The following is a 1153433-nucleotide window of genomic DNA, read 5'->3' as shown; positions in this document are numbered from 1 at the left end:
TCATTATATATTGACTCTTTTTTATTTCTTCTAAGTCCTTGTTAAACCTTTCTTGCATCTTCTCAATCCTTGCCTCCAGGCTATTTATCTGTGATTCCATTTTAATTTCAAGATTTTGGATCAATTTCACTATCATTATTCGGAATTCTTTATCAGGTAGATTCCCTATCTCTTCCTCTTTGGTTTGGTTTGGTGGGCATTTATCCTGTTCCTTTATCTGCTGGCTATTCCTCTGTCTCTTCATCTTGTTTAAATTGCTGAGTTTGGGGTGTCCTTTCTGTATTCTGGCAGTTTGTGGAGTTCTCTTTATTGTGGCGTTTCCTCGCTGTGTGTGGGTTTGTACAGGTGGCTTGTCAAGGTTTCCTGGTTAGGGAAGCTTGTGTCGATGTTCTGGTGGATGGAGCTGTATTTCTTCTCTCTGGAGTGTAATGAAATGTCCAGTAATGAGTTATGAGATGTCTATGGTTTTGGGGTGACTTTGGGCAGCCTGTATCTTGAAGCTCAGGGCTGTGTTCCTTTGTTGATGGAGAATTTGCTTGTTATGTCTTTCCCTGGAACTTGTTGGCCCTTGTGTGGTGCTTGGTTTCAGTGTCGGTATGGAGGCGTTTGATGAGCTCCTGTCAATTAATGTTCCTTGGAGTCAGGAGTTCCCTGGAGTCAGGGATTGGACTTAAGCCTCCTACTTCCAGTTATCGGTCTTAATTTTACAGTAGTTTCAAAACTTCTCCTTCTATACAGCACCACTGATAAAACATCTACGTTAAAGATGAAAAGTTTCTCTACTGTGAGGGTCACTCAGAGAGGTTCACAGCATTACATGGAGAAGAGAAGAGGGAGGAGGGAGTTAGAGGTGACCCAAATGAGATGAGGTGGAATCAATAGTGGAGAGAGTGGGCTAGCCAGTAGTCACTTCCTTATGTGCACTCCACAACTGGACCACTCAGAGATGTTCACGGAGTTATACAGGGAAGAGAAGAAGGAGGCAGGAGACAGAGGTGGCCAGAAGGATAAAAGGGGGAAATGAAAAGGCGGGAGACAGATCCAGCCAGTAATCAGTTCCTTAAGTGTTCTCCACCGTCTGGAACACACAGAAATTCACAGAGTTGGGTAGAGTAGAGAGGGGTTAGGGAGGAGATACAGGTGACCCGGTGGAGAAAATGGAGAGTCCAAAGGGAGAGAGAGCAGTCAAGCCAGTAATCTCGTACACTAGTGAAATATGGGTCCTGAAGATTGGGTTCTTAAAGGTACAAAATTGGTAACAAATACATAAAAACAAAAATTAGAAATTAGAGTAGAGTTTGGAATTTCAAAAATGCGATGTTAATGAAAAGGAGAAGGAAAAGAAAGAGAGAAAAAACGAACAAAGAAAAACAAACAAGGTCGTGGAAGTAATAAAGAAACTACAGGTACAAAATTGATAACTAATACCAAACAGCAAAAATTAAAAATCCAGAGTAGAGTTTGGAATTTCAAAAATACAACGTTAAAAAAAAAAAAAAAGAAGAAGAAGAAAAATAAAGAGAGAAAACAAACAAACCAACAAAAACAATGTCGCAAAAATTATAAAGAAAATACAGGTACAAAATTGATATCAAATACCAAAAAGCATAAATTAAAAATCTTGAGTAGAGTTTGGAATTGCAGATATACGATGTTATATAAAAGAAGAAGAGAAAGAAACAGAGGAAAAAAAAAAAAAAAAAGTCACAGCAATTATGAAAAAAACTATAGGTACAAAATTGATAACATATATCAAAAGGCTAAAATTAAACATCTAGAGTAGAGTTTGGAATTTCAAAAATGCAATGTTAAAGAAAAGAAAAAAAAAAAAAAAAAACCCACGGTCAAAAAATTATAAAATATATATATGAAGTTTGCTGAAGAAGAAAAAAAAAAAAAAAAAAATAGGGTCTTTTTTTTTTTTTTTTGCAAAGTAATAGTTATAAAAGTGAAAATTAAAGGACAATAGAGGACTTAAAAAATTTTTTTTTTAATTAAAAAAAAAAGAAAGAAAGAAAGATTGATCGTAAAAATAGTAAAAATATATCTAGGTCTTTCTCTGGTTTTGTTGTGAGTATTGTGGGTTCAGTTCATTTTTGGCAGTTCCTTAGTCCGACTTATATTTCTCAAGATCTATAGGCCCCTTCCTATGTAATCCGTAGTAACCACAGGGTTTTAATCTATGGCCTGTAGCTTCCAAGGCGTTTCCCTCTGTTAGAGCTTCTTCTGTTTGCTGGTCTCTTCAGTGTCTGGTTCCCGCCCTGACACAAAGGGGACGGTGGAGGACCCTATTTTTTTTTTTTTTTTTTTTAATTTAGGCTCACTTGTTCAGCCGCGCTGTGGGGAGGGAGGGAGGGATGCTGCAAACAGATAACACTGGCGTGCGCTCGAAGTGCCTCGGCCACACTGGGTCTGCCCCCGCTCACGGCGCGTGTAACCTCCCTGCCCACACTGCTTGGGCTCTAGGTTGTTCCGCCGGGAACAATCAGAGGCCGGCTCTGGACTGAGCTCCCAGGTCCAAGCCGCTCAGGTTCAGGCACTCGGGTAGTCCTCAGAGGCACAGACTCGGTTGGGCCTGCGTTTTGTGTTCTTCCCAGGTCGAGCAGCTCAGGCGATGAGGTGCTTGGCGGGCGCCAATGCTGCGACTTATCGCCTCCCCGCCACTCGGTTATCTGGGTGTAAAACCGGCGCACCTTCTCAGGCAGATGTTGACCGTCCAGACCCCCAAGAAGTTTTAGTTAGCAAAGAAGCCTGCTTACAGTTTTATAGATAGTGTCTCTCTGGGGCTGCGATTGCCCCCTTCTGGCTCTGGTTGCCTGTCACCGGAGGGGGAGGTCTGCAGCCGGCTATCTCTGTTCAGTCCTTTGTTCTGTGCGCGGGCCTGGCGGTGTCTTAGGTTAGGGCTGGCTTTTCGCGTGGTAGATATCCCACAGTCTGGTTTGCTAGCCCAAATTATTTCGCTCAGATAGCGCTCAGGACATTCGGCCCGATTCTTACTCTAAGGGACACAGCCCGTGCCGCACTTCCCTGCCCAGCCCCCGCTTGCTAATGCCGTGTGCAGGCGTCTGCGCTGCTTCTCCGCTGGGGGAGTTCCCGTAGGGCTCACAATCCGCGATTTTTAATTGTTTATTTTTTTTTTTTTCCCTCCCTTTTATGTTGCCCTCTGTGCTTCCAAAGCTCGGCACAGATTCGGCAGTGAGAGGGTTTCCTGGTGTTTGGAAACTTCTCTCTTTTTAAGACTCCCTTCCCGGGACGGAACTCCGTCCCTCCCTCTTTTGTCTCTTTTTTTGTCTTTTATATTTTTTCCTACCTCCTTTCGAAGAGTTGGGCTGCTTTTCTGGGTGCCTGATGTCCTCTGCCGGCATTCGGAAGTTGTTTTGTGGAATTTACTCGATGTTTAAATGCTCTTTTGATGAATTTGTGGGGGAGAAAGTGTTCTCCCCGTCCTACTCCTCCGCCATCTTGGCTCCTCCCCCCCATAACTGCAGTTTTGAATACCAGATAATTCAACCTATTCTAGCTTCATGAGTCAGAAACCAGCACGCAGGTTACAGATAGATAAAAAGTTGACCCATCCCCTTGAGCCTGAGAAAAAACTGGGTAAATTCTCAGTTGCACAGAGAAACACAATACAAAAGGGCCACCAGTTTTGAGTGTTCCAACACCCCAGCAGCATGAATTGAAGAAATGTTCCGCTAAGAATGTCTCCTTCTGGAAGAACGTGTATGGGGTAAATGCTTCTTGATTTGATAGTTAATTCTCTCATAGCAGGTCCTTAATGTAAAACTTAACACTCTTGAAATAAAAGCTTTATTATAAGAGATTTGAGAAGGCTTCCCTGGTGGTTCAGTGGTAAAGATTCTGCCTGCAGTGCAGGAGCTACAGAAGACTCGGGTTCAATCCCTGGGTTGGGAAGATCCCCTGGAGGAGGCATGGCAGCCCACTCCAGTATTCTTGCCTGGAGAATCCCATGGACAGAGAGGCCTGGTGGGTTCCAGTCCATAGGGTCCCAAAGAATTGGATATAACTAAAGTGACTTAGCATGTTTTGCACGCATGCACATACACTTGAAAATATTTTAAGTAGATTCTAAATGTTCTCACTCAGTTCAGTTCAGTCGCTCAGTCGTGTCCGACTCTTTGCGACCCCATGAATTTCAGCACGCCAGGCCTCCCTGTCCATCACCAACTCCCAGAGTTCACTCAAACTCATGTCCATGGAGTCGGTGATGCCATCTAGCCATCTCATCCTCTGTCGTCCCCTTTGTCTCCTGCCCCCAATCCCTCCCAGCATCAGAGTCTTTTCCAATGAGTCAACTCTTCGCATGAGGTGGCCAAAGTACTGGAGTTTCAGCTTTAGCATCATTCCTTCCAAAGAACACCCGGGACTGATCTTTAGAATGGACTGATTGGGTCTCCTTGCAGTCCAAGGGACTCTCAAGAGTCTTCTCCAACACCACAGTTCAAAAGCATTAATTCTTCGGCACTCAGCTTTCTTCACAGTCCAGCTCTCACATCCATACATGACTACTGGAAAAACCATAGCCTTGACTAGATGGACCTTTGTTGGCAAAGTAATGTCTCTGCTTTTGAATATGCTGTCTAGGTTGGTCATAACTTTCCTTCCAAGGAGTAAGCGTCTTTTAATTTCATGGCTGCAGTCACCATCTGCAGTGATTTTGGAGCCCCCAAAATAAAGTCTGACACTGTTTCCACTGTTTCCCCATCTATTTCCCATGAAGTGATGGGACCAGATGCCATGATCTTCGTTTTCTGAATGTTGAGCTTTAAGCCCACTTTTTCACTCTCCTCTTTCACTTTCATCAAGAGGCTTTTTAGTTCCTCTTCACTTTTTGCCATAAGGGTGGTGTCATCTGCATATCTGAGGTTATTGATATTTCTCCTGGCAATCTTGATTCTAGCTTGTGCTTCTTCCAGCCCAGCGTTTCTCATGGTGTACTCTGCATATAAGTTAAATAAACAGAGTGACAATATACAGCCTTGACGTACTCCTTTTCCTATTTGGAGCCAGTCTGCTCTTCCATGTCCAGTTCTAACTGTTGCTACCTGACCTGCATATAGGTTTTCAAGAGGCAGGTCAGGTGGTCTGGTATTCCCATCTCTTTCAGAATTGTCCACAGTTTATTGCGATCCCCACAGTCAAAGGCTTTGGCATAGTCAATAAAGCAGAAATAGATTTTTTTTCTGGAACTCTCTTGCTTTTTCGATGATGCATCGGATGTTGGCAATTTGATCTCTGGTTCCTCTGCCTTTTCTAAAACCAGCTTGAACATCTGGAAGTTCACGGTTCATGTATTGCTGAAGCCTGGCTTGGAGAATTTTGAGCATTACTTTACTAGCGTTTGAGAGGGGTGCAATTGTGTGATAGTTTGAGCATTCTTTGGCATTGCCTTTCTTTGGGATTGGAATGAAACCTGACCTTTTCCAGTCCTGTGGCCACTGCTGAGTTTTCCAAATTTGCTGGCATATTGAGTGCAAATTTGGAAAACTCATATAGAGTGCATACATATTGAGTGCGGGCATATTGAGTGTATATATATATATATATATATATATATATATATGGGTGACCTTAAAGTCTGGACACAGGCAGTATACATGAACATTTATCAATAATATATTCAAGTACATATAAAATAATATCTGTTTCCATACTGGATGGCCATGCTTTATGTTAAAATATTTACTGCATTCTGTTGTACTTGTTATATTGTTTTTCCACACCGTGGTCCTTTTGAGGGAGTTACATTTGCCTTTCTCATCTCTATTCTGGAGGCTACCTTTTACAGTATCTAAGATGAAGTGGGTCCTCAGTAAATGTTTATTGAATAAATGAATTTTCTCATTGGCCTAAAATATATTTTCTAAACAAAATGGTCTTTAATGTTTATGTTGTTTATCAGTATTTTAGAACTAGACTTTGAAATATTTTAGCCATCTCTTTTTACCTGACGGTGTCTAATCTTTTTGATGTTTCTCATTAGTTTTGACTATGTTGGTTGAAATTTCATCTCTTTTTGTTCTCTTATATCTGTCTCAACATGTGAACAACAAACAGAACTGAATGATTTATTTCAGCTTTGGGTGTGCTGCTCTTCTATATAAAGGTTTTGCTTCTAAACTTTTGTAATGATGCTCAACATATGTGAATTTAAGCATCCTAGGGTCCTACTCCTTGTATTCAAAGAACATTCCAAATCATATTTATTTATCATGGTATTTATGAAACTAGGTTGGGGCTTCCCTGGTAACTCAGCTGGTGAAAAATCTGCCTGAATTGCAGGAGAACCTGGTTTGATTCCTGGGTCTGGAAGATCCCCTGGAGAAGGGATAGGCTACGCACTCCAGTATTCATGGGTTTCTCTGGTGGTTCAGATGGCAAAGAATCCACCTGCAATGTAGGAGACCTTGGTTCAATCCCTGGGTGGAAGATCCCCTGGAGGAGGGCATGGCAACCCAATCCAGTATTCTTGCCTGGAGAATCCCCATGGACAGAGGAGCCTGATGGGCTACAGTCCATGGGGTGTCAAAGAGTTGGACATGAATGCGTGACTAAGCACAGGACAGCATGAAACTAGATTATACATTCTGGACAACATTTTTTAGTTTTTATGCTAACTTTCCTTTCAAACCTTGTGGTAGTTGCCATCTACTGCCATGTAGTTTTCCATTTAGTCTAGAACTTAGTATTATCCTAAAAATGATGTTTGTTCAGTCGCTAAGTCTTGTCTGACTCTTTGTGACCCCATAGACCGCAGCACCCCAGATTTCCCTGTCCTTCACTATTTCCCAGGTTTGCTCAAACTCATGTCCATCGTGTGGATGATGCCATCCAACAAACTCATTCTCTGTCTCCCCCTTCTCCTGCCCTCAGTCTTTCCCAGCATCAAGGTCTTTTCAGTGAGTAGGCTCATCACATCAGGTGGCCAAACTACTGGGGCTTCAGCATCAGTCCTTCCAGTGAATATTTAAGACTGATTTCATTTAGGATTGACTGGTTTGATCTCCTTCCTGTCTGAGTAGTTCTCAAGCGTCTTCTCGAGCACCACAATTTGAAAGCACCAATTCTTCGGTACTCAGCCTTCTTCGTGGTCCATCTCTCACATCTGTATATGACTGCTGATTAGTTTTGAGGAATATTTAAAGTGGGATCTTAAAAAATATTTGTTTTGAATATGTATCCTTTGATGTATAACATCAAGTGGATATTTTCTCACTCATTCTCAAACAATATCCTTAACTCAAGTCCTGGTAATGTGTTTTAAGATTTGGGGTAATAGTGTGTTTGACTACTATTATGACATGGCTCGCTGCATCTTGAACTCATGTCCAATATAATTATGTGACTTATTAATATGACTTAATAATATTAAAAACCCTGTTAATTTCTTGATATTTTGATTTTTATTCTGATAACTAATCCAAGATAATATAACCGCTAGTTTCTTTTAAGACATTTTCTTGTTTATCTGCAGTTTTCTTATTTTTTTAGGGGAAATTTTTGTTCAGTTGGTATTTAATTATTGTGGTTTTAGTTATTTCTGAATCTAAGGTAGTACTTAGTAGGATGTACCATGCCTGAGAAAACTGTTATTTATTTACTTGTCTTTGAAGTTTTTGCAACTAACTAACAACTGGGTGAATTAGCACACTTTCATTCGAGCACTAAATTTTCACCAGAAAAACACTGGATATTTATTTAGATTTATTTAGAGTTTAAAAAGTAAATTCACACAACTAAGTTGTTCCAAATATATATAAAAGTTTTCTAATAACTGTATTGAAGACTGTTTTTTTTTAAAATTCAAAATTAGATCTAATTTAACAATTAAAATTAAATAAAATTAAACATTCAGTTCCTTTTTTAAATAATAGGAAGTGCTATCTTTATTGAAAAATTTAAAAGATTTACTTTTTTGGTTGTGCCACACAGTATGTGGGATCAATCCCTACCAGGGATTGAACCCATGCCCCGTGCAGTGATAGGGTGGACACTTAAGCACTGGACTGCCAGGCAGGGAAGTCTGCAACATTCAGTTCTCAGTTGCACAACCATATTTCAATATCCACAATGTAACTGGTAACTACAGTATTGGACACTGAAGATTTGGACAATTTGCGCAATTCTGTACAGTTTCACCTATTGTTTTCCTAGCAAGACTTCAACTTCTATAGTACTCTGCTTTTTAACTTATTTGGTATATAGTATAACTTTTCCTTTCAAGTTATTTCAAGTCAGAATGAGCACACTCTGGTTCAAGCAACGTTTTGTTCTTTGCCTTTATAGTTTCAGGGTCCTTCAAGTCACCAACTGAAAATGCATTCATAGAGCCAGCGTACACTATCAGTTGCCCATGAAACTGTACTCATGCTATGGAATGGCATTTTTATCTACTGGCTAGATGACTGGTTATGCTCCCAATTTGGATGCATACATGCTTGCATTGTTTGCTTATGTATTCTGGTGTCAATGGCATACTCAGAATTTGCCAGAAGACTTTAAAAGGCCAGTGTTTGTTAGATAACTCTTTTTAGATGGTATTTCTCAAGCCTTCAGGCTTCTTGATACATTTGCTTATAATGAATGCACATGTACTGATGGAGATTTAGTGTGAAATTTACTTTGTATGGTTTATATCATTATTCTGAAATGAGTCCAATCTATCTGTCATGTTGATTGTTGATTGAGGGAATTTGTGTGTGTGTGTGTGTGTGTGTGTTTTAAACTCTGCACTTTCTTTAAATTAAAACAATTTCCTTTGATCCAGGGGATTCTGGGTACCTATATGCTTGAAATTTGTGTGTGATTTTTTTCCTAGCAGAATAATTTTAAAGCCTTGAAGACTGTAAAAATGCCAAGCTTAAATTGATCATCCATTTATTTATTCTTTCATTTATCATACATTTATGGGGTGTTCAAAGTAATGCATTCTCTAAGAGGGAATCCATGACCTCTCTGCAAGTAACTGATATTTTTACCTTCATATTCAGTTTTTCTGTTAAAGTATTAGCCATAGGAGTCATAGCACTATGCTAGTTGTCCATATTGGCCAGGGAAATCTGTCTGCTCTTGTCAGAATATAAAGTGAAAACACAAGAAAAGAAAACAGTGTAATTGAGCTTTGTTTATCACCCTGTCACAAAATTATTGACTGTCCATGGACAAATCACTTCCCCTTTCTGTTTCTCAGTTTCTCTGTCCACAGTGATTATGATAAATGTCCTGTTCATCACAATAACCAATTTTAAGGGTCAATTGTAAGGATCAAATGAACCTTGCCTGTGACTGAATGGTTTATTTTAGGATGAAGATAAACATAGTGCCTGAACTTGGGGTTGAATAGAGGGATCTATCATAGGTTGAGTGATTAAGTTTGCAGCAGCTGCAACATGCCAACCAAAAGGTAGGAAAAGAGGAAGCCAATAGAAGCATAAGCTGTGTGCGGCATTAGAGGGAGGACAATGAATTTTGCATGTTCTGTACCCCTGTGTTTCCCCCAACTTTAGTGAATTGCAAAGACTATCTTGACTTTTGTTTTCATTTTCTGGGCTTCCCAGAAAGCAAATCTTCAGGCCAAAGCTAAAGTTTGAGTGCTTTATTAGGGAGCATTACCCTAGGCAGTAGAGGTAGCAGGTGCAGGGTGAGCAAAGAAGGAGGATGCATTGTAAAATGAGCCATGGCTATGGGTGGCTATTGCTCCATCCCAGGGGACCACTGGAAAAGATGTATGACCTGTTTCAGGACCCTGTCTATCAGTTCTCATCTTTGAGTAGCTGAAGTTCACCCCATGAGGTGTTCAGTTGCCAAATTTCATGGATGGATGCTGAGCAAGTTCTGGGCAGTCCTATGCCTCAGTGCAGCACTACTCATATGTGATCTCTGGATAGCAAACTGTTATTACCCATGATAGGATAAGTACAGAAATTGAAAGTAAGTGGTTAGAAATTTTATAGCATTTTGATTAATTTTATGTCTGTTGAATTTAATAGTAAAAAGTTGGGCATTTTTTTTGTATGCTTTTTATTTTTTTAAGTTAATTTTTACAGTAATTCTCTTTACTTGTATTTTATAACATGTCAGTTGGCAATGGATTGCATTAAAAAATGACCCTTCACCAAACATAGCTTGAAAATGATTGCCTTAGTTTAAACAGAGAAGGCTTGTGTGGGAGGTGAGAGGCGCACCAGGCAGGCAAAAGGCTGAGTAGTACCAGGTTTCACCGGTGACATGAGTGAGACCCCACCCAGAACCGGTCACTGCAGAGGTGGTTGGAACAAATGACCCAAAGCCCCAGAGAAGTGAGACTGGGAAGATTTAGAGAGACACTGAAGGGTGTTGGGACTAATAGTATATCCAAATGATTTAGAACAGGAGTTCTCAAACTTTCCAGTCTTAAGATGCTTTCAGAGTCTTCGAAGTTATTAAGGACACCAAAGAGCTTTTATTTATGTGGGTTATTATTTACTGATTTTCATCATATCAGAAATAAAACTGAGACAAAATTATGGGTAAATTTATATAATATAAAGATAATCCACAACATTGACATACATAAAATAGTTTTAATGATTATATTATAATCTAAAATATAATATTTAGTGATTCTATTTTCTAAAACAAAAGTTAGTGAGAAGGGTGGCATTGTTTTACCTTTTATCAAATTTCTTTATGTTTGGCTTAGTTGAAGACATCCGGATTCCCATACCTGCTTCTGAATTCATGCATTGTGAAAAGTGGATCCTATATCTACTTTTATTGTTGTTCAGTCTCTAAGTTGTGTGCAACTCTTTGCAACCCCATGGATTGCAGCATGCTAGTCTTCCCTGTCCTTCAGTATCACCCAGAGTTTGCTCAAATTCATGTCTATTGAGTCAGTGATGCTATCCAACCATCTCATCCTTTGTTGCTTCCTTCTCTCCTGCCCTAAATCTTTCCCAGCATCAGGGTCTTTTCTAATGAGTCAGCTCTTTGCATCTAACAGATAATTATTCAGCAGCTGTCATGTGCTGGTTGCTGTGATAAATACCAGTGTTATAAGCATTAACAGAACCTATTCTCCATTTGGATTTCAAAGTTTACAGGGAAACGTAGATGGAAAAAACCAAGCAATGACAATATGGTGTGTTCCAATCAAGACAACATCCTGAGGGAATTGGTAGGAATGGACTTTTATTCCTTATAGGAACTGGGTGTGATGCATGGCAGGTTCTGTCATAGCCTAGTATATTTATCTTTACATTTTTAATAGGTAGAGGGTCACAGTTTTGGTAAATTAGAAGCACTCACATTTTAGTAGCCTAAGGCTGGTAGAGTGAGCTACAAAGAAGAAGAATTTAAGAAACAAAAAAGGCATTAAAAAAAAAAAAAAAAAAACTACTGGAAAGAAATACTGAGGAAAGTACTGGAGTAGGGTATAAAGGCAAAGATTAAAGAAAAGATAATCAGAAAATGATCACATAAAGGAAATAGCAGAGATGGTCTGGACTGGAGAATAAGGACATTAAAAAAGAATTTTAAGAGGCTACAGGGATTTTAAAAACTAGGACAAGACAGATGTCATGTATAATTTATTACCTAGAAAACTGTTAGTTAGAATGGATGTAAAATTGCAGGGTAGGAGAGTCAGGTGTGGAAAAAGGGTGCCCCAGCAAAAGTTAATGTGCTAAAGCAATATGCTTTCAAAGTCAGTTAGTCAAGATTATTGAGAATAATAGGAGGCGGACTGGACAGTTGTGGTTAGAATTTATGGGCTTGTAATAAAAAAGAAGAGAAAAAGGAAAGTCAGAACTTTTTCTTTCAGAAAAAATATTGAGGTTTATAAATGTTAGAAAATAAAGAATAGAGGCAATCTGGCCTGCAGGTTAAAACACATTTTCAGAAAAGAAGAAAGGAAATAAGGTTAAAAAGAAAAAATGACCACTGGAGACTCTTCACGTAACCAAGCAGGAACCTATGGGGGTCCCCCTCCCAGAGCCATGTCCTCTACCTGCCTCTTGTTTGTAGAAAGGCTTTGGTCTCCAACTAGGAGAGTGAGTTGAGGCAGAAACAAAGGAAAAGCAAGCACAACACAATCTTTTTTCATGATTATTAAATAGAGTAAACTGATGCCCTGGTTTATGACCCCAAACTGTTGAGATAAGGTTCTATGGCTTCAACCAGCTGGCCCCAAGTGGACTTAAAATTTATGATACTAGGAGGATCATTTAAAAATGGAAACCCCTGAACCATCACAAAGGCTCTAAGTAAATAACAAAATGCCTCAACCCTTGCTTTTGCTCTCTCTTAGAAAGAAGGAGGGATCACAAGACCATGATTTACTAGCTTGCTTTGCAGGAACACATAGATCAGTCACAATCCCCAATGATGCATCGAAGCACAAGATGGAGATTTGAAGCTGATGCCTTATCAGGAAGCTGAAACCACAAAAACACACTGCCTCCCTTTACCATTTTTTGTTTTTAAAACCCTTGCACCCTGTCAGCCGGCAAGATGGATTTCAAATGAGTCTAGGTCTCCCATCTTTGGGGTTGGTACCTCCTCAACTAATAAATCTTTCTTTGGTGCAAACTCCAACATTTCGGTTGGTTCATCCTCACTGTGCCTCAGATTAACTTCTGTTTGACGCGGTAATTTGGAGATTTATTTTTACTTTAAAAATTCTATTGTCATAAACTCCCTAAGAAATTAATTTTAAATGTTTTCTTTATAAAGTAATATACTCTGTTTTAAATATCCAGGAAATGTAGGAAAATCAACCATAGTTCCACCATTAATTTTAAAACAATGTACTTTTTCCATTTTTCTTCAGTGCATGCTTTTCTTTATTTTGACTTTGGCAAATCTTGATAAAATCATCTAATTAGGTTTAATTTGATCATAGGACAAAGCTTATAAATACAAATACTTTGTAAAATCTTTTTATAGACAAAAGTTGTGAAGGTCAAATGGAGCTTAAATACTTTTAAATTGTTTCTCATATCATAGCCATTTTGCATATAGCTTTATAGAAACTCATGTGCTCAGTCCTGAGCAAGTTTAACTTATACCAAGCAAGGAGTTAGTTCTGGTAATGTCTTAGTTCTTTGGGCTGCTGTAACAAAATGCCACAGACTGGGTACTTATAAACAACAGGAATTTATTTCTCACAGTTCTGGGGTTTGGAAAGTCCAAGATCGACCTCTTCTTGGCTTGATCGTAGCAGGAGGCAAGGGCACTGTCTGGTATCTCTTTTATATGGGTATTAATTTCATTTGTGAGGGCTCTACCCTCTTGACCTAATCACGTCTCACAGGCCCTGTCTGTTTATACCATCACAATCATCATTACAGTCTCACCGTATGGATCTGGGGGACATAAATGCTCAGACCATAGCAGGGGGTATGTGTGCAGCAGTTTTAATGTCTGGAGTCTGTTTCAGCTGAGTTCATGGATACTTCACGGAAAAATCAATTATGATTTATACATCATCCTTTTATCCTTTCTTCATAATCTTGTTTGAAAACAGCTTTTAGATCTCTGCTTCCAAAGAAAGAAAGGACAGATCAAAAGTTCATCAGCTCTCTGATTCTAGTATAAAGAACTGACTCCAGTTGGGATGGGAATCATGTCTAAGCTCTGATCTCTTATTTTAAGAGATCTTTTTATTCTTAAAATGGTCATGTACTTGTCTCTCCACTCTCCACCCTGTTCTTTTCCCTGAAGAGAACTAGATTCATGTAATCATATCCTATACACACTTTGTAATGTTTGTCTTTATTAGGATAGTTCCACTTCAGCAGAAGTGTAATTTTTTCTGAATTCTCATTTTAATTCCTAGTGATATGCATATTGCAAGATCTGAATTTGCTGTGGAAGGAGTTATACTGTATGACACTACTAGACCCATTCTTTTAATCTTCTATGCATTATATTTTGAATGTACTGTATTTAACACAGGGTCTGGATGTGGAAGGAACATGATAAGATATTTGTTGAATGAATAAGTTGTAGTTTTCTCTTGTGAAAAATACGGTTTCCAAATAAAGGTCAAATGAATTTTGTCAAATTTTTCTTTTGAGCTTGATCTCCAGATCATGACTCTGACCTTGTTCCAGTATAATGGTGTAACAGGAGTTCTCAAATCCTCGTGTGCACTAGAATCACCTGGTGAACTTTTGACCATGTGGACTCTTAGTCTCATTCACTAAATGGCGTCTAGCCATGCACATTTTTAGCAAGTGCTTGGAGTGTTTGCATGGTCACAGGACCAGACTTCATAAAGAAAAGAAAGTGAAGTCGCTCAGTCATGTCCGACTGTTTGTGACCCTGTGGACTGAAGCCTACCAGGCTCCTCCGTCCATGGGATTTTCCAGGCAAGAGTACTGGAGTGGGGTGCCATTGCCTTCTCCAGGGGATCTTCCTGACCCAGGGATCGAGCCCGGGCCCCCTGCATTATAGGCAGACGCTTTTACCGTCTGAGCCACCAGGGAAGTCCGACTTTATAAAACCCTGTTAAAGGTGTAGGTTCAGGAAGACTCAGATGAACAGAGATCTGTGTTTTTCTTAGCTTGCTTAGGTTTTATTTCAGGCAGATACCCCAGGAAATGGTCATTTTAAGAAATGGTCTTAGGGTAGTCTTTACATCATCGGTCTAGATAAGTTCTAAAAGACTGCTTTGTCTCAGTTGCATAAGCAGAAATGAACAAGCTGTCATATGATCTGGTTATGAGTAAATCTCCATGATATCAAATTTACTTCATTAAACAGGTGACCATTGTTTTATAAATAAAATTCCTTAGCAACATTTTCATGTTTCCATAAAGGAAGGATTAGTCAATTACTTAAATGAAACTGACTGGCTGGGAAAAGACTGACACTCCTTGAAAAGTCAACGCTCCTTCCATAAAAATCTGTGATTTGCATATTGTGGTCACTGCTGGAGTCACCCAAAACATTTCACGGAGGAATTGGAGTCTCCATGGTTACATTTGCTTCTTATGCTCTCTGGGTCTTACTGTAACTCCTTGGTCTGAGTTCCTAGGTGCTTTCTGTCCTAAGTGGCTGACAAAGCAGCCTCCCTTCTGTGGTAGAATGCTATTATTATTATAGTGTCAAGAGGTACGCACCTGAAAGGGGAATGAGGGGAATCAGTCTGGTTGCTGAATTGCCACTTGCAATGTATATTTCTTTGCAACTGAGTGATTAAAATCCCCTCTGTGACTTTTGCATTAAGACAGAAAAGAATTCAGAAAATCTAAAAAAAAAAAAAAATTCGTTATTTAGGATTTGGTAAATAAATCTATTTCTTTACATGCAATTGCAACAAGAATAAAAATTCAAACTCCAGTTCCTCAACCAACCACCAAACAAACCAACTCCCTGGTCCCCAACCTTTCAAATGGAATAATATTTATAACTATGGATAAAAATGATTGCTGTATACCTGAGAGTTTTGATTTATGATTATTATCTGGAGACCTAAAAATGATAATAAGCTAGCTATGGCATCACCGACTAGATGCACATGAGTTTGGGTGAACTCTGGGAGTTGGTGATGGACAGGGAGGCCTGGCGTGCTGCGATTCATGGGGTCTCAAAGAGTTGGACACGACTGAGTGACTGAACTGAACTGACTGATACTGCCTTTAACTGACTGTCAAGTTCTCTGACTATGTTGGTGGAGGACAGGGGGCACCACTCACCTCCGTTCATGTGGAGGGTCACCCTTACTAACACATCACCCCTGGTCTGTGTGTATATCTCTTTTCTCAATTGTCTCTTTTTTGGCGAATGTGGGAGCAGAAATTGGCATTCGTATCTCAATCTCTTCCTTTATTTCTTTTTTAGAGTCCAGCTGCTAGTGAAAACCATCTCTATACTATGAGTTTTCAGTTTTCATTCTGTAAACGAGGTGTGAGGTCTGTGATTACTTAGTGTCCTATCGGGAAGTCTATTGTTGCCAAGCATCTTACCATGCTCTCCAGCTTGGACTGGGGTAGACATGAAGATGTGCTCCCAGAGCCTCTGAGAGGAAGGACTTGCTGTCCTGCTGGGAAGGGGGTGATGGGCAGGGAGCCTCCAGCTTCCTGTTCTTTTAGGGTCTGCCTCAGCCGTGTGGAGCCAGATGCCTGCTCACAGCTGTGCTCTTCCAGGGGCAGCCCACATGTGGTGAATGAGCTAGGAGGGGGTTTGAAGGCTCAGATCTTTCAATCCTTTCTGGGATGACTCTCATGGGCAGTGTTTCTTTACTCTGCAGCTTCTTGCCAGGTTGGCCAGATTTTCTTTGGGTCTGCATCACAGTGTGACTTTTTCTTCTGCTCAATCCTGCTTCCTCGCCCTTCCTTTAGTCTCTTCTTACATCTTGAACTCAAACTGTGTCTCAGTATCTGCTCTTGGAGAATCCAACCTGTGATGTGGCATCTTTTGGTTCCAAAGTTTTAAAAAATATCTTTTTGCCTAAATTTTTGGTTTTCTGAACTGGTTCAGAGTTCAAGTAGGGAAACAGGGGTACCATTTCCAGACTCCCTTAGGATCGAACTGTGGAAATAACTCAGTTTAGGTGAGGAAAACTTTTGTCTCTTCTCTGTGGAGCTTTGAGGAGTAGATAATATGGATGATATTGGGCCCTGGAGTGGAGTTTCCTGTGAGTAATTGGCACTCTAGATCATCAGAGGTTAATGTATTTCTGACTCTTATAAACCAACAAATAAATAAATAACGTGACTTTCTCTACTGACACTTGTGAAACAGTGAAAGAGCCTTATTTTTAGGGAGACATGAAGTAGGGTTATGATTACATGGATATTCTAGGAGAGCAAACATATACTCCATATTACCAAAGAAGAGTTGTGCTCAGTCACTCAGTTGTGTCAGACTCTTTGTGATTCCATGGACTGTAGCCCACAAGACTTTTCTGTCCATGGAATTTTCCAGGAGAGAATACTGAATTTAAATAACCCCAATTTCTATTGAATACATGTATTCATTCATAAAGTGTAAGAGGTTGACACTATCCTGATTTCTTATAGAACAGAGCGTTAGGTGAATCATCAAAATAGTGTCAAAAACACTTCTGTAAAGAATCCCTGTCCTTCATGTATGGTGCCATATCAAGGTAGCTCTGAGTTAGTAATTGTGAAAAGTTAACAGTAGCTTGGGCTCCCCTGGTGGCTCATATGGTGAAGAATCTGCCTGTAATGCAGGAGACTCGGATTCGATCCCTGGGTTGGGAAGATCCCCTGGAGAAGGGAATGGCAACCCACTCCAGTATTCTTGCCTGGAAAATCCCATGGACGTAGGAGCCTGGCAGGCTATAGTCTACAAGGCTGCAAAGAGTTGGACACGACTAAGTGACTAACATTTCACTTTTCACTTTCATTTCCATTGAGAACAGAATAAATAGAATATGATTATAATACAGGAGAACTAATGTTTTACTGGTGATGCTATCAAAAGGGGCTATTATATGTAAGATGTTTATTTAAAATGTAGCATGCATTCTTTGGCAGTTTAAACTTGTAGTCATAACAATATTTTATCAAGGAAATAGGAACAGAGTTTTTATCTGGAAGGTCCAACTTTGGGAAGGTTTCACTTGCATGTTTAATAAACTAGATCAGCTAATTTTAACCCTGGAACTCAAAAAAGTGACAGATATTACAACCAGATAGCACTTATATGCAGCTGTGCTTTTAAGTTTGTTTTGATCAGTGGCTTTCAACCTTATGAGAATGTAAAAACAGGTTCTGGTAAACAAATAGAGAAAGAGAAATTGGCATTACTGAAAAACCAGACTGCAGTCTTTGCCAAAAACCATAAATACACCACATTTAGAACAGGGCAATGACGAGGCCACATCTTAACTATGAAAATGATTGCTTCTTGGCACATTGCTAACAACTTGCCTTCTGAGTGATCTCCATTCTTTAACAGTGATAGCACTGCTCTGGAGAAGGCAATGGCACCCCACTCCAGTGCTCTTGCCTGGAAAATCCCATGGATGGAGGAGCCTTGTGGGCTGCAGTCCATGGGGTCGCGAAGAGTCGGACACGACTGAACGACTTCACTTTCACTTTTCACTTTCATGCATTGGAGAAGGAAATGGCAACCCAGTCCAGTGTTCTTGCCTGGAGAATCCCAGGGACGGTGGAGCCTGACGGGCTGCCGTCTATGGGGTCGCAAAGAGTCGGACACGACTGAAGCGACTTAGCAGCAGCAGCAGCAGCAGCAGCAGCACTACTCTAACCTTTCTGCTTCTTGTATGAGGATAATTGAGATACCCAGTCACTGAATTTCCTCCTTTTCTTGATGTCATCCAATCCAGAATGGTCTCATGCTTCCCTTGGCTTTCTTAAAAAATCACCCAGTTTGAAGTTCTTCCAAACTTCCTGAGATTCTCATAAGGGTCTCCCTATGCTGCAGCAAGCTAAGTAAATCTGACTTTTCTTGATTGACTACAGGTGTTTTCCTGGTGGTCTTCGATGGGCTTTGACACTCAGCTGCACATTACAATCACCTGGAGAGATTTTAGGCCACTTGACATTCACGCTGTACTCTAGACCAATTAAATTAGAATTTCTGGGGTTTAAGCCTGGGCAGCAGAATTTTAAAAAGCCTCTCAGATGATTTCCATGTGCAGCCAAAGTTGAGAACCACTGGTTTAAATGATTATATCAGAGGAGGAGGATGCACCGTATAATAGCTGAAAGTCACTTGCAGCCCTGTGATTTCAACCCTGATATTATTTTACATTGGCTCTGCTTGTTGATGCTTGTGAAGTTGTCTTCATCTATCGAAGAGAGGGAGCTTGATGAGCTGGAAGAAATGCTTTCTAGATGATATTCATGATTAGCCTGGAAGAAGGCAAAGAGTGATATTGACAGCACTCATATTTGGTTCTTGGAGTGAAAGTAAATGAGGTTATTTGAAAAGCTCTTTCAGTCTGACTGAAATGGCAAGAGGTATATATGGTGTTCTCTTTTCACATCACCTCACTGGACCATCTACATCTTAATGTTTTGTTTTAACTGTTGATTCCTTGAATCTGTTCTTTTAGAACTGATGGTTAACCATTTAAATATGTTTGTTTCTAAGTATTTCTGTTAAAAATGTAAATTCATTTCTTCATCAGGGCAATAGTAATTATGTAATAGAGGTTTAGGTGCATGAAACATTTATATTAATACTCTGTAATATAATGCTTAATTAATTTGTGTTACCATGTGTAGGATTTAATATAGTAGGGAAGAATTGGTGACAGAGGCAGAAAACCAACACAATCAGTTGCATAAGATATGCCTCCAGCTAGAACACTGAGATAAAACCAGATGACTTTAACTTTTTAAGGCTTTAACTGATTAAGGCTTAAAGAACATGTTTGTTTCTGGAGTACTGGGCTCTTTTGAGTCAAGCAGCTTCATACACATGGCCTTTCTTGATCATTCATACATGGGCTTTCAGATATAGAATACTTAATATTTGGTATTAAATATGATCTTAGTTGGGTTACCCTGATGGCTCAGATAGTGAAGAATCTGCCTGTACTGCAAGAGATCTGGGTTATATTCCTGGGTTTGGAAGATCTGCTAGAGAAGGGAATGGCAATCCAAACCAGTATTCTTGCCTGGAAAATACCATGGAGAGAGGAGCCTTGTGGGCTACAGTCCATGGGGCTGCAAAGATTTGGACACCACTGAGTGACTAACACTTTCACTTTTCATAATTTTAGTCAATATTTGACTCAAGTCAGTTCTGATTGTGCAAGGAGGCAGACAAGCCTGTGGCACTACTGCTGGCTGAGCTTTGTTCATGCTTCCCCTGGAAGTGTAAATGTCCTGCAGGCTCAGTCCACAGAATTATCAATTTTTCCACCATGGCTGCAAGAGTTGAGGAAGAATTGTGAGAGATGAGGAAGCTATCCTTGTTGATCATCTTATCCCAACAAGTAAATTTTATCTTTCTCACCTCTGAGGTTCAAAACAACCCAGATTCAGCTTTGTTCCTTGAGGATTGGGTTGAAATTGAGGAAAGTTATGTCCAACCTAGATAGCATATTCAAAAGCAGAGACATTACTTTGCCAACAAAGGTCCGTCTAGTCAAGGCTATGGTTTTTCCTGTGGTCATGTATGGATGTGAGAGTTGGACTGTGAAGAAGGCTGAGTGCCAAGAATTGATGCTTTTGAACTGTGGTGTTGGAGAAGACTCTTGAGAGTCCCTTGGACTGCAAGGAGATCCAACCAGTCCATTCTGAAGGAGATTAGCCCTGGGATTTCTTTGGAAGGAATGATGCTAAAGCTGAAACTCCAGTATTTTGGCCACCTCATGCGAAGAGTTGACTCATTGGAAAGGACTCTGATGCTGGGAGGGATTGGGGGCAAGAGGAGAAGGGGACGACAGAGGATGAGATGGCTGGATGGCATCACTGACTTGATGGACGTGAGTCTGAGTGAACTCCGGGAGTTGGTGATGGGCAGGGAGGCCTGGCGTGCTGCGATTCATGGGGTCACAAAGAGTCGGACACGACTGAGCGACTGAACTGAACTGAACTGATTAAGTTCACCTTTCGGTTGTTAAAGTTGTTGTGGGATGGTTAAACTGGCTTCTGACTGATTTAGAACTTTCTTTAGTATGAAAATTTCTGACTCTGTTTCTCTCCCTTGCCATAATGTCTAAGAATCTACTTAAACTATGCTGCTTCTAATTTCATGAGCTGGTGAACAGATGACCATACTTTGTATAAGAGTGATTGAGTGATATAATGAAAGAAACCAATCAACAATCTGATACATATTCTTGCAAATTTGATTAGCTATTTATGCATGCTCAGTCACGTCCAACTCTTGAACTCTTCAGGGTCCTCTATCCATGGGATTTTCCTGGCAATAATACTGGAACAGGTTGCCATTTCCTCCTCCAGGGGATCTTCCCAACCTAGGGATCAAACCCGAGTCTCCTCTGGCTCCTGCATTACAGATAGATTCTTTACCTCTGAGCCACCAGAGAAACCCTTAGTTGTTTATACTAGTGCCTATAGGAAATTCTACCTTGATATAGCTAAGTTAATTCTATTTTTATGGTTTTCTAGTTCTTATGTATCCATAAGGTGTTTCACTGACAATACATGTTGCCAAGACCATGTACTTTCATATTCTCTATCTTCCCTGTTTTATTTCTCCCTTTTCAAGAATCTGGGCTCTCAGAATTAGGTTCTTGATGTCTAGGGTATCAAAGGACCAAAGAGAGTCAGAAACACTGGGAAATGAGGCTGGGACCGCCAGCCTGGTAACCTAAGCCATTTAAGGAATTGAGAGTGAGAAACCACTCCAGTAGTTCTCAGCCTGGCTGCATATCAGAACCCCCTGGGAAACTTTTAAACATTGCTTGCTACTGCACTGCTCATTCCCAGAGACTCTGAAGGGAATTCTTGGGTGGTCCAGTGGATTAGAACTCCATGCTTTCACTGCTGAGGGCCCTGGTTGGGGAACTAAGATTCTGCAAGCAGAGCTGCACAGGTAGAAAAAAGGTTAGGGATAGGGATGAGGCTGAAAGATAATTGAAGTTCTGTGCTTAGATGTGGTAGCTCCTGGATTCAGGACTGGGAGAAGCCAGGTTCTCCCATCCACATTGGACCCAAAGTCCTGTGTGAGTCCACATGGTAAAGTGGGGAGCTCACAGGCCTGAGGGTCCAGAAAACCTGATTCTTTCCTAGCATCACCACTAATAAAATCTGCTGTTTTCAGCCATATTATTTCAGCTCTCTGACCTTTAGTTTTCTCATATATAGCATTAAGAAGTTTAACTATGGTCCCTTTTTAGAACTGAGTCTATGCTTTTAGTTTTTCATTAAAAAAAACTTTGCATATGGCTAGTATGTATACTAAGGAAAAAAATCCCTTAAATAACGTTATATATTTGAACAGAGGTGCTACCAGGGCTAATTTAGCCTAGAAGGTTTAAAATAATTTAATTTTAATTTATAATCAATATTTAAATAAGTTCTAACTTTGGTAGAATTAGTGATCCTGAGAGATTTCTGGATATATAAATTCTTGAATTGTATCTATTTCAAGAAGAGTAGGACTTAAAATAAATGATCACATAATCCAAATGACTATTCCATGAGGTATATGATATTACAGTGACAGTTTTTGTAATTATATATATTAAATTATAGATATATATATATTCAATTATAGATTTTTTAAAGTTCATTTCTTTAGCATCTGAATATACTTTATTTTAAGAAGTTTTAGATCTTTTGGTTTTCATTATAGAGAAGGAGTGGAGGAGGATGCCATTTAGGCCATTATATTAACAGTCTTTATGCATTTACATCAGGATTTTTTTAAGCAATGTCTTTAAAAATAGAGAAGAAGCAATTTGACCTTTTATTTTGGAGAAGGATGAGGGTGGGGCTGGTGAGTATAATTCTGCCTTTCTATCTCAAACAGAAGGGAAAAAAAAAACCTTTAAAAACAATCCACCAATTTCAAACCATTGTATTTTAAGCCACAGGAGCTTGTGAGTTATCTTTCATCTTGCTCCTATCACATAACCAGAGAAATTACACAGCATCTCCCAAAGGAGAGGTCTAGCTGGGAAGCAATTCAAACAAAAATATATTATAGAAATGTGATTGTTCAAGTGTCATTATAACACTTATTCATCTTTGTCCCTTAATCTAGAATTTTCACACTTCTCACTTTATCTTTTATGTGTCTGTGCTTTTATATGGATGCGTGTGGCAGGACGAATGGCCATGAAACAATGCTCAAGAAATTTGTTGGACTTAAATGTCACTGAGTAGTATCTACAACACCCCTCAGATAGAAGACATTTAAATTTGAATATTCTCCTTCTCCTTTTGATTTGCATCCCTGGAAGCAAAGCTAGCCTTATTCAGGATTGCTGCTGCTAAGTTGCTTCAGTCGTGTCCGACTCTGTGCGACCCCATAGATGGCAGCCCACCAGGCTCCCCCGTCCCTGGGATTCTCCAGGCAAGAACACTGGAGTGGGTTTCCATTTCCTTCTCCAGTGCATGAAAGTGAAAAGTGAAAGTGAAGTCGCTCAGTCATGTCGGACTCTTCGAGACCCCATGGACTGCAGCCTACCAGACTCCTCCGTCCATGGGATTTTCCAGGCAAGAGTACTGGAGTGGGGTGCCATTGCCTTCTCCGAACCGTATTCAGGATTAAAAAGACTTTATTTTAATACTAGACTACAGTGGCAGTTGCCCTTTCTAAAAGGTGAGTAATGTTCGTTCTGGTCAACCATCATGGTAATACACCTTTTAGTACTTGCTTTCTTATAGGACCATATTTCCAACAATAACAACAAAAGACATCTACTTGACATACCATGTAATAACAGCACATAATATTTACAACATGGATTGTATTAGAAAATTAGGAAGTGTGGTGTTCACTGCATCATTTATTACTGTATAAAAAACCACCTGAAACAATAGGCATTTTTCCCTTGTGGGTAAACAAATTTGGGCTGGGCTCTGCTGGTGGGTTCTTCTGCTGATCTCTCCTTTGGTTCACTCATATGGCTACATTATATATTTCTAGAGGCACTAGATAGTACAAGATGGCTTCACTGATATGTTTGGGCATTTACCACTGGCTACTGGCTGGTTGGCTAGATGTCTTAACTGAGATGATTCATTTCTACTCCTTGTGGTCTTTTATCCTCTAATTGACTAGACTGGGTTTCTCTGTGGCAATCTCAGGGCAGCATTCCAGAGGGAGGAAAAGAAGCTGAAATGTCTTTTGATGCTTAGGATCTGGAGCTTCCACTAGGCTTGCCCAGCATCATGGGGTGGGAAAATAAATTCCATCTTTATCTGGGGGATCACAAAGTCACATTACAAAGGTACATGAATACAGAGGCTTGACAAATTTTTTCTGTAACCGTCTTTGTTACAACCTACCATAATCTGGCAAAGACTAATAGAGTTTTGCTAAGAGAGAGCATCAGTCATAGGAAACACCCTCTTCCAACACAACAGGAGACAACTCTACACATGGACATCACTAGATGGTTAATACTAAAATCAGATTATTATATTCTTTACAGCTGAAGATGGAGAAGCTCTATATAGTCAGCAAAAACAAGACCATGAGCTGACAGTGGCTTAGATCATGAACTCTGTATTGCAAAATTCAGACTTAAATTGAAGAAAGTTGGGAAAACCGCTAGACCATTCAAATCCCTTATGATTATACAGTGGAAGTGATAAATAGATTCAAGGGATTAGATCTGATAGATAGAGTGCCTGAAGAAATATGGACAGAGGTTCATAACACTGTACCGGAGGCAGTAATCAAAACCATCCCCAAGAAGAAATGCAAAAGGCAAAATGGTTGTCTGAGGAGGCCTTACAAATGGCTGAGCAAAGAGAAGTGAAAGGCAAAGGAGAAAAGGAAAGATATTCATGAAAAGTTCCAAAGAATAGTGAGGAGAGATAACAAAACCTTCCTAAGTGATCAATTCAAAGAAATAGTGGAAAATAATAGAATGGGAAAGACTAGAGGTCTCTTAAAAAGAGAGATACCAAGGGAACATTTCATGCAGATGGGCACAATAAAGGACAGAAATGGTATGAACCTAACAGAAACAAAAGATATTAAGAAGAGGTGGCAAGAATACACAGAAGAACTACACAAAAAAGATCTTAATGATCCAGATAACCATGACGGTGTGATCACTCACCTAGAGCCAGACATCCTGGAGTGCGAAGTCAAGTGGACCTTAGGAAGCATCACTATGAACAAAGCTAGTGGAGGTCATGGAATTCTAGCTGAGCTATTTCAAATCCTAAAAGATGATGCTGTTAAAGTGCTGTGCTCAGTTCAGTTCAGTCACTCAGTTGAGTCTGACTCTTTGTGACCCCGTGTACTGTAGCACTCCAGGCTTCCCTGTCCATCACCAACTCCCGGAGCTTGCTCAAACTCATGTCCATCGACTCGGTGATGCCATCCAACCATCTCATCCTCTATTGTCTCCCTCTCCTCCTGCCTTCAATCTTCCCCAGCATCAGGGTCTTTCCAGTGAGTCACTTCTTTGCATCAGGTGGCCAAATTATTGGAGTTTCAGCTTCAGCCCTTCCAGTGAATATTCAGGACTGATTTCCTTTAGGATTGACTGGTTTGATCTCCTTGCAGTCCAAGGGACTCTCAAGAGTCTTTTTAAACCCCATAGTTCAAAAGCATCAATTCTTTGGCACTCACCTTTCTTTATGGTCCAGCACACACATCCATGTGTGACTACTGGAAAAACCATAGCTTTGACTACCTGAACCTTTGTCAGTAAAGTAACGTCTCTGCTTTTAATATGCTGTCTAGGTTTGTCATAGCTTTTCTAATATGTCAGCAAATGAGGAAAATTCAGCAGTGGCCAGAGGACTGGAAAAGGTCAGTTTTCATTCTAATCCCAAAGAAAGGCAATGCCAAAGATTGTACAAACTACTCCACAGTTGTACACTCATCTCACACGCTAGTAAAGTAATGCTCAAAATTCTCCAAGCTAGGCTTCAATGGTATGTGAACTCTGAACTTCCAGATGTTCAAGCTGGATTTAGAAAAGGCAGAGGAACCAGAGATCAAATTGCCAACATCCACTGGATCATAGGAAAAACAAGAGAGTTCCAGAAAACCATCTACTTCTGCTTTATTGATTATGCCAAAGTCTTTAACCGTGTGGATCATAACAAACTGTGGAAAATTCTTAAAGAGATGGGAATACCAGACCACCATACTTGCCTCCTGAGAAATCTGTATGCAGGTCAAGAAGCAACAGTTTGAACCAACGGACTGGTTCCAAATTGGGAAAGGAGCATGTCAAGGCTGTATATTGTCACCTTCTTATTTAACTTATATTCAGAGTATATCATGTGAAATGCCAGGCTGGATGAAGCACAAGCTGGAATCAAGATTGCTGGGAGAGACATCAATAACCTTAGGTATGCGGATGACACCACCCTTATGGGAGAAAGTTTAGAGGAACTAAACAGTCTCTTGATGAAAGTGAAAGAGAAGAATGAAAAAGCTTGCTTAAAACTCAACAGTGAAAAACTAAGATCATGGTTTCTGGTCCCATCACTTCATGGCAAGTAGATGGGAAAACAATGAGAACAGTGACAGACATTATTTTTGGGGGGCTCCAAAATTACTGAAGATGGTGACTGCAGCCGTGAATTTAAAAGACACTTGCTCCTTGGAAGAAAAGCTATGGCAAACTTTGACAGCATATTAAAAAGCAGAGACTTGACTTTACTGACAAAGATTCATATAGTCAAAGCTATGGTTTTTCTAGTAGTCATGTATGGATATGAGTGTTGGGCCATAAAGAAAGGTGAGTGCCAAAGAATTGATGCTTTTGAACTATGGTGTTGGAGAAGACTCTTGAGAGTCCCTTGGACTGCAAGGGGACCCAACCAGTCAATCCTACAGGAAATCAGTCCTGAATATTCATTGGAAGGACTGAAGCTGAAGCTCCAATACTTTGGCTACCTGATGCAAAGAAGCAATTTACTAGAAAAGACCCTGATGCTGGGGAAGATTGAAAGCAGGAAGAGAGGGAGATGACAGAGGATGAGATGGTTGGATGGCATCACCGAGTCGATGGACATGAGTTTGAGCAAGCTCCAGGAGTTGGTGATGGACAGGGAAGCCTTGCATACTACAGCCCATGGGGTCACAAAGAGTTGGACATGACTGAGCGACTGAACTGACCAGAAGCTGAACAATAGCCATAAGGTACCCTCTGGGAATAATAATTCATATGTAACTTTACATTTATTTCATCCTTGAAGTCGAGGATTTCATCATCTAAAACAAGTCCAGACATGGATGAGGTTTGTTCAGAGCAACTCCTTGGTTATGACTCTTCTTGATCCAGAAACCTGTGAAAGAAGAGGCTAAGTATTTTTTTTTTTTGACGGTATAATGAAAATGCACCAATGCAGTTTATTTTAATTCTAATTTATGAGAATAACTTCTTAAGTGCAACATCAGAAGTCAATTCATCAATACTGAATTTGGAAAGCGCAATCAAGAAAAGAGCCACATTTTTTTTATTGGAACTACACAATTTCCATAGTATTGGGTACCACGATTCTAGAACAAAATCAAAAACAAAAATCTGAAATAAGCATGACAAAAGTTCTTAAACTCCAGGAGATCCACATGAACTGCCCCAAACTGGATACAGAAGGTTGTGTAGTGTACGCACAGGTTTTTCTGGGAAAAAAGGTCCTGTAACTTGAATCAACTTCTAGAGGTGTCCAAACAGTAAATGGTAGAATTCTAATCTCCTCCATATTTTCAATAATGGAAGCTGTGGACTTTGGGAAGTTCACCTTTGCACATTTAAGAGTGAATTTTCATGAGAAGAGGGTAGAAAAAAGTAACTTGTGAGGACTGGGGAGCAAAAAACTCTGAAGAGTTCTTTACCTCATAAGTTTTAGTAACGTTCTGGTTTAGAGAGGGGAAATGGGGATATCAGTGGTAACATCATAAAGTGGAAGCAAGGAGACACCTACAGGGATTTTTCAAGTCCTTAAAAAAAAACAAACGTTAGTATGAATAAAGCAATAGCAAGAATTAAAAATGCAATTTAGCTCAAGTACAATTTTCCGCTTCTGCATATCAACAACTTTCTTTATTTCTGAATGTCACAAACTTCAATCAGAATACCTTAAAAAATATTATTTTGCATGCACTTAAGAAATCTGACAAAGGACAAGGAGCAAGTTAACTTGCATTATGCTATGGAGTTTGAACTGAACAGCCAATGAACACATATTTAAAATGATTAGGTACAAGTAACCATGAACACTTCACTGCATTAATCAGATGGCATCCTACCTCTATGCACACGTTCATGTAACACTACGAGTAATTACCCTGCAGCAGAGGCAAAATGGAGATGGAATCTCCCTAAAAAGCAAGTTTAAGGGATTAAATAGTGTCGTCATCATCATCATCATCACTACTGAGAACAAAGCTGCTGCCTGTGGACAAGGGCCCTTCTTCCTTAACATTCCCTAAACCGCCCACAGTCCCTCTCTCATCAGAATCTTCAAACAATTTGTCACTGGAATCATCATCAAACAACTTCTCGTTGGAATCCTCATCTTCAAACACCTTTTCATCTATGTCTTCATCTTCCTTTACATCTCCATCTTCCTCATCTTCTTTTCCATCCGAATCTTCAAATACCTTTTCATCTGCATCATCTTCTTCGTCCTTTTCATCAGCATCTTCAAGTTCCTTTTCTTCTGCATCTTCTTCGTCTTCTTTCTCATCTGATTCATCATCAAATACCTTTTCATATGCATCTTCCTCTTCTTCCTTTTCATCTGACTCTTCGTCAAACTCTTTCTCAGAGCCTTCTTCATCAAACACTTTTTCAGAGTTGTCATCTTCGAATTCTGATTTTTCAGACTCATTTTCGTCTAACTCTTTTTCCGGAATGTTTTCATTAAATTCCTTGTCAGAGGCATCTTCTTCAAAACCTTTCTCAAGGCCATTTTCTTCTAACTCTTTTTCAGAGCCATCGTCAAACTGCTTTTCTGAGCAGTCTTCAGACTCTTGTTCTGAGTCGTCATCTTCAGAAGCCACCTTTTGGGGGCTGGCCTCCCCCTCAGACTCCTTGCTGGGGCCTTCTTCTTCAGACTCCTTCTCACGGCCGTTCTTGTCAGGATCCGTTTTGAGTTTCTTCTTTTTGGATTCTCTTTCAGGGACAGTCTCTTTTGACTCTTTGTTAGGATTACCCTCTTCACGCTCTTTCTCAGGGCTGCCTTCTCCAGACTCTCTCTCGGGGAAGTCTTCTTCACGCTCTCTTTTGGGACAGCCTTCCTTAGACTCTCTTTCAAGGCAGCTCTCTTCAGATTCTTCTTGGGCACCTTCAGCTTCTTTTTCAGGGCCACTTTCTTTAGCATCTTTTTCAGAAGCAGCTTCTTCAACTTCTCCCCCATCTTCCATTTTTTCAAACTTCTTTTCATCTATAGGTTCTTCAAATGCCATTTCAGTTGCGGCTGCTTGAACATTTGCTTGAGATGTGCCAGGGTGCTCAGAAAAATGCCTAACTCTAGAAGGCCCTGCCCTTTCTGGAGCACGGATGGAATTTGAACGCTGCAGGCCTCTGTTGGCCTCAGGAGCATTGAGGAAAGCCTCCCATCCTCTCAGCCTTTCCTCCCTTTCTCTTGTGGTCTCCTCCACCTGATAATCCGTAGTTCCATCCCACGCTTGGGCAGTGATTTGACGCCCACCAAACCACCTTCCATTGAGGGTTTGAATACAATAATCAGCTTCCTCTGGATCCCTAAAGGACACAGAGGCCACACCATCGGGGTGTCTATCAAAGAGAAGGAGCTTCCTAATTTGTCCAAACTTTGAACACTCTACTCGAAGGTCTTCTCTGATTTAATTCAACACCAGTGGATCATCCTCAAAATCCATTGGATGAAACATGTTTTTGATGATGACAACTCGCTCATGGCGCATTCGGGATGGGCCAGCCCGTCTCTCAGGTCTCCAATCCAACTGCTTTTGTTGCATAGACAGCTTTTTCTTGTAGTCTTTGCACTTCTTCTTCTTCTTTGAGGCGTCATATTCTCCCTTCAACTGAAATTTTGCCACCTCCACATGTAATTTGTAGCCTCTAATTTCATCTTCATCCAAAAGTTTTAATGCCAGATCCACAGATTCTCTCTTCAAATAACAGCAAAGTCCATCTCCTTTAAGATTTCCTTGATTATCTTTGTAAAGCTTGACCTTAAATTCTTCTGTTTGAGGATCTCTCATAATAATGCCAAACTTCGACATAAGCTGTATAAATTCATCCACTGTAATGTCTGGAGGCAAACCAGACACATAAACATTTGTATTTCTGCCTTCTTCAACATGAAACCATCCTGATTCAGCCTTTCTCTTTTCTCCCTTCTTTTTCAGATCACTGGGTTCAGGGGGTTGTCTTTGCGGAGGTTCTTCTGCAGCCCTAGCGCTGACATCTTGGACACTTGCAGTAGAACTAGATGCACCATCATCAGAAAAGCCATAATTGGCCTGATATGTAGCAATGAAATCTTCAGTGATCTTGGGGAACCAAGCCTTCTTGTCTAGGTCCCACTCGTACGGGGTGTCAGTCGGCTGCTGCCCGAAAGAATCGGTTTCTCCACCGGGATCTTTCTCGGTGTCGTCGTCCTTGGTGTCTCCGTACAATTCTTGCATTCGCAACTGCTCATCAAACTCGTCATTCGCATCCAAGTTGTTGCCGCTCATGTTGCCCACTTAGCCTAGAGCCAAGGTCCGGTCGAGCGAAGAGGCCGAGCTGATGCTGGAGGGGAACAGAGAAAAGGAGGTTGACCACACTCAGCCCGCTCCCCACCGCCCCCCGGCCCGCCTCCCTGCCGAGGCTAAGTATTTTTAACACAACATGTAGTGGTGAAATTGGACAAAGTAGTAGACTTTGACATTCAAAAAGGGATAGAATACACAGCAGTCATCTGCCCATGAAATTCTGAAATCTAGGTACATGTTGCCAGGTTTATCTATTCTAAGAGCCAAGAATGTTTCCTGATGAGAGACTCTTAACCCCAGTGAATTGATTCTCTGTCCATTGTTCTCAACTCTTGGTTCAATCCTATGAGATCTTTCCTTTTTTTTACAAAAATAGTCTGTCTTTGTAGCTGAGTTATTTTCCCACTCTGCTTCTTGCCACTGTAAAACTCGCAGCCCATTAATCTTTTTTTTTTTCATTTGAATTACTTAGTCCTTTTTAGTACAAACAGGGGGCTTTTACTGTACTTTTACTGGTACAGCTGTTTTGCTGCTGCTGCTAAGTCGCTTCAGTTGTGTCCGAGTCTTCGTGACCCCATGGACTGCAGCCTGCCAGGCCCCTCCGTCCATGGGAGTTTCCAGGCAAGAGTACTGGAGTGGGGTGCCATTGCCTTCTTTGACAGCTATCTTAACGACTGTGTATTTTCTTCATATCTTATCGGGGTTTACCACACACCGCCAAAGTCAAACTGTAATTTTTTTTCAGACCTGTGTTTCTGTGCATAGAGGAGGAAATGGTAACCCACTCCAGTATTCTTGCCTGAAGAATCTCATACATAGAGGAGCCTGGCAGGCTACAGTTCATGGGATCATAAGAGTTGGACACGACTTAGCAACTAAACTACCACCACCATTTCTGTGCATCAGTATGTTGCAGCCATGAAATTAAAAGATGCTTGCTCCTTGGAAGAAAAGTTATGACCAACTTAGCATATTCATAGGAAGGACTGATGTTGAAGCTGAGACTCCAATATTTTGGCCACCTGATGCAAAGAGCTGACTCATTTGAAAAGACCCTGATGCTGGGAAAGATTGAGGGCAGGAGGAGAAGGGGATGACAGAGGATGAGATGGTTGATGGCATCACCAATTCAATGGACATGAATTTGGATGAACTCCGGCAGTTGGTGATGGACAGGGAGGCCTGGCATGCTGTGGTTCATGGGGTCACAAAGAGTTGGACACAACTGAGTGACTGAACTGAGACAGTATATTAAAAAGCAGAGACATTACTTTGCCAGAAAAAGTCTGTCTAGTCAAAGCTATGGTTTTTCCAGTAGTCATGTATAGATGTGAGAGTTTGACTATAAAGAAAGCTGAGCGCCAAATAATTGATGCTTTTGAACTGTGGTGTTGTAGATGACTCTTGAGAGTCCCTTGGACTGAAGGGAGATCCAGCCAGTCCATTCTAAAGGAAATCAGTCCTGAATATTCATTGGAAGGACTGATGTTGATGCTGAAACTCCAATACTTTGGCCACTTGATACAAAGAACCCACTCCTTGGAAAAGACCCTGATGCTGGAAAAGATTGAGGGCAGGAGGAGAAGGGGATGACAGAGGATGAGATGGTTGGAAGGCATCACCAACTCGATGGGCATGAGTTTAAGTAAGCTCCCGGAGTTGGTGATGGACAGGGAAGCCTGGCGTGCTGCAGTCCATGGGGTCACAAAGAGACAGACACGACAGAGTGACTGAGCTGAACTGAATGGTATGTTGTAGGGTGGTGCCCTTAATATTATTAGTTCTTTATCTGTCTGAGAGAATCTTACCAGGTTCCACCTTCCTGAGGTCAAATACCCACAGCTTTGATTTGCTTGAGGCCTTTTTCTGAATTTTGGAATCTTGCTCACTGGATAGGTTTGTTTTCTAATCCAGTAACTTTCTTTAAATTCTGCTTCCAAATGGTAAGTTCCCTTTTATATTATTTTTTTCCCCTTTGACTTTGTCATGTGCTGTTAGAAACACTCAGTGTTCTGACTTTCAAGATAATGACTAGCCATCTCTTCTTCCAGATCAATTAGTTCACTAGGCACAGTTTCTAACATTCAAGTTATTGTATTTTTTTGTCATGCAGTGGTATGGTATTACTGCTATGATTTATCATATTATACATTTATTATGATTTATACAGTCTGCCACTGTATAAATGACATACACTGTATAAATAATAAGAGAAGATGGTGCAAGTATATACACATAAAAGTATATTCTGTTCCTTTGGGAGATGAAATATAGAGGGAGAGAAATGATTCAAGATAGTATTAAAACTGGACTAGAAATAAATGAATGTGTATCTGTTTTTAGACAAAGTTATGAAAAAGTATCTCTCCATTTTTATTAAAGCTAAGATTTTCCATCTAGTCTCTGTCTACATGCTTTTGAAATAGTAGTTTCTGATTTTCCCAATCATTCTAATTCTTCTCAGTAGCTTAACATAATACAGTTCTTCATTAGCTCATTATCTCTTGGTCTAGTTTTCCATGAAGCTAGAAAACTGTTTTGTAGAGTTTCCAAATAAGTTTTTCACTTACTTTTAATAATTGAACATTAAAATTATCTTCCATGAGACTTTGAAATGTCTTTTTTGGCACTTTATCACATAAGGTATTTTTGTTAGTTACTCTTGGGAAATACCAATTGATCTAGTGATCAATTTGAAATTTGATTTAGTGTTTTATTTGAAAACAAATACCAATTTGTTTATTGAGGTTCCTTTTGGTAATAAATTTACTTATTTGATGAGAGCACTATGTTTTCATAGCTGTTGTCTTTTTATTTTGGATATCGTGTACACTTACATGCCCTCAGCATGAGACTTCTAAAAGGTTATGCTTTCAAAACGGTTTCAAAGAGATTAGAAATGAGGAAAACCTGCAAATAGGGAAGAGGCTGAAATGAGAAAGAAAGAAAAGGACAAGGCACAGTGAAAACTCTGTGATAACAGGAAGTGGGAAAGATTCTGAATAGAATGATGCTGATTTCATTTAAGTGCAAGGGAGGCAGTAAGTAAGTTTTATTTATGCTTTGGCAATAATATATAGCCTTTAAAAATGCTCTTAGTTTTGAAGATGTTTAAAGCAATGATTGTTCAACTCCTGTTACATCTTAGCCTTATCTCTGTGTTAGTCTCTATAATAAAAAGCCTTCACTTTTGTGTCAGAGTGCTGTCAGATTATGTTGAGTTGAGAAACTGAGAAGTCAGCTGCTGTCTTGGAATATAAGACACTTAATCCTTCATTTTATAACCTTGCAGCTTAAAAAAAGTATTTAAGAAAGGTGAGAGATTGGAAAACTATAAATTTTAACTTTCTAGTACAAGTAACATTGTCATTGTTGCAGTCCTGGAAATGGTTTATTTGGAATCATTTATTATGTTTGATGAACTCAATGAAAATCATGAGAAAAGCACTCTTTTTCTTTCCTTGCCCTTCCGTAATGATATTTACTGTTTGCACAGCGATCATTCAATTTTCAGAGATGCTCACCACCTTCTCCAGCTGATTAAATTCCTGTTTGGTTTCACTGCCAAGTCTGTTGGATTAAATTAACAAGTTCTGTTTGCTTTTGTGAGAATGACCTGCACCAACCTTCAGTTTGTACAAAATAATAATCTCTTCAATGATATATTGATTCAGTGCTCTTTATCGTCTAAAGAAATGTGCAGTGAAAATGTTATCTTCCATTTCCTAGAACTTGTAGTCCTTCATTGCTAATTTTAATATGTTGGAGACCTTGATCTTGCACATCTAATACCTCCTTTCTCTTTGCTGTTTTTAATGATTTCTGTTCTAAAGGATCACTGAATCTTGATTAGTCTAAGGAAAGATTTTAACATGATCTTTTTAGTCTATAAAATGTCCCACTCTTGGAAATTATCTACATCAAAGGGCCAATTAAGAAGATTAAAACCTTTCTTTTTAAAAAGTAAATCCAATTTTTATTGAATTTCTTTGTTCTCTCCCACTTTTATTTGCTTTATAGTTAATAGCTAAGAGGTTTTGAGAAGTTTTTGGAAAAAATGAATTAAAATTTTTGATATAAAAAGGTTTGAAAGTATAACAAGATTTCATAAATTTTACATGGTGCCTAAGCCATTGCAAACATTGTAGAAAGCATTAGAAAATTAAAATGACATTCTCTGAAATTTCAGTAAAGAAAGAACAGCACTGGAATAGGAGCTGAGGGGAGAGTAATGTGGAAAACAATAGTTGATATTTTTAGGGATTAAGCTATGGTATATATTTTGTGTATTTTCTAATGTGTTACTGATCTGTATCCCCCTGCCCACCCCCTGCCCCCAATATTTCACTGGCACAGATAAGGCAAGTGGAGAACAAGGAAATTATGTAACTTGCCTAAAATCTCTCATGGAACACAGGGAGTCTGAGATCTACTATTTAACCTTAAGTCAATTTAGCTCTAAAGCTCATTCTCTTCTTAACATATTCTGTCTCTGAGATGTAATCACGTCCAAATTCTCAACCCTCTATTCTATTTTCTGTACAAAAATATGACCCATGATTTTATATACCCCGTAATAACCACACAATGACATAGGTTATTGGGGACATTTTCTCCCTATAGAGGTGCTTGCTTGTTGCATTTATCTTCTAATCCAGTTGGAGTCTTTTCATGTAGTTTAGTAAAATTCAACTCTGTTGTCAGAGAAAATTTAAGAAAAATCCTTGTCCTCACCTCTGGGAGGAAGATGACACTGATGGTGAGAATGAAGTGGAGGGTGTATTTCTGCTGCTCCGTCATTCAGCTTTAGCTTCCAAAGTGTGAGCATCTAGATGAGCTGAGTGTGCGTTGCGTAGATGTTTTTGTATAACATCACCCCTTACTGCAGTCCAGGACCTTAATCTGGGGCTCAATGGAAGAAACCATGATCTGTTCCAGTGTTGGAAGAAAACTGTCTGATTTGGATTTACTGAGAGATTATGTTTGCAGACTGGACATAATGGGCATTTATTTGAAGGCTTTGTGAAGGAAAATGGTGACTACAGAGATACTGCTGTCTCCATCTGCCTGATCCTCCCTGCCTTCCCCCACTTCTTTCTTGCTTCCGTGCTTGCGTTGGTGTACGATGTTCTCAGTTATGGTGCTTTACCCCACAACCTGTACCAACTTGCCTTTCCATCTGAGGTCCTGCCATAATTTTTTTTTAACTGAGTGAGAAATATGTTTACTGAACTTATACAGAAAATAAAGAAACCAACCTCGTTTAATACTGGTAGTCAAAGCAATGTGTTTATTTGCAAAACCAAAGTAGTTATCATGGGCTTGACAGGGATACCTTAACCAGCAGAACTATTTGTACGCACAAACCACACTGATTCATAGATCAGATCAGATAAATAAATTGCTGCTACTACTTTACCTACAATATAATTAATCCTCTGTTTCTTGTCCTTGAGCAAATTGTTTGTCCAATCTGAATATCCAACTTGACTTGCAGTGCTTGTTCTTGGATATTATGAAAAAATACTGTGTTTTTCTCAGTCGTGATTTGCTGGCTCCACAAAAACCAGTCCCCACTTTTCTTGTTTGCCATCCCTCCCTATCATCCTGATTGTCTGTGGGCCAACCTGATGTTCTTGATTTTCTATTGCCCCTTTTCCTGCTTCTGTGTTCAGAATTTGCCAGCCATGATATTTTGCTTAATTGTAATGTTTCCCCATCCTGGCTGTAGAGTTTCTTGGACTCAGTACTGCTCTGTTTTTTGTTTGATGTCACACAGAATAAATAAAAGCATGTTTTCTACTTTTTTTGGTTTGTTTTCTACTTTTAACCCAAGTGGAATAATGTTCTTCAATGATATCAATCTGCAGGAATTTCCCACTTAAATTTTGTTGACTCATAATTAATCCTAAGAATATAATGGTGACGCTAGCCTACAAGGACCCTCATATTGTGGCCTACGCTGCAGTAGGAGGTGAGGGAGGGATTTAGAGGGAGTGGCAGTTGGACAATGGATATCCCTTTGTGGTGCACCTCTGACATGGTGCATCACTAGAACTTAGTGATGACTTCTTAACTCATTGATGATTATTGCCTGGAATGGATTTCAAGTCTTGGATTTGCCTTTGGTTAGTTAAATTCTTGAGTATGAATGTTGCATCTCATTGGCATTAATAACCTCTCAGTACTTTTATTTTTCCTTTGAAAAGTTAGAGTTTGATACTCATGTACTGTGAGAGAGTGATGGGGTTATTAGCACTTTTCTAAGGCCCCATTTATAAATATTCTTCTGTCAGTTCAGTTCAGTTCAATTCAGTCACTCAGTCATATCTGACTCTTGGCAGCCCCATGGACTGCAGCATGCCAGGCTTCCCTGTTCTTCACCATCTCCCGGAGTTTGCTCAAACTCATGTCCATCAAGTTGGTGACACCATCCAACCATCTCATCTTCTGTCGTTAACTTCTCCTCCTGTCTTCAATCTTTCCCAGCATCAGGAAAGAACTGTCTTTTCTAATGAGTCAGTTCTTTGCATCAGGTGGCCAAAGTATTGGAGCTTCAGCTTCAGCATTAGTCCTTCCAAGGAATATTCAGTGTTGATTTCCTTAAGGATTCACTGGTTTGATCTCCTTGCAGTCCAAGTGACTCTCAAGAGTCTTCTCCAACACCACAGTTCAAAAGCATCAATTCTGAGGCTCTCAGATTTCTTTATGGTCCAGCACTCACATCCATACATTGACTACTGGAAAAGCCATAGCTTTGATTATATGGACCTTTGTTGGCAAAGTAATGTTCTGCTTTTTAATATGCTGTCTAGGTTTGTCTAATTTTCAGGTTATCTACAAAAGGATTTCAATTCTTTCTATTCCACCTTTCTATTGTACTTGAACATAGCTCATGAGAGTATTTCTTTTTTCCCCACCAAAGTGAGCATAGGTTTTTTTTTTTCTTAAACCATCATTTTCACTGACACTACATTAGCATCAAAGAAATGATTTCCAAGTGGTTGTGTATAAGTTGAGGTTTCTAACTGATTTTTGCCATTCTATCCTGTAAATCGAGGTGGAGGAGGAGACAAGAAAATAGTGTGTAACACATTGAAGAATGTTTTTAACACATTGAAGCAGAAAGCAAAAGGGTTATAACTGGGGCTGTGTCCTAACCAATTGATTTGGGATTAACACTGATGAAGGACAACATTCTGCAGTAAAGAGTGATGCGCTGACTAGCTATTACTCAGATAGCGGTGTTTTTGAACTTTATTGCTGTCTGTGAGCAATGATAAGGATTGAGGTGGCTTTCCCAACTATGCCATAGCAACTGTAGCTATACTTCGCCTTGACCAAGCCTTATTATGGGCTGGCTGTTTTATCCTTTCAGAGAGAATTAAAATATATCTGGCAAGGTCCTATGATTAATTTTTGGTTCAACACCTTGACGTGAAAACAAAACAAAGTAAAGTAAAATAAAAATGACCCATTGTTTGAGATCATCAGAAGCAGTTGTGATGCATTTTGTTTTTCTTTCTTAAATGGAGAGATTTTTAGAATTTGGGGATGGTGGCATAAACTGTCATGGGTTTGATTTGTGTAAAAATTATTTATCTGTTTTGGGATAAGAACTTTCTATGGATAATTCAATAAAAGGTTAAAAGTAAAATGGCAAAAAACTGTTAAACCTTCTACTCTGGAAATGCTAGCTGGGATTTATTAACACTAGACCCTTTTCCTCTTCATTATTCCTAGGTGTCTTGGCATTCAACATTTTAGTTTCAGCTCTTTCTCTTTTCTTGCTGTAATAATTTCTCTCCCATCTTCCTTGGTTATTTGACATGTTCATTTCTCTTGGAAATGATATTGCTTATTTTGCCTCAACTGCTATGAATTTTATTCTTTCTACCATTCTTTATGTTCCATATAGTTTTGCCTTATATTTCAAGCAAAAAACCAGTGACTACTTAATGTATGTGTACTCTGTTTCTCATTTTGTATATATTTTAGGTACTTCATATATGTGATTTAGTGAAAGGTGGAAGAGGCAATTTTTTCCTTTTTTAGTCTTTGTGAAGCTGAGCACAAATACTGCTTCCCACAAATTATCATGAATTTGTTGACAAAAAATGAACTATAACTCTGTCTCCTGATTCTTAAGTCTGTGAATTTGAGTGAATATGACTGACACCATGCTGAGTGAGAAGTGAGTAAACAGCAATATCTTCCATGATTTACTGCTGGAGAAGACGGCAGAAGATGTTACAGTGGTACTTGGAGGTGTCATAGAGACACACAAATGAAAGCTACCACTCTAAATGGATGTAACTTTCTTTGCAAAAATAAGTTCAGAATCCCCATTCTGTCTTATTAGTGCTAGAAAAATGTTGCTTCGGCAGAGAGGCTATCACTGTTATAAGAGATAGCTGCATTTGGAGCCCTCAATCTACAGAGGCAAAGAACTTTAGCACCATGCACCCTCCACAGGGTTAACAAGAACAGAAGGCTGTAAGTCATCTGGTGTAATTTCCTTGAATTTCTCCTTGCCGTTCACTTCAAATATATTCTGACTTGATTTGCTCCATTTCTTCCCCTTCTAGGATTTCCAAAGTGGGTTATGTTGGACCGTCAATATTTGAGGTTTTGTGCGGGAGAATTAGAAAAGTGAAACTGGTGAGAAACTTTTAGAAGTTTTTGTTGTTGTGGGGTAGGACTAGGTTGGAGCACAATCATTACGTGAGAGCAACAGTAGAAAAGGAAAATGGTGATGAAAACGATGTTGCTGTATCTTTTTCTTTTCCACCATGTTTGACAAATACAAATAAAAGATTTAAAATCTTTTAGTTTGAAATCACTTTTGGTTGTGTGACCTGTGTTCTGTAAAGATGACCCCAGTGTTCTCTTGCACTATGCGGGTCAAAGCATAAGCTTGTGTTATGTTAGATCTGGAGCTGACAGATAAGAGCTTTATATTAGCACAATACAAACAATCTTTTAAAGGTATTTTAAGGTATTTATTTTAAAGGTGTTTCTGATTTTAGAGTTTTTAACTTTAGATCATAGCTTAGATCTGAGAGCAGTCCTTATAAGTGGTCAAAAACTTGACAGAAGTTAGACATGGCGAGGAAACCAATTTAAGTGGACTATAGCCTTTACTAGTTACACAAAATTATTTTTTTCCAGAAAATGATGGATCCATTACCTTCAAGTATTAATTTGATTAATGGTGAGGATTTTTCCACTTCCTAGATTTAGTTTATAAAAATGACTTGGAAGATATTACTTCTTATTATTAACTCCAATGCCAAGATTTAGAACAATTTTAAACACATTATATACAGAAAATACCACAGTAATATGTAGTGGGGTTTGTGTTCTCATGAACCTAGAATCCCATTTCTATATCTGTCATCCAGTGCTCTGAACAAAGACATCTGGCCCGGGTTTTCCTGGGTGGCTAAATCACACTGTGGTGGCCTTGCTGCAACATTCTTATGCATGTGTAATCAGTGTAACATTAATTTTATCTGTATTATTTTATCTAAATGTCTATATCATGAGTAGCCCTAAGTGAGACATGTCAGAGGAACAAAGTACATGTTTGGCATTTTCCTTAACAGCGGTGTGTAAGAATTTTAGTACTTTGCACCTGCTTTTCCTGTGCTGTTTCCTAGGCCTTCAGCTTTTTGGTGACTGTATGATATCTGTGTATAGGTGAGAGCAGGAACGGAGAAGGATCTTGGTTGGCTTGCCGATTGTATTAGTCTGCTAAGCTGCCATAACAGAATATCGTAGACTGGCCATTTTAAACAACAGAAATATATTCTGTCACAGTTCTGGAGGCTGGACATCTGAGATCATGGTGCCTGCTTTGTTGGTTTTGAAGAGGGCTGTCTTTCTAGCTTGCAGATGGCTGCCTTCTCACTATGTCTTCATATGGCTGTTCTGTGATGCAGGAAGAGAGAGATGGAGCTCTCTGGTGTCTCTTCGTATAAGGACACTAATCCAATCAAATCAACTTCCACCTTCTCCTAAACCAGTGCCCCCATGACCTCCTTTAACCTTAACTACTTCCATACAGGTCCTATCTCCAAATTCAGCTACAGTGGGGGTTAAGGTTTCAATATATGAATTTTGGGAGGACACAAACATTTAGATCATAATACTGATGAATTCTGCTTCTTTGATATTCTCTGCACAAGCTCTCAGTACCTCATTTTCTTCATTTGTAAAGGTCAGGGGAAGTACTTAAAATTACCTGAGAGCCAATGATGAAAGTTATAGCCTCTGCAGTTAATTTCTCTACTGATAACTGCAATGTCTGCTCTTAATTTTTCTCTAGAGTAGTCTCATTTTACTTTTGATTCTTATTACTGAATTTAAGTGAAACTAAAAGGTAAATTCATCTTTGGCCATTTAATATTCTCTGTGACATAATTTTACACAAAACATTTCTAGCTTGGTATTTAAAAAGGTGTTGCTAGTTTTATTACATCTTAGTTTCCCCCTTAATCACACCTCCAGTGGACAACTGGGTATTTGTATGGAATCCAAAGGAGTATCATATGTCGCTAGGATTTTTTTTGTTGTTTAACCTATGATTTGGTGGTTAAGAATCACTGGACTGTACTTAAGCATGTTGTAGAAGTTGATCTGTCCTACTCCAGAGATATAAGAAGCTAGACACAGACATTCTTCCTTACTCTCCACACTCTAATAAAGAAATTATTGTGAGTGGAATATAAAGATATATTCTGAATCTTATTTGAATATTCTTTTGATACTTAATCTATATTAGAACATAAATTCAAATTGCTCACTGTGTTTTTACTAGTGAGGCTTATAAGCATGCCCAGAGGTTGTTTAACCCAATGCATAAATGAAATATAATTTAAATAAGTGCAATAAAATGCCTGATTTTCTATCCTCTGTTGGGAAGAGAAAATTGATCACTGGAGAGTACAATGAGTAGAATATCTACTAGAACCAAAGAATCCTCAAATTTGCATTTTAATTGAATAACATCCTAAGATATTATTCTTCTGTGGAAAAGAGAATTTGCAGAAATCTCAAGAGAGTTCAATGTCACTGCTTTCCAACTCTGTCTTCTTTGAATCTATTGAAGAGGAGATTGAAACTGAAAATCTTGAAACTGAAAATCTCACTTTCCTAAGTTAATATTTTTTGTAAATTAAAGTGCTACTTAATAATATTTGAAATAAAATATGGAGATATATTATGTGTCAGAGACTATGCTAGGCACTAAGGATTTAAGAAAGATGAATAAAATAATGATTGGGTATTTATAATATATGAACTATATGTGTGTCCACAAATTTTGAAATATGGTAAGACTACTAAGATAATAAAATAGTATGCTTAGTAAAGAACAGAGGGAATATGGTGGAGGAAACGATCACCCAAGACTTTTAGGGGTGGAGGGTCCAAAGAAGGGCTTGACAGAGGATACGATTCCTAATATTATTTACTGCTGTGTGCTCAGTTATGTTTGGCTCTTTGAGACCCCATGGGCTGTAGCCTGCCAAGCTCCTCTGTCTGTGGAATTTTTCAGGCAAGAACACAGGAGTGGGTTGCCTTTCCTTCTCCAGGGGATCTTCCCCATCCAGGGATCAAACCCATGTCTCCTGCATCACCTGCATTGCCCAGTGGATTCTTTACCACTACGCCACCTGGGAAGCCCGTATTATCTACTGATCCTTGCACCTGTTTCCTCCTCATCCATGTCCCTATACTCTATAGGGATTGGAAGGCTAAAAAGTGTAATGAAATGCTCTAGTGAAAAATTTGCAGAGCAGGAGAGAATAGAGTCATTTTTCCTTTTGCTGTGATGGCATCTGACATACAAGGATCCAGCAAACATTATTTTTTATAGCATTCAGACTCCTTGTTTCACCACCCGGTCATCACCCTTGACTGTGTGGGTAGGTGTGATATAGATGGTAGTTCTTGTAGCTTTCCGACCCATAACTGTTAGCAGCAGCTCCCAAACTCTGGATCAAACCTGCAGTGTTGTGACCTGAAAGCTTATTGGTGGCCCGTGACTTGTGTTCCTTTAATCCTTTCAACAGTTTCGTTGGCACTTCATTCCTTGCGTTAGATGCCTTCCTGTCTGATATGCAGAGTAGTTTCTGTTTCATTTCAACTCTGACTGACACAAAGGGTTTGGAAGATGAACAGGAGCACACCAAATGTTCAGTCCACTCATTGCAAACAGAATGAATGAATAAATGGTGAGCATGAAATGCTATGGTAGATTAATATGAATCAAAATAAGTCATTATTGCTGGAGTGTAAGGAGGTGAGAGAGAAGAAATGAGGTTGGCATATTAAGAGATAATATAGTGAGTTGTGTGCTTTCCTAAAACTGGCGTTAGGTACTGTTGATTTAATTTAACCAGGGAGTGATGCTTTAAAAGCTGTATTTTTATGTGGCCTGTTCTTGTGACTCCATGGAGGATGAACTGGGGAAGGTGGTTTGGATAGGAGAGAAGGCTCAGGGAAGCATATGAAGTAAGAGAGCATCAAGAAAAAAGTCTGATTCAGGCTTAGGTTTTTGAATTAAGTTATTATCTTTTCAAGGAAAATGTTCTTAAGAATATGCTCTGTGCTAATTTGTTTTTCAGCTGTTTTCCAGTGTAGAAAGAAGGTAGGTTTAAGACAAATTTTCTCTTACAAGCACAGAGTATGTCTCCTTTCTTTGCTATCTCCAAAAGAATCTCCAGCCTCATGTATTTTAGATTTTCTGAAAAAATGTTTTAAAGTGGAAAAAGAGATACTCATTTGTGTAGAAGGGGGATGTTTTTGTCATCCTTTGATGTTTGCATCAGTTTAAATGAAAATTTCCTTTTTTTTATGGTTTTTTTTTTAAATTTTATTTTATTTTTAAACTTTACATAACTGTATTAGTTTTGCCAAATATCAAAATGAATCCGCCACAGGTATACATGTGTTCCCCATCCTGAACCCTCCTCCCTCCTCCCTCCCCATTCCATCCCTCTGGGTCGTCCCAGTGCACCAGCCCCAAGCATCCAGTATCATGCATCGAACCTGGACTGGCAAAAGAGACACTGATGTATAGAACAGTCTTATGGACTCTGTGGGAGAGGGAGATGGTGGGAAGATTTGGGAGAAAATTTCCTTTTAAAGCATAAATACATTTATCCAAAACTTCTCTTGTGAATTATTGCAGCACAGGCTGGGAAGAAGAGGATAATGAGAAAAGAAGGGGAGACAGTGAGGAGGAAGGAGTCACTTGGCAATGAAAATCGGTATTGGCATGGTTAGTCCTGGGCACACAGAGCTGCTACTAAGCTGTTGAAGGAAGCTGTTAAGTTTGATTCATTTGCTTGCCCCGCACCTTTTCTTCACAGTTTTCTCTCTCTCTCTTTTTTTTTTCACACAGTGCTGTCTTGGAAATGAGACTTCTATTCTCTAGCCCAAGAGAAGCTAAACAGACAACGCAAGACACTAAGACACCTAAAAAATTTTGAAAACTATTCATGTCTTTAAACAGGCAAGAAAAAGCAAGGAAATATATTTCTTTTCCTAGAGTCAGGCTCTGTAATTCAAACTTCCAAATAGGAGACAGTAGGAACTGGTTTAAATTTGTATAGGTATCTTAGTTTGGGCTGCTATAACAAAATACCAAAGACTGAATGGCTTATAAACAGCAGACATTTGTTTTTTACAGTTCTGGAGGCTGCAAGTCCATGATCATGGTGTGGTATGGTTGAGTTCTGGTGAGAACCCTCTTCCAGGTTGCAGACTGCTAACTTCTCAGAGTGTCCACACATTGAAGAGAACAGAGGTTGTAGGGAAGCTCTTTCCTGACTCTTAAAAGGACACTAATCCCATTTATGGAGACTTCCCCCTCAAGAGTTCCTCTGTTTCAAATTACCTCCCAAAAGCCTTACTTACTAACACTATCACATGAGACGTAGGGTTTCAACATATGAATTTTGGGGAGACATTCAGTCCATAATAGTGGGTTTCTTCTGCACCCTTGCCAAATTGGACCATGAAGAAAGGAGAAAATTCTCTTTTTGTGGACAAGACCTATCTAGGCTTTTGTAGAGAACTGGAGTAATTTGCCAATGGACATTTGTCTGTAATGGGCAGTTCTACCCGTAAACTAAAATGTAGTGTTTTCTAGGTAAGTGTCATTTGCTGAATAGTCCTTCATTTGTCAATTAAAAAATTCCTAAAAGAATGAGTGTGTTTATACCATGGAATGAAAATTATTCATAGTTTTCTATATCAACTCAAGCATAGAACAGCATTGAAGAGTAAGTGTTTTATAGTAGGATTCTGATCTTAACTTTCAATCCCTTCAAAATAAGGCTGGGGGATTCCTTAGCCATAAGTATTCCCTTTTCTAACTCATCTTGGTTTTCTTTTTTTTTTTTCAATTTTATTGTATTTTTAAACTTTACATAATTGTATTAGTTTTGCCAAATATCAAAATGAATCCGCCACAGGTATACATGTGTTCCCCATCCTGAACCCTTCTCCCTCCTCCCTCCCCATTCCATCCCTCTGGGTTGTCCCAGTGCACCAGCCCCAAGCATCCAGTATCGTGCATCGAACCTGGACTGGCAACTCGTTTCATACATGATATTTTACATGTTTCAATGCCATTCTCCCAAATCTTCCCACCCTCTCCCTCTCTCACAGAGTCCATAAGACTGTTCTATACATCAGTGTCTCTTTTGCTGTCTCGTACACAGGGTTATTGTTACCATCTTTCTAAATTCCATATATATGCGTTAGTATACTGTATTGGTGTTTTTCTTTCTGGCTTACTTCACTCTGTATAATAGGCTCCAGTTTCATCCACCTCATTAGAACTGATTCAAATGTATTCTTTTTAATGGCTGAGTAATACTCCATTGTGTATATGTAACTGCCTTATGATCCAGCAATCCCACTGCTGGGCATACACACTGAGGAAACCAGAAGGGAAAGAGACATGTATACCCCAATGTTCATCTTGGTTTTCTAGTCACTCTTTGTGATCTATCAGTCTCTGAAGAATACTTATTTATCAGATCTTTGAATTTTAAGATCAGAGTTTTAAATTTTATTCATAAAGCTGAAGAAAGCTCTGTAATAGGTGTAGCAGTATTTGCCCAATTATTGCTGACAAGTCCACAGATGCATGCATTTTGGGGATTGGAGGATTTCTGTCTCTTTCATCATGCTTCTTGAGAAATGTTAATTTCTAGAGGAAGCATTTCCATTTTGACACTGGCACTCAGTGGGTATGTGCTTTGTGTCTCTCTCTGTCTGTGACCTCTCAGATCTTTGAAATTCTTGTATCACTCTCTCATTATCTACAATGGTAATAGAGACATTCTAGTACCTGGATTTTTGGAAAGAAGAGAAAAACTTTTAAGTTGAGGTAACCCTCCCCAGTACATGTTGTCCCCTCCACAATGCCAAAGCCGTGGCTTTATAATGTACATGTTAGGTTATCGGTAAGTGCTGAACTATAGCAACCTGGGAGGTTCTGATTAACCATTTCACAGTTGCTTTTGGGCAGGCTATAATTCTTTATGCAGATACTGGCTTTTCCTACATCATTACACTTTATTTCCTCCCTCTTGATCACACAGTTCCCTCAGCCTGAAATGCCTTCAGCTTCATTTCTTACTTGTCATACTGCTATCCATCCTTTGAAATCAAGTTAAAAGGCATTTTCTCCATGAGGCCTTTTCCAATAGCTCTAGATTTAACTGATCCTACTCTTCTTTGAAACCCAGATCCTTTTCTCACTATGTTGATGATATTCTAAAGTATAATTTGGGGTTACTTGCCTTATTGCTGCTGCTGCTGCTAAGTCACTTCAGTCGTGTCTGACTCTGTGCGACCCCACAGATGGCAGCCCACCAGGCTCCTCTGTCCCTGGGATTCTCCAGGCAAGAATATTGGAGTGGGTTGCCATTTCCTTCTCCAATGCATTCATGTATTCTAAGTCGCTTCAGTCGTATCCGACTTGCCTTATTACCTTGTATAAATATGTCTCATTTTTTTCTCAAAAATGATTTGAAGTAACTCAACATTCAAAAAACTAAGATCATGGCATCTGGTCCCATCACTTCATGGCAAATAGATGGGTAAACAATGGAAACAGTGACAGACTTTATTTTCTTGGGTTCCAAAATCACTGTGGACAGTGACTACAGCCATGAAATTGAAGGACATTTGCTCCTTGGAAGAAAAGCTATGAGAGACCTAGAGCAGAGACATCACTTTGCTGGAAAAGGACTGTATAGTCAAAGCTGTGGTTTTTCCAGTAGTCATGTATGGATATGACAGCCAGACCATGAAGAGGGTTGAGTGCCAAAGAACTTATGCTTTCGAACTGTGATGCTGGAGAAGACTCTTGAGAGTTCTTTGGATAGCAAGTAGATCAAACCAGTCAATCCCAAGGAAAATCAACCCTGAATATTCATTGCAAGGACTAGTGCTAAAGCTGAAACTCCAGTACTGTGGCCACCTGATGTGAAGAGCTGACTCATTGGAAAAGGCCCTGATGCTGGGAAAGATTGAGGGCAGGAGGAGAAGGGGTGACAGAGGATGAGGTGATTGGATGGCATCACTGACTCAAAGGACATGAGTCCGAGCAAACTCCAGGGGATGGTGAAGGACAGGGAAGCCTGGTGTGCTGCAGTCCATGGGGTCACAAAGAGTTGGAGTTATTGAATAACAACTGAGTTATTGAACAGCATCAATAATAAATCATCTCTTTTATTAAAGGTAAGCTCCTGAGAATAAGATTCCTATATATGATAGTGTTAATTATCATAACACATAAGTCCTTAAATAAAAATATTGGGTTGGCAAGAAGTTCATTCAGTTAGTGAATACATTATTCAATAAAGTTCTTGGTGAATCTGAAAAATACACCTTTTAGTTTTACTTAAAGCTGAATGAACTTTTTGGCTAACCCTATAGTTTAACACAACTGAAGTTTACTTTCACTCTTACAATACTTAAGTGTGGTCTCTGGCAGGCAGTCTTCTGTATGGTGATGTAGCAACCAGCCTCTTTCCAACTTTAGGCAAATTTCCTTCTTCAGTATATAATTTCCAAGGACACCAAGTAAGGCCAAGAGAGAGTAGAAAGAAAGCATTTACTTCTTAACCAGGGGCCCCAAAGAGTTTATGCACTCTGTAGTCATCTGTCCATGGCCAGATGCAAAGAAAGCCCAGGAAATATAATATAACAGGCTTCCCTGGTGATTCAGATGGAGAAGAATCTGCCTGCAATGTAGGAGACTTTGGTTCAATCCCTGGGTCGGGAAGATTCCCTGGAGAAGGGAATGGCTACCCACTCCAGTATTCCTGCCTGCAGAATCTCATAAACAGAGGAGCCTGGTAGGCTACAGTCCAGGGGGTTACAAAGAGTTGGACATGACTGAGCCAACTTTCATGCATACACAGAAGATGCTTCCCTAGACCCTATGGGACAGGAACCCAGATTTTGTTGAACAGGTAGCTCTGCCACAACAGTGCAGGAAGTCATAGGTCTCTGCAGCTCCTTCACCCATTGGATGTGCTTTGATATATGCTGGAGAAAAAAAAATGGATGAATAAATATTGTGTACCAGTTCAAGGGTAAAGGAGATTAGGTGAGAGCCACAGGTTAGCATGTATTTTGTGGCTACTACTACTACTAAGTCGCTTCAGTCGTGTCCGACTCTGTGCGACCCCATAGACGGCAGCCCACCAGGCTCCCCCGTCCCTGGGATTCTCCAAGCAAGAACATGGAGTGGGTTGCCATTTCCTTCTCCAATGCATGAAAGTGAAAACTGAAAGTGAAGTCGCTCAGTCATATCCGACTCCCAGCGACCCCATGGACTGCAGCCTACCAGGCTCCTCCATTCATGGCATTTTCCAGGCAAAATTACTGGAGTGGGGTGCCATTGCCTTCTCCAATTTTGTGGCTACTGAGTGTAATAGTTCACAGACTTAATGTCAGTGGGAGAGTAGCTGTTTATTCTAAGGGAAAAATAATCAGTTTGGGATTTATCTCTGTTCTCTAACTGTGCCTTGATCCAAAGGCCATAGAGTATTTTATAGAGATTGTGATGAATAGTTATGAAAATATTGAGTCATCTTTTTTTCCACTGAGTACATTTTATCATTTATGTACTTTCAACATCATTTATTTGCCCCAAGAACATTCTAGAAGGAATGTTTCTATTTTAGAAAATAACTGTTCTCGTTGGACAAACATCCATTTATTCAAATGACTAAAGAAGTGTTCTATTACCTTGGGAAAGACTCAGATTTTTAAGAGGCAGGGACAGGATAACATAATTTTTTAAGGAAATGAATTTTTTTTTTCTATGAGAAAGATTCATTGGTACTGCTTTTGCTATTATTTTTTTCTTATCAAGCAGCAGTATAGATAGGATATCTATGCAAAAGTATGTAATGTTACAAAGTGACAAGATGTCAAATGTCCAGGCTGAGGGAGAATATCTCTTAATGCAACATGTTTCTTGGAAGCCTCTAGCATCCATTACATTGTACAAGTGAGTAAAATTGATAGCTGTTAAAAAAATTAAGGCATCACCCATGGTATGTTTAGCATCTGCAAGTAAAACGAAACACTTTAGATCTGAGCTTTCACTTCATTTTATATGTGTGTTTACTCAGGAATTGTTATGCCTTATCACTTTTATCGTTCTTTTATCACAGCTGTGTGAAAAATTACAGTTGGAGCAGTGTTCATGTTTTTACTGAAATACATTTTATTTCATGCTATGAAGCAGATTGCTAACGTTTGCTACTTTTATTATTATGGCTGCACAACTCCCTCCATTCCAGTTAAGGTTGTGTCAGTATTTCTATGAAAAAAAGTCCTTTTTATTTATATATTTGTTTTTATTCTATGATTACCTTAGCCAAACAGAGGTGAATCTCAGAAGAACTCATGCTAAGTTAAAAAATTGGACAAATAAAACCTAAGCACCAAACACTGACTATAAATTTTGCACAACAAATACTGCATCTAAAATCAAGATAAAGTTCAAAGAAGATTATTTCCACAGGATTTGGTAAGAAGGGACCTTTCCTTGTGAATTAACTACTCATGTTCTTGAAACAGAGTGATATTATGATACTTCAGATATCAAGAAATCAGGTGAACTGTTGGCAGGCACACTCTGGGTGGAAATTGGGTGCATAGATCTTTACCTAGAAGCTTATTTAAAACTTGAGATGATAGGACTTCTATCTGTGCAATAGACTTTGGATGGGGGACTGAGTTTTCTTTCTCACTACTGTAGTTTAAAAGGTGTGTTGCTCATTCAGGTTTTCTGGAGTCAGAACCACCATTGGTGCCTGCGAGCATGATTTTAGCTTTTTTTCTATCTTTGGCATAGAATGGGCCCATGCTGTTGTACTTTTCAGTCACTCTGCTTGCCATCCCCCTCCCCCTGCTAATAAAACAACAGGGAAATGTAATCCAACAGACAGACATTTTATAGTTTCAGATTTAAAGAGCATTTGTCTTGGCCTAGTGATAATCCACTCATCCATAAATGTGGACAGGCATGTGGCAGGGAAAGTGACAAGTTGTGCCTGAGAGAATGGGCTAGCAAGCTTGCCAAGTGTAAAGTCCTGGTCACTTTGCAGTTGTTTTTGTTCTTGTCTTTCTTTGCAATCAAGATCCTGAATTTTTTAGGCATGGAGATATGGATAAAAGTATGGAGTAGGCAAGTCTTAGCCTGATATTCCAGTTCTTTTAACTTCCTTTGGTCTTTCTGAGAGCCTGGTAAAGAATAAGCATAAGGAAAAAGGTAGAGCCTACATCTTGGGGTTAGGGCTCAGATGCCCTCTGCACTCTGTAATCCTGAAGTCCTGCAGACTTTGGTTACTGCTGCCTCCACCCAGCATTCCAGATATCCACCATCGATTGTGTTGATGCCTGTTTACTGCCTTGGCTAGTTCAGTAGCACCACATCCTGTGTGTTTCTTTACAGTATGGGATACTGTATTGCTATTCTAACACAGTTAGAGCACCCTTTTAAACCATAGCCCTGAAGGTATCTTAGCAGCACCATCCCCAAAACTAAGACAGGGCTGTGTGATGAGAGATGGTGGCTTTATTCAATAAGCAAACATTTCTTAGGCACCAACACAAATAAGACTGGTCAGTGAGAATGTATATCACACGTGAGAAATTTTGTTATTTATAACTATTGTGGTTCAAAGTCTAAAACAATAACCATTTCAGTGCATTAGAGGATAGTCTAATAACTGTGATCAAAGAGAACAGTCAGGCTGGGACACTTGCAACACAAATTTGATTGTTTTCTAAGGCCAAGGGAAGTAATACAGCCTAAGGCCATTTAGGAAATCATTGTAGCAAATGTAGATAGATAACTAAAGAAATCATCACAGAGGCATGAAATGCCTTAATTTTTATAGGAGGAAGGGGAAAATAATTCTGTTTGCATTTCCAGCCTAACTCTCCATGACTTCCTTGCATCTACACAGAAAACGGTTTGCATCTGAGATTTGCTCTGTAGATTAGGGAGGGAAATTATGTACTCTGCCTCGAGGCTGCAAACCGAACATTACAAATAGACGCATCTGGGTTGTGTTGGAAGAAGATACACTCAAAACTGTCCAAGGAGATAGAGAGAAGCCCATCTGTGTATAAAAGCCAGAATTGGGCTGCTATTGCTTTTGTTGTAAAAATCCATTCTGTTCAAATCCCAGCTAATGAAAATGTGCATCTGTAAATAAAAAATAAATCAAGGGAATGTATTAATCCTGCAGCTGCTGTCTACTTAACTTTACTTATAAAAAATAACTCAATTTTGTGGTCTGAATGTTATTGCTCTTTAGCAGTGCGATGGCAATTTGATGGGGACAAAATATGTATTGAAATCTATTTATGTATAACAACCTTTGCGATAAAAGCAGCTATGCCATAACCATACAGTTATTTGCTTTTGTAACTGTGTAGATATTTGAGTTCCAGAGTCGGACCCTAGAAATCCTTTACCTGGCTGTTTAAATTGCTGTTTTATTTGCTGAGGCTTTTAATTAAGTTGTTTTTCCACCATAGGACTGGCACTGTGTGTAGGTCAGATGGGTAACTGTACTACATGTTTTAAAATTTGGAGAATAGAAAGGGCCACTGATAAAAAAATTCCTTCTACCTGAATTTCATAGTGATGAAAATATTTGTCTTTTAATTTGTTAGACAATTAGTTTCTCTAGGATGGATAATATATTAGTTAGAATTCAGTTCAGTTCAGTTCACTCAGTCGTGTCTGACTCTTTGCAATTACATGGACTGCAGCACGCCAGGCTTCCCTGTCCATCACCAACTCCTGAAGCCTACACAAACTCATGTCCATGCGTTGGTGATGCCATCTAACCATTTCATCCTCCATAGTCCCCTTCTCCTCCAGCCTTCAGTCTTTCCCAGCATCACGGTCTTTTCCAATGAGTCAGTTCTTTGCAACAGGTGGCCAAAATATTGGAGTTTCAGCTTCAGCATCAGTCCCTCCAGTGAACACCCAGGACTGATCTCCTTTAGGATGGACTGGTTGGATCTCCTTGAAGTCCAAGGGACTCTCAAGAATCTTTTCCAACACCACAGTTCAAAAGCATCAATTCTTTGGTGCTCAGCTTTCTTTATAGTCCATCTCTCACATTCATACATGACTACTGGAAAACCATAGCTTTGACTATCCGGATCTTTGTCAGCAAAGTAATGTCTCTGCTTTGTAGTATGCTGTCTAGGTTGGTCATAACTTTTATTCCAAGGAGCAAGTGTTTTTTAATTTCATGACTGCAGTCACCATCTGCAGTGATTTTGGAGCCCAAGAAAATAAAGTCTGTCACTCTTTCCATTGTTTCTGCATCTATTTGCCATGAGGTGATGGGCATGATCTTAGTTTTTGAATGTTGAGTTTTAAGCCAGCTTTTTCCCCTCTCCTCTTTCACCTTCATCAAGAGGCTCTTCAGTTCCTCTTTGCTTTCTGCCATAAGGGTGGTGTCATCTGCATATCTGAGGTTATTGATATTTCTCCTGGTAATCTTGATTCCAGCTTGTGCTTCATCCAGTGCAGCATTTCACATGATGTACTCTGTGTATAAGTTAAATAAGCAGGGTGACAATATACAGCCTTAATGTACTCCTTTCCCAATTTGGAACCAGTCCGTTGTTCCATGTCTGGTTCTAACTGTTGCTTCTTGACCTGGAAACAGATTTCTCAGGAGGCAGGTCAAGTGGTCTGGTATTCCCATCTCTTTACGAATTTTCCACAGTTTGTTGTGATCCACACAGTCAAAGTCTTTGGTGTAATCAATAAAGCAGAAGTAGATGTTTTTCTGGAATTCTCTTGCTTTTTCTGTGATCCAACACTGGTTGGCAATTTGATCTCTGGTTCCTCTGCCTTTTCTAAATCCAGCGTGAACATCTGGAAGTTCACCGTTCATGTACTGTTGAAGTTAGAATTATTAATAGATAAAAAATGAATTCATCTCATCTGTAATAACCCATTGTAACTAGAAATGAGGCAAGACCTCAAAATGAAAGGAAACAAAATATTTCGGTTCTGATGAAGCAAGATAAAGATCTGGGAATGGTGCTGTCTTTAAAAGATCATCTCTCTTTGATGGTTGGAAATCTTTACAGATCCTGGCATACATCCCATTGCTCATACTACCATGGGAAGAGGGTAGGAATAGGTGCAGCTTATCAAGAATAATTTTATCCTAAGAGAGAATATGAATGCAGATAGGCTGTCTGGCTAGAGCACAGTATACGTGACATTGAAGGAAAAGCCTTAAAGAATCTTCCAAATCAAGAATGGAATGTATGATATAGAACTAAATGTATGATATATAATGTACATCTATATATCTATATCTATATATAGAATGTATGATATAGAACTAAAGTGACTGCATGGATAACAACAAACTATGAAAAATTCTTAAAGAGATGGGAATACCAGACCACCTCACCTGCCTCCTGAGAAATCTGTATGCAGGTCAAGAAGCAACAGTTAAAACTGGACATGGAACAATGGACTGGTTCCAAATAGGGAAAGGAATATGTCAAGGCTCTATATTGTCACCCTGCTTACTTAACTTATATGCAGAGGATGTCATGCGAAATGCCAGGCTGGATGAAGCACAAGCTGGAATCAAGATGGCTGGGAGAAAGATCAATAATCTCATATATGCAGATGATACCACCCTTATGGGAGAAAGGGAAGATAAATTAACAAGCCTCCTGATGACGGTGAAAGAGGAGAGGGAAACAGCTGCCTTAAAACTCAACATTCAAAAAACTAAGATCATACCATCCAGTCCCATCACTTCATGGCAAATAGATAAACAGTGGAAAGAGTGACAGACTTTATTTTCTTGGGCTCCAAAATCACTACAAATGGTGACTGCAGCCATGAAATTAAAAAAAAAAAACAAACACTTGCTCCTTGGAAGAAAAGTTATGACCAACCTAGACAGCATATTAAAAAGCAGAGACACTACTTTGTCAACAAAGGTCCGTCTAGTCACAGCTATGGTTTTTCCAGTAGTCATGTATGGATGTGAGAGTTGGACTGTGAAGAAAGCTGAGTGCTGATGAATTCATGCTTTTGAACTGTGGTGTTGGAGAAGACTCTTGAGAGTCCCTTGGACTGCAAGAAGATCAAACCAGTCAATCCTAAAGAAAATCGGTCATAAATATTCACTGGAAGCTGAAGCTCCAATACTTTGGCCACCTGATGTGAAAAACTGACTCAATGGAAAAGACCCTGATGCTGGGAAAGATTAAAGGTGAGAGGAGAAGTGATCGACAGAGGATAAATGGTTGGGTGGCATCACTGACTCAATGGACATGAGTCTGAGCAAGCTGCAGGAGTTGGTGAAGGACAGGAAAGCCTGATGTGCTGCAGTCCATGGGGTTGCAAAGAGTTAGACACGACCAAGTGATTAAACTGAACTGAAAGAGACTAGCTTTTGAATACTGACAAAGTAAATGAAATTAAATAGTTACTGAGCTTCTTTTCTTGGTTGTTTGTTTTTGCATTTTGATTATTTGTTTATATATGTCTTACCTTGTATTAATAATGCTAAGACTCTCTTAAGAGCAAGGATCCTACATTTTAGCTCTCTGAGACAAATTCAGAGAGCTGTATCTTCTAACTTTTCAGGACATATGTCTCTTGTGCTATTAAGCTACATTTGGTTTTAATTGATATTGGTCAAAATGCATCAGTGAGGAAGACTTCAAAGTTCAACAAATAGTTCTTGCCATAGGAACAACTGTTTTCATTTTCTTATCTTTAAAAATCTTTAGATCATCAGCAATCCTCTTATTGAAATGGCTCTTTTATCTGGCATTCCTCATGGTTTGAAAAGTTTGTGCTGGTGAAATTTCATGGTGGTTAGAGAAAAGTCAAGGATTTCTTTTAGTGTCTCGTCTCTTCATCTCTTTGCTTATAATTTCTAATTTTTCTCTGGAGATTTTTATCAATGTACATTCAATGTACATTATCAAATGTACATATCAGTGTACGTTATCAATTGTATATTCACTTGTGCAAAGTTTCTGCTCATTCCTGGTGTTGCCTGTTTCCTGGTGGCCATGGCTGAAATAATTTTTCTTCTCTGTTAGGCCTGATTGTGCCCACCATACCCATTGCCTCCTGACACAATGAGATTAGACAGCATTATGTTGTATTCCCCTGACTGCTCCTACCAGCTCTACCAATCCATTTTCATTTTTATATCCTTTCATGAGAGGCAAGCAGAGGAAATCAAACTTGCATAATTCAATTTTGAAATTCAGCTGATTACTCACAATTTAGAAGTTGGTAACTAGACAACAGGATGCATTTGAATGAAGTCCAGGTTTCACTGGGTACTGGTGGATTTTAAGGTATGCTTAATAGTTTCTAATGCTGTTTTTCTAGATTTTACTTGATAATGGTAATTAAATTTTAGATAGGTACCTTGGATAATTTATTACTTTGTTTTTCCTATAAGGGGAAAAAAGTACTGTCAGTGTGCATTGAACTTGTAATTGTGTTATTTTTTTTTCAAAGATAGGAAAAAAAGCCTCATGTAAACATACCTTGCCCCACCATACTACACTAATAAAAATGCTAACATTTATACTTCCTTTCAGGTTACAAATCAGTTTACTACAATCACCTATAGCTTCACTGAACTGTTAAAAACTTAAATTATGCATTTATATTAAATAATGTCTCTCAGCCTGATACTTTCTAAGAGATAGACAAATAGATGTGGAAACAATGGAAACAGTGACAGACTTTATTTTTTTGGGCTCCAAAATCACTGCAGATGGTGACTGCACCCATGAAATTAAAAGACACTTGCTCCTTGGAAGAAAAGCTATGAACAACCTAGATAGCATATTAAAAAGCAGAGACATGACTTTACCAACAAAGGTCCATCTAGTCAAAGCTATGGTTTTTCCAGTAGTCATGTATGGATGTGGGAGTTGGACTATAAAGAAATCTGAGCACCAAAGAATTAATGCTTTTGAACTGTGGTGTTGTAGAAGACTCTTGAGAGTCCCTTGGACTGCAAGGAGATCAAACCCATCAATCCTAAAGGTAATCAGTTCTGAATATTCCTTGGAAGGACTGACGCTCAAGCTGAAACTCCAATACTTTTGGCCACCTGATGCGAAGAACCGACTCAATGGAAAAAACCCTGATGCTGGGAATGATCGAAGGCAGCAGGAGAAGCAGGGATGGAGGGTGGGGTGGGGTGGATCAGAGGATAAGGTGATTGGATGGCATCATTGACTCAATGGACATGAGTTTGAGCAAACTTCAAGAGAGTGAAGGACAGGGAAGCCAGCCGTGGTGCAGTCCATGGGGTCTCAAAGAGTCAGACACGACTTAGTGACTGAACATCAACATGGACCTTTCAGTATTTAAAGCATAAGTGACTTTCAGATTCTTTCTGTATAAAACTTTAAAAACTCCCCAGCACCTTTCCCCCATTCCACTTTTTCTATTCTACTAAGAACTTCAATTTTCAAATGATAACTGTGTTCAAATTTCTCTTTGAACTGTGTCTTACTTTATTTATCATATAGCTTGCAGCCCACTATCTGTGAAAAGTTGATTTTCTTTCTTTCTTTGGATGGGATTCTAACTCTTCTATCAATCTCTTTGAGTCCATGATTTCTGTGTTAAGAAATATGCTAGTGAATATTTTAGTCATTGATTGACAAGGATTTATTGAGTGACTGCTACATGTTAGTTATGATTTAAAGCATTAGACATTCAGCAGTGAAAAAGACAGTTTCTTATCCCTAGATGAGACAGATGAATACATAGAGAATACATAAAGTAATGCAAAGAAGAGGATCATTTTTAGTACTGATACCAATGGACGTGGTAGCAGTGAGAAACCTGGGTGAGGCAGAAAACCTTTGGAAGGAGGACCAAGCCCATTGTGGAAGGTGCTGACTTACCAGTGTGCTCAGCTATTGAAGGAAGAGCTTGGATGGTTGTGCTTGTTCCTTGAAGCGGAATATTTCTCTGCATTAAAAAAAAAACTTACCCCAGCATCTTTGACATTATGCCTGCCAAAGTGATTTTTTATAATATTATTGTCTTTCTTTCAATTCTAAGCGGTAATAAATGTGTAAAATTCAACCACTAAGTCAGATTATTCCATTGTCAAGTATGTCTTTATTGTAGGCTGACATGTTTCACGAGGCCGACTTTTGTTATTTAGAGGTATTTAGGTAATGGTTTCTCTAATGACTTTCTGAAAAGCCTCTAAGACTTAATGTTAAATGAGACAGTACATATTTAAAATTCCTACCTCCCTTCTAAGCAAAAAGACTACAATTTGTTTAACGTGTTGATAAATCATTTGAGTTGCCTATTGATACATGATTTGATTTACCTTGGAAATGTATCCTTTGATTATTGTAGCATGTAACTGGACAATATTTCTAGTTATTAAGATTTTCTTCTAATATTTTCTACTTTCCCATCCTCATATTTAAGGAATTAGCTGGTACTGGGCTTTTTACCCAAGAGCAGGTATAAGGCAGTTCAGAAAGTGAAGTGTTTCACAAGCCTTTGTAGCCATTTATTTATTCAGCAATTGTTTATGAATCCTTCTAAGTGCCAAGAACTGATCTGGGTGCTGCAGTATAGCACTGAACGGAAGAGATGAAAACAGACAAACCCAGCTCTGGTAGACTTGATGGGGCTACTATTTTTAAGAAGCCCTGAAAGCATTGGAAAAATGTAGGGGGCTACTGCAGAGGAGGCAGAAAGAAGGAAATTCATGGCATAAAGCATTTTAATAAGAGACATGAAGGGACATGGTGTTTTTGAGACTGAAAATCGAAACCTTTCCCAGATTGAGTAGTGTTATTGGTTGAATTGTGTACTCCAAAAAGGTACATTGAAATCCTCAACTTTGGTGTATATGTGAACGTGATCTTATTTGGAAACAGGGTCTTTGCAAATATAATCAAGTTAAAATGAGATTATTGGGAGTGGGTCCTAAATCCAATATAATTGGTGTCCTAATAAGAAGACAGCACTGTGAGGAGACAGAGAATGATGGGAGAGCTCCATGTGACAACAGAAGCAAAGACTGGAGTGATGCAGCTGCAAGACAAAAAGTGCCAAGGATTGCCAGCTTAAAAAATTAACAGAAACTTCAATTAAATAGAATTGGGAGACCAGCAGAGGGAGGGAGCTCTGTTACCCTGTGATGGTAGCAGAGTCCTACAGGAAGAAAATATTCCTCTTTCCTGGCAAGGACTTGGCCAATGAAATAGCATAATCTGGGTGGCTTGAATAACAGAAATTGACAGAAATTCTGGAGGCTCAAAGTCCAAAGTCAAGGTGTTGACAGGTTTAGTTTCTTCTGAGGTCTCTCTTGGCTTGCAGGTGGCTGCCTTCTTACTAATGCTTTCACATGATCCTTGTACATATATGTGTCTATGTCCAAAGCTTCTCTTTTTATAAGGACCCCAGTCAGTTTGTATTAGGGCCCACCCATATTACCTCATTTCACCTTACTTCTTTAAAGACCCCTTCTCTAAGTACAGTCACATTCTGAGATCTTAGGGGTACCTCATAATTCCAACTTATGAACTTCAACAACAGAATTCAGCCCATAACATGCGGGAGGGGCATGTCTGCACATTCAGGATCTATGTGGGAACTGAGTCACTGGCTTCCCAGCTTACTTCAGAGGCAGCCCACCTTCACCTACATGCATGAATGACAATTCTTTTAAATAGCAGATGGTGAAGCTTTCACTTTTCTGGAAGCCAGTACTTTATTTAGTGCCCCCTCAACAGGAGCAAGCTCTGTCATTGTCTAAGACTTGCTCAGTTTCCATGAAATTTATAATTTATCTCATGTAAACATTTCCTGTTAGTCTTAGGGCCCATGTAAACATAAGAAAAAATACCCATAGGGAATGTCCTGAGTGAAAGACCTTTACGTGTATATTGAGGAGGTCTAATAGATGAGCTTGGAATCCATAATATAGGACAATCATTCATGATATCCCAACCATAAGTATTCCAGTATATTTTATTTGTGAAAAATTTTACCAGTAAGTGGACAGATACTCTGAACCAGGTGCTGCAAGACAATTTAAGTTTTTAGAATATGCTTGATTAAATAAGAAAAGAACCAATTGTAGTCAATGAGAAATGTAAGATACTAGAAGCATAGTTAAAGATATAGAAAGCATGGAGTACTTACTTTTCTGTTTATCAAAAGTGCAATGTATTAATACCAGACCTTGTTTATTCCCTGAAAATAGTACCTTGGTGTGTTTTTGCAAGAGATGGTTAGAAAAGCTTGCTTCTTAGGAGTTTTGGGGGTGTGGAGATGAGTACTTAACCTGACCTTGAAACGCAAAGCTGGGAGCCATGGCCTAGGTCAGTGCTGGGACTACTTGGATGGCATTGGTGCCAGGTGGAGGTTAACGGAGTCTTACAGCATATATTGTGTTTGGCCACGACCTTTAAGTCTGTGTATGGTAGAAATAAGAGTACAAAGCCTGAGCAGCCCTGCTGCTGTGAACTGTGGGAAATCTCAGTAGTTACCAGGATGGTGCCAGGCTGCCCCACTGGTGGAACGGGGAGGGAAATGAAATTGCAGAAGCAGTAAGTGTTCCTCACTCTGTATTCAGTGAGATTTGCCACTTTTCTACATTGCTTCTTTATGCTTTCTAATCAGTTTAAACTGAAACCTAAGATACTCATGGTTGGATGAGGTATAACTAGGCAGGAGTGAGGTGCAAAGATTTAGATTTAGTTAGCTCTTGACATTCACCAGGATATTGTATTTGAACATTTGAAAAGTTCAAATTCCCACTAATAATATAGTCATGGAATTTTTTTGATGAGAAAAAGATTATATACCTATGTTGAGAGGCATTTACCTCTGGGCTCACTGGCTTTTTATTACTTTTTTAAAAAATGTACACAATCACCTGAAGGCTGGTGAAAAATATAGTTTCCTTGACCCCACATCAGATCTACTGAATCAGAATCTGCATTTTCTCCAAACACTTCGAGATATTCTTATGCACACTGTAATTTGAGAAGTACTATACATATACATATTACTTACATTTACATCTGAGCAAAATTATGCAAAATTATGACAACTTGTGAACCTTCTCTAGCTTGTTCTCAAATAGATGTGGTTATGAGTGCAATATATTAAAATGCCTAGGTTCCAGGGACTGCTTTATTTCTTTCAGCAACAGAAGCAACAGGGAAGACTTAGATATGTATTTTTATTTGCCCATTCACTTTCTGTTCTCTTTCTTCTTCCCCTCACCAAAATAACAACATGCAATCTAAAATAAATAGGAAAAAAGCAAAAGACTCTCTTAAAGAAATTCATCTTGAATAGGGAGAAACAGAGCACCCTGGATGTTGTGAGACCTTTCAGTTCAGTCGCTCAGTCGTGTCCGACTCTTTGCGACCCCATGAATCACAGCACGCCAGGCCTCCCTGTCCATCACCAACTCTCGGAGTTCACTCAAACTCATGTCTATCGAGTCGGTGATGCCATCCAGCCATCTCATCCTCTGTCGTCCCCTTCTCCTCCTGCCCCCAATCCCTCCCAGCATCAGGGTCTTTTCCAATGAGTCAGTCTTCGCATGAGGTGGCCAAAGTATTGGAGTTTCAGCTTTGGCATCAGTCCTTCCAATGAACATGCAGGACCGATCTCCTTTAGGATGGACTAGTTGGATCTCCTTGCAGTCCAAGGGACTCTCAAGAGTCTTCTCCAACACCACAGTTCAAAAGCATCAATTCTTCGGCATTCAGCTTTCTTCACAGTCCAACTCTCACATCCATACATGACCACTGGAAAAACCATAGCCTTGACTAGACGAACCTTTGTTGGCAAAGTAATGTCTCTGCTTTTGAATATGCTATCTAGGTTGGTCATAACTTTCCTTCCAAAGAGTAAGCGTCTTTTAATTTCATGGCTGCAGTCACCATCTGCAGTGATTTTGGAGCCCCAAAAAATAAAGTCTGACACTGTTTCCCCATCTATTTCCCATGAAGTGATGGGACCAGAAGCCATGATCTTAGTTTTCTGAATGTTGAGCTTTAAGCCAAATTTTGAGTCTCCACTTTCACTTTCATCAAGAGGCTTTTTAGTTCCTCTTCACTTTCTGCCATAAGGGTGGTGTCATCTGCATATCTGAGGTTATTGATATTTCTCCCGGCATTCTTGATTCCAGCTTGTGCTTCTTCCAGCCCAGCATGTCTCATGATGTACTCTGCATATAAGTTAAATAAGCAGGGTGACAATATACAGTCTTGACATACTCCTTTCCTATTTGGAACCAGCCTGTTGTTCCATGTCCAGTTCAAACTGTTGCTTCTTGACCTGCATGTAGGTTTCTCAAGAGGCAGGTCAGGTGGTCTGGTATTCCCATCTCTTTCAGAATTTTCCACAGTTTGTTGTGATCCACACAGTCAAAGGCTTTGGCATAGTCAATAAGGCAGAAATAGATGTTTTTCTGGAACTCTCTTGCTTTTTTGATGATCCAACGGATGTTGGCAGTTTGATCTCTGGTTCCTCTGCATTTCTAAAACCAGCTTGAACATCTGGAAGTTCACAGTTCACATATTGGTGAAGCCTGGCTTGTAGAATTTTGAGTATTACTTTACTAACATGTGAAATGAGTGCAATTGTGTGGTAGTTTGAGCATTCTTTGGCATTGACCTTCTTTGGGATTGGAACGAAAACTGACTGTTTCCACTCCTGTGGCCACTGCTGAGTTTTCCAAATTTGAGACCTTTATAGGACTTAAAAAAATAAATCTCTGGTGAAAAAATTTTTATTAATTATAGCAATCCTTGGTGACATATTATCGCCATTAATCTATGTATGACAGTGTCTTGCCCCCTTTCCTGAAAATCACTGCTAATGAAGAACTAGAAATCAATAACTTACATTTATTTCTGTGTGCCTCTTCAGTTGTCTTTCCACAGACATATATGCTATCCTAAATTTTGTTATCCTTTACTTTTCATGAAATGTATTTATCCCATGTATTTATATGCCTTAAAAACATATTGTTCATTTATATGAACAATATATATGTATAACTGATTACCTTTGCTGTACAGCAGAAGTTAAACAACATTGTAAATCAACTATACTCCAATAAAAATTAATAAGAAGTAAAGTGGAAAACAAAACAAAAACCAAAAAAAACAAACAATGTTCATGTACTTTACTTTTAACCTAATAAAAGAGTAATAATAAAAACTGTAATAACTTTACCACTCTATATTGCTTTCTGGGAAATGCCATTTTGTCCCTGTATTTTGTCATTCATTCCTGTTGTTACCTGTTGTTCAGTTGTTAAGTACTGTCTGGCTCTTTGAGATTCTGTGGACTGTAGCACGCCAGGCTCCTCTGTCCTTCACTATCTCCCAGAGTTTGCTCAAATTCCATGTCCATTGAGTCGGATACCATCTAACCATCACATCCTCTGCCACCCCCTTCTCCTCCTGCTTTCAGTCTTTACCAGCATCAGGGTCTTTTCCAGTGAGTTCCCTCTTTGCATCAGGTGGCCAAAATATTGGAGCTTAAGCTTCAACATCAGTCCTTCCAGTAAATATTCAGGGTTGATTTCCTTTAAGATTGACTGGTTTGCTTTCCTTGCTGTCCAAGGGACTCTGAAGAATCTTCTCCAGCACCACAGTTCAAAAGTGTCAACTGTTTGGTGCTTAGTCTTCTTTATAGTCCCACCCTCACATCCGTACATGACTACTGGAAAAACCAGAGGTTTGACTATGTGGACCTTTGTCGGCAAAGTGCCTGTAGGTGTGTTTTTTCATTCTTATTTTGTATGACATTATATTGTTATATGTACCACAGTTTATTTATCTATTTGTTTATAGATGCATATTTAACTTGTTTTTCCAGTATTTTAACATTATGAACACTATGTCTATACATATTAGCCCAAGTTTCTCTTGTGCAAATTACTGGGTCATAGAATATCATTATATGTGACTTTATGTGCTGTGTCCTAAGTTGCTTCAGTCACATCTGTGTGACCCTATGGATTGTAGCCTGTCAGGTTCCTCTGTCCATGGGATTCTCCAGGCAAGTCTACTGGAGTAAGTTGCCATGCCCTTCTCCAGGAGATCCTCCCAACCCAGAGATCGAACCCACACCTCTTATGTCTCCTGCATTGGCAGGCAGGGTCTTTACCACTCGCACCAGCTGGGAAGCCATGTGTGACTTTTAAGATAATGCAAATCGTTTTCTAAGTGTTGTCATCACACTAATCTCCATTGTTTCCAGTATTTCAAATTGTCAGATTTCTTGTTTTTTTCCTCCAGTCAAATGGATTTAAAATGATGTTTCATTATGCCTGTGTTTATCCTTCAATGGGTGTTTCTTGTTCTATAAACATGTTTGTATCTTGCTTATTTGTATGTTTTGTGTTTTTTCTTATTGGTTTCTAGAGATTCTGTATATATTTTTATTATTAATCCTTTGTCAGTTTTATATCCAGGTTTTAGTTTGTTTTTTCTTTTATTAATGTATCTTTTATGAATGGAAGTTCTAATATTAATATAATCAAATATATCAGCATTTTTTTTTTTTACCATTTGGAAATTTTCTGTCTTTCTGAAGCTGTCTTTTCATACCTCAAGGGCAGAAAGATATTAACTTATATTATCTCCTAGTTTTAAAGTTTTGCTTTCCACATTAATGTTTTATGCCTTTTATGATTATATAAATGGCATGAAATATAAAGGATGAAATAGAAATCTTTTAAATTTTGTATATGATTAATCATGTTTTAGCTTCTTTTGTTACATAGTTTTTCTTTCTCCACTGATTGGAAATATTACCTCTACTGTCCATCAAAATTTCTTATATGGTGTGGACTTATTTTTGGTTTCTGTTCTTTTCTATTGGTTAGTTTTTCTTTCTTATGATAATGCCACACTGCCTTTTTGGTATAGCATTATAATGCGTCTATACATATAGTGGGGGCAAGTCTCCTTCCTTTTCTTCTGAAGTTCTTCTGAAGTCTTCAATCTTCCTTAGAAATTTTGCAACCAATATTTTTAATTCTATGAAAAGCCTCATTGGAATTCTTATTGGAGATACATCAAGTTTATAAATCAATTTGAGGAAAACTGACACTTTTATGATATGAAACCAGACATTTTTATGATATAAAAACTGACATTTATTTGCTACATCTACAAGTGTGAGATAGATTTCCATTTATTTAGGTCTACTTCAATGTTTTCATTGAAGGTTTATTACTTATCATTTGTAATATATTTTATAGCTTTGTGGTGCTATTTTAAATACTGCCTTAGACACACTTTCTAATTCTTTGCTATGATCCTGGATCAGTGATACATCTTTCTCAGGATATCACATACAGTAAGTTACACATATCCCCTGTTAGTTACAGCTGATGATAATTTTGATCACTTGATTTATTCAGAGTATAATTACATTCTATCCAACCCCTGCAACCAGTAGACAGTCTGTGAGGAGACATTAAGACCATGCAAATATCCTATTGCTCATTAAGTGTTTGGTATTGGAATAAGTCTCAGGTTCATCTTACTCTGTTCAGGGATTAGTGTGCACCTGTACTGTGGGGCTTGTGGTTACCCTGGGTGACTTCACCCTTTCCTGGTCTGCTGGTCTGATCTGACTGTGTGCCATGTTGTTGTTATTCAGTTACTCAGTTGTGTCTGACTTTTTGTGACTCCATGGACTGCAGCATGCCAGGCTTCACTGTCCTTCACCATCTCCCTGAATTTGCTCGGACTCATGTCCATTGAGTTGAAGATGCCATCCAACCATCTCATCTTCTTCGTCCCCCTTCTCTTCCTGCCTTCAATCTTTCCCAGCATCAGGGTCTCTTCTAATGAGTTGGCTCTTTGTATCAGGTGGCCAAAGTATTGGAGCTTCAGCTTCAGCTTCAGCATTAGTTCTTCCAATGAGTATTGAGGGTTGATTTCCTTTAGGATTGACTGGTTTGCTCTTCTTGCAGTCCAAGTCAAGAGTCTTCTCTAGCACTGCAGCATTAATTCTTTGGCTCTCAGCCTTCTTTGTGATGTGACTCTCACATCCATACAATGACTACTGGAAAAACCATAGCTTTAACTATATGGACCTTTGTAGGCAAAGTAATATCTGCTTTTTAATATGCTGTCTAGATTTGTCATTGCTTTTCTTCCAAGGAGCAAGCGTCTTTTAATTTCATGGTTGTATTCACAGTCCACAGTGATTTTGAAGCCCAAGATAATAAAGTTTGTCACTGCTTCCATTGTTTCCCCATAAAGTGATTTCTATTTGCCATAAAGTGATTAGACTGGATGCCATGGTCTTTGTTCTTTTGAATGCTGAGTTTTAAACCAGCTTTTTCACTCTCCTCTTTCACCTTCTTCAAGAGGCTTGTTAATTTCTCTTTGCTTTCTTCCATAAGGGTGATGTCATCTGTGTATCTGAGGATATTGATATTTCTCCCAGCCAACTTGATTCCAGCTTGTGCTTCATCCAGCCTGGTATTTCTCATGATGTGCTCTGCATGTAAGTTAAATAAGCAGGGTGACAATATACAGCCTTGACATATTCCTTTCCCAATTTGGAACCAATCCGTTGGTCCATGTCTGGTTCTAACTGTTGCTTCTTGATCTGCATACAGGTTTTGCAGGAGGCAGGTAAGGTGGTTTGGTAGTCCCATCTGTTTAAGAATTTTCCACAGTTTTTTGTGATCCATACAGTTAAAGGTTTTAGCGTAGTCAATGAAGCAGAAGTAGATATTTTTCTGGAATTCTCTAGCTTTTTCTATAATCCAATGTATGTTGGCAATTTGATCTCTGGTTCCTCTGCCTTTTCTAAATCCAGCTTGTACATCTGGAAGTTCTTGGTTCACTCATTGTTGAAGCCTAGCTTGAAGAATTTTGAGCATTACTTTACTAGCATGTTTGTGCAGTAGTTTGAACAACTACCACGCAGTTGCACTCAAGTTTGGCCTTGGAGTACAAAATGAAGCAGGACAAAGGCTAACAGAGTTTTGCCAAGAGAACATGCCCTGCTTGGTCTCTATTTACTGACACACGCAGAAGCTCAGGTACTAACTCCTCACTTCTGCCAGCTGCTCCCAGGTATTTCTATTCTTGGCCCTCGGCAGTTTTGCTTAGAGCTCTAGGCTCTTAACTATCCCCATTTCCATTATCTGAACCTCAAGTCTGGTAGTCTGTTTGTTTATGTGTTGGTAGGGGAGGGCACCTTGAAAGCTTTTCTACTTCCTGTAGGACCAGAGTGCCATATGCCTGAGGTGGGTGGTAGCAAAACAGAAAGGTCTCTCAGAGCTTCTAGTTAGCCTTGACCTTGCAAGTCAGTGAGCTCTGGTACTCTTAGAGTATAATTTGTTATTTCATGAAAATATTTTTCTCAATATTAAATTAACTCTTTAATATCCAATACCATATTTGAAGCACTCCACATTTAAGAAAAATGAAAAGCAAAATTAGGCTATTTGCTTCTCCAGTGGACAGGTCTAATGAGTTATGGAAACCAAGATATATCTGAAATGTTATAATGCTTTAAAGTTGAGGTTAGCAAGCACATTCCCTGAAACCTATGAAAGGCAGAAAATGATTGTTAGATGATCTCCAGATCAAACCTAGTGTAATAAAATTTAGATCTATTTAAAAGTTTTGAAACACAGATATAAGTTGAAAGAGGCTGTAACGTGAATTGTTATTTCTTTCACAATTTTTCTTGACTTTTAAGAAAATTTCCTTTTTTGTGAGCTTGATGAATAAAAGTGAAATGGGTTTAGAGGATTTTAAATTGTTGAACACATTAAGACAAATACTAGAATTTTCCCTCCTCTCTTTTATTAAGGAGACAGCCACATTACAGTTTCTCTCACTTATTTTGTGATAGCACTATCTTATTGGAAAGATTTTATGTTGAAAATCTATAGCAGTGAACAGAAAATACCATTGGGATGATTTGAATTGCTGGAGTCTGGCATTCTATAATGTTAGAAGCACAGCACTCAGGTGAATATCAATGTAGCCGCAGGTTGTCTTTTGGGTAAAAAACTGAGTCATTATTAGGAGAAATTGATTAGCTATGGAAATTTAATGATGTAGTAATTTTTAAAGCATTTTTTGATTCTTGAAACTCTCATATAACTTCGACAATTAGAAACAAACTCCAACTAAATAGCAATAATTTTTTGTACTTAAAAACCTGTTTGAACTAGGACAAATGAGTCTGTACCTATGTTCCCCCCTCTCCTTCTTGGAGGCAGAAATACAAATCCTTTGGCTATTAATTTTCTTCCCTCCAAATCTGGATTTATTTTAACAGGGTTACCAGAGCACTTCGTGCACTGTGTTACTTTGTTATATTTTGGGAACTGTAGTATTTCCCAGAGCTGCTCTAACTAATTACCACAAACTTAATGTCCAGAAAAACAGAAATGTATTCTGTCACAGTTTTGGAGACTAGAACTCTGAAAACAAGTTGTTGGTAGGGCTGTTCCTTTCTGAACACTCTAGGGGAGCATCCATTTCTTGCCTCTTTCAGCTTTTGGTGACTTTTGCCTGATATTCCTTGCTTGTAGCTGCATCAGTCCAGTCTCTGCCTCCATGATCATATTGCTCCTCTCTTCGTGTGGCTTCTCCTCTATGTGTCTTAGTCAAAACCTCTGCCTTTTGCTTAAGAGTGTATATGATTGCATGTAGGATCTACTTGGATAATAATCTGGAATAAACTCCTCTCAAGATCATTAATCACATCTTCTGCCACTTAAGGCACTATTCATGAGTTCTTAGGGTTAGACAAATCTTTGGAGACCAATTTAGCTGATTGTATTCTGTCCACTTATTTGCCCCCAAATCATGTTCGTCCTGTAGGCAAAATGCATTCACCACATCCCAACATCCCCAAAAGTCTCAACTCATTTTAGCATCAATTCCAAGTCCAAAAATCTTACCTAAACATTGTTGCTAAAAAAAGCTTCAAATTTAATAATCTACATAATCTAAATAGCGTACAGGTGAGATTCTGGGTATGGTCCATCCTGGAGCAATGTTTCTTTCCATAAGAGGACCTGTGAAACTAGAAAACAAGTTTTTGTTATTGTTCAGTTGCTAAGTCCTATCTAGCTCTTCATGACCACATGGACTGCAGCACGCCAGGCTTCCCTGTCCTACACTGTTTTCCAGAGTTTGCTCAAATTCATGTCCATTGAGTCGGTGATTCCATCCAACCATCTCATTGTCTGTTGTGCCCTTCTCCTGCCCTCAATCTTTCCCAACATCAGGGTCTTTTCCAATGAGTTGGCTCTTCACATTAGGTGACCAAAGCACTGGGGTTTCAGCTTCAGCATTAGTCCTTCCAATGAATATTCAAGATTGATTTCCTTTAGGATTGACTGGCTTGATCTCTCTGGTGTCCAAGGGGTTTTCAGGAGTCTTCTCCAGCACCCAAATTTGAAAGCATCAATTCTTTGGCACTCAGCCTTCTTTATGGTCCAACTCTCACATCCATACATGACTACTGGAAAAATCATAGCCTTAAGTATACAGACTTTGTTGGCAAAGCAGTGCCTCTGCTTTTACTTTGCTGTCTAGATTTGTCATAATTTTTCTTCCAAGGAGAAAGTATCTTTTAATTTCATGGCTTCAGTCACCATTCACAGTGACTTTGGAGCCCAAGAAAATAAAATCTGTCACTGTTTCCACTTTTTCACCTTCTATTTGCCATGAAGTGATGGGACGCCATGATCTTAGTTTTTTGAATGTTGAGTTTTCAGCCATCTTTTTCACTCTCCTCTTTAACTTTCCTCAAGAGGCTCTTTAGTTCCTCTTCTCTTTCTGCCATTAGAGTGGTATCATCTGCATATCTGAAGTTATTGATATTTTTCCCGTCAATCTTGATTCCAGTTTGTGATTCATCCAGCCCAACATCTCACATGATGTACTCTGCATATTAGTTAAATAAAAGTCACTCAGTCATGTCTGACTTTTTGTGACCCCATAGACTAAACAGTCCATAGAATTCTCCAGGCCAGAATACTGGAATGGGTAGCTATTCCCTTCCCCAGGGAATCTTCCCAACCCAGGGATCAAACCCAGGTCTCCTGCATTGCAGACAGATTCTTTACCAACTGAGCCACTAAGGAAGCCCAAGAATACTGGAGTCAGTAGCCTATCCCTTCTCTAGTGGATCTTCCCGACCCAGAAATTAAACTGGAGTCTCCTGCATTGCGGCCATATTCTTTACCAGCTGAGCTACCATAAGCAGGGTCCAATATACAGCCTTGATGTACTTCTTTTCCAATTTTGAACCAGTCTGTTGTTCCATGTACAGTTCTAACTGTTGCTTCTTGACTCACATACAGGTTTCTCAGGAGGCAGATAAATTCTGTTCAAGAATTTTCCACAGTTAAACTGTTTCCAAAATACAGTGATGGGATGATGAAATAACTATAGATATTTCTGTTTCAAGAGTAAGACTATAAAAGGAATTCAGGTGTCATTTGAGGGTTGACTAGAGTGGGTTACATGGTAACCCCTCAAAAGATATGTCCATGTTATAACTCCCAGTTTTTTTCAATTCCTCCTTATATGGTAAAAGAACTTATTAAATTCAGGAACTTGAAAGAAGGCATCATCTGGATTATTTTGGTGGATGTGAAATGTAATCCTGAATATCCTTATAAGAGACAGGTGGAGGAATTTTGAGACAGACACACAGAACAGACACAAAGATATGGAAACAACATGACCTCAGAGGAAGAAACCGACGTGATGAGGGCCCAAGGCAAGCAAAGCCAAGGATGACGGTAGCCAGCAGAAGCTGGGAGAGGCAAAGAGCAGATTCTCCCATAGAGACCTCAGAGGCTACACATCCCCATTCACACCTTTTTTTCAGACCTCTAGCATCCGGGTCTGTGAGAGAACACACTTATAATGTGTTAAATGCCTAAGTTTGTTGTAATTTGTTACAGCAGCTGCAGGAGATGAATACAGGAACATTTGAAGTTTTCATAGCTCTGTTTTCTTGCTCAACATTGCATTACTTTTCTTTTATGGGAAATAAATAATTTTGACTAATAAAATTTTTAGCATTAGAGTTTAACTCCAAAACATTCACCATTAACAGCCAACAACAAAGAAAAAAGCAATTGAAATGTAAGTCCTGGTATCAGTTGTGTGTTTTCTGTCACTGTCAATAAGAGCGAGAGAGTATTTGTTAGTTTGTTGAAAAATGGCACTGTCACCTACTATTGAAAATCCAATAAATATCAAATTTTGCTTTCTTTCCTTTTTTGGTGTTTAGACAAATTACAGGACAAAAAAATTAGCTCACATGTTATATCTGATAGGGTTTGGTGAGGAGAATAGTCACTAGTTATTAAGCTGGCTTATGGCCTTGGACTGCAAGAAGATCCAACCAGTCCATCCTAAAGGAGATCAGTCCTGGGTGTTCATTGGAGGGACTGATGTAGAAGCTAAAGCTCCAATCCTTTGACCCCCTGATGCCAAGAGCTGACTCATTGGAAAAGATTCTGATGCTGGAAAACATTGAAGGCGGGAGGAGAAGAGGGCAGCAGAGCATGAGATGGTTGGATGGCATTACTGACTCAATGGACATGAATTTAAGCAAACTCTGGGAGATAGTGAAGTACAGGGAAACCTGGCATGCTGCAGTTCAGGGGGTCTCGAACAGTTGGGCATGACTTATCGACTGGACAACAATGACAAGGAGGTGATACAAGGTATTGTGAGTGTAAAGCACTGAGTTTTATTTTCTGAGTTCTGCAGCATCATTTAATTCATTTGCAGTGAGTGAAAGCCAGGCTGCTTAGGAATGGATGCTGCTTGTTTCTTGAGAGTAGAGCAGACAGTCAATCTAACTGCTCATGTGACCCAGCTGCTGGACCACTGAGGTAAAGAAGTAACATTTCCAGAATGAGCTAGCAGCTTTCCCGGGGCCTTCAGGACCTATTGGTAGGGGGTGAGGTTGGATGGAGGGATACAATAAAGTTATAAGGATACAGTGCTGGCTGCATTAAAGGAAGATGCTTTTGCACAGAAGGAGCAGCCACTGTGCTTAGTCCTGGGAATCACTTAGAACTGCTGCCAAGTGCCCTACTTAGTCATGAAAATGGATGCAATTTGAGAAAATTATGCTCCTGGCAAGCTATTATACTAGAATCAGAGGGCAGTTTGCTATTTTTCAGTTATGTTTCATCTTGAATGGAGTCTTCTTTTAGTAAAAAAAGGCTTTCTGTTGACATGTCTGAGGACAGATGCTTTCTTGCCCTCCCACACTGCCTTTCCTTTGCACAAGAGGTCCTGCATGCTATAACTTTTCACCATTTAGTCTCAGAAGCTCTGTTTTTGGGTTAATGGAATATCTTGACCTGGACCATTGGCCTCCTGCTCTAAGTACATTTATTTAGTTGCAAAGGTGCAGGCTGCAGTACCACTGAAATTGCCTGGCCTCTCTCCAAGTGGGTGGAAAACCACCCAGGGTACAACCTCTGGCTCCTTTGGGATCTTTCAAGGTGCTTGGAGAGCTTGGCTTTGCAATACCTGCTGGGGTGTCCTAGAAGGTATGGATTAATGGCTATAGGTGAGCAAGTCTTAGAATCATTTTTTCCCAAAGGTTCTCTCTGTCATCATGACATTTAGGATCTCTTAGAATTTGTTTTCCACCATGATTTTATCCTTCTCTATCCTTTCACATTCACCCCACTGTATCTGAAAATTTTAAATGTATTCAAAACATAAATTACCCCAAAAATGTGTTCCTATGACCCCACACATGAATGCTTAGGCTTTGCCACTCTTTTCTCAGCCACCATGACTACCTCTCCTCTCAATGTCTACTGTTTCATTAACTTCCTTGCTCTGTGCTACCTGATTATTTTGTTGTTGAATTTTTAGGACAGGAAAGTAGTAGCAATGGAAGGGAAAGGAAAGGAAGAATAGCAAGGAGTAGAAAAATTGAATCAGAAAAATTTTTATGTGTTCACTAAGGGTGGTTTGTTATCTTCTTTCAAAGAGTTTAAAATGCAAGTCTGCGTTAGTATACTGTATTGGTGTTTTTCTTTCTGGCTTACTTCACTCTGTATAATAGGCTCCAGTTTCATCCACCTCATTAGAACTGATTCAAATGTATTCTTTTTAATGGCTGAGAGATGGTAACAATAACCCTGTGTATGAGACAGCAAAAGAGACACTGATGTATAGAACAGTCTTATGGACTCTGTGGGAGAGGGAGAGGGTGGGAAGATTTGGGAGAATGGCATTGAAACATGTAAAATATCATGTATGAAACGAGTTGCCAATCCAGGTTCAATGCACGATACTTGATGCTTGGGGCTGGTGCACTGGGACGACCCAAGGGGATGGTGTGGGGAGGGAGGAGGGAGGAGGGTTCAGGATGGGGAACACATGTATACCTGTGGTGGATTCATTTTGATATTTGGCAAAACTAATATAATTATGTAAAGTTTAAAAATAAAATAAAATTAAAAAAAATAAAATGCAAGGCTGGCGGTAGGAGAGGGGAGACAAAAGAGTTCAGAGGGAAAAGAGGAAATAGAGGAACAGGAGGCAACAAAGGTCTCCATTCTAATCAGCAGGGAAGGGATTACAAAGCCTTCATAATGAAAGCCTTCATACACTGCCAAGCCTTCATAAATTGAGGACCATCCAGTGACATATGTCTATGGACAAGCCCCTCTGAACAGAGCGGAAGATCAAGTCTCAAATGGTTACTCAGTGCTGCCTAATCCTCCACATTCCCCCTGTACGTTTGCTCTCAACCTCTTCCTTTTTCATTCTGTGCTGATGCAGTTGCCTCTGGTGCTTCAGTAAAAGATGGAGTAAATAGAATGGAACTTTCTTATAATGCCATTACCACCTCTATCCACTCTTATGCATTACTGGCATATTGTTTTTAGCTTTGCTGTTGCCTAAAGCATCCTCACTTCTACCACACCTGTGCCCTGGAGGATCTCATTTCTTTTCATCTTCTATAAACTTCACTTCTCTGGTTTTTCCTCCTTACTTTTTTGTCATCAGTTCTTTTTATTCTACTGGGTCATACCCATCATCACCCTACCTTAAAAGTAACACGAAATACTCCTGCCAAATGCCTCCCAGAGGCATTCTTATATTCTGCTTAAGTCTAAGGCATGTTCAGTCCTGGGTAATTCTCTGTCTTCTGCACTTCTCATCCATGGTGTCTTGATGCAGTGTGTTTTGGCAAGATGAAAGTTGTGTTGCAAATAATTGTTACTGTTTGTTGTTGTGTTAAAATTTGTAATGGATTTAGTTAAATATTAATAATTATAGCACTCACTAGGGTTCTGATATACTTTCTTTAGTATGAAATAAAGAGATGAAGTGAAAGCTATCACAGTAAAGAATAGAATGTGTGTCCTGTGTGGGAGTAATTCTTATGACTGAAGAAAAGTATTTATACTTACTTTGCCAAGCCATTTTGATGCTTTCCCCAACTTCTCATTTGACATAGAAAGTTCCTTCTTTTCACAGGGCGAGTAGTTTCAGAATTTTATTTTCTTCTAAAGTATTTATAGACATTCCAAGAAGACTAATTTGCTTTAAACAAGTGATGTCACTAAGTGTATATTGCAAAAAAGTTTTTTTTTTTGGTGTGTGTGAATTTTGTACCTTGAAATTTAAAGCAATGTAGTGATTAAGAAGGACTAAGAGCCAAGCTGTGAATCCTAAACTAGAAAATAATAGTTGAAACTTAAACTCATTAAATTATCATTGTTTTTTTACTCAGCTACAAATCATAGTAATTAAAAAGTAAACAAACCAAGAAATGAAAATTAACCAGAAACTGGCTTTCTGTTTTCTAAAACAATTATGGTAGACTATCAAAATATTCTATGCACTAAACCAAGATCCAAGACTCAGGTTCAAACAGTGTTTTAACACTGACACAAACTCATGATATTTGAAGTACAAGATAAGCACAAAACAAGTGAAGGTCCTGGATGACACAGCTTGTTTGTAAACTCCTTGAGGGTCAAAGATATGACAGTGTTTATTACATGCTCAAAAAATGGCCAACTGACTCAAAAAAAGAATCCAGACTGCTATGGTTGGCCAAATACATGACCACCCCTCAACTATAAATAGTATGTGGCATTCAATCAGGTAATCATTGGGGTGGCATTTATGGATGCCTTTAATTATTATTTTTTCTCAGCTTTAACCTCTTTCTTCTGAACTCCCCACTTATCCCTGGGGTAGAGAATGGGACATATAATTCTCCTCACTAATGCAGCATTATTATTATTAATAGGATTTACAGCTTTTTTAAAAAGTTGAAGTATAGTTAAATGTGTCATATTAGTTTCAGGTATACAGCAAAGGGATTCAGTTATATACATATGTTATGTATACATAATATATATACATATCCTTTTTCAGATTGTCTCTTGTAGGTTATTGTAAAATATTACATACAGTTCCCTGGGCTATACAGTAGATCCTTGTTGGTTATTTTATATTTAGTAGGGTATATACTCTTCCCAGGTAAGTAGGTTCATCTTTAAGTGTCCTACATTTTTGCCTTTTCATACTGTTCATGGGGTTCTCAAGGCAAGAATACTGAAGTGGTTTGCCATTCCCTTCTCCAGTGGACCACATTCTGTCAGACCTCTCCACCATGACCCGTGCCCCACACGGCATGGCTTAGTTTCATTGAGTTAGGCAATGTTTAGTTTCATTGAGTTAGAACTATCAACCCCAAAAGATGTCCTTTTCATTATAGGGGACTGGAATGCAAAAGTAGCAAATCAAGAAACACCTGGAGTAACAGGCAAATTTGGCCTTGGAGTACAGAATAAAGCAGGGCAGAGGCTAATAGAGTTAGCCAAGAGAACGCACTGGTCATAGCAAACACCCTCTTCCAACAACACAAGAGAGGACTCTACACATGGACATCACCAGATGGTCAACACTGAATTCAGATTGATTATATTCTTTGCAGCCAAAGATGGAGAAGCTCTATACAGTCAGCAAAAACAAGATCAGGAGCTGACTGTGGCTCACATCATGAACTCCTTATTGGCAAATTCAGACTGAAATTGAAGAAAGTGGAGAAAACCACTAGACCATTCAGGTGTGACCTAAATCAAATCTCTTATGACTATACAGTGAAAGTGAGAAATAGATTTAAGGGGCTAGATTTGACAGACAGAGTGCCTGATGAACTATGGACAGAAGTTTGAGACATTGTACAGGAGACAGGGATCAAGACCATCCCCAAGAAAAAGAAATGCAAAAAAGCAAAATGGCTGTCTGAGGAGGCCTTACAAATAGCTGTGAAAAGAAGAGAAGTGAAAGGCAAATGAGAAAAGGAAAGATATACCCGTTTGAATGCAGAGTTCCAAAGAATAGCAAGAAGAGATAAGAAAGCCTTCCTCAGTGATCAGTGCAAAGAAATAGAGGAAAACAACAGAATGGGAAAGACTAGAGATCTCTTCCAGAAAATTAGAGATACCAAGGGAACATTTCATGCAAGGATAGGCTCAATAAAGGACAGAAATAATATGGACCTAACAGAAGCAGAAGATATTAAGAAGAGGTGACAAGAATACACAGAAGAACTGTACAGAAAAGATCTTCACGACCCAGATAATCACGATGGTGTGATCACTCACCTAGAGCCAGACATCCTGGAATGTGAAGTCAAGTGGGCCTTAGGAAGCATCACTACAAACAAAGCTAGTGGAGGTGATGGAATTCCAGCTGAGCTATTTCAAATCCTGAAAGATGATGCTGTGTAAGTGCTGCAGTCAATATGTCAGCAAATTTGTAAAACTCAGCAGTGGCCACAGGACTTGGAAAGGTCAGTTTTCATTCCAATCCAAAAGAAAGTCAGTGCCAAAGAATGCTCAAACTATCAAACAAATGCGCTCATCTCACACGCTAGTAAAGTAATGCTCAAAATTCTCCAAGTCATGCTTCAGGAATACATGAACTGTGAACTTCCACATGTTCATGCTGGTTTTAGAAAAGGCAGAGGAACTAGAGATCAAATTGCCAATATCCGCTGGATCATTGAAAAAGCAAGAGAGTTCCAGAAAAACAACTATTTCTGCTTTATTGACTATGCCAAAGGCTTTAACTGCGTGGATCACAACAAACTGTGGAAAATTCTGGAAGAGATGGGAATACCAGACCACCTGACCAGCCTCTTGAGAAACCTGCATGCAAGTCAGGAAGCAACAGCTAGAACTGGGCATGGAGCAACACACTGGTTCCATATAGGAAAAGGAGTACGTCAAGGCTGTGTATTGTCACCCTGCTTATTTAACTTGTATGCAGAGTACATCATGAGAAATGCTAGGCTGGAGAAAGCACAAGTTGGAATCAAGATTGCCAGGAGAAATATCAGTAAACTCAGATATGCAGATGACACCACCCTTATGGCAGAAAGTGAAGAGCTAAAGAGCCTCTTGATGAAAGTGAATGAGGAGAGTGAAAAAGTTTGCTTAAAGCTAAACATTCAGAAAACTAAGGTCATGGCACATGTCCCATCACTTCGTGGCAAATAGATGGGGAAAGAGTGAAAACAGTGGCTGACTTTATTTTTTTGGCTCCAAAATCACTGCAGATAGTGATTGCAGCCATGAAATTAAAAGACGCTTAGTCCCTGGAAGGAAAGTTATGACCAACCTAGATAGCATGAAAAGCAGAGACATTACTTTATCAACAAAGGTCTGTCTAGTTAAGGCTATGGTTTTTCCATTGGTCATGTATGGATGTAAATGTTGGACTATAAACAAAGCTGAGCACAGAAGAATTGATGCTTTTGAACTGTAGTGTTGGAGAGGACTCTTGAGAGTCCCTTGGACCGCAAGGAGATCCAACCAGTCTATCCTAAAGGAGATCAGTCCCAAGTGTTCATTGGAAGGACTGATGTTGAAGCTGAAACTCCAATACTTTTGCCACCTGATGTGAAGAGCTGACTCATTTGAAAAGACCCTGATGCTGGGAAGGATTGAGGGCAGGAGGAGAAGGGGATGACAGAGGATGAGATGGTTTGATGGCATCACCGACTCAGTGGACATGGGTTTGGGTATACTCCGGGAGCTGGTGATGGACTGGGAGGCCTGGTGTGCTGCAGTTCATGGGGTCACAAGGAGTTGGACACGACTGAGTGACTGAACTAAACTAATGTGTGATACCGGGCTTCCCTGGTGGCTCAGACGGTAAAAAATCCACCTGCAATGCAGGAGACCTGGGTTCAATGCCTGTGTTGGGAAGATCCTCTGGAGGAGTGCATGGCAACCTACTCCAGTATTCTTGCTGTAGAATTCCCATGAACAGAGGAGCCTTGTAGGCCACAAAGAGTCGGACGCAACTGAATGATTAAGCATAGCACAGTGTGTATATGTTTAGGATTGCAACTTTAAATTTGAGCTTCAGTTTATGGAGGAAGGAAAAATTGAGAGATAGCAGGGTCAGAGTTTTGAGTGGGCCTTAATTGTTCTTATGTTCAGTAGCTAGTATTTGAAGCAAATAATGAGCTTTTTAGAGAATTCTTGTTGCATTCTGGGTTAAAAGATCTCCTGTAAAGTGCTTCTGTGCTTCACTGATGTGCTAAGAATGATTTTTCTTAAAGGGAAGACTGAAGTTAAATGTTGATAAAATAGAGTTTGGTTCTCCCTTCTTGTTTTTAATTATTCTTGAGATCACTAAGTACAGAGGAGTCTGGCCTACGGGCAAGATTTTTTTCATAACAATTGTGCATAAATTTCATTTACAACAATTTATTTTCAGTTTCATTCAGAGTGGATGGTATCTGCTAAAGCACATGCCAACAGTGTCTATAAAGGAAGATACTCTTTAGAGTGCGGAAGCCTAAGCAATAACAAAGTATAAAAAGAAAAGCAAAATCACTCCATTGGTCAACTCACTTGATTTATTCTTCAACAAAGAAACTGCTTGTATTGTGAAGGCTAAATCGGTAAGTCTGGAGTTAGCCTGAGGTAGCCTACTGAAATATGAAATGTTTCTGTACTACATTGGCTCCTGGTCAAGGCATGAAACACAGTGATGTTATTTTGTGAACATGGGCCAGTGAGTTTTGGAGTGGTTTATATAAGCTTGTGAGTATTATTTATTAATAACAGTGAGACTGATGATTTGCACCTGGCTTCAGTGAGACCCAGGGAGGGCTCTACAGTTGAGGCTGATTGCATATTAGGATTATACCCACATGACCAGCAAAATTGAACAAACAAGCAAAACAAACAAACAAACAAACAACAAAAAACCAAAAATACCCCAAACACCCAGCTGAGACTCTGTTTTAAGCTTTTTGGCTTTCTGGTTCCAAAGTGTCCCATGCAGATATTGGTGGTTCCTGATCCAAGAGAGAAGGTGCACCCTCAGAGAAGGAGGCTAAAGGAGCCCATACCTAACTCCCTGGGTTCCTTGCTGTGAGGCAGTCTTTGCTGAGAGGCATATCCCTACTTAATTTCTTTTTCTATATTGTGCTTAAAAAAATTTCTGGCGTTGTACCTTTATTCAAAGAATATCAGAATCTTGTAGGACATTTAGATGGGCTCTACTTGAGTTTTTTAAAAAACTTTTGACTCCCAATTGTTAAAAAATGACATTTTTAAGAGTAGTTTTAGCACCACTGAAAAATTGAAGGAGCAATTATGTGCCATATACTCTAGCCACACATACATAGCCTCACCATTATCAACATCACCCACCAGAGTGGTATATCTGTTATAGTTGATGAACCTGCATCGACACATCGTGATCACCCAAGGTCCGTGGTTTACCCTAGCGCTCCTTCCTGGTGTTGAACACTCTAGTGGTTTGACAAATGTATAATGACATGCAACCACCATTATCGTTTCATGCCGCGTATTTTCACTGCCCTAAAAATCCTCTGTGCGATGCTGTTCCTTCCTTCCCTTCCAATCCCTGGCAACGTCTGATCTTTTTACTGTCTCCATACTTTTGCTTTTCCTAGAGTGTCATGTCACTGGAGTCATATAGTATGTAACCTTTGGAGAGTGGCTTTTTTCACTTAGTAATACGTATTTAAGTTTCCTCCATGCCTTTTCATTTCTTTTTAATGCTGGATAATATCTCATTGTTTAAATGTACTACAGTTTATCCATTCCCCTAAAGGCACCTTGGTTGCTTCCAAATTTTGGCAGTTATAAACACAGCTGGTATAAATATGCATGTGCAGGTTTCTGTGCCGATGGAAGTTTTTTTATTCCATTAGGTAAATGCTGAGGAGCATAATAGTATGGTAAGAGTATGTTTGGTCTTGTAAGAAACCACCAAACTGTCTTCCCAAGTGGCTGTACCATTTGGCATTCCCGCCAGCAATAAATGAGAGTTTCTGCTTCACCACATCCTCACCTGCCTTTGGTATTGTTAGTGTTCTGGATTTTGGTCATTATAGTATATGTGTTGCTGTTGTTGTTTAGTCACTAAGTTGTGTCCAACACTTTGCGACCCTATGGACTGTAGCCCACCAGGCTCCTCTGTCCATGGGATTTCCCAGGTAAGAACACTGAAGTGGATTGCCATTTCCTTCTTCAGGGGATCTTCCCGATATGGGGATTAAACCCATGTCTCCTGCATTGGTAGGCACTGGCAGGTGGATTCTTCACTGCTGAGCCACTAAGGAAGCCCAGAAGATGTGTACTGGTATCTTATTGAAAGTTGCATTTCCTTGATGACATATGATGTGACGCCTCTATTGTATCCTTTTCCTGTAAAAAAAAAAAAAAAAAACCCATAGATTTTTAAGTCATTTTGGGTCCTCTGTGTCTTCTTGATTAAGTAAATCCAGCCTAATGGTCACTATTAGAGCAGTATTATTGGTGGCCTCTTTTGTATCCTTGCAGAACATATTATTTGTATATTATTTAAAAGTTCTTACAAATTAAAATTATATCACTGAGAACATTTGATACTTAAAAAAATCATGTGAGTATGTATATTATTTTTAGTTTTAAGAGAAACAATTAATGAAAGAAACAGCAAACTAAAGCAAATATACTTGGTGTAAATTTAAAAATTTTTACAATTTTATGTTAAAAAATATACTCTTTTCTGAGAGTTTCAAAATTTACAACAAGGAAAAGTTAAATATTGTGTATGGTAATTTCCCAGGTGCTTCTAATGAAAAAATGGCTTTAATTAGCAATGTCTGTAGAACACATGAAAACCCAGATGGCAGTAATATTTAGGGCCCTTTTAATCTGCTATATATTATTCATGGTATTTCATGTGTTTTCCCCCATTTTCCTTTAGAATTCTCACAGAATTTTTCTCTAAAAGTACCTGTTCTCCTAAAGTCCATTCTCTGAAATTGTATTTGCCTTCAGCTATTCCTCATGGCTTTGCTTAGGTGAGGCTCTGAGCAGTTGCCCATTTGTTCAGTGTCTAACAGACTGCATATGTGCTTGTGTGGTTGGCTGCATTTCATGACCCCCCACAAGGATACATATCTTTAAGTGGTTGTTTTGTTTTGTCAAGAGCCAGCGGTATTTGTCTGTGGTCAGTGGGAACTGAGAGTAGGTGCAGGATTTGAGTGGCAGCATGATGGACAAGTGGTAGATAAGGAATCTGAAAATCATCATCCAAAAGGCATAAGCAGATACATTCTAGCCTGCATTACTACATGATGTGGTGGTGTAATAGAAGCTCAAATGGCTAGGCTCTTTTCACTATTCTGATACACAATAAAAAATCAAATCTTCCTTCTAATATTTTCACAAGTCTCTCACATGGTGTTGTTACTTTGACCTAACACACAAGGGATATTTTGGTGAATTGCTTTTAAGTATCTAATTTGTTGAAAGTAGAGGAACATGAGGGGGTGTGTGTGTGTGTGTGTGTTCACCCTTTATATTGTGTCATCTGGCTCACACATGTACTATTGTCTATGAAAGCAGGCTCATTCAATTTTCCCATGACATTTTCTCATTTTTAAAATTTTGCATGGGATTAGCTTTTGATTTTAAATGTTAGAATGCATTCATGGTTCAGCTGGCTTCCTTTAGGACTTCTGTCCTGTGGATCAATGGAATTCTCTCTTATGTGTAATATAATCTCTCTTACCTTTAACAGTCCTTTTAAAATCTCTCTCTGATATGTCATCTGAGCTATTTAATAGCGCCTATTGTACTGTCATATGCATGAATGTGGTTTTATGAAAAGGGTCAGTCTGACAGAAGCATGGAGTCGAGATCCCCTAAAGAGATCCACAGTACCATTAGAAATGGAAAGGGCAGTGAGGGTATTAGGGCAAATTTGGGAGTCAGGCAGCATTCATCAATATAGTATAGTGAGGAACATCAAAGACTGTTGGAGGCAATGATGATCTTGTTCCTTTGAGTCCTTGTTCACTAAAACTGCACTGAACTTCCAGTTGAACACCAACCATCACAGTTACTTCCCACTCTGCTCAGGAGATGACTGGCGAAACACAAGTGAGTGTGAATTTCTGTTCTCTCCTTCAGTTCCTGTCAGTCCAAATTCTTCAAGGAAGATAACACAGATAGGGGATCGAAGAAAGAAAACAGAGAGAAAATGGAAACAATGCATACTTAGGCAACTAGCAAATGCCAACACCATTCAATAAAATCATGCTTTTCCTTTGGGTCAGGAGAACCTCGTTGGTAAAAAGTTTAAACAGTTCTCGTTCCATAATCATTAACCCAGACTTTGAGTTAGCAGAAAAATTTTGAAAAAATTTAAATAAGATTTATCTAAAATCAAGAGAACTTTTAAAATGGTATGAAAAATGGATACAGAATATATCAGCTTTATGTTCATCCATCTGTATTAAAACAAAATGCATAAGACAAATAGGCAATTCGTAATTTGGAAATTTATTAATTGGTCAGGAACAAAACAAGGGTGCCCACTCACATAGTATTGGAAATCCTGTCTGCAGCAATCAGACAAGATGAGAAGATTTGTTTACTGGACTGTAAGACTTTATTAAGCAACAGTAATTAAGACAATGTGGCAATGCCTCAGGAAAGACAAAGATAAATGAAATAAATCAATTGAATAGATAGTCCAAAAACAGACCCACACATATGTAAATACATGTGTTATAACAAAGGTTATATCTTTGTTGTAAAGGTGAGTAAAGAACAATCTTTTAGATTAATGATGTCTATACAATTTACATACAAATAGAAAAATTAGTATTACACCCCTGTGTTAAACATAAGGCAAACAAATGAAAAAAGAAACTTTAAGTAAATTGTATGTCTACTGTGAAAAGTAACACTGTAACTCCTACCTAATAACATAAGAGAATGTATCATGACCTGGCAGTAGGGAAGGGCTTCTTTAAAGACACAGAAAGCATTAACAATGGAGGAAAAGGCTGATAAATTGAAGTACACTAAAATTTAAAATTCTATCCATCAAAAGATACCATTATTGTAGTAAAAAAGCAAGCTTAAAGCAAAAAATATTTGCAACATGTAGATCCAATAGAGGACCCATATCCAGAATATATAAAGAACTCTTAAAAGTCAGTTTTTCAAGACTGTCAGCCAAATGAAAAAGGTAAAGAGATTTGAACAAGCACATCACAAGAATTGGCCAAAAACTTACTAGTCACTGCTGCTGCTGCTGCTAAGTTGCTTCTGTCGTGTCCGACTCTATGTGACCCCATAGACAGCAGCCCACCTGGCTCCCTCGTCCCTGGGATTCTCCAGGAAGAACACTGGAGTGGGTTGCCATTTCCTTCTGCAGTGCATGAAAGTGAAAAGTGAAAGTGAAGTTGTTCAGTCGTGTCCGACTCTTAGCGACCCCATGGACTGCAGCCTACCAGGCTCCTCCGCCCATGGGATTTTCCATTAGGGAGATCCAAATTAAAGCACAATGATATGCAACTATCCATTCATCAGAATAGGCAAAATTAAAAGATTGCAAAGATATTAAACAATATGCATTCTCACATGTTCTTGATGACAATATAAACTGATAAACTTCTTTGAAAACAGCTTGTCATTGAATGTAAAAAGTGAAAGATATAACCTATAACCAAGACAATCCAGTCCTAAATAAATAACCAGTGTTCTGCTGATAAATGTTTAACTTTGAGTTTTGTTTTTATCGAATCTGCCCTGAAAGTCTATGTTTTTTAATAGGAACAGTCATCCCATTGACATTTAATGTAATTGCTGACAATTTTGTTGAAATCTATTGACTTACTAGATGTTTTACGGGACATGCTGTTTAACATTCTTTGCTCTATTCTTTCATCTTTTAAATTGATTAAATGCTTTTATTTCTTAATTATTTCCTTCTGCTGTTTGGAAATTAAACCCTCATTTGCTATTCTTTTATTTTCGTGAGAAACTGCACAGGCACCATCCACTTACCAATGTCTGGTATTAATTGGCATTTTTTTCCTCTTCTGAGAAAACGCAAGGGCTGTAAAATACTTTAAATCTACTTGCATATTTCCAAATTATGTTTTTATATATTTTGTTGTTGTTGTTTAGTTGTAAATCATGTCTAACTCTTTTATGATCCCATGGACTGTAGCCTGCTAGGCTCCTCTGTCCATGGGATTTTATGGGCAAAAGTACTGAAGTAGGTTGTCATTTCCTTCTCCAGGCGATCTTCCCAGACCAGGGATTGAACTTGCAGCTCCTTCATTGGAAGGTGGGTTCTCTTTACCCTTGAGCTACCAGGGAAGCTCTGTCGCATATTTTATTTCTGTTCAACTATATATTAATTTTATAGTTACTGTACTATATCTTCATATTTATATAGACAGACTGATACTAGAGATGAACCAATATGTATACAGTGGATACATATAAAATACAAATATACAAAATGAAGATACATATCATATGTAGGTATACATACAGTATATACTTTTTATTTCCTCCTGCATCTCTGAGTTTCATCTGGAATTATTTTTTGAAGACTTCATTTGTTATTTTCTTTTGTGCAAGTCTTCTAATGAAGAATTTCAGTTTTTCCCTCAAAAATGTCTCTTTTTCTCTTTTGTTTGAATAATATCATCTGTGGGTACAAAATTCTAAGTTAAAAAAGAGAGAAATACTAGCACTTTTAAAAGTAATAAATCTATAATATTAAATATTGTTAAACAGGATGTAATTTCATTGTCTCCTTACTGTAGTTGTTGCTGTGTAAAAGTCTGCCATTATTAATATTTGGTTTTTTGGGGGTAGTGTATTCTTTGTTCTCAGGTTGGTTTTTAACATTTGTCTCTGTTTTTGATTTCCTCAGTTTCCTTTTGTGTACCTAGATGTGGATTTATTTTCTTAACCTACTATGATTTATAGTGGTTTTGACTTTGTGACTTGATTTTTTTAAAGTATCTGTTACAGAAAATCCTTAGCTATTTCCTCTCAAATATCATTTCACCCTCTTCTGTCTTTTCTGGAACTTCTAGTGCATTTATGGTAGCCTTCTTCATTAAGTGCTCTTTGTCTTTCATCATGTTATTTTTATTTTCTGAATTTTCTTCTATATGAAACATTAATCAAAGCCTATACATTTATGAAAGTTATTGTATTGAATGTGAATTCATACTTGATTGTTTTTGTTTTTTATTAAGTGGAATGGATATTTTATAAAAATAAGGAAAGTGACAAATGGTTCACAAACATTTTACTTTACAGTTGTATGATGTTTACTTCAGAGCATTTTGTTTTCCCAAGAAAGTATAGATACTGGTGAACTTCCTTTTATTACAGGCCAACTCCATGTTCTCTTTCTACCATAATTAAGTACATTTACTGCTTTGTGTTCTAATGTTTGTGTGTCTTAAAATATATATAAATGCTACTGTATTATATGTAAGAGTTTACATATAAGACAATCACTTTGACAATCACATGTATTTAAGACTGCCAAAAATACATATAGATCTAGTTTCTTCATTTTTCTGGTATATAATATTATATTGTTTGAGTCAAACACAATTGTTTTATTGATTTAATCCCTATTCACAGATTTCTGTTTTTTTATGCTTATAAAAATATATAAGTGAATAATTTTTAATTCCCTCCTCATGCACCTGTATTCGGTATCTTTGGGGAAAACATTTCAAAGAGAAATAACTGAGTTAGAGGGCATGAATATTTTCAACATTTGCTAGCTATTGCTGGAAAATTGTCTGATTAATCTACAAAGTGGTGGTCCTAATTTACTTTCTGTATAGAAGTTCTTGTGTTAGCACATCCCTACCAAGACATACCTTGTCAAAATTTTTGTTTTTCCCAATCAGACAAATATGGAAATGTTATAGGGATATACTCTCACAGATTAGTAATGCTAGTAAGCATCCTTATTTGCCATTGTGAATTATCCTGTAAATTGCCTCTTTGTAGCTTTGGCCTCTTTTCTTTTTTTAAATATTGCCTTATAGTTATTGATTTTATATCTTGAGTACTAAGCTTTTACATATTGCAAATTTTCTCTGTCTTTAGCTTATTAGTGAATTTTATTTATGATGTATTTTGCTGGAAAAACGATTTGACTTTGATATGGCCAATTTTTTATTATCTATACTCTTTGAGTAGCTTTTTAAAGAAAATTTTACCATCTCCATATCATATAGAAATTTCCTTAGTACTCCCATCATTTTTTCAAAGCATGATAAACTTACAAAATTACATTTAGATATTTATATATGGTTGAAATACATTTTGTTTATTGTTCTTAAAACTTTTGAGTATCTACTTGGAGTTTAGCTTTCCATATGGATAGCCAGTTGTCCCAGCACCTTTTATTAAGTAGTTCAGCTTTTCTTTTGTGATTCTGAATGCTAATTTTTCTGATATTAAGTTTCTCTGTATATATGTGTGCCCATGTGGTTGTATATCTCTTGGCTTTCTGTTCTGTTCAGTGTTATTGCCTTACAGTATTAAAATCACCATATTTTTTAATGATTGTTAGTAGCTGGTAGGTTATATCCATTTTCTTTATTATTCAAGGAAATTTTCTTAGCTACTCTATATACTTCTTAAAATCTCAGCATCTGAGGCATTTTTATTATAGAAATAAAGATTCAGAAAACCACACACAACAAATTATAGCTTAATGAGTTATTGAAAGGCCTTATAACTGTATTAGGGTCAAGAAATAGAAATTTCCAGACTTCCCTACAAGCCTCTTTGTGTCCTTGCCTAATTACAGTCCTCTTCTTCCCCCTCAGAATAACAACTGTCCTGATTTTCATAGTAATCATTTTGGGGGGAGGTTTCTTTTTGGTTTTATTACCCAATTGTGGCTCCTACACAGATTAGTCTTACCTGTTTTTATAAAAATTTAAGATTTCTTTAAGTTTCCCATTAAGTTACAGATTTCCCTTCATCCTTTTTATCCTTACAATTTATAGTGGACCTTTGAACAACATGGGATTAAGAGTGCCAACCCTCTGCATAGGTGAAAACCCACTATAATTTTATCTACCATTGGTTATCTTGTATTTGCACTTTGGATTAAACCAACCACAGATTATGTAGTACTGTAGTAGTAGTTAGTGGGAGATGTCTGTGTGTAAGTGGACCTGTGCCCTTCAAACCCATGCTGTTCAAAGGGCAACTCTATTCAAGGAATCTTGGTGTTGGACATATAGTATTTCTCATGGATTGGGTTTTTAAAGTTGCATGCTCATGTAAAGGCTCAACATGTTTCCATGTCCTCTGAACTTTTCAAAATATTCAGCTTGATCCAGAGGCTGGATCAGACTATGTTTTAGTCTTTCTGCAGAACTACAAGTTACTGTGTTAGTTCATCAGGAAGCACATAATGCTTGGTTGTGTCTCTTTTTAAGATATAAATAGCTGTAGGTGCTCAGAGCCTAGATACATTTATTTTTTAGGGAATACAAAATGATGATATTCTGTGTCTATTATTTCTTTTCTACTTATAGTTGAAACAGTTTTATGACATTTATCTTCATCTACTATTTAGTTATCCAATCTTCCCTGATAGCTTAATTGGTAAAGAATCAGCCTACAATGCAGGAGACCTCAGTTCGATTCCTGGGTCAGGAAGATCTGCTGGAGAAGGGATAGGCTACCCACTCCAGTATTCTTGGGCTTCCCCTTGTGGCTCAGCTGGTAAAGAAACCTCCTGCAATGTGGGAGACCTGGGTTTGACCCCTGGGTTGGGAAGACCCCCTGGAGAAGGGATAGGCTACCCACTCCAGAATTCTGGCCTGGAGAGCTCCTGGACTGTATAGTTCATGGGGTCAGAGAGAGTCTGATACGACTGAGTGACTTTCACTTTCAGCAAAGGGAGAATATATTTGATTCTTTCCCTTTACTTACTAGTTTTCAAAATATTGAATTGCTTTCCTATCATTATCCGAATAGAATCAATTAGTTTTACTTTTTAAAAATCATAATGAATTCCTAGACTTGGACATAATTAATAGATTTTAACTCATTGCAAGTATTAGTCTTTTAAAAGTTGAAATTGTCCCATTTTTGGCCAGTAGAAACTGCCTAAATTGAAGTTCTGACTGCATCAACATGACCTTCTATGTTTCTGGTGGCTATTTTTGGTCTTTGGTATGCAAAAATTCTTACAAATTCATCTCTTACATTTTCTGGTTTCTTTTAAATGGAAATGATATTTCAAGAACACACTCTGGATTTAAGAGATGTCTCTGCTTTTAGGCTGACCGTTGTTTCTGAAGCTCTTTTGTGGACAGAATTAGGAATCTATTAATATATAATATTTTTTTAGGAAATTTGAGTAATTCTTTATGAATAAATCATCAACTCTTAAAAACTTATGGCTAATATTATTATGGCAAGAGAATATTCAGAGGTAAAATACACTGTATTTTTACATTACAAAAAATGTATTAAAGATACAATAATTTCAAATGATAATTAAACAAGAACAACTTTATGCTAACATATTAAAAATATACCTGAAACTAATGACTCATTCAAGAAAAATTATATAATCTAATTAGATTAATACTTAAATAAAAGAATTAATGTCTAAATATGCTCTAATTTTTGGTGATTTTGCTTTTAATTTTTAAAGGAACAAGTAATTTCTGTGCCATTTAATCTGTTATACAGAAGAGAAAAATATTAAAACCTTCTTATTTCTAAAGATGAAATATTTATGAGTTCCTACTGATATTTCCAAGTCAAAATCAAAACTACAGGATTATTTATTGACTCTGTTTTGTATTGTATTTGTATCTACTTTCGTTTACACTGGGAATCTTGAATTGCAAGGACCAAAGAGGGTGATAACATATATCATCATTTACTTTTTTTTTTATTTTTTTAAATTTTATTTTATTTTTAAACTTTACATAACTGTATTAGTTTTGCCAAATATCAAAGTGAATCCGCCACAGGTATACATGTGTTCCCCATCCTGAACCCTCCTCCCTCCTCCCTCCCCATTCCATCCCTCTGGGTCGTCCCAGTGCACCAGCCCCAAGCAGCCAGTATCGTGCATCGAACCTGGACTGGCGACTCGTTTCATACATGATATTTTACATGTTTCAATGCCATTCTCCCAAATCTTCCCACCCTCTCCCTCTCCCACAGAGTCCATAAGACTGTTCTATACATCAGTGTCTCTTTTGCTGTCTCGTACACAGGGTTATTGTTACCATCTTTCTAAATTCCATATATATGCGTTAGTATACTGTATTGGTGTTTTTCTTTCTGGCTTACTTCACTCTGTATAATAGGCTCCAGTTTCATCCACATCATTTACTTTTATCTGCAACAAGTATACCACTGTCTCAAAATAACAATGATAACATATCCAAAAAATTATTGATAATTTTTAATATGTTTTCCCATTTTCCCCCTCATATTTTTTAATGGTTATACCATGTCTACCTTCTGTGAGCATGTAGCCATTTCATACTGTACTCTCTTCTGTTTGGCACTCACTTAGTCTTAGTTGTACAATTAATTATATTTTAATGCTCACTCTCTGGTATTACTTCATGGGAAATAGATGGGGAAACAGTGGAAACAGAGTCAGACTTTATTTTTTGGGGCTCCAAAATCACTGCAGATAGTGACTGCAGCCATGAAATTGAAAGACGCTTTCTCCTTGGAAGAAAAGTTATGACCAACCTAGACAGCATATTGAAAAGCAGAGACATTACTTTGCCAACAAAGGTCTGTCTAGTCAAAGCTATGGTTTTTCCACTAGTCATGTATGGATGTGAGAGTTGGACTGTGAAGAAAACTGAGTGAAGAATTGATGCTTTTGAACTGTGGTGTTGGAGAAGACTCTTGAGAGTCCCTTGGACTGCAAGGAGATCCAACCAGTCCATTCTGAAGGAGATCAGCCCTGGGATTTCTTTGGAGGGAATGATGCTGAAGCCGAAACTCCAGTACTTTGGCCACCTCCCATGAAGAGTTGAGTCATTGGAAAAGACTCTGATGCTGGGAGGGATTGGGGGCAGGAGGAGAAGGGGACGACAGAGGATGAGATGGCTGGATGGCATCACTGACTCTATGGACATGAGTCTGAGTGAACTCTGGGAGTTGGTGATGGACAGGGAGGCCTGGCCTGCTGCTATTCATGGGGTCGCAAAGAGTCGGACATGACTGAATGACTGAACTGAACTGAACTGAACTCTGGTATTACATTGATGCTTCTCTAGATAGCGTTTCTCTAGTAGATTCCTCAGGAAGAGTTCATGAGAACTAATACAGTTCTTGCATCCTGATAAGTGGTTGTCTGTTTATACTTAAGTCAATTTTTCAGGATGTAAAATCTTTGGCTCACTTTTTCTTTCCTTGAGTATCTTAAATATTATTCCAGTTTCTCTTAAGTATGATTACCTTAAAGTCTAATACAATTTTATTTCCCTTATAAGGCAAGTGCCTAAAATATTTTTTTCTGTTTCTTACAAATCCGGTGATGTTACCAGACTACTTCTTAATTTGTAGGGCAATATTTTCATATATGCTATATGCTATGTCATATATAATTTAAATTTTTTTTTCAAGTGAGCTTTCCAAGTTACAGTTTTAGTATTTGTTTTGCTCCTCATTATCTATATGTAGGATTTTTCCTTGCCTGCTTTCAACTTTTTATTGAATTATCTTTTCCCTGTTGATTTTTGATTTATAAAACTTTTCCGTCCTGTTTTTCTTAGGCATTATCTATTGTATTTTATGCTATTGTTTCTTCTAGTTTGGTATTCATTTCTTAAATTTACATTTGTTCTTTATTGTTTTCTCTAGGTTCTGTCACTTCACTCCTGAATTATTGCACTTCTAGTTTTTGTTGCTTTTCTGTATCATGTAATATTAATACTATAATTTACTCTGAAATAGAAGATTACAGTGTTTATCTGTTCTTTGGGGATCTCTTCCCAGTACCTTTTCATTTTTGGTTGAGATTTTACTCTGGTTTTTAATTTTCTTTCATCTTATATCAACTTTGTATGAACTTCAATCTTAATACTTATCTGTTGATTGTTATATGAATTTAGTTTTCATATACTTTTAAAAGGAGGCATGGTTAAGAGTGACTTTTCCTGGCACAGAGATCTTTGAACTCTGGCTTTCTTAAGTAATATTCATATTTTTCAAACTGTGCTTGCAGCTTTTTTTTTCTCTTGATGTTCTTCAGATTTTGACATTGTCTATGCCTTTGAACGGGCTTCCCAGGTGGCACTAGTGGTAAATAACTAACCTGCTAATGCAGGAGACATAAGAGACTCGATCTCTGGGTCGGGAAGATCCCCGGGAGAAGGGAATGGCTACCCACTCCGATATTCTTGCTTGGAGAATTCCATGGACAGAGGAACCTGACCAGCTACAGCCCATAGTGTTACAAAGAGTTGGACATGATTGAGTGACGAGCACTTTCACTTTTCCAGGACGCTAGTGCGGCTGCTGAGAGAGAGTGAGGACGAGGAACATCAGAGAGGGAGTGGGAAGAGAGAAGGTAGGGCTTTGTAGGCTATTGTCCAGTTTTTATCTTTTACCTGAATGAGATGGGAAAGTTTTAAGCAGTACAGTGACATGATTCAAGATTTTATTGTAGCAGGATCACTTTGGTTGCTTGTTGAAAAGAAGACTGGGAGTGGACAAGCATAGAAGCAGATAGATTTCTTTGAGGAAGGTATACATATATGAAATAAATACATGTTCAATTTAAATTAGCCTTGATTATAACAAAACATTTCATTCATAACATTTTATGGCTTGTATTCATTAATCACAATAGTCTTGATCTTCTGTGGGATAGTACATAGATACTACTGGGTTTATCAAGGGATATATTATAGTGAATTGTTAACGTTATTTTTATTGTATTTTTGAATATTTTTGCAGTTCAGAATTGGAATTTTTTGTCTCTGAATTATGATGCAAATTGGTCAGAATATAATTAGGTAAACAAATTACATTTTACACATAGTTGGACCTAATTACAGTTTTTAAAGCTTTCCATCTTCCTGCCTAAATCCTGGTTCTTCCTAGTTGTATTTACTCTTTGGATCTCTGCCTTTTGCAGTAGAGGCTTTCTGCAGGTGTTTGTACTGACTGCAAGTTCTGTATACTTGGGAAAGATTCGGTGGTTGTGGGTGAACCCAATTTTTTGTGGGCTAGTTAATTGAGGAGCCTCAAGGTCCAGAGGTCTTGTCTGTTGATCTGGTCAATTCAGTAGGAAGAACCTCCCATTTGCCTTCTCAGAGTATATAAGCTTGACTGCTAGTGTTTACGTAGCTGAATCAGAGGTTAGAGCAGGAACTCCCAATATTTTTATGAAATGTTTCCTGAATCCCTCTGATTTTATATGGTAACCTCACCCTTGATAATATCTGGCATGTCTCAAATCTGAGGTGCTCTTTTTGGCTCTCTGCAGAGAATAGAACTCCATTCTTCTGCTGAAGGCTTCCCAGGTGGTGCTAGTGGTAAAGAACTCACCTGCCAGTGCAGGAGACACAAGTTCAATCCCTGGGTCAGGAAGATTCCCCTGGAGAAGGGCATGGCAACCCACTCCAGTATTCTTGCCTGGAGAATCCCATGGACAGAGGAGCCTGGTGGGCTACAGTCCATGTGGTTGTTGCAAAGAGTCAGACTCAATTGAATAGACTGAGCATGCAGCACTTCTGCTGGAGGAGGAGAGTGGTGGTCTTCCAGTTAAGGGAATCCGAGGACCTAATTACATCCTAAACAAACTTTCAACTACTCCCTCATTTTTTAAAAATATTGTCAGTTTCACCTCCGCTCCCCCTCCCCTCAAGGTTGAACCATTTGAAGCTTCTGCCGTACAAATTGAGTTACGTATCAACTTTCCGTAATGCTCATTGAAGATTCAGCTTTCCCTTGTGTTGAAAAATCACTTGCACTTATCCTTCTGCATAAATTTTGTGAGTATTGTCTTCTTTCCCTTTCCCTTTGTTTTTATGACATAATTCCTTTAGATATACCCTTAAGGTCATTACTGTCATAGGAGAAAGTGGAGTTAAATCTGTACATCCAGTTTGCTGTATTTACCCTGTTGTTCTCCTTTACTTTCCTTGAGGCATGTGGCTACACACCCAAACTGTGAGATAGGCAGCAGTCATGCTCATCACTTAACAGATGGGAAAACAGAAACATACAAGATCAGCAGAATTGCCCAGTATTGCAGAGTTTGACAGTAACAAAACTGAAGAAGAATGAGGAATTCTGAACTTTCAAACTTTCGGTAAGATTTGTCATTCAGTTACTAAGTTGTGTCCAACTCTTTGTGACCCCATGGACCCCATGGAAGCATGTCAGGCTTCCCTGCCCATCACCATCTCCCAGAGTTTGCTCAAACTCATGTCCATTGATTGTGTCAGTGATGCTGTCCAGCCATCTCCTCTGTCGTCCCCTTCTCCTCTTGCCCTCAATCTTTCCCAGCCTCAGGGTCTTTTCCAATGAGTCAGTTCCTCAAATAAGGTGGCCAGAGTATTGGAGTTTCAGCTTCAGCATTAGTCCTTCCAATCAATATTCAGAATTGATTTCCTTTAGGATTGACTGGTTTGATTTCCTTGCAGTTCAAGGGAGTCTCAAGAGTCTTTTCCAACACACAATTCAAAAGCATCAATTCTTTGGCTCTCAGCCTTCTTTGTGGTCCAACTCTTACATCCATACATGATTACTGGAAAAACCATAGCTTTGACTATACGCACCATTGTTGGCAAAGTGATGATTTACCCCCTTTCCACACTGATTGCAAAAAAGCTATTTGTGAAAGAATAACAACAAAAAATAGATCTAGATTGTCATTCCTTTCTTACATTGCATTGATACCAATGGTATCAATTCCTAAACATCTGTTCATGTATCCACTGCAGGAAAAAACATGAGGTGTTTATTAAAAGTATATAATTTCAGATACCACAACAAACCTACTGAATCAGAATCTTACAGGGAGGGCACACAATATTAGTTTTATTTTGTAATGTTTCCCAGCTGCTGATGTTCAGGAAGGTTGGAAACCCATGGAACTATATACTTCCTTAAATAATGACTTTTACAAATTTTTGTGAATTTGGACTTACTTCTTTGTGTTTCATTTCTTCTCTAATTTTGTCATCAAATAGAAGGTAGGCTTTATTTACAGTGTGTGACTTTAGCTTGTCTTCTTTAGCTACCTATTAAGTTTCACAATAGCATTGGGTTCTAGTTTAGAATATCCTTTCAATTGAAATTTGGAAGATAATCCAGAGATTTTCATTCCCATACATGGAGTCAGCCAGTGCTTAGCACATAAAGGATTTCATAATTGAGAAGGCTTTACCAGTTAGGATATAATCATTTTACCAATACCAGTTACGATTCCTACACATAGGGGCTTGTAGAATTCTATAAAGTAATAGATTTTGACCATAAATGATTTTACGAAGTTTTAAATCCAAAAGTGTTAGATGTTGAGTAATTTGACCTACCCCCCAGCCTTTGAAGGGGTCAAATTAATTAACTTTTCATTTATTTGGTACTGATGACTGCAAATTTTAGGAAGTACAAAATAATTTGAATGAAAATAAGGATAGGTATGAGATACTGTCAGTGAAAAGGGTGTATATTTTAATCAAAATGTGAATCAGGCATGAGCAGTACGGTGCACTACAGGGCTAAGATGAGAACTCAAAGTATCTGGGTCAGGAAAAGGGACAGTGAAATGCCAAACGTAGAGGTGATTTATTTTTTATTTTTCCTAATTTTAATGCAGTTGATTTAATCTGGAGACCATATGTTTTAGCTGTTTTAAAATTTTTTCTCTTTTCCTGGAGGAAAGAAAGAAAGTGTTAGTCCCTCAGTCGTGTCCAACTCTTTGCAATCCCATGGCATGTAGCCCACCAGGCTCCTCTGTCCATGGAATTCTTCAGGCAAGAATACTGGAGTGGGTAGCCATTACCTTTTCCAGGGGATCTTTCCAACCCAGGGATTGATGCTGGGTCTCCTGCATTGCAGGCAGATTCTTTACCATCTGAGCCACCAGGGAAGCCCCTCTCCTCCTGGAAGAACATATGAAAAAACTTTATGGAATGAAGGTGAGAGATGGCTGAAACTTTTCATTTAAACCAGGAGCTGGACTTTTTCTTAAAAAGACCAGATAGTAAATATTTTAGCTTTGAAGGCTCTTAGGTCTCTGTAGCAACTACTCAACTTCACCACTATGAGAAGTCTGTTGGGTACAATATGTAAACAAATGGGAATGGCTGTGTTCTGATAAAACTTTATTTACAAAAATAGACCATTGTCCATGTGTTCTGGTTTGCTAACTCTTGCTTAGACCCTTTTTCATTTACATGCATTTTCTTTTAGTCAAATTTAATTAACTTTAAATATGAAAATTAATTAAATTAGACTAAAATACACTGGTAAATCAAAATGCAGAGAAGATTTAAAAAATCTGCATCATTAATAACCAAGGTTGCCTTAAATTACTACCAAGTGCTATGACTATTACAGAAACCCCCAATTTTGTGATAGAGTTTTGTGTAGGTGATGCTGATTAATTTTGCCTATTTACTTGGCTTTGGGATGATACGTTTTGAATTTTATCTTAAAGAATAAAACACAAAAAGTTCATACCTATTTAATGTTTTTCAATATTCATAGTTTTAGCTAATGTTATTCAAATGATTTAATGATAAAACAGCTTTAAAATAGTTAATAGTGAAGGTGTATTTTTCATTCCTGACTTGCAATGTCATTTCAGTCCATTTTAAAAATCTGTGGGGAGAAAATATTGTCAGGAGAAAGCTCATCATCAATTTGCCACAGCTGAAACTGGCACAGCTGGTGAATGAGTGTTTTAATGTATTTCTAGATTAAGCAAGGCAGTTTAAAGAAAACATCATGCAAAAATTCAATCTGCTATGGGTTTAAAATAAAGTCTTCATCTGTGTTGCTGCAGAAAGAATAGCTACCTTATGTTTTGTCATATTGTAGTGGATTATCTTTAATGAAGCGTATATCCCCCACAGCATTATTGTGATATTTTCTGTTTGTCTTGGTCTGCACTAATGCAATGGTTTAATTTTAGTGAACAAAAGAATGGATTTTACTCTTAGTAATGCCATGGCAGGTTTTTTTCTGGAAGTTGTAAATGAAGGCAATTCACACACATTTAGAAGGAGACTTTTGTTCATAATTTCAGTGGGATATCATAGCAATGATAATGTAGATATCTTGATCTCTGAAAAATTCTAAGAGGTCTTCACAAAGGAAACCATTCATAGTGAACTTTTTTTTTTAAAGCAGAAATTAGTATGACTCAATTTGAAAAGGACAAAGAAAATCCATCCATCCATCATCTTTCTTCTACTTACATATCATTCAGTTCAGTTCAGTTCATTTCAGTCACTCAGTCATGTCCCACTCTTTGCGACCCCATGAATCACAGCACTCCAGGCCTCCCTGTCCATCACCAACTCCCGGAGTTCACTCAAACTCATGTCCATCGAGTCGGTGATGCCATCCAGCCATCTCATCCTCTGTTGTCCCCTTCTCCTCCTGCCCCCAATCCCTCCCAGCATCAGAGTCTTTTCCAATGAGTCAACTCTTCGCATGAGGTGGCCAAAGTACTGGAGTTTTCCGCTTTAGCATCAGTCAGTCCTTCCAATGAACACCCAGGACTGATCTCCTTTAGGATGGACTGGTTGGATCTCCTTGCAGTCCAAGGGACTCTCAAGAGTCTTCTCCCACACCACAGTTCAAAAGCATCAATTCTTTGGCGCTCAGCTTTCTTCACAGTCCAACTCTCACATCCATACGTGATCACTGGAAAAACCATAGCCTTGACTAGATGGACCTTTGTCGGCAAAGTAATGTCTCTGCTTTTTAATATGCTGTCTAGGTTGGTCATAACTTTTCTTCCAAGAAGTAAGCGTCTTTTCATTTCATGGCTGCAGTCACCATCTGAAGTGATTTAGGAGCCCAAGAAAATAAAGTCTGACACTGTTTCCCCATCTATTTCCCATGAAGTGATGGGACCAGATGCCATGATCTTTGTTTTCTGAATGTTGAGCTTTAAGCCAACTTTTTGACTCTCCTCTTTTCACTTTCATCAAGAGGCTTTTGAGTTCCTCTTCACTTTCTGCCATAAGGGTGGTGTCATCTGCATATCTGAGGTTATTGATATTTCTCCCGGCAATCTTGATTCCAGCTTGTGCTTCTTCCAGTCCAGCGTTTCTCATGATGTACTCTCTCATTCTCATGCTGTACATTCTCATTATGTAAGAAGAGGTGGCAAGAATACACAGAAGAACTGTACAAAAAAGAGCTTCACGACACAGATAATCATGATTGTGTGATCATTCACCTAGAGCCAGACATCGTGGAATGTAAAGTCAAGTGGGCCCTAGAAAGCATCACTACAAACAAAGCTAGTAGAGGTGATGGAATTCCAGTTGAGCTATTTAAAATCCTAAAAGATGATGCTGTGAAAGTGCTGCACTCAATATGCAAGCAAATTTGGAAAACTCAGCAGTGTCCACAGGACTGGAAAACGTCAGTTTTCATTCCAATCTCAAAGAAAGGCAATGCCAAAGAATGCTCAAACTACCACACAATTGCACTCTTCTCACACACTAGCAAAGTAATGCTCAAAATTCTCCAAGCCAGGCTTCAGCAATACATGAACCATGAACTTCCAGATGTTCAAGCTGGTTTTAGAAAAGGCAGAGGAACCAGAGATCAAATTGCCAACATTCAAAAAAGCAAGAGAATTCCAGAAAAAAATCTACTTCTGCTTTATTGACTATGCTAAACCTTTGACTATGTGGATCACAGTAAACTGTGGGAAATTCTGAAAGAGATGGGCATACCAGACCCTGACCTGCCTCTTGAGAAACCCATATGCAGGTCAGGAAGCAACAGTTAGAACTGGACATGGAACAACAGACTGGTTCCAAATAGGAAAAGGAGTACGTCAAGGCTGTATATTGTCACCCTGCTTATTTAACTTATATGCAGAGTACATATCATTACCATCTATTATCTCTTATTCATATTTCCATCTACCTGCCTACTTAATAACATACCTACCTACCTATAAACTTTCTGAACAATGGATATTGTCTTTTCTCTTAATTTTCACCCTACAGTTTTTGTTCCTGGGGATTTCTCTCTTTTCTCTCTCTCTTTCATCCTTTGGAATGCCTTCCAAGGATTTTACTTAGCTCTCCTACCCTTATTAACAGCCTGCTGCCTTACAGGAAAAGCTCTTGTGCATCTCAAACTAGATCTTTCTCAGCTCTGCCTTTCCCATAGGATTTAGCATTTTATCCTGTGTCCTGGGTAAAGATCTAGGGGAAGAGGGACAGACTTACTCTGTGTATGGTGTTCCTACGGATCCTAACTTGTTATACCTGCCCATACTTAGCCATTAAAAGATGGTAGAAGTTTGGCTTTTTTTTTTTTCTTATTCTATTGTGTTGGCCAAAAGTTTAATTTTGTTCATAAGATGGCTCTAGTAGTGCTTAGCTGTCTTTAACTTCACTTGAAACAAGTTTTTTAGACTGTACTCTGCCAGCTGTCATATCAGTGTGCATTTAAAAAAATAAAAATTGGTGAATTTCTGTGTAGCCATTTTAATATTGACAATGGAAGATAAAAGCGACATTTTTGGTATGCTATCGTTTATTATTTCAAGTAAGGTAAAAATACAATAACATTTACTGTGTGAGGTAACTTCCTTCTCTACCTAATTTGAAAGTTTTATCATGAAAGGAAGTTGAATTCTGTCAAATATCTTTCTGCATCTATAGTGATAGTGAAGTCACTCAGTCGTGTCCAACTCTTCGCGACCCCATGGACAGTAGCCAACCAAGCTCCTTCGTTCATGGGATTTTCCAGGCAAGAATACTGGAGTGGGCTGCCATTTCCTTCTCCAGGGGATCTTCCCGACCCAGGGATCGAAGCCGGGTCTCCCGCATTGTAGGCAGACGCTTTACTGTCTGAGCCACCAGGGAAGGCCTTCTGCATCTATAGAGGTGATTATTTGGTTTTTATTTTTTCATTATGTTAATGTATCACATATATTATTTTGTGTATTTTGAGCCATTCTTGCATCCCAGGAATATATTCCACTGTGGATATTTGAGGGTCATGTTATAGTGGGTCATGTTATGTTTTTAATGTGCTAGTGAATCTTATTTGAAGAACTTATACCTATTCTGCTCAAACTATTTCAAATGATTAAAAAAAAAGAAACATTCCCAAATTTTTTCTGTGAAGCCTCATCTCCATATTACTAAGATTTGGCAAAGACACTACAAGAAAAGAAAATTACAGACCATTATCCTTGATGAATATAGGTGCAAAAATCCTCAACAAAATATTAACAAGCTGAATCCAACAATACACAATAGGATCATACAGCATGACCAAGCTGGATTCATCCCAGGGTTACAAGGTGGTTCAACATGTGCAAATCAACCACTGTGATACACCATAGTAACAGAATAAAGGACAAAAAACCTGATTATCTCAGTCCTTGCCGAAAAAGCATTTGGTAAAATTCAACCTTAATTCATAATAAAAACTCTCACCCAAGTGGGTGTAAAGGAAACATATCTCAACATAATGAAAGTGATTTACAACAAACCCACAATGTAATAGTCAATAGTGAAAAGTTGAAAGCCTTTTTGCTAAATTCAGGAACAAGATAAGGATGCCCAGTCTTACCAATTGTATTCAACATAATATTGGAAGAACTCACTACAGCAATCAGACAATAAAAAGAATACAAAGTATCCAAATTGGAAGAGAAGAGGTAAAACTGTGCTATTTGTAGATAACATATGTTGTTCAGTTGCTCAGTAGCGGTCAGAATCTTTGTGACCTATGGACTGCAGCATGCTTCCCTGGCCTTCACCATCTCCCTGAGTTTGCTGAAACTCATGTCCATTGACTCGGTATGCCATCCATCACCTCTGTCCTCTGTTGCCCCTTCTCTTCCTGCCTTCAGTCTTTCCCCAAATCAGGGTCTTTTCCAGTGAGTTGGTTCTTCACTTCAGGTGGCCAAAGTATTAGAGATTCAGCTTCAGCATTAGTCCTTCCAGTGAATATTCAGGGTTGATTTCCTTTAGGATTGACTGGTTTGATTTCCTTCCAGTCTAAGAGACTCTCAGAAGTCTTCTCCAGTACCACAGTTCAAAAGCATCAATTCTTCAGCATTCAGTCTTCTTTATGGTCCAGCTCTTACATCCATACATGACTACTGGCAAAACTATAGCTTAGACTACATGGATTTTTATAAGCAAAGTGACGTCTCTGCTTTTTAAAATGCTGTCTAGGTTTGTCATAGCTTTTCTTCCAAGGAGCAAGCATCTTTTAATTTCATGGCTGCAATCACTGCCTGCAGTGATTTTGGAACCCAAGAAAATAAAGTCTGTCACTGTTTCCATTGTTTTCCCATCTTTATGTCATGAAGTAATGGGACTGGATGCCATGATCTTAGTTTTTTGAATGTTGAGTTTTAAGCCAGCTATTTATGATAGTATATGATACACTATATAGAGAACTCTAAAATCTCTACCCCAAAACTATTAGAACTATAAAATGAATTCAGCAAGATTGTGGGATACAAGACTAATATACACTAATATTGAAATATGAAAAAGAGGATGCTTAAAAAACTCCCTTTTAAAATGGCGTCAAAAAATAAAATCAGTTCAGTTCAGTTCAGTCACTCAGTCATGTTCTACTATCTGCAACCCCATGGACTGCAGCACGCCATGCTTCCCTGTCTGTCACCAACTCCCAGAGCTTGCTTAAACTCATGTCTGTTAAGTTGGTAATGCTATCCAACCATCTCATCCTCTGTCATCCCTTTCTTCTCCTGCCTTCAATCTTTCCCAGCATCAGGGTCTTTTCCAATGAGTCAGTTCTTTGCATCAGGTGGCCAAAGTATTGGAGCTTCAGCTTCAGCATTATTCCTTCCAATGAGTATTCAGGACTGATTTCCTTTAGGATTGACCAGTTTGATGCAAGTCAATCCTAAAAAAATAAAATACCTAGGAAAAAACTTAGCCAAGGAGGTGAAAAATCTATTTGCTGAAAACAATGAAAGATTGATAGAAGGAAGCTTTTTGTTTTCTGCATGGTTTGTAGTTCTTTTGTTTCTCATTCCTTTACTGTTATCCTTTCTTGTGACTTGATGATTTGATTTTTTTCCCCTTACCTTTTTTTGTCTACGATAGATTTTTCAATGTGGCTACCATGAGGCTTTCATAAAACTTTTTATCATTATAATAGTCTAAACTGATAACTTAATTTCAATTTTATACAAAATTTCTAAACATTCTCTAATAGCAAAATCAGTTTTTAGTCAATGATTAGCCTTTTTTTATTCAGTAATAACTTATATAATAAAATTTTAAAAATTAAATCCCACATCTTCCTCTTGTAAGGCAACAGAATTGAAGGTTAAGAAATATAAAGAGAAGTTTGTAAAAGATATATGCACTAATGTCATCTGATATGTAGAATAAAGGTGAGCTTTTTGTTAGTTTTTAAGTCTACACATTTACTCCTCTCTATACTTTATGTTTTTATTGTTAGAATTTATTTTTTTATATCATGGATCTATTAACCAATTTTTGTGGTCATAGTTTTTCCTAATATTTTGGTCTTTTAACTTTTGTATTGGTGTTATAAATGACTGACTCACCATTCTTACAGTATTACATTATTCTCTTCTATGTCTATCTGTTTCTCTCCAAATTTTTCTTTTTTTTCAATATCACTTTTATTTTATTCACCTTTAACTTTTAATGAAATACTCTGTTACTGATCCTTCTGTATATCTACTTTCTACTGTAGCTCTTAAAACTTTGTCTAATTTTTTAAATTGCCCTTCTTTCAGTTTCTTTCTTACATTCTGCACATTCTTCTCTTTTCTGGTTCTTTCTCCTATGAATTCCCGCATTTCTGTTTTATGTTCTTTAATAACTGCTATTGCTTCCTAAGGAGTGTTTTTCAAAATGTTCATTCGGCAGTGTTATGTTAAAATTTTCATCAGCTTCAAAAATTTTTTTTTGATGACTTTTCATCAGTTGTTGAAAAATTTAGTTACTCGTTTTCATCCTCTGCTTGTATGGAACCAGACCAAATTATTTTATGTTATGCATTTTGAAGCATAGTGGTAGGAGATTATTTTAGGTTGGTTGGGGCTTTCTTGGTGGCTCAGAGGTTAAAGCATCTGGCTGGAATGCAGGAGACCCGGGTTTGATCCCTAGGTCGGGAAGATCCCCTGGAGAAGGTAATGGGAGGGAGGAGCCTGGTAGGCTACAGTCCATGGGGTTGCAAAGACTTGGACATGACTGAGCAACTTCACTTTCACTTTGAATCGGAAAAGGACTCAAGTTTCATAATTCAAATCTTTCCTTCTCTGTAGCCTGAGTCAGGTATTAAAAATATAGCCCGTCTTTCTGGGTGTCACATCTCTGACCCTCAGAACCCAATATGATTTAACAAGGCACCTGCCTCCAATTCTGTTTCCCACATCTCCTCAGAGCCCTTGACTTACACGATGAGGGATTTACTTTACCAGATGCTTGGTGGCACCCATCAAGATTTTCTCTCTTCACTGCTCTCACTGCCTCAGGAATTCTGCTTGTTTATTCAGGGGCTATTCTAGAAGTTTCCTTTCAGTGTAAGGCCCTCTCCTTCTGGAAACAGTTGTTTCTGGAAAATTTCTGAAATCTTTCTATTTTATACTGAAGCCCTTTTGCCTCTTCCTCTGGTTATATTCTGCTTAGTTGTATCTTCAGTAGTATTTACCTAGAATCTGGAGTTCATTGGTTTTCTATGTTTCCTAGTTAGCTTTTGACCATCTTACAGAATTTCCTATTCATGTGGGGTTCTATCTATCTAGGGTTAAATATTTGCTGATGATTTTTTTAATCTTTAATCACCTTTTATAACACTAACTTTTCATTAATCCCTCTACATATGTTAACTCGATACTTCCTTTTCTACTCTTATGTATTCTGATTACTCTGTCTAGGGTTCCCTGGTCAATTTTGCTATTTTGAGGAGTTTTGGATCATGCTTATAGATGTCTAGTAAATTTTGAATTTTCTCTGTCCATTCAGTTCAGTCGCTCAGTCATGTCTGACTCTTTGCAACCCCATGGACCACAGCACACCAGCCCTCCCTGTCCATCACCACTTTCTGCAGTTTACTCAAACTCATGTCCATTGAGTTGGTGATGCCATCCAACCATATCATCCACTGTCATCCCCTTCTCCTCCAGCCTTCAATCTTTCACAGCATCAGGGTCTTTTCAAATGAGTCAGTTTTTTGCATCAGGTGGCCAAAGTATTGGAGTTTCAGCTTCAGCATCAGTCCTTCCAATGAATATTCAGGACTGATTTCCTTTAGGATGGACTAGTTGGATCTCCTTGCAGTCCAAGTGACTCTCAAGAGTCTTCTCTAACACCACAGTTCAAAAGCATCAATTCTTTGGCTCTCAGTTTTCTTTATAGTCCAACTCTCACATCCATACATGACTACTGGAAAGACCATAGCCTTGACTAGACAGACCTTTGTTGGCAAAGTAATGTCTCTGCTTTTTTAATATGCTGTCCAGGTTGGTCATAACTTTCCTTCCAAGGAATAAGCATCATTTAATTTCATGGCTGCAGTCACCATGTGCAGTGATTTTGGAGCCCCACCCCCCAAAAAAATCTGTCACTGTTTCCACAGTTTCCCCATCTATTTGCCATGAAGTGATGGGACCAGATGCCATGATCTTCGTTTTCTGAATGTTGAGTTTTAAGCCAACTTTTTGACTCTCCTCTTTCACTTTCATCAAGAGGCTCTTTAGTTCTTCTTCACTTTCTGCCATAAGGGTGGTGTCACCTGCGTATATGAGGTTATTGATATTTCTCCCGGCAATCTTGATTCCAGCTTGTGCTTCATCCAGCCCAGTGTTTCTCATGATGTATTCTACATATAAGGTAAATAAGCAGGTGACAATATACAGCCTTGACATACTCCTTTCCTGATTTGGATCCAGTCTGTTGTTCCATGTCCAGTTCTAACTGTTGTTTCCTGACCTGCATACAGATTTCTCAGGAGGTAGGTCAGCTGCTCTGGTATTCCCATCTCTTTCAGAATTTTCCACAGTTTGTTGTGATCCACACAGTCAAAGGCTTTGGCATAGTCAATAAAGCAGAAGTAGATGTTTTTCGGGACTCTCTTGCTTTTTTGATGATCCAACAGATGTTGGCAATTTGATCTCTGCTTCCTCTGCCTTTTCTCAATGCAGCTTGAACATCTGAAGTTCATGGTTCATGTACTGTTGAAGACTGACTTGAAGAATTTTGAGCATTACTTTACTAGCGTGTGAGATGAGTTCAATTGTGCGGTAGCTTGAGCATCCTTTGGCATTGCCTTTCTTTGTGATTGGAATGAAAACTGACCTTTTCCAGTTCCGTGGCCTCTGCCGAGTTTTCAAAATTTGCTGGCATATTGAGTGCAGCACTTTCACAGCATCATCTTTCAGGATTTGAAATAGCTCAACTGGAATTCCATTACCTCCACTAACTTTGTTCATAGTGATGCTTCCTTAGGTCCACTTGACTTCACATTCCAGGATGTCTGGCTCTAGGTGATCACACCATTGTGATTATCTGGGTCGTGAAGATCTTTTTTGTATAGTACTGTGTATTCTTGCCACCTCTTCTTAATACTTTCTGCTTCTGTTAGACCCATACTTTTCCTGTCCTTTATTGAGCCCACATTTGCATAAATGTTCCCTTGGTATCTCTAATTTTCTTCAAGAGATCTCTCGTCTTTCCCATTCTATTGTTTTCTTCTATTTCTTTGCACTGATCACTGAGGAAGGCTTTCTTATCTCTCCTTGCTATTCTTTGAAACTCTGCATTCAAATGGGTATATCTTTCCTTTTCTGATTTGCTCTTCATCTCTCTTCTTTTCACAGCTATTTGTAAGTCCTCCTCAGACAGCCATTTTGCTTTTTAGCATTTCTTTTTCATGGGGATGGTCTTGATCACTGTCTCCAATACAAGCCCCTACTTTTGCTAAAAAGTAATTTTTTCAGTGTCATGATTCCCTTTGCTTCATGTGATTTTTAAGAGGAGAACTTGTCAGTTCTCTTGTCAGATCTGATTCTAAAAACCTATCATACAACTTTTGCAACCAAAGCACTTGACCTCAACTTCATAGTAAGAAACTGTGAATGATAACAGATTGTACAGAATCACATTCAAAATCACCAAATCCCCTCTAAACATTCATACATTTCAGTGTAGTCCTATGAAAGAGGTACTGGCTAGTGATTAGCAGACTTTTTAAAACTTTTACGTGATGTCCTAAATTTAATCTTCCATTCATGGTCAAGAACATTCTTTGTATGTAATTTACCTTTTAGTGTATTCTTTCATTTTAGTACTTAGAAAATAGCTTAACATATGTATGATCCAGAGGACTTGTTATGAACTGAATGTTTATATCTCCTTAAAATTTATATGTTGAAATCATAACATTCAATATGATGGTGTTAGGTTTGGGGAACTTTGGGAGCCCTTGTGAATGGGACTAGTACCCCTGTATGAAGAGACACCAGAGCTTGCTTTCTTTCTCATACTATCTCTCCCCTCTTCTGTGTGAGGATACAACAACAACAAAAAAATGGCTACCAGTAAAATGGGTAGGGCTTCCCAGGTGGCACTGGTGAAAGAACCTGCCTGCCACTGCAAGAGATGTAAGAGACATGAGTTCGACCCCTGGGTTGGGAAGATCCCCTGGAGAAGGGCATGGCAATCTACTCCAGTATTCTTGCCTGGAGAATCCCATGGACAGAGGAACCTGGTGGGCTACAGTCCACAGGTTGCAAAGATTCAGACCCGATCTGCCAACACCTTAATCATGGACTTACCAGCCTCCAGAACTGTGAGAACACATGTTTGCTATTTAATCTCTTCACTCTGTAGTATTCTGTTATAGCAGCTGAAATTGATTAAGAGTGTTAAATAGCAAATGATGATTCTTGTAATCTATTTACAGCCCTTTTATTCTTGCTGCTTGATTTGGTACAAGTTGTTTGACTTTTAGGTCTATGAAATTTTTATTTAAAAATAAAATGTTAAAAAAATAAAAATAAATTACAATAAAATGTTGGCTAAAGTTGCTCTGTTGTGTCAAATGACTAATGACATTTATAAAAATATTCTTAAAATAAAATAGTATAGTGTTATAATTAAAGGGACACATAGAGACATAGTCAGACAGAATACCTGGATTCAATTCAATTCAGTTCCATCATTTATTGTATGATCTTGGTAAATTAATTAACCTCTCTGAGTTCAATTTCCTCATTTGGGACATGAGGATAATAATAACTATCTCTTGTGTTGTTAAGATGTGTAAGATAAGAAATATCAGTACATGATAGCTCTTTTGGGCTTTGTGATTTACATCAGTGACAGAGATCTTGGCTTGCCATTCTTTACCCTTTTTAACCATGGTGACATAGACCCCATGGACACTGGATCCATTATTTTCCAGGTTTTTTGAATGCCTTTCTAGATATTAAGGTATCATTGTAGATGCTGGTGATGTAGCAGTGAAGCAAAATATCAGCATTTATAGACTTCTAGTACTATATCTATTGGAGCTTTTCTTGTAAAATGTTCTTAAATAAAAAAAGATATATTTATTGACCCATGTAATTGAAAATCTGAAATTCAGGCACAAGTGGCTGTGGACCCTCAAGGTATATGATTAGATTTCTCATTCCCCATTTTTCAGTTTTTCTTTCTATTAAACTGACTTCATTCATAGTCTAGCTCGATATGATTGAAAAGATGATGCCAGCAGCGTAAAGCTTCTGAGTTCTTATATGTAGTGGCCTTAGAGGTGCCTCATGCGTGGCCTCTGATTGGCCCTCCTCAGCCCTGTAGTTTCTTTGAAACCATTTCTGGGAAAGGTAGTATTTTGGATGATTTGTTCTGGGTGTGGCCCCTTCCCTGTACCCAGAAATGCAAAAAAGATAGAAGTTTAGGGACTGTTTCCACTTCAGCCTCATGGAATGAATTTCCAGTAAGAAAGCAGGCTTATTGTTGGAGAAAACTTAAGATAGACTGTCAGGCTATTACAGTTTAGTTTAAGTTCTAAACTATGTGTATCAAAGTTAGGCAGTGTGGGTTGATAGAATAATTTATTTATATTAGGACTCAGACTCCTCATGCTAATTTGCAGTTGTCAGTGGAGTTCTAATTATACTTTTGTTCTAAAATACCAAGGCTATCTTTTTAAATTCAAGATTGAAGAAAGTAGTCAGATGGACATTAAATTTGTGGAGGAAGGAAGATGATGAAAAATGAATGATGGTCTTAGACTAATTCATCAGTGAAATTGCCCTTTGTTGGGATCATTATTTTCATAAATCAACATGGTTTTTATAAATGTTTATTGAATGTATCTTTTATATGTGTGGTTTCTTGGAAGATATTTGAGCTTGGCTATCTGTGTTGAATAATTAAAATTGTGTGACTTTAAATAACTCAGTGTCTCTGGGACTTTGATTTATCATCTGTAAAACATACTGCACTATTCTTTAATTCATTTAGCACATGTCTTGGTTGCCTATTTGCTACCTGGATCTGGATGTGCAGAGCATAAAACAATAAAAAAGTCAAGATAGTGTTCCCAGCGTGTTGATAGTATTTTTGTGGGGTTAAACTAATACGTAAGTAGATATAAAGTATAACATTGAGTGGTAATAAGTACTCTAAACAACATAAATATAAAGCTCATGATGGAAAAGATTGTGTCTCGCTTCTACATTTCTATATCCCTAGTGCCTAGAACAGTGCCAGGACATAGGAATGCTCAATAAACATTTGCTGAGTAAATGAATCAGCTACACAAATAACATGCAAATCACCTACACTTATTATCAAGGATGAGTGCATTGAAGAGATTAAGAGACTTTAGAACAAAGAAATCCAGTGAAGACTCCTACTTGTCTAAAAACAAAGAACCCACTTGGGATGGTTCAGTTTTAATGCATCCTCTTAGCTAGATTATGTACCCAGCTGTTTAGTCAAGTGCTAGTCTAGATTTTTCAGTGAAAGTATTTTGTAGATGTAGTTAGCACCTAAAATCTGTTAAATTTAAATGAAGGAGACAACTTTTGATAACATGAGTGGGACTCATCTGTTCAGTTAAAGTCCTTGTGAATGAAAACTAAGATTTCCTGAAGAAAAAACTGTGCCTCAAGACTGTAACACAGATATGTTGCCTGAATTTCCTGCCAGTGAGCCTGCCCTACAAATTTGCGACTCAAGACTGCACCCATCAACTCCTGTCTGAGTCACCAGCCAGTTGACCTGCTCTGCCATTTGCCAGCCAATACAATCTTGTGACCTTGTGATTCAGGTATGACCTAAATCAAGTCCTTTATGATTATACATTGAAAGTGACAAATAGATTCAACGGATTAGATCTGATATACAGAGTGCCTAAAGAACTAAGGATGGAGGTTCGTGACATTGTACAGGAGACAGGAATCAAGACCATCACCAAGAAAAATAGGTGCAAAAAAGCAAAATGGCTGTCTGAGGAGGCCTTACAAATAACTGTGAAAAGAAGAGAAGCGAAAAGCAAAGGAGAAAAGGAAAGGTATATCCATTTGAATGCAGAGTTCCAAAGAATAGCAAGGAGAGATAAGAAAGCCTTCCTCAGTGATCAAAACAAAGAAATAGAGAAAAACAACAGAATGGGGAAAACTAGAGATCTTTTCAAGAAAATCAGAGATACCAACGGAACATTTCATGCAAAGATGGGCAAAATAAAGGACATAAATGGTATGGACCTAACAGAAGCAGAAGATATTAAGAAGAGGTGGCAAGAATACATGGAAGAACTACACAAAAAAGATCATCATGACACAGATAATCACAGTGTGATCACTCACCTAGAGCCAACATCCTGTAATGCGAGTCAAGTGGACCTAAGGAAGCATCACTACGAACAAAGCTAGTAGAGGTGATGGAATTCCAGTTGAGCTATTTCAAACCCTGAAAGATGATGCTGTGAAAGTGCTACACTCAATATGCCAGCAAATTTGGAAAACTCAGCAGTGGCCCTAAGGTCAGTTTTCATTCTAATCGCAAAGAAAGGCAATGCCAAAGGATGCTCAAGCTACCGCACAATTGAACTCAAGTCACACACTAGTAAAGTAATGCTCAAAATTCTCCAAGTCAGTCTTCAACAGTACATGTGCCATGAACTTCCAGATGTTCAAGCTGCATTGAGAAAAGGCAGAGGAAGCAGAGATCAAATTGCCAACATCTGTTGGATCATCAAAAAAGCAAGAGAGTCCCGAAAAACATCTACTTCTGCTTTATTGACTATGCCAAAGCCTTTGACTGTGTGGATCACAACAAACTGTGGAAAATTCTGAAAGAGATGGGAATACCAGAGCAGCTGACCTACCTACCTCCTGAGAAATCTGTATGCAGGTCAGGAAACAACAGTTAGAACTGGACATGGAACAACAGACTGGATCCAAATCAGGAAAGGAGTATGTCAAGGCTGTATATTGTCACCTGCTTATTTACCTTATATGCAGAGTACATCATGAGAAACACTGGGCTGGATGAAACATAAGCTGGAATCAAGATTGTCAGGAGAAATACCAATAACCTCACATATACAGATGACACCACCTTTATGGCAGAAAGTGAAGAAGAACTAAAGAGCCTCTTGATGAAAGTGAAAGAGGAGAGTCAAAAAGTTGGCTTAAAACTCAACATTCAGAAAGCTAAGATCCTGGCATCTGGTCCCATCACTTCATGACAAATAGATGGGGAAACAGTGACAGACTTCTTTTGGAGGGGGGGCTCCAAAATCACTGCAGATGGTGACTGCAGGCATGAAATTATACGATGCTTGCTCCTTGGAAGGAAAGTTATGACCCACCTAGACAACATATTAAAAAGCAGAGACATAACTGTGCCAACAAAGGTCCTTCTAGTAAAACTGATTTTTCCAGTAGTCATGTATGGATGTGAGTGTTGGACCATAAAGAAAGGTTAGTGCCAAAGAATTTAGGCTTTTGAACTGTGGTGTTGGAGAAGACTCTTGAGAGTCCCTTGGACAGCAAGGAAATCCAAGCAGTCCATCCTAAAGGAAATCAGTTCAGTTCAGTTCAGTCGCTCAGTCGTGTCTGACTCTTTGCAACCCCATGAACTGCAGCATGCTAGGACTCCCTGTCCATCACTAACTGCCGGAGTCTACCCAAATCCATGTCCATTGAGTTGGTGATGCCATCCAACCATCTAATCCTCTGTTGTCCACTTCTCCTCCTGCCCTCAATCTTTCCCAGCATCAGGGTCTTTTCTTATGAGTCAGCTCTTTGCATCAGGTGGCTAAAGTATTGGAGTTTCAGCTTCAACATCAGTACTTCCAATGATCACCCAGGAAGGATCTCCTTTAGGATGGACTGGTTGGATCTCCTTGCACTCCAAGGGACTCTCAAGAGTCTTCTCCAACACCACAGTTCAAAAGCATCAATTCTTCGGTGCTCAGCTTTCTTTATAATCCAACTCTCACATCCATACATGACTACTGGAAAGACCATAGCCTTGACTAGATGGACCTTTGTTAACAAAGTAATGTCTCTGCTTTTTAATATGCTGTCTAGGTTGGTCATAACTTTCCTTCCAAGGAGTAAGTGTCTTTTAATTTCATGGCTGCAATCACCATCTGCAGTGATTTTGGAGCCCAAAAAGTAAAGTCTGTCACTCTTTGCTCTGTTTCCCTATCTATTTGCCACGAAGTGATGGGACCGGATGCCATGATCTTCATTTTCTGAATGTTGATCTTTAAGCCAACTTTTTGACTCTCCTCTTTCACTTTCATCAAGAGGCTCTTTAGTTCTTCTTCACTTTCTGCCATAAGGGTTATGTCACCTGCATATGTGAGGTTATTGATATTTCTCCTGACAATCTTGATTCCAGCTTGTGCTTCATCCAGCCCAGTGTTTCTCATGAGGTACTCTGCATATAAGTTAAATAAACAGCGTGACAATATACAGCCTTGACGTACCCCTTTTCCTATTTGGAACCAGTCTGTTGTTCCATGTCCAGTTGTAACTGTTTCTTCCTGACCTGCATATGGGTTTCTCAAGAGGCAGGTCAGGTGGCCTGGTATTCCCATGTTCTTCAGAATTTTCCAGAGTTTGTTGTGATCCACACAATCAAAGGGTTTGGCATAGTCAATAAAGCAGAAATAAATGTTTTTCTGGTACTCAGTGCTAAATATTTATTGGAAGGACTGATGCTCAAGCTGAAACTCCAGTACTTTGGCCACCTGACGCAAAGCACTGACTCATTTGAAAAGACCCTGATGCTGGGAAACATTGAAGGTGGGAGGAGAAGGGGATGACAGAGGATGAGAGAGTTGGATGGCATCACCTACTCAATAGACATGAGTTTGAGTAAACTCATTGAATTGGTGATGGACAGGGAGGCCTGGGGTGCAGCAGTGCATGGGGTGGCAAAGAGTCAGACATGACTGAGCGACTGAACTGAACTGACAATCTTGTGAGCTGATTCCTTAAGTATTTTAGGAAAAAATTGAGTTTTCTTTAAATTTTGAGACTTTCATCATATTTGATTATTTGCCTCTGCTAAAATGGAGGTGAATGTTAAAGTGTTAGTTGTTCAGTCATGCAACCCCATGAACTGTAGGCCCCCAGGATCCTCTATCCATGGAATTCTCCAGGCAAACATGGAGGTAGTTGAAAAAAGTTAGAAATGTTAATGTAATAAATAACATGGTTATCCTTGAGGCTCTTTGTGTCATGGCTATCACGACACTATTTTTCATCTCTTTTATTTATTTTTTTGGTCTTTATGAGTGTTACAACCAACCCAGTGGGAAGTAACAGCAGAGGCAGAAGAGATTCTGTGATTCAAATATAAACCGGTTTTGGGGTATTGGAGAAGGTAGAGTTATGGATGTAGAGGAGGCAGGTTTGCTAGAACCTTCTTGGGTATGAAGTGGGTGAGCAAGAACATATATAATATAAATTGTCATATATTATAATTAGCTCTTTTATCAAGAATATATGTTGTTCTTTTATCAAGTTCAGTATATAGTTGTTTTATCCAGAACTATAATATAGAAGCTAACTACAGTATATTTCAAAATTTACATTGCATTTGTTCTTGCTCACCTTCTCCCAATGTTTAACACTCAAATAGATGCCAGAAAGTAATCGTTAAAATGGCAGAACTTTAAGATGAATGTGGGATAAAATTGGAATATAACCAAGTCCTAAAATTATTCTTTCAATACAGCGTTTCATAGGCAAAACAGGGAATCTTAAAAAACAGTAAAATTTTCTAAAAGGGAAATAAATTTAAAACTTCTGACTCCAGACATTGGAAAAGACTATGAAAGGTTATCTCATGCCTTCTTTTACCTCTAGGTAGGATGTGTGTTTTGAGCCACATTTTAAAGCCATCTCACAGGGAGCAAGAGTTCAGAACTCTCCTTAGCGCTCCACTTTCCTATTAAATGATTTTACTATCGAGAATTCTTCATTTTAGATAACATAATTTTTCTCTTGTTCTGGCCCAAATTGGAATTGAAGAGTAGCTGGTAATTATTCCCTGTGTGAGAGCCCTTCATGTATTTATAGATTGTTGTTAAATTGTCCCAAATCAATCTTTAATCTTCAAACTGGATAATATCCATTTTCTTGACCTCCTTTAATAGATCATTTTCCAAACCTTCAATCATCATTTATAGCTTTCTGCTAAACCAGCTCTATTTTTTTGTTTTGTTTTGTTTTTTGCTGCCTATTTGTAGATCTCAGAGCCAGAGAGGGTATTTTTGGAAGAGTAGGAGTTTGATGAAAGAATTTTATCCTTTGTATTTATGTATATGTGTACCTTTCTTTATACAATAGTTATTTAAAATAACATATTTTTGCAAGTCAAATTATATTTTAATACTCCAAGCAAGTTTACCTTTTAAAGGTTAGAAGTAAATCTTTTTTAAACTGCACACTTATGTTAGGTAAATGTTTAAAGAGAGAGAGTTTCTTAAATTCAGATTTTTATATTACATCAAGCTTTCTTAAAGTAGAGAACATTTCTATTATTATATCATCCTTGTCTTTTTGTTCCATAGCAGTTCGGTAATCAGCTTCATTTTGTGAACTATTATGTATTAGGTCTGTTTTTGAATGCTACATTTGCAATGTCAGTTCTGCATTTATTTGACACCTGTGTTAAAGGTATTTGTAAAGACATGAAAAATAAATCATATTCTGTTCTTAAAGGGATTGCAATCTAAAGAGAGAGAGATAGAGTGCATGCAAATAATTAAAATATAAATTGGAAGAATGTGTTTTAAGTTGAGATCAGAGAGAGATTATCTGGGAACAAGGAAGATTTTTGAGAGAGGTTGAATTTGATTGCAGAGGTCTTGAAAGTGGTGTAACTTTTGTACAGGTAGAATAAAGAAGGGTCACTACTAGCAGGAAGAAGTATCTGAGAGGCTAATGGGACTGAACAATGGTCAGTGAAGAATCAATTAAAAGGCTGGAAAGGGATTTGGGGGATGAAGTGATTACTGCTTTGATTTTTTAAACTATGAAAATATATTATTACTGTATGAAGAGGAGGATAGGAGGTGGGGGAGGGAAAAGAATACATGGATAGGTAGCATGCAGAATGAACTAACACCAGGAGCAAATGAGCTAAATAATGGCCAATAATCATTCATCTTCCTTCTACCAGTCCCTCTGATGAGGAATGTGAATTCAAAGGTAAAAGTTTCCTTTAAATAAGATGGTAGGAATGTGGATTCAAAGGGGAGGATTTCGTTTAAAGGTGGTCGTTAACATTACTCTATGCTTTTGGCCATCCAGAATCCAGTCACCATTCCTGTTTTGGGAGAAGTCCCTATTATGAGATACTAGTTGGAAGCTGAGGTCTGTCTTCCACTATGAAAACCAAAGAGGAGGCAGACATTTCTTCTCCCTCCTTGAAGCCAGAGACACATGGCCTTGACTCAGCCATATGCCAATTATAAACTCCCATGAAAGTTTTTACCTGGAGGGATTAGCAGAGTGATGTAGTAACCTACAGCAAACTATCATACTAATAATGTATCCAACTGGGGCAATGAGGAGTGTCCAGTGGCATAATATCAATGGCTGTGCCCTTCCCTGACTCTTCTTGAAACTTGACCTTGACTGTATTCCCCTCTTTCTGGCCTTCTTTGTTTCTGCCCAGTTTCCTAAAACTTGTTTCTTTAGGCTTCCAACTGATTTTTGAGGACTTCCTTACATTCTGCATATAATTTTATTCCTGCTTCATTTAGCCCAAGTCAGTTTTGGTGGCTTACAGTCTATAGTCATGACTGAAACAAATATTCATCTAGAATCTTCACACATAATAAAGTGCTGTGGGTAGAGGTGAGATGTCAGAGTAGTTAATAGGCATCTACCATTGTCCAGGTAAGAAGGTACACCATCCACATCATAGCAGTTGAATGAGAACAGTGGCAGTAAGAAGAGGAGGGGTTGCACATTGGATATATGATGTTGGATTTGGATATGAAGTTGAACAGCCTGCATTATCTGTTACTATTCTGTTGCCAAGGTTGATTATGCCTCATCTAACTGGTTAGGTGAACATCTTATCTGTTTTTCTGTAGCACATATACTTTCCTTCTGAGGCTCCAGGGTGAAGAGGATGCCTGTTTTTTTTTTTTTAGAAGAAAGAGGGTTTTTATTTTCAATCAGGGTTGATACATCAGGACATTGCAAGTAATTGAAGTGAAAGAGAATGTAGGCTTGAAGAATGAAAAATAATGGTGAAGTTTACAATGAAGTGCTTGGTTATGAAGCAGTATTATACTGAAATGGGGACATTGAAAGCGGAACTGGTAGAGGGAAGATGAATGATTACTGGACATTATGTAGCTAGTTTTGCTCCTAGTTCTAGTTCATGATAGTTCTAATTCTATCCATGTATTCTTTTCCTCCCCACTCCTTCCCTTCCTCCTTCCCTTCTCTTCCTACAGTAGTGATACGTTTTCATAGCTAAGAAAATTAACCCATCTGAAAGCACATACAACACAGATGTCGACTGGGCTCCCTGAATCATTGAGAGCTGGGCAAATGATTTAAACCTTCATACTATGCAATCTTTCCACAGCTTTCAGTGAGATTTCTCTAAATGCCTGAGGGCTTCTTACTGTCTGACTGTTCTTATTGTCGCTTTCTTGTCAAGGGTGTTCTTTGACACAACTGTTTTATGTTGTATTCCTCAGAGGTTACATAAGACCCATTCACTGTTTTTGTTTGTCTGCTTTTATGATAACTTTGCCCACATAGAATATTTGTGCTATATCAGATTTTTTTGGGATGATGTATGTCATCAGTAAGAATTCCTTTGAGCAATGCTGCATATATCTCAAAATCTCATTTTAAAGATTCTCTCTTCTCTAAAGTATTTCTTTTTTTATAAAATTTTTAAAAACTATTTTAATTGGAGGCTAATTACTTTATAATATTATGGAGGTTTTTGCCATACATTCACATGAATCAGTCATGGGTGTACATGTAAAGTAATCTTTGTAATCACTTCATCACTTAAGTTTGGTCACCTTCCTATCCCTCTCATCTTCCTTGGGTTCTTCTCATTCTACATTCTTTCTCATCCATTCGGCCACTTCCTGCCTCCCCTATAAATTTATTCTCCTGGGTCATGCTCAGTGATACTGCCCCGTTCTTTAAAACCTTGCTATAAACCAACACCCATCCTGTGGGTTTTGCTATTTATTGCAAGTGCTTATCAGGTTTTTTTTTTTTTTGAAAATAATTTCTTTCTTTGTAAAATAAATCCTTTCGCCACGTATTAGTTATTTCTCTTCTTGTCAGATATAGTACACAGAGATGCTATCTATTAATATCAAAACCCTATATATATATGGGCTTCCCTGGTAGCTCAGTGGTAAAGAGTCCATCTCTAATGCAGGAGGTATGGGTTTGATCTCTGGCAGAGCTCCCCTGGAGAAGGTAATGACTTCCCACTCCAGTATTCTTGCCTGGAAAATCCCATGGACAGAGGAGCCTGGTAGGCTACAATCCATGGGATCACAAAGAGTCAGACATGACTTAGCAACTAAACAACAATATATACATATACTACATATTGCAAAAATATGAAAATACACTATATATATGCATACATATACTGTATATGTATATATACACTCTATACATATATATGTTATATAATAATGTAGTATAGTATTTGCAGATTTTTGTGACGAAGGGGCTTGTGCAACTCAGTGAAGCTATTAGTCATGCTGTGCAGGGCCATCCAAGAAGGATGGGTCGTAGGGAACAGTTCTGACAAAATGTGATCTACTGGACCAGGAAATGACAGCCCTCTCCAGTACTCTTGCTATGAAAGCCCCCTGAACACTATGAAAAAGCAAAAAGATATGACAATGGAAGATAAGCCCCTAAGTCAGAAGGTGTCCAGTCTACTACTGGGGAAGAGCAGAGGACAATTGCTAGTAGCTCCAGAAAGAATGAAGCAGTTGGGCCAAAGCAGAAATGACATTCAGTTGTGGATGTGTCTAGTGGTGAAAGTAAAGTTAAATGCTGTAAAGAACAATATTGCATAGGAACCTGGAATGTTAAGTCCATGGTGTATCACAACAAACTGGAAAATTCTTAAAGAGATGGGAGTACCAGACCACCTTACCTGTTTCCAGAGAAACCTGTATGTGGGTCAAGAAGCTGCAGTTAGAACCGGACATGGAACAACTGACTGGTTCCAAATTGGGAAAGGAGTATGTCAAGGCTGTCTATTGTCACCCTGCATATTTAACTTCCAGACAGAGAACAACATGTGAAATGCTGAGCTGGATGAAGCACAAGCTGGAATAAAGATTGCTGAGAGAAAAATCAACAATCTCAGATGTGCAGATGATATCACTTTAATGGCAGAAAGCGAAGAGGAACTAAAGAGCCTCTTGATGAAAGTTAAAGAGGAGAGTAAAAAAGCTGGCTTAAAATTCAGCATTCAAAAAATGAAGATCATGGCATTTAGTCGCATCACTTTATGGCAAATAGAAGGGGAAAAAGTGGAAACAGTGACAGATTTTTTTATTCCTGGTCTCAAAAACATTGTGGACAGTGACTGCAGCCATGAAATCAATACACTTGCTCCTTGGAAGGAAGGCTATGACAAACCTAGACAGCATAGTAAAAAGTAGATATCACTTTGGTGACAAAAGTCCATATAGTCAAAGCTGTGGTTTTTCCAGTAGTCATGTCAAGATGTGCGAGTTGTACCACAACTCAGAAAGCTAAGCACCAAAGAATTGATGCTTTTGAATTGTAGTCCTGGAGAAAACTGTTTGAGAGTGCCTTGGACTGCAAGGAGATCAATTCTAAAGGAAATCAACCCTGAATAGTCATTGGAAGGACTGATGCTGAAGGAAGATCTAATATTTTTGCCTCCTGATGCAAAGAGCTGACTCATTGGAAAAGATCCTGATGCTGGGAAAGATTGAAGGAAAAAAGAGGATGGGGAGGCAGAGAATGAGATGTTTAGATAGCACTGACCCATTGGACATGAATTTGAGCAAATTCTGGGATATAGTGGAGGACAGAGGAGCTTGACATGCTGCAGTCCATGGGGTTGCAGAGAGTTGGACACGACTTAGCAACTGAACAACAACAATAAAAATACATATTGTATGCTGAAAATAGCTCATTAAATCAGTATACCTATATCTTTTTATTATAAATGTATAACACAGTTTAAACCATTTACATATCAGTAGATAATGAAGCTGTTTAAAAGTTTTCATTGCAATAAGGAATACTTTAATGCCTGTTACTGTATATGTCATGTTGCTGCTATGTATTTCTCACTGACTAGATAGCTAGAAATGAAACTACTGTGACATAAAGATTCAACATTTTGATTGATTAACATACTGCCCTTCAAAAAAGCTGTACCAATTTACACTTCCTCCATAACTCTTTCAGAATGTTTATTTCCTGCATCCTTGCTAACATTGAATCATTTTAATTTTTGTCAATATGTTTGCCAAATATGATCTGTTGCTTTTATTTTAATGTGTTTTTCCTTCAGTATCAGTGAGGCAGAGCATCTTTTCAGATATTTATGTATATTTATTTTTTTTAGAAAATTACACATATTCACATATTTATTTCCATTTTAAATTCAAGTTCTGTGTTTAATAAATTAATTTGTAGGAATTCTTTCTTATTATATAATTGCATAATATATTTGAAAATATTTTCTAACAGTGTCCTCTATTCTATAGTTTTGTGTCACATATTTAATCTTTTCCTTTTTTGAATCCGGGTTTTACATCTTGTTCAGAAAGGTATTCCTTTCTTTCAGGTTGAGTGTTTTTAAATATATTGTATTATTATAGTTTGGACTTTCCCTGTGGCTCAGTGATAAGGAACCCACCTGCCAATGCAGGAGACATGAATTTGATCCTTGGGTTGGGAAGAGCGCCCGGAGAAGGAAATGGCAACCCAAGGCAATGGCACCCCACTCCAGGGCTCTTGCCTGGAAAATCCCATGGACGGAGGAGCCTGGTAGGCTGCAGTCCATGGGGTCACGAAGAGTCGGACACGACTGAGCGACTTCACTTCACTTTCACTTTCAGTTTTTTACCTGGGAAATCCCATGAACAGAGGAGCCTGACAGGGCTATAATTCAATGGGTCATAGAGTCTGACATGACTTAGTGACTAAATAACAGCAACAATTATTATACTTTAGCTTTTTTTGCATTTAGCTTTTGAATCCAGGTGAAATTTGTTCTTGTGTATATTTGACAGAATAACATATTTTTTTCTGAATGTGTGACTAACTGTATGCATGCCATTTATTGGTGTTCTCACATTCAGCATTTGCTGTAAACTGAATGCTTGTGTCCCCTGGAAAAATTCCTGTGTTGCCATCTTAAGCACCAAGATTATGGTAAATGGTTAGATCATGAAGGCAGAGTCCTCTCAGAGGCCCCAGAGAGCTCCCTTAGTGAGAAGGTGACCATTTATGACCCAGGAAGCAGATCCTAACCAGACACTGAATTACCCACACCTAGATCTTGATCTTCTAAACTCCAGAATTATGAGAAATAAATTTCTATCACTTAAAAGGTACATAATCAATGGTATTCTATTATAGCACCCTAAATGGACTAAAATACTCATGATTTGAAATATCATTTTTATCTTTCTGAAATCTTAAATTTTCTTTCATTGATCTACATTTAATAATTCTGGACAAAAACTATGTTTTGTTTTTTTTTTTTCCGCTCAGTGTATTCGTTTTTACTTAGTTGCTTTGATTTTAATAGCAGTGTTACTTAATTTTATATGTAGGCAAAAAGAAATCAGTATAAAATAAAACAATCTGAATAAAAATGTAACGTTCAATGTATATTGGAAATAACCATTTGAATTCATGATTTTTTTCCTAATAACAAATTATATTTTCTAGCTCTGTTCAGGAAATGAAAAAGAAACTACTCCTAGCAGTGAACCATTTTAGTGTTTTGATATGAGTCGCTCAATATATTAATAATTCACCACAAATAACAAGTTTGCTTAAAGGCTATGGCAGTTTTCAAGTGTGAAACAGGTTATGTAAAAGGTGAACCAAGGATATCTTGTACCAAAAGCAGAGAGGCTTTCAAGAACTGATGGAGTCTTGTCAAAACAGCATAGAAACCAAGGGCTGCTTGGCTGAAGGCAGGGTGGTTTTATCATTGAAAGAAAAGTTGCTATAATTGATTTTAAACACATGCATATAGTCCATAATGATACATAAAACAAAATGTCTTATTTTTATCAGCAGAGATGACCATTATACCAACTTTTTAAATATATACATTGGTAATTAAAAAGAAAGAAACATTTATTCTTCCATTCTAGTTGGAAACAAATTTTGGAGACATCAACTTGTCTCAGTTGAAAAGAGATTCTTTTGAAAGTCTTATTAGCAAATTTAAGAAGACTGAAATATCTAACATTTTTTTTCTGACCAGAATGATGTCAGACTAAAAATTAATAACAAAAAGAAGGACAAATGCTGTATAATATCACTTATATGTAGAACCAAAAAAAGTCAGACTCATAGAAACAGAATAGAGTGATGGTTACCAGGGGCCTGGGGGAGTGGGGCCAATGGGGACATGCTGGTCAAACAATTCAAACCTATGATGCATTTAAATTAGGAAGATCTAATGTAAAAGTGGTGATTGCAGTTAATAATACTGTATTGTATGCTTGAAAGTTGCTAAGAGAATAGACTTTAAACATTTACAACAACATAAAAAAGAAATCATAATTATGTGATGTGATGGAGGTGTTCAGTTCAGTTCAGTCACTCAGTCGTTACAGACTCTTTGCGACCCCATGGACTGCAGCAGGCCAGACCTCCCTGTCCATCACCAACTCCCAGAGTTCACTCAAACTCATGTCCGGGTGGGTGATGCCATCCAACCATCTCATCCTCTGTCGTCCCCTTATCCTCCCACCTTCAATCTTTCCCAGCATCAGGGTCTTTTCAAATGAGTAGGTTCTTCACATCAGGTGGCCAAAGTATTGGAGTTTCAGCTTCAACATCAGTCCTACCAATGAACACCCAGGACTGATCTCCTTTAGGATGGACTATTTGGATCTCCTTTCAGTCCAAGGAACTCTCAAGAGTCTTCTCCAACACCACAGTTCAAAAGCATCAATTCTTCGGCGCTCAGCTTTCTTTATAGTCCAACTATCACATCCATACATGACCACTGGAAAAACTATAGCTTTGACTAAATGGACCTTTATTGGCAAAGTAATGTCTCTGCTTTTGAATATGCTGTCTAGGTTGGTCATAACTTTTCTTCCAAGGAGCAAGCATCTTTTAATAGAATGCAATAGAGATCTCTTCAAGAAAATTAGAGATACAAAGGGAACTTTTCATGCAAAGATGGGCACAATAAAGGACAGAAATGGTATGGACCTAACAGAAGCAGAAGATATTAAGAAGAGGTGGCAAGAATACACAGAAGAACTATACAAAAAAGATCTTCACGACCCAGATAATCACAGTGATATGATCACTCACCTAGAGCCAGACATCCTGGAATGCGAAGTCAAGTGTGCCTCAGGAAGCATCACTACGAACAGCTAGTGGAGGTAATGGAAGTGTTAGCTAATGCTATACTGGTACTTATTTTGCAGTATACATGTGTAAATTAATAATTTATATACATCTTAAACTTTCAAAATATAGGTGAGGATGCAGGTGAAGAATTAGAAGGGGAAATTGTCTTCTGAATTTGAACAGTGTCAGCAGTTTAATTGCGAAAGCAGGATGCTTTTTTTGTTTTTTAGATTTACTGAAGGAAGAGAAGAATGTTAAAGAAATAAAATGAAACTAAAGCCGTACTTTCTTACCATATTTGCACACTCAAAAATCCGTAAAGTGAAATAACAAAAAAGTGTGTGCAATCTAAACTGCAGTTACTGACAGGTGCTTAAAGTATCTACAGCAGGTATAAACCCCCCAAATCCCAGCATTGTTTTCATAGGAACTGAAGAAAGCAAGCTGCTGTCTCTCTCCAGGAAACATTTTCTGCATAAAGTAATAAGCACATTTAAAATAGATTTGACACTAGATCTTGAAACTGTCCAGTCTGATCTTATATCTGAAGACAAAATGTCACTTGCAGAAAATCAGATGTTCCTTACAATGCTTACTTTCCACCTACCCATCTTGAGTGCTGAAGGGTTTGAGGTTGGCAAGCACTACTGGCAGGTAGAAGTGAAACACAGATGACTGGCTCTAAGTGGGTGGAAGGAGTCTTTCCCCAGTGATGCTCTTACATGAGCTTCCTCCAGGGATGGCTGCTGGCAGATCAAGCACTGGACTCATCCCTGTGGATAGGGAATACAGGAAAATCCCTCTGGGTTGGCATTCTTCTGGATTATGAGTTCGGAGAATTTTCTCTTTACAATGTGAATAGATCTCAACATTAATACCTTCAGTGATATGTTTATAGAAAAAACTTAGGCCTTACTTCTCCACTGGACTTCAAACATCCTTACAATCTGTAAAATCACAAATGAATGGTGAGGGTTCTGGAAGACTGTTCACATCTGTTTTATTTTCTTTCTGTATTCATGACTTTTTTTTTAAGGATTCTGTATAATTTTAGGGCTTCCTTTGTAGCTTAGTGGTAAAGAGCCTGCCTGTAATGCAAGAGACCTGGGTTCGATCCCTGAGTCGGGAAGATACCCTGGAGGAGGAAATGGCTACCCACTAGCAGTGTTCTTGCCTGGAAACTTCCCTAGGCAGAGGAACCTGGCAGGACTAAAGTCCATGGGATCACAAAAAATTTTAGCTTAATTTTGGGCTAACGTGCTTTCCATAGATAGGGAGATATTTTTCTTCAATGAGCTACACAGTTTTTTGGTATTTCTGCTTCCACAACTAATTATAATGTATGTAACACCTATTCTACAGGGACAACATATGAATCAATTACAAAATACTTTAGCAATTCCAAAAGTTAGGACATCAAAATCACCACTTCTTCATACTCATTTTGTTTCTCAATGCCAATAAATGCATTTTTATCATATTAAAAAGATAGAAAATATGAGACATTTACTATCTTGCTTTAGCTTATTTATTAGTTTCATCTTTTGGGGATATATTACATTAATCTATAGTTTTTTTCATTAAATTTCACGGCTTTCTCTGTCTCTCTCTCTCTCTATATATAATACATGTATATAGAATACAATTAGATAAACGTATATAGTACTAATGGGCTTCCCTACTTAGCTCAGTTGCTAAAGAATACGCCTGCAATACAGGAGACCCTTATTTGATTCCTGGGTCAGGAAGATCTGCTGGAGGAGGGATAGGCTACCTACTCCAGTATTCTTAGGCTTCCCTTGTGGCTCAGCTGGTAAAGAATCCACGTGCAAAGTGGGAGGCCTGGGTTTGATTCCTGGGTTGGGAAGATCCCCTGGAGAAGGGAAAGGCTACGGATTCCAGTATTCTGGCCTGGAGAATTGGAGTCAGACATGACTGATCAACTTTCACTTTCACTTTCAATGTAACTTTCATATAGTACTAATAAGTTAATTTGAAAAAAATTTTTTGGAGAAGGAAATGGCAACCCACTCCAGTGTTCTTGCCTGGAGAATCCCAGGGATGGGGGAGCCTGGTGGGCTGCCATCTATGGGGTCGCACAGAGTCGGACATGACTGAAGTGACTTAGCAGCAGCAGTAACTTCTCCCCTGGAAAAGGAAATGGCAACTCACTCCAGTATCCTTACCTGGAGAATCCAATGGACGGAGGAGCCTGATAGGCTATAGTCCATGGGGTCGCAAAGAGTCGGATACGACTGAACGCCTTTTTACTTTTACTTTTTACTTAGTAGCTACATAACATCCAGCTAAAGACTGGTAGGCAGGTATTCTTTCTGCCCCCTTCTGATGTCTATGTCAGAAGCTTTCTCTATCTCCTTTATACTTTAATAAAACCTTATTACACACACACACACACACACACACACAAAAAGAAAAAAATTTTTTTTCCTAGAATACATATTCAGGGTTTGGTATTAATTAGGTGCACTTAGTGCTAAAGTCTTCCTATAAGAGATAGATATTAAAAAAATTTTCAACTCAGTGTAGAATGCTGTAAATAGACCAGCTTTGAACTGAGTATCATTCTCAGATATTTAGCCTCCATAAAAGTTATGTTTCACTTTCCTAGGGTATAAGTATTTTGAGGTTAAAATTTTCTTTTTCATTAGTAATTTCCAAAAATAAATCACAGTAAACCAATCACAGTTGAACAAGGTCAACTGGATTCAGTTCAGTTCAGTCACTCAGTCATGTCTGACCCTTTGCGACCCCATGAATCACAGCACACCAGGCCTCCCTGTCCATCACCAACTCCCGGAATTCACTCAAACTCCTGTCCATCGAGTTGGTGATGCCATCCAGCCATCTCATCCTCTGTCGTCCCCTTCTCCTCCTGCCCCCAATCCCTCCCAGCATCAGAGTCTTTTCCAATGAGTCAACTCTTCGCATGAGGTGGCCAAAGTACTGGAGTTTCAGCTTTAGCATCATTCCTTCCAAAGAAATCCCAGGGCTGATCTCCTTCAGAATGGACTGGTTGGATCTCCTTGCAGTCCAAGGGACTCTCAAGAGTCTTCTCCCACACCACAGTTCAAAAGCATCAATTCTTCGGCGCTCAGCTTTCTTCACAGTCCAACTCTCACATCCATATATGACCACTGGAAAAACCATAGCCTTGACCAGACAGACCTTTGTTGGCAAAGTAATGTCTCTGCTTTTGAATATGCTGTCTAGGTTGGTCATAACTTTCCTTCCAAGGAGTAAGCATCTTTTAATTTCATGGGGGCAGTTACCCCATCTGCAGTGATTTTGGAGCCCAAAAATATAAAGTCTGACATTGTTTCCACTGTTTCCCCATCTATTTCCCATGAAATGATGGGACCAGATCAGATCAATCAGATCAGTCGCTCAGTCGTGTCTGACTCTTTGCGACCCCATGAATCGCAGCACACCAGGCCTCCCTGTTCATCACCAACTCCCGGAGTTCACTCAGACTCACGTCCATCGAGTCAGTGATGCCATCCAGCCATCTCATCCTCTGTCGTCCCCTTCTCCTCTTGCCCCCAATCCCTCCCAGCATCAGAATCTTTTCCAATGAGTCAACTCTTCGCATGAGGTGGCCAAAGTACTGGAGTTTCAGCTTTAGCATTATTCCTTCCAAAGAAATCCCAGGGCTGATCTCCTTCAGAATGGACTGGTTGGATCTCCTTGCAGTCCAAGGGACTCTCAAGAGTCTTCTCCCACACCACAGTTCAAAAGCATCAATTCTTCGGTGCTCAGCTTTCTTCACAGTCTCTCTCACATCCATATATGACCACAGGAAAAACCATAGCCTTGACTAGACGGACCTTTGTTGGCAAAGTAATGTCTCTGCTTTTGAATATGCTATCTAGGTTGGTCATAACTTTCCTTCCAAGGAGTAAGCGTCTTTTAATTTCATGGCTGCAGTCACCATGATCTTAGTTTTCTGAATGTTGAGCTTTAAGCCAACTTTTTCACTCTCCTCTTTCACTTTCATCAAGAGGCTTTTTAGTTCCTCTTCACTTTCTGCCATAAGGGTGGTGTCATCTGCATATCTGAGGTTATTGATATTTCTCATGGCAATCTTGATTCTAGCTTGTGCTTCTTCCAGCCCAGCATTTCTCATGATGTACTCTGCATATAAGTTAAATAAGCAGGGTGACAATATACAGCCTTGACGTACTTCTTTTCCTATTTGGAACCAGTCTGTTGTTCCATGTCCAATTCTAACTGTTGCTTCCTGACCTGCATATAGGTTTCTCAAGAGGCAGGTCAGGTGGTCTTGTATTCCTATCTCTTTCAGAGTTTTCCACAGTTTATTGTGATCCACACAATTAACCAACTGGATTAATCAGATTTAAATGGGAGCAGAGTTGAGGGACATCTTATAAATTGTGAGGAGGCTTTGTAATTGAGATGTAAATGTTAAATTCTATAGAACTTCTTAAGAATAGGGTAAATCATTACTTTGATTTCCTCCTTTCCAATATTCTCATCAAGATGCAAATATATGTTACTTGGTATTTCTTAATTATAATTTATTAATCAAGTATTAAAAAACAACTGCATTTTATGAATTTGAAGTTAGATATTAGTCAGCCCTGGTTTGCAGTGCTCAAAATAAAAGGGGGAACAATTGTAGACATGAGGATTAGCTCAGGTGTGTGCCTACAAATCCAGGGTATAAAGTCTTTCTGAGGAGGCGGACAGCAAGGAAAAATGTTGGCCCATGAAAATGTAGATAGAGCAAAGTGTTAAGAGTTCACTCTTCATCTACATGGAAAGTGAGGTAGACATGTGCCATTTGTTTATCTATAGGCACAAAGACATTACTTCATAAGGCAGTGCTTGTCAAAGTTTTTTTTTTTTTTCCCCCACCAAAATGCTCTTAAGAGAAAGAGACCAAGCTGGATCTGTGACTGTAGCCTAAAGCTCTCCTCCATGAATGAGAAAACTTCTAAAAATCTATCTTATTGTTTAAAGAATTCATTGGAATGCTATATTCAGCTGTATAGTATGTCCATGTTTATATCTTAACAAAAAAATCTTTATTTGCTTTCTTTGCTTCCAGGTGAAATAGCTTTCTGTTAAACAGATATGGGTTTGTCTCAAAAACCCACCCTAATGTATCATTCTCTTTTCTGATTTGTAATGCTACAACTCTCAGTGCCCAAAAGAGCAATAACCAACAATTATTGAATGCTTAATAAGTTCTAGATACTGTTCTGATCCTATTAAATATACTAATTTGTCCCATGCTATGAGTGATGGATAAGGTACTTAAATTTTGATTTAGTTGTGCATATACAGAATTATCATGTGATGGAAATTTGCACAAAGAAACAGTAAAGATGAGATATCTTGATGGCTTTGGTAATTATATTTTTTTCAGCTCTGGTCTTGGCACTATCCTAGAAAGAGAGGGTTTGTACTATTTAGAGCAATTCAAATTGTTCTATACTAGCAACAAGTCTGGAATAGATATCCATATAGATTAAATCTTACATAGCAATTTTGATTTAAGATTTCTTATTACTTTTATATCTTCTCATCTTTACTAAACATTTAATTTCTGTTATATATAAAATATTTGATTAAGTATAAACTTAATAATGAAATACTGACATTTGGTGAATTTGTGCCTCTTCATTGCTTTGTTATGGTGATGTTTTATCTTTACTTTTTTAGATTTGGGAATCAAATGGATTAGATAGGAAATGTTGGATATAAGTTAAACTTAATGTGATTGAACTGTTATTCAATAACTGAGGTCTACCATTTCAAGAAGTGTACATCTAATGAAACCAAACAGTTTAACCAAATGAATTTTACGTGCATGACAAAAGCTTTGCTGCATAAAAACACTAAGTCGCTTGCATACTGCAGGTTTAGTCCAGTTTGCACAGAGCTCTTTATTCAGGATCAGTGGCTATATATGCCATGCTGGTAGTAAAGTGGCTTTCTTGCTAACTGAGCTTTTAAAAAGCATCCTCAGAGAAATGCAAATCAAAACCACTATGAGGTACCATTTCACACCAGTCAGAATGGCTGCGATCCAAAAGTCTACAAGTAATAAATGCTGGAGAGGGTGTGGAGAAAAGGGAACCCTCTTACACTGTTGGTGGGAATGCAAACTAGTACAGCCACTATGGAGAACAGTGTGGAGATTCCTTAAAAAACTGGAAATAGACATGCCTTATGATCCAGCAATCCCACTGCTGGGCATACACACTGAGAAAACCAGAAGGGAAAGAGACACGAGTACCCCAATGTTCATCGCAGCACTGTTTATAATAGCCAGGACATGGAAGCAACCTAGATGTCCATCAGCAGATGAATGGATAAGCAAGCTGTGGTACATATACACAATGGAGTATTATTCAGCCATTAAAAAGAATACATTTGAATCAGTTCTAATGAGGTGGATGAAACTGGAGCCTATTATACAGAGTGAAGTAAGCCAGAAAGAAAAACACCAATACAGTATACTAACGCATATATATGGAATTTAGAAAGATGGTAACAATAACCCTGTGTACGAGACAGCAAAAGAGACACTGATGTATAGAACAGTCTTATGGACTCTGTGGGAGAGGGAGAGGGTGGGAAGATTTGGGAGAATGGCATTGAAACATGTAAAATATCATGTATGAGATGAGTTGCCAGTCCAGGTTCGATGCACGATACTGGATGCTTGGGGCTGGTGCACTGGGACGACCCAGAGGGATGGAATGGGGAGGGAGGAGGGAGGAGGGTTCAGGATGGGGAACACATGTATACCTGTGGCGGATTCATTTTGATATTTGGCAAATCTAATACAGTTATGTAAAGTTTAAAAATAAAATAAAATAAAAAAAAAATAAAAAAAAATAAAAGACTATCCTTTCTCCATAAAAAAAAAAAAAAAAATAAAAAGCATCCTCAAGAGATAGTAGAGTGGGGGAGCAGTTTAAATAAGGACTTATATAGGTAATTGTTTTTTTTAAGACCGATTTATATACAGTGGAAACCTGAGTTGAGATTTTAGATTACAGCAGAGAAAGTATGCCAAAGAAAGTAATAGTTTGTAACCTAAATGAACACTTTAATCCCCTTAAAGTCATTAAAATGCATCTTATACTTTAATTTGGGCTTAAAATTTGTTTAAATACATAAAAGCAAGTATTTTTAATGCCTCTGATATCTAAACACCTTTTTAGAAGGCCTTAAGAATTTAATACTGGTGTTCATGGCAAAGTCTGTACTGGAGTACAGTCCAATATACGTTTTTGATAGGGTTATGCCAAATTTGAGTATATTGTTCCTTGCTTTTAATGGGTGTCTTATAATGATAAATTTTGAAGGGGATCCAGCCTTAGAGATGTTAAATAAGGATTTGCCATTGGAGATTCAGTCATAGAATATGGCACAAAGCACATAATCAACAAATTTATCAGGTTCTAGGCACTGTTCGAGGTACTGTAGATTCTGCAATGAACAAATAAGGCACAATTTCCTGACCTCTTGCAGCTTGGATTCTGGGGGAGAGATAGATGATAAACTCCAAAGCACAACATATTGTATGTCAAATAATAGAAGTGTGATGGGGAAAATGAAATAGGAAAGAGGATGTGAATGTTTTGAGGTGGTAGAGTTTGAAATTTTAGAGTGTTATAAATGGCCTCTGAAAATTTGCCATTTCAGCACAGACCTGAAGCAGAGGAGTGATCTTTGCAAATATCTGTAGGAAGAGCATTTTGGGTACAAGGAACAGCAAATGAGAATGTCCTAAGGTGGGAACTGATCAACATGTCCCAGGAATAGCCAGGCAACTCTGTGGCAGGAGAGTGGTGAGTGGAGATTTTTATATTAAGAGGGGATTTTTCGTGCATCGAATCTGGACTGGCGGCTCATTTCATATATGATATTATACATGTTTCAATGCCATTCTCCAAAACGATACTGGATGCTTGGGGCTGGTGCACTGGGACGACTCAGAGGGAAGGTATGGGGAGGGAGGAGGGAGGAGGGTTCAGGATGGGGAACACGTGTATACCTGTGGCGGATTCATTTTGATATATGGCAAAACCAATACAATATTGTAAAGTTAAAAAATAAAATTAAAAAAAGAGGGGATTTTTTTTTCTTTTTATGTCATGTAGGGATTTTACAATGCAGATGGTGATTGCAGCTCTGAAATTAAAAGACACTTATTCCTTGGAAGGAAAGTTATGACCAACCTAGATAGCATATTAAAAAAGCAGAGACATTACTTTGTTAACAAAGGTCTGTCTAGTCAAGGCTATGGTTTTTCCAGTAGTCATGTATGGATATAAGAGTTGGACTATAAAGAAAGCTGATCGCTGAAGAATTGATGCTTTTGAACTGTGGTGTTGGAGAAGACTCTTGAGAGTCCCTTGGACTGAAAGGAGACCAAACGGTCCATCCTAAAGGAGATCAGTCCTGGGTGATCATTGGTAGGACTGATGTTGAAGCTGAAGCTCCAATACTTTGGCCACCTGATGTGAAGAACTGACTCATTTGAAAAAAGTCCCTGATGCTGGGAAAGATTGAGGGCAGGAGGAGAAGGGGATGACAGAGGATGAGATGGTTGGATGGCATCACCAACTCAATGGACATGGGTTTGGGCAAACTCTGGGAGTTGGTGATGGACAGGGAGGCCTGGCGTGCTGTGGTTCATGGGGTCGCAGAGAGTTGAACATGACTGAGTGACTGACCTGACTGAGGGATTTTAGGCTTTGTGGGAGCATTGCTTTTACTTTGAGGGGAATAGGAGATCATTGCAGGGTTTTGTTGTTCAGTCACTAAGTCGTGTTCAACTCTGCAACCCCATGAATTGCAGCATGCCAGGCTTCCCTGTTCTTCACCATATTCTGGAGCTTGCTCAAACTTGTGTCCATTGAGTCGGAGATGCCATCCAACCCTCTCATCCTCTGTTGTCCCTTTCTCCTCCTCCTGCCTTCAATCTTTCCCAGCATCAGGGTCCTTTCCAATGAATCGACTTTTAGCATGAGGTGACCAAAGTACTTCAGCTTCAGCATCAGTTCTTCCAGTGAATATTTAGGGCTGATTTCCTTTAGGATTGACTGATTTGTTCTCTTTGATGTTCAAGGGATGGTTAAGAGTCCAGCACCACAGTTCAAAAGCATCATTTCTTCAGTGCTCAGCTTTCTTTATGGTCCAACTCTCACATCCTGCAGAAGAATAATATAACCTGATTTGTATTTTTATAGTATCATTCTGACTTCTGTGTTGAATACTACCATGGGTTCTCTTCTCCCTTCTCTGGGAAAGGGGTTCAGATAGAGCAGATAAGAGATGATGATGTCACAGACTATCACAAAGAGAAGTGTAGGTTTAGGGACATGTTTTTGAATACAGTACTAGAAAGATTCTCTCATGGATTGGATGTGAAATGTGAGAGAAGGAGTCAAGCATGAGTTCAGTGGCTTCAGTCAGTAAATGGTTGAAGCTGCCATTTATCAATTTGGGAAGACTGTGGGAGAAGATTTGGGAAAGGATACAAAGCTTGTCAGGAAGCCTTGATGGACCTGTAGAAATTCTCTATGATGGAATAAGTTGTGGAAGTAGAGCTTCTCTAGACAAAGAGATCATTATGTTCAATGGCACTGAACCTTGGAAAGATTTTAGTTGTTGGTAAGTGGCGAGGTTCTCAGTGTGGTATAAGCAGTATGCATTAGGAGTAATAAACTATAACTCATGGTCCAAATCCAGTACACTTTTATTTTTTTAAGTATGGCCCATGAGCTGTACAAGTGGTTGAGAAAAAGTTAAAAGAAGAATAATATTTTGTGGTATGTGAAACTTAGGTAAAGTTTGATCAGTATGTAACCCCATACATTCATTTATGAATTGTCTGTGGCTGTTTTTACCTTAAAATGGCAGAATTAAGTTGTTACAGAGACTATATGACATGCAAAAATGAAAATAATATCTTTCACTTTACAGAAAAATTTGCTGGAGTCAAAATGGAGCATTATTTGGGAGCACGTTGTGAAGTACCTTGTGCCCCTTTCTAAGGACTTGACACTTGGTTCTGTAGGCAGCAGAAAGTCATCAAGAATGACTTCCTAAAGTATTACTAATAATACAGGAAAAATCCTGGCCCAAGTTTATTTCCAGTTGGAGAAACAAGCATGGAGACAGCAAGTGAATTTGCCCAGAGGTTCGAGGTTCCCAGCACTACAGTGCAAAGACTGGGCAAACACCACACTGTCCCAACTCTCAGAATCATAATTTTACTCCTATTCCTTATGGTCTAATGTGGAGCTTCTGCACAGAGGGAAATTCCTCCAGAAACCTCATAGAATGTGTATGTCTGCTATAAAATGTCAAGAGAGATAATTACTTAGGGTTTAAGGTTTTATCCTAACCTACTTACATATTTATTTCATAATCAATAAAATTTATTTGAGAAAATAAATTTCATAAACTTGGAATGAAATTATAATGAAAATTGAGCCATTATTTTAATAAAGATTGATCCAGGGCAAAGTTGAATTAGGCTAACATTTGTCATGCCTTCCTTTTCTTGTTGGAATATTATCATCTGCCTGTTTCCCCCTTAATCCCATCCCGTTTCCTTCATGTTTTTAACAGCGTCTCTCATTATGGTCATGAATTCCTAAAATTAATCATTGGAGGCATATCACTAAATTTTAGATACAGTTAAAGGGAGCAGATTTTATTTACAAATTATTTCAGGGAGTGAACCAAGAATCATTAGGAAGCATTCTTTTATTGCCAGATGTACCAAGGTTGAATAGTATCTCTGAGCTGGAAAACCTAACTACAGGGAAAAGGATAGGGGTGTGTGAATAGGTAATAAATGGAAATGGAGAAATGTCATAGCAAACAGGTGGAACATATCCTAGGGAAGAATGCAGTAGGAACAAGAGAATTATACTCTAAAGCTCTCTCTCTCAGCTCTAAGGCTGACTAATGGTGGATGCTGTGAGAAACTTCTTCATCTCTTTTTTCTAAAGAAGGAGAACTGGACTCTATGTGAATAATTTGAGAGGAGAATTGGTGCAGCATCCTCCCATGAATCAACTTGCTGGTGGTGGTTTAGTCACTAAGTCGTGTCCAACTCTTGGCGATCCCATGGACTGTAGCGCCCTCCCCTCAACCTGCTCCAGCCCCTCTGTCCCAGGATTTTCCACACAAGACTACTGGATTTACAGGGGATATTCCCATCCCAGGGATTGATCCTTGGTCTCCTGGATTGCAGGCAGATTTTTTTTTTTTTTTTAACCAGCTGAGCCATCAGGGATGCCCCTGTGAATCAACCTATTGCAGCTAACTATGGCTCTCACTCAGTTCATTGTTTACAGGCTGTGTTTACCATTCTGGTTATTTCTGGGTTGACCTGAGAGAAATTCTACCACAGAATCTTATTGAGTAGATATGCCAAACAGCAGAACATCAGTATTCTGTGTGGGCATAAGTCATGAGGATGTATTGCTGCAGCAGCTGCCTGGATATGATGGAAAGCAGATTGCTGCCTTCTGCCAAGTATGTTAGAACTTTATTTGTCCCTTTAAATATTTCAAATGTAAATGTGCATGGAACACATGTAAAGAAAGCTGGAATGGAACCCATGATCCAATATTACCAGCAAGTCTCTTTTGGAGGTACACAAAGGATGGTTATGGGAAGCATTATGGTGCACTAAGTGGAGCTCAATGGAGCTATATTTGAGAGTAGAATATATCCAATTGACAGCCTCATGTGGCACATAGTATTTTTAATTGTAGACTGTATTTCCATTTGCACAGATCCCATACATGTTAAATGCCAATAACATATGTGGTAGCTTGACAAGCAATGACATTGTCACTCTAGATGTTCTGTGGAGGTTTTGGGAGATGCCTTTGGGTATTGAGTCTGTTTGAAATGTTTCTGGATGATCATAATGATATTGAGCAAGACTTGTTAACTCAAATTTTCATTCCAATCGCAAAGAAAGGCAATGCCAAAGAATGCTCAATCAGATCAGATCAGATCAGATCAGTCGCTCAGTCATGTCCGACTCTTTGTGACCCCATGAATCACAGCACGTCAGGCCTCCCTGTCCATCACCAACTCCCGGAGTTCACTCAGACTCATGTCCATCGAGTCAGTGATGCCATCCAGCCATCTCATCCTCTGTCGTCCCCTTCTCCACCTGCCCCCAATCCCTCCCAGCATCAGAGTCTTTTCCAATGAGTCAACACTTCACATGAGGTGGCCAAAGTACTGGAGTTTCAGCTTTAGCATCATTCCTTCCAAAGAAATCCCAGGGCTGATCTCCTTCAGAATGGACTGGTTGGATCTCCTTGCAGTCCAAGGGAGTCTCAAGAGTCTTCTCCAACACCACAGTTCAAAAGCATCAATTCTTCGGCGCTCAGCCTTCTTCACAGTCCAACTCTCACATCCATACATGACCACAGGAAAAACCATAGCCTTGAGTAGACGGACCTTTGTTGACAAAGTAATGTCTCTGCTTTTGAATATGCTATCTAGGTTAGTCATAACTTTCCTTCCAAGGAGTAAGCATCTTTTAATTTCATGGCTGCAGTCACCATCTGCAGTGATTTTGGAGCCCCGAAAAATAAAGTCTGACACTGTTTCCACTGTTTCCCCATCTATTTCCCATGAAGTGGTGGGACCGGATGCCATGATCTTCGTTTTCTGAATGTTGAGCTTTAAGCCAACTTTTTCGCTCTCCACTTTCAGTTTCATCAAGAGGCTTTTGATTTCCTCTTCACTTTCTGCCATAAGGGTGGTGTCATCTGCATGTCTGAGGTTATTGATATTTCTCCCGGCAATCTTGATTCCATCTTGTGTTTCTTCTAGTCCAGCGTTTCTCATGATGTACTCTGCATATAAGTTAAATAAACAGGGTGACAATATACAGACTTTACGAACTCCTTTTCCTATTTGGAACCAGTCTGTTGTTCCATGTCCACTTCTAACTGTTGCTTCCTGACCTGCATACAAATTTCTCAAGAGGCAGATTACAATTCTACTCATGTCACATGCTAGCAAAGTAATGCTCAAAATTCTCCAAGCCAGGCTTCAACAGTATGTGAACCATGAACTTCCAGCTGTTCATGCTGGATTTAGAAAAGGCAGAGGAACCAGAGATCAAATTGCCAACATCTGTTGGATCATTGAAAAAAGAAAGAGAGTTCCAGAAAAACATACACTTCTGCTTTATTGACTATGCCAAAGCCTTTGACTGTGTGGATCACAAGAAACTGTGGAAAATTCTGAAAGAGATGGGAATACCAGACCACCTGACCTGCCTTCTGAGAAATCTATATGGAGATCAAGAAGCAACACTTAGAACTGGACATGGAACAACAGAGTGGTTCCAAATCAGGAAAGGAGTACATCAAGGCTGTATATTGTCACCCTGCTTATTTAACTTATATGTAGAGTACATCATGAGAAATTCTGGGCTGGATGAAGCACAAGCTGGAATCAAGATCACTGGGAGAAATATCAATCACCTCAGATATGCAGATGACACCACACTCATGGCAGAAAGAAAAGAACTAAAGAGCCTCTTGATGAAAGTAAAAGATGCTGCTGCTGCTAAGTTGATTCAGTCATGTCTGACTCTGTGCGACCCCATATACGACAGCCCACCAATCTCCTCTGTCCCTGGGATTCTCCAGGCAGTAACACTGGAGTGGGTTGCCATTTCCTTCTCCAGTGCATGAAAGTGAAAAGTGAAAGTGAAGTCACTCAGTCGTGTCCGACTCTTAGCCACCCCGTGGACTGTAGCCTACCAGGCTCCTCCATCCATGGGATTCTCCAGGCAAGAATACTGGAGTGGGTTGCCATTTCCTTCTCTGAAAGTGAAAGAGGAGAGTGAAAAAGTTGGCTTAAAACTCAACATTCAGAAAACTAAGATCATGGCATGTGATCCCATCACTTCATGGCCAATAGATGGGGAAACAATGGAAATAGTGACCGACTTAATTTTTTTTGGCTCCAAAATCACTGCAGATGGCAAATGAAGCCATGAAATTAAAAGATGCTTGCTCCTTGGAAGAAAAGTTATGACCAACCTAGACAGCATATTAAAAAGCAGAGACATTACTTTGTAAAGAAATGTCCTTCTAGTCAAAGCTATGGATTTTCCAGTAGTCATGTATGAAAGTGAGAGCTGGACTATAAAGAAAGTTGAGTGCTGAAGAATTGATGCTTTTGAACTGTGGTGTTGGAGAAGACTCCTGAGAGTCCCTTGGACTACAAGGAGATCCAACAGTCCATACTAAAGGAAAGCAGTCCTGAATATTAGTTGGAAGGACTGATTTTGAAGCTGAAACTCCAATACTTTGGCCACCTGATGGGAAGAGCTGACTCATTTGAAAAGACCCTGATGCTGGGAAAGATTGAAGGCAGGAGGAGAAGGAGACAACAGGATGAGATGGTTGGATGGCATCACCGACTCAATGGACATGCATTTGAGTAAACTCCGGGAGTTGGTGATGGACAGGGATGCCTAGCGTGCTGTAGTCCATGGGGTTGCAAAGAGTCAGACACGACTGAGCAACTGAACTTACTCTCTGACTGTTAACCCATACAGGGACACTAGAGGAAGCTCTCTTTCAAAAATCATTCTAGACAAGATAGTAAAGCTATATGTAAATGAAGGAATTGAGTAATTACTCAAGTGGAGCACACTAATCATCAACAACATAAAGAGAGGGTTTGTATCCTCACTAAGAAAGAACTATCAGATAGTCTAGTCACTTTCAAATATGAAGTTGTTAAAAAGACCAATGGCCAAGACTGTTGCCAGGCTAGGTAGTGTGGAAAACTTATGGAAACAGTATGATAAACCTAAATTATGTCATTGAACAGTGAAGCTTTTATCATTGTCTTCTAATGACCCAAGTGTCATGGATAGAAAATGAATTTGTCTTCCCTTTGTAATTGGTTTGAATGGGACAGATAATGAACACACCATGGGAGTTAGAGGAGTGTACCTATGAGAGTTAGAGGAGTGATATTAGAGGAAACCTAACCTGTAAATGATGATATTGTGAAAGTGCTGCACTCAGTATGCCAGCAAATTTGGAAAACTCAGCAACGGCCACAGGACTGGAAAAGGTCAGTTTTCATTCCAATCCCAAAGGTAATGCCAAAGAATGCTCAAACTACCACACAATTGCACTCATCTTACACGCTAGGAAAGTAATGCTCAAAATTCTCCAAGCCAGGCTTCAACAGTACTTGAACCATGAACTTCCAGCTGTTCATGCTGGATTTAGAAAAGGCAGAGGAACCAGAGATCAAATTGCCAACATCTGTTGGATCATCAAAAAAGCGAGAGAGTTCCAGAAAAACATCTACTTCTTTCTTATTGACTGAACATCAAAAGTTTTTATAAATTGAAAACCAGATATCCCATGTTATGGAATTTAGAGCTCTTCTATATATGGGAAGATGCAAGAGTCTGGGCTCACTGAAATCATTTCTTTGATATGCACATCACCTATCTGGAGTCAGTATTCTGTTTTCACATCCTGAGTTCCTCAGGGCTCACCATACGGAGTGGTTGCAGTCTGATGGCCTATATTAATAGATAGCAGGTACTCTTCTCCTTCCTGAGCACCCTCAGGGCTCACCAGATCACATTGAGGGATGTAATCTCTGATGACTGTAACATCCTTGTTTACTGATATGGCAGGAAATATTTCTTTTCTCAGTAAGAAAAAAAAAAACAAAAAATAATCAAGCCTGTAAGGAAATATCAAAAAGTCCATGAAGGGCTGTGGCCACAATTGAGTCCATTGAGTGGGTTCAATTTATGGTTGTTGTGAGGATGTTGGTGGACTTTTTGTATAAAGTATTGTAAGGCAATTGATGAACAGAAACTCAAGAAATGTGTTGAGGAAGTATTGACTAACATCAGAGTGTGGATTGGAAAGGAAAATGCTAGTCATAGATCTGCAGTTGTCTTCTCCCTTTGCTGTGGGATGCTTCTGGAGAGAAAAATATACTAAAATCCCTTGTGAAAACTTAAAATATAGAAATGGCAAGCACAGCAGTGGTATTTTCTAGCAACAGGATTCTAATACATGGAATATTTTGAGTACATGTGTATAATCTGTCTAGGACTGCTTATATTAAACCTGTGTGAATTTATGGGTCATGGCTACCTGGAAAATTCATATAAGCTATTTAACTGTCTGTGTATAAAATGGAGTTGTTTCATGACAGAAATACTTCTCTTTTATTAAAGTAATGCTTTTGCAAACTTGAAACTTCTCATGTTCAGTCATGTCCAACTCTTTGCAACCCCATGAACTGTAGCCCACCATGGAAAGCCCTCTGTCCATGGGATTCTCCAGGGAAGAATACTGGAGTGGGTTGCCATTTCTTCCTCCAGGGGATCTTCTCAACCCAGAGATTGAACCCATGTCTCCTGCATCTCCTGCATTGGCAGGTGGATTCTTTACCACTGAGCCACCTGGGCTTCCCAGTGCTTTTGCATGCTACACTTAAAAGTTGTGTATTAAATCCAGATCAGAGAAGGCACTAACACAACATTAAAGAACCTGGGGAGAGGTGTTGACTATCCCAGACATTTTCGTAGTTTTCTTTTCTTGTGATGTCCTATCTCCTTGCAATTATTTATATGGCTTAATTCTAGATAACATCTCTGATCCTTTGAATCTGATTTGACCATTCACTCCTTTAGATCATTCAAGCTATAGCCCTCAATGCCCAAGATTGACCACTATGACCCTTTAAATGGGCTTCCTAGGTTTTTCCAGATCCAAGCCTTTCCTTTCTAGAGCCACATCAAAACTTTTCCATTCCTTGATCCAGGTTCTCTAGATTTTGCTCTCAGTTAATAAATTGAACATTATAATTAATATGCACTTATTATCATCAGTATTATTATTGTTAGTGTTCCCTTATTAAAGAAATGGATTTGGAGTCACATGTCTTCACACAGAACTACGGTGACAGGATATGTTATTTTATTTTATTTTTTTGGTTTTCTTCAAGTGGAGGTGACTTCTTTTGCCTTTATAATCCTCCATGTGACTTTATTTTTTACTGCCTCTCTTGACATATTCAGCCTTGAAATAATTTTTTGTAAACATGTCTTATTTCTACAATTAGGACAGAAATGTTTGTCACTATTTTCTAAATCTCCCACAGTGTTTGGCAGAATGTATTTTCTCTAAAGGCACTTCATGAATATTTGACAAATTAAATTGAGTGGACAGATAAGCCTTTTGGCTTTCTTCAAAACAGGGGAGATTGTAATGATAACCTTATTAACATAAATAAGCAAATTACACTCCAGTTTATTTTCTAATATCATACCCTTAGATAAAAGAAGTGAAACCTCTTTCTTTCTTTATATTTTCTTTATTGTGAGGAAAAAGACAAAGATTTATTTTTCTTTTTGGTGTGGGTGGGGACTATCTTAAAGGAATTTTATTCTATCTATTGAGCAGATTTCAGAAAATTCCTGAATTTTCAGGCAGTCAAAAATATGGGAAAAAGGAAGAATCAGAGAATCAGGAAAATTAGGAAACCTATTATGTATTACTGACCCGAGGAATCAGGACCTGAGGTTTAATGAAAAGTCACCGAGAAGGCAACAATGGGGAAAATTGGCATTTAGAGAAACTTGTAATTTGTTTGTTCCTAAGAAACATTCACTTCAAAGTCCAATTAAGATCAAAATAGTTTTTACTGGTAATTCATTAAACCCAACAGATGGCCAGTGATTTCTGCTGAGGGAGTTATAGTTTACAAATGAGGATTTTAAGGAGTATTTAGATGCTTGAATGTTTTGAGGGCACTTCCTTTTAATGGCACCTCCTACCTTTCTCCATCCGCTGATGGGCAAAGAGCCTGATTTGTTACTCAGAGGAGCAAGGGCTGTGGGAAGTTCAGAGGCTGGACCTTTGCAGGTTAGGGTTGCCACATAAAACTCTCAAAAAACAGTCAATATTTAGTACTTTCATGCTTTAGTCACTTTTTCCCTACAATTAGGCCAAGGTCGGGATCTTGTGGTATTTTATCTACATGTAATAAATAGCTGAGTGAGGGAAAAAAAAGAAAACAGTTCTGTGAAGAAGGTTGTCTTTAATCCTTTTATCTGAAACTGTCTTTGCTAGGAAAATAGCTTATTATATGTAGCCTTATGCACTTGAAGTAAAAGCCTTCTTTGTTTTCCTAAGAACTTTAGAGTATCTTTGTGAAATAGTTGTATATCAATAATTGTACATTTCATCAACAGGGACTTTGATGTGGGCTCTGCTTTTATTGGATCATCTTCCCTCTAGCTGTTTTACTGGCCATAGACAAAGGAAGTCGTCAGTATGTTTATGTTCTGTATGTGGGTACAATAAGAATTTGTTCAGTCACTAAGTCATGTCCGACTCTTTGTGACCCCATGGACTGCCACATGCCAGGCTTCCCTGTCCTTCATTATCTCCTGGAGCTTGCTCAAACTCATGTCCATTGAGTTGGTGATGCCATCCAACCATGTCATCCTCTGTTGCCCCTTCTTGTCCTGCCCTCAATCTTTCCCAGCATCAGAGTCTTTGCTGATGAGTTGACTTCTTGCATCAGGTGGCCAAAGTATTGGAGTTTCAGCTTCAGCATCAGTCTTTCCAATGAATATTGATGGTTAATTTCCTTTAGGACTGACTGGTTTGATCTCCTTGAAAGTCCAAGGGACTCTCAAGAGTCTTCTCCAACACCACAGTTCCAAAGCACCACTTCTTCTGTGCTCAGCCTTCTTTATAGTCCAACTCTCATGTCCACACATGACTACTGGAAAAACCATAGCCTTGACTATACAGATCTTTGTTGGCAAAGTAATGTCTCTGCTTTTAAATATGCTGTCTAGGATTGTCATAGCTTTTCTTCCAAAGATCAAGCATCTTTTAATTTCAGAGCTTCTGTCACCATCTGCGGTAATTTTGGAGTCCAAGAAAATAGTATCAGTCATCGTTCCCATTGTTTTCCCATCAATTTGCCATGAAGTGATGGGATCAGATGCCATGATCTTAGTTTTTTGAATGTTGAGTTTTAAGACAACTTTTTCACTCTCCTATTTCACCTTCATCAAGAGGCTCTTTAGTTCCTCTTCACTTTCTGCCATAAGGGTGGTGTCTTCTGCATATCTGAGGTTATCGATATTTTTCCTGGAAATCTTGATTTCAGTTTGTGCTTCATCCAGCCCAGAATTTCTCCTGATGTACTCTGTATGTAAGTTAAATAAGCAGGGTGAAAATATAGAGCATTGATGTACTCCTTTCCCAATTGGGAGCCAGTTCATTTTTCCATGTCCAGTTCTAACTATTGCTTCTTGACCTGCATACAGATTTCTCAGGAGGCACATAAGTTGGTCTGGTATTCCCTTCTCTTGAAGAATTTTCCAGAGTTTGTTGTGGTCCACACAGTCAAAGTCTTTAGCATAGTCATTGAAGCAGAAGTAGGTGTTTTTCTGGAATTCTCCTTATTCTATGATCCATCGAATGTTGGCAATTTGATCTCTGGTTCCTCTGCATTTTTCAAAATCCAGCTTGAACATCTGAAAGTTTTGATTCATGTACTGTTGAAGCCTAGCTTGGAGAATTTTGAACATTACTTTGCTAGCATGTGAAATGAGTGCAATTGTGTGGTAGTTGAGCAATCTTTGCCATTGCCCTTCTTTGGGATTGGAATGAAAACTGACCTTTTCCAGTCCTGTGGCCACTGTTAAGTTTTCCAAATTTGCTGGCATATTGACCATAGCACTTTCATGGCATCATATTTTAGGATTTGAAATAGCTCAGCTAGAATTCCATCACCTTCACTAGCTTTGTAGTGATGCTTCCTAAGGTCCACTTGTCTTCCTTCTCCCAGATGTCTGGCTCTAGGTGAGTGATCAGACCTTCATGGTTATCTGGGTCATTAAAATCTTTTTTTGTATCGTTCTTCTGTGTATTCTTGCCACCTCTTCTTAATATCTTCTGCTTCTGTTAGGTCCATACCGTTTCCATCCTTTATCGTGCCCATCTTTGCTTGAAATGTTCCCTTGGTATCTCTAAGTTTCTTGAAGAGATCTCTAGCTTTCCCATTACATTGTTTTTCTCTATATCTTTGCATTGATGAATTAGTGAGGCTTTATTATCTCTCCTTGCTATTCTTTGGAACTCTGCATTCAAATGGGTATATCTTTCATTTTCTACGTTGCCTTTCACTTCTCTTCTTTTTTTCTCAGTTGTTCCTTAGATAACCACTTTCCCTTTTTGCATTTCTCTTCTTGGGGATGGTTTTGATCACTGCCCCCTGTACAATGTTACTCTGTCCATAGTTCATCAGGCACTCTGTCTATCAGATCTAATCCCTTGAATTTATTTGTCACCTCCACTGTATAATTGTAAGGGATTTGAGTTAGGTTATACCTGTATGGCCTAGTGGTTTTCCCTACTTTTTTCAATTTAAGTCTGAATTTTGCAATAAGGAACTGATGATTTGAATCATAGTCAGCTATGGATCTTTTTTTCACCTGACTGTACAGAGCTTCTCCATCTTCAGCTGCAGAGAATATGATCAATCTGAGATTGGTATTGACCATCTGGTGATGTCCTAGTGTAAAGTTGTGTCTTGTGTTGTTAGAGGAGGCTGTTTGCTATGACCAGTGTGTTCTCTTAAAAACACTCTGTTAGCTTTTGCCTCACTTCATTTTGTATTCCAAGGCCAAACTTGCCTGTTACTCGAGGCATCTCTTGACTTCCTACTTTTGCATCCCAGTCCCCTGTGAAAGGACATCTTTTTTTTGGTGTTAGTTCTAGAAGATCTTGCAGGTCTCCATAGAACCATTCAATTTCAGGTTCTTCAAATTAGTGGTTAGGGCATAGACTTGGATTTCTGTGATAGTGAATGATTTGCCTTGGAAACAAACAGAGATCGTTCTGTCGTTTTTGAGATTGCACCCAAGTGCTGCATTTCTCCTTTGTTGACAATGAGGGCTACGCCATTTCCTCTAAGGGATTCTTGCTCACAATAGTAGATATAATGGTCATGTGAGTTGAATTCGCCCATTATGGTCAATTTTAGTTTATTGATTCCTAAAATGTCAGTGTTCACTCTTGCCATCTCTTGTTTGACCACTTACAGTTTATCTTGATTCATGGACCTAACATTCCAGGTATCTATACAATACTGTTCATTACAGCATTGGACTTTACTTTCACCACCAGTCACATCCACAACTGGGCAATTTTTCTGCTTTGGCTCAGCCTCTTCATTCCTTCTGGAGCTATTTCTCTTCTCAAGTAGCATATTGGCACCTTCCAACCTGGGGAGCTCTTCTTTTAGTGTCATATCTTTTTGCCTTTTCATACCGTTAATATTGATGAATGATAGTTGATCAATACTGTTTATTAAATTTTGCTTTCTTGACCTACAGATAAAACATATCTTTGTCATTATATCTTAGATAAAGATATTTTCCTTTCTTTATAGAATGATTGTCTGTGAGGATTATTTCTAGGAGGCTTATCAACGTTTAATGTGATATGCTATTCTTAATTCTGGAAGTTGGTATTTAAGTGCTGCTGCTTCTGCTAAGTCGCTTCAGTCGTGTCCGACTCTGTGCGACCCCATAGATGGCAGCCCACCAGGATCCCCCATCCCTGGGATTCTCCAGGCAAGAACACTGGAGTGGGTTGCCATTTCCTTCTCCAATGCATGAAAGTGAAAAGTGAAAGTGAAGTTGCCCAGTCGTGTCTGACTCTTTGCGACCCCATGGACTGCAGCCCATCAGGCTCCTCCATCCATGGGATTTTCCAGGCAAGAGTACTGGAGTGGGGTGCCATCGCCTTCTCCTTGGTATTTAAGTACTATTATATAATACTCAAAAAGTATTAAAATTTATTCTCAGAGCAGTGTTATGATGAAAAACTATATATAACCAATAAATAATTTCATAGAAACTCAAATTTCTCCTTGCATTTCTCAAATATTAAGAAGCAATAATTTTGCTCATGCTAATAATAACTCAAATTTTTTTCTTAATAATAAACTTATGTTAATAATAAAATTATGCATGTCTAGGTGATACAACTCTTTATATAAGGTTGTTTCAGGGATTGGCTGACATCAAAAGGAAGGAAGAAAAAATCATTTTCCAGTCATGTCTTAGAACTTGAAGGTTGAATGGCACCAAGAACTTATATAGTTTCCCTGTGGCCTATCTTACACAGAAGAACTATACAAAAAAGAGCTTCATGACCCAGATAATCACGATGGTGTGATCACTCACCTATAGCCAGACACCCTGGAATGTGAAGTCAAATGGGGCTTAGGAAGCATCACTCTGAACAAAGCTAGTGGTGGTGATGGAATTCCAGTTGAGCTATTTCAAATCCTAACAGATGATGCTGGGAAAGTGCTGCACTCAATATGCCAGCAAATTTGGAGAACTTGGTAGTGGCCACAGGACTGGAAAAACTCAGTCTTCATTCCAATCCCCCAAAAAGGCAATGCCAAGGAATGCTCAAACTACCACACAATTGCACTCATCTCACATGCTAGGAAAATAATGCTCAAAATTCTCCAAGCCAGGCTTCAACAGCACATGAATCAAAACTTTCAGATGTTCAAGCTGGATTTAGAAAAAGGCAGAGGAACCAGAGATCAAATTGCCAACATCCGTTGGATCACTGAAAGAGCAAGAAAGTTCCAGAAAAACATCTACTTCTGCTTTATTGACTATGCCAAAGCCTTTGACTGTGTAGACCACAACTCTGGAAAATTCTTCAAGAGTTGGGAATACCAAACCACCAATCTGCCTCTTGAGAAATACGTATGCAGATCAGGAAGCAATAGTTAGAACTGAACATGGAACAACAGACTGTTTCCAAATCAGGGAAGGAGTATGTCAAGGCTGTATATTGTCACCCTGCTTATTTAACTTATATGCAGAGTACATCATGAGAAATGCTGAGCTGGATGAAACACAAACTGGAATCAAGATTGCCAGGAGAAATATCAATAACCTCAGATACACAGATGATACTATCCTTATGGCAGAAAGTGAAGAAGAACTAAAGAGCTTCTTGATGAAAGTGAAAGAGGAGAGTGAAAAAGTTGGCTTAAAACTCAACATTCAGAAAACTAAAATCATGGCATCTGATCCCATCACTTCATGGCAAATAGATGGGGAAACAATGGAAACAGTGACAGACTATATTTTTGGGGGGCTCCAAAATCACTGCAGATGGTGACTGTAGCCATGAAATTAAAAGACACTTCTTCCTTAGAAGGAAAGTTATGTCCAACCTAGACAGCATATAAAAAAACAGAAACATTACTTTGCCAACAAAGGTCATCCAGTCAAGCTATCGTTTTTCCAGTAGTCATGTATGGATATGAGAGTTGGACTATAAAGAAAGCTGAGTGCCGAAGAATTGATTTGAACTGTGGTGTTGAAGAAGACTTGAAAGTCCCTTGGATTGCAAGGAGATCCAACCAGACCATCCTAAAGGAAATCAGTCCTGAATATTCATTGGGAGGACTGGTGTTGAAGCTGGAACTCCAATACTTTGCCACCTGATGCAAAGAACTGACTCATTGGAAAAGTCCCTGTTGCTGGAAAAGATTGAAAGCAGAGGATGAGATGGTTGGATGGCATCACTGATTCAATGGGCATGAGTTTGAGTAGACTCTGGGAGTTGGTGATGGACAGGGAACCTGGCCTGCTGCAGTCCATGGGGTCACAGAGAGTCAGACATGACTGAACTGAACTATCTTACAAATTCACTATTTCCTTAAAAATAAGTGATGAAACAAAAAAGCAATCAATAAGCAAAGAAAAACAAGCTTGCTTAAATAATGCTTTTGTCAGATTTTTTCTAGCTTAGAAACTTTCAATGGCCCTATTTCATGTTCTGTTAGAACCAAATTTCTCTGCATGGGCTTTTAAGTTTCTTTTTACATTCTGGCTACATTGTTAGCTCTCAAATTCAGTTTCTCTAGCCTAGTCTCTTTATGATTTCATGAACATGGCATAAATGTTCATTCTTATACATCTTTAATAATGGTATTTCTTTGTCCTGGAATTTCATCTCCTCATGTGCTTATTCCAAACTAGTCCAGGAAAAATGTAGGCATTACCAGCTTTTTGAAATCTTCCCTGACAACCCCAACAGTTTTTGAACCATTTCTGCAGTACATTTACATTGTGTTACATAAAATGCTTTATATAATTAGTACAACATTTCATTTATCTGTTACTGTTGCAAATGATTGCTTTCACAAGTGTGAGTTTTATAGAATATGAAAACACAGAAATCTCTTCATTTTTATATTGCTTTGTATGAAATATTTCTGTCAAGTATTACAAGCATCTTTGCATAAACAAAGGATACAAAACATACTTAAAACTATTGATGGTTCAGGATCATTACTATGAACATTAGATTCAGTTCAGTCAGTTGTGTCTGACTCTCTGCAACCTCATTGACAGCAGCACTCCAGGCTTCCCTGTCCATCACCAATTCCTGGAGCTTTTCAAACTCATGTCCATTGACTCAGTGATGCCATCCAACCATCTCATCCTCTGTCGTTCCCTTCTTCTCCTGCCTTCAATCTTTCCCAGCATCAGGGTCTTTTCCAATGGGTTGGCTCCTTGCATTAGGAGGCCAAATTATTAGAGTTTCAGCTTCAACATCAGTCCTCCCAGTGAATATTCAGGACTGATCTCCTTTATGACTGACTGTTTGATCTCCATGCAGTCCAAGAGACTCTCAAGAGTCTTTTCCAACACCACAGTTCAAAAGCAGCAATTCTTTGGTGCTCAGCTTTCTTTATAGTCCAACTCTCACATCCACACATGACTACTGGAAAAACCACAGCTTTGACTAGATGGACCTTTGTTGGCAAAGTAATGTCTCTGCTTTTTAATATGCTCTCTAGGTTTGTCATACTTTTTCTTCCAAGGAGCAAGTGTCTTTTAATTTCATGGCTGCAGTCACCATCTGCAGTGATTTTGGAGCCCAGGAAAATAAAATCTGTCACTGGTTCTATTGTTTCCACATCTATTTGCCATGAAGTGAATGGGACCGGATGCCATGATCTTAGTTTTTTGAATGTTGAGTTTAAGCCAGCTTTTTCACTTTCCTGTTTCACATTCATCAGGAGGCTGTTTAGTTCCTCTTCACTTTCTGCCATAAGGATAGTATCATCTGTGTATCTGAGGTTATTGATATTTCTCCCAGCAATCTTGATCCCAGCATGTGCTTCATCCAGCCAGGCATTTCACATGATGTATTCTGATCAGGGTGACAATGTACAGCCTTGACCTACTCCTTTCCTAATTTGGAGCCAATCTGTTGTTCCATGTCTGGTTCTAACTGTTGCTTCTTGCCCTGCATATATATTTCTTAAGAGGCCGATCAGGTGGTTTGGTATTCCCATCTCTTGAAGAATTTTCCACAGTTTTATTGTGATCTACACAGTCAAAGGCTTTGGTGTAATCAATAAAGTAGAAGTAGATGTTTTTCTGGAACTCTCTTGCTTTTTTGATGATCCAATGGATGTTAGCAATTTGATCTCTGGTTTCTTTGCCTTTTCTAAATCCAGCTTGAACATCTTGAAGTTTACAGTTAATGTACTATTGAAGCCTAGCCTGGAGAATTTTGAGCATTACTTTGCTAGTGTGTGAGATGAATGCAATTGTGCAGTAGTTTGAATATTCTTTGGCATTGTTCTTGGGATTGGAAAGAAAACTGACCATTTTCAGTCTGGTGGCCACTGCTAAGTTTTGCAAATTTGCTGGCATATTGAGTGCAGCACTTCATCAGCAACATCTTTTAGGACCTGAAATAGCTCAACTGTCATTCCATCACTTCCACTAGCTATATTTGTAGTGATGCTCCTAAGGCCCACTTGACTTTGCATTCCATGATGTCTGGCTCTAGGTGAGTGATCACATCATTGTGAGCATTAATTATTATGAACAATGAACATTAATTATTATATTATACTATTTAGTGTTAGTTGGTCCGTCGTGTCCAACTCTTGCGACCCCATTTACTGGAGCCTGCCAGGCTCCTCTGTCCATAAGATTTTGTAGACAAGGCTGTAAATGGAACTTCCCTGGTGGCTCAGTAGTAAAGAATCCTCCTGCAATGCAGGAGATGCAGTAGGAGCTGCAGGTTTAATCCCTGGGTCACGAATATCCCCTGGCGAAGGAAATGGCAGCCCACTCCAGTATTCTTGCCTGGGAAATCCCATGGTCAGAGAAGCCTGGTGAACTACAGTGCGTGGTGGTCTCAAAAAAGTCAGATACGACTTAGTGACTAAACAACAACAACAAATAGTAAATATCAAGGCATTTGTTCTGTGTAAACATTCTTCTGAGTTCATGTTTTATTCAGTTTCTTTTCTTGGTAATAGACTTTCAAGCATCATCTCCTCTGTAACTCATATTTCCAACTTTATAATTACACTGCATTTTCCATCTATCTATTCTACCCATTTCAGGTAGACTGGACCTTCCTTGTTGATGACAAGTAAACTGCAGAGCAATGAAGGCAGCCCACTGTCTCAATTTCTAGGGGCTGGAGCTAATTTAGCTGAACTCCACCCTGTTAGGAGAATGATTTCTAACCTTTCCAACCCTGGCATGTCCTTTTATGCCATTCTGACAACCAAACAGAATGGGCAAATGGATATAGGAGCATTTTGTTGATTGACATCAGTCAACTTATGTATCTTGGAGGTCTTTGTTCTACTTGCCTGATCTTCAGTTGGATGTGGACTTGCTAGACATTTATTGTTGTTTTATAATATTTCAGGTCTTACTTTCCTAAGTTTGATAAGATTATAAAATGGCTTTTGGACATTTACCATAAAATAAGTACATTCTAGATGATAAGAAATATAATTATATTTATATCTGCATTACAAATAGCTGTGAAAACAAGAGAAGTGAAAAGCAAAGGAGAAAAGGAAAGATATAAACATCTGAATGCAAAGTTCCAAAGAGTAGCAAGAAGAGATAAGAAAGCCTTCCTCAGTGATCAATGCAAAGAAATAGAGGAAAACAACAGAATGGGAAAGACTAGGGATCTCTTCAAGAAAATCAGAGATACCAAAGGAACATTTCATGCAAAGATGAGCTCGATAAAGGACAGAAATGATATGGACCTAACAGAAGCAGAAGATATTAAGAAGAGGTGTCAAGAATACACAGAAGAACTGTACAAAAAAGATCTTCACAACCCAGATAATCACGATGGTGTGATCACTCACCTAGAGCCAGACATCCTGGAATATGAAGTCAAGTGGGCCTTAGAAAGCATCACTACGAACAAAGCTGGTGGAGGTGATGGAATTCCAGTGGAGCTATTTCAAATCCTGAAAGATGATGCTGTGAAAGTGCTACACTCAATATGCCAGCACATTTGGAAAACTCAGCAGTGTCCACAGGACTGGAAAAGGTCAGTTTTCATTCCAATCCCAAAGAAAGGCAATGCCAAAGAATGCTCAAACTACCGCACAATTGCACTCATCTCACACGCTAGTAAAATAATGCTCAAAATTCTCCAAGCTAGGCTTCAGCAATACGTGAACTGTGAACTTCCTGATGTTCAAGCTGGTTTTAGAAAAGGCAGAGGAACCAGAGACCAAATTGCCAACATCCGCCGGATCATAGAAAAAGCAAGAGAGTTCCAGAAAAGCATCTATTTCTGCTTTATTGACTATGCCAAAGCCTTTGACTGTGTGGATCACAATAAACTGTGGAAAATTCTGAAAGAGATGGGAATACCAGACCACCTGATCTGCCTCTTGAGAAATCTGTATGCAGGTCAGGAAGCAACAGTTAGAACTGGACATGGAACAACAGACTGGTTCCAAATAGGAAAAGGAGTTCGTCAAGGCTGTATATTGTCACCCTGCTTATTTAACTTCTATGCAGAGTACATCATGAGAAACGCTGGACTGGAAGAAACACAAGATGGAATCAAGATTGCCGGGAGAAATATCAATAACCTCAGATATGCAGATGACACCACCCTTATGGCAGAAAGTGAAGAGGAACTCAAAAGCCTCTTGATGAAAGTGAAAGTGGAGAGTGAAAAAGTTGGCTTCAAGCTCAACATTCAGAAAACAAAGATCATGGCATCCGGTCCCATCACTTTATGGGAAATAGATGGGGAAACAGTGGAGACAGTGACAGACTTAATTTTGGGGACTCCAAAATCACTGCAGATGGTGATTGCAGCCATGAAATTAAAAGACGCTTACTCCTTGGAAGGAAGGTTATGACCAACCTAGATAGCATATTCAAAATCAGAGACATTACTTTGCCAACAAAGGTTCGTCTATTCAAGGCTATGGTTTTTCCAGTGACCATGTATGGATGTGAGAGTTGGACTGTGAAGAAGGCTGAGCACCGAAGAATTGATGCTTTTGAACTGTGGTGTTGGAGAAGACTCTTGAGAGTCCCTTGGACTGCAAGGAGATCCAACCAGTCCATTCTGAAGGAGATCAGCCCTGGGATTTCTTTGGAAGGAATGATGCTAAAGCTCAAACTCCAGTACTTTGGCCACTCATGCGAAGAGTTGAGTCATTGGAAAAGACTCTGATGCTGGGAGGGATTGGGGGCAGGAGGAGAAGGGGACGACAGAGGATGAGATGGCTGGATGGCATCACTGACTCGATGGACGTGAGTCTGAGTGAACTCCGGGAGTTGGTGATAGACAGGGAAGCCTGGCGTGCTGCAATTCATGGGGTTGCAGAGTCGGACACGACTGAGCGACTGATCGGATCTGATCTGATCTATGCTGTAGAAGATTTCTCATAATCACCAATTTAAACCTCATAATCATATGGCATTGTAATTTATGACAGATTCATTTTACAGACAAATAAAGGGAAATTTAGAGAAAGAGGTTATGCTGCTGGCACATGAGTTTCAAAGGCAAGTCTTCTGACCTCTGTTCCAGTGTATCCTCAACTATTACTTCACCTTCTGAGTAAGGCATTGAGCTAGGCTTCAAGAAACTTCTTGCTTCCTCAGAATCGATAGAATAAACACAGAATAACTATCTGATTGGGATGTGGTTAGTGCTCTGCAGAAGTGAGACAGTGTAGTGGAAATTCAAAGGTGTGGTGTATAATTGTGTGTCTGAGTCCTTGCTCAAAGTAAAACATATAAGAAAGTCATTGATATTTATAAGGAAGAAGTATCCTAAGAAATAGGCCTTGGTATGTGTAATATTTGGAAGATAGATGCTGAATGGAATTTGATGGCAGACAAAGGCATAGACTGTGAAAACAAAGACTTGTACAGTTTGATGCAAAATACACATAGGGGATCTGTGAGGGATTAGTGGAGATTTATGGTGTATTTCTAGGGGAGTTGTGATGACTATGCTGAGGATAATGTTCTTAAAACTGTTTCCTGTTTATAGTGTATTTGATTTAATGGTGAGAGATGGCTTTAGGTATCATGTTATAATGAATTCATTTTTTTCCTTGGTTGGAGAAATGGTGAGAGCCACATGTAAGCTTTTTGACTGAGAGGCGGACACTAATCAATTTGCTCTTGACTGTGATGTTCCAGGCAGCATTTGTTTATATGCTGGTGCATGGGGAGTTTGGAAGTTGTTTATGTAATCCAATATTCTTGTTTCCACTCCAGATATGATTCTTTAACAGTCACTAGAAAAGAGATCAGTAGTGCTGTAAAGACCCCCCAACTGGGATTTTAATTAAAGATAATATATTTATGCACCAAGAAGAAGGTTATTAGAAATTATTAATAGCACAATTTAAACTCCATAGGAAGAAGTTCATATTTATCAATATCTTGTTTTTAATATGGGTAAAATTTACAACATTTTCACTTTCATTTTGCCTAAAACTTTGGTAATGCTCTTGTTTTCCTAAACAATGATTGTATTGACCAGCTTCTTACTTTAAAATTTTGTCTCTTTAAGACAAATCATTAAGATCAGTTACTTGACTAGCTTCTTGGTTGATCTGTTAACTCAGGTAAAAGAAACTCTTTAGTCTTTGTAGAAAAAAGTCTACAATACCTGAAATATAGTAAGCTGTCTGTCTTCCTCTCCATTTTAGTGGGTGCACTAAATGTGCAAAGATTTTTGCTTTGCCTTATCTTCCCATGAGACTTTAAGGATTAAACAATTCCTAGGAAAGAAACAAAGGCAAAGTCATACTATTTCTCAAATAATTCAAGTGAAACCTGGAAATAAGATGAAGTATAAGTCCAGAACACTGGGAAAAAACCAATGAAATTGCCAAAATAGCCCAAAAGTTGGGGAACATTTTTGTGTTGTATTGAATTTAAGCTAGAGAATAAGCTAGAGAATAAGCTAGAGAATGAAAATATTTTGATGCTTTTGTTTTTTTAAGAAAAATATCAGGTACTAAAGATTAACTTTTATTCATGCATTCAATGAAAAAATTAGAAATATATATGTGGACTGTGGGTTGTTTTGACCTAAGAATAAAATCTGACACATTTTATTTGATGGAGCACTTTTATAATCAAGTTTCCAAATTAGAATAAATGTTTTGAAGCTCAAATAATCCTTTGACTATGATTAGATTTAGTTCTATTGGTACCTAATATTTTTAGGCTTTAGTGGACAATATAAAATAAACTTGATTTTCTCTATGAATCACTTAAAATTTTGAGCCATGGGTTTTAGTTTTTCTCAGAGCTAAAATCAGAAAATACATCATGTGCCCAAAGAGTGCCATCTATCCGTATTTAAGAAGATTTACAGAAAAACTTTTTGGGTGTTAGTTCTAAAAGGCCTTGTAGGTCTTCAAAGAACCATTCAACTTCAGCTTCTTCAGCGTTACTGATTGGGGTATAGACTTGGATTACTGTGATATTGAATGGTTTGCCTTGGAAATGAACATAGATCATTCTGTCGTTTTTGAGATTGCATCCAAGTACTGCATTTCAGATCCTTTTGATGACCATGATGGCTACTCCATTTCTTCTAAGGGATTCCTGCCCGCAGTGGTAGATATAATGGTCATCTGAGTTAAATTCACCCATTCCAGACCATTTTTGTTCGCTGATTCCTAGAATGTTGACGTTCACTCTTGCCATCTCCTGTTTGACCACTTCCAATTTCCCTTGATTCATGGACCTGACATTCCAGGTTCCTATGCAATATTGCTCTTTACAGCATCGGACCTTGCATCTATCACCAGTCACATCCACAGCTGGGTATTGTTTTTGCTTTGGCTCCATCCCTTCATTCTTTCTGGAGTTATTTCTCCACTGATCTCCAGTAGCATATTGGGCACCTACTGACCTGGGGAGTTCCTCTTTCAGTATCCTATCATTTTGCCTTTTGATACTGTTCATGGGGTTCTCAAGGCAAGAATACTGCAGTGGTTTGCCATTCCCTTCTCCAGTGGACCACATTCTGTCAGATCTCTCCACCATGACCCGCCTGTCTTGGGTTGCCCCACGGGCATGGCTTAGTTTCATTGAGTTAGACAAGGCTGTGGTCCTTGTGTGATTAGACTGACTAGTTTTCTGTGAGTATGGTTTCAGTGTGTCTGCCCTCTGATGCCCTCTTGCAACACCTACCATCTTACTTGGGTTTCTCTTACCTTGGACGTGGGGTATCTCTTCACGGCTGCTCCAGCAAAGTGCAGCCGCTGCTCCTCACCTTGGACGAGGGGTATCTCCTCACTGCTGCCTCTCCTGACCTTGAACGTGAAGTAGCTCCTCTCGGCCCTCCTACGCCCATGCAGCCATGGCTCCTTGGACGTGGGGGAGCTCCTTCTGGCTGCTGCCCCTGACCTCGGACGTGGTGTAGCTCCTCTTGGCCATGGTTCTGCCAGGTCCGTCACAGCCAGCGCTTCTGCCACATGGTCCGTCACAGCCGGTGCGCTTCCTTTTAGAACTAACACCCAAAAAAGATGTCATTTTCATTATAGGGGACTGGAATGCAAAAGTAGGAAGTCAAGAAACACCTGGAGTAACAGGCAAATTTGGCCTTGGAATACAGAATGAAGCAGGGCAAAGGCTAATAGAGTTTTGCCAAGAGAACGCACTGGTCATAGCAAACACCCTCTAAAAACAACACAAGAGAGGACTCTACACATGGACATCACCAGATGGTCAACACGGAAATCAGATTGATTGTATTCTTTGCAGCCAAAGATGGAGAAGCTCTATACAGTCAGCAAAAACAAGACTGGGAGCTGACTGTGGCTCAGATCATGAACTCCTTATTGCCAAATTCAGACTTAAATTGAAGAAAGTAGGGAAAGCCACTAGACCATTCAGGTATGACCTAAATCAAATCCCTTATGATTATACAGTGGAAGTGAGAAATAGATTTAAGGGACTAGATCTGATAGATAGAGTGCCTGATGAACTATGGACATTGTACAGGAGACAGGGATCAAGACCATCCCCATGGAAAAGAAATGCAAAAAAGCAAAATGGCTGTCTGGGGAGGCCTTACAAATAACTGTGAAAAGAAGAGAAGCTAAAAGCAAAGGAGAAAAGGAAGGATATAAGCATCTGAATGCAGAGTTCCAAAGAGTAGCAAGAAGAGATAAGAAAGCCTTCCTCAGTGATCAATGCAAAGAAATAGAGGAAAATAACAGAATGGGAAAGACTAGGGATCTCTTCAAGAAAATTAGAGATACCAAGGGAACATTTCATGCAAAGATGGGCTCGATAAAGGACAGAAATGGTATGGACCTAACAGAAACAGAAGATGTTAAGAAGAGGTGGCAAGAATACACAGAAGAACTGTACAAAAAAGAGCTTCATGACCCAGATAATCATGATGGTGTGATCACTGACCTAGAGCCAGACATCCTGGAATGTGAAGTCAAGTGGGCCTTAGAAAGCATCACTACAAAGAAAGCTAGTGGAGGTGATGGAATTCCAGTTGAGTTATTTCAAATCCTGAAAGATGATGCTATGAAAGTGCTACACTCGATATGCCAGCACATTTGGAAAACTCAGCAGTGTCCACAGGACTGAAAAAGGTCAGTTTTCATTCCAATCCCAAAGAAAGGCAATGCCAAAGAATGCTCAAACTACCGCACAATTGCACTCATCTCACACGCTAGTAAAGTAATGCTCAAAATTCTCCAAGCCAGGCTTCAGCAATACGTGAACCGCAAACTTCCTGATGTTCAAGCTGGATTTAGAAAAGGCAGAGAAACCAGAGATCAAATTGCCAATATCCGCTGGATCATGGAAAAAGCAAGAGAGTTCCAGAAAGACATCTATTTCTGCTTTATTGACCATGCCAAAGCCTTTGACCTGTGGATCACAATAAACTGTGGAAAATTCTGAAAGAGATGGGAATACCAGAGCACCTTACCTGCCTCTTGAGAAACCTATATGCAGGTCAGGAAGCAACAGTTAGAACTGGACAGGGAACAGACTGGTTCCAAATAGGAAAAGGAGTACGTCAAGGCTGTATATTGTAACCCTGCTTATTTAACTTATATGCAGAGTACATCATGAGAAAGGCTGGGCTGGAAGAAGCACAAGCTGGAATCAAGATTGCTGGGAGAAATATCAATAACCTCAGACATGCAGATGACACCACCCTTATGGCATAAAGTGAAGAAGAACTAAAGAGCTTCGTGATGAAAGTGAAGAGGAGAGTCAAAAAGTTGGCTTAAAGCTCAACATTCAGAAAACGAAGATCATGTCATCTGGTCCCATCACTTCATGGGAAATAGATGGGGAAACAGTGGAAACAGTGTCCGACTTTATTTTTGGGGGCTCCAAAATCACTGCAGATGGTGACTGCAGCCATCAAATTAAAAGACGCTTACTCCTTGGAAGGAAAGTTATGACCAGCCTAGACAGCATATTCAAAAGCAGAGACATTACTTTGCCAACAAAGGTCAGTTCTGTCAAGGCTATGGTTTTTCCAGTGATCATGTATGGATGTGAGAGTTGGACTGTGAAGAAGGCTGAGTGCCGAAGAATTGATGCTTTTGAACTGTGGTGTTGGAGAAGACTCTTGAGAGTCCCATGGACTGCAAGGAGATCCAACCAGTCCATTCTAAAGGAGCTCAGTCCTGGGTGTTCTTTGGAAGGAATGATGCTAAAGCTGAAACTCCAGTACTTTGCCCACTCATGTGAAGTGTTGACTCATTGGAAAAGACTCTGATGCTGGGAGGGATTGGGGTCAGGAGGAGAAGGGGATGACAGAGGATGAGATGGCTGGATGGCATCACCGACTTGATGAACATGAGTTTGAGTGAACTCCGGGAGTTGGTGATGGACAGGGAGGCCTGGCGTGCTGCAATTCATGGGGTTGCAAAGAGTTGGACACGACTGAGTGACTGAACTGAACTGAACTGACAGTAAATCTATTGTATCTTACTATTATCGCCAGAAGCACCATGTTTGCATTATTTGAGAACAAAAAGTTATATCCATATCCTGATATAATTGAGTTATGATTCTATTGGGCTTCCCAGGTGGCACTAGTGGTAAAGAACCTGCCTGCCAGTTTAGGAGATAAAAAATGCGGGTTTGCATCACAAGCACGGAAATTGAAACTGTAATCAAAAATCTTCCAGCAAACAAAAGCCCAGGTCCAGACGGCTTCACAGCTGAATTCTACCAAAAATTTAGAGACGAGCTAACACCTATCCTGCTCAAACTCTTCCAGAAAATTGCAGAGGATGGTAAACTTCCAAACTCATTCTATGAGGCCACCATCACCCTAATACCAAAACCTGACAAAGATCCCACACAAAAAGAAAACTACAGGCCAATATCACTGATGAACATAGATGCAAAAATTCTTAACAAAATTCTAGCAATCAGAATCCAACAACACATTAAAAAGATCATACACCATGACCAAGTGGGCTTTATCCCAGGGATGCAAGGATTCTTCAATATCCACAAATCAATCAATGTAATACACCACATTAACAAATTGAAAAATAAAAACCATAGGATTATCTCAATAGATGCAGAGAAAGCCTTTGACAAAATTCAACATCCATTTATGATAAAAACCCTCCAGAAAGCAGGAATAGAAGGAACATACCTCAACAGAATAAAAGCTATATCACAAACCCACAGCAAACATTATCCTCAATGGTGAAAAATTGAAAGTATTTCCTCTAAAGTCAGGAACAAGACAAGGGTGCCCACTTTCACCATTACTATTCAACATAGTTTTGGAAATTTTGGCCACAGCAATCAGAGTAGAAAAAGAAATAAAAGGAATCCAAACTGGAAAAGAAGAAGTAAAACTCTCACTATTTGCAGATGACATGATCCTCTACATAGAAAACCCTAAAGACTCCACCAGAAAATTACTAGAACTAATCAATGACTATAGTAAAGTTGCAGGATATAAAATCAACACCCAGAAATCCCTTGCATTTCTATACACTAATAATGAGAAAACAGAAAGAGAAATTAAGGAAACAATTCCATTCACCATTGCAACGGAAAGAATAAAATACTTAGGAATATATCTACCTAAAGAAACTAAAGACCTATATATAGAAAACTATAAAACACTGGTGAAAGAAATCAAAGAGGACACTAACAGATGGAGAAATATACCATGTTCATGGATTGGAAGAATCAATATAGTGAAAATGAGTATACTACCCAAAGCAATTTATAGATTCAATGCAATCCCTATCAAGCTACCAACAGTATTCTTCACAGAGCTAGAACAAATAATTTCACAATTTGTATGGAAATACAAAAAACCTCGAATAGCCAAAGCTATCTTGAGAAAGAAGAATGGAGCTGGAGGAATCAACCTACCTGACTTCAGGCTCTACTACAAAGCCACAGTTATCAAGACAGTATGGTAGTGGCACAAAGACAGAAATATAGATCAATGGAACAAAATAGAAAGCCCAGAGATAAATCCACGCACATATGGACACCTTATCTTTGACAAAGGAGGCAAGAATATACAATGGATTAAAGGCAATCTCTTTAACAAGTGGTGCTGGGAAATCTGGTCAACCACTTGTAAAAGAATGAAACTAGAACACTTTCTAACACCATACACAAAAATAAACTCAGAATGGATTAAAGATCTAAACGTAAGACCAGAAACTATAAAACTCCTAGAGGAGAACATAGGCAAAACACTCTCTGACATACATCACAGCAGGATCCTCTATGACCCACCTCCCAGAATATTGGAAATAAAAGCAAGAATAAACAAATGGGACCTAATTAACCTTAAAAGCTTCTGCACATCAAAGGAAACTATTAGCAAGGTGAAAAGGCAGCCTTCAGAATGGGAGAAAATAATAGCAAATGAAGCAACTGAGAAACAACTAATCTCAAAAATATACAAGCAACTCCTACAGCTCAACTCCAGAAAAATAAATGACCCAATCAAAAAATGGGCCAAAGAACTAGATAGCCATTTTCCCAAAGAAGACATACAGATGGCTAACAAACACATGAAAAGATGCTCAACATCACTCATTATCAGAGAAATGCAAATCAAAACCACCATGAGGTACCATTTCACACCAGTCAGAATGGCTGCGATCCAAAAGTCTACAAGCAATAAATGCTGGAGAGGGTGTGGAGAAAAGGGAACCCTCTTACACTGTTGGTGGTAATGCAAGCTAGTACAGCCACTATGGAGAACAGTGTGGAGATTCCTTAAAAAACTGGAAATAGACCTGCCTTATGATCCAGCAATCCCACTGCTGGGCATACACACTGAGGAAACCAGAAGGGAAAGAGACACGTGTACCCCAATGTTCATCGCAGCACTGTTTATAATAGCCAGGACATGGAAGCAACCTAGATGTCCATCAGCAGATGAATGGATAAGAAAGCAGGGGTACATATACACAATGGAGTATTACTCAGCCATTAAAAAGAATACATTTGAATCAGTTCTAATGAGGTGGATGAAACTGGAGCCTATTATACAGAGTGAAGTAAGCCAGAAAGAAAAACACCAATATAGTATACTAACGCATATATATGGAATTTAGAAAGATGGTAACAATAACCCTGTGTACGAGACAGCAAAAGAGACACTGATGTATAGAACAGTCTTATGGACTCTGTTGCAGAGGGAGAGGGTGGGAAGATTTAGGAGAATGGCACTGAAACATGTATAATATCATGTATGAAACGAGTTGCCAGTCCAGGTTCGATGCACGATACTGGATGCTTGGGGCTGGTGCACTGGGACGACCCAGAGGGATGGTATGGGGAGGGAGGAGGGAGGAGGGTTCAGGATGGGGAACACATGTATACCTGTGGCGGATTCATTTTGATATTTGGCAAAACTAATACAATTTGTTAAGTTTAAAAATAAAATAAAATTAAAAAAAAAAAGAGGAAAAAAAAATGCGTGTTTGATCCCTGGGTTCAGAAGATCCTCTGGAGCAGGGCATTCAACCTACTCCAGTATTCTTGCCTGGAGAATCCCCATAGACAGAGGAGCCTAGTGAACTACAGTCCATAGGGTTGCAAAGAGTTGGACATGACTGAAGCGACTTAGCATGCATGTATGCAGACACACATGATTCTATTGTTGCTTTCCAAAATACAGCTCTCTGTAAAAGTAAAAGAAAATGATGTAAAATTTTTCATCTTTTATACATAGTCACTATAAGATACATTTGTGTTCAAACATTGTCTCTCTAGTTCCTTGCAAGTGTCAGACAATGATATTTCTGAATTTTGGATTCCATCTTTTCACTGATAATCTCAAATCTGTATCTCTACACTGAGTTACTCTCCTGAGTCCACAGCTACACATCCAGCATCTTATCTGACATCCTCATTTGGAGATCTAATAGGTATTTCAAACTTAATGTATCTAAATAAAAGTAGAGACACTCTCATCTCTCACCTCAATCCCAAGTCTAGTTCCTTACAAGCCATTTTATATCAGATTATACAAATTGCTCAATCAAAAGAAAAAAGAAAGAAAATGAAGAAATCATTCCTGGCTCTTTTTGTTCTTTTATATTTGCATCCAGTGTGTTGTTAATAAGCTATTCCCCCCATTCTCTAAAATAAGTATATTCAAAATCTGACCTCTTCTCTTTTTTAACCTTGCCACAGCCAGTCTGAAAAGCCATAAATTTTGCACTGACTTCTGCAATAGCCTCCTGTAACCATTCTGCTGAAAACCTTCCAAAGACTTCACATTGTATGTGGAAAAAAAGCCAGTGCCAAAGAATCCTAGCACTCACCAATCTCCTAGTTTCTTTTTCAAAAATAATGAACAGAAATTTCTCACAGTTCTTTTTAAAATTTGAAGTATAGTTGATTTACAATCTTGTGTTTGTTTCAGGTGTATAGCAAAGTGATTTGGTGCTATACATATTTTTTACCATGTCTTGGCTATTGTAAATAGTCCTTCTGTGAACATTGAGTGAATATAGTTTCTTTTCCATTGTGTGTGTATGTACATATACACATACACACTTTTCTTATCCATTCAAAATGCAACACTTAGGTTGCTTCCATATCTTCACAATATACATATTCTTTTTATAATATATATATTATTTTTCAGATTCTTTTCCCTTATAGATTGTTACAAAATATTGAGTATAGATAGTTCCCTGTACTGTTATCTATTTTATATATAGGTATTGTGAATATGTTAACCCACACTCCTCATTTATCAACGCAACCACCACCCCCCTGCCACGTTTCCCCTTTGGTAACTATTAGTTCATTTTCTATATCTGTTTGGATTTATTTCTGTTTTGTACATAAGTTCATCTGTATCCTTTTTTGTTTTGAAGATTTCACATGTAAGTGATATTATATGATATTTGTCTTCTCTCTCTGGCTCACTTTACCTTGTGTGATAATCTCTAGGTCTAATCATACTGCTATGAATGCCCTTATTTCATTCTTTTTTATGGTTGAGTTACATAGCTCAGTTGGTAAAGAATCAGCCTGCAATACAGGAGACCCTGGTTTGACTCCTGGATCGGAAAGATGGGCTGGAGAAGGGATAGGCTACCCACTCCATGATTTTGAGACTTCTCTTGTGCTCAGTTGGTAAAGAATCTGCCCATGGTGTGGGAGACCTGGGTTCCATCCCTGGGTTGGGAAGATCCCCTGGAGAATGGAAAGGCTATGCACTCCAGTATTCTGGCCTAGAGAATTCCATGGACTGTATAGTCTATGGGGTCGCAAAAAGTCAGACATAATGAGCGACTTTCACTTCTACTGTATTTCCTTGTATATACGAACCATTTTGTCTTTATCAAGTCATCTGGGACATTTAGGTTGTTTCCGTGTCTTACCTATTATAATAGTGTTGCTGTGAACATTGAGGTGCATATAGTTTCTTCTCTTCCAATCTGTGCCTAAACACACACACACACACACACACACACACACATCGTCCCTATCCATTCAGTAAGCAATGTTTAGGTTGCTTCCATGTCTTGGCGGATATAAATAATGCTGCTATGAACATTCATGTTCATGTCTTTTAAAATTAGTGTTTTTTGTTTTCTTTGGGTAGGTATCAGGAAGTGGAATTGGTAGATCAAATCATAATTCTATTTTTTATTTTTTAAGACAACTCCATACTGTTTTCCGTAGTGACCGCACCAACTTGTAATGCCAGCAAATGCATAAAAGCATTTCCTTTTAGCCACGTTTTTGTCCACACTAGTTGTTTGCTGTTTTTTTGATTATAGCCATTTTGACAGGTGTGAGGTGATATCTCATTGTGGTTTTGATTGAGCATATTTTCATGTCTCTGTTGGTCACCTGTATGTCTTTTTAAAAAAATGTCTATTTAGGCTTTTTGCCTGTTATAAAATTGAATTGTTTTTGATGTTAAGGTTTATGAGTTCTTTGTATATTTTGGGTCTTAATCCCTTATTGGGTATATTGTTTGCAAATAACTTCTCCTATATTTAGTAGGCTGCTTTTTTGTTTAGTTGATGGTTTCTTTCACTGTGCAAAAGCTTTTTGGTTTGTTGTAGTCCACTTAAACATTTTTTGCTTTTTTTTTCCTTTGTCTTAGGAGACAAATTAAATATCATTAAGACCAATGCTCAGAGAAGGCAATGGCACCCCACTCCAGTACTCTTGCCTGGAAAATCCCATGGACGGAGGAGCCTGGTAGGCTGCAGTCCATGGGGTTGCGAAGAGTCGGACACAACTGAGCGAGTTTCCTTTCACGTTTCACTTTCATGCATTGGAGAAGGAAATGGCAACCCACTCCAGTATTCTTGCCTGGAGAATCCCAGGGACGGGGGAACCTGGTGGGCTGCTGTCTATGGGGTCACACAGAGTCGGACACAACTGAAGTGACTTAGCAGCAGCCGTAGCAGCAGCAAGACCAATGCTAGAGATGATACTGGGTGTATTTTCCTGTAGGAATTTTATGATTTTGGGTCTTATATTTAAGTCTTTATGTTGAATTTATTTTTGTATATGGTGTTAGAAAGTAGTCCAGTTTGATTCTTGTGCATGTAGCTGTCCAGTTTTCCCAACACTATATATTAAAGAAGCTATCTTTTCCGTATTGTATGTTCTTGTCTCCTTTGTCATAGACTGATTATATATGCATATGGGTTTATCTCTGGCTTTCTATTCTGTTCCATTGATCTATTTGTCTGTTTTTATGCCAGTATTATAAAATTTGTCTGTTTTGGTTATCGAAGCTTTGTGGTATAATTTAAAATCAGATAGCATAATACCTAAGAAAAGGGATTCTAAATGTTCATTATTATGGTCTAAAATATTGCCTGGCATGCAGTATGTACTCAGTATTTTTTAACTGTTTGACTACTGTATGTGCATGCGTGCTCAGTCATACCCAGCCCTATGGACTGTACCTGCCAGGCTTCTTTGTCCATGGGATATTACAGGCAAGAATATTGGAGTGGGTTGCCATTTCCTCTGCCAGTGGAACTTCTTGATCCAGTCATCAAACCCATATCTCCTGTGTCTCCTGCACTGCAGGCAAATTCTTTACCACCTGGGTCACCTGGGAACAAGATGTATGATACTTGAAAACAGAAATTGTATCCTGTAGCTCAAATGTATATAAAGCATATATCTCATATAAATCATAATATTTCTAGTATCATGTCTCATTTAATTGCATGTAAATAAGGTAATAATAGAAGGGCATAAGATTTGGACACAGAAATATCCATTTCAGGTTTTGAACCTACATGTGATCCTAAGAAATTCTTTCTTAGGCTCTATATCTACTATGTACACAATGGCATACTATGTACACAACAGTATATACTTCATTCTGATAGCAATTTTATGAGATATAAAATTTTTGAATGAATAGCATAAACTGTTTAGAGTTTTTACAGTGTAAAAGATAAAGCCACGAAACTATTTTAAAGCACTTAAAAGAAATACTTTGTGTGTTGGATAGAGTTGGGTAGGCACCTTATGTCTATATATACTTTGTGTGTAGACAATGCTGTAAGTGTTATGTATTTTAATTAGAAATATTATCCCATATTACTGTAATACAGGGTTCACTAATATGTTTAGCAGTTTCTCTCAGTCGTCACAGTTTCCTGGGACTTCAAAATAAAGAAATTGCTTTCCATTCAACATGTATTCCTGTAGTTCAAAATTTTCTTTAATGTGCTATTATTCCTATGTGGTGAGGGTGAATTAAGTATCAATGTCTGGGTTAAAACTTGCTTTTTTTCTGGTACAATGAGTTTCCCTTCAGTGGTTCATTTTACCATCATTCTTAGGGGCCTGTCCTCAATTGTCCCTAGATCTTCCTAGATTCATCAAAGTAGGACAAAGCAGCATCATGGGACCAAATATTTATTTTCCATAAGCAAGATGCACTGTCAAGCTTTTATCTGTGTGTACTTTTCGTAGAAAACAACATATATTATAGAAAATAGAATATGTAATGCTTGTTAAATTCCTACGGGAAAGTTGTTTGGAACATTACGCATAGTTGCTGTTAAACATTACTATTGAAAAGAATGGGGACTTTTTCCCTGAAACTGCCTCAGTGAGTAAGTGGATTATGATTGGTTATTATCACTGTTCCTAATTCTGCTTCAGAGTATGTAATAAAATGATCAGAATAGTCCTGCCTTTTAAGAAGTCCCTATTTGATCCTCAAATGTAGTTGTAGCTTGTAGGCAGTTCTTTCTGTATCTGCTTTGTAAGACTGAAAGGCCATGCCAACTCAGATTTGGGTCTGGAAAAAGCGTTGTATATTACTCAGAATTTTTCCTCTTCAACAAGAGGACTGAAATGCAATGCGAGATATATTGTAATTGAATTTTTTAAAAGCATTGCCTTAGGGGAAGGAGTAAAGGGAAGAGTAGAATATTCCTTTGACTGGTTTCTGTCTCCAAGTGTGCTGAAATATCCATCTTATTGCTTATTAAAAAGACAATAGGCCTAGTCCTGAAAAGAGATCATTTCTGCTTTTGACAAGGCTCCTAGATAAAGTTGTTTTTAAATGCCATTATGCAGATTTTCGCAAAGCAGAAGTTAACAGCTTTGTCCTATTTGGTAACACTAGCTAAAATTTTTTTCTTGATTTTGTTAATGAAATCTACAAATCAAGGAACATTTGAATAGAGACCTAGAAGGGCACTCCTATTAATGTTTTATGATACTTATTTAAGAGAACAAAAAGGAACCCAAGAGATTTTGTGTCAGGATGGAATTGAAATGCATTATTGCATATCAGTATGTACAATAGTGAGAATATACAGGAGGTTTTTTCATAAATTGGATTCTAGCTAACCTAATACTCTACTATAAAAGGGCTGTTACCTCATGGATATGTATTATGAACAAACTTTATGGTGCTAAGTATATTGCATTTATAAGTCTAGTACGGCCTGATCCAGCTTTTAAAAATTGTGCTTAATTAAACACTAGTGCTTCATTGAGCATTCTTACTCTGTAGGTGGGGACAGAATGGGATCCCGTGAGCCAGTACTGTGGATATATTGAGTTAGGTATGAGTTTTGCTTATGCTTCATTTTGAGTCAAGAAACTCTGTCATGGCTAAACCTGATCTTTCTCTTTCATACTTGACAGTTATTGATGCAGTAAAAAATTAAGTTTTATCAGGAAAATAACAAAAACAAAATTCAAAGTGGTCTCAAATCCCAGCTGCTAGGATAAATCCCATAGGCATTTTGAAAACGTTTGTAAATGCACATGGCCAAAAAATTTAGATGCTATAGTGTGTTCTAGGGAACAGCAAGGCAGACTTAAATGTGTCTTCAGGTAGTCAGAAGAAATTTTTCTTGATATCTGCCATGATTTTTGAATTGTTTTCTAGCCAATTCATTTTTTTATTTATTATTATTCTTAACCTTTTGCTTCAAAGGAAATTGGATATTATAGCTACTGCTGCTGCTGCTAAGTCGCTTCAGTCGTGTCTGACTCTTAGCGACCCCATGGGCTGCAGCCTACCAGGCTCCTCCGTCCATGGTATTTTCCAGTTAAGAGTACTGGAATGGCTTGCCATTGCCTTCTCCCATTATAGCTACTGCTGCTGCTGCTGCTGCTAAGTCACTGCAGTCGTGTCCGACTCTATATGACCCCACAGACGGCAGCCCACCAGTCTCCCCCATCCCTGGGATTCTCCAGGCAAGAACACTAGAGTGGGTTACCATTTCCTTCTCCAATGCAGGAAAGTGATATACTTTCTAGTCTTTTCTTGATAAAGGTCCAGCAAAATAAGAATAAATCTCTTTATACCAACAGCTATAAAATGAAGAACTTTACAAAAATTTGTTTTATTCCATGGTTTTATTTTAATTTCAAAGTGGGCATACAATCTTTCCTTCAAAATTGACTGGTCTTTGAGTTGTTCCCTTGTTGTTGCTAAGTCGTGTCTGACTCTTTGCGACCCCATGGACTGTAGCCCACCAGGCTCCTCTGTCCATGGGATTTCCCAGGTAAGAACACTGAAGTGGATTGCCATTTCCTTCTTCAGGGGATCTTCCCAAGCCAGGGGTCAAACCCTTGTCTTCTGCATTGACGGGTTGATTCTTTACCACCGAGTCACCACAGAAACCCATATTGTTTCATTATCCACACAGGCTCGTTCCAAATAGGAAAAGGAGTACGTCAAGGCTGTATATTGTCACCCTGCTTATTTAACTTATATGCAGAGTACATCATGAGAAACGCTGGGCTGGAAGAAACACAAGCTAGAATCAAGATTGCCGGGAGAAATATCAATAACCTCAGATATACAGATGACACCACCCTTATAAGAGAAAGCGAAGTGGAACTCAAAAGTCTCTTGATGAAAGTGAAAGAGGAGAGTGAAAAAGTTGGCTTAAAGCTCAACATTCAGAAAACAAAGATCATGGCATCTGGTCCCATCACTTCATGGGAAATAGATGGGGAAACAGTGGAAACAGTGTCAGACTTTATTTTTTTGGGCTCCAAAATCACTGCAGATGGTGACTGCAGCCATGAAATTAAAAGATGCTTACTCCTTGGAAGAAAAGTTATGACCAACCTAGATAGCATGTTGAAAAGCAGAGACATTACTTTGCCAACAAAGGTCAGTTCTGTCAAGGCTATGGTTTTTCCAGTGGTCATGTATGGATGTGAGAGTTGGACTGTGAAGAAAGCTGAGTGCTGAAGAATTGATGCTTTTGAACTGTGATGTTGGAGAAGACTCTTGAGAATCCCTTGGACTGCAAGGAGATCCAACCAGTCCATTCTAAAGGAGATCGGTCCTGGGTGTTCTTTGGAAGGAATGATGGTAAAGCTGAAACTCCAATACTTTGGCCACCTCATGTGAAGAGTTGACTCATTGGAAAAGACTCTGATGCTGGAAGGGATTGGGGGCAGGAGGAGAAGGGGACGACAGAAGATGAGATGGCTGGATGGCATCACTGACTCAATGGATGTGAGTCTGAGTGAACTCCAGGAGTTGGTGAGGGACAGGGAGGCCTGGCGTGCTTTGATTCATGGGGTCGCAAAGAGTCGGACATGACTGAGCGACTGAACTGAACTGAACTTCAGTGAGGAGTCTGGCTCTGGATAATTGTATAGTTGTAACGTGGTTGTTCATCCCAGGAAGGGTTTCTTTGTTATTATTATTATTATTATTGCTTGTATTTGTTCATATTTTATTATTAGAAAAAGAGCATTAACTCTCCTTGTGACTTTTTCTTTTCAAATGTTTCCACTAAATCTAGGGAACTAGTGAGGTTTTAAGAAATTTCTCCTTAAGCTGAAATGAGTTTCAGGGTTACTTTCATCTCTAAAAATGGTGATATTATGAAGAAAGTTTCATTTTGGATTTGTTTTGGAAAAACAAATGTTTGGAAAAAACTGCATTCATAGGAAGCATTTGCATTTTAATCACTTGGAGGGTTGGCCTGTGAGAACCACCTTTTGTTCATAGTTAATTTTAGTGGGTTCTTTCATTTACTGTTATCTAGACAGGCATTTCCACTTGGCTGGCTCTGTCTCTTCGTTCATCTGGCCTTTGATGAAGCCTCGTTGACCTGAATGGGCTCAGTTCTCTGTCTTTTATTTCGTAAGTGCTCCCATGACTCGCTGTGACAGTTGGTCTTGGTGGTGAGCGTTTATTTTGTTTTTTAGCAGAATTCCTTGAGTGCAGTTGTGGTGTGGCGCTCATATCTTCTGATGACAATGTTGAATCTCCTCCTGAATCTATTCAGCTCCCCTTCAGCCAACCTTCACATCAGGCCGAAAAAACTTTTATTCAGTGGCAACTGGGTCATTTTATAGCAGGAACTGCTTTAAAAAATTTTTAGCTCGGAAAGTTAACTCTAGTGTTGAAATAAAATAAGATAAAGACTCAACTAGTAAAATTCCATATGTTTTGACTTTTGGGCATGCATAAAATTTAGTATTAGACCTAGTTTTGATGAAATAAAATGAAACTAGAAAATAACTCGTCTGGTGATAATATGTCTTCTAAATATCAGATATCAGTTTTTCCCCCCCCAGTTTTATTACTGAGATATAATTGACAAATAGAAACTGTACATATTAAAAGATTACAACTTGATTTTTTAAAGAAACTTTTTATTTTGTATCGGGGTATAGCCAGTTAACAATGTACAATTGATGTTTGATATATGTATGCATTGGGAAATTACCACCACAATTGAGCTAGTCACATATCCATCAACTCACATAGTATTTTGTTTCCTTCTTGCTTCATTCCTTTCTTTTACATGTTTTTTTGGTGGTGACAACACGTAAGAGCTACCCTCTTAGCAAATTTCAAGTATCCAATACTGTATTGTTAACTATAGTCCCCACTCTTCAGGAATTATCTAATTATATAGATTTGTACAAGATATGAAAGATGAGGTATGCTAAAATATGATAGAATTTTTAAGCTATAATATTATTTGATTTTCCTGTTATTACATGGTATAGAGTTGACACTAGACCAACATGGGATTGAAGACCACAGGTCCACTTATATGCAGATTTTTTTCAACAAATATATTGGGAAATATTTTGAAGATTTGTGGCAATTTGAAAAAAACTTGCAGGTGAAACATATAGCTTAGAAATTAAAAATATTAAGAAAATGTATGTTGAGAATGTATAAAATGCATGTATATAGTAGTCTAACCTTATATAGGTTTAAGGCAAGTGATATTGAGTATAAAACTAATAATGTGTTAGTTTTTATTACTGTTTTGTAATTTTGCTTTCGAAGAATTACATTACCAAACAATATGCCTCTTTCACACTCTCAGTATGGTTTAAGAAACTATTTATCAGCCTATTATCACAGGGAAGTTTTTTATTAATGTAACAAGTTTTCAGTACTGTATTATGACTAGGGCTGTGTATTGTATGTCATAAAAATTCTATGACAATGTGTACATTCTAGGCTACTATGAAGCAGTTGTATCAGTTATACTAGGTAACCATAAAGCGATCATATGGCTACTTCTTTGAGAAATAAAAGCTATATATATTAAAGGGTTACAACAAATGCATTAATCATTATACCTGTAAATAGATACAAATGTTTTTCATATCAAATTTTCATATTTGATGTCTAGTGTTAGTAATGGGAATAGCATCTATAGCATTTTGTATCATATAAGACAAATTGACATAGGTACTGACAAGTAATCTTGTAGATAGACAACATTAACTTATGGTGTCAATAATTATAGTATGGACTGTAAGTGTATTTTCTCTTCCTTATTATTTTCTTAATATACAGAAACCAAATGTTTGTATGAATATTTATACCAAGCTGTGTGAGAAGTTCTGCAGAAAATAAAACACCTTAATTTATATAAGCTGGAATTTTGCACACATTGGGCTATGACATCTTCTAAAATGGAAACAGTGATCCATATGAGATGCTTTGTGAAGCAGTACATTAATGAATTGACTGTAAAACTCTGATAAATATGTTCTTTAGTAATTCTGAAGGAATTCCATATTCTTAAGTATCAGTTATGATATGGCCTCTGACCACCTCAAATCAAAATAATCTCTCTGGGTATTATTACTGTAAACCAGCAAATAATTTCTGCTCAGGGCCTTTGCATAAACCTTCCCAATCTTCTCAGACTGTTCTTTACTAAACACATCATATGTCTAATAAGCACTCATTTTTCATTTCTCTATTGAAATTTCATTTCCCCTCAAAATTCGTTATTCTATTTTATAGAACCCTGTTAGTTTCCTTTATATAATTTATTATAGTTGGTGCCTTTGTTTAATGTTTGTCTTCCTCAGTAGACTCTATGCCAATATTGGTCATAAATATTTTGCTCACCATTTTCACCCAGCTCCTAGTCAAAACATGAGTTTAAGAAATACTTATTGAATGAGGATAAATATATTTATTTTTTAAAATGATAAATGTTTGTCTCCCCCTTTAGATAATAAAGTGCAGGAGTTTAGGGATTGTGATTGCCAAAATCACAATAGGGATATTAGGGATATTATTGCCAAAAATATGAGTGCAGTAAGTAGTGTTTGCTAAATACGTGTTAAATAAACTAGTTGTTTATTCTACCAGTTTGAATAAACTATTTAATAAATTGAATGATGAACTTTTTCTCCAGCTTTACTGCAGAATAATTGACAGAATTGTAAGTTTTTTTTAAAAGTACATGACATGAATCGATATATGTATATATTGTGAGATAATTCCCCCTTCCCCATCAAGTTGATTAACACATGCCATATACCTCACACATTTATTTCCCTTTTTATTTGTGGTCAGGACATTCAAGTTCAGTCTTAGCAAATTTCAATTATACAATAGAGTGTTAAAACTATAGTTACCATGTTATATGTTAGAGTTTATTCATCTTATAACAGAGTTATTCATTGTATAACAGAAAGTTTGTACTCCTTTACCGATCTCCTCTCATTTCCCCCACCACATGCTGCCTGGAAATAACTTTTTTACTCTGTTTCTATGATTTCAACTTTTTTTTTTAGATTCCTCATATTAGTGATGCCATGTGGTATTTGCCTTTCTCTGTCTGGCTCACATCACTTAGCATAACGCCCTCCAGGTTCATCCATGTTGTTGCAAATGACAGAATTTCTTTCTTTCTTTTTCTTTTTTGAGAAAGATGAATAATATTCCATTGTGTGCAACTTTCTGTAGCCATTCGCCCATTAATGGACTGTTAGGTTATTTCCATACCTTGGCTATTGTGAATAATGCTGCTGTGAATATGAATATGGGAGCACAGATATCTCTTTATGATAATGATTTCATTTCCTTGGGATATATACTCAGAAGTGGAATTGCTGGATCCTATGATAGTTCTATTTGTAATTTTTGAGGAACCTCTATATTGCTTTCCCCAGTGGCTGTACCAGTTTACATTCCTACCAACAGTGTAGGGGTTTTCTCTATATCTTCAACAGCATTTGTTATCTCTAATGATGAACTTTAAATGGTGAATTTTGGGTGATTTTTTTATTCTTTAAAATATTTATTTAGAATTCTAACTGATAGAGCAGAAAATAGGATTTTCATGGAGTATGAGAATAGAAAAATGAAGCAAACAAGTTGTCTGGTTTATAGCTTAATAGAATGGAATTTTTTCATTAGAACAGAATTTAAATAGAACCCCACAATTTAGAAGACTCTATGTTATTTCTATACTAAGAAATGCCTATGTGAAATTGAATGTGCAGGAAATAGAGAATTCAGAACTGTGAGAGCTTTATTATTTTATCAAATATTTGTTGAGACTACAAGGAATTTTACAGTGTGTTCAGATAGATTGGGTAGAGGGTGAGTATCCAGACTACAAAGGATCACAGTTTATTTTTCATTATTAACAATGATACTATAAACACCAAAGTATCAAGAGACTGTAACAATTTTCTCAAATATAAGTGTCAGGAATTTCATTGTTTCTAAGGCAGGTCGGGATGAACAACAGGTTAGCCCCTTTGAGGAAGAGGAAAGCTTGGGCCCAGAGGAACTGTGACTTCATTCTTATCAGCAGTGGTTACGGGTACAGTTGGAAATAGCCCTGTATTTGCTGATCTGTTCTTTTTCTGCTCTACTGATGAGTTTCTCTCATTCTCCAGCCTTCCCGTGCCTAACCTTTCTTATCTGCTTGGTACTTCAGAAAATATTTTAGCCCAATATTTTAGTCAGGGTGGAAAGTTCAGGAGCTCTTATTTCAAGATTTATTTCCTGGGGAGAATAATGGAATTATTGTAGGAAAGTTCTCTTGAGACAGCAGACAGTTGGGAATGGGCTGGATGCCATTCCGAGTGCTTTAAAGCAATTGTTGCAAATGAGAGCACTTCCATAATCATATGTTAAGCAGCTTCTAATACCCAAGATGAGGAATTTGCAAAGAAAATATTAAAAAAGTATTTATGCAAGAGAGAGGTTAAAGTCAGTTTATTTCTAATTTCTGGGGAATTTTACACACACACACACACACACACACACACACACACACACTTTCTGGAGGTTTCTAGATGTCTGGCAGTCCCGAAAGCCCTGAATGCCCCATGAAAGAAAATATGAGCTTTTCTCCAGGGGTTTCTTTTGTCTAAAGTGTGAGGTGCAGAGAGCATATCACTATTTTGCTGTGAATCACACCTTATCTGGGTTGTTTTCATTTAACCAGTTTTGGTTTAGAATGTACTTAATGATGATGATCATGACTGAAGTCTCATTATTGGTTCTTCAATGCTGACTCAAAGCTCTTTAGCAGGGTTTTTATTACTTGAAAACATCATTTGTTTATTTAGTAAACATTTCTTGAGCTCTGGCTCTGTGACAGGCACTCACTGTTTCATAAATGGGGGCCCTGCACTTAATGAACAGGCAGAAAGCCCTGTCCATGTGGAGCCTGAGAAAGAAAAAAAGAAAGTATACTCTCTGTTGGATATCAACTGTTGCTGAGAGTCTAAATCAGAGAATGGAGCTATAAAATGTCAGGGGTGGCCGGTATAGGGGTCACTGAGGAGTAGACTTTTATGTAAAGACCTAGAGAAGTAAAAAAAAAACTAACTTTCTTGGAGAAAGCAACCCAGGAAGATGGAAGAGCCAATGTACTGGCCAGTATGGGAGTTTGTCCTTTGGCTTCAAGGAACAGAGAGACGTGGCTGGTGTGTCTGGAATGGTGTGAGTCGGGAAGCACAGCCAAGAGATGAAATCAGAGGGAATGTGGACCTCACACTGGGACTTAAGATCTGATCGGGGAACTCAGGGCACATCCTGGACCAATTAAATTAGATATGTGGGGGCATGAACCCAGGCATTTAACTGAATTTGAAGTTACTCAATGCGCAAACAAGACTAAGAAACATCACTATTAGGGGTGAAATGACATGATCTGAATGGCATGAAGGGATGTCCATTTAAAAATGTTCATAGTAGCTGCTAGAAACTAGAAACTAGTTGCTAGAAACTCGCAGCTAATACATACATTTTAAAATTGACATCCCATCATGCCGTTCATATCATAGATATGATGGTTTAACATAGGGAGAAATTGCCATCAAAGGTTCTGACCACATTCTGATTCCTGATCTGGATAATGATCACAGGTGTATTAGCTTGTGAGAATCCATCAAATCATACATTTATAATTTCAGCACCTTTCTGTATGTATTTTATAATTTTACATTTCACAAAGTAGAAGATCCTATCCTAGATAAAAGAGGCTGCTGCTGCTGCTGCTAAGTCGCTTCAGTCATGTCTGACTCTGTGCAACCCCATAGACGGCAGCCCACCAGGCTCCGCTGTCCCTGGGATTCTCCAGGCAAGAACACTGGAGTGGGTTGCCATATCCTTCTCCAATGCATGAAAGTGAAAAGTGAAAGTGAAGTCGCTCAGTCGTGTCTGACTCTGCGACCCCATGGACTGCAGCCTACCAGGCTCCTCTATCCATGGGATTTTCCAGGCAGGAGCACTGGAGTGGGTTGCCATTGCCTTCTCCAGATAAAAGAGACTAAAGATGTTTAAAAATACACAGGTTTGCAGCAACATGGATGGGCTTAGAGATTGTCATTCTGAGTGAAGGAGGTCAGGCAGAGAAAGACAAATGTCATACGATATCAGTTATATGTGTAATTAAAAAAATGGTACAAATGAACTTATTTACCAAACAGAAATAGAGTCACAGATATAGAAAAAAATTTAAGGTTACAGGGGATAAGGGTAGGACAAATTGGGAGACTGGGATTGATATATATACACACTACTATATATAAAATACAAAGTAGGGAAAACCTCTAGATCATTCAGGTATGCCTTAAATCAAGTCCCTTATGATGACACAGTGGAAATGAGAAATAGATTCAGGGATTAGATCTGATAGACAGAGTATCTGAAGAACTATGGACAGAGGTTTGTGACATTGTGCAGGAGGCAGTGATCAAGACCATCCCCAAGAAAAAGAAATGCAAAAAGGGAAAATGGTTGTTTGAGGAAGCCTTACAAATAGCTGATAAAAGAAGAGAAGCTAAGGCAAAGGAGAAAAGGAAAGATATATCCATTTGAACGCAGAGTTCCAAAGAATAGCAAGGAGAGATAAGAAAGCCTTCCTCAGTGATCAATGCAAAGAAATAGAGGAAAACAAGAGAATGGGAAAGACTAGAGATCTCTTCAAGAAAATTAGAGATACCAAGGGAACATTTCAAGTAAATATGGGAACAATAAAGGACAGAAATGGTATGGACCTAACAGAAGCAGAAGATATTAAGAAGAGGTGGCAAGAATACACAGAAGAACTGTACAGAAAAGATCTTAATGACCCAGATAACCACGAAGGTGTGATCAGTCACCCAGAGCCAGACATCCTGGAATGTGAAGTCAAGTGGGCCTTAGGAAGCATAACTACAAACAAAGCTAGTGGAGGTGATGGAATTCCAGTTGAGGTACTTCAAATCCTAATAGATGATGTTGTTAAAATGCTGCACTCAATATGCCACAAATTTGTAAAACTCAGCAGTGGCCACAGGACTGGAAAAGGTCAGTTTTCTTACCAGTCTCAAAGAAGGGCAATGCCAAAAAATGTTCAAACTACCACATAATTGCACTCATTTCACATGCTGGCAAAGTAATGTTCAAAATTCCCCAAACCAGGCTTCAATAGTACGTGAACTGTGAACTTCCAGCTGTTTAAGCTGGATTTAGAAAAGACAGAGAAATCAGAGATCAAATTGCCAACATCTGTTGGATCATTGAAAAAGCAAGAGAGTTCCAGGAAAAGCATCTACTTCTGCTTTATTGACTATGCCAAAGCATTTGACTGTGTGGATCACAGCAAACTGTGGAAAATCCTTAAAGAGATGGAAATACCAGACCACCTTATGCACCTTCTGAGAAATCTGCATGCAGGTCAAGAAGCAACAGTTTTTTAGGATTGGACATGGAAGAATGGACTGGTTCCAAATTGGGAAAGGATTACATCAAGGCTTATATTTCACCCCACTTATTTAGCTTATATGCAGAGTATATCATGTGAAATGCTGGGCTAGATGAAGCACAAGCTGGAATTAAGATTGCCGAAAGAAATATCAATAACCTCACGTATGCAGGTGACACTACCCTTATGGCAGAAAGCAAAGAAGAACTAAAGAGCCTTTTGATGAAAGTGAAAGAGGAGAGTGAAAAAGTTGGCTTAAAACTCAACATTCAAAAAACTAAGATCTTGGCATCTGGTCCCATCACTTTATGGCAAATAGATGGGGAAACAATGGAAACAGTGAAATATTTAATTTTTGGGAGCTCCAAAATCACTGCAGATGGTGACTACAGCCATGAAATTAAAAGATATTTGCTCCTTGAAAGAAAAGCTATGACCAACCCAGACAGCATATTAAAACACAGAGGCATCACTTTGCTGACAAAGGTTCATCTAGTCAAAGCTATGGTGTTTCCAGTAGTCATGTATGGATATGAGAGTTGGACTATAACGAAAGCTGAGCATTGAAAAAATGATGCTTTTGAACTGTGGTGTTGGAGAAGACTCTTGAGAGTCACTTGCACTGCAAGGAGATCAAACAATCAAGAGTAAAGGAAATCAGTCCTGAATATTCATTGGAAGGACTGATCCTGAAGCTGAGACTCCAATACTTTGGCCACCTGATGCAAAGAACTGACTCTTTGGAAAAGACCCTGATGCAGGGAAAAATTGAAGGCAGGAGGAGAAGGGGACGACAGAGCACGAGATGGTTGCATGGCATCACCGACTTGATAGACAGGAGTTTGGGCAAGCTCTGGGAATTGGTGATGGACAGGGAAGCGTGGTGTGCTGCAGTCCATGGGGTCACAAAGAGTCGGACTGAAATTGAACTGAATAGGAACCTTCTTTATAGCACAGAGAACTCTATTCAATACTCTGTAATGACTTATATGGGAAAAGAATCTAAAAAAGAGTGGAGAGAGATATATATATATATAAATGATTCGCCGGGACGGGAGTCCGGGGAGGCCAAGGTTGGAGGATGCCTGTGAGCAGAGGGCTCTCCGGCCTTACTACCTCCACTGTCTGTCCTGGGGCATTTCTGCCGCCCACGTGGCCCAATGCTACGGGAGCTCTGACTCCCGCCTTTCCTGCCGCTGACTCCTATGGGATATTGTCCAGGCCTGGGGAGACTGCCCCCTGCTGAGGGGGATGGCGCACAGTGCTTCCTAGGCTCCTGCCCTGCCACAGTAGGTACTTGGGGCGCTAGTCATTACCCTGCCCCTGCCACCACCATCATCTCTGTGAATCAACTTCCCATGCATTGCCACCTCCTCAGCTCCTGTCATGTTATCCCACTGTCACCATCATCCTTCCAACTTTCCCAAAGGGAAAGATATACCCAACTGAATGCAGAGTTCCAGAGAATAGTAAGGACAGATAAGAAAGTCTTCTTAAGTGAATAGTGCAAAGAAATAGAGGGAAACAATAGAATGAGAAAGACTAAAGATCTCTTCCTGAAAATTGGAGATACCAAGGAGACATTTCTTGCAAAGATGGATATAATAAAGGACAGAAATGGTATGGACCTAACAGAAGCAGAAGATATTAAGAAGGGGTGGCAGGAATACACAGAAGAACTGTACAACAAAGATCTTCATGACCCAGATAATCACTATGGTGTGATTGCTCACCTAGAGCCAGACAACCTGGAGTGTGAAGTCAAGTGTGCCTTAGGAAATATCACTATGAACAAAGCTAGTGGAATTGATGGAATTCCAGCCTGCTGCTGCTGCTGCTAAGTCGCTTTAGTCGTGTCCCACTCTGTGTGACCCCATAGACGGCAGCCCACGAGGCTCCCCCGTCCCTTGGATTCTCCAGGCAAGAACACTGGAGTGGGTTGCCATTTCCTTCTCCAATGCATGAAAGTGAAACGTGAAAGTGAAGTCACTCAGTTGTGTCCATCTCTTAGCGACCTTATGGACTGCAGCCCACCAGGCTCCTCTGTCCACAGGATTCTCCAGGCAAGAGTACTGGAGTGGGGTGCCATTGCCTTCTCCGATTCCAGCCTAGCTATTTCTAATCCTGAAAGATTAGGATGCTGTTAAACTGCTGCACTCGATACGTCAACAAATTTGGAAAACTCAGCAGTGGCCACAGGGCTAGAAATGGTCAATTTTCATTCCAATCCCAAAGAAGGGCAATGCCAAAGAATGTGCAGGCTACCGTACAGTTGTGCTCATTTCACACAGTAGCAAGATTATGCTTGGAATCCTTCAAGCTAGGCTTCAGCAGTATGTGAATCAAGAACTTCCAGATGTACAAGCTGGATTTAGAAAAAGGCAGAGGAACCAGTAGCAAATTGCCAACATCTGCTAGGATATAGAAAAAGCAAAGGAATTTTGAAAAAATATACCTCTGCTTCATTGACTGTGCTAAAGTCTTTGACTGTGTGGATCACAACAAACTGTGGAGAATTCTTCAAGAGGTGGGAATAGCATACAACCTTACTCATCTCCCGAGAAGCCTGTATGCAGGACAGGAAGCAACAGTTAGAGCCAGACATGGAACTACAGACTGGTTCAAAATTGGGAAAGGAGTACACCAAGGCTGTATATTGTCACCCTGCCTATTTAACTTCCATGCAATGTACATACATCATGTGAAATGCCAGGCTGGATAAAGGACAAGCTGGAATCAAGATTGCTGGGAGAAATATCAACAACAACAGATATGTAGATGATACCACTTTAATTGCAGAAAGCTAAGAGGAACTTTCATGCATTGGAGAAGGAAATGGCAACCCACTTCAGTGTTCTTGCCTGGAGAATGAATCCCAGGGATGGGGGAGCCTGGTGGGCTGCTGTCTATGAGGTCCCACCGAGTCGGACATGACTGAAGTGACTTAGCAGCAGCAGCAGCAGCAGCAGCAGCAGCAGCAGCAGCAAGAGGAACTAAAGAGCCTCTTAACGAGTGTGAAAGAGGAGAGTGAAAAATCTGGCTTAAACTCAACATTCAAAAAAGTAAGATCATAGCATCCAGTCCCATCAGTTCAGTTCAGTTCAGTTCAGTCACTCAGTTGTGTCCGACTCTTTGCAACCCCATCAATCGCAGCACGCCAGGCCTCCCTGTCTATCACTAACTCCCGGAGTTCATCCAGACTCACGTCCATCAAGTCAGTGATGCCAGTCCCATCAGTTCATGGCAAATAGATGGGGAACAATGGAAACAGTGACAGGTATTATTTTCTTGGGCTCCAAAATCACTATGAATGGTGACTGCAACCTCAAAATTAAAAGATGCTTGCTCCTTGGAAGATACACTATGCCAACCTATACAGCATATTAAAAAGCAGAGACATCACTTTGCTGACAAAGGTCTGTACAGTCAAAACTATGGTTTTTCTAGTAGTCAGGTATGGATGTGAGGGTTGGACTATGAAGAAGGCTGAGCACCAAAGAATTGATGCTTTTGAACTGTGGTGCTGGAGAAGACTCTTGAGAACCTTTGAACAGCAAGGAGATCAAACCAGTCTATCCATAAAGGAAATTTACCTTGAATATTCTTTGGAAGGACTGATGCTGAAGCTGAAGCTCCAATACTTTGGCCACCTGATATGAAGAGTGGACTTACTGGAAAAGGCCTCAATGCTGGGAAAGACTGAGGGTAGGAGGAGAAGGGGATGACAGAGGATGAGATGGTTGGATGGCATCACTGAATTAATAGAGATGAGAAACTCTGGGAGACAGTGAAGGTCGGGAAGGCCTGATGTGCTGCAGTTCATGGGGTTGCAAAGGGTTGGACATGACTTAGTGACTGAGCAACAACAAATAACTGATTCACTTTGCTTTTACACCTGAAACTAACACACTGTAAATCGACCATACTCCAATGAAAATGTAAAAAAATGTACTGTTGATGCTTCTCTTGTTCAGTTATGAACATTTGGACAGCCTTGTTTTACACCCCCCTGAATAGCAACACCTTTCTTTGTGACAGTTTTCCACAAAAACTTTTGCCATAATAATAAATGTGTAAGATGTCTGCTCTTTTGTAATATGGTTACTGAAGGGAAGGTATCTCTCTCCGTGTTAGTGTTGGACCTGGTGGGATTGAGATCCTTGTCGAAGTGAGATGAGTCTTGTTGGGAGGGAAAAAGGGGAATGTCAAAGGTCACCAGAAGAGCAGAGAAATCAGTTCATTTGAGAATGTTGCTGTCTTGACTGCTGACTTTGCTATACCTAGAGTGACCTTGAGTTTTCCTAATATTGCAGTCTTAAAAAGTGACTCTGTATTTTGAGGGAGTTCAGCAAAAGTTAATGTTTAGAAACAAGCAGTGGACCCCAAAGACTTAACTAGTGCAACTGATACACCTTCTGGAATGTACTAATGTGCATTAAAAAAAAATAGCTTTATGCAGAGTTTGCATTTATAAGCAAAAATGAATAGACTGAAATTCTTCTTTTATAGAAAGAAATTGACATGCAAGACATAATTCATGGGACATTCATTTGTTGGTGACTACAATGAATTAAAAGAGGCTGCTTGCAAGGAGCCAAGTCACAGCAAATACCTTGGCACAATTTCATGGCTTTATTACCTAGAAAGAGTAAGCTTGGAGGGACCTGCCAGCATTTGCTTGGCACTGTGAGTAGGGCCCTTGAAGGGGCAAGTTGGATGTTAGTGCTTTGTTTGATATTAAGGAGAGCATCATTTGGATAATGGCACTCAATTCTGTGGTGTTCTCTATTCAAGTACCTTAATGCTTGATTTTGAAGGTAGAGTTCTTTAGGGCCTGAAAGGAATGCCTGCTGCTGCTGCTGCTGCTAAGTCGCTTCAGTCGTGTCCGACTCTGTATGACCCCATAGACGGCCTCCCACCAGCCTCCCCCGGCCCTGGGATTCTCCAGGCAAGAACACTGGAGTGGGTTGCCATTTCCTTCTCCAATGCATGAAAGTGAAACGTGAAAGTGAAGTCGCTCAGTCGTGTCCGACTCTTAGCTACCTCATGGACTGCAGCCTACCAGGCTCCTCCATCCATGGGATTTGAAAGGAATGCCTACATGTGTGTAATTATCTTTCACTGTAATATTGATAATCATTACATGTCAGCTAATCACCTTAAGAACAATCTCAAAGAGGATTTTTCTGCTGTTTTTTTAACCTTGCCTTTAAAACCTTCAGAGGAAGCAGAAAGGAGATCTTTTCTATATTGAAAGAGATACAAAGGTACCAATCATTGGCCTTTGCTGGGCTGACAGTGCACTAAACTTCTACTGCAAATGCATTTTATTATAATAGGATGATGTGAAAAAAAGATGTTTTGCCACACACATGCAGGCAGATATTACACCACAGGGCTTGTATTAATTGCCATCCAGACCATGTGCTCTGCTTGATCAAATGCAGTGCCTTGTGAAAATTGCTTTCCCTGGTAAACCTGCTATAGCCATCTTTCATTTATTTCCTTTTTAGGATTTCGTCTAGGCACTCAAGCTAATCGGTAATACTAACATTTAATATATTGAAAACATTGTCATTTTCTAGACCTTTGTAGACTTGAAACATATGATAAAGAAAACATTTGAAGTTTTGAACATGGTTTATATTTTGCTTAATTACTTAATTGAGTGGGATTTTGTAAATAACTTTGAAATTTAAATTAATTTCCTATCTGTTTTTAACCCTCTACCTACTGAGTAAACTTTAGATCTTTCTGAACAAAATTCAAAATAGAAGCAGCATTTTTTTCCCTTCAGTTCTCACTCAAGGATACCAAATGTGGTCTGTGTTTTTGGATCTTCTGTAGTAACAGAAACTTGAAGATACGGTATTTGCACTGGTTCTGGATTATCTGAAAGTATTTTTCTGATCTGATAAAATTCAACAGCATTAATGGCAGCGTTGCCAGTGACAAAGGGGATACTCGTGGTCTGTGACATGCTATGGCAAGATGTTCATGCTTGGTGTTGGGAAAGGCAGTTTGGTGCCTAAGTCTTTTGACTCCCACTCAACCTCTGCACGGAGAAGGCAATGGCACCCCACTCCAATACTCTTGCCTAGAAAATCCCATGGACGGAGGAGCCTGGTGGGCTGCAGTCCATGGGGTTGCTAAGGGTCGGACACGACTGAATGACTTCACTTTCACTTTTCACTTTCATGCAGTAGAGAAGGAAATGACAACCAACTCCAGCGTTCTTGCCTGGAGAATCCCAGGGATGGGGGAGCCTGGTGGGCTGCTGTCTATGGGGTCACACAGAGTCAGACATGACTGAAGTGACTTAGTAGCAGCAGCAGCAACCTCTGCAAGATGGGCCTGGGCCAGGGACACTTTCATGCCAGAACGAGCTCACATAGCCTGTTCCCAGCTTATCATTTTGTATGGGAATATCTTTCTCTGCTTTTAGCCCAATCAATATATGCACTTTCGTTCTGCTTGAGTGCAAGCATCTTATAAAACCTGGCTGACCCCAGTGCTATGTCTGTTCTCTGAGAGTATTGGGATAGAACCCATTCTCAGAGGCATGAAAGGGTGCATGTAAGTCCAATGCCTTCGTCAGCTGACAGGAGAAACCCTTTGGCCATGTGTGACTGATGTGCACTGTTGAAGCTTATCTTGTTCTGTCTCTTCTCTGTATGAATAAAACATTGTTCTGTCCAGTGCCTGACCCTGCTGTTTTCTCCCTAGTCACTTTGATACCAAGATGTAATGAGCAGAGTGTTTGGAGTCCTCCCGGGGACTGGTAACTGTGTTCTGCTAGACTCTAGGCTATTTCTATGTGTAGGAGAGAACTTGAAGAAAGAAAATGGTGCTCTCAAGATTCAGAGAACAGACTAAAATGTGTCTATTACTGCCCTAAAATAAACTTTTATTTTCTGCAAGGATAGGGGTGAGATTTCTGAAAATCAAACGTGAAGTCGAGTCTTGAAGTTGCCTGAATTTCAATGCAAACTGAATTCACAAACTTGCAGAATTTCTGTTTTTTTTTTTTAATTTATTGGAGTATTGTTATTCAGTCACTTAGTAATATCTGACTCTTTATGATCCCATAAACTGCAGCACACCAGGCCTCCCTGTTCTTCACTATCTCCCAGAGTTTGTTCAAACTCATGTTCATTGAGTCGATGATGCCATCCAGCCATCTCTTCCTCTGTTGCTCCCTTCTCCTCTTGCTCTCAGTCTTTCCCAGCAACAGGATCTTTTAAAGTGTGTCAGCTATTCGAATCAGGTGGCCAAATTATTGGCGCTTCAGCTTTAGCCTCAGTCCTTCCAATGAATATTCAGGGTTGATTTCCTTTAGGATGGACTAATTTGATCTCCTTGCTGTCCAAGGGACTCTCAAGAGTCTTCTTAGCACCACGGTTCCAAAGCATCAAGTCTTCAGTGCTCAGCCTTTTTTATGGTCCAACTCTCACATCTGTATGTGACTACTGGAAAAACCACAGCTTTGACTATATGGACCTTTGTTGGCAAAGTGATGTATCTGCTTTTCAATATGCTGTCTAGGTTTGTCATGGCTTTTCTTCCAAGGAGCAAATGTCTTTTAATATCATGGCTGCAGTCACCATCCATAGTGATTTTGGAGCGCCCCCCCCCCAAATTAAAGGCTATCACTCTTTCCATTTTTTCCCCATCTATTTGCCATGAAGTGATGGGACCAAATGGCATGATCTTAGTTTCTTGAATGTTGAGTTTTAAGCTAGCTTTCTCACTCTCCTCTTTTACACTCATTAAGAGGCTCTTCAGTTCCTCTTCACATTCTGCAATTAAAGTGGTATAATCTGTATATCTGAGGTTGTTTATATTTCTCCTGGCAATCTTAATTCCAACTTGAACTTCATCCAACCCAGCATTGTGTATGATATACTCTGCGTATAAATTAAATAAGCAGGGTGACGATATACAGCCTTGATGTACTCCTTTCCCAATTTGGGACCAGTCTGTTATTCCATGTCCGGTTCTGTTGTTTTTTGACATGCATACAGATTTCTCAGGAGGCAGACAAGGTGGTTTGGTATTCCATTCTCTTTCAGAATTTTCCACATTTTTTTTTTTTTTTGTGATCCACACATTCAAAGGCTTTTAGTGTAATCAATAATTATAGTTGATTCACAATATTGTGTTAGTTTCTGCTGTATAGCAAAATGAATCAGTTATACACATATCCATTCTTTTTTTATTGCTTTCCCATATAAGTCATTATAGAGTATTGGGTAGAGTTCCCTGTGCTATACAGTAGGTCCTTGTTAGTTTTTCATTTTATATATAGTTGTGTGTGTATGTCAGTCCCAGTCTCCCAATTTATCCCTTCACCCTTCACCCCTGGTAACCATAAGTTTGTTTGTTTGTTTTGGTTTTCTATGTCTGTGACTCTATTTCTGTTTTGTGAATAAGTTCATTTATTTTTAGATTCTGCATATAAGCGATATCATATGATAGTTGTCTTTGATCTTCTTCATTTAGAACAACAATGTCTAGGTTCATTCATCTTGTATAATTTTTTTTATGTTGATTATATTGAATTGGAAGAAGTGAAAACCAAAAAAATTGAAATGAAGGCACATGGACAGATCCTAATAAAGTGGAAGACATTGGGCTCAAAATTCTGCTGAGCCTCCTTTGCTAAAAGAAAATCTTTTTCCGTTGTCTGTAGAGGATAGTCTCTATTTGTCTGAAGAAGCTGACGTCTCCTTGGAGGTAAAAGCTTTACAAAGCTCTGTTGATTCTTCTTAGGACCTACCTCCATCCAATACCTTCTAGATCTGTGTTGGGGATTTTCTCCCCAGGACTTGGAAGCAATGAACCTGAAAGAATGACACTCGGACAGTCTCTTGCAAGGACTGACAAGTTTATTTCTGCAGTCAAGCCTTTTTATAGAAGCAGGAACAAAGAGCTTAGAGTATACAGCCAGCAGAGCGCATATGGGGTTAACATATAATCAGTAAAAATATTTCAAGGACAACTTGCTCTAAGTGACCCATATGCTTAACCCACAACCCATTTTCTCAAGCAACATCCTTAATATTTATTATTAAATCTTGGCACTGGGCATAACCAAAGGCAGGAGATGTTTTTCTGCCTGCAGCACCAAGCCGAGGGTACTTCTGGCCCTTCGCCATTTTCCCAAGGACTTCCTCCAACTGGCTGGTTTGTACTGGGCTTCCCAACATATCCTCCTTTTGTTTTTAATTTAAGCACAGCAGCTGCTAGTTAGACTCCGTTGTGGGAGGCATGGAGTCCTAAGTAGGGACATCTATATTCTATAAGCAATGACAGAGAAAGCAGGGTATTTAATACATATATAAAAATGTTGCTTCCTGAAAACCAAGTTCTAGGGTCTAGAGACGATAGGGTTTTAGTTAAAGTATCATAAAATTGAGTGCTGTACAATTCCTTAGGTACCTTAACTTGAAAATTAGCAACTTGTTGTTTCAACAAATTGATGTCTAAACTTGAGTTATTTGTGAGATCCTGCAAATGTGCTTTAACTTTATCCCAAGGATATTCAGTGCTATTATAGGGCATGTTAGTCAGACAAAAAGAAGTAAAATTCCAGTGACAATGTATACATGCTTGGAAAGTCAGTTGCTGCAGTTGATCTCCTAAGTGGATAACCACAGTTTGTAACTCATTAATTCATGTTTGTAATTGCTGATCTATTTGAGCTTGTTGAGTCCAAAGATCATGAGAGTCTTTGTGCCAAGCAGTGATAAAATCATGATTTTGTATAGAATTATGTAAAGCCATACCGGACAAAGTTTCTACAGTCACAATGGAGATAAGGCTTAAGATGCCTGCAACAATCCACCCAATGATGCGTTTAGATCACCTAAGTCCAGTTTTCAATAATACAGAAAGAAATACAGAATCAGTCCAAGGCTCAGTTAAGTTTGCAGGAAGCCATAACTCAGATCTTTGTTTAACTAGTGCAATGCTAGCATTGTGATATGAAATGGTGTGATTAAGGCAGGTATACAATGCACATGCAGTACAATTGACAATCTTGGTCGATAAGTCAATATCAAAATGCCCTACAATAAACAAATACAGAAGGTGAACAAGTGATTGAATATAGCCAGTACTATTGTATAGGAAGGATAATTAGAAGGACGAAACAGTCCCATAAACACTAGCGAAGTGCTGTAAGGCTGCTGGAATTTTCCAAATGTGCCATTGCTCTGGCCCCACAATGGGGACGACAATCCTGGGTCATGGGGGTGATAAGCCCCCGTTATACCAATTCAGCAATATGTCCTCATTAGTCCAGAAACTTGTCTTAGATTTATGAAAACCTCCAATGCTTGATCTATTAAACCAGGAGCAGTTATGATGTTCCTCCTGCTCTTCAGAACAGTTTACAAACAACCCGTGAGGTCCCCAGTCAACAAATTTAAATGTATGATTAGTATGATTTTGCTGTACTAGAGAAACTTTCTCAAATTGGCCTCGACAATCAGACCAATGTAACAGTTGTATCTCCTGTTTTCTTCTCCAAGATACAGTATGACATGAAGGTTCCTCTGGTTGAAAAAGTGAGTTCGAATAGTTGGCTATCTGGCCTGGATAATGTCGCTGAGGGCCATTAAGTAAGAAAGATGCCGTAGCAAACATTCCCAGATGCAAAGCAGTCCCATTGTTGGCAGAGTATGCCCACCACTGTGGAAAGATAGTCATGCAAAGGGGGTGAGATCCGAAACATAGGCAAGGTTTTGAATTCCATGGAAATGTTAATTGGCTTTCCCTCATCTTCTTTATGAATTGGTTGCTTTAAGGACCAGGGACTTGGAAAATGTATGCTATCATTAGTAAAGATCATAGGGGCTTTATCTACCTAATCCACTATGGAGAGAAGTGGTGGGTTGGGTATGTATGCCCAATAAACATATTCTGCACTTACCCCAGAGGAACAGGAAAGAACAGCTAACATTGTCAGAAACAGCTTATCTGGAGTAATAGGAGTTCCAGTACTCTTCAGTGTCTGCTCAGCCTGACGAGTCATGTTTTTCACTTGAGCCCATGTCGTGTAAGGATTCAGACGATGGCGTTTCCTCATTGGCTCCTCCAGGGTCATTGACGAGACCCTTCGCGTCAATTTCATCACTTCCTGAGGGAGTCCTGTCTTGGGGTCCCTCTCGGTAACGGACATGGCAAAGGGGAACCCAGATTTCTTCTCCATCTGCAATGACAAGACCATAACCCTTGCCTAGGAGTCATAAGATTCCTGGCAGCCACTGATTAAATTGCTTATACCATATTGGTGTATTGATTTCTAATTTGCTGTTTTTGTCTTCTGCAAAATGTCTATCTGCCCAAGTGTCAGAATTATTTTTTGTTAAGTTTAACAAATTTAGGGAATAAAGGGTTAAAGATAATAATAATTGAGGGTTCATAGGATAAGAAATGTATCTCCTCTTCCATATTCCCCCTTTCTGTTTTAATAAATGAGTTTTTAGGGTGCAGTGGGCTCTTTCAATAATGGCTTGACCCTGAGGATTATAGGGTATTCCTGTAATGTGTGTTATTTTCCATTCTGATAAAAATGAATGAAATGAGTGCGAGGTAAATGCAGGTCCATTGTCTGTTTTCAGGACTGAAGGAATCCCCATAACGGGGAAGGTGAGTAAGAGTGTGGAAATGGTGTTTTTGCTGGATTCTGAAGAGATAGGTATTGTCCAGATAAAGTTGGAAAATGTATCAACTGAGACAAAAAGCAAAGAAAACTTTCCTAAGGAGCAGTGAGTGAAGTCAGATTGCTAAAGGAAATTAGGTTGTTGCCCCCAGGGATTAATTCTTGAAATCATAGTCTGTAAATGCAGAGGGGTGCAGACATCACGTTTTAATAATATGCCATGCTTCAGTGAGAGGAATATGGTATTTAGAGTGCAATCTGTTAGCATTGGTATGAAGATTAGCATGTTCAGCATTGGTATGAAGATTAGCATGTTCGTCATTGGCAGACGTAAAAATGGGAGCTATGAGCCTGTCAACAGCATCATTTCCTGTAACCAGAGGGCCAGGTAAACTTGAATGAGCACGTATATGTGCAATAAAGAAAGGTTCCGTATGAGAGCGAATTAAAGCTTGAGTCTGTGAAAAGAGAGTATATAATTCTTCATCTAGGTTGTATAAAAAGGCGGTAACAAAATCAGGAAAAAGGGAAACAAGGTATTTGGAATCAGTATATACGTTGAAGGATAATGGTTGAAGCGACAAAAGAGCATATAAAGCATATAACTCCACTCTTTGTACTGAAGAATAGGTAGTGGGTAATTTCTCTTTGGTATCAGGGCCGACAATCCCTGCTATGCCTTTCTTGTTGCCATCAATGAAATAGGTGGGTGCATTGGAAATAGGCTGGGATGCAATGATATTAGTTACAATGAATTTAGTACATTGTAGAAAGTCCCATAATTTTCCTTTCGGCAAATGAAATGAGATAACATTTTGAAAATCATTTAATGCCATTTGCATGGTCAAGTTCTATTGTAAGGCAATTTGCAATTCCTTTTTTGTCGAGGGAACGTGTATTGCATATGGATCAAATCCAGTCAAAGTTTGTATATGGCTTCTTCCTGACACAATTAAGTGCCCTATTTTCTCAATATATGATACAATTTTTTTAGACTGTTTAGTGTGTAAATATACCCATTCTATTTGGCTATGTTGAGCTATAATTGCAGTGGGCAAATGTTCAGTGGGGAATATATATAAAGAAACTAGTTTTCAACTAGCCGAGTTGAAAAAGATTGTTGAATGCGTTTCTTCACTAAGGCCAGTTCTTCTTTGGCCTCTTTTGTTAGTTTCCTAGGGCTATTAGGGTCAGGGGATCCCTCTAAAATTTTAAATAGATTTTGTAAGGCATAGGTGGGGATGCCAATAGATGGCCGCAGCCAATTAATATCTCCTAGCAATTTTTGAAAATCATTCAGCGTGCGTAGAGCCTGCATAGAAATTTGAGTTTTTTGAGGTTTGATATTAGATTCTTCCATAACATGTCCTAAATAATTAAAGGGTGCTTTCCACTGAATTTTATCTGGCACAACAAGCAGGCCATGATTTTGAAGAGTAGTAGTAACCTCATTGTGTAACTGTTGCAAACAGAGTTCAGATTCCATAGAAAGAAGTATATCATCCATGTAATGAATTATAAATGCAGTAGGACATTTATCTCTAATAGGTTGTAATAAAACAGATATGAGATATTGGCAAATGGTAGGAGAGTTCATCATTCCCTGAGGTAACACCTTCCATTGAAATCTTTTAACAGGAGCCATGTGATTTATAGAAGGAACTGAAAAGGCAAAACGTTTTCTATCTTTAGGGTGCAGAGGTATAGTAAAAAAGCAGTCTTGTAATTCAATAATAACTACAGACCATCCTTTTGGTACCTTAGAAGGGGAGGGCAATCCGGGTTGTAAGGGCCCCATAGGTAACATGGTATTATTAACATTTTTTAAATCTATCAACATTCGTCATTTTCCTGATTTCTTTTTTATTACAAAAATAGGGGAATTCCATGGGGAAAATGAAGGTTCTATATCAGCTTTTTGTACTTGTTCATTTACTAATTGCATAAGAGCTGCCAATTTTTCTTTAGTTAGGGGCCATTGAGGTATCCATACTGGGGTATCAGATTCCCAATCGAGAGGCAGTGGTGTTAACTCAATGGCCCCCATTAAAAGGTTCATTTAAAGAAATTGTGGCTTTCGTTTGTTCAAGAAAATCCCATCCCCATAAATTGATAGGGATATTAGTAATATATGGTTTAAGATAAACTACAATTTGATCAGGGCCATACACTTGTAAATAGGATGCACTGACAAAAGTTTGTGTGGCATCAGCTTCACCCACTCCTAATAGTCTAGAAGGAGCCATAACCTTACCCCAATCAAGGGGCCATTCTGCAGCTCTAATGATTGAAATGTCAGCTCCGGTATCTAACATGCCTGTGAAATTTTTTCCCCGTATGCATAAAGTAAGCATGGGTTTCTGATGTTCCTTTAATAAGGTGGATAGTGCAGCAGTAAGGTTGGTACTGCCAAAGCCTCCCTGCCGAACTTTATCAGATGCCTTCATTGGTTTGACATATGGCAAAAGTAATAATTGTGCAAAATGTTCCCCTTTTTGAAGTATACATTTCCCATTTTCACAACATTTACCATAACATGTATTTCCCCTTCATAATCTTCATCCACAACACCAGTCAATACCACTAAACCTCTCATTGTGCAGCTACTACGTCCCCAAAACAGTCCCACTGTCTTGGGTGGAATCGAGCCATAATATCCAGTGGGAATTTTGTGGGGGTTGTATAATTCTATTAGTTCCATATCATAAGGACTAGGTATATCAATGCAAGCACTCTTAGATGTAGCTGCTTGTAGTTTCATAACGCTAGGTCCTCTTGTAGTGGGGCTAGAGGACGGCCCCTTTATCAGTTTCCCTGTTGTTTTTGTTGTGCACCAGGGTTCAAAGTGTTTCCATCCTTATCAAATTTAGAATGACATTCATTCAGCCAATGGAACCCCTTTTTACATCTTGGACATACTCCTGGGGGTCTCTTCTTATTAGAAGTAGTAGTACTTTTTCCGGCCTGTGTTGGCATGCGACATTGTTTTTTCATATGGCCGGGCTTCCCACAATTAAAACATTTGGCATTAGCAGCTTTCTGTACATTAAAGGTTTCCAATGTTGCCAATTTTGCTCTATGGGACATAGATCCAATATCCCTACATGCTTTCAAATATTCCATAAGAGAGCCAGTCTCTCGAATTGGTCTGAGCATGGATTGACATTCCTCATTAGCATTTTCAAAAGCAAGTTGTTTTAAAATAATATTTTGTAAAGTCACATCCTTAATAGATTTCTCAGTGGCATCCTTTAATTTTCCTTTAAATTGAGAATATTCTTCCTCTTGTCCTTGAATAATCTTAACAAATGAACCATTAGAGTTAGCACTATCAACCTTTGCCCATGCCCTGCAGGCAGTTTCTTTAATGAAATGTAACATCTGAGGGGTAATATTAGCTAATTGCGCAATCATATAGGCTATGGCTCTTGTTCCAGTGAGTATATCATAGGTTAAATTGGTAGGGTTACCATGAGATTGCTGGTCAATCAGCATTTGTTGGGCCTCATCATTAACTCATATTTGCCATTTAAGTAATTGTTGAGGATTTTGAATTATCTTTGCTATTTGAAAAAAATCATATGGCATCCAATGGTCAGCCCATCCTCTGAGAAATTCTATACAGTAAGGAGAAGTAGGTCCATACAGAGTGCATGCTTTCTTAAAGCTAGACAACATGCCAAAATCTAGATTAGCCCAAGTATTTTGGCCTTGGGCAGGTTGATTAAATTGCATTGGGAAAGCGAAAGCGCAAGCAGGCATGTCCAAGGAGGAGTGAAATGATTAGTACGAGCAAAGTTAGCAATTGCTGTTATAGGCGGAGCAGAAGGAAAAACCTCAGATTTGGGCTGTCCGTTGAATGAAATGACCTCCGTTCTAAGTGGCTTAAGTTTTGACACATCCTGTATGTATGTCTCTAAGTTGTTTTTCTAAGGATTGTGTCTGATTGAGCATAACATTCTTATATTTCAAAGCACCTTGCATATCTTGTTCTTTATGCTCATATTCATGTAAAGATTGAATAGTTTTTACTTCCAAATCAAAGTTATGCCCTTCAATTTGTTCTATGATAGCCCATATGAGTGACCATGTAACCCTTGCTGATATGCTCGCAAAACATTATTTTTAACCCTTTTCTATATGTCTAGATTGAGTGTCCCCTCTTCTGGGAACCATGAATTGTTCCAGTAAAATATGATAGCAGTTGTTCAACTGATCTCTTGAAACATTAACACCGTTTTGTTTCAAAAAATGATGCATTATAGAAATGAAAGAAATTTTACTGCTATGTTGTCCCATCCTGCTTACCTCTTTCTGCAGGGCTCGTCACTTTGTTCAACCTTCCTTTCAAGTCCCTGTTCAGGCGCCACTTGTTGGGGATTTTTCTCTCTGGGACTTGGAAGTGACAAACCTGAAAGAATGACAATCGGACAGTCTCTTGCAAGGACTGACAAGTTTATTTCTGCAGTCAAGCCTTTTAATAGAAGCAGAAACAAAGAGCTTAGAGTATACAGCCAGCAGAGCGCATACGGGGTTAACACCTAATCAGTAAAAATATTTCAAGGACAGCTTGCTGTAAGTGACCCATATGCTTAACCCATAACCCGTTTTCTCAAGCAACATCCTTAATATTTATTATTAAATCTTGGCGCTGAGCATAACCAAAGGCAGGAGATGTTTTTCTGCCCAGAGCACCAAGCCGGGGGTACTTCTGGCCCTTCGCCATTTTCCCAAGGACTTCCTCCAACCGGCTATTTTGTACTGGGCTTCCCAACAATCTGTAATCAGACTAAAATTCCTGGTGCCAGCTGAGAGGGTTAGGTGCAAGATATAACACATGAAATATTGCCATACACACCAAGATAGTTGCAATTTTATTATTATATTGACAGAATCCTGGAGCACACATATGGGAATTAATTCTAAGGTAGTTGGAATAGCATGGGAGAAATATAATCTTGTTTTGGCTAATTTTTTTGATATGGAGGATCTAAGCAAGATTCTGGGTTTAATATTTTAGCCTAAATAGCTGCTGCTGCTGCTGCTGCTAAGTCGCTTCAGTCGTGTCTGACTCTGTGCGACCCCATAGACAGCAGCCCACCAGGCTCCCCGTTCCCTGGGATTCTCCAGGCAAGAACACTGGAGTGGGTTGCCATTTCCTTCTCCAATGCATGAAAGTGAAAAGTGAAAGTGAAGTCGCTCAGTCGTGTCTGACTCCTAGTGACCCCATGGTCTTCAGCCTATCAGGCTCCTCCATCCATGGGATTTGCCAGGCAAGAGTACTGGAGTGGGGGTGCCATTGCCTTCTCCGAGCCTAAATAGCTAGGATGGTTCTAAGAGTTTGCCTGATTTGTTTATTTGGTTATTTTTGTCTGTGCTGGGTCTCTGTTGCTGCACATGGACTTTCTCTCGTTGCAAAGCATGGGGGCTACCCTCTAGTTGTGGCACATGGGCTTCCCACTGAGGTGGCTTCTCTTGTTGTGAAGCACAGGCTCTAGGTGCATGGGATTCAGTAGTTGTGACTTGCTGGCTCTAGAGTACACACACGGGCTTCAGTAGTTGTGGCGTGTGGACTCAGTAATTGTGGGGCATGGGCTTAGTTCCTCTGCAGCATGTGGAATCTTCCCAGACAAGGGATCGACCCTGTGTCCCCTGAATTAGCAGGCAGATTCTTATCCACTGCACCACCAGGGAAGTCCTGCTTGGTTTGTTTACTGAAATATGGTCCCAAAGATGACCTTCACTAAATTGGAGTTCGCATTTCAGTAATTCCTTGATGTACTATAGAGAAAGATAGTCAAAGGCTTAGAAAGATTATAATGCAAGAGTGGATCTGTTATGTAAGACCTGTAAACCTAACCTTGAACTATGTTCACAGGAGGGTCCGGGGGACACTCCCTTCATCTAAGCTCTAAGAAATATATTTGTAAAGGTTTGTAAAGGTGTTCAGTGTCTCTGGAGAGCTCTCTAGTGGCAATTCTTTATAGGTTAGGACTGACAGTGCGATGCTGTCATCAAACTGGACTCCCTGAATTCAAAGAGAATATTGAACTTCTTGGGGGCAGGGACCAAAAGGTGGCACTAATTGCCAGAAATAAGGTGGGTATAGTTACCATATTGGACAGCAGAACGAAAGCAGTAATTGGAATTTGACCTGTAAAAAGAGAGAAAGATCTTTGGTGATCATGGTGTCTGTGAAACTGAAAAGCTGTGGAATATTTTTACAGTCTCCTGTACTCTTACTTGAATTGTTTAAGTGGCAAACTCATACCTAGAAACAAAGGTCTGTCTTGAATAGCAGCAAGAGACTCATTCCTCTCGATCAACTCCCAAACATGAGCTGGTTTCTAGACACAGAGTACCTTGAATGAGGGAAGGGCAGGTCTCCTTGATAAAGGATCCTTGGACATTGCTAACATTGTATACTGGAAATCTCAATGTTCCTCAGAAGGACCTATTGCTACTTATTAGGACAATTAGTTGAAGAAAGAGAAATAACCAGTGTTTTGGGGAATTACTGGATAGTGGTTTTATGACAGACCCTTATTCCTACAAATCCAAAATGCCATTGTGGTCCACTAGTCAGGGAAGGGGCTTATGGATGCAAGGTAATCAGTGAAGTTTTGATTTGGATATTAGTGGGACAATGGGTCCTTGAATTCATCCTGTAATTATTTCCCCAGTTTGGGAATGCATAGTCAAAATAGGCATACTCAACATTGGCAGAATCCCCACACTGGTTCCTGACCAATCTGGTAAGGTAGCTATTTTGATAAGAAAAGTCAGGTGGTAGCCCCTAGAACTTATTCTGTCTACCAGAGTCATAAACCAAAGACAGTAGTACACATTAGAAGTGATCGTAGAGAATATGGCCACCATGATGTGCTTGAAAAATGGTGACTCACTTCCCTACAACTTGCATACTGGCACAGCAGACAAATGGATCTTAGAGAATGGTAGTGGATAAGCAGCCACTTAAATGGGTGTTAACTCCAATTCTAGCTGCTGTCCCACATGTGGTTTGTTTTTGGAACAGTCTGACATACCTTCATAACTTGGTAAGTAGCTTTTATCTGAAAATGCTTTTTTTTTTTTTAACCCTCTATAACAGCTAGTAGAGTGGCAAACTGGCCTTTTGAAGAATTTATTACAGCACCAGCTAGATCAGCAGTGCCCAACATTTTTGGCACTAGGGATTGGTTTTAAGGAAGACAATTTTTCCATGGACCAGGGTGGGGGAGATGGTTTCAGGATGATTCAAGTACATTACATTTATTGTGCATTTCATTTCTATTATTGTGACATCAGCTCCACTTCAGATCATCAGGCATTAGAATCCAGAGTTTGGGGATCCCTAAGCTAGATAATAACACATGACATGGCTGAGACAGTATCCTCCAGCATGTGGTATCACATCCAATACATGGTCCTGTTCCTCCCAAAGCCAGGATTGTGGGTCTTGGGATCAAAGAGTGAAAATGAGACTGGTCCTCTCACAGTTCTCCTGGTGATCTATTAGCAAAGTCCCGGTTCCCTGTCCCACTGACTTTAGGCTCTGGTTGTTTAGAGCTCTGAAGGCACTCCCAAGGGAGGAATATTTTCACCAGGGTACATGTACTTGTTCTCTTAATCTGGGAGTTGATACTGGCCATTTGAAGTTTTGCATGCTAGTGAATCAATGGGCAAATAAGGGGCTGCTGTCCTGGTTGGGGCTGTTTATTGCAATTATCAAGTGAACAAAGATATTGCTCTTATGCCGTGGGGGGTTGGGAAGAGTAGGTCTGGAATACAGACATCCTTGGGGTTGCTTCTTAGTACCTCTATCACATACGATAGACTTAATGGAAGAATTATTAATAATCTAATGCAAGTGGCCCAAATACTTCAGAAATGAAGATTTGGGTCATCTCTCCATGTGAGGAAACTTGAGCAACCAGATTGCTCCAGAGGCAAAGGGAATATATAATGGGTAGTGAAAGAAGGAAGATATAATACCAGCTACAACTACATGAGTGCTTCTCAGGTGGCTCAGTGGTAAAGAACCTACCTGCCAATGCAGGAGACGCAGGTTTGATTTCTGGGTCAGGAATATCCCCTGGAGAAGGAAATGGCAGCCGACTCCAGTATTCTTGCCTGGAAAATCTCATGGACAGAGGAGCCTTGTGGGCTACAGTCCATGCATGCCAAATTACTTCAGTTGTGTTCAACTCTGTGGAACCTATGGACTGTAGCCCACCAAGTTCCTCTGTCCATGGGATTCTCCAGGCAAAACTACTGGGGTGGGTTGCCATTTCCTCCTCCAGGGGATCTTCCCAACCCAGGGATCAAACTCGTGTCTCTTATGTCTCCTGCATTAGCGGGCACATTCTTTACCAAGTGCCATTTGGGGGCTATAGTCCTTGGGGTCGCAAAATAGTTGGACAGGACTTAGCAACTAAACAATATGACCAATAAGAAATGAGAACTGCAATAGTTATGATAATTCCTCCTTATCTTGGTATGAATTTACTTGCGTATTTTCTTATCAATTTTAATCTGCATATTAATCCATTTTTTCCCATTGCTTCCTTTTCCATTCCTTTACTATCTAACATAAGACACATTCACAAGAGGTTAACCCTTATTCCTGAGCATCAAACAGGGAGTATGATGCTGACCTCTTGGCTAATCTTGTTGGAGCTGTGCTTGCAGATTCTCCAGATCTCCTCTTTCACTGTCTCTGAGTCCTAGGCCAGACCTGTGTGTCGCTCTTTGGTGAAGGGTGCCAGCTTCATATGTAGGTCACCAGTGCAATTGAGGTTAGAAACATTAAGAGACAGACATGCATTACAATGGCTTCATTGATCTAAATTTGTTTTTGCATATTTTAGTCTCTCTTTTTCTTATTTTTGGATCTAGTGTTTATTCCGCACTGTGGGCCTTGCTGACCTACAGTGACTTTGGGCTCACCAACAAATGCAGCATCAACAGTCATCAGTAGATTTCTTCATTAGGTCCCCTTATTTCCTTGGGCTCCAAAATCACTTGGATGGTGATTGTAACCATGAAATTAAAAGATGCTTTCTCCTTGGAAGAAAAACTATGACAAACCTAGATTGCATATTAAAAAGCTATCTCTTCCTTCAGAGAGATCACTTTGCTGACAGAGGACCATATAGTCAAAATTATGGTTTTTCCAGTAGTCATGTATGGATGTGAAGATTGGACCATAAAGAAAGTTAAGTGATGAATTGATGGTTTCAAACTGTTGTGATAAAGACCCTTGAGTCCCTTGAACAGCAAGGAGATCAAACTAGTCAATCTTTAAGTAAATCAGCCCTGAATATTCTTTGGAAGGACTGACACTGAAGCTGAAACTCCAATCCTTTGGCCATCTGATGTGAAGAGCCAACTCATTGGAAAAGACTCTGATGTTGGGAAAGATTGAGACAAGAGGAGAAGGGGTTGACAGAGGGTTATATGGTTGGATGGTATCACTGACTCAATGGACACGAGTTTAAGCAAACTCCGGAAGGTAGTGAAGGGCAGGGAAGCCTGGTGTGCTGCAGTCCATGGGGTTGCAAAGAGTTGGACACAACTTAATGACTGACCAACAACAACTGTTTGTGGAGCTCATCCCAGCCTTTTCCTTCTGGACTTATATGCCCCTATCTTCTCCCAAAGTTGGGTAAAGTCCCATATCTATAACCCCCTAATTGATAACACTCAGATTGCTGGAACCCTAACAGAGCAGTCATTCTGATCGTTAATATTAACATTTATCATGTTATCAGTGTTGCTGCAGTTTTACTCTTTCTAGTGCTGAAATTTAAACTATAAAAAAATAGATGTTTTGAGTACTGTATTCAGATTTGGGTTTAATTAAAATATTGTTAGCTTTAAGAAAATGCTCTGCATTTATAACTGTGAGTCTCACATTGGGTTTTATTAATTCTTCATCCCTCACCTGCTAAATCAAACACAACTGAACACAATTCAAAGTAGAAACAGGATTTTTTTCTTTAATTCTCACTCCCTGGAACCAACACTGGATTGTGATTTTCTCTTTTAGTTATGTTGTTGACTTTTGGGTGAACCTGTATGTTTTTTTTAAGGTTGACATTGAGTCCAGTATTACAGGATCATCGGGAGAAAGTGTCAGCTTTGCTGTGGGGGCTTTTTGTACCTAAATTGTTAGAGCATATTTAAATGTTAGTAGTTCTCCTAAGTACATGCATTTCATTGTGCATGGAGCATAGTATTTTTGCTAGGCCATGGACCACACATTATAAAAAGAGATGAAGAGAATTTCTTTATGCTTTCATCCACTATAGATTTAACATGTTACATTACATGCTTTAAAATGTAATAGAGTGTAATACTTCCCTCCTCTGTATCTTTCAACTAGGAAGAAATCTAAAAAAATAGGCTTATTTGGGTACTGGAGAAAGAATCTCAGGTAGCTTCATCACAGCAGAATCTACTTTTGACTCAAAACTGGTATATTCACATTACATTGTAATAAAAGAATTGGGCTATGTGGAAGTTGTTAAATAAATGTTATAATGTAGGGATCCTAATAGTGATCAGAGTTATATCAGATAAGCTTATTATAATGATTTATTTGCACAAAACTTCATATAGTTTATTTGCACAAAACTTCAATAGCCTCTGTATATCATTGTGAATCATACTTAATCATATGAGAAATTAAAAAAATTACATTCTATTGCATGGAGCTTTATGTAACATTTTATCTTGGACTACAAAAAAAAAAGATAAAAGATTATTTTTCTAAAAGGTAAAGTTTGAGACAGTTTTTAATAGGTCAGGGAATGTATTATTTTTGCCATGCATATAGGAAAGAAAAATGTCTGCTTTGCACATTCAGAATGGAAGTCCTTCAAATGTCAGAAAAAGCATTTCTTGAGCTTTGGCCTGATTAGATGCAATGCTCATTTGAAGTAGCATTCAACCATTTACTGTGAGAACCTGGCTGGATGGAATTCATATAAAAAACAATAAAAGTATTAAAAAAAACCCCATAATAATAGTTGTCTGTAATGTTTATTAAATTGGTCAAGGACTTGAAAGTAATATCTTTGATAGGTCAGGTCATAAATTCTCTAAATTTGACAGTCCACTCAAAAGAAAAATGCAGGCTTTCAGACAGCTGCCTACTGTTCAAGAATTTTTATCAGTGACTAATCTTACCTTGTGATTTAGGAGATGCTAGGGATTACATGAGGCTTAAGTCAGGCCAGCTTCCATTACTTTATCTCCTGTATCCTCTTTTCAGTATGCTGCCATCAAGAAGTTACAGAAATATTCCCAGGGTATAATCAGTCAGGCAGCCCATCTTGTCCTTTCAGCTGGCTGTGAGGTCATTCTGGGGAAAATGAAGGCTTTAGAGGATAAGGCTATGCATTGCAGAAAGCATTAAAAAAAGGTGTCTCCTCATGTGCTAAAATATATTTTACTAAAATGATAAAATTAATTTCCCAAATTGCAGATGTTGGACTTTATCCTCTCTGGGCTTACACAGATTGTGAAAACATGATTGCTTTTCTGGGCAGATTCTTGCTTCCTGTTCATCTTTTCAAGCTCTGAGATGAGAGGAAAATGAAAATCTTATTCCATTTTCTTCCCATTTCAATACTAACAGTATATGAATCAGTTTCTGTTATGATAGATCAACTTACTTTTATAACAACCATTTTATACCTGAATTCTCTCTGTTTTGCACATATACATCCTGCTCTTTCTTTCTTTCTTTTTTTCTCAAAAGGAAGCACTGGAAAATCATGTGTATTATCTTCTTGCAGATAAATCAAGTATACATGTGCTGAAAGATAGTCCTAGTGTTTACTTCATCCACTTTAAGACATGGGTTGCTTCATAGGTAGGGTCTTGTTTATCCCTTTTATATATAGTAGTGTGTCTCTGCTAATCTCAAACTCTTAATTTACCCCTCGCCCATCCCCATTTCCCTTTTTACAAGCAGAAGTTTGTTTTCTATGTCTGTGTGTCTTTTTCTGTTTTGTAAATAAGTTCATTGGTATGATACTTTTGATTCCACATTTAAGCCATATCATATAATATTTGTCTTTCTCTGACTTACTTCATTTAGTATGATAATCTCTAGATCATCCACATTGCTGCAAATGGCATTATTTCGTTTTTTTTTTTTATGGCTGAGTAGTAAGGAATTTCGGAGAAGGCAATGGCACCCCACTCCAGTACTCTCGCCTGGAAAATCCCATGGACAGGGGAGCCTGGTAGGCTCCAGTCCATGGGGTCGATAGAGTCGGACATGACTGCGCGACTTCACTTTCACTTTTCACTTCCATGCATTGGAGAAGGAAATGGCAACCCACTCCAGTGTTCTTGCCTGGAAAATCCCAGGGACGGGGAAGCCTGTGGGCTGCCATCTATGGGGTCGCACTGAGTCGGACACGACTGAAGCGACTTAGCAGCAGCAGCAGCAGCAATAAGGAATTTGCTCCTTTTTATTGTTGAATAGTATCCTGGGGTATGGATTTGTCAGTTTGTTTACTCATTCTACAGTTGAGGAATGTTTGGGTTGCTTCTGTGTTTTGATGATTATGAATAAAGCCACATAAAGTATTTGTGCAAGCGTCAGTGTGAACACAGGTTTTCATTTCTCTTGATCTACAGTCTGTCATAGATAATACTTGTGATTTTAATAATATCACACAACTTTACATGTAATGCAAAGATCCTCCAGTAATGTATCACTAATCCTCCCTTCCATCTTTCATGCTAGTTTTACCACACATAATACTTTTATCTCAGCTTCCCAAGTGGCTCAGTGGGAAAGAATCCCCTGCAGTGTAGGAGACATAGCTTCGATCCCTGATTTGGGAAGATCTCCTGGAAAAGGAAATGGCATACTGCTCCAGTATTTTTGCCTGGGAAATCCCATGGGTAGAAGAGTCTGGCGAGCTACAGTCCATGGGGTTGCAAAGAGTCAGACACAACTTAGCGACTGAGCACACATGATACTTTTATTGTCTATGCTGGGATTCCACAAGACATGGCTATCATTTTGCTTTAGACAATCATTAGACTTTGGAACATGTGAAATTTCATTTTTAGATAAACTTTGTTTATACCGATTTTATGGACCTCCCTGGCAGCTCACATGATAAAGATCTGCCTGCAATGTGGGAGCGGAGAAGGCAATGGCACCCCACTCCAGTACTCTTGTCTGGAAAATCCCATGGATGGAGGAGCCTGGTAGGCTGCAGTCCATGGGGTCGCTAAGATTCGGACACGACTGAGCGACTTTACTTTCACTTTTCACTTTCATGCATTGGAGGAGGAAATGGCAACCCACTCCAGTGTTCTTGCCTGGAGAATCCCAGGGATGGCGGAGCCTGGTGGGCTGCCGTCTATGGGGTTGCACAGAGTTGGACACAAGTGAAGCGACTTAGCAGCAGCAGCAGCAGCAGCAATGTGGCAGACTGGGGTTCAAGCCATGGGTTGGGAAGATCTCCTGGAGAACAGAATGGCAACCCCCTCCAGTATTCTTGGCTGGAGAATTCCATAGGCAGAGGAGCCTGGCTATCTACAGTCCATGAGGTCGCAAATGGACATGACTGAGCGACCGATATGCACACACATGCCAGTTTTAGTGCTTTTTATTTATTGTGTAGATCAAAGTTTCTTTCTGGCATTGTTACTTTTACCTGAAGAACTTTAATCTTTATTATAGTGTAGGTCTGCTGGTAACAGACTTTGCTTACATTTATTTGAGAAGTATTTCTCCTTCATTTTGTAAGATATTGGATTGGTCAAAAGGTTCCTTTTTTGTAATGTCTGGCTTCCCAGGTGGCTCAGTGGTGAAGGATCTACCTGTCAATTCAAGAGACTTAAGAGATATGGGTTCAATCCCTGGATCGGGAAGATCCCCCGGAGTAGGAAACGGCAACCCAATCCAGTATTCCTGCCTGGAAAATCCCATGGACAGAGGAGCCTGGCCGGCTACAGTCCATGGGGTCACAGAGTCAGACATGACTTAGCAACTCAATAGCAGCAGCAGCCGTAACATCCTGTGGAAAAACCTGAACGAACTTTTCAGCCAACCCAATATATTCACACAGATATGATTCAGTGCTGAGTTTCTTTTCCCCTTGAGCACTTTAAAGATGTCATTCCATTAGCAGATATATTTGATATAAAATTTGACTTGTAATAGTGTTTAATAGCTAAAATGAGTAGAAAAGGGAGTACAGGACTTGCTACAACTGTAGAGCCCAGGGAGCAAAGTCAAAGAAGGAACAAGGGACGGAAGCCATTACTTCCCACACAAGATATGCAGACATCATGGGAAAGGTGTGGCTGTAGATCACTAGATAGTAGAGACGTTCTCTCTGGCGATGAAGGATGAAGCAATCTTCAGAAAGCTGCTCTCTGAGGTGTCAGAGAAACTGGCTGGAGAGTGAGCTCCCTTGGGGCCTGCTGCCATATCAGAGAAAGGGAAAAGATCACCCTAGAACTGGAAAAAGAAGCCCGTTTCTGTGCTGTTTCTTCCAAGGTCTCTCTAACCCTCTTGGTTGACAGAGCCTAACATTGTGCCAGCTAGCGGAGGAGAGAGGTTCAGAGGGGTTTGCATGCTAAGTTGCTTCAGTCGGGTCTGACTCTTTGTGACCCTATGGACTGTAGCCTGCCAGGCTCCTCTGTCTATGGAATTCTCCAGGCAAGAATACTGGAGCGGGTTGTCATTTCCTTCTCCAGGGGATCTTCCTGACCCAGGGATAAAAACAGGATATTTCCTGCATCACAGGTGGGTTCTTTACCACTAGCGTGACCTGGGAAGCCCATAGGGGTTTTGCTTTACTATAAAAATGAAAGTGAGGAAAAATACTTTCAACTCCTTAGTAGAGTATGGCTGGAGGTATATAGGATTCCAGTTCGGGTGATGCTGCAACCCCTTTCGGTCTGCTGCGAAAGCCCATCCTGAGTACACAGCACTGTGTGTTATGTTCTGTCTTTCCAGAATCTCTTTACACATCACCTTGTAATTGTTTACATCTGTGTCCCTAATAGGCTGTAAAGAACTCTTTCATTTATCTCATATTGTAGGCACCTGAAATGGTTGGCCCTCGTTCAACATCTGTGAGTGAATTAGTTCACAGTCCAGAAAGATCAGAGCTGAACATAGAATTCAAAATTAGCTTATGCAGCATATTGTGTAGCATGCATTGTATTTGTAGTGTGTAATAAAAATAAAAAAGAAAATCAGAAAAAGAAAAAAAAGAATTCAAAATTAACAACTGCAGGACCTACTGGCTGTCATACCACTGTGTTCTCATAATAGGGCTTCTGGCAGAACATTCAGGTCAAATTGAAATAAGAAAGAATCAGAGTAACAAAGGGTAGAGTAAAGTGGTTTAAATCTCAAACTGAGTTATTTTCAGTTCAGTTTAGAGCTCTAGGAGATGATGTTTAATAGTCCTTCGATATAATCTAAACTGGCCAATTCCATTTTGGGGAAAAATTGGCTTTTAAGTTGCCAATTTTGCTGCAGTCAGCTTCACCTCTGATACCTCTTGATCAGAATATAGTGACGGGTTGCACCTAAGCTGGCAAACTGGTTGGAAGTAGAAGCTGCTAATATGCATTTGTTCTGTTGAGCTGTATTTCCCCTATAACTCTGTGTTCTAGACTCTGCAGTGATTGCATATGCCCTCTGGGGAAGCTCAGAGTACTGACTTGAATCTGTGGAGTTTCGCTTGACTGGGGGTCTAGCCACCTTGGAAAGCACACAAGCATCTATTTCCAAGTGCTTTATTATGCCGGCAGGGAGGTCATCGAGGAGGCTGCTGCTTACAATTGTAAAGTTGAAATTCTGCATTACTTTGGGAAAAAAAGAGCAATTACTTTCCTTGAAACATCCAATTGAGCCAAACGTTTTGACCTCCAGTATAAAAAGTATAGTTGTGGCAGACACTTTTCGTTGTCTGAAAGCATTCTCCCTTTTCCTTTGTTAACAATGCCCTGATTCTGTTCAGGCCTCAGTGAACCAGTGTCAGGTGAAGCTGGTTTGTCCGGCCCAACGTGATAATCTCACGTTCTTTGCCAGTGATTGGTCGCAGGGTGAGCATATGATTTACTTCTAACCAATGAGGAATAACAGGGTCATCTGCTAGGGGTAGTATTTAAGGAAAATGCTTTTCTCCTTGATAAGAGAGATGGCTGCACGAGGGGGTGGTGCTCCCTCCTTCTTTCTTCTTCCTTTGGACACTGGTGCCTGAAATGCATTCCCTGCCCCTGTGCTGCCCTGGGAAGACTGTGTACTCATACCTCATCTCTCAGTGGGATATCCTGCTTGAAGATAGAGGCCAGCACCTTGAGGCTGTAAGGAGAAGGGTAAGCAAATCAGTCTCTTGGACCCAGGGGCTTGGTGTCTTTGTGCTATTCAAACAGTCCTAGAATTGTGACTTCAAGCTTCTTGTTACATGACTTTATCATTTAAGCTTAAGATGATCAAGTATTTTGTTACTTGTGGTGGAAAGCATTCTGACCATGGGATCATTGCTTCATATAGATGTTTGGTTTCCTTCTGTCCTTCTGTTTGCTTGAATAGAATGGCAACCTCACCGTATAGCTTACAATTGAGTTTCAGTAAAAAGTTAAAGTTGCTACATCTTTTGAAATTTTTAAAATTCTTGACCATCTTCAGAAGATGGAGTCAGTACAAAGTAATTATCTAATTAAGCATTTCTGGACTGTTTATCATTCAGTGAAGATGTATTCAAATGATGAGCCCATAAGCCATTATTTATTTTCCATGGTTACATTTAAACATTGCTATTCGTGTCCTTAGAGTCTAAAGTGACAAGAAAGAAATAGAGAAATGAATAACTAGAATCTAGTATTTCACTTGCTGTTAGCAAGAATGTGTGCGTGTGCATGCTTGCCAATTGAGGCAACTTTAATACTTTGAATATACCTTCACTTTGGCCCTATTTCATGTAATACTTGTTCCAAGATTTCCTTTTATTTTTAAGGGAATGCACTAGTTTTCCAAAGCCTTTGGAGACCACTGTAAATAACTTACACCCTGACAAATGCCTGGCTGGTGTGCAGATAGCAGAGTGAGGTGGGCGCGTGGGGGGGGGTCACACACTCATTACTGTCACCTGCTGGTGGCCCAGCTGCACCCGGAGGTCCAGGAGAAAGATCCTTTCCCTCCATTATGTATGCTTAAAACAGGACAAGTACCTTTTGAATATTTGGAAGATTTATTATTCTGCTAGATATAGATGGCCCCCATTGATATCTTAAACCCTGGCTAGAAAGCTGCATGGTCCTTGGTATTGATATTAAGGCAGAGTTATTTACGTTGAAATGCATTCTGTTTTATATCTCCCCTCCCCCCTTTGGTATGCATGCTCTTTCTTCAAGTAGCTGGAGTATTCTGCAATATGCAGTGTGTCTATAAATACTTCATTTTTGGAAACAAAAATATTCAGTGCCCTTTTTGTTTTTGTGGGTCTAGGTTACCAGTGGCTCTGTATGGCTCTCCAAACCTTCTAAGGATGGTTGCTTAATTAGAGAGTTGAAGTTGAGTTCACAGTGATGTTAGTTTGACACATCTTTGCTCAGGTTTCATTTGGGGAAAACTCTCAGAATTACTTAACACGTACTTTCATTCTAGTCTCTGACCACATGAACTTCCTTATTAATTATGACTTTGAGGTATATGCTTATAGATTTTACACAGATTTAAAATACACAGTATTTTTTTAACAAGAGAAAATTTATATTTTATAATAATCCTGTGTATATCTAGCACTTAACATAGGAAGTAGGAAATGCTAGAGGCCATTCATTCCACTTCATTTCCATTGCCTCTAACTTCAGTGACACCTGATGGAGTGAGGTGCACTTTTAAATTTTTATTGAAGTATAGTTGATTGCTAATGTTTTAGTTTCAGGTAAAAATATACAATAATTTTTAAGAAAATTTTTTATTACTTAGTAAAATATGCAGAGGAATATCTCAGATATAGTTGATACTTCAAGTCCATTATCTCTAAGGGGTAATTAACTATTGAGTGTTAGCAATTTGAATATCATACTAAGTTTTTAAAGCTTTCATTGAGTTTTAACCTGAATCTTACTACTTCAGGCTAAAATAGAGTGATAGTCTTTATTTCTGATGTCTAAGCATGTCTAATGATCTCTTTTCTCTTAAAAGGGGGCTGTGAGTTTCCAAATAAAGTAGTAGTTAAGGTTGAGAGAATGGGTAAGCATCTCCAGTATCCTAAACATGATAAATAATGTAAATACATAAAGTAGGAGAGGCTGCACCAGTGCTTTTGGAAGGAAAATGGAGAGTTGGGTTTTACTAGGAAGAATGAAAAAATGTGGTAAAGTGAGAAAGAAATTCAAAGAGATGATATGATGACTTAAGAATTTTCATTTTTAACATTATTTTTCCATTTGTTGTTAGTTGCTAAGTTGTGTCCTGTTCTTTTGTGACCTCATGGACTGTAGCTCATCATGCTTCTCTGTCCATGGGATTTCCCAGGCAAGAATACTAGAATGAGTTGCCATTTCATTCTCCAGGGGATCTTCCCGATTGATCCAAGGATTGAAACTGCATCTTCTTCATTGCAGGTGGATTCTTTACTGCTGAGCCACTGGGGAAGCCATTTTTGTATATAATTTGATGCTTACCACAGACCCTTTTTGGGGCTTGAGATAGAGGCTGTTTACTTAGTGTTATGGGCGTATTTCAGAAGTGGATATAGTTACTCCAATGAACGCCAACTAGATAGTTCCACTGCCTTCTTGTAGGAAGTGTCTCTCAGTGCCGAGAGCTCAGAACTTGGGGTATAACACAATAGAGGCTGTGAATGTATCTGCTACTTCTGTCCTTTTGATTCTTGAGCCAATAAATGCATTGTTTTAGTTTTCATTATTATTTTTGTTGGCCCCCTAGTTTATGCAATATTCTATCCTTTTTTGTCATGATTATAATTATCAAGGCAGGGTTGAGTAAGTGCTTAAAGTATAAATTCAAAAATGCCAAACTAGATGGAAATCTCTTGACTCTATTTCTTATAAAATACTTTCTTTCCTGTTAGTGCTGTGTGTTTGGGGCAAAATCATTTCCAAACTCAGTCATCAACCTGACTTCTCATTCTCTCCTCAGACCACCCCTATTTTATGTCCCTTCCTACTCCTTCACCAAAATAATAGATGACCAATGCTCCTGTTTTTAAAGCCAGGAGACAATTGTAAGTCATGTTCCTTGTACTCCTGGATGCTTTTAACCAGTTGACCTTCCACTCATCCTCAAGATGCTCTCTTAGCTTTGAACACCATGATCACACTTTCTCCTATTCTTGACCTTTATATTTTGGAAGATTTCATGACTACCCTTTTGCTCTTCACTCTGCAGTCCCCACCCCCCACCCCCCGCAGGTGATTCTGACTACTTCCTCAGGTTTCAACACTATATTTTCATTCCTCCCAAATTCATATAGAAGTCTTCTGAGCTTCACATTTTTATACTTAACGTGTGACATCTCTGTTTGCTGCTACTGCTAAGTCACTTCAGTTGTGTCCTACTCTGTGTGATCCCATAGACAGCAGCCCACCAGGCTCCCTGTCCCTGGGATTCTCCAGGCAAGAACGCTGGAGTGGGTTGCCATTTCCTTCTCCAGTGCATGAAAGTGAAAAGTGAAAGGGAAGTCGCTCAGTCGTATCCGATTCTTAGCGACCCCGTGGACTGCAGCCTACCAGGCTCCTCCATCCATGGGATTTTCCAGGCAAGAGTACTGGAGTGGGGTGCCATTGCCTTATCTGGACATCTCTGTTTCAGTTCAGTTCAGTCGCTCAGCCGTGTCCGACTCTTTGTGACCCCATGAATCACAGCACGCCAGGCCTCCCTGTCCATCACCAACAAATAACTTTCCTCTTAACTGAAACTGAATTTTTAATTTTGTAGTTTTGGATTTATTCTTCTTTCAATTTTCTGTATCTCAGCAAATTCTGCTAATACTTTGTATTTTCTCTTGTTGGAAATGAAGGATCCAACCTTGACACCAATTTCCCCCATGCTCTTCCTATAAGTGCATCACCAAATTCCATAGATTTTACTGCCAAAGTGTGTCTGGAATCCAACCATTGTATCCACTGCCACCACCAGGGTACTGAAAACTACAAATGTGTCCCCTTTAGCTGCTTCATTAGCTTCCTGTTGGTCTTTTTTACCTCTAATCTTGCTCAGTGATAAAGAATCTGCCTGCCAGTGCAGGAGATCCCCAGGTTAGGAAGATCACATGGAGAAGGAAATGGCAACCCACTCCAGTATTCTTGTCTGGAAAATCCCATGGACAGAGGAGTCTGGTGGGCTACTGTCCATGGGGTCGCAAAAGAGTTGGACATGACTTGGTGACTAAACAACAACCTCTGATGCTGCTGCTAAGTCACTTCAGTCGTGTCCGACTCTGTGCAACCCCATAAACGGCAGTCCATCAGGCTCCCCTGTCCCTGGCGTTCTCCAGGCAAGAACACTGGAGTGGGTTGCCATTTCCTTCTCCAATGCATGAAAGGGAAAGTGAAGTCGCTCAGTTGTGTCTGACTCTACACGACCCCATGGACTGCCGCCTACCAGGCTCCTCTGTCCATGGGATTTTGCAGGCAAGAGGACTGGAGTGGGGTGCCATGGCTACAACAACCTCTATTCTTGTCCATTTGGAAACAATCTCCAGAAACCCAGGCAAAGTAATCTATCTTGTAGTCAAATTTTGTAACCTGCTTTTGGGTTATTCTGGGTTCTCCAATGAATATGCACCTTTATTAGGAAAACTCTTAAGAGAAAAATTGGGAATGGAGCTGGGGAAGGTTAAAGGGTCATCAGACTATGGTACAGGCTGATCCCAAGAGAAGGAGAGAGGGGGAAAATGTTTGGTGTCAGAGTCTAAGGGCTGTAGTCAGTTTAATATGTCAAGGCTGTGGAAGTGTCTTTAAGTCAAAATTGCATATCAAGTGTCTATGACTCCCCAAATTGATCTGCTTTGTATGTCTGCTGCACTCTTGTGGTTTTGAAGCAGTCTGTGGAAACGTGTTCAGGGTGTATACTGCTGTGGTTAATAGAACGTCACAGGGTCTTTGGGCAATGACCCCAAGTCATTAGTCTCGCCACCTATAGTTGGAGAGCTGTGAGCTACATTCTCATGGCTGCCTGCATTAGTTTCTTAGTGCTGCTGTTAACAAATTACCACAAACAGATTTAAAACAACAGGAATTATTCTCTCATGGTTCTAGAGGCAAGAAGGACAAGATCAAGATGTCAGCAGAAGTTGGTTCCTTCTTGAGGCTCTGAGGGAGAAACCATCTCATGCCTCCCTCCTAGCTTCTGGTGGTTGCTGGCAATCTGAATTCTTTGGCTTGTAGATATGTGATTCTAATGCTTGGTACTATCGTCACACTTCTCTCCCTGTTTTTCGAGTCTGTGTCATCTGGTATTCTTATAAGGACAAAAGTCATTGGATTTAGGGCCCACCCTGGTCCATTATGATCTCATCTTAACTAGGGATCTACAAAAACCCTATTTCCTAACAGGTCACATTCTGAGTTTTGAGATGGACATGAATTTATGGGGAAACTTAGTCAATCTGTTATATTGACATACCTCCTTAAACCTTAAGTACGAGCACAAATAAATGAAAATCAGTGAGTTTTAATGAAAATGAGTCATATAAAAGATGCAGTTAAGATGATGTAGGAAGGAAAGAGAATGCCTTGAGTCAGTGGGAACACCAGCAAAAAAGACTCTGGAAGTCCTTAAGATAGAATATGAAAATTCTGAATGGAGTGGGATAGGTTATTTAAAATGAAAATATGCAGAACCTGATAACTGACTAAGTGGAGTAAAAGGTGTAAATGACTAATCTGATTGACACACAGGTTCGGAGGAAAAGATATTGTTGAGTAAGACAGCATACACAGGGGTTCTCAGCAAACAGATTGAGTATGGGATGTTTTGAATTTGTGGAGGTGAAAGATATCTGGAGGAAATAGCTAAGAACAGATGAGTAACATGGGTTTAGATTAAAGATGTTTGAAATAATGAAGAAGGAGCTCCCAAAAGAAAGAAAGATTGAGGTTTATTAATTTACCAGTCTTGGATTAGAGACTAGTTAGTATCCCCCTTCCCTAGTCATGTAGGCACATGGTTGAAAGGTGAAAAGTCATCTTTGCCCTTCTGTTTATAGCTTATCTATAAAACAAGGCAAGACAGCAAACAAACCAGTTACTAAACTGGAGATGAGGATTCAGGGTTCCTATAAAGCAATTTAATGGTTCTTGAAGAGGAAAGGATCCCTGGGCAGTGATCAGAGGCATCTTTAATTCCCTATATTTCTGCACTGTAGAATTAAGCAGACTCTGATGTCCAGTGCAAAAATCCTAACACAGATATGCACAGTGGATTTCAAGTGAAGCAAAGCTCTGTTGCCCTGTGTATGTATATTTTGCACAACAGGGAGGCCTGGCATGCTGCGATTCATGGGGTCACGAAGAGTCAGACACGACTGAGCGACTGAACTGAGCTGTTTTGTAGTATTTTCTTCCATACTACTTCTTTTTATATGTTCTCAATCAGAGCAAGGTCTACATCATTTTTCAGCCTTGGCCTGATTGATTCTTTGAGTGTGGGGGGAACCATCTACTGTGCAGTAGAATGTTTGGCAGCTTCTCTGCCCAGTGAGGCCATTAACACACCCCCTCCCCCAGATGTGACAACACTTATCTCCAGATGTTGTCAAGTGTTCCATGGGATGAAAGTTATCCCTGGTTGAGAACCTTGGGTTTAAATCATAACTGTCACACTCCAGATGTACTTGGTCTCTGTGTTGGCCCTGCAGTCATCAGGGCCAATGGTGTGGATGTGCTTAAGGGACAGAGTCCTATGCTATGTTCTGATAATGGACTCCTGGATGCTGCTGGTAAGTCGCTTCAGTCGTGTCCGACTCTGTGCAACCCCATAGACACCAGCCCACCAGGATACCCTGTCTCTGGTATTCTCCAGGCAAGAACACTGGAGTGGCTTGCCATTTTCTTCTCCAATGCATGAAAGTGAAAAGTGAAAGTGAAGACACTCAGTCGTGTCCGACTCTTAGCGACCCCATGGACTGCAGCCTGCCAGGCTCCTCCATCCCCGGGATTTTCCAGGCAAGAGTACTGGAGTGGGTTGCCATTGCCTTCTCTGCCTGGATGCAAAGGTGGTAAAAAAGACAAGCTGATCCTGAAATACAGTTCACCTGAAGTTTTTTTTGGATGCTTAAAGATTTAAAAAATGCTTAGGATTGCTATGGGCTTTCCCTGTGGTTCAGCTGGTAAAGAATTCGCCAGCAATGTGGGAGACCTGGGTTCGATCTCTGGGTTGGGAAGATCCCCTGGAGAAGGGAAAGGCTACACACTCTAGTATTATGGCCTAGAGAATCCCATGGACTGTATAGTCCATGGGGTTGCAAAGAGTAGTACACAACTGAGCGACTTTCACTTATGGGCTTCCCTGGTGGCTCAGACGGTAAAGCATCTGTCCACAATGCGGGAGACCCAGGTTTGATCCCTGGGTTGGGAAGATCCCGTGGTGAAGGAAATGGCAGCCCACTCCAGTACTCTTCCCTGGAGAAGCTCATGGATGGAGAAGCCTGGTAGGCTACAGTACCTGGGGTCACAGAGTCAGACATCACTGAGTGACTTCACTTTCACTTTAGGATTGTTATAAATCAGTATTTATGAACAAGTAAAAGTGCATTTAGAATAGTTTTGTGTACCTGATTAAATACCTTGTTTTTGTTTTGTATAAAAATCAAACACTCTAACATAATGAAGGAAATGGGTTAAATTACGTATCAGTTAAAGAGGATTTGATTTATAAGCTCTGAACACTGAGAGCTTTGCTGAGGACAGCTATATGGCAGCCCGGGTGTGGTGGTTATACCTGAAATCTTTTGATCACTAGCAAGTTTTGCAAGAAGGAGATGACAAGAAATGGCCAATCTGTTCTCATCTTCTAGACTTTAGCTAAACAATGCCTGCCAACTGTCAAATTAGCCTATTTCATGTGTCATCTTGTTTGCAGTTTGCTAAATGTCTTGGATAAAATCTCCAAAGGTTGGAAGAGGCCAGGAAGGCTCTTTGATTTACTCAGCACTCTTAATGCTCAGTCTCATTAACGGAAATGTAATTGACATCCACTTCTTACCAGAATCAAATGCTGAGTTTTCGAAAGCTTTTCTGAGCTGCAGTTGGGATTTCTTGGTGAGATTTGTTGATATTTCTTTTCTCTCACTTAAAAGTCTCATCACAGCAGGTTTTATGTCCCCCCATTGTGAGTTCAGTGGAGCTAGCACCCCAGCAAAGCATGCTTTCTCCTTCCTAATTCTCTTTTAGCTTTTATTTGTAGCTTTGTTCTGTGGGGATGCTGAACCCACAGCGAATAAAATGTGGCAGATATCAAAACTGCTGACACTCTTTCAAAGCAGATTGAGCGAGCAGCCAAATTTCAGGGCTGTGCTTAATTTGAAAAATTGGTGAGGAAGTCTTGCATGCAGTGAAGCATCTGGGAGGTTTGAAAAATGGCCTTGGTGTTCCTGGTTGGAAAGAGGAGGTTGTTGACCAGTGTGGGATGAAGTGTGCATGCTGCTTTGCCTTCAAGCATTTTTTTTCATTCTCTTCCTTTTTAAGTGTGTATCTTCTGATCCTTATATCATTGAGGGACTTTAAAATATCATCATGTGTCTTTTTGCCTTTCTGGACTTGACGGAAGGAGAGTGACTAGAGTGGATCAGATGCAAAGGTACCTGGCACATGTCCCCGTCGTCCATCACACTCATTCCCCACTGCTGTTACAAATGCTAAATGGCAGCCTCAGAAGAACATTCCCTGTGGTGTCTCCAGCAGGAGTTTCCTTGACTGTATGATAATCAGATCTGACCAGATGGTGATGAGTCCGGGAATGCTTTCTGAATGGATGCTTTTTAATCATTCCTGCTAGGCTTCCTCATTCTAAGTGGACCAATCCTCTCTAAGCTGTGCAAGTAATAAGAAATCTCATGATTTGGACTAAAAGACTGCTACCAATTGTGATTTACCATAGTTCAGTGGGAGCGCAGTTTCCCTGTCTGCAGTAATTGTGGCTGATGTGACAGATTGTGACAGGTTGACAGCCACTGTCTAGGGACCTACCTGAAAACATAGTGTAAGACCCTCTTGGTGCCTTCATATACATCTAGCCCCTATCAGAAGGATCATTGCTAGGCTCTCGGGTCTGTGTATGATTCCTGTATACTGAGCTTCTGTGTGAGTGAACTTCACAGTTGTGGGTGCTGTGGGGCATCACCTGGAACCCCTCTTTAGAGTCATTCTGCTTGTTAGCAGAACTGTTGGCTGCCCATGGCTCATAACTGGGTCCTCTCCAGTAGGGGTCACCCTCAGCAAAGGGGACTGCTTCTACCAAGATCATGTTACCCCCATCATCTCTCTGAGACACCCATCTTTAAGGACTGGGCTAGGCAGGGTGCACACACAAGTAGGTCCTTTGTCTCAAATCCTGGACCTCCCTAAAGGACCAGTCTTACTCCAGAGTTCTGTCAGAGGGCATCTGAGATTTTTGTGACAACTGTCCCGCAGTTCAGCCCTTCCCCCTGCTGTCCTTACTCCAGTGCAGCTTTACCCTTAGGACTCTCCTCAACTATCTGCACACACATCTCCATCTCAGACTCTGCTTCTAGAGCCCAAGCTAAGGCAGCTGCTTAGGAAAAAACAGCAGTACATGCTGCCTCCTCTGTTCATTTCAGGGACATTTCTCTGTTGCAGCCCAGGAATGATTTATCAGAACATTGACAGTATTTTTGTTTTAATGTTAGAGGTAAGGATTTTCCTCCATTAAGTAAAAGGTTATGATAATCATGCTGCAAACATGAATTTAGCATCTTATTCATGCTAGGTATCAGGCTGGACATAAAGATGACAGGGTCTCTATTCCTCAGGAGCTCACAGTCTAGGGAGAAGACAGTAAAAACCTTTCCCCCTAAGCCTACAATCAACTGTGGAAAAGGCAGTGGTGAGGGGAGGACAGTGGAGGAATACACCCAGGGCCAAATCACATAATCACAGCCTGTAGCTGTCCCTCCCTCTTCCCAGCCCTCTCCCCATCCCTCTCCTCTCTCTGTCACACCCCACCCCATCTCCAGTGTGCTTTGAGTTGTTAAGGATATTCCCATATTCTTATAATAATTGTTTTATTACTTAGAAATTAACTAACTTTGTGCTGGCTGGTCTTCACTTACTCTAGATTACAAAAATGCCATTATGTGTTCTACAGCTTTTTTTTTTTTTTTTAGAGATTCTGCTCTATACTGGAATGAGCATAGCGTTTCATTTCAATGCAAATGTTCCCTCTACTCTGGTCCTTTATTACAGTTTGCTTGAACAAAAATTCTTATTCCTTGTTGATTATGCACAATGCTGATGTCTTTATGAAAATAGTTGTCTAAATTTGTGTTTAAGTTTTAAATTGAAGTTTGGACGTTTTGAAGATACAATGTTCGGCAGAATTCTCCTTGCTCTACTCACATATGTTTATCATCTATTTTATATCATTAACTTCAGAATGTTTTCAGTGGGAGTGAGACTTAAAAATACTAAAGGCTATTTAGAATGAAAACTGAGTTTAGGAAGTTATAACTCCCCTCAGATTCTACTACAATTCTCTTCTAAACTAGTTACATGAACACATTTGAAAGCAAATTGTGTATATTTAGGATCTTTAATGTAGGTAATACATACAGTCTAATGAATTTGGCAGTAAAGAAAAGTAGAAAGTATAAGTTTGTCAGAGATTAGTGAGAAACAATGCAAATGATGTCCTTTTAGGTTTTTTTTGGAGGGACAGTATAACTTGTTGACCACACATTTTAAGTAAGACTCATTTTTGACTCCATATTGGAAGACGTCAGGTGTGCAGAACTGATGGGGTAGAAGATGATCAATCACCTTTTGAAATAGCAAAGGAAGAGAACATTTTTCATGCAAGTGCATACTCATAGCAGACTCGGCATAATGATCTAAGGCACTCAGTTTTTATTTCAAAGTAAGCACAGCAGTGTGGATTCACAGTAAGTTAAGGCTTCTGTATTTTTTATTATCTCCCCCATGATTTTTCATCATGCTGTCACATTTTATGCCCCCTGCCTTGCTTCTGGCTTGTGACGACTAGGAGCTGGTGAGAGCACGTTGCCCTTTATGGCAGAAGACATTCTGCTGATAGGGATAGTATGGTCAATTGTGAACAGCCCTCACAGGTAAGTGATCTGACGCCACACTTGTGATGTATTCCTTTACTACAGAGCATTAGGCACAGCAGGAGGATGGTGGGCTTGGGGTTGGGGACAGGGAAGAGAGGACAAAATGTTGGAGGAGAGAGAATGCTAGTTCCAGGCTCAAATTAATCAATCACTCGATGTGTGTGTGTTAGTTGCTCAGTTGTGTCTGACTCTTTGTGACTCAGTGGGATGTAGTCCGCTAGGCTCCTCTGTCCATGGAATTCTTCAGGCAGGAATACTGGAGTGGGTTGCCATGGCCTTCTTCAGGGGATGGGATTGAACCCAGGTCTCCTGCATTATGGGCAGATTCTTTACTGTTCAAGCTACCTAGGAAGCCCAATCACTTGATAGGCAGCAGCAACTCTAAGCAACTTAGCTTCACTCAATTCCTTTAGGGCTTCCCTGGTGGCTCAGAAAGGTAAAGAATCTGCCTGTAGTGTAGGAGACCCAGGTTCGATCTGTGGATTGGGAAAATCCTTCGGAGAAGGGAATGGATACCCACTTCAGTATTCTTGCCTGGAGAATTCCACAGACAGAAGAACCTGGTGGGCTGCAGTCCATGGAGTAGACTTTTCTTTACAGTCTTGTTAAAAAAGTATTTCCACAAAGAACAGCTCTCAGGAGCTGAAGCACGTGCTGAAGCTTCATGGGTTAATAGTGAACATTTAATTGGATTAAATATAACCATTTAAAATTGTATTTAATTAGCAAATTTCCCAGCTGGTGCTAGTGGGAAGGCAGGAGACATAAGAAATACAGGTTTGATCCCTGGGTTGGGAAGATTCCCTGAAGGAGGGCCTGGCAACCCATTCCAGTATTCTTGCCTGGAGAACCCCATGGAGAGAGGAACGTGGTGGGCTACAGTCCATGGATTCACATAGAGTCAGACATGACTGAATGACTTAGCATGCAAGAATCCTGCACAGAGAAACAAAAACAAAACAAAACAAAAAACTTCAGTTATTTCAAGGACTTCAGGACTTCCGGCATGTTAGTATACCACCTGTATTATTGATTATTTAATAGTTCTTTTTGAACTGGCATGTTTTTTCACTTATTTTGAGACAAAACTTTATATTACTACTCTAAAAAGAAAATTATATTATTCAGGATAATAAATGGAAAAAGACCATAAAATTAAATTGTAATGATGTGTCAATATAGGTTCATCAGTTGTAACAAGCTCACCACTGTGGTGGGGGATGTTGATTGTGGCTGAGGTCATGCCTGCTGGGGAACAGAAGGCATGTGAAAAATCTCTGTACATTCCTCTCAAATTTGCTGTGAAGCAAAAACTAAAAACTGAAGTCTATGCATGTGCTAAGTTGCTTCAGTTGTGTCTGAAAACTCTTTGTGACCCTGTTGTAGGCTGGCAGGCTCCTCTGTCTGTGGGATTCTCCAGGCAAGAATACATGGCAAGTGGGTTGCCATGCCCTCCTCCAGGAGATCTTCCCGACCAAGGGATTGAACCTGTGTTTCTTATGTCTCCTGCATTGGCAGGTGGTTCTTTCCCACTTGCACCACCTGGGAAGCCCAGGCATTCTTGAGTGACTCTCATTTGTCTCCATGGCTTTAAATGCTGCCATTGTATTGAATTCTCTCAAATACACGTTTGTCTTCTGAGATTCAGGGTCATTATTATAGGACAGTGCTCATAGGCTCACCTGATAAAATGCGAAGACATTTTCTTAATTCTAAAACTCAGCCTCCCCTGGTTTTCCCAGTCACTGTTGGCATCCCTCCTCCTTCCCCCACAAGTCAGCAACCTGGGAGACTTCTTAACTCCCTTTCTACCACTCCCATGCTGCCCACATGGAATCATTTTCCAAATTCTATGGCTTCCTCCTCTTGAATCTCTTTTGAATCCATTCTCTTTCATTTGTATCTATCAGCAGTGCCATAGCTCTGGCCCCTAAAATCTGTTTCTTGGACCAAAACACTTGCTTCTTAACTGAATTCTCTGCCTCCTTTTATTGATTTCCCTCCCGTCCACTCTGCTTACCGCTTCCTAAGTTATTTTTGTACTGTATAAATCAATACATATCACTCCATTGTTTAAAACCCTTTGTTGGTTTGTACCTTCTTTCCTGAAAGTGGTATGAACTCCATTTCCTGGTATGTGAAGCCTTCATGGTTTGCCTTTTGACTACCCATCCATCTTCTCTCATTTCCTGACACGTCTTTCTGACTTTCCACCTCAGACCATATATTATAGTAACATAGGGCTTTCTTACTGAGAAGGCAATGGCAACCCACTCCAGTACTCTTGCCTGGAAACTCCCATGGACGGAGGAGCCGTAGGCTGCAGTCTATGGGGTCGCTAAGAGTCGGACACGACTGAGCGACTTCACTTTCACTTTTCACTTTCATGCATTGGAGAAGGAAATGGCAACCCACTCCAGTGTTCTTGCCTGGAGAATCCCAGGGACGGGAGGAGCCTGGTGGGCTGCCATCTATGGGGTTGCACAGAGTCGGACATGACTGAAGCAACTTAGCAGTAGCAGGGCTTCCTTATGTCCTGTTGTAGGTGATGCCTCTTTGCTCCTGTTACACATTACTTCGTCTACTGAAGTGAATCCATAGTGTTTGAGAACAAACTATTTGGGTTGGATGCACAGTGCTGTCATTTATACTTAGGCAGTCATGGTTAGATTACTTAACTGCTATAATTGCTTTATCTACAAAGTGAGGATTTGTGCTAAGAATAATAGACATCTCATAGGTTTGAGGATGTAATGATTTGAAAGTCTGAACTGCCTAAAACAGTGCTTGAAACAGGAAGTGATATGTATATAAATAGAACTTATTACTGTCACTCTGAATGATTTTCCCTCATGTCACCTGAGTGAACTGCTATAAATTCTTAAAGACAGATCTGTTATCACCTCCTCTGTGAATTCTTTACTCGTGCCTCCTGGGGTATGTTCTTCCCCTTGCGCCGTGCCCTCACTGTGACTGCAATGTGCTTACTTGTGCAAATATCGTATTTCATTGCAATTTCCCCCCCTATTTCTCTCAATACTAGATTGTGAGCTTCTTGGGAGAAAGATTGTTATACTTATTTTGGTCTGCAAAGTGTATGTGTTCAGTTTGTCAAATGAAGAAATAGTTACATGATTCTTTTAAAAAAAATTTTAACTTGGAAAATTTCAATCACATTCAACAGTAGAGATGCTCATACAACGAGCCATCATATATCCTAAACCTAGCTCCGGCACACTGCCATTTTTGTAGAGTTTTATAAAGCAAATCCCAAATATGTTTTATACTCATAAATATGTCAGTAGGTATCATGAATAGATAAGTAATTAGTTTAAACATAACTATTTTCTTAGGAGTGGCAAAATGTTGATTGTCTAATTCTATTATGTCTTCTGGGCTTCTCTGGTCACTTAATCGATAAAGAATTTGCCTGCAATGCAGGGGACCAGGGTTTGATCCCTGGATTGGGAAGATCCTCTGGAGAAGAAAATGGCTACCCACTCAGGTATTCTTGCCTGGGAAATGTGGACAGAGGAACCTGGCGGGTTATACTCCAAGGCATCGCAAGAATTGTACCCGGCTTATCAACTAAACCACCACCACCCCATGTCTTTTGCACTTACTAGCTGTGACACTTCTATAACCTTTCCTTTATTTGTTACTATTCCATTCCTTTAAAACGGTTCATAAAGGCAAGGAAGAGTAAATGCATAAACTTTCCTTTTGTAAATTTTCACAGTGATGGGATGGTGCTCTGATGATACCAGTGACGGTGTCTAAAGGTGATCAGTATAATTTTTAGACCATGGTTTTGATTTCAAGGAATTTTATATATTAGATATAGTTTGTTCAATTGTGGTTGGTTTTATTAATGATGCTAAAGTTGTTCCACCTTTGGCCTATGGGAGCTGTTCAAGGTATTCCTGAGTCCTTTGACATGTCTTCAGAAGTCTTTCTTAGCATACTTTTTTCAGGTACAGCAAGATAACATCTGTTCATTTCTTGCCCCAGACCCAAAATGATTCATTTTTCTAAAAAGCTCTACTTTCCATAAGCAAGCTCCCATATTACTCTTAGGTAAATTCTATTTGCTTTTTATAGTTGAGTTTTAAGTATTCTGTGTAGTATAGATACTAGTCCTTTATGAGATGTGTTTTGTAGATGTCAATATTTTATCCCACTTTGTAGCTTGTCTTTTCATCCTCTTAAAGAGTATTTTGCAGAGTAAAAGTTAATTTTTATGAAGTCAAATTTATCAGTTTTTTCTTATGAATTATACATTTGATAACACATTCATGAACACATTGCCTAGCCCTTAACACCCAACTTTTCTCCTGTGTCTTTCTACATATATCTATAGTTTTACATATTAGATTTAAGTCTATGGCCCATTTGGGGTTAATTTTTTTTTTTATAAGTTGTGAGACTTAAGCAAAACATTTTTGTCTTTGATGCTTTTTTTTTTTTTGCTAACTATGTTTTGGAAAAGACTGTCTTTATTCTACTGAATTACTTTTGCATTTCTGTCAATCAGTTGTGCATATTTTTATGTACCTGTTTCTGGGTTCTTTATTCTGTTCTACTGGTCTGTGTGTTTATGCTTTGGTTAATACCACATCATTTCAGTTCTTATAAGTCTTAAACCTGGGTAGACTGACTCATCACTTTATTTCCTATCAAAATTGTTTTAGCTATTCTAGTTCTTTTATCTTTCTGTATAACATTTAAGGTAATCTTGTCTGTATTTACAAAAATCTTATAGAGATTTTGATGCAAATTGCATTAGACCTGTATATAAATCTGAAGGAGAATTCACATCAATGATATTTGTCTTCTAATCCATAAACACATAGACTCCATTTATTTAGCTCTTCTTAGATTTCTTTCATTAGTGTGTTGTAGTTTTCAGCATGTAAGTTCCAGATATGTTTTATATTTAAATCATTCTTAGGGGGAGCAGTTATAAATGCTGTCTTTTATTTCAGTGTTTACATGTTTGTTGTTTATAGAAATACAATTGATTTTTGTATGTTTATCTTGTATTCTTTGACCATGTTGAACTCTTATTAGTTCTAGAAGGCTTTTCTGTCTGTGCTGATCTTTTGAGATTTTCTACATAGACCATCATATATATAAAAAAATTTTTTTTTCCTCTTTATTTCCACAATAGTTCATTCTGTGGTGTCTTTCTTGTAATTCATTCTACTTAAATCTTTTTTTCTCTTTCTACATTTGTTTCTGACTGTCCTTAAATGACTCAACGTTTATGATGTTTTAAAATTCAGATTTATGTTTTATTTGGTAGCTTCTATAATTTTCCTTGGATTTTTTGGGATAATATTAGGTTCTGCCTTTTGTTCTATACCCATATCTTTCTATTGTGAGTTCATTTTCATAAGTATATAATTTAGATGTTATTTATCCTTGTTTATCTTATATCTTAAAATGAGTTTCATTGCAATTCTCTTAATTGTTTATTTTAAGTGAGAAGGACTTTCATGTTTTTAGGAGGAAGTGCTTGTGTAGCAGAGGTAAAGATTGAGATTGGTTTTTCCGGCTTCTTAACTAAGATTCCTCTTTTGTTTCACTGTGATATGTTAAAGATTTATCTGCATATCTATATCACTAATATTTTGAGACTCCACTATTTTGCTTTTTTTTAATCCCCTCTAGAATCTCTATATCTTCTCTTTTACACCCAAGATTGTTACCCCAAATGTGATATTTTGTTCAGACCAGTTTCTCTTCTTTGTATGGTTTTGACTATTTTTGAGATTCCAGAAGGCCGATACCCCCAGTAAGTCTCCCAGTCATTACAACTGTCCTGAGTTTGGCCACTTGAGTCCCCAGCTTTGAATGGAGACCTCTTTTTGAAATGAATTCCCAAGTTTCCTGGCTTTCCGAATCCACTGGAATTCCCTTTGCTTATTCCTGCATAGCTGCTACTCTTCTAGGATCTTGCTGCTGTCTGCGTTTTAAATATACTTGCTTTTATACTAGGATTTACGGAATAATTTATCACCTTGTTTTGCAGTCTATTCTGTTTATTGCTACATAACAAATCTTCCCAGAGCCTATTGCCTTAGAACAACAATTTATTATTATATTTCATATTTTGGGGTCATGGATTCAAGCCTGACACAGTATGGGTGTCTTGTCTCTGTTTCACAGTGTATAACCTCAGGTGAGATAACTTAAATGGTTCAGAGTTGGAATATTTGGGGGCTTGCCAAGCATCTTTTTTTTTATCTCTCCCTGTATTGCTAACATAGGCTTTCTCAGACTAGAGTAGCCCCGGAGTATTTAAAGTTCTTACAAAGCAGCTAAAGTCTCCAAGAGACCACCATGGAGCATCCTGTTCTCTTAAAGGCTAGGCCTGGAAGTGACATAGTATCACTTTCACCTACTGTATTATTTAAAACCTCACAGGTAAACCCAGACTCAAGGGCAAGGGAAACAGACCCGGCCTCTTGATGGCAGAACTAAGAACTGTGGCCTCTTTCAACTTATCATGATATGAAAGTTACACTATTAGTTTTTTTGATAAGAGCTTTATTGATGTACAGTTCATATCACATACAATTCATCCACTTAAAGTGTACAATTAAATGACTTTTAGTATATGAACAGAGTTGTGTGATTTTTGTGAAATCAATTTCAGAGTATTTGTCACCCCCCAAATAAATCCTGAACCATTTAGCAGTAGTGCCCCATTTCTACTGCTTTTTAAACAAGAGTTAAAAAAATGTAACATTTTTTTACATTTTTGTAAAAATGTATTGAAATTGAAAAAAAAAGAAAAAAATGTAACATCAAGTCTCTCCATTTTGCTCAAACTTGTATAAAGATTTTTTGAAAAGGGAATATTATTGGTTTCTGAGATATGTATTATTGAAACTAAGGCAAAGATACCATTAAGAAATGCAAAAAAGCAAAATTGCTGTCTGGGGAGGCCTTACAAATAGCTGTGAAAAGAAAGAGAAGTGAAAAGCAAAGGAGAAAAGGAAAGATATAAGCATCTGAATGCAGACTTCCAAAGAATAGCAAGAACAGATAAGAAAGCCTTCCTCAGCGATCAATACAAAGAAATAGAGGGAAACAACAGAATGGGAAAGACTAGGGATCTCTTCAAGAAAATTAAGAGATACCAACGGAACATTTCATGCAAAGATGGGCTCGATAAAGGACAGAAATGGTATGGACCTAACAGAAGCAGAAGAGATTAAGAAGAGGTGGCAAGAATACACAGAAGAACTGTACAAAAAAGATCTTCATGACCCAAATAATCACGATGGTGTGATCACTGACCTAGAGCCAGACATCCTGGAATGTGAAGTCAAGTGGGCCTTAGAAAGCATCACTACGAACAAAGCTAGAGGAGGTGATGGAATTCCAGTTGAGCTATTTCAAATCCTGAAAGATGATGCTGTGAAAGTGCTACACTCAATATGCCAGCAGATTTGGAAAATTCAGCAGTGTCCACAGGACTGGAAAAGGTCAGTTTTCATTCCAATCCTAAAGAAAGGCAATGCCAAAGAATGCTCAAACTACCGCACAATTGTACTCATCTCACATGCTAGTAAAGTAATGCTCAAAATTCTCCAAGCCAGGCTTCAGCAATACGTGAACTGTGAACTTCCTGATGTTCAAGCTGGTTTTAGAAAAGGCAGAGGAACCTGAGATCAAATTGCCAACATCTGCTGGATCATGGAAAAAGCAAGAGTTCCAGAACAACATCTGTTTCTGCTTTATTGACTATGCCAAAGCCTTTGACTGTGTGGATCACAATAAACTGTGGAAAATTCTTCAAGAGATGGGAATACCAGACCACCTCCCCTGCCTCTTGAGAAATCTATATGCAGGTCAGGAAGCAACAGTTAGAACTGGACATGGAACAACAGACTGGTTCCAAATAGGAAAAGGAGTACGTCAAGGCTGTATATTGTCGCCCTGCTTATTTAACTTATATGCAGAGTACATCATGAGAAATGCTAGACTGGAAGAAACACAAGCTGGAATCAAGATTGCCAGGAGAAATATCAATAAACTCAGATATGCAGATGACACCACCCTTAATGGCAGAAAGTGAAGAGGAACTCAAAAGCCTCTTGATGAAAGTGAAAGTGGAGAGTGAAAAAGTTGGCTTAAAGCTCAACATTCAGAGAACGAAGATCATGGCATCCAGTCCCATCACTTCATGGGAAATAGATGGGGAAACAGTGTCAAACTTTATTTTTCTGGGCTCCAAAATCACTGCAGATGGTGACTGCAGCCATGAAATTAAAAGATGCTTACTCCTTGGAAGGAAAGTTATGACCAACCTAGATAGCATATTCAAAAGCAGAGACATTACTTTGCCAACAAAGGTCCGTCTAGTCAAGACTATGGTTTTTCCTGTGGTCATGTATAGATGTGAGAGTTGGACTGTGAAGAAGGCTGAGTGCTGAAGAATTGATGCTTTTGAACTGTGGTGTTGGAGAAGACTCTTGAGAGTCCCTTGGACTGCAAGGAGATCAGCCCTGGGATTTCTTTGGAGGGAATGATGCTGAAGCTGAAACATCAGTACCTTGGCCACCTCATGCGAAGAGTTGACTCATTGGAAAAGACTCTGATGCTGGGAGGGATTGGGGGCAAGAGGAGAAGGGGATGACAGAGGATGAGATGGCTCGATGGCATCACTGACTCGATGGACTTGAATCTGAGTGAACTCCGGGAGTTTGTGATGGACAGGGAGGCCTGGCATGCTGCGATTCATGGGGTCGCAAAGAGTCGGACATGACTGAGTGACTGAACTGAACTGAATATGAGCTTTAATCTTCTCTATTACCTATCACCTGTTATAGGGAACAAATGAAATGATAAATAGTTTTAAAAAGTAAAATCCATTCTGCATGTATTATTTATTGTAACTTAAATATTAAACATAAGAGGAAAATGAAATGTTTTGAGAACATTACCACAGATTTTATGTATTTCTCAGCAGTTATAGTGTCAATCTTCCTGTATTAAATTATGAATAAAGATATTGCATATATACATGCTCAGTTGTGTCCAACTTTGCGACCCCAGGGGCTGTAGCCCACCAGGCCCCTTGGTCCATGGGATTTTCCAGGTGAGAATACTGGAGCGGGTTGCCTTTTCCTCCTCCAGGGGATCTTCCCGACCCAGGGATCATACCTGCATCTCCTGCATTGGCAGGCGGTACCACAGCCCCCTGGGAATCCTGAATATATGTATTTCTCACATTTAAACCAGTGAGTTCTAAAATTTTTCCAGTATGATCAAGCTTCACCCATACAGTTTTGTCTTTTGAACCAGTTTGAAAACCTATACACTTAAAAATCTAGAGAATAGGGAAGTAGATTTAGAAAGCATGAGTTTTGCAGCAATGCCTTGGTAAGCAGAGCTTGGTCCTCTAGTGCTGCTGTTCCTGCCCTGCCTCTCGCCTCTGCACACTCGCCCTCATCCTGGTCTGGATCGCTGCAGCATGGCCACCTGGCTCACACAGGTTTAGATGAGGCTCTGACTGACAACTCTCCTAAATGGGGGCCCATCAGGGGAAAGATGTGTTTCCCTCACTTATGATTGGGGTGATCATACAATACATCCTATCAAGTGTGATGCTTTTATCTTAGAGAAAACTCTGAACAGGACCTACCACAGGAGTAGCAGTTATACACTGGGCCTCTCGTGAGCCATCAGGACATGTGGTTCCTGCTTTAATGTGTCAAGATTTTCCTTACTTTTAAGCTGCCTCTGAGTTGCTTGCTAAATGAAAAATTGGGTGTTTTTCTCTCTGGGTATATTCTTTCAACATAGAGATGTGTCAAGTTCATCAGTGGCAGCTGGGGAAGAAAATGGATTTAAGGAAAGTTATACCTCCATCAATATGTAATGTGAATACAGCATATATCCAGATATATTCATAGTCATTTGTAGCTAAAGGGCCAGCAATGCAGTCATTAGATAAATTATTTAGCTAAGTTTGGAAGATGCATTTTTCTTATTGGATTAACATATAAGTTATTTAGTGTTCTTTAAAATTACACGTAAAAAAATCTCCAATAAAACATGACTGAGTGTCCACTGTAAACAGTCAGCTCAAATTCTCCCTCCTAAACTTATTCTCTGTTTCTCTCTTGTTGGAGATGATCTTGGGCTCAGTGTCTCTCTTCAGTTTTCTTTAAAAATGAGAATAATACTCATCCTTGATTCATAGGGTTAAGTCATACAGGGGAGGTATAAGACACCTTCTATTAATATAAACCTTCTATTAATATAATTAAAGTCTTACATAAAGGCTAGCCACATGGAAGGTGTTATTCTTTACTAGTGAAGCATTAGAGCCCTAAAATGAAGAGTCTTGGTCCTAAATTCCTGTTCCATAACCTATTCAGTGAGTATCATACACATGACTTCATCTCTCTAAACCTCAGTTTTATCTGTAAGATGTATCTGTAAGATGATAAAACCAGTAACTTCCTCACAGGATTGTTGTATGAATTGAAGGAGATAGTGTTGTAAATACTGTAGCCCAGTGCCTGAAAAACACTCAGCACTCATAGATGTTAGCTGTGGTTACTAACAGGGTCATTAGTCCTATTAACAAAGACAGTGGGAAATAGGATAAGAACACTTATTAATTTCAATGAGGTTTAATTGGGATTGTTCTTATCAATTTTTCATTTTACTCTAGAAAAGTCTCACAAATAATTAAATCCCCCCTCCACCCTCTTCCTCCCCCCCAGCCCCCACAACCCTGGGCTTTATTTCTGTCCTTATCATGTGTGAATATGGTTTTCTTTGCCACATTATGGGCTTAAATTCCAGAGTAGAAAGACCAGTAGGTGAGAAAAGGATTCTGTTTGTTCTTCTGTCAACCTGTGCTGCATTAAACCCCACCGTCAGGGAAACTGGGCTTGTTGGATGCATCAGACAGAGGACACTGTATTTGTTCTATCTCCACCCCTGGCCCCAGCACATTTTTGGTCACTGAACCTGCAAGAGCCTGGACCCTTGACCCAGGTAGGATTCAATTCCCAGAAGGAAGAGGTGGCCTCCTGCCACTGACCTAGAATTGCGGCATTGTAATGTTCTACCATTTGATCTTCTGATTTTTCTCAACCACATCGTGATCACTTCACATCTGACACTCATTACCGCAGTGTGGTTTCATCTGTTCCATACCACTGACCTAAATCTTCTTCAAAACAGACCATAGTGTCAGAACTCAGTTTTTAATTCAAGTGAATTAAAAACTGTTGAAAGACTGATTTTATAGCTGGGTTGAAGCTAATTTGAACTCCTCTAGCTAGAAAAGAATCTGTACATAACTGGAAAAATAGTTCTTTAGTTTATTTTACTTTTGTTTAAGCACTCAATGTATATGTTACAAAAGGTCTCTACATTCAGATATATAAAGAAACAGCTTGTTCATTTCTTATAAATGATCTGATCTTTGTCACATGCTACTGACTAGGTTAAAACAGTCCCTTTCAAGTATATATTCAGTTTTTCAGAATTCTGCTTTCTTCTCATATTTCACCCTAAGAGTGTGAGTATACAACGGAGTTCACTGTCTCCACTGGCTTCAGAGAAAGGGCCTACTTCTGTGTGTCCTTGTGCTGCTCTCTGGATCTTGATTGAATTCTCCAGCAATGATGGCTCTTATCAGCCTGCCTATCATACCTCAATTTGTTGGCATCCTCGGCTGAAGTTTGAGGATGGACATGAGACTCTTCTGTCGTGGCTTGGATGGGACCTGCCTTAACACTTGAAAATACAGTGGCTGCCAATAAGGTCTGGCTATGATATCCTTTTCTCTCCAGCCGGTGTGATCTGCAGCTTTCAGATACAGGTGATGGCTCCATTTATCATCCTATCAATCAATTACTAGACAGTCCTTCAGTTACCTTCCACAGCCCTCCTTAGGTCATATGAGAATTTCTGGATTCCTTCCATGCCACTAGAGCCAAGCTACAGAACTAAACTTAGGCCCTTTCTCTTCTTCACAGTACTAAGCCACTGACTTCACTCTGAAAGAGCTTCCCTAGGTTGGCTAGTCTCTTCCCCAAAGTGGCAAAGCCAAAGTGGGGGAGAAGCCCTCTTAAGCTACTGAAGATGGAGGAGTGGGATTTTTCTTTTCTTTTAATTGAATGAAAGTGAAAGTGAAGTCGCTCAGTTGTGTCCGACTCTTTGCAACCCCATGGACTGTAGCCTACCAGGCTTCTCAGTCCATGGGATTTTCCAGGCAAGAGTACTGGAGTGGGTTGGCATTTCCTTCTCCAGGGGATCTTCCCGACCCGGTGATCGAACCTGGGTCTCCTGCATTGTAGACAGATGCTTTACCCTCTGAGCCACCAGAGAAGCCATGGATATGGACTACTTTATTTCCCTCCTAAAGAAAGAAGGAAAGGAACCTCAAGTTTTGAATCTGTTAGCACACTCTATCACTCATTATTTCTTCTTTTTGAAGTCATCTACTCTGTGTATTTCACTTCCCTTCATTTCCTGAAAAATTGAGCTCCTGTGTCAGTTTCTTCCTCCTGTACAAGTACTATCATATTCATGGTGATGTTATTCATCCAATATTCTAACCTCTCTTGTCTTGGCCTTATATCTTCCACTGATACTGGCTCTATTCTACCACTCTTTTTTATAGCCTGGATTTTGTTGTTATTAACTACCTCCAGTCTAGCAGTTCAATTTCTAGCTTCCTATTCTCTGACCACCACTTCCTGCTTTTCCAGCTGACTCCCTTTACTAGTCCAACTCAACAATCCTTTTAAACTCAAGGACCTCTAATTAACCTATCACCTTTCCATATCCTTAACTCAGCAAATGCCCTCATCCCCTTATTTCCCTGGTGGCTCAGAGGGTAAAGTGTCTGCCTGCAATGTGGGAGACCTGGGTTCGATCCCTGGGTTGGGAAGATCCCCTGGAGAAGGAAATGGCAACCCACTCCAGTAATCTTGCCTGGAAAATTCCATGGACAGAGGAGCCTGGTAGGCTACAGGTCATGGGGTAGCAAAGAGTCGGACACGACTGAGTGACTTCACTTTCACTTTCTAGCAAAATCACAACTATAGTCAGCAGATCCAACTGTCTGCCTAATGTATGTTCATACCTAAAAAGTCAAACGTGACTGAAAAAAAACTTACCATCATGCTCATTGGTCTCATTCTAAATCTATGACCAATAATCTCAAGTGGGTCAACACTGTGTAAATTTAAGGTGTACAGCATGATGATTACCTTAAGTATGTCATAAAATGATCACAATAAGTTTAGTGAACATTCTTCATCTCTATAGATAAAAAATGAAAGAAATAGGGAAAAAGGTATTTTTATTTTTTTATATGAGAGTGCTTTAGATTTATTCTCTTAACAGCTTTCATATATAACATTCAGCATTGTTAATTATCTTTGTCATGCTGGTCCTTTGATCTCTAGGTCTTATTCATCTTGTAACTGGAAGTTGATAATTATTGACTGCCTTCATCCAATTCTCCCCCTGTGTCACTCACTCCTGTCCAACTCTTTGCAACCCCATGGACTGTAGCCCGCCAGGCTTCTCTGTCCATGAGGATTTTTCAGGCAAGAATCCTGGAGTGGGTTGCCATGCCCTCTTCTAGGGGATCTTCCCAATCCAGGGATCGAACCCTGATCTCCCGTTCTGCAGGTGGATTCTTTACCATCTGAGCCACCAGATGTCTTCCCCTGCCTTCTGTCCAATTCTCCCCCTGCCTTCCTCCAGTGCCCCACCCCCGCACCCCCCACCTTCATCCACCCCCACTTTTGGTAACCACAATCTAATCTCTCTTCAATAAGTCTGTTTCTGAAGTGTAATTGACCTACAACACTGTTAGTTCCAGTATACAACATAGTGATTCGGTATGTATTTCTATGCATATCAAACTGATTACCATGATGTCTCAGTCAGTTCAATTGCTCAGTTGTGTCCAACTCTTTGCGACCCCATGGACTGCAGCATGCCAGGCTCCCCTGTCCATCACCAGCTCCCGAAGCTTACTCAGACTCGTGTCCATCGAGTCGGTGATGCCATCCAACCATCTCATCCTCTGTTGTCCCCTTCTCTTCATGCCTTCAATCTTTCCTAGCATCAAGGTCTTTTCCAATGAGTCAGTTCTTTGCATCTGGTGGCCAAAGTCTAGTTAGCATCTTAACTCCTTTGTATGAATGGACTATGTAAATTCCTAGCAAAGGAAAGCCATCTATTCATACACAAGGTCTCATTCCCTTATCCTCTTCAGAACTTCACTGTAACAATTCACCTATCTATTCTTACATCATCAGATTTCTCTCTTCATTGAACTTTTTCATGAACATATAGTGGTTTATTTTAATGAAACAAACCGGCCACTACTTCTTCCAGCTACTATCCCTGTTTCCTTTCATTTATATAAAAACTTCTAAAAATGTCTAGCTCTATGCATTGACTGCAATTCATTTTTTTTTTCCTCTGTTAGACTGAACCTATTCCAGTCAGATTTTACTTTATACACAAAACTATTTTAAGAGTGTTTGTGCAGGTCACCAATGATCTCCAAGTTGCTAAATCCAATGACAGTTCTCAGTCCTCACTTTTCAAACAGGATTTGAAACAGTTTATTACTCCTTCATCCTTGCAGTACTTCCTTTCTTTTCTTCCCTAGATATTACACCTTTTGTTTGCCTCATATCTCAATGGCTGTTCCGTTTTTCTCTTTTGCTGTGTCTCTCAAGCTTCTCCAACCTCCTAGGCTGAGTCATTTGACCTTTTTTTCCATCTCTATAGAGTCCCTTGGTGATAATATCCTACATAGTGGCTTTAAATGTCATCTATATGCTGACAGCTTTCAAATTTATATATCTTAGGCCAAGACCTTCTTCTTTTCTTCATAGTCATACATTCAAATGCTGGCTCATTATTTGGATGTCTTATAGACAATTCGAAATTAACATTTATATCTTATCCTGAACTACTCCTCCTGTCATTCCCATCTCAAATCAGCATCCTCCTTTTATTTCTTTAAAGTAACTTAGACTCCTCTTTTACTCCTCTCTTTCCCTTGTAATGTGTGTCCACTCTGGCAATACATCAAGCAAGCTTATCCTTAAAATTACCTATGGAATTACCTATGGAATTCAGAAAACTTAAACCACTTCCATGCCACCATTGTGGTCCATGCCACATATCACCCATGGTTTTTTTCCAGCAACCACCTAACTGGTTTCCCTGTTCATATCCTTGACTCGGCAATCCTATTTGTGGTGAAGCTACCAGACCGAGCTTATAAACCACATAGATCACTCTTCTGTATGGTGCTCTTATGTGTTTATTAAAATCCTTACAAAATATGTTTCACACTATGCAAATTTTAAAAAATCAGCAAAAATTAGTACAGATTTTTTACTTCTGTCTCAAATGTGAGCTGAAGTCCTTCTAATGGCCCCCAGGTTTACTCTGCTTCAGTCATACTGAACACTTCATGTTTTCAAACACACAAGATATTCTCTAGCTTCAGGATCTTTACACCATAGTCAAAGAATGTAGATCCTAATATTGTTAACTTTAAAGATTTATGTTTTTATGTTTAGTTTAATATGCGACCTGATTTTATATATGGTCAAGGGACATTTAAAAATGAATATTAATATTATTTCTTTGCAGGTATGTGCATAAATCTCTAAAACCAAATTTATTAGTTATATTTGTTACCAGTCATTATCTCCATAGGGTCATTTTACTTTTGACAGATCTATCAAATACTGAGAAAGGAGTATTAAAATATTGTGGAACAGTAAATGTTTATCTAACATGAGGACTGGAGCAAATCAGTTAATCCAAAATGCCTGTTATGACAGGGGATAAACAAGGAAAACATAGAAGATGTATTATTTTGGTTTAAAACACAGATAGATATTTAGTTGCAAATCTTTTGATGAAGAGTCAAAGTCTTTCCTAGGGTATGGGCTCTGTATTGGAGTTCTATTTGTCTGGCTTAAACCACATCCATTTGAAAGGTCTGTCATTTTTAAATGCAGATTTTTTAAAGTGGAAAGAGATTTTAAAGACATTTTTTGTAAGTGATTTGGATATAGAATAATATCTAGGTTTTTCCAGTTAATGTCTGATTTCCCAATAACTTACCTTTGTGTCCCCACATATAATTTGAGAGGAGTTTTTAGAGTCACATTGATAGAAGCTTTACAAACTCTTTAAGTTGTAATGAAGTATAAACCCTATTTTCACATTTAATATATGCTGTTTAATATACAATATCAGATCCAATGTCAATATCAAGTACAACAGACATAAGCATGTTTGGAAACAAATATGATCGACCCTTGGTAAACATCCAACTCAATTTATGGGGGTAGAAAGGTATGAGCATGCAGAGAGGGCAATGCAGTGGTGGTCAGTATTTAGACTGCTAAGGATATGTCAGCATATTTTGCAGAAGAATATAAATTGTCAGTTAATTTATAGAGACGGTTAAGAGAGCTCTTACTGTATTACTATGTCAATTTCTCTTTCCAACTCTTTTTTGCTTTATGTTTTAGTCTTTATCTGATACATAAAACTGATGACAGTTATAGCCTTTGAGCATTGTTCTTTTGTTCATAAAAGTAACATTCTTTGTTCCTTTGAAGCTTTTAGCTTGAACTTGCCTCTTAGTGCTATTGCAACCTTTTTTTTATTTCTTTGATGCTTCTTACCTCTTTGCTTTGTTTTCTTTTATGGCGGGAGTTCCTTTGATATTTTTCTCTTCTGTAATGTGGAAAGCCTCCAAATTGATAGAGATCGATATTAAGACTTGAAAAAACTTTTTGGATTCTGTATTACTCAAGATACCAACTTCAGTAACTGTTCAGCTTCCTAAGATGAAGTGTTGGCAAACTTTCAGTTTCTTCAATCTCTTATTTAACTTGCTATATGTTTTCCATAATCATCATGATTTTGCACACATACACACATGTGTGGGTTTGTATATTTAATGCCCACCACCAAATTCCTCATTTATGGGCTGTTTGTTTTTATTCATTTTTAGTTTATTGGTATATATCTTCAAATAGCTGCCTTCCACACTCACCCACTGCAATGGCACATAAATGATGTACTTTTCATATCATGTTTTTATCTGAAAGTTTTTGCCTTTGCTTGTTTTCCAGAATGACAATTTATCAGACTATAGATCTCATTAGTCAGAACCCTTCTACTTTGATATTTACAAATGTTGATAGAAGTTATATAACATTTAATGTGGTCAGTGAGAAAAAACTATGTGATCAAATTGCTTTCCTTTTTTTTTATAGATGAAAAATTTTTTCCCTTTAGATGCTTGCAGGCCTTTTTCTTTGCTCTTAAAATTGAATATTTTCACCAGGTTGAAATAAGGTGACAGTCCTCATTTAATAATTTCACCTAGAGCAGGGTAAATACTTTTTGGCTATAGATTTGATCAGATATAGGTTCTTTTAATACTCTTGTGGTTATTATTTCCATCCCATCTGTTCTGTTTTCTTCTGCAGGAAATCGTATTCCTAAATGTTGGATTTCTTCTGTCTATTCTCAATGTCTCTCATATTTTTCCCTTACCCCATATTCTGGGTGAATTTTAAAGCCTCTCATCCAAAGCAGTGATTGGATTTTTAAAATGCTGATTCTACTTTTCTTTTCAATAGCTTCTAAGCTTATATAGCTTCTAATACCACTTAAAACTCCTTGGAGATTAAAAAAAAAATTTTTTTTTGGCTTAACTCTCATATTCTTTTTTTGACTTAACCCTGTCATATTCCATTTTATGTGAGTTTATCTCTCATTGAGCCTATTTAATTTTCTTGGGAGAGCAAAGCAGTTTTTACTTAGTTTTCTTTTTTTTTTTTTTTAATTTTATGTTATTGAAGTATAGTTGGTTTACAATGTTGTATTAGTTTTTTCTATACACTAAAGTGACTCAGTTATAGAGAAAACTGACTCAGTTATACATATAGATACTTTTTCATATTCTTTTCCATTATAGTTTATTTTAGGGTATTGAATATAGTTCCCTGTGCTATGCAGTAGGATCTTTTTGCTTATCCATTATATATATGCTTAAAAGCTTTCTTTTGCTTCCTGTAATGTAGCTTCAAAGGCATACCTTTACATCTTACTTTGCATGTTATGCTTACTTTCACTTTTTATGTTGCAGTTTTTCTTCATAAGTTTTTGTCTGACTGACATTCTCCTGGGTAAATTTTTAATTAGATCTGCTATTTGCTTCAGAATAGTAGAAGTGAGGTGGGTTCTCATTTTTCTTTACCAAGGTCTTCAAAATTTAATGTAATTACTGTAACTTTGTAGTATAGTCTGAAGTCAGGGAGCCTCATTCCTTCAGCTCTGTTTTTCTTTCTCAAGATTGCTTTGGTTATTTGTGGTCTTTTGTTTTTCCATACAAATTGTCAACTTCTTTAATTCTAATTCTGTGAAAAATGCCTTTGGTAATTTGATAGGGATGGCAATGAATCTGTAAACTGCTTTGAGTAGTATAGTCATTTTCACAATATTGATTCTTCCAATCCAAGAACATGGTATATTTTTCCATCTGTGTCATCTTTGATTTCTTTCATCAGCATCTAATAGTTTTCAGAGTACAGGTCTTTTGCCTCCTTAGGTAGTTTTATTCCTAGGTATTTTATTCTTTTTGAAAGGAGCTTCCCAGGTGGCTCAGATGGTAAAGAATCTGCCTGCATTTCAGAAGACCTGGGTTTGATCCCTGGGTCAGGAAGTTGTCCCCTAGAGAAGGAAATGGCAACCTACTCCAGTATTTTGATGCCATGGTAAATGTGATTATTTCCTTGATCAATCTTGTGATTGTTTTCTTGATTGATTTCTTAGTGTATAGGAATGCAAGAGATTTCTGTGTATTAATTTTGCATCTTGCAACTTTACAAAATTCATTGAGCTCTAATAGTTTTCTGGTAGCATCTTTTGTGTTTTCTATGTATGGTATTGAAAGGTTGTTGCTGAACCATGAAAAACGCCGGGATTCTTGGCCTCTGGGGGAGAAGAATTCAATCCGGGGCCAGAGACAAGGCTTAATCACTCGGAACTTTTGTGTAGTAGAGTTTTATTAAAGTATAAAAGGGATAGAGAAAGCTTCTGACATTGACAACAGAAGGGGGCAGAAAGAGTACCCCATCACTAGTGTTAGCAATGGAATTATATACTTTTAAATTACTTATTACAGTGAATCAAAAGAATGTGTGGAGGTTGTAAAGAGCTCACTAGACCCACTCCCATAATTTACATTTTAAGATAACAGGGTTAGCCAGAAGGTTTTTTTTTTCCAGAGACTGTCCTCAAGCAGGATACATTATTGTTATATAATCCTAAGGAATGTAGAGAGAAAATAAACATTTGTTCTTTCTTCTTCTTTGAGAATTCCAGACCCCCCTCTCCTCGGGGACCCCTGGACTTCTTATCAACCTGCCTAAGAATGGATTCTCTCAGTATCATGTCATATGCAAGTAATGGCAATTTTACTTTTCCAATTCAGATTTCTTTTTTTTTTTCTTCTCTGATTGTCATGACTAAGACTTTGAAAAATATATTGAATAATAGTGGTGGCGGTGGACATCCTTGTCTTGTTCCTGATCTTAAAGCGATTGCTTTCAGCTTTTCACCATTGAGAATGAGGTTTGTTGTGGGTTTGTGATATATGGATTTTATTATGTTGAGGTAGTGGGAATGTAAACTGGTGTAGATGTTATGGAGAACAACATGAGAGTTCCTTAAAAACTAATAATAAAGCTCTCATATGACCAAGGTATCACACTCCTGGGCATATATCCAGAGAAAACCCAAATATTCATTGCAGCACTATTTATAATAGCCAGTACATGGAAGCGACCTAAATGTCCATCAACAGAGGAATGGGTAATGAAAATATGGTATCTATATACAATGGACTATTACTCAGCCTATCATAAAAAGAATGAATTAATGCCATTTGCAGCAACATGGATGGACCTAGAGACTGTCATACTGTGTGAAGTAATTCAGACAGAGAATGACAAATATCATGATATTCCTTACCTGTGGAATCTAAAAAAAAAATGAACAGAAGAACTTATATATAAAACAAATAGTTAAAGATGTAGAAAATAAACTTATGGTTGCATGGGTAGAGATGGGGAGGGATAAATTGGGAGATTGAGACTGACACATAGACATTACTATATATAAAATACATAGTTAATAACTACTGTTTAGCATAGGGAACTCTATTCAGTACTCTGTGATGATCTATAGGGGAAAAGAATCTTAAAAGAGAGTGGCTATGTATACGTGTAACAGATTCATTTTGCTGTACACCTGAAACTAACACAACATTGTAAATAACTATATTCCAATAAAAAATTCAAAGTAGCTAACATAACAGACATAATTAACTGAAATGCCAGATTTTATAGGTAAATGCCACGGGTTTAGTTATTAACTAGCTGAGGAAGGGTGGGAATATCAGCTTTTGTGGTAACTTTGTTTCTGTAAGTTTTAATCTCAGTATCTGTTGAAATGACTTCAACTAAAGGCCAATGTTCCTTACTTGTTTTCTCTTTAATCTGTCCAAAATTGCAGAATTTGGCTCTGGGGTTTAGCTCTTCACAATCCTTCTACATGGTTTTTCAACTTGCTCAGATGAGGGCTGGTCCATCCCTCATCCCTGTAGGGATGTGTCAGTCACTGTAAATTCTCCTCCATGTCCTTAGAGTTCTGTGAGGAAGGGAACCATTGGTATGTCTTGTGTCTTTGCCATGGCAGTGCAATTCCTCCAGCCTTTACTGCTTCAAATTAAAGCAGCTTGACAAAATTGCTTACTTCTTGCAGCATTACTCTGTTTTGGTTTGTTTTAAAAGAATTGTGCATCAGCCTATACTTTCTTTTATTCAGTTCGGATTATATCTTATAGGTATTCCTATGTTAGGGTTGGTTACCATCCCTTGTTATTAGTGTTCTTGTATCTCTTTGGTACAAGATACAGCTTTGGTACAATCACAGCTGGTTTCTGGTTTGGGGAACTGGAATAGACTCATGGGTTTCTAATGCATCATCTTTCCCAGAAGACACCCTCAGTAGGAATTTTGTTGCTCTCCATACATCATTTTTATTCACCATCCTCCTTCACCCATTTCAGAAACTAATTAGTCTAAATTCAATTTTCTCATTAACACCCAACTCCTCTAGATTTCTTGCAGAGAGTCACCTGAAGCTGGTGACATTTTTTTATCTAGTTTTGAACATAATCATGATCGCCAAACCCACTGAATAACCACTACTGAGGGAAATTGTTTTACAATGAAAGCATGAAGCACAGTGCTTTCACATGGGATTTTCTCAATAAATGTGAGTTCCAGTCTTTTCCCTCCCCAGGTCCTTTCATTATCTAGTTTCTCCCTGGTTCTCTACATCCTGAAAATAATTTGCTGAATAATTCTCCCTAAACATAGCTCTCTTGGTACAAAACCACTAACAAACTATGTAGTCAATCATTTCTGCTTCTTCATCCTTTACTTGTTTGCTTTGTACATTTCTAGATGATATAGCCAGACCAGTTGTAAGAATGCAATAGATACTCAGGGATAGAATTCATTAATAAAGTAAGAATGATCTTTGCCTTTTTGATTATTATTTTGTATCACTACTTAATCCTCTATGGCATTTGTCTTTCTTCCACTCTTCATCATGTCTTGGGAGGGAGCAGTTGAGAATACCTAAGAATCAGTGAAACTATGTTTTTGAGAAGAAAATCCCATGGAATATGAAAAGTAATATTTGCCTGACATGTTGGGGTTTCATCTGAGCTTTGTTCGAGTCTGAGTAAAATATTTTCTGCCATTTTTGAATTGTGTGGAAAGAAAAATATATTTCTTTAAAAAGTATACTGAGTCTTAAAAATATTATGCAGAAGACAGTTAACATATTTCATATTTCAAAATTGCTTTAGAAAAGAAAATTAATCCGGAATTAAAGAGAATTGTTGCATTATCTTTTAAAAGATTAAGTAATGATGTCTATATTAGCAAAAAAGTATATCTTAACACAATCTCTGTGCCCTTGTTAATGTTGAAACTGTTGAAAGAATTCCTACATCTCAACTTAAAACAAATTAAATAATCAGAAAAGGGATCTTGTTTTGCTGGTGAGAAATGTATGTGCTCTGAAGTATTCTTCCTTTCAAAAGTTATTCTTTATCAGTTGAAGGATTATTTTTACAATGATTTCTTTGTGATCTAAGCTAAACTCTTACTGCAATTTAAAACTTTTTCCTACACTATTGTACTTCTGTGGAATTGGAAAGTCATTTGACTCAATTAGTTGCTGTCTTCCCAATCAACGGATGCATTTAAAGGAATGTGAGAATACCTCACACAATGCCTTGCCCTACGACTTCTATTCTTCTCTCTGGTTACAACTGCAAATTATTTTTTCTTCCTTCCTCTACTCTCTCTTATTTTAGGATATTCTTTCTTATGAAATTTAATATAGATAACCACATAAATCACAGAGAAGAGTTCAAATTAACTGCAGAAAAATTTTTGTTGGCATATGTACTTCATAAAGTCATTACTGCCTATTGATCATGATTTTCATTTATTTTGAGGTGTGCCTTTAACTTTTTTCCAAAAAAAGCATCTGTATAGACATGCCAGTAAATTCTACATATTAATATTCTGTATTTTCAAAAAACACAAGAAATACAGAATTCAAATATTTGAAGCAAAACAGCTGAAGTTTTCAATAATGGGTACTATTGCCTCTGATTTTGGAAATTTCAAGCAGAAGATTTTGTACTAACAGGGTCTGGTGGTAATAGAAGCAAATCTAATTTTCTATTCATTGTAGTTAAATGATCATAGTGAAATTTAAGAATTGAAATCTCTGGGTTTTGTGTAAAATACTTTTGAAAGTGGAATCAATGTGTTTAGAAAATAATTGTATTTATATATTCTGTTGTATTTTTAAAAGTATTATTGTAACGATAGGATAACTTAAAATAGCTTGTATGTTTGAATATCGGTTGAAATCCTTTTAATGAATGAAACCTTTTACTCATGTCATGCAGTTTCTTCCTGCTCACCATCTTTTTCTATTCTTGTAGTAATAGAACCTATGGTGGGAGGAAATTCCTTAAGATTCAGATTGAGGTCATTGACTCTCAGTAACCACAGCTGGTATATATGCCTTAGGTCTGGGTAACCAGAGCATTGTACTCTGTCCTCCTTACCGGCTATGGCAATTCAATTAGAGGTTGTAACGTGGTCCAAGCATGAGCTCTTCTGAGGACTTTTTGGAATTATAGATGAAGGGGGGCACTTCTTGCCTGAGATTGCTAGTATAAAAAAACAGTAATTATGGAATTTGGGGGCCATTCTTAAACCACCCATTGGAAAAGAGTGTGGTTGTTCCAGTGGCTTTGTGTGAAACCTGGATCAAGTCCACCAAAAATCCATGGACTTAATGGTTATATATAACAAGATCTTTTCTACTACTATTTTAAATTTCTTGAATTAGTTGTTCTTTCACTTTTATTAATAAAGTCCTGAGAAATGCAAAAAATGGTCAGCATTGATAGCAGTTAAAGAATTCAGACTCTGGAGCAGTTGGTCTTAGTATGAATTCTAGCTCTGCACTCAAAGTCTGGCATGCTGTATTCTATGTGGTGCAAAGAGTTGGACACAACTTAGTGACTGAACAACAACTCAGAGCTGTGTGACCTTGACCAAGTCACTTAACCTCTCTTCCTTTGTTTCCTTACCTATGACCTAGTTATAGTATCAACCTCAGAGGATTGTTATGATTTTGATAGTTTCTATTTATAAAGTGCTTACAAGAACTTCTGGCACATATGTACTGTATGCTGCTAAGTCACTTCAGTCGTGTCTGAATCTGTTTGACCCCATAGATGGCAGCCCACCAGGCTTCCCCGTCCCTGGGATTCTCCATGCAAGAACACTGGAGTGGGTTACCATTTCCTTCTCCAATGCGTGAAAGTGAAAGTGAAAGTGAAGTCGCTCAGTCGTATCCGACCCTCAGCGACCCCATGGACTGCGGCCCACTAGGCTCCTCCATCCATGGGATTTTCCAGGCAAGGTTACTGGAGTGGGGTGCCATTGCCTTCTCTGGTGTACTGTATAATAATTGTTAAATAAATATGAACAGTAATTGAGTAAGTAGATTCTTCATATTATAGAAAACGAGTTGACATTAAACGCTTTGATTTTGTGATCCCTTTGAAAAGGGCAGAGAATATGCACAGAATGCTGCATTTTTTTTTTCTGTTGTTGTTGGTAGCCAGATTACTCTTTACCATTATAAATTTAGGCTTTGTTGTTGTTTAGTTGCTAAGTCATGTCTGACTCTTTGCGACCCCATCGACTGCAGCACACCAGGCTTCCCTGTCCTTCACTATCTCCCGGAGTTTGCTCAAACTCATGTCAGTTGAGTTGGTAATGCCATTCAACCATATAGTTCTCTGTCACCCCTTTCACCTCCTGCTCTCAATCTTTCCTAGCATCGGGGTCTTTTCAGATGAGTTGGCTCTTCAAATCAGATGGCCAAAGTGTTGGAGCTTCAGTATCAGTCTTTCCAATGAATATTCTGGGTTGATTTCTTTTAGGATTGACTGGTTTGATCTCCTTGCTGTCCAAGGGATTTTCAAGAGTCTTCTCCAGCACCACAATTTGAAAGCATCAATTCTTTGGCACTCAGCCTTCTTTATGGTCCAACTCTCACATCCATACACAGCTACTAGAAAAAACCATAGCTTTGACTAGATGGACCTATGTTGGCAGAGTGATGTCTCTGCTTTTGAATACACTGTTTAGTTTTGTCATAGCTTTCCTTCCAAGGAGCAAGTGTCTTTTAATTTCATGGCTGCAGGCACCATCCGCAGTGATTTTGGAGCCCAAGAAAATAAAATCTGTCACTGCTTCCATTTTCCCCCCTTTTATTTGCCGTGAAGTGATGGGACCAGATACTATGATCTTAGTTTTTTAAATTTAGGCTCAGCTAAGTGATTCTTTTGAATCATTAAATATTTCATTTTTAAAGTATCATTTGTATATTACTTTAGTGGACCATTTGGGTGTAAGACTTTGGGCACCAGCTAAAAAGACTGTTTCACTTCATGAACATTAGTTTTCTCAATCCTTTCAATTAAAGCAAATTTCTTATAGTTCTAAAATCAGGCACAGATACGTTTAAAAATTAAAAGTCAGGTCCTCGACACATACCACATGTTAATACAAATAGTCTCTGCCACTTTTGTTGGTCCACTGTGGTCCATTTGATCCACTGTTCTGTAAAGAATTCATGCAAACATTTTGAAGAGAAGCAAATTGTGGCAAAAACACTTTGAATGGCAAAATCCCTCTTTCAGTGTTTGAACTTTCTCAAGTTATACCTGTGTGTTCTTTGTATCTACATATCCTTTGATTTAACAATTTTAATAAATAAGAAAAATGTGATTGTAAATATATATATTTTGAAACTGAGAGAACACAATTCAGTTCATTTTTTAGTCTGCTGTTCTTTTTTCATGGCTTCTGTTGAAGTTATTAGATTTTAGTTAATATAGCTTGTGGAGTCACATTCTATACTTTAAAAAAAAGTAATCATTTTATGTCCACAGGTAAGAAGCAATGTAGCTTTGCAGGTTATTAATCATTGCATTTCATGTCATGAATAATACATTTATGCTCTTTACTGTTCTTTATCAGATAATATATGTATGCAGCCTGTTTACCCTTTGCATGCATATTGTGGCTTTTATGATGTATTATGTACACGTAGTTAGTTCTATTTATTCTTTTAGAGCTTATGATAAAAATGATGCTACAGTGAAATGGAAAACTGGTAATCATGCTCAGGGATATTGGAGTCTTTATTAAAAGACAAGTCTGTTCCTAGTCTTAACTTTTGCTAGGCTAGAGGTGCAATTAAAAATAAAGATTGATATACCATATATCTAAAAATTTGAAAGTTACAGATGAAGTGAACAGAATTATAAAAAAAAAATGTGCTATCTTCCTACTTTGAATATGCCTTCACAATAAATTGTAAGATCAGTTAGAACTTGAAATTCTTGCAATGCTTGGAGCTTCTCAGGGAGAGCTAGACATGTGGCCCATGGGTGCTTACTCATCCACCAAGTTCTCTCCCTTGGTGAGAACTCACAAGGTGCTGGGTGCCTTGTCCAGACCCTGAAGGCAAGCTTCATCTATAGCTGCTTTCTTGCACATCTTCTGGCCACTTTCTGGCTTTGCAGTGGTGGCTTTGCTTACCTTCTGGAGGAGGTAGCAAGTAAGAGGCCTGTTCAAGTCCTGGAAACATGCTAAGAAGATTGTTTCAGTAGCTGTTTTCAGCTACTGGCCCCAGAGTCGTGCCCAGTAGGGCCCTTATCTGTTTGGAGGGATGAAGGGGTATTAGAGCAAATCGCAAATGCAGTGGCTCAGGCCAGTGGCTGTCTTGTCTAAGTGGTGCTTCTGAGAGTCCAACCTAGAAACTCAGTCTTCATTTATTTGATGTGCATTATTATGAAGGCTGAATTCCTGCAATCCAAATAGAAAAGAGAGCTTTGTTCCTTTACTCACATAAAGATATTTTATAACTAGTAAAAGTGGGTTACCAAAGAAAATGAGTGGTGCTCATACATATAATAAATCATGATATTTAAGGGAACTTTCATCATGACAATAAATACGTCTATGTTTTTTATGCAGTGTGGGTTTAAAATTGAAATAGCAAAATTCAGCGTGATTTTCTGTCCCCTGTAAGTCATTTAACGTTTGTAATCCTCACAATGTGCAAGCTTGTATACATAAGCATATATATTTTTTTCACTTAGAAAATTTTGTCTAGAGGTTTACATACTAATCTGCTGAGAAAGTTCCTTTTGATATGTAATACAAAAGTCAATTCCATTGATGTGAATAAGTAACCAAAATAATTCAGTAACTACATTTAATAAGGTACTTGATTCACTTGTCTTCAAACCTAAACATGTAATTAACTAAAAATAATAAACCAATTTTTAATAGAAATAATTTTGCAGTGGAAAGAATAACAATACCCCTTCTCAGATTACACCATGGGAAGAAACCACATCCTTTTTTAACTTTGCTAGAATAGTCTATCATCACTGTTGCCCAATTAGTCTAAGAGAAATATTTGCCCAGATCAACTCTAAAGATTAATGTATTCCTTCTCAAACTGAAAATTTTATTTCAAGTAGATACTCAGAGTGAAGGAAGATTAATCCTTGATTATTTTATGAAACAATGTTTAATATGCTTATGTGAAAGCATCAGATCAGACCAAATCAGTCGCTCAGTTGTGTCTGACTCTTTGCGACCCCATGAATCCAGCATGCCAGGCCTCCCTGTCCATCACAAACTCCCGGAGTTCACTCAGACTCACGTCCATCGAGTCAGTGATGCCATCCAGCCATCTCATCTTCTGTTGTCCCCTTCTCCTCTTGCCCCCAGTCCCTCCCAGCATCAGAGTCTTTTCCATATGAGTCAACTCTTCACATGAGGTAGCCAAAGTACTGGAGTTTCAGCTTTAGCATCATTCCTTCCAAAGAACACCCAGGGCTGATCTCCTTCAGAATGGACTGGTTGGATCTCCTTGCAGTCCAAGGGACTCTCAAGAGTCTTCTCTTGTTAAATCACAAAGATGCTTCTTGCTTTATGCTTTACAAATGATAGAGAAAAAACGTCAACTTTCTATCAGGTCAGTCAAAGACTCTTCATATAGCTGTGCTTAGTAAGAAGGCAGAAAGGCAAGTTCATCAAGCAAAGGCAGGTTGTGGTTTCACCCGTGCAAGATACATAGGCAAATGTAAGAAGTGAGATCCTAAGGCACAGAACCCTTCACAAAAATTATTTTGGTGAGATGCTGGCTCATTATTCCTGTGTCAGTTTTGCTGTCTTTCGGTGCCTACCAACTTCAAGTCATAGAAGCATCTGCTCTTCGTTTGCAAAAATTGCTTCCAAAAAGGGCACCATGTGCTACTGCAGTCTTGATTTTAAAAGAACCACTTGTATCATTTGTGAAAATATTCCAGAAATCCTGTTAAAGCAATAACTTGGCCCCAGTGAAGTCCTAGCCTCATCTCTGTGGTCAAAGAATCACGCGGGGGAATTTCTTACTAATAATATACACTAATCGGTGCTTCAGTCCACATGTGTGTAGGAAGGGAGAAATTTTATTATATTTGGAAGGTAAAATCCCCACTGACGAGAAACCCTCAAAGGATATACGCAGCTGCCATTAAGTGCAGTTGACAATGCAGTGACATTTATGTGCACGCATTTCCATCACGGAAAGTAAAATAAATTACATGAAGTAATTTCATTTACTCTATCAAACACATGTGCAGGATTTCATGACATTTAAATGATTACACGTGGGCTATAGTAAGGAACATGGGTCTGAAATGAGATTCAGCATGAAGGGAGTAGCACAATTTTTTCTCTGAAGAGTTTTTGTATTGAGAATGAAGATAAGTGTTTGGTCTTTGGGAATCTTGTTAGGTGCCATTACTTTTCAGCAATAGGCCAGAAATCATGGATTATCAGTCTTTTCATAGGGCCTACCATAATTTGAGCATTAGCAGATCAAATGACAGTCACTCTGAGTGCAAGTTCTTATTAAGGAATTTTTCATCTTCCATTAAAATGATTTAAGAAATAACTATGGAAACTATGCATCAAGATTTTTGATTTACAGGACCAGAATTGGACAAATTTTTTGGGTGGTTGTGGTGGGATGAATCTAAGAGTCAACCTTGAGTTTTTCTCTGTTGAATCTAAGTTGCAGTAGATGCAGAAGGTATTTTGGAGTGGGTAAAGTCGGAGAGCAGTTTGGAGAGAAATGGTAATAGTGGTGACGTAGCATCATTGAGCAACTTTGACCTTTTTGAGCCTCAGCAGAGAGATGCTGTATTATTTCTCTTAACTCCAGGAGCTGGAATCAGAGTCCAACTCCAGGCCTCACACTACCGCCTGCATCTGAAAGACCGCTTGGTTGACGACTTTCACTCTTTTCTCATTGATTATTTCCTCAGGATGTTCTTTTATCTAGATTTCAATTTTTATAATAGCCTCTGAAAGAGACCCCTGTAGACATTAACAGAGCTCTTAACTTCAAACAAGTGCTTTTAGAATATCAGAAAGAAAAAAATGAAGTAGTGATATTGTACAGAGGAGTAGTATGTCAATAAATAGCCGATTAGAAGAAGTAATAGTGAGCAAAGTGGTTTCAAAGGCAACTTTAGGAGAAGACTTGGATAATTTATTCATGAAAGGTTGCGTTATGGGCTTTGGATTAAAAAAAGGTCAAATTCGTGATTAGTCTTCATCATGATTGCATGGACTCTTGGGTGCTATTTAATACTTTTCTTTTTTTGCTCTTTCAGGCATAGTAATAAGGAAAGTTGTTCTAAAGGTATGAAAAAATTCACCAAAAGTTTTTCTAGTTTGAACGTAAAAAGTTGTGACAGAACTTCAGTCTCAAATTAACAACCAAATTACAAACCAGTTAAACTATAAACATCATAGTTAAAAAATATCATGTCATAAAGCTGAAGCACATAAAGAAATCCAAACAAATAAAACATCAGAGTGTAAGGATCCCTTTACAGGATAAGAGAGTATTACCACTGTTCTTATCACTGGAAAAAATGTCTACTAAATAAAGGAGAGGGGAAAACCCAGCTGAACTGCTAACATGTTTAATAGGCATGGATGGCCTCTTGTAATAGGTTAGAACTACAAGGGATCCCCGCTGTAGAGCATGTCTCCACTCACCACCAATTGGGAAATAACACTTTAAAAATGTATGGCAAAACCAATACAATATTGTAAAGTAATTAGCCTCCAATTAAAATAAATAAATTTATATTAAAAAACAAAAACAAAAAATGTACTATAGCATATGAAAATAAGAAAAATCAGTCTAATGAAAAATATTTAAGATCTCTATACTAAAGTATTACTGAGAAGTTAAATAAGACCTAAGAAAATGTAGAGATAGTCCATGTTTCTAGATTGGAAAGTAAAATCTTGCTGTCAGATATCTTTACTTTCTAAATAGATACATACATTCAATGCAATCTTTATCAAGAAGTCAACAAGCTATTCTGAAGAAGTAGATGAGATGGTTCTAAATATATACAGAAATGCAAAGAAATGCAAAGAAAATAGGATAGATAAAACCGCCTTGAAAAAGAACAAAAGTTGGAAAACTTTACCTGGTTTCAAAATTTATTATAAATACACAGCAACCAAGGCAGTGGTATTGATCTAGGCATAGACAAATAGAATAATGGAACAGACTAAAGTCTAGAAATAGACCCATATATATTCCGTTTACTGATTTTTTTTTTTTTTTGCCAAAGCTATTTTGGGGGAAAGTCGTTTCACAGACATTGCAGGAACAACTTGGTATCTTCATGGAATAAAATGTATTTTGACTCTCGTCTCATGCCATACACAAAGTTAATTTTGGATTGGTCATAGATCTAAGCATAAAACCAGATTCAAAAAGTTCTAGAAAAAAAAAGAGAAAAAATACTTTCATGACCACAATTTAGATAGAGATTTCCTGTACAGGACACAGAAATCATAAAACATAAGTTGATTATTAGACTTAGGAAAAATTTTAAAATTCTGCCCATCAAAAGAACTCCACTAAAAATTAATACATACAATGTAAACTGAAAAGATTAAGAGTATCTTACAAAGAATTTGTATACAGAATACATAAAGAATTCCTACGAATTAACTATAAAAGCACAAATAACCAAATAGAAATGTGTGTGATAGAGTTGAATAGATACTTCACAGAAGTAGTATGTTTTAAAAGTGTTCAATGTCTTTAGTTAGAGGCTTCCCTGATGACTCAGCAGGTAAAGAACCTACCTACAGAGGAGACACAGGAGACACAGGTTCTATCCCTGGGTCAGGAAAATCCCCTCAGTGAAATGGCAAACCACTCCAGTATTCTTGCCTGAAAAATCCCATGGACAGAGGAATCTGGTGGGTTACAGTCCAAAAGGTCTCAGAGTTGGATATGACTGAGTGACAAAGCACACACATCAGGCTATAAAAACTAAAATAAAAATGAGATACTACTAAACATGCCTTGGAATGGCTAAAATAGACTGAAAACATCAAATTTTGGTGGCAATGTGGAGTGGTAGACCCTCTCATACAATGGTGATGGCAGTGTAAGTGGTAAAACTGCTTAGCAAAACTTGAAGTTTGTTAAAAAGTTAAACATACATCTCCCCTGTGACCTAGGAATAAGTAGTACTCAGAGGTATTCACCTTGACTTGTAGAAAAATGTTTATAGCAGCTGTGTTTATAATGGCCTTATACTAGGATCATCCCAAATGTCTAACAATATAAAAATTGATAGACAAGTTGTAGTATATCCATAGAATTGAATGTTGCTTAGTAATGAAAAACTATTGATACACTGAACAATGTGCATACACATCAACATTATACTTAACAAAAGGAGCTATGCACAGAAGAGCACATGCTATAGGCTTTCATATATATGAAAACCAAACAGAGACCAAAGTAATCTATGGTGGTAGAAATCCCATATTAAGATGTAGGAGGAGGGAAAGAAGTGACTGGAAAGGAGTATAGGGGAACATTTGTTCTACTATATGTATTTTGAATGGTGGTTGCTTGGCTGTATATAACTGTCACTGCTCATCAAACTGAACTTTTAAAGTTCATGCATTTTATTGACTGTTAATTACATCTCAGTAAAGTGAAAACCTGCCAAGAAAAGTATCAGATCATTGGTTTAAAAAAAAAAAATCACAAGACTGTCAAACGATTTTCATCTCTGAATGATGAAAAGTTTTCCAAGAATAACATATAAAGATCACAAAAATAATCCTTTGTTTTGTTTGTTGGAATAGAGTCAACCCTTAGTACAAATCCTTTCGTTCTGAAATATCTCACTACCTAAGTGCAACCTTCTGGAGTTGTGTCTCTAATCCCCAGTGTATTATAACCTTCAGTGCAGACTCTTCATATATCTGAATTATTAACATTTCTACTCTTTTTTGTAAATAAAACAAGTGTTGCAGCAACTTAATGTTTTATGCATCTTAGCTTTTTGTCAGAAAGCAAGTCCTTGCAATGCAACCTGTCATGTTTTTATTATTTGGTAACCTTATTTTGCTAAATATGTGGTAATGACATGTGTGTCTGTGTGTGTGTATGTGTGTATATATGTGTTGTGGGGCGGGAGTTAGGTGGTAGAAACTGAGAGCATATTGGACTTCAGTGAGGTTGGATGAAGGATGTTTTCATCCCTGAATAAGGAAAAGACTAATGGAAGGAATTTCTCTACTTAATGGAACACAGTAAATTCTGAGTCTATAGATGTTCCATAATGGATTGATAAATAATTTTATATACTTCTCTAACTGAGAAACACAGTTTCTTACTACAGTTTTAAAGTACTCTCAGATCTACTACTCTCAAAACATGTCATCCTTCATTTTCAGCCTGTTTTAAGAGCATATAATTGTTCAAGTGCTTTGGAATAATTTTTGTTACTATCTTATAATTATGTGGAGTGCTGAAGTCAGGACTCACAGCTATGGAGGCACTTCGATAAGAATTTTTATGTAACTGTCACTCCAATTCAACCTTGAGCCTGATGAAAAAATATTCTCTCTTTCCTAGTTTAGCTAAAAAGCACCTAAATATATAATTTGTGGTTCTGTGCTCATTTAAATCAGATCACCTTGAAATTCAAGTTACGTATAGATCTTAGCAAGTGTTCTCACACTAGAACTTTAGAGAAAAAGGCATAATGAGTTCTGATGCACTGTTGGATTGAGTTCCTACAGTGACTTAGGATGTATCCATTAGGTATTGTGGAGTCATGTATATTCTGAGGGAGAATTTCTTGTCTGGGAGAGTATCCTGCCTTGGCATCATGTTATATCAGTAAACAACAGATTTTTTTTTCTCTATTACCTTTTGTTCATTACACCCCAAAGTGGGTCTCTTTTCTTGTTTGAGTCCCTGATGCTCAGTGATAGATGAGTTAGGAAGGATATGAGCATAAGAAAACTCTTCCCTAATTTATCTAACTAAAACTGAGTGGCCTTCCATATACCTGAATAGTATAAAAATGATGTGTGTGTAATATATATATTTCAATATACTTGTTACACATCTAACTTATATGTATGTGTATACATACAAATATGTACACATACGTATATATAGATAGTTAATTGATCAGGTAAGAATTATCTTTCAGCCTCAGTTGGCCAGTTTGTAGAACACTTTTTGGAGAGGAAATTCGCAGGCTCAATAAAATTGGAAATGTGCATAATCTTTGACCAAGTAACATTACATCTAAAAATCCATCTTATAGAGATTTCTGTACATTCTTAAAGACATTATCAATGCAAGATTTTTTTGACACCAGACATTTGAAAGCAACTTATATGTTCACTAATAAATTATGCCACATTCCTTCTGTCAAATATTGTGTGGTTAGAAAAATAATGGTATAGATTTCTAAGTTGGAAAGAAATATCTTCCAAACATTGATAAAAGGAAAATGTAATTCACTGAGTGCTGTGTATAGCATGATTCCATTTATGATAAAAAAAATTATGTAACTACCCTTTATGTGTGCACAAAATATTCTGAAAGGAATTTTAAACTGTTATTTGTTGGGGAAGAGAGAAATTAGGCAAGGTGTACCCAAGGAGAATAATTCTTTCTTTTCTGTATTGAATTTTAAGAATGTATATATGTATTAGTTGTTTAAACAGGAAAAAAATGAATCATTTGCAAGGTTTCTATTAAAGAAGTAGTGAATTCCCAAAATAGAACATGGTTAACAATAATGAATATTACATGACAAAGTAGGAGATACTGATTGAAAAGATTCTTATTTAAACTTGTAACTCCAAAAGATTTTAAAACATCTTAAAGTTTTCATTGAAATGCTATTTTTTTGTAAATAGTTGAGAAAGTTGGTATTTGACTATTTCCTTTTCAGAATGTGAAGTATCTATACTACCTGTATTTTATAAGTGAGTGTTTATGAAGCATTCTGTAGTGGGTTCAACAATGAAACTCCAGAAGTTACATCCAAGTGTACATCTAGAACCTATGAATGTGATTTTGTTTGGAAGTAATTACAGAGAATCTTTGGACATGTAACTAAAGAATCTTGGGATGAGATTATCCTGGACTGTCTACTGCTACTGCTGTTAAGTCGCTTCATTGTGTCCGACTCTGTGCGACCCCATAGATGGCGGCCCACCAGGCTCCCCCGTCCCTGGGATTCTCCAGGCAAGAACACTGGAGTGGGTTGCCATTTCCTTCTCCAGTACATAAAAGTGAAAAGCAAAAGTGAAGTCGCTCAGTCGTGTCCGACTCCTAGCGACCCCCATGGACTGCAGCCTACCAGGTTCCTCCATCCATGGGATTTTCCAGGCAAGAGTACTGGAGTGGGTTTCCATTGCCTGGATTGTCTAGGTGGGCCCTAAATCCAATGACAAGTATCCTTATAGAGGTTAGGCAGAGGCAGATGTTATAGACAGAAGAGAAAACACATGGAGGAGAGGGCCATGTGAATATGGAGGCAGTGACTGGAGTGATGCATGCTAAGCTGTATCAGTCATGTCTGACTTTTTGTGACCCTATGAACTGTAGCCCACCAGACTCCTCTGCCCATGGAATTTCCCAGGCAAGAATGCTGGAGTGGGTAGCTGTTTCCTTCTCCAAGGGGTCTTCTTGACCCATGGATCAAACCCAGGCCTGCTGCATTGCAGGCAGATTCTTTACAATCTGAGCCACCAGGGAAGTCCTAGAGTGATGTAGCCACTAGCTATATAATGCCTAAAGTGGCCTGAAGCTAGAAGAAGCAAGGAATGATTGCCCCTAGAGACTTCACCAGAAACCTGTATACAGGACAAGAAGAAACATGTAGAACTGGATGTGGAACAACTGACTGGTTCAAAATTGAGGAAGGAGTATGTCAAGGCTATATATTGTCACCCTGCTTATTTACCTTATATACAGAGTACATCATACTAAACGGATGACTCACAAGCTGGAATCAAGATTGCCGGGAGAAATATCAACAGTCTCAGATATGCAGATGACACCACTTTAATGGCAGAAAGTGAAGAGGGACTAAAGAACCTCTTGATGAAGGTGAAAGAGAATTTTTAATTAGCTTAAAACTCAACATTCAAAAAATGAAGATCATGGCATCTGATCCCATCACTTTATGGCAAATAGATGGGGAATATGTGAGAACAGTGTCAGACTTCATTTTATTGGGCTCCAAAATCAATGCAGATGGTGACTGCAGCCATAAAATTAAAAGATGTTTGCTCTTTGGAAGAAAAGTTATGACAGACCTACAAAGTGTCTTAAAAAGCAGATATCATTTTGCCAGCAAAGGTCCATATATTTAAAGCTATGGTTTTTACAGTAGTCATGTATGGATGTGAAAGTTGGACCATAAAGAAGGCTGAGCACCAAAGAATAGATGCTTTCAAACTGTGGTGCTGGAGAAGACTCTTGAGAGTCCCTTGGAGAGCAAGGAGATCAAACCAGTCAATCCCAAAGAAAATCAACCCTGAATATTTATTGGAAGGACTGATGCTGAAGCTGAAGGTCTGGTACTTTGGTCACGTGATGCAAAGAGCTTACTCACTGGAAAAGACCCTGATGCTGGAAAAGAAGGAGGGCAAAAGGAGATGGGGCCACAGAGGATGAGATGGTTGGATGGCATCACTGACTCAATGCACGTGAGTTTGAGCAAACTCAGGGAGATAGTGAGGACAGGCAAACCTGGCATGCTGCAGTTCATGGGGTCACAGAGTCAGACACAAGTTAGTGACTGAACAACAAGAGCCTTCCCAGGGAGTGTAGCCCTGAAGACACCTTGACTTTTGGCCTTCAAAGCTGTAAAATAATAAATTTCTGTTATTTTAGCTAGTAATTTATTACAACAGCCACAGGACGCCAATATACCATACGTCTCCCAACTAAAAACATGCAAAAGAGATGTGATGATTTTAAAACTTAGATTATTTCAAGTTTTCTCTTAAAAAAACAAAAAACAAAAACCACCAATTCATTATGATTACCAGAGAAGTGAACATTATTCCATGTGTTTCCTCAGACCTACAGAATATTGGAAGATTCCTTAGGGACCTTCTGGTCTGGTGGCTATGCACAGAAGAATCCATAGCTGTCAGGAAGGAGTCATGGGTATTGGACTGGCTTAGGGCAGAAGTGTGTAGTGAGTGATAAGTAAGTGTCTAGTCTACCCAAAGGCTCTGCAAGTCACATGATTAAAAACCCTGTGAAGGATTAAGAAATAGTATTCTCTGGCTCCTGTGTGCCAATTAAACATCAGGGGGGTGGGGCATCTACTGCCAAAAGGAAGAATAGGAAAATGAAAACTGGAAGACTGTTCCTGCCACAACTTAATGAGCAACTGAGCTGGATAATAATTCCTGGTTCCTCCCTCCTACTCCAGGGCTAGTCCACCTCCTATTCTTTTTATCTCTGCAAAGCAGAATGGAAGGAAATGAAGACACATTGACCAGCATGTGTCAGACACCACGCCAGGTTCTTTCAGATATGTAATCTCATTTAATTCTCACACAGCCCACTGAGGTTGGTTGCCTAAGATCCTTCAACTAGTAACCCAGGTCCCTCTGGCTGTGGTAACTCATACTGTTTCCAAGACATAACACTGCTTCCAAAAGAGGGCACAACCAGCCATGAGACTTTGGGGTAAATACAGATATGTTCTCTTTCCAAAGATATGTCATAGTTATTTTTTAATAACATAAATTTTTAATGTTTTAAATAGGAAAGTATAATATTTTTGCTGTGATATAGTTAGCATCACTATTTTTTTCTGTAACAGATCATGTAGGCTTTCTCTTATCTTTTTGGCTTTATAAGAATTTCCTTTCCCTTAATAAATCTAAGACAGCAAACTTACTGCTTGATTTTTTCCTTGACTGTTCTCCAACTGCTGACATCATCATATTCCTTTTGGAATGTGATCTGATTTTCTCCATACTTGCTAAATGAAGCAATTATCTTGTGTATATGCCTTTTTATTTAAACAGTTGTACCTTTAACAATTGTGTCTTGTGGATTTTATACATGTTTTTAAAGAGCTAATGCTTGGCTCTCCTAGGAGACAGTGTTTTGTTTTTGTTGTTGACACATGGGAAAAATATACTCTAAGATATTCTATTTTGAGAAGGAGTCTTTTGCCTGTAGTCATCCTGCCAAATGATGTAGGAATTTTCTAGTTATTGTCCTCATTTAGTTAACCAATAAATATTTATTCATGGCCTATTATGTGCTCAGCATGTTACTTGTAGACTATTTTAGATGTTTTAAAGGAAATAATTGTAAAATATGATTGCAGTCTTTATACACTTGCACAAGTTAGCTATGAAAATAAGGCTAACAAAGAATCAAAGATATGGATGCCTAATTGAGCATTAGGAAGTCAAAAATCAAGCTGCCCAGTATGAGCTAAAATAGAGAATATTTCATGTGGATTGTGGAATTTGAGCTAGACATTCAAAAATGAGTAGGATGAATTGGTAGGAAATGAATGTTTTTGTTTTTTATTTTTAATTTACTTTTGTGGGAAAAAACAGAATAAAAAGGTAAATGTGGAGATTTATATATTTGGAACATAGTGAATGGATGGTTAATCACCAAAGTGAAATAAGGAAAATAAATAAGAGGAATAAGAAATTAGGTATGGTAGCCAAATGGGAAGATAATATTAATTTATGCATTAACAGCTAGACTAAGGAATTAAGATTTGAAAGCAGTAGATGATAATCTTATTATGTTGGAAAATGAAAAAAATAAAAGGAATTTATAAAGGAGATTTAGCATTAAAACATATGACAAATGGATTATAGTAGAAGCAAGGTCAATGTTATGGGCTTCCCTGGTGGCTATGACAGTAAGGAATCCGCCTGCAATGCAGGAGACCTGGGCTCAATCCCTGTGTCGGGAAGATCCCCTGGAGGATCTTCAGTATTCCTGACACTCCACTCCACTCCAGTATTCTTGCCTGGAGAATCCCCATGGACAGAGGAGCCTGGCAGGCTATAGTCCATGGGGTTGTAAAGAGTCTGACATGGCTGAGCGACAAAGCACACAAGGTCAGTGTTAGGGCTTCCCCGGCGGCTCAGTGGTAAAGAAGCCACTTGCAATGCAAGAGACGTGGGTGCAGTCCCTGGGTTGAGAAGGTTCCCTGGAAAAGGAAATGGCAACCCACTCCAGTATTCTTGCCTGGGAAATCCCATGTACAGAGGACCCTGGTGGATACAGTTCATGAGGCTGCAAAGAGTTGGATACAACTGAGTGACTGAGCACCCAAGTACAGAGTCTGTGTTAGACAAGTTTAGCAGCTAAAATACTGCTGCTCTGCTCATCTGCTATGGTTTTTCCTGTGGTCGTGTATGGTTGTGAGAGTTGGACTGTGAAGAAGGCTGAGCGCCGAAGAATTGATGTTTTTGAACTGTGGTGTTGGAGAAGACTCTTGAGAGTCCCTTGGACTGCAAGGAGATCCAACCAGTCCATTCTGAAGGAGATCAGCCCCGGGATTTCTTTGGAAGGAATGATGCTAAAGCTGAACCTCCAGTACTTTGGCCACCTCATGCGAAGAGTTGACTCATTGGAAAAGACTCTGATGCTGGGAGGGATTGGGGGCAAGAGGAGAAGGGGACGACAGAGGATGAGATGGCTGGTTGGCATCACTGACTGGATGGACGTGAGTCTGAGTGAACTCCGGGAGTTGGTGATGGACAGGGAGGCCTGGCTGCTGCGATTCATGGAGTTGCCAAGAGTGACTTAGCGGCTTATCTGATCTGGTGATAGTGAGATGATGGGATAAACCAAATTGTTCCAGGAAGCACTGAAGGAAGAAAAAATGAGCCTGTCTACAGATGAGACTTCCCTGGTGGCTCAGATGGTAAAGCGTCTGTCTACAATGCGGGAGACCTGGGTTCGATCCCTGGGTCAGGAAGTTCTCTGGAGAAGGAAAAGGCAACCGACTCCAGTACTCTTGCCTAGAAAATCCCATGGACGGAGGAGCCTGGTGTCCATGGGGTCACAAAGAGTTGGACACGACTGAGCGACTTCACTTTCACTTTCACAGAGAATGGAGTTCCTTGAAGGCAGGTGTAAAGGACCTCTGATTGACTAGGGAAGGAAATGTAGGCCTGATAATAGATGGCGTAGCTAAAGTAGTAAAGGGGTAATCAGTTCAGTCTTACTATAGTAAGAAAATCAGAGGGATAAACTTAATACTCTGCACTTAGGAATCTCATAGAGAGAGGGAGAGGAGAAGTGGCATCAGAGAGATGGGAGAAGCCTTTAGGTAATGTACCAAATATGTCAAAGGATGAGAGAATTTCAGGAGTGGGTGGTTTGTAACATCAAACATTACAAGATATTGAATATGTCTCAGGAAAAGTCTAAGGGCATCAGTTAAGCACAAAGATATCATTGGTAATCTCTAAGGAAGTAGTTTCTGTGGAGTGGTGTGCACTGAAGTAGATTATAAAGGGAGCAAGAAAGAATTAGAATCATTAAAAATGAAACAGGAGGACTTCCCTGGCATCCAGTGGTTAAGACTGCACTTCCACTGCAGAGGGCACAGGTTTGATCACTGATTGGGAAGTAAGATCCTGCAAGTCTCAAGGAGTAGTAAAAAAAAATTCTTTTAATTAAAAAATATTAAAAATGGGAGAGGAAAGGTCAAATATTTGAGTAGCCTGGCAGCAGAACCAGAGTGGGGCATTGGTTACCAAGTAAATATATATAGGCAGGAATAACAGAAGGGTATTTACGATAGCTGGCACCCAAGGTGATACCCAGTGATCTTCACTTCCTGCTATTCGTACCTGTGTGTAGTTCCCTCTTGCATGAAATGATGCCTATTTGAAGAGCCAATAGCATATTGCAAAAATAATGGCGTGTGACTTCTCAGGTTGGATCATAAAAGATGTGGTTCTGCTATATTCTCTCATAGATTACTCATGCCGGGGGAATCCAGCAACCATGTGCTGATGATGCTGATGCAGCTTGTGGTGAGGAACCTGAGGACTCCTCCCAACAACTGGCACAAGGTTAGTGAGCTTTCTTAGAAACAGGTCTTCCAGGTCCAATCAAGCCTTCAGATGTCTGCAGACATGGCTGACATCTTGACTGCAACCTCGCGTAGAGACCTGAAGTCAAAACCACCCAGGTAAGCCACAGCTGAGTTCTTGTCCCTTAGAAACTATGAGATGACATATGTTTATTGTTCTAAGCCACTACATTTTGGAATGATTTGTGGTATTAGACAACAAATATAGATTTCTTTGGATACTTTCTTTTGTGTGCTTATCTTGTTTTGTTTTGTTTTTGTTTTTGGTTGGTGGAAACTCAAAAATGTTTTAAGGTCCTTAAGCATATTGGAATGATTCACGATGAGAATATCAGGAAGAGAACTGGAAGGACAAGTTCTGAGTGGCTAAAAAAATTCAGGGGGACTAAAATATGGGGAGATGATTTTCAAAAAAGCAAAATGGTCTATTATCTGAAAGTAATGGGAAGTTTAAAATAGATGTAAATTCCACTCCATCCTGAGCTGAGGACAAGAGTGCCTGAAATAATTCACAGATTAGTTCAATTTATTAAGTTGTCTACATGTATATAACGCTGTGCATTTATGTTTTTACCTAAATAGGCTAGTAGATGATCTACTTACCCATAATAAGACATTTTCTATGATGGTGTGCTTTTAAGGTAAATGGTGAAAATGTTAATCATTCCTCATAAAGGTTAGCAATTTGCTAAGTGATCTACTAAGTGCATATGTAACACTTTATAATCAAACAAGTAGTTTTACTTTTGGTTATCTCCATATTTTTTCTACAGAGGTTGCTTATAGTTTTTTTAACCCATTAACTTGGCATCAGGGAACTACATGCTTTGTAGGTTCTCTGCCATCTAAAGGTCAAAAGGACTTTTGAACTTGGATCTGTGCTCTAAAAGGTTTACTTGCTCTAAAAGGTTTACTGTGCTCTAAAAGGTTTACTTCTAAATAGAAGGGGTTGAAGAGCAAGTACAGATGAGATTACATACATGTGGTTTGTGAATTGATTTTGGCCCTGAACAAATTGTCAGATTCTGCTCTATGTTCTTTAATATGTATCTTTAGGATGGGAAAATTCATTTGTCAATATTGTTTGAACATAATCTATTTGTAGAGTACTGTATGAACACTTCAAAGGTGAAAAAAATCAATCACAACAGAATCTTTCCCCAAGTAGTTTATAGTCAAATACGGTTGCTATTGGAAGGGATGGTATGGGTGTCAGAGAAAAGATAAAGAGTGCACATGTGCCCTGAATGTCTCATGTGATGACTACATATGTGGTCCTTAGACAGGAGTGCTCTTTAGGATGGGTGAAGAAATGTGGGAGTGTGTCATCATTCCAGTGTGTGTTCATAGGCAGCACTTTATCATGTGAAATAATGTTATTGATGATCCGATGGCCTCAACAGTCCCCTCAGCTTGATTAAACTTTAGACATATTGCTTCCTTATTACTGGTCCTAATCTACCTTTTCTTCAAGCATTTAATTTAGAAAAATTGAAATTGTATAGTCTTTCTCTGCCTCCTTTGAAACGTATATAAATCTCTTTCTAGCCTTTTGCCATATTTATAACCTAGGAAATGTCTTAAAGACCAGGGTACTGTCTCTTAGAGATACAGGCAACAAAAGATCACCTCTGTCTCGCAGTAGGAGAGGTAGGAGCCTAACTTTGATGGGTACCAATGAATAAACCCAGAGGGCCTAATCACAGCAACTGAAAATCTTGCTCCACACATTTCTTTGGTCAATTTACCCCGAATATCCTCCAGCACTTTCCCACTAGTTCACCCCATTACTTAAAAACCCTCCTGCCTTTTGTCTCAGCATAAGGGAGCCTTTCTGTCCTATTGCAATAGCATAAATAGTCTTTCCCTGCTTAGCTTTGGTACAGGTTTTGCTTTGGCACTGGAAATCTTCACGCCCTCTGGCCTTGCATACTAATCTTAGTAAAAATGACATTTAGAAGAAATCTCTATCTAACTTCTTTGATGTGATGAGAGACACAAATAGATGCTCAATTAAGTACTGAGATGTAGATTGGTGTAAGGATTTCCAGGGAATCTGGAAATTGAATATTGGACATTATTTCACATTAATAATGTAATAATTTGGGGGAAAAAAGAAAAAAAACAAACTTCATAAAAAGGTATACAATGAAGAATGAATGCGTCCCCTATGCCTCTTCTCTAGTCCACTTCTCAGGTATAGCACTTTCAACTGTTTTAACTTTGTTATTGTAATGTAAATAATACATTTCTATCGATGTTCTTTCTTTTATCAACTCTTGGTATTTTATGGTGTTCTATAAAACATGAAATTAATGTATTTCAATACCTTCTTCTCCTTCACTTGTTTCACTCTTGGTTTTCTTATATGTATCTTCTTAGAGAAACTCTTATATGGTTATTCTAGTGGTTACTTTTTTTCATATGCAATAATTTTTAGACCTATTTCTTGATCTGACAAATAACAGTGATTGGTTCTCAAACTTTAGCATGCATCAAAATCACCTAGAGGGCTTGCTAGAACTCAAGTCGCTGGACCCCACCCCTAGGATGTGATGTAGCAAGTGTTGTGACTTTGTTAAATTAACATTTGTTAAGTAGGACCCAGGGCTGAAATGTTGGGCTATTGGATGGTGAGCCAAGATTCAATAAGAGACTAGAAGGGAATTGAAATAGAGAAGTTTATTACTCACAAGTCCTGAAGGAAGTACACGGGCTGCCTCACAGGACCGCAGGGGGAGGTCAAGGCAGGGTGCAGGCAGAGAGTCTGGCAGGACCTGGGAACCTGCCTTCTTTAGATTTGGTGGGTAGAATGCTTGGAGATTCTTGGGCTAAGGCCAGAGTGGTCAATTCAGACCAGAAGAGCAGAGTTTTGGAAAGCTTGAAAGTGTTCTTATGTAAGGAGTGCATAAGAGGAATACCCTGGGAGGCTGAGGAGGAAACCTATCACAAGTGCAGTGGAGGGGCTCCTGTCAGTTCAAGGCTGCTTGGCCTCACAAAAGGAATGCTGAGCAGCAATGCCACAGAGTAGTCCAGCTAAACCTTCAACGACAGGTGTGGGGTGAGGCCTGAGAAGTGGTTTTCTAACACTGCTTTAGATAGTATTTATTGAGTCACTCACTGTAGGATGAAGACATCATCCTACACTTCTTTTTACTTTGGGTTCCTTTTTGACATCAACTTCTGTCAGATCTGCCATCACTTCCACATTGTCAATAGTGAAAGTGAGTGAAAGTTACTTAGTGTCCACCTCTTTGTGACCCCATGGACTATAGAGTCCATGGAATTCTCTAGGCAAGAATACTGGAGTGGGCAGGCTTTCCCTTCTCCAGGGATCTTCCTAACCCAGGGATCAGTTTTACATTCTCAATATGTGTGAAATTAATTATTATTATTTTGTGTTCTGTTTTTGATGTATAATTACAAAAATTTGAGAACTAATCAACAGGATTTATAATATAGTAATAAAAAGTGATCTTTCTTCCATGAAGAAGAAGATATTAATATAAGCCTATATATACAGAACCAAATCTATGAATGTTCTGAGTCTCTATTTCACTCTCATCTTCACCTTCAAGTTTGGTCTGGCTTTGAATCTTGAGTAACTTTTCCTTCTCTACTTACTAGGCATGTTCCAGGTAGCACATCAGGTCTGGGGCCTTTGTGATACAGACACTAGAGGAAAGGAGAAGGGTCATAGGTCAAAGGGCATGTTAAGGCTAGGAAAGAGTTTTGGAGACGTTTGAAGAGAAGGAATAGACATTCTGTGTGTGAATGAATTATCTGGAAGATTTACAGGAATTTGAAGAAGTATTATTGTCTGTATAATCCTTTCACAGGGTACAAGAAGGAGCCCAAAAGATTCTTACTGTGACTCTTGAATAGTTTTTTCCCTCCAAGTTCTGTATTTCTCTTTCTGTCTATATCTTTTGTGAATTGAGAGGTCAAAGGATTTTTAGTACTTGGAATTTTTAGGAATACATTGTATATGAAATTTAGCTTCTTCCTAAAGATGCTTGACCTCTCAATTCCTTTTCTCATATTTTATTCAAGAATAAGGAAGTCTTTTGAATTCATAGAGATGTAGGTTTCTTCCTCAGATGTTGTTCTTATGAATGTATAAAGCAGGAAATTATAAGTGTAGTAAATGGATTAATATAATTTAATATAATTCTTCTTGGTTTTAGGGCCATGGTATATTCCTAAAAATTATTGAGGAACCCTCAGAAATTTTGTTTAAATGAGCTATATCTATTAGTATTTATTATATTAAAATCACAACTGAGAAAACTTAAGAATGTTTCCATACTAATTCATTTAAAAATAATACAACTATTTATTAACATAAACACTGTTATGAAAGTTAACTACACTTTTCCAAAATAGAAAATAGTTATTAGACTAGCATTTTTTTATGTTTGTGTAAACTGCTTTGATACCTGCTTGATAGAAGACAGCTGTATTGTCATATCTGATTCTGTATCATTCTGCTTCCATGTATTATTTTGATAAAAATACACAGAGAAAATCTGTTTTCACACTTCTATAGCTGGAAAAGGGAGGAGTATCTTAAAAGATTTTTCAGATAATTGTGAATATTTTTCAATACTATGCTGAAGTTTAATAAGTGGTAGTTTCTTAAAGTTTAGGTGAAGTGTGGAAACTGAAACGATACTGTATTCGTTTTCTATTGCTCCCTCTACAAATTGCCACAAACGAAGTAGTTGGCAACAGAATTTACTCTCTCACAGTTGCAGAGGCCCAAAGTCTGGAATCAAGGTGCCTGTTGGGTGGCCCTCTTTCTACGGCTCTTGGAGAGATTCTGTTCTTGCCTCTTTGATCCCCTGGTGACTGTTGGTGTTCCCTGATTTGTGATCTCATCACTGCAATCTCTACCTGTGTAGTCACATTGCTCTATCCTCTTTGTTGTTGTTCAGTCACTAAGTCATGTCTGACTCCTTGTGACCCCATGGACTGCAGCACAACAGGCTTCCTTATCTTTTATTATCTCCTGGAGTTTGCACAGATTCCTGTCTGTTGAGTCAGTGATATTACCTCACCATCTCCTCCTCTGCCACCCCTTTCTCCTCTTGCCTTGTCTTTCCCAGCATCAGGATCTTTTCCAATGAATAGGCTCTTGGCATCAGGTGGCCAAAGTATTGGAGTTTCAGCTTCAGCATCAGTCCTTCCAATGAATATTCAGGGTTGATTTCCTTTAGGATTGACTGGTTTGATCTCCCTGCAATCCAAGGGACTCTCAAGAGTCTTACTCAGCACCACACTTTGAAAGCATCAATTTTTCAGTGTTCAGTCTTCTTTATGGTCCAATTTTCACATCTATAGCTACTGCCTATAAAATCTTCTCTATTTTCTTATTAAGATAGTTTCACTGGATGTGGGGCCACCCAGATAATCCAGAATAAGCTTCTTGTCTCAAAAAATCATAATGTAATTGTATCTTTTGACAAGTAATTCATTCTTTTATCATTAAGTCCATGTTCTTGCGATTAAGACATGAACATATTTTTTTGGGAACCACCATTCAACCTGCTACCTATATCAGTGACCTTGTCCTGCTCTATTGCATTAAAATTCATTGGTTTATCTTTCAATCTGAATTGTCTTTTATCATACATATTAATTTAACATCCAGCATTAGTCATTTGGAAAGGATCATTTGTGAGGATCTTCCAAATATTGGCACATTTTATTATGCAGTATCCAAAACTTATGCTTATTAATATCAACATGGAACTTGTCAGAAAAGTCTTTGAAGACTGGGAACATGTGTAGTGGCAGATACAAGTTTTTCAATTCTAATTTTCTTTTGGAGGTGCCAATTTTATCATTGGCAACGAATCTAGTCAGTTCTTTTTCTTGAGGTGACAGGCTTACTTTGCTCATTTAAAAAATTTTCTACCTAATATCCCCAGTTGGAATAACTATCATTTATTTGTCTGTCATTCTTTCAAGCAAAAATATTACTTCATGAAAAACTAGCTAGTTCACCCCACAACTCACAATTGCATGTGTGCTTTTCCCAAAAACATCTTACTTGGATCCAGCAAAGTATCACTGGTTTATGTATATTTCCCCCTTTCAAACAGAATATTTAAAAGATGCATACCAAAGAGTTGAGATTTAATACCAATAATAATTTCTATTGCTTCTTCAAGGTTATTTTTAACTGAAATTGCCTTTTCTCTCTGATTATTATCAAATATTTTTGTTACTCTGAGTGTATGGGGGTGAAAAATATCACTATGGGTACAGCTTAATAACCAGTCTTCCCTTATAGCTCAGTTGTTAAAGAATCAGCCTGCAATGCAGGAGACCAGGGTTCAATCCCCAGGTCGGGAAGATCCCCTGGAGAAGGAAATGACAACCCACTCCAGTATTCTTGCCTGGAAAATCCCATGGTCAGAGGAGCCTGTGGGCTACAGTCTATGGGGTTGCAAGAGTCTGACACGACTTAGCTACCTAGACTAGACTAGACTGCTAGATACCACTCGATTCATGTAATGGTGCCAGCAGTTTTACTCATGATTGCTTGGTGCATGTCAACATAGTGAAATAAGTCATATAGTACGTTTAAATAATGTTCTAACTTTGCAGAACCCTGAAGGTCTCAGGGCCCCCCTGAGGATTTCTAAGTTGAGGTGTTCTCAAATTTCTTTGCGTTTAGAATCTGGCTTTTCTAGAGTTAAGGTTTTTGATGCCCCTTTCCATGTAGAATTATGCTCCGTATCATCAGTAGCATTAATAGTGTAGCATTTCTCGACAGGATGTTCTACTGTGTGTGTTGTTGTTCAGTCGCGAGGTCGTGCCTGACTCTCTGCGACTGCATCAACTGTAGTCTGCCAGGCTCCTCTGCCCACGGGGTTTTACTGGCAAAAATACTGGAGTGGGTTGCCATTTCATTCTCCAGGGGATCTTCCTGGACCAGGGACCGAACTCGCGTCTCCTGGATTGGCAGGTGTGTTCCTTACCACTGAGCTGTCAGGGAAGCCTGTTCTACCATATACCTTGCAATTCTTTTCCAAACTAATGCTATTCATCCAGTATATTTTGATACTGAACTCCTTCTGTTGATACTTTCTGTAAATAACATGAAAAGTTCAGATAATAGGCAGGATGTATATTCCTTCCTCAAATAGTTCCAAGATTGTTTACGAATGGACAGTTAAGGGGTTGCAGTTGTCTAGTTTTGCCACTGGGGAAAACTGAAGTCATAGTTATGAAGGAAGTGATTAACACTCATGTGATATTGAATTGTATTTGCAGAAATACAGTATGTTGTCCCTTTTGTTCTAGCTGCTTCTGTACCTTTCAGGAGAATTTTATTGGCTTTTCTTAATGCAGGTTTGAAACATTTTTAAGCTTGAAAATGAATATAATCCTATTGGGGTCCTCTCTTTCATTATATCCTCTAATTGGTTTTGGGTTGTGTTTATATACTCTATTGCTTCATAGAAAGTTTTAACATCATATAAATACTAATATTTTATAAATTAATGCATTAATGCAGTCTCAGTAGAATGATCATTTACTGTTTTGCTCTCTGGGGATATATATGTTCATTAGCCATTTCATTTGGAAAAACAAATAAGCAAGTAAAGCCATGAATGTCCTGATACAGAATCATGATATGTGGAGTGAAGTGTCTCTATCTGATATTAAAACACATAAAGATCAAAATAGTGTATTATGACTTTTAGACAAAGAGAAGGAAATAAAATCTACAAATAGATCCTAATCCTTATGAAAATTTATTATAAAGTCAGCATATCAATCATTGGTGAAAAGATATTTTTGCATAAATGATATTGAGATAACTGACTAGACTTATAAAAAGTAAATAAAAAGTAAATATTCATTCTTACACCATACTTATAGGAAAATTTCAAATGGATGACAAATGCAAATTTAAAAACAGATTATACAAGTACTAGAAGGAAACCTGAGTATGTTCCTCTGTAGCCTAAGAGTAGAGACATTTCTTAACTTGATTAAAAGAAAGAGGTACCAAAGACTGGTATATTTGACCACTTAAAAAAATTGAGTGACTTGAATACTTTAAAAAGGAACTGCAAACAAAACAAAGATAAATGAGAAATGAGATAAGTACTTACAATTTATTTAAAAAATACTAGTTATGATGCAGAGGTTTTAAAAATAGAGAAATTACAACTATAGAGAAAAGATAGTAGTTCATAAAGAAGACAGGTGAAATGATCCTCAAACATAGGAAAAGTTTCTCAACTTTGTTCCCAACAAGTAAAAGGCAAATTGAAACTAGGAGATTCCATTTTATTAGACTGACAAAAGTTCCAACTTGACAGCATGTTCTTTGATCAACAAGCTTGTGGGGAAATAGGTGTTCTCACATGCTGTTAGTGGGAACACAAAATGATGCAGCTATTATGAAGAAAATCTTGGCAAGATTTAGTAAAGTTGTGTGTCCTTAATTTTTGACTCAGCAATTCCTCTGATTGAAATCTATTGCAAAGATACTCAATCAAAAATGCAAAAAGATAACTTGTGTAAGACCCTGCACTGAAGGAGTCTTAAAATTTCCAATCCCCTTTGAAATATATTTGGGTTTGATACTATGCGAAAAAGCCACACAATAAAGTTTTATTCAGTTGTAAAAGAATGAAAAATACTGCTATGGAGTAAAATAATGTAGAACAATGTGTTATACATATTACTGCTTATATCTATAAATTTAGATATATAAATATGCATACATATATTGACATGCACACATGTATATTTATACACATATGCAATGTATCTATAAATATGTAATTTTTATATATTGTATAAAGTTGTATATTATATAAAATAGGTATAAATGTTTGTGTATATATATGTATATATAAATTTGGCTGTAAAGAATCTGCCTGCAATGCAGGAGACCTGGGTTTGATCCCTGGGTCAGGAAGAACACCTGGAGAGGAGAATGGCAACCCACTCCAGTGTTCTTGCCTGGAGAATTCCATTGATGGAGGAGCCTGGCAGGCTACAGTCCATGGGGTCACAAAGAGTTGGACACGAGTGACTAATACATACATTAAAACAGTTGTTAAGTAAGTAAGAATACTTTTTAAAAGGTGAACAATATATGGAGGGCACATAAATCGAGTTAAACTGCTTTAAATATAGCACATTATATGGATTTGACTTTGAAACCAGGTAAATGTGTTTATTTTTATGTAAGTTAGAAAATTTATACAAAGAAGTACGTGAAAATATCTCCTGCCATAACAATAAATAAGAAATGTCACAGCCATCAGTGATTTCTGGCCTCCGAATATGAATAAGGTCTCCCAAAACTGTGATCCAGCAGATGCCAGCCCCCCTCATGGTGATTGCCGAGGAGACGGGGGAACGTAAGAAGCAGGCATCTGCCACTCCTTTAGGTGAACAAGCAAACAGGGTTGGCTCCAGATAGCTGAGGTTCACATGAAGGAATGAATTCGATAAGCCCAGAGGCTTGCATCTTCCCATCCAGAGAATGCTAAATTCGTTAACTTGATAGCTGATCTTTGATGTTCAGACTGCCTGCTCCCTTTGTTGCAAACTTGTTTGTAGCTTGACTTCCCCTCCTGCCTCCTTGGAGCAGTTTTCTCAGAGCTACTGAGGTACTGTCTCCCAGGCTCAGAGTTCTAACCATTCCCACCAAATAAAATAACTTCCTACTTTCAGATTGTGACTATATTTTTTAGCTGACATGTAATAGCTCAGTTGGTAAAGAATCCACCTGCAGTGCAGGAGATCCCTGTTCGATTCCTGGGTCGGGAAGATTCCCTGGAGAAGGGATAGGCTACCCACGCCAGTATTCTTGGGCTTCCTTTGTGGCTCAGCTGGTAAAGAATCCGCCTGCAATGCGGGAGACCTGGGTTCGATCCTTGGGTTGGGAAGATCCTCTGGAGAAGGGAAAGGCTACTCACTCCAGTATTCTGTCCTGGAGAATTCTAGGGACTATTCAGTCCATGGGGTCACAAAGAGTTGGACATGACTGAGTGACTTTAACTTTCAAAGTTAAAAAAAAAAAAAGAATGGATGAACCTGTTGCATTATGATTATATAAGTCATATTATCAGTGGTTTTAAATTCTGGATCTGTAATGGATTATATTCTAAGCTTTTAAACATGTCAGGTTGGGGCACCATCACTTAAGCTGTGGAAATTTCAGTTTAAATTTAGTTGGTCCTCCATGTCCTCAGTTCTGTATCCTCAGATTCAACCAACTTTGGATCCTGTAGTATGTATTTACTATTAAAAAAAATTCTGCAGGTAGGTAGACCCCAGTACAGTTTAAACTCATGTTGTTCAAAGGTCAATTGTACTTAAAACCTGTGTTTTTTTAAGTAGTTGTGCTATTTGTTATAGTACTCAGATTGTTATTCTCTTACTGGTAGACTGAAAGAACTAAGGAATATGTTAATACTACCAAGAACCAAAGTTTTTCTGAATGAGGGAAAAGAGATAAAGATAATTTAAATTCGAAAAGAAATAACATGAACTTGCTTTTCATGCTGCATTTTCTCCTTTAAGAAATGCTCATTTCCTTGTTTTTTTCTACTGAAAGGCCTAGATGTAATGAGCTCTGTAGCAATAAACACACATAGTACTCGGATTACTCTTTCTAAATGCCATTCTCTATCTTTTTAGGAACTTAGACAGTTGGGGAAAATGAGAGACTTGAGTACAGAACAAAGAGAGCTATCAAAGACTTCTGTTTCAGTTTTCTGCTTAGGATACTCTGTGCTCCTTTGATGTCTTGATTTATATTTTTCTTCCATTCTAGAATAGACTCAGGCTTTATTTAACTCTTAAATACCATCTCTTCTCCATTTACATTTTGCGATTCCAGCATTCTGGAACATTTGATTCCTCATTCTGTCCTCCATCTCTTTCACATTTTTCATCTCTTTCTCTTGTTTCATTCTGAATAAAGTATTTGTGTATGTCTTTTAGTTGACAAATTCTGTTTTGTACTACATCTTTCCTGCAGTTTTAGACATTTATGGCATTATTTATTTCAAATTCACTGCTTCAAATTCTATTTTTTAAATTTTATGTATTTATCTCTGAGAATTTCTTGATTCATGCTTATCTTTGCCATTGCCCAGATGTTCATTTAAACATTTCATGCATGGTTCTTTTGAATGCTGGGAACGACAATTTCAAAATCTTCAAGGATTACAAGTATGAAATCTTTATTAATCTGGCTTCTTGTTTTTGCTGGATTTGACTTTTAGTGGCTTGCTTTCTTACATGTATGCAATCATTGTATAGTTAGGAATGTTTTATCGCTGGAAACTTTGCAAGCCTACTCAATAGGATTTTTGTGCTTCTTAAGAGTTTTGGATTCAGAGGAGATGAGCGCAGACTCAGCTTCTCTTCCAACATCCCAAAACTGTGTTGCTGGAAGGCTTGTCCTCAGGGCATCTACGCCAGCTCGCTCTTGCTCTCTGGCTCTCAAGTATTGACTCCACTTGTCCCACATGATCCTCTGGGGGCATAACTGCTCTAGTTCCCAGCCCTCTAAAGCCTTTGCTTTAGCATTTTAGGACATTAGAGCACTTGCATCTTTGTCTCATTATTTACATACTGGTGTTAGCCAGTGCTCATAATTTTCTTTTTAATTTCATAAATGAGACAGTATAATCGTTATTATCTTATCTAGACTCTTTAACACTTTTTACATTCATTATTTCTTCTTGTGTTGGTCCTGATGGGAAGACTGGCTAATTTGGGATGTGTATAGCATCTAAAAGGTTTTAAAAGACTTTGAGTCCTCATGGAAATCATTGCTGCCTTAAATATTAACAGGCATTTGTGTATTTCAATAAATAAACAGTAAAAATCTTCTTGTGGTGGGTCTGCAGGGGATAGAAAAATTGTACACTAGATAGAGGATTTTGCTTCATGCCAGGGGCCTCTTCCGTAGACTATATTTTAATGAGAAAATCTTGGCCTGTAGCTTGAGCCAGCAATTTACAGATTAGTAGACAAGATTTATTGAACTAACCAATAAAAAGGAAAAGCCGTTTTATATTTGTGATACAGAACAGTCTAATCAAAAAAATTGTTTTCTCCACTAGTTTACACATAAATCAGTGCCTTATCATACTTGTGCAGTCATGCTTAACATTTTCTACTCTGGAATTATGAGCAAAATCTTTGTAATACAGACTCTAGAATACATTTTTTAAAATATCATACCTAATAAGCATTTTAAAAATCCCATTCTCCAATTTTTTTCTCATTTTCATTCTGACTCTTGTAAGGTGGGTGCAGAGAAAAAGAGAGCGAGTCAGGCCAAAGGGAAACTTACTAGAGGGAAACAAGAGAGTGACTGGCCCTTAAGGAGAACCGGTGTCCTCCCTTTCTGACAAGGTCTTTCTTATACCCCACCAATGAAAAATTTCCTGAAGGGATGGTTAATTTTAGCCTATAGTTGAGTTCTGTGGTCATGTAGCTGAAGGTCTGGAATCTGGTGGTCTTGTAGCTTTGAGAGGGTAGGTGCCAGTGAGAAAATATAATGTCATTTGAGCAATTTGGTCAGTCTCAAAGATCACTGTGATTTTATTCTTTGTGAGGTCAACATAATGAACCATCTTAACAATGAGTGCTCATGTAGACCCTGTCAACTCTCTCTGTCAGAAACTTTCAATTCAGGAACTTACTCTGTGTATTATGAACAGAACCTAAGCAGCCTTGTGTGGGTGGCTCATCTTCAAATGTGACACATGACTCTACATGGAAAAAATAGGAAATTCAGAACCAGTACTCCCGCCTTAATGTTACCAGAGTCTTGTTTTCTGTTGCAAGAAGTACAATTTTAGTGATGGTTCTTATTGAGGATGGGTAAGATCTGTTTGAGGCTGGTTTGGTTTTGTTCTCAAATTGACCCTTCAGGGGTGAATCTTTTTCTATTGTTCCTAATTCCATTCTTCATTTCCATCTTCTTCCTTTCTCTGTTTCTCATGCTGCTGCAGCCTCATTTCAGAAATTGCTGTTGACAGGAAACTATGTGTGTAATGTGAATTATCTGTCTGTGTCAGATTGCATCCCCATCAACAGTAAGATGGCTTAGAATCAGTTTTAATGTTGCTTTAAAATTGGGAAAAACAGTGGAAACTGGAGTCAGAAGCTATGCAGCACTCTAATATATTAGTTTCTGGATGTGGAAAAAATTCTGTGTTTGGGACAGTATTTCTAAAGAATGGAATGAGAGAGGAAGTAATTTTCTTTTCAGTAAAGCAAGTGGTAAGTATAGCAACTAATATAAAAGCAAAGAAGACATATTTATACCCCAACTTTGTGATGTATTTCATATAAAAAAAAACTTTTGTAAATGTAGAAGATATAAAATAGTAAGAGATATATGTACAACTTGAAGCCTAAATGGATCTCTATTTTCTCATGATCCAGGTTAAGAAATAGAACATTATTAGCATCATAGAAATAACCTGGATGACTTTCCTTGCTTCCCTCTTCCTCTTAGCTTCCAGGAAGGTATCACCATCCTGAGATTCTGAATTTGTGATAATTAATCTCACATTTCTTTCTAATTTTATAAAAAAGATATGTCTCCTTCAACAATGTACCATCTTAACCTTAAGAAACTTGCATGTATGGAATCATATTGTATGTATTTTGTGAGTTACTTTGTTTTTTTTCTGTTAATGAGACAGTCCATTTAATTTTACTATCATAAAGTGGTGTATTATGTTTATATAGAGTATAATTGGGAATATACATGTTTGTATACGTATATATTCATGCATATATTTGCCATGATTTATTTATTTATTCCATTAGTATACAAATTTGCTTTCTTCCCAATTTTTTTGGTTATGATTAATAATCCTGCTGTGAATAATAACAGCTTTAAGCTATAATGCTTCTTATGTGCCAGGTATTTTTCCACTTTATTTATTATTAATATATATCAACTCATTTAAATAGCAGCAGCAGCCTGTAGGCTGGGCTCTATTATCATCTTATAAATGAGGAGGTTGAAACATTAAAATGCTAATAAATTAACTAAGATACAATAGGTAGCAGAGATGAGATTTCAGTGTCTAGAGCCTGGCTACATAGTCCATGATCTTAACTACCATGCTTTGTAGCTTGATTCTTACAATGCTTCTGAAACATATGTACAAACATGTCACCAGGCCTCAACAGTATGTGAGCTGTGAAATTCCAGGAGTTCAAACTGGATTTAGAAAAGGCAAAGGAACCAGAGATCAAATTGCCAACATCCATTGAATCATCAGAAAAGCAAGAGAGTTCCAGAAAAACATCTACTTCTGCTTTATTGACTATACCAAAGCCTTTTGACTGTATGGATCACAAAAAACTGTGAAAAATTCTTCAAGAGATGGGAATACTAGACCATCTGACCTGCCTCCTGAGAAATCTGCATGCAGGTCAGGAAGCAACAGTTAGAACTGGACATGAACAACAGACTGGTTCCGAATAAGAAAAGGAGTATGTCAAGGCTGTATATTGTCACTCTGCTTATTTAACTTATATGCAGACTACATCATGAGAAACACTGGGCTGGAAGAAGCACAAGCTGGAATCAAGATTCCAGGGAGAAATATCAATAACCTCAGATATGCAGATGACACCACCCTTATGACAGAAAGTGATGAAGAACTCAAGAGCCTCTTGATGAAAGTGAAAGAGGAAAGTGAAAAAGTTGGCTTAAAGCTCAACAAATAGATGGGAAACAGTGGAAACAGTGACAGACTTTTGGGTCTCTAAAATCACTGCAGATGGTGACTGCAGCCATGAAATTAAAAGAAGCTTGCTCCTTGGAAGAAAAGTTATGACCAACCTAGACAGCATATTAAAAAGCAGAGACATTACTTTGCCAACAAAGGTCTGTCTAGCCAAAGCTATGGTTTTTCCAGTAGTCATGTATGGATGAGAGAGTTGGACCATAAAGAAAGCTGAGCACTGAAGAACCGATGCTTTTGAACAGTGGTGTTGGAGAAGACTCTTGAGAGTACCTTGGATAGCAAGGAGATCCAACCAGTCCATCAAGGAAATCAGTCCTGAATATTCTTTGGAAGGACTGATACTGAAGCTGAAACTCCAATATTTTGGCCATCTGTTGCAAAGAAATGTTTCATTGGAAAGGACCCTAATGCTGGGAAAGATTGAAGGTGGGAGGAGACGGGGATGACCAAGGTTAAGATGGTTGGATGGCATCACTGACTCAATGGACATGAGTTGGAGTAAACTCTGGGAGTTGGTGATGAGAGGCCTGGTGTGTTGCAGTCCATGGGGTCCCAAAGAGTTGGACAGAACTGAGCAACTGAACTGAACTGATACATGACACACAGCCATGAAACTGCTTGATCATGGAGTTTGCACATGTGCTGTTTTTCGAGGTAATGCCACACTTTCCCACAAGGTTGTTCTAAATTACCCTTCTACCAGTGGTGGATGAGAATTTTTGTCAGTGCACATCCTAGCCAAACTTGGTATTGTCTGGCTTCTTAAATTTTGCAACTCTTGGGATATTTGGTTTTTATTTTCATTTTCTTTTTTAATGAGACTGAATATTTTTCATATGTATGTGTAGGAATTTTGTTTGTTTTTTACTCTGGAAAAATTTTTAATCAATATTTTTCTAAATATTTGTCCTTATTGATTCATAGGGTTTTTCTTTCTTTCTTTCTTTCTTTTTTTTTTAATAATATGCCTTTGTAGTGTATGTATTGGGCTTCCCAGGTGGCACAGTGGTAAAGAATCTGCCTGCCAGTGCAGGAGACACTAGAGACATGGGTTCAATCTCTGGGTCGGGAAGATTGCCTGGAGTAGAAATGGCAATCCACTCCAATATTTTTGCCTGGGAGATCCCATGGACAGAGGAACCTGGCGGGCTACAGTCCATGGGTTCACAGAGTTGGATGGACATGACTGAGCATGTGCGCACACACGTGGTAGTTCTCTTTTTTAAGTTTCAAGGAACTTTTGTATTCTTTTCCATATGACTACACCAATTTACATTCTTAGTAGTAGTAGTAGACAAGGGTTCTTTTTTCTTCAAATCCTCACCAATACTAATTATCTTTTGTTTTTGGTAAATAGTCATCCCAGTTGGTATGAGGTGATATCTCATTGTGGTTTTGATTTGCATTTCCCTAATGACTAGTGATTTGAACACCTTTTTGTAAATTTGTTGGCTATTTGTATCTTTGAAGAAAGGTCTGTTTGGTTCCTCCGTTGTTGTTTAGTTGCTAATCACCTCCAACTCTGCAACCCCGTGGACTGTAGCCTGCCAGGCTCCTTGTCCATGGGATTTCCCAGACAAGAATACTGGAGTGGGATGCCATTTTCTTCTCCAGGGAGATCTTCCTGACCCAGAGATCAAACCTGCATGTCCTGTATTGGCAGGTGGATTCTTTAGCACTGAGCCACCAGAGAAACTCATTCAGTTCCTTTACCGAGTTTTAAAATAGGTTATTTGGTTTTGCTATTGAGGCCCCTGTATGGTTTGGATATTAACCCTTTAGCAAGTGTATAGTTTGTCAATATTTTCCTCCCATTCTGTAGATTGCTTTTTCATGTTTTGATTGCTTTGTAGAAGTTTTTAGTTTGATGCAGTCCCACATGCCTACTTTTGCTTTTGTTGCCTGTATCATAACAAAGAAATCATTGCCAAAGTCAGTGTTTAGAAGAATTTCTTTAAGCTTTCTTTTATGATTTTTAGGTCTTATATCTAAATCTTTAATCCCTTTTGAGTTAATGTTTGTGCAGAATGTAAGAGAAGGGTCAAATTTTGTTATTTTGCATGTGGGTATGCAGTTTTCCTCGCAGCATTTATTGAAGAGATTATGCTTTCCCTATTGTATAATACATGGGACCTTTGGGGAAGATCTGTTGACTGAATATGCATGAGTTTATTTCTGTGGTGTCTATTTTGTTTCATTGACCTTTATGTCTTTTTTATGCCAGTACTCTACTGTTTTGATGGGAAAGGAAATGGTGACCCTCTCCAGTGTTCTTGCCTGGGAAATCCCACGGACAGAGGAGCCTCACAGGCTGCAGTCCATGGAGTTGCAAAGAGTTGGACAGTACTTTGCAACTGAACAACGGTTTTGAAAATTGTAATTTTGTAATATATTTTGAGTCAGGAAATGAGATGTTTCCAGCTTTTTTTATTCTTGCTCAAAATTTCTTTGGTAACTCAAGGTCTTTTGTGCTTTCATATGAATTTTTCAGTTTTAGAGAATTATAACTGAAAACTATATACAACTTGATATTTTCAGATACATATATAAAAATGATTATGGAATCAATCTAATTAACATATCAATCTCACATATTTAATATTTTTCTTTCTCCCTTTTTTGTGTTTAAAATTACTCTTAAGTATAAAATAGAGTACTGTTTATGGTTGACAGTCATCCTACTGGTACATTAGAACTCCTGAATTTATTCACCTTGCATAACTGAAAACTTTGTACCCTTTGACCAACATCTTTCATTTTCCTGTACTTGCTTCTGGTTTCTTACACAGTTGTCCCTTGGTACCTGAGGGTGATTGGTTCCAGGACCCCTGCAGATCCCCAGTCCCTGGTTGGATCTGCAGATTGAGGGCTGACTGAATAATCTGGATAGTGGCTCTTAGTTGTATTGTTTGCAAATATTTTTTCCCATAGGTTGCCTTTTAAAAAACTTATTTTATTTTTGGCTGTCCCAGGTCATTGTTGCTGCACAGTTTTTCTCCAGTTGTGAGCAGGGGCTACTCATTGTGGTGGCTTCTCTTGTTGGAGAATGCAGGCTCTAGGGCACCTGGGCCAGTCGCTGCAGCACGTGGACTCATGAGTTGTGGCTTGTGGGCTCTGGAGCATGGGCTCAATAGTTGTGGTGCACATGTTTAGTTGCTCCGAGATAGATGGAGTCTTACCAGATCAGAGATTGAACTCATGTCTCCTGCACTGGAAGGCAGATTCTTCACCTCTGAACCACCAGTGAAACCTCTGCCTTTTCATTTTGTTTGTTTCCTTTGCATGGCTGAAACTGTTTAGTTTGATGTAGTTACACTTGTTTATTTTTTATTTTTTTGCTCTGTGCTTTTGATTTCATATCCAAAAAAAAATCACAGCTAAGACTACCAAGAAACTTTTTTCTATTTCTGATTTCAGGTCTAATCTTTAAATCTTTAATGTATTTCTTTGAAGTGTAATTGTGCTTTTTCCTTGGCTTTATTGAAATATTATTGACATGTAATGTTGTGTGACTTTAATGTGTACAGTGGCTTCCCTGGTGACTCAGTGGTAAAGAATCTGCCTACCAATGCAGGAGACCTGGGTTTGATCTCTGATCTGAAAGGATCCCCTGGAGAAGGAAATGGCAACCCACTCCACTATTCCTGCCTGGGAAATCCCAAGGACAGAGGACCCTGGTGGGCTACAGTCCATGGGGTCACAAAGAGTTGGACATGACTTAGTTACTGAAAAACAACAACAGGGTATACAATGTGTTGATTTGATATATTTATATATCACAAAAAGATTATTACATGAGCAGCAGCTTACACCTTCATCATATTACATAATTATTATTTCTTATTTTGTGTGATAAGCACCTTTAAGATCTACTGTATTAGCAACTTTCAAGTATCTGATACTATATTATTAACTATGTGCTCAGTTGTTAAGTTGTGTCTGATTCTTTATGACGCCATGGACTGTAGTCCACCAGGCTCCTCTGTCCATGGGATTTTTCAGGCAAAATTACTGGAGTGTGTTGCCATTTCCTTCTCCATTTATAAACTATAATCACATGGTGTTTGTTGATGAGTTGCTCTGTTTTTACCCCATGGAAGAACTCATGCTCTGAGGACAGCTCTCATGTTCCAAGGGGATCTCTCTTTGAACTGTACAGGGCAGGGTTGGGGAAGGGGTGATATAAAGTGAAACTTTGCTTCTTAACCTTGGTAGTACATTTTTTTTTTTTCTCATGTCTATGTTCAACTGGGATATTGTAACCTCTTATTTGGATTCTGGAGCTCTTGTAAAGGTTTTTTCATCCATGGATGATTGTTAAATTTGTGTTTCTATTGGAGGGAAGAGTGCTGGGACCTCCTATTCCACCACATGGCTGATATCACTGCCCTGTTTAATATTAATTACAATTATAATAGCTAACATTTGTGGACTATTTACTATGTGCAGACACTAGGCGTTATGTAATGTAATTTTTGCAGCAGACATATTAGATGCTATTTTTATCCCAATTATCACTGATAGTATTGAGACTCAAGGTCACATAGCCTTGTATGGTGGAGAAGTAAGTCTGACCCTGTATGACTTTAAAGCCAATAGCTGTCATCTATGATATATCAACTCTACTACTTCTGCAGTATCTCCAGAACTCTGTGGCAAAATGGAAGTGTTGCACATTGCTCTTAGATAGGGAAATATTTCAAACCAAGTATCCTGGAAAAGCTAATAGATTAAACCTACAGCCTTTACAGTTAAAATATATGTGCTCCTGAATAGTTACTTATTGTCAAAATGATTTTTTCTTTGCTGGTTTTATATATATATTTTTAAATTATACAACACAACTAAAAAAAGGTTGGTATTTCCCTCTAAAATGATTTTAGAGGTCACACAGTATGTGTGTTGGGGGAGAGATTCTGAAATAAGATACCTTTCTTTTTCATTATGAAAATGAATTTTAATTGATAAATATAATGTAAAAAGCACAAAATACTGTTCAAGAAAACCATTAAGGCAATAAAAGATGCAAGGAGGGGTGCTAATCATTTTGCTTTCATCTAAGACTGAAATGAAGCCAAATAAAGAGGGGTGGGTCAAAAAGGAAAATACAAAGTAAATGATAATCTTGGAAGACTACCTCACAAATACCAGGGAGAAAAAAGGGTCAATTTCTTATCATTGTATTTTGAGAGTTTTTAAAAACATATTCTAAAGATAAATCTTTATCACATATATAATTTTAAAATATTTTATCCTCCTCTTTGATTTGTCTTTTCATTCTATTAGTAAGTTTTAAAGTTTATAAATTCCAACTTATCAATTCTTTTATGCATGATACTTCTAGCAACATATCTAAGAAATTTTTGCCTAATTAAAATATACAAATATTTACTATTGTGTTTTTGTATAGAAGCTTTATAGGTTTTTACTCTATACTTAGGTTTATGATCCATCTTCAGTTAAATTTTGTATAGTATAATGTGTATATTGGAGCTCAGAAATGAAATACTTTAAATTTGAATAGGAAATTAGTTTATATTTCCATAATATTTCTTTAAGAGAAGCTTCCTGTTCTAAAACAGTTGTTTTAGGTACACTGTACAATGATTTCATTCTCTAATTCTTTAAGTAAATTTCTTTTATTTTGGATTACTATCTTGATAGAACATGAAATGATATTAACTCTTGGGAGGAAACTTCCGGGCTGATGTGAGATATTTCTCATTTTTAAAGTATTTGTTATTAAGTATTTAACTGAGAATAATGTCCTAAACATAGTAAGTTTCTTAACTGATTATCCTAAATAAAGTTGGGAAAGATTGGTGGTTCATAATTTCAGAGAACACAGAGGATGTGAGTGACTAGTTATTCTTTCTTGGTGAACTCCTTCTTACATAGAGAATCAATGAACAGCTTATTAAAAGTTTCAATTATAGCTTTTCCTCCTGCTTAAAGAAATCCTGATATACTAAGAATATCATGGTGTTTTGTTTTTTTTTTCCTTTAGACACTAACTTTTTGTCTTGAAAGAAACAGGTGGTTGGATTCTCGTTTATTTTCTAGCATCAATCTAGGTAATTGAGGTGGGGAGAAATACTGTGGTCTTGTCAGTTCTGGATTAACCAACTAGCATCTGATACCTGGAGTGAAAACACTAGTTAACATGCTCAGGCTTCAAATAACTTTCTCACTCCCATAATCAGACACAGCTAAAGAATCAGCCATCCAGAGATGATTTTCCATTGCTGTTTTGGCCTGGTTTGAATCCAAATGGCCACCTTGGAAGAACATTGCTGGGCATTATGTATTGCTCCATTTCCTCTCATTCATGTGTTTTCCATGCCATCATGCCTTTGCTGGCTGCAGTGTCTATCTCTTGGAATCTCCTAAATAAATAGTTATGCTTGCTCTTAGGCTGCCTTACATTAATGCTTCTAAAATGTTTCGCTACCATCATTTCAAGGTTTAGCTTTTAACAGTAATAAGAAATATTTTCACCTGTGAAGCTTCAATTGACTTCAGTACTTGCTCATTTAGAAGGTGTTAGTATAGCTTTTTAAAAAATTGTAGAGCCATTTAGCAGTTCAGTTCAGTTCCGTTGAGTCACTCAGTCGTGTCCGACTGTTTGCGACCTCATGAACTGCAGCACGCCAGGCCTCCCTGGCCATCACCAACTCCCAGAATCTACCCAAACCCATGTCCATTAGTTGGTGATACCATCCAGCCATCTCGTGCTCTGTCGTCCTCTTCTCCTCCTGCCCCAATCACTCCCAGCATCAGGGTCTTTTCCAATGAGTCAGCTCTTCGCATCAGGTGATGAAAGTATTGGAGTTTCAGCTTCAACATCAGTCCTTCCAGTGAACACCCAGGTCTGATCTCCTTTAGGATGGACTGGTTGGATCTCCTCACAGTCCAAGGGACTCTCAAGAGTCTTCTCCAACACCACAATTCAAAGCACCAATTCTTTGGTGCTCAGCTTTCTTTATAGTTCAACTCACACATCCATACATGACTACTGGAAAAATCATAGCCTTGACTAGATGGACCTTTGGTGACAAAGTAATGTCTGTGCTTTTTAATATGCTGTCTAGGTTGGTCATAACTTTTCTTCCAAGGAGTAAGCGTCTTTTAATTTCATGGCTACAATCACCATCTGCAGTGATTTTGGAGCCCAGAAAAATAAAGTCAGCCACTGTTTCACTGTTTCCCCATCTATTTGGCAGGAAGTGATGGGACCAGATGCCTTGATCTTCGTTTTTTGAATATTGAGCTTTAAGCCACCTCTTTCACTTTCGTCAAGAGGCTCTTTAGTTCTTCTTCACTTTCTGCCATAAGGGTGGTGTCATCTGCATATCTGAGGTTATTGATATTTCTCCCAGCAATCTTGACTCCAGCTTGTGCTTCCTCCAACCCAGCGTTTTTCATGATGTACTCTGCATATAAGTTAAATAAGCAGGGTGACAATATACAGCCTTGATGTACTCCTTTTCCTATTTGGAACCAGTCTGTTGTTCCATGTCCAGTTCTAACTGTTGCTTCCTGACCTGTGCATATAGGTTTCTCAGGAGGCAGATCAGGTGGTCTGGTATTCCCATCTCTTGAAGAATTTTCCATAGTTTATTGTGATCCACACAGTCAAAGGTAAGAGAAACCCACGTAAGATGGTAGGTGTTGCAAGAGGGCATCAGAGGGCAGACACATAAACCATAATCACAGAAAACTAGTTAATCTAATCACAAGGACCACAGCCTTGTCTGACTCAATGAAACTAAACTATGCCCTGTGGTGCCACCCAAGATGGGCGGGTCATGGTGGAGAGGTCTGACAGAATGTGGTCCACTGGAGAAGGGAATGGCAAACCACTTCAGTATTCTTGCCTTGAGAACCCCATGAACAGTATCGAAAGGCAAAATGATAGGATACTGAAAGAGGAACTCCCCAGGTCGGTAGGTGCCCAATATGCTACTGGAGATCAGTGGAGAAATAACTGCAGAAAGAATGAAGGGATGAAGCCAAAGCAAAAACAATACCCAGTTGTGTATGTGACTGGTGATAGAAGCAAGGTCCGATGCTATAAAGAGCAATATTGCATAGGAACCTGGATTAGGTCCATGAATCAAGGCAAATTGGAAGTAGTCAAACAGGAGATGGCAAGAATGAATGTCGACATTCTAGGAATCAGAACTAAAATGGACTCAAATGGATGAATTTAACTCAGATGACCATTATATCTACTACTGTGGGCTGACATCCCTTAGAAGAAATGGAGTAGCCATCATGGTCAACAAAAGAGTCTGCAATGTAGTACTTGGATGCAATCTCAAAAACGACAGAATGATCTCTGTTCATTTCCAAGGCAAACCATTCAATATCACACTAATCCAAGTCTATACCCCAACTGGTAACGCTGAAGAAACTGAAGTTGAATGGTTCTATGAAGACCTACAAGACCTTTTAGAATTAACACCCCAAAAAGAGGTCCTTTTCATTATAGGGCACTGGAAAGCAAAAGTAGGAAGTCAAGAAACACCTGGGATAACAGGCAAATGTGGCCTTGGAATATGGAATGAAGCAGGGCAAAGGCTAATAGAGTTTTGCCAAGAGAATGCACTGGTCATAGCAAACACCCTCTTCCAACAACACAAGAAACAACTCTACACATGGACATCACCAGATGGTCAACACCAAAATCAGATTGATTATATTCTTTGCAGCCAAAGATGGAGAAGCTCTATACAGTCAGCAAAAACAAGACTGGGAGCTGACTGTGGCTCAGATCATGAACTCCTTATTGGCAAATTCAGACTTAAATTGAAGAAAGTAGGGTAAACCACCAGACCATTCAGGTATGACCTAAGTCAAATTCCTTAAGATTATACAGTGGAAGTTAGAAATAGATTTAAGGGCCTAGATCTGATAGAGTGCCTGATGAACTATGGATGGAGGTTCATGACATTGTATAGGAGACAGGGATCAAGACCATCCCCATGGAAAATAAATGCAAAAAAGCAAAATGGCTGTCTGGGGAGGCCTTACAAATAGCTGTGAAGAGAAGAAAGGTGAAAAGCAAAGGAGAAAAGAAAGATATAAGCATCTGAATGTAGAGTTCCAAAGAATAGCAAGGAGATAAAGAAAGCCTTCCAGAGCAATCAATACAAAGAAATAGAGGAAAATAACAGACTGGGAAAGACTAGAGATCTCTTGAAGAAAATTAGAGATGCCAAGGGAACATTTCATGCAAAGATGGGCTCGATAAAGGACAGAAATGGTATGGACCTAACAGAAGCAGAAGACATTAAGAAGAGGTGGCAAGAGTACATATATCAGCTCAGATCATATCGGTCACTCAGTCGTGTCCAACTCTTTGTGGCCCCATGAATTGCAGCACGCCAGGCCTCCCTGTCCATCACCAACTCCCAGAGTTCATTGAGACTCACGTCCATCGAGTCAGTGATGCCATCCAGCTATCTCATCCTCACCCTTTTCCTCCTGCCCCTAATCCCTCCCAGCATCAGAGTCTTTTCCAATGAGTCAACTCTTCGCATGAGGTGGCCAAAGTACTGGAGTTTCAGCCTTAGCATCATTCCTTCCAAAGAAATCCCAGGGCTGATCTCCTTCAGAATGGACTTGTTGGATCTCTTTGCAGTCCAAGGGACTCTCAAGAGTCTTCTCCAACCCCATAGTTCAAAAGCATCAATTCTTCGGTGCTCAGCCTTTTTCACAGTCCAACTCTCACATCCGTATATGACCACAGGAAAAACCATAGCCTTGAGTAGATGAACCTTTGTTGGCAAAGTAATGTCTCTGCTTTTGAATATGCTATCTAGATTGGTCATAACTTTCCTTCCAAGGAGTCTTTTAATTTCATGGCTGCAGTCACCATCTGTAGTGATTTTGGAGCCCAGAAAAGAAAAGTCTGACACTGTTTCCACTGTTTCCCCATCTATTTTCCATGAAGTGATGGGACCGGATGCCATGATCTTCGTTTTCTGAATGTTGAGCTTTAAGCCAACTTTTTCACTCTCCTCTTTCACTTTCATCAAGAGGCTTTTTAGTTCCTCTTCACTTTCTGCCATAAGGGTGGTGTCATCTGCATATCTGAGGTTATTGATATTTCTCCCGGCAATCTTGATTCCAGCTTGTGTTTCTTCCAGTCCAGCGTTTCTCATGATGTATTCTGCATAGAAGTTAAATAAAGAGGGTGACAATATACAGCCTTGACATACTCCTTTTCCTATTTGGAACCAGTCTGTTGTTCCATGTCCAGTTCTAACTGTTGCTTCCTGACCTGCATACAAATTTCTCAAGAGGCAGATCAGGTGGTCTCGTATTCCCATCTCTGGAAGAATTTTCCACAGTTTATTGTGATCCACACAGTCAAAGGCTTTGGCATAGTCAATAAAGCAGAAATAGATGTTTTTCTGGAACTCTCTTGCTTTTTCCATGATCCAGCCGGTGTTGAAGAACTGTACAAAAAAGATCTTCATGACCAAGATAATCACGAAGGTGTGATCACTCACCTAGAGCCAGACATCCTGGAATGTGAAGTCAAGTAGGCCTTAGAAAGCATAACTCTGAACAAAGCTAGTGGAGGTGATGGAATTCCAGTTGAGCTATTTCAAATCCTGAAAGATGATGCTGTGAAAGAGCTGCACTCAATATGCCAGCAAATTTGGAAAATGCAGCAGTGGCCACAGGACTGGAAAAGGTCAGTTTTCATTCCAATTCCAAAGAAAGGCAATGCCAAAGGATGCTCAAAGTACCACACAATTGCACTCATCTCACACGCTAGTAAAGTAATGCTCAAAATTCTCCAAGCCAGGCTTCAGCAATACATGAACCGTGAACTTCCAAATGTTCAAGCTGGTTTTAGAAAAGGCAGAGGAACCAGAGATCAAATTGCCAACATCCACTGGATCATGGAAAAAGCACGAGAATTCCAGAAAAACATCTATTTCTGCTTTATTGACTATGCCAAAGCCTTTGACTGTGTGGATCACAATAAACTGTGGACAATTCTGAAAGAGATGGGAATACCAGACCACCTGACCTGCCTCTTGAGAAACCTATATGCACAGGTCAGGAAGCAACAGTTAGAACTGGACATGGAACAACAGACTGGTTCCAAACAGGAAAAGGAATACGTCAAGGCTGTATATTGTCACCCTGATTATTTAACTTATATGCAGAGTACATCATGAGAAACGCTGAGCTGGAAGAAACACAGCTGGAATCAAGATTTCCAGGAGAAAGATTAATAACCTCAGATATGCAGATGACACCACCCTTATGGCAGAAAGTGAAGAGGAACTAAAAAGCCTCTTGATGATAGTGAAAGAGGTGAATGAAAAAGTTGGCTTAAAGCTCAACATTCAGAAAACAAAGATCATGGCATCTGGTCCCATCACTTCATGGGAAATAGATGGGGAAGCAGTGTCAGACTTCATTTTTTTGGGCTCCAAAATCACTTCAGATTGTGATTGCAGCCATGAAATTAAAAGACGGTTACTCCTTGGAAGAAAAGTTATGACCAACCTAGATAGCATATTCAAAAGCAGTGACATTACTTTGTCAACAAAGGTCCATCTAGTCAAGGCTATGGTTTTTCCTGTGGTCATGTATGGATGTGAAAGTTGGACTGTGAAGAAAGCTGAGTGCCAAAGGGTTGATGCTTTGAACTGTTGTGTTGGAGAAGACTCTTGAGAGTCCCTTGGACTGCAAGGAGACCAACCAGTCCATTCTAAAGGAGATCAGTCCTGGGTGTTCTTTGGAAGTACTGAAGCTAAAGCTGAAACTCCAGTACTTTGGCCACCTCATGCGAAGAGTTGACTCATTGGAAAAGAGTCTGATGCTAGGAGGGATTGGGGGCAGGAGGAAAAGGGGACGACAGAGGATGAGATGGCTGGATGGCATCACTGACTCGATGGAAATGAGTTTGAGTGAACTCCGGGAGTTGGTGATGGATAGGGAGGCCTGGTATGCTGCATTTAATGGGGTCACAAAGAGTCAGACACGACTGAGTGAGTGAACTGAACACAAAGGGTTTGGCATAGTCAATAAAGCAGATCTTTTATTGAAATATATGTTTTTCTGGAATTCTCTTGCTTTTTCGATCATCTAGTAGATGTTGACAGTTTGATATCTGGTTCCTCTGCCTTTTCTAAAACCAGCTTGAACATCTGGAAGTTCACGGTTCACGTATTGCTGAAGCCTGGCTTGGAGAACTTTGATCATTACTTTACTAGAGTGTGAGATGAGTGCAATTGTGCAGTGGTTTTAGCATTCTTTGGCATTGCCTTACTTGGGGATTGGAATGTAAACTGACCTTTTCTAGTCCTGTGGCCACTGCTAGGTTTTCCAAATTTGCTGACATTCAATGTAGCAATTTCGCAGCATTTAGCATTTAGTCAAATCATTAGTAATCTCTGGAATTGAGAGTAAAATTCGGATTTTAAAGACTCCCTCCAAGGTTTGTTTTGAAGGATAAATGAAGACATTTATCCAACACATTTTATTAAATATTTATACTTTTGCCTTGAAATAAATAACCATTGGCATTGTCACACTGTTGTAAGGAGAAACTAGTGGTGCTTTTACATGTTTTTTTCCTAAGAAGAACAGATGAATATAATTATTTATAGGAAATAAATTTATAGGATTGGAGAAAATAGAGATCTGAGGCAGAAATGCTTTAGCCTTTTTAAACCCTTGGTCTAAATATTTATGCATGCTTTATGTGTTGTACCTATGGTGTGGGGTCTGTTTTATAATTATAGAGGAAAATTAAGTTCTGGAAAGAGAGAAAAGCCAATGTAGGATTTCTTTATGGGCCCCTTTATTGGCGTTGCCATGAATTTTCTCTTAGTATTGGAGAGGAAGGAGGAAGTAAGTATAGATTTTTGGATTTAGTAAAATCTTTTTAATCAAAGAGGAATACTTCCCTTGACAGATTGTTCTCTTTTCCCTGAACTTAAAAAGAGAATAGTATTTATTATATTAGGTAAATTGAGGCACAAAAGACAACATTGCTATTTGAAAATAAGAACTATAAACAGTAACTATGTAATGTGATTTCTTTTTTCTTCATTTGTTGGAGAATAATTGCTTTACAGTGTTGTTTCTGCTGTATGGTGAAGAGAATCAGCTATATGTACACAGATATCTCCTCCCTCTTGGACCTCCTTACACGTCTGCCTCCCCTGTCCCACACATCTAGGTCATCACAGAGCACGAGTGAGCTCCCTGTGCTACACAGCAGATTTCTATTAGTCATCTCTTTTACATATGGTAGTGCATATGTGTCAATCCTCATCTCCCATTTCTTTGTGACTTTCACAACTAACCATGTTTTTCATGTATATAATTATGTTATCACGATATTAATTCATTTGTACTACCAAAGATTCTACCTTCTGTTACAGAGTTGACAGGTTCTTTATATGTGGTGGGGGTGAAGTGTGTGCCATTTGCTACATTTTCTCATTTTACTTCCTTGAGTTGGTGAGCAGCACTATCTGGTTTTATCTAGGAAAAATGGATTCTTAATACAATAAGGAAAAGAAAATATCTTACAACTGTTATATTGAAGGGGAAATAGAGTCTGGAAGAAATCCCAACCCCTCTCTACTGCTGACAGAAAGAAAGTTATCACTGATATTTTTTCCTTTGAGAAAGAAATGGGAAACAAGGTGCTTTAAAAATATGACATAACATAAATATGGCTCTGCTTTGTCTTATCATATTATTCTGGGCAAACATTTTACTACATCACAAGAATTGTCAGCAGAGCCTCTAGACTAGACAGACAGAGAGCAGGAATAACTAAGAGGGAGAAATAAACAGTAAAAATCCTGCAGAGTGAATGTATTAAATTTATTACTAATTTTTTTCCATCAAACTTCTTAAGATGAATGATCTTGTGTGTTTAGTTGGCTCTACAATAAATCTAGTTTAGATTTTGGAAGAAAACCAAACTAAAGACTGAATTAGACTCAGGAGTCAAAAGAAGTTAGCGGGGAGAAAATGTTCTAGAAAGAAGTGGCAAAATGTAGAATTTTTTTAAAGGCATCAAAATGGCGATGTGTGACTTTGGCTAGTTGCTTGTATTGTCTGATTCTGCAATATTTTTATCTGTTTAAAGAGCAGTGGTGATCAGAAAGTTCAGTGAGGCTATAAGGGGGTGTATCAACTGTAGAGAATTTAAACTAAAATGCATTTTTTTTTTAATCACCATGCCGAGGTAATTCTAAATGATATTACTGATAAAATACCCCTTAACACAGGGAAGGGCCACTCTTGCTGGCTGCCCCTCATTTTGCTGTGCCATTTCCCTCTCTGCATCTCATTTATATTGGTTTTGGTAGTGGAAGCAGTATTGAATATTCATAATTTTATTGCTAAATCTAAAGACATGGGAGCCAATGCCTTTCTATATTAATGGTAAAGCCACAACGTGACAGAAACAACAGGGAGTGTTGATTGAACAATTTTGACATCTTAGGCATTATACACAAATAATTTCATTTCTCTTTACTATAATCATAAAATGATTATTTTTACATTTTTTAAGTTGAGAAATTTTGGAACTGAAAAAAACTGCCCAATATACTTTATTGGTATAGGAGCTGATATTCATAATCTAGGTCTGTCTGATTTGAAATCTTCCACAGTTTTCCATTATAAATACATGATTTCCTACTAACTCAGTCATCTTTGGAGAATGCTTTTTTAAAAAAAGAATTTTACTTTAATATACTGGAGTGTAGTTTACTAACAATGTTATGTACATTTCATGTGTAAAACAGTGTTTCAGTTCTGCATATATGTATTATTTTTCAAATTCTTTTCCCATTTAGATTATTATAGAATATTAAGCAGCGTTTCCTGTGCTATATGATAGGTTCTTGTTCCTTATCTATTTTAAGTATAGCAGTGTGTACATATCAACCCAACCTAATTTATTCTCCCCCTTTCACCTTTGGTAACCATAAGTCTCAAAGTCTGTTTTTGTTTTATAAGTAAGTTCATTTGTATCATTTTTTGAAGATTCTACATGTAAGTGATATAATATGTTATTTGTCTTTCTCTGTCTGACTGACTTTACTTGGTATGATGATCTCTGTGTCCGTCCATGTTGCTGCAAATGTCATTATTTCTTTTTAATGACTGAGTAATATTCCATTATATACATGTACCACTGTTTTTTTATCCATTCATCTATCAATGAACATTGAGATTGCTTTTATCTCTTGGCTAAACAGTGCTGCAATGATCATTGGGGTGCATGTATCCTTTCTGACCATCTTTTTCTGTAGATATATGCCTAGGAGTGGAATTGCTGGATCATATGTTGGTTCTATTAGTTTCTTAAGGACCCACCATACTATTTTCCATAGTGGCTGTACCAATTTACGTTCCCACCCACAATGTATGAGGGTTCCCTTTTTTGGAGAATACATTTTAATGAGACTTTAATAATAACTTTGTTCTTTTTCTTCTAGCTCCTATTCCCCATTCATTTTTTCCATTCTCTTAAGAAGGGCTTTAATACTCGAACTATCTCTTCTTGACTTCTTTAGCAAGTTCCTAAGCTTGATCTAAATCAGATGTGGCTTTCTTAACAAATCTTGTAAAGCACTTGTGGCAGTTTGGGAAATAGACATGCAATGCACAACTTTCAAACCTGTGTACCTGAGTGAGAAGCCATTGATGAAAATGGGTCTATGGGTAGGATATAACCTACTTTCTTCTTGTTCAATGTGTTTGGTCTGGTGTTACTTGTCATCAAGAGAATCTTCTTGCTGAATCCCAATGCCAGTTGTATGGACTGCATTGTTTGTGTTCTCCCCAAATTCATATGTTGAAAACCCAATTTCCTATGTTATAGTATTTGGAGATGGGACCTATTGGGAGGTAACAGGCATGAAGGTGGAGCTCTTGCTGTGAGATCTGTGACTGTATAAGAAGAGAAATGTGAGATCTGGCTTCTCTCTCTGCTATCTGAGGACTTACTGAGAAGATCACCATCTGCAAACCAGGAAGAGGGCTCTCATCAGAACTTGACCACACTGGCACCCTGACTACAGTCTTTCCAGTCTCTAGAACTGTGGGAAATAAATTGCTGTAAGCCAGTTCATCTATATTCTGTTATGGCAGCCTGAACTTACCAGTGCATCACCCAAAGGAATTCTACCTGAATGGAGAATAAGCATCAAGGAGGATGGAGGAAGGCTGTCATTACTCTTTTTTAAGACTACATTTTTTAGAGAAGTTTTAGGTTACAACAGAATTGAGAGGTAGGCACAGAGATTTCCCATATCACCTCCTGTTCCTAAACATGCATAGCCTCTTCCAGTATTAATATCACTCTCCAGAATGGTACTTTTTTTTTTTTTTAACCAAGAATGAACCTTCATGTCATAATCACCTAAAGTTCATAGATTTCCTTAGGGTTCACTCTTGGTGTTGTACATTCTACGGGTTTGGACAAATGTAATGACATGTTCCTCATAATATACAGAGTATTTTCACTGCCCTAAAAATCCTTTGTGGTCTGCCTACTCATTACCCCAGCCCCATCCCAACTCTTGATAACCACTGACCCTTATACTGTTTCCACAGTTTTATCTTTTCTAGCATGTCATAAAGTTGGGATCATACAGTAGTGTAGCCTTCCCAGATTGGCTTTTTACCCTTAGTAACATGCATCTACAGTTCCTCTCTGTCTTTTCATGGCAAGATAGCTCATTTATTTTTAGCTCTGAATAATATTCCATTGTCTGGATGTATCACAATTTATGTATCTGTTCACCTATTGGAGAATATCTTGGTTACTTACTTCCAAGTTCTGGCAATTCTGAATAAAGCCACTATAAACATCCATATGCAGGTTTTTGTGTGGACATAAGTTTTCACAGTTGCACTCATCTCACATGCTAGTAGGTAATGCTCAAAATTCTCAAAGCCAGGCTTCAGCAATATATGAACTGTGAACTTTTAGATGTTCAAGCTGGTTTTAGAAAAGGCAGAGGAACCAGAGATCAAATTGCCAACATCCGCTGGATCATGGAAAAAGCAAGAGAGTTCCAGAAAAACATCTATTTCTGCTTTATTGACTATGCCAAAGCCTTTGACTGTGTCAGATCAGATCAGATCAGTCACTCAGTCGTGCCCGACTCTTTGCGATCCCATGAATCGCAGCACGCCAGGCCTCCCTGTCCATCACCAACTCCCGGAGTTCACTGAGACTCATGTCCATCGAGTCAGTGATGCCTTCCAGCCGTCTCATCCTCTGTCGTCCCCTTCTCCTCTTGCCCCCAATCCCTCCCAGCATCAGAGTCTTTTCCAATGAGTCAACTCTTCGCATGAGGTGGCCAAAATACTGGAGTTTCAGCTTTAGCATCATTCCTTCCAAAGAAATCCCAGGGCTGATCTCCTTCAGAATGGACTGTGTGGATCACAATAAATTGTGGAAAATTCTGAAAGAGATGGGAATACCAGACCACCTCCCCTGCCTCTTGAGAAACCTATATGCAGGTCAGGAAGCAACAGTTAGAACTGGACATGGAACAACAGACTGGTTCCAAATAGGAAAAGGAGTACGTCAAGGCTGTATATCATCACCCTGCTTATTTAACTTCTATGCAGAGTACATCATGAGAAACGCTGAGCTGGAAGAAACACAAGCTAGAATCAAGATTGCCGGGAGAAATACCAATAACCTCAGATATGCAGATGACACCACACTTATGGCAGAAAGTGAAGAGGAACTAAAAAGCCTCTTGATGAAAGTGAAAGTGGAGAGTGAAAAAGTTGGCTTAAAGCTCAACATTCAGAAAACGAAGATCATGGCATCCGGTCCCATCACTTCATGGGAAATAGATGGTAAAACAGTGGAAACAGTGTCAGACTTTATGTTTTGGGGCTCCAAAATCACTGCAGATGGTGATTGCAGCCATGAAATTAAAAGACGCTTACTCCTTGGAAGGAAAGTTATGACCAACCTAGACAGCATATTCAAAAGCAGAGACATTACTTTGCCAACAAAGTTTCATCTAGTCAAGGCTATGGTTTTTCCTGTGGTCATGTATGGATGTGAGAGTTGGACTGTGAAGAAGGCTGAGCACTGAAGAATTGATGCTTTTGAACTGTGGTGTTGGAGGAGACTCTTGAGAGTCCCTTGGACTGCAAGGAGATCTACCCAGTCCATTCTGAAGGAGATCAGCCCTGGGATTTCTTTGGAAGGAATGATGCTAAAGCTGAAACTCCAGTACTTTGGCCACCTCATGCGAAGAGTTGACTCATTGGAAAAGACTCTGATGCTGGGAGGGATTGGGGGCAGGAGGAGAAGGGGACGACAGAGGATGAGATGGCTGGATGGCATCACCAACTTGATGCACGTGAGTCTGAGTGAACTCCGGGAGTTGGTGATGGACAGGGAGGCCTGGCGTGCTGCGATTCATGGGGTCGCAAAGAGTCAGACACGACTGAGCGACTGAACTGAACTGAACTGAAGTTTTCAACTCCTTTGGGTAAATATCAAGCAGTAGGATTGCTGTGTAGTAGAAAACTGCCAAACTGTTTTCCTTAGTGTCTCTACCATTGCATTGATACCAGCAATGAATGAGAATTCCTATTGCTTCACATGTTCATCAGCATTTGGTGTTGCCAGTATTCTAGCTTTTGGCCTTTCTAATGTATGTGTAGTGGTTTTAGTTTGCACTTCCCTCATAACGTGTGATGTGGAGCATCTTCTCATATAGATATTTGCCATCTGTAAATCTTCTTTGGTGTAATGTTTGTCAAGGTCTTTGGTTCCTTTTTTAATTGGGTTGTTTTCTTATTTCAAGAACTCTTTGTATATTTTGGATAACAATTCTTTATGTAATTGCCTTTTTTAAAAATAGGGAAACAGGAAAATTACAGTTTTGATTTTATTCCTTCTGACAATTTTTTGGGCTGCAATATGATCTGTTGTCCCTGAAGAATGTATTAGGCTGAACTGCAAGTGTAGGCCTTTCTTTTAACTTTGATTTGAATTGCAATGGATTAGCAACTATGAACAATGATTAAATAGTGATTATATAATGAATAACCAATGTTCCTGAATAACCATTTAAAATTAAATTCTGAATATTTTATAATATCCCTTACATAATTAAAGAGATAACTTCTTTGCCTTCCCATTGAAGGTACTAAAGGACCCCTCACCTCATCACAATAATGGTTATTTACACTTAGTTTTAGTTCTTCCAAATATTGAATTGTTCCTATTTTAGATCTTTACAAATGCAAAAATCCCAAATCCCTGTGTTAGCCTCCTGTGAGTCCTGTTATTCACAATGATGGCACAATCAAAATGCATGACCAGATAAAATGGGCTTGGAACTAGTCGTTCCCAGAGTGTATAGAAAATTGTGTTCTGTATCCAAGGCTACATGTTGCAATACATAAAACAACCTAAAAAAGGGCAAATAACCAGTATAATTTAGATGAACAATTAACTTCATAACTAATTTTGTTAGTATGTATTATTTGAAATATCACCCTGTTTTGCTGTTTTATAATTCAAAAGATGATTAGATCAAAAGCAGTATTTTCTCAAGCTATGTTTTTCTATATTTGTATCCATCTGTCTATCTTATCTGTCCATCCTTAGAATTGAAATTAAAATACATCATAGAGAAAACACACCTATATGCCTTTATTATCCATGGGCTACAGAACACTAAAATGAGAAAAAGAGGTTGATATCTTGTACAAGTGGAATGCAAATTATTTATATGCACTATTTGCAAGAAAAGACACAAATGTAGTTAATAAGTGAAGGAGAATGAATACAGACTATTAACCTGTAAGCCACATACACTCTTTTTTTTTGCCCATACTGGACAGTTGGTAGGATCTTAGTACTCTAACCAGGGATTCCAACCCTGACACCCTGCAGTGAAAGTTCAGAGTCCTAACCACTGGACAGCCAGGGAATTCCAGCCACATTGGAATTCCACAATTCCACAATTCCACCCTCATTGATTACTTATTTTATGTGACTCTGGGGAGCAGGGAGTATTATTTTCTAGTCAAGACAGAGAGTCTCTACTAGCTTAGGACTGCTGTCTCCTTTGGGGACACATCACTCACTCCGCCTCACTGACTGCAGGTTGGAGAGAAAGAATAGAAAAACCTGCCCAGCCCTTTTCTTTCTTTCTTTAGGAATAGCTTCCTACACTTGTGTTATTTTCTCTCCTGCACTCAGGTGAACTCCCAGGGATAGAAAAGCCTGCAGTCCAGCCTGTCACTTGGTATGTGAGCCTGTCTACTTCAGGGAGGGAGTACTGGGAAATCCTTTGGGTGCAGGTTTAAAGCCACATTTTCTAATCTGCTTTTTCAGTGACAAAGCTGTCATTTAAATCCCCATCTGTCTATCTTCTGTGCTTTATTTTTAATTGGTTCTGAATTTAATACGGAAAGAAAGGGTATTATATATTGACCCCTTAAGAGCCCAAAGGTGACCTATAGAAATCCCTGGAGCATACGTTTCTCTGAAATGTTGAAAATAAGGCCATTCTGTTGGAAATTCAGATGAAAAGATGACTGAATTACATTTAACTTAATACCATTGTATTTTTTAAAAATCCATTTAAAATTTCTAAAATATGAACTAATTGAATATAAAATCCAAAATCCAAAGTACACTCATTTTGACATTCTTCATCCAGATCAGATACAGAGAAATTAATTCCAGCATATAAATCCCATGACTTACTGCTTAAAAGATAGTGATTTAGGCTTTAGCCTATGTTGTTTTTAATTACATAGCTTGATCATTCAAAGGAAACATTTCTTTCCTATTGGTTCAGTCTTACTGCTTTTCTCTAATACCAAGTTAATCTAAGAACTAATGTATGATATTTATGTATGAAAAAATCCAAATAAAAAGAGACATATTTTTGTTAGTGCATTAGAAAGTTTTTACACTTATTAAAACAAGGAGCATTTAAACTCTTGGGGAGGACATTGTTCAATATGTTTTAAATTTTACAGTACTTGTGTGTGTGTGTGTGTGTGTGTGTATGAAAGTTGCTCAGTGGTGTCCAACTCTTTGCAAACCCATGGGCTATACAGTCCATGGAGTTCTCCAGGCCAGAATACTGGAGTGGGTAGCCACTCTCTTCTCCAGGGGATCTTCCCAACCCAGGGATCGAACCCAAGTCTCCTGCATTGTAGGCGGATTCTTTTCCAGCTGAGCCACCTGGAAAGCCCTTAGGGAGCATAAGACAACCTTATTAGTATTCCTCATCTCATTAAATTTCTTCTTCATTTTTTTGTTACCTATGTTAACATGCTGGCAACAAATTGAAGTTTTCAGTTTTATTGTCAAAGAATCGAAGAAGTTGAGGAATAGGATTGCCTTACCTTTAATTTTTTTGCATATTTGATATTTCTCCTTCTAAAAGAATATTATTAGGATGCTAGACTTTCTGGTCCTGGTTGCCAAATTACATATATATTATTGGAAATGAGTTCTACCACAAAGAAATCCACAATGAAAATATCAGAGGGAATTATAGTGCTGTTTATAATGTGTGAACTTGCTCCATTAATCTGAGGACAAAGGGATTGAACCAGTATGTTACCAGATGGAATCAGGAAAAGAAAAAACAGTCCTTGCTAAACTGTTAAGTATCTCCCTCTACCCAAGTTTAGGTCTAGGAACAACAAATTGATACTAGTTAATTGAAGTCCCTGAGAAGCAGTTTAACTCATTTAACTCCTTATGCCCCAAGTCATTAGGTCCCTGATAACTAGCAAAAAATGTTTAAAATTTTAAAGAGATACAGTCTAAACTGTCTTTGAGGGTAAAAGCAAGAGTTCAACTAAATCTAAATATGCATTTGTTCTGCAGATTTGTAGGCAGAGTTCATTTTTCTTGAAATTTTAGCTCTAAAATGGATATTTTGTAAGATGAGTGTGCAATTGTGATTGTCAAAAATACCAAATTATTGAAAGATGTTTCCTGCCCCCATACCCTAAAATTGATAATTATGATCATGCAATAGGAACTTTCTTTTGTTCATCCCTCTGAATTCTCTTAGCATTTATTTTGTTATAGTGATTATTTGACCCTCAGAAAATACTGCCTTACCACACTCATTATGTAGCAGAAAGAGCAAAGCTTTGGAATCAGACATACCTGTGGTATGTCTAGCACTCATGAGCTACCAGACTTGGACTGTTTTCTCTTAACCAATGTGAATCTCACTTTTCTTAGCTGTAAAATAGAACTACAAGTACATCACAGAAAAGTTACAAGGACTGAATAAATTAATGATGTCTCTACCAAGAACTTCCCTCATAGCTCAGTCAGTAAAGAAGCTGTCTGCAATGCAGGAGACCCTGGTTTGATTCTTGGGTTGGGAAGATTTCCTGGAGAAGGAAATGGCAACCCACTCCAGTATTCTTGCCTGGAGAATCCCATGGGCAGAGGAGCCTGGCAGGCTACAGTCCATGAGGTTGCAAGAATCAGACATGACTTAGTGACTAAACCACCACCCTACCAAAGTTCCTGGCATGAAATAGGTGCTCAACACATTAAAAAAATAATAGTATTTGCCACTAAAGCATTGTGTGCTTGGGAAAAGGAACTGTGTTGCTTTTCTTTTTAAAATTTATTTATTTTAAATGAAAGTGAAAGTTGCTTAGTTGTCTCCAACTCTCTGTGACCCCATGAACTACATATTCTCCAGGCCAGAATACTGGAGTGGGTGGCCTTCCCCTTCTCCAGGGGATCTTCCCAACCCAGGAATCAAACTGGGGTCTTCTGTATTGCAGGTGGATTCTTTACCAACTGAGCTCTCATTGAAGCCCTTATTTATTTTAATTGGAATGTAATTGCTCTACAATATTGTGGTAGTTTCTGCTATACAACAATGTGAATCAGCTACATGACAAAAACAAATATTGTATATTAATTCCTGGTGGCTCAGATGGTAAAGAATCTGCCTTCAGTGCAGGAAACTCAGGTTCAGTCCCTGGGTTGGAAAGATCCCCTGGAGAAGAAGATGGCAACCCACTCCAGTATTCTTACCTGGAGAATTCCATGGACAGAGGAGGCTGGCGGGCTACATTCCATAGGGTCTCAAAGAGTCTGACACTACTGAGCGAGTAACACTTTCACTTTCAATGCACATACACGAAATCTAGAACAATGGTACTGATGAATCTATTTGCAGGGCAGGAGTAGAGATGCACCCTGCTTATTTAACTTATATGCAGAGTACATCATGAGAAACGCTGGACTGGAAGAAGCACAAGCTGGAATCAAGATTGCTGGGAAAAATATCAATAACCTCAGATACACAGATGACACCACACTTATGGCAGAAAGTGAAGAGGAACTAAAAAGCCTCTTGATGAAAGTGAAAGTGGAGAGTGAAAAAGTTGGCTTAAAGCTCAACATTCAGAAAACAAAGATCATGGCATCTGGTCCCATCACTTCACGGGAAAGAAATGGGGAAACAGTGGAAACAGTGTCAGACTTTATTTTTTGGGGCTCCAAAATCACTGCAGATGGTGAGTGCAGCCATGAAATTAAAAGACGCTTACTCCTTGGAAGGAAAGTTATGACTAACCTAGATAGCATATTCAAAAGCAGAGACATTACTTTGCCAACAAAGGTTCGTCTAGTTAAGGCTATGGTTTTTCCAGTCGTCATGTATGGATGTAAGAGTTGGACTGTGAAGAAGGCTGAGCGCTGAAGAAGTGATGCTTTTAAACTGTGGTGTTGGAGAAGACTCTTGAGAGTCCCTTGGACTATAAGGAGATCAGCCCTGGGATTTCTTTGGAAGGAATGATGCTAAGGCTGAAACTCCAGTACTTTGGCCACCTCATGCGAAGGGTTGACTCATTGGAAAAGACTCTGATGCTGGGAGGGAGTGGGGGAAGGAGGAGAAGGGGACGACAGAGGATGAGATGGCTGGATGGCATCACTGACTCAATGGACGTGAGTCTGGGTGAACTCCGGGAGTTGGTGATGGACAGGGAGGCCTGGCCTGCTGCAATTCATGGGGTCGCAAAGAGTCGGACATGACTGAGCAACTGAACTGAACTGAACTGAGTAGAGATGCAGATATAGAGAACAGACTTGTACTGCTTTTTATTTTTATTTTTTTTTTAGTGTTGGAATAAGTATCTGTTGCTGTGGCTGCATTCCTTTCAGCCACATGAAAGGATTCCTTTCCTGGCATGAGCAGAGCTCTCATAAGGTTTTTCAGTGATTGAGAAGACAGTACACATCAGGCTTCACTGCTTTGTGTTCTTTCATTTGCCTCCATTGTCTCTAGCTGGAGAAAAGGGATGGGATGATGTTAGAGAGGTTTCCTGGTTTATAGGCACCCTGTGCAGCCTGGAGATTGTAGTTCCAAGACTCCATTGCCTGCAGGTTCTGGTTACATCCTGGCAATTAGAGGGTTTTGTGAATAATCGAAATAGGGTAGGGGAGAAATTGGTCTCCAGGTATATCGGGTCTGGAATGTGGCATATATTCAGATGGCTGAGATGGGTTTTGCCTACAATTTGGGGCATCTTTCTCTAAATCTCTCATTTGATGATGCAGGCAGATGAGATTATTTCCTTCTAACCTTGAAACTCTGAATTTCCTGAGAGAGCTCACAATGTCTAAAGTAGCTTTTTTCCTCCTCGTCAAACTTGACTAGATACCTAGTACCAACTTCTTTCAGTTTAACAGCTACCATGGAAAATTGTTATCCATTTTTATGAGCCAACAAACTAAACCTAAGCCTCATGTGTACACAAATTCATTTGAAAGAAAAGGAAAACTGACAACCTGTTACCTACCATTTTGAACAGGTTGTAATATGTTTTGATGATAATCTGTTCAAAAAGGAAGGTAATCAATTGTTTATGATAAAACTAAAGTGAAATTCTGAATAAATTGTTGTAAGTAATCACTTTTAGGTCAATAAGGCATTTGACTTCAGTATCCTCTGCCTTCCCACGAACTGATTCTTAGTGAAAAGGAGAAAGGGAAAAGAGTTAATAATTAATTTGAGAATCTTATTTTGGTAAAAAGAAAAGAGGTGATTCAGACTACTATTTTCTTTTATGGATTGGGAGATAGTTCAATGCATTTTGCGATGCTGTAGCTTGTAAATACTTATTTGTATAAAACATGCTAGAATGTTTTCTGGGAAATACAGACACATGCAGTTACAAAGTGATTTCAATATTTATGTTTCTCAGACTAGCATATACAATTTGAAATTGGTTAATGCTGGAAAATTCATATGTATTATACTTTTGAATTGGATATCCATATCTGATATCTGTGCCATTTCAGGCTGACTTCCTATTAGAGTTAAGGGTAGAGCCATGACTTGGTCAAAATCTTTGATTCTGGAAACTACAATCTTCTGGGGAGAAAAGCTTTAATGTCGGTGCTAACATACATACATATGAGTATTTTTGGAACTATTACTCGGGAATGGTAATGATTTATGAGGGTAGCACAAAGTTAGGAAACTTTTTCAATACTATCTTTCCTAAACATTTCCTAAAATTGTTGCTGTTATGCGGTAATTAAATATTTTAAATTTTATTTTTAAAAAACCTTTTTATTTTATATTGGAATATAGCTGATTAACAATGTTGTGATAGTTTCAGGTGCACAGTAATTTTTAGATCAATCCAAGATTTAAGCAAATTTTTATAGGATTATGGAATTAACAACTCCAAAATGTGCTGCTGAGCTGGTAAATGTGAGGTGGTCAGAGGGTCTCCATCTGTGATGCTACTATCCTCCAATCTTAACTCAAGTCTCACAATGGCCATCAGAGGGGTAAGAATACGTATCCATGTAAACCTATGCTCATTTGAGGGTTCATACTTGCTTGTAGGGGCTTCCAGGTGGCTTATTTGTAAAGGATCTGCCTGTAATGCAGGAGACACAGTTGACATGGGTTCTATCCCTGGATCAGGAAGATCCCCTGGAGAAGGAAATGGCAACCCACTCAAGTATTCTTGCCTGGGAAATCCCATGAACAGAGGAGCCTGGCAAGATATAGTCCATGGGGTCGCAAAGAGTCGGATACAACAGAGTAATTAAACAACAACAGCAGCAAACACAAACCTGCTTGTGGGGGGTCAGTATGATATTCTCTATAACATATAACTTTACAGCATTTTTATCACACTTTACATAACAGCTATATATTCATTAGTATATGTGTTTCTCAATAACCTTGCAAAATAAGGAAGGTATTTTCACCCTTCTTTTAAAAGATGCAGAATCTAAAGATCAAAGCACATCAATATCTTGGCTAAGTTTACCTAGGAAGTTTAAAGTGAGAATAGAGGGTAGAATCTGAGTGCACTGACCTTTAGACCTTTATTTTTTCTACTATCATCTGAGCAGTAGTAATGGGTTTATTTTAACTTCAGGCACTAAGATCTCAAGTGAGAGAATGACATAGCTCTAACATATAATGTTAATAAAATCTTATGACTAATAGAAAGTTATTGCAGGCATTGTGAAAGATATGAAGCCAAATATTCCAAAATTTCTCTCAAACTTTAGTATCTTATTTTTTGTTCAGCCAAGGATGTGCTATTAGTCATTCATTGTTGCCAGAATGAGCAACTTCAAAGAAACTGTCAGCCATCTGGCAAGGCTTTCCTCCCAACATGGATCCAGTGAATCTATGCCAGGCTATTTGCACCATCTGTTGGGTATGAGTCAGTGGAAGGATGAAGGTTGGACAGCTGGAGCTCTCAGCTTTGAAATGCCACGTACTAGGGAAATACCAGAATTCACTGCAAAAAGCACCAAAGCAAAGTCCCTTACTAATCCAAAAAGAAGACTAGTTAAATATGGTGGCATTTCTGAAGAAGGTCTTCTCTTTCCAGACACTCACGTCCCTTTTTTTTGTTTGTTTTATCTTTCCTAGCCTCTTTTGGCAGAGAAGGCAATGGGACCCCACTCCAGTACTCTTGTCTGGAAAATCCCATGGACGGAGGAGCCTGGTTGGCTGCAGCCCATGGGGTCGTGAAGAGTCGGACATGACTGAGTGACTTCCCTTTACTTTTTCACTTTCATGCATTGGAGAAGGAAATGGCAACCCACTCCAGTGTTCTTGCCTAGAGAATCCCAGGGATGGGGGAGCCTGGTGGGCTGCCATCTATGGTGTCACATAGAGTTGGACATGACAGAAGTGACTTAGCAGCAGCAGCAGCAGCCTCTTTTGGAGAGAAGATTTTGTTGTGCCATATGAAAGAGATGCGAGCACAGACTTTTCAGGGAGTGTAGTAGGAAATGGAGAAGCAGAACATCTTGAGAATTTTGTTTGATTTTGAATTAGAGGAAGAGTTATCCATTCATGCTGCTAAGTCACTTCAGTCGTGTCCGACTCTGTGCGACCCCATAGATGGCAGCCCACCAGGCTCCCCCGTCCCTGGGATTCTCCAGGCAAGAACACTGGAGTGGGTTGCCATTTCCTTCTTCAATGCATGAAAATGAAAAGTGAAAGTGAAGTCGCTCAGTTATGTCCGACTCTTAGTGACCCCATGGACTGCAGCCTACCAGGCTCCTCCATCCATGGGATTTTCCAGGCAAGAGTGCTGGAGTGGGGTGCCATTGCCTTCTCCATATCCATTCATACCTGTGTTCATTTAGCTGTTCAGTTTCACTGAATGCTTACCGTATTCCAAGTGCCAATGGATGAAAGAGTGAGTAATTCTACATTTACTGTGTACCTACCAGGTGCATTGTGCTTTAAATATGATATTTACTTTCGGCAAGAATACAATGGTATGAGAAGTATTATCTCATTTTTCTGTGACCAGTAGCCAATTTGTGACTAACCAATTTTTAAAATATCCCAGGATTTTGATTCCTGATCAGTCTCTTTCATTGGGTTGATGATTTGGCACAAATTTACTTAGAGAATTCCAAAAATTAAGAATTGAAAGATCTATACCTCTCAAACTTCACTCTTCAGAAGTCCTTACCATTAATAACACAATATCATACAAGAAATTGTTTTAATTAAAATGGAATATTGCCAAATGTAATGGGTTGGAGGTTGATTTTATTAAAAAATAATGTATTATGGGTATCTTTCTAGGTCAATAGATTATATTTGCTCTTTTTTTAATATTGCATACTTAATATTCCGTAGTAAGTTTGGATCATAATTTATATTAGCTTGGTACAAATGTAATTTTGGTTTTGGACTGTGAATTTTATCATTATCAGTACAGTTCAGTTGCTCAGTTGTATCTGACTCTTCGTGGCCCCATGGATTGCAGCACACCAGGTTTCCCTATCCATCACTAACTTCCAGACTTGTTCAAACTCACGTCCATTGAATCGGCGATGCCATCCAACCATCTCATCCTCTCAACTTCATCAAGAGGCTCTTTAGTTCCTCTTTGCTTTCTGCCATAAGGGTGGTATGATCTGCATATCTGAGGTTATTGATATTTCTCCCAGCGATCTTGATTCCAGCTTGTGCTCCATCTGGCCCAGCATTTCATATGATGTACTCTGCAAAGAAGTTAAATAAGCAGGGTGATAATGTCATTATATGGAGAAAGAAATGGCAGCCCACTCCAGTATTCTTGCCTGGAGAATCCTGTGGATGGAGGAGCCTGGTGGCCTGCTGTCCATAGCGTCGCACAGAGTCGGACAAGACTGAGGCGACTTAGCGTGCATGCATGCATTGGAGAAGGAAATGGTAACCCACTCCAATATTCTTGCCTGGAGAATCCAAGGGACGGAGGAGCCTGGTGGGCTGCCATCTATGGGGTCGTACGGAGTCAGACACGACTGAAGCGACTTAGCAGCAGCAGCAATATCATTATAACTAGGCTCAAACATGTCTTTATTAATCAAAATAGGAGCCATTACAATCAACACGCATTTGCTAACAAGACAGAAGTTTGTCTATTCCCGTAGTATAAACATCCATGCTTCAGGATTCGATGAACTCTTAGAAAGCATTTTCTGCTTCCTACTGGTTGTGGTAGCATTTTCCCTGCAAAAAGTTGTGGAGATGCTTGAAGTGGTACTCGGTTGGTAGAGAGGTCAGCTGAATGTGGTGGATAAGGCAAAACTTTGTAGCCCAATTCATACAACTTTTGAAATGTTGGTTGTGTGATGTGTAGTCAGACATTGTTGTGGAGAAGAACTGGGCCCTTTCTGTTGACCAGTGCCAACTGTAGGCATTGCAGTTTTTGGTAAATCTCATCAACTTGCTGAGCAGACTTCTCAGATGTAATGGTTTTGCTGGGATTCATAAAGCTGTAATAGATCAGACCAACAGCAGACCACCAAACAGTGACCATGACCTTTTTTTTTGGTGCACGCTTGGCTTTGGGAAGTGCTTTGGAGCTTCTTCTCAGTCCAGCCACTGAGCTGGTTGTCACCAGTTTTCATATAAAATTCACTTTTCATCATATGTCACAGTGCCATCAAGAAATGGTCCATTGTTGTTGCATAGAATAAGAGAAGACAATACTTTAAAACAATATTTTTTAAAAATTTTCGTTCAGCTTGTGAGGAACTCACTTATCGAACTTTTCCACCTTTCCAGTTTGCTTCAAATGCTGAATGACCATAGAATGATCGATATTGTGTTCTTGGGAAACTTCTCATGCAGTTTTAAGAGGATCAACTTGGATGATCCTCTCAATTGGTCATTGTCAAGTTCCATGCTCCTCATCTTCAAGGCTCTTGTCTTCTTTGCAAAACTTCAAGCACCATTGCATTGTACATTCATTGCCAGTTCCTGGACCAAATGTGTTGTTGATATTGTGAGTTGTCTCCACTGCTTTATGACCCATTTTATACTTGAATAAGAAAATCACTTGATTTTGCTTTTTGTCTAACATCATTTCCCTAGTCTGAATGTATTTGAAATAAACAGTAATAAGTCACTAGCAAAAAAAAAAAAAAAAGAAAAATAAACATAAAGGGAGGAATGTGCATTAAATGATGTATAACATACCACATTTATTTAAGAATATATTCTAATATAAAATGGCAGAGCCACAATTATTTTACTACTATTTCATTTTGAGGGCCATTTAAACTATTGTCAATTACTACTTTTACAAAATAAAGCTATAATGAAAATCATGTTTTTATGGCATTCATAGTAATAGATTGAAACAATTGGTGAAAAATACCAAATATTCTAATTAATGAAATTATTCATTCAAATCTTTATTCATTACTGTGAAAGTTTGGCCCCACTCCTCTTCCTTTCATAGAGTTTGCCAATGACTTAAGGAGGAAAAAAATGTGTTGATTTGCATTTACAAAGGGCTCTGTCCTATAATGGGACTCTCTTATATGAAAGAAACTTGTATTTCAAGAATTAAGTTACAAGAATAACTCACCCAATTTTGTTAATTCTACTTGCCATACTTGCATTAAAATGAAAGCTAGTCATAAGGGAGGAGCAAACACAAAGGCTATGTAGTCCTGTTAGCATTCTTGTATTTGTTAATATCTTTGAGATGAAAATTGATGAGTTTAATCATACAAGAAAATCAAATCCTCAACAAAAAGCTCTTTACAATTGCTTGTAAAAAGATAATTTCACTGGAAGGATTTATATCCTAAGAAATATTGTAATTTTAATGGAAGACATTCTGTCAGAAATTCAAAATACATACTGTTTGTTGATGCTGTTTAGTTGCTAATTCATGTTCGACTACTGTGACCCCATGAACTGTAGGGGTTCTACCAGACTCCTCTGCCCATGGGATTTCCCAGGCAAGATTACTAGTGGGTTCCCATTTCCTCCTCCAGGGAATCTTCCTGACGCAAGGATTGAACCCACATCTCCTGCATTAGCAGGTGGATTCTTTACCACCAAGCTACCGAGAAAGCCCATACTATTTCAGCTGGAATATTTTAAAACTTATTATAAATATCTAGTAGATCTAATGAATGTCTAAACTACCTTGTAATAATCTAATGATAATCTTATCCAACAGCTGTTTTTTCCATGACATTCAATTAATGACAGTGTTGCTTGTTAAGTATGAAAAGTCCATGCAATGTATTTAATATACTTTATAATATCTTATGATTTATAGGCTATTCTGTGTGACATCACTAATCATAATACCGTTGCAAAAACTGGTACAGGTATACTTGTCATTTTAAAATCCTTTAAGCCAAATCCTCTAATAAAATTTCATTTGGTATAGTTAAAATAGCTATTAAAATATTTAAGCTGCATTTATCAGTCATTTCAAAAGGTATTTAGTAAGATTGTAGGTTAAACAAATAGTACCTTGATCTTTTGGACAGACTGAAATAAAAGCTACTTCTTTAGATCATAAAAGCCAAAAAAAGTTGACAATGCAAAAAAATTCATTCTCCTACTATTATGAATCTTTATCTTTTTCATACACATCTTTCTTTTAGTCTTACTGTATGAAAAATTTGGATTTGGATCCTAGTTTTCCTTTGTGTTTATGGAATAATTTGCCTTGCCTATTGATTTCTGGTATTCTTAAGCATAATTTTTAATTATTGCAACTATTTCATTATGCATTAAAGCATCTGCCTGCAATGCAGGAGACCCAGGTTCAGTCCTTGGTGGGGAAGATCCCCTGGAGAAGGGAATGGCAACCCACTCCAGTATTCTTGCCTGGAGAATTCCATGGAAGGAAGAGCCTGGTGGGCTACAGTCTTTGGAGTCGCAAACAGTCGGACGTGACTGAGAGACTAACACTTTATCCACCGCTAAGTCATCCCACTCCAGTGCTCTTGCCTGGAGAATCCCATGGGCAGAGGAGCCTGGTGGGCTGCAGTCTATGGGTTCGTACAGAGTCGGACACGACTGAAACAACTTAGTAGTAGTAGTAAGTCATATCTTTATTGCTGGACATTCATTTTGTATTGATTTTCACTCATGATGTTGACAGGGTGAATACTCATGTACATATTATTTAACCTGTTATGAGTCGTTTTCTTAGCACATGTTCCTTGAAGTTAATTGTCTAGATTAGATGGAATAGATGTAAGTAAAAAGTTCCACCTGTTTTATTTTAGCAGCATAATATCAACAAAATTTAAAACTAAAAAATTCCACTGTTACAAATCAAATTGCCTTAAATATATATATGTGTGTGTTTATGTGTACATATATACCTCTGTGTTATATGTGTGTATATGCAAATATCCAATATTGACTATATAGCTTAATATTGCATCTTGAATATATGAAATAATAAAGCCTAAATTGAGGTGCAAGATACTGAGTTGGATGTTATAGAATCAGTCAATCTTTCATGAATAAGTATTTCACCATAAATAAGCATTCCAAAGAGCAAAGAGATTTCCATTAAGTGGCCTGTGGCCCAAATCACCAATGTATTCTTGTTACTATGAATTCTTCTCTACAAGAAGTGATTCTGTTGGCTAATTTTGTGCTTGTTCACTAGCCATGTCCAAAATATTTTGCTTTAAAGTAAGGAAGGTGAAACAAAAGAGTTGAAAGGTTTCTAAAAATTCTTTTATATTGACAAGATTAAGTAACAGTTGATATTCATTTTCTTCCTCTTTCTTAACACTGTATGTCTCTTAATTACTCACCACCCCCCACCAAATCTCCAAACTGAAAAACTCCAAATCAAGCACATCTATACACTCATCCACTCAGGACCTGAAACACCATCTGAGGCCAAACCTAGATTCAAGCAGTAATTGGAAAAGAGAAGTTTACAGGATAGTGAGCTCATTATACTTCTCTCCTTTCCCAGTTGGGTTCAAAACATATCTTTTCACTTATTAATTCAAGCAGGAATGGCCACCCATCAGCAGGGATACAGCTAGAGCTCTTCAGACTAGGGGTAGGATTTCTAGCAATATATTCACAATAACAAATTTCATTAAAGCCAAAGCAGATTATGGGTCCGGTGGAGTTCATTAGAATGGGATCTTACCCATATGTGTATTTTATCAAGAATATAAATCAACCTGGTAGAGGTTTCTTTTACCCTTCCTTTCTGGAAGCCACCTGCCAATTTAATTTATATATTTGCTCTCATGAGAGGTTACTTAGGAAAGCCAGTCTTGTCTGTGTATATCAGATTTCATGACAGATATGAAGTGTGTGCTACTCATTTGATAAGAAAGATATTCACAAATGAGAGGAGATAGAATGGTGTGATTTTTCTGTTAATATTCTGTAACACACTTTACACTAACAAAATACTTTCAAAAAGTATTTGAAAGTATTGTCTTTAGCATGGAAATCAGAATTTAGCTTGCATGAGACATTCAGCATGGGCTTATTTTCCAGAGAAATGATGGTAGGCAAAATAATCATTCCTTGGATAGATTAAGAGGCTTTATGAGTTCAATCTGCCTTAAGTAATAATAAACAAATATAGCCTTTATTTACATACCACATATCTTTCTAAGCTCTTGTATATGTATTAACTCATTGAACTCTTTCAACATCTGTATGAGGTGAGATTACTCTTATCTTTTTTGATGAAGAAACTTAAGCACAGAGAGGTTAAATAAGTTACCTGAGGTCACACAACTTTTATGAATGAAGACATTGAGGCCCAGAGAGGATAAATACGATACCTGAGGTCACACAGCTGCCAAATGGTAGAGCTGAAAAGCAGATCCTGGCAATCCTAATCCAGAATGAATCCTCTTAATAACTGCTCCTACTGGGACATTGGAGAGATGGTGTATAGTAAGAAATGGTACGGTCACAGCCAAATAACCAGGGAGTCTTACAATAAAGTCTTACAATAAAGGGATGAAGATTTGATATTACAGAGTTGAAAAGGAACTTCTGAGTCCTTTCAAGAGTTAAGGCAGGCTGAAGATTCCTAAGTCTTATGCTCTTTCTCAGGAAGTACTTAAGTATCAGTTGTTATGGTTTGAGCTGAATGTTTGCTGAGAGTTTCAAAAAGCTTCTGTATTAATCTAGCTACTGCATGTTTGTTAGTCTCCTATGCTAATTATACTTAGTGTTTTATGGCCAGAAGTATCTTTATTCTCTTTCACCCCTTTCTCACTTCCTTGTTTTCAGAAACATGTACAGAACACCTATGATGTGCTGGACTTTGCAAGTAGGTAGTGGGGCTCATGGAGTCTGTGGTCAAGCAAGGGGAACAGACACGAAACACACAATGAAGCATGTACTCCATAAATTACTTGTAGTAGTGATCAGTTCTGGGAAGGAGATGCTGGAGTCGGGGGTAGAAAGTTGTGGTGGTGTGTCTGTGAAAGATTGGATATCACTGCTCACGATACTCCATTTACCAGAGAGAGATCTCCATATTAGACATGGTTAGGTGCCTTCCTCTTTAGTATCTGTCACATGGTTATGTTGTAAAGTGACAATTTGTCATGACTTGGGTTTGGGCTATTTCCCTCTTGAACAATAAAGAAAGGCCATATTTCAATGGACTTGTGGATGCTTACCCAAATTTCCCCCCTTTAAAACACATGAGAATGTCTAAATTCCTTGATGATTACTGTTTATTACTTTTCTGGTGGCCAGATGACCTATATACATATGGCTCTGTTCCATTGTCTGCTTCAGATTATAAAACTACTAGAGGTCAGGGGCCCAGAGCCATGCAATTAATTTTCTCAGTACTGGAAGTTTCATGCATGATTAGGTACTTAAATGCTTTTTCATCCTAGGGATGATGCTCTTTCAAGTTTTTCTGTGAGTTTGATTGATGGCCTAAATGATGCTTGGTTTTACACAGATAATATTAATGACTGTGTTTAATACAGTGTTCAGATGATTGTGCTTATAAGCCAAAGCTTCAGAATGAGTTAAGAAACCCATAGATAGCACACATTGTCCTTTTGTTATGTTATAGGGCTATATGCTTACGAGTTAGTTATTTTAGATTAAATTTCTGGGTTTTTCTGGAGAGTGAAAGATAAAGGTGGAGTATGGAAAGATGTCACAATAGGTTTGTTAAATACACATTAACATTAAACTTTATTCAGTATCACAAAGATAAGTAAAATCATGTTCTAAAGTGGCATGATTATCTGTATAGACATTGAATCTTTTCTCTATATAACTGATAGGGAAGTTGCAATCATTTTTATGGCCCCTAGTCCTCTGATAAATACTATGTATTGATATATGTTAATTTGTAACATAAAAACTATGTTATTTATTAACATCAGTGGAAACTTTTTTCTCTAGGAAGATAAGCAAGAATCCTTTTTTGAGAAAGAATTAGATAAATACAAATATTTTGAAGGCACTGAAGGTGTTCTATAAACTTTAACCTTTCTTAACTACTGCATTTATATTATATTTTGTGATGCATATTAAAATGTCATAGTAAGTTTTCTGGGACTTGCGAAACAAAGCTGAGTCTTTGCATCACAACTATAAGCTGCTAGCATCCTGGCAATAGTGGGCATCAAGCTACTTTAGCCAATAGAGGGCTGGGAGATTCTGTATTTCCAGGATTGCTGTTTTTGCGACAAGGAACTGTCTTATCTGGCCATCCAGAAGGTGTGAAATCTGATCCATTCAACATTTCTCTTTTTCCTTCCAGCACTGAATTTTTCCTTACTTCCTTCTTCTACTTCTTAGCTAACACCCATATCTTGGAAAATTTGCTGTCAAACTTGGAAAGCACTATAGCTACCTTATTTAGAGTAAAGCCTAAAATATACATTTGTTCAGCTTTTCCTCAAGGATGAATCTAGCTCAACTAAACCTAGACATTGTGGATAAATGTTTTCCTTTTTTTTATGATTCTCTCCTAAAACTATCAAGAAAAATGAATCTGTCCCATTTTTGCTGCTCATTTACTTTATTTCCTTTTGCATACCTAGAGCATGTAAACTTGAATTTGGTCTTGATTTTTCCAGCTCTGTAGTTTTTAGATTTTCTCAAGCTGAGTACTTTTGTTGACATTTATTTTGTACAGTAAGCCTTTGTGACTCTCAGTTCTCTTATTGGTAAAACAACAACAATAAAACACTTTCTTAGAGGTTGTTATAAGGATTAAAGGAAATTAATGTGCTTATCATAACGGTTGACTCAAAGCATGAGTATTTGGGAACTTTTTGTAAAGGACTTTTATAATTTTAGTTTATTTTTTGACTCTACTGGGTCTTTGTTGCTGCATAGGCTATTCTCTAGTTGCGGTGCATGGGCATCTGATTGTGATAGCTTCTCTTGTTGCTGAGCATGGGCTCTAGGGCACACAGGCTTCAGTAGTTGCTGTGCAAGGGCTCAGTAGCTGAGGTTTCTGGACTCTGGAGCACAAGCTGTTTTTATACGGCATGTGGGATCTTCTCGGACCAGGGATTGAACCTGTGTCTCCTGCATTGGCAGAGGGATTTTTTACCACTGAGTCACCAGGGAAGCCCAGGAATTTTTTATTTAAATAAAATATGGATATTTTATGTGAAAATAATTAAGGGAACATTCAGGTAAACACTAAAGCCCATAACTGATTGAGTAAAAAAAAAAAAAGAATCAAATTTGTAGATGTATCCAAACTTCAAGAAATAGTGAAATATGGAATGTCAAGTAGAAAGAAAAAAGCATGTAACAACTTGAAGGGTAATATATTAAAGATTTAACATCTAACATCACACTCAGTGGTGAAAAACTTGGAAGGTTTTCTTCCAACATCACGAAGATATAAATGTCCACTTTTATTCAACATGGTATTAGAAGTTCTGACAAGAGCACTTACACCAGAAAAAGAAAAGGCATCCAAATTGGAAAGGAAGAGATAAACTCTCACTATTTGTGAATAAAAAAGGTTATATATATATAAAATCCTAAAGATTCTACCAAAAAACTATTAGGACTAGTAATGAATTCGGAAAAGTTGCAGGATACAAAATGAATATGCATAATATACATTTTGTTATATATTCAGTTGCATTTCTGTACACAATCAGAGGAGTTAAAACTACAATTCCATTTGAAATTGCATCAAAAAGAATAAAATACCAAGGAATAAATTTAACCAAGGAGGTGAAAGACCTATACACTGAAAACTGTAAGGTATTGATAAAAGAAATTGAGGAGGTCACAAGCATATGCCATGTTCATGAATTAGAAATTTTAATACTGTTAATGTCCATACTATCAAAGCAATCTACAGATTCAATGCAACCATTATAAAAATTCCACTGGTATTTTTCACAAAAATAGGAAAAACAATCCTAAAATTTGTATGGAACCACAAAAGACTCGAACTAGTCAAGGCAGTCTTGAGAAAGAAGAACAAACTTGGAAGCATCACACTCCTTGATTTCAAACCATGTTACAAGCTATAGTAATCAAAATAGTATTGTACTGACTGGCAGATAAGTAGATCAATGCAAAAGAGTTAGAGAGCCCAGAAATAAACCCACTCATATACAGTTCATTAATTTACAACTTAAGAGGCAAGAATATACAATGGGAGAGGACAGTCTCAATAGATGGTGTTGGGAAAATTGGACAGCAAAATACAAAAGAATGAAAATAGACTACTGTCTTATACCATATATATTAATAAAAATTAATTAAAATAGATTAAAGACTTAAAAGAACTGAAGCCACAAAATTCCTAGAAGAAAACATAGGCAGTAAATGCCTTGACATTAATTTTGATGACAAATATTTGGATCTGAATCCAAAAGTAAAGGTAACAAATGTAATAATTAAGTTGCTGCTCAGTCACTAAGTAGAGTCCCACTCGGCAACCTCATGAACTATAGCATGCCAGGCTCCTCTGCCCTTTACCAACTCCCAAAGCCTGCTCAGATTCATGTCCAATGAGTCAGTGATGCTATCTAACCATCTTATCCTCTGTCGCCAACTTTTCCCTTTGCCTTCAATCTTTCCCATCATCAGGGTGGAAAAGTTCAATAAGTTGGCTCTTAGCATCAGATAGCCAAAGTATTGGGGCTTCAGCATCATTTTTTTTTCAATTAACATTCAGGGTTGATTTCCTTTACGATTGACTAGCTGGATGTTCTTGCTATCCAAGGGACTCTTAAGAATCTTCTCCAGCAGCATAATTTGAAAGTGTTCATTTGTTGGCACTCAGCATTTTTTATGGTCCACATGACTACTGGAAAAACCATAGCTTTGACTATACAGACTTTTTTTGGCAAAGAGATATTTCTGCTTTTTAATACATTATCTAGGTTTCTCATAGCTTTTCTTCCAAGGACCAAGCATCTTTTAATTTTATGGATACAGTCATAGTTGCAGTGATTTTGGAGCCCCCAAAATAAAATTGGCCACTGTCTCCACTTTTTCCCCTTCTATTTGCCATGAAGTGATGGGACTGGATGCCATGATCTTAGTTTTCTGAATGTTGAGTTTTAAGCGTTTTTTCACTCTCCTCTTGCACTTTCAGCAAGAGGCTCTTTAGTTCCTCTTCACTTTCTGCCATTAGCGTGGTATCATCTGCATATCTGAGGTTGTTGATATTTCTCCTGGCAATCTTGATTGCAGTCTATGATTCACCCAGCCTGTCATTTTTTGCATGATGTACTCTGCATATACGGTAAACAAACAGGGTGACAATATGCAGCCTTGGCCTACTCCTTTCCCAATTTTGAATCAGTCAGTAGTTCAACATTTGGTTTGAATGTTACTTCTTGACCTGCATACAGGTTTCTCAGGAGACAAGTAAGGTGGGCTGGTACTCCTGTCTCTTTAAGAATTTTCCACAGTTTGTTGTGGTCTACAGAGTGAAAGGGTTTGTAGTGCTTTTTGTGTGATCCAACAAATGTTGACAGTTTAATCTCTGGTTCCTCTTCCTCTTTGAAACCCAGGTTATACACCTGTAAATTGTCAGTTCATGTACTGCTGAGGCAGAAGTAAAATAAAACCAAAAAGCTTCTATGCAGCAAAGAAAACCATCAACAAAGTGAAAAAGCAACCCGCTGAATGGGGGCAGTTTGCAAATCATCTATCTGATAAGAACTTAATATCCAAAATTTATATAGAACTCATATAAGTCAGTAAAAAAATAGGATTAATAAATGGGCATTTGGATTTTAAAAATGGATCTGAATAGAAATTTTTCAAAGAAGACACAGGGCTGGTCAAAAGCTACATGAAAATGTCTTCAACATCACTAAACATCAGGGAAATGAAAATTAAAACCATAATGGGATATCACCTCATACCTGTTAAATGAATGGCTCTTATCAGAAAGATAAGGAAATAACAAGTGTTGGTGAGGATTTGAAAAATCAGGACCCATTTGCACTGTTGGAGGGAATGTAAATTGGTGCAACAACTATGAAAAATAGTGTAGAGTTTCCTGAAAATATTAAAAATAGAACTAGTATGTGATCCAGCAATTCTACTTCTGGAATTTATTTATTTATCCTAAGAAAATGAAAACACCAGCTCCAAAAGATAATACGCATGCCTATATTCATTGCAGGATTAGTAACAGTAGGCAAGAAATAACCTAAGTGTCCAACTATGGATGTGTGGCTGGACATGTTTATGCATATCTTATGCAATACTATTCAACCATAAAAAAGAACAAAATCTTGTCATTTGTAATAACTCAGATGGACCTTGAGGGCATTATTCTACATGAAATATATCAGAGAAAGACAGATACCATGTGATCTCACATATGGAATCTGAAAAATAAAGAAATAAAACAAAAGCAAGGTAGTAATTATAGAGAAAAGATTCTTGTTGCCAGAAGGGAGGGAAGTAGAATGAGGGTGAAATGATTGACAGAGATCAAAGGGTACAAACTTCTAAAATGTCATGGGTATATAATGTACAGCATAGTGACTGTAGCTTATAGTACTCTATTGCATATTTCAAAATTGCTAAGAGTAAATCAGAAGTCCTCATCACAAAAAGAAAAAAAAAACATGTTTTTGACTATATTTGGTAACAGATTGTAGTGAGATTTATTGTGATGATCATTTCACAATGTATACACATATTGAAAAATTATGGTGAACACCTAAAACTATTATAGTCTATGTTAATTATCTCAATTTAAAAATTAAATCACATCATATTTGCATGATTTAACATTCATACAGTCAGACTTGTAAATCAAGTTTTCCCAACACATTTCATTTTGAAGGGAAATTTTCAAATTTTAATTATTTCAGTAAATAATTAAATCATTCTTTTTATGATAAGCTAAATATTGTAGGTGGGTTTAAAATTCTTTATTCAAAATCAATTTTTACTTCCCTCCCTAGGGTTTTAATAACTTTTATTTCATATGCATCCCTCCTTTTATTGTTTATATGTAGAACAAATGGAAGCATTTGATTAAAAATGTCTATAAGTGGTATTGTGCATATATTTTGGAACTTTAATTTTTTACCCAACAAAATGCCTTGATGAGTTTTTCTATCAGTCACTACCTATAGATACAGCTTTTAAACTGTTGTTTACCATGGGTATACTGCTGAATTACCTGTTCTCTAGTAACCCAGGGAAACAAGAGGCTCCTGACCTTGGCCTCACATATTACATACTCAAAAGATACACTTATTTCAGAACTAAAGGACACTTGACATTTTGGATCTGGTACTCTAGCCCTGGTGCTCAGGGCTAGAAATAACAATGGTAGCCCTAAGAATGGATTTTGTGACTAACCCAATTCAGGCCCCAGCAAAGTACCTTCCCACAGCTCTTCACCTATGTCCACAAACAAAAGGTAATATGTCTGAAGGATATAACACCAGGGTGGGTGATTCCTTAATAATGTTAGAGATGAATACTGTTTCAGAGAGGGGTGGATTTTGCCAATAAAATCCCCATAGGTAAGAGAAAAGACAAATTAACATGTCCAATTCTTCTTCTTAGCATATGAAATAGATTTTTGCAAATACTGTTTCAAAGAGTTGAGAGTGCATATTTTACGCTGTTACTATTCATCCTGTTCCAGTTCAAAGTACTATAAATTAGCCTAGCTTTCACAAAGCTGCTACATGTTGCCTCAGTAATATTTTATAGGAATAAGCAATTCAAATTCAAAATAAAAATCCAAATGTAGCATGAGTGAAGTAAGAGACTAAGTTTTTACATTGACAAATATATGGAAGCTAAATTATGTTATTGAAAATCATTTTATTTTTTCTAATAGTATTTATTAAGAATTATATTTTCAGAACACCAAATTTATTGTTGGTTTTATTTAATTTTGATTTAAAAATTAGTTAAGTTACAATTTATCTTTGAATTAGTATTTAATTTGAAATACTTTAAAAGTAAAATAACTTTGAGAATAGAAATTCAATTTATGATTTTTGAATGAATTTGTTATATTTCTGACTATAAATATTTTGGAGGAAAATGTACTAATTTTTTTACTAAGTACAAGGAGATCCAACCAGTCCATTCTGAAGGAGATCAGCCCTGGGATTTCTTTGGAAGGAATGATGCTAAAGCTGAAACTCCAGTACTTTGGCCACCTCATGTGAAGAGTTGACTCATTGGAAAAGACTCTGATGCTGGGAGGGATTGGGGGCAGGAGGAGAAGGGGACGACAGAGGATGAGATGGCTGATGGCATCACTGACTCAATGGACGTGAGTCTGAGTGAACTCCAAGAGTTGGTGATGGACAGGGAGGCCTGGCGTGCTGCAATTCATGGGGTCGCAAAGGGTCAGACAAGACTGAGCGACTGATCTGATCTGATTTGACAATTATATTTCATTTTTAACTCTTTCAAAAGAATAAATAAGGTCAACTAGAGGAGTGAGATGGGAGGTGGGAAGGAGGCTCAAGGGGAAGGGTATATGTTGGGGGAGTGTGTAATTTCCTTCGTTATGTCTTTTTGCAGCAAAAATTTGAAGCAATGGATGGACCAGTGTTATAGCTCAGTTTTATTGACAGGCAAAGGAAAATACATCCTTGAGGCATGAGGGCAGGCTGACCCAAAGAGGAGAAGAAAAGAGAAGCCCCCAGCTCAATATTGGCTCCTCTTTTTATGTTTTATCTCCTCCCTCTGAGCCTGCCTTATGTAAACTGGCCTAGCCAGGAGGGATCTTTGTTTTACCTGAGGCTCTCACTCCAGCCCTTGGACCTCCTTTGTTCTATTTTCATGGACTTTTCTCTTCTTTGTCTTTTAGCCTCCACCATTCTGGACTCCTTTTTCCTATTCTCCCTACCTAACAGATATATGTATGCATATAGCTGATTCATTTTGTACAGCAGAAACTAACACAACATTGTAAAGCAATTAATACTCCAATTTAAAAAAAATTTAAAGAATAAGGTCAAGATAATAGTGGAAAAAATGAATTGGAGTTTAGAAAAGAAATGAAGCTGAAAAGAAAAATCTTCAAAGAGGCCATTTGATTAATAAAACTTGGAAACACTGAAGTAAGCATTTAATGCTATTAAGCCCAAACTACAAAAAAAATTTGCTAATAGGACAATACATATTTGTGATTTGTTGAAGGTAATCTTGTGTGTGTGTGTGTGTGTGTGTGTGTGTGCTCAGTTGTGCCCAACTCTTTGAGATCCCATGGACTGTAGCCCATCAGGCTTCTCTGTCCATGGGATTTCCTAGGCAAGAATACTGGAGTTGGTTGCCATTTCGTTTTCCAGTGGATCTTTCTGATCCAGAGATCAAACTCCAGTCTCTTGCCTCTCCTGCATTGGCAGGTGGTTCTTTACCACTAGCACCACCTGGGAAACCTATTGAAGGTAATTACTGATAAAATAATGACTGTGATTAAGAAAATTAATCGCATCAAATTCAAACCTACAACTAGAATAGATCAGATAAAATACATGCAGCTTATATCTGTGTTACTAAGTGAAGATTTAAATTGTCGATCAGAATCATGAGTGTAAAAATAAGAGAAAATTATTCATATTTAATTCACAAATTAAAATTTTAAAAATGCAACTCTCCCCAGCAGAGTTTCTTCTTTTAGAAGAAAACCACTGTCATAAAATTAGCAAATTAGAGAAGAAAGATTGGGCCATTCTACTCTGCTTACTGGAAGCTAATCCTGGAAAAGGGGTATGACATTTTTCTGACAGCATGAAAATATTTATTGCAAAATATAGTCTGAAAAAAGTTAGTATTTACAATTTTCTATTGGTTGAACATAGCAGGAAATATTTAATTATAGACATATTTTGTAAATGGAGAAATAAATTAGAAACTGGCTTTTCTGTTTCAGCACAAAAATGATGTTTTTTTTCTGGTGTTACTTGTTTCAAATTAATCTTAAGGATCAGCTTTGTTCAATGATGCAGAGGTGATTGAAAACAATTACTTTCTCAATTAAACGAACATAAAATATCATTTGCACATAAAAAGCACATACACATTTAGAGCTTAGAAAGCTAAATAAAGAGCAGATCATTGATAGTATTCAACCACTGAACACTGATAAAGAACATTGAAATAATAGTCCCAAAAGGGTAATGTATATCTGATATTTAGCTAAGAACAATGATCCTTTTTGTAGCACTAACAGATTGGAAAATGTCTGGATGCAGTAGAAATGATTTCAAAACTTGCTGGAATAGCTGAACGTAAAGGATGGATCTAAGAAAAAACTAAATCAAATGGTGACTATTTAGAATGGAGATATGAAAGTGAGATGGTTAATTTAGTGGGAAATCAAGTGAGACAATAAATTAAAGATACAATATTTGTATAGCAAATATACAATCAGTGAGTGTACCATTAACAAAAGTATGCCCGATAATAAGCTTTTATCATGCATGGGCTTTAACTCCCAAGACAGGAAGACAAGGGAGTCAAAATTAATGACTCTTCATTGACTGTACATCTTTTGTAGAAAGTGCTGAGAGGAAAATTGCAAAAGTGATTTTGAATATTAACTATTAACTTAAGACATGATTACCCACTCCAGTACTCTTGCCTGGAAAATCCCATGGACGGAGGAACCTGGAAGGCTGCAGTCCATGGGGTCGCTGAGGGTCGGACACGACTGAGCGACTTCACTTTCTCTTTTCACTTTCATGCATTGGAGAAGGAAATGGCAACCCACTCCAGTGTTCTTGCCTGGAGAATCCCAGGGACGGCAGAGCTTGGTGGGCTGCTGTCTATGGGGTCACACAGAGTCGGACACGACTGAAGTGACTTAGCATAGCAAGACATTATGAAGGGTAATTATATGATGCTAACAAGATTGGTAAGTAAAAGGTGTATGAGCTAGAATCCTGGTCAAAATATTTGTGAATAATTCTACCACATAACTGGCAACATAGTGTAAATTTATGCCCATAAGATGTGGGCTCTACTGTCCCAGGAACAAGTCAAAAATCATACCTGATCTCTGTGTCCCAAAATTGAATGTTTTCATGAATCACATGAGAGATATGACATTAAATCTTAGATGCATGGTGAGAATATCATCATCATAGTGAAAGCTGAGTAAGCAATTATATTAATGTAGATAAAATGGGAATGAAATGCAGTAGAATAGTTATATGAAACAACAGCATATCTTCAAATAAATGCCAAGAAATTTTGGGTGAGAAACTATTTTTTTTTAATTTGTACTACCTATAGTCATTTGACTATGAACTATTACATATTATTTAAAATGTTTGCAAATGTATACAGACATCTAAGTGTGGATATTTCAACCTTTTAAAGATTAGAACTTTTTGTTCATTTTAGAAAAAAAACACTTTTAATAGAATCAAACTAATGCAGGCATGAAATTAAAAGATGCTTGCTCCTTGGCAGGAAAGTTATGACCAACCTAGATAGCGTATTCAAAAGCAGAGACATTACTTTGCCAACAAAGTCCATCTAGTCAAGGCTATGGTTTTTCCAGTGGTCATGTATGGATGTGAGAGTTGGACTGTGAAGGCTGAGCGCCGAAGAATTGATGTTTTTTGAACTGTGGTATTGGAGAAGACTCTTGAGAGTCCCGTGGACTGCAAGGAGATCCACCCAGTCCATTCTGAAGGAGATCAGCCCTGGGATTACTTTGGAAGGAATGATGCTAAAGCTGAAACTCCAGTACTTTGGCCACCTCATGCAAAGAATTGACTCACTGGAAAAGACTCTGATGCTGGGAGGGATTGGGGGCAGGAGGAGAAGGGGACGACAGAGGATGAGATGGCTGGATGGCATCACTGACTCGATGGACATGAGTCTGAGTGAACTCCGGGAGTTGGTGATGGACAGGGAGGCCTGGTGTGCTGTGATTCATGGGGTCGCAAAGAGTCGGACACAACTGAGTAACTGAACTGAATATATACAAAATCAGCATTTGAATTAAATATAATAAATATATATATACACCTATAAAGGAGGAGGTTTAAGAGCATATAAAGCTGAAGCTAATTTCTACCAAGACCATTTCTACTGTTCTAGATCAAGGTATAGTCTCTAAAAGATACTTGAACAAACTGAGCAACATGCTGCTGTTTTTTCATTTTAAAAAATAATGTCCTAATGTTAAAAACCTTGAAGAAAGAACTTAACATTTTATGGGCCTAAATAATTGATGTAAGTGAGGTTAAAAGTAATGCTGTAGTAATCATTTACACAACTAAATTAAAAGTTTTTATAATATATTCTATAGCAATGATAATTTATCATACATAGTTCATTACAGTGTTTGGATGCCATATAATGTACTAGCTATAATCTACATATAATGTATCAACTCTATTAATAATTCCAGATTGTATCTACTCTCAGCAGTGAGTAATGGCTCCAATTTACAATGAGAAAAAACTACGTATACACTAGCTTCAGAAGCCTACTTTGAAGTTAATGTCAATAAAGTACATGTTTTGTGAAAAATCTGGATTATGACATAGTCTGATGATTTTGTTGAAAAAAGATCAATTTTATGGAATAAATATATCATATTTATGAATTTACATGCCTTTGTTTTATTCAAATATTGCTAGTCCATTAAAATGCCATTTAGACAATGGCAGTAATAACTACACTAGTACTTGTTGATAACCATGCTGACTTTCAGTAATATAAAAATGTGTGTGTATTAGTCGCTTAATTGTGTCTGACTCTTTATGACCCCACAGACTGTATCTCACCAGGCTCCTCTGTCCATGGGTTTCTTCAGGCAAGAATACTGAAGTGGGTTGCCATTCCCTTCTCCAGGTTGTCTTCCTGATCCAGGGATCAAACCCAGGTCTCCTGCATTGCAGGCAGATTCTTTACCATCTGAGCCACCAGGGAAACATTTATATATATATTTTAAAAAAACGTAGCTCTGCACATGCTTTTCAATTTTGAGATTATGATGGTCTCTTTATCAAGGACATATTTTATTAAAAGTTACATGTTTTATGAAAAGATACATGTTTTATGAAACATATTGTATGAAAAGAGTCTTCAGGCAAGAATACTGGAGTGGGTTGCCATGCCTTCCTCCAGGGGATCTTCCCAACCCAGGGATCGAACCCAGGTCTTTGGCATTACAGGCAGATTTCTTTACCAACTGAGACACCAGGGAAGCCCATTAAAATTTACAGCTTTGGTTTAAAACTTTTTCTGTGATGTAAAATAAAATCTTGGCCGATTGCATAGATATTGCTGAACTGCCCTGATTTTAGTCTTCTCCCTCCCCTTCCTTGCTCACAGTGCACAGGAGTACTGCTTTCCCTGTACCTTTGACAGTCTCAGACAGTCATGTCCTTTGCATCTCTTTCTTGCTAAATTTTAACATCTTTTAACAGTAGGTTAGAATCTACAGAAAGTTTCATAATTCTAGTCTGCCTTTAACTATATTGGGAATGTTTTCAGCATTACACTTTATATGTAAGGTTCTGGTAGATATTCCGTATCTACTGAGAGGCATTTCCTTATTTTTTCTTAAATTTTTATTTGGTGATATTTGCTTATATGTTTGGGCTTCCCATGTGGCACTAGTGGTAAAGTGCCCGCCTGCCAGTGCAGGAGACATAAGAGACATGGGTTCTATTGCTGGGTTGAGAAGATCCCCTGGAGAAAGGCATGACAATCCACTCCAGTGTTCCTGCCTGGTGAATTGCATCGACAGAGAAGCCGGGTGGGCTATAGTCCTTGGGGTTGCAAAGAGTTTGACAGGACTGAAGCGAATTAGCACTCATGCACACATTTATATGTGTATCTTCTTATTTGAGGTTCATGCTTTGGAGAAGATGTGAGATGAGTTGAAGGAATCTTTCTCCAACCTCTACTTCCTGAGATTCAGAGAGGAAGGGAGGAAACCCAGACAGTGCTGGCATTGCATAGTTTGCCTTCTTCACATTTCCCCCAACCCCCCCCTTTTTTTTTTAACTGACATACATACATAAATGTATTGAAAGCTTGATTAAGAATGAGATATTTACATAGTTTCACAGTATTGCCCTTTCCTTCAATATTTATTAACTGCAAAGGGAGAAAATGTAACTTTTTAGTGGAGGGGCCTAGTAGATATCACTTAATAAACTGATCAAAGTTACCCATACCTCTAAGGCCAATCAAAATGGAAAACACAGTGTCACTTCTGTGATATTCCTCATATAAAGATTTGTAACCTGAATCTGACTGTGGGAAAATGTCAGATCAAGCTAAGTTGAGGAACTTTTTCCAAAACAATTGAACTTTATGTTCAAAAGTGTCCAGGTCATGAAAGTCAGGAAAAGATGGAGCATCTCTTCTGATTAAAAAAGAATAAAAACTAACACACATGTGATTCTAAACTCACTGCTTTGCTATAAAGAACGTTATTGAGATGAATGCTGACCCTTATCTGAGGTCTGTGGATTAGATGGTAGCAGCATATCACTATTATTTTTCTGATCTTGATAGTTATTTTCTGGTTATTGAGGAGAATGTCCCCAAGAAAACACTACAGATATTTAAAGCTTTAAAAATGACAATACAGAAAATAATATACTAAAATATTTAGGAAATCAGGATGACAACTTATTCTCATATGATTCAGGAAAATTCATTATTTGATCTTGCAACTTTTCTATAATTTTATTGTTTCAAAGTGTGAAAATATATTTTTAATTCCATTGTATCCATGTGTTTTATAATTAAAGCAAATATTTATCAAATATTCCTCTAAGGGATTACCACATACTAAGTTACAAATTAGTAACTTAATTAGTAGTAAGTTACTACTGAATAGTCTTTGTAACACTGTGGGGAAAGTACAATAATCACCTCTGTACAGAATAGGAAACCAAAGCATGGAGGAGTCGGATGACTTCCTCATATTTATATGGCGATAAGTGATGGACTTGTGTTATAAATCAAGGGTTTTCTTGTAACTACTAACCTTCCCTGCCCCCTGGCCATTCAAACTTTGTTTCTATAATTGTACCAGTAACCTGAAATTTTTCTGTAATTTTGAGCTAGGGAAATTTCCCTTAATCTGTAATTTTAAAAACGTTTTGTTTCCATTTATGAATCCCAGTGTTTCCTAAGCCAGAGCACCCTAATTCGTGTACCATGAATGGGTAACACATGCGTTGAGGTAGTGACTTCTCAGCCCTGGATGGGGGGTCTGGTAGGACCAGGGGCAGCCATACCCAGATGGCCAGTGTCTTGTGGCCCCTGAGAACTAGTGCAGACATATCATGTGCTATGCTCTGAGATAGGAGAGCAATTTTAGGATAGTTTTCCTCTCTCCATCTGCCTGTTGCTATATTGGATGATGAAAATATATTCACCTCTCTGCAGCAAATTTACTTCACTTGTCTATAGACAAACATTCTTCAGGAAACCTACACCAAGTAGAATAGAAAATTAAAGGCAGAATTGATTTTTATTCCCCCTTAGATGTTCTTCTTTCTTCTCATTGAAGACACTATTTTATTTCGGTGTTAAGGATTTAAAATTATTATTTTCATCCTTGATGTTGCTGTCTACACATAGATATGCACAACCCATAAACTTGTGGTGTCTTTTGTTTAATCAAGTCAGGATTCAGCTTTATAGTTGCAGCAGGTTGAATTATGGAACAATTGCAAGTTGACAAGCAGTAATGTAGTACTCTGTAGAACTGAAAGTATTGTAAGATACCTTTTCTATGTAGTATTTATTTTTTGTGTAGACTGGAAAATGTATTACTACACTGTAGTGAAGAAATGATTGCCTTTCCAAAATATTGTTGGTTGATAATCATAATTTCTATTAAACACATATTCAGACAATCCTGCATCCATCACCTTAAATCCATTTAAAAAGCTTTCTGCAGTTCCAGATTGTATAAATAACTTTTGTGTTTAATACAGAAACTAATGTTGATGTCTCCCCTGATATGAAAATGAGAAGTCTAATTTTAACTAATAATTCTGTCAGTGTTATAAAGTGACTAAAAGAAGCCTAGTGCTGCTGGTTTGTAGTTAATGTATTACTTAGGACTGCTTCTAAGTGGAAAAGTGATAAAGTAAGGAATTTTTTCCCGCTAACTTAAATGTTAAATGTCATCTTTTTATTCCCTGAATTTTCTGGTAAAGCACTGTATCTGAGAAGGGCAAGCCAATTTTAAAAGGGTTATATTACAGAGCTAGGAGACAAATACACTAGCAATTTAATGCAAATATTGAGTAAAGTATTTTATTGATGACTTGTATGGTCATTGATCTGCTAATTGTGATGGGTAACTGAAAAAGGATAAGGAATCACTTGCTTCAATTTCTCGCCAAAAAAAAATTCTTTTCAAGCAGATAGGAAGTGGGGGTTAAACTCAAACAGATGGAGTCAATATTTCTGTTCAAAGACAACAGCTAACTCCTCAAAAATAATAAATTGTGGAGAACTTAGTAAATAATGTAAATGAATAGAGACTAAGAAGGTTAGAGATCATGCTGAATTTGTTTCCGAAGTGCTCCAAGTTAAAGAAATATGCCATTTTGGAGTTTCTTTCCTCTACAGAGGCTGTGTCTTTGTGACCTCAAGTGTGAAAAGAAAGAAATCAATTGCCTGATTCATTTGTGAAATACTGTCTTAGCCCCATATATGAGCGAGATGCTAGGAAGGAATCGTAAACAGGACAGCCACAGTCCCTGTGCCCTTATATGCTCAGATAAGCTGAAGATTGGTAGAAGATAGAGACATATTATCAGACAACTGATAACAGGGAGATAAATGCTAGGCCAGAAAGAGCACAAGGACCCCTGGGGAGCCGTGTGATAGAGGTATTCATCATTGAACGGCAGTGCTGCAGGTGTCTGGTTAGGAGGTCACAGAAGGCCTTCCTTGGAAGATGATGGCTGAGTTGAGTCTTAATGTATAAACAGGAATTAGGTGAAAAGAGAAAGCAGCATACATAGTGGCCTGCAGGCAAGGAGGACAGCATTTTTAGGAAATTAAACTAGTTTTGTCCAACTAATTTTCCATGTCTTAAACACTCTCTACCTTTCTATATGTCTTTATGCCATAGGTTTGTTTTTTTAATTGGATTTATGCTCTAGACCTTTTCTTCCCATGGAGGATATTTGGAAAGATTTCATGGCTTTGAAATGTAGCTCTGGTGTCCAGAGATCAGGTTGACCTTCATTTGGATGAAAGTTTTGCATTTTTGATTGGCCGGTATGGATCAGGATCCTTGAAATGGCCACAGGATACACAGAACTCATACCTCGATGCTGGATGACGGAATACTCTGTTGTCAGGCTCATGCTTTCTCTTCCTCTGTCCCCATGATAACCATGCTGTTCATTACAGGGTATGTGTTATTAAGATGATGGGAGGAAGATGAACTGCAAAGGAGATTGGAAAGATACTGTAATATGAAACAAAACATGTGTATGATGGTGGGGCTCTTTTCATCCCATGGACTGTAGCCCACTAGACTCCTCTCCCATGGATTTTCCAGGCAAGGATACCAGAGTAGGTTGCCATTTCCTTCTCCAGGGGAATCTTCCTGACCCAGAGATTTAACTCACATCTCCAGAAATTTATATAAACTTCAAATAAAGTGTGATTCTTTGACCTGAACGTGAGCTGAGATACTGTCTTTTTCTAGTGTTCAGTGAGGAGGCTTTCAGCACGGTTCTTGAAGAGACTGTGGCTTTCAAGACTGGTGGCAGTTGCATTTCTGCTGCTGCTGCTGCTAAGTCACTTCAGTCATGTCCGACTCTGTGCGACCCCATAGACGGCAGCCCACCAGGCTCCTCTGTCCCTGGGATTCTCCAAGCATTTGCCCAGACAAATCTGGGGATCTTCGGAGATGAGAAGGGCCTCAACTTCCTCAGAGTCCTATTGGTTTCCACACATATTAGGCACCTTCCTGTGTTCTGTTCCATTTCTTAGTTTCAGTATTGCTTGAGTCTGTTTTGATTATGTCAACGATACCATAAATGTTAGCTGGAGACATCATTCTTGCTTCCAGTGTCCACTGATGTCCAGGCCAAAGATGCAGATATCCAGTTATGCTGTTACTTATTAGAGTCAAACTTGCAAGAAAGTTCTGTCATTACATTAGGTTTTTGAGTTTGCCTACATCTAATTCTTGACTTAGGGTTGACAGTTTGTTTAAAATTTACTTTCTGTCATTGAGGTGTTGCTAATCAATACCTCTATGATCTTTTGTGGTAATGCTTTATCTATAGATGCAGGGCTTTCTATTTAGTCTGTTATCTTATTCTACTTGGGTCAATATTCCAAGCTATACTGATCTTGAATTCTGAAAGTGAACAATCAGGGTCTTTGGTATTCTTCCATTTTGTATAACCTGAAAATTTGGACATACATTCTTTGCCTTTATCAAATTTACTACCTAATAAATTGAGGAGTCCAGGGCCATAGATGAAGCCCTGACCATAGCACCAGCCCAGCTACATTGGTCTGCTGCTGCTGCTAAGTCGCTTCAGTCGTGTCTGATTCTGTGCAACCCCATAGACGGCAGCCCACCAGGCTCCACCGTCCCTGGGATTCTCCAGGCACGAACACTGGAGTGGGTTGCCATTTCCTTCTCCAATGCATGAAAGTGAAAGTGAAGTCACTCAGTTGTGTCCGACTCTTAGCGACTCCATGGACTGCAGCCTACCAGGCTTCTCCATCCATGGGATTTTCCAGGCAAGAGTACTGGAGTGGGGTGCCACTGCCTTCTCTGACATTGGTCTAGTACAGCTATATTTGACACCTTGAATCCAATGCCCACTTGTAGTGAAACAGCTGAGGGATGTAATGAAGTTGGAGTTGGGTTTCTGACTTTGGGCAGTACTTATTGAGCAATGATTTGTTCTGTATCTACCACTCTGAATATCTCAAAGCACTATCCCTCCTAGTCCTTCCCTTGACTTTATTATTATTTATCACTATTGTTAATGTTATTAATATAATGATTCTCATTCTGCTTCTGTAAACGTTTTATGTGTTGGATTGTTGCATAATCCTATCTCAGACCCTGGCCTGTTCTAAGCAGAGGTAGAGTCAGTAAGGAGATTGTTACAGGAAAGAGAAGTCAATCATTAAATTTATTGTCACTTGAGCAGGATATAAATACAGATCTCCACAGGTGAAAGGATTGTTTCTACTGAGTTATCAATCCCCTTTTATTGTGCCAGTTAATAAAACTCAAAATAATTTCATTCTCAAGCTTATGATTTTAGATACCTATCTCCAGTGGGCACCTTTTGGAACACTCATTTTCCAGAGCTTGGGAAAGGTATTTACTGGAAGATGCAGGATAGATTTCTGACTTTTCAGTAGCTCTGTTACCTATGCATTTTATCTTCTCCATTTAAAAGTCATGCAATGTCATACCATAGGCCCCAAATTCATCTTAAAATCAGATTGGCTTTCTTAAAGCCTAAATTGCTAGACATGCTGACAGATTTTAGTTTTTCAGTATTGGTGGTGAATAAAATCTTTATGGTGGTTGGAACACAGAATGTTTTGGAACTTTATGATGTCTTTGATCAAAAGAAAACTCCACATAAAATTATTACTCTTTCCTTTTTAAGAAGAACACCATAATTATAAAATACTCTATTTGGTTCCCTTTACACACAAGTAGAAAGTATTCTCATATTAAAATATAGACTAGCTTAATATCAGATAATCAGCAGATAGAAGTAATAGTGCAGCAGATGATGCCTAATAGCCCAGAAATTAATACAAAATGATAAAACAGCACTACTTCTGTTAAGAAATTCAGTCAACATTTATGTCATATTACCCCTATGGTTAAATGTAATTGTCTTTGGGCTAGTAGAGAAAGAATTTCATAACAGCTTTGAAAAGTAATATATAATTGCCCCAAACAGTTTTAGCAACAGATTTTCTATCCCATGATGACATTTAGTACATTTTGAACTGTCCTTGCGAGATCAGTACAAAGCTTCCTAGAAACGATGTTCTTTCATTCTCTTTGTACTGTCTTTAGGGGCATATAATACTATTCCTGTGTTCAACAGTCAACTGTATTTTTTAAGTTTGAAGAAATAATATTTTCCTGTTCCCACCCATCAAGTTAGTCTGTGGCAAGCCCCCTTTAAGTAGTCTTTGAACATATTGCCTATAACATTTGAATATTTCTAGTTTCTATAAATATACTAGGACAAGAAAACAAATTTAACTACTGAGACAAATATTATAATGTAAAGGGAGAGATGCAACCTTATAATATGGACCAGTGACACTGACTACTTCAAATTATCTCCCTATTATATTTAGCCAGATTACCTTCCTATAGTTTGTATAGTAAACTAGATTGGATATGTCTTAAAATTTTGTACAGTACACAGAAAGTAGCGAATCCAAACAGATAATTTTGTATTTGGCACTTTTTTCATTTGTTTGACACTTAGAAAGACTAAAGTACCCTCGTACCTCATTAACTCAAAAATGACAAAATTGACTTCTAATCATCTTTGCTTCTGTGGGCTCAATGATAGTAGTAAATAAATGCTGTACTGTTATTTACACTGCATTGACTTCCAAATTAGAGTGGAAGGGATGAAACATGCTGTTATCCAAGTGGAAAAATTGATCTAGTAGTATAATGTAATTTTCTATTAAAAATTATAATCTTTGCATCACCATAAATGGATTTATAAAAGTCCATTTCAAAGGTGCCATTATCTTTGAATCACCTGCCCAGTGCCATCAGAGATGATAACAGAGCCAGCCTAATTGTCATGTTTTCTGAGCAGTGAGTTTATAAAACAGTAGACCATAGCTCTTTCCATTGCTCTTGCTGCAGGAGGCTCTGGCGTTGGGCAGTAAAGCTTTCACGCTGAGAGAGTTGGTAAGTTGATGTACTGCATCCACCAGATGTAATGCTCATTGTGTTTGACTTTTCAGCCAAATCTGGATGATTGCTCATAGGAAATTAGATTTTAAATGCAGATAGGCTTTTTGATATTCCTGCTGTCCACATTTTTCCAATTGCATAACGGGATGATAACTAAGCTTGGGAAGGCTGAGACTTTACTCATCATCATACAGACAATCTTGAAAATAAGAGCAGAAGAAATCATTTCTGCCCTGTGTGCATCCCTGAGGAGAGGAAGGCGAGTGCAAATGGATCTGCAAAATGGCTCCCACTACCCCATGCTGGTTGCGTAATTGCTTTGGTTATACTCTGGCAGAACTGTGTGTTGGCCGCAAGTATGCCCTTTAGGAATTGTGCCCTATCTTCTCTGATTCCTACTGTAATTTTGAACTGTGTCACAGTCCAGGGAGAAGTAATGCAAAAGGATGATGGTGGTTGCAGGATTGACCTCCATCTTTATTTTACGTTCTGCCAATCCTTTCCAGCTCCAATCCTGTGTTAGCCCCCCCATCATACCTTAGCTCTCTTAGCACTTGTGGCATCCTAACATATTTTATGAAATAAATGGTTAATTAAAATTTTTATTTGGAATAATTCTGTTTATTCCATTTTTCTTGATGACATTCTTCTTGAAATGACCTCTGCCATTTTAATTGCTTTTTAGATTGGCTGCACAACTGTAATCTGATATATTTTTTGAATGTACTACTAAATTTTCACTGTTTTTATTTTTCTAGTATCCCAGGTCATTTCCCCCTCATTTTTTCTTGTTTTGTTGGGGTACTTTCTTGAATAATATAATTTTTTATGTTTTTTTTTTGATGTCTGAAGATATCTTCATTTTCTCTTTATACTAGATTCATAGTTTGACTAAATATAGAATGTTTAATTATCAGTATATGTTCAAAATAATTTTTCCTCAAAATTCTGGTACTAACTCAGCCTTTTGTAGTGTTCAATAAAGTTGAAAAGAAGGTTGTGCTATTCTCATCATTTTTTTACAAATCATCTCTGTTCCCTTCCCTTTCTGTAGAAGTTTTATTATCTTCTTATCCTGACTATCCTTACATTTTATGTTGAACTCGTATTTGGATTCATTCTTCATTTATTATACTCAGTACTCGGTGTAATAGTTTTTATTGCTTTATTATGTATTTATTTTGAATTCTTTTATTCATTGAAGTATAGCTGATTTATAATAAAAGTTTCTGATGTAAAGCATAGTGATTCAGGATTTTTGTAGTTTATCTTCCATTAAAAGTTCTTACAAGGTAATGGCTGTAATTTCCTGTGTTACACAATATATCCTTGTTGTTTATCTACTGTATAATAATGCTTTGTATCTCTTAATCCCCTACCCCTAAAGAGCCCCTCTTTCTCCTCCTCCCTGCTGGCAAACACTAATTTGTTTCCTATGTCTGTGAGTTCATTTCTGTTTTTCTATGTGTATTCATTTTTCTATCTGTATTATTTTTCAGATTCCACAGATAAGTGGTATCATACAGTATTTGTCTTTGACTTATTTCACCAAGCATACTATTCTCTAGATTCATCCACTTTGATGCAAATGGCAGAATTTCACTCTTTTTTTATGGCGAAGCAGTATTCCACTGTGTGTGGGTGAATGGGTGGGTGTGTGGGTGGTAGTGGTGATGGAGAGAACACTATTTTCTTATGATTTTCTGCCTGAATTATCTATCCATTGATGTAAATAGTTTGTTAAAATCCCCTATTATTATGGTATTCTAAATTTCTCTTTTTTATGTCTATTAGCATTTGCTTTATTTATTTAGGTGCTCCATTTTTGGGTGCATATATATTAATGAGTGTAAAAAACCTCCTCTTGTATTGATGCCCTTATTATTATATAATGCCCTTCCTAGTCTCTTCTTGTAGCCTTTGGCTTAAAGTCTGATATGAATAGTGTTGCCTTCATCTTCTTATTTTCATTTCCATGAAATAGCCTTTTCTATTCCCTCCCTTTCAGTCTGTGTGTGTCTTCATCTATAAACTGAGTGTCTTGTGCTTGTGTGTTGTTTCTCAGTTGTGTCTGACTCTTTGCAACCCCATGGACTGTAGCCCAGCAGGCTCCTCTGTCCATGGGATTTCCCAGGCAAGAATACTGGAATGGGTGGCTATTTCCTCCTCCAGGGGATCTTCCTGACCCAGAGGTTGAACTTGCATCTCCTGCATTGGCAAGTGGGTTCTTTACTACTGAGCCACCTGAGAAGCCCCAAGTCTCTTGTAGGAAGTGTGTATAAGTGTCTGTTTTTTTTAATCCAGTCAGCCTTAGTAGTAGTTTTTAATCAAAAACTTCTTGTTACATGTCACCACTTTTCTTGTGTTTTTTCCCTTGTTTCTTTTTAAAAAATTAATAAATTTATTTTAATTGGAGGATAATTACTTTATAATATTGTTGTGGCTTTTGCCATACATTGACCTGAATCAGCCACGGGGGTACATGTGTCCCCCATCCCGAACCCCACCCCCACCTCCCTCCCTATACCCTCCCTCTGGGTCGTCCCGGTGCACTGGCTTGGAGTGCCCTGTTTCATGCATCGAACTTGGACTGGTGATCTATTACACATACATGTTTCAATGCTATTCTCTCAAATCATCCCACCCTTGCCTTCTCCCACAGAGTCCAAAAGTTTGTTCTTTATGTGTGTTTCTTTTGCTGTCTCATATATAGGGTCATCATTACCATCTTTCTAAATTCCATATATATGTGTTAATATACTGTATTGGTGTTTTTCTTTCTGATTTACTTCACTTTGTATAATAGGCTCCAGTTTCATCCACCTCATTAGAACTGATTCAAATGTGTTCTTTATAATAGCTGAGTAATATTCCATTGAGTATATGTACCACAATTTTCTTATCCATTTGTCTGCCAATGGACATCTAGGTTGCTTCCACATCCTAGCTATTGTAAACAGTGCTGAGATGAACATTGGTTTCCCCTTGATTTTTATACCTCCATTGTTATAACACTCCTATAGATCTCCTGGATTTATCTCTCATAAAAATGTATCTCATTTTTATTATCTCTGGTCAGTGTTCTGATTAAATTTCTGAAATTTTGTTATCCAGGTCAATACTATTTTTCTCTATAGCCTTATACACTTTTAGGAATTTATTTTAAAGTGATTTTCTGTGGATGGATTGATTCCAGTTTCCTCTAGTGTGAATTTAAAAATTTTCTATTTATTCTGGTCTGCTGCTGCTGCTGCTGCTAAGTTGCTTCAGTTGTGTCCGACTCTGTGTGACCCTGTTTGCAAAGAGTCAGACACAACTTAGTGACTGAACAACAGCAGCAACCTCCCCCATTATGCTGTTTTTCTTCATTTATTCTGTGATTACACATAATTTGTATTTTAGAATAAAGGGATTTATTCTTTCATGTAGGAATAGGTTATGATGTCAAACACCAGGTTTTTGTGGGTGAGTATAAAGACAGTTATTAATCTGGGAACCCCCTAAGTGACCCAAAAGACCTTTGCTTCTGTATGCCGTGGGCCAGGCTAACCTGCAGAGAAGGCAATGGCACCCACTCCAGTACTCTTGCCTGGAAAATCCTATGGACGGAGGAACCCGGTAGGCTGCAGTCCATGGGGTCGCTAAGAGTCGAATAAGACTCAGCGACTTCCCTTTCACTTTACACTTTCATGCATTAGAGAAGGAAATAGCAACCCACTCCAGTGTTCTTGCTTGGAGAATCCTAGGGACGGGGGAGCCTGGTGGGCTGCTGTCTATGGGGGTCGCACAGAGTCGGACACGACTGAAGTGACTTAGCAGCAGCAGGCTAACCTGGGGCTTCCCTAATAGCTCAGTTGGTAAAGAATCCATCTGCAATGCAGGAGACCCTGGTTCGATACCTGTGTTGGGAAGATCCCCTGGAGAAGGGAAATGCTTCCCACTCCAGTATCCTGGTCTAGAGAATTCCATAGACTGTATAGTCCATGGGGTCACAAAGAGTTGGACACAACTGAAACAACTTTCACTTTCAGGCTAGCCTAGTTATCGAGACAGTTCAGTTTCTTAAAAGATGAGCCCTATGTTTTCAGACTTGGAATTAAATACTTGTTGCCCTTAGTTTATGTCTGGGGATAGAAGAGAGGTAAGGAAATTTTGGCTTCTGATTTCTGCCTGCCTTCAAAGAATGCCTCAACTCACACATTCTATTGACCCCTAAAATCATCGACTTCTTTGAATTATACTGCTATTACCTTAAAATATCTTAAATTATCTACTCTTATTTTGATAATTCAACAGCCAACTAGTGTCATTGACTAGTGTTTCCTCCTGTTTCAAGTATTGCAATATGATATTTCTAAAAGAAAAATTTTATAATTAATTCTTCCATTCTGAAAATATTTATTGTGTTTATAATGTGAAAGCATTATTCTAGGCATGTGTTCTTGCCCTCCAGGGACTTACAGTCTAATGATAATGTTGTGTAATGGTAAGATAATAAACAAGAAAATATTTGATCTTACATGAGCTGACTCAATGTCGTATGTACGTCAGTTTTTATTATTTATTTTTAGTTGTGCTGGGGTCTTTGTTGCTGTGTGTGAACTTTCTCTAGCTGCAGCAAGCAGAGGCCACTCTCCAGTTGCTATGCAGTGGCTCCTCTGATTTCAGAGCATAGGCTCTAGGCATGCTGGCTTCAGTACTTGCAGCATGGGGGCTCAGAATTTGCAGCTCAAGGGCTCTAGAGCACAGGCTCAGTAGTTTCGGCAATCAGGCTTAGTTGCATCTGGAATCTTCCCAGACCAAGGATCAAAGCTGTATCTTCTGTGTTAGCAGACTTCTTATCCATTGTACCACTGGGGAAGTACAATTACTTTTTATATATACTTATATAGTTCATGAAATTCTAAACAAAATCTTGATGGTGTTTTCCTACCTTAATTTTAAAAATTTATATGTGATTCTACAACTTCTACCATTATCAACATACTGATCAATGAAAAAATAGAAAGGGCATAAACATAATAAACATCCTTGGTTATTATAAGATAAATATTTTAGATCAGTGACACAAAGATAATTTTTTCTCTGTACTACCATTTGCACCATCATATAAATTGGATAGCCTTGGAACAGTTCTTAAATACTTAAGTCCAGTGCTCACATGGCACTCGTGCATTGTATTTTGTAAGCATTCTAAATCTTTGCTGATACCCTTACGACTGAATTCGCTCGTCTGGATGTACTTCCTCCTTGTGTTTCACAGCATTTTCACTTACGTTCCTAACGGACATTTTTTACATTGCATGGCAGCTTATTATAGGCTTCTAGAGGTAGCTAAGTGCTTTACTTACCATTAAATGATAAGCCTATATGGGAAGAAGCCCACTGGCATGAACTGTAGAGAGTCAGCAGTTTTGCTGGTAAGTCAGGCTGTGTTTGAGAGCTCTGAGGAGGCTAAATATTTTATTCACAGAGTAATTCAGTGTATGTCTGAGGTTTATTCCAAAAGTATGCCTATCAGGAAAATGCTGAATATATGGTATTAGCAAGAGGAAAGTAATTTTAGCTGCATGTATCTCTGCCAAAGTGACTTGGCCAGCACCTTGTAAGATACACTTTTAAAAAGGGAACAATATAACTGTTCACCTAAAGCTAAAGTCTGTGAATTCTGTATCTTGAAGTATCCACTTTTTTTTTCCAAATTACTAGATGAGGAATGTTTCATCATCTCAGAGATTGGATAGACTAGTTATCTAAGATAATTTTGTGTGCTTTGCAATCACTGTGACTTCCAGGGAAAATAATATTGATGTGGAAGTTTAAAATCTCTCTCTCTGCACCCACGTGAAAACTTTGGGTTGAACAGTTAAATAGTCTTATCTCTGTTATTAGCTAAACTGCTAAAAAAAAAATGCCTGTAATTTCTAAGTGTATATTAAATAAGAAAATAATTATTCTGTTCTCAAGTTCATGTTATACATTTGGAGAGAAGTATTCAATACCTGTACTTTACAGAGGAGGAAAAAAAGACATAAAAAACTTTCCTAAAATAAATATTAACTCTTAGGTTTTATGCATGGATAGTTAAGTTTTTATCTGTAGGTTAAAAACAAAGCTCAGTCTTTACTTGGTTATAATTTGGAATCCCTTCGGGAGCTTTAAAATGTCCTGCCATCTGGATCCTAGACCCAGAGTTTCTAAATTAATTATTCTGAGGTATGTTCTTGCCATTCAGTGAGTGCTTAGAAAAGGAAGCTAAGTTGCAGATTCTAGATGACCCCTTCAATCTCATGATATGCTCCTACCATTTGTCATGACATGCACAGTTCTAAGTTGTCAATAGAGAAGGGAATCCAAGAAAAAAGTTAACTGTTAAAATGGGAAGGAGATATGTTACTCATGAGCTTTTTTCCAAATAGCTTATATAAGCTGTGCTACAGAATCATTGCCTTATATCCATGACTAAACAGGAAGCATGACATCAGTAAAATCTCTGAGGAGTTTGTGTGCCAAAAAAAGATTGATTGGCAGTATACAAATTAATGTAATATTGGGACATAATTCTCTATGGATCTTTCACTGTCTGCTTTTAAGCAGAGGCATTGTCTTTTTTCCCCTAGACCATATTTTCCAGGACTTTTTATAATGAAAAGCCTTGGAAGTTAGAATATCTCCCTCTGGAGCAAAGGGCAGTCATGCTTACCATTCACTGTAGAAGATATAGGTTCCCCAAGCTCAAGATTTCTTTTCTATAATACAGTAAACAATATAATACTATGTACAGTATAATACAATAAGATATAATACACAAGCCACTTTGTGCTCACTCATTTCTTTGGGGCCTATCTGCATCATCCTTTGTAGGACTTGGAACAGAAGGAAGTGATACAGATATGCTGATGCTCATGTTTCTTGCTGTGCCATGAGTAATAAAGTCCTTTGTCTCTGGCCAAGGAGTTTCATGTCTTCTTAAAACATCCATGAAAGGTAGCTATCTAGCTTATTAATTTCTGAGTGTGTAAAATCCCAGACCCTTCACAGTTCTTGATAGATAACACTGGTGCAATATTTTTTACTAACTTATTTGAGTCAGGAATTATCCAGTCATTTTGTCCTTAACACAGCAAGGCTTTTTAAAATGTTAACAATGTAAAATCAGGGAATACTGTACATCCTGAGCCCTTTTTGAGTCATCTAGAGGCAAAGAGCTTCATTTAACTAAGATATGACTGGGGAACTTGGTGGGAAGCATTGTTTATTTAGGTGGAGTTCTAAGAATAAAAGTAAGATAAGCTGCTGCTGCCCCTAAGTTACTTCAGTCGTGTCCAACTCTGTGCGACCCCATGGACGGCAGCCCACCAGGCTCCCCCGTCCCTGGGATTCTCCAGGCAAGAACACTGGAGTGGGTTGCCATTTCCTTCTCCAATGCATGAAAGTAAAAAGTGAAAGTGAAGTCGCTCAGTCGTGTCCAACTCTTAGTGACCCCATGGACTCCAGCCTACCAGGCTCCTCCATCCATGGGATTTTCCAGGCAAGAGTGCTAGAGTGGGGTGCCATTGCCTTCTCTGAGTAAGATAAGGGTAAGTGTTAAAGACCAGTACCTCGATGCTATAGTTGTAATCAGTTGAAACACAGAAGTTAAATTTTTGAGGTAAATAAAAGAAAAAGGGACATCCAGAAAGGGCTTATTGATTATTACATAGTTAATAGTTGATATTTTTCAGTCGCTGAGTCATGTCTGACTCGCTGCAACCCCCTGGAATGCAGCATGCTAGGCTCTTCTGTCCTTTGATATATCCTGGAGTTTGCTTAAATTCATGTCCACTGAGTTGGTGATGCTATCTAACCATCTCATCCTCTGCTGCCCCCTTCTTCTTTTGCTTTCAATCTTTCCCAGCATCAGGGAAAGTTTTCCAGTGAGTTGACTCTTCACATCAAGTGGCCAAAATATTGGAACTTCAGCTTCAGCAATAGTCCTTCCAATGAATATTCAGGGCTGATTTCCTTTAGGATCGACTGGTTTGATTTCCTTGTTGTCCAAGGGACTCTCCAGAGTCTTCTCCAGCAGCATAATTTGAAAACATTTTTGTTTCTTCGGCACTCAGCCTTCTTTATGGTCCAGCTCTCATATCCGTACACAACTACTGGAAAAGCTATAGCTTTAAGTATACACATGTTTGTGGGCAAAGTGATATTTCTGCTTTTGAGTATACTATTTAGGTTTGTCATAGTTTTCCTTCCAAGAAGCAAGTGTCTTTACATTTCATGGCTAGTGGCACCATCTGCAGTGATTTGTGAGTCCAAGAAAATTTCAGTCATTGCTTCCACTTTTTCCCCTTCTATTTGCCATGAAGTAGTGGGAACAGATGCCATGATCTTGGTTTTTTGAATGTTGAGTTTCAAGCCAGCTTTTTCACTCTCCCCTTTCACCTTCATCAAGAGACTCTTTGGTGCCTCTTCACTTCAGCTATTAAAGTGGTATCCTCTACATATCGGAGGTTGTTGATATTTCTGAGCAAGCTTGACAGTAAATAGTAGTAAAAGGGTATTACTTAAAGTGAACTCCAGCATTAAATGCCTAATTAGAAGAAATGAGGACCTCAGGCATTATAAAATGTACAAGTATAGAGAGGGTGATATTAGAGCAGTAGCACAAACTTTACTGTTTCTGTTTTGTAAATAAATTCATTTGTATCATTTTTTAGGTTCCACATGTGTGATATCTTATGATATTTTTCTTTGTCTGACTGACCTCACTTTGTATGATAAGCTCTAAGTCCATCCTTTTTGCTGCAAATGGCATTATTTCATTCTTTATTATGGCTGAGTAATATTCCATTGAATATAGGTACCACATCTTCTTAATCCATTCCTCTGCTGATGGACATTTAGGTTGCCTCCATGTCTTGGCTATTGTAGATACTGTGGCTATGAACACTGGGGTGCATGTGTCTTTTCAATGTATGGTTTTCTCTGGATGTGTGTCCAGGAGTGGGATTGCTGGACCATATGGTAGCTCTATTTTTAGTTTTTAAAGGAACCTCCATACTGTTCTCCATAGTTACTGTACTGTTTACATTCCCACCAACATTTTAGTATGGTTCCCTAAAAGAGAAGAATTTTTATATTGACTCACAAATCACAATTAAACTAAAAGTGATACAGGGTGACTAAAAAGTAATGGGCCAGGCTTGGGAAATAAGAAACAATAAGGAAGCAGGGATTGTGATATTGATATAAATAGAATGGAAAGCAGGCCAAGAGTTGTAAATGGGAAATAGAAGGACACTTTATAAAGTGAGGGCTAAAAATCACACTGATGATCAAAGTGTATGGATCTCTTTGCACCCAATAGAGAGCAAAAACTTTATAAAACAGGGAAAACTAGACTAGTATAAAACAATAGTAAACAATAAGGAAGCAGGGATTGTGATATTGATATCAATAGAATGGAAAGCAGGCTAAGGGTTGCAAGTGGGAAATAGAAGGACACTGTATAAAGTGAGGGCTAAAAATCACACTGATGATCAAAGTGTATGGATCTCTTTACACCAAATAGACAGCAAAAAGTTTATAATACAGGGAAAATTAGACTAGTATAAAACAATAGTAAGTAGATTTTAATGTTTTTGTTTAAACACATTTCAAGTAGATAAAAATGGGTAAATATATAGAGGATTAAAACAAGGTAAATGGTAGACATATTTGCATCAAATATCTTATGAGTACATAGAAGTTTTAAAAAAATCAACCATAGTAAACTGTATTACAGAAAGAATATAAATAACATTTTCATATCATACTACAATAACTAGAAATTAATAACAAAACCAAAGACAAAAGTACTTTAACTTGAAAATTTAAAAATTTTCTGTTAGTCTCTCAGTCATGTCCAACTCTTTGAAACCTCGTGGCTTGTAGCCAACCAGCTCCTCTGTCCATGGAATTCTGCAGACAAGAATACTGCAGTGGGTTGCCATTCCCTTCTCCAGGGGATCTTCCCAACCCAGGGATTGAACTCAGGTCTCTTGTGTTGCAGGCAGATTTGTTACCATCTGAGCCACTAGGGAAGCCTAAGTGGCTAAGCCAACCTAAGCCTAAGACAACCTAAGTGGCTTCCCTAGTGTAGATAGAAGGAGATAAAAGTGTAGATAAAAAGAAAGAAACTTTCTCTAAGTGAAAATAAAAGGAAATAAAAGCTGAATTTTCAGAATTTCTAGATGACGGATGCTGAAGCTCCAATACTTTGGCCACCTGATTCGAAGAGCTGATTCATTGGAAAAGACGTTGATGCTGGGAAAGACCGAGGCAGGAAGAGAAGTGGGTGACAGAAGATGAGATGGTTGGGTGGCATCACTGACTCAATGGACATGAGTTTGAGCAAACTTCGGGAGATAGTAAAGGACAGGGCATGCTGCAGTCCATGGGGTCCCAAAGTCAGACACAACTTAGCAATTGAACAAAACAACAAAATGAAAGAATGGCATATGTAAGGTGTGAAAGTAAGTCACTCAGTCATGTCAGACTCTTTGCAATTCCATGGACCAGTTCAGAATACTAGCCTGGGCAGCCTTTCCATTTTCCAGAGGATCTTCCCAACCCTGGGATCAAATCCAGGTCTCCCACATTGCAGGTGGATTCTTTACCAACTGAGCTATCAGGAAAGCCCCTTACATAAGGTATATTGCCAACTAAAACAGCTTGAAAACAAAAAAAGTAAAGAACAGAATAAATATAAAAATACAATGAGATATAAAACAGAAACATTAGAACAATAAAATACTGACTTTTCAAAATAAAGTCCATAATACAGACAAAACCCGAACTAGTCTAATAAAAATTGGGGGAGGGTAAGGAGGTAATCCAAATATGCAAAAACAAAGTATGAGAGGAAACATCTCCGAAAAAGAGGAAATTTCAAACACCTCTTTCAAAATATATTTGAGATTTTATATAAATAGTACCATTTATTAGGAAAACATAATCTCCAAAATTGACTTCAATTGAGACTGCAAGTTTAAACAAACCAAATTTCTATGGAATAAAGAAAATAATAAACTATCATATTTAGAACTGGACATGGAACTGGACTGGTTCAAAATTGGGAAAGTAGTATATCAAAGCTGTATATTAACATCCTGCTTATTTCACTTATATGTAGAGTACATCATGTGAAATGTCAAGTTGGATGAAGCTAAAGCTGAAATCAAGATCATTGGGAGAAATGTCAATAACCTCAGATATGCAAATGACACCACCCTAAATGGCAGAAAATGAAGAGGAACTAAAGAGCCTCTTGAAGGTGAAAGAGGAGAGTGAAAAAGCTGGCTTAAAACTCAACATTCAAAAAACTAAGATTGTGGCATCTGGTGCCATCACTTCATGACAAATAGATGGAGAAAAAATGGAAACAGTGACAGACTTTTCTTGGGCTCCAAAATCACTGCAGACAGTGACTGCAGCCATCAAATTAAAAGATGCTTACTCCTGAGAAGAAAAGCTATGACAAACCTAGACAGCATAGTAAAAAGCAGAAACAACACTTTGCCAACAGAGGTCTGTGTAGTGAAAGCTATGATTTTTCCAGTAGTCATGTACAGATATGAGAGTTGGACCATAATGAAGGCTGAGCGCCAAAGAATTGATGCTTTAGAACTGTGGTTCTGGATAAGACTCTTGAGAGTCCCCTGGACTACAAGGAGATCAAACTAGCCAATCTTAGAGGAAATCAACCCTGAATATTCATTGGAAGGAATGATGATGAAGCTCCAATATTTTGGCTTCCTGATACAAAAAGCCAACTCATTTGAAAATAACCTGATGCTGAGAAAGACCAGGGCAGGAGGAGAAAGGGATGACTGAAGATGATATGGTTGGATGGCATCATTGACTCAATGGACATGAGTTGGAGCAAACTCTGGGAGATAGTGAAGGACAGGGAAGCCTGGTGTGCTGCAGTCCAAACAGTGTTAAAACACGGCTGAGCAACTGAACAACAAATCTATCCCACAAAAAGTTTTATACTAAAATGTTTTCATGGGAGAATTAAAGAAACCATAAAAAAATACATGCAATTCTATTACATTATTTCAGTAAATAGAAAAAAGAAAACTTTCACACTATATTTGAGACAAGTATAATACTGTTCCTAAAAACTGAGCAACTAGACAGTCTAATGATACATCTTGATTTTTTAAAATACTATTCACTACTAAAAGAAATTTGGACTCCTCGGAAAAATAAAGGATTTACTATCTGGGCAAAAGAAACTACAAGTTGTAATGACATAGAATCCAACTTAAAGTAGCTTGTGAAGTGAAGTGAAATTCCCTCAGTTGTGTCTGATTCTTTGTGACCCCATAGACTGTCCATGGAATTCTCCAGGCCAGAACACTGGAGTGGGTAGCCTGTCCCTTCTCCAGGGGATCTTGCCAACCCAGGTCTCCCACGTTGCAAGCAGATTCTTTACCAGCTGAGTCACAAGGGAAGCCCAAATTTGGCAATATTGAGCAGCTTCAAGAAGAATAATAATGATTATGGGTTATAACATATTGAGTACATAAAAAAGAAACATGGGTCCATAGAGTTACTGAAGACAAAATAAAACAGGATATATAATCTGAGAGAAGAGAGAAGTTGGAAAACTTTTCTTATAGGAGAATGTCAGCTAATATAAAAATAGGGATGACAAAATTAGGTCACTATTGTTTGTAACTCCCAATTTGTTTCAAATGTAGGTAATCAATTCACTCTACCCACAAATTACTCCTTGATCACAAATGGTAAGTTTGTCTTTATGATAGAAACCCTAAGTAATCAAGCTCTCCATTGCCTGTGGTGGGACAGCTTGATAGGGGTCTTCTGATCTGTTAAGTGGTCACCATAAGGTGTTCTGCCTGGAAAACTTTTTTTTTTTTTTTTTTTTAGTGTTTTCTTTTTTTTTTTTTAATTTTATTTTATTTTTAAACTTTACATAATTGTATTAGTTTTGCCAAATATCAAAATGATTAAAAATTTTAACCCGAATCTTAATACAAGATGAATCAATAATGTGAACTCCTCTGCAGGATAATTGGCCTGAATTCTTAAAAGTATTCAGTAGTGTAGAGAATAAAGAGAGGAAGGGTAATTGCTCTAGATTCAAGAAGTCAAAGGTGAGTCAATAACCCAATCCAAAGTGTAAATGTTGATTGGGTCCCAGATTGGAAAAGATAAAGTATATTTTGAAACAACGGGAAAATTTTCATATAGTTTTTTCTTAGATGTTATTATATTCATTGATTTTCTTAGGTGTGATATTAGTATTATGATTACACAGGTGAATGTCATTATTCTTGAATTTATGCTAAAGTATTTTGAGAGAACAATGTCATGATGCCTAAAACCTACTTTAAAATAGTTTGGAAAAATGGAGGAATGTTACTTTCTCTCTCTCTGTTCATGTGCATCTGTGTCCGTAGGTTTATATGTGCATGTGGGTGTGTACATCCATGTGTAGGTGCGTGTGTGTGTGTGTAGATAGGAGAGTGAAGTGAGACAGGAATTGTGGTGTGAGGTTAACCGTTCGTCAAAAGTATAATATATAGGAATTCATCATGCTGTCTTTGAACTTGTAAGTTTGAAATCTTTCAAAATAAAGTAGCAAATTTAAATAACAAAAAAGAGATTCTCTAACCAACTTCCATATCTTATTTTCTATTTTATTGAAGTTTGCACTGAAAGACCATAAACCTTGCCTTTGATCATTTCGAATCTTATGCTCATGGAAACCTTTGCCCTGTTAATAGCTCTTATAATGTTAGCTTGTAGTGAATTTTTCATTTTATCCTTGAAAGGAAATAAGGTAATTGCCAGATGGGAACCCATTGAAATAGTCCCTCACTGCAATATTTAACATACTCTGTAAAGTGATAACAGATCAGTAAAGTATGGTTTGTCATTCTCTGCATTTCTTCCAATCTGGATGTTACCTGGGAACACTGGAGAATTCGTACAATTACTTATGGTAGTTAGGGTTAGGATTAGAGTTAGATCAGAGTAGTATCAGAGTCATACTCTGATAGGGTAGCATCAGAGTCTAGAGTTGACATGTCTGCTATGTCTTCATTTTATCTCCTAATATACACTGAGTAGTTTTTCAAATACTCTTAAGTCAGAGCCTGGGATATTTTAATTTGTAATGTCATGTTCCTGTGAAATCAGAATATTCTCAATACCCCAAAGTAGTATTAAATTTTAAAATGGAGAATTTATTATGGATAACACTTTTTCTTATTTCCTCAATTGTATAAAGCTATATTTAGGTAAATTTAAGGAACTTTAATTTCTTAAAACGATAAAAATAGGCAAGATTTTTGGTATTATATAAAAGCACATGTATACAAACTACTAGATGAGGTCAGTGTGTGTTTTAAAGAATTCATAACAGATAATGTAATGATAGTTGATCTCAGCTAGTCCTAAGACTTTAGAGTCACTTAAATAGAAAAGAATAAAATCCTCAATATTTTGCTTCTTGAGATCTGTGAAATGATTCACTTTTGTTGGCATTTTTCCTGATTTATATCCTTAATACTTCTTGATGCCATACTCTGCTCTCTGAGAGGCAGAAATGTAGCTTTTGAAAACAATCTGGAAGATGGTAACCATTGATTCAGTGGTCACAACGCCTGTTTCATTTCTTCGGGGACTTGCCTCCAGTCCCGAGTATGGGAACATACTTGGCCTTTCAGAGAAGCCTCTAAGGAGCTCGCTCCTAAGGATGAGACAGATGAACTTGTTCTCTGAGAGTTGTGTGATGATTCTAATAACTCATGATAGAAATGTCTGAAATTTATGTCACTGTTTTTTTGTGACAGATATTCCATGATTTGGTATGCCTGTGAAACATTAGCCGCCTTATCAAAAAATACGCTTGAGATCATGCAGTTGTAATAAGATAGACTTAAGCAAAAATGCTTTAAGTTAATCACTCAGTCTCTTTCTTTTGAAGTTTGGAAGACACCATGCAAAGTTAGACTTTAGTAGAAGAGGTGTACAACCTACTGCTGAGGAAGCTTTTTATGATCAAATCTTCTGCATGTCCATTGCATGTTTAACAAAACTAGTGAAATTTCAGTAACAAACTATCCTGCTAATTAAATAAATATCATGTACTTGATGGATCCACTATACATCACAACCAGATACAGGAAAGGATAGAGAAAGTGTACTAAATTAAAAGCCAGAACTCTCTTTTCCAGTGTAGCATCCTTGGAAGTGTGAAGATGATGTAACTTTGGGCTATTATGTACTTTGTGAGTGCAAAATCCATAATTTATTTGCTACCGAGCACAGTAGCAAAATGTTTTCCTTGCACATTGCCGGTCCCCTGAGGCACATTCATATTGGGTTTCAGATCATCTTGTCCTTGACCACAGCTTTCATATCAAATTGTGGTTTTAGAAAAAGGCTAAAAATAGAGTTGTTATGTTGTGATCATCTTCTTACATTAAACTAATAAAAATAATTATGTTGCATGGCATTCTATTCTAGCCAGTGAAAATAGGATATAATCAGAATCACAAAGATTTAATTTCTTAAAAGGCTGAATTTCATCAGACAGTGAAATTTTATGGTATCCAGTGTACCAGGCACTATTCCAAAGGGGAATAGAAGAATTTTTCTGTGATATTAAATGGGCTTTTACTATACTGAAGTATGTATTTGTTTTATTTATATTTCCTCTCATATACTTTATTATTTTTTATTGAGTATAATTACATTGTTTTAGTTTCTGCTGCACAGTGAATACGTATAGCCTCTTGAGCCTCCTTCTCACCATCTCATCCTCCTTCTCATCATCCCCATCCCACCCGTCTAGGTGATCATAGAGAACTGAACTGATGAGCTTCCTATGCTTTATAGCAGGTTCCCACTAGCTAGCTATTTTACACATGGTAGTATATATATGTCAATACCAATCTTCCAATTCATCCCACCCTGAACTGTATTTTTAAAGTGTGTGTGTTTTCATTATGAATTAAGCCACATTTTTTGACAAGTTAGGATCAAAATAATCACTGCTGTTTGTGTGTGTGTGTGTGTGTGTGTGTGTGTATATATATATAGCACATCACGAAAAACTTGGAGCTTATAGAGTTGCTTTGTTGACTTCAGTTTAATTTAAAATCTAGCACCTTGAACTCGGTGCCTTCAGGATCTATTTGGTTTGTGCTCTAGACTACTGGCTTTAAATTTGATGTCTTTGTCTAACACAAATACTAATAATTTAAATAATATTGTGGGTTCTCTAGGAATGATTAGTTTTTGTTTCTTAAGGTATGTTCGATTTTCTGGTTTCACTGATGCCATCCCGGCATGAAGGACATTATAGAATTAAATGTACAACTTCTTAATCTTTGGAGAAATATAATGATTACAGTCTTATTAGAGAGGTGCCACACAGCAACTATTGAACAATTTAATTTTTGCTAAATTAATTTTCACATGCCATTGTATAGGTGGAAACGGCATTCTTTTTAAAAATAGGATGAAACTTGTATATTTTATCTACTCATATGAAAATTTCTCAATGTAGAAATTGGGAAAGTTGATAATTTAAAAAATATGAGTGAAATAATTAAATGTTTTTAAACTGTAACATTAGAATGTTTTAAATAATTTTTCTCAGATTTAGAAGATTACTTGAATTTTAGCTATATTTTACATATTCCAAATTTGCAGTAGGCTGAAGACCTGATATTACCCCCACTCTGTTGCCTGACTGGCACTGATTTCTAGGGGGTGTTTATAAATAAATATTTAAGTCTTTTTATCAATCTCAATAGAATCTAGATTGGTATGTAAACATGATTTAGGAGTGTCCTCCATCTTCCTAGTTAGCCAATTTGGAAATGAAAGAACTTTTATAAATTTATAAAACTAGCAAGAGAAATGTTTTGAAGTTTAATAAAGCTTTTTGAAGTAAACATCCCTGAAGATGAAACAGAATATCTCAAAGCATTTAGCTTCACAGCTAAAAGCAACATTATTTACAAAATTATAGGATCTGAGTTGTTTTGCCAGCACCATGATCTATTTGGCTATCTAGAGAAAGGTTAACAGCTTTTTAATGGTTCTGCTAGCTGGGCAAATCATACACATTAAAGGTAAATGAAAAAAAAAAGCAACTTTTTTTCTATCAGTCATGTCTTTAAGAAACTTCTTTCACAGATATTTTGTATATTTAAATTTCAAATGTTAGCTGGGAATTGGAAAATAATTTTGCTCTCAAGAAAATTGCCTAAAAATTTTTTGCCTTCTGTGTGGGCAACTGAGTAATGGAAAAATAAGAATGGGAGAGATTTCCCGCCCCCTCCCTACTCGCTTTGAGCTTTCTATGAGAAAGTTCTTTAAATTTGTGTGTGTGTGTGTGTGTGTGGTGTCTGTGTACTAGTAAGGAATGGGTAAATAATTTGGCTGTGGTGACTCATCCACCAAAAGTATATTAAGCTAGGTAGTTCTGTTAAAAAGATAGAAGTAAGATGTTTTCATGGCCAAAAATATAATTAAAGAATTGATCACAATTTTGTGCTTCTAGAATTCCATTTACTTCTTTTTAATATTTGCACTACTACTGAAATCAATATCCAATAAGATTTTAGATTTTAAGAAAAATGATTCTCTTTAAGGCAGATAAAGAATAGTTTCCTGACTGAACAGAAATCTGAATCAAAAAGAAAAAATGGCCTTCTTGAAGGACAGGCACAAAAGTGTGTTCCACTGTAGCTTCCTGTTCAAAGGAGTAGAGGGTGCTCCCAATTTAGAGAGTTAATCCTCCCTTCTCATGCTAGTGGTTCCTGAGGCCCCTGGGATCCATCATTGCTCTGCATGTACTATATATTCTCCTTACCAGCCTTCTTAGGAAAAATGATTTCCTCTGAAGTTTTCATGAGGCCCACAAAAGTGCTCAACAAACTTAAAACATAGTCATCTAATTAGTTTCTCTAATTACTTATATCTATATGGATGTGAGAGCTGGACTATAAAGAAAGTTGAGTGCCGAAGAATTGATGCTTTTGAACTGTGGTGTTGGAGAAAACTCTTGAGAGTCCCTTGGACTGCAAGGAAATCAAACCAGTCAATCCTAAAGGAAATCAGTCCTGAATATTCATTGGAAGGACTGATGCTGAAGCTGAAGCTCCAATATTTTGGTTACCTGATGTGAAGAACTGACTCCTTGGAAGAAATCCTAATGCTGGGAAAGATTGAAGGCAGGAGGAGAAGGGGACGACAGAGGATTAGATTGTTGGATGGCATCACCAACTTGACGGACATGAGTTTGAGCAAGCTCTGGGAGTTGGTGATGGACAGGGAGGCCTGGTATGCTGCAGTCCATGGGGTTGCAAAGAGTTGGACATGACTGAGCAACTGAACTGACATGCAACTCTAGTAAGTTACATCTGCGTGCATGCATGTTCAGTCGTGTCTGACTCTTGCAGCCCCATGGACTATAGTCCTCCAGGCTCCTCTGCCCAGGGGGTTTCCCCAGCAAGAATACTGGAGTGGGTTGCCATTTCCTCCTAGGTGGGATCTTCTCCTGCATCCCAGGCAGATTGTTTATCACTGAGCCACTGGGGAAGTTACATCTAATGTTACTCTAATTTAGCCTTCCTAGGTCCTAAGTGACAGTATGTTGTGGAGGTTAAAGCTTATTTTTAATTATTTAATTTTATTAGTTTATATTTTGATGTGTGAAGTTCAAGGACTTTTAGTATATTCATGTAACCGTTGTCACAATCTAATTCTAGAGTATTTTCATCACCCCAAAAAGGAACCCCATACCCATTAACAGTTGCTCCCCATTCCTCCCTTGCTCTAGTCTCTAGTAACCACTAATTTTCTTGTTCTTTTTCCCTATTCTGGGATTTCATTAAATGAAATAATATACTATGGACTCTGTGTCTGGCTCTTTTCACTTTGCATAATGTTTTCAAGGTTCCCCTACTTTTTTAGTGTGTACCAGTACCTCATTGCTTGTTATGGCCAAATGATACTCCATTCTATAGATATGTTGCATTTTGCATTCTTCAATTGATGGACAAAAGAATCTGCCTGCCTATGTAGGAGATGCAAGAGATGCGAATTAGAGCCTTGGGTCGGGAAGATCCCCTGGAGAAGGGAATGGCAACCTATTCCAGTATTCTTGCCTAGAGAATTTTTTGGATAGAGGAGACTGGCTGGCTATGGTCCATGGGGTCGCAACAAGTTGGACAGGACTGAGTGACTAACTTTCATTTTTATTTTCACACATTAATTACTGTAACTTATAACTTTATAGTAAATTTTGAAACTGGGAGATGTGGGTCCTCCAAATTTGTTCTTTAAAAAAAAAAACACCTTATTTTTCTTATGATGAGTGTCCTCATACTCCATATGAATCTTAGGATATGCTTTTGATTTCTGCAAAAAAGGCAGGTAAAATTTTCATAGAGGAATTAAATTGAATCTGTAGCTCAATATGGGGAGCACTGCCATCTTAACAAAATTAAGTCTTCTAATCCATCAATACTAACTAGATGTCTTTACATTACTTTGATTGTTTCCAATGATATTTTGAAATTTTTATTGTAGAAGTTTTGTACTTCCTTAGTTAAATTTATTCCGAAATATTTTAGTCTTTTGTAAAAGGAGTTGTTTCTTGACTTTAGATAGTTCGTTACTAGTATATCAAAATAAGAGTGATTTACATGTGTTGAGCTTGTGTCCTTCAACCTTGCTGAACTTGTTTATTCTAAGAAGTTTTTGTGGGAGTCTAAGGCTTTGAATGTTATAATAGTACCACCTTTTTCTTATTCCTGCATCTGTGTGTGTGTGTGTGTGTGTGTGTGTGTGTGTGTGTGTGTGTATTTGTGTAAACTCAATCTACTTGATTCAGTTTTAGCTTTTTACATGTAAGGGTTAGGTTGAAAAACTTCTTATATTCCATATTGTCCTCTTCTGACTTACGATCTCATTTCCACAGACAAGAGGAACAACTATCTATGGCATGCCCTTTCTCAAGGGCACTTCTGGAAGTATTGTAGGGCCCTGGTAGTGGGTAGGTAGTTGCAGCTTCAGTTATACAGCATGCTGGCTGGTGGTGGTTTCCAGACAAGATGTCTTAATAGAGTTGTTAAGTCAATCATGACTAGAATGATCATATAATTTATCATCACCCTGGGACACTTTTGTGACTTAGTGGTGGGGCAGGGATGAAACATGTGCTATTAATTACTATGCAGTGAAACAGCACAAAATTTGAATATCCTGAACAAAAAAGGAGGTGTGATCATCTTGTCATAACAGATTGTCAACAGATGGGTTTTAAAGTGTAAATTAGACAAAATGAAAAGGTAAGCCAGGAACAGAAGATTTGGTGCCAGAAGATGCCTGTGGGTTCAGTGGTAGGGAATAAGGATTAGAGAGGCCAGATGAGGAAGCAGGCTCTACACTGATAAGAGCATGGGCCTTGAAGCCATTGCCTAGGTTAAAATCCTTCCTCTGCTACCTACTGCTGCTGCTGCTAAGTCGCTTCAGTCGTGTCCGACTCTGTGCGACCCCATAGACGGCAGCCCACCAGGCTCCCCCGTCCCTGGGATTCTCCAGGCAAGAACACTGGAGTGGGTTGCCATTTCCTTCTCCAATGCATGAAAGTGAAGTCGCTCAGTCGTGTCTGACACTCAGCGACCCCATGGACTGCAGTCTTCCAGGCTCCTCCGTCCATGGGATTTTCCAGGCAAGAGTACTGGAGTGGGGTGCCATTGCCTTCTCTGCTGCTACCTACTAGCTGTGTGAATTTGAGTAAGTTGCTTAATCTCTTAGTGCTTTGTGCATGTGTGTGTGTGCTAAGTCTCTTCAGCAGCGTCCGATTCTTTGCAACCCTATGGACTGTAGCCTGCCAGGCTTTTTCATCCATGGGCTTCTCCAGGCAAAAATACTGAAGTGGATTGCCATGCCCTTCTTCAGGGGGTCTTCCTGACCCAAGGATCAAACCCCCGTCTCTTATAAGTCTCCTGCATTTCACAGGCGAGTTCTTTACCACTAGCGCCACCTGGGAAGCCCAGGTAGTGCTTTAGTCCACTCAAATACAGAATGGGTTTAAGAGTAACCTTACTATGTAAAGTTTAAAAATAAAAAAAATTAAAAAAAAAAAAAAAGAGTAACCTTACTTCATAGAGTTGTTATGAGGATCATATGAATAAATATATGTGCTTGTCATATAGTGTGTGCTCTGAAAATATTATCCGTAAATATTAGCTAAATACTGTAGTGATCAGTTTTGTTTCTTGGGTAGGGATATGGGCTGAGCCATAGTCCGGGAGCCCACTGGTTATTGGGACTTTGACAAATCCACATTGTCAACTGTATTACCATTGAGATGGACCTGTAGTGGCTTTGCTATAAACCTGCCTCTTTAGTCCTGATGTGCACGGATCCTCTGCATTCTTTTATTTTTTAAAATATTTTAGAAGCTACTTCCCATTTCCCTTTCAAAATACAGCTTTGAGACAGAGGATCTGAAAATGCTTGAAAGAGATATGAGTTTAGTAGGATTCAGCATGGATTTTGTAGTGTGAAGTTATCAACTACCCACAAACCAGTGCCAGGGAATGACACTTTATTTGATATTCTGAGGTCTAATTTCTAACTATTAAACTCTGAGAAACACTAGGTAATTTTTCTCCTTTTCCAATAGTGTGTAAATGAAACAAATTCTTTTTCAGGTAGGATAACTCTTAGGTAATAATCTGGAAAATTCAAATATAGTATTTTCTATTTTGAATACTTTCTTCTCTTCCTTATATAAGGAATATTAAAGGTTTTAGGTAAATATTTGTCTACTTTTAGCTTATCTTTTGAAGGTATAGAAAATTAAATACTTATATCTAGAAGCTATCAATTTAATAAAATTTTCTTCAGAATATTAAGGCCAAAAAATAAAACTCCAAACAAAAAAAGGATATTAGGGGTGTTAACCACAGGAAAAACTTCATTTAAAATGTATCTTTAGTTTACACTCAAATAAAATTCACTTTTCATTTTTATCAGTTTATTTAAGGTAACAATCAGAAGTTTGTTATTATTAATTTTTTTTAGACGTGATGTGCTATAAACCTGTTTGAAGTTGTTGAGTGTTAGAGTAGATAGGGATTCAAAATTTAATATGGAATATTCATCATATTCCAGTTGGTGGTATATCTGACTTTGCAGGCTTGTGTATTGATCTAGAAAACAGACTAATTACTATGCCTCTATTCAGTTCAGTTCAGTCGCTCAGTTGTGTCCGACTCTTTGAGACCCCATGAATTGCAGTACGCCAGGCCTCTCTGTCCATCACCAGCTCCTGGCGTCTACTCAAACTCATGTCCATCGAGTTGGTGATGCCATCCAGCCATCTCATCCTCTGTCGTCCCCTTTTCCTCCTGCCCTCAATCCCTCCCAGCATCAGGGTCTTTTCCAATGAGTCATCTCTTCGCAGAGGTGGCCAAAGTATTGGAGTTTCAGCTTTAGCATCAGTCTTTCCAATGAACACCCAGGACTGATCTCCTTTAGGATGGACTGATTGGACCTCCTTGCAGTCCAAGGGACTCTCAAGAGTCCTCTCCAACACCACAGTTCAAAAGCAGTAATTCTTCAGTGCTCACCTTTCTTCAGAGTCCAACTCTCACATCCATACATGACCACTGGAAAAACCATAGCCAAGACTAGACGGACCTTAGTTGGCAAAGTAATGTCTCTGCTTTTGAATATGCTATCTAGGTTGGTCATAACTTTCCTTCCAAGGAGTAAGCGTCTTTTAATTTCATGGCTACAGTCACCATCTGCAGTGATTTTGGAGCCCAAAAAAATAAAGTCAGCCACTGTTTCCCCATCTATTTCCCATGAAGTGATGGGACCAGATGCCATGATCTTCGTTTTCTGAATATTGAGCTTTAAGCCACCTCTTTCTCTCCTCTCTTTCACTTTCATAAAGAGGCTTTTTAGTTCTTCTTCACTTTCTGCCATAAATGTGGTATCATCTGCATATCTGAGGTTATTGCTATTTCTCCCGGCAATCTTGATTCCAGCTTGTGCTTCCTCTAGCTTAGTGTTTCTCATGATGTACTCTGCATAGAAGTTAAATAAGCAGGGTGACAAATATATGCCTCTATAATAGAAGGTAATTTTATTTATTTGATAAGATTTTGCATTTAGTTCTTTGCTTTTAGATGGCTACTGGTATGTATTACTTTATTTTAAAAAGAGCACTTTATTGAGTTTGAAACTTGGTAAGTGGTTGTTCCATTTAAGATGAGCTTTCCTATAAAGGAATGATCACAGGGCTCCTTTGAGCCTTGCTTCTACACTCAATATAAGATTTGTTTTTATAAAATATAAACTAGTTTAAAGGAGTATTGCCACTTCCACCTTAGAGCATAGGGTCTTTGTCCTTTGAAAGGCCCTCAGTGTGATTTTATTGGTTGTGAACATTTGCAGCTGAGTCACCATCCTTGGTCATGAGGAGAAGGAAGAATTGAACATTCTCCTTTGTGTGGTTTGATAAGAGTTTATCTCTTACGTATGCTGAACTCTGGGACGAGGGATCTCAAATAAGACAGCTTTGGGATCTTCTGAGTGGGAAGGGACAAGTATTCCAACTTTGTTTTCCCAGGACTTGTGGCCAGGAAGATGAGTCAGGGCAAATCCAGTGTCTCAGATAGGCCCGAGAATTAGAGGTGCAATGAGTTCCCAGAAATAAAATCTCTCTGAGGAAAGAATATCTATGCGTGCAGCTTGGAATCAGCCTAAGAGTTCATTGGGAGGCCTGATTTCAGTCACTGCTTGTGCATAAGATTTACAATTTATCTTTAAAATATTTAAAGAACAGCAATTAAAATTTTAAATTAATTCTAAATAAACACTGAGCTAGGTTTACCATGTTGAAAATAATGAACAGAGTGCTCAAGCATAGGTAATGTATTAAATTTTTTAAAGGTGTTCGTATGTTTGAGTTGGTTTGCCATAGATTATCCGGATATGAGTCTGTCATTGTTCTTACAATAAATGTTCTGTTCACTGATTCTCTGTGTAGGGAAAAAGCTTGGTTAAATGAAATTTGACCTGACTTAAAAAGAGTGTGAAGAAAGTTCCCTATGCCTATCTTCTTTTGGATGGTATTATTTTGACTCATCGTGCCTTGCTTGTTGAAAAGTGGTTTTTATTTTTTTCAATTCTTATTTCATTATATAAATTAATAAAGATAAATTACAGAATTTATGGAAACTATGAAAAGGAAAGCTCTGCTCTTGTTACAGCCAGTTGTCTTAGATTAGGTGAGCAGAATTCAGGTAGCAAAGATTCCTTGACCAAACTTCAGTCAGGCGTCTGTGAACTCTTCCCAATTAGACTGCGCCTTTTGGGCTTATGTTTTCATCTTTGCATTGCACAGTTTTAGCAAGAGTTCTGCTAAGTCACTTTAGCATGACACCCCCACCCTTGATAACTGATGCCTAATTCCTCATCTCCTAACCCTGTTATCTGATCACTCTGCCCTGCCTGCAGCAAGAATCCTGTTAAGGTGGTTTAGCTGGATGGAATTCCTCCTCACCTCAGGGGTTTTCTCTTAGGAAATTTATACCCACTGACCCTTGCCCTGCTCCTTGTCTGTAAATCCCCACTTGTCTATGCTGTATTTGGAATAAAGCCTAGTTCTATTCAGAAGTCTTTCCCCCCTTACTGCACCAGTTCCTGAATAAAACTTTTATTTATTTTTTTACAACTTTCACTACTGTCCAACTACTCTGATTTTCTTTGATGTAGCTAAGGCTGGGAATAACTCAGTACATATTTGTCAAACACTGTTCATTGTGTCCTTAATCCATGGAATTAAGTATTATTAGTAAACCAGTCCCACTCCTGCTGTTGTCACGTTGCACTTACAGGGCTGTATTTGCCTTTGATGCTGATCATGACCATGTGTTAAGTGTAAGAGAAGGAAGGGACATGAAAATGAGAAAGAAGGTCATCTTCTTATTATAATAAACGCCATTTGGAAATGGGTAAATAAGCCAATTGGCATTGCACAGATCAGCAGATGTCAATGCAGAATAGTTAGGATGTGTTCTCTGTCCACCTGCTTCTGTCCGCTGGGCTTGACTCACAGCAAAGGCCTGGCTCACTCCAGAGCTGTCTTGGCCTTAAGGGAGAACAGAAAAGCTGAGAGAGGCCAGTAAGGGTCAAGAATTTTCCCAGCTCAAAGCTCTGGGTGAAGAGATGGTTAAGAGCCCTTCTGTTTTCATGGCTGAATACAGATCAGGGTCTACACTAAAAGAACAATGGGAATTCTTAACTCAAAATAGTGATTGGCAAGTCAGGAGAGTTCAGAATCTGACTGCAGGAATTTCCTGCCAAACCATCTTTTCCTGGGTTGTCACTTTAAGCCCTGCTTGCTTGGAGGTACTCTGGTAGAGTCAGAGGAATGAGGGTTTGGAGGCAAAGAGACCTGTAGCCCCCTCCATATCAGCTCTGCTGCCCATAAAATACCAGGCTAGGCACACATCCTGTGTGGCTCTGTGCCTCAGTTTTCTCATTTGCAGACAGGCTGCTGGGTGAAAGGTGCCCAGGATGGTGCCCTTTATTACTCATTCAGCAGATGTGGCTGAGCACCTGTATGTGCAACACATAAAGCTAGGCACTGGGATATGGCAGCAGAGCTTACAGCCTGGCTGGAAACCAACAAATAAAAAAGCAAGTCGTGTAATTTTGAATTGTTTAAATAGCTAGGAAGAAAAAACAGTAACATAGGGCATGGATATAGGCAATGGCTATGGTGCCTTAGGTGGCATCATCAGTCTGATCAACCTTTCAATTGAAACCTAAAAGCTTTTCACTCTTAACCTCTTTTCCTCAGCCTTTTAGGGAAAAAGAGACCTTGACCAGGTGTGTTATAACATGAGGATGTCAGGTCAGATGAGGTGTGGCCTTGCTTTGCTTGCTTGCTCATTGCTCAGTCAGTCATATCTGATTCTTTCCAAACCGGGGAATGTAGCCCGCCAGGCTCCTCTGTCCATGGAACTTTCCAGGCAAGAACACTGGAATGGGTTGCCATTTCCTACTTAAGAGGATCTTCCCGACCCAAGGATCAAACCTGCGTCTCCTGCATTGGCGGGAGGATTTTTTTTTTTTTAACCACTGTGCCTCCTGGGAAGCCCAGGTGTGACCTTATTGGTTATGAAAAAGAATTTGGATTCATATGTAAAGTAGGAGAAGAATGGATTGGCATATGGTTAACATCAAACCTGTAAAGGTGGTGGTGGTGATTATTGTAAGCAAATAGGAAAGATTTCTATTTCACCTGTGGGATCAAGATAGTAAGGGACAGGTTACCTGTGACCTGGACAAAGGTAGGAATGATCCAGGCATGGAGATGGGAAAAGAGGTTTCTGTGTAGGAAATCTAAACAGGATTACTACTACTGCTACTATTATTCCAATCTGACTTTTATGGGGTGTCATTCATGTCGTACAAATGTAAAAAGTGAAAACTGTACATTGTGGGTAAAAACAAAACAAAAAAACACCTGAATGAAATTTCACTAAAGAGTAATAACCCAATTAATGTATTTGGTAAGAATTTAGTTTGTCAGCTATTTTATTCAATTAAAACATAAACTGGGATGTAACAGAATAATGCTCCACAGAGATTATTTAACTTTTATTACACAGCTACCAGCTCTTCTTCTACTTCTTTAAGACAAAGGGGACCCTTTTGAAGTGTTGCTTATATCTACTTGGGGAAATGTCATGTTTGTTGAAGTTGAAGTGCAATTGGGTTAATCCTCTTTAGATAATACATGTAACTGTTTCTGGGCAGAGCACAAAAACTACAGACATATTCGCTCATAATGAATATTCATAATGTGACAAAAACCACCATCAGGTCCAAAGATTAAGATACAAATACATAAAGCATTCTATGGATGTTTGGGACACGAGAGGAAGTAGGTTATACACACACACAAACACACACACAAATAGAGCCTGAAGAGCTTGCCAAGCTGTAATTTTCCATGTCCAAATTTTATTGGCTACAGGTGCATCTGTGGCTCTCAATCTTCAGTATAGATGTAGAAGAAACATTTGTGATTCAAAGATTTAAGGGTAGTTCCATTTCTTTGCTCCACTAATTTGAAGTGCAATATGATAGATTTGATTTCAAGCTCTGGTGGTTCTGTGTAGAAATGGTTTGTTTGATGTGACTGTGAATGTATGTGAGTGCATCAGTAGGGAAGGGGAGGGGCAGAATAGTGTACAAAGACAGAATCACAACATAAATATAGGTAGCAAGTCTCATTAATTCCACATGTCCATACATATCAAACATGTGCATGTTCCCTAAGTCATTAGATCTTCCTGGCACCTGTCTGCAGGAGGATTGTAGACCTAATTAACAAGTTTGCATTATTCATTGGAAGAGCTGAAGCTGAAGCTCCAATACTTTGGCCCCCTGATGTAAAGAGCTGACTCATTGGAAAGGACCCTGAGAAAGATTGAGGGCAGGAAGAGAAGGGGGTGACAGAGGATGAGATGGTTGGGTGGCATCATCAACTTGATGGACATGAGTTTGCACAAACTCTGGGAGATAGTGAAGGACTGGGAAGCCTGGCATGCTGTAGTTCATGATATCACAGAGACAGACACGATTGAGCAACTGAATAACAGCATAATGAAGAAAAATTCCAGCAAGTAGTTGTGTTTTGTGAAAGCCTGTGAGCCATCTTTACTGATTTCCATACTTGACTGATCCATACTTGAAATGGTTAATATGAAAAAAAAAAAAAAAATAGAACATGGAGGATTGCACAGATAAGATAGCAGCAAACTACATCCAAGGATCTCTACCAGTGTCCCAAAATGAGAAAATTTCTGAAGACCTAAACTCAGAAAGAGTATTGTTATTTTTGTTTTAAGATCCATTTAAGGTGAATACATTTAAACATTCTGGCTTTTATATATTGTTTTATTCTCAAGGACCTGACTTTAAGATCAGGTTCATATAGGAAATTTGCAAAACTTGGCATCATGCTGCTGTGAGAGTGTGGAAAAAAGTACAGTAGCAATCTCCCAGGAAAATTTATTCACATTTTACCCTTCAGTAGTGTGCAGGGACCTTGGGCTTTAATTGTGACTCTCTTGTTAATCACTAGTGTCTCCTTGGCTTTGTTCCTTTGCTTTTCAACAACGCTCTTCAAGGATGGATGATGGGGAATTACTAACAAAATACACACTAAACCAAGACATATTTCTGACATGCAGAACTTTCAAATAAAGGATCACTTTCAACTAAGGTTTCTAATTAGAAAACCTCAGTGATGAAGCTGCTGACAGTGACCTTTCTAAACCCCAATTCTGATTATATTACTTCTCTATTTAAAACTCGTAGAGAGCTTCCGATTACTCTTTGAATGACATCCACACTCCTTAACATAGCTTACAAGGCCTCACATGGCCCTGCTTGCTTTTCCAGCTCACCTCTCTTCATCAAGCTTGTAGCTCTTCCTCCCAGTCACACTGGCTGCCTTTCTTTTCTAGTACACCTTGGTCTCCCCTGTCTAAGCCACTGCAGATTTTCTGCACAGAATCCTCTTTTCCCACCTCCTTGCCTGGATCACGCCTACCTTTGTCCAGGTCACTGGTGACCTGTCCCTTCCTATCTTATAAGGTGCTCTCCTTGGTCCCACGGATGAAACAGGAATCTTTCCTATTCGCTTCGAGCTTGGTATTTCCAGCATCCCTCTACCTTTCACACTCATTGCACCTGCCTCTTTATTGCCTGTGACTTGTTAACACCACAGGGCTGGGGGTTCTGTCTCTTCACTCTGGTGTCACTGTGTCTATCCTAATACCTTACACAGATTAGTGGCCTGTGAACACTGTTTGAATGAGAGAATATATAAGTGAAGTAATCTATCCTTGTGCAATTCTAAGTTTATAGAACATACACGTAAAGGTAAGAGGTAATTCAATAATTATTTATTTCCTTTATTTTCTTTTCCTGATATTTTTAATCTTGCCCTCCTTATCAACAACTTGCAGCTTGTTACCCACAGACATAGGGTAGTGTTTGCATGTGCATGTGTGCACATGAGTGTACTTTGTCCCATCCAACTCTTTGGGACCCAGTGGATTGTAATCTGCCAGGCTCCTCTGTCCATGGAATTTTATAGGCAGGAATACTGGACTGGGTTGCCATTTCCTACTCGAGGGAATCTTCCAGACCCAGGGATCAAATCCACATCTCCTGCATTGGCAGGCAGATTTTTTAACCCCTGCACCTCTTGGGAAGCCCCGCTAGACATAAGTAAGTCTTCCTAATTTAAATTTGTAAAAATTCTTCTCTGAGTGTGAATTTCTATAAGCCAGTAGATTTCTTCTTTGGGGTCTTTGCTAAACTTCTTGAAATAATATCATTTGTTAGCTCCATTTTCTCAGCCGTCCAACTTTTTACAGCCTGAACTAACAATCCCTGGATAGAATTTCCCCAATATTTAACAAGCGAGGATCAGTCTAAAGGCCTGTTCTCAGACCTGATGTAACTTCATCACATACTAGGGACATCCTCCTCTGTGTATTCCAGATGTACCAGGTGCTGTATTTACTTGAAAGGCCAGACTATGGTCGTACAAACTCCCACTAGCCTGGTTGTCAGAAAACCAACTTCAGAATATTCTGTTATTTATCCACAAAGGTTTGTCTGACTAGAGATGAATTCAGAAAGCCAGAATTGATCACTTTGCCCCTCACCTGGCCTTTCAATCTTGTTCTGTTTCTCATTTGTCAGAGCAAAGCCTCAGTGAAATCTCTCCATTCTCCCTGTCTACCTTGAGAATACTAATGTTCATTCCAGGGGCCAGTCCCAGATGCTCCCAAACATCTGGTCCTCAGAGAGCAGAAGTACTGGTCATTTTAGTAGGAGTAAGCAGAACAGGGCACAACAGCCTCCGTTCCAGTGCTACCCCTGTGTCTTCTGGCTCTATACCCAAAGCCTCACAAAATCTCTCTGGGAAACTTCTCTCTGCTTCTGGCCATGACTCGGCCCACTATGTCATCTTGCACAGTCTTTCCCAGAAAATGCTATTGCCATCCTTCCCAGAAATCTCACTCTTGTATATGTACAAAGCCAAAGTCAAACATATTCCCTATGGAAAAATCTGTTGAACCCCTGCCTACTCTCTCCTGATCTTTCATCCAACTGAATTTCCTTCTTTTCCAAGGGATGTCACAAACACCATTATGCATCGATCAGTATTGGTAACCACATGCTATGTGAAGGCGAGAGGGAGGTGTGGTTTTCAGAAACAATATCTAGTCTTCTTTCAGTCACACAGGATGTTGAAACATGACTGTTTCACTAACTGTAGTGCGGAAGTTTTAAAAATGCAGTCCAACTGTATCAGGCATAAAAAATTCAATATGGTATGGGGAGGGAGGTGAGGGGGGGTTCAGGATGGGGAACACGTGTACACCCGTGGTAGATTCTTGTTGATGTATGGCAAAACCAATACAATATTGTAAAGTAATTAACCTCCAATTAAAATAAATAAATTTTAAAAAATTCAGTATATATACAGTTGATCCTCATTGTTTATGATTCTATATTTAAGAATTAGTTTACTGGTAAAAATTTCTTTATAACTCTGAAATCAATACATTCATGGTGTTTCCATGGTCACTGTCAGGCATGCACAGAGGAGAAATTTGAGTTTCCCAAGGTGCTCAGTTCCCAGATGAGGCCAAACAAGGTGATGTCTGCTTTTGTTTCAGTTCTCATACTGTAAGAAAGTGGTTTTTTTTTTTTTTTTTGTGGTCTCATTTAGTACCATGTTTTCCACATTTTTCACTGGCAATTTCACTGTTTAGAAGGACCTCCAAGCACAGTTATAAAGTACCATGTACTATTCCTAAGCATAAGGAAGTTATGATGTATGTTATGGAGAAAATAAAATGTTATATAAGCTTCATTCAGGCCTGAATTATTGTGCTGGTGGCCATGAGGTAAATGTCAGTGAATTAATATGTATAAGAGTCATTAAACAGAAACATAGAGTAAGTTTGTGTGATGACTGGTTGATGAGAAGGTTGTGATCAGAGTCTTGCAGAAACCAGTCCAGTGTTTCCACTGGGATGAGTGACGAGTAACTTAGTACTTGCTAACTCAGTGTTCAAGGTGACTTTATAGGACATAACTACGTGAATACTTATAATCAGCTGTTTACATACAAAAGAATGTTAATTTTCAAATATGTACTGAAACTGCCTCTTTTCCCTTGGTCTGTATGGTCAGCAGTCGGTGGTTGGCAGGGATGCCCATGTCAGCCAGCCAGCATTTGGTGACAAACTGAAGCACATGTGTGTTTGATTAAATGGACCGATACATCACATTATATCACTTTAGTGACATGAACACTCACAGATGTGGGCAAATAGCTTAACAGATATTCCCACGTAGAAGTGAAGGATGGAATGTAAATACAAGAAATGAAAGTGAAAAAAAAAACAAAACTCATGAACTCAGCTATAGTATTAGTTTTGGTCAACTCCTATTAAGAGGTAAATGAATAACAATCTTGTAAGATTTGACACACTTGCTGTAACATAAAACTAGTAAGTAATATTATTTTATACATATATTAATAAATGTATGTACACATATATATACATTTATTTAAAAACACTACCATATATTTGATGGCTCTCACCCTAAATTGATATTTTCATCTTTGATATTTGCAAATGATTGTGTATGTTATCTTCATAAATTATAAATGATTTTTTTTATTGCACATCCACTTTATTGTGCTTTGCAGATACTCTGTTGTTTTTACAATTTGAAGGTTTGTGGCAATCCTGCATTGACCAAGTCTATCAGTGCCATTTTTCAATAGCATCTATTCATTCCATGTCTCTGTGTCACAGTTTGGTAATTCTCACAATATTTCAAATGTTTTCCTATGATTATATATAAATGATCTTTGATATTGCTTCTATGACTTGCTGAAGGCTCAGAGGATGGGTAGCATTTCTTAACAATCAAGGATTTTTTAAAATTATAAATGATTTAAAAGCCTTTTACTGATGGGGTAAGAGACCATTGGAGTAATATAGTAGGAATACTGTTTGACTATAATATCTGACACAAACATACACACACATGTATATGTTGTTGTTGTTCAATTGCTAGGTCATGTCCGATTCATTGTGACCCAATGGACTGCAGCACGCCAGACTTCCCTGTCCTTCAGTATCTCCTGGAGTTTGCTCAAACTCATGTCCATTGAGTTGGTGATGCCATCCAACCATCTCATTCTCTGTGTCCTTTTCTTCTCCTGCCCTCAGTCTTTCCCAGCATCAAGGTCTTTTTCAATGAATCAGCTTTCACACCAGGTGGCCAAATGTGTGTGTGTGTGTATATATATATAAAACAGTACATAATATCCAGAGTATACCAGTATTTAATATGCTAGTATTGACTATACGATGTATTGGAGTATTAGAGTTGGAGAGAAGAGGCCACAAAAATCATGCATAAATGGACACATGTTCTACAATTTTGTTTGTAATTGTATATGTGGACATGAGTTCTTATAATTGTTGAAGGTCAATAATTCTTAAAATTCTGGGGAGTTGAGTCTTGGTATTGATGACAGCCCTTGGAAAATTTATCTTTTTTTCTCCTACTAGTTCCTGATGTGGAATTTAGCATTTCAATTACAAATGCCAAATTCCACTTAAGATCATATCTCTCACCTCTGTATTTACTTCTATGGAGAAAAGAGAAGGAAAAGGAGAAACCTTTAAAATTCCCTGGATGGGAGTTTGATAATTTTCAAAATAGTGGCCAAAACGAATTAACTGGAAGGTAAAACATAAAATGGTCAATTGTTATGAACTCTGCAGGAAAATGTGAGGACTTCAAGTGAGTCAACCAGCAAATCTCTTGATGTATTTGAGAGTGTTATGAAGTGGGTTATTATATTCTAACTTCAGGAAGCTTGTGGAGAATGTGTGCCATGCGGTCACTTCTGTGCGTGTTTCTTTACATTATGCTATATGAGTTGCTCAGCTCATGTGTAGGCTCAGCTGTCTACCTCTGTGTAAATAGGGACTCTGCAAATCCTCTCTGGCAGAGCAATTTTAGCATACCAAGAGGTGTCAATTTGTCTTATTCTTACTTCTGTGGAGAAAAAAGTTAAATTTATATCTCAATCCCGTGCAAACACACTCACATTTATATACTCACTAAGATGCAAGACAAAGTATTTCTGTTCTGCCATTCCTTGTACCGTGGGGAGCTAACAGCTTATTGGCTTTAGGAGCCATCAAGGAGATAGCCCTCAGGGAGATACAGAACCTGAAGGGAGAGACTAGCTTTGCCCTGTGAGGGAGAAGGATGGAATCTGAAGCTTGGTGTTGAAGACTATATAGGATGAGGATATTTTCTCTCAGATGAGAAGGACAGAATTCAGGTTGAAGGGATTCTAATAAGCAATTCATTTTGGTAGCATTCTGAGAATGGCAGGACCTGAAAAGGGAGTCAGGCTGGTTACCCTTTGTCAGCTGCTTTGCTAATAATACATTTGGTACTTTCCCTGGTCCCACTGCAGCTGGCTTCTAGTTCAGCTCATGGGAGGCAGTAAGAGGACTGGAAGGGAGAGAAATCAAAATATTCTTTCCTGCCTCCTTCCTTTTGGGGTGCTGTGTCTGGGACTGTGGCTGTGTATTTCCACCACTGGCTGTATAGCCGTAGGAGCTCTCATTGGGCTCCTATGGCTCCTATAAAACTATTTCCTTCTCTTGCACTTTTAGGGCTAGTGGAGATATTAGCTTTCTTCTGCTAGTCTCTGAGAGTTTCAACCTCTTTTGAGGATTCCTTTCATTTTGGCCATACCTCTATAAATAATATTCCTTTCATTAAACTATTTTTAATTGTCATTTATCTGGGGTTCTGCCTCTCCTGAAGAGGTAAGGCCCTAGCAGCTTGGATATGAGGCATCTTCTTTAGAAGCTTGACTGCTTTTTGGAAGCATAGCACCCTCCTGAAACTACTGCCCAGTCCATGAACAAGGAGCAGTGGAAGAGGCTGGTGGACTTAATGTCAGCATGTCCAGAATTATGGCACCCTTTATAATCACCAAGATTAGAAAAACCATAAAATGACCAATAATGAATTTATCACTTGACCTTGATTTGTAACATATTTTGCTACGCAAGTGTTAAGGAGCAAGTGCATGCCTGCTGCTGCTGCTGTCACTTCAGTCGTGTCCGACTCTGTGCAACCCCATAGATGGCAGCACACCAGGCTCCCCGTCCCTGGGATTACAGGCAAGAGCACTGGAGTGGGTTGCCGTTTCCTTCTCCAATGCATGAAAATGAAAAGTGAAAGTGAAGTCGCTCAGTCATGTCTGACTCGTCGCGACCCCATGGACTGCAGCCCACCAGGCTCCTCCATCCATGGGACCTTCCAGGCAAGAGTACTGGAGTGGGTTGCCATTTCCTTCTCCAGCGCATGAAAGTGAAAAGTGAAAGTTAAGTCTCTCAGTCGTGTCCGACTCTTAGCAACCTCATGGACTGCAGCCCACCAGGCTCCTCCATCCATGGGATTCTCCAGGCAAGAGCACTGGAGTGGGGTGCCATTGCCTTCTCTGCATGCCTACTTGACTCATTTCTAAAACATGCTTTTAGCTTTGGTGTAGAAGTGCAATTTGAACAATATGACCGGTCCTTTTGGTGTGGGTGACTGAAATTTTGTCATTAGAGTTCTCTTTACATAATTTTTATTGCTACTCAAGGGTTTTGAGAGATACCATGTTGTAGTACAAAGGGCCTCATTGTTAGATTGACCTAGGTTTCTCTGAATCTCAGCTCCTTTATTTGTAAAATAGGAAAAATGAGATCAAATATGAAGGATTGTTCTATCTATGCTCTCAATAGGCACTCATAAGTTACTCCCCTTTCTCTTGATTGATATGTTTCTTATACTCCATGAGAGTCATGACGATGAATTGTAGATGGTGGCTGGATTCACTTGAGGATGCGGTTGTACATTGAGAGGGGTAACTGGCACTCTGAAGTTGAGTGTATGCTCTATTCCCAGAGTGGGTTTAAATCCTTTCAACCCATTCTATGATGTGACACTTGGTGAGGTATGCATCTGCCCTTTGTTTTTCTCATCTGTAGGGAGGATAATAAGTGAGAATAATAATAGTATCTACTTTATGAGATTATTACAAATATTGAAAAAGTTCATGCATATCAAGAGCTTATAACAGTACTTAGCTTGACAGATGCTCAATGCATATTAGCCCTGATTATTCTTTCACAGGTGCTTCCCTGATGGCTCAAGCAGTAAAGAATCTGCCTGTAATGCAGGAGATGAGATGCAGATTCCATCCCTGGGTTGGGAAGATCCCCTTGAGAAGGAAATGGCAACCCACTCCAGTATTCTTGCCTGGAGAATCCCATGGATAGAGGAACCTGGCAGGCTATAGCCCATGGGGTCACAAAGAGTTGGACATGACTGAGTGACTAAACCACATTATTTCCCAGTATCATAGCCTGGCTAGTTGTGCTGTTTAAGGTGTATGCCATGTTATATCTTTCTTCTCAAGTTTAATACAGTGTTTTGTATCTGATAGACAGTGAACACATGTGAAAAGCATAAATTTCCAGAAGAAATTCTGAGAGCTGTTATATGAACAAGGAAATAGTTGATATAGCTCTACAGAATCATATTCACTGAAAGAAGCATTGTAATTTGCTGCTTCCTAGATGCTTGAGTGGGCTTCCCTGGTATCTCAGTAGGCAAAGAATCTGCCTGCAACGCAGGAGACCCCAGTTCAATTCCTGGGCTGGGAAAATCCGCTGGAGAAGGGATAGGCTGCCCACTCCAGTATTCCATGGACAGAGGAGCTTGGCAGGCTACAGTCCATGGCGTCACTTGAGTAGAGACCAGAATGTATAGAGAACATAGAATGATGGGTGCTATATAATGAAGTCAACAAAAACAGCTCTCTGACTCCTCTTTTCCCCTGGCATTCTAGCAGTACACTGTAGACAAATATTTTGTCCAGAGTTACAATTTATTTTAACTTGTTGGCACTCTTCTTCCTATACTTCAAAGGATATGAATACAAATAGGGTAAACAACAGAAATGTATGTATCCTAGACTCCAGTTGCCATACTAAGTTATATGTAGACCATTCCTACATAGAATTATAAATCAAGCTTCTGGATGCTACAGTGTCTTAGGGTACAGTGAGAGAGCTTGTATAATCTCTACTGACTAAAAAAAAGAGAGAAGGAGAGGAAAAGGTGTTCCCAGTCAGTCATAAAGTAGTCTGCCTAATAATAGATCTCTGATTGTGACAAGTCACATTTGTTCTCATTCTGGGAACAGATGAAGATTTATACTCTTATCCAATTGTCACTGTACTTTTAGGTTACAAGGTCCTGTACTATATATGATGTCTCTTACATGTTTCACACAACAGCCCCAGGGGACAGACAAGGCAGGTATTAACTTCACTTTACAGAATACGAAATGAGGTCTATGGGAAGCTAAGTGGCTTAACTGAGGATCTATAGAAATTGGAAAAGGGCATGAAGGCCCAGGTTTTTAGACCCCAACCAGTGTTCTTTCCTGTCCCACACCACACATCACCTCACTGTGGCCTTGATGTGATTTTGTAGAGAAACAGATAACTTCCTTGTTTACCTGATCAATAATGAGCTGTGTCTTCAGTTGCATACATAAAAGAAAAAAAAAAAGCCTCACAAAAACAAAACAAACCAAATTTTCACACTATTTAATCAATAAATATTGAGCCCTCTTCTACTTATAACACATTACAAACAGAAGGCATTATGCTAGAACCCTGAGCAGTACAGCGATACATAAGATAGATAATATTGCCCTCAGTTAGCTCCCAGTCATTAGAAGATGAGAACTTAAACCAAAACAACATAACTGAGGTTGAGAATATTTATTTCTGTTATTTTCTGATTACTCTTCAGGTTCTTTGAGTTTGGAGGAATTTCTGGTAGCTCAAAGATTGAGCTTTAATTTATTATACAATGTATGTTAGGGCTTAAAAAAAGTAGATGGTCAAAACATTGTTCTAGGAAAGCATTTTATTTCTATTATAGAAGCATTTACTGTAATAATATTTAATACAGTGTGATAAAATAATTCTCAACTATTGATGATATGCCATTTATTTTTATCTATGTTTTCCTTTATAAAACTATTAAACATATAGCTCTAAAATATTCATTTTATTACTTCAGAAGAGAATAAAAGGCACTTAAAAAGTGATAATACCCCAATCCAAATAAAAATGAAGTATACAGAAAACAGCAAATATACACACACATTCAAAATTTAATCTAGTATATTCTCATCTATTCCCAAAGATGATTATCAGTGATGATATGGGAGACCTTGACGAGTGGATTTCCTGAGAGAAAACATGGCTTATGGAGTGAGATGCATAAAACCTAACAGCTTTGGGGCTATCCTCCTCTAGAGACGGCTTCTTCTCTCTTCTATCTGCATAATAAAAGAAACAGTCACTACTGTTTGTATCTATGAACCAGATAATGTGTCAGTGCCTCACACATATAAATTACATAGTGTTCTAAGTATTTTCATATATAAACATTCTCAACTTGATTTCCTCAGCAACTTTGTGTGTTTGCCTGGATTAAACATTATTGTCTCACTTTACAGTAAAGCCATTATAGGCTCTGAGACTTCTAAATTCTCTAAAGTCAAAAAACTTGTAAGTAGAGAAAACATAACTTTTAACCAAGTGATTAATTCCCAGGTTAGTTTTTTCATTTTACCACTTGCTTGTTTTTGAAAAATGAAACAGACAATCTCGGTAAGAAAAGGTCTGCTTAACCATAATCATGATCATACTGTAAAATAAGGCATATTGCCCATGGAAACTAATGTCCTGAAACTCCCAAATCCTCGGATGTTGATGATTCTGTTAACAATTACTGCATATGTCTCTTGATTTGAGTTGTAACTCTGGTTTAACGGGAGAGTGTGCTATGGAATGCACAGAGTATCAACTGCCAGACTAAGAAGCACTGACAATAGCCTGACTGATTACATCTGTCATGATCTTAGCAGAGATGTGGATTATGAGAATATATGTCAGTTGTCATAAAACTGTAGACAACTGAGTTGAATTTGTAATAATCTAAAATAATCCTTGGGAGCTTTTTTTAAAATAAAAGATGACAGAATATTCTCTAATTTACACATATATATGAGGCAGAGTTAATGGTGCAGATGAAGTCTGAAATATTAATTTGTACAGTTTATATTCATGGTAATTTAATATACATATATATGCATTAATCATCATACATATACATAATGTATATGTATCAAATTAATATCTTTTAAAAACATAGTTGTGTAATAGAGAAATCTGAATTGCATTTAATAAAAGGATATAGATTCTTTTCTAGCATTTAGTGACTTGATGTTATTATTTTATAAGGTCTAGGCCAATTATTGTGATGACTTTATCAATATTTTCCTTTCTCTGAATTTGGTAAAAATATATACAGTGCTTTACTTTCTGCATAGGTAATCTCTGAATTTCAGGTGGTAGGATGAGATTTCAGTGTACATTTTGCCATAAGACTCCAAGTATACTTCAAAGATCTATTTTCTGTCTCTGGGTATAGTTTCTTTAGCATCAATGCAACATAAAATCAGTGCATCACAGTATAATGTGTATTAAATGGATTGTTTATTCATCAAAACTCTGCACATGGGAATTGCTATTAAAAATCCACACTAGTGCTTTGGATTGAATATTGCATTAATAGTTTTAAAGCTCCAGTTTGAATGGAGAAAATGTTACTAAAATTTGTTGCCATTCCTCCTTCATAGATATTTAAAAAATATCACATATTATCAGTTAAATTTTTCAAGTTTTTTCTGCAGAGATCACTCTCTTAGGTCAAGGTGTGACTGATTCTTATCATACGAACACCACTTACATGTATCAGTGCTGACATCACCTCCTACTCAGCATGTCCAAAATTGAATCCATCATCTTCCTCACTAAATTGCTTTTCCTTCTTTTAGTGATCAGACTCTTCTGTATCTTTTGGACATTACATCAGTTTCTAGGGCTAAAAATCTTGAAGCTATTTTTGACATCTTTTCCTCCTTCATTGTGTCTATTTGATCAATAGTCAAGACCTACCATTTGAAGAAAATATTTTGAAATGTCTCCTGGATTCTCCTTTTCCTTTCTTCAGTCACAGCTGTCACTCAAATTCAGATCTTTATCTGCTTCATGTGTGTACTACTACAGGACTGTACATCTCTATCTCAAGCCCACGCCCACTAAACATACACACTCCAGCCCCATTATGCATCTTACTCCTAGACCAGACTTAAAACACCAGATTTGTAATAGTGCTCTTCTGCTATTACTATTGCCAACTACATATTAATTTTAAGATCCTCATATTATTCATCACCATTTTAAGCTATTTCTTAACATATGTTTATATTTCCAGATGAGACTACCTTTCCATTAAGTTTCTGATAACTTTCTCATAAGCAGCTAATACTTGAGCCACATACATCTGTGTTCCTGCCATTTTCTGAATGGTCCATGTAGTCTTAGCTTTTCACTTATTTGCATATGCTACTACCTAGAGTGCTCTTCCCTACCTCCAATTGTTAAGTTTATAGCCATAAGAAGCCTTCCATTATCATCTATTCACTCTCCAAAATCTGATTTTCATTTTTCTATGCTCTTCTATATGCAGTGAGGGCATTTGTATAAAGATTGTATCTCTCAGTTTTGGGACCCCCACCCCCTGCCAACAGGGCCTACATTCAGAAACCTTGGGATCATGCATGAGCCCCAAGTCCTGGCTTCATGCATTAGTGGGACATGACTCCGCTCACCAGTGGGCAGACACCAACCCCAGGACCACCATGGTGCCACAGACTGCTTTGACAGGACCCAGGAAATACTCCAGACAGGTATTACCAGCCCCAACTCTGCCCACCATCAGGCAAGCACCAGCTGTGCAACACTTTGGGTGCCTCAGTTAAGCAGCTGCAGGATCCAGCCCCACCAACTAGTGGGCCAACACCAGCTTCAAGAGACCTAGGACCCAGCAGCCAGAGACCTTGAGACCTGGCTCCACCTACCAGTAAGTAAGCACAAGCCCCCTGGACTCACTGATCCCTGGCCCTATCTACCAGCAAGCTAATACCAACTCTGAGAGAACATGACCTCCTCAGGCAGCCACCCCAGATCTAGCCCCACTCACCAGTGGGTTGAAACTAGCTTTGAAACACCATGCAACTGGCAACCAAATGTGTCAGGAACTTGTCCTATCTGCCAGCAAGCCAATACTAGATTGGGGAACTCCAGCCCCACAGCTATTGATCCTAGAATCAGGCTCTGCCCATTGGTGAGTCAGCATGAGTTCTGGGACCCCCAAGCATTCAGCAGCCAGATGATTTGCAGCCTGACCCTGCCAGTCAGCAGCTGGTAGCCATATCTTTGTGGGCTATGTATACCTAGAGCCCGGTCCCCATCCAGGGGAGGAGTTTGCTGTGCATGAGCCTTGTTCTGGGCATAGAAGAAATAGCTACAATGATGTGGCAGGGTTCCAGTTCTCAGTGGGGCTGTGAGCAGTTAGGGTCTGTCATTATGGTGATGTGGGAGCATATAAGAAGCAGGGAAAGACGAAGGTGCAATCTTCTGAGGATCTTTATCACTTGCTACATTTTTGAGCCCCTTCATGGATCACAACCTTGTTGTGGCAGAGGAGCTTGCATAATTCAGTGAAGCTATGAGCCATGCCATACAGGGCTACCCAAGATAGATGGGTCATAGTGGAGAGTTTTGACAAAACAAAGTCTGCTGGGGGAGGGAATGGCAAACCACTACAGTGTTCTTGCCGTAAGAACCCCATGAATGATAAAAAAAGGCAAAAAGATATGACACTGGAAGGTGAGCCCCCCAGGTCGGAAAGGGTCCAATATGTTACTGGGGAAGAGCAGAGGGCAATTACTAATAGCTCCAGAAAGAATGAAGTGGCTGAGCCAAACTGGAAATGTCACTCTGTTATGGATGTGTCTGGTGGTAAAAGTAAAATCCAATGCTATAAGAAAAATATTGCATAGAAACCTTGGATGTTAGGTCCATGAATCAAGGTAAATTGGATGTGATCAAGCCTACAGTTAGAACATAGGTAGGTAAGTAGGGGATGGTTGAGGAAATTCCTTGATAGCTCTGGCTGCTGCTGCTAAGTCGCTTCAGTGTCCGACTCTGTGCGACCCCATAGATGGAAGCCCACCAGGCTCCCCTGTCCCTGGGATTCTCCAGGCAAGAACACTGGAGTCGGTTGCCATTTCCTTCTCCAATGCACGAAAGTGAAAAGTGAAACGGAAGTCTCTCAGTCGTGTCCAACTCTTAGCGACCCCATGGACTACAGCCTACAAGACTCCTCCATCCATGGGATTTTCCAGGCAAGAGTACTAGAGTGGGGTGCCATTGCCTTCTCCGGATAGCTCTGGCTGCAACGTCCCAAAGAGAGCCCTGTTTAAAAAGTGTTGTATCAAATACCCAATTTTGGATTTATTTCTTTGGCTAGTCAGTATTGGATCACATGCTTACCCCAAAGTAGACATTTTACTTGAACTGCAGTTTATGTCTAATAGAACAAGGAATATGTGATTTGTGAACATATCATGTAGGTTAAATCAAAGTGATACTCCAATAATCACATTCTATACTTATGACACTAATTCCTTAGTAGAGTGAGTTGATTCTGCAGTAGCTTTGTGAAATACATTGAAATTTCCTTTGCTTGCTTTTTAAAATTGGACATTTGATCTCTAAAGGATGGTTTAAATGTAAATTACATGAGATTTAGACTGATGAGTTCTCTGAAAATACACAGGGTAAACTTCTACCTTTTGTGATATCAGTCCCTATAGCTGCTTTCTTTATATTGAGTGACACCAAGTGTTCACCCTATAAGGTGGAGTCTTAGATCAGGGACAAGGGGTAGAAGTGTCCATGTAGATCTTGAAGCTAGTGAGTATGGATGTTTAATCAAGTAAGAATGTATATAGAATACTTAAAATGTGTCATGCTCTATTCTAAGTGCTTCAGTTCAGTCGCTCAGTTGTGTCCGACTGTTTGCGACCCCATGGACTGCAGCACGCCAGGTCTCCCTGTCCATCACCAACTCCCAGAATCGACTCAAATACATGTCCATTGAGTCAGTGATGCCATCCAACCGTCTCATCCTCTGTCATCCCCTTTTCCTCCTGCCTTCAATCTTTCCCAGCATCAGGATCTTTTCAAATAAGTCAGTTCTTCACATCAGGTGGCCAAAGTATTGGAGTTTCAGCTTCCGCATCAGTCCTTCCAATAAATATTAGGACTGATTTCCTTTAGTTTGGACTGGTTGGATCTCCTTGTTGTCCAAGGGACTCTCAAAAGTCTTCTCCAACACCACAGTTCAAAAGCAGCAATTCTTCAGTACTCAGCTTTCTTTATAATCCAACTCTCACATCCATACATGACTACTGGAAAAACCATAACTTTGACTAGATGGACCTTTGTTGGCAAAGTAACGTCTCTGCTTTTTAATATGCTGTCTACGTTGGTCATAACTTTTCTTCCAAAGGAGCAAGTGTCTTAATTTCATGGCTGCAGTCTCCATCTGCAGTGATTTTGGAGCCCAAGAAAATAAAGTCTGTCACTGTTTCCATTGTTTCCCATCTATTTGCCCTGAAGTGATGGGACCAGATGCCATGATCTTAATTTCCTGAATGTTGAGCTTTAAGCCAACTTTTTCACTCTCCTCTTTCACTTTCATCTAAGTACTTGATGTGTGTTAATTCACTGAAGCCTTACAACACCCCTGTAAGTACCGTTTCCCCAGCCCCCATTTTATAGATGGGGAAACTAAAGCACTGAGAAGTTGAGAAACCTGCCAAAGATCATATTTATTAAAAGACAAAAGTGAGACTTACACCAAAGGATTTATCTTCAGAAACCATGCTTTTAACCACTAGAGTCTTTGATTTCTGCAGATCAAAGAGAAAGGGAGGCGGTATATCCCCTACTATTTCACACTGTCCCTATCACCTAGAAAAGTTTTTTTCAAATTCTGGAACTCTGGGAAACTCTGGAGTTTTCATTTTCAAATGCAATTCATTTGTCTCAAAAATTGGTTTAAAAATAGGAAGACTTAAAATTGATAAATCAAATGTTAAGTATATAGCCAGTTCTGGCGGATTATCTTGACATTGCCCAGACATTGAAATGAATTTTCTGCCATTTCTGTGCATATAATTGAGCTTCTTACAAATCTGGTATGAATTATTAAAACTTGTCACATTGCATTAGTCTTTTAAAAACATTTGGTCTGTGTACATTTGAATACCTTAGTAAATGTCCATAATACTCAATTAAATGCAAGGCAATCCTCAGACATATTTGCATCTGTTTTATATTCATTGGTCATTTATAACCATTTTATTTTAATAAAAATCAAGATTTCCCTTTGCACATAAAACCTGAACATCAGTGACTACCACATCCGACTCTGTGATACCACAAGAGAAGCCAATATGATATTGAGTAAGCCATGTGGAATTTCCTGATGAAGATTTGGTAAAGGATAGGACTTATCCCACATACCACACAGGAAATGGCTTGGAATTCCTCTTCAACAGCTTGCTTTTCAAAATCTCTTTTTGCCGCATCCCATTATATATAAGGTCTGGAGGAAGGAAGAGGAGATGAGGTGGCCTACATGCATGCGATGGGGGTGTCCCAGGACCGTGGGCTTCAGTATCTTTGCCTCTTGGATTTTCCTTGTGCTTTACTAGGGCCTACTCCAGTACTATTGCCTGGAAAATCCCATGGACAGAGGAGCCTGGTAGGCTACAGTCCATGGGGTCGCAAAGGGTCAGACACGACTGAGCAGCTTCACTTTCACTTTACTTTCACTCTCCCTAGAAAGTTGCATGTGTTGATAAAACAAAACAAAATCAAGACTTTCTCACCTGAATATTTTTCTCTTGTGTCCAGTGTTCTTTTCATACTAGAAAATAATTTGGTCATGATTGCACCTTAAACTTTTAGTTCTGATTCTCTTTCCAAAAATATTATACTTCATAGCAGAACTTAAGAAAAGTGTAAAAAATGAAAAACAATCCTTTAAAAATAAGCATTACATTAATTCCATTAATCCTGAAAATACATTATAACTATATCAAAAAGCATGCAAAGGAACACACGTTACTTAAATTTTCTTTTGGATAAGGAAGGAAGCCCAGGCCCTTTTTGTTTCAACTGTAGAAGATGGACACACTTATTGGATAGCACTTGCCTGCATGCCAGAATACCAATTTGTTGCTGAGCAAACATACACCAAACCACCAAAAAACAGACAGTGAATATTTAAGCTAGGTAACAATCAAAATATTCAATCCGGGTAAAATGGGTGAGGTGTGGGGTCAGTTGCATGGTGATGGATAGCTTCTGGACTTGTGCTGATGATCACTTTGTAGTGTATCTGGATGTTGAATTATAATGCTGTAGACCTTAAACTAATATAATTTTTTTTAATTTTATTTTATTTTTAAACTTTACATAATTGTATTAGTTTTGCCAAATATCAAACTAATATAATTTTTAAAAGCCTTTAAGTATCCTAAAAAAGAATATCAGGTCCTTAGTTAATACCAATTACATTTATTTATGCCAACTAATATTCTAATATTTCATTAATATTTTACTATATTTGCTAGAGAATAAGATATGAAAAAAAGCAGGAGATGTGAGATGCGGGTTCAGTCTCTGGGTCAGGAAGATCCCCTGGAGTAGAAAATAGCAACTCACTCCAGTATTATTCCATGGAAAATTCCAGGGACAGAGGAGACTGGCCAGCTACAGTCCATGGGGCCACAGAATTGGACAGCACTGAGCGACTGAGTATATGCATACAAAGATACAAAACAAATCTAGACTGCTTATCTCTATAAATATTTGGAGCTATTTTATTCAAATATTCATAGCAGTAAGTAGCTAAATAAATAAATAATTCTTAGATATACCAGTTGAGAAAATTAGTTGGGGCAAACCCAACAGAATACTACTTACTGTTTTTGCTACTTCTTCATAATCATAAAAACATGAGTCTAGAATTGTTTTTAATAACAAGCTACAGTGAACACTGATAATGCTTTTTATTATAGGTAATTCAACTATTTAGGCCTGTTTTGGTTTTGAATTATTCTATAAACCCTATAGCTAACATACCTTTTAGTTATTATCATTATTATAATAAAACTTATACTTTATAGTAATGGTAACTTTCCTTCTGATGAGCCATAATTTTTTTTTTTGGCTCTCAATACCAGTTTTTGGTTTCTCTCTATTCATTTACCCTTTGATGTTCATCTTTTTCCCTCAAATGTGTGTGTGGTGTGGTGTGTGTGTGCGCACACATAGACATCTGATTTTTAAAGGGAAGTGAATTTGGCAAACCCAACCTGGATACTTAAAAGATATTTTTGGGTTAAAGATACTGGGGTAAAAAATTCATTTTAAGACAATTCCACAGAAATGTCTGGTATTGGAGAATACTTCCAAGGAATTAAAAAAAAAAAATTCTTGTTACCTTACAATTACAAATAAATTCTTACTTACCTTTTTCTTCTCTCTGGTATATGATGACAGTTAATGGGGTCTCAGATTGATTGTTGAAAGAGTAAAAATCAGAAACTAGAGAATTTATCCTATCTCTCAGTGTTCTAGAACTTATATTTTAAACCATTCTGTTTCTAGAATTTGTCCATTTTATTTTATATACACAGGTTACTTTTCTTATTCCAGTTTATTCAGTATTTTATGTGTCTATTCCATCATGTTTTAAATAGCTACTAATGACCATTTCTGTGCCAGGTAGTTCTTGGTCCTTTAGATAGATGAATAAAATACAGTCCCAACCTCCAAGACAACGTGAGTCTGTTGGGGAAGCTCAGAGTTTCCTGTGTTTACAGTTTAATTGCTAGTTTGAAAGGACTTTGTAAACCATGTAATCTTAGCAGGCAGTGTTGAAAATGACCACTGAGGTGTACTAGTTTAGTTCTCAAGAGAGAATTTTGCAGGTAAAACGAACAACCTCCCTCCAAGCCTGATTTATCTCTGATATGAGTTAAAACCTGAGACATCTGTGTAGATCAAACTAGTTGAATAATCACTAATTCCTGCTCTGTTGCCTTTTTGCTCTATATTATAGCCAAAGACAGTTTGTAAGCTGATCAGAGACTTTTGCTAAAGGCTTGTGCTAAGATAGTTGTGCTGCACTGCATTTCAAAGTTGGGTCAGAGCATTCAATAAATTGATTTTTCTGTCCCTTCTATTTCTCATTCTAGAACTCTGCCATAACCAGTTACACGTGGCTTCCGTTCTATAGTGGGGAAAGCCTGTACCTTGAGTGACAGAGGCAGGCTTTTGAAGTTTTCATGAAATGGTGTGTTGACTTCCTCTTTGTTCATTGGAGAGGGTAGAATGTGTCTGGCTCATCTACTTTAGACACGTGAAAGTCAGATCCCAGTTCTACTTTTGAAAACCATCTGGGCTGCTTTTTATTCTCCAAACCCAGGAGCCCTCAGTGAAATCAATGGGTTTGGCAGGCTATATCTGTGAAGAGATGAGGTTACCTTGTTGTGTGCAAGACATTTTTTTCTGAGGCCTGGACACAAGAAAAACAACTTCCTCGGGTGATAATTTTTTACAGGAAAAGAGACATTTTGAGGGCTTCTGTGGAGTGGTTGGGATTTATTAGAAGACAGGACATGTTAAATATGCTTTTAAAAATGATGTAAAAGCAAGTATGTGTTCAACTATTTTTTAGTTTTAATTGACCTCTAGAATGAAAAGCTTAGTGACTTAAGACACCATTTCTATTTTTTTTTTTTTTTTGCTTCTTATGTAAGAAAGATGGGTCGGGGGCAACATGTTATAAACTTTTATTCATCTTTCAATTTCAGAAAATGGGGAAATGTTAGAGACTCATACTGTTAAATTGCAAGTTCAAAAGCTCTTTGATTAATGCTGTTATTCTAAAATAGGATTTGAGCCTAGTTATAGTGAAAAGAAATACAGTTTCATACAGGGTCATTATATTGGTCAAGGTGATACTATGAATAAAGTTCAAGTGCCCTCAATTGAGCCACTAGCTGTTACTTCTTCTGTGGCAGTGTAACAATTTTCCAGTCAATAGTGTATAAATATTTTTAGACACTGCAGAGTCAGGTAAATTCCATTGACCAAAGGTAAAGAGCTATCTGTCATTAGTTCACTAAAGAGCAAGGTGATTTTCGTTAATCACTTTTTAAAATTCTCTAACTTGGTAAGTGGTTATTTTATCCATGTTATTATTTAATACTTATGATGCCAAACTGAACCTCATGTATATCTATACAATTGATGTGAAGTACAGAACTATCAATTCTCTATCAGTGTGGTCACCATCATTCATTTAGTGTGAAGTTATGATGCAAAGAGTCGGACACGACTGTGCACATATACACGATGACATCCAGACCCATTCCAGTCCCTACATCAATCATTCATTTATAGAAACTAGGGACGGGGGAGCCTGGTGGGCTGCCGTCTATGGGGTTGCACAGAGTCGGATACGACTGAAGCGACGCAGCAGCAGCAGGGCTCTTAAGTGGGAAACTAGTAATCTGAGTGTTAGCAACACTGTGGGTTGAATTCTAATACCCACTAGGAGTAGAAAATGATGGGGAAATGAACCCTGCCTGGATTTCTCAGCACTGCTGAAAAATATCCTTCTTAGACATGGAAATTTATGTTATGTAATGGTAGGGAGTATTTGTTTTCACTTTCCCTAGAAATATTTCACTCTTTACCTACCATGAGAATTCGATCTGTAGCCATTTGTTAAAACGCTCTGATCTAAAAGGAAATAAAACTTCTCATATCCTCCCCAAGGCTACAATGGTGACAACCTAAACCAGGTCCCTACGGTAAACCCTAGGGTGCTGAGGAGGCGGGAACACTGTTTTCCTAGGTATTTACAATTCAGAAGGAATGTAGCCCTGGACCTTGGAGACATCTGGAGGTCACAAAAGCTGAGAAACATGAGAGTGTCTGACTCTTGGAGATATTTTCTTTGCATTATTTATTTGCATGAAATTGAGACACAAGTAAGTTAAGTAACTTTCCAAAGATTCCATGAGTAATGACTACACAGTTAGGTCTATTCCTTAGGCAGATTTTGTTTGCAAGAGGGTCCATGTTGGAGTGGAAGGGCAACAAACCTCTTTCCCCTTTGTATGCAGAGAAAAGTCACTTTTTCCTCATCCTTCACCTAAGGAGTGTCTGCCTATCCACGTAGGAAAATTGATCTGGTTCTCATGTTGCCCTGGGAGTGAGGACTAGGTGAAGGTGGGGAAGGTATACTTATTATTTACTGAGAAGTATTTAGGAAAAAAAAATCTGTGTAATCAGGAATACTTTGTGGTATATTCATGATAAAATTAATAAAGAGGAATAATAATACATGATTCACTTAAGAATTTTTCTAGATTTTTTAGGCCCCATTCCATATAAATGCTTACTCATCAAAAGCAGGATATCTGCATGTACACAGCTTGCATTACTAGACAGCACAGATCTAAAATCTCACTGAAGCATCTTCAGTTGGTTACTTCACTGGTTTAAATTTCCTTTAAAAATTGGCTAAGGACTTCTTTACATATGCATGACCAGAAATGTCCAAATGACCAGTCCTTCTCAAGGCCAGTTTTCAAAAGTGATTTAATTTTACCTTTAGAATGTGGGGATTGTTTAGGAATATTTTTCTACATCCCACAGCAGTTTACCTACTAGCAAATTTTAAGATCAAGTCTTTATCTCTTGCATGAAGAAAACGTTGCCACCTGCAACGCTTAACATAATGGTAGGTTTATTACAAGTACGATTAATGTTTTCTGAAATATACTGCATTTATGTAGACATTCCCTCCAGGATTTCATAATCACATAGAGACCTCTAGAGATGCAGGGACTTCATCAGATGTGTAATTTAATTCCATCATTTTTACAGATGAAGAAAATTGAGACACATGGAAATTAAGTAATTTTCCAAAGACCTTGTGGGTAGTAACTACAGACTTAGTTTTAGTCATAGTTGACTCTTTCTCATCTGTTTTTCAGTATAATATTCTGCCTATGTGAATGGAAAAACCTCCTGTGAATTCTGTCTATTCAGAGATCCTTCTGCCTATTTGATTTTCTCTGGACTGGGGATGTTAAGCAAAGGATCTTCCTTAAAGGTGCTTTGGACTAACAGTGACAGAATCTGGAAGGCCTAGCAGTGGTGGAAAAGCTCTCTGCTTATTTATATCTCAGATACCTCTACTCACATCTCCTTTTGGAGGCTTATCCTAGAATTTCTCATTTCAGGTGCCACTGTTGCTTAAGCTTTCTATTTCTCAAAATATAGGGATACAATTTTTTTAGGGTTTGGTAAATATTTACAAGGGAATGCATGTCAAGACAAAAAGGAGTTTAACAAATTGGAATTCTCCAAGCCTTCTAAGAAGAGATTGTAGAGCTCTGAACACAGGAGCAGATAAACATGATTTTATGATTGTCTTAAATGGCATACTGTTGATACGCAAAGTACACAGAGACAAAAAAAGAAAAGATTGAATAACAGACACAATTAAATGACTGAATAAGAATAACAGATGTGTGAATGAAAATAAGACCATTTAGCACTTTTTTTTTTTCCTATCCTTTCACATACTGTAAGTCTTTTAGATAGTTTTCCATGTTTTAAAATAACTTTAGTTCTCAGTGTATTGGTAATTCAAACTAGCAGGGAAAATAGCAAGGCTTCAAGATCCCCAAAATAGTCCAAACATAAAAATAAGATATAAAAATGAGAAGGTTGCATGCAGTTGAAATCTCATGCTATAGCACACCTAGAAAATAGTGTTCCTTTTACTTGAGTTTCGAAAGTAAACAATGACAGGCTTTTAAACCAAGTGGTATAAATTTAATATGACTCAAGAACTCTACTGTACATGAAATCAGAGATAAAGGCAGAAGAAGGAGCCACTCATTTTTCTCTATTCTAATTATCTTCGTTTCAGTGGATTAGAAAATGGTAAATGTAGAAGTCAAGTTGGAGATGGTCCTGAGCTCAATCGCCTGCCAAGTTAAGTCTGATAAATGGCAAGTGTGTATAATTAATACTGTCATTTTTCCCTAGACCAAAGGGCGACTGCAGTAACTATAGATTGTAATTGTCATCGTTGTCACATAAAATGTGCTATTATTAAGTTCAGGCCGAATTTTATTGCTGGGAATGCTCATAAATTGAGCGGTCAGTCATTTAAATTACCAAGCAGAGAGCTTTGTGGCTTGCTCTAAAACTACTTTCTAAGACAATGTATTTGACTTTGGACCTCTAGAAACTAATTGCATTTTTTGAACAGATGGTAGACAGGCTGTAACCTATAAATGAGAATATTCTGACACATATGCCATGTACACTTACGCATGTTCCTAAGAATCTTACATTTTTATTTCCAAAATTTTTGGTTGTAGGGGCAGGAGAGGAATGAGGAGTCAAAGTGAAATGACATATGAGTGGGAAAGATCATTTTGAAAGCACACTTATTGCTCTCTTGCAAGATGCCTACTTTCCAGAAGATGATGTTGATAAAAAATTAAAGCATGCAGCATGAATATTATTATGGATTTGTTAGTGTCTCAGAGAAGGATTGTGGGACAGAAAATTGATTGGAATAGCAAGGGATGAGGAACCAGCTAGCAATATGCTAAAAAGATTAATAGTGACTAATAGGATATTTGGTGATTCCATTTAGTATTCTATTTCTTTGTATATTTAAAATGAATGTAATTAAAACATGTATTAAACATATGTTTCCCTAAAATACTGTGCTAGGTATTTTGATATGAAAATTACTGATGAGATACATGACCTTATCTTTGGAATGTTTAATTCTATTTACATTTTTCCATTTTAAGTCTAAAAATAGAATTGTGTATTTATATAAAATATAAACATATAATTCTAAAAATATAATTTAAAGAAATACAATTAGAGGAAAAAATACCCATACCTCCTTTTACTGGAAGCAGAATAGTTGCTATATTATTGCATTTCATATATATATATGAATTTTTATAATTGTAATTAGTATATGCAACTTTTAGTTCTGTGTTTTATATTCTGTGTATCTTTTCTCTGATTTTCTAGATCTTCACATAGCTGTTGATTTCACCCTTATCATTCAAGTCTCAAACTGAATATCATCTCCCTAGGTCATTCCTACCGTAATAGCCTACTTTCTGCCCATCTTTCTGTCATACTACCCTTCAGAAAATTTTTATATTCATAGTAGTTCTGTAGTAAATAACTTTGCTTAATCATTTGTTCATTTACCTTTTGTCTTTGCTCTCTTAAAATATAAGTTCTGTGCAGCAGGAACTTGTCTGTCTTGTTCATTACTATATGCCTGGCCATGAAAACAAGGCCTGATATCTATAAATAAACATAAGTTATTAATTAAAAATTTACTGCACCATTCTTCTGTTGTTGGACATAATTTATTTCAAATTCTGCATCATTACTATTTATACATTTAGGGATATCTTCCATGAATGTAGTGATTTTCAAATTTTATAAATAAAATGTTAGAAAAAGCACAGAAAATAATTCCAAGTGTTAGATAATAGGTCTAGGAGTCTGAAGTTGTTTATATTGTGATGTATATATTATATATAATATAGTACATATATAATGTAATAAAATGTAATATATACATATATTCAACTTATTATTATTATTATTATTATTTTTGCTGGGCTTCTCTGGTGGCTCAGAGGTTAAAGCGTCTGCCTGCAATGCAGGAGACCTAAGTTTGATCCCTGGGTTGGGAAGATCCCCTGGAGAAGGAAATGGCAACCCACTCCAGTATTCTTGCCTGGAGAATCCCATGGACGGAGGAGCCTGGTGGGCTACAGTCCACGGGGTCGCAAAAAGTTGGACACGACTGAGCGACTTCACTTCACTCACTTTGACCAAGTGACAAAAATCTTATGTTTGTGTTAACTTTTGTCAGTTTTACCTCTTCTGTATATTATAATTTTAGAAAATTTGCTATTAGAGATTAATGGTCAAAAACAATATGACCAAAGTTGCTTATTTTCTTTTCTTGATTTTTAGCAAGTTTGTACCTTTATTTTTAATACTTTTAGTATTATTGGTAAGTAGGATTTTCTCTTTTGTAAATTTTGTTGTCATTTTTCTTTTAACATTTTTCTCAGTGTGAGCTCTTTTATACTTTAACTCTTTGAGCTGACAAGCTTAGTTGTAGTCAATTAAACTGTTACTTAGAGAGGTCACATGCTATGAGTTTAACTGGTACAATAAGGAATGAGGAAGCTTCTGTTAATATCCCTCTCATGGGAAAGTGAAGGAGATAATAGGTGCTCAGTAGTGGGGGCTATAATTGTTACTTAGGTTACATCAGACTCTGTGGTCAGTGGTTTTATATCAATTAATCCTCACAAATCTTATTAGCTTTAATCTTGTTATTTTATCCCTATATAAAGATGTGAAATTAAGTCTCAGTTGATGGGAGTACAGGACTCAGCGACTGAACTGAGATTAAAATACTCCACATTGAGCGTTGGAGCCCTGATTTAAACTCTAATCTGTGTGTGTGTGTGTGTGTTTTTTTTCCTGCACAATCTGCACACTTTCTGCTATTCCAGGAAATTACCTTTGAGGTAGACTTGTAGGTATCTGACTGGCAAGGCAGAGTAACACAAATGTTCCAGAAAAACATACCAGAAATGAGACAACCTGGGAACACTGACTGTTGATATTAAAATGTGCATTAAAAAGAAAAAAAAGTTGAAATAAGTCACATGTTCTATAAATGAACAAATACATTAACCTCTTCATTTGTTTAATATGTGTTAAATTAGTAGTAATGTCTTACTAAAATAATTTAGTCTTGTTTATTATCTAAAATATTGAATGGTTTAAAGATCTGAGAATATATTTTCTGGTTTGATTGTATAGTATTTATTTTCACCAAAGGTTACATAGAATTTTAAAAGATGATGTGAAAACTGTTGTTTCTAGGACATATTAACAGTTAAGGTCTCACCTTTAGAACTCCCAGTGGGCTTTACTTCCTCATGTTCTGTTCCTGGATGAATCCATTTAGAGAATATATGGTTTCCTATGCTTACATTGGCAGAATGGGGTTTTTGAACTTTGCTGGCTTGGGTATTATTAGCATTACTATGACAAACATATATGAATCAAAGACTCATATGACATAATCCCTACTTTTAAGATATAAAATAATATACTTGCACAGAAGTTCTGATGTAGAGAACAGAGAAAGTTGGCGGGGGGGCAACCTTTTAAAAAAAATTATTGATCTCATACTGTGAAAGAAAATATGTTTCCAATAAGACACTCTTTCTGTAAGTTGCTCTGAGTATCTTTCTGTTGCTAAAGAGAAAGAGTAGCATTTTGTGTGTTATTTACTGTGGGCGAGAGAGGAGGATCTCTCAGAAGAGCTGAACTGGGAAGCTCTCACTATGTTCTTTGTTCCTCCCTTTGTATGTGTGGAGGGTTGTGAATATCTGGATAGAGACTTACAGAATTAAGATGATGGCCTTCTTCACATCCTTTAGGTGTCTCTATTTTTAATAAACTTGCATTGATAAATTTTTATCATGACCAGAAAAGGTATGAAGAAAGGAAGGCTGACAAACCATCTGTTGGCCATAACTTAGAAACCTTTCTTTGAACTGAACCTTTTTTTTTTTGCTCTGTTTCTGAAAAACAATGCAATATGGACTGTATTTTGATGAACTTCTACACTGCCCTTTTCATGTCTTTTTATTTGTGCCTAAACTCTATAGTTTCTTTTAATTTGCCTATGTAGTTGACTTTATCCCTGTCAAACTAACGTTATGTGTTGAAGTGGAAAAAGTCATTTATTTTTATATAAAAAAAACTGTTAGTATTCCGTAAAGAAACAAAATGTGTAGGAATGAGAGGCTAAGATGAGTCATCTTAACCAAGTATTGAGCTGGATATCAGATGATGTGACTTTTAGTACCAATTACACCATTGGATCTTGGATAAAGGATTTAATCTCCGAGTCTGTGTCTTTATCTATGAAAGAAGTATGTTAAACTAAGTAATATTAAAGTTATCACAATTATGACATCATCACTTCCTTTGGAGAGGTATATGTGGAAACTAGACCTTTGTATTCTGTAAAGAACAATTGTCTTACATAGTATAACCTAACACCTCTGACCCTTCCCAACAGTTTTACCTGCATTAACTCACTGCATCAATATCACTGTGCTATAGTAAGATAGGGGGATATTATTATCCATAGAAAAATATGCAGAATCTGAGATTCAGATCCATAATAACCAATCCAGGTCCACACAGTGAATTCCAACCAGAGCTGTAATCCCTGGGTTTACTAAGGTTTGATAAGTAATAATATATTGCTGTATTAGAATACTTACTGGCTTCCCACTGAACTTGCTTCTACCTGAGGCAAAAAAAAAAAAAAGTTCTCAATCTGGTTTGCATCCAGAATTCACTAATTAGCACTTACTAACTCCATATAGTTTGTGGGTTGCCCACCTGGCAGGTATGAAGGCAAAAAGATATGACGCTGAAAGTTGAGGCCCTCCAGGTCAGTAGGTATCCAATACGCTACTGGGGAAGAGTGGAGAAATAGCTCGAGAAAGAATGTAGAGGCTGGGCCAAAGCAGTAACAACATCCTGTTGTGGATGTACCTAGTGGTGAAAGTGAAGTCTGATGCTGTAAAGAACAATATTGCATTGGAACCTGGGATGTTAGGTCTATGAATCAAGGTAAATCCAATGTGGTCAAGCAGGATATGGCAATTATAGGAATCAGTGAAATAAAACGGATAGGAATGGGTATATTTAATTCAGATGACCATTATATCTACTACTGGGGCCGAAGATGGAGACATTCTATACAGTCAGCAAAAAAGAAAAAAAAAAAGACCCGAAGCTGACTATGGCTCAAATCATCAGTTTCTTATTGCAAAATTCAGACTTAAATTGAAGAAAGTAAGGAAAATCACTAGGCCATTCAGGATGACCTAAAACAAATCCCGTATGATTATACAGTGGAGGGGGATGAACAGATTGAAAGGATTAGATCTGGTAGACAGTGTGCCTGAAGAACTATGGTTGGAGGTTCACAAGATTGTACAAGAGGTGGTGACCAAAACTATCCCCAAGAAAAATAAATGCAAAAAGGCAAAATGGTTGTCTGAGGAGGCCTTTTAAATAGCTGAGAAAAGAAGAGACATGAAAAGCAAGGGAGAAAGGGAAAGATATACCTAACAATGCTAAGTTCCAAAGAATAGCAAGGAGAGATAAGAAAGCCTTCCTCAGTGATCAGTGCAAAGACATAGAGGAAAACAATAGAATGGGAAAGACTAGAGATCTCTTCAAAAAAAATTAGAGATACCAAGGGAATATTTCATGCAAAGGATGGGCACAGTAAAGGACAGAATTGGTAAAAACCTAACAGAAACAGAAGAGATTAAGAAGAGGTAGCAAGAATACACAGAAGAACTGTACAAAAAAGGTTTTAATGACTCAGGTAACCATGATAGTGTGGTCAGTCACCTAGAGTAGACATTCTGGAGTGTGAAGTCAAGTGGAACTTAGGAAACATTACTATGAACAAAGCTAGTGGAGGTGATGGAATTCCAGCGAAGCTATTTGAAATCTTGAGTACTCTTAAAGTGCTGCACTGAACATGCTAACAAATTTGGAAGATTCAGCAGTGGCTGAAAAGGTTAATTTTCATTACAATCCCAAAGAAATGTAATGCCAAAGAATGTTCAAACGAGTGCACAATTGTGCTCATTTCACATGCTAGCAAGATAATTCTCAAAACCCTTAGTTTAGTATTACATGAAATGAGAACTTCCTGAGATAAAAGCTGGCTTTAGAGAAGGCAGATGAACCAGTGATCTAATTACCAGAATTCACTGGATCATAAAAAAAAAAAAAGGAAAAAGGAATTCCAGAAAACATCTGCCTCATTGACTACACTAAAACCTTTGACTGTGTGGATCACAACAAACTGGAAAATTCTTAAGAGATGGAAATACCAGACCACCTTTTCTGCTTCCTGAGAAATCTGTATGCAGGTCAAAAAGCAACAATTAGAACTGGATTTGGAAGAACATACTGGTTCAAAATTGGGAAAGGAGTGCATCAAGGCTGTACAATGTCACCCTGCTTATTTAACTTATATCCAAAGTACATCACGAGAAATGCTGGGGTGGATAAATGACAAGCTGGGTTCAAAATTTCCGGGAGAAATACTGACAACCTCAGACATGCAGATGATACCACTCTAATGGCAGAAAGTGAAAAGGAACTAAAGAGCATGTTGATGAGGGTGAAAGAGGAGAATGAAAAGGCTGGCTTAAAACAACATTTAAAAAACCTAAGATTGTGGCATCTGGTCCCATCACTTCATGGCAAATATATGGAGAAAAAGTGGAAGCAGTAATAGATTTTATTTTCTTGGGATCCAAAATCACTGTGAACAGTAACTATAGCCAAGAAATTAAAAGATGCTTGCTCCTCAGCATATTAAAAAGCAGGGACATCAGTTTGCTGACAAATGTCTGTATAGTGAAAGCTGTGGTTTTTCCAGTGTTCATGTAAGGATGTGAGAACTGGACCATAGATAAGTCTGAGTGCCAAATAATTGATGCTTTTGAATTGCGGGGTGGGAGAAGACTCTTGAGAGTCCCTCAAGAAGGGAGACTGTCCCAGGAGATAAAACCAGTCAATCATAAAGGAAATCAATGCTGTATATTCACTGGAAGGATGTATGTTGAAGCTGAAGCTCTAATACTTTGGCCACCTGATTAGAAGAGCCAACTCACTGGAAAAGATCCTGATGCTGGGAAAGATTGAGTGCTGGAGGAGAAGCGGGTGACAGAAAATAAAATTGTTAGATGGCATCACCAAATCAGTGGACATGAGTTTGAGAAAGCTCTGGGAGATAGTAAAGGACAGGGAAGCCTGACATGCTGTAGTCCATGGGGTTGGAAAGAGTGGGATATTACTTAGCGACTGAACAATGAGAAGCACAACTAAATATAGAGGGGATAGTAAACAGTTAGTGCCTAGAAAGCAGTAAGAATCAGTGTCTCTGTAAATTGGATCTGCCTATATTCAGGTGATAAAGGACAGAAATGGTATGGACCTAACAGAAGCACAAGATATTAAGAAGAGGTGGCAAGAATACACAGAAGAACTGTACAAAAAAGAGCTTCATGACCCAGATAATCATGATGGTGTGATCACTTATCTAGAGCCAGACATCCTGGAATGTGAAGTCAAGTGGGCCTTAGAAAACATCACTACGAACAAAGCTAGTGGAGGTGATGGAATTCCAGTTGAGCTATTTCAAATCCTGAAAGATGATGCTGGGAAAGGGCTGCACTCAATATGCCAGCAAATTTGGAAAACTCAGCAGTGGCCACAGGACTGGAAAAGGTCTGTTTTCATTCCAATCCCAAAGAGAGGCAATGCCAAAGAATGCTCAAACTACCACACAATTGTACTCATCTCACACGCTAGTAAAGTAATGCTCAAAATTCTCCAAGCCAGGCTTCAGCAATACGTGAACCATGAACTTCCTGATGTTCAAGCTGGTTTTAGAGAAGGCAGAGGAACCAGAGATCAAATTGCCAACATCCGCTGGATCATCAAAAAAGCAAGAGAGTTCCAGAACAACATCTATTTCTGCTTTATTGACTATGCCAAAGCCTTTGACTGTGTGGATCACAATAAACTGTGGAACATTCTGAAAGAGATGGGAATACCAGACCACCTGACCTGCCTCTTGAGAAACCTATATGCAGGTCAGGAAGCAACAGTTAGAACTGGACATGGAACAACAGACTGGTTCCAAATAGGAAAAGGAGTACGTCAAGGCTGTATATTGTCACCCTACTTATTTAACTTATATGCAGAGCACATCATGAGAAATGCTGGGCTGGAAGAAGCACAAGCTGGAATCAAGATTGCCTGGAGAAATATCAATAACCTCAGATATGCAGATGACACCACCCTTATGGCAGAAAGTGAAGAGGAACTCAAAAGCCTCTTGATGAAGGTGAAAGAGGAGAGTGACAAAGTTGGCTCAAAGCTCAACATTCAGAAAACTAAGATCTGGTCCCATCACTTCATGGGAAATAGATGGGGAAACAGCAGAAACTGTGGCTGACTTTAATTTTTTGGGCTCCAAAATCAATGCAGATGGTGATTGCAGCCATGAAACTAAGATGCTTGCTCCTTTGAAGGAAAGTTATGACCAACCTAGATAGCATATTCAAAAGCAGAGACATTACTTTGCCAACAAAGGTCCATCTAGTCAAGGCTATGGTTTTTCCAGTGGTCATGTTTGGATGTGAGAGTTGGACTGTGAAGAAAGCTGAGTGCTGAAGAATTGATGCTTTTGAACTGTGGTGTTGGAGAAGACTCTTGAGAGTCCCTTGGACTGCAAGGAGATCCAACCAGTCAATTCTAAAGGAGATAAGTTCTGGGTGTTCATTGGAAGGACTGATGCTGAAGCTGAAACTCCAAAACTTTGGCCACCTCATGTGAAGAGTTAACTTATTGGAAAAGACTCTGATGCTGGGAGGGATTGGGGGCAGGAGGAGAAGGGAATGACAGAGGATGAGATGGCTGGATGGCATCACTGACTCGATGGACATGAGTTTGAGTGAACTCCGGGAACTGGTGATGGACTGGAGGCCTGGCATGCTGCAATTCATGGGGTCGCAAAGAGTTGGACATGACTGAACAACTGAACTGAACTGATATTCAGGTGATTGGTTCATGGTTGGGCTCCAGTGTTTCAGGGCATCAGCTTCTGAGGTCATTAATGCTTGGTAGCCCATATACTGTTCTTTCTGATTAAGACTTAATACTTACTGAATATTAATGAGTTTGAAATGCATATTTATGGTTAGAATTCCTTTAGAGTCTTTAACTGAAAAGAAAGATAAAGTAAGGGAGAATACGAAGAGGTTATCTCCAAGTCTGCATAGCAGAAACAGAATATATTCCTAGAAATAGGTATATTGCAAGTAGTAAGCTACTGTGTGAGGGTTAACAGACCCCCATAATGCTTGTAAACTGTCTTTTGGTGAATAGAGCATTTATAAGACAATGAACTGTTAATGCATAAATTGCATTTTTAGTATGCAGTTTCTGAAAACATGTCAATATACCATTTTTAACATGTCATTTTGCTTTCCTAAAACAAGAGTAAGTAAGTTCTGTGAATAAACTTGGGTATTTGTCAAATCTGGATTATGTCAGAAAAAGACATGGCTCAAGATAGTGTTTTGGTTTATCTCCTTTGTCACGTGTGTTCTGCTGACAGGAATTTAATTATATGTGCATGATTCTCTTTGCCATGGTGACTATAACCTTACATTTAGTAATTTTATTTATAAAAACTAAAGCTCTATGCAGAATTAAAATGTTAGTATTAGTTAACTATTAGGAGTTTTTTTTTTTTTTCCCCTAGGGAGGGTCATATAACCTCTTGATTAAAAGAGAGAATCTTCTTACCGCAGATAATAGTTGGTGTAAACTGAATGTTATACCCTGTGATTTTTACATATCAAAAACAAAAGGAGAATAATCTCAATTTTTTAAATATTGAGATACCCAAATTAATTTTAAGAGTTGAAAGACTCCATGTGTAACAGTTTCCCAGTTTGTATAAATGCAATTGCACAAAAACAACTTTTATCCTGGACATTTCTGATTCTAGAAAAATCAGAAAAAAAGACTTCTCCGATTGTTTTTTAAAAGTAGGTAGATGCAGTGAACTAAAAGTCAGGGAACTCCAGGTCTCATGCCATCTGTTTGTCCTTGGGCAAATTTCATTCCATCCTATGATACAGAGCATTTTGTTCTGTAGCAGGGAAACCCAAAACCAATAAAGTAAAGCCTACGGTATATTTGAGGAACTTGGAAGAAAAATGAAATAGAAAGTAGATACTCTTTTACAGGCATGAAAATAAGCACCTTTATTATGCCTGTAAGACATTTTAATGATCTAATTTTTTTAATATTCTCTTTATTAACTTTGTAGGGATGCTAAGGAATATGAATTTAAGGGAGACAGACACAAGTGTTGGACAGGATGTAGATGGGCAGGAAACTAATTGGAATGTCATGAATCTTTATCTGAACATGCACACCAGATCCAAACAGTCTGTCTGGCTTGATTAGCGAAAAAATCAATCAGGTCAGTTAGGCAGTTCAGTCAAGTCATGAATTAGTTAACTAGTTCTTATTTGTCTGAATAGATTAGCTAATATGTTTATTTATTCAGCCAGCAAGTATTTTTGGAACATCAATTATATGTCAGGCAATGTGCTATGAACACACGGATGAAAGAGACATTCTTACCTTTAAGGCTTTCACTGATTCAACTGTAGTCCAAGGCATTGAGTTAAATGCCATCTTAATGGAACCTGCTGTAGGCAGATGCTTGGTTAATTCAACAGGGTGAGTTGAGGAGCAGTGGAGAAGTGTCTATAGGATGAGACACTTCTGGTGAAAATAATGTTAATTCAGGAAAAAAGGGAAAAAAAAACTTGGCAGAGGGCTTTGGGATTAGGAAAGTTTCTTGGCTCAGTTATTGCTTCCATTCTTTGATCTCAACTAGATGGCATTCAGTAAGGACTGAGATTAACAGACTTTGTTTCTAATCTTTTTTTACATTTACCACTAGCCCAAATTGATGAGCTTCTTTGTTGCCTAGTATCATCTAGAGACTTTTCCTTTCTTTCATCTTTGATAGACAGAAGGACCGAAAAGCATGTGAGTAGGGAAAATATTTCACAGATAAGTAACGTGGCCAGGGAGAGGGAATAAAGAGCCACTGCTTCATATGCTAAGATGGGATGCATAATGGAGAAATCACATACTACCTTAGAATGTCAGTGATAATGCTGAAAGTCCATCACTCTTGTTAATGAATATATGAATATAAGTAAATGAAGTCCCAACATGAGAAGGAACAGAGATTTGAATTTAGGCCTTGTGTGTGCAGCTCACTGATAGTTAGACCACAGCACGAAAAACTATGGGAAAATGTTTAAATGTCTTTTTTTCAGTGCTCTTCTTGGTAGTCTTCAATTCCTATTGGATAGAAATGTGAAGAAGACGGCACTTGGGTATCTATGATCATTCTGCACTGAGGCTTTAGTATTCAGTATGATTGCCATTTAAAAACTATGCAATTAAAGCTGTGTCTAATGAGAAAGGAAGAGGCCATGCTAAATATTCAGTGCTAACAAAACCCAGCTACTCCGAAGGTGTAAAATCATCTTGGCGTCTGGTGTTAGGATGGTGGCACTGGGGATTTGAAGGGATGGTGCTGTAATTAAAAGACTTAAGTCATGGATTGTAACGGCCCTAGTGAACAGCACAGCTCCCAAGAAGGCAAGGAATTCTTTCAGATCATTCATGGGAGAGTGAAGATTTTGTCTTTGTTCTAAAATAATATGAAATCCTGAGATTCAGTTTAAAAATTCTGTCTAGTTCAGAAGTTTATTTTTTAAATGGGTGTCATATCTGATGTAAGATTTTGCTGCCGTGTTTTGCCACAATATTAATGTTAATAACCTACATTCAACATTAACTTAGTTACTTCAGTATTATAACTATCAACATATTTGTTTAAATAGATTAAAAATAGCTGAATGCTGCTCTAGAAACCATCTGTAAAGTTAATGTTTTATTGCTCTTTCCAGATTTCAGTGTGGATCATATAGTAGAATTGAATTCATTTGTCAAATTTTTATTCAGTTATACTTGCGTGACCACTAAGGATTGCCAGCAGATTCTGCTTAGAATTTAATGAAAGGAGCTCTGAAAGGTGTGAGCCAATTGTATAATCAATAAGCCTGAATTCAAGCATATCTGAAGTTTGAGTGGGCTATGCAGATTTAGTCTCTAAAGCATTTTTTTAAATTTTATTTTATTTTTAAACTTTACATAATTGTATTAGTTTTGCCAAATATCAAAATGAATCCGCCACAGGTATACATGTGTTCCCCATCCTGAACCCTCCTCCCTCCTCCCTCCCCATACCATCCCTCTGGGTCGTCCCAGTGCACCAGCCCCAAGCATCCAGTATCGTGCATCGAACCTGGACTGGCAACTCGTTTCATACATGATATTTTACATGTTTCAATGCCATTCTCCAAGCATTTTTTTAAAGTGACATTTTGATTTAATTGAAGGGGAGAGCTAAATAAGGAAGAGGAAATGAGTGACAAGGTGACGTAGTTATTATGATACACAGTAATTTCAACTTTGGATCTGGGTTTTAGTGTAGCAGGGAAAGAATCTGGAGGTGGGAAGAGAATAGGATGAATTTGAGAAGAGGGGATTAATGAATTAAAGGTTCAGATAGAATAAGTGGCTTCAAAGGACACAAAACCAAGGAGTGATAAGGGATTCCCATTTTACTTAATTTCTTCTTAAACAAGCATTAAGATATTGAAGCAGAAACCTTAGAAATTATGTTGCATTAACCGATTAAATACTTACTAAGTAGCTTTTGCACTCAAAGTTCAGTTAGACAGCTGTAGTGTGTCTAAAGCTTAGACAGGTGATGGCTACAGGCAGCAGTCCACAAACTATAGAGTCCCCCAGCCAAATTAGGCCACTACCTGTTTTCGTGCTACCTGGGGGCTAAGAAAGGCTTTTTCATTTTTTAATGGTTGAAATAAAATCAGGAGTATTTAATGACATATGAAAATTATATGAAATTCAAATATGAAGTTTTATTGAAATGCATCTACACTTTTTTAAAAAAAACATTTGGTTAATGGATGCATTCCTACTATAAGAGCAGAACTGAGTAATTGAAGCAGACCATGTAATCTGTAAGCTCTTACATATTTACTCTCTGACCCTCTGTAGAAAAATATTTCTGAGTTCTGGTCTAAAATGTAGGCTTCAAGTGACTTCACAGTCAAGATTTATTGAGGACTTTTGTGTGCTGGGCGTTTTTCTCTGAGCTCTATTCATCTCATTTAATCCTCACAGCACTTCCATAAGATAGCTGCTGTCTGCCTACAATGCGGGAGACCCAGGTTCGATCCCTGGGTTAGAAAGATCCTCTGGAGAAGGAAATGGCAACCCACTCCAGTACTCTTGCTTGGAAAATCCCATGGACGGAGGAGCATGGTAGGCTGCAGTCCATGGGGTTGCAAAGAGTCGGACATGACTGAGTGACTTGACTCACTTTAAAATAAGAAATTGACACAGAAATGTTAAAACCTTGCCCTTAAATCACATAGGTATTAAGTGATGGAATTGAGATTTGAACCCTGGTGATATGACTCCAAAGAGTATGCTATACACTTTCTAGATCTCAATTTCCCATATTTAAAATATGGATTGTATACTTTTCAAGATACTTATTATTAGATAGAGTTTGGTAAACATGTATAAAGCCCTTGGTATAAACAATTGATTTATAATATAGTCTTCATTTCTTTTTATCTTGTATGTCAATTTTTTGTAAGACTCTGCTAGTTTACTTGTTAACATAAAAATTTGAGATCCTGGACCTAGAGATTGTGGAATGAAGACTAAATTTATACTTTGTGAAGAATACCCCTGAGTTAGTTCAGTGCACATGGTTAGGGTGGGACTTGGAGAAATCTTGGGTCATTGTGGCTATGAAGAGGAAAGGAAGAGTAGCTTCTGCCCTCCAAAAAGATCAAACTTGTGTATGTAAATGTGTAACTGTCATAATGAACATCAAATCCAAATTTATGAACAGGTGCTATAGAAATTCAGATGAAGGAGAGCTTATTGTAGGAATCAGAATTAAAATTATGGAATAAGAGATAAGAAAGGTCACAAAAACACATTAAGATAGAGTACTGGCCAACTAGATAAGCTATCCTAAATGAATGAATAAACTAATGTGGAAACTAACTTGAGAGGGCATTCATGAGACTTTTATGAAAACTCAGGCTGTCCAGATGTCTGTCAGAAGTAGACTCAGGGGCCCTGCACAAGAATGAATCTTGGTGTGCACTCTCAGGGAGTTTACAGATAAATCTGGGAAGCAGTAATGGAAACAATGGTTATGCTACAGTGTTGAATGTTTAGTAACAAATATGTTATCAACCTTGAATATCACGAAGATACACTGATGAGTCAACAGTACTGGTAAGAAGGTAGATGAAACATGAAAACTATTATGTGCAAAAGAACAAGAATAACCAAAGGATATCAATGGAGCAATTCAGTTCAGTTCAGTCGCTCAGTCGTGTCTGATGCTTTGCGACCCCATGGACTACAGCATGCCAGGCCTCCCTGTCTGTCACCAACTCCCGGAGTTTACTCAAACTTATGTCCATGAATCGGCGATGCCATCCAACCATCTCATCCTCTGTTGTCCCCTTCTCCTCCCGCCTTCAATCTTTCCCAGCATCAGGGTCTTTTCAAATGAGTCAGTTCTTCACGTCGGGTGGCCAAAGTATTAGAGCTTCAGCTCAGTCCTTTCAATGAATATTAAGGACTGATTTCCTTTAGGATGGACTGGTCAGATCTCCTTGCAGTTCAAGGAGCAATTAATGATGATGCCAAAGAATAACATACAGTTTTTCTACCAAAATGTGACCTAAATGCAGAAGGCTTAGGTCAAAATTGTTGTTTAGTGGCCAGGTCATGTCTGGCTGTTTTGTGACCCCATGGACTGTAGCCCTCCAGGCTCTTCTGTCCATGGAATTTCCCAGGCAAGAATACTGGAGTGGGTTGCCATTTCTTTCTCCAGGGGATCTTCCTGACCCAGGGATCGAACTGGTGACTCCTGAAATGGCAGGCAGATTCTTTACCACTGAAAGAAAGAAAGAGAAGTTGTTTAGTTATGTCTGACTCTTGGTGACCCCATGGACTGTAGCCTACCAGGCTCCTCTGTCCATGAGATTTTCCAGGCAAGAGTACTGGAGTGGGTTGCCATTCTTCACCACTGAACCACCAGGGAAACCCTAGGTCAAAATACCTATGAGCAAACAATTTTAATGTTAACAGATATATTAATTGCAGAAGGCACACACACACACACACACACACACACCCTCACACTCTCCCCTTCTCCCTCCTCCTCCTTCTCTCTGAATTTAACACTCATAGGTAGTTCATAGTTACCATAGTTTTTAGAAAACCATGGTTTTAGAAAACTTGGTGATATGGGATATAAAGATCTACAAAAGATCAGCTCTCAGGATTTTTGGTTCAAAGCCTTACTATGTTTCTCAGGATAAGCTCAAAATCAAATATGAACTTTTAAAAGAATACAGATAACTAAAGTTAAACTGACTTTATGTCTAAATTTTCTGATATAAATACCCTTTATCTTTGGTTTAACTTCCTAAGATTAGCTTCCTTCAGTGTCTCCCTCTATCTTCCCTCCCTTCCCCTTTCTGTCTTTGGAAATATTTCAGATATGAAATAAAACATGACTACCCAGTTTCACCAACTCTAAATATTTTGTCACATTTTCATTCTATTGTTTTTTGAGTGAAAATAATATGTTAAAGATACAGTAGACTGAAAAACCTCTCTTCATGCCTCTCCAGTCTTCTCCCCTTGACTCTTTCATTAGGATGAATCACTCTTACTATATGACCTTGGCATTGATCATTCCCAAAAAGTTTTTGAAAATTTGCTGTGTTAGATAGTGATAAAAATATAAAGTACTGATATCATATTAAAATTTTTTCTAGCATTATTACAGATACAATTCTGAAGAATGCATTTTAATTTAAAACTGTGGGGATTTAATCATACTGAACTTTGCAACTCTAGCGTATTTATTTTAACTGTTAACATTCCATATGTGACTGTGCCAGAAGTTATTAATACATTTTCTTGGTAAAGAATATTTGGCTTGTTTACAGCTTTTAGCTATGACAGGTGATACTGCAGTGAGTATTATTATAGGTATCTTCTTGTATGCATGCTCAGTCTTTTAGTCATGTCCGACTCTTTGCAACCCCATGGACTTCAGCCAGCCAGGCTCCTCTGTCCATGGAATTTTCCAGGCAAGAATACTGGAATGGGATGCCATGCCCTCCTCCAGATCTTCCTGACCCAGAGATCGAACCCGTGTCTCTTTTGTCTCCTGCTTTGGCTGGCGAGTTCTTTACCACCAGTGCCACCTGGAAGATCATCTTCTTGTATAGTGAAATGAAAGTGAAAGTCTCTGTTGTGTCCAACTCTTTGTGACCCCATTGACTGTAGCCCACGAAGCTCTTCTGTTCATAGGATTCTCCAGGCAAGAATACTGGAGTGGGTAGTCATTCCCTTCTCCAGGGGATTTTCCCAACACAGATATCAAAATCAGTTCTCGTATATTGCAATTATATTATGAGCTCTTTTAGCTTAATTCTTTTCTTATTTTATCTAAAATGTCCTAAAATATTAGAGAAATACAGCAAAGAAATACTGTTAAAGATTCTTGCTCATATAAAATTTTACAAATGTATGAAATATTATCTATTTTTCCCCTCCGAGTCATATCTGTGTGAAATTTCACCTGAGGCAGTGGCCTCAACAATGTCTGGAGATTGCAGTGTCCCTATTCTTGAGCCTGTAGCAGTAATTGAGAATCTGTCTCCAAACCAAGAGTGTAGTTGCTGTTTCACAGGATATGCATATTTTCAAATTTGTTGAATTTATTGACAACTTGTTTTCTCTTTAACAGTGTATGTGTGTCTCAGTTAAATCTTCATCAATATTTGAATGTGTCTTTTTATTTTTGTTTTTTAAACTATGAATCAAATTAATTGAAATGATATACAATGTGGTCTGGGCTTCCCCCGTAGCTCAGGGCTAAAGAAGCTTCCTGCAGTGCAGGAGATGCAGGTTTGATCCCTGGGTCAGGAAGATCTTCTGGAGGAGGACATGGCAACTCACTCCAGTATTCTTGCCGGGAGAATCCCACAGAGAGTGGAGAATAGCAGGCTGCAGTCCATAGGGTCACCAAGAGTCGGACATGACTGAAGTGACTTAGCATGAACCGTGTGGGTCTACATTTTTTATTTCCTAGATTACATGTGAGATGAGTTTTTGTTTTATTTTATTATATACTTAAATTGCCATTACTGTGGACTTTCCTATTTATTTGTTTTTCTCATTTTTCAGTTGGATTTTAAATTTTATTACTTATTTTTATGAGTTTTTAATATTATCCAGGGCTTCCCTCCTAGCTCAGTTGGTAAAGAATCTGCCTGCAATTCAGAAGACATGGGTTCGATTCCTGGATTGGGAAGATCCCCTGGAGAAGGAAATGGCAAACCACTCTAGTATTCTTGCCTGGAGAATTCCATGGACAGAGGAATCTTTCGGGCTACAGTCCCTGGTGTCGCAAGAGTCGGACACGACGGAGTGACTTTCAAGTATTGTTCATATATCAGTTATATGTACTACTGATACTTTTCCCTTTTGTTTATGGTAAGATTTTTCTTACTGAAATATTTTATTCTGGTGTAGTCAATTTTATTCATGATTTTCATTATGATTTCTGTTATTTTAAAAATTCTTCCCTATATTGAAATGGTAAAACATGTCTCCTGTATTTCTTTTAAATGCTTAAAATTCTAGTGTTTCAATTTGGATTGTTAATCTGTCTGGAATTTATATTTGTGTATGTTATAAGTGCATTATAGTGGCTAGAGTTTAAGTGGAGAATGGATAGTAGTTAAGTGGGCAGGTGTCCTGTGTGCCAGGAGTGTACAGTATTGGAGGAGAAGTAGATTGCAAATAAGTTGTGCTGTTTAGGACTCGTTGGCAAGGTTTGGGATGTATATTAGTTCAAGGGCTGCTGTGACCACAGCAGACTGGGTGCCTTAAGTCACAGAATTGTATTTCTCACAGTACTGCATCCTGGAAGCCCAAGATCAGGTGTCAGCAGGCTTGGACTGTTTTGAGGCCTCTATTGGCTTGAAACTATCTTTTTCCTGTGTCCTCACACGGTCCTTTCTCTATCTGTACACATCCTTTGTGTCTCTGTGTGTGTCCAAACGTCCTCCTCTTAAAAGGACAGTGTATTTTTCAAGTCTCTTGTAAATGTGTTATCATACTTTCATAATTAAAAATATATATATATATATATATATATAAAAGAAAGAGGAAAAAAATAAAATAGGAGTCAGGATCTGCTTCATAAGGTGGAAGTTCCCCAAACACATATAGGTGTTCAATAAACATAATGTGTGTGTGTGCTAGTCACTTAGTCCTGTCTGACTCTTTGTGACCCCATGGACTTTAACCCACCAGGAAATAGTAGATATCTATTATAAGTGCTTCGAGTAAAGAAAATATATCTAAATATATCTATGGAGATGTTCTTGGTTACTAGAAGCACAATTTACAATTTTCCTTCTATTTTTTTGTGTTAACCATATTTTCCTTAATAAGCATGTGAAGTGAAGTGAAATTGCTCAGTCATGTCCGATTCTTTGTGACCCCATGGACCATAGCCTACCAGGCTCCTCTGTCCATGGGATTTTCCAGGCAAGAATACTGGAGTGGGTTGCCATTTCCTTCTCCAGGGGCTCTTCCTGACCCAGGGATTGAACCCAGGTCTCTCACATCGTAGGCAGATGCTTTACCATCTGAGCCACCAGGGAAGTTAATAAGCATGTACTGCATGAGTAATAAAAATTTTAAGAGTATTATTCTGAGAAAACAATAAGTAAAAGGATGCTAGTCATACTGGATCAGAGTCTACCCCAGCAGCCTCACTTAACCTAATCACCCATTTAAGGTCCTATTTTCAAATATAATCACACTCTGAAGTACTGGGCCTCAACATAGGAATTTGGTGAGACAGAGAGACACATTTTAGCCCATAACAGGATATATTGGTTTGCTAAATTTTTAGGACAATTTAACATGTAAATATCTCCTGGAAAGCAGTCATGGTAGCTCTGGGCTTTCAGAGATGAAAGTGGAAACTGCCAGGCCTCTGAAGGTCTAGGCCTGGCACTGACATGGTGCCTTTTCTGCTTTGTTCCATTGGTCAGCATAAATCACAGGGCCAGCACAAATTCTCAGGGAGGGGAGACAGATTCCAAGAACAGAGAGAATTTTTGGTGGCCATGATTGCAGACTAAGAATGTGGTCACTGAGGTGAGAACAGAAAGTGAGAGTTCACTTTCAGATTCCAAGGAAGGAGAGTAATTTGAGAAGCATTTATTTCAGAGTTTTAAACTTGGCAGAGTAATCAAATAGGATACGAAACAGAGGAAGTCCCTGGTTTTGGCAGTCAGTAAGGACTTGGCAAGCAATGAGATTTGGGGGATACAAAAGATCATGGATTTGAATTTGATTTAAATTCAATGTAAGGGGGCAGGGACAGTGAGAAAAGAGCTACAACTGCACACACACAAGTATGTGGCTCAAAGAGACGAAATGAGAGATACAAAGACACTGGCTTCCTTGAGTCATGCGGAGGAAATGGAAACCAGAAGGGAGGTAATTATAGATGGTATCTTCATCTCAGAAGCACATACAATTTCTGCTGCAAGACCCAGGTTCTACCTTTCATTTAGATTGTCATCTATCAGACCCCTCTCCTCTGATGACATGATCAGAAGTGAGATAAAATCTAGCTTTATTTTGGGAGATACTGAGGGGAGATTTTGTTTGTTTATTTGTTTTGCTGAACAGCAGATAACTTGCAGAGAGCTTATGTTCTTGTGGTGCCTTTGGTTGGGTTGATTGTTTTCAGATGGCGCATGAATCAGTCAGTTCAGTCACTCAGTTGTGTCTGACTCCTTGTGACCCCATGAATCTCAGCACGCCAGGCCTCCCTGTCCATCACCAACTCCCGGAGTCTACTCAAACTCATATCCATCGAGTGGGTGATGCCATCTAGCCATCTCATCGTCTGTTGTCTCCTTCTCCTCCTGCCCTCAATCCCTCCCAGCATCAGAGTCTTTTCCAATGACTCAACTCTTCGCATGAGGTGGCCAAAGTATGGGAGTTTCAGCCTCAGCATCAGTCCTTCCAATGAACACCTAGGACCGATATCCTTTAGAATGGACTGGTTGTATCTCCTTGCAGTCCACGGGACTATAGTGCATACACCTCACCAAGTCTGCCAGAAGAGCCTGTGGCAGGGATCAGTAAATGAGTGTTCCTGGCCTGCTGCCTGTTTTTGTAAATAAAGTTTTATTGGAACATAGCCACACTCATCTGTTTTTTGTATTATCTGTGGTTTTCCTGCCACCCTGGCAGAGTTGAAATGTTGAGAAAGAGACTATATGACCCACAATAAAACATTTATTTTCTAGCCCTTTTCAGGAAGAGTTTCCCAACTCCTGAAGTATAATATTGAATTATATATATATTATACAATTTATATATATTACAGAAAGTATAATAACTTTCTGAAAACCGCTGGCATTTAGCAGGCAGGTAAATGGTAACCTAGGGTGATGGAGAAAGTCTTGGTAATTGACAAGCCACTGCTGAGGGTCACAGAGACCATGCTTGAGAAGGATTATTCAGAAAAGTCAGGCAGTGACAGTCCCCAAGACAGTTGCCAGATTCAGCAAATGAAAATAACAGAATATTCAGTTACATTTGAATATCAGATTAAAACACAGGTCTTTTTTAAAAGTATATGTATATGATTTTAAGAACATACTTATACTAAAAGAGCCTTGTTGTTTGTCTGATATTCAGTGTTAGCTGTGGGGGTCCTGGATTTTCTCTGTCTATGCTAGTCTCCAAGCATCAGAGTGTTGTGAAGGAGTCTGAACACAGACTGCCTAAATTCAAATATTGCCTTCATCTCTCCCTGACTGAGTGACTTTTGGTATCATATTTAGTCCTCAGTGGCCCAGTTTCCTCATCTGAACAATGAGAATAATAACAGTTTAAGAATTAAGTGGGGGAGAATATGAGAATAGTATAGGATTAAGTGAATTCATGTATACATCCATCACAACTCTTGATTATGTGTTTACTTTTATTAATCACGCAAAATAAATCAGGATGAGGGAAACTTTGAATCCTCCTAAATACAAATCATCCAGGGGAAGATCCCCTGGAAAAGAAAATGGCAACCCACTCCAGTATTCTTGCCTGGAAAATTCCATGGACAGAGGATTCTGGTGGGCTGTAACCCATGGGGTTGCAAAGAGTCAAACATGACTGAGCAACTAAAGCTTACTTCCTTAGTGTATATATGTTAATCCCAACCTCTGCCCACTCCCCATTTCCCCTTTTGTAAGGATAAATTTGTTTTCTATGTCTTTGAGTCTATTTCTGGAAATGTTTATCCGTATTTTTTTTAAGGTTCCATAATAAGTGACATCATATGATATTTGTCTTTCTCTGACTGGCTTACTCTATTTAGTCTGATAATCTCTAGGTCTACCCATGTTGCTACAAATGGCATTATTTCAACAGTTTATTTAAATTCATTTCAAAAATTACTGTTTCCTTATTTACAAGTTCTCTACCTTTAACCCCTGTTCATCTTTCTAACAATGTTGTTCACATAAGCAGAGCTCCTTGTGTAATGTTATTTGTATCCAAGACTTTTCAGTGTTTAGTCTTAAATAGTTCTGTCTAGTGGTTGTGTGTTGGAAATAGCGGCACCAGCTTTCTCTTGGCATGGATTCCTTGTATATCTGCAGTATAAGGCTTTTGTTTGTGTCCTGACAATAACAAATGACTTATGGAAATTCTGGGTGGTTGAGTAATAGATGTCCTGAATGAATTGTCCAAGAATAATGCAGCACACACTGAATTACAAAATATTTCAGTAATTATGATGATGTCGGGAAATAATTTACAGTTATTTTTCGGAATTCATTAAGAATTTTAAGTGATTAGGAGTTTAGATATATGTGTTACTGAGTCAGAACCAACAAATTATCTATCTTATCTGTCTGAGGAGGAGAAATGTTATGGGAGGAGAAGTTAAAGTAAATGAATAAATATGAAAAATATTCTAAGGAATGCAAAACTGTGCACAGATGTAATATGTCTCTAAGCCAACACAATTTGGTTTGATACATGATCCTTTTATTTCACAGTTTTAAAATGCATCCCACAGCCCAAACCATTCTTCACTCTTCTCCGTGGGGAAATATGTGAAGACAGGCAGTTCCACACAGGTCTGCCCCACTGGAAGGTTTTTATTTCAATGCTATCAACTTCTATTCTCTGCAATCATTTTTCTTTTATTCTCAGTATCCATTGTTTTCAGTAATTCACTTGAGTGATCTGAAAACCGCTGAGAGCAACTGTGAGAAATCTGCCTGCTGACTTTGTTGAGAGTGAATTTTGAGAAGGAGGTTATTTCTGAGTCTATAGACAATAAATAAATGGACTGAAATTAAATTATCATTATCTCACACAATCACCTTGATAAGAAAATACAATTTTATTTTATTTTTTTTGCTGTATAAAAGTGCCCTTAAGTCATATCTGGTAACCTTGATTCCCTAGTACTATGTATTATAATGTTTACTGTTTTCCTAAAGGGAGGAAGCAGAGGAGGCATCAGGGCTAGCTCTCACCTTCCCTTACTCATGGCCTGCTTTCTCCTTGATCATTTATCCTGTGATTGTGCAGCAGTGGGTATTCTATTGTACAAGGTAATACATTCAATATAACCAGTGAATAAGTTCACAGGAAAAAAAAAAATGAGTTATGAGGTTAATTTGATTGTCTAAGCAGTTACACCTGAAGTCTACTCAGGACATCTCTCTGATTGTTATTGTCATTATTCTGATCATCAGCCTCCAAGTCCTCATCATTTTCACTGATGATATTTTAGTAATTTTAAAGCCCTACCTGTATGATATCACAGTAACAGATTTACCTAGTTCAATCACCTTAAATAAGTAAAATCTTTTTTTTTTAATTAATAAAGGTTATCAGCTCAGTTTGATTGTTCATAAATAGTGTGACTGATACCTTACCATTCCCGTGATGATTGGAATACTGGTCAGCTGCTCTCAGCTGACTAACTTCCAAATAACTGTGGAACCTCCTCATCTGCATTTTTTTTTTTTTGCATCAAATATGTGTGTACGTAGAATGAGTCACAGGTCTATGTACTCTTGAGACTGGAAGGGATTCTCTGTGTTATGTAGTCTGCTGTTGTAGTGAGGGTGGCTTTGTCCCACGGAAGTCACCAGTGTACCCACTAGTCGAGGATTGTTTCATTTGTTCATCTATTGAAGGGGCAGTTCTTTGGTCACAAATACTTCATTTCATCAAGTTCTTATATTTGGATAAATTAAAAATAAATTCTTGCCATGCAAGATTTTTGGATACAATTATTGATTTCCAATCTATTTGATTTCCTTAATTGGTTCAAATAGAAAAAAAAAGTGCCCAATTAGACCAGTGTGATTTAAAGGAATCAAGTATTATAATAGACATGTTTATTAGCATTTCCTCTATGACAGTAAGTTATTTATAGATACTAACTCATCTAATCTTTTAGAAACTCTCTATCACTAGTTTCTCTATTTTTATATAAGATTTTGCTGAGAACAAAGAGTCCCAAGGTACCAAGTTAAAAAGTAGTAAAGTCAAAAATTAAATTCGACTTATTCCAAAGTTTAAAACACTCATACATAACAAAACCCTGCTCAAAAGCAATGGAAGTTTTGCCTCATTGTAGGAAGAAATTTCGGAGAAGGCAATGGCACCCCACTCCAGTACTCTTGCCTAGAAAATCCCATGGATGGAGGAGCCTGGTAGGCTGTAGTTTATGGGATCGCTAAGAGTGGGACACGACTGAGCGACTTCACTTTCACTTTCCACTTTCATGCATTGGAGAAAGAAATGGCAACCCACTCCACTGTTCTTGCCTGGAGAATCCCAGGGACGGGGGAGCCTGGTGGGCTGCCGTCTATGGGATCGCACAGAGTCGGACACAACTGAAGTGACTTAACAGCAGCAGGAAGAAATTTACATTTGTGTCTTGCTTATAACTAAAGCATTAAAAGTCCTGGGATTTGCATGAGGAGGAGGATGCAAAGGGAAATCTTGACAGATGAGAATTTACTGCCTCTCCTTTACTTTGTAGAGTCTGTCCTAAAGGAAACTGGAAAAGAAAGTATTTAAGCTAGAGTTTTCTTTTTGGAAGAAAATAATGATACATATGTAACAAGCATTGGGGGTGGGGGGGGGGGTCAGTCAACAGGAGACTCTAGAGGCAGCTGAGGTACCTGAGACAAAGGAAAGGGGAAGGAGGATTTTTTTTCCCCTTTTTTTCCATTATGAATGTGATCTTATTTTTAGCACTTTCTTGAGAGTAATCTCGAGAAAAGTTTTACGTGATTTAACTGATTTTTAATTATTTCTAGGGACCAGACTGTTTCTTGGGATGTAATTGACTTTAAAGTTATAAAAGGAAGGCCAAACTAATATAGTTTATAATTTTTTGTACTATTACTATAAATGCTAATAATCAATATAATCACTGCAGCTTCCTTTTTTGTCTAGAATTTTGTTTAACTCATATTTTAACTTGACTCTATCTAGTCTTCACAGCACCCACAAAAGTATTGTTGTTGTTATTCTCTTTCACCAGTTTCTTTTTTCACAGGTACATCCAGTAACTGCTTTAGTTAGTTGTAACATTATTAATTATTGATGTCAAAATGGAAAACATGGAAACTATCACTGGTGTAATAATAATAATAGTTGTTTTTTCTCTTAAAATTTTTTTTGTACTTAGGTATGCTCAAGGCAAACTTTTTTTTTTAATACTATAGTATTTATGTGTGTAACTAGCACTCTTAGAAATATTTTCTATGAATATTTCTCTGTAGAGAGTGTATAATGCAGCCCAGAGAGGTGAGCATAGTATTTCCCAGAAATAACACTACTCTGATTGATTTCTACAACTAGCACTCTTTTTAGATGCGTTTTTTACACAGTTGTCCTTGGAGAATATATAACATACCAAGCTAACTTAAAGAAATATATTATCTATAATTTTTAAACTACTCTCTAAGCCCAACATAATTACTGCAGTATGTCCATGAAGAAATTGAGACAGAGGAAGGTTAAATGTTTGATGTAAAACAAATGCTTCATCCTGCTAAGAACAACTGAAAAGCCTGGATATTATGCATGGAACATTGTAAGAAGACTGTAGCAGAGCAGAACAACCATGCTGGCTAGGTTTCTGGGTTTCTTGTTGGCTCATACATCTCAGAATTTCAGTGAACACATAGGTAACTTCTAAGTGCCAACAGGCACAGACAAAAATGGCTGAATAAAAGTCTATGCTTTCAAATCTGAGGACCAAGAAAGGGGTAGCCTGCAAGGCAGAAAAATGTTAGCCAATAGCCACCCCCAAACATCCAAACACCACAGGAAACACACACACGCACATAGTTGTCCCATCCCCACCCATGCAAGCAAAGGCCAAGTGAGAAGTCTAGGTGTCAGCCCTTGTCCTGCTGTAATGGCGTGTTTCCATTTCCCCATTAGTGTGTTCTTAGAGAATGCTCAGTGAAACAGACTTGCATCCCCATCTGGGAAGAATGAGGCACCTTTCTCGCTCACTACTAGGGTGTTGTCAGGGGAGGCCAAGTGAAAAATCAGGACTCTGACCACCACACAGCCATAACAAGGCTATCCTCTTATCTCCACAGTGTCAAGGAAGGCTATGTGGGGAGCAATAACAAGGCACCTCAAACTATCCCTGCCAGGGATGTCGGCGGATACCTTGTGGGGAGTCAGAACAGCCACGCCTGCCCAATAGTAATGAAAAATCCACCCCCCCTACCCTGAATATCAACAGAGGCCAAACAGGGAACCTGGATGTCTATTCCACTAGGTAGTAATGAAGAGGTGTCCCATTTATCCTAGCATGATTTCTGAGTTGCATCTTCAACTCTTTCTGACTTTTAAATTTAGGAACTGCACTATAGTGCCTGCATGCTCAGTCACTCATGCGTGTCCAACTCTTTATGACCCTATGCACTGTAGTCCACGAGGCTCCGCTGTCCATGGAATTTTCCAGGCAAGAATACCGGAGTGGATTGCCATTTCCTATACCAGGGATCTTTCTGACCCAGGGACTAAAACTGGGTTTCCTACATTTCCTGCATTGGCAGGGGGATTCTTTACCACTGAGTCACCTGGGAAGCCCTAGTATGTGCTATCAATCTTCAGCAGTGTTCTTTAAATCAGGGTATATTCTCCCTGAGATATGTACAAAGTGATTTAGTGGGATGTAAAAGTAAAATGTTATACTTTGCATTAATATTTGGTTATCTCATCCTTTCAAACACCTGTTCATATTTTAATTAAATAACAGTATATGCAATAGTCTGGCAGGCTGTAGTCCATAGAGTCGCAAACATGACTGAGCATTCACACATGCAGATATCCAATAGTACCTGCATAGCATTAATGTATAAAAACACATATATTGGGGAGATATGCTCAGTTTTTTGTTTTTAATGACTGGATGCATCATGCTAATACTTGGAGACAACTGCTTTAAATCATTAATGTATAAAACATTTTCTGTCCTAAGGATTAAGCCCTGTAAAATGAGTTGGTCTCTGGGATTAGAACAGATACTTAGAAAAGTGAGAAGGGCATGGCCAAAAAGATTTGGAAGGTTCAGGAGACAAGTATGGTTTTTACTATGATTAGTCTGATTGGACACAGGGACATACCTAGGCAACCACTTACTCTATTACCTAATAACATAGTTCTGCCAATGACTTTAAAATGTAATTATTTAAAGCCTTCAGGTAAAGGAAGAAGAGCAGGGCAGCATGTTAAGTGGCATATGAGAAAAGTGCTGAAATTGCCTATCGCATGTGAAGTCCTCTGGGCTAAGGTGGCAATGCAGCCGGGCATGGATAGGGTTTCCTATACCCTCGAACTCAGCATCTGACAGGATATGATGTAGCTGTAACAGTGCTTCTGAAACTCTGATAAATGAATTAATTTCATCAATATATAATGTCTCTAAACCCCAAGGGGATCATGCTTGAATGGCATTTAATCAGTGATATCACCACATCTAAAAAAGGAATGATTCCAATGAAGTGTAGAATAGAGATTCAGAAAGTGAAGATCTACTTGATGTTTGAGTGAATACTGCTATACCAAGGAAGACTCTAAATTTGCGAGATAAAAACAAACTTGCTGATTTAACTTTACTAGAAATTAAATTTAATACTATTGCTATCAACACCTCGTTGCCCTGGATCTTTTATTTCATGCTTACCTAACAAGCTTCTGCTGAAAACACATGTGCTCCCAATAATCTTGCTAATAACAACTCCAAGTGGTTGATCATTTCTATGTGCCAGACAGTGTTCTGGGTGCTTTATATGTATCTGTTCATTGAATTCTTTTAACAGCACTCTGAAGTAGAAGTCATTATTAACCTCATTGTACAAACGAAAGGACCCAATTCCACAGAGACTAAGAAACTTGCTCAAGACCTAATTGTTAGTAAGTGGCAGAGCTGGGATTCACAGTGGGCCAGTCACAACTCAAAGTCTGAGCTCTTAATCATTGTGAAACATGGCCTTGTTGAATCTGGACTAAAGGAAGTCTTGGAAGCAGGGATCACTGAAATAATGTGACTACTGTTCTATAATAATGAAAGTCATTGAGGTATAATGCTTGGAAGTACATTGATCAGTCTTGTGCATAGTTAGTTAGCAGGATGTACACAGAAAGATTAATCTCTCTAAGTTACTAAGAACTTTTGGTCTTTGGACTTGAAATTCTGACTGCTGGCTCTAGATCTATGGGGACTATAAGGGTATTACATTTATAAGCCCCTATTGAATAAAATCACCATCAGGATCATCCCATCAGAAATCTAGTGTAATACTACAAGAAGCTTTATTAGAAATAGTGATGCACGTATGTACTATAAATGTGATTTTTATAATGATTTGAGATTTTTAAGACTGAGTATAAAGTCATGTGAAGTCATGTGTCTGTTAATTTTAACTTTTGTGCTAATCTCATTTGCAGCATCTGAGAACTGTTATTTCTTAAAATAATCAGGTTATTAATAGAACAATATTATAAAGATCAATTGAGGGTTTCTGTTTTGTCCCATTAATTGAAAACAATGAGCCAGTTATTTTACCAGCAAAATGGGTTTGTTCAGAAGCAGCAAAAACTGCAATATGAGACATGTAGTTATGGTGAACATCATACAAGACTATTAAGAAAAAAAGAGAGAAATGCTTTTATGTAGGAAAAGGGGAAATTGGGAGGGGCTGTTATAATCAAGAAGTCCATAGGTGGAAACTGGGAGTTTGAAGTATGGTACCTGTTCTTTGACTGAGTTGTGACAGCTTCTCATTGGCTGAGTTGTTGCCAGGCAAGGGGATCTTTCTTTCCCTGCTTGTGTTAGTAAAGTAGTATCACTCCCTGCCACAGATGCTAGGTATGTATGTCTCTTTCAGTTGGCGTCTATATTAACTCAGGATGGTAGATGATGAGAGATTTCCTTTCTGGGCTCCTAAAAACCAGTCCATCCTAAAGGAGATCAGTCCTGGGTATTCATTGGAAGGACTGATGCTAAAAGAAACTCCAATACTTTGGCCACCTCATGTGAAGAGCTGACTCATTGGAAAAGACCTTAATGCTGGGAGGAACTGGGGGGCAGGAGGAGAAGGGAACGACAGAGGATGAGATGGCTGGATGGCATCACCAACTCGATGAATGTGAGTTTGTGTGAACTCCGGGAGTTGGTGATGGACAGGGAGGCCTGGCATGCTGCAGTTGCAGAGTCGGACACAACTGAGCGACTGGACTGAACTGAACTCCATTGAGGTGAGGTTTCCCTTTAGCATCTTTCAAGTTCATTTGTAGGACTCAAAAATGTTTCAAAAAATAAAGTTGATCATTTGGTAAACTCCTATTGTGTAGGGCAAGTTCTCCCTGAGAAATTACTCCTGAGAGTTGGTTTGTGTCATCTCCTACAGGCAGGAACAGCTGTTAAGCTATTTTTCTCTTGACATTTACAAAAATAACTTTCAAGTTGTTGCTGTAGTTTTGAAAGTAATATATTTTATTTCTATTCTCTTTTCTCTCCAAACTTGTCTCAGGTGATCCTATCACCGTCGGCCATGGTGATGTCCTCTTATAGCCCTTTAGCTTCCTTCTGGCTGAGATGAACATCTGCAGACCTGGGGTCACCCATAAGTTCAGTTCAGTCACTCAGCCATGTCCGACTCTTTGGGACCTCATGGACTGCAGGACGCCAGGCTTCCCTGTCCAACACCAAGTCCCGGAGCTTGCTCAGACTCATGTTCCTCATGTTGGTGATGCCATCCAACCATCTCATCCTCTGCCATCCCCTTTTTGTCCTACCTTCAAACTTTCCCAGAATCAGGGTCTTTTCCAAGGAGTCAGTTCTTCGCATCAGGTGGCCAAAGTATTGGAGCTTCAGCATCAGTCCTTCCAATGAATATTCAGGACTGATTTCCTTTAGGATGGACTGGTTGGATCTCCTTGTAGTCCAAGGGACTCTCAAGAGTCTTCTCCAACACCACAGTTCGAAAGCATCAATTCTTCGGTGCTCAGCCTTCTTCACAGTCCAACTCTCACATCCACACATGACCACAGGAAAAACCATAGCCTTGACTAGACGGACCTTTGTTGGCAAAGTAATGTCTCTGCTTTTTAAGGTGCTTCTAGGTTGGTCAGAGCTTTTCTCCCAAGGAGCAATTGTCTTTTAATTTCATGGCTGCAGCCACCATCTGCAGTGATTTTGGAGCCCAAGAAAATAAAGTTTGTCTCTCTTTCCATTGTTTCCCCATCTATTTGCCGTGAAGTGATGGGACTGAATGCCATGATCTTCATTTTTTGAATGTTGAGTCTTAAGCCAGCTTTTTCAGTCTCCTCTTTCAGTTTCATTAAGAGGCTCCTTAGTTCTTCACTTTCTGCCATAAGGGTGTTATCATCTGCATATCTGAGATTATTGATATTTCTCGAGTAATCTTGATTCCAGCTTGTTCTTCACCCAGCCTGGCATTTCGCATGGTGTACTCTGCATATAAGTTAAATAAACAAGGTCACAATATCCAGGCTTGACGTACTCCTTTCCCTATTTGGAACCAGTCTGTTGTTCCATGTCCCATTCTAACTGTTGCTTCTTGAATTGTATACATGGAAATGAAGCAGGGCAAAGGCCAACAGTTTTGCCAAGAGAACACACTGGTCATAGCAAACACCTTCTTCCAACAGAAGAAATGACTCTACACATGGACATCACCAGATGATCAATACTGAAATCAGATTGATTATATTCTTTGCAGCTGAAGAAGGAGAAGCTCTATACAGTCAGTAAAAACAAGATTGGGAGCTGACTGTAGCTCAGATCATGAAGTCTTTAATGCAAAAGTCAGACTTAAATTGAAAAAAGTAGGGAAAACCACTAGACCATTCAGGTATGGCCTAAATCAAATACCTTAAGAGATACAGTGGAAGTGACAAATAGATTCAAAGGGTCATCCATAGGCACATACTTTAAATAACTAAATCCAGCTAGTCATGGTCAAAACCTCACTAGCTCCTCTCACTTCCCCATCTACCCCTCTGTCTCCCGTTTGACACTTACCTAGAAAATTCTCACAGTGAGCAAAGCTCAGTCAAATCAACTTTCCTTGATACGTTCTCTGGCCGACCTATTTGTAATCATTTCTTTCCTGTCTGCTCTGGTAATTGTCCTTTGCCTTCATATATTGCCCTTTCTCATTAGTCACACCAAGCCAGCCCGCTTTCCTAATTCTGTGGTTACTTCCACTAATTGCTTTCTGGGCACCAAAATGCTTCTTCTCTAAAAGAAGAATTTCTTTCTTACAAAAGAATTTCCTATTACCTTCCTTCATTCAACTCAGTAAACATGGCAGGATTTTCTGAAAGGATGAAGGAAGACAGATGGAAGGAAAGAAGATGGACAAAATGGAGTGAGGAAGGGAGGGAGGGAGAGACATCACTCATTTGACACCTTATAAAAAATCAGCTGCTTCTCAAATATTGCTTCCTGTCTCTTCTCTACAGAATATCATGAAAGGCCATTTACTAATGCCTATCAAAGAGAATAGAAATAGTTAAATGAATGATTCTTAATTTAGTTTTCTAATTGATTTTTATTGATGATAATTATAAGATTTAATGTATTGATTTTTAGATACGAACAGTCTTTGGAAGTATTGATCATAGCTGTTACATGTTAACACTGAGAAAATAAAATATAATCATGGAAGCAAAACATACAGAGAGTAGGAGTTTAACAATAGAATTTTAGTTAAAGTAAATGGTAATCATCAGTGTTCAGAGGGTAGCTTGACTCTAGTTGATTAATTAGCTATTTGGTTTCTTTTGTTGGGTCATGATTTTATATTAAAATTGAGAAATAAAGGTAGAATAACTTGGTTATACAATATCATTTTTCTTCAGAAGCTTGAGACAGTTTAGGATAAGCTTAATCCTCACACCTTTTACGTGAGAATGGGTAGAACTAATTTTATTCTCTTTTTTCTAGAAATGAAGAAATTAAAATATGAATATTCTGTGAACTCACAAAGTCTGGATGCCAATTTTAGAAATTGCTCTTCTTTAGAATATATTTCTCATATTTAATGTCATTATGATTTGAAAGTCCAAATATGGCAAAAAGTATTAGTAGCATGCTTGGTAGAGAAAAATTACTAAGGTATATATGATGGCAAATGCAAAGGAGTCAAGTTTTTAGTAAATGAGTGAATAAAAAGTAAGGTTGCTGAAAGACTTCCTACATTCAAATGTCAGCTCTAGGATTCACTGAAATATAAATAAGTCTTCAAAATGTGTACCCTTCCCTTGTACCTTATTGATTTTCCAAGGACTTCTAAAGTGATGTTGAACCCAAATCTACCTTCTCAGCAGCAATCTTATACAGAAAATGATTATTCCCCATTCCTTCCATTAAATAGGCAAAAATCCTTATTTATTTCAAATGTCACTACTAAGGTAGTGGTCCCATTGGAAATTTTCTGATAAATCTATGTGGAGGCTATTTCATAGTGATATATATCTTATAAGGAACAAATTCATAACAGAACTTAAGTTCTTCACTATCTTGTGCTGAAATGGCAGATGTCTGTAGCAGATTGATAGGGGGAAATTAGGGATGTGAGAGCTTTGGGAGATTTTAGGTCAAATAACCTCATTGGACTTACTATGTATGCTTCCTAAAACTTGAACCAATTGAAATTTCATGCACTTATTCTAGAAAGTGATGCTCTGCTGAATCATATTGAGGGCTGTAGTAAATTATTATAGTAATAATTATAAATGAGAAACACCTCCTCTTATCTGTCTCTGTCTAGTCCAGTTATTTCCACAGTCATTATGGACTTGGTCATGTGACTTGATTTGACCAATGGGTCATCAGCAAATATGACCACAAGCTTGTTCTTACACATTGTGGTTTCACTCTTGAACCACGGGATGCCCAAGATAGCCTGCTTTATAGGGGAGGTAGAGGAAAACCAAGGCATTGTGACCAACAGAACTAGCCAACTCCTAGCTGTTAGATTGTGGCTACTGGGGTCAACCAGCTTCCAGATAACATGGTAATTAACTATGTCTGCATAAATGAGTCCAGTCAGCTGCACACAGAGCAAAGACAGTTTCCCCCAGTGAAGCTCTGCTAAGTTGCTAAACCAAACAATTGTAAGCAGATGGGTTGTTTTTGTTTTAAGCCACTATAGTTTGGAGTGGTTTGCTTCTCAGCTCTAGATATCCAAGTATTGTCTGTTGAAAAGTGTTTTCAAGTTACCAAAAACTAGATAAGTTTTTGTCATTATCCACTGGATGATGTTGAGTAAATTATACACTCTGAGACTCAATTATGAGACACAGATATGCAGATGACACCACCCTTATGGAAGAAAGTAAAGAGGAACTAAAGAGCCTCTTGATGAAAGCGAAAGAGGAGAGTGAAAAAGCTGGGTTAAAACTCAACATTCAAAAACAAAGATCATCGCATCTGGTCCCATCACTTCATAGCAAATAGATGGGGAAACAATGGAAACAGTGGCAGACTATTTTCTCGGGCTCCAAAATCACTGCAGATGGCGGCTGCAGCCTTGAAATTAAAAGATGCTCCTTGGAAGAAAAGCTATGACAAACCTAGACAGCATATTAAAATGCAGATACACTACTTTACCGATAAAAGTCTGTCTAGTTAAAGCTATGTGCTTTTTTTTTTTCCCAGTAGTCATGTATGGGTATGAGAGTTGGACCATGAAGAAAGCTGAGCACCTAAGAATTGATGCTTTTGAACTGTGGAGTTGGAGAAGACTCTTTAGAGTTCTTTGGGCAGCAAAGAGATCCAACCAGTCCATCCTAAAGGAAATCAGTTCTGAATATTCATTGGAAGGACTGATGCTGAAGCTGAAGCTCCAATACTTTGGCCATCAGATGCAAAGAACTGACTCACTGGAAAAGACCCTGATGCTGGGAAAGATTGAAGGTAGGACAAGAAGGGGATGACAGAGGATGAGATGGTTGGATGGCATCATTGACTCAATGGATATGAGTTTGAGCAAGCTCTGGGAGTTGGTGATGGACAGGGAAGCCTGGTGCTGCAGTCCATGGGGTTGCAAAGAGTCAGTTACGACTGAGCAGCTGAACTGAACTGAGACTCAGTTAGGTAGTAAGTTAAATAGGAATAATATTAGTGTCTTTCTGTTTAGATTTCTTAAAATTACAGAGGTCATTTAGTTTATTTATTCTTTTCCCAGATGCAGAGACAGAGATTGCCCAAAGTCACAAAAAAATGCTAGTTTGCTGAAATTGTTAGCTCTCCTTTATATAAGTGATAAACATTTTAGTTTAAATGCTATAGGATGAGATAAGAGGAGGAGAATTCACATTAAAAAAAAAAAAGCAAAACCATAAAATACCCAGGATTTAACTCGACAACAAAGGAATAAGACTAATAGGGTTTATCAAAGGATGTAAAATGAAGCTAGAATAAATGGAGAGCCCTGACAGTTTTCTGGAAAGATATGATATTGTTAAGATGTCAATTATGTACAAATTCATATATTTAATTCCAATCGACACTGTTTTGTTGTTAGAAACTTAAAAGCTGATAGTACAGGTCCTCTTAAAGAATAATGTATGAATATGGCCAAAAACTGTAGTTAGAAAACAGAACAAGAAATTTGTGGAAAAGATAAAAAATATTGGGGAAATAGACTGTGAAGCAATTGTAATTGAAATAGTATGGTTCTGGCATCCTCACTTTTAGGTAATGTTCTTGCATCCTATTTCACTGAGAAAAATAGAAGCAATTAGAAGAGGATTTCCATATATTCTTACTGCTACATATGTCAACATGTCTGCACGTGTATCCAGATTCTTTGCCTCTTCCAGTACATTATTGAGAAATGTTTTATGTTCTTGTCTGTTACCAACCTGTTTATTTCACAGTGGACTATATCTCCTTTTGCTTGTTAGACTTTTGCTTTAATATTTCTTCTGTCTCTTGCATGATCAACTTCTACTGCGCCCTTGCATTTTCTAATGGTATACAATTATGCTGTTATTTTTCTTGGCTTGAAAAAGAGAAGAAAAAGTCTCGCTTGACCCCTTACTTTCCTCCAGTTTCTGCCACATTTTTTTTCTAGCCAAACACCTTTAAGGGAATTTCTATAATCCTTCATTCCACTTCTCATGCTCTGGACATCACTGCAGTGTTTGGTACATACCCCTCCATCAAAATAGCTCTTGTCCACCACATGAAGGACTTCTCTGCTGGGAAAGACAATGTTTAACTCTAAGCTTTTAATTGACTTAGCACAATGCAATCTTTAACACAGTTGATCACTCCTACTTTTTGAAACACTTTTTTTCATCTGGATTTTAGGAAATCACTTTATCTTCACAACCACCATTCAGTCTCAAGGCTTTAAATGACGTATTTACATGATGAATCTCAAAGCATATCTCCAGCTGAGACATTTCATTAAAACTCCAAACTTACCTATCCATCCATGTGTTCAGTATTCTTAGTTGAATGTCTAATAGGTATCTCAAACTTAAAAAGCTCAAACCTAAGCTCTTGGATTTTGACACTCGAAAATATTCCTCCCCCACCCCCTTTCCATCTAAAAAAAAAATGGCAACAACATTCTTCTAGCTGCTTAAAGCCAACATTGTGATGTTTTCCTGTGTTCATGCCTTGTAACAGCAAATCCTGTTGACTATAGTTTGCAAATATTTTTAGAAAGTCCTCCATCACTATCAGTGTCAATCAAATATCATCTTTTTCTTTCCTGAATTATTGCAATAACCTCTTAACTTGCCTTCCTTCATAACCCTTCTATATAGGTAAACTATAACTAAAATATCCGCATTGAAGAGGTCCTCTAATAATCAATATGGCTAATATCATCTTTCAACCATATACTGTTAGTATGACTATAGGTAAATCATGAAAAATTTTAGCCCTTACTCCTTTTCAATGAAATATATACGTCATTTGCTCTCTCTATCCCACAGATTTTGAGAGGATTGAACAAATAAAAGGTGCACATCTGTGTATGTGAAATTTGTAAAGTGCTACCAAAATATAAAGTGATAATAACAAAATGACAGAATGATTACTGTGATGACTGGATGAATGGTTGTTCACTATATAATGTTTCTTCAAGTGTCATAAAATATTAACAATAATTTTAGGTTAATAGAAACCATAATATAATAACCACTTCATAGACTCTGCTGTGCAAAATGAATGGGGGGATGGGCTGAAGTGTGTAGCACAGCCACTTTTGATGGGTTTGTAAAGATTTATTATGCCCACAGAGCAATCTGCAGTAGAGTAAATTGGCATTTGAGGGGTGTCACAAATAATAATGTAATACATCTTGCACTACAACGCACAGGTGTCCAAAGGCTATTACAATCCAAGCGCTGCACTAAAATTGTATGAAGTTAATAGCATGGCTACTATGAGAAGGGTACTCAGAAAAGAGCTTTTTAAAAAATCTATTTAGTGCAATCACCCCTACCTTTAGCCCAATAAAACCACAGCAACTCAAGAAATTAAATTCTCTGATTCCAATTCGGCCACTACTTGTTTAAGTAATAATTGCAGGATAAAATAGTTGCTTATCAGAAGGGCATCTGAAACTTCAGGCTTATTAGATTGAACCCATGTATAACGGATTGTTGAAACTTGACTGAGGATCTCAAAGATACTGGGCCTCTCCATATCAGGATACTTCCAGAAGAAATTAAATGAGTCCTTTCTAGTAAGAACTTTGGTATGAGATATTTTGTGGAATATTTGGTTTGGAAAATCTTTAACAACTATTGCAAAAGCATAAGGTATTTGATGCATCCTTTTTGTATCTTTATATCAGTTCTTGAGTGAAATTTCTCTTTATTAGGTTCCACTGATTGATTATTAAAACTCCCCACAAACACAGGTTCAGTTCTGAATACAAAGGAAATAATAAAGCTCTACTTTTTCTGTGCTATACTCAGTTAAACCCAATGTGATATCTTCTACCTAATGAAAAAAATATAAGTTTAAAGATGTTACTCAGATACTGGGATAGAAAAATTTCTTTTATGGGCAGAAGTTAAGGGAGCCAGACTACATTAAAGATGATAAAAGAGTATCATAACTCCCATTCTTAGAAACCATTTACTTTTTATACCAGTTTCTATATCTACCAGGAATTATGCTAAGGGATGGAGCCACAGGGATGAGCAGGAACAATATTGTCCCTGATGTGTTATTTTGGTATAATGTTCAGATATATGGCCTCTTATTTTCTGAGATCTCCAGACTCTGTTTTCCTCCCCTACTTACTTTGGACCTTCTCTTTTCTTCACTCATACTGTTGAGGTCATGCTCCATTTGAATTTATTTCAGGCTGACTCTTTTTAACGTGAGGATTTAGCTAAGAAGGGATTTTCAGTTTGTCAGTCTGGAGAGCTCATGGCATCATTATGGCTTCAGCTACTTTAGACATCTCAGTGGACCCCTGCAATTATTCCATGACTGGAGTTTCAGCTGGAGTGCTCAACCAACTCATCCTTTCCTCTGAGTACTACTGACTGTTTGAGGTCCCCTTGCACCTCCTTGCTTCTTTCCACATTGTTGCTGATGATACACAGGTCTTTTATTTGTCGTGATTTGTCCATACTTTCTCACATGTGGGGCTACAAATGAGTAGTTGTTCTTCAGTTGTTCAGTTATGTCCAACTCTTTGTGACCCAGTAGACTGCAGCACACCAGGCTTCCTTGTCCTTCACTATTATCTGGAGTTTGCTCAAACTCATATCCATTGAGTCGGTGGTGCCATCCAACCATCTCCTCCTCTGTTGTCCTCTTCTCATCCTGCCTTCAGTGTTTCCCAGTATCAGGGTCTTTTCCAATGAGCTGGCTCCTCACATCAGGTGGTCAAAGTATTGGAGCTTCAACATCAGTCCTTCCAAAGAATATTTAGGGTTGATTTCCTCTAGGATTGACTAGTTTGATCTCCTTGCTGTCCAAGAACTCTGAACAGTCTTCTCCAACACCACAGTTCAAAGGCATCAATTCTTCAGTGCTCAACCTTTTTTATTATCCAGCTCTTACATCCATATATGACTACTGGAAAAATCATAGCTTTGACTATATGGACCTTTGTTGGCAAGATAATGCCTCTGCTTTTTAATATGCTGTCTAGATTTGTGATAGCTTTTCTTCCAAGGAGCAAATGTCTTCTAATTTCATGGCTGCAGTCACCATCTGCAGAGATTTTGGAGCCCAAGAAAATAAACTCTATCACTGTTTCCATTGTTTCCCCATCTATTTACCATGAAGTGATAGGACCATGCCATGATCTTCTACATATATATTCCACCTATTTTTCTTGTTGGTATTTTCTGTGGGGTTTGATTTCTCTATTTTAGTTGCTTTTTTTTTTCCTTTAATGGAGAATGCAAGGAGATTCAAAAACTCTGTCACCATCGCCATCTTCCCAGAACTCAAAACATGTGTTTTTAAACTTGGTTGGACAAGTAGAGAATCTCTGGAAATGGAATAAAGCTAAGAGTTGTTATACACATGCCAAAAGTGATAACTAACAGCACAGCTGGTCTGTACACAAGACTGGGAACTGTGAATCAGGCAGTTGTTTATCAATATCAGAATGTTTTTATTCTTGGAAAGCTTTATTTCAGGCTGTTAAATCTATACTCACTAGCATTCTATGAATATGTATATATACATGTAGACTGAAGACAAAAACGCATAATATTTTGGAACTGGGAACCAAAATGGGATGCTGTATTACCACCTGTGTCTAATTAAATATTTGTGGTAATTGAATGTAATTAAAAATTAAACAACCATTTGGTAGAGGATAATACATCATATTTCCTACATCACTTATGTGCTTCAATATGCTCTCTAGCTGATTGTTTTAACTTGGATTTAATGTTTACAGCTCCCACTATTGTTGGTTCACGTTTGTTGAATTTTACATTTAAAACACCCTCTGCTTGCATCTCTTTCCTCCCACTCTTCACCCAGTTAAGTTCCTCATCATTCTCAGGTCTTAGCTTGAATGTCGCTTTCTAAAAAAGGTGTTTTTAAAACTACCCGTCCAGCTCCTGGTGACTCAGATAGTAAAGAATCTGCCAGCAATGTGGGAAACATAGGTTTGAGCCCTGGGTCAGGAAGATCCCCTGGAGAAGGAAATGGCAACCCACTCCAGTATTCTTGCCTGGAAAATTCCATGGACTGAGGAACCTGGTGGGCAACAGTCCATGGGGTCACAAAGAGTTGGACATGACTTAGCAACTAACACACGCAAACGCCCAGCTCCAGCTGAAATCCGGTTTTCTTCTTATTACTTAAAAAATTTTTTTCTTTATTTGGCTGTGCTGGGTCCTAGTTGCGGCACATGGAATCATTTACTTGTGGCATACAGCAAGTTTAGTGGCGGCATGTGAGATCTACTTCCCTGACCAGGGATCACATCTGGGCCCCTGCATTGGGAGCTCAGAGTCTTAGCCACTGGACTACCAGGGAAGTACCTCCTCTTATTCTTTGTAATAATATTAAGTTCTTTTGGGGTTCCCAGCAAGTATCAATGTTCTTTGAATAAACAAATGAACAACAAAGCATCATCTCCTTACGATTTTCATACAGTTTTTTTAAGTCTGATTTTGAGGAATAAGGTAAACAACACCATTTCTAAAGAAAATAGAGCCATAAAACTTCAACTAATTCAGTGTCTGAAGCTCTGCCACAGGACTAAATTGACGGGTTTGTTTTTGGAGTGTGAATCACAGCCCTTGTCTTTCCTTTTAAAGGCCCAGCAAGAGCAGTGTCATGTAACTTTTAGTGCTATTATGATGTTCTTAATTTTTAAATTTTTATTTATTTTACTCTTTTGGCTGCTCTTGGTCTTTGTTGCTGTATGTGGACTTTCTCTCATTGCGGTGAGTAGGGCCTGCTCTCTAGTTGCAGTGTGCAGGCTTCCCGTTGTGGTGGCTTCGGGCTCTAGGATGCTTAGGCTCTGTAGTTGTGGCATATGGGCTTGCTTGCCCCAAGGCACATGGGATCTTCCTGGACCAGGAATCAAACCCTGCAGTGTCTCCTGCATTGGCAGGTGAATTCTTAACCACTGGACTACCAGGGAAGTCCCTATCATTATTATTTGTCTGCACAGTTCCTCTACTATCATATTAGGAACAATTTCCCCCAAGGCAGGGGTGTATATTTATATAACTTGACTCTACTGCATGCTTAGAAGTGGGCAACTAAACCAAGTGGGCCCAACTGGGATTTCCTGATAGGGATGCAAAATCAGGATTTAAGCCTAGCTGGTCTTTTCAATAGAAGATCTATAAACCTCAGAGATATTGTTACCTATGTCCTACCACGTGAACTTTTAAAAAAGGAAAGGTGGTATTTTATGAGTTAGAATTATAGTGCACTCTGGCAGAGAGGTAGAAATGAGAGATGAGCCATGTTCTGTTGGTATTTGCATCCCTGGTTACAGGTTTATTCTGAGGCCTGATTGAATCTGTATCCTTTAGTCTCCATAAGACATTTTTATACACCTAAAATTCTTTCTTTTAGTATAATTTAATGGCTTTTTACCAGTTGTAGTCTACAGAGACATAATAACAATTAATAGCTATTGAATGAACCCATGACATGACCTTTAACAGATATAACTTTATACAGGTTTCAGTTGAGGAAAGAAGCAGTCACTATCACTAAGATAAGATATGCTCATTCTTCATACAACACTTAGTTATGTTATATAGGATGTGCAGAACTATTCAGAATTTCTATTCCCTTGGCAGTTAATATCAAAATTGAACTTGAGGTTCATCTAAGCCATTTGAGCATATCTCTGGCATCTTCCATGTGTGTCATGCTCCTTAAAGAGAGCTCAGCTAAGTTCCTCAATAAGAGCTGCAGAGCTCATATAAAGCAGTGGTACTAATGTAACTTACACTATCCAGGGCCCATCTTTGAATAACAAATGCAGTTGTTTAATTTCCTCCCAGCATATCAGGGCACCACTAAGAGGTGGGGTGTGTGGAAAGCCCTGGACCTAAACATGGAATATTTATCTCTGACTCTGGCATAGAAACCAGCTGGGGCCAGAGATAAACCAAACTATATGCAACTTCAAGGAGTTCTTTTGCTCCTGCTGTCATCACAGAAGCTTCCGTGAAGACTTTCTTAAGCCAAGGCCTCTATCGAGTGATTGAACCAGACTCTCTTATTGATTCTGTGATCCAATACTTTCAGAGGTTGATTTTCATACCATGTGCCTGGAGCAAGCTAAATTCAAGTCCAAGACAGGATAAATTGTTGAACAAACTGTAGTTTGTGAAACTAAGGAAGAATTGTTTAGCCATAACTTCTAGTTGTCATCAGAGTCAGGGAGAAACACAAAGATTAGGGTTTTGGTAAATAGTACCTACTTGGGTAAATCATAGCCAGGCCAACAGTCTGGTAGATCATTCTCCATGACTAACAAAGAAAATATTGAGGAAGAGATGCTAAATGAATATTTTCCATGTAATTTGTACCTGTCTCTTTCTACTGATCCAGAACAATTCTTAACTTCTCAAGATGAGCTACTGCTTTTTATTTGAGTTGTTTATAAAGGTGATACTTTCTTTTACTCTTTTTTGCATGTTTATAGTATTTAATGGGGAGTAGATGGGGAAACAGTGGAAACAGTGTCAGACTTTATTTTTCTGGGCTCCAAAATCACTACAGATGGTGAATGCAACCATGAAATTAAAAGATGCTTACTCCTTGGAAGGAAAGTTATGATCAACCAGGTAGCATATTCAAAAGCAGAGACATTACTTTGCCAACAAAGGTCCGTCTAGTCAAGGCTATGGATTTTCCTGTGGTCATGTATGGATGTGAGAGTTGGACTGTGAAGAGGGCTGAGTGCCAAAGAATTGATGCTTTTGAACTGTGGTGTTAGAGAAGACTCTTGAGAGTCCCTTGGACTGCAAGGAGATCCAACCAGTCCATTCTGAAGGACATCAGCCCTGGGATTTCTTTGGAAGGAATGATGCTAAAGCTGAAACTCCAGTACTTTGACCACCTCATGCAAAGAGTTGACTCATTGGAAAAGACTCTGATGCTGGGAGGGATTGGGGGCAAGAGGAGAAGGGGACGACAGAAGATGAGATGGCTGGATGGCATCACTGACTCGATGGACGTGAGTCTGGGTGAACTCTGGGAGTTGGTGATGGACAGGGAGGCCTGGCGTGCTGCAATTCATGGGGTCACAAAGAGTCAGACATGACTGAGTGACTGATCTGATCTGATAGTATTATGACATCAATACTAAATGAAAGTAAGGAAAATACTTCAATTTTTAAGCTTATTAATGGACTAATTGCAAACAGCTAATTAGTATTTAAATCAGGATCTTGAGGAACATGCTATTGGCAATCTGCATTAGAGCATTTGGGGTTTAGTGACTAAAACATTCCAAGTTAACCTATTTCAGTAATTCCCAATGTTTCATGTATTTGTGTTTGTATATCCATATGTGTGAAAAGTCAAATGTCTTTATCCTATTATGCTGATTATTGGTTTTATTCATTTTCACATTTGATATTGCATACCTTCCTTGTTATGTTTAGAACCATTAAGCCTCCATGGTTAAAACTGGAATTGCTATGAGTTTTCAAGCCCTGTCCCTAATTGCTATTACCATGGCTAATGACAGCATAGAAATGATTATAATCAAACACAAAAAGAGCAAATTGGATATTTTAATCAGAATAGTGTAGATTAAAACAGGAGTAACAGTCCTCATGTGGAAAATCGATATTTAAACAAGAAATGTCTCCTTTCTCTAGAAATGAGATTTCCCTTTAAAGGCGCTATTTGTTTGTAATCCTCCATAAGCACTCAGTGTCTATATATCATGGCATTCAGCATATTGTTGGAGCAAAGGGAAACTTTGTTGTAATGAAATGTCATTTCTTCCCAAAAGTCTTGCACATTTAAATCTGTGGAAGTAATGAAGCTGATATCATCATAATATCCCGTGTTCCTGAAAATTAAATGTTTTTTATTGATTTTTCAAGTATGCCAGAGTCAGCATTTTATCATAATTTCTTATGGATTTTCCTCTATCTGTAGAAATAAAACTATTAACTCTTAAGTATGAGCTTTAGCTTTTTTTTTTATTATTTTGATGGAATTTGTTTTGCAATGTTGTTGCATTTCTTGCCAGTTACTAACTTGAAGCCTTTTAAAGTGCTTCTTTACTTTTTTAACTTAGGTGCCAGCTGTTAGGGCAAGACAAGAATTACCACAGTGTGAGCAGGGTAATAAACTGTGGAAAATTCTGAAAGAGATGGGAATACCAGAGCACCTGACCTGCCTCTTGAGAAAGCTATATGCAGGTCAGGAAGCAACAGTTAGAACTGGACATGGAACAAGAGACTGGTTCCAAATAGGAAAAGGAGTACATCAAGGCTGTATATTGTCACCCCACTTATTTAACTTCTATGCATAGTACATTATGAGAAACACTGGGCTGGAAGAAGCACAAGCTGGAATCAAGATTGCTGGGAGAAATATCAATAACCTCAGATATGCAGATGACAACACCCTTATGGCAGAAAGTGAAGAGGAACTAAAAAGCCTCCTGATGAAGGTGAAAGTGGAGAGTGAAAAAGTTGGCTTAAAGCTCAACATTCAGAAAATGAAGATCATGGCATCTGGTCCCATCACTTCATGGGAAATAGATGGGGAAACAGTGGAAACAGTGTCAGACTTTATTTTTTTTTTAGCTCCAAAATTACTGCAGATGGTGACTGCAGCCATGAAATTAAAAGACGCTTACTCCTTGGAAGAAAATTATGACCAACCTAGATAGCATATTCAAAAGCAGAGACATTACTTTGCCAACAAAGGTCCGTCTAGTCAAGGCTATGGTTTTTCCTGTGGTCATGTATGGATGTGAGAGTTGGACTGTGAAGAAAGCTGAGCGCTGAAGAATTGATGCTTTTGAACTGTGGTGCTGGAGAAGACTCTTGAGAGTCCCTTGGACTGCAAGGAGATCCAACCAGTCCATTCTGAAGGAGATCAGCCCTGGGATTTCTTTGGAAGGAATGATGCTAAAGCTGAAACTCTATTACTTTGGCCACCTCGTGAGAAGAGTTGACTCATTGGAAAAGACTCTGATGCTGGGAGGGATTGGGGGCAAGAGGAGAAGGGGACGACAGAAGATGAGATGGCTGGATGGCATCACTGACTCGATGGACATGAGTTTGAGTGAGCTCCGGGAGATGCTGATGGACAGGGAGGCCTGGCGTGCTGCGATTCATGGGGTCGCAAAGAGTCGGACATGGCTGAGGGACTGAACTGAACTGAACTGAGCAGGGCAAGAATTATTACCACAGTGTGAGCAGAATTGGAAAACCTTATTTTGAGGGATCTCTGTTTCAATGACTGAGGCAAAGGTCAATGTGGTGGCCATGTTGTTTTACATGTAGAATAGTTGCATAATGTCAAATCTGTTCATCGGCTCTCCTGACTACAAACCATGTAACTATGAGACAGTAACTCTTCTGAGCTTCTGTTTGTCCATGTAGAAAATGTGGAAAGTAAGGAGCCCTGGGAAATGTGTCACTCAAGGAATGTAAGGGTAAAAGACCATAGTGCATACAAAATAGCTTTGTAAATTGAATACAAGTAAAAAATGGTCAAAAGCTCTTGGCATTTCCAAAGCCAACATAGAAAATTAAAATTTCTTGAGAAACTGGTAAATGTTTTTATTTTTTTTTGAGATAGAGCAGGACCTGGCTTGTGCAGGAATGTTCTAAAGCTTTACTTGTGGATTTCTATCTCAGATGGAAAGGAGAACTATTAAGCATTGTATACTGAATGTCTTTTGGGCACTCATTAAAAAAAAAATACCTTGTAGATGTATAAACCTTTTAGATGCAACAATTCCTTTTCCTTACTATTGTTTTTAGTAACTAATGACCTTTTTGAGTTATTGGAGTTATTTATAGATATAATCTTAATTTTCAAGTTTTCTGATTATAGATAGGATAATGATAAGGAATCAGTATTTCTCATAAATGATGGTGAGTTATGAGAGAGAAAGTCATTGTACTTTCCTTCCTATTGTTCATGTTTCTGAATTTCATGCAGAAATTCTGAAAACGAAACAAAGTGTTAGTAATGTAGAAGTTAATATATATAAGTTGAATTGCAAAGTTTAAGCACTAAATATATTGATATTTTATACACACACACACATATATATATGGCATTTCAGTACCATGTTTATGCATTAAGTATTTTAGATATTGTTGTTGTTCAGTCAGTAAGTCATGTCCAACTCTTTGTCACCCCTTGGATTTCAGGACAACAGGCTTCCCTGTTCTTCACTCTCCTGGACTTTGCTCAGATTCATGTCCATTGTGTTGGTAATGCTATCTAACCATCTCATCCTCTGTTGCCCTCTTTTCTTTTTGCCTTCAATCTTTCCCAGTATCAGGATCTTTTGCAATGAGTTGGCTTTTCACATCAGGTGAACTTCAGCATCAGTTCTTCCAATGAATATTCAGGGTTGTATCCCTTTGGGATTGATTGGTTTGATCTTCTTGCTCTCCAAGGGACTATCAAGAGTCTTCTCCAGCATCAGTTTGAAAGCATCAATTCTTCAGTGCTCAGCCTTCTTTATGGTCCAACTCTCACGTCCATACATGACTACTGGAAAAACCATAGCCTTGACTATATGGACCTTGTTGACAGAATAATATCTCTGCTTTTCAACACACTGTCTAGGTGTGTCATAGTTTTTCTTCAAAGGAGCAAGTGTCTTTTAATTTCATGGCTGCAGTCACCATCTGCAGAGATTTTGGAGCCCAAGATAATAAACTCTATCACTGTTTCCATTCTTTCCCCATCTATTTGCTAAGAAATAACATGACCAGATGCTATGATCTTAGTTTTTTGAATGTTGAGTTTTAAGCCATATTTTCATTCTCCTCTTTCACCCTCAAGATGCTCTTTAGTCATGATATCATTTCCATATCTGATGTTGTTGGTATTTTGCCTGGCAGTCTTGTTTCTAGCTTGTGATTCATCCATCATGGCATTTCACCTGATGTACTCTGCGTATAAGTTAAATCAACAGGGTGATAATATATATCCTTGTTGTATTCCTTTCCCAAGCTAATTGAGTGAACTCTGCACATGAAATTTAATAGCAGAAAAGAACATCTGATGTCATTCTAGGGAGTTGTTTGGAGAAGGCAATGGTACCCCACTCCAGTACTCTTGCCTGGAAAATCCCATGGACAGAGGAGCCTGGTAGGCTGCAGTCCATGGTGTCGTGAAGAGTCGAATACGACTGAGCGACTTCACTTTCACTTTTCACTTTCATGCATTGGAGAAGGAAATGGCAACCCACTCCAGTGTTCTTGCCTGGAGAATCCCAGGGATGGGGTAGCCTGGTGGGCTGCCATCCATTGGGTCGCACAGAGTCGGACATGACTGAAGCGACTTAGCAGCAGCAGCAGGGAGTTGTTATTTGATTTGCAATGCCATTGATATAGAATAACAGGTTTTTTCTTGGTTTATAATGATAATTTCTCTATATATTTCAAAGTTATTTTTACTTTTTTTTTTCTTTTAGTCCAGTTGCTTTTTGATGACCTTCCTGCCCTTGGGGCTATAATCAGATGAAAGGTGTTTATGCTGAGTTGTGTCCAACTCTGTGACCCCATGGACTGTAGCCTGGCAGGCTTCTATGTCCATGGGATTTTCCAGACAGAAACAATGGAGTGGGTTGCCATTTCCTCCTCCAGAGGATCTTCCTGACCCTAGGATTGAACCCACACCTCTTTGCAGTGGAAGTGTAAAATCTTAACTACTAAAATAAAGTTAAAAATGACATATTATACTGTGAAATCATAAACAGAATTTATTAACCAGTACTTCAGTTCTAAGTGTCTATTTTAGCTCATTAATTCTCTTAGGGCACCATAGGAAAACTTGTAAGAGCCCACCATTCATGTGCAGTTTTTCCTGGTCACTCTCATGGTACCCTTTCCAATGTATATGTTTTAACTTGCTCCCCTGTCCCGAGACTGGCAACCTTCTTTCTCTGGCATTTTCAGATTAGACTTCAGGGTACAGTTGAAGATGAGAAATAGCCTGGACCTACCTCAGGAAGCAGCTTATACTACCTCTTCTGTCTCAAAGGTTCAGTTCCATTTCTTGCCAGAATTATGGTGTTCAAAGTCCTAACAAAGGATTTGCTATCAGAGATGTTTTCTTGGTGAATTTGAAGTTGAATCAGACTCCTGGCATTTACTTGCAAAACTCTCTTGATGCCAGAAGCTTCTAGTCTGTGGGAAAGGGATAATGTGGTCTCAGCCTCACAAACTCTGATATTTAAATTTAATACAATATAAACTCAGCAAGTGATATTAGCCATATTTAAACTGACAGATACAAATAGAACTTGTAGACAAATACTGAAAAATAAAAAGCAGTTACCCAGCAGGACAACAAAACAGTGATTTTGGTTTTGTAAACACTACTAGAAAAGACAAGCCTGTTAAACCACATAACTCATAGATTTTTCTGTAGAACACCTCTTTCCTTCAAGAGGGGATGCCCTGATGAATATTGGGAATGCGCTGAGACAGGAGGAGTTAAGATGAAAGATTCCATGCATGTTATTGTGTTTGCATGATATGACTCTTGTAAAGGAAGTGAGTAGAATAATACAAACAGGTATATCATTGTGATATTCTAAGTCTCCCTGCTATCCAAAAGTCCACTTCCACACTTATGCTGCTGCTGCAGCTGCTGCTAAGTCGCTTCAGTCGTGTCCGACTCTGTGCGACCCCAGAGATGGCAGCCCACCAGGCTCCCCGGTCCCTGGGATTCTCCAGGCAAGAACACTGGAGTGGTCTGCCATTTCCTTCTCCAATGCATGAAAGTGAAAAGTGAAAGTGAAGTCACTCAGTCATGTCTGACTCTTAGCGACCCCATGGACTGCAGCCTCCCGGGCTCCTCCGTCCCTGGGATTTTCCAGGCAAGAGTACTAGAGTGGGGTGCCATTGCCTTCTCTGCCACAGTAAGTGCAGGTATATAATCCTAAAGTGTTTTAAAATTACATATTTTGAACTCAATGCTTTGAATATATTTTTGTGCAAGGAGCAGCTCCTGTCTGTGGAAAGTAGGATCCGTTATTTTTCATTCATCAGGGGTCATGTTTTAATTCTAGCCTGGCTATCCCTTCACATCTCTAGCACATGCAGGTTATTGCTTTACATCTTTCTTGCTTTCTATTCTGAGTGTGAAGTAGAAAATCGTGTTCTAGTATTGATGAGATGCCAGCATTTCCACCTAGATCCAGATCAGAAAAATAACACATTCCATAGGGCTTTACCATAAACTTTAGATTTTCTGTGTTTCTAAATTATCTTTGGTAGCACACCCAGCAGATCTTTCCTATATTGCTGACTTCCTAGGTAGCTTTTTTTTTTCCCGCCTTCATTTCTGGGAGTAGAGAAACACTAACAGCAACAAATTTAAAAACTGCTCTTGCCTTCTAAGGCCTTTTAACCCAAAGCTGACTTAAAAGTCCATTTCTGAACTTTACTCAGCAGAGTCTGTTTGTAACTCAGATCCAATCATTGGTTGAATTTACATGTGTGTGCTGCAGAGCTAAACAGAAATAATTCTTTCTTTCATGCTCAGCAGAAGCAGGAATATCTTGAGAGTATAAAAAGGAGAACTTCTCTTCATTTCTACTCCTGCTGTCCCACCTAATTTGAAAGAATTAGTTCTGCAACTACTCCCAGGATATGGGCTGACCTGTATATTATATATACTTTTATAGAAAAAATAACTGTACAGCAATTCTTAAAAATATCTGGTGTTATCATCACTTATATTTTGGATACCTGATGTCAACAAAAGTTTTCCCCTCTTGCCTGCTGCTTGACAGTACTATCTACATGCACACATATTTTTTAACAAATACATATTTTTGCACCATTTGCTCTTTTCCTTTTTGTTTTTAGCTTAACCTTAGAGCATACGCATTTTCCTGATTGCTATCTGAATTTCATGCAGTTTTCAGTGGCTGTGTAGTGAATTGTCCATTTTACTGATATACAAGTAAATGATTTCTGGCCGATTTAACCTTAAGATTAAATCTAATTTGCTGTTACAGAGGATGCCAGAATGAAGGTACATGCCTGCCTAAAATACTTGTGATATATTCATTTTTATATAGTAACAGGATGAGCTTCTATGTATTGTTTTAGTATCTCTGGTGTCCTGACCCACTATTCCTGTATGAAAAATCACTCTACCTTTAGTGATATAAAGCTGCAACAAATTTATGATCCTTATGGATTTGGTGGTCAGGAATTTGGAAAGGACCCTGTGGAGATAGAATTCTATTGGGAGCCTCTGCTGGGAAGACTAGCTGGGGGTTACTTAACTGATGCTTCTCTCTAGAAGTTTTGCCACTCATATCTCTGGCTGTGGGCCTGTGATAATTCAAATGCTGGGCTCAGCGAAGAACTAACTGCTGGAATGCTCTCACACAGGCTATCCACATGGCTTGGACATCTTACAATGTGGCATCTCTGCTCTGAAAGGGAACATCTTGCACGGAAACCACTGGCGCATGGTGTTCCATGTGTCCAAGCAGACCAAGATGCTATATGGGAAACTAAACCATGTCAGGCTTTGTAGGGCACAGACTTCTTTGGATCCAACCTCAGGAGTCATATGAGTTGCTTCCATCCCATTCTATTGGAGAATCAATAGAGATAGTGAATCAATAGAGATAGTTGAGAGTCAAGGAAATTAGACTCTCTCTTCCAATGGGGAACTGGTAAGATCATATTATAGAAGAGCTCATAGGGTTGAAGATATTTTTCCAGGCATCTTTGGCATACATGTGTTACTAGAGTGCTGTTTCTGGTGGGAACATGTATTAATTGCTTAGGGGAACCATGGAAATGAGGCCCCTTTTGTGTCAGAGGGTTTCTACAAACCACTTTTCCATCCCAGAGAAATGTATAAGTGTAACTCTGCATGGCTTCCCTTGTGGCTCAGATGGTAAAGAATCTGCCTGCAATGTGGGAGACCTGGGTTCAATCCCTGGGTTGGGAAGATCCCCTGGAGGAGGGCATGGCAACTTACTCTAGTATTCTTGCCTGGAGAATCCCCATAGACCGAGGTGCCTGGAAGGGTGCAGTCCATAGGGTTGCAGAGTTGGACATGATTGAGTGACTAAGCACAGCAAGCCATTGACAGAATGCAGATTCCTTTAGCACTTGTCACTCAGACCTCAGAAACAACTTTGGAGCAGGGCCATGGTGTTTTGGATTCACCTCCCGTGTCCTCCCTTAGAGTCAGATCTCTTCTCAAAGCTGACTTCTTTTCTTCTAATCATAAAAGTAAACATGCCCTGAGACATGCTTATCATCTCCTTTTTCTAGCTGAGACCTGATGGCTAGGATTCTGCAAAATGCCTGGTTAAGTTGATTAAGTAATCCATTTAGTCTTTCATTCTTGCATGAATGCCTGGATGCATAGATTTATTCCTTTAGCAAAAATTTATTGAGTAGTTTTTTGCTAAGTTATCTACATTATGAATAATGTTATGATTCCCACTATCGTGGATTTTAGGGCAGCATGAGAAAGACATGGATAATGTACATTATAGCACACATACAATAGCACATTGTGATAAATGCTGTGAAAGATGAGAGTGATGTGTGAAGAATGAGGAGCCAAGCTGGTGAAGAGGTGGAAGTAAAGCATTTGACACATAGCATTTATTTGAAAGTGAAATTTGTAGTTGAAGAATGGAAGGAAGGCCAGTTTGACTACTGTATTGAGGGAAGCCAAGGGTAGTGCAAGAGCTCTGGGAGATGGGCAGTGCTCTGGTGCAGTAGGATCCAGCAAGTGAGCTGAATTCTCTTCTCGTAAGAGAAATCATTCAACTGTCTGAACACAGAAGTGACATGATTTGATATATAATTTAAGAATAGTTTCGGTGAAGAATGGTTTGAGGGAGGCCAGAGGGAACAGTGAGGCAAAAAACTCAGCATTTCAGTTAAGAGATAATCAAGGTTGGTAGGGGAGATAAAGAGAATTGGAAAGCTTTCAGATGTATCTTGAAGTTCAAATTAAGATACATGCACCCCAGTGTTCATAGCAGCACTATTAACAATAGTCAAGACACAGAGACAACCTAAATATTCATTAATAGATGCATGGATAAATAAGATGTGGTACATATGTAAAATGGAATATTACTCAGCCATTGAAAAGAATGAAATAATGCCATTTGCAGCAACATAATGCATCTAGAAAGTATGATACTAGATCATAATATCTAAGTATGTCAGAGAAAAATATGATATCACTTATGTGAAATCTGAATAAAATGATACAAATGAACTTATAAAACAGAAACAGACTCACAGACATAGAAAACAAACATTGTTACCAAAGGGGAATGTAGTGGGAGGGAGTGATAAATTAGGAGTTTGGGACTAACAGATACACACTATTATATATAAAACAAGTAAACAAGAGGTCCTACTGTATAACACAGGGAACTCTATTCAATATCTTGTAATGACCTATAATGGAAAATAATCTGATAAAGAATATATGTATATATGTATGTGTATACACACACAGACTAACACATATATATGACTGAATCACTTTGCTGTACACCTGAAACTAATACAACATTGTAAATAAAATATACTTCAATAAAAAATAAAGAGAATACCCGTGATAAATGAGTTGTAGGGAATATGGAGAAACCTGCCCAAGAGGCTCCTTTGGTGTAGCTGTCAATCCTTAATGACAGACAAAGACGGAGATGGCGAATCACACTCGGCACGAGGAGGTGACAGCTCTGGTTTGGGAAGCGAGACGCCTGCTGTGGCTGAAGCTTAAGAAAATACTGCCGAGTCCTTAAATGTTCCATAATGCCCTAAGGCTATTGTGGCTGTAGCAAATGAAGTGTAAATGAGTAGTAGGTGTGAGGGCAGAGACGTAGTTCAGTTCAGTTCAGTCACTCAGTTGTGTCCGACTCTTTGCGACCCCACGTATCACAGCACCAGGCCTCCCTGTCCATCACCAACTCCCCGAGTTCACTCAAACTCACGTCCATCGAGTCAGTGATGCCATCCAGCCATCTCATCCTCTGTTGTCCCCTTCTCCTCCTGGCCCCAATCACTACCAGCATCAGGGTCTTTTCCAGTGAGTCAACTCTTCGCATGAGGTGGCCAAAGTATTGGAGTTTCAGCTTCAGCATCAGTCCTTCCAAAGAACACCCAGGACTGATTTCCTTCAGAATGGGCTGGTTGGATCTCCTTGCAGTCCAAGGGACTCTCAAGAGTCTTCTCCAACACCACAGTTCAAAAGCATCAATTCTTCAGCACTCAGCTTTCTTCACAGTCCAACTCTAGCATCCATACATGACCACAGGAAAAACCATAGCCAACAAAGACAGACCTTTGTTGGCAAAGTAATGTCTCTGCTTTTGAATATGCTATCTAGGTTGGTCATAACTTTCCTTCCAAGGAGTAAGCGTCTTTTAATTTCATGGCTGCAGTCACCATCTGCACTGATTTTGGAGCCCCAAAAATAAAGACTGACACTGTTTCCCCATCTATTTCCCATGAAGTGATGGGACCAGATGCTATGATCTTCATTTTCTGAATGTTGAGCTTTAAGCCAACTTTTTCACTCTCCACTTTCACTTTCATCAAGAGGCTTTTGAGTTCCTCTTCACTTTCTGCCATAAGGGTGTTGTCATCTGCATATCTGAGGTTATTGATATTTCTCCAGGCAATCTATATTCAAGCTTGTGCTTCCTCCAGCCCAGCGTTTCTCATGATGTACTCTGTATAGAAGTTAAATAAGCAGGGTGACAATATACAGCCTTGACGTACTCCTTTTCCTATTTGGAACCAGTCTGTTGTTCCATGTCCAGGTCTAACTGTTGCTTCCTGACCTGCATATAGGTTTCTCAAGAGGCAGATCAGGTGGTCTGGTATCCCTATCTCTTTCAGAATTTTCTGCAGTTTATTGTGATCCACACTCAAAGGCTTTGGCATAGTCAATAAAGCAGAAATAGATGTTTTTCTGGAATTCCTTTGCTTTTTTGATGATCCAGCGGATGTTGGCAATTTCATCTCTGGTTCCGCTGACTTTTCTAAAACCAGCTTGAACATCTGGAAGTTCACAGTTCATGTATTGCTGAAGCCTGGCTTGGAGAATTTTGAGCATTATTTTCCTAGCGTGTGAGATGACTGCAATTGTGTGGTAGTTTGTGCATTCTTTGGCATTGCCTTTCTTTGGGATTGGAATGAAAACTGACCTTTTCCAGTCCTGTGGCCACTGCTGAGTTTTCCAAATTTGATGACATATTGAGTGTAGCACTCTCACAGCATCATCTTTCAGGATTTGAAATAGCTCAACTGGAATTCCATCACCTCCACTAGCTTTGTTTGTGGTGATGCTTTCTAAGGCCCGCTTGACTTCACATTCCAGGATGTCTGGCTCTAGGTGAGTGATCACACAATTGTGATTATCTGGGTCGTGAAGCTCTTTTTTGTATAGTTCTTCTGTGTATTCTTGCCACCTCTTCTTAAGATCTTCTGCTTCTTTTAAGTCCATACCATTTCTGTCCTTTATCGAGCCCATCTTTGCATGAAATATTCCCTTGGTATCTCTAATTTTCTTGAAGAGGTCTCTAGTCTTTCCCATTCTGTTGTTTTCCTCTCTTTCTTTGCATTGATTGCTGAGGAAGGCTTTCTTATCTCTTCTTGCTATTCTTTGGAACTCTGCATTCAGATGTTTATATCTTTCCTTTTCTCCTTTGCTTTTCGCTTCTCTTCTTTTCACAGTTATTTGTAAGGCCTCCTCAGACAGCCATTTTGCTTTTTTGCATTTCTTTTCCATGTGGATGGTCTTGATCCCTGTCTCCTGTATAGCGTCATGAACCTCTGTCCATAGTTCATCAGGCACTCTAGCTATCAGATCTAGGCCCTTAAATCTATTTCTCACTTCCACTGTATAATCATAAGAGATTTGATTTAGGTCATACCTGTATGGTCTAGTGGTTTTCCCCACTTTGTTCAATTTAAGTCTGAATTTGGCAATAAGGAGTTCATGATCTGAGCCACAGTCAGCTCCTCATGTTTTTTTTTGCTGACTGTAATGAGCTTCTCCATCTTTGGCTGCAAAGAATATAATCAATATGAATTCAGTGTTGACCATCCGGTGATGTCCATGTGTAGAGTCTTCTCTTGTGCTGTTGGAAGAGAATGTTTGTTATGACCAGTGCATTCTCCTGGCAAAATTCTATTAGCCTTTGCCCTGCTTCATTCCATACTCCAAGGCCAAATTTGCCTGTTACTCCAGGTATTTCTTGCCTTCCTACTTTTGCATTCCAGTCCCCTATAATGAAAAGGACATCTTTTTTGGGTGTTAGTTCTAAAAGGTCTTGTAGGTCTTCATAGAACCGTTCAGCTTATTCAGCATTACTGGTTGGGGCATAGGCTTGGATTACCGTGATATTGAATGGTTTGCCTTGGAAATGAACAGAGATCATTCTGTCATTTTTGAGATTGCATCCAAGTACTGCAATTTGGACTCTTTTGTTGACCATGATGGCTACTCCATTTCTTCTAAGGGATTCCTTAGAAGATATGATGGTAGTAGTAGATATAATGGTAGTAGTAGATATAATGGTCATCTGATTTAAATTCACCCATTCCAGTCCATTTCAGTTCACTGATTCCTAGAATGTTGATGTTCACTCTTGCCATCTCCTGTTTGACCACTTCCAATTTGCCTTGATTCATGGACCTGACATTCCAGGTTCCTATGCAATATTGCTCTTTATAGCATCAGACCTTGTTTCTATCACCAGTCACATCCAGAACAGGATATTGTTTTTGCTTTGATTCCATTGCTTCATTCTTTCTGGAGTTATTTTTCCACTGATCTCCAGTAGCATATTGGGCACCTACCTACCCAGGGAGTTCCCCTTTCAGTATCGTATCATTTTGCCTTTTGATACTGTTCATGGGGTTCTCAAGGCAAGAATACTGAAGTGATTTGCCATTCCATTCTCCAGTGGATCACATTCTGTCAGACCTCTCCACCATGACCCTCCCCTCTTGGGTGGCCCCACACGGCATGGCTTAGTTTCATTGAGTTAGACAAGACTGTGGTCCTTGTGATCAGATTGGCTAGTTTTCTGTGAATATGGTTTCAGTGTGTCTGCTCTCTGATGCCCTCTTGCAACACCTACTGTCTTACTTGGGTTTCTCTTACCTTTGATGTGGGGTATCTCTTTACGGCTGCTCCAGCAAAGCACAGCTGCTGCTCTTTACCTTGGACGAGGGTTATCTCCTCAAGGCCACCCCTCCTGACCTTGGACGTGGAGTAGCTCCTTTCGGCCCTCTTGTGCCCATGCAGCCACTGCTCCTTGGACATGGGGTTGCTCCTCTCGGCCACCTCCCCTGACCTCAGGCGTGTGGTAAGAAGGAGTCAAATTGTTTCAGAGTTTTATAAGTCACGATAACAACTACAAATTTCACTAGGAGTATTCCTGTGGTCATGTATGGATGTGAGAGTTGGACTGTGAAGAAGGCTGAGCACCGAAGAATTGATGCTTTTGAACTGTGGTGTTGGAAAAGACTCTTGAGAGTCCCTTGGACTGCAAGGAGATCCAACCAGTCCATTCTGAAGGAGATCAGCCCTGGGATTTCTTTGGAAGGAATGATGCTGAAGCTGAAACTCCAGTACTTTGGCCACCTCATGCGAAGAGTTGACTCATTGGAAAAGACTCTGATGCTGGGAGGGATTGGGGGCAAGAGGAGAAGGGGACGACAGAGGATGAGATGGCTGGATGGCATCACTGACTCGATGGACATGAGTCTGAGTGAACTCCGGGAGTTGGTGATGGACAGGGAGGCCTGGCGTGCTGTGATTCATAGGGTCGCAAAGAGTTGGACACGACTGAGTGATTGATCTGATCTGATCTGATGCAGTGTCATGGAAACAGGTGATGGTAAGTTGGACCAAGATGTCAGCCTTGGAGATGGAAAGTTGTGGTCTAATTCTAGAAAATCTTTGAAAGATACTGGCTTCAGAAATAAAAAATAAACAATTTGATAATCATAGTTCCTTGAACTCTTTCAGAAAGCTTAGATCAAAATGGCATTCTTTATTTTACTGAAACAGGGCTTACCTAGCTGAAAAAGTGTACTGTATTTTATATTTACACAATGAAGAATGATACTACCACATCCATTTTGGGTGTGCAAGTTAACTTTTTTCATGAAAGCACTGAAAGCAAGTTGCAAGTAACTTCTGCTCATTTTGTAGTGCAAATTTTCTGTATATATCTGTTTCAAAGTAGGATGACTAGATTATTGGAGATATGCTGTGAAATGACTGTCTTCCTTTAGGGGATATGTACACCTCATGGTGTTCTTACCTGAGATGCTTAGAAGTTCTATATGTGTAGTTTGTATCTTGCTGAATCCAGATTCAAACAAACAACTTGAAAAAGACTGAGAAATATGAGCATCAAATGAATATTTCATCATTTTAAGAAATTACATTCTTTTAGGCATGATAGTGATATCATGGTCATGTTTTTAAAATGCCCTTATCTTTTAGAGGTGTATGCTGAAAATTTAATGACATCTAATAAATCTATTCATGGGGTCACAAAGAGTCGGACATGACCTAGCAACTGAACTGAATAAATCTATATTGAAAAAATTGTAGTAAAACTATAGAATGTCTAAGATTTGGCTCAACACAAGCCTCCCAATGTATGTGTGTGTGTATGTATGTATGTGTATGTGTGTGTGTGTGCGTACTAATGAAGATAATGGGAGATAATGAAGTGGGTGGAGTATATATAAAACAAGGCCATATGTATATATATAAACATGTATACATATAAATATGAGTTAATAGTCAACAATACTGGAAAATATGTTCATAAGATTTCGTCACGCTATTTGAGCTACTTGTGGTCCATGTGGTCCATACTATTTGTATTACTTGCACATTAAAAACATTTATAACACAGGCAATGTGATTAAGAATTCATATGAGAGCCTGCCTGGCTGACCAGTAGCATCTTGTAGTGTGATAATAATCAAAGATTGTTTCAGGCCAGGGTACAGTTCATAGGTTGAGAAATTCTCTAAGGCACCCAAAATTGGTTGAACTTGTGTGACTGATTCATATTAATCGAGTTCAGAATATTAATGTAAAATTGGGGATACTTTCTCCTAGTGGTGAGAATCCTTGGCCCTTTCATTATATACCCCCCTACACATATCAAACTGGAAAGTTACAGATGTGCAAAAATGAGAGGAAAGGGCATGCAGCATTTTGAAGGATATGTTCTCTATACCATGGTGAGACCTCCCTGATCTTCAGTTTAAGGGAAATTCTCCAGGGATTGGAGGCCCAGTTTTATTCCTCCAAATCCATTTGGTTTGTGCTTGGTATATATGCATTGTCAAAGTCTATATTCTTATATCCCATACTTTCTTATCATATTCTATGGCAAAGTTACTTGAGTAACTTTTAGATAGGTCTAATTCACTCACTGACACTGGGTCAGAGAGCACTAACCCAAGGATTTTTTCTTAAGTCTCATTCATTAATTTCTGGATTTTCCTAATATCATCTGAGGATAGTTTCCATGACCTTTGGTCTAATCTTGCTCTTGCCCTATCAGACAGGGATCCTGTATCTAGATGCTCTTTGCCTTGAAAACTATTTAATGATATAATTGGTAGAGAGGGCAAGTCAGTACAAGGTAGTGGTGGGTACATTTTATGTGACACTTGACAGTTTTTTTCAATGTGTTTGTGGGGATCATTTAGGTAGTTAGTAATTATACTGACTTTCTATTGCTGCATAATAAATTAACACAAATTTAATTGTGTTAAACAATCAGCTTGAAACAACATTCGTTTATTATCTCCAGTTTTATGAATCAGAAGTCTTGGATAGTATGGCTATATTTTTGACTCAGGACCTCACAAGTCTGAAATTAAGTTAGCCAGTTATGTTACTGTCTAGAGTTTTTAGTTCTTTTCAAGGTCATTACTGTTAGTGGATGGAGAAGGCAATGGCACCCCACTCCAGTACTTTTGCCTGGAAAATCTCATGGACGGAGGAGCCTGGTGGGCTGCCATCTATGGGGTCGCTAGAGTCGGACACGACTGAGCGACTTCACTTTCACTTTTCACTTTCATGCGTTGGAGAAAGAAATGGCAACCCACTCCAGTGTTCTTGCCTGGAGAATCCTAGGGATGGGGGAGCCTGGTAGGCTGCCGTCTATGGGGTCGCACAGAGTCGGATACGACTGAAGCGACTTAGCAGCAGCGACCGTTAGTGGAAGAATTTAGTTCCTTGTGTTTTGTAATTAGGTTCCCATTTCCTTTGTAAGTGGTTGAACTGAGGTTGTTTCTCAGGCTCTTGATTCATTATTCATTCCTTGTTTGGGGCCCTCTCCATCTTTAAAGTTAACAATGGCATGCCACATCCTTCTTGTGCTTTGAACTCTGACATCTGCTTCTGTTGCTCCCTGGAGAAAATCTTTGCTTTTAAAAGGCCTCGTAAGATTAGATCAGAGAAGGCAATGGCACCCCACTCCAGTACTCTTGCCTGGAAAATCCCATGGACAGAGGAGCCTGGTGGGCTGCAGTCCATGGGGTCACTAAGAGTTGGACATGACTGAGTGACTTCACTCTCACTTTTCACTTTCATGCATTAGAGAAGGAAATGGCAACCCACTCCAGTGTTATCACCCGGAGAATCCCAGGAATGGGGGAGCCTGGTGGGCTGCCTTCTATGGGGTCACACAGAGTCGGACATGACTGAAGTGACTTAGCAGCAGCAGCATAAGATTAGATAAGACCCTGCAGGTAATCTCCATACTTAAGATCAACTATGCTGTAGAATATAACATAATCATGGAAGTAATATCTCATCATCTTCAGTCTTCATAGATGTAAACAGGACATTATTGGGAAACCATCTGCCTACTATAATAATCCTACTCCGCAGACCAGCATCTGAATCTAAAATGCTGTTCTTGAATTAAGTATGAAGTTGTCCTGAAATTATAAAATATCTGTTTCTTTATGGGGGGGCGAGGAATCTTCCCCAGGGAAAGAGTTGATATAGTCCTGTTTCTAAATTTGGGTCTTTGGCTCTAGAACTCAAGAGTATACTATTATTATTTTCAAGGTTACACATGACCAACTATATATACATTTTCTTATAAAATTTACTGTATGTATAATTTTTTTGGTATAATTAGAAGGAAAGTGCATACAAATTCTATCTGATATAGAAGTGTTTTAGAGATAACTTTTGTACTCATTTCCAGCTCTCCTTCCTAGTTCACTCTTGTTATAGAGTCAGTCTAAGACTACATATATTACTTTCAACAGCCTCAAATAAAATGCACATTTAAGGAATATTAACAGTTGGTCTACAAACTATATCTCTCAGTACAATGCATGTATCATTATTATATATAAGATTTCTGAGGTGACAGTATTTCCCCTTTGTAAAATTATAGAAATAATAATTCAAAAAGAGAAAAAAAAAACCCATAATTCCAAATCTCGGGAAACCATTTAAAAAATTTTACATGTATTTCTCTGGATTTTCTTCCTCTGTACATATTAACATATAGATTTACAGATAGCTATATTTATATTATTTTTAAACAAGAGTGACCTTTTAATTTGTTGAGGTGAACTTCACATAAAATTTACCATTTAAGGTGAGCATTTATTTAGTACATTCACAATGTTATACAAAACCCACTCCCATCTAGTTGTAAAACTCTGCAGTCTCTGTCCCTCCAAAATAAAACCGTATGCGCACTAAGCACATTATCTCCAGTCCTATCTCTTGTCAGTCCCTGGCAGCCACTAATATGCCTTCTATCTCTATGGTTTTATTTATTTTAGAGATGTCAAATCAGTGGGATCATACAATACTTAATATATGTCTGGTTTCTTTCACTTATCATAGTGTCTTCAGGGTTCATCCTCAGGATAACATATATCAGTGTTTCATTTCTTTTCAAGGCTAAATAATATTTCATTGTGTGTGTTTACTACAGTTAGTTAATTCATTCATCAGTTGATGAACATTTGAGCTGTTGTGCAATATGCTTAATCAACTTAACATAAATGTCTTTTGGTTTAATTCTGGCTTACTTTAAAACAAGTTCTTAAACTTTGGTCATAACTGGTGTGTAGTTTTATTATTATTATAATAGGGGAAATTTTTGTTCTATAGTTTTTTGTAAGCCTGTGTTGCAGAGTAGCTTAACTGAAATCTGTTGTAGAAAAAAAGATGAACACAAACATTAAAAAAAATACCACTCTTACTGGTTTGGTTAGGTAAAAGAGGTGTTCGGTGCCATTTTATAAACTTATGGATAGTCATGTATTGAAGTGAAAGAATGAATATCAAGGTTTTTTGACAGCTAAAGCATTTTCTTCTGTTTAAAAAAAGAAAATGGGTGCAAAGTTATAACATTGTATAAAAATACATTTTTCAAACAGATTAAAAAGTCAATTGAAAAAATTCCAACTGTCTGCTCAATTATCATATTCATACAGTACTAGAAACCAACTCAAGGAGCTAGAGCTCTGTGTATGTTTGTATATGAGAAAGCACTTACAAAATGCATTTATTTAAACCATCCAAACATTGTTTATTGTTTCAACTCTATGCTAGATACATTTCTAGGCAGTTGAGGTATATCAGTGATTGAGAGACAATTGTGGTTCCCCCAGAGACTACATTTAATATTTTTCTATAAATATTTTATAGAAAATTTCTATGAATATTCTATAAATATTTTATATTTTTCAGTATGCTTTTTATATATGTATATTGTTATAATTATGAATACTGATATATGCTGAAGATATGGAGTTGGAGTTTTCTTGGATAAATACCTTGATTAATGTAAAAATTTGACCTAATAACAAATGTGTAACCTGAGAATCATCTAATGTTTTACATCATTTGAGATAGATATCAGTAGCAAATCTGAATAATTCATTAAAAGGACAATTGTATAAGATGACTTGTATCTATTCTATCCATTATTTTTTTTTTAACCCTTTGGTCTTTGTCTTTTAATATCAGAAAAGGACTGACTGTTTTTCAAGTCGGTTTCACTGTTCTTTGGCATAAACCTGGACTACATTACTTTTCCTCCCTTGTGAGTATTTGTGGTCCTGTGAGTAAGTGGGTGAGTGGAATGCTAGCAAATGTGATGTGCACCAGTTTGAGCCATAGTGAATGTAATTCTTCAGGGGAGGCCTTCCATGCTGTCTCCCAGCATGTTGGCTTGACACAGATGTTCACGGTAACCTTGGAAAACATACATTGACTATGGTGGAACCAAAACACAGAAAGAGAATAGATGCTGATTTTCCACTTGGAACTTGGCCATCTGCTTAATAAGAACAACTATTTTGGACTTTGGTTTGAGGCGTTTTTTGTGTTATAGCAGCTAGAGTCACCTTAATTATACTTCTCTCCATAAACAGCAAAGGAAAGCAGAAGTGTCAGTGTATTGGAAAGAAAAGAGGTAGGACTGAATATTAACAAAAAAAAGAATTGATTTTTCTAAAACTCTTTTTTTCATGAGTGTGTGTGTGTGTGTGTGTGTGTGTGTACTTCTTTCATTTAGAATGAAAGCTTACAGACAGCCAGAGGAATTTAGGAATTTACTTTTTAAATTTTACTTCTAAAATTAAAAAGAAATTTACTGAACTCTAACACATAAGAATGAGGACACAATGAACAGAAAGCAAACACATTTTCTGTGCTATTTCCTCCAGTTTCCTAGAGGAAAGCAACACTTGTAGTCAGTTTAACCAAGAATTAGACTGTGGGCTTCCCTTGTGGCTCAGGGGGTAAAGAATCCACCTGCAATACGGAAGACCTGGGTTTGATCCCTAGGTTGGGAAGATCTCCTAGAGAAGGGAAAGGCTACCCACTCCAGTATTCTGGCCTGGAGAATTCCATAGACCATATAGACCATGGGGTCGCAAAGAGTCGGACACGACTGAGCGACTTTCACTTTCACTTTGATCAACAAAAAATATCCAGAATGATGTTTGTTATTTTTTGATTTTTGATTAAATAAACATTGTATTTATTATTGGAAATATCTAAAAAGGTTACCATAAACATGGAGATAGGCCCCATCAAAAGATTTTCCAATTGAGAGTAAATTAGATTTCAGAAGTTGAGAACTAAAGAGCTTGGTATTGAGTTATATTAATTTTAAAATGAATTATTAAGCATATAGTTTGAGTGTACTTAGAAACGAAAATGCAATTAGCTAATATCTTTAGTAACTTCAACTCTTGCCAAACTAACCTGCTATTCCTTTTCAAAGGGCAATTAGGCTGACAGTTGAGGAAATTGGCAGTTTTTATAGATCCTAATGTAAGTCACGGAGAAGGCAATGGCACCCCACTCCAGTACTCTTGCCTGGAAAATCCCATGGGTGAAAGAGCCTGGTAGGCTGCAGTCCATGGGATCGCTAAGGGTCGGACATGACTGAGTGACTTCACTTTCACTTTTCACTTTCACGTATTGGAGAAGGAAATGGCAACCCACTCAAGTGTTCTTGCCTGGAGAATCCCAGGGACGGGGGAGCCTGGTGGGCTGCCGTCTATGGGGTCGCACAGAGTCAGACACTACTGAAGTGACTTAGCAGTAGCAGCAGCATTGTAAGTCAGGCATGTCACAAAGATTGCTTATGCAAAAAGAATTGTTTGCTCTATAATACCACTCATAAGTGAAATTCTGGTCAGTTTATAGTGTACAAGTGGATATAGAGGCAGCTAGTGTAAAACTGGTAAAACTTTTTTTTTTTTTTTTAACTTAAGGGTCCTGAGTTATAAAAAAAAATTATCCCATGATTATCTCTCATTCAGTGGAAAAATAGTTTTTATTTAGCTTGTAAGAGAAGAACATGACTGAATAACCTTATTTTCATATTACAATATTGTCTAATAAAATTAGTAATTACACAGTAAGTTGTTTTAATATTATGTTGCTGTTTACTTAAATGACAAAATTTGCAAGCAGCACACCACAAATAAATTGCCATTGTGGAAATTCTATCAAAATTATATACATATATATGTATTAATATGTATATATATTTACACACATTTATATACCATCTTTAACAATAAAAAATCGTAGATTCACAAATAAGCTATGATACATATGTATATGTCTTATAGTCTATTTGGAAAATCATAGGATAAAATCTGCAAAAGATTCTACTGCACATTCTAGGGATACCAAACAATCTCACCCAGTAATCTAGTAATAATAAAACACAATTCACACTGATTTAAAGTGAGAAAGGGAGAACAACAGCTTATGAAAATTTTGATGATGAACAACTCAGGACAGTAATAATGCATAGTTAACGGTGTTCTTTTGAACATATCAGGATTTCCAAATATATACACACGAACAGATCTATTTATCTGTTGTTGTTATTCAGTGGCTAAGTTATATGTGACTCTTTGCTACCTCATGGACGGCAGCATGTCAGGCTTCCCTGTCCTTTACTATCTCCCGGAGTTTGCTCAAACTTATGTCCATTGGGTCAGTGATGCCATCTAACCATCTCATTATCTGTCATCCGCTTCTCCTCTTGCCCTCAATCTTTCCTAGCATCAGAGTCTTTTTCAGAGAGTTGGCTCTTTGCATCAGGTAGCCAAAGTATTGGAGTTTTAGCTTCGGTATCTATCACTGCATAACAAATCATCTCAAACTTACTAGCATAAAACAACAATCATTTTACTGTGCTCATAGAGTCCGTATCAGGAATTTGGAGAGGGCCTAGTTTCTAAAGGCTGCCGTAATCAGTTATTACAAATGTGGTCATTTAAAACAACAGTTATTCTTTGGAAGTTTCAGAGGCCAAGGGTTCCAAATCGAGAGATCTGTAAGGACAGTGGTTGCTCAGAAGACTCTAGAAGAGAATCTGTTCCTTGCCTCAACATCCAAATGAAAAGCCTAGAGTTAAAAATTATGTTCAGTTCAGTCATTTAGTCGTGTCCAACTCTTTGTGACCCCATGTGACTGCAGTACATCAGGCCTCCCTGTCCATCAGCAACTCCCAGAGTTCACTCAAACTCATGTCCATTGAGTTGGTGATGCCATCCAACCATCTCATCCTCTGTGATTTCACTAGGTGGACTCAACAGTATGTGTGAATTGGCAAAAGGAAAAATCAGTCACCTTGAAGATAAATAAATAGACATTTTCTAAATGGAAGAACAGAGAGAAAGAAGACAAAAGAAAAATGATCAGAACCTTAGATGTTCAGATGACACATGGGGCAGTGTCAAGATTCATCCTATGTTAATAAGAGTTCCAGAAAGAGGAGAAACAGAAATATATATGCAAAGAAATAATGTTACCAAGTTCCCAAATTTAATTAAGGGATGTTAAATTATAGGTAAAAGATACTAAATTAACCCCAGGTAGAAAAACTGTTAATATAACACTGTATCATTTTCTAGACATTAACTCATTCCCTGTATTGGAAATGCTTTACTGGCTGCTGTGGCATAAGATCGTCGGAGTTTGATTCGCTTCTGCTATCAAGTATCTCGGTGACCCAATTTTCCTATTAGTGTCTTCTGTTTAAGCCTCAGTTCATGATGATATCTTGGGTCATCACTTGCAATAAACTTACTCCTTGTCCATTGAGTCTATTTCTCATTCTCATTTGCATAGGGCAACGATTGGGCTTCCCTGGGGGCTCAGGTGGTAAAGAATCCACCTGCAATGCAGGAGACCTGGGTCCAATCCCTGGGTCAAGAAAATCCCCTGAAGGAAGGCATGGCAACCCACTCTAGTATTCTTGCCTGGAGAATCCCCATGGAGAGAGGAGCCTGGTGGGCTCCAGTCCGTGGGGTCACAAAGAGCTGGACATGACTGAGCTACTGACCACAGCACAGTAAAGTGCCCGAAAGCAAGTATTTTCAGCTGTGTAGGCTGTGCAGTCTCTGTCATACTACTCCCTTTTGTTATTTTAGTGTGAGAACCACCATAGAGAATACATGAACTAGTGTGTGGCTTCTCCCAATATGGCACTTACAAAACACAGGATATGTGTTAGGTTTGGGGTGCAGGATGTGGTTTGTTCAGTCCTGTTTGGGATAATGTAAGATGGACTTCTTGGGCCAAAAAAAGTAGGAAATTTTAGCCCTGAAATGACATGCCCTTCTTAAAAAAAAAAAAAAGATCGTGATTCACATACTTCTGAATTTGGTTATATTATGGTTTCATATGATGAGAAAAAAACCACTTTTCTCTTTAAAAGAAAAACAATCAAATTCAAGAAACAATTACCTAGAAGATTGCTACTGGTGAACTATAAGCTCAACTACTTCTTTTTCAGTACTTTTTTATCAATAATTTGGATGAAGTTAGAAAAACCTATATTTCAAAATGGCATAAGGAACAGAAGCAGTAAAGATATCTAATATTTTGGAGAAGAGAATAATGAAGCTATTCTAATGACCTCTTAGAAAACAATTTAAGGTGATAGGATACCTGCATAATATATTATGTGAAAAAAATAGGATAAGTTTAAATACAGTAAAATCTCAATTTTGTATAAAACATAGACAAACACCAGATAATAAACACCATAATAGTATACCTGTTTAATAATATTTAACTTTCTGGAACATTTATTATATTTGCCCTTTAAGAAATTTATAACTTTTTTACATTTAATGCTTACAGCTAACCTATGAGAGGATTTTATCACTTCTTCTTAAAATGAGAGACTTATACAAATTATTTGCTTAAAGTCCATATATATTAATTTTTGGATTTAGATTTAAATTCATTTTTTTTTCTGATTGCAAAGGCAATGGCCTAATTTGCTAGTTTTAAAGGATGGGATTATGGCTTTACTTTATTCTCTATATACTACATATTTTTGCATCTTTTCACATTGAAAAGATATTATTTAATTATGATAAAAATAAAGATAGGAATTGTTGACATAGTAAATTGATATCTTACAGTGATAATAATATGTTAAGATTACTGAATTTATATTTTGAAAAGAAATTCAATAATACAGACCTGGATGGATTTATTTGTTTATTTTACCACATTCAAAAATAAACAAAAACATTTTTTATTGAAGTAGAGTTGATATACAATATTGTGTTAGTTTCAGGTGTACACAAAAATGATTTAGTTATGTGTGTGTATATATTTATATATATTATGTATATATAAATATATTTTTCAGAATCTTTTCTCTTATAGGTTACTATAAAATATTGAGTAGAGTTTTCTCTGCTACACAATAGGTCTGGATGAAATAGTCTAGATTAATAGATGTTCATGTGAATTTGGTTGATAGAGTCTTAATGAAGGCATTTACTTTCAATACTCATACAAGCATGAGATACACATATTTAAGCACAGCATCTATTACTGGGACAGCGCTGCCCAAACATGGCCCTAATTGCTTGCCAACCATAACTGTTACTAGTTTATGATGAGATAAGAAAATAAATTGAGAGGAAACAATCAACTCAGTAATTTCATGTTAGATGAATCTAATAATAACAAACAGGGCTTAAAGTTTGTCTTTTCACTATTTTACTTTGTTTTTTAAAACAAAACTTTGGTCCTTGAGAGAGAGGAATAAAAGCTCAGTGGTACTTCACTATAGACAGTAAGAGAATAGCTGACCTGGGAGGTCATGTGTGCCAGTGGATACTCATCTGTGGTACTTATACATACTCACGTGTGAAATTTAAGTGGAACTTTCAGAGAAAGGGAGTTAGGATAATTACAAATCTGGAAATGTCGTCACACGATGAATGAGAAACTGGAGAGTTAGCAACAGGTTTTAGCAATGATTTTGAAATTTGAATAGTCAGCAGAGGAAAAGGACCAATTGCTCATTATATATGGATAGAACTAGAACAAAAATATGTTAATAGAAATGAATATAAGATTTTGACTCAATCATTAAGAAGCTTAACTATCAAAGTACTAAAAATGCGTGTATTCTAAGATGGGAAATTTCACCACAGTAGAGCTATTCAAATAATTCTGAGTGAAAACTTGGGAGACATTTGGTGTAAGACTGATTCTTGAAAGTCCTTGATCTCAAAATCAGATAAATAATCTGCTTTGGTAATGTTGTCCTAAGTTAACACTGGACAGAGCGCTCAGTGGGCTCTGAAACCGATAGTGCAGCTGTCCATGTAAATTCAAGACGATACTAATTAAATGGGTTGACCTTCTTTATGTTACATGTTTTGACTCCCTTAGGTATAGAGTTCTGGCTACTTTATTTTTTAAATATCACTTATTCTGAAATGGCATTGAGAAATCTACATACATTTTCTTCCTGAGTCTTCATTTTTGTTCAGTGAGATGCTTTTGGCTATCTAAATATTTTTCTCCACATTATATAACTTACTTTTGGTGTATTCTAACAGGACAAGCCAGTCCTGATATATACTCAGGAACAAACAGTGAATTTGACAGCCATAGGTGTAACAAAGATAAAATGAATTCATATTATATATCCTAAAATAACCTCCTCTCATCCTGACTCTCATAGGAACTTATTTATACCTTATTTCCTTCACTGCACTATATTTATCATTCTTTTATAATAAATATTTGTCATAGCTTAGTTAGGCAGTTCTCTTCTTCAGTTCAGTTCAGTTCAGTTGCTCAGTCGTGTCCGACTCTTTGTGACCCCATGAATCACAAAGCCAGGCCTCTCTGTCCATCACCATCTCCCGGAGTTCACTCAAACTCACATCCATTAAGTCGGTGATGCCATCCAGCCATCTCATCCTCTGTCATCCCCTTTTCCTCCTGCCCCCAATCCCTCCCAGCATCAGAGTCTTTTCCAATGAGTCAATTCTTCGCATGAGGTGGCCAAAGTACTGGAGTTTCAGCTTTAGCATCATTCCCTTCAAAGACCACCCAGAAGTGATCTCCCCCAGAATGGATTGGTTGGATCTCCTTGCAGTCCAGTTCAGTTCAGTTGCTCAGTTGAGTCCGACTCTTTGTGACCCCATGAATCACAAAGCCAGGCCTCTCTGTCCATCACCAACTCCCGGAGTTCACCCAGACTCACGTCCATCGAGTCAGTGATCCCATCCAGCCATCTCATCCTCTGTCATCCCCTTCTCCTCCTTCCCCCAATCACTCCCAGCATCAGAGTCTTTTCCAATGAGTCAACTCTTCTCATGAGGTGGCCAAAGTACTGGAGTTTCAGCTTTAGCATCATTCCGTCCAAAGAAATCCCAGGGCTGATCTCCTTCAGAATGGACTGGTTGGATCTCCTTGCAGTCCAAGGGACTCTCAAGAGTCTTTTCCAACCCCACAGTTCAAAAGCATCAATTCTTTGGCACATAGCTTTCTTCACAGTCCAACTCTCACATCCATACATGACCACTGGAAAAACCATAGCCTTGACTAGAAGGACCTTTGTTGGCAGAATGATGTCTCTGCTTTTCAGTACGCTATCTATGTTGGTCATAACTTTTTTTCCAAGGAGTAAGCATCTTTTAATCTCATGGCTGCAGTCACCATCTGCACTGATTTTGGAGCCCAGAAAAATAAAGTCTGACACTGTTTCCACTGTTTCCCCATCTATTTCCCATGAAGTGATGGGACCGGATGCCATGATCTTCGTTTTCTGAATGTTGAGCTTTAAGCCAACTTTTTCACTCTCCTCTTTCATTTTCATCAAGAGGCTTTTGAGTTCCTCTTCACTTTCTGCCATAAGGGTGGTGTCATCTGCATATCTGAGGTTATTGATATTTCTCCCGGCAATCTTGATTCCAGCTTGTGCTTCTTCCAGCCCAGTGTTTCTCATGATGTACTCTGCATAGAAGTTAAATAAGCAGGGTGACAATATACAGTCTTGACGTACTCCTTTTCTTATTTGGAACCAGTCTGTTGTTCCATGTCCAGTTCTAACTGTTGCTTCCTGACCTGCATACAAATTTCTCAAGAGGCAGATCAGGTGGTCTGGTATTCCCATCTGTTTCAGAATTTTCCAGTTTATTGTGATCCACACAGTCAAAGGCTTTGTCCTAGTCAATAAAGCAGAAATAGATGTTTTTCTGGAACTCTCTTGCTTTTTTGATGATCCAGTGGATGTTGGCAATTTGATCTCTGGTTCCTCTGCCTTTTCTAAAACCAGCTTGAACATCAGGAAGTTCATGGTTCACATATTGCTGAAGCCTGGCTTGGAGAATTTTGAGCATTACTTTACTAGCGTGTGAGATGAGTGCAATTGTGCAGTAGTTTGAGCATTCTTTGGTATTGCCCTTCTTTGGGATTGGAATGAAAACTGACCTTTTCCAGTCCTGTGACCACTGCTGAGTTTTCCAAATTTGCTGGCATATTGAGTGCAGCACTTTTACATCATTATCTTCAGGATTTGAAATAGCTCAACTGGAATTCCATCACCTCCTCTAGCTTTGTTTGTAGTGATCCTTTCTAAGGCCCATTTGACTTCACATTCCAGGATGTCTGGCTCTAGGTGAATGATCACACCATCGTGATTATCTTGGTCATGAGCTCCTTATTGCCAAATTAGGACTTAAATTGATGAAAGTAGGGAAAACCACTAGACCATTCAGGTATGACCTAAATCAAATCTCTTATGATTATACAGTGGAAGTGAGAAATAGATTTAAGGGACTAGATCTGAAAGATAGAGTGCCTGATGAACTATGGATGGAGGTTTGTAACATTGTACAGGAGACAGGGATCAAGACCATCCCCATGGAAAAGAAATGCAAAAAAGCAAAATGGCTGTCTGAGGAGGCCTTACAAATAGCTGTGAAAAGAAGAGAAGTGAAAGGCAAATGAGAAAAGGAAAGATATAAGCGATTGAATGCAGAGTTCCAAAGAATAGCAAGAAGAGATGAGAAAGCCTTCCTCAGCAATCAATGCAAAGAAACAGAGGAAAACAACAGAATGGGAAAGACTAGAGATCTCTTCAAGAAAAGGGACCCTCAAGAGTCTTCTCCAACACCACAGTTCAAAAGCATCAATTCTTCGGCGCTCAGCCTTCTTCACAGTCCAACTCTTACATCCATACATGACCACTGGAAAAACCATAGCCTTGGCTAGATGGACCTCTGTTGGCAAAGTAATGTCTCTGCTTTTCAATATGCTATCTAGGTTGGTCATAACTTTTCTTCCAAGAAGTAAGCGTCTTTTAATTTCATGGCTGCAGTCAACATATGCAGGGATTTTGGAGCCCCCAAAAATAAAGTCTGATACTGTTTCCACTCTTTCCCCATCTATTTTCCATGAAGTGATGGAACCGGATGCCATGATCTTCATTTTCTGAATGTTGAGCTTTAAGCCAAAGCACAAGGCATGCATGTTTTCCTTCCACAAAGAAGTGAAAGAGAATGGGAAATATTTATTCCTATACAATTTTTACTATTTTGCTACTCAATGTAACATTAAAACTGTGAATGTTTATTGAGCTACTGCTATGTTGAAGGTTTGTGCTAAGTGTGCTAGTTTCTTCTCACCATGTGTATTTAGTCATGGCTTAACTCTGCCTGTAACATGGTATACCTGGTGATTAACTAGTCTTGCTATTTCTAATATGAAATTTCTTTTGGTTTCTATGTGCCAGGCTAGGGAATTGGGGATATTTTGATTTTCCTTTGGAAAGCCATGCATATACAAGCTATTTGTATATGGCTTTAACCTCGTATAAGGCAGTGGTTGTATCATATTGTTACATTTTGTTACAAGAATAAAAACCTCTTATATAAGGATAGCTCATTTTATAACAAGCTAATTTCCCAGTATTCATTATGGATGTAAGAGTTGGATCATAAAGATGGCTGAGTGCTGAGGAATTGATGCTTTCTAATTGTGGTGTTGGAGAAGACTCTTGAGAGTCCCTTGGATTGCAAGATCAAACCAGTTATTCTCAAAGGAAATCAACCATAAATATTCATTGGAAGGATTGGTGCTGAAACTGAAGTTCCAGTACATTGGCCACCTGATGCAAAGAGCCAACACATTGGAAAAGACCGTGATGCCGGGAAAGATTAAGGGCAGGAGGAGAAGCGGGGGAGAGATAATGAGATAGTTGGATGGCCTCATCAACTCAATGGACATGAGTTTGAGCAAACTCTGGGAGATAGTGGAGGGGACAGGGAAACCTGGTGTGCTGCAGTCCATGTCGCAGAGTCGGACGTGACTTAGTGACTGAACAACAACAAATTTTAGTCTGATGTATAGATGAGTTGAGGAGAAGGCAATGGCACCCCACTCCAGTACTTTTGCCTAGAAAATCCCATGGACGGAGGAGCCTGGTAGGCTGCAGTCCATGGGGTCGCGAAGAGTCGGACACGACTGAACGACTTCACTTTCACTTTTCACTTTCATGCATTGGAGAAGGAAATGGCAACCCACTCCAATGTTCTTGCCTGAAGAATCCCAGGGATGGGGGAGCCTGGTGGGCTGCCGTCTATGGGGTCACACAGAGTTGGACACGACTGAAGCGACTTAGCATAGATGAGTTGAATAAAAGCATCCAAGCCTACTAGAGTTACATATGACAGAGAAACCACCACTCCACGGACAACTTACAAACCATGGTGAGAATATGGAGTGGTAGTAACCATTTTTAAGAATGGATTGTTAGTAAACTGAGTGTATGAGACTGGAAATGCTAGTAAAAGAGTCCTGAGGCTGAGACAGAAACTTAAGTCCTCAATCATTCTTCTCTTGTCTTGCCGTCGATGCCAGATTTAGAGGACAGGCTTTATATTTGTACCCCAGCATGCTTGGGTTTCTACTCTATTTAAGTTACTTAAATGAGTAAACACAGGCAAGTCATGTAATTTATCTGTGCCCCAATTCCATATTGATAAAATGGAAACAATAATACCTCCATCTGAAGTTTGTGGTGAGGAATAAACAAAATAATCTAGGCCAAACATGAACATAATATCCAGTACTTAGTAGACTCTCAGCAAATGGTTGTTTTTTTCTTCCTTCATAGCTGATTTTTGAATGTTTGTCTGGCTTTGTCTTTTTATTCCCCATGTTATTACTGCTTATTATTAACACTAATTCTAATTCTAACATACATGCTTTTGATAGTTGACCATATTCTAGCTTCTCAGATTCATCTACACTCTTGTCTTGGCTCTATTTTTTTTTTTTTTTCTTTTCCTTTGGACACTCAGCTTCATAGCTATCCTTTTCTCACAACTTCACCTCATATAATCCTCTCAAGAACAGAGAAAGCATAAAGAAATATTAGTACAAGCATAAGAAAACAAAGAAGATCTGACTTTTTCATAGAAAGATATTTTTAATCACAAATATCTGATGAAATTTGCCTTCCGTGGGTATAAATAATATTCTAACAAGCCTTATGCCAGCTTCATTAAAGTTTTTTTTTGTTGTTGTTGTTAAAATGGTTTTACTCATCAGGAGAGGATAGTAATAGAGTATGCTGCAATATCTTTATATTTACACTTTTATCTCACTATTTTTCTGTGGCAGAAGAGCAGTGATAACTTAGCCAGGTAAAATTTGCCAGTATGTGAACCTTGAATTAATATAAGTAAATGCCCTAGTTTATATAGCTATGTAATCATTATAATATAGAGTTATGATTTTGTTGACTTAAATTCTACCTTAGACAAATATTATATTTTTAAAAATGTGTAACATTCAGGAAAGTATCAAATTAAAGAAACTAAATATTAACTAGGTTTTCTTTAAGGAAGAAGGGATTTACAAAGTACAGTTTAAACTGATTAGATAAGCCCATAAATCATTCTAGGTTTTCATTGATTTCTTGCATATCCTAAGATTATCTGGATTGAGAAACTGTAATTTCTGTCATTAGTTTGTTTATCCTTACCACAAACATGGCATATAGCCTCAGATATTAAAGAATATTAAGTCTTTAAAATGTAGTGTGCATTTAAAATCAGAAGGAAAAAGTAGGTGAATTAAATAATCAGTGCTAGATTACTATATGTTAAATATTCCTATAAGAGACTATAGTACATAAAATACATATCTGTATTTTTAAGTAAGAAGTATTTTCTTAAGAGCATCATAACGCAGTTTATTTTTAAGAGTTTATTTAGAACTTCAACATTATTGAACTTCTAGGATAAAATGAGCATGTTACAAGTACTTGTACCTTATTGAATTTAGCCCTTCGTTGCTTTACTTAAGTATTTATAGTTCATCTATTACTGCTAAAATTTATATTCACTACAAGCTCATTAGTACAACTAATTCATCTAATACAATTATCATGGGATAAAAATACCAGACTAAATTATTCAATTATTGGTTAGCAATTTGAGCTGGACTTACAGTCTCAACACAGTTACTCACTCTGGCTGACCAGCCTAGGCTTGTTCACATGGAGACCTATTTCAAAAGAAGCAAGAACATAACCACCAAAGTACCAGCATTTTTTGAATCTCTGCTTGTATTATGTTATATCCCATTGGCTCAGATGGTAAAGAATGTGCCTGCAATTCAGGAGACCTGGGTTCAATCCCTGTGTCTGGAAGATCCCTGGAGAAGGGAATGGCTACCCACTCCAGTATTCTTGCCTGGAGAATTCCATGAACAAAGAAGTCCATGGGATCACAAAGAGTCAGACACGACTGAGAGACTAAAACACCCACACACAGACACACACACACACACAACAAAGCCCATCAGTCAGTGTGGTACAGTACAGCATCAGTCAAAGATGAGGACACAGGATGCCATGTATTGGTTCGGTACTATGCCATAATAATCTACCATAGTAAAAACTTACGGGGTTATTCACATTAGGCATTCTCTTACTTCATAATAAAATAGTCAAAACACAAAATGGAAACATTGCCTATTCATCTAGAATTGTATTCGTTGGTGCTGATAGCGTACGGTGAATGAAGTCAGATTCATGATATCTAAAGATTTAACTTCAGGACCATGGAGCAGGCTTGATTCAGTTCAGTTCAGTTCAGTCACTCAGTTGTGTCAGACTCTTTGCCACCCCATGAATCGCAGCATGCCAGGCCTCCCTGTCCATCACCATCTCCCAGAGTTCACTGAGACTCAAGTTCATTGAGTCAGTGATGCCATCCAGCCATCTCATCCTCTGTTGTCCCCTTCACCTCCTGCCCCCAATCCCTTCCAGCATCAGAGTCTTTTCCAATAAGTCAACTCTTCACATGAGGTGGCCAAAGTACTGGAGTTTCAGCTTTAGCATCATTCCTTCCAAAGAAATCCCAGGGCTGATCTCCTTCAGAATGGACTGGTTGGATCTCCTTGAAGTCCAAGGGAAGGAGTCTTCTCCATCACCACAGTTCAAAAGCATCAATTCTTCGGCGCTCAGCCTTCTTCACAGTCCAACTCTCACATCCATACATGACCACTGGAAAAACCATAGCCTTGACTAGATGGACCTTAGTTGGCAAAGTAATGTCTCTGCTTTTGAATATGCTATCTAGGTTGGTCATAACTTTTCTTCCAAGAAGTAAGCGTCTTTTAATTTCATGGCTGCAGTCCCCATCTGTAGTGATTTTGGAGCCCAGAAAAATAAAGTCTGACACTGTTTCCATTGTTTCCCCATCTCTTTCCCATGAAGTGATGGGACCAGATACCATGATCTTCGTTTTCTGAATGTTGAGTTTTAAGTCAACTTTTTCACTCTCCTCTTTCACCTTCATCAAGAGGCTTTTTAGTTCCTCTTCACGGTCTGCCATAAGGGTGGTGTCATCTGCACATCTGAGGTTATTGATATTTCTCCCTGCAATCTTGATTCCAGCTGTGCTTCTTCCAGCTCAGTGTTTCTCATGATGTAGTCTGCACAGAAGTTAAATAAGCAGGGTGACAATATACAGCCTTGACATACTCCTTTTCCTATTTGGAACCAGTCTGTTGTTCCATGTCCAGTTCTAACTGTTGCTTCCTGACCTGCATACAGGTTTCTCAGGAGGCAAGGGGAGGTGGTCTGGTATTCCCATTTCTTTCAGAATTTTCTACAATTTATTGTGATCCATACAGTCATACTGATTCTTACTGATCACATATTGATTCTTTACCAACTGAACTATCAGGGTAGCTTGATTACTCAAGAGCTTTTGTGTAGCAGAGTTTTATTAAGGTATGAAAACGGACAGAGAATGCTTCTGACACAGACATCAGAAGGGGGACAGAGAGTGCCCCCACTCACTAGTCTTATCGAGGCCTTCACATACTTTTTTACCAGACCCACTCCCACAACATACATCTTAAATTAACAAGATTAGAACTAACAATAGAAAGGTCTTACCAGACCCACTCCAACATGTACTTCTTACGATAACAAGATTAGTCAGAAGGTTCATGTTAAGGAGAAACATGTCCTTGAGAAAGATACATTGCTTTATTAACTAAGCAAAGCAATGTAGGAAAAAAAAGCATTTTTTCTTTTCCCCTTGAGAGCCCCAGACCCCTTTCTCCTTCTCAAGGGCTCCAGACCCCTTTCTCCTCCTCGGGGGCCCTGGACTTCTTATCAACCTATCTAGTAAGTGACTCTTTTCTTTTAGGAGAACCTTTTCTCTTTCTTTTAGGAGAACCCACCACCCTTTTCTTTTAGGAGAATTATGTTGCCAAGGGAAAGGAGCGCCATTTTCATTCCATAACTATTTCCTGATGAGGGGCATCATCCCTAAATTGTTGAGGCAACATATTCTCCTAGCCCTCATATTGAGGGTCTCTGATCCAGGGGCCCCAAGTAATAATTGGAAGAGGTTGTGTCACTTGTAGGAGCTTAAACAACCATTTGTAACTTAAAAGTTTTCAGACAGTTAGAAACCCCATTTTACAGTTACAGATGTAAGGCAAAATAGTCATTAAACCAAGTTAAAACAAAATCAAAATTAAAAGTTACATTATGTCCATAGTTACATCAGTCCATCTTAGGATTGTTAGATGTCATCAGATCAAGAGGTGTCACATGATTGTTTTTGGTGAAGGTATTCGCAGAGCTGAAGAAAGTCCTTTCCTTGAAGTGGAGAAATACATCATTTGAAGCCTTCAATTGATGAGAAGGTTGAAAAGCTGAAAGCTGAGTCACATAGTTAATTCTAAGGCTTCAGGATCTATGACAATATCTGTGCACAAAAACAGTCTGTCATAGAGACAGTCCCTTCTTCTTAGGAACAGTTTGAGCCCTCATTAAAGCTATGGGTGAAACTTGAAACCAGCTGTCTTGTGTTTCCTGAGCTGGTTTATGCAGATGCCTCTTAATAACATCATTAGCCTTTTCAACTTTTTCTGAATATTAGGTTCTCCAAGAACAGTGTAAGTGATATTCTATTCTATTATAGCTTTTGACACCCCTTGAGTTACAGCAGCTTTAAAGATGGAGCACTGTTGCTCTGAACTTTGAAGCTTAAGATCCCACTTATCATGAGTATAGTAAGATTTTGCCCATTAGTAAACTTACGAGCTTTAAGCATTAGCAAAACAATAGTAGCAATTACCCTTAAGCAATGCAGCCATAGCTTTTTTTCAGTAACAAACGGAACTCTGATCCTGTGCGCAAACTCAAAGTGGGAGCCTGCAAGAGAGCAGTTTGAAAAGCTTTAAAAGCCTTTTGAGTCTCTGGCCCAGCTTTTTGGTCTGGGCCTGCTGAGTCTCAGTAATAAGTTTATATAAAGGCCGGGCAAGTTCCCTATAACCCAGAATCCAAATGTGGCAATAGCTGTAATACTTAAGAATCCTCTCAATTGTCTTAAAGTCATAGGTAGAGGATGATTTAGTATACATTTAACTCTATAAAGTATCCTTCAAATCAGTGACTGAACAATATTTGGCTTGTTTAGAAATTTCAAACAATAAAGTATAAGAATTAGACACTATTTTTATGTCTTGAACAAGTCTCTATTTATCATTTGACTTTTTTACACCCAAAATAGGACTGTTGCATGGACTTTTATAGGGAATTAATAGCCCTTGTTCCTTTAAATTTTCAATGGTGGGTCTTAACTCTTCCTTAACCTCAGGCTTTAATGGATACTGCTTTTGAAATGGAAATAAGTGAGGGTCATTGAGCGTGATAAAAATTGGAACAGCATTTTATGTTCAACCCAGTTTTTCTGTCAGCCCATACTATAGGATTTGCATATTCTTCAATTAAAAGAACAGGTTCCATATTTATGAAAACAGGCATGGACCTTTCTCAGTATATCCCTCCCCAGAAAGGGTGAGGGAGACTCTGGCATGATCAGAATCTCTTGTGAAAATAGCACAGAGTCTCAGTTGCAGCTTAGAGGATGACTGAAATAACAATGTTTGGCTTGTCCAGACAGTCCCATTACAGCAGTGGATTGGGAGGAAAGCAGACTAGGGGCTTCAATGAGCGCAGAGAAAGTTGCCTGAGTGTGCAAAAGAAAATTGACTGATTGGCCCCCTACAGTTATTTATATCTGGGGTTCCTTAGGTGTAATTAGGATGGGAGCTTGTGCGGGGGCCCCTGGGCACCTTCAGTCCCAATTGTCTTGAGAATCTGACCCCTGTGCTCTATGCCTCTGAGGGCAGTCTCTTCCAGTATGGTCCTTTGCAGACTGGACATGGATCCGGGGGTGGCTTAGATCCTAAGGGCAATCCTGCCTGAGATGCCTCTCCTTCCCATGATAATAACAAGCCCATCCCTTTTCACCTGGGTTCTTCTGGGTCTTTTTCTCAAGCTGTTTCTGAGCAGGTCTAACAGACATTGTTGGGGCTTCAGTCTTTTGCCTGGTTCTTATTTTATTTTATTTTTGCCTCCTATTTTCCTCCTCGTATTCTCTACCATAATATACCATCTGAACCAGCTGTAACAGCTTTTTAAACACTAATTTGTTCCAAAAGCCTGTTTTCATAACTTACGGCATCTGGAGCCAACTGAGTGACAAATCTGTCTTTTAAGATTACTCCTCCTTCTGAATTTTTGGGATCAATGTCAGTAAACTTGTGGAGAGCTTCCTATAGTCTATCTAGAAATTTACCAGGAGTTTCCTTCTCTCCTTGTTCTATGTCAGCTCACTTAGCATAGTCTAAAGTCCGAGCATGTGCTCGCTTGAGTCCTTCAAGAATACATCCAGCAAAGTGGCTCTGTTATTGGAAACCCTTGGCTTCCAGTAGTTCAGTTCAGTTCAATTGCTCAGTCATGTCCAACTCTTTGTGACCCCATGTACTGTAGCACGCCAGGCTTCCCTGTCCAAACCAACTTCCAGAGCTTGCTTAAACTCATGTCCATTGAGTGAGTGATGTCATCCAACCATCTCATCCTCTGTTGTCCCCTTCTCCTCCCGCCTTCAATCTTTCCCAGTATCAGGATGTTTTCCTAGGAGTCAGTTCTTCATATCAGGTGACCAAAGTATTGGAGTTTCAGCTTTAGCATCAGTCCTTCCAATGAATATTCAGAACTGATTTCCTTTAGGATGGACTGGTTGGATCTCCTTGCAGTCCAAGTGACTTTCAAGAATCTTCTCCAACACCACAGTTCAAAAGCATCAATTCTTCAGTGCTCAGCTTTCTTTATAGTCCAACTCTCACATCCATATGTGGCTACTGGAAAAACCATAGCTTTGACTAGATGGACCTTTGTTGGCAAAGTAATAGCTCTGCTTTTTAATATGCTGTCTAGGTTGGTCATAGCTTTCCTTCCAAGGAGCAAGCATCTTTTAATTTCATGGCTGCAGTCACCATCTGCAGTGAATTTGGAGCCCCCCAAAATAAAGTCTGTCACTGTTTCCACTGTTTCCCCATCTATTTGCCATGGAGTGAGTGGACCAGATGCCATGATCTTAGTTTTCTGAATGTTGAGCTTTAAGCCAACTTTTTCACTCTCCTCTTTCACTTTCATCAAGAGGCTCTTTATTTCTTCGCTTTCTGTCATAAGTGTGGTGTCATCTGCATAAATGAGGTTATTGATATTTCTCCTGTAATTCTTGATTCCAGCTTGTGCTTCATCCAGTCCAGAATTTTGCATGGTGTACTCTGCATAGAAGTTAAACAAGCAGGGTGACAATATACAGCCTTGACGTATTCCTTTCCCGACTTGGAACCAGTCTATTGTTCCATGTCCATTTCTAACTGTTGCTTCTTGACCTCCATACAGATTTCTCAGGAGGCATGTCAGGTGGTCTGGTATTCCTTTCTCTTTCAGAATTTTCCACAGTTTATTGTGATCCACACAGTCAAAGGCTTTGGTGTAGTCAATAAAGCAGATGTAGATGTTTTTCTGGAATGCTTTTGCTTTTTCAATGATCCAACAGATGTTGGCAATTTGGTCTCTGGTTCTTCTTCCTTTTCTAAATCCAGCTTGAACATCTGGAAGTTCGTGGTTCATGTACTGTTGAACCCTGGCTTGGAGAATTTTTGAGCATTCTTTTGCTAGCATGTGAGATGAGTGTGCCTTATGCAGTAGTTTGAACATTCTTTGGCATTGCCCTTCTTTGGGACTGGAATGAAAACTGACCTTTTCCAGTCCTGTGGCTACTGCTGAATTTTCCAAATTTTCTGGCGTATTGAGTGCAGCACTTTAAAATAGCTCAACTGGTATTCCATCGCCTCCATGCCGGGAGCCTGCGAGAGACATTCCACTCGTGACAAAGGTCATGAGGAAGGAGGCTCGGCATACGCAAAGGCGGGATCGAGCCTCGGGAGTGCCCCCGGATATTCTCGAGCATCTACCCCCAAAAACCAGAGTCTGCCTACTTTATTGCTTTGTGCTCTCACCTCTGACTTTACTGGGGGCTGTCCCCCACCACCATCTCGCTCTCTCTGTCAAAGAGTTAACTTACAGCTCCAGTTAATAAAGTTCCTGGGCAATTAGGAGTGTTTAAATCCAAACCCCTCACATGGCTCTCTAACTCCCCTGACAAGTTTACCTGGACACCTACAGCTATGCATACAATTGTTTACAGTCTCCCAGCCTCGAGAGGCACGGGAAGCTTAAGATATTCAAATAGCTTAGAGCCTTTCAGAGAGTTAGAAACTGTCAGAATAAAACTAGTAAAAGATTTCATTGATGAGCCAATGTTTGTTGCCAAGTTTTCACATCCCCTGAATTGTATCCTTGAATGTTAATTAATGTATTAATTAATATAGTTGGTATGTAGAAAAAATAAGTAGTGGCCTTGGTGTTAGTAACTTTAGACCCTTAAGGTAATAAATTCTTTCCTTTGTAAACCCATTACACATCCGCCCTATAGGAATGCAATTTTATCTTCGGAAGATGGCGCCAAACCTTAAAATAATTACTCTTAGAGAAAATAAATCTTTGTTGATAAGTCCTTGTCAAGAGTCATAAAATGTTAATAGGCCTTCTGGCCAGAAGATGATGTAAATCACCTAAACCATTTGTATACGATAAATTTGCAGGAAAGAAACCCTGGTTTTTGATAAGCATGAAAGACTGCTGACTTTGCATCCCCTATTATCCTCTATGTGTAACTTAGGGTATAAAAGCCCCTGTTAAAAATAAAGCTATGGGCCTTGCTCACCACCGCTTGGTCTCCCCATGTCATTCTTCCCTTTAACTTCCAGCCGAGTGTCCATCTGGAGCGCGGATATCCTCTGCGACCATTTATTTGCCTGGGCTTCTAAGACCTACTCTAAAAGGTGTCTAAGGTGGGGCACCTTCCGCTATTCAAGAGGGCGCCTGCGGCCTCCGTGGTCAGAGCTAACCTGGTGTCACGGGTTATATTGATTTTCCGCGTAAACCAAGCCACTCAGCTTCTTTTCTCCACTGAATTTCCCTACTGAGCTATCCTCATTCTATTACTCTTTATTATCTCTAATTAACATATAAATAGTCGCCTAGGCCGTCTCTCCTTCGAATACCCTGGATCAGCCGGGGCTGGACCTCGGCACCTCCACAACTGGTATTCCATCGCTTTGTTCATGGTGATGTTTCCTAAAGCTGACTTGACTTCACATTCCAGGATGTCTTACTCTAGGTGAGTGATTGCACCATCATGGTTATCTGGGTCATAAAGATCATTTTTGTATAGTTCTTCTGTGTATTCTTGCCACCTCATGTTCCTTCCTTCCCCTTATCTCACTTTCAATGCATTCATCTCCAAAAGTAGTAGCTTCCCACAAAATTCAAGTTTTCAAGTCAGGAGTCAGCATCTGTCCCAAGACATATATTACATCTCTCCAAGTAAGGTCATAAAGTACAATTAGTCCCATAAAGGCTTCTATGTACCTTTTTGGATCCTCTCGACAGTCTCAACCACAATTGGGACTGTTTGAATTTCTACAGAGACAGAAGCAACCCCACCTTGAAGGGTGCCCCAGTTCTCAGCCTGTTCAGTTGGGAGCCCCGGATACAGGGGCAAAGTAGAGGATGGAGGGAGCTGAAGGTTTCACAGCCAAATCTGTATTCTTGGGATTTAAGTCTGGCAAGTCTTACAGAGAGATAAAGAGCAACGTATATGACACTTCTACTCATTTCTCTTGTTTTCCACAGAACCAGTCTAATTATAAAACAGTATTATAGTTGAGGCCCTTTAACTGGTCTGTTTTCCCCATCTTCCAAAATATACTGTGGCCATTCAATATCACAGAAGAAGATCAGGCATGTCTTTTTAAACTCTGGGGATCAAACTTGTCCCAGTTTTTAAAATACATTTTAAAATAGTGGTTCTGGAACTATCAGCTTCCATCTGTAAGAGAGAAAAAAGCAGCATACACAGCTGTGGCTTCTTCCCACTGGAGGCGTCCCTCCCTGCCCTAGATGGGGGTGTAGAAAGACTCTCCACCGAAGCTTTCCTTCCCTGGTCAGACTTAGTCTGTCCCTTACTGACACAGACACCTTACTCATCCCTCCTGGTTCTACCACCAAGGCAGGGTGGAGATGCACTGGGTTAGACCTGATGGCATCCCAAATTGATTTCTAGTTCCAAAGCACCATGACCTTCATCTGACTTGTCCTTTTCCTCTGATGCCATCCGGGGTGGAGCAGAGTAGTTTCCTGGAATGTTTCCCAAGCCAGGACTACTAGGGGAAGCATCCGTCTTACGTGTGCCTGTGCACACTGACTGCAGTAAAAGCAGTGAGTTATAAAGGGACGAACAAAAACCCAAGATGTCCCTTTTGAGTGTCACCACGCCAGTATCTGTGATAGCAAAAGAGGTGGTAGAGGATCGGCCACCGAGGAAAAAGTGATTTTTGTTCTCAAGCTATTAGGGCCAATCCTTCCAGTTCATTCCCACAGTTTCCACAGAAAGAAATATCTAAGGAGTTGAGATAAAAGCCACCAGAGAGCCTCCTCTGGTCCACTAATAGCTAACGCTACCAAAGGAAGAAGCTTACTGCATTTCCAATCTGACCAGATCCTGCAGTTCCCCATCTGTGTCCTCAAAAAACTCAAGGTCACAAACAGTACTTCTATTTACATAGCTAGGAGGCATAGCCATGACAAAGACTCACTTTCAGGTCGCTGGCCCCTGAGGCGGGCAGTCAAGAGAGTGACCTCTAGCTTGAGAGACGTTCCTGGAGCTAGAGCTCCGCCTTGCTCCCAAACATGCTCTTGTAACTCTTGGCTCTTAACAAGGCTAGGTGCTTCCATACATGGAGTCTAAGTAAAAGTACATAGTAACAACATGAATCAGAAGTCCACTGAAAGTCTGTGATCTGACAGATTAGTTTAGTAGTTCTAATTCCCCGCGCAATTATGAAATGGTCAAAGAAACCAGGAAAAGGTGACCAAGAAAGGAAAGTTGGGTCCACACACTTTGTCCATCTCTGGCTGCTCCCCTCGCAGGGACATTGGGTGTCTTTTGGCATTGGCAGGCCAGTATAAATCCTGACAAGGCCCTCCTTTTGGGGCTGCCTTCAGTCATTATGAGGGACTTCAAAACCCTAGAGCAGGGCTCATCACTTGCTTCACACAGTTTGTGTCTTTCATTCACACAAGCACACCGAAGGGTTAGTAAAATAAAGCAGAAAACATGCATACTGAGAAAGCAGAAAGGCTAGGTCTCTGAGTGTTCTTACCTTGTTCTGAAGATCCCGGATGAGCCCCCAAGATGACAGCTTACAGTGAAGGATGTCAGATTCATGATCTCTGAAGAAGAAGTTTTAGCTTCAAGACCAGGGACCAGGTTTGATCACTCAAGAGTTTTTGTGTGGCAGAGTTTTATTAAGGTATGAAAAAGGACAGAGAATGCTTCTGACACAGACATCAGAAGGGGGACAGAGAGTGCCCCCACTCGCTAGTCTTGCTAAGGCCTTATATATGTTTACCAGACCCACTCCCACAACATATTTCTTAAGACAACAAGATTAGTCAGAAGTTTTTATGAAGAAGAAACATGTCCTCAAGCAAGATAAATTATTATATTGACTAAGACAAAGCAATATAGAAAAAAAAAAATGTTTCTCCTTTTCTCCTTGAGAGCTGCAGACCTGTTTCTCCTTCTCAAGGGCTCCGGACCCCTATCTCCTCCTCAGGGGCCCTAGACTTCTTATCAGCTTACCTAGTAATTGACTCTCTCAGTGCCACAATAATTTATTTGCTTGATAACTTCCCCTATAGAAGATAATTTCCTAGTGACACCTGTGTCTCCATATTGTTTCTGTGTAGGGAACTTGAATCTTCTTCTCTCCCTCCATCCCACCATCCTCCTTCATTAACCCCTCAAAAAATTAAATCATGACCGATATGTTTCTTTTGACATAAAATAGACTCTATACAACAAACAAATCCAATAAAGACTTAAAGCTCTCAAACATTTGCAAAAAGCAGATAAAGTATTTTTTTAGAGGAAGTTTATATGTAACACTCATTTTGCATACCCATACTTCAAAATTAAGATATCTAACATGAAATTAAAGTATATACCAAACAAATTTCAGAGTTTAAAAGTTTGAGGTGAATGCTCATATATGGTAAGTGACTGAGTTGCAACAACTCTATTAATGTATAGCATTTGGTGAGCAAGTAGAATTTATTAAGTACTATGTTAGTCTCTATATAAGCAGTATATTTGTTGCTTCCCTCTAGCCCACTCCTTCTCTAATAGTTGCAAATCAGCTTCTCAATATCTTCCCCTCTTTCTCTTCCTCATTTATGTACACATAATTTTGATCTTTTTTTTTTTTTTTTTAATACTGACCTGCAGATTTGTTTGGGAAAATCTGTGAGTGGGGAGTGAATTATAGTTTAAGAGGCTAATAAGACCTCTTAAGAAAGTTTCAGACTAAGTAAACTGAACATGTTTGTAAGCAAAAGAAATGAATCAGGAGAAGAGTGGGGCTTTGCAAGACAAAGGGTATAATGGTGGGATGTGTGCACAGGAGCATAGGTATTATTCTTGGAAAGTAGAATTCTCTTGTTCCTCTCAGAGAGCAAGAGGGTGGTGATAAGTGTAGGCTGAAGAAAAGGCTATATGCAAGAGCAGGTGTGATGTAAAAGAGGCACAGTACATTGGAAGAAAATACTTTCTCATGCTTCTGAGTAAGAGCAGTGATAGGATCGCTTACTTAGATTGAAAGTCCAGTTCATTTCAGTTCATCTCACATTATTTAAGTGTCTCTTACGTGACAAGAATTGTGATAGGTATCTATGATCCAAACAGAAATAATGCACAATCTCTGTATTGAAGGACTTTAAAATCTAGGTGGGAGACAGCTGCATAAATCCAGTCTAATGTTCATGGGAAGGCTTTCAGAGGAAATGCCACCTAAACTTGATTTTAAAGGATGTATAGACATTGACCATGAGCAGACAGAGAAGGAAATTATAAGCAGAAGGATAGCAATTGCCAAATCAGTCAGGATGGACAGATAAATGTTCAATGTTGATAGAACACTTTCTCAATTGGTTTTTAACCTATTGCCCCTTTGATGAACATGAAAAATATTCACATCCTTCTTTCAGAGATGCCAAATTGCCTCCCACCAATAAAGACCCAGTTTTCTAGTATAAAACCTGAAGTTTTTTAGTACTGAAAAGACTCTGCCTGAGCACATTGAACTGGCAGGGGGAATTATATGTAGGTCTTTTCATTAGCCATTATGCAAGAGGTGAATACTGAGAAGACTAGAGGTAGTAGAATATAGATGGAAAGGGAGTGAAAGCTAAGATTAGCAAGACTCCTGCTTTTCACCCAGAGGAGCCATAGATGCCTAGAAATTTTTTCCAAGACAATCAAACAAGCTGCTTAAATTTTTCTACCAATTGAATTGCAATATAACTCTTGATTGGAATATAATATACAATATAACAATTGATTAGAATAACTAACACTGCATTTCTCACTTCTACATGTTTCAGAAAATTGTACCAGTGTTCTTTTTATCTGCAGTTAAGTAAAGTTCAACAATTGGATTGAGTTGATCCTCTGGCTGTCAAAGAAATAAATGAGCAAACCAAAAAACTGATTTCCAAGTTCATGTTAATTAAGTGATCTTAGAAGCCCTTATGATTATACAGTGGAAGTGAGAAATAGATTTAAGGGCCTAGATCTGATAGATAGAGTGCCTGATGAACTATGGAATGACGTTCGTGACATTGTACGGGAGACAGGGATCAAGACCATCCCCATGGAAAAGAAATGCAAAAAAGCAAATGGCTGTCTGGGGAGGCCTTACAAATAGCTGTGAAAAGAAGAGAAGCGAAAAGCAAAGGAGAAAAGGAAAGATATAAACATCTGAATGCAGAGTTCCAAAGAATAGCAAGAAGAGATAAGAAAGCCTTCTCAGCGATCAATGCAAAGAAATAGAGGAAAACAACAGAATGGGAAAGACTAGAGATCTCTTCAAGAAAATCAGAGATACCAAAGGAATATTTCATGCAAAGATGGGCTCGATAAAGGACAGAAATGGTATGGACCTAACAGAAGCAGAAGATATTAAGAAGAGATGGCAAGAATACACAGGAGAACTGTACAAAAAAGATCTTCACAACCCAGATAATCACGATGGTGTGATCACTGACCTAGAGCCAGACATCCTGGAATGTGAAGTCAAGTGGGCCTTAGAAAGCATCATTACGAACAAAGCTAGTGGAGGTGATGGAATTCCAGTGGAGCTATTTCAAATCCTGAAAGATGATGCTGTGAAAGTGCTTCACTCACTATGCCAGCAAATTTGGAAAACTCAGCAGTGGCCACAGGACTGGAAAAGGTCAGTTTTCATTCCAATCCCAAAGAAAGGCAATGCCAAAGAATGCTCAAACTACCACACAATTGCACTCATCTCACATGCTAGTAAAGTAATACTCAAAATTCTCCAAGCCAGGGTTCAGCAATATGTGAACCGTGAACTTCCTGATGTTCAAGCTAGTTTTAGAAAAGGCAGAGGAACCAGAGATCAAATTGCCAACATCCGCTGGATTATGGAAAAAGCAAGAGAGTTCCAGAAAAACATCTATTTCTGCTTTATTGACTATGCCATAGTCTTTGAGTGTGTGGATTATAATAAACTGTGGAACATTCTGAAAGAGATGGGAATGCCAGACCACCTGATCTGCCTCTTGAGAAATTTGTATGCAGGTCAGGAAGCAACAGTTAGAACTGGACATGGAACAACAGACTGGTTCCAAATAGGAAAAGGAGTTCGTCAAGGCCGTATATTGTCACCCTGCTTATTTAACTTCTATACAGAGTACATCATGAGAAACGCTGGACTGAAAGAAGCACAAGCTGGAATCAAGATTGCAGGGAGAAATATCAATAACCTCAGATATACAGATGACACCACCTTTATGGCAGAAAGTGAAGAGGAACTAAAAAGCCTCTTGATGAAAGTGAAAGTGGAGAGTGAAAAAGTTGACTTAAAGCTCAACATTCAGAAAACGAAGATCATGGTATCTGGTCCCATCACTTCATGGGAAATAGATGGGGAAACAGTGGAAACGGTGTCAGACTTTATTTTTCTGGGCTCCAAAATCACTGCAGATGGTGACTGCAGCCATGAAATTAAAAGACGCTTACTCCTTGGAAGGAAAGTTATGACCAACCTAGATAGCATATTCAAAAGCAGAGACATTACTTTGCCAACAAAGGTTCGTCTAGTCAAGGCTATGGTTTTTCCTGTGGTCATGTATGGATGTGAGAGTTGGACTGTGAAGAAGGCTGAGCACCGAAGAATTGATGCTTTTGAACTGTGGTGTTGGAGAAGACTCTTGAGAGTCCCTTGGACTGCAAGGAGATCCAACCAGTCCATTCTGAAGGAGATCAGCCCTGGGATTTCTTTGGAAGGAATGATGCTAAGGCTGAAACTCCAGTACTTTGGCCACCTCATGTGAAGAGCTGACTCATTGGAAAAGACTCTGATGCTGGGAGGGATTGGGGGCAAGAGGAGAAGGGGATGACAGAAGTTGAAATGGCTGAATGGCATCACTGACTCGATGGACATGAGTCTCAGTGAACTCCGGGATTTGGTGATGGACAGGAAGGCCTGGTGTACTGCGATTCATGGGGTCACAAAGAGTTGGACTCAACTGAGCGACTGATCTGATCTGATCTGATCTGAGAAGCTATTTGGATAATCCATTTAGACTTCTCTAAATTTTTAATTACCATGTCCATAGGGGAATAATGTCATTAAGCTAGTTTTGCTTAAAGATATTTATTCATGATATCATAGGTTAAATTCACTGTTGCATTATGATTTAAATACTCCATGGTTTTATAATTTTACATTCAGTAATCCATTCCTAATGTCTTTGGATACATTTTATGGAAGGAATGGATAACTGGATTAAATGGTACATGTGTATGAGAAGTCAGATTTTAACATTAAAATTAGTAAGAGAATAAAGTTATGGTAAATAAAATGGATATTATGATAAATATATTCACATAATTGGTATCAATGTATTCTGTTTCATAAAACATTAATTGCATAGGACAGCATGATCATGACAAAAAGAATCACACACACACACACACATGAAAGTCGCTCAGTTGTGTCTGACTTTTTGCAACACCCTGGGCTATAGTCCGTGGAATTCTCCAGGGCAGAATAATGGAGTGGGTAGCCTTTCCTTTCTCCAGGGGATCTTCCCAACCCAGAAATCAAACTGGGGTCTCCTGCATTGCAGGCAGATTCTTTATCAACTGAGCTATCAGAGAAGCCCATATATATATTTATATGTATTCATATTCTTTCCCATTATGTTTGCTGTTATCCTGGTTTTCCACATGGTCAGGGATTGCTGCAGCACCCTGGTGAGAGGGGTCACATTCATGTATGCCTGGGCCAAACCCAGCTGTAACTACCCTGGTAGGGTCACCCTCACCAGGGGGCTGGTTCGAGCTCCCTATCTAGAATCCTGAATGGCAGTCCTCTCTTTCCTGTCCCTTACCTAGAGGCCATTGAGGGCTCTAGAGGATGGGGAATTATGCTCCATCTCATACTAATTATTTGTAAACCACCCTCCCCCACTATTTCTCATACTTTCTATACACAATTTTAGAAGTCTCACAGAGACACATTATAGTCTACTCTTTTGAACTTGCCTCTGGCTGTCTCTTCTCATTAGGGTCCCTCCTCCACGCTAGCCTCTGGAGTTAGGTAGTTCCTCCTATATGTTTATCCAAGTTGCAGGCCCCATCATTCCTCCCTGTGCACTGAGTTTTCTTGATTTCCTTTCATGCTACCTTTAGAAAATGGCTATATACATATATATAATGTATGTATGTATTGCATAATCATGATGGATTATGAGGTATTATTATCAAAGAAGTTTTCTCTCTTCTCTCATCTTTCCTCTTTTAATATTATCTTTAATTGTGGTAGAATATATTTGACATGAAGTTTGCCATTTGTAACCATTTTAAGTGTACAATTCAGTGGCATCAAGTGTATTCATAACATTAAATAGTCATCGTTAATATCTATTTCCAAAATTTTTCATCACCCCAAACAGAAAGTCTATTCCCATTAGACAATTATTAACTCCCCATTTCTCCCAGCCTCTTGTTGTTGTTCAGTCACTCAGTCATTTCTGACTCTTTGAGACCCCATGGACTACAGATTGCCAGGCTTTCCTGTCCTTCATCATCACTCGGAGTGTACTTAACTTCATGTCCATTGAGTCGGTGATGCCATCCAACCATCTCATCCTCTGTCATCCCCTTTTCCTCCCGCCTTCAATCTTTCCCAGCAACGGGGTCTTTTCAAATGAGTCAGTTCTTCGCATCAGGTGGCAAAAGTATTGGAGTTTCAGATTCAACATCAGTCCTTCCAATGATTATTCAGGACTGATTTCCTTTAGGATGGACTGGTTGGATCAGAATGATCCAGTGGTTTCCCTGACTTTCTTCCATTTAAGTCTGAATTTGGCAATCAGGAGCCAGTCAGCTCCAGGTCTTGTTTTTGCTGACTGCATAGAGCTTCTCCATCTTTGGCTGCAAAGAATATAATCAATCTGATTTCAGTATTGACTGTCTGGTGATATCCATGTGTAAAGTCTTCTCTTGTTTTGTTGGAAGAGGGTGTTTGCTATGACCAGTTTGTTCTCTTGGCAAAACTCTGTTAGCCTTTGCCCTGCTTCATTCTGTATTCAAAGGCCAAATTTGCCTGTTACTCCAGGTGTTTCTTGACTTCCTACTTTTGCATTCCAGTGCCCTAAAATGAAAAGGACATCATTTTTGGGTATTAGTTCTAAAAGGTCTTGTAGGTCTTCATAGAACTGTTCAACTTCAGCTTCTTCAGCGTTACTGGTTGGGGCATAGACTTGGATTACTGTGATATTGAATGGTTTGCCTTGGAAATGAACAGAGATCTTTCTGTCGTTTTTAGGATTGCATCCAAGTTCTGCATTTCAGACTCTTTTGTTCACCATGATGGCTACTCCAGTTCTTCTAAAGGATTTTTGCCCACAGTAGTAGATACAATGGTCATCTGAGTTAAATTCACCCATTCTAGTCCATTTTAGTTCACTGATTCCTAAAATGTTGATGTTACTCTTGCCATCTCCTGTTTGACCACTTCCAATTTGCCTTGATTCATGGACCTAACATTCCAGGTTCCTATGCAATATTGCTCTTTACAGCATCGGACCTTGCTTCTATCACCAGTCACATCCTCAACTGCGTGTTGTTTTTGCTTTGGCTCCATCTCTTCATTCTTTCTGGAGTTATTTCTCCACTGATCTCCAGCAGCGTATTGGGCACCTATTGACCTGGGGAGTTCATCTTTCAGTATTCTACCTTTTTGCCTTTTCATACTGTTCATGGGGTTCTCAAGGCAAGGATACTGAAGTGGTTTGCCTTCCTTTCTCCAGTGGACCACATTTTGTCAGAACTCTCCACCATGATCTGTCTGCCTTGGGTGGCCCTATATGGCATGGCTTAGTTTCATTGAGTTAGACAAGGCTGTGGTCCATGTGATTAGATTGGTTAGTTTTCTATGATTGTGGTTTCAGTCAGTTTGCCCTCTGATGCCCAAGGGACTCCCAAGAATCTTCTCCAATACCACAATTCAAAAACATCAATTCTTCAGTGCTGAGCCTTCTTTATGGTCCAACTCTCACATCCATACATGTCTATTGGAAAAACCATAGCTTTGACTAGACAGACCTTTGGTGGCAAAGTAATGTCTAGCCCCTGGTCACCTGTAATTTACTTTCTATCCCTATGAACTTGCCTAGTCTAGATATTTCATATAAGTGGAATCATAGAATATTTGTCCTTTGGTGTCTGGCTTAGCATAATGCTTGTCATTGAGCATAATGTTTTCAAGGCTCATCTATTGTGTGTCAGAATTCAATTCCTTTGCATAGCTGAATAACATTCCATTTTATATATATATACCATATTTGTTTCTCCCATTTCCTTAAAAGTTTTTTTCAGCTGGAACAGTTATTCTTCTCCTTCGATCAAAAGTCAGGCAAGATCTCTGACTTTTAGTCACTTGTAAGCAATAGAAAATCTTAATATCACTTTTTGTTGTACATTCATAATCTAATCCATTAAAAATGCCTTGTGCCAAAAAATAAACTTGATATAACATTAAATCTTCTCCCCTGATCCTTGAGGTCCAGACCTGTGTGCCATACCTGAGTGCATTTGGCGTAGAAGCTCAAATGGGCTGATGCAACTCACTGGTCACTTTGAGGGTTCATCTGGTCCTACCTAAGCCATGACTCTACTCATCTCAGATTAAGGTTGACAGGAAACACTAATCAGTGATTATCCACTTTATTCCCTTGAGAAGTATCTCTTCAGATCCAGTTTTTTTAATTCTAGTACTTAAAATTAGTTTATCTTGAATAAAAATAACTTAACTCTATGTTAGTGCCTATAGTGTTTCAGCCTCATTATAGGATCATCCCTGCAGACCAGAGTCCCCTGTCCTTACGGTGGTAGCAAAATCCTAACCCTGTTCCTGTAGATATAACAGATACATGTTCCTGCCTAAAATATGCTCACAGACATAATTACAAAGACTTGTCAAGATATGTGTGGAGGATTAGAGGCAGACGCTTTAACCTCTGAGCCACCAGGGAAGCCCCTTGTAGTGGATAAGAACTTGGAAATGATCAAATTTTCAATAATATCATACTGGTTAAATACATTTTTGAGATGTCTGTATAATAAAGTACAATAAAATATAATATCTTGTTTAAAAAAATTGGCAATCTGGTTAGACTGAGAAATTTTCTTCTGTTGGTTTTAATAATTTCTTTCACTCTTTTACTTAAAACAGCTATCTTTTTCAGTATTCATATTGAATGGGATCACCAAATCAAATTTGAATTCTGATAATTTATCTTAATTTTACATGCCCTGTATTGTTCTCCTGTCTTCTAGTATTCATAGTGGGAATGCAAAAGTATAATTAAGAACTTGAACTTGCAAATCAGGCATACCTAGATTTTGGTTGTGTGAATTTAGGCAAATTTTAAATGTCTTAAGCTTAGTATTAGTTATTTCTTTTTATATTTCTGTCTATCCATCTATCCTTATCTATAAAATTGACATAATAGTACCCACTTCAGAGGCTTGCCATCATGATTAACTAGATCAGGTACAAAAGGTGCCTTTTTCTTTTCTCTCTCTCTTTTTTTTTTTTCTTGGAATAGACTTCAATGAAGTACTACTAAAAAATAAAAATGAACTTTCTTTTTGAGGCAAGCATCACTTTGTCTTGAACACACAAGCTCTTTGGATCCCCATTGCCTTGTGGATAGTTGCTGTTACTATCTATGTAACTTATTTTCCCTTAGACGAAACCCAGGCTAAATCCCACATGTTCCATGAGGTCTTGTTCCATGAATACAGAACATAGAAGTTTCTGAATCTAGATCTAAATTTTGTTTGTGCTCTTTGGTCCTTAACTGGAGTCATGGCCCACTATTGTTTGTTGATTTGCTTATGTAGGTATTCTTTCCTAAAGAAAGTTAACATTCTTATATCATAAATTACCTTAACAAGAAACAACAGACAAAATAAAAATACTATCAACCAAAACAAACTCTCCTGCCCCCCGGCCCAGACCCTTCCAGAATGCATTTCAAGCTGACACATAGTTACTGAGTGAGTATTTGAATGGCTGCCCTAGAATGTTAGAAATGACTCTCGAGTTCAAAGTGACATTGACTATACCCAAAATGGAATATTTTTTTTCCTTAGAGAAGTTCATGCCAGCTAAGCCTTTTATTGTTGTAGAAAGGTTGGCATTAAATCACAGGGTAAAGTCAACTTTACCTCCTCCAATTTTGGTGCTTCATTTTTATTTTGGACCTCCTGCATACTTAATGGTGGTAGTAGAGCTAATATTAAAGATGGGCTGGGGCTGGATTTCATTTGCTGGCTTGCTTCAGATCTCCTTTTATTATCTCTGGTTACCTAGCAACAGATGAACTAAGGCCAGATGATGCCATCTAGGCTCATCCTTCTGCTATGATTCTGAGTGTTTATTCATTAACCATATTTCTTTAATGTTCATGCAAAGGTCCATATTAGTGTGAAAAATGGGAAAGAGTGATTTGGTTAATGAAATAGCCACACATTATTTGAATCTCTAATATAGTGCAAGCTTGCTTTAAAAATATGCTGAGTAAACTTCTTTGTGTGTGTGTGTGTGTGTGTGTGTGTGTGTATAATTTGCAGAAAAAATAATTTGGTGGTGACTTACTATAATTTAGAAAGAAGTGAAAGTGATTTCTCTATAGGTGGTTTCTTTCAAATGGCAGGTTTAAAGGTGGCTGATCACAGTAAGGAACTAATTGCCTGGTTTTAACTAGGCTCACTGCTGTAAGAGATCTTGAAAATATTTCTTCTCCTGGTGTTTGTATCACCTTGAGCTTCAATATAATGATACCATACTCTTTTTGTATTGAGCCTTATTTCAACAGAAAATGTGAGCTATTTTCACTTTTTGAAAATTAGAATTAGTGTAAAAAGTTTAAAGCAGCTAAAAAAAGCTTTTCATCTTTTAAAAATTCTTCTCAGAGAAGTCAGCTTGTTTTATTTTTTAAAGTTAATAATACTGTGACTTTAGCTTCTCTCAACTATTTCTGTGATATTTGTCACTTTTACTTCATAAATATGATTACCAGTGCAAGTGGAGTATAATTGCATGAATGGATTTATGGAGAACCATGAGGATCTCAAAATTATGTAATCTAAATTCTAAAATTAAGATTATCTAGTTTTATCACTGACTCTTCAATCTAACCAAAATTTAAATTTAGAATGAACACATGTATACCTGTGGCAGATTCATTTTGATATTTGGCAAATCTAATACAGTTATGTAAAGTTTAAAAATAAAATAAAATTAAAAAAAAAAAAAAGAATGAATAAAATCAATGTAAAATAAAATGTTCATTTTAAAAATGACTTCTAATTTAATCCAACAACCTCTATGTTTATTATGTTTATATGACTGATCAAGACATTTTAGGTCTTTAGGTCTTGCAAATATGAGAAAGCAAAGTCCTTGTTTTCAGGTAACTTATGATTTATGAAAGAGACAATGGACCTCTAAGAGACTAGAACCAAGATAGAATGGAACAGAAATCTATGCAGATATAAATACATGTACATACTAGATCTGTTCAAGAGAAATAAGGGCTTAAATTTGTCAGGTCAGTGGTTCTCAAATGTGCACTGTAGACTAACATATTTTGAGACCTTTTCAGAAATGCAAATTCTTGAGCTTCATCGCAGACTACAAACTCAAAAACTGGAATAGAGTCCAATAATCTGTTTTCATAAGCCCTCCAGGTACCTCTGAGGCATGATGAAATTTGAGAGCCATTAGAGATGAGCTGTCGCATATAGTAGCCACTGGAAACACATTGCTCCACAATCTAAATCTAAATTAATTAAAATCAGGATTTGACTTTTAGTTGCATTAGTTACATTTCAAGTGGTCAGTAGGCATAGACAGTCAGTAGCCACCATATTGGACAGGACAGGTGTGTAACATTCCCATCATAGCAGAAAGCTTTATGGAACAGCATTGCTCTGGAGCATGGAGACCTCAAGGGAAAATTGAGAAATGAAAGAAAGTAGATTTCACTCAAATCACACAGATTCTTAAATGCATAAGTAAGGAATTTGAACTATAATCTCAGAGAAGAATGATTTTAATTTTTTTAAAGACATGATAAGCTTGGACTTTGTTTATGGAAAATCACCCTTACAGTCAAGTGCTTGATGCCTCCCACTGATGAGACAGTAGGAAAGCAAACATCAGGTTTATTGGTACTGAGACTGAAATAGTGGGAAGGAAAAGAAGAATGTGTGTTTATAAAACCTTGAGAATATAGACCCAATGGGAACTGCTTACTCTGAATGATAGGTAGTCAGAGAGATAGGAAACTTTAAATAAGACTGGAATTTGAGTGAATGATTGGGACAAGGTTAATGCTGTTGGCAGTGAGAAAGAAACAGCAGTAGTTTATCACATTACATGAAAAAAAAAAAAGATCATGGGTTTGCCATGCAATTTTATCAATCCCAAGAGCTTTTATATTCATCCATAAATTTTCTTCATTACTCTTATAACATAGTTTTATCCTGTTATTGTCCTTTCCTGTCTGGTAATTTTTTAGATTACTGGTTTTCATGAAGAAAATGAATATTTTCCCAATAATTACTGTGAATGTTTTTCAAAGATGTAAGCAGTTTTATTTATCAATGGATCAGGTGGAATATGTCCAGACAATTTCTTCTTTTTTGGCTAGAAAATAAATTTTTCTGGATGAAAGAGTTGCAAAAAAAGAAACCAGGTTGTAATGTATCCTGTGAAAATTCTGGCTTCCTCAAGTATCTGAACATTATAGTTTTAGTTTGTGGAAAAATTGAAATGATTTTCAGTTTCATGTGAAATAGAATACAGTTGACCCTTGAACAACATGGGTTTGAACTACATGGGTCACTTATACATGAATTTTTAAAAGTAGTAAATACTACAGTTCTATATGATCCTGGCTTGGTTGAATCCACAGATGCTGAACCATGGATTCAGAGGAACCATGTATGTGGAGTGCCAACTATAAATTATATGAGGATTTTTGACTGTGCAGAAGGTCAGCATGCATAACCCTCAAGTTATTCAAGGGTAAACTGTATACAGAGTGCTAAGAGTGTCAAGTATTGTTCCAGTCCTTTATTTTCTTACAAATTTCACAGTAGTGTATACTTTTATACATAAATATATCTCTGTGGATTAACTTTATTTTATTTTTGAACATTAAAAAATAATACTGGTTAACATATAATAATTTTTGCATGTTAATCAGTTTTTTATAGAGATAGCATAATTGGTATGGTTTGAGATATTATACTAAAGTAGAAAAATAATCACCCTGTTCTATGTCCAAAATTCCATGTTTTAGTTCTACTACTTTAAAGATATTAGATAGAGTAAAATTCTGTGGGCTAAAATTTCCCCATTTATGTAATGAAGAGCTTCAACTAGATTACCTTGATCTTTCTGACTCTATAGCATGAAAACATAATGGCTTGCAAATTGTTTTTTAGCTGCTATTGATCAAAGAGCATACCTTGTGGGTGAGGAGGCGGCACAGGGCAGGCAACTTGTTAAGAAGGCGAAGAAAATAAGATGTGGGGTAGAGGATGGAGTTGTTTGTATCACATTGAACAGTAGCAACTGGAAACTTAACTTGAAGACTCGGATACCTGGGGTAATGTTCCAATAGGGAAATTGCTATCCTCATGTACATGTGATTGTAACTGGTAACAGTGTGATGGAAAATGAAGAAGAAGACTACTTAAGGTAGTCAGGAAGTGGAATGAGAAGGTTTTTTACACAGACTCACTCTGTTCATGTAACTGTTGTACTTGATCTGTCTCTAGCTTCTGTTTATATTGTTAAACACATATATTCAGAATTTGTACAGGGTAGAAGTGAATTTGGAAGATACATTCATGGGCAAATATCTGATGGGATAGAAAGAACACTGGGTAGGGAAACATGAACACTTGTTTAGGTGCTAGCTCCTGTAACTAGTGCCATCAGTTCAGTTCAGTTCAGTTCAGTCACTCAGTCGTGTCTGACTCTTTGCGACCCCATGAATCACAGCACGCCAGGCCTTCCTGTCCATCACCAACTCCCGGAGTTCACTCAAACTCATGTCCATCAAGTCAATGATGCCATACAGCCATCTCATGCTCTGTCGTCCCCTTTTCCTCCTGTCCCCAATCCCTCCCAGCATCAGAGTCTTTTCCAATGAGTCAACTCGTTGCATGAGGTGGCCAAAGTATTGGAGTTTCAGCTTTAGCATCAGTCCTTCCAATGAACACCCAGGACTGATCTCCTTTAGAATGGACTAGTTGGATCTCCTTGCAGTCCAAGGGACTAGTGCCATAGTGTTTCACAATTTATTACGTTGACCCCTGCTTCTATGCCAACAACCTTCAGAGTAGACTTGACAGTCTTAGACAGCAGCAGGGAGAGCGATCTACAGAGCAAGTGGCTAACTTGCTGTAATTTCCAGCCAGTCTACCTAGCTTACCAATTCATTGAAACTGGCAGCACTCCAGATCAAAACTCTTTCTGGTAACCATGCCAACAAGTAGTTCTAGGTAGACCAGATGGATTTGTGAACATTCAAAATGTTGATATTGACGATGTCCGAACTAGAGAAAGAAATAATGGATATGTACAGCAGTAAGGAGTAATTGATTATGTAGATGAGTTTAACGCCTCATAAAACACTTATAATTTTTTCCTCCCATAGTCTCGTCCTTTATCTGCAGCACCAACAGTTACTAAGTTTCTCTCCAGGCCTTTACCAGTAGGGCTTGCTAATTGCACAGCCTCCTGATTATCATTAACTTCATTTTTATAGTCATTTCTTATTGACTCAAGGAGGCATATCTATTATCAGGGAAACCAGAGTGATGGGGCACAAAAACAGTTAAATTTATGCTTAAACCTAGTTAGATTCCATCTTTGTTTTCTGCTTTTCCCACTCCACTGACCACAAATTGTTTTGTGACAATACATTTATTCTTGTCCTCTGTATTTCTAGACCAGAGATTTCTCAGTGACCAGAAGAGAGTTTTGAGTTTTTGTTATCTCACCAGAGAACTGAAAACAATTTTTCAGTTCAGAAAATCCTTTACAAGATTTTCTGTAAAGTAGATGGTTTATCGGAGAAGGCAATGGCAACCCACTCCAGTCCTCTTGCCTGGAAAATCCCATGGACGGAGGAGCCTGGTAGGCTGCAGTCCATGGGGTCGCTAAGAGTCAGACACGACTCAGTGACTTCACTCTCACTTTTCACTTTCATGCATTGGAGGAGGAAATGGCAACCCACTCCAATGTTCTTGCCTGGAAAATCCCAGGGATGGTGGGGCCTGGTGGGCTGCTGTCTATGAGGTCGCACAGAGTCGGGCACGACTGAAGCAACTTAGCAGCAGCAGCAGATGGTTTATAATTCTTAAAATTAATTACTGCACTGGTACATTTGTCTTAATGTAATCATTATTCTCATTTTAATATAAGTCCTTTCTTAGTCCTCTTTTCTTCCAGAAGCATAAGCTCTGGGCTATATATATATTTGCCCTGCAAATGGAGGAGTTTGGATTTGGTGATCTCTGTCCCTTCAAGCTCTGACACTAAGTCTGAAAGCTAGGGGTGATTATAAAAGGATTTTCCTGGTTTCTTGAGATTGAAGTTATAAGGAGTGGCCGCTGTACTACTTTCTAAAACATGCTTTAGATTCACTGAAGGGAGTAAACCACTGCAGTGGTCTGACTCTGAATGCTGTGCATCTTCTGATTTTCCTCAAATGGTTGCCTTTCACTCTTCCATGCAGTAATTTTGCAGGCATTCAGTCTTTGCAGCCAGTGACATTTTTCTAATTTTAACTCAGGTTAATCAGCTGGGTGAGTATTGATGAACAAGCATTTGTTAAAACCATGTCTCAAGTAATGTCAATTTGGATTGAACACGTGCCGTGCTGAAGAGATTTCTTCACTAACCTGCTGACACTGCCAGTGAGAGTTCAATGTTGTTTCAAGAAAGAGTCCTATTGGAAGAATCAATATAGTGAAAATGAGTATACTACCCAAAGCAATCTATAGATTCAATGCAATCCCTATCAAGCTACCAACAGCATTCTTCACAGAGCTAGAACAAATAATTTCACAATTTGTATGGAAATACAAAAAACCTCGAATAGCCAAAGCGATCTTGAGAAAGAAGAATGGAACTGGAGGAATCAACCTGCCTGACTTCAGGCTCTACTACAAAGCCACACTTATCAAGACAGTATGGTACTGGCACAAAGACAGAAATATAGATCAATGGAACAAAATAGAAAGCCCAGAGATAAATCCACGCACATATGGACACCTTATCTTTGACAAAGGAGGCAAGAATATACAATGGATTAAAGACAATCTCTTTAACAAGTGGTACTGGGAAATCTGGTCAACCACTTGTAAAAGAATGAAACTAGAACACTTTCTAACACCATACACAAAAATAAACTCAAAATGGATTAAAGATCTAAACGTAAGACCAGAAACTATAAAACTCCTAGAGGAGAACATAGGCAAAACACTCTCCGACATACATCACAGCAGGATCCTCTATGACCCACCTCCCAGAATATTGGAAATAAAAGCAAAAATAAACAAATGGGACCTAATTAACCTTAAAAGCTTCTGCACATCAAAGGAAACTATTAGCAAGGTGAAAAGACAGCCTTCAGAATGGGAGAAGATAATAGCAAATGAAGCAACTGACAAACAACTAATCTCGAGAATATACAAGCACCTCCTACAGCTCAACTCCAGAAAAATAAATGACCCAATCAAAAAATGGGCCAAAGAACTAAATAGACATTTCTCCAAAGAAGACATCCAGATGGCTAACAAACACATGAAAAGATGCTCAACATCACTCATTATCAGAGAAATGCAAATCAAAACCACTATGAGGTACCATTTCACACCAGTCAGAATGGCTGCGATCCAAAAGTCTACAAGTAATAAATGCTGGAGAGGGTGTGGAGAAAAGGGAACCCTCTTCCACTGTTGGTGGGAATGCAAACTAGTACAGCCACTATGGAGAACAGTGTGGAGATTCCTTAAAAAACTGGAAATAGAACTGCCTTATGACCCAGCAATCCCACTGCTGGGCATACACACTGAGGAAACCAGAAGGGAAAGAGACACGTGTACCCCAATGTTCATCGCAGCACTGTTTATAATAGCCAGGACATGGAAGCAACCTAGATGTCCATCAGCAGATGAATGGATAAGAAAGCAGTGGTACATATACACAATGGAGTATTACTCAGCCATTAAAAAGAATACATTTGAATCAGTTCTAATGAGGTGGATGAAACTGGAGCCTATTATACAGAGTGAAGTAAGCCAGAAAGAAAAACACCAATACAGTATACTAACGCATATATATGGAATTTAGAAAGAAGGTAACAATAACCCTGTGTATGAGACAGCAAAAGAGACACTGATGTATATAACAGTCTTTTGGACTCTGTGAGAGAGGGAGAGGGTGGGAAGATTTGGGAGAATGGCATTGAAACACGTAAAATATCATGTATGAAACGAGTTGCCAGTCCAGGTTCAATGCATGATACTGGATGCTTGGGGCTGGTGCACTGGGACGACCCAGAGGGATGGAATGGGGAGGGAGGAGGGAGGAGGGTTCAGGATGGGGAACACATGTATACCTGTGGCGGATTCATTTTGATATTTGGCAAAACTAATACAGTTATGTAAAGTTTAAAAATAAAATAAAATTAAAAAAAAAAAAAAAACAAACAACAACAAAAAAAAGAAAGAGTCCTAGAAGCCCATGGCCCATTGCTACTTTTACTGTTGGCCTCAGTGTTCTGTGAATATTATGTCTTTTGTTTTCCTAATGAAAGCTAAATAATTTATGAAGACCATTTAAATACATAATTTTAATTTTTAAACATGCTGGTGACACTGTAATAATTTATCGAGCTCTGGAGGTGCTAGAAATATCTAGGCACAAGATAGGACTGAATGAGCTACTTCTATGATCTTGATTTACTTATTTCTTTATTCATTTATAGAAAACAGAAAGGTCTATTTTGAAGCCACTTATCACTGAAGTTTTCCCTGACAAGCCTGAGACCCTGTCTCAGGGACAGGATATTAAATATCCATCTTGCCATGTTTGACCGTGTAGTATAGCGGCTGCCATGGCTTTCACCCTGGAAAACCTAGTGTGTGTCCATTTCATTTTCTGTCAAATTTGCTTAAGTAATAAAAATTATATATTCCACTAAAAATAATACTATGTTCATCATGGATTAATGAGTTCAACATCATCATCAAAAATTGGATAATTTAGGATTTCCTTGGCAGTCCAGTTGTTATGACTTTGCTTTCCAATGCAGAGGGTATGAGTTTGATCCCTGGTTGGGGAGCTAGGATCCCACATGCCTCACAGCCAAAACAAAACAAAACAAAACATAAAACAGAAACAATATTGTAATAAATTAAATAAAGACTTTAAAAAATGGTCCACATCAAAAAAAACTTTTTTAAAAATGTGGATAATTTACGTACAAAAAAATCTATGAAGTGCACAAATATTAAGGGCCCACCTTGAAGAATATTGCACATATACTCCCCAGGTTAAGATACAAGTGTCCCTTCCCAGTCTGATCTTCTCCTTTGCCCTGTTGAGGAAACCACTATTCTGATTTCTATCATCATCACTAATTTTGCAAGAATTTTTTATTCAGATCCAGAGATACATAAGATAGTAGCTCTGTCTTTCAGTAGTTCACAATGTAATGAGGGGAGATAAGAGCCATGAAGAAATTGCCAGAATACAAAAGTAATCCTTAAGCATTGTATGTTTGTGAGATTAATAATGCCATCCTAGATTTCAGAGTGTTTGGTATTTATAAACATGTATTTATAAACACTTATAATCATAATTGGCCCTCACAACACTGCTGACAAATGAATGCTATTGTCTCCTTTTATCCTTGAGGCAGCTTAAGATAATAAAGCTTAACTATTGATAACATGCCTGTATTAGTTTTCTATTGCAATGTAATAAATTAACACATATTTAGCTGTTTAAACTGACAGAATTCATCATCTTATTTCTTGTGGGTCAGAAACCCAGACACAGGCTAGAAGGTGTACACCAGTGGGCAGGAATCTCTGGGGCATTTGACTAACCTAAGGTGAGTAGTGTCACATAGGTGATAGGAAACAAACGAAACATGGCTGCGTATCTTATGCATCTTTATATCATGCTTCTGTGTGAACACGAAGAGGGAAATGACATTTAAAAAGGCTCTTCTAACCAGCTACAGTTATTATTTATGGAGTTCTTATGTTCCATGATTAGATTTAAAGCTATTAGCAATCTTAGTGCGATAGAATTTTAGTTCCATTTCAAAGCTATGGAAGCAGATGCTTGGAGAATTTAAGTAACTTGCCTCGGTTCACACAGCTTTTACATAAATGAGCCAGGATTCTAACCTGGTTCTTTCTGACTCCAAATCCTTTGCTCTTGTCCTCTCTATTACATGCCTGAACATAATATATGAACTAGCCTTTGACAGATCTGTAGATTTTTGAAAGTTAGAGATATGATCAGAAATTATCAGTAATAATCAGAAATGACAGTGAAAACAGAGGTAGAGATTTGGAAAGTGTCAGAAATATTATTTGGACTGTGGGTTTCCTGATAGCACAGCTGAACTGAATGAATGAAATTTTCACCTTCCCTTAGACTAGTGTTTTATTGACAAATACTTTATTTTGATACCTGGGACTTCTATTTATGAATATTGTAAATGGCCCTGTGGAAGTTTGCAGTACACATGTAAGGAAAGTGTTCATTTCCTGAGCAGTATCTTTTTCTTAAGGACCTTTGGGAGGAATTTCTTTCTACTTTTCAGATGAAGAAGAGCTGAGTTCACTGAACTGAGTTATAATTTTGCCTGCTCAGAAAGCTTGGTGCCGAATTTGCAGCCCACCTTCACATGTATATGACATTATGATCAATGTGCTTCCCCTTTTTTGGTTTTACCCTCTTTTAATATATCTTATCTCAGTAAGATACCTTAAATTCTTTTTTGGAATTAGGGTATAAATAAGGAAATATATGAATAAAATTCAGGTAGGTTGTTTCCAGGAACCGCCTATAAATTTGCAGGTAGGCAGAGTTCCAAAGCTTAGCTGTCAGTCCTCTCAAACTAGGTGAACTGAACACTAAATCATTAACTTGGCTGTTAACGCTTTTGTCAGTAGATCGCAGTGACAAGGCCCAGGCATTGCATTATAAAGATCAGGGTTTGGACCTACTGATAAAGATTCCACTCTGGTGTCCCCTTTCTTTAATTGAGAGAGTAACTAGATTTAAGGACGTGAAAGGGGCATTATAAGAAATTAAGGTCCTTCAACAATTACTTCAAAATCTGTGTCAGCTCAATTTAGATAAAATTATGCTGGCACAGACTCAGAATGTGGTACAGCTCAGCAAAGTGATGGTTGTTACAAATCAAAGCATCACAGCCCTTTCACATTTTCAGAAATGTAAAACTGTATTAGAAAAAAAGGATGCTGTACAACTCTGTTGCAAAAGCGATATAGGAATTTGTTGTTGTCACTGAGCTATTCTTAAGAGTTCATAACAATAACTTAAAAAAAAAAACTGAGCAGTAAACATTAGCAAAGCAAGTAGATTTAAAAATTTCATAGAAATACCAGGAAACCAGAAGAGGGAAGTGAATAAAGAAGTAGTTAAAAATCAAACAGAAAAATAAGGGAAGATGGGAATCACATAGTATGAGAGTATAGAAGAAGAAGAGGGGAATGTCCTAGAAAACTTTGAGGACAGAAACTCAGTGAGAGAGGTAAATGGTTGGGTGACACACGAATCATGGGAAAGGAGAAGGCAAACCAGAGAGTCAAGAAGACACTAATCTAGAGACAAAAGAATTTCATGGACAATAATTGCTGAAAGGTGGCAATTATTTATGCATTTGATGTATGTCGTAAGATGAATATTGATGCAGCAGGAAAACAGGGTTGAAGCAATAGCAACCAGTTGCCTATTGTTGATATTCTTTCTTGTGAAATTGGGGAAATTAAGAGACTGTTCTCTATTGAATGCAAAGAAATTGTGATTTACTAGATTCCTCTGGGGGTTTCCCTGGTAGCTCAGTCAGTAAAGAATCCACCTGCAATGCAGGAAACCCAGGTTCGATCCCTGGGTTCGGAAGATCCCCTGGTGAAGGAAAAGGCAATTTGGACCTTACATACTGAGTAACTAAGGGGCACCTATGCTTATTTAATCACTAATCAGTTCAGAACTAAAATACGTTTCAGTTCATGCTTGTATTATTTTACTGTGGCTGCTGAATAAATTATCACAATCACTGCAGCTTAAAATAGCAGAAACTTATTTTCTTATAGCGCTAGAAGCCAAAACGTCCAAAATCTGTTTTTCTGGGCCAAAATCAAGGTGTTGGCTGAGCCATACACTTTATTAAGGCTCTAGGTGAACATCTGCTTCTTCCTCTTCCAGCTTCTGTAGATTGCCGGCATTCCTTGGCTTGTGGCTGCATATAATTCTAGATTTCAAGGCCAGTGCCTTCAAATCTCTGTCTGCTCCTTCTTCCATCGCTTCTCCTCTCTATACAGTCTCTCACAATCTCTCTTGTAAGGATATGGCATTAAGGGCCCACCTGTGTAATTCAAGATCATCTCCCCATCTCAAATTCCTAACTTAATCATATTCTTTCAGAGATTAGAATTTGTCATCAATGAACCATTATTTAACTTACAACAATGACCTGTTTAAACATAAAATGGTATCTTGGCATAAAATAAGCACTTTGGTATAAATCTGCTCTGTTTTAATCTCGCTAGGCCTCAGTTTGATTCATCCTTCACATTACCATGTCACTGCAAAAACTAAATGAGATCATGTTTATAAAAGTGTTTTCTAAGTGATAAAGCACTATACAACTATAAGGCAATGTTAAAACTTTAATATCAGACATTTACTCTAATAAAATATTGGGGGCTTCCCGGGTGGCTCATTGGTAAAGAATATGCCTGCCAATGCAGGAGATGGAAGTTTGATTCCTGGGTTGGGAAGATGCCCTGGAGAAGGAAATGGCAGCACACTCCAGTACTCTTACGTGGGAAATCTCATGGACAGAGGAGCTTGGTGGGTTATAGTCTGTGGGGTCGCAAAAGAGTTGGACTGGCTTAGCGACTAAAAAACAACAACAACCATTTTATTGTGACCAATAAAAATAGTACTTTGATACTATAATGATATAATTTAAGGGAACCAGGGAAGATTTACAGAGTCAAAGATATTTCTTCTTTTTTTCTCTGCTTCCTTACTTATTAAATGCGAATAATAATAGCACCCACATCCTAGGGGTTGTTTTCAGGATTCAATTAAATGAGTTAATGTATCTAAAGTTCTCAGAAAGTGTTAGACACATTGAGTTAGGAATAATAACAATGAAAAACCAAACTAATGAGCTCAGAGCTCTGGGTAATTGGTCTGGAATTTGAGAAAAGGATGTACCACCTGGAAATAGGAGGAGACTCTGAAAGGTCTGAGCTGAGATTGCCAAAGAAATGTTTTGATAAAACCCTCAAATGGAAAATGTTACTTTGGGTTAGCCCTGCCTTCACATTTTTTGTCCAATTAGTATTATTTAAAATGTATGCAAGATATTTTTTGTATTCAATGTTTATATTAGTTAATTACTAAATGACAAAAATATAGCTCTGAGGAGTGTTATAAGCAGAACACATTGCCCAACACTAGGGCTCCATGCAGTCTGTAAAACAGGCCATTGGGATGGGAAAAGTATTGATATTTTTAATCCCTATAAAATAGGCCTTATACTTTCTACATGTGGTGGAAAATTGAGTCACATAGAACAAATCCACATAAATAAATCAGACTATCAAATAAGTCCAATAATAAAGGCGTTGTGGAAGTCCAAATAGGGTAGAAGTGGCTAGAAAAGGCTTCATAAAATAGATATTTGAACTGAGTCTAGAAAGATGAGCAGGAATATATTTCTTATGCAGAAGTGTAGGATCATGTTTCAGGCTTAATAAGCAACATAAGAGGGCCTGAAAGAACATAATAGATTCAGGGAACTGTGACTATTAAAAAATAAAGTTTAGTGAGCATTTGTAGTATCCTGGGAAATGTCTTTGAAAAGATTGAGACCATGCTATCAAGGAACTTGCAATTCTAATGAGTTTGCCCTTTTATATAGGTGGCATGGGCTAAGTTAACACACAAAAAATTATCTTAGTAAATTTCCAGTTTAGAAAGTATAGCCTAGGATTTGAATACACATATTGAGATGGTATACTGAAGCTATGGATATTTTATATTATATTTCTCTTTATTTCCCAGAATGTATCATTGAATGTGTTAAGGGTTAAGGCATTCTATAATAGATAGAAAATAGAAATGTTCCAATCATGTATGTGATATTTAAAGCCTATGCCAGTCCGCACTACATTGAGAAAGCTCATTAGATGGAATAGAGTCTTCAGTGGAGGGTAAAGAGATTCCTTAACCTTCCCTATTCCAACTTTTCTAGAATCCCAATAACATCTTTTAATTCAAAGTAAACTTTGCGGACTTCCCTGATGGTCCAATGGCTAAGACTCCAAACTCCCAATGCATAGGGCCCAGGTTTGATCTCTGCTCCAGGAACAAGATCCCACATGCTGCAATTAAGACCCAGTGCAGCCACATAGATGAATAAATAAATATTAAAGAAAAAGGAAACTTTGAACCAAAAGATGGACTTTGGAGTCATGGCAAGGGGATGGAGAGATGAATCCCAGGCTTTTAGCTAAGTGCCTGCAGCTTCAAAGTAAAATATCTCACAGAAGTCACATGAACTTTGAACATAGGCATCGAGGAGCCTGGACCACCTACTGAAGATAGCTAAAAAGCATTGTAGCATCTGGCATCTAATTCACAGGAATAAATTTTTGTGAAATTATGGTTTTCTTTGCTTAAAACTCTATCCCTCCTCCCATGGCAGCCACACTGAATTTTGAAGCTTCAAAAATAATAAAGTAAGTTTTCTAAATTTTATATTTTTGTTTTTCATATTTTATTTTCATCTATTTTACTTGGCATTGATAAAACTGAGATGTGACTACCATTTCTGACAAGAGGTAATAATTACCAACATTAAATAAGTTAGAATGGAAATCCCTTGCATTCCTATACACTAATAATGAGAAAACAGAAAGAGAAATTAAGGAAACAATTCCATTCACCATTGCAACGGAAAGAATAAAATACTTAGGAATATATCTACCTAAAGAAACTAAAGACCTATATATAGAAAACTATAAAACACTGGTGAAAGAAATCAAAGAGGACACTAACAGATGGAGAAATATACCATGTTCATGGATTGGAAGAATCAATGTAGTGAAAATGAGTATACTATCCAAAGCAATCTATAGATTCAATGCAATCCCTATCAAGCTACCAACAGCATTCTTCACAGAGCTAGAACAAATAATTTCACAATTTGTATGGAAAAACAAAAAACCTCGAATAGCCAAAGCGATCTTGAGAAAGAAGAATGGAACGGGAGGAATCAACCTACCTGACTTCAGGCTCTACTACAAAGCCACAGTTATCAAGACAGTATGGTACTGGCACAAAGACAGAAATATAGATCAATGGAACAAAATAGAAAGCCCAGAGATAAATCCACGCACATATGGACAGCTTATCTTCGACAAAGGAGGCAAGAATATACAATGGATTAAAGACAATCTCTTTAACAAGTGGTGCTGGGAACTCTGGTCAACCACTTGTAAAAGAATGAAACTAGAACACTTTCTAACACCATACACAAAAATAAACTCAAAATGGATTAAAGATCTAAACGTAAGACCAGAAACTATAAAACTCCTAGAGGAGAACATAGGCAAAACACTCTCTGACATACATCACAGCAGGATCCTCTATGACCCACCTCCCAGAATATTGGAAATAAAAGCAAAAATAAACAAATGGGACCTAATTAACCTTAAAAGCTTCTGCACATCAAAGGAAACTATTAGCAAGGTGAAAAGACAGCCTTCAGAATGGGAGAAGATAATAGCAAATGAAGCAACTGACAAACAACTAATCTCGAGAATATACAAGCAACTCCTACAGCTCAACTCCAGAAAAATAAATGACCCAATCAAAAAATGGGCCAAAGAACTAAATAGACATTTCTCCAAAGAAGACATCCAGATGGCTAACAAACACATGAAAAGATGCTCAGCATCACTCATTATCAGAGAAATGCAAATCAAAACCACTATGAGGTACCATTTCACGCCAGTCAGAATGGCTGCGATCCAAAAGTCTACAAGCAATAAATGCTGGAGAGGGTGTGGAGAAAAGGGAACCCTCTTACACTGTTGGTGGGAATGCAAACTAGTACAGCCACTATGGAGAACAGTGTGGAGATTCCTTAAAAAACTGGAAATAGACATGCCTTATGATCCAGCAATCCCACTGCTGGGCATACACACTGAGAAAACCAGAAGGGAAAGAGACACGAGTACCCCAATGTTCATCGCAGCACTGTTTATAATAGCCAGGACATGGAAGCAACCTAGATGTCCATCAGCAGATGAATGGATAAGAAAGCTGTGGTACATATACACAATGGAGTATTATTCAGCCATTAAAAAGAATACATTTGAATCAGTTCTAATGAGGTGGATGAAACTGGAGCCTATTATACAGAGTGAAGTAAGCCAGAAAGAAAAACACCAATACAGTATACTAACGCATATATATGGAATTTAGAAAGATGGTAACAATAACCCTGTGTACGAGACAGCAAAAGAGACACTGATGTATAGAACAGTCTTATGGACTCTGTGGGAGAGGGAGAGGGTGGGAAGATTTGGGAGAATGGCATTGAAACATGTAAAATATCATGTATGAAATGAGTTGCCAGTCCAGGTTCGATGCACGATACTGGATGCTTGGGGCTGGTGTACTGGGACGACCCAGAGGGATGGAATGGGGAGGGAGGAGGGAGGAGGGTTCAGGATGGGGAACACATGTATACCTGTGGCGGATTCATTTTGATATTTGGCAAATCTAATACAGTTATGTAAAGTTTAAAAATAAAATAAAATTAAAAAAAAAAAAAGAAAAAAAAATTAAAAAAAAAAACAAAAAACTAAAAAAAAAAAAAAAAATAAGTTAGAATGAATTAAATCCACCCTGAAGTTCAACAGTGTGGGCCTCTGAGCAGTCAAATCAAATAATTTTAAATACTCAGGTTTTAAAATATTCTATTTAATAATGAGAGTGACATTTAGAGAGTGTAACACAACACTAAAATGTTCCAGATAAGAGAACTGAAGTTCTTAGAAATTAAAACAATTATTAAAATTAAAAAGGTTTATTCTGTGTAAAATATAGTACGCAGTGACAGGTATTATTGTATTAAACTTGGTTAGAAGATGAGCTTGAAGTATGCTAACAGAATTTAGAATAATAAAGACTTTGAACTTATAAGGGAGGACTAAACTGTTTTCTAAAAAACAGGATTTTCTTTATTTATTGATCTTTAAGAACTAATATTAGTAACTATGGAAGCAGTATGTATCTAGCAAGGTATACCATATTACAATTCCTATTGCTTTCATTTGTATTATAAAATCTCTGTGAAATAGAGTTAAATCTTATTGTAGAAGAGATCATAGATTTGCTGAAAATGAGGACTGTTAGTTCCTTAAGTGTTAAAGAACAGCAATATTCAAAGCAAGAGAGTGAGGAGAAACAAAAAAATAACTGCAGAAGAAAACATTTTTACTTAGGAAATGGCAAGGTATTCCAAATTGAAGAGGCTCTGAAAGGAAAGATAAAAGAAAGATCTACAATTAGGCATATTTCAGTAAATTAATTTCAGTGAATAAGAGAATCATCCTAGCATCTAAAGAGAAAAAGTACATACATAAAACAAAAGCAAGAATCTATTTTTCATTGGATATGTCATCTCCTCCCCTTCCCTTCCTTTCCTTTCTCCCAGTGCTGGGAGATAATAAGAGTCTGATCCTATAATTGGACCTCGCCAAAATTTCCCTCTAGGCTTTTTCCGTAGTGCTGAACTGCATCCTCACTCCTTTCCTCAAATAACCAGAAGGAACATTGGTCTGAGAATTAGATTTGGTTTCTGATTCCTGCTCTGTCCCATCCAAACTTTTTCATTTTCAAGGTAGTATATTCTGTCAGTTGGGACTTTGATTTCCTTGCATGTTAATCAATTTGAATTAGTTAATCTATAATGTCTGTTCTAGCTGTAACATTCTTTGATAGTGAGGTGATCCAAAACATGCTTTATGATTGTTAGAGTTTGAGAACTAACTTTGTACGATTGTTACAGAATTTGAGAACTATATAATTTAGAAGCAGAAATCAAATGCCATGGGCATGTGAGATTTTTTATTATTTTCAATGATATTGGCAGTTTCATTCAAAAGTGTATCCCAATAACCTTCTAATTAGTTCTAGACTGACCAGTAAATATGGAAGCACATATCATGCTTGCCCAGAGTTTGGCATTATTGGCATAATTTTTTTTTAATTTTTGGCATAATTTTAATGTCAGTAGAAATTTATTGAAAGTAATCACCATCTACAATTTGAAGACTAATGACTGCTAGACCAATTAATTAGCAAGTTTCTAATTAGTAATGTTCTAAGTCAACAGAAAAATTGAATAAATTTTTAAAAAGCCAAGAAACCAAAAATATTTTAAATAAAGTTATGTTTATATACTACAAACACATTTGTAGTCTACCTCTTTCAGTACGATATTCAGAATCCCTTTGTGAAATCAGGAATTTGATATCAACTTCATATAGAACATAAAGAATAAAGTTCTTTCAATAACTTTCATAAATTTTTTTAAAAATGAAAAATTTAAAAGCATTCATAGTCTATCTTGATATATTACAGAGTTTTAATACTTCCCTTCAAGATGAGTATATTTAACAATGAATCAATGTCAATTCTAAGAATGTACAGCAGTCAAGTTTGGAATATAGCAGTCTTCCAACAGTGACTAAACCTGAAATGAAGGCTTTGATCATTAAGTTTACAGATTATTTCAGATAAGGTAAATAGTAAGACCTAATGGACTTCCCTGGTGACTCAGCTGGTGAAGAATCTGTCTGCAATGCAGGAGACCCTGGGTTGGGAAGATTTCCTGGAAAAGGGATAGGCTACCCACACCAATATTCTTGGGCTTCCCTGGTGGTTCAAATGGTGAAGAATCTGCCTGCAATGCAGGAGACCCTGGGTTGGGAAGATTTCCTGGAAAAGGGATAGGCTACCCACTCCAGTATTCTTGGGCTTCCCTGGTGGTTCAGATGGTGAAGAATCTGCCTGCAATGCAGGAGACCCTGGGTTGGGAAGATTTCCTGGAAAAGGGATAGGCTACCCACTCCAGTATTCTTGGGCTTCCCTGGTGGTTCAGATGGTGAAGAATCTGCCGGTAATGTGGGAGACCAGAGATCCCCTGGAGGAGGGCAGGGCAACTCACTCCAGTATTCTTGTCTGGAGAATCCCATGGACAGAGGGTCCTGGCAGGGTACAGTCCATGGGGTCACAAAGAGTTGGATACAACTGAGTGACTAAGCATAGCACAGCACAGTTATAAAGTAATCTTTATAAATTGAAAAGATAACCAGGACCAGGCAGAATGAAGTTCATTGAAGTTAAGTGCTCTACACATATGTGCAATTGGAGAGTTGGTGGTTAAGTATAATGTTTTATCCTGCATGGTCGATACCACACATATGCCACTTGGACTACGAGATAAGAGTATAAAGGACAATTCAGTCATTATAGCAGGCTTCATTGTGATGCTGTGGGAGGCAATGTAGAGGAAGGACTGTCTCAGGATCACTGATTTCAAGGTTTTTCAAATGACCTCAGAGTTCATGTTTTCTAAGGCCTTAAAGGCTTTTAGGCTATAATTCCAAAGGAAAACATGGAGTAAGAATATGACATCTATAAAAACATACCTAGAATTTGAATCTTCCCCCAAATGATTTTGGACTCCCAAAATACAAAGCAATACTCTAGACTAGATAGCCTCATTTTGTCAATAGCCACAGCTGCTAAACAAAGAATTCTCTGTGCCTCACAGTAGTAGAAGTAAAGTCACTATTTTAATTCTGAATTATTCCTTAGCCAGTTTAATTGTAGAAGGAAGTGAAATATATGACATTATATAGGTACTAGATATCACAGTATTTTATTAGGTTATAGAAGATTATTAATTTGTACACCTATATCCTCAAAGCAGAGTTTTTAATTAAGTGTTTGTCATAATATTTATGTATTTTAAAATACAATTTTGGTGATAAATCCATGAAGAATTTAGAGAGTCTTTTATGATGTGTTTACTGATTTTTTAGAGCTCTTCAAATATAATAATAAAGTATTCTGAATTTGTAATAGAAAGCATATAATGAGAATGTCACCCAGTAGCACTTACATATTTTAAGTTATCATTAAAATGACTTAACATTAGGGCGATATACAATATGAAAAGAGAAAAACACAATTCTTAAAATCAGACCATCCACCAAACGTGTTAGTTTTTATAGGAGGAACTTGAACACAGGCATAAAAAATATAGATTCAATTAAAAACAAATACACTGAAGAGCTTAGGAAAAGACCTGCTAAACTCATAAAATAGAACTCACTTGAATTAGTAATAATTTTATAAAAGGAGATTTTCTTACATGTTAATATTAGGTTCTGTATTGAGTTGAGACTGAAAAAAGTCTTAGGTGCAATTACACATTGCTTTCCGTTGGTTGGCTTATTTGGGGACAATTCAACTCAGTTTCTTGAAGCCATTGTTAAACATGAAATCTTATTGATTTTAAACACCCTGTAACTGTAGAAAAAACAAAATTAGCCATATTTTCTTCTTCTGAATTCTGTACTCCAAGTTCTCACGTATATATGTTTAGGTGTGTCACCATATTTCGATAGCAAGTTGGGCTTGTATGTTCTTTGATTTTATTTACTCTGAAAATTGCTAGCAAATGAGGATTTTAAGTAGATCAAACAGACACTAAAAGGAACACTGAAAGAGGAGTGGAGAAACACGTGGGAGAATAATGTGGAGAAAGTTAGACGTATACTTGTACTGTTCCTTGTAAGAAATTATGAACGTTCAAACCAATGTAGTAGCATTGAGGATGAGGAGAAAAAAATAATCAACAACATTTTTTTTTGTTTCTATTTTTCCTTGTTTCATGAAAAAATTAAGGTAGCTTTTAGGGATATATAAAATGCTACAGAAAAACATCGTAGCTTATAGGATTATCTTACTCTCAAGGGGATTCATGATTGACTAATCAACAACTAGTCTAGGAAGAAGGAGAGAGGATAGTGCTTTGGCTTTTATGCTTGGAGAGTAGACATATGCAATTCTTCTTTACTGAAATAGGAAATAACATGGAGAAATTAGCTTACCTTGAGAGAAGGTAAATTCATTTTTGTATATATTAAATTTGAGATACCTATGAATCATCCAGGGCTTCCCTGGGGGCTCAGATGGTAAAGAATCTACCTACCTGCAGTGGAGGAGACCTGGGTTCGATCCCAGGGTCGGAAAGATCCCCTAGAGAAGGGAATTGCTACTCACTCCAGTATTCTTGCCTGGAACATCCCATGGACAAAGGAGCCTGGCTGGCTACAGTCCATGGGGTCACAGAGTTGAACACAACTGAGCGACTAACACTTTCACTTTCACAAAGCATCCTGGTGAGGACATTAAAATGAGAGTTTGAAATTTTTGTTTAAGCTTCAGGAGAATGATTTGAGAGACATTAACAAAGAAGTGGCAAGTGGCATAGTAGCAAATACTTGTATCAAAAATTCCAAATAGAAACTGTCCCAAGGCTCAGTGGTTTACTGACAAGTACTTTTTTTTTTAATTTTGGGTCTGTGGATTAGCTGTGGCCCTGCTGAACTACAGGGTTGGCCAAAAAGTTTGCTCAAAGATTTATATAAGATATTATAGAAAAAACAGAATGAACTTCTTGGCCAGCCCAATAGATTGCATTGTCTTCAGGCTGCAATTCATCTCATCACTGCTTCATGGGTCTCCTTATCCTGTGGTTAGAAATTTCTTAAGGGGTTTAAAAAAAATTTTTATAGTGGATGATGGCAAAATGCTAAAAGAGCTAGCAAAAGCTCATGATGTCTCTTGAGACCTTGGGGTACATCAAGTAAGTTGCCTTATGCTCATTGTCCAGTGACCAAAACAAATCACATGGCTAGGTCCACCATCAGAAGGACCAAGAAGTATAATCTGCCCTCCATAGAGGGAATGATGGAAATCATAGGAAACATTCTAAAGAAAAATGCTGTCTCCCACAGAGAGTATATGCATTATTAAAGTGGGATGACATCACTAAGAGTAGGTAAAAGGAGGATGATGATAGCACCCTCAAAAAACACTGATATTTAAAGAATAACCCCAAGAATGAAAATGATGGAAGGATTATCGAGGGTCCATACAATCAAATAAAGGAAGCTTCAATAAGTAGGAGGAGGAAAAAACATTATCTTATTCAATGCAAACTTCAAGTCAGGATTGAAAGTGTCTGTTGTGTAGCAGTTTCAAGGTCATTAATTAGACTTGTTTCTGAATAATGGAGGCAGAGACTAATAAATTGAGAAAGTGAAAGCTTTAGTCACTGAGTCGTGTCTGATTGTTTGTGACCGCCATGGACTGTAGCCCACCCGGCTCCGCTGTCCATGAAATTCTCCAAGAAAGTATACTGTAGTGGGTAGCCATACCCTTCTCCAGGGATCTTCCCAACCTAGGGATTGAACCCAGGTCTCCTACATTGCCGGCAGATTCTTTACCATCTGAGATACCAGGGAAGCCCAATAAATTGAGAAATGGAAGGGAAATGAGGAAGTAGAGGTCACTAGAAAACTACCCCTTCAAAAACCTCTGTTATGCAGTCTGAAATTGGTAAACGTCCTATGATTGAGAATATGATATTCCTCTAAAACCTCTCAGTTGAAAGTTAGAACAGTTGAAAATGATCTATTATTTGTAAAAGATAAATCAAGAAAACCTACACTTTGATGACTATACTTTGAAATATACTTAAAATGTTAGCTTTATATGAACCAATTGATTTATTGTGATTATTATAAAATTCAGTCAATAAAAATTTTATTCCTCTATGCCAGACATTATGAAAATATAGATGTAAAAGTAAGAATAAAACATAACTCTGAAATTCAAGAAAATTGCCAGATGAAAGACCTCTGTGTCTAGAGTGATGGTTGCAAAAGCTGTGTGTGCCCATCAATTCACCTGAGAAATTCTTAAACTATATGAGGCCTAAAAAATCATGATTTACTCCAAGTACTCATTTTACAGATTTATTCTAAAGAATGAAAATTTGATTTAATGGATCAATTTTGTGGATTTCCATTGCTGTAAGTTTATTATTTCACATCTGATATTTGCAGCTTTAAAATGTAGAAGTATCAATGAAGATTGCTGCTCTCTTTGGTGGAAATTCATAAACATAAGCAGAGAAATGTGTGGAAAGGACAGAGAAAAAAGTTCTTGAATTTCATATAAGGTCAAAAAGGATGCATTGAGAAAAATTATGCATATGTATATTTAAAAGTCAAGGCATTTGAAATCATTGCTTAGATAGAAAGACTACTCGGTAATGGTATTTACAGGAATTACTCAGTTTTCATATCTCTTGAACTGCCATTCATCACTCTTCTGCTAGTGCTGCATTGGCTAAGTCGCTTCAGTCATGTCCAACTCTGCGACACGATAGACGGCAGCGCACCAGGCTCCTATGTCCCTGGGATTCTCCAGGCAAGAATACTGGAGTGGGTTGCCATTTCCTTCTCCATATCAGTCCTCAGTTCAGTTCAGTTCAGTTGCTCAGTCGTGTCTGACTCTTTGTGACCCCATGAATCACAGCATGCCAGGCCTCTCTGTCCATCACCAACTCCCAGAGTTCACTCAAACTCATGTCCGTGGAGTCGGTGATGCCATCGAGCCATCTTATCCTCTGTCATCCCCTTCTCCTCCTGCCCCCAATCCTTCCCAGCATCAGGGTTTTTTCCAATGAATCAACTCTTCGCATGAGGTGGCCAAAGTATTGGAGTTTCAGCTTTAGCATCAGTCCTTCCAATGAACACCCAGGACTGATCTGCTTTAGGATGGACTGGTTGGATCTCCTTGCAGTCCAACGGATTCTCAAGAGTCTTCTCCAACACCACAATTCAAAATCATCTTTTCTTCGTGTTCAGCTTTCTTCATAGTCCAACTCTCACATCCATACATGACCACTGGAAAAACCATAGCCTTGACTAGACGGATCTTTGTTGGCAAAATAATATCTCTGCTTTTGAATATGCTATCTAGGTTGGTCATAAATTTCCTTCCAAGGAGTAAGCGTCTTTTAATTTCATGGCTGCAGTCACCATCTGCGGTGATTTTGGAGCCCCCCAAAACAAAGTCTGACACTGTTTCCACTCTTTCCCCATTTCTTTCCCATGAAGTGATGGGACCAGATGCCATGATCTTCGTTTTCTGAATTTTGAGCTTTAAGCCAACTTTTTCACTCTCCTCTTTCACTTTCATCAAGAGGCTTTTGAATTCCTCTTCACTTTCTTCCATAAGGGTGGTGTCATCTGCATGTCTGAGGTTATTGATATTTCTCCTGGCAATCTTGATTCCAGCTTGTGCTTCTTCCAGCCCAGCGTTTCTCATGATGCACTCTGCATATAAGTTAAATAAGCAGGGTGACAATATAGAGCCTTGATGTACTCCTTTTCCTATTTGGAACCAGTCTGTTGTTCCATGTTCAGTTCTAACTGTTGCTTCCTGACCTGCATACAGATTTCTCAAGAGGCAGGTCAGGTGGTCTGGTATTCCTTTCTCTTTCAGACTTTCCCACAGTTTATTGTGATCCACACAGTCAAAGGCTTTGGCATAGTCAATAAAGCAGAAATAGATGTTTTTCTGGAACTCTCTTGCTTTTTCCATGATCCAGCAGATGTTGGCAATTTGATCTCTGGTTCCTCTGCCTTTTCTAAAACCAGCTTGAACATCAGGAAGTTCACGGTTCACATATTGCTGAAGCCTGGCTTGGAGAATTTTGAGCATTACTTTACTAGCGTGTGAGATGAGTGCAATTGTGCGGTAGTTTGAGCATTCTATGGCATTGCCTTTCTTTAGGACTGAAATGAAAACTGACTTTTTGCAGTCCTGTGGCCACTGCTGAGTTTTCCAAATTTGCTGGCATATTGAGTGCAGCACTTTCACAGTGTCATCTTTCAGGATTTGAAATAGCTCCACTGGAATTCCATCACCTCCACTAGCTTTGTTTATATTGATGCTTTCTAAGGCCCACTTGACTTCACATTCCAGGATGTCTGGCTCTAGGTCAGTGATCAAACCATCATGATTATCTGGGTCGTGAAGATCTATTTTGTACAGTTCTCCTGTGTATTCTTGACACCTTTTCTTAATATCTTCTGCTTCTGTTAGGTCCATACCATTTCTGTCCTTTATCGAGCCCATCTTTGCTTTAAATGTTCCCTTGGTATCTCTAATTTTCATGAAGAGATCTCTAGTCTTTCCCATTCTGTTGTTTTCCTCTATTTCTTTGCATTGATTGCTGAGGAAGGCTTTCTTATCTCTCCTTGCTATTCTTTGGAACTCTGCATTCAGATGTTTATATCTTTCCTTTTCTCCTTTGCTTTTTGCTTCTCTTCTTTTCTCAGCTATTTGTAAGCCCTTCTCAGACAGCCATTTTGCTTTTTTGCATTTCTTTTCCATGAGGATGGTCTTGATCCCTGTCTCCTATACAATATCACAAACCTCCATCCATAGTTCATCAGACACTCTGTCTATCAGATCTAGTCCCATAAATCTATTTCTCACTTCCACTGTATAATCGTGAGGGATTTGATTTAGGTCATACCTGAATGGTCTAGTGGTTTTCCCTATTTTCTTCAATTTCAGTCTGAATTTGGCAATAAGGAGTTCATGATCTGAGCCACAGTCAGCTCTGGGTCTTGTTTTTGCTGACTGTATAGAGCTTCTCCATCTTTGGCTGCAAATATCATCAGTCTGATTTTGGTGTTGACCATCTGGTGATGTCCATGTGTAGAGTCATCTCTTGTGTTGTTGGAAGAGGGTGATTGCTATGACCAGTGTATTCTCTTGGCAAAACTCTATTAGCCTTTGCCCTGCTACATCAGTCCTCAGAAGCATCTAAATAGGCCTTTCCCCCTCTATTCCTCTGATACTGTGTTTGATCCAAAATGTTACCTACATTTGCCTATTCTTCAGATTCTTACAGAGTGATAGGTATTTGTAGATTAAATGTCCTTAGGGTAGCTTCAGTTCACCTTCTATCATTTTCTGCTATTTACCAAAGGACATCAGACCATCAGCAAACAATTTTTTATTAATGAAATAGTTAACAACTTTTCCTGATTTTTAATGCTGTAGTTTGATAATTTATCTACAATTTGACACAGAATAAATCCACCTGAAATGCAGGAGACTGCAGTTTGATTCCTGGGTCAAGAAGCTCCTCTGGAGAAGGGAAAGTCTACCCACTCCAGTATTCTTGGGCTTGCTTTTTGGCTCACCTGGTAAGGAATTCACCTACAATGTGGGAGACCTGGGTTTGATCCCTGGGTGGGGAAGATCCCCTGGAGAACAGAAAGGCTACTCGCTCCAGTATTCTGGCCTGGAGAGTTCCATGGACTGTATAGACCATGGGGTCGCAAAGAGTCGGACATGACTGAGTGACTTTCACTTCACTTCAAAAGCTTTGGTTTAAGGCTTCTCTTCTTTGTACCCCCCATAGGATCTTTATATGCATACTTATTTTAAAATTTATTGAATTACACTAATTTCATGCCTGTTTCACTCTATATTAACCTAAATGGGAAAAGAATTTGAAAAAGAATAGATATGTATAACTGGGTCTTCCAAGTTGGCTTCTCAGGTGGCACCAGTAGCAAAGAACCCTCCTGCCAATGCAAGAGACATGCGAGATGTGAGATTGATCCCTATGAGATGTGAGTTTGATCCCTGGTCAGGGAGATCCCCTGGAGGAGGGCATGGCAAACCACTCCAGGATTCTTACCTGGAGAATCCCCATGGACAGAAGAGCCTGGTGAGCTATGGTCTATGGGGTCACAAAGAGTCAGACATGACTGAAGTGACTTAGAATGTACAACTAGGTCACTTGAAAACAATCAGCAATAGGGTATAAGTATATTTAAATGTATAAGGGGGGCACTAAGAAGTCTAAAGAAAAATAAGAAAAGTAGATAAAATCCAGTGGTAGAAGGGAAGAAAATCTTGTGAGAGAAGAGTGGAAATATGTATGAGGGTAATCATGAGAAAACTCCTGGGCCAGTCATCTGTTTGATGCTTTCATATCTTCTTCTATCCTGTTCTTCTTTGTATCATAGGAACTAACCCCTGAAAAATATGTTTTCTAGGGCTCTGCCTTGACAATGTATTCTCTAGCTTCTACCATTGCCAACTTTCCAGTTTGCCAATAACAGAATCCAAAACATTGTTGTGAGAGATGAGGGGCATCTCTTCTACTTTCTACCATCTTCTGCCTTGTAGAAGATGGGATACTTTCGAACTCTTTCTTCATTGAGATGAAGTATTCTCATCAGAGTACATACCTATTCTATATACACCGATTTGTATTGATCATCACCACTACTGGGTTACAGAATGTCTTAGAGGTGATCAGTCTCTCACATGCTTCTGCCCATGTAAGTCATTGATCTTATCACAGACCTCACATCTAAAAGCATCTGCCTTACAGAAATGTGGAATTGCTGACTGAAACTTACATTACAGTTCCGGTTGGGAGACAACTTCCTGAAGAGTTGGGTGCTATCCTATAGAGAAAATATGAACTTTAACCTATTGACCAAAATACACATGTCCAGGAACTTAGCAGTAGAAATGGAGGTGGCCTTCTCTTATGTCACTTAACTACTCAGTTACAGAATTTTTGTCTTCTGTACTCATAGTTGGAGAAGGCAATGGCACCCCACTCCATTACTCTTGCCTGGAAAATCCCATGGAGGAGGAGCCTGGTAGGCTGCAGTCCATTTTCGCTAGGAGTCGGACACGACTGAGCGACTTCCCTTTCACTTTTCATTTTCATGCATTGGAGAAGGAAATGGCAACCCACTCCAGTGTTCTTGCCTGGAGAATCCCAGGGATGGGGGAGCCTGGTAGGCTGCCATCTATGGGGTCACACAGAGTTGGACACGACTGAAGTGACTTAGCAGCAGCAGCAGTACTCATAATTCTGCTCTTTGCTACTTTCCCAATCATGATTTCCAAAAGGATGGTTATTATCAGAGGATGCATCAATGGCTTCATTGAATTTGGAAGCTGAAAATGCCAGATGGACTATATTTTGACCTCAAGAAATTTGGTGGTTTACATGTTGTTTACATGTTGAATAGTTGAAGGTAGACTTCAGCAACCTAATAAAGGCTGTGTCATTAAGGAATCAGACCCTTCAGGAAGTTGCAATAGGAGATTCTTATTTACCAAAAAAATTGTTTTAAAGATAAAAGAAGTAAGAATAAAGCTAACAATAAACTGACAAGCTCTCTCTGAAGGATTCTGAAATGCTATTGAAGAACACAATGATGACTTGAAAAAATGCTTTGGATAGGATAGACTCATTAATCATCACAATAAATATTATCTAAATTAACATATAAATTATTGAAACTGCAACATCCCAATAAAAACAATAGAATTTCTGAAGAGCTAGAAAATCTGATTATAAAATTCATATATTAAAAAGAGAAGTAACAATACCAGAATATTGGGATCAGGCAGGGGAAGTAATTAGTTAGTTGTAACAGTCTTTAAAATGTAAAATAAAGCCAAAGTAACCAACATGAGGTAATTGTACACAAATAGAAAGTAGAAACCAATGTCAAGTACAAAAATATGTGTACATACCATACATACTCAAATCTAGATTTCATATTTTAGCAGAGGAATATAGTTTTATTTAAGTTAATAAAATAAATTATCAAAAACCTAGAGTTAAATTACATTTAATGTTGAAAGAGTAGATACTTGACTTCCAAAATCAAGAAAAATGTATAAGTATTACCTCCTACTATTGCTACTCAATAATATGTGTCATTCAAAGGAATAAAAGTCATATATATTAGAAATAAGTAAAACTGTATTTATTTGGAAACTATCTGTACAAGTATTTAGGGAACTTGTAGGAATGCACAGTGAACTATGAAAACTAAGGTAACTTTTGCAACTCTTTCTATATGCTATCAGCATACAACTAGAAAAGAAAAATTTTAAATACCAGTTGTAATAGTATACAAATACAAGAAACACTTGAGATAAATGCAACAAAGATATATAAGACTTGTTAATGGAAAATTTTAAAATATAGAAGACATTAACATAATAGACAACCCAACAGAAAATTTTGAGCAACATCCCCATAAAATATATTACTGGAAAGTAAACATATTTAAAGATATCCAACATATTTATTTATTGTGCATTTCAAAGTAAAAGCACAGAGAGATACCACTATACATTAACTTGAATAGCTAAACGTGAAAGACTGACATAACATCAGGCAACCGGACTTCTCATATATTGCTGGATGGGGAGTAAGGTTTTCCAAACACTTTGGAAATCAGTTTGAATTTTTTTAAAGGTTAAACATTGTCATATAAAAAATGAAAATACAAAAACAATAGTCACATGAAGGCTTGTAAATAAATTGATTTGTATTAGCCCCAAGCTGGAAACAAGCCAAATCAAGTGTCTGTCAGTTGATGAAATGATGAACAAATTTTGTATATTCAAACAATATAATACTGCTCAGGAATGAAGACGACTACGCTACAGACATAATATGGACAAATTTAAAACATGATGCTAAGCAGAAGAAGCCAGGTAGTAAGAGTATATACTATGCATTTATATACAGGGTTTCAGAATAAGAAAACTAATATATAGTTGTAAAACCCAGATCATGGTAACTTGGAAAGAGAAGAGGAGAGAAATGATGAAAGAGGGAGTGAGAATACTATTTAGGTATTTATGTTATGGAAACATTCTATATCACATGGTACAATACAACTATACACTTAAAATGGGTGAATTTTATTGCATGTAAATTATGCTTCAATGCAGCTGAAATAAACAGTCAAAGGCAAATGACAGCATGGAAAATTTGTTTTGTGTGTTTCAAATCTAATTCTTAAGTATTTATATGAAAATTAATAATATAACTAAAAAATGTTAATAACCTATAAAAATATACATAGAATAGACATAAAAACAAACGTAACATACAAAGACATTTTCAATACACTCTTCAGGAAACTGTAAATTAAAATAATAAGGAGACAACATTTTAATCTAAATACTTAATATTAAAATGTGATTATACTGCTGGTGAAGTTTAGGGAACTGTCTTTTCATGCATTTTTTGCTGGATGACATTTTGATGAATTCTGTTAAACGAGGGTGACCTTAGAGTTAGAAATTCTGTGTCTATGTTGTTACTAATACATTCACATATATCCAAGTTGATTTACATACAGGGATATTCATTGCAGTGTTGTTTGTAATGTCATAATAATGAGAATAACAATGTCTACAATACATAGCAGGGGAAATAAATTATGTAAAATCAGTTCTGTGGATTGCTCCAGAGCCATTACACAGGATGAAACGGCTCTTCATGAATAGTGGGAAGAAGCTCCCAGATCTTGAATAAATGGTTAAGGGACAAAAACAAGGCACAAGACCACACACACACACACCCACCCCCCCACCCCCCCACCCCAGCCCCGCTCTCACACATGCACACATACCTGTAGATGCTAGGGGGCAATTCTAGATAACACGGCTGAACACTGCTTTTATCTTGGCATTCTTGGCTCGGATCATGGTGCCAAACTGACTTTTTCAGAGTGTTTTGTGATTGGGGGAAAATCCCATTTTCTAGAAGAATTAGACTTGCAACCTTAATTAACTTTTAACATTTAATAATTGATCCTGTTCACCCTTCAGGATACATGGCTATCAGAATAAGACATAAATGAATACTGTATCATTAGCCAGCACACATCACTATTGTACCATATTCAGAGTTGTTTTTCCTGGATTCAGTAAGCCTTTCGATCCTTTGAGAATCCAATCTTGTTAAATCCCTGCTGCTGCTTGCAGTGACTTTCAATTAATAAGGTCATTTTGTGGCCTGACATGGTAGTCCAGTCAAACTGATGTCTGTTGTGTGAGCCAAGCATTATAATTTATCTCTGAAAAGAGCTTTTGATTGTGCCAAAGGAGGAAATGCACTGATGAATTATGACTTTTCAGAATATTGTCCCTAATTTTAGGTGTTGGATTTTCTTAAATGATTTGCTGAAAGTATAAATGTGCAAAATGCTTGAATGACTTTTTAGTGCATGCTGTTTGAAGTCATGTGTTTGTATTAAGCACAAAGGGAAAGTCATATTAGTGGAAAAAGGAAAATAAATCTGAGAGGTGTAAGACAATATCAGTTATAGCTATTTTTCCTACCTAAATTATTGCTGTGACTCCAAAGATTAAATCAAAATTCCATAGATAAATTATACAGAAATGTATTTAAAGCAGGGAGAGTTTCTAGGTCCTCTTTTTTTAAAATCAATTTTTATTAGAATATAGTTGCTTTGCAAAGTTGTGTTAGTTTCTGCTGTACAGCAAAGTGAATCAGTTATTCGTATATATATTTTCCCTCTTTTATGGATTTCCTTCCTATTTGGGTCACCACAGAACACTTAGTAGAGTTCCCTGAGCTATACAGTAGGTTCTTACTGTATTTTATACATAGTATCAAAAGTAAGTCTATGTCAATTCCAGCCTCTCAATTCATTCTACCCCCTTTGATTTTGTCATAAGATTTAGTTATGCCAAAATATATTTTGGTAAGGATACATCATACTCGTGTAAGTTTTTTCATTACAGTTCACTGAGTTATATAATGGTAGTTGAATAAAAGTGAAAGGCAAATTACATAGAAATTTTAAAAAAGAAACAAGAGGTGATATTTTATTCACCTGAGTTTTACAATAAAAAGAAAATGAGGTGCTATTCTAAAAAGTACAATCAATATTTAATATTCTAATTTAATAGAGTTTCACAATGCAGTTCCTTAAGGAGGTTATAAGCATAGTAAGGAAGAGAGAAAAGGAAAGAAAATATAAATGTGGCATTAATATGTGTGTGTGTGTGTGGAGGAGGTGCTCAAATTGTAGAGATTGACTCAGACAAATTAAGAAGTCAGGGAACAAAACTGTGGAAGCACATTCTTAAAATTAAAGACAATGCATGAAGAAGGGGTGAATAAATGAAGAGACGGCAAGACAGGGAGATAATTAGGAGACAGAGACTCCAGAGGTTCCAAAGTGTTAGGTAAATTACTCTTGTCAACCGTCTCCCTGAGGCTGGGACTTCAGGGTGTCATTACTTCTTATCAACACTGCTATTAAACACTCTCAGATTTCATTTGCTCTTCAGCTCAAGGAGTTCCCCAGGTGAAAGGTTTTTGTATGACCTTGAGGGGTGTGACCACATCAATTTTCACAGAATGACAGCCTGGTCTGAACTTCAGATCGGAAATTCCTACTCTTGCTCTCATTTTGCATGCTTCTTTTCCACTTTCTGAAAATTAGAGGGTTTTTTTTTTTTTTTTCCTTCTCTTTGCATTGCAAAAGGAGTCCTGTAGAAAGGGTGGTACGGGTTGCAATAGGAAAAATCTCAACTTGTTACTGCCCTAAATCTCTGAAGCACAGTAAAAACATTTTTTTCTCTCTTTTATTTAAAATCACTTTCATGGAGAATACATTTTAAGTGAAAAAATTAAGCTGTCTGTTAAAAGGCAGGTGTAACATTGTCTTATTGTATTTTAAACTTTGAAAATTATTTCTATTATTTCTTTTATGAATACAACATAGGTATAGCTAAAAATGAATGATTCAATAATTGGAGGATGGTGACATTGTGAGTTGAATAGGAAAGGTTTATTTTACAAATATACTATCTACTTTTTTATTAAAATTTTTTTGGAAAATGCTTTGCTTGTACTTAGTATATTTCACAATAATATTGTAGTCTAGACTCTAGACAAATCAGACTTCCAGACCAATTTACTCCTCCTGTTGAACTACTTTCTGAAAAACTAAAAAAAACCTTTCTCTTTAAACATTCATTCTGATGTAATCATTCCTATGAAAAGAGTATTTCTTCAGAGAGCTTCAGTCCAGTCTGCCACTTGTTGGTGTAATTTAATTTTATGGTTTGCATTTAGAAGGATTTTTTGTTTTAAAAAAGATTGGATCATATGAAATTCACATTTCTGAAAAATAAATTTAAAAAATGTCAATATCATATGGACCATCTGTCTATACAATTATGTTTTGTGCTGCATTCAGCCATTCTAGAGACAACTGTTATCCTTAGATACATACAGTCTTAAAAATCACAATATGTTTTCTGTTGACTAATATTTGTATTTATGTAATTTCATACATTACCCAACCACCTGCAAACATTTTGATTCCATCTAGTTGTGAAATATTTGATTTTAGAAAAATTCTCCAGGGTAGCTTTAAAATTTGGAGAAAGGCAAGGAAATTTTGTATCTGGAAACTATTTTTATATTCTTGCTCTTTTCCTTATAACATTGTCTATTACTTGATATATTCAGTAATTACTTCAAAATCAGATCATTAGAACTTACGTAATTTACAGGTTTATTTTAGGATTCTATTATATACCTTCCCTTACACCATTAGTGTTTGTATAGGCAGGCAGATTGGTAATGCTGTGCTAAGATAAATCCAAATGATTTATTATTTTACAGAATATTCTTTATGACTTCTTAAATCTTGCTAATATATACCTGAGAGACATCAGGATTTATCTGAGATGTGATTCAAACAAAATCAAATGGAAACAAGTTGTTTATTAAATGTCTGTTAAAATGGTGCTTTATTTTTTTTTTTAATTTTATTTTTAAACTTTACAAAATTGTATTAGTTTTGCTAAATATCGAAATGAATCCGCCACAGGTATACATGTGTTCCCCATCCTGAACCCTCCTCCCTCCTCCCTCCCCATACCATCCCTCTGGGTCGTCCCAGTGCACCAGCCCCAAGCGTCCAGTATCGTGCATCGAACCTGGACTGGCAACTCGTTTCATACATGATATTATACATGTTTCAATGCCATTCTCCCAAATCTTCCCACCCTCTCCCTCTCCAACAGAGTCCATAATTTAGAAAGATGGTAACAATAACCCTGTGTACGAGACAGCAAAAGAGACACTGATGTATATAAAATGGTGCTTTAGATATTGGCTATAAAGTTGGGACAGATGAATCAAATGCTTTTGAAACTACATTTAGAGACAATCATAAACAAGCATCACAGTCACTAAAACATTTTTGTAATGTCAGCAAAAGCCAGAATTGAAAGGTGGATGATTTAATTTTTCATAATTTTCCCTATCCAAATACTAGATGCTAATGCTAATGCTATGTCACTTCAGTCGTGTCCAACTCTGTGCGACCCCCATAGACGGAAGCCCACCAACTCCCCCATCCCTGGGATTCTCCAGGCAAGAACACTGGAGTGGGTTGCCATTTCCTTCTCCAATGCATGAAAGTGAAAAGTGAAAGTGAGGTCGCTCAGTTGTGTCCGACTCTTAGCGACCCCATGGACTGCAGCCTACCAGGCTCCTCTGTCCATGGGATTTTCCAGGCAAGAGTACTGGAGTGGGGTGCCATCGCCTTCTCCGTCAGTCTTTCCCATTCTGTTGTTTTCCTCTATTTCTTTCCATTGATCGCTGAAGAAGGCTTTCTTACCTCTTCTTGCTATTCTTTGGAACTTTGCATTCAGATGTTTATATCTTTCCTTTTCTCCTTTGCTTTTCACTTCTCTTCTTTTCACAGCTATTTGTAAGGCCTCCCCAGACAGCCATTTTGCTTATTGAAATCTATAAGTCCCCACAAACATTGAACTCATTACATAATTTGTATGCTTTATATCATACTTTAGAAACTTATAGTCTTTAATTCATTCTTTGATTCATTCATTTTCTAAGTGCCAACCTGAAATATCAAGAGTCAAAGAATTCATAAGATAAATCTCTCCTTATCCTGATTTCATAAACAAATGGTGATAGGCAGGTTTCTAGAAAGACAAAGTATATCATACTATAAATTATATTAGTAATAAAACTGAAAGTATAATAACATCTTGTTAAACAAAGGATTTGCCAGGCAAGAGTACTGGAGTGGGGTGCCATCACTTTCTCCAGTACTCTTTCCTGGCAAATCCCATGGACGGAGGAGCCTGGTAGGCTGCAGTCCATGGGGTCGCTAAGAGTCAGACATGACTGAGCGAATTCCCTTTCACTTTTCACTTTCATGCATTGGAGAAGGAAATGGCAACCCACTCCAGTGTTCTTGCCTGGAGAATCCCAGGGATGGGGGAGCCTGGTGGGCTGCTGTCTATGGTGTCGCACAGAATCGGACATGACTGAAGTGACTTAGCAGCAGCAGCAAACAAAGGATTTAGGCCTTCGGTGATGGAATCCAGAGAGTTAGGAAAGGCTTTTGAGAAAATAAGTTGTATACCTGGATACTCTGAAGAACTAGTAGACATATACTGAGTAAGTCAGGCATTCTAATCAGAGGGTCCAGGACCAGGAAGTTTGTCCAGGGATGCATCTGTCATGTGCTAGGCAGGGAGGAGATAAGGCCCAAGAGATAAACTGGAAAAAAATTACTAACATGTTTTAATACCATGCTCAATGTTTTAACAAGTAATCTATTAGACCAAAGTCATTTCAAGTGGGAATGTGACTCAATAAGGAGGTGGATTTCAGATGACATTTTTAGGTTTTCAGAATAATTGCTCTAGCCTCTATCCTAGAACACCATTTAGCTCCTATCAGTCTCTATACTGTTCTCTTGTGTCTTTGGAAATTTTAGTAGTGCTCATTTTTTATCATGACTATCATCCTTATGATATCTCTAAGCAGTTAGAAACCTACATTCATTATGAACATTTGATATATGCTAATCGGTTCTTGTATTTGTTCCTTATGCTACTGTGACAAGTTACCACAAACTTAGTGACATTAAAAAATCATATTCTGACAGTTCCAAAGTTCAGAAGTCTAAAATCAAGGAGTTGGCAGGGATGTGTTCTTTCTGGAAGCTTCAGGGGAGAATCACTTTCCTTGCCTTTATCAGTTTCTAGGGGCCACCTGCATGCACTCACTTGTGGCCCCTTCCTCTGTCTTCAGAACTCAGCACTCCAGCAGTTGGTTCTGTGGTCACATCTCCTTTTTCTGACTTTGATCACTTTTAATTACTTTGGCCCTCTTAAATATTCCAGGGTAACCTTTCTATCTCAAGGTGCTTAACTTAAGTACATCTACAAAGTCACCTTTCCCAAGTAAGGCAGTATATCTACAGGTTCCAGAAATCAGAATGTGGATATCTTTGGGGGCATTATTTAGCTGACTAGAGTTCTGCAAATGTCATTGCCAAATTGTGAGTTCTGAACTCTTTGAGTCCCCAAAACTTGACTGAACATTTTTATCTTCACAGCAAAGCAGGGGATGACAGAACTTTAGAGGTGCTGAGTAGGCGACAAAAAGCTGCGTGATTTCGCTTTACCTTTTTACCTGGTCGCGTTTTACTAAAGTGACATTGTCGCACTAAAGCAAATAAGGGAGACTTTGAAATTCTGCCATGTGCAGGACCCTGTGATGCTGAGATCCAGTAGAGCTTTCATTCCCATCTTTCTTCCTCAGAAGGGAGTCTGTCACTCTGCAGGAAGCCTCTTTGAAGCTGCCACAGCTTTGGGATTGCTGAGTGCAGGGACTTCTCAAAGAAAACAGTGTTCTTTTCATTTCCTATCAACAAGGAGTTCAAGTTCAAAAGAATACGCTCTCTTTTCTTGCTTTCTCATATATCTATTAATAGGACAGTGCCAAAGTTCTGACCAGGAGTTTATAGTAGGTTCATGGGACTAATGAGAAAGGAATTAGGTTACTAGATTTTTCATCTCTTTGTGCAGTTATGAAACAACACAATGGAGACATTAATGACCCCTTGCCTATTCGTGAGATCTTACTCTTGAGGACACCAAAAAGTTTTTAAAGACATGAAGTTACTGATCTTCACACTCTAATTAGCAAGAATATAAAAAAAACTATGGCCTATTTCAAAAAATGAAGGCTACATCTGTACAAGTAACCAAATCAAGCAGCCTGAGGATTTAGTCCCTTTTTCATGTTCATATGAGTGATCATATAGTATCATGTCTGGAAAATATTTGCAACATAGGGAGTCATTGAGGAGGTTCAGTCTAGTTATCAAGTCATTATGGCATGACCTGTGGGAGCCCAGGTACCTGAGCAAAGCAGTTGATATGTTTGAAATATATAAAGACTGCCAAACTTGCTGAGATTTTAAAGAGTTAAGGTCCGGAATCTAGGTAAGTGAATAAACAGCAAATATTCACAAACAGTGACGTGCTCTGGAGCATAGACATTTACCTCTTTATAAATATACTTGTTAAATACAGGTGGTTCTGAATATATATACATATATATATATATATATATATATATATATATATATATATATATATATATAAGTTGGTTCTGGATTTACTAGTTAATGATTGAGCAAGGGCCAGAAGCTGAAGTGAATTTCTCAGGGTTTACTGGGAGGTAAATCAACTGATTTCCAAGTCTATAGTCATCTTGACTCACTGCCTTTTCCTAGTTAGCTTAATTTAAAATTTTACTACCAGCTTGTTAAAATTTGACCCATTGTCTTTATAATTTAGTGGGCTATTATTATCAATTTAAAGTGATGTCTATTGATTTAAACCAGATCAGTGTTTAGAAATTTCAGATTTTGAGTGTCCATGGCAAATGTCCTTCAATTCTCAGAATTTAATCATGCTCCTCACTGAGGAAATAAAGTCTAATAGTTCATTAGTTACAAAAATGTTTTTTCTGTTTTTATTTTTACACTGTAATATGTTTGGAAATCAGAAGGCTTTTTTCCAAGAAAACAGTAAATCATGGTTAAAGTGACTGATTACCTTTTTAAACTCACACTTGGCTTATCTATAAACCTTCTGAGTTTCTTTGAGGTTTTTAATGAGTGTACAGATGAGGTAAGAGGTTTTGGTTTCTGGTGGAAGTGACAGTGGAGGGGGCCCGGGATGTGGAGGGTTTACAAGTCAAGAGGGGCCTAGAAATAATTTTCCATTTAATACTACTTTTATTTCTTTAAGTATAACCCCTGGGAGTCCAACACAAGCTGTGATAAGTGGGTTTACTCACCTTTGGTAGAAGTTTTGTAGGCTATGGGGATGCTCTTGGGCACTCTCAGTGCGTTTCTTTTTCCATAAACCATGCACATTATAAGGTAATGGGACTTGGGCATTCTACACTTTCCTAGAAGTATACTTTTATTACATCCTTTCTGGAAGGTATTTTGGACAGAATATCAAGGTCTCAAAAATGTATATAACTTTTGAAATAGAAATTCTTCTCCTAGGAATTTTGTTTAAGGAAATAATCATAGACACATGCAAAGATTTATGATTAAAGATGTTGGGCTTCTCTGGTGGCTCAGACAGTAAAGTGTCTGTCTGCAATGCGGGAGACCCAGGTTTGATCCCTGGGTCAGGAAGATCCCCTGGAGAAGGAAATGGCAACCCACTCCAGTACTCTTGCCTGGAAAATTCCATGGACAGAGGAGCCTTGTAGGTTATAGTCCATGGGGTTGCAAAGAGTCAGACATAACTGAGTGACTTCACTTCACTTCGGGTTGTTTTATTTATGATAGTGAAATTATGAACAGTAAAGAGGTTCAATTTGAACTGGTCAATTGTATTGAAACCATCTGGATCCCATCAGGAGATAGAAACATACAGGGGAGGTTTGCAATAGTATCATTTAACTCTGATAAAGAAAGTAACTGATACACACACACACCCCTACACACCTGACTAACATAACAAATACATTTGAAGAAGGGATGATTGAGCTTACTGGATAGTAGAAACAAGCTGGGCCATCACTGGGCAAGTAGGAAGCAACCCTCCAGAACGCAGGCAAGGAATGGTAGAATTCAGCAAGTGGTAGTTGAAGTGTACAGAGACGTGAGAATACTTTGGGCTGAAGGAGAGCTGTAAGAGTTAGTAGAGGCTCAGTGAGAATCCCCTGGGGTGTGGGTGGTCTGCATAGGGAACTGCAGAGAGGACAGCAAGGACACAGGATCCTCAGGTTGCAGGAATGCTGCTCAGGGAACTGTAGAGGACATCGGGGTGCTGATGTGGGTGAGACACCTTTAGGACAACAGTTGTCTAGGTCAGGTGAGCCACAGAAAGTTTATTTCTAGGCCAGGGCTGTAAGGCTGCCAAAGACTCTTGCGTTCTGGGGCAGTGGCTACAGCAGAGCTCTACCCATTGTCTTCACAGCCATAATGCTGACACTTCTAGCTTGTGCTACAGCTCGAAGATAGCAAAGGGCCCCTTCTACCTGACTATTTCCCTCCAGCACTCTGTACTAAGAGAGCTTAAAGTCCTGCTTAATAGTCCTGTTCTATTATCACAGAACATATATCAAATGGTGAATTCCAAGGTAAAGTGAAAGTGAAGTCGCTCAGTTGTGTCCGACTCTTAGCGACCCCATGGACTGGAGCCTACCAGGCTCCTCCATCCATGGGATTTTCCAGGCAAGAGTACTGGAGTGGGGTGCCATTGCCTTCTCCAAGGTAAGAGGTGATAAATTAATAAGTAGCATATACATGATGGTGAAACATAAGACAGCATTCTGTAAAGTGAACAATCCTGCAAACATATATATATATATATATATATATATATATATATATATATATATAGTATATTCCTTTGAAGCAGCTGCTGCTGCTGCCGCTGCTAAGTCTCTTCAGTCGTGTCCGACTCTGTGCGACCCCATAGATGGCAGCCCACCAGGCTCCCCCGTCCCTGGGATTCTCCAGGCAAGAACACTGGAGTGGGTTGCCATTTTCTTCTCCACCTTTGAAGCAGAGGTTTGCTTAAATCCAGTATAAGAATTTTGAGTTTCTTAGGGTTAGAATTTCTCACTTATAACACAACTCATTCTATGTTCACATTTCTGATTCTTTGAGTCACACTAAGGTAACTGGACTTTGAGTAGACAAATGCTACTGCTGTGAGTACTAACAGAAGTTGCCTTTGATCCAGGAGTCTCTTGTCTTTTGCAAGCAACCATAAATATATGACAGACTCATGTATTAAGTTGCAAGTAAAGTAAACTTTCAGATCCACTTCTATTCTTGACTCACCTGAACTAACCAGCTAACTAAACTGACCAGGAAATTTTCTAGACCTGTCAGGTGCTTTTAAATAGATAAAATGAGAGACTAGATTTAGGGGCACTGCTTTAGTAATCTGAGTAAAGAAGGCTACTTTGAAGAACCAACTCAAAGTTGGGACATGAATAATAATAAAGAAAATGTCATAATAAAATTTCAGTGAAAAGAGTTATGTAACGGAAGGAGCAAATGCAAAGTTCCTGAGGTAGTATCAGGGTTGGCCTGTTTGAGGGACAGCTAGAAGGCCACCGTGACAGCAGTGAATGAGGGAGCCACAGGGGCGAAAGAGGGAAGGAAACAGCAGAACAAAATCCTTTAGTATCTATAGGCTTTAGCAACAAAACAGAAGCCAGGGGAAGGATGATCTGATTGTTTTACAAAGATTATTCTGCCTCTATAAACAGGTGGCTCACATGGTAAAAATCTGCCTGAAATGTAGGAGACCCGGGTTTGATCCTGGGTCTGAAAGAGCCCCTGGAGAAGGGAATGGCTACCCATTCCAGTATTCTTGCCTGGAAAATCCCACGGACAGAGGATCCTGGCAGGCTACAGTTCATGGGGTCACAAAGAGTTTCGGACATGACTGAGTGACTAAGCACTCAGTCACTCATAAACAGGTTGGAACAGAAGGATTAATGGTAGAGGAAACCATTAGGAGAGGACCAACATAAGTTTGATGATTGTGGCTTGGATCAGCATTCTAACTAAGAAAACAAACAAACAAAAAATCTAGTTTAAAAAAATCAGCATTTAAACATAATAATGAATAACTTTCTAATATAAGCTCTGACATGTGATGTCCAAAGAGACACAAAAGCTTTTATCATGGAATGTTAAAAGGTGTTTGAATACATGCTTAGAGATCAGAAGTGCTTTGTAAAAGATAATGAATCAGAAATTTCAGTCAAGTGTTATTATGTTCATCTGGCATGGAAAATAGGTATGAAATATCTTTAAGAGCCTACACGTTTGTAGAATATCTCAACGGGACTTGCTATGTTAGGACCAGATAAAGAAAAATTGTTACAACTGATAGTACAGAAATACAAAAGATCAGAAGAAATCTTTGGGGGTGATCAAAACCATCTCAAGAAAAAGAAATACGAAAAGGCAAATGGTTGTCTTAGGAGGCCTTACAAATAGTTGAGAAAAAAGAGAAGCCAAAGGCAACAGAGAAAAGGAAAAATATTCACATCTGAATGCAGAGTTCCAGAGAATAGCAAGGAGAGATAAGAAAGCCTTTTTAAGTGAACAATGCAAAGAAACAGAGGAACACAATAGAATGGGGAACACTAGAGATCTCTTCAAGAAAATTAGTGATATCAAGGGAATATTTCTTGCAAAGATGGGCACAATAAAGGCAGAAATGGTGTGGACCTAACAGAAGAAGATATTAAGAAGAAGTGGCAAGAATACACAGAAAAATTATACAAAAAATATTTTATTAACACAGATAACCATGATAGTGTGATCACTCACCTAGAGCCAGGCATCCTGGAGTGTAAAGTCAAGTGAGCCTTAGGAAGCATCACTATGAACAAAGCTAGTGGAGGTGACAGAATTCCAATGAACTATTTCAAATCCTAAAAGATGATACTCTTAAAGTGTGGCACTCAATATGCCAGCAAATTTGGAAAACTCAGCAGTGGCCACAGAATTGGAAAGGATCAGTTTTCATTCCAATCCCAAAAAAGGCAATGCCAAAGAATGTTCAGACTACCGCACAATTGCACTCATCTCACACGCTGGCAAAGTAATACTCAAAATCCTTCAAGCTAGGAGTCTTCAACAGTATGTGAACCAAGAACTTCCAGGTATACAAGCTGGATTTAGAAAAGGCAGAGGAACCAGAGATCAAATAGCCAACTGCTGGGTCATAGAAAAAGCAAGAGAATTCCATAAAAACATCCTACTTCTGCTTCACTGACTATACTAAAGCCTTTGACTGTATGGATCACAATAAATTCTGGAAAATGCTTAAAGCAATGGGAATACCAGACCACCTGACTTGCCTCCTGAGAAATCTATATGCAGGTCAGGAAGCAACAGTTAGAACTGGACATGAAACAAGACTGGTTTCAAATTGGGGAAGGAGTATATCAAGGCTATATTTTGTCACCCTGCTTATTTAACTTCTATGCAGAATTCATCATGTGAAATTCTGGGCTGGAAGAAGCACAGGCTGGAATCAAGATTGCTGCGAGAAATATCAATAGCCTCAGATATGCAGATGACACCACCCGTATGGCAGAAAGTGGAGAAGAACTAAAGAGCCTCTTGTTGAAAGTGAAAGAGGAGAGTGAAAAAGGTGGCTTAATATTCAACATTCAGAAAACTAAGATCATGGCATCTGATCCCATCACTTCATGGCAAATAGGTGGGGAAAAAATGGAAACGGTGAGAGAATTTATTTTTCTGGGGTCCAAAATCACAGCAGATGGTGACTGCAGTCATGAATTCAAAGACTCTTGACCCTTGGAAGAAAAGCTATGACCAACCTAGACAGCATATTAAAATGCAGAGACATTACTTTGCTGACAAAGGACCATCTAGTCAAAGATATGGTTTTTCCAGTATCATGTATGGATGTGAGAGTTGGACTATAAAGAAAGCTGAGTGCCAAAGAACTGATGCTTTTGAACTGTGGTGTTGGAGAAGACTCTTGAGAGTCCCTTGGACTGCAAGGAGATCCAACCAGTCCTTCCTAAAGGAAATCAATCCTGAATATTCATTGGTGGGACTGATGCTGAAGCTGAAGCTCCAATACTTTGGCCACCTGATTTGAAGAACTGACTCATTTGAAAAGACCCTCAGGCTGGGAAAGATTGAAGGCAGGAGAAGGGGGTGACAGAAAATGAGATGGTTGGATGGCATCACCGACTCAATGGACATGAGTTTGAGTAGGCTCCAGGGGTTGGTGATGGACTAGGAAGCCTGGTGTGCTGCAATCCATGGGGTCGCAGAGTCCGACATGACTGACTGACTGAACTGAACTGAAAATTCAGTCCTAGGCCTGATATTCCCCTTACAAGATGGAGAACCAAACATTTTTAATAGCTTTTGCATTTTTGTTGCAACTCTTAATTATGATCATATAGATAGATGCCAGATATGCACTTCAGGGTGTGTAGTTATTTGAAGACCATGCTAATCAGAGGTGCATATTTTCTGTTCTTTTCTCTGTGGCTTTAGGTGCTAGGGTGAATTGTTTAGGCATCAATATAAGAAAATAAAATGACTCCTGTCTGAAGGATTCATTGTCATGCCATAAAAGCATTTTTAATATATAATTGTTCTCTCTCATCACAAATGTTTTCACCACAGAGATAATCACCTTGACTTATAAGGAAGGTATGATCATAAGAATGAGAATTTGTCATTTAAACATTCCATAGTCACTGTGTGTAGCACTGCTTGTTTTTTGAAAGAATAAAGCAAAATAACAGGTTTTACATTCATTAAAAATAACATGTTTTTAATAAAGGGAGATGAAATAAAATGTTGCACTTGTTTTAACTTTTAAAACTTACTTTAACAATGATACTTCTAAAGTTGGTATCTTACCTAGCATACATTTTAGTTTTTTTTTCACATTAATCTTTCCTCCAACTATCTGGTACCCTTTGATTTATAAACTTAAAAAAAAGATTATAAATCAGGAAAGGGTCAAATCACAAGGGCTATGAAAGAAAGTACAGATCTGAAATACATTCATGAACATCAAAAAAAAAAGTTAAAAACAACTTTGTAATTTACAGCTGCCTTGAGGCAGCGATAACTAATACACTGAAAATTTACCCATTTTATGCATCTATTTTGCTTGTTTTACTACTTTGCTTTTCATAAAAAACACATTTATTTCAGCAACCTTCACTTCTTTTGGCATTTATGTGATCTCTGAGCTATGTGTGAAAATACACATATTTCTACTTTACAATTTTTATTGAAAAATTATTTCTCTTACAAATTTATATCAATGCTTTTTTGTTCTATGCTAGAATTATTTTCATCATTCCTTTTTTCTTTCAGTTACTTCAGAAGTCAGTGTTACAGCTTATTTACTTTAACATCTGCTTTAAATCTTTTTTTAAATTGCCATTTGAATAATGTTTTATCATTAACTATAAAAAGGAAGAAGTGGAAATTTTCAGAATCTCGGGTCATACCAATTATTTAATAAGAATAACACTGTAGATTACACTTAAATGACACTGCCTTCATAAATACTCGATGCGATTCACAGCTGTAACCTAATGAGTTTTCATATTGTTCCTGGGAGTCAGTGGAATAGTGTGAACAAATGATTATTTTCATATATATGATAGTAGTATACGCTTGAGCAGAGTAAACAGAAGCAGGTGGCATCTCAGTACTTGCTTCCAAAAAGAATAGCCATGGAAACACTGAGGCTTGGATTTCATATTTTATTGAATAAAACTTTAGATAATAAGGCAAGGGCCTATAGCCGGTATCTCCTGCTTCTGCCTGCTTAGTGTTCATTCTAACATCTTCTGGTAAGAGCATCCATATTTTTTCAGTCTTGCATGTGTATTTAAAATGTGGCTGTCTGAATCCTGCTTTGATGATGGTGCCTTGATGCAGGCCTGGTCCTTTAGGACCTTACTTGCTCTTGAGTGCAGTAATTGATTCAATAATTTACAAGTAACTGATTCAGTAATTTACAAGCAACCACTCAATTTACTGTTCTGTCTACCAGATACCTCTCAGTCTTCCTTTGTGGCATAGTCCTTGTTGTCACAATTTGAGAACTGCAGAGGTAACTAGGAGTCTCTGAAGAGATCTAGGTTTAGGGTAAGGGAGAGAACCTAACTACACATCCTAGGCTACTATGCTTTAAACTTCCTTAGAAACCAAGACTGAAGACATTAAGATGAGTTCTTGATTGGGGAGACAGGTAGGATGGTCAGTTGGCAAGAACACCAAAGCCTGTTGCTAACAGTAACAGTATCAGAGTAAGCTATAGATTAAAAATTCCTGATTCAATAAGGAATCAATGGTGGACCAAATGCAACCACCCCAAGTTCTACTCAACTCTGAAGGGAGTGGTATTGATGAGAAATTAACATAAAAAGCTTTATTATTGTTCATGCCCTATAACAATACCTGTAAAGTAATCTTCTATCCTTATCCCACATGAGTCAAGGAATTATCTGTTAACTACAATGAGTGATTTGATTTCAGAAACTGTGTTTTTAAAACACTTTTTAGATAGTGTCCTCACCCAGACTAGGAAGCTCTGATTCATCCAAAGTTTGCCACACACACACAAAGAAGTTGGCTCTAAAATCCTTCCATTCAGTTCAGTACCCTAGTCATGTCCAACTCTTTGCTACCCCTTGGACTGCAGCATGCCAGGCTTCCCTGTCCATTACCAACTCCCAGAGCTTGCTCAGACTCAAGTCCATCGAGTCAGTGATCCTTATGTATTATAATTGTGGTGTAACATTTGATTGTCTGTCTTTAGAAGTAAGAACATACATTTTTAGTTAAATGTAAAACTGAAATAGGAGGGAAGTGGGCAGGTGGGCACAACCTTTAAAAGAAAGACTTGGCCATAGGACATGACAAAAACTAGTTACAGCCAATGAGGTCCAAGATGGCAGATGTGACATCCAATAGACCTTGAGCTTCATCATATGCTCATTGTAATATGTTAGCATGCTAAATGAAATACTCATCAGCACTATGACAGTTCTGAGGCTAACCATAAAAGGTCAAAAAGTGGGTGGTAGCTCAATTCCTGGAAACCATGCCCCTTCCCCCCAAATAATTGGAATAATCCCCCCATTCATTAGCCTATGAAATTACTCAGCCCATAAAAACTAACTGTGCTGTATTTTAAGACTCTCTATCACCTTCTGAGATGCCTCACACTCTGTCTGTGGAGTTTATGTTTACATAAATCTTCTTACCTATTCGTCTCTGAATTGTTTCACAAAAAGAAAGAACCTTAAATCCACCAGCAACAGAACCATTGTAAAAGTTTGACAAACATGTGCTTTTTGATCCATACAACAAACGTATTTCAGAATAGGTGTGGATTTATAAAAAAAGTTGTGAAGGTAATAGAGTCCAGATAAACACATGGCCAGTTTCTCTTCTCATTAAAATGTTACAACACATTTTCCCAATTAATGAAACAGTAGCTTTACATTATCCTAAAGTCCATATCTTATTCAGATTTCCTTAGCTATTACCTAGTTCGGTTCCAATATAATCCCATCCAGGATATTGGATTACATTTAATTGTGTCTCCTTAGGCCCCACTTGACTTTGACAGTTTCTCCAACATTCCTCAATTTTGATGCCCTTGATAGTTTTGGTGAGTACTGGTCAGATATTTTGTAGAATGTCTCTTAATTGGGATTTGTCTGATGTGTTTCTCATGGTTAGACTTGGGTTATGGGTTTTTGGGAGTAGGAACCACAGAGGTTAAATACCATTCTTGTCACATCACATCAAAGATAAATACTACCAACATGATTTATGACTGTTGATGTTGGTCCTTTATCACCAAGGCTGAAGTAGTGCTTGTCAGGTTTTACTACTGTAAAGTTACACTTTTTTTGCTCCTTGTACTCTTCGGAAGGGTTTTACTATTGTGCAACACAACTTACATACTGGAGAGTTATGCTCTACCTCCTTGAAAATGGATTATTTACATTAATTATGTAGTATTCTTCTGCAAGGCAGATTTGTTTGCTCTCTGTTTATGTAGTCAATCTCCTATCTGTATCAGGATAGACTCTAATTATTTTATACTTCAAGTTGAGTTATAATCCAATGCCACTTTTTTGATTATCACATTGTTCCAGCTTTGACAGTAGTAAGCTTTTTAAAGTGGTCCTGTGTCTCTTGACATACCCCCAGTCACTGTGGGTTTTTTCCAGAGTACTTTCTGGCATTGTAAGGTGCACCATGCTCATCTTGTATGTTTCCTGCCCCAGCAGAAAAATAAGCCATTTTTCCAAGAAGCCTTAGTTCCTTTATCAGAGGATAATATTAGAAATAAAGATGAGTGCTAGGTATGATTGTTACTAGTAGTGTTAGCTGCTCAGTCGTGTCTGACTGTTTGCAACCCCATGGACTGTAGCCCACCTGGCTCCTCTGTCCATGGAATTCTCCAGGCAAGAATACTGGAGTGGGTTGCCATTTCCTTCTCTAGGTGATCTTCCCGACTCAGGGATCAAACCTGTGTCTCCTGCAATGCAGGCAGATTCTTCACTGTCTGAGGCACCAGGGAAGCCCAAATATAATGTAAGTGCTATGTAAATAGTTGAGTGGCAATTCAAGTTTTGATTGTTACCACTGGGGTGCCATTATTTCTAGGCCCTCTCAGCTGACAGATCAAATAAATATATTTGCATATATTAATTGGTATATATACACATACCTTTAAATATTAAGGTATTTATTAGATATTAAGGTACACACATACCTATAGCTATTAAGCTAAACTTGATTCTGTATTGGTGTTTCCTTTACCACAAAGATCATTCTGGCCTTCTTCTCTAGCTTTGCTGTAATCGTGAATGTCAACAGTGTGAAACTCAGCTCCCATCATGCATTATTCCTTTGCTTAATTATTTAATTATAGTATACATGTGTAGTGATTTCAGAATTGTTTACTCATACCCCTTTGGTAAACAACTTTATCAGTTATAGCAAATTGTTTATGTGTAGTTCCTTTTGCCTTTAGTCTTACAGAAACCACACATTTCTGAAGCCTGCTTGCCTCTTTAGATTGTTTCATGTATTTGCACTATAGTTAGGTTTTTGTGTCACAGCCTATATTTCATCCTGGGGTCCTCAGCTTCCTAAATATTTTCATCTTTAAGGCTCATTCTTAAATGAGGGTGTAAAGTTTTAATTGTTTTGACAAAAACATAGTTTATATATCTACCATTTAAGTATCACATAAAAATAACCACCCTAAAAAAATTCCTTGTACCTTGTCTGTCTCACCCTCCAGATCTCTCCTGCCCCTAAACCTTTGGCAAACAGATCTCTTTACTGGGTTTCCCTGGTGGCTCAGTCAATAAAGAATCCGCCTGCAATGCAGGATACCTGGGTTCTATCCCTGGGTTGGGAAGAACCCCTGGAGGAGGGCATGGCAACCCACTCCAGTATTCTTGCCTGGAGAATCCTCATGGACAGAGGAGCCTGGCTACAATCTATTTACTGTCTCTGTAATTACTTTTTGCAAATACCATATAAATGAAATCATGTAGTATGTAGCCTTACTTCACTTTTCAGTAAGGAATGAAGATTCATCTGTCTTTATATGGCTTGAGAGCTCATGCCTTCTTATTGCTGAATAGTATTACATTTTATAAATATGCAACATTTCATATATCTAATTACTTCATTGTTTCCTACTTTTGGTGATTATGAGTAAAGGTGCTGTAAGTGTTCATGTGCAGGTTTTTGACTGAACTTAAGTTTTCAAGTCATATGGGTATATACCTTTGAATGTGTATGCTAGATCATATTGCTAGATCATATGGTAAGACTACATTTACTTTTGTAAGAACTGCCAAACTGTCTTCCTAAGTGACAGAACATTTTGCATTTTCACCTAGCACTGAAAGTTAACATCCATTGTTATTGTTAGGTTTGGGAATTTTGGATATTCTAATAGGTATGTTGTAGTATTTCATGGTATTTTTATGCAGCCTTTTCCTAATGACAAATGATCAGTTCAGTCACTGAGTTGTGTCCAGCTCTTTGTGACTGCAGCACGCCAGGCTTCCCCGTCCATCACCAACACTCAGAGCTTGCTCAAACCCATGTCCATCGAGTCAGTGATGCCATTCAGCTATCTCATCCTCTGTCGTCCCCTACTCCTCCTGCCTTCAATCTTTCCCAGCATCGGGGTCTTTTCCAATGAGTCAGTTCTTCGCATCAGGTGGCCAAAGTATTGGAGCTTCAGCTTTAGCATCAGTCCTTCCAATGGATATTTAGGACTGATTTTCTTTAGGATTTATTGCTTTGATCTCCTTACAGTCCAAGGGACTCTCAAGAGTCTTCTCCAACACCACAGTTCAAAAGCATCAATACTTTGGCACTTAGGTTTGACAAATGATATTATGTATATTTTCATATGTTTATTATTTCTATATATTCTTTGGTGACATGTCTGTGTTCTTATCTTTGCCTATTTTTTTAAATGGGCTGCTTTAAGTGTTCTTGGTGTATTTTAGATACAAATTCATTATCACACATGTATTGTGCAAAATTTTCTCCCAGTCTGTGGCTTATCTTTACATTCTCTTATCAATGATTTTCACAGAGATTTTAAATTTTAAAAAGTCCAAACTATCAATATTTTCATTTGGGATTGTGTTTGTGGTGCTGTATCTAAAAACACTTTTACCTAGGTCACATAGATTTCTCCTGTTTTCTTCTAAAATTTTGATACTTTTGCATTTTATATTTGTATATAATAAGTTCAGAAACATTCCCCCCTCTTCTGTGCTTTGGAAGATTTTGAGAAGGACTGGTGTTAATTCTTTTTCACATGTCTGAAGACATTGTGTCCTGGGCTTTTGTTGGAGTTTTTTTAAATTACTGATTCAATTCCTTACTGGGAATCACTATATTTGGATTTTTTATTTCTTCATGATTCAGTCTTGGTAGGTTGTATATTTCTAGGAATTTATCCATTCCTTCTAGGTTGTTCAATTTGTTGGTGTATAATTGTCTCATGATTCTTTGTATTTCTGTGGTATCCGTTGTAACTTCTCTTTCATTCCTGATTTATTCGAGTCTTATTTTTTTCTTGATTTCCTTTAGGATTTACAGGTTTGATCTCCTTGCTCCCCAAGAGACTCTGAAGAGCCTTTTCCAGCATCACAATTCAAAAGCATTGATTCTTTGGCATTCAGCCTTCTTTATGGTCCAACTATCACATCTGTACATGACTAATGGGAAAACCATAGCTTTGACTATGTGGATCTTTGTTGGCAAAGGGATGTCTCTGCTTTTTCCATATGCTATCTAGGTTTGTCATAGCTTTTCTTCCAAGGAACAGTTGTGTCTGACTCTGCAACCCCATGGTCTGTCCATGGAATTCTCCAGGCAAGAATACTGGAGTGGGTTGCCATTCCTTCTCTAGGGGATCTTCCCAACCCAGGGATTGAACCCAGGTCTCTTGTATTGCAGGCAGATTCTTTACCATCTGATCTACCAAGGAATTCTGCCTGCAGTCTCTGTCTGCTGTGATTTTGGAGCACAAGAAAATAAAATCTGCCACTATTTGCCATGAGGTGAAGGGACCAGATGGCATTATCTTAGTTTTTTGAATGTTGTTGTAAGCAAGATTTTCACTCTCCTCTTTCACCCTCATCAAGAGGTTCTTTTGTTACTCTCGGCTTTGTGCCATTAGAGTGGAATCATCTGCATATGTACTCTGCACAGACATTAATAAGCCGGGTGACCCCACATACAGCCTTGAAGCACTCCTTTCCCAATTTTGAATCACTCTCTTGTCCCATGTCCATTTCTAACTGTTGCTTCTTGTCTTGCATACAGGTTTCTCAGAAGATAGGTAAGCTGGTCTGGTATTCCTATCTCTTTAATGAATTTTCCACAGTTTGTTGTGATCCACACAGTCAAAGGCTTTATCATAGTCAATGAAGCAGAAGTAGATTTATTTTTTTTTAATTCCCTTGCTTTCCCTATGATCCAACAGATATTGGTAATTTGATCTCTGGTTACTCTGCCTGTTCTAAATCCAGCCTGTATGTTTGGAAATTCTTGGTTCATGTACTGTTGAAACCTAGCTTGAAAGATTTTCAGCATTACCTTGCTTGCATGTGAAATGAGTGTGATTGTATGGTAGTCTGAACATTCTTTGTCATTGCCTTTCTTTGGGATTGGAATGAAACCTGACCTTTTCCAGTCCTGTGGCCACTGCCGAGTTTTCCAAATATGCTGGCACATTGAGTGAAGCACTTTAACAGCATCATCTTTTACGATCTGAAATAACGCAATGGAATTCCATCACTTCTACTAGCTTTGTTCATACTAATGCTTCCTAAGGCCCATGTGGCTTCCCATTTTAGGATGTCTGGCTCTAAGTGAGTGACCACACCACTGTGGTTATCCGGGTCATTAAGAGCTTTTTTGTATAGTTCTTCTGTATATTCTTACCACCCCTTCTTAATCTCTTCTGCTTCTGGTTAGATGTTTATGAATATATTCTCCCCTTCACTTCTCCAGGAACCATCTTTTTGTTTAGTTATTATTCTCTATTGTTTTCATTGGTTTCTATTCTAATTTTTGTCTTTTGCTTCACGTTTATTTTCTGTTTTCTAGTTTTATATGGTAAAAGCTTGTGTTATTACTTTTAAAGCTGTGTTATTAGTTTTTCTAGTTTTATATCGTAAAAACTTGTGTTATTAGTTCTTTCAATATGTGTATTTAGAGCTATTAAACTTCTCTAAGCATTGCTTAAGTTACAGCTCACAAATTATGAAAATAATTTTTATTTTTACTGAGTTAAAAATATTTTCTATCCATAACTTGCCTCAGTTTTGTGTTCATTTTGCTAGTAAAAGTGAAGTGTAAAAAAAGTTCTTCACATTAACTTTTTTTATCCTCCTACATTTATAATAAATTGTCGTAGCCTTTTATCTACATTTAGAAGTGGTACATTTAGAGCCACTTCAGAGTGTGTTATAATTTTGCTTCAATTGTAAAACAATTTAGAAAATAGAGGAGAGTCTATTGTATTTACCATATTTTTACTTGCCACCTTGTTTCTCTGTGATGTTCTAAATTTCCTTCTTTTATCATTTTCTTTTTGTTTATGAAATGTTCTTTAGCTGTTCTTTTAGGGTAAGTCTGCTGGTGAAAAATCTCTTAGTGATCTTTAATTCTAGAATGCCTTAATTTCTCTTCTATAGGGTATTTTATTGGAGCTAAGATTTTTGGTTAATGGATCTTTTCTTGGATTATTTGCAAAACACGGTGCCATTTCCTTTTTATTTCCATAGTTTTTGATGTTAAATCCACTGCTGTTTGAGTTTTCTTTTCCATGTAGATATGGTTTCTTTTCTCTCTGGCGCCTTGTAACATTTTATATTTAGCTGGCAGAATTTTAATTTTTTGTGTCTTTGCATTGATTTATCTCATGTATGCCTTGTTAGCTCCTTTAAGCTGTAGTTTTATATTTCCTGCCATATTTGAACGGAGAAGGCAATTGCACCCCACTCCAGTACTCTTGCTTGGAAAATCCCATGGACGGAGGAGCCTGTTAGGCTGCAATCCATGGGGTCGCTAAGAGTCAGACACGACTGAGTGATTTCACTTTCACTTTTCACTTTCATGCATTGGAGAAGGAAAAGGCAGCCCACTCCAGTGTTCTTGCCTGGAGAATCCCAGGGATGGGGGAGCCTGGTGGGCTGCCATCTATGGGGTCACACAGAGTTGGACACGACTGAAGTGACTTAGCATAGCACATAGTCATATTTGAAAAGTTTTTAGTCATTTCTTCAGTACATCTTCATTCCTCCCCTCTGTCTTCTTCTTCAATGACATAAATCTTAGGACTTTTATTATAAATCTCCATGTCTCTGTACTTTTTTTTTTTTTTAGTCTAATTCTCTGTTTAAATTAAATAACTTCTATTTTTTAATCTTTCAATTTCAAATTTTTTCCTCTATATCCTCCACTCTGCTTCAGAGTCTATCCACTGAGTGTCTTATGTAGTATTACACTTTAATCTTCTAAAATTTCCATTTGTCTACTTCTTTTTCTTTCCTAAAGCTTTCTATTTCTATGCTGAGGCTTTTAATTCTTTCATCATTCTCAAGCATGTGAGTAATTGATTTTGGAGCTTCTTTATGACAGCTGCTTTAAAACCTTTGTGACATAATTCTAACAAATTGTTGTGTTCATATTGAAATCTTTATTTTCCTTATGGCTGTTATAGCAAATTACCACAACTGTAGTGGCCTAAAGCAATATAACTTTGTTATCTTATATTTTTATTGGTCTCTCTAGTTGAATGTCACTGTATTGGCAAGGCTGTATTCCTTTCTAAAGGCTCTAGGGGAAACTTTTTTTCCTTATCTTTTCAAGCTTATAGACATTTCCATTCTTGAATTGTAGCTCCCTTCCATTTTCAAAGCCAATAATGTCTGGTCAAATCTTCGGTTGTATCTCTCTGTCAATGATGCTCATGCATTTGTCTTATATATTTAAAGAAACCTGTGATTACATTGAGCCCATCTAGCTTAAAGCCAGGTAATTAGCAATCCTAATTCTTTCTGTTATGTTGATTTTTTTTTCCATTTAATCAAACATATCCACAAGTTCTGGATGTAGACATCTTTGGCAAGGGGCATTATTCTATTACATTAATGCCCCCAAAGATTTACCACCCTATCACACACATCCCATTGAAATATTCTCCTAAATCTCAACTTACTACAGCATCAACTCAATTTCAAAATCTTTATCATCTAAATCATAGAATCTGAAGAGTCCCAAATCTCATTATCTAAATAATAAATATAAGGATATAGTGAGTCTCTGAGTATAATCTGTCCTGCAAATTAAAGTTGCTCAGTTGTGTTTGACTCTTTGCAACCCCATGTACTATATAGTTCATGGAATTCTCCAGGTCAAAATACTGGAGTGGGTAGCCATTCCCTTCTCCAGGGGATCTTCCCAACCCAGGGATTGAACCCAGGTCTCCCTCTTTGCAGGCAGATTCTTTACCATCTGAACCACCAGAGAAGCATAATTCATCTTCATTTGTGAATCTTTGAAACTCAAAAATCAAATTCTCTGTTCAAGAATATAGTGAGAGAGGCATAGGATAGTAGTTATAGATATTCACATTCAAAAAGAGGAAAAATAAAGGGAAAACACAGTTACAGGCCCCAAGCCATTTTCAGATGTAGTTGGGTAAACACTTTTTGTCATCAGTTCAGTTCAGTCACTCAGTTGTGTCCGACTCTTTGTGACCCCATGAATCGCAGCATGCCAGGCCTCCCTGTCCATCACCAACTCCCGGAGTTCACTCAGACTCACGTCCATCGAGTCCGTGATGCCATCCAGCCATCTCATCCTTTGCTGTCCCCTTCTCCTGCCCCCAATCCCTCCCAGCATCAGAGTCTTTTCCAATGAGTCAACTCTTTGCATGAGGTGGCCGAAGTACTGGAGTTTCAACTTTAGCATCATTCCTTCCAAAGAAATCCCAGGGCTGATCTCCTTCAGAATGGACTGGTTGGATCTCCTTGCAGTCCAGGGGACTCTCAAGAGTCACCTGGGAATAATCTTATGAGGTTCACAGAATCACTCTTGGAAATCACAACTCTGTCATGGGATTTTGACTACATCTTCTGAGTCATTTGTCCCTTTTCATGGATAGTAGAATATGTCTATAGCTGAATAGTGTTATCAACCTATTATCCTGCTTATAAAATATTGCAGGTTCAATAGCCAACTATCATTTTCCTTCATTCTCTTTCAAGCCAAACTGGTAGAGTTTCTACTCTTAAAACATTCTGAGGCACCTTGTAGATCTCCCACATATGCCCAAGAGATTTACTATATTATCATGAGATTTGTGCACAGGTTTTTCTTGAAACAATCTTCTCTATTTTTTTTTTTTTTTACTGACATAGTAGAGGGAATTAAGTCAACCTTTAATTTCTTTTTTTTATTGAAATATAGTTGATTTTACAATATTGTATTAGTTTCTTGTAAAAAGTGAAATGATAGTTATACATACATATTTTTCCAATTCTTTTCCATTATAGATTAGTATAAGATACTGAATATAGTTCTATGAGCTATTTAGTAAACCCTTATTTAATCCCTAATTTCTTTAAAAAGACTTCTCTAATGGCATACTGTGAACTTTTGATCCTTTGAAAGTATTAAAAAAAAAACTAAAAAGCCCAAATCTCGGATTTTTCTCTGTAGGATACTTTGACAGTAAATCTCTTAATTTCAGCATCTTTTGCCATTTGTGAAAGATGAGGGTTTCCAAAATCATCATGCCTTGGTTCCTTTATCTTTAAAAATCTGTCTCTTAATTTATCTATTTCTTATTGCATTTTACTAAAAGCTCAAGAAGAAATAAGGCCAATATTATGCTTCAACACTGTTTGGAAATCTGCTTAAATATCTACTTTTTTTAAATCCTAAAATTTTTTGCTTCTTCTTTACATTTTTTGGGGGGGGGGTTATAGTTTCTGTATTTTTGCTGAGTCATTATATTTTGCTGTTTGATTTAAGCATGTTAACAGGTATTTGTTGAACATTTACTCAAATGGTGTCAGCTTAATGTCTTTGTCAGATAATTCTAACATGTCTGTCACCTTTGTTGTCTTCTCCTGAGATATTTGTGGTTCTTTGAGATCTTTGTGGTTCTTGTTATGATGAGTGATAGATTTTTTTAAATTGGAACTTGGACATTTGGCGTACATTTTTATGAGACTCTGAATCTTATTTAATCCAATGTAGTTGTTTTTCTCTGGTGCTGTTCCTGCCAGGGATGAGGGGTGTTATCTCATCACTGACACGTGAATATAGAATATGCTTTCTCCATTTGGCTCTTACTGAGCCAAGGGAAACAAGGGAACATTCTCATTACTGCTGGATAGGAGTGGGAGTTCCAGCTATTTACATAGTCATCACTGACACCACAAATTGGGACACCTTATTATTGGATGAAAAAAGGAAAGGTCTGGTTTTCTACTTGGCCCTGATCAAAGTTTGTTCCTAGTGTCTATTAACTGGAGGCATAGGAAGAGGTGATCAGAGAGAGATAGCACAATAATTTTGATGAGCTCAAATATTTCCTTATGACCAAAGATGACTGAGATGTTGATGTAGGCTGTAAGGATGTCATGCTCCAGTTTCTTTATGTTTAAAAATTTGTCCCCTTGGAGAAGGGAATGGCTACCCACTCTAGTATTCCTGCCTGGAAAATCCCATGGACAGAGGAGCCTGGCGGGCTATAGTCCATGGGGATACACATAGTCGGACATGACTGAGTGAATATTACTTTCAAATTCTTTAACCATATCTTTCCTATCCAACTTTGAAACTGGAGAAGAGTAATATTCTTTCTTTCTTTTTTCTCTTAGCTATCTAAATTCTGAAAGTGTTTATACCTACTTTGAATTTCAACTTTACAAATAAAAAATACATGTTATGATTTAAAAAATTGTCCCTTAATTTATCTCTTTAAAATTGCAGTTTACTAAAAGTGCAAGAAGAAATTAGGCCATACTATATTTCAACACTTTGCTTGGAAATCTCCTTAGCTAAATATCTAAGTTTAAAAAAGTGAAGGCAGAGGTACTATAAAATAACATATGTAGGTGTTGATATTTCCATGAAATTTTGGTGCATTCATGGAGAGGAAGGCTAAAATATTCAACAAATAAATACAGATGATGGCACAATCTAAAAGAGCTTCAGTAGAATAGTATTTTTGAGGAAATATACAAGAAACAGAGATCTGTCAAGAATAGAGAAGAATGAACAATGCTTTTTTTCCTTTAAATCAGAGAATAATTTCTTTACAATGTTGTGCTGGTTTCTGCCATACAGCAAAGCAAATGAATCATAATTATATATATATGTATGTATATAATACACACACACATATATATATAAATATATATATTTATATATATAAATATATATATATAAATCCCCTCCTCCTTAAGGCTCCCTCCCCCATCCCATCCCACCCCTCCAGGATGTCACAAAACACCAGGCTGTGCTCCCTGTATCATATTAAAGCAGCTTCCCACTAGTTATCTATTTTACACATGATAGACTATATATGTCAACGCTGCTTTCACAGATTGTCCTTTCCTTTCCTTCCCCCACTGTGTCCACAATCCTTAAGAAGAATGCTTCTGTTTAAACTGTTTTAGCAATGTCTTTGGGTTACAGCAAGGTTTTCAGTTCAGTTCAGTCACTCAGTCGTGTCCGACTCTTTGCGACCCCATTGACTGCAGCATACCAGGCTTCCCTGTCCATCACCGACTCCTGGAGCTTGCTCAAACTCATGTCCATTGAGTTGGTGACACCATCCAACTATCTCATCCTCTGTCATCCCCTTCTCCTCCTGCCTTCAATCTTTCCCCAAATCAGGGTCTTTTCCAATGAGTCAGTTCTTTGCATAAGGTGACCAAAGTATTGGAGTTCCAGCTTCAGCATCCGTCCTTCCAATGAATATTCAGGATTGATTTCCTTTACAATGGACTGGTTTAATCTCCTTATAGACTAAGGGACTCTCAAGAGTCTTCTCCAACACCACAGTTCAAAACTATAAATTATTCGTTGCTCAGTTTTCTTTATTGTCCAATTCTCACATCCATACATGACTACTGGAAAAACCATAGCATTGACTAGACAGACTTTTGTTGGCAAAGTAATGTCTCTGCTTTTTAATATGCTGTCTAGGTTTGTCATAGCTTTTCTTCAAAGGAGCAAGTGTCTTTTAATTTCATGGTTGCAGTCACCATCTGCAGTGACTTTGGAGCCAAAAAAATAAATTATCTCACTGTTTCCATTGTTTCCTCACCTATTTTCCATGAAGTGATGGGACCAGATGCCATGATCTTAGTTTTTCTGAATGTTGAGTTTTAAACCACGTTTTTCACTCTCCTCTTTCATTTTCATCAAGAGGCTCTTCAGTTCTTCTTCGTTTTCTGCCATAAGGGTGGTGTCATCTGCATATCTGAGATTATTGATATTTCTCCTGGAAATCTTGATTCCAGCTTGTGCTTCATCCAGTCCTCATTTGCATGATGTACTCTTCATATAAGTTAAATAAGCAGGGTGACAATATACAGCCTTGACATACTCCTTTTCCTATTTGGAACCAGTCTGTTGTTCCATGTCCAGTTCTAACTGTTGCTTCTTGACCTGCATACAGAATACTCAGGAGGCACATAAGGTGGTCTGGTATTCCCATCTCTTTAAGAATTTTCCACTGTTTGTTGTGATCCACATAGTCAAAGGCTTTGGCATAGTCAGTAAAGCAGATGTAGATGTAGAAGTAGATGTTTTTCTGGAACTCTTGTGCTTTTTCAGCAATGCAACAAATGTTGGCAAGTTGATCTCTGGTTCCTCCACCTTTTCTAAACCCAGTTTGAGCATCTGGAAGTTCATGGTTCACAGACTATTGAAGCCTAGCTTGGAGAATTTTGAGCATTAATTAGCTAGCGTGTGAGAGGAGTGCAATTGTGCAGTAGTTTGAATATTCTTTGGCATTTCCTTTCTTTGGGATTGGAATGAAACCTGACCTTTTCCAGTCCTGTGGCCACTGCTGAGTTTTCCAAATTTGTTGGCATGTTGAGTGCAGCACTTTCACAGCATCATCTTTTAGGATTTGAAATAGCTGAACTGGAATTCCATTACCTCCACTAGCTTTGCTTGTAGTGATGCTTCCTAAGGCCCACTTGATTTCACATTCTAGGATGTCTGGCACAAGATTACACCATTGTGATTATCTGGATCTTGAAAATCTTTTTTTGTATAGTTCTTCTGTGTATTCTTGCTGTGTCTTAATATCTTCTGCTTCTGTTAGGTGCATACTATTTCTGTTCCTTTATTGTCCCATCTTTGCATGAAATGTTCCCTTGGTATCTCTAATTTTCTTGAAGAGATCTCTAATCTTTCACATTCCATTGTTTTTCTCTATTTCTTTGCATTGATCACTGAGGAAGGCTTTCTTATCTCTCCTTTCTGTTCTTTGAAGCTCTGCATTCAAATGAGTATATCTTTCCTTTTCTCCTTTGCCTTTAGCTTCTCTTCTTTTCTCAGCTATTTGTAAGGCTTCCTCAGACAACCATTTAGCCTTTTTGCATTTCTTTTTCTTGGGGATGGTCTTGATCATTGCTTCCTGCACAATGTCATGAACCTCCATCCATAGTTCTTCAGGCACTCTGTTTATCAGATCTAGGTCCTTGAAACTATTTGTCACTTCCACTGTATAATCATAAGGGATTTATGTCATACTGAATGGTCTAGTGGTTTCCCCTACTTTCTTCAATTTCAGTCTGAATTTGGCAATAAGGAGTTCACAGTCTGAGCCACAATCAGCTCCCAGTTTTGTTTTTGCTAACTGTATAGAGCTTCTCCTTCTTTGGCTGCAAAGAATATAATCAATCTGATTTCAGTATTGATCGTCTGGTGATGTCCATGTGTACAGTCTTCTCCTGTGTTGTTGGAAGAGGGTATTTTCTATGAGCAGAGCTTTCTCTTGGTAAAACTTGGTTAGCCTTTGCCCTGCTTCATTTTGTACTCCAAGGCCACATTTGCCTGTTACTCCAGGTATCTCTTGATTTCCACTTTTGCATTCCAGTCCCCTGTAATGAAAAGGACCTCTTTTTGGGGTGTTGGTTCTGGAAAGTCTTGTAGGTCTTCATGCAACCGTTCAACTTCAGCTTCCTCAGCATTACTGGTCAGGGCATAGACTTGGATTACTGTGATACTGAATGGTTTGCCTTGGATATGAACAGAGATCATTCTATCGTTTTTGAGATTGCACCCAAGTACTGCATTTTGGACTGTTTTGTTGACTATGAGGGCTACTCCATTTTTTTCTAAGGGATTCTTGGCCACAGTGGTAGAATAATGGTCATATGGGTTAAATTCACCCATTTCATTTTAGTTCACTGATTCCTAAAATATTGACGTTCACTCTTGTCATCTCCTGTTTGACCACTTCCAATTTACCTCGATTCATGGGCCTAACATTCTGGGTTGCTACACAATATTGTTCTTTACAGCATCAGTAACTACATCCATCACCAGTCACATCCACAACTGGGTGTTGTTTTTGCTTTGGCTCCATCTCTTCATTCTTTCTGAAGTTATTTCTTCACTCGTCTCCAGTAACATTTTGGGCACTTACTGACCTGGGAAGTTCATCTTTCACTGTCCTTCTTTTTGCCTTTTCATACTGTTCATGGGATTCTCAAGGCAAAAATACTGAAGTGGTTTGCCCTTCCCTTCTCCAGTGGACCATGTTTTGTCAGAGCTCTCCACCATGACCCATCTGTCTTGGGTGGCCCTACATGGCATGGCTCATAGTTTCATTGAGTTAGACAAGGCTGTGGTCTGTGTGATCAGTTTTCTGTGACTGTGGTTTTCATTCTGTCTGCCCTCTGATGGATAAGAGGCTTATGGAAACTTCCTGATGGGAGAGACTGACTGTGGGGGAAACTGGGTCTTGTTCTGATGAGCAGGGCCATGCTCAGTAAATCCTTAATCCAATTTTCTGTTGATAGGCAGGGCTGGGTTTCCTCCCTGTTGTTTAACCTGGAGGCCTCACTCAATGCCTCCAGCCCTGCAATAGCCTACCACTGACCCACACCTCTGCCAGAGACTCCTGGACACTCATGGGCAAGTCTGGGTTAGTTTCTTGTGTGGTCACTGCTCCTTTCTCCTGGGTCCTGGTGTGCACAAGGTTTTGTTTGTGCCCTCCAAGAGTCTGTTTCCTCAGTCCTGTGTAAGTTCTGGCAGCTCTATGGTGGGGTTAATGGTGACTTCTTCCAAGAAGGCTTATGCCACACATAGGTCTGCTGCACCCAGAGCCCTCGCCCCTATGGCAGGCCACTGCTGACCCATACCTCTGCAGGAGACACTCAAACACTCAAAGGCAAGTCTGACTCAGTCTCTGTGGGGTCTCCTGGTGCGCAGAAGGTTTTGTTTGAGCCCTCTCAGCATCTCTGGCAGGTATGGGGTTTGATTCTAAATGCAATTTTGCCCCTCCTACCATCTTGCTGGGGCTTTTCCTTTGCCCTTGGATGTGGGGTATCTTTTTTTGGTATGATCCAACATTCTTCTGTCCATGGTTGTTCAGCAGCAAGTTGTAATTTTGGAGTTCTTGCAGGAGAAGATGAGCACGTATCTTTTTACTCTGCCATCTTGTTTTAGCAAGGTCTTCGGGTTACAGCAAGGTTTGGATTAGAGCAAATAATATGAGTAGCTTTCACAGAACAGATAGATGACTAAATTGTACTCATATCAGAACGTGAATTATAAATAAAATGGTGGTTAGGGAATCACAGCCAGGTGGAAAATGGTGCTGATGATAGATGAACAGACATATGCTCTGCTTTATATCTAGATTGTGATCACCTTTCTGGGAGTTTTTGGCAGTGACTGATATGTGCAGTAATGTAATATAATGAGGTTAGTTTGGTTGGTCTTTCAGAAGACAGAAAAACAATATCCTCTGGAGATTTCACTTAGGCAGTTAGTCAGATATTTGATGTCATGGCTAGGGAAGGGCCACTTTGCATAGACTGTGGAAGTGAACAGGCTTTCTTTAAAAACTTCAGCAGGTGATGTCTCATTTGGAGTAAGCCAGGACAGCTCACCAGCTTCCTTTGAAACCTGTTAAAGGGTGTGTTTCAGTTAAGACTTGGGTAGGATTTACTAAGAGCATGTTGACCTTTAGGAACTTCATTTAAATCCCTTGAATAATTTAAAATCTAATAAGAAAAAATGTAGCAATGCGAGATTTGTGGTAACTCTGATATGAGAGTTGCAAAAGTGACTTATCAATGACTTCATTGAGAAAGGGTCATTGAGATGATAACTTTTTTATTTAGCTCTAATACCAACACATAAAGCAGAAGGCCATTCTTGACAGGAGTTTCATGAGTGAAGTTGGGAAAGCAGTATTAGAGACTTAATGAAGAAATATCATCTCGAGATGTAATGGAAAGAAAGCAAAAGCACATAAAGAATGTGATAAAGATATTCAAGAGAAATAGAGGTGAGAAGGGAGAAATATAAAATAATGGAGAAAAGGTTTAAATTTATAAATAAAATTTGAGAAGGAATTTTATGATTTATCTGGGGAATTTTGTAAAACTGCAGAATTTAGTATCTGAGGAGAGACTAAAGATTTTGAATTTCTAACAAGCTCCCAAGGTGAGGTCAGAGCTGCTGGGTTTTGGAAAAAAAAGTTTGAGTAAAATGGGAAAAGTGAGATAGAAAACAGAAGAAAGGAGAATAATGGGGCGAGACAAAAATAATAGAGTTCATTTGAGGTCATTGCTCTATATCTATTCTGCTGTATCTTGGTTAGTTCTTAAATGGCATAAAATTTCTGATTCACTTACAGTCTTTTTAGTGATGATTTTTTAGAGGGAGCTTGAAGTTGCTATTTGTAGGAAAAAATGAAAGTAGGAAAAATCAGACATGTACAACATTTTGAAGGACCCAATGTTCTTTTTCTATTTGCATCCCCAGGAGGCTTCCAGAATCCCAGCTGTTTCCCCAGTGTGGTTCTCCAGCCTGGCACATACTTCCTCCTCGTTAGCTAAGTCTAAGTTCCTTGCATTTTTGATGGAAACTTTGGCCTTATAGAAAGCATTTAATTCAGTGAATTCACATGAATTTTTAATAACTATCATGCATTTAATCCTGTTGGGGAACTTGCATTTTAAAGAAAAGTTTGCTTACTCAAGAGTAATAAATCTTAAATAGCACATCATATTTGGGTGAGGCTAACTTTCCTCATCCTCATAAATAATCTCATGGACCACTATTCTTCTAGGAATAGGAGATGTAACACTCTCCTGGTGCTCTTACATAGTTTTCTCAAAGGATTTTCAAACATTCTGAATTTTTACTTTTTTATAGTAGTACAAAGAAGTTAAGATTTTGTTTACTCTTACTTTTAATATATATTATGAATAGATTCAACTCAACCTAGGTTTAAAAAAAAACATGGCTATTTCTTTCTGAAAAATTTATATATTATGCTGTTTTATTACAAGTCTCTTCCAGAATTTGTTTTGGTAACAGAATGAGGTCTACCATCACCCACTACTTCTGATAATAATAGTGACTTCCATGCTGCACATATTTCAGTTTTTGTTGTACTTCTGCCACTGCTCCATAGTGAGAAGAGCAGATGATTTCTAGCTATTGTGTGGCTTTTTCTTCCCTTGGACTTTCTGGTGTGCTCAGTTACAGCTCTGTGTCAGATGTTTTCCAACTAAACAACAATTACATTGCTTTTTTTCTTCAGTTCTGTGGTGGATGTCTTAGTCACTGGCATGCAACCAAGCTGGAATGAAGTCTCAGAGATATATTTCAACTTGCAAGGTGATCATGAAGGTTGGCCTTGTATTTGCATAAGGCAGTTTGTATTTTCATATCCTTTGTCTATATGGCTTTACTTGCCTGATGGAAATCAGCTGCCTCTTAATGTGTGTGATTTCACCCAACTATTATTTTCAATTTTGGTATTTTCCAGGCAAAAATTATATTTGGGCATAGAAAGTATATTAGCCTGCTTTTGAGCCACCTATCAGGGACCTTGTTTTAAAAAAAGTGATAAGGGAAGAAAATGAAGCTGAAATCCATTCAGTAGAGATAGTAAGCAGTCTAGATATCCTGGTTCATTTTTTTTTTCATTCTTCAAAATTATTTATCATCTTTCTTTTATGACTTCCTTCTTTTTGTTTTCTTTTTCTTTTTAATTTTAAACATATCATGGGTATACAGTGCCTGCTTTAAATTAGAAGAAGTTAGAAATAGCTTTTAAAATCACCATACCCATATAATCCCCACCAATATTGTTATATCATTGGGCTATGTTGTCTGAGAGAATTTAGACTATTCTTTCAATTATTTCTTTTAAAGCTTATATCTTTTCTCATTAGTTTTCCCAGGATTATGCAATATAATTGAAAGTCATCACCAGATCTTATTTACTTGACAGTTACTCTCAAAACATATATAATGCACAAAAATCCTAGAAACATGGACTACCTTTATAAAAAATCTTTGTGAATTCACTTTAAAGTTTGCCAACTTATGCTATGAAGCTCTGGTCCAAAGCAAAGCAGCTTAGCTGATATATTTATTCTTGCCTCAACTGTTGCGTTTTATGACTAGGTGAAGTGTTTTCAATTTTTGCTTTCTTTCTCTTCCTGTTTGCATAATTGCTTACTTTCTCTGTTTTGTAATTTCATCTCTTTCATCTGTACATAGTTGAGAGAAATAGCTGTAAGAAAAGGGTTATTTCCTATTTTCCCCAACAATCTACTTTTCAATTATTCAGGTTTCCAAAAAGAAGAGCACGAAGTAAGACATATGTACTAATTTTATTCAATGAGTGTGTGGGGTGCCATTTTACAGAAACAAATGTGAGGATAAAAGGCAAACAGGGCAGAGTGCACTGCAGAGTTGACAGTTTTACTGGAAAGTACAGCTGGTTACAAGGGTGAGGAATCTTCTAGGGGAGAAGAAGAGTTTATCTGCATTCTTTCCATTTCCTATCCATTGTTGGTAAAAATTCATTCTACAGGGCATTAACATTTTCACGTGATGTCATCTGGCTCTTCCAAACAGTCATTGCAGAAGTCAGGTTCCCTATGGTTATAACAACCATGGCAGGCTAGCAAACAGGTATGAACGAGCAGCTCTGTTGGCTTGTAGGTCAGGTGTGAAGAGGGTTCTGCACATCTCATCATCAGAGACAATAGGAAAGCTCCAGAGTGGCAAGCTGGCAGTGTGCACAATTAATATTGAGGAAAGGCTGTGTTTTGCTTGGCTTGAGAGGAATGGATGGGGAGAAGCCAACTGAGCTGCAGAATGGTCCCCCATCATTTGTGATGAAGAACTCAGAGTTCTACATGCTTTTATCCATTGAAGACTGAACCAATCTTCCTCTCTATGTGGGGTCTAAGAGTGTCTTCCATTTTTTATTGGAAGAGTGTATTCCATTTTTATTTATCTATTTAAAACACTTTCCTGAGGGTTAGTTTTATATTCTGGATTAGTTCAAAGCATTGTGATACTGCTTCTCACTCCTTTCTAGAGGTGCCTCACATTCAGATTTTCCTGTCTAATCATTTATCTAAATTCTTCAATGGAACTTTCTCTCCTCATGTGTTCATTAACACCTTCTCACTTTGCAGAGTCCAAGCAAAGAGTTTCTGTATAGGGTCAAATAGTATCTTAATCAGTTCTGGCTGCTTTAACAAAATACCATAGACTTATGTGTGAGGGGGTGTCTTATATACAGAAATTACTTCTTAAAGTTCAGGGACTGGAATTCAGGACAGGTTGTCAGCATGGCTGGGTTATGGTAAGGGCCCTCTTCATTGTTGCAGACTGTTGAGGTCTTGTGTTCATGTGGCAGAAAGTGATCGAGCTATATGTGTGGCCTCTTCTTGTAAGATCACCTGATCACCGAAAAATAACATCATAATGAGCACTAGGTTTCAACATATGAATTTTAGGGAGACACAAGGATTCAGTCTGTAACAAACACACTCAATTTGACCTAATTGATCTTTTCAGTTACCCCCACATCGGAAAGTCTAAAAATGGAAATGGTATACTGCATTTTTACATAGTGCTTACCAAATATATAAAAGGCTTATGATTTGAAACTCAGTAGAATTTCAAAATATATATTTCCAGTTAAAATCACTTCTGCCTTAATTGAAGGACTGACTAGAAAGAGTGCATTATTATTATAGAAAATTTGAAAAAGAATAATAAGGTATTTCCTTATCCTTCTATTACCTTCCTCCCTCCCCTCAACCTAGGGTCAAAGTAAATCTTATGCTTCCTTGTTTTAAGGAAAAAGGAATTTATTTCCAGTTTTACCTGTAGCAGACTGTGGAATTTATTCATATGCTAAGCCATGGTTCTTTTGGACTTTCAAACCACACAATGTATAAATCAAATCATATCTTTTTGAGATGTCTTTTTGTAGATAGTTAGGTTAGCTTGTGCTTTAACTGACTCCCACATGTTGCATGCACAGTTTGGCTTCCTTGGCGTGTTCTGACGATAGGAGGAAAGTTGATAGGAGTGGCGATCACAGACTCACTCAACCTGTCCCTTTCAGAAAATGCTGTTAGACCTTTTCCTTTTACTGAGCAAATCCTCTTATGTCTTTGAAGAAAGAAGGTGGTTCTCCCTGCCTGTTGAGCAAGTTCAATTTAAAACCTTGTGGGGAGAATTTCACAGCATGCAAGCAGAAACAGTTTTATTGCCTCTATTTTCAGAATCTCTTTTCAAATTACAATAATATGCCCAAGAAGAATATGAGAAAAGACAATCTTTGGGGGGGCTAAAACAGAGCTTTTATCTTTTAAACCAAAAATATAACTAAAGAAATCACTTGGCTTATAGGAGTTTATTTTCCAATTTTAAATTCTATATTTCAGGAAATTTTACAGTCTTGTGGATGTGAAGAAAGAAATGCTTGTATAAAGAAACTGTTTTGTATAAAAATTGAAACTCTTTATAATCTTTTATTCAGATTGACAATCCTCTCAATTTACCACCTTTGGAAATAGATAAATTTTCATTTCCACAAGAAAGATTTTTAAAAGCTATTGTATTAATGTGCACTTAAATTTCCTTCATTTCAAATGTATTATATAGTACTCATTTTTATTATTCATTATGCTTAAGAAAAGCTTCGTTTAGCTCTTGTGTTTCATAATCCCCTAAGAGGTTTTCATTCATATTCTTAGGGGAAATTAAAGCATTTATATTTGTATCAGCATGATTGAGGATTATTATAACTCAAATAAGGATATGATGCCAAATATTGGTTTACATAGAATAGCTTACTTTTAGTTTCTTACTGTTTCTTACTGTAAAATTAAAATTAAATTAAAATGTTTCTTACTGTAAAATTAAAATTTGTTGCTTCTAATATTTAGCATGAGAGCTGGGCCTAGCAATTGAAGTTAGATCAATCTCTGTAGAACTCAAAAATTGTTATGAAAAACTCACAGTGAATTAAGCAACATGGAAGATAACTACTTTTGCATGTTTGGGAATTGATGCGTTGATTAATGCATCAACTAATTTCATGCATAATCTACTTCCTAACTGGAATTCTTTGAGGATTCTGGATAATGTTTACATATACACAATTAATGATGAATTTATGCAGGGGAAATCAGGTACTAATGTATTTGGCTATGAGAGCAATTTCTAAGTAGATAGTCACTTCCTTTGTTGGTACATTCTATAGTACTTGATAGGCTTGCAAAACTGTAGCATAAAAATGAAAATCTGTATTTAGAACTCTGCCCAGTTCTCTGCTATTTTACTGCTAACACTTTAATAACTCGCTCTGAAATGATTTCTCTTTCGTGTTTAGGATAGATGAAACAAACTGATTTTCTGTTTAAGTACTTGCCCATTTAAAAAAATGAAAACAGACATATTACAAATGCTAAAAGAAAGCTCACTGATACCTTAGCAAAAAATGTAATATTAAATAGTTTTTGGCTTTTTGAAGAAAAAGGAGCACTTAAGATATAATCAAAATAGTATTTTTAAATTAGTCATGAAAAAGTTTTTTTTTTAATGCTTTAATTTTTTTAAGCAATTCTCCCTAAGTTGATTCACTAATAACTAAGATCTATAGGATATATTTTAAAGTCTGAAATAAGATGAGATAAACATCTCTAGGCAACTAAAATAGTTATCTTAGAGTGTAAGAGAACTGACACTCACCCATAAACAGAAATCCAGGAACTTAATAATTAGAAGGGGGAGGCATCATAACTACAAGGCAAATATCTACATCCATCTATCCATATTTTAAAGTGAGATTGGTTATTTCGCTCCTCAGTTGCTTGCCTATTAGAAACCACCACTAAGAGGGCGCTGGCACCACTGGGGGAAAGTGATATGATACAAAGAGAGGGAAAAAGCTGAATAGATGCTATAAAGAGAGGAGTAAAAAGTGTTTCAGGTAGCTGGAGACTGGGTAGTATAAGGATAAACAATCTATGGATGGGCCCAAAAGTTCTATGGGGTTTTCCCATCACATCCTATGGAAAAACAACAATGAACTTTCTGGTAAGCCCAGTAATAGCCCCAGGCACCCCTGAGAACATCACTGAATTATGTTGCAGTAATACTTTGTCCACCTCATGCGAAGAGTTGACTCATTGGAAAAGACTCTGATGCTGGGAGGGATTGGAGACAGGAGGAGAAGGGGATGACAGAGGATGAGATGGCTGGATGGCATCACCCACTCGATGGACATGAGTTTGAGTGAACTCTGGGAGATGGTGATGGACAGGGAGGCCTGGCATGCTGCAATTCATGGGGTCGCAAAGAGTCAGACAGAACTAAGCAACTGAACTGAACTGAACTGAAATGAACAGGAAAGTGAAGGTGTTAGCTGCTCAGTCGTGTCCAACTCTGCGACCCCATGGACTGGGGCCCACCAAGCTTCTCTGCTGGAATTCTCCAGGCATGAATACTGGAGTGGATTGCCATTACCTTCAGAGGATCTTCCCTACCCAGGGATTAAACCTAGGTCTCCTGCATCGCAGGCAAAGTCTTTACCATCTGAGCTAATAGGCAAGTGTATAATAGTAAAAACTTTGTTTTAAACAAAAAAAAAAAGTTTATTTATTTTGGTAAATTCACTTTTAAATACAGTATTCTCTGACCGTGCCAACTATTTTTTCCAGTATTAGATAATGCCTTTTAATTTTTTTAGCAAATAAGAAGCTTGATTAGATAGATATCATCACTCAATGAGATCTTATTTCAAATCCTCCAGGTTAGCAAAACTTAAAGTCTGAAAATACTAAGTGCTTAGGCAATATAGTGTAATGCAAACTCATAACATGCTAATTGGAGTCCTGAAAAACAAGAAAAAGCTAGTAAACTGGAATGTGTATGTGCAGAATTATAACCACCCATAGAGAAAGATCATTCATGTATTAATGCATATGGAAAAGAGTGTTCTTAGCAGCACTTCTGTAATTGAAAAGAAAAGAAAGTGGAGGAAAAAAATAGTCATCAAAAATAAGGCTGATTTTTAATAAATTATAGTACAATTACTCAATTGTATACTTTAAAGCACTGAAAATAAGAGCTATATGTAAAAAATATATGTATCTTAAATAATATTGAACAGAAAAATAAGCTTATAGAAGATTAATTGCATTCTGATTTCATTTTTATAAAGTTCACTGCAAGCTGAACTAAATAATATGATGAGGTTAGTGTTGTGGCAAGGTACAGCCACTTCTCCCTTGAACGATGTGACGTGGCTTTGAACCATATGGGTTCACTTACATGCAGCTTTTTTCAATAGTAAGTAGTACAGTACTACATAATTAGCAAATATAGAGCCACAGTTACAGAGGGTGGTCATCCCTAACACCTGGGTTGTTCAAGGGTCAACTATTGTTGAAACATACTCTGTGAGAAGAGACCTAATTTCTGTGTATAGGAAGTTTACTCCAAGTGAAATCTCAGATATGGTTTGCAGGTGAGTTTTTATTTTTATATGAAAACATTGTTTCACTCCACCATCTTCAGTGATGAGAGCTTCTCTGTTCTACAATTAGTTGATAATGTGTGCCTGAGTTCATGTTTGGTTGCTGACTAATATTTGACTCTTTGCAACCCCATAGACTGTAGTTCACCAGGCTCCTCTGTCCATGGGATTTCCCAGGCAAGAATACTGGAGTTGGTTGCCATTTCCTTCCCAATGGGATCTTCCCAACCTAGGGGTCGAACCACATGTCTAACATCTCCTGCATTACCACTGATGCCACCTGGGAAGCCCATAGGGTTGCATGGACCAGTGCAATTAGTAGACACTAAGAGTTATTAGAAAGAGAGATTAATATTATTTGTATTTATTTTAAAAATAAAGTTAAAAATTAAAATCTTTTGTGTAGATTAACAAGGGTATCTGCCTTTATTCCACAGATGAGATTTTCCTATGCCTAATGTAGCTCCTGATCTGTTGTAAGGAAAAACTGGGTTTCTCATTATACAGAAGAGCAACTTTCACTACAGTGCTTTGTAGTTTCTATCATCTCATCCATGATTTCATTAACCACTAAATTCACCCTCATATTACATGTGATATGAATAATGTAAACATCAGTGATGTACCAAACCTTGACTGAAATGTCAGTTCATTTCTACATGTAAACTGTAATAGTTTGCATGTAGAAATGAACTGACATTTCAGTTTACATGTAAACTGTAGTAGTACAATATTACATAATTAGCAAATATAGAGCCACAGTTACAGAGGGTGGTCATCCCTAACACCTGTGTTGTTCAAGGGTCAACTATAGTTGAAGCATACTCTGTGAGAAGAGACCTAATTTCTGTGAATAGGAAGTTTACTCCAAGTGAAATCTCAGATACGGTTTGCAGGTGACAGTTGACATGTAAACTGTAATAGTTTACATGTTTACAGAATAGACTATTCTACGTGTAGAATAGTCTCTTTCTTGGGTATATGATGAGGTTAAAATAGTACATGTAACAAGAAATCTGTTTAAATTTTAAATTAACAAGATTCTTTAGCAGTCTACTCCCAGGTGGCTCAGTGGTAAAGAATCTGGTGCCAAGCAGGAGATGTGGGTTTAATGCCTGGGTCGGGAAGATCTTCTGGGAAAGGAAGTGGCAACTTACCCCAATATTCCCATCTGGGAAATCTCATGGACAGAGGAGACTGGCAGGCTACAGTCCATGGGGTCACAAAGAGTCAGACATGACTTAGTGACTAAAAACAAACAAAATTAATGATGAAACTTGTCTACGTATGTACAGTATTGAGCTAAAGACAACATGAAGCCCTCATGATTAGGAAAATTTTCAAAATCTTAGCACCAAAAATATAAATAAAAACTATTATTTATTTCAGTTGGAATATCTGAAATTCAGTACAAAAATGTATGTTTTAGAATGTTTTCACTAAACTTGATAAATGTTCAGCAGGTGATTTTGAAGTTTCTACTTAGTAGTAAAAGTTAAAACATCAAATACCATTGTAGAAAGAACAGCATAATATTTACTAGTCACATACCTTGGTCAGGATCTCATGTTGGAAAACAATTCCTTAAATTTAAAAAACAAAGTGTATTTAATGTATTTGAGAACACTGTATTGAGTTTAGAAGTTTTGCTATATGGTAGGTATAAAATAGATTTCGAAAACCAGTCTCAGATTGCTTGACACAGACTTCCTAGTAATGAAACTTATAATTTCTGGTACATTAGCATTCTATGAAAAAACAGTAAGTTATTTAAAATACAGGTTTTCTTTCATAACAAAATATTTTAAGGTAAAAAATTGCAAATGTCATTATCAGTGTTAGAACTAGTTTATCTGAGATTGTAAAAATAATTTAATGTAGGTTTCCAGCTATAACTACATACCTATAATGCATTCCTTACATCATTCAGAGAAACAGTTCAGAAACAAAGACATGGAAACCCAAAGTGAACAAAATACTATGGGGTATCATCAGTATGGTTATTTTTATAAAAACAGGACCTTTACTAGCAAAATCCCTGAATATTAAGTAATGACATGGGTATGGCTTTTATATTTCTATATTAAAAAGGTTACCTGGATATTAGGGTAAAGAACAAAAATAAATAACAGAGTTAGACATAAATTGAACATTTTATTTTCTCCAAGCCAGCAGTTTTATATTACTTAACACTTTCTGTGATATAGTTGTCAGCCATGTGCTATCTACCAGATTGTTCTAAACTTAAAACAATTTGTCCCTTAAAAATGTATCTGTCTAACATAACTTCTGAAGAGGAAATACATTTATGTATTTCAAAATGTGAGAATAAAAAGTACTATATAGTGAATAGTCTACTCTCTCTGGCAGTCTCTTAGATATTCTTGCAGACTTTATGCCTTTCTCTTTTCACACAGAATTTAGCATATTATACAAGCTATTCAAAACTTAAATTTCTTTTAAAAAACACTAATCTTGGAGGTCTTTCCATATCTATACATATAATAAGTCATCATTCTTATTTTTAAAACAACAGCTTGTGATTCTTTATATGGATTTCACACAGTCAATTTACAACCCCCCAACTGGTGAATATTTGTAGTAGGCTGTGTCATTGTTCACACCAGTATCCATTTCCTGACTTCTGAGATCACATTTGTCTATTCCTTTCCAGCCACATGTCTTGTTTTGACCAGTGAAATATGAGTGACAATGATGTATCACTTACGGTAAAAACTTTAAGGGACAGTGAATATTCTTTGTCGTATTCTGTCTCCTTCCCCTTCTCTCTCAATCAGACAAGAGAACCAGTACAATTCCTTTTCAACCTGGAAAAAGGTACTCCTTCCGTGTGAGTATAATTAGGACCTGTGCTAAACGCTATGTGTGAATGAGAAACACAATTGCTAAAATGCACAAAGCATATATTTTTTCATTTGTTGCCATAGCATTACTAGATGATCATAATTGATATGAAAAACGATACCAGAGTTTGTGCACTACCATAACATAGACCTGTGTGTCGTTGTCATCCTGGTTAGGAAATAAATGGCAAGGATTTTTTTAAGTTGGAAGGATAGAGGTCTACATTAAGTTTTGGAGAAACAGTGATAAAATGGTAGTCTGCAGTAATTTGACAAGTCACTAACAACCTTCATAGTTTGGCGAAAAGGTTGGGAAACAGCCTATGAGTAGTGTGGGTTGTCTGTTAACTAGAAGAAGAAAAAAAAAGCCCAGAGCAGAAACTGCCAGTTTGAAAGGGAAAATGGAAAGGAAGATAGTCCTGAAAGTTAGGACTTGTGGTTTGTAAGTGGAAATTGTGTCTTGATTTCTAACAATAAAAGGCAAAATTAAGAGAAAAAGCCTGTGAAATCAGCCTTGTAGCAAAGATCATATAAAACCTATGGACCATAAAACAAGAGCTGGGAACAGATTAAGTGGCTAGCAGTAGATTCAGCGTGTTAGAAAGACAGTTTATTTTAAAAAAAGAAAGAAAGAAAAGATAGAAAAGAAAAAGACTAAGTGTACTTTTCTTTAAAACTCTGATAGCTCAAGGTAGGCACAGTTACATATACATAGAGCAGGATGTCTTAGGAAGAGTTGTGAGTTTGGCTATTTGTATTTACATAGTGCTAGTTGAAATCAAATCAAATCAGAGGTCAACAAATTATTTCAGAGAGTTATCCTATCAAGACAAATGCTAACCTGAACTGAAGTAGACTATTGTGTTTCTAACACTCTGTGGGCAGAAAATGGGCTGAGAAAGCTTTTCACCACTTAAAAAGTTGTCACATATCTTCTTCCATTATAGCCTAGGAAGATAATGGAAAAAGAATTGCCTCCCAGAGGGGGTACTTAAGGATCATGGATAACTGTGGCATGGGGACTGCTCTTAGGAAGACAAATCAAAGGCTTATTCCCCAGTTTCAGGACAAATGCTCTTTTCTGTGTATGACCAGCGTTAATTGGCCTTGCTAAATATGAGTAATTGTTGTATGTTTCTCGCTATTTCTCCATCTAAATGGAGGTGTTCATAGCAGAGTTGTCCTTATTTCACTAGTGTGTTTCTGGTAGAGAGTGTCCATCTGCACGTGGTAAATTGGAATGACTGAGACCTAGGGCTTCAATAGCAAAGAAGTAAATTGATGATGTGTTCTGGTAGTTGCCATTGGAGGGAGAGCAGTGAGTATCTGAGAAAGGAAACCAAAGGTTTGTCATCTGAAAAGAAGACTGGTCAGTGTAGTTATAGTTCATCAATATTTAACTTCCTACCATGGAAGAGAATCGTAATCAAATTCCTTCTCTCATTGGCCAAGTGCCTTGCTTCCCACCCCCCACCAAAAAAAAAAAAAAAAAAACAAAAAACCTAGAACTTATGTGGTCAGAATTTTTATAGCATGGGGTATATTTTGTCCTTTTCTTTTCCATCACTGCAGCCCTCACCATTTCCAGACAGTTCCTGTTTCATAAGTAGATGGATAAATTATTTAAGCAGAATCCATGTAAAACTTTACTGCTTTAAACGATTAAAATCCTCATGTTGTCTGTTACTTCAGCCTAATGTAGCCTACTCTGATATATAAGCTCTCTCCAGTTTTTTGCTCTAACAAATAAAACTACAATGACTTAACATACCTCATTCCGAAAATGTGTCAAGGGACCTGAAGTTTAAATTCTCAAAAGTGGAATTATCACTTTTTGTTTACTAGGTGTTTATGAGATGCTTATTTATTAACGCTTGACAGGAAAGTTTTGGTAGTACGTTTAAGATGGTGAATCTGGAAAGCAAACATTTTGAAAATGAGCAAAAATATTAATGTTTGTGAAAAAAACTCATACCTTGGAGAAAGCATTGTGTAAACTGTTGTTTAAAACAGTTCTATGTGATTCTGAAGCATATATAAATATGTATTATAAAAAATTTTATCTTCTATAAAGTTATAGATTCATAGAAATAGAATTTTCCAGCAAAGATTAAAATCTTCCATACAAAGAGTTTCAGTTTCAGTGGGTTTTGCACCTAATTAAAATATCTGTAACATCTGATTGTTTGAAAAGAACTATGTAAGAAAAGTATATATGCATTCACTAAGGAAATTAAGGTACTAAAGGGGGAAAATCATATGATAACATTTCTACATGTGTAAATCATATTTGATAAAGTTCAGCACTCTGTAGTAGAAGAAACTCAACTAGGAATATAAGTAATTTCCTTTACCTAATAGATGGTATCTAAGAAAATATTTGGTAGACATTATTATTAATGAAATACTGAAAACTTTCTGCTTGAAATTAGGAATAAGAGGATGATGTGAGCTTATGACATTTCTATTAAACATTGTATTAAAGATCTTAACAGTGTTGTAAGTCGTGAAAAGAAATGAGAGACAGATCTGCCATCATTAAGACGACAGGACTGTGATTAGAGAAAATCCAAAGAATGAACAAATAACTTAATTAAATTTAGCATGGTCACTGACTATAAGATCAGTATATAAAATCAACTGCCCACCTATATCAGCAATACACAACTAGAAATGACATTTCTAAAAGTTATCAGCTAAGTGGGGAAAATATTACCACTTTATAATAGATAAAAGCCAGGAAATTTCTAGGAATAAATCTAATAAAATGTATACGATATCTCCACATCATAATTTTTCAACAGCAGCATTACAGAACTGCAAGTGCTACCAGTCTATATAAAAAGAAGTGGCATACCATCAAAAAGAAAAATTAAAGTAGGCCTAAATATAGGGATTTATGATGTTTACTGATTACAGTGTTCAGTACTATAAAGATGTCAGTCCTATATAAATTGATATGTAGCTTTACAGTCATCTCAATAAAATGTCTACCTATTTTGCCTTTTTGGAAATTAACTAGTTGGTTTTAAAATTTATATGAAATGCAAAGGAGAATCATTTAGGTAACAGAAGATGAATTTGGTCTGTGCTGTAATTCTCACACTCCCAAGGAAGTGCTTTTCCTCCTCTGACAAAATGAGGGAAAATCCAATTTTCTTTGTCATCACAATTTGTCAAATTTTACCTCCCCTTCTCTGTTGACAGTCTCTGCAGTCCCCTTACTGTAATGCTAGGAAATCTTTCTTTTCTTGGCCTGGGGACTTTTAATTGCTTCAAAATGTAGTGTAGAAGGCATGGGTAGCTGAATTAAAGCTTGCTTAATGTTTTCTCACATCATTAAAGCCTGTATGAATTAAATAAAGACCTCCTTTGATCCAGTAGACAAAAGAACCTTCTTAGAGTTATACCTTTAACAAAATAACCTTTAATAGAACTAATATCAATACATCTCAGTAAGACCAACTAATTGATATCTCTGCTTCCAAGAATCCAAATGGCAACAAACAAAATTTACAAAGTCTGGACTTTAATCTTCTATTCATATATGACTCTTTCTTACTCTCAGTATGCCTTTCCCAATAATTTTCGATCTCATCAAACTCCTGGTCTCAAGATAAATTTCTGCAAAGCTTTCTCAGCCTTCTCATTCTGAATCAGGTGCTTCTCCTCTGTGTAATCTAGGGATGCTGCTTATTTCTCTCTCATGGATCATTGTAGTGTAAATGTTGTGTTACAGAAATTTCAAATGCAATACATTTGTATTCAGTTCAGCTAAGCTTCGGAATAAAACAGACCCCAGTGTCTCAAAACCAATACAATGTCTCAAAAACAACAGCGGTTTACTGATCACTCAAGTTAACAGTTTAAGGAAAATGTGTCTAGTTCTTAGGTATCTCATCCATGAACTGAGGCATCATCTACTTTTTCTAGGACAGGACAGTCACTTGCATTCAGTGGCAGGAGGCAATAAAACAAGAAATATGTACAGAGGAATTTCTTGTCTAGGTGTGGAAGTGCTACACATCACTCTGGCTATATTCCCTTGTGCAGAACTCAGTTAAGTGGTTCATTTAACTACGGTGTATCTGGGAAATATAGATTGGCTATGTGGCTAGCCAGGTGGTTTATGTTCAGTTCAGTTAATCAGTCGTTCCGACTCTCTGTGACCCCATGGACTGCAGCACTCCAGGCTTCAAGATCTGTCAAGAATAGAGAAGAATGCTTTTTTTTTTCTTTAATTGCAGAATAATTTCTTTACAATGTTGTGCTGGTTTCAGCCACATAACAAAGCAAATGAGTCATTATATATATAATCCCCTCATTCTTGAGTCCCATCCCACCCCTCCAGAATGTCACAAAACACTAGGCTGGGCTCCCTGTATTATATTATAGCAGCTTCCCACTAGTTATCTATTTTACACATGATAGACTATATACACACAGTACTTTCTCAGCTTGTCCTATCCTTGCTTTCCCCCACTGTGTCCACATGTCTTGAGAGAAGAATGCTTCTATTTGAGACTACTTTGGAAATGTCTTTGGGTTACAGCAAAGTGTTCAGTTCAGCTGGTCACTCAGTCATGTCCAACTCTTTGCAAACCCATGGACTGCACAATGCTAGGCTTCCCTGTACATCACCGACTCCCAGAGCTTGCTCAAACTCATGTCCATTGAGTCAATGATGCCATCCAACCATCTCATCCTCTGTAGTCCCCATCTCCTCCTACCTACAATCTTTCCCAAAATCAGGGTCTTTTCCATTGAGTCAATTCTTTACATCAGGTAGCCAAAGTATTGGAGTTTCAGCTTCAACATCAGTCCTTCCAATGAATATTCAGGACTGATTTCCTTTAGGATGGACTGGTTGGATCTCAATGCAGTCCAAGGGACTCTCAAGTCTTCTCCAACACCACAGATCAAAAGCATCAATTCTTCTGAGTTCAGCTTTCTTTATAGTCCAAATTTCACATTCATACATGACTAATGGAAAAAACCATAGCTTTGACTAGATGGACCTTTGTTGGCAAAGTAATGTCTCTGCTTTTGAATATGCTGTCTAGGTTGGTCACAGCTTTTCTTTCAAGGAACAAGCATCTTTTAATTCCATGGCTGCAGTTACTAGCTGCAGTGATTTGGAGTCCCCCAAAATAAATTCTCTCACTGTTTCTATTGCTTCCCAATAGTTTTAAGCCAACTTTTTCATTCTCCTCTTTCACTTTCATCAAAAGGCTCTTTAGTTCTTCTTTGTTTTCTGCCATAAGGTGGTGTCATCTGCATGTCTGAGGTTATTGATATTTCTCCTGGAAATCTTGATTCCAGCTTGATGTATTCTGCATATAAGTTAAATAAACAGGGTGACAATATACAGCCTTGACAGACTCCTTTCCCAATTTGGAACCAGGCTGTTGTTCCATGTACAGTTCTAACTGTTACTTCTTGACCTGCATACAGCTTTCTCAGGAGGTAGGTCGGGTGGTCTGATAGTCCCATCTCTTTAAGAATTTTCCAGTTTGTTGTGATCCACACAAAAGCTTTGGCATAGTCAGTAAAACAGAAAGCAGATGTTTTTCTGGAACTCTCTTGCTTTTTCGATGATCCCATGGACATTGGCAATTTGATCTCTGGTTCTTCTGCCTTTTCTAAAACCAGCTTGTGCATCTGGAAGTTCACAATTCACGTACTGTTGAAGCCTGGCTTGGAAAATTTTGAGCATTACTTTGCTAGCATGTGAGATGAGAGCAATTGTGTGGTAGTTTGAGCATTCTTTGGCATTGCCTTTCTTTGGGATTGGAGTGAAAACTGACCATTTCAAGTCTTGTGGCTACTGCTGAGTTTTCCAAATTGGCTGGCATCACCTCCATTAGCCTTGTTTGTAGTGATGCTTCCTAAGGCCCACTTGATTTCGCATTCCAGGATATCTGGCTCTAGATGAGTGATCACACCATCGTGGATATCTGGTTCATGAAAATCTTGTTTGTATAGTTCTTCTGTGTATTCTTGCCATCTCTTCTTATTTTCATACCATTTCTGTCCTTTATTGTTTCCATCTTTGTTTGAAATGTTCCCTTGGTATTTCTAATTTTCTTGAATAGATCTCTAGTTTTTCCCATTCTACTGTTTTCCTCTATTTCTTTGCATTGATTACGGAGGATGGCTTTCTTATTTCTCTTTGCTATTCTTTGGAACTCTGCATTCAAATGAGTATATCTTTCCTTGTCTCCTTTGCCTTTAGCTTCTCTTCTTTTCTCAGCTATTTGTAAGGCCTCCTTAGACAACCATTTTGCCTTTTGTCATTTATTTTTCTTGGGGATGGTCTTGATCATTGCCTCCTGTACAATGTCACGAACCTGCATTCATAGTTCTTCAGGCACTCTATCAGATCTAATCCCTTGAATCTATTTGTCACTTCCATTGTATAATCTAGTCATAAGGGATTTGATTTAGGTCATACCTGAATGGTCTAGTGGTTTTCCCTACTTTCTTCAACTTCAGTCTGAATTTGCCAATAAGGAGTTCATGATGTGAGCCACAGTCAGCTCCTGGTCTTGTTTTTTTCTGACTGTATAGAGTTTCTCCATCTTTGGCTTCAGAGAATATAGTCAGTGTGATTTCAGTATTGACTGTCTGGTGATATCCGTGTGTAGAGTCTTCTCTTGTGTTGTTGGATGAGGGTGTTTTTATGCCCAGTGTGCTCTCTTGGCAAAACTCTGTTAGCCTTTGCCCTGCTTCATTTTGTACTCCAAGGCCAAAATTACCTGTTACTCCAGGTATCTCTTGACTTCCTACTTTTACACTCCAGTCCCCTATAATGAAAAGGACCTCTTTTTTGGGTGTTAGTTCCAGAAGGTCTTGTAGGTCGTCACAGAACCATTCAACTTTAGCTTCTTCAGTATTATTGGTTGGGGCATAGACTTGGATAACTGTTTACTGAATGGTTTGCCTTGGGAAAAAGCAGATCATTCTGTCATTTTTGAGACTGCAACCAAGTATTGAGTTTTGGGCTCTCTTGTTTACTATGAGGGCTAGTCCATTTCTTCTTAGGGATTCTTGCCCACAGTAGTAGGTATAATGGTCATGTGAGTTAAATTCATCCATTCTAGTCCATTTTATTTCACTGGTTCCTAAAATGTTGATGTTCACTCTTGCCATCTTCTGTTTGATCACGTGCAATCTACCTTGATTCATGGACCTAACATTCCAGGTTCCTATGCAATATTGTTCTTTGTAGCATTGCACACTGCTTCCATCACCAGTCACATCCACAACTGGACATTTGCTTTGGCTCCATCTCTTCCTTCTTTCTGAAGTTATTTCTCCACTCTTCTCCAGTAGCATTTTGGGCACTTACTGACCTGGGGAGTTCATCTTTCATGTCCTATCTTTTTGCCTTTTCATACTGTTCATGAAATTCTCATGGCAAGAATACTGAAATGGTTTGCCCTTCCCTTCTCCAGTGGACCACATTTTGTCAGAGCTCTCCACCATGACCCATCCGTCTTGGGTAGCCCTACATGGCATGGCTTATAGTTTCATTGAATTAGATAAGGCTGTGGTCCATGTGATCAGATTGGTTAGTTTTCTGTGATTGTGGTTTTCATTCCATCTGCCCTCTGATTGAGAAGGATAAGAGGCTAATGGAAACTTCCTGATGGGAGAGACTGACTGAGAGGGAAACTGAGTCTTGTTCTGACAGGTGACCATGCTCAGGAAATCTTTAATCCAATCTTCTGTTGATGGTTAGGGCTGTGTTTCCTCCCTGTTGTTTAACCTGGAGGCCTCACTCAGTGCTCCCAACCCTGCAGCAGGCCACCACTGACCCATACCTCTGCTAGAGACTCCTGGACACTCATGAGCAAGTCTGGGTCAGTCTCTTGTGGGGTCACTGCCCCTTTCTCCTGGGTCCTGGTGTACACAAAGTTTTGTTTGTGTCCTCCAAGAGTCTGTTTCCCCAGTCCTGTGTAAGTTCTGGTGGCTCTACAGTGGGGTTAATGGTGATCTCCTCCAAGAGGCTTATGCCATACCCAGGCATATAATAGCCTCTAATATAAAGTTCAAGCAAATTCATTGTTTCTTGATGACAGTGAATAATCCAAAATGTGCTTAATTATATTTCATTATAGACCTAATGGGTGTCATTATATTTCATTTCATTCATTCTCTGAATCTGTAACATGTAGAATCTTCATTTTACTCATTTGATTATGGAGTCAAAGGAAGATCATTCAGCTCTTTGAGGGTACTAGCTCAGCAATATGCAAATGGACCTTTCTCCACTCCACTCAACTGCATTGTTTTTAAATCATTGCCCTCGTCTAGATAACAGTATCTTTTACATAATTGATTTTGAAAGTCACACTTACCACCACCACATTATGCTTCTTTATTAAAACACTTTCTAAAATCTAAGCAATGAGTTTTCAAAATTTATAAATATGCTATTGATATTCTCTTAATTTAGTCTCCAATATGAGTCTTTTTTTAGAGGCTCCCATTTCCTAGGGGTTGAAAATGAAATCCCAATATGGTGTTCAATGCCTTTCATAATCAGGATTGCTATCTCCAACAGCCTTCCCTCTTCTCTTTACCCCTCTCCTCTGTACTTCAGACACAGGATACTGTTCCCTGCCCTTGAATAAAATAGGCAATTTTCAGGGTCATTCTTTCCTTCCTCTGCCAAAAAATAGCCTTTTCCCTTACCCCTTCTCTGTCTTCTTGATATAGCTGTTCTTAAAGGTATAACTCAAATGTTATACATTTTGCAAGGCTTCCCTTTCTTAATACCAATAATCTCAATCAATCACCATTTCCTTTTTGCTCCCACAGGAAATGTTTATATTTGTTTTATACCATTTATCACTGCAGACTTGCATTGTAGTTACTTGTGAATGTATCTCTTTCCCTTCAGATAGCTGAAATTCTTGATAGTAGTTAGAACATCTTATCCACCTTTTTATCTCCAGTGTATGTACACAAATAAAATAGTTGTGGTATTGAATTCTAACAATCTGGGTACTTGTTTTATTAATGTTTTAAGAAAAAGCAAAAACCCAAAAATCTCTTATGTGTTTTTCTTTGATTCTTACAGAGAGACCTTAGAAATAGTTCTTAGGAAGTTTGAGAACATTTTGTAAACAAATATAAAAATCCACGTGTGAAAAGGGAAAAGAAAATATATGTTAATGTTAACAACCTAAATGAATCTTTTAGAATAGCATTAATCAAGTGTTGTAAATGGATATTGCTTATATACTGCTATAAAACCATATAACCTAAGCCACATGGGCTCCACTAAGAATATGCAATGAGTATTTTAAAATTCTATGTAGATATACTTCAGGATGTGAGTGATCTATATACCAAGAATATATTTTCTATGGTTATGAAGGAGGGCGAAAGAACTTACTAGAAAATATATGGATGAATACAAATTTGCCTTTGACGGGCTTATGCAAGAAAGACAGCTGAGGTAGTTTATCAGTTACTGACAAGTACTTTGCAAGTCAGAAGACTGCTTTTTTGACTCTAGAATTAGAGGTCAGAACAACCTTTGTTCAATGGAGAAGGCCAACTTTTGCCTTTTTCCAGACCCTTTCATTTCCTATATAGACTAATCTCTGCTTTAATCAAAGAGTATTTTACAAAGAGCTCCAGGTCTACCAGATGGTGAGTATAAAATACATCTTCCTGCCAAAGATGTATTATATATTGTCTGTTATATAACAGTGTGAGCTGTGAATAGCCCCTTGTCCCCTGAGAATCAAACTTGTACCACCCACTGCCTTGGCCTGGGGTTCTTCCTCTGTGACTCTGCCTGGTACTACAGTTTTCTGCTGTAGCTGAAGTTTTACCTAGAACTTCAGCTCTATTGTTTGCAGCTCGGATACTTTAACACTGTGTGAAGCCCTGTCCTCTGGGTGATGAATCCTTTTCTGCATCTTCAGTACTAACTAAAAGCTTACAGAGATAAGCTTTCAACCTCAGACCTGTTTTCTCCTATTACCTACTTTCTGGGCTCTGTGTCTATGATATAGGTTTTGGTTTGGACTTCAACTTCTGACTTGATCAAATTAGGGAAGGCTTTGTCTCTTAAGTCACTAAGCATTGAATAGCAGGACTCTCCCTTCCCATCTTATTTTCCAAAGAGCTAATCCTACAAATTGGGTCCATTTTCCCAGCTTGCTCTTATCTGCCTGTTTCTGCCCAAGTGGAAAAGATCTTAAAGTTTTTTGATCCAGTTTTGGCCTACATAAATGGTTACTTCAAAACGTTCCAATTTTTGTTTGCAGCAGCCACTCTTTTATTTGCAATTGAACATAATTTGTCCCTTGATTCCTCTTATGTGAGTGACCTAAGCCATATGACCTAAGTAATAATCATATGTGTTTTTGTGCATAATCACACTGCATGTTGCAAGTCTCCACACAGCATATGTAGACATATTTAGAAGCTTTCATTCCTGTTTCTGTAGCAGATGTGAGCTTGTCTGTTATTCTGACATATTTAATGCCTATTAAACTTGTAGCTACTTTCTTTTCTCCTCCTCCCTTCTCCACACAGTCAGGGTAAGGGTATTAAGGCAGCTGGCACAAAGGAAATATCACAGTATGTCAGATTATGATATTTTATCATTGAATTTTGAAAAAACTAGCTGTGTTTCCTTAGGCAAATCATTTACCCTTTCACTGCAGTCATTTCCCTTATCTGTAAAGTGGAATAATTATATATTTTATTCTGAGAATTTAGAATTGGACTCAATGTAAAGGACTTGTTACAAAAGCATATTAAAGGCTTAGTGGATGTTAGCTATGATTATGGTAAACATTTTAAATGTTTATTAAATAAATGAGACCAAATAAGAGATCATTAGAGTAGGAAAACAAAGGGAAATTATTGTTTATGGAATACAAACTAACACTACCTGTGCACATAAAATCCAGGAGGATATTTTGATGTAATGATACTTGAAGATTGAAAAGGAAAAAAATTGTATTGTTTATGTTAGAAAGACATTAGAAAAATAACTAAAAAAACATGTATAGAAGAAAGTTTCAGTAGTATAATATGTTGTCAAGTTGGAAAATTAAAGGTAATAATTACAGAATGGTGATATTTACATGGTTCCTCTTTTTAGTTCCTCATTTTCAACAAAAAATAAGGCATTTATTCATGAACAAAAGTACTTGTGTGGAAGTTGTGGGATCCAGCACTATATGCCAAGGGACCTATGAGGAGTCATATGAGGAGTCTTGCCCATCTGAGCATCTAGCAATAAGTAGACCTTAGGTGTGGACTGTGGAACCAAAAGAGAAGCAAACTTATAACCTCTTTTTCTACAGTTGGGAAAAAAAAAAAAGCCTGAACTGCTGATTTGGGCAAATTCCCACAGATGACAGATTTATGAAGTCCAGCCTTCCTGAAGGGAGATTCCAGCATGCAACTGGTGCTATGGAGAGAGTAAGAACAACTTCAACAGTGCTGTCCCTCCCAAAGAAAGACTATACAATGATGACCTACCAGGGGGTGGTGCCCTCTCTCAGAGGAGAAAAGGAGAGCAGTGAATGATTGCCCAACTACCCTGTTTCTCTCTAGCAGCACTCAGAGTCCTAGGGAGTCCAGTCCCTGACTGGAGGACAGAGGAGATCAGGAAAGAGAAAATTTTAAATAACATTAAAGGGAAACAGACCCTGATGCCTGTGCTCAGCAGTAAATCCACTCATGAGCATGGGGAGTACCACACCTGTCACATAGGAGGAGTACTTCCTATTGGGGTCAGTAGTCATCCTGGGTACCCTGAGCACTCTGCACACCTCCTACCACTCTGCAGTCAGCTCCTGGTATAGTAATGAGACCAAGCTCCAGTAGACAGAATATATTCAGATAAACTAAGAAAAAAGAGAAGTCCCAAATATCACAAAGGAACGAGGAGACATTATGACTGACACCACAGAAATATAAAATATAATGAGACTACTGTAAACAGCATTATGTCAATAAATTGAATAACTTAAAAGAAATAGAATCCTAGAAACAGAAAATGTGAGTACACATGTAATGAGTAAAGGGATTGAATCAATAATCAAAAAGCTACCCGCACAGAGGAGCCCTAGATCAGAGGTTTCACTGGCAAATTCTATCAAACTTTTAAAGCAGAATTTTTTCTTATCCTTCTCAAAGTCCTCTATACTTGCAAACTTAAGGCTAGCGTTACTCTTTTACCAAATCCAGGAAGGGACACTACAAAAAAGAAAACTAGAAATTATCCCTGATGAACACAGATGTAAAATTCTCAACAAACTATTAGCAAAGCAAATTCAACAGCACAGTAAAAAGGGTCCTTCACTAGAAACAAGTGGGATTGATCCCAAAACCATCTCAAGGATGATTCATCAAAAACAAATCAATAAATGTGGCACATCACAATAATAGAACTCAAGATAAAAATGATCATCTCAACTGATGCAGAAAAAAATGTTTGACAATATACAATATCTTTTCCTAATAAAACTGAGTATAAGGATAATATAATATAAAAGGACATATATGGCAAACCCACAGCTTAAAATAATATTCAATGGTGAAAAACTGAAACCTTTTTATTTAAGATGAGAAATAAGACAGGGTGCCCACTCTCACACTCTTATTCATCACAATACTGATAGTCCTAGCTATAGAGATTAGCTAGAAAAGACAATAAAAGGCATTCAAACTGAAATGAAAGAAGTAACATTGTCACTTGCAGATAATGATTTGAACTCTTAAAGACACAACCAAATAACTGCTGAAACTAGTCAGTTCAGCAAACTAAAAAGCAAAATAAACAGCCAAAAAAGGCAAATTATGTGATGGAAGAAAATATTTGATTACACACACACACACACACACATATATAGGATGGGGGCTAATAGCTAAAATATACAATGACCCTATACAGTTGGATAGGGGGGAAAAAAACTAATACAATAAAAAGGGCAGGGGAATTAGACATTTATTTCAGCAACAACATCCAAGTGATTAACAGCTACATGAAGAGATACTCAAGATTACAAATAATTGGGGAAATAGAAATCAAACCCACAGTGAGCTATAACCAAACACCTCTTAGAATGGCTATCAAGGAGACAAGAGATAACTAATATTGGCGAGGATGTGGAGAGACAGGAACCCTTCTACACTCTTTGTGGGAATGTAAATTGGTTCAAACACTATGGAAAATGTGGAGGTTCCTCAAAAAATTGAAAATAGAATTACTATATGATCCAGCAATTGTATTTCAGAGTATATACTGAAAGGAAGTGAAAATAGATATTGAAGAGATATATGCACTCCCATGTTTATTGCAGCATTATTCTCAATAGCTAAGATATGAAAACAACATGAGTGTTCATCAATACATGAAAGGATAAAGAAAATGTGGAATACAAACATACAGATATTATTCAGCCATGAGAAAGAACATCCTGCCATTTGCAACAGGAATGGACCTTGAGCACATTATGCTAAGTGAGATAAGTGAGACACAGAAAATCAAACACTTTGTGATCTCAATTCTGTATGGAATCTGAAAAAGCCAAACTCATAAAAACAGAGTAGAAATGTGACTGCTAGGTGCTGGGAGGTGATACTGTTTAAGGTGAAAGATTTGCCACCAATAGATAAAGTCCTGGATATCTAATGCACAACATAGTGATTATAGAAATAATACTGTCTTCCAGTTGCTAAGAGACTAGATCTTAATTATTCCCAACACACACAAAAAATGATAATTATGTGATCTGATAGAGGTGTTAATCAACTCGCAATATATAAATGTATCAATAAACACACTGTATACCTTAAACTTACAGGCTGTAGTACTTCAGTTTTGTCTCAATTAAAAAAAAATTTAAAGTAATAAATGATTAAAGCACTGTGTATTCTAGACCAGCCTGCTTAACATAAATTTCTATGTGGACAGAAATGTTCTTGATCTGCAAGACCTGCAATGGTGGCCAAGAAGTACACCCCAATACTCACAGCAGCACTATTTACAATAGCCAAGATATGGAAGCAATCTAAATGTTCATCAATACTTGATTGGATAAAGAAGATGTTATGTGCATATATAATGAAATTTTAGCCATAAAAAAGCAATCAAATTCTTCCATTTGCAACAACATGGATGGATCTGGAGATTATTATGCTTAATGAAATATGTCAGGCAGTCATAAAAAGTATATGTACTTAGTTTTTCAGTCATGTCCGACTCTATACCGCTATGGACTGTAAACTGCTAGGCACTTCTGTCCATGGGGATTCTCCAGGCAAGAATACTGGAGTGTATTGCCATGCCCTCCTCCAGGGGATCTTCCCAATCCAGGGATCAAACCCAGGTCTACCACATTGCAGGTGGATTCTTTACTGTATGAGCCACCAGGGAAGTCCTAAAAAGTGTATATTATCACTTATATGTGAAATTTAAACAATAAAACAAAGGAATAAAGCAAAATGGACTCATAGTTATAGAGAACAAACTAGGGGTTACCACTGGGGAGGGGGCAAAGGGGAAGGTCAAGATAGGGGACAGAGGATGAAGAGATGCAAAATACTATGTATAAAATAAACTATAAAAACATACATCACAGGGAAACACCTCTAATTTTGAATTGAGTATAAGCTATAAAAGTATTGAATCACTATGTTGTACATCTGAAACACATAAAATGTAAATCAACTATACTTCAACTTAAAAAGTGAATTCACTAGTGAATTTTGGCTAATGAAACTAAGGATAATATTTTAATTTTAGATTTTAGGTATTTAGTAAGGAGAAGTAGAGAGCAATAAATAGTGAATTTCTCTCATTTCCACAATTTAGGTACTTGACAGATATAAAAATACACAGAATCTCTTAATATAAAATATGGATGAAAACAGCATGGTTTCTGAAGGAGAAAACATAACATGAGTAACTTTTGCAGTTTTAGAATAGGATCAATACATATGATAAGAGACAGGTTAATTTATATTTTGCTTTCATTTTTGTCACACATGCTAACATTTTTGATATCCAAAGACCCAATAATTTTGTATTATCATGCAGTTATTAATTAATAATTATTAATCAATGATTAATGATCTAAGAAAAATGATATTCTGAATAGCCACTAATTTTTTTTACCCCAGGCATTGGTATACATTTCATTGATATGTGTATGCTGTTTGTTTTCACAAGATTTTTAAAAATTAACTTTATCCATGAGCTTCACTATTAATAATTACAAATTCTGTCCTGTCTATAAAACCTGAATTATTTATGTTTCCACCAGCCAGCCTTAAACCTATTTCTTGTTTCCTCTTCTACTACTTTCTATTGTGAATTTTAGAACTACTTAATAAGCTCTTCACTTACATAATTTGGTATCTATATTCTGCTAATCTGTAGGAATTTAAGCTGTTCTTTGAGTTATATTCTTAGAATGATCTGTTAATACATAATTGTTGTATTACATTCTTAATAATAAGAGTTAATAAAAACAATTCTTAATTATATTAGTGGGCTTCCCCAGTGGCTTAGATGGTAAAGAATCTGCCTGAAATGCAGGAGACCTGGGTTCGTTCCCTGGGTTAAGAAGATCCCCTGAACAAGAGAATGGCTATCCACATCAGTTTTCTTGTCTGGAGAATTTTATGGACAGAGGAGCCTGGTGTGCTACAGTCCATGGACTCACAAAGAGTTGGACATGACTGAGGTGACTGACAGTAACAATCATATTATTGTAGTGAAAGAGCTTTATATCTCCAAAGATTTTATTTCTTTAGTGCATCAATAGTTTATAAAACAGATTCTAACAGAAGGATTTTCTTAAATTTGTCAAAATTGGGAGTTAACAAAGTACTTCAATTCTCTGTTGACATTGTAGCACAGAACCCTTAAACTTGTCATTGAAAATTCCATTTGATTTCTCACAAAAGCATTGTGTTGATATTTAGATTGTATCAACAGACTTGAAAATGTTAGATCTATAATACATATTTGGTTTATGGCATTTCTCTAATTCATTTATTTTTCCATTAAATCATTTTTCTTTAGGCTTCTTTTATTTTTCAAAGGAATATGTTCTTTTGACTTTTCAATCATAATTTATAAACTTTTCATATCTCATGCTTCAGAATGTGAGAGTTCATTTTTATTTCACAAGTCTGTATAGTTCTAATTATTCTGAAAATAACTAATTAAGAGTGAAATCTAATTAGATGAAAATAATATTGGCAGTTACAATTAAGTGTCTGTTCAGATTTGCCATAAATATGATTATTTTTAATATCAAGTTTACCAACTGAGTTTTCTGTGAGTTCATCATAAATATAAAAATTTTAGTCTGACTTTTTGTTTAAAAAAAATCAAACTATATGCCTGTCTATGTCTTTTCAATTTTTTAAAAGACTGAGAATGATTTTCTTAAAACTTGTATTGTTTCTGAGGAGCTGCATATATTTTCTTTTTTCTTCCAGTTTTATTGAAATATAATTGACATACAGTACTGTGTAAGTTTAAGATATACAGCATAATTATTTGACTTACTATATCATGAAATATTTACCACAATATGTTCAGCAAATATCCATCATCTCATATAGATTCAAAATTCAAGAAATAGAAAAAATATTTTCACTTGTGAGAACTCATGATTTACTCTCAATAACTTTCATATATAACTCATACCAGTGTTAATTATATTTATCATATTGTACATTACATCCCTAGTACTTACTTATAATTGAGAGTTTTTACCTTTTGACTACCTTCACCCAATTCCCAAACCCCTGCTTCTGCTAGTCATAAATCTAATCTCTTTTTCTATGACTTTATTCTTAAAGTATAATTGACCTTCAGCACTATGTCAGTTACCACTACATTACATGGTACTTCAATATTTCTATGCATTTCAAAATGGTCATCATGTTAAGTCTAGTCACCGTGGCATATCATTTCTCTAAAGAACCTAAATACTGACCCAATCTAGAGAGACACAGATTTATTCAGTCTGTACTGCATAACCTCATCTATTTATTCTGATCTATTGTTATACAAAAAGTATTTTTACAAAACATATTAGCAGATCACATTTTTTCACATTCATTATTTTCTTGATATCTCTGAAATGATTGGTTGCTTCAAGTTTACTGACTGGTTAGTGTACACACGTGACTCTGTAGACATCCACCCTTACTCCACTCCAGATTCACATGCACTTGGATAATAGTGTATCCAGGCAATCCTGTCTTTCTGGGAAGTTATCATGTTCATCTAATTATACAGAAATTTATCCATGAACTTTCATTTTAGTGAAATAAGTGAGAACATATGGAAACACAGGTGTTTGATTCTTCATGACTGAATTAAACCTACATCATGTATTAATTGTACAAGGAAACTTCTATATCATACTAGAAAAGATGTATAAAGCTTGTATGAGATCAGATGATTCTACTTTTTAATCTACAAGAATTATTTTCACTGTAAAAATAGGAAGATAATTTGTACGGTGGACATTGTAACAAATATGCAAAATTTCCATGAAACATGAATGAATGTGTAAGTGTTCAAGTCATGATTCTTTTTATTACAGGGTAGTATATAATAGTTTCATCAAGACACTAAAGAAATTGGTTGCACACACACACACAAATAGCAATATACAAGAACCCAGCTTCCCCATCCTCCCACAAAGATCAATGACTGGACAGCTATTCACAGAAAAGACTCTGGTAGATCACTTAGGAAATTTTAGCAATACCATGGAACAAAAAGTCAGAATAATCACACAAGAGAAGAAGCTTCCTTTCACCTGTATCATCACATCTGGCAAGTCCGCATTATTCTGTGGCAAGAAGGAATTTCCCAGCTAGAGAGTTTCTCTCACCAGGGAAAGAAGCATAGTGTGAGAAACCAGCCTCTCCAAACACTGTGCAAAGGTCCTACCAGAGTTTTACTCTACCCAGACTGTCAAAGCTGAGAAATGTAGAGTTGGCAGGAATGAGGAAAAGAAGCAGAGACTACTATTAGCAGTCACACATGGGGCATGATTGTGGTTCAGAGAGACGTTCTAGCCAAACCCAGCAGCTTCTCTATGATAGCACAACCACTGCAAACCCCCTGCAGGTTATCACCACAGAAATGTTTGCATTCACTAATGCCAACCACCTCACTCCCTCTCTGCCCTGCCAGCTGTACACTATAACCAGCCTCCATAGCAGTGTGCACATCACAGAAGAACACACCAACATCAGGGCCTTCTCATGGGTGCAGATCACACTCAGTGCTTGCTGGCCACCACCATGTCTACAGTGCGACAGCCTCTCCAGCAGTGCACCTGCGTGTTCCCAGCTAAACCCCTATCACTGGCCTCAAGTGCAGTGTAGAGGCTCAGGGGGAGACTGTGGGGCTACATGTGACTGCACTGATCCCAGGGGCCATACAATTGCTTGCAGGCCCAGCCTTCTGTCACAGCTGACACCACTGTTCCAACTTGTAACTATCCCTTCCACATGTGTACCTGCATGTCCACCCCCCTGATCCCTGTCACCGGTCTCCACTGCATTGTCACCAGTCTCCACTGCATTGTGCACACATAGACATAGAATGTGCAGCCACAGGAGAGCACTCTTGCAGCCAAGGCCTTGACAGCTGCAAGTAAGCCTATAGTTGGTTCTGGCCTTGCTACCTGCCTCAACCCCAATCACTACCAGTGTGTCTGACCCTGCTTCTGCCACTATATAGGCAACTGCAGTTGACCCACAGAGCCAAGTGTGTGAAAACCACTATCTTTAGCCATCACTGCTTCCTGGTTCTTAGCTACTGAAATGAGAAGAGCCACTTAAAGACCCTGTGGACCCACCACAATGCTCACCAAGGACAACACAGTTGTTGACACTGTGGACACTAGTGACCTCAGAGACATAAGACTCTGCCCAGACTGGATGTTTCCATGTGCTCCTGAGCTTGATACCCTACACTAACAGACCCAAGGTCACAGCATGATGTAGTGAGCTCCTATTCACAGGTAAAAGTTTTCCCTTTTTGAAATCAATCCATTAACTCTCGAAGAGGTGGCTTCTGCTTCATATGTGCAGACATCTACACAAGGCTACAGGGATCACAAAGCATCAGAAAAATATATCTACAAAAGAAATATAGCAAAACTCTAGTAACTGACCACAAAGAAATGGAGATTAAAGAAATCAACTGTTCATATGCTTGAAGAGCTGCAAGAGAACACAGATAAACAACGTAACATCAGAATACAATACAGGAATAAAACAGCAGTTCATAGAGAAAACATAAAAGAACCCAATAGAAACTTTGGAGATGAAGAATACAATGACTGATCTGAAGAAATCAATAGAAAGCTTCAGTAGCAGTCTTGAACAGGCAGAAGAGAGAAATCAGCAAACAAGAAGAGTCTGAAATGATCCAACCTGAGGAGAGAAAAGAATGAAGAACCCTATGAGAGTTAAGGACAGGACATCAAATTGATAGTGTATGAACTACTGGAATCTCAAAGGAAAGGAGAAGGGGAAAAAATGAAGAAAACTTTTTAAAGAAATAATGGCTGAGAACTTCTCAAACCTGGGGAGAGATTTGGACATCTGAGTTTATGAACTGAGACGTCACCTTAAAATTTCAATCCAAAAGGTTCTTCTCCAAGACATATAATAAAACTGTCTAAAGACAAAGAGAGAATTTTAAAATCTTCAAGAGAAACAAATGATTTTTCTCATACAAGGGCACTGCAATAACGCTGGTCAGCAGGTTTCTCAGACACTACAGGCCTGGAGAGAATGGGGTGATATATTCAAAGTGGTAGAAAAAAGAAATTGCCAACCAAAAATATTTAAACCATGAAAGCTGTCCTTCAGAAATAAAGGAGGAATAAAGACTTCCCCTAATTTAAAAAAAGCTGAGGAAACTCATCACTACTAAATATGACTTACCAAAAAAAAAAAAAAAAGTTGAAAGGAGTTTTTCAAGCTGAAGCAACAGATCTCTGGTTAATTGGTGAAAACATACAATACTAGCTGAACTTTATTGTATGTTAACACAAACTGAGATGCTACCTTAATTCTACAATAAAGAATAAAAGACAAAAGTATTAAAAGTAGCTTTAGTATAAACAATATGCGAATGAATACAAAATAAAATAAAGATATAAATGGTGACAGCAAAAAAAAGGTGGAGTAAAAGAATACTCATATATGTGATTAAAATTAATATTTTATGAGTGTAAAATACACCTTTTTGTGTATGTATGTGTATATGTGTATAGTTTTTATCTAAGTCTCATGAAAACCACAAAGCAAAATCTACAATAGATAAGCAAAAGGTAAATAGAAGTGGATCAAAGCACATGACTGATGAAAATTAGTACTTTACAAAGACAGGCAGCAAGAAAAAAGAAAAAAATGAAGTACAAATAGCCAGAAAACAGAATAAGGTGTCATTTGTAAGTCCTTAAATAACATTTATACTCTAAATGTAAATTGAACTGAATTCTACAGTCAAAAGGTATAGACTGTCTGGAAATAAAACAATCAAATAATACCCAAATATATGCTGCCGAGTAAACTCATGTCAGCTTTAAGGACATGTATAGGGGTAGCCCTTATGGTAAACAAAAGATCCAAAATGCAGTACTTCCGGGCAACTTAAAAAATGACAAAATAACACCAATTTGTTTCCACAACAAATCATTCAATATCACAGTAATCCAAGCACAGATGCCAAAGAAGCTGAAGTTGACTGGTTCTATGAAGACCTACAACACCTAGTACTAACACCAAAAAGAGATGTCCTTTTCATCATAGGAGACTGGAATGCAAAAGTAGAAGGTAAGTTAGGCCTTGAAGTACGAAATGAAGCAAGGCAAAGGCTAATAGAGTTTGGTCAAGAGAACACACTGGTCATAGCAGACACCCCTTTCCAACAACACAAGAGACAACTCTAGACATGGACATCACCTGATGGTCAATACTGAAGTCAGATTGATTATAATATTTGCAGCACAGATGGACAAGCTCTATACAATGAGCAAAATTAAGACCTGGAGCTGACTGTGGCTGCACTCCTTATTGCAAAATTCAGACTTAAATTGAAGAAAGCAGGGAAGAACACTAGGGCATTCAGATACGACCTAAATCAAATCCCTAAGATTATACAGTGGAGGTGATGAATAGATTCAAGGGATTAGACATGGTAGAACAGGGTTCCCTGAAGACCAATGGACAGAATTTCATAACACTGTACAGGAGGCAATGACCAAAATAATTCCAAAGAAAAAGTAATGCAAAAAGGCAAAGTGATTATCTGATGAGGCTTTACAAATAGCTGAGGGAAAGAAAAGAGCAAGGCAAAGGAGTAAGGGGCAGATATAGTCAACCGAGTGCAGAGTTACGCAGAATAGGAAGAAGAGATAAGGCTTTCTTCAATGAACAATGAAAAAATAAAGGAAAACAATAGAATGAGAAAGACTTAGATATCTCTTCAAGAAAATTGGAGATATCAAGGGAATATTTCATGCAAGGATGGGCACAATAAAGGACAGAAATGGTAAGGACCTAACAGATGCATAAGAGATAAAGAGATGTCAAGAAAACACAGAACTGTACAAAAAAATCTTAATGGTCCAGATAACCATGATGGTGTGGTGACCCTCCTAGAGCCAGACTTCCTGGAATGTGAAGTCAGGTGGGCCTTCAGAAGCATTGTTAAGAACAAAGGTAGTGGAGGTGATAGAATTCCAGCTGAGCTATTTAAAATCCTAAAAATGATGATTCTGTTAAAATTCTGTACTCGATATGCCAGCAAATTTGGAAAACTCAGCAATTGCCACAGTACTGGAAAAGGTCAGTTTTCATTCCAATTCCAAAGAAGGGCAATGCCAAAAAAATGTTCAAACTACCATACAAATGCACTCATTTTATAAGCTAGCAACATAATTCTCAAAATCCTTCAAGCTGGGCTACAGCAGTACATGAACCAAGAACTTCCAGATATACAAGCTGGATTTATAAAAGACAGAGGAGCCAGAGATCAAAGTGCCAGCATCCACTGAATCATAAGAAAAGCAGGAGAATTCCAGAAAAACATCTACTTCTGCTTTATTGACTATACCAAAGCCTTTGACTGTGTGGATCACAACAAACTGTGGAAATTTCTTAAGGAGATAGGAATACCAAACCATCTAAACTGCCTCCTGAGAAACCTATGTGCAGGTCAAGGAGTGACGGTTAGAACCAGACATGGAACAGGGACTAGATCAAAACTGGGAAAGGAGTATGACAAGGCTGTACATTGTTATCCTTGTTTAACTTATATGTAGAGTACATCACACAAAATGTTGGGCTGAATGAATCATAAGCTGGAATCAAGATTTCTGGAAGAAAAACCAACAACCTCAGATGTGTGGATGATACCACTCTAATGACAGAAAGCGAAGAGGAAATAAAGAGCCTCTTGATGAAGGTGAAAGGAGAGAGTGAAAAAGATGGCTTAAAATTCCACATTCACAGAACTAAAATCATGGCATCCACTCCCATCCCTTCATGGCAAATAGATGGGGAAAAAGTAGAAACAGTGATGACTTTATTTCCTTAAACTCCAAACTCACTGTGGATGGTGTCTGCAGCCATGAAATTAAAAGTTACTTACTACTTGGAAGGAAAGCTATGACAAATCTAAACAGTTTATTAAAAAACAGTACTCAGAAACAGTACTTGGACGAATGTCCATGTATTCAAAATTATGGTTGTTCTAGTAGTCTTGTGTGGATGTGAGAGTTGGACCATAAAGAAGGCTGAGTGCTGAAGAATTGATGCTTTTGAACTATAGTGTTGGAGAAGACTCTTGAGAGTCCCTTGGACTTCAAGGAGATCAAATCAGTCAATCCTAAAGGAAATCAACCCTGAAAATTCATTGGAAGGACTGATGTTGAAGCTGAAACTCCAATACTTTGGCCACCTGATGTAAGAGCTGACTCATTGGTAAAGACCCTGATGTTGTGAAAGATTGAGGGCAGGAGAAGATGGCGACAGAGGATAAGATGGTTAGATGGCATCAATGACTTGATGGACATGAGTTTGAGTAAGCTCAGGGAGATAGTGAAGGACAGTGAAGCCTGGCACGCTGCAGTCCATGGGGTCCCAAAGAGTCTGACATGACTTAGCCACTGAATAACAACTATAGTGATAGTCTATAAAAGAAGGGGTGAATCTATTTCTGTGTGTAAATATTATGTAACTCAGTTTCCACTTTTAAACACAGTGTCCAGAATTTATTCCAAAATTTGGGACATAAAAATGCATGGGAAAAAAGAAAGATCCATTGTCAAGAGACACTCAATCCACAAAACCGGGCCCAGAGATTATCCTGAAACTTGAAATATCAGACACTAAAATAATGTACCTTGGCTCAGTGGTAAAGAATCTGCCTGCAACGCAGGAGAGTCAGGTTTGATCCTTGGGTCAGGAAGATCCATTAGAGAAGCAAATGGCAACCCACTCCAGTATTCTAGCCTGGAAAATCCCATGGACAAAGGAGCCTGGCAGGCTACAGTCCAAGGGGTACAAGAGTCAGACAGGACTAAGCAACTAAATCACCATCACCACATGATTCGTATATAAAAAGTCATAGTAAAATGAAAATATAGAGAACATGTATGAAGAGATGAGGAATTTTATCAGAGAAATGAAAACTATATAAAACTACAGGAAACTCAATAAATCAAAGGGTTATCAGAGAAGAGGTGTCCTACTAGTAGGCTTTTAGCAATAAAATGAACATGTTCCAGGAAGAATCAGTGATCTTTAAGATAGTTTAATATAAATTATCCAAACTGAAAGACACAATGAAAAACATAATTTAATAGAACATCCAAAACATTGGGATACTGTCAAACCATCTACCACATGTAGAATTGGTATCTTAGTAATGAGAGAACAAGACGCAACTATTTTAATACAATATTGACTAGAGACATTATAGCCATATACATTAGTGTCTTCAAAAATCCCCCGGGCAATAATGTGTTAAGAGATAATAGTCCAGAAATTTTCAAATTAATGAATTTTAACAAACCAAAAGTTAAATACCCTTTCCCAAATATAAAGAAAAATTCTGCTTAGGCATATCATAGTCAAATTGTGGAAAACAGAATGATAAAGAGAAATCTTGAGGGTATACTGTGAATAAAAAACAAATGTAACAATTTCAACAGAAGCACTATGAGAAAATTTGAACCAAAGGCAAAAGAAGTAAAAACATGGAGTGCTAACCACTGGCCTATCAAGGAATTCCTCTTTTTTTTCCCCGTTATTAAAGACAAAGGTATGGCATCCTTAAAAATGGGGGAAAAAAAGAGGAATTCCTTGGTATTCCAGTGGTTAGGACTCCATGTTTTTACTTCCAGGAACCAAGTTTGATGCCTGGTTGAGGAACTAAGATCCCACAAGTTGTGTAGCATATGCACACACACATGAAAACAAAACAAAACCCTGTCAATCCAAGATTATATACAACAGGAAAATATCTTTCAAAAGTGAAGGAGAAATAAACGTATTTTCAGATGAATGACTGCAGAGACCTGAATTATAAGGATCATTTCAATAGATGCACAAGAAGCACCTGATAAAATTCTACATCTATTCATGATAAAAACTCTCACCAGTGTGAGTATAGAGGGGACATATCTTAACACAATAAAAACTATTTATAACAAACCTACCTAATACTCAAAGGTTAAAAACGGAAAGCCTTTCCACTAAAATCTTAAGCTAGAAAAGGATATCCACTTTCACCACTTCTATTCAACATAGTGGTGTAAGTCTTAGCCACAGCAATCAGAAAATAAAAAGAAATAAAAGTATGAAAATGATAAGAGGGTAAAATTGTTATTTTATGCAGATTATATGATACATATATAGAAACCCTAAAGCCTCCTCACAAACACTATTAGAACTGATGAAAACATTCAGCAAGGTAGCAGGATACCAGATCAACATATAGAAATTGGCTGCATTTTTTTTTTACCCTAAAATGAAATATCAGCAAGTTAAAAAAAAAAAAAAATCCCTTTCAAATTTGTGTCAAAAAAAAAAAAATCTAGGAATAAACCTGATTAAGGAAGTGAAAGACTTATATGCTGGGAAATATAAAACATTGACAAATGAAATTGAAGATGATTCAAAGAAATGGAAAGATACCCTGTACTCTTAAATGGAAAGAATTAATATAGTTAAAATGGCCATACTACATAAAGCAATTGACAGTTTTAATGCAATCCTTATCAAATTACCCATGATATTTTTCACAGAACTGGAACAAATCCTAAATTTTTTTTTGGAACCACAAAAGACCCACAATTGCCAAAGCAATCCTGAGGAAAAAGAACAAAGCTGAAGGCATAACCCTACCAACTTCAGAAACGACTACAAAGCAAGTCTGAATAGTATAAAATGAGAGGAATACACAGGCAAAACACTCTATGACATAAATTGCAGTAGTAGTTATTTAGATCTGTCTTCCAGAGTACTGGAAATAAAAATGAATATAAATGAATGGGACCCAAAAAAAGTTAAATGCTTTTGTACAGCAAAGGAAACTATAAACAAAATGAAAAAACATTTCTCCCTTATGGAATGGGAGAAAATATTTGCAAACAATGTGACCAACAAAGCATTAATTTTCAAAATATATAAACAGCTCACATAGCTCAATATCTCACACACATAAAAATCTAACTATTAAGACACCTAAATAGACATTTCTCCAAAGAAGACACACAGATGGCCAATGAGCATGTGAAAAGATGCTCAAATCACTAATTATTAGAGAAGGGAAAACCAAACTACAATGAAGTATTACCTCATACTGGTCAGAATGGCTATCATGAAAAAGTCTACCACGGATAAACACTAAAAAGGGTGTGGAGATAAGGGAACCCTCCTACACTCTTGATGGGCATGCAAATTTGTGCAGCCACTATGCAGAACAATATGAAGGTTCCTTAAAAGAAAAAAACAAGAAAAAAAAATATAGTTACCATATGATCCCATAATCCCACTCCTGGACATATATCTAAAGAAAACCATAATTTGAAAAAATACATGCACCCCAGTGTTCATAGCTGTACTATTTACAATAGCCAAGACATGGAGCCAACCTAAATGCCCATCAACAGATGAATGGATAATGAAGATGTGGTGTGTGTGTGTATATATGTATATATACATATATATAATGAAATGGAATATTAGTTGTGAAAAAAGAGTGAAATAATACCATCTGCAGCAACATGCATAGACCCAGAGATTATCATACTAAATGAAGTAAATCAGGGAATAAGGGATATCATATGATATGTCTATGAGTAAAAAAAAAATGATATAAATTAACTTATTTACAAGACAGAAATAGACTCACAGACATAGAAAACAAACTTACAGTTACCAAAGGGGAATGGAGGAGATAGAGATAATTTAGAAGTTTGGGATTAACAGATACACAGTACTGTAAGTAAAATAGATAAACAACAGAGTCCTACCATATGGCATCAGATACTTTATTCAATATCTTATAATAACCTACAATGGAAAATAACATAAAAAATATGTATGTATTCTTTTGTACTCAGTTGTGTCCAACTCTGTGACCCTGTGGACTTTAGCCCACCAGGCTCCTCTGTCCATGGAATTTTTCAGACAAGACTACTAGAGCAGATTGCCATTTCCTACTCCAGGGAATCTTCCCAACCCAGAATTTAAAGTACATCTCTTGCATCTCCTGAATTGGCAGGTGGATTCTTTACCACTGTGCCACCTGGGAAGCCCACGGATGTGAATCAGTTTGCTATATATGTGAAAAACTAACACAACATTATAAATCAATTTTACTTCAATAGAAAATAAAGATAAGAAAAAACTAGAAATGTTAAAGTTCATCAAGTGGAAGCCATATCAGACAGAAATGTGAATGCACACAAAATATAAGAGAGAATGGAAAATGGGTATATTTAAAATGCACTGTGTGTTAATTGCACAGTTATGTCTGACTCTTTTTGACCCCAGGGACTGTAGCCTGCCAGGCATCTCTGTCCATGGAATTCTCCAGGCAAGAATACTGGAGTGGATTGCCATTCCCTTCTCCAGAGGAACTTCTGAACACAAGGATCAAACCCTGGTCTCCTACCTTGCAGGTAGATTCTTTACCATTTGAACTGCAGGGAAGTCTTAAATGCATTACTTAATATAAGATTATTATAAGATTTGTAACATATAGAGAACTAAGATGCATGATAATAATACCAAGATTAAGTGGAAGATGTAAAAAACATGGAGCTGTCAGGTTCTTCTACTGCATGTGAGTTGTAATACCCATATTTGAAATTGCACTGTGATAAACTAAAAGTGAATTTTAGAAAATCTATAGCAACCAGCTTCCCTGATGGCTTCCCTGGAGGCTCAGATGGTAGCGAATCTGCCTGCAATGCATGAGACCTGGGTTCAATCCCTGGGTTGGGAAGATCCCCTGGAGAAGGAAACAGTTACCAACTCCAGATTCTGTCCTGGAGAATTCAATGGACAGAGGAGCCTGGTAGGCTACCATCCATGGGGTCACAGAGTTGGACACAACTGAGTGACTTTCACTTGCATGGCTACAAGTACAAATAAAACAAAAATAAACAAATGGGACCTAATTAAAGTTAAAAGCTTCTGCACAACAAAGGAAACTATAAGCAAGGTGAAAAGACAGCCTTCAGAATGGGAGAAAATAATAGCAAATGAAGCAACAGACAAACAACTAATCTCAAAAATATACAAGCAACTCCTACAGCTCAATTCCAGAAAAATAAATGACCCAATCAAAAAATGGGCCAAAGAACTAAATAGACATTTCTCCAAAGAAGACATACAGATGGCTAACAAACACGTGAAAATATGCTCAACATCACTCATTATCAGAGAAATGCAAATCAAAACCACTATGATGTACCATTTCACGCCAGTCAGAATGGCTGCGATCCAAAAGTCTACAAGCAATAAATGCTGGAGAGGATGTGGAGAAAAGGGAACCCTCTTACACTGTTGGTGGGAATGCAAACTAGTACAGCCACTATGGAGAACAGTGTGGAGATTCCTTAAAAAACTGGAAATAGACCTGCCTTATGATCCAGGAATCCCACTGCTGGGCATACACACTGAGGAAACCAGAATTGAAAGAGACACGTGTACCCCAATGTTCATCGCAGCACTGTTTATAATAGCCAGGACATGGAAGCAACCTAGATGTCCATCAGCAGATGAATGGATAAGAAAGCAGGGGTACATATACACAATGGAGTATTACTCAGCCATTAAAAAGAATACATTTCAATCAGTTCTAATGAGGTGGATGAAACTGGAGCCTATTGTACAGAGTGAAGTAAGCCAGAAAGAAAAACACCAATACAGTATACTAATGCATATATATGGAATTTAGAAAGATGGTAATGATAACCCTGTATACAAGACAGCAAAAGAGACACTGATGTATAGAACAGTCTTTTGGACTCTGTGGGAGAGGGAGAGGGTGGGATGATTTGGGAGAATGGCATTGAAATATGTATACTATCATGAATGAAACGAGTCGCCAGTCCAGGTTCGATGCACGATACTGGATGCTTGGGGCTGGTGCACTGGGACGATCCAGAGGGATGGTACAGGGAGGGAGGAGGGAGGAGGGTTCAGGATGGGGAACACATGTATACCTGTGGCAGATTCATTTTGATATATGGCAAAACCAATACAATGTTGTAAAGTTAAATAAAATAAAATTAAAAAATAATAAATATCAAAATGAATCCGCCACAGGTTTATGTAAAGTTTAAAAATAAAATAAAATTAAAAAAAAAAAAAAATAAAGTTACATACATGACTCACAAAAAAAAAAAAAAAAATAAATAAATAAATAAATAAATAAAAGTCGGTGAGGATACAAATTAGTAGAAAATCAGGATAGAGAATGAAGAAGAAAAGAAAGGGAATATGGGACAAATAGCAAGATAAATTTTAACCATACAATTTTTTTAATTAAATGTAAACCAGCTAAAAACTCTAATTCAAAGCAGAATTACTATATTCCATAAAATATAATACCTAGAAAAGATGCTGTCTATAAGAATTTAAATAGAAAAAAAAAGTTTAAACATAAACTGATGGAAAAATATGTGTACTGTGCAAACACTAATCAAAAGCAAGCTGAAGTGGCTATGTTAACATCAGATAATGTTAAGCCACAGAACAAGAAATATGATAATCAAGGATGAGAGGAACATTACACAATGACAAAAGAAAACAATAAATGAAGAAAAGAAATGTCCTAGGTGTATCTGCACCTAACAAAAGTATCTCAACCTATGAAGCAAAAATTAGTATAACCAAAACTAGAAATACATACAGCTACAGTTGTAATTGAAGAATTTAACACTTAGATTTCTACCTACTTGTTACATCAATTATTGAAAGCAATCAGGATACTGATGACCTGAACAACTTTTAAAATCGCATAACCAGTTGATAGGGGCTTCCCTAGTAGTGTGGAGAGAGTGAAGTCACTCAGTCGTGTTCAACTGTTTGCAACCCCATGGACTGTAGCCTACCAGGCTTATCCATCCATGGGATTTTTCCAGGCAAGAGTACTGGAGTGGGGTGCCGTTGCCTTCCCTAGTAGCTCAGCTAGTGAAGAATCCTCCTGCAATGCAGAGGACAGCAATTTCATTCCTGGATTGAGAAGATCTGCTGGAGAAGGGATAGGCTACCCACTCCAGAATTCTTGGGCTTCCCTGGTGGCTCAGATGGTAAAGAATCCACCTGCAATGTGTGGGACCTGGGTTTGATCCCTGGGTTGGGAACATCCACTGGAGAAGGAAACTCCAGTATTCTTGTCTGGAGAATCCCCATGGACAAGAGGGGCCTGGTGGGCTACAGTCCTGCTTCTGCTGCTGCTTAGTCACTTCCGTTGACTCTGTGCGATGCTATGGACTGAAGTCCACCAGGCTCCTCTGTCCATGGGATTTTCTAGGCAAGAATACTGGAAGGGGTTGCCATTTCGTCCTCCAGGGGATCTTCCTGACCCAGGGATCAAACCTGCATGCTCTGCATCAGCAGGCAGATTCTTTACCACCAAGGCACCTGGGAAGGCCCCAGAAAATATTAATATATAGTAACCAAAATAAATGACTGACAGTGAAAGAGAGGAGAAAAAATAATTGCCAGTATCAGAAAGAAGGGCATGTTGGATTCTATAGACATAGGAAGTGAAATAAGAAAATATCAGGAATTACTTTTTTTTTTCAATAAGTGTGACAACTCGTGGTGGACCAATGTCCTGAAAGGCACAAAATACCAAAATTCATTCAAGGTAAAAAACATATATGACCAAAATTTCCCTTTATCTGTTCAGAAGTTTAAATCACAGTTAAAAAACTTCCCACAAAGAAAACTCCAGGTCCAGGTAGCTTTATTTATAAATTATACCAAACAAATGAATAAATAATAGATATTATACACAGGTTTTCAAGATAATAAAATAAGCAAAACATGTTCCAGCTCATTTTATGAGGCCAGCATTAAATTTCATACCAAAAGCAGACCAAAACCATCAGAAAGCTAGAGACCGATATCCTTTATGAAATGTCTCTGAAAAATATTTAGCAAATAAAATGCAGCAATAGGGTGTTTTCAAAAAAAAAAAATAACCAAGCCATGTGTTAGGAGACACAATTAAAACAATAAAGGATATGAAGCCAAATTGGGTTCTATTCAAATGGCATTATATACTTCCTAGTCATGTGACCTTGGGCAAGCTGTGGAATCTCTTCAAACATTGGTTTCCCCATCTGTATGATAATAATGACACTTTAGAGGATTATTGTGAGAATTAAATAAGCAAAATATAGTGTATCTAACAATTCCCAGGATATAGGTACATCTTTTTTTTTTTTTTTCAAATCTACAATTAGATATATTGAGCTCTAGTGAAAGAGGAGAGTGAAAAAGTTGGCTTAAAGCTCAACATTCAGAAAATGAAGATCATGGCATCTGGTCCCATCATTTCATGGGAAATAGATGGGGAAACAGTGGCTGACTTTATTTTCCTGGGCTCCAAAGTCACTGCAGATGGTGACTGCAGCCATGAAATTAAAAGACGCTTACTCCTTGGAAGGAAAGTTATGACCAACCTAGATAGCATATTGAAAAGCAGAGACATTATTTGGCCAACAAAGGTCCGTCTAGTCAAGGCTATGGTTTTTCCTGTGTTCATGTATGGATGTGAGAGTTGGACTGTGAAGAAAGCTGAGCACCGAAGAATGGATGCTTTTGAACTGTGGTGTTGGAGAAGACTCTTGAGAGTCCCTTGGACTGCAAGGAGATCAAACCAGTCCAGTCTGAAGGAGATCAGCCCTGGGATTTCTTTTGAAGGAATGATGCTAAAGCTGAAACTCCAGTACTTTGGTCACCTCATGTGAAGAGTTGACTCATTGGAAAAGACTCTGATGCTGGGAGGGATTGGGGGCAGGAGAAGAAGGGGACGACAGAGGATGAGATGGCTGGATGGCATCACCAACTTGATGGACGTGGGTTTGGGTGAACTCTGGGAGTTGGTGATGGACAGGGAGGCCTGGCATGCTGCAATTCATGGGATTGCAAAGAGTCGGAGAGAACTGAGCAACTGAACTGAACTGATACTTGGAAGCTTAGCACAACATCTTCTAGAACTGACTATTGAAAAATTGGTTAATTGAAATAGAATTTTAAAAACTGTTCTGCTAATCTTTTAGTTGTCTTTTTAATTTGTGTAGAAAATGATAATTTTTAACCTATTGAAAAAAACAGTTTAGGTTGCTAAGTAAACAAAACAGAAGAAACAGAGAAAATGGGGAAAATAAATGATCAATTAAGGGACATAGATATATTATGGAAATTAGTTTTTAAAAAGTAGTTAGGGAAAGACAGAATATAGGATTAAATTTGTGTAGTGATACTTCAGCATACTTGGATAGCATTTATCATGGGTTATTATAAAGAAAAACACCAGCCTGACCATTGATAAAGCATTCATTCTTATCCTAAAGAGAGAAAAAAAAAAAAAAAACACCTAGAAGTAGTAATTATTAGAGTAGTATAAAGAACTTTGACTATATTTTCTCCCTTAGGTATGTTTGAAGAGTTTGCTTTTCTTTTGAACCAAGAGATGAGAGAACCACTTCATTTGTTGGGCTGTTGTTCAAAATTTAAAATTGCTATTATAGAGAAAGCTAGCCATTTTATATGTTTCTATAAGCAGAGTAACACTTAAATCCCTCAGCTATTCTCCAGTGCCAATACAGGAGATGTTAAGAGAAACAGGTTTGATCCCTGAGTCAGGAAGACTACCTGGAGATGGAAATGGCAACCCACTCCAGTATTCTTGCCTGGAAAACCCCATGAACAAAGGAGCCTGGCAGGCTACAGTCCATAGCATCTCAAGGAGCTAGACACAATGGAAGCAACAGCACACAGCACAAATTCTATGAAAAAGAAATTATTATTATCAAAATAATAAGCCTCAGAGAAATTTAGAAAATTCATCAAGCTCATATAATTAACAATTCTGGAGCCATGCTGAATTCATCTTCACTATTTCAACTTTTTGTTGATGCTGATACAATATAGTTATTTGTCACTTCATGACAAATAGATGGAGAAACAGTGTCAGACTATTTTTTTGGCTCCAAAATCACTGCAGATGGTGACTGCAGCCATGAAATTAAAAGACACTTACTCCTTGGAAGAAAAGTTATGACCAACCTAGACAGCATATTAAAAAGCAGAGACACTACTTTGCCAACTAAGGTCCATCTAGAAAGTCTGTGGTTTTCCAGTAGTCATGCATGGATATGAGAGTTGGACTGTGAAGAAAGCTGAGCACTGAAGAATTGATGCTTTTGAACTGTGGTGTTGGAGAAGACTGTTGAGAGTCCCTTGGACTGCAAGGAGATCCAACCAGTCCATCCTAAAGGAAATCAGTCCTGAATGTTCATTGGAAGGACTGATGTTGAAGTTGATATTCCAATACTTTGGCCACCTGATGCAAAGAGTTTACTCATTTGCAAAGACCCTGATGCTGGGAAAGATTTAGGCAGGAGGAGAAGGGGATGACAGAGGATGAGATGGTTGGATGGCATCACCGACTCAACGGACATGAGTTTGGGTAACTCTGGGAGTTGGTGATGGACAAGGAACCCTGGTGTGCTGCAGTCCATGGGGTCTCAAAGAGTCGGACACAACTGAGCGATTTAAATGAACTGAATACATATGATGTTTAAATTTGCTTGAAAATTTTACAACTTTATTTACTGTACAAGACCCTATTATGTATAGTAGGCTTTTATCATTTTATAGGTGACAAGACTGAGGTCAAGAGACTTTGCAGTTCTCCTAAGCAACACCTAGTTGAAGAAGTAGAATTCAAATCTCAGCCTTTATCTCTCTGGCTTCATTCTGAATAATGACAAAATCAAAGTTGAGGATCTATTTCTTCCCAAATGTCCTTTGCAAATCTCTATAATTTCAAATGTCCTTTATTTGATAATGCCTGGCTTTTTTCTACCTTGAGTTGCCCAGGAGAAAGCAATTGTGATAACTATGAAATGACTGTACAAATTCACTGCAGTGAAGAATGAAAATTTCAGATAGAAAGAATGGAAATGACCAGTCTTAAAATCTTATCATCTCGACTTCAGAAGGACTGAAGCTGAAACTCCAATACTTTGGCTACCTAATGCGAAGAACTGACTCATTAGAAAAGACCCAGATGCTGGGAAAGATTGAAGGCAGGACGAGAATGGGATGACAGAGGATGAGATGGTTGGATGGGATCACTGACTAGATGGACATGAGTTTGAGCAAGTGAATTGGTGATGGACAGGGAAGCCTAGAGTGCTGCAGTCCATGGGGTTACAAAGAGTCAGACATAACTGAGCAACTGAACTAAACTACTTCAGAAAGTGCTTCTAAGGTACTTTACTGTTACAGTCCAGTACTCAATGCTGGATGCAATATATGGGATTATAAAAATGTGCTAAAATAATCATTAATAAATAAATTTCAGGAGTGTCACATATAAATAGGAAATAACATTGGTAGGGTTTAGTCTTGAAGGCAAGAATTATGAATGTCCACTTGATACATTCAAAGAAATGAGTGATGTCAAAAATCTATATCATAGCATATAAAAATTGTTTTATTTATTATAGATGTTTTATTATTTCTTGTAAAACCTTTGAAAAATGTTGTATTATAGTTTTAACTATTAAATAACAGTAGTACTGAGAATGCTACTTGGATTTTGACTCTATACTTTTCTGGTAAGACTTTATATTAAAATGTTCCTATCTGAAACTTTAATAGCTTGTTGATCCAAGAGAAGACTAATTCATTGGAGGGTGCAGAACAGGCTACTGCCTTTTCAAAGCCCCAAATCCTTTAAACCTCTTTTCTCCTTCATTTTAGAAACACGAATAGCATGACTCAAATCCGGCAGGCAGTTTTTTTGCAGGTTATTTTTTTTTCTGTCAAAATTTTAAGTAACATTTTTTATAACAGTCTTTATAATAAGCAAATGTGTGTGGAAAGTCAGGTGTTAAATGAAGCCATGCAAATTAGCCATCTGGATTGAAAAATATTGTTTTACTTAATATTGAGCTTAACAGATTTATAGATTTATAAAAAATCTTTTAGCCTTTGCAGTATTCCAGTATATGTGATCAATCCTTATGATTCTTCACATGGAAATTAAGCTTGAGAGTTGGGAATAAATAGTGGACATAGCCTTCATATTTCCATCCACATCTCAAGGCACTTATTTTGGAAAGAAAGACTAAAATAACAGTGCCTAAAATATATATATTTGAAAATACTTGATTTTTACCCAGTGCTTTTTAAAGAATTTCAAGAAAGGCTGAGAGCCCACCATTGTGGTTCAGTTTTGGCTGTGTGAACGTAAGTGTTTAAGAGCTCTGTTGATGATAACTGTGAGAAAGGCTGACATGATAGAAACAAATGAACATTGCCACTGATGGACAGGGAGCTTATGCAAATCAGACAACCCAGAGATCCTACCATTTAAGGAGAAAACATGGCATTCTTCCTCCTATAGCTCTCTCAAGCCTTGTCTATCCACATATCTGAGCGATGTCACTCCAAACATTAAGAAAGGGAAGGGAAGCGAAAGGCAAACAAATTGATGCCCCATCATTCATTGTTTCACAAATAATGTTTGAAATGTTTATTCTGGTATCTATGATCTTGCATGTTCTAACTCTAACTTTCCAGTTTGTGTTGCAACAATTTCTATACATTTCTCTTTTGTTCTACTCAAATGGAACTCATTACTGCTCCCCACACATGCCATATACTTTCTTCTCTAGGTGCCTTTCTCATTTACCTAATTCAAATCTATTCCCTCTCCCTAGTAACCAGTTCATTTTCACTATTTAAATTTATAGCATTGAAGTGTGATTTACAAGCAAGTGTATGTGCATACTAAGTTGCTTCAATCATGTCCGACTCTTTGCAACCCTATGGACTGTATGTAGCTGGCCAGGCTTCTCTGTCCATGGGATTCTCCAGAAAAAATACTGGAGTGGGTTGCTGTGACCTCCTCTGGGGATCTTCTTCTGACACAGGGATGGAGCCTGTGTCTCTTATGTCTCCTGCATTGGCAGGCAGGTTCTTTATCATTAGTGCCACCTGGGAAGTCCTTACAAGCAAGTAGATGCACACATTTTAAATGTTTCAGTGAATTCTGACACATTATCACTACATTCAAAATACAGAATGTATCCACATGATTTTATTCATGAATCTTTACTAGCAAAGTTGCTGTCACTTCTATACCTCTTCATATGCACCCTGCTGCTGCTGCTGCTGCTAAGTTGCTTCAGTCGTGTCCGACTCTGTGCGACCCCATAGACAGCAGCCCACCAGGCTCCCCCATCCCTGGGATTCTCCAGGCAAGAACACTGGAGTGGGCTGCCATTTCCTTCTCCACACATACACCCTAAAATGAGGCAAAGACTTATCTGTCTTCTAACACTATAGTTTTGCTTTTCTAGAACTCCATATACATGGATTGATATAGTACTTACCCTTTCTACTGATTTCTATCACTCAGCATACTTTTTTTTTTTTTTTAAGATTCATCTATGTGATTATTGCCAAGTAATAAACTATTGTACAAACATTACCAAAATGTTTCTCCATCTACTGTTGAACATTTGGTTATTTCCAGTTTTTTAATATTATGAGTCAAACTTATGAATATACATGTGTAAGTTTCTGTGTGCCTATATGCCTGTTTATCTTTGATAAATGCCTAGGATTAGGATTGATGAGATTGATCTTCCCAACCCAGTTCTCCTGCATTGCAGGCAAATTCTTTACCAGCTGAGCCACAAGGGAAGCCCAGGAATACTGGAGTGGATAGCCTATCCCTTCTGCAGCAGATCTTTCCAACCCAGGGATTGAACTGGGGTCTCCTGCATTGCAGGTGGATTCTTACCAACTGAACTATCAGGGAAGTCCCAGGATTGATGAGTAACAGTATTTAAGTTATTAAGAATTTGCAAAAATATTTCCCCAACTGGTTTTATCACTTAAACTTCTATCAGAAATGTTTAAGTTTCTCAATTACTATACATATTCACCAATACTTGGCATAGTCATTCTTTCTTATTTTAACCATTCTAAAGGATGCTTATGTGGTATGTGGGTATGGCATAGATTTTATGTGCATCATCTATGTGTTAGGTGCTCAGTTGTGTCAAACTCTATTCAACCCCATGGACTATAGCCCACCAGGCTTCTCTTTGTCCATGGGATTCTCTAGCAAGAACACTGGAGTGGATTGCCATGCCCTCCTCCAGGGGATCTTCCCAACCCAGTAATCAAACCCAAGTCTCCTCTCCTTCATAGCAGGCAGACTCTTTACCATCTGAGCCTAATAATGCTGAGCATCTTTTCATGTATTTTTTTAAGCAATTAATATGTCATATTTGGGCTTCTCTGGTGGCTCAGATGGTAAAGAATCTGCCTGCCATGCAGGACACCTGGGTTTGATCTCTGGGTTGAGAAGATCCCCTGGAGAAGGGAACAGCTACCCACTCCAGTATTCTGGCCTGCAGGAGTCAATGAACAGAGGAGACTGGCAAGCTACAGTCCACGAGATCTGTAATTAATTTTTTAAGCAATTAATATACCATATTTAGTGAAGTCACTGTTCAAGTCATATATACATTTTTATTTTGTTTCTTTTTAAGGATTCCTTAGAATTATGTTGTTTATGAATAAAGATATATTTTCTGCTTCTTTCCTACCTACACCCTTTTTTTTTTCTTCTTATATCATTGCACTGGTTAGGGCCTCAATACAATGTTTAATACAAATGCTGAGAGTGGAATGCACTTGACTTTTTCTCTATCCTGGGTGAATACATTTAGTCTTTCAACATTAAGTACAATGTTAGCTAGTTTGCCACAAGTTATTGTGTTGTGCTTGTTGTTTATCATCAGTGGGAGTTACATTTTGACAAAGTATTTTCTGACTCTGTTGTTACAATTTAATGGTTTTACTTTTTCTATTAATATTGTGAATTATAATAATTGTTAAGTTAACCTTGAATTCCTGGAAATTGGTCAAAAATCTTTGAACTCTATACTTGGTCATAAGTTACTCCTGTAATATTGCTGGACCCGGTTAGCTAGCAAATATTATTTCTATGTTCATAAAGGATATTGGTTTGTGCTTTTGATTTTTTTCTAGCTTTACTGAGGTATAATTAACATAAAGTTGTAAGCTATTTAAAGTGTACAACATGATAATTTGCTGTGTCTACATTGTGAAAGAACTTCCCCCTCTGAGTTAGTTAACATATCCATCACTTCACGTATTTCCTCTTCTAGTTTTTATAAAAGTATGCATAAAATTGATATTTCTTCTTTGATGAAATTAGCCACTGGAGCCACAGGAGTCTGGAATTTTCTTTGTGGAAAGTTTTAAACTACAAATCCAACTAACATAATAGATGTAAATGATTCAGGGTATGTATTTTCTTTTCTTTTTTTTCTTTTTTTTTTAGTGTTTTGCTAGTTTGAAAATTGTCTATTCCATATATGTTGAATTTGTTGGCAGTAAGTTATAATAGTTTCCTATGACAATTTAACATAGGATCTTTTTTCTGAGCTGTCTAGGGGTTTATACGTTTTTATCTTTCAAAAAATAAGATTTTAGGTACATTTATTTTCCTCTATTTTTCTCCTTTGCTTAACTGATATCTATTCACTTAACATTTTTTTATCCCCTTTCTTCTGCTTCCTTTGACATTAATTGCCTATTCGTGATTTTTGAGGTACTGCTACTGCTGCCGCTGCTAAGTCGCTTCAGTCGTGTCCAACTCGGTGCAACCCTATAGACGGTAGCCCACCAGACTCCCCCATCCCAGGGATTCTCCAGGAAAGAAGACTGGCGTGGGTTGCCATTTCCTTCTCTAATGCATGAAAGTGAAAAGTGAAAGTGAAGTCACTCAGTTGTGTCCGACTTTTCGCGACCCCGTGGACTGCAGCCTACCACGCTCCTCTGTCTATGGGATTTTCCAGGCAAGAGTACTGGAGTGGGGTGCCATTGCCTTCTTCTATTTTACTCTAGAGGGGAGAAGGCGGCAAAATATTCATATAGGGCAATGCTTTACAGTAGAAATATTTGTATTTTTAATTTTTAGTAGCTATATTAATAAAATAAATAAAAGTAAAATTAAGTTTAGATATATGTCAAATATTATTAAAATGTCATTTCAAAATGCAATCAATATAACATTAGGAATGAGACATTTTGGTTTTTTTAGTACTAAGTCTCCCAATATACTCAGCTGGTAAAGAAACCGACTGCAACTTGGGACAGCTGGGCTTGATCCCTAGTTTGGGAAGATCCCCTGGAGAAGGAAAAGGCTATGTGCTCCAGTATTCTGACCTAGAGAATTTCATGGACTGTTTAGTCCATAGGATTGCAAAGAGTCAGAAATGACTGAGCGACTTTCGCTTCACTTCACTTCACTCCCAGTATACAGGGTGTTTTTGATATTTATAGCATATGGTAATTCACACCAGTCACATTTCAAGTACTCAATAAGTGCAAGTAGCTGTTGGCTGCTATACTGAACACTCAGATAATATTAAAATATACCGAAAGTGCTAATTTAGTCCTCACTGGACACTTTGCATCCTAAAAAGATTAAGTAGTTGTTCCATGATCTATCAGCAAATAAGTAAAAGAGATGTGATTTGAGCCAAAATTTTTCCAACTTCAAATTCTGTATTATTTCATGACCCTTAAAACAGCTACATTTTCTGGTTTTCTGGCCTCCTTCAAACTGCTGACTTCCCTAAATCATTATTTACAATCATGTAATCAAATTGACCTGTTCTAGAGCTACTGAGCAGAGGGTTGTGGCAAAGTACAAATCTCAATAATGTGAATAAAGGTTAAGAACACAAATGTAACTGTGCTTCTCTTGACATATCTGGGAATCAAGATTTTATCCTTTGTATTTTCTTTACTTCCTTAAAGAAATATAAAAGTACACTGCAAAGGTATGATAGCATGTTCTAGCTGTCCTAATTCTGAGCCAATTTCCCTGCTTAGTGTTTTTAAGAATAGTTAGGATAACTCTACTTGGATAAGAATAATAGAATAGATTGTGTTTGATTAAAGTTATTAAAATGGGCTAAACCTTTGGAGAAAAAGTGCTCTTTCCTTATTGACCAAAAAACTCAGAATAATTGATAGGTTTAAGGGCCTTGCATCTAAGCAAAGTTACCTAAACATGTCACTAGTATGGACTAGATTTATTTTTAAGTCACTACATCTATGTCATTTTGGGGCTTAGCTTGTTTGACCAAAGGAAGTTTAACATAGCAAGGCTAGGCATCTTAAAATCCATGCTAAAAATGAATTGAGTTGTATAACAAATTTAGATTCACTAATCCAATCAATCTGAAAGAGATGGGAATACCAGACCACCTGACCTGCCTCTTGAGAAATCTGTATGCAGGTCAGGAAGCAACAGAACTGGACATGGAACAACAGACTGGTTCCAAATAGGAAAAGGAGTACGTCAAGGCTGTATATTGTCACCCTACTTATTTAACTTATATGCAGACTACATCATGAGAAACGCTGGACTGGAAGAAACACAAGCTGGAATCAAGATTGCCAGGAGAAATATCAATAAACTCAGATATGCAGAGGCAACACCCTTATGGCAGAAAGTGAAGAGGAACTAAAAAGCCTCTTGATGAAAGTGAAAGAGGAGAGTGAAAAAGTTGGCTTAAAGCTCAACATTCAGAAAACGAAGATCATGGCATCTGGTCCCATCACTTCATGGGAAATAGATGGGGAAACAGTGGAAAAAGTGTCAGACTTTATTTTTTTGGGTTCCAAAATCACTGCAGATAATGACTGCAGCCATGAAATTAAAAGACGCTTACTCCTTGGAAGAAAAGTTATGACCAACCTAGATAGCATATTCAAAAGCAGAGGCATAACTTTGCCAACAAAGGTCCATCTAGTCAAGACTATTGTTTTTCCTGTGGTCATGTATGGATGTGAGAGTTGGACTGTGAAGAAGGCTGAGTGCCGAAGAATTGATGCTTTTGAACTGTGGTGTTGGAGAAGACTCTTGAGAGTCTCTCGGACTGCAAGGAGATCCAACCAGTCCATCCTAAAGGAGATCAGCCCTGGGATTTCTTTGGAGGGAATGATGCGAAAGCTGAAACACTAGTACTTTGGCCACCTCATGCGAAGAGTTGACTCATTGGAAAAGATTCTGATGCTGGGAGGGATTGGGGGCAGGAGGAGAAGGGGACGACAGAGTATGAGATGGCTGGATGGCATCACTGACTCGATGGATGTTGAGTCTGAGTGAACTCCGGGAGTTGGTGATGGACAGGGAGGCCTGGAATGCTGCGATTCATGGGGTTACAAAGAGTCGGACATGACTGAGCGACTGATCTGATCTGAATCCAATCAATCACCAATACATATCTATGTGTTTATTAAGTATAAGTGACTTGGTTGTTGGAGTTGCTTATTAAAATCAAAGTAGTTCTGCTCTCTAACTTTGTCTCTAATTAAAGGTCTTAACCTTTCAGGGCTGTCCTCAGTTCAGTTCAGTTCAGTTGCTCAGTCATGTCCAACTCATTGCAACCCCATGAATTGCAGCATGCCAGGCCTACCTGTCCATCACCAACTCCTGGAGTTCACTCAGACTCACGTCCATTGAGTCGGTGATGCCATCCAGCCATCTCATCCTCTGTCGTCCCCTTCTCCCCTGTCCCCAATCCCTCCCAGCATCAGAGTCTTTTCCAATGAGTCAACTCTTCGCATGAGGTGGCCAAAGTACTGGAGTTTCAGCTTTCGCATCATTCCTTCCAAAGAACACCCAGGACTGATCTCTTTTAGAATGGACTGGTTGGATCTCCTTTCAGTCCAAGGGACTCTCAAGAGTCTTCTCCAACACCACAGTTCAAAAGCATCAATTCTTCGGCGCTCAGCCTTCTTCACAGTCCCACTCTCAGATCCATACATGACTACTGGAAAAACCATAGCCTTCCCTAGATGGACCTTTGTTGGCAAAATAATGTCTCTGCTTTTCAATATGCTATCTAGGTTAGTCATAACTTTCCTTCCAAGGGTAAGCATCTTTTAATTTCATGGCTGCAGTCACCATCTGCAGTGATTTTGGAACCCAAAAAAATAAAGCCTGACACTGTTTCCCCATCTATTTTCCATGAAGTGATGGGACCGGATGCCATGATCTTCGTTTTCTGAATGTTGAGCTTTAAGCCAACTTTTTCACTCTCCTCTTTCACTTTCAACAAGAGGTTTTTTAGTTCCTCTTCACTTTCTGCCATAAGGGTGGTGTCATCTGCATATCTGAGGTTATTGATTTTTCTCCCGGAAATCTTGTTTCCAGCCAGTGGTTCTTCCAGCCCAGAATTTCTCATGATGTACTCTGCATATAAGTTAAATAAGCAGGGTGACAATATACAGCCTTGACGTACTCCTTTTCCTATTTGGAGCCAGTCTGTTGTTCCATGTCCAGTTCTAACTGTTGCTTCCTGACCTGCATACAGGTTTCTCAAGAGGCAGGTCAGGTGGTCTGGTATTCCCATCTCTTTCAGAAATTTACACAGTTTATTGTGATCCATACAGTCAAAGGCTTTGGCATAGTCAGTAAAGCAGAAATAGATGTTTTTCTGGAACTCTCTTGCTTTTTTAATGATCCAGCGGATGTTGGCAATTTGATCTCTGGTTCCTCTGCCTTTTCTAAAACCAGCTTGAACATCTGGAAGTTCACGGTTCACATATTGCTGAAGCCTGGATTGGATAATTTTGAGCATGTGAGATGAGTGCAATTGTGTGGTAGTTTGAGCATTCTTTGGCATTGCCTTTCTTTGGGATTGGAATGAAAACTGACCTTTTCCAGTCCTGTGGCCACTGCTGAGTTTTCCACATTTGCTGGCATATTGAGTACAACACTTTCACAGCATCATCCCTCACGATTTGAAATAGCTTAACTGGAATTTCATCACCTCCACTAGCTTTGTTCCTAGTGATGCTTTCTAAGGCCCACTTAACTTCACATTCCAGGATGTCTGGCTCTAGGTCAGTGATGACACCATTGTGATTATCTGGGTTGTGAAGATCTTTTTTGTACAGTTCTTCTGTGTATTCTTGCCATCTCTTCTTAATATCTTCTGATTTTATTAGGTCCATACCATTTCTGTCCTTTATTGAGCCCATCTTTGCATGAAATGTTCCCTTGGTATCTCTAATTTTCTTGAAGAGATCTCTAGTCTTTCCCATTCTGTTGTTTTCCTCTATTTCTTTGCATTGATCGCTGAGGAAGGCTTTCTTATCTCTTCTTGCTATTCTTTGGAACTCTGCATTCAGATGTTTCTATCTTTCCTTTTCTCCTTTGATTTTGGCTTCTCTTTTCACAGCTATTTGTAAGGCCTCCCCAGAGAGCCATTTTGCTTTTTTGCATTTCTTTTCCATGAAGATGGTCTTGATCCCTGTCTCCTGTACAATGTCACGAACCTCTGTCCATAGTTCATCAGGCACTCTATCTATCAGATCTAGTCCCTTAAATCTATTTCTCACTTCCACTGTATAATCATAAGGGATTTGATTAAGGTCATACTTGGATGGTCTAGTGGTTTTCCCTACTTTCTTCAATTCAAGTCTGAATTTGGCAATAAGGAGTTCATGATCTGAGTCACAGTCAGCTCTGGGTCTTGTTTTTGCTGACTGTATAGAGCTTCTCCATCTTTCGCTGCAAAGAATATAATCAATCTGATTTCGGTGTTGACCATCTGGTGATGTCCTCCTGAGGGTGCAGGAGGCCTGAGAGGAGCCACTCCACGTTCAAAATCAGAGGGGCAGCAGTGAGGAGATACCCCTTGTCCAAGGTAAGGAGCAGCAGCTGCACTTTGCTGGAGCAGCTGGGAAGAGATACCCCACATCAAAGGTAAGAGAAACCCAAGTAAGATGGTAAGTGTTGCAAGAGGGCGTCAGAGGGCAGACACACTGAAACCATAATCACAGAAAACTAGTCAATCTAATCACATGGACCACAGCCTGGTCTAACTCAATGAAACTAAGCCATGCTGTGTGGGGCCACCCAAGACCGACGGGTCATGGTGGAGAGGTCTGACAGAATGTGGTCCACTGGAGAAGGGAATGGCAAACCACTTTAGTATTCTTGCCTTGAGAACCCCATGAACAGTATGAAAAGGCAAAATGATAGGATACTGAAAGAGGAACTCCCCAGATTAGTAGGTGCCCAATATGCTACTAGAGATCAACGGAGAAATAACTCTAGAAAGAATGAATGGATGGAGCCAAAGCAAAAACAATACCCAGTTTTGGATGTGACTGGTGATAGAAGCAAGGTCCAATGCTGTAAAGAACAATATTGCATAGGAACCTGGAATGTTAGTTCCATGAATCAAGGCAAAATGGGAAGTGGTCAAACAAGAGATGGCAAGAGTGAACGTCGACATTCTAGGAACCAGTGAACTAAAATGGACTGGAATGGGTGAATTTAACTCAGATGACCATTATATCTACTACTGTGGGCAGGAATCCCTTAGAAGAAATGGAGTAGCTATCATGGTCAACAAAAGAGTCTGAAATGCAGTACTTGGATGCAATCTCAAAAACGACAGAATGATCTCTGTTTGCTTCCAAGGCAAACCATTCAATATCACAGTAATCCAAGTCTATGCCCCGACCAGTAACTCTGAAGAAGCTGAAGTTGAACAGTTCTATGAAGACCTACAAGACCTTTTAGAACTAACACCCAAAAAAAGATGTCCTCAGTTACTATAATTGAAACTACGAGCCTATGACTCATGCTTCATTGAGTATGTGAGCAACAAAATGATGTTTCTGCAGCGGTCCAGTAAGATGTATGGATAGGCACAAACATTAGATTCCCCACAAAATCCCATGGGAACTTTGCTTGAAATGTCTGCCAGCTCTTGGGTCTTCTCATACTTCTACCTATATCTGATTCTGGGCACTATTATTTTAATTCAAAAAAAATTATTGAAAGATATTTTAAAACAGCTAAATGGAGTGATATGTGATATTTTTAGAGGGAAAGAGTGAAAGAAGTTCTATTTATTTATTTATTTATATAGTTTTACAGAGAGGCTATAGAGTTTTATATATCTACATTTATGGCTTTATGTATATATAGAACAAACATATGCACCTGTAGATATATATATATATACACACACACATACACACACACACACATACACATAGATGTACATTTTAATTTCACTGACCTATAATTTGAGTGGAATTCCAATTCCAATTAAAATTCCAGTTTTTTGCTGGCTTTCTTTTATAAATAAACTATTCTCAGAATCTTTTTTTAAAAAAGGATTCTGTTCACAGACAAATTTGTCCTAAACTGGCCAGTTTTGTGAGACCTGACTATTAAGTTTTACCTCCAACTCAGAACAAAAATTCTGGAGGAAAAATGCTGTATAAAAAGTGTTGAATATCCCTGCTTCCTTGGTTCCTTTCTTGGGGGGTGCTGGGGGAGAGGCAACTGGCATGAAACATCAATTGATACATTACAGTTAATATAACTCACCTCTCTGTTCTAAGGTTATCCAAGTTTTCTAAGAAAACAAGTTGAGTGTTAGAGAGCATAGGTTTAATAATTAGTCACTTATAGCTTATTTTGATAGAGAACTTTGTTAACCTATAAGACTGAACTTCAGCATGTAATTTCTTTCATCAAGATGGTTCAAGATCAAGGAGTACATGTTGAAAATTGTGTCTTAAGTAAAATACTGACACATGACACAAGCAAAGGATGGACATGATTTCGCTAATATTAAGGTAGCACCTGACTAGGTTCAGAGTGTTGCTGTTCAAGACAGTGAAATAGTTGCCTGTACTTGGGCAAATGTGGGTGAAATGAGGTGTAAAATGTGCTCTGTTAAAAGTCATACCTAAGAAGAATGACAAAGAGGTGAACATTGAAATGGAGAGCAATAAGGAAGCCAAAGCTTATCAGAGCTGCTGATTATAGACACAGGTCATGAAACTGCAAAATAGCATTTATAGACAGCAGTCTTACAGGGCAGTACCCATTCAGATGTAACCAGAATCATGGGCATTTTTATTTCTGTTGCAATGATCATCCCTCTACTAGTGCAAAAGTACGCTTAAAGCTTAAAGATGACGAAATTTACTAATGTGAAGGGACTGGAAACTTACCAAAAGTGAAGTGCCTGCTCTGTGGGGAAGGGAGAGGAATAGAGGGCTTCTATGGGGGGTAATGGTGGTAATAAGCCCAGTAATCTCTTGAGCAGAGAATATGGTGGCCAGCTATTGACTTTGTTTGCCAAGAAGCTGAAGCGAGGGAGGAAAAAACCTTAGTTAAAGCTATCCTTAATAATCATGCCTCCTAGTTATATTTCCTTCCTACTTGCTTCACTGTCTCCAAAACAAAACAAAATAGTTACTAAGAGTGGAAGGAATAAATTGGGAAACTGGAATTGACATATACACACTACTATATATAAAATATATATAACTAATAAGGACCTAGTGTATGTAACAAGGAACTCTACTCAATACTCTGTAATGACCTATATGGGAAAACAATCTAAAAAAAGACTAGATATTTGTATACGTATAAATGATTCACTTTGATGTACATCTGAAACTAACACAACACGGTAAATCATCTATACTGCAATAAAAATTTAAAATGAAGTTCCCTCTTTTCTCTATGTGCTTACTGTCAATGTACCAAAGTTATTTTTCTTTTTTTTTTTTTTTACTAAATTTCAAATTAAATATTCCCTATTGTATTGTCAACATTTATTTCCTAGAAGAGGGAGTACTTTGTTATTATTATGGCAAAGATTTTGGTGCTCCAAAGATTCTGACCACCAAAGATTTTGTAGTCTAAAGAGTAATAATAATAATAATAAATAAAAATCCCTGACCGAATGATGTTTCAATAAAGTTATTTCTCTCTTGCAAGCTATATATTGTTAAAAAAAAATCAAGCATATTTGGAAATCACTGAGTTTCATTGTGGTTATAGCTGGCTTTTTTTAGTGATAGGTTCTAGACTTTCTGCTCTCAGAACCTGCTTGCTCCTTGTACCTCAAGTCCAACTAAATGTGGCCATTTTCTCTGGCTCCAGGTGATTCACACAAGCTGGGATTTGGTTCTCACCTTCAAAGAAAATGTCCTGAAGTAAAGGAGAGTTTTGGTGCAGTATTCAAAGGATACATTTTCTAGCTGCTGCTTGTGTCTACTTGTATTCACTGCCCACTTTTCCAGTCTGGATTCTGCTCCTTCTTGGCTAAGATTCTGAGGCCTGCTGCCTTCCTTCTTAAGCCTGTGAGGTTCTCTGGTTCCTGTTAGCTTTGTAGGCTGCCTTGAGCATCAGTGACTTCTGATATAAGCATATACTCATATTCCAATTCTGATTCTTTGGGTACTTGATCCTCAACTCAACCACTATCACCAACTTCCATACTCAAGGGGAGCCTTTCCCCATCTTTTTGGTTCCTTCTTCTAATGCCAGCTTCCCTGTTACAGCTCCTGACATCTGAGCACATAAGCTGCTGCCCATGGCCTGGCACCAACAGAGTAATTGTGCCATCAAATTGTTGAACATCTTGATGCTGTCTGGACTACCCCAAAGATGAATATGAATGAAGCTGCTATTGAGTTTGAAAAACCTTGAGTCCCTGGTGAAAAAAATGGATAACCACTAAAGTTACAGAATTTTGAACTGAGTGTGATAATCTAATCAGCTCTCCTCTGGAATCATAATGAAAAGATATGATTATACTTTTAATTAGGAAATTATCATAATTTGTGTTGAAATAAAAAATGTGAAAGTTGAATATGAAAAAAATAAAATCACAGTATCTAGACATTGTTTATTTTTGTGTGTGAATATATAAAAAACTAGACAAATTTGCCTAAGGTAAAAACCAAGCAAGATTGTTATAGCCAAGCATAGTTCTAGAGTCTTCACATGTATTATATGACTTAATCTTTATATCCAATGAGTTAGAGAGAAACAGTTATCAGCCTGCTGCAGAAATACATTTCTGCAAGGAGAAGTTAAAAAATGTACTCATATTTGTGGAAATGCTAATAAGCAAAGGCATTTGAACTCAGTCTGGTTCGCTGCATGGTCTGGTCTGGTCTGGTCTGCATGCTGGTATGGTCTTAACTATTAATACATTGCCCATTCTCTTACCAGTAAATATAAAGGAAAAGATAAGGAAGGATATGTTCCAGGGCACCAATAGTGTTCATTCCTGGAGAGTAGATTAGGAGGGAGGAAAGATGTGAGAAAAACTTTTCCCTCTATAATTCTTCATTATTTTCATTTATGTAGCTCAAAAAAGTCATTAAAATTAGCAAAGTCCTTTCTGTGGTATAATTACTACTGACTTTAAGGACTGGTTTTTGATAGAGTCATAGATAAATGACAATCTCAAATTTACATACAAGTCACAAGGACAGTGCAAAGACATTTTTCCCTGATGATATTTGAGATTCTATGGCTCTACAACCCTTGAATATTTTAGTGTGTGTTCCCTACAAACAACACATTCTCCTAAGTAACCAGAATATCACCATCCAAACCAAAATATGACCATTAGTACATTACTGATATCTGAGTAGTCATTTGGGTTTTGTCACTCCAATAATGTCTTTATAGCAGAAGGATCACACAGAGAACCACAATACATTTAAATGACGTGCCTCTTTAGTTTCATTCAATCTTTAACAATTCCTTGGTCTTGGTTTTTATGATCTTGATACCTTGGAATGTTACTGACTAGTTGTTATTTTGTAGCATATCCTTCTACTTAGAATAGGCTCATGTAAAACATAGGCTACTGTTTTCTTGATTACAGGCTACAGCATGGCAAAATATTTTAACTTACCTAGTTATTGATGATGGTCACTTTGATCACCTGATTAAGATTATGTCCACCATCACTATAAAGTTATTCATTATTTACTGGGGACTAATATGCATTCTGTGAGGAGGTACTTTGAAACTATGTAAATACCCCTATTTCATTAAACTTCCAATTTTCCCCTTATTTATGAGAGCATAGACACATGGATTCTGGTTTTATTGTTTTTTCTTGTTTTATTCCATGACTTATAACCCATTAATGATATTTAGCTTGATTTTGAATTGTCCTACATTTGGCCTGTGGTAGATACTTCAAGCTGGCTCTTACATCCTTTTGACATGTCTTCATCACTTTTTCTTTACTTTATAGCCCAAGATATTCTGAGTTCCTCTTCTTTATTCTCCTATTACAGCCATGCTCCTTTCCATAGAGAAGTGACACCAGATACACTTGTTTGTTTTAGGCAAAAGACATAGATCCCCCCCGCCCCGCCGCCCCCTGAAAAACTTGTGGAAACAAATTCTGGGTGGAAGTTGAAACTGAAATCATAATCCAAGTATAGTCTTTCAAGGACAAGACTAAAGAAGATTGAATACAGTGCATTTTACATTCATTCCAAAGTCCTTCTCGGAATCCCCTTTTGAAAAAGTTTTATTTTTCTTCTCCTTTAATATTACCAAGACATTTTGTTTCTGAGAACTCTTGACCTAAAGTCATTGCTATTACAGATCTCTGGATCTCAGGGGAAACTGTTGGGCTAAAAGAAAACTAAAGTAAGGATCCCTAAACATGAGAGGATGGAACACAGATATATTGAGTCTCTGTGCTCTCCATTGATCCAAACAAAAGAAACTGGCTTCCTATTTATGTGCTTAAACATGACCTCAGGCCCAGGTTGGAAAGTAGATTTTCCTTTCTTCTCACTTACAGCAAAATGAGTAGATGATATTGAATAAAAACCTTCAGTTCTAAAAAGTAGCACAGTCTGAATTATAAGTAAACAAGTAGTCACTAAACAGCTTTCTAAAAACAGAAGAAAAATCTCAGTTGATTCCAATGCATAATCAATCTGTAATACATCACTATTATCTTATAAGCTATCCTATAATTGGGGCTTCCCTGTAGCTCAGTTGGTAAAGAATCTGCCTGTAACACAGGAGACCCGGGTTCAATCCCTGGGTCGGGAAGATCCCCTGGAGAAGGAAATGCCAAACCACTCCAGTATTCTTGCCCAAAGTATCCCATGGACAGAGGAGCCTGACAGGTTGCAGTCTATGGCGTCGCAAGAGTCAGACATGATGACAACTAAAACCACCAACCATCCTATAATTAGATATACTTTATAGTAAAGATTATATAATCTGAGTAATAATAGATAAACTATGTATTCATATATATATTGTCTCACATTCTCCTTGAGAAACCTAGCGAGACAAGTATTATTATTCTCATATGACAGATGTAGAAGTGGAATCCAGAAAGTTTAAGACATCTGCCACGATCACCAAGCTGCTAACTGGTAATGCAGTATCTTCCAATTACAAATTCTTACTTCTCTTATAATCATCTGCACATACCACCTCCCCAACATTTACTTTTTGCCCATCAAAAAATTTTTAAAGACTATTTTTTTAGAGCAGTTTTTTAGGTTTACAACAAAATTAAGAGGAAAATACAGCAATTCCTATATACTTTCTGCCACCATATAAGCATAGCCTCCTCCATTCTGAATATACCCCCACTGGAATGGTTCACTTTTTTAAAAGCAAGGATGAACCTTCATTGACACGTCACAATCACCCATAGTTCATGGTTTACCTTAGAATTCACTCAGTGTTGTACATTTAGGCTTCCAAGATGGCTCAGTGGTAAAGAATCCGCCTGCCAGTGCAGAAGCCACAGGAAGCACGGGTTAGATCCCTGGGTCAGGAAGATCTCCTGGAGGAGGAAATTGCAATCCCCTCCAGTCTTCTTCCTTTGGTAATCCCATGGACAGAGGAGCCTGGTGGGCTACAGTCCAGGGGGGTTGCAAAGAGTCGGACAGGACTGAAGTGATTGAGCATACATACACGATATACATTCAATAGGTTTGATCTCATCATCTTCATAGTTGGTCTTTTCCAGAACATCATATAGCTGGACTCATACAGTATAGCCTTCTCAGATTGGCTTCTTAGTAATATGCATTTAAGTTTCTCTTTCTCTTTTTATAACTTGATAGTTCATTCCTTTTCAGCACTGATTAATAGTTCACTGTCTGGATGTTTCACAGTTTATTATCCATTCACCTACTAAGGGTGCGTTGGTTGCTTCTAGGTTTTGTCAATTATGAATAAAGTGTCTGTAAACATCTGTGTGAAGGTTTTAGGATAGACATAAGTTTTCAATTCCTTTGAGTAAATATCAAGGAGCCCTACTGTCAGATAAGACAGGAGAACATTTAATTTTGTAAGAAATCACCAGAGTCTTCCAAAGTGACTGTACCATTTTGCAGTTCTACCAGCAGTGGGTGGGAGTCTGTGTCACTCCACATTATCACCAGCATTTGGTATCGTCACCAGAGCCAGCGTTCTAGGTTTTGACCATTACGATAGTTACACAACCACTTTTTAGGAAATCATTTTAAACTTTTAGTTGAGTTCAGTTGACCAGATTTGACACAAAAGTCACCCGAAACTGATCAAAATGATATTAAAGCATTAAGAGAATTACATTTAAAAAATATATATATTTTTTTCTAAAACAAGTAGAATTAGTAGGCCCATGATTATTCATACATAATAAAATAGATTTTTATCTCATGCGGCTTTTTAGTCATATATGAAAAAATTTGTTTCCCGGAGCAAAAGATGGGTGAAAGGCCATGATCCAGAGAGAGAAACTCAACATTAATAATTTGATGATTTCTAAGAGAAGTCATTGTGGCAAACAAGATTCTGAAGACAGAGAAAGCAAACTGAGATTTAACTAGTCATGGAATTAGATGTTGATTATTTGTTTATTCTAAGTATTGTTTCAGCTTCTATCAAACACTGTCACAGCTGTTATAAGAAAGCACTTGATTTATAGAGTCAAGAACCAATGGGGAACTCGAAAGCTATGTTTCGTTTTGAAAATTCTGCCTATTTGGGGAGATAATGCAAAATGTTTCTATCAACCAGTGTGTGAAAATTTCACATAATTGTCTTTTTGGCCACATTAGATCCAAGACAGGAGAGAAACAAGATTTCATAGTCCTTTTTAAATTAAGTGATTTCTTCACAGCATTCCCAAATATTCAAGAAGGCGAAAAATATATTTTCAACATTTGTTCCTTCTCCAAATTGTATTTTCTGTAGAAGCAAGACAAATGAAAGACATGTTTTTAACTACCCCATGCTGTTCAGAGCACTGCAGTTTGTGAATTTTTAAGTGGAAATGGAAATTGTTTTTATTTCCCTGATTTTTATTTGCAAGTTTCATGCCCCAGACCTGTGTGCCTTCTGATCAAAAGTGACAGCTAGAAATAGCAACCCATTTAAGAGTGACACATTGTGTTATACTCAGCGCATCTCTAGTTTAGGGAATTAAAGAACAAAAAAATATGCAAACAGAGGAGGGAGAACTACCATTTATCTTGATTTTTTCCCCTCTACATCTAAGTTAAAAGTAAACCTACATGCTATGACACCACTTATGATTCAAAATAAATGAACTGCGTTAGAAGCTCCTGTGTTTATTCCTGTTGTCTCTTTCCTGAATATTCTACCTCAATGTTGCCTAACTTTCCCTGCCAAAAGCTAAGCAAAAGAAATCATACAAAAGAATAGAGGAAGTAGAAAAATTCTCAAAGGGATAACTGATTTATATTTCCATCTGTAAAAAAACAAAGTGCCTCTGAGTTTAACTTCCTTACACAGAACTACAGAAGCATCATCTATGAACCCTGAAATTATATCAAACACTGCTGACCAGCTCAGTTTACTGATTGTTTAGTTACATCTGATTTCTAAATCTATGTTCAAATATATCATTCCTTCCTATGAGGAAGAAAAGAAGATTCAGACGCCTTTATTTTGTTGTTGTTGTGTTTTAAATTAGTTTTGGGGGGATATTTTGTTTCCTCATAAAGAAATGAATGCATAAAAACCCTCTTGTTCTTATCTGGGAACATTAAAATAATGAAATTTTATCTTGTGCATTTAAAATGAGTTTTAACAGAATATCTAACATTGGGTTTTGCTAAAATGAGTCTGAGACAAATATTTGGATACAGGTGTTGTTTTGGGGAAGGTAATCCCAGGAAGCAAAACTGATAGATGAGAAAAGTAAAATGCAAAAGGGAAAGCGAACAGAAGGCTGCATAAGTGAGTTGACCATCACTAGGGATAACCAGTACTCTCCCACAGTTGCCCCTGGGAAGTCTCATAAAATACATCTTGGAACTACCTACCCAGGTAATGAAAGGCAAGAGCCCTTGACCATCAGTTCCTGTACCACTTATTAAGGTAGGCTCAGGAACTACTAATCACCCTGGACTTCCTGGGTACACATGCATGAATCCTGATTAGGATGTGGCAGGGTTTCATATACAGTGGTGTCAAAGAAGTACCAATAGCAGAAATCAAGAAGTATTCCGTGTGTTTTGAGGTGAGGATCTACATTTGGTCTGTGTAATACAAGCCTTCTAGTAGTTTGCCAGAGGCTCCAGTAAGCATCTGTTACATAATAAATAAGGTTAGTACCGTTGGATCTGCGGGGTCATATGGCCTGCATAATTGAGAATCTTCTCCATAGTCTGGACCTGTAATTTGGACCTGGAATTACAAAGCAGCTTCTTTCTCTGGACCCCACTTCAGATTAGTAGGGTTCGCAAGTCACCCATTAGTGTAAAAGTCTGCCAAACCTGGCTCGTGGGCCAAATGCAGTCTGCTACTGAAAAAAAAAATTGCTATTGGAATAGCAGTACACCCATTTGTTTATGTACCATCTATTGCTGCTTTTGTGCTCTCAATAGCAGAGTTGAGTAGTGGCAACAGAAAGCATTTGGTTTGCAAAGATTAAATATTTACTAATCTTATTTTCAGAGAAAAAGTATGTTAACTTTTAGAATAATAAATGGGAGAGAGGGACATTTTCATAGGTGTAGTATATGTGTTTAAAATTGGAAAACAAAACAAAACATCAAGTGATGTGGCTTATTATGAAAAGTAGCTGTTGCAATGTGCAACTTTTCTCAATGTGGAAGGTGCCATATTAGAGCAATTCTATTAAGTCCTTTTCAGGTTTCCCTGGTGGCTCAGATGGTAAGAATCTACCTGCAATGTGGGAGACCGAGGTTTGATCCCTGGGTTGGGAAGATCCCCTGCAGGAGGGTATGGCAACCCACTCCAGTATTCTTGCCTGGAGAATCATATGGACAGAGAAGCCTGGTGGGCTATAGTTGCAAAGAGTTGGACACAACTGAGTGACTAAGCACAGCGCATTAAATCCTTTCAATTGGTTTAACTGATATTAAATACAGTTGACTCTGAACACCACAAATTTGAATTGTGAGGGTCTAGTTACACATGGATTATTTTCAATAAATATGTACTATCAGATCAGATCAGATCAGTCGCTCAGTCGTGTCCAACTCTTTGCGACCCCATGAATCGCAGCACGCCAGGCCTCCCTGTCCATCACCAACTCCCGGAGTTCACTGAGACTCACGTCCATCGAGTCAGTGATGCCATCCAGCCATCTCATCCTCTCTTGTCCCCTTCTCCTCCTGCCCCGAGTCCCTCCCAGCATCAGAGTCTTTTCCAGTGAGTCAACTCTTCGCATGAGGTGGCCAAAGTACTGGAGTTTCAGCTTTAGCTTCATTCCTTCCAAAGAAATCCCAGGGCTGATCTCCTTCAGAATGGACTGGTTGGATCTCCTTGCAGTCCAAGGGACTCTCAAGAGTCTTCTCCAACACCACAGTTCAAAAGCATCAATTCTTCAGTGCTCATCCTTCTTCACAGTCCAGCTCTCACATCCACACATGACCACAGGAAAAACCATAGCCTTGACTAGACGAACCTTTGTTGGCAAAGTAATGTCTCTGCTTTTGAATATGCTATCTAGGTTGGTCATAACTTTCCTTCCAAGGAGTAAGCGTCTTTTAATTTCATGGCTGCAGTCACCACTACACCATCTGTGGTTGTTTGGACCAGTGAATGCAGAAGGCTGAATGCAAAAGGCCTGTAAACTTATAGATAGGTTTTCCACTGAGAGGAGTGCCAACTCTCCTAACTCCCAGGTTGTTTAAGAATCAACTGTATAATCTTATATGCAGATGTAGTAAATGAGGGTCTCTTTAAAAGGTGACCTAGACGCTACCTGAATATGAGTTTATTGAATTGGTAGATGACTGACTTGATCCTGATACTCCTTTATTCAATGTTTTCTTATGAGTTAATAAACACCAGCCAACTCAATATACATGTAGTAACACCTTGCCCATATTGTTCAAGGGCCACAGTCACTACACCACTATTTTGCATCACTTCACAATCCATGGATGAGAATCATGGTAATTGTGATGCTATCCAGTATCAATGGATTTCACCATCCCACTTACCCTCAAGAAGTATGTCCACATTGCTGTCTGACCTGTGGTTTATCCAGCTTTATAATCCCATTCTAAAGGTCTGCTTACTAGGGTCGCTTGAGGCATAAATCAAATTAGTCTAAGCTTGGGTTCTCAGAAAGCAGAGCTGGAGACAAAGACTTACATGTAGATCATTATCTTAGAAATATGACCCCAAGGAGCAGGAGTGGCAAATGTGTCCTGAAGCACAAAAGTGGGTAAGCATTAATACAAAATAGGCATTATTGAGCTGACCACTGCTACAAGAAAATGGTACACAGATACACAGTCCCATGTGACTTTCTGAGGATATGTTTGAACTGTGTTTGGGGCATTTGAGCATTAGTTTACTAGCGTGTGAGATGAGTGCAATTGTGCAGTAGTTTGAGCATTCTTTGGCTAAAGAGCCTCTTGATGAAAGTGAAAGAGGAGAGTGAAAAAGTTGGCTTAAAGCTCAGCATTCAGAAAACTAAGATCATAGCATCAGGTCCCATCACTTCATGGCAAATAGATGGAGAAACAGTGGAAACAGTGGCAGACTTTATTTCTGGGGGCTCCAAAATCACTGCAGATGTTGACTGCAGCCATGAAATTAAAAGACACTTACTCCTTGGAAGAAAAGTTATGACCAACCCAGACAGTATATTAAAAAACAGAGACATTACTTTTCCAACAAAGGTCCATCTAGTCAAAGCTATTGTTTTCCAGTAGTCATGTATGGATGTGAGAGTTGGACTATAAAGAAAGCTGAGTGCCGAAGAATTGATGCTTTTGAAATGTGGTGTTGGAGAAGACTCTTGAGAGTCCCTTGGACTGCAAGGAGATCCAACCAGTCCATCCTAAAGGAAATCAGTTCTGAATGTTCATTGGAAGGACTGATATTGAAGCTGAAACTCCAATATTTTGGCCATCTGATGCGAAGAGCTAACTCCTTTGAAAAGACCCTGATGCTGGCAAAGATTGAAGGTGAGAGGAGAAGGGGATGACAGAGAATGAAATGATTGGATGGCATCACCAACTCAAAGGACATGAGTTTGAGTAAACTCTGGGAGATGGTGATAGACAAGGAGGCCTGGCGTGCTGCAGTCAATGGGGTCAGAAACAGTTGGACATGACTGAGCAACTGAACTGAACTGGGGCATACATTTTAAAACTATATTAGTCATAGATGAATATTGATCCATTTTCATAGGCATTTCACAACATAACTGAAGTCTCAGAGTGGGACATCAAGGGTTCATTGCATGGGTTCAAAGCAAGGGGATAGCAGGCTGCACCTGTGTAAAGCCAGTAATCCTCACCCTTAACTTGACAGGAAAATTGATGAACCTAATGGGAGATGCCCAATACATTATATTCAGCTCAGTTCAGTCGCTCAGTTGTGTCTGACTCTTTGCGACCCCATGAATCACAGCACACCAGGCCTCCCTGTCCATCACCAACTCCCAGAGTCCACCCAAACCCATGTCCATCGAGTTGGTGATGCCATCCAACCATCTCATTCTTTGTCACCCCTTCTCGTCCTGCCCTCAATCTTTCCCATCATCAGGATCTTTTCAAATGACTCAGCTCTTTGCATCAGGTGGCCAAAGTATTGGCGTTTCAACTTCAACATCAGTTGTTCCAATGAACACCCAGGACTGATCTCCCTTAGTATGGACTGGTTGGATCTCCTTGCAGTCCAAGGGACTCTCAAGAGTCTTCTCCAACACCACAGTTCAAAAGCATCAATTCTTCAGTGCTCAGCTTTCTTTATAGTCCAACTCACATCCATACATGACCACTAGAAAAACCATAGTCTTGACTCTGGAATTTACCTGTTTTTGATAAAAATAGCTAAAACCATCATAACAGATATATATATATATATTACCTATACAGTTGGCCTATCATCAACAAGTTGCACATATGCAGATTCAACTAACCTCAGATGGAAAATATTGGGAAAAAATTCCATCAAGTTCCAAAGAACAAAACTTGAATTTGCCATATACCTGGCAACTATTTACATAGCATTTACATTCTATTAGGTATTATAATAATATAGAGATAAATTTATAGTACATTGGATTATATGCAGCAGGTTATATGCAAATACTATGCCATTTTTAAAAAGATACTTGAGAATCCATGGATTTTATTATCTGTGGGAGTCCTGAAACCAATCCCCAATGGATACCTGGGGACAACAGTATTTATACTTCTAACAATCCAGCCTCTGGTACAAAGATGTAATCCAAAAACAAGCAAAAAGACAAAAAAAAAATCCAAGTGATTCTACTATAACAATCAGTTTAGAGGAAGCAATGGAATGTTTTATGTTTTTATAATTAGGCAAAGGAACTGAATAGACATTTTTTCCAAAGATGGCATACAAATGGCCAACACGTATATATGTACATGTGTCCAATGTCTCTAATCAAAGAAATGAACATCAAAGCCACAATGAAATATCATCTTTTATCAGTTAGAATAGATTCATCAAGAAGACAAGAGATAACAAATGCTCATGAGGACTTAGAGAAAAAGAAACCCCTGTGTATTATCAGAGGGAATGTAAATTGGTACAGTCGATATAGAAAACTGTATGGAGTTTCCTCAAAAAAATAAAAGGAACTACCATATAATCCAGCAATTCTAATTCTGGGTATTTATCTGAAGGGAAAGAAAAAATATTTGCTCCCCTATATTCATCACAGCATTATTTACAAGAGATAAGACATGAAAAATCCCTAAGTATTCATCAATGAATAAATGGATAAAGAAAATAGGATACACTCACACATTGCAGACGGACGCTTTACCATCTGAGCTACCAGGGAAGCCACACTCACACATTACTCATCATAAAAAAGAAAATCCTATTATTTGGGACAACATGGGGTAGACCTTGAGGGCATCCATTTTAAGGAAAATAAACCAATCAGAGAAAGACAAATACTGTGCAGAAACACTTATATGAGGAAAGTTAAAAAAAATTATTGAATATAAAAGTGGTTGTTGGCAGCTGGAGGTGGGGGAAGAAAGGCGAGGTTGGCAAAAGGATATAAACTTTCAGGTATAGAAAAATAACTTTTAAATATGCAAAAATATTAGCAGCCTGAGGATCTGAAATATGGTGACTATACTTGATGGTACCATATTATACAGAACTGACCCTTGAACAACATAGGTTTGAAATGTCTGGGTCCCCTTACATATAGATTTTTTTCAGTAATAAACACTGCAGTACTTCATGATCTGTGGTTGGCTGAATTTTAGGATCCAGAGCAACTGAGGATCTGGAGGGCAGATTATAAATTATACTGGGATTTTTGACTGTGCAGAGGGTCGGCATTCTTAACTCTGGCATTGTTCAATGGTCCACTGGATTTGAAATTTGCTACAAGTAGAAGTAAATGTTCTCAAAAAAACAAAAGCAAGATTGAGATGATGGATGTGAAGATATCAATTAACTGCATGGTGGGAATCTTCTTATAGTGTATGAACACAGATTTTTAGAGGAAACAAAGTAATGTTTTATGTTTGTGTAATTTTTCTGTGAGAGCAGCTCCAGTTGTAGAGTTGCAATGTCTAAAACTAATAGGAAGCTCACTATCTTTCAGGTTAGAGAATTCACAGGCGAAAAGTTGGAGAAAACAAAACTGTTGTAGAGTGAAGTATGTCAGACACAGAAAAACAAATGCTATATATCACATACATGTGGAATCTAAAAAATACAACCAACTACTGAGTATAACAAAAAAGAAACAAACTAGTGGTGACCAGTGGGGACAGGGAAGGTGGGGAAGAGCAATATTGGTAGGGAATCATAGGCATGAAATAAGCTATGAGGATATATGATACAACACAGGAAGGAATAATGCTAAAGCTGAAACTCCAGTACTTTGGCCACCTCATGCGAAGAGTTGACTCATTGGAAAAGACTCTGATGCTGGGAGGGATTGGGGGCAGGAGGAGAAGGGGACGACAGAGGATGAGATGGCAGGATGGCATCACTGACTCGATGGACGTGAGTCTGAGTGAATTCCGGGAGTTGGTGATGGACAGGGAGGCCTGGCCTGCTGTGATTCACGGGGTCGCAGAGTCGGACACGACTGAGTGACTGATCTGATCTGATAAATGGAATATAGCCTTTAAAAATTGTGACTCACTATATTATGTACCTACAACATAATATCATATGTCAATTATACTTCCAAGTTAATAAATACATAAAATTAAAATAGTAAAAAACAATAATAATAGTAATAAAATGGAGCTATAGCTCCACACACTGCATCGATTGAAAGGAGATTTTTGAGACATGTGGAAATTTGAATACTAACAGGATATTTGCTACTACAAAGAAATTATATTTAAATATTTATGATATGATAATGGTATTGTGATTTAAAATAAGAACCTTTTTAGAGATACATACTGAAATTTTTATAGGTATAATTATATGATGTCAATTTTCCTTTAAAGTAATACTAAGAAAGGGAAGTGACTGGGGTATGAATAAAGCCTAATTGGCAGTGAGTTAATACTTCTTAGGATTAAGTAATAGGGGTTCGTTATACTATCTTGTCCATTTTCAAATATGTTCAATATTCTCCAAAATGAGTAAGTGAAAGTCTCAGTTGTGTCTGACCCTGTGACCTCATGGACTATACAATCCATGGAATTCTCCAGGCCAGATTACTGGAGTGGGTCACCTTTCCCTTCTCCCGGGGATCTTCCCAACCCAGGGATGGAACCTATGTCTCCTGCATTGAAGGCAGATTCTTTACCAGCTGAGCCACAAGGGAAGCCCAAGCATATTGGAGTGGGTAGTCTATCCCTTCTGCAGGGGATCTTGCTGACCCAGGAATTGAACCGGGTCTCCTGTACTGCAGGTGAATTCTTTACCAGCTGAGCTATCAGGAAAGCCTGTAAAACTTTAAAAAGTGAAAAGAGGAACTTTAAAAGGAAAATATCAGTGAATTCCAAATATAAAACCTCAAACTGTAAAATTTCTAAAAAGAAAACTTAATGGGATAAAATCTTTTGACTTTGGTTTAAGTAAACATTTCTTAACTACAACACTAAAAGTATGGTAAACTTAAAAGCAATAAAATAATACTTTATCATTGGGAATAAAACTCCAAGCCAATGACTGAGAGAAAAAGTTTGCAAATCACATATCTGATAAATACTTGCGTCTAGACTGTAGTGTCTCAAAATTCAATAAAGCAACAATTCAAGAAAAAAAGGGCAATGTTTTGAATACTTAAAGAATCTACATAAATGGCAAATATAAAAAGAAAATGATGTCTAACATCAGTCATTAGAGAAAATCTAAACCACTATGAGATTCACTATACATCAAGTAGGTTCTCTAATATTTTTAAAAAGGACTATCCCAGACTATTTGCCAGGATTTAGTGTACTGAAAGCCATATGCACTGCTAGTAAGAATGAAATAGTTTTGCCATGCTTAAAGTGAAATGCACATCTATTTTACTACTTTATCATGCTAGTTATAGGTATTAAGAGAAATTAAAAGCACATGTCCATACAAAGAATTGCACATGAATGTTCATAGCAACTTTATATGCAACAGGCAAAAACTGAATCTTAATAGCTAATTGATAAAGAAACTATGCTAAAGCCATACAATAAACCATTAACTAAACAGTGGGAAGAAAATGAACTGTTTTGCTGGTAATCATATGGATGAAGGTTAAAATAATTATGCTGAGTGAAATACCAGCAAAACAGAGTACATACTGCATGATTCCTCTTACATAAAATTCTAGGGAATGGAAATGAGTATTAGCAGACAACAGATCAGCAGTTGCCTTGGGCTGGCAGGAGATGGAGCAGAGAGGTGCAGGTGGTAGGGACTGCAAATGGGCATATAAAGACATTTTGAAGGTTGGGTATGTGTTCCTTTTCTTGATAATGCAGATGATTTCAGGCTATATACAAATGCAAATCTTAGAGAAATGTATGTGTTCAGTTTGTTACAGTGCCATGAGGCATGTGTGCTCAGTCGTGTCTGACTCTGCAACCACATGGATTGTAGCCAGCCAGGGTCCTCCCGCCATGGAATTCTCCAAGCAAGAATACTGGAGTGAGTTGCCATTTCCTTCTCCAGGGAGTCTTCTCAACCGAGGGATCAAACTCACGTCTCTTGTGTCACCTGCATTGGCAGGCAGATTCTTTACCAGCTGAACAGTGCCATATGTTTCAATAAAGCTGCTTTTTAAAAATCAGAGGATAAGAATACATTTGAATCAGTTCTAATGATGTGGATGAAACTGGAGCCTATTATACAGAGTGAAGTAAGCCAGAAAGAAAAACACCAATACAGTATACTAACGCATATATATGGAATTTAGAAAGATGGTAATGATAACCTTGTATGCGAGACAGCAAAAGAGACACAGATGTATAGAACAGTCTTTTGGACTCTGTGGGAGAGGGAGAGGGTGGGATGATTTGGGAGAATGGCATTGAAACATGTATAATATCATATATGAAACGAGTCGCCAGTCCAGGTTCGATGCATGATACTGGATGCTTGGGGCTGGTGCACTGGGATGACTCAGAGGGATGGTACGGGGAGGGAGGTGGGAGGGGGGTTCAGGATGGGGAACATGTGTACACCCGTGGCAGATTCATGTTGATGTATGACAAAACCAATACAGTATTGTAAAGTAATTAACCTCCAATTAAAATAAATAAATTAAAAAAAATCAGAGGATACAGCAGAATAAATCTGGAAAATTGGAGTTTATGCAATTTGAAGTTTAAAATGCTTGTAGTTTGCTTACTTTAAGAATTTAGTATAAGAATGTTTGTTTACGAGTAAAGTACAGCTTTGTAGCCACCCAGCGGTCATCCTTTCCTGTTTTGATAATGGCATACTTATTCCTATGTGGGTAATTGACTCTTCCTCATTGTGTGCAGTCCCAAAGAGACCCTCAATAAACTTCCCTGACCCTCTTCATTAAGGAGGAGACATATAACCAAAATAGAATTAGTGGACTTTGTATCTCCCTAGGCATTGATTTTTAAGTGAAGAGATTTAAGGGGACTAAAGCAGTTGGAGTTTATTAATCGGCTGTAAAGACTTAAAACACAATAAAACAAAACTGCAAATGAGTTTCTATAACTAGAACCCTGAAGCTTCCTGTTGTTTTTTGAGCCTGATTCCTACTGTTTTCTGAGCCTGGTTCTATATCAATTTCCCCCACCTGCTGCCTTTTAAAAAATTCTGTGAGCTAGCTGATACCTTTCCAATAAATTATTTTTATGCTTAATTTATCTAAATAAAGTTTTAGTTATTTATAGGAAAAAAATGTAAAAAGGAAAAAATAAATGGGGAGAGAGACGTCAACTGTAGTCTCTCTCAAGTTGTATGATTGAAACATTTTCCATACCCTTAAAATCTTGCTGAATAAAACAGACAACATTACATTTTTTAAAAAAGAGTGAAGATTGGTATGCTTGGGGAAAAACAAGAGCTTCCAATCATCCTCAAGTAAGAGTTCAGTCAAAGAGATTAAAAGAATCCTTTCAGACTATTTCCACTGGTGCTTTCTTATTTTTCATTTGTCTTGTTGTTGATAATGGGGGAGGTAAAGAGGTTTCATGTATCTTTACCACTCAGTCATCACCTTGGAATACTGGCTTTCCTAGGGTTACTGGTTTCCTAGGGTTAGCTGGAGCTTTGACCCTAAATTACATGATCTTTTTTTCCCTTCTCCTTTGTAGACAACCTCCCACATTTATTCTCTGCATGTTATATTTTGCACAGAGCTATCTTAGGCCTCCTTTTTTCTCTCATCTACACATCTTTCTTGTGTGAGCTCATCTATCTCCAAAGACTTCTGTGATTATCTAGTACTCGGTGACCCCTAACTCTATCTTAGATCTCTTATAGGTCTAGACTTATTAAGCCTCTTGCTTGTTAGACATCTTAAGCATTTAGTCACTCAGTCACATCTGACTCTTCGAGACCCCATGTACTGGAGCTTGCCAGGCTGCTCTGTCCGTGGGATTTCCCAGAAAAGAATACTGGAGTGAGTTGCCTTTTCTTCTTCAGGGGATTTTCCTAATCCAGTGATCGAATCTGGGTCTCCTGCATTGCAGGTGGATTCTTTACCATCTGATCCACCAGGGAAGCTTTAAATGAAACATGCCCAAAACTGAACCCATCATCTACACAACCTTAACTCTGTTCCTATTTTCATGTCTCCTGAATTCACTAACTTACTCAAAGCCCCCTTTGTTCATGCCCCAACCTAAATAATCATCAAGGATTATTGTGCCATCTGCAGATTAAAAAAAAAGTATCATTTTCAATAAAGAACAAGACCCACGAAGGCAGGGGTTGTGCCAGTCTTTTTCAGTGGATGCATCTTGAGCATCTAACACAATGTCCAGCACATAGTAGACATCTTGATATTTAAACTGATAAAAAGATATTAGTTATCCCAAATTGTTTTAAAAGTCTAGAAGCTTGGATAAAAATGCTCCAGAAAGTGGGCATAGAGGGAACATACCTTAACATAATAACAATCATATATGAAAAACCCACAGTAAACATTATTCTCAATTACAAAAAGCTGAAAGCATTTCCTCTAAGATCAGAGACAAGACAAGGAGGTCCACTCTCACCACTATTATTCAACATCATTTTGAAAGTCCTAGCTACAGCAATTAAAGAAAAAGAAATGAAAGAAATACAAATTGGAAAAGAAATAGTAAAATTATCACTGTTTGCAGATGACATAACATTATACATAGAAAATCCTAAAGATGCCACCAGAAAACTACTGGTGTTAATCAATGGATTTGGTAAAGTTGCAGGATACAAATAAATACACAGAAATCTCTTGCATTCCTATACAGATAGCAACAAAACATTAGAAAGAAATTAAGGAAACAATCCCATTTACCATTGCAACAAAAAGAATAAAATACCTAGGAATAAACTGACCTAAGGAGGCAAAAGACCTGTACTCAGAAAAGCATAAGATACTAAAGAAAGAAATGAAAGATGACATAAACACATGAAAAGATGTGCTATGTTCTTGGGCTGGAAGAATCAATATCATGGAAATAATTATACTACCAAAAGCAATCTACCGATTCAGTGCAATCCCTATCAAATAACCAATGGCATTTTTCATGGAATTAGACCAAAAATTTTTATAATTTGTATGGAAACACAAAAGACCCCGAAGAGCCAAAGCAATCTTGAGAAAGAAAAACAGAGCAGAACAATCAGGCTCCCTAACTTCAGACTAAACTATGAATCTACAGTAATCAAGACAGCATGGTCCTGGCACAAAAACAGAAATAGAGACCAGTGGAACAGGATGGAAACCCAGAGATAAAACGAGACACTTATGGTTACTTAAACTAAGACAAAGGAGGACAGAACGTACAATGGAGAAAAGCCTCTTCAATAAAGTAGGGCTGAGAACACTGGACAGCTACATGTAAAAGAATGAAATGAAATGAAACTACAACAGCCTCTGGGGCTTCCTGGTGGCTCAGTTGGTAAAGAATCTACCTGCAATGCAGGAACCCATGTTTGATCCCTGGGTTAGGAAGATCCCCTGGGGAAGGATATGGCAACCCACTCCAGTATTCTTGCCTGGAAAACCCCATGGACAGAGAAGCCTGGAGGGATACAGTCCATGAGGTCACAAGAGCAGACACAACTTACCTACTAAACCACCACGACCACCACAAGCCTCTAACACTATACACAAAAATAAACTCGAAATGGATTAAAGAACTGAATGTAAGGCCAGGCACTATAAAATTCTTAGAGAAAAACATAGGCAGAACACTCTTTGACATAAATCCCTGGAGGATTTTTTCTGACCCACCTCCTAATGAATATAAAAGCAAAATTTAACAAATGGGACCTAGTTAACAGCTTTTGCACAGCAAAGGAAACCATAAACAAGACAAAAAGACAACCCTCAGAATGGGAGAGAATATTTGCAAATGAAACCACTGATGAAAGATTCATCTCCAAAATTTAGAAACAACTCATGCAGCTCAATACTTAAAAAACCGAACAACCCAATCAAAAAATGGATGGAAGACCTAAATAGACATTTTCCAAAGACATACAGATGACCAAGAGGCACATGAAATGATGCTCAACATCACTCATTTTTAAACAAATGCAAATCAAAAGTACAATGAGGTACCACCTTACACCAGTGAGAACGGCCATCATAAAGAAAAATCTATAAACAATAAATGCTGCAGAGGGTGTGGAGAAAAGGGAGCCCTCTTACACTGCAGGTGGGAATATAAATTGATACAGCCACTATGGAGAACAGTATGAAAGTTCCGTAAGCTGAAAATAGAACTGTAACCCAGCAATCATATAACCCAGCAATCCCACTACTGGGCATATACACAGGGAAAACCATAATTCAAAAAGATACATGCACCACAATGTTCACAGCGGCACTATTTACAAGAGCCAGGATATGGAAGCAACCTAAATGTTCATCAACAGAGGAATTGATAAAGAAGATATGGTTACATATATACAGTGGAATATCACAGCCATAAAAAGTAACAAAATTGTGCCATCTGCATAGATATGGATGAACTTAAGAGACTGTCATCAAAGTTAAGTTAGAAGAAAAAAATATATATATTTATCCATATATGTGGAATATAGAAAAATAGTATATAGTATATAGAATATAGAAAAATAGATAAACCTATATGCAAACATAAATAGAGACACAGAGGTAGAGAAGAAAGATATGGACACCAAGGGGAGAGAAAGGGGATGAGAGATGGATCGGGAGGTGAGGACTGACATATATATATTACTATGAATGGGATAGATAACTAATAAGAAATTAATATATAGCACAGGGGAAAATGAAAGAAGTTACAATCTGTTTGTAGGACATACATTAAGTTAATCCTCAAATGTATTCCAATATATATTCAGTTCAGTTCAGTCGCTCAGTCATGTCCGACTCTTTGTGACCCCATGAATCGCAGCACGCCAGGCCTCCCTGTCCATCACCAACTCCCAGAGTTCACCCAAACTCACGTCCATCGAGTCAGTGATGCCATCCAGCCATCTCATCCTCTGTCGTCCCCTTCTCTTGCCCCCAATCCCTCCCAGCATCAGAGTCTTTTCCAATGAGTCAACTCTTCGCATGAGGTGGCCAAAGTCAAAGAACCGGAGTTTCAGCTTCAGCATCATTCCTTCCAAAGAAATCCCAGGGCTGATCTCCTTCAGAATGGACTGGTTGGATCTCCCTGCAGTCCAAGGGGCTCTCAAGAGTCTTCTCCAACACCACAGTTCAAAAGCATCAGCGCTCAGCCTCTTCACAGTCCAACTCTCACATCCATACACGACCACAGGAAAAACCACAGCCTTGACTAGACGGACCTAATTAGGTTCGGACAAATATTGTTTGAGTTCACTTATATGAGATATCTAGGTCAAATTCATAGTCAGAAAGTACATTGGTAGATGCCAGAGTCTGGAGCTGGGGTGGAGAGAGAGGGGAATGAGGAGTTAGTGTTTAATGGGGACAGAGTTTCAGTTTAGAAAGTTGAACAATTCAGGAGATGGGTGATAGTGAGAGCTGCACAACAGTGTAAGTGTACTTAATGGCACTGAACTGTATAGTTGAATATGGTTAAAATAGTATGCTTTGTATGTGACTTGTATCACAATAAAAAAGACATTTAAAAAAGTCTACATGTTTAACAATTGAAAGCTTAAAGAATTTAGATCTGTTGCATCCTTTAACTCCATATGATCAAAATTATGCATTTTTGTCTATTTTAATAGTTAAGGAGTTTCATTCCAGGAGTTTAGGGAACATGAATGGCAAGATACATAAAGGAATGTAGTCATGGCAAACATTCCACAATGCTTAAGTTTGTGAAAAGTGATAAACAGGAAAAAAAAAAAAAAAAGACAAAAATGGCAGCACCTAATGGATCTGGTGCTTCCCATTCCAGTAGTTACATGAATAAATAGACTCTTGGTCCCAACACATAGTTATTCTCCTTAACAGTATCCCCTTAGTGGTACTTAGGCCACATGCAGAGAGACTGTGGTCAAATGAGAGCCTAGGAGGAAAGGGCTAAAAATTTCACTTTGTTGAACAAGGGAGGCAAAGAATGCAAAACCTTTTATTTGTTAGTTACCACCCTTCTAATGACTTATTCAAAGTTCTGAATTTTAGGTTTTCAGTGCAATTGGTGATTGTATTTAAAAAATCTAAAAAATAACCCACCTTTAAATACCACTGTCTTACAAAAGAATATGCAATCTATCTGTGCAGTATAAGTCAAAGGTATCTTTTATTGTATTACCATTAAAAAAAGAAAAAGATATGTAATTTAAATAATCACAGCCTGAAGGACTCTTTCAACATTTAAGCAAAATGGATTACCTCAATTTACTGAAAAGTATATTTAGTCTGAGGAAATACATTGAGTTCCTTTTGTACAATTCTGACTTGACAAAAAGAATACAAAACATAGTAAGTAAAACAATGGGTTGGCCAAAATGTTTGTGTTTTTCCATTGAGATTTTATGGGAAAAGCCTAGTGAACTGTCTGGCTAATTCAATACATAGGTTCCCTGCTGGTTTCCTTATCAGAGTTATGAATGTGGAAAAGAAGATGTGAAACTACAGAGATACTCAGATTCATTCCAGTACAAAGATTTCACTCTGAGCCATTTGACCTCCTCATCACTAATGCAAATGCACTGTATTTTACAACCATCCCCTACTGTGCTTATACTCTTTGTGTTGACATGATCAGTAACAGGATAGCTCCAACATTCCGATTTCAGATTATGACCTCACCTTATATTGCTTTGGGCTTCCCTGGTGGCTCAGACAGTAAAGAATCCGCCTGCAATGTGGGATACCTGTGAATGAATAACAAGAAGTAGGCCAGGGTAAAGTCATGGGGGAGGAGTATTGCAGGCAGCTGTTGTTGTTCAGTCACTAAGTTATGTCTGACTCTTTGCGACATCATGGACTGCAGCACACCAGTCTTCTCTGTCTTTCACTATCTCCCGGAGTTTGCTCAAAGTCATAACCATTGAGTCGGTGATGCCATCCAACCATCTCATCCTCTGTTATGCCCTTCTCCTCCTGCCCTCAATCTTTCCCAGCATTAGGCTCTTTTCCAATGAGTGGGCTTTTCTTATCAGGTGGCCCAGCAAATGCAAGGGTACGGTCTGGGACAAAGGTGTTGGCTTAGAGGGAACAATAAGACACTAAGTGATTAACAATCAAGTGGTAGAGTTTGGCAGGGATCAAGTCATAAAACAAAATTATATGTAGAATGTGATAATGCTTTTTGCAAAAACAGAAAGGGATGATTTAATCCTCCTGTAAACAAACTATACCCTTCTGATCTCTAGCTTTCTCTAATCTGTGTATCCTCCTGACACAATGAAGATGTGACTGTAGTCTCACTAAGGGCCAGTTCTGTGCGTCTGACTTGTACTGTACCCCTTCGTTCCCTCCTAAACGTTTCACTCTTTTGTTACCCTCTCGTTATCTAATACCAACACTTTTTTTTTCTGTTCTATTGAATAATTTACACTAATGTGCTCTGGTATTTCTAATCTTACCAAAAAAAAATATTACTTAAAAGTCTCACGTTTTAAATTACATTATGCACTTACATTACATAACAGCATTTGATTCTTTTTCATACCTTTCACTGTAACTGATAATGGAAAAAAAGTCCAATGCTGTAAGATCAATATTGCATAGGAACCTGGAATGTTAGGTCCATGAATCAAGGCAAATTGGAAGTGGTCAAACAGGAGATGGCAAGAGTGAATGTCGACATTCCAGGAATCAGAGAACTCAAATGACTGGAATGGGTGAATTTAACACAGATGACCATTAAATTATATCTACTACTGTGGGCAGGAATCCCTTAGAAGAAATGGAGTAGCCATCATGGTCAGCAAAGGAGTCAGAAATGCCATATTTGGACACAATCTCAATATGACAGAATGTCCTTGTGCCAGTACCATACTGTCTTGATGACTGTGGCTTTGTAGTAGAGCCTGAAGTCAGGTAGGTTGATTCCTTATGATACAGCAATCCCACTGCTGGGCATACATACTGAGGAAACCAGAATTGAAAGAGACACGTGTACCCCAATGTTCATCGCAGCACTGTTTATAATAGCCAGGACATGGAAGCAACCTAGATGTCCATCAACAGATGAATGGATAAGAAAGTTGTGGTACATATACACAAGGGAGTATTACTCAGCCATTAAAAAGAATACATTTGAATCAGTTCTAATAAGGTGGATGAAACTGGAGCCTATTATACAGAGTGAAGTAAGCCAGAAAGAAAAACACCAATACAGTATACTAGCACATATATATGGAATTTAGAAAGATGGTAACAATGACCCTGTATACAAGACAGCAAAAGAGACACTGATGTATAAAACAGTCTTTTGGACTCTGTGGGAGAGGAAGAGGGTGGGATGATTTGGGAGAATGGCATTGAAATACGTATAATATCATATATGGAACGAGTTGCCAGTTCAGGTTCGATGCACGATACTGGATGCTTGGGGCTGGTGCACTGGGACGACCCAGAGGGATGGTATGGGGAGGGAGGAGGGAGGAGGGTTCAGGATGGGGAACACAGGTATACATGTGGCAGATTCATTTCGATATTTGGCAAAACCAATACAATATTGTAAAGTTTAAAAATAAAATAAAATTTAAAACAAGAACAACAACAAAAAAATGACAGAATGATCTCTGTTCATTTCCAAAGCAAACCATTCAAAATCATAGCAATCCAAGTCTATGCCCCTACCAATACTGCTGAAGAAACTGAAGTTGAATGGTTCTATGAAGACCTACAAGACCTTCTAGAACTAACAGCCAAAAAAGATGATGTCCTTTTCATTATAGGGGACTGGAGTGCAAAAGTAGGAAGTCAAGAAATACCTGGAGTAACAGGCAAATTTGGCCTTGGAGTACAGAATGAAGCAGGTCAAAGGCTAACAGAGTTTTGCCAAGAGAACCAACTGGTCATATCAAATACCCTCTTCCAACATCACAAGAGAAGACTCTACACATGGACATCACCAGATGGTCAATACCAAAATCAGATTGATTATATTCTTTGCAGCCAAAGAGGGAAAAGCTCTATCCAGTCAGCAAAAGCAAGACTGGGAGCTGACTATGGCCCAGATCATGAATCCCTTATTGCCAAATTCGGACTTAAATTGAAGAATGTAGGGAAAACCACTAGACCATTCAGGTATGACCTAAATCAAATCCCTTATGATTGTACAATGGAAGTAACAAATAGATTCAAGGGATTAGATCCAATAAACAGAGTGCCTGAAGAACTATGAACTGAGGTTTGTGACACTGTACAGGAGGCAGTGATTGAGACAATCCCCCAAAAAAAGAAATGCAAAAAGGCAAAATGGTTGTCTGAGGAGGCCTTACAAATAGCTGAGAAAAGAAGAGAAGTTAAAGGCAAAGGAGAAAAGGAAAGATACCCATTTGAATGCAGAGTTCCAAAGAATAGCAAGGAGAGATAAGAAAGCCTTCCTCAGTGATCAAGGCAAAGAAATAGAGGAAAACAACAGAATGGGAAAGACTAGAGATTTCTTCAAGAAAATTAGAGATACCAGAGGAATATGTCATGCAAAGATGGGCTCGATAAAGGACAGAAATGGTATGGACCTAACAGAAGCAGATGATATTAAGAAGAGGTGGCAAGAATACACAGAAGAACTGTACAAAAAAGATCTTCATGACCCAGATAATCACAATGGTGTGATCACTCACCTAGAGACAGACATCCTGGAATGTGAAGTTAAGTGGGCTTTAGGAAGCATCACTATGAACAAAGCTAGTGGAGGTGATGGAATTCCAGTTGAGCTATTTCAAATCCTGAAAGATGATGCTGTGAAAGTGCTGCACTCAATATGACAGTAAATCTGGAACACTCAGCAGTGGCCACAGGACTGGAAAAGGTCAGTTTTCATTCCAATCCCAAAGAAAGGCAATGCCAAAGAATGCTCAAACTACCACACAATTGCACTCATCTCACATGCTAACAATGTAATACTCAAGATTCTCCAAGCCAGGCTTCAACAGTGCATGAACCATGAACTTCCAGATGTTCAAGCTGGATTTAGAAAAGGCAGAGGAATCAGAGACCAAATTGCCAACATCTGGTTGGGTCATCGAATAAGCAAGAGAGTTCCAGAAAAACGTCTATTTCTGCTTTATTGACTATGCAAAAGCCTTTGACTGTGTGGATCACAACAAACCGTGGAAAATTCTTAAAGACATGGGAATACCAGACCACCTTATGTGCCTCCTGAGAAATATGTATGCAGGTCAAGAAGCAACATTTAGAACTGGACATGGAACAATGGACTGGTTCCAAATTGGGAAAGGAGTACGTCTAGGCTGTAGTATATTGTCACCCTGCTTATTTAACTTCTACTCAGAGGACATCATGCAAAATGCTGGGCTGGATGAAGCACAAGCTGGAATCAAGATTGCTGGGAGAAATATCAATAACCTCAGATATGCAGATGACACCACCCTTATAGCAGAAAGCCAAAAAGAACTAAAGAGCCTCTTGATGAAAGTGAAAGAGGAGAGTAAAAAAGTTGATTTAAAGCTCAACATTCAGAAAACTTAAGATTGTGGCACCTGGTCCCATCACTTCATGGGAAATAGACAGGGAAACAGAAGAAACCGTGACAGACTTTATTTTTGGGGGCACTCCAAAATCACTGCAGATGTTGGCTGCAGCCATGAAGTTAAAAGACACTTACTCCTTGGAAGAAAAGCCAACTATGATCAACTTAGAAAGCTTATTAAAAAGCAGAGACATTACTAACAAAGGTCCGTCTAGTCAAAGCTATGGTTTTTCCAGTAGTCACGTATGGATGTGAGAGTTGGACTATAAAGAAAGCTGAGTGTCGAAGAATTGAGGCTTTTGAACTGTGTTGTTGGAGAAGGCTCATGAGAGCCCCTTGGACAGCAAGGAGATCCAACCAGTCCATCCTAAACGAAATCAGTCCTGCATATTCATTGGAAGAAGTGATGATGAAGCTGAAACTCTAATACTTTGGCTACCTGATGCGAAGTATTGACTCATTGGAAAAGACCCTGATTCTGGGAAAGGTTGAAAGTGTGAGGAGAAGGGGTCAACAGAGGATGAGATGATTGGAATGTATCATCGACTCAATGGACATGAGTTTGTATAAACTCTGGGAGTTGGTGCAGGACAGGGAGGCCTGGCATGCTGCAGTCCATGGGGTCACACAGAGTCGGACACAACTGAGTGACTGAACTGACTGACCCTTTCACAGAATACTTAAATTTAAGTTATACTGGTTTTCTCCTTGTCATTATCTCCCATTCTCCCATTTTCTTTCAAGGTTTCTTTCATCAGGCTTTTATCCTCCACTTTGCTAAAACTGCTCTCATTAATTTCTATTAACAATCTCATGCTTCCCAGCAGAATTTAACACAATTGACAACTATCTAATTTAGTATCTACCCAAACTTTGGATATTGAAGGACCCCAGAATTTGATTTTAAGCTTCATTCTTTCTCTAAAAAGCCTTCCAATGTAATCTCACCTAGTTGTGCTGCTTGAAATAATGTGAACTGGGCAATAAGTTTCAAACATATGTCCTTGCATCTAATTTTTCCTCTGAGCTCCAAATTCATAAACCCAACTGTCACTGGAATGACTAATAGACATCTCAAATTAAACAGTCTAAAATAGAACTTTTTGATTTGTTGTCTCCCTCCCTACAACAAGATTTTCCATCAATCTTTCCTATCTCAATAAAGAACACGATCATTCACTCAGTTGCTCAAAAAACCTTGAGGTCAGTCTTAATGCCTTTTTTCCCCTCACCACCACTTGCCTCGACACACACACACACACACACACACACACAAAATGTATACTTCAGTATTAAATCATGTCAGGTTTGCCTCTAATATACACACCAGATTTGATCATGCTTACTTCTTCATTGCTGTTCCCCTAGTCTGAGACGCTATCATCACTCATTAGGCTATGACATTGACATCTACACCGAGTTTTCCATGTAAGTAAATTTGGTCAGGTAAAATTCATTCATTGATGGCAGCCAATGCATCTTTTATAATGTAGACGAAAATTAGATGTTTTCAGCCTTGCTGAAAATCTTTCTATAGTTTTTCAGAGCACTTTGAAAATTCAGATCCTTATTACGTTCTACACATCATTTTGTTTTATGACTTGATCCCTGCCAAACTCTGCCTCTTGATTGTTAACCACTTAGTGTCTTATTGTTCCCTCCAAACCAGCCCCTTTGTCCTGGACTCATACTCACCCTTGCATTTTGCTGGGCTACCTGATATGAAGAGCCCACTCATTGGCAAAGAGCCTAATGCTGGGAAAGATTGAGGGCAGGAGGAGAAGGGCATAACAGAGGATGAGATGGTTGGATGGCATCACTGACTCAATGGGTATGACTTTGAGCAAACTCCGGGAGATAGTGAAGGACAGAAGAGACTGGCATGCTGCAGTCCAGGAGGTCGCAGAGTCAGACATAACTTAGTGACTGAACAACAACAGCTGCCTGCAATATTCCTCCCCCAAGGCTTTGCCTTGGCCTACTCCCCCTTATCATTCATGTCACAGCCTAACTGACAAACATAACTCTGTTGCCTCCTCATGTCCTGTTTTATTGCCCAGATTTTGTTTATGTCACTTTGCAAAACCTAAAATGATCTTTTTATGTATTTGTTCATTCGACGTTTTTCTACTCTTCCCCTCCTACCCCAGTATATGAATGTCAGATGAACAAGGACCTTGTCTGTTTCTTTATCCTACCTTGAGCACTGACAGTATCAGAAGCTACTACATACCTTGATAAAAATTAGTTGAATGAATGGTAGGAATGAGTATGAAATATGCACAATTAATGAAAGAAGATATTCTTATCATGATCTTTATTTCAATAACAAAGTAATAATTTTGAAACTTTTGAAAATTCTAGTTTTGTGTTGGCAAAGGTAGCAATTTTAAGTGGTAATTTCTGTAATTTTCATGTTACACTTACTCCTAATACTGTCATTATTACTAGGAGTTATGGTATTTAAGAATACATTATCTTTGAGAAATTTCATACATATAGGTACATGCATTTATATTTTTATAACTATTATTTATAGAAAAATCCCCCAAATTCTGAATTTAATAAATTACAGGTATTTTCCCTTTCTTTTTTATAATATTGGAACTAATCTCCTCTGCTACCACCAATGAAAAAGTGAAAAGCCTTAAAAATAGACTTTTCCAATTGGTGCAAACATACTATTAATATGTTCTATTTCTATTGTAGCTCAAGCTAATTGGAGGAACAATCTAGGGGAAAAAAGGGAAATTTTGCCTTGTTGATCTAGAAATTTACTGATATCCTTGTTGAAAGAAAGTCAAGCTTAGGCAAAGGAGTAAAAAGAGCTGCCAATCATGAAATACAACTATATAAGGATTTCAGAAAATCCTCTAATGGCAAATTTTGACATTATTAAATTATGTCACTTAAAGACTGAAGATAGACAGTATGTTATCTTCAAGCTATTTTTTAAATGTCCCTACTTTGATTCCTCTATAGCTCACATTATGTTCATTCATGGATATATTCCACTTAAGCTTCTAAATGTCTTATCATCCCTTCCAGCAATTTAAATAGCTCTGTTTCTAACAGGGACTATAAAGCACCAGGATGATATAATCATAATTTCAATCTGAGAACTTTCCTCTACAAATGAGTTAGCACACATTTGAGGTATGAATCCTTTAATTCTAAGTTTATTTAAAATAGGTATATAAGATGAGGCTCTGTTATAAAGTGAAAATATATTCTCCATAACTTCTTTGATTTCTAGCCCTCAGAACAATAAAGATACACATACTCTTGCATATACCTAGGGGAGACTTGAATAAGTATAAAAAATAAATAAGTCTTGGAAAGTTAGACTATTTTAAGAAAAGGCCTCATTTTATAAAAGATGCTTGGACAGCTTCCCTATCAATATTTGTCTAGCAATGGATTCAGCTCTTCTTCTGTCAAGTGTTAGTTCATACCTTTGTCATCCAATTCCTTGATCTATTAACTAATTTTTTCTATATTATTCATTATAAATTAGGCACTGACACAGGCACAGGGGATAAATACCCAAGTTAAAAAATTTGTTCTAGCCAAAATAAAATCTAGTGGAGAGATTCACAAATAGACTAAACACTGCACAATGATATCATTATTGCTACAATGGGAATATACATATACAGTATGTTCTAGTCTGCCTGAAGTATTCAGGGGAGAGTCCCAGAATCTGCTCATACCTACAGCCAACCATCCCTGAAAATGAGTCCTGTCTGCTCCAGTGCAGGCTTATTTGAAAGGACTGGAGATCACTTAATGCAAAGACTGGGTAACAAGAACATGCAGGAAAACTAAGGAACTGAACTACAAAAACTAGAGCTCAAAACATGTTGAGATGTCTGCTGTTCTACTGATGGGTGGCAATTACATATTATATAATAATTGAAAAACTAGAGCAAGATTGGGAGAAGGCAATGGCACCCCACTCCAGTACTCTTGCCTGGAAAATCCCATAGACAGAGGAGCCTGGTAGGCTGCAGTCCATGGGGTCTCTAATAGTTGGACACGACTGAGCGACTTCACTTTCACTTTTCACTTTCATGCATTGGAGAAGGAAATGGCAACCCACTCCAGTGTTCTTGCCTGGAGAATCCCAGGGACGAGGGAGCCTGCTGGGCTGCCGTCTATGGGGTCGCACAGAGTCGGACACGACTGAAGCGACTTAGCAGCAGCAGCAGCAGCAGAGCAAGATTAAGTGACTGCAGATAAAGTGGTCTGAGGTCAGTGGTCTAGGACACAGTCCCAGTAGCCAAAGGGATCACCAGATTGGTTGGCAATTTGCTGCTTGATTCCATCTACCTTTTATTTTTTCACCCATCTGAGAACTAGGTCTGAAGCAATGTGTTCAGGGTTGCTTCTGACTGCTTCAAAACTACTGGAGAGTATGTAGAAAGAATCAAGTTCAGTTCAGTTCAGTTCTGTCACTCAGTCGTGTCTGACTCTTTGCAACCCCATGAATCGCAGCACGCCAGTCCTCCCTGTCCATCACCAACTCCCAGAGTTCACCCAGACTCACATCAATTGAGTCAGTGATGCCATCCAGCCATCTCATCCTCTGTCGTCCCCTTCTCTTGCCCCCAATCCCTCCCAGCATCAGAGTCTTTTCCAATGAGTCAACTCTTCGCATGAGGTGGCCAAAGTACTGGAGTTTCAGCTTTAGCATCATTCCTTCCAAAGAAATTCCAGGGTTGATTTCCTTCAGAATGGACTGGTTGGATCTCCTTGCAGTCCAAGGGACTCTCAAGAGTCTTCTCCAACACCACAGTTCAAAAGCATCAATTCTTCAGCGCTCAGTCTTCTTCACAGCCCAAATCTCACATCCGTACACGACCACTGGAAAAACCATAGCCTTGACTAGATGGACCTTAGTTGGCAACGTAATGGCTCTGCTTTTGAATATGCTATCTAGGTTGGTCATAACTATTCTTCCAAGGAGTAAGCGTCTTTTAATTTCATGGCTGCAATCACCATCTGCAGTGATTTTAGAGCCCCCCAAAATGAAGTCTGACACTGTTTCCACTGTTTCCCCATCTATTTCCCATGAAGTGATGGGACCAGATGCCATGATCTTTGTTTTCTGAATGTTGAGCTTTAAGTTAACTTTTTCTCTCTCCTCTTTCACTTTCATCAAGAGGCTTTTTAGTTCCTCTTCACTTTCTGCCGTAAGGGTGGTGTCATCTGCATATCTGAGGTTATTGATATTTCTCCTGGCAATCTTGATTCCAGCCTGCGCTTCTTCCAGCCCAGTGTTTTTCATGATGTTCTCTGCATAGAAGTTGAATAAGCAGGGTGACAATATACAGCCTTGATGTACTCCTTTTCCTATTTGGAACTAGTCTGTTGTTCCATGTCCAGTTCTAACTGTTGCTTCCTGACCTGCATACACATTTCTCAAGAGGCAGATCAGGTAGTCTGGTATTCCCATCTCTTTCAGAATTTTCCACAGTTTATTGTGATCCACACAGTCAAAAGCTTTGGCATAGTCAATAAAGCAGAAATAGATGTTTTTCTTGAACTCTCTTGCTTTATCCATGATCCAGCAGATGTTGGCAATTTGATCTCTGGTTCCTCTGCCTTTTCTAAAACCAGCTTGAACATCTGGAAGTTCATGGTTCACGTATTGCTGAAGCCTGGCTTGGAGAATTTTGAGCATTACTTTACTAGCGTGTGAGATGAGTGCAATTGTGCGGTAGTTTGAGGATTCTTTGGCATTGCCTTTCTTTGGGATTGGAATGAAAACTAACCTTTTCCAGTCCTGTGGCCACTGCTGAGTTTTCCACATTTGCTGGCATATTGAGTGCAGCACTTTCACAGCATCATCTTCCAGGATTTGAAATGGCTCAACTGGAATTCTATCACCTCCACTAGCTTTGTTCGTACTGATGCTTTCTAAGGCCCACTTGACTTCACATTCCAGGAAGTCTGGCTCTAGGTGAGTGATCACACCATCGTGATTATCTGGGTCATGAAGCTCTTTTTTGTACAGTTCTTCTGTGTATTCTTGCCACCTCTTCTTAATATCTTCTGCTTCTGTTAGGTCCATACCATTTCTGTCCTTTATCGAGCCTATCTTTGCATGAAATGTTCCCTTGGTATCTCTAATTTTCTTGAAGAGATCTCTAGTCTTTCCCATTCTGTTGTTTTCCTCTATTTCTTTGCATTGATCACTGAAGAAGGCTTTCTTATCTCTTCTTGCTATTCTTTGGAACTCTCAAACTTTTTGGCAAAAGTTTTCTCTATCCATTTTATAGGAGTAAAATTTGAAAGCACAGGCAGACACCATGCTCCAAAGATGCTGGATAGGTTCCTGCTCATGGTTAGATCCCTATATATCCCTGTTAGAATCCTATACTCTCTATGTCCTGCCCAGCTACCTCAGATGTAGACCTGTTCTATCTCATTTGGTTATATTATAGTCTATGTGGTTCTCAGAATCTGAAGCTGACCTGCATGCTGCTATTGATTTATTATTTCTAAGGGATTGATTAGAAGGAGAAGGAAATGGCAACCCACTCCAGTACTCTTGCTTGGAGAATCCCATGGAGGGAGGAGCCTAGTGGGTACAGTCCATGGGGTTGCAAAGAGTTGGACACGACTGAGCGACTTCACTTCACTTCACTTCAAGGGATTGATCACCTCCATTCTCTGTATCCCAGAGAAGAGGGATTCCTGCCACCAACATAACTGGGGTCCATGTCTACTTTTCTTGCTTTCTCATCCTGTTATCTAGAACAAGCTATTCAAGTTTCTTTGAACTACTCCTCTGACAATTTTACATTTCTTCTAATCCTGGATTTTGGAAGTGAATAAAAATTTAGGATGTCAAAATAAGGATGGGCCTGCCACTAAACCAGCTACTTAATTATTTATTTTTATATGAATACATGCATCTATAATATATACTTTTTTAAATAGGAGCTTCCATATTACATGTATACACAGGCACACATCTTTAAACAAAAGTAGGAAGTCATTACATTTAGTTTTATACATATATAACTAAACACACATTTAGTTGTATATATTTGTTGTTTTTATTGTTCATTTGATAAGTGGTGCCCGACTCTTTGTAACACTATGGACTGTAGCCCCAGACTCTTCTGTCCATGGGGTTTCTCAAGCAAGAATACTGGATCGGGTTGCCATTTCCTCCTCCAGGGAACCTTTCCAACACAAGGATCAAACCCATGTCTCCTGCATTGGCAGGCAGATGGATTCTTCACCACTGAGCCACCTGGGAAGCCCTATACATTTACATATATATAACTAATGTGATGTTTTCTTCTATTTCCTCACTGCCTACCCTCAGTAATAGTGTGAACTATTTTTTTCTTCTTTTCTTCTTCCATAAAGTAGTGCCTATATTGCTTACTCTGTATTGGGTCCTACTCTTAATTTATACACATTAAGTCAATTTCTACAACAACCATACTGTGTTACCTACCATTATTATCCTTATTTTATAGATGGAAACAAAAAGCCTGAGGCACTAAGAGATTAAACGACTTTCTTAAAGTTTCAAATCTACTAGATAAAAGATGCAGGATACAATCCAGGCAACCTGGCTTCCCGTTCAAGATTTTAAAGAGTGAAACTTGTAAAATATCATGTATGAAATGAGTTGCCAGTCCAGGTTCGATGCACGATACTGGAGGCTTGGGGCTGGTGCACTGGGACGACCCAGAGGGATGGAATGGGGAGGGAGGAGGGAGGAGGGTTCAGGATGGGGAACACATGTATACCTGTGGCGGATTCATTTTGATATTTGGCAAATCTAATACAGTTATGTAAAGTTTAAAAATAAAATAAAATTAAAAAAAAAAAAAAAAAAGAATTGAAAGAAAAAAAAAAAAAATAAAAAAAAAAAAAAATAAAGAGTGACTACATCAGACATGAATTTTAGAAAAAGTCCTTATGACAGCACTGAAAATGGACCAGTTTTAGGGGAGAGAGGTTGTGATATGGAAGGGAAGAATGAAGTCAGATACCAGTGAAGAGATTATTTATATCAAAAAGGCAGTTTTGACCTTAGGCAGTGTCATTGCTGATGAGAGAAATGCTGATAGGAATCAATAGGACACAATGACTGACTAGTAAAACGGTCTTGACTTGTCCTGATATTCTTGATGGCATAAGAATAAAAAAGTCAAATGATTGACAAAATTTCTATCAAGAATCAAAGATAATACTTGACTTGACCCAGTGTTCAGAATTATTAAAAATTCCATCTTTCATGTCCTCTAAGAATAGGTTGATGTTTCCCCCCAGAACTTCATTACTCTAAGTCTGATTAAATCTTTGAAAATCACATCTAAAGTAGTCTGCATTCCAGATTTATATTGAACTGAAATAAAAAGAAACACATGATCAGTAAATGGCATGGCATTTTGCAATTGTAACCATTACTATATGGTAGACACCATTTGAATACAAGAATTTAATGTGTCATTTTCACACATGCTTTCTTGTTTGATCTCTCTTATATTCATTTGTTTTAAAGGAAAAAAAACTCATACCATAGGTTCTATTGTCTTGTAAAATTATGACAAGATGATAAATTAAATTAGTCATGATTATGCATTTGATTACATGATAACATTATTCTTATAACAGCACTCTTGTATCCTAGAGTTAAGCATTTTAAAAAGCATTTTTTCTGTTTCTGTATAAGACAAGCTTTTAATACAAGCACTGCTCTCATTAATACTAACAATTAAAGAATATCCAAGAAATTAAACCTTTTTTTTTGAACTATAATCATTTAGAGACATTGAATAAAATAATGAGAAAATTATCTCTAGCTCACAACAATCACAGCACTGTTATTATTTCTATTAAATATGTTATCCATGCATACTTTTAAATTCTTAAAGCAACAGCATTTACCAGTGAAACTGAAAGTCACTCAGTCCTGTCCTACTCTTTGTGACCCCAGGGACTATACAGTCCACGGAATTCTCCAGGCTTCTCCAGGGGATCTTCCCACCCCATGGATTGAACCTAGGTCTCCCACATTGCAGGTGGATTCTTTACCAGCTGAACCATAAGAGAAGCCCAAGAATACTGGAGTGCGTAGCCTATCCCTTATCCAGGGGACATTCCTGACCCAGGAATTGAACTGGGGTCTCCTGCATTGGCTCAGACCGTAAAGCGTCTGCCTGGAATGCAGGAGACTTGGGTTTGATCCCTGGGTCAGGAAGATCCCCTGGAGAAGGAAATGGCAACCCACTCCAGTACTCTTGCCTGGAAAATCCCGTCGACAGAGAAGCCTGGTAGACTACAGTCCATGGGATTGCAAAGAGTCAGACATGACTGAGTGACTTCACTTTCACTTTTCTCCTGCATTGTAGGCAGATTCTTTACTAACTGAGCTCTCAGGGAAGCATTTACCAGTAGCTTTCACTGATTTTTCAAAAGTGGGGAACATAGATTCTTTTTAAACAATCTTCATGTTATTCTCACTCATTTCACATGCTAACAAAGTAATGTTCTAAATTCTCCAAGCCAGGCTTCAATAGTATGTGAACCAAAAAATTCCAGATGTTCAAGCTGGATTTTGAAAAGGCAGAGGAATCAGAGATCAAATTGCCAACATCCACTGGATCATAGATAAAGCAAGAGAATTCCAGAAAAACATCTACTTCTGCTTCATTGACTATGCTAATATCTTTGACTATGTGGATCACAACAAACTGTGGAAATTTCTTAGAGAAATAGGAATACCAGACCACCTTACCAGCCTCCTGAGAAACCTGTATGCAGGTCAATAAGGAACAGTTACAACCATACAGGGAACAATAGACTGGTTCAAAATTGCTAAAGAAGTACTTCAAGGCTGTATATTGTCATGCTGCTTATTTAACTTATATGCAGAGTTGCTGCTGCTGCTGCTGCTAAGTCACTTCAGTCGTGTCCCACTCTGTGTGACTCCATAGACGGCAGCCCACAGGCTCCCCTGTCCCTGGGATTCTCCAGGCAAGAACACTGGAGTGGGTTGCCATTTCCTTCTCCAATGCATGGAAGTGAAAAGTGAAAGTGAAGTTGCTCAGTCGTGTCCAACTTAGCGACCCCATGGACTGCAGCCTACCAGGCTCCTCCATCAATGGGGTTTTCCAGGCAAGAGTACTGGACTGGGGTGCCTTTGCTTTCTCTGTATATGCAGAGTACATCATGCCAAAGCCAGGCTGGAAGAAGCACAAGCTGGACTCAAGACTGCCGGGCGAAATATCAATAACCTCAGATATGCAGATGACACCAGCTTTATGGCAGAAAGTGAAGAGGAACTAAAGAGTGTCTTGATGAAAGTGAAAAAGGCAAGTGAGAAAGCTGGCTCAAAATTCAACATTCAAAAAACTAATCTGGTTTTGTGATCTGCTCATGGCAAAGAGATGGGGAAATAATGGAAACAGTGACGGACTTTATTTTCTAAAGGTTGGTGACTACAGCCATGAAATTAAAAGACGCTTGCTCCTTGGAAGAAAAGCTATGACAAACCTAGACAACATATTAAAAAGCCTACAAAGTTTGTCTAGTCAAAGCTATGGTTTTTCCAGTAGTCATGTATGGATGTGAGGGTTGGACCTTAAAGAATGCTGAACACTAAAGAATTGAGGCTTTTGAACTCTGGTGTTGGAGAAGACTATTGGGAGTCCCTTGGACTGCAAGGAGATCAAACCAGTCAATCTTAAAGGAAAATAATCCTGAATATTCATTAGAAAGACTGATGCTGAAGCTGAAGCTCCAGTACTTTGGCCACCTGATGCAAAGAGTCACCTCATTAGAAAAGACCCTGATGCTTGGAAAGATCAAAGGCAGGAGGAGAAGAGGATGACAGAGGATGAGATGGTTGGATGACATCACTGACTCAATGGAAATGAGTTTGAGCAAGCTCCTGGAGATGGTTGAAAGACAGGGAAGCCTGGCATGCTGCAGTCCATGAGTTGCAAATAGTCGGACACCACTGAGCGACTAAACAACAACATGTTATTCTAAAATCCAAATTTGTTAAAAATAAATTTTGTCTTATTTGATAGCAAGACAGTTTAAAAAATTTAGTAACTAAGCAGTAAACATTTTGTATTTTTCAACATGTATGCTAGTTGCTCAGTCATGTCCAACTCTTTGTGACCCCTTGGATTGGGGCCCATCAGGGTGCTCTACCCATGGAATTTTTCAGGCAAGGATACTAGCATGGGTTGCCATATTCTTCAATATATTATATGCAAAATTTCCATATATTATTTATAAAGCCAAAGATAAATAAAAACTATTCATGAAGTTAAGATAATATAACTATAGGGTAAAATTTTAACCAAAATCTGTCTTCCTAGTGGTACCACATCATACTCTAGGACTTCAGGCTAGCTACTTAAGTGTTCTAAGCTTTCTCTGCTTCAGTTTCATTATATTCAAAGTGGAGGTAATACTACCTGATTCATAGGATTATTTTAAATGAGTTAATATATATAAAACATTACCATCAGTTCAGTTCAGTTCAGTCGCTCAGTCGTGTCCAACTCTTTGCAACCTCATGAATCGCATCATGCCAGGCCTCCCTGTCCATCACCAACTCCTGGAGTTCACTCAAACTCACATCCATCGAGTCAGGGATGCCATCCAGCCATCTCATCCTCTGTCGTCCCCTTCTCCTCCTGCCCCCAATCCCTCCCAGCATCAGAGTCTTTCCCAATGAGTCAACTCTTCGCATGAGGTGGCCAAAGTACTGGAGTTTCAGCTTTAGCATCATTCCTTCCAAAGAAATCCCAGGGCTGATCTTCAGAATGGACTGGTTGGATGTCCTTGCAGTCGAAGGGACTCTCAAGAGTCTTCTCCAACATCACAGTTCAAAAGCATCAATTCTTCGGCGCTCAGCTTTCTTCACAGTCCAACTCTCACATCCATACATGACCACTGGAAAAACCATAGCCTTGAGTAGACGGACCTTTGTTGGCAAAGTAATATCTCTGCTTTTCAATATGCTATCTAGGTTGGTCATAACTTTTCTTCCAAGGAGTAAGCATCTTTTAATTTCATGGCTGCAATCATCATAGTGCCTGAAAATAGTTACTATTTTTATATTATTATGGGGTCAATTTCATCTTGTAAAAATGCTTACCTGAAAATAGATGGTGGAAGTTATAAAAATAGTTCTTTAAAACAGTGAATGTTTTAAAAACTAATTCTACAAATGTATACTCATGTATTTCAACATACTTCTGTGTTGCTCGGAGAAGGCAATGGCAACCCACGACAATATTTTTGCCTAGGAAATCTCATGGACAGAGGAACCTGGTGGGCTATAGTCCTTGGGGTCACAAAAGTGTTGGACATGATAGCAACTAAGCAACAGCAACAAACCTAATGACCATACTTTGAAAAAAAAAAATTGCCATGGGGTAAGAAAGATCAAAGCAGTAGGCATAAAAAGAGCAACTTATCCAGGATAATTTAAGCCACTACAAAGTTTCCCAAATAGTACTAGCAACTGACTAGTATCTAGTTCTCAGAGTAAAGTATATACAAAATTGATAGGAACGTAGGTAGATAGAAATGTATGAAAGTGAGTAAAGCAAGACAGAAGAATAAAATCAGAATTGGTATGGTTTCTATATAAACTTTCTCATCTAAAATGAAAAACACAGACTCAGAATACTGAAAATAAAGTGACTCAGTTTAAGATAATCCAAAGAGAAAAATATACATAATATCCTTTTTTCTAGGAAAAGTATAGTTACTTGTTTTTAAAACAGATCCTTTAAGACCTAGCAAAATTCCTGCCAGATATAAATCAAGAAACATTTCCTATCAAGAATAATTAAAAAAAAAAACAAAAACTCAAAGAAATCATCAGCCACAAAATTAGCTGAAGAGAACTCTACAGGCAGAATGTTTTTAAACTGGAATTGCATAGTTAATTTGATAAAATTCCTTTGAAAGAAAAACAATTTGTAAAGTTAATACGTGATCATTTTTTACTTTATAGAATTACTCAAAATTACATATTTATTACCAAGTTTATCCCATTTATATCATAACAGTTATACTTGGCATTAGGTGACTGCACACATTTTTCTGTGCATTTATTAAAAAAAAAATTAGACCATAGATTGCAGTTTTCCTTATAGGACAGTATAATTTTATATTTTAATCAATTAAATGCTCAGTGAATAATTAAGACTGATTTTCCTCAAAATTTAGTTAATAAATGCTAGTAAATTCCTTGAGTTCCTTCATGCTTGTGAATGCCCATTTACGTTGATGTTTAAGTATGTTTGACTATATAAAATTTTATTGAACAGTACCAAATTGTTTTAGGACATTGTATGCTGATGTTGATAAGTCTGAGACCCCCTGACTTTTCTCTTTTGTGACTTATTATGCCAGGATGCCTTATAATTAAAAAGTTTATATTGAAATTTAATTTCTTAATTAAAGTACCTCAATGATTTTTGAATAACTATGATTTATATATTAAAGGACTCAAGGGAAAAGATGGCCACCATACACAAATATAGGCAATTTCTGCACAGAGATTAAAACCATAAAAAATGTTAAATTAAAATGCTAGAAATAAAAGAAAACTATCATTGACAAACAATTCCTTCTTTTTCAGTAGGAATTCCTTCTTCTTCAATAGGATTAACGAAGACTAAAAAATGTTAAGAATCAGTGAACTTGAATGCACATCAATAAAAATTATCCAAAATGAAACTAAGAGAAAACGAGTGAAAATAAAATATGAGAGTATCCAAGGGTCATGATATACTGTCAGGCCACTTAAATCTAACATGTACAAATCAGGCACCCAGAAGGACAAGTGTTTTTAGTTGTTCAGTTGTGGTCAACTCTCTGTGACCCAATGGACTGTAACCCGCCAGCCTCCTGTGTTCATGAAATTTTCCAGGCAAAATACTGGAATGGGTTGCCATGCTCTTCTCCAGAGGATCTTTCTGACCCAGAGACTGAGCTGGTGGGTCAGATAGTAAAAGGAGAAGACAGGGAAACAAAATTTAACACCAGATTTATCAGAAGTTACATAAGCCACACAGAATGCACTTAAAGAAAAACAAATTTTCGACCTAAACTTCTATCCTGGAAAAAAATATTTAAAAATAAGGACAAAATGAAGACTTTGCTACAAGACAGACAACAGCTAAGATGGTTTATTGTCAGAATGACTGTTCTACAAGAAATGTTAAAAGTGGTTCTTCACAGAAAGAGTAGGATCCCAGATAAAACCTTGAATCCACAGAAAAAGAAGAGTGCTTAATAATAGTAAAATGACAGTAAATATAGGTTATCTTTATTTTTTTTGAATTTTAGTCACTTGAAAAGATAAGACCACCTAAAACAAATAGTCTTTTGATATTTTATGCAAAATTCAAATGTAAGACAAACATAGCATAAAGGATGGCATAGAAGAATGAGAATATATTGCCGCAAGATTTAAATACAATGTTAAGTGATATAATATTATTTAAAAGTAGACTCTGATATATTAATTTTTAGTCTAAGTGTTAATGAAACCACTAAAATTAAAAAAAACAACAACTAAGAATACAATAGTGGAAACAATATGAAGTCGTTTAAAAAAAAAATCACTGTTTGGTTTTTCAGAACAAGGAATAAAAAGGAGGAAAGAATAGATGGGACAAACTATCAGGATGGCAGATTTAAATTCCATCATCAATTGGCTTATAACAATTGTGCTAAACACCCAACTAAAAAACAGATTGGTAGACAACATATAATTTCTAGGGTTTTGAAAAACCTGAAAGAAATCTACTTTAAATATATGAAAATTGATATGCTAAAATTAAAACAGAAAGACGTTTAATATTTAACAGTAATTAGAAGAGAAATGGATTGGGTACACCAAAATCAGATGGTATAGCTTTTTGAATAAAAAATACTATCTTTATAAAGAAAAGTTCATAAAGATGATAACACCAATTCATTAAGATATAACAGTTATATAGGGACACACATATTTTCTTTAAATTTATGAAGAAACCAATAGAACTGAAAGGAAAATAGACAAGATTTCAATTACAGATAGAGACTTCACTTCTTTCCCAGAGACAAGAGAACACTAAGGGTATATAAGACTTTAATAAAACCGTCAGTCAACTTGGTTTAATTGAACCCTGCAACAAAAAAACAACAGAATACATACTTTCAAGCTCTCATTAAAGATTCACCACATGACCATATTTTGGACCTTAAAATAAACTTCAACAAAGTTAAAGAGTTGAAAACAAACTAAATAGACTAATATCAAAAACATACCTGGAAAATCCCTACAAACACTTGAATATTAGAAACTTACTTGATAATAACATTGTGTCAAGTAAAAAGTCACAAAGGGAATGAAATATTCTGAATTGAATAAAAAATACATACAAAAATGTGTGAGATGCAGCTGTAAGTGCCTAAATAAAAGTTTATACATCATATATTTACATTGGAAAATAAAATAAAAATCTCAAAGTGAATCTAATCCTGCATCTTAGAGAGGAAAAAACTAAACCCAAAGGAAGAAAGAAGGAAAAATAAATTGGAACTGAAAATGAATATGAATGCAAATATGAAAACAAAAATATTTGTAAGGAATACTGATTAAAAAAGCACAAACAGAAAATATAAAGAACTCACAATTTTCCCAGTAGAACAGAAACACTCAGTTTTTCTTTTTTTCTTTCTTAAAAGAGGAACTTTGCACAGACATTCTTGGCAAGACATGGATAACAGACAAACATGTGAGCATGAAGTTACCCAATATCATTAATGATTATGGAAATGAAAACTAAAATCATAGTGAGATATATACATCTATCACCAAAAAAAAATAATGAAAACTGCCAAACCCCTGAAAATTCCAGGTTTTGGCAAAGATGAGGTGTTAATCAGGGTCCTCATATACACTCTCATGAGAATGAAAAGTGATACAGCCACCTCAGAAAATACTTTTGAAATGACATTTGAATTTATACACAGATTACCATATGATTCAGAAATTTCACTCCTTAGGACTATAATGTTTCCTCCATACAAAAAAATACTGGTAAATCTTTTCAGCAACTTTATTCATAATTGACAAAAGTGGGAGGTAATTAAAATGTTAACCACCTAGTGATAAGATAAATTATGGTACAGATAAATAATGGTATAAATTTCAGCAAGTAAAAATAAATAACTACTAAGAAAAGCAGTAACATCGATGAAGCTCGAAGGCATTACTTTAAATGAAAACAAAATTCAGTTCAAAAGCCTACATACGGTAAGAATCCATTTATATAACATTCTGTAAAATGTGAAACGATTAGGCACAGAAATTGTATCTGTTGTTTCTAGATATTGGTGGCGGGGAGAGGAAGAGAGTACAGAGAATAATCATAGACTGACACTCAGGAACCTTTGGGATAATGGAAATATTATATATCCTCATATGGTGGTGGTTACATGAATTTGTCAAAACTCACAATACTGTACACTTATATAGGTTACCCTTCCTGGATCACAACCTTGTTGTGGCAAAGAGGCTTGTGTAACTTAATGAAGTCATGAGCCCTGCCAGGCAGGGTCACCCAAGATGGACAGGTTATAGTGAAGAGTTCTGACAAAACATTAGTCCACTGAAGGAGCAAATGGCAACAGACACCAGTAATTTTGCCAAAACAACACTATGGACTCCATGAAAAGGCAAAGGTATGAAACCAGAAGATGAGCTCCCCAGGTCAGTTCAGTTCAGTTCAGTCCAGTCGCTCAGTTGTATCCGATTCTTTGCAACCCCATGAATCGCAGCCTGCCAGGCCTCCCTGTCCATCACCAACTCCCGGAGTTCACTCAAACTCATGTCCATTGAGTCGGTGATGCCATCCAGCCATCTCATCCTCTGTTGTCCCCTTCTCCTCCTGCCCCCAATCCCTCCCAGCATCAGAATCTTTTCCAGTGAGTCAACTCTTCGCATGAGGTGGTCAAGTCAGAAGGTGTCTAATATATTAGGGAAACTAAGATCATTATATCTGGCCCCATCACTTTAAGGCAAACGGAAGGGGAAAAAGTGGAAGCAGTGACAGATTTTATTTTCTTGGGCTCCAAAATCACTGCAGATGGTGACTTCAACCATGAAATTGAAAGACACTTGCTATGACAAAGATAGATGGCATATTAAAAAACAGACAAAACTTTGCCCACAAAGGTCCATATAATCAAAGCTATGGTTTTTCCAGCAGTCATGAACAGACCTCAGTGTTGGACCATAAAGAAGGCTGAGCACTGAAGAATTGATGCTTTCAAATTGTGGCACTGGAGAAAACTCTTTAGAGTCCCTCAGAGATCAAACCAGTCAATCCTAAAGGAAATCAACCCTGAATATTCACTGAAAAAAACTGTTGCTGAAGCTGCAATACTTTGGCTGCCTAATGTGAAGAGCCAACTCATTTGAAAAGACCGTGATGCTGGAAAGATTGAAGGCAAAAGGAGAAGGGTGCAGCAGAGGATAAGTTGGTTAGACAGCATCACTGACTAAAGGGACATGAATCTGAGCAAATTCTGGGAGATAGTGAAGGAGAGAGGAGCCTGGCATGCTACAGACCATGGGGTCACAGAGAGTGGGACACAACTTAGCGACAGAAAACAACAAAATATAGGTTAATTTTACTTGAGGTAAAAATTATATACATAAAAAGAGGAAGTAGGAAAACCTAGGTGGTAGGTGTACAAGTTTTACCATACTTTTAAAAAACTTTGCTCTGTTATGAAGTTTTTCTATAAGATGTTAAAAAATTGGAAGCAAGATATCCCTGCCCAAATTAAATCCTTATAATAAGATCAAGAGATAAAAAGTTACTATTAAAAGCGAAAATAAAGGTATGCAAATCAAAACTAAAATGATATATCACCTCATACCTGTCAGAATGATCATCATTAAAATGTCTACAAATAATAAATTATAGAGAAAGTGTAGAGATAAAGGAACCCTTCTACTAGGTCATTTGGAACGTAAATTGGTACAGCCACTATGGAGAACAGTATCAGTTCAGTTGCTCAGTTGTGTCCAACTCTTTGTTACCCCATGGACTGCAGCATGCCAGGCTTTCCTGTCCTTCACCAACTCCTGGAGTCTGTTCAACCTCATGTCCATCAAGTCGGTGATGCCATCCAATAATCTCATCCTCTATCACGCCCTTCTCCTCCTATCTTCAATCTTTTCAAGCATCAGGGTCTTTTCAAATGAGTCAGTTCTTTGCATCAAGTGGCCAAAGTACTGGAGCTTCAGCTTCAGCATCAGTTCTTCCAATGAATATTCAGGACTTATTTCCTTTAGGATGGACTGGTTAGATCTCCTTGTAGTCCAAGGCACTCTCAAGAGTCTTCTCCAATACCACAGTTCAAAAGCATCAATTCTTCTGCACTCAGCCTTCTATACAGTACAACTCTCACATCCATACACGACTACTGGAAAAACCATAGATTTGACTAGATGGACCTTTGGTGGCAAAGTAATGTTTCTACTTTTTAATATGCTGTCTAGGTTGGACATAGCTTTTCTTCCAAGGAGCAAGCATCTTTTAATTTCATGCTTGCAGTCACCATCTGCAGTGATTTGGGAGCCCCCTAAAAGAAAGTCTGTCACTGTTTCCATTGTTTCCCCATCTATTTGCTATGAACTGATGGGACCAGATGTCATGATCTTCGTTTTCTGAATGTTGAGTTTTAAGCCAAATTTTTCACTCTCTTCTTTCACTTTCATCAAGAGGCTCTTTAGTTCTTCTTCGCTTTCTGCCATAGTGTGGTGTCATCTGGACATCTGTGGTTATTGATATTTCTCCCGGCAATCTTGATTCCAGCTTGTGCTTCTTCCAGCCCAGTGTTTCTCATGATGTACTCTGCACATAAGTTAAATAAGCAGGGTAACAATATACAGCCTTGACATACTTTCCTGATTTGGAACAGTCTGTTTTTCCATATCCAGTTCTAACTGTTGCTTCTTGAGCTGCATACAGATTTCTCAGGAGGCATGTCAGGTGGTCTGATATTCCCATCTCTTTAAGCATTTCCCACAGTTTATTGTGATCCACACAGTCAAAGGCTTTGGCATAGTCAATAAAGCAGAAGAAGTACAGTATGGAGGTACCTAAAAAAACTAAATATAGGCCTCCCAGATGATTATGCAATCCCACTCCTGGACATATATCCAGAGAAAACCATAATTTGAAAAGATACATGCACCCCAATGTCCACAGTAGCACTATTTACAATCGCCAGGATATGGAAACAACCTAAATGTTCAACAGATGAGTGGTTAAAGAAGATGTAATATATTTATCAATGGATTATTAATCAGCTATTAAAAATGAAATAATGTCATTTGCAGCAATATGGATGGATCTAGAGGTTATCATAATAAATGAAGTCAAAGAAAGACATATATCACTTATATGTGGAATCTTGAAAAAAGGTGCAAATGATCTTATCTTCAAAACAGAAACAGAGTCACAGATGTAAAAAGCAAAGCTATGGTTACCAATGGGGAAGAATAAATTAGGAGTTTGGCATTAACATATACACACACATATATAAACAGATACTCAGCAAGACCTACTGTATAGACCAGGGAACTATGCTCAATATTTTGTAATAACCTATAAGGGAAAAGAATATGAAAAAAACAGATATGTATGTATAACTGAATCGCTGTGCTATACACCTGAAAGTAACATATCATTGTAAATCAAATAGACTTCAATGAAAAAATAAAGGAAAAATTTATAAATAAATTTAGCATAAACGAATTGTAGAGCATGTCCATCATTTTCCACTATAGGGTTACAAGTAAGACTCTAAATAAGATGGAATATTAGGAATATTAATATATTCATAATAACTCCTATTTTCACATAACATAGTTAATACACTGTACTTTATATACATGATTCTTTTTGATCTAAACAATGAGTATATCAAGTAAGTGATATTATATTACACATGCAGAAACTGACACATACATAAGTTAAGTTACTTATCTCAGGTATGTTAAGCCAATGCCTGAATTTCAAATTTCCTGTCATATTTCTATATCTTTTATATTGAAGCAAAATAATCAGAAAAATGTGCATATAAAATATTATCTTCAGAAAAGCACATACAAAGGTAAAGTTTAAGGGATTTTCATGAACACCTGTATAACCTGCATTGCAATCAAGAAACAGAACACCAAAAGTACCTCTCCAGAAACTGGAGACAAGGGTGATCAGTATAAGAGATATATTTTTATAAAACATTTAATTCTGTGGTAATTATCACCAATATAAATAACCTTTCCTTGAAGGGTCCTTTGAATAATCAACTATTTTACTACATTCAAAATATGATGGTATTTGTTAAAAAAAAAAAAAAGTTTTGCACAGATCTTTAGGAACATTTATTTAAGTAGACTGATAGGAAAATAACCCCAAAAAACATCAATTGGTAGTCACCATTTAGAAAATTACTAAAAGTCAATATAAAAAAGTTAACATATTATTTGCTCATAGTCATAAATGTGGTTAGAATGCATCGACTAATGGGAGGCACATTATCAGTTAAAACAAGTCTTAAGACATTATTATGCATGATCAATAAAATTAAATTCAAAATGGATTAAAGACCTAAATGTAAGGCGAAATACTATAATACTTCTACAGGAAAATATAAGCAGAATAGTCTTTGACCTGCAGCAATATCATTTTCAATCCATCTCATAAAGGAAATAAAAAGAAAAATAAAAAATGGGACCAAATCAAATTCAGAAACTTCTGCATAGCAAAGGGAACCATAAACAAAAAGACAACCCACAGATTAGGAGGAAATATCTGCAAACAATGCCACTGATAAAGGATTAATCTCCAAAATTTACAACCAGCTCATGCAGCTCTATATCATAAAAACAAACTAATCAAAAAATGGGCAGAAGATCTAAAAAGACATTTCTCTGAAGAGGATGTACAAATGGCCAAGAGGCACAAGAAAAGATGCCATTTGCACAACATGGATGGACCTAGAGATACCATATTGAGTAAAGTAGGTCAGACAGAGAAAGACTAATATCATATGATATCACTTAAATGTAGAACTTAAAAAAAAGATACAAACAAACTTATTTACAAAACAGAGACAGACCAACAGACTTAGAAAACAACATATGGTCATGGGGGGAAGGTTGTGGGAGGGGGAAGGGACAGATTGGGAGTTTGGGATGGATATGGATACACTGCTATGTTTAAAATAGATAACCAAAAAGGAACTACTGTATAGCACAGGAAATGCTGCTCAATACTCTAATAAGCCAAATGGGAAAAGAATTTAAAAAGAATAGATACATGTATAAGTGAATCACTTTGTTATACACCTGAAACTAACACCTCATACATTGTTAATCAAATCTTTTGTTGTTTAGTTGCTAAGTGGTGTCCGACTCTTCTGTGACTCCATGGACTGTAGCCCACAGGCCTCCTCTGTCCATAAGATTTCCAAGGCAAGAATACTAGAATGGGTTGCCATTTCCTTCTCCAGGGGAATCTTTCTGACCCCTGGATCAAATATGTCTGTTGAATCTCCTGCACTGGCAGGCAGAATCTTTCCCACTGAGCCACCATAGAAGCCCCTAATTAAATCTATTCCAATACAAAATAAAAATTCAAAAACATAAATTTCTGAAGTAAAAAAAAGAAACTGGAGACAAAGTAGGTAGGTAGGAATAGAGATAAAATAAGATCGGTCATGAATTAATTTTTGAAGCTGGGTGGTAAATATTTTGGGGTTCATTATATTCTACTTTTTTATTTAAAAAATTATAATAAAAGGTAAGGGGAAAAAACCCAACATGGTTGGACCTTGAAGACATTATGCTAAGTGGGATAAATTAAGTAGAGAAAGACAAATAGTGTAAATCACTTATATGTGGAATGTAAAAAACCCAAACTCATAAAAACAGGGTATCAAGCAGTGGTTCCCAGATGCTAGGTTGTGGGTGGAGGGAAAAGATGTTCACAGGCATACCGCTTGCAAGAAGTAGTAAATAAGTCCCAGAAATCAAATGCACAGTATAGTGAAAACAGACAACATTGCATTATAAACATCAAACTTGCTAAGATATGAGATCTTAATTATTCCAACCACTAAGAAGAAATTATAACCATGTGACATGGAGGTACAATGGTGATAGTAATCATATGACATATAAACATATATATATATATATGTGTGTGTGTGTGTGTGTGTGCGCACGCGCGTGTGTGTGTGCATGCACAGTGTTTGCTCAGTCACTTCGTTGTGTCTGACTCTGCGACACTATGGTCTATAGCCCTACAGGCTCCTCTGTCCATGGGATTCTCCAGACAAGAATACTCGGTTGCCCTGACCTTCTCCAGGGGATCTTCCCAACCCAGGGATCAAACCCACTCCTCTGTCTCCTACACTGAAGGTGGATTCTTTACCCACTGAGCCACCTGGGAAACCCAGGGGAAAAAAAAAAAAAAATATATATATATATATATATATATATATATGAGTCGGACACCACTTAGCAACTAAACAACAAAAGATTTGATTAACAATGTATGAGGTGTTAGTTTCAGGTGTATAACAAAGTGATTCACTTATACAGCTTTAGCATCATTCCTTCCAAAGAAATCCCAGGGCTGATCTCCTTCAGAATGGACTGGTTGGATCTCCTTGCAGTCCAAGGGACTCTCAAGAGTCTTCTCCAACACCGCAGTTCAAAAGCATCAATTCTTTGGCACTCAGCCTTCTTCACAGTCCATATATATATATACATATATATATATATATATATATATATACACACACACACATACATACATACATATATATACACACACACACACATACAGAAAGAGAGAGAGAGAGAAACCATATTAAAATAGTAATGTAACAAATTAACAGTACTTTAAGGTATACATTACTTGTATACCTTAAATTTACAGTGCTATATGTTACATATATTCCAATTTTAAAAGTAAAAATTCAAAAAAAGATGACTTGATGTTTCCTTCAGCTTCACTAGACTTTAGACAAGTGTATTCTTGACTGCAGAACTAAACCCATAAACTCATGCCATGCATATAAGGTCAACTAATATTTGACAAGGGAACCAAGAAACCTCATCAGGAAAATACTCTCTTTAATAAGTAGTGCTGGGAAAATTGGATATTCACAGGCACGAGAATGAACATAGACCTTCTATCTTAGGACATGCGGAAAATTGTACTCAAAATGGATGAAAACTTTAAATATAAGATCTGAATTCATATGCCTTATAGAAGAAAACATAGGGAAAAAGCTTCTTGACATGTCTTACAAATGACTTTTTTGGATATGATACGTAAAGCACAATCAACAAAAGCAAAACTAAGCAAGTAGGGTTCAGATCAGATCAGTCGCTCAGTCGTGTCCGACTCTTTGCGACCCCATGAATCACAGCACGCCAGGCCTCCCTGTCCATCACCAACTCCCGGAGTTCACTCAGACTCACGTCCATCGAGTCAGTGATGCCATCCAGCCATCTCATCCTCTGGTGTCCCCTTCTCCTCCTGCCCCCAATCCCTCCCAGCATCAGAGTCTTTCCCAATGAGTCAACTCTTCGCATGAGGTGGCCAAAGTACTGGAGTTTCAGCTTTAGCATCATTCCTTCCAAAGAAATCCCAGGGCTGATCTCCTTCAGAATGGACTGGTTGGATGTCCTTGCAGTCCAAGGGACTCTCAAGAGTCTTCTCCAACACCACAGTTCAAAAGCATCAATTCTTCAGCGCTCAGCTTTCTTCACAGTCCAACTCTCACATCCATACGTGACCACAGGAAAAACCATCATACTAAAAATCTTCTATACAGTGAAAGAAAGGATCAACAAAATGAAAAAGTAACCTACAGAGTGGATGAAAATATTTGTGAACTACACATCTGGTAATAGGCTAGTACCCAAATTTTATAAGAAAGTCATACAACTGAATAACAAAAACAAGTCCAATTAAAAATTTGCAAAGGATTGAGTAGAAAGTTTCCCCAAGATATTTAAACAGGCACCAGGTACCTGAAAAGTACTAACCATCAGGAAAATGCAAACCAAAATCATAATATGAAGTTTCTCATGCCTATGAGAATGGCTATCCTCAAAAATATAAAAGATAGCAAATGCTGATGAGGATGTGGAGAAAAGGGAACCCATGTACATACACTGTTGTTAGAAATTTAAATTCATATAACCACTGTGGAAATTAGGGTGGAGACACGATTCAGCAATTCTACTTCTGGGTATACATCCAAAAAAACCCCCCAAATCACTATCTTCCAAAGATAATTGCATTCCTATGTTTATTGTAGAATTATTTATAAAAGTCAAGACATGAAAACAACCTAAGTTTCCATCAACAGATGAATGAACATGGAAAATGTGAATATGTACACACAACAGACACACACACAGGAATACTATTCAGCAATAAAAAGAAAATCCTTCCATTTGCAACAACATAAATGAACCTTGAAAGCATTATGCTAAGTAAAATTAAATTAGAAAGTACAAAGTGCAAGACAAATACTGTGCAATACCACTTCCTATATATGGAACCTTAAAAACAAAAAACAAAGAAAACCTCATAGCATATAGATACAGAGAATAGATTGATGGTGCCCAGAGATGGGGGATACAGTAGGGATGGGGGAGTGGGTGAAATGGGTGAAGATTGTTGAAAGTTACTTACAGTTTTAGGGTAAGTAAGTTTGGGGATATAATTTGCATCATGGTGACTAGAGTGAATAATACTGTATTGTATACTTGAAAGTTATCTTAAAAGGTGTCACTGCAAAAAAAAACCGTAACATTATATGAGCTAATGTATATTAACTAAACTTATATGGTAATTACTTTACAATATATGCATTTATCAAGACTATTTATATACATTAAACAATATTTTGTGTCAATTATCTCAATAAAACTAGGGGAAAAAAAAAAAAAAACCTAAGAGAAAAAGACCTGAAAACTCTCTCTTTGAAATGTAAACATCACAAAAGCAGAGTTCTTGTATCCCAGTCTCTGGAGAGTGTAGAAGCCCAATTGTGATCATTCTAATTACACAGAAGGCAGTAATCACATTGATCAACTTGTTTCTCCAACATTATCTACTACGTTGCCACTCACTCACCCCAACGCTTAAGAACTCTTGAAACATTTTTTAGTTGAGTTCAATACCTCTCCCCTATTACAGCAGTATTGACCAAAATCTTCCTTGCCTGCTGCTGCTGCTGCTAAGTCGCTTCAGTCGTGTCCGACTCTGTGCGACCCCACAGACGGCAGCCCACCAGGCTCCCCCGTCCCTGGGATCCTCCAGGCAAGAACACTGGAGTGGGTTGCCATTTCCTTCTCCAATGCATGAAAGTGAAAAGGGAAAGTGAAGTCGCTCAGTCGTGTCTGACTCTTAGCGACCCCATGGACTGCAGCCTACCAGGCTCCTCCATCCATGGGATTTGCCAGGCAAGAGTACTGGAGTGGGGTGCCATTGCCTTCTCCCCTTGGCACAGTTTTTCTTTGACTAAGGCCTACTGTACTCTAGGTAATAAACTATCAGCTTGAACCTTGGATATACTCAGCTAGATAACTGCTGCTAAGTCACTTCAGTCCTGTCCAACCCTGTGCGACCCCATAGACGGCAGCCCACCAGGCTCCGCCGTCCCTGGGATTCTCCAGGCAAGAATGCTGGAGTGGGTTGCCATTTCCTTCTCCAATCAATGCATGACAGGGAAAAGTGAAAGTGAAGTCGCTCAATCGTGTCCGACTCTTTGTGACCCCATTGACTGTAGCCCACCAGGCTCCTCTGTCCATGGGATTTTCCCAGGCAAGAGTACTGGAGTGGGTGACCATTGCCTTCTCCAAGCTAGGTAACTAAACAAATATAAATGAATGTGATAAGCACAATGTTCATATTTACACATATGCTATAAAGAACAGGTAAGGGAGATTGTGTCCTCCTTCTTATCCCCAGGAGTCTGAGGGGCTTTAAGAAGTTAGACAAATTAGAAGACAAAATTAAAGAAGGAAAGTTCAAAAAATAAGTTTGCTAAGTATATATAACATGAAGGGGATTCTAGGTAGGAAAAAAAAAAAAACAAGCATGAATGACAATATAGAGGCAGGGAGTTCATAATATGTTTAAGGAATAAGAGGTCAAGAGTTGCTCTAATATAGTATAAACATGTATGAAAAGGTGAGAGCTGGAATGGCTGGAAAGACTGGATTGCATTCACGTATAAAAATAATTATAAGCAATGCCTAAGTAGTCTGGACTCTAGGAATTGGAAAGTGAATAGAAGCGCATCAAAAAGTGATTCAGTGCATGTTTTTGGATATTCCTCTGCTGACAGTAAAAAGGCTGACGTGCTGGCAAACTGAATCTCTGGCAGGATGTCGATGGAGAAAGCCCTGATTTGTAGAGCTTACAGATTTTCCTGGTGTTAACACTCCCAACTGTGGCTGATTTCAAGCTGCCAATGGTTTAATAACAGGATTTCAGAAGTCCTGGAAATGTAACTGTGTGTTCTCATGAGTCAGTACAGTTTGCTCCAGAATATCACTGGAGGCAAGGGCAAAGAATGGGATTTGCCTAGATGAAATAAATGAGGACTTGGACTAATAACGTCACTGTGGATGTGGATAGGAGGGAATTCAATCATGTGACAGTATAGAAGGAAAGCTATCAATCCATATCAGAGGTATTATTCACACTAAAAACAGTATTCTCATTAAGGATCCTTTAAATAGTTGACAAATTAAAGGTCAAATAATGCATGTCAGAGGTCAAGTAATTTGCCCATGGTCACCCACCTTGCCAGTGGAAGAGCCTGGATTTGAACCCAGTCTGCCCAATTCCAGTTACCCATACATAGGTTATGAGTGCAACTCCTGCTCACCTGGGAAATGGACCTAATGGGGTTGTTCTGATGATTAAGTAAGTAAATAGACATCCAAAGCACCTGGACAACTACAAACATTTGTGAAAGTATAGCCAGTATTACTAATATTGTCATTACCATTATCTTTATTTTGCCACAATCATCATGCTTAATTGAATTTGTTAGCAGTGCTGAAACAGTCAACCAGGAGGTGCTAATACAGTAAAGCAATTTTCTGTGCTTAAAAAGTTTACCAGCTGGAGAAAATAATGCATTTCAAATGCTGTGCATTTCAAATAGTAATTCTTAATCTTTTTTCCCCCCAAGTATAAACTAAATCGTATAAACAAATCTTTCTGTCTTGGAATACAGCCTTCTGTTGTCTACTCACAGTGTGTTTTAGCTTGCCTGAGAATGATAAGCTGTATAACATTTCGCCATTTTAAATGTTAAGATAACCATCCTTTAAACAATCTGACATTATTCCTTCCATTGTTCTGCTAACGTCAGAAGCAGAATTAAGTCTTGAATTATGCTGGCAATGATTCATAATCTTCAAGTAACTGAAAACTCTGTTAGCCATGGTGTATTTCACAAGGGAGAAAGATACCAATGTCCAGCCCAGTTCTGACCATTGGAGGTGATACAACTTGTCCATGTCAAACATCATTGTGTTTTGGCATCTGTGCAAAGAGTTAGCTGTACCTCCAGTGAGATAAACCTTTTAACCTATATACAGGGCAAGAATATTTTGGCCCATAGCTTTATAGCCTCTGGTGCTTTGGGCCCACAAATACATCACTCATAAGATAGAAAATTTTGCAGCAAATTTTGGACTCTAAAATAGCCTGAAAACTATTTAATTTTAAAAATTCAATAACTGCTATCAAACACACATGATGAAGATAAATGTATCCCCTGCAATTTTCACAGTTTGGCACACCAGAGAATACCTGAAAGACAAGGGCACCAGCACTAGGACTGTGTTCATACTTTAGAATTTCAGTCCTTGATGAATAAAATACCTTCACTCAAAGCGGAACATACATTCATGAACAAGAATCAACACATCATAAATCACTGCTTCTGACTGAACAATTCATAAAAATAATCAATGCAAATCAATGACAGAAAATACATGTCACATTACTTATTGCAGGAAAATTGCTTTGTAATATAATTACATTCATTTTACATTCAGTATTTTTAATGTTTATTCGCCACCTTGAGTTTCAGCCTTGGCATATATATAGTCACTGTGAAAGCAAACAGTGAATTTTTTGTTATTTTGTTTTGACCAAAAATATACATACCAGAGTTTTTATAATAAAAATCTTTACTGTGTTTTTTTACATGTGAGCATGAAAGGGATGCTTGCAATCAAAGTGTGATGTTGCAAGGAAAAGATTATTTACATCCTTGCACAGGGGCAAGTTGAATTTCTTTTCCAGGCAAAGTCTATGTGGGAGACTCAAATATTTGCCTGAGCTCTGTAGTAAACTTTGAGTCTGTTTGCTTTCACATTGTGAGAATTATGTGAGACGGAATTTTATATGGCATCTGTTTGGAATCTTTTTTTCCCTTTAACCACCAAACTTGAACTTTTAATTCAAATCCGTGGGAGTGACTTACCAGTTGGTTTCACACAAGCTGTGGTATGACTCTTCAATCTACCTTTGAATCTCCTGTGCACCTTTTCTGAGTAGATTGTGATGGAGATGTGATTTCAAGTTGAGTACATTAATGGAAATGCAAGTTATAGTAAGGCCAGCAGGTCAGGAAAGTGCTGGCCATGTAAAATAATAATAAGATGTTACTCTTCCCAGGAAGAGGAGGCATGGCACTCCACAAGAGGACACACAGGAAAGCACCAAGCACCAGGCTGGTCTGGAGGCAGCAGCGAGGGTGTTGATTCTGGAAGAAACAGGCAAGACAAATATACAGGCTCAGGACTGGCTAGTTTGAATAATTTCAGTGGGCTCTGGGGCAAAGGGGCTATCTTATACTTGGCTCTGGGGTTGTCGTCAGGGCAGGCATATCGTGGCCAGGAGGACATATTCCAATGGATTGGGGAAGTGGGCTCTGCATTGGGGAGGTTATATTTGATAAATAGTCCCAAAGAGTAAGCTCTTTCCGAGTAGGAGTGTGGGGTGATGAGGACAGCAGGATGCCAAGGAAAAGTGATTTATGTAGACTGTCATGTTCTTCAGATTGGGGTATAACTAGCATATTCGTGTAGGGCAGATATTAAACTATGATGCTTACAAAGACTACAGTGGTGATTAACACAAGGATGACTTATTATAATACAACTGAAGCATTTAGCATGTATGTGGGTCCTGTAGGGCAATTAAACCAACAATGCATTGAGGATCAGCAGCTAAGGGCTCATAGCTTTCTCCTCTGGAGAACTGCCCTCAACCAACAATTCTCAAACTTCAGTGCATCAGAATCACCTGGAGAGCTTGTTAAACCAGAGACTGCTGGGCCCCAACCCCAGAAGTTCTGATTCAGCAGGTCTGGGCTAAGGTCCAAGAATCTATCACTGCTAACAAGTTTCCCAGGTGATGTTGATCTGGGGACCATACACTGAGAACAACTGTCTAGACTGACAAGCATCACCTGCCCCAGGGGTTCCTGGGAGGTTTTACCCTCCAGAGTCACTGACTGACTGAAAGGGGGGGTGTGAAAGTCCAGCAATCTTGCTGAAAATCATGACAGGTGTGTGGTACCACCCATTCTCCTGAGATCCACAGGAGAGGAGGCCATGCTGAGGCTTTGGCTGACATTCTCTTTTCACCAAGGTTCTTCCCCTACCCAGTGCTGCCTCCCTCACTTCCTACAGATTTCTGCCTAGTAAACCACTCGCACAATCCACACCACTCAGTTTTTGTTGTTAGGGAACTCAACCTAAGAAAATAATGTATTTTGGCCAAAAGTATCTTTTTATTACCAAATCTACATCCAAGAATTCTTTTTGACATTTTAAAGTTTTATTTACCCTTAATATTCCTGTTGATTCTCAAACATAGCAACGAATTTGAGAGTGGTCAGTAGTAGTCAAAATGCTCAGAAGGGTAGGAAGCATAAATAGGGGAAAAATAATGGTAATTATTTGGAGAATAGAAGACATAGAGGAGATTATTTAGTTATCCTTGTTAAGAGCATCCAGTTTACGTCCTGCTTACATTGCTCTCACAAGGCAAAATAAAGACATGATACTGCCTTCTGATACTTTACACTACAAGGTACTGTCTAAATACAATTTACATTTTTGGAAAGAGATGAATTCATGAAATGACTATCATGACCAACATTCTGATATCTAAACTAACTCCCCACAGCTGATTTATTTCAATTAATGCATTGGCATTGCTTTGTTTAGTTGCTAAGTCATGTCTGTCTCTTTTTGTGACTCTGTGGACCATAGCTCACCAGTCTACTGTCCATGGAATTTCCCAGGCAAGAAAACTGTAATGGGTTGCCATTTCCTTTTCCAGGGGATCTTCCTGACCCAGGGATCGAACCAGGGTTTCCTGCATTGCAGGCAGATTCTTTACTGCCGAGCCCCTGGAGAAGCTTCAGTTAATGAAATGTAATTAAATTCTATCCATGAATGGATAAGTGAATTAATATGCACTTAATAATCTAAATATTTCAGATACCTGGCTAGCTACTTTCCGAAATATTATTCATTCAATCTATTTAATCCTTATGATTAAGGACTCCAAGTAAGTTTTTAGAAACAATATATTCTTTGTGTTTTTAAAAGAGTAACTATTCTTAGTAAAGAGCACAAACCCATATAGTATTGCTATTTTGTCAGTAATATAACATTAAGTGATTTTAATGAATTAGCATATGATTGAAGAAGACTGAATGTCATGCCTACAACTGATTTTGGCAAAACACTGCAGAATATGGGGCTACCTCTTTCTCATCCTATTCCAAACGTTTGAACATAATTTATTACATTTAATGCTCACACTGGAAGAAAAAAGGACAGTGTTTTGGGTACTTTCTTATCAAAAGCCATAAGATGAATGAGATGGAATAGTATGAAAAAATTTGAGAAAATGCTTAAGTTACTGTTAAGGACAATTCATGCAGTGAATTCAAGCAGTTCATGTACCAACCCAGGAGGATCCCAGGCTTTGGTTTAAGAGACAGTTTTGATCTCATCTGAACTTTTTTTTTTTTTTTTAATGCAACATGTATAATGGAAAGAATCCAATATAATTGATTCAAATTCTGGTTTTCCCTTTTTTTTTTTCTATTTGATCTAACTTAAGTTACAATTATCTGGGTCTAGATGTCTTTGGGTTTCCCATGTGGCTCAGACGATAAAGAATTCACCTGCAATGCAGGAGACCCAGGTTTGATCCCTAGGTTGGGAAGATCCCCTGGAGAAGGGAAAGGCAACCCACTCCAGTATTCTTGCCTGGAGAATTCCATGGACAGAAGAGGCTGGTGGGCTATAGTCCAACGGGTCGCAAAAAGTTGGACATGACTAAGCAACTAACACACACACACAGACGTCTTTATCACTAAATTGACGATAGCACTCACTTTGATGATGTCGTTGTGGACGTAATGAATACTGTACATAAATTTCAATACACCATGGCCAAAATATCACAGGTTCACAAAATTAATTTCTCTTACTTTTAATTTTATTCATATCTCCTTCATTTTATCAACACATCTTCAGTGCTCCAGACCAACTACTACGATCTGTAAACAAATTCTGCATTATTTAGCCCTTGTATCTCTTTACACCTCATATGTTTAGGACTATCAGTTACAAGTTAGCTTCCCTGATTCTCTAATGAAGAAACTTTTATTCATCCTATGAATGTCCAAGGATATGTTGCTCATATCATTAGCCCACTTCGCCATTATTATTGCAAAGACTATTTCTTCAATGTAATTAAGTGCAATGTTTCATTCTACTGACAGTAGGTGCCTTTTCCATATGTCCCAGTTAAAATTATCATGTGAAATAGCATAACTAAATAGCACAACCATAACAACTGTCTCCAACACTATATCATAAGCTCTTAAACTTATGATATACAGTCCATTTCTCTGTATTCCTCTCCATTGTCTATTTAGTTCTATATTCCACTTCAGGGGTATATTTCCACTGTGACTCTCACACATGGACTGCAAAAGACAATGTATCACACTGCTGGAGAATATGCTAAAAACAGATTTTCACAAGGATAAGTAAACAGTTCCTTCAATCAGATGTTTCAAGCAAAAGCAAATTCATCTGCTCAAATATGTTGCTGGGTGATGGTAACATGGCACTTCCCTGGTAGCTCAGCTGGTAAAGAATCCACCTGCAATGCAGAAGACCCTGGTTCAATTCCTGTATTGGGAAGATCCCCTGGAGAACAGATAGGCTACCCACTCTAGCATTCTTGGGCTTCCTTGGTGGCTCAGATGTAAAGAATCCACCTGCAGTGTGAGAGACCTGGGTTCAGTCCCTGGGTTGGACAGGTTCTCTGGAGAAGGGAAAGGCTACCCACTCCAGTATTCTTGCCTGGAGAATTCGATGGCCAGAGGAGCCTGGAAGGCTAAGTTCATGGGGTCACAAATAGTCAATCTGTGCAAAGATCTATGTCAAGGCCAAGATCATGGCCATGCTCATGGAAAGAACAACAGGGGTGGGGAGAGAGATTTTTATACAACCATTTCATAGAATAAATTAAGTCATATGAGGAAAGCATCACCAAAAAAATAAATAAATAAATAAAATAAGGAATCCTTAATTCCCCCCAACAAATAAAGTAACCGATTTCTAATTTTGGATATTATAGGAGCATGACCCTAAATCTTCTGGATCATACTGCTTCCACTGTTCTACTTAGCTTTGTAGACAGATTATCTGGGTCCCATTTGAACCTATAGTTCTTCTAATAAACATGTTCGTTCCAGTCTCTGAAATGCAAATCATTTTCATGATCCTTAGGAAGATGGAAACTACAAGTTCTTTTTCTATTTCATCTCATTAGGAAGAATTCCTCTTCCTTTTAGATAGAAATATGATGTGTGAGTAAAAAATAAAGGATTCTATAAGATATATATTTGGAAGTGATTTTTGCTTTATGGTTATTTTACAATTTATTTCTGTTTTCAAACGAAAATACAGCAACCTGGTTCTTCATTGAAATATACTTTAGCTTTGTAAGTTTTTATGTCTTATAGACCAGACTTGAATACAGGAAAACTAAAATTCACCACTTGTTTAAAATTTGAAATCAAGATGCATTTTACTTTCATATCAAGCATTAGTAGAGGAGGCAATAAACATCATTTTCTTAACTCCAAAAGTCCAACTGCATGACCAATCAAGGTTGACTGATTGGAAGTGTCAAAAAGAGTGACAGCCAATATCCTCCAGTCTGCTAACCTTGCGTTTCAGAAGACAGATTAAACCAGGCTGTCTCTTTCTAAATTCAAATGAATTGGGAAAAAAAAAACCTGTGACTTGATCCATTATGGTGCTTGTGGTTAATTGATCTTTGACTCATTACCGCAGCTGAACCACTTAGGGACATAGATGGACATGAATAGTTGGTTACAAAATGGTAAGCCAAGATAAGTGCATATCTCCAGCTTTGAAACAGAATAACCATGGAAATTTTAAAACAGCCTCAATCAAGCAGTATCCTACTCAATTATTATTTAAAAATCACTGATAGCCGTAATAAGCTGCATAAATTGGTAATGTCGTATATCCATATATATAGCATATTTGCTGATATTTTTACTATTTAACTTTGATATTATTTTCAATATTTAATATCAGTTTGCTATGATGCAGAACCAATTCCTGAACATGACCAACATACAGTGACTATATGTATTGTTTAACTCACTGTGTGTGTGTCTGTTACTCATTCAGTCATGTCCAACTCTTTCCCATACCATGGATTATAGCCCACCTGGCTCCTCAGTCCACTCCATCCATGGAATTCTCCAGGCAAGAATACTGGAATGGGTAACCATTCCCTTCTCCAGGGGATCTTCCAAATCCAGGGATCAAACCCAGGTCTCCTGCATTGCAGGCAGATTCTTTACTGTCTGAGCCACCAGGGAAGCACTACTCTTTGGTAAAACAGTGAAGTTGTTTGCTACTTCAAGTTACATAAGGCCTTTGATAGCTGTATAGTTGAAAATCACTTTCAGTGTCAATTTTTATATGTTTGAAGGTGAAATTCAGTTGCAAAATTAGCATGAACAAAAACTTGTTAGTATTCTTTTATGGCCGTGATTTTCCTTCATTTCTAGAAAATTTAGAGTAATTCAATAACTTCTATCAAGTTATAACTTAGTTGTAAAATTATTTGCTTGATAGAGGAGTGAATTGTAATTGGAAGGATTTACAGTATGAGAGTAATATATTCACCACAATAAAAAAGCTTATATATACAACAAGAAACATAAATAATATAGCATGTGACTTTAGAATACCCTTCTTGAATATCATACATAGGAACTTATTAATTTGTTTTTGCTATTTTATAAGGAGAAAATGAAATTTCCCTTATGTCATCTGCAGTTCAGTTCAGTTCAGTTGCTCAGTCGTGTCTGACTCTTTGCGACCCCATGAATCACAGCACGCCAGGCCTCCCTGTCCATCACCAACTCCTGGAGTTCACTCAGACTCACATCCATTGAGTCAGTGATCCCATCCAGCCATCTCATCCTCTGTCGTCCCCTTCTCCTCCTGCCCCCAATCCCTCCCAGCATCAGAGTCTTTTCCAATGAGTCAACTCTTCACATGAGGTGGCCAAAATACTGGAGTTTCAGCTTTAGCATCATTCCTTCCAAAGAAATCCCGGGGCTGATCTCCTTCAGAATGGACTGGTTGGATCTCCTTGTAGCCCAAGGGACTCTCAAGAGTCTTCTCCAACACCACAGTTTAAAAGCATCAATTCTTCGGCACTCAGCCTTCTTCACAGTCCAACTCTCACATCCATACATGACCACAGGAAAAACCATAGCCTTGACTAGATGAAACTTTGTTGGCAAAGTAATGTCTCTGCTTTTGAATATGCTATCTAGGTTGGCCATAACTTTCCTTCCAAGGAGTGTCTTTTAATTTCATGGCTGCAGTCACCATCTGCAGTGATTTTGGAGCTAAAAAAAAAATAAAGTCTGACACTGTTTCCACTGTTTCCCCATCTATTTCCCATGAAGTGATGGGACCAGATGCCATGATCTTCATTTTCTGAATGTTGAGTTTTAAGCCAACGTTTTCACTCTCCACTTTCACTTTCATCAAGAGGCTTTTTAGTTCCTCTTCACTTTCTGCCATAAAGGTGGTGTCATTTGCATATCTGAGGTTATTGATTTTTCTCCCGGCAATCTTGATTCCAGCTTGTGCTTCTTCCTGTCCAGCATTTCTCATGTACTCTGCATATAAGTTAAATAAGCAGGGTGACAATATACAGCCTTGATGAACTCCTTTTCCTATTTGGAACCAGTCTGTTGTTCCATGTCCAGTTCTAACTGTTGCTTACTGACCTGCATACAGGTTTCTCAAGAGGCAGGTCAAGTGGTCTGGTATTCCCATCTCTTTCAGAATTTTCCACAGTTTATTGTGATCCACACAGTCAAAGGCTTTGGCATAGTCAATAAAGCAGAAATAGATGTTTTTCTGGAACTCTCTTGCTTTTTCCATGATCCAGCAGATGTTGGCAATTTGATCTCTGGTTCCTCTGCCTTTTCTAAAACCAGCTTGAACATCAGTAAGTTCACGGTTCATGTATTGGTGAAGCCTGGCTTGGAAAATTTTGAGCATTACTTTACTAGCGTGTGAGATGAGTACAATTGTGCGGTAGTTTGAGCATTCTTTGGCATTGCCTTTCTTTGGGATTGGAATGAAAACTGACCTTTTCCAGTCCTGTGGCCACTGCTGAGTTTTCCAAATTTGCTGGCATATTGAGTGCAGCACTTTCACAAACCTCCTCAAAAAAGAATGTTCAAATACTTAATGATTTGAGAGAGAGAGAGAGAGAATATGAATGAATGTCAACTAACTTGCCTGTGTATGTGCTATGTTATATAGTCATGACACTAAATTTCAGTGTTAAAATAACATTAATATTTTAAGATACAGTATTATTTTATGTGCCAATATTAAAGAAAGTCTGCCATTTTAACTGTTACACAGTCCTAAGATACCATCAATTACGAGATGCACTCCTATTTCAGAGTTGTACAATGTGAAAAAGAAACACTGGATAAACTATGATAACTTCTTCCTAGTAACAAAATAATGTTCTTCCCACAATGATTCCTGTGGCCAGTAATAATACAGACAAGTAACATGCTACCTTGATTTTCCTTGCCTCTTACTTCATTCATTGCTCAGTCTCCTTTTTTTTTTTTAGTTAATTAATTTATTTTTTAATTTAATTTTATTTTTTAACTTTACAATATTGTATTGGTTTTGCCATATATCGAAATGAATCCACCACAGGCATACATGCATTCCCCATCCCGAACCCTCCTCATGGCTCAGTCTCCTATGGTGATCATTCCCTCCATTACTTCTGAATGATAAAGTCTGCCAAAGTTCAGTCCTCAGACCACTCTTCTCTAATCCTTTCTCTTTAAATATCACCTATGTGGTGAATGGATCAATCTTCAATTTTAACTTCATTGCCAACCTCTCCCTGACATGTGTTCCAACTGCCAATGTAGTAATTCCAGCAGTTATCTAAAAGACATCTTGAATTCTTTTTTTTAATATAAATTTATTTATTTTAATTATAGGCTAATTACTTTACAATATTGTATTGGTTTTGCCATACATCAACATGAATCCACCACGGGTGTACACATGTTCCCCATCCTGAACTCCCCACCCACCTCCCTCCCCGTACCATCCCTCTGGGTCATCCCAGTGCACCAGCCCCAAGCATCCTGTATCATGCATCAAACCTGGAGTGGCAATTCGTTTCATATATGATATTATACATGTTTCAATGCCATTCTCCCAAATCATTCCACCCTCTCCCTCTCCGACAGAGTCCAAAAGACTGTTCTATACATCTGTGTCTCCTTTGCTGTCTCACATACAGGGTTATAATTACCATCTTTCTAAATTCCATATATATGCGTTAGTATACTGTATCGGAGAAGGCAATGGCACCGCACTCCAGTACTCTTGCCTGGAAAATCCCATGGACGGAGGAGCCTGGTAGGCTGCAATCCATGGGGTCGCTGAGAGTCGGACATGACTGAGTGACTTCACTTTCACTTTTCACTTTCATGCATTGGAGAAGGAAATGGCAGCCCACTCCAGTGTTCTTGCCTGGAGAATCCCAGGGACAGGGGAGCCTGGTGGCCTGCCGTTTATGGGGTCGCACAGAGTCGGACATGACTGAAGTGACTTAGCATAGTATACTGTATGGGGAAACAGTGTCAAACTTTATTTTTTGGGGCTCCAAAATCACTGCAGATGGTGACTGCAGCCATGAAATTAAAAGATGCTTACTCCTTGGAAGGAAAGTTATGACCAACCTAGATAGCATATTCAAAAGCAGAGACATTACTTTGCCAACAAAGGTCTGTCTAGTCAAGGCTATGGTTTTTCCTGTGGTCATGTATGGATGTGAGAGTTGGACTGTGAAGAAGGCTGAGTGCCGAAGAATTGATGCTTTTGAACTGTGGTGTTGGAGAAGACTCTTGAGAGTCCCCTGGACTTCAAGGAGATCCAACCAGTCCATTCTGAAGGAGATCAGCCCTGGGATTTCTTTGGAGGCAATGTTGCTGAAGCTGAAACTACAGTACTTTGGCCACCTCATGTGAAGAGTTGACTCATTGGAAAAGACTCTGATGCTGGGAGGGATTGGGGGCAGGAGGAGAAGGGGACGCCAGAGGATGAGATGGCTGGATGGCATCACTGACTCGATGGACGTGAGTCTGAATGAACTCCGGGAGTTGGTGATGGACAGGGAGGCCTGGCATTCTGCAATTCATGGGGTCGCAAAGAGTCAGACACGACTGAGCAACTGAACTGAACTGATACTGTACTGGTGTTTTTCTTTCTGGCTTACTTCACTCTGTATAATAGGCTCCAGTTTCATCCACCTCATTAGAACTGATTCAAATATATTCTTTTTAATGGCTGAGTAATACTCCATTGTGTATATGTACCACAGCTTTCTTATCCATTCATCTGCTGATGGACATCTAGGTTGCTTCCATGTCCTGGCTATTATAAACAGTGCTGCGATGAACATTGGGGTACACATGTCTCTTTCAATTCTGGTTTCCTCGGTGTGTATGCCCAGAAGTGGGGTTGCTGGATCATAAGACAGTTCTATTTCCAGTTTTTTAAGGACTCTCCCCACTGTTCTCCATAGTGGCTATACTAGTTTGCATTCCCACCAACAGTGTAAGAGGGTTCCCTTTTCTCCACACTCTCTCCAGAATTTATTGCTTGTAGACTTTTGGATAGCAGCCATTCTGACTGGCGTGAAATGGTGACAAAGAACTAACTCAAAAATATACAAGCAACTCCTGCAGCTCAATTCCAGAAAAATAAATGACCCAATCAAAATATGGGCCAAAGAACTAAACACACATTTCTCCAAAGAAGACATACAGATGGCTAACAAACACATGAAAAGATGCTCAACATCACTCATTATCAGAGAAATGCAATTCAAATTCTAAATCTACTACAGAAGTCTTGCTATCCTCAGTAAATGGCACTGGATATCCAGCAGTTTCAGTTCAGTTAGGTAGCTCAGTTGTGTCCAACTCTTTGCCACCCCATGCAGTGCAGCACACCATGCTTCCCTGTCAACTCCCAGAGCTTGCACAAACTCATATCCATCAAGTTGGTGAAGCCATCTAACCATCTCATCCTCTGTCCTCTCCTTCTCCTCCTGCCTTCAATCTTTCCCAGCACCAGAGTATTTCCCATTGAATCAGTTCTTCGCATCAGGTGGCCAAAGTATTGGAGCTTCAGCATCAGTCCTTTCAATGAATATTCAGGACTGATTTCCTTTAGGATGTACTGGTTTGATCTCCTTGAAGTTCAAGGGACTCTCAAGCATCTTTTCCAACACCACAGTTCAAAAGCATCAATTCTTCAGTGCTACCCTTTCTTTATGGTCCAACTCTCACATCCATGCATGACTACTGGAAAACCCATAGCTTTGATTTTACAGACTTTGTTGGTAAAGCAGTATCTCTGCTTTTTAATATGCTGTCTAGGTTGGTTATAGCTTTCCTTCCAAGGAGCAAGCATCTTTTAGTTTCATGGCTTCAGACACCTCTGCAGTGATTTTGGAGCACGAGAAAATCAAGTCTGTCACTGTTAACTAGTTTCGCCATCTGTTTGCCATGAAGTGATGCGATCAGATGCCATGATATTCATTTTTTAAATGTTGAATTTTAAGCCATTTTTTTCACTCACTTCTTTCACTTTCATCAAGAGGCTCTTTAGTTCCTCTCACTTTCTGCCATAGGGCTGGTTTCATCTTCGTATCTGAGGTTATTGAAATTTCTCCTGGCAATCTTGATACCAGCTTGTGCTTCATCCAGCCTGGCATTTCAAATGATGTACTCTGCATATAAGTTAAACAAGGAAGGTGACAATATACAACCTTGACATACTCCTTTCCCAATTTGGAACCAGTCTGTTGTTCCATGTCTGGTTCTAATTATTGTTTCTTGACATGCATACAGGTTTCTCAGGAGGCAGGCAGATGGTCTGGTAGTCCCCTGTCTTTAAGAATTTCTCATGGTTTGCTGTGATCTACACAGTCAAAGGCTTTGGTGTAGTCAATAAAGCAGAAGTTGAAGTTTTTCTGGAATTCTCTTGCTTTTTCGATGATCCAATGTATGTTGGTAATTTGATCTCTGGTTCCTCTGCCTTTTCTAAAACTAGCTTGAACATCTGGAAGTTCTCAGTTCATGTACTGTTGAAGCCTAGCTTGGAGAATTGTGAGCATTACTTTGCTAGCATGTGAAATGAGTGCAATTGTACAGTAGTTTAAACATTCATTGGCATTGCCTTTCTTTAGGATTGGAATGAAACCTGACCTTTTCCAGTCCTGTGGCCACTGCTGAGTTTTCCAAATTTGCTGGCATATTGAGTGCAGCACTTTCACAGCATCATCTTTCAGGATTTGAAAAAGCTCAACTGGAATTCCATCACCTCCACTAGCTTTGTTCATAGTGATGCTTTCTAAGACCCACTTGACTTCTCACTCCAGGATGTCTGGCTCTAGGTGAGTAATCACACCATTGTGGTTATCTAGGTCAGTAAGGTCTTTTTTTGTATAGATCTTCTGTGTATTCTTGCCATCTCTTCTTAATATCTTCTGCTTCTATTAAGTCTATTCCATTTCTGTCCCTTATTGTGCCCATTTTGCATGAAATGTTCCCTCGGTTATCTCTACTTTTCTTGAGGAGGTCTAGTCTTTCCTATTCTATTGTTTTCCTCTATTTCTTTGCATTGATCACTGAGGAAGCTTTCTTAACTCTTCTTGTTATTCTTTGGAACTCTGCATTCAGATGGCTGTATCTTTCCTTTTCTGCTTTGCCTTTAGCTTCTCTTTTTTTTCTCAGCTATTTGTAAGACCTCCTTAGACAACCATCTTGCCTTTTTGCATTTCTTCTTCTTGGGGATGGTTTTGATCACCACCTCCTGTACAATGCTACAAACCTCTGTCCATATTTCTTCAGGCACTCTATCAGATCTAATCCTATGAATCTATTTGTCACTTCCACTGTATTATTGTAAGGGATTTGATTTAGGTCATATCTGAATGGTCTAATGTTTTCCCTACTTTTTTCAATTTAAACCTGAATTTGGCAATAAGGAGTTCATGATCTGAGCCACAGTCAGATCCTTTCTTCTTATAACAAGCAAATACAGTCTTGTTTTTGCTGACTGTATAGAGCTTCTCCATCTTCAGCTGTGAAGAATATAATCAATCTGATTTTGGTATTGACCATCTGGTGATGTCCATGTGTAGAGTTGTCTCTTGCATTGTTGGAAAAGGGTGTTTGCTGTGACCAGTGTGTTCTCTTGGCAAAACTCTTAGCTTTTGCCCTCCTCCATTTTGTACTCCTAGACCAAGCTTGCCCATTACTCGAGGTATCTCTTGACTTCCTACTTTTGCATTCCAGTCTCCTATGATTAAAATCCAGCAGCTTATAGGAACAATTAAAAGCCTCTCATGGGTGTTTTCTCAGACCCTTCTATTCACTCCTATTAGGTCAAACTTTAAAACTGGTTCACAATCGGTCAACATTTTCTCCTCCTTGCTAGTTTCACCCAAACACCCTCAGCTTTATCAAGCACTGATGTCTTAGATTCTTAACTGATCTTTCTACTTCTATAGTTTCTCAAATTCTCCTCCATGTAGCCAAAAGGATATTCTTACAAAGTAAATCTTATTATGTCCTTCTCATGCTCAAATCCCTTTATTTGCTTCTAATTAAACTTAGAAAGGTACAAAACTTTCTCTTCTGTGGCCTACAAAGTCCTATATTATCTGGCCCATGGGTTCCTATTAGTATTACTTCCTAGCACTTTTTTATGCGTGCACACACACATACACCCACATATACCCTATGACTCCACTAGAGTATAGGATTCATAGTTCATGACTGCTACAGGAACTTGATTTTTTATCTTACTTGCCACTCTATAAACAGTGTCTGGAACACTGACCAGAATATAGTAGATACTGTGTTAACATAGTAGATAACTGAATGAATAAATGAATGAATGGAAATGATACATAAAACAGGAAAATGCTTTGTCAACACTGAATCCTTGACTTGTCACTAATTTCTTATCATGTTTGGTCTGGTGGAATTCAGAGTGAAAGTGTGTCTGACACTGAGTCTAAGAACACTGAAGAAGCTTACAGGCTGATGAAGATGAAAATCATTTGGTTTTTGTCCAATAATAGAGGCATTTTAGTGAAAGAACTTTGTTGAGACTGTCGTTTTTAGGTTAGTGCTACTAGCATCTTTATATAATGGTCAATTAGAATATATATTCTTATGAGTCCTTAGCTAATATTAAAAAACAAGTTACTCCAAATCTCAGGCTCTCTTCAGATAACAGTTTCCCTAGTCTGTCAGTCTGAGCATTTTGAAGTTAATGATTTGCCACATATCAAACACCAAGGGGGAGACTCTGTCTACCAGACAGCCAAGTAGATTGCTGTCCGGACTGTTGAACCTAAGACTAGGAATTTGGTGTCAAGGCTCCTCACTGCTGTCTGGCTATTAGGCCTGTGAGCAGCAGAATAACTGTTGTTACTGAAATTCATCATAGAACACTCTGTCCGAAACATACGTTGAGGAAGTCAGTGAAATCTGTCTCTCTAGGGCAGAGGATCATTTGTCATTTTGAAAGAAGCTTGCGTGAGTTACGGGGCTCTGAAGGGGTTTTATAACATGAAATATTTATGTGAGGATGGACTGAGTGTGACTTTGGGGCTGTGGAGCAAATGATGGTACTATTTTTGCTGAGAGTCAGAATGTTCTGGCAGTAGATAAAGACGTCTGGGATTCTGAATCCGTATTGGTCATGTGATTTTCTGGATTCATAGTTCCCACTTGATTCTGTGTGCTCCTCCTCCACTGCTGTGAGTTGATTATCCTCTAATATTAAGGGCAACCACTAGCAAATGTGCTGTAAGTCAGGAGATGCCAATTATGACTTTCTGTGATGAAATGGCCATCTTCTTCCCTTGGTGGAAATTATGTCTCTTAATGGTTCAGTGATATTAAGCTACCTTTACATTGAAATTTGTAGTTCACTTTAAACCGTTTATCTTAGATGGGTATAACGATCCTGAAGGCGTGAGGAGATGGCTGGAATTAATGACCTTGCTAGGGAGAATTGGTCAACTTGTTCAGACCCAGGGTACTTCAGGCAAAGAAAGAAGAAACAAGCAATACTTCAAGAATGTCATGGGTTATTACAAGGGGTACCGAGTGATAAACATTAGCGGAAGCATCAGTTTGACAGATACGACACGGTGAGACAGGCTCACTACTCAGAACTCCTAGGAAGTGCTAGACTGAAACACCAGATTAAAGCAATTGGAGGAGAGATTATGTCTCACAAACACTTTGACTTGAAACTCAAGGATAATAATAGCTGATTCACATACTTGTTTTGAGAAATCAAAACAGAAAACACACATAAAATCACCTGGTAAATTGTGAATAGCAAATCAACATTCTAAAGTACTTTTTGGTTACTTTTACTGAATGGGGATGAGCTTTCATTATTGTTATGGCTTCCAGAGATAAGTGGGACTTCACCTTGAGAAGAAAATGATGAATTAATCAGATTTAGAGCAACAAATACAGTTTATATTTATAGGCATACTTCGGAGATACAGTGGGTTCAATTACAGGCCACTAAAATAAAACAAATATTACAATAAAGTGAGTCAACACAAAATTTTGGCTTTCCAGTGTATAAAAAATGTAGGTTTACACTATATGGTAACGTATATAGTATGATATAACATTATATCTACAAAATAATATATGAACATAAATTAAAAAATACTTTCTTGCTAAAAAATGTTAACCTCAATCTGAGCTTTCAGAGAGTCATAATCTTTTGTGTTCTGGTAATACTGAAGATCATTGATTACAGATCACCATACAAATATATTAATAATGAAAAAGTTCAAAATTCTGTAATAATAAACAAAATGTGATGAAGAGATTTAAAGTAAGAAAATGCTGCTGGAAAAATGGTACCAATAGACTTATTTGATGTAGGGTTACCAGAAGCCTTCAATTTGTAAAATAAAATATAAACAACTCACAATATCTGCAGAATGCAATAAAGCACAATAAAATGAGGTATGCCAGTGTACCTTAACTATCTATCTCCCTCCCCTCATTCTCTCCCTCCCCCTAATGTTTATATACATATGTTCTTTTGTTCTCTTCTTGAAAAATAGTAAGATATTTGCTGGTCAGATATTGGTATGTAGTGTGAAGAAAGAAATTTACAAGAACCCACATGATAAGAAGGGGGGAGATATATCAGGAGTTTGAATGAACATGTAAACACTACTATATAGAAAATAGATAACCAACAAGGACCTACTGTATAGCACAGGGAACTCTAGACAACATTATGTAATCATCTAAAAAGGAAAAGGATCTAAAAAAGAATATATATATATATATATATATATATATATATATATATATATATACTGACTCTGAAAAAGGCGATGGCACCCCAATCTAGTACTCTTGCCTGGAAAATCCCATGGACGGAGGAGCCTGGTAGGCTGAAGTCCATGGGGTCTCGAAGGGTCGGACATGACTGAGTGACTTCACTTTCACTGGAGAAGGAAATGGCAACCCACTCCAGTGTTCTTTCTTGGAGAATCCCAGGGGCAGGGGAGCCTAGTGGGCTGCTGTCTATGGGGCCGCACACAGTTGGACATGACTGAGGCAACTTAGCAGTAGCAGCAACATAACTGAATCACTTTGCTTTATACCAAAAACTAATACAGCAGTGTAAATCCATTAATCTTTAAGGGAATATTGTGCCTGATGAACTATGGACAGAGGTTCATGACATTGTACAGGAGACAGGGATCAAGACCATCCTCATGGAAAAGAAATGCAAAAAAGCAAAATGGCTGTCTGGGGAGGCCTTACAAATAGCTGTGAAAAGAAGAGAAGTGAAAGAAAAGGAGAAAAGCAAAGATATAAGCATCTGAATGCAGAGTTCCAAAGAATAGCAAGGAGAGATAAGAAAGCCTTCCTCAGCAATCAATGCAAAGAAATAGAAGAAAACAACAGAATGGAAAAGACTAGAGATCTCTTCATGTAAATTAGAGATGCCATGGGAACATTTCATGCAAAGATGGGCTTGATAAAGGACAGAAATGGTATGGACCTAACAGAAGCAGAAGATATTAAGAAGAGGTGGCAAGAATACACAGAAGAACTATATAAAAAAAGACCTTCAAGATCCAGATAATCATGATGGTGTGATCACTGACCTAGAGCCAGACATCCTGGAATGTGAAGTTAAGTGGGCCTTAGAAAGCATCACTACGAACAAAGCTAGTGGAGGTGATGGAATTTCAGTTGCGCTATTTCAAATCCTGAAAGATGATGCTGTGAAAGTGCTGCATTCAATATGCCAGCAAATGTGGAAAACTCAGCAGTGGCCACAGGACTGGAAAAGGTCAGTTTTCATTCCAATCCCAAAGAAAGGCAATGCCAAAGAATGCTCAAACTACTGCACAATTGCACTCATCTCACACGCTAGTAAAGTAATGCTCAAAATTCTCCAAGCCAGGCTTCAGCAGTACGTGTACCGTGAACTTCCAGATGTTCAAGCTGGTTTTAGAAAAGGCAGAGGAACCAGAGATCAAATTGCCAACATCTGCTGGATCATGGAAAAAGCAAGAGAGTTCCAGAAAAACATCTATTTCTGCTTTATTGACTATGCCAAAGCCTTTGACTGTGTGGATCACAATAAACTCTGGAAAATTCTGGAAGAAATGGGAGTACCAGACCACCTGACCTGCCTTTTGAGAAACCTGTATGCAGGTCAGTAAGCAACAGTTAGAACTGGACATGGAACAACAGACTGGTTCCAAATAGGAAAAGGAGTACATCAAGGCTGTATATTCTCACCCTGCTTACTAAACTTCTATGCAGAGTACATCATAAGAAACACTGGGTTGGAAGAAGCACAAGCTGGAATCAAGATTGCCGGGAGAAATATCAATAACCTCAGATATGCAGATGACACCACCCTTATGGCAGAAAATGAAAGTGAAGTCGTTCAGTTGTGTCTGACTCTTTGTGACCCCAAGGACGGTAGCCTACAATGTTCCTCCATCCATGGGATTTTCCAGGCAAGAGTACTAGAGTGGGTTGCCATTTCCTTCTCCAGAGGATCTTCCCAACCCAGGGATTGAACCTGGGTCTCCCACATTGCAGGCAGATGCTTTACCATCTGAGCCACCAGGGAAGTCATTGCTGGATGACAGAAAGTGAAGAGGAACTCAAAAGCCTCTTGATGAAAGTGAAAGAGGAGAGTGAATAAGTTGGCTTAAAGCTCAACATTCAGAAAATGAAGATCATGGCATCTGGTCCCATCACTTCATGGCAAATAGATGCGTTAACAGTGGAAACAGTATTAGACTTTATTTTGGGGGCTCCAAAATCACTGCAGATGGTGATTGCATTCATGAAATTAAAAGACACTTACTCCTTGGAAGGAAATTTATGGCCAACCTAGATGGCATATTAAAATGCAGAGACATTACTTTGCTAACAAAGGTCCGTCTAGTCAAGGCTATGGTTTTTCCAGTAGTCATGTGTAGATGTGAGAGTTGGACTGTGAAGAAAGCTGAGCGCCGAAGAATTGATGCTTTTGAACTGTGGTGTTGGAGAAGACTCTTGAGAGTCCCTTGGGCTGCAAGGAGATCCAACCAGGCCATTCTAAAGGAGATCAGCCTGGGTGTTCTTTGGAAGGACTGATACTGAAGCTGAAACTCCAATACTTTAGCCACCTCATGTGAAGAGTTGACTCATTGGAAAAGACCCTGATGCTGGGAGGGATTGGGGGCAGGAGGAGAAGGGAACGACAAAGGATGAGATTGCTGGATGGCATCCCTGACTTGATGGACGTGAGTCTGAGTGAACTCCGGGAGTTGGTGATGGACAGGGAGGCCTGGCATGCTGTGATTCATGGGATCGCAAAGAGTTGTACACGACTGAGTGACTGGACTGAACTGAACTCAAAACTCTGCTTGGGTGAGGAAAGGCTAAGGAGATCAAAATAGTGGAATGCACAGCTTAGAGATCTCTGGGTTTAGATCCTAAAAAACCACATTCTGACTGTATCACCTACTAGTTTGGTAATGTCACCTAACCTCTCTGAATCAGTGTTGCCACATCTGTAAGACTTAGATAACAATGTTTCCCCTAGGTACACTACATGAGGTTCAAATGACACATGGTGCATGTAATATGTGAAAATGTCAAGCACTACATAAATTTTTGATATTAATACTAAAGTAATTTGAGTTTTTAATATTAAAGTTTGGATGCAACCAAGCAACTCGCAGCCCTAACTTTAATAAAAAATAAAGAAGTTCTATAATGGAAAGTGGTAAAAGCAGATTGAACAGAATGGAAATGGAAGAAAATGAACATCATTTTATTCATACATTTGCCATTAACATTACCACCACCAAAATGAGATGGAATTTTGCTTTTAAAAATGAAATAAAATTACTTCTCCACATTTCCATAATATAATATTGCTGCTTTTATTTTACTGCATTATCTTTAAATAGTTAGATCTTTGAATGTCAATCCAGAATATACTATTTGAAATGTTGGGTCAGTATCTGTATTCTGTACTCTTCAAAGAGGATAGTTTCCAAATATCCTCTTCAGCCAGAGGATAAAACAAGGTTTTCTAGAAACAAGTTAAACTTGTAGTTCACACAATTAAGTATTACTCTGTTAATTTCCCCAGCCAATTACAGTGCTGAAAGCTTTACTTTGGGAGTCATAAAATAGATTTGTTGAATAAAAGATCTATTTAAATCTTCCTCCTTCATCTTATAATACCAGCAAAAATAATTAAAGGAAGGAAAAGAAGAAAATGGGAAAAAAAACTCTGTTTAACCTTCTCTCAAGCTGCCTGAAAACTCAAGCAGGGGATGGTCTGATGGTTAAGATTGATGAGCACCGTCTCCCCTGGCTGAAGATCAAGCCTATCTCATTTGTAATTTTCTTGGTACCCGTGGCTAAGGAAGAAGGTTCTGAACACAACTGCCTCCACCCTCAGACCCAGTGAGAATAACCTCTGCTCTAACTAGTCAGACCTTCTTTGACAGATGGGAATAGAGAGCAAAATATATAGAAAAAATGAAAGTCACTGAGTGCTGTGGTAGAGACAGCTGAAGAGAGATGACATGCTATTATTATTTCATTTCTAACTTCACAGTGACCCATACTTTAATAAATCAAATATGCACAGTCATTAAAATGTAGATTCTTTGGAGGCAGGGAAGATCACTTTTACTAGTAAAAGAAATGATAAATTAATTATGTTATCAAAGTGAAACTTTAAGGAGGTATTTTATCATATGCAGCCTTAGTATATTCTTTAGAATCTGGCCCAATGGAAATAGGAATACTACTTTTATCCTAAATATATTATTTAGCATTGCTTTTAAAATAAGGTGCATCACAGTTCCACTGAACATCATTAGAATAATACATGTATAAGTTTGGTCATCTCAGGGCCCTGTTGTTCAGTCGCTCAATTGTATCTGACTCTTTGTGACCCCATGGACTGCAGCACACCAGGCCTCCCGGTCCTTCACCAACTCCTGAAGCTTGCTCAAACTGTCCATTAAGTCAGCAATGCCACCCAACCATCTCTTCCTATGTCACCTCCTTTTCCTCCTGCCTTCAATCTTTTTCAGCATCAGTCCTAGTGAATATTCAGGGTTGATTTCCTTTAGGATTGACTCATTTGATCTCCTTGTGTCCAAGGGACTTTCAAGAATCTTCCCCAACACCACAGTTCAAAAGCATCAATTCTTCAGTGCTCAGCTTTCTTTATGGTCCAACGCTCACATCCATACATGACTGCTGGAAAAACCATAGCTTTGACTATATGGATCTTTGCCAGCAAAGTGATATCTCTGCTTTTCAATGCACTGTCTAGGTTTGTCTTGACTTTCCTTCCAAGGAGCAGGTGTCTTTTAATTTCGTTAAAACCGCAGTGGTTTTTGGAGCCCAAGAAAATAAAATCTGTCACTGTTTATACTTTTTTTCCCATCTATTTGCCATGGAGGGATGGGACTGGACACCATGATCATAGTTTTTTGAATGTTGAGTTTCAAAGCAGCTTTTTCACTCTTCTCATTCACATTCATCAAGAGGCTCTTCAGTTTCTCTTCATTTCCTGCCATTAGAGTGGTATCATCTGCATGTCTGAGGCTGTTGGTAATTATCCTGGCAGTCTTGATTCCACCTTGAAAGTTACTAGAGCATAACTCAAACATTGTCATTTTCAGTCCTAACAAAATACAAAGGAGATCAAATTCTCATGTGATGCGCTTCACTTTTTGAAGAAGATGCCTTTATTTCTAATGTGTACAGGCACGAGTGCCTAGGGACATCATTTCACTGGTTGACATGCTTACTGAGAACGCTTATGTTATTTCCTTAATTTTATGTGATTTAGTTAAATAAATTTATCTGTCTTCAGGTTGCATGCATTGGCAAAACACATAATAATGATATAAACCAGGAAGACATTTCCAATTGCCATTCTCAATCTTCCTTTGTTTTTTCTCTAATTCTGCCCTAAAATAAAATTTTAGAGTGATCCAAGAGGAAGTGGTTGGTTATTATAGTAAGAGAAGATGAAGATGAATCTTTGGAAACTCAAATAGGAATGGGGACCAGGAAGAAAGAAAGACCAGCACCCAGATTGAAAACACCATAAACATATTTTCTGACCACTCAGGAATTTTTGCTTAGGTAAGTATATTCTGGAAAATTGGCTTGACTATTTACTTAGTTTAACAAAATATTCACTTTTGGAAAACCAGCAGCCCAAACTGATGGGAACTGTACAGTTACCTGTCTTTATGAGAAGCTGCATTGTCCAAAGATACAGCACAGAGGAAGATAAGCAAATCCAGGCTTCCTGAAGAATCTAATCACATAACTGACTTAGAGGCAACTTCAAAGCTGCCAGGAAAACTATTTGAAAAGCCTGCCAACATGTCAAATCCTGCTGCTAGTGAGAGGTCTTTCAAAGGTTGGCATTTGTGTCCTGTGATTGCCATTCAGGAATGGTGGCTGAGACTTCATGCTTAATTTCTGGTGATCGTCTGCTCAGGGTATTACCTGGCAATTTGGACTGTGAAGACTGTTGTATTGATTCAGGATGAAAGCCTATCCTGCGATTTCACTTCTGAATGAGATTCTTTCAAGCTGTCCTTTTTTATTTATTTACTGTTCCATGTTGACTTCAGCATGCATTTGCTCTGTGCTATGAATTGACTAACAACTTTTTCACACTATGGGGATAAAACTAAAAATCCAGCTTTTTGCCCACTTGTGGCTTGTAAGTCTCATAAGTAGTGAACCACACATCCCTGTTTTTAGAATATTGCTTTGAGAAAATTCTTTCATCAATGATGGATCCTCACATTTGTTTTATTTGGAAATTTCTTTGATTCACCATCACAAAAGCAAATAATATCATGTGGCTAATAGATATATTTTTTAATAAAATCTTATTGCATTTCCTGTACCCCTCCCATCCTATTACTCACAAGCACAAATTATTATACACAAAAACAGAGTAACTGAATGGATTTCAAAAGGATTACTGATTTCTATGATATTTACCAGCCAATATTTGAAGATATAGAATTATAGCCATGGGAAGTCTACATATTATAGCTGTAGGTATTTATTTCTCTCTTTACAGTTGATTGGAGTGTTAGCTGATGCTTATTTAAAGGAGAAATAGGCCTGTGGCTGTAACCATCCTTAATTAAAATCCTTCATATTCTGGCATCTGTGGCTTTCCAACTAATATTCTCACCACTTAGACCTGAAGCAGAACCTAGTAACTTACAACCTACACCTACTACAAACTACTTTTTTATAGCATGTCAGGCCAATCTTTCCATTTTCGTGTGTAGCTGATGAGGGAAAGAGACCAAAACACACAATGGAGGAAATGCATGCCTGCTGTTTAGATTAAACCAATTTCTAATTCTTTAGATATAAATAAATGGTCACTGCTAATTAGACAAATGAAATGTTGATTTCAACATCATAAAGAATGAATAACAGAACTACTGACCCAAAGACCAAAGATTATAGAGGTAATTCAGGAAGTAAAAGATTTTTAGAATTCTGCATGTTATACACAGACAAATGCATAAAATCAGAAGCAAATGCTCTGGAAAGGTAACATTCAGAAACCAGGGAAGAGTCCTTTGAAATTAAACCACACACAGAGAGAAGTAGAAAGGCAAAGAGGGAGAAAAGGGAAGGAGGAAGGAGAGGAAGGGAGAAACAGAGAGACTTGACAGAAAGCAAAGACTGAATAAAAAGGGGAAAAATAATTGTTATAGAAGATAAAATATCAGAAAAAAATTGAGGGGAATATTTTATAAGAAATAATTGAATCTATTTCCCATAGTTTAAGAAACACTAGGGGCTTCCCTGATGGTCCAGAGGTTAAGAATCTGTCTTGCAATGCAGGAGACACAGGTTCAATCCCTGGTGTGGGAAGATACCACATGCTGCAGAGCAACTAAGCCCATGCACCGCAGCTGCTGAGCCCACAACCTATAGAGCCCATGAGCCATAACTACTGAGTCCGCAAGCTACAGCCACTGAAACCAGCGTGCCTAGAACCCGTGTTCCACAACAAGAGAAGCCACAGCAGTAAAAAGCCCGAACACCACAACTAGAGAGTCGTCCCTGCTTGCAGCAACTAGAGAAGGCCTGTGTGCAGCATCAAAGACCCACCACAGCCAAAAATTAAAAATAAACAAATCTAAAAAAAGAACACAAAACTCTTTAGATGGTTCTCCAACTATCTGTAGAAGAGTCAGTCCTACCTATTGATAAAAGCTTCTGAACTTTCAGAGCACAAAGGTAAGAAAAAAGAGAAGACTGCAAAATGTTTCCAGAGAAGTATGACTCCAGTAGACATATAAGTGATCAATGGGCACTGTGAGAAGTTCGAAAATAAAGGAGTACCATCTTCTGAGTTTTAATAGGAAAGGATTATATACCAATACAATGTAGCCTTGATGATTTCATTTGACAAAAGAGGTAGAAAAGGATTCATGGCTATTTTGTATAGTTATATATAAAATAAACAATAGAAATACTTGAGTACTGAATCTTAGTTGATGTCACAGTATTAAGAAAAAAACAAAAAACAAACAAAAAAAAACTTTGCCCTTGGTTATTTCATTAACCTCACTGTCTTAGTTCCCTTGCCTTTGAAATGCTGATAACACCTATTTTACTAGCTCAGCACAGTTTTCAGGATGTTATGAAGTAATTCATTGAAAATGCTTTAATAACTGTTAAACATAATTTATAGACAAGTTTTCCATCTCTATCATTTACAACTTCTCACTCAAGAACAAGCCTCTCAAGCCAATATCACCGTTTTATTTCATAAGCACTCTTGGATATAGTATTTCTTTTGAAATTTTAATCTTTAGGTGGTAGGTCTTCTGCTATCATTATGATGGACTGAGAGCGATGGGAATTGGGAGAGAAGGCCAAGTGTCTGAAGTGCTGTTATTGATTCATGTTTTAAATTAGAAAAATTCATTTTTTACCTAAAAGATTAAGTTGAAACGAACAAGGACTACTGTTATCTTATTTTTGTGCCCATCTTCTCAATCTTTTTGAATTGGATTTGGCGCAGTGGCTAAATGAAAGTAGAGTACCTTCTTGGCTACTGGGGAAATTCCTGAGTGCTCTCCTTCTCTATGAAACATATCCCAGATGGATGCTAAAAGCGATGTGGGTAAAGTTGTTTAGTGAACAGTGAAATGCTTTTCCTTATTTTAAAATATTGAAATATCCTAGTTCTTTTATACAAAGGTCAACCTGCTTTTACTCAAGCCTGATGGCCAATTTCTCTTTTTATGGTTTCTCTTCTCTAAAGACTCAAGCTTGCTTGTATTGCTTTCACTGAAGCTTTTAATCCATTTCCTGTAAGTAGTATCCAGGAAGATGCTATTTTCCCATAATTTTCTATTCTTATTCTAATGTGTTTAAATTCACATTCCTATGGCCAGGCCAACTGCTTTTTAATTATGAGTTGGTGAATTTTAGATAGATTATGTTTGCCTAGAAAAGTTCCAGTAATATCTTGCTTTGTCATCAGAACTTAATTTCATTACAGGACTGGTGAGTGGCCACAGAGCACTTTTCCTTTGGATGTCTACTATACAAGTTCAATACAGGTTCCAGTGGTAGGCTGAATAGCATATACAAACTCTTATACATTGAAAAGTAATCAGAATAGGGTTTAACTATTAAGGATTATCCACACATATGAATATTCTTGCATATAAATGATCTTCCATGGGAGTCTATGATTGTGCTACAGAATTTTACCAGTTAACTTATATTAAATTTTGGTTGCTTCATGTGTTTCAGCATTCTGGAAGAGTGTGTTTGTGGATGTATGTATCTGTACATGCTCTTTGAAAGAAGAATCATTTAGCCACTGCTTTCATATACAGATGGCAAAGAATCAAAGCTCAGCTGGTAAAGAATCCACCTGCAATGTGGGAGACCTAGATTTAACCCCTGGGTTGGGAAGATCTGCTGGAGAAGGGATAGGTTACCCCCTCCAGTATTCTGTCCTGGAGAATTCAGGCTATACAGTCCGTGGGGTCACAAAGAGTTGGACAATAATGAGAGACCTTCACTTTCACTTTTCAAGAAAACAATGATATTTTCAATATAAATGCAATTTATATTAGAATTATATTTTTTTCATAAATAGATACATGTGTCACGTTCAAAGAGCTAGAGTGTTGTTCAACTAAGAGAGCAAGCAGTGTCTACAGGGAGAAGCTACTATGTCATGTCATCAGCCATTTATTTTACCAGGTCTGGAATGTCTATCAAACTATCTGCTTGTCTTTGTACAAAACACTTATGCCCAGCTGTGCTTCTCTGGTGATCTCTTTTGTTTGAAGAATACAATTTTTCTTTATTTCCCAACATCTTTGCGTGACTGATAAGATATTACTTTTTTTTTTAACCCCTAAGACTTTTAGAAAGAAATAATTTAATTTGCATGAATGACTTTCTTATGGGAATACATTGATAAGCAACTCTCTAATTTAAAGGAAGGTAACTTGTGCATTTAATTGAATCTGATAAAGTAGTTGCAAAAGACATTTTCCAAATGAATTCTCCTTATGCATTATTAAATCTCTGCTTTCTTACAAATATGTTGCAACTTAAAAGATACAATAAGGGAGATATTAAACAAGGGTTAAACAATAAACCAATATTGTATCTTATTAAATTGCATATGTTCTAAAAAATAGATTGAATAAAACACATAGAAATATGGACAATAGTTATCTATGAATCATAGTTATGTCAAAAATTTTACCTTTCCTCTCCATAATTTCTGCATAAAAATGCATAACAATGAGTATACAAGACTTTTATGATCAATATATTTTTAAATGAATAATTTTTAACTTAAAATTTAAATAAGTAAGTTATTGAAAAAGAAAGTTAACCCACACATGACCAAAAATTATGACCATGTTAGATCCATGGGGTCCTTTACTATATAAATCACAGAAATAATAATTAATTAAGATCAGATCATAAGGCTTTTCTAACAGATGAGTAAAATGAATACAAAAAATATTAAATGATTTTTCCATTTAGAAATCATTTTTCTGTACACCTGAAACTAACACAACAATGTAAATCAATTACACTTTTAAAAAGTAGGAAATGTTTAATTACACATTCTTCTATTCAGAAAGAAATTACTGAATGAAATAGTTTGGGATTGGTAAGATCATTCTAACAACTTCTCATTAACTTGATTTCCTCTATAAAAGACCCAATCACATTCTTGTCACATTCTGAGATCGTGGAGCTTAGGATTTCACAGAAGGACATGATTCAACCCATAGCATATTCTGATTTAAGGTTCAACCAATCTGTGCACTTTAACATTCCTAATTGTCAAAGAAGGGAAATTTAAAGCCTTTCAAAACCCAGATGTAAGACAAATTTATGAATTACCAATTCTGACTCATATTTGAGAATAACTGATCCTGTTATTACAAGAATTCTCTCCTTGGCCTTTTTTTGCCTTCTCTGTGTCTCATCGCCAGATTGGGTCCTCTCAGTCCTTTGCCTCTTGCTGCTGAGATTGGGTTCTCCTGACTTCATCAGTTCCAGGCAGCATGTTAACCTTCATTAGCTTTGGATCTCATTCTTCAGTGAACCTCAGGCAGAGTCTTCCTGAGGCAGCCACTCTGCTTTGGAGCCCAGTAACTGCCTTTGTATCACGTTAAAATGAACATGCTAGGAAATCAATCCTACCTGCCAAGGAGCTACTCTTTCAAACTCTCATTCCCCTCTCTTCCAGTTACCTCTGGTACGGAGGGCTGGTTTGACAGTTTCTCTGTTCTCTGCACTTTGGTCAGGGTGGCTTTGTGCTCTTCCTTGGGCAGCATCCCTCATTCCTGCCCCTATGTGAACAAGCCTGCCATTTTGCGAGCAGGGTTAGTGCTTTTACTGCTACACCAGAAAGTTCTCAGGCATCCACGGGGAGCAAACCAAGTTCACTCACATGCCAGTTTCAGGAAACAACATCTATTTGCTTGGTGAAATATATGCTTCACTGTTGTGCTTTCAATTTATCTTGCCAAAAAGCTCACATAAAGTAACCCCATGTGCCTGCGTGCTAATGCATGAAGCAATGCATGCATGCATTGCTTCAGTCATGTCTGACTCTTTGTGACCCTATGGACTGTGGCACATCTCTGTCCAAGGAATTCTCCAGGCAAGAATACTGGAGTGGGTTGGCATTTCCTTCTCTAAACCCGCTGTACATGTATTCAATTTAATCCTTTGGTAAAAGTTAGAAGTTAAAGCATAGGGTATCATCTGTATGCCAGCAACTCTGCAAAATATTTTACAACTACTGCTTCTTTAGAGACTTCCCTGGTGGCTCAGACAGTAAAGCATCTGGCTTCAATGCGGGAGACCCAGGTTTGATCCCTGGGTTGGGAAGATCCTCTGGAGAAGGAAATGGCAACCTACTCCAGTACTCTTGCCTGGAAAATCCCATGGATAGAGGAACATGGTAGGCTCCTACAGTCCATGGGGTTGCAAAGAGTCGGACACGACTGAACGACTTCACTCACTCACTTATTGCTTCTTTAGTCCACAGAATATCGTTATGAATAATGCCTTACTATTTATATGTTTTGGATGGAAAAATTACTATGATTTATTGAAAGTTTACTATAAACTAGGCACGATATACTACACATTTTATATTTATCAATTCAGTTAAACTTTATAAAAAACTTATGAAGCAGGGATTATTTTTGTCTATTAAGGTCTCTTCAGGCAAAGGATTGAAACCAAGCAGGACTCTGTGGGACTCCTGGCACAAAACTGTTTCTGTCCCTCATTTCTTGATTACAGGAAATTGACTTCACTCAGCCTCCATAACCTTCTGTGAGTTTCACAGGGCAGGTTCAAAGAGCTGCTAATCAGGGAAGGGAGGCTAAGTGAAGACAAGGGAGGAGAAGTTAAGAAACAATAGTGCAGCCTTTGGGCAGGGTCCTGATGGTCCTTCCAGGGATATAAAGAACAATATCTTTGAACAGTTTTGTTGATACTGAAAACCCTACCAGGTGGGAGAAGTTAATTGCACACTGATTGCAAGCACTTAGACCCCAGACCAGGAGGAATCAGAAAGTTGACGATGCTGACTCCCAATCTCCTTACCTAAACCAATGAGAAGAATGTTCATGAGATGATCATGCCCTTCTCTTTGACCCATTACTATAAAATGCCTCAACACACCCTCCAGGTCAGGACACAGAGTTTTTAGGGCACTAGCCTACTCTGGTATCCTCTACCAAGCAAAGATATAAAACTTCTCTTTTCTGCTTCATCCAAAACTCTGTCTCTGAGATTTAATTTGATCTCAAGGTACAAAGGCCAGATTCAGCATCAGTACAGTTCAGTTCAGTCGCTCAGTCGTGTCCGACTCTTTGTGACCCCATGAATCGCAGCACTCCAGTCCTCCCTGTCCATCACCAACTCCCGGAGTTTACTCAAACTCATGTCCATCGAGTCGCTGATGCCATCCAGCCATCTCATGCTCTGCCATCCCCTGCTCCTCCTGCCCCCAATCCCTCCCAGCATCAGAGTCTTTTCCAATGAATCAACTCTTCACATGAGGTGGCCAAAGTACTGGAGTTTCAGCTTTAGCATCATTCCTTCCAAATAACACCCAGGACGAATCTCGTTTAGAATGGACTGGTTGGATCTCCTTGCAGTCCAAGGGGCTCTCAAGAGTCTTCTCCAACATCACAGTTCAAAAGCATCAATTCTTCAGCGATCAGCTTTCTTCACAGTCCAACTCGCACATCCATACATGACCACAGGAAAAACCATAGCCTTGACTAGACGGAACTTTGGTGGCAAAGTAACGTCTCTGCTTTTGAATATGCTATCTAGGTTGGTCATAACTTTCCTTCCAAGTAGTAAGTGTCTTTTAATTTCATGGCTGCAGTCACCATCTGCAGTGATTTTGGAGCCCAAAAAAATAAAGTCTGACACTGTTTCCACTGTTAACGCATCTATTTCCCATGAAGTGATGGAACCGGATGCCATGATCTTCGTTTTCTGAATCTTTGGCTTTAAGTCAATTTTTTCACTCTCCACTTTCACTTTCATTGAGAGGCTTTTTAGTTCCTCTTCACTTTCTGCCATAAGGGTGGTGTCATCTGCATATCTGAGGTGATTGATATTTCTCCCAGCAATCTTGATTCCAGCTTGTGTTTTTTCCAGTCCAGCGTTTCTCATGATGTACTCTGCATATAAGTTAAATAAACAGGGTGACAATATACACCCTTGACGTACTCCTTTTCCTATTTGGAACCAGGCTGTTATTCCATGTCCAGTTCTAACTGTTGCTTCCTGACCTGCATATAGGTTTCTAAGAGGCAGGTCAGGTGGTCTGGTATTTCCATCTCTTTCAGAATGTTCCACCGTTTATTGTGATCCACACAGTCAAAGGCTTTGGCATAGTCAATAAAGCAGAAATAGATGTTTTTCTGGAACTCTCTTGCTTTTTCCATGATCCAGTTGATGTTGGCAATTTGAACTCTGGTTCCTCTGCCTTTTCTAAAACCAGCTTGAACATCTGGAAGTTCACGGTTCACGTATTGCTGAAGCCTGGCTTGGAGAATTTTGAGCATTACTTTACTAGCGTGTGAGATGAGTGCAATTGTGCGGTAGTTTGAGCATTCTTTGGCATTGCCTCTCTTTGGGATTGGAACGAAAACTGACCTTTTCCAGTCCTGTGGCCACTGCTGAGTTTTCCAAATTTGCTGGCATATTGAGTGCAGCACTTTCACAGCATCATCTTTCAGGATTTGGAATAGCTCAACTGGAATTCCATCACTTCCACTAGTTTTGTTCATAGTGATGCTTTCTAAGGCCCCCTTGACTTCACATTCCAGGATGTCTGGCTCTAGGTGAGTGATCACACCATCATGATTATCTTGGTCATGAAGATTTTTTTGTACAGCTCTTCTGTGTATTCTTGCCACCTCTTCTTAATATCTTCTGCTTCTGTTGGGTCCATACCATTTCTGTCCTTTATTGAGCCCATCTTTGCATGAAATATTCCCTTGGTATCTCTAATTTTCATGAAGACATCTCTAGTCTTTCCCATTCTGTTGTTTTCCTCTATTTCTTTGCATTGATCGCTGAGGAAGGCTTTATTATCTCTCCTTGATATTCTTTGGAACTCTGCGTTCAAAGGCTTATATCGTTCCTTTTCTCCTTTTCTTTTCACTTCTCTTCTTTTCACAGCTATTTGTAAGGCCTCCCCAGACAGCCATTTTGCTTTTTCGCATTTCTTTCCCATGAGGATGGTCTTGATCCCTGTCTCCTGTACAATGGCACGAACCTCATTCCACAGTTCATCAGGCACTCTATCAGATCTAGGCCCTTAAATCTATTTCTCATTTCCACTATATAATCATAAGGGATTTGATTTAGGTCATACCTGAATGGTCTAGTGGTTTTCCCCACTTTCTTCAATTTCAGTATGAATTTGGCAATAAGGAGTTCATGATCTGAGCCACAGTTAGCTCCCAGTCTTGTCTTTGCTGATTGTATAGAGCTTCTCCATTTTTGGCTGCAAAGAATGTAATCAATATGATTTCGGTGTTGACCATCTGGTGATATCCATGTGTAGAGTCTTCTCTTGTGTTGTTGGAAGAGGGTGTTTGCTATGACCAGTGCGTTCTTTTGGCAAAACTCTATTAGCCTTTGCCCTGCTTCATTCTGTATTCCAAGGCCAAATTTGCCTGTTACTCCAGGTGTTTCTTGACTTCCTACTTTTGCATTCCAGTCCCCTATAATGAAAAGTACATCTTTTTTGGGTGGTAGTTCTAAAAGGTTTTGTAAGTCTTCATAGAACCATTCAACTTCAGCTTCTTCAGCATTACTGGTTGGGGCATAGACTTGAATTACTGTGATATTGAATGGTTTGCCTTGGAAACGAACAGAAATCATTCTGTCATTTTTGAGATTGCACCCAAGTACTGCATGCTGGACTCTCTTGTTGACCATGATTGATGGCTCAAACTAAGTTATATTAATGCAAAGCAATAACAAAGAAACAGTATCAACATGTGCAATTAACCTGAGATGGTAAGATTTGCCATTTCCAGAGCCAAATGGACTAGAAAGGAAGGTATGTTATTAAGCCAGGAAGGATCTAGAGCCCTAGTGGTTGCTTTTGTTCAGTTACTCAGTCGTGTCCGACTCTTTGTGACCCCATGGACTGCAGCACACCAGGCTTCCATGTCCTTCACCATCTCCCGGTGCTTGCTCAAACTCATGTCCACTGAGTCGGTGATGCCATCCAACCATCTCATCCTCTGTCACTCCTCCTCCTGCCTTCAATCTTTCCCAGCATTAGGGTCTTTCCCAATGAATTGGCTCTTGGAATCAGGTGGCTAAAGTATTGAAGTTTCAGGTTCAACATCAGTCCTTCCAATGCATATTCAGGACTGATTTCCTTTAGGATTGACTGGTTAGATCTCCTTGCAGTCTAAGGAACCCTCAAGAGTCTTCTCCAGCACCACAGTTTGAAAGCATCAATTCTTCAGTGCTCAACCTTCTTTATGGTCCAACTCTCACATCCATGCATGGCTACTGGAAAAACCATAGCTTTGACTATATGGACCTTTGTCAGCAAAGTAATGCCTCTGCAATATGCTGTCTAGTTTTGTTAAAGATTTTCTTCCAAGAAGCAAGTGTCTTTTAATTTCATGACTGTAGTCACCATGATTTTGGAGCCCAGGAAAATAGTCTGTCACTGCTTCCATTTTTTTCCACATCTATTTGCCATGAAGTGATGGGACCAGATGCCATGATGTTAGTTTTTTTTTTTTAAATGTTGAGTTTTAAGCCAGTTTTTTCAATCTGCTCTTTCACTTTCATCAAGAAGCTCTTTAGTTCCTCTTCACTTTTCTGCCATTAGGGTGGTGTCATCTGCATATTTGAGGTTATTGCTATTTCTCCTGGAAATTGTGATTCCAGCATGTGCTGCATCCAGCCCAGCATTTCTCATGATGTATTTTGTATATAAGTTATAAAAGCAGGATGACGATATATGGCCTTGATATATTCCTTTCCCAGTTTTGAACCAGTCTGTTGTTTTGTGTCCAGTTCTAACTATTGCTTCTTGACTTTCATATGGGTTTCTCAGGAGACAGGTAAGGTGGTCTCTTACTCCCATCTCTTTAAGAATTTCCCACAGTTTGTTGTGATCCAGACAGACAAAGGCTTTAGTATAGTCAATGAAGTAGATTTTTTTTTTTTCCTGGAATTCTCTTGCTTTTTCTATGATCCAACAGATGTTGGCAAATTGATCTCTGGTTCCTCTGCCTTTTCTAAATCCAGCTTGTACATCTGGAAGTTTTTGGTTCACTTTCTATTGAAGCATAGTTTAAACGTACTATTGAAGCCTAGCCCCAGTGGTAGTAGTAGTAGTGAAAGTCACTCCGTTGTGTCTGACTCTTTGGAACACCATGGACTATACAGCCCACAGAATTCTCTAGGCCAGAATATTGGAGTGGGTAGCTTTTCCCTTCTCCAGGGGATCTTCCCAATGCAGGAATTGAACCCGGGTCTCTTTCATCACTTTCTGATTATTTACCAGCTAAGCCACAAGGGAAATCCAAGAATAATGGAGTGAGTTGACTGTCCCTTCTCCAGCAGATCTTCCCAACCCAGGAATCAAACTGGGGTCTCCTGCATTGCAGGCAGTTTCTCTACCAACTGAGCTATCAGGGAAGCCCTAGTAGTATCTGGAGTATAATCTAGGGGTCAACTGGCAGATGCCCTCATCCAAAAGGCATGTATTAGCCACTATGTGCTTGATAAACATCACAAAACTTCTATAGTCTCATGTGTTGATAAAAGTAAGGGTTTAGAACATAAACTGAGTTCAGTTGCTAACATTATTATGTAGAGTGGTAGGTAGTTCTCAACATGTGGTCCTCTGACCAGGAGTATCACTAAATCTTGGCCATACCCTGGGCCTAATGAATCAGAAGCTCCAGAGCTGGGTTCCAGGAAACTGTGTTTTAATAAACTTTGAAGGTGATGATTACGTACATTTAACATTGAAAACACTGTCCTAGGTTAAATTATTTAACTTTATATAGAAACTCAGGTCCATCTTCTGTCCAACAGAAATAATGACTGTAAGTACCTTTAAAGTCATTTGGAGAGTTACTGTGACAAAGGTAAAGCTTAGAAAATGGCAAGGGCACATTTCAGCAGCTATTTTTACTACAGTTAGTCGTTTCCAGTCTATTTTTATTAAGAGAAGGAACTATTTGCTTATAAGGCAGTACATAGTTGTCCAGGGCCCAGGACCCACATAGCCTGAACTCAAAGCCTGGGTCAACTCAGATCTAGGGGTTATTTTCTCTCAGTCCTGTTATCTCATATGTAAAGTGGTTATACTAATGCAAGACCCTACATCAAAAGTTAGACTAGTTACTATCCCATACCAAGAATTGAATTTAAATACTTCCTACCATTATTACCCTGTTAATTAATTTGGTTTGGGGGAGAAGCATTTGTTAATGTGTTAATTTATTTAAGTACATTATTGCTCTTAGAGTGAGTTAATTTCTTTTCTGTAGTATTTATTTCAAAAATTCTGTTTTGTTCCATCCCTGTAAACAAAAACAAAACTAAAAAACAACAACAAAAAATCCACCTCTTCCCCACTTTCCTTCATAAGCATATATATATAAACTTCCTGTATTTGTTTACTTTTGAGTAATTCCTAAGTACTTCTCCTGGGTGAACTGAAGCTGAGGAAGGATAAACTAAAAAGGAGGAGACCTTAAATAATTATAAACAAAAAAGCATGTCTGTGCTTATTTTAAGGGCTCAGAACAATCTTAAATTTTCTAAAATCTACTTAGCTACCTTTCACAGGTCATGAGTAGTTGCCTATAGATATGAGATTCTTGTGCTGAATAAAATCAGGGTTTAGGCTACTTATAAAATACTTTCTTGAACCCTGAAAGCCAATTTAGCATTTCATGTCACTTTCAAAGTTTTTCTCACTTCAACAAGAGCCACTCATGTTGTCTAAGTTGCTTGGTAATTGAGTTTCTCAAGGAATATGTGACATATTGTGATGTAGTGTAAAAGGATTTCAGAGTTATCCATTCTCGGATCCTTCATAATCGGCTAGAAATATATCTCAGTGTCCCCTGTCTGTGCTTCAGGAGGCCCTACCAACCTCATATTTCTTAATCTGATATTATTTTCTGGTCATCAATTTGATTTCTCAGCAACTGGCAGGGCTTGGTCTTCTTTGAATAGCCTCATGTCTATAAATCTTTATTTCTTTTTTTTTCAATTTTCCTCCCAGTCTCTGTTGATCTTAACTCCTAAATTTTTATCACTTGTAGCCTGAATCACAAGTGACCTTTTCATTGCTATCGGTCAAGTTTCCACTTAATAAGATTGGAATGGCCCTTGCCATTTAAAAAAAGAATAATGAGCACTCCTCAGAATGAATGGTAGAGAGCAGAAATACCAAGGGGGAGGGGACAAGGAGACAGAGAGAATGTGAGGGAAACAAAAGAAAAAATCCGGTGCTTTAAATGTTGAGGGCTTTGCTGTCTGTAATTTCCTTCTTTTTCATGCTTAATCTACTCAACCCCATGTTTTAAATAAATAATTGGTCACTTTTCCTGGAAAAATAGCTGGATAACTTGAGTCCCATAATGAGCCACTGTGAATAAACCAAATACTTTATATGATGAATTTATCATTTGAGGGGAAAGAATCTCAATACTTTTACTGTTGACCAAAATGTACCCTTTATAACAACAAAAGGGCTCCCCAGGTGGTACTAATTGTAAAGAATCCACCTGCCAATTCAGGAGACATAAGAGACATAGGTATAATCCTAGGTCAGGAAGATCCCCTGGAGAAGGAAATGGCTACCCACTCCAGTATTCTTACCTGGGGAAACCCATGGACAGAGGAGGCTGGCGGGCTACAGTCCATGGGGTAGCAAAGAGTCATATACAACTGAGCATCTCAGCATGATGAGGATAACAACAAAAAGTCAATCACTTACAATTTTGTATTTTCTATGAAATATTTTAAAAGATGTTTTGAAAAGAATTTTCATTTAAAAATGCTTCAAAGAGGTGACTACTTCCTTGTACAAAGTATTTCTTGTCTAGTCCCTTTCAAATTTCTTTGAACATGAGAAATTTAATCATGAGGCTGGAGAGCATCTGACATCTATCTTATGCAAACAAAGTTTTTCTTTTTAATTGTTCTTCTCATGATTCTTTGACAAATATGTCAGATTTGCATTTTGCCATTCAACATGGACGTGGTATGTTGAGTATGCATGCAGTGAGTATTTGGTATGTGCTGCAATAACAAACCACAGATTCCACTGTCTGGGAATTTGCGTCCAAAGGAAATAGACATGTGACTAAAAGAAACACTCACCTACAGAATGACTAAGAAATGCCAGAAGGAAATAAATATACATGATTCAGAATACTTTAGCAACATGGAAAAAAGTGCTAGATTAAAATAATGATAATCAATATAATCTGGAAAGAAAATGGATTTTTGCCTGTGCATGAAGATGAAAGAGTAGACAGTTGATTCAGATATGCATTCAAAGGGCCTAGATTTGATTTCATATTTTACTAATTATTGTAGATACAGGATTGATTTTTCACAGACTTAATGAAGTGATAAATATAGAAGGGTGATATATATATATATATATATAATATGATATGTGTAACAGTCCCAGCAATGACCCTTCCCCCACAAACCTTCCTTTCATAGGTTCCTCTTTTAAGAACTGTGGAAATGAAACTATTGTGTGTGATTCTATTTCATGGGCATTTACTGGACAATTACTACTTATCATGGACGAAGGAGCCTGGAAGGCTGCAGTCCATGGGGTCGCTGAGAGTCGGACATGACTGAGTGACTTCACTTTCACTTTTCCCTTTCATGCATTGCAGAAGGAAATGGCAACCCACTCCAGTGTACTTGCCTGGAGAATCCCAGGGACGGGGGAGCCTGATGGGCTGCCGTCTATGGGGTTGCACAGAGTCAGACACAACTGAAGTGACTTAGCAGCAGCAGCAGAAGGCACACTAAGGTCTTATAAGTTAATATGTTTAAAAAACATTTCTAACATAAAAGTAACAGTACATTTGTAGCAGCTGTTAATATGACCTTACTATGTAAAATAGTACATTATGTAGAAAATTAGAATATACACTGGAGAATTGTGACATAAAAGAAGCTAGATAGATATATTCCCAGGTGTCTGAGTAAGAGGATATATGAGAAAAAAATATCCTATGACTAAATGAGTGAAAAATCTGAATACTATAACATTATTTTAAAAAGTCAACATATGCCTTCATATAGTAAAGCCTTTGAGAATGGTTTCAGATTAATATTTAATATTTGTAACTACTGGTATCTAAAGTGCATATGCTTGCACTATATAATATTATGACTCTTTGCGACCCTATGGACTATATAATTCTCTATATATAGAGACTATAATTCTCCAGGCCCGAATGCTGGAGTGGGTAGGCTTTCCCTTCTCCAGGGGATCTTCCTGACCCAGGGATCAAACCCAGGTCTCTCACATTGCAGGTGGATTCTTTCCCAGCAGAGCCACAATGGAAGCCCATATAATAAATTACACATATATTACTCTATATAATATATATTTTAGTGTTTATATATATATAAATATATACACATAATATATATATTTCCCTGACTTCAGACTATACTACAGGGCTACAGTGATCAAGACAGGATGGTGCTGGTACAAAAACAGAAGTATAGACTAATGGAACAAGATAGAAAGACCAGAGATAAACTCATGCACTTTTGACAAAAGAGGCCAGAATGTGCAGAAGGCAGCAAAGACAGCCTCTTCAATAAGTGATGCTGGGAAAACTGGATAGCTATATGTAAAAGAATGAAATTATAACACTATCTAACACCATACACATAAATAAACTGCAAATGGATTAAAGATCTAAATGTATGGCAAGACACTATAAAAACTCTTAGAGGAAAACACAGGCAGAACACACTGTGATATAAATCACAGCATGATCTTTTTCTGACGAACCTCCTAAAATAATGAATATAAAAAAAAAAAAATAATAAACAAATGGGACCTAATCAAACTTCAAGGCTTCTACACAACAAAGGAAACCATAAACAAGATGAAAAGATAGGCCTCAGATTGGGAGACAAGACATTTGCAAAGGATACAACTGACAAATAATCTCCAAAATATACAAGCAGCTCATGCATCTCAATATATTAAGGAGAAAAAAAAACAACCCAGTAAAAGAAAAAAAAAAAAGAGCTTAAGACCTAAATAGACATTTCTCCATAGAAGACTTAAGAAGGCCAAGAAGCACATGAAATGATTCTCAACATCACTAATTAGACAAATGAAAATCAAAACTATATTTCACATGGTAAGAATGGCCATCAACAAAAAATGTACAAAAAATAAATGCTGAAGAGGGTGTGGAGAAAAGGGAATCTTCTTACACTGCTGACAGGAATGTAAATTGATACAAACACTATGGAAAATAGTATGGACTTTCTTGAAAAAACTTTACATAGAACTACCATATAACCCAGCAATCCCACTGCTGAGCATATATCCAAAGAAAACCTAATTTTTGATACACGATTCTGGATGCTTGGGGCTGGTGCACTGGAACGACCCAGAGGGATGGTACAGGGAGGGAGGTGGGAGAAGGGTTCAGAATGGGGAACACGTGTATACCTGTGGCGGATTCATGTTGATGTAGGGCAAAACCAATACAATATTGTAAATTTAAAAAATAAAATAAAATAAAATAAAAAAGATACATGCACCTCAATGTTCATTGCAGCACTATTTACAATCACCAGGATATAGAAGCAAACTAAATGCCCATCAACAGAGGAATGGATAAAGAGATGTAGTACATATGCACAAGGGAATATTAATCAGCCTTAAAAAGGAATGAAATTGGGTCATGTGTAAGATGGGGGTGGACCCAGAGACTGCCATACAGAGTGAAGTAAGTTGGAAAGAGAAAATAAATACTGTATATTAATGCATACATGTGGAATCTGAAAAAATTGGTATAGACAATTTTATTTACAAAGCAGAAGAGGAGAACAAACAAATGCAGAGAACAACTATATGGATAACAAGGGGGAAAGTGGCAGGTGGGATGAATTTGGAGACTGAGACTGATATATACACTATTAGTAAAATAGTTAACTAATGAGAACCTATAGTATAGCACACAGACCTCTACTCAATGCTCTGGGTGACCTAAAAGGGCAGGAAATCCAAAAAATATGTATACGTGCCTGCACACACACACACACATTTAACTGAATAACTTTGCTGTACTGCTCACAACATTGTAAAGCAACTATACTGTAATAAAAATTAAAAAAAAAAGGTTTTAAAGAAACATGTCCATTATTAAGAACTATGAAAGAAACCCACTGCCAAGTAAACCATGACACGTTTTCTTAACACACACACAAAAAATTATATAAAGATACGTGTCCATGGAAATTTATTACATATTACTTCTGTGCATGTATAAAAATATAAGTGAATAAATGACTGTTGCTGCTGCTGCTAAGTCGTATCAGTCATATCTGACTCTGTGCGACCCATAAATGGCTAACATTTTCCTAAAACGTTTTTCATGTTTAGAGTTTGGAATTTTGAAGCACTTTTCTATTTGAGTCATGAATATCCATATTTTTCTGCAAAACAGTAACCTTTGTCCCATCAAAGTGTTGGTGGCACAGGATTTCTTAAAACAATCTAACAAGCTCTAAAAGTCATTAGAGATAACTCCTGAGGAGACTTGTAACTGAATACAGTCAATTTACTTGCTTTCTGGATTTAGGAATAAAGCACAAGCCCTCTGCTTGACCACATCCCACCATCTCACAGCCATTTGCTTCCTAGGAAATAAAAGAAGACTACAGTACTGTCTTTGAGATTCTCCTCTAAGCCACTGGCACCCAGTCCGCACCTTTTTATCTTGCATTGCATGCAGGCAGCAAGGACAATCATCCCATCACACTCTCAAGAGGCTCTGGATTTCAAGAGACAGAAATATGTGGAGAAAAATGCACCCAGAACAAATAAAGCACATCATTCCTTTATAAGGTCAAGCATGGCATTAGAATGAGGATGTTTTAACCTTTGATGAGACATTCTGAAATCAGCAAGTGTGCAAAGGAATGATGGCAAATTTCCTTTAGTGAAGTGAAAGTGTTAGTCACTCAGTCATGTCTGACTCTTGCTGACCCCATGGACTGTAGCCTGCAAGGCTCCTCTGTCCATAGAATTCTCCAGGCAAGAATACTGGAGTGGGTAGCCATTCCCTTCTTCAGGGGATCTTCCTGACCCAGAGATCAAACCTGGGTCTCCTGCATCGCAGGTGGATTTTTTACTGTCTGAGCCACAAGAGAAGACCTTCCTTTATTGAACTTAGCCTCAACTCTTCAATCCTCTGCCTAATGACAAAGAATTTCTCTGTCAGGGAGTCAACTTGAGGGAAAACAAAAGATATTCTGTAAGAAATACTAAATGCTAAATGGCTACTTTATTTAAATATAAATAATGTTTCAACTAATCTATTTATCTCCAGGATTTGCCTTTAGCTTTGGGAGTGGAGGAAACTCTTTTGAAGCGGGAATATGTTTAGAGATAAGTTTTTCAGCTTACATAGAATGCAAGTTACACTGGCACAGTACATCAAAATTAACATTTTGAATTGCTGAGGCCTGCTTGAAAATATTGGGTTAAATAAAAAGGATTTAACTTAAATTTTTTTTCAACATTTAGTAAATCTACTTTCTAGAAATAAAAAATTGCACTTGGCTCTAGTCAACTTCTGTTTCCAAGAAGATGTGGTAAACATACTTTTCTTTCCCCCCAGTAAATATATCTGGCAATCCTGGACATTATATATAAAACAGTCATGAGAAGATGCTAACAAGTAGTGGAAACAAGCCAGATTAGCTAGGATGATTCCAACCTGAGGAACAATGTAATGATGTGATCCCTGGACTTTCCCTTTGCCTCACATATCCCACACTGCAAATGATGACTTTAGCCATGAAATGAAAAGATGCCTGCTCCTTGGAAGAAAAGCTATGACAAACCTAGACAGCATATTAAAAAGCAGAGACATCACTTTGCCAACAAAGGTCCTTTCCAGTAGTCACGTATGGATGTGAGAGTTGGACCATAAAGAAGGCTCAGTGCCAAATAATTGATACTTTTGAACTGTGGTGTTGGAGAAGACTTTTGATAGTCACTGGCACTACAAGAAAATCAAACCAGTCCATCCTAAAGGATATCAGTCCTGAATATTCATTTGAAGGACATATGCTGAAGCTGAAACTCCCAATACTTTGGCTACCTGATGCGAATAACTGACTCATTAGAAAAGACACTGATGCTGGGAAAGAGTGAAGGCAGGAGAAGAAGGGGACAACAGAGGACAAGATTGTTGGATGGCATCACTGTCTCAACGGACATGAGTTTTAGCAAGCTCTGAGAGACGGTGAAGGACAGGGAAACCTGGCATGCTATAGTCCATGGGGTTGCAAAGAGTCGAACATGTCTGAGCAATGCAATAACAACAATTCCAGACTGGGAGCTGCGAAGCCACAGTCTGGAAATGTTAACAGTGCACACTACAAAAGTACCAGAGAAGTCTGCTCCATGTAGCCAAAGGAACAGTCTAGGGCAGTCACGCCAAAGAAAACTTTAAGGCAATAGCCACTTTACTCTGACCAAACACTGCAGAAGAAACCTGTGGACTCCCACCTCTGCTTACCCCAGCAAAGACTAAGTAGTGAGCCTAGATCACCTACATGAAGTGGTAAAATGTGCCTCTCAAGCCCCTGACTTGGTGTTAGGGAAGATTAAGTAGAGACGAAGATTTTCCTTCCTTCCATAACATGAGGCTCCCCCACCATACAGGGTGTCAGTCATACAGGATCCTAAAAAGGTACGACCATCTGCCCTTCCCGCTTTGTCATCACACGCTTTTAAGGGCAGCATTCGTCTCACATTGCCTCCCTCGCCTTCATCTCTAGTCCTGCAAGTTTTCAAGGCTTTGCCCTTTGGTTCCTCAGAAGCTGGTGCTATGCTTTGTCAGGTTTCAGACAACACTGATAGCAAGTATAAACAAAGCAGTACCTTTCTCTTCGCTCCCTATAATTACCTGGATTTTGTAAAGGTTTGTGACTATATAGCATCCAATGCCTTTTTACTGTCATGAGGAAGCAAATATTGGTTACATTTCTTCAATGTCTGTAAAATCCTGAAATTTTGAGAATAACTGGAAAGAAAACTTGAGGATGAAAACCACATGCTAAGACAGGCTGAGCTGAAAGCTTGAAGGAAACTGGATTTTGATGACTCCATGAGATAACAGTGGATTGCTTACTTCTTATTTACAAGAAGAAGATAGATGATTAGTAATTTAAGCCATTGCTTTTCAGCTTGTCTGTTACTTGTAGAAAAATGTAATCCTATTTAATATATTTGCCATTCTGTGTTTCAGATTCTTGCACAGGTGTGACTTTTTCACAGTGCTTTTCTCTTTTAGTTCTTAAGGCATTAAGTTAGATTTGAGAGTGCCATGCAGATGTTTAGATATTCAGGAGAACAGTAAGAATAAGCTCTCTAGCGTGACCACAGCTTTCCAAATACAGACTAATGTGGAGAATAGTTAAATCAGAAGTGAGATGAAGGTCCTGAATCTTGATTCCATTTCAGAAGAGTGCCCTGGTTGCACAGAAGCCTGACATTTCAAAAGAAACAATTCTGTGGGAGCTTAGGCTCCATCTTGTGATGTCAGATTGACCAAGAATTTACCACCTGTCAATCAGAACCAAACCAGGGTGTTAGCAGAAGATGTCATGTGGCTTCTCTCCCCTGACTTGCAGCCTTCCACTCAGAACAGCACTGGAGTGAGGGACCTAAGGGTTTCTCAAAGTTGAAATGGTAAGAATAAAGGGTTATTGTGGGTATGTCCATGGAATTAGAGAGCTGAGAAGTTTAAGAAACTAAAGTTAAAGGAAATCATAAATAATTTTAATGTGCACTAACAAACTTGAAGTATTTTTTCCATTCTACAGATTACTACTATCATAAAGTAGCCCTGATTTATTAGGACATTTCTGTTCCTTAGGAAAACTCCTTAGAAAACAGAGTAACAGTGACATACTGCTTCTTTTGCACTCTTCCTTGGCAGAGGAATTGCTGGGATCCTCATTTGTTGGTTGGTACAGGGTACAACAACCTGTCACTTGTCAATGTCACAGGATTGTATCCTTCATTAAATCCCCATTAAGTATTCATGGTAATTATGTGAAAAGACAGTTTCTTTCATGAAGCACTTATATAGCATATGTATCATATGCATATGATACATATGCATATGTATCAGTTTAGTATATAATGAAATTATTATACATAGATTTCTACTTGTTTAGCAATGGCACCCCACTCCAGTACTCTTGCCTGGAAAATCCCATGGATGGAGGAGCCTGGTAGGCTGCAGTCCATGGGGTCGCTAAGAGTTGGACACGACTGAGCGACTTCACTTTCACTTTTCACTTTCATGCATTGCAGAAGGAAATGGCAACCCACTCCAGTGTTCTTGCCTGGAGAATCCCAGGGACGGCGGGGCCTGGTGGGTTGCCGTCTATGGGGTCGCACAGAGTCCAACACGACTGAAGCAACTTAGCAGCAGCAGCAGTGTCTGATTTGGCCAGCTTGACTGTTAATTTTATCAAGGCAGAAATTACACCTAATTTGTTCATCTTTCACTTCCCAAATCTTAGCACGTAGTAGGTTCAAGATGCGTCTGTTGAATAAATGAAGGTATGGGTTTTTAAGTAAAAATGAAAGTCAAGATTTATGGCACACTATTAATTTCAAGAATAAATGTATAACTTTGGAATTATTGTGAAATGACTTGAAAAATTACTTGAGATCCTGACCTACCTGTTATAAAAGCTCATCGAATTCTTACTGGCATAAGAAATGGAATGTTCCTGCCTAGTGACCACTGTAATCTTTGAATATGCTTTATAAAAAGGTTCTAAATGGTTTAATAATGCTTTCTATTCTTGTATGTAGTTTCAAGAAACTTATTAAGTCACCTGGATTTAGCCAAGAAAAGAATGTCATTACAATGGCCAAATATATCTCAGCTGGAATATTTTACAGCAAAGCTACCAACACAAAAGACACCTAAAGAGCTAGAAGTGACAGTATGGCAGAAAACACTGGTTGACTAATTTCTCCCCCCAAATCACCTGAAACCATGGATGTAGTCTTCAAAGCCATCACACAACTTTTTTAGTAAAATCATTTATGTCTTATTTGAAAACCCATGGTATTTCTGACAAGTTCCAAAGAAAAATTTATTCAAACTAGATTTTTTTTTTTAAAGGAAAGAAATGCAACTCTACAGTCTACATATGCTGCTGCTGCTAAGTCACTTCAGTTGTGTCTGACTCTGTGCGACCCCATAGACAGCAGCTCACCAGGCTCCCCCGTCCCTGGGATTCTCCAGGCAAGAACACTGGAGTGGGGTGCCATTTCCTTCTCCAGTGTATGAAGGTGAAAAGTGAAAGTGAAGTCGCTCAGACGTGTCCGACTCTTGGCGACCCCATGGACTGCAGCCTACCAGGCTCCTCCATCCATGGGATTCTCCAGGCAAGAGTACTGGAATGGGGTACCATTGCCTTCTCCACAGTCTACACATAGCAGTGAAAGTGAAGTCACTCAGTCATGTCTGATGATTCTTTGCGACCCCGTGTACTATAGCCCACCCAGGCTCCTCTATCCATGAGGATTCTCCAGGCAAGAATACTGGAGTGGGTTGCCATTTCCTTCTCCAGGGGGATCTTCCTGACCCAGGGATCGAACCCAGGTCTCCTGCATTGCAGGCAGACGCTTTAACCTCTGAGCCACCAGGGAAGCCCTACATATAGCAGTAGAAAAACATTAACCAGTAGAGAACTGCTCGTTCATTAGGGAGAAATTATATTGATGATATTTTTCAAAGTTAGTTAACAGAAAACCATGTTTATGTTCCTTCATCCCACTGAGACTTATAGCTTATGTATGGATCTTCATCGGAGAAGGCAATGGCACCCCACTCCAGTACTCTTGTCTGGAAAATCCCATGGACAGAGGAGCCTGGTAGCTGCAGTCCATGGGGTCGCCAGGAGTCAGACACGACTGAACGACTTCACTTTCACTTTTCACATTCATGCATTGGAGAAGGAAATGGCAACCCACTCCAGTGTTCTTGCCTGGAGAATCCCAGGGATGGGGGAGCCTGGTGGGCTGCCGTCTCTGGGGTCGCACAGAGTTGGACACAACTGAAGCGACTTAGCAGCAGCAGCAGCAGCATGGATCTTCATTTGGATATTTTAAGGGTAGACCTCCACTCTTAAAATATCCATATTACAAAATGAGTATATATCCACATTAGAAAATAATTTTGAAAAGCAATGAGTATATATCCATATTAGAAAATAATTTTGAAAAAAAATGAGGCTTCTTTTAAATGGGATACTAAGTAATTTACCAAACTCCATATCTGACCACTGCATAATTTCTGTTACTTAAAAAATGTTACTCAAGTACTATAATCATCAATTGACAATGCTTTTGAAATGTAATAAAAATCAGCCTTGCTTTTTTTGCTATTGCTTTAATTGCAGTGGACATTAAACTCTCATATACTGCCTATAAAGTATTGTAAATATGAAAAACTGTGAAAAATTTTTTTCATGAGGCACTCTTCATATGCATATATATCTGTTTAGTAACACGATTTGCTCTGGATGCTGAATGGCTTAAAAATGTATAACTTACAGCTCTATTGCCATATGAAAACCCACTTTTAAAACTTTAGTTACAGGGTTTCCCAGAGGTTTCTGTCAAAATTCTAACATACTGCTTTGGGAAGATATTCAATGAGAATTCAGCAAACTATGGCCACAGGCCAAATCTGGCCCACTGCCTTTTTGTACCTAAAGTTTTAATGGTAAACAGCCTCACCTATTCATTTACATTGTGCCTAGAGCTGTTTTTGTGTCACAGTGACAGAGTACGGAGTCTGAAGGGCCTAAAAGTGAAAAATATTTACTATCTATCTGGCCCCTACTGAGAGAAAGGTGCTGATTCTGTATTAAACCATTAGTAGCAAATAATTTCAACTATGCTTTGAGATTCAATATATACTACTTTGCAGAGAAGCAGGCAAAAGAGAACCTTAAAAGGACAATATCGACATCCATGGCCGTAGGTACTAACATCCTGGAAAGGCATATGACTTCCATCCAAGTTATAGGCTACCCCAGAGTAAAACGAGGAAGTAGAGGTGAATTCAATGGGAGTAACCAAAAAAAAACCAACAAAAACCAGGGAGGAGGGGAATTCCCTGATAACTCAGTTGGTAAAGAATTCGCTTGCAATGCAGGAGACCCCGTTAGATCCCTGTGTTGGGAGAAAGGATAGGCTACCCACTCCAGTATGCTTGGACTTCCTTTGTGGCTCTGCTAGTAAAGAATCCATCTGCAATGCGGGAGACCTGGGTTCCATCCCTGGGTTGGAAAAATCCCCTGGAGAAAGGAAAGGCTATCTGCTCCAGTGTTCTGGCCTGGAAAATTCCATGGACTGCATAGTCCATGGGGTCACAAAGAGTCGGACGTGACTAAGTGACTTTCACTTTTCACACCAAAAAAAATCAGCTTTAGCTATTTAATCATTTTGTCAATCAGTGCCTTGCTAAACAAAGGAGCAAAGTTAAAAAGTGGGGGAGTAGGAGGTATAGACTACTGGCTGTAAGATAGGCTCAAATGTATATTATACAAAACAGGGAATATAGCCAATATTTTGCAATAACTGTAAATGGAAAGTAACCTTTAAAATTATATAAAAACTTTAAAAATTAAATACAGGTTCTTTAGTAAGTTTCTGAGTCACTGTTAATTACTATGGTTATTTAATGATACCCTGATTACATGCATATTTCTTCCACATCAAGAGACACAACAACAAAATATCAAAAAGAATACACCTTTTTGTTCTCTGTTGAATAAAATAAGCTACAAAAAAGGAACTTAAAGAGAAATTTAACTACCGTTGTTTTACACTTGGGCCATCACACATTTTAGTAGCTTATCCATATTCATAGAAATTTTAAGTTCAAGAATAGTTTTAGTTTTATAGCATCTTAATAAGCAATTCCAAGCATTTTAGAGAGTTTTATCATAAAATTTAATAATATATAAGAATAGCATTTTCTGCTGTCATCAACATATGAAAACACAGAAAAGCAAGTTCAAATAGGTGGTCTCATTGCAAATCCCCATACTGAAATACAATCATCAGCTGCTGCTGCTGCTGTTGCTGCTAAGTCGCTTCAGTCGTGTCCGACTCTGTGACCCCAGAGACAGCAGCCCACCAGGCTCCCCCGTCCCTGGGATTCTCCAGACAAGAACACTGGAGTAGCTTGCCATTTCCTTCTCCAATGCATGAAAGTGAAAAGTGAAAGTGAAGTCACTCAGGTTGTCTACTTGAAAATTACACAGTTGTGTTCAACTCCTAGCGACCCCATGGACTGCAATCTACCAGGCTCCTCTGTCCATGGGATTTTCCAGGCAAGAGTACTGGAGTGGGATGCCATTGCTTTCTCTGAATTATCAGCTAGGATTTACATTTCCTTTTTGGGAAAATGTGAACATATGTTTGTAATAAAGAGATTTTTTTAAAAAATCAAAGTTTGTGGAAAGAAAAAATTTTAATTTCCTGTTAAATTCCTGGAAAAAAGGGTAGAAAAGTAAAAAAAAAAAAAAGTAAAAAAAAAAAAAATCACAAACTATGCATGAGTTTAAAGTGTTTCAGGTTATTAGCAAAAATTTTTTGGAATTGAGCCAGACATCACAGCACAGATATGCCGCTAGGGCAGCTGCAGCTGCATGTTCTGTGCCAGCAGGGGGATGAAATGGCCAGAGCGGAAAGTCAACAAAAAGTCACACAACATCAGCTTTCAACCAAGACGGATGAGCAGTATGAAACAGTTTAACTTCCTGCCTTGAAATATTAAAAACCAGTTAAATAGTTGAAACAATCATTTTAAGATATTGGGCAATAGGCAGCACAGAACAGTTCTTTCTGAGAGAAGGCAAAAAAATGAGATGAGTCCTATGACTAGCCTGGCTTACTGAGTTCAGTGGATTTCCTTAATATAAAGCTGGGATCCTCAAAGATCTTTATTGTGTGACTGGGATAGCTAGGACATAGCTATCACTTTGAGCTTTAATTGATACTGCAAAACACTTTTGCAAGGGGTTTATACAAATGTACACTCCCAGCAGCAGTATATGAGAGTATTTTTTATTTTTTCACTTGAACGGTTTTTGGTATATATCAGTTTCTTACTGAGATTTTGATTTGCATTTCCTTAAGAATCCTTTCAAAGGTTTATTAGCTTTTTGATGAAGTGTCCATACTTCTTTTATTTTTTTCTTTTGTTTTGACCTTTTTGTTATTCTAACTGATTTGCAGGAAGTTCTGAGTGCTATAGACTTAAGCTATTTGCTGTTTTTACTCAAAATACCTTTTTCTATTTCCCGGTTTGCCTTTTCATTAATTTTACTGGTGTCTTTTGAGCAACAGAAGTTTGTAATTCTATTAACAACTAATTTGACAAGAATGTTTTAACAAATATTTTTTAGGCTCTGTTCAAGAAATGTTTACCTTTCACATGGTAAAAGATTTTAAAATAATCTCAGAAAGTAATAGCTAGACAGAATTTAATATAGTAGATTTCAACAACAATTAACAAGTTGATCTGATAGACTAGAAAGAAACCCTGTGCCAAATGATGAGATAAAATATGTTTTATAAGCATACATTCTTTAAGCCTCTTTCATAATAGCTTCATAAAAACAGCTACAGCCAACTGATACATGCCAATATTGTTTGGATTTTCAACTACTTCTCCTAGTGCTACACAATCATTAGATGCATGATTGGACATCCAAGTTATAACAGGTGGTAGTTTTATTAAGTGTTTTGTTAATGTATAACATGGATTACCACCTTTTTTCACTGCCAGGCTTCTAACATCATCTATTCACAAATCAGGATTGGTTTATAATCCCGCAGTAACAAAAAGAATCAAATCTCAGTGGGTTAACACAACAAAAATGCATTTCATGCTGATGCCACATAGCATTGCAATTAAGCATTGAGTTACGGTGATTATTAGACACTTAGCAATACAATACAAGCTTAATAACAACTAGAAAGAATTGGAAGTATTTTGTTAAATAGCACTACTGACTACTGCATAGAAAAGAAACATTATAAAAAGTTATCAATTAATAGATTATACAACATATCATAAGGAATTACACAGAACTGTGAATTACATGAACTGAATTACACAGAACTGAGCAAAAGTCAGCCAAATTTAAAAGCTGGAAATGAACAGTAGGAAACAAATATCCACATCCAAAAATATCTGGCTAAAAAACAATCATGCAGAATCTTGCAAATAACTCATGATCCCAAATAAGCTATAATAGAGATTGAAATATATTAAGAACTAAATTAATAATGAAAATACAATATGTCCATACTTGCTAAATATAGGTAAAGCTGTAGTTTCATCAAACCCTTTGATCTTAAATGCTTATATGAGAAAAGAATAAACACCACAGCAGGAGCATCAGTCCCTGCACACTTGGATGGATGCAAAACCAATTCAGTAGCGTGATACCAACTCTTCTTGCCACACCACAGCCTCTAACCAAGACATGCACACTAGGGGAAAAAGTGAAACCAGCACAGAAGTGCAGCCCCAAGCCCTCACAATGCAGCCATGCTCCAAATCAAGGCAGAGACTTTCATCACAAATGGGAGAAAACCAATTTTCTCATGATTTTTACTTCATGCCCTTGGACTCACCTCTGTTCTTGATAAGGCCATCGAGCATAAAGGAAGCCTATGGTTCTAGACACCTGCTTCTAGATCTATCCTCTCCAACTTCAGCCCTACCTCCCACCAAGGCTGCAGCTGCCAGCACACCTCCAGGGAAGTCACAGCCTGCACGCACTTCAGATCCAGCTTTCCCACCAAAGCCACTGGGCTTACTCAGACTGCATAGGGACACTTCCACACAAGTACATACCTCCAAGACCAGGAAAGATCATTGTTTCACATAATTCCACAGAGACAGAAAAAATTAAACTGAGAAGTCAGAGGAATATATTTCATATAAAAGAATAAGGGAAAAACTTGGGGAAAAGCCCTAATGAGATAGAGATAAATAATTCAACTGATAGTTCAAAGTAATAGTAATAAGAATGCTAACTAAACACAGGAAAGAATAGACAAACCTAGTGACAATTTTAACAAAAACTAGAATATATGAAAAAGAATACAGTAATTGTAATAGAAATACACTAGAGGGAATTGTCAGGTCAGTTTTTCTTGTCTCATCATAGCAAAGAACTGCAACAACAGACTAGTTACAGCTCCAGCGGGCAGGATTTATTAAGCAGACAGAATGCAATACACTCTCATGATGTGAAAGCAGACTAAACCCTATAATAGTCGTCTCAACTCATTTGACTTCCCTCTTTATATTTTTTGTCTCTTCCTTTTGGCCATTTCTGGGTCTTGACTGGCTATTCCCCATGCAAATTGGGGCTTGTACCCATTACCAATCAGGGGAGGGGATGCAAATAGGGAGTATGTTCAAGGCCAATCAGGGAAGGGGGTGTGTTTGCGTGTGTTTTCACAGCAGAGGCTCTCATTCGGAGCTGCGGTTTTTCACAGGCTTGCTTTCTTTGTCTCCTTTGTGGGCTTTTTCTAGTTGCCACTTCCTCTAAGTGCCACTTTGGACTCCTTTTTCTTCTCTATCTAGTGAAATGAACAGCAGATTAGGTGATACAGAAGAATGCATGAGTGAAGTAAGCCAGAAAGAAAAACACCAATACAGTATACTAGCGCATATATATGGAATTTAGAAAGATGGTAATTATAACCCTGTGTACGAGACAGCAAAAGAGACACTGATGTATAGAACAATCTTATGGACTCTGTGGGAGAGGGAGAGGGTGGGAAGATTTGGGAGAATGGCATTGAAACATGTAAAATATCATGTATGAAATGAGTCGCCAGTCCAGGTTCGATGCACGATACTGGATGCTTGGGGCTGGTGCACTGGGACGACCCATAGGGATGGTATGGGGAGGGAGGAGGGAGGAGGGTTCAGGATGGGGAACACATGTATACCTGTGGCGGATTCATTTTGATATTTGGCAAAACTAATACAATTATGTAAAATTTAAAAATAAAATAAAATAAAAATTAAAAAAAAAAAAAGAAGAAGAATGCATGAGTGATCTGGAAGATAGAATCCCTGAAATCAAATCACTCAATCAGAATATCAAAAAGAAGCAAGTTTTTAAAAATAAAAATAGTTTAAGGTACCTTTGAGACAACATCAAGGGTACTAAAATTTGCATTATAAGTGTCCCAGAAAGAGAAGAAACATTAAAAGGGTTAGAAAATATATCGGATGAAATCATGGCTGAAAGCTACCCCAACCTGAAGAAGGAAACAGATGGCCAGAAAAATGAAGCACAGCAAGTCCAAAACGAGATTAACCCAGAGACAAAACCAAGAGGTATCATAAATAAATGGTAAACATCAAAGCACAGAGAATTCTAAAGACAACAAGAGAAAAACAGAGACACACACAAGGGAACCACTAAATGACTGACTGCTGATTTTTCTGCAGAAACTTTGCAGGCCGGCAGAGTGACATGATATATTTAAAATCCTGAAAGGGAAAAACCTACAATTTAAATATTCTACCCAGCAAGGTTATTATTCAGATTTGTTATTATTCAGATTTGGAGAAAGAAAGAGCTGCTAAGATAGACAAAAAGTGAAAGAATTCATCAATATTAATTCTAAGCTAATCTTATAAGAAGTGTTAAAAACTCTCCTTAAGTGAAAAAGAAAAGGCTACAACAAGAAAAAAAAAAAAAATTCGAAGGGAAAAATCCCACTAGCACTATGTTTTATTAAAATGATTTAAAAACTTTGGAAAATACTTAACATATAATCTTATTAAATTAAAAATAGTATATTATTGTAATTCAGTTCAGTTCAGTTCAGTCGTTCAGTCATGTCTGACTCTCCGCAACCCCATGAATCGCAGCACGCCAGGCCTCCCTGTCCATCACCAACTCCCGGAGTTCACCCAGACTCATGTCCATCGAGTCAGTGATGCCATCCAGCCATCTCATCCTCTGTCGTCCCCTTCTCCCCTGCCCCCAATCCCTCCCAGCATCAGAGTCTTTTCCAATGAGTCAACTCTTCGCAAGAGGTGGCCAAAGTACTGGAGTTTCAGCTTTAGCATCATTCCTTCCAAAGAAATCCCAGGGCTGATCTCCTTCAGAATGGACTGGTTCAATCTCCTTGCAGTCCAAGGGACTCTCAAGAGTCTTCTCCAACACCACAGTTCAAAAGCATCAATTCTTCAGCACTCAGCCTTCTTCACAGTCCAACTCTCACAACCATACATGACCACAGGAAAAAACATAGCTTTGACTAGACGAACCTTTGTTGGCAAAGTAATGTTTCTGCTTTTGAACATGCTATCTAGGTTGGTCATAACTTTCCTTCCAAGGAGTAAGCGTCTTTTAATTTCATGGCTGCAGTCACCATCTGCAGTGATTTTGGAGCCTCAAAAAATAAAGTCTGACACTGTTTCCACTGTTTCCCCATCTATCTCCCATGAAGTGATGGGACCGGATACCATGATCTTCATTTTCTGAATGTTGAGCTTTAAACCAACTTTTTCCCTCTCCACTTTCATTTTCATCAAGAGGCTTTTGAGTTCCTCTTCACTTTCTGCCATAAGGCTGGTGTCATCTGCATATCTGAGGTTATTGATATTTCTCCCGGCAATCTTGATTCCAGCTTGTGCTTCTTCCAGCCCAGCGTTTCTCATGATGTACTCTGCATAGAAGTTAAATAAGCAGGGTGACAATATACAGCCTTGACGTACTCCTTTTCCTATTTGGAACCAGTCTGTTGTTCCATGTCCAGTTCTAACTGTTGCTTCCTGACCTGCATATAGATTTCTCAAAAGGCAGATCAGGTGGTCTGGTATTCCCATCTCTTTCAGAATTTTCCACAGTTTATTGTGATCCACACAGTCAAAGGCTTTGGCATAGTCAATAAAGCAGAAATAGATGTTTTTTCTGGAACTCTCTTGCTTTTTCCATGATCCAGCGGATGTTGGCAATTTGATCTCTGGTTCCTCTGCCTTTTCTAAAACCAGCTTGAACATCAGGAAGTTCACGGTTCACATATTGCTGAAGCCTGACTTGGAGAATTTTGAGCATTACTTTACTAGTGTGTGAAATGAGTTCAGTTGTGCAGTAGTTTGAGCATTCTTTGGCATTGCCTTTCTTTGGGATTGGAATGAAAACTGACCTTATCCAGTCCTGTGGCCACTGCTGAGTTTTCCAAATGTGCTGGCATATTGAGTGCAGCACTTTCACAGCATCATCTTTCAGGATTTGAAAGAGCTCAACTGGAATTCCATCACCTCCACTAGCTTTGTTCGTAGTGATGCTTTCTAAGGCCCACCTGACTTCACATTCCAGGATGTCTGGCTCTAGGTCAGTGATCACACCATCATGATTATCTGGGTCATGAAGATCTTTTTTGTACAGTTCTGTGTATTCTTGCCATCTCGTCTTAATATCTTCTGCTTCTGTTGGGTCCATACCATTTCTGTCCTTTATCGAGCCCATCTTGAAATGTTCCCTTGGTATCTCTAAGTTTCTTGAAGAGATCTCTAGTCTTTCCCATTCCATTGTTTTCCTCTATTTATTTGCCTTAATCACTGAAGAATGCTTTCTTATCTCTTCTTGCTATTCTTTGGAACTCTGCATTCAGATTATATGAAACTAAATCCATGCAGAAAATAATGAAACAACTGTAGTTTAATCATGAAATAATACATAGAAATAATTTGAACACTAACACTTCAGGGAAACCATTCAATATCACAGTAATCCAAGTCTATGACCCAACCAGTGATGCTGAAGAAGCTGAAGTTGAACTGTTCTATGAAGACCTGGTCTCTGGCCATATCACCCTTAACGCTCCCAATCTCCTCTGATCTTGGAAGCTAAGCAGGTCGGGTTTGGTTAGTACTTGGATGGGAGACCGCCTGGGAATACCGGGTGCTGTAGGCTTTATTTTATTTTTTCTTTTGGGCTTTCCTGGTGGCTCAGAGGTTAAAGCATCTGCCTGCATTGCAGGAAACCTGGGTTCGATCCCTGGGTTGGGAAGATCCCCTGGAGAAGGAAATGGCAACCTACTCCAGTATTCTTGCCTGGAGAGTCCCATGGATGGAGGAGCCTGGTGGGCTACAGTCCACGGGGTTGCAAAGAGTTGGACACGACTGAGTGACTTCACTAAAGATCATCGAGAACCAACACCAAAAAAAAAAAAAAAAAAAGATGCCCTTTTCATTAGAGGGGACTGGAAGGAAAAAGTAGGAACTCAAGAGATACCTGGAGTAACAGGCAAATTTGCCTTGGAGTAGAGAACGAAGCAGGGCAAAGGCTAATAGATTTTGCCAAGAGAACACACTGCTCAAAGGAAACACCCTCTTCTAACAACACAAAAGAAGGCTCTACATGTGGACATCACCAGATGGTCAATACCAAAATCAGATTGATTATATTCTTTGCAGCCAAAGGTAGAGAAGCTCTATACAGTCAGCAAAAACAAGACCTGGAGCTAACTGTGGCTCAGATAATGAAATCCATATTGCCAAATTTAGACTTAAATTGAGGAAAGTAGGGAAAACCACTAGACCATTCAGGAATGACCTAAATCAAATCCCTTACAATTATACAGTGGAAGTGACAAATAGATTCAAGGAATTAGATCTGATAGACAGAATGCCTGAAAATCTATGCACAGAGGTTCATGACATTGTACAGGAGACAGGGATCAAGACCATACCCAAGAAAAAGAAATGCAAAAAGACAAAATGGTGGTCTGAGAAGGCCTTACAAATACAAGATCTTCATGACTCAGATAATCACAATGGTGTGATCACTCATCTAGAGCCAGATATCCTGGAATGTGAAGTCAAGTAGGCCTTAGGAAGCATAACTACGAACAAAGATAGTGGAGGTGATGGAATTCCAGTTGAGCTCTTTCTAATCCTGAAAGATGATGCTGTGAAAGTGCTGCACTCAATATGTCAGGAAATTTGGATAACTCAGCATTGGCCACAGGACTGGAAAAGGTCAGGTTTCATTCCAATCCCAAAGAAAGGCAATGCCAAAGAATGCTCAAACTACTACACAATTGCACTCATCTCACACACTAGCAAAATAATGCTCAAAATTCTTGAAGCTAGGCTTCAATAGTACCTAAACCCTAAACTTCCAGATGCTTGAGCTGGATTTCAAAAAGGCAGAGGAACCAGAGATCAAATTGCCAACATCTGTTGGATCATCAAAAAAGCAAGAGAGTTCCAGAGAAACATCTAGTTATGCTTTATTGACTATGCCAAAGCCTTTGACTGTGTGGATCACAACAAACTGTGGAAAATTCTTTAAGAGATGGGACTACCAGACCACCTGACCTGCCTCCTGAGAAATCTGCATGCAGGTCAAGAGGCAACAGTTAGAACTGGACATGAAAGAATAGACTCGTTCCAAATTAGGAAAGGAGTACGTCAAGGCTGTATATTGTCACCCTGCTTATTTAACTTATATGCACTGTTTATCATGAGAAATGCTGGACTGGATGAAGCACAAGCTGGAATCAATATTGCCGCTAGAAATATCAATAACCTCAGATATGCAGATGACACCACCATTTGGCAGAAAGCAAAGAACTAAAGATCCTTCTGATGAAGGTGAAAGAGGAGAGTGAAAAAGCTGGCTTAAAACTCAACATTCAGAGAACTAGATCATGGCATCTAGTCCCATCACTTCATGGCAAATAGCTGGGGAAATAGGGAGAGAATTTATTTTGGGGGGCTCCAAAATCACTGCAGATGGTGACTTCAGCCATGAAATTAAAAGACTTGGAAGAAAAGTTATGACCAACCTAGACAGCATATTAAAAGGCAGAGACAATAGTTTGCCAAGAAATGTTCCTCTAGTCAAAGCTATGATTTTTCCAGTAGTCATATATGGATGTGAGAGTTGGACTATAAAGAATGCTGAGCACTGAAGAAGTGATGCTTCTGAACTATGGTGTTGAAGAAAACCCTTCAGAGTCCCTTGGACTGCAAGGAGATCCAGCAGTCCATCCTAAAGGAAATCAGTCCTAAATATTCATTGGAAGGACTGATGCTAAAGCTGAAACTCCAGTACTTGTGGCCACCTGATGTGAAGAACTGACTCATTTGAAAAAACCCTGATGCTGGGAAAGATTTAGGGCAGGAGGAGAAGGGGGCGAGACAGAGATGAGATGATTGGATGGATCAACGATTCAATGGATATGAGTTTGAATAAACTCCAGGATTTGGTGATGGACAAGGAGGCCTGGTGTGCTGCAGTTCATGGGGTCACAAAGAGTTGGGCACAATTGAGTGACTAAACTGAACTGAACTCAAGAGAGGGGGGGAATTAAAATGTAGACACACATTAAAATATCAAGATTACAATGTAATAATATGGAGTAGCTTCGGAGTATTGAAGGTCAAATTTTGGAAATAGACTTTGTTACATTGCTTCTCTGAGTTTTAATTCTACCAGGAGAGCAGCAAGGCTCTCAAAGCTGTTTTTTGGTGAGGGAGACTCTGACAAAACACTGAAATATATACACGACCATGTGTAAAACAGCTAGATAGTGGGAAGTTGCTGTAAAACACAGGGAGCTCAGCCCAGGGCTCTGTGCTTATATAGAAGTGTAGAGTGTTGGGGGATTGGTGGGAGGGAGACTCCAACAGGGAGGGGATACTATGGCTGATTCACATTGTTGCACAGCAGAAACCAACACAATACTGTAAAGCAACTATCCTCCAATTAAAGGTTTTTTAAAAAGCAAAATGCTATTTTACAGTTGCATAAATACAATTATTCCTTGAAAATATTCTGAAGCTACAAGTAAAGGAAAATGAGTAGCATTTATCAGTTGCAGGACAATGATTGCCTAATGGTGACAAATGGAAATGTGGAAAACTTTGGGCTACAAAGCTGATCTGGTCCGCAGGGCCTAGAGCAGAGCCAAATCAGGTGACAGACTCCACCATACAACTTGCTGCAATACTCTCCAGCACAGCTTGCTTTATACATAATATGTAGAGCCCTCCTTTCTTCTTCACCCCTAAACACAAGTGCCAAATATTATAATCTATACCTTCACAGAGGAAGAACAGGTTCTTTGACTTTCTGCCCACACTTCAGTTAAATACCAAAAGTTGTCAGAACACTCTTTAGTACAATGGTTTCTACTGCTGTATTCAGAGTCCCTGAAATGGAAACAAATCTTTTCTCTTAAAAAGGAAATTAAGAAGATAAAAATTGAGTTTAAAGTGGATTTAAAATTGAGGCACTTTAGAGATGTTTTTGTTATTTCAACTCTGTGAAATACAAAAGTGGAAGAAACATCAATAAAATTTAAAGGAACTATGAAATTGATTTGACTTCATTCAATCCTAAGTGGCAGCTTTAAGTAAGCCTTCCTCTTTCTTATAAATTATCTTGAGCAGAGCTCTTTATGAAATAACTTGCCATTTGCTGAAATCCTGCCTTGGTGTTTTACTCTGTTAGTATCTTCCATTAAGGTTGAGTCAATTACAGAGCACAGATGTTGTTTAAAATGTTTTGCTTCTTGCTGCCACAAAGTTCAAATGTCTGACAGAACTTTGTTTGGGTTGAGTGAGTTTTTGTCTTACGATGCTTCGAATTCTTGGAGAAGACTTTCGAAGCCCGTGATGCTCATCCTGACATCCCTCTTCAGGCTACAGCTGAGCAAGTAATAAATTAACTTCAGGGATTTTTCGCATGGTGTAGTATTTCTCTATCTAGTGGCACAAAGGAATTTCCCAGCACAAATTGTTCATTTTGCTTCAATTTGCAAAACTAAGAGAAACAGTAACTAAAGTCAATCTCTCAACTTACTACAGAGCTAACAATTTAATTTTTATTAGATTTTCATGCAGTTTACATTTAATTGCACAGGATTCTGTTGCTTTTGACATCTCTTTGGCTACAGTCTTTTTGACCAGAATATTTTATAGTATTCTGATCATATTTTCACATGCTGATTTCATGTGTTCTAGTGTATATCGTATTTCTATTTCCTCTCTGGATACTAACTTCAACATTTTAGAATGATCAACCAGTTATAAATCCTATCTGAGAGGAGACAAAGAAAATAATGAAGAAAAGTATCAATACACTTTATACTCTTGATTAGAGATGAACATTTCTACTGAGCCATAATCCCAAGTCGATTAACATTCCATTTCCATAAATGTGAACTAGAACACTGAGAGCAGGGACACAAACTCCCACACCTAGGGATTTCCCACAATTGGTCTATTTTGTGTACACTGGTCTCATTTGTGTACAAACTTAGTGTTCCTGTCAGCAATGGCTAGTTAGATTGTTATTCAATTAGCCTCATATGTGAGTATAAATTAATATGCCTGACAATTTCTAAAGGTAACATAGTGAAGCCCTTGACAAATATGATTTAAAAGTCTGTCTATGAATAAGATGTGATTTCAGGCCATTCTCCCTTCCCCTTGTTACTAGAGTACAGTGACAGCAGAGATTGTCCAGAAGAGCAAGAATAATCTATGTCACATAGACTCAACTTGAGAACACTGTATTTTCAAAGCAGATTTACTTTTCTGGTTCAGTTTAGTTGAGGTAAACAGTCAAATGTGTCGGTTTCCCCTTGGAGACTGAAACCTGAACTTTGTCGGATGCCAGGATAAATGAACCTTTTATTGCTGTTTCTGTGGATCACTGTCCACAGCACTGATGGGCTGTATTTGTTCTCAAATGAGAGCTAACTGTACAGTAGGCCTGTCCTAAATATATTAAACAATAATAATTTTTTATTAATCCCATTGTTCTTAATATACTGAACGCTTTCAAAATGATTTCAGTTGACTCAATAGATTGGTGAGACCTTAAACTTGACCATTAAAAACAATTTGAGAAATTTTTATTATTTATTAATGACCATAAAAATCATCTTTCTGTATAAAATAACACACTTTTCCCCTAAGAGTCATCCAAAGGAGGATTCTACTAATGATTATCAAAATGCATAGTGCGTTTTAAAATTTCATGTACTCTGAGATTATTATAATTTCCACTCTGTTTGCCAGCATTTAATTGTTTTGTTATATAAATGGAGGAATAGACTCATCAGGTACATATCAGTCAAATTCCTAAGAATGTCATGATTTATTAGCTATTATCTTAGTCTTCAAAAGGAAGAAACACTGTTGCCTAGTACAGTACTTATGCCTCCCTTATTTCTCACAGATAAGTTCTGCTCCCTAAGCTATGCCATTCTGGATTCCCATCCTTCCCACTGAGAGTCAGCACCTAATTACATAGCAACACTTCTTACTGCCTCTGGACTGCAGCCACTAGCCATCACTTCTTTCTTCAAAGTTCAGATGTTTCACTTATTAAGGCATTCTTTACCATATCAATCAGATCAGATCAGATCAGTTGCTCAGTCGTGTCCGACTCTTTGCGACCCCATGAATCGCAGCACGCCAGGCCTCCCTGTCCATCACCAACTCCCGGAGTTCACTCAGACTCACGTCCTCAGAGTCAGTGATACCATCCAGCCATCTCATCCTCTGTCTTCCCCTTCTCCTCCTGCCCCCAATCCCTCCCAGCATCAGAGTCTTTTCCAATGAGTCAACTCTTCGCATGAGGTAGCCAAAGTACTGGAGTTTCAGCTTTACCATCATTCCTTCCAAATAACACCCAGGACCGATCTCCTTTAGAATGCACTGGTTGGATCTCCTTGCAGCCCAAGGGACTCTCCAGAGTCTTCTCCAACACCACAGTTCAAAAGCATCAATTCTTTGGCGCTCAGCCTTCTTCACAGTCCAACTCCCACATCCATACATGACCACAGGAAAAACCATAGCCTTGACTAGATGAACCTTGGTTGGCAAAGTAATGTCTCTGCTTTTGAATATGCTATCTAGGTTGGTCATAACTTTCCTTCTTATTGCCAAATTCAGACTGAAATTGAAGAAAGTAGAGAAAACCACTAGACCATTCAGGTATGACCTAAATCAAATCCCTTATGAATATACAGTGGAAGTGAGAAATAGATTTAAGGGCCTAGATCTGATAGATAGAGTGCCTGATGAACTATGGAATGAGGTTCGTGACATTGTACAGGAGACAGGGATCAAGACCATTCCCATGGAAAAGAAATGCAAAAAAGCAAAATGGCTGTCTGGGGAGGCCTTACAAATAGCTGTGAAAAGAAGAGAAGCGAAAAGCAAAGGAGAAAAGGAAAGATATAAACATCTGAATGCAGAGTTCCAAAGAATAGCAAGAAGAGATAAGAAAGCCTTCTTCAGCGATTAATGCAAAGAAATAGAGGAAAACAACAGAATGGGAAAGACTAGGGATCTCTTCAAGAAAATCAGAGATACCAAAGGAACATTTCATGCAAAGATGGGCTTGATAAGGACAGAAATGGTATGGACCTAGCAGAAGCAGAAGATATTAAGAAGAGATGGCAAGAATACACAGAAGAACTGTACAAAAAAGATCTTCACGACCCAGATAATCACAATCATGTGATCACTGACCTAGAGCCAGACATCCTGGAATGTGAAGTCAAGTTGGCCTTAGAAAGCATCACTACGAACAAAGCTAGTGGAGGTGATGGAATTCCAGTGGAGCTATTCCAAGTCCTGAAAGATGATGCTGTGAAAGTGCTGCACTCAATATGCCAGCACATTTGGAAAACTCAGCAGTGGCCACAGGACTGGAAAAGGTCAGTTTTCATTCCAATCCCAAAGAAAGGCAATGCCAAAGAATGCTCAAACTACCATATCAATAATAATTTTAAAATGTCTTCTGGGCTCATTTCATAGAAATAGAAAGATTGTTTTTTCCTAGGCATTACAGAATCAATTCATTCTAACTTTCCAACTCCTAAGGTTTCTGAGTCCTTCTTCATTAATCTGTCAAATAAATGTACAATATCTCAATCTCATTCACTGTCGACTGTTGTCATGCTCAGGCTTCAAGGAGCCATTCCATAAAATTATTAGGTAAATTTACAGCTATTTTTGCCAATATTTCATATCCTGAGTCATGGCTAAATACCCTCCTGAATAAATTCTCTTCTGCTTAGCTTTATCTTTTCATCTGCTGCTCTTTATGATCCATGACCACACATATGTGCTCAGTAGCTGGTGATTCATATTTTGAGGTGCCCTGGTTTACATTTATAGGATTGCTTTCCAGTCAATTTAGAATGTGCTGAAACCTGATTCTGGTTATTGGTCTGGAGGCAATAGGTGGTGATGGATTTCAGGAGAACAGTATTTTACTGGACATGTGCTTAGGTGAGGTCTTCTCAGGATCTCCATGCAAAGGGGAAGCTATGGTAATTGGTAAGGGACTGTCTGTACTAGGCAGGAGGGGTAAGAAGAATTTGAAGAGTCTCAGGTTTACCCACTTGCATTTTCCCAATCTAATCAATTTTTCTATCATGATGCTAGCATTAACATCAAAAACCTTTAGAGGCTGCTAATTTAATATCCATGAAGATTTGATAACCTTATGATCATATACCTAGACCTGAATTTCATCATAATCTGTGTCTATTTCATACTGGGATTTTTTTTTTTTTTTTCATTTGGGATCTTTTTAAATTGTAGAGAATCTCTGGGGTTTAGAACATTTCTATGTGTAGCACTAGAGCCAGACATCTGGAATGTGAAGTCAAGTGGGCCTTAGAAAGCATCACTATGAACAAAGCTAGTAGAGGTGATGGAATTCTAGTTGAGCTATTTCAAATCCTGAAAATGATGCTATGAAAGTGCTGTACTCAATATGCCAGCAAATTTGGAAAACTCAGCAGTGGCCACAGGACTGGAAAAGGTCAGTTTTCATTCCAATCCCAAAGAAAGGCAATGCCAAAGAATGCTCAAACTACCACACAATTGCACTCATCTCACACACTAGTAAAGTAATGCTCAAAATTCTCCAAGCCAGGCTTCAGCAATACGTGAACCGTGAACTTCCAGATGTTCAAGCTGGTTTTAGAAAAGGCAGAGGAAGCAGAGATCAAATTGCCAACATCCACTGGATCACGGGAAAAGCAACAAAGTTCAGGCTATGGTTTTTCCAGTGGTCATGTATGGATGTGAGAGTTGGACTGTGAAAAAAGCCGAGTGCTGAAGAATTGATGCTTTTGAACTGTGGTGTTGGAGAAGACTCTGGAGAGTCCCTTGGACTGCAAGGAGATCCAACCAGTCCATTCTAAAGGAAATCAGTCCTGGGTGTTCATTGAAAGGACTGATGGTAAAGCTGAAATTCCAGTACTTTGGCCACCTCAAGTGAAGGGTTGACTCATTGGAAAAGACCCTGATGCTGGGAGGGACTGGGGACAGGAGGAGAAGGGGACGACAGAGGATGAGATGTCTGGATGGCATCACCGACTCGATGGATGTGAGTTTGAGTGAACTCTGGGAGTTGGTGATGGACAGGGAGGCCTAGTGTGCTGTGATTCATGGGGTCGCAAAGAGTCGGACATGACTGAGCGGCTGAACTGAACTGTTAAAAAATCTCATCAAAGTTTGAGGAATTCTCCAGTGAAACTATCTAGGGTCTAGAGATTTTTTTCTGGGGGAATGAATGATAGCTATATGAATTAAATTTACTCAATCATATTAAGTGAGTTATAGTAATTTGTGTAGTTTAATGAAAGACTTATTCAATCTAAGTTGTCAAATTTACATATATAGAACTTTTCATATCTTTAAAAAATTATTTATTTATTTTCGGCGGTGTGAGGTCTTCAGTGTTGCATGCAAGCTTTCTCTAGAAGTGATGAGCAGGAGCTACTCTTCACTGTGGTGCATGAGTTCTCATTGTGTTGGTTTCTTTGTTGAGGAGCTTAGGTTCTAAGTGCACAGGCTCCAGTAGTTGCAGCACTCGGGCTCAATAGCTGTGGCTCACAGGTTTTAGAGCACATGGGCTTAGCTGCTCTGGAGCAAGTGGACTTTTCTCAGATCAAGGATGGAACCCATATTCCTTGAATTGGCAGGTGGATACTTAAACACTGAACCACCAGGGAAGTCTTCATCTTTTTGATGAAATGGCAACCCACTCCAGTGTTCTTGCCTTGAGAATCCCAGGGATGGCAGAGCCTGGTGGGCTGCCATCTATGGGGTCACACAGAGTTTGACACAACTGAAGTGACTTAACAGTAGCAGTGATATCCTCTGTTTCAGTCATAATATTGGTACACTGTGTTTCTCCTTCTCTTTTTTGTTCAGTCTTTCTAGACATTTGTCACTTTTATTGATTAAAAAAACCAGATCTTTGTTGTATTGGTTTTCTCTATTGTTTTTTGTTTTTAAATTAATTGACTTTTGCCCTTTATCATTTTTATCTTTCTGCTAGGTTTACTTTTATTTTGCTCTTCTTCTCTATGTCCATGATGTAGAAGTTTAGATTATTTTCTAATTTACAATTTTTATATTTTGGACTGTAAGTTTCCTTGTCACTGATTGTGATGCAGCCCATAAATTTTGATATGTTATATTTTCCTTTATATGATGTATCTTTAATATTTTGTCTGGGACATTATCTTTTAATTGGAGATTAGTAGTGTTTTGTTTAAATAAAAATGCTCATTAAATGAAATGTATTAAGCTGCAGATCCTGTGCTCTAGTAGAGACTAGACAATGGGACACTGAGTAATTTCACATAATATGATGATGATACTAGCTGGAATTAATCTGTTGCTAGATTATAATCCCATTAAAGTGTGATTTTGTAAACCACAGGTAAAGAAATATTTTTCCAGTGGCTAGATCTGTGAGCCAGATGCTTGAACATCCACTTCATACTAAAGAAACATAATAGATATAGATAATGCATTAACTTCTGGATAAAAATTAATACCTTGTTTAGTTGGTCAGAAGTATGAGAAAAAATTACTGAAGTATTAAAGAAGGGAAAGTATGTGGATAAACCTATATAAATATGCAGAAAGACTTCAGATCTTTGTATCATGAGTAAATGACTACCAGAAAGCAGCCACCATAGAGTAAACTCTCAACAATCAGATGGACAGAAACTCTGGAAGTTACTCCCTGGCATTTTAGTGTGAATGGATCTGTGAACCGACTGATCATAGTGGCATACTTGGAAACTACGTATGAATCTAGCAACATGAGCTCCCTACCTACTGTGATGTAGCCACTGCCACTGATGAACACCCAGACCTCTAGCAGCAGAGATTGACGTTGAACCCTTGATTTGGTACAATTCCTCCATAAAGCCATATTAACGGGTGGCAGGCTGATTACACTGGACCATTTCCACCATGGTGGAGAGAACACCATTTCTTTACTACGCCAGTTACATACTCTCCATATAAACCTTTGTCTTTTCTATTTTCAGTGCTAGCACCCACACCTAAACCTAAGATTATACAAAATATCAGATTTTTTAAGTCATAATATTCTATAATACTGCTTTAGTTCAAGGAACATTAAATAAGAAAGATGTTATATTAACAGATACATGACCAAAAGATCTACTGGAGAAGCAACCAGATGGATAGATGCTTTGAGCTGTTTTTTGAAGATACAACTGTTGTATCAGCTTAGCTTGAAAATAAGATCTGAATATTATCTTCTAGGATGTGCTATATGATCTAAATCAATGACCTATATATGAATCTGTGTCTTGGACAGCTGGGCTAGATGAATCTAAAACCTATGGGTACAAGAGGAATGACTGACCTCTCTATCATAGTTAACAACCTTATTCATGGATTTTAATCTTTCTATTTCCAAATCTTCAATTTCACCTTGGATAAAGGCCTTGATTCTCTGTAAGGCACAGGGGAAGTACTTCCACCAGATAATACAATGAAGGTTTTACTCTGCTGATAGCTGAAACTATCACTTGATTACTTCTGGCTTCTCATGCAGAGATACTAGTAGACAAAAATGGAGTTACTTTACTAGAAATGGAAACTGACTTTGATTACCAGAGAGACCTATAGTTAAAACTATGCACTGGAGAAAGGAAAAGTAGATCAGGAACCCAGGTGATTCAATAGGACATCATTTGATATTTCCGTGACCACTATGATATTTGCCCAACTGAGAAACTAGACACTCAGTTTGAATTTAATATCTAGGTCATTTCAGCAAACAAGCAAACCAGATGAGAGAAAGTAATGCCAAAGGAAGAGAGAAATCTTGAATGGGTGGCGGAAGAGGGAGATGATAAAAATCAGTCTTGGTTCTAGGGCTCCATGCAACATTGTAGACTATAGTTTCATCTTGCTAAAGTTTGTTATTATCTTTAGAGATAGAACCTGTGCAGTCCCTGTTAGAAAAGGTACAAAGATATCCTATTCTCATATGAGAGCCAGATATCATTAGAATCTGCAAGATTATCTGAAAGCCACAAGAGATGGACTATACCAGAATTAGTTTGTCTGCCTCTTCAGAAATTGGCTTTTGTTTATTGGAGAATCCTGAGTGCTATTGCATGTATTTCCTCTCCAGACACTATGTAACATTAAGCAGCCTGCATAGGGTAAAGCCTGAAATTTGGCACAGAACCTGTTTCTATCATCAAAGAATGTGACACAACTCAGATTCTCAAGTATCATGAACTTCACCCTCGTGGTCTTTGTTCCCTTCTACCTCTTTATAACTCTTTGGAAGAGCTCATAGTAAGATACAATTGAGCTCATTTCACATACTAGCAAAATTATGCTCAAAATTCTTCAAGCTAGGCTTCAGCAATACATGAAACAAGAACTTCCAGATGTACAAGCTGGGTTTAGAAAAGACAGAGGAACCAGAGATCAAATGGCCAACATACATTGAATCATGGAGAAAGCAAAGGAATTCCAGAAAAAAATATCTACTTCTACTTTATTGACTACGTGGAGCCTTTTACTGTGTGGATCACAACAAACTGTGCAAAATTCTTAAAGAGCTGGGAGTACCAGACCACCTTACCTGTCTCCTGAGAAACCTTTAAGTGGGTCAAGAAGCAACAGTTAGGACTTCACATGGAACAACTGACTAGTTCAATATTGGGAAAGGAGTATGACAAGGCTGTATATTGTCACCTTGTTTATTTAACTTCTATGGGGAGTATATCATGTGAAATGCTGGGCTGGATCTAAAGAGGAACTAAAGAGCTTCTTGATGAGGGTGAAAGAGGAGAGTGAAAAAGCTGGCTTAAAACTCAACATTCAAAAAACTAAGATCATGGCATCTGGTCCCATCACTTCATGGCAAATAGGAAAAAACTGGAAGCAGTGACAGATTTTATTTTCTTGGGCTCTAAAATCACTGTGGTTGCTGACTGCAGCCATGAAAAAAGATGCTTGCTCCTTGGAAGAAAAGCTGTGACAAACCTAGACAGCATATTAAAAAGCAGAGACATCATTTTGCTGACCAAAGTCCATATAGTCAAAATTATAGCTTTTCTAGTAGTCACGTACAGATTTGAAAGCTGGACCATAAAGAAGGCTGAGTGCCGAAGAATTGATGCTTTTGAACTGTGATGTTGGAGAAGACTCATGAGAGTCCCTTGGACTGCAAGGAGATCAACCCAGTCAGTCCTAGAGGAAATCAACCCTGAATATTCATTGGATGGACTTATGCTGAAGCTCCAATACCTTGACCACCTGAGGCAAAGAGCTGACTCTTTGTAAAAGAACCTGATGATGGCAGTGATTAAAGGTAAAAGGAGAAGGGGCCAGCAGAGAATGAGATGGTTAGATAATGTTACTGACTCAATGGACATGAGTCCGAGCACTCTCCAAGAGATAGTGGAGGACAGAGGATCCAGTGTGCTACAGTCCATAGGGTTCAGTCCAAGAGTCAGACATGACTTAGCAACAGAACAACAATAATGTTTATATGTAAGTATACATTTCCTTCAATAAGTTAATTGTCAAAGGTACCAGTGTAAGGCACGAAGCCATGATATATTCTGGGAGACCTAAGAAACTGATAGTTGAATTTTAGGGTCCTACAGTATGAGCTAAATGGGAGTGATGAGAGCTAATGTTTAATAATTAAAAATAGGGCATGTTGTCAGATAGCACAGTATTATTTATACCATTTAAGAATTTTAACTTGGCTATTGGGAAATAGAAATGTTGAGAGATAATGCATAATGTGTTAAGTAAGTAAATAGTAGCTTTTATATTTTAGATATATGATAGGACAATTTATATACCCTGAAAAGAAGGATTCATACCTTCTACTGAGAATGACTGAGGGATCTTAAGCGATAGGCAATAATATAAATTTCATTTTGGAAAAAACATGGTAACAATATGAAGAATGGATGTAGCTTTGGGAAGAGGTGGCAAAACTTTAAATAAGAAATCATTTGAAAATATTTATGATCAAACGAAGAGATGACATGAGCTTGAATCAAGGCTTTAGAATACAGAGCTGAAGAAAGGAACTAATAGAGAATGTTAGGCAGATAATACAGAGACATGTGTAGGACTACTTGGATACAAAGGAAAATTCTGATATGATCATTATCATCATTAAACATTATAAAGAACTTCCTTTGTGTTAGCTATTGCACTAAACACTTTGCATGAATTAAAATATTTTTGGTTAATCTTGGTTTGGTGACCAGATGGCAGTTCCATTAATAATAATTCAACATATCTGGGAAAAATTAAATTAAAGGTAAATCCCACTTATCTCATCTAGTAGCAAAAAGTTAGAAAACTTCTGTGAATCTCAGTTTTTATCAACTGGCCTGTCTAGCAAAATCACTGTGATGTTCAGTAAGTTCAGTTCAGTTGCTCAGTCATGTCTACCTCTTTGTAACCCCATGGACTACAGCATGCCAGGCCTCCCTGTCCATCACCAACTCCTGGAGTTTACTCAAACTCACATCCATTGAATCGGTGATCCATCCAACCATCTCATCTCTGTCGTCCCCTTCTCCTTCCGCCTTCAATCTTTCCCAGCATCAGGATCTTTTCAAATGAGTCAGTTCTTCATATCATGTGGCCAAAGTACTGGAGTTTCAGCTTCAGCATCAGTCCTTCCAATGAATATTCAGGACTGATTTCCTTTGGGAGGGACTGGTTGGATCTCCTTACTGTCCAAGGGACTCTCAAGAGTCTTCTCCAACACCACAGTTCAAAAGCATCAATTCTTCTGTGCTCAGCTTTCTTTATAGTCCAACTCTCACATCCATACGTGACTACTGGAAAAACCATAGCCTTGACTAGACAGACCTTTGCTGACAAAGTAATGTCTCTGTTTTTTTAATATGCTGTCTAGGTGATGTTTAGTGTACATAAAAACAGAATGCACCAAGACACATACTAGGCACCCAAAAAATATTATTGTCTTCACTCCCTTCCTTCTATCCTCTAACCTGAAAAATACTTCTACAAGCAAAAGTGCCATTTTTCTTTTTTGGCAAAAGCCTTTAATAATAATATTAAAATGCTAGGTTTTTAACGTTATACCATGGTTTTCAAACTTGGGTTCATCATGGCAATTCTAGCCATTGCTACTGAACAGTTTCAACTTGTTTTTGGCTAAAGTTCTATGGGAACAATATAGTAAAAAATATTGTGCATTTTGTCTGAAACAGTAGCAAAGCTGTTGCTGTTGCTGTTTGACTGCTAAGTTGTGTACAACTCTTTGCAACCACATGGTCTGTAGCCCCACCAGGCTCCTCGGCCCATGGAATTCTCCAGGCAAGAATACTGGAGTGGGTTGCCATTTCCTTCTCCAGGGGATCTTCCTGACCCAGGAATTGAACTCACATTTCCTGAATTGACAGGTGGATTCTTTACCACTGAGCCACCTGGAAAGCCCTATAGCAAAGCTACTATAAAATTATATCCTAAGAGCCACAGGACACATTTATTGCTGCTTATCTCATAGATTTTGTTCTCTTTTTTTGTAAATCAAAGCAGAGCTTTGGATTAGTCTAAATCACTATGTTATCTAGCTCTATGTCTTACTGTAATTGTGATTTGTGTTTACATTATCTTTTTTCTTTCTTCTCTTCCTTTCCCTTCCCCTTCCTTTCTCTCCTCCTTCTCTCCTTCTGTCTTTTTTTTTTTTTTCTTTTTGATTTAACATCTCATTAGCTGGGTCAGTCACTGTTCTAGGCACTAAACTTTTTATTTAAATTTACCAACAGTCTGGCTGTTATGAAAATATGAGACACTATAAAGCACCCTCACTGGGTGGGTAGCACTGCTTAATTGTGCAGAGCATGGATTCAATCTCCTTGAAAGTACTTCTGCCCTGACTGTGATATTTGCTATTATTGCCAAGTAAATTATGTCTGTGTCTCTAGCACATTAAAATGTGCAGAATACAGTACATTTGCCTGGTGCTTTATTGCTGAAATGCTCATGACCTTGGCTGAGGACAAACTGATAGTTTTTACAGATAATATTCTTCCTCTGCTTATGAGTCTCTAGAGGGAAGAGAAAATGTCCTGTGGAATCCCTGGGAATTATCAACTCACTTCTGAGATCTTAGCCATCCCCTCACTGGCTTCAAAGATGCCATCATCTCTTCAGAGATTACCAGATTCTATGAATACAGCAAGTTTTCTAGAGACTGTAATATCAATTTTGGAACCTGACTACATTTTTAGTATTCTGACCTCAAAGTGACCAATTAGTGTGGGGGTCCCTGACCTCCGTGCCGTAGACAGGTATGTCTGTCCTGTCAGGTCAGTGACAGCATTAGATTAGAAATGAAGTGTACTGTAAATGTAATGTGTATATCATCCTGAAACTATCTCTTAGACCCTCGCTGTATGAAAAAATTGTCTTCCACAAAATTGGTCCCTGGCGCCAAAAATGTTGGGGAGGTTGAATTAGCATGCTTATCATCACTGACTAAATCACACACAAAACATTGTTCTGAAAACAACGAAATCCTGGAAATTTACTGACAGTAGACTGAGTTAGCCACTCCATGCTCCCTGAGGCAGACATTCTAGAGATAATGAGGAAATTTCCAGGGTAAAGTCCATATCATAAATTGTCAGGTATTAGAAAGGAAAGTAAAAACTTGAACTCAAATTATTCCTAGAGACTTTGGACCAGCAATATTTTGCTTGATACTTACTGGAAAATTTCAAGTGTAAAATATCACATCTATGCTGAAAAATACAGGCAGCCTATTTGATTAACATATTTATGCAAAGATTATGGATTTAGAAGTTATAATACTGATAAATGAATCTCTCTCCTGAGAAACCTAACCTCATCATTTAATCTATTTTGAGCATGGAATTAGTTTCATCTTACTTTATTATCAAATGAAAGTAATTAATCTGATTTTTAAATCAAATGATTGCTCTGTTTTTTTTTTTGTTTGTTTTTTTTTAAAGAAAACTGCTTATATACTCTATATATTTAACAAGGTGTGCTCAGTTGCTCAGTCATACTCAACTGTTTGGGGCCCCATGGATTATACCCACCAGGCTGTTCTGCCCTTGGAATTTTCCAGGCAAGAATACTGGATTGGGGTGCCAATACCTACTCCAGGGGATCTTCCCAACCCAGCGATTAAAACCCATCTCCTTCATCTCCTGCTTTGGCAGGTTGATTCTTTACCACTAGCATCACCTGGGAAGCATATATACATTCTCTCTACACACACACACACACACACACACACATACATGCTAGCTTTTATTATTATTATTATTGAATTATACTTAAATATTTCATCAAAACATTTTTAACCAAGAGGGTCTGACTCATTAGGAAAACTTTTGCTGAAGGATTATTAATCTTTCTCTGGATTTTTAATGGTAGGGTGAAAGAGAAGAAAAAGAGATCTTTCTGTTTGTATTAGTCTTAAATAATTGCCTTGTCTAGGTACAGCTTAAATAACTAATTGTAGATGGTGTTGGATGCAGACTGTTCTTGTCTTATTAAAGAGAATTTAGCCACAATAACAAGTATATTATGTTCCTACTAAAGGAAACTTTATGTTTTTGGAAGTGACATGTTATGGAGCACCATCTTGAATTCTGTCTCGTGTTTGTTTGTTTGTTTTGGTCTGTGATAATCGTACTACAGTGTACCAGCATGAAATATCAGAGCCAATACCCACAAGGTACATTTAAGATATATATTGATGTCAATGTATGGCAAAACCAATGCAATATTGTAAAGTAATTAGCCTCCAATTTAAATAAATAAATTTATATTAAAAAATATATATATTGAGTGCGAACTATTAAAATAAACAGTACAGTCAACCTGCTTTTCCTGAAGTGAACTGTGGGTAAAAACAATTCTGGGGGTAGGAAGCAGAATCGCTGTATGTTTATTAATACTGCTATCTTATAAAACTTTTACTTTTTTCAACTGTTTAACCTAGGATAAGAATAACTGTTAATAAATCTACCCAGCAAACAAATTGTTTTCTTGATTTTGTAGAAGAGTTCCTCATTTGGTTAAGAAATCAATTACATTTTCTATAATGTGTGCCTGAATATAATAGACTTTTCATATTATAGTTCTATAATAAGTGCATTTTAATTATATTTCACTCAGGTTTATAAAAGTGTAATTAAAATATATACTATAGCATATGGAGTCTTCATTTTCAATGTACCACTATTAAGTTCAAATGTAAAAGAAACTTAATCAACAGCAGAATTTTTTTTTGCCTGTGTCTTTGGTGTTTCATAATATTATCACATCTCCAAAAAGGATATAAGGACACCTATGGCAGCTGACTATCAAAATAGTTATCAGGTCAGTTCAGTCACTCAGTTGTGTCTGACTCTTTGTGTCCCCATGGACTGCAGCACGCCAGGGCTCCCTGTCCATCACCAGCTCCCGGAGTTTACTCAAACTCATGTCCATTGAGTCAGTGATGCCATCCAACCATCTCATCCTCTGTTGTCCCCTTCTCCTCCTGCCCTCAATCTTTCCCAGCATCAGGGTCTTTTCAAATGAGTCAGTTCTTTGCATCAGGTGGCTAAAGTATTGGAGTTTCAGCTTCAACATCAGTCCTTCCAATGAATTTTCAGGACTGATTTCCTTTAGGATGGACTGGTTGGAGCTCCTTGCAGTCCAAGAGACTCTCCAGAGCCTTCTCCAACACCCCAGTTCAAAAGCATCAATTTTTCACTGCTCAGCTTTCTTTATATTCCAACTCTCACATCCATACACAACCACTGGAAAAAACATAGCCTTAACTAGATGGACCTTTGTTGGCAAAGTAATGTCCCTGCTTTTTAATATGCTGTCTAGGTTGGTCATAAATTCAGTTAGAACTTTTACATTACATACGCTAAATCTTGGTTAGTGGTGTTGATGTATTATTTTCTATCAAAGATATATTATTTCTTTTAAGTGGATATTATTTTTCTTTTAAGCTATATCATGATATCACCAATATTTTTATTTTAACCAGTATATTGGAATCCCATGTATCTTCGAAAGAGCCCCAAACATAATTTTTCAGCAGTCCAGAAAAAGACCTTTTTCTTAATTTAAGAGAGGTTGTGATACAAAATCAATATCAGAACTGAGCTGCAAAAACTTATTGGACCACACGAGCAAGTTACAATCAAGAATATATAGAGGGGCCAGGGAAAGCATACTATAGCTTTGTAGGTAGTGTTGGCAAGTGGCATATGACATAGCTTTGCAAAAATCCTTTCTTTAGGCTACCTTAATGGTGCACAGACTAGCACACAGTAGCTTAGAGAAAAAGAGAGATCTAGTTTATTCACCTATGCAAAAAAAATATTTCTTTGGTTTTGGAATTATGTCCAAGTGCCTGTTAGTCTGATCTATGCATTAAGGCAGAATCCAGAAAACCACCTCTTTACTCATCAACAAGTCTATTCTCTTGGATTCTGTGTAAAGGTCTCCTGTTCCAAAACCCCATTCAATGATTTTCCTCTTGTATGCATGCCAAGTTGCTTCAGTCGTGTCCAACTTTTTGCGACCCTATGGACTTAGCTTTTTTCAGTGTCTATGGACTTAGGTTCCTGGTGTTCATAAACAAAAAATGAGATGCTTTTACAGACAAAGCAGGGTTATGAGCAATGTGATGATATTCTGTGTATATAAGATCATGGCACCAACTAGGAAGGAAATAAAATCCTGAGCATTACCTTCAAAGATTTTGTAAAAGAATTTGACGGGCTCTGGTATGGAGAATTTGTGCTACAGATTCTTCCATACACAATATAAATGTAGCAAGAGATATATACAGATTCAGGACCATCATATAAGCCAATATATGCAATACACTAAGTCTAAGACAGAGCAAGACAAAGGACTTTGGGTCAAATTTGCTAGCTATCATAGCTCAGAATCTACTTACTTTTTTAAATATGTAGGAATTCTCAATATAAACAAAGCTTTTATAGTAGTCAAATCAAATTATGGTAATGAAATTATTTATAAATTGTGAAATCATTTATACATATTAGTTGTTATAACATGGGTAAGGATGTAACACCCAGTAGGGAGCTATGGAAAAATACCTATATTTGCAACCCTCCTCCAGAAATCCTGATGAGACTAGTTTGGGATGCAACTGAACATCCTCAGATCTCCCAGTAATTCTAACGTATGCTTAAAGGTGAGAATCTCATTTTGAGTATGCAATCCGCAAAGTAATTTACTTATATTATTTCGAATGCCTGCTACAACTAAAAGTAATTATTATTTTTCTCATTTTTAAGACTAAGAAATGTGAAAAGTGGTGAAATTAAGAAAAATTTTCAAGTCCACATTGGTAACAAATATAGGATCAGGATCTGAACCCAAGTATTTCATATCTGTCTTCATACAAACTCTGGTGATTTGCTCATGTCATACTATACGATACACATATGAAAACTGTGTTTCCTAGATAAAATAAAAAATCAACTGCTTAAATGTGCAGGACTTTATTGTTATGCATTGTTAGTACAATGTGAATTGCCACAATCATTTTGGAAAGTCATTTGCAGAGTCTGCAAAAAGATTCATCATTGGTTTATAATAACTAACCATAATTGCATGTTTAGCTTATGATGATCTACTCTCAAGAACTACATGTGGATTATCTCATTTACATATCACAAAATTTTATAACATAGATATTATTATCCCTGCAAAAGGGAACCCTCTTGCACTGTTGGTGGGAATGCAAACTTGTACAGCCACTATGGAGAACAGTGTGGAGATTCCTTAAAAAACTGGAAATAGACATGCCTTATGATCCAGCAATCCCACTGCTGGGCATACACACTGAGAAAACCAGAAGGGAAAGAGACACGAGTACCCCAATGTTCATCGCAGCACTGTTTATAATAGCCAGGACATGGAAGCAACCTAGATGTCCATCAGCAGATGAATGGATAAGAAAGCTGTGGTACATATACACAATGGAGTATTATTCAGCCATTAAAAAGAATACATTTGAATCAGTTCTAATGAGATGGATGAAACTGGAGCCTATTATACAGAGTGAAGTAAGCCAGAAAGAAAAACACCAATACAGTATACTAACGCATATATATGGAATTTAGAAAGATGGTAACAATAACCCTGTGTACGAGACAGCAAAAGAGACACTGATGTATAGAACAGTCTTATGGACTCTGTGGGAGAGGGAGAGGGTGGGAAGATTTGGGAGAATGGCATTGAAACATGTAAAATATCATGTATGAAATGAGTTGCCAGTCCAGGTTCGATGCACGATACTGGATGCTTGGGGCTGGTGCACTGGGACGACCCAGAGGGATGGAATGGGGAGGGAGGAGGGAGGAGGGTTCAGGATGGGGAACACATGTATACCTGTGGCGGATTCATTTTGATATTTGGCAAAACTAATACAGTTATGTAAAGTTTAAAAATAAAATTAAAAAAAAAAAAATGCTTTGTGAGCTTAATAACTACCTGAAAATAATGCAATCAATGGCAGAACATAATTCAAATCCAGCAGCCTGCAGTTTGACCCTATTCTCTTTTAACCAAGTAATTTTGTTCAGGAAACAATTCTAAATAAAAAGTAAGCTGTGTACATAAGTGTGCTTATTATAATATTACTTCTTAATGGTAAAAAAAAACTTTTTGGAAAAAGACAAAATATTCAACAGTATTGTTAGTAAATTGTGGTAAAATATTTGCAATGAATAGTACATACCTATTAAATACATGAACAAATGTATTTGAAGTCACTTCTGCTGATGCATAATTTGTAGGAAACTGAAAAGACTGTCTTCTTCACTTGTACCAAGAAAAATCCAGATGATCTATTGAATCATGACTTCATTGAACTCATGAGAGAACTGAGGCTAGTAAACTTGTGTTTACTGATTCCAAAGATGCACAAGACTTCCCAAGGAGAGACAGGACATGTAATATGTTGCAACTTTGGCAGAGGAAGGTAGAAAGAAATGGCTGCCATATCATGGGTAAAAAGAAATTAGCACCTTAGTATACATTCTTAATGGTCAAATGTTGCAAACTTATCAGAATGGATATTTTGGGGCCTCAAACAAGGGTAATTCACACTCACTTGAAAGAACATCTGTGTGTTCACCAGATACTCCTTTAGAATAATGCATAACACTAGAAAAATTTGGTTGCTGTTATTTTGATTTTGGTTTTTTGATTTTGGTAAATTTGATTTTGGTTGCTGCTATTGTGCTAGTGGAGAGCAAAAGAAGGAAATCAATTCATATGATTAGCAGGCATATGCTTTTGATGTCATTAACATTATTGTTTATTATAATATGTGAATCATATCATTTCATGATTTTGGTGTTTGCTCCTATTTTATATTATATCAACTTTAGGTAGCACGGTTAGAGGTACCTGCCTTGCTAAAGGCAAAATACTGAATTTTTGCTAAAACACTTTAGTTTTTTAGAGCAGTTTTAGATTCATAGCAGAATTGAGGGGAAAGTACAGAGATGTCCCATATACTCTAGGCCTTTACACATATATAAATTTTTCCATTGCCAAAATCACTTAGCAGATTAGTAAGGATGAACCTACACAGAAACATGATAATCACCCAAAGTTCACAGTTTACATTACGATTCATTCTTGGTGTTACCCATTCTTTATCTATATCCATCATTATAGTATCACATGGAGCATTTTCATGCCCTAAAAATCCACTGCTACTGCTAAGTCACTTCAGTCATGTCCGACTCTGTGCGACCCCATAGACGGCAGCCCACCAGGCTCTCCCGTCCCTGGGATTCTCCAGGCAAGAACACAGGCAAAAATCCACTATGCTCTGCCTAATCATCCCTTACTACCCTCTTCCCTCCAACCTCTCTCCCTACATAAAAACTCTGGCAGCCACAGACTTTTTTTTAACAGTCTTCATAATTTTGCCTTTTCCTGAATGTCATATAAATGGAATCCTCCAATATGTAATTCTCTCTGATTGGCCTTTTTCACCTAGTAATATGCATTTAATGTTTCTCCATGTCTTTTCATGCCTTGGTAGCATATTCATATTTACTGCTGAACAATATTCCATGGTCTAGACTGTATCACAGTTCAATTATCCATTCAGCTATTGAAGGACATCCTGGTTGCTTATAAGCTTTGGAAGCCATGAATAAATCTTGTATAAAAATCTATGTACAGGTTTGTGCCGGGAGCCGGCATATTGCATATTGAGTGCATATTGCATGTTGAGTGCAGCACTTTCCACAGCATCATCTTTCAGGATCTGGAATAGCTCAACTGGAAGTCTATCACTGCCAGGAGCCAGCGTGAGGAACTCCTCCCGTGGCAAAGGTCATGAGGAAGGAGGCTCGGCATACTCAAAGGCGGGCTCGAGCCTCAGGAGTCCCCCTGGAAATTCTCGAGCATCTACCCCCAAAACCAGAGTCTGCCTACTTTCTGCTTTGTGCTTTCACCTACACCTCTGACTTTAGGGGGGCTGTCCCCCACTACCTCTCTCTGAAAAAAGAGTTAGCTTACAGCTCCAGTTAACAATTCCTGGGTGTGACAGTGTTTCAACCTACAAACTCCTTTGGAAATCCTCTAGCCTGCCTGAATAGGTTTTTCCGGCCAAATGTGATTGTTCAGAGCCTCCCAACTGTGAGAGGCATGAGATGTTCTAAACTGTCTAAACACAGATTCCTTTGAGCAGTTAAAAGATTGATTAGAAATTGTATTGGTGAAGGGATTTTCACTTGTTGGGCCAATGTTTGCTGCTAAGTCTCCATATCCCTTACCTGCTGTGTCCCTGGCAGTGTATTGATTAATATAATTGGTGCAAGTAGTAGCTTTAATGTTTGTAACCTGGGACCCTTGAGTTAACTCTTTTTCTTGTTATAGCCCACCACACCTTTGCTCTGTAGGAATGCAACTTTATCTAATGCTTTTGAAGGGTGGCTCCTGACCAATCACCTTTAGAGAAAAGTAAGTTTTCTGAAGAAAGGGTCTTAAAATGTTAACAGGCCTCCGGGCCAGAAGATGATGCAAATCACCTAAGCTTTTGCATATGATAAGTTTGCAGGAAGAAAGTCTGGCTTGCTGCATGACTCTACCCCTTCCCCCATTATCCTCTATGCATAACTTAAGGTATAAAAACTACTTTGAAAAATAAAGTGCAGGCCTTGTTCACCAAAACTTGGTCTCCCCATGTCGTTCTTTCTCTCACCTTCTGGCTGAATTATTCAGCCTCTTTTCTCCACTGAATTTCCTCACTGAGCTATCCTTATTTCAGCCTCTTTTCTCCACTGAATTTCCTCACTGAGCTATCCTTATTCTATTACTCTTTATATCCTTAATTAAAGTTTAATTAAGCAGTTGTTTCCTGATCCTCGCCGACGCCATCCCCGCTTCGAATTCCCTGGATCCACCGGGGCTGGACCCCGGCAGGTTTGTGTGTGGATGATAGTTTTCAATTTCTTTGAGCAAATACCAAGGAGAGTGTTTGCTGGATCATGTTTAGCTTTGTAAGAGCATGTTTAGCTTTGTAAGAAAATACTAAACTATCTTCCAAAATGGCTGGACCATTTTGCATTCCCAGCAGCACTGAATGAGAGTTCCTGTTGCTCCACATTTCTATGAGTATCTAGTGGTGTCAGTCTTCTGAATTTTGACCAAACAGATGTACAGTGATACCTCACAGTTGTTTTAATATGCAATTCCCTAGTGACATATGATGTGGGCCATCTTTTATATATTTATTTGTCATCTGTATATTTTCTTTGAGATATACTGCCTTTAGTTTAAAAAATTCTGATTCAAATCCATCTTGAAAGGAATCAAAGGTTCTATAAATATTTTTAGGTATGTATGTAATAGGTTCCCTGATACTACATTCTACGATGGATCTTTGTCAGTTCACAAGGAAAAGTTAGATAGTGAATGAAGTGATTGTTTACTTTTTAGTTGCAACGTGTAGGTTGTGGTTTGGCCTTATAACCAGTTATTTATCCCCTGAATTAATTCTGGGACTCCTTAGTATAGTTTCAGAGGAACTGCTGTATTGTTTTTCAAACATGTTGTTTCTCCTCTTGTAGTGAGTGAAAACATTTAACATAGCATTTAGCAGTAAGACTTTCCTTTAAGAAAGCTAAAATACCTTTCCTCATTGTGTTACATTTATGTGATAAGAAAAGGAGATTTATGTATTCACAAATATGCACTGAGCAGTAAGGAGTCATTGCTTGCATTCAGTCACTAAGTTGTGTCCAGCTCTTTGTGACCCCATGGTCATGTAGCCCTCCAGGCTCCTCCATCCATAGGATTTCTCAGGCAAAAATAATGGAGTGGGTTGCCATTTACTCCTCCAAGGGATCTTCTTGACCCATGTCTCCTACATTGGCAGGCCACGTTGACCACTGAGCCACCTGGGAAGCCTATATACACAAATGGATCATTCTAAAGAAAAACCTCTCTGTGTCACACACACACACACACAATATACCCATACGATGTCATATGTATTTTCTTGACCTAAAAATTTAACAAAGATTTTGGGTAGTATTATTTCTTACATCAGTATACAATATTTAGAGATGGTGAGATGTTATAAAAATCATCTGACAGCAAGTTGTAGTTCTTCACACTTCTTGCATCTGGGAGACAGGTTTGAATTAGTCTTGAGTAGCTTGAACTGGTATGAAATAAATCTTCAAAATAAAACTGAATCAACGTTGTGTCTGTGTTTTTGTAAAAGTCTTTTCAGAATGAAATTTGACATTTTCCCCTCTCCCAGGGGTAGCAGTTTACTGCTGGCTATCACTGCTATTTAATTAAACTTAGAGCTTTCAAATAGAGAAACTAATTACTATATGATTTCAAGGGGTTTTCATTTCCCCTCCATTTCCCTTCCCCCTCCACTCCCATCCATATATGCAGGGTGGGAGAATAGAGTTATATTCATTTAAACTGAACACAAATACATTACAGCAATAAAGTGTTTTCATAAAGAACAAAGATAAGTAATCGAGAAGAACTGTGTTCAATTATCAGTTTCTGAGAAACCTAGGCTTGGGTCAAGTCAGGGAAGGATGTGAATGACATAGGAGTCTTCCCCTCTGGATTCCCATATGACACTTTAACTAGCAGAAACCAAACATACCCTGAATTTCTTTGAACTTACAATCTAAATTCTAATTTTGGCTACTCATCTTTGAAAAACAGGAGGCACCCAACTTGGGCCCAGCACATAATTGGACCTAAGTCACATTTTCTGCCTGTAATTATGTCCCCAAAGTCAGATGGTTTGAACTGGGAGCCAGGCCATGTTTTCAGCTTAAGTGTATGTTTATATATTTGGAATAAAAAGTGTGGTTTAATTTCTTTTAAGTATTTAAATATGAAATATTTTAGCATTAAATATTTAAAACTGAATTGTTAAATTGTAAAAAAAAATGGAATCAGAGGTGAGAGGTATGAAGAAAAAACATAGAAAAACAAAAATCAAATAAACTAACCAAAATGGCAACTGTTACTAGAAATCAGTTATTACTGGAGAAAGAAATGGGCATAGGACTTGGTTCATATCTTGATACTACAGATTGGAAAACCAAGCTGAAATAGTTTATGCTTGGAATGGTAGGCTGGAGGCTTTTCATGTATGCTTGTGGGTACTCCATCTTAGAAATTAATTTCATTAATATTAGGTCATCCTAATAAAAATGGATAGCCAGTTCCCACCAGTAGCTATTTCAAATTTTAATCCATTTTAATAGGTTAGGGAAGGATTCTGACAAAGCTGCAGAAAGACTTCCTCCATATCATTTAGAAAATTCCACAAATAAAAATATATCCTACAATGAAGTAAGGGAAAATATCAAGTGCCAAGGGGAAACAGTTAACTGACATAGAGGTAACAATCAAAATAAAGAGAAGATGGCATATTGTCTTAGAATTCAAGCAGGGATTGTCATATTTTCTTAGACTTTTGCTGCTGTTGTAATTATTGTCCTTAATTTAATGCCCAGTGAGTACTCATTAAGAAATAACAGCACTGTTTTTCTCTCTAAAATTCAGAATTTTAACTTCTAGGAAGGCAAAACTAGGTGAGCAGCTGACCATCAAAGAAATTCTCTAAGGCAGGAATAAAACTTATATCTTTCTCTCTAGAATTATGTTTTATTAATGCATGTTCCCCTCTAAAGGGAGTTATCAGGGTTGCATTATATGTGAAGACAATAAAAATAATTGGTGGATTTATACACAGAATGTTTTTCATATATATTCTCTCATTTGAGTCTGAAGTTTGAGGCCACTGTTTAAAAAGTGACACCAGAAAGAGGTGTATATACCTTGAAGTTAAAGCCAGATAAAATCCAGAGATAGTGATATGATTTCTTACGATTTAGTTAAGTAGAAACTAAGAATCTAATCTATTCCAAATACCTGGGACTGAGAGTATTTTAACTCTAATCCACAACATCCTTTCAATACACAGTACATCAGTGTACTTACCTAAAGGCAAATATAAGGGCTTAAAGTCCTGCTTATTCTCAGAGTCTTCAGATTCTCAGATTAGTGGTCTTCTTAAATCTTATTTTTATCTTTAAAAAAATCTTACCCAAGGCTGTTCTGATTGCTAAAAATATCGAGTCTCCTGTATATCTTATTTCTCTTCAAAAAGGAAATACAAGAGAAATCATTTGTTGTCATATTTATATGAAGCTATGCATATCAGTAACAACTTAGCCTGTTTTAACTTACTGCTTATCTACACATTTCGTAAATCTAATTCACATAAAGTCTACTTGAGAGATAACATTTATGGGGCTCTTGATAGTTTCAGATGTTTACAGGAGTGATTGTATATGAGTAAAGAGAATGTCTTTTCAACAAGATAAACTTTAGGTAAAATTCAAACTCAGTGTGCTTAATATTGAAATCTGAGAACTAAACAAGGATTAAAGCTTCCTTGAAGGAATAAATTATCTGTTACCAAATCAAAAATATTTGATACTGATAATAAAACTATAAAAACAAGAGATGAAATAAGCCAGATTTTATCTTAGAATTGGACCACCTATTAAGGATATCATTGCCAGCCACAACATAACTTAATTTTTGCAGTATGGCATGCATTTTTGTATCTTACTTTAAAATACTGGGTTTTCAATATACACTGTATCATCCATTAAAATACTGACCCTAGGTCATTCATCTACCTCCTACCCTGCAGAAGGGTTTTAATGCAAGACATGCTGCTTTTACAGAGATACAAATGAGTGAAATAGTGCATGGGAAGTTCTTTGAATTAAATAAATGGAAGAAAGACTGTGAAACTGTGATATAAATCTCCATAATATAGTTTATCATTTCCATCTGGAGAGACTGGGAAAATAAATCTAATACAAGTGAAACGAGTTGGTGTGAAGTCTGCTAAGAAATGAGCAGAAACTTAAGGCTTTGGTCTCTGGACTACAAGCCTACAGCCAAACCATAAACCATCCCCATTTTGTACCCCAATTGATATCACTACTGTCTCATAAAAAAGCATATTATTCTTCTATAGAGTCCTTGGATGTAGCACTACCATAAATCAAATATTCCCTGGTTTCTGATCTTCTTTTCAAATTAAATTCTTAGGCTGAGCAGAATAAAACAATCTCTTTATCAACTAGGCATTTGAGGGAGGCTGGAACAAAGAGAAAGTGAAGTTTAGGAAAGAAGTAAGGGAACTAAACTTGACATTGTCCTGTCTACACCACCCATGTGGCACAAAGTTGGAGGAGGGCAGGCACTGTTGCAGCTAAAACCTCGGACACCAAATGCTTATTTTGTTTTCACAAATTTGCAGTTTGAGCAACTGTGGCTCAGGATATCTGCCAATTTTCCAATTCTCACTAGCTAGAAGGTTATTTTGACCATCACTGTGACTCATAGGCTTTAGAGAAGTGAGAAACTACAAACACTGAAAATGTTGAACAGTCATTCTTCAAGTACCTCCACTAATTAATTTAGAGGCATGAGCTACAAAGCAACACATACTATTTTTACATCTACAATATACACAAGGTCCCTTTTCGTGTACCTGGGATTATTCTGGAGTACTTAACTATCCCATATAAGTCAGCTAAAATCAGTGAAGACCCTATCTAAACAGGTCATTCAGGGCTAACAGTTTTCTCATTATCCAAACATATCCATGGCAGAGACTGAGGGGTGTAACAAACTCTCACTTTAAGAATGAACACACTACTCCAGCTTCTCGGAGTGCTGACAGTAGACAGTTTTCTACAGTCAGCTCCTTCAGGGACAGTCTTAGCTGCAGAGAGCTGCCTTATTCAATCTCATACTCTGTCCTGGGTAACCCATGAGCTAGGACTATACAACATGGATACACAAAAGTGGGGTCATCTCGGGCCAACACAGGACAGCTCCAAAGAAACATTCCAAATCCAGAATTCCCCAGACTGACATTGTACAGTAGCTTCACATTGCCCACAGCCCACTCCTGCCTTCTTCCATTTCCTTCCAGGGATGTTAGTGAATCCTTAGCTACATGCTCAACTCTCTCCAAATCTGCATCCTGGGGAGACCTGCTCATGACTATACCTCTCCATTTTTAATTTATCTCAAGATCCTTGGGCAACTATGTACTTTCAAAATCATTTAGTTACAGCTTCCAGATAGGAAATCAACATAAGCATACTCGTTTAAGCACCTCTGCCCATCACCTTAAAATGATTCAAAGCATATCCAGTAGAATATGAAAATGAGAGAAAACAGACACCATAGATTTCACAGATTAGTTACAAGTACAAACTGTCTTAGTATAAAATAATGATAAAATAAGTAGCCATAATTCAGAAATGCAAGGGAGACTCAGTATTAGAAAATGTAACAATACTAACATCCAAAGTTAGAGTAATTTTACTATAGTAGTAAAAATTATTATATTAGTCACAGAAAAATTATTAAATATATTTCTACATTCATTTTTAATTTAAACAATTATAAATGAGAAGAAAAGAAATTGTTTAATTTGATGAAATGCATTTGATAAGATCATAAAGAAAACAGTTTATATACCTGAAGAGCTTTAGAAATATTTACATTAAAATTAAAGACATCTCAATCATATTAGTTTTTTATTGCTACATAACAAATTGTCCTTAACTCAGTGGCTTACAACAATAATCCTGTTTTAGCTCATAATTTTGCAACTCACTGTGTTTACTGATCTGAAGATCTATATTTTAAAAGTGAACATCATCCTATCCACCAATAATAATTAATTAGAAATATAAGTAAGTGACAAAGGTATGATCTACATTAGCAAATATATTTATTAACTGGGAAATAAACCTGGAGAAATGTACAAAAAGCTATTTACAAACACGAAAAATCAATCACCTGAGACATATGTCATTTTTCTAGATAAGATGGCTCTGTGTCAAATTATTTATATTTTTCTGAAACTAAGATCATCCTTCAGTTTTTCATGGACATGGAAAAAATATTTTCAGATTCATTTAGAATTAACTTTCAAATTCATTAAATTAGACAAGTCAAGTACATCAGTTTGTATTGCCCAAGTTCAAACATCATTAAAGACTGGACTTAAGCTAACAGAGACCTACTTCCTCTTTGGAAGAACATAATATGAGCATACCTTTTAATCAGAAGCTGGTAAATAAATACTTCAACAGAAAAATAAGAAGGTAATGGAAAGAAAAAAACATGACTGGCAAATAAAGGTATGGGCAATATAAGACGATGAAGGCAAATACAGGTTAAATGATTAATGAGATACTAATGTCACCCACTGCAGTACACAAAAAGTGTAAAAACCTATTAATACTAAATATAATCAAGGAGGTAAAGGAATAGTTGCATGCATAAGAAAGTGCATATGTAATTGGATACAGAAACTAAGATCTGTTCTAGAGAGCAAGTTGACTTTAGCTTACGTTTAAATGTGCATAAATGATTCCCAAGCAACTCCATTCCTTGGGATAGACTGGAACTCTCCAATACTAGCCACATGTAACTATTTAAATTATTTAAACTTATATCACATCAATAAAATTGAAAGTTTAATTCTTCAGTCTCACTAGATATATTTCAACTGCTAGTGAATACATTATTTGACAGTACAGATTATGGAATAATTCTATTATTACAGGAAGCTTTTACTAGAGAGTCCTGATTTAAACCCTAAAGAAACTCTAATATGTATTGGTAGATATAGACATATAAAATTTTATATTGTGTCTCTGGTTGTAATTACACACAAAAAAATAAATAAGAGAGAGAGCAAGAGACAGAGAGAAGGATGGAGGCGGGGAGGAAGAAAACCATGAAAGAAAGTCATGAAAGAAACAGAGAGAAAAAGAAAGAGAAAGAGGAACCATGAACTGAAAAAGAGGAGGGAATTCAAAAAAAGAAAATCTGGGGAGGAAGAAGGTAGACATCAGGATTTCTGTCTCGGTATGTTAGGATAAATCAGCTGGTAAAGAATCTGCATGTCATGCAGCAAACCCTTGTTCAACTCCTGGGACAGGAAGATTCCCTGAAAAGGGATAGGCTACCTCCTCCCGTATTCTTGGGCTTTCCTGGTGGCTCAGATGGTAAAGAATCCACCTGCAATATGGGAGACCTGTGTCTGACTCCTGGGTTGGGAAGATCCCCTGGAGAAGGCAAAGCTATCCTCTCCAGTATTCTTGCCTGAAGAACTCCATGTACAGAGGAGCCTGGCAGGCTACACTCCATGGGGTCACAAAAAGTTGGACACAACTGAGCAAATTTCACTTTCATGTTAAAGTTTGATATACCTATTAATACACCAGTATGGGAATGGAAACAAAGCTTTTAATGAGGATAAAAAAATATGTTTTTTAAGTTTAAATACTGCAAATATCCATGATATTTTCCACAGAACTAGGACAAATAATTCTAAAATTTGTATAGAATCACAAACCCCAAATAGCCAAAGGAATATTGAGAAAAAAGAACAAAGCTGGAGGTATCATGTGTCTTGATTTCAAACTATACTACAAAACTACAGTTATCAAAACAGTATGGTGCTGGCACAAAAAACAGACACATTGATCAATGAAACATAATGAAGTGTTTAGAACTATACTCACATTTATATGGTCAATGAGTCTATGTCAAAGGAGGTAGTAATATAAAATGGGGAAAAGAAAGTCTCATCAATTAATGGTGTTGGAAAAACTGGACAGATATATGTGAAAGAGGAAAACTTACCCCTTTCTTACACAATATACAAATATAACCTCAAAGTGGACTACAGACTTAAATGTAATACCTGAAAGAATAAAACTTCTAGAACACAATGTAGGTGGTATGCTCTTTAACACTGGGCTAAGCACTATTTTTTTAAATCTGTCTCCACAAGCAAGGGCAACAAAAGTAAAAATAAACAAATGTGACAACATAAAACTAAAAGACTTTTCATAGTGAAGGAAGCCATCTATGAAACAAAATGATAACCTATTAAATGGGAGAAAATATTTGCAAATGATATATCTGATAAGGGGTTGATATCTAAAACATATAAAGAATAAAATTCAATAGCAAACCAATATGATTATAAGATTAGTATAGGACATAAACATTTTTCAAAAGAAGACATACAGATGGCCAATAGGCACTTGAAAAGATGCTCAGATCCCAGATGCCACAACTGAAGATACTGCACACTGCAATGAAGATTGCAGATTCCATTTGCCAAAATTAAGACTTAGCACAATCAAATAAATAAATGAATAAATCAACATCTCTAACCATCAAGGGAATACAAATCAAAATCACAATGAAATATCACCTTACATCAGTAAGAATGGCTATAAAGAAAACACAAAAATTGGCAAAGATGTGGAGGAAAGGGAACCCATCATTGGTGGGAATGTAAATTGGTACACCAATATAAAAAACATTATGTAGATCCCTTAAAAAATAAAAATACTACTACCATACAATCCAGCGATTAAACTTCTGAACATTTAGCATTAGAAAATATAATGATATATATTCTATTTAATGGTAGAAAAGATACATATATCTCCATGTTCACTGCAGCATTATTTACAGTAGCTAAGATATAAAATTTATCTAAGGGTCCGCTGATAGATGATTTTATAAAGAAAAAGTTATATATATTTATACACATATATACATGTTATATATTTACATATTCTTTATATGCATACATACACATACACATATGTGTATAAAGAATATGCAAATATATAAGAAGCAAGATTGCAGGGAGAAATATCAATAACCTCAGATATGCAGAAGACACCACCCTATGGCAGAAAGTAAAGAAAAACTAAAGATCCTCTTGATGAGAGTGAAAGAGGAGAGTGAAAAATTTGGCTTAAAACTCAACATTCAGAAAACTAAGATCACAGCATCCAGTCCCATCATTTCACTGCAAACAGACAGGGAAACAACAGAAATAGTGAGAGACTTTATTTTTTGGGGGGGGACTCCAAAATCACTGCAGATGGTGACTTCAGCCATAAAATTAAAAGATGCTTGCTCCTTGGAAGAAAAGTTATGACCAACCTAGACAGCATATTAAAAAGCAGAGACATTACTTTGCCAACAAATGTCCATCCAGTCAAAGTTATGGTTTTTCCAGTAGTCACATAAGGATGTGAGATTTGGACTATAAAGAAAGCTGAGCGTCGAAGAATTGATGCTTTTGAACTGTGGTGTTGGAGAAGACTCTTGAGAGCCCCTTGGACTGCAAGGAGATCCAACCAGTCCATCCTAAAGGAAATCAGTTCTGAATATTCATTGGAAGGACTGATGTTGAAGCTGACACTCCAATACTTTGGTCACCTGATGCGAAGAACTGACTCACTGGAAAAGACCCCGAGGCTGTGAAAGACTGAAAGCAGGAGGAGAAGGGGATGATGGAAGATGAGATGGTTGGATGACATCACTGACTTGATGGACATGAGTTTGAGTAAGCTCTGGGAGCTGGTGATGGACAGGGAGGCCTGGCATGCTGCAGTCAATGGGGTTGCGAAGAGTCAGACACGACTGAGTGACTGAACTGAATATACACACAGAGACACACATATATACATATACAACAGAATATTACCCAGCCACTAAAAAACAAAATGAAATCTTATCACTTGCAACAAGGTGGAACTAGAGGAATCTAAGTGAAATCAATAAGAGAATGACAAATACTGTATATTTTCAATTATACGTCACATCTAAAAATCAAAACTAATGAACCAGTAGAACAAAACAGAAACAGACTCATAGATACAGAGAACAAAGTAATGACTGGCAGAGGGGAAGACAGGGAGAAGGTGGAGAAATTTGGAAAGGCCTTTAAGAAGTACTAATTTGCAATTATTAAAAAAAAAGTCACAGAGTTGTAATATACAGCATAGGGAATATAGTCAATAATACTGAAATTACTCTGTGTGGGGACAAAGGGTATCTAGACAGAGCAAGGTGATCATTTCATAATATATAGAAATATAGAATCATTAAAATAATATTGCAAGTCAATTATTTTTTGTTGGTGTTCAGTTGATAATTCATGTCCAACTCTTTGTGACCCTCTAGATCACAGCACTTCTTGCCTGGAGAATCCCAGGGATGGGGGAGCCTGGTGGGCTGACGTCTATGGGATCACACAGAGTTGGACACAACTGAAGTGACTTAGCAGCAGCAGCAGCAGCAGATCACAGCACACAAGGCTTCCCTGTCCTTCACTATCTCCCAAAATTTGCTGAAAATTCATGTCCATTGAATTTTCTATCTAGAATGCCTATCTAACCATATCATCCTCTGCCACCCTCCACTCCTTTTGCCTTCAGTCTTTTAAGCATCAGGGTCTTTTCCGATGAGTCAGCTCTTCACATCCTGTGGCCAAAGGATTGGAGCTTCAGCTTCAGCATCAGTCTTTCCAAAGAATATTCAGGATTGACATTTAGGATAGACTGGTTCAATGTCCGTGCAGTCTAAGGAACTCTCAAGAGTCTTGTCCAGTACCTCAATTCGAAAGCATCAATTCTTCTGCACTGAGCCTTCTCTCTATGGTCCAACTCTCACATCTCTACATGACTACTGGAAAAATCATAGCTTTAACTAGACAGACCTTTGTTGGCAAAGCCATGTCTCTGCTTTTTAATACACTTTCTGGGTTTGTTATAGCTTTCCTTCCAAGGAGCAAGTGTCTTTAATTTCATGGCTGCAGTCACCGTTTGCAGTGATTTTGGAGCCCAATAAAAGAATATTTGTCACTGCATCCACTTTTTCCCCTTCAATTTGCCATAAAGTGATAGGACATTAGCTTTTTTTCTTAATTTATTATTATTATTTACTTTACAATATTGTATTGGTTTTGCCATACATCAACATGCATCCACCACGGGTGTACACGTGTTCCCCATCCTGAACCCCGCTCCCACCTTCCTCCCCATACCATCCCTCTGGGTCATCTCAATGCACCAGCCCCAAGCTTCTAGTATCCTGGCATCGAATCTGGACTGGCAATTCATTTCTTATATGATATTATACATGTTTTAATGCCATTTTCCCAATCATTGCCACCATTGGAAGTGACAGGTGCAATAGATTAAAACCCTGTAGTTAGTACCGACTACATAGGAAGGGATCTATAGATCTTGAGAAATATAAGCCAGACATTAGCTTTTTTAATGTTGAGTTTTAAGCCAGCTTTTTTACTCTCCTTTTCCACCTCATTAAGAGGTTCTTTCTGCCATTCAGTTCAGTTCAGTTGCTCAGTCCTGTCCGACTCTTTGTGACCCCATGAACCACAGCACTCCAGACCTCCCTGTCCATTACCAACTCCAAGAGTTTACCCAAACTCACGTCCATTGAGTTGGTGATGCCATCCAACCATCTCATCCACTGTCATCCCCTTCTCTTTCCACCTTCAATCCTTCCCATCATCAGGGTCTTTTCAAATGAGTCAGTTCTTCGCATCAGGTGGCCAAAGTATTGGAGTTTCAGCTTCAACATCAGTCCTTCCAATGAACACCCAGCACTGCTCTCCTTTAGGATGGACTGGTTGGATCTCCTTGTAGACCAAGGGACTCTCAAGAGTCTTCCCCAACACCACAGTTCAAAAGCATCAATTCTTCAGCACTCGGCTTTCTTTATAGTCCAACTCTCACATCCATACATGACTACTGGAAAAACCATAGCCTTGACTAGATGGACCCTTGTTGACGAAGTAATGTCTCTGCTTTTTAATATGCTGTCTAGGTTGGTCATAACTTCCTTCCAAGGAGTAAGTGTCTTTTAATTTTATGGCTGAAGTCACCATCTGCAGTGATTTTGAAGTCCAAAAAAATAAAGTCAGCCACTGTTTCCCCATCTATTTGCCATAAAGTGATGGGACCAGATGCCATGATCTTCGTTTTCTGAATGTTGAGTTTTAAGCCAACTTTTTCACTCGCCTCTTTCACTTTCAAGAGGCTCTTTAGTTCTTCTTCCCTTTCTGCCATAAGTGTGGTGTCATTTGCATATCTGAGGTTATTGATATTTTTCCTGGCAGTCTGGATTCCAGCTTGTGCTTCTTCCAGCCTAGTGTTTCTCATGATGTATTCTGCATATAAGTTAAATAAGCAGGGTGACAATATACAGCCTTGACGTACTCCTTTTCCTATTTGGAACCAGTGTGTTGTTCCATGTCCAGTTCTAACTGTCGCTTCCTGACCTGCATACAGGTTTCTCAGGAGGCAGGTCAGGTGGTCTGGTATCCCCATCTCTTTCAGAATTTTCCAAACTTTATTATGATCCACAATTTCTGCCATTAGAATGGTATTATCTGCACATCTGAGGTTGTTGATATTTCTGCTGCCAATCTTGAGTCTAGCTTGTGATTCGTTTAGCCCAGAATTTTGTATGATGTACTCTGCATAGATGTATGCAGAGACCTATGTCTGCATTGATCTATGGCAAACCTATACAGCATATTAAAAAGCAGAGACATTACTTTGGCAACAGATGTCTGTCTAGTCAAAGCTATGGCTTTTCCAGTAGTCAAGTATGGATGTGAGAATTGGACCATAAAGAAAGCTGAGCACCAAATGTTTGATGGTTTTGAACTGTGGTATTGGAGAAGACTCTTGAGATCCCCTTGGACTTCAAGGAGATCTCACCAGTCAATCCTAAAGGAAATCAGTCCTGAATAATCATTCACTGAAGGACTGATATTGATGCTGAAGCTCCAATACTTTGGCTACCTGATGTGAAGAACTGACTCATTTGAAAAGACCCTGATGCTGCTGCTGCTAAGTCGCTTCAGTTGTGTCCGACTCTGTGCGACCCCATAGACGGCGGCCCACCAGGCTACCCCGTCCCTGGGATTCTCCAGGCAAGAACACTGGAGTGGGTTGTCATTTCCTTCTCCAATGCATGGCAGTGGAAAGTGAAAGTGAAGTCGCTCAGTCGTGTCCCACTCTTTGCAACCCCATGGTCTGCAGCCTACCAGGCTCCTCCATCCATGGGATTTTCCAGGCAAGGGTACTGGAGTGGGGTGCCATTGCCTTCTCCAGACCCTGATGCTAGGAAAGACTAAAGGCAGGAGGAGAAGGGGATGACAGAGGATGAGATGGTTGGATGGCATCACTGACTCAATGGACATGAATTTGAGCAAGCTCTGGGTGTTCGTGATGGACAGGGAAGCCTGGTGTGATGCATTCCATGGGGTCTCAGAGTCAGACATGACTGAGCAACTGAACTGAATGCAGCATAGAAGTTTAATAACAGGGTGCCGATATACAGCCTTGTCATTCTCCTTTACCAATTTTGAACCAGTCAGTTCTATGTAAGGTTCTAACTGTTGCTTCTTGACCCACATACAAATTTCTCTCTTTTTTTTTTTAAACTTTACAAATTGTATTAGTTTTGCCAAATATCAAAATGAATCTGCCACAGGTATACATGTGTTCCCCATCCTGAACCCTCCTCCCTCCTCCCTCCCCATTCCATCCCTCAGGGTCGTCCCAGTGCACTAGCCCCAAGCATCCAGTATCGTGCATCAAACCTGGACTGGCAACTCCTTTCATACATGATATTATACATGTTTCAATGCCATTCTCCCAAATCTTCCCACCCTCTCCCTCTCCCACAGAGTCCATAAGACTGTTCTATACATCAGTGTCTCTTTTGCTGTCTCGTACACAGGGTTATTGTTACCATCGTTCTAAATTCCATATATATGCGTTAGTATACTATATTGGTATTTTTCTTTCTGGCTTACTTCACTCTGTATAATAGGCTCCAGTTTCATCCACCTCATTAGAACTGATTCAAATGTATTCTTTTTAATGGCTGAGTAATACTCCATTGTGTATATGTACCACTGCTTTCTTATCCATTCATCTGCTGATGGACATCTAGGTTGCTTCCATGTCCTGGCTATTATAAACAGTGCTGCGATGAACATTGGGGTACACGTGTCTCTTTCCCTTCTGGTTTCCTCAGTGTGTATGCCCAGCAGTGGGATTGCTGGATAATAAGGCAGTTCTATTTCCAGTTTTTTAAGGAATCTCCACACTGTTCTCCATAGTGGCTGTACTAGTTTGCATTCCCACCAACAGTGTAAGAGGGTTCCCTTTTCTCCACACCCTCTCCAGCATTTACTGCTTGTAGACTTTTGGATTGCAGCCATTCTGACTGGTGTGAAATGGTACCTCACAGTGGTTTTGATTTGCATTTCTCTGATAATGAGTGATGTTGAGCATCTTTTCATGTGTTTGTTTCTTAAGAAACAGGTAAGGTGGTCTGGTATTTCCATCTCATTAAGGATTTTGCACCATTGTCATTCACCTAGGAGTACGCTATATCATAGCATAGCCAATGAAGTAGAAGTAGATGTTTTGTTTTGTTTTGTTTTCCTAGAAATTCATTGCTTTTGCCATGATTCAACACATGTTGGCTATTTGATCTCTGTTTCTTTGATTTTCCTAAACCCAGCCTGTACATCTGAAGTTCTCGGTTCACATACTGCTGAAGCCTAGCTTGATGGTTTTTGAGTATAATCTTGCTAGTATGCAAAATGAGTTCAATTGTATGGTTTTGAACATTCTTTGGCATTGCCTTCTTTGGGATTAGAATGAAAACTGAGCTTTTCCAGTCCCATGACAATGCAGAGGTTTTGTAATTTACTGACATATTGAGTGCAGCACTTTAACAGCATCATCTTTTAGGATTTGAAATAGCTTAGCTAGAATTCCATCAACTCTACTACCTTTGTCAATTATACTTAAATAAAAATAAGATTAAGCATTAATATCTTAATAAAAAGTAGATGTATGGTAATGCAAATACTGTGAATCTCATTTAAAGAATTTCTTTACATAGGGCAAACTTGCTCAAATGTTTTTATCTATGAAATGACTCAAATTTCATATCCACAAAACAAGAGAGTCCACTCTGAACTCTGACCAAACACCAGATAATTAGAAATACTTGTTCTTTTTCTTATGAATATGACAGGGATGAAAGTGATGGGATTATTCTCATGTTCACTTATTTTCAAACATATAGGCAAAACTCATGAGTCCATTTCCATGAGGTATATATTACTGGAATAAAACCTAAATCACTTTTAACCCTATTTCAAAGACAGCCTAGAATTTTACATCTGCTTTGTAAGGAAATCTTAAAAAGGCATGCTGGCGGTGTGTCTAAATAACATTATGAGAACTTCTGATAAAAGGCTTAAGGATGACTTTTCTTTTGACTATGAACAGTGTTTTATACTCAATAGTTGAATAAAATATAAATCCCTGATGTTTTACAATGTAACTAGAATGTTAGTGCTCTTGCTGATATGTCCTTTATGAACAGCTTCCAGAAATGTGTTCCCTGAGGCTAGATACTACAGTTTCGCCTTCTTTTCCTAATGACAGATAAATAATTACAGAATTAAACAAACAAAACAGAAGAGGCTGCAAAATTCTGTGTCCTAACTTCAGCCTTCAACCTGATGGGACTTTTGAAAATCATCACTAGAGCTATGATTTGTCACTGTAGTCAAATATCTGTTCAAAAGCACTATGCTTCTGATTTTAAATTTAGGTCTACACATGTTGTGTCCTGTGCCTAGTAAGAGACTCTTCTGGTTTTCTTCAGACACTTGCATCTGGTTCTGAACTGTTCAATGCTAAATACAGTAAATAAGCTGTAATTATGTGCTATGCACAATTCATTATACATCTTCATTTGGAAACATTAAGCAGCAAAACAATGTGCCTTCTCTAAGGAACTTGCCATCTGCATTTTGCACTCTGAGTTGGGAACAGGGAATGTAAAAGGTAATATGATGATAATGAGAATTGTTATAGACCTAATACATTACAGAAATTATCTTCTGGCACCACTGATTGCTGCTTGTTCACAGCATCTTTAGAACTCTTGAGACCAGAAAAGAGATGGGTGTGTACAACCAGAGAAGCAGAGGTAGCCATAAAATGTGGCCTCACACTCACATTTCCTGATTTTTGTACACGTTTCTTTTCCCATTTTCCCTTTTAGTTCTCCCTTTTACACAATTAACTTATTCCCCATTTCTGACTCCTGAAACACAAAACTGCATGTGTTATTCAGAGATTGTGGGGAAATCAGGGACAATAATTACTGCTTTATTTTCCACCCTGACTTGAAGTTCTATATCATTGTTGGTAGTGATTTTACAGCTATATACTTGTTCTATAACTGTTTATCGTCTTTCTACAGCCAAAACCCCACATTTGGCAACAACATCCAGCAATAAATTTCAATAGGAAGGAAGAAATATCAACTTTGCCCTGTAACTGCTTTTTGTTAGTCTCCTTATCAGTTTCAAATGCGCACCATGTATCTCTTTGTTTAGTCTCCCCTTTGGAAGGTTGGGGGTTGATAATTTTGTGGTTTACTGTTGATATAAGTTACAGAAATAGTTGAGAAGTGATTTTCTGTTTTCTCCCAAACTTAGGAGTCCTTCTGCTAATGAAATCATCAGCTGTAAGTCATTTTCTTATTCTTAAATTTTGCTAATAACTTGATTAATAAATTTTGGAGAGGTCTATCGACATAAAAGTCTAAACATAGCTACATTTAAAAATCTTATTTCTATGTGTTATTAGATATGAATTTTTCAGAATTTATTATCTTTCATAGTATACAATACAGGTAACTCTTTCCTACATGTTCCTGGAACAAGATGTTCTAAACAGATGGCCACAGATTCAAGTGGTGGGAGGAAGTAGTGATGAGGCCATATCTCACATTCTAAAATATAATCTTTCCCTCTTAATCTTTGGCTCTTGCTGCTGCTGCTGCTAAGTCGCTTCAGTTGTGTCTGACTCTGTGCGACCCCATAGACAGCAGCCCACCAGGCTCCACTGTCCCTGGGATTCTCCAGGCAAGAACACTGGAGTGGGTTGCCATTTCCTTTGGCTCTTCAGATCAGATCAGTCGCTCAGTCGTGTCCAACTCTTTGCGACCCCATGAATCGCAGCACGCCAGGCCTCCTTGTCCATCACCAACTCCCGGAGTTCACTCAGACTCACGTCCATCGAGTCAGTGATGCCATCCAGCCATCTCATCCTCTGTCGTCCCCTTCCCCTCCTGCCCCCAATCCCTCCCAGCATCAGTCTTTTCCAATGAGTCAACTCTTCGCATGAGGTGGCCAAAGTACTGGAGTTTCAGCTTTAGCTCTTAGCTGTCCCTTATTCTGCCAACCAGTCTACTTTATTGCTTTTGGGGAAGGAAAGCCAAATTTTCTGTCATTAAACATTTTTATTTTGTCATCTAAGCATTACCTACTGGCTCACATCTTTTAATATTATAAGCCAAGCTCTTTGAACTCAGAAAATTCTTTTTTCCCCCTAAAAATCATATATGATTGAAAAAATCAAAAAAGATTTTAAGCATTGTATCTTGCTATGAGTTATAAGAAATCCATTTAGATTCTCAGCTAACTTTCTTATTTTTATTTGATTATTTTATATCTTCCTCTCCCTGGGGCAAATATGCACTTCTGAAGTAATAAAGACTTTTAATTCAATAGGTGGCAGTTTGTGAGGCAATGGCAAAAATCCATGAAGGAAGAGCTTATGAAACCAGTATTATATCCTCTGCCCCATTAACATTGTCATAACCCAGAGAGCTAATGGAATCATCCCTTATGAAGGTCTTTTTGCCATTTATTTATAAGGACCAAAAATTCTATAAGTTAGGTAGACGTATCTCTAAGAAGTTTGGTGCCAAGTATTGCTAAACTACCAACTTAATTCTTTATATTATACCTATAAGTAACGGTGTTTCTCAAACAAATTATTTTATTTGATTACATTACATTAATGCGTTAGGGAAAATGAAAAATGACAAGCTCTGTGTTGTCGTTTAGTCGCTAGGCTCTGTTTATAGAATACATTAAATAGGCAATGCTTAATTGCTTTATCAAGTAGAATTATGTTGTGATAATGAGTATAGTCTTTAAAAATATATATATGTCTGTGAATATTCTAATATTTTCCCTTAAGCTGGGGCATAATTTCTAAGTGAGACATCACAAATGGATAGATATTAAAGAATAATTTCATGCTTTTGCATAAATAAGAATCTATTGTTACATGTCCATGAAGTGAGCAATCAAGCACTTTCTAAGTTCTCATGTTAATTTTAAAAATCTTAAGTTCAAGTCAACAAAAGTCCTGGTTGTGAAGGTTTTCAAAGATCAAATACAGTAGTCTTCCTACTTATATTCATCTCTTAATTGTATATTAGTGGAAAGGTTTCCATAAAGACTTTTGCAGCCTTCATTTGTTATAACAGATTAGCAGTTTTATCCCTTAGCATTTTTATTTAATTTGTGCTTGACTTTTGTTAAATATCACAGAACACTTTGCATTATAACCTCTTCAATTATTACATGCCATGTCCACTAGATATAACCTATTTAGGGACGGATATTTCTGAAACTAGCAAATTACATAATAAAGGCACTAAAATACTATTGACTTGTGTGTGTATAAGGGAAATATGTGTATTGCAGCTAATACAATGAAAATTTTCATCCAATTTTCATTTTTCTATGTTATTTCCCAGAATTAGGTCCATTTATCAATCATAAATGTTCATGTTCAGATAATAACTGCGTAAAGTGTTAATTGCTCAGTTGTGTCCAACTCTGTGAGACCTCACAGACTGTAGCCCATCAGGCTCCTCTGTCCATGGTATTTTCTAGGCAAGAATACTGGTGTGGGTAGCCATTCCCTTCTCCAGGGGATCTTCCTGACCCAGGGATCAAACATGGGTCTCCCATGCTGCTGGCACACTCTTTACTGTGTGAGCCACCAGGGATTTAATAACATAAAGGTCTAATGACTTAACATTAGATTTGATTATTTGATGAAAGACTAAGGCCAATGAAAATCATGATACCCTGAGTGACATTTCTTCTTTAAGACTATAACAAACTGATATTTATACCTTGTCACAGGTAGCATTTCTTCTGCTGCTGCTGCTAAGTCGCTTCAGTCGTGTCCGACTCTGTGCGACCCCATAGATGGCAGCCCATCAGGCTCCACCATCCCTGGGATTCTCTAGGCAAGAACACTGGAGCAGGTTGCCATTTCCTTCTCCAATGCATGAAAGCGAAAAGTGAACGTGAAGTCGCTCAGTCGTGTCCGACTCTTAGTGACCCCATGGACTACAGCCTATCAATTATATCAAATAAAGACATCTTATTTGTTCCATCAGATCTTCAGTAGAGGAAGTAGGGATTTATTTGTAAGGGATCACAATGTGTCAACAGTGAAGAGTTTAATTTCTCTGGTTGGCAATCTAAGGGTAATTTATTAATATACAACACATTATCAGAATTTCCATAAATAAGGTACTATTAAGAATCTATTTCAATATCTATAAACAGGGTGAGATATGCAGAAACAATGAAACTATAAAATGTTAAAAACTTACTAAATAAAGGCTTATTTCTAGCTCTTATTTTATTTAATGTGGATCCAGAAGCTCTCATAATGTAAATAGTTCTACAAGTAGTTCATGAAGTCAAGCCTTTCCCATCTATGGGAGTTATCTATCCAGCTATTTTACCTGGAATACAGGGCCATAAAGGTCACAGAGAAAGAGAAAGACTAGATGTCATGAGATGTTTTAGATGGCTAGACTTGGAAGTGGCTTACATTACGTTCTCCCAAATACCTCTGGTTATGACAAGTTTTATTTGGTAATCTCTGTGACACCATCAAACGGGAAGATGCTCTAGAGAGGGGAACGGCTACCAACCCCAGTGTTCTTGCCTGGAGAATTCCATGGACAGAGGAGTCCATGAGAACCTACAATCCATGGGGTCACAAAGAGTCAGACATGACTGAACAACTAGTATTATTATTATTATTATGGCATCTGCATTATTTTCTTATGACCTCTGTAATACATCATCATAAACTTAATGCTTTAAACAATATAAATTTATTTTAAAATTCCAGACAATGAAACTCTGAAATGAGTTTCAGTGAGCTAAAATAATGGGGTCAATAGGGCTATATTCCTTCTAGATACCCAGGAAGAGAATTTATAGCTCAGCTGGTAAAGAATCTGCCTGCAATGCAGGAGATACTGGTTGGATTCCTGGGTCAGGAAGATCCTCTGGAGAAAGGATAGGCTACCCACTCCAGTATTCTTGGGCTTCCCTGGTGGCTCAGCTTGTAAAGAATCTGCCTGCAATGGGGGAGACCTGGGTTTGATCCCTGGGTTGGAAAGATTCCCTGGAGAAGGGAAAGGCTTACCCATTCCAGTATTCTGACCTGGAGAATTCCATGAACTGTATACTCCATAGGGTCACAAAAAGTCACATATGACTGAGGGACTTTCACTTTCACTTTCTTAGCCTGCAGAGGCTACCCACATTTCCTGGCTTATGGTCCATTTCCTTCAACATTGGGGCAGGTGCTCACACCACCATCTCTTTCTTCTGTCTCCTTCTTCCAGTGTTTCCTTTTAAGCACTAGGCTAATATAGAACTGACTCACATAAATTACATTATTCTCCTTAAGATCAGTTGATTAGTAACCTCAATTTCATCTGCAACCTTGATCTCTTTTACCATATAACCTAACATCACAGGTCTTCTGGGTTAGGATATGGACATCTTTAGGGGACCATTGTTTTTCCTACCATACAGATTATCATTTTACCTTAATTTTATATGGCCTAAGTATTTCATTACATGGTAGAGATGGTTATACTGAATTTAAATAAGTAAGACTAAAAATATACTGTATATAAGAAATGATTGCTTTAGAAAGGTTTCTAAAGGTATTAATGGTTTAGAAAGGTTAAAAATAAAATAATAATGATGTATCTTGCATAAATAAAGAGAGCTAGAGGACTGTATCAGTATCAGAAAAAGCATACTTCAAAATAGAATATTGTAAGGGATAAAGATAGATTTTATAATAAGAAGAAGTCTATTTGAAGAATATATAAAATATCAAATACTAAATTTATGGTGGTGATAACAATTGCAGTGTATATAGAAATAGAAATATACTGTTCTACATATGAAACTTAATGTTATTAAATAATGCTACCACAATAAAAATAAATTTTAAAATATCAAAATGTATGAAACTAATAGAGATTCAAAGAATATTAAAATCTTATAGAAAAAGAATTTGATACATTTATAGTTATATATGAAGAATTCAACATCCTCTTACTATAATTGATAGGATAGGAAAGGTAAACACAAAATTTCTAAGAGTATGAAGACTTAAAACAATATAAAACAAATTATTCAAGTTGAGATTTATAGAAATCTATTTTCAAAAACAGAATATATGCTCTTTTCAAGTACACATAGAGCTTTCAAAATATATACTGCTATAAAATAAGCCTCAAATGTGTTAAAAATTGCAATTGTACGTGTTATTAATACAAATGAATTCAACTATAAATCAGAAACAATACCTGGGAAATCTTAAAATATTTGTCAAGGTTACAATGTAAGTCATCAGGGAAATTATTTACCTGAAATAAGTGAAAATATAATGTCTTCTCAAAGATGTGTACTTATATGTTCATAGATTCCTAGCAGCTTTATTTATGTAGCAAAATTTGAGAATAAACAATGTCCATTAACTGGCAAATATATAAGCAGTGCAATGGAAATATTACTTAGCAATGAGGAGAAATCAAGTCTTAATACATTCAACAATGTGGATGAATCCCAAAATCATTGTGCTGAATCAAATTAGCCAGACACAAGAGCGTACGTACTTTATGATTCCACCTATATATAGGCAAAGCTAATGTATTATGCTAGTAGATCATATATTCTCTGGGACTTCAGTGGAGCAGGAGTTACTAGAATGAAACATCAGAGAACTTTCTGTGATCACGGAAGAGTTCTCTATCTTGATTATGGTAGTGGCTACATGTGTATATAAATTTGTCAAGATTTATTGAAACTTATACTTAAAATGGGTGCATTTAATTACATATAAACTGTACCACAATAAAGCTGATTCAAAGAAAGATTTAAAGCATGAAGTTATAGCACCTCAAAAACTATAATGTGGATTAACCAGAAATTAAATTTGGCTTTATAAAAATATTTTCATGTAGACTTTTAGAATATATTGATATGTAAAACGGTCTTTATAATAGAAACAAATCTGAAGTTGTATCAGATTGGCAACAAAATTAAGAAAGAATTACCATTTAAACAATCTCTTAGGATAGATGCCCTTTATCGCACAGTAGGCTCCCAGATCCAGGATACAGTTAGGGAGTAATATTCTGAAGTTTACATTACTAACAAATACAACGGGGAAGGTAATTATGCCTTTAAATATCACTTGGTGAATTCCAAAGCAATAACATTAAAGACAGAGAAAAGGAGAGAGGGACGAACAATGTAGATATGGGTTTGTGGATAGGAGACTGGAAACTATCTTTTTTGCCTTTTCCTTTACACCAAATTGTACCATTAGCTGGATGTTCTACAGTTTCCCCTGGTCTCTGATATGGAATATTCTTTTCAAATGTTGGTTTCCTTCTCTGCTTCTCCTGCAGTACCAAGAAAAAGATATCATTTCCCTTGAAAATTTCTCTCAATTGGCACTTTTAAATTCAATTTAAAAAATTTTTGTTTGTCTATGGGTAGGGTTTCATTTGTTTGGTTTTCAGCCTGCCATTTATTCTATAGACATTAGCTTAATGGACTTAGAGTTCCAGCAACTTCTACCTCAATTCATCCATTACAAAGTGAAAACCATCTTTTTCTCCTCAAATGATTGCTTATGTTTATAAGTGGTCTTACAATTTTGCTAAGAAAGGAGGATGACTGTTTCTTTTAGATGGAGACTTCATTGTAAGTGAGAACTGCAGGTACTTTGGAAGTAGCATTAAATTCCATGGTATCACTACAGAAACAAAGTATTAATACATAAGTTCTGAATGACTTAAGTTTCCTCAGACTTAAGGTAGGAGCTGAATTTCTATTCTTCACTTCTATTTTTGGTTGCCATGTGTTTGCTTAAGACTATTTTAAACCACTTTAAATTTTTTATTATTTGAAAAAGTTATAATTTCCTTGTTATTTTAATGAGGCCACAATAACACTCAGATCTAAATAGTGGATTTCCTTCATGATTTCTTTTTCTTAGAAACATGTGAAGTATTTTACCCTCTCAGTAGTCTTTCACACATAGGTCGGTGAAACTCCACATGAAAACTGTGGTTCCAGTATTAAAGATGCACAGGTTTCAGAGTTATTTATAACACACACACGTACACACAAACACATACTTAATCATCACCAGCGCCATCACAAACAACAACCAAAATCTCAGGTTTACTGAAATGAATTTGCTTATTCAATATTTGTGGTTTGTTTTTATGAAGATATACTACGCATAGAACATTTTTTCATGTTCTCAATGTTTTATGATTTTCTTTGGAATAAATAACACATTTTAATATTCCTTCCAAACATTCACAAGTTGTTTCAAATTTATGAAATAAACAAACTGAAAAAGTGATATTTCTTTCTCTATTGAAGTTTCTTTAATTTTGTAAGGATTTCTGAAAACAAGTATTCCAAAAAAAAGACACTTTTGCAAGGCCAAGTGTAACAATATCTACATTCTCAGGCTGCTAGGCATTGCTATCCTCCATGTTCTATACAAAAGTCCAGGTCATAAGTTGGGACACATACACACACAAGCATATTATTCTTTCCTTCTGACTGATGCCTGAGACCCCTTACCTAGAAATACTTTATGCTATCCCTGTGGCAATATCCTTATCTTATTCCTTACAATATCCCTAACTATAATTCCCTAATTAAAAATAAGACCTCAAATATCAACGTATATATGAAAAGTAATGTATATTAAGGTTATCAGTCCTTCTGAGAGAACAGAACTGAGTGAAGAAGACCTAAAACTTCTGAGAGTAGGGTTGGGTCTAATAGTAGTGGGGTCTCTCTAGTAGTGGCAGGGTCTAATCTGGAGTTGGAGATAGCACTAAAATAGAGTGCTGGGGAACCTGAAAACAAACTTTAATTACTATCAAATTTGGTCAAGACAGACTTCCCTTGGCATGAATAAAAAAGTAGAGGCTTCCTACTCTCTTTCAAAGGGCTTGGATGAAGTGCCTATATACCACATCACATAAAAATATTCTGGAGTACAGCCATCTTCGTCTTATTCTTTCTTCTGTCTCCTCTTCCTGATTTTTTTCCTTTTCTTACTTTTCTTACAGGCAAAAAGATGATGTTATCCAGATTCATAAAATTATAAACAGAGTAGCAGATCTCTCTCCATTTCAAATTGCAAGTTGTGATGAGTATTTTTAAAGAAATATATGCCTGTGAGACTTTTAGTATTTTAAAACACTAAAAAAATCGTAATTATAACTTATTGACTATCTACCATTCTACATTTTATATTGGTGAAACAAAATTAAATACATATTATTATTTAATTAATAATTAAATATTTCAAAAACCCTGCCAATTAAGTATTCGAACATCCATTTTAAGAGTAAATGAACAGATTAAAATGACCGTGAGATTCATTGATGCTACTTAGCTAGAGCAGGATTAAAATTCAGGTATTTTTTGTCTAAAAACTACACTTTTTATGCTTTAGAATTTTAGCTACTTTTCCTCCAAGAATAACAAGGTTATTCCTGTCTACTCTTATTATACCAACAAGGTAGGTGTTGTTATCTTCATTCTGTCAATATGTTGGGCTTAGCACTAACAAGTGAATCTCCAGAAACTCTCAAGCCATTCACAGGAATCCTTGTGCTTTAATATCAGTGTTCAAATTTTACTGTTTTCTTTTATTATGCTTAAATATCAATGTATATTGATACTGTATAACCCAGACAGAGGGAAAATGAGGACACCAAAGCATTACAAATGAAGAACTCTGGGTTTTTGAAGGAATGAGAAAATGTTTCCCTCCAGAGACTATCCTTTCCTGGTTATAACAGTTTGTGGGTCAAACTTACTAAAAGTGATGAAAAATGATTCCTTTTTCCATCTGTCTATATTAAAATAACCAATTTAACTGAGTTTAATATTATACATTTTGTTTTACAAGCTTTATACTTTAAAGGAACTATACTCTTGATAAGTACTACTAACTTTCTAATTATCCTAGGTTATATAAAAAAATGCTTTTTATAAATAAAAATGGGTGGGGAAATGAAGAGAGCAACAATAATGATATGAAAAAGGAAACACAAAAGCTATAATTATCTTATATAATAGTAGGGTATTTTTCCATATTTTAGGCCTGAGAATAACTGAAAAGGTGCTGACTCTGGGACCATATTCGAGTTTGCTTTATTTGTAGAAATTAATACTACTTATAGAGGAGAATAATCTATGCTGGGAGTATGTAGAAGCCAAGTTGTGAGTCAGCTGAAGTCCTAACTCCAGACACGCCCTGGCCTGTCATAGCTAATCTTGCTCCACCAAGTAGAGTAAAAATGGAAAAAGCAAATGGAAGCTTTGATACTACTTTTCTCAGTTTGACCCAAGCATCAAAATATGAGTGACACATTACTGACTATTGCTTCTATTTTGTATAAGCATCAAGGGAAAATTATATTTTCAACAGTGAATGGAATATAAACAGAATATGAACTCTATTTGTAAATTTAAACCAAAAGGTAAAGAGTTGAAATCTGTCACTCCTGTTTTTACTACAAGAAATGGTTAAAAGTCTTAAAATGATAAACTTTTCCTGGACTCAGAGAATTGAACCTATAGGGCCAACTGTGACCACAAAATATGGAAAGACAGCCAAATTTAGAGTCCCTGGAGAGAAATGTTAACCTGAGATAAAAATCCCCCAAAACATAAACTTGTAGGAACACTTCAGTGGTAATTTTTGGAAACTTCTGGAGCCTAAATGCAGAAGAGCCACAAATGAGAAACTCCTCAATTACACTGGCTGCTTTTTACGCACATAAAAAGATGTTCAACATCACTAATCATCAAAGAAATACAAATCAAAACCAAAATGAGACATTACCTTACAACTGTCAGAATGGCTATCTTCTAAAAGAACAGGTATGGCAAATGTTGGAGAGCATTTGGAAAAAACGGAACCTTTGTACACTGTTCATGGGAATGTTAACAGGTGCAGCCACTGTTAAACAGTGTATGGATGTTTCTCGAAAAACTAAAAATAGAACTATCATATGACCCAGAAATTCTACTCCTGGATTTATATTTGAAAAAGCCAAAAATATTAATTTGAAAAGATGCAAGCACCCCAGTGTTCACAGCATGATTCTTGACAATGGTCAAGATATGGCAGCAACATGTTCATCAATAGATGAATATGATGTGTGTGTGTGTGCACGTGTGCATGCACACACGCACACACACACTGGAATATTACTCAGCCATAAAAAATAACAAAATTTTGCCATTTGCAGCAACATGGATGGACTTGGAGGGTACCGTGCTTTGTGAAATGAGTTAGAGACAAATATTAAATGAAATCACTTATACAAGGAATCTAATAAATATAACAAAGTAGTGAATATTACAGAAAAGAAGCAGGCTCACCTATATAGAGAAGAAACTAATGGTTGCCAGTGGGGGTGTAGTGGGGCATAACCAACATAGGAGTAGGGGAGGTGGGAGGTACAAAGTAGAGTATGTAAGATAGGTTCAGTAATGTATTGTACAACACAGGGAATATAACCAATATTTTGTAATAACTGTAAATGAAAGGTAACATTTAAAAATTCTATAAAAATTAAATATATTGAAAAAATGGATTTTGAAAGATGATTGATTGGATAATGATTATTAAAATGTTGAAAATTATAGGGTTTTCTATGTAGAGGATCATGTCATCTGCAAACAGTGAGAGTTTTACTTCTTCTTTTTCCGGTTTGGATTCCTTTTATTTCTTTTTCTGCTCTGATTGCTGTGGCCAAAACTTCCAGAACTATGTTGAATAGTAGTGGTGAAAATGGGCACCCTTGTCTTGTTCTTGACTTTAGGGGAAATGCTAGACCTTACAAAATGCAAGGCACTATTGTTTCTTATGCATATACACGTCATGGGCATACAGTAAAAGATTCATGATACTTTATAGCCAAGAAAATTTACAAATGACATTTATAGCAGATGCCACTTTAATCCAGATTATTTTATGTAAAAGAATAATGAGACTCAGAAATATGAAGAGGAGTCAGAGGTAGAGTTCAGCGCTACTAGTTAGTTCATTTTTCCACTTATTGCTAGTCCAGCTTACACTCATACATTCTCATTTCTATTCTTTATTTAAAAATGAGATGGGAAGAATCAAGAGGCTTTTTCATAGATGTCTGAGACTGAGAAATTGCTCTGATCTGGCTTTTGATAGAACAGTCACCTTTAGGGTAAAACTGAAATGAACAGCTTTTCTTATGTGGTTGCCTTTTATTTAAATATTCTGAATAAATACTAATTCAAAGAGGCAACTTAACAGGGGATTCTTAGAAACACGTGGAGAAGTAAACAGTGCTTCTGGCTAACACAAAATAGTCCTTGCATTTACTGTGCACTAAGGCACCCCACTCCAGTACTCTTGCCTGGAAAATCCCATGGACGGAGGAGCCTGGTGGGCTGCAGTCTATGGGGTCGTGAAGAGTCAAGACACGACTGAGCGTCTTCACTTTCACTTTTCGCTTTCATGCACTGGAGAAGGAAATGGCAACCCACTCCAGTGTCCTTGCCTGGAGAATCCCAGGGATGGGGAGCTTGGTGGGCTGCCGTCTATGGGGTCATACAGAATTGGACACTACTGAAGCGACTTAGCAGCAGCAGCCGCAGCAGCAACGACTGTTTGGTAATTGAGTAACAGTTTTCAGCCATTAGGCATATCAATATTTGTCTGTTCATCAGATAAGAGCATTGCCCGACTCTAAAACCAAGAATCTTTAGATTTTTCGACGTGTGTAGACTCTTTAGACAGTTATTGATTAAAACAGCCCTATGTTTAGGGCTGTTTTATCAAGTACCTTCTCTCATTTTTTCCCCATTTGTTTTCTGAAATAGATTAGAGTGTGAATGATAATGTCAAAGCATGGTGAAAAGCTCTGCAAAGTGTTTCATATTAGATTCTTTTCATGAGCACTGCTATGAAATTCCCTTGAGTTCAGTGATTTGTGAATTTTGGATACTTTGCCTACATTTTTAAAGCTGCTTATTCAAAAGATGTCATCTCAGTCTGCCATGGGCAAGTTCATACTCCCCTGGCCATGAAGCTGAGGGAGCTTCTAACATTTTATCCTAATTTAAAATCCATGCAGTATGCACTGGGACTTTTGCCCAACATGCAGCTTTCAGAATGCAGAGGACATGGTAACATACACCTTGAGAAAGGCAGGTGAAGAAATAATTTTGACAACTGGCTTTCCTTTCCATGAGCCATGCTATCCAAACAACAATTTGTTATGAAATCTATCCATTCTACAAAATGGACAAATTGAGATGATTATCTGAATATGTTTAGAAAACACCTTTAAAACAATTGCTTTGTGCTGACTGTGTCGACAAAGCCAAATAATTCTGCCTTGAGTGTTTTTCTTCATCTGAAGCTGTATTCAATTTCTTCCCCAGCAAGAAAACTACTCCTCTGGCACCAGTCTTTGAAATGAGAGTAATTTCTCCACTTGGGGGTAATAACTCTTTAGGACAAAAGACTTTGTCTAATGTTGGGCCATTTGTAGTTCTACAAAGAAATTTCAGTTAATGAAAAAGTGAAATGGTTTTCAATAAATATATAAATGCCAGTAAGTTTTCAAAAGCAAAACTACTGTCTTTAATCCCACAGAGGAGAACCTAAGCCAGTTATTATTGTCATTACAATCTTGGCAAAATTAATTTCAATTCTTTCACTGATTTACATAGTCATGAGCAGAGGTATTAAGCTGACCAACTGCACTGTCTGTTCATCAGCTTCCACATGGACCACCAAACCTGTAGCATATTCAATAAACTGATGTGGAGGATGGCTCCAATTTTACATCTGGGCTCAGAGGTTTGTCAAAAATCAAACCCCAAACATGCATTTCCCCAGATTATCAGCCAAGTTAGTGGGAAAATATTTAATTCATCATATAAATTCAGAAGCTAAACAGTATTTCCTAGCATTTTAATAAAGAGTTGGAAACGGGAACTGGTTCTAGCTCCTGTGTTCTATTCAGAGTAATTATTCACCAAACTTAAATCCCAAGATTTGTCAATCTAGTAACTATCCTCAGTATATGGGCAAAAACTGATAAAGAGGTTGATTGATCAAAAATACTGCCCACAATACTTATTACCGAGACAGGTTGAGCAAGAGATATGAAATGATAAAATCCAACCGGGCTCAGAGAAAGCTGATGAAAATGTGTGGGGCTGAAAACTCCTAGATGCTGCATGTTTAGCACCACCATCTTTTAATTTCTCCAGAGGGATATTTTCCCCTGAACTTGGTATTTTTGAAATAATTCATTTAACTGAGAACAGTTAAACCTCTCATAGAATCTTGAGTCCAGAATAGCTCCTGGAATCTCTGGGTACTGGTAGGGAATTAGGGCACCAGATAGCTTATATCTGCTTATGGAAAAAAACAAAACAAAAACAAATACTTATCTTCAAACTTAAATGGAAATAATTTGAAACAATATGCTAAGGTCTCAGTCATATCATGCAGAAGCATTAGCAGTGTTTTTTTCCTTTGACTAAAAAGATTACATTCTTCCCTTAGGCCTTTTAGTTTGATGTTCTTGATGCTTATGCTATAGTTAGAAATAACAAGAGCTAATAATGTGTTAATATGACATTTGATCTTGACCATCTTGCTTATTCTTGAAAGTGAGTATAAAAATATAGTATTATCTATAGTATATATTATTTTAAGTTTTATAAATAGATGCAGAGATAGCTGCAATTGACTGTAAAAAGAATTATGAAAAGGGACATTCATAACAACTTTTAATAATAATATCAATAACAAATTATTAATACAAACAATATTACTTCAAGAATCTGCTAGGCACATGATCTTCAGAAAACTAAGATCATGGCATCTGGTCCCATCACTTCATGGCAAATAGATGGGGAAACAGTGGAAACAGTGACAGACTTTATTTTTGGGTGCTCCAAAATCACTGCAGATGTTGACTGCAGCCATGAAATTAAAAGATGCTTGCTCCTTGGAAGAAAAGTTATGACCAACCTATACAGCATATTAAAAAGCTGAGACATTACTTTGCCAACAAAGGTCAAAGCTATGGTGTTTCCAGTAGTCATGTATGGATGTGAGAGTTGGACTATAAAGAAAGCTGAGCACCGAAGAATTGATGTTTTTGAACTGTGGTGGTGGAGAAGAGAAGACTCTCAAGAGTCCCTTGAACTGCAAGGAGATCCAACCAGTCCATCTTAAAAGAAATCAGTCCTGAATATTCACTGGAAGCTGAAACTCCAGTACTTTGGCCACCTGACTCGAAGAACTGACTCATTTGAAAAGACCCTGAGGCTGGAAAAGATTGAAGGTGGAAGGAGAGGGGGACAACAGAGAATGAGATGGTTGGATGGCATCACTGACTGAATGGACATGACTTTGGGTGAACTCCAGGAGTTGGTGATGGACACGGAGGCCTGGCCTGCTGCAGTCAATGGGGTCTCAAAGAGTCGGACACAACTGAGTAACTGAACTGAACTGAACCTGCTAGGTAACAAAATATGTATCAGTTGTTTCATATATGCTATTGAGATAGAAGACAGTATTTCTGCTTTACAGATGGGAGTTTTGCCCAGGGCTACACTCACAGTTACATGAAAGAGGAAGATTTGAAGCCATACATGGAATGATGTCAATAATTGTAAATCCTATATTGTAATACAAGGTCATTATTTGAACTTTATTAACTGAACTTTATTAATGACAGAAGATGAGATGGTTGGATCATATCACAGACTCAATGGACATGAGTTGAACAACCTCCAAGAGATAGTGAAGGACAGGGTGCTGCAGTCCATGAGGTCACGAAGAGTAGGACACAACTTAGCGACTGAACGACAACAATTGAATGCAGCACAAGTGTTCTGTGCCAGCTGGATGCTCATATATGCATGCCATCAAGCCCACCACCAGTAACTCCCTAGTGTTGTTGTGTACTAAGAAATTGCTATTTGCAATTTGAGCCCTTTTGGTCCCTTAACAAATTCCATGTCATTCCCCTAGTCTTTCTTGTGCTAGTAACATTCTCCATTTGATGCACGTTTAACTGAAAAATCTACTTATCACACTGTTTTACCACACACCCTTTTATTCATAGTCCCTCACAGTTTCATAAATGGTGTTGGGCTATTTTACATATCCATTAATTGCTTTACTATATTATTAAATTTTAATTTTTTACATTTCTGACTGTAACCTCTTCTCAGTACACATCTTTCAGAATGTCTTAGACTATTAATGGTTGTATCTTTGTACTGGTTTTGAATTGGCTCTAGTTCTGGATGGCCAACAAATATCCATATATATATATATCCTAGTATGTTCTAGGACATGTCTTCAGTGTTAGCTTTTGAGCTTTTCCCTCACTGGTAAGATCTACAATGTTTGCTAACCTTCCCTAACAGATGTTTTTAAAGTCAGTATCTTGAGTTTATTCCCATTTCTACTTTCAGGTGTGGGAAACATGCTGATTTAATCTTATCAGCCTTTATATCTCCAGGTGCTTTGGAGAGATAGGGAGCAATAAAGATGATGATGGTAAGGTTCAACACACTTAAAACCTATGGATTTTATCAATAGGCATGATGCTCCCAAGCTGTATTGTGAAAACCCACAAAAAGGTTTCTTGTTAAGCAACTCTTTTGTTTTTATTGCTGTTGTGAGGATAAAATATTATTCCAAGCATCCTTTTTTCCTTCTGCTTCCCTTTCAGCTCTTGAACTGTGCTGTGAAACAAACTAAAGTATAAAACTTAAAAAAAAAATAGATAATCTTGTCATTTGTGGGAAGCATCTTAGTTTGTTCCTTCGAGATGCTGCCTTATGTAATATTTATAACAATTTGTATGATATGTTTTATATTCCTTAATTTTACAGATAAGGAAATTCAAGTCCTGAGCATTAAAGTATCTTTCCCATGGTCATCTGGGTGGTAAATGGCTGAACAGAACAAACTTTGAATCCAATATTGAGTGACTTGAAATTCCATGCTCTTTCACTAAATCACATTATCTTATATAAATGAGCAAAATTTTGTTACTATCCATTTAATTCATATTTCATTCTTCTCATTGTACACTGCTTATCAATGTAGTTCTTCTCAAACTTCTGCTACTAAGAATGCCTTGTTGTACAAGATATTAATATGAAACCCATACCAAAAAGAGGTTGAGAAATTTACCATAAATTGTTCACAAATTTAAACTATTTTAGGGCCCTCTTGTTACAACCTTAAAACTCATGCAAAATTTGCATCTTACCATGTAATTTTAGCATAAAAACTATTTTAAATTCTATTAATTAATAAAAAACCACAAAAACTAACTTTTCTAACTTGTCACACTGACTAGTAGACATTATATAATAAGATTTATTCTAAGGATTTTGTAAATTAAAGACTCAGTATTTCTCCATTTCAGAGAGACAGACATTCCTCCCAGTCCTAAACACACTGATGGTAGTCTACAAAGACTTAAACATGTTTGCCCCTGGCTATCCTCAGACCTTATTTCCTCTACATTTCTCTCGACTCAGTTCAGTCACAAACCTTCTTGTTATTTGTCAAATATTTAAATCAAGCTTCCATAGCAGCATAAATTTATGGTTTCTCCACCTGATATTTACATGGCTCACTTCCTCTCTTTGGTTAGATTTTTACTTCAGTGCCTTATTCTCTGAGAGTTCTGCCCTTGCCATGCCTCTAAAATAATCCTCTTCCTCCATTCATGTGCTTAAAAAAAAACAGCCTTATATTCTATTTTGTGCTGATCAGCATATTAACTTATCTGTTTCCCCTTCTAGCCCTATGTGGTCAGGGACTTTTTTCATTGTTTATATGAATCATGGTTGTTAATTGCAAAAATAGCTAACCCATATTTATCATAAACAGCAATAAATTTATTAAAAGTTTGTAGTTGCTCATTGACTCTCCAGGAGGCAAGATTACCCAGACTGGGAGGTTAAGACACCAGAAAAAGTGTGGAAGGCTCACAGTGGGGATGGATCAATGCACTCCATCACAATTGTCACCAGAGCCAGATACCACTGTCCACATGCTGACAATATCCTATCTTGGAAGTCCAATTTTTCAGCTATGGGGGCTCTAACCTATCAAGAAAATCATTTAGAAAAGTACCCTCTTTGGTATCTGCTTCCTATAGTTCTTCCTTTCAGGACCAAAGTTTGGAGTACGTGCATGTGATTAGTGAATTCTAGGTCACAAAGCTGAGCTCTGGATCAAGGACAGTGGCAATAAAAGTTTAGTTTCAGCTTTCTCATTTGAGAAGTGTGGTTCCTAACATAGAAAATCCCCTATATGGACGAAAACTGCTCAAAATGTGCTACATGGCCAAAGAAAAAAAAAGCAAATGTGCATGACCACGTATTCCCAGCACCTAGAACAGTGTCAATCACACTTGGAGCATTCTGTAAAAGTTGCTAAGTAGATGAGTGACATATTATGTTCATGTTCAGGTGATCAAGCCAATCAACCTTAAGGGAAATGAACCCTGAATACTCATTGGAAAGACTGATGCTGAAACTCCAGTATTTTGGTCACCAGATGTGAACAGCTGACTCATTGGAGAAGTTCCTGATGCTGGGAAAGATTGAGGGCAGAAGGAGAAGAGGGTGATGGCTGAATGGCATCACATATGCAATGGACAGGAACTGGGCAAACTTTGGGAGATGGTGAGGGACAGGGAGGCCTGGAGTGCTGCAGTCCATGGGGTCTCAAAGAGCAAGAACAACTGGTCGACTGAACAATGAGGGGTCAGAATATTTTGAAAGCTCTATTTGTACAAATTAGGATTAACATGCATCAACAGCTCTTTTCCAGTGTTTTGGTGTAATGTTTTTAAGTATATACACCATATACTACATAACATTCTCAGTTGATGTGAGGACAGCACCCTATAATCAAGTCTATTACGATTTCTGTACTGAAACATATAACACATACTTAGTAAGGTAAAGTAACATAAAGACTAAAAATAGCCTCACATGAGTTTTTTGTTCCCAAATAAACTATATAATTACCTTATAACTAGCTATATAACTAGATTTTGAAATTGAGAATAAGAGATTATAGACCTGTAAATGAATCAAGTATAAATGAAGACATTAGTGTATTTACTGTTTCTGTGGTCAACATTCATTTAACTTCAATTTACTTTTAGTGCTCTGATTTTGACATGGAAACTAAAGACATTCATTTTTTTTGCCTTTTGATTAAGAATATTCAGCCTAGAAGAAAATGGGTAAATTTATATTTCCTAGACTACCTTCTTCTCCATAAACATAAAACTCATGGTTTACTAGAGTCTCTACATTTTACCATTTCAGACTGAGTAGTTCAGTCTACTTCCCAAGCCCTGGTGAGTGTCTCATTGACATAATTAACAACTTTATTTTTTCTGATCTGTATACTTAGAATCTCATATTACCTCACTCTATTTGTTATCTTACAATTGTATTTGAATTTATTTTTTTTTCAGTACTTACTAAAGTCCCCAGCTGACACATAATTTAAAGAGGCTGTTAAAAAAATAGCCTTCTCAAAATAAATTAAGATTTCAAGATGCAGAAATAAGCAATAAACCATTCTTGTACCTGATCATTGTCCATTCAGCCAGAATTAACTCAAATATCACTGTCTAATGTTCAGAAAACCTCTCTACTAAGTAATTATTTGGCAAGAATTGCATACCACACCATAATTACCAATGCTGATTTTCTTCCCTATACACATGAACATACATTATTTACTGACAATAACTAGAGCTATCCCTAGATCTTCAGTACTCAAGAAATATGTTTTATTTACAACAATTTCTGTCAAAATATTGAACAATGTTCCCTGTTGTTTCTATCTGATTTCAGATGTTCCTATCTGATCTTTACAAAGTATAGTGTTATTTGAATAGGAGAAACCAATTTAATTGCAACAATAGGTTTGGTATCTAATATTTTTAAACTATGAAAAAGTGTTACAGATATTACAATGTATTTTGCAATCATGAATAATTTCTAGCTTTCACATGGAACAATGTTATTTTGGAGAAGGCTTTCACAGTAATGCTAACTGCAAGATACTTTTAGTTTTATTTACATTTCACTTATATTCATCTTTTCTAATTAAAAATTAATAGTTTTTAATAGTTTGTTAATAGGTTCCAGAAATCTTATACGTTATATGTTTAGAAGACAAATGAATTCAAATCTTTCATATATGTAAACTTTTGCCAAACACCTCAAAGAATTCTTCCTCAAGAATAATGAATTCTTTGACAATGGTCATTGGAAGGGAAAAGAAAGTAGTTAAGGGAAAACTGTCATCAATCCCACCACCATGCTCTATGATATACTTAAATTCAGAATATCTCAACACAGTGCAACATATCCTATTTCTAATATCCAATGTCATGGACACAAATATGAAAAAAATATGGAGAGATGTCTTGATTAGAGGAAGCCTCTCAACACTGATAATTAAAATTGCCACTTTTTCCCTTAGTATGTTTACTCCATCAAAATACAGCATGGAGAGATTCTGCCAAGCTTGGGAAAAGTGCTTTTCTTTTGTAGACTGAAAGGAGACATTTTGAAAGGAAAAATGGGAATAGAGACCCAGCAAGAGACCAAAACTGCAGTTGTATTTTTAAGAAGTAAATATGGAAACTTAAAATTTGAATATTAACTATCTTAATATTTATGCCTATGCTGCCCCCTTTTAAGTTTTTATAAGCCCCAGTATGTATATACTAATTTAAGGACCAAACTCTAGGATGACCATCCTACATCGTAATCTCTCCTTTCCCACACAAAAGCCAACTCTGAAGTGCCTTGATTTGAGAGTCCTAGATTTAGATTTTTGATATCAGTGAACTTTATTTCCAGGATAGGTAGTAGGGCTTGTCATGTGTGCATAACCCAGGTGTTCTGTGCCTAGAAAATTTCAAGTTCTCTGATCACATAAAGTCCATATTCTTCTTAAAATTTAGAATGAAATGAAGTAGATAAGGACTCCAAAGTGTAGATTCCTTCCTAGTATGGTATCCTTTCTCCACTCTCTGTAGCCATGATTTCTCTTTCAGGCAAAGCAAACTTTGTCAGCCTCCTCCCCCAAACTTCTGGCATTCAGTTATGTTGCTAAGTGTTTTCCCTCCCTGATTCACTCAGGTTTTGTTAGGAAACTGAAAAAATTCTCAACTTTAATCATACTAATTAATTATTTATCCCCATTCTGATTATGGAGAAGGACCCATAACACATTTAACCCTCAAAAAATATCTTCCACCAATTTGCCTAAATAAAAAGAATTGCTTTTCTAAGAGGAATTCTTACACAAGTATATTCTGTTAGAATATTATGCTCAATATCAGTCTCCTTATTTTTTTTTGCTTTTCCTGCTCAGGACTCTTCATGTCTTTGTTCTGTAGCTGAAATGCAATTGACCCTATTATTCAGAGAATATTCCCATATTGCTGTCTTTAGAATAATATAAATTTTATTTTATGTGGATTATTTTAATAAATTTTCTAAGAATTTTGATATTTTTTATATTATTAAATCCATGGAAAAAAAAGTTTCCATTGATCAATACTGAGATATTTGTTACATTTAGTTTTCTTTGCTTGTATACTATCTAGTGATCCTGACTATACATCCTTTAATCTCAAAATACTTTTTCCACTTCTAAACTTTGAAAACTAAATGTTTTGTTACTTTATATACATTTAAGAACCTGTTATGGGACATTAACATTGAAATACAATATTTGGTCTTTTAATTAGCCATGGTATATGGAGAGTCTAAGTCAAAGAAGATATAAAAATTAAAGCTTGGACATTCAATATATTATTATCTAATCATGCTATCTAATAATATTAATAGTATTGTATCTTTACAGTTGGATTTCCTGGAATGTACTCTCCTAGAACAGTGTATTTCAACACTGGCTATTGCTGGAATCACCAATTGGGCGAACCACAGAATGGAGAACAATAATACCAAACCAAGTTCTCACACTACTGTGAAGGTTCTGAATCCCATGTCAGGCCTCCAGCCTGGGGAGCTGACAAAGGGACTGGGAATCCTCAGGGGATCTGGCTTTGAGGGCCAATGGGATTCGATTACAGAATTTCCAGAGGACTGAGGGTAACAGAGACTCCAGTCCTGGAGGGCACACACAAAATTTGGCACATGTCAACATGGGAGACTGAACCAAAACTACCTGCTGTAGAGGGACTTCTGTAGATGTGTGGGTCAACAGGTCTCACCACAGGGATAGGAGCCCTTGGCATAAACCCTCTTAGAGACTGCCATTAACCCTCAGGCTAAACTACTACTAGGGAAGGAGTGCAACCCCATCCATCAGCAGATAATTGGATTAAAGCTTTACTGAGCAAGGCCCTGCTGACCAGAGCAAGACCCAGTTTTTCAAAACTATTGCCAATCCTTCCCATCAAGCTTTCACAAGCCTCTTAGCCTCATCTTTTGGAGGGCAGAGAGAAGAATCAAGAAGCAGCACAATCTCATAGCAGCTAAAACAAAAACTATATTACAGAAAAAGCAGATAGTTATATCTCAGATGAAGAGAAAAGATAATATCCCAGAAAAACAACTAAATGAGGTGGAGATAGGCAACCTTCCAGAAAAAGAATTCAGAATAATGATAGTAAAGATGATACAGGATCTCAGGAAAAGAATGGAGGCAAAGATTGAAAAGATGCAAGAAATGTTTACCAAAGACCTAGAAGAACTAAAGAACAAACAAAAGAGATGAATAATACACTAGAAGGAATCAATAGCAGAATAAATGAGGCAGAAGAATGGATAAATGGTCTGAAGCACACCAGGCTTCCCTATCACTGACTCCCAGAGCTTGCTCAAACTCATCTCAATCAAGTTGATGATGCCATACAACCCTCTCATCCACTATCCTCTTCTCCTCCTGTCTTTGATCTTTCCCAGCATCAGGGTCTTTCCCAAATAAGTCAGTTCTTTGCATCAGGTGACAAAAGTATTGGAGCTTCAGCTTCAGCATCAGACCTTCCAATGAATATTCAGGACTGATTTACTTTAGGATTGACTGGTTGGATCTCCTTGCAATCCAAGGGACTCTCAAGAGTCTTCTCCATCACCACAGTTCAAAAGCATCAATTCTTTGGCACTCAGCTTTCTTTATAATCCAACTCTCACTTCAATACATGACTACTGAAAAACCATAGCTTTGACTAGACGGACCTTTCTTAGAAAAGTAATGGCTCTGCTTTTTAATATGCTGTCTAGGTTGGTCATAGCTTTTCTTCCAAAGAGTAAGCGTCTTTTAATTTCATGACTGAGGTCACCATCTGCAGTGATTTTGGAGCCCAAGAAAAAAAGTTTCTCACTGTTTCCATTGTTTCTCTAACTATTTTCCATGAAGTGATGGGACTGGATGCCATGACCTTAGTTTTCTGAATGGTGAGCTTTAAGCCAGCTTTTTCACTCTCCTCTTTCACTTTCATCAAGAGGCTCTTCAGTTCCTCTTCACTTTCTGCGATAGGGTGGTGTTATCTGCATATCTGAGGTTATTGATATTTTTCTCACAATTGAGAACATTTCTTATTCTCAATTTCTCCCCAGAATATTGATTCCAGCTTATGATTCATCCAGCCTGGCATTTCACACGATGTACTCTGTGTATAAATTAAACAAGCAGGGTGAACAATATACAGTCTTGACGTACTCCTTTCCCAATCTGGAACCAGTCTCTTGTTCCACGTCCAGTTCTAAATGATGCCTGTTGACCTGCATACAGATTTCTCCAGAGTCAGATAAGCTGGTATTCCCATCTTTTGAAGAATTTTCCATAGTTTGTTGTGATCCACACAATCAAAGGTTTGGTGTAGTCAATAAAGCAGAAGGAGATGTTTTTCTGGAACTTTCTTGCTTTTTCTGTGATCCAACGGATGTTGGCAATTTGATCTCTGGTTCCTCTGCCTTTTCAAAAACCAGCTTGAACATCTGGAAGTCAGTTCACATATTGTTGAAGGCTAGTTTGGAGTATTTTGAGCATTAATTTGCTAGCATGTGAGATAAGTGCAATTGTGTGGTAGTGTGAACATTCTTTGGCGTTGCCTTTCTTTGGGATTAGAATGAAAACTGACCTTTTCCCATCCTGTGGCCACTGCTGAGTTTTCCAAATTTGCTGGCATACTGAGTGCAGCATTTTAATAGCATCATCTTTTAGGATTTGAAATAGCTCAACTGGAATTCCATCACTTTCACTAGCTCCAACACCTCCACAAATTGTAATTATTTTACATTGTTAAGTTGATCATGTTCCCATTATCGCTTGTAATTGCAATTGTCTTTTATTGTCTGGCTATTGATAGTGAAAACAATTGTGATTATGCAACTATTATTCAATACCATTGCATCATTATTGGTCAACATAAATATAACAGAACTCCGTATCACCAAAACTAGGATCTAAGAGAAAAACCTGTAATCACTTTTTAAAATCCAAATGCTTATCAGAACTATCTTGAAATTTTTTGAAAAATACAAATTCTCAGGTATTCCTTTTTTTCCTGAGAGCTCCAGATATATTTCTGATGAGCAGTCATGTTTAAAAACAGCTGAACTATGATAATTTTTTATTTTTATCTAGTTTATTTCACATTTTCTATTTCATATTTAGACTTTATTTTTTTGGGCTCCAAAATCACTGAAGATGGTGACTGCAGCCATGAAATTAAAAGACGCTTACTCCTTGGAAGGAAAGTTATGACCAACCTAGATAGCATATTCAAAAGCAGAGACATTACTTTGCCAACAAAGGTGCGTCTAGTCAAGGCTATGGTTTTTTCAATGGTCATGTATGGATGTGAGAGTTGGACTGTGAAGAAAGCTAAGCACCGAAGAATTGATGCTTTTGAACTGTGGTGTTGGAGAAGACTCTTGAGAGTCCCTTGGACTGCAAGGAGATCCAACCAGTCCATTCTGAAGGAGATCAGTCCTGAGTGTTCTTTGGAAGGAATGATGCTAAAGCTGAAACTCCAGTACTTTGACCACTTCATGCGAAGAGTTGACTTATTGGAGAAGACTCTGATGCTGGGAGGGATTGGGGGCAGGAGGAGAAAGGGATGACAGAGGATGAGATGGCTGGATTGCATCACCGACTCGATGGACGTGAGTCTGAGTGAACTCCGGGAGTTGGTGATGGACAGGGAGGCCTGGCGTGCTGCTATTGATGGGGTCGCAAAGAGTCGGACATGACTGAGCGACAGATCTGATCTGATCTGATTTCATATTTAGTGTTTCCATTTCATTTAGTTTATGTTCTCACATTTCTCCATCTCTATTTTTTTGCTGTTGTTGTTCTTTCTCAAGCCTTTACCAAGTATAAAGGCTTTCAGATTTCCTCAATTTTTATTACTTTAATTATCTACATTTTTTTTTACTTTATAATATTGTATTGGTTTTGCCATACATCAACATGAATCCGCCACTGGTGTACACGTGTTCCCAATCCTGATCCCCTCTCCCACCTCCCTCCCCATACCATCCCTCTGGGTCATCCCAGCGCACCAGCCCCAAGCTTCCTGTATCCTGCATCAAACCTGGACTGGCGATTCGTTTCTTATATGATATTATACATGTTTCAATGCCATTCTCCCAAATCATCGCGCCCCCCCCCGCCCCCGAGTCCAAAATACTGTTCTATACAATGTGTCTCTTTTGCTGTCTCCCATAGAGCAGGCAATGGCACCCTACTCCAGTACTCTTGCCTGGAAAATCCCATGAACAGAGGAGCCTGGTAGGCTGCAGTCCATGGGGTTGCTAAGAGTCAGACACGATTGAGCAAATTCACTTTCAGTTTTCACTTTCATGCATTGGAGGAGGAAATGGCAACCCACTCCAGTGTTTTTTCCTGGAGAATCCCAGGGACGGGGGAGCCTGGTGGGCTGCCATCTATGGGGTTGCACAGAGTCGGACACGACTGAAGTGACTTAGCATAGCATGCAGGGTTATCATTACCATCTTTCTAAATTCCATATATGTGTTAGTATACTGTATTGGTGTTTTTCTTTCTGGCTTACTTCACTCTGTATAATAGGCTCCAGTTTCATTCACTTCATTAGAACTGATTCAAATGTATTCTTTTTAAAGGCTGAGTAATAGTCCATTGTGTATATGTACCACAGATTTCTTATCCATTCATCTGCTGATGGACATCTAGGTTGTTTCCATGTCCTGGCTATTATAAACAGTGCTGCAATGAACATTGGGGTACACGTGTTTCTTTCAATTCTGGTTTCCTCAGTGTGTATGCCCAGCAGTGGGATTGATGGGTCGTATGGCAGTTCTATTTATAGTTTTTTAAGGAATCTCCACACTGTTCTCCATAGTGGCTGTACTAGTTTGCATTCCCACCAACAGTGTAAGAGGGTTCCCTTTTCTCCACACCCTCTCCAGCATTTATTGTTTGTAGATTTTTGTATCACAGCCATTCTGACTGGCATGAAATGGTACCTCATTTTGGTTTTGATTTGTTTGCATTTCTCTGATAATGAGTGATGTTAAGCATCTTTTCGTGTGTTTGTTAGCCATCTGTATGTCTTCTTTGGATAAATGTCTATTTAGTTCTTTGGCCCATTTTTTGATTGGGTCATTTATTTCTCTGGAATTGAGCTGCAGGGGTTGCTTGTATATTTTTGAGATTAGTTGTTTGTCAGTTGCTTCATTTGCTATTATTTTCTCCCATTCTGAAGGCTGTCTTTCACCTTGCTTATAGTTTCTTTTGTTGTGCAGAAGCTTTTAATTTTAATTAGATCCCATTTGTTTATTTTTGCTTTTATTTTCATAGAAAAACTTTTGTAGACATATATATAAATATAGATAATATATATTTTTTAGAAAATTATGACTTTTGCCTAACTTAAAAAGTTATAACATTTTGATCTCACTTGTTGGACTTAGTATGAATAGAATGATAGGTTTCTAATAAAAAAAAAAACACAGATATGCAACAAGCAACAAAGGTTTACTGTAGAACATAGAGAACTATAGTCAATATCATGTATTAACCTATGATGGAAAACAATTTCAAAAACAATATAAGTGTATTTTTATAACTGAAACACCTTGCTATGCACCTGTAACATTGTAACTCAACTATACTTCAATATAATATCTATTTATTTAAAAAATAATAATATAATAAAGTGAGTACATGTTTCCCTTTAATTTCCAATTATGGCAACTTCTAATTTTAAAAATTATTATTCATTGTAGCAACAAATATATAATGAAATTAAACTAGCAAAATGTATGTAAGAACTCTATGTACAAAATTATAAAATGTTTTTGAAAGCAATTACATAAGATGTAAATTTTACATAGAGACAAATAATATTGTGGAGAGGAAAGCTCTATGTAAAAAAAAAAATTCAGTTCCTTCCAAGTTAACATGCAGATTTAATACCAACCTTCCCAAAAGAATTTTCCCTTTATAGTTTTGAAAGCTAATTCTCAAATGTTCCTGGAAGATCAAAGACTCAGGTCCAAGATACCCTTAATGAAGACCAGGTGAAAGGATCAAGATGCAAAATATCAGTTTCTTATAAAGTACAGTTTGCATCAGAATGGCAATAAACATGTAGACCATCAACTCAATATAATTCAACTATTTTTTCAACACCTGTTATATATACTGATTTTTTAAGTTTTGGTGATATAGTAATGATAGAGCAAATAAAACTAAAATTCTGTGGAGTTTCTATAATTGAGAGGAAAGCAATACATGAGATGAATAAGTAAAATATAATATCTCAGATAGTGATAGATGCTATGAAGAAATATTAAAAGAGGAAGGCAATAGAATGTACAAAATGTGTAAAATGTGTGTGGTTGTGAAGGAGCAGATGAGATTCAATTTAAATAAAAAAATCCAAGAAATCCTCATTGGGAAGGTTACACAGGGGTCAAAAATAAATAAAAAATGATAAATGACACAAAGAACTTGGATGTATTACAATGGACATCAATAGAGAAATTATTATTTAGTGAATGATTCTGAGACAATTAGTTAACAATACAAATGAAAAGTAAAATGTCTATAATCCTAAAATAGTAATATTTTTGAAAATTCAGTTAAATATATGGTAGACATACACATGTCCTTAGTTGCTCAGTGATGTCTAACTCTTTGCGACCCCATGGACTGTACTCCACAAGGCTCCTCTGTCTATGGGGATTCTTCAGGCAAGAATACTGGAGTGAATTGCCATTTCCTTCTCCAGGGGATCTTCCCAGCCCAGGGATTGAACCCAGGTCTTCCACAATGCAGGTGGATTCTTTACCATCTGAGCCACCTGGGAAGCCCCCAGGGAAGAGCCATCAGGGAAAACAGACAGACAGACAGACAGACAGACACACGCACACACACACACACGATGGATTATTACAATGAAATTTTGTCATTTGCCACAACGTGAATGGACATGGACTTAGGCTTAGTGAAACAAATCAGACAGAGAAAGACAAATACTGTGTTTTCACTTATATGTAAAACCTAAAATATATACAAAATATAACAAAATAAAAAGAGAATCACAGATACAAAGAACAACCTAGTGGTTGCCAGAGGGGAGATGAGAGGGGAGAGGGAAAAATAGGTGAAGGGGATTAAGGGGTACAAACTACTAGTCATAAGAGTTATCAAGATATCATGTACATAGTCATTATTTTATAATAACTTTATATGGAGTATAAACCATAAAATACTGAACTATTATGTTGTACACCAGGAACAAACAGAACGTTGCAAGTCAACTATACTTAATCATGTTGATGTATGGCAAAACCAATACAATATTGTAAAGTAAAAAAATAAAAATAAAATAAACAGAATTTTGATTTTCAAAAAAAAAAAAAAAGTAGACAAGCACGAGTGACCAAATCTCAAAAGTATTTAGAAAATGTTAAAATATGTTTTTGGACATTGGAATAGGGAGGGTTTTAAAAATAAGATCCCAAGAAGATCAAATCATAATGGAAAATACATATTTGACTACATTAAAATGACTCAAAAGATATAAGCTGCAAACTTGGAGAAGATATTTTAAACCACTTATAGAATTCATATCCAAAATGTGTTAAAAAGTTTTACAAATTAGTAAGAAACTGGCATTAAATAGAAAATATTCAATTAGAATATAATTAGAATACACAAGAAATGAAACTGCGAACATACGCTGGATCATCGCAAAAGCAAGAGAGTTCTAGACAAACATCTACTTCTGCTTTACTGACTATGCCAAAGCCTTTGACTGTGTGGATCACAATAAACTGTGGAAAATTCTGAAAGAGATGGGAATACCAGACCACCTGACCTGCCTCTCGAGAAATCTGTATGCAGGTCAGGAAGCAACAGTTAGTCCTGGACATGGAAAACAGACTGGTTCCAAATTGGGAAAGGAGTACGTCAAGGCTGTATATTGTCACCCTGCTTATTTAACTTATAATGCAGAGTATATCATGAGAAACCCTGGGCTGGATGAAGCACAAGCTGGAATCAAGATTGCCAGGAGAAATATCAATAACCTCAGATATGCAGATGACACTGCACTTATGGCAGAAAGTGAAGAGGAACTCAAAAGCCTCTTGATAAAAATGAAAGGAGAGTGAAAAAGCTGGCTTAAAGCTCAACATTCAGAAAACTAAGATGGCATCTGGTCCCATCACTTCATGGCAGATAGATGTTTCCCCAAACAGCGGAAACAATGACAGACTTTATTTTTTGGGGCTCCAAAATCACTGCAGATGGTGACTGCAGCCATGAAATGAAAAGATGCTTGCTCCTTGGAAGAAAAGCTATGACCAACCTAGACAGCGTATTCAAAAGCACAGACATTACTTTGCCAACAAAGGTCTGTCTAGTCAAAGCTATGGTTTTTCCAATAGTCATGTATGGATGTGACAATTGGACTATAAAGAAAGCTGAGTGCTGGAGAATTGATGCTTTTGAACTGTGGTATTGGAGAAGACTCTTGAGAGTCCCTTGGACTGCAAGGAGATCTAACCAGTCCATCCCAGAGGAAATGGAAGGACTGATGCTGAAGCTGAAACTTCAATACTTTGACCACCTGATGCAAAGAACTGAAACATTGAAAAGACCCTGATGCTGGGAAAGATTGAAGGCAGGAGGAGAAGGGGACAACAGAAGATGAGATGGTTGGATGGCATCACTGACTCAATGGACATGGGCTTCAGTAAACTCTGGGACTTGGTAATGGACAGGGAGGTCTGGCGTGCTGCAGCCCATGGGGTCACAAAGAATCAGACACAACTGAGCAACTGAACTGAACTCACTGAGACCACTCAGTGAAGACAAAGGAGGAAACAAAATACAAACCACAAAGAGGTATTTGATGAGAGAAAGTATGAATGATTAATCAAAACATTAAAAGATGTACAAACTCATTAGTAATCAGGGAAATTAATTTTATTATGAACTATCCTTTTATATTACTAAATTGGAAAACATAAAACTATCTATACAAAGTTGTGGTCAGGATATGGAATACTGAGAACTCAATTTACTAATTGTGGAACTGACTACTGGTATAATCTCTTCAGAGACCTACATGATACATATACTCTCTTAGATATATATTTTTCATAATAAAAGATAATCACTCACTGGTCTGTACAATAAGCCATATGTGTTCAAATATTAGCTTCTTTTCTTTGGCAACAACAACTCAGTGCTATCAGTTGCCTCCATTTTAACTATAAGACAAACTATGAGCTGGCAAAATTAAGTTGGAAAGAAATCTCCATAACACAGAGTTTGAGAGTTCAGTAGACAGAGTGTCTCAGTAAGGTCTCTCCAGGTATGTGGCATTTGAGTCAAGACATGAAAGAAGTTTTGGGGAAGATCAAACAAATAGGCAAGGCAAAGTCATTGAAGCTGTGATGGGTCTATTCTTTCCAGGAAGAGTGAAATGATCAGAATGAACTGGGACCATAGAAGATAAGATCTAATAGGGTGCTACTGGGCATTGAGAAAACTTGGGCTTTACCCACTTAAAAATATAAGCAGAGGCATGGTACAGTCTGACATATGCTTTCTAAGAACAAACTGGCTGGTTGCTCTTCTGAGCATGAACTCTAGGATAAAGTCAGGGCAGAAGTAATGCCATCAGTCAGGAGATGCTGACACTAATGCAGCCAATGAAAGCCATGGACAAGTGACACAGTTCTGAAAAATAGATCTGGTATGTAAAGGAAAAAGGAATTAAGAGTGACTCCAAGATTTTTAGCTTGGACACATGGCAGATAATAAAGTGAAAACTGGCTACATAACACTAGCCACATATTTTCCTTTAGCATTTTCTCCCATACTGTTCCCTAGTTTGGTGAAACCCATCATTCTCTGTTTACTCATGAATCAGATATCAGAAGATCACTTTAACGTTCACTTTAATAACACCGATAATTAGATTTAAAAATTTCTCTAGATACATGAGAATATGTGAAATTACAGATGCCCACTGCTAAATTTGCTGATGAACTTTTTTTAATTTTGAGGGTATAACAAGCAGAGTTAGGAAGTAAGAAGAAAAAAATGTCTTGTTGGCTTTCCTTTGAGATCTCACTTTAAAAGAGAGTTCTCTTATTCTAACAGTAAGACCAATCTTTGGGAATTGCTGGCTAGCTGACAGGCAAGAGTGACTTCGTTCTTTTCAAAAAGATCTGGAGGCTGCAGACAAGACTCAGCATGGCAGCTATTATAATTAGAAGAGAAATGCATGTACTCTAGAAAATTCATCATCCCCAATGGGTATCATGCTATCATGTTTATGCCAAAACATTAAGATCAATGTAGGGCATGAACCCAAAGTGAAGAGGGCAATTTGAATTTAGGACAGTCTGTTTTATCTCCAATGTGTATGCTTCAGGGGAGGAAAGGATTAGAATCAAGGAGAAAAGAGATAATGTAAATGAACTGTTAAAGGCTAAGTATTTTACTGTTTTTACTATAAGCACTATTTTCCTCTGATCCATGTATGATGAGCCAACCACATCTAAGTCGAATGCTGTAACATTTTCTTTTTAAAAATAAAAGCTTTTGAATAAATGTGAGATCAATATTTAGGCACAGAGCCATACTGAGAATACAACAAGTTGGTATTTTGCCAGTGACGTTTTACCAAGTCATTGCGGCTGATTAGTGCTGTTTTGTGGCTTATTAAAAGAATTTTAACTTGTCAAGCCTTCTGTACCTGGTGGAGCCTAATTTTTACGAATTGCTGATGGCTTTACTTCCCTGAAATTCCTTGACTGCTGCCTGAACTTCCTTACTTTCCTCAGCACTGCCCCATCCATTTTCTACTGTAGATTAAGGATCTATTCATTGTTATCATATTGATCATATGTACATGTGAGTGTGTGCTTGTGTCTATGTGTGTGTGTGAGAGAGAGCACGCTATTCTATTTTAGGTGTCCTATGTGTAGCCAGTCATTCAAAGTTTGTCTCTTCAAAAGCTAATCCTGGAGAACAAGATGATGGAGGAGTAGGCAGACCTGTCTTCATGGATACATGAGGAAAACACCTTCAGACACAGAAGTGCAGGCAGAACACCAGCTGACAGCAGACAGGAGTACCTGACCAGCAGAAAAGAATATATAGACATGCAAAACTCGAGATCAAGCCCGCCCTGAGCCTTTAGAGTGGGAGCACTGACTTCAAGACCCTAGACTACCAGAGAACTAACCCTAGGGAGTATCAAACAGTGAGAACTCACACAAAGGAAACTGCTTGAATACAGGACCCAGCATCACCCAACCACCAGTAGCACCCTGTGCAGGGCACCTCATCTAAACAAGAAACAAAACAAAAATACAAACCCAATCATCAGCAGACAGGATTACCACCTCACTCAGCCTTGCCCATCAGAGGAAAAACAAACAAACCTTAAGTGAAAGTGAAGTCACTCAATCATGTCCATCTCTTTGGGAGCCCATGGATTGTAGCTTACCAGCTCCTCCATCCATGGGAGTTTCCAGGCAAGAAGGAGTGGGCTGCCATTTCCTTCTCCAGGAGATCTTCCCTGACCCAGGGATTGAACCTGGGTCTCTTGCATTGCAGGCAGACGCTTTACCATCTGAGCCACCAGGGAAGTCCTGACCAACTTTAGGAAGGCAGAAACCAAAAGAAGAAAGAATTCAACCTTGAAGCCTAGGAAAAGGAGACCTCAATCACAATAAGTTAAAAAAGAATAATAAAAAGGCAGAGACATACTACATAAATGAAGGAACAAACTAGAAATACAGAAGTCCAAATAAATAAAGAGGAAATAGGCAAACTACTTGAAAAATTATTCAGAATAATGATAGTAAAGATAATAAAAAACCTTGAAAAAGAATTCAGAATGATGATAGTAAAAATGATCAAAAACCTTGAAAACAAAATAGAGAAAATGCAAGAATCAATTAACAAAGACCTAGAAGAATTAAAGAATAAACATACAGAGACAAGGAAGACAGTTACTGAAATTAAAAATACTCTAGAAGGAATCAATAGCAGAATATCTGAAGCTGAAGAACAAATCAGTGTGCTGGAAGATAAAATGGTGGAAATAACTTCTGAAGAGCAGAATACAGTAGAAAGAATGAAAAGAACTAAGAATAATTTCAGAGACCTCTGGAACAATATCAAACACACCAACATTCGAATTATAGGGATCCCAGAAGAAGAAGACAAAAAGGATATGAGAAAATTTTTGAAGAGATTATAGTTGAAAATTTCCCCAACGTGGGAAAGGAAATAGTCAATCAAGTCCAAGAGGCAGGAAAGAGTCCCATACAGGAGAAACACGGCAAGACACATACTAATCTAACAAAGAAAAAACACAAAGAAAGAATATTAAAAGCAGCAAGGGAGAAGCAACAAGTAACATACAAGGCAAACTCCATATGCTTAACAGCTGACCTTTCAGCAGAAATTCTATAGGCCAGAAGGGAATGGCAGGATATATTTAAAGTACTGAAAGGGAAAAATCTACAGTGAAGATTACTGAACCTGGCAAGGATCTCATTCAAAATTGATGGAGAAATAAAAACCTTTTCGGACAAGCAAAAGTTAAGAGAATTCAGTACCACTAAATCAGCTTTACAACAAATGTTAAAGGGACTTATATAGTCAAGAAATACAAGAGAAGAAAAAAGATCTACAAAATCAACCCCAAACAATTAAGAAAATGGCAATAAGAACATATATATCAATAATTACTATAAATGTAAATAGATTAAGTGCTCCAACCAAAAGACACACTGGCTGAATGGATACAAAAACAAGACCCATATATATACTGCCTACAAGAAACCCACTTCAGACCTCAAGACACATATAGGCTGAAAGTGAGAGGATGGAAAAATATATTCCATGCAAATGGGAAGCAAAAGAAAGCTGGAATAGCAATCCTCATATCAGACAAAACTGACCTTAAAATAAAGAAGATTACAGGAGATAAGGAAGGACACTACATAATGATCAAGGGATCAATCCAAGATGAAGACATAACAATTGTAAATATCTATGCACCCAGCATAGAAGAACCTCAATACGTAAGACAAACACTAACAGACAGAAAAGGAGAAATTGTCCGTAACACAATAATAGTAGGAGACTAACGCTCCACTCACACCAATGGGCGAATTATCAAAATAGAAAACTAATAAGGAAACACAGGTCTTAAATGATACTTTAGATGAGATGGATCTCGTTGATATCTTTAGGACATTCCAACCAAATGCAGAAGAATACCGCTTCTCAAGTACACATGGAATATTCTCCAGGATAGACCACATCTTGGATCACAAATCAAACCTCAGTAAATTTAAGAAAATTGAATCATATCAAGCATCTTCTCTGACCACAATGCTATAAGACTAGATATCAATTACAAGAAAAAAAAACTGTAAGAAACACAAACACACGGAGATTAAACAACATGGTTCTAAATAACAAACAGGCTACTGAAGAAATCAAAATGGAAGTCAAAACATTACTAGAAACAAATGACAATGAAAACATGACAACTCAAAACCTATGGGATGCAGCAAAAGCAGTTCTAAGAGGGAAGTTTATAGCAATACAATCCTATCTCAAGAAACAAGAAGAACATCAAATAGACAACCTAACTTTAAACCCAAAATAACTGGAAAAAGAAGAACCCACCCCCCCTCCCAAATTAGAAGAAAAGAAATCATAAAAATCAGAGCAGAAATAAATGAAAAAGAAATGAAAGAAACCATAGTAAAGATAATAAAACCAAAATATGGTTCTTTGAGAAGATAAACAAAATTGACAAACCTTTAGCCAGACTCATCAAGAACAAAAGAGATAAGAATCAAATTAACAAAATTAGAAATGAAAAAGGAGACAACACAGAAATACAAAGGATTGTAAGAGACTATTAAGAACAACTATATGACAATAAAATGGATAGCCTGGAAGAAATAGACAGATTCTTAGATAAGTTCAATCTTCCAAGACTGAACCAGGAGGAAATAGAAATTATGAACAACCCAATTACTGCACTGAAATTGAAGCTGTGATAAAAAAAAATCTCCCCAAAAACAAAAGCCCAGATGGCTTCACAGGAGAATTCTATCAAACATTTAGAGAAGAGCTAATGCCTGTCCTTCTAAAACTCTTTCAAAAAATTGCAGAGGAAGGAATATTTCCAAACTCATTCTACGAGGCCACCATCACCCTGATACCAAAACCAGACAAAGACAACACACAAAAAAAGAAAAGTACAGGCCAATATCACTGATTAACTTAGATGCAAAAATCCTCAACAAAATTTTAGCAAACAGAATTCAGCAACACATCAAAAAGCTCATACACCATGATCAAATTGGGTTTATTTCAAGAATGCTAGGATTCTTCAATATATGCAAATCAGTGTGATACACCATATTAACAAATTGAAAGATAAAAACCATGTGATGATCTCAATAGATGCATAAAAAGCCTTCGACAAAATTTTTCTTCAAAAAATGGGCATAGAAGGAACTGACCTCAACATCGTAAAGGTCATATATGGTAAGCCAACAGCAAACATTATTCTCAATGGTGAAAAACTGAAAGCATTCCCCCTAAGATCAGGAACAAGTTAAGTGTGTTCACTTTCACCACTGTTATTTAACATAGCTCTGGAAGTCCTAGCTAGAGCAATCAGAGAAGAAAAAGAAATAAAAGGAATCCAGATTGAAAAAGAAGTAAAGCTGTCACTGTTTGTAGATGACATGACCTTGTACATAGAAAAACCTAAAGACAGTATCAGAAAATTACTAGAGCTAATCAGTGAATTTAGCAAAGTTGCAGCATACAAAATCAATACACGGAAATCACTTGCATTTCTATATACTAACAATGAAAAATCAGAAAGAGAAATTAAGGAATCAATCCCATTTGCCATTGCAACAAAAAATTAAGTATCTAGGAATAAATTTACCTAAGGAGACAAAAGAAACATACATGGAAAATTATAAGACACTGATGAAAGAAATCGAAGATGACATAAACAGAGAGATATTTCTTGCTCCTGGGTAGGAAGAATCAATATTGTGAAAATGACTATACTACCAAATGCAGTCTACAGATTCAATGTAATCCCTATTAAAAACACATAAGATCTGCTGATTTTTAGAATCTTGCCATCCATTGTATGATTCCTTGGATTCACATAAAGTCTCCTATGTTGTCTGCTCCAAGCTCACATAATTGTTGATTCTCTCATTACACTCTAATATAAAGAGTCTAATCACAAGATGGTGATGAGTTAGTGATATGATATCCTGTACCTTGAAGAATTTCTTTAATGCAAGATTACCTTGTCTTAGGAAGATAACATTGTACCAGCTGACATTTAATTTGCTTTAGCTCACTAATGGTAGAATACCACTGGGAGTTATACATTAAAATTTTCATTCTCTTTTGATTTCTGGTAAAGGGTTGATGTATACTGCAAAGATCTAATCAAATGAAAATAGAGCAATAAAAGCTCTATAAATTTTGGCAACATCCTGTTGAGTTTTAAAATTTATTTTGAATTCATAAAAAAGCAATTTAGAAGAAAGCCTTTTTAAAAATTGTTTTTCTGGAAACTTTTGGGAACTCACTTTCAACCAGTTGAACTGTCTGGGCAAATCTCTCTCTGTAAGACAAGAAACCATAGAGAGGCCAGAAATGTTGCTAAATTTGATATTTTAGTTTAATGGCATTTCATAGAATCTTAGACTTCAAAAGTATCTTTGATATCATCTTGTGACAAGGAACTTACCATCTTTCAAGGCAACCCACTTTAGATATAATTTAGCAGTTAGCACTATAAATAGAACCTTGTTTTTTTAAAACATCAAAATCAAGTTTCTTTTTTGAGCATTCCTTTTTTCTTACTGGTCCCAGTTCTGCTTATTGTAACTAGACAGGCTAACTTTTAGTCTAACACCAGACTCCCATAAGATATTTTTCCCTTTCCAGGATAAATATCTCCATTTCTTCCATCACTGGAACATAGGCTTTCCAGAATCTCACATTTTCTACCTGGCTTTCTTCTACACACGCATGTTGGACAACTAAAGATATGAACTCTAGGAAATACTCCAAAATGATTCACATTATATGCCAAGTATGATGGGTTTTCCTGGTTTTCCTGATAGCTATTCCTGTTAGCTCAGTTGGTAAAGAATCTACCTACAATGCCAGAGACCCCAGTTCAATTCCTGGGTTGGGAAGTTCCCCTGGAGAAGGGAAAGGCTACCCACTCCAGTATTCTGGTCTGGAGAAGTCCATGGACTATATAGTCATGGGGTCACAAAGAGTTGGACACATCTGAACGACTTTCATTTTCACATAATGTGTTTTCAGATAAACAAGTTAAAAAGCATTCATTAAACAATTATTATAAATTATCTTAGAACATTTACCAGGCTCTGTCTCCTATTCCTGATTTCAAACTGTCTTATACTTTTCCTTGATTTGCATTCCACTGCCTATCCTTCAACCCCTACTGATGAAAGACCACTGGGATGATTTACCTAATTGCCTTGAGGAAATGATATTCATGCCCACATAACATTTGTACATTAGCAGTAACTGCCTTTAGTGCTCCAGATCCTACTTTTCAACAGTAGGAATGAGATCTTGAACCCAGAGAAAACTAACCATAACTAAACTGGATATTGTATTTTGCCTCTTGGTTGAAGCTACGACACTGGGGACATCTGAAGATCATCATCTGCTCAACTGCATGCTATCAGGAAAGATAACAAGACTGGGAATCAAGGACCCAGAGTTTTGTTTGACAGAATCTGGTCCTTCTTTTGATATATAAGTGCTCTGCTGTGCTTAGTCACTCAGTCGTGTCCAACTCTTTGCGATCCCATGGACTGTAGCCCACCAGGCTCTTCTATCCATGGGGATTGTTCAGGCAATAATACTGGAGTGGGTTGCCATGCCCTCCTCCAGGGGATCTTGCCAACCCAGGGATCGAACCCAGGTCTCCTGCACTGCAGGCAGATTCTTTACTATCCGATCCACTAGAGAAGCCCTTTGATACATATATTCAGATTCATTTCCATTGTAGGTTATTACAAGATACTGAATATAGTTCCCTGAGCTCTACAGTAAGTCCCTGTTGTTTATCTATTTTACATATAGTAGTTTGCATCTGTTAGTCCCAAACTCCTAATTTATTCCATCCTTCCCTTTTTCACCTTTGGTAGCCCCAAGTTTGCCTTTTGTCTGCGAGTCTCTTTCTGTTTTGTAAATAATGTCATTTGTACCATCTTTTTAGAGTCTACATATAAGTGGTATCATATGATATTTGTCTTTCTCTTGTCTGACCTACTTTACTTAATATAATAATCTCTAGGTCCATCCATGTTGCTGCAAATGGCATGGATCACATTCTCTTTTAGGCTGAACAATATTCCATTATATATATATGTGTGTGTGTGTATGCACATAATGCTCAGTCAGTCTTGTCTGACTCTTTGTGGCCCCATGGACTGTAGCCTGCCAGGCTCCTCTGTCCATGGAATTTTCCCGGCAAGAATATTAGAGTAAGGCTCCATTTCTTCCTCTGGGGGTCTTCCCAACCCAGGGATCGAACTTGTGTTTCTTGAGTCTCCTGCACTGTCAGGGAGATTTTTTTTACCAATAGCCAACACACACATATACACATTCCTTTATTCTTTATTCATTCATCTGTGGATGGACATTTAGGATGCTTCTGAGTCTTGACTGTTGTAAATAGTGCTGCTATGAACACTGGGGTGCATCTTTTCAAATTACAGTTTGTACCTCTTCTGGATATATGCCTAGAATAGGGATTGCTGGATTGTATAGTAACTCTATTTTTAGCTTTTTAAGGATGCTCCATACTGGCCCTTTTTCTTCTACTTCAGCTCTTACACATTTTCAGTACTGCTGTTTCATCTCTTGTTCTTCTTGCCACTGAAATTTAGAGGTATAATGGGTTTTTACTGTTCTTTTTTTCAATGTCCTATACGTTGTTGGTTTCCCCAATCCTTTCTACACTTCTGTAAATAGCCTCTTTAGCTATTTATTTCAGCAGTATTGTTTCCTATACCCTCTCTAAGCCACAGGTTTATGATCTGTAAAATTATGAGAACATAGTATTTGCTTTATAGGATTGTCCTGAGGGTTAGTAAAATGATATAAACATTTATGATAGACCCTGACAATTGTGTACTAAGTGTGAGACATTTCTATTATTATTAATAGCTTACAGAGGAGTTAATGTAATATGCTAGAAATGAAAAATTTCATTGGCTAATCAACACAGAACTTTCAGTTCAACAGCTTATTAGATACCTCACTTATGATCCTTGCTCAACAAAATCTGTTCTCAAGATCAAAGCAAAATATTGAATATATTACTTAGTGATGACTGTTAGTTACATAAGCATCTTGTAATAATGCTAGAAGAAAATCTAAAAACTTAGAGAAAAATAGTAATTTTCATTCTTTAGAAAAAACAATATGAATAGCCAGTTTCATTGTCATGTTTCATGGAAAACTGGGTGTGTATTACCAATGATAGTAATAAACTTAAGTAACCTCAGCTATGCAAATTATACCACTCTAATGGCAGAAAATGAAGAGGAACTAAAGAGAACCTTGATGAGGATGAAAGAAGAGAGTGAAAAAGCTGGCTTAAAACTCAGCATTCAAAAAACCAAGATCATGGCATCCAGCCCCATCACTTTATGGCAAAACAGATGGAGAGAATGTGTAAACAGTGACAGACTTTATTTTCTTGGTTTCCAAAATCACTGCAGATGGTAACTGCAGCCATGAAATTAAAAGATGCTTGCTCCTTGGAAGAAAAGTTATGATCAACCTAGACAGCATAATAAAAAGCAGAGACATTACTTTGCCGACAAAGGTATGTCTAGTCAAAGCTATGGTTTTTCCAGTAGTCATGTATGGATGTGAGAGTTGGACTATAAAGAAAGCTGAGTGCCAAAGAATTGATGCTTTTGAACGGTGGTGTTGGAGAAGACTCTTGAGAGTCCCTTGGTCAGCTAGGAGATCCAACCAGTCCATCCTAAAGAAAATCAGTCCTGAATAATCATTGAAAAGACTGATGCTGAAGCTGAAACTCCAATACTTTGGCCATCTCATGCAATGAGCCTGACTCCTTGAAAAAGACCCTGATGCCAGGAAAGATTGAGGGCAGGAGGAAAAGGGAATGACAGAGGATGAGATGGTTGGATGGCATCACCGACTGAATGGACATGAGTTTGAGCAAACTCCAGGAGTTGATGATGGACAGGGCGGCCTGGCATGCTGCAGTCCATGGCGTCACAAAGAGTAAGACATAACTTAGCGAATGAACAGCAACAAAAACTAAGTAATACAAGCATTACAAAAATCCCAAACAACGCTGGTCTGTGTTTCCAAATGCGTAGCCTAGTTAAACACCTGGCGTTATCAAAGATCTGATGATCTCCTGTGTGTCCTTTGTAGTATTACTGACCTACAAAAAGATTATGATCAAGGGTACTTTCTGTAAGGTTCTTTTGTAAACTTTTATAAAAGTCTATAGTCTTTCATTTTTCATCAATTTAGATAAAAATATGCTACTTCCAGTAATATACATTAAATATTTGTTATCTGGTTTTCTTGCTAACCTGGAATTGCTTCCTTATGCTTTATTCTTTTCATTTTTGTTGTCTGCTGCTATTAGTGTTTTCACTATTGACTGCTTTCTTTCTGCTGTTGAGTTGAATCTATACTGTGCCTTTGGCAGAAGATCCATTTTTGGTATATATTCTGAGTATTTGCAGATGGTCCATTGCCCAGGACCAGACACTTTTTGATAACATTTCTTAAGCAAGAAAAGTTTAGGGGCATTACTGCAATACTTAGTCATCACGCCCACTTTTTATGTCCTATACTAGATATTGACTAAATGTTCACTGCATTGCCACACATATGTGTGGTTATTATAATCTGAGCCTTTCATAAACTGAGCTTATCACCAACATGAGCCTTAGTAACACAAATGTGAAAATCACTCATGGACTGTAGCCTGCTAGGCGCCTCTGTTCACGGAATTCTCCAGGCCAGAATACTGGAGTGGGTAGCCATTATCTTTTGCAGGGGATCTTCCCAACCCAGGGATTGAACCCAGTTCTCCTACATTGCAGGTGAATTCTTTACTGTCTGAGCCACCAGGGAAGCCCCTATAACACAAAAGACCTTAGAAAAGTAAAATCTTCATTGATCTTTGAAATATCACTCACTGTGTTAACCCTCACCTAGTACTCACAGTCATGTAGAAAGACATTTATAACTGGACCATCTGAATATAAATGAGCTGATAAATCTCACTCATATTATTATTTAATATTAGTTAATATAAACTGATATAAACTGCTAAAAGAACTGATAGATTTCATTTGTATAGTTTTCAGTCTAGTATATTTTAAGTGGCACAGTGTTAGGAAGAGTTCTTACAAATCTGTATTCTTTGTTCTCAAAGCTACATGTGCACACTGACTAGATGTTACATTCCCCTAGGACAGGACCAAATGAAAACATTTTTGTGGTATGAAAGATATTTTATAACTTATTTGAAGGACAGATATCTTGACTAAAAGACAGGTAGAGTCCATCCAGGCAAATATTTCTATAACAGGATATAGAAGGGTTTGCTCTACTGGTGTTGTTTTCAAAATTCATATTTTTATAGAGAAAAAATAAGTTACAAAATAAATAAATTACCTATTGGAATGAGAATTATTTCAATGTAACATACAGTCAGCCTCATCAAAAAATATACAGATCTGTTAGAATACAAGACATTGTCATTACAAAGTAATATTCCTTTGCCCTTTCTGATGTATGAACAAAGTAATCTTCACATCTTACATGTGTTGGTCATGGTTACAAGGACTTGAATAGATCCCTGAATCCGAGGGTAAACACCAAGTGGACTGAAGTAGTAAGATTCCTTCCCCTCAAAGGTCCATAAACTAGAACACAGATAGATTCAGTCAGTTTTCAATGGGCAGTTAAGCTAAGAAACTAGGGTCATGTAGACTCAAAGCCTGGCAGTTGTATTGGAATTGTATTGAGCATGAGGAGGCATAGTGTACTTTACATGGGAACAGGCAGACCTGGACAGAAAAGAGGAGAGGGAAATCAGAGAAGCTGAGAAAAGAATTCTTTCAGATCCAGTAAGAGAGGAACACCGTGTCAATCCGAACCATCATTTTATAAAGCCTAATTTGTCTCCCTACATTAAACATTTTGTTCTTTTACTTACTTGACCAATAATTAGTTATTAGTTATTAACCTAGAAGTCAAGTTTTGTCCCCTTTTTAAAAACTTCTTTAAAAAAAGACAAACTAATTTTCTATTGGGAGCATTAGCAGGTATTTCCCAGGATCTGTTTACTGTGAAACAATTTTAATTAATTTGCATCAGAAAAAGTCTCAGTTCCTCATCTTCTTGCTCAAGTTGCCTTAACTTTCTTTTAGGTGACTTATACATTGGGCTTCCCTGGTGGCTCAGAGGGTAAAGAGTCTGCCTGCAATGCAAGAGACCTGGGTTCGATCCCTGGATCAGGAAGATCCCCTGGAGAAGGAAATGGCACCCCACTCCAGTACTTTTGCCTGGAAAATCCCATGGACAGAGAAGCCTTGTAGACAACAGTCCATGGGATCACAAAGAATTGACACGACTGAGCGACTTCACTTTCTGTCTTCCATACGTGACTTATCCTTGTCTTTCTTGAGAAGTTAACATTCTTGTATCAGAGTCTTTACCTATGTCTCCATAGGAACTGGCTTTAAACACATGTAGCCATCATCCAAATTATTTGTCTTTTCAAAATGATTTACTTCCTCCAGTGTTCTGCAAAATGTCTGTCATTGATTATTAACAGGAAATATAACAGTATGATATATAGACAAATATCAAAGTATATCAACATGCATACAATGACCCTCTATATTTGTGAGTTCTGCAACAGTGACTTCAACCAATCACAGATTGAAAGTATTGGGAAAAAGAGTTTAGGAAGTTCAGAAAAGCAAAGCTTGAAGTTGCCACACACTGGGCAACTATTTAAACAGTACGCTCATGTATTTACAACTATTTACATAACAAATGTTCAAGCTGGTTTTAAAAAAGGCAGAGGAACCAGAGATCAAATTGCCAACATCCTCTGGATTGTCCAAAAAGCAAGAGAGTTCCAGAAAAACATCTATTTCTGCTTTATTGACTATGCCAAAGCCTTTGACTGTGTGGATAACAATAAACCGCAGAACATTCTGAAAGACATGGGAATACCAGACCACCTGACCTGCCTCTTGAGAAACTTATAATCAAGTCAGGAAGCAACAGTTAGAACTGGACATGGAACAACACACTGGTTCCAAATAGGAAAAGGAATACGTCAAGGCTGTATATTATCACCCTGCTTATTTAACTTATATGCAGAGTACATCATGAGAAACACTGGGCTGGAAGAAACACAAGCTGGAATCAAGATTGCCGGGAGAAATATCAATAACCTCAGATATGCAGATGACACCACCCTTCTGGCAGAAAGTGAAGAGGAGCTAAAAAGCCTCATGATGAAAGTGAAAGAGGAGAGTGAAAAAGTTGGCTTAAAGCTCAACATTGAGAAAACAAAGATCATGACATCTGGTCCCGTCACTGCATGGGAAATAGATGGGGAAACAGTGTCAGACTTTATTTTTGGGGGCTCCAAAATCACTGCAGATGGTGACTGCAGCCATGAAATTAAAAGATGCTTACTCCTTGGAAGGAAAGTTATGACCAACCTAGACAGCACATTGAAAAGCAGAGACATTACTTTGCCAACAAAAGTCCATCTAGTCAAGGCTATGGTTTTTCCAGTGGTCATGTATGGATGTGAGAGTTGGATTGTGAAGAAGGCTGAGAGCCGAAGAATTGATGCTTTTGAACTGTGGTGTTGGAGAAGACTCTTGAGAGTCCCTTGGACTGCAAGGAGATCCAACCAGTCCATTTTGAAGGAGATCAGTCCTGGGTGTTCTTTGGAAGGAATGATGCTAAAGCTGAAACTCCAGTACTTTGGCCACCTCATGTGGAGAGTTGACTCATTGGAAAAGACTCTGATGCTGGGAGGGATTGGGGGCAGGAGGAGAAGGGGATGACAGAGGATGAGATGGCTGGATGGCATCACCGACTCGATGGACGGGAGTTTGAGTGAACTCCGGGAGCTGGTGATGGACAGGGAGGCATGGCATGCTGATATTCATGGGGTTGCAAAGAGTCCAACATGACTGAGTGACTGAACTGAACTGAACTGAACATTCATTAGGTATTATTAGTATACTCTAGTTGCTGCTGCTAAAATATACAAGAGAATGTGCTTAGGCTGCATGCAAATACTACTTAATTTTATATAAGGCGCTTGAGCATCTGTCGATTTTGGTATCCTGTGGGTAGGTGGGGGAATAAGTGTGGGGTCTTCAAACTAATCCACTGTGGATGCCAAGGAAGAACTGCAATATAAATAGAATCTCCTTCCCACTCCTATTATATGACTACTATTATGTATTTACCCAAGAGGCAATTAGTACTGTCACACTCTTGTTTATCCACAAATTAACAATGTCTTTGTCCTTTATAATGGTTTATACTTTTAATATTTTGAGTATATATTGTACTTACATGGTTCAATAATGTCAAGTTACCCAAAAAAAGCACAAAAATTTGCTCCCACCTTCAGCCTCAGTCACATAAGTTCCTCTTCCTGGAGAAATAAATCTTACCATTTTTTTGTGTACCCTTTTGGAGGTATTTTATGCATATGCAAGTAATGACTCAGTTCAATTCACTGTTGTCATGAAATAGTGCTGTATTTTGCCCTGTACTTTGGTTTTTCTAATTAATATATATTAGAAGTTATTCCATAATGGTACATAAAAGGCTTTCCCATTCATTTTTATGAAAGGTTTTAGGTCTTCCCATCTGTGGATTACTTGCACAACTTACTGATTGACAGTTTTCTTTTCTTCTTCAAGAATTACAAATAGTGCTTTATATATTCATTTTATACCTAAGTCTACTTATAATATTAATAGATATTACTAAGTTGTACTCTACAGAGGCTACACAAATTTACTATCCACTTTATCTTTGTATCAATGCAGCTGTGTATCAATCAACCAATCATTGTATATATTACTAGGCATATTATTCTATTATATAACTATTAGAGATATATATATATATATCAATATTAGATTGTTTTATATTTGCTAATCTAAGAGATAAAACATTATATCTCATTGAATATTTTGTTTTTTATCAACATTTTATATATAATAAAAGTGTTGAACTCAGTGAAATTTTGTATATGTATATGCCTGTGCAACCTCTACTCAAAAATCAAGGCTTATAACCGGTATTCCAAAATCTCTTGATCTTTTTCAAGTCAATATCCAACCTACCAAGAGACAAACACCACTCAGAATTTTATCACAATAAAAGGCATGCTTATTCATAAATATAAATTAAATTATGTTGTTTTAGTTCAATCGCACACTAGGCTTCCCTGTCCTTTTACAGATATTTTTGTTTTTGACTTTTTTATGCAACATGATGTTCCTTCAAATATTAGTAATTCACGTTTTCATGTTATATATAGATTTTATTAGTTGTGTTAGATAGTTTGAATAGGAAAAAGGAGTCCAAAATGGCAGTGGCTAAAAGACAAAGAAGGGAAAAGCCTGCAAAATTAGAACAAAGGAGGGTCCTAGGATGGAAGTGAGGACCTCACATAAAACAAAAAGCCCTCCTGGATAGCCCAATTTACATATGGCAGGCTTAGGTGGAGGAGAAAAAAACATATATAAAGAGGTGCCAAAATTGAGCTGGGGGCTTCTCTTCTCATCTTTTGGGTCGTCCCACTCTCACATCTCAAGGATGTATTTTCCTTTGCGTTCTAAAAAAATTGAGTTGTAACATGGAACTGTAACACTGGTCCATCCATTGCTTCAAATTTTTGTTGCAACGAGACAGAACCAAGGAAATTACAAACTCCCCTGACAGTTGAATGTATTACATTGTCTTTTTAATTTTGTTTTTGAAGTTTCAGAATGAATTTCTAGTTAAATGAAGTTGAATTCACTTTTTTCTTTCTTAATTCTGTTTTATAATTTTTTACTTTTTTTTTAACCATTTATCATTTCTTTATTATTATTATTTTTTTTTACTTTACAATATTGTATTGGTTTTGCCGTACATCAACATGAATCCACCACAGGTGTACACGTGTTCCCCTTCCTGAACCCCCCTCCCACCTCCCTCCCCGTACCATCCCTCTGGGTCATCCCACATTTTTTTTTTTTAAAAAGACCATTTGCATCTTTAAATGCACTTTCCATGGGTAGTCTGATAGTCTTTGTTCCTCTTTCTATTAGAAATATATATAAGAAACTGTTTGTGTTACAACTATTTTTTCCTGTTTGTCAATTACCTTTTGATTTTCTGTGCATCATCTAAACATTTCACATTTCTAATGTGACTTTTTCACATTTATACAAAAATTTAGCATTTTAATAGAAATCAATTTTTAACACTCAGACTTTTCCAAGATTTTTTAAAATATTAATGCTTTCTTCAATAATTTTATGGTTTAATTTTCTACATTTAAATATCTGATCAATTGCAATAAACTGCATCCTAGTGAAAGGTGAAAGTATGAGTTCAACTCCATCACCCTGGCAATCCCACTCTTTTGGATCCTGGCCTTCAGATCTTGCCTTTGGAGAAAGTCATGTGGATGGTTTCCTCCTTATTGGATACTCATCACATGAAAGCAAAACTGACCTTGAACATGACATTAGGGCAGGAAAAAGGCTCTACTTTCCTCAGATGGATCTCAGAAGTGTTTAATGTTGTATAACTAGACCACAAACTAGCACAAGATGATTCCTTGTGAATATTTTTTCACAAAGCTGACCAAAACTAAGAAATGAGCATGCTTTCAATACAAGACCATTCTCACTGCAAAAGAATCTCTCCTGGCTCCCAAATCACCTCCCTCATGGACTGTGGGGATTAAAAGGAACAAATACCCACTCCCCCATAATGAACAGTAGAGACTTTATCAGTATGGTAATACAAGGCTTATCAATTTTCATTCCAATAAAATGCTCTCAGTTATTTTGAAATAAAACCAACCAAAAACTAAATAAATAAATCTCAGTAGTAAAGTCTTCCATAATCAATAAATTCCCCACAGACATCATAGAAGTGGAGGAAAAGAAAAGAGATGTAAATCTAAAATTGCACAAATATCACTGTGATGTGGTTTATCTAGTATAAAATGGAAATAAAATGACACACTATTTGACACTTAACTGCAATATTACTCACTTTTTCCAAGCTGTTGTATGTCATATTGAAGTAAGACATTTCAGAAACTATCATATTACCTAAAATCATTGTATGGGCATAATGGCCATGAGCCTCCTGCCAGTATTTTAGAAAATACACAGTATTTAGAGGAAGAGTGAAGCTGCTAAGTCATGTCCTACTCTTTACGACCCCATGGACTGTAGCCTACCATGTTCCTCCATCCATGAGATTTTCCAGGCTAGAATACTGGAGTGGGTTGCCATTTCCTTCTCCAGGGGATCTTCCTGACTCAGAGATCAAGCCCGGGTCTCCCGCATTGGAGGCAGACGCTTTACCCTCTGAGCCACCAGGGAAGGAGGCCTAAAATTTAAGAATGCAACTAGCTGAAACACTGGTAGAAGTAATTAACCAGGTTTGTAAAGCATTATTTCAAGGTTCTCAATCTACATTAATGTTTTCTCATCACATGATCTCTCTGTGTGGTTCAAAATTAGAGGAAAGACCTTTCTATGCTTGATAGATATATTAATATCTGCCTTTTTCTGAAAAAGCCTAATACTTATATAATAATATTAAATTACTCAAATATTTTAAGAAATGATTATTTTTAAATAAGGTTAACTTCAGAGTTCATCTCTAAAGCAAACTTTTGTTTATCTTAGGTCAAATTCTATTACTTTTGTGCAAAATCTATTATAGAATTTAGGGAGTAAGAAGCAAATGAAGTAAAATTATCAGAAAAAGTTGCCAAGTTAAAGTGAGTTTCTTTTCTTTTTTTTTTTCTTTTCTTTTTTTTTTTAATTTTATTTTATTTTTAAACTTTACATAACTGTATTAGTTTTGCCAAATATCAAAATGAATCCGCCACAGGTATATATGTGTTCCCCATCCTGAACCCTCCTCCCTCCTCCCTCCCCATTCCATCCCTCTAAAGTGAGTTTCTGAGCATAAGCATCTATAACATTTCAGGTTATACCATAAATATTAGAAAAGAAAATCCTGCCCCCTGTGTCAAGTGAATGACAGTTTTTAATTTACATTATCTAATTATGATTTTTTTTACTAAGTTAATGAAGACATCCTATGAAATTATGCATTTTTCAGTGTAAAGGATAGATGACTTAAGGAAGTGATAATGAAGGACGATTAGTTAGAATTTCCATATAAAGAGCCGCCATGTAATAGATCTGGATTCTGTGCTGAGGAGTTGTACTGTGGCATATTCTGTGATTCAGTAAATAAATGGCTTTCTATTATTATAAGTGTGTGTATTATCTGAAAATGAATAGCAATAAAGGATTGTTTGATTTTGAAAAAGATAGTTAAATATCAAGATTTATGCTTATTACATTTTAATTACATGAAAGTATAAAATTCAACATAAGCAAGGATAGTAATACATTCTAAGGACTCTATAGACACTTTAAAGTTTCCATTATAAGAATAACTTAGTATTTTATACATCTAGATAATGAAATCATGTTTAAATTCCCCTCATCTACACATAACCTGAAAAATGACAGAAAATATATGAAAATTAAACTTAGTATAATATTACAAATGCAAACTCCTAAAGAGGAAAAGTAACTCACAGTAGACAGGAGCTTTAACAGCATGCCTGACAAGTGATGTCTCAGAGTAAAGCTAGTGCTTGCCATAGGCAAGGGCATCCCAAAAGACGGCACAGCTCCAACTAAAAACACTTAGTCCGTCATTTTAGTAGGTGTTCACTTCACTGGATCCATAGAGCAAACAGCTGCAGCTACCAGGGCTGGTAAGGATTCAGAGAGTAAGGGGAAAAATCCAAAAAAGGCTAATATTTTGAAAGAGATACAACAGAGATCTCATATTAAAAGAAATTAGTTACTAAAAAATCAGAAAAGAGCTTTAAAAATGAGGCTATGAGACAATGAAAGGAATCATTGCTAAAATTAAAACCGGATAGTATAAAACAAAAAAGAGGACAAGAAAACAAGTTAGATGTTTAATAAATTTAGTTATTGGTATGAGACAAAATATATGGATAAAGAGCAGATTATACATAGTTGATAATTGTACAATGAACTTTTCAGAAGACTCCTGGGAGAGCCTTGGACAGCAAGATCTAACCCGTCAATCCTAAAAGAAATCAACCCTAAATATATATTAGAAGGATTGATGCTAAAGCTGAAGCTCCAGTACTTTGGCCACCTGATGTGAAGAGTTGACTCATGGGAAAAAACCCTGGTGCTGAGAAAGACTGAGGGCAGGAGAAGAAGGGGATGACAGAGGATGAGATGGTTGTTTGGCATCACTGACTCAGTAGACATGAGTCTGAGCAAACTCTGGTGTGCTGACGTCCATGTGCTCACAAAGAGTCAGACGTGGCTCAACAACTGAACAGCAACACAGTGAACTGAAAGATCAAATTTAGAAATCCTTTCAGAATCAAGCAAAACAAACAACCACAACAAAACCCAACTGTACCACTCCAAAACACAGAAATAATCTAAACATAAAATAAAAACCAAGAGAGCAGAAAATTATAGGGAAAATGAAAGATTGTTGCTTACTAAAGAACAATCATTAAAAAAAAAAAAAAAAAAAGAACAAATACCGGAAAAAAAAAAAAAACCCACACAACTTAATCAATGAGGGAGAGAATAGACACTGGGAGGAACTAATGATGAAAAACAAATAGTAATTAAGTGCCAGTAGAAAAAAAGAACTAAAATTTAGTGAGTAATGTTGGCAAATTTATACCAGTAAGATTGAAAAAGCTAGATAAAATGAGTTTCTAGTTATAAAAATATTATTAAAAACAAATTTAAGATATAATTAAAACATACACAGACATATACAAAATTACCCAAGCTCATATTTTACTCAAGGAAAAAGTAATTGTCATTTTATACCAATTGTTTTAGAGCAAAGAACCAGAAGAGTTATAGACCAATTGATCTAACAAGGCATTATCTAAGGATAGAAGAAAACATAGGTTTTTTTCCTATAAACAAACTGAATCAACAAATTTAAAATGCATAGAAGTGATATAACTCAACAAGCTTGCTTTATACAGGATCAACAAAAGAGTTCAATTCTTTCTTATTATTTTGTGTTCTCTACACAAGCAACAACCAATTAAAACCTATAATAGAAAAATGATGCATTGCTGCAACAATACTAATTTTATCTTACATTTACAAAATGTAAAATGGAAATTTTGTAATTTGTAAAAAGCGGTGCAAGAATTTTATGGACACAATCCAAAGAAAGACAAATTATAGAAAGACAAAAGTCTAAAATTCCAGAGTCATGCTATTTTGAGGGTGACAATGGCAGTTTTATGTAGATACAGATTCCTTTTATAACACTTTATAAACCAAATTAATACCTTTCAAAATCCTACCAGAGTTCTACAAACTCTCACAGTTGAGTTAAAAAGTTATTAAAAGGATAACTGTGTTTTTTTAAAAAAAAAAAAGGACAATTTTTTTTTTAAGTACAAGGTTGAGTTCACACAAAAATCACTGAATATGAAAAACAAGAAATGAAGCTAAAATAATTAAACAATAGTGTTAGAGCAGGAGTACAATAATGGAAACCCTGCTGAAATTATTACTACTATTAATATGGAGTACATAGTGTATGCATAATTCACCAAAAATCACAAGTGAGCATATTTGCAATTTATGTGTGTCAGATCGGATCAGTCTCTCAGTTGTGTCCGACTCTTTGCGACCCCATGAATCACAGCACGCCAGGCCTCCCTGTCCATCACCAACTCTCGGAGTTCACCCAGACTCACATCCATCGAGTCAGTGATGCCATCCAGCCAGCTCATCCTCTGTCGTCCCCTTCTCCTCCTGCCCCCAATCCCTCCCAGCATCAGAGTCTTTTCCAATGAGTCAACTCTCCACATGAGGTGGCCAAAGTACTGGAGTTTCAGCTTTAGCATCATTCCTTCCAAAGAAATCCCAGGGCTGATCTCCTTCAGAATGGACTGGTTGGATCTCCTTGCAGTCCAAGGGACTCTCAAGAGTCTTCTCCCAAAACCACCGTTCAAAAGCATCAATTCTTCGGCACTCAGCCTTCTTCACAGTCCAACACTCACATCCATACATGACCACAGGAAAAACCATAGCCTTGACTAGACGAACCTTTGTTGGCAAAGTAATGTCTCTGCTTTTCAATATGCTATCTAGGTTGGTCATAACTTTCCTTCCAAGGAGTAAGTGTCTTTTAATTTCATGGCTGCAGTCACCATTTGCAGTGATTTTGGAGCCCCCCAAAATAAAGTCTGACACTGTTTCCCCATCTATTTCCCATGAAGTGATGGGACCGGATGCCATGATCTTCGTTTTCTGAATGTTGAGCTTTAGGCCAACTTTTTCACTCTCCTCTTTCACTTTCATCATGAGGCTTTTTAGTTCCTCTTAACTTTCTGCCATAAGGGTGGTGTCATCTGCATATCTGAGGTTACTGATATTTCTCCCAGCAATCTTTATTCCAGCTTGTGTTTCTTCCAGTCCAGTGTTTCTCATGATGTACTCTGCATATAAGTTAAATAAACAGGGTGACAATATACAGCCTTGACATATTCCTTTTTCTATTTGGAACCAGTCTGTTGTTCCATGTCCAGTTCTAACTGTTGCTTCCTGACCTGCATACAGATTTCTCAAGAGGCAGGTCAGGTGGTCTGGTACTCCCATCTCTTTCAGAATTTTCCACAGTTTATTGTGATCCACACAGTCAAAGGCTTTGGCATAGTCAATAAAGCAGAAATAGATGTTTTTTCTGGAACTCTCTTGCTTTTTCCATGATCCAGTGGATGTTGGCAATTTGATCTCTGGTTCCTCTGCCTTTTCTAAAACCAACTTGAACATCAGGAAGTTCACAGTTCACGTAGTGCTGAAGCCTGGCTTGGAGAATTTTGAGCATTACTTTACTAGCGTGTGAGATGAGTGCAATTGTGTGGTAGTTTTAGCATCTATATCTATTATATACTATGAAAATTTGCCTTATTTCACTCCTGTAAAAATATATTTCAGCACTCTTTTTCTCTACCCATGATTTTATTTTTTGGTGACAATAAAATATTCCACTCAAGGATTCAACTTTACATTAAATAATTTTTTATTTTAATTTTAAGTGAGTTATTCCGTCCATAAACTTTCCACCTAACACTAGGAAATTAATGAGAGAAATACAAGAGTGGAACTTGGGAAACAAAGGACATACAAATTTTAAGAAGGAGAGTGTTAATGTTTCCTTTGCAGAAAGTTGTATTTATCATCCTACCAGCTGTGTCTAAAATAGTATATATATAACACCTTGACTTTTTTCATTGTTTGGCTTCTAATTATTAATGTGGCCCTTGAGAAAAATCACCATCAATTCTCAAGTCACGGAACTGAAGATTATAGGCTTATAAATTGGTGGACCACATGTAAATTAATTATATTTCCTTATTTAAAAATAATGTTTACACCTCCAAAATCACTGCAGATGGTGACTGCAGCCATGAAATTAAAAGACGCTTACTCCTTGGAAGGAAAGTTATGACCAACCTAGATAGCATATTGAAAAGCAGAGACATTACTTTGCCAACAAAGGTCCGTCTAGTCAAGGCTATGGTATTTCCTGTGGTCATGTATGGATGTGAGAGTTGGACTGTGAAGAAGGCTGAGTGCCGAAGAATTGATGCTTTTGAACTGTGGTGTTGGAGAAGACTCTGAGAGTCCCTTGGACTGCAAGGAGATCCAACCAGTCCATTCTGAAGGAGGTCAGCCCTGGGATTTCTTTGGAAGGAATGATGCTAAAGCTGAAACTTCAGTATTTTGGCCACCTCATGTGGAGAGTTGACTCATTGGAAAAGACTCTGATCCTGGGAGGGATTGAGGGCAGGAGGAGAAGGGGATGACAGAGGATGAGCTGGCTGGATGGCATCACTGACTCGATGGACGTGAATCTGGGTGAACTCCGGGAGTTGGTGATGGACAGGGAGGCCTGGCGTGCTGTGATTCATGGGGTCGCAAAGAGTCAGACACGACTGAGCGACTGAAGTGAACTGAACTGAGCAAAAGATTCAAAGAAAGTTATACATCAAGATTACAAACTCTCAAAATGCATGAAACATCAAAAGCTATGTAATTTGGTGATCATTACTAGCATCATCCGAGAATAACACTTTAGAGGAAAAAAAGTGACATCATTAACACAAATAGGTGATGTTTCTATGGTCACTAATCTATGGCAAATTTTCTTTCAAATTCTTTCTTTTTTAATGACAAGCTTAAGGCCTCACCAATGTATTGAATATTGAAATCATTTTGAAAGTGCTTTCAAATATCTTAAGAACAACGAGGCTACAAAATTATTACCATCTAATATATTTGAATGAACATCAACATTTTAGGAATCCGTGAACTAAAATGGGATGGGGATGGATGAATTTGATTAGAAGACCATTATATCTACTACTGTGGGCAAGAATCCCTTAGAAGGAACAGAATAGCCCTTATAATCAATAAGAGAGTCCCAAATAGAGTACTTGGTTGAAATCTAAAAATGACAGAATGATCTCAGTTCATTTCAAAGTCAAACCATTCAATGTCAGAATAATTCAAGCCTATGCCCAACCACTAATGCCAAAGAAGCTGAAGTTCAATGATTCTATGAGGCCTAAAAGGTCTTCTAGAACTAACATCATAGGAGTCTAGAATACAAGAGTAGGAAGTCAAGAGATACCTAGAATAACAGGCAAATTTGTCCTTGGAGTACAAAATGAAGCAGGGCAGAGGCTAACAGAGTTTTCCAAGAGAACACACTGGTCATAGAAAACACTCTCTTCCAAAAACACAAGACATGACTCTATACATGGAGATCACCAGATGGTTAGTTCAGTTCAGTCACTCAGTCATGTCCGACTCTTTGCAACCCCATGAATCACAGCATGCCAGGCCTCCCTGTCCATCACCAACTCCAGCAGTTCACTCAGACTCACGTTCATCAAGTCAGTGATGCCAACCAGCCATCATCCTCTGTCGTCCCCTTTTCCTCCTGCCCCCAATCCCTCCCAGCATCAGAGTCTTTTCCAATGAGTCAACTCTTCATATGAGGCGGCCAAAGTATTGGAGTTTCAGCTTTAGCATCATTCCTTCCAAAGAACACCCAGGACTGATCTCCTTCAGAATGGACTGGTTGGATCTCCTTGCAGTCCAAGGGACTCTCAAGAGTCTTTTCCAACACCACACTTCAAAAGTATCAATTCTTCAGCGCCCAGCTTTCTTCACAGTCCAACTCTCATATCCATACATGACCACTGGAAAACCATAGCCTTGACTAGATGGACCTTTGTTGGCAAAGTAATGTCTCTGTTTTTGAATATGCTATCTAGGTTGGTCATAACTTTTCTTCCAAGGAGTAAGCATCTTTTAATTTCATGGCTGCAGTCACCCTCTGCAGTGATTTTTGGAGCCCCCCCAAAAAAGTCTGACACTGTTTCCACTGTTTCCCCATCGCTTTGCCATAAAGTGATGGGACCAGATGCCATGATCTTCGTTTTCTGAATGTTGAGCTTTAATCCAGCTTTTCCACTCTCCTCTTTCACTTTCATCAAGAGGCTTTTTAGTTCCTCTTTACTTTCTGCCATAAGGGTGGTGTCATCTGCATATCTGAGGTGATTGCTATTTCTCCCGGCAATCTTGATTCCAGCTTGTGCTTCTTCCAGTCCAGCGTTTCTCATGATGTACTCTGCATAGAAGTTAAATAAACAGGGTGACAATATACAGCCTTGACGTAATACTTTTCCCATTTGGAACCAGTGTGTTGTTCCATGTCCAGTTCTAACTGTTGCTTCCTGACCTGCATATAGGTTTCTCAAGAGGCAGGTCAGGTGGTCTGGTATTCCCATCTCTTTCAGAATTTTCCACCGTTTATTGCAGGGCAGAGGCTGGGAGGAGCTACCCCAAACCCAAGGTCAGGGGCGGTGGCTGAGAGGAGCAACCCCAAGTCCAAGGTGGTGGCTGTGTGGATGCAGGAGGGCCGAGAGGAGCTACTCCACGTTCAAGGTCAGGAGGGGCCACGGTGAGGAGATACCCTCGTCCAAGGTAAGGAGCAGCGGCTGTACTTTGCTGGAGCAGCCATGAGGAGATACCCCATGTCAAAGGTAAGAAAAACCCAAGTAAGACGGTAGGTTTTGCGAGAACGCATCAGAGGGCAGACATGCTGAAACCATATTCACAGAAAACTAGTCAATCTAATCATACCACAGCCTTGTGTAACTCAATAAAACTAAGCCAGGCCCTGTGGGGCCACCCAAGATGTGCGGGTCATGGTGGAGAGGTCTAACAGAATATGGTCCACTGGAGAAGGGAATGGCAAACCACTTCATTACTCTTGCCTTGAGAACCACATGAACAGTATGAAAAGGCAGAATGATAGGATATTGAAAGAGGAACTCCCCAGATCGATAGGTGCCCAATATGCTACTGGAGATCAGTGGAGAAATAACTCCAGATAGAATGAAGGGATGGAGCCAAAGCAAAAACAATACCCAGTTGTGGATGTGACTGGTGATAGAAGTAAGATCCGATGCTGTAAAGAGCAATATTGCAAAGGAACCTGGAATGTTAGGTCCATGAATCAAGGCAAATTGGAAGTGGTCAAACAGGAGATGGCAAGAGTGAATGTCAACATTCTAGGAATCAGCGAACTAAAATGGACTCAAATGGGTGAATTTAACTCAGATGACCATTATATCTACTACTGTGGGCAGGGATCCCTTAGAAGAAATGGAGTAGCCATCATAGTCAACAGAAGAGTCTGAAATGCAGTACTTGGATGCAATCTTAAAAATGACAGAATGATCTCTGTTCATTTCCAAGGCAAACCATTCAATATCTCAGTAATCCAAGTCTATGCCTCAACCAGTAATGCTAAAGAAGCTGAAGTTGAATGGTTCTATGAAGACCTACAAGACCTTTTAGAACTAACACCCAAAAAAGATGTCCTTTCATTACAGGGGACTGGAATGCAAAAGTAGGAAGTCAAGAAACACCTGGAGTAACAGGCAAATTTGGCCTGGAGTATGGAATGAAGCAGGGCAAAGGCTAATAGAGTTTTGCCAAGAGAACGCACTGGTCATAGCAAACACCCTCTTCCAACAACACAAGAGAAGACTCTACACATGGACATCACCAGATGGTCAACACCAAAATCAGATTGATTATATTCTTTGCAGCCAAAGATGGAGAAGCTCTATACAATCAGCAGAAACAAGACTGGGAGCTGACTGTGGCTCAGGTCATGAACTCCTTATTGCAAATTCAGACGGTCAGTAACCAAAGCCAAACTGATTATATTCTTTGCAGCCAAAGATGGAGAAGTTGTATACAGTCATGGAAAACAAGACCTGGAGCCAATTGTGGCTCAGATCATCCGCTCTTATTGCAAAATTCAGGCTCAAATTGAAGAAAGTATGGAAAATCACTAGGTCATTCAGGTATGACCTAAATCAAACCCCTTATGATTATACAGTAGAGCTAATGAATAAATTCAAGGGACTAAATCTGGTAGACAGAGTGCCTGAAGAACTGAGGACTGAGGTTCATAATATTGTACAGGGGGTGATGACCAATATCATCCCAAGAAAAAGAAATGCAACAAGGCAAAATGGTTGTCTGAGGAGACCTTACAAATAGTTGAGAAAAGAAGAGAAACTAAAGGCAAAGGAGAAAGGGAAAGATATATCCAGTTGAACACAGAGTTCCAGAAGACAGGAGAGATAAGAAAGCCTTCTTAGGTGAAGAGTGCAAAGAAATAGATGAAAGCAATACATTGGGAAAGACTAGAGATCTCTTTAAGAAAACTGGAGCTACCAAGTGAATATTTCATGCACAATAAAGGAAAAAATGTCAAGAACCTGAAAGAAGCAGAAGAGATTAAGAAAAGGTGGCAAGAATACACATAAGAACTGTACAAAAAAGCTCTTAATGACCTGGATAACCACGATGGTGTGGTCACTCACTTAGAGCCGAATATTCTGGAGTGTGAAGTCAAGTGGGCCTTTGAAAGTGTTACAACGAACAAAGCTAGTGGAGGTGATGGAATTCCAGCTGAGCTATTTCAAATCCTAAAAGATGATGTGGTTAAAGAGTGGCACTCATTAGGCCAGCAAAATTGGAAAACTCTGCATTGGCCACAGGACTGGAAAAGGTCAGTTTTCATCCTAATGCCAAAGAATGTTCATACTACCATATAATTACATCCATTTCACATGCCAGCAAGATTATGCTCAAAATCTTTCAAGCTAGGTTTCAGCAGTATGTGAACCAAGAACTTCCTAATGCACAAGCTGAATTTAGAAAAGGCAGAGGAACCAGAGAGGAATCAGCAGAGGAATCAAATAGCCAACATATATTAGATCATTGAAAAAACAAGGAAATTCCCCCCAAAAAAATCGAATTCTGCTTCATTGACTATGCTAAGTCCTTTGACTGTATAGATCATAACAAACTGTGGAATATTCTTAATGAGATGGGAATACAAGACCACATTACCTGCCTCCTGAGAAACATGTGTACAGGGCAAGAAGCAACAGTTAGAACTGGACAGGGAACAATGGACTGGTTCCAAATTGGGAAATGAGTACCCCAAGGCTGTATATTGTCACCCCACTTATTTAACTTACATGCTGAATACATCATATGAAATGCCAGGCTGGATGAATCATAAGCTGGAATCAAGATTGCTGGGAGAAATATCAACAAACTCAGATATGCAGATGATACCACTTTAATAGCAGAAAGTGAAGAGGAACTGAAGAGCCTCTTGATGAAAGTGAAAGAGAAGAGTGAAAAAAACTGGCTTAAAACTCAACATTCAAAAAACAAATATCATGGCATCAGGTCCTATCACTTCATGGCAAATAGATGGGGAATATGTGAAAATAGTGTCAGATTTCATCTTCTTGGCTCCAAAATAAATGCAGTCCATAACTGCATCCATGAAATCAAAGGACACTTACTCCTTGGAAGAATAGCTTTGAAAAACGTAGACAATGTATTAAAAATCAGAGACATCTCTTTGCCAACAAAGGTCTGTATAGCAAAGCTATGGCTTTTCCAGTAGTCATGTATGGATGTGACAGTTGGATTGTAAAAAGACTGAGCACCAAAGAACTGATGCTTTTGAACTGTGGTGTTGGAGAAGACTCTTGAGAGTCCCTTGGACAGCAAGGAGATCAAACCAGTCAATCAACCCTGAATATTCATTGGAAGAACTGATGCTGAAGCTGAAACTTCAATACTTTGGCCACCTGATGCAAAGAGTTGACTCATTTGAAAGTACCCTGATGCTGGGAAAGATTAAGGGCAAGAGGAGAAGTGGGTGACAGAGGATGAGATGGTTGGATGGCATCACTGACTCAATGGATATGAGTTTGAGCAAACTCAAGGAGATAGTGAAGGACAGGGAAGCCTGCTATGTGGCAGTCCAAGGCGTTGCAGAGTTGGATATGACTTAGCGACTGCAAAACAACAACAATAATATATCTGGAATAACCATACTATATAATTAGTCTCATTTAAGAATAAATACAGTCCATCAGTGCTGTGTATGGTGATCGACATATACAGCAATGACATTCATTCTGGCATTTATTCTCATTTATTCTGGCATTCAACAATGTTCGGGTTTCACTCTCCAAGGAGAAACCAACATATTTGACAGTTCACCTCAACTAAACTAAACCAGATAGGTAAATGTGCTTTAAAAATTCAATAATCTCAAGTTGAATCTATATGACATAGGATTGTCTCTGGTCTTCTGGCCAATCTCTGTTATCACTGTATTCCATTAGCAACAGTGTGGGAGAGAGTCCTGAAATCACATTTTAACCATAGGTAACATTTAAAATCATATTTCTCAAGAACTTTCACTAAGTTATCTTTAGAAATTGACAGGCACATTCATTTATACCCAAATGTTAAAGTATATAACTAAGAATCTAACTATCTATTGCTGACAGAAACAGAGAATGTACAAATGAATAAGAAAACAGAATGATCCATTTTGATGTATGGCAAAACCCAACACAATATTACAATTATTCTTCAATTAAAAATAAATTAAAAAATACCAATCATGGGAAATCACTAGCTTCAGGAGTTTGGGCCCCTATGGTGCCTATTCTGGTTCATATTTCTGGAGATGGAAATGTTAATCTATTTAGGATCATATTCCAAGAGAAATATTAATCTCTAATGAAGGATAAAAAAAATATTGATTCTTTATTCACCATTTCCTTTGTCTCCTCTCAGATAGGATTTATAACAGACTGATCATTTTAAAATGTTGAAGTTATTAACAGATAGGAAATCTGGATTCATTTGAGTGAATTTAAATATATGATCAGAGTACTATAAAATATTATGGTCAGCCAAAGAGATGTCAAAAGCAACAGAATCTTATGAAATTTAGTGTAAAACTGCATGAAAATCTACTAATAACAATTCAGTTGTTGGCTTTGTAGTACTTTAAGACATTGACCTTAACTAGTTCCTGTTTCTCCTAAATTAATTTTCAAATTGAAGCAAACCAACAATTTGTGCTGGGAAATCCCTTTGTTACTACTCACTGTGTGACTAGATAGAAAAATTACCACATTATGGAAAAAATCTTTGCAGATAATTCATCATTTGCTTAGCTGTAGCCTGAATAGCAATGTAAGAATGACTATCAGGAGCTTCATAAGCCTTCTCCAAGAATTAGGATCATCACAAAGAGAAAACTCAGTCCACTCAACCAAAGCTTTCTCAGACATTTGACCTTTGTGGCAGCAAGATGAAAAGCATTTTAAGTAACATTTCTGCTCTGTAATTGGCCCAATCTTAATGGAAAATATTCACTAACAGTAAAATACCAAGAGAGGATTTTGGTAAATGGTAAGTTATTTCAAAAAGATCAGTGTTCAAGGTAATTTACAAGAAAGAAGAAGGCTTACTTAAAGCTGCCACTTAGGATTGTATCAAGTCAAATCAATTTCATAGTTCCTTTAAATTTTATTGATGTTTCTTCAGCGTTTGTATTTCACAGAGTTGAAATAACAAAATCATCTCTAAAGATGTCTCAATTTTAAGTCCACTTTAAACTCAAATTTTATCTTATTTTCTTTTTCAAGAAAAAAGTTTGTTTCCATTTCAGGGACTCTGAATACAGCAGTAGAAACCGTTGTACTAAAGAGTGTTCTGACAACTCTTGGTATTTAACTGAAGTGTGGGCAGAAAGCCAAAAACCTTGTTCTTCCTGTGTGAAGGTATAGATTATAATATTTGGGACTTGTGTTTTTAGAGTGAAGGAGAAATAAGGGCTCTACACATTGTATATGGAGCAAACTGTGCTGTGGAGAGTTGTGGCAAACTCTTTGGTAGAGTCTGTCACCTGTCTTGGCTTTGCTCTAGGCCCTATGAACCAGATCAGTTTTGCAGCTCAAAGTCTGCCGCATTTCCATTTGTTACCATTAGGCAATCACTGTCCTGAAACTGATATTTCACTCATTTTCCTTCACTTGTAACTTCAGAACATTTCTGGTAATTATTACACTGCTTGCGTGTGTGTGTGTGTGTGTATGTATATATATATATATATATATATATATATATATATATATATATATATATATAAATTTTTTTGGTCAGAGCCTACTTCATCAGAGTCTATTTCCAAAATTTGATTATCACTACTCATTTTGAGCAATAATGCTAGCTAAGGAAGCAGTGGGAGATACTTATGTTTGCATTCCAGGAGAACCTAAAAGCATCCTACAGTTAATTCCAATCTCTTCCAGCCATAGTTCATGAGCAGTTCTGGTGACAGATGAGATGCAAGACAGTCATGTCTGTACTTGAGAAAGTTCTTAAAAGATCCCTAAACTCAGTTCTGATACGAAGCATCAACTCATTGGAAAAGGCCCTGATGCTGGAAAGATAGAAGGCAGGAGGAGAAGGGAGCAACAGAGGATGAGATGGTTAGATGGCATCACCAACTCAATGGAAATGAGTTTGAGTAAACTCCGGGAGATAGTGAAGGGTAGAGAAGCCTGGTGTGCTGCAGTCCATGGGGTCACAAAGAGTCGGGCACAACTTAGTGACTATAAGAACAACAAAATTCAGCTCTAGCCACTCCAAAATTTGTTAATAGATGTAACAAACTTAAAAAGATACAAAGCATGGCCTCAGTAGCCTAAAATGTGGGGAAAGAAGTAAAAGTACAGAATTTTTGTGTGCAATTGAAGATAAGTTGTTAGAGCTTAAAATGGACTGGGAGGTCTGTAAGATGTTTCAAGGAAGACTAGTGGTAATCACAAAGGAAAAATCTACACTAATTACATAAACATAAAGAGAAAGGAATTAAAGTTTAACAAATTCTCCAAGCAAAAGATATAAAGTGACTGAATGGATAAAAAATAAGATCCAACAATATGCTGCCTACAAGAGATTCACTTCAGCTTTAGAGACATGTGTAGTGTCCCTAAATGAAAAGATAGAAAAATATACTCTATGAAAATTGTTAAAGAGAGAGAAAGAGAGAGAACTTATACAAGGAGAGAAAAAAAAAAAAAACAAACAGACTTTCAGAAAAAATCAGTCACTAAACTATGCAGGTCATTACACAGAGACTGTAACATTCACACACACACACACACACACCTCCATCCATTTATCCAAAATTGGAGCAAGTAAATATATAAAGTAAGCATTAATAGTACTTAAGGGAAAATAGAGAGCAACAAAATAATAGTATGCAACTTCAATATCCCATTTCAATATTGGATAGCTCATTCAGAAGAAAAATTAATAAGGAAAGAGTGAACCTGAATAATACTATAGACCAATGGACCTTAAAAACATAAACAAAACATTCCATCCAACACACCAGAATATGCATGATAGTCACATACAAAAGAATAAAATTGGACATATACCACTCATAAATTTAACTCAAAATGTATTAAAAACACACACAGAAAACACAGGGAAAATAAATCTTGGCGATGGTTTTGGCAATGGGCTTTTGGATACAACTTTCAAGCACTAGCAAAAAATAACCAAGTAGGACTGTATCAGACTAAAAAGCTTTTGCACAGCAAAAGTTACAGTCAACAGAAAGAGGCAAACTACAATGGAAGAAATTGCAAACCATGTATCAGACATGGAGTTACTATTTAAAACCTATAAGGAATTCATGTATCTCATAGCAGAAAAGTTCAGACTAATTAAAAATTAGGCAGGGGACTGAAATAGACTTTTTTCCAAAGAAGCCATACAAATGTCAATTGACATCACTAATCATCAGAGAAATGTAAATCAAAATCTCAATGAGATATCACCTCATACTTTTAGAATGGCTATCGTCAAAAAACAAGGACCTACTGTATGGAACTTTGCTCAGTGTTAATGTGGCAGCCTGGGTGGGAGGGGAGTTTGAGGGTGAATGGATACACGTATACATATGGCTGAATCTCCTCACTGTTCACTCGAAACTACCACAACATTGTTAGTTGGTTATACTCCAATAAAAAATAAAAAGTTTAAAGTTTGGGGGGAATTAAAAATAGAATTATCATAAGATTCAGTAATTTCACTTCTCAGTATATAATCAAGGAAATGAAAACAGGATACTGAAAAGATATTGTGCTCTCATGTTTCTTGCAGCATTACTTACAGTCACCAAGATATTGGAACAATCTGTCAGTGGATGAAAGAATAAACTAAGATGGTGTAGTTGTATACATACAATTTAATTTAATTCAGTCATGGGAAAAAAGGAAATCCTGCTTTTGGAATAACATGGATGGACCTTGAGGACACATTGTTGTTTAGTCACTAAGTTGTGTCCAGCTCTCTTGCAATCCCATGGACTATAGCCCACTAGGTTCTTCTGTCCTTGGGTGTCTCCTAGATGGATAGGGTGAGGGGGGAAATGGGAGGGGGTTTCAGGATGAGGGGGACATGTGTATACCTGTGGCTGATTCATGCAGATGTATGGCAGAAACCATCACAATATTGTAATTATCCTCCAATTAATTAAAAAAGAGAATACTGGAATGGGTTGCTATTTGCTTATTCAGGGGAGCCTTCCGACTCAGGGATGGAACTTGAATCTTTTGTATTGGCAGGTGATTCTTTACCACTGAGCCACCAGCAAAGTCCTTGAGGGCATCATGCTAAGCTAAATAAATTAGAGAAAGACAAATACTGTATAATCTCACTTAAATGTGATATCTAAAAAGAAACTCAGCCCATAGAAACAGTAGAATGGTGGTTGCCAGGGCCTAGAATGTGAGGGAAAAGAGGGTATACACTTCCAGTTATAAAATGAATACATTCTGGGGATCTAATATTTGGCATGGTGACTTCATAACAAATATTAGATTGTTAAATACATTTAACAAAAATGTATTATATTGTTGAAAGTTGTTAAGAATAAATCTTCAGTGTTCTCACCATAAAAAAATAAAATTGTGAACACGTGAGGAGATGGATGTGTTTAGGTAACTTTAGCTTGTTAATGATTTTGGATTATCTACATGGAGAAGGCTATGGCACCCCACTCCAGTACTTTTGCCTAGAAAATCCCATGGACAGAGGAGCCTGGTAGGCTGCAGTCCATGGGGTCACTAGAGTTGGACACGACTGAGACTTCACTTTCACTTTTCACTTTCATGCATTGGAGAAGGAAATGGCAACCCACTCCAGTGTTCTTGCCTGGAGAATCCCAGGGACGGGGAAGCCTGGTGGGCTGCCGTCTATGGGGTCGCACAGAGTCGGACACGACTGAAGTGACTTAGCAGCACATGTATCAAATCATCACATTGTACATCTTAAACTGATACAACCCATTATATACCAATTATATATTAATGTGTGTGTGCTCAATCATGTCCGACTCTTTGTATTCCCCTGGACTATAGCCTGCCAGGATCTTCTGTCCATGGAATTTTCCAAGCAAAAATACTGGAGTGGGTACAGGTAAGGAGAAACAAACCTCATTGTTGTTAATAGTGAATTGCAAATTAAAACCACAAGTAATTTAATTGCATATATAATAAATAGGGATTCCCAGGTGGCGTAGTGGTAAAGAATCCACCTGCCAATGCAGAAAATGAAGGAGATGCAGGTTTGATCCCTGGGTTGGGAAGATCCCATTGGAGAAAGAAATGGCAATCCACTCCAGTATTCTTGCCTGGAAAATTCCATGGACCAAGGAGCCTGGTGGGCTACAGTCCATAGGGTCACAGAGTTGGACATGATGGAGCACAAGCACATAAATAAATAGCTGAAGTTAGAACCACTGGAGATGATACAGAACAAGAGGAAATATCATACACTATTTATGGGAATTTGATATAACTAGTCTGAAAAACTGTCAGTATTCACTAAAGATTAACACATACATATCATGTAACTTGACTTTCTTGTTGTTGTTGTTTAGTTGCTAAATCATGTTGACTCTTCTGTAACCCCACAGACTGTAGCCCCAACAGGCTCCTCTGTCCATAGGATGTCCCAGCACTGGAATGGGTTGTCATTTGCTTCTCCAGGGGATGTTCCTTGAGTGTTCCCGACCCAGGGATTGAACCCATGTCTCCTGCATTACAGGTAGATTCTTTACTGCTGAGCCACCTGGGAAAGCCAGATTTTCTAATACTTGGTATATAATCAATCAAAACACATACATATTTGCACCAAAAGGTAAGTACACAATGTTCAGAGCAAAATTACTCTCAATGGCTACAAACTTGAAAAAAAACAAAAAACAAATAAGCATCAAACAAAGAATATGTAAGCAACTCAGGGTGTATTCATACAAGGGAACCCACCCATCTGCCTGGCTTTATAAAGAATTATTTCTGCATGAGAGGTCATGGTGAATTCACAAACCCAGTCGAGGAAAATGTGCGAAACACAAACAAGTACAAATGATGTCATTGTATTTAATATAAGGGCTTCCCTGGTGGCTCAGCTGAAGTTCAAGATCAGGCAAAATTAATATTTTGTAATTAACTTTTAATAGAAATTAGTGATAATGACAAGGAGGTCCTAGATGGGGCTTCTGTGGTACTGGAGATATTCTATAGCTTGATTATCTTGACATGTGGTAAGTACATGGGTATGTTCAATTTGTAAAAAAGAATTATTACCTATATCTGTATAATTTGTGGGATTTATATATACTATACTTCATTAAATATTAAAATTTATAATATTCAACTATATAAAACATTGCGACTAGTTAAGCAACACAGTAAAAATTAAATGGTGATTTATATTTCATATAAAGAATGGCCTTGGTGATCCTTTCATAAGCTATTTGAAAGTAGTGAGGATGATGAATTCTTGGAGTTAAATGAGTACAGATGTTATTGAAAAATTAGGTAAAGTGATATAAATGGTTACCAATAAGTTTAACGATAAGTCTATGATAGAAATATCCAGAATGCAATGGAAGTCTAGGTTAAAGCCTAAGTCTAACTAAGCCATAAGTGAAGATATAGGGAGAGCATCATTGAGGAAATGATGTTTAAATTTGGTATTGAAGGATCAATTAAGACTTAGAAGAGGAAGAAAGAAGGTGCGGTAGGAAAGGTGGGCATTCTAGGCAACACAAATAAAATCAAGCAGTTATGAAACTGCATAGATACAAGAATCAGCTTGGTATTAATCCACTAAGTGTAAAGTGGAGGGGTTTAGGAAACATGGCTGAAGAATTAGGCAAGGCACCAACAAAGGAGGAACATTTTTATGTTCCATGTCTAGAGGGCTGTTTTTTTTTCTTATTGATTCTGGGTATCTATTCTCAGGTTATAAACAGAGATGAGTCATGATCAGATCTGTCATTAATGAATTGGTTAATTAACTTAAAGTAATTTACCTATTTATATTTTTCTGTACAGCATAATGGTTTGACTCATATACATTCTATCTTTTAAACAGACACCTAGGAGAAGGAAATGGCAACCCATTCCAGTGTTCTTGCCTAGAGAATCCTGTGGACAGAGGAGCCTGGTGGGCTGTTGTCCATAGGGTCTCACAGAGTTGGACACGACTGAAGCAACTTAGCATGCATGCATGCATTGGAGAAGGAAATGGCAACCCACTCCAGTATTTTTGCCTGGAGAATCCCAGGGACAGAGAAGCCTGGTGGGCTGCCGTCTATGGGGTCACACAGAGTTGGACACAACTGAAGCGACTTAGCAGCAGGAGCATCAGGAGCAGCAGGATTGAAGTGGAGGCTTCAAAGCAATGTGATAAAAACAGAATATGGGAATAATTTTTTTCCTGAAAAATTGCAATAAGCTAAAATGGAAAAATCATAGGGGATCAATAGATATACACAATAGCCAGCTCTTGAATGCCTCAAAAGATGATTTTCCTTTGAATAGGTATTTTCCTAACATTGGCCAATAGCTGTGAGGTTTGCACCAACTCAACCATACTTCATTCAGTTTCCTATTTGGCCAGTGACATATATTTGTAAATAGTTTGCAATCATTAGTACTCAATAACTTAACTGTTGATTTGTTGTTGTTGCTACACACAGTTGCCAACAAAGGTCTGTCTAGTCAAGGCTATGGTTTTTCCAGTGGTCATGTATGGATGTGAGAGTTGGACTATAAAGAAAGCTGAGTGCTGAAGAATTGATGCTTTTGAACTGTGGTGTTGGAGAAGACTCTTCAGAGTCCCTTGGACCGCAAGGAAATCCAACCAATCCATCTTAAAGGAAATCAGTCCTGAATATTCATTGGAAGGATGATGCTGAAGCTGAAACTCCAATGCTTTGGCCACCTGATGCAAAGAATTGACTCATTTGAAAAGACCCTGATGCTGGGGAAGATTGAAGGCAGGAGGAGAAGGGGATGACAGAGGATGAGATGGTTGGATGGCATCACCGACTCAATGAACATAAGTTTGAATAAACTCTGAGAGTTGGTGATGGGCAGGGAAGCCTGGCATGCTGCAGTCCATGGGGTCACAAAGAGTCGGACACGATTGAGCTGAACTGAACACATGATTGACAGTAAAAATCACGGAGTAAGGTAATAGCTGTGTGTTTGTGTTTTTGTTTGTTTGTTTGTTTCCTCTGTGTGAAGTTAATTGGACTATGTAGAAATTAAATTCTCTCCTTGGCCTGAAAAAAATCCTTTTTATCATCTCAGTAGGAAACTCATTTTAGGCTTTTTAAACATACTTGCATGATTTTGATGAGATTATCATTATCATAATCATTATTATTATCCCTCATTAAGTGCCTGGAATACAAGGACATACCATCTCAAGCTTTCACTATTTTTTAACTGCAATAATTACAGCAAATTCTGAATTCCAAGACTCTTTGCATCATCTGGGTTAAAATGCTTAGGTTTTTTGGTTAATAGTTGTCTTCATCTTTATAGAGACATGTTGATAACTTTAAACAACCAAATGAGACTTTGTTAAACACACAGGCACGCAACAGCTGCTTTGGGAAATATGTATAATGTATGATATTTAACAGATTTAAATAATAGATTTCCTTTAGTTTAAAACATCTTTCTAGTCTAAATAGCTACTATACTGTACAAAGAAATATAACTTGGAGCAATATTTTCCACATCAACTAGGGAAAGCAATCTGACACCCTTATTTTTCCTGGACTGCTGTGCCAGGGTCTCTCTTCTTTAATCCAGACTGCGTATTGCCACCAATATAATTTCAGTTCAGTTCAGTCGCTCAGTCATGTCTGACTCTTTGTGACCCCATGAATCGCAGTGACCCCATGAATCGCAGCACGCCAGGACTCCCTGTCCATCACCAACTCCCAAGTCCACCCAGCCTCACGTCTATCGAGTCAGTGATGCCATCCAGCCATCTCATCCTCTGTCGTCCCTTTCTCCTCTTGCCCCCAATCCCTCCCAGCATCAGAGTCTTTTCCAATGAGTCAACTCTTCGCTTGAGGTTGCCCAAGTACTGGAGTTTCAGCTTTAGCATCATTCCTTCCAAAGAAATCCCAGGGCTGATCTCCTTCAGAATGGACTGGTTGGATCTCCTTGCATCTCTGAGGCACAATTCTGGACATGTGCCCTCTCACAGCTAAAGGAATTTCAATGAATTTCCCTTTTGTACACTCAAAAAAGTCTAGAATTCAAAGCCCTTTACCACCCCTCAGTAAGTCTCCACCAAGTTACTTAACACCCTTGGCCAGGCACCTGGACATAGCAGTGGAAAGGAAAGATTGGAAAGAGTTTAAAACTGTCATATACCTAGAAAACATGAAAAAAAAATGTAAAATATATTTCAGTGCTATGAAGAGTATAAAATAGGCTAATGTTACAGACCAACAGGGAAGTTTTTTAGTTAGGTAGTCAAGGAAGGATCTCTGCAGAGAGGAAATTTGACTTGTGTCTGAATGTGGTGAATTAAAAATTCATGAAATGATATAGGTAAATGACCTTCCCAAAGGAAGAAACAAAAACCCTGACGTGGGACAACCTCACCATAGATAAGGGACAGAAAGAAGACTGCTTTGCCCAAACCTATCCTTCCAGACCTCAGCTTTTCTTTCACTGAAAACCTAAACATCGAACTGAAATATGTTTCTCTTCTTTCTGTGTGCTGTGTATTTGTTCCCCTCGGGAATTTGCTTGTAAGCATCTTTCCATAAGGTACAACGTATCCTATCTCTGCATGAGAAAGCCCTGTCTTCAGAATCCACTGGGACCTGGCATCAATAAGAGTTATTCCACATGCCTTTAGGGAACATTTGGACTTAATCTGGTGTCTGGATATCAAATACAGAGCTTAGCTAAAAGACCCCCTCTCCCCACCCCCCCCCCAAAAAAAGGTAGCAGTGGAGAAATCAGGCAGGTGAACTCTTCCAGGTTTTTCCAACACTAAAGCTGTGCCCTGTCCTCTAGAGAGTCCAGTAAGGTAAGGGACCTTGTGGGCATTACACTAAGTTAAATAAGTCAGACAGGTGAGACTTATGATCATATGATCTCACTAATATGTGGAGTAAAGAAAAAAAACCTGTGAACTCATAGATACAGAGAACAGACTGGTGGTTACCAGAGACAGGGAGGTAGGGGATGGATGAAATGGATAAAGGGGGTCCAAAAGTTTATTTGGGCCAAAAGTTTATTCCAGTTATGAAATAAACAAGTCATGGGATGTAAAGTACAGCCTGGTGAATATAGTTAATAATGTGCTGTGCTTAGTCGCTCAGTCCTGTCTGACTCTTTTCGACCCCATGGATGGTAGCCCACCAGGCTCCTCTGTCCATGGGCATTCTCCAGGCAAAAATACTGGAGTGGGTTGCCATGCCCTCCTCCAGGGGATCGTCCCAACCCAGGGATCGAACCCAGGTCTCTTGCACTGCTCGCGGTTTCTTTACTATCTGATCCACCAGGGAAATCATAGTTAATAGTACTGTATTGCATATTTTCAAGTTTCTAAGAAGTAGATCTTAAAAGTTCTCATCACAAGAAAAAAATTGTATCTGTACAGTGACAGATGTTAACTAGACTTGCAGTGATCAACTCATACCGAAAGAAAACCAAATAAAAGAGTTACAATTGTCGGGCTGTAAATTTTCCCAGCTGTGTTTGGGGTTATTAATTAAAGACAGTTTATCCAAAGTGTCATCTCTGGTCCCATGATAGGATAGTCAAAGATCCCAAAAGGCAAATGTTTTATTTTTCTAAGATAATTCACATGACCTTTTCTAGCATCAGGATTCATTCATTTATTAATTCATTCATTCATTTGATAAACACTGAGGGTTCACTATGTGCCAAAAATATATATTTTCTGGAGATAACATGGTGAATAAAACCAACAGTTGCCTCCAGTCTTTATTTCTGAATGACAAAGGTCTTAAGAATACAATTGTATATGTCATTGTTATCTTCTATATGTGAATGTGGTTCACACATTTACTCAGCAAGATTCTAATAAATACTTTGAGAATACTTGAATTGAAAAAAAAATGGAACAGGAATGAACATTTTCTTGGACCCAAATTCAAAGTGATAAAATGTCCAGGGAAAGCTGCAGCTCTGGAACTTGTTGAGGGAAAGGCTGGGCTGTCCCTTGACAAATGTGATGGGACTTGAGGACAGGCACAAGGAAAAATCTCTGAACTCGACCCATAGGGAGGACACATTAGGTTGGAAAACTAACCCCACATCGAAAGCCTAGATTCCTAGATGCTTTATTGAAACTCTTGCTGGATGTACATTTTGACTCTTAGTGGGAATTTATTTATGAAGAATTATTTAACAATCCAAGAAAGAGGCATTTGGGCAATTTGTTTAACTTAACAAAAGATGCCTTCCAGCAAATTTATGGAACCTTTTAGGTTTCTAGTCCTGAGGACTTAACATAATTCTACCATAATTTAAGTACAAAAATACCACCCCCCCTCCCCAAAAAAAAGATACAGCTCTTAAATTAAAAAGCTAAGATTCATTAGTCTTCCCTGATGGCTCAGTCTGTAAAGAGTCTGCCTGCAATGCAGCAGACCTGGATTCAATCCCTGAGTCAGGAAGATCCCCTGGAGAAGGAAATGGCAACCTACTCTAGTATTCTTGCCTGGAGAATCCTATGGACAGAGAAGCCTGATGGGCTCTAGTCCATGGGGTCACAGAGTTGGACATGACTGAATGACTAACACACAAGACTAAAGAATTCATGGCATCCTTCTTTGTCAAAACAACTGAGATATTCTGCATGGCATGTATATGTTAATACTGCTGCTGCTAAGTCACCTCAGTCGTGTCCGACTCTGTGCGACCCCATAGAGGGCAGCCCACCAGGCTCCCCCGTCCCTGGGATTCTCCAGGCAAGAACAACAGAGTGGGTTGCCATTTCCTTCTCCAATGCGTGAAAGTGAAAAGTGAAAGTGAAGTCACTCAGTCGTGTCCGACTCTAGCGACCCCATGGACTGCAGCCTACCAGGCTCCTCTGTCCATGGGATTTTCCAGGCAAAAGTACTGGAGTGAGGTGCCATTGCCTTCTCCGATATGTTAATACTGATTTCTACTAACTCCAACTTAAAAATGCAGAGAAGGCTTTGCTGCAGAGTAACCCACCTCCCCCCATCTCAAAGTATAGGTTTTTCTTCATGAAAAAAAAAATGCACGTGAACAGGGAGCAGGTTGAACACTGTTACTGAAGGCTTGCAGTAAAGGGATGTAGGAGAGAGCCTCCAGAAACTTCCACTGTAGTAAAAAGAGCAGCAGCAGTTGCTCCAAGCCTGGCCCTGGATGAGTGGAGGATTGCCCTAAGCATCAGCCCATCTGGGGCTGTTATAGGGGCTGCTGCATCTTTCATATCAGGACACAACCCCTTCTTTAGGTCTTAGGGCATTCGTGATTATTTGGGGCTTCTAATCCTTCCAAGGGGTATGATTCCCAGAGCTGTCCCTACTGCAACTCTTGTTCTCAGTACATGTAAAGGCAAGATATAACTATCATTTTTATGACCTTATAGGCCATGTCATCCTGTGTAAGTTATTCCAGTTTAGATGGTAGGATTTTTCATTTAAGTCATTGATATTCTTAATTGGAATGAAATAGTTTGGAGACTGATCTCACCTACTGCTTCATTTGTTGGGACTACCTCCTGTACCTATATCTCAGTACATAACCCAATGCAAAGTGCATTCATTTCAGAACTTAATACAAAATTGTCCAATTCTTGCCTAATTTACACTGTGACCAGACTTTGCTAGAGTATCTGATAGGAGATTCCAGTACCTTGTCATGAATTAATTTATTATAGATAAGATAGGAATAATAATATACTTTATTCTGATAATATTTTCTTAACTGATTCACGTTTTTATATGGCAGAAATCAATACAACATTGTAAAGCAATTATCCTCCAATTAAAAAAAAAAGAAATCAGTCCATCAGTCCCTAGCATGGCATAACAGAGACACAGGGACAGTACAAGTGACTGAAGATTTATGAGAGCAACAAGCAGTAAAACTACCACGCTGTTGTGACTACAGATCTATTACTGTGGATATTGCTGCTGTGATTAGATGCTGTTCAATTCCCAAAGTCTGTGTATTCTCTTTCCTAAGACTTGAAGGGGAGGTGTTTTTTTTTTGTTTTTTTTTTTTTCATGTTAAGAAATAAAACTTGAGAAAGCCAGTATGACACAAACTTCAGAATCCAAAGAGGCTTGATATAACCCAGGTTTAATTTCAGAGCTGAGACTTTATGATAAAATTAGATAACCAAAAAAATAAATTCAGCATCAACTGAGTTCAAACAGGGAAGGTTCACAGCAACCTCATGATTGATGTTAAAGAAATGCCAACAGTTCGAGAGGTAGAAATAGAGCTGAAGATGGAAATTGCAACGCTCGGCTTTATAACAAGAGCTTGGGGAAACCAGCCACATTTTAAGTGATTAATACTGAAGAGCGGTTCTCCAACTAGACCCATCTTTGTGACCACCCTGCTTCCCAGGCCAGGAGCCAAAGGTTTAGTGGCCTCCAGCATGCACTGCCGCCTCCCTCTCATCACCAGACCTTGACTTATTTTCAGCTCCCATCTCCCAGCTCCTTGTTGGGCTCTGGGTCATGAAAGAACTTCAGAGTCAACACTGAGCAGGTATGTGGCACAACCTCAGACCCTGGGAGAACACCACAAGGCAAGATTGAACCAGATGACTACATTTCTCTGGGGCACAGATACCTGCACAGGTATCTTTCACCTGTAGAGCTTCCTGTAAAAGTCAGACCTACTGATTAAGACCACTTAGAGAGTTGTAGCATTTCACCCCAAGAATGAGGTATTCAAAGCAAACTGAGGAAGCACATATTAGAACGGACATGATTTTTATTTTATTATTCTTCAAGCTCATAAAAGAGCATGAAAGTTGGAGTCAGAGGAAAAGCAGTCCAGAGTGTCACAGTGATTTCCCTAGGGCACTGAGGTTCACAATGGGGCCCTGACATTTTTGTTTTGGCTCAGAAGATACAATGCTTTTTTCCCCTTGAAGTATAGTTGATTTATAATGTTTCAGATGTGCAGCAAAGTGATTCAGTTATACATATATATTAGTATTGTATAATAACATATATATTTATAAACATATTGTTACACACATATATTCTTTTTCATGTTCTTTTCTATTATAGGTTATTACAGGATATTGATTATAGTTCCCAGTGCTATAGAATAGGTTACAATGTTTTTATTATCAGGTGAAATTTTCAGAGTAAAACCCCATTGTCTATGTATCATGATATAAGTATGTGTGTGCTAAATCGCTTCAGGCATGTCTGATTCTTTTTTACCCTATGGACTGTAGCCCAGCAGGCTTTTCTGTCCATGAAATTCTTCAGGCAAGAATATGGGAGTGGGCTGCCATGCCTTCCTCTGGCATATCTTTGCAACCCAGGGATTGAACTCACATCTCTCATGTCTTCTGCATTGGCAGGTGGGTTCTTTACCATTAGCACCATTTGGGAAGCCCCTATATAAAGCATATACCCAACTCATCTTGAAGAAGTTAAAAGCAGAAACTTCTGGCCAAACATGACAACAGATCAGCTTTGTCAAAAGATTCTTATCTTTCTCTCTGAAATGTTATGTGTACTAAAACCTACAGAATGAAATAGAAGACGAATGACAGCAATATGAAGTAAAAGGCCAATGAGACCTCTGAGATAAACCTAACCATAAGCAGAGAAGAGTCTGAATTTGTGTTTAATATTCTATATTATCTGAGTATTGGGACAGAAGTAGTTTGGTCTCTGCATCCTGAGTACCCACTGATATCACTCTAAGCACCTTGTTAGGGAAACAACTGTGTGTGTGTGAGAGCATGCACACTGCATGTGCATGACAATCTGGGTGACAATGAGTTCTAATACTTGGTGCTCAAGTGGGTTTTACTATGGGATACTTGAGCCATATACATAGTCCTGGGAGAAACGGCAGATACTTACCTCAGCACCACAGAGGCAGCGAGATGGCACTGCAACAGCAGTGATGGGTGCTACGTGTGAGGCATTTCTTCATGCAGTAATGGTTTAATCAGTAACTCTAAGAGCTCAATGTGGTTAGTGGAAGGGACCAAGAACAGCAGACCAGGAGGTCACCACTGTGGCAGTGGGCTCGGAGGAACACCCCTGCAACTTCAGTTTCACAGTAGATAACTTTCATACAAAGGAGGAATGACACAAAGATCTGAGTAAAGAACCCTGGGGATCCACAAGAGAATTTGCAAAGAGACTACAGATGGAAAAGAATGGACCTCCAGCTAACCTGGGAGGTACTGTCATTTGGCCATGCTGTGAATCCATACTGTGTTACAGATGTGAGATCTGAAGCTAAAGCAATGACTTTATATTATAGACTGAATGTTTGTGCCCCCATTCCCTAAATTCACATAGTGTAGCCCTAACCCCCAATGCAATACTATTTGGAGATGGGGCTTTGGGGACGTAATTAGGGTTGAATTTAATTGAGTGTCAGGTGATCCTCATGATGCAATGAGTATCCTTTTAAGAAGAGATACCAACGAGCTTGCTCTGTCTCCCCACGTGCATACAAAAGAGGTTATGTGAGCACCCAGCAAGATGGCAGCCACCTACAAGCTCAAGAGAAAAGGCCTCAACATGAAATCTACCTTGCTGGCCTTTTAGTGGTTGACCTCCCAGCTTCTAGAACTATGATAAATAAACTCCTGTTGTTTAAATCACCTTATCTGTGATATTTTGCTATGAAAACCTGAGCTAAGATACTAGCAGAAAAAAATAGTGATTTTTTTTTTTTTCTTTTACCTTTTTTGGTCATATGGAATTCTATCTGCAAAGTGCAGTAAAATTAGCTCTGAGTTTCTTTCTTTCTCTGTTTCTGTAGTCCAAGATAGACTACAAATTTTTCTTTTCATAAATCATTTATAATTTGCTACAAAATTCCACCACATCTGACTGTTTTGAAATGTTAATGAGAAGTCTGACCCATGTATATTTGGAAGCTTGGTAAATTGGTTATTGTCACTGGTTTGAAGTTTAATGCTCTTTTCTGTAAAGTCAGGTTTGTAATTGGTTATGTTATTATTTTTGGTTATCATTTTCCATATCGTTTAAACTAGTAAACACTGATGAAAGGAAAACAAAACTGAAGGGAAAGGTTACTGTTTATATATTTGGAAACATATCAGGATATTTGAATATTCACTTGTTTGTACAATCATGAAAAGTGAAAATGAAGTTGCTCAGTCATGTCTGACTCTTTGAGACCCCATGGACTGTAATCTACAAGGGTCCTCCATCCATGGGATTTTCCAGGTAAGATTACTGGAGTGGGCTGCCATTTCCTTCTCCAATCATAAGGAGCATCAATTAACAAAGCACAATATTAATGCAGATTGTTGCTTATATTCTGTTTTAACATACTGATCTGCCTGAGTCTGTAAGTTTCATGTAATTAGTTCTCTATCATAATTTATCTTAGTATATATTAATAACAACTAGAGATCATGCTTGCTCAGGGAATTATTTATATCTCTCGAGTTGGGTAATAGTTAAACCTAAACAAAAAATTTGAACATCACAGTTGTCTTTGGAATTTACTGTGATATTCACAATCAAAGGCATAAGGGGTATTCTGGAAATCAGTGGAGTTAAAGGCTGAGGGGAGGGGGTGGGGACCCAAGCCAATGTCTGAGTAGAAGAGGTGGTGAAATCTCATCATTGCAGAGTGGAGATATTGTTGAGGAAGAGGTTCAAGAATCAGGTGATTTGGTGACCATGAATTATCTTCTCATTTATCTCGTGGTAGGGAGAATAACTGATGGATGGAATCAAGTGATGTATACTGAAACTCACCGATGTGTCTGCTCAGGGATTACACTTCCCACCAGGTTGCTCACAGCCAGTGACTGAATAAAACAAAGGTATAAAGCCCGGCCATTTCCTGGGAGATATTAGACTCCTATGACTGGTAGCTTGAGTTACCTTCATTAGCTTTGCTAAAACTTCCTTTCAATTGCATTACAAAAATTTGTCCTACTCAACCTTTCTTGCTTCCTTCTCTTCTTCAGAGGAATTAGACCTGCATCTTGGTCTGAGAGTTCTGCCAGTCTTTGCTGACAACTTCCTGAGTTTTCCTCAAAGGCATTTTCTCCAATAATTTTCTTACACAGATAATCCCAATTTGGCATCCACTTCTCAGAAGACCATAACTTACTCAGGTGAAAAGCTGGATATCAATAAAATTGTTCATAATCATGTTATGAGTTTCTGCTGATATCAATAATTTAGATAGTAAGTTTGCCTACTTAGGACTTTTCTCTAAGATAATAAAAGTTGAATCTTCAGGGTATGTCAGGATCCTATTTTATATATTAATAGCAGTGTGATATGGAGAAGGCAATGGCACCCCACTCCAGTGCTCTTGCCTGGAAAATCCCATGGACGAAGGAGCCTGGTAGGCTGCAGTCCATGAGGTCGCGAAGAGCCGGACACGACTGAACGACTTCACTTTCACTTTTCACTTTCATGCATTGGAGAAGGAAATAGCAACCCACTCCAGTGTTCGTGCCTGGAGAATCCCAGGGACGGGGGAGCCTGGTGGGCTGCCATCTGTGTGGTCGCACAGAGTCGGACACGACTGAAGCGACTTAGCAGCAGCAACCAGTGTGATATATGGTTCAAAGATCAGGAGGTGTGTTTAGGGCTCAGTCAATTGAGGCAACTGAGGAAAGCAGGGCTTCCATTCCTCTCTACCCTGAAGTCCACAGATAAGCAAAGAAACCGGAAATAAATGAGTATGAGTGATTGGGTCCATCTAAGGTGTTGTGAGGCTTACGGTCTTTTTAATTTATGCTGAACTCAAACTGAGTCCCCCCCTCCCTGCCCCATTCTCCTTACTGTGGTAAAATACTTTGCTTTTAAATGGAAGGTAAACAATCCTACCAGTAGTTGATAGTAACTAAACCTTTATTTGTGCCCGACTCTAAACACTTCAAACTACAAACTCATAAGGTAGAAATTTATCACTATTATTCTGATAGAGGAGAAACTTGAGGTTCAGAAGGATAAGGAGTTTCCCATTTCCATAGCTATCAAAAGATGGAGCTGGAATCTGAACTTAGGCAGTAGGAGCCCACAGGTCTTGTTCTTAATCCTCTGTAGCATGTCTTTCAGAGGCTATACTTTTTAAGATACAGATTATTGGGCAAAAAATTAAAGTTTAACTATCACATACCAGTTTATTCTAGTCATATTGTATATAAAATATACAGAACAATTTGTTGTTATCTGGAGCTTCCTGTAGTACCTGCAGTAACACTGGTCCCTAGAAATATTGCAGAGACACTCTCCTGGGAGTGTAGGTCCTGACAAGTATCTACCCAGTACAGGCCATTCAGCCTTGAAATGAGCCGTGTCTTAACCTGAATATATTTATTTTAAGTTGCTCAAATGCTATTAGCATATTATGTTAATATGCATGGTTTTGAATAGTTTTTTTCCTGATATGTAGGGATTTTTTTGTGTGTGTATGCTTTTTACTAATATTTAAAAATGAACCAGGATAAAGAGGAAATAAAGCTGGGTTATTTAAAAGTGCTGGGTTGAAAACCAGACATACCATCAAAATATTCTCTGAACAGACATGAATTTGTTCAGTTCAAAATATTTTTTGAAAATGTCTGTTTTTCTCCCATTGGTTCTTAACTTTCCTTCCATCTTTATTTCTGATTGAAAACAAACCTGTATGAAAGAAAATACACTTGGTAGTATATCTGTGTGTATCTAAATATCTATGAAGAAACAGAATCTAAACAAGCAAAATAAATGTATAAAGAATGGAAGCAATATTGAGGGAGTATCTGAAATATTTCAAATATTTCAAATGTATACTTTTTCTTTGAGAAAAAAGAACAATATGAAATGTCAGACCTAAATTCCTATCATCTAAATTTTTAATGTATCTGCCTTCTATTAATTGGTTTGATAATTTTAAGCCATCAGTTAAAGTCTACCCTGACAAAATGGTAGTGATGTCTAATTTCATCATCTAAGTATACACCACCTTCCTGGAAACCACAGATGAGAAGTAATTCTCCCTCCTCCTCCCTCTCTGCCTTCTTGGTCCTCCCTTTACATCTGAAATATTGGTTCCAGGTATAAGAGATCTGAAATGATGACTCAGAGTAACATCTACCGAGGATATGCTTATCCCCAGGTTAGGTCATATACCATGAGGGATTAGTGTAGCTGTGACATCCTCAGTGCTCATTTTGGTAATGTTGTCATACCTCAATCCAAGAGAGATGAAGTTATTGTTGAAAGGGAATTTAGCCTGATTATATCTATACACTTGCCAGGGACTTGGCCAGTAAGAATAAGTATTATAAACATAAGCAATGTTTATTAGTAATAAATATATAATTCCATTGATCAGTTGGATATCACCAAGCACTAACAGGCAAGTTCAGTTCAGTTACACAGTCATGTCTGACTCTTTGCGACCCCATGGACTGAAGCACGCCAGGCCTCCTTGTCTATCACCAACTCCTGGAATTTACTCAAACTCATGTCCATTGAGTCAGTCATGCCATCCAACCATCTCACCCTCTGTCATCCCCTTCTCCTCCCGCCTTCACTCTTTCCCAGCATCAGGGTCTTTTCAAATGAGTCAGTTCTTCACATCAGGTGGCCAAAGGATAGAAGTTTTCAGCTTCAGCATCGGTCCTTCCAATGAATATTCAGGACTGATTTCCTTTAGGATGTACTGCTTGGATCTCCTAGAGTCCTGTCCAAGGGACTCTCAAGAGTCTTCTCCAACACGACAGTTCAAAAGCATCAATTCTTCAGCGCTCAGCTTTCTTCACAGTCCAACTCCCACAACCATACATAACCACTGGAAAAACCATAGCTTGGACTAGACAGACCTTTGTTGGCAAAGTAATATCTCTGCTTTTTAATATGCTGTCTAGGTTTGTCATAGCTTTTCTTCCAAGGAGCAAGCATCTTTTAATTTCATGGCTGTAGTCACCATCTGCAGTGATTTTGGAGCCCCCCAAAATAAAGGCTGTCACTGTTTCCACTGTTTCCCCATTTATTTGCCATGAAGCGATGGGACCAGATGCCATGATCTTAGTTTTCTGAATGTTGAGCTTTAAGCCAACTTTTTACTCTCCTCTTTCACTTTCATCAAGAGCCTCTTTAGTTCTTCTTTGCTTTCTGCCATAAGGGTGGTGTCATCTGCATACCTGAGGTTATTGATATCTCTCCCAGAAATCTTGATTCCAGCTTGTGCTTCATCCAGTCCAGCATTTCTCATGATGTACTCTGCATATAAGTTAAATAAGCAGGGTGACAATATACAGCCTTGATGTACTACTTTCGTGACTTGGAACCAGTCTTTTGTTCCATGTCCAGTTCTAACTATTGCTTCTTGACCTGCATAAAGATTTCTCAGGAAGCAGATCAAGTGGTCTGGTATTCCCATCTCTTTAAGAATTTTTCACAGTTTATTGTGATCCACACAGTCAAAGGCTTTGGCATAGTCAATAAAGCAGAAATAGATATTTTTCTGGAACTCTCTTACTTTTTTGATGATCCAACAGATGTTGGCAATTTGACCTCTGGTTCTTCTGCCTTTTCGAAATCCAGCTTGAAGATCTGGAAGTTCACAGTTCAAGTACTGTTAAAGCCTGGCTTTGAGAATTTTGAGCATTACTTCGCTAGCGTATGAGATGAGTGCAATTGTGTGGTAGTTTGAGCATTTTTGGCATTGCCTTTCTTTGGGATTGGAATGCAAAGTGACCTTTTCCAGTGCTGTGGCCACTGCTGAGTTTTCCAAACAGGCAAGAACTTTAATAAAACCTCGGTTGTCTATTGCACAGACTTTTGCAGTAGATCTGCAAGATTAAGAATTATGCAGTGAAATTTTCTGTTCCTTAATGAACTGGAAGGTGGGGTATGGAAATTTAGTAACAGATGCAATGTTTAAGAAACTATACTTGCAATGGAGAAATACCAGTTCTTTTCAGTTTTTAAAAAATCTAATATTTTGGAACTAAAAGACAGCAAATGTCAGGAGAAAAGGGTGGTATGAGTCAGAGGTTGCATAACTGACTTGGACCATATCAGACTATCAGAACAGCACAATTTCCATTCCTAAACCCCAGGGTTCTGCAACTGTGTATTTCCATATCCATGAGACTAGCAAACACCATCGCTCCACTCTTTTATTCTTGCCACAGGATTTGAGACAAGAGGAGGAGAAAGAGAAGCAACATTCAGCTTTATGATAAAAATTAGAAAAGGTAAGAACAAAAGGAAGAATCTTAAACATTTTGCTTTTCTTTCACTCAAGAGAAGAAATGGATATTTAAGACTGCCAGAATCAGACCTATTTTTTCACTCTCCTTGAAGAAGTAAAGACGCCCATCACACAGGATGGCACGTGTATAAAAGAATCGAGCTGTCTCTAGACAGAGTTGTGAGAATAGATGTGATGGAGATTTTGCATTTGCCAATTTCACTTTGTGAGCTACCTGCCTGTGTCTCTCCCCACTCCCCCATCAATGAAAAGACTTACAATGAATTAGAGCCAGTAGGAAAGCATGTGATAAACTCATCCTTTCCAAGGTATAAGGCTTGGAACATTTATCCCTGATGATGTAATTTGTATTTTAATTAGAAATTACACCAGAAATGCCTCTAGTAAGTTTCTACAGTGAATACCAAAAGCTTGAAATGTAAATGGGGAAATTTTAGGCAAAAGGGACCGACCAGTGAAAAATAACATTTTTTTTCAGTTGTGGTAGGCAAGAGAGTATTTCACTGAAGGGGAGGACTTTAATGAAATAATCAATGGCCACTTAATTGTTATTGACTACTTTCTTTCAGGACTTAATGGGGATGCACAGAAAGTATATGAAAAATTAACAGTGATATACTAAACTGCTAGTATTGCATTTTCTCCTCTTCTTCTACAGTTATGCTCTATTTCCCAGACTCCCTTGCAGTTAGATGTGTCTATATGACCAAGATGTAGTCAACAGAATGTAAGTTAAAATTATTTCTAGGCTTAAACTATATAGACATTTCCTATTTTCTCATTTTTTTCCCCCATGACTTCTGTTCAGATGAATTAGAGATGACACCCAAGGAAGATTTGGGTACCATAAGGTGAAGACACAAGGTTCTCTATCATTTGAGTTTTTTGTATACCACAAAACAGCAGCCCCACGGATGTATATACCCAGTACTTTCTAAAAATAACCTTAATAAAGTTTATTAAAATAAACATACTGAGCTTGCATTATTCTAATTTTTGCAGTCTATTTGTTATGATAGATAATCAAGCATTCTATACAGTACAATATGAGTGGTTCAATTATAAGGAAATATAGAGGTAAATTTTCCATTCCTCTTCTTTTACCAACAGAAAAATAAGGCCAAAATTTTAAGTGATTATACCCACAGTATTTTCTTCTGGAAAAGGAGATTCCAGCCTTAGGTGAGAGTAAGTGGGAAATGCTATATTACATTGTAATAAAAACCACAGACTTTTTAAATGCCCACTTATTACTTACTAAAAATAGTTGCTTAAACAATTTGAAAAGTGGCTTTATAGTAACATCTTAGAGTGTTCCTAAAGGTTAAATAAAACATATTAAAAAATGACTAGCCCTTATTGTCATAATATTTATCGATCATGAAGAACCTGAACCTTTAATTATAATAGAGAACACTTGTAACAATCATTGCATCCAGTTCCTAATCTTAGTATTTCACATACTCTGAACCATTTAAGTCTCACAATAACTCTGAGACTTTTGACATCAACTACCCACAGTTAACAACAGACACCATAGATGAAGTGCACAGTCCTCCATGATACTGCCCCTCACTTCAGACACCAGCTTCAAGTTCAAGGGTCCACAGGCCATCCTTACTCCTGACCAACTGGCTACAAATTCAGATATTTTTACTACCCCCTCAGGTTTAATGACTTACAGAACTTAAGAAAATACTATATATGTGAGCATAGCTTTATTACAGTCAAAAAACAAGCACATCAGAACCATCCAAAAACAGAGGCATATAGAGCAAGGTCAAGAAGGGTTCCAAATGTGAAGCTTCCACTATCCTTTTGTGCCTTCTGTGGAGTTAGGACATAGATTGTTACCAAACAGGGAACATAGCTTATTTGTCCACAGTTACAATGAGGCTTCTTCATATAAGCATGTTTGATTGAAATCTTAGCCATGTAACACAATCTCCAATCTACTTCTCCCTAGAGGTTGACCCCATATCATGTGGCTCAAAGCCCCAACCTTCTAATAACATGATTGGTCTTCTTGGCACAGCTAACTTCTATCCTGAGTCAAGAGGTTAAACTTTCTAGGAACAGATCTGAGTGACCTTATTAGGATAAATTATCAGGGGTTACAACGAATAACAAAGACATTTCTATTACTTAGGAAGTAGTATTTGTGGGATTTCCTAGGAACCCAGGTCAAACACCAGCCAAATTCTTTTTCCTAAGGGTTAGGAGTCTATCTCCAAGCCAAATTTCCTATTACACAGATATGTGCTATCATTATCTACACTTTTAAATGAAGAAATTGAGGCTTAAAGTGGTTAAGGGACTTACCTCAGGTCACACAGCTGGGAAGCAAAAGAGCCATTTTGAAATTGCACAATTTGATACTGAAGTCCAAACTTTGAGCTTTTATTACTAATACTCAAATAAAACCATTCATTCAAATCTATTAATAAATAGATGGCAGAGTATTGTAATGAAGAACTAGTTTATTTTTTTATAGAATATCAGTTCATCTGGGCAAAGTCATTTGTACTTCTGGGACAAACTTTTAAAAACAGTGTGTATAAAGTTAAACCTGGTACTTTATCCATTAAGTCAAGAAAATTTTACTTAGTGTCTACAAGGTAGTAGCCACTATTCTGGGTATAAATGAGCTCTGAAGTCTCTTAACTGTAAGAACACACCATACTCCACTATACCGGTACAGCAGTTTTCCATTACAAATAGCTCTGAAACGGCTAGTCTAAACTTATTTTTAGTGCAATTTTCTCTTCTTAAAAGAAATATGAAAAATACAATGCCAAGAAACAAGACCCTAGAGGAGAATATTTGATTCCTAGTCAGGCAATTACATATTTGGATGGTGTATAAAGTACCTGCATGCAAGTCAAGGAATAAAAACACACACCATGATGATTAAGGCAAGGCATTATTTGTAGTCCATTAAAAAACAGAAACCACACGCTCTCACAAGCATTCTCATTTTATGTAAATTCCAAACCAGTGAACTGGTGAAGTTGCTCACAGTCATTTCCAACTCTCTGTGATCTCAAGGACTGTAGCCTACCAGGCTCTTGTATCCATGGAATTTTCCAGGCAAGAGTACTGGAGTAGGTTGCCATTTCCTTCTCCAGGGGATCTTCCTGACCCAGGGATCGAACCCAGGTCTCCTACATTGCAGGCAGACGCTTTACTGTCTGAGCTACCCAAAATATATAACTATAACTCATATACATACACATACATCTATACACTAAGTAGGACCCACAGCTAGGAAAATTTTTTACATGTATAGGAACAGGAGTGAACACATGGAGAGGGCCACACAGGTTGTTCCTGACTTAACATCCTTTTACAAGAACTATTTATGGACCAGGCACCACTGAGAAAATCCTAGAACACAGGGGTTGTAACACAAAGACGAAGACCGACTACTTTAGAAGAGTAAGAAAAGCAGTTATAGATTGATAGCACTCTCTCTCCCCCAGGCCTGCACAGCAGTATGGTCAGAGGTCTACCCAAGTCTACCTTTCCTCCAGTGGGAAAAGAGAGACTAGCGTCACTTTGGGGGAGTGTCCATTCTGGTCTTACCCTTACAAGGATTGAAGGGGAATCTGTGGGGAGAGATGGGGGAAGGGGTTTGCAACAAGCAGCACTAGAATCTTGATAAATGGGAATTCCTACCTGCAGCATCCAAGTTATTGTCTCAGCCAGTAGCTCTGCTGTTTGCAGAGCCAAGATGGTGGAAGTCTCGGGAGAAAACGAGGTGGGATGCAGGGGTCATCAGGCAAAGTTGCTGAGTCATAGCCTGGCTCCCTGCTAAAGGAAGCTCCCTGGCTTCTTCCCAAATTGAAAGCCTGATCAGCAACACCTGGACACTGCATAGCCCAACAATGCTTGAGCCAAGGATACAACAAGCAGGACTTGCAGTCTACAGAGCAAAGTCAGTGACAGTACTCGACCAGTGAACTTGGAGAGCAGGTCAGCTTGAATCAAGACTAAAGATTAAAAGCCTTGCCAAGCTTGGAGGTTTCCCTTACTTCACCAAGCAGAAGAGCTAATCCATAGCCCCTCCCACTGCTGAGTGTAGCTCCAGGTCCTTAGCAGCCAAAAAGCCTAAGTAGGAACACCTGAAGTTTGTTTGGACCAGGCCTTACAGTCCTGACTTCACCAGAAAACTGCTAGATCTAGTAAACAAATTCAGTAAAGTTGCAGGTGGAAGTTAACATGCAAAAATCAGTAGTGTTACTAACAATAAATTTTCTGAAAAGGTAATAAATAAAATAACCCTATTTACAATAGAATAAAAATAATATAATACTGAAAATTAAATTTAACCAAAGAAGTGAAAGATTTCTTTACTGAAAACTACATGACACTGATGCAAAAAGCTGGAGGGAGAGTCTAAATAACAATAAAATGAGAAATGACTGTGTAAGTTGTGGTATTCTCACTCCATGAAATTTTCTGTGTAATTTAAAATGCTAGCTAAGAATGCTAGCTAAGAAATAATGTATTATGAAAGTTATAATAGTAAGTAAAAAAATAGTCACCAGTACACCACTGCTCTAGAGCTTGATAATTGTGGCATGGTGCAGTAAAGTTTCTATCATTCCTCTGAGTCAAGATGAGACAAGGAGACTGTGCCAACTATGTTTTAACCATCAACTGGGGTTGCTATGCTCTTTCCTACTGTAGAGCTGCAGATCTTGACTGAGGAGATATAACACTGGCAACTTCTGGATTAACTAACTCTTCTATTAAAATATTTAAATACCCTTATCTCTGAAATCTTTGTTAGCGATAGTCCCCTCAAATTGGCATCTGAACCCATTGTCTCTTAAGGAACACTATCCCTGCACTGTGTCCTATATCAAGAACCAAGGAGACAAAGTGACTATGTGGTCCCAAACAATTTATGAGAATTTTTCTACATGTCACAGCCAGTTTCTGAATTCTAAGGCAAATACCACCCACATAATCTCAGCAGGCAGAATAAAATCCCCACTGGTCAGGGTTCAGGATGCATTTGCTTCTTCAAATGGACAACGTGATTGTGAAAACTCAACTCTGACAGGACTGGCATGTGAAGAAAATTGATGAGGGCAGCAGAATATCTAAGAAACAGAAGAGGCCTCCAGGATGGGCAGTGTAATGCTTCAAGCTTGTGCCAGAAATCAGCCAGAAGCATTGAAACATCTCTATAAGCAGCAAAAGAACCAATTTCATGCTGCCAAACAAGGTGAAATAGCTCAACTGGAAACAAGGAAGTCAAGGCTGGTGCTGCAATTCAAAGTATGATCTTCCAAGGAGACTTACTGGATATGGACCAAACAACACCATTCCCTTTAAAGCAGTATTGCCAAAAGAGCCTCATTTATCAGTCAGACTTTATCGACAGCACATTTCTTTCTCATTGGCAAAGATAACCAATCAGAAGTTAGGAAATCTGGAAGAGACTTTTCCTAAAGAGTTCAGATTTTCATATGGCTTTATTTTTTTCCTATTTTCCTTTTGCTCAAGTTAGAATAAAAAGGAATCTGGCTATTATTCAAGTTGGTGAGAAAAAATAAAATGATTGGGATAATAGACAATAAAAAACACTTAGTAAAGGGCTGCTGCTGGTTATAAAATATGTAAGACAATAGCTTCATATCAGAGACATAAGAAACGGTCACACTTGAATAAATACAGCAACTATTTGAATTGAATAGCAACAAATCTAGAGTGCCTAGCCTCTTAATAAAATGAGATTTCTCCGGAAAGTTCCAAAAGCTTTAAGTTTGCCTCATACAAAACTACTTCCCTAAAATAGAGATCTCAGAAGACAACTTCACCAGTCCTTTTCTAAAACTGGATTTCCCCTTCCTGGACATGCAGTAGCTGCTGATGACAGCAGAAGAATCTGACCATAGCACATTCCCCTATCTATGTAAATATGTCACGAGTCCATATTTCGTTATTACCTCTCCCATGCATAGCCATCACATTTTTAATTATTCAGTACCAACAGATTTTGAACTAGTATAATTACAGTCTCAAAGTCAATATGTAGATGACATTCGGGTAAATTCTCTAAAGAGTCTCTGAAGGCCATTCAAAAGAAATGGATTTTCTTCTACTCATCATTCTTCTTTGAAGGAAGCAACCAAACAAAGAAGCATTATTTATTAACCAGACATGGATGTCTATCTTACACCATGTCAGGTAATAGAAGAAACATGGATTTGGGAACCAAACAGATACGTAGGTACAAATACAGCCTCTTCTGTTGTGCACAGATTGCCAATAACTTTTCAGCATTTGCTATCATTTTCTTAACACATAGTTTGCTTATTTAGTTTTTTTCCTCCTCCAGTAAAATGTAAGCTCCATAAGAACAAGGCTTTTGAATGTTTATATATAACTATATCTGTCTTGCATATAGTAGCTAATAACTTTATTTTTATTGAATAATTGAGGAAATCAATCCCCAGGAGAAATTCTAGCTTGTCTCACCACTTGCAGAGAGCAGTAGAAGCATTATGTATGGAGGACTAGAAATATGCACCCAGATGATAATAGTGATACTGTCTCTGACCAACAGGATCAAACAAAATCCTGGAATTTATAGAGATTATATGATAAATATCTCTACAAATCAATGTAAACTCTCAAGTATGTGTTAAAGCTTTATGTAGGCCTGTGAATTTTATATCTTCAAGAAAATACATTACCTGTGGATAATCTGAAAATTAAAATAACTAAACAACACCTCACATCCATTAAATATTTTATCAATTAATCAAGAAAGTTTTTTTCACATCTACTCTTTGGTTGAAAATCTAGGCTTTAATATATAAATTATATAATTTATTTAATAAATTGCATGAAACTTTGCACACTGGTGCTCTGTAAATTTGTATTACCCCAAATCAACTGACAAGCTAAGAATGTTTTTTCATCTCATTCTATTACTCAACAAATATTTATAAGGTCTCTCCTGTGTTCCTCATATGAGTCTAAGAAATTAAAAAATAACATTGAACAAGAGAGGAAAAATTCCTGCTCTCATGAAATGTCTCCTCTCAAAAATGTATTTCTAGGATGAGACAATTAAAAAATATATAAACACAAATACAAAAGTAAATGTATTACCAGCTGAGCCACAAGGGAAGCCCAAGAATACTGGAGTGGGTACCAATCCTTTCTCCAAGGGATCTTCCTGACCCAGAAATTGAACCAGGGTCTCCTGCATTACAGGAGGATTCTTTACCAACTGAACTATGAGGGAACCCATATAGTAAAATAGTAGATTACAAATTGCTGGAAGAAATAATTCAAGGCTAAATGTATGAATAATAAAGTAAATATTCTGTTAGACTGGTGGTTAAAAAAATCCTCTCAGGGGAGGAGATATTTGTAAAAATACTTGATTGAAAAGAGAAAGGAATCATGAGAGTACTTCAGAAAAGAACCTTCTAGTCAGAGAAAATAATATCTGCATGGGAAATGCGTGGTCTGTTTGAGAAACTGCAAGGTCCCTGTGACCAAAATACAGTTGAAGAAGAGGAAGTTGTAGAGATTGCAGATGAAACTGAATCTTAAAGGGTGTTGTGAGAACACTGGATTTTATTCCAAAACAGTGTGAAGCAATTTAAAAGATTTCTACTTTTATGATAGTAGTCTGTCTTCTCACTGTAATTTAAGCTCTAGGACCATGAGATGCAGGGCGACAAGGTAGGACGTTATTTCTATCTTAACAATAGCAAGTGGGAAAAGATGATGAACTATACTATGGTGGTAGCAATGGAGATGAGGAAAAGAGATAGATCAGCTTGGGATATATTGTGAAGGTAGGATTAGAGGGACATGATGATAAGTTGGTGATAAGGATGTGTGATTCATAAGAGGCAGATCCAAGAGGATGCTCAACAGTTTAAAATGAGAACTTGAGGGGCTGATCGAGCTCTTTTCTGAGATGTGGAGCACTGGGGAAGGAATGAATTTGTGAAGGAAAACCGAGAGTTCATTTTGGACCTTAAGTTCCTGATTACTAGGAGACATTCAATGGTGGTTTTGAGTTGGCTGTTGAATACACAAGGAAAGTCATACCCAAAGAAACAAAGTTAAGTACCAGCAGTGTATAAAGGATTCTTTAAGCCCAGATACTGAATAAGATAACATAGTTTGTGTAATAGAGACAAGATGATATCTGAAGACTAAGCCCTGGGTTACGCCAACATTTAAAGACTGGGGATATAAAGAGGCTCTGGAAGAGAAAAAAGCTACAAATAAGAAACCAAGCAGGCTTAAGGACAACATATAAATACATCCTATTCAAGAGTCAAAAATGAAGAAATTGTTCCAAATAAGAAGATCAATAAATGCTGTTGAAAATAGATTATTATGAGGTTTGAACAGGACCTTTCTGGGGAATGTTCTGGCTGAATAAGATGTGTTATTTGAGTTCATCTCATGTCCTGAGTACTTTAAATACAATGTATTTGAATTCATTTCTGAAATTCAATTATAGCAGTGTTTCCAATATTACATACTTCATGTATTGTATACAGATAATTTTTAGAATTCTACAAACTCCATGAAGCCTATTGAAATTTCTTGTATTAAGATTAAAATTAAGTATTTTACTACTTATGATAAATATTAAGATTAAATACTTGTTTTAAGATTAAAATTAAGTCAAATTAAAGGTAAATGTTAGTTCTAACAGGATAATGTAATGTCATTAAACTAAATTGAGAGTTTGATAGTCAACATCAGTGTATACAGATAAGGATGCACATCCAGATAAAAAAATAATCCACAATGACTAGACTCATCACATAATTTTTTCCACTCAACATTAATTTTGCCTTTGTTTTAGTCAATGTTGAATATTCCTAACAACTATATAAGGAATGAATAATTCGAAGACAGAATTGATACTTTTGAACACTGGTGTTGGAGAAGACTCTTGAGAGTCCCTTGGACTGCAAGGAGATCCAACCAGTCCATTCTAAAGGAGATCAGCCCTGGGATTTCTTTGGAAGGAATGATGCTAAAGCTGAAACTCCAGTACTTTGGCCACCTCATGCAAAGAGTTGACTCATTGGAAAGACTCTGATGCTGGGAGGGATTGGGGGCAGGAGAAGCAGGGGATGACAGAGGATGAGATGGCTGGATGGCATCACTGCCTCGATGGACGTGAGTCTGAGTGAACTCTGGGAATTGGTGCTGGACAGGGAGGCCTGGCGTGCCGCGATTCATGGGGTCGCAAAGAGTCGGACACGACTGAGTGACTGATCTGATCTGATCTGAATGAACTATTTCTATAACAAATTATCTTTAGTTTCTCAAAGTCTTAGAAATATGTAAGTAATCTTTTGCCCAGAAACTATGAATAACTAATAACAAAGGATGCCGCCGCTGCCGCCAAGTCGCTTCAGTCGTGTCTGACTCTGTGCGACTCCACGGACTGCAGCCTACCAGGCTTCTCCGTCCATGGGATTCTCCAGGCAAGAACACTGGAGTGGGTTGCCATTTCCTTCTCCAGACAAAGGATGAGAGCCTATTAAAATATTTTCTTAAAAAATGAAACAGTCTCATGAAGAGACTTCTCTGAAGATGTTATATGCTATACCCATGCCAAATAATTGAAATATGATGTCTTTGAACTATCTCTCTGATAAAATGGAAGTGAGGAAAATATTTAATTTATAAATTGTTTCCCCTAAGACTTTTTTAAGTAACAGCACTCTGATGAGTGTGCCAGGGCTGTGAAGTACCTCTTATTTATTTATGGCTGAGCAAATTCACTGCTGCTGCTGCTGCTAAGTCACCTCAGTCGTGTCCGACTCTGTGCGACCCCATAGATGGAAGTCCATCAGGCTCCCCCGTTCTTGGGATTCTCCAGGCAAGAACACTGGAGTGGGTTGCCATTTCCTTCTCCAGTGCATGAAAGCGAAAAGTGAAAGGGAAGTTGCTCAGTCGTGTCTGACTCTTAGCGACCCCATGGACTACAGCCTACCAGGCTCCTCCATCCATGGGATTTTCCAGGCAAGAGTACTGGAATGGGGTGACATTGCCTTCTCCGGAGCAAATTCACAAGTTCACATAATTTTATCTCTATGATTCAAACCATTAAAAAATGCCATTTGGGAATTGACTCAATTCTACTAGATGTAATAAGAGAACACAACCTCAAGAGTATGTAATACCCATCTTATGTCAGAGCCAAATATTTCCATGATGAACGGAAAATTACACAGACGGTGAACAAAGACAGCGAAAGCTTCACACATGAGGGAGGAGAAGACACCGAGTATACAGGTCAAGCATCACCATTTGCTTCTACATCTCTGTGCAATTAGTAATATCATCTTTTATCTTCAAGCAAAATTGGCTTTCGTACTCAAGGGAAATTCAGGATATTAGTTAGTGTGGAGGATAGCTGAACAAGACATGATCCTCACAGGTGATCAATAAATGGTGACAAATTGACTAAGAAATGAGAGTTCCTATCATGACTCTTGTCAATAACCAATGTGTGTGTGTGTGTGTGTGTGTGTGTGTATGTGTTGTGTGAAAGGTACTTCTTAATCCTTAGGAGATTTCTGAAAAAGCATCCGAATAGAAATAGAGAAAGTAGGATGAAGTCTGGGGAGACAGATGATTGGCAGTTGAAGAATTTCTCCATTGAAAGCTTGGGTTTGATACCAGGTTTGCCCTCGCAAAGCAGAGTTCTTTTCCATTAATACACAGGCAGCAACACGGCATCCAATTAAAGTGCAGAAGCAAGAAGCTTTTGGACTTGGATAAAGCTTGGTAGAGGGTAGGAGAAAGAATAAGGATCAACGTGATTAAAGAACAAGAGAGAAACTAATGTTCATTTCTAGGAACACCTAGTCTGAGTTTTTGCACAGAATAAATCATACTAAAATCTAGCAGATAAGGGCTAAAGAGGTGGCAAGAATACACAGGAGGACTGTACAAAAAAGATCTTCACAACCAAGATAATCACAATGGTGTGATCACTGACCTAGAGCCAGACATCCCAGAATGTGAAGTCAAGTGGGCCTTAGAAAGCATCACTACAAACAAAGCTAGTGGAGGTGATGGAATTCCAGTTGAGCTCTTCCAAATCCTGAAAGATGATGCTGTGCAAGTGCTGCACTCAATATGCCAGCAAATTTGGAAAACTCAGCGGTGGCCACAGGATTGGAAAAGGTCAGTTTTCATTCCAATCCCAAAGAAAGGCAATGCCAAAGAATGCTCAAACTACCGTGCAATTGCACTCATCTCACACGCCAGTAAAGTAATGCTCAAAATTCTCCAAGCCAGGCTTCAGCAATACATGAACCGTGAACTTCCAGTGCTCAAGCTAGTTTTAGAAAAGGCAGAGGAACCAGAGATCAAATTCCCAACATCCTCTGGATCATGGAAAAAGCAAGAGAGTTCCAGAAAAACATCTATTTCTGCTTTATTGATTATGCCAAAGCCTTTGACTGTGTGGATCACAATAAACTGTGGAAAATTCTGAAAGAGATGGGAATACCAGACCACCTGACCTGCCTCTGAGAAACCTGTATGCAGGTCAGGAAGCAACAGTTAGAACTGGACATGGAACAACACACTGGTTCCAAATAGGAAAAGGAGTACGTCAAGGCTGTGTATTGTCACCCTGCTTATTTAACTTATATGCAGAGTACATCATGAGAAACGCTGGGCTGGAAGAAGCACAAGCTGGAATCAAGATCCCCAGGAGAAATATCAATCACCTCAGATATGCAGATGACACCACCCTTATGGCAGAAAGTGAAGAGGAACTAAAAAGCCTCTTGATGAAAGTGAAAGAGGAGAATGAAAAAGTTGGCTTCAAGCTCAACATTCAGAAAACGAAGATCGTGGCATCTGGTCCCATCACTTCATGGGAAATAGCTGGGAAAACAGTGGAAAGAGTGGCTGACTTTATTTTTGGGGGCTCCAAAATCACTGCAGATGGTGATTGCAGCTATGAAATTAAAAGATGCTTACTCCTTGCTGCTGAATCACTTCAGCCGTGTCCAACTCTGTGCAACCCCATAGACGGCAGCCCACCAGGCTCCCCATCCCTGGGGTTCTCCAGGCAAGAACACTGGAGTGGGTTGCCATTTCCTTCTCCAATGCATGAAAGTGAAAAGTGAAACTGAAGTCACTCAGTTGTGTCCAACTCTTAGCGACCCCATGGACTGCAGCCTACCAGGCTCCTCCGCCCATGGGATTTTCCGGGCAAGAGAACTGGAGTGGGTTGCTATGCTTACTCCTTGGAAGGAAAGTTATGACCAACCTAGACAGCATATTCAAAAGCAGAGACATTACTTTGCCAACAAAGGTCCTTCTAGTCAAGGCTATGGTTTTTCCAGTGGTCATGTATGGATGTGAGAGTTGGACTGTGAAGAAAGCTGAGCGCTGAAGAATTGATGGTTTTGAACTGTGGTGTTGGAGAAGACTTTTGAGAGTCCCTTGGACTGAAAGGAGGTCCAACCAGTCCATCTTAAAGAAGATCAGTCCTGGGTGTTCATTGGAAGGACTGATGCTAAAGCTGAAACTCCAATACTTTGGCCACCTCACGTGAAGAGTTGACTCATTGGAAAAGACCCTGATGCTAGGAGGGATTGGAAGCAGGAGGAGAAGGGGATGACAGAGGATGAGATGGCTGAATGGCATCACTGACTCGATGGACGTGAGTTTAAGTGAACTCCAGGAGTTGGTGATGGACAGGGAGGCCTGGCGTGCTGCAATTCATGGGGTTGCATAGAGTCGTACTTGACTGGGTGACTGAACTGAACTGATTGTTGTCTTGGGAAAAGCAAAGGCAAAGAAAATAAAGTGAGGAGTGACAGTTAAGTGAAGTCTAAAGTCGTAATCCCACAGCATTGGTCATGCTTGATTAAAGAGATTTCCTAGTGAGTTGAGTCCTTCTGAGGATAACAATTGATTGGGGTCATTAATTATTTTTCTAAGTTTACATTAAAATTATTGTAACAGGCAGAATTCCATTGTGTCTATATTGTATTATCAGCTAGAGAATATATTCCAGAGAGTGTTTATAAAGCTTTGTCAGACCTTTAAAAACTATTAGATCACAGTTTGTTTGTTTGTTTTTCTATATAAGCAGATAGAAACAGGGCTTCACATAGTATATTAGGTTTCAACAAAGAATACATCTAGGTAACTTTTAAAGTCATATTTATTTTCAGGTTGAGGAAACAGCTTTATTTTGTAACACTAAAATTTTAAGAAATATTCTACGAAATTTCAGTCTTTAAATATATAATATAAATATATACAATAATAAATAAAATGTTAAATGCATTTTAAATTCAGCAATGTAAAATACAGCATATTTCCATATCATTTTGCTTCTGATTTTTGTTCTTTTATTTTGGTATGTTTTTTGTTAGAAATACATGACTAACACTCTTATACCATTATGCTTTTTATTGAAAAAAAAATATTATTGCATTGAACTACAGTCCAGGTAATTTACTCAATAACTAAAAAAGCTGCTTTGTATGTACAATAGTGCAAGTTACTTCACCACAGTATAATAAAAAATGTTTTGTACAGAGGATACAAAATAAAATTATTGGATTGTGTATGATATTGCTGGATTATTGTCCAGTTTAGTTACAAAGTAAATACTTTAAATAGAATTAAACTGAGAATTTGTTTTAAAAAGCTACATAACCAGTTTACATTATTAGCTATTTTATAATTTCTCACAAATGGAAGTGACAATTTCGGTTGGAAGAAAATAAATATATCTAGACGTTGACTGTTTTAAAATGTGGATGTGTTTTGAAAAACATTATTCTGAACAAACGTCAAGATCTTTAAAGACTAAAGAGTATATTTTTAAGAACACACAATCATATGCACACTCATATGTACACACACACACACACACACATTTTACAGATTCCAATTTGCCTGATTTATCTTTCTTTCCTATTCTCGCTATTTAAGAAAAGGGGGTGGGGTGCAAAAGGAGGCATTGACTTTGGGAAAGGATTTAAGAGAAGGATTGGGAGGTCTCCCTCTGATTCAAGACTGCATAAAATGAAAAAAAGACCCTTTGGCTTATCTTTCTAATATTGGCTTATTCTAAACCTAACTGATTCAGCCACTGTTTCCATTTTAATACAGCTTAATCCAAAGCAACACAGCAATCACCTTCAAATGTCTACATAATAGAAGTGGATAATGTTTTCGCTGGAATGAAATGATAACCTTTGAAAATCCTCTAGACCCAGGAAAATATACTTTAGAAGGAAATTTAGTTTCAGTCTGAGACACAAGGGCAGTCAACTGTTTTCCTAACTACTTGTGTGCATGTGGTCGCATACTTGTTTTTTAATACTTTAGTTTCTAATAAGAGGACATTTCTTTTCAGGCATTCATTCATTCAAGGAATCAAAATTAAAATTCTTCCTGACTCTTGCTGGTCCAGAGATAAGCACTAAGTCAGTTTTGCTCCTAAGTACATTAGCTACATACACTGATGTGTGAGATTTGTATTCTTTGGATCTGATACTCACATATATGTCTTCAGAATGTTTCAGAAAACCATCTTTCTGAAAAGTCATGGAAAAGTTTTTAGGGAAGATAGAAAAATATGCTACCGATTAGAAATGTTTGGCAATGTCATTTCACTATTTATTTTTTATATAAATTTATTTAATTGGAGTTTAATAACTTTACAATACTGTAGATGATCATTTCACTATTTAAATAGCAGTGAATTCTCCATACAGCCTGGGGAGGGCGCTAGACGTTTCATTTATGGACATCTAGAACACTGGGAATGGTACTCCACGAGGGAGAGCCATCTTCCCTATCTCCAGTTATTGATCCAAATGCTTGAAATACAAGTTTATAGATCAGCTTGAAAGTACTATGGTAAAATTCAGAAGCTGTGTTGCTGCCATTATTGGGAACTTGATAAGTAACCAAAAATTTCATGCATGAGGGAGATAGCCAGAGCTGGAAATATGATCCTGAGTAATTTTGCTTATTACATATTCTGTCTAATGGGAAGGCTGTATAGGATTAATTTCTTTGAATATATTTCTATTCAGAAATAACAGGGAGATTCCATTAAGTCCTGGCAGAAACTGAAGAAAAGGAGTCACTGTCAAAATCCATTTTCTATAAGTGAAATAGAAATTTCAGGGGATCATTCTATGAAATGTCTGCCTGAGTGAAAAATTCCTGGGAGCTTGGAATTTTCCAAACTACTCCCTATGTTCTAATTACTTCCTTTATTTTATAATATACATAAAAGTGAACTCAAAGGAAATATTGAAATATAGTTTTTTATAACCCACTCTAATTATTCTTGCTGAATATGACAGGGAATGAAAATGTAGATGAAGTTTTCCAAATTTACAGTTCTTTATACAAAGCACTTATTTTATTTAATGATCCCTTGAATCCAGTGAGGCTGGATTCCTTCTCAGTCTCCAAGAAATATATATTGATAGCTGTGTGCATGTATTTGTGTGTGTAAAGATTTTATAGTCTTTCTTAAAACATTTTCATTTTTAATTAAGCATTTATAACTTAAGACACACAAAAATTTGTCTCTATGATCCAAGTGTGAAAGAGTAATCCCATAAAGAGAATAATTCCATAAAAAACAAGTAGTAGGCATAAAAGGAAAGTCAACTGTTAAATAATTATGCAAGTGAAAGAAACAAAGTTGAAAATAAAATCTGTCACAGTGGAAATTATTTAAAAATAATCTATTTTATAATTCAATATATAATTAGAGTCTTTATTTAATTTTCTTCCAAAGTATGCTTCAAGTGAAAAAAAGAAAATTGAGCCCATAAACTAATTTGGGGGAAGTAAGAGAATGGCTCAGAATGTTCTCTAGAGCAGGAATATTTTGAGTATAATCAGATGAAAAAAATGTTAATTTAAAAAGAAGCCCTATGAATCAACATTTGGAAATTATACTAGAGAATAACTGGATATGTCATTGATCACAAGCAAAATTCTAGAAAAAGTATTCTGTAAAGCTCTAATTTTTTTTTTTTTTTTTTTTTGCTCATCCAAATATGCAAAAGTTCTTGAATATTTCAGGATGGAGATTTTTACAACTTTATATAAATAACTTAAATTGTTGAGTTATTCTTCATGTTGAGTCAACATCTACATTTTTGTAGTATTTACCATTTCTGCCTTAAAGATAATAAATATGATCTTCCATGTATACATTTCTGTGCTACCTTTTAGATATTTAAGTTAGAAAGTTATTCTCATATATTTCTTTTACAGCAAGTGTTCTTTTCTTTGCAGTGCACATATTGATTTCTTTATTTTTCATATGGCAATTTCCAGAGTCTGTTCTAAAAAGCATTAATTCCATGAAAGAGTGAGTGCACAGGCAAAAAAAAAAAAATCTGTTTTCACCACTTTTGGAAATTCAACATATTCTATCCTTCTCCTGGAAATGTCTAGTGCATGCTGCTTGTCAATTATTCTGAGATACACCAAAGTAAAGTAAAACTATTTAGCCCAATATTTCTCTAGAATATTTAAATATTTAACTTGTATTTAGTTAATAATTTTTGTTAATTCACAGAGCTGATGTTATTCATCAGTGTAAAAGCATAAAATTAATCTGATCTCTTAACTGGTCACATCTGCCACTTATGCATCCAATTCAGTTTGCCAACAACTCTCTTAAATTGTGTCCTGGAACAGCACAGAGTTTTCCACAAATGGTCTATTCTATCCAAGTTCCAAAAAAATAAAAAATCCTTAAAGAATAACAAGTGCTATTTTATACTACACAAAAATATTAATTCAAAGAGGATTAGAGACTTGAATGTAAGATTGGAAAACGTGCAACACCTTGAAGAAAACATTGTATGTAAATTTCTCGGCATAGGTCTTAACAATGATTTTTTTGGATATGACACCAAAACCTAAGGCAAATAAAAGGAAAAATAAACAGTTCATCAAACTAAAATTTTTCTTCACAGTAAAGGAAACCATTGACAAGTCTAACCTATTGAATTGGAGAAAATATTTGTAAGTCATATATCTGATAAGGTGTTAGCATTCAAAATATATAAAGAATTCATACAACTCAATAGCAAAATAAAGGTATTAAAAATGGGCAGAGGATCTGAACAAACAATTTTCAGAAGGTATACAGATAGCCAACATGTGTATGGAAAGACTTGCCACATCACTAATCATCAGAAATAAAAATAAAAACCACAATGAGATATCACCTCACATTTGTTAGAATGGCTGATATTTAAAAAGACAAGAGATCAAAGAGATGTAGAAAAGGGAACCCTCATACACCTATGGTGGGAATATAAATTGGTGTAGCCATTATGGAAAAGAGTATGGAAGCTCTTCAAAAAATTAAAAATAGAACTACCATATGATCTAGTAATTCTACCTCTAGGTATTTGAAAAAGCAACGTAAAAAACACTAATTTGAAAAGATGCATGCACTTCCATGTTCATAGCAGTATTATTTACAATAGCCAAGACATGGAAACACCCTAAATGTCCATTGATGGATGAATGGATAAGGAAATGTGATATATATATATATAAATGTGTGTGTGTGTGTGTGTATATATATATATATATATGTATACAATGGAATATTATTTATCAATAAAAAAGAATGAAATCTTGACATCTGCAACAACAGGGGTGAAACTAGAGGGCATTATACAAAGCAAAATCATTCAGAGAAAGTAAATACCATGTGATCATACTTACAAGTGAAATCTAAAAATCAAAACAAAGCAACAATCAACACACAAAAACCTTAAACTCGTGAATATAGAGAACAGATTGATGGTTGCCGGAGGCAGGGAAGTAGGGCTCAGAGGTTGTCAAAATGAAAGGGGTTTAAAAGTAAAAATTTCCAGTTATAAAGTGAATAAATCAAGGGTGTATAATGTACAGAACGGTGACTATAGTTAATAATACTGCATTGCATATGTGAAAGTAGCTAGGAGAGTGGATCTTGAAAGTACTCATGAGAAAAAATTTGTAATGATGTATGATGATGAATGGTAACTGGACTTATTATGATGACCATTTTGTAATAACAGCAAATAGCAAATGATTATGGTTTATACCTTAAGTTAATGTTATGTAAGTTATATATTAATAAAGATAGTCTTAAAAACATGAACCCCTTTTTACTAATTTTGTATAATTCCTATGATATAACCTAATATTTCATAACTTTTTGCAACTTCTTAAACATCATTGAATCATATGCAGCTTGAACCTACTAAATCCTTCATTTTATTGATGAACTAGAATTAGGCTCTGTCTCCCCAATAATCTACATGTACAAAGCTCTGTTAATTAAAGATAAATGTAGAATTTGCTATTTATTTATGCTAAATTTCTCCTTTCAAATTTTGTCCCATTTTTATCCTTTTGAATTTATTTCACATTGCATTGTGCATTCACTACATTCCTAGTCTTGGGTTTGTGTTTTCCTATTTGATAGACATGTCTTCCATGATTTTGTCCTTGTTTATAAAAGGTTGACTGTAACAGAGTACTACACAAAGACTTACAAGCAGTCTCTATAACCCTCTCTCAAATTTGAAATTAGTCCAGGTCTCAATATACCTTGTTTAACGAGCACATTTGTCATACAGGGCTGACTACAGTTCATAAGAATATTTATAAAATGTCTCTCTATAAAATACCCATACATTTTAATGTATTTCGCTCCCAGTCACTTCACCACATCTCTGGTGAACGTAACAAAGAAAAACTACGTGACTAACGAGATACTTAATTTTCTGTCTTCTTACCTGACTCAGCAACACGTGACAGAGATGATTATTCTCACTTCTTTGAGTCACTTTCTTTACTTGCCTGATAGGCACACACATTTTTCTGATTTTTTCCTATGAAACCTGGAAGTTCATCATGGTCTTGTTTTTATGGAAAAAAAAATTCTGAAAAAGAATTGGATATATGGTTCCTTCTACTTCCACTCTTAAAGTCAGAGTGACCTAGGGTTCAGTCTCTGAACCTCTTATCCATCCTACCTATTCCTGTTGGTATTATTCAGGGTAATGGCTTCAGACTCTTTCAATAAATTAATAATTTCAGAAATTATTTGTCCTTTTCACACCTCTACTCAAACTTTAGATTCTTATTACCAACTACCAGTGCAATGTTTCTACTTCAATATTTAAAGGGATCTCAGAATAGTTAAACTAATTATCCTCCTGCAGTGTTCTGCATTTCAGTTAACAGTAAATCCATCCTTCTAGTCGCTTGTACAAAAAGTATGATGTTACCTCTGATTTCTTTCTTTGTCTTATACTTTACAACCAATAGGAAGCACAGTTTCTCAGCCCTACATTTTACCTTTTCTCAATATTTCCACTAGACTAACACTGAGCAAGTCATTGCATTCTCTTGCCAGAAACACTCAAAAAATGAAAGTATTAGGCACTCAGTCATGTTCAACTCTTTGTGACTCCATGGACTGTAGACCTCCAGGCTCCTCCGTCCATGGTATTTTCCAGGCAAGAATACTGGAGTGGGTTGACATTTCCTTCTCCAGGGGATCTTCCTGACCTGCAATCTACTTATCGGTCTCTGTTCTCCAAATTCACTTCCCCAGCAACTATTCACAATGCAATAGCTGAATGAGCCTGGTAAAATCTAGTGAGAATCATGTTGCTCATCTGCTAAAATTATCCAATAGATTCTCATCTCACAGTAAAAGCCAGTCATTATAATGGTTGGTGTGATTCCCACATAATTTTGCTCCAAAATTACTTCTCTAACCTTATCTCCCATAATTCTCTGAAACCCTCTTTTCTAGTCACAGTGTTCTCATAGTTGAAGTTTGATGAGCACATGCAAAGAGTTGTTGAAACCTGATCTTAGCCTAGAATGCTCACTTCCTTCAGGTTATTGGTGAAATATCACTGTCACAGTACAGCTTCCTCTAACTAACCTACCTAAAATTGTATTTTAGCTACTACTCCTGACCAAGCATCTTTATTTACTTTCCCTATTTATTTTCCTCAGTAGTATTTATCACCATCTAGCATAGTATTATATTATTTTAGTTGTCTATTCTAGTTTTTATTTCTATAACTCAATTAGAATTAAATTACATTATGGTATTATTTTTAGTTTTGATTATTATTATACCCACAATAGTAAGATTACTGCCTAGCACATGGTTCTTAGTACATATTTGTTAAATAAGAAATAAAATAAAATGAATAAATGAGAAAAAATAATTTTGCTTTCATATTATTTGGTCTTAGTGTTAGACCACTCTAACTAGTTATTAACTCTAACTCTAACTGTTAGAGTTACTAGTGACTGTCTTTTAATTAAAGACTATCATTAAATATTCTGCTTAAGCAAATTTGGTATTGTAGTACAGAATGAAGCAGAGCAAAGGCTAAGAGTTTTGCCAAGAGAACACACTGGTCATAGCAAACACCCTCTTCCAACAACACAAGAGAAGACTTTACACATGGACATCACCAGATGGTCAATACCAAAATCAGATTGATTATATTCTTTGCAGCCAAAGATGGAGAAGCTGTACACAGCAAAAACAAGACTGGGAGCTGACTGTGGCTCAGATCATAAACTCCTTATTGCCAAATTCAGACTAAATTGAAGAAAGTAGGGAAAACCACTAGACCATTCAGGTATGACCAAAATCAAATCTCTTACAATTACACAGTGGAAGTGACAAATAGATTCAAGGGACTAGATTTGGTAGACATAGTGCCTGAAGAACTATGGATGGAGGTTCATAACATTGTACAGGAGATAGGGATCAAGACCATCCCCAAAAAAGAAATACAAAAAGAAAAATGGTTGTCTGAGAAGGCCTTACAAATAGCTGAGAAAAGAAGAGAAGCAAAAGGCAAAGAACAAAAAGAAAGACAAACCATTTGAATGCAGAGTTCCAAAGAATAGCAAGGAGAGATAAGAAAGCCTTCTTCAGTGATCAATGCAAAGAAATAGAGGAAAACAGTAGAATGGAAACACTAGAGATCTCTTCAAGAAAATTAGAGATACAAAGGGAATATTTCATGCAAAGATGGGCACAATAAAAGACAGAAATGGTATGGACCTAACAGAAGCAGAAGATATTAAGAAGAGGTGGCAAAAATACACAGAAGAACTATACAAAAAAGATCTTCATGACCAAGATAATCACGATGGTGTGATCGCTCACTTAGAGCCAGACATACTGGAATGTGAAGTCAAGTGGATCTTAGGAAGCATCACTATTAACAAAGCTAGTGGAGGTGATGGAATTCCAGTTGAGCTATTTCAAATCCTAAAAGATGATGCTATGAAAGTGCTGCACTCACTATGCCAGCAAATTTGGATAACTCAGCAGTGGCCACAGACTGGAAAAGGTCAGTCTTCATTCCAATCCCAAAGAAAGGCAATGCCAAAGAATGCTCACACTACTGCACAATTGCACTCATCTCACACACTAGTAGAGTAATGCTCAAAATTCTCTAAGCCAGGCTTCAACAGTACATGAACCATGAAATTCCAGAGATTCAAACTGGATTTAGAAAAGGCAGAGGAACCAGAGATCAAATTGCCAACATCTATTGGATCATTGAAAAAGCAAGAGAGTTCCAGAAGAACATCTACTTCTGCTTTACTGACTATGCCAAAGCCTTTGACTGTGTGGATCACAACAAACTGTGGAAAATTCTGAAAGAGATGGAAATACCAGACCACCTGACTTGCCTCCTGAGAACTTTGTGTGTGGTTCAGGAAGCAACAGTTAGAACTGGACATGGAACAACAGACTGGTTCCAAATAGGGAATGGAGTATATCAAGGCTATATATTGTCACCTTGCTTATTTATCTTTTACAAAGAGAACATCATGAGAAATGCTGGGCTGAATGCAGCACAAGCTGGTATCAAGATTCCTAGAAGAAATATCAATAACCTCAGATATGCACATGACACCACCCTTATGGCAGAAAGTGAAGAGGAACTAAAGATCCTCTTGATGAAAGTGAAAGAGAAGAGTAAAAAAGTTGGTTTAAAACTCAACATTCAGAAACCTAAGATCATGGCATCTGATCCCATCACTTCATGGCAAATAGATGGGGAAACAGTGGAAATAGTGACAGACTTTATTTTGGGCGGATATAAAATCACTGCTATACCACGTTGAAGGTCAGGAAGGGAGGCGGTGGGGATATAGCCCTCGTCCAATGTAAGGAGCAGTGGCTGTGCTTTGCTGGAGCAGCCGTGAAGAGATTCTCCACACCTAAGGTAAGAGAAATCCAAGTAAGACGGTAGGTGTTGCAAGAGGGCATCAGAAGGCAGACACACTGAAACCATACTCACAGAAAACTAGTCAATCTAATCACACTAGGACCAGAGTCTTGTCTAACTCAGTGAAACCAAGCCATGCCCGTGGGGCAACCCAAGATGGGCGGGTCATGGTGGAGAGATCTGACAGAATGTAGTCCACTGGAGAAGGGAATGGCAAATCACTTCAGTATTCTTGCCTTGAGAACCCCATGAACAGTACAAAATGGCAAAATGATAGGATACTGAAAGAGGAACTCCCCAGGTTAGTAGGTGCCCAATATGCTACTGGAGATCAATGGAGAAATAACTCCAGAAAGAATGAAGGAATGGAGCCAAAGCAAAAACAATACCCAGCTGTGGATGTGACTGGTGATAGAAGCAAGGTCCGATGCTGTAAAGAGCAATATTGCATAGGAACCTGGAATGTCAGGTCCATGAATCAAGGCAAATTGGAAGTGGTCAAACAAGAGATGGCAAGAGTGAATGTCAACATTCTAGGAATCAGTGAACTAAAATGGACTGGAATGGGTGAATTTAACTCAGATGACCATTATATCTACTACTGCGGGCAGGAATCCCTCAGAAGAAATGGAGTGGCCATCATGGTCCACAAAAGAGTCCGAAATGCAGTACTTGGATGCAATCTCAAAAACGACAGAATGATCTCTGTTCATTTCCAAGGCAAACCATACAATATCACAGTAATCCAAGTCTATGCCCCAACCAGTAATGCTGAAGAAGCTGAAGTTGAACGGTTCTATGAAAACCTAAAAGATCTTTTAGAACTAACATCCAAAAAAGATGTCCTTTTCATTATAGGGGACTGGAATGCAAAAATAGGAAGTCAAGAAACACCTGGAGTAACAGGCAAATTTGGTCTTGGAATACAGAATGAAGCAGGGCAAAGACTAATAGAGTTTTGCCAAGAAAATGCACGGATCATAACAAACACCCTCTTCCTACAACACAAGAAGACTCTATACATGGACATCACCAGATGGTCAACACCAAAATCAGACTGATTATATTCTTTGCAGCCAAAGATGGAGAAGCTCTATACAGTCAGCAAAAACAAGACCAGGAGCTGACTGTGGCTCAGATTATGAACTCCTTATTACCAAATTAAGACTTAAATTGAAAAAAGTAGGGAAAACCACTAGACCATACAGGTATGACCTAAATCAAATCCCTAATCTTATACAGTGGAAGTGAGAAATAGATTTAAGGGCCTAGATCTTATAGATAGAGTGCCTGATGAACTATGGAATGAGGTTCGTGACATTGTACAGGAGACAGGGATCAAGACTATCCCCATGGAAAAGAAATGCAAAAAAGCAAAATGGCTGTCTGGGGAGGCCTTACAAATAGCTGTGAAAAGAAGAGAAGTGAAAAGAAAAGGAGAAAAGGGACGATATAAGCCTCTGAATGCAGAGTTCCAAAGAATAGCAAGAAGAGATAAGAAAGCCTTCCTCAGTAATTAATGCAAAGAAATAGAGGAAAACAACAGAATGGGAAAGACTAGAGATCTCTTCATGAAAATCAGAGATACCAAGGGAATATTTCATGCAAAGATGGGCTCGATAAAGGACAGAAATGGTATGGACCCAACAGAAGCAGAAGATATTAAGAAGAGGTGGCAAGAATACACAGAGGAACTATACAAAAAAGATCTTCACAACCAAGATAATCACAATGGTGTGATCACTGACCTAGAGCCAGACATCGTGGAATGTGAAGTCAAGGGGGCCTTAGAAAGCATCACTATGAACAAAGCTAGTGGAGGTGATGGAATTCCAGTTGAGCTCTTCCAAATCCTGAAAGATGATGCTGTGCAAGTGCTGCACTCAATATGCCAGCAAATTTGGAAAACTCAGCAGTGGACACAGGACTGGAAAAGGTCAGTTTTCATTCCAATCCCAAAGAAAGGCAATGCCAAAGAATGCTCAAACTACCGCACAATTGCACTCATCTCAGACGCTAGTAAAGTAATGCTCAAAATTCTCCAAGCCAGGCTTCAGCAATATGTGAACCGTGAACTTCACGATGTTCAAGCTGGTTTTAGAAAAGGCAGAGGAACTGAGATTAAATTGCCAACATTCGCTGGATCATCGAAAAAGCAAGAGAGTTCCAGAAAGACATCTATTTCTGCTTTATTGACTATGCCAAAGTCTTTGACTATGTGGATCACAATAAACTGTGGAAAATTTTGAAAGAGATGGGAATACCAGTCCACCTGATCTGCCTTTTGAGAAATCTATATGCAGGTCATGAAGCAACAATGAGAACTGGACATGGAACAACAGACTGGTTCCAAATAGGAAAAGGTGTAGGTCAAGGCTGTATATTGTCACCCTGCTTATTTAACTTATATGCAGAGTACATCATGAGAAACGCTGGGCTGGAAGAAACACAAGCTGGAATCAAGATTGCCGGGACAAATATCAATAACCTCAGATATGCAGATGACACCACCCTTATGGCAGAAAATGAAGAGGAACTAAAAAGCCTCTTGATGAAAGTGAAAGTGGAGAATGAAAAAGTTGGCTTAAAGCTCAACAGTCAGAAAACGAAGATCATGGCATCTGGTCCCATCACTTCATGGCAAATAGATGGGGAAACAGTGTCAGTCTTTATTTGGGGGGTGCTCCAAAATCACTGCAGATGGTGATTGCAGCCATGAAATTAAAAGACACTTACTCCTTGCAAGGAAAGTTATGACCAACCTAGATAGCATATTCAAAAGCAGAGACAGTACTTTGCCAACAAAGGTTCGTCTAGTCAAGGCTATGGTTTTCCCTGTGGTCATGTATGGATGTGAGAGTTGGACTGTGAAGAAGGCTGAGCGCAGAAGAAGTGATGCTTTTGAACTGTGGTGTTGGAGAAGACTCTTGAGAGTCCCTTGGACTGCAAGGAGATCCAACCAGTCCATTCTAAAGGAGATCAGTCCTGGGTGTTCTTTGGAAGGAATGATGCTAAAGCTGTAATTCCAATACTTTGGCCACCTCATGCAAAGAGTTGACTCATTGGAAAAGATCCTGATGCTGGGAGGGATTGGGGGCAGGAGGCGAAGGGGACGACAGAGGATGAGATGGCTGAATGGCCTTACTGACTCAATGGACGTGAGTCTGGGTGAACTCCGGGAGTTGGTGATGGACAGGGAGGCCTGGCATGCTGCGATTCATGGGGTCACAAAGAGTTGGACAGGACTGAGCGACTGAACTGAACTGAAAATCACTGCAGATGGTGACTGCAGCCATGAAATTAAAAGACACTTGCTCCTTGGAAGAAAAGTTATGACCAACCTAGATAGCATATTAAAAATCAGAGACATTATTTTGCCAACAAAGGTCTGTTGAGTCAAACCTATGGTTTTTCCAATAGATAAGTATGGATGTGAGATTTGGAGTATAAAGAAAGCTGAGCACTAAAGAACTGATGCTTTTGAACTGTGGTGTTGGAGAAGACTCTTGAGAGTGTCTTGGACTGCAAGGAGATCCAACCAGTCCATCCTAAAGGAAATCAGTCCTGAATATTCATTGGAAGGACTGATGCTGAAGCTGAATCTCCAACATTTTGACCACCTAACGCGAACTGACTCATTTGAAAAGACCGTGATGCTTGGAAAGATTGAAGGTGGGAGGAGAAGGGGATGACAGAAGATGAGTTGGTTGGATGACATCACCGACTCAATGGACATGAGGTTAAGTAAACTCTGGAAGTTGGTGATGGATCCGGTAGCCTGGCGTGCTGCAGTCAATGAGGTCACAAAGAGTCAGACATGACTGAGCAACTGAACTGGCTGAACTAAATCACTAATAGCTACATTAAATATTCTTTCTTTTATTTAAGTAGAGATGCTTGTTCTAATTTCTCTTCTAGTCTGCTTATTTCCTCAAGAACAATTGTAATTATGAGACTTTCTTTAGGTAATTTTAATATTTTCTTTAAAATTCTCCTAAATGTGAAGATTCAAAGTCATCTTAAGTGGCCAGGAAATAATTTTCTCTGTATGACCCAAACTTCCTCTCCATGTTGGCTCTACAATTTCCACTTTAAATAACGTTTCTCCTAATAAGGAAAGCAAAACAAAATCAGATTAAAGTGACATTATTATTATTAGATCATCTCTTCATTCATCAAAATTAAAAAAGCAATTTGTTTTGATTTTCCTAATATTTGGGTTACCTAAGTGGTTTTAACTTGGTCTCTCTGTTCATTTTTGATTTATGACTATTGTCTTACTGTTTATGAATGTACAAGAATTTTTCTGTTACTCTGAATGTTTTTCTTATTCTGTTTATACTGGGATGTTTAAAGGACTACATTTTTCTTCTCATTGAAATCTTTTGTAATGGTAGATTTGCTCATGTATGCTACAACTTTTATAATTTCCTACCCAGAGTACAAGTTATCTTTTATTTAGATTGCAAAGTCTGTCTTCTCACCATCCAAGAGAGTAAGTATATCCAATGAATATTTTCATCATTGATAGTATAAGATAGTCATTTCCATGCCATCAATTCTTATCAGTCTACCCTTGTTAGTCAAAATTAAGTGCCCAAGTAGAAGTTCCCTGTTTTAACCTTTTGAGATATTAAATTGTCACCAAGACAATTATAAATATTAATCAGGTGCTGTCTTTTTCATGATAAGTCTCCTGATGAGTTCCTGTAATTATTCTGTCTTGGCTCTATGTCAACTTCATAATGTTTTAGGAAACAGTCATTCACTTTAGTTTTCTTTTTATGTGTTGGGTCATTTGTCATCTATTTTTTTAAAAATCATTTATGTTTATCAAAGGTCTTTCATAATAACTTTTATGGAGTTCCACACAAGTATAGAATTTTTTGCTATTTGATGATTTTTTTTCCATTTTTTCTGTTTCTTTTAGATAAAATAAGATTTTTCACTGCCATACTCCAGTCAAAACTTCCATCCCACAAGTTTCTGGTGGTATCTAGGAAACTATGTCACTTCTTTATACTAAAATTTTTTATTCAATTTATTCTCTATCTCTCCCTTACCAGCATCAATTATTGTTAGCAAGTGTTAAGGACTTAATCCTTCAACTTCATTTTTCCTCATCTGTACAGAGGAATGATAATATTGATCTCAAGATACATTTATGAAGATTAAATGAGATAATGAGGGTCTAGTGCTCAGCCTGACTCTCTTGATACACAGGAGAGTTTCTGTAAGGACAGCTCTCTTACCCGTGAAGCCAAGGCTGAGTAAGCCATCATTCTCATGTTTTAGTGATAGAGGAATTTGCATCATCATACACACAGTGGTGATGGCCGATTACCTCCAGTTTTGTTTAATTTGAATTGCTCTGAAACCTGTGCTTGTGGGAGCTATGTAGTCACACAAGTTTTCTATGCTTTTAAGAATATAAAACAATGAACTGAAGGGCCAGTAAGAAATATAGATGCAAGAAATGTAAATTCTGTGGATCAGAAAGTATTTTGAATGAATGTTTAAAATTGTTTGCAAAATTACAGGAATGGTGATTTTATTCATAATTCACTGTATTTTATTAGTTTCTAATAAAATTGAACAAAACACACCAAATACTTTAAAGTTTTCTCAATAAATATCAGGTAAAACTTTTGACATTGTTAAACCTTTACCTCTGTATGTAATTGATATACATATGTTGGCTGAACACAGATTTCTGAGAATAAAGAAAACTTAATATTTTAATCCCAATAATATTTGAAAGTTTGACCAATGTATTAAAATATTATTCATAGTATATTTTAGTTTTATTTTGCATAATCAAATACTAAAGATTGCAAATATGTGTTTTCTTATACAAAAATTAAATATTCTTAACTTTAGATATTGGTGATTCTTACAATTACAAAATTCTCTTAACATAGAAGTGTGTGAAATGAAGATAACTCAGTTTTCCACATAAACTCAGCCATACAATGTGGATAAGATTGTTTTGCATTGAAGAGTAATTTTTAATCTGAATTAGTTAGAAAATTTCTTGCCATCTCTCATTTCTTATGAAAATATGGTTTATATTGGTTGAAACAGATTACATTGATTGAAAGCTTAGTAAATAGTGAACCATAGGAACTATTTTTACCACATAATTAGTTTGTTTCACTGACCTTCTATTATTACCTGATGAATAAAAACAAATGTGCATTCATTCATTCATTCACTCACTCGTTCAATGAACACCTAGAAGATAGAGTATTACGTTCCATTTAATTTTTTTAATATTAATATGCCTAAATTTTTTGGTTTTTTTACATTACATGAGAACTCATCCAAAAATACTCCTCTGCCTTTCTATCAAATTACTTTGCTGCTGCTGCTAAGTCGCTTCAGTCGTGTCCGACTCTGTGCGACTCCATAGACAGCAGCCCACCAGGCTCCTCTGTCCCTGGGATTCTCCAGGCAAGAGTACCATTGCCTTCTCCGTCAAATGACTTTAAATTTGTCTAATTAATTTTAGCAAATTAAGAGATTCTTAAAATGCTTCTATTACAATATTGGCAATTCAGTTTACATTTCTATATTGGTCACATTTTGCATTGGGGTACCACTCTTTTAAATATAATAATAATCAGACCACTTTAAATACATCACTTTGTAGGTACTGACAATTTGTTTTATTTATCCAGAAGAAGGGCTTTTAGTTCAAGCGAGCTGACACATTTAAGGCCTCTTTCACTCCATTTAATGGTTGCATCTGACTGGAGCAAGAATGATGGCAAAGATCTTGACCTTGAAACACTGGTTGAATTAGAGGATTCAAGTGGATGATAGAAGTTGTAGCTGGGTTGAAGTGAGGGCCAAACAAGGTGGGGATAAATGCTGCAGGGGGCAAGGGCTGAAATGTTATGTGAGATGGGTGGAAGGGAGCAGTGGTGACTAAATGCAGGGGATGACCTGCTAAGAAAGTGGGGTGTGCAGGGATGATGGTTGGGGTCAAAGGTGAAAATGTGAATGGATTAAAACGTGGCTGGGAAAGAGGATGTAGATGAGCTATAGGAAGATGATTGCTATGGGCATTTATGGAAGCAGAAACAATATGCTGCAGGAATGTGTGGTGGATGGTGGTTATAGAAGCCTGCTGGTGACCTGGAACTGTCTGTACAGTGGAGGCCGAAGAAAAAGCGGTGGGCCCTGCAGCAGGCAAAACTCGAAGATGCTTTGATAGGAGCTGTTTCTGCATATGCTGCTGGGCTTGTAGCTGTAGGAGCTTATATTTATCTATTTCATCAGGAGAATATGTTATAGGCTGTTGAATTAATGGAGGAGAGAGAGATTTATGACACACTTCTAAGTCATCTGCTACTTTGTCATGCTTCTGCATAGTTCTGTCATAGTAAGAGTTTATATTCCCCTCTATCTGATTCATTTGCATGCTTCCATCCTGTAAGTCTAGATTCATATTGTTCTCTTTGGTCTCCATTGAATCAGTAATACCACTGTATCTGTTAGATGGAAAAGCACCAGGGAAACCATTTGGTACTGGGTCACAGCTTTGAAGAGAAGGTTGGACTTCACTAATTAATGATTTTGGATGTTCTTTTGTTGTTGGGTTCTTTTTCATGTTTGGTGAGTGAGATTCTGCTACTACATGAATTATACCTTTAGAAAAATGATTATCACAATCAGTGCCCACTAAAACAGTAAAATCATTTGTCGGGGAACTTTTGACTTTGTTTTTATCAATAGTTCTTTGCATCGCACTGCCTTTATCCTTTCTCCTTCTGCTTTTGTTTGGTGTTTTTTCAGGCAAAGGCAATGAAGGTCTGTTACAGCCTGGTGGCATAAATGGAATTACACATTGGATTTGTGAAAGAGTCTCTGATTCATTTTTACAGCTGTTTGATGAGATCTCAAACTGAATTGATTGTTCCTGACATTTCTTGGCTTGTACTCTTTCTAAAAGGCTTTTGGCTGTCAGGGAGGTCCTCTCTCCTTCTATAGGGTTCAACTCTGTGGTATCTGAAGGGCTTCTTGAACAGTTCCTTAGACGGTAGCTGATATTCCCAGAGTTACATTGCATGGGTTTTACTTTTCCCAGATCACAAATATGAGGGCTGTCCAAAGACTGTTGATTCATTTTACTTTTATTTAAGTAATACATTTTCTCTCTTGAGTGAGAGCCCAATCTGCTGTGCTGAGGTCCCTGGCAATTAGGTGGATTTTCACTGTTTCCAGCACAAGAAACCTGTGAGCTAAAATCACACTGGGTGATTCTTTTGGATTTTTGCCCTGAAAATTGTTGATTTTTGCCCAGTTTATGTTTTTCTCTGCAATAACCATAAGCATGTTTTGAATATTTTTCGTTTTTAATTGATTCCCACAATTTGCAGCTCCTGCCTCTCTCGGTTTCAGACTGTGGGCAGTCACTGTTTGCTAGCTCCTCAGACAAGCAGAGACAGCTGTGCTTTCGGCGTTTCCGTTTGTGCCTTTCAACTGAGTTACGCTCTCGTTTGCAAAAGTAGAGCAAATTACCTCTATCATGTCCACTGGACCCATGATTGGAATGAGAACTTCTCAAGCTGGATGTACTGACATGGGATGTGTCTGAAGGGCTAGAACATCTATTCAGCGACACCTTCGGAGAACTTATCTTATAACTTGCTCTTCCACATCCAGTAACCCCGCTGGTCATACTGATGTAGTTACTATTCAAAATTACACTGAAATCCTTCCCATGGTCACTGTGATCCCTTATTGTGCAAGGACTAGACTTCCAGGTGAACTGATTCACTTCTTCAACATCCAGATGAGGATCACAAGAAATCAGTTTATGTTTTTTCATCCTAGAGGTGCAAGGAGAAAAAGATAGGCCCTTATTTGCATCATTTAAAATTACCCTTTGACAGCTTTGCCAATGGGCCCTTGAAGGTTCTTGAAGTTCATTACCACCATTTTTATTGTTTCCTACACAATTCTTTAGAGAGATATCAAGGTAAGCAGGCACTTCAGGATTTTTCATTTCCAAATTGCTTGTACTAAAATTGCGTTCACTCATACTGGGCTCAGAATTGTTGCCTCCCAAATTATATTTCCTCTGGAAATTTTCCCAATCTGGATTAGCTATCTTCATCTTTGGTTTCAGAGACCGATTATCTTCTTGGATCAATTTTTGTTGGTCTTTAATTAAACCTGAGACTTGATTCTCCATTGTAGTCTTCATTTCTGAGGCCTCTTTCTGCAATTCTGTTTTTAAATCTTCTGGATCACGGCCATCCTTTGTGTTTCGAGAAAGCTTAAAATCAAAATATAATGGGTTGCAGCCATAAGAGATACAGGGCTCTGTTTTTGTAAAAAGAAGAAGTTCTGTTGGCCATTGGAGAGTGGTATGGCCATCCTTGCTTTTTACGTGGAGAAAAGGCAATGCTTTGGACTTCACCTCATGGGGATATGCTTCTCTTATAAAACTTTGTGCATTTCTGCTAACTCTTTCTGTTTTATCTAACGATTTTTCTCTCTTCTCTTTTCTGGAGTTGGGATTCAGATGAACTGAACTGCTTTGTTCGCTTGGCTCTATAGATGGAAACTCATCCAGACATCCAAACATCCTGGCATCACTATGCTTGTAAATGTTTGTTGGGCTAGAGGAAACATTGGCTTGGCATGAGTGACTAATGTGTTTTTCTGAAGTGTTCATCAATGTATTTCTAGTTTCCTTTGCTCTGCTTGAAGGAGTAAAATCCACATCTGAAAGATGAATGTTAGATTTACTGAATGAAGCATGAATGCCAATCGAATTTTCCAGCATTTCATCAACAAAGTCATTCTTGTCTTGCAAAATTTGAGAGTTTATGGGGAGGGTATTGTGTAAAATACTTTCCAGATGGTTTGATGAGATGTTTATATCTTTTTCCTTAGTGAGATGTGTATCTTCATTTGCAAACCTGCAACACATGCATTTCTCTGCAGTTGATTTTGTCTTATAGATGGGTGACTTGTTACAATCGTGGGTTTCTTCTGTGTTCTCACTGAAAACTGATGCTGAAGATTCTAATTTTAGATGCACTTTTTTGGAAAAAGAAAATGACACTCCAGTCCTTTGATTTGCATTACTGAGATCTGAGGATGTTTGTGGTACCCTATTTCCAAACAAACGACGTCGGTCTGTTTGCAACTGGTGTCGATTTGCTGTGGTGGACCACTGCTTATCGGCAATGCTTCTGGAGAGATTCTTTCCTTTAAGGAGAAGAGCATTCTTCATGCATGATACCTTTCTGCCATTCTTAACTGGGAAAATTCCTTGCTGAAATTGTTTTTCTATAGGTACTTTGGAGGCTTTGTATGCTGGTCCATTTTCAGAAACACTGCAAATAAAACAAATATTTAAATGATTAAGACATCAGATTTGAAATCTTATCTATATATGAACATTTCATAGTGTATGATGATGGGCTCTGATACTATTTTCTAACTACATCTATTGCAATATAACAATTTCACTGCATTTATGTAACTTAGTATCTCTATGTCTTATAGTAGCTATTTCTAAAATGCTTTGCTTAAGTCAGTTTTTTTGAAATTAGCAAAAAGCGATAGCAAGTGAATATCTTGTGCTAGTGCTGCTAAAGAAAATAAAGCATTGTATTTACATCACAATATGTCCCCCAGAGACTACTAATTCTTTGGAATATAGATTTAACCTTATTTTGCAAAGAGTTTTCCAATCACTGCCTTCACCTAAATAGGAAAAAAAATGGAACTGAAAGTCATTCACAAAGCATAAACATATCTCTTTTATTCACTTTTTTATTTATTTTTTTATGTTTTTTTTTTTTTTTCCTCCAAATGGTATGTCTATGGCCAAGTCACATGACTAGGCTCTGGCCTTGATTTCTTCTTTTTTTTTTTTTTTTAATTTTATTTTATTTTTAAACTTTACATAACTGTATTAGTTTTGCCAAATATCAAAATGAATCCGCCACAGGTATACATGTGTTCCCCATCCTGAACCCTCCTCCCTCCTCCCTCCCCATTCCATCCCTCTGGGTCGTCCCAGTGCACCAGCCCCAAGCATCCAGTATCGTGCATCGAACCTGGACTGGCAACTCGTTTCATACATGATATTTTACATGTTTCAATGCCATTCTCCCAAATCTTCCCACCCTCTCCCTCTCTCACAGAGTCCATAAGACTGTTTAAAGTTCAGTTCGGTTCAGTTGCTCAGTCATGTTCAACTCTTTGCGACCCCATGGATTGCAGCAGGCCAGGCATCCCTGTTCATCACCAACTCCCAGAGCTTCTCAAACTCATGTTCATTGAGTTGGTGATGCCAAGTTCAAGCACTATATAATTTTTGTTTCCTCAGTCTTAAAATCCCTTCATGTTTGTTTTCTTATGAAAAAGGGTGATTAGTTCTGTCTTTATGACTTGTCACTAATTTGATCAATTCTAAGAAAGTAACACACATTTTTACATGCCACCTCAATGTCTTCAATTAGTCTAAAACACTTTTTTTAGCTTCTTACTCATCATAATATTTTCCTTGTATCTTTTTTGCATTTATATGTTTTATCTTTTGACAGATTTTTAAAGATTATTCTTTTGAGCTTGACTAGCAATTCAATCAGAAACTGGAAAGGGTGATACATAAAATAGATGAAACTCTGTAGATTAAAATTTTCTCTAATATTCTGTGAAATATCTACTACAAAACAAATCTTATTGCAGGGGAAACAATACAAATTGCATAATTGTGAGCTGGCTTTGTTTTCCTTTTTCTTGCTTTGAGCTGACTTGCTTTCAGTTGCTTTGCTTGTTGGTTTTGAGCTGGCTTTCTTTTCCTTTTTTATTTTCCCTCCACATTTTTGGACATGCTTTATTGGCTTTTTCCTATTTTAGATTTTTACTTCATTTTTATACAGTCATTTATTGCTTGCGCAAATAGTACTAAAATAACAGATATCTTTTTCACATGTAGCATAACTTCTAATGGGGAGGAGTCCTTTCCTAGCCTTTGTTCTGACAAATTCTTTCTTATTGTTTTTACTTAACTATTTGATGAATTGCCATAGAACTCTGGTGTCATGACATTTTTTGTGTTCACCAAATTTCATTGCTTTCCTTCACTGTCTTTATATGTTTAATATTACAGAAACATATTTAATTAGCCTACTTTTATTCATATTGAAACAAATCCACTTGGGTATTTGCATGATTTTATAAACTTTCCTTTTTCTGTATACATAATATATTTTTATACTGATTTCAAACAATGAACTATGTATTGTACATAATTTACATGTATATATTTTATTATATATATATCGGAGAAGACAATGGCACCCCACTCCAGTACTCCTGCCTGGAAAATCCCATGGATGGAAGAGCCTGGTAGGCTGCAGTCCATGGGGCCGCTAGGAGTCGGACACGACTGAGTGACTTCACTTTCACTTTTCACTTTCATGCATTGGAGAAGGAAATGGCAACCCACTCCAGTGTTCTTGCCTGGAGAATCCCAGGGACGGGGGAGCCTGGTGGGCTGCCATCTCTGGGGTCACACAGAGTCAGACATGACTGAGGCAACTTAGCAGCAGCAGCATACATATACATATACAATGTGGGGCTTCCCTGATAGCTCATTTGGTAAAGAATCCACCTGCAATGCAGGATACCCCAGTTTGATTCCTAGGTTGGGAAGATTCGCTGGAGAAGGGCTAGGCTACCCACTCCAGTATTCTTGGGCTTCCCTGGTGGCTCAGGTGGTAAAGAATCTGCCTGCAATGCAGGAGACTTGGGTTTGATCCCTGGGTTGGGAAGATCCCCTGGAGAAGGGAAAGGTTACCCACTCCAGCATTCTGTCTGCAGAATTCCATGGGCTACAGTCCACAGGGTCACAAAGAGTTGGACACGACTGAGCAACTTTCACTTTCACACTCACATATACATAGCAGTTCAGTTCAGTCGCTCAGTAGTGTCTGACTCTTTGAGACTCCAGGAATCCCAGCACGCCAGGCCTCCCTGTCCATCACCAACTCCCGGAGTTCACCCAAACTCATGTCCATCGAGTTGGTGATGTCATCCAGCCATCTCATCCTCTGTCATCCCCTTCTCCTCCTGCCCCCAATCCCTCCCAGCATCCGAGTCTTTTCCAATGAGTCAACCTTCGCATGAGGTGGCCAAAGTATTGGAGTTTCAGCTTTAACATCAGTCCTTCCAATGAACACCCAGGACTGATCTCCTTTAGGATTGACTGGTTGGATCTCCTTGCAACACCACACTTCAAAAGTATCAATTCTTCAGCACTCAGATTTCTTCACAGTCCAACTCTCACATCCATACATGACCATTGGAAAAACCATAGTCTTGACTAGATGGACCTTTGTTGGCAAAGTAATGTCTCTGCTTTTGAATATGCTATCTAGGTTGGTCATAACTTTCCTTCCAAGGAGTAAGCGTCTTTTAATTTCATGGCTGCAATCACCATCTGCAGTGATTTTGGAGCCCAGAAAAATAAAGTCTGACACTGTTTCCACTGTTTCCCCATCTATTTGCCATGAAGTGATGGGACCAGATGCCATGATCTTCGTTTTCTGAATGTTGAGCTTTAAGCCAGCTTTTTCACTCTCCTCTTTCACTTTCATCAAGAGGGTCTTTAGTTCCTCTTCACTTTCTGCCATAAGGGTGGTGTCATCTGCATATCTGAGATTATTGATATTTATCCTGGCAATCTTGATTCCAGCTTGTGCTTCTTCCAGCCCAGCGTTTCTTATGATGTACTCTGCATATAAGTTAGAGAAACAGGGTGACAATATACAGCCTTGACGTACTCCTTTTCCTATTTGGAACCAGTCTGTTGTTCCATGTCCAGTTCTAACTGTTGCTTCCTGACCTGCATATAGATTTCTCAAGAGGCAGGTCAGGTGGTCTGGTATTCCCACCTCTTTCAAAATTTTCCACAGTTTATTGTAATCCACACAGTCAAAGGCTTTGGCCTAGTCAATAAAGTGGAAATAGATGTTTTTCTGGAACTCTCTTGCTTTTTTCCATGATCCAGTGGATGTTGGCAATTTGATCTCTGGTTCCTCTGCCTTTTCTAAAACCAGCTTGAACCCTGGAAGTTCATGGTTCATGTATTGCTGAAGCCTGGCTTGGAGAATTTTGAGCATTACTTTACTAGAGTGTGAGATGAGTGCAATTATTCGGTAGTTTGAGCATTATTTGGCATTGCCTTTCTTTGGGATTGGAATGAAAACTGACCTTTTCCAGTCCTATGGCCACTGCTGAGTTTTCCAAATTTGCTGGCATATTGAGTGCAGCACTTTCACAGCATCATCTTTCAGGATTTGAAACAGCTCTACTGGAATTCCCACCTCCACTAGCTTTGTTCATAGTGATGCATTCTAAGGCCAACTTTACTTCACATTCCAGGATGTCTGGCTCTAGGTGAGTGATCACACCATCGTGATTATCTGGGTCATGAAGCTCTTTTTTGTACAGTTCGTCTGTGTATTCTTGCCACTTCTTTTTAATATCTTCTGCTTCTGTTAGGTCCATACCATTTCTTTGCTTTATCAAGCCCATCTTTGCATGAAATGTTCCCTTGGTATCTCTAATTTTCTTGAAGAGATCTCTATTCTTTCCCATTCTTTTGTTTTATGTATATGTATTTTGGTATACTTAATACATACAAATAATTATGTGTATATCTCACTTTATCAAGCTATAGTTACAAACTGATTTCTTTTGGTTAATTTTTGCCAGCATTTCTGGGAACTTTCAATTCAACTTCTTCAGCTCAGATACATTTTCTTCTCTGATTTATCTGATTATTGCCCTTCCCTGTCCTAGTATCTTATCCTAGAATTTATACATTAAATTTATTTGCTCTCATGATATGCTTGGGTCTTATTACTTATATTAATACTCTAGTTGTTTTAGTCTCTTGTTCTAGTTCAGAAAAAGAATTTGCTTTTAATTTCTATTTTATGGATTCAATATTTTTCAATATCCAATCTGTTGTTTATTATATCCATATGGATTTTGTTTTACAAACAATAAATTTAGTCACCAGTTAATAATTTCAGATGGCTCTTTTTCCATGGATTAATAATGCCTGAAACTTTAGAGTTGTATTCTTGAATATTGTAGAAAACTAAATTTGGAAAAATTTTAAAGTGTCTGCTCCTTAAAGTAACTATTTCATAATGAAAACTTTTCTCTTATTCATCACATTGATCTCCTTTCTTGAATTATTCCATTATGATCTAGATACTGTACTATTTTTTATATTCTCTTTTTCCTTAATAATGGTTTTGCTTATTATTCTGGCACTGTTTTGTGCATTTTCTTTCTTTACTTTATGTTAGTCTAAATATTCTTTTCTATATTGCTGTTTCAGTTCACCCTTTATCTTTCTAATATGGGTAAAAGCTTCTTCCTTTTGTAGTATTCCAAATATGTTTAAACTTCTTTGCTCTTATATGTTACATTCTGCTCTTCTTGTCCTTATTCTGTTCTCACTTTACAATTCAATATACATTTATGATTATATTTTCACAATGTTAACATGTCATCCTTATTATTCATATCTATATCTTATATTTATGCTTTAAACTTTTTATCTCATTGCTTTATAAAATTTAATTTCCTATACCTTAAATCTAAGTTATTTTTATTACTTTTGAAGACTTTAGTTTTCTATCTCTGTGATATTTTAAACTTTATTATTTTAATTCAAGTTTATGCCTTGTGACATAATTAAAAGCTTAATCTTTGCTGTCATACTCCCATTTACAATTTCACTCTCTCCTCTAGAATAATTTTTAGTTTATTTCTGTATTTTTACCTAATTATTTTTATTTATAATTTTGAAATGACATTAGTTACCCTTTAGTTCTTATTAATGGATTGTCCATTTCACTTGGTAACTCAACACATGCATAATTTAATTCTCTCCTGGGCAAAAAGCACACTTTTCAAATAGGAAGCAAAGCATATCAAAATAACATGATTTCTTTAAGTGATGTAATTTCCTAATGTTCCACATTATCCAGCTCTTATATAAAGAATGTCATACTCTCAGAAGCAATCGTCACAACTTCTAAAATTTGAAAAAAAAAAAGTCCATATCAAGATGCATTAGACTTATACATAGTAGAAATTTATGAACAGAGTGAATCTCCTTCCTCTCCCAATAAGAGAATTAGTTTTACTGAAGAATCATGTTGTGTTGATCTACCTAAGAGGTCGCTAAGGTTGACTGCCCTTTATAAGATTCATTAACAATTTTCTGTCATCATTTCTTTTAATTAATCTTATTCAAATATTCTTACTACCTGTAAATTCACCTCTCATCTCCATAGGGTCATGGAAGAATTCTATTATCTATGTCATCTTATTCAGAAGCCCTCATTATGAAAACAAAGGACAAAGAAGGGTTATCTGAGGAGAAGTAACACAGATGACTTTTTTCCCTTGTCAATTCCATTGCCAAAATGAAAATATTTAATAATGCTATGAACAGACCTCCCTTAGAGCAAGCGGCTACTAATCTGAGAGAACAATTGTGTGGAGGGCAGATGGTGGGTAATAGAAAAAAAAAAAAAAAGAAGTAATTTTCCTAGTTCCAAGTTCTGGAAATTAAGAACAAGTATCTGGGAAGTTGAATACCTATCATTTCCTAACAATATGATCAGGTTGGGACCCAGAGAGCCTAACTACTCTATGGAAGAAAATGCCTAGTTTTGTTTTCATTTAGTTATTAAGATTTCCAAAGGCAGATCAACCCCAATAGAGTTTATCACTTATTTTAATTTTCAAGACACTTCCTAGATAACTCTGTATACTTAGAACTTTTAAATAAAAGCATCATCACCATCATTGTCCTCACCATCAAGGCTCCTCTGATCCTTTGTCTACTTCTTCCAAAAGAAAATAAGGAATGAGTGAGGAGAAATGTAGAAATGTGACAACTTTCATAATAACAAAGGAATCAAAATTCTGTATATTAAGACTACTGGGATTTCTTTTTTGTTGTGTGACTTTAAAGAACCTATCTAAAGGGTCTGTCTACAGTGAGACTCGCCCTGCTTTTATAGTTTGACTTTTTGTACTTCATAATTAATCACTCAAGAATTAACACATTCCCTCAATTATCTCCTGAATACCATCCTAATGACCATTAGACCTTTCCTTCTAAGCCCTGCTTTGACAAGATACACTGTCTGATATCTTATTGGCAATATGTTTGATCTCTATTGTGTTGACAAGTAATAAGTTCAGTACCAGTTATGTGTCCTGTTTCTGTGATCGCATGTGCCCTAAAAACATGCATTTTTGTATTAACTTCACCTCTGGACACATGGTCTTCTAACCTTTATTATTTTTTTTCTTTATACTAAATTTCTCACTTATTTTTTCATATTACCTTTTTTATATCTTTGTAAGCAAATTAAAATATTCTAGTGACAAAAATACTTGAGAACTTGCAAGGTGAATGCTAACTGAAACAATTCAAAATTGATCTTAAAAAATATTTTCTTAAAATAAATATGAAATCTAATATTTTATGCTACTATAATTGAGTCATTCACTCCCAAACTTACTGTCTATTGTTTCGCATTTAAACAATAGGAGTTTAAATTTTGGCACAGAACTACAAATGTCACAATTCACCAGCTTGCTGTCAGCTACATTAATTAGCTACATTAGTGTTCTACATTATGATTCATATGAACACAAATCACAATCTGCAAATGTAATTGAGCTCCAGGTAACAATCTCCTTACTACAAAACATTCAGGAGTTCCGAGCTCATGTAAAACTGCTATTTTTCAGCTACAAGAATGTATCAGTGTAATGCTTGTTACAATTATCAATTTAAATAGCACCATGTGGTAAATTTAACTGCATTAATTACATCTTGTTTGTCATACAGACAATAGTGCCATTTATTCTAGTTTCAGGTGTGTACAGAGGAATGCACAGATTTATTTCCTCTCCCAGAAGATGCATTGTTACTTATGATTTTTTAAAAATTAACATTACAAGACAAAATAACTGTGAAGCACTATAGAGATGCATAAGATACATATAAATCACCTGGATACAATAAATGCCTGTATATTAGAATCATTCTTGGGTCATTTCGTTAAAAAACACATTAACAATATTAGACAAGAAAAAACTCAGATGTCAAACTCATTAATTTATAACCCTTTAGCTATTAGGAATATGTACCTTCAGATGTATCTTTGATTAATTATAATTTGTTTACATTGTTTAGAGAACCAAAAAAATATATCATTGAAATTTCCTGAGAAGCTGAAGAGAGTTTTGAACAACCTGCTGCTGCTGCTAAGTCACTTCAGTTGTGTCCAACTCTGTGCGACACCATAGATGGCAGCCCACCAGGCTCCTCCGTCCCTGGGATTCTCCAGGCAAGAACAACCTGAGGCACCTTGAATTCTTACCATTCAGACTGTTGCCTTAACTCAGCCAGCTGATGAAGTCGCTTAAGTGCTTTTTCTTGTTTCTTTTCATCTTTCCATGACTTGGAAGCTACATTTCGAGCAAATTCACGTTGCTTTAATTCTTTCAGTCTCTGTGGACAAAGAAGCAAAACAGAAAGGACGCTATGAATAAGTAATATATCTTTTTTCCATCCAAAAGCTTCATGATTAAACTCAGTCCAGGGTACAGAGGTGACTTTCTGGATAGGGAAGCACCTTTTCCATCAATTCTCTTCTCTGCTCCAAGATCAATTTAGTTGTCAACTGGGATATTTATCAAAGCTTGTCACAACCACTACAGAATTGTACTGCAAAGCTGGACCCCAGTCCTTACCAGGACCACCCTGGGTATGTAATTGCAATCATCTCTGTGCCTGTGAAAACATAAATGGAGGATACTGTGCAGTATATGAATGGGTATAAAGGGAGAGAAAGTTATGTAATGCACTTTCCTCCATGCAATGTCACCAGCTCTCTGGCTTACAAAACATAAATACTCTTATTCCTGAAAATTGACATAATGAAATACACTGGGTAAAATGAGCTTATTTCAGTAAAGAAATCTGTTATTATGTAAGATTTAGTTCAAAGCTCTAAATGCAATTCTTGATTCATTTTTTTCTCTCATGGAGATATTTATCCAACTCTGATTTCTTTTTTTTTTTTTTTGTCATAAATATATCATTTTATTTCCCACTATGTTCTTTTTTTTAATTTAAATTTATTTATTTTAATTGGAGGATAATTACTTTACAATATTGTATTGGTTTTGCCATACATCAACATGAATCCACCACGGGTGTACACGTGTTCCCCATCCTGAACACCCCTCCCATCTCCCTCCCTGTACCATCCCTCTGGGTCATCCCAGTGCACCAGCCCCAAGCATCCTGTATCCTGCATAGAACCTGGACTGGCGATTCATTTCTTATATGATATTATACATGTTTCAATGCCATTCTCCCAAATCATCCCACCCTCTTCCCTCTCCCACAGAGTCCAAAAGACTGTTCTATACTTCTGTGTCTCTTTTGCTGTATCACATACAAGGTTATCGTTACCATCTTTCTAAATTCCATATATATGTGTTAGTGTACTGTATTGGTGTTTGTCTTTCTGGCTTACTTCACTCTGTATAACAGGCTCCAGTTTCATCCACCTCATTAGAACTGATTCAAATGTATTCTTTTTAATGGCTGAGCAATACTCCATTGTGTATATGTACCACAGCTTGCTTATCCATTCATCTGCTGATGGACATCTAAGTTGCTTCCATGTCCTGGCTATTACAAATAGCGCTGCGATGAACATTGGGGTACATGTGTCTCTTTCAATTCTGGTTTCCTCGGTGTGTATGCCCAGCAGTGGGACTGCTGGGTCATAAGGCAGTTTTATTTCCAGTTTTTTAAGGAATCTCCACACTGTTTTCCATAGTGGCTGTGCTAGTTTGCATTCCCACCAACAGTGTAAGAGGGTTCCCCTTTCTCCACACCCTCTCCAGCATTTATTGCTTGTAGACTTTTGGATCACAGCCATTCTGACTGGCATGAAATGGTACCTCATTGTGGTTTTGATTTGCATTTCTATATTGTAACCAGGAGGACAAGAATGGGTCAGGGATTTAAATTCAGGATAGAGGTTTGGCCTACAACTTCTTTTAATTAATCTTGTCTCTAAAACAATTGGCTTATGTGAAGACTGGATGCTACTCATTACCTGTTTGGATCACTACTTCAGAATGTGCCATTGTGCTTAGCCGCTCAGTTGTGTCCAACTCTTTGCACCCCCATGAACTATATCCTGCTAGGCTCCTCTGTCCATGGGGATTCTCCAGGCAAGAATACTGCAGTGGGTTGACATGCCCTCCTCCGGGGATCTTCCCAACCCAGGGACTGAACCCAGATCTCCCACATTGCAGGCAGATTCTTTTACCACATGAGCCACCAGGAAAGCCTAATGATAGTGAACAAATTGAGATACAGACACAATCAAATGAGCATCTTGAAGTTTGGGGCTTAATCCTGATTTAAGAATATATTTGAAGAGTAGCCCTCTTAACCCATATAAAATGATTTTAAACCACCTGAAATCTGTGTCATTTAATCTGCTTTTATTTGCCAAATCAAGTATAAGAAGACATTTTCCAGGAAAGGCAAAAGACTATTTCTCACCTATAGAATAAGGGCCAAGACCTTTAATGATCATTAGTTTCCTTTTTGAAAGGGAACATGCTCAGAGGAGATTGTAGTCAAATCACTGTTCCCAGGCTAAGTATTTAAGGAGGGAAACAGAATACTCTTTCAAAGAAAATATTCTGAGCAGAAAGAGCAAGAGTTTCACAAAACTAGAAACAACCACAGAGAGAAAAGTAGAGTTAATCTAAATTTGGTTTTTGACAAATGCTTCAAGGCCTTTTAAAAAGCAGGAGACTTCAAAAAATAAAATTATGGCCCATGTGTTATTAGAAAGAAAACAAAAAGGGTCAACAATTCTCTAGAGCTGATAACTCTCTAGAGCTGCATGACCTAAACCTTAAAGGCTAGCCTTGGTCAGAAGACTGCTGCTAAGTCGCTTCAGTCGTGTCCGACTCTGTGTGACCCCATAGACAGCAGCCCACCAGGTTCCCCCGTCCCTGGGATTCTCCAGGCAAGAACACTGGAGTGGGTTGCCATTTCCTTCTCCAGTGCATGAAAGTGAAAAGTGAAAGTGAAGTCACTCAACAGTGTCCAACTCTGTGCGACCCCATGGACTGTAGCCCACCAGGCTCCTCCATCTATGGGATTTTCCAGGCAAGAGTACTGGAGTGGGGTGCCATTGCCTTCTCCATCAGAGGACTGAGAGGCTTATAAAAATCCCCATTTCTACTTACCCTCCTACTTTCACCTCCTCAGCCCCCATATGCATAATTATCTAGTTACTGGGTTTAATTATCTTATGAGCAAAGACATTTTGGAAATTGTCCAATATAAGAGACCACAGAGAATGCAGTTCAACTGAGTGAAAGACAGACCATGGCTACTTTGATAAAGAGGAGAGGGATTTATTTTATTTTTACCCTTAATTACTACTGAACATAAAATACTCTATGATATATTTATTTAATATTTGAGATTCAGTTCAGTTCAGTTCAGTTCAGTCACTCAGTTGTGTCCGACTCTTTCAACCCCATGAATCGCAACATGCCAGGCCTCCCTGTCCATCACCAACTCCCGGAGTTCAAACTCACGTCCATTGAGTCGGTGATGCCATCCAGCCATATCATCCTCTGTTGTCCACTTTTCCTCCTGCCTCCAATCCCTCCCAGCATCAGAGTCTTTTCCAATGAGTCAACTCTTTGCATGAGGTGGCCAAAGTACTGGAGTTTCAGCTTTAGCATCATTCCTTCCAAGGAACACCCAGGGCTGATCTCCTTTAGAATGGACTGGTTGGATCTCCTTGCAGTCCAAGGGACTCTCAAGAGTCTTCTCCAACACCACAGTTCAAAAGTTCTTTGGTGCTCAGCCTTCTTCACAGTCCAACTCTCACATCCATACATGATCACTGGAAAACCATAGCCTTGACTAGACGGACCTTTGTTGGCAAAGTAATGTCTCTGCTTTTCAATATACTGTCTAGGTTGGTCATATTACTAGGATATAAAAGCTGAATAGCCTACAAGAGGAAACCTGTTCTCATTTACTCACAATATCTAATGAATCTCATTATCCAAATCTTGTTTGAAATTTCCAGGTATACCTGGTTCTTTCAATAACCTTTCAGATTCCAGTATTGTACTCCTATTTCTGAGTTACAAAGATGATTGAGAATTTTGTCTTATTCATCCTACAACAAATACTGTTAATTTCTACTATGTACTGCAGATATAGAAATGCACAAATCAACTATCTTTCCCTCAAGGGAGACAAACAAGTGAATAGATATTTTTATAATATGGTATTGAGTTTCTTAAGAGTGGACAAGTTGCTTTAGAAGCATACAGGAAAAGTTAAGATAGATTGGGAGGTGGGGATGGAGAACTGCTGTGTTGAGGAAATCAGCAAAGCTAAAATATTTTTAAGGAACACAGAAAACTAGAAAATGACCTGAAGTCATAGTCTTGTCTTGGCCAAAGCAGAGTGCTCAAGACTATACAAGGAAATCCCTTCAGAGATCTGCAGAGGGGGCCCTTCAAAGTTCAGCACTCATTAGCACTACATGTGTGTGAGAAAACTATTCCAGGTCAAGAGTGTAACCAACTGAAATAACTAAAGGAAACAATGCCTAGCATTCATATAGAACCAGAAATAGTGCCTGTTGTTGCCAAAAAAATTGGAAAAGCTCTTGGGACAATGAGTAGAGAATTCAGGGAGTCTTGCTTCAGCAGAGGATAATTAGCCACATATAGAGCACTACATTACATTTGCCTAAGAAATGATTTTTATCATTTTATCAAAGCTAAAAGTATAAATCTGATTCCAAGCAACTAAACTACATTTCAGAACCAATCTCAAGAATATTTATAAAAATATAAACTTTCACAAACAAGGAAAACTAAATGACATCTAATCAAAGATTTTTAGGCATACAAAGAAGTGAGAAAACACATCAAAAAATGAGGAAGTCAACCAATCAAAACCAATACAGAACCGACACAGATGCTAGAATTGGCAGAAAAGTATATTAAGACAGTTATAACTGCATACCATATATTCAAAAAAGTAGAAAAGAGACAGTGGACAAATATGTGGTTGGAGTCTCTGAAGAAAGAGGAGGGAATATTTGAAAATACAGTGGGTGGTAATATTTCAAATTTTGTCAAAATTATAAATACACAGATTCTCTCCCCTCTCCCCTAAAAAAAACTTCAAACACAAGTGATGTGAAGACAACTACACCAAGGCTCAGCATAATCAAATTTTTCAAAGCCAGGAAAAAAGTGAAAATTTTAAAAAGGTATCCAGATAGAAAAGACATATTTCTGTACAGAAGAATGAATATGAGGATGGCAGAATTCTCACTAGAAACAAGCAATTGAGGATATAGTGGAGCAACATTTTCAAATTTCTGAAAGAAAATATAAAACTTTTAAAAATCAAATTCCAGACCCAGTGAACATAATAGCATTGGACAAAAGTAAAACATTAACAGGTAGATGGATATATATATATATATATATATATATATACATATCTACAGAAAACAATGACACTAGAAAGAGTAGTCATAATGATGACTAAGACATCTGGACAGTTTTACAAGGTCAGTGGGTGGAGACTTTTCTAAAGGAGAGGACAGAAAAGGGAAGCATGTTGAGTATATTCCTCACCTTGTGTTGAATAATTTATAATGTTTCATGGAAATATTTTTATTTTCTGTGAATCCAAGATCATATGTAACTACTGAAGAAAATAATAAATTTAGGATTACAGCATTGATTTGTTGTCAAATTTTTCCTTGATAAATTTTATTTGAAGCTTGCCCTTGGGCTTCTCTGGTAGCTCAGCTGGTAAAGAATCTACCTGCAATGAAGGAGACCCTGGTTCTATCCCTGGGTCAGGAAGTTCCCCTGGAGAAGGGATAGGTTACCCACCCCAGTATTCTTGGGCTTGCCTGGTGTCTCAGATGGTAAAGAATCTGTCTGCAATGAGACCTGAGTTTGATCCCTGGGTTGGGAAGATCCCCTGGAGAAGGGAATGGCTACCCACTCCAGCATTTTTAACTGAAGAATTCCATGGACAAAGGATCCGGGAAGGCTACAGTCCATGGGGTCACAAGGAGTTGGACACGACTGAGCAACTTTCATTTCTTTTGCTATTGCCCTTGGTTATTAGAACCTATCGAACCTATTTCTCAGTTGTGTCTGACTCTTTGCAACCCCATGGACTGTAACCTACTAGGCTCCTCTGTCCATGGGATTTTCCAGGCAAGCGTACTGGAGGGGGTTGCCATTTCCTTCTCCAGGAGATCTTCTTAACCCAGGGATTGAACCCAGGTCTCCTGCATTGAAGGCAGACACCTTACCATCTGAGCCACCAAGAAGGCCCTAAGATATCCTACGCCTTCCAATATATAGGATATCATATTTGCACTACCAAAACAAAACATTTCCCTTTTAAACCTTCAGATAGCTGTCTGTCTGTGATGAAAAGTAAAAATTTGTGTTCCTCAAAATTTCTCTGTAAAACGGAATGTATCTTATACATATGTGTGTGTCATAGAACAGTAATGATATCGGATATGTTTCTTTGTATTAGAATTTCCTTATTTGCCCAGTGGAGATGATGCAGGTCCCTAACAAGTTCACTGCTGCTGCTGCTGCTGCTAAATTGCTTCAGTCGTTTCCAACTCATGGTGACCCCATGGACTGAAGCCTACCAGGCTCCTCCATCCATGGGATTTTCCAAGAAAGAGTACTGGAGTGGGTTGCCATTGCCTTCTTGGAACAAGTTCACTAGGCTGTTGCAAACATCAAAGAGATCATTTATGTGCATGTTTTTAGAGATAAGTAAAGCATTATGGAAAATGTCCTTATGCTGATAGCAGCTACTAGGGATTAAGTTAGATCCCTTTGGGTAAAGAATACAGAACTTCCTCTATTATAGCTAGGTGATAAGTCCTGCCTGTTCTTTGGTTCACAGCTGGATAAACCTAGAGAAGAAAAAACAAAACAAAAAACAATTGAGATCTTTCTAAAGCTGGTAGGCATATTAAAAAGCAGAAACATTACTTTGTCAACAAAGGTCCATTGAGTCAAAGCTATGGTTTTACCAGTAGTCATGTATGGATGTGAGGGTTGGACTATAAAGAAAGCTGAGCACCGAAGAATTGATGCTTTTGAACTGTGGTGTTGGAGAAGACTCTTGAGAGTCCCTTGGACTGCAAGGAGATACAACCAGTCCATCCTAAAGGAAATCAGTCCTGAATGTTCATTGGAAGGACTGATGTTAAAGCCCAAACTCCAATACTTTGGCCACCTGATGCAAAAAGCTGACTCATTTGAAAAAGCCCTGATGTTGGGAAAGGTTGAAAGTGGGGGGAGAAGGGGACGACAGAGGATGAGATGGTTGGATGGCATCACCAACTCAATGAACATGAGTTTGAGTAAACTCCGGTAGTTGATTGACAGGGAGGCCTGGCGTGCTACAGTCCATGGGGTCGCAAAGAGTCAAACATGACTGAGAGACTGAACTAAATTAAAGGCTGGTAGGAAGATGAATTTTCTTGTGGATGCAGTTGGTACATATTACATTTAAACTTGGCCTTTAATTTCCACCTATTGCCCAAGAGTTTAAAGAGACATGGCCACACCTGCCAAAGTAAGAGATAAAATGGTTTTGTCTGTGGGTAAACACAAAATCACACTCTGCTAAACAGACTGCTTAGGTTTAACATCACTACTGAATTTTTCCTTTCAGAAGCTGTCACTGAATAGACATGTCTTATGATTGGGAAAAAGATGCCTGGATAGCATCACTGACTCAATGGACAGGCGTTTGAGCAAACTTCAGGGGACAGTGAAAGGCAGGGAAGCCTGGCGTGCTGCAGACCATGGGGTCACAAAGAGTCGGACATGACTTGGCAACTAAACAACAACCAGTTTTCTTAAAAAAACACCCCCAAATATGCTTCACCCTTTATCACTGCCCAATTAGCTAAAATTTGAATGCTCCTCCCATATTTTTAAGTAGAAAAGGGTAGCTTTATTGCTTTGCCAGGTAAAGGGGGACATAGCTGGCTCCTGCCTGAAAAACTAAGTGCCTCAAGCTTAAAGAATTGATGAGGGAGTTTATAACAATGGCTCAAGGCTGGGATCTCTGACAAGACTAGGGTGTGTGCACAGCTTGCCCTCCCTTAATCTCATCTCAGGTGGTCTCCTAATCCTGATGAGCTTCTCTGTCCCAGACACATTTTAAATAAAGCACTGTAAACATAATCATCTTGTCTAAATTTTTAGTCTCCTACATAAAAACCTCAGCATAGGGTTATTAATATTATCCAAAATAGAACTCAATCAGGGAAGAGGGTAAAAGACCAGATGTCTAATATTTTCTAGAGGAAAACAGGGACATCCAGTTCATATCCTTGTATTTGTAAAAGGAATTTAAGAGAAATGGTAGAGAGATATTCTTCATGGTCCTGAATGGCAGCTACCTAACTTGGTCTTTGGCCAGGTTAAAAGCAGTGCAGTAAAAGACTAATGCAGAGGTCAAGGTACAGAAAGAAAAGTATCAGCAGTTCTTAGGTATCTTCTCCAACTTTCACAGTGCATTTTATTCTCTCTCAGCAATAAACAAAATAAGGCTTACGGAGGTAAATTTGTTTAAATACCTTTATGAAATATGTGCGATTTAATTTTTTTCTCAGGTTCATTTTAACAGCACAAATTAAGCAATCTTTACTTCCCTACCTGCCAACAAGAGTTCTTGGCACATGCATTGCGAAAGTGGAATTCAGCTATGAATAAATAAAGAGGCAAATTGATCAGGGCAGTGAGTTTCCATGTGTTTTGAATAGCAATACTCCCAATATTATTGCTTCTGAGTCAGAACATGCCTGCAAACAGCATCCCACTCCAGTGAACACTCTCTGTTCACCTTCAGTGAAGCAGAACACACATGTGAGATGAATTTACTCAAGCGTATTTACGTTTTCCTCTCTGATATAGAATAATTCCTTCCATCTCTAGACTCTCATCCATAGATCCCAGGGCACTTTGCAGACATTAATGTTTTTCTTCACAGTGGAACAAAACCCCAATGCAAAAGGTTAAAATGATTAACCTCATATTAGATATGAAGAACCAAAGACATAGAAGGTTAAATGATTTGATCCACATCAAAGAATAGGCCAAGGAAAGAACTGTGACTTGAAAACAGGAGATCTAATCTTCATTAGAGTAAAGAAAAATGAGAAGAGTTTAAAGTCTAGACACTGAAAACAGTTCCACTTTGTGAAATTAAAAGTCTTGAAATGTTTAATTAATTGCCTTGAAATGTTTTGTACCAAAATGATTTGGAAGACATTTATAGATCGTTAAACAATAATTGAGAACAAGAGTGGATAGAATTTGAACAGCAATATGGTCATGATATAAGAATTAAATTATATAGAAAGTAGTATGTGTCAAAAAAATTCTCCATGTTGAAATGGGACTTTCCTTATTTCCTGTTTTTTTGCATGCCATCATTTTTACTGCAGTCTAGAAGCTGTAGAAATACAGATAGTGAAATAAAATAAAATATTATTTTTAAGTCTCCCATTTTATTTTAAATACATTTTTATTGACATGTAGTTGATTTGCAATGTTATGTTAATTTCTGTTGTACAGCAAAGTGATTCAGTTGTACATATATGTACAATTCCTTTTCATGTTCTTTTCCATTATGGTTTATCACAGGATAGTGAACATAGATCCCTGTGCTATATATAGGGATATATATATATAGATCCCTTTGTTGTTTTAAAGGGACGTCCCTGGTGGCTCAGATGGTAAAGCGTCTCTCTACAATGCGGGAGACCTGGGTTCAATCCCTGGGTTGGGAAGATCCCCTGGAGAAGGAAATGGCAATCCACTCCAGTACTATTGCCTGGAAAATCCCATGGACAGAGGAGCCTGGTAGGCTACAGTCCATGGGTTCTCAAAGAGTCAGACACGACTGAGCGACTTCACTTTCACTTCACATTTGTTGTTTTAAAAAGCCCTTATTAAAAAAAGGTGTTTTTTTTTGGCCACGCCATGCAGCATGCAGGATCTCAGTTCCCAAAGCAGGGATTGAACCTGTGCCCTCTACAGTGGAAGTGTGGAGTCCTAAGCACTGGAGCACCTGGGAATTCACTGTGCTCAGTTGCTCATTTGTGTCCAACTCTTTGAGGCCCCAGGGACCTGTAGCCCACCAGGCTCCTCTGTCCATGGGATTTCCCAGGCAAGAATACGAAGTGGGTTGCCATTTCCTCCTCCAGGGGATCTTCCAGACCAAGGGATGGAATCTGTACCTCCTGCATCTCCTGCATTGGCAGGCAGATTCTTCACCATTAGGCCACCTAGGAAGCCCTGGATAATTCACTATCCTCCCATTTTTGAAGCTACAGTTCAGTCTACTGACCAGAAGGAGTCATTTAAGTATAATGAATCATTTAAGTATAATATCTCAATGTGATTCCCTGCTCCAAGGACCAGTCATGCCACAAGCAAGCTAAAAATAGCTGAGAAGAAATGAACCTGGGATAGATACTCTGTCTCAAACTTCTTCACATTCCAGCACTAAGTTAAATACTTAACAACAGGATCTGAAAGTTTCTTCTTACACATGTTGGAACATGAATTTCTGGTCTCTAGATTTAATTGCTGGTAGTCAGTCAACTGTACTTCGGCAATTAGGACCTGGAGATGCCATATTGGGCTCATATTTGGATACTTTGATGGGCTGAACCTGAGGTTCCGAACAGACAGAGCCAAGCCTGAAGACACCACTGTCTAAATTATAGGATCGGGATGTTTCTAGATTCTAGGACAACCTGAAAATGTGGTTCATGCAGAATATAATATTGTTTCTAACTCAAAGTAGCTTGTGACATTTTCACAGCTTACAGAGGAGCATATAACTAGGTAATTAAAGTATATGCCCCAAGCAAGGCAACCAACCATCCCATTCCAAGGCCCATGATTCCCTGTCTTCAAATAGAAAATGGACGGCTGCAGTGTTCCCATTATTTCTGAGAAGTTACCCAGATCCTTCCATTCTCTAGATATTATGGTCAGGATCCAAGTCAGCAGTGATACAGGCACAGACTTTCATTTGGTTTAACTGCAAGGTTTATTTTCTGCACCATGGCATAACTAAATCTAAGGTTTGTAATACCTTTGTAAGCAACATTAAATCAGGTAGGAATATAGCCAATACTATATAAATATCCCTAGTGATTGCTGTTGTGAAATAATTAACAGCAATACAAAGGAAGTACTTTGGTGATTGGGTGCTGAAATTGCTTTTTATACTGGTTTTGTAGGAGAAGTTAAAGGGCTTTCAATCTCTACTCTTCTTGATGTTCATAGTGTGATAAGAACACACCTGCCATGTTAGAATACTATTAATTCCCAAGAACTATCTACAGATAGTATGTTCAGATTTGGAGAAATCTACAATTTCTGAAATGAGCAAATGAAAATTCATTAATTAAAGATTAAGTCTTGAGTAAACATGGATTAGACTAATAGTTAATAAGACCTCAGAAAAAATCATTTTGCATTCTATAACAGCCTAGGCCATGGAGAATAAACTCAATATGGGAAACAAAAGAACAATTCTAGACCAGGAAATCCACACACTTTTCTTCATGCAACAAAGTTTCAAAATTATTTCCATAGAAAAATATTGAAAAGTGTCAGAATGTTTCATACATTACAGTCTATTTTGGAAATTACATATAATTTCTCTTAAAAATGTTATTCATGCCAAAAAGTGCTCAAATATTTTATAAACCTCTTTCTTTTATAAATACTTCCAAATATCAAAATACAGAGTTAGAATGGGTATCAGGAGATTTTGGTTATCAGGAGAGTTAGAATGAGTATTGAGAATGAGTAATGAGAAAAATCATTATGGAGATTTTTCTGTGAGGCTAATTTTTATTTCTAACACTCCCAGTTACATGTGTAGAAGACCAAGGCATTAAAAGAAACTATTTATTTTTAAATATAAAGATAATTAACCACATTCCTTTTGGGGACATTTTAGGAAATAAATGTTTCTGCACTAGGTTCTAGGAGTCTCAAAAGAAAATCTTAAGAAATCCCATGGACAACCTCTGCCCTCCTGGAAGACTGCTTGGTTTCCGTCATGACACAATCTTTATTTAGCAGGTTATTATCTGCTCTGTAGCTTTCTTTCCCAGCTGTGTAACGCCTCCACGGTCAACTTCTCCTAGTTCAGTTCATAGAGAAAACTTGACCTAATGCACTCTGACCCAGCTCTCCAGCTGTTTCTTTAAGAGCAATTTCTTGTATTTCAGCATCTTATACAACCTAGCATTATATTGATTTTTAAAAGCTCTTTCCGCTTCCACTTCATCCTCCCACTCTTTCATACCCTAGTTTAGGGCCAGCAATGCCTGCTGAGAATATTGCAGGCGAAAGTACTTAACCTGATCAAACCTGCACACTAAGATTGTCTTAGCACAGAGAAAGTGTTTCTGAGATTTTTTTCGTGTCTTAGCACAGAGAAAGTGTTTCTGAGATTTTTTTTTTTTTCAATTCCCTGTCTAAATGCTTTTCTGAAATAGAACTGTCTTTAAGAAGAAACTATTAAAATAAAGATAGAACAGACATGAGAAATCAATGAAATTAGACTCTGGTATAAAATTGAATTTTGTATCATGTGACTCATACAAATAGAGTTGATGTTTTAAAGCTCATGATACCAGATACCAGTTAATAATGAGTAGAGCTATATGTATCAGAAACTTGGCTATAGTGACATAATCAAATGAAGTTTATTTCACTCTTAACCAAGAATCTATATTCAAGCAAACCATGGTACTTATGCCTTCTTAAGGAAGTCCACAGCCCAATCTTCTTTCAGCTATCAGTTTTTAGCAACTTTATCCTCCTGGTTGCAATATACTTGAGAAATACCAGTTATCAGAATTGCTCTCTAAGTAAGAAGAAACAAGTTCAGTTCAGTTCAGTTGCTCAGTTGTGTCTGACTCTTTGCAACCCCATGAACTGCAGCACGTCATGCCTCCCTGTCCATCACCAACTCCCGGAGTTCACTCAAACTCACGTCCATCGAGTCGGTGATGCCATCCAGCCATCTCATCCTCTGTTGTCCCCTTCTCCACCTGCCCCCAATCCCTCCCAGCATCAGTCTTTTCCAATGAGTCAACTCTTCACATGAGGTGGCCAGAGTACTGGAGTTTCAGCTTTAGCATCATTCCTTCCAAAGAAATCCCAGGGCTGATCTCTTCAGAATAGACTGGTTGGACCTCCTTGCAGTCCAAGGGACTCTCAAGAGGCTTCTCCAACACCACAGTTCAAAAGCATCAATTCTTCAGCACTCAGCTTTCTTCACAGTCCAATTCTCACATCCACTGGACCACTGGAAAAACCATAGCTTTGACTAGATGAACCTTTGTTGGCAAAGTAATGTCGCTGCTTTTGAATATGCTATCTAGGTTGGTCATAACTTTCCTTTCAAGGAGTAAGCATCTTTTAATTTCATGGCTGCAATCACCATCTGTGGTGATTTTTGGAGCCCCAAAAAATAAAGTCTGACACTGTTTCCTCTGTTTCCCCATCTATTTCCCATGAAGTGATGGGACCAGATGCCATGATCTTCATTTTCTGAATGTTGAGCTTTAAGCCAACTTTTTCACTCTCCTCTTTCACTTTCATCAAGTGGCTTTTTAGTTCCTCTTCACTTTCTGCCATAAGGGTGGTGTCATCTGCATATCTGAGGTTATTGATATTTCTCCCAGCAATCTTGATTCCAGCTTGTGCTTCATCCAGCCCAGCGTTTCTCATGATGAACTCTACATATAAGTTAAATAAGCAGGGTGACAATATACAGCCTTGACGTAGTCCTTTTCCTATTTGGAACCAGTCTGTTGTTCCATGTCCAGTTCTAACTGTTGGTTCCCGCTCTGCATATAGATTTCTCAAGATGTAGGTCAGGTGGTCTGGTATTCCCATCTCTTTCAGAATTTTCCACAGTTTATTGTGATCCACACAGTCAAAGGCTTTGGAAGAGCCAAGAATAAAAGCTGACTCTACTATTTTTATCTTAAAGACAGCAGTGTTTTGGAAACTGGACTAAGTAGACTTCATTGCAATATCATTTGCTAGAGGTTGTCACATGCTATTAACATTTAAGCAAGTGGTATGAGAAATTCAAGATTTTAGTGAGGTGTGTGGCTATACCTTATACAAATCTGGATTTTTTCATAAGGAAAAAGGGTGGAATAGTCAGTGAGTAGCTGACTAGTAGCGTCTACCCAAATGAAGTTGCCAAATGTTGTCAAAAGAGATGAGTGCAGTTAGTGTTCAATTAAGAGCATGGCTTCCTTCAAATATAAAATTCTCCTCTAAAAGATCTAAGGCATTGGACAGCAATGCAGGATAGAGAGAAATTTCCAGATCCTTTTACTCCACAACATTATAAAGGCCTTAATTTAAAATTACTAATTATTTCAAGAAGGTTTGGAATTGATTTTCTACTTAGGTATACAGTGTTAGGTCCCTGGGTCAAATTTGGCCTTCAGCCCATCTTTGTCAATGAAGTATTACTGGAATATAGCCACACCCACTTGATTACGTCTCCTCTCTGGTTACTGTCAAGCTATAATGGCGGAGGTAAAGTCCCTGAGACAAACCACGTACACACAAATTCAAAATATGTACTATGTGACCTTTTCTAGAAAGTTTGCCAACTGCAGGGAGAGAAACCACCCTGTTCTTGTAAGTTCAGGTTAAGGGTAATATTAATTCCATATTTACATGCCACATGAGATATTTTCCCAGTGAGAAATACATAACACGGTCAAGGAAAGCAGTAAAGAAGCAGATAGTAGTGGTGGGAGAAAGACATATGGTATTTGGAGGAATATCCAGTTTCATTTAACTGATAGTAATAAATATGAAACTCAAGAACCTCCAGTGCTTCTGGGATAACTTCTAGAATAGGCATACCTCGGAGATACCACAGCTTCAATTTCAGATGACTACAATAAGGTGAATATCAAAATAAAGCAAGTCACAATAATTTTTTTGGTTTCCTATTCCATATAAAAGTCCTGTTTATACTCTACTGAACTCTATTAAGTGTGCAACAACGTTATGTCTTTAAAAATACACATACCTTAGTTAAAAAAACTTTGTTGCAAAACGGGTTAAACATTATCTGATAGCTCAGGGGGTCCTACAAACCTTCAATTTCTAAAAAGTATAAAATCTGTAAAGAATAATAAAATGAGATACGTTTGTATTTCTATTAACATGTTGACTTACCTTTAACATTCCCAACTTTCCTACAGCAAGTCTAACTGAATAAAGACTGACTTCGTTAACAGATCAAGCCCTGAATATTCTTGCTGGATAGAATCCCCCAGAGCAACTTAATGCACAACTAATTTCAGAACTCAACAGATAGAATCATCTCTTATTTCAAGTGTTTCTCCAGCATTGTTCACACAAAACAACATTAAGCAGATATGAGATTCATGGTCTTTTCTTATACCTTGCCTGGAGGTACTGCAGAGAAAAGAAATAAGAGAAATATAGTTAAGTGTTTGGACATCTGGCCCTGCTCCAATTCAGCCAAAAATAAAAAGAAGCATTGATTTTGCATAACACTAAAAAAAAAAAAAAGTCAGAGGTCTTTGTTATTTGCAAGTGAAAATGATAAGTGGTCTTTTAAAATATTTTTATTTTGTTTTTGTTTTTTAAAAGTATAGCTCCGTTTATTAGATGCATTGTGAGAAACTATATCACATGCCTTGTTGCTAATTTTAAGAGTCTGGGAAACCACAGTTGTAGCCGAGTGTATACTTGATTGAAAGTGGATTTTAGGCAAGGTTGGGCAAACGTCTTCTCTTTCAATATTAACTCAATTTATCTCCTAAAATAAACTGGATTTTATTTATTTTTAGAGAAGAGTTTATTTTCAAAAATTTTACTTCCTAGATAACAGAAACTTAGGTTCACATTAGCTATTTTCTCAATAATTGGCACTTTTTTGACAAGCAAATAATTTGATTGGCAATGTATTCCTTGCAAAATTGAAATTACTTGAACAAAATTTTATCAACATCCATAGCCATTGCTAATCAAAAATAGCACTTCATATGTTCTTTCTTTTTCTCTTAGTGATTGCAAAATCTTCTTGGAAAAGTATTCCAAGTGGATGAATTACCACCGAGATCAAACTTATACTTTACTTTGAAATAGCAAGATACTTTACAAATCTTAAACTTTTAAAACATTGAAAGAAGTTTTTTCAAAATTAGTTTTCTCAGGTTTTTCAGTAAATTTTGATATGTAAGTAGAATATAAACATTAGTGTGCCTTTAAATGTATAACATTTGTATACAATTTGTCCAGGGTTTAAATGATTTAAAATTTTGAGGAATGCTATTTACTGTTTTAAGAATTTTAAAACAAAGGGTTATATTCATACTTTTTTTGTAAAACTGCATTATTCATTGTGTTTTGTATTAATATCTCCAAATGTGTTTATTACTCAAACTTCTAGGTTGAAATGCAGAAGTACTAAGAAAGGTGACCTAGATTTATTTTTACTTTTAAAAATAAAATAATCATATTCATAAAGAAATATATCCATCAAAGAGACTCCATTTTTCTCACTTTTCAAACTAACAGTCATTTTGTTTTTTAACTTTTTTTTTTAATTGGAGGATAAATGCTTTACAATATGGCATTGGCCTCTGCCATATATCAACAAGAATCAGCCACAGGTATCATATGTCCCCTCCCTCCTGAACCCTGCTCCCATCTCTCACCCCATCCCACCCCTCTAGATTGTCACAGAGCACTGGACTGAGCTTCTGTGTCACATAGCAAATTCCCACTTGCTATCTATTTTACATATGGCAATATAAGTGTTTCCATGCTATTCTCTCAATTTGTCCCACCCTCTCCTTCTCCTGACGTGGAATCTAGAAAGATGATACTGATGAACCTATTTGCAGGGCAGCAATGTAGATGCAGACATAGGGAACAGACTTGTCATTGTGTTTTATAATTACTGTTGCTGGTTAGTTACTAAAAATCGTGTCTGACTCTTTTTGCAACTGCATGAACTGTAACCCATCAGGCTCCTCTGTCCATAGGATTTCCGCAGTAGTACTGGATGTATGAGGAAACGGCACATCCATTCACTTTTGGTGTGAGTCAAAAGGGGTGCAATCCCTTCAGAAGGGAATTTAGCAACAGCAATTATATTTCTATATGTACTATCCCATTGCCTCTGCAATTCCATATCTAGAAATCCATCCCTAGATAAAACTGTACAAATGAACAAAAGCTGTTCCTTGTAATAATATTGCCAGGATTATTAATAAGTTTTGGGAAAAAAAGTCTAATTCTTGAGTCTTTATTCTTAACAACTACTCAAATTTCCTATGATAGCTTCTTTCTGGGAATGATATGCAAGTTTTCCTCATGTCATGTCTTGCTTTAATTCCTTCATATATTAGTATCTTTACCATCAGTTCTGAAATTAGCTGACTTAAAAAAGAGAAAGTCTACCACATTATTTCTGCTGTTTTTGTTGTCTTAAGAAACATTTGAAACTAATGAATTCATCAAATTCAGTGCCTCAAAATTTTATCTTCTTAATGTAAGAGTCACATAATATTACAGTGTTTAATACTCCTATAAAATAAAAAAAAAGAACACCAGTTGATATGAGGATGTTTCAAGCAAAATAAATAAATACAATTTACAGTTGTGAGTCAAAGTACAGTGGAAAGAAGATTTCAGGACTTGACAGAATAAGAAGAGAGATAGGCAAAGTGAGATTCTTGACCTTGGCAAAGATTATCTTTTTTTTCTATTTCCTTCCTTATTAGGTATTTGACTTGCTTTCACATTCAAATCAAAAAATATCATGAAGACACAACTATAATTTGATTATGCAATGAACTGAAATTTGGAGATAAATTATGCCTCACAAAATGAAATCTGTTTAGATAATTCAGCTATCAACAGCTATTTAATGGTGTTCTCTATTTACCCATTATTTCAGTTAGTCTATTTTTAATCAAATTTCCTAAACCTTATTAACTATGGTAATTCAAAACTTGGGCAAAAATTATTAAATATATTAGAAATGATAAGTTCAGAAGGCCACATATGTCATTTTTCCTAAACAAAATCATCCAACCATTGTGTGTGTGCGTGTGTGCATGTGTGCTCAGTCATGTCCGACTCTTGGTGACCATTAGCTGCTTTACAAATTTATTAGAATAAATATGATCATAAAATAGCATACATCAATATTCAAGTATAACAGGTATGAAACCATAAGTGAATCAATTTCATATGAAGTTCAAACGTAAGTGGGCTGAAAAAAATCTCTTTTTAAAAAATGATACCAGAAAAAGGAAAATATGAATACATAAAATAATCTGGTGGAGCTTGAAACCTTATTAGCAAAGCCCTTTTTTTCCTTGGGGATATATAATGTTTATGTTTATCATACTTATTATGATGAAATATTGAAAATCAGTTACTAGGTCTTTGGGGCCGACACCCCCCTCATCCCTGGAGCTAAGTGTTGGAAGCCAGCAGGTTGTGCAGAAATACAACTACTATAATCTGCTAAGAAACAAGTCTGTCTGAAGGCAAGTGCTTTAAGAGATCGAACTTCAGTTCTTTTTTAGATATTTTAGTTAGCAAACATTCTCTTATGTATACAGAGACAAACATTTCCCCCTTGTGTTTTCATTTTTACCATAAATATGCTTGTGATATAAAAGAAAAGACTGCACCAGACAAGCTGAATAATCAAGGAAGATTGTATTCAATAAAGGAGGTGGACTGTTGCAACGGGGGAGAGACACTGAAGGTAAATCCAGTGAAACAAAAAGCAGGAGGATTTTCAAAGGCTGCTGCTGCGGCTAAGTCACTTCAGTTGTGTCCGACTCTGTGTGACCCCATGGACGGCAGCCCACCAGGCTCCCCTGTCCCTGGGATTCTACAGGCAAGAACACTGGAGTGGGTTGCCATTTCCTTCTCCAGTGCAGGAAAGTGAAAAGTGCAAGTGTCTGACTCCTAGTGACCCCATGGACTGCAGCCTACCAGGCTCCTCCATCCATGGGATTTTCCAGCCAAGAGTACTGGAGTGGGGTGCCATTGCCTTCTCCGTTTCAAAGGCTAGGATGTGCTAATGAAATAGTACTAAAGGATGCTCCAGGGAGGCCCATCAATGGAAGCAGGCCATCTGTGTTTATTAACTGTCCCATCTTGAAATTAGGCTTCCATCCTTCCCCAAAGACTAGGTGACAGGGACTCTTTCTCATCCCATGATTGTATTTCAAAGGACTGACTCTCAGGTCTTAAGAAAGACATTTCTGGAATATAGAACATTTACATCTTAAACTGACAGAGAAAACATTTACAATTGCATGTTTTCCAAAATAAATGCTCTAAGGAAAGGAAGGTCAGGGGTCTATAGCGAGGAAGAAACTTGTCTAAAGTTCAGTAAAAACTGAGGGGAGCTTTATGGTCATTTTGATTGCACAAAATAGAAAAAATTAAAAATATTCATTCAGCTAATTTATTAGCAAAGATCCTTGTTAACATTTTGATGTTTGCCCTTTCAAGTTTCAAGCACCATTTATTTATAAATAAATGATGAAGTTTTATAGTCCTTTCCAACCAATTTATAAGAGTCATAAAACAAGTAAAATCAGATGAAAATCTGCCTATAATGACTACAACAAAGCAAGAACAGCACTCGCCCACATAAATTATGAGATTTTCACATGTTAGGCATTACACTAAGCACTTTACTTAAATAATATGATTTAATTCCCCATGAAGCCCTGTAGCTACTATTTGTACCCACAACTTACTTTTTTCTGAGGAGAAAATTGAGGCTGAGTGATGCTGAGTAACTTGCCCAGAAGTATACAACTAAAAATCAGTTTTACAGAATTTACTTGAAGTCCATGCTGCTTGACTCCATCTGGCTGGTAACCTCTACACTCTATTTTCCCTTATAGATTCTTTACGTACTTTGTTACCCAGCATCACTTTCCCTTAGCATCATGCCATTGCCATCCTCACAGGGCCAAGATTTTTAAATTACATTTCACGTTATATTTTTCATTTCACTTAAATTGTAGTTTTAAAAACATGCATCTGTGAAAGCTTTGAAATGTTCACTTGGGATTTAACATCTGAAACTTAGAATGTCTCTGGGCCAACAACCTAAGAACATCTGCCTTCTCCTTGGTTAACAAGTGAAACCTTTGGAATACAATTCTACTGCATAAAAATTATTATTTACTAAGGTTCCTATTCAGGAAATAGCTTTGCTTTTTCCAGATGCATGTGAATTACTAATATTAAAAGCCAATTATGCTCCTTATTATACTTGAGTCAAATTTAGTATTTCCCAGCACAGGTTTATCCAAATCCAGGGGCTTAGAGAAAATCTCAAGGATTTTTATAAAATACTACCAAAGTTCTCAAAGAAAATCAATTTAAATTCTCTTGTTAAATATGTCTGATTCACTACTCTGAGCAGCACAGTATTAAATTCAAGATTATAAACGGTAAAAACAATCGACTTCCCTGGTGGCTCAGACAATGAAGAATCTGCCTGCAATGCAGAAGACGCAGGTTTGATGCCTTGGTCAGGAAGGTCCCTTGAGGAAGGGAATGGCTACCCACTCCAGTATTCTTGCCTGGAGAATTCCACGGACAGAGGAGCCTGGTGGGCTACAGTCTATGGGATTGCAAAATCCGACATGACTGAGCAACTAGCACTTTCACTTTCAAAACAATTAAGGGTTAATCCAGATTGTTAATACCGTTCTGTGTGAGGCACTGAGCTAGGGGTTGTGCATAAAAGAAGTTGAAAAAGATGCTCATATGGCTACTAGCACATAAAAGGAAAGAAGATATGGATGTAGTCTCCAACAAGGATGACTTTCTTGTTAGTAACAGAAACTTGCTCAAAGTAGAGATGATTTCATGGAAGGGCATAGGATACCTCAATTTAAAGACCTGGCAGGAAGTGTGGTTAGGCTTCAGAAAGTACTGACACTAGAAAAAAGAAAGTTTTGAATTTAGATTATTTTATCTGTCAATAGATTAGATGATTTCCATCTCTCCTTCTTTGGGCACTCAAATGCCATTCTAGTATATCTTTCCATCATGCCTTTGTCTGTTTTGGAACGTATTAGACTTCAACATGGCCACTCCAGGCTCTGGCTTTACTGGGCTCAAAGTGACAGATTCTCTAACTTTAATTTCTATGTCAAGAAAGGAAAGAATATACCACACAAAACAAGGGCCAGGGTTCTAGCCAAGTCCCAGTTACCTGTAACAGAGGAGTGAGAGCTGTGGCTTACTCTCATCTAGTAGAAGCTGCGAGTACAAGCAATTTGGAAAAAGGAAACAAGTCTTCTAAAAACCTGGTGTAGAGCAGAGGAAAAAATGTTCAGCACCTGAAATTATTCAGTGGTATATACACATACTTAATGTTCATCAGAATAAGATAAGTATGCCACAGATGAGGATAAAGTTGTTATGATAGTGAAAATGTAAGAGGTTATTTTTGGTCACATATGTATGAGTGTGTGTGTGTGTGTGCTTGTGTGGATGTGTATAAAGAATTGTAATATATAACATTTCATTTAAGTTGATAGTTCAAACCAATATCATGAAATTTTTATAATATAGTTATAACATTTAAGGCTTCTCTGGTGGCTCAGTGGTAAAGAATCCACATGCAATGCAGGAGATATAGGAGATGCTGGTTCGATCCCTGGGTCACGAAGATCCTCTAGAGAAGGACATGGCAATCCACTCCAGTATTTTTGCCTGGAGAATCCCATGGACAGAGGAGCCTGGTGGGTTACATTCCATGGTATTCCCAAGAGTTGGACACAACTGAGTGACTAACACTTCCATAGCATTTAAAGTGAGTCTTAATAAAGGTATCAATACCAATCATTACCATGCTTATTTTTATGTCACTCTCGTGAAATCTGTTATTACAATATGCCGCTTAATTTTTAAAGCAAGATTATAAGATAGATACTGCTTTTTCCCCCATCTTAGAGAAAGGGAAATTGGCCCTTCGGAGAAGGTAAGAATGTGGTTCAGCAGGTTCGACCTGCCTGCAACACAGGAGATGCAGGAGATGTGGGTTCAGTCCCTGAGTTAGGAAGATTTCTTGGAGGAATAAAGGGCAACCCACTCCAGTGTTCTTCCCTGAAAAACCCCACAGATAGAAGAGCCTGGTGGGCTAGTCCATGGTGGCTGTAGAGAGTCAGACACAACTGAGCACAAGTATTAGTTGAAGGCCACATATCCAATAAGTTAGAGGGGCAGATTCTAACCCATGTTTCTTCATTAATTCTCTTACTCACTATGCATTATCGTCATTCCAATCCCTGATGATGGTAGAATTTAATTAGACAGATAGGATCCTAATATGTCTTACTGAAGACTACAGAACAAAGTGGGAGGATAGCAAGATTCTGGAGTGCTTAAGGAACACAGAGTAGTTATTTTTTGCTGAAACATGGGATGTATAAGTGATACCAAGCCTGAAAGATAAATTTTGTCCTGAACATTGTGGGTCATGAAAACCATGTTTAGCAGGAGAGAGCATTAATAGAATTTGTTACTGAGGAAAATTAATGTGATGGTAGTGAGATAGGTTTACAGTTCGGGTTGGAAGGTAGAATAACATGTCATATCAATTCGGCAAGGAGAGCAATGCATTGTCCTGACAAGATCATCTATTGCAGTCTGCTTTATTAGATAATATAAATAATGAGCATCTTGTAGTCATACATGAATGCACTTGGATAGCCAAGAGATCAGCTAAAGTCTAACAAGGTGGAAAGTTGTCAAAATAAGTGAGCATGTAAGCTTCAGGCATCTATTACAGTTTCTTGTCTATCAGCTGTTATTTCAGGAAAAAAAAGAGGAAAAACTTGAAAAATACTAGTCTTTAAATTCTCTACCTAAATGTAAGACAATTTTCTTCAACTCCCTATCCATTAGCACATCTATTTGACTCTACTTCTAAATTATAGCTTATATTAATAGCTTTTTTGATCCAATACTTCCACTCTAACCCAAGCTATCATCATATCCTTTCCAAACATCATAGAAACTTTTTAGCTGGGCTCTCACCTGCCAATTTCATTCTCCCTCACATTTACCCACTATTAATAAAGCAAACAGAGAAATCATTTAAAATATCTTTAGACTAAGCCTCTTGTCTGATTAAAACTTATCAGTGATTTAGAAATGATCATCGACTAAATCCAAATCCTTTGAATAGTCTGTGACTCTATACATGATTTAAACACTCTATCCCTCTCCAGCTTTATATTTTATCATTTTTCCTACCCTGGTTATTCCATTCTATAGCTCTTCAGCTTGGCTGGCTTCTTTCTATTGCTTTAGTGCTCCATAATCTTTTTGAACTCAGGAATCATGCCCTTTCTGGAATATCTTCATTTTTTCCTTAGATGCTAATGTATTCTCATCTTTGGAATACAAGATCCCACAGTCAGAGATGTATACATGACAAATTAAAAATAATCATCACCTCCTTCCCCTAGTCACTAGTAAGTACATCAAGGAAGAATAATTAACTGGTAAAGGGCAAAAACACTGTGGAGTTTTCCAGATCAAAGAAAGAACATGCACACAGTTCCATATACATAAGTGCACCTATAAGGCTATAGAGTACAGTTGCAAGCAGATTAGGGGTGAAAAGTAGGCAAAGGTAAGAGAGGAGATAGGAGAGGTAAGATGGGATCTGCAGAGTTTTGGCTCAGAGGGTAAAGCATCTGCCTACAATGCAGGAGACCTGGATTCAATCCCTGGGTCAGAAAGACCCCCTGGAGAAGGAAATGTCAACCCACTCCAGTACTCTTACCTGGAAAATCCCATGAACGGAGAAGCCTGGTAGGCTACAGTCCATGGGGTAGCAAAGAGTCGGACACGACTGAGCTATTTCACTTTTCAAGAAAGTTAAGCATTATTTTGAATTATAGAGAGGTACTTGGGAAGGAAGGTAATGAATGTTCCAAGCAGAGAAGTGGGATATAGATATAACAGCATTTTAGGAAGATGAGTTTGGCTGCTGTGGCAGGGGGTAGGGAATGGGGCACAAGATGGGAGCCAAAAAAACTAACCAAGCAGGAGATGATGGGTCTTGACCTAAGATGAGAAGCAGTGTGATGAGGGGTTAGCAGAAGGGGAATACTTAGGCAGCAGAATGAATTGTTGGGATATTGCTCATCAATTAAAGATCTATTTGTACTCTTGACACTACTATTTTCAAAACAAATAATTTGTTTCAGTAAGATACTTTCCTTTGGTTAAGGCCATTAGTGGTCTACTTAAACAAGAAACTTTGCTCTGATAATGAGAAAGAGATATTGTAAATAGACACATGTATTTTATTTTTAAGAGCTAAAATGTGAGGAAGCAGTTAAACCTCAGACCCTTAGGGAAAATAAAACTAAGCTTGTTATCAGGCACTGGAGATTTTAAAGCAGTAAGTCAGGTCAAAGGTGTTTAGTCAACAATGAAAACAAGACACTCCCCAAATGACAATGCTGCTGAAGACCTTCAGAATGAAGCAGCTGAGTTTTGTTACTGTTCTTGGAATTTTTGTTTGCATTTGTTTTTGAAGGTTTAAAAACATGATATCTCACTTTAAAAATGCATTTAGTTTTCATACATGATAAAACTTAAGGCAGAATCAGATATCATAATCCCAGAAAGAAGAAAGAAACAACTACTCCCATTTGTAAAGTTCAATTTCAAGAGTGACATCACCAAGATGGAGACATGGGAGACTTCAGCCTCTATTTCCCTTTCTCCCTTACAAAGTTTAATAACTAGACAGCTATCCATGAACGAAAACAGCTCTGGGAGAGCTCTACAGTCCACATAAGAAATTTCAGCAACATGACAGAACTAAAGACTTGAGAATAACAGCACAAACAAGGGAAGAAGTTGGCTTCATTTTGCCTGTAATACCCTATTCCCTAAGTTGGCACTGCTTGGCATGAAAACTGAACTCCCTAGCTAGCAAGAGTGTATAGAGGTTGAAGTATAAGTTCTGTCTTTGCTGATGACATATCCCTGTACATAGGAAATCCTAAAGACTACCAAAAACCTGTCAGACATAATAAACGAATTCAGTAAAGTTTCGAGATACTAAATTAATGTACAAAAATCAATTGCACTGCTATACACTAATAATGAGCTATTTAAAAGAGAAAAGAAGGCAATCTAGCTTATAAAATCATCAGAAACAATAAAGTTCTTATGAATACATTTAAACAAAGAAACGAAAGATTTATATACAAAAAATACAGGATGTTGAAGAAAGAAATGAATACACAAATAAGTAGAAAGATACCTTATGTTCACATTCAGAAGAATTAACATCATTAAAATGTCTGTACTACCCAAAGTCGTCTATAGAGTCAATTGCAATTCCTATAAAAATTCCAATGACATTTTTCACAGTGACAGAAAAGCAATGAAATACATATATATAACTATGACAGACTCAAAATAGACAAAGTATTCATGAGCTAGAACAAAGTTGGAGGTATCAAGCTTCCTGATTTCAAACTATATTACAGAATTATAGTAATCAAAATGTGGCATTAGAACAGACACATAGACCAATGGACACTGACATAAAAATAGACATAACGACCCATGGAACATATTCAATACCTCAGAAATAAATTCACACACATATGGTCAACTAATATTTGATAAGGAAGCCAATAATTCTCTACTGGGAAATAAGATTCTCTGATAAATGGTGTTAGAGAAAGTAGATATTCACAGGCAAAATAGTGGAGTTGGATTCCTATTCTATACTACATATAAAAATTAACTCAAAATGGGTTGAAGATTTAATGTAAGACCTGAAACCACAACTCCCAAAAGAAAGCAGAGAGAATAATCTTAATAAGAGTCTTGGCAATGACTTTATGGCTAAGCCATCTAAAACATAAGCCACAATGCAAAAATCAACAAATGGTAGTACATTAAACCATTAAACTAAAAATCTTCTCCACAACAAAAGAAACAGTCAACACCATTAAAAGGCAATGTATGAAATGAAAAAAACTATCGACAAACTATATATGATAGGCTTCCCAGGAGGCACTAATGGTAAAGAACCCACCTACCAATGCAGGAAATGCAAGAGATGCAGGTTCAATCCCTGGGTTGGGAAGATTCTCTGAAGAAGGGCATGGCAACCCACTCAAGTATTCATACCTGGAGAATTCAATGGACAGGTGCGCTATAGTCCATAGGGTCGATAAGAGTCAGACACGACTGAAGTGACTTAGCACACACACACATATGACAAAGGGTTAATATGCAAAATACATAAGAAATCCATAAACATCTTTAATAAAAAATGAACAATCTGATTTTTAAAATTGGTAGTGGACTTGAATAGAAATTTTCCCAAAGAAAGCAGACAAATATCCAACAAGTATGAAAATATACTTAGAATTACTAATAACCATCAAAAGCAAATAAAAAATGCAGTGAGATATCACTTCTAACCTGTTAGAATAGGTATTATCAAGACATAAATGGGTATTGAATTCACATAGTTCACCTTAAGATTATATCATGTTATATGCCAGTTATATGTCAATAAAGCTGGAAAAAAAATCAATGAAGTTTCACCTTCAAAATAACAACATTAAGAAAAAAATTATTTTAAATTGCAAAGGAAATTTGTGAGTGGCAAAATAACATATTCCAGATAACTGTATAACGGCTGTCTAACTTGATAATCAAACATAACATAGAATTTCTACAATAATGCATGAATAGTTGGTTGAATGGACTATCTTCCCTGAATATTAAGTCCCTCATTTAAACTTGTGAAAAAGTTGAAAAGCAGACAACTCTTAAGATCTTGGAGAAGAGCTTGCCAATCTGTATAACTGTATAATTGATAGATCATAAGCTTCAGAAAACAGAGGTGGAAAGAAGGGCTGAATATTTATTAGGGAGTTCTAGAAATCTGACTAGTAATCTTATCAAGGTACAGGGGTGTTATCTGTGAAAATGGGCATTGGTTACAAAAGTAATTGTTATGGAATTATTCCAACTCTAAAAAAAAAAAATTTTTTTTTTAAATCATCGATTAGTTTTACCTATTCTAGTACTGGCAACTCTCACACATATTTGGTAGGAATACAAAATGAAACAACCACTTCAGAAACAGTTTAGGCAAGTTTTTGTAAAAGTAAAACAGTATTTATCCTATGAAATAGCAATTTATTCTTAAGTATTTACTCAAAATAATTTTAAATGGACATACACAAAATTAAATTAAAAAGAACTTGAACAAAATATTTAAAGTCAGTTTATCATAACATCCAAAAAAGTAATAATTTCCCAATTCAAACTGCTAAATAAACATAAAATATATACAAATAATATAACAGTAACACACAGTATGCACAACTGCTCTCTGCAAAGACATGAGCGCATTACAAAGTCATTATGCTGAGCTCAAGAAGCCGAACACAAGATATAAAAAACTATGTTTGTACCTATAAGGAGAACTGAGATGATGGGGATATCCTATGTATTGAGGTAGTGCTGATCACAGGCATTCATCAAAATTAAATATATGCAGTCTACTATACAAAAATTTTACCTCCCCATCCAAGAAAAGAACTATACACAAAAGGATCATGGATTAGCAGTATTTAAATTAGAAGGAACCAGAAAAGATGCAGGTAAATGTGATCTCTGATCCCTGTTTGGATCCTAGTCCCAGGAAAAAACAATTCTAAAGGATATTATTAATACAAAAGATGAAATTTGAATATGGGCATTAGAAAACAGTGCTATCTCAATCTTTTAATTTTCTGTATTGGTAACTCATTTATGTTTATATCAGATGCTCAAAATTCTCCAAGCCAGGCTTCAACAATACATGAACTGTGAACTTCCAGATGTTCAAGCTGGTTTTAGAAAAAGCAGAGGAATCAGAGATCAAATTGCCAACATCTGCTGGATCATCAAAAAAGCAAGAGAGTTCCAGAAAAACATCTATTTCTGCTCTATTGACTATGTCAAAGCCTTTGACTGTGTGGACCACAGCAAACTCTGGAAAATCCTGAAAGAGATGGGAATACCAGACCACCTGACCTGCCTCTTGAGAAATCTGTATGCAGATCAGGAAGCAACAGTTAGAACTGGATATGGAACAACAGACTGGTTCCAAATAGGAAAAGAAGTATGTCAAGGCTGTATACTGTCACCCTGCTTATTTAACTTATATGCAGAGTACATCATGAGAAACGCTGGGCTGGATGGAACACAAGCTGGAATCAAGATTGCTGGGAGAAATATCAATAACCTTAGATATGCAGATGACACCACCCTTATGGCAGAAAGTGAAGAGAACTAAAGAGCCGCTTGATGAAAGTGAAAGAGGAGAGTGAAAAAGTTGGCTTAAAGCTCAACATTCAGAAAACTAAGATCATGGCATCTGGTCCCATCACTTCATGGCAAATAGATGGGGAAACAGTGGAAACAGTGACAGACTATTTTGAGGGGCTCCAAAATCACTGTAGATAGTGACTGCAGCCATGAAATTAAAAGACACTTGCTCCTTGGAAGAAAAGTTATGACCAGCTTAGACTGCATATTAAAAAGCAGAGACATTACTTTGCCAGCAAAGGTCTGTGTAGTTGACGTTATGGTTTTTGGTAGTCATGTATGGATGTAAGAGTTGGACTATAAAGAAAGCTGAGTCCTGAGGAATTGATGCTTTTGAACTGTGATGTTGGAGAAGACTCTTGAGAGTCCCTTGGACTGCAAGGAGATCCAACCAGTCCATCCTAAAGGAAATCAGTCCTGAATGTTCATTGGAAGGACTGATGTTGAAGTTGAAACTCCAATGCTTTGGCCACCTGATATGAAGAACTGACTCAATGAAAAGACCCTGATGCTGGGAAAGATTTAAGGCAGGAGGAGAAGGGGAGGACAGAGGATGAGATGGTTGGATGGCATTACTGACTCAATGGACATAATTTTGGGTAAACTCTGGGAGTTCATGATGGACAGGGAGGCCTGGTATGCTGAAGTCCATTGGGTCGCAAAGAGTCAGACACGACTGAGGGACTGAACTGAACTGAACTAAAGACAATGTTCCTACTCTTCAATAATTCACACTCGATTTATAGGGACATGAGGTCTCAAACTTTGTCTTAAATGGTTAGAGGAAAAAATACAGTTGCATTTCTAGAGAAAGAAAACAAACAAACAAAATAATAGAAATACAAAGAATTGGTGAATTGGATATATCATAGTTCTTTGCACTATTCTTATAAATATATATAATTCTTATATATACATATATATAAATATATATATATCTTTCAAATATAAATTTAAAATTATATTAAAATAAAAAGTGTCCACATACAACACTAAAGAAAAGTGACAAATGTAAAATTGAAATTTCAAAGTTCTAAGGGATATATAATATACATCAGAGTTAATTTGGGCACAACTCCTTTCAGAAACTATTTCACAATTTCTGTATCACAGACAGAACAGAATCTCAGACAAGCTTCTCTGAACTGTGCTTAAACTTATGGTTATATTTCTGGAAGTGGGATACACTGAAATAGACAATTTATTTTTGGAAAATAGCTTTCAAAGGTGATGATTATAACTTAGTAGTTTAAGAGTAAGTGATTCTTTTCTATTTAGATAACAAGACCAGTTGCCTCCAGGGATGACCAGCTATACCTAAAGAGAAAGCATTTCATCAATACAAAGAAATGCATCTATTTCTAGTTTTATTACTCCAGGTTAGCATGTGTGCAATTAATTGAACTTAGTATAAGGTCATTTAAAAGGAAATATAGTGAAAGGGAATTAAAACATAGTCCTAGCATACATTATTTGAAATAGTGACTGTGTCAGCCACAACATTTTTTACCTATACCAGTTAAGATGGTATTGAAAGATTCAGATTTCATGAGAATGTTAACACCTTAAGAACTATGTTAACTGTATATCACTTGAATCAGTCCAATTACATGCTCACAGTTATTTAGCTAATATACAGCAGCAAAAACCACAAGTAGTCCTTCTTGATTCAAGTGATTTTCCAACAAAGTGAGTACATAACAAATCAATATTAAAATACTTTCCTTGGAAACTCAGGCTCCCACATTTAAGGCAGCAGATAGGAGAGATGGGCCAGCAACTCATTAGGGAAAAAGTTGTATGGCTCTAAAAAGTTGAAAAAAGTTTTGTGCACCTAAATATTCCCTAGCTAAAGACACCATAAGTGAGTACATCTTAAAATATACCTTCTTTTTTAGCCCTTGATTATCGCCCATCATAAAACTTCATAATACTAAAATTAGATGAAAATAAAAAGGTCAGGGAAAAATAATGTAAATCTAGATAAATGAGAATGATATTAATATCCAGAGTTTTACTTTATCTTGAATAGTCCAATTTTAAACATTTAATAATTTCATGAAGGGAGTCTGCCATACTCTAAAAAAGTCAATTTTTTATTATCAGTTCAGTTCAGTTGCTCAGTCGGGTCCAACTCTATGCGACCCCATAGACTGCAGCACACCAGGCCTCCCTATCCAGTGCCAGCTCCTGGAGTTTGCTCACTCATGTCCATTGAATTGGTGATGTCATCCAACCATCTGATCATCTGTCCTTCCCCTCTCCTCCCACATTCCATCTTTCCCAGCACCAGGGTCTTTTCAAATGAGTCAGTTCTTCACATCAGGTGTCCAAAGTCTTGGAGTGTCAACTTCAGCATCAGTCCTTCCAATGAATATTCAGGACTGATCTCCTTTACGATGGACTGGTTGTATCTCCTTGCAGTCCAAGGGACTCTCAAGAGTATTCTACAACACCACAGTTCAAAAGCATCAATTCTGGAGTGCTGAGCTTTCTTTATAGACCAACTCTCATATCCATACATGACTACTGGAAAAACCATAACCTTGACTAGACGGACCTTTGTTGGCAAAATAATCTCTGCTTTTTAAAATGCTATCTAGGTTGGTCATAGCTTTTCTTCCAAGAAGCAAGCATCTTTTAATTTCATGGCTGCAGTCACCATCTGCAGTGGTTTTGGAGCCCCAAAAAATAAAGTCTATCACTGTTTCCCCATCTATTTGCCATGAAGTGATGGGACCAGATGCCATGATCTTAGTTTTCTGAATGTTGAGCTTTAAGCCAACTTTTACACTCTCCTCTTTCACTTTCATCAAGAGGCTCTTTAGATCTTCTTCACTTTCTGCCATAAGGGTGGTGTCATCTGCATATCTGAGGTTATTGATATTTCTCCCGGCAATCTTGATTCCAGCTTGTGCTTCATACAGCCCAGTATTTCTCATGATGTACACTGCATATAAGTTAAATAAGCAGGGTGATAATATACAGCCTGATGTACTCCTTTTCCTATTTGGAACCAGTCTGTTGTTCCATGTCCAGGTCTAACCATGTCCAGTTGCTTCCTGACCTGCATACAGATTTATCAAGAGTCAAGTCAGGTGGTCTGGTATTCCCATCTCTTCCAGGATTTTCCAGAGTTTGTTGTGGTCCACACGAAGACTTTGGCATAGTCAATAAAGCAGAAGTAGATATTTTTTCTAGATCTCTTGCTTTTTTTGGTGATGCAACAGATGTTGGCAATTTTATCTCTGACTGTACATCTTTTTTTGGTGTTAGTTCTAGAAGCTCTTCTAGGTCTTCACAGAACCAGTCAACTTCAGCTTCTTCAGCATTACTGGTCAGGGCATAGACTTAGTTTACTGTGATATTGAATGGTTTGCCTTGGAAATGAATAGACATCATTATAATCAAATAATATATTTGAACTTGAGATGATTCAAATGTACATATTTAACATAATCTGTATTTTCCATCCTGACCCAAATCCAATGAAATGAGACAACACAACTTTATGATACAAAATTAAACAGTGGAAAACAATCAAACAAAAATGAGACTGATTATTTTGACCATTTCAGAAAGACAATAAATTAAGGGAAATCATTCAGTAGGAAATTGGAACACAAAACATTTGCAGAAAAATACAGTCTTCGAGGTGAGAAAGTTTCCAGGTAACATGCAAAGTCAGAGTCAATAAGAGAGCTTCACAGAAATCCAAAAAGTGAATCACTGCAGAATTGCATTTGGAGTAACTATGCTACCCAGTATCTTGTGTTAAACAGTGGACAACAGTGATATTTACTCCTACTTTAGGATGGGATACAGACATTGAGAGCAGAGAGCTGTAAAAATGAGCCCAGAGAGTTGCTGGCTTTTAGGAGAAGCAAGAAGCCCTCACCTTCAAAATAAAACCTATCAGAAATCTCACCTAATGACACAGCCTGATCTTCTACATTACTATCAGAGATAGAATAAGATCTGTTGAATTACCATCCAAAGACCAGGCAGCAGGAACTTGTAAACACAGAAATTACTCCCTGCCAAGAATCATCATAATTGAGAACTAGTGCCATGAAAATCTTTGCGCTGAACTTGAAAAACTGCAATTATCATTATCAATATTCATTACTAGGCAACAATGGAGCAATATCATTAATGGTCTGAGGGAAAATGATTTTGAATCTTGAATTTTGTACTTTATTAAATCAGCATTCATATTTGAGGGCAAAATACAAATATTTTCAAAGGTATTGGAATTAAAATCTGAAATAGACTGGGTTCTGCTTAAAATGTAGAAATTTGACAATGTCATTATTCCCAACAACCAGGAGAAAAGGGATTAGAAAATTTCAATGAAATAAGTTCCCTTTAATTTCATGCTTTGATTCATTTTGTTAGCTGTATTGGTTATTATATTAGTTTCCTATGGCTGCTGTAATAAACTTCCACAAACTCTGTGGCTTGAAAACAAGAGAAATGTACTATCTCCCTTTCTGGCAGTCAGAAGTCTGTAATCAGTTTCACTGGGCTGAAATCTATGTGCTGAGAGGCCCAAGCATTCTCCACTGGGCCTTGGGGAGAACGTGTTCCTTTTTACTTCCAGCTTCTGGTAGCCCCAATCTTCCTGGATTGTGGCTGCATCAGTACAGTCTCTGCCTCCGTGATGACAGTAGGAGAGGAAGCTTTTCTCTGTGAGGTCAAATTCCTCTCTGTCTCTCCTTATAAGGATCCGTATGATTGCATTTTCTTTATTTTATTTTATTTTTTAACTTTACAATATTGTACTGGTTTTGCCATATATCAAAATGAATCCGCCACAGGTATACTTGTGTTCCTCATCCTGAACCCTCTTCCTTCCTCCCTCCCCATACCATCCCGCTGGGTCGTCCCATTGCACCAGCCCCAAGCATCCAGTATCGTGCATCGAACCTGGAGAATTGATGCTTTGAACTGTGGTGTTGGAGAAGATTCTTGAGAGTCCTGCAGGAGAGACTTGAGAGACTGCAAGGGGATCCAACCATTCAATCCTAAAGGAAATCAGTCCTGAATAATTGGAAGGACTGATGCTGAAGCTGAAACTCCAATACTTTGGCCACCTGATGCGAAGAACCAACTCATTGGAAAAGACCCTGATGCTGGGAAAGATTGAAGGTGGGAGGAGAAGGGGAGGACAGAGGATGAGATGGTTGGATGGCATCACCGACTCAATGGACATGAGTTTGAGTATGCTCCAGGAGTTTGTGATGGACAGGGAAGCCTGGCATGCTGCAGTCCATGGGGTCACAAAGAATTGGACACGACTTAGCAACTGCACTGAAGTGATGATTGCATTTTCCCTCTACGTGGTGCAGTGGTAAAGAATCTGCCTACCAATGCAGGAGATAGGAGATGTAAGTTTGATCCCTGGGTTGGGAAGATCCTCTAGGGTAGGAAATGGCAACCTGCTCTAGCATTCTTTCCTAGAAAATTCCATGGACAGAGGAGCCTGTGGGTTAAAGTCCATGGGGTTGCAAAGAGTTGTACATGACTGAGCATACGCAGAAACACACACAGACACACACACACACACACACAGAGGATAAAGTCTCCATGTCAAAACACTTAATTTAATCACAACTGCAATGGTCCTTTAAGCATTAAAGATACCAAATATAGACTGAAGGGATTAGAACCTGATATTTTGGGGGACTATTATTCAGCTGACTAAACTTGTCATTTGATTTCTTTATTGTTTTGGCATTTTACTCTGAGGCTCACTCTGAGTGGAAAGTCTTTATTTTTACTTCTGTTGGTTCCTTTACTTTTTTCTACGCTTTCTTTTATCATTTTTTAAGTTACCCATCCCAACATTCTCATGTTAATCAGGTTTCCTTGTTGTAACTGGACTTTCCACCCCTTTATGTTATGTCTAATATCCCCCGGACATCTATGATTCCTACTCTCCCTGATTGGTAACTTGCTAAAAGCAGTACACAGTTGGTGGTTTGCCACTGTTGAAGTTATACGTTGTATCTCCTTTCTTTCCAGCACAGGGAAGTCTCACTTAAGGTCACATTTCCAGCAGAGTTTTAGACTCTGTCTGAGCACTTTACATTTATTTCTCTTTACTTTGCAATTTTGGGGATATGTTTTCTTGCTTTAGGATCCAGAATCTACCAGGACTCTGTCATGCTTTGTGTTTATCTATTTGTAATCTATTGAGATAGTTATTTCATTTGGAACCCAGTTATATCCTTTGTTGTTGTCTATGTTTATACTGTACTTTGCTCTGCCATATGTTTGAAGCAGAGAACTGTGTCATAACCTAGACTTGTCACATCATCTGGGCCAGAAATTCTAGCTCTTTTTATTAACTTGTGCTCTTCACCAGTATTAACTTGAAAAAAAAAAAACTAATATCATGAATTATCACAAATTATCCTGCTTGAAATACATTCATGCTAGTACAAGATCTATTTCCTTACATGATCCACTGGAATTTAGTATTAGTTATGGGCATGAACCAACAAAGGTTCATCTAGTCAAGGCTATGGTTTTTCCTGTGGTCATGTATGGATGTGAGAGTTGGACTGTGAGGAAGGCTGAGAGCCAAAGAATTGATGCTTTTGAACTGTGGTGTTGGAGAAGACTCTTGGGAGTCCCTTGGACTGCAAGGAGATCCAACCAGTCCATTCTGAAGAAGATCGGCCCTGAGATTTCTTTGGAAGGAATGATGCTAAAGCTGAAACTCCAGTACTTTGGCCACCTGATGCAAAGAGTTGACTCATTGGAAAAGACTCTGAGGGTGGGAGGGATTGGGGGCAGGAGGAGAAGGGGATGCCAGAGGATGAGATGGCTGGATGGCATCACTGACTTGATGGACATGAGTCTGAGTGAACTCTGGGAGTTGGTGATGGACAGGGAGACCTGGCGTGCTGCGACTCATGGGGTCGCAAAGAGTCGGACATGACTGAGCGACTAATCTGATCTGATGGGCACTTAAAATGTTATCTTAATATTTGAGAGAATACTGATGGGAATCCAGTCCTCCAGAAGTTACTAAGACTCCCACATAAGGTAATTAACATAGAGCTGTTGTTTTTTTCTCCCCTGGGAGCAAAATAAAGATTACTAATTAATGTTTGCAGTTCAACTTAGAAAATAAATTTAATACCATGCTAGCCTATCACCTATAGCTATTATAATAGTATGCACACCTTAAAGAAGTGTCCTTTAAAGAAAAAATATTTCTATAATACAAACCCATGAGTACCAGGATATATGAGTAGATCCACCAGACACAATTATGCTGCTAAAATCTCAGCATCAGTCATGAAGTTAAAGGTGCAGATGGTCACGATACTTTTGAAGTTTCATATAAAGCCTAATGATTGAATTCAGATTAGCTATTATATCACAGATATTAAAATATAAGCATCTTAAAAAATTCTTTTACATGTTGTTGATGGTGGATCTTTAGCATAAAATATGAATTATAGCACACAAACTACTAGTACTAAACTGAAAAATTCAACTAAATTTGACAGTCAACCAAATTATATTAAATTATTTGAGTGTACATTTCTATTGCCCATGCAAGCAAATTCAGGATATACACACAACCCTCAAACAAAAATATATACACTAAAACACACACAATAATTTTCAGGAAAAGTGAAAAAACTTATTAATACAGCTTCTATGAGTTAGAGAATTCTATCTCTGTTGTTCAACAGATTGATGTGCTAAAAAGACTCAGGGGTATTGCAACACCTATAGATTCATATTAAGTACAAATACAAAAGAAAGTTTTTAAATGGTCAATTCTCCAAATATGTTAATACAAGCTAAGTTCAAAATTTATCTAAATATGGTCAAGTGTCCAGTTAGGTCTTATGATTATAATAAAAATCATTTCAGAAAGCCTCACACTCTTAAGTACTGAATTAAATTTTTATGATTTTAGTTTGGCTGTCACAATATATTTAAAATTTCACCCTTAAACAGGCATAAAATAGCTTTTTAAATATATCTTCAGTTTGTCTCAGAATTTTCAATCTATTGTACTCTCAAAAAAAAATATGTTTTTGGTAAATTTAAAATTAAGTATTTATTTTTAGTAAATCTGCCCCATAAAAACACAATAGAGCTTTTGGGAATAACATGCAGCTGATTAGAGATGCATATATCTAAAAGTACTTTTTGAGCCTGGTTACCTATGTAACTAGCTTTGGGCAATTTATACAAAGCCAATAGGTCACTTTTCAGTTCAGTTCAGTTCAGTTCAGTTGCTCAGTCGTGTCCAACTCTTTGCAACCCCATGAATCACAGCACACCAGGCCTCCCTGTCCATCACCAACTCCCGGAGTTCACTCAGACTCACATCCATTGAGTTAGTGATGCCATCCAGCCATCTCATCCTCTGTCGTCCCCTTCTCCTCCTGCCCCCAATCCCTCCCAGCATCAGAGTCTTTTCCAATGAGTCAACTCTTCGCATGAGGTGGCCAAAGTACTGGAGTTTCAGCTTTAGCATCATTCCTTCCAAAGAAATCCCAGGGCTGATCTCCTTCAGAATGGACTGGTTGGATCTGCTTGCAGTCCAAGGGACTCCCAAGAGTCTTCTCCAACACCACAGTTCAAAAGCATCAATTCTTCGGGCTCAGCCTTCCTCACAGTCCAACTCTCACATCCATACATGACCACTGGAAAAACCATAGCCTTGACTAAGTCACTTTTATAAAGTCTAATAGGTATAGGTAAACTGTCTAGGTGTTGGGAAAACAGTATCACAACAGGAAATAATCTTTGTCCTTGTGGCACTTACTTTCTTGTAGGAGGAAAACAAAAATATACAGAAAAAAAATATATACGGAATAACAGATGATGAAAACTCTAAAAAATAACAAAGTAGGAAATGAGCGATGTGAAATAAATGGATGGGCTGCTGCTGCTGCTGCTAAGTCGCTTCAGTCGTGTCCAACTCTGTGCGACCCCATAGACGGCAGCGCACCAGGCTACCCCATCTCTGGGATTCTCCAGGCAAGAACACTGGAGTGGGTCGCCATTTCCTTCTCCAATGCATGAAAGGGAAAAGTGAAAGTGAAGTCGCTCAGTCGTGTCGGACTCCTAGGGACTCCATGGACTACAGCCCACCAGGCCCCTCCGTCCATGGGATTTTCCAGGCAAGAGTACTGGAGTGGGTTGCCATTGCCTTCTCCAAATAGACAATCAGAAAAGGCCCTTTTGCAAAAGGTGGAATTAAATCAAAGATCTGAAATAAACTGATGAATTTGCCGTGTAGGGAACAAACATTCCAGCCAGATAAAACTATAAGTGCAAAAAAAAAAAAAAAAACTATAAGTGCTGGAGTACTGAGGACAGAGCAGCTAGTGCTTAGAGAACAATGAAATAGAATAAATGAGTAAGAGGGGGTGAATCCTTCTCAGCTTTGGCTTCTACTTTGAGGCAGATGCAAGAGGTGAAGGTTTTGATACAATGGTAAGAATGATTTGACTATTTTTTTGAGAGTACAGTAAGTGGGGAATGGACAAGAGCAGAAGCAGGTGGACTGGCTGAAACGCAAGAAGGTGGTAAGTAGTTGCTACCTTTTTATAGTGACAACATGTTTTCCTAACTTTATATTCAATAAGAGAGAAAAAGAGAAGTCAAAGTTTTCAGCTTGAGTGACTAAAAGGCTGGAATTTCCATATATAGGGACACAGTGCTTAGGGTTGTTATAAAAATTGAGAAACAGTCTTTTAATCGGTTAAAACATTTTCTAGAATCAAAAGAAAGAGCTGTTTTAGTTTTTAAACCTGAAGCTACACAAGCATTTGAAAATCAATTTAATAGTATTTGTTTTTCTCTGCTTCACAAACGCTGTCAGAAGACATGAAGGCAGTATAAATGCAATGTTTGTCCAAAAGCCAAGGAGTAGATAAACAGAATTGGAGTTGGCCTTTCCAATGTTCTGTCTGAGAGAGTTAATTAAATGCTTGTTTAGTTTTCTTGATCTGATGGTGGTGGTGTATATATTGTTTCTTAAAAAAAAAAAAAAAAAAAGAACATTTCACCTATAAATCTGAGAGAGAGAAACAGAGAGGATGAAATAATACTTCTCTTCTATAACTCTCAGAGTGTTGATGTGCTACAAATAAAGTTCAAATGATCATTTTAAGAAGTGACAGGGAAATAAAGGGATAGCCACAAAATGAAAGCAACTTCTTTTGCTCCTTTCCTGTTTGCCCATTTCTGCTCCCCTCTAACCTTAAAACACCTAATTTTATGAATGAGATCTGTAGGGAATTTAACCTGACTCCTGGCTTATGCTCTCCTGAATGCACATCATGACTTGCCTAACCTATTGATTCTTTTTCTGGGTTAAAAGAATAAAGAATTAAGTAAAGAATGAAGCTGGATTTAGAAAATGCAGAAAAATCAGAGATCAAATTGCCAACATCCATTGGATCATCGAAAAAGCAAGAGAGCTCCAGAGAAACATCTACTTCTGCTTTATTGACTACACCAAAGCCTTTGTGTGGATCACAACAAACTGTGGAATATTCTTAAAGAGATGGGAATACCAGACCACCTGAGAAATCTGTGTGAAGGTCAAGAAGCAACAGTTAGAATTGGACGTGGAATGACAGACTATTTCCAAATTGGGAAAGGAGTACATAAAAACTGCATATTGTCACCCAGGTTGTTCAAATTATATGCAGAGTACATCATGCCAAATGCCAGGCTGGGTGAAGCACAAGCTGGAATCAAGATTGCTGGGAGAAATATCAATAACCTCAGATATACAGATGACACCACACTTATGGCAGAAAATGAAGAAGAACTAAAGAGCCTCTTGATGAAAGTAAAAGAGGAGAGTAAAAAGTTGGCTTAAAACTCAACATTCAGAAAACTAAGATCATGGCATCCGGTCCAAACATTTCATGGCAAGTAGATGGGGAAACAATGGAAAGAGTGACAGACTTTATTTTCTTGGGCTCCAAAATCACTGCAGATGGTGACTGCAGCCATGACATTAAGACATTTGATCCTTGGAAGAAAACCTATGACCAACCTAGACAGCATATTGAAAAGCAGAGACATTACTTTGCCAACAAAGGTACATCTAGTCAAAGCTATGGTTTTTCCAGTAGTCATGTATGGATATGAGAGTTGGACTATAAAGAAAGCTGAGTCCTGAGGAATTGATGCTTTTGAACTGTGATGTTGGAGAAGACTCTTGAGAGTCCCTTGGACTGCAAGGAGATCCAACCAGTCCATCCTAAAGGAAATCAGTCCTGAATATTCATTGGAAGGACTGATGCTAAAGCTGAAACTCCAATATTTTGGCCACCGGATGTGAAGTGACTCACTAGAAAAGACCCTGATTCTGGGAAAGATTGAAGGCAGGAGAAGAAGAGGATGACAGAGGATGAAGTGGGTGGATAGCATCACTGACTCGATAGACATGAGTTTGAATAAGCTCCAGGAGTTGGTGATGGACAGGGAGGCCTGGCGCACTGCAATCCATGGGGTTGCAAAGATTCGGACATGACCGAGCGACTGACCTGAGTTCTCTGGCGCCGACAGCCCCCTTAGCAATTCTGCATGCCATAGATCATGCAGCAAGATAGCATCTGAAGAGAGAGTCAGGCATTCTGCATGTAATGGAGAATGATCCAGAATCCAATCTCCTGCTTCAGTGATCTACACCGATTCTTACACACTCTTTTCTTTTTAAAAACTGTCATAGCTGAGCAGAATCTTTGGAGTTAGTCTCCTTGGGACATGAGTGCATTTACTGCTAAGATTACTGGTTTTTCTGATTAAATCATTTTTCCTTTCTATGGACTCTTGCCTCTCAATTATTGGCTTCTGAACAGTAAGCAACTAAACCCGAGTTCAGTAACAAAATCTCAATAGTCATTTTATGGAATATATTAAAGGATAATACTCTGAGAAGGAATCTTTATTTTGAAACCTGTTTTTGACTTTCATTGACTTTATTTAAAATTATTAAGAACATTTCTCCAATTAATTAAGCTGTAAATATGTGCACAGTTTTTTGTGTTTTTTTTTTTTTTTTGGCTCCTGTTTTACTTGTTTAAGGGACAAGTTTACCACATTAGGTATCACATCATCACCTGATTAAAATATGTATTTCAGTTAATACATTGTAACCAATTTTGAAAAAAACCTTATACTTTTTTATCCGAACTTAGAAAATGTGAAAATGAAGATAAGTTAAGTACTATCTAATTCATTTATTCATACATCAATATATATTTTTTGAGCATCTACTTTGTGCTAAGGACCTTTCTACATCGTTTGAGTATGAGTTCAGTGGGGAAGGGTTTCCTGGCAGAAGGAACAGTATGAGCAAAGAAATGAAGCTGTTCAGAAAAATAACATGTTGGGAAAATGGCAAATATTTTAAGGTGGATGAAATATGGAATGGGCAATTGTGGGACTGAGAAAATGAGACACTAAAAGAAAAATTTAATGTTAAGGAGTTTGAACCTTACCCTGTAAGCCAAAGAGACACATTGAAATGTTTTAATAATCCTCAGTTTCCTAAAAGACAGCCACCTGGTTTAGGTACATTATGCCTGCTACCTAGAATGAGGGAAGATTGGAAACTGTTGACACAATAGAAAGCTATTGAAATAGTTTAAGGAAGTTCTATTGATGAGATGGCTTCAATGTTTATGGGAAATAGGAAAGAGTCTCCAGATAAGATTTGCTGACATTTTTCATGTGCAGATGAAAAAGTAAGAAGCCAATGTTGATTCTTATATTCTTAGGTGCTTTAATTAGGAATTCGGTGGTCATTCAATCATGTAGAAAAAGAAAAGGGAAAGAGAGGGGTTATTAAAAAAAAGTCTGATTTTTTTTTTTATAGGTTGTTTTTTGTTTGTACCCACTGATATGCAGTTGGAAAAACTGGCTTGTACTTTTGGATAATGTCCTGGGAAACAGATAATGAATTTGTGTTTATTGTCATTTAGGGATAATCAGTTCAGTTCAGTTCAGTTCAGTCATTCAGTCATGTCCGACTCTTTGCAACTCCATGAATCACAGCATGCCAGGCTTCCCTGTCCATCACCAACTCCTGGAGTCTACCGAAACTCATGTCCATAGCATCAGTGATGCCATCCAGCCATCTCATCCTCTGTCATCCTCTTCTCCTCCTGCCCCCAATCCCTCACAGCCTCAGGGTCTTTTCCAATGAGTCAACTCTTCGCATGAGGTGGCCAAAGTGTTGGAGTTTCAGCTTTAGCATCAGTCCTTCCAATGAACACCCAGGACTGATCTCCTTTAGGATGGACTGGTTGGATCTCCTTGCAGTCCAAGGGACTCTCAAGAGTCTTCTCCAACACCACAGTTCAAAAGCATCAACTCTTCAGTGCTCAGCTTTCTTCACAGTCCAACTCTCACATCCATACATGACCACTGGAAAAACCATAGCCTTGACTAGACGGACCATTGTTGGCAAAGTATTGTCTCTGTTTTTTAATAAAAGCTATGAAAATTATATCAAATATGAAAGGACATTGCATGTTGGAATAAAAACAGAACTCAGGGGAAGATTTATTTAATGAATAGATAGAGGAGGAAAAGAAAGAAATTCAAAAGGAGGTACAAGTTAGAAAGTATCCTATAGGATAGAGATGTATTATAAAGGCCAAGACTCAGCCTTGAACAAAGATGATGTGATCAGGTACTATGTGAAAAAAGAAAAAAACAGGCTGTAATTTTAGGAAGGATGATGTCCTTAATAAAATATAGGAAAAAAAAAAAACCTTTCAGTAGATTTTGGGTCAAAGTGTCCATCTCAGCAAGATGAATAGAAAGAGTAAGGTGAAATGTGCCACCATTTATATGACGAGAGAGAGTTATTTGCAGAAAAAGGAAGAATGAAATCATAATGAAGGAGGATTGAGAAACAAACATATTTAAAGGATTTCTGTTGCTTGCATATTCCTTCCTCTCTTCTCCCGAAAAGAAAAATCCTTCTATTAGAAAACAACTTCTTCCCCACTATTCATTTTTTTTGATTCTGGCAGTAGTTCTAACCTAAGAATGTGTGCCAATCACTCAATCGTGTCTGACTTTTTGCGACCCCATGGACGGTCACTCTCCAGGCTCCTCTGTCCATGGAATTCTCCAGGCAAGAATACTAGAATGGGTTGCCATTCCTTTGTCCAAGGGATCGTCCTGCCCCAGGGATCGAAACTGGATCTCCTACATTGCGGGCAGATGCTTTACCATCTGAGCCACCAGGGAAGCCCCAACCTAGAGAATATATCAGACATCTAGAAATTCTCTCTTTTCTTAAGCTACTGGCTTAGAGAAACAAAGTATCTAGGTACCTACAAGTGACTCATGTGGAACTAGACCGTATTTGGTGGAAGCAAGTTTAACCAAAATAGAGAGAGAAGTAGAGTGAGTAGATGAAAGAAAGATATTATCATTTGAGTCCCTGAATGCAGTCATGTCTAAAACTAGGTTTTTCTTTGGCTTCTCAAATTTTTAAACCAATAAATTTCATAGATAATCACACTATTTTGATTTGACATTTGCAACCACCAGAATCCTGACAATATCAGCCAATGTCAAATATACAGAAGAGAAATATTACTAATGGATAGAATTAAGTTCATAGAGGAGAAGGGAGATCTAATTTCCAGCAGTGAGAAGTATATTTTTGAAAAGAAGTAGGGGTATTCCATAGTCTAGAGGTACCAATAAGAGGAAACAAAATATCTATATCAAAAAAATCAAGTCAGGGAATGCAAGGATATAAAATAGGGCTTAAATCAAGGTCTGAAGAAGGATAAAATAACCAGTTGGCCAGCTTCCCAGGTGGTGCAGTGGTAAAGAATCTGCCTGCCAATGCCTGAAATGCAGGAGACGTGGATTTGATCCCTAGGTTGAGAGGATCCCCTGGAGGAGGAAATGGTAAGACACTTCAGCATTCTTCCCTGGAAAATTCCATGGACAGAGAAGCTTGGTGGACTACAGTCTATGGGGTCAAAAAGAGTTGGATATGACTGAGTGACTGAGCAAGCACAAATGCAGATCACTCCAACCAGTGAACTTCTTAATTATGAAAAAAAACAAAAAAACTTTCAAGTAAGTAATTTTCCCAATATATCTAAGTAGCACATATTTATTCCAGTTGATTTACAAGATACCAATACAACTCATTATATGCAACTTTAGTAAAATTTTATGCATTGCTCATAAGTTTTTAGAACCATTTTTCCACCTTTTTATTTCTGGAAAAGGAGAAATAAATCTTTTTACAACACCTGATGAAAACTATTCTTATCACAATTACAATAATTCTGGAATCAAATAAGGAAAGATAATGAAAAAGGTTGTGTGGCTAAAGTGGCAAAAGAAGTACAAAGTCTGATTCCTCAGAGTGACAATTTAGCTCACCTTGAAGTTAAAAGAGAGATCAATATTAGGATAACATCTGTAGGAAGGTTATATTGGTGCAAGAAGATCTTTGGGATTATTTGGACTGCACTTCTCATTTTGGCTGTATATGTTGAATTGTATTACATATTAAATTAAAGAATGTTCTAGGTTAAATCTACATTTTTGTAACTAGATAGAGTCAGTGGTATGTAGCCCTCCTATAATTCTTGCTGTGGTGTAATTATTTATGGTCAATGCTACTCAGAAATGTGAGAATCCATCTTATCTACTATATGCATTAACATGTGGCAATGCGGTCACTCAGAATTCCGAAATGTAAATATGGCCTTTGTTGTGAAGAACACTTCTTTTGTCCTAAATGATTATGTAAAGAGGAAAGATGTCAACCTTGGTGCTAGACTGGTAACATCAGAAATAGCAACAGCAGGGCAGTGAGGGCAGCTATTCTGGTGGTTTGTTAAAGACAAATAGACAAGTGGTTCAGAAGAGGAATAGAAATGACCGTTTCCGAGGTCAGTGAAAGCCCCGAATGGCATCTTCAGGAACAGATTTGTAAACCTCAAACCCTCTGACAAGTAGTGGGAGGAAAAAATCTAAGTACAGGTACCAGGAGAATACTTGCATCAATTACTTGTGCTCATTGCTACAAAGAATCCTTAAAATTCTTACTTCTTCCACTAGCCAAGATGTCTGTCGCAAAGTGGAGTGACCAAAAGTCGTGCCTTGAAAGGACTGCAATGTGGGAACTTACTCTGAGCCCTTAATGCAAATTAATGTGCCTGTATCCACTCCAGGGGCTGGTTTTCATCTCTGCCTGGAACTATTGCCAGGGATCAAGGGACAAACAGATGGCAGGTCACACTGCAGACAGGAAATGCCTTATTCCTGTTGCTCTTGGTTCTTAATTAATGTGGAAAAATCATCTGCATTTTCACGAAATACTTCTATTTTCTTCGAATATTATTAATGTATCATTTCATTCTTTCAAATTATCCTATAAAAATGGTTTTAAAAACTGTAAAGTTCAAGTGAAATAAAACAGTAAATTTCAGCAATGCAAGAAAGGACAGGAGTCTATCTTTTCATATTATTTTAAATATCAACTCTTTAACTTAGCATGGATGGCCTTAACCAGTTAGGGCCCAACCTGACTTTCTCCCATCACTTATATTTGAACAGGAGCTTTGGCTCCACACAAATTAAGTTCTGAATTTCTCCTTAGTGTCTCCTTTCCCCGCCTCCAATCCTTTCTGGTTTTGTTCCCACTGCCTAACACTTCCTTTTGGAGCTCATCCATTTATTTGCTGTAATAATTTATCATAAATCACAAACATACAAATACACACTTGTCCTATGACTTTTATAATCTATAATCCTGGAAAATAAATGCAGGGCCAGATGCTGCCTTGCCATTTTGTCCGTCTGTCATTAATCGTAGCAGTCTTTCTTCTGACTCTGGAGGTGACCTCTCTCTCCTTCTCAATCCTCACTTTAGGGAGCCTCTACAAGTCAATAGGATATAGTGCTTGAGATAAAAATGATATATCATTCTAGATCCAATTTGAACATCCCCTACACCATAAAAAATAATTGCTTAAATCAGATACAGTGGTAAGATATAGGAGGACAGGATATGATTTTTATCATATACCAAAATAAAGAAATACATAGCACCACTCAAAAAAGTCACTCTGCATAAACCAGAAACTAGAGAATCCCTGAGAAATAGAAAGCAAAAAGGGAAAATGCCACAGAGCAAACCATAGTGGTAAAATATAGAAACAACATCATGATAGTCTACAGGGAGGATATGAAGCTCATGAGCAGGAGGGGCCTGAGAAAGAACCCGCTGAGTTATTAGCTATGGTATTATAGAAGCAGCCAGCTAGATTACCCTTGGCAACAGCGAAGAAAAGTTTTCCAGGTAGAAATGGTAAGTGAAGGAGATTAGAGAAAGGGAGGCGCAGACGAATCACAAATGGCTAACAATATTTTTGAGTAACCAGCCTCAGAAAGCCAACTGCCAAGGGATGCCACTCTCTCAGTCACTTAAAAAGAGGACAGCCGCAAACCAGCCTGCATGCATCTCTCTAAACAAAAAAGAGGAGACAGCCATTATAGGACACTTCAGCTACAGAGATAAGTGCACAAATGAGTCACAAATACTAAACAATCCTGAAAGAAAGACAGGAAATCTAATCAATGGATAACTTACCTGTGTCCAGAGAGTTAAGAGTAATTCAAATAGAGTTTTTAAAATATATATTAATAGTAACAGAGAGCTAGAGGATGATATCCTCATAGCAGTCTTAGTCATCATGCTTAACTGTTAGAGCATGAAAATAACAAGCTTGGACAGGAGGCCTAATTGAATAAATGATAGTAGAGAAACTCTCTTAACTGAAGAAAGACATAGAACTTCTCTGAGAGCAAAACTGATTAAAAAGTTTAAAAACCCAAAATGACAAACGCCCTATCTCTACTCTATTTTTATCTTCTTTTGTAGGGTCCAGGAGAATCAACAAAGTTGATAATGGAAGAATGTGTGTTTCTGTAATTCACAAGGTGTTTTTATTCCCTTAAAAGATTTACTAAAAACCTCTTTCTTCTTTCAAATTAAGATTAATTAGGGAAAGATTCTTAAATCCTGGAGTTGCATTTTCCAAAATATTATTTCTAGATAATCAACATTAAAACATAAATACACCCAGAGAGAGTGATTCACATGGAAAGAAGATTCAAATGACTAGGCTATGGGATACTCTCTCATTATGGGATGTGCTTAGTTGCTTAGTCCTGTCTGACTCTTTGCAACCCACGGACTGTAGCTTGTCAGGCTCCTCTGTCCATGGGAATTCTCCAGGCAAAAATACTAGAATGGGTTGCCATGCCCTCCTCCAGGGGATCTTCCTGATCCAGGGATCGAACCAAGGTCTCCTGCATTGCTGGTGGATTCTTTACTGTCTGAGCCACCAGAGAAGCCCTAGCTGATTATAAGTATATCTATAAATTTTCTTACTATTTACACCTGTATTTTATTCTCCAATTACAAAAGTGTTGTTTTGCCTATTTATTTGGGCTTCCAAGGCAGCACTAGTGGTAAAGAACCCAACTGCCAATATAGGAGATGTAAGAGATGCAGGTTCGATACCTGGGCCCTAGGTGGAGAAGTTCCCTTAGAGGAGGGTGTGGCAACCCACTCCAGTATTCTTGCATGGAGAATCCCATGGACAGAGGAGCCTGGCAATCTATAGTTCATAGGGTCGCAAAGATTCATCCTATATGATTTTTTCTGAATTATTTTGTTATAATACAACTATACAATCAAAATCAATAAGCATACAGTGTCATTATTACTCATACCTCTCTGACATGGCTAAATGTTAATTACTTATTAGCCTGGGAGAACAGGACAGTGAACAGCTAAGGGGAATAAAAATGTCTTTTGATGAGGGATCATTCAAGATTGGCACATTTGGATGGGGTGATTATGATATACCAAGCTATATTGTACCTGAAGGACAGGTAGAGTTTCTCATTGAAAAAAAAAAAAAAAATAGTGATTACAGCTAAAGAGTCGTAATCTGCTTCATACATAAAGGACATTATTGTTAGCTTAATTCTGTGTGACTATTTACATAACAAAAGTATGGATATTATATGATGAAATTAGGGTTCAGAGATTAGATTTATAATACACAAACCCAACATGAACTGAAATTCTTCTTTCAGTATTCTTTCCGCCACACCATGATATATGGCATTTTGTTTAGGACCAACCATACAGAACTTTATATATATCATATGCTGATTTCAAAGCAAATTTTAAAAAGATTCATAGAAGGATGTTTGATAATTTCTTTTAGGGATTAATTTCAGGATATAATGTTGTTGTGTAATTGAGGGAAATTTCTTCTGCTACAGGAGAGAATCCAGCCTCTTAGTCCAGGCAATTATGTGCAATTTTAATTAAACTCAGAACAACTGATGAGAAGAAAATATTCTAAAATTTGTTCTTTAATAAGCCATTTTGCTGAGTACTAACACACTAGGAAAAGTAGCAACTTGTCTAACTCAAATGTCTGGCCCACAATGGCATTTTATATTTCATAAGCATATACTATACTAAAAAATAGTAATTCTAATATTTGTCATAAATTAAAAGTAGATGGCTCAGTGGTGAAGAATCTGCCTGCCATGTGGGAGTCATGGGTTCGATCCCTAGGTTGGGAAGATTCCCTGGAGAAGGGAGAGGCTACCTACTCCAGTATTCTGATCTGGAGAATTCCATGGACTGTATCAGATCAGATCAGATCAGTCACTCAGTCATGTCCGACTCTTCACGACCCCATGAATCGCAGCACGCCAGGCCTCCCTGTCCATCACCAACTCCTGGAGTTCACTGAGACTCATGTCCATCGAGTCAGTGATGCCATCCAGCCATCTCATCTTCTTTTGTCCCCTTCTCCTTCTGTCCCCAGTCGCTCCCAGCATCAGATATGGGGTTGCAAAGAGTTGGACGCTACTGAGCAACTTTCACTTTCAAAAGTAAACTTAAGACATGCAGCTTAGAGAATAAGTTTAAAAGGACCTATGCAATCACTACCAAACTTAAGAAGGTATCATCAGCTGCCAGCACTATAAATGTCTCCGTTGTACCAACACTGCACCTCTAACCTGCCCCCCACCCCCCATCCCAGAGGTAACCATTCTTCTGAAGAGTATAAATCATTCACCTAACTTGCATTATAATTTTACCACCAAGGCATGTAAGCCTAGACAATATGCTATTGCTTCATATGGTTTGCAGATTTATGTGAATCAAAGTATATTGTGTGCCTTCTCCTATGAATTGACTTGGTTTGATCAGTATTATGTATTTGAAGTTTATCCATCTGGATATAATAGTGATAGAATGTTTATTTGCTATACTTTATAGCATTTCAATGTAGAACTCTTCCTCAGTACTTTTTGTCAGTCATTTTTGATAGTTTATTTGAGTTGTTTCCAATTTCTTGCCATTACAAGTAATCTTGTTAAGAATATACCCTTTATAGTAGAAAAATATCTCTTGAAGCAAATGTGAATTAGTCTATCTGCATGGGAAAAGATTTGCTTGTTCACAAAGTATATTCATGCTTAACTATTTTTAGTTAAAATCACCAAAGTGGTTTCTATCATCTATACTCATCTCAACATAAATATTGAAAAATTATTAACTTTTGCAATCTGTTGTTTATGTTTTGGAAATTGGTGGGGTTTTAATGTCAAGTTTTCTGATGACTACTAAAGTTTAAGTATTTGTAAAATAAGTTTATGGACCATTTATATTTCTTCTTGTACAAAATGCCTATCCAAGTTTTTCATCCATTTTTTTATTAACTACTTATTATTACTGCTTGTATTCTGAATATTGATTTTCTGCCAGTTTTAAATACCAGAAATATCTTTTAAATTATTACTTGTATTTTGCTTATCTATAAAGCGTCTTTTGATAAATGCTAAAATTATCAATTTCTTCCTTCAGACTTTATACTTCCCATAATTTGATTTCAAAATTCCCTCCATTATAATTATAAAATATTTTAATATAATTGTGCATACATATAAATCTTTAATACATTTATTGGTGTAGAATATGAGACAGAAATCTAATTTCATTTTATTATTAAAATAGATGACCAAGTTTCCCAATATTATTTATTTAATAGTCTCTTTTTTTGCCCATGGATTTGCAATGCCCACTCTGATATAAAACAAATTTGCATTCATGAAAAAGATGGTTTCTGGGCTTGTTATTTTATTCCATTTGTTTACTTGCCTCTCTCTTCATCAACATTTTTCTGTCTTAGTAACTGCAGTATTTAATAAAACCTGCTGCCTAAAAGGAAATTCCCTCACCTTACTTTTCATCTTAAATGGTTCCCTGGGTGTTTTCAATCATTCACTCTTTTATATAGAATCACTTTACCACATTCCACAGAAAATACTGTTGAGTTGTTGTTGTTGCTATTGTTATTTTTTGAGTATCATAAGTTGACAGAGTATTGACATATGCAATACCAAAATTTTATATCTAAGGTCATGTTGTTTCCTTTATTCAGGTGTTTTTCTAATATCTTTCAATAAAATCATATGTATTTTTCTTCCCAAAGAGCTTGCTTATTTCTTGGTAGTTTAGTTAATATTGTTGTTCACTAGCTTAGTTGTGTCTGACTCTTTGTGACCCCATGAACTGCAGCATGCCAGGCTTCCCTGTCTCACTATCTCCCAGAGTTTGCTCATATTCATGTCCATTGAGTCCATGATGCCATCCAACCATCTTATCCTCTGTGGCCTGCTTCTCCTCTCACCTTCAATTTTTTGCAGCTTCGGAGTCTTTTCCAGTGAGTCAGTATTTCCCATCAAATGGACAGATATTAGAACTTCATTCAGTACGAATTCTTCCAATGAATATTCAAGGTTGATTTCAAGAGCCTACTCTAGTACTACAGTTTGAAAGCATCAATTCTTTGGCAGTCAACCTTCTTTATCGTCCAACTCTTGTATCCATACGTGACTAATGGAAAAACCATAGCTTTGACTATATGGGCTTTTGTCAGCAATGTGATGTCTCTACTTTTTAATATGCTGTCTAGATTTTTCTTCCAAGGGGCATGTGTCTTTTAATTTCATGGCTGTAGTCACCATCTACAGTGATATTGGAGCTTAAGAAAATAAAATCTATCATAGTGTCCACTTTAGGTATATTTTTGATATAATTGCAATTACTATATTTTTATATGGATTTCTCCCAGGTGGCTTGATAATAAAGAATCTACCTACCAATGTAGGAGATGCAGGACACATGAGTTCGATCCTTGGGTAAGGAAGATCCCCTGGAGGAGGACGTGGCAACTCACTCCAGTATTCTTGACTGGAAAATCCCTTGGACAGAGGAGCCTGGTAAGCTCCAAAAGAGTAGGACACAGCTGAGCATGCATGCATGTGTATCTTTTAATATAATTATATTCTCCAGTTGATAGGAATACCAGACTACCTTACCTGTCTCCTGAGAAAAACATCTACTTCTGCTTTATTGACGATACTAAAGCCTTTGACTGTGTGGATCACAACAAACTTGGAAAACTCTTAAAGAGATGGGAATACCAGACCACCTTATGTGCCTCCTGAGAAATCTGTATGCAGCTCAAGAAGCATCAGTTAGAACTGGACATGGAACAATGTACTGGTTCCAAATTAGGAAAGGAGTATGTCAAGGCTGTATATCGTTACCCTGCTTATTTAACTTATATGCAGAATACATCATGTGAAATGACAGACTGGATGAAGCACAAGCTGGAATCAAGTTTGCTGGGAGAAATATCAATAACCTCAGATATGCAGATGACACCACCCTTATGGCAGAAAGTGAACAAGAACTAAAGAACCTCTTGATGAAAGAGGAGAGTGAAAAGGCTGGCATAAAACTCAACATTCAAAAAACGAAGATCATGGCATCTGGTCCCATCACTTCGTGGCAAATAAATGGGGAAACAATGGAAACAGTGAGAGACTTTATTTTCTTGGGCTATAAAATCACTGCAGATGGTGACTACATCCATGAAATTAAAAGACGCTTGCTCCTTGGAAGAAAAGTTATGACAAACCAAGACAGCGTATAAAAAAGCAGAGACAGTACTTTGCCGACAAAGGTCCATCTAGCCAAAACTATGGTTTTTCCAGTAGTCATGTGTGGATGTGAGGGTTGGATCATAAAGAAGTCTGAATGCAGAAGAATTGATGCTTTCCAACTGTAGTATTGGAGAAGACTCTTGAGAATCCCTTGGACTGCAAGGAAATCAAGCCAGACAATCCTAAAGGAAATCAACCCTGAATATTCATCGGAAGGACTGATGCTGAAGCTGAAGCTCCAATACTTTGGCCACTTGATGTGAAGAGCCAAATCATTGAAAAAGACCCTGATGCTGGGAAAGATTGAAGGCAGGAGAAGGGGACGGCAGAGGACGAGATAGTTGGATGGCATCACCAACTCAATGGACGTGAATTTGAGCAAGCTCCAAGAGATGGTAAATGACAGGGAAGCCTGGCGTGCTGCAGTCCACGGGGGTTACAAACAGTTAGACACGACTGAGCAACTGAACAACAATTGATTTTTACTGTTGTATACCATGTAGTTTCCTCTTGAATACTGATGTTTAAACAATAACCTGACTAAATTCTATTTTCAGTTTGTTCAATTATGTATTAGATATAATGACAGCATTGTATCTTCCTTTCTAATTCATCTCTCTGTATTTTGTTTTATCTGTCTGCATTAACTTGGGTTAATACAATTTTTAATAGAAACTGTGATACTAGGATAATTTGTTTGTTTCTTATTCCTATTTGAACTGGGAGCTTTCAACATGTACCATTACCATGAAAGTACATATTATACATATATATTTAATAAGAATCATTTACCATTCTAACAATGTTTCCTTCTATTTTTAGTGGCCCTAAGAATTTTTATCCTGAAGTAATACTGAATGTTAAAATTTCCCCCTACATCTACTACAGGAATAATGAGATGAATTATTTGATTCATTTTCTAGTAGTAAATGGATTTTGCATTCTTAGGAAAAATCTAGTCTAGATCATATATTTTTATTTCATAAGTGGATTTAGGTGCAAATAATATATTTAACATTTTTGTTTCTGCTTATGAGTCATTTTGGCCTGCAATTTCTTTTTAAACTTTTTATATTCTTTACTCTTCGTTGTCAATCTTTCTTTTTTTATATGGTCTAGAAGAAATGGTGTAAATTGAAATTATCTGAATAAAAAAGCTTGCTTTTGTAACTACCTAGACCCACTCCAGTATTCTTGCCTGGGAGCCTGGTGGGCTGCCATCTATGGGGTCGCACAGAGTGAGACACGACTGAAGCGACTTAGCAGCAGCAGCAGACCTAGCATTATCACGATGAGAATGTTAAAAAGAAATTGCTTATTTCTTGATGTAATAAAACCACTCAGATTTACTATTTCTTCTGGAGTCAGTTTGAATGGATTCTTATAAGAATTTGTTCATTGCTTCTAAGTTTCCATATGTATAAAGTTTTCATAATATTGTTTTATTAGCTATATAATACCAATAGCATCTCCAGATGTAACTATTTTGTGTTTCAAATTAGTGTGTTTGGGGTGCCTTTTTTATTAGTCATCAGGGAGTTATATTGTTTATTCAAATATTTCTCTTTGGGCTCTGTTGATCCTCTCTGCAGGAACCCCAAGACCTAACTAAGAAGCAGAAAGGCACAGAATAGGCCTGCTTTTCAGATCTGGGATACAACAGCATTTGGGTAAAATTTCAGTGCTTTAGGTAATGATGTTACCTGAACTTACTCAGATCTTAAGCAGTTCACCAAATGATGCAGAACATTATTGCAACAACTCTTTCTCTTGTACCATCACCACTTAACACATCCACAGTTTCCATCTGGGTTTTTTTGTTTCCACTCTTCTGGAAGAATTAAACATCAGTACACAAACAAAATAATAAAACATTTTCTGCCAGGCAGGACTTGTCATTCATTCTGTTCTAAATACAGAAGTCTGATAATGTGCTTCTATAATTTTTTATATAATGAAATATGAAGAATCATCTGACAGTGATTTGGCTGTCACTAACAACTATGAAATTAACTGTCCCAAGGGTTTTTTTCCAATTTAAAGAGGGTTAAATTGCTTATTTGCATGTTGATTAGTATTCACTTTAAAAATGCGGCAAATTTAATTCCTCTGTATCCAACATTTAATGACAAACTTAGCTTATCTAGCCATTAAATATAAAGGGATCACTGTTCTGTTTGCTAGATATTTCTTAGATAGTAATGATCAAAATAAACTTCTTATTCCAAACATACTGTTTCCAAATATTAAAACTGCCAATTTATTTGTTTTCTTCGCCATAAAAGAAAATGTTCCCAGTGTGGCAGGTATAGCATTTCTTAATAAAACCCAGCTGTCTTCACAAATGCATATATTTAAAATTAAAAACAAATTGTGCAAGCTGACATTTAAAACTGAAATTTGTTGCCCTAAGGCAAAAGCAATCACTGCCCTGTGTTCAGTGGCATTTGATTATTTAAGTTTTTCTGCTACAGCACTGCTCTGATGCATAGTTATTTAATAAGCAAATAAAGCACATCATTTAACCCTTTATCAAACTAATAAATTCTATGTTCCAGCATTTAGAAGATCAGTACATAAAAATTTAAGTGATAAATAATTGTTTTTCAGTTTGCTAAGTAATGTTTATTCGCAGCCCCATGGGCTGCAGCATGCCAGGCTTCCCTGTCTTTAATTATTTCCCAGAGTTTGCTCAAATTCATGTCCATTGAGTCAATAATATAAATATAAGAAATGAAATAATTAAATGTTATTTTCACGTCATATAGGCTTTGGAAATAGTACATATTTTGACATCTAGTTTTCTCTGCTTTCACTTATTCAGAAATTAAATAAAATTCTAATGTTTTAAGTTGTTTTTACCTTTTTTAATAGTGCAAGAGATGATTTAATGCCTTCTTTGTTTCTAAAACCAAAAATATTCAGAGATTATCTGCCAGCAAGTTTAATGTTGGTTACAAATTGGAAATGAAGGGATATGGTTAATTGAATGATACCATAAAAGTAAAGTCAATAAATGAGAAGGCCAGTATTAACTGTGCTCATTTGAGGCATTAGGATAGAAAATATTCCATAACTGTACAGATTTCATTAAAACCATTTCAAAATCTAGCAATAGCTTATTTCTTTCTAATACTATTGATAAGTATAATTTATTACCTGTTTAGTGTCTGGACATGCTAAATACTGGTCTAGGTGCTGGATTTGCAATAATAACAAATCCAGTCCAACCAATTTAGGACATTGCTAATGGGATAAACAGGAAGTTTATAATTCAGTAGATAATATGCCATGAAAGGAATAAATATTGGAGGCTATGGCAGTTTATAAACAAAGGTAACTCAAAAGATTTGAAAGAGTAGGACAAGGTTTGTAGAAGACCTGTAAACTGAGTTTTACACTATGTGTTGGAAATAGTCTGGTGAAGAGAAGTTGGTGAAAAGTGTAAAAGATCATAGTATATTGTTCTTCTATGGGGATAAAAAAGAAAATTAAAAAGATAGGCTCTTCCATAGCCTTTCATTGGAACTTCTTTTTCTGTAGTGTTTGTAGTGATTCAGACAGAACTGCAAGAGAAAGACTATTCTCACCACATGACATTGTATTACTGTTGATGGAATCACAGACATCGATGACAGTGTGCAAGCTTCTCAAAGGCAACCATGAGTTTTGTCACATTGGTGACCACTGGGATGGTCCTATCCACCCAATGTGAAATAACTCATCCTATTGAGACACAGAAGAACCAGAGTTATATCTAGGAGAGAATACTTAGAATCAAGAGATTATAAAACTTATTTTAACTAGATGCAATGACTTTAGAGCATGTACTATTACATTAGGCTCTGTACAATACTTCTCCCCAAATTTACTCCTTTACAGATGAGGGAACCGTGACTGCAAGAAAATGCTGAAGGAGATGCCGAGACAAGGATTAGAAGGCAAGCACTGTATTTAGGAGAGCCAGGAAAACTGGCAGGGAATAAGTATAGTGGTAGAGAGAGAAGAAAGCCAATAAATAAAGGGTATGTCCATCTAGTCAAGGCTATGGTTTTTCCAGTGGTCATGTATGAATGTAAGAGTTGAACTGTAAAGAAAGCTGAGTGCCGAAGAATTGATGCTTTTGAACTGTGGTGTTGGAGAAGACTCTTGAGAGTCCCATGGACTGCAAGGAGATCCAACCAGTCCATCCTAAAGGAGATCAGTCCTGGGTGTTCATTAGAAGGACTGATGTTGAAGCTGAAACTCTACTACTGTGGCCACCTTATGTGAAGAACTGACTCATTTGAAAAGACCCTGATGCTGGGAAAGATTGAGGGCAGGAGGAGAAGGGAAGGACAGAGGATGAGATGGTTGGATGGCATCACTGACTTAATGGACCTGAGTTTGGGTACATTCTGGGAGTTGGTAATGGACAGGGAGGCCTGGCGTGCTGCAGTTCATGGGGTCGCAAAGAGTCGAACACAACTGAGCAACTGAACTGACTGACTGACACTATTTAACTGTTGATCTAGTGAGCAGCTGAAGCTTCATTTCAGAGAAAGTACAGGTTTTCCCCTGTATCTGAAACTAGATTGTTCCTATGAAAACTCTTGTACGTTAAAACGGTTTAAAGCATGATCTTAGGACACACCTTGCTCATGGATGCAAGTAAAAAGTGAAAGTGTTAGTCATTCAGTCGAGTCTGACTCTTTGAGATGCTGTTGCCTGTATGTAGCTTGCCAGGCATCTCTGTCCATGGAATTCTTCAGGATAGAATACTGGAGTGGGTATCCATTCCCTTCTCCAGGGAATCTTCCTGACCCAGGGTAGTTTATAGGCAGATTCTTTACCAACTGAGCCATCAGAGAAGCCCAATGGATATAAGACTAAGGTAAAGCATAGATGCCCACAGGCAGAATTCAAAGGTGTGCAGGCTTAAATGCTGAGTGCAGTTCCCAAGGAAGATGCCTGGTGGCACCATTCTGATGCTTGGGGTGCACAGGGCCTTTGTAAGTGCTCACAGTGAAACAATGCTAAACACTATTTTTCCTTTACATTTTTTTTTTTAACAAAAGCAAAAAAACCTCTTTGGATTTCTTTCAGTTAGCAGAAAACAGATACAAATATAAGTGATTCAGAAAAGCAAAGTGATGCAATGTAAACTTTCAAAAGGCAGGGGACACCTGTACTGGGAAAGAGATGAAACCCATACCTGGGAATTCTCCTGTGAGTAGAGAAAGGCACTGGGATATTTATACTCAGGAGAGTCATTTGTTTGGGATTCCTGGGGATGGGTCAGTGTTAGCACGGTCTCTTTTATATGTAAGATTGGGCTTCTGTTGTTTTCAGGTAGAGAAACGGAAATAAACAATTCAGGTTGAGAGGTAGGTACTGACAGTTGAGAGAAATTCAGGGAATGTTGGAAATTCTGAATGATGAGGATGGGGCACTGTGGGCGTCTGTGACAGAAACTGTACAGTTTGGAAGAGTAATTAAATCTAAATAAAGACTAAATCACAACTACAAATGGGCTAAAATAAGTTGAGTCTATCATGTTTTTAAAGCAATGTACTAAGCCCATTCTGAAATACTGAAGTCTTATCATTTTACTAACCAGTGGATAAAGTAATTTTAGATTAAAATTTAATAGGAAAATTTTAAGTGCTGAGTAAGAAATTATGCTCTGCCCCCAAGGTTTGAGACTATGTTTTAATAATAATATTTGGAGGAGAGCGTTGAAGATGAATATGAATGAGAAAAAAAATCTAAGGTAAAGTAAAAAATAAACCTGAGATGTACCAAAATAAAATAAAGCTGAGATGTATCAAAATGAAATAGAGATGTACCTAATATGAAATACGGGTATAAGCAGAAAATATAAGAACCATGTCAATTATAAATCAAGCAAGAGGTCAGCAAAGAGAAAATTCATTTCTAAATTATAAATAGCAGAGGTTATTTAGGGAGGGACAAGATACATGGTCAACTACATACTGAGTTTTCAGTTAAAAAAGTAACCACAAGACAATGCCAGTGGCACAAAACACACTTTTTATAGAAAAAGAAGAGAGGGGAAAGGCCTTTCACCCCATCATAGGCTTTGTATAAACAAGTACAGGCAAAGCTCACATAATCATGAGGGGATCTATAGACATTTTCTTTCTAAAAATACTTCAGAAATACCTCATAAAAACTGGAGGAAGATAAAAATTATTTTCAAACTAGAAATAAATGTCAGGTTCTGTCAATACTCACAAGCAAAATGACTTTAGAAAATTATTAAAAGAACCCAGTTTCTAAAGAACCGTTTTCTACTTGTAAAATGATGGTTTGATTATGATGATATATAAGATAAAAGGGAACCCTTTTAAACATATTAGTAATTGGAAACCAGAATAGCTTATTCAACATATTTATAATACTTAATGAACTGTTATTTCATCCCTGTTTAATGAGTAATTTACAGTTATAAGGATGGAGAAGTATTTATTTTAATTTAGAATTTAGATCTGATTTACCAATGTGAGAATGTGCTTGCCCAATATTGAATACTCATGAATAAAAAGAAATCATATATATTGAAAGTGATATCCATAAAACTTTGAATATTTTCAATAATAGTTCTGAAACCACTGGAATAAAAAGTCAATCAGTTAAATTCCATGTGTATCAAGAAATTCCATATTGTTAAAAGCTTAGTAAAAGTATTAGCAAAATATCTATTCATGTCATTGTGTCTCTAGGTATAAATAAACTGATCTGTGTTAAGGAGCCCCTATGGCTAGATGGGCTACCAGTAATGCCAAACACAGAATAAGTCATTAAAAAAACAAAAGCTTACATAGCTCAATACTTTTCAAGAGCTTAATTTTAAATTCAACTGATAAATATCTTACATGTTCACACACATAATAAATCAGCCAGTAACAGACACTTGACGTGCTGTAGAAAGAATAAGGTTGAGAATAGGATTTAGAAAAGTTAAAGTGCTATGTTGTTCTGAGAATGTGAGAAGGGCTGAAAAACTATGATTTGAGAAAAAGCTGAAGAACTAGGAGGACTTAGGATATAAAAGGGTCACACTTCTGACCTCTGGAGCACTATGTCATCTCTCCACCCAGGACCTCTTCAAAGAGAGGGAAGGGTTCAGATAATGATGCTGTGGCTTCAGTTTCATTTCATGATCTGCATTTAATTTTACATTCTGGCCTCTACTGATCCATGTACATATTCCATTCACTTTGGGAATCTTCAAATCCACCAGACTCTGTCCTATACAGACCAGCCCCTTACCATGCTTAGAACTTTAGCCAACTTGTACCTGCCATTCTGAATATCAGAGCCTCTGAGGCTTTCAGATTGAGTCCCTACATTTAGACACAAATTGATCCAAATGACAGGCTCTGTTTTCAAATACATAAAAATCCTTATTGTACAGAAGTGATTCGATTTATAGTGTGGCACCAGAAGAGAGAACTATAGATAGTACAGGTAGACTTTAAAAGAAGGTAAACTTGAGGTTCAAAGGAAAAGATATTTTCTAACAGCTAAAGTTGTTTAAAATAGATGATCACCCTATACTAGTCTAGAAGCTCAGTTCTGCCATCTTAGACCAGGCCACAACAACCAGCAGGATATCGTCACTAACGATTTTGCTTCCACTGGGCCTAATTTCTAACCTTAGATCAACATCATTAGCTTCTTTCTGTATTTGTGCTCTGGCTTCCTGGCAATCACTACAGAAAGGCAGGGCATTGCACTCTCTAGCCCAGTGATCTATATCAGCAAACTATATCCCAGCTCTATTTGCCTTTTGGCAATATTTTTATTCCATTCATAGAGATCCTACAGTTCAGTGGCCTTTGAATTTTTTTTTATTATGCTCCACAGAAAAACAATCTATTTTATATCATGATCCCAGATACCCATACACACGTGTTGAACAGCAATAAAATTGCTTGAGTTACCCTTACAAAATGTATTCTGATATTTTTTGTTTTATTTAATTCTATTTTTGAATATACAATTTTATTTTGAACATTTCATTTGCAGCCCACTGAAATGATTTTATGATCTGAAAATGAATTATGACCCAGGAATTGATCATAACTTTATGTGTGGAAAACTTCTAGTTTTATGATTTAGGCATGTATGCTCGGTAAAATGCAGTGAAAGTCAAGATGCTAAGATTTAAGTTTCTTCATCCTTCTCTTCTACATGTCAAATATGCATTGTTATAAACAGTCTTCTACTAATGCTTTGGTTCTCAGTGTTCTGCTCCTCTCCTCCTTTCCAATCTGCTTTGTTCATGCTTTGATCCAATCCTGTTTTGACTACTGAAAACTTTTTGTTTGATTATTACCACTACCCTCATCCTCTTAAACTTCACCTTCCCCAACTTGGATCTCCCACTTTATAGATAAATATACTCAGGTCAGTTTGCTCATAATTTGGGGGGAAAAAAAGAGCCTCGTTTTGAGTCAGCCTTATTAATATCATTTGCCAATTAATTTATATTCTTTGTGACTCCTGACAAGTGATTTAAAGAATTTATTTTTTATCATAGTTTTATGTTTATTTATTATTTATCTGCCAGGACTTGTAAGTGCTTTGAGAGTAGAAACTGCCTATCATTAGTGCATACTTTTTTCTGAATCTCATAGCTTAGTGCTGGCAGCAGTCAGCATGCATTGAATAACTGGAATAGTTGACAACTTCATGACAGGCAGTGCCTGTGGTCCAGCTTCTCTGGAGCATCCCCGGCTTTGAACCTAAAATTCGGCAGATCTGAGTTGGGCCCGGGATCTACTAACTACCTCATCCCAGCTTTTCTGGACTGCTCTCATCTCTGTAGTTCCTGCCTCAAGTTAAGATACTATGCAGCTAGACTTGTTTTGAAAGTTAAGATGAGAAAAATAAAGTCTGTTTTTGTTTCAGAGTTGATGGAGTACTTTAACACACATCATCTTAATTCATCGTCATCATCACATCAACTTTCTCAGATGGATGGGGCCAGTCTGCAAGCCCAGCTTCACATCTGAGGAAACAGAAGCTTAAAAGACTTGGCTGAAATAATGAAGTTAAAAAGCAAATGAGCCAGGGAGCTGCCCTGTCTTCTGATTGTGAAAGCAAGGCCTTTTCACCGTGTCAGCCTCTTCCATACTCCTGAGTCAGCTGTAAGCACGTTTTCTACTAGCCAGCTAGGATTTTAAGAATATATTTTGAAAATTACTAGCTCTACACAAATATTGAGTTATAAATTTTATTGTTATTCAGGTTTACATAACACCTTATATTTTTAGAACCCTCCTAAGTTATTTCACAATTACTCTTTCCCTGTGGGATAGGGGAGACAGGTATTATTATCATAGTTTTCAGACGAAGAACTGTAACTAAGAGAAACTATGTGACTTTCCCAAATTCTCATGGCTCATTAGTGGTGGAGTCATAATTTTAGCCTCTGGCCAGGCAGTTTGCCCACTTTCCACATTACCTTTATATCCTTCACAATGTTAAAATCCTTCCTGATGTTTAGCATATAAAGTCTGAAAAACAGATTTGAGTTTTAAAATTCGAATCCAATTTTAATTAATTGGAAAACAATATCCTAACCCTAAAAATAAGATTGCAGGATTCTAAACTTACTCATCAGAACACTTCAATGGAAATCCAAAAATTATATTGTGAGATATGATTTACTAACATAAGCCATGCTTATTTCCTTGTATAATAGCACCAACTCTGAAATTTAAAATTATACATGCTTATATATATATATATATACACACACACATATATAATTCACTTATAATTAATGAATTCATTATATATAATAAATATATAAAATAAGTATAAATTCAAATCTCATGACAGTCTAGGATCCTAAAAACCTTATAGCTTGCAAAAAAATGAATACAATAAAATAAACATTTCTAATAATACTAAGTGAACAGTTGAATGCCGCATGTACTGCAGATAAACTGGAATGTTCCACTGTTAATCATCTTGAGAGGGAACCAATTCTCCCTGTGTGAATGGACCTTTGTTATACATTATTGGGCTTGCCAGGGGGCACAGTGGTAAAGAAATCATCTGCAGACACAGGAGACACAGGTTTGATTCCTGGGTTGGGAAGATACCCACTCCAGTATTCTTGTCTGGAAAATTCCATGGACAGAGGAGTCTGGTGGGTTACAGTCCACGGGGTCACAGAGTCAGACGTGACTGAGCACATACACACATTGAACTGCTTATTGACTTCTCCTCCCTTCTTTCAGTCTCCATGGAAAATTTTGTATCTGTCATAATACTCGACTTAGCATATTAGAATATGTGGATATCTGTCCTACTCTCCTCATCTCACTTTTCTAGGCACCTCACAGTTTCTGTTCACCAGTTTCAAAAATAAAATCTGGATAGTTTACCACGCATATATCTACTTCCTGAAGACTGGCAAGATGTCTTCCTCAGATTTTCCTCATGAATCAATTTGGGCAGGTATTGGCAAATAGCAGGGGCTAAACAAATGTTTGTTGAATTGAATTTGAAGGTTGACTATAAGAGTAGGAAGAATTTACCCATTACAGTCATTAGCAAAGGCAGTTAGCCTTACATACATTACAATTTTATTTGTATTTAAGGAGCTATATAAACTTGGCAATGAACTTTAAGAATACATATGTGGTTCTCAAATAATTACTCAGAATGAAAGTGACTTTCGAAGGTAGCTTTGATTAAAAATATTTTAAAATTTTAGGTTTTAAACAAATATTCACTTAGTACCTATTACTAAACATTTGTTCTGAGTACACATTATGGAAAGTGATAAAAAGACCATTTTATATAGCCAATAAAGTTAATATTTCGTAATTAGTTCAGAAAAAAATTTAAAAAGAAAGCAAATTTATTTCAGTTTTGCCAATTGTTCAGTTCTTCAAAATAAAAATGTTGGCCCAAATTAAGATGGTCATCAAGTTTTTCCTGTATAAGAAGAATAACTTTGTCATCCATAATCATTAAAAAAAAAAAAAACTGTTTTGAAGAATAGGTGACCATGACTCTTAGTATTATGATCAATTAAATTATTTTTTTAAGTCATATGTCTGGATTCAGAATACTTTCTTGCAAAGGGAAACTTTTACACTTCAAATTTTACACACATTAGCTTATTCAAAATTGTATCTCAAATTGATTTCAGTTTCTTTAATGATGCATTGAACATATGGACTTCCATAAAGTCTGAAGATCATTCAGACTTTATTATAGATCAAGGCCATATTTATCACCATTACTTTGTGGGGAAAAAAAATCTCATTTTGTTTATTTCCCTTTAGCTTTTGAATTTATGAAGAGGATTTGGATATGGTATAAGAAATGAATGCTCAATAAACTACTTTCTGCTAATGCTCATGAAGCTTTTATACCTCAAAAGTCTTTAAGATTCAAATTCTTTGATATTCCTCTGGAATAAGAATTTGATTATATTTTTAATTTTTAGGTTTGTCATTTGATGATATTCTACGAGATTGAAAACTGAAACTCTCAATAGAAAAGAGCAAGATAAAAATTCTACTATACACATAATTTTAAGAGTGTCTTTATACAAGTAGCATTTATTTGGATCAAGAACTGCATTCAGCAATTTTATTATGATATTTATTTTTTTTGGAAATTCTATGAAGTAGGTATCATTACAGCTCAAAGAGGCTGAGTAGATTATTATATCTTGGGTTAGAACCTAGTCTGATTGCAAGAGTTCTCTTCAGTTTGGTTCAGTTCATTTCAGTCACTCAGTCGTGTCTCTTTCCAACCCCATGGACTGCAGCATGCCAGGTCTCCCTGTCCATCACCAACTCCTGGAACTTGCTCAAATTCATGTCCATCAAGTCAGTTATGCCATCCAACCATCTCATCTTCTGTTGTCCCCTTTTTCTCCTGCCTTCAATCTTTCCCAGCATCATGGTCTTCTCTAATGAGTCGGTTCTTCACATCAGATGGCCCAAGTATTGGAGTCACGGCATCAGTCCTTCCAATGAATATTCAGGACTGATCTCCTGTAGGACTGACTGGTTTGATCTCCTTGCAGTTCAAGGGACTCTCAAGAATGTTCTCTAACACCACAGTGCAAAAGCATTAATTCTTCAGTGCTCAGCTTTCTTTATGATCCAACTCTCACTCACATCCATGCATGACTACTGGAAAAACCATAGCTTTGACTAGATGGGCCTTTGTCAGCAAAGTAATGTCTCTGCTTTTTAATATGCTGTCTAGGTGGTCAGAGCTTTTCTTCCAAGGAGCAAGCATTTTTTAAATTTCATGGCTGAAGTCACCATCTGCAGTGATTTTGAAGCCCAAGAAAATAAAGTCTGTCACTGTTTCCATTGTTTCCCCATCAATCTGCCATGAAGTGTTGGGACTGGATGCTATGATCTTAGATTTTTCAATATTGAATTTTAAGCCAACTTTTTCACTCTCCTCTTTCATCAGAGGGCAAACAGAATGAAAACCACAATCACTGAAAACTAACTGAACTGATCACAGGGATGCAGCCTTGTCTAACTCAATGAAACTATGAGCCATACCATGTAGGGCCACCAAAGATGGAGAGTTCTGACAAAGCAGGGTCCACTGAAGAAGGGAATGGCAAACCACTTCAGTGTTCTTGCCTTGAAAACCCCATGAAAAGTATGAAAAGCTATTTTACTCAAAGTCAATTCAATATAATTCTTCCCATTTAGTTGATTATTACAAAACAAAAGATTTTTTTACCACAATTAAAAAGTTTTAAAAAAAAAGAAAGAAAAGGGGGAAAATCTACTACAGAATCATAATTTCAATCAAAAGGAGTAAATGCAAGTTTATATACTTTAACCATTAATTGGCTTGTATTTAATAACTCCACTTTGATAACAAGCTCATTATATTAACTAGGTATGCATTTCATAGTTCATCTTGGGGTATAAGTCAGAAAGCTATATCATTGAGCTAAAAATTTTAATGGCTATTGACTGAGATGACTTTATTACTACATTGAAAATATAGTTCACTTTTTTACAAGTTGTTCAGACTTCATTTCTAAAAGTTTTCTGTCTAAAATTGAGTCAAACTCACTTATAAAATATTGAGAATTTTACTCTCTGCACCAGAATAGATACAAAACTACTTATTAAGAAAAATCTTGGCTATGTTTTTCAGTGTTCCTCCAACCTAGTCCTCAAACAGAAGCCCATTTCCACACTGAGATGAACTTGAGTTTGTTTCTCTTACAGAACCAAAGCATAGGGGCATGTCTTAAGTCTGCAAATGAAATGACTATATTCATACTTAACAAAAACACATCAAATTTATGGCTATCGAAAGAAAACTTCACTATGCATTTATTGTTCTGCTCAGAATTAATTTCTGAGCAACTCATACAATCACATATATTTATGTGTGCTGTGCTTAGTCACTCCGACTAAGTCATGTCTGACTTTTTGAGACCCCACGGATTGTCGCCCTCCAGGTACCTCTGTCCCTGGGAATTCTCTGGACAAGAATACTGGAGTGGGTTGCCATGCCCTCCTCCAGGGGATCTTCCCAACCCAGGAATCAAACTGAGGTCTCCTCATTGCAGGCTGATTCTTTACCAGGTGAAAGACCAGGGAAGCCCACATATATTTTTACCCTCACATAATTTCTTTGGTTCTCCCACTGAATTAACTTTATGAAAGCTATTGCTACCGTTGCTCTAAAGATTCATAATTGGTGGAAAATATTTTAAGAAAGAAAAAAGTTATCAATTTTATAGGCATATACTTGTTCATAATACTCCTTTATTACCCTTTCAATGTCCATGAGATCAGTAGAGATGTTTCCTGTTTCATTTTTAATATTATTTTAATATTTAATTTTTAATATTAGTAATTTGTGTCTAGGCTCTCTCTTTTTTTCAGTTAGCCTGGCTGGAGGGGCACCAATTTGACTGATCTCTTTTTCAAGAACCAACTTTCAGTTCAGTTCAGTTCAGCTGCTCAGTCGTGTCCGACTCTTTGCGACCCCATGAATCGCAGCACGCCAGGCCTCCCTGTCCATCACCAACTCCCGGAGTTCACTCAGACTCCTGTCCATCGAGTCAGTGATGCCATCCAGCCATCCCCTTCTCCTCTTGCCCCCAATCCCTCCCAGCATCAGAGTCTTTTCCAATGAGTCAAATCTTCACATGAAGTGGCCAAAGTACTGGAGTTTCAGCTTTAGCATCATTCCTTCCAAAGAAATCCCAGGGCTGATCTCCTTCAGAATGGACTGGTTGGATTTCCTTGCAGTCCAAGGGACTCCCAAGAGTCTTCTCCAACACCACAGTTCAAAACCATCAATTCTTCGGCACTCAGCCTTCCTCACAGTCCAACTCTCACATCCATACATGACCACAGGAAAAACCATAGCCTTGACTTTAGGTTTTATTAAATTTATTGCTTTCCTGTTTTTAATTTCATTGGTTTGCTCTAACTTTCATTTACTTTGAAATTAATTTGCTCTTTTCTGTAGTTTCCTAAGGTAAAAGCTTTAATTGTTGATTTTAGATCTTCTAAAATAACATTCAATTCTATAATTTTTTCTAGGCTCTGTTTTGATTGTAGCCCACAAATCTTGATAAATTACCTTTTATTTGAACATGTCAAAATATTTAAAATTTTTTCATTGAGACTTTCTTCTTTGATTCAATTTATTTAGAAATAGCTTTAGCCTCCAATTATTTTGGGGGGAGGTTACAGTATCTTTCCATTGTTGATTTCTAGCTTAATTTCATTTTTATCTGAGAGCATATTTTGTGTGATTTCTATATTTTTAATTAAGTTGTGTTTTATGACTAGAATATCTTGGTGAATGTTCCATGTGAGCTTGTGAGGAGTATGTATTTTCATGCTGTTGGACAAAGTAGTGTATAGATGACAGTTGGACCTGTCAGGATTCAGTTCAGCCATGTGTTTATGGATTTTCTCCCTGTTTGATATATCAATTACTAATAAAAACACTAAAAGTGTTAGTAGTGGGTTATCAGTTTCTCTTTGTAGTTCTGTCAGATTCTGTCTCATGTATTTTGATGCTTTGTTGTTAGGCACATACACATGAAGTATTATTATGTCTTTGATGTTTTGGGGCTTCCCTTGTGGCCCAGCTGGTAAAGAATCTGCCTGCAATGCAGGTGACCCTGGTTTGATTCCTGAGTCAGAAAGATCCACTGGAGAAGGGATAGGTTATTTTCTCCAGTATTCTTGGGCTTCCTTGGTGTCTCAGCTGGTAGAGAATCAAAGAATCTACCTGCAATGTGGGACACCTGGGTTCAATCCCTGGGTTGGGAAGATCCCCTGGAGAAGGAAAAGACTACCCACTCCAGTATTCTGGCCTGGAGAATTTCATGGACTGTATAGTTCATGAGGTCACAGAGAGTCTGACATGACTGACTGACTTTCACTTTCACTTGATGTTTTGACCTCTTTATTGTTATATAATGCCTGTCTTTATATCTGATAATTTTCCTTTCTTTAATGGCAGCTTTGTCTAAAATTAATATAGTTATTCCAACTTTCTTTTGATTAGTGTTATCAAGGCATATACTTCTCCATCACTTTTAATCTGTCTTTCTATTTAAAGTGGGTTTCTTTCAAACAAAATATATTTGGGTCTCTCTTTTTTTTTTTTTCGTTTTTAATGAACACTGACAGTCTCTGTCTTTTAATTGATAAATTCAGAACATTAACATTTAAAGTGATTATTGATATAGTTGGATTAATATCTATCATACTTGTGACTCTTTTCTATTAACTGCTCTTATTTTTTGGTTTTAACTCTTATTCTGCCTTTTCTAGTTTTAATTGGGATTCTATTTTTTTTCCTTTCTTAGCATATCAATTATACTTCTTTAACTTCTTTTAGCAGTTTCCTTTGAGTCTATAAAAAAAAAATTTACAAGAAATCCAAGTCTTTCAGATAACACTCTAGCTACTTCCTGGGTAGTGCAATTATCTTATAGCATAATATTTCCAACTCTTCCCTCCTGTCACTTATTTCCAGTTCTTTCCTGCTGTCATTCATGGCTCTTATCCATAAGCCTTAATTATTGAATACATGGTTGATACTATTATTATTTTGAATAAATAGTTATTTGTTAAAACAAGAATAAGAAAATATGATTTATTTTACCTTCATTATCTCTTTGTTTTTTCATTATCTCTTCTTGAATGCTCTTCCTTTCATTATATAAATGGAATTTCTGACATATATTTTCCTTCTTTCTGACACATTTAACACTTCTTAAAAGCTAAGTCTACTGGCAACAAATTCCCTCAATTTTTCTTTGCCTGAGAAAGTGTTTACTTAGCCACCACTTTTAAAGGACAGTTTTACTGAACACAGGATTCTAAATTGGCATTTTTTTTTCTTTCAACTTTAATATTTCACTCTGTTCTTCCTGATTGCATGGTTTCTAAGGAGAGGTGTAGTGTAATTCTTATCCTTGCTTCTCTATAGCTAAGGTGTTTTCCGCTGACCAATGGCTTCTTTTAAGGTTCTCTCTTTGTTCTTAAATTTATGCAGTTTGAATATGATATGCCTGGATATGTGTTGTTGTTGTTTAGTCCTAAGTCATGTCCAACTCTTTTGTGACCCCATGGACTACATACTACAACGCTCTTCTGTCCATGGGATTTCCCCGGCAAGAATACTGGAGTAGGTTGTCATTTCCTTGCCCAGAGAATCTTCCCAACCCAGGGATTGAACCCCACTTCCTGCATTGGGTGGAATCTTTACTGCTGAGACATAAATATATATGTATCTGTTGAGCATTTTGGTATTTCTGAGCTACCTGAATCTTTAGTTTATTGTCTGTAATTAATTTTGGGAAATTCTCAGTCATGATTACTTCAAACATCTTGTTTTTTTTCTTCTGTAATTATTCCTTCTGTAATTGTCCATTGAGTCTTGGATACTCTGTCTTCTCCTTTTCATTTTTTTCTTTTTCCCATTCAGTTTTGGGAGCTCCTATTAGCATTTTTTCCCAAGCTCACTGATTATTTCCTTAGCCGTATCGGCTTTCATTACTCACCTGTCTTTATGTATCCACTGTTCCCATTAGAATCATTAGCAAAATAATCATAGTTGCTTTAAATTCCTAATTTAAATTCCTAATCTTAGAACTCCAACAACTTTGCATATTTGAGTCTTGTGCTGATTTTGGATCTGTTTCTTCAAATTGTGCTTTTTGTTTTTTAGTATGTCTTGCAATTATTTTCTTGAAAGCCAGACATACTGTACTAGGTAAATGGAACAGAAACAAACAGATCTTTAGAGTAAGGTTTTGCAGTTATTTGGCAAGTAGTTTGGTTGTCTTTACTGTTTGGTACAAGTGCAGCTGTAAGGAGCTAAATTTCATCCGGTATACATGTTTTTATTTCCTCTGTCACACTTCAGGTTTTCTTAGAGACTTCTTAAGTAAGCTTAGAAATATATTCTTTCTGATGTATTCTTCTATTATTTTGTAGGAGTCCTACTGATGTGATGGTAAGAGCTTGGTGGGAAAAGACAAGGAGTTCTGTAGTCCTTTAATTATGTCTCAGTCTCTAGTGATCCCCTGGGCTATAACCTTTATAAATGCTTCTCAGGGCTGGCTATCCCCTTCCACACCACCACTGGTTGAGAGAGGAAGGTTAGAGACAGAGATGGGTATTTCTATTTCCAATGTTGGTTGCTGCTGCTGCTGCTAAGTCACATCAGTTGTGTCCGACTCTGTGCGACCTCATAGACAGCAGCCCACCAGGCTCCCGTCCCTGGGATTCTCCAGGCAAGAATACTGGAGTGGGTTGCCATTTCCTTCTCCAGTGCATGAAAGTGAAAAGTGAAAGTGAAGTCACTCAGTCGTGTCCGACACTTCGCGACCCCATGGACTGCAGCCCACCAGGCTCCTCCGTCCATGGGATTTCCCAGGCAAGAGTACTGGAGTGGGGTGCCATTGCCTTCTCCTCCAATGTTGGTTAGGCTCTGGTAAAACAGCTTTTCTTGAGGACAAATCCTGTTAAGAACACCAGAATTCTCTGACATATTTTTAAATGGCTACCTTTTCTCTACCTCTGCCAAAAGCACAAGGGAATCCCCCCACCCCATCTTCACTATAAAATAGAGCTTCCAAAGGTAAAATTCATAAACTCATGATGGTCTACCTAAGGTTGCACCCTCCCCACCAGAGTTTTAATTCAAACTCATCTACTTTGAGCTTCTGGCATTTCCTCAACTATAGTTTATTTTTTCCTACCTTGCTACCGATTCCTTGGGTTTTCCTGGTGGCTCAGACAGGAAAATAAATCCCCCTGCAATGCAGGAGACTCGGGTTTGATCCCTGGATCAAAAAGACCCCTCTCAAGAAGGGAATGGCTACTCATTCCGGTATTCCTTCTGAATTCCTTTACTTCAGCAAGTTGTGATTCCTGTATCCACTCATCTATCTCTCCAGTTTTGAGTGGAGCAATTTTCCCTGGAATCTTAGTTCTCTGATGGATCAAAGAAATGTTGCTGATTTTCAGGTTGTTCAATTTTTTTCCTGGTTATGTGGATAGGAGTGACAAGTTCCAAGTTCCATATATAATGAACTAGAAATTAGAGGTGCTTATTTATTTTTATATTTATAGAATACACAGTTCTATATACACAGCACAAATGATTTTTGAACAAATGCCTAAAATAGTGAATTACTGAATGATTGCCATGTATGCCTGGTAGAATTACATGACTATAGGATAAAAACAATGAATTAAAAATGATTTACATATAAAGTATTGCTCCCCTTTCTATCCTCTGGCTTTATCATTAACATATGTTTGCAGTGAGCTCAGGCCTGACCTACACCTCTGGAATATTTTAGCTATTTTATTATACTGGGTATTATTTCATTACCTAAATTACCAGCAGTTAATTTATATTGTTATATGGAGAATCTCATCTAGAACCAGATATTCAAAATATAATACCACTCAATAGGTAAAAAGAATAATATTGTCACTTGTAAATTTTGAACAATGAGATAATAGATGCTATCATTAAACACTGCAGAATAAATTTCATGCAATACTCACTTAGTATGGAGCTGTCATAATATGCTGGAATATTGTGTCAGGAAGCTATAATGGAAGTTGAAAAAACTAAAAAATAAGCTAGGAAAATGGAACCTATGGACCTGCCAACACAAAAAGCATATGCATGTTTTAGAACCAAGACTCTGCCATACAGTTTTTCATGCCGTCTGAAATCTGACCTACATCAAAGTAAAGTTGCTAAATTATGTTCATGAAGTAAAAGGCCAGTAGATGTTATGGCTCCAGGGACTGAAGAGCATTAGCAAATTACTATTTTTTTCTCACTGCCTAGTCCAGGCCCAAGATTAAATTAAATGAGAGAAAGTTGTATTTAACCACAAAGTTATACAATAATAACTTCAGAGACAAAAGATACATTCGAGGTTTTTTTTTTTTTTTCAGTTTACTTTCCATTTGATGAAAAAATTTCTCATACATTATTCTTAAAAAATCACCCTCTAGCCTCCCTTTGATGGGGGCTTCCCAGGTGGCTCAGTGGTAAAGAATCTTCCTACCAGTGCAGTAGATGCATGAGATATGAGTTCAATCACTGGGCTGAGAAGATCCCTGGTGAAGAAAATGGCAACCCACTCCAGTATTCTTGCCTGGAAAATCCAACGGACAGAGGAGCCTGGTGGGCTACAGTCCATGGGTCAAAAAGAGCCAGACATGAAGACAGTATGAATTTCCCTGGGAAAGCATACCCGATAAAATATGCCTCCATCAGCTCTACTGTATACTTATGCTAGACATGGGTTAGGAGTTGTTGTGCATTTTTCAATTTAATTGTCACAGTCCCTCTCTGAGGAACATAGCATTGGTTCAATTTCACTAAGAAGTAAAGGAGATAGTGGGGTACACGGAAAGAAAGAGAATGAGAGAGAGGGAGGCAGGGAGGGAGGAAGGGAAGGAGAGTAGGAGGGAGGGAGAGAAGAAGAGGGTGGAAGGGACAGAGGCAGGCAGGGAGGGGAAAGAAGATGTGCATCAAGGGAGACCAGACTGCTGAGACGAGGATAAGTTGACATTAATCTAACAAACCCCTGCTATGAAAGTAGAAGTGGAAAAGCAGAGACTGGGACTAAAAACAAGGGAACTGGCTAAAGTACACAAGAATAAATGAGCCACCAGGCTCCTATCCTGTTCTGACAGATATCCTGTTCTGAGCAGGCCTACTCTCTTGAGAGAGTGAACCAGCTAGAAATCTAGGTTTAGGAATATCTGATTCTGTGACTGGTGATGGAAGTAAAGTCTGATACCATAAAGAGTAATATTACATAGGAACCTGGAATGTTAGGTACATGAATCAAGGAAAATTGGAAGTGGTCAGACAGGAAACAGCAAGAGTGAACATGGACATTTTAGGAATCAGTGAACTAAAATGGACTGGAATGGGTGAATTTAATTCAGATGACCATTATATCTAATACTGTGGGCAAGAATCCCTTAGAACAAATGGAGTAGTCACCATAGTCAACAAGAGTTTGAAATGCAGTACTTGGATGCAATCTCAAAAGTGACGGAATGATCTCTGTTCGTTTCCAAGGCAAACCATTCAATATCACAGTAATCCAAGTCTATGCCCCAAACAATAATGCTGAAGAAGCTGAAATTGAGCGATTCTGTGAAGACCTATTTCAAATCCTGAAAGATGATGCTGTGAAAGTGCTGCACTCAATATGCCAGCAAATTTGGAAAACTCAGCAGTGGCCACAGGACTAGAAAAGGTCAGTTTTCATTTCAATCTCAAAGAAAGGCAATGCCAAAGAATGCTCAAACTACTGCACAATTGCACTCACCTCACACGCTAGTAAAGTAATGCTCAAAATTCTCCAAGCCAGGTTTCAGCAATACATGAACCGTGAACTTCCAGATGTTCAAGCTGGTTTTAGAAAAGGCAGAGGAACAAGAGATCAAATTGCCAACATCCACTGGATCATCGAAAAGGCAAGAGAGTTCCAGAAAAACATTTATTTCTGCTTTATTGACTATGCCAAAGCCTTTGACTGTGTGGATCACAATAAACTGTGGAAAATTCTGAAAGAGATGGGAATACCAGATCACCTGACCTGCCTCTTGAGAAACCTATATTCAGGTCAGGAAACAACAGTTAGAACTGGACATGGAACAACAGACTGGTTCCAAATAGAAAAAGGAGTACGTCAAGGCTGTGTATTGTCATCTTGCTTATTTAACTTATATGCAGAGTACATCATGAGAAATGCTGGGCTGGAAGAAGCACAAACTGGAATCAAGACTGCCGGGAGAAATATCAATAACCTCAGATATGCAGATGACATCACCCTTATGACAGAAAGTGAAGAGGAACTAAAGAGCCTCTTGAAAGTGAAAGAGGAGACTGAAAAAGTTGGCCTAAATCTCAACATTCAGAAAACGAAGATCATGGCATCTGGTCCCATCACTTCATGGGAAATAGATGGGGAAACAGTGGAAACAGTGTCAGACTTTATTTTTTGGGGCTCCAAAATCACCGCAGATGGTGATTGCAGCCATGAAATTAAAAGATGCTTATTCCTTGGAAGGAAAGTTATGACCAATCTAGATAGCATATTGAAAAGCAGAGACATTACTTTGCCAACAAAGGTCCGTCTAGTCAAGGCTATGGTTTTTCCAGTAGTCATGTATGGATGTGAGAGTTGGACTGTGAAGAAAGCTGAGCACTGAATAATTGATCCTTTTGAACTGTGGTGTTGGAGAAGACTCCTGAGAGTCCTTTGGACTGCAAGGAGATCCAACCAGTCCATCCTAAAGGAGATTAGTCCTGGGTGTTCATTGGAAGGACTGATGCTAAGGCTGAAACTCCAGTACTTTGGCCACCTCATGAGAAGAGTTGACTCATTGGAAAAGACTCTGATGCTGGGAAGGATTAGGGGCAGGAGGAGAAGGGGACGACAGAGGATGAGATGGCTGGATGGCATCACTGACTTGATGGACATGAGTCTGAGTGGACTCCAGGAGTTGGTGATGGACAGGGAGGCCCGGCGTGCTGTGATTCATGGGGTCACAAAGAGTCGGACATGACTGAGTGAGTGAACTGAACTGAACTGATGAAGACCTACATGACCATAGAACTAACACCCAAAAAAGATGTACTTTTCATTATAGAGCACTGGAATGCAAAAGTAGGAAATCAAGAAACACCTGGAGTAACAGGCAAATTTGGCCTTGGAGTAAGAATGAAGCAGGGCAAAGGCTATTGAGTTTTACAAGACAATGCACTGGTCATAGCAAACACCTTCTTCCAACAACACAAGTGAAGACTTTTTACATGGATATTACCAGATGGTCAATACCACAATCAGATTGATTATATTCTTTGCAGCCAAAGATGGAGAAGCTCTATACAGTCAGCAAAAACAAGACCTGGAGCTGACTGTGGCTCAGATCATGAACTCCTTTTTGCCAAATGCATAGTGAAGTTGAAGAAAGTAGAGAAAACCACTAGACCATTTAGGTATGACCTAAACTATGAATACAGAGTGGAAGTGACAAATAGATTCAAGGGATTAGATCTGATAGAGTGCCTGAAGAACTATGGATGGAGGTTCATGACATTGTATAGGAGCCAGTAATCAAGACCATCTTAATGAAAAAGAAATGCAAAATGGCAAATGTTGTCTGAGGAGGCCTTACAAAAGGCTGTGAAAGGAAGAGAACTGAAAGGCAATGGAGACAAGGAAAGATATACCCATTTGAATGCAAAGTTCCAAAGAATGAAAAGGAGAGATAAGAAAGCATTCCTTAGCAATCAATGCAAAGAAATAGACGAAAACAATAGAATGGGAAGGACTAGAGATCTCTTCAAGAAAATTAAAGATACCAAGGGAACATTTCATGCAAAGATGGGCAAAATAAAGGACAGAAATTGTATGGATCTAATAGACACAGAAGATATTAGGAAGAGGTGTCAAGAAAACACAGAAGAACTATATAAAAAAGATCTTCACGATGATGGTGTGATCATTCACTTGGAGCCAGACATCTTGGAATGTGAAGTCAAGTAGGCCTTAGAAAGCTTCATTATGAACAAAGCTAGTGGAGGGATGAAATTCCAGTTGAGCTATTTCAAATCCTAAAAGATGATGCTGTGAAAGTGCTGCACTCAACATGCCAGCAAATTTGGAAAACTCAGCAGTGGCCACAGGATTGGAAAAGGTCAGTTTTCAATCTAATCCCAAAGAAATGCAATGCCAAAGAATGCTCAAACTACTGTACAATTTTACTAATTTCACACACTGATAAAGTAATGCTCAAAATTCTTTAAGCCAGGCTTCAGCAATACGTGAACCATGAACTTCCAGCTGGTTTTAGAAAAGGCAGAGGACCAGAAATCAAATTGCCAACATCTGCTGGATCATCAAAAAGGCAAGAGAGTTCCAGAAAAACATCTATTTCTGCTGTATTGACTATACCAAAACCTTTGACTGTGTGGATCACAATAAACTGTGGAAAATTCTGAAAGAGTTGGGAATACCAGACCACCTGACCTGCCTCTTGAGAAACCTGTATGCAGGTCAGGAAGCAACAGTGAGAACTGGACATGGAACAACAGACTGGTTCTAAATTGGGAAAGGAGTACGTCAAGGCTGTAAATTGTCACCCTGCTTATTTAACTTATATGCAGAGTACCTCATGAGAAATGCTGGGCTGGAAGAAGCACAAGCTGGAATCAAGATTGCTGGGAGAAATATCAATAACCTCAGATATGCAGATGATACCACCCTTATGGAAGAAAGCGAAAAAGAACTAAAGAACCTCTTGATGAAAGTGAAAGAGGAGAGTGAAAAAGTTGGCTTACAGTTCAACAGTCAGAAAACTAAGATCATGGCATTTGGTCCCATCTCTTCATGGCAAGTAGATGGGGAAACAGTGGAAACAGTGTCAGACTTTATTTTCTTGGGCTCCAAAATCACTGCAGATGGTGACTGTAGCCATGAAATTAAAAGGTACTTGCTACTTGGAAGATAAATTTTGACCAACATAGCCAGCATTTTAAAAAGCAGACATTACTTTGCCAACAAAGGTCCATCTAGTCAAAGCTATGGTTTTTCCAGTAGCATTTATGGGTGTGAGAGTTGGACTATAAAGAGAGCTGAGCACCAAAGAATTGATGCTTTTGAACTGTGGTGTTGGAGAAGACTCTTGAGAGTGCCTAGGACTGCAAGGAGATCAAACCATCCATCCTAAAGGAAATCAGGTTGGATTTTATATTCAAATAAATCTTGAATATTCATTGGAAAGACTTCTGCTGAAGCTGAAACTCCAATACTTTGGCCACCTTATGTGAAGAACAGACTCATTTTAGAGACCTTGATGCTGGGAAAGTTTGAAGGCAGGAGGAGAAGAGGATGACAGAGGATGAAATGGTTGGATAGCATCACCAACTGAATGGACATAAGTTTGAGTAAACTCAGGGAGGTGGTGATGGACAGGGAGTCCTAGCATGCTGCAGTCCATGGGGTCACAGAGTCGGACACGACTGAGTGCCTGAACTGAACTGAACTAGTACCTCCTAGCAGGCACTATGAAAATGTTTGATATAAAATGAAATGCTGCTGCTGTTGCTGCTAAGTCGCTTCAGTCATGTCCGACTCTGTGCAACCCCATAGACAGCAGCCCACCAGGCTCCCCCATCCCTGGGATTCTCCAGGCAAGAACACTGGAGTGGGTTGCCATTTCCTTCTCCAATGCATGAAAGTGAAAAGTGAAAGTGAAATCGCTCAGTCGTGTCCGACTCCTGGCAACCCCATGGACTGCAGCCTACCAGACTTCTCCATCCATGGGATTTTCCAGGCAAGAGTACTAGAGTGGGGTGCCATCGCCTTCTCCGTAAAATGAAATGAGGGAGAGTAGAGTCTATAAGTTTCTGAAAGGAAGAATTAGGATCCCAAATGACATATAACTTTTCAGGAGCAACACTAAAGGCTAAAAGCCAGTTGAAAAATAAATAAAATGTAAGTGTAGAATAAACACATTTATATTTACTGATAGATAAGGGCCGTAAAATTTTACCTTGTGAGTACACGCTTAGGAAGCTTCTGCCGAATAGGTTCCACCAAAAGGAGGAAATATGATATAGAAAGTCATGAGATCAAGGAAACAAGGAGTATAATCTAGGAGAGAAATAAAAGCATTCATAGGATGGTGACAAAGATAAATCCTGAAAGAAGATCTGTGCAGATCTGGAGAGCAACCTGGTAACACAGGAGCAGAAAGACAGAGGACTTGGTCTGAAAGGGGAAGGGCTGGACTAGGACTAATTGACCTAGTATTTCATTTATCTGATATTTTGTAATGATACTTTTTTCTTATTTATGGTAGATAGGTCAGAGATGAATTAGAAATAGGCAGCGACTTTAAATAATGAAGCACATATAAGAATAAGGCAGTGTCTAACTCCAGCAATAAAATAAGTGTAAAAGAAAGAAAATATGATCATAAAGTAAGCATAGTACCTTATGCAGATCAAATAAAAAATATTTAAAAGTCACAATGACATAAATTCTGAGCACTGAATTAACAAAATAAAATATAAGTCCTATGGATTGAAAAGATATAAACAAAAACATATGAGGCAGATTAATATGTGTAATATAATCATATTTTATGTATATCTTTTATATAAGAGTTTATGATTTGATAATAAGCATTTAGAAACTTATGGGCCAAATTGCAATTAAGTACTATTACTCAATGTTCCGTATTTATGTATTCCTTAATTTTTTAATATGAAAAAGTATCCAAGCATTCCTTTTAAGAATTAATTTTATATAAATATATATCCAAAATGATTTTAAATTGTACACAGAACTTTGGTTTATGTGTATCATAATTTAGTTATTCTCTTTTCACTCTATGTTTAGATTGCTTTTGGTATTTTTCTATTTTATATATCCTTGTGTATAAGTCTTTGGCATTAATGTGATTATTCTTCTAGAATATATACCAGATGGAAATGTTAATAGGAAAAATTCACATTTTAAGTCTTTTGATAAATAATCCAAAGCTGAACATCAAAGACTGAAACAATTTATATCCCCCCAGCAATGTTTTACAGTTTCTAGTGTCTTACATCATGTCAACAGTGGGTACTAAAATTCTATTTTCATATTTGACATTTTGAAAACTCTCCAAATTTTTATTTATCTGATCACAAGTGATGTAAGATCATGTGTTCACATACTGCAAGCCATGGACAATGATCTAGATGTACCCTTCTCCCTTCCTCTCCTTGTCACTGCTGTAAATACTTGAGTCATCTCTCTTAGGCTCCCTTCTGACTGCAGAACTGAGCTCTCTTACCTTCTGATCCTTAAACTGCTTTTAGGTTTTTTCTTCTAAATCACAAATCTGATACTATCATTTGCTTACTTAAAAGCCCATGGAGACTAGTAATTTCCCACAGAGTAAAGTCTAAAAGTCTTAGAGCAGAACACTGCTGCTGCTGCTAAGTCACTTCAGTCGTGTCCAACTCTGTGCGACCCCATAGACTGCAGCCCATCTGACGGCTCCGCCGTCCCTGGGATTCTCCAGGCAAGAACACTGGAGTGGGCCGCCATTTCCTTCTCCGATGCATGAAAGTGAAAAGTGAAAGCGAAGTCATTCAGTCGTGCCCAGCATTAATATAGGTCCAAGCATTTTCTTAAATTGTAAAAATGGATTTTCATGACAGCCTTTTCTTAACAATTATAAAGAACTTGTGATGTTACTCACTACATTCACGTTACTTACCTAAGGAGTGATTAAGGGCAACATCACAAAGATGGTGACATAGGTCATTCCTGACTTTGTTGCTTCTGGTGAGAACAGCTAATAACCATCCAAGAACAAGATATCACTGAGAAAATCCTAGAATAAAGAGGTGAGGCTAAAGCACCCCTTGCACCATGGAGACCATGATGCTGAATTGCAAGGTGAGAGAAGCAGTTACTCATGGATATTACTGTCCCTTCCCCAGGAGGCCAATGATTACCACGTGGAAGGGTCTCCCCTCAGTCTTCAGGTTCTCCGGTGAGCAAGGAGAATCCAGGGTGGACAGCCAACCCCTACCCCCAACACTGTGTGTCACTTTGTGGGAGCCCATTCCTTGATCTTGCCCTAAATTGCAAGGGAATCTGTAGGGCTCGACCACTGGGAATCTTATTATGACAGAGAAGTGAGGTGGAGGGTCTTAAAACAGCCAGCACTTGGACTTGGCAGACTGAGTTCATACCTACAGTGCCCAAGTAGAAATCCTAACCAGTAACAAAGTGAAAAGATAACCGATGAAATGGGAAAAACATTTTCAAGTTATCTATCTGATAAGGGATTAATATCTAACATATATGAAGAACTCATATAACTTAGTAAAAAGCTCAATAACATCTACTGTGGTTATCATTTCACAGTATATGTAAATCAAATCATGCTGTAACCTAAAACTTACACATTGATGTACAACAATTATATTTCAATAAAATTAGCAGAAAAAAGAAGCTGTGATTAATCAATGATCTGTGAATATATTGATATAGGACAGAGTAGCATGATAAATTCTAGAAACTCACTAATTCAAATACTCATTCATTAAAAAATTTTTATTAAGTCTTTCCTATGTGCTGCTGCTGCTGCTGCTGCTGCTGCTAAGTCGCTTCAGTCGTGTCTGACTTTGTGCGACCCCATAGACAGCAGCCCACCAGGCTCCCCCGTCCCTGGGATTTTCCAGGCAAGAACACTGGAGTGGGTTCCTATGTGCTAGACCTGCTCTAATTCCAGAAGTACGGGGATACATAGCCAAAAGAGACAACAATGTCTCGTTCTTCTCTTTGTGAAGTTAATGGCAGGGAACAGGGTAAGGGGCAAAAATTTCAAAAGGTAAATTTTTTTTTCTTTTTAAAAGAGTATTAAACAATGGTGTGCTGGTATATCAAGTCTATGGAAAAATCAAATGAAATATATAAAGCCCTATTTGTATGTTTGTGGATCTGCTAACATAGATAACTTCAAGCTACCAATGGTTAAAGAACCAGTTCACAAAATTCTTAAATATTAGACAGTTGGCTCTGGAGAGCCAGAATAAGTTGATTCCAACCCATTGACAATACCAATAGGGTATTGGAATTTGGAGAACTGGCAACTGACTACCCAAGTTAGAATATAAAAGAAAGACCGTGCATAATAGATGAAACTGAGCTAAGGTTCAAATGAAGAGAGGAATCAGAAATTTGAAAATCACCTGAAAGAAAATTTCTGGAAGAAAGAGATATGACAAATGCACTAAGGCAAGAAATCACTTAGCACATCTGAAAAACAAAGCCAGAACATAGATTTTAAATTGATTTTTCAGTTAGGAGGTGACCTTAAGATTAAAAAGCCTCTAACTAGGGTGAAACCAGTATTATGATCCAGAAGCTATTATAAGATCAGTCTTGGTTCTTTTATACTTCTTTGCTAATAGAGTTTCCAATTACTGGTGGTTAATTCTTGGGTGATAGGGGTGTGGGTCAGATACAGGAATTTAAAATCTACTAGAAACCTGAGGTTATAGAATACAAAATACAGCAGGAAATAAGTATGATTTTGTTTTACCAACATTTATGGTTCTGAGAGTGTTCATTCTAGACACTATAATTTGTATTTCTTCTTTAATCTTACAAACCATACAAATAAAATATACTTTGAAATGCTGTTGCCATATAAGATGAGTAGTAGTTTAAATATGATATAATGAAATGCATCATTAAGCAGTATTTGGATAAAATATAAATCAAATTATAGGAACAATGCAAGGGTAATTAAATTGAATTCATTTAGCATCTTTGAGAATCTTTTCCACTTGGAGTCAAGATGAAAGGAGATAATTTTGTTTTGCTTATTTTATCTGCAGCAAGTAAAGATGGAGGAAAATCTGAAACAGTAATTTAAGAATGAATCAGTTGGAGTTCAAATCCAAGCTTGAGAAGTGAACAGCTACTCCTGAGTGAAAATAAATCCTATTGAGAAGCAAATGAAGATTAGTAGGATTAAATGTCACATGTGGAGGATTTAAAAGTGGATTTGTTTTTTATTACTGAAGATATATTTATGGGTTAATTGTATGGAGATTCGGCTCATTTGTTTTTTCTAAACTGAGATGAGTCAGAATGTCTCTGGGGCAGAAGAAACTTGTATTCCTTCTGAGAATGTGTATTATTTGTTTCAGTATTATGCATTTGCAGCTAACAGTCCCGAGAAAAAGATTATAACTTGATAGCCTCAGAAGGAATTAATTGTTATTGACATGGTAGTTATATTAATAGTTACAATATTTTCTTTATTCAAGCAATTGCAATTTGTATACACATTCAAATTGCTTTAGTATTAATGCCCAGTATTTCACACAAAATTTTAAGAAATTCAAGGCAATTGCTAAAAAATCATTATTTCTAAAAACTTGAGTTACATATAGAACATGATTGTCAAATCTGGAAATTTATTTTTTATTGTTGAAGAAATTGAAAAAAAAATAGCTTTGTAATTATTGATAAGCTTTTTCTAAAAGAAGCATATCTCAATTTTTATTAAATAATAGAAAACATTATTTGGAGAAGGCAAAAGCAACCCATTCCAGTACTCTTGCCTGGAAAATCCCCTGGACAGAGGAGCCTCGTACGCTGCAGTCCATGGGTGCGCTAAGAGTCAGACGTGACTGAGTGACTTTACTTTCACTCTTCACTTTCATTCATTGGGGAAGGAAATGGCAACCCACTCCAATGTTCTTGCCTGGAGAATCCCAGGGATGGAGGAGCCTGGTGGGCTGCCATCTATGAGGTCCCACAGAGTCAGACACGATTGAAGAGACTTAGTAGCAACAGCAGCGGCAGCAGAAAACATTATTAAATGTCCAGTGGAATTAGTTCAAAGCTATGAGTCCCAGATTATTTTACTTCATTCTTAAAAGTTATGTGTTAACTTCAGTTCAGTTCAGTTCAGTTCAGTCACTCAGTGGTGTCCGGCTCTTTGCAACCCCATGAGCTGCAGCACACTAGGCCTCCCTATCCATCACCAACTCCTGGAGCCTACCCAAACTCATGTCCATTGAATCCATGATGCCATTCAACCATCTCATTCCCCATCAACCACTTTTCCTTTTGCCCTCAATCTTTCCCAGCATCAGGGTCTTTTCAAATGAGTCAGCTCTTTGAATCAGATGGCCAAAGTACTGGAGTTTTAGCTTCAACATTAGTCCTTCCAATGAATACCCAGGACTGATCTCCTTGAGGATTGAATGGTTGGATCTCCTTGAAGTCCAAGGGACTCTCAAGAGTGTTCTCCAACACCTCAGTGCAAACGCATCAATTATTCAGCATTCAGCCTTTTTATAGTCCAACTCTCACATCCATACATGACTACTGGAAAAATCATAGCCTTGACTAGACGGACCTTTGTTGGCAAAGTAATGTCTCTGCTTTTTTAATATGCTGGCTAGGTTGGTCATAACTTTCCTTTCAAGGAGTAAGCATCTTTTAATTTCAGGGCTGCAATCACCATCTGCAGTGATTTTGGAACCCCCCCCCCAAATAAATTATTTCATTGTTTCCACTGTTTCCCCATATATTTGCCATGAAGTGATGGGACCAAATGCCATGATCTTAGTTTTCTGAGTGTTAAAGTTTAAGCCAACTTTTTCACTCTCCTCTTTCACTTTAATCAAGAGGCTCTTTCTGCCATAAGGGTGGTGTCATCTGCATATCTGAGGTTATTGATATTTCTCACGACAATCTTTATTCCAGCTTGTGCTTCACCCAGCCCAGCATTTCTCATAAGTTAAATAAGCAGGGTGACAATATACAGCCTTGACATACTCCTTTCCCAATTTTGAACCAGTCTGTTGTTCCATGTCCAGTTCTCACTGTTGCTTCCTGACCTGCACACAGGTTTCTCAAGAGGCAGGTCAGGTGGTCTGGTAATCCCATCTCCTTCAGAATTTTCCACAATTTATTGTGACCCACATAGTCAAAGCTTTGGCATAGTCAATAAAGCAGAAATAAATGTTTTTCTGGAACTCTCTTGCTTTTTCGATGATCCATCAGATGTTGGCAATTTGATCTCTAGTTCCTCTGCCTTTTCTAAAACCAGCTTGAACATCTGCAAGTTCATGGTTCATGTATTGCTGAAGCCTGACTTGGAGAATTTTGAGCATTACTTTACCAGCATGTGAGATGAGTACAATTGTGCAGTAGTTTGAGCATTCTTTGGCATTGCCTTTCTTTGGGATTGGAATGAAAACTGACCTTTTCCAATCCTGTGGCCACTGCTGAATTTTCCAGATTTGCTGGCATATTGAGTGCAGCACTTTCACAGCATCATCTTTCAGGATATGAAATAGCTCAACTGGGATTCCATCACCTCCACTCGCTTTGTTTGTAGTGGTGCTTCCTAAGACCCACTTCACATTCCAGAATGTGGCTCTAGGTGAGTGATCACACCATTGTCATTAACTCGGGTCTGAAGATCTTTTTTGTACAGATGGCAGAAAGTGAAGAGGAACTAAAAAGCCTCTTGATGAAAGTGAAAGTGGAGAGTGAAAAAGTTGGCTTAAAGCTCAACATTCAGAAAACGAAGATCATGGCATCTGGTCCCATCACTTCATGGGAAATAGATGGGGAAACAGTGGAAACAGTGTCAGACTTTATTTTTCTGGGCTCCAAAATCACTACAGATGGTGACTGCAGCCATGAAATTAAGACGCTTACTCCTTGGAAGGAAAGTTATGACCAACCTAGATAGCATATTCAAAAGCAGAGACACTACTTTGCCAACAAAGGTCCGTCTAGTCAAGGCTATGGTTTTTTCTGTGGTCATGTATGGATGTGAGAGTTGGACTGTGAAGAAGGCTGAGCACGGAAGAATTGATGCTTTTGAACTGTGGTGTTGGAGAAGACTCTTGAGAGTCCCTTGGACTGCAAGGAGATCCAACCAGCCCATTCTGAAGGAGATCAGCCCTGGGATTTCTTTGGAAGGAATGATGCTAAAGCTGAAACTCCAGTACTTTGGCCACCTCATGCAAAGAGTTGACTCATTGGAAAAGACTCTGATGCTGGGAGGGATTGGGGCAAGAGGAGAAGGGGACGCCAGAGGATGAGATGGCTGGATGGCATCACTGACTCGATGGACGTGAGTCTGGGTGAACTCCGGGATTTGGTTATGGACAGGGGGGCCTGGCGTGCTGTGATTCATGGGGTCGCAAAGAGTTGGACACGAGTGAGCGACTGATCTGATCTGATCTGATCTGTGTATTCTTGCCACCTCTTCCTAATATCTTCTGCATCTGTCAGGTGCATACCATTTCTGTCCTCTAGAGCCCATCTTTGCATGAAATGTTCCCTTGGTATCTCTAATTTTCTTGAAGAGATCTCTAGTGTTTCCCATTCTGATGTTTTCCTCTATTTCTTTGCATTGATCATTGAGGAAGGCTTTCTTATCTCTCCTTGATCTTCTTTGGAACTCTGCATTCAAATGGGTATATCTTTCCTTTTCTCCTTTGCTTTTCACTTCCCTTCTTTTCACAGCTATTTTTTAAGGCCTCCTCAGACAGCCATTTTGCTTTTTTGCATTTCTTTTTCCTGGGGTTAGTCTTGATCCCTGTCTCCTGTACAGTGTCATGAACCTCTGTCCATAGTTCATTAAGCACTCTGTCTATCAGATGTAGTCCTTTAAATCTCTTTGTCCCTTTCACTGTATAATCATAAGTGTTAACTTACTTCTCTATAATTACAATAAATCTGTGAATAATATGATCTTTGCAATAAAGTGAATTAAACACATAGGACTGCTATTTAGATACAAGGTAACATAAATGCTTTAGAAATCACTTATTAAACTGCAGGATCCTGAGTAATTATAAATGAGAAGAGGAAAGTAGAGAGGGTTACTCTGTCAACAGAAGAGGCCAGATATTTACTCTGAATCCCCATGGAAAATAAAATTAAGGCAACTGTTCCTGTTAGTTAGGCTAGAAAATACTCCCATCCAAAACCCTACTACCGTTATTATAATCAGCATCACAATCAAGAAGAGCTCTTACTGAAGCAAGAACCAAATAGACATATTTAGCTTCGGAATTTGAAAAAAAAAAGTTTTTGCATATTTTACTTTAGTGCATACTTCCTATTTTCTGTATCTAAAATTGTTTCATTTAAAAGGCAAATTGTAAACTCAGCTTCATTTAGAGTTCAGGTAATTTTCAAAATATTTTGGGCCAAAATAAATCTTTAGATGGAAGTTTTTCAATATTGATCTAGGAAAGTAATCTTACAAGGTCTGTGGTAAACTTAATTATTTCAGTGTTACCCAAAGTGGGCAGCAAGTACAAAATTCTGCACAATATTAATGATCCTTTGATCAAAAGGAATTTAGAAAATGTTGATAAGTCCACTTACCATGAGATCTCAGCTTTTTTCATATCAAGATGTAAGTTATCAATCTGTGTATTAAATCTACTGAAGCATATGTTGAAACACAGCCATAAGACAGGAGGGGATCCCAGACAGAGGGAAGATTATAAGCCAATATGAGCAGGTGGAAAAGCATAATGAATTTTTTAAGAAACTAGGAAAATTCTGGGTTTGAAGGAGATAAATCTGGAAATAGATGCCAGAGCCAAACTGTGGGTATCTTGAATGACAAACTAAGTAATTCAGACTTTTACAAAATGTCAGCCAGCAGTCATTGAAGATTTCCAAGGGGAGTGATTGAATAAATGTGAGAGTTTGGGAAGATCAATCTGGCTGTAAATGGATAGGTCAGTGTAGAACATGGAAAATACTAGAAGCAGGGAGTCCAGTTAGAAGGCGCTAGCAAAGAATCAGGAGTGAGATTAACATAGATGGTGAAAAGAGAATGCAAAGGGAAGATGGAGAATGAGGTCTATTGCAAGACAAGAATGGGAGGAATGAAGGAGAACTTCAAAGATTTTTAAAGTCCCCAAGACACTGATGATGACTTTAGTGATCACAGTGTATCCTTTTGCAGCTTCTTTATGTGTGGATCATGCTTTATAACTGCCCCCATGCCTTTCTACCATAAAGGTAACTTTCCATTCTTAGGCTGGTAAACATGGCTAACTTCTAATTCATTTTTAGGATTTCTATTTCATTTGTCAACTCGTCATTGCTAAATAATTTTTATATGTTCTCTTAGTATCCTAGAAAAAATTTCTCTAATATTGAATCTTTTCAACCTCATGGACTGTAACCTACTAAACTACTCTGTCCATGGAATTTTCCAGGCAAGATAATAGGCCTCCTGAAATTACGGATCATTTTTTCCACTTTCTATAATCAGCACAAAAGCAAATAATGGAAACTCAATCACTGCTTGAACAAGGAGCATGCCTAGGAATGTTAGAAAGCTAGGAAGCCTAAAAAAAAAAAAAAAAAGCAGAAATGGGGAAATAGATGGAATATAAGGATTGAGGAAGGGTTGTTTTATCAAAATGTGAGAAAGACAATAGAAATAAAATTAAGGAAAGTGATAAAAAAAAAGGGAACTGATGAGGCAGAATTCCAGAGTGAAAGGCAGGCGGTAGAAGGCAGATCAAGTGTGGACAATTCACCCTTCTTTAGTCCAATACTTTCTACAAAAGAGGCCTTGTACTCCTCCATTTCCTCACCTTAGCTCCTTTTGTTTCCACTATCAAGAATGCTATCCCATCTTGAATCTCTTTTTCCATATTTACTTGTATATATCTAAAACACAGATCAAATATCACTGTCCCATGAGACCTTCCATGGTCGCTTCTGGAGATTTCTCCAAACCTCCAGAATACATTTTTTCTTAAAATGCAGCCTGAAGCACTCCTACGTAAAATTCACTTTGGGTGATACTTTCGGGAAATTTGTCTTTATAGACATATTTTATCTAATAAAAGACACAGAGATAATATAATCATTTTACAGCTCCAAATAAAGTAATAGATTTAAGCAAAATGTAGGTTGGGTAATTAACGATCAAGGCAATCGTACCTAAACCCACTGATAAACGGCAAGTCATAGAAAGAAAGAAAACTTGATCTCATATACTTCCTTATGGAAAGATACAACACACTCTCTACTCTGTTTTTGCTAAGGAACCAGCATTTGATAGGTTTTATCTGTAACAATCAGTTTAAAGGAAATACAGAAGACAGAAAAAATGTGAAAAGACAACACTGAGTAATATTCAGCAAAATCTCAAATGTGCGAAACAATCCAATTTTTCAACAAACAAACTGCAAGGAGCAAAATTTAAAGGGGGAGTGGAAAACCCATAGTTTAAATAAATACTAAAAGAAACTTAAAGATGTATCAGCTAAAATTGTGACACATTTGGATTTCAACAAACCCAAACTTACAAATCATTTATGAGACAAATGACCTATACCAAGACACTGTTAACTTTAGGTATGATGATGGCTATGTTGTCTAAGCATCATTAAACATCTTGAAATATTTTCACATAAAATGATACGATATCTGGAGCTTGCTTCAAAATAATCCAAGGTGGTGGCAGGTGTGAGGAGTAAATTGTGGTACTATGAATGAAACAAGACAGATCGTTGTTGGAGTTGGATGGTAGTCACATACTTCATTTTTATATATACATTTGAAAAATTGTATTTTGTATCACTTTAAAATGCAAGTTCCTGAGCCCTATCTTAGAACTACTGAGTTAGAATAGCTAAAGGAGAATCTAGAAATCTGCATTATTTACAGGTTCCAAAGTGATGATTACGCACATTAAGATTTGGAAATCTCAGTCCTGAACAATGATTCCTGTTGTTCTTGTTCTTGTCAGAGACATCCAGTCAACTATATACTCATGCTCTAGCTTTAAGGATATTAATAGAAACTGTAAAAGCCATATATTTTATATGTACTCAATACATATTAGTGATGTTATTCAAAATATTTATTGCTTTTCACTCTGAATAAATATTATAAGTCTAGATTATACATGATTTATCCATATATTCCATGATATTAGGATTGTGCAGCTCTTAGCAATAATCTTATGGCCATATGGGATTTCTTTCTTAGTGGTGTTTGACACCTATAATTCCTAAAGTGCTAATATCCTCATACATAATGCAGCAATGATAAAATTTAACAGATAAGAACAATAACCTGCTCTTTAACAGACAAATGGAAAAAGATAATCTTAGAATTTTGTGTAGAATGTCAACACTGATTTTATTTATATATTTATATATCTTCCATTACCCCCCAACTTTGCCTTTGTCTGAGATTGTCTTTGTTAGCTTGTCTGCAATGGTTCATTTTTTAAGTAATCACTTTGATTTTCCTAAGAGGATATTCTTACGAAAAATATAACATTCTCTTGAAAAATTTTTCTCCCAAAACTTAGTATTCCCTATACCTTGGAACTCAAAAATATTCTATGCTACATCTTATCCTAATACTCGTCCAATATTCTAGATCTGCCACTAAGTACCTAGGTGGTTTTGAATCTGGCCTTATTTTTACTGAGTCCTGGTTTCCTCACACATATAATCCTAAAATAAATGTCAATCTACTATTGGATCCTATATTCTTTCTAGGAAAAAGTATTTCACTTAATATTTAAACAAAAAACACAACTTTCGAGGGAAAAAAATGGTATAACATCTCAGGAACTTAGATGAGGATAAATAAGGCCAGTTACATATGTTGTATTCTGAAAGTAGAAATCCAGGAATATGAAGGTTATTTCCCACTTCAACTTACCTGCTTATGAGCATGGTCATAGGAATTAATATGATTGTCAAACTCCTGGTGTTTGTGGTACTGCTTGTCACATAACTCACAGTAAAAGTTCGCCTTTACATCTTCCAGGGCCTTTGCTGTGGACTTCTCCTTTTCTGGAAAATCCTTTGGGGAAAAAAAGGCAAAAATGTTGGTTATATTTCTAATAGCATAACCAGATCTCATATTAATCAAGTTGGTAATTTAATTTTACTGTGACTCAAAGGAAATGGTTAGCCTCATTACATTTAAGAAATCTATGGCACAATGGAAGCAACTTTCAGCTTGGCCTAATCCTAAATTATCAATGAACATATAGTGGCTTATCCTAAAGGAGCTGAGCCCTCAGCTTCAGTATGGTCATTACTCTTTGTCTTCTTGCCACCTGTTTCCAGGTGTGGTACTGCTGACCCATCTAACTATAATGTCACCACCATGTCCTCTATCTATCCAGTGACCCATCCCGAAACTGTGACCTCTCTACTATCATATTTTATCGGGCATTGATTGCATTCTTTTGTATTATTCACCTACTGCTTCATGGACTTTAGCCTACCTGAGATCTTAAGTGCTGGGACTTACTATTCTCTCTTTACATTATGCCTTTCCCACCTTGATAACTGGTGAGAGCCTTTTCTCAACAGCCAGTTCTTGGACCCTCTCGGAATCCTTTTCCATGGTATTTCAAGGAGGAGAAAGCCTCCATTATGTTGCTTATTACCAAACACATCTATGATCATTCCTACTTTGTTTTTTTCACAGATATTTCTTTCTTTGATATTACCCCTTATATTTTTGTATTCCACACAATTCCATCTTCAGTCAACTGATTTATCCAATCCACACACTCTCCCAGGGTGATCCCTTTCATACCATAGTTCAGTTCAGTTCAGTTCAGTTGCTCATTCGTGTCCTACTCTTTGCAACCCCACGAATCACAGCACACCAGGCCTCCCTGTCCATCACCAACTCCCAAGTTCACTCAAACTCATGTTATACCACAGTTAGAGCCTTATTTATCCAAAACCTCTAACTTCGTCCTAAGCTTCTTCCACAAACATTAGCTCCTGCTAGGCATTGCTAATGAGTGTGTTACAATTTTCAAAGTTATTTTTAATTAATTTTCATTGGGGTATAATTGCTTTAAAATGTTGTGTTAGTTTCTATTGTATAGCAAAGTGAATCAGCTATATGTATACATATATCCCCTCTTTTTTGGATTTCCTTCCTATTTAGGTCAACAGAGAGCATTGAATAGAGAGCTCCCTGAGCTATATAGTAAATTCTCATTAGTTAACTGTTTACAATTTTAACTATGCTCTATCTCAAACAGAATTCTGGCCACATAATTCCCCCACTTAAAATCCTCTTGAATTCGCTCATTGCCTATAGAATAATAGTGACAAATGCATATGTTTCCATATTACCCTCTTTAATTTTATCATCAGACATGCCATATGATATTTAAAAAATTGTTTTCATGTCTATGGTTCCCATAAACCTTTTAAAGGCAAGAATTGTTTTAATTCATTTTTGTGTCAACAGTACCAAACATATTACTAGCCCAGAATAGGTCCTTATTTAATATGCATGACATAAATTAATGGATAATGATGGCTTACATATTCATGCCTCTTACCATCCTGCAAGTTCTGCTCTATTATCCCAGTGCCTAGATGAAAGAATGGCTGGCACATAAAGGATGCCAAATAAATATGCATAAAGAATGAGTGAACAAAATAAAGAATGGATTTTAGCTTTGATTCTCCAAAATGACTAACCTTCTATGAAAAGAAACTGGGCCATGAGTCTAAATCATAGGGGTATCATTGCCCAGACAAAAAAGCAATCTGAGCAGATTCTCACAGGGTTGGATGAACTGATGAGGCAATTAATCTAGATATGGGAACATAGTGATTCAAGCCCCAATATGAGTCTAATACACATGGCAAGAAGCAGGAAGGGCATTAGTACATTCATAAAGAGCAAATTAGACTAAATATCTAGAGTGCCTAGCTAAGAGAGTTGAAGTAGAAATCTGGTTACATTCTAGGTTAATGGGGCATATCAAAGCTACTTGGTAGGATATATTCATAAACAAGAATGTGGACACCAATTTCAAGACCAAAAAACCAGTTGTTGAAGGAATTGAGATTATACAGTTACTTAATAACTGTGGGAGCAGTAGTAGTAGGCTACTATTGAGTAGGAGACTTAGAATCAGGGGAAATAATTATTTTTTCATCCAGTCTTTCTCACTAGAAATTACGGTCTTTCTCAGTATAATTTTAGCAATTGGATTGAAAAGAGGGTCTACGTTGGTTTACCCATAGTTCTTACTCTACAATGACACAGCCTCAGAAAATTGATCATGTGCTTGGACATTGAGCAACTCTGCCTCAGCTTCATTAACTGGAGTTGCAGTAGGGGTGGCAACTGAGAATTCAGGGTGAATTTGTCATTAAAAATGTATTTTCATATTATTCCAGATTATGTATTACACAGAGGATTTTATGACAATAGCTCCATGGCCAGAGTAGAGCTTTTCCAGTTAGTCTCAGCATTTATATCTAAACATCTTTTATTTCTAAAACACCCTTTAATTATGATATTACATGGTTCTCAATGAAAAAAGTTATGAGAGTTCTACCAACATTTTAGTCTATATCATTCCCTATAAATATTCACATTTTACAAAGCCATCTGACTAAATTAAATACCCTGTTTCTTGCTTAATTTTTCTTGTCAGGATGTGGGGCTGATATATCTCTTTCCTCTAAGGGACTATTGATATTCCCCATGGCATATCCTAGTCCCCTGATTAAAAGAGGAAGGATACATAAGTGGATAAATTAGCAAACTATACAGGGTTCACAATACAGTTTGTTCTTCAAAGCCAGAAGTAAACGCATAAGCCCAACAGCAGAGACTAGGAATAGAAATGGGAAAAAAACTGACAGTCTCAGGCAGAGGAGACTACAATCCAAGAGTTGGGTAGGCATAGCAGGAAAAAGAGAAGAAAAAAAAAAAAAAGATTTCTTAAGGATTTTTGGCAAAACTTGAAACTGAGAATAAAGCGAGAGCTGACCTTCAGTAAAAGAACCACAATCTAGTCGTTCATGGCATTGCTTGGAATAAAGTAGACCAGTTCTGACATGGGAAAGTAGACTATGGAGATGAAGCTGAGTTGGTCCAGTCATATATGTGCCAGCAGGCTGGAGGGTAAAGTCTCAGGCTAGTAGCGAAGCCATCATGTAATTTAATCTTGCAATTTATTAATAGCAGAACAGGCAACCAATACTTAGTAATTTAATGATTTGAATAAAATCAGGTACCATTAAAGCAGGGGTGCATTTTCCATTGTATCATGCTGTCTTCCACTCATTTTTCCACTCGTCTAACCATACTTTCATCCTGCTATTATCAAGCACTTGTACAGGCAAGAATCTCTTATTAGGCAACTTTAACAGTTAATTTCTTAATAAGTCTTTCTTCAGACTTTAACAGTGTAGCATAGGAGAATTACAGGCTTCCCTAGTGGCATCATCGACTCAATGGACATGAGTTTGAGCAAACTCCAGGTGATCGTGAAGGACAGGGAAGCTTGGTGTGCTACAGACTGTGGGATCTCAAAGAGTCAGACACGACTGAGTGACTGAACAACAACCGGTATCTCAGTGGTAAAGGATCCACCTGCAATGCAGGACATGTTCATTCGATCCCTGGTTTGGAAAGATCCCCTGGAGAAGGAAGTGGCAACCAACCCCAGTATTCTTGCCTGGGAAATCCCATGGACAGAGAAGCCTGGCGGGCTACAGTTCACAGGGTCACAAAAGATTCAGACATAACTTAGCACCTTGTTTATGCAAAAACAGCAGCAAAGTGGAAGAATTACATGTGAATAGATGAACACTGTAAATTGCAATACAGTAATAATCATAAGCTGTTATAGAATGTACTTAGTTCACACTAGTTAAGAATAATTGGAAGAAAATGTCAGAGTCTTTTTCCTCTCTTTTTCACACATAGCGTTAGATATGCTGTAAATTCTTGGCATTCCTTGCCTTCTTTGTTGAATGACAAGATATTTTTACTGGTCAAATAACCTTGAAGGCAAATTAAGGTGAGATTTACTATCTGAAATAATTACACAGTCTTTAAACATATTCACAGTTAAGTTCATTTCAGTCACTCAGCCGTGTCTGATTCTTTGCAACCCCATGAATCGCAGCACACCAGGCCTCCCTGTCCATAACCAAATCCCGGAGTTCACTCAAACTCATGTCCATCGAGTTGGTGATGCCATCCAGCCATCTCATCCTCTGTCGTCCCCTTCTCCTCCTGCCCCCAGTTCCTCCCAGCATCAGGGTCTTTTCCAATGAGTCAACTCTTTGTATGAGGTGGCCAAAGTATTGGAGTTTCAGCTTTAGCATCATTCCTTCCAAAGAACACCCAGGACTGATCTCCCTTAGAATGGACTGGTTGGATCTCCTTGCACTCCAAGGGACTCTCAAGAGTCTTCTCCAACACCACAGTTCAAAAGCATCAATTCTTTGGTGCTCAGCTTTCTTCACAGTCCAACTCTCACATCCATACATGACCACAGGAAAAACCATAGCCTTGACTAGATGGACTTTTGTTGGCAAAGTACTGTCTCTGTTTTTGAATATGCTATCTAGGTTGGTCATAACTTTCCTTCCAAGGAGTAAACATCTTTTAATTTCATGGCTGCAATCACCATCTGCAGTGATTTTCAAGCCCCCAAAAATAAAGTCTGTCACTGTTTCCACTGTTTCCCCATCTATTTCCCGTGAAGTGATGGGACCAGATGCCATGATCTTCATTTTCTGAATGTTGAGCTTTAGGCCAACTTTTTCACTCTCCTCTTTCACTTTCATCAAGAGGGTCTTTAGTTCCTCTTCACTTTCTGCCATAAGGGTGGTGTCATCTGCATATTGATATTTCTCCCGGCAATCTTGATTCCAGCTTGTGTTTCTTCCAGCCCAGCGTTTCTCATGATGTACTCTGCATAGAAGTTAAATAAGCAGGGTGACAATATACAGCCTTGACACACTCCTTTTCCTATTTGGAACCAGTCTGTTATTCCATGTCCAGTTCTAACTGTTGTTTCCTGACCTGCATACAGATTTCTCAAGAGGCAGGTCAGGTGGTCTGGTATTCCCATCTCTTTCAGAACTTTCCACAGTTTATTGTGATCCACATAGTCAAAGGCTTTGGTATAGTCAATAAAGTAGAAATAGATGTTTTTCTGGAACTCTCTTGCTTTTTCTATGATCCAGCGGATGTTGGCAATTTGATCTCTGGTTCCTCTGCCTTTTCTAAAACCAGCTTGAACACCTGGAAGTTCACAGTTCACGTATTGCTGAAGCCTGACTTGGAGAATTTTGAGCATTACTTTACTAGCATGTGAGATGAGTGCAATTGCAGGTATGGATTAAATATGAAAGGAGTAAAATACCCACCTATTCTCAGTATCAGTAAATTTTAAAATTAAAAATGAATAAAATTCATAATAATACATTAGATATATAACATATGATGTAAAGTTCCATCATTGATTTGCTAGTTATAAAAAGCTCCCTTCTCAAACACTGCCTAGAAGAGGAGACTGGAAGCTTATTTAATAAAAATATAACATTTATTAAATAAAAGAAAACTTCTTGTTAAACATTCTCAATGATTCATTAAATGTTGAAAAAGTATTATAAATTTAATATGACAGTTATCTGAATAAGTCATTTTAAAACAGTAGGCATTGCCAGTAGGCATTTATGTTACAATTCAGTAAGAATTTTGTAGTAATTAATTACTTTTCATAACTCATATTTGGGTGCAAAGAGAGAAAATACACTTTTTCACACCAAGAATTTCATATTCATGCATATAACAGGCATGCCTGTAAGGTGGCAAGTGTTCTGACTAGCGTAAAGCATTTAGTTAGAAACATGAATGCTTTTTACCAAATTATTCTTATTATTGTAATGATGCTTACACTCTAAAACCCACTGCTCTCTCTTTGATAAACAGAATACTGTCAAGCACTTCACACTTGTTGACTCTTTTAGTCTTCACAGCAACTTTATAAAATATCATCTCTTCTTATCCCATGTAAAGAAGGCAAGAAAAAACACATCTAGAAATTCACTCAATGTTGATGAGCAGGGACAGGATTCAGACTCAGATCCATCTGACTTCAGAGCTATTAATCACCAGGCTCATGGCTGCCCTAATTACTTAGCCTCTATCTAGATGCTGCATAATTCTGAGGTACCTCTGCTACCTGTTTTAGTAGATTTGAAATGGTACAGAACCCCTAGGTCCCATAAAGAGTCAGAGGACTGATTATAATTTTTAAAATCTATAAAGCTCTTGAAGCTGAGACAGGCACTAGGAAAATACAAAGTGGTAGTCTTGTTTCTACTGGATGTGCATATGTGTCCTGATTATTGAAAAGGAAAAGTAGGAATCAACTGCTGTTCTTAGTATCTCCTTGATGGTATTGGAGCTTTGAGGATTGAATTCATATTCTTTCCATGAAAGTTTCATATTTGACCTTTCACTGTTATGTGTAAGAGACTGCTTTAAGAATTTTAATATTCTCTAATTTGTTCTGTTACACTGGCCACGAATAAAATCCTGTTTCAAAGACAGTGAATTTTCCTCCTCCTCTGACCAAGTGACTAACGCTGATTCAAAACCCTCTCTTGGTCCCCACTGTCTTCCTGGATCTCTGTAACAGTTTGGATAATGAAAAACTTGCTTTAGACAGTTTTCTTTATGTGTTTATTTTATGTTTGTGACAGGGAAAAATAATCCTTGAAGACTGACTAACTTGGATCTCAGCCTCTTTCTTAAAAGTTTAAATTCTTAAGTTTTTAGTTTTATCAGTATTAGAAATTAAGGGGAATAATGAGTAGCTTGCAGGATTGTTGAGAGTATAAAATGAAATCAATTTCATGGAAGTACTTAGTAGAGTGTATGCTAAAAGTGGGTACTTGATGTTTTTGGACATTTTGTGTGTGTATGTGTCTTTCTTTTGGGTGTATCATTGTATCATGTGACATTAATTTTTTAAAAATATCATACCATTCTCCTATGAGTCTGCAAAGTAACTTTCATTTTCTGATGAAAATATGGGCAAGTGATAGGAGTCCTTATCCTCTTCAACCCACCATCTCGTATGAAAGCACAATCCCTGATAGTAAATTCAAATCCGGTTTATTTGAATAGAATTTTCAGGATGTTTTTATCTTACAATTTCTTTTTAACATTTGGACTGTTTAGAAATTCCACAAATAGGCAAATGAGCATTGGATGCCCTTAACATTAATATTACTAATATTGATTTCCCTAAATATGTGACTGGCTTATTTTATTAAAAAATGGTCTTGTATTGTATCTAGTTTGTTACCTGTTACTTAGAAAAAACTCAGTATTTGTTGAATAAATTAAATTAATGATAAGAAGTATAACTTCCTACTATGTAACAGATAGCTTGGCTTACCTTGGCAATGTTAAATCATATCATAGGGAATTAAACTGTTGAAACTATGGCAGAATAAATAGATGAGTATGATTCTAAACCTATGGAACTTTTGGAACAATCCTTTTAAAAACTATAGATCCTAAGGAGCCTACTGAAGAATTATCCTAAAGTAATAGTGGGTGGCAACTGCATACAGATTCACAATCAGAACTATAGGTTACTGATTTCCAATGCTCTTCTCATTTTACCATAACCAATAGTTCTCCTTACAATTTGTTAAGAATCTAGTATTGTTTTCCCAGACTGAAACTGGACATAACTAAATTTAGACCTTTCCATCAATGGCCAGGTAAAAATAACATCAGCCACATCCTGGATTAAAAAAAAAAAAAACAGCTTTCCCCTGTTATTAGTGATTCATTCAAGCTGCTCAAAAGACAACCATATTACATACATGAACTTGTCACTGGGTAGCGTGCTTTGGGTACATCTTAGTATCATTTCTAATTTGGAAAGAATGACACATTTCTAACTCACTGGCAAGATGCCAGAGTGATGATTGCCTTTATGTTCATGAAACAACAATTAAATATTTAAAACTTGCTTATATAACTGCTTATTTTGGAGAAGATTCCTAATGGCTGCATCTGAACAGAAATTATTTTTGAAAAGCACATATTTTGTTCATCAGTATTCTATACCACCACCTTCATCTTTCTCAGTATAAATTAATATACAGTTCTTCTATTAGAAAAACACATAAGCATATAATGCAGTTCCAGTTGCACCCTAAAATAATCATTAAGAGTAGCTATTGCTTTATTACCTGTGAATGTCTGTCATAAAGGAAAAAAGGGGGCAGGTATAATTTCCATATGGCTTACAGATACTGCATTGCACAAGTTCATAAGGGTTATGAACTGGTTTCCAGAGTATTTCTAGCAATCTGTGAAATAGTAAAACACATGTAAACCAATGAGATTTAACTGGACACCATGTAGTATGAGCCCATGAAGATGCAAGGACTACCAGTCTCCTACAGAGAACATCAGCCCTCACCAGTAAAAATAGGCAATATTCTAAGGTGGGGTGGAAAAAGAGGGTGCATGAAAATATGTGTAAATTTGCCCAAGGTCAGAAACAGGGTTGAATCTATTAAATAGCAGTCCTTGGCCTGGAGTTCATGCCTATCAAAACCCATTAATGAATTCATGAATGAATATATGTAGTGAGTGAAGGAATAAATACATTTAATGTCCTTCTAACTTTTTGTCTATTTATTTATTGTGTCAAAAGAGAGAGAACCAGAAAGTCTGAAATGAGTATGGTGATGTCAAAACCCATATAATTGTATGCTTTGAATAGTGAACCCTAATGTGACCTATGAAGTGAAGTGAAGTGAAGTCGCTCAGTCATGCCCGATTCTTTGCGACCCCATGGACAGTAGTCTGCACCAAGCTCCTCCATCCATGGGATTTTCAAGGCAAGAGTACTGGAGTGGGTTGTCATTTCCTTCTCCATCAGTTCAGTTCAGTCGCTCAGTCGTGTCCGACTCTTTGTGACCCCATGAATCGCAGCACATCAGGCCTCCCTGTCCATCACCAACTCCTGGAGTTCACTCAGACTCAAGCCCATCGAGTCAGTGATGCCATCCAGCCATCTCATCCTCTGTCGTCCCCTTCTCCTCCTGCCCCCAGACCCTCCCACCATCAGAGTCTTTTCCAATGAGTCAGCTCTTCGCATGAGGTGGCCTAAGTACTTGAGTTTCAGCTTTAGCATCATTCCCTCCAAAGAAATCCCAGAGCTGATCTCCTTCAGAATGGACTGGTTGGATCTCCTTGCAGTCCAAGCGACTCTCAAGAGTCTTCTCCAACACCACAGTTCAAAAGCATCAATTCTTCGGCTCTCAGCCTTCTTCACAGTCCAACTCTCACATCCATACATGACCACAGGAAAGACCATAGCCTTAACTAGACGAACCTTTGTTGGCAAAGTAATGTCTCTGCTTTTGAATATGCTATCTAGGTCCTTCTCCATAAACTTTAGCTAATAATAACACATTGATATCAGTTCATCAACTGTAACACGTTCATCTAACACACTAATGTAAAATGTTAATACTAAGGGAAACTATGTATAAAATTAGAACAGAGTATATGGGTAGTCTCTGTACTTTCTGATCTATATTTCTATGAGCCTAAAACCTTGGTGGCTCATGGTAAAGAATCCACCTGCCAGTACAGGAGACATGGGTGGGATCCCTGATCTGGCAAGATCCCGCATGCTGCGGAGCAACTAAGCCTGTGTGCCACAGCTACTCAGCCTATTCCAGTGCTCTAGAGCCTGGGAGCTGCAACTACCGAGCCCACATGCCCTAGAGTACTGAAGCCTGCATGCCCTAGAGCCCATGCTACTCAAGGAGAGAAGCCACCACAATGAGAAGCCTATGCATGGCAACTACGGAGTAGCCCATGTTCATCACAACTAGAGAAAAGTCTGTGCAACAATGAAGACCCAGCAAAGCCAAAAATAAAGAAAATTATAAAAAATTGCCTATTACTTAAAAAAATAAAAATGTACAATGAAATCACATTTTGATAGTCCTACCTTCACTGAACTCAGGAAGAACAATGGATGGTATAAAAATAATCCTTGTTATGTAATGTACATGGCTGAGTTCCAGGTGGACCAGAAGACAGAGAGAGCTCCTCTTTATGGAGATATCTTGAAATCCCCAGTTCTGTTCTGTTATTTTTCATGAGAGAGAGAGAGACCCTCAGCAACCCTTGAGCAAAGCAGAACTACTGACAGATCGTATTTACAATCATTAGATACACTGGAAATTCAAAGGGTGAAATTTCTACATTCAAAAGAAAGATTTTGGAATGTGTCTATTATGCAGGTGTGTAAAATATGGTAATAAAATGTATTTTCTTCCTCCAGAATGATAATAGTGCCCCATTTATAAATGTAGTAATTACTACCACATCAATTCAGCCCACAGATATGTATAACTGTAATGAATATAGACATATTACATTCATCTAAATTGAATACATTGAAATTAATAAACTATTGTGCATTAGACAGGAAATAGTTTCATTTAGCCATTACTCCTGCTGTAACTACTTATTGTAAAAATGCAATTAATAGTGTCTGACGTTTCATTTTCTAATATAGGAGAAATCAATGAAAACTGTCAGGTAACTAAGTTTTCTGGAAAGTTGCTAGTGACACCGGCTCAATTACAAGTCATTTTTTAAAAATTCAACATCTGCAACAGCTGTCTAGGGGAGAAATGGTCATTAAGTGATGCTGACCTAGACATTGTTTCACTTTTGCTTGAGAATTAACTGCAAACAAGTTCCCTTCAAAAAGATCCAGGTTATTGTCAAATAAATTCCTGTTCTAAGGCCTTCTCAGGTGGTTCTGGAATCAATTCGTACATTTAAAAAAAGCCCTGTTTCCCATCCCCTTTCACTAAAATAGGCTTAGCAGCTCCTAAAATGATGGGCTAAAATAATAGAAAGCCAAAGTCTTTGCTTTTAAAAAAGGACATATGAGCCAGATAAATGCCAAAACTCCAAGGACTTTCTGTTTTTCTGAATGTTTGCTATCTTGTTTGATAAAAAGTCAGCTACATTTGGTTTACTTGTTCTATAACCAGAAATGTTTAAAAAGCGATTGTGCTCACAAAGGCACTTTATTGTTTCAAACTGGCTGCTGCAGGTTTCTATCTATTGAAATTCTAACAGGTAATTTACTTTCAAACTTAGAGAAAACTAGCAATTGTGAAAGAAGTATGCTATACAAAAGCTCGGTGTCTCAAATCTTGAAATATTAACTTCAAGCTGGGAAAAATGTCTCAAAAGTGAGGAAAGTCTATTAGAATGCTAGTTTTATTTGAGAGGACGTCATTCATATGGACTAAAGGAAATGCTCTAAACTACATTATATTCATTTTAAGATCATGAACTGATGTACAAAAGCTTGGCTCTGCTTTCATATATTTTGGAAGAAATATTTGTCACATATTTTATCTATTATTATTCTCATAGAACTTTGTAAAACTTGGGTCACTGACTTTACAAATCCTCAAAAGAAATTGTGCATACCAGTTTTATAGATACAGTTTTGCTTTATTGAAAACAAATACAATTGTCAGTTGAAGTCAAAGTCTGATGAGGTGAAAACTGGAGTAAAAGTTAATATATGTAACAATAGCAGAACCCATAGTACAGCCTATCTAGACTGGTGAAGAGTTGAAACAGATTTTCACAGTTGCTTGAGCAGTTGGAGCATCTGTACTTATTGTTAACATTAGCACCAATTCAATAAGCCATATAGCTGTGTCATAATCTATTGTGTGTGTTCACACTGTGTAAAGCTAGACTAAAAAGAAAGTCAGCTACACAGAACAGAAATTGTGGGTCTATTGTAAAAGAAGTGGAATAAGAAAGTTGGAATCATCTTGTAGGCACGCACGGGACTTCAGAAATTCTTTTCTAATTAAAAGATATTTAATCCAGAAGTTCTTTGGTTTTGCCCAGATTGATGTAGAATGATAAGTAGTAGATCTGGACTAATTCAACTCCTTGACTTCAACTTCTGAGAAAAACAGCAGAGCCACAAATTCTATGAAGTCTATTTTCTTTCTTGAAAGAGGAGATTGATCCAAAGGATGAACTTTTGCATCTCTGAAACTTAACATATATAAATGAGTATATAGTATTTAAGCTGATATATTAGATACTGATATATACTCTTTCTCTTCTTAACACAACCAAAATCTATCTAAGAACTTGTTTAAAAAGTATGTTCTTACTCCTGAAATGTCAGAAATAAAATAGTTTGTTTCAAACTATCTCTTACAGAAGGAGACATAATCACTCTCAGTAGAGGACTTCTTCCCCCTTTTATTTTCCTAAGATTTAAAAAAATATTAAGAGCTTTGCTAGTCTATAGATTGTTAGTTATAGATAGTTTCAGTGGATTGAACACTGAACTGAGCCAGTACTAAAACTGGCTTTAGAAAGGGAGAAGCTACCTTCTTTTCTGATATTGGAGGGATATCTTAGATAAAAAGGAGGAAAAGCAGAAGAAAAAAGAATTTATTCCTGAAATGATTTTTTTTTAACTCCTGTGTTGCCCTTGAAGCAATTTAGCGTATGGTGGAGATTTAGTTATATTATAAAGGTTTGGATTATTTGCTGTGTTATTCTACTGTGCAAGATAATAATAACACATTACTCCTATTTTCAAGAGGCTCTCAGAACCACCTGAAGGGATCGAATTAATACACAAATTGCAAGTGACAATAGAAAGGAATATACAGTCACATGGTGGGGATTTTAAGTGCTATGTATTTTCAAAGAAGGGAAATAACTTGTTACTTTATAATGTGCCTACATACCAGAGCAGAATAAACCTATTAAGAGAATTTTACAAAAAGACTAAATTAGCTGTCTTGCGTTCCACTCTTACATACAAAACATAAATGGCAGTTGATCTAATTCTGGAGTTTAAGAAGGTGACATAAAATATTGCTGAGAATGAATAAACTCACATTTTGCAATGAGAGTAACATAGATTTTACTCTACGTCTTGATAAACAGGAAGTCATACACACTTTAGAGAGAGGATGAATTCCTATTCTCTGACTCCTTTACAGCTGGTGTCATTTCTGAGCAATAGTTAACACAGGAATTATGATTCTGCCCATATTGTTCGTCGGTGTTCTCCTTGTGATTGTTTTCCCTGGACGTCTCTCTTGGACGGTCTGCTTGTGTTTCAGAGTGTTTACACAAAGTCTGAACTCACTTTGAACACTAAAGCATAATTAAGTTATTTTTTAAATTGATTCATATATATATATAGATAGATATAGTTTCCCCCTCCACTCATTATGCCCTGGAAAATCTTGACTGACTGCTGTCTGAATATTCTATTACAACTCTGGGCTGGAATCTGTGTTCTCACTAGTGGCCATTCCTCAGCAAATCTCTCTTCTGTGCCAGCTGCAGTGACGGCAGGGATGCATATAAACCTTTTAGTAGGAAAAAAAGTCATTATAGTATTAAAAAAATACAAATTTCACTGATAAGAAATGACAATGCCCTTAAACTTCTAAATACCCTTAGGGCACTCCATCGGCAAACACTCACAAAGAAGCAGTCCTCTTGGTCTATTGTGTGCCCAAATACCATAAGCGGGCACTTTGATGTCCATCTAGGGAGGAACAGGATCAGGGTAAGACTCTGAATTCTTGATCAACTGCTTGCAAACTCCATGGTTTTCAATAGTGAAAAAGTGAAAGTCATTCAGTCATGCCTGACTCTTTGTGACCCAGCAGACTAGTCCATGGAATTCTCCAAGCAAGAATACTGGAGTGGTAGCCTTTATCCATTCCAGGGAATGTTCCCGAAACAAGGACTGAACCCAGGTCTCCTGTATTGCAGGTGGATTCTTTACCAGATGAGCCACAAGGGAAACCCAAGAATACTGGAGTGGATAGCCTATCCTTTCTCCAGCGGATCTTCCAGACCCAGGAATCAAACTGAGGTCCTGCATTGAAGTTGGATTCTTTACCAACTGAGCTATCAGGGAAACTCTGTAGAGCAAGGATAATAATGTCACCTTCCCATAATGAGTATAATGATTAAATAAGTTCAAACATAAAAAGGACCTAAAATCATTTTTGGTGGAGTAGACATTGAAGAATTTGTCTGTAATGCAAAGACTTGAGTTCCATCCTGGGGTCAGGAAGATGCCCTGGAGAAGGGAACGGCAACCCACTCCAGTATTCTTGCCTGAAAAATTCCATGACGGAAGAGCATGGCAGGCTACAGTTCATGAGGTGGCAGAGCCAGACACAATGGAGTCACTAACACGGTCACATTCAATACCCTTCTAGGTATCACTCAGCAGTCACATTATCTATCTGTCTATTGACCTACCTACCAACCTACCTACATACTTATCATCTATAGCTATAGATTTAAAAAAACAACAACAACTATAGTGTTAAATGCTGAAAAGTGAAAAGAAAGTGAAGTCGCTCAGTTGTGTCCGACTCTTTGCGATCCCATGGACTGCAGTCTACCAGGCTTGTCTGTCCATGGGATTTTTCTGGCAAGAGTGCTGGAGTGGGTTGCCATTTTCCAGGGTATCTTCCTCACCCAGGGATCGAACCCACGTCTCCAACTATAGTGTTAAATGCTGAAGCAGTGGCCAAAATGAAAATATGCCAGGAGGAAGGGTGTCTAGGAGTTCTAAGTTTTGAAATTAATTAGTAAGAATCATGCTCCCTATCCATGGAATTCTCCAGGCCAGAATACTTGAGTGGGTAGCTGTTCCCTTCTCCAGGGGATCTTCCTAACCCAGGGATTGAACCCAGGTCTCCCACTCCACAGGTGGATTCTTTACCATCTGAACCACCAGGGAAGTCCATTAAAAATAGATGAGGTGATATGTCCTTGTGGTTAGGAATATAGTTCTGAATCAGATGGACTGAGTTTAAATCAAAGGTCTATTCTTCATGAGGGGCACCCAGAAATTTCATCTTTATCTGTGTCTTCACCCAAATCAGGAGTGCTTGATAACAGTAACAACTCATAGGACTGTGACGCTGATTGTGAAAACAAATCAAATGAAATGCTTTGCATAGTACCGGCCGTATACATGGTACCGGCCGTATACATTTGTTTATACTTTCTCGATTTTGTTTTGTTCCATTTTGTTTTTATAGAGTTTAACAGGAAAGACAAAAACATGGCATTAGATTTGAATGCGATACACAGTGACAGCTGAAGACAGACATCTGGCTCATGAGAACAAGAAGTGTCTGGATTGGGAATGGAGATTTGATGGGAGTTGGGTGGAAGGTGGTCTATGAGGACTGAACTAAAAAATGCTGGCTCTGTTGGGGAAGGGGAGCCTCACTTCCCATAACTGAAACCTAAACAATGTATAAAGAATGGGCCCACAAAGTTCAATAAAAAGTATTTTTCTCCCCACAGGGAAGAGATGAAGTTATCTTCCCAGCTGAGTGATGTACTATGTGGATGACAAGTTTTTCTTCCCATGGAGATCTGTCTTTGTGTTGCAAACTAAAGGTGGGGAAATCCAATGCAAAAACAAGCAGAAACCTCAGCCAGACACTTAATTCTGTTCCTATGAGGACACAGTGCCCTTTATTGCTGACTCTTTTATTTTTAAACTCCCCACGGTGCCATATACTGGATAAGTTACTTGTTAGAAATAATGTTCCTGGCAGTAAACATACATTTTTGTCTTTCTATAAACAGGCTCTGCTTTCTACTATAGATAGTGAACTGAGCTGGCTTCCTGACCTGTTCTTTTGCTACTGTATCTTTTGGATTTCTGCCTTTGGCAGAAGTACAAAGGGACTAATGTTTTAAGGACTTTGCTTTTGATGTTTTAAAAGTTTTGGATATTTTCTATTAAATTTTTACTACCCTATACAAAAATCATGATTTGAAAGTTTATCAGTTTATAACATACAGAAATGTACCTCAGATATTAGCAATAAGTAACATATACTTATTCTATAAGGATGTGTATTAACTTTCATTGCATTTATGTGACCATATTCCTGATGTGACATGACAAATAATTTCAGGGTCTCAAGGTTAATTTTTTATTTAGTATAAAACATGTACCAACTTAGTGTTTTTCACTAACAGCCTTATGATCTAAGTGATTCTATAATGTTTTCATTAAAAGAAGAAAAAAATGTATTCTTACAAATACTACTGTTATTGTACAGAAATAAACACTCACCCAGGGTGAGCACAAATTTAGAAGGTGATTTAAATGTTAAGCATTTTATTATTAATAACAAAATGACAAAGATAAAATTTTATGGACTTTCATTAAAAAGCCTGTCTAGACCCACACCAATTATTATGTTTAGCAAGTAAAAACTTTAAAAATAACTTGTGTGTGTATATGCCTTTGTGTGGTAGTATTTCCAAAAAAAATTTCCCATTTAACTTATGTGCCTTAAAACAACTCATAAGTTTATTCAGATAGTATCATAATCAAACATGAGTTTGTAAAGTTTTAATTATAAGGACAGAAATGGTAAGGACTTAACAGAAACAGAAGAGATTAAGAAGAGTGACAATAGTACACAGAAGAACTGTACAAAACAGTTCTTAATGACCTGGATAACCAAGATGGTATGGTCACTCACCTAAAAAGCTAGTGGAGGTGATGAAATTCCAGCTGAGCTTTTCAAATCCTTGAAAATGATGCTTAAGTGCTGCACTCAATCTGCCAACAAATTTGGAAAACTCAGCAGTGGCCACAGGGCTGAAAAAGGTCAATTTTCATTCTATTTGCAAAAAAAGGCAATGCCAAAGAACATTCAAATTACCACACAATTGCAGTCATTCCACGTGTTAGCAAAGTAATTCTCAAATCCTTCAAGTTAGGCTTCAACAGTATGTGAACCAAGAACTTCCAGATGTACAAGCTGGATTTAGAAAAGGTAGAGGAACCAGAGATCAAATGGCCTACTGTTGGACCATAGAAAAAGCAAGGGATTTCAAAAAACATCTACTTCTGCTTCATTGACTGCACTAAACCCTTTGATTGTATGGATCACAACAAGTTGTGGAAAATTCTTAAAGTGATGGGAATACCAGACCACCTTACCTGCTTCCTGAGAAACCTGTATACAGGTCAAGAAGGAACATTGCAACTGGACATGAAACAATGGACTGGTTCAAAATTGGGAAAGGAGTATGTCAAGGCTGTATATTGTCACTCTGCTTATTTAACTTATATACAGAGTACATTATGTGAAATCCCAGACTGGTTGAATTACAAGCTGGAATCAAGATTGCTGGGAGAAATATCAATAACCTCATATATGGAGATGACACCATTCTAAGGGCAGAAAGTGAAGAGGATCTGAAGAGCCTTCTGATGAAAGGTAAAGAGGAGAGTGAAAGGTAAAGAGGAGAGTAAAAGCTGGCTTAGAGTTCAACATTCAAAAACTAAGATCATGGCAGCCAGTCACATCACTTCATGGCAAATACATGGGGAACAAATGGAAACAGTGACAGACTTTATTTTCTTGGCCTCCAAAATCACTGTGGATGGTGACTGCAGCCAAGAAATTTAAAGACACTTGCTCCTTGGAAGAAAAACTATGACAAACCTAGAAAGCATACTCAAAAGCAGAAACATCACTTTGCCGACAAAAGCCCATATAGTCAAAACTATGATTTGTTTTGTTTTTCCCAGTAGTCATGAATGAATGTGAGAGTTGGACCATAAAGAAGGCAGATTGCCAAAGAATTGATGCTTTTGAACTGTGGTGCTGGAGAATACTCTTGAGAGTCCCTTAAACAGCAGGATCAAAGTAGTCAATCCTAAAGGAAATCAACCCTGAATATTCATTGGAAGGACTGAGGCTAAAGCTGAAGATCCAATAATTTGGCCACCTGATGCAAAGAGCTGACTCACTGGAAAAGAACTGATGCTGGGAAAGATTGAGGGCAGGAGGAGAAGAGGATGACAGAGGATGAGATGGTTGGATGGCATCATTGACTCAACGGATATGAGTTTGAGCAAACTCCTGGAGACAGTGAAGGACAGAGAGAGGGGTTGCAAACAGTTGGACACGACTAAAAGACCAAACAACAACAATTATCTGCTGATGTTTGCCAGTCCTTCTTTTGTTTTTCCATTTAACATTTTCATGAAAAATTGGATGGCCTAAGGTCAATGTTCCATTCCTCAATCTTTAATGTCCGTATCTGTATGTCAAAATGAATTCATAAAAAGTCATTATTTAAAAGATATTTAGTAACATCTAAACATTCTATTTGCTAATCAATTGAAGAATAATTCATTCAAATAAAAATGAAGTTATGTTTCCTCAATATTAAAAATTTAAAATGCAGAAAAATATCCACTCTCTTGTGTCTCCATTTAACTAAATTAAACTTCACCAAATTATGTGTAAGCCGTCTATTATAATAAGGGGGAAAATCATGAACCTAAGTGGTTCTTATGAACTTAATATGGGTTCCAGTGAGTAACCAAGTGACAAAGATATTATTAATAAATTAATAGCTAAGATTCCCATTTCCTCATAAGTAAAATTTCAAAATTATTTCTCTCCTTTTTATATTAATGCAGAAGTCACAAGATAGAAATAACATATGAAAACATAACATATATAAAAACAATTATAGTCATACAACCAATGCAAGGGAAAAAAAGGAAAAAATGGAAGAAGTATCATATAGATATGCTGTTTAGTAAAAGACAAATTTGCAAAAACAAGCCAACAACAAATGGAGAGTTGGTTTTGTGACAACTTTTTACATATTTTGCATCTGCTTTTTATCCTCTTCCTGTCACACTTTTGTGGAAACTTGTATTAGTATTAAAGGAATTCTTAAACTTGCTACAGTCAGGCACTGAGGACTTTTTGTTTTGTCCTCTTTTGTTTGGGCCATAGGAACTGAAGGATATGAAACTGAATTCTTAATTAAATAACATACACACCTTATCAAAAACAACTAATTAAATATTAATGTTTTATTTTTTATCTACAGAATATAGAATCCAATGGGTTTGTATTTCATAAGATTTTATAAAAATGTATTCTTTTTTGTCTGACTTTTCACTCAGCATAGTTGTTTTGACATTAATCCATGTTGTGTATATTACCTGATCATTTTAATTGAAGGATGGCATTCTATGATATGGATTTGCCACAATTATCCATCCCCTTTTTAATAGGCACTTGGTTACTTTTCCGTGGTATTCTCAACTGGGGGACAAGAGGGAGGGGTAGAAGGAAGGAAGCATAATTGCGTACTAGGAAATGTTTGGTGGTGACATGTGAAACCATCTTGATTATAGCTGTGGCTTTGTGTAATGTATGTCATAACTCATTAAACTGCACACTTTAAATATGTACATGAAAAAGTTAATGATTAGTTTTCCTAATTTATTTCCTGTACTCTTGATAGGAATTCTTTATTCTTGCACTGTTGAGAAAAGATCTGGGCAGATACTATCCCAAACAGACAGCATCAGTAATATTTTTTCAGTATATACCTATTTTTTTTTTATTGGAATAAAATTGCTTTACATTGTTTTTCATTCTGCTCCTTATGTAATATCCTCAGGCAAGTATTTTTCTCTTTTTCATGGGTTTGGTCTGGTGGTATATTTTTCCTTTATCTTATAAAGGAGTAGAGAATGCTTGAGTGTAAAATGAGAATACAATGAATATCATTCAAATTTTTTAATATAGATTTCATTAGAGAGAGATCAAAATATTCCTGAAGTGATAACAAGTAATTCAGTTGATAAGATAGTTAACTCATACTCTGTAGGCATCAACATAACAGCTGATAAGTTATTCAGCATCTAGTTGAAAGCAAATTTAATAATTTGGTGAGCTATTCTTTGCATTCCATCAGTGTTTACGAGGCATTAACAACATTTAGGTGACAATTTTATGTCATAAAAGGTAATTTTGTGTACCTTATGACTACTTGACAGTGGTTGCTTGAACATTTTATAAATTCATAATAAATATTGAAAATTAAAACATTGATACAAATGTATATGGAAATAGCTAAAACTTACTTTTGTGGAATACATAGGAAAATTTTATATTTAAAAGAGTATTTTAAAATTTTATGCAAATTTTAATTTATGTTATTCTTAAAATTTTGGTTCTATTTTTTTTTTTAATTCTGTGTTTAGCAAGCATTTATCTTACTTAAATTGGACATACAGTTTTTAAAAGTCATTCATATAAAGAAAATGCAATAAATGATATGAGACTCTTTTTTTGAGGTAGGAGACAGGGAAACTAGGTACGTTAATATCTAGCTTTACTTCCAGATTGATTTGCATGACTACCTACCTCTAGTGTCTTGTCTCTAGCTTTTGTATTTCTAAAATAGGGGTTTGGTTAATTGACAAGTTTCTTTTGAACTCCAAGACTATGCCATTAATTTTTGTCTTTTAAGGACAGTCTTCTTAAATATGAATGTGTGTTTTTGAGGAGAAAAGAGTTAGTTAATACAATCTTTCTGACAATAAAATATGAAAGTGAGGAAAGAATTTGGGAATAGGAAGCTGAATTTTTCAGCCTCCCTAGTTTCCACAGGGATTCATTCATTTAGAATTGATGGATACTCATTTACTTCTCCAAACCTTTTCTACTGTAGACAAAGCCCAGGACACATAAAGACACTATACTAAATGGCATTTGTTACACCTTCTTATGATTTAACAGCATATCAAAATCTTGATTCAACTTATTTATGCCAAAATGAAAGACTAATAGAAATAAAGACACAGATAAACAAATGGAACCTAATTAAATTCAAACACTTATGCACAGCAAAGGAAACCACACCAAACAGAAAGACTACTCACAAAAAGACAGGAAATATCTGTAAAAGATGCAACCAACAGGAGATTAGTCTCAAAAATTTACAAACAGTTCGAGTGGCTCAATTATCAAACAAGCAAACAACCCAATCAAAAAATGGACAGAAGACCTAAAGGAACATTTCTCTAAAGAAGGCATACAGATGGCCAAGACATGTAAAGATGCTCAACATGATTAATTATTAGAGAAATGCAAGTCAAAACTACAAGGAGTATCACCTCACACCAGTTAGAATGGCCATCATTTAAAAAATCTACAAGCAATAAATGCCAGAGAGGGTATAGAGAAAAGGGAACCCTTCTACACTGTTGGTGGGAATGTAAACTGGTACAACCACTATGGACAACTGTATGGAGGTTTCTTAAAATACTAAAAATAGAGCTACATATGAGCCAGAAATCCTGCTTCTGGGCATATATCCAGAGAAACACATGGTTCAGAAGGATATGTGCACCAGAGTATTCATTGCAGTGCTGCTTACAATAGCCAAGACACGGAAGCGACCTTAATGTCCACCAATAAATACCTAGATAAGAAGATACAGTAAACATACATAAATGGAATACTACTCAGCCATCAAAAAAAGAATGAAATATTGCTATTTGCGGCAACACGAATGGACTTGGAGATGTACATACTATGTGAGTAAGTCAGACAGAGAAAAACAAATATCATATGCCATTGTCTATATGCAGAATCTAAAAAAATGAAGCAAGTGAACTCATTTACAAAACAGAGACTCACAGACTTAGAAACTGAACTTACAGTTACTAGGGAGAAGGATGGGAGTGGAGGGATAGATTAGGTGTTTGGGACTGCCATGTATACACTACCACATTCAAAACAGATAACCAATAAGGACCTACTGCACAGCACAGGAATTTCTCTCAAAATTCTGTAAAACTTAGATGGAAAAATAATTTGAAAAAGAATAGATACATGTATACTTACAACTGAATCACTTTGCTGATGCTCCTTAGAAAATGGTAAGAGCCCTTCACAATATAATCTCCAAGGAAACAATCATTCTGAATGCAACACTGTTAATCAATTATGCTTTGATATAAAATTGAACTTTTTTTAAAAAAAGACATCTGATTATACAATTATAATCTAGATGTGTGACACCACTTATTTAGCCTGATTTTCATTTTGTTTTTATTTGTTTTCAGTTGCTTGTTTGGTGCTCCCTTAGCTTCTACTTACCCAAGATAAATGACTCAAAGAAATTAACATTATTTTTTATTGCTGAACTGCCATATTTACAATTCACTAACAAGAAAGAATATGATGGATTGAAATTTTCAGGTAGAAAATATTCTTTTTCAGTTAAATGAGTTTCCATCAGGACAAATGAAAAAGATGGAAAATTGAGAGGATCAAGCCCAACCACTAAGAACCAAGTTTATTTCTCTGCCCATGGTGGTGAATGCAATGATTAGAGGAGATACACCCTTGCATTTCAAATGTGGAGCCCACAAGGCAACATTCCAAGTGCAGAGCTAAGGATTAAGTGAATTTCCAAAAAAATCAAAGGACTCTGATATCTGTGCTTTTGCGAACAAAATGCTGAGAGTAACTTTGGAATTGCATCCTAAGAGAGTTATCATGGTTGACAGAATCTATCAGATATCTTGGCAGAAAGATTTAGATTAGAAAGGCAGAGGCTTGTCTATCTAGGTCCTCAGAATGATTGTTTCCTTGGAGATTATATTGCAAAGGGCTCTTATCATTTTCTAAGTGAGCATAAGAAAAGTGATTTTCTCAGTTGCCAAAAGATGTATTTATAAATGCAAAACAACTGCTAAGCCATATCACTCCTGGCTCATGTAGGTGAACAAATATATTGTTTCCTTTTTCTAAATGTCATTTTTAATCAAGAAAAGATTACTCTGGCAGGGAGAGAGAATTACTTTTTTAAAAATCAGATGGTTGGTATAAGGCATATCAGGAATAATCCTTCAGATACAGACAAAGTCCTTTGCCTTATTCTGCACAAACGAAGAATTGGGGCAAGAGATGTTGGGGAAAATGAACTCTGAAAGTATTTATATTTAGATGTTTGTTTTTATTCATTTGACTTCATGGCAGGAATAGTTTTCTTTCTCTTAATTTTCACTTTTTTGCCCCTATTTTTAGGGGCAGCTCTTATAAAATATAGAAATATTATTATATCCAGTGATCGAAGACTTTTTCTATATAAGAATAAAAATGTTGTTATTTATAGTGAGATATCTTCTTTCTCACTCAAAGACTAACTTTTAGGTGGCACAAAATAAACTTGCTTTTATAAAGTTCATCAATTTTTTTTTAAAACAGAAATTAGCATTATCAGATCAGATCAGATCAGTCGCTCAGTCGTGTCCAACTCTTTGCAACCCCATGAATCGCAGCACGCCAGGCCTCCCTGTCCATCACCAACTCCCAGAGTTCACTGAGACTCACATCCATCGAGTCAGTGATGCCATCCAGCCATCTCATCCTCTGGCGTCCCCTTCTCCTTCTGCCCCCAATCCGTCCCAGCATCACAGTCTTTTCCAGTGAGTCAACTCTTCGCATGAGGTGGCCAAAGTACTGGAGTTTCAGCTTTAGCATCATTCCTTCCAAAGAAATCCCAGGGCTGATCTCCTTCAGAATGGACTGGTTGGATCTCCTTGCAGTCCCAGGGACTCTCAAGAGTCTTCTCCAACACCACGGTTCAAAAGCATCCATTCTTCGCGCTCAGCCTTCTTCACAGTCGAACTCTCATGTCCATACATGACCACAGGAAAAACCATAGCCTTGACTAGGCGGACCTTTGTTGGCAAAGGAATGTCTCTGCTTTTGAATATGCCATCTAGGTTGGTCATAACTTTCCTTCCAAGGAGTAAGCATCTTTTAATTTCATGGCTGCAGTCACCATCTGTAGTGATTTTGGAGCCCAGAAAAATAAAGTCTGACACTGTTTCCACTGTTTCCCCACCTATTTCCCATGAAGTGATGGGACCAGATGCCATATTTTTAAGATATTCTCACTTGTGGCAGTGGTAATTTATTTCATAAGTACTTTTACTTTCATTATATATGTGGAAAAGATGTTTTATATCTTTTATTTATAAAATTATTTTGTTAATACCATGTCAACATCTGTGTATTTTTATTGATTGTTTAATTTTCATAGTTTCCTTTTAATGGCTAACCTCTGACTGTAAAAGTACAAAGCTCAAATAGTTTAACATATCAATATTTGTGTGTAGGCACAATAAATTTTATAATAGTGATAGAATCCTTTCACATGCCTTCCATATTTTTAATGCAGTAAGTGTTTTAAAGAAAACTCAAAACTCAAAAATGTTCCCAGACTTTCTGGGAGAGTCCTAACACCAAATATCCTGTTTGGTTTTCACTAGGACAACCAACTTTAGGTTTGGAAAATAGGTTGATTATAATATTGATATCAAATAGGCATCTAGGTTAGAAGTTGTGGGCTGTCTCATATATGGTTCACTACAATCTCTAGAACAACTTGGGTTTTAGCCTCTAAAGGTGGGATTGTAGCTTATATAAGTAGGATGACACAAAGTCATAGAAATTATAGAACTCAATGATGAAATCTGTCTGTAGAAAAGGAAGAGAGTTAGGAGTATTCTTTAAATACTAGGGGAAATAAGCACCAAAATAGCATTGTTTCTAAATATTGAAATCATGAAACATCATTAACAAAGAACACTAAAAGAATATAAAAGAGAAATAAATTGCATTTAAAGTTAACATAATCTATGTTAAATACTTTATAAAGACTATATTATTAACCATTCATTCTCTAACAGAAGGCTAGGGGAAGAAGAAGAAGCAAAAGACAAATCATTTATCCTTTTCTAAACTGTTTACAGCATCTATAAAATAAATCCTTAAACTGGATCCCATGAGCTGCTGTACTAGGCATGCAGTTTCCACTGCTATTTTATCAGAGAAAAATTCAGTACAGTACTTAAAGCAGACAAAGAGGTGCTGCTTTGATGGAAGTGTGTGTGCATGTGTGAGTGTGTCTGTGTGCTCATGTGTTTGTGTATGTAGGTTGCAGTCCTTGAAACTCAAGGGCTTGTCCAGAGTTCTTTACAGCATCTCTGCACATGGTAAAGCTCAGCTCAAACAATTCCATCATCCAAGTCTGATCTTATTCTGAACCTTCCATACATCATCTCCTTTTCAACCAGACTAGCCTTTGCATGACGGAGAGCCAAGAAACTGTGTACCTATGTACTGGCATTTGCTTGATTCCACAGTGACAACCACTCATAAAAAGGCTAGCTGTATCAAAGATTGTAATTAAGGGCCCACAAAAAAGATTCATTTATGCCTGTTATTCCTGCTGGCTTCTGAGTGACTCAGGCCTCCCCACAAGATCCTGTATTTGGAAACTGCATATTTAAATCCCAGAAGGATTTAGATATGAAGGTGCAGATGGCTGTATAAATAAATGACTGTCACTGACTTCTTATTCTTCTTCATAAAATGGGTGTTATGATCCTGGTCAATCTTGTCACAGCCATTTTGCCAGTAAGGAAGTATTAGTCACTCAGTCATGTTGGACTTTTTGTGACCCCATGGACTGTAGCCCGCCAAGCTTCTCTGTCCATGGGATTCTCTAAGCAAAAATACTGGAGTGGGTCACCATTTCCTCCTCCGTATTCTATTCACAACTGAGATTTGTTCTACCTGAGCTTGCAAATGTACTTAAGACTGTGGGTTCAGAGGTAAAGGAACAAAAAACAACAACAAAAAAATTGGCAGGAGGAAAGCTTTCTACCTTAAAGAATATTCCTTCCTTAGAGAATAAAAGAAAAAAAATTAAAACATACGAGTTTTGTCTTTTTTTTTTTTTTTTTTGCTATTGCTTATCCTAACTTTTCTCTTGCATAGATGAGTAGACCAAGTTACAGTGTTCCTTCAGGGGTTCTTTGTATGCGGCGATGCATCCTACAATATGCAGCAATACATCTTACATACTGTTGCCCAATGGGCTTCCCGGATGGCGCTAGAGGTAAAGAACCTGCCTGCCAGTGTAGCGGGCTTAAAGAGATGTGGGTTTGGTTCATGGGTATGGAAGATCCTCTGGAGAAGGGCATGGCAACCCACTCCAGTATTCATCCTTGGAGAATTCCTTTGACAGAGAAGCCTGGTGGGCTGTGGTCCATAGGGTTGCAAAGAGTTGGACACAACTGAAGCAACTTAGGACACACACACACACACACACACACACACACACATGCAGTTCCCCAATAAATAATGTCATTTGGGTCACTTGCCTAATGAACAAAATACCAATTCTAATTCCTCCGTGATCTGGCTCCAATACATATTTCAGTCTAATTTCTCATGGTGTTCCTGTACATGTCTCATGTTCCTGTCACAGTAAATGATTCACTATTACTATGAGTGACCATTATTTTTCCTCCTCTGTACCTTTGCTCAAACCCTTCTTCTTCCTGGAGTGCCATTCTCATGTCACCTCACATTTATGCTTCAGCCAGCTCAATGCATTTGCTATGCTTATGCCACTTTCAGATACAAATTGGCACTTGCCGTGGGTCCTAGCAATCTACCTCTACAAGAATTAAATCATATGCTGCTGCTGCTGACCTCCCTCCAACACCCCCTGAAGGAGTTTGTGGTGAAGAGCAGAAATGAGGCACTCTGCTCTGGGAAAACTGGCAGCAAAGGTCTTCAGACAGATACTCTTAGGAGCTGATTTTATGAGCCCAATTCATTTATCTCCTCAAATCTAGAAAAGTACTAAAATCCTTCAGGGTGATGACTCTTTCTCATGACTAGGAGGAGCTTCATGAGACCAGAAGAAACTTTTTACACACACACACACACACAAATATATATATATATATATATACACACACACACACACCCACACACACACATACATACACACTTGATTGCATGTATTCTCCCTTTACCAAAATCATATATATACTGTCCTTCCCCCTTGCCTCTTTGGAGCAGATTTTCAGACCAGCTGAGGTGCTATATCCCAGGTTGTAGTCCTCATTTTGCTCCAAATAAAACTTAACTCATAGCTCTCAGGCTGTACATTTTTTTAAAGTTGATATCAAGAAGTCATCTCTATCATGATAGCCAAAGGTAATATTTTGCCATAAGCTCCCATTGCCTTCTACTCTTTTTATATGATCTGTAACAATTTTGTCCTTCCTACTTATATTGTCTTTAGTGTTTATTTCATGAAAAAGATCATTTACTCATTTCTGTATTTTTCTAGAATTTAACACACTTCCTGGTAAGGAATAGACATTCAAAGTATATGTTTTTGAACAAATAAATGGAAATGCCCTCACATGTGGGGAGAGAAGTTCTGCTGCTGCTGCTGCTAAGTCACTTCAGTCGTGTCTGACTCTGTGCAACCCCATAGACAGCAGCCCACCAGGCTCCCCCGTCCCTGGGATTCTCCAGGCAAGAACACTGGAGTGGGTTGCCATTTCCTTCTCCAATCAGAGAAGCTCTAGTTGTAGCCAAAATGCAATCATGAGTAGACTCAGATAACTGTTAGATCAAATCAGAGACTACAGGTCAGCAATGAAAATATTCAGTTCAATTTTGATAATTTCCACTAAACAATAACTTTCCATAATCATGGCATATTCTCTGTACTACCCATCATTATGGAAACAGAAGCAGAGAAGCATTCACACTGTCTCTCTTAGTTTTCTGGAGGGAGAGGCAAGCTTGTCTTTTACAAAGTAGTCAAGAAAAGCTTAATTTAACATTCCCTCTTTCATGTCACTTCAAAACTATGTTTCTGATAACTAATGATAAGGTACATTTCTTCAAATTTGTTGGTCAACAATAGTAAGATATTATTCCTTGGGTTTTTACCTAGTACACGCTTATTATGGACAGTAGCTACAACGATACTAGCTCTGTCTTACCACATCTTGACATCTAAAGTCTTCTACCGTCACATAATTTTTATGAACATCTCAGGATGTTGTATTTGCTGAATTTGGATTGCTGATAAGGTTAAGCTCAAATTAGCTTCATCTGACTTTGGAGAATGTTCTTTAACAATACCCCTAGGTGTCTTCTCACATGTTATTAAAATTTTTGATTCATGAATGTTACCCACCATATCATGCTTCTAAAAATAGAGTGAACAAAAGCAAGTGATTTAGTATCTACAATTAGGTGGTACACAACTGTAATAGCATCTTTAGGAAAGGGCAATTTCCTATTTGATCTTACTTGAATTAAATGTCATCTGCTCAAAGTTAATTTGTTGTAGTTTCCATTTCAATTAATTCAAAGCTTATAGGTTGAGATATTAAGACTGCATTCTATTGGTTTGTTTGCTAATAAGGAATAAACTGGCACATAACATGCCTCTTAGGAAGCTTCTCTCACCAAATATGCTTTTTAAAGTACAACTTCTGTTAAACATAACTTACGTACAGTAAGGGAATGAACCATAAGCTCAATGAATGTTTATAAAGTGAACATCTTCTTTTCGCCAGCACCCAGATCAAGAAACAGCAAATCATCAGTGCTATATAATATCATCAACCTTTCTCATACTTTGACTTCCCCCCCAAGAGATAATTATTATCCCAACTTTTAACTCTAGTACAGATCAGTTTTGCCTGTGATAGACTGTCTTAGTCCACTCATAATGCTATAACAAAAATACCATAAACTGGGTGGCTTAAACATTAATTTCTCACAGTTCTCAAGGCTAGAAAGTCCAGTATCAAGAACCAGCAGATTCAATGTCTGATGAGGGGTCACTTCCAGTTCAAAAAGGGCAATTCCATTTCACAAAATGTGCTATTTATAACAATTCTGTGAATAGTTCTTGCTTTGTCTTAATATGAGAAGACAAGCAAGGAGCTCTTTGAGGTCTCTTTAGTAAGGGCACTAATCCCATTCATGAGGCCTGTACCCTTATAATCTAATCACTTCCCACTGACTCTGCCTTCAAATAATATCACACTGTGGATTAAGATCTTAAGATATGAATTAGGCTGGGATGTAAATGTTCAGTTCATAACAGAAAGGTAGGTAGGTAGGAAGATAATTAGACTCATTAGCATATGTGCTTTTGTGTCTTGCTTCTTTTGCTTTAAAGTATAGTTATCAGATTTATGTTATTGTGTTCATTTTCATTACTATGTGGTATCCCCTTGTAGGGATATATTGTCATTCACTTATCCATTCCATTCTTGAAGAACATCTAAATATTTTAGTTTGGGACTCTGTTGAATGGAACTGCTATAAATATTTTAACATATCTTCTAAAGTAAATTTGCTGGGTCATAACATACACAAATGTTCAGCTTTGTTCAATATTTTATATAAAGACTTAATGTAACCATTTTCATACTTACATGATATTCAGTGATCTATAATATCTTTATGTCAAATTACTCAAATGTTAAAATTTGACTAGATAAGGAGAATTTGGGTACCACTATAATAATAAAAAATACAGGGAAGAGAGGAGATTACTGTTGACTGGGTAACAGTGGCATTTAATGTAAAATTCTATAACTTTGAATCACAATTTACAAGGAAAGCCAGACACATGTTTCACACAGTCAAGGATTAACTTTTGGAGTCAAAGAAGTAGTGCCATTAATATTAGGACCTTTGTTAAATAATGTGTAACAGCAAGAGTTCAAGGGATTAATTGATGCCCCAGGTGGGCTCATGCAGCAGCTTTCAAATTGCAATCAGTGCCTTGAATTGTTTCTAGAAGCCATGAGTCTCTATGGCACCACTAGAATCACTCATTACCTTCTGTTTTAAGCATTCTAAGCAAATATTGTGATGGAATTAGCTCTATTTTTTAAAGCTGATTCATTTTGAGGGAAAATGAAGATGAAATACATGCTATTGGTGCATCAAAATACTTGCTTAAACTTTTATTCCATTAAAAGGGCAATTCTGAACCAAAGATCATGTTTTATTACTTCAAACCAGAGTGGAGGAGTGGGAGAGGATAAGCCTGCTTTAAATTTTAAACTATGAATGAGATTCAATTCTCTTTGTTTTGCTTAACCACAATAAATTTTGGTTATTTATAAAAACCTATATTTCAAATGCCAAGTTCTATATATGTAAATTAAGCACACTAAATTTGTTACATGGCTATAAAACCTACCTGGTAAGATATCTCAAGTTTATTCTATTAGGTGGGGGAAAAAGTAACTCTACAGTCAGTAGGGGGAAAAAAAATACATTGGAGGGAATAAAAGCAACCCTTGTTGCTAGGTGACCTTCTATTTATAGATAGTTGACAGCCATTGGCACAAGCTCTCTAGACATGATTTTTGCTTAACTGAAGAGTTTTACTGGGGTATCTATTTAAATATTTGGAAAGACAGACAATACTAACTCTATGCTATACTCCACGTTGGAGTATAGTTGCTTTATAATGTTGTGTTATTGTCTGCTGTACAGCAAAGTGATCATCCCGTGCTTAGAGAGGCCTAGCAGGGAAATAATCTCTCATTTCGCTGCTGTAAAGAACAAGGGCAAAGTCATTAGTGTAACTATAGTTTCTACACGCATATGTTAATTACTAAATAAAAAAAAAGATGGACACATTTAGTAATTTGCCAAAAGATTCAGGGTTATGACATCAAACTTCAGGTATTCAGTTCAATTCAGTTCAATCGCTCAGTCGTGTCTGACTCTTTGCGACCCCATGAACCGCAGCACGCCAGGCCTCCTGGTCCATCACCAACTCCTGGAGTTTACCCAAACTCACGTCCATTGAGTTGGTGATGCCATCCAACCATCTCATCCTCTGTCGTCCCCTTCCTGCCTTCAATCTTTCCCAACATCAGGGTCTTTTCCAATGAGTCAGCTCTTTGCATCAGGTGGCCCAAAGTATTGGAGTTTCAGCTTCAACATCAGTCCTTCCAATGAATACCCAGGGCTGATTTCCTTTAGGATGGACTGGTTGGATCTCCTTGCAGTCCAAGGGACTCTCAAGAGTCTTCTCCAACACCACAGTTCAAAAGCATCAATTCTTTGACGCTCAGCTTTCTTTATAGTTCAACTCTCACATCCATACATGACTACTGGAAAAACCATAGCCTTGACTAGCTGGACCTTTGTTGACAAAGTAATGTCTCTGCTTTTTAATATGCTGTCTAGGTTGGTCATAACTTTCCTTCTAAGGAGTAAGTGACTTACTGCATTATGAAAAAGAAATATCTATTTTTCCCTCTTTTGATATTAGTTGTGTCTGTTTGCAACCCCATGGACTGAAGCCCAACAGGCTCCTCTGTCCTTGGGGATTCTCCAGGCAAGAATACTAGAATGGGTTGCCATGCCCTCCTCCAGGGGATCTTCCCAACCTAGGAACTGAACCAAGGTCTCCTGCATTGCAGGCAGATTCTTTACAGTCTCAGCCAGGGAAGCCCCCATTTTGATATAAAGAGTAAAATTTTATAATTCTGCTCATATCAAACTCAACTCTATTTATTTTCACACAAAACTTCACAAAAACATGTTTAGTGATTTCATTTAAAGTCAGTAGCTACAAAACCTTCCAAATAACTATTTCATTGTTCTTTTCTGTCTGGGTTCTAAGTGTACAAACAGAAAGTTGAAGTGGATTTGAAGTACACTATAAGTTGGTTTTTCATTTTATCCAGAGACCTTTGAAAGTTTTCAGTAAAAGCACTCTGAACTGATCTCTAAATAACTGACTTGAAGGCTTACCTGTAACTCCTTGTTCTTTCTTAACCATACTCTCTGAATCCTAGGATGTGGTGAAAGCTTGTCCTGTATACCATGCTTCTGAATTTGAGCACTTGACTTCCCAACACTCAAGTCGTATGCTTTCATAAATTATTCATATTTCTTCCCCAATCTATTCATGGCACTACATTCTTGCATGGAGTTATATTTAATTGAGTATTTTATATATTGTTAAAATAAATATTTTAAATGTAAAAGCTGTTTCTATGAAAAACAGGTTCAGTGCTTCGGAAAGACTCAAGAATTGATATTATTGAATTACATGTGAGAAAAATGACATTAAAATAGGAGAAATAGCACACATCTAGAAAGATTTGGCATTCATATTGCTTCACAATTATCAATTAAGATCTCATTCTACTTTGAATAATCCAAAGAAATTGTGGATGATGAATTACACTGTTTTATGTAAAAAGACATATAATGCAGCCCCACTTCAATAAGTATTTCCATGCTCAAAGAAAAGTATTTAACTGAACTAAAAAATATTAAGAAATATTCTAAATAAAAATCTGTAAGCTCTTTATGTATTATGTCTTATAATCTCTGGGTTTGATGATTCGCTTTTTATGAACCAACCACTAACCACAAGTCCAGGAATATTAACTAAAGTTTCAACTACTCATTAGGACTTCTGAAGCCCAAAGTGAAGAATATCAAATTCCCTTTTAAATGTATAAAAAAATTAAGAGGTATTAGCACAACTGCTGGAGAAGGCAATGGCACCCCACTCCAGTACTCTTGCCTGGAAAATCCCATGGACGGAGGAGCCTGGTGGGCTACAGTCCATGGGGTCGCTAAGAGTTGGACACGACTGAGCAACTTCCCTTTCACTTTTCACTTTCCTGCATTGGAGAAGGAAATGGCAACCCACTCCAGTGTTCTTGCCTGGAGAATCCCAGGGACGGGGGAGCCGTCAGACGGGCTGCAGTCTATGGGGTCGCACAGAGCCAGACACGACTGAAGCAACTTAGCAGCAGCAGTAGCACAACTGCAGCTCAATCTTTTACTATCTTTTTCTCTCCCTCAATTTAGCTTTGAGATGTGTTAAAATAATGTAGTAGAACAGCTTGCCCATGTATCTAAAAAAAAAACACTATAGGGATTTCATTTAGCTTCAGAAGGTCTGTAAACACTTATTTACACACCATAGGTTTGTGTTTTCCTAACAGGATTTACTACTGAAAAAGCTTATGATAATCGGTATATACTACGAAAACTACAGAAGGAAGAAATAAAAGAAAAAAATTCCCATTTTTAAGAGAGAGTAATGGGATAGACATGAGTTTGGGTAAACTCCGGGAGTTGGTGATGGACAGGGAGGTCTGGCATGCTGTGGTTCATGGGGTAGCAAAGAGTCGGACATGACTGAGCGCCTGAACTGAACTGAATGGGATAGTTATATTTTTTAGTTGATAAGTCTATCTCTGTTAATAGTTAATTTCCCTAATCATTTTATTGAATGCCATGTTTAAACTTAGATTATTGGTACTCAAAGTTAAGAACAATGTACTGATTTGTTTGAATAGGTACTGTATGTTATTATTAAATCTTTGTGTCTGTGCTTTAAAGACTATTTTACTTCACTATTCTTGCTAGACAAGGTCTTTTCTTGGTGGTTTCTTTAGTTTGCATTTAAGATGTAATAAAAGGTGAGGCTACATAGAATAGTAGAATAATAAGATAGTTTATAACAAGTTGTATAATTTAATGGTCACCACTTGGGCCTCTCATTTTTCTGTTGGAGATTGAAGTCCAGTTTCATAATAAATGTCATAATTTGCAGTTCTACCTGAGCTGGAATATGCAGCATTCAATGAACTCTAAAGAATTTTTATAGCAGGACTTCTCTTTTATTCTCCTCATAAAAGTTATTCTTTAATTTTGGCAACTCTCATACCAACTGTTCACAATCTTTTAAAAGCATTGTAGAATCGAGTACACTCTGCATATGTTCTAACTTCCTTTGTTGGGAATGAGTTGCTTTGTTTAAAATCCAACATGGTAATTAAGTCCCATGCTTTTCTGATGCATGGGAATTCATTTCATGTTGGAATCCCAATGTACATGAATGCATGTGAAAGAAAATAACGGCCTACTGAGCAGTATAACCCGCAACCACTGCATGTTTGGGGACCGGAGGGTGGAATCTCAGTCTAGAGACTCTTTTAAAATTATGCAAATTATGGTGGCATTCTGAAATCACTTCTATGCCAAAAAGGGTCACTAGTAACATAAAAGTCATTTTATAAGGAAACACAATGTGATTTTCAAGGCATAAAGTAAAATGCTTTATAAAACTACCTAAACACATTCTGATAACAAATGCATGGGAAACCATACAGGATGTTCACACTGATACACAATGATTCTATTTAAGAACTCTCTTATTTCTCCTCCAAAATCATCTAATAACATTATTGTGTACTTGGGTTGTTTAATTTCATAGCTCCTCAGAGAAGGTGAGTCAAATTGATGTATTTTTTTTTAAGTCTGGGTTTCTATAATCTAAGCCTGGCACAGTACTTCACAATCACATGTTCTAAACAGAATCTGCTGCTTGGAGTGCAGTGTAAATTTTCTTTACAGACTGTATAAAGATAAAAATTATTACCCAAAAAATTTGTATTAATTTCAGCTAGATATAGGCTAACCCATAATACAGGCATTTAAACATGTCTCTACAGGTGATTTCAGATGTTGCATTCTGGTGCTTTTATCTAGTTCTTATTTGATTACCTTTCTTTGGGTTCTTTAAGAAATCTAAAAAAAAAAAATCTTCCTGCAGTTTCCATGCTAAAACCCCTGTCTTGGATTACTCCCGAGCTATAAGTTAGGGATGTTTCTGACTTTCAAAAAATTTTAAAATCTGAATCATTGGACAAATGTGCTTGCCCCAAAATTTCTCATTTCTTTTAGTTGTTTCCCTCATTCTGCTGCTAAGTCACTTCAGTCGTGTCCGACTCTGTGTGACCCCAGAGACAGCAGCCCACCAGGCTCCTCTGTCCCTGGGATTCTCCAGGCAAGAACACTGGAGTGGGTTGCCATTTCCTTCTCCAATGCATGAAAGTGAAAAGTGAAAGTGAAGTCGCTCAGTCGTGTCCGACTCCTAGCGACCCCATGGACTGCAGCCTACCAGGCTCCTCTGTCCATGGGATTTTCCAGGCAAGAGTACTGGAGTGGGGTGCCATTGCCTTCTCCTCCCTCATTCTACTTTGCCATTTTTTATGTTTTTGTGAAATAAAATATTTTCATTATATTCATCAATCCAATCTCTCTTGTATTTATCATCTTCTGAAATTCCTCTCTGTATCCTCTATACCTTGCAGACACCCCAGACACTTCACTATCTGCAGAGTCCATATCTCATTAGCAGAATATCTAAAATTCAGAGAGAGCTTAGTGGTGGATGGACTTCCTCAGTTATACATATATTTCCACACTGGTGGAAAGACAGAGAATACTATAAAAATAAACTAATTCCATTTGTAGCTTTCTAGTTGTAGTAGGAGGTAGAATAATCAGTTTAGAATACAAGCTCTGAATCTGGCAGATGTGGGTTTGAATCCTGAATATTCTACCTGTTAGCTCTATAATATTGGGTAAACTATTTAATCTTAAAACACTATTTACACATATTTGAAAATAAGGTAGAAATACATGTCATTTATAGCTACCATCAGGATTAAGTGACATAACATGGGAAATATGTGGTACACAGTCACATGGAAAACACTTCGTAGATTGTCACTATTAAATTATTATTCTCATTGGTTATCATAAAAACAGTCTTGAATATAGTTAATAAACATTAGTGTTAATGTTCAGTAGCATCACTGACTCAATGGACATTAATCTGAGCAAACTCTGGGATATAGTGGAGGACAGAGGAGCCTGGTATGCTACAAGCCATGGGGTCTCAAAGAGCCAGACATGATTTAGCGACTGAACACCAACAACAGTAAAATAGGGTTTGCAATATATCTAAACCATCAAACTTATATGAGTTTTTAAGAAAATCTGGAAGCCTGAAATAAATTTTAGAAAGTTTGCCATCAAAATAGTAAAAATAAAGATAAGACTGGTATTGAAATAAACACATAAAGAGGACATTTTTTTCTGTGTTGTTTAAAGGTATGATGGAGAGAGTTACTGGGAACATAGATGTCAAGAACAAAACCCATAACAAGGGAGTCACATAAGTGCCCGAAACCTTCTCCCTGGGAGCTTTCCTTAGATTATGACAACAGAAGCAAGATTGTTTGTCATAATGCTTGCTTTACAAAATATCCAATCTATTAAAGTTAATTTACTCATAATTTTTCCCAATGATACCTTCCTCAGAGGTGTAAAGAACTGGGACACTTGTGAGATCACATGAATGGTTTTATACAACTATAATTAGCTCAGTTCAGTGTTTCTTAAATTGCTGTCCCTGGGAAAACAGTGCCACATAATGTTAATGGGTGAGACACAGAAATTTTTGCAGTTATTCTCACTTATCCCTTTATATACTAATGTCAATAAGACTCTTTTAGACAGCATGGAGATCAAACCAGTTAGTCCTAAAGGAAATCAACCATGAATATTCATTTAAAGGACTGATGCTGAAACTGAAGCTCCTATAATTTGGTCACTTGATGCAAAGAGCCAACTCACTGGGAAAGACCCTGATGCTGGGAAAGACTGAGGGTAGGAGAAGAGGGTGATAGAGGATGAGAAGGTTGGATGGCATCACTGACTGAATGGTCATGAGTTTGAGCAAACTCCAGAAGATAGTGAAGGAAAGAGGAGCCGGGCATGCTACAGTTCATGGAGTAGCAAAGTTATAAAAACTCATTTGATTACAAAACGAGTATTTTGGATAGCACATTTTATTAATTTTTTCAGGATATTTAGGTATAATTTACATACAACATTATATTAGTTTTAAGTGTATTGCATAATGATTTGATATATATGTATAGTGAAATGATTACAATAAGTTTAATTAATATCCAGCACCTCATATAGTTACAAATTCTTTTTTTGTTTGTTTTGATGAGAACTTGATTTACTCTCTTAGAAACTTTTAAATATTTGATACAACATTGTTAATGCTGAATAACATTTTAATGCTCTTAAAGAATCCTTGGGGAAGCATTGTTTGAGAGATACTGGTTTTGTTGTTAAAAGAAATCCTTTCAAACTAAGAAAATACAAAATGGTTATTCATTTGTGTTAAAATATGATGTGATATTTGCCAAGATATCTAGGGGGAAGAAAAGAGTAATGGAAGGAAGAAATAGAATAAGGAAGGGAGAAAAGGAATGTGAGAAGGGAAGAAGGAAGAAAAGGACAATGAAAGAATAAAGGAAAAAGTGAAAGAAGAAAATAGTTCTAATTGATTAAAAAGACAATATCTGCATTTAGGATAATCTTTTTGTTTTTTAATTTGAAGCTCTATGTGGAAAAGATTTATGAAGAATAATAGATTCAAGCCACTTCTCTTTTATCTAATCAAACTCTAGATAATACTTTGAAAATACATAAATGATTCATAAAGATATCTTTAAACTTAGAAGCAGATAGCACTTTTGGAGAAGGAAATAGCAATCCACTCCAGTATTCTTGCCTGGGAATTTCCATAGACAGAGGGGCCTGGCCAGCCATAGTGCATGAGGTTGTGAGAGTCAGATACTACTTAGTAACTACACTACCACTACTAAATAAAAATTTCAGTTATAACTGCCTTTTGTTGACTACAGTTTCTACTGATTACCCAGGAATGATGGAAATAAGACAAATAAGCAAAGGTAAGAAGGACAACACTAAATGACAGGAGAGCATTAGACTTAACTCACCTTTCCTGTCTTCTACAAAAAGGTATACTATCATTGCATTGGGCTGATTTTGTAACATTTTCTGGGCCATAGAGACAATGAATTGATACGTTAGCCCTATTCTCTGCTGCCTCCTCCTTCCAAAAAAAGAAAAAGAAAAAGAGTTTCTCAATTTAAAAGGTGACACAAACTAAATAAAGTTTTTAAGTTAAGAAATACTGAACTCCTAACTTAGGAGAAGGCAATGGCACCCCACTCCAGCACTCTTGCCTGGAAAATCCCATGGATGGAGGAGCCTGGTAGGCTGCAGTCCATGGGGTCTCTAAGAGTTGGACATGACTGAGCGACTTCACTTTCACTTTCATGCATTGGAGAAGGAAATGGCAACCCACTCCAGTGTTCTTGCCTGGAGAATCCCAGGGACGGGGGAGCCTGGTGGGCTGCCGTCTATGGGGTCACACAGAGTCGGACACGACTGAAGCGACTTAGCAGCAGCAGCAGCAACTTAGGCTTCGAGTGTTAAAATCACTAAAGCTGCTAATGGCCTCTGTGGGCAGCTGTGGCTTCGCTGTTGGAAAAAATAAAAGGTGTTTGTAAATTAAAAGAATTAAGGAGCATTTTTTTTTTCCCCAAACTGGAAGGAAAATTTATTTGATATCTAGATTATAGTGCATCGAATCAACAATTACACTGTATTTTCCTGGATTTTATTTTTGGCTCAATAAGTCACTTAGGGATTTGATTTTCATTCTATACCTAAGGCTTCCCTGGTGGCTCAGATGGTAAAGAATCTGCCTGCAATGCTGGAGACTTGGTTCAATCCTGGGTTGGGAAGATCCCTTGGAGAAAGGAAAGGCTACTCACTCCAATATTCTGGCCTGGAGAATTCCATGGACTCAGTCCATGGAGTCACAAAGAATAGCACATGACTGAGTGACTTTCACTTTACTATACCTAAAGTGCAGTTGGAAAACAATAGGGTTAGCTCTTTTCCGGTTATCGCAGCCTAGGGAACTATGAGCAGCAAAGTCTCGCGCGACACCCTCTACGAGGCGGTGCAGGAAGTCCTGCACCGGAACCAGCGCAAGCGCAGAAAGTTTTTGGAGACGGTGGAGCTTCAGATCAGCCTGAAGAACTATGACCCTCAGAAGGACAAACGCTTCTCGGGCACCGTCAGGCTTAAGTCCACTCCCCGCCCCATGTTCTCCATGTGTGTCTTGGGGGACCAGCAGCATTGATGAGGCCAAGGCTGTGGATATCCCCCACATGGACATCGAGGCGCTGAGAAAACTCAACAAGAATAAGAAACTGGTCAAGACGCTGGCCAAGAAATATGATGCCTTTTTGGCTTCAGAGTCTCTGATCAAGCAGATCCCCCAAATCCTGGGCCCAGGCCTGAACAAGGCTGGCAAGTCCCCTTCCTTGCTGACCCACAGTGAGAACATAGTGGCCAAAGTTGATGAAGTGAAGTCCACGATCAAGTTCCAGATGAAGAAGGTGCTGTGTCTGGTAGTGGCTGTTGGCCACGTGAAGATGACAGATGATGAGCTTGTGTACAACATCCACTTAGCTGTCAACTTCCTGGTGTCATTGCTCAAGAAAAATTGGCAGAATGTCAGGGCCTTGTACATTAAGAGCACCATGGGCAAGCCCCAGTGTCTGTACTAAGGCACAGCTTAATAAACCATCAAAAAAAAGAAAGAAAGAAAGAAAAACAATAAGGTTAGATGGTATCTCAACAGTCACCTCCAATCCCAACTTAAAAGTCCTGCATATGATCATAAGATGAATTTCTAATAAAGCTTCAAACTGAATGTTTAAGGAAAAAACCAAAAGAGAAAGGACTAGGAAGATACACACACACACACACACACACACACACATTTCTTTTTAAAAATAGTTATCAATTGTAGGAAGTATATCCAAATTTAATAATGCTTTTCTCTTTTCCCCCAGGAGTGATGTTGTCCACATGCTACAGACTAAAGTACATGGATATTAAGCTGATTCCAGAAGAATTGATACTATTAGAATGTCAAAATAATACATAATATGTTGAATGCTAAATAAGTTCTTCTTTGCCACCACATTATCCATTATCATTATCTGTGTAAGCCATTATAATATGTTACTTATGAGAAATATATATAATAAATGTTCAGATAAGATTCACTGTCCTGTATTGATATAGAAATTAATAATTTAAAATCACTATGATAGTACATTTCCTAGGTCAGAAAATGAGGGAATGATTTCATAATTTAATAAGTCTTCAAAGTATAATTAATAATGTTCATTCACTTTTACCCAAGTTTAGGGACATTATGCCAATTCTCCATAAATAGGCAAAACATTCTTTATTAAGAATTTTGAGGAAACCAAAACTGAAGAAGACAGCTGTTTCCCACTGTTCATTGCAGCACTATTTACAATAGCTAGAACACGGAAGCAAACTAGAGTTCATCAACAGATGAATGGATAAAGAAGCTGTGGTACATATACACAATGGAATATTGCTCAGCCATAAAAAGGAACACATTTGAGTCAGTTCTAATCTGGTAGATAAACCTAGAACCTATTATATAGAATGAAGTGAGTCAGAAAGAGAAAGATAAATATCAAATTCTAACACATATATATAGAATTTAGAAGAATGATACATCAAAAAAGCAAGAGAGGTCCAGAAAAACATCTATTTCTGCTTTATTGACTATGTCAAAGACTTTGACTGTGTGGATCACAATAAACTGTGGAAAATTCTGAAAGAGATGGGAATACCAGACCACCTGATCTGCCTTTTGAGAAATTTGTATGCAGGTCAGGAAGCAACAGTTAGAACTGGACATGGAACAACAGACTGGTTCCAAATAGGAAAAGGAATACATCAAGGCTGTATATTGTCACCCTGCTTATTTAACTTATATGCAGAGTATATCATGAGAAACGCTGGGCTGGAAGAAGCACAAGCTGGAATCAAGATTTCCGGGAGAAATATCAATAACCTCAGATATGCAGATGATACCACCCTTATGGCAGAAAGTGAAGAGGAACTAAAGAGTCTCTTGATGAAAGTGAAAGAGGAGAGTGAAATAGTTGGCTTAAAGTTCAACATTCAGAAAACTAAGATCATGGCATCTGGTCCCATCACTTCATGGCAAATAGATGGGGAAACAGTGATGGACTTTATTTTTTGGGGCTCCAAAACCACTGCAGATGGTGACTGCAGCCATGAAATTAAAAGATGCTTACTCCTTGGAAGGAAAGTTATGACCAACCTAGATAGCATATTAAAAAGCAGAGACATTACTTTGCTAACAAAGGTCTGTCTAGTCAAGGCTATGATTTTTCCAGTAGTCATGTATGGATGTGAGAGTTGGACTAGACAGAAAGCCGAGCACCAAAGAATTGATGCTTTTGAACTGTGGTGTTGGAGAAGACTCTTGTGAGTCCCTTGGACTGCAAGGAGATCCAACCAGTCCATCCTAAAGGAGATCAGTGCTGGATGTTCATTGGAAGGACTGATGTTGAAGCTGAAACTCCAATACTTTGGCCACCTGATGAAAAGAACTGACTCATTGGAAAAGACCCTGATGCTGGGAAAGATTGAGGGCAGGAGGAGAAGTGGACAACAGAGGATGAGATGGTTGGATGGAATCACTGACTCAATGGACATGGGTTTGGGTGGACTCCGAGAGTTGGTGACGGACAGGGAGGCCTGGAGTGCTGTGGTTCATGGGGTCACAAAGAGTCAGATATGACTGAGCGACTGAACTGAACTGAACTGAAGAACTTATTTACAGGGCAACAGTGGAGAAACAGACATGGAGAATAGACTCATGGACATGGGGAGAGGAGAGGAGAGGGTGAGATGTATGGAAAGAATAACATGGAAACTTACATTACCATATATAAAATTGATAGCCAACAGGAATTTGCTATCTGGCTCAGGAAACTCAAACAAAGGCTCTGTATCAACCTAGAGGAGTAGGATGGGGAAGGAGATGGGAGAGAGGTTCAAAAGGGAGAGGATATATGTTTACCTATGCCAATTCATGTTGAGGTTTGACAGAAAACAACAAAATTCTGTAAACCAATTATCCTTCAATAAAAAAAAAATTAAAAAGAAGTTTCCTATTCAGAAAAAAGAAAAGTGTTTAAAGCAAGAGAAAAACTTTTGTTTTTTAATTGTTTTAATTCCAATTTTACTATCTTCAAGTTTAATACTAATAAAATTATGAAAATTCTAATATTACCTTAGTCATTGCTTCATGTACATCAGTTTGTTCCAATAGGGGAATTGTTTTTAATATAAAATCGTAGAATGTTGAGTTCATGACACCCAGGAAATATTCTGTGGGCTTCAGTGTCAAAGCTTAGCACCAAATTTAGTACGTATAGGTTTAAGAAGAGTGTTGACAGGGCTTTCTCTAGATGAATCCTGCTGGGTTTTAGAAATTGCTTGATTTCAGAAGTCATGCTGTGCTGCTAATCAGAGCAGAATTGCACAATATGCTTTCACAGGCGACAAAGGTCTCTCTGCACAGCCGTGGGAGTCAGTCCTCAGCTCTCAGGCAGAAATCACCTCTTCCCTTCTTGGTGAATACAAGTCTAGCCACGAGGCAAGCTCTACAGGAAAGGTGATTTGAATGCCACAAGGATATGGTGTCCGGACAGGACATTCAGTTTTGTCTAAGAGGACAAGTGAGAGGCAGAACCTGGAGACTGCAGTGCTTGTAAACAGAACAAAATATGTGGATTCTAGTCATCTCTCCACTACTTATTAGCTATGTGACTTTTGTTAATTTCACTGGCTTAGTCTCAGTCTCTTCAACTAGCAAATGGCAATATTGATACACGAAAGCAGCAAAACTAAGTTCTGTAAAGTGCTTACCATGGGCAAAGCATTCAGTTCAGAATCTAGCTCAACAGTATATAAATAATGACTATTTCAGGAGACAGACTCATCCAAAAGTCAACCAAAGGAAAAAAAAACAGATTAAGTTTTTAATCTGTGATGTCTTTATTCTTTCATGTCATTTTCTTATAGCTTTGGTATTCATATAAAATATGGAATATCTTTTTTGCAATATTAGGTATGTTACATTTTATAACCCTTGTTATATAATGGCTATTGATAAGCTTAATGTGAATATCTCTCCATGAGTTTTGTACTAAAGTCCTAAATTGATCTTTTTGTGGCTGGAGAATTTTATTTTATAAAGGTTACTTCAACAACTTGGAAGTACATGTAAGGTTTTGAAACCACTGCAGAGCATATTTTTTAAGCATTCTCCAAGTTGTCACCACATATGGTTATTCATCACAAGATCCCAGAGCATGTCAAATTTTATTAGTGTTATATGATGGAATATGACAGGGGAGACACTATTGAGCCTGATTTATTGCACACGTGCACACATACAAAGTGTAAACAAAGATTTCACAGGAAGAGCTGTCTCAAAGTGCAGCTGCCAAAATTATAGATCGTCTAAGCCAAATTAAACCAGAATAATTCATTATGAAGTAAAAATTCCTTCGGAAATATGTTGAACAATGGGATATTCTAAAGGGTAGTATCTGCCCTGGAATTACCATTATTTAAAAGTATCAAGATGAAGAGAAAATGAGTAGATATGAATATCACAGCATCATTTGGCCACCCAAATACTCTTACATCACCACTCAGCTGGGTAGCTATCTTTATAGGAGGTATTAGCTTGATTTAGACTTGACTTTGAGTGCTCGTGAGTGTTCCCATGATTCTTTAGAAAGGATGACTGTTTAAGGAACATTGCAGATAATTTATATTCTTAACCAACTTAGAGTTGGTTCTTAAACCTTCCCTAAACTGATGCAGGATTTTAAACCATGGATAAAGCCTTCTTATTTTACCCTGAATATTTTCCTATTAAAGGATTATTGAGCAGAAACTATGTAAATGTTTTATTTCATGTCAGTGAGCACAATTCTATACTGATAGTTAAAGATTTCAGAGATAAATGTTAGAAGAAAGTACTCATTTATGAAATATTATCAGATGTTGACTCATGAAGTTAGTGAAGATCACTAAAGGTTTGTAATAATAGGGGCCACCATTTAATATATGCCTATTCTGTTCTGTGCTTTACCTTCACCAGCTCTTTTTATTCTCCCAACTCTCTACAGCAATGTAATCTTATACCAATTTTACATGTGAAGAATCTGGGGCTCAAATTAATTAGGTAACATATCCAAGATTACAGAACTAGAAAATGGTAAAGCCAGAATCTGTCCACCTTCAAAGCCCTTGCTTAATTTGTTCTGTTACATGAGCTCTTTGATCTATAAAGTTCTATAGACTTCCAGTTGCTTATCTACTCTGAGCTTTAGTAGGTCCTAGCCCAAGCTATCACCAGATTAATGTCAAAGATGAGGGTGGAGTAAACTTGCAGATCTGAGTGGAGGACAGACTGACTAATGGACTTCACCTTTTCTCTGACCAGCACTCACTAATGTTTTTTCCTGTACAAGGCAACACCCTCACAGTTGGGAATAAAGAGATGACTAAGCAAATCCATTGTTTTCAAGTCCTGGAAGCTTCTGGGACTCCATTCCCAGAAATAACTCTAAAGAAATGTACAGTAGAGTTCCATAGATTGTGTAGTTCTCTTGTTTAAAAGTTCCTCAAGAGATTCTGGTAATCAGCAAGTGTAGGAACAAGCTCTGCATTATATGATAAATAAGGATTTTCTAAAAGTACTATGAAGTTCATAGCAAGAAGAGGTTGACCTTTGTTGGGGTTTTAGGTAAATGTGTCACAGAGAAGGGATATTTGAACAGACACTTAAAGAATCACTATTTATTTGCCAGGTGGAGAAAGACATATGTAACGTTGTGAACAGGAACTTTTAGTAGAGGAAAATCTTCAAAGATATGGAGGATTAAAAGGTGGATTGAAGAAGAAAAGAAAAAAAAGTATAAGAGAATAATTTAAGAGAATTGTTTAGGGCCATGTTAGAAGATAACATAAATATAAACACTAATTCATTTAAAAACAGGCATTTTAAACAAGGGGAGAAGATTTATATTTATACTATTATTTTGGTGGCAGTTAGAAGGAGAATTAGAGTGTATGAGAATAGGACCAAGACAGCAGTCAAAAAGTCAGAGTAATAATCAAATTTAGGAAAGGTGAGAGCAGGAACTGATGCATTGGTCCTGAGCAAAGCAAAGAGAAAATAATCCTAGAGGTGTTTCAGAAATGAGGCTGACAGAACTTGGCAACAGAAGAGGATGGAGGGTTGAAGAGAGGATAGTAAAAGGTGACTGGGGCTTCCCTGGTGGCTCAGTTGGTAAAGAATCCATGTGCAATGCAGGAGACTGCCTGCAACACAGGAGACCTGGGTTCATTCCCTGGGTCCAGAAGATCCCCTGGAGAAGGAAATGGCAACCCATGCTGGTATTCTTGCCTGGAGAATCCCATGGACAGAGAAGCCTGGCGGCCTACAGTCCATGGAGTCACAAAGAGTTGGACACGACTGGGTGACTTAATAACAGGAGATTTTCAGCTTAGGATATTTTATGGAAGGCAGTACCTTTAACTTAAACATAATACTATATGAAGAATTGATGCTTTCAAATTGTGGTGCTAGAGAAGGACTCTTGAGAGTCCCTTGGACTCAAGGTGATCAAACTAGTCAATCCTAAGTGAAATCAACCTGGAATATTCATTGGAAGGACTGATGCTAAAGCTGTTCAATGTTTTGGTCACTTGATGAAAAGAGTCAACTCATTGGTAAAGACCCCGATGCTGGGAAAGATTAAAGGCAAAAGAAGGGGACAGCATAGGATGAGATGGTTAGATAGTATCACTGACTCAATGGACATGAATTTGAGCAAACTCCAGGAGATAATAAAGGACAGGGGAGCTTGGCGTGTTGCAGTCCATGTGGTCACAAAGAGTTGAATGTGACTTAAAAATGGAACAACAATATGATGATTTACTTTAAGGAGATAAGAAATCTGGTGACAAACATTTTTGAATTGAATAACTCTGGACCATTTAGCAGATGTTTGAACCAGAGTCTGGATCTTATAAAGGAGTTTAAGGCTAGATCAAAGAAAATAATTCAAAATATATTCATCATGTAAGTTTGTTGAGATGTATTCCTTTTTGAAGGCTTAAGTTGGGGGTAGGATTTAATGAGGCCTGTTGTCATAAGAACATCCTTATGACATTTTAAGAAATTAATACATGTATTCCAAAATATTAAAATAATAGGCTGCTGTTACTGCTGCTACTGCTAAGTCGCTTCAGTCGTGTCCGACTCTGTGTGACCCCATAGACTGCAGCCCACCAGGCTCCCCAGTCCCTGGGATTATCCGGGCAAGAACACTGGAGTGGGGTGCCATTGCCTTCTCCGAAATAATAGGCTAATTTCCACCAGTTGTACTTTGTGCTGTTAGTCATTAAGCTAAGTATATTTGGCAAGTTCATCTAATTTACAGTATCAAATTTCAGTGTATTTTCTACTTTTGTTTCAATTAGTTATTCTCAGCCTCTTATGAAAGCAATTTTTCAAATTACATCTACTTTCCTGGCTCAGAGTCAAGTTCACACCTGACCTGTGCTTTAGATTCTCTATATAACTGTGCACAAACAAAGGGAAGACAGAAAATGTTTGAACCAGACACTAGAGAAAAATTTGACCTTATATGCCTCCCATCGATTTAGTTTATGAGCTTATTTGTAAAGTGAGGCACACCTGGGGAGTTGAGGGAAGCACAGTATGGTTAAGTCTAGGAAATGTTGATGTTCACGTCCACACAATCTGCTGTGTGATACTCTGTCACTTGTTCCTGTTGAAAGGTCAATGTCAATTCTGTAGTAAACACAGGAGTAAGCCCTGGAGGTCATTACATGATTATAGAGCTATGCTTTTCACACTACATACTCTCTTTCAAATATAGCTTGTTGTACTTGGGAATCTTTGTTCACCAAACACCATGAATATTCTATTCCTCTCCACTGTATAATAACATTCACCTTCAGGGCTTTTCATGACTCAGAGAAAGATGACTGCCAAAGATAATTACTCCACTGTGATTAATGAATCCCCTTCAAAATTGCAGGCACCAGATTGGAAGTCTGATAACTTTTATAACATCAAAGAATACTATTATCAAAGACTTTATTCTTTGTCATTTTGCTGGAAAAGAAATAATGTCCCATTACATTTTACTAGGTGACAATATGTTCATCAAAGAAATGTTTGAGTACATGTTTTACAGCTTATAAAAAGGGAAAATGACAGCTACAACAATCAAGAGCTTTCTCGCTAATTGTGGAGAAAAAGTGATAGTTGAGAAAGATAGACCACTAATTAGTTTAGGAGATCTTGACATTTCCTTTTTATTACATAGGATGTGTTAATTAATTTGTGTTTCAGATAACACTATTTGTGTTTTAAATGATTTGAAAAAATAAGAGGAATTTTGCAGTTAACTATGTTCAACCTAATTGTATCCCATGTATAGAGGTAGCTCCTCGAGGGCATCCAAGTCATATTGTTCCTGTTTGTCTGTCTTTGGCTTAAATATAAAGAGCAACCCTAGCAGACGGCCTGTCACACATCAGTTTTGTTATGCCTCCTACATCTGTGCTGTTCTCAAACACATGAGGGTGATTAAAATGCCTGGTTTGTGAGAGGAAAAGGAAACAGGAAGAAGGGTAAATTCCACAACTGTCTTTTCCTCTTTTTCTCAGTGTTTATCAGGCTCTGAATTACTCTTACTACAACAATAAGGTTATCCCAGGTGGCATGAGAGGTAAAGAACCCTCCTGTCAATGCAAGGAGACAGAAGAGGCACAGGTCCCATCCCTGGGTTGGAAAGATCTCTTGGAGGAGGGCATGGCAACCCACTCCAGTATTCTTGCCTGGAGAAGCCCATGGACAGAGGAGCCTGGCTGGCTATAGTCCATAGGGTCTCAAAGAGTTGGACTTGACTGAAGTGACAACGCACACACATCACACAACAATAAAATACCAGGTAATTGCCATCTTTGGGGGAAAAAGAAGGCAAGGCTAAATTACTTGAGCCTGTTTTATCCTTGACAAGTGGAGACCTTCAGTCTTGATGCATGTAGATACCATCACTTACACCTCTCATATTTTCCAAACTCAGAAATAATGTCCAAAGGAAATGTATTTTAACATTGTCTAATGGAAGTGGTACAAAAGCAATCATTTAATTGAATTAATAATAATATAATATATATGAAATATATAATATAATATATTAACAATATAATAACAATAAAACTACAGAGGAGGCAAGTTTCTACAACAACATGCTGCTGCTGCTGCTAAGTTGCTTCAGTCGTGTCCGACTCTGTGCAACCCCATAGACGGCAGCCCACCGGGCTCCCCCGTCCCTGGGATTCTCCAAGCAAGAACACTGGAGTGGGTTGCCATTTCCTTCTCCAATGCATGGAAGTGAAAAGTGAAGGTGAAGTAGCTCAGTTGTATCCAACTCCTAGCGACCCCATGGACTGCAGCCTACCAGGCTCCCCTGTCCATGGGATTTGCCAGGCAAGAGTACTGGAGCGGGTTGCCATTGCCTTCTCCCCTACAACAACATAGAGATAAAGAAAAAAGAGTCAACACTGAATATTCACTATGCATTCCTGGCATTTTTAAACTACCTTATCTCATTTTACTCTCACAGCCATGTTCAGAAGGGTAAGTTATTATTCCCATTTTATAGCTGTGAAGTGGATAATCAGAAAGGACTGCAATATGACAAATTTACTCACCCAGAAAAGGTCTGCCAGGATACTAAAAACTGATTCTCCTATAGATGGCATACTGCATCTTTTCAAATAAATGTCATTTTTAATTTGCATTCATTCATTGCAAATTTTATATTAATTACCTCCAATTTACAGGCAAATAGAAATTTACAAAAATGAAGACATAATTTCTATCTGAAAAGAGATATAATCTAGAAGAGGGGATAAGACAAAAGTGTTATCACTGTCAATGCTATAAATGAAGTAACACTAAAGCTCAGCAAAGGAACACATGCCAGGGAAATAAATTCTTCTTGTGAAAGAAGAGGTCAGGAAACTTCTTAGATACTGCAATGTCTATAGAAAATGCTGGGGTTGTGGGGGGGGGGGGGAAGAAAGCAAGTGTTCATAATCAAAGAAGGCATTCTAGGAAAAACTATAGAATGAAAAATTATATAAAGACACAAGAGAGACTGTTATGTTTAGACATGTTCAAGGCATTCAGGATGGTTGAAGTAGCAATAATGAGACTGCGAGGTGGAGGGAGCACAGGAGAGGAAGGCTGGTGAGACCAAAAAGAGCCACGTAAAGAAAGCCCCCCTATGCCAAGACATGATGCCATGACACAGGGATTTTATAGAAAATGGAGGAGAGAAGTGGCAGAGAACAAAATAGGTGTGTATTTTAGAAATCTTGGTGACAGAAAATTGGAAGGCAGATCAGAGAATGTGAGGCTGGAGGATGGAAGGCCAAGTAGGAAAGAGTCTGCAATGATCCGAGTAAGAGATGGTGAGATAGAAACAGAGGACAGAAACATGGGGCATTTGGCGAAGGGAGAACTCTGGGCTGACTTTTGTCTTTATGGTTGGGTGATCACATGGATGTGTCAGATTCATCCTACATGAAATACTGCAGAGGAGCCAGTTACAGACATCAAAATAAAAGCCAAACAATTCCACCCTCTTTCCTTTTGGGGATCCCTGTTGGTTTAAATACTTCTGGAAGTTCAGTCTCCTGTCCTGCCTGTTCTTTCATCACTTCTTCTCCAACCCTCATTCTACTCAGGCTGTTGTCTGGGCATCTGATTGGAGTCCTCCCCAAGATTCAAACAATAATACGATACAAGGATTTACAGAGCACATGTAAGTTTCATGCTGGTGATAAAAAAATAAGATACTTACAAAATAGTATACTTTTTAGTACACTTTTTAAGTTGTAGCATCAAGTTTTTTTTTTTTTGGCCTTCATGACTTTTTTATTGTGGTAAAATATTCATAACATGAAACTTACTATCAATCGTTTATAAGTGTACAGTTCAGTGGTATTAGGGCTTCCCAGGTGACTTAGTGGGAAAGAATCTGCCCACCAAAGCAGGAGACACAGTTTCGATCCTTGGGTTGGAAAGATCCCATGGAGAAGGAAATGGCAACCGACTCTAGTATTCTTGCTTGAGAAATCCCACGGACAGAAGAGCCTGGTGGGTTACAGTCCATGGGGTCACAAAAGAGTTGGACATGACAAAATGACTAAACAACAACAATAATCAGTAGTATTAAGTATACTCATATTTTGTGCAACTGTTACATCCATCCATCTCTGGAACTCGTTTCATTTTGCAAAACTAAGCTTATCAACTAAACAGTGCTCATGACGCCCTGGGCTCTCCCAGTCCTGGCAACCACTATTCATTTTTCTTCCTCCCTTCCCCCATCCTCCCTCCCTCCCATCCTTTACTTTTTCTTTTTCTTTCTTCCTCCCTCCTTCCCTCTTCCCTCCCTTCTTCCCTTTATCTTTCTTCCTTCACTTTCATCTTCCCTCCCTTCCCTCCATGCCACAGGCACTGGTAACCACCACTAAGCCTAAAGGGCATTATACTAAATTAAATAGGCCACTTACAGAAAGACAAATATTGTGTGATTGTATTTATATGTGAGATAGATAAGATTTATATGTTACATAGAGATATAGTCAGACTCATAATAAAAGAGTAAGCTGGTAGATATTGGGGTCTCCTGAATTGCAGGCAAATTCTTTACTAACTGAGCTATGAGGGAAGCCCGGTAGATATCTAAAGATATTAAAATAGTTTATAATATTCATTTTAAAAGATCTTGTTATGGAAACCATGGCATCAGAAAGAGATAGGTGGCACTCAAAGATGCAGACCAACAGGGTTTATTCAGCACTGGTGAGGGCCCAGTGAAGTCACCTCCAAAGGCTGAGCACCCCGACTTTGTTCTGGGTATCTTTTATAAATGATATCTTCCCACTCAAACATCTCAGATCCCTCCCCTCACCAGGTAGCCCTACTTCCCACGGATGTAACCAGCAAGCAAGATTACAAAAAGGAAAGCAGTGATTGATAAGAAGCAGCTGTTTAAAACAAGATAACGGAAGGGAAAGCAAACAGTTGTTACTTTAATTGAGGGCTTTGATCTTGCTCCTATCTCAATATGACATTTTAGTTTTTGTTGTTAATATCTTTGTATATACCCATGCTGCTACTGCTGCTGCTAAGTCGCTCAGTTGTGTCCAACTCTGTGCGACCCCATAGACGGCAGCCCACTAGGTTCCTCTGTCCCTGGGATTCTCCAGGCAAGAATACTGGAGTAGGTTGCCATTTCCTTCTCCAATGCATGAAAGTGAAAACTGAAAAGTATATACCCATGGATGATACTAAAAATGCTTAAGGACAAAGGGACATGGGAAAGGCCAGTCAGAACAGATGGTCAGTGATCTACAACATGCCCCAGTCTTCACTCCCTACAGGTTCTTGTCATCTGAACATCAGCTGGCATAAGCTCAGTATATATACAAATATGTCTATCAGCAACACTGTAGTAATTTAGACTAAATTTTGGAACAAGAAAATATCAAGGTGAATTTAGTTTAGCTGATATTAACAACAAGAAAATAAGTAAATATATCTTGTATTTTTAAATAGAGAATTCTGTGTTTTTTTTCTTGAAAGGTTAAGGCATGTTTATGAAAAAAATCAAACAACAGAAAAGACAGTGAATAAAAATTTAAATGAAATAAAACTGAGAAATCAGTTCAGTTCAGTCGCTCAGTCCTGTCTGACTCTTTGCAACCCCGTGGACTGTAGCACGCCAGGCTTCCCTGTCCATCACCAAGTCCTGGAGCTTGCTCAAACTCATATCCGAGTCAGTGATACCATCTAACCATCTCATCCTCTGTCATCCTCTTCTCATCCTGCCTCCAATCTTTCCCAGCATCAGGGTCTTTTCCAATAAATCAATTCTTTGCATCAGGTGTCCAAAGTATTGGAGTTGCAGCTTCAGCATCAGTCCTTTCAATGAATATTCAGGACTGATTTCCTTTAGGATGGACTGGTTGGATCTCCTTGCAGTCCAAGGGACCCTCAAGAGTCTTCTCCAACACCACAGCGCAAAAGCAACAATTCCTTGGTGCTCAGCTTTCTTTATAATCCGACTGTCACATCCATACATGACTACTGGAAAAACCATAGCTTTGACTAGACGGACCTTTGTTGGCAAAGTAATGTCTCTGCTTTTTAATATGCTATCTAGGTTGGTCATAGCTTTTCTTCCAAGGAGAAAGCGTCTTTTAATTTCATGGCTGCAGTCACCATCTGCAGTGATTTTGGAGCCCAAGAAAATAAAGTCTCTCACACTTTCCATTGTTTCCCCATCTTTTTGCTATGAAGTGGTGAGACCAGATGTCATGTTCTTAGTTTTATGAATGTTGAATTGTAAACCAACTTTTTTACTCTCCTCTTTCACTTTCATCGAGAGGTTCTTTAGTTCTTCTTTGCTTTCTACCATAAGGGTGGTGTCGTCTGTGTATCTTAGATTATTAATATTTCTCCTGGCAATCTTTATTCCAGCTTGTGCTTCTTCCAGCCCGGCATTTCACATGATATACTCTGCACATAAGTTAAATAAGCAGGGTGACAATAATAATGATCATTTAATAATGTATGACCATTATTTTTGACACCTCTTTTTCCCTAAAAAAAAACAAAAAGTTAATTTTTAAATAAAAATGTCTTAATTTTGTTTAAATTTAGCAGAAGGAAAGGAAGACCATTGAAACTTAAGAAACTGCTGAACTGTACACAAATGTTCTCTTAATAAGACCTATGAATTCCTAATATATTTCCCTAAAGTAAGGGCAATTGGAAAACCAAATTTCAAAATGTACTGTAATTTGAAACAGTATTATTTGACTCCTTGCTATGAAAGACAAAGAAATTAGTTCACTTATCTGAAATAAATCTGGGAAAACTCTAAACAAAATATCCAAATCCATATAAATATATATAATAAATCAATAAAAATAATGTGAACTATTTATAAATCAATATAAATAATAGTGTACCTTGTCCAGCAGCTTCCCAGGTGGGGTTAGTGGTAAAGAACTCACATGCCAACTCAGCAGAATTAAGAGACATGGTTTGATCCGTGGGTCAGGAAGATCCCCTGAAGGAGGGCATGGCAACCCACTCCAGTATTCTTGCCTGGAGAAGCTCATGGGCAATAGAGCCTCGTGGGCTATGGTCCATCACGTCGTAGAGTTGGATATGACTGAAGTGACTTAGCATGCACACAGATACAAACATATGCATATTGTCCAAGTTGGGTTAATTCCAGGGACACCAGGATGCTTTAACATTGATATTTCTATTAGTGTAATTCATATGTTAACATTTAAAAAAAGAGAAAATTAAAAGGATTATCTAAATTAATGCCCCAAATTTTTCAATAATATCTAACACCTGTATCTGAAAAACAGGCAAACAAACCAACAAACAAAACCATATCTGCATCCTGTGGTATAACCCTTACCCAGTGTTCCTCCCTGGTGGTAGGTCTTCAACAGCAAATATGTCCCATGAATGTGGAGTCTCCTGTACCTCCACCTACCCTGCCTAACAGTGCTCTGGATTTATAGCTCTAATCAAAGAGTCTTGAGACAGGCCTCTTGGGACTGTGCCACTTATTTTGAGGGAAATTGCTTTTCTCAGGAGGTAATAGGTTTGTTTAGATGCCCTTTCTCTATTATAACTTGGTCTATATTCTAGAATACTTAAAAGAGTTTCACATTTTGTAGCAAATTCATTTACCATCTTGCAGCTAAAAACACATTCTGAATGATGAAGCTTAATGACAGTAATCATGAAAAACACCTGTGGTCTCCCTACTCAATGAAATAAGTTATTTTCTGTGAGTTCAGTTCCACTTTGGCATTAATTTGTTTCTTGAGAAGAGACCACAGGTGTTTTTAATAATTAAAACAATTTATAAATCAAAGTATGTGTCTTACTATCATATAGGAATGGATAGATCAAGATGTCAGTGAAAAGACTGGTGGTGATTTAGTCATTAAGTCATGTCCAACTCTTTGAGCCCCCATGGATTGTAGCCTGCCAGGCTCCTCTGTCCATGGGATTCTTCAGGCAAGAATACTGGAGTGGGTTGCCATTTCCTTCTTCAGGGGATCTTCCCGACCCAAGAATAGAACCTGGGTCTCCTGCATTACAGGCAGATTCTTTACCTACTGATCTACCAGGGAATACCTATTATCAATAAAATAATACATTGGATCAAGGAATTATTGATAAAATAAATACAGCAAAATCTCAATGTAGTCTTTACTAGGAATGGAGAAGTTTCAAGGGTCAAAAAAATACCATCTTTTGCTTTCCCCCACTTCTCACATAAACACCAAATGTAGTATTCCAAATTTCAGATGTGGTGGTGGCTGGGAAGGGAGACATTCAATTGAGTCTTCTGTGTTTAATTTAATCATTTTGAAAAATGGATCAAACTAAACATTATTTTTTTCACAATCTGATAATTTTATGTCCATATCTCTTTTATCTTTTTCTTTTCTTTCTGAAATGTCCACTCTAGTATACTCTGCAACAGTTATTCTAGTTCTAATATACTAATTTTAGTTTAATCTTTAATAACCTATCCTTCTCTTTTTAGTCTAACACTCCTTAAAGTCCCAATTTCTCACCTGCTTAAAGTGTGTACCAGCTTCATAAGTAGAATAGAAACTCACAAAATAATATTTAAGGACATCACAATATTGAGACAACATCCAAAGAGCCTACTATGTACTCCAGGAAAGATTAGCCCCTCAGAAAGCCTGAGCTAGTTCTCCTTCCTCCTGCCTTTTCCAGAATACTGCTTACACTTTTTCTTGACTCTTGGAGCTTTCCCATTTTGTCTGTGGGGATAAGCACTTAACTTCTCAACTCCATCTCTTGACAGTTACTTAGCAATGACTCAACATAGAAATATCACTTTAGAAATGAAAGAGCTATTAGAAGGATCTATGACCTCTATAGCTCTTATATCTTTTAAACAATCTTAAAATCCTCACACTTTACAGATAAAGTGAGATACAGAGACATTAAGTTATGTAACCTAATAGCAGAGATTTAACTTTTGCAAAAAGTGGGATTACAGGTCAGGCCAACAGATTCCTAGCTGTGTGCTTCTCTAGTTTTCCTGTGTTTCCTAGATTTTCTCAATAAGAATGCATTTGCATATACATTTGTAGCTCCCTGGGCCCTACCACATAATCACTGAATCAGGTTTTCCAGAGAGACAGCGACCTACCATATTCAAAATATTTAATAATCATTCTGGCACAGATATAGACCATTCATAATGGAGCCAAATCTGGTCCAGTTGTCAACAATGGATGTTTTGAAGTGGTATTTAGTAGATAAACATCAGTGCTGACTTCATATGATGTTGAAAACTCCTGAATAAACCCTTGGCTCCTGCCAGGATGTGTTTCAAAAAGGGGTCTACAGTTTGTGGGCTGGGATTGCATGAGTTTTCAGAAGGATGGAATCTCTAAGATTAAGCACTTACAATGAAAATAGAATTCAGGATTTTTCTCACTACATGTTAAGTGATAAAACTCTTATCTCAGGTTTTAGATAATGACTATTTTGACATTAAGATTTGAAAAGTGCCTTACCATTTTTACAATAGTTGAGAAGACAAAAATTACCACCTCTGTATATTCACTCACTACATATCATTTACAAAGAAACAAAATAATAATTCCCTTGTTAATTTATTAACAGTACTAGTTAACACCAGGTAACTATAATTACCTTGAATGGAATGACAACTTTGTATATATTGTATAATTGTATACAATTTGTATAATTATATATATATGATTGAAATTCTTGATCAAGCTTTTGTAACTTTATTTAGAATGGATCACACTAGCAAAGATAAGACAGGTAAGTTCATGACTGGCAGTTCAAATTCTGTTCTTTTGTACATGTTTTCCTAGGAAGCCCTTGGGAAATTGATTTAAAATACTGAATGGGAATTCAGTGAAAAGACACTAAAATTTTACAATGGACAAATAAGATATGACCCATCCCGGGGAACAAAATGAAAGGTTCATGCAGTAGGGTCAGTGGCTCTGACTTCAATTTCAGCTCAGTGGTAACCTTCTCGTGCCTTCTTCTATTAAGTGACAGGATAAGAAGTCAGAAGCAGAAAATCAGCCTAAGTCTCCAGGACAGAAACTCAGTTTCTAAAGAAGCCCTGGGAGTGACTTAGAAAGAGCAACATAATTCTCATAGGCATCCATCGACTCGATTGTTTATGGCTGGCTTGTTCCTTTTTTTTAAAGGCAGCAATAGAGAGAAAGGGAGTGAAACTTAAATTAAAAAATATATATATACATATATATATATTTTTCAGAGAATAGAAAACAACTGAAGTGAGTTCACATAAGGGATTATTGAGCAGATGCAGTCAATGCCACATAATTTATTAGATTCTGCTAAGTATTTTCTATCTGACAAAATGGCCTGTGTTATGTGATTATCAAAAGTTCTATTCACAAACCTCTTGAGTTTCTGCATTTCAATAGCAGATGTTGGAAATGTGGGTGAGTAGGTAAATCAACTTCTTTTGATTTCTTTAGAGAAAATACTGATTTAATTTCCAAATTAGTTTTTATTTTACTCAGCAAGATACTGATACTAATATTATAAAATAGATAAAATTATTTTGGAATTGCTTCAGTAATATAATCCTCATTTTTCTTTGTTTATAGTAGACAGAGTTAAAAGTAAAAGATTGAATTTTACAAGAAAATGAGCATCTTGCCTATTTCTTTTCTCTTTCTTGCTCCTATACTCATATTTGCGGTTTGTATGCTAGAAGTATCTGGAAGCCATTTACTTATACTATGAATGCTGGGAAAACTTTTACAAGCAACTAATACAACTGAATTATAATCAATCAGTAAAATAACTAACAATTTGTTGAAAAAGTACTATCTGTGAGGTGCCCTGCTATGTATTTTACAAGAAGTAGTTTAACTAACCATTTATAAAATCCTCTGATATAGACATTACATCCTACTTGAAAGCTTGGAAAATGCCAATTTACAGAGGTTAAGTGATTTGTTCAAGGTTATAGGTATTGAATAGGAAAAGGTATACATCAAGGCTGTATATTGTCACTCTGCCTATTTAACTTATATGCAGAGTACATTATGAGAAACGCTGGGCTGGAAGAAGCACAAGCTGGAATCAAGATTGCTGGGAGAAATATCAGTAACGTCAGATATGCAGATGACACCACCCTTATGGCAGAAAGTGAAGAGGAACTCAAAAGCCTCTTGATGAAAGTGAAAGAGGAGAGTGAAAAAGTTGGCTTAAAGCTCAACATTCAGAAAATGAAGATCATGGCATCTGGTCGAATCACTTCATGGGAAATAGATGGGGAAACAGTGGAAACAGTGTCAGACTTTACTTTTTTGGGCTCCAAAATCACTGCAGATGGTGATTGCAGCCATGAAATTAAAAGACACTTACTCCTTGGAAGGAAAGTTATGACCAACCTAGATAGCATATTGAAAAGCAGAGACATTACTTTGCCAACAAAAGTCCATCTAGTCAAGGCTATGCTTTTCCCAGTGGTCATGTACGGATGTGAGAGTTGGACTGTGAAGAAAGCCGAGCACTTAAGAATTGATGCTTTTGTACTGTGGTGTTGGAGAAGACTCTGGAGAGTCCCTTGGACTGCAAGGAGATCCAACCAGTCCATTCTAAAGGAGATCAGTCCTTCTTTGGAAGGACCAATGCTAAAGCTGAAACTCCAATACTTTGGCCACCTCATGCAAAGAGTTGACTCATTGGAATAGACTCTGATGCTGGGAGGGATTGGGGGCAGGAGGAGAAGGGGACGACAAAGGATGAGATGGCTGCATGGCATCATGACTCGATGGACATGAGTTTGAGTGATCTCCAGGAGTTGGTGATGGACAGGGAGGCCTGGCGTGCTGCAATTCATGGGGTCGCAAAGAGTCACACACAACTGAGCAACCGAGCTGATAGGTATTGAAAGGAGCAGAGCTGCAGTATGAACTCATGTCAGCCACACTCCTGAACACTTCCTCTCTGTGGTATATTTCCTCTCATTATATGTATGCAAATCATATTAAGTGTTAGTTACTACATTCAAGAACCAAAAAAAATGCTGTTTAATTCAACATGACAATTATTTTGACCTTTTCCCTCATGAATATTAGATCATTTTTATATCACCTGCTAATATTTGCTAATGGGAAAACAAACACAGGTGCAAGATGAGAAATGGAACCATTATCATTCTACAATTGATAATTAAACCAATGAAAATGGTCTTTGCTCCCCAATGTCTGGGTTAGAGATTCAGCTGGTGATTGGTCAGAGGATGGAAGCATATACATGGTCTGCCTAAAACATGATAAAATTTCTTTTAGGACTACTTGTAGAATCACATTTTGGTCATGGATTTCTTTACATTTTACATGTTCATGTATCAACATTTTCAGGATGTGACTTATCTTTAACACTTTTAATTTACACACAGTTCATTTTATCCTGGTTCATCTGAGCCACAGAATACATGTTTGTCCCAATTACAGTTATCTTTGCTATTCTGATTTCCTTAGTTTAAAACATGTGCAGGAATTACTTCTGAAATACTTCAAGGTGTACAAATTTGAGAACTGTATACTTATATGGAAGATATTAGGAAGAAAAAATTATTGTCTGTTAATGTCTAAATGACTTTATTTCCATATGCCTACAAGACATCTATGGGAAAACTACCTCCAGATTGTCAATTAAGCTCACTGTTGGATTTTAAATTTAACACAATTTATAGGTCCATAATTTCAATACAAGCGCTCTTAGAAATTCTTGATTGGCACTTTCTATTGCCATGTTCATTATCCCCACATTTAGATAAATGTCATATCCTAATATATTTATAAGTAATTCTGGAGTTTCATGGGTACATTATTGCATCCTACAAAATGGGCTAATATTATAAGGTCATTTTTTTGTCTCATTATTGATAAATGTTCATTGATTTTTTTCTATCTTCTTTTGAGTCATGTTTAAATTTACAAAAAAGTGGATCCCATCAATATCTTTGACCATGTACTGATGTTTACAGATGTTCTATTTTTACCATAGAAAATAGAATGGCAAAAATAGAACATCTGTATCTATCTCATCTCGCATGCTAGTAAAGTAATGCTCAAAATTCTACAAGCCAGGCTTCAGCAATACGTGAACAGTGAACTTCCAGATGTTCAAGCTGGTTTTAGAAAAGGCAGAGGAACCAGAGATCAAATTGCCAACATCCTCTGGATCATAGAAAAAGCAAGAGAGTTACAGAAAAACATCTATTTCTGCTTTATTGACTATGCCAAAGCCTTTAACTGTGTGGATCACAATAAACTGTGGAAAATTCTGAAAGAGATGGGAATACCAGACCACCTGACCTGCCTCTTGAGAAACCTATATGTAGGTCAGGAAGCAACAGTTAGAACTGGACATGGAACAACAGACTGGTTCCAAATAGGAAAAGGAGTACGTCAAGGCTGTATACTATCACCCTGCTTATTTAACTTACATGCAGAGTTCATCATGAGAAACGCTGGGCTGGAAGAAGCACAAGCTGGAATCAAGATTGCTGGGAGAAATATCAATAACCTCAGATATGCAGATGACACCATCCTTATGGCAGAAAGTGAAGAGGAACTCAAAAGCCTCTTGATGAAAGTGAAAGTGGAGAGTGAAAAAGTTGGCTTAAAGCTCAACATTCAGAAAACGAAGATCATGGCATCTGGTCGAATCACTTCATGGGAAATAGATGGGAAAACAGTGGAAACAGTGTCAGACTTTGTTTTTTGGGGCTCCAAAATCACTGCAGATGGTGACTGCAGCCATGAAATTAAAAGACGCTTACTCCTTGGAAGAAAAGTTATTGACCAACCTAGATAGCATATTGAAAAGCAGAGACATTACTTTGCCAACAAAGGTCCGTCTAGTCCAGGCTATGGTTTTTCCAGTGGTCATGTATGGATGTGAGAGTTGGACTGTGAAGAAAGCTGAGCGCTGAACAATTGATGCTTTTGTACTGTGGTGTTGGAGAAGACTCTGGAGAGTCCCTTGGACTGCAAAGAGATCCAACCAGTCCATTCTAAAGGAGATCAGCCCTGGGATTTCTTTGGAAGGAATGATGTTAAAGCTTAAACTCCAGTATTTTGGCCCCCTATGCAAAGAGTTGACTCATTGGAAAAGTCTCTCATGCTGGGAGGAATTGGGGGCAGGAGGAAAAGTGGACGACAGAGGATGAGATGGCTGGATGGCATCACCGACTCGATGGACGTGAGTTTGAGTGAACTCCAGGAGTTAGTGATGGACAAGGAAGCCTGGTGTGCTGCAATTCATAGGGTTGCAAAGTGTCAGACAAGACTGAGCAACTGAACTGAACTGAACTGATGGTAAAAATGTGTCTAGGGGATGATCGTTTAATGCTTCCCTGTTGGAAGATAATGAGTTTATATGTCATTTGGAACCTCAATGTTCTCTTTATTTGGACACTGATTCAGAGCATGCTGAAGATCCCAGTTCATTTTGGTATCATGCCAAAAACTTTTTGAGAATGGCTAATGCAGCACAGAATTCAGGAAGTAAATAGAAAATATGTCTAATTTTTGTGACTTTAAATTTAGAAGATTAAGGAACAGATTTTTTTTTTTTTTTACTTTCCTAAACTAAGATTTACAGAACTAACTGAAAATTTAAAAAAAAAAAAGAGAGGATTTATCCTCTGGGTTAGTACACTGAACCAGAATCCATTGTAACAAATGACTCCAGGTAACCTAGGCAAGGAAGTACATTGTATTTGTCACCCTTGCTCACTAACATGGAACAGCGGATCTGGCCCACAGTGGGAAATAAGTATATGTTTATGGAATGAATCGATTAATATACCAAAGTGATCAGAATTTGTTATTTTGTTTAGGATTCTAATTGTTTTACAAGGTATAAACCACTCTTTAAATCAAAATCTGATGGTTTTAAAGGCTGACACTTGAACAGACATTTGTATAACCATTTTCATTGCTTCATTTTTCACAATAGCCCAAAAGGTGGATGCAACCCAAATGTTTACTTATGAATAAATGAACAAAATTAATATATACATACAAGTAATATTATTCAGGCTTAAGAAGGAATTAAATTCTGATACATGCTACAACACACATGACCCTTGAAAGCATGACAAGCAAAAGAAGTCAGACAAAATGACAAATATTGCATGATTTCACTGAAATGAGCTATCTACATAGTCAAATTGATACAGACATAAGATAGAATAGTAATTACCAGAATCTGGAGGCAGGGTGGATTAGAAATTATTATTTGTTGGTATATCATTTCAGCTTGAGATTCGTGATTCCCTGGTCGCTCAGACGGTAAAAATCTGCCTTCAATGCAAGAGACCTAGGTGTGATCCCTGGATTAGGAAGATGCCCTGGAGAAGAGAATGGCAGCCCACTCCAGTATTCTTGCCTAGAGAATTCCCATGGACAGAGAAGCCTGGCGGGCTACAGTCCATGGGTTTCAAAGGGTCGTACACAACTGAGTGACTAACACTTTCACTTTTCATTTCAGTTTGGGATGATGATGATAAAGTTTTGGAAATGAGTTGTAATGACTGTACAACAATGTGAATGAACTTAGCGTTACTTAATTGCACCTTCAAAAATATTACATGCAAGTATCAAAAAAAAAAAAAAGGGCAACTGGTGCTGGTGAGGATGTGGAGAAATTGAAACATGAACAATGTTGGTGGGAATGCAAAATGCACATTCATTCTGGAAAGCAGCATGAAAGTTCTTCAAAAAGTTAAAAATGGAATTATTATATGATCCAGCAATTCTACTTCTGGTATTTATCCAGAATAATTGAAATCAGGATCTTGAATAAATATATGCATTGACATGTTCATTATAGCATTATTCATTTTAGCTAAGATACAGAAACAACATAAATGTCTATCAACAGATACATGGATAAAGAAAATATGGTATATATATATAGTTGGATATTCTTCTTGGGTCTTAGAAAAAAAGAGAATTCTGCAATATGCAACAACATGAATGAATTTTAAGGATATTATGTTAAGTGAAATAAGCCCACAGAAAGAAAAACACTTTTATTTAAATCTTTGATTCCCCTCATATGAAGAAATAAAAGTGAAACTGTTAATTACTTAGTTATGTCCAACTCTTTGTGACCCCATGGACTTTAGTCCACCAGGCTCCTCTGTCCATGGGAATTCTCCAGGCAAGAGTACTGAGGTTGCCATTCCCTTCTCCAGGGGATCTTCCCAACCCAGGAATTGAACCCAGGTATCCTGCACTGCAGACAGATTCTTTACCATCTGAGCCACCAGAGAAGTCCTCCCATTATATAGGGTATCTAAAATAGTCAAATTCATAGAATCAGAATGAAATGGTGATTTCAAGAGGCTAGAGTAGCTTTAGTTGCTGCAAAGAAGATCAAAGATCCTGTGTGCTGCAACTAAGTCCCAGTGCAGACAAATAAGTAAATATATATGTGTGTGTGTGCGTGTGTGTATACTTATACACACACGCACACACACACACACACACACACACAAATTAAAAGAGGCTAGGGGAAGGTGGAAATAGGGAGTTACTAATCAGTGGGCATAAAATTTCAGTTATGTATGATGAGTAAATTCTAGAGATCTGCTGTATAACCATTGTGCTGATAATCAACAACACTAATGTACACTTAAAAATTAAGAGACTAGTTCTCATGTTATATTCACAATAAAGTAAAAAAGAATGGGTTAAGAATGCATAATAGATTAGAGTGCATAATCTCTCTTGGGTACAGAGAGACTAAAATTTATACAAAAAATTTAAAGGTATTAAAAAGTTAAAAATTATTCTATGTGTGTTTTTTTTTTAATCATAATGAAAAATAGTACAAAGACAAACACAAGAAAATACCATTCCTACCTGGTGAAACAAATGTGGTTAAGTACTCTTTTAGCAAAATATTAACCAGGCCACACAAAATACAAAAAAGGTCAAAGTACCCTTACCTAAAGGAAATATCAAAAATGCCTGGGTTTATTTCTTCTTCAGTGGAAAAACAAATGAAGAGTATTTGGAATCCTAGCAGTTATGTTAAAAAATCATCTTGTTCTACATAAAATCTGCTGCTTATATTGTTATCATTTTAGGACATGACATCAGCACGCCACAAGTAAGTGCCAAGCTCATAAATTTCAAACTACTTTCCAAAGTTAAAAAATAATTCCAATACAAAAATGCAGTTGATATTTCTCAGTTTTCTCTTTACTGCGATATAATCTATCACTACAGAATATTAAGCTAAATGATAGCTTCACATTCTGTTAATTTATGCCAGTTTCAAATGTATTTTAGAACATCTAAGTCACCAGTCTTGTCTTCTCTCTAGGGGTAAACACATGTAAGGTGGTAAGAGGCACGTTCGTGTTACCTGTCAGACAAGAATATGTAGAAAGATGTCAAAAGTATATAGATTTGTAATACTATTTTTCAGAACAAAAATATATTAAAAATATTAAAATCAAGTCTGATAGTAGGAGTAAGATAACAATGAGCTCAGAAAAAGCCTTCATCTGAATACTCTCCCTGTGCATCACATGGGGTATGTGTAAGTACAAGGAAGAAAGTACAAGGAAGATATGAGCATATCAACATATCTAATGGCTTGTACAGATAAAGAATTTACAGCCAACAAAGACCTTTATGATAGGAGTCCTGATGGGAAATAGCTACATGAGATAAAGCAAATGTTATTCAGCTATACCTTTTCAAAGTCAAAATGTGGCAAATCAAATTAAACTCTGATACAAGCAGAAGAAAATGTGACTATAAAGAGCTGCTTAGGTGGAGTAAAGGAGGAACAGAGGCACCACTGGCTTAGAGAAGACAGTTGCACAGAAAGTTTTTGAAACATTTGGAAAATATCCAAGAGCAGTGAATATGTAAGCTACTTTCTTGGCTTACATATGGCTTCATACCTCATGTAAATATGTACCCGAGAATGCCCAACTTTCTCAGGTTTTTTGAATCAGAAAAAATAACTTAGGGTTTAACACTTGTAGATTTCTACTGGAGGTCAGACATGAAAAAGAAAGGTGATAAGCATTTCAATTCAGTCCTCATTAACTTTATAATTGGCAAATAAAATTATTGTTTTCTAATCAGTAATTACGGAGAAGGCAATGGCAGCCCACTCCAGTACTCTTGCCTGGAAAATCCCATGGATCGCGGAGCCTGGTGGGCTACCATCCATGGGGTCGCAAAGAGTCGGACACGACTGAGCGACTTCATTTTCTCTTTTCACTTTCCACTTTCATGCATTGGAGAAGGAAATGGCAACCCACTCCAGTGTTCTTGCCTGGAGATCCCAGGACGGGGGAGCCTGATGGGCTGCCATCTATGGAGTCACATAGAGTTGGACACGACTGAAGCGACTTAGCAGCAGCAGCAATCAGTAATTAATAACCAAATACAATTAGTGTTTTCTAATAATTTTGTAGCTGAGAAAAAGGGTTCATATTGAGTGATTTAACAGATCATCAATGTAGGTTTTATAATACAAATACTGCTTCCCTACTATTGAGATATATATACATAAAGGAAAAAACTTTATACATATGGAAACTTAGAAGCAATGAACAAATTCTTATAAGAATCCATTCAAATTGTCTCCAGAAGAAATAGTAAATCTGAATGGTTTTATCACCATCAAGAAATAAACACTTTCTTTTTAATCTTCTTGTAGCATCCCTGGCGACTCAGTTGGTAAAGAGTCTGCCTGCAAAGCAGAAGATCCAGGTTCAGTCCCTGGGGTTGGGTAGATCCCCTGGAGAAGGGAATGGCAACCCACTCCAGTATTCTTGGCTGAGAATCCCATGGAGAGAGGAGCGTGGCCAGCTACAGTCCATGGGGTCACAAAGAGTTGAATACGACTGAGCAACTAAACCTACGTATCTCAAGGAAAAAGGCCAAGGAGATAGAATTGTTTAAAAATAACAAATTTTAATTAGCCAGAGATCTGCATCCACAGAGAAGGCTATAATTAGCAGTTAAAGTGGGTTAACAGAACAGGATATTTAGCAATACATACAATTAATAGCAAAGGAAATAGGAAATATTATCTCTAGGAATAAAGATCGAGCATAATGACCGTAACTGCTTTATACAGAAGTTACCCCAAAAGACCACCAAAGGTGACAAGCATTAGAATCTTTCAGAACTGACTTGAGTGATTCCTGAATCTATATACCTGAGGTGAGCTGGAGTGATGGGGGCAGTTGTGGGAACAATGTGCAGAGAGCAGTAGGGCAGATGCTCCTCCTGAGCAGTGAGTGGTAGGTATTCCATTGAGCAGCACACCTAAATGAGTTAGTGGATGTCACTGCAATTTCCTTAGAAACTCCAAGGAAGTGATCTGTCATTCTTCATTGTCACTTCTGGGTGCAAAGATCACGCTCTGGTGGGGATGTCAATTTGTCACTGAGCAGAGCTGGCCTGAGACAATGAAGCCCAGAAAATGGCAGCTCCATTCTTGTCACACATTTGCCCAGAAGCCTCATATTTCACACATTTTCTCTTAAAAATTTCATCTTTCTCACTAAGAACTTTCAAATAACTACATGGTTAGTTATTCTAATAGACACAGAATTATTCTGTACTTAGTTTTATTTATTAAATTCAAACAAGTCCACAAAGTGTTGCCAAAATACATATTGAAATAGGTAAAGAGGTTTTTTTCTGGCTTATTGATTTCTACAGAGAACATTAATTGTGTTTTTTCCCCCTTAAATTGAGTGACTAATTTCATGAGACACTAAACCAATTCATTGAAACAATCCTTTCCATGAAATAAATAATCCACTTCTATGTACTAAAAAGTCACTTTATTGTGACTGTTAGTACACAGAAGTCACAATTCCCTGTGACTTAGGTCCTTATATAAAAATTGGAGAAAATGATGCTTTTTACATATTTCTCAGAGGTACTCAAAGTAGTAATGAGATGGTGTCTTTTGAGCACTTGGGAGTTCCCCAAGGAGAGGTACAGTATTAACTCAAATTACCACTCCATTATGATTTATCTTTACTTTATACAAAACATTTACTGTTAGCAGCATTTTTCTTGTAGAAACCTCTTATATTGCTGAAGTGCATTAGCCCTGATGTATATTTCTACCCCTTGCTCATAAAGGGTCCAAGGCTACAAAACAGAGAACTCAACTGCATTAGGAGTTAATATTGCCTGTCTCTTCCAGACAATACTTTGTCCTTCTGTAAGTGACTTTTGTATAGCAAGCAGCTCAGAGAATGTCATGTCAACAAGAGCCCCTGAGGGGTTAGTAAAATGTAACACAGGTTAACAGGAGAGTTAATGTCAAATCTCATGAAGACAAGGAGGATGGGTCCAGCTAGCATCATAAAAAATAAGGAGATGAATGACAGGCTCCATAGCTCTGGGCTTATGTGTAAGGTATGGTACCACTCTCCATGCCAGCCCTTCAGAAGCCACCATTCTCCTGGTCTTTTGGACTCCATAACCAAGAGTCACTATCTCTTATGTTCAAGTCCCAGAAAAACATCCTATCCACTTTTTTTCCTGCTGAAGGAATCTAGTGCCCTGGTTCTGCTTTCTCAGTCTCAGTGACACCAGGCTCTTCCGTCCATGGGATTTTCTAGGCAAGAGTACTGGAGTGGGTTGCCATTTCCTTCTCCAGGGGATCTTCCCGACCCAGGGATGGAACCCAGGTCTCCCGCATTATAGACAGACGCTTTACTGTATGAGCCACCAGGGAGGTCTCCCTCAGTGACACCATCTTAGTTCATTCACCTCACCTTACCTAGAGTACTGCCACTGGCACCAATGGCTACCTGGCTGGTGTTTGACTTTGGACTGTTTTCTGCACTGAATTCATCTAGCACGCTTCTGTCTGATCCCTTGCCAAAATCTCAGTGCTCTTTAAGATTTAAGTTAAAGCAAGGTAATGCATTAATTAGGAGAAGGCAGTGGCAACCCACTCCAGTACTCTTGCCTGGAAAATCCCATGGGTGGAGGAGCCTGGTGGGCTGCAGTCCATGGGGTCGCTAAGAGTTCCACATGACTGAGCGACTTCCCTTTCACTTTTCACTTTCATGCATTGCAGAAGGAAATGGCAACCCACTCCAGTGTTCTTGCCTGGAGAATCCCAGGGACTGGGGAGCCTGGTGGGCTGCCATCTATGGGGTCACACAGAGTCGGACACGACTGGAGCAACTTAGCAATGCATTAATTTAAAACATCAGGGTGAAGACCAAAAGACCTGAGTTCAAACTCTTGGCTGTTCTCTATTAGCTACAGAATTTTTGAGGAAAAAAAAGTGCTTCTCTAATTATTAGACCCTTTATCTGTAAAGTGAGAAGAATTATGCTTCCTTATCCAGGGGGTGGTGGCTGGGAATACAAGAGAAAATGCAGGCAAACTATTGAGCACAGGGTCCACCAGACTGTAACAAGGGGTATTTCCTGTTGTTACGTATTTCAGTTTCTCTCTAGCCATGAAAATCACATATTGTAACAGTGCACAACAACAATAACAAAAGTAATAACTAACATTTGTTGATTGTTTTTTTGATAGTCCTAATATAAGTGTTTTACATGTATAAACCCATTAGTGCTCAAAATAATCCCTTAAAATGGAAGTGCTATTTTACTGACAAGCAAAGTATGACACAGAATGACCATATAATGTCTAAGGTTACACCTGTTGGGACTCAAATCCAGATAAACCTGGCTCCAGAGGTTGTTCTTAGTTACTATGCTACACTGGTTCCCTAGTTCAATCTCCTTGCCTCTCCTTTTCTTGAACTTTTTGGCTGCTATATTTCTTTCTTGAAATAGCCTTCCTTTCAATCTCTGAATTTTTGTCACTTATACATTTTCCAAGCTCCAGTTCAAGTTCTTCCTTTTCCAGAACATCCTTTCAGTCTCTTTGCATTAGTTTTTTTCTGAAGTGTCATAATCCTATGTTCCATAACACAGTACTTAATTGCACAATACATTATATATATATTTTTTAATTTTTCTCATGTATGTTGCTTTTTTTCTCCCTAAGAGCCTTCAGGTAAGTAGAAAGCTAGGAGTTCTTTAGGGCTTCCTTGGTAGCTCAGCTGGTAAAGAATCTGCCTTTGATGCAGGAGAGCCCAATTTAGTTCCTGGGTCAGGAAGATTCCCTGGAGAAGGGATAGGCTACCCATTCCGGTATTCTTGGGCTTCCCTGGTGGCTCAGCTGCTAAAGCATCTGCCTGCAATGTGGGAGACCTGGGTTTGATCCCTGGGTTGGGAAGATCCCCTAGAGAAGGCAAAGGCTACCCACTCCAGTATTCTGGCCTGGAGAATTCCATGGACTCGATAGTCCATGGGATCGCAGAGTCAGACATGACTGTGCAACTTTCATTTTAGGGTTTCTTTATCCTTCCTATCCAGAGTACAGTATTAAGTTCATTTTAACAAATACTCAATACATATACACAATATCACCTTACCTATATAGTACTGTACCAGGTTATCTCATTCAAAATTGTGTAATTATCATATATATTACTCAAACAAATGTTGATGAGGTCTTATCTCAATTTTTGTGTTACCCAACTTGAATGGAAATCAAGTGTCTCTCTGAAACTACTTTACAGCCCAAACTCAGGCAAATCCTGAGTCTTTCTCTGAAGAATGGGGCGCTATGTAGAAACAATTTCTCTACAGTCTGAAAATACTAAGCTTGATCTATAGGATGCTTAGTTACATCCATTTCTTATTTAAGACATTTTGAGAACTTACAATTTCCTAAGAAGACAATTTTCTTAAGAGTCATACGTAAGTAGAGCTCTTACCAAGCAATTTCCTCTGACATTTTCTGTTAAATTTTCCCATCTTTTCCCCTTCATCAGATGACTCTTCCTTGAAGCTTTTGCTGTTTTCTGAGCATTTTCTTCCCAAGTCCTCTGTGATTACAACCTTCAGACACAGGTAGGGCAGTTCTGAAGTCGACCTTTAATCAACATTTGTCCATGTTATGTATAATGGATCTTTTCATCTTGTCTGGGTCTCAGTAGTGATGACGGCTGCCTATGGAGGCTGGCAATATTTTATTACTCTCACTAATTAATATGTGTCCTGTAAAACTGAAATAACTTAATGTGTGGATCATTTTGGCAGCCTTTCTATTTTTCAAATAAATTATGCTAAATTTAAATCCCTGTTTACTGAGAGACCTCCCACAGTGAAGATACTGTGATTATCTTTTAAATTAGAACAAAGCAGATTTAGATATTAAGTTTCTTTCACCTAATTCTCTAAAAAGTGTTGCATAAATTAAATTTTAGTTCTATGTTCTCTTAAATCAAAGCTCTTTGCAAATATATGAACTTACCTCTAACCTTTGTAAGAACAATAGACAGGAATCCAAAGCCATACCATGTCTGGCTTTGGTACCAGGATCATCACAATCCAAAGAAGGAGAAGCTTGTGAGATGTGTTTGCATATGTTGGGACGGCCAAGAAATTTGTTTTTTCCTAATGTGGTACAGAAAAACCCAAACAAGCCCTTTGGCCAACAAAAACAAAATGGAAAATAGAAATGAGTCAGCTTAAGAGTAGTTGATGAAACAGTTCTTCAAAACTATGAGTTTTTTAATAGTTTGGGCTAATAAAAAGATTTCATAAAACTTAGTCCTAAAGTTTCTAAAATACTGGAAAACTTGACATAACTTTTCTCAAATGTGTTTCTTCAGTAAGAAAATGCCCTATTTCTAAAGGGAAAATACAACCATGCTTGAATTCTACTTTGTGCCAAGCAGTGGGCTACACATTTTTCATGGTCGTCTGTACTGAAATTTCCTTTATGTGGTCAACGCCTTTCCCAGAAATCTGCTTTGTTCTACTTCAGCTGCTCACTGCTCTCCCAGGTCTTTCTGCTTTGATCAACCTCCTGGGATATGTCCCTTCACAATGGCAGATGGACCACCTACATCTTCCCAAGGTTAAGTCCCTCATGTTGCCCCAGGTATAAAGGCCCCCTCACCTACTTATACTCTATGGCCAGACAAACCATTTTAGTTGGTAAGTTCTCTTGTTAAGGATCAACACTAATCACTATAATAAAGTCTCCAATAGGTTCCCTTGAAACCTGTTTCTTATTTAAGGGGAGAGGGGAAGAATACACAGTTTTTCCAGGAGGGGATGAAGGGAATAATGATTTTTCTTCAAATACATTCTCACTGTTAGTGGTAGGAACCTCTACATCTTGCCAAATTCATCTTTTTTCTTTGCAGGCTGATGCCACTGATTTCATTATCTCTCAGGATAGAAGGGAGCTAGTTTGGTTTGGTAGCTAAGAGCATTGTTCTGGAGCCAGGCAACCTGGGTACAAACCCTGGCTCTGCCATCAACCTGCTAAATAAACTTAATTAAGTTCTTAAACTCCTAATATATGAATGGAGATACTAATAGGTAGTAGCATTTTACCTAACCCAAGAGAAGGAAATGGCAACTCACTCCAGTATTCTTGCCTGGAGAATTCTATGGAGAGAGGAGCCTGGTGGGCCTATAGTCTATGGGGTTGTAAAGAGTCGGGCATGACTAAGCAACTAACACACACACACACAACCCAATAGGGTAGAGGATCAATAAACATAAAAGTGTTAGTACAGTTACTCAAATGTAATAAGGACTCAAAATTTTTAGTTATTATGTACATAATAATCTGGCATTTACTGTATTATTCTCAGCCTTGGAGGCCTTAAGTGCAGCTAGCAAGAGAAGATCACATTCTACTGTTGTTACATTAGCTTACTTGAATACACATTCATTATTTTTCCTTCCTAGTTTCCAAATGATTTCTGGTAGTTTATAATAAATGACAGAAATGCAATAGAAGAATTATGATAAGGTTAAAGGCTATAATGTCATGTAACATATTTCTGGTATAGATAATTATACCAGAAATGTAAATCAATGCAATATTTCTAAACTGAGCATTAATTTTAACTTTGGACAAAGTGGAAGCCATAGTGACCAAAGGAAAAAAGGTTATATGCAGTTCTCATCGAACAAAATGATATCACTCACTGAGTTACTAAGCTTCTTAAAGTATTGAAAATGTAAGATAAAAGATAAAAAAATAACATCAATAGCTTTTTTTATAATGATGTCCTGAATATACACAGGGATTAAAGAAAAGTTATGACCAACCTAGATAGCATATTGAAAAGCAGAGACATTACTTTGCCAACAAAGGTCCATCTAGTCAAGGTTACGGTTTTTCCAGTGGTCATGTATGGATGTGAGATTTGGACTGTGAAGAAAGCTGAGCGTCGAAGAATTGATGCTTTTGAACTGTGGTGTTGGAGAAGACTCTGGAGAGTCCCTTGGACTGCAAGGAGATCCAACCAGTCCATTCTAAAGGAGATCAGTCCTGGGTGTTCTTTGGAAGGAATGATGCTAAAGCTGAAACTCCAGTACTTTGGCCACCTCATGCGAAGAGTTGACTCATTGGAAAAGACTCTGATGCTGGGAGGGATTGGGGGCAGGAGGAGAAGGGGATGACAGAGGATGAGATGGCTGCATGGCATCACCGACTCGATGAACATGAGTTTGAGTGAACTCCGGGAGTTGGTGATGGACAGGGAGGCCTGGCGTGTTGTGATTCATGGGGTTGCAAAGAGTCGGACATGACTGAGTGACTGAACTGAACTGAACTGAATGTTCAAGTATTAATGAAATCAGGGGTCTCAAAATTGACCATATGTAAGAAACACCTAGCAACTAAATGCAGGTTTCTAGGTCTGCCCTGGAAATAACAGGATTGCAGAGGGAGCAAAAAGTGGCTGTGGAGCAAGCATCACAATGAACTCTGATGTAAGGAGGGTAGGAGGAAACCCTCAGCCAAACATGGGCATGACTGCTCTTATCTGAGGCCAACCATTAAAGAGCCACAGATAAGGCATGCTTATGAAGATCTCACATCAGTGGGTCAGGCTGTTTTTGGAAGGCCCAGATCTCATGCCCATAAGCTCCGCTCTCATTTTCAGAGTATAAGAGATATTTATAATAGCCAAGACATGGAAACACCTAAGTGTCCCTCAACAGATGGATGGGTAAAGAAGATGTGGTATATATATACATTGGAATATTACTCAGCCATAAAAAGAATGAAATAATGCCATTTTCAATAACATGGTTGGTCCTAGAGATTATTATACTAAGTAAAGTAAGTCAAAGAGAGAAAGCCAAATGTCATATGATATCACTTATACATAGAATCTAAAATATGACAAAATAAACATCTATGAGAGAGAAACTGACTCACAGAGAACAGACTGGTGATTGCCAAAAGGGTAGGGGTTAGAGGAGGGATGGATTGGGAGTTTGGGATTAGCAGATGCAAACCATTAGATAGAGAATGTATAAACAACAAAGTCATACTGCACAGTACAAGGAACTAAATTCAATATTCTGTGATAAATAATAATGGAAAAGAATATGAAACAGAATGTATATATATGTATAACTGAATCACTTTGCTATACAGTAGAAATTAACACAATATTGTAAATCAAAACTTCAATATACTTCAATAAAATACATTGGGAAAAAACAGGTATTTACTTGTAATGATGCATCACACACAAAGACAATTATCTACAAGAATAGAAAAATGCAGATAAATGAGAAAGTATCTTTAAAATGAAGTGTTAATACTAATTTAAAAGTTATGAGCAAATTATATGCAAAAGGGAGAAAGAAAAATCAGCAAATTGCACAAAGGGAAAATGAAAGGCCAATATAGATATGGAAAAATGTTTGACCTCATTGCCAAAGTCACTCAGTTATGTCGGACTCTTTGCAACCCCATGGACTCTACAGGGGCATTCTCCAGGCCAGAATACTGAATTGGTTAGCCATTCCCTTCTCCAGGGGATCTTCCCAACAGAGGGTCCCAACCCAGGGACCCAACCCAGGTCTCCCACATTCTGGGCAGATTCTTTACCAGCTGAGCCACAAGGGAAGGTCAAGACTAGTGGAGTGGGTAGCCTATCCCTTCTCCAGTGCATCTTCCCAACCCAGGAAGATAACCAAGGTCTCCTGCATTGCATGTGGATTATTCACCAACTGTGCTATTAGGGAAGCCTTGACCTCATTACTAATATGTAAATACAGACTGAAATAATGTGACATCACATTTTATCCATCAGGTTGGGTAAGGGAAAAACATATTTGTTAACACCTTAATCATAATAAGAATATGGGAAAAGGGCATTTTCATATAGTTTTGTTGAGAAAATGGCCATTTTTCCAAAGGAGATCTAGCCATATGTATAAAATTTTAGGAGTGCTAATTTTGACTAAGTATAACAATTACATATCTAATTGAATCTTAATAAACAATTAGGGTTAGGGTTAGTTCATCGCAGCACTGTTTATAATAGCCAGGACATGGAAGCAACCTAGATGTCTATCAGCAGATGAATGGATAAGAAAGCTGTGGTACATATACACAATGGAGTATTACTCAGCCATTAAAAAGAATACATTTGAATCAGTTCTAATGAGGTGGATGAAACTGGAGCCTATTATACAGAGTGAAGTAAGCCAGAAAGAAAAACACCAATACAGTATACTAACGCATATATATGGAATTTAGAAAGATGGTAACAATAACCCTGTGTACGAGACAGCAAAAGAGACACTGATGTATAGAACAGTCTTATGGACTCTGTGGGAGAGGGAGAAGGTGGGAAGATTTGGGAGAATGGCATTGAAACATGTAAAATATCATGTATGAAACGAGTTGCCAGTCCAGGTTCGATGCACGATACTGGATGCTTGGGGCTGGTGCACTGGGACGACCCAGAAGGATGGAATGGGGAGGGAGGAGGGAGGAGGGTTCAGGATGGGGAACACATGTATACCTGTGGTGGATTCATTTTGATATTTGGCAAAACTAATACAATTATGTAAAGTTTAAAAATAAAATAAAATTAAAAAAAAATTGTCTAATGTCAATATTTAAATGTTAATTTAAAATATTTTGTCATCATAGGTTTTACACTAGGAAAACAAATAAACTAAAAAAAAGTCATATAATTGTAACAGGCTAAAAATTATGATATTAATTTCAATGGAATACCATGAAAGTATGAAATATTATGATCTGCAATTATGATGTCCACAAAAAACATTAAGTACCAAAAGCTTATGAAAGTTTATACATGACATGATCCCATTTTTCTAAAGAAAATCTCTTCTCACATGGTAGAGCAACATGTTCAGGATTTTATATCAAAGTGGTAATTATAAATATTTTAGATAAAGTAAAATCGGATATTAGATGAATTTTCTTTGCCTTTCCCTTTGTTTTTGCTTGAATTTAGCACCAGAAAGTACAATTACATTTTACTTTTTTTAAAATTAAAAAATGTATTAATTGTGTTTAAACTAGATTTCTGTGTGATTTGTGTTAACCTAAAAATATATTATTCAGTAATGTAATAACAGTATGGCCTTCCTATGGGGCCAAAAAGAACTACATGTTTGCTGGGTTTACATTTTCTTTCCTTAACTATTTCCGTAGAGACCCAAATGTTGTTGAAGCATCTGGGAGTATATAAAAATCAAAATTGAAAGCAAAGACACTTTCTGACCTGTATCTTTAAAAATTACTGTATAACTTTTCCAAGAAGAAAACATTCTGATCATTGAGGCACTTTCAGTATATTTTTTCACTGCCTCGGAGACTTTCACTTAAAATAACTCTCCCTTGAACAACACAGTAACTTAAAAAAATATATTAATAGGTATGTGTGCTCTTCCAATGTTGCAAGAAGAAAAATAGTCAAAAACTAACCACTTCAAAACAAAAATTACCACACTTAATTATTTTCACTTTCATAGCTTTTTAAAGAGCTGATCTCTAAATATTTAGAAAGTGCTTAAAATCAATATCAACATTTATTTATCTCTTCTAGTATTTTTTCAAAATGAATTATGTTTTGAAGTAAACATTTGCCTTGACAAATCTGTGTTTGAATGAATGTTTTGCTTTTGTTAGCTTATGAACTGTTATATCTTTCAGAAATCATCAGGTACAATTAGGACTCATGATCATTATCATTATTGAATTCTCTGGTCTTTGTAGACTGCTTTGCAATTTATAAAAGACTTTTACACACAGTGTATTATTTTCATTTTGATTTTCTGACAACCCTATTAAGTAGGCAGTACAGGTATCATTTTCCTTGGAAAAATCCGCATTATAAAAGGTAAAGCTATTTGTGTAAGATCTATTTATCATGCCACTATTTCAGTATTCTAATGGTGCTTTAACAGGTTACTGGCCTTCATATGGGATCATATCATGTAAAATTTACAGAAGAAATGGAAGATCTTAATCTCAAAAGATCCTGCAAACTAAAAAACCCCTGATCCCTGAATATGTAGAAAAATATGAACATTTGAGTCTTTCATATATTTCAAAAACCATTGGGTCATCAAAACAAAACGAACAGTTCTAATGAGGTGGATGAAACTGGAGCCTATTATACAGAGTGAAGTAAGCCAGAAAGAAAAACACCAATACAGTATACTAACGCATATATATGGAATTTAGAAAGATGGTAACAATAACCCTGTGTACGAGACAGCAAAAGAGACACTGATGTATAGAACAGTCTTATGGACTCTGTGAGAGAGGGAGAGGGTGGGAAGATTTGGGAGAATGGCATTGAAACATGTAAAATATCATGTATGAAACGAGTTGCCAGTCCAGGTTCGATGCACGATACTGGATGCTTGGGGCTGGTGCACTGGGACGACCCAGAGAGATGGAATGGGGAGGGAGGAGGGAGGAGGGTTCAGGATGGGGAACACATGTATACCTGTGGCGGATTCATTTTGATATTTGGCAAAACTAATACAATTATGTAAAGTTTAAAAATAAAATAAAATTTAAAAAACAAAACAAAAAAAATGAACAAACAAAAAAATCTTAAAATTTGCCAAAAGCAGAAGGAGTCTTTAAATTCTAGCAATTTGATATAAAATTCTGATACTCCATTTTTTAAATAACTAACAATATTGTCCTTGTATTCTGATTTTTGACATGAATAAGCTCTAAAACTTATTATTTGTAAGATAAGTAGGCATCGTGAATAAAATAAACTCAGCAGTCTATGTGGGGATTATTTCATGTTTTGACTAAAAATTGGTATTAATCCAAAACTGGCTTCAGTTCCATTTTCCAGAAGATTTAAAATGTTCTAATCCAGTATTTCCCAGAGAACAATCCATGACCATGGAATCATCAAGAAGTTCCTCTTTAAAAAAGATTCTGATGTAAGTATTTTTGGAAAATCCAGTATATGGCACTACCCTTTTAGATATTATGTAAGAAAATTAGCATAGTAGAGATTAATATAAAAGAACTTTATGCAATATGGATTGCCCAGAATTTTTCAATTTCTTCCCATCAAAATCCACTTTATAGCTGGTTTAAAACTCAACATGCAAAAAACTAAGTTCATGGCATCTGGTCCCATCACTTCACGGCAAATAGATGGAGAAACAATGGAAACAGTGACAGAATTTATTTTCTTGGGCTCCAAAATCACTGCAGATAGTGACTGCAGCCATAATATTAAAAGACACTCACTCCTTGGAAGAAAAGCTATGACAAACCTTGACAACATATTAAAAAGCAGAGATATCACTTTGGCAACAAAGGTGTATATAGCCAAATCTATGGTTTTTCCAGTAGTTATATACAGATGTGAGAGTTGGACCATAAAGAAGGCTGAGCACCAAAGAATTGATGCTTTTGAACTGTAGTGGAAGACACTTGAGAGTCCCTTGGAAAGCAAGGAGATGAAACCATTCAGTCCTAAAGGAAATCAACCTGAAGCTCCAATACTTTGTCCACCTAATGCAAAGAGACGACTCATTGGAAAATACCTGACTCATTGGAAAAGACACTGAGGTGGGAAAGATTGAAGGCAGGAGGAGAAGGGGATGACAGAAGATGAGATGATTGGATGGCATCACTGACTCGATGGATGTGAGTTTGAGCAAACTCAGGGAGATGGCAAAAGACAGGGAAATTTGGTGTGCTGCAGTCCATGGGATCACAAAGAGTTGGACACGACTGAGTGACTGAACAACAAATTAACATTTCAAGAAACCAAAATATCAATAGGTCACTGGAGTCATTTTTTTTTTTTGCTCAGAAACTCAAACCACTTTTGAAATAATTGAATATCTGGTATAAAAATATGTTATTTTATCATAAACATTACGTTATACTTTAAACTATCTTAGGTTATTGGAGTTTAGCATAGTGCTCTGAAATTAGCAGTTTGAAGGCACTTGAGAGCAAAAGATGCGTACACAAACTATGATGGCTATAATGTACTCACTCTGTTCTATAAAAAACATAAAGACCTAGAGGTGTGAATTAAAGGAAAAATATGTATAAGGTATATCCATTACACTGGAATTAATAAAAATTTTGTCTTTGAGCATTTAAAAAGAGCATGTTCCTCACGAGCTATCTTTTTATACGTTTACAAGGTGTACGTATGTCAGTGCTACTAACCCAATTCATTTCACCCTCCCCTCCCCGCACCGCTCCTGGGCCCCTTCCCCCACTGTCCCTTCTCTATGTCTGCATCTCCATACCCGCCCTGCAAAAGGTTCATCAGTAACACTTTTCTAGATTCCACATATATGCTTTAATAAATTTGTTATACTCTTTCTGACTCACTTCATTCTGTATGACAGACTCGAGGTGCATCCACACCACTACAAGTGAGTATAGGTGTATAACACAAGGAGCTCAGCTGGGTGCTCTGTGATGACCTAGAGGGGTGAAATAAGGGTGGAGTGAGAAGCTTCAAGAGGAAGGAGATATATGTATACATAGAGCTGATTCACTTTATGTAGCAAAAGCTAAAACCATACTGTAAAGCAATTATACTCCAATTAAAAAATAGTATTCTCAATTTAAAAAATTTTATTTAAAAAGTTAAGCTAAAATCCATACCCATATTCCTTTTCTCCTTAACTGAATACTTGTGAATGCTTGACAGTAACTTATACTGTTTACTAAAATTATTAGGATTTTTAAATTTATCTTGGTAGAAATTAGTTTCCTTGAACTAAAGAATTAAGAAGAATAACAAAAGCAAGGACTTTAGAAGCCAGTACAAAAATAACTTACTTTGATATCTCATATTTCTGACAAGCTAATTAATCATACATAGTATATGCATTATATATGTATTCTTCACCAATGAATCATATATACAATGTATATTATCTGTGGTTAATTAGCTTATGTAAACATATCATACATATATTTCCATGGCAACATATAATATAATAGAGTATTAATAAGACCACTTTGGAAATGGACTACTGTTTACAGTAATTTTACTAGTATACCATTAAGTTCTCAAAGTCTATTTAGGTCTTCTCCTTGGTGCTACTTACAGAAGGGATAGCCAGCTCATCAGCAGAATCAGGCCTGCTGTTAGACACCCATTCAAGCTTATGAGATTAAGAAGAAAGCCAAGAAGTTTCCCTGACATCTGTTATTTTGACACACCAAAATTAGTACATCTATAAAATATTAGGAAACATTGCCTCTAGAGTTTTCCTCTTGAGAAGAGGGAAGGTCAATGGTGATGCCAAGCATTGGTCCTGAGAACTATAAAGAACATAACCCTACTCAGCCAATCCTAGACTGTCCTACAAATGTAGAACAAGAGAGGATGCTTAAACTCATTTAAGTTTTTCTGGGCTGAGACTACTTTTAACACTTTCTCCAAGGATCTTGAAGTTATCTAGGACAAGAAAGCTGTACATTGGAATTACCAACCAGATCCCTTTTTGTATCTGGTCCTGAATAAAACTACAAATCTCTACTGGCCTTCACCTACACACCACATTGTTAAATTATAATCACTGACTTTTGAAACAGGCTGATAGAGTTTTACTAGAAAGGATATATATGGCTGATTCACTTTGCTATGATAGAAACTGACACAGCGGTGTAAAACTATACTCCAATTTAAAATGGAGAAGGAAAATGGCAACCCACTCCAGTATTCTTACCTGGGGAATCCCCATGGACAGGAGCCTGGCAAGCTGCAGTCCATGGGGTCGCAAGAGTCGGACATGACTTAGCCACTACACCACCACCACCAGCACCAATTTAAAAAAGTAGGATTTATGATATGCTGTTTAAGTCAGGATTCCCCAAGCTACCTCCAGAGTCAGTTTACTTACTGATGCTTTTCACAGCTCATAACCTGTTTGACAGCCAGGTTTGACTAGAAACTAAAGTTAAGTGAAGTGGCTCAGTTGTGTCCTACTCTTTGTGACCCCCATGGACTATAGCCTATCAGGCTCCTCCGTCAATGGGATTTTCCAGGCAAGAATACTGGAGTGGGTTGCCATTCTCCAGGACGCTTTACTGTCTGAGCCACCAGGGAATTCCTAGTAAGACTAGTAACTAAAGGGTATAACATACCCTGCCAGCAACTTTTAAACTTTCCCAAAGCCAAATTTATTACAAAGCTCTTGGTGGCACAATGTGGGGGCAAATCTCATCTGTGTGTGAATAAGGACCTGAGGGGAGTTTGCACCTAGCTGTGTCTTAGAACCCGAATGATTGCCTGTATTCTCTCTTACCATATCACATCTTTTGGTTAAAATGAAGGTCATAGGTAATTATGCTCTGTGCTAAGACTTCAAGGTCTTAAAATTGTCTAAAATTGTCATACTATTCCTAGATACAATACCAACTCCACCAATTACTCTCTGTGTGCCCTTTGGCAAATGTTCTCTCTCTGTGTCTGTTTCCTCATCTGTAACATGGTAATAATGTTACCACCTACTTCATAGGCTGTTAGAATGAGGCTCTTCTGAATGAGGAAATGCAGAAGAAGCCCTTAGGGCTGAAGAATGGTGAGTGGTACATGGACATTAGCTATCACCATCATCATAATTAACTTTAATTTTTTTGTGTTTTATTCCTAACAAGTAAACTTACATATTAAGGTCAGATAAAATATATTAGTCCTCTTAGTATTCTCAGTATCTACCAGAGTGCTTAACATGAAGTGAGCTCTTTATTATGTTTTTTTTAATTTTATTTTTAAACTTTACAAAATTGTATTAGTTTTGCCAAATAGTGAGTTGAGTAGAGCCATGAAGAATTTCAGAATATTGGTTACACCTGTAATAATTTGAGCATTATGGAGAATTTTGATATATGCAAAAATAATATGCTTGCCATATTAACAAATGTTATGTGCTCTTTGCCAAATAGTGAGTTGAGTAGAGCCATGAAGAATTTCAGAATATTGGTTACACCTGCAATAATTTGAGCATTATGGAGAATTTTGATATATGCAAAAATAATTTGCTTGCCATATTAACAAATCTTATGTGCTCTATCCTGCTGCTGCTAAGTTGCTTCAGTTGTGTCTGACTCTGTGCGACCCCAGAGACAGCAGCCCACCAGGCTCCCCAGTCCCTGGGATTCTCCAGGCAAAAACACTGGAGTGGGTTGCCATTTCCTTCTCCAATGCATGAAAGTGACAAGTGAAAGTGAAGACACTCAGTCGTGTCCGACTCTTTGCGACCCCATGGACTGGAGCATACCAGGCTCCTCCGTCCATGGGATTTTCCAGGCAAGAGTACTGGAGTGGGGTGCCATTGCCTTCTCCAATGTGCTCTATAGTCCTGACAATGTAGCTGACATACATGTACTTCATTTTAACTCTGGTCCTCTTGCCCCTACTCCGAACTTACAACTAAGTTATTCAAAATAATGGTAAAACTCCCTCCCTTCTTTCCTTCTTCCTTTCTTCCACAAATGTTTACTTAGTGACCCCTACAAACAAGCCCTGAACTGAGTCCTGAAGGCTCGGAATTGGATGTGTCATTTCTAATATATTCTCGGATTTCATATTTTCTCAAGCATAAGAGACAAGCAAACCCCCCTGTCAAATGCACTGTAAAAGCAGTACGAAAACAGTATGCACTGATGCTGTTGAAGCACAAAAGTGGGCCAAGGATGACTATGGACCTTGGAATGGCTATGACCAGAGAAGGTTTTGCAGAATATAGATTACAGTGGAACAAAGAATGAATGGGAGACAACCATGGAATATCATTTCAGGAAATCAGAATGTGAAAAGAAATTAGCACATTTGGTTACCTTTTAATAAACCCTATATTTTATATGAATATTAATTCAGATTTTTTTTAGTTATGCAGTTGCCCTTTTACACACATGGAACCAATCACACACAATTTGTGTTGAGAATAAGTTCAAAGCAGTTTGGAATCATTAGAGCTTGTCTCTGTGCAGGTTATGTCTCTGTGGCACTACCTGCATTGTTGCCTGCTCAGCTTCTCAGTCCTGCGTGACTTTGCAACCCCATGGACTGTAGCTCTCCAGGCTCCTCCTTCCATGGGATTTTTCAGGAAATAGTACTGGGGTGGGTTGCCATTTCCTCCTCCAGGGGATCATCCCAACCCAGGGATTGAACCTACATCTCTTGTGTTTCCTACATTGGCTGGTGGCACTACCCAGGGCTCCATTAATGATGTTAATAACATAATGATTATAAAAATGGAAAAAGAGGTCATCCTATCTTTCTGTATAACTTGTAGGAATCTATGTATTAAAAACTTTTAATTGACAGAAGACTAGAAAAATAACTTGTAATTTTATGATCAATTACTATGAACAATCCATATGTAGGTATTTTGTGTTGTTTAGAAACAAATTTATGTAATATAGAAGTATTACAGGTCACTTTTTTGTACTATAGCATTTGTTTGTTTTCTTGAATTAAGTATGTTTATGTAAAATTTCAATAAACTTTTTTAAATTGCATTACTTCTCTAGTTATTTTTGCCCTTTATTTCATTCCATGATTATTACTACTTCTGTACTAGAGAGGATATGTTAAAAATGGGCTGTCAAGTATGCTAGGTATACCTCGAAACTGAAGATACCTTAACACTTCACATAGAGACTTCGTAAAATTTATGTTCCTAGGTAAAATTATAAGTAGTACTCATGTGGGTCTTCTATATCAGTACAACTCCTAGAGGAAATCAAGAGGTTTTTGTGAATTCCAAGCCAAATAGCAAGTTGTTACTCTAACCACAAAGCAGTTAGCTCTCTACAGACAGGCCATAAAGTCTTGAGAAGCAGAGGGCTTGGTGGTATGAAGTTCAGCAAGGGCTGCGAAGTCACATTTTGGCTCTGTCACCTCTTAGGCAAGTTTGTTAATCTCCCTGGTTCTCAGCAGCTACCCTTACAAGATGAGGAAATGAAAGTCTTGTACAGTACAAGCCATATCAATGATAGCTCTACTTTTATTAGAAAAAGTTTCCTAAGTATTTCGTTTCTCTAAGTATTTCAACTCAACACATTAGGCATTAACACAGTCCTACTTTTAAACAATCACTACAATTATTGTTGTTTTCTGCTTGCAAAATATTTGAAGAGTTGACAAAAAATTTTGTCTTCTGCCACATCAAAAAAAAAAAAAGGAAGTAAAAAACAAACAAACAAATAAAAAATACCTATATTAAAAGCCAAGGCATCAAACTTTAGCTGTTGATGATTAATAATAGTTTGGGGCTTTGTTTTTTTAGGGAAAAGTGGTGTGTTTTTCTTTTTTATTTTTTTATTGAAAGATAATTGCTTTACAGAATTTTGTTGTTTTCTGTCAAACCTCAACATGAATCAGCCATAGGTATGCATATATCCCCTCCCTTTTGAACCTCCCTCCCATCTCCTGCCCCATCCCACCCCTCTAGATTGATACAGAGTCCCTGTTTGAGTTTCCTGAGCCATACAGCAAATTCCCGTTGGCTATCTATTTTACATATGGTAATGTAAGTTTCCATGTTACTCTTTCCGTACATCTAATCTTTGTTTTTTGAAGGATCAGAAAAGCTGTACCTGAAATAGTGTTATTTTAAGAAACAATTTTCTGTTTGTGTTAACTCTTCTGTGACTCATGAGGGTTATTAGTTGAATTGTACTAATAACTCTATACCTTATTCCATCTCTTTTTCAACCAATGAGATGAAAAAAGATGCTACACAGGTTAAAGGAACCCAACCCACTTGGAAAAATAAACTTTGCTAGAGATATAGACCATGTTGGGTAAACAAACAAAAATGAAGAGCAAAAATCAATAAGAGCTCATATTTTTAAAAATTATGTACTTTTATTTGTTTTTATGCCTTAGTAGTCTCCCATGTTAGAATTATCAAACAAGGTTGGTTCTGCCTGAGTGATTAGTTTGCTATCCTGAAGTAACTGGACACAGCCAGGTGCAGTGTTTTATGCTCCCTTTCCTAATTCTCTTCCCTGGAATTCCCCAGAAAAGATATATGTTTTTGACTTATAGAAAGAATCAGTAAATTAAGTATAAAGAAGATAAACTGAACTGTATCAGAGCTAGAGGTGAGAATCCTTTGGGAAAATTATTTTATTATTGATTTATTTTGATTATGAGGAAGAATGAGGGACAGCAAACTGAATTAATATTTCAATATCTCATACATAATAGAGGTTGTTTTTGGCTAGAAAGATTGTTCAATGAAGAAAGTCCTCTCGAATTTTATAAGCTGACCAAATAGAGGCAAATGGTATAACATTTTTACCTAAAAGCTTATGATCTTTCCATAACCCAGGTTTCATATTTTAATTCAAATGGGAGACTTAGAAAAATAAAAAAATGAAAACAAAAACTGATACTTGTCTCAGACCTTTTGACAGAGTCTGATGTGATTTTTCTAGAATGCTTTCTAGGCCAGGCTTCAGTAATTTTCAATGTCTCTAGATATTGCTGACATGCAGCCAGGATACGAAATCACTGTTAGTGATTTAAAGACCACAGTGGCCATGTGAGGTCATGTATGACAAGAGTTAAGTCTAGTGTCTGGAATATCAATAAGTCCTTACTTATCAGTAAGTACTCAAATGTCATATTCCTTTACTCTTTCATTGAACTGAGTCTAAAGATGATGCATTAATAGATGCAATTGGCTTATAAAATTTAAAAAGGGTGCATATGTTGAAAAAAATCTAATGTTGACCTGGTCATGACTGGGAATGTATCACAGAATTCTTCATGGTGGAACTTTCTTTCTTGTCAGATATGCCATCATCTATCATCATCATCACCACCATTATCATCAGTTCAGTTCAGTTCCATTTAGTTCCTCAGTTGTGTCCTACTCTTTGGACAACATGGACTGCAGCATGCCATGCTTCCCTGTCTATCAACTCCTGGAGTCTACTCAAACTCATGTCCACTGAGTAGGTACCATCCAACCATCTCATCCTCTGTCATCCCCTTCTCCTCTAGCCATCAATCCTTCCCAGCATCAGGGTCTTTTCCAATAAATCAGTTCTTTGCATCAGGTGGCCAAAGTATTGGAGTTTCAGCTTCAGCAACAGTACTTCCAATGAACATTCAGGACTGATCTCCTTTAGAATGGACTGGTTGGATCTCCTTGTAGTCCAACAGAGTCTCAAGAGCCTTCTCCAACACCACAGTTAAAAGCATCAATTATAGTCCAACTCTCACATCCATACATGACTACTGGAAACACCATAGCCTTGACTCGACGGACCTTTGTTGGCAAAGTAATGTCACTGCTTTGTAATATGCTGTCTAGGTTGGTCATAACTTTCCTTCAAAGGAGTAAGTGTCTCTCTTAATTTCATGGCTGCAATCACCATCTGCAGTGATTTTGGAGCCCCCAAAAATAAAGTCTGCCACTGTTTCCATTGTTTCCCCATCTATTTGCCATGAAGTGATGGGACCAGATGCCATGATCTTAGTTTTCTGAATGTTGAGCTTTAAGCCCACTTTTTCACTCTCCTCTTTCACTTTCATCAAGTGGCTTTCATTCTTCCTCACTTTCTGCCATAAGGGTGGTGTTATCTGCGTATCTGAAGTTACTGATATTTCTCCTGGCAATCTTGTTTCTAGCTTGTGCTTCATCCAGCCCAGCGATTCTCATGATGTACTCTGCATATAGTTAAATAAACAGGGTGACACTCTACATGAAAGTGTTATAGTTTTATAAAGTGAAAGTGAAAGTCACTCAGTCTTGTCCAACTCTTTGCGACCCCACGGACTATACAGTCCATGGAATTCTTCAGGCCAGAATACTGGAGTGGGTAGCCTTTCCCTTTTCCATTGGCTCTTCCCTATTCAGGAATTGAACCCAGGTCTCCTACATTGCAGGTGGATTCTTTACCAACTGAGCCACAAGGGAAGCCGCCATTATCATTGACCTCATCTAAATTCTATGCATGCCTTCCTAGAGAGAACTCTAGAGTTATAAAAAGGGAATGTTGGACAGAAGTATGATAAGGACAAATCTTGCAATTTTTAATGAGGACTTAGATTTTTATAACTTCCTGCTGAAACAAATTTGAGCCTGCTTACCTTTTAGTTAACCGAAATAATCCAAAAGTAATAACTAGCTTGTTAGTGCACTTGGGGATAGAATTTAATTTCATGACATTAAAAGTATGAGGTCCAGGGGCACTTTATGTTACAGTGTCCCCCCACCCTTCTTCTGAAAAATTCATTACACTGCACTATAAAACTCAAGAGGTAACATTTTGTTTTTATTTAATCAAACTAAGCCCTATTTCATTATTTGCTGAATGACATTTTTATGTAATTTCTGAGAGAAGATGGATTTTATAAAGTGTATGGACAATCAAAATCCCATTTTCTATATGCAAATAAAGTTAAATGGTCTAGGAACCATGGGGTTGTTACAATAATTAATTAAATGATTGCAATATTAAGATAATGCTAAATGAAGGCAGGAAAGAGCCAGTTGGACCTGGCTCCCAGGCCTGACTCAGTACTCCAAAGAGAAGATATTTAATTGTTCTAAGCCTTAGCTATTTTAGCTGTAAAACGAGAACAAAAATAAATGTTTCATAAAATAATTATAAGATTAAGAGCACAGCATGTGGTAGCATTCAAATGTGTATGTCAATTTTCAAAATAATTTTTTTTCAGTTCACTTGTGAAATAAGGTGTATTTATTTTCCTTCTGATCTAGGTTAAGATTAATTGCTCCTTGATTGAATTTTATCTTTGTTCAAACACAAAAACCTTCTATGCACAAAAGAATTTTTCCTATTGTATATCAAGTGTACAACACAATTAAAAGTCTGCTGACAAATGGTATGCTTTCCATCACTTTTTAAAAAGGTAGCTTGAAATGCAGAAAACGTATTCATGATCAGCCTTGAGAAAATGTCACAGAACTTAAACTCTAAAAACTTTACTGGAATATTTTTAAAACTTCAATGTAAGATTTTATATTTATGTACAAACTCTAAAAGAAAGCATCATGATTATAAGCTTTTAAAGCTTGTTTTCAACAGTCATATGGTTTATGAATATGAGAATATGAATGATAAATTTTCTCAATGCCAAAAATATCATGTTTAATATACCTACAGTTCAGTCTAGACAGCATCAACGTTATGGCTGACAAGTATCACAATCTGAACCTTTTCAGACTTCACTCCACTGAGCAAATTACTTGAACTTATCCAGCCGGGTATTATACTGGGTAATGGCTCTTTTGATTTATGATTGGAGAAAGCTTTCACAAAGTTCAATTTAAGTTATTTTAAAAGGTAACCAGGAAGCTAATTGATTACAGTGAATAAGCTATAATAACATAAAATGTAGTTTGTTTTTTTTTTTAAAAATGATGTTTGGAGAATTCTTTTATCTGAGTAATATTCAATTTTAAAGAAACATATGAGAGTCATATTGACCTAGTATAACCTAGCTGTTGTCATAAAATATGATTATCTGTAGATAATGCATGGTGCCCAATTTAATTTCTATGGCTGCTATAACATATAGCTACCAAATTGTCTTAAAGCAATGGAAACTTACGCTGTCATACTTTAGTGAGCTGTGCTGTGCTTAGTTGCTCAGTCATGTTTGACTCTTTGCAACCCCATGGACTGTAGCCTGCCAGGCTCCTCTGTCCATGGGGAATCTCCAGGCAAGAATACTGGAGTGAGTTGCCATGCTCTTCTCCAGGGGATCTTCCCAACACGGGGACTGAATCCAGGTCTCCCACATTGCAGGTGGATTCTTTACTGTTTTAGCCATCAGGGAAGCCTGAAAGCCTGAAATCAATAACACTGGCAGTGGCAACCCACTCCAGTGTTCTTGCCTGGAGAATCCCAGGGACTGGGGAGCCTGGTGGGCTGCCATCTATGGGGTCGCACAGAGTTGGACACGACTGAAGTGACTTAGCAGCAGCAGCAGGCCAAAATCAGGTAGTCAGCTGGGGCACACTCCTGAAGGCTGTAGAGGAGAATCTGCCTCTTGCTTCTTCCAGCTTCTGATGACTAACAGAAGTTCTTGGTTTATGGCACATTACTCCAATCTTCAAGGCCAGCATCTTCAAGCCTCTCTCAGCTCCATCTTCACATTTCTTTCTCCTTTCTGTGTAGTTCATCTCCCTCTGCTTCCTTTTAATAAAGACATACATGATTGCATTTAGGGTCCATGGTAATCATGGGCTTCCCTTGTGGCCCAGCTGGTAAAGAATCCACTTGCAATGTGGGAAACCTGGGTTCAATCCCTGGGTTGGGAAGATCCCCTGGAGAATGGAAAGGCTACCCATGCTAGTATTCTGGCCTGGGGAATTCCATGGACATAGGGTTGCAAAGAGTCGGACACGACTGGGTACCTTTCACTCTTATGGCAATCGAGGATATGTCTATCTCAGTATTCTTAATCACATCTGAAAAGTCTTTGCCATATAAGGTGGCATTTACAGGTGCTAGGCATCAGGATCTACTATTTTGGGGACCATTATTCAATCTACAGCAGTGCTTTAATGGAATCCATTCCATTGAAGAGTCTGTGAAAGTGACTCAGTCATGTCTGTCTTTTCATGGCCCCATGGACTCTACAGTCCATGGAATTCTCTAGGCCAGAATACTGGAGTAGGTAGCTGTTCCCTTCTCCAGGGGATCTTTCCAACCCAGGGATTGAACCCAGGTGTCCTGCATTGCAGGCAGATTCTTTACCAGCTGAGCAACCAGAGAAGCCCATTGAAGAGTCTACTCATGGAAAAAAAATTTTTTTTTCCAATTATTACCTCCTAATTTCGTCTTTAGAAGAAGAAGATGTAAGGAACTATTCTGGTGCATCAATAAACAATGAAGGTGAGGGTTGTAAGTTACTTTCATGAAAATGCAGTCTATGCACTATTAATTAGCATAATTGGTAAGAAGACTTTATTACCTCTGGAACTGAAGCTTAATCTTTGAATCTTTAAAATAAATTTTAGGAATAATTTATTTCATATTCTTTATACAAGACCTAAGTTTTTATAATTTTATTTTAATCACAGAGATTATGAAGACTCAAAGTATCCCATTTGGGGATTTAAGGGACAAATATAGAAATGGAGACTCACTCTTTTGAGGACTTTTCACATGGATTTGGAGATGCAGAATCCTCAATTATAATGAAGCTACCTTGTTTTCCAAGTCTTTTAATTAAGATAACAACATAAAGTTTTTAATAACCATGCTTGTCATTAATTATACACCTACTGAACCAGTCTTCCCCTGTGGCTCAGCAGTAAAGAATCCACCCGCAACGCAGGAGACGCAGGAGGTGGAGGTTCTATCCCTGTTTTGGTAAGATCCCCTGGAGGAGGGCATGGAAATCCACTCCAGCATTCTTGCTGGGAAATTCTTCTAGACCGTGGAGCCTGGAGGCTACAGTCCATAGGGTTGCAAAGAGTCGGACAAGACAAGCAATTGAGCATGAGCAGACAATGCAAATACCTTATTCAGGATTGATGGTCTTTTCTTTCTGTCCTCAATTAAAAGAAAAATCTTTTTCATTGATTTTTTTAAAAATAACTAATTAATATTCTCTAATAATGATGACTGTAATTAGCCAAATCTCAATCTTCTTTCTGTTAAGAAATTAGACATGTTCACAACAGGTAAAACCTTGCAAGAATTTTTATTTCACATTTAAGGCCACAGTACAATATCCTTAGAACTTTATCATTATTAAAATACACATAATTTCTAAAATACACATAATCAAAAACATGTCTAATCAGAGAACTATGAAAAAGCCAAGGGAGATAGAACCCAAGTAGTCTACCTTCTTAAAGAAGGCAATGGCACCCCACTCCAGTACTCTTGCCTGAAAAATCCCATGGACGGAGGAGCCTGGTAGGCTGCAGTCCATGGGGTCACCAGGAGTCGGACACGACTGAGCGACTTCACTTTCACTTTTCACTTTCATGCATTGGAGAAGGAAATGGCAACCCACTCCAGTGTTCTTGCCTGGAGAATCCCAGGGACTGGGGAGCCTGATGGGTTGCCATCTATGGGGTTGCACAGAGTCGGACACGACTGAAGTGACTTAGCAGTAGCAGTCTACCTTCTATTGAGATTCTCAAGTCTATCAGAGTTCAGACAATCAGAACACTAGCAGCTTAGAAAAATAAACATGTTTCAGAAATTCTATACCTATTGTTTCTTAGGACAAAGAGCATTTATTTATTTAATAAATAAAAAACCTTTAAATAGAGAAAATGTGGCTGTAATGAGAATGCATCACTGTTGGTAGCTTGAAGAGCCTAAATAAAGTGGAAATTGGTGACATACTAAAAAAAATGGAGATTTTTCTTTTTTTAACTCCACCGTAACCATACACTTGTAGTTCTGTCCCTGGTGGCTCAGCTGGTAAAGAATCCGACTGCAGTGCAGGAGACCTGGGTTCAGTCCCTGGGTTGGGAAGGTCCTCTGGAGAAGGGAAAGGCTACCCACTCCAGTATTTTGGCCTGGAGAATTCCATGGACTGTGTAGTTCACAGGGTCGCAAAGAGTTGGACACAACTGATCAACTTTCATTAGCCACACACTTGTAGTTCTGTACAGCATGAGCAGAGGTCAAATGGGAATGGTTTTGGTTTCAATAGAAATATGGTTTCAATTCGGTTTCAATTATTTTTCCTGAGAATTTAAACAATGTATCTATATCATTAATAAGGGGTTCTATAGACTTATGATTTATGAATATATCTGTATGCCTGTTATACTTAAATAAATAAGCATATTGTAAAAACCTCTAGCCAAAAACATACTTATAGTCCCTTCAGATCATTTAACTTCATTTTGTTACTATATCCAAGGGACATATGGATATGTTAAGTACTTAACAAAGTTATAATTGGAGTTTAAAACAAAATTATACCTGCAATATAATTTATTTTCTCAAACAACATATTTTATGGATGTTTGACCTTATATAAGGCAGAATGAGCTATTTGGAAAGCCAGATTATGTAAAAAATAAATATTTTTTTAGTTCTACCCATAAAATACTTGAGAAGGAAATTGCAACCCACTCCAGTATTCTTGCCTGGAAAATCTCATGGACAGAGAAGCAGGCTACAGTCCATGAGTTTGCAAGGATCAGACATGATTTAGCAACTAAACCCCACACCCATAAAATACACATAAAGACAGAAACATTTTTTTGAGGTAGCATGTTCACTGATTGGTTGGCTGTTTCATCCATTCAATGTGAAGCATTAATTTTCAGGAATATAGCTTTCTGCACACAGATTTTTGTTTCTATAGGTAGGTTTATTCCTAGGTATTCTATTCTTTTTGTTGCAATGGTGAATGAGATTGTTCCCTTAATCTCTCTTTCTGATTTTTCATTGTCAGTGTATAGGAATTCAAGGGACTTCTGTGTATTAATTTTATATCCTGCGACTTTACTATATTCATTGGCTAGTTCTAGTAATTTTCTGGTGGCATCTCTAGGGTTTTCTATGTTGAGAATCATGTTATCTGCAGTCAGTGAGAGTTTTACTTCTTTTCCAATCTGGATTCCTTTTATTTATTTTTGTCCTCTGATTGCTGTTGTTGGGACTTCCAAAATTATGTTGAATAACAGTGGTGAGAGTGGGTACCCTTGTCTTGTTCCTGATGTTAGAGGAAATGCTTTCAGTTTTTCACCATTGAGGAGAATGTTTGCTGTGGATTTGTCTTATATGGCTTTATTATGTTGAGGTAGTTTACTTCAATGCCTACTTTCTAGAGACTTTTTATCATAAATGGGTGTTGAAATTTGTCAAATATTTTCTCTACATCTATTGAGACGATCATAATGTTTTTATCTTTCAGTTTGAGAATATGGTGTATCTTATTGATTTGCTTATATTGCAAAGTCATTGCATCTCTAGGATAAAGCCCACTTGATCATGAGGTATGATCCTTTTAATGTGTTGTCTGATTCTGTTAGCTAGAATTCTGTTGAGGATTTTTGCATCTTTGTTCATCAGTGATATTGGCCTGTAATTTTCTTTGTGTGTGTGTGTGTGTGTGTGTGTGCAAAACCAGATCTTTGTCTGGTTTTGGTACCAGGGTGATTGTGGACTTGTAGAATGAGTTTGGGAGTTTCCTTCTGTAAATTTTCGGGAAGAATTTGAGCAGGATATGTATTAGTTCTTTAAACTTTTGATAGAATTTGCCTATTAAGCAATCTGGCCTTTGGCTTTTGTTTGTCGGAAGATTTTTTATTATAATTTCAATTTCCATGCTTGTGATTGGTCTGTTCATATTTTCTATTTCTTCCTGGTTCAGTTTTGGAAGGTTATACTTTTCTATGAATTTATTCCTTTCTTCCAGGTTGTCCATTTTATTAAAATATAGTTGCTCAGTGTAGCCTCTTAAAGGATCTTTAAGATCTTTTTTTCTGAATTGCCTGTTTTAACTTCTTTTTCATTTCTAATTTTATTGAGTATGCTCCCTTTTTTCTTGATGATTCTGGCTAATGGTTTGTCAATTTTGTTTATCTTCTCAAAAAAAACCAGCTTTTAGTTTTATTGACCTTTGCTACTGTCTTTTCCATGCTTTTTCATTGATTTCTGCTCTATTCTCTATGATTTCTTTCCTTCCTCTAAAGTTGGGACTTTTTTGTTTTATTTTTTCTAGGTGTTTTAGGTGTAAGATTAGGTTGCTTATTTGATGTTTCTCTTGTTTATTGAGATAGTCTTGTATTGCCATAAATTTCCCTCTTAGCATTGCTTTTACTGCTCCCATAGATTTTGAGTTGTCATGTTTTCATTGTTGTTTTTTCTAGGTATTTTTTTTAAATTTCCTCTTTGATTTCTTCAGTGACCTCTAGGTTATCAAGAAGTGTATTGTTTGGCACAAAAATATAAATATAGACCAATGGAACATGATAGAAAGCACAGCAACAAATGTCCACACCTATGGGCACCTTATCTTTGACAAAAGAGGCAAGAATGTACAATGAAACAAAGATAGCTTCATCAGTAAATAGTGCTGGGAAAACTGGACAGCTACATGTAAAAGAATGAGACTAGAACATTTCCTAGCACCATACACAAAAATAAACTCATACTGGATTAAAGACTCAAATGTAAGGCCACGCATGCATCCTAGGTCTGTTCAGTCGTGTCTGATTCTATGTGATCCTATGGAATGTAGCCTACTTGGCTACTCTTGTCCACGAGATTCTTCAGGCAAGAGTACTGGAGTGGATTTCCATACCCTCCTCCAAGGGATCTTCCCGACCCAGGGATTGAATCCACATCTCTTACATCTCCTGCACTGACAAGCAGGTTCCTTACCACTAGTGCCACCTGGACCAGAAACTATAAACCTCTTAGAGGAAAACACAGGCAGTACACTCTTTGACATAAATCACAGCAAGATCTTCTCTGTCTTAAAGAAGGCATTCCTAAAGTAATGTCCATTCCTAAAGTGATGGAAATAAAAACAAACAAATGGGACCTAATTAAACTTAAAAGCTTTTGCACAACAAAGGAAACAATAAACAAGATTAAAATATAGCCCTCAGAAAGGGATAAAATAATTGCAAATGAAACAACTGTCATACAGCTCAGTATCAGAAAAACAAATTGCTCAATCAAAACAAACAAGCAAACAAATGGGGAGAAGACCTAACCAGACATTTCTCCAAAGACATACAGATGGCCAAGAAACACACAAAAAGATGCTCAACATCATCATTAATTGCTAGAGAAATGCAAATTAAAACTATAATGAGGTAGTAGCATATACCCTAAGAAAACCACAATTCTAAAAACAAATCACAATTTCCTCAATGTTCATTGCAGTACTATTTACAATAGCAGGACATGGAATCAACCTAGATGTACATCTACAGATGAACACATGAAGATGATGTGGTACATATATACAATGGAATATTATTCAGCCATAAAAGAGAATGGATTTGAGTCAGTTCTAATGAGGTGGATGAACCTAGAGCCTGTTATACAGAATGAAGTCAGAAAGAGAAAAATATGCTTATATTAATACATATATATGGAATCTAGAAAAATGGTATGATCAATGAATCCAGGAAAGGAATGGAGATGTAGGAAACAGTCTTGTGGACTTACAACGAGGGAAGGAGAGAGTGGAACAAATGAAGAAAATAGCATAGACATATATACTCAATCATGTGTAAAACACATAGCTGCTGAGAAGTTGCTATATTACACAGGGAGCCAAGGCTGTCAGTCTGTGATGACGTAGAGGGGTGGGATGTGGAGGGAGGAGAGAAAGGCTCAGGGAGAGGGGATATATATATAGTTATAGCTGATTCTCATTATTGTATGGCAGAAACCAATACAACAATGCAAAGCAATGTTCTTCCATTTAAAAAATTTTAGGAATAGAGCAGATTAACCCTGGAACAAAAGGATCAATGCTTCTTTTGAGTCTCAAACTAGTTATGTTCTTAGTAGTACTTTATTATTAAATGAGATTATTAAAGATAGAGATTAGGACTGAGACCAAACTGCCTCTTATTTATGGATCTAAAGCTGGAGTGAAGATGTGTGTTTAAACAGGGATGGGGTAGGGGATTCATCTTTTTTTTTTAATCAATGGGATATTTAGCTGTACACTCTCATGATGGGGCCATTACATACTTGAGGCAGTGTGTTAGGTTGAGGAGGTCTAGGATAGTGTTTCCACTTGCTCTTGGCCTATGCCAATACTATAGCAATTTGCCAGAGGAACCTAGATGGAAACATAGAAAATGAGAAAATGTGAAACTTCAAAAGTGGCCAGAAGTTGAGAGGAGGAGGCCTCAGATATGGAATCTGATAAAAAGAGACAATACTCCCAACTTTAGCAGCTAGAAACCTGTCTAAAAGATTGGACTGGTCATCAAGCAACCTGCAGGAACCCCTCAGAGGGGAAGACGGATGTTTTAAGTGAAGGCAGCGGAAAACAACCATTGAATACACATATTCACCTCAACCTTCAAACAGCACCCTTGGGAAGAGGAGTATGATAGGAAACCCTTTGCAAAAGTAAAATCATTTTTGATGGATAAATTAAATATTAAATTGAATCAAAGTGATCACTTCAAATTTTAAACTGACCTTTAAATAGAGAATTTAAGTTCCATGTTACCCGAGTCACATTAATAGTAATTAGCAGAAGAATTCAGAGCAAGGTGAAAGCATTATAGAAAAGAATGTTTCTTTTCTCTTTTACATGTTTTGAGTATGAATTTTGACTCCCTACCACATTTTTCAAAGTTACCTATTTCAGCAGTCTTCAAAGTGAAGTACATGTAGACATTCACAAAAATTCCCAAGAAATATAGTTATGATATTTTTACAAGAATCCATTTTCAGGCCCTCATAGTGATTTAAAAATGTATATACTTGAAGATGCCTCTGGGGTCAAGATGTCTTTCTCTTCATTTCTACCATTTTATCCTGTCTCCCCCTGAACAGTTATGGGTGTAATCTCGCCTAGTGTTATTTTAATATCATGTTGCTCCCTGTGGTGGGAAAATCTCCAGGACACCAGACAATGATGCATCAGCTTCAACCATCAGTCTTTGTGAATTCTCCTCAGATAATAAGTTTGTTGCAGATGTCTTATTTCTCCATTGAGTAAAGTTTGGTATTAAATATTGAGTCTCTTTCTCCATGTTTGGAATGTCCTGAATTCAGATACACTGTTGAGTGGTTAGTAGAAAAGATAGCAATTTTTACTGAAAACCCTCTTCTACCCTACAATCTTGTCAAAAAATGCTTCTAATAGAAAGTTCATTTTGCCAGTCATAATTTTGTTTTGCCCTTGGTTCCCTTCCCTACTTCTCTGTGTTCTGCTGTGCATTTTAAGAAAGCCAAGGCCCTTCCTGTAAACTACATTTTCCAGATTCCTTGGCCACATTTTTTTTTCCACTAGAGAAACTCATAGGAAAAATGGAGGCAGCAAGACAGGAAAAAGATTCTCTTGCTGCCAGTCTCTGCAGACACGGTAAAGCTAAATGCAGTTCTGATGCCTAAAGGGGAGAACACCATACTTAGCCCAAGCCTTAGTATTCAAATCCTCTCAGAGTTCCCAGCACCTTCATGGGTTTCCTTCATCTCTCTGAACTAGATCCAGGAAATACTTCAGGATTATGAGCACTGGTAACCTCATATCTTATCACTCTTCTCCCAGCTATGATCATTTAACTCTGAAGTTAAAATCTAAGATGTTTCTCTGTCCTGCTCTTCCAAGCCTTTCAATGTCTATGTAATCAATTCTCTGCATTAAATTCTCTATAACTGGATTATGAAAGGCAAAAAGAAAAGAAAAAAAGAACATCAGTAAGAAATATAAAAATCAGTGGCATCAGGTTTCATTCAAGGAACACACTTAGAATCTATGCCTTATCTATCCATCTATCTGAGAACTGTACTGTTCAAAGTTTGTATAAAGTATGCTGGGAAATATAAATTTGCAATAGTGTCTGATATTGCTGCCTTGTCCTTATTCTCAGGAATGAGAGAGAGTGTGAGGAGCTGCCTTCTTGACTCGTGTCTCAATTTCATCTGCATATTTTGCACAAATTCAGGAAGAAGGAGTCAAACATTTCTGCTTCCAACAAATCAATGCCAAGTTTTAAAGTAGGACATTGGAGGTAAGTTAGTTGAATATTTTCTTGAATATTTATTCAGGATCAGAGGAAAAAATTATGTATTAACTTTTAAAAATGATTATTAAACACTTGGAATTTATATTCCTTTTTTTCTAGGGCCCAAACATCAAGTTTTCTGTCATTTGATCATTTCTATATTCATTTTCTTAATTGCTTGAGAGAAAATTCCTTGTCCAGGTTAATTTCTGCATTTGTGATTGGAATCATATTCCTATTCATCACTTTGGGAAAACATCCTTCTATCTCACCCCCCAGGCTTCTACTAGTTCTTTGCCCTCAATATATAAATGCACTTCAATTTATACCGGCTAGATGACGACGATGACGCCAGTGATGCTCATGGTGACAATAGTAACGATGTTACTGTAACTCTCCCTAGGCGGCTCCATCCTTAATTACAGTGCTCTCGCTCTCTCTCAGGATAAGCATTTTTTAATGAGCCGTCTACATTCATGGCTCTATTAATTCATATTCGTGAGTTATATAACTTTCTCACTTTTACTCTTCATGCTATTTTATTACGTTTGGCACTACTGGGACGTTGCTTTCTTTAAATTCTTTTCTCTTGTGGCTTCCAAAGCAATTTTTTCTACTGTTTATTGTTTTATTTCATTTCACCTCTGGCATTTTCACAGTGGTTCCTTTCTGGGCAAATTTCTTATATCTACCCTTAAATTTTTATATATTCTAACATGTTTTTATATCTCTTTTCACATCATCTGTTTTCCCTAGGCAATATCATGCATACCCATGGGTTCAATTATAGGTATGCTGAAGATTTCCAAATCTTTATATCCCAACCAGCCCAGTATTCCAGATCAATTTGTTCAATTGCATCTGGGTTGTATCTCTCTGCTTTTTTATGTAGAAATTCAAATTCTAAATAGTCAATATACAATTCATCATTATCACACCAAAATCTTATGCCCAACTCACTGACAAGACCCAATCAAAAATCTGAACGTGATCCCTAAATTCCTGTGTTTTTACTCTCCACTTAAGCACTGAACAACTTAACATTGCAATGTTCATAGCAATTTACAAAATTGTTAATATTATTAAGATGTCAGTTATTTTCAATTTGACCTATATTTTCAACATGATTACAATCAAAATTCTAGTGGTTGCTTTGTGTTTATCTATAAACTGATTCTAAAGATTGTATGAAAAAGCAGAACACATGGACTAACCATCCCATTATTAAAGAAAAGAAGGACTTTTTGTAGAAAGGAGGACTAACATTACTCAACTTTAAGACTAAGCACAAGGATAGAGTGATCAAGAAAGTGTGGTATTGAACAAAGGATAAACAAATATGTCAATGGAACAGAATAGAGAGCCTTGAAATAGACCTACAGGAAAAGAACCAACAAATATTTGATGAAAGGGCAAAGGCAATTTCATAGAGAAAGGAGAATCTTCTCAACAAATGGTCCTGGAAAAACAAGACATCCACAGACAACAAAGTGAATCTGCACATTGACTTTATACCTTTCACAAACATTAACTCAAGTAGATCATAGACCTAAGTGTGAAATGTAAAACTGTCAAACTTGTAGAAGATAACGTAGGTGAAAAGCTTGGTGATCTTGGGTATGGAAATTAATTTGTGTATATGTGCCCTTGTGTGTGTGTGTGAAAATGTACATGACATAAAGCCTAATATTTTAACCACTTTTAAGTGTACAATTCAGTGGTTTCACATAGTTGTACTGGTAAATAGTTTTTAGATACAATACTAAAAGGATGATCCTTGAAAGAAAAACCTGAAAAGTAGGATTTTATTAAAATTAAAAATCTCTGCTCTGCAAAGACAGTGTCAAAAAATGAATACACAAGATATAAACTGGGAAAAAATATTTTCAAACACAGCTACTAAATATACCCATTCAAAATATATGAATAACTATTAAAACTCAACAATATGGAAGAAACAACACAATTAAAAACTAATGAAAAAATCTGAATAGATAGCTTGTTAAAAAAGATATATAGATGGAAAATAAGCATATGAAGATATGTTCAATATTATATGTCATTCAGTTCAGTTCAGATCAGTCGTTCAGTCGTGTCCAACTCTTTGCGACCCCATGAATCGTAGCACGCCAGGCCTCCCTGTCCATCACCAACTCCCGGAGTCCACTCAAACCCACGTCCATTGAGTCGGTGGTGCCGTCCATCCATCTCATCCTCTGTCGTCCCTTTTTCCTCCTGCCCCCAATCCCTCCCACCATCAGAGTCTTTTCCAATGAGTCAACTCTTCGCATGAGGTGGCCAAAGTACTGGAGTTTCAGCTTTGGCATCAGTCCCTCCAATGAACATCCAGGACTGACCTCCTTTAGAATGGACTGATTGGATCTCCTTGCAGTCCAAGGGGCTCATTGTTAATGGGAATCAAATATGGTACAGCTACTTCAGAAGACAGTTGGTAGTTTCTTGAAAACTAGGCATACCCTGACTGAATGATCTGGCAATCACACTTCTTGGTATTTATTAAAATGAGTTAAAAACTTATGTCCACACATAAAACACTATACTTTGGTGTTTACAACAGTTTTATCCATAATTGCCAAAATCTGGAAGCAACCAAGATGTCTTTCTGTATGTGAATAGATAGCAAACTAAGGCAAACTCATATAATAGAATATTATACACAATAAAAAGAAATGAGCTATCCAGCCACAAAAAACATGGAGAAACCTTAAAGCATATTGCTAACTTAGAGAAGGCAGTCTAAAAAGATTACATACTGTATGATTCAACTGAATGACAAAAGGTAAAAAAGTAAAAAGTGGTTTCCTTGGAGTTAGTGAGGTGGGGGATGAATCTGTAAACACAGGATATATTTAAGGAAGAGAAATTATTCTGTTATCATAGTGTATTGGTAGACATGGTATTGTGAATTCTTGTTGGTTCACATTGATTCACAGTTGATCCCATAAAACTGTATAACACAAGGAGTGAACACTAATGTAAACTATGGACTGGACTTAATAATGCATCAATGCATCATTCATCAGCGGTGGCAAACGTACCACAGTAATACAAGATGTTTATAATAGAGAAAATTGAAGGGTCAGTGGAGCAAGTATATGGAAATCTCAGCACTTTCTGTTAAATTTTTCTGCAAACCTAAAACTACTCTAAAATATAAAGTCAATCAACTTAAAGGAAAAGCACTGAGTTTTTTCTTAAACTTGTCCGTCCATGCTGGTACCCCCTCCATCCAGAGCCACATTATAGCTCAGCTGTCTTGCTGTCATAGCCCTCCATCTAGTCAACTTGCCTTCAGTTCATTCAACTTGAATACATCCTCCACACTGCTTCCAACTGTTTGCTTCAACATTGAAAAATGTATTATGGTATTTCACTGTTTCAAGTCATTTAGGTCCTGCCCACTTGCTCACTGTTTAACCCATACTGTTTTTTATCATCTGGCAATAGCAAACTAATTACAACTTTGTGAACATACTAAATGGTATGACATTTCTGTTGTGCTATTTTATTTGCTTGGGACACCCCCGACTCAACTACCCACCTGTACCTAGCAACTCACCCTCTAGCTTATTCTTCTGAAACGTTAACTTGTCTTTGCATTTCTGTGCTCTTCTTCTGATTTCTAATGTTGAAGCCATTGGTTTGTCACCTGCTGGCTACACCCTGTGGGTGTGCTCCTCAAAGGCAAATGCCATAGATGTTTGTCTTCTCCCTGTTGCAGAGCCATCTTTATAATTATTAGGATCCAGAACAGAATTTTGTTCAAATAAGCATACATTTAATTTCCACATGTAAATTAAGCATACCACATGAGACGAATGACTTATGCAATGGTGAACATACAATTCTCTCTAGGGGCAGAGTGGCAAAATATAATGTTTCATTTGCTAGATAAGAGAAAAAAGTGAATAACTGATAACAAAGGAGAAGTTCAAGGGTGCTACTGGTTTTTTGAAAAAGAGAGTAAAAGTGATTACAGATGTGCTTAAGACCAACTAGTTATTAGATTTAAAAAGAGAATTAAAAAAAAAGATGCATCATGAGATTGACCCCTGACTCCAACAATGATGCAAAGATGTAGCAATAAGAGTCTGTGGAAGGGAAGTGGCAATGAAAATAAAATCAGAAGGTAAAAGGATGACAAAATTCAATGGTTTCTGGTGCTGGGTCCAAGGGACTGTGTCATGGCTCAGATTCTACCAGATCAGCAACCAGCACTGGGACAGCTGACAGACTATAAAATGACTTGCAGAAATGGCCTTTCCCATTAAAGAGAGAGAGATTTAATTTAAAATAAATTAAAGTGATAGAAACTTTAATAAAGTTAGAACATTTTGACTACTATAACAACTCTTTAGGAGTACAGGCAGTCCTTTGCTATCTCACAATAGTTTTATTCTCACTTCAATGTGCTGTTACAACAAATAGACAATAAAATACATCACAAGCATCATGTTTTCATTTAAAATAGGTCGGTAAATTAAATAGAATCATGCTGTCAAATTACTTGCAAAGATCTAAGTATTCTTCCAGTAATTATACCTAATGCATGATTTATTCCAGGACTATTAGTGATTAAAAATATTTTTTTTCCTTTATTGATGCTCTCTTACTAATTATACCCCAACATGATTTACTTCGTGCTTATGAATAGATGATAACTATTAGCTGGACATTTTTTTCTCCTACACTAATGACACAACTCTGCAGGAAAACATTTATTTATTAAATAGGTCTACAGTTTAAATGTAACAGCAAATCAGAAGCTCTTTTTCTTCTCTCCTTCCAGGATTTTAAAACACTCTCTCTCTATTGGAGTCTTCCTTTCCAGTGTACATTTTACATAAGTTATCCTAACATTTGCCCTTTTACCAACCACTTTATTGTGGGCACATATCTTGATTTTCAGCCATTGCTCTCCTCCCTTCATCAAGAATTTCTTACTTAACCCCTGCAATTTGTCTTCTGCCAGCCTTTCTACAGACGTGGTTTTCTAAAAGGTCACTATTGACCTAGATCTTCCCACATCTGATAGAATCATCCTCCTTGACCTTCTGTGACCTGTCTACTGCACTGTCCCTGCATTTCTAAGTAAGCATGACCCTCATTCCAGAGAGGACCTGTAAGATTACTTAAAAGAAGTGAAATCATTCTAGAATAGGGAAAAGTTTTAAAATGTGAGTCACTTTTGAGGTAAGTTCTGTATTCTGTAACATAAAAGGTATTGAAGATATTTCTTTCTTGAAATGTTTTACTTCCTTATTGTTTGTGGTGATGATCAGCCATCTTTCTCTTATCTCATGCCTCATCTTTCTTTAGAAACCACTGACCCCATGACAACTTGTATTTCTTCTCTCCCTGAGAATCCCTTGAAAGATCAATAGTCAAGTCAGTGCTCTTCTCTCTGCACTTTCTGTCTGAGATACAAACCACCCATCCCAGCTCTCTGTGGGTGGAAAAAGAAGAAAATAAAACAACTACTTTTATTATATCATAACTTATGTCCACTAATAGGTGAATGGGAGGAAATGATTAATCTATTTTAATCACAAATTGTTCATGCCTATATTCCTCTTTTTCATATAGAAAAATTACATTCTACGTTGCTTTAGTTGTTGAGACAAGCAAACAAGAAACACCAAGTTGTTATGGTTATACTGTCACCTCTCGTTATTTGGGACACTTGTGATTTGCTCCATGCAGTCACACCAAATCATAATGATAAAGGTTTGGTTTTTGTATTGAAATTGCTTATAATATGGCCAGCAACAGAAAGCATAAAATAGATGTGCCATTGCTACAGCCATGTAAAGACTTGTGCACCCATATGGATGTAGGATGGCAGTTGATCATAGAGAAATAAACGTGCTTTTCCTAAGAAACTGTTGAAAAGAAAAAAATATTCATTATATTATTAATTATTTATTGTTCAGATGATTCATGTTTGCTTTTTTTTCCTTCTGATAACTGACTTCCTGGTTGTGACAGTCCTAGAAGATTGAGATGTTTCCTTCTCTAGCCCCAGACAGGTGACCCACGCCACAACTTGCTGAAGTCTTGTTCTTCACCCAAATCAGGAGACTTCCTGGGAGCATCCACTCTTGCTCCCATTTCAATTCAGCACCCTGCACAGAACTCACAGGAGATGAGTTCTGGTTACCTCCTGAGTACAGGTTACCTTCTATGCCACTTGGTAATTGCTGAGAGCTTTTGAAAGTTGTCAATGGCCCACTCCACTTGTCTGTTTTGTTTAGATTAAGTCTGAGATGTAGGACACAGTTCTGCCATGTTCTCACACTTGCAAGGGAATCCCTCACCCCAGGTTCATGGGAGAGGGCACCGAGTGCATGTGAACATATGCACACATTGCACCTTTCTTCTTCCCCAAATTAACCATTCTAACCCCAGTTCTCTCTAGCCTCAGTTCAGTTCAGCTGTGCAAGCATGTCCAAGTCTTTGGATTATAGACCTGTGTTCTCAACCCTGAGGGTTACACTGGGGTTGAGCACCACTGCTCAGTCCCTTGTTAACTCAAGTATCATCTGGATCAACAGCATACACATTACTGGAAGCTTCAGTTTAGTTGCTCAGTCATATCTGACTCTTTGCAACTCCATGGACTACAGCACACCAGGCTTCCCTGTCCATCACCAACTCCCGGAGCCTGCTCAAACTCATGTCCATCAAGTCAGTGATGCCATCCAACTATTTCATCTCATCTCATCTCGTCCCCTTCTCCTCCTGCCCCAGCATCAGGGTCTTTTCCTATGAGTCAGTTCTTCGCATCAGGTGCCCAAAGTATTGGAATTTCAGCTTCAGCATCAGTCTTTCCAATGAGTATTCAGGACTGATTTTCTTTAGGATTGACTGGTTGGATCTCCTTGCAGTCCAAGGGACTCTCAAGAGTCTTCTCCTACATCACAGTTCAAAAGCATCAATTCTTAGGCACTCAGCCTTCCTTCTGGTCCAGCTCCCACTTGCGTACATGGCTACGGGAAAAACCATAGCCTTTACTAGAGAGACCTTTGTCAATAAAGTAATGTTCCTGCTTTTTAATATGCTATTTAGGTTGGTCATGGCTTTTCTTCTAAGGAGTAAGCATCTTTTAATTTCATGGCTGCAGTCTCCATCTGCAGTGACTTTACTGTAGTGGTAGTGTTAGTCGCTCAGTCGTGTCTGACTCTTTGCAGCCCCACGGACTGTGGCCTGCCAGGCTCCTCTGTCCATAGGATTCTCCAGGAAAGAATACTTGAGTGGATTGCCATTCCCTACTCCAGAAGATCTTCCTGATCCAGGGATTAAACCTGGGTCTCCTGCATTGCAGGCAGATTCTTTACTGTCTTAGCCACCGAGAAAATAAAGTCTGTTACTGTTTCCATTGTTTCCTCATCTATTTGCCAGAGTCAAATATCTTGTCTAACAGCAAGAAAAATTCTGGCTTTATCTATGCACACATACACACACAGACAAACCCAAAAGGTTGGTCACTCAGTCATGTGTAACTCATTGCAACCCCATGGACTCCAGCCCACCAGGCTCCTCTGTCCATGGAAATCTCCAGTCAAGAATACTGGAGTTGGTTGCCATCCAATTTTTCCAAGGGATCTTCCTGACCCAGGGATCAAATCCAGGTCTCCTGCACTGCAGGCAGATTCTTTACCATCTGAGCCACAAGGGAAGCCCTTATCTATTCATGCACATCCCTTAATCAGTTGAAAATCTCTATCTTTAAAACTTAGAATCTTAAAAATGTAAAACGTTTTCAGCTATGGATTCTTCCTAAGGCACTAGGAGTTCTCCCCTGTTAACAAGGGAGTCTCAGTGACTGTAACAGAAAGTCTGGGAAAAGCTTATCAACTTATATTTCACATGCCGCTATACCATAGATATCTCATAATATACAAAAATATTCCAAATATACTTAGTGGTAATGATTAATATAAATTTTCAGGTAAAACATCACTGAATTTATAGTTCATCAGTATATTTTCACATATTAAGAAAATAACTCTCATCATGCATGATGATAAAAAGTGATCCTCAGTATTAAAAGAATTAGAAATTACTGCACTAGTGAGATCCATAAACTTATGACACTAATTATAAATAAAAATTGTTTATATGTTAGCTAATATTTAAAACTAGCAGGTTAATTTTTCATTTGGACTGCATTCTTGAAAACTTACCCATTTTCTTCATTTTACTTTTAATAACCAAGCTTTAAACAACTATAGCTCCATCTCTGAATATGTTCTTTATCTGAGTTCCATAATGATATTTACAATTTCTGCTGAACACTTCCAGTAGGAATCACAGTCATCAAATGCCTTTAGCTCCAAACCAAAGTATTCATCTCCAAAATAAAACTTCTGGTGTCCAAAGTATATTCAGTGACATCACCTGCCTGCAATGATGTTACCATCTCCTGCTTAGAGACCTGATCTATCTTTTGTTCCCCCTATTCTAGTCCTTCCTCCGTATTTAACTGGTCCTCTTTCCATTTTATAAAACATAATACTGAATTGCCTTTTCAATCATAAATTTTTCCTACCACATCTCAGTCCAGGCTTTTTTTTTTTTTTTTTTTTTTTTTACATTTTTTTTTAAATTTTATTTTATTTTTAAACTTTACATAACTGTATTAGATTTGCCAAATATCAAAATGAATCCGCCACAGGTATACATGTGTTCCCCATCCTGAGCCCTCCTCCCACCTCCCTCCCCATTCCATCCCTCTGGGTCGTCCCAGTGCTTTTTTAAACTGCATGTCTGCATTGCCACAATAACATTCTACCTGGTCTCCCCACTTTCCAGCACATCTTGGTAGAAGTAATAGACTTTTGTAAAATATACTTTTTTGTCTAATTTTATTTCTCTTCACTGGGATTCAAAATAGCTTTAATTGTATTACCAATTATTCATTTAGAAGTCTGATAGTCAAACCTCTCAGTTAAGAGTCACCACTTTTCTCATCTAACTCTCCTGTTTCTCCCTACATGAACTCTCTGCCTCCAGCTAGCCTCCAAAGGCATTCATTCATGGTCACTTGTCCATCCTTCCTTTTAGCTTATATCATATATCTTACCTTAAAAGCATTTTGTATTTTCTTGTTCTATTCCTATGTATTCTAAAATACTGAATTTTACTTCTCTAACTTCTGAATGCTAAATTGAGTGGTATAGAGCCATAGACTATGAGCATCTTCCTGTGTCATTTAATTTAAAACACTGAAAAAGTAGCACATAATACTAAACATCCTTAGAGCTGCTATAGTATAAACACTAGTTCCCAAGAGTTTAAATAATTACATAAAGTGTCACAGAAACCTCATGATAAATGGGTATGTTTTTAACAGCTGTCCACTGAGAAAACAAAAATGTAATGTTAAATTATATTTCATAAATCTATTAAATTTGCTTTGAATTCATGCTTCAGCAAATGTGTCCTGAGGGCCTTCACATGCTGAACTCCATGCTAGGTACTACGTATAAAGTAGGCGCTAAGATTGACACCACCTCTGCCCTCTTGCAACTTATATTTCATTTAGAAGTTCTTTTAAATAAATTGATAGCATTATCCAAAAATTAAATGTAAAAAGCAATATAATTTTTGCATCGTGTACACACTAGTTATTTAAAATGAATTACTTCTGATTCTACATACAAAATTAGTCAACTTTTTGTATAGTCAACTTTCCTCTTACAGGAAATTGAAATTTTTACTCCTTTTATAAATGTGAGCTAATTTGCTTTATAGTTTTAAAAGTGAAAAATAATTGAGATATTTGATCATTATAAATAGATATGATTGTATATTTTAAGAGGGGTAGCTATTTATGTTCACCTCTAACATCACATTAAGTTTAATGAATGCAGATTACTGTGAAGAGTTTGAGGATAGCAATATTGTCATGAATGCAATATATCTGATAATGCAAAATACTCACTTCTGACCTGTCTGTGTGAATGCCAACCATGCCAAATTGGCAATCTGCACACCATGCAAATAGCTCAAAGCTAAGCTTGCCTGCTGGAGGAGCTAGTGTATATAATGAATACAGATTATTGAGTTTTGCTGTAGTGACTGTGAGGAAATGAGATGCTTTGGAGTGTTCGTATGCACTAAAACTGCTACATTAAAGGATTTCATTCTGAAATTGTATTGCTTTTTGTATTCCATTAATGAATTCTGGTTTGAAGAAAAATGATTAAAATAAAAAGAATGAGTTCCTTTATTTCCGGCAGTAGCTTGATATGAATTACATTTGAAAGTTTCTGATGAAACAGAGGTAAAATATGTATCTAATATCAATATAAGCCTGATACACATATATCATACACATGGTATATAATCTTGAAACTACCTTGACAATATGGTTTATTGCTGTCATTTTCCTGAGAAAAAATATGTTGGTAAAAATACATGTGCTTCATACACTAGTTAAATTAATCTGAGGTGATTTAAATGCATACTTTTACCCTCCACCTGGATTCCAGGTTTCAAAATTTACCTTCTTTAAACTGTGCTATATGAGTCAACATCCAAAGGTTGAAGCCTCTCCAAGATTGAAAAAAAAAAAAAAAAAAGAGTAACAACGCTTTTGTGCAAGTGTCTCGGGATTGCCATGGGGTCATCTCTGCAGATAGTTTGGTTCAGATATCACACCACCCAGTTACTATACCCAACCTGCTTCAGCTTTGCATCTCTGAGTCTGACCCTTGTCTTTATAACTTGACTAACTCTTCTAAAACTAGAGGTGTGCCTTATTCTTGGCAGTTGATGTCTTACCTCAAAATCCTAGTCCAAACCCTACTGAGCATTTTCCCCCAGGCAGAGATCTCTCCACAAGAAAACCATGGACATGATTTGGCCCTGAACTCATGATCACTACTCCAATCCACCACCTACAGCACTTCCATTTTATAGGTTTGATACCCATGATGCCCATCTCTGCCTAAACCTCCAGCTCCTTGTGTTTGTCATATCTGAATACCATTTTTCTTTCACTATGTCTTGTCCCAGTCCCTAGGACTGAGTCTATTTCTTTGAGGCTGCTCCTTTCCCAGGGAACAGGGAGATTTCAAAACACATCTCCATATATATAAGACATTAGGACATGTAATTTAACATTTTGGGGAAAATAATTTGCATTCTATTCTCCCTTTTACCTTTTTTTCTTGCACAGCAATCATTAGATCATCACTTCAAAGAAAGGTTATAAAGTTATGATGTAGCATAAGAGCAGGCACTTCACAGGTCTTAGCTCTATGATCTCACTTTCTGGGGGTGTCCTCAAGGATTTCCAATACAAAGTTCATCACAGTATCTAGCTAGTCTATTGTTTTGTTCTTAGCATATTTCTGAACAAAGCACTCAATTTAGAAAAAAAACTGATATAACACAAGGTATTTATTAATAACCGTCTCAGTTACTATATTTCCACATGTCCTGAATGCACTGATAGAATCTAGGCATTTCATTTAAGAGACACTGATGTATAGAGGGAGAGGGTGGGAAGATTTGGAAGAATGGCATTGAAACATGTAAAATATCATGTATGAAACGAGTTGCCAGTCCAGGTTTGATGCACCATACTGGATGCTTGGGGCTGGTGCACTGGGACGACCCAGAGGGATGGAATGGGGAGGAAGGAGGGAGGAGGGTTCAGGATGGGGAACACATGTGTACCTGTGGCGGATTCATTTTGATATTTGGCAAAACTAATACAATTATGTAAAGTTTAAAAAATAAAATTAAATTAAAAAAAAAAAAAGAAAATATTTCAGCTAAATTCAAATTTTACTATAAGGAAAAGTTGATTAAGGTATTTATGATTAAAGCTTTCAGAAGGATTGGTTTATCTATGCTCATTATGGCCATGGGTAAAAATGCAAATTTCAATGGACGTAGAACAGGTATCTGAGCAAGTAAACAATTATTTATTGAAATTATAACATCCTGGCAGTTTACAGTCTAGAATCATGGGCTTTTCTCCATCATTCTGTTTTGTACCCAAAGGTGGAAAGGTAAGAGTTTGGGGAGTATAGAAAGCATATGTGGTATAGGAAGAGCATGGAATTCAAAGTGAGACAACTGGGATTTGAGTGCAGAGCCACTGAATGGCCACATTAAGATGGCCGCATTAATGAGCACATTAAGATAACTACTCTGTACCTCAGTTTCTTCATTAGCAAAACTTACTACAATCCTTTTTGCTTGGCACACAATTTGTAAGGATAACATGGTGATGAAGAACATGCATTTTGAAGGTAATCCAGGGCTTGAACCTAGGCTCCCTTTCTTACTGTGTATGATCTTAGACAACTTACATCTCAGCCTCCCTTGACCCCCTCCATCCCAGATTTAAAATTGAGATATAAATTGTTCATTGATCCTACTTCAAAGGATTTTTTGTAAAAGATTATACTTGATAATATATGTAAAATGTGAAGTTTTTGAGTCATTGTCCAAGCTAGTACACTATCAGCATTAAATATAATTACTACATTATTATGGAACTTTGGCATTTTTTTAAATGCTAAGCATATGACAGCTCAATGATATGATGAAGCAATCACAACTTTATCAAAGCAGATAATTTTACTGAAAAGTTTTATAAACAGTTTATGCAAAAAGGGGGTGGTTCATTTGCAATAAAACAAAATTTCCTTCAAGAAACTTCATCATAAGATAAATCAGAGTTTGCAAGTTTGTGAGATGTCCAACTCAATAAAGTCCTTCACAAATTTAAGTAAATGAGAATATTTCTACAATGATATAATCAAGGTTCTGAATTATAATTTTTTAATTGTCATGATGAAGAGGAAAAGTTACAATTTTACATCACCTCCTGCTTGTTCTGCCTCTGTAACTCAGCTTGCTCCTTGCAAAGTCTGGATCATGTAGGTCACTGTAGTCTCAGAAAGTGGGGACTTACAATAATAGGAACTGGAGCTTATCTCACTCACCCTCGTCCTGTTCTTCACAATTGCCCAGCCCCTGCAAACCTGCTTAATCATGCCTGTCCCTTTAAAGGTCAGGTATACCTGTCCCCATCTTGACTGCTGTTCCCCTGTGCAAAAACCCTTTGTTTAAACCAGCCTATTAGAAGCTAGTGTTGCCTGTTATAGTCTGTCTATAAAAACTTTGTAACCCCTTTGTTCCAGGCTCAGAGCTTGGAGTGTTAACTCCTCTGGGCCTGCCTCTGTAGTAAACCTGAGTTCACCAACTCTCTGAGTGTGGTGTTTGGTTTCTTGATCACTGGTTTCTGCAACAGTGATAGGCATCCTATTGCTTCCAAAATATAAACTGTTATTGTGTTTCTATTGATTTCTTGTTAGGTTTTGAGTTGAAAGCTTTTGTGATTTTCTATAATAACTTTCAAATCATATACTTATTGGTTTATGCTGATACATTCTTCTATTTAACTGATAGTCTCCAGCTTGGTTCTTTGTGCCTAAATTATTTAATACTTGTCATCATTTAAGTTGATTGAGTGCCTCTTAGTACTCACACTCAAACTTTCTTCTCCTTGAATCAGGTTTCATTGCCCTTCATTGTTTCCTCTGCTTCCAATTCCAGCTTCATTTGCAGACTCAGAAATTTTGTTTCACTGCTTTCATCCAACTCATTTATGTGTATTACAAACATCCACACTGCTGAAATTGATCTGTGGCCCAAGTACAAGAAAATTCAGCCTTCAAGTGAAACAAGCCAGCAAGAAAGTCATTGCAACAGAGTGTGTGCTTTGCTCTGAAGCAGTCACAACAACCCTTCAAATGGTTAAAAAGCAAGTGAGGAGGACTAAAGGGAGCAAGAGAAGATGAGGTCCACCTGGAGATGCAGCTGCACGTTTCCCATTAATTTCGGTTGGGGACTCAGCATGAACTTGAATATAAGATTTAGCTGGAAGCAATCTGTGAGGCTTTGAGGATGTTGGTCTTTGCAACTGAAACGACTTTCATGATAAGCAAAGATTAAGGATCGATGATGCCAGGGATGAAATGAAAGGCGGGAATAATTCAACACTGCACGTGTGAGGATGACAGGAGGATCTGAGGAAGTGTCTGCTGGGACTGTCCGCAGCTGAATAAAATACCCAATTTCATGGCATAATTTCAACTTGATTTCCTTTTATATACATGTAGTACCCTATAAATGGATTTGTTTGTCAGCCATCTAGATTAAAAGTAGTTAATCAACTCAGAAAATGTACATGTATGATAAAAATTACTTTGAAGAGGAGTGCAATAGGAAACCTGCATTCAAAAATACAAATGAAATAGATAATCTCATTTTTAAGGGGTACAGAAAAAATTAAGACATCTTTCTGAAATTCCATACTTATCTTTCAGATCAAATTATCTTAAAATCAGGAACTGGAAAAAAAAAAACAACAACACTCACCAAAGAAACAATTTGGCAGTAATAGCAGCAAACATATTACTTCTCATACTACAATGTATAGGTCACTTTGGGTCAAAAAAGACCACAAAAGGCAACCAAAGAAGGCTCTAGGCAACTCCAAGGAAAAGGAGCATTTGATAAGAACTACTGGTCAACACCTGCCACATGATCAATTCTCCCATTGAGTGCTCCTTGGACAACTGTCATGTCCATGGCTCCTTTCTGCCTATCATACTTGTCTCATCCTTGCCTGTATCACCAGACCTGTCATCAGATTGGATCAGATCAGTCGCTCAGTCGTGTCCGACTCTTTGAGACCCCATGAATCGCAGCACGCCAGGCCCCCCTGTCCATTACCAACTCCCGGAGTTCACTCAGACTCACGTCCATCGAGTCAGTGATGCCATCCAGCCATCTCATCCTCTGTCGTCCCCTTCTCCTCCTGCCCCCAATCCCTCCAGCATCAGAGTCTTTTCCAATGGGTCAACTCTTCGCATGAGGTGGCCAAAGTACTGGAGTTTCAGCTTCAGCATCATTCCTTCCAAAGAAATCCCAGGGCTGATCTCCTTCAGAATGGACTGGTTGGATCTCCTTCGGAATGGACTGGTTGGATCTCCTTGCAGTCCAAGGGACTCTCAAGAGTCTTCTCCAACACTGTAGTTCAAAAGCATCAACTCTTCAGTGCTCAGCCTTCTTCACAGTCCAACTCTCACATCCATGATGACCACAGGAAAAACCATAGCCTTGACTAGACGAAACTTTGTTGGCAAAGTAATGTCTCTGCTTTTGAGTATGCTATCTAGGTTGGTCATAACTTTCCTTCCAAGGAGTAAGTGTCTTTTAATTTCATGGCTGCAGTCACCATCTATAGTGATTTTGGAGCCCAGAAAAATAAAGTCTGACACTGTTTCCACTGTTTCGCCATCTATTTCCCATGAAGTGGTGGGACCGGATGCCATGATCTTCCTTTTCTGAATGTTGAGCTTTAAGCCAACTTTTTCACTCTCCTCTTTCACTTTCATCAAGAGGCTTTATAGTTCCTCTTCACTTTCTGCCATAAGGGTGGTGTCATCTGCATATCTGGGGTTATTGATATTTCTCCTGGCAATCTTGATTCCAGTTTGTGTTTCTTCCAGTCCAGCGTTTCTCATGATGTACTCTGCATATAAGTTAAATAAACAGGGTGACAATATACAGCCTTGACGAACTCCTTTTCCTATTTGGAACCAGTCTGTTGTGACCTGTCGTACTTCTTCCTGGTATTCAGTTTTGATACTTCTTTGTCTGGTCAAGCCTTAGATTAATACATTTCTTGTTTGCTGGGATATTGATTTTTCAAACTGGGCTCTGCAGGGATGGATTTTTAATAAGCCCTATAGGAAGCTCTAGGAGAGCTGCAGAAGTTCAACCAAAAACACTTTTGTATATATTTTTAAAGAGTTAAAAAACTTGAAAGAAAAAAAATGCAAATGTATTGTGTATCAAATTTTAACATGTTGGAAATCCCATTTGCTAACTTCTGTAGTATAATTTAATTTTGTACAGATCTTGAAACAGTTTTCTTGCCTTCCCATAGCATATACTTAAACTTTTGTAAGCTTATCACTGATTATGAAAAATGATGATTTACATTGAATTTTGTTTCATATTTGTGCATGTCTGTATAATCATTGGTCTAACATCAGGCAAGACCCACATGTACCTTTCAATATATACTCTCATTTTGGCACAACTGTCTCTTGTACAACCATAAATAATAGAACATATTGTATTGTGACAATAGAAGTTTATGAGAATTTTCATGTTTATATTTTTGGAATGCTTACCTTTTAGCTTTTCCATTTATGAAAAATGTAGTCCATGATAGATATTTCTAGAGACTTAACTCTGAAACAAAGCATATTGCCGCTCCCCTTTAAATGTTTTCAATCAGATTAAATTGAATCATATCCTGCGACTACAAGTCAAATTATTTTTTTAGGTCTGTTGTCATAGGCACTGACTTTTTAACGTGAATTTTAACAGCACCAATCTTGTATAAGCAAAATAAAGAATTCAACTCATATTGAAATTGATATAAAGGTGCAATCATCATTTATGTTTTGGAAAACAGGCACAGACTCAAAATGTATAAACAAGCTTTTGCTATTAATAAGAACTACATTGTAGGAATGGAGGAATGCGCCCATTGTCAGAGTCTATAAATAACTGCACCTCGGGTGCAAATGCATCAAAATTCCAGTGTTTTTCCTTGTTATAAAAATTACCTGAACATACCCACACCATCCGTTTTCAGATTCTTCTCCATTATAGGTTATTACAAAATATTAAAGTATGACATATTTTAAATTAGGTCAGACATGTTTTGGGTGTTTTTTTTTCCCCCAGCTTTACTGAGATATAATCAACATATAATGTTGTATAATTTGGGCTTCTACAGCTGGTATGTATATATATAGATATATGTGTGTGTGTGTGTGTATACCTGGTAGCTCAGCTGGTAAAGAATCTGCCTGCAATGTAGGATACCCTGGTTCAACTTCTGGGTCAGCAACATCCTCAGGAGAAAGTATAGGTTAACCACTCCAGTATTCTTGGGCTTCCCTGGTTGTATAAGTTGAATTTGCATTACCACAAAAGTTTACTTAACACATTCAACACTTCACATTGTGTGCGTGTGTTTACCGAGAACATTAAAGATCTTCTCTCTTAGCAATTTCAAGTATATAATAGAATATTGGGAAATTTTAGGGCAGTTGCAACTGTTCTGACACTATAAGGGTCAATAATGAAGCTATGTAGTTGTCAGTACTCATAGACTAAGGCACAACAAGCAAACTTTAAAGTTTAAGACTTAAAAAATCATTTAGAAGTTTGAGGGATTTCTGGAATGGAATGTGATAAAATAATTTCACTATATTTCAAATTATGAAACAAGTCTCACTTCAAGAATAGAGGGCAAGTGTGCTGCCCTAACTAACTTTAGAAATGAGAGGGGTCCTCAAGACTAGAGGCAAGGGGACTTGTACACAGCACTGAACTTTAGTTGAAGAACTTATTCCCCACGGTGATAGAGGTAATAGTTCTGAAACTACTTTTCATGTACACTGGAAAATTAGGTAAATGGGTTAGAGTCAGTTTTCTTACAGTCAGAGTGGGAGATCATAGACAAATAAGAGAAAGCTAGAAGGATTCATGTGGTCATAGGTCAAATTTGGAGAGAATTAAACAGAATGAACTCCTTTTTAGCCTAGTATAGATATCTGTGGTTACACATAGAAAATTTATAGATCTAGACTCTTTGTGACCCCATGGACTGTAGCCCATCAGGCTTCTCTACCCATGGAATTCTATAGGTAAGAACAGTGGAGTGGATAGCCATTCCCTTCTCCAGGGGAAGTTCCTGACCCAGGGATTAAACCTGGGTCTCCTGCATTGCAGGAAGATTTTTCACTCTCTGAGCCACTAGGTAAGCCCTTGCATGGATTAGTATACACATATTAAAAACCAAGATGTAAATGTTAGGTATACTCATTGCTACTGATGTGCCATTGCTTCTAGGCCCTTTCAACTGAAACAGCAGGGAAAATAATGACAAGAATGGAAGCATGTAAAGGGACCAAAGAAACAACAGAAAGAGCTCCCAATGGTCAAAACTGGAAAAGTCTGAGCAACAAAATAAATATTGGAATATAACCCAAAGTATAAAATAAATAAAGTCCATATAACATGAATAAATAGGGAGAACAGAGAATTTTTCTGCCTCTAACAATTCCACATACTCTATGTAGAGACTGACCACCCAAGCAGCTAGAACACAAGATTCTGAACAGGCACATGTTGATGAAGTAAAAGGAAATAAAAACAAAATGCCTGGAACTCACAGTTTCACTCATTTACTAAATCCTGTGTGGGAAGCCCTAGGCAGACAGTGTGGCATAGGAAGGCACAGAATCTGGGTGGGTGGTTTCAGTGAAAAGAAGAAGAGGCCATGGAGCGGAAGTGAAGACACGAGCCAGCTCATTACTACTATGTACCATTGCTCCTGGCAAAATATATTAAAAATCCTAGGAACCAAGTGTTTATTTTCTTTCAGTTAATAAGACTGTGTCATGTTTTATTTTTTGTACATACTTTTAGTTTGAGGCTACTTACTTATCTGTGCTCTATTTTTACTCAGATGTATTTACTCACAGCTGTGAGATTATTCATCCCCCCAAACTAAGGCAAATCTGGTGGGAGATTTTTATAAAATAATAAACCATTTGCCTTACAGTAAAAGTGACACCTGTTATTACTACTGTTACTGTTTTAGTTAGGTCTTAACCATGTTTGGCTTTCCTGTGGCTCAGTCGGTAGAGAATCAGCCTGCAGTGCAGGAAACCTGGATTTGATCCCTGGTTCGGAAGATTCCCTGGAGGAGAGCATGGCAACCCACTCTAGTATTCTTGCCTTGAGAATTCCGTGGACAGAGGAGCCTGGTGGGCTATAGTCCATGGGTTGCAAAGAGTCAGACATAACTGAGCGACTAACTACCCTACCATGCTTGAAAGAAAATTGTTGGTTTCTCTTTAAAATGATGTGATTTGCATCTAATTCACATCTAAGTTAGCTAATTTGAAAGACTTTAATTGCTTTACTTTCCCTTACTGACATTACCCAAGGTGACTGACAACCCTAAACCCATACAATTTTAGCCTTGCTCCAAACTGTTTTGATAAAAATGAAGTAGAATTCATAAAAAGATAAAATGAAGGATATAATGAAAATTAGACAAAAGTAATAAGTAAATCTGCTCTTTGCTGCTCAATGCATGTCCAAACTTTCCTCAAAAGTGTTACTTGCTGGCTTTTATTCTGAATGACACGTGTTCCCTCAACATTTTTGCATTTGACTCAGTCTGTATCAGTCTGTGCTTATTAATTATTTATTAAATGTTTTGGTGCCTTAATATCCTGCACATATAAGTGTGCACTTCTCTGCCTTACACATGTATGCATGTGCTTGTATTCAGTCTACCAAAATAAATCACAAAACTCTTTAAGATCAGCATAGTATCTTTGAATTTTATGAAATGTAAAGGAGGTATGGAAAAGCCTTTACATTATAAGAGGTCATATTATGGAGGTCCTTTGTATTATGGGGAACTGAGAAGGCAATGGCACCCCACTCCAGTACTCTTGCCTGGAAAATCCCATGGATGTAGGAGCCTGGTAGGCTGTGGTCCATGGGGTCACTAAGAGTCGGACACGACTGAACGACTTCCCTTTCACTTTTCACTTTCATGCATTGGAGAAGGAAATGGCAATGCACTCCAGTGTTCTTGCCTGCAGAATCCCAGGGGCGTGGGAGCCTGGGGGACTGACGTCTATGGGGTCACACAGAGTTGGACACGACTAAAGTGACTTAGCAGTAGCAAAGCAGTCCAACATTCCCAAATTACCAGATAGGTTTTCTTGATAAAGTAGTCAGTAATGCTGAATGTTCTATTTTCCTACCTTTATACTCTAATAATCATCATGAGGCAACTGATTATACAGAATTAGTCAAGAAACTAAAACTACACTTATATACAATGATTTGGTTTAAATTTACTTTGTCAACCTTTTTTAATAACCCTTCTTTCCTATATGCTAAACATTTTTACTATTCATTTAGGAGATAAAGAGAAAGAAAATAATCACATCTTGAAAACCCTGAGTATCAATCACTATCCCCTGATACATTTAATGTCTTCTTATATCTTTCTAACATTTTTATTTTCATATTTATTCAGGCCACAGATATTTATTGAACACTTAATATATGCCAGGAAGCCTTCTATAAGCTAGAGCTATAGAAATGAACAAAACAGAAATTTTATCATGTGGACATTTCATTCTCTTCCTGCTTGGATATTAAAATTTTGATGAGAAAAAGTTAATATATAAGGCATGAATGCAATCAATTATCCACCACTAATTAATGATAAGAAGAGAAAGCCCAGTTGCCCACTACATATTTAAAGCTCAGAATATGCTTTCAATTTCTTTTTGTGTTTCACAGTTGTACTGACTAACTATATTTGTTTTACTTTCTCTAAATTTAACAACTACTTTAAAAATCTGAGAAAAAACTCAGGCCTTGTAATTTTTTTTCTAACCAATCCAAATATATAGATCTCTGGAAGGTTCTTCCTCATAGATTCCAGATAGCTCAGCCTAGAATCCATTCTAGGTAAATACTGTCTTGCTGAGGATTATTCAGTGTAATTTTCCTTAAGAATCAGTACATTAAATGTCTTTAGAAAGTAAAATTAGCAGAAAATAAAACAGGTGCATTTTGAATATGCACTTGCCACCTGCACATTTGCAAGTACATAGTATCAAATTAAAATTACAGTGACCTGAGAATGAATTGAATTTAGTTCTATTTGAATATTTATATTGCAACATATTTAGATGTTTTATTTGAAGGTGTTTCTGCCTTTGGAATAGGCAAGTGTACTGGGTGTGTGTGTGTGCATTGATATGTGTGTACATGTGTTTTGCATATGTACAATAAATAAAAATAGTTTTTCCTCTACCTCTTATAAAGTATTTTAAAATAAAAATACTCGATTTAAAGTACCACTCACTTTTACTTTTAGGAAATCTTTCAGACATTATTTGCTGTCATAGCAGAATACAAATAAAAACACTACATACTTAAGTGTGTGATTCCATAGACACCTATCCAGAGAAGTGAGAAAATGTTTCCCAAGATACAGTGATATGTATCTAAGCACAGTGCATTTTTAGGCAACTAATAATCACAACTAACAATCACAATAAAATATTGTATCTTGTTATAGCAAAAGAATAGTAATTTTAACATTGTAGAATTCCTGTTCAAGAGTTAGCACTGAGCTGAGAAATACATTTTACTATATAAAATAACAATAAACATCAGTTAAGGAAAATTCTTGAAGGCCACTGCATGAAGCATTACATGGGTATTGCTCTAGAGGAAGCTGATGGCTCAGTCCCACCAGACCTCTTCAGACAGGCATTGTAATAATAGCTGCATCTTTGAAGAGTAGCTTAGGAGAAGAGAGAAAATAACTGCTAGTTACCATCTTCCATTGTTCAGCTTTACCTCCACATGGTGCTAAATCCCAGTATGTTCAGATTGGAGTGGAGCTGGTTCAAGGCAACGAGGAAACCCAGAAATTGGAGGCATAGGCCACAGTAGGGTTTTGCTTCCCAACATCAAAAGCAACATTTGAGGCAGGAGCTAACCTGTCTCCAGGATGCAGAAGTGTGCAAGTATTATCTAGGCCATTCTGAAGAAAAAGTAAAGGCAAGTGCAGGACCCAAGGGAAAGTGTCCGTTGAATCCACATTGCCTGAGAACTTTACCCATGGGTCTAACTCAGATTGTATCTCTTTGCTCTACTAAAAGCCAGCAAGAACACGTCATAGGTAAACAATAGCTTGTAATGAATTGTAAGGGACTACCACATAGCCTAAACTTTTTAATAGTTTAGGATTCATTACGGTCTCCTATTGCCATTCTGTATTTTTTATGTCTTCATGAATGGAAAATGTTTTACTTATTTCCTTCTTAGAATTTGTATTTTACTTGTTATTTCCCTTTTAGTATTTAGTTATTTCCCTTTTCATATTTCCCTTTTAGTGTCTGATTGATCTAGTTTTCAGATATCTCTCCCTGTTTGACCTTATTTATCATGCTTTAACATGAATAATTACCAAAACATAAAACACATAAGCCACAGAACACTGATAGAAAAGCAGCTTCTCAAGTCATCCTGATGAACTGTAATGCTGTCTCTAATTCTTAGAAACTGCATGGATCCAGGGAAAACTTACTCTCTTGTCTATAGTATCGAACATGCCTATCTTGTAGAGTAGTGGTGGAAATTAAATAAGTTAATACATAAAAACACCTAGAAAATGGCCTGCCACAATATAAATGCTGTATAGATCAGAGCCATATGATTGCTGAGAGATTTTTACTGTGAAAGATTTTCTAACTGAACATGGCCATCGCCTCTACAATCTCTTTTTGGTTGTGGCCAAGAAGAGAGCACTCTGCCCAGCACACAATATATATTCTTGTAGTAGGTAATGAGAATAATACAATAAAAGATTTGGGAAAAGGAAAAAATGGGAAATGGAATCAATCACCCAATTATTTGTATTACATATAAGACAGACATAAGTGGAACACTTCAGGGTAAATCCTCATGGCCAATGGGTTCCACAGTCAAAAATTTTTAGTTAAGTATATTTTAAGATTTAAAAATCAACAGATACTAAAAGCTAGAATTAAATATATGATGTGTTGAAATATGTGAATAAAAACTTTAAGTATATACTTAAACTATTTAAGTGAGCAATTGTGCTTGTACATTCAATTAATTTTAATATTTACTCTTTTTACATTGATGCTATATTTTTTAAATTAATGTTGATCTTTATTTGTTTCTTATCTACCTAGTCACTTAAAGGATTTGAAATGACTTCCGGGATTTTCAAGCTTACTGGTCATATTAACTGCTTAAAATGTGGACCTTTTTTTTTTTAATCAGAAAACATACAATAATTGAGATGAATATCATTTTGGCACAACTGCAAACTTAAATGAGGGGAAATCAAAAATTGAAAATAATGACTGTCTTATCCATTTTCACACTTATGCATTAAACCTCTTGGTTACATTACCAAAAAAATGAAATCCATTTAAACCTTTGAGCATACATCAATTTTGTCTTGTCACTTCACTGATGCATTCTAAAAAATCAATAAATACACTGAGTTCTTTGAAAATTATGCTTCCTTTCATTTTCAAGTATCTATGCTCTGAACACTAAAGAGTATAATTTGGCATGGATTCCATTTTATACAAAGACAGATTTCCATTATAACTATATTGACAGATTACTTATACACAAGCTTCCAGGCAGAACTAACTTGTAATAAAAGTCATGTACTAGATCTCACTTCAGCAAACTTTCCAAAAGCACCCATGAAATGTTGCATTCTGTAATTCTACCATCTGCTGCATGGTTCAACATCATATAACCTTTGCCAGATAGGACTGTTAAATAATTCGATTGTACTTGCAACTAAGATAGGACAATTTTACCCCAATTTATTAAGTATGAAAAGGTCTAGAGAGTTTATCTTATCTCTAATACCAAAACTTTTTGCATTTTCTTATCTTTCATATTAGTCTTATATCAATTAATTGTTCCCACCAACCAAACACCATAAATTACTAATTAGAGTATACCTTATAAAATGGCTCTGTGCTAAATGCACTAGCTACAGAAGAATGAGCTACGATCTCAAGATTCATATTTGGATGTGAATTGTCATTTTCATATACAGGAGATCATATGCATGATAAAAAATGCTCTCTAATAGAATAAATAACAGCTGAATATCACATTTTTGCATCATGAAACACATAATAAGTCATTTTTTACAAATTCACTTCAGTGTTATTGCTAGACCCTGAAAAGGCTTACAAATATTTTTGTCAGTACCTGAATCTGCACAGTGAAAGCTTATTGCTTGTAAGTTAAAAAAAAAATCAAATCATATCAGGCAAGCAGAACAGGAAATGATAACAGACTCTCTCCTCACTGCCTCACCAACTATCTCATATTTAGTCAGTAGATTAAGTCATGGAAGATTAAAATAGAAGCTTGCTCAGGACATGTAGAAAATGTAAAATACTTTATGTGCAAAAATATAAAGTGTAAAGAGGAAAAATGGGTTGGAAAAACAATCAAGTTTAAAAAGTCCCTGAAGAATCTAAATACCTTTCTATTATATTTTTGAGGGATTGCCATAGTTTGAAGATAAACCATTAAATCTTTAAAATTAACCAACAGGAGGGCAATCTGAATGGTAAAGCCATTCTAATGAAATGCAGACAAACACCAAAAAGAATTAAAAGTGACAAGTAAAATCCATTAGAGAACAGCATTTAACTACTGGAATCAGAAGACTACTTACCTTGTCAATTTATAGCTGTGTGCCTCCTTTGCACAGAAACAAAACATCCTACAGAGTGTCACAGAGACACTTGAAAGGCAAACAGAATGTGGTCATTTGAGTGGTATACCGAGTATTCATGCTTCCAAGTGAAACATCCAAACATCATGGAATCTACAAGCCCACAATTAAGTATGCTTCAATGGGTTGACTCTCACTCTTGCAAAATGAACACAGCAGATTTAGGAAGTAATTAAAAGCCAGAAAATAATTGCAGTTCAATTCATCAACTACAAGAATGTTTCTCAACAACTAGAAAAGCTATCCTTTGGTGGGCAAATAAGAGTTCCTGTTCAAAACTCTTCAGAAACTCTAAGTGAAAGTGAAGTCGCTCAGTTGAGTCTGACTCTTCACGACCCCATGGACTGCAGCCTACCAGGCTCCTCTGTCCTTGGGATTCTCCAGGCATGAGTACTGGAATGGGGTGCCATGTCCTTCTCCAGAGGATCTTCCCGACCCAGGGATCGAACCTGCGTCTGCCGCTTTGCAGGCAGATTCTTTACCATCTTAGCCAGCAGGGAAACCCTCAGAAACAATAGGTGACCAATAAAAACAATAGATGATTCCCTACTTGGTACTCTATAAAAATCCAATCATTTCTTCTGGCAAACTGTTGTAAACCTTAAAATATGCAGAAAAAAGGGATGAGAGTAGAACTTTCCAAACACAGAAAACATCTCCATTTATAAATGCTCACCAACAAAGGCAGCATTGATTTTTCAAGAGAACTTTGATTTGAACAAGCATATTCTAAGCTTATAGAATGCATGCTGAACAGGGTTATTACTTTTGGAAACATTAATCTAAGAAGGGGTCAAGGAAAATGAAATTGTATACAGAATCAATTCATCCCCTTGAAATGAAAAAAGCTACAGTGAATGTTTTTCAAAGACTATATTCATCTTTTTTATTAGTAATACAATAAACTGATAGCTTAAATGATTATTTAAAGAAATTACTATATTTCAGATTTCACTATGATAATTTTATTCATTAGAAAACATTAGTAAAAAATATTAGGAAATAAGCACTAAAAATCTGGCTTGAAAAAGAAAAATATGTAAAAATAAATCAGATAAATAATTAGCAGTTATTTTAGAGAATTCATGTAATTCAGGGAAACTATTTTGTTAAATAAAACTACTTGCTATTATCTAAACATTTCAAGGCATTTACAGATATGGCAACCCACTCTAGTTTCCTGCCTGAAAAATTCCATGGACAGAGGAGTCTGGCAGACTGCAGTCCATGGAGTTACAAAGAGTCAGACATGACCGAGTGACTGAGTACACACACATACATGTACAGAGATTCCAAAATCAGTCTCACTAATGTATGCCTCGTACCTGAACTTTTTGATATAACATTCTATGTCAGTTCCATCAGTACCAAAATAAATGGTTAGAGTTTCAATACTAATATGAATAAGCCTATTTATGATGTCACTAAGACTGGCCTGTCATGCATAGCAATGCTAAGCCCTTGCCATGGTGGGAAATATTAGCAGCCATTGCCCAGTAAGGCTGGCTCCAGTGTGCCGGAGATAAGGGCCTGTGATCTACAGACTCTGCTAATAGCATAGCATAGTTTATTCTATATCAGCCAACCTCTCTGAGTATTTCAATTTGACAATAGTTGGTCCTCCTGAGATTTGAGCTTTCTCTTGAAATCCAGTCAGCCTGCTAGGTTTCTATCATTCTCTCTCCCACTTTCCAACCCTCTTCTACCCACTCACCCTCACTCTGTGAGACTGGCAAGAGTATTCACTGGCTGTGAAACTCCCATGGAAGAGTATTCCTCACATAACTTATGGGATTGTGACAGTTGAGTTTCATCATCTTCTGGGCTCTACCTGTAGATCAAGTTGCTTTGCCATTTTGATCAGGGACCTGAATACCTAGACCACTCCCCAAGAGCATTTGGCCTACAAGCTGTTTCGTAATCTTTGTTCTATTTCATCTATGCCCAGCTTCTTCTATTTCCCTAACTGTTCTCAAGAGGCTTTATAACCAAACCACAGGAGATACAACAACATGGCTGAAATCATGGTCCTGTACCGGAGCTGGGCCTCGGGCATGATCAAATGGCCCCTACAGCACATCTGAAATACCCTTGGAGACATTTAATCACCATATCTTCCCATCCTCTAGGATTCAATTCAAAGGCAAACAGGAGAAATAAGTTTCTCTCCAGTATGAACCTGCCCCATAGGCTGCAGCTGTTACTTTTTGGAAACAAAAATACCTCCAGAGGTAAAATATCTTATGATGCTTGACTAAGTTAGAGGAAACAGTATTTATAATGGTTGCAATTCTTTTCAAAGTATATGCGATGAGTTTGAGCAAGCTCTGGGAGTTGGTGATGGATAGTGAAGCCTGGCATGATGCAGTCCATGGGGTACCAAAGAGTTGGACATGACTGAGCGACTGAACTGAACTGAAGCTTGGAATGTGTTAACATGTCTTATCTAGCCATAAAAAGTTATTCACATATCCTTAAATACATGGATTTCTTACTATGATATCATAATAAACAATTTGGGAAGAAATGGGAAATAAGAGTATCTGAAGTAGATAGTAACAATCATGATCATTCCTTCTTGGTTTGGTTTTATATTTAATTTTTGTAACCTTGCTCTGATTTGCCCCCAGACGATTAGAAATTTAAAATTAGGAGAGTTGATTTGGAAAGGAGGCAATGAGCTGAAATTACTAACAAATTTGATTATAAGCGCCTACTGTTTATTTCACAATATTTCAGAAAGTTCAAATAATTGCACATATTTATTCAGAAAAATTTTGTAATACTAATGGTTTTATCTGTATTGCTGGGAGAAATATCAATCATCTCAGATATGCAGAGTTTGAGCAAGCTCTGGGAGATGGACAGGGATGCCTGGTGTGCTGCAGTCCCTGGGGTCGCAAAGAGCTGGACACGACTGAGCAACTGAACAGCAACAATCTGCGTGTGTGTGTGTGAAATATGCTTCATACTATATTTATTTCTAGTAAACATAGTATATTTACCCTTGCTAGGCTAATTTGCAGAATTTCAATTAAATGGTATGCTAAAATATTTTGCAAAGAGGATCTTTTTTTTGTCAAGAATTCACAAAAAATAAAATCCCTTTGAAACTTAACTCCAAATAGCATTGAACATAAGAGCACATCACAAACTATTACATTTAAAATAGATAAACAACGAGGTCCTACTGTATAGCACAGGGAACTGTATTGGATATTTTGTGATTAACCATAATGGAAAAGAACACAAAAAAAGAATGTACACGTGTGTATAAGTAAGTCATTTTGCTATACAGCAGAGATTGGCACAATATTGTAAATCAATTATACTTCAATAATTTTTTTAAAAAAGAACATCAAAGAAAACAGGTTATTAAAATACTTTTTATGTTAATAGTAGATATCAACCCTCATGTTCCCAATAAATGTGGTCACCTAAAAATTGAGTATCTAGGGAACTGTCAACTGTCACTACTTTAGTTGAAGAATTGAAATTATCTTCAGCAAATTAATTTATTTTACATGCCATAAGATTTTTACACTTATTTAAATCATTAAGAATATTTTCCATTGAATACTGTGAGATCCATAAAGCATCACATTTTTTTCCAATAAGGGTTTCATCTAAGTTGGTGATTTATTTTGTTTTTAACTACTTCGGTTAGTCCTTACAGGTTAGCTTAGTTAGAAGGAAAGTAAGAGTACAATTTCAGGTTTATGAACCTTGAACCCACTCCCACTCCAAGCACTAACCTGATTATCAATGGCCCTTCACTCAGAGATAATTTTTTTTTTCTTTCTTTTTTTTTTTTTTAAACTTCATGTGGGTCATACAACAAATATATAGTACAGTCTTCTACTCCTTCCAGTGAGGAAGATTTAAAGATTTTTATTTTGTTTTGAATTTGAATGGAAAAATATAAAGTGAGTATTAGTCTAGTAAGTATTTGTGAGAAAAAGAAATGATAAGGAATACTTAAATCCAGTTGTCTTAATACACAATTTTGAGTTTGAGAAAGCCTAACTGGGAAACATATGTAGACAAAACAAAGAGATAATCTGGATCTTATTTTCTATTATTTCAATGATCTATTTTGCAGTTGAACAGACACATATATGTCTCAAAATTATTTAGGATGACTCGCTAGTTGTCTCTTTCATTTATTATATTTCATCAGCTCAATATTATTATTATTAGTGGCATTTACATATAATATGCAGGTGCATTTACCAAGATCCCTTCATATGTAGTTTGGTTATTTGGTTGCTCATGGAAAAATAAATACCATATAGATCTTGAACAACTGATACAATATATATTTCAAAATGCACAAGCTGAAAGGTTGAAATGTTCCCTCCGTATTCTATAAATAAATAATTATTAGAACTGGATAGTGTTAGAGTTTCCTGAAGCTTAGAAATCATTTCATTAAATTTATGGAATTTAAAGGAAGAGAAGATGGCTCTTTAGATTTGAAAAAAGGACTAAATTGTTTCAAATATAAGGGATGTTTCAAAGAAGAAAACTATAGAAAATTGAGTATAAAGTAATTTGCTTTTCACAGGTTATCAACAGGATAATCCATAAGACTAAAGTAGAGAAATATGAACAATTTGCTCAGTAGAGATGGGAAAGTGAGAAGAATGAACACAGATTTTTTTAAATAGTGAAGGAATGTAGGAAAATCCATTTTCCCAAAATGTTCATTTTAGAGATCATTTAAATTTGTAGTTATACCTTAGAATGATCTTCATGTAATATAAAATTAATTTGCTCAAATCTTGATCCTCTGATGACCTATTTTCCTTCATCTCTCCCTCATTTCCTTCAACAACTGACTGAGTTCATTTACTTACCATATGCTGAGCTTATGCATAATGTTCCCAGTGGTGAACAAAACCAGCCCTGGAGGAATTTACAAGCATATAGTGGATTGGCAGTGAGCAATACTGATCAAATATAAAAATGTAAATTTATAACTATGATAAGGAAGCATTCAACAAGTTATGAAAACATCCAATGAGGCAAGTATATCAAGTTGGAAAGGTTAGGAGGGTGTTTTCAAAGCACAGGGGGTCCAGCTCAGTTCCTTCCCTGACTAGTTGATAATTTGATTCAATTCTACTTTCAATTTTATTTCTCATTTTCTTTTCCTATCACTAAATTTCAAATTTCTGGCCCTGAAATTGACCAGTGTCTCTGATGAAGGGTGAGTTCTTTTTCCCATGAGAGCAACGTTAGATATACTATATGCAAAATAACAAAAGCCAGCTTATCTCTATTGTTCCAACATCCCTTTAGCTATCTGCCCCTTGTCTCTGAAAGTCCAACTCTGTTATAGCATTTATAGAACCCTACATCAACTTTTATGTATCAAACCAAAACACTCAGGACACATCACACTTTTCATATTTCAGTGTAAAGAAAATTAAGTTATTGCTTTTTGATAGATAACTATGGATGGATTTGAATATGTAGTTAAGATTTAGTTATTTTTTTCCCAATAAGATTAAAGTGCCTATGTGGATTCTTTATTATAAAAAAATATCGACTTGCTACAAAATGCACTTAAAATTTATAGGAGACCACTCTTTATCACAGATCTCCTCTCACATTTCTGGAGATTTCCAGATGGAGCATGCTGGAGCAGAACTGAACTGATCCACTTATCAAAGGGAATATTCCTCAGGACACAGACTGAGGCCAGATGACACGGCTGTCAGAGATGGACTACGAAGAGCTGCTTTGATTTCTGCAGATCCGTATCCTTATTAATCAAAATCCTGACAAATGCAAATTCAATAAGGTTTCTTTGGACATAAAGAGATCAAATTGCTAACATCCACTGGATCATCGAAAATACAAGAGAGTTCCAGAAAAACATCTATTTCTGCTTTATTGACTATGCCAAAGCCTTTGACTGTGTGGATCACAACAAACAGTGGAAAATGCTTAAAGAGATGGGAATACCAGACCACCTGACCTGCCTCCTGAAAAATCTGTATGCAGGTCAAGAAGCAATAGTTAGAACTGGACATGGAACAACAGACTGGTTCCAAATCGGGAAAGGAGTACATCAAGGTTGTATACTGTCACCCTGCTTATTTAACTTATATGCAGAGTACATCTTGAAGAAATGCTGGGCTGGGTGAAGCACAAGCTGAAGTCAAGATTGCTAGGAGAAATATCAATAGCCTCAGATATGCAGATAACCACCACCCTTATTGCATAAAGCAAAGAAGAACTAAAGATCCTCTTGATGAAAGTGAAAGAGGAGAGGGAAAAAGTTGGCTTAAAACTCAACATTCAGAAAACTAAGATCATGGCATCTGGGCCCATCACTTCATGGCAAATAGATAGGGAAAGAGTGGAAACAGTGAGAAACTTTATTTTGGGGGGCTCCAAAATTACTGCAGATGATGACTGTAGCCATAAAATTAAAAGATGCTTGGAAGAAAAGTTATGACCAACCTAGACAGCATATTAAAAAGCAGAGACATTATTTTGCCAACAAAGGTCTGTCTAGTCAAGGCTATGGTTTTTCCAGTGGTTGTGTATGGATGTGAGAGTTGAACTATAAAGGAAGCTGAGCGCCTAAGAATTGATGCTTTTGAACTGTGATGTTGGAGAAGACTCTTGAGCGTCCCTTGGACTGCAAGGAAATCCAAATAGTCCATCCTAAAGGAGGTCAGTCCTGAATATTCATTGGAAGGACTGATGCTGAAGCTGAAACTCCAATACTTTGGCCACCTGATGCAAAGAACTGACTCATTTGACAAGACCCTAATGCTGGGAAAAATTGAAGGCAAGAGGAGAAGGGAACGACAGAGGATGAGATGGTTGGATGGCATCACCGACTCGATGGACATGAGTTTGAGTAACCTCCAGGAATTGGTGATGGACAGGGAAGCCTGGCGTGCTGCAGTCCATGGGGCTGCAAAGAGTCAGACATGACTGAGCGACTGAACTGAACTTAACTGGACATAGGAGCTTATTATATGGTTTCCTATATTCAAAAAGAAAGTATATCACCTCCTGAAAATGATGCAATCCTGCACATTCAGGCTCTGGAAAAGTCTGATTTTAGATACTGCAAATGCCCCAAATAGCAACTGGCACTTATTTAATTCTTACAACATGTATTTCACAATAATTCTATAAGCAAAAGTGCAAATAAGATGCTGTTTTTTTTTTTTGTATGTGAATAGACCAAAGATGCAATATTCTTCTCATTTTCTCTCACAATGTCTTTTTTTTTCAAATTCAATTAATTTCTATGGATTTGACTAAAATATATTCAAAATGTATCTAGACTTTGATTACTTCTTACCATCACCATAACCACCCTGATCCAAGCCACCTTATTTCTCCTAAATGACTGCAATATCTCCTAATTGCCTTCCCTGTGTCAGGGACTTCCCTATCTTCAGTCTATTCTCAACACAGTGGCCAGAGTGATCCTGTAAAAGTATATGTCAAATCACATCATGCCTATGGTGAAAGCCTTCACTGGTTTCCCAGGACCTGTAGGGTGCTTCAGAATCTCATGCCCCAGGTGACTCTGTTCTCTTCGTTTTTTTCTTCTCTCCTACCACCATCCTCAAGCTTGTGCACTACGTAACAGCCATGCAGGCCTCTTGCTGCTCCTTTAACATGCCAGTATGAATCTTATCTCAAAGCTGTAGACAAAGTATTTCCTCATTTCAGAAAGCTTTTACACTAGATATCTGCATGGTTAGTTTACTCAGCAGTCACTTCTGAGAGGAGCCTTCTCTGGGCCATATCTACAATATCAGTCCTCGTGTATCAGTCATTGTCCCCATTCTATGTGTGTATCTCCCCTTCACTTAATATCTAAATTATAAATATTTTACTTTTTCATCTTTTTAAGTTATCTGTCTGCTCCAGCTAGAATGTAAGTCTTGTAAGGACAGCTTTATTTATTGTAGTATTTGCATAAGGGTACTTGAAGAGAGAAAAGTGTTTAATCGCTATTTGACTCTAAATAAGTGAAGTTCTCAAATGTTGAATAATTGATTGAAGGCCATATGGCTAAGAGTAAAGGACTCTGTAGTCAAATTGGGTCTTTCTTATTTCATAGTATTTTACTAATTTGTGACACCTGCCTAACTTTCTTAAGCTGCATTTGCTTCTAAACATAGAACTACAAAGAGAATGTCCAGATATAAAGGCTGTGTCCCACAGCTTGACTCTGGGTAGAAAAATGACCAAATAACATTTAATTTTTCAACCTGAGCTAGAAATCTATATCTATATTCAAGAATCACAGCCAAGGCTGCACTTCCATACCCTTATTTTTCCTTCCAAAATGGCATCTCTGTAGTTCTTGAAGAAGATTGTGAAGTGAAGTTGCTCAGTCATGTCCAACTCTTAGCGACCTCATGGACTGTAGCTTACCAGGCTCCCCTGTCCATGGGATTTTCCAGGCAAGAGTACTAGAGTAGGTTGCCATTTCCTTCTCCAGGGGATCTTCCCGACCCAGGGATCGAACCCAGGTCTCCCACATTGTAGGCAGACGCTTTACCATCTGAGCCACCAGGGAAGTCCACTAGTTCTTGGCCTTTGCCAAAATGTATTATTTGTTAAATGGATATGCATATTTTGGAAATTTAAGATGGATTTGATACACTTGAATGTGAGATGAGGCATTCTACATTGAGCCTTTAAAAGCTGAAAGAGTTATGGATAAAAGAGAAATTTAAAAATAATTAAATGGAGGAAAAGAACAAGAGCCATAAATGCTACTTCCTAATTGTCATATTATATAGCCCCATACCCCATCTCTTTCTGTCTCCTGAAGATGTTAAACTTGTTCTATCTTATATTAACAAAATTATGGTTTAAATCCAATGAAAGATTTTTGAAAACTTAAATACTTTTTCAAATGTATAATGATTGAAAGAAAAGGAAGTTAAGAAAGAACTGAAAAATTCTATTTCTTAGATTCCCGAATTTCTTATTCTTCAATAGTCATTTTACTTCCTTATAAGAGGAACAGGCAAACTGTAGATCCTTTGGAAACAATTGAAAAGGTTTTAGGCAGAAAGAAAATATTTAACAGGTTTGATAGGTAACAAACTTTTAAACCACAATACTTTTGTTGTTATTGTTGGTTTTAAATGTTTGTGTGTGTGGTAAAAATTACATAATGTAAAACACATAGTTTTAACCATATTTATATTGCTGCAACATCTTATTTTATTCATCAGATTACAAAATATTTAGATAATATTTTAGGAAGAAGAAAACCCTTACTATGGCAGGCTTTCCTATCATAGTAAATATCCCTCATTGATGAGAATAAAATGCCATGAACTCTCATGTACTGGTAGAGAAGAGTAAGAAAACAAACATTTTCTAGCTAAAATAAGAAAAATATTCTATTATTACAACAATCTATTAATTCCAAAGACTGTTGCATACTGGTCTTTAGAGGATATTACAAATTAGAAGCAAGACCAACCATTTCTAAAATTCTTAATTGAGTATTTCCAATGACTTCACACTATGCTAAACAGAGATAAAACTTGGGGTTTTTTTTCCTAGCATAGAATATACTGATTACACTTTATTGCCCTCAGTGCTCAAGTCACTGAAGCAATAATATACTCTGAGATACTGTGGAAGTCTGAAAAAGTTAGTTTCTCTTCATGGTACAATCTACCATGCTAATGGAAAACAATTTATACACTTGCAACATTCTAACTTATTATCCCACTAGTAAGTTTGTAAACGTTTAATGTCAATAACATCTTGTCCTCTTGACTTTCAATAGTCATAGAAAGCTTCTATTAAAGAGTAATGCCTTCTGAGTATGGTTCTTATTAGTCTTATTTATTACAAACACTATTTAAATATGAAAGAGGCTTTAATAGAATGCATAATTAATTAACCTGAATAAATGTGAAAATAATAGTTCAACCAGATGTCATGTAAAAAGTTTCCCTGGTGGTCTTTCTGGAAATATTTTTAAGTTGGATAACACTCTAGGTGTTTTATTTATACTGATATAGTTAAATATTTTTCATTGTTAATTCATCTAGCTTCTGTTGAATTCCCTTGATTAGCTTAAGAAAGGCAGAACCTTGGGGGAATCTAATATAATGTTTTTCATTAAAAGAAAAAAAATAAATGATTAGGAAGGAGCAGTGTTTCTAATCAAAAGATCAATCATATCTTCAAATTCAAGACTCCTAAAAAGTTATTTTTTGAACTTGAGCAGGACATAAGTTGCTATAGCACCAAGAACCATTAGGTTTTCTCCTTTTCTCTGTTATTTCAAAATCTTACTGAAGAATAATCAACTTCATTAACTCACCTCCCTGAAAACAACACCCAACTAAAACAATTCCAATTTTTAAATGTTTAATTTTTGTGAGCAATTTTATACCTTCTAGAAGTTAGAAACTTCTACATTAAAAACTGTCAGAATCACACATCAAAACCACAGTGAAATAACATTTCATGCCAGTTAGGATGGCTATTATCAAAAGAGACAAGTGATAAGTTGCGGCAAGGATGTGGAGGAAAGAGAACTCTTCCTTGCGCACTGTTGGTAGGAATGTAAACGGATATAACCGTGATAGAAAACACTACAGAGGCACCTCAAGAAGTTAAAGATAAAACCATCACGATTTAGAAAATCATTTCTGGGTACATATCTAAAGGAAATGAAATCATTATCTCAAAGAAATAACCATACTCCCTTGTTCATTGCAACATTATTCATAATATCCTTAAGAACAACCTAAGTTTCCATTGACAGATGAATGAATACAGAAAATGTGGCATATTATTCAGCCTTGAAAAAGAAGGAAATCCTGTCATCTGTTGTAGCATGGATGAAGCAGGAGAGCATTAAGTGAAATAAGTCAGAGAAAGACAAATAATGTTTGGCATTACTTATATGTGGAAACCTCTCCTCCTCTCAAAAAAAAAAAAGGAAAATTGAACTCAGAAGAGCAGTAGAATGGCTTGAGGATAGGAGAAATGTTGAGAAGTTGGTAAAATGGTACAAACTTTCAGTTATAAGATGAAAAAGTTCTTAGTATCTAATTCATAATGTGGTGACTATAGTTGACAATATTGTATTACATCATTGAAATTTGTTATGATCTTAAGGATTCACAATTTTAAAAAGGTAAATATGTAAGGTGATGGATGTGTTAATTTAATTGTGGGTACCCATTCACAATATATATATGTATCAAATCCCACATTGTATACTTTAAACATATTACAATTATATTTGTCAATTATACATTAATAAAACTAAAGAACATTGTCAAACTTCCTTCTTCACTGATTTGCTATGATTCTGTGGTCCATTATTTTAATTAATAACTCTCCTGTCAAAAGTCTTCAGCCTCCTACCTTTCTGCTTTTACTCCTACCCTCATGCCCCATTTAAACTTCTGCAGTTCTTAAGAATCCCATGAAACCAGTTCCCTGTAGCTTCCCTGAAGCGGTCAAGTCTTTTGAAAAAAGTGACACAATAGAACTGATTATTGAGTCTGAATTTACAGAGAAAGCAACATCAGAGGAGCCTTCTAAACTGCCTGTGTAGATAGCTCTTTACTGTCACTATGTCAAATATCCTCCATTGTTCTCCTAACTATATCCCCGAACATCTCTGACTATAGACTGGGCTTCCCTGTTGGCTCAGACTACAGATTATCTCACCTAATATTTTGTAGGAAATTGAAGCCATTAGACAGGAGCCATTAGCCATTCTCACTGACCTAACACACTACACACTGCCCCTTTTGGGCTGCCCCAGAAGGGCTCTTCTTGTTGCTTTCACCTCCTTCTTCCAGTAGTACTTTAATTCCTGCTGCTGCTGCTGCTGCTAAGTCGCTTCAGTCGTGTCCGACTCTGTGTGACCCCCCCAGGCTCTGCCGTCCCTGGGATTCTCCAGGCACTGGAGTGGGCTGCCATTTCCTTCTCCAATGCATGAAAGTGAAAAGTGAAAGTGAAGTTGCTCAGTCGTGTCCGACTCTTAGCGACCCCATGGACTGCAGCCCACCAGGCTCCTCCATCCATGGGATTTTCCAGGCAAGAGTACTGGAGTGTGGTGCCATTGCCTTCTCCAACTTTAACTCCTAATAAATGGAATATTGCCTTCCATATCAGTAAACAAAGGAAGTCACAGTCATCAGTGATTGCGGTCACAGCCTATGGTAAACTAGTGATCCCTGAGGGAACTCAGGAAGAAAAAGAATACCTGCCTTCTAGCAGCCATCAGACTGCAGCCACTTGCTCCAGTGTTACCTGAGGAAACTCAGGATGTGCAAACACAGGATACTGTTCCCAGATAGCTGAGGTGCATGCTAAAAAGAATAATTTCTGTGAGTCCAGACTCTTGCATCATCCCATAAATAGAAAAGCACTAAATTCCTTAGCTTGAGATTTCTATTAATAGTTCTCTTTAATTAAAAGTAATCTTTTGCTCACATTACCTGCCCTTTGGTGCAAAGCTCCTACATATCAATTAGCTCCACCCCCTCCCCCCCTCACTCTCTCAGAGTTACTTGTGATGCTGCCTCCTGGGTTTAAAGTCCTAAAAAGTCCTGCCAAATAAAACATAACTCTCACCTTTTATGTTGTGAGTATGTTTTTTTAGTTGACATTCCCAACCCCTTTTGTCCTCAGAAAACCATCTTAGCATCAACTCTTTTTCTCAAACATTCACAATTCCATCCTTCCTATAAGTTTGCAAACATGCGTAAGCCTCTACCATTTTTAATAATTCTCATTACCATCACGCTGCTTAGCTACTACAGTTCATTTTATACAAAAATTTTCTCTAAGAATCTTTCTGTAATAATTACTAAATATCACAATCATATTATCAAAAAGTTATTTGGACTTAAGTAATTGTATTGCTCAGCAATGTTTTTTCTTATAAGGAGAGAAAGATTCTTAATAACTGATTTTTTTGATCTGAATATATGTATCTACATATTTTTTTCCTAGAGAGGGAGTACAGATCATTTTAACCAAACTCTTTTGACTCTACAAAATGCCCAGCTCCAACTGGCATCAAATAATTGGAATTTATTGACTCACAGAAATGAATACTCAGGGAGATAGCTTTTGTTTCCGACATGGTTGTATCCAGAACTTAAATAATATCATCAATACTCTACCTTTCTCCATTTCTCATTTTTACTGCCCCTAGTGTTTTGTTTTGTGTTATGCTATTCCTACAGATATTTTCCTTGTGGTGTCCCCTGGCATCACCAGGGAATAATCCTATTCATGGCAGCAAAAGACTTTTGTGGATGCTAAATTCCTGACTGGGATTATGAGATCATCTCAGACTTGATCTCTGTAACCTGACAGAGGGAATTTAAAATTGGCACCATCTTGAATATTTTGTTAAACTCTGTCAAGAAAATTAAAATTTAGAAGCAAAGAGTAATTTTATAATAATAATTCAATGACCAGTGGTTAATAATAATTGATAGATCAAAAATATTTAAAGATCTGCAGGCAACAGTTATTTTACAGGTGATTTTCATATAACTTTGAAAAATAAATAAGTCTGATATTATTCAAATACTAAATTTTATCATGAATCCAACAAAACCAATACAACAAAATGGATTAAAACAAAATAATAGACTAACTTCACTTATGAATACAGCCAAGCTCCAGAAAGTATTAAGAATCTAGCAGCATTACAAATACAAAAATGCAAGAATGGTCTGATATAAGAAATCTATCAAAGTAAAGGAAATGATCATATTATTATGTTGGTATGCTCAGAAAACCAATTAAGTACAAATAAGTAGTGTTTTATAATAAAATTTAAAGTATAATAGCAATATAAGAAATTCTTTTTTCTACTAAAAATCTATTTTAGTAAGCACCTTCTTCACTCATACATTTGAACACCCTTCCCCAATGTAGAGAATGCCTCATCTTATTAATTCATACCTCCTCAAGGTACAAGCTGAATACTTTCTAAGCTGTACTTACAAAGTACTACTTTGCAAAATATGTACATACTTTCTACAAAGCAATAAGGGACTTAATTAAAAGTGTTCATGTGTTCCTTTGTGTGTGTGTGTGTGTTCTACAGTGGCGGCTATCTTATTTTAGTCACTAAACCCCAATGTTTTTAAAGTTCACTTAACATGTTTTGACAGAAATTTAACAGAAAAATTCTGAAAAGCAATTATCCTTCGATAAAAAATAATTAATTAAAAAATGTTTGTGGAATTTATTATTTTATCAGTTTTTATAATGGGTCATCATTTCAAGCTTTGGTTTTCTACAAGCTCTGGTTGAAGGCTTTTAACTACTTTCTAATTTCTTGAACAAACTATTTGAAGACCCTGACCTGAATGCATTTCAAAAATCTAATTGTTTATTACCCAAGTGCATCTCTGAGTCTTGAGTTTCTCTTCATGATATGTAGTAGAAGATCAAAATAAAAGAGCTCGTCTGTGATTGCCAGGCAAGAGCCTTATTTCCTCTTTGTGTATTTTCATTTTCTGAATACAGTTGAAACAAGAAAAATATAACAAAGAGAGTCCCTAGAGTTCTTCTTTAAACAACAGGTTATTCTGTGTTGCCTTTCTGATTATATTTATATATCCTCATGCCACTGTTTTGAAATCACTTTTATTGGGAGTATCCTTATTCATTTTGTATGGAATTTTTATTCACAGAGATATATTAAGTCACTTACCCAGATACCTAAAGGGAGAGTATAATACTTGGCCCCCTCTGCTGCAGTGTCCCAAATTTCAGGTAATAATTTTGAAGAGAAGGTCAGTTTAGATGGATTAAAGAAAGTTCATGCTCTATCAGATACCCACATGTTTAAGAATTATTAAAAGAATATTTCAAGTATAGTCCAGTTCCAGTGTTCATTCTTTTATTGAAAAGCATTGACTGTGTAGTTATATAATCTGCTGGGTAGTAGGAACTAAAAAAGGAAAGGAAAGCACAGAAGTACTTTCTATAAGCCTGGATCCCTAGAGTTTTAAGAGGTGGCTGCCCAAGTCATTCTAACCATGGGGAAGGAAATGTACCTAAAGCCTCAGAGAAAACTGGACTCAAGAACATGGGAGACAAGTGTGTTCTTCTATCATTTATGCAGCTTTCTTTCTTTTGCAGACTGATCTCATTTCTTTCTATTTCAGGCTATATAGAAAGTCTGGGTCATGGAAGTTCAGTTCAGTCACTCAGTCGTATCCGACTCCTTGGGACCCCATGGACTGCAGCACGCCAGGCCTCCCTGTCCATCACCAACTCCTGGAGTTTACCCAAACTCATGTCTACTGAGTCGGTGATGCCATCCAACCATCTCATCCTCTGTCATCCCCTTCTTCCTCGTGCCTTCAATCTTTCCCAGCATTAGGGTCTTTTCAAATGAGTCAGTTCTTCACATCAGATGGCCAAAATATTGGAGTTTCAGCTTCAGCTGAAAACTTCAGCTCAGCTTCCAGTGAATATTCAGGACTGATCTCCTTTAGGATGGACTGGTTGGATCTTCTTGCCATCCAAGGGATTCTCAAGAGTCTTCTCCAACACCACAGTTCAAAAGCATCAATTCTTCAGTGCTCAGCTTTCTCTATAGTCCAACTCTTACATCCATACATAACGACTGGAAAAACCATAGCCTTGACTAGATGGACCTTTGTTGGCAAAGTAAGGTCTCTGCTTTTTAATATGCTGTCTAGGTTGGTCATAACTTTTCTCCCAAGGAGTAAGTGTCTTTTAATTTCATGGCTGCAGTCACCATCTGCAGTGATTTCGGAGCCCCCCAAAATAAAGTCTCTCACTGTTTCCACTGTTTCACCATCTATTTGCCATGACGTGGTGGGACTGGATGCCATGATCTTTGTTTTCTGAATGTTGAGCTTTAAGCCAACTATTTCACTCTCCCCTTTCACTTTCATCAAGAGGCTCTTTAGTTCTTCTTTGCTTTCTGCCATAAGCGTGGTGTCATCTGCATATCTGAGGTTATTGATATTTCTCCTGGAAATCTTGATTCCAGCTTGTGCTTCATCCTGCCCAAGGTGGATGGATCCAGCCAAGCTGGATGGGTCATGGAAAGCACTCCTCTAAAGCTTCATATTTCTCTCTGAAGAGAAGGGTGGGCGAAAAATTTTTAGGGCTGTGTCATGAAAAGCACTTCTCTAAAGCCTCATATTTCCACCTGCAGAGAAGCTAAGACTTAACCCTTCTATTTCCAAGTTTAACTTTCTGGAAAATCTCTGCCCTTAGGTTAGCTCAACCTCTCTTCCCCATTCTAATCACCTTCTTCCAGGGTGTATTGGTCTTTCCAGCATAGGACACGTCCCAACTCTGATAAATTAGAGAGCAAATGGAGTTTGTTAGCAAATTGCAGGAATGACAAAAAGGATTTCATGATCAGGAGGGGAAAAGAAGCATTTCTCAGAAGGATGCACTTGGAAGGTAATTATATGTGTGTGACTGTACTGTGTGTCTGTGTGTGTGTGTGTGTGTACATACACACCATCTCTTCTGCATACTTGAAACATTTTATTTAAATAAATTACAAATATTTATACTATTAGATAAGCACATTTCCTTTGCTAAAATGTGGTCCTATCGTATATTTTAAATTGAAAATTGAGCAAAATGGACCTGAAATTGAGAATAAGAAAACTGTGATCTAATGAGACAGAAATCAGGCTACAAGCTAGTGCCTGAATTTGCCATTTACTGATTATTTCTGGGAATAAGGTTTTATGGGAAGGACTCTCTTCTGATACTATAGTTTCATTTCTATATTTCTTAGATAATCATGCCTTTGTCTGAGTCCCTTGATCCCTTCATCACATGAAATGACCCTACAGAAACATTAACTTTAAAAATGCTTAAGTCAGAGATGGCAATTTAAAATTTAACATTCCTATCAAAGATTTATTTATGCACTGAGATTTCCTGATTAAGCCAGTCTTTGTAGTATTTTGAAATCTTGATAACTAGGAATTGGGATAATGTTATAATATGAGAGGAATTTTTTCTCTTTCTCTACAAGTGGAATCTTGAATACCCATTTAGGAACAGCATACCCTTTAGTTCGAGGTAGGGTACTATTAATAGGCTCTTTGGCTTTACCAAAGTTGCACCTACAATTAGCCAGAGAGGCTAAATTTTATTAAATTTTTACTGTGTGCTAGGCAGAATGTTAAGAATTGTTACATGCTGTAACTCGTTTAGTCCTCAAAACAGACCAAGGAGGTAGATCCTGTTATTGCTATCAATCTATATATGAAGAATATATATGGTTTAGGAGAGGCTATTAACTTGCTCCCAGCTCACCCAACTAAGGAATTAATCTCAGCCAAGATGAAATTAGTAGCCTAATGCTAATGTTTAACTCGCCATGGGGTTTAAGCCCTCCAGTGATGTCACAGTACACGCTACACCACATTGGGATCTCTATCCTGACCTTGAGGTTGGGCTGAGCCCTCCCCTCTGTACTCACTCATTCTTAGTGTGCCTCAGCCACTCATCAACGTTCTGTTTCTCAAACTTGCTAAACTCTTTCACAAACCAGGATTTTGTGTTATTACTGTTTCCTCAAAATTTTTTTCACTTGGACCACAACAAAAGTACCTTCTAACTGCCTCCAACCCATTACCACAAGTGATGCTAAACTCCAGGACACCTTCCAGTTTCACTTCCTTCATAGCACAAAACACAATCTAAAATATCTTGGTGACTGATGTGTTTAGTTCTTAATTATCTGTGTTTGAAAACATATTTAGGCAGGAGGTATCAAACAAACAATAATTTGCTTGTTTTTAGGAAAACAAACTCAATGAAAGTTAACATTTATCAAACACTAAGTATGTGGTAGCATATTTCTTCTTGTTTTATGTCTATTATTTCATTTAACTCTGTACCACTAGCAGGCATATTATCTTAACCTTCAGATGATGATATTGAAACTTTGTGAGGAGAAATACTTTCCAAGGTCATTCAAATAAAAGGTGGTTAAAATTGAGTTTATCCAATTTGAGCATCTATGCTTTCAAGAGGAACGTTAAATACTGAAAAAAAATACTGTAAAACAGATGATAGTAATTATTTTCAATAGTGTGAAGATCTTAGCATACAGATCCAAATACAACACAATCACAAAATAGAATATTGTGTAGTCATGAAAATTATTATATAAAGATCATAGAAAAACACTCAAAATGCTTATTGAATATTTAAGTTCAAAAAGTATAAAATCATGCGATCAATTACATAAATGAAAAAATTAATTGTGCATTAAAATATTGAAGGGAAGAAATCAGTGATTGTCTTTGGATGACTAGACTATGCATAATATCTTTTTTTCTACTTTAAAAAATGTTCTACCTATCCTTAATGAGCTTCAAATATACTTCTGCAATGGCGTAGACTTTTCATTTCATATACATAGTCTCATTAGAGACATTTAGATTCTAACTGTATGTGAGACCTCCTGGGGGAAAGGATTGCCCTTTAAACCCTCTGTACCCCTTCACACTCTGTCTACTCAGTTGAAGTCTTCTGGATAAAGAGACTTAAGGAATTTTTCTTGTTACCTTGCTCAGGGTCATTATGGCAGGAAAGCGTGGAACTTATGTGTCTCCTTCTTTCATTAGTGCAGACACATGATAAATAAATAGGCCAACCCTGGAAATTCCCCTTCTTTTGTCTTTTGTCTACTGGATACTGGTAAGTCAATGCTGGTTTTGTTGATGTCGGAAAGTGCCTGACTGTCCAATCATGCTCAGTGAAACCCAGTCATCAGCTTGGAGCACTGGACTTGATTCAGTTAGCTCAGAGGTCTTTTCTCCTGGGCACAAACTCAGCTCTGCTTCTACAACTGTCTGCAGCCTTCTAAGTGTCTCTAAGAGTTTTTTTTTTTCCTTACAATGGAAAATTTTCTAGACTAGTTAGGCACAATTGGCTCTTTTCTCAATTATACATTCTTGGAAGACTTTTTGATTAATCTTGTTCACATGATGGTTAATGGTGAGATTCTCAGTCACAATGTGGATTTTTAAATGGCAAATCACAAATTTTAAAAGATCCCAGGTAGACCTCTTCAGGACTATAATATATCTAGTCTGCAGCTTTATTTCTTGTCTAGTAATTTGCTCTCTATTTTCAATTCAGGGCAACTAACCTTATACCTAGCATAAGATTTCATTTAGAAAAATGTAAGGATAACTTTCTTTCAAATGAAGTGTTTCTTTTTAGTAATATACTAACACTTCTGATTGCATCCACTCGCCTTGCAAAGAGATAAATAAATAGAAGTTATTTATAAATTGATAATGACCTCAGGGAAACGTTTGGGTTTTAGGGACCTTGTTTCTACATCATAAAATATTCATACAACAGCATACATAATTAGGTAGAATATAATAAAAATATTATCAAGCTACAGTAATATATACATTATTCCAAATGTCATAGTTAGTTAGCTCAGTCTCTCAGTTGTGTCCGACTCTTTAAGACCCCATGGACTGCAGCACACCAGGCTTCCCTGTCCATCACCAACTTCTGGAGCCTACTCAAACTCCTGTCCATTGTGTCGGTGATGCCATCCAACTATCTCATCCTCTATCCTCCCCTTCTCTTCCTGCCTTCAGTTTTTCCCAGCATCAGGATCTCTTCCAATGAGTTGGTTCTTTGCATCAGGTGGCCAAACTATTGGAGCTTCAGCTTCAGCATCAGTCCTTCCAATGAATATTCAGAACTGATTTCCTTTAGGATGGACTGGTTGGATCTCCTTGAAGTCCAAGGGACTCTCAAGAGTCTTCTTCAACACCACATGTCAAAAGCATCAATTCTTTGGGGCTCAGCTTTCTTTATGGCTCAACTCTCTCATCTATACATGACTGCTTACATACATGTCATACTTATACAATATATAAAAAGTCACAGGATGGGGTATGTTGCTGTGACTTTAAAAAGATAAAGCTCATAGTATCTTCCTAATCACCCAGCCCTGTCATTATAACTTTCCAACAATAACTACAAAGGTTAAATGAAAAGGTATAAACAAAAGAATTAATTATGTTATCTGATAGAAAATAGTTGATATTTAAGATACCCTTGAATACCAACATTCAAGTTGTTTTGTCACCCCACTGTGTTCAGCATTTTGCATGGACTATCTCATTTAAACTTTCTACTTTTTAAGCATTAGCTCTCTAAGAAGTTACCATGGTTCACTTATTTAAACTCATACAGGTTGAATGTGATGAATACTGGACTTAAACTTAGATCCTGTGACTTCAGAGCTCCTATGGTTAATTACTGTTATTGCCTACATACACGCTCAGTCACTCAGTTGTGACCAGCTCTTTGTGACACTGTGGACTGTAGCCTGCCAGTGTCCTCTGTCCATGGAATTTTCCAGGCAATAATACTGGAGTGGGTTGCCATTTCCTCCTTGAGGGGATATTCTTGACCCTGGGATCTAACTTGTGTCTCCTGCATTGGCAGACAGATTCTTTACCACTGATTCACCTGGGACTAGCCTGCTTCAGTTCCTAAGAATTTACTGGCTGGGATACTTATGAATCCAATAAGATAATAAGCACAAAGCATAATAAGAGGAGTGTAATCTTCTAACTCTCATCGTTATTTTCGCTAATAACACTAAGAGTATTGTCATGGAGTTTTGATGTGTCAGTTTTACTAGACTTAGCTATGGGAAAGGAAGGGAGAGGAGCAGTCACTTTGTTCCAGACACATATCTTTTTCCAGTTATTCAAACAAACACTAATCTCAGTTCTGCTGTAAAGGTATTTCTGCAGATATAATTAACCATTGAACAACACAGTGGTTAGGGCACCAACCTTCTAAATAGTTGAAAATCCATATGTAACTTATAGTAAGCCCTCATTGTCTGTGGACCCAACCAAAAATTGCATAGTATTATGATACTTAGTTAAAAAAAAAAAATCCATGTATAAGTGGACCAAACTTTAAATCATCTTGTTCAAGGGGCGACTGTATGAGTAGCTGACTTTAAAGAAGAGAGATTATCTTGAATGGGCCCACTCTAGCCAAGTGAGCCCTTAAAAGGAGCTAAACTCTTCCTGGTAAAAGAGAACCCCAGCAACGGTTTGGTCTACAACTGCTACCCCTTCCCTGGATTTTCCCTTTTTCACTACCTTCCCTATAGATCTCAGACTTGCTTAACCAGCCTTCAAACATAATCACATAAACCAGTTTCTTGCACCACACATTTCCCTATAGATAGGTATGTGATAGGTGTGTGGATAGATCAACAGATGAAAGATAAGTAGGCAGGTAGGTAAACACATAGAGGTAGATAATCTGCTTTTCTGTTTAAACCCTGGCTGATACAAGTGTTATCAGTGACAGAGTCTGATTCTGTGAGGCCTGTATCTTACATAGATGGAGGTGTATGTAGAACTATGGGATCCCCTTTAAGACAAAAAAATAAGACATTTAGGTATCAAAGTAAGTATGCAAGATAAGAAAAGACTCACAAAAGGTAAAATTTTTAAATCTGACAAGGATCACAAGATCACATAACCCAGAAAAAAATTATTTTCTAGTATCTTTGCTAATATTTTTATCATGAACTGTTTGGTACAGGTTTAAAATACTTTTTTTCTCTAAAAATTTTTAACTCATTGTCTCTTCATATAACAAAAATTTGGTAATACATTTTCTATAAAGAGAATAAAAAATGTAGTTTGTTCTGAAGTTCAGGGTTTGTATCTATAAAGAAAGCTGAGTGCCAAAGAATTGATGCTTTTGAATGGTGGTGTTGGACAAGGCTCCTGAGAATCCCTGCAAGGAGATCCAACCTGTCCATCCTAAAGGAAATCAGTTCTGAATATTCATTGGAAAGACTGATGCTGAAGCTGAAACGCCAATACTTTGGCCATCTGATGCGAAGAACCAACTCATTGGAAAATATCCTGATGCTGGGAAAGATTGAAGGCATGAGGAGAAGGGGACGACAGAGGATGAGCAGCAGCAGCAGTAGCCCTAAAACAGAATCTTCCTGAGGACAGGAATTTTTAATTCATTAGCTATAGTCAGCACCAGAACAGTGCCTAGCTACTCATGCATTTACTCTGCTATATGTCTTGATATTTAGAGCACATTAAGTGAACAAATAAACAAATGGATTATTGAGTGAGATAGTAAGCTCTTCCTCCACAAATGCAAACAACTTTAGTTAAATCTGGAGAAGGGGATGGCACCCCACTCCAGTACTCTTGCCTGGAAAATTTCATGGGCGGAGGAGCCTGGTAGGCTGCAGTCCATGGGGTCGCGAAGAGTCGGACATGACTGAAGTGACTTAGCAGCAGCAGTAACTTAGTTAAATTATTTGAATGCAAAGGCAGTATTTTAAACTTTTTCATGGTCTTCCTCCTCCAAATGAACAATTCTCCGTTTTTTTCACTTCCTATAAATCATAGTGTATAGGGTGGTCTACATATACTTTACTTATCACTTATTCACTGGCCCACCTTATTCACTGCCAACATTCCTTTACAATAATCATATGAATAGTATGAAACTTCCTTCTGTGAGTCCCACTGGGATGAAATGTAATAGGTATTTGTTGATTGATCATTTGTGCTGCTGACATTTCAGTTTAATTTACATTTAAGATAGGTCTTCTCTACTTTTCTTTTGCTTCCATCCTGCGTTCCAGGATAAACATTTTGAAGAGGATGAAACGTAGACCATGAGATCCTAGACTGAGGATTCAGTCTTACACAGCTTTATGCTCTCTGAGACTAGCACAGCATCTGATATATATATATAAAGTCTCCAAAATGCCCCGAATTTGACCTCTCTTATGATGGTGAAGGGGCTTCCCTAGTGGTTCAGATGATAAAAAATCTGTTGTAATAAGGAGACCCAGGTTCAATTGCTGGGTTGGGAAGATTCCCTGGAGAAGGGAATGGAACCAACTCCAGTATTCTTGCTGGGAGAATCCCATGGGGTCACAAATCAGACACAACTGAGCAATTTACACTACTACTACTACTCTGATGATAAAAGAGGGCTTCCCAGGTGGTGCATGGTGAAGAATCCACCTCCCAGTGCAGGAGACACAGGAGATGCAAGTTTGATCCCTGTGTCAGAAGATCCCCTGGAGTAGGAAATGGCAACCCACTCCAGTATTCTTGCCTGGAAAATTTCATGGACAGAGTAGCCTGACAAGCTACAATTCACTGTGTTACAAAGAGTCAGAAATGACTGAGCATCCACAACATGATGATAAAGAGTAGAGAAAGTTGCTTAGTCTGACTAGCACTTCCGAATATTTGTTTCCAGTGGGGAGGAGTGTGTTGAGTATAAATGATATTCATTGCTAGTAATTACAAAGCATTTACTTTCATGTCCAACAGTGTACCAAGTATTATGTAAATAGATTATCTCCTCACAAAATCTATGTGAAATAAAATTTTATTATTATATTAAATGTGAGGATGTATCTGAGGAAGTTAAAGTATATTACCTAAGTATATATTACCTAAAGTATATTACTCATTTCTGAAATGAGTAAGAGCAAAGTAAACTTTCAAAAGAAGTCTGTCATTAGTCTGCCTTAAGTTCTAATTATAGCAAGTTTCTTCAGATGCCATAAATGCACTATTTCATAACTGAATCCTTAGAATATCAGCAAGTAGAAAAAGACCATAAAAATTTGAATATATATATATAACTACATGCATATATTTAAATTATTATTAATTCTACTCACCTCAGTTAGCCTGAGAAATTGAGTTGATACATGTCCACTCAATAGGAAATAATAGGTGAACAGTTATCTCAAATTATTTTATTTACCAATTCAACAGATATTTATTTGAATGCCTAATATATTCTGGGATCTTCTTTAGGTACGAGGAAGCAAAAATTACAAGCTATAAACTTGCCCTCAAGGAGCTTATGATCATGTAAAGACAAAAGTTAATGTATAAGTAAGAAATCATAAGATAATATAACAAATGCCAGATCTGATGGACTGATTGTTCCTCTCTGACTGAAGCACAGAAAGAAATGACTTTTAGGGGGTGGAAGGTGAGTTGAAGTCAGGAAAGCTGTCACAAATAAGGCTCCCTTCAACTGAGGGGCAAATCGGAAATAGGTGGATAAAGTAGTACCTAGAGGGTACATTCTGGCAGGCAGTCAATATAGACAAAGGCATGGAAGCCTGTTATAATACAGTATAACAATATGAGCTTTCATTTCAATATTGCTTATAGCAAGAGTATTTTGGAGGGATAGAAATGAGGAGGTGACATGTTCCAATAGGAGGTAGGGGACAAAAGGCAAGAAGCTGCTAAGAAAGTAACCATGAGTGCCGATCACTTCTTGTCAAGAAGTTCAAATGCTCTTCTGTGTAGAGTGAAGACCCACAGAAGGATTGTCAAGCAGAAGGTGGACAGGATTGTATTTTCTGGATCAGTAGTTCAGAAATACTCCTCTGGCAACAGTGTTAAGGGTGGACTAGAAGAGCCCACAGGTTGGAAAATAAGTTCATGAGAAGGCTATTATGGAGGTCCAGTCTGGACTTGGTATAAATTGAGTCATGTGAAGGAAGCTGGGATGAAGGTGACGGCACTTTTGATAGGTATAGAAGGCAGAACTGCTGGATTGAGGAACTAACTAGATGCAGTGGAATTCTGAGGAAACCAAAATTCCTGACCTGGGTAATAGTCAACATTTGGTATAGACAGGAAGAGGAGATTAAGCAGAAGGGAGAGAGATGACACATACTGAGCTCAGGTGTTTGCGAGACATCCCCATAGAGATGAACTAGAGGCAGAAGAAAAAATATTAATGATAAATATCATCATTTACATGGCATTGTTCTCAGCATTTCACATATTAACCCCTTTGATCATTATGCAATCTAAGAAGAAGGAAGTGAGTTGTAAAAGTAATTAACTCACAGATGCTCACACAGCTGGTACAAGGGAAAACTAAGACCATCTTGTTCCAAAGCTTACATTTTACTCAAAGACTTTTGGAGATTATTGAACCTTTTATGTATAAGGTGTTATATTTAGATGGCTTTTAAGGAAAACTATTGCTAGTTGGGCAATATTGGGAGGAGCAGAATCGTTTCTTCAACTAAAAAGTTAACACAACTACTAACTGGCAGGGATTATTTGTGATCCATGTTGTGCCACTTGGCACAATGGAGCAAACAATTTAATATGGAGCCAAACAGAGACCCTGGCACAAAGTCTACATGTAATACATCTTGGTCTCTCCCCATTCATTTCTGATTTCCTTTCCTCTTGCTTTATTAAAAAAAAAAAAAAAAACAACCCTGCATTATCCACAGTTGTACTGCCTTGCAGAAATAAGTGTGGGTGTAGGGAGAGAGCATGAGCAGTTTTGGATATGTACATCTCAGAATTAAATACACAGGTGGCAGTTAAATCTTTGAACACAGACAAGGTGAAATTCATGCTCTCTGATGTGTCCTTTCCCCTGATATCAATACACACACATGGAGGTTCATAAGTATAGTCTCGGCATATTTGAATAGGGCAAATGAATTTGGTCAAAAGAGGATTATTTGACCTGAAAAGAACCTGTGAGTTCTGAGGGGTAATTTTGGCTTCTCTCAGTGGACTACAGTCTTCCTTTTGTTCTTTGATTTTTGTCAGACTTACCTATTCCTCATTCTGCATCCTCATGATAAGTCTGATAAAAGGTAAAACTTTAAAATGCTTGCTTTAAATAAAAGAAAAATATTTATTTAGCAGCCATGTTGTAGCACACTGCAGAGTACATAGAATATTATAGTAAAAATACTAATCAGAAATGTGGAAAGTAAAATCCATTAAGACACTTTTCTGGTGAATCATTTTATAGTGATAATATCAGTATAAAATTATGTTATACCATAAAGGATCTTTCTCAAGCTTGTACTAAATTTTCTCGTTTATGATCTTTAAACAATTAAAAAGCTATAAAGGTAGAAACCTGATGACAGTAATTATTAAGAGATAACTGAAAGCATTAACCTCTACCATACCTAAGCAGTTTCAAAATGTCCCCATATTTCAACACATTTTATTTGCAGATCTTCAATATAAAAATTGTTTTTCCAATAAATATAAGGAAATTATCTTACTACCAGTTATAAGGGCAAGTAATCATCTTGAAAAATGTAATCAAGTCAGTGAAATGGGATGTTATGTTAATGTTGTTTTGATGTTACCAAGCCTGAAAATTGACCTCTCCCCAGAAAGTCTGTAACACTTCTCTCCTTTCCTGGGACCAAGTATGCCTCAGTTTCCTCCTCCACCTCTACATTTAGGCTAGGTCACCATCTAGATGGATTTTCATACTGATGTAGTTTACTACTTATCTGTGCATTTCTTTATGTTGGACAGGAGGATGCCTTAGCCTAATCTCTAAGCAGAATTTTCTCTTAAATCAGGCACTAAACTCTTCAATCTGGGGAAGGAACTGAGAAGCTTTTGGTTGGTAATATAATAGTACAGGAGTAAACTATAGAATCAGTATTTCATTCACTCACTTGAAAAAAAGAAAAAATCCCCACTTGCTCCTACTTCAAGTCCACTTCACAGACACACTCCCACCACTGCTCCTCTCAATGGCTATTTATCATCTGACTTCTCCCCTCTCTAACAAGACCCATCTCTCTCCATCTTCCACGCCCCCTCAGTGTCCTACTATTAACCTGGACATTCATGAAGCCAAGGATAACATACATTTTATTTCTACTTCTCTGTATCCAGAAATAAATATTTTTCACTAATTAATAATTTTTAAAAGCTAAATGAAGAGAGTCTGTTTTGCATCCTAAGTCCTTGAAGGAGCTGTGGTCCTCACTCTGAACGCCTGCCACCAGCCAGGACTGTACAACCTGCTTCATGGCCTCCTTTTCTCTTTAATCTTTACCTTTACTGCCTCTGCTTAGATGTCTAGTTGGTTTCAGGAAATTAGGTCTATCTGGTCAAATTCAAGCCCATTCTGACAGATAATTAACCTTCTACCTCATCCCATTTAAAGAAAAGTAATTCATTGATTGCTTCTCTGAAACTTGAATGCTGTTATGCTTTTCCTGCAATGGTTCCATCTTATTTGAGCGTTATAACAACAACACTGCTTCACACAAAGGACACATCAGGTTTACAAATGGGAGGTGTTTTATTTGCTGTATTAGTGGGCTTCTAGTTTTGTCATCAGTTCAGTTCAGTCGCTCATTCGTGTCCGACTCTTTGTGACCTCATGAATCGCAGCACGCGAGGCCTCCCTGTCCATCACCAACTCCCAGAGTTCACTCAAACTCAGGTCCATCGAGTCGGTGATGCCATCCAGCCATCTCATTCTCTGTCATCCCCTTCTCCTCCTGCCCCCAACCCCTTCCAGCATCAGAGTCTTTTCCAATGAGTCAGCTCTTTGCATGAGGTAGCCAAAGTACTCGAGTTTCAGCTTTAGTATCTTTCCTTCTAAAGAACACCCAGGACTGATCTCCTTTAGAATGGGCTCGTTGGATCTCGTTGCAGTCCAAGGGACTCACAAGAGTCTTCTCCAACACCACAGTTTTGTCATAGTCTCTTCCTAATCTTATGCCTACTTTCCCTGTGACAAAGAAGACTCACACTATTTTCCTCAAGACCCTATGATCACTCATTTGACTTTACTTCCAAATTGTGCCATTATATCTACTCGACTCCTTATTTAAACTGGCATCAGCACTTCCCTTATAGCTAAACAACCAGCGTGCCTGTCCTTGGGCTCCCAGCTTTACTAGGCCCACTCTTGCCCACCTTCAGCTTCAGCCTTCCCTAAGGGCAAGGAATCGTTGAGTCAAGGCATTCATACCTCTCAACACTCCACAGTCCCATTTCCACATCTATTTCCAAATACAAGGGTTCATGGAATTTCCTGCTCAAGTGACTGTAGTGTTCACTTGTATGTGTGAGGCTATGTACAGAGGGAAAGTGTGTCCTCAGTTCAGTTCAGTCGCTCAGTTGTGTCTGACTCTTTGCAAGCCCATGGACTGAAGCACGCCAGGCTTTCTGTGGTGGATGGGGTGGATAGGCTGTTTGATCAGGATTCTTTATTTGTTCTTGGACTAGTTTCTTGCCTGGAGAATTCCATGGACAGAAGAGCCTGGTGAGCTACAGTCCATGGGCTTGCAAAGAGGTGGGCATAACTAAATGACTAACGCACACAACACACAAATCTTGGAGATAGACCTCGTCATCCTAATTATGATGCTAATTCATTTATCCTGTCCCTGAAATGATCTCTCTGCTGATCCCCAACAATACTTTCTCAACACAGCAACCAACTCCAGATCAGATCTTAGCATTTTGCTACTTATAACAATTCATTTTCCTCCCATTGAACTCACAGTGGCCTCCAGGATCTCATCCACTATCCAGCCATGAAGGCCTCCTCCACCAGTTCAGTCCTTCCTCAGAAGTGTTTCTCCCTGTGTCCTAGAACCCCAGATGAATGGTTTTTCTCTTTTGTTCATACAGCTTCTCAGGTAGGTCTTCCATGGCCACCCAATCTAACACTCAACAATACCCTGATTGCTCATCACACTACATTTTATAGCAACCACAATGATCTTAAAATTTTGTACCTAAGTATTTATTTTAATTATTTGCCTCCCAGCTTTAAAATGTAAGGCTTCACAGTAGCAAGAGTCATTGCCCATTACAGATATATCGCAATGACAGCATGGTAGACATTCAAGAATACTTGTTGAAGGAAGGAGGAAAACAAGGAAGAAAAAAGATAAAAGGTAGGGAGAGGAGAAAGATGCCAGTAGGGAGGGTCTATAATCAGAGAGGGGTAGAGATCAGCTTCCCAGAAAATATCTGACTGCTTCTTCATTCCACACTGTAAAAATGAAAGAAAGAATGATTCAGACTTGTGTACTAAAATAGGCAAGGCATTTTCCTGTTGGAAGATGGAGACATTTGGGAAGAAGATGTGCCTTTTCCTAGTACCTTGTGTCCACTGAGAAATAAAAATGAAAAGATTTACTCAATGCTTGGTTGTCCCTTCTTGGGTCTCATTTCTCAGTTTTTTTCATTTCTATGCCACAACCATTTCTAAGTGGCAATATGCTCTGGAATTTCTTCAAAACACTAGTCTTTAGGGGAAAATCACGTGCCAGGCACTGCACTGGTGTCTGGTTTTTTCCCACCCCAGGAGGTCTGAATGGTTTTATTATTACATAGTGACCATATAAAAGGTAAGAATTAATTTTCTGAAAGACAGCATGAATGCCAGGAAAGAGAACACTGAAGGAGAGGACCAGGCTAATTAAGGACAACTGCTCCTATGAAAGCCTCTGCCTGCCAGGTAAGTCTCATACCTAGGAGACAGTTAGGGCTCTGAACTCTGCATGAAACTTGGTGGGTAAAGAAGAGCTTTTTGTTGTTGTTTTTCATGTTTATTAGAGTATAGTTGATTTACAATGTTGTGTTAGTTTCAAGTGTACAGCAAAGTGAATCAGTTATACATGTACCTGTATCCACTTTTAGATCCTTTTCCCATATAGGCTACTATAGTGTACTGAGTAGATTTCCCTGCACTACACAGCAGGTCCTGATTAGCTGCCTATTTTATATATAGCAGTGTGTATGTGTTGTACTGAGTGAAATAAATCAGACAGAGAAAGACAAATATCATATGGTATCACTTACATGCAGAATCTAAAACAGAGGGGCACAAGCGGACTTATTTACAAAACAGAAATAGAGTCGCCGATGTAGAAAACAAACTATGGTTAGGAGTTTGGAGTAGGAGTAGGAGAGGGACAACTGGGAGATTGGTATTAACAAATACATACTATTACATATTACATATAATATTATATATATATATATATATATATATATATATAGAAGGGTTTTAAGGATTAACACTACCTATTAAGTAGCAGGATGGCTACAGTTGTGAACATGTGATTTTCCAGGGTAAGAAGAGATTACAGTCACATGAGAGTGCTTACACTGGGAAGTGGTGGCGGTAACTCTTCAACATAGAACCTGTGACCTATGTTCTCCCTTCTGTAACACTGCTATATCAATAGAAGACCGGTAACCAGCATTATGTTGGAACTTCAATTTCTACCTGCAATTCTCTTATTACTCTCATATTATTAATATTACCTTCAATACAAGAGGGTCTCTATACAGATTTGGGGATTTTTTCAAAATCAGTAAGAACATCTGATCTGTTTTATTCAACAAAAGACAGGAAGAAAAAGAGAGAGAAGGAGAGAAGAAAATCACTGAGGAAGACAGAAAGGGAAGAAGGAAGTTACAAAGAATGGTTATTATCCTAAAACAAAAAGCAATTATTATGGCAAAAAACAACAACAAAAAAAGGCATAAGCCTCTGTCAAAAATAATAACATTTATGCAAAACTCTTCTTTGATCCCCACAGGAAAGTTCAAATACAAATTAGTTTATTTTTAATATTAATATTACTACAGTAGATATTCAATATTAGTAGCTGAAGAGAGAATTCATCCAAATCAACTTTACAATTCAGCTTAAGCTGCCAATATATTTTTATTGTTTTCTAGATACTAGAGTTAACACAGAAATGAAAGCACCTGAGGTAAAGTAAAAGTGACAAGAAACATCGCTGAGTTCAGCAACAAGATTCCAAGTGTCTGTCAGATTAGAATTTATTACTTTTTGCTATAAGGACAATGAGAAGGTAAATGGAATAAGGGCATGGTTTTGACTAAAGTACTGTAACTTATTCATTCATTTGATAGAATATCCTTCTGACAACTAGTATTATAAAAATCACAACCAAAATGTCTTTTGCAAATTCTCCCATAAGAAACAGATTCTATTCAATTTTATAAAATATTATGAAGCTATTATATTTATATCAACAGAATTTTTGGTAGTGTTTAAAATGTTTTAATTCTATGGAAGAAATGAATGAGTTTGTTAAGCACAGTTAGGTGTAATATATTTGAAGATGAATTTGGCAATATTTATTAAAATTAAAATTCAGAGAGCAATACAAGCAAACTTTCTTGTATTTTTTTTTATTGCAGTAAAAGTAGGTAATGAACACACACAGGGACGCACACAAGGTTTGTGAGTGAGTGTATGAGTGAAAAAATGATACCTATAAGAAACTTTTGAGTAAAAACCTAGTCGGAGGACAAAGTTCATGCTATTCTTTCATCTTAGTAAAATGTCAAACAAAATAATAATGAAATATATGTATGTGTGTATGTATTTGTATATATTTTGAGAACAATATGAAATGACATACACACTGTCAAAAATTGTTGCTATAGAAGAATTAAGAACTAGAGTTATGATTAATTTTTTCTCTATTTGTCTCTATTATTTCACTTATTTAACAAGCAAGTTTTGTTAAATGAAAAATGAACCCTGTTTTGGAAAAGGAAGACAATTTCCTTATTATTTTACTGAAAGGTCTTTTAATAAGTAACACTTTAGCAGATGAAGATATTTAATGCACCTTTAAAAGATCAGCACTGTATTCTCTATTGAACATTAAACCATCTCTGAGAAGAAAAAGTGTATTATAAATGAGTCGTGATGGACAGTGAATTAATTAAGTGACTCTGATCACTCAGGACATAACTTCAAGGCTCATGTACTTATAAGGAATGAGTTGTAGAACTGTTAACTATAGAGCAAGCATTGGAATTTTGCCAATTTTCCATTTAAATTATAATATAGATTGAAAACGGTGTGACTTTTAGAGAAACAATTATTTAAAATCACTTGAATATTAATTTAAGATTCTCTTCCATGATGCCTTATTTGGCAATAAACTATAACTCCCTTTCATCTGGGACTAGAAAGGAAGTCCTACAGAAAATTTATGATGTTGCATTGGTGGATAAAATTCCATATGTAAGTCACCTGGTAATAATCTTTTTTTGTCATCTCCATTTAAATATGTTATAAACTTTAATCTATCTTCTATTGAAAGCATCAGCACTTTGAACCTAGAACAGCCAAACTGTGGTACTCTGTTTATTAATGGAAAATTACATTTATTTCTATGTGTACTTATTTCTGGACTTAGATGGAAATTTTTGAAAGGAGTTATATCCAGGGTAGTATAGATTCAGATGTATATTTTAAATCTTTTTCACTTGAAACTTGATAACAGAGAATGAATATATGCATCAGGATCCTGTTGCTTTTGGTAATAGCTAAATTAAACAGAAATCAGATTTCCTCAACCAACTCCTGATGTCTGTATCTCTGCCCCATAGTGATTAAGTTTAGGGTTATGTGACATTCACTTTGAATCCTGAAGTTGTGGAAGTGAACCAGATATGCTAACAAATGTTGAACAACAGGATCTTTATGGGTTAGAAGGGCAGAAGCATTTTGCAACGTATGTGCTATAAATATTTACACTATGGCCAATCTCAAGCTACTAAATATTTAAAAACTAGGTGGCAAATGTCCTAAAATTTTAATAGTCAGCTCTTACAAATCAGTACAAGTCAACTCCAACACATCATTCAAGTGAACCACAGGTTATTCTGATCTTCCAAGAGTGATGGTCAAGCTGATATGGAGCAAAATGGCAGCCTCCATTTGGTGGAATATTGGGTTTGGTAAGAAAATGTGCTTCTTCCTATCATCTCCCACATAACATGCTCATTGACCTTGTACTAATCAAGGTGATTTCCCATTCTTATTGTATACAAGGTACCTCAAAAAGTCCCAGAACATGCCAGCATTATTAAATGTTCACAATACTTGATTATTAATGATATGATAATGGCGAACAATAACTAGTTTTAACAATCCAAAAAGGAGAGACTTGTGAAATCTGACTACAAACATGTTTGGCTGTTTAATGAGAAAATAAAAATATATTTTTATTTGCCAGTAAATGTTTTATATTGAAACATAATCGTGAAACTGAAGCAAAAGGCTAGACAATTTGTCATATAAATTTCATATCTAAGATCTTTGCTTTACCTAAAAGAAATCCTTAGTCTACATTGAACTCGGCTTTGACTTATCTAATAAAATGCACAAGAAGAGGTTAAGCAAAATCATTAGCTAATCCAAAGAAAGGAAATAATTAAAAGCAGTACTAAGGGAATGGTAAGACATGTACTATAACCAGTTAAGTAAATATTGTAAAGGAAATTTTGTAATAAAGCTTAGAATTTTCTCTCGTTAACAGCTTTGCATTACATAATTTCTTATTTCAAGACCATCTTTCAACCTGGCATGCATGCTAAGTTACTTCAGTTATGTCCAACTCTCTGTGACACTATGGACTGTAGCCCACCAGTCTCCTCTTTCCATGGGATTCTCTAGGCAAGAATACTGGAGTGGGTTGACCTTTCCTCTTTGAGGGGATCTTCCTGACAAAGAGAAATAGCAGTACCAGAGTTAGCAGATTTATATTCTAATTAACTTACCTTCTTAACATAATTGAATTAAGACACTTACTTTTAATTATAATGTATTATCAATAGTTAAATGATTATCATCATAGTTTATATGTAAAAGGGCTTCCCAGGTGGTACTATGGTAATGAACTCACCTGCCAATGCAGGAGACATGTAAGAGATGCAGGTTCAATCTCTGGGTCAGGAAGATCCCTTGGAGGAGGGCATGGCAACCCACTCCAGTATTCTTTCCTGGGGAATCTCATGGACAGAAAAGCCTAGTAGGCTATGTCCATAGGGTCACAATGAATCGGACACAACTGAAGCGACCTACCACAGCACAGCACAGCAATATGTAAAAACTGCCAATCACTATTCTTGATCTTTTAATATATGCTATATCTAATATTTTTGGTAAAAAGGTCAAACTGTTATTTTTCCCTGTGAGTAAATGAAGGAAATAAGAGTTTGGGAGAATTAACATTTAAAATCACACAAACAACACAAACAGTAAATATCAGTGCCAAGATCTGAATTCAGCTCTATTTTGATAGTCTATACTATATTTTCCGTATTTTTTAATAAGAGAACTGGCATTTGCATTACTGAGAATTGTCTTTACTTAATGGTATTTGATTGTCAATATTACTTCCAATAAATATTTCCCAACAGTTCCCATAAAATGTTCCCAGCAGTCAACATTACTTCCAATAAACTCCAAGGCATGAAAGCCTACCTGTTATTGGTGTTAGGGAATTATCTGTGGCTGCTGATACTTGTGTGCACAAAGAAGTGAGGTGAGTAATGTGAGGTATAATGTGAGGGCTTCCCAGGTGACTCAGTGGTAAAGAATCTGCCTGCAATGCAGAAGACACAGGAGATATGGGTTCAATCCCTGGGTTGGGATGATCCCCTGGAGGAGGAAATGACAACCTACTCTAGTACACTTGCCTGAAAAACCCCATGGAAAGAGGAGCCTGGTGGGCTATGGTCCATGGGGTTACAAAGAGCTGGACATGACTGAGCAACTGAGTATGCACATCACAATGTTAGCTGTGGGCTATATATTGGCATTCCAATCAGTCTTTGATTTTAATCATTTCCAGTCCCTTGAAATGAAATGAAATGAGATTAAACAATGAGACATGAAAACTTTGCAGAAAAAGTTGTCACTTCACTCAATGAGAGCCAATACAATATGGTTTATGTTCTCTATGAGCACTGATTTAGAATTTAGAATACGTTAAAGACCTAATAACATTTCAGAATCTCTTGTCTTGTTCCACTATTCATTCCATAAATGCTTAGCCAAATTTAGTGCCCTGACTATATCACAGTAGTAAATTAGCATAAACTCAGAATTACAATGTAGGCCTTCTAATTATCAGTTTCTCAATCAGTAAATAAGTATTAAACAGGGAAACATCTAAGTTAGTCTATGAAATACAAAGTTAAATAAGATACTTATTTTGAGTATAGGAGAGTCAGAAAGGCAAATCAATAAGCCATAATTCAGTGGAGCAATTAATCCAAAATCTTGTGAAAAGGGAGTCACAAAATACACAAGGAAGAGATCAAGTGAGGTTTTTAAAAAGCTTCAGAAAAAGCAACACTTAGAACCAAATATGTAACAACAGCCTGGTTCCAAATTGGGAAAGGAGTGCATCAAGGCTGTGTATTGTCACCCTGTTTATTTTACTTATATGCAGAGTACATCATGCAAAATGCTGGGCTGGATGAAGCACAAGTTGGAATCAAGATTGCTGAGAGAAATACCAATAACCTCAGATACGCAGGTGACACCACCCTTATGGCAGAATAAGAGGAACCAAAGAGCCTCTTGATGAAGGTGAAAGAGGCGAGTGAAAAAGCTGGCTTAAAATTCAACATTCAAAAAAATAAGATTATGGCATCTGTCCCATCACTTCATGACAAATAGATTGGGAAACAACAGAAATAGTGTTGAAATAGAAAGACTTTATTTTCTTGGGCTATAAAATCACTGTGGATGGTGACTGCAGCCATAACATTAAAAGACTTTTATTCTAGGAAGAAAAGCTATGACAAACCTAGACAGTGTATTAAAGAGCATAGACATTACTTTTCCGACAAAGGTCCATCTAGTCAAACCTATGGTTTTTCCAGTAGTCATGTATGGATGTGATAGTTGGACCATAAAGAAGGCTGAGCACTGAAGAATTGATGCTTTTCAACTGTTGTGCTAGAGAAGATCTTGAGAGTCCCTTAGACTGCAAGGAGATCAAACCAGGCAATTCTAAAGGAAATCAACCCTGAATATTCATTAGGACTGATGCTGAAACTGAAGCCCAATACTTCAGCCACCTGATGCAAAGAGCCAACTCATTGGAAAAGAGTGCTGGGAAAGATTGAAGGCAGGAGGAGAAGGGGTTGACAGAGGATGAGATGGTTGGATGGCATCGTCAACTCAATGGACATGAATTTGAGCAAGCTCCGGGAGATGGTGAAGGACAGGAAAGTCTGCTGTGCTGCAGTCCATGGGGTCACAAAGATTCATACACAACTAAGTAACTGAACAACAAGAACTAATAGATGAGAAGCATAATTTGCAGTAATTTAAATAGTGGATGTATTAACACACAGCAAGAAGTACTCAGGATATACCAAGACCTGGAAGCCAGGAAAGCAACAAGTAGCTGAAATATAGCAGGAAAGTCAGAAAAGAGCTGAATGAGACAAGAAATAGGGCTAGAATACACATTTCAGAATGCTTTTCAAGCAGGAGCAGGGAGACAACAAAGGATGAGGTGGTTGGATGGCATCACTGACTCAATGTACACAGGTTTGGGTAGACTCCAGCAGTTGGTGATGGACAGGGAGGCCTGGCATGCTGCAGTTCGTGGGGGCCCAAAGAGTTGGTCACGACTGAGCACCTGAATTGAACTGAAAGCACGATGCTAGAGCACTTGGACTTAATTCTGTGAAAGGACAAAACAATGAAATGTTCAAGCAGCTATATTCAAGGTTGTGGTTCTTAAGTTCTCTTTGACCACAGAGCGGAGGATATAATGAAGAGAGTTAACAGAAATGGAGGCAGGAAAACAACAACAAAAGACGAAATAATGATAACACATAAAGAGAGAATGTTAAGATCTAGATTTGCTTTAATATGGAAGAAGCTAGAAAATAAGTAAATTCAGGATGACTCTGAGGTTTCTAACTGAACCCTTGGATACAAGATGACACCACTAACTCAGCATAAGGAAAAGAAGAAATAACCTACAGAGGAGGGAGGAGAGGGTCAGGTCATGAATTTTTCCTAAGTCTGAGGCACCTGGGAGAATATCCTGGTACATATAGGCAACAGACAGTTCTACCACAATCTTTTCCTGATTTTTCCCCCCCTCTATAAACTTATTTTGGCCCCTAATATCTCTTAACATATATTCAGTGAAGCTGGTCTTATTACAAGGATGTCACTGACCCCTTTTGGAGGGTGGCTGACACTCTGAATTTAAACAATTATCCTTACTGTCCTTAAAAGGGGGTTTTGTGTTCTGTGAGCATTTTGCCCTTAGCCAGATCAGCAGATAGAGTGAATCATAATTGCTTTTAACTATAAACCATATAGTGCTTTTAAATGTAAACCACAGTACATTTGTTAAAATGTTTTCCCATAAAGATTTACAGATTCAAAGCGTGCATTTGCAAAAGTTAATAGAGAAATCCTTTGAATGGCCTTCAGTGAGTTTCTCATCAACCATGACATTTTATGGCTGATGCTATATTATGTTTTCTCAATGACATCGTTTCAGACACTTCCATGGCTAAATGTACTCTATAACCCACTCAAAATATTCCATTTAATTAAACAAAAAATAATTAGATGTTTGTAATTAAAAGTAGGAATTAGTTTTATTGTGCCATATTTGAAACAATGAAGGTTGATGATGTAAGCCGATTTAAACACCATTGTGTTTAACTGTAAATATTTACATCAAAGCAATTTCTACCTTAGGCTGCAAATATTTGTGATTAAATAATAAATCTGGGGAATGCATATCTTTAAAATGGCCCTCATCTTTCATCAAAAAATTAAAATTTTCCTTCTGTATGCTATTAGTAAGCCTCAGAGAACTCTGGTATTAATCTGGAGGAATGTCAGACATCCATGAGTTGATTTAGGAATCACTTTATTTTTTTAAAAGAAGCATCTCAAATTTCTTCTTTCAGCGTTTTGACTTTGATTTACTTCACAACTATCCTTGATTTCCATATTAGTTTTACACATACAATCCCTGTATAAGAAGTCAATAAAACATGTAAGAAAGCATAGAAATGAATATACTCTTATATTTCATTAGAAAAAATTGAATTGCTAATTATGTCTTGTGTACACTATACACAGTATTTTGTTACCTCTCATCCAGATTTTAAAAATCTGCTTCCATCTCATATCTCTACAATACTAGTATCATATATTCTGTATCATTTTATTCTAGTATGATTTTATTCTATGAAAAAAAAAAAGTGTTTTCAGCTAATTTTGCCTCAGAAGCCTAAAAGGATAAAACTCGTTCATAGACTCTAGATTTCAATGTCATCACTGATTCTCTTGGTTATCTTAGAGGGGATGGAGAACTCATTAAGTAGGACACATTTCTTTCCATCTTTCAGAGTAGTACCAGTTCTGCACTGTTAGAAAAATATTATAGCTGAAATTAGAGCTCATTTCACATTGGGATCTTTTCTCTCCTAAAACGTAGAGGGACTTTATGCTAATGATATAGGAAAGCAAAGTTTAAAAATCATTAGGGATCCAAATCCTTTAATATGAAGGTCAGTAGTGAAAAAATCTCATTTAGCAAACATTTTAGGGCAATCACTCAGTTCAGTTCAGTAGCTCAGTCATGTCCGACTCTTTGCAACACCATGAACTGTAGCACGCCAGGCCTCCCTGTCCATCACCAACTCCTGGACTCTACCCAAACCCATGTCCATAGAGTCAATGATGCCATCCAACCATCTAATACTCTGCTGTCCCCTTCTCCTCTTGCCCTCAATCTTTCCTAGCATCAAGGTCTTTTCAAATGAGTCAGCTCTTCACATCAGGTGGCCAAAGCATTGGAGTTTCAGCTTCAACATCAGTCCTTCCAATGAACACCCAGGACTGATCTCCTTTAGGATGGACTGGTTGGATCTCCTTGCAGTCCAAGGGACTCTCAAGAGTCTTCTCCAATGCCACAGTTCAAAAGCATCAATTCTTCAGCACTCAGCTTTCTTTATAGTCCAACTCTCACATCCATACATGACCACTGGAAAAACCATAGCCTTGACTAGATGGACCTTTGTTGGCAAGGTATGTCTCTGCTTTTTAATATGCTATCTAGGTTGGTCATAACTTTCCTGCCAAGGAGTAAACATCTTTTAATTTCATGGCTGCAATCACCATCTGCAGTGATTTTGGAGCCCCCCAAAAAATAAAGTCTGACAGTTTCCACTGTTTCTCCATCTATTTCCCATGAAGTGATGGGACCGGATGCCATGATCTTCATTTTCTGAATGTTGAGCTTTAAGCCAACTTTTTCACTCTCCACTTTCACTTTCATCAAGAGGCTTTTGAGTTCCTCTTCACTTTCTGCCATAAGGGTGGTGTCATCTGCATATCTGAGGTTATTGATATTTGTCCTGGCAATCTTGATTCCAGCTTGTGCTTCATCCAGCCCAGCATTTCTCATGATGTACTCTGCATATAAGTTAAATAAGCAGGGTGACAGTATACAGCCTTGACGTACTCCTTTTCCTATTTGGAACCAGTCTGTTATTCCATGTCCAGTTCCAACTGTTGCTTCCTGACAGAATGTAGTCCACTGGAGAAGTGAATGGCAAAGCACTTCAATATTCTTGCTTTGAGAACCCCATGAACAGAATGAAAAGGCAAAAAGATAGGACACTGAAAGATGAACTCCCCATGTCAGTAGGTGCCCAATATGTTACTGGAGATCAGTGGAGAAATAACTCCAGAAAGAATGAAGCGATGGAGCCAAAGCAAAAACAACACCCAGTTGTGAATGGGACTGGTGATAGAAGCAAGATTCGATGCTGTAAAGAGCAATATTGCATAGGAACCTGTAATGTTAGGTCCATGAATCAAGGCAAATTGGAAGTGGTCAAATAGGAGATGACAAGAGTGAACATGGACATTCTAGGAATCAGTGAACTAAGATGGACTGGAATTGGTGAATTTAATTCAGATGACCATTATATTTACTACTGTGGGCAGGAATCCCATAGAAGAAATGCAGTAGCCATCATAGTCAACAAGAGAGTCCGAAATGGATTACTTGGGTGCAATCTCAAAAATGACAGAATGATCTCTGTTCATTTCCAAGGCAAAGCATTCAATATCACGGTAATTCAAGTCTATGCCCTGACCAGTAACACCGAAGACGCTGAAGTTGAACAGTTCTATGAAGACTTACAAGACCTTCTAGAACTAATACCCAAAAAAGATGTCCTTTTCATTATAGGGGACTGGAATGCAAAAGTAGGAAGTCAAGAAACACCTGGAGGAACAGGCAAATTTGGCCTTGGAGTCCAGAATGAAGCATGTCAAAGGCTAATAGAGTTCTTCCAAGAGAATGCACTGGTCAGAGCAAACACCCTCTTCCAACATCACAAGAGAAGACTCTACACATGGACATCACCAGATGGTTGACACCAAAATCAGATTGATTATATTCTTTGCAGCCAAAGATGGAGAAGCTCTATACAGTCAGCAAAAAGAAGACCGGGAGCTGACTGTGGCTTGGATCATGAACTCCTTATTGCCAAATTCAGACTGAAATTGAAGAAAGTGGGGAAAACCACTAGACCATTCAGGTATGGCCTAAATCAAATCCCTTATTACTATACAGTGGAATTGAGAAATAGATTTAAGGGACTAGATCTGATAGAGTGCCTGATGAACTATGGTTGGAGGCTCATGACATTGTACAGGAGACAGGAATCAAGGCAATAATTATCACTATCTCAGTCAACACCAAGTAGGCATGTCCTATATCTAATCCAAAGTGAGACAATTTTAACTATAGTTTCTATTTAAAAAAATCCTCATGAAATTCCTCAAATAGGTTTTTTCATCTTCCAAAGTCAGAGAACGTCAAACAGAACTTTCAGAAATATTCTCCTATCTACCTATCTATACACAGTAAGTGGAGAAGGCTATGGCACCCCACTCCAGTACTCTTGCCTGGAAAATCCCATGGGCAGAGGAGCCTGGTAGGCCACAGTCCATGGGGTCACTAAGAGTCGGATAAGACTGAGCGACTTCACTTTCACTTTTCACTTTCATGCATCGGAGAAGGAAATGGCAACCCACTCCAGTGTTCTTGCCTGGAGAATCCCAGGGACGGGGGAGCCTGGTGGGTTGCCGTCTATGGGGTCGCACAGAATCGGATATGACTGAAGTGACTTAGCAGCAGCAGCAGCAGCATATACAGTAAGAACACAGCAAGTAAACATTAAAACTGAGACTAAAGTTCAATTCCTTCTCTAAATCCATAGCCAGAATTGGTGTTCTTTACCAGTACCCTTGTGACTATCTGTAGTTGAGCTGAACTAGAAAAAGTATAACTCATTTCTCAGTCTTTGATCTTTTATCATACTTCTACTCCACTAGAAGGAATAGCTTACTAAAAACTAACTCTGAATCTTAAGTTTGCTGCTGCTGCTAAGTCGCTTCCGTCGTGTCCGATTCTGTGCGACCCCATAGACAGCAGCCCACCAGGCTCCTCTGTCCATGGGATTCTCCAGGCAAGAACACTGGAGTGGGTTGCCATTTCCTCCTCCAATGCATGAAAGTGAAAAGTCAAAGTGAAGTCGCTCAGTTGTGTCCAACTCTTAGCGACCCCATGGACTGCAGCCTACCAGGCTCCTTCATCCATGGGATTTTCCAGGCAAGAGTACTGGAGTGGGGTGCCATTGTCTTCTCCAAGTTGTACTATTTCCTGATAGCTCAGTTGACAAAGAATCCACCTGCAACATGGAAGACCAGAGTTCGATCTGGGTTGGGAAGATCTCCTGGAGAAGGGAAAGGCAACTCACTCAGCATTCTGGCTTAGAGAATTCCATGGACTGTGTAGTCCATGGGGCCACAAAGAGTCAGACATGACTTAGCAACTTTCACTTTCACTATCTTTCATTACTTCTATGTCCTAGATGCACACACAATTTTAAAATTTATATTTAAATATTTTGATATATGTGTTGAACTGATTTGGTTCAATTACAAAAAATAGCACAATCAATGTTTTTTTCTAGTGAGGTGGCATTTATCATATGCTGGTAAAATACACCTCCAACCAACAATCTGGAATCATAGAACAATGTCAACACTAGAATTATACTATTTAAAGGACTGTCTGTAGTAGTAATCTTAACTTGTCAATTTGACTTCCTACTGGTATTTTTAGGTGCCAGTTGATTCTGGCAGACCAACTAGAAAAGAGTCCTATTGAAATGTGGACCTTGTTCACAAGACTCACACAAATGTTTCTTTTGTGTTTTGGGGGGGGTTAGAATGATATATTGATAACATTTCTCCTTAAATTTTCTTTAGGTTAAAATTTTCTCATCCATGTAATGTGGCAAGTAATTCAATAGATTTAAAGCTCATTTTGCAGAAAAATATCCATTTTACCTACAGGCATTCTGGAGACTAATTGATGTGAGAAAGTAAGTTAAACCTTGTAGCAAGAAAACAATTTTGGTTTCCACATCTTCACAACAGCATGCCAAGTCTGGCTCTTTAATGCCTGATAACTCAAGCATGTAGTCCTCACATTAGACACCACACAGAAGAGTACCTCTTCACTTAGCAGAATTCAGCTTGGAAGTGACTCAAGCCAAACAAAAGCTACTTCAGACTCTTAGTAATTGAAGGGGTGGCCTCATGTGTACAATACCCCAAGTTCTCAGACCTTTATTCCTGTAGTAGATTAACAGGAACTTGGGTGTCCAAACTATACGGATTCATCACTTTGCTCCAACAATGCCTTTTCTGCATTATGCATTAATTCAGGTCTCGGTTTCTGGGTAGAGTTGATAAAAAGAAACATACTTTTGTAGAATATATTCTTGTTCCTTTTTGAATGTCACACTTAAATAAGGAGTGTATTCTACTAAGCAATTTCCCTTCAGGTTATCCTGGCCCTATGTGCTTTTTTGAATGTAGTTATTCGGGGAGGCTAAGGGAGGAAGAAACTACCTATATAAATGATCATACTCTCATTTAGCAGATAACTATAACACTATTAATCTTCATTGCTAATACTTATTGAACCATACTGAGCACTTGCTATGTGTACAGCCCTCTTTTACGTATCTTACATGTAGCAATAGCAGTGGTTCCCAAAACAGCCCCCTGGTGCAGGTACTATGGTCTCTTCTTGTGCTTGAGGATTAGAGTGTGCTTAAATTTTGCTCAGTCATGTCCAACTTTGTGACCCCATGGACTGGAGCCCTCTGTCCATGGGGATTCTCTAGGCAATAATACTGGAGTGGGTTGCCATGCCCTCCTCCAGCAGATGTTCCCAATCCAAGGATTGAACCCAGGTCTCCTGAATTGCAGGCAGATTCCTTACCGTCTGAGCCACCAGGGAAGCCCTGAGGATTAGAGAGGAAGAGAGAAAATAAATAATTTACTTACAGCTATTAAGTTGATGAGTCAAACCAGCAACCCAGCAAGTCTAAGAACTATATATCCCAATATAGGTTTCATTCTGCTTTGGTTTACAGGAAATTCAGAGCTAAAACTGAGTGCTCAACTATTGTGAGCATTGTAGGTGCCTCATATTATGTTTTGCTCTATTCCTTTTAACTAGAATCCTGTGTTTAGTTTTACAATCCACATCAAATAAATGTAGAGGAAAGAGTTTCAAATCGTAAATAAATCATATATATATGAATGATCACAAAGTTCTCAGTGTACTGTTTACCTTCAACATCCGACCAGAAATACCACATTTGAATGTGTCCAGTATGCTTGAATCTTCATAAATTTTGGAATCTGCCAACTTTTTCCTTTGTTCCTTACATTTCTGAAATAGGATATTACCTGAGTAATGCCTGAAAGCCTAATTCATTGTTAACCAATCAAGAAATTGCCTGAGGTTAAGAAAGACTAATCAAAAGCTAGTCACTTAGAGCTTTGCCCAGAATATCCACTTCATTCCCAGGCTTTATTCTAAACTCAACTCATCTCTTCCATCACAAGTGAAACATACAGTCTCTTCAAAATAAGAAGCCAATGGAGGTGATTAAGAAAATATATCATCTTGTTATTCTAATAACACAATTGGCTCCCAGAGCAAGAAATCAGAATAACACCCTTGGGAGACTTTTGAACCATAATGAAATTAAACCCTATTCATTGCTAGTGATAGAATTTTTTTAATATAAATTTATTTATTTTAATTGGAGGTTAATTACTTTACAATATTGTATTGGTTTTGCCGTACATCAACATGAATCCCCCACGGGTATACACGTGTTCCCCATCCTGAACCCTCCTCCCACCTCCCTCCCTGTACTATCCCTCTGGGTCTTTTTTTAAATGAATTGCCTGTGATATTCCTGCTCCCACATCATCCCCTCAGAATAAAAAATTACAACAGTAATCATGTTGTTCTTTCTTTGAACAGGTAGGTCTTTTCCAAATAGGCTGTGTAACAAAAAATAAATGATACCTGGTGTTCAATTCAGTTCAGTTGCTCAGTCATGTCCAATTCTTTGCAATCCCATGGACTGCAGCACACCAGGCTTCTGCTCCAGTCTTCCCTGTCCATCACCAACTCCCAGAGTTTACTCAAACTCATGTCCATTGAGTCAGTGATGCCATCTAACCATCTCAACCTGTCATCCCCTTCTCCTCCCACCTTCAATCATTCCCAGCATCAGGGTCTTTTCTAATGAGTCAGTTCTTCGCATCAGGTGGCCAAGTATTAGAGTTTCAGCTTCAGCATCAGTCATTCCAATAAATATTCAGGACTTATTTCCTTTAGGATGGACTAGTTGGATCTCCTTGCAGTCCAAGGGACTCTCAAGAGTCTTCTCAAACACCACCGTTCAAAAGCATCAATTCTTTGGTGCTCAGCTTTCTTTATAGTCCAACTCTAACATTCATACATGACTACTGGAAAAACCATAGCTTTGACTAGATGGACCTTTGTTGGCAAAGTAATGTCTCTGCTTTTTAATATGCTGTCTACGTTGGTACTAGCTTTTCTTCCAAGGAGCAAGCATCTTTTAATTTCATCGACTCTTTCAGCAGTATTTTAAAAGATAAGATTTTTTAAAGTGATACCTGGTGTAAAGCACTTTTAAAAATTCTCTTTTAAAATACTGTTGAGAGAGTTAATTGCTGGGCAGGTTGATAAGAAGTCCAGGATCCCCAAGGAGGAGAAATGGGTCTGGGGCTCTTGAGGAGATAGGGATCTGGAATTCTCAAGGAGGAGGAAAGGACAAATGTCTTTTTTTTCTTCTACATTCCTTAGTCTTAGTCACATAAATGGTTTTTTATCTTTAAGCCTGGAACTGCAACAAACAACAAACAACTCAGTTTAAAGATTATACTAAAGATTATATAACAACAACAGTATCCAGTTTGAGGACAGTTTGTCCTTCCTGAAAACCTTCTGACTAATCCTGTTAAAATGTATATTATGGGAGTGGGTCTGGTAAGATCTTTCTATTGTTAAGTTCTAATCCTGTTACCTTAAAATGTAAATTGTGGGAGTGGGTCTGGTAAAATTTTACAACCTTGAGACGTTCTTTTGATTTATTGTAATGACTAACTAAAAATATATAACTCCCTTGCTTAGACTAGTGAGGGGGACACTCTCCACCCCCTTCTGATGTCTATGTCAGAAGCTTGCTCTCTCCCTCTTCACTGTAATAAAACTTGTACCACACAAGAGCCCTGAATAATCAAACCTGGTCCCTGGTGTTGAAGCTAAATCTTCTTCAGAGATCAGGAATCTGACATCTTTCACTGTAAGCTATCACTGCTTTCACCATTATATTTCTCCAGAATGCTTATTAGTATCGTTTCTGGATGCAACTGTCTGTGCTGATATGTGAATGCACAGTGTACAACTATAGAAATTTAGTCTCTGTTGTTCCCTCAACAGAAAATTGAGTGATAAACTATCAGTTCTAAATTTCATATATGATGAGAGTAGCAAGTAATCAGTAAATTATGCACTAACTTTTAAACTTCATTTTTCTAATAAAGTATATTGAATCAGACAGGAAAAGTTATATTCAAGCATGGGCACTCTGGGTTTAGTGGATGTGATTTGACAGTTAACAATATTTTTCCAAAAATCTATTCTATTTGATTATAGGGCAGAGACTGCATTTTATTTATCTATTATCACCAACCTCCAGAAGAATTAATGCATGTGATCCTCACTAGATTCTTACTGAGTGGATTAGACATAAAATGACTTTGAAATTATTTACTGGTATTCAATCCAAATAATACCATAAATATGAATACATAGGAAGAGATTGAATATACTTCAAAATTCATTCAGATTGTACTACAAAGCTACAGTCATCAAAACAGTATGGCACTAGCACAAAAACAGAAATATAGATCAATGGAACAAGACAGAAAGCCCAGAAATAAACCCACACACCTATGGGCATCTTACTTTTGACAAAGGAGGCAAGAATGTACAACAGGGCAAAGGTAGCCTCTTCAATAAATGGTGCTGGGAAAACTGGACAGCTAAATGTAAAAGAATGAAATTAGAACACCTTCTAACGCCACACACAAAGATAAACTCAAAATGGATTAAAGAGCTAAATGTAAGATCAGAAGCTATAAAACTCTTAGAGGAAAGCATAGGCAGAACAATCAGCAACATAAAACAAGATCCTCCATGACCCACCTCTTGGAGTAATGGAAATGAAAACAAGAGTAAAGAAATTGGGCCTAGTTAAACTTAAAGTTTTTGCATAGCAAAAGAAACTATAAACAAGGTGAAAAGGAATGGGAGAAAATAGTACCAAATGAAACAACAAAGAATTAGTTTCCAAAATATACAGGCAGCTCATACAACTCAATGGCAGAAAAACAAACAACCAAATAAAAAAGTGGGGGAAAGACCTAAACAGAAATTTCTCTAAAGAAGGCTTACAGATGACTAACAAACAGATGAAAAGATGCTCAAAATCACTCATTATTAGAGAAATGCAAATCAAAACTACAATGAGATATCACCTCACACCAGTCAGAATGACCATCATCACAAAGTCTACAAACAATAAATGCTGGAGAGGGTGTGGAGGATGCTGTGAAAGTGTTGCACTCAATATGCCAGCAAATTTGGAAAACTCAGCAGTGGCCACAGGACTGAAAAGGTCATTTTTCATTTAAAGGCAATGCCAAAGAATGCTCAAACTACCGAACAATTGCACTCATCTCACACGCTAGTAAAGTAATGCTCAAAATTCTCCAAGCCAGGCTTCAACAATACATGAACCGTGAACTTCAAGAGGTTTAAGCTGGTTTTAGAAAAGGCAGAGGAACTAGAGATCCATTGCCAACATCTGCTGGGTCATCAAAAAATCAAGAAAGTTCCAGAAAAATATCTATTTCTGCTTATTGACGATGCCAAAGCCTTTGACTGTGTGGATCACAAGAAACTGTGGAAAATTCTTAGAGAGATGGGAATACCAGACCACCTGACCTACCTCTTGAGAAATCTGTATGCAGGTCAGGTAGCAACAGTTAGAACTGGACATGGAACAACAGGCTGGTCCCAAATAGGAAAAGGAGTATGTCAAGGCTGTATATTGTCACCCTGCTTATTTAACTTCTATGCAGAGTACATCATGAGAAACTCTGGGCTGGATGAAGCACAAGCTGGAATCAAGATTGCCTGGAGAAATATCAATAACCTCAGATATATAGATGACACCACCCTTATGGCAGAAAGTGAAGAATTACTAAACAGTCTTGAAAGTGAAAGAGGAGAGTGAAAAAGTTGGCTTAAAGTTCAACATTCAGAAAACAAAGATCATGGCATCCAGTCCCATCACCTTATGGCAAATAGATGGAGAAACAGTGGAAACTGGCTGACTTTATGTTTGGGGGCTACAAAATCACTACAGATGGTGACTGCAGCCAGGAAATTAAGAGACACTTGATCCTTAGAAGAAAGATTATGACCAACCTAGACAACATATTAAAAAGTAGAGATATCACTTTGCCAACAAAGGTCCATCTAGTCAAGGCTATGGTTTTTTCAGTAGTCATGTACGGATGTAAGAGTTGAACTATAAAGAAAGCTGAGCACCAAAGAATATATACTTTTGAACTGTGGTGTTGGAAAAGACTCTTGAGAGACCCTTGGACTGCAAGGAGACCAAACCAGTCTATCCTAAAGGAAATCAGTCCTGAATGATCACTGGAAGGACTGATGCTGAAGCTGAAACTCTAATACTTTGGCCACCTGATGAGAAGAGCTGAGTCATTAGAAAAGACCCTGATGCTGGGAAAGATTGAAGGTGGGAGGAGAGGGGGTAACAGAGGATGAGACGGTTGGATGGTGTCACTGACTCAATGGACATGAGTTTGAGCAAGCTCTGGGAGTTGGTGATGGACAGGGAGGCCTGGTGTGCTGCAGTCCATGGGGTTGCAAAGAGTCAGACGTGACTGAGTGACTGAACTGGACTGAACTTGTACTGTTGGTGGGAATGCAAATCGATATAGTCACTATGGAAGACAGTACGGAGATTCCTTAAAAAACTAGGAATAAAATCAACATATGATCCAACAATCCCACTCCTAGGCATATACAGAGGAAACCAAAATTGAAAAAGATACATGTACCCCAATGTTCATTGAAGCACTATTTATAATAGCTAGGACATGGAAGCAACCTATATGTCCATCAGGATATGAATGGCTAAAGAAGCTGTGGTACAGATACACAATAGAATATTACTCAGCCATAAAAAGGAACATATTCGAGTCAGTTCTAATGAGGTGGCTGAAACTAGAGCCTATTGTGCAGAGTGAAGTAAGTAAAAAAAAAGAGAAAGTTAATGGTAGTGATGAATTTATTTGCAAGGCAGCAATGGAAAAACAGACATAGAGAACAGACTTATGCACACAGGGAGAGGGAGGAGAAGTTGAGATGTATGGAGAGAGTATCATGGAAACTTATGTTACTGTATGTAAAATAGATAGCCAATGTGAATTTTGTGTATGTCTCAGGGAACTCAAACAGGGGCTCTATGTCAACTTAGACGGGTGGGAAGGGGAGGGAGATCAGAGAGGGGTCCAAGAGGGAGGGGACATATATACACCTATGGCTGATTCATGTTTATATTTGACAGAAAACAACAAAATTCTTAAAGCAATTATCCTTCAATTAAAAAAATAAATACATTTTTTTAAAAAGAAAAAAGATATAAATCTCCAATATTAGGAATGATGAAAGGCATATCACTTGAGAAATTTCAGACATTAAAAGGATAATAAAGTAAAAACAATGCACTCGACAACTTAGAGGAGGAAATTGACTGCAAAAGGGTACTAGAGAATTTTGGAGGTGCTGGAAATATTTTACATCATTATTGTAGTTCCTGCACAAATGTAACCATTTGTTAAGATTCATCAACCTATACAATTAAATGCTGAATTTTACTTCATGTAAATTATGCCTTAATAAAGCAAATATCAAAAAATTATATTTTAATGTTCGTGTTTAAAATAGAATAATGAAACATATACTTGTAAATGTTGATACTATAATAGTGATAAATAAAATTTAAAATGATATAGTGAATGATGTTCGTAATTCCTTAACTAGCTAGTGGTTAGTTTCATGAATGTTATGATTGGGAAATCTGAACGTTCAGAAAAAAATTACTTCTCATCTGCCCATTAATAAACTTCTCATCATTTCCTAGTTATATCATAATGGCTAATCATATCCAGTCTTTGAATTGATATTTCTTTTCCAGTATCTTTAATTGTTATTTATCTAACATGGCATTTTTTCTTTATGGATAAAAGCATCACATAGAAATTTTATAAATTCATGTTTCAAATTTCACCTTAAATTTAAAAGGAAATATATTTGTCTTCCAAAGGCAATGGCAACCCACTCCAGTACTCTTTCCTGGAGAATCCCAGGAACAGGGGAGCCTGGTGGGCTGCCATCTATGGGGTCGCACAGAGTCAGACATGACTGAAGTGACTTAGCATATTTGTCTTCCAAAGGTAAAAGTTTCTGCATTCTCAAGTAGATCTTGTTTGGAAATTGTAACAATTTCACATCTAATTTCTGCTCATTTGAAAGTGAAATGAAAGTTGCTCAATCATATATATTTGTGACCCCGTGGATTATATAGTCCATGGAATTCTCACGAGGCCAGAATACTGGAGAGAGTGGCCTTTCCCTTCTCTACTCATTTATGTCCCTTCTGTTTTCAAACTGACATTCATACTGAAGGCTGCTCAACTTGTAAAGTCCCAAGCCTTCTTCCTGACCATATATTTACATGCAGTGCTTCTTATACCCAGTTTTATATATATTAGTACGTTTCTGAATCTGAAATATCTTTACATGTAAAAAAGCCTTATTAAAGTAAGGCTGATCTCATGATTTTAAAAGTATTCTGGAAAAAATAAAATAAAGGTATTCTGAAGTCAAGATAAAGAAAGGTAAGCATATAAATCTATATTGTCTGTCTCATATAAAATGAAAAACTCATTACTCTTGCTTCCCATGTATTAGTTCCTAACATTTAACACTTACTTTAAAACTTAGCCAGATTATCTCCAGAAATATTTAGGTATTTATTGACTCTAAGTTTTTTCCCTAAATAGTCTTCCCTAGTGGCTCAAAAGGTAAAGAATCTGCCTGTAATGTGAGAAATCAGGATTTGATCCCTGGGTTGGGAAGATCCCCTGGAGAAGGGAATGACCATTAACTCCAGAATTCTTGCCTGGAGAATACCATGGACAGAGGAGCCTGATGAGCTACAGTTCATGAGGTTGCAAAGAGTTGGAAACGAGTGACTAACACTCTTTCCCCCATATACCTTCTCTCTATTCCCTTCCTTCTCCCTATCACCCCACCACCACACACACATTCTCCAGGTACCTGGAATGTATTACGAAAATCTATCAGGGCATTTATTTTCCACATCTGAAGTCACAAAAGTTTGAAATCATTTCTGATTTTCTTTGAAATACTGTATATCACTGACATAAAAATTGAGGGAAAAATTCAGCCTCCTGAAAATGCTACAAGATTAGCTAATCCTATCATATTGAGTAGCTTGATGTTTATTTCAACTCAAAGTAAAATAGTTTGTGTGATCTTGGCCTGAAACTTAGATAATATATTACTCATACTCCAAAACTGAAAGCTTGAAAACAAAAGAGAACACAGAGTATTTGCCTCCAAGTCATTGAATAGGTTGTATCAGGAGAAAAAAAGTAGTGTGGAAGTATTAAAGTACTGGCCAATACAAAATGAATTCTAGCTATGCCAAACAAACCTGCTCCCTTTATGTACCTCAGCTTTGGAACCACATTGATTATTGAAAAGGCTGCCTTTCACCTAAAGATGTAAATTCACCTTAACAGTCCTTCCCAGGAAGTATCATACTAGTCTCTAGAATATGGTATTTGCATGATATTGCTGGAGGAGTGTGTAATTTCCTTGGTTCTGTCTTGCTGCAGCAAAGATTTGAAACAGCAGACCAATGTTACAGCTAGGTTACAGCTCAGAGTTTTATTCTCAAGCAAAGGATAGTACATCCTTGAGGCGTGAGGGCAGGCCAAGGGTGGCCCAAAGGAGAGGCCTCAATCTGTCTTGGCTTCCTCCTTTTATACATTTGTCTTCTCCCTGCAGAGCCTGCCCTATGCAAATTGGGCTAGCCAAGAAAGGGGTGTGTTTGTTTCACCTGAAGTTCTCACTCCGGTCCACGTGTCTTCTTTTGTTCCATTTTCACAGGCTTTTCTCTTTCTTTGTCTTTTAGCCACCACTATTTTGGACTCCTTTTTCCTACTGTAACTACCTAACAATATGATATATACTGTTTGAAAAATAAGATCATGCAGCCATTATAAGAGACACAAAAAGAGTTTGTTTAGCTTATTCCAGTGGTCTCAATATAGGCTTAAAATATATTTTTGCTGAAAAGGGACTTGACCATTCAACTCTCTGTAACTATGTGGAAAGCCAAAGTCTACAGAGAATATCTATCTTTTCTACATCCTATAAATTTTAATGGCAAAGTAAGGAAAACAAGTAGAATTCATTGTTTAAGCTTTGTTTATACTATGTTGTTGATGAAATTTACCATTATCTATAATTTGTGAATTAAGTTCAACAATTTGTTTTTATCCTCTACCCTGTATCAAGTCTTCTGGAAATTAAAGAGAAAAAGCTGAATGTGCTGTGGCCGTAAGTAGCTCAGTGTCTAGTGGTAAATGTAGTTACAGAAACCATGATGGGAAGAGAGATATAGGCAGCCATAGAAGAATACTGTACATGGTGGCACGGGGACAAGAGTGAGTATCTGATTCTACGTGAGACACAGGGAAAGTTTAACAGTAGAAGAAATAACTGAGTGGAGTTTTGAAGGAAGAACTAACATTTTACAAGAGATGAAGGCCAAAAGAAGGACAGCCCAGGAAAGGCTCTCGGTATATACAAACAGACATCAGCAAGAATATATACAAAAGAAACATGTGTTTAATAGCTACAACAGTATAATGTCAGAAGAAGAAACCACAAGTCAGTAAGACTGGAGAGGAGGTCAAGGTTACATGTCTTTACGAAGGGCCATTAATGTTAAGTGAATGTGGAAACCCAGGGGAGCAACTGAAGAGAAGTGATATGAATGATTTGGTTTTGAGAATGATACTTTTCATCTATTGTGAAAAATAACTCAGGGAAAACACAGGGAAATCAAAACTATTTTTTTCAAAAAATTTATTGATAAATGAAGCTGGACCAATAGGGATGGACACATTGCATTTAAGGGTAGAACCTTAAAATATAAGACTGGTGAGTGAGAGAGAAAGAGAAAAATGAAAACAATGTAGTAAACCATGAGGCCGAAACAAGTATTAATGGATTTACTTATCTTTCATCTTTTCTTTGTCATAAACAGCTGTTCACATTAATTAAGAAATAAATATACTTTCTAACACTTGGATTCAAGATGGGGAAATGACTGCCTAAACTCAACCCTCTCTCACTCCACCAAAGTCAAGAATCAAAGAACTGGTTCACCGTCCCTTGGTTCTTGAAAGTACAGTTAAAAAAAAAAAATGTAATGGGAAAACTCAAATTGTTTATGAATCAATGAGGTCCTACTGGGCACTAAACTATTTTTCTCTGAGTTTACTATTGGTCTGTGACTGTTTAGAGAGGCTGATCTTGCAATGTAGCAACCAATTAGGAATCAGAGCTTTTTTCAACGGTTATGTTATTTTCTGTTATAATCACAGTGATTCATCTCATCAGAAGACTGTGTTAGACTTCCTTCTGCATCTCTTTCACCCAAGGAACTGAATTAACTCTTTTGTAACACACTCATGACTAATGCCTGCAGCTGTTAACTTAAATACAACCCCAGTATTTTCAGTTGTTTTGTTCCCAAAATAAGTCTCTTTGTATATCAGATTTTGTATCAAAATTGAGCCCTGTCTTTTGTGCAGCATTGCTGCTCCTCTATTTAGGTAAACATCAGAATATCACTAAAATCATACCACCTGAAATTTGTAAGCAGCACCCATCACTCCAACTTTCACCACCCAGGAGAATTACATTACTGGATGGAGAAGTTAATTAAAATGAAGATGAAAATTACATTTTAGGAAGGAGAAAAATTACTATACTGAGATGCTTTGTCATAATATTTTAAGTCTAACAATTGAAAGGTAAAAAGTGACGGGAGAAAGGCAACAGTGACCTCAGTGATGAAGCTGGTGGTCACCTCTTTGGCTTCCCTGGTGGCTCACTCAGTAATGAATCTGCCTGCAATGCGTGAGACACAGGTTCGATCCCTGGGTTGGGAAGATCCCCCGGAGAAGGAAATGGCAGCCCACTCCAGTATACTTGCCTGGGAAATCCCATAGACAGAAGAGTCTGGTGATCTATAGTCCACGTGGTCACAAAGAGTCAGACACAACTTAGCGACTAAAACACCAGCACCACACCACCACTCACTTCTTGAGTGAAACTATGTATAGTCATCACTACAACTCCATGAGTTGAAACCATCATATTCATTTTTCAAATGAACAACTTTAAACTCAGGGAAATTTAGCAATCTGCTCAATCAAGATCAACCAGCTACAAACTCAGTATGATTCCAAAGTCTGTATGTTTCTTTCACTTCATATTACATCTCAGAATATCCTTCCACTGTTATTATCAGTTTTTCCAAAAAAATGTATTTATTATCTTATCCACTGTCATTCATTTGTTCAACAAGCACTTGACATAGAACTGCTACACTTGTTAAGCCTGTACTAAGCTCGATAATAAGAATATCATTGATAAATAATATATGAGTAATTTTAATTGAGCATTTAAACTGTGCCAAACACTGCTTCACATTCTCCTTATGTGTTAACTCATATGTGTGAGTTTAACCCACAAAATAGCCCTAAGAAATAGGCATTATTAATATCCATGTTTGACAGGTAAAGAAACTGAAGCACTAAGAACCTAAGAAAATGACCATAGAAGAGTAAGCATAAAGGAAGCATAATTTTTAATCTTAACAAAAATGTATTGTATAGCATCTCTTGCTTAAAAACGCCTTACAGAGAATGAAGCATGTGAGTTGATACTTAAAGGATCAGGCTTCTCTTAATAAATTAATAGAAGTAGAAAAGAGCATTCAAAGCCACAGAGACGGCTCCATAAATGCACTATCACCATCACACATTTGACAGTTGCATGCAATCAGGACACTATATCTCCGTGGTTTCCAACCTCAAATGGCTTGTGAAGTTGCCCAGCAATCCTATTTTTCTTGCTAGAGTGTTCTCTGCAATACCATTTCATGCATCTTCATCATACTGAAACCTACAAATACCCTACTTCCTGCTCACTCCTGGTACACGGCTCTGCTTTCTATTTCATAGGAGCTAATCAAGTTAATGTTTGTAACCACCTCAAATTCCTGCAATGTTTGGGCTAAGATTATCAGAGAAAATACCCATATACCTTATTTATGTTATATATTGGTATTTTTAAAAATAAATAACATGTAACAAATCATTATATAATTATTTGTCACCTAAATATTCCAGAGGTCTCAGGCTGAATAAATATGATGAACCCAGGAATCATGGGTTCAGTAAATATGTTAAGTAAATCCTTCCTAGACAAATGATAATAAACAAAATCCAGAAGTAAAAAGTCAAAGGATTATCTAACTAGCCAGTCTGATAAGCCTTCCATATTTGCAGACAAGCCAAATAAGGAGCTGACCAACTGCAGAATCTTTCCTGTAACAAGAAGCAGAACACTGAAGATGTCGAGTGAGACAGGTAGGGTCATTAGGCCAGAGAGTCATATGTCTATCTCAGAGATGAGACTAAGATTTGCATCTGCCCTAAATCAACCCCTAGGGTCTTGCCATGAAAAAAAAAGGCATGCTCTAAGGACAGATTCTTCCACAACATTCTCTGTTTCTACATTTAAATTTTGCATGTACCAATGTAGAATCATCTAGAAGAGGTCCTCTCTTCCTATATATAACCTAAAAGGAAAAAAAAAAAGAAAAGGAAAAAAGAGAGCAATACATATAGTATTCTGTGTTTTGACCACTACACCCTTGTAGTTTTAGAGACTGGATGTCAAAATTACAAAGTTTTAATTAGCCTCCTGCATGGCAAGAAGAAGTGCTGAGAAATCTATGGTTGGTTTCTTTTCTCATCCATAGGCTCTAAAATTGCAATTCTAACTACGTTTTTGCTTATATTTTACTTCATTGAAATTCCTCTCCCATATTAAGATCAATTTTGTGCAGAACATTGTCTCACCCAATATCCTCAGAGAGCTAGCCCTTAAAGATTCTTCTTTCTGTTCCCTGTATCTTCAAATATTTCTCTCTTCTGTCTCCTTTTCTCTGGCATTTAAACATATTAAGCTCTATCACTATCGCATAAGCCAACAATGATTTGCTTTTTACACAAACCAGTGGAGACTTCTCAGTCAATGCTTTACTTTATTTGATCTATCACTCTTTGAAACTCTGTATCTCAAGAATTTTCTTTATTATCATCATTTTCTTCCTGCTTTTCTAGTCATCTTTTATTTCACTTGTGAACTCTTTCCTCCTTATTTACACTTCAAATATTGATATTTTAAGTGACACAATCTTAGATGTAGAACATCCAAAGGACCACACACACACACACACACAATTATTAGAACTGCTACATGAATATAGTAAATTTGCAGGATACAAATTAACATACAAAAATAAGTTGCGTTTATATATACTAATGATGAACTACCTGAAAAGGAAATTAAGAACACAATCTCATTGAAAATACTAAAATATTTAGGAATAAACTTAATCAAGAAGGTGAAAGATTAGTATAAAATTCCCTAATTTTGAAAGATATTACAAAGTTAAACATCTTAAACTATACACATAAATAAACTCAAAATGTACTGAAGATTTAAATGTAAAACCTGTAATTATAAAACTCCTAGAAGAAAATAGCAACTTCACTTTGACTTTTCACTTTCATGCATTGGAGGAAGAAATGGCAACCCACTCCAGTGTTCTTGCCTGGAGAATCCCAGGGATGGGGGAGCCTGGTGGGCTGCCGTCTATGGGGTCGCACAGAGTCAGACACAACTGAAGCAACTTAGCAGCAGTAGCAGCAGCAGAAGAAAATAGAGGTGAAAATCTTCATAACACTGGGCTTGGCAGTGATTTCTTGGCTACAACATCAAAAGAATGATCTATAGAAGCAAAATCAGACAAGTGGGAATACATCAAAACAAAAAGCTTCTTCACAGCAAAGGACTCAATCAACAAAATGAAAAAAAAGTATAAAGAATATGAGAAATACTTATAAACCATGTATCTGATAATTATTAATATCCAAAATATCAAGGAACTCCTACAACTCACTAACAAAACAAAAAACAAATAATCTGATTTTAAAATCAGGAAAGGACTCAAACATTTCTCCAAAAGAAGATAAACAAATGACCAAGACATATATGAGAAGACGCTGAACATCACTACCCAGGAAATGCAAATCAAAACCACAATGAAATATCATTTTATACATGTTCAGATAGCCATTATTAAAGGAAAAAGGAAAATAACAAGTGTCAGTTAGGATATGAAGAAACCAGAACTCTCATGGCACTGTTGGTGAGATTACTAAATTGTACAGCCTCTATGAGAAACAGTTTCTTCAAAAAATTAAAAATAGAATTATCATATGAGCAATCTTATTTGTAGATATATCTATTTATATATATCATACTTATATGTCCAAAAGTGTTGAAATCATGAACTCAGAGAGATATCTTCCCCTCCATGTTCATAGCAGAACTATCTACAATAGCCAATATATGGAAACAACCTAAATGTCCATCAACATATGAATGGGTCAAGAAATGTGGTACATATATGTACCACATATGTGCAATTGCTTTTGAAAATAAAAAAAAAATAATTAAATTTCATCTTGAAAAACTATGAGGAAATAGCAATGAATGTGATTCCCATCTTATAGCAGTGGTTTGAAACTGCTTCAAGAAAGAATTTGTCTTATTAAACATGTGAATAACCTCAAAGCAGCTTGATTTTCTATAATGCATTAAATAAAATCATATTTAATTCTGGAATGGTGTCCAGACACAGCATCTCGATTATCCAAATACTAACATGTTCCCTTGTAATACAGACTTTAATTAACAGACAGGTTATCTTAATTACTTTGTAATTCACTGATTTCATAACAAATGACAAGTCAAGGACTCAAACTGTAGCATGCTTAATTTTATATCTAGGTTAACTAATTACAAATAACAAGACCTATATCACTCATCAAGTACAACAACCGCCCACTTCAATTTCATTTTAAAGCATCTCTACTGCCATGACTGAGTTGCCTCTGCAGGTTTAAAATACCTCTGAGTTCAATCAGTTCAAACTCAGTTATAAGTACTTGAAAATCAAGAAAATGTTTAAGACTAATTGTTAAATCACTACTTTAAGTTGTGTAATAAGCACTAAGAAAAGTAAAAAGAATTGAGAAGTAGTAAAAGTGGGCAAATCGTGTACCGTAAGAGTGACTTGTATGACTGTCTCCATAAGAAGATGTAATTAGCTACGTGAAAAATGTCATCCCTTGCCAATCCCTACAGGCCTGAAATGGGCACCATATGCTTCTGGTAAGATACATTTCTATATTTGTAGGGTTCATATAGATATGTACTTTAAGCCCTGTTAGCATTAATCACCAGTGCATTTTGGTGCTATATAGCCATGCATGGCTGTGGTGCAGAGATTAGAAAGAAACAGTTTTTCCCCCAAGAGACAAACTCAAAGCTCAGAATATGCCCTAACTTCTCTTGTCATCAAGCCTTTAGGGGTTCCTTTTAAAGACAACTCTAAATGGATCCTGTAATGCAGAGGCCGAAGATATCTGAGATTAGTGGGTATTTTGAGATTCAAGCTAAAGCAAATGTAGGGTTTTTTTTTTGTTTGTTTGTTTTTTTCCAAATCCTGGCTAAGGCAATGCTTCTGGTTATTAGTGCTTTCAAGGAAATTTCAATTCTCAGACATTTACTCGTGTTTTTTTGTTGTTGTTTTTTTTTGTTTTTTTTTTTTTTTAAATTTACATTGCAGGAAATAGCAACAACTTCAGGTATCTCTCACTATGTTTGTCTCTGAGCCCAAGAGACATTAAGTACCATAAATGCAGGTACATGGGAAGTGGTATTAATCAGGACCACCCAAGGGAGTGAACACTGTCCTAGTTACTCATCAGCAAAAAAGAGGAAACCCTTCTATGAGAGGACTCTGGAAACTGTTTATAAAGAAAGCAATAGCTTTTTCAACAAGTCCCAGAAGAGGCAGTTACAGAGCCTCCTACTGACTATGCCACTGCTTATAAATGAACAGCTAACCATGTGTGAAGGCAGTGATTGTCCAGATTTTGGAGTAGACAGAGCCTTAGTGACAGTCACATTTTTACCCCACATGTAAAATAAATATTATCATCTATAGGTGTCATGATAGGTAAAAGGAAAGGTAACCATAAGTTAGTGAGCTAAATTATTAGTTAATTCGGGAGAGAGAAGCTAAAACTCCATAACAATAAACTATCAAAAGCTAAGCAATGAAACATAACTCCCACACTCAATATTGTCACTGAAAATAAATGACTATCAAATACTGTAAAGGAAATTATGGGGTAGGTTCTATCAGGAGAAGAAATCATGCCTGCTTTCTCTCAACTACAAATAAATGGTTATTCATAGTCTAGTTTCACGAGGGCTAAGCTATATCTCATCTACTCAATTGAAATATTATTAGACATGAGAGTTCTGCAAAAATCACAGCTGCTTGGCAAAGAAGCCTTCACTATTTTAATCTAAAATATGAAGCATCTAAAGACATGTCATGGGCTGTAAGAAGACATATAGAAAGGGTCAAAGTGCAGCTCCAGACATCTTCCACTTGGCAGGGTCTTGTCTGTTGCTGCTGCTGCTAAGTCGCTTCAGTCATATCTGACTCTGTGCGACCCCATAGATGGCAGCCCACCACCGCCGTCCCTGGGATTCTCCAGGCAAGAACACTGGAATGGGTTGCCATTTCCTTCTCCAATGCATGAAAGTGAAAAGTGAATTCGCTCAGTCGTGTCAGACTCTTAGTGACCCCATGGACTGCAGCCTACCAAGCTCCTCTGTCCATGGGATTTTCCAGGCAAGAGTACTAGAGTGGGTTGCCAATTTGATGAAGAATCCTATGCCAGCTTAGTTTCATTATACTTTATTCTCCATTTCAAACTTCTTTATTCCATGGGAAAATGTGGGATGAACAATGACACAAGAGCAATCCCATGCTGCAGTCAAGAAAAGTCTAGGTATAAGAGCTGAGGCCTGAAAGGAAGGAGCAGCTAAGGTGGGGGGTCAAGAATGGTCATACAAGAGAATTAATGAAAAAAGCATTATACAGAATATCATCCCTCCATGGATTGATTTTCTGTGTGTTCCTCATGTAAATGTATGTGAATACTGAATATGGCTGGTGTGAACAAATGTATTTTTCTTTAGTGATATGAGACACTGAGGCTTGCACAAGACTACATTCTTAATGGGAAATTATTAAATGTGATGAAATGTCCAAGAACATTGACATGATTGAAAAGTGAAAGTGTTAGTCGCTCAATCATCCAATTCTTTGTGATCCCATGGACTATAGCCCTCTGCCCATGGAATTCTCCAGGCCAGAATACTGGAGTGGGTAGCCATTTCCTTCTCCAGGGGACCTTCCCAACCTAGGGAACAAGCCTGGGTCAGCTACATGGCAGGCAGATTCTTTACTATCTGAGCCACCAGGAAACTCCTTGAAATGATTAGTAGAGATGAATTAATCAATGTAAAATTCCATCTTTTAAAGTGTTAGTTTAGCTGAACTTCATGTATAATCTTACTTCATTCCTGTGTCAATAAAACAGAATTCTTGGGGTGTTTTTCCTTAAAGCAGAGGAATGATAATCTGTTTCTGTCAAGACATACTGACCACTGTGTTCAGTGAGGAAAGACCTCTATCATCTTAACACATTTTCCCACTAGGGACTTAAACACAAGTCTTTGGATTCCTCAGTTGGGTGTTTGAACAAACTGAGCCAATTAAGTTCACTAGTGAGACAGACCCACTGGGAAACTTCATATTATGCGGTTCACTGTTAGAAACTGCATTTGAAAAAACACCTAAGGCAGCCACCACCTACCTATTCAGCTATGAAAGTGGTAAAATTGGCAAAGGAATACCAGTAACAAAGGAGCAAATAGCATGATTCTTTTTGTGATCAACATTTGATATTTCTGGATTTGGAAGTCTGATGTGTGGATATGGCCAACTTCTCTCATTGTCCTTAATGACAAAAATCTGTGGAAGTCAGTGCTTGTGGTATGTATGTTTATTTACCCACCAGGTTAATTTTTTCTTAGACTATGTGAAACTTGCCTCATGGATGAAGGTGGATTACAATGAGTTATTATTTAAAACACTTGATTCCCCTTCTATTTTTTTTCTCTATCCAGCCACTGTTTTCTTCTATTTAATTTTGCCTTGCTCTACTCACATGTGGTATCCCATGTTCTCTTTCACTGATGAGCAAAAAGTGGATGTTAAAAATAGTTAAGTATCTCTGTGATACTATTCCCTTATCTCAGAAATAGGGAAGCAACTCTCAAGCTTATTTTCAAAGGAGATACTGCTGATCAAGAAATCTTCCCTTTAGGAAATTATAGAAACCCTGTCCCACACACCTGTATGCCCTTCAGTAATCATTCACAGCACAAACAAGCAAAGAAATTTAAATTAGATTTTCATCAAAACTTGGAATTTTAAGAAAACAAAGTAATTTAAAACAAAACAACAAGAAAAGCCTAAGATACAGTCTGACAAGATTCTCAGGTTTAAGTGAAGGAAGGAAGGTAAGTTCCACATTAATGGAGCCCTCACCATCTGTCCACCATCATGAAAAAATGAGGTAGATTCAATGCTTAACTTTTAAGTAAATGGCTCATGAGCTAGAGCTTTTTTAATAGTGAGCACTAGCTTTTCTAATTCCCACCTGTTTCTTCTGTCTTAATTGCTCTGAGGAGCATGACTAATTTAAAATTACCTTTCTGTGATAAAATCTTATTACTCTCAGGATAAAATACTGAAATAACTATATTTTCACTCTGACAAAACCTTTTACACAATAATAAATTATCTCTGTACAACAGAAATCCTGGGCTTTTCCTGTGAAGAAGCTTAGCAATGAAAATCTAATATTTTATAGAAGAAATGTGTTCCAAAGTGGGATTAAAAACTGTAAATTTTATATGACCTTTCAGTAGCCTTAAACTCTGGTTTGAAGCACATAGTAACTTTAGCTCCCTAATGGTGGGTGAGAAAAGCAGCCCTTGAATGAGAGAGTTTTATAAGATGTAAAGATAACCCTTTACAGCAAGGATATCTGCTCTCAAAAGTTTTGGGTGGGAAACGAAGCAAATAACACTTATCAAAAGTTTTGCTTTCCCAGAGTAAGGTGAAAAATCCTATTAAATGCTTCTGTGGAGACCGTATTTTCAATAAGTGAATGTTGCCCATTTTGTAGAGAAGCTTCTCAATTTTCCATATCTTTTTTTACTCTACAAACCCTACCACCCACTCCAGGAATAATCCTGCTACCTAAATGCTAAAAAAGGAAAAAAAGATAATCTCTACTAAGAAAGAATTAATAGCAACAGCTTTAGATTAACAGTTAAATATGGGCTTAATTTTTTTCTAAGTTATATCATTCTAGATGACTGAGAAGTTGATGAATAGTTATGAAGAAGCATCGAATGCAAGTTCAGGCAACACAATTTTCTCTTCTGTTTGTCCTTTACAGGCTATGAAACTTAGCAACATGCTTTGACCTCTCTGAGCTTCAGTCACTAGATTACATTGGAAAATAATATGCTTTGAAGATTATTAAGTTATGCAATGTATTAATATTTTAATTACTAATTAGTTACTTGAACTGTTTAAGAAAAAGATAAAATCCTTTTGTTCAGGTGGCTTATAATTTAGCTGGGAAGTAAAATAAGTGCATACACAAAAATAATAAATATAACACTAATACAAGGATTTGGTGATGGATTTGAAGCTGAGGACAAATTTGGGAGATAACATTCAGTAACACTGATAAGATTTAATAATAACATTGTGTTTATGGAAGTAAATGAAAGTCTTTCTTCCCATGAGATTTGGAAAAATGTGTTAATATTTTTGAAACTAGTTTGGCCTAATAGGAACTCCATTTTGTGAAGAGATATAGTGTTTTTGTTTGAGATGTATTAAGTTGTCCATGAGAAATATTTATCTTTTAGGAGCAACTGGAATTATATGACTAGAATTTGAGAGGTTCAACCTGGAGGTATATTTTTGGATCAAGTACTAAAACAATGAAATTATGAGTATGGCTCATATTCAGAGATTGATCGAGAATCAAGGGTAGAGTCCTGACAATAAATGCTATAATAACCAGGCAAAGAGAGTGGCAAGGAGAAGCCTCCAGAGAATGCTGAATCACAGATGTAAGAAAGAAAACTGAAAATCAAGATGCTGATACAGCAGGATTTATGAAAAAATTTTGACACTAGAGGATAACATTTGAGAAAGGATTTTTTTAGTAACATGGCAGCAAAGGTGAACCTCAAACTCCCAAAGTTTAGTAATGAAATAAACAATTACCTTGTGGAAGCAGCAAGGATGAGGACTCCTTATCTAGGAGTTCAGCTGGCATATGAAGGAAAAAAAAAGTCTTCACAGAAAGAAAGGGAGCCGAGAGAGGTGAAAACATGTAATGTGAAAGAAACTTGAACACAGGCGAAAAGGAAATAGTCATTGGAATAGGAAAGTTGAAAACACTTAAGAATGAGAGGTTAAAGCTGGGAGGGACTCAAAGAAATGGGAATGAAAAGAATAGAAAAATTTACTTGCAAGAGAAAGAAAATCTCCGGCTGAGTGGAATTCTGCGAGGCACGTACTAAGTAGGAGACAGAAATGCAGGAGGGAAAGTGTGCCAGGTGGTCTCAATATTTCTTAAGTAGAGGCTAAGGTCATCTGGTACAGGTGAGATTGGAGAGCAGGCGAGATGAAAGCTAATGAGAAATTCTCATTCAATAGAGGTATGTACTTTTAATTAATTTTCTATTAACTAGACCACAATAGAAGTTGAAGTTACCTTGCACAGAACTGTCAAGCAAATGATTACTGTCCATAGCAATGCAAATGAATTTCATTTGAGATAAAATTGATTTCCTTTCTCTAGAAAACATGACATTTTATTGCTCTACATGTAATTAACTAGTTTTATATGCATTAGCAAACTTCAACATCCTGACCACCTATATTCTTTAAATTTCTCTTTTTAACTGGTCTTAATATCTGGGCCTCTTTTTATTTGCTTTTATACAACTATTTTTTCCTAAATTTTTAATGCTTTTAAATGTTTGTCTATGTCCCTTCAATTTTTAAAAGCATTATAATATTATATATATATATATATATATATATATATATATATAAATTGCACCATGGATAGCTTTATATAACACATTCAAAGACTGAGTTCCTCTTAAGAGTTTCCTGAACCTGGAAAACCCAACCAAATAAGCACCCCAACCTTGTGGACTAAAGTAAATATAAACATAAATTAGGTTAACAAAAAAAAACCTTTAGTAAAATGCCTTTTACATTTTGGAAAGTGTAAGTGAGAAATGGAGGCTCATTTAGCATAAATGATAGATTAAGGTTTGCTTCTTGCAACTCAGGTATAAAATCCTGCTGTAAAGAAATCATGCTCTATCCATGGTAAGCCACTTTATCCTCCAAAGACTGCCTAGTTACCCTTTCCGTCTTGTGAAGGCTGAGAAACCAACTTGGGGCTTGGAATGAAATAAAAATGAGTTTAACTAAATGAGAGCTATTGCATCTAAGGGTGAAAACTGTATGGCCCAGAGGCCTCAGCCAGAAAACAAGGGAGGCAGACACCAGTTTCCACTGGGAGCCAAGTCTGGCAGTCCCGGTTATTAAGAAGGATACCTTTTGTCACTCACAGAGAAGTGTTTAATGGTCTATGGTGACATTGTTAGTGCATAAGAAAATAATATACATGATCAAAAAAATAGTTAAAATATCTACATTTACAGAGGAGGTCAACTGAGTCAAACAGCTAATAAGCCTCTCGTGAAAAAGATGCCTCTTGTGGAGTCTATCAGCAGAGCTTGCTGGTAGAGAACTGTTTTCAGAACTTTTTGTTCCTTCTTATCTTATGTGAGGTAAGTACAGACATCGAATGTAACAGGAAATTTTGATATGGCCATGACATCCAATCACATGTAATTTTTGTTATATAATTATTATAAATAAAATAAACACTAATTGTTTTAATGAATTTTTGTTATATTTTTCAAAGTATTATTCCATATAAGATTGAAAATCAGATAAGCAAAATACTGGTTCTTCACAATGATGAAAATTAGTAGATTACACCTGATTTATATAAATTTGTTGTATATTCTGCTGGATATTTTCCTATGTGTGACCATATAAAATATAAAGTGTCTTAAAAATGAAATGTATCCATGATGAAAATCATCTGAATACAGGGAATTAAGCAGAAAAGAAATGTTGGTTTAATAGATTAAAACAATTAAAAAAACAAGATCTCTTTGGATTGTAATCTGGGAGATTAACATTGTATGGTAGCAACAATAAAAAACATTATTTATCTAGCACTGAATTCTCTTCTCTTGAACCCCCTTTAAATCCAAAGGATTTGTTGCCAAATTCCAGTACAGTCTGTTCTACAAAGCATGATGTATACGTTGCTATAAAATCGTCTATCAAAAATCTAGTTACAAAAACCGTTACTTTTGTGACTGAAAACTATCTGGGCCAAAGAGAATACCTAGTCCGATTTTCCCTTTGTTCCCTAAATTACAGAAGAATAATTATGCCTTGTAGAGAACTGCCAGGTGCGTTTACATAATAAAAAATCTGGGGCAGAAAAGAAAAAAAAAACTCAAAGCTCGTTGGAGGGTGAGTTTCTGAGGAGTGTTACGGGTCTGCAATGAAGGCAGTTTCAGGGGAAAAAAGGAGAAAATTATTAGTGTTATGTTTTGAAACACTTCACATTTTTTAAGACATCCAAGTAAAGACTTTGAACTATTTGATATAACTTTTGATTACTGGACTCCATTTCTTTGATCATAACACTGCTTTCAGATTGAATCAGTGGCTCTAGAATTTATGAGTAACTTTCATATAAGCGGTATCATATTTTATGTTTGCAATAACTAACTTTCCCTCAGTATAAAATCTCACTAATGAAGGGTTTTATTAACTTGAGTATTTTGTTTTTACCTGAGAAAAATAAATTGGCTTACCTAAATCAACAGCAATAGTTTATTTGTACTTCAATCTACATACTTATAAGTATTTCAGCTCTAAAATCCTCCTTGACCTTGACCTTGTAATTTTGCTTACGATAAAATTCATAACTATTAAAAGAATGACAACAACCAAAAAACTGTGATGTATACTACAAAGCTTCCAAATTCCCTGACATTCAGTGCTTTGTACCCAGCCAGTGGAAGACCCCATAAAACCTACAGTGCTCCCCACTTGGATAATTCATTTTACATTCACATCAAGTTATACAATCTGACATTAGAAATGCCCAGTTTGGGAAAACTTTGTGTAATAGAAAAGATGCTGCATTGGAACGGAATAAGGTAGAAAGAAATGAGTCAGAAGGGTTAGTGAGATGAGATGAATTCACAAATAATGTGAAGAATGGTGAAAAGCCCAGTCAGAAGGGTATTTCAATGATCAGTATATGGTGAAGGCTTGATATTTGTGTGAATGGGCTAGAAGGGGAGGATTTTAGAACTCTCATAATAAAGAATGGTGTTGTTGTTGTTTAGTTGCTAAGTCCCTCTGACTCTTGCAACCCCATGGACTGTAGCCTGCCAGGCTCCTCTGTCCATGGGATTTCCTATGCAAAAATACTGGCTGCTGCTGCTAAGTCACTTCAGTTGTGTCCGACTCTGTGTGACCCCATAGATGGCAGCCCACCAGGCTCCCCCGTCCCTGGGATTCTCCAGGCAAGAACACTGGAGTGGGTTGCCATTTCCTTCTCCAATGCATGAAAGTGAAAAGTGAAAGTGAAGTCACTCAGTCGTGTCCGACCCTCAGCGACCCCATGGACTGCAGCCTACCAGGCTCCTCTGTCCATGGGATTCTTCAGGCAAGAGTACTAGAGTGTGGTGCCATTGCCTTCTCTGAAAAATACTGGCATAGGTTGTCATTTCCTTCTCCAGCGGATGGCTCTTCCTGACTCAGGGATTGAACCCACAGCTCCTACACTGGCAGGCAGATTCTTTACCACCGTGTCACCAGAAAAGCCCATAATAAAGAATAGCAGGTAACTAATGATTTTAGTGAGAGAAAAGCTAGAAAGAAATTTTAAGAAATATAAATATTATACCCTGGGAAACAAGGAAGACAGTGGCCTTATTGACAGACATTTATTGTTTAAATTAGAAGACTTTTGCCCAAGCTTCCTTTCTGGTATTCCATACCTAAATATCTAAAAGGAGGAAACACTGCATAAAATTATGCAAGATTTTAAAAAAATAGAAGTGACTTATAATTTAGGTTCCAAATTTTAAAACAGAAAATAATAGAACCACTAAAAATATCCACTGCTGCATAGAGCAAAAACTGATGGAACAATAGTAGTAGTCATGGTTACCTGCATGGCATCAGCACACTATTATTATACAATTCATTCCTATGAATAACACAATCATAGCCTAACATAATACAAAATAATCTTGCAACAGTGATACAAAAATACCCAAACCAGAAACTGTTTAAATCAACTAGGCTCACAGCTTCAAAATATAAATTTGCATTTCTTGTGTGAGTAATTCAACTGTTCTATATGTATTTCCTTAATTTTATAATCACACTTCATATTATTCTTGTTAAATCATTAAGTCATGTCTGACTCTTTGCGACACCATGGACTGCAACATGCCAGACTTCCCTGTCCTTCACTATACCAGAGTTTGCTCAAATTCATGTTCATTGAGTCCATGATGCTATCTATCCATCACATTCTCTGCCAGCCCTTTCTCCTCTTGCCTTCAATCTTTCCCAGTATCAGTGAGTCAACTCTTATTAATGAGTCAACTCTTTGCGTCATGTGGGCAAAGGATTGGAGCTTCAGCTTCAGCATTAGTCCAATGAATATTAAGGGTTTATTTCCTTTAGGATTGACTGGTTTGATCTCCTTGCAATCCAAGGGACTCTCAAGAGTCTTCTCCAGCACTACAGTTTGAAAGCATCAATTTTTTGGCAATCAGCCTGCTTTTGGTCCAAATCTCACATTCATACACGACCACTAGAAAAACCATCGCTTTGAGGGTACAGACCTTTGAAGGCAAAGTAATGTCTCTGCTTTTTAATATGCTGTCTAGGTCTGTCATAGCTTTCCTTCCAAAGAACAAGCATCTTTTAATTTCATGTCTGCAGTCACCATCTGCAATGATTTTTGGAACCCAAGAAAATAAAATCTGTCACCGCTTCCTCTTATTCCCCGTTTATATGCCATGAAGGAATGGGACTGGATGCTATGATCTTAGTTTTTTGAATGTTGAGTTTCAAGGCAGCTTTTTCACTCTCCTCTTTTATCTTCATCAAGAGGCTGTTTAGTTCCTCTTCACTTTCTGCCTTTAGCATGGTTATCATCTGCATATCTGAAGTTGTTGATATTTTTCAGACAATCTTGATTTCAGCTTGTGATTCATCCAGCCTGACATTTCACATGATGTACTCTGTATATAAGTTAAATAAGCAGGATGAGAATATACAGCCTTGATATACTGCTTTCCCAATTTGGGACCAGTCAGTTATTCCATGTCCAGTTCTAACTGTTGCTTCTTTACCTGCATACAGGTTTGTCAGGATACAGGTAAGGTGATCCAGCATTCCCATCTCTTTAAAATTTTTCTAGTTTGTTATCATTCACACAGTCAAAGGCTTCCTAAAAAACCTTCATATTGATATTGTTCAGTCACTAAGTTGTGTCTGAGTCTTTGGGACCCCATGGACTGCAGCACACCAGATCTCCCTGTCCCTCACTATTTCCTAGAGTTTACCCAAGTTCATATCCATTGACAAAAAAGCTTCATAGTAAAATGACTAAATTATTCATGGGAGTCCAAAGTTTAAAAAGTATTATTTTGAAAATATATAACCAAATTCAGAAGAAAAACAAAAATCACCCTTTCTTAAATAGGTCAGTTTTATATCAACTGTTTTAAAAAATAACAGTTAAATGCAATTTAAAAATCATTTCACTTTCATTGACTTTTTTTTATTAATATGTTTAAAGATCTCCAAACAGATATTACTGGCAACAAATCCATTAATTCTTGCCTAACATGGAAATAAATTTTGAATTGTTGGAATGTCTTTTTAAAAAAAAAATATTCAATATCTGATCCTCACATTATATTGTAAAATCCTTCTTATCTTGTTATTCAATAAACTGAACATACAAATTTATGCCGGAAACTCCAATTTCAGAATAGCTACACAAATGTATTCCTCCTGAGACTATGGTATTCAGAGTGAACTCTACCACATGTTGAAACACAACTGATATAATTGAATTGGCATGAGTAATGAATGGGTTTTCTTTCACATTAATTATATCCTGGCTATGAGAACAGAACACTATTTATAAATTGACTAACTGCATTAAGCTTATGGAACAGAGGTAGACTAATATGAGGCAGCAGGAGGTAAGATAGGGCTTCCCAGGTGGCGCTAGTGGTAAAGAACCCACCTGCCAATGAAGGAGGGACATAACAGACTTGGGTTTGATCCCTGGGTTGGGAAGATCCCTTGGAGGAGGTCATGGTAACTCACTCCAGCATTCTTGCCTGGAGAATCCCATGTAGAGAGGAGCCTGGTAGGCTCCGGTCCATAGGACTGCAAAGAGTAAGACATGACTGAAGTGACTTGGCATGCAGTAGGTAAGATGCTCAATATATTAATAGTACTTGGTTTTGAATCTGAAAATTTAGATTACATTCTGATTCTGAACCCATTTGACTTCAGACAAGTCACTTAACTTCTTTGAGCCTTAATTTCTTTACGGATAAATTGAGGGAGTAGATGCTAAATGACTCAGTCTGGTACTAAAACATTATGACCAAAAATCATTCTGTATACTAGTCACACAGCTCTTTAGTTTCTAGGAATTGCATACAAAGTTTTGCCAATATCTTCTCTCTGCCAATTTGTCTCAGCTCTTACATGCATTCAGCAAACTCCAGATCACAAATTATGCCAGTGAACATTTTGAACCTGACAAAGTGAAGTGTACTATTTTGAAATATCTGCACAATATCCAGCAAAACAACTAAAGGTATTATGGGCTTTTCAAAATCAAACATCTCAGCTAACTCTGCAGTGACTTATCCCCATATTCAACTATGGGTCTTTTTCTTTTGGAGAATTCTGTTACATTGCTGCATCCTAGAGTAGTAAATGAACCTTGGAATACACTATATATACCATTTCTGTGCTTTTATAGTCGAGATGAAACTTCTCAGATAGGAAATAGTTAGCTATTACTTTGCAAATGAAATTGAAATGCAGGGGTTGTACATCCACTTATCCCAACCCTGGCCTCTGGAAATTGGTAAGGATTTTGGGGAAAAAAAAAATACAGGATAGCAGTGTGAAAACAATGGTAATTGGTTATCTTGTGTAATAACTATATCTCAAATCACTACTGAAGACTTCTTCAGAATTAGACTGATTCACATTTAAGAATTGAGTTGACTTCTATCTTAGCATGGACTCCAGCTGTGCCCATATAGAAAGCAGTGTGATCAGCTGATTTTTAACAATTGTTGGCTTTATCTTCCTCTATCATTTTTATGAATATATTGTTCCCAACAAAACATTTGGTTCACTTTCCTTTTTTTCTCATCCAATTGTTTATTGTTCATAGATCTAGCTTGAAGATATCCTCCAATATGAGATGAAAAGGCAGCAGCTAATTTGCTTCCCTGAATATGGCACAAGAGCTTTTAAGTCCGTGAAAGGCAGGGTCAATAAAACTTTAACAACATAGCCCTTGAAGGGAAATAACTGTGGATTCCAGTCCCTTCTCGAGTATTTATAACAAAGGACTTCATCTTTTGTATCATCACTAAAGATGAATTGCTAAAATAAATTTGTAAACTGTTGTTCATTGTGAAGCTTATTATATCTTCCTATATTTACTTTATAACTTAAGTTAAGCACTTAAAAAGTATGGCCTTATCTATACATTACATTCAAAAATCATTTATATAATGGTTGCTTAGAAGTGCTTTAAATTTATATATATTATAAAATTTTTACATTTAAAAATCCTTATTTTTTATCCAAAGAAGTTTCACATTGTTTCCTGGTGATACAGCAAATCCTTTATCTAAAGCACAATAGTAGTAGCAGTATTTTTGAGTAAAAAACCTCTATCTTCTCTTTGTCTACAAATGAAATGACCTCCTTTCAAACTACCACTTCTTTGAGTCAGTGTAGAAATTGTCCCATGATGTTTCACGGTACCCTTGGTAATCTTTCTTGTAATTATCTGGCAAAGGAAACTCATAAGAGTAGGGATGTGCTTTCTGGGATACCATATGCATTGCATCATTATACAAAGAAACTGTGAGAACCTTCAGAAGAGACTTAGACTTGCCTAAGGCCACAGTATTGGAACTGAGATCTTCTGGGATGTGGACCAGCCATCTTTCTCATTAGACTCAGCTCCTTGCTGCTTCCATCACAGTTACAAAAGAAAGTAGGAAATGATTCATCTTTGTATAGTCATATAAAAATGATTCTTTCTTCCCATTTCATTCAAATGGGCTTAGGTAGAACAGCTGCTGCTGCTAAGTCGCTTCAGTCATGTCCGACCCTGTGCGACCCCATAGACGGCAGCCCACCAGGCTCCCCCGTCCCTGGGATTCTCCAGGCAAGAACACTGGAGTGGGTTGCCATTTCCTTCTCCGATGCATGAAAGTGAAAAGTGAAAGTGAAGTTGCCCAGTCGTGTCCGAGTCCTAGCGACCTCATGGACTGCAGCCCACCAGGCTCCTCCATCCATGGGATTTTCCAGGCAAGAGTACTGGAGTGGGGTGCCATTGCTTTCTCCAAGGTAGAACAGAGAAGTAGGCAATTATCTCCTTTTCTATCTCAGGTGTCTCTAGAGGGTGTGAGCCTCTGTTTGAAGGGTATTTCTCTCCTATTTGCCCTCCCTTCCCAGGAGTGTTATAGGGTTGGATTTAAATGACTGGATTCACAGAGAGGATCTTCAAAAGACAAAAAGACACCAGAATTGCCCATAGAGTCCTATAAAGTGCTCCAGGAGCATGCAACAATGGAGTCCTGCTCTCCGTTCACCTGCTCTGCACTCACTCAGTTCCTGTGTTAACAATACTAGATTGTTTCCTGTTTAAAAGTTATTAACTAAATACTAGGAAAGATTTTTTACAAAATAAATCATTTTAATTTATATTCTGCATATTATACCTGTTTCAGGTTCTCAGTAAGCATTTGTTGACTGAACGAGCAAATACTCTTATACTGTTAGCATTACAGCTCTAATAGCCTGCACTGAATAGAATCACAGAGTCCCCCTTATGATGACCACATTCCCAGTGAAGTTTTCTTTATTGAGCCTTTTCTATTTGTTATGATCTATGTGACTATGCGTGCTTAGTCATTCAGTCATGGCTGACTCTTTGAGACCCTTTAACTGAAGCCTGCCAGGCTCTCATGTCCATGGGATTTTTCAGCAAAGGATACTGGAATAGGCTGCCATTTTCTTCTCCAGAGGATCTTCCAGGCACAGGAATTGAACCCGCCTCTCCTATGTCTCCTGCATTGCAGGTGGATTCGTTACCTGCTGAGCTATTGGGGAAGCCCCTATGTAATGAGCACCAAATGTCATAATCAGATTATTCAGCAAGAAGAAAATACATAACTGGGACTAAACATGAGAAAATTTGGTCTGTCCATTATTGATATAAAATAATTTGAAGAACCAATTAATATCCCCTATAATTACATAATGTGAATATTCTTTAAGGAAATCACTCACTTATCACTTAGTATCAGTTTTCTGGATGAATATGTGCTAAGTGTCTAACAGTCTCCAGCCTTGAAGAGGTCAAAGCTTGCAGATAGACAGATGGGGAAGGAAGCTTTGTCTAGTGAAGAACGGACTGCAAGAGACCAGCCAAAGTCCTGGAAGCACAGAAAAGGTAATGGTACTTGTGGGCTGTCACAGGAGGTTCCAGGGAAAGAATTAGTGGAGACAGGTGGAGTTTACAGAAGAAAAGAAAACAGAAAGACATTGCAGAGAAAGAAAGTGGAATAAACAAAGGCACTGTAGTATAGAAGTAGAAGATGTGCTCGTGAATAAAATGACATTCAACAGGGGAAAAATGTAGAGCATTTAGGAAAATAATTGGATAAGATCATGCCCCATTAGCAGTTTTCAATATTATCCTGTAAGAAATATAGAGACATATTTGAATTTTAACCAAGGAGGGATGGTGGAAGAGAAAGAGAATTGTGTCTAATCTGTCTCCTCCTTTTCCTTTTCTACCACTGTTACACATTCTAACTGACTTTTATTTTACGCTGACTCTTAGTCTTCATACCTTGAGATATTCTGGAGTGGGAATTAACTGGAATTTATGACAAATCTAATGTAGTGTAAGGGAGGCGGAAATCTAAAAGAACATTATGGGAATTCTTGAAGACATGGATGGATGTTGACACCATTAAAGAGACACAAATTATTCAGGAGTCAAAACACAGTGTGGCTGTGCAGAGTATGGAAGGTAACGTAAAGCATTTATTTGGATCATCTGGTACTTGAAATACCCGAATGTTCTTTGCAGGAATGGGAAAGAAATGAAATGCCAAGAAAGGGAAGAGTTTGGAGCCTGGTGGTGGAGTTATAGGGGTCCCTAGCATACAGATGGAGAAGGTGATGGCACCCCACTCCAGTACTCTTGCCTAGAAAATCCCATGGATGGAGGAGCCTGGTGGGCTGCAGTCCATGGGGTCGCGAAGAGTCGGACATGACTGAGAGACTTCACTTTCACTTTTAACTTTCATGCATTGGAGAAGGAAATGGCAGCCCACTCCAGTGTTCTTGCCTGGAGAATCCCAGGGACAGGGGAGCCTGGTGGGCTGCCGTCTATGGGATCACGCAGAGTTGGACACGACTGAAGCGACTTAGCAGCAGCAGCAGCTAGCATACAGACCATGACCATATGTGTGATTGTATAAGAGTATCTGTTTGCTGTACACCTGAAACTAACACAATATTGCAAATCAACTATACTACATTCTTTTTAAAAAGAGGATTATAAAATAAGGAGAAAAAAGAACCTTGACTAAAACCCTGGAGAGTACTGAGGAGATGAAATCAGATTGAGGGAAATATTAATACTATGTACACAAAAGAAGAGAACATTTCAAGAAGACCTGAGTCAGCAGCAACAATGCTACAGAGGACAAGGGAGATGAGACCACAGAGAACCTACTGGATTTTGCAAATTAGGAGCTAACTTTTGTTACCACCAAACCTGTTTTAGCTCACTAGTAGGCTGAGGTATGAAGAAGATCTGAGCAAGAGCAGGCAGGAAGTATGAAATTCTTTCCCCAAAAGTCAGTTCACAACATAAATGGGAAACCAGTAAAATTATTGGATTGGATACCTTTTGATGCTATTTTTCTTTTCAGACTTTAAAGGTTCATTTGGAATTTCATCAAGAAACTGGGTATTTACCTTGGAATCATCCTACAGACCTATGACCAAAGCACTTACCTACTGAAATAATCAAATTATCTTCACATTATTCTTCTACAGTCCATTGTGTAATGATGTATTGTTGCTGTACATAAAATATGCATCAATCAAAATCGCAAATGATTACCTCACCTAAACATAAAATTTATTGTTAATAATGCTTATATGTTAATTATATGTTAATATTATATGTTAATTATGCTACATTATTAACAAAGTATATGTTAATAATGTTACTTAGACATTTAAATGCATCATAGTATGTATAATTATAAAATTACATATAAAATTGTAATTTAAGACAAGTGTATTTTGAGTTATGATGACCTTCACCACCATCTGGATAATGTATCTATCATTTAGTTTGTGTCATGTATATTTCTTCAAAGATGACATACTGATGGCCAAAAGGCACATGAAAAAAATGTTCAATATCACTAATTATTAGAGAAATACAAATCAAAACTACCATGAGATATCACTTCATACCAGTTAGAATGTCCACCACCAAAAAGTCTACAAAAACTAAATGCTGGAGATGGAAAGGGTTTCCTCCAACACTATTGGTAGGAATGTAAATTGGTATAGCCACTGTGGAAAACAGTATGGGGTTTCCTTAAAAATCTAAAAATAGAGCTACCATATTATCCAGCAATCTCACTCCTGGGCACACGTACAGAAAAAAAAAAAAACATGGTTCAAAAGGATACATGCACCCAAAATATTCACTGTAATGCTGTTTACAGTAGCCAAGACATGGAAGCAACCTAGATGTCCATCGACAGATGAATGGATAAAGATGTCATACATATATACAATGGAATATTACTTGGCCATTACAAACATTTTGAAATAGTGTCATTGCAGCAATATGGATGGACCTGGAGATTATTATACCAAGTGAAGTAGTATAGTATGTCAGAGGTAAGTGAAGTAAGTGAGAAAGACAAATATATCACTTAAATGCAGCACCTAACAACAAAAAAAGGATACACATGAATTTATTTACAAAACAGAAAGAGACTCAAAGACTTAGGAAATGAACTTATGGCGACCATGAGGGAAAAGTCAAGGAGAGGGTGAGACTGGGAATTTGGGACTGACATGTATGTGTGTATGTTAGTTGCTTGGTCCTGTCCAACTCTTCACAACCCTGTGGACTGTACCTGATCAGGCTTCTCTGGCCATGGAATTTTCCAGGTAAGAATACTGGAGTGGGTTGCCATTCCCTTCTCCAGGGGATCTTCCTAACTCAGGGATTGAATCCCACTCTCCTACATCACAGGCAGATCCTTTATAGTCTGAGTCACCAAGGAAGCCCAACATGTATGCATTGCCATATTTAAAATAGAAAACCAACAAAGTCCTATGCACAGGGAACTCTCCTCAATATTCTGTACTAATCTAAATGGGAAAAGAATTTGAAAACTAAATAAATACATGTGTATGTATAACTGAATCATTTTGCTGTATACCTGAAACTAACACATTGTTAATTATACTCTAATATAAAATAAAAAATATCTTAAATTAGGAGAGAATCAGTGAAGGAATATTTAATAACAATTGTTGCAGATGTTGATGTCTTTTTGAGTCTTCTTGGGACAGCAGGTTTATGTTCAAAGACAGTTCCATTCCAAGAGTCTTCTAGAACCTTGAATTCTTTCTTAGCAAATAACATTTCTCAGTCCTACTCAAGGAAATAATGAAAATACTGAATAATCAAGGGATTTCTCATTTATGTATTGAGTTAAGAAAGATATTTTATTTTTAAGTATCACTGAGGGATGAAACAAAGAATATAGTTGTTAACAAATTTTCAAAGGGATTAGACTAAATAGAATGTTAATTAGGTGCCTAAAGAAAATATGTGGAAGTAAATTTTTTTCTAGTAACCATTAGAACATACACAAACCTCCCTTCTGATTATCCCTTTGTGAATTTTCTGAATTGAATGTTAAAAATTAAATCATCTTTTCATAAAAAGGAAAAACATTTTGATATACTGATTCATTTGTCCCCTATTCGCCATAAAATGCTATTTTTAAATTTCAAACAGCTATTCATTTTTTTACTAAGAAAAGTATCAACATTTTAAAGAATAAGATGATAAAAATGCTTTGATTACAATTAATCGTTGTGTACACTGAATGAGAAACAGAATCTTTATTGGAGAAGCAGCAATCAAATCAGTAGATGCTACAAAACAAGTTATAAAAAGTTCTTTAATTATGAATTGCCCTTGTCCACACTTTCCTCTTTCAATCATTCAAATTATAAATCTAGTTGAAAAAAAATCAATAAAACATAATGAATAAGCAAATTATTTTCCTCTAGTGCTAGTCTTTAGGTTAAAATAGGGACAGCAACTTTACATACCATTGTATGAGACATTTTAGTGCTAATATGAAATATGTATTATTTTTATAAAAAATTTTAGGTAAATTGTACTGTTTTAATTTTATCAGTAATGAACAGGAGCCTAGGATGATTCTCTGAAAATATATTGATAATCTCTAAAGCATAAATTATTGGCTTTGTTCTAAAATTGACGGAAATCTTGTGATTGCTCTATATGCCATTCAAACAATATTTTCAAGTGTCCTGCCACAGGTTGAGAAATTCTGAACAAAAAAGAGAATAAAGTTATGGCTAAATACTAATAGCAAATGATTGCTTCAGATGAACTAAACATCCCACATGTTTTCCTTAATGGTTAAACATATTTAACAAAATCTTGGTAGTCTTATTGGAAAAGCCATTTTACTTCTATTTTACTGAGAAGTATTTGCAGCCAGCAGAGTTAATGCAGGCTCATTAAGGAAGCCACAGCACTCTGTGCATTAGGACTCTGCACTTACCCCTGCTTTTAGCCCAATTATCCCATATTGTGGGATGAGGAAGACCATTGTTCCTGCTCACTAGTTCTCTTGACATTTTATGTCTCTGTGAGCTTACCATCAATTTATCCAGGGTTTTTCAAAATTAACCAATCTTAAGTAGCACTCTGGAACTTTAAAAATCAGATTTCTAGACCCCTTCCTCACAGGATTATGATTTGCTGAACTTAGGGTAGGGTGTCTGAATCTACATTTTAACAAAGTGGCAAGGTACCTTTTAAGATTAAGTAAATTTGGAAATAACATCTACTTCTCTGCTCTTCTTACATCCTGGGGATGCTCTCTCTCATGCATTGTGATTCTAGTCCATGGAATAGTCTTTTCTCTGCATTTCTGCATCTAGTGTGTCTTCTTTTTTCCATTTCTTGCATACTTGGAGTTGACACTCGCATGCTTTCATTTTGAAGGGCAAATCCCACTTTTCCACTTTCTTCTTCAATATCCTGTGGGATTAGAGTATCTTCCCCCAAAGCTCTGAGGTTTATGAGCAGAAAATGAGTAGGGGACTTGCTTCTACTAGATGAGTAGAAGACTAGGGCTTCCCTGGTGGCTCAGTCAGTAAAGAATCTGACTACAATGCAGGAGATCTGGGTTCGAACCCTGGGTCAGGAAGATCCGTTGGAGAAGGAAATGGCAACCCACTCCAATATTCTTGCCTGGGAAATCCCATGGACAGAGGAGTCTGTCAGGCTACAGTCCATGTGATGCAAGAGTTGGACATGACTTTTCAACTAAACCACTACCACAACCAGAGGACTAGCTAGGATTAAATGGACAGGAGGATACTAGGAATAATAGATGCTCAGAACAGGAGGACTAGAGATGACATACCTGGGGCAGAGTATGGATGTGAGTAGGAGGAGCAAAATTTAAAAAACAGGGTGGAAACATAAGGTTTTAGCTAGTGACCTTACCTGGAAGGCATAGTGCCTCTGCCTGGTAATACTAAGAGTGTTAAAGGGGAAGATAGTCCTCTCCAGGAGTGAGAGACTAAAAAGGGTATTGGTACCAAGACATGCATAGAATTTCAATCACATCCCTTATTAACTGGATATGATGATAACCATAAAAAGTGACCACTCTAAATAAACAGTCTCCTGACTGGAGTGCAGGAGACACAGTTTCAATCCCTGGGTTGGGAAGATCCCCTGGAGAAGGGAATGGCAACCCACTCCAGTATTCTTGCCTGGAGAATTCCATGATCAGAGGAGACTGGCAGGCTGTAGCCCAGGGGATCGCAAAGAATCAGACAGGACTGAGCAACTAACACTTTCACTAAATATAAAGAAGTGATGACAGATTAAAAAAAATGATGCCAACTTAAAGGTTGATTAGATGGTTCTAAGGGTATCTCCCAAATCTAGTTTGGGATGGTGGCCCCCAGGTCACATTTTAAACATTCCGAATGTGTATCAGTAAAACACATACTGCTTTTAAAATGTTATACACAACATTTCTAATAAAGAATTGCATTCAATATGCTAGACAGTCTAGTTTATACAAACACACACACACACACACACACACACACACACACACACCCCTATGTGCACAAATCTTTTACCGTGCCCATCTGTTGAGTCAGATGGAAGGAAACTACAGATGTCTTCCAACCTAAATGTCATGGTAGTGAGGGCATCAGTCTTGGCTCCCTACCAATCAATTCTACTTTATATCTCATTATGTCAAGATTTTCAAATTCCCCTTGAGGCCATTCACACACTCTTGCTACTTAATAGAGTAGTGATTTGTTCTTTGTCAATCTATGTTGCAAATGTTTTAAATAATGTAACCAGAAAAAAAAGTCATACTACTGCTTTAAAGTAAATAGCCTGTGATGGCTAGACTCTATGTATAGGAAAGACTGTAAATGCTGAAAATTTTAAATTATTATATTTCAACTGAATTATTTCACAACCTGCCATTCAGAGTTGTCATCCAAAGGCACAATGTATTGGTTCAGGTAGGCATGGTAAAGGTAATCTTAATATGTGATTAAAAAAAAAAAAAACAACACTTGAGGGAGATAGATAATGGTGTCTGTTCACTAAAATGTATCAGAAGGATAGTTCAAGGACATTAAATATGCAGGAGAATCATGGTCAAGAGCCAGTAAAAAAGAATCACATAAAAGAGCATTTTGTGTGTGAACACTAGCAATGGGATGTGCCAGCTGAAACCAATGCAATTTTTTTCCCCAAAGGATGAAAGGTTTAACCTTATACGATACAAACTCCTTATGCAAAAACACAAATATAAAGTCACTATTTTTGTGCAAAAATACAAGAGGGATGCATAAAATATTTTCTTTGAAAATACATAGAATTTGCAATCCAGAGACTTTCACTATTTCCTATATTATTAACACCCTGTTGGCATTATATATTTGTTAAAATTAAGGAACCAGTATTGATACAAATGATCTACTAAAGTTCACAGCTAATTCATATTCTCTTAGTTTTTACTGAATGCCCATTTCTGTTCCAGGATCTCATTCCCGACACCACATTATATTTAGTCATGATATTTTTTGAGATCCTCTATACTGTAACAGTGTCTCAGGCTTTCCTTGTTTTAGATGACCCTGACAGTTTTGAATATTGGTCAGATATCTGCAGAATGTCTTTCACTGGGAATTGTCTGGTTTCCCCATTATCAAGCTAATGTTATAGGGTTTGGGAGGAAAATCACAGAGGTAAACAGCTATCCTTATTACACCATAACAAAGGTATATATTATCAACATAATTTATCATTACTAGTATAAACCTTCTCACCTGGCTAAAGAGATATCTGTCAGGTTTATCTACTGCGTGATTTACTCTTTTTCCTCCTTTCCACATTATACTGTGGAAGAAAGTCACAATGCACAGCCTGGAATGAAGGAATGGCAGTTATGTTCCTCTTCCTTGATAGCTAAATATCTACATTAATTATTTGGGATTCTACTGCACAAGAGATTTATCTATGCTTTCATTTGTTTCTTTACCCAATCATTTATATCATCTGGACTAATTGGCATTTGTTTTGTACTTTGGGTGATAATCCACTATACTTTATATATTGTGTTGGTCAAATTATTCCAGTTTTGGACTTTTCAGTTGACTCATATGTCTCCTTGACATACAATCATCAATGACATGTATTTGGTTTGTTTTTTGAGTACTTCCTTACTTTCTAGCATATCAAGATGCTCCAAGATAATCTTGTATATTTTCTGCCAAGCCCTAGAATCAGTCCATCAAGCATTTCTCTAATTGTCCTTGGTTTCTTTATTTGGAGAAGCGTATTAGAAACCAAGACATGGGTGCTTGTGTGCTTATTGCTACTGGGGTGTCATTGCCTTCTAGGCTCTCTCAGCTGACAAAGCAAGATAATATATTTATGTATACTATCCTGTGTGCATATGTATGTCTGTGTGTGTTTACTGCTCCCCTAAACATACTTCTCCTCTTACTTATCTATAATCTCCCACTCAAACAGTAAGAAACTCAACTCTACTATTTGCCATCCATTATTCAGTTAAGTGCTTAATTCCCTGCTGCTGCTGCTGCTAAGTCACTTCAGTCGTGTCTGACTCTGTGTGACCCCATAGACGGCAGCCCACCAGGCTCCCCCGTCCCTGGGATTCTCCAGGCAAGAACACTGGAGTGGGCTGCCATTTCCTTCTCCAATGCATGAAAGTGAAAAGTGAAAGTGAAGTCGCTCAGTCGTGTCCGACCCTCAGCGACCTCATGGACTGCAGCCTACCAGGCTCCTCCATCCATGGGATTTGCCAGGCAAGAGTACTGGAGTGGGGTGCCATTGCCTTCTCCAGCTTAATTCCCTAGTAGTTCATTTTTAGACTTAGAGCCAAACCCTGTTGTTTCCAGAATTTTTATTGTGTATAAATAGCATCTGGCATTTAATTTAATGTTAAATAGAAATATACCTTTCTTTATTCTCTCATGCCTACATCACTAGAAACATATGTTTTAACAAGCAAGCAAAGTCTTCCTCTGAGATTTGATATTGTTTCTTCATTTGGTGTTATAACCAGTGGGAATGAAATTACAAATAGGTTATGTTCCAAATATTTGTTTTCCAGTCAGTCATTTGGAACTTGTGGCTTTTGTTTTAATTGAAACACTTTACAAATAATGGTAAGATTTCTAGGCTAGCTCACAAAGGCCTATTTAACCCAGAATATAATTGAAGGGTATATAATTGCAATTAAAAATGATAGAATGTAACATTAGTAAGTAGAAAGGGAAACATTAAAACAAATAAGAAGTAGTGTTATATTAATCTTAGATATAATTGCTTAGGCAAAGAAAGCAAGGCCTGAGAGTAAGAAGTCTACTAAATGCAGAGAAAACATCTGTGAAGGGGCAAACCAACATGATGAATTCTGAGATGGCTACAACACACAGAGTGTGATGTAGAGTTCTAATAAGCCTGGGCAGGCGAGCCTTCCAATTATTGTAGCCTTCATGTGCCATGCCAAGAAGATGGGGTTTAAGTTTAGGGGAATGGGAAGTTAATGATGAATTGTATGTAAAAGTATGGTGTGATCTGATTAGCAACTTAAAATCTTACCCTGATGACAATCTTAAGGATAGATAAGAAAGGGGTGACAAAAAAGGCAGGATCAATTAAAAAATATTGAAATGGTGGAAATAAGAGATGAAAGTCTGACTTAAGTTATAATCCAGTATTCTGAGGAAGGGGAAAAGTGGTCAGATATGAGAGGTGATAAAGAGATAGACATTTGGTTTCAATTACTAGTTCTTATCATCGGGGTGGGGGAAGAATGCACCTTTATGATTTTCCCTTCACTGGTGTGAGAGATGGAAAAATTAATTGGGCATCTCTTGGTGCCATTAATCAAGAAACAGGGGGTGGTATGAAGAGAAGTCTGGAAGAAAATGTAATGAGTATTTAGTAACATGATTTGCATGAACAGTAGTCTTATCTTTCAATCATAATCCAGATATTTTATAATAATTTATAGTGGGAGTGATTTCCTAAGATAACCTGCCAGAAAAGGGAGAACAGAAAGGGTAGAGAGGTGTTATAAAGAATTTATGTGTACTTACAGAAAAGGATTATCAAAGGTGTACCTTCATGACTATAAGAAATGCCAGCAGAAAAAATTAGATGAAACAGCTTACATTAGATCTCTTGAGAAGGAAGAAGGAAAATTCGACAAAGAGCCAAGGAGTTACCAAACCAGGCTCCAGTTTGGAATGGGTACCATCAGTCCAACTGGAGGTGGGGCTTGTTTGGGTTTAAGGGAAAGAATTTAGGAGGAAATGTGTAATGGCTTGTTTAGTCAGATGCATGTTTTTATAGTATTGGAATAGCACCATGGATGATTTTAGTTGTGATTTCCACTCTTAAAGTTTTCCTAAGATTCTCTTTGGGATATAACTTGATAAAATTAAAATCATCCTTGCTAGGTAGATAGTATGTCTATTATATGTGCTATACCTATAGTGTATTTCACATGACTTAAAATTTATAACTCCTTATAATATTTTGTAACACAGGTTCAATTTTCTAACCACTTAATTTCATCTTTGCCCATCTGTTTTCCCACGTGCAAATCAAAGATCTTCCTCCTCTGACACCTAATCTTCCCTCTCATTATTTTTCATGTCATTTACATGCCTGTGGATACAGGGAGAATAGAACTGTAGCAATAAAAAAGCAGGCAATATGTCCGTATCTTTGGAAATTTGAAAGTTCTTGAAGGACTAGTCATCACTTAGCATTTAGTTTTCTTCCAGAAAACAAAACAAAATGAATGACATTATCAACAACAAAATCAAACAATCTAGTCCAGACCATCAGCTGTTTTTTGTGTGCGTTAATTGATTTCAATCTGAAAGCTGGCATATAGCCTGGAATTAATTTTTATAATTTGCTTCTTCTCTATGGAACATGGATCCACAGGAAACTGATGAAGATGATAAGTTTTTATAAAAGTCTCCTATGTAAGCCTTATTATACTTATGAATGTGATAAAAATAAATGAATGTGACTAAAACAAAGCAAAAAACAATTTGAGTATTTTTAAGAAAGTGTTGCAACAAATAAATATGTGATGAACCGATAAAGTGGGGGAAGATCTCTAAACAGAATCATTTTCCTTGAAGGATGACATTAAAGATAGGAACATTTCTATGGAAGATTTCTGAAGTGTACACTTGAGTCAAACAATCCAAATAAATACAATATTACCTTAGTTGAAGGTTTTAGCCAACAAGTAGCTGAAAACTATACTAGCAAACTTAAAAGTATCCAAGAAAAAACTTCAACATTTAGCTTATCATTTGAAAACTGCCATGCCAACAAATATTGTCTACTTTTTAAGCCAAACATATTTTTCATATGTGTTAGAGGCTTTGTAGATACATTCAAACAAACATAATAAAAGTTACAAAAATGCATTAATTAATTAATTTACTAAAACTTTAGTTAGTTCTAATCTGTTATGAGAACTAAGATATACATCAGTCAAGGAAGAACATATGAGCAATCTTACTTAAGAGACAGACAGGAGCATAAATAAAGTAAAATACAATGTTCTTTAGCAAAATCAATATCCTAAATTTGAGTAAAATTAATTATAAATGTCATGAAATATCTTAAAAAACAATTTCACTGGCATGTTGTAATAGGTCAAAATTACATAAATGTATTGCCATCATCTCTGCACATTTAATGAATATGAAAGAGATGCTATAGAAATAAGAAACATAATTTCTTATAATAATATGGCTGCTGAATTTTATATAAATATTGCATTGAATTATATTTTGAAATTTTCTACAACTGAGTGCATTAGACAAAAGTCAGTTGAATAAAAGAAATTAATAGGGAAGAGTTAGCCTATGATGAAAGAATTAAATCACTCAGATTTAACAACATTAACTCAAGCACAGTGAAAATTATGTAAGATAATATTGTTTATGATGAAATTTATGTAAGATGAATCAAGGAGATAAAACTGATTTTATGAACAAGTTGTAATATTAATTGAATAAATCACTACATATATATGATCAAAACTAAGAAAAATCTGCTTAGAAAGAAAGTCTGGAATAAACATATCTAATACTATATTGATAGTGAAAGCTTTTGGGAGAGAGCCTGGATAATCTCTTGTTACTTTACATTTTACTCCAATGCTTAGAACAAAGACTAATTAGTTTTAAAAGAATAAAATCAAGTAAACTTTCTTAAAATGAATGAAATGAAGCCTTACTCTAATAATGGCATTGCTTTTCTCAAAGCCCAGCAGCAAGACCCTATACTTTCATTTATATATTCCACAGATGTCCTAGCAAGTGAAGGGGCTTGTGCATGATTGAAATGAGCAGGTGCTTATTTCTCATTGCTTTGTTGCCACTTTTGGGGTGGAGTTAGATGTAAAGCCCAGTGTAAGAAAGTTGGAAGAGAACTGCAATTCTGCCATATCTACTCAAAAACAACAGAATGATCTCTGTTCGTTTCCAAGGCAAACCGTTCAATATCACAGTAATCCAAGTCTATGCCCCAACCAGTAATGCTGAAGAAGCTGAAGTTGAACGGTTCTATGAAGACCTACAAGACCTTTTAGAACTAACACCCCAAAAAGATGTCCTTTTCATTATAGGGGACTGGAATGCAAAAGTAGGAAGTCAAGAAATACCTGGAGTAGCAGGCAAATTTGGCCTTGGAATACAGAATGAAGCAGGGCAAAGACTAATAGAGTTTTGCCAAGAAAATGCACTGGTCATAACAAACACCTTCTTGCAACAACACAAAAGAAGACGCTACACATGGACCTCACCAGTTGGTCAACACCAAAATCAGATTGATTATATTATTTGCAGCCAAAGATGGAGAAGCTCTATACAGTCAGCAAAAACAAGACCAGGAGCTGACTGTGGCTCAAACCATGAACTCCTTATTGCCAAATTCAGACTTAAATTGAGGAAAGTAGGAAAAACCACTAGACCATTCAGGAATGACCTAAATCAAATCCCTTATAATTATACAGTGGAAGTGAGAAATAGATTTAAGGGCCTAGATCTGATAGATAGAGTGCCTGATGAACTATGGAATGAGGTTTGTGACACTGTACAGGAGACAGGGATCAAGACCATTCCCATGGAAAAGAAATGCAAAAAAAGCAAAATGGCTGTCTGGGGAGGCCTTACAAATAGCTGTGAAAAGAAAAGAAGTGAAAAGGAAAGATATAAACATCTGAATGCAGAGTTCCAAAGAATAGCAAGAAGAGATAAGAAAGCCTTCTTCAGTGATCAATGCAAAGAAATAGAGGAAAACAACACAATGGGAAAGACTAGGGATCTCTTCAAGAAAATCAGAGATACCAAAGGAATATTTCATGCAAAGATGGGCTCGATAAAGGACAGAAATGGTATGGACCTAACAGAAGCAGAAGATATTAAGAAGAGATGGCAAGAATACACAGAAGAACTGTACAAAAAAGATCTTCAAGACCCAGATAATCACGATGGTGTGATCACTGACCTAGAGCCAGACAGCCTGGAATGTGAAGTCAAGTGGGCCTTAGAAAGCATCACTACGAACAAAGCTAGTGGAGGTGATGGAATTCCAGTGGAGCTATTCCAAATCCTGAAAGATGATGCTGTGAAAGTGCTGTACTCAATATGCCAGCAAATTTGGAAAACTCAGCAGTGGCCACAGGACTGGAAAAGGTCAGTTTTCATTCCAATCCCATAGAAAGGCAATGCCAAAGAATGCTCAAACTACTGCATAATTGCACTCATCTCACACACTAGTAAAGTAATGCTCAAAATTCTCCAAGCCAGGCTTCAGCAATACGTGAACCATGAACTTCCTGATGTTCAAGCTGGTTTTAGAAAAGGCAGAGGAACCAGAGATCAAATTGCCAACATCCGCTGGATCATGGAAAAAGCAAGAGAGTTCCAGAAAAGCATCTATTTCTGCTTTATTGACTATGCCAAAGCCTTTGACTGTGTGGATCACAAGAAACTGTGGAAAATTCTGAAAGAGATGGGAATACCAGACCACCTGCCTGCCTCTTGAGAAACCTATATACAGGTCAGGAAGCAACAGTTAGAACTGGACATGGAACAACAGACTGGTTCCAAATAGGAAAAGGAGTTCGTCAAGGCTGTATATTGTCACCCTGTTTATTTAACTTATATGCAGAGTACATCATGAGAAACGCTGGACTAGAAGAAACACAAGCTGGAGTCAAGATTGCTGGGAGAAATATCAATAACCTCAGATATGCAGATGACACCACCCTTATGGCAGAAAGTGAAGAGGAACTCAAAAGCCTCTTGATGAAAGTGTAAGTGGAGAGTGAAAAAGTTGGCTTAAAGCTCAACATTCAGAAAACGAAGATCATGGCATCTGGTCCCATCACTTCATGGGAAATAGATGGGGCAACACTGGAAATAGTGTCAGGCTTTATTTTTATGGGCTCCAAAATCACTGCAGATGGTGACTGCAGCCATGAAATTAAAAGACGCTTACACCTTGGAAGGAAAGTTATGACCAACCTAGATAGCATATTCAAAAGCAGAGACATTACTTTGCCAACAAGGGTTCGTCTAGTCAAAGCTATGGTTTTTCCTGTGGTCATGTATGGATGTGAGAGTTGGACTGTGAAGAAGGCTGAGCACTGAAGAGTTGATGCTTTTGAACTACAGTGTTGGAGAAGACTCTTGAGAGTCCCTTGGACTGCAAGGAGATCGACCCAGTCCATTCTGAAGGAGATCAGCCCTGAGATTTCTTTGGAAGGAATGATGCTAAAGCTGAAACTCCAGTACTTTGGCCACCTCATGCGAAGAGTTGACTCATTGGAAAAGACTCTGATGCTGGGAGGGATTGGGGGCAGGAGGAGAAGGGGACGACAGAGGATGAGATGGCTGGATGGTATCACTGACTCGATGGACGTGAGTCTGAGTGAACTCCGGGAGTTGGTGATGGACAGGGAGGCCTGGGTGCTGTGATTCATGGGATCGCTAAGAGTCGGACACGACTGAGTGACTGATCTGATCTCATCTTATCTCTGACAGTGCAAGTAGTATCTCTAGTTATATCTAGCAATAACCTATATTTTTCCTCTTTTTTAGGAAATTATCAAAGCAGCATTGACACAAACCATCTGAAAATTTAAAAACAAACACTAATTAGTGTTTGCTTTGAAAGGACATATATTAAAATTGGAAAAATATAGACAGAAAAGATTAGCCTGGCCCCTGTGCAAAGACGACATGCAAATTTTTAAAACACTCCATATTTTTATCAAAAAGATAACTGGATTAAAATGTGGTATACATATACAACCGAATATTACTCAGACATAAAAAAGAATGAGATATTGCTGTTAGCAGCAAAATGGATGAGCCTAGAGAATACTATATTTGGTGAAGTAAATCAAAGACAAATATTATATGATATAACTTATATGTGGAATATAAAAAATAATACAAATGAATTTATATACAAAACAGAAACAGACTCACAGATACAAAAAAGAAACTTATGGTTTGATCTCTGCTCCTTTTCTTATTAAGTAAAGCTTTCCAATAACTAATGTTATATTAAGCATTTATGCTGTACACACATCAGTGAACACATATATTCTTGCCCATTTGAAAATGGTGTTTAAAATATATGGTCCTATGTCAAGTATCACTCTATGTGAAAGAGAAGAATAAATCTCTCTCATGTTGACCAACAATTCAGACAGTAACTTTGAATATCCACATCTCCATGTTTTCAAAAGAACAAATAAAGCTTTGATCTCTCTCTGGTGATATTTTATTTTCATTCCACATCTCATTTCTTTGTCATTTGAATTCATACTCTCATAATGTAGAGAGATTTTATTTTTCTTTTTATGGTGGTAAAACAGTTTTTAGTGTGTCCTTACTCCTATAGCTACAGAGAAGTTTTGTTTAATACACCAATAAGAAATGTGTTCTCAAAATAAAATTAAAGTATGAAAAAGGAGGCCAATTGGTTCAGCAGTGTAGGAGTTACAGTTTCCATCCCTGGGTAGGGAAGATCCCCGGGAGAAGGAAATGGCAACCCACTCCAGTATTCTTGCTTGGGAGATCTCAGGGACACAGGAGACTGGCAGACTACAGTCCATAGGATTGCAAAAGAGTCCGACACGATTTAGCAACTAAATAACAACAATAATTCCTTACAAAGCCAAGACTGTTGATGTTTATTATGTTTCTATCAGTAATATGTTAGGTTTTCAAGCAACTCAAAGATATGTAGACAAGATATATGATTTCTTTCTAGTGCTTAGAGTCCAGTAGGGGAGATAAGCCTTACACTTGAAACTTTTCCTTGTAACAATGTAAAAATATAAATTCTATACAAATCAAACTCCTGTATGTGCACTCTGAAATAGGTGAGGCTGCATGGCTGATGTCATAAGGGTATGCTCGATTGCTTATTGAAAGAGCTTAAGCTGAAGGATGTTTTGAAATAGTTACAAATGTTTACTGTACAGAAGACAATGACATACAAATGTAAGAATCAAGCATTTGAGGATTATGTAAATAACTATCTTCTGGGAAAAGCATAGGAAAAAAATCCAAGCTGTACTACACAGAGCTATTTGATGGAGGACTTTGAATAATAGACTCAAAGAGAGGAAATGACTTAAATTATTTCAAGTTAAGAAAGTATCACCATTATTTAAGAAATGATTTGCTTGGAAATGAGGTACCACTTAAGTTTATTTAGTAAGTACGTTTGGCTTTGTTCAACTTCATTCAACTTTAAGCCCACTTATCTTTTGTAGAATGAAATAGCCCTAACATAGGGTCTTAAGGTCTAGAACTAGATTTAGGGGGAGAAGAAAAGATAAGCATCAAGCTCCGGAAGTACACTGTGATGAGGGCAAATGCAGCCTGGTATTTAAGGTGAGTTAGAGGTAAATGCCAGAAGAGATACATCAAGTAAAAGTGATACACTGTGTAGAGAGCAAACAAAGAAAAATATAGCAAGATGTTAGCAACAGGGAATAAAGCAAGCTACAGAGCAGAGCAAGGCAAACAAGAGCTGGAATTTGTTTATGTACTGGAATCCTTGGTGTTTCATTTTACTGGATACATGGTTCTTAAGTATACTGTGTGTGTATGAGTGTATGTGTGTGTGTGTGTGTGTGTGTGTGTGTGTGTACTCTCAGTTGTGTCCAACTCTTTGCAACCTTAGGACTCTAGGACCCTGCTAGGCTCCTCTGTCCATGAGGTTTCCCAACAAGGATACTGAAGTGGGTTGCCATTTCCTCCTCCAGGGGATCTTCCCAACCCAGGGACTGAACCCATGTCTCCCGGGTCTCCTGCATTGGCAAGAAGACTCTTTACCACTAAACCACTGAAATGCTCATCATTTGTGTAGGCAGTAAGCATCAGGCACTTTGGAAAGGAATTTGATTTCACTCCTTAAGAAGCTAAACACAAAAAGCTAGAAAATAGACTGGTATTATTTTCTAAAAATAGATTATTTGTGCTGTGGGGCAGGAAGGAAATTCCACAATTAATAAAAATATGGTGAATCACAAATCATTAGTAGTCATTAGTGCCGTAAGAGAATTGGAGGTATGAGAAGGAAATAAATTGAATGAGGATGTTCGAATATATTTATTATCGGAATAGGGACTAGAAAAAGGGAGAAGGAATTTAAACAATTAGGCCTTCTAACCTGGCTATATTGCTTTAATATTACATTAATGTATTGTATGACTATCAGAATCTTTGTTTGCCAGAACTTGGATATGCCCTGTTACCTTTTTATGAATTGCGGATCCATCCAAAGAAAAAAAATACTGGAAATTATATTTCCATTTATGTGGGAATATTTGAGGCACAGGGTGGATTATAGTGAAGGAATACTTAGGTTTATTGGCTCCTATTAGAATAAAAATGTATCATCCATAATGTTTTTTTTTACATCTAAATTTACTTCTGCTTCCAATCTGTTCATTTTGGCATGTATGCAATCAGTTTGTCAACAAGAAAGAATCAATAAATCATCCATGGTGGGTATAGAACTATTTTATAATGCTAAAGGGTCTGTGGTCGCTGTACCTGTTACAGTCTTCTAGCATTTCTGATCCTTGCCCTTTATATAAGGTATGTTGATTCACATCTTCCTATTAAAACAAGACATATGACCTTTCCTGGTGGTTCAGATGGTGAAGAGCTTGCCTGCAATGCAAGAGACCCAGGTTCAATCCCTGGGTCAGAAAGATCCCCTGAAGAAGGAAATGGCAACCCACTCTAGTACTCTTGCCTGGAAAATCCCATGGACAGAGGAGCCTTGCAGATTACAGTTCATGGGGTTGTAAAGAGTCAGACACTACTGAGTGACTTCACTTTTTCAACTATTTTAGAGCATGAATTTTTGTGCTTCTTCTTTTTTCTGTAATCGTAGTCCTACTAAGCCAAAGATGCAAGGTTAAGGAACTCAGACACTTGAACTGGTCACAGAGGAGTTTCTGCTGTGTGCTGTGTACAGAAGTCCCTGCAAATAAGGAAGAGTCACCAGATTTCCCTCACTACCCTTCATACATCTACACACAATGGCCTGCATCTCACAGAAGCTGCCCTCTCCTAGTTCATGGACCACTGCCAAGTAGAGTACATGCAGGAAAGAGCAAGATTTCAGTAAATTAAATTTTTAAATAAAAATAAATTTATATTTTCAAAAAATGGCTTTTTAGTTTTTTTAATTTAATTTTATTTTATTTTTTAACTTTACAATATTGTATTGGTTTTGCCATATATCAAAATGAATCCGCCACAAGTATACATGTGTTCCCCATCCTGAACCCTCCTCCCTCCTCCCTCCCCATACCATTCCTCTGGGTCGTCCCAGTGCACCAGCCCCAAGCATCCAGTATCGTGCATCGAACCTGGACTGGCGACTTGTTTCATATATGATATTATATATGTTTCAATGCCATTCTCCCAAATCATCCCACCCTCTCCCTCTCCCACAGAGTCCAAAAGACTGTGCTATACATCAGTGTCTCTTTTGCTGTCTCGTATACAGGGTTATTGTTACCATCTTTCTAAATTCCATATATATGCGTTAGTATACTGTATTGGTGTTTTTCTTTCTGGCTTACTTCACTCTGTATAACAGGCTCCAGTTTCATCCACCTCATTAGAACTGACTCAAATGCATTCTTTTTAATGGCTGAGTAATACTCCCTTGTGTATATGTACCACTGCTTTCTTATCCATTCATCTGCTGATGGACATCTAGTTTGCTTCCATGTCCTGGCTATTATACACAGTGCTGCGATGAACATTGGGGTACACGTGTCTCTTTCAATTCTGGTTTCCTTGGCGTGTATGCCCAGCAGTGGGATTGCTGGATCATAAGATAGTTCTATTTCCAGTTTTTTAAGGAATCTCCACACTGTTCTCCATAGTGGCTGTACTAGTTTGCATTCCCACCAACAGTGTAAGAGGGTTCCCTTTTCTCCACACCCTCTCCAGCATTTATTATTTGTAGACTTTTGGATGGCAGCCATTCTGACTGGTGTGAAATGGTACCTCATAGTGCTTTTGATTTGCATTTCTCTGATAATGAGTGATGTGGAGCATCTTTTCATGTGTTTGTTAGCCATCTGTATGTCTTCTTTGGAGAAATGTCTATTTAGTTCTTTGGCCCATTTTTTGATTGGGTCATTTATTTTTCTGGAATTGAGTTGTAGGAGTTGCTTGTATATTTTTGAGATTAGTTGTTTGTCAGTTGCTTCATTTGCTATTATTTTCTCCCATTCTGAAGGCTGTCTTTTCACCTTGCTTATAGTTTCCTTTGTTGTGCAGAAGCTTTTAAGTTTAATTAGGTCCCATTTGTTTATTTTTGCTTTTATTTCCAATATTCTGGGAGGTGTGTCATAGAGGATCCTGCTGTGATGTATGTCGGAGAGTGTTTTGCCTATGTTCTTCTCTAGGAGTTTTATAGTTTCTGGTCTTACATTTAGATCTTTAATCCATTTTGAGTTTATTTTTGTGTATGGTGTTAGAAAGTGTTCTAGTTTCATTCTTTTACAAGTGGTTGACCAGTTTTCCCAGCACCACTTGTTAAAGAGATTGTCTTTAATCCATTGTATATTCCTGCCTCCTTTGTCAAAGATAAGGTGTCCATATGTGCATGGATTTATCTCTGGGCTTCCTATTTTGTTCCATTAATCTATTTTAAAGGATTACATCCTTTAAAAATTAATTTCTTTATAAAATGAGTGAGATGTGGATTTTTTTCTTGATAGAAACACAAATGTTTAATGGTTTTGCATACCAATATAAATCTAGCAGATGTGGTGAAATTCCAGCAGAACTATTCAAATTGCTAAAGTGTGATGCCATCAAGATTTTGCATTCATTATGTCAGCAAATCTGGAAAACCTAGCAATGGCCAAAGGACTGGAAAACATCAGTCCTCATACCCAATTCCCAAGAAAGGTAGTACCAAAGAATGTGCTAACCATCAGACAGTTACACTCATCTCCCATGCTAGTAAAGTCATGCTTAAAATCTTGCATGCTAGGCTTCAGCATTATATGAACCAAGAACTTCCAGATGTCCAAGCTGGGTTTAAAAAAGGAAGAGGAACGAGAAATCAAATTGCCAATGTTCTCTGGATTATAGAAAAGCAAGGGAATTTCAAAAACATTTATCTCTTTCATCGACTATGCTATAAAACTTTTGACTGTGTGTATCCTGACAAACTGTGGAAAGCTATTCAGTTCAGTTCAGTTCAGTCGCTCAGTCATGTCCGACTCTTTGCGACCCATGAATCGCAGCACGCCAGGCCTCTCTGTCCATCACCAACTCCCAGAGTTCACTCAGATTCATGTCCATCGAGTCAGTGATGCCATCCAGCCATCTCATTCTCTGTCGTCCCCTTCTCCTCCTTCCCCTAATCCCTCCCAGCATCAGAGTCTTTTCCAATGAGTCAACTGTTCGCATGAGGTGGCCAAAGTACTGGAGTTTCAGCTTTAGCATCATTCCTTCCAAAGAACACCCAGGACTGATCTCCTTTAGAGTGGAAATCTATTAGAGAGATGTTAATACCAGACAATCTTATCTGTTTCCTGAAAACCCATATGCAGGTCAAGAAACAACAGTTAGAACTCTATATGGAGCCACTGATTGGCTCAAAATGGAGAAAGGAGTATGACAGGGATGTCTGCTGTCACCCTGTTTGTTTAACTTATATGCTAAGCACATCATGAGAAATGCTAGACTGGATGAGTTACAAGTTGGAATCAAGATAGGAAGGAGAAACATCAACAACGTCAGATATGTGGATCAGTCAGTTCAGTTGCTCAGTCATGTCTGACTCTTTGCAACCCCATGGACTGAAATATTCCAGGCTTCCCTGCCCATCAACAACACCCAGAGCTTGCTTGAACTTGTGTCTATCAAGTCATTAATGCCATCCAACCATCTCAACCTCTGTCATCCCCTTCTTCTCCTGCCTTCAATCTTTCCCAGCATCAGGGTCTTTTCTAATGAGTCAGTTCTGTGCATCAGGTGGCCAAAGTATTGGAGCTTCAGCTTCAGCATCAGTCCTTCCAGTGAATATTCAGGACTGATTTCCTTTAGAACTGACTG

At 37.7% G+C, this 1153433-nt stretch overlaps 4 protein-coding genes, 3 long non-coding RNA genes, 2 other non-coding genes and 3 pseudogenes across 63 annotated transcripts; 5 read left to right on the top strand and 7 right to left on the bottom strand.

Moving 5' to 3' along the window:
* Window positions 1–27583: 27583 nt before the first annotated feature.
* LOC129659370 (HIV Tat-specific factor 1-like) lies at window positions 27584–29031 on the bottom strand. The gene has a single exon (XM_055590642.1). The coding sequence runs from the start codon at window positions 29029–29031 to the stop codon at window positions 27964–27966; it is 1068 nt and encodes a 355-aa protein (XP_055446617.1). The 3' UTR covers window positions 27584–27963.
* Window positions 29015–30396, bottom strand: LOC129659371 (HIV Tat-specific factor 1). The gene has a single exon (XM_055590643.1). The coding sequence runs from the start codon at window positions 30286–30288 to the stop codon at window positions 29431–29433; it is 858 nt and encodes a 285-aa protein (XP_055446618.1). The 5' UTR covers window positions 30289–30396; the 3' UTR covers window positions 29015–29430.
* Window positions 30397–182782: 152386 nt separating this feature from the next.
* LOC129658829 (endogenous retrovirus group K member 25 Env polyprotein-like) lies at window positions 182783–184591 on the bottom strand (annotated as a pseudogene).
* A 16741-nt stretch (window positions 184592–201332) lies between these two features.
* On the top strand, window positions 201333–583695 carry LOC129659367 (uncharacterized). 50 transcript variants are annotated; one of them, XM_055590608.1, is made up of 5 exons: window positions 201333–201595; window positions 236510–236692; window positions 252710–252806; window positions 405385–405639; window positions 467297–467498. In XM_055590608.1, the coding sequence occupies exons 1-5, from the start codon at window positions 201482–201484 to the stop codon at window positions 467389–467391; spliced, it is 744 nt and encodes a 247-aa protein (XP_055446583.1). In that variant the 5' UTR covers window positions 201333–201481; the 3' UTR covers window positions 467392–467498. The 50 variants fall into 50 exon arrangements, 30 of the variants coding, with proteins under 30 accessions (XP_055446583.1, XP_055446582.1, XP_055446585.1 ...); XM_055590607.1 differs by having other exon boundaries at window positions 405382–405639; window positions 467297–467497; XM_055590610.1 differs by lacking the exon at window positions 467297–467498 and adding an exon at window positions 436347–436525 and having other exon boundaries at window positions 201335–201595; window positions 405382–405639.
* Window positions 574323–816223, bottom strand: LOC129659369 (uncharacterized). Of its 4 annotated transcripts, none has more exons than XR_008718055.1 (4): window positions 814031–816223; window positions 636636–636917; window positions 632816–632914; window positions 574323–574858 (listed from the first exon to the last, which is right to left on the bottom strand). It is a non-coding gene; the product is annotated as an uncharacterized LOC129659369 (long non-coding RNA). The 4 variants fall into 4 exon arrangements; XR_008718053.1 differs by lacking the exon at window positions 574323–574858 and adding an exon at window positions 622364–623200; XR_008718054.1 differs by lacking the exon at window positions 574323–574858 and adding an exon at window positions 630968–631979.
* Window positions 689702–689819, top strand: LOC129659748 (uncharacterized; annotated as a pseudogene).
* TRNAC-GCA (transfer RNA cysteine (anticodon GCA)) lies at window positions 762151–762223 on the bottom strand. The gene has a single exon. It is a non-coding gene; the product is annotated as a tRNA-Cys (tRNA).
* Window positions 816224–838241: 22018 nt separating the features above from the next.
* Window positions 838242–1123016, bottom strand: ZNF804B (zinc finger protein 804B). Of its 2 annotated transcripts, XM_055590602.1 has the most exons (5): window positions 1122681–1123016; window positions 1016899–1016993; window positions 939308–939451; window positions 851136–851266; window positions 838242–843029 (listed from the first exon to the last, which is right to left on the bottom strand). In XM_055590602.1, exons 2-5 carry the CDS (start codon window positions 1016926–1016928, stop codon window positions 839366–839368), a joined length of 3969 nt encoding a protein of 1322 aa, XP_055446577.1. In that variant the 5' UTR covers window positions 1016929–1016993; window positions 1122681–1123016; the 3' UTR covers window positions 838242–839365. The 2 variants fall into 2 exon arrangements, with proteins under 2 accessions (XP_055446577.1, XP_055446578.1); XM_055590603.1 differs by lacking the exons at window positions 939308–939451; window positions 1016899–1016993.
* Window positions 977860–978577, top strand: LOC129659360 (60S ribosomal protein L10a-like; annotated as a pseudogene).
* Window positions 990671–992849, bottom strand: LOC129659364 (uncharacterized). Of its 2 annotated transcripts, XR_008718027.1 has the most exons (3): window positions 992490–992849; window positions 992068–992237; window positions 990671–991651 (listed from the first exon to the last, which is right to left on the bottom strand). It is a non-coding gene; the product is annotated as an uncharacterized LOC129659364 (long non-coding RNA). The 2 variants fall into 2 exon arrangements; XR_008718026.1 differs by lacking the exon at window positions 992068–992237.
* Window positions 1123017–1123053: 37 nt separating the features above from the next.
* On the top strand, window positions 1123054–1134117 carry LOC129659366 (uncharacterized). Its single transcript, XR_008718031.1, has 3 exons — window positions 1123054–1123117; window positions 1124141–1124269; window positions 1133825–1134117. It is a non-coding gene; the product is annotated as an uncharacterized LOC129659366 (long non-coding RNA).
* Window positions 1134118–1146973: 12856 nt separating this feature from the next.
* On the top strand, window positions 1146974–1147082 carry LOC129659779 (U6 spliceosomal RNA). Its single transcript, XR_008718248.1, has one exon. It is a non-coding gene; the product is annotated as a U6 spliceosomal RNA (small nuclear RNA).
* The last annotated feature ends 6351 nt before the right edge of the window (window positions 1147083–1153433 follow it).

This window comes from Bubalus kerabau, chromosome 8, assembly GCF_029407905.1.
Source record: "Bubalus kerabau isolate K-KA32 ecotype Philippines breed swamp buffalo chromosome 8, PCC_UOA_SB_1v2, whole genome shotgun sequence".
In the NCBI taxonomy this organism is placed as follows: Eukaryota; Metazoa; Chordata; class Mammalia; order Artiodactyla; family Bovidae; genus Bubalus; species Bubalus kerabau.
This window is presented reverse-complemented; position numbering and strand designations above follow the sequence as displayed.

Coding starts and splice junctions, on each gene's coding strand:
- LOC129659370 (XM_055590642.1), bottom strand. CDS start 29,031: ATGGCATTTGAAGAACCTATAGATGAAAAGAAGTTTGAAAAAATGGAA.
- ZNF804B (XM_055590602.1), bottom strand. CDS start 1,016,928: ATGCACCTCGAGTCTGTCATACAGAATGAA. Junction 939,452..1,016,898: donor AGTCTGTCATACAGAATGAA/GTGAGTCAGAAA, acceptor TTTTCCCCAAAG/GATTTTCCAGAAAAGGAGAA. Junction 851,267..939,307: donor ATGACCATGCTCATAAGCAG/GTAAGTTGAAGT, acceptor CTTTGTCCACAG/AGACTGAAAGAATTAAAGCA.
- LOC129659367 (XM_055590607.1), top strand. CDS start 201,482: ATGCATTCCCTGCCCCTGTGCTGCCCTGGGAAGACTGTGTACTCATAC. Junction 201,596..236,509: donor TTGAGGCTGTAAGGAGAAGG/GTAAGCAAATCA, acceptor TTGACCCCATAG/ATGGCAGCCCACCAGGCTTC. Junction 405,640..467,296: donor GATGCTGGGAAAGATTGAAG/GTAGGACAAGAA, acceptor TTGAATCCACAG/ATGCTGAACCATGGATTCAG.
- LOC129659371 (XM_055590643.1), bottom strand. CDS start 30,288: ATGAGCGGCAACAACTTGGATGCGAATGACGAGTTTGATGAGCAGTTG.